At 47.1% G+C, this 1153433-nt stretch overlaps 5 protein-coding genes, 6 long non-coding RNA genes and 4 pseudogenes across 34 annotated transcripts; 8 read left to right on the forward strand and 7 right to left on the reverse strand.

The window, feature by feature from the left end:
- Positions 1-44297: 44297 nt before the first annotated feature.
- Positions 44298-51531, reverse strand: LOC139055881 (uncharacterized). The gene is made up of 2 exons (XR_011511964.1): positions 49246-51531; positions 44298-44731 (listed from the first exon to the last, which is right to left on the reverse strand). It is a non-coding gene; the product is annotated as an uncharacterized lncRNA (long non-coding RNA).
- A 44291-nt stretch (positions 51532-95822) lies between these two features.
- Positions 95823-118265, reverse strand: LOC135910911 (uncharacterized). Of its 2 annotated transcripts, XM_065442989.2 has the most exons (3): positions 117811-118265; positions 102315-102393; positions 95823-101174 (listed from the first exon to the last, which is right to left on the reverse strand). In XM_065442989.2, exon 3 carries the CDS (start codon positions 101078-101080, stop codon positions 99629-99631), a length of 1452 nt encoding a protein of 483 aa, XP_065299061.2. In that variant the 5' UTR covers positions 101081-101174; positions 102315-102393; positions 117811-118265; the 3' UTR covers positions 95823-99628. The 2 variants fall into 2 exon arrangements, with proteins under 2 accessions (XP_065299061.2, XP_070389574.1); XM_070533473.1 differs by lacking the exons at positions 95823-101174; positions 102315-102393 and adding an exon at positions 115211-115361.
- On the forward strand, positions 108693-113600 carry LOC135910914 (uncharacterized; annotated as a pseudogene).
- A 30192-nt stretch (positions 118266-148457) lies between the features above and the next one.
- Positions 148458-834986, forward strand: LOC135910907 (inversin-like). 22 transcript variants are annotated; one of them, XM_065442975.2, is made up of 17 exons: positions 164866-164969; positions 181521-181760; positions 187503-187697; positions 233894-233959; positions 373761-373862; positions 409000-409098; positions 445621-445696; positions 458623-458874; positions 498143-498338; positions 505537-505617; positions 545541-545637; positions 623839-623945; positions 649282-649396; positions 699065-699146; positions 763602-763671; positions 804730-804989; positions 834719-834881. In XM_065442975.2, exons 1-17 carry the CDS (start codon positions 164961-164963, stop codon positions 834739-834741), a joined length of 2070 nt encoding a protein of 689 aa, XP_065299047.1. In that variant the 5' UTR covers positions 164866-164960; the 3' UTR covers positions 834742-834881. The 22 variants fall into 22 exon arrangements, with proteins under 22 accessions (XP_070389577.1, XP_065299047.1, XP_065299051.1 ...); XM_070533476.1 differs by lacking the exons at positions 164866-164969; positions 623839-623945 and adding an exon at positions 148458-148738 and having other exon boundaries at positions 834719-834986; XM_065442979.2 differs by lacking the exon at positions 804730-804989 and having other exon boundaries at positions 834719-834986.
- LOC135910913 (uncharacterized) lies at positions 272968-310789 on the forward strand (annotated as a pseudogene).
- Positions 602725-610463, reverse strand: LOC139055882 (uncharacterized). The gene is made up of 4 exons (XR_011511965.1): positions 610237-610463; positions 608973-609026; positions 607719-607909; positions 602725-606379 (listed from the first exon to the last, which is right to left on the reverse strand). It is a non-coding gene; the product is annotated as an uncharacterized lncRNA (long non-coding RNA).
- LOC135910882 (uncharacterized) lies at positions 662374-666674 on the reverse strand. The gene is made up of 4 exons (XR_011511678.1): positions 666481-666674; positions 665228-665284; positions 663978-664174; positions 662374-662680 (listed from the first exon to the last, which is right to left on the reverse strand). It is a non-coding gene; the product is annotated as an uncharacterized lncRNA (long non-coding RNA).
- Positions 812058-815914, reverse strand: LOC139055335 (uncharacterized). Its single transcript, XR_011511679.1, has 4 exons — positions 815413-815914; positions 813628-813793; positions 812385-812501; positions 812058-812207 (listed from the first exon to the last, which is right to left on the reverse strand). It is a non-coding gene; the product is annotated as an uncharacterized lncRNA (long non-coding RNA).
- A 3468-nt stretch (positions 834987-838454) lies between the features above and the next one.
- Positions 838455-838633, reverse strand: LOC135910921 (U2 spliceosomal RNA; annotated as a pseudogene).
- A 59430-nt stretch (positions 838634-898063) lies between these two features.
- On the forward strand, positions 898064-944517 carry LOC135910881 (uncharacterized). The gene is made up of 3 exons (XR_010567148.1): positions 898064-898248; positions 939762-939897; positions 944266-944517. It is a non-coding gene; the product is annotated as an uncharacterized lncRNA (long non-coding RNA).
- Positions 919743-921292, forward strand: LOC135910880 (uncharacterized). Its single transcript, XR_010567147.2, has 2 exons — positions 919743-919914; positions 919979-921292. It is a non-coding gene; the product is annotated as an uncharacterized lncRNA (long non-coding RNA).
- A 28909-nt stretch (positions 944518-973426) lies between the features above and the next one.
- LOC135910919 (uncharacterized) lies at positions 973427-974657 on the forward strand. The gene is made up of 2 exons (XM_065442997.1): positions 973427-973724; positions 974162-974657. The coding sequence occupies exons 1-2, from the start codon at positions 973516-973518 to the stop codon at positions 974655-974657; spliced, it is 705 nt and encodes a 234-aa protein (XP_065299069.1). The 5' UTR covers positions 973427-973515.
- Positions 974658-974753: 96 nt separating this feature from the next.
- On the reverse strand, positions 974754-976711 carry LOC139055664 (uncharacterized). The gene is made up of 2 exons (XM_070533192.1): positions 976646-976711; positions 974754-975470 (listed from the first exon to the last, which is right to left on the reverse strand). The coding sequence occupies exons 1-2, from the start codon at positions 976709-976711 to the stop codon at positions 974871-974873; spliced, it is 666 nt and encodes a 221-aa protein (XP_070389293.1). The 3' UTR covers positions 974754-974870.
- A 12994-nt stretch (positions 976712-989705) lies between these two features.
- LOC135910904 (F-box/LRR-repeat protein 12-like) lies at positions 989706-1080019 on the forward strand. 2 transcript variants are annotated; one of them, XM_065442971.2, is made up of 4 exons: positions 989706-990088; positions 1026307-1026510; positions 1028522-1028762; positions 1079106-1080019. In XM_065442971.2, the coding sequence occupies exons 3-4, from the start codon at positions 1028571-1028573 to the stop codon at positions 1079865-1079867; spliced, it is 954 nt and encodes a 317-aa protein (XP_065299043.2). In that variant the 5' UTR covers positions 989706-990088; positions 1026307-1026510; positions 1028522-1028570; the 3' UTR covers positions 1079868-1080019. The 2 variants fall into 2 exon arrangements, with proteins under 2 accessions (XP_065299043.2, XP_065299042.2); XM_065442970.2 differs by lacking the exon at positions 1026307-1026510 and having other exon boundaries at positions 989711-990088.
- On the forward strand, positions 1040845-1043377 carry LOC139056437 (uncharacterized; annotated as a pseudogene).
- Positions 1080020-1153433: the final 73414 nt, after the last annotated feature.

The following is a 1153433-nucleotide window of genomic DNA, read 5'->3' on the forward strand; positions in this document are numbered from 1 at the left end:
AGTTCACGGTTTAACGCGATTTTGCACGCTTGTTCGAATGTCAGCTCTTCAGCTGTAAACAGCTCACGTTGTGTATCGGTGCATCGTAGTCCGGCAACTAGGCGGTCTCTAAGTGCTTCGTCTAGAAATTTCCCAAACTCGCAACTTCTGGCCAGGTGCTTCAGCTGAACCACAAATTCGGCTACAGTCTCTTGCTCAAGTTGCATCCTTCGGTTAAATCGGCACCTTTCTGCTATCACGGCCTTTCTGGGGCTGTAGTGACTTTTTAGCAGAGCTGTTACCTCGTTATACGTTTTGCTTGATGGGGAATGTGGAATCAACAGGTTCTTCAATACCTCATACACTCGAGGACCCACTACCGTCAAGAATACAGCCAGTTTCCTGCCTTGAGCTATGTCATTTGCCGAGACGTAAAGCTCAGATCTTTCCAAGTAGGACTCGAAGCTATCGCTTCCTTCGTCAAAGTTATCAATTTTTCCCACCTTCGCCATTGCAGCGCCGGCCCCGCGGTAGTCGTCTTCAGCAGCAATCGAAGAAGCAAGTGACAAGCCGTCCTGATCCCATCCTCGTCGCCAGTGTAGTAGCGTGCGGCAACCGAGAAGCCGTACTCCAGAAAACGACAGTGGCCGGTGCAGAACAAGGAATCAGCGTTTATTCTTTAGCACACGCTTTTTACAGGCAGCGGTTACTTATCCGCTGCTGATATCAGTGCCCGTGATGACGAAGTGGCACGGCATGCGCTTGGCGTTACGTCATCACAAGGTGGAATTGGTGCGTGCGAAATGTCGCACGTGTGGCTGCTAAACATTAAGACAGATGAGATAAGCAGACGCTGCTAGACGTCGGACCGCTACTGGTGAAGGACCGGCCATGCCTCATCATTTATCCAGTGCGGCAAGAGCTCAGGATTGAGCTACACTAGGTCGCGTTCGGCGTCACCTCTAAGACCATTCGAAGAGCCTTCCGAAAGTATGGCGAGATAAAGGAAGTCATCAGTGATCGGTGGAAGGCCGAGGACTTTGAGGGCGCCGAGTCAACAACTCTTCTAGTGTGTCTTTTCCTGCGCGAGGGTGTCAGACCAGACCGCATTCTACACCAGATGCATCTTGGTAGCGGCACTGCGTTAGTGGTTGTGCCTGGACGTGCCCCGTTATGCCTTCGTTGCCACAATATTTATTTATTTATTTATTTATTTATTTATTTGTTTATTTATTTTCAGGGCCCGGAGGCACTACAGTAAGGAGTGGGGTAAACATTACAAACAATTTGTGCAAATAACATTGGATTTAAGCAAAGGCATGTAGAATGGCGTTCTTGAATTTGGTATTGCCTGTTATGGCGGCGATGACAGTGGGAAGATAGTTCCATTACGTGCTTGTTCGACTTATGGAAGAATCACTGTAAAGATTAATCTTACATGACGGCACACCTACTTTGAAGCAATGATCTGATCGAGATGAAACATAAAACGGCTGTGTGAGAAGCTGCTCTTTTAATACAGGGTTCAAGTGGAAAGTTTTATGAAATAGCGAAAGGCGAGCGCTCTTTCTACAGGATGAAAGATAGGGTAAGTTTAGGGTATTTTTCATTGCTCGAACGCTGGAATGACGCTAGTAATTGGATGATGATGATGAGAAAATGCAGTTATTAAGAGATGGCTCGAAGACCTATAATGGGGAATAGGAAGAGGAAGGGGGCGGCGGACTCAGAGCCGTCCTAGAAGCTGCGCGTCCTTGGCGAAAGCCAAGAGCGAGTCCAGAATGACCCTGTCGGAATCCATCGAGCCAGTTGCCGGTCTAATGCACTCCTCGTAGGACGACACTCGCACCGCCCTCAGGTGGTGACCTCGCTGCTGAGCGTGTCGCTGGCACTCCCAAATGAGATGGGCTGCGGAAGGCCGCGTGGCCATGTCGCAGTCAGGCCACCTGTGTGGAGCCTGGTGTGCTTCTTGGTCCGTGGAGGCTGTGGCAGGGCCGGGTTCCTGCGATGGAAGGGTGGAAGGGAGTTGGGGCAGGAAGATGAAGGGCGTCTTTCCCGGCGTGGCCGGTACTGCCGCCACCGCTCCAGCATATCCGGTGTGAGGACGATGCCGGAACGGAGCCTATGCAGCAGCACCTGCCCCGACCTGGGAAGACCCGCGGGAAGTGGGTCTGTGCCTGAGGGCACACTCGCACGGAGTTCCATCTTGCGTCGGTTGGCTGCTGCTCTCAGAGCTCTGTCAGGGTCATACGGGGCTCCATTTGTTGTGCTGCTTGTGCTGGTTGTGAGGATTTCTGAAGGATCCCGGGAGACAACGTGGTTGGAAAGAAGGGCGCGCGCCGCCTCGTGGGCTCTCTCATTTCCCTCGATGCCCTGGTGACCAGGGATGCAATGAAATGGGGCAACACAAGGACGAGCGCTTTATCCGAGCGCTTTATCCGAGCGCTTTATCTTTGTCCCGGTCTGTTTGCGTACAAAATACAATGAAGTGTTGCAGTGACCCCGTGGGCCTCCGCACGCCTGAAGGCCTGCTTGACTAGGAGTACTTCCGATGATGCTATGTGGCGCGACTTGCAGGCATGCAGCGCATACTAAGAGTCGGTGTATATATCGATGTGTTTTGCTTGCGCGGTACTTGAAACTCTATCTAATGCCCAGACTATTGCGCGGAGTTCAAGTTCCGTCAGGTCATCGGCATCAGCAGTTGTAAAGGTAGAATGTGCCTCACAAGAACCCACCACGTGGTATGAATCTAGCTGCACGGTTTTGAATTGATTCGAGAGCAAGAGTTAGAGTGGTTTGAGCGGAATCCCATATTGCACATGCGTATTCGGGCTTTGATCGTACCACTGCTCGATGAAGAATTATTTAAGGGATGAAGACGCACATGAAAAATTACGACGAAGGTATCCAAGCATGCGGTTAGCATTATTACAGACGCACTCAGTGTGGGTGTTCTATGCGAGGTTATTTGTGATATGAAGACCGAGATACTTGTATGAGCCAACAGGCGTTAGCTGATTACTATTAAGAAAGTATAGACACGTGTCACAGCATCTTGAACGGCGGGAAATTTGCATAGCTTTACATTTGGTTACGCTAAGTTGCATTAGCCATCTACTGAACAAGAGTGACACGTGATTCAGGTCGCTTTGCAGTTTGCTTGCATCAGCTGGATTAGTAAATTTATGGTAAAGTACACAGTCGTCAGCGAAGAGATTAATAGAAGAAGATGTAATGCAGTCAGGGAGGTCGTAAGTATAAACGAGGAAAGGCAATGGACCCAGCACCGATCCTTGCGGCACTCCCGATGTTACAGCAGATGAAGGAGAGGTGTAATCATTTGCTGTTACATACTGTGTTCTGTTAGTCCGGAAGTCTCTAATCCAAGATAAGACGTTAGGATCAATAATAATTTTGCCGAGCTTGAGGATTAGTTAATTATGTGGGACCATATCAAATACTTGGGCGAAATCCACGAAAATGCAGTCAGTATCAAAACCTAGGTCAGCATTAAAGAATAGGTCATTGGTAAATGATAATAGCTGAGTTTCACATGAAAAGTGCTTCCTAAAGCCGTGCTGACAAGAGTGAAAAAATGAATTGGTTTCTAGAAAATCAACTAGGTGTGAATATATGATATGTTCTAGAATTTTGCAAGGAATAATGAGATAGGGCGATAGTTCCTGGGTGAATGCGTAGTACCTGACTTGTGAACAGGAAACACCTTCCCATCTTTCCAATCGTCGGGTAGAATTGAGCACTGTAAGGACTGTTCAAAAAGTTTAGAGAGAATAATAGATGAATACACGGCAGTACATTTTAGAATTTCCGACGTGATTTCATCGGGTCCTGCAGATGAAGATATTTTTAAGCCGTTAATTAGATTGGTTACACCGTCTGTATCTATTACAATGGAATCCATTGGTGGAAAGTTCCGAACCGCAGTCAAAGGGTTACAAACAGGCGACACATTATGAAAAACGGATGTGAAAGCATTATTCAGCACAATGCAGCATTCATCGGCAAAAACAGCGATGTCGGAATGTTGTAAATGTACTTGCCTGTTAGTTTTGCCGCCAACTATGCTCCAAAAGTTACGAGGTTTAGTGTGCAAGTACGAAGGAAGCGTAACAGTAAAGAAAACGTGTTTTGCTTCAGCAACCCCCCGAACATAAGAAGCGTTATTGGCTTGATAATCTGACCAACGTATAACGAGGTTCGAACGCTTCGCGCATTGAAACAAGCGCTTCTTTTTGTTGCGTAGGTGGCGTAATGTTGTATTGAACCACGGGGAACGTTGGTCAGATTTAAGCATTCTTTTGGGTACATAACTATCGATAAGGTACAGTAATTTGCTTTTATACATCAACCTGTTTTCCTTGGCCGAGCGCTGATCAAACTCAGCAATAAATTCATCAACAAAGCGTTCCATTTTACCGTCATAGCCTGAACATCGGCTCTAGAAAAATCACGGATATGCTTTACACTTCTTTTTATACAAACACGAGCTTGGATATCAAAATGCAACACTAAGTGATCACTTATTCCTGGCTGATAACTTATTGCAGGAACAAGGTCAAGTGAGGCACTGGGGATCAAATCTAGGGTGTTAAAGCAATTAGGAGTAATGCGTGTCGGTTGGTGGATGAGCGGAGTGAGGTTTATTAGAACATAGGTTTATGAATTGAGTACACTCAAACGAATTGTGCTCTAAATGAATAAGTTGTGATTACCATTTTATGTTCTGGAAGTTAAAATCACCCAGAAGGAAAAAAGAGTACATTTGGATATCTTACAAATAATATGTTAAGGATACCGTGAAGATCGGAACAAAAAGAGGGTGAGGCAGTAGGCGACCTATAGCACGCGCAAAAAATTAAGACACGAGAGGAAAAATTTACGCGTACACAAATCAGTTCCAAAGACGAGGCAACACTAATAACTGAATAGTTGAGCGTTTTGGCGATGCCAATTAAAACGCCTCCGCCCGAGCGAAGGTCGCGATCGTACCGATAATTGTTGTATGCTTTTTCACAATCGAATATTTCATTTTTTTTCTGATAACCACGTTTCAGTTCGAATGATAATATCTGCCCCGCAAGAACCAATGGTAGAAGAAAGCTGAGCACGCTTGTTGAGGATACTAGGTGTGTTTGTAAAAAGTACTGACAGGTTGCTGTAAGGGGGTCGAGCCGAAGATAGCTGCAGAGGCGGTGTTGGGACCACAGTTCCTTGGGGCGCACGCGGCTCTCGAACTGTCTCAAGCTCGCACACCGTATCAGTGGCTGCACAATAGATGTACGTCTTTTCATTCATTAAAAGCTTATTCAAGCGCAATGAAAAAGATTGGTCTGCAGCTTTGCCAAACTCAATTAACTGTTTCCGCGATTACCGTGTCTCTCGGAAAAAGTCTTCACTTATAGAAACACCTTCATTTTTTAGTTTTTTTCTCTGTAACAAAATGCTTTCCCGTGTTTTATATGAGGCGAACTTGACAATTAGAGGACGAGGCTTGGAAGCCACAAACTGTCCCAGTCGGTGTGCTGTAGAAATATTGTGTGCGCGGCTCTTCGTCAGTGGGAATACGACCCCGTAGCAATATTATGGCCAGAAATGTTTAATTGAAGATGGCGTGAAACAAGGCCCCAAATGTGAGCTGACTCCTCCCAAGTCTCGGACGGCTTCTCGGGGATTCCATAAATGATCAGGTTGCCTCTCCGTGACTGATCTTCAAGATTATCCAACTTTGATTTGAGCTCGGCATTCTCACTTTTAACAGCCGCAGAAACCATGCTACTAATATCTCCCGAGGGCTGTGCACCCTCAAGAGATTCAACAATTGTCTCAAGAGTTTGTAGTCTAGTTGATAGATCGGAAACCTTTTGAGCAAGTGTGTCTTGACTTCATTTAAGGTCACCGAATACCTGCATTACCTCAGCATGGCGGGATACAAATTTTGATGAAAGCGCGGTTATGGCAGCAAGCACTTTTTCATCAGGTCCAGGGTTTAACTCAACGTCACCAAACATCAGTAACTGTTTAAACACAAGAACGCATTGTTTTAACGTGGCATAAAGAACACTTGGGCACGGGAGGAGCAGCAAGCATGCATTACTAGAACGCTTAGCACAAAGGGATGGTACTTGACCAACATGCACAAGGAAATTAAACGGAGGGATTACCGTCCAGCGCATGCCTGCCGCTCTTTTGTGCCCACTGAAGGTAGCGTGGCGATGCCAGTCGCTTAAGTAGGCCGGTAATGGTGCTGTTGTTGTCGATGCCGTTGGCTCATCCGAAGAAACACTGTAGATGGTGCCCGGGTTCCGTCGATAGCAAGGCACCACTCATCCACCATCGGCGCCGAGAACTTCAGGTCCAGTGGCGACTGCGCATTCGTGAAAGCGCCAGGTGTCGAAGGAAGCCATGTGCCGAACGGAAGTGCACACGGAAATTGAACGGAGGGATTAGTGGCCAGCGCATGTCTGTAACACATCCGGCGTAAATGCGCAGGTGCGCAGCTTGCCGAGCGTTCGCGCACGAGCAGGCCAATTGTATTCGCTCGTACGCCACAATTGCGAGCGTAGGCGGTGAAGTGGACCGGAGCGAGATGCTCATGGGCGAAGGGGAAGCGGAGAGCGTGGCTGGCATGGTGGCGTCTAGCAGCGACGCGGCCGCAGTGGCGGCGTCCACCAGCTATGCAGGTTCGCAAAGGGCTGCAGACGCTCGGGCAGGAGACGCCACTGTAGAAGACACTTCGACAGGAAAGTACGAAGTAGGTTCAGCGGAACGCCCTTTTGAAACCCACTTTTTAGGGAAGCAGTTGCCAGTAAGTGTGTCTGCGACTGGTGACAAAACAGCTGAACTCAAAACCGCAGAAAGTGAGGCCGTTGCGACGCTCGAAGACAGTGATTCGACGGACGAGGCTGCAATGGACGCCGAGGCAACACCTGCGAAGCGCCGACTCAACAAAGCAAGCACGGCGGCTCAAGACACGCGGCTACGAGCAACGGAGAGGACTGGGAACGAGCCTGGAACCAAAAAGCATCGTGTTGCCACCAGCCATCAGCGGTCGGCAACGCTTACAGTCGACGCCGTCGACTGGACTGTGCGTTGCCACAAGGCAAGGTCTGTGAGGGGAGCGCCGTAGGCTCGGTCTGGTGTCACTCGCTAATATGGAGTCCTTATAGAAGTCGATAAATATTGCAATACTTAACGTCCGAGGGCTTAGTGCCAAGAGGCGGCAAAACCAAGTTTACCACCTCGCAACGGAGCACGATTTTAATACTGTGGCCATTCAGGAGACCAAAGTGGAGAGAGAGAGAGAGAGGATCAGACAGAGCGTATGGTGCGTCCTTTCGCAAGACGCTATAACGTGTGTGTTGCTTATGCGTTGGGAGGGTCTTCGGGGTGCATTTTGTTAATTCGACAGAGCCTTGGTGATGTAGTGCAGTCGGTGACTACCTGTGAGTCAGGCTGTTTCATTGTATCTGACTTTTCCTTGTTAAAAGAAAATTGGCGACTAATTTGTCTTTATGCACCAACTAAGGCTCAAGAGCGGAAGCTTTTTTTTTTTTTGAAGAAATTGATACGTACTTGAAATGCGAGCGTAGACTAATCCTGGCGGCAGATTTCAATAGTGTCTGTGCGGAACGTGACAAAACCAGTGGGAAATACAATGGTGCGAGTACTGCTGTTTTGAAATATATGATTGAAGAATTTCATCTAGAAGACGCGGGTGAATGTCTTTGCGGCGAAAGAGCGGTCATCTTTGCCCACTTTAGGGTGCGAGCCATGCTAGACTTGACAGAGTGTACGTGTCGACTGAACTAATTCATTCGTGTCGAGATTATCGAGTCACACCCTCTGCGTTTAGTGATCATTGTTCGGTTTCTTTCCGTGTTGGAAAGGAAAAAACAAATAACAAAGAATTTTCCTGGGATCTCTGGAAACATAATGCAAACTTGCTGAAAGACGACGAGTTTTGTAAGCATTTTCTCAAGGCTATAGATAGAACAACAAAGCTTAGATTAAATTGAAAGCACTTGAAAGGACCAGTGTTTTAAGTCACGCGAAAAAAAGAACTCAAGTCCCGTCTTAGATCGAATCTGAAGCAATTATTGTAAGCGGAAAGTACACAACCCGGTTACTTGTTAGGAGACATAAAAATCACGAAGCAAGAACTTGAGCTGATAGACCAAGAGCGATACAAGGGAGCATTGATTACAGCCAGAGATGAAAAATGGTGCACAGGAGAAATGCCAACAAAACGTGCCTTGGATTTGAAAAGAAATATGCTTCCCAAAATTAAATAACAGAAATAGAACATAATGGGTCACTGTCTACCAACAAAGAAACAATAGCAATTCTTTTTTGGAATATTACAAAGTATTGTTTTCTCGTAGCCAAGTTGACACTGATAGATTTAAAAAAGACTTCATGCCATTGATACCAACATTAGATGATAAAACTAAAGAAATATTAGAAGTGCCCATAACAGCGGAGGAAGTTAAGAATGCGATTGATCATATAAATAATGGCAAATCACCGGGACCGGATGGCTTAGGCGCTACATTGTACAAGGCGTTTAAGGGTGTTATCACGCCTGTTTTGACTGAAGTATACAACGAGCCTTACGCGAACAAACATCTACCACCGTCCTTTTTGTCAGCACACACGGTCCTAATGCCAAAAACAGAAGACCCAAGCAAATTACGTAATGTCACATCGTATAGGACCGATTATACTGACAAACATAGACTACAAAATGTTAATGAAAGTATTGGCAAACAGGTTGCAGACAGTAACGAAAGATTTAGTCGGTCCACATCAAACCTGTGGAATAAAAGGAAGGACAATTATGACAAATATACACATAGCACGATCAATCCTTGAATGCTATGACGCAATGCAACTCAGGGTCGCCGTGCTGCAAGTTGACCTTGAGAAGGCACTCGACCGGGTGCCGCACGATCTCCTTCTATCTGTACTTGAATATGTGAATGTAGGCAATGTGATGAGCGAAGGTGTGCGGATGGCTTAAGCCGGATGTACGACGAGGTTCATAATAAACAAATCAGTAGGTGAGTGTATACCAGTACAGCGCTCAGTCAAAGAAGGGTGCCCGTTATCACCGCTTCAATTTTGCATATATATTGAACCGTTTTGTCTAAGCGTAATTAGGGACAGCGCGATACGAGGATTTAAATTACATCAAGCTGAGGTAAGCCTTCTTGCTTACGCTGATGACATTGTAGTTTTTTGTGTTGATCATGAAAGTATAATGCATACTGTCAATGCTCTAAAAAGTTTTTGTCAAGCAAGTGGTAGTGCAGTAAACTGGGAAAGTGCCGTGGGTTTTAGCATGGGGAATGGGACGTCGCACCAAGGATGTTTTTGAACATTAAATGGCACCCGCCGTGGTTGCTTAGTGGGTATGGTGTTGCGCTGCTGAGCACGACGTCGCGGGATCGAATCCCGGTAACGGCGGCCGCATCCTATGGGGACGAAAGGCGAAAACACCGGTGTTCTTAGATTTAGGTGCACGTTAAAGAACCCCAGGTGGTCTAAATTTTCTGAGTCCTCCACTACGGCGTGCCTCATAATCAGAAAGGGATTTTGGCACGTCAAACCGCATAAGTTTTTAACATGGCAACAAACACCGACAAAATACTTAGGAGTGCCCCTGCAGTACTACTCTGAAAACGAGCCTTATTGGAAACAACAGAGGTGTTACGTGAAAATGCACAAAGATGAAAAGGCTGGGATAAGTCGATTATCGCACGGGCCACGACGTGCAGCTTATTTCTTGTAAGCAAGCTGTGGTATATAATGCAAGTTTTGCATTGCAGCAGGTTAAATGTAGAAAAAATGCACAGAGTGTTCGGGGTCTTTATTTGGAGCACTCTGTGAGAAAAAACGAGCAGAACAAATCTGTTTTAAAGAGGGAGTGATGGTGGCCTTGTTTTAGTGCATCTGTATGTGAGACAACTCGCCAATCAATTTGTTTCTCTGAGAGATGTAGATTATACCTTTCTCAGAACTGTGATTCGACTGAGGCTGGGTAAAGTGCTACCGGAGTTTGTTGTGTCTTCGGTGTGTCAGCAAGGAACAGTACGGGGATATCTAGAAGAGGTGGTGTCATTTTTCCGCTTCTTATCAGTGCGTTTTTATTTGCAATATTTGACTGATGTGTCACGTAAAGAACTGTGCAAAGATCTTGTGGATGTGTTATTTCCTGTGCCATTGTACCGTGAATAATACTGTGCAGGCAAAGAAAAAGATGCTTTCCAATGCATTAAAAAATGCTAGTTGCGCCAGGGGTTAAAACCTTTCTTTTAAGCTGCGCACAGGAACCTTACCCGTTAAAACATGTGAAGAAAAGGGTTTATTTGTTGCGTGGTGTACTCATTGTTTGGTGTGCAAAAAACCAGAGATAATTGGGCATGTGTTTTTAGATTGCTGGGGTGGAGTATTTTTCTGGGACATAAGGAGAACCTTGAAAAAGAGTTGCCATTAAGTCAGCATGGAATCCGTTATCTCACGGTCGAAAACGACGATGGCATGCCTTTCGATCTGGTTATGCTCCCGGGCCTGCACAGTATATGGCGCACTCGGACTTCTGTACACAATGCGGATATCGACGCTAGACCAATTCGCGAATATTTTTGCGAATCTGTGTCCCATTTTGTCGAAGTGTGTGTGTGTGTGTAGTGACTTTTGAAGGAGAGGAAGAGAGAAGTGCAGTGCCGTAACTGTCTCTCAGAGGAGGACACCTCAACAGCACTGCACAGGGAAAGGGGAGTGGGGAGAAAAAGATCAGGGAGAGAAGGAAAAGAAGGCGAAAAAAATAAGAAGGTTGAAGAAGCAATGCGAGGCTTAGAGCCGCGCTCTCAGCTGCGTGTCACAGCAAAAGTCAAGTAGGGCAGAAAGGACTTTCTTGACAATGGAAGGGTGGGCTGCCGAAAGAGAAGTGCTCCCTCCGAGTCACAGGGCAGTCCCACACGACGGTATGATGCAAAGAGCGCAGCTCAACATCGAAGGCCGGGAAGCGGAGCAGAAGGTGCTCAAGCGTCTCCTCCTCGCCGCAATCCAAGCACGCGGGGCTGCCTCTTCCGTGCCGTCTGTGCATTCTGGCGGCCGTGTTGTAGCAGCCGACGCGCAGCCGAAGGAGAAACGAGTGGTCCCAGCGGGAGAGACAGGCGCGGGGGAGGAGGCGAGGGGGCGTACCTGCAGCAACGCCCGGATCCGGAGGCTGCGCGCGGAAGATGCGCAGTATCGCCGTCTTGGCCCTGTCGAAGCTAAAGGACCTTAGTCGACGCGAGTGACGGAGCTGGCGAGGGGGAAGCGAGTCGAGAGAGTTTGCTTCGCGAGGGCGCCGGCCGCTTCGTTCACGGGCAGGTTGATGTGCGCGGGGACCCACTGCAATGCCAAATCCCAGCCCTGATTTACGAGATGGCGCAGTTTGGATCCCACGCGCTGCACAAGCGGAAGACCGACATTGTCCTTCCTCAGCATGCACAGAGCCGCACCCGAGTCCGACAGTATCGCGGGAGACGAGACACCGCACTGCTGAAGAAGTAGGCCAGCCGCGAGTTCGGCGACTGCCGACGAGGCAGGAAAACGAAGGCGGCACTGTCGAGACGCAGAAATGTCCAGTGCCGTGCACGCGGCAGCGGCGGAACCGTCACTGGACACGGATCCGTCAGTGTACACTAGGAGTCGGGCGCGTAGATGTTCGAAAATCAATGCAGCCGTCTCCTGCTGCATGGCACACAGTGCTGTTTGTCGCTTGCTCTTGACGCCCGGGACGGTGATGTTTACGTAGAGGAGCGCGGAGGCGTGCGGCGAAGGCGGCAGGGGGAGGAGTTGAGACAAAGAGGCGATGCGAGTGCTCGTTGGGACTCACGCTGACCCATGCCCGAGCCCTCTAGGTTGTGGAGGCGGCACACGAGACGCTGACCCTGTGGCGACCGTTGCAGACGCTCGATGTGGTGAAGCGCTTGTTTCCGCGCGCGAAGTGAGGTCGGCCAGTTTCCCGCTTCGGCGAGAGTAGCCCCCACTTGCGAGAAGCGGTGAAGCGCGTACATTTAGCGAACTGCGGTGCGGTGCTCGAAGTCGACGGCCTTCCAGTTGGCTGCACTGGCGTTGGTGAGTGGGAGCGCGTAGAGCGCTCGCGACGTTGCGATCGAGTTGTAAACTTGGAGCGCAAGATGCGGTGGGCAGCCGCGGCCTCGGGCGAGCAGAGAGCGTGCGGCGCCTGCGACTTTCCTGGAGTCCCTGCAGAGTTGTGTGGTGGCCGCGTTAAAGTTGAAGCGGCAGTCGATGTAAAGGCCCAGGTATCGGACTTTTCTCTGCCACGGGAGCGGGCTTCCGCGTAGCGAGAGAGTTGGCACTTCGAAGCGTGCACGGCTCGCACGGGGGTGCATTAGTAGCGCCTCGGTTTTTGACGCCGAGAGCTGAAGCCCTATGCTGCCGAGATATTCGTCCACGGCGTTGATCTCCGACTGAAGTGATTGACGTACTTGATAGCCATGGTCCGTGGACCCGCAAGCAAAAAGAGCGATGTCATTAGCGTAAATCGCCACACGAACTTCGAAGGCTGTCAGCTTCGGGATGAAATCAGGGAGCCTTGCCAGCGCCAAGTTGAAGAGGAAAGGGCTGAGGACACTACCCTGAGGAACACCAGAGGTCACGCTACGGGGGGTGCTGAGCGCGTCCCCCACGCGCACTCTGAGCGTTCGGTCGCTAAGAAAGGCCGAGACATAGTCCAGTAGGCGGCCGGCGATACGCAGCTCACGAAGCGCTTGAATGATGGTGCCGTGCGGGAAGCCGTCGAACGCGCGTTCCACATCGAGCAGCACCAGGTATCCGGCTTCGTGGCGGCTTGCCGCGTCCTCGAGCGTAGCGACAACGTCCGCGATGGAATCAGCTGTCGAGCGCTGTCGGCGGAAGCCGCTTTGTTCAGGGGCAAAGGCGTCTAGGGCGGAGGCAATCCATTCAAGGTTGTGCAAAGCCATGGACTCCATTGTTTTGCCGGGTACCGAGGTTAGCGATACTGGGCGATAGGAGTTGATGTTCGAGGCCGGTTTGTCGCGCTTGAGAATGGGAACGACGATCGCCTCTTTCCAGTCGGCGGGAATGATGCCGCTGCGCCAGACCGAGTTGAAGACCTCGAGAAGTGACGGAAGCTGAGCTGCGTCAATATTCCTCAGGACTTCATGAGTAACGCCGTCGGAACCGGGAGCGGAGCGACGTTTGCGTCTGTTCAAGACGATGCGCAACTCGCTGAGCGTGAACTAAGGAGAACACAGCACTTCTACATGCTCCAGAATCACGCTCGTTGGGAAATAGCGCATAGGAGCGAGGCGTTCAACCACGTTGTGTGCCGCAAGTTCGACGGCGGCTGTGACAGGGCACACAGATGGCGGAGCGAACGTATCCAAGAAGAGTTCGGCTAATTACTCGGCACTCAAGCCCCGGGCCACTGCGATGGAGAGTGCAGGGTGGCGGGGGATCTTGGGACTAAGTAGGGCGGCGAGAATGCGCCAGGAGCGTGCTTTATCGCGAGTGTCCTCCAAGGAGAGGCAGAGACTCTGCCAGCTCTGGTTGCGACGCTGCCTGGCATGATGACGTCACGCGGCATCAAGGCGGTTGTAAAGTGTCCAGTGGTCCACCTTGTCGCTTTTGATGGCACGGCTTTCAGCGCGTCGGCGTGCCGCGTGTAAGTTCAGAAGTTTGGTGTCGGGCGCCGGCGTTCCAGCGGGCACCGTACACGACTTGGTCGCGGCGACAACGCACCTCGAAATGTGCGTGAGGAAGTCGGTGTTCGCCGGAAGGGGCGCGGCAGAGAGCGTCCTGAACAGAGACCAGGCGGTGATGCGATAGGTACAGGTCCAGTCGCGGCTCAGACCGAGCGAGTCAAGCGAGATCGGATAATGCTCCGACCCCTGAGTGTCAGGGCTGCGTACCCACTCATAGTGGCACCGTTCGCTAACAGCGATAAGTCTATCACACTCTCGCACACCTTCCGACGCACGAAAGTGGGACTGCCGGTGTTGATGATCAGCAGGCCAGAGGAGTGGATGGATTTCAGCAGGTTCCTGCCATTAGGCTCACAGCGGCTGCTGCCCCATGCCGTGTGGTGAGAGTTAAAGTCGCCGCACACAACACAGTCACCGTTGATGCGCGCGGTAAGGCTCTGCACGAAAGACGTATCCCATCGCTGCACGGGTTGCACGTACACGCTGGCGACGTAAGTGTCGGCCCCCCCCCAACGCGCACAGTCACAGTCACACACTCTACGGAGGTGGGGACGATGTCGGCCACACGAACGACGGCTGGGGCAAGGCACGTGCGGACGTAAATAGACGCGCGGGAGCGACCGGGTGGATGGAGCGGATCACAGCACTGCACATTGGCGCAAGTCCGTAACTCGCAGGTGGTCGCACTGTGGTATCCCATGAATCCAGGAAGGTTGCACTCCCCGTCGCGCGTGTATGTCTCTTGCAACGCGAGCACGTCGTACTCGTGGAGAAGTAGGTGTTCGGACAGTTCGGCATGTCGTCGGCGCAGCGAGCGCACGTTCCATTGCAGGATGCGCGGCCGACGTTTGGCTGGGCGACTGGCCATGCTGATTGTGTCGCTGTTGACATGCCACTGCCTGCAGGCAGATGGCCCAGAGCGGATGGTCAGCTGGCAGCATGGTGCTGACTGCTTGCATGGTGAGCAGCAGGTTTTCTACCAGCTGATCCATAGTAGTTTGGGCGGGTGGAGCCGCAGTATCGTGCGTCTGCTGGCATTGAGAGGCACGAGGGGCTGGTACCGGATGCCTGGGTGCAGGGCTGGGGCCCTTCAGCACGCTCGCATAGGACCGCGCCAGAGATGAGGACTGCTGCGGCTGCTTCTCCTCCCGGACTGCTGCCCTGACAGCACGCCTCGACAATGCCGAGGTGCAGGAAGCCTTGATGGTGGCCACCTCCCATTCTTCCTGCCATTTGGGGCAGGCGGGAGTGTCGGCCCTATGAGGGCCCCCGCAGTTCCTGCAGCGGACTTTCTGGCAGGAGGCGCCCTCCGCGTGGCTCTTGCCGCATGAGATGCAGTCGGTCGGCCATCTGCAGTACTACAGCACGTGCACGAAGCGGCCGTACTGCCGACATTGCACCGGACGGGGCCTGGCAGACCTGAGCTTGAAAACCCGAGCTTGAAAAGGCGCACGTGTTCAGAGGGGACCGGTTCCGCGAATTGGATGGTGATGGTGCTCTCCTCCCTTGTTGCCGACAGCACGGGAACGCTCGACTCGATGGCTCCCAGCAGGTGTGTCCGCGGGTAACCCGACTAACCCGTGCAGGAAGCCGGTGCTCTTGCCGCGCTCGGCTGGCAGTCGGGCAGTCACCGGGATTCCGTGCAGTTCAGTGACTGCCAGCAGCTCCTCCAGGCACTCCCGGGTGGTAGTATCGGCTGCCACGATGTTGCGTTTATGGTTAACGCGAACCACTACAACACCGGGCCGCGAAGAGAGAGTTGCAGTGAGTGAGAGGCGCGTTTCTCCTCGGAAGGTTCCACCGGGCGCCGAGGGTTGGCAGAGCACCGTACCGACGACCGCAGGGTCATCCGGGAGGGCAGCAGTCTCCAGGGCTCATGCACGCCTCCGGTCCCTCTTTGACTGCACCAGCGTGAAGTCGTACGTGGTGGACTCGCGGGCGGATGGTGTCGCTCTCTGTACTGCGGCTGTAGGCACTCTGGGCGTGACCAGGGTAGCGGGTGGGTGCCGCGAGTCGTCCGTTGCCCCGGGAGACGAACGGGAAACATGGGCAGGCTCCTTCTTCTTCTTCTGCTTCTTCTTCTTCCCCTTTGTCGAAGTGCAGATGGTGCAGACGTATGTACCAGAGTGGGTCTAAGATGAGGAATTTTGTACATGCCGAAATAGAGATGATTTGTAGTCAGCAAACAGCTGATGGTTCTCGGTCCTATGATCTTGTTATTCTGTTCTTCTGAGCTCCTAAACTCTGTGTCAAGCGAGGCAATAAAGAAACAAAAAAGAAAAGTGGTGTAGTGGTAATTTTGTTTTCTTTATTGCCGACATGGCAACATACAAAACAAGACATTTTAATAATACACAACAGTCACGAAAAAATCTCTGCCGTTGGTTGGCGGTCACAGGACTAAAAACGCTTGAAATTCGCTAGCTCAGTCATCACACTGAGCCATGTTGGTTTTTCTTTTTGCAAATTATACATTTCCTTAATATGACAAATGCTTTCAATAAAATATTCTCTATCTGGCCGGGCGTTTATTTCAGCATGTCTCACGGCCATTCTAGTTTTCCATAAACTATGCAAGGACACCAGCATGAACATGTCTTAGGGTACTTTGTCTACATTTAGAGTAGCCAGGAAACGAATCCCGTATGGTGTAATCGGCAAGTCCTTCTTTAGCGTTCTCTGTAAGATGTCCCAATGGAACACAGCATCCCAGCAGTCAAGAAAAATGTGTTCTACTGTTTCGGGTTTCCGGCATAGTAAACAGTTGACGCTCCAAGGCACGGAAAGTCCTTTTTCATCTAGCCACGGTTTCTCAGGTAAAGTATTGGTGTGGAGCTGGAAAAAGAAGGACTTTACCGACGGGCGTACTGGCATTCGTTTTACTCTTTTTAGTACGTCCTTTTCAGGTCCAATGCAGAACATCGAGCGATACAATGGCACCGGTAACATTGTGTTTACCAGGTCCTTATATAAGCGCTTTCATGGTACCCTACTTAAGTATTCCATGAAAAACCGAACCTTTAACATCTGAAAAGCCAAGACTACCTCTTTTAAGAAACCACGCGTTCTGCCTTGACTGCACCGATGTGACGATACAATAAACTCAGGCATAGCTTCGCTCAGCCTTGTTTGAAACATAGTTAATAAAAATGGGTCATTTTGGTCCCGTAAGTAAACAAACCTCGACACAATCTGCCTAATGAACAAATGTGCCAGACCTAATCCTCCATTTTTAACCGAACGAAAGAGATTAGTGTGACTGGTGCGCTCCCAGCTTGAACCCCATACACACACCGCGAGTACTCTGTGTAAACGTTGTTTGTTAGCCCTTGACATGCACAACGCTTGGAGCACGTAAAAAAGTTTGGCATACGGCAAACAGGCTGCACACTGTCGCACGAGCAAACATAGAGAAATTGCGGCCTCCCCATTTAAGTGTTCACGAACCCTTTCAATTTCGGCATTCCAGCACCCGGCTCGGGATATGTAGGTCAAAAGATCGAATCCTGGGCGAGATATTTTTACTTGATATTTTTTATTGCACTAAAACGCTCTCTATTGTTTTCTGTATTCAACAGATATATACGGGGGCCAGGGAAGGCGTATTTTACGCGCTAGAGCTGCTTTTCGCACAAGTGCCTCCCAGTATGCCGCGCCTTCCCAGCGCCCCAGCATCCACCGCGCGGCACTGGGCCCTTAATCCGGCATTGCAGTGGACACTGGGTTTTTAAATAAGGAAGCGTAAGGGGGGGGGGTGCCAGAAGACTCGTATAAATTCAGTAATTAATGACTTCTCTCCGCCTTGCTGGTTTCCGCAAGGTGGAGACTCTTGCTTTTGTCTAGAGTTGTTGAAAAATTCGACTTCTCCCTGCCACGTGCTAGCCGCCTGGTTTGCTCAGATGGTAGAGTGGCAGCACTGGAAAGGCGGTCGTCCCGGGTTCGAGTCCTGTACCAAGAGAGATTTTTTTTCAACGACAAGGCTATTCTTTCGAGGAACTTGTGTGGGTTTCCTTTGTAGCACTTAGCTGCGTTTGAGTGGACGCCTCATTTCTCCTTATTAATAAATTCACTCTATAATATAACATTCCTATTCACGTTCGCCCAAAGCACCTTCCATGTTCTTTTGTTGCTTGGAAGTTAACAGTTATCATAGCTTTCTTTTAAATTGCATGTTGTTGGCAAGCGGCCCTGAACACCCATTACAACTGCAATAGCTGCATGTGTTGTGAGCTCGGTTTAGCGGAAGCAAGTAACCCACGTTTTGACAGGTTGAGAACGGAGAGTCGACTGGCTTTATTCCACAGTAAAAGCAGGTGTGCCGTGTGGCTGTGATGGCACCCCTGTCAGGCAGCCAAGAAAGAGCAAGGGGAGGGGGGCAGTGAGCCCCCCGTGGAGCCCAGGCGAAGTACCTGAATTCCCCAGAGGTGGGCGACAAAGACTAGCTCTGATCGGTCGCTACAAGGGCTCCCCCCCTAGAATACCTTAGGTGCGAATGGCAGAAGGAGTGAAGTGGGTAATGTTCAAGATAGGCTGGTTTCACGCGGTCGCACGACACTGTCTGTTCTCTGTCACGTACGTCAATCTTGGAGGTTTTCTCTGAACGCAAAACCACACGAAAGGGGTATTCATAGGAAGGAGTCAATCGCGGCTTGATGGAGTCGCACCGCAGAAAGACGTGCATTGCTGTGTCCATTGTCGGGAAACTAAAGACAGACTGCTCGCCGTTGATACGTGGATGTGCAGGTCGAGGCTGGTCGAGCCAGGAATGTAGCCTAAGTGCTTCACGGCCACTGGCGGAATGCCTTGATGGGTGCTGAAAAACTGGTCTGGAACGCGGATTGCTGATCCATAGAGTAGCTCGGCTACGCTGACTCCGAGGTTCTCCTTAAAGGTTGTCCGCAGTCCAAGTCGTACTAAGCTTTTGCACCCAGTGCTGTCTGTCGAGCGTGGCAGTCCATGACGCCTTTAGTTGTCGGTAGAGACGTTTTTCCATGCCGTTGCTGTGTGGGTGATGTGCCGTGGCATTAGGAAGGCACGTGCCGAGCAGTCATGTCAGGGCAGAAAAAAGTGAGCTTTGAAATTGTTGTCCTCGGTCAGTAGTTATTCGCTAAGGACAACCATATCGCGGCACCCATGTAGCAACCAGTGCTTCCGCCACTGTCCCGGCCGTGATGTCTTGTAAAGGCGTCGCCTCAGACCGCCTTGAGTACCGGTCGACACATATGAGGAGGTACTTGATATCTTTGCACGGTGGCACAGGCCCCACCACGTCTAAATGCACGTGATGGAAATGGCTCTGCTGGTAGAAACAGCTACACCTCTGAAAGCGTGTGTCGAGTCACTTTCATGGCTTGACAGGCTTGGGAGCTTCTTCTCCAGCTTGGAACATTTTTGCTTATCCTTGGCCAAACGAAGTGGCCTGTGATAAGCCTCTGTGTCGCTTTGATGCCGGGATGGCATAGCCCGTGCAGTGAATCGAACACTGGCTGCCGGAACTGATGGGGCAGGAACGGGCGAAGAGCTGCTTGCAGTGTGTAGCACATGACCACTGCTGTTGTGTAGGGAAGTGGCACGTCCGCAAACTCGAGCGATGAGCCTTTTTTCCACAATTGGCGCAGGTTGGGGTCGTTTTGCTGGGTGGAGGGTAGAGCTTGGAAATTCAAAGAGCCAGCAGGCACAGCATGGCTCCATGATAGGGCGCCAGCTGCCGTGTTTTGGGGTCCCAGAGATATGGCAGATGTCTCTAGAAAATTTAGAGATAAAGGAAAGTTTCTGAAGCTCGTGTTCTGATTACGAGGAACTGTTGTTCTTGAAAACGAAGGTTAACGGTTTGTGGTCAGTAAGAAAGTAAAATCTACAGCCTTCACGAAATAAACGGAAATGATTGACAGCGCAGTAGATGGCCAACATCTCCCTCCCGAAGGTGCTGCAGCGAGCTTCTGTAGGTTTCATGCGCTTTAAGAAGCCCAGCAGCCTCCAGTCTGTGCCATTGTGCTGCTGCAGTACTGCATCCACTGTCGTGGTCAACGCGTCTACCATAGGGCAAGTTGGCGCGTTGGGCAACGGATGAATTAGCAACACTGCCATCGCCAACCACGTTTTGGCTTCCGGAAGGAAGGAGTGTTTGAGCTGTGAAGACCAGTTGAAGGTAAGTGTTCTTTTTTTTTGGAGTCGTGACGCAGCAAGTCGGTAAGTTGCTCAAGAACTTGCGCACAGGATCGTATGATGTTCCTGTGCAAGTTTATGAACCCCAGAAACTCGCGAAACTTTCAGAAGTAGGTTGGAGATGGGAAGTCCTCGATTGCCCGCACCCGTGATTCCAGTGGGTTAATGCCTCGGGGTGAAATGCGACCGCCGAGAAACGCCAGGGCTTCAACTCCAAATACATTTCTGGGGCTTTCATCCAGTCGCTCAAATAGAAGTTTACGGGGCTATTTGTGATCTTCGTGCGTGCAACTGTCTACGAGAATGTCATCAAGGTAGACGAAAATAAACGGTAGTCTGCGTGTAACTACGTCCATGAACCTTTGAAAAGTTTGCGTCACATTCTTCAAAACGAAGACATATGACCAAATTCAAATAAGCCAAATGGTTCGTTCACCTTTACCTCCAGACTCGGTGCGCGGAACAACTTCCGCACACTCCGTGTCATCTCTCGACATGAACTCCTTTGGCACTTCCCAATATCGTTACACGTGGATTGCTTTTTTTTTTCGTCTATCTATCTGGATCATAGACCATCCCTGTACTAGCTCAGAACCCTCCGACGGCAAGCCGTTCATTTCGCCATTCTTGACAAGCTGCTCCACCAACGCAATTACGCTCCTGAAGGCTGTAGGTTGCGTCTGCTGATTCCCAGCAGCTTAAGATCACAAATATGTGCCTCTTTCCACAATGATCCGCAGTGTGGCTACGCCGAAGTTTGCAAGACGTACGAACGAATTCACCACCGCTACTACTGGCGCAGCATGTTCAATTTTGTACAAAAGTTTGTTCGTTGCTGTCTTGACTGTCTACCCCACAAATCACAGCCTTTACGCCCGTATGGTGCCTTGCAGCCGCTCCCATGCCCTGACCCTTCGATTGCGTCGGCATCGACTTCTACGGCCCGCTTCCTATGACACCAGAAGGCAATCGGTGGATTGTAGTTGCAGTTGATCATATTGTCACGTAGTAGTGACAGTGAAGAAAGTAGCAAAACTGAGAATGACGAAACTAGCCTTTTATTGGGTGAACTTGAGCCCTAAAATATAGGCTTCACTCAAAGAACGGCGACAGCGGTGAACACGGTGATCGTCGGCGATCGTCGAAAATCTGATCTGCCGGTAAAGCGCGTCGGCTTTTATACAAGAACCATCCAACGTTACAGAGAAATCGCTTGTGCCTGCGTGTCGTCCAGAAAGGTCTACACCATTCGCGTTGCGCATACGTGCCATCAGAATATACAAGGTTCGGTGACAACCGACAGCTAATAGAATCATTGGTAACATTCCAGAAACTTCCGATACATGCAGGCGCATACCACGCTGAGCGATAACATTTGTTAGACGGTGAAAAGCGATCACCCTAAAAAGATAGATAAGTCCACATGTCAATGCCCCCCTCTCAAAAAAAAAGCTGATGCTACAAACATAACAGGAGAGCGAGAAAAAAAAGAACGCTTATCACAGAAACTAAGTCCAAAGTAACACAGCCCCAAAAAAGAAAGTCCGAAGGTTCGCTCCCCAAAGTTCATGAGCGCTGATAGAACGGCTTGAGTTGCATAACGTGGACTTTTTCAGGTCGTGAGCGTCACCGCTGTGATAGCGAGATGCCGTCTGGCACGACCTCATAGTCGAGTGCGCCGATGCGTCGGATGATCTTGTAGGGTCCGAAATAGCGACGTAAAAGCTTCTCGCTGCCTTCCTCGTCAGCGTATTGGGGTCCCAACCCAAACACTGTCACCGGGCTGGTACCGGACAGGTGAGGTAGTCGGCGATGTCACGTGCGTGCTCCTCAAGCTGTGGACGCGGTGCGTTTTCCGTGAACGCTCTCAGTCCCAAGTCGCGGTATGGGCATCGGCGGTACACATGGCCGGCTTCTCCGCAGTGATGGCGAGGACGGTGGTGGGGAGGTCGCCATATGTCCGTGTTCCTCGCGTAGCTGCGCTGGGCTACGGGTGTGCGCGCTGGCGGCAGTGGCGGTGGACGACGAAATTGCGGTATTACAGGGTTCTGGCGCGGGCGCAGAGAGGAACCTTGACGGTGGGCTACGGCGGCGTAGGTCGTCGCTTCCGGCACGGGAGGCGGCGATTGGGGCTGCAATTTGGGAACGCCCAGTGACCGTCAAAGTTCGTCCATGACCATGTGGGTGACCTAGAACACCTGAGGTAGTGACGAAGGTAACATTTTGCGCAGCTTTTCGCACACAATGACCTTGATGGTCTCTTGGAGGTTACCGGAGCCCAGTGTGTGAATCCGCCTCTTTCATTTACCTGTGCTGCGCTGTGCCGCACGCCACTGAAAACGTTTTGGAAGGGTCCCGGGGCTTTCGCAGGTTGATTTGTGTGCCTGTGCCCACGTTGAGTGCACGTCGGTTGTGCGTTTCGTGGATGGGGAATCATTATTGCCTTCTTCGGGACAGCATGTCGTTCCTGAAGCCATGTCGCACTCAATGACTACTGGTTGAGCGGGCCTGAGTGCGCTGTTCTGCAAAGAGTGCTGCCGATAAAGGCACACTGAGTTCCGTTTGGCGGCTCGGCTGCCTTGGAATTTGTCACTGATTTCTACACTTGGCCATCACTTTTTGTACTTTTTACACATTATTTAGGCATTTCGCATATTCAAAAAGTCCTCTAGCGCAGCCTTCTACGTCGGATTTATTAAAGCGGTGCACTTGTTTACATCGACATCTACAGCCGAAGGTCGTTGTTATCGTCAAATATTGTAGAAATTGTCAAATATTGTATTGTCCATCGCTGATATGAAATAGTGTCGAAATGTAGCAAAACATGCACATCTGCGCATATGTGCCATGTTGTTACACCCCGATACGAGTCAATATGAGCGGCCGAACCACTTAAACAACGGCAAATGTGATCCAGATACATATATTACGGGCTGTTAACTCATTGTCGCTTTTCTAAACTCCATCATACTTACACTTTTAGCGTGACATAGAGCATTATTAGAAAAACTGTGCTCGCATAAGGGGTCATTTGTAGGCTATGTTGTTCTCCCACGAAAACGCGCGGATGCCATCGCTCACACGGTGTTGGTATGAATGAGCGAGGCGGTTGTTTATGCTGCTGTTTACCGAATACACCTTCTCTTGCTTGCCGCTTGACGCAGAGGCAAACAGTGCATCTCCGAAATTGAGAAATGTGTCGACAAAGCAACACGTACAGGCCCACCCATATACGTAGCGAATGCGGCCGACAGCCTACAGGTACGCTGATTGACGTACAGACGTTGGCACAGCGCTGTGTCACCGCTTATTGTGTACGGGCCGTGCGAAGTGAAGTGGTAGCTGATTTCAAATCGGTAAGGCCAGAATTGAACTATAAAAGCAGGGCCGCTATCTTGTACACGTTCGAAAAGCCGACGTTCGATTTCGCCTCGCGCGATTGTGCAGGCTGCGCCGATATCGCGGCCTGGGCCGATCTAGTCCGATCGCGTGACGCGAAATCGAACGTCAGCTTTGCGAACATGTACAAGATAGCGGCCCAGTTTCGTTCGACATTTCACTTCAGGTCCGCTGGTAGCGAGTGCACAAACTCGACGGCGCCAGGTTAATCTTCCCTGAATAGGATCGACATTGGCTCAAACTTCGTGGGCACGGCTTGAAAGGGTTAAAACTTGTGCATTTCAACTTGGTAGGCGTGCTTGACTCATTTTGAGCACAACTAATTATATATACAAGCGAAGACGTTGTCGCTATTGTGTTGTCGGTTCGATGGTCGATCGCGCGGGGTTCAGTCAAACGATGATTTTACCGGTGCCTTCCACAAGAAAGACGGTCGCAGTACAGCTCGCGCTCGTAGGTTGCGTTGTTGTTGACCTGGTATGATAAAGAGGTTTCAGTGACGCACAAAAGTCGGTCAATCATTGGAGTGAGCGTCTTCTCAGTCTCGTATCGACCCAGTGTTGCCGCGCCTTACGAGTACGTGAAGTCAGGCACGCGCTGCCACCACCAGCAAGTGGGGACTGACGCTGCAAAAATATTTCGTCAGCAACGTGATGTACTTAAGTGTCACCCAAGTGTAACGCAGGGGTGTTTCCTTAAATTAGCGAGCCATTCATGAAAGGCGGCAACTACCTGACTCACGGTGCAGTCCAGACAACTCGGACGATGCCCTGGCCGCTTTCTCTTTTAAAGTGGAGTTGTGGTCTTATACGCTACGCACGTTTTCGGCACCGCACCGACGTCGAGCTACCAATAGAGTTTCAACGCGGTACATGGCACGAGTGCTCGCAGCAGCTCGCGTCCGAGCGCTTTTTTATTTTCGGGGGACTTGCCGGCGCGTGGTCACACGCGCGACCCTTCCAAAACGTTTCGTGACTAATCCGCTAGGGCAGGGCGCATGCCCCAAAATAATGAATAAATAAATAAATAAATTACGTGGTCCGATGCCGAACTTAGTGCAATGCCGGACCGACCCGCGGCGGAAGTGAAGACGACGTTAAGCGCTCCCCATACGTAGGCGCATGCCGAAGGTATATGCCGGGCCGACCCGCGGCGGAGGTGAAGCAGACGTTAAGAACTCCGCATACGTGGGCCGATACCGAAGATAGTGCAAGCCGGGCCAATGCGCAGTGGAGGCGAAGCAGGCGTTAAGCGCTCCCCATACGTGGGTCCATCCGGAACATGACCGGATGGGCCGGCCCGCAGCGGAGGTGAAGAAGACGTAAAGAACTTCCTATGCGCTGACCGATCCCGCAGTGCAATGCCGGGCCCACCTGTGGCGGAGGTGAAGTAGACGTCAAGCACGTCTACTTCATATGTGGGCCGATACCGAAGGTAGTGCAATGCCGGGCCGACCCGCGGTGGAGGTGAAGCAGACGTTAAGAAATCCTCATACGTGGACCGATCCCGAATTTAGTGCAACACAGGGCCAAACCGCGGTGGAGGTGAAGCAGACGTTAAGAATTTCCTATACGTGGACCAAACCCGAAGTTAGTGCAATGCCGGGCCTACCCGCGGCGGAGGTGAAGCAGACGTGAAGCACTCCCCATACGTGGGTCGATCCTAAAGATAGTGCAATGCCGGGCGGACACGCGGCGGAGGCTCTTCGCGGCTGTTCAACGTGGCGATGGCAAAGCTACCACCGCTCCTCAACAAACCGTTTCTTGATCTGACTGCATTTCTGCGAGAATCCAATCAGATCAAGGATCCGTAACACGGCGCCCGGAGCAGACGGCATTCACTATGCACTGCTACGCAACCTCGACGATCACGCCATACGGCTACTCACTGCATACTACAAGGACGATTCGAAAAACAGAACGCTTCCACAGAAATGGTGACACGCCGATATTACCTTAATTCCGAAACCTGGGAAACCACTGTCGCTCCAGAATCTCAGACCCATTTCCCTGACTTTGTGTATTGGCAAACTCTTCAAGCACGTACTTCTGATACGCCTCCAGCCTAACCTCGAAGCAAACCAATTCTTCCCAAACACCCTTATCGCCTGTCGAACAGGTGTGTCTGCGCAAGACTTACTCCTTCAACTTAAGGAGGATATTGTGGATAGTCCAAATATCGCTCAAACAAGAGCCATTCTGGCGCTGGAACTCAAGGGGGCCTTCAATAACGCCTCACACGACCTTATTCTAAACATTCTGGCATTCTCTCGATGCGGAAAACGCATCTATGATTATTTCCGAGCCTTTTTTATCTGACTTCACAGCCACCACCGGCCTATATATATATATGTGATATTCGGTCGGATATCGTAGACCTTTCCGGCTGAGGGCATCCCCCGGGGTTCGGTTCTCTCACCCACACTGTTCAACGCGGAGATGGCAAAGCTGCCACCGCTCCTCGACAAGCTTCCGAACGTGCAGAACGCCCTGTACGCCGATAATGTTGCGATATGTGTGACCACACGGTCAGACGGCACCATTCAAGACGCACTACAGGAAGCAGTAAATATAGTGCAAGAGTATGCCACAGCCGGAGTACTCACCTGCGCAGCTGAGAAGTCGGAGCTCCTGCTTGTATTCAAAAAAACGCAATAAGGCCGATGTTCCACCGACCATCACATTGTATCTCAATGGCAACGTTATTCCAAGGGTAGACAGACTACGTGTACTAGGGCTTCACATACAACACAACGGGAAGGACACACATACCCTACGCGTGCTCCGTATACAACTTACCCAAGTAACGCACATGCTAAAGTGCATTACAAACCGTCGACAAGGACTCCAAGAAAAAGACATACTCCGAATTTCGCAAGCCCTCATCATCAGCCGATTAACCTACCACCTCCCCTATCATAGCCTGACTCACACTGAGATGCACCAGGTGAACAGCTTCCCCCGTAGGGCACTAAAGGCTGCTCTGGAACTACCTCAACATGCGTCTATGCAGCTCCTACTACGACTCGGGGTGCACAACACCATCCGCAAACTAGTTGAAGGTCATCTTAAGAGCCAATTGCAACGTCTACAACGAACCATGAAAGGGTGCCACATTCTATTTCGGCTAGGATACCAAACACCAAGAAAACCACAACAGGAAAACCGCACACTTCTTCCACTTAGCATTCGCAACAATGTTAACGTTGCCCCAATTCCCAGGAATATGCACCCAGACCTTCACAAAGGCGAAGACACATCTAACGCGCCGGTCCTATACACCGACGTGGCCCGCTACCCACAGAAACATGCCCTATGTCTGGTCGTACTAGATAGTACAGACATTCTGAGGGCATCGGCCACACTCAACACTGTAGACAGTGGCACGGCGGAAGAGGCTGCAATCGCCATAGCCATCGTACGTGCTTCAACCATGCCGGCACCGGATGGACCCATCACAGTGGTCACTGATTCACAGACCGCCTGCCGGACTTTGGCACAAGGGAGGGTGACACGCTGCACACACCACATCCTTACATAATTACATCCCACAGCGTTACAAAGGGTGCGTATCGTCTGGACACCTGGACACGCCTCTCTCCATGGTAATGAACGCGCTAATGCGGTAGCCCGAGAGCTCACTAACCGGGCGCCATTGGAAGAGCTGTCCAACACAGACGACGCACCGAGAGAACCACTGAACTACACTGAAACTCTACAATATTACAGAGATACCAGGAGACACTTTCCTCCACCACATAATTCCCTTAATTGAGAAGATGCCGGCGCGTTGCAACAGCTTCAAACTACTTCATTTCCCTTCCTCTTCGTCTTCACCTCTTCCACCCCACACAATATCCCTCATACTGTCCCTATTGTGGAGCAAAGCCCACCCTATATCATTGCATCTGGGAGTGCCCACACCATCCGGGTTAGTCCCCTATTCCTTCACCTTGACCTTCCTCCTGGGAGACTGCGCTGACCACCATAGAGCCGCAAGAGCAGCGACGGCTGATCTGGCAGGCACGCGGAGTGGTGCGAGCAAATGGGGCCCTGAACTAAGTGCTCCACCCAGCGAGGAAGTCATCCAATCTCATGACAAATAAATATTTTCTCTCTCTCTCTCTCTTCCTCATGCGTTAAGCACTCCGCATGCGTGGCATGCTCACTGACCCGGACAGGCAAAGTAGAGGGGTGGGTCTAAAAATTTATCTGCAGAGTACTAAAGTGATGACTATATGAACAACACAATCAAACCCCGGCCCTCAGTCCCCAGCAGCTGCGAAGCAACTGACCACGGCGGCGGTCAGACCTGCGACGCTGCAGAGGGTGCTAAGAATCACTGGCTCCGGACAGGCTGCCATTGGAATATGAACCTGGCAACGTTTAACGCTAGAACGTTATCTAGTGAGGCGAGTCTAGCAGTGCTATTGGAGGAATTAGAGGGCAGTAAATGGGATATAATAGGGCTCAGTGAAGTTAGGAGGCCAAAAGAAGCCTATACAGTGCTAAAAAGTGGGCACGTCTTGTGCTACCGGGGCTTAGCAGAGAGGAGGGAACTAGGCGTCGGATTCCTGATTAATAAGAATATAGCTGGTAACATACAGGAATTCTATAGCATTAACGAGAGGGTGGCAGGTCTTGTTGGGAAACTTAATAAGAGGTACAAAATGAAGATTGTACAGGTCTACGCCCCTACATCCAGTCTTGATGACCAGGAAGTCGAAAGCTTCTATGAAGACGTGGAATCGGCCATGGGTAGAGTGAAAACTAAATACACTATACTAATGGGTGACTTTAATGCCAAGGTAGGCAAAAAGCAGGCTGGAGACAAGGCAGTGGGGGAATATGGCATAGGCACCAGGAATATCAGGGGGGAGTTATTAGTAGAGTTTGCGGAACAGAATAATATGAGGATAATGAATACCTTCTTCCGCAAGCGGGATAGCCGAAAGTGGACGTGGAAGGGCCCGAACGGCGAGACTAGAAATGAAATAGACTTCATACTCTGCGCTAACCCTGGCATCATACAAGATGTGGACGTGCTCGGCAAGGTGCGCTGCAGTGACCACAGGATGGTAAGAACTCGAATTAGCCTAGACCTGAGAAGGGAACGGAAGAAACTGGCACATAAGAAGCCGATCAATGAGTTAGCGGTAAGAGGGAAAATAGAGGAATTCCAGATCAAGCTTCAGAACAGGTATTCGGCTTTAACTCAGAAAGTGGACCTTAGTGTTGAAGCAATGAACGACAATCTTGTGGATATCATTAAGGAGTGTGCAATGGAAGTGGGCGGTAACTCCGTTAGGCAGGATACAAGTAAACTATCGCAGGAGACGAAAGATCTCATCAAGGAACGCCAATGTATGAAAGCCCCTAACCCTACAGCTAGAATAGAACTGGCAGAACTTTCGAAGTTAATCAACAAGCGTAAGACAGCTGACATAAGGAAGTATAATATGGATAGAATTGAACATGCTCTCAGGAACGGAGGAAGCCTAAAAACAGTGAAGAAGAAACTAGGAATTGGCAAGAATCAGATGTATGCGCTAAGAGACAAAGCCGGCAATATCATTACTAATATGGATGAGATAGTACAAGTGGCTGAGGAGTTCTATAGAGATTTATACAGTGCCAGTGCCACCCATGACGATAATGAAAGAGAAAATAGTCTAGAGGAATTCGAAATCCCACAGGTAACGCCGGAAGAAGTAAAGAAAGCCTTGGGAGATATGCAAAGGGGGAAGGCAGCTGGGGAGGATCAGGTAACAGCAGACTTACTGAAGGATAGTGGGCAGATTGTTCTAGAGAAACTGGTCACCCTGTATACGCAATGCCTCATAACGTCGAGCGTACCGGAATCTTGGAAAAACGCTAACATAATCCTAATCCATAAGAAAGGGGACGCCAAAGACTTGAAAAATTATAGACCGATCAGCTTACTGTCCGTTGCCTACAAAATATTTACTAAGGTAATCGCAAATAGAGTCAGGAACACGTTAGACTTCTGTCAAGCAAAGGACCAGGCAGGATTCCGTAAAGGCTACTCAACAATAGATCATATTCACACTATCAATCAGGTGATAGAGAAATGTGCGGAATATAACCAACCCTTATATATAGCTTTCATTGATTACGAGAAAGCATTTGATTCTGTCGAAACCTCAGCAGTCATGGAGGCATTACGGAAGCAGGGTGTAGACGAGCCATATGTAAAAATACTGAAAAATATCTATAGCGGCTCCACAGCCACCGTAGTCCTCCATAAAGAAAGCAACAAAATCCCAATAAAGAAAGGCGTCAGGCAGGGAGATACGATCTCTCCAATACTATTCACAGCGTGTTTACAGGAGGTATTCAGAGACCTGGATTGGGAAGAAATGGGGATAAAACTTAATGGAGAATACCTTAGTAACTTGCGATTCGCTGATGATATTGCCTTGCTTAGTAACTCAGGGGACCAACTGCAATGCATGCTCACTGACCTGGAGAGGCAAAGCAGAAGAGTGGGTCTAAAAATTAATCTGCAGAAAACTAAAGTAATGTTTAACAGTCTCGGAAGAGAACAGCAGTTTACAATAGGCAGCGAGGCACTGGAAGTCGTCAGGGAATACATCTACTTAGGGCAGGTAGTGACTGCGGATCCGGATCATGAGACCGAAATAATCAGAAGAATAAGAATTGGCTGGGGTGCGTTTGGCAGGCATTCTCAGATCATGAACAGCAGGTTGACATTATCCCTCAAGAGAAAAGTGTATAATAGCTGTGTCTTACCAGTACTCACCTACGGGGCAGAAACCTGGAGGCTTACGAAAAGGGTTCTACACAAATTGAGGACGACGCAACGAGCTATGGAAAGAAGAATGATAGGTGTAACGTTAAGGGATAAGAAAAGAGCAGATTGGGTGAGGGAACAAACGCGAGTTAATGACATCTTAGTTGAAATCAAGAAAAAGAAATGGGCATGGGCAGGACATGTAATGAGGAGTGAAGATAACCGATGGTCATTAAGGGTTACGGACTGGATTCCAAGGGAAGGGAAGCGTAGCAGGGGACGGCAGAAAGTTAGGTGGGCGGATGAGATTAAGAAATTTGCAGGGACGGCATGGCCACAATTAGTACATGACCGGGGTTGTTGGAGAAATATGGGAGAGGCCTTTGCCCTGCAGTGGGCGTAACCAGGCTGATGATGATGATGATGATGATGATGATGATGATGATGATGATGATGAAGAAAGTGATGTTTAACAGTCTTGAAAGAGAACAGCAGTTTTGGATAGCTATAGCGAGGCACTAGAAGTGGTAAGGCAATACATCTACTTAGGGCAGGTAGTGACCGCGGATCCAGATCATGAGACTGAAATAATCCGAAGAATAAGAATGGGCTGGGGTGCGTTTGGCAGGCATTCTCAGATCAAGAATAGCAGGTTGTCATTATCCCTCAAGAGACAAGTGTATAACAGCTGTGTCTTACCAGTCCTCACGTACGGGGCAGAAACCTGGAGGCTTACGAAAAGGGTTCTACTTAAATTGAGGACGGCGCAACGAGCTATGGAAAGAAGAATGTTGGGTGTAACGTTAAGGGATAAGAAAAGAGCAGATTGGGTGAGGGAACAAACGCGAGTTACTGACATCTTAGTTGAAATCATGAAAAATAAATGCGAATGGACGGGGCATGTAATGAGGAGGGAAGATAATCAATGGTCATTAAGGGTTACGGACTGGATTCGAAGAGAAGGGAAGCGTAGCAGGGGGCGGCAGAAAGTTAGGTGGGCAGATGAGATAAAGAAGTTTGCATAGGCAACATGGCCGCAATTAGCACATAATCGGGGTAGTTGGAGAAGTATGGGAGAGATCTTTGCCATGTAGTGGGCGTATCGCTACTGCTGCTGCTGCTGCTGCTGCCGCCGCCGCCGCCGCCGCTGCTATACTGGTGCTGCTGCTGCTTTTAAGTGGCGATAATCCACGCAATAACGCCAGGTACCATCTTTATTTTTCATAAGGACGACAGGCGAATTCCAAAAACTGGCTGATGAGTCGATGACCCCTTTGCGGAGCCTTTTGTCCACTTCTGATTAGATGACTCGACGTTGAGCATCCGATACACGATAGGGACGCCGACGAATAGGATTAGTGTCTCCATTGTTGATACGGTGGTGAACAACAGATGCTTGTCCTAAAGGCTTGTCGCCGAAATCAAAGATGTCAAGGTACGATTCAAGGAGGAGACGTATGTCCGCCACCTGTGCAGAGGTGAGGTCAGGTGCAATCATATTCAAGTCATCCATCCGTTAGGAAAGCAGAGCTGCGAGCTGCAATTGGTGCTGAGAAACCGCTCTCGGCATTTAGACTTTCAATGTCTTGTTTGTTTGTTCCGTCATAGAAAAGTCTCTTGATTGATGATTGTTAGTATTAGTTATATGTAATGTTCTTTGCGTACGGTTGATTGCGCTACTCACTGCCACCATGTAACACGGGGGCTAAGGGCACCTCAAGCTGCCTCATTGCAGCTTTTTTCTTAGCCCTCGTCATTGTATTTTACCAATGGAAACAAATAAAGAAAAGAAAGAAAGAAAGAAATTCACAAGTATTAAAAACACTGACCAAGATCATGCCGGCTGGAAGTACTTGAGGGCGCAGGCTGAAATTCAGAAGTGGAGGAACCACGTTGTTATTAGTAATCATCACCAGCGTATGCGGAAGAGCAGCGTTCCGGTTCAAAAGCGCCTCGATGCTGGGGCGAAGGACATATTCACCGTCGAGAATCTGTGGCTGTGCTGTCAAAGCGACGTAAGTGACTGCCTCAGGTGACAGACGCACATCTTGAAGCGAACACACGTACGGTGGAGCGGTGCTCGGAGCATGGACAACTTGATTGAGTTCCAACTGAAGAACGCCGGTTGCGCAGTCGACGAGAGCTGAATGGTTGGATAAAAAGTCCAATCCACGGATAATGTCGTGAGGGCAGTTGTCGATCACGGCAAAGAGAACAGAAGTAGGGCGGCCGGCTATACTTTAACGCGCAGTACACATTTCATATACAACCAGTACGCCACCGTCGGCCACCCGAACTACTCGGGCAGCTGCTGGGGTGAGGACCTTCTTGAAACGTCTACGTAGGCTTGCACTCATCACAGATACGTGGGCTCCAGTGTCGACGAGTGCTTGGACAGGTAAGCCGTCTATTTTAACGTCAATTACTCTTCTCTTTGGGGGCACAGACAGAGGATCTGCTGCAGTAGTGGGAAATGCAGCAGCACCTCCGAGGGCTGCATTACTTAGTTTTCCGAAAGGGTTTGGCCAAAAGCCACAGGGTATGAAAAGCGACGTGGCTGCGGCGAACGAGACGGTGTGCGCGCGGTGATGGTCAGGGACTGTACCACGTGTTCCTAGCAGAGTTGTCGGCGCTGTTAGACTCGGTGGTGGGCGAAACATTGGGGGCATTTCCATTAAAACGGCTCAGGTTGGTCGGCGTGCGAGGTGTTGAGGGCCATGAGTTGCGGCAGTATCTGGCGACATCACCAATGCGGCGACAGGTGAAACATGTCGTCTGGTCGTCCGCGGTTCTCCACTCAGTCGGGTTGCGATAACACGGAGAGAAGCGTCGGGGTGAAGCGAAAAATAGCAGAATGGCGTTCGTTGGCTCTGGGGTTCGTGACAGCACATACAGAATGTAGGCCAAATTTTTCAAGTTCCTGTCGAACGATGGCTTGCACAAGGGGAACTGAAAAATGGCCAGGCTTAGCCTGGTTAAGCCAAGAATGCGTTGCACATTGCGCGAGTTGGGGCCCAGCTTTTCTTCCGGCTGTCGTGACGTCACGTCACGTGGTTGCGCTAAAGGTCAATGGTGGCTGCCCGGCCGCTCCCAAGGGCTGAACTGAGTGATTGCAATATGCAACGCATAAAAATAGAAGCAACTTCATAACAAACATAGCCAACTTAAAAGAGAATAGACCCACATATGAGACGCGCAGCAATGAACAATGGCTCATACCCTCAATGGTGGCTGCCCGGCCGCGCCCAAGGGCTGAACTGAGTGATTGTAATATGCAACGCATAAAAGGGGTAGCATCAGGGCTACGCGAGCAGAAAGCTGCGGGCGCCATTGAGTCCAGTTCACGCCGAACGATTCGCACCTCGTCCTCTGATGGCAACGCATGCTGCTGTGCGGGCTGATCTTCACACGTCGACGTTGCGGCAGTATAGGGATTGTGAATGGGTGCCGGACGCGTCGGCTTTTGGCCTGCTCGAATAGTCTGAACTCTTTGATGATAGCATCAACTGTAGATCAGCTTTTGCACATGAACAGATTAAAGGCGTAGTCAGCAATTTCCTGGAGCACATGCCCTACCTTCTCAGCTTCTGTCATGTCGTTATCGGCTTTACGACAAAACGCCACCACGTCCTGGGTATACGAATCATAGGACTCTGTGGGGGATTTGACATGAGAGGCCAGTTCCTGCATTGCGGCAATTTTACGGCAGGCAGGTTTGCCAAACATCTCTGTTAACTTCTCTTTGCATTGGTCCCAGCTGGTCAGCTCCTCTTCGTGGTTTTCGGATACCACACCTTTGCCGTGCCTCTTAAGTAGAACAAAAAGTTAGCTAGCATAAGCGTAGGGACCCATCTGTTGATTCCACTCAAACATTCGTACATAGCCACCCACTCTTCAACGCACGCACACACACCAGTCCAGATCGTTTGAGGCGGTAACGGGTAGGTACTTATAATTGTTTACACAGTGAATTTGTTCGTTAGCGATTTAGTATTGGAATACCAAGGGGTTAGAACGGCGAGAGAACGACATTGCTTTACATTTAGTTGGGTTTAGGACCTTTAACCAACGTTTACCCCAATTTTCAATGTTGCTTGAATATTCCTGAAGGGCGATTTGATCATTATCGTTAGTAACTGAGCGGTAAATGACTCAATCATCTGAGTATATGCAGATTTTGCACGACACATGTAATAGTAGATCATTAATGTATATTAAAAATAGGAGGGGGCCTAGTACAGAACCCTGAGGGACGTCTGATGTTACGGGTAGGGGTTCAGAAGTATTGTTATTGATGTACACCGACTGCATGCGATTAGTGAGAAATTGTTTTATCCCTAATAAAACTGCAGGATGTAGGTTTAACCGTGAAAGTTTTAGGAGCAGTCGTTGGTGAGCTACTTTGTCGAATGCTTTTGGGAAGTCAAGGAAAATTGCGTCAGTCAGTAGGCAGAAGGCAACCTGCTCATGCTTACCGAAATGTGGCTCTGACATGACGTTCCTGATACGGAAATATTAGAAGACCTGCCTAACTTTGAACTAATCCGCAAAGATCGGCAAGGACGCATAGGAGGAGGCGTCGTTATAGACATTAATAAAGAACTATCGTTTTCCACTGTTCACATGAACTGAACTACTACATGAACCTGAACTACTACTTGTGGGTGTATGGTACCGCCCTCCCCTGCAGTTCTGCAGATTTTCACAGAAAACTGAATAACATCCTAAGCCAACTAGCTAAAAAATACCCTAACGCGCACATTCTGCTATTCGGGGACTTCAACTATGCCAACATTGATTGGTCTAACCCTCAAATAACTACAGGTAGCACTGAATCCAATGAGCTCGTTAATGTCTGTCTGAATGATAACCTTTCACAATTGGTAACTGAACTAACGCGTGTTACACATGATAATGCCAACATTCTAGACCTAGTGATGTCTTCAAATCCTGAAACGCTATCGTCTCTTACTTACTGTAACGAAATAAGTGACCACAAAGTAATTCATGCTACATTCACCTTATTCCAAACCCCGTGCCATACTCATAAAGAAACAATCCGCCTTTAGGATAAAGGCAATTACCCGGCAATAAATGATGAATTAGAAGAATTCTATGAGGAAATCAAAACGGCCTTTCAACACCAATCTGTTCACGAAAATTTGTCTATTTTTCAGGAAAAAGTGTCACTCTTCACTGAAAAATACATACCAACATTATCGATTCAAGCTAACTGCCATAAACTATGGTTCACAAAAAATGTGAAAACACTCGATAATAAGAAAAAGCGCCTTTTTCGACAAGGTAAGCAAAACCCGAACGATAATGACAATGATGTTTATTTGCCTCAGTACATGACGCGAGGGGCATGCAGAAAATGCTGCCACATGGACAGCTTGCAGAAAGTCCCGCAGAAAGTTCCGGGATCCTTGGGTTGCACAACCACAACCTAAGGGGACAGCGACGTAGCGTTCGATGGTGACGTTGGCGGTGGCTACGACGTCGATCCCGAGTGCTCACCGTCATTCATGGAGAGGACGGTGATGCGACGTCCACTGCGGAGCTCTGTTTCCAGCCGTGGTACCCCGCACCTCCCGCCAATATGTTACGGGTATGTTGGGAGTATAAGACTGCATTTGCAGTATATATACAAGGAGAGTCAACTGGGTTAAAATGGCTGACTAATAACAAAACGCAGCAGCCAGCGTCTCGCGATCTTCTACTTCCTCTCTCTCTTCTTTCACCCTTCCGTAACAATATATTCTCGCTGCGATTTTCCGGTCCGTGCTGAAAACTGGTTATCATTCCAGGGGAGTGGCATGTCGCCCGAGTAGTGGTAGTTCACAAAAAGGAGACCGCTTACAAAAGGAAAACTTACGCCCGATATCCCTAACTTTATCCTGCTGCAGAATACTTGAGCCCACCTCGTACATTTCATAACCGAATTCTTTGAACGCAATGAACTGCTATCTAATCACCAGCATGGCTTTCACAAAAAGCTTTGAATAACCTCAAAGCTTACTACTACTACTATTCATGAGATCGCTTCAACCCTCGATTCGGTGATCTAGTATTTTTGGATTTCAGCAAAGCTTTTGATCGTGTATCCCACTTCTAAGCAAACTTCACAGATTTGGCCTACCCGCTTTTATTATAGATTGGATGAAACAGTACTCGTCCAACTGAACTCAGTTTGTGGATGTCGATGGGTACTCGTCCAAGCGTTTGCCTATTAAGTCTGGCGTGCCTCAAAGAAGCGTTTGGAACCCATTCTTTTTCTCATGTATGTGAATGATATTACCACTGCTTGTGTCCTGATGTTCAAATTAGGTTCTTTCCTGATGATTGTTTGATTTTTCAAGAGCGTGACGAGCCAGAACGACCAAACTTCTTTAAACTGTAGTATAGCGAAATTTCACGAATGGTGCACAACATGGTCAGTGTCCTTGAACTCGCCGAAAACTGTGCTGCTACGCGTAACCAATAAAAGACAAGCATTTTTATTCACGTATAACATTAATAACAGTACCATAACACAAACCACACATTACAAATATTTGGGATTGACAATCACGAATAACCTTAAGTGGTCCTCCTGCATTGAAAACATTTGTACAGCGGCTACTCGGAAACTCAGTTTACTTAGACACAAACTAAAAAACGCGCCATCCGGTGCAAAGCTTCTCGTCTACAACACTTTTGTTTTGTCTAAAGTTGAATACACGAACGTAGTATGGGATCCCTTTTATCAAAAAGATAAGCCTAGGCTCGAGGTGGTCCGGAGGCGGGCAGTACGCTTCATATTTAACAAATATAAGAGAACAGATTCACCGTCGTCCATAATGCTGGTAAACAAGATCCCAACCTTAGAGCGGTGCAGGAAAATAGGGAGACTTAATTTTTTATTCTCTCTTTATCACAACAAAATGAATGTGAATGCGCGCGCATACATTTAGCCATTCTTGTCACGCACGTCGAGACATCGGCATGCTCACAAGCTTCCGTATCAAACGCGCAGAAACGTTTTCACGTACTGATTTCTCCCGCAAACTGTTGCTGATTGGAATTAGTGTCTTACAAATTGTTTTTCATCAAATCTGCAAGTGCTTTTGATCGTGCGCTACTTGATCTATTGGTAGCATAATATTTTGTCATTTCTTTAGAATCTAAATGTTTTATTGATGCAGTGTTATCTCATAATTTGCAGAACATTGAATTTGTACCCCTGACGTATTTCGGGGAGAGTTCTTTTTTTTTCATCTTCCTGTTGTTATTTGTGTTGCACTCTATTGTTAGCTGTATTATTTTGCGCCCTCCTATGAGCTGTAATATTTTATCTGGGCAGGTTCAACCAGTTTCTTTTAATGATTCTGGTTACACTAATACGTTTGATTTGTATTATCCACTTTTTGTGCTTGTGTGCGGCTTCTTTCCTGTCACAAAATTTTGCAATTGTATAAACGATCTCCTACCTGCATGGTCCTTCGTGACCGCAGTATATTCTAAATGAATAAAATAAATAAATACATTAGCAAGGTGTGTCAAGCCAGAAGTTTGGCTCACATTAAATCAATTAAATCCTTTATATTAAATAATGGTGCTCTTAAGGCACGTATGTGATGATGTTTAAAATTACAAGTATATTTCTTGGCATATAGTTATTAAAATGCAAAGCAGAGCCAGACAGAGTCAGCCTTCAAATAATTATGTAGTGTTTCGCAGCAAAAAAGGCACTTATCAACTTGTTCTGAGAACCTTGCTGCAAAATACAATCAGTTTAAAACAATTATCTATTATGCAGGTAAATGATGTACTATCTTGATTAAAATTGGCTGCGGCTTATCTCAGCTAACGCTGGATATGCAAAGCGGAAGCTTGGTTTAGCCTGGTTGAGTCTTGCTTTCAGTTGGTTAACCTTTCATTTAGCTGTAATTATTATACTTAGGTATACAATCATCGTTAAGCCAGGTATGACCGCTGTGCCTAGGTCGGTGGCTACACATGACTACACATGACATTAGGCTTGGGTAGACACGCATCTATCGACGGCGCGACGCCTGTTGTGCCACAGGGAAAGCGCAAGTCCTAGACATGCAAAGAGACGCCGCGAACTTGCTCAGCGCCAAAAAGCAAACGGACAGGGCGTGAACGCGGTCGCTACAGTGATCTCGACGGTGCGACGCCTGCTGCATTCCAGACCCTCCCCAGTGAAGCAGTCAGCCGGGCGATATCCGCGGCGTGGTCAGACGCCTCTTGGCAACGACGGCCCGGCCTCACTAGGGAGTTTGTGTTGGGGACGCAAGCGGCTTGCGTACGCAAGAACTAGGGGCGACGTTACTGCGCATGCGCAGACCGCTACGTCTACTTGCGTCCTTGGGTTGTTGGAGCGGCCGAAAACATCGCTGCCCCTAAGAGGTCACGTTACCCACGTGACTCTTGCGGTCTAGGAGAACTTACGAGTAGCTAGCGGGTGGATTATCTAATAAATCTTTCGCCAAGTGTCGACAGACGTCGTTCTTATGTGTATTAGAGAGGTTTAGCGTGACTGGTATTCGGATAAACGCAGTTGGGGTGTTGGGGCGGAGCCATAAACGGGAGCGTCCTGCTTGGTGCATCCACCTGGCGGCGCAAAGCTCAAATCGACAAAAGCAGCTAATATTGCTGTAACCAAGTGTATTCTACTTCGCTGCTGGTGTAAATTATCGGCACTGGCTTAATTGTGTTGCTGCCAAAAATTTATACCCCCAGCAAAGTAAAATACACTTGGTTACTGCAATATCAGCTGTTTTTGTCTGTTTGAGCTTTGCGCCACCAGGTGGCAGCACCATGCAGGCCGCTCTAGTTCATGGCTCCGCCCCAACGCCCCAGCCTGCGTTTACCCGATTCCCGGACGCTGTAAACCTCTCTATTAACTGCTTCTAATAAAAAGAGTTTAATGTACTTTACCTTACATGCTTCATTTCATATTTTATAACATGATAACGCAGCAACGATCAGACGTTGGTGGTGCTGCGAGCGCATGCGACCTCATTGCGGTTTGCGTTTGGGGCCGCTAACCTATAACACGTTTCTGCTTGCGTACGCAAACGCAAACGCACCCAAGCGCTTGGGGCCCCAACGCCTTGCGTCCCCAATACTAAAGCTCTCTACTGTCGTCCATGGCCAAGCTCGCATTGACTAGGCGAGCACGGCGCTCCTCTTAGTCACGTGGTCAGGTGGCGACCGAGCTGCAGAGTGCATGCGCCAAGCCTCGGTGCGGCGAGTCACGTGATGCGTTGGCAAGGCTACGATGCAGCCGTGGGGAAATGAAGGTCAAATTTTTGGCGACGGCGAAACTCTGCTCGACGCGGTTAGTAAAGCTTTTCCTTTAAAAAGGTAAAGAGCGTTTTATATTGTTAAAGCAAACGAAAATTTGGCATTTCGCATTGTCTAGCTCCTGCCTTTCTTTCATACTTAAACATGACATAGCACAGGGTTAGCAGGTAACAGGCAGAGGATTGGTAATAAAGTAGTATCCCAAAGCAACGCTTCTGGGGCTGAGTCAATCAATTTTGTTATATTTTCATGTCGCCCCAATTGGTTCTGGGCAATACTTCACACCAATAACGCATCACCTTGGATGATACGTCTTGGACACACCGCATTGGTTGCCGAACAAGTCTCGGAGCTTTTACTTAGGCGAATCCCAACTGGTTTGCTCATCTTCGTGCGTCCGAAACCAAACTCGAGATTTGCCACCGAGCTAAAAGACTACGTTGGCAAGCGTGATAGTAGGGTCTCACCGGTTATTGCGGCGGACGTGTTCGTACAAGCTGATCCAGTCATCGACGTCTTCCCCATCTTTGCCCGAGAATACATTAGGATCACGGGGAGTGGGGTGAGCGATGCAGGTAGTCGAAGTGGCAGCAGGTGTCGGAGGCGGCTGAGTCGAGTTATCGTCGCCAGGAGAAATGATGGAAGGCTCGACGTACCATCCACTGCGAAGCTCCGCGACAAGGTACAGGTAACGTCCACCTTCACCAGATATGTTACGTAGGAAGACGCAGGCGAAAAGCTATATACAAGTATATTTACAAGGGAATACACCGCACTTGGCCAAGAGGCAACAGCCTCCGATAGCCTCCAATCGTCGTCGTCTTCTGACTGCTCGCCTCTTCGTTATTGCAAATACTGTTCCGTAGCAATACTATTAATGATAACACAAAGTTCATCAGAAATAAGCGATGCAACAAGTTTTAGATGAAATACAGAAATATTATCAAAGCCAGGGCTAGAATTCTTTAGAGCTAATACCATGGAACATAGCTCATCCGCAGTTACGGGAAAGAAAAAAAAGAATAATTGCAACGATAAATGCGATAAGCATCAATCATAGGACGACTGCTGTGTATATTCTAGAAGTAGAAGTCGGGTCGGCATTGCACTATCTTTGCGATCAGCCCACGTATGGGGAGTGCTTAACGCCATCTTCACCGACGCCGCCGCGGGTCGCGTCGGCGTTGCACTATCTTCGGGATCGGCCCACGTTTGGGGACCGCTTTACACCGGGTTCACTTCCGCAGTGGGTCGGGTCGGCGTTGCAGTATTTTCGGGATCGGCCCACTTATGAGGAGTGCTTAACACCGGCTTCACCTCTGCCGTGGGTAGGCACTCGCACGCACTCGAGACACGTACAACACATCGACCCATTTCCGATCCATTCGGAGTTTATGCGCACAAACACATTCTCGCTTGAGGAATCGTCGTGCTTTATTGAACAAAGTTCGGGTGGCCGCGCATCACCACGACAGCGCGCTGGCGAGGAGGCAAAATGTCATTTCTGACTTCGCGTTTAAGTTGATATACTGCGGCCTGAGGTGCCTTCTTACCCCTGTAAGTGAAGCATCACGTAATCAAAGTTTTGCGATAGCCGGCGCAGGCTGCAGAACAGTACGCGCGTAGAGCCGGCCGACGTGCGACCATGGAAGAGCCGTTTTGATGTGACTCTTGCAGCGCATCCGCTAACCTTCACTTCTCGCGCGCACAGATAAGATACGCCCGCGGTAGGAAGGATTCCTTCCTTAAAGGGACACTAAAGGGAAACAATAAATCAGTTTAGACTAATAAAGCATTGTTTGAGAACCCTGCAGGCAGTCATTTCAAGAAAATAGTTTGAATATTAGATGAGAAAATGAAGGTCCAAGTATTAGTATTTGAATTTCGCGCCGAAACGCCAGCGCCTGTACGTCAGCGTGACGTCAGGGATTCTAAAGTTTGTTTTCGCATTTGGGCCGCGTTGGCTGAATAAAGGTTCCCGAAACTTGGCATGTTTACTATTTGGTTCTATTAGAACATAATATAGTCAATCTGTACCGCTATATATAATTAGTAGGCCCTAGAGGATGCCATCAAAATCCATGACGTCACAGCCCCCAGGTGCGGGAACATAAGTAGGCGTCGCCACCCGTATTTCGTTCTTGCGCTTTTTCTGGCTTACCAAACGTCTTATCGTTGTAAGAGTGGTGTTTTTGGTGTTGTAGAACGGTGACTTACTGGTGCAGAAGAAATCACTTTTCGCTTTAGTGTCCCTTTAAGTCAAAGCAGCCGATTCTTTCCCATCTTCCACGATGACTCGCCGGCTAGCAGCTGCACGGTGCCGTGGGCAGCAAAACGCACATATTCGGCGTAACGCCCTATCAGCACGTGTTTTGAGGTACACCTGTGCCGGTGTGCATAAACCTCGAACGCGCTCAGCTTAAAAGACTTCGTGCGGTCGCGAGTACAGCGAGGAACAAGCAACAGTTCAGCAAGATGTGTTTTAATATGCACAAAAGCAAGTTGCTACTGAACACGAACTATGTATTCATAACGTACGTCTACGTGCCGCCAATGCACCATATGCGCTGTCAAAAGCAGGAATCACTGACCTGCAAGGCCTTCATTGTACAGATTCTGAAACGCATCTGTTTCGGCGTGCGATGACACGTTAGCATGATTCCTCCAAAAGAGCAATATTTCCCGCGGATATTCCTTCATCCGTTGCCATTGTCGTCGCACGGTACATTGCGTACAGCGTTGCGTGCGAGTTCATTTCGCAAACTTTAGTTCCTCCTGTCCCACCTGGCCACAGCAACATCCGGGAGAGCACGGTGCAGATAACGCAGTGCAACAAAAGACGGAGACCAACGCAAACCTGCCCGCACGGCGCCTTTGCCACGGTACGAAACCTACGGGGCAACACGTGTGAGCGCACAGAACCAAAACAAAGCCGTCATTGTGGCCCGAAAGGCGTGGCCGCTACGGCAAAGAAATAAAAATTGAGCAAAGAAGAGGAGAACCTACTACGTCATTTCCTCCACCCTTTTCTCCTAGCGCGCGGAGGGGGTAGGGCCTCTCCTCAGTTTTCTTCCTCCATGCCGGTTGCGTACGCTGGGTACGCGCCGTGCTCGCCACGTTGGCTTTGCGGCATGCCTCAGCTGCCGCGTTTTAATCGCCAGGAAACTAAACAGTCTCTACTGACGCCCATACAATCAAGCCACAAGTGAGTGAACAGGACGTGCGACTTTATAGGCAGAAGAAAAGCAGTGCACCTTCTCGTACAAGAGCAGAAATAAAATTAGCATGTCGAGATACGCTGAAGCCGTTAACGCGACCTCGTAGACTGCTCCCTTTCGTCATCGCACATGGCGATCTGGTAACGAGCGACAATCAGTAGCGCAAGCAAATTGGGCAGTGCACCACCTGTTTGCATCGACAGTCGCCGTAACTTGCATTGCGAAGCAACCGGGTGACGCAAGGCATCCGCTGCCGCAACCAACACAGCGACATAGGTCGGCATTTTAGCGTTACCTCCTTTACAACCTGCCCATTTCTTTTTTTTATCTTTCGGGGGCCGCTAATGTGTAACTCATACTTGGTGCCCCACATTCTCAATATGGGCCATATCACGGCCTATGAAGGTCCACAAGCATAATTTGCCCGCAGCTGCAGCAGGAAAGGTCGAATGGGGAGAGCACCAATTACGGTGCATGTAAATTGGGAGTCGCTGTGTGGACTGCAGGAGCAGACGGTTACCTCGGGAGACTTGCCCATGCAGCTGACCAGGTCGCCACATCGAAGAAACATAACACGGCGACCATTACCAAATTAGACACTGCATTCAATAACCGCATAAGGTTCTGACGATACTCTGTACATTGGCTAAGATCCACATGACAACAGTGGGCATTCACGCAATACAGGTCGTTACAGCACATTCAGCTATCCGACTTCAGGCACAGTGCTTGCCTACGTCGCACATGGCGGTCTAGTAACAAGTGACAAGCAGCAGCGCAAGCAGATTGGACAGTGCCCCACCTGTTTACATTGACAGTCGGCGTAACTTGCACTGCGAATGTGACGCAAGCATCTGCTGCTGCAGCCAACACAGCGGCATGGAGTGCCCGGCACTTCAGCGTTACCGCCTTCTCCAACCTGCATGTTTTCTTTTTTTGTTCTTTCGCATGCCAATAATGTGTAACTCGCACTTGGTACCCCACATTCTCTAAATATGGGCATGGTCGGTTTTGTGGACATCACCATTTTGCAGCCACTTTTGCAGGCCTTTCCACACATGTGGATATCAACTTCATACACTTCAGACCATGTAATCACGTATGATAGTCTCTGTTGACTCCAAATCATGGCCGAGGAAGGCCACAAGCAAAATTTCCATACGGCAGCAGCAGGAAAGGACGGAATGGGGTGCACCAATCACGGTGCGTGTAAATTCGGAGTCTATGTCGCTGTGCGGACTGCAGGAGCAGGTGCTTGCCTTGAGAGACTGTTTCCCAATTCAAGTGACCAGGCTTCCACATATAAGAAACGTAACAGGGTGACAAGTACCAAGTCGGACAGCAGCGAAACCAGATTCTGCAATCAATCATTTCAATGTAGCTTGTACAAAAACACAGGCTATCGAGCAAAATAGCAATCCTGAATGAGACTAGGAATTCAATATGGGAATGAGAAAGCTTGCATTCAAGAAAGAAGCCACTCTACCTTGCAAGCACTGAAAGCCAAAAATATTAGGAAAGTTAAATGCTACATAGCAAACAGTGTAAAGGTTAATGCAAGAGACACGCCAATGCCGCATCAGTTATTTCAGGAGAGGAATTGCACATGGCAACATACACTAGGAAATACTGCTACAGATATGTTTGCTTCTAGACAGTGACTGGTATTAAATATGAGCAAAGAATCGGTTGAACTTTTAATGTTTCGATGAGGAAGAGGAATGATATCTAACAAAAATGTGGAATGAAAAAGCTTGCATTCATTGAAACAAAATTATACTTGGCATGAATTGGCAAGGCCAGGAAGCTCACTAAGGAAGGGCAAGCTGACGGAACACTCTTGGCCAGCGTCATCTGTGCTTGTTCTGAGGTTGCAGGTACATCTGAAGACGCAGAATTTTTGTTGAGGTACCTGGATGACTCGGCCAATATCCGTGCTGGTGGAATGATGGCGGAGGCTCTTTTCACTCTTGAAACAGTCGTCTGTAGACTGGATATCTCATCCAAATAATTCTAGAATGGTTTTTTTGTCCGTGGTCTTCCGAATTCGGCCCCACTCCCTTCCTGTTGCTGTAGATGGGGGCTCCCTTGATGACCAGGATGTACTGGGCACAGACTCTGTTGGGGCAGAACAGTGGCACATGAGATACAGCAGAGATTATCCAAACTTATGTAGTGTTTTCTTCTATGTTTGAGCCGATTATGCTGAACTGTAAACATGAACAAACGTTCATATCATCTGCTACAAATAAATGGCATCAACGAGAAGAAAGAGGGTTAACCGAGGGGCCCGATCCGAAGGTTGTGGGCTCGGTTCCCACCTGCGGCAAGTTGTTTTTTCATCCACTTTAATTTCCATTAATTTATCGTTTCTTTATTTCATTTTTAAGCACAAGTAATTTCCCCTATGTTGTCCTTGGTGTCGGTGTTTGTTGGCTTCTTATAAACAAATGACTGTATCTCAAGACTAGCAAGCCAACACAGCATATATCAAGCATACTTATTTCTGGACCAAGTGTTGTTTGCCTTGTAATAGCAGCCAAAGTCCACACAATGACCTTGTTTTAGCAAGCAGCAGCAGCTTCTGTTTAGTGCATGGAGTGTGTCGCTTTATACTGGTGCCGTCCTCATTACTGAATGTCGAACAGAAATTTTGACTGCATCAGAAATTGAATAAGCACAGTATTGCAATATAAAATGCGAAAAGGTGCGACATATACATTGTAATGGTTTGTGACTACAGAACATATGCAAATGTACACTGTTTGTTCTGGGGTGCTTAAGCAGCATGGTAAATAAATATTGTTACTCTCCGTAAAATTGATGTCTGCATAACTACAATGCATGTCAACAGCTTAAGTATTATTAAGATCACAAATGAGAACATTTGTGCGCTCGTTTATACTCTACAAGAGATCACACTGCTGGTTTCACAAGCAAATAGATGAAAGACATGAAGCTATTAGAAATGATGCATTCTTTTTGTGCATGAACGTGATGCACCGCTTCACTACTGCAAAAATGTCCTGAGGTAACCCAAACTGAACAGCAAGAATATTTGGAACTAACAGGTACGAAATATGGATGAATTATCATGCGCGTAACTGTTTAATACATTAAATTCAGTACATTAGATTCCGTTTATCAAAGGGTTATTCGGTCCTGTGAACGAAAGAAGCTGCCGGCGGACTCAAATACATTATGTATATATATATATATATATATATATATATATATATATATATATATAGTGACACGTGCACTTATGTTTATCGGTCGACCACGTTTCGCCGCCTAACAAATGTTATCGCACAGCGCGGGACGCGCCTGTATGTATCCGAAATTTCCGGAAAGTTATCGATGCTTCTATCCGCTGTCTGTAATCGCCGAACCTTATGTTATCTGATTTCATCACCTGACGCGAATGGTCTAGAACTTTGTGGAAGGCACGCGGATCTCAACGATTAGTCTGGAAGATTCCACGATTGATGTATAAAAGCCGACGCGCTTGACCCGTTGATCAGATTTTCGACGATCGCCGACCGTGTTCGCCGCTATCGTTGTGCTATAAGTGTAGCCTGTTTTTGTGAGCACAGGTTCACCCAATAAAAGTTAGTTTTGTTTTTCACAGTATTGCTACTGCGTTCTTAACTTCACCACCACGGGACCACTATGTTATCTGGAACCAACAGGTACGAAATATGGATGAATTATCATGCGCGTAACTGTTTAATACATTAAATTCAGTACATTAGATTCCGTTTACCACAGGGTTATTCGGTCCTGTATATATATATAATATATATATTCGGTCCTGTAATATATATATATATATATATATATATATATATATATATATATATATATATATATATATATATATATATATATATTGTTGCGATAGTTCACGGGTGGAGGCAACGCCCCTCCCGTAGTGAACGAGACAGCCGTTCCAGCCGAAGAACGCAGGGTTTATTCACGCTCGGAAATATAAAGAAAAGATAAGGGGAGGGGGAAGGTATGACAGAAAGAGTGCGCACATGCGCACTGAAGGAAATAGCCTGCTTGTCATGTTCATGGGTTACCGCATTTCTTCACCCTTAGTAACCAAAACGCACGATAGGTTTCTTTGATCGTGTGGAGCGACGTAGCTCCTGAGGTTGCGCTTCTGGTATTCTCTCAGGTGTTTCAGAGGTCCTTGGTTCCTTTAATACCGGGGAACCCGTTGTAGGAAGCCTGGACAGGTCGATGGCTGCTGGGGTCTCATCTGTGATCCGCTTACGAACTTGATCCAAGTGGCGGCGGACAAACCCGTCCGCAGTCTTAACATCCAGGAGGCGTGCGCCAGAAGGAGCTTCCACAGTGCCTGGGGCCCACTTATCGCCGACGCCGTAATATCGCACGTACACATAGCCTCCCGGTGCAAAGTTCCAGCTTGAGTCATTCACAGCTTTAGCAGGGCAGGCTCTGGGAGGAAAAGACATGTCCAGTCTTGTGCGCAACCGGTAACCTAATAGCATCTCTGAAGGAGAAGGGCCTCCTCGGTGTGATGCGTTTCGATAATTGCACAACAGCCGGGCCAACGACGTTATGATGCAACTGCCTTCTTGACGGTGCGCACGGCTCGCTCGGCTAGGCCATTACTCTGGAGGTGATAGGGGGGGAGCCCGAATATGCACTATTCCATTTCGCTTCATAAACTGCTCGAACTCCCATGCTCTGAATGGCGTCCCGTTGTCTGACACGACCGTTCGCGGTATACCGAAACGGCTAAATATTGTCCTGAGGGCATTAATGGTGCTGTGAGCGTTAGCCTGCGACATGGGAACCGCCTCAATCCACTTTGTGTGTGAATCGACGACTACCAGAATCATTTTCCCTTTGATTGGTCCCGCATAGTCGATATGCAAGCGCGACCACCTTTCGTGCGTATCGGGCCAACTTACTAGTTCTTTCGCCTGAGGCATCGGTAACGCTTGCACGCAGTTGTGGCAGGTCGCTGCAATGCGCTCGATGTCGTTGTCTAAGCCGGCCACCAAAATAAGGACCTGGCTTTTGCCTTCATAGCGGACAAGCCTTGGTGGGCTGCATGTAGTAGCTTTAGTAGCTTCCCTCGCGCATTTGTCGGCACTACAAGGCGATGACCCCAGTAGAGCACTTCTTCAGTAACAGACAGCTCATGCCGCTTTTTGTAGAACTCTGCCATCTCTTTCGTTTCCATGTCAAAACTGCGCGGCCAACCTTCCCGTGTGTACTTGCGTACCTGTGAGAGTACCTCATCAGCGACGGCGAGTGCTTTGAGTTCCTTTAACGGCATAGCAGGCTGATCCCACTGGTCCAGGGTCAGTACAATTTGGGCCTCATCCTCCTGGTCCGCTTCGTCCTGTGATGGTTGAGGCAGGCGGCTCAGAGCATCGGCATTGCACATGAATTTTCCAGGCTTATGTTGCAATCGATATCGGTAGGCCCCGAGTATGATTGGCCATCGCTGAATGCGGACAGCGGCCATAACCGGCGTTTGCCTGTCCGCTCTTAGGAGACCCAACAATGGCTGGTGGTCAGTTATTAGTGTGAATTGCCTGCCCAGCAGATAATCTCGGAACCTCGTGACACCGTAGACGAGAGCTAATGCCTCACGCTCGATCTGCGAGTAATGCTTTTCTGCGGCAGTGAGTGTCCGAGATCGGAATCCTAGGGGCTTATACTGTCCTGCAATGCGATGGAATAAAGCCACTCCCACGCCGTAGCGTGACGCATCAGCATCCAAAAATAGCTCTTTTGCGGAGTCGAAGTGAGTCAGCACCGGAGCGGAACACAAAACGGCTTTAGCCTTCCGGAATGCCTCATCCGCAGGCCCTTCCCAAGACCATTTCAATTTCTTTTCTAGAAGTCGGTATAAGGGGCTGAGAAGCGTGGACAGATTAGGCAAGAATTTGTTATAAAAAGTGAGCATGCCCAAAAATGACCGAAGCTCCGTAACGTTTCGAGGAGTCGGAGCCAGATTAATTGCCTCGATGTTCTTCTCTGACGGGTGCAGCCCTGCGGCATCAATTCTATGTCCTAGATACGTAACGGACGATTCACCTAGACGGCACTTGTCCGCCCGGAGCTTGATGCCGTATTCCCTGAAACTCTGCAGAACTGCTTGCAGATTTGTATTTGGCTGATCCTTCGCATCTGCTATTAAGACATCATCTAAGTACGCTTGAACTCTGGAAGACCTTGCAGAACGTACGCAATCGTTCTTTGAAAAATCGCAGGTGCAGACGCGTTTCCAAATGGCAGTCGATTATAGCAGAAGAGGCTCTTGTATGTATTTATAACAGCTGATTTACGCGAATCTTCATCTAGAAGAATTTGTTTGTAGGCATCGCGTAAATCCAAGGTGCTGAACTGCTGTCCCCCGCGAAGCGTAGCGAAAAGGTCGTCTACTACGGGTAGAGGATACCTTTCCATTTCACAAACTGCGTTCAGTGTTACTTTAAAATCTCCACAGATGCGAACTGTCCCATCGCTTTTCAATACGGGAACCACCGGGGTGGCCCATTCTGCATAGGAAACAGGCGAGATAATGCCGGCGGCCACGAGTCGGCGGAGACCTTGCCTAACAGAGCGAACGGAACATTTCTTGCCTTGCAGAACCTTGGTGTTGCTCCGTCCTTTATATGCAGCCGTGCGGGTGGCCCCTTGACGAGTCCCAAGCCCTCCATGAAGAGGTCAGCGTACTGCTCCATCACGGGTGCTGCTGCTTGGCTCTCCAGCTTCACTTCGGTTGAGTGCGACGTGATCTGAAGAAGCGGCGCCCCTTTTATTTCGAGTTTCTGCAGTAAGTCACGGCCACAAAGGCTAGGGCCTTCGCAGTTCAACACTACGAGATTGCAGTCAACTGTCGCAGACTGATAGGAAGCTTGCATTTGCAGAACGCCCAGCTCTGGTAGCTTTCCAAGGTAACATGAAAGGGTTAGTGCAGCCTCACAAAACGGTGGCCAGTTATGACGATGAGCTTCGTATATTGCTTTACGGTACGCCCACACTAGCGACAAAAACGCGCGCGACACGCCGCACGCGGCAAGCGCCCGCGCGGCAGACGCGTGCGGGCAAGTCCACAGTCGCGTTTTGCGGCACGCGGCAACGGCCCGTGGAGTCCCGCGTTGTCTCGTTCCATTCGATACTTCTCGCGACAACGCGCTCTCCGTTCTGCCCATTTCGTCTTCCATCGGAAGTGTCTGTGTTTTTTTGCGCCACTGCCGGCCACGCTCAGGCATGTCGGATACGGACGAGGAGCTACTGGTGACTGTTTTGTTCTTTACTTGTGCGACGCCGACGTGCCAGACAGCGGACGAGAAAGTTTTGAGTGCGGTACAGGGACACTGAGGGCCAGGCGCACACTCTGCTTCCCCACCTTCACCAATTACTCACCTGTCATGCCAAACTGCTGTCCATAATGTGCCAGCGGTTGGCGCGCAGCTCCTTGTCCGACGCTCGATTTATCATAGAGGTACGCATATCCGCGAACGGTTTCCAAAAACGCCTCCATTGCGAGGCGAATTCTTCGTCGACGCCTCAGTGGCGGTGTGGTAAGGCTTAACAAAAACAGCCCCCTTGACTGGAAATGGCCTCTGAGATTTTACGGCGCGCGTGTCACTGTTCAGTCTCAGAGCCCATAGATTATGATTCTTTGCTTATGCGACAGGTGGCGCCACAACAGCGCGGCTCGTAAAGCGGCTCGCTTCTGATTGGTGGACGTTTCGCGTCTGCCGCGAAAAATGGGTCTCGCACCCATTCGCGCGTTTGCCGCGCGTTGCTGCCGCTTTTCGCGAATCTTGCCGCGCGCGTTGTGTCGCGCGCGTTTTTGTCGCTAGTGTGGACGTACCATTAGGCACCACGCAGACAGGCGAACCAATGTCGATTATCATTTTCAGCGGAATTCCATTCCACGTGACAAGTTTCTGTATGGGTGGAACCAAACATTCATTACTTTTTACTGGCCATATTTGCAATGCATTGCTGCCGCTGTCTTCAATTTCAGCTGAACATTCGGTTATCGCCAAGGTTCGATGGGCGGGAACTGTTCGCGAGCATACTCGCGCCAAGTGACCTTGTCGCCCGCATTTGTAACGCCGGCGCCTTCGCAGCGAGCACGCAATGGCTTGATGCCCTTGTCTGCCACAGCAGCTACATTGTTGCACTCACATACTCGGTTCATTCCTTGACATTGCGGGTTCCCCTTTCCGCTGAAAGTTGAGCCCATCGATGGCGTCACCTTGACTGTTTATCTGTTGCGAACCTAGCTCTTCGCTTTCTGCTGCTAGAGCAAGTGCTTCGGCTTCCGCAAGAGTCAAATCCTTCTTGGCTAGTAGCTGTTTCTGCAAGTTTTTCGACCGCACTCCGCAAACGATGCGATCCCTCAGCATTCGCTGCAACATCGAAGAGAAATTGCAGTTATGGGCTATTCTCCGAATCTCTACGATAAACGCCTGCATAGACTCTCCTTCTTGTTGGCTTCGATGAAAGAACTTGAAACTTTCCGATATCTCGTTAGGACATGGATCATAGTGCTCATTCAAGGTTAAAACGACTTCTTCATAGCTTAGCGAGCTCGGTTTTCTGGGTGCTACTCTACCGCAAAGAATCTGCACGGTCCGAGATCCTAACGCCGCAACCAACAAAGCTCTCTTGGCGTCGTCTGTAACTTCGTTTGCTTCAAAGTAAGCGTCGACTTTTACGAGATATGCGTTCCACTTATCTGTGTCCTCTATGAAATCCGGAAGCTTGAGGGCCATGGTAGCGGCTGGGCTGATGGGCGTCTTCGTGTCGTGGCTGGTGCCCGGTCGCTGTTGCGGATCCGTGGGGCTTCTCGTCGCCACTGTTGCGATGGTTGACGGGTGGAGGCAACGCCCCTCCCATAGTGAACGAGACAGTCGTTCCAGCCGAAGAACGCAGGGTTTATTCACGCTCGGAAATATAAAGAAAAGATAAGGGGAGAGGGAAGGTATGACAGAAAGAGTGCGCACATGCGCACTGAAGGAAATAGCTTGCATGTCATGTTCATGGGTTACTGCATATATATGTATATATATATATATATATATATATATATATATATATATATATATATATATATATATATATATATATATATATATATATATATATATATATCGATAAGGCTACTCCGTCACCCATGGCTACGGCTACAACTAGATGAAACATGTGACGCGCGTTCCGATATCGCTTTCTCTTTCGTGAATGTGTGTACAATGATGGCCTCGCAACTGAAAGTTTATTTCGGAAACAGCAACAGAGGGTCCTGGCTGTCCATATGTAATGCAGCATCTAGTTCGTTAACTTGCCTCCGCCTGTAAGTTAATGAGACGAATAAATTACATAGCGATTGAAACAGCGATGTTAAACGACTCACTGGTATTGATGTCCCCAGTCGCAGCAGGACCCGGCTCCCATTTCGATGCAGACGTGTTCCACGAGGCTGACGACTGAAACCTAGCTTTCGGGCTTACACCGTAAGTTAAATGACGGCAGATATCGAAGCGCAATAAACTGGTTTTAGCACAAAATAACCAGCCGATGCACTAACCAAAGAATCCGTACCTGCCATGAACGCGAACATACTGGTAAAAATTTTAAATCCAGGCCAGAGGTCACGTGGGAGGTCGATGATGCTGAGCGCTATATTGCGTTTAAAATGGCAAAAAGCAATAAAGTTGGTAATAAAAAGTACAATACAAGTTAGGAATGATAATTTTGTACTCTTTGTCATGTAATAGAAACGCTTCGGTTATTGTTAAAGAATGTTTGTAGGTTAAAATTTCACTTACTGTGGCGCCTCTAGCGGGAGATAATGCGTTCAATGGGGAACCTTTTTAATTGTTATACTATGCCTGTTTCTTTAGCAGCGCCGCGCGGTCCATTTTTTCGCCCTCTGTGGCCATTTGTTGAACTTGAGAGTGTTCGGGGCACGGCCGCCATGATCACGCGCGCACGGCGGGGCTTGCTCCGGCCGTCCCATTCAACGCGCACCCCATTGAGGTGGATGCACACGCGAGGGCAAAATCCCGCCTGGTCCGCGGACAAGATAGTGACGTCATCACTTGAATCCGGCGCAGCCGAGTTAGGTCGCATTCCCACAGCCGGAGCGCCGTTTGCGGAATCCGCGTGCTTACTCTCGACGCCAACGCCACTCACGTTGCCAAATTGCTGGGTACGAGTGCGCATTCCAAGATAGACAGCTATCGGAGGCGGCGTTTGTCCGCGTTGGCTGTTCTACTCGAAGTGAGTGAAGACGACTAGGTGTAGGGTGTAAAAAGAAAACGATTATGCTGGAAGAAACCACGGATGTCGAAGAATACGCTTGGTGTTCAGAGCTTGCTTTGTGAAGATCTACTCAAGTGTGATCCGGACGAATACAAGCGCCTACTGCGCGTCAGCAGCACGCAGTTTTTCGAACTTCTGGCCCGCGTTCAACATACAATCGAGCGGCAAGAAACCATCGTGAGATCATCTGTGCCAGCGAAGACACGGCTTAAAATCACTCTTCGCTTTCTCGCCGCAGGTAAGCACTAGCGTTTGCTTCAGTTTGAAATATCAAGTGTCACTTTTCATGAGGCGCACTGACTTTTAAAGCAAAGGCATCCCCCAGCTTTCTCGACTGTGACTGCTGCCGCTCTCTTGGGAAGTGCGCGCTTCACGTCGCGTGTAATGTGCGCGTGCACTTATTTCCGTTAGCCCCTGGACGCAGGAATAAAACGAAAAAAAAAGAACCAAACCACTCTTTAGCGTCCTAGATCTCTGTGTAGTGTGTACAATGACAAACACATCTTCGTTGTGACGTGAATGCCCTTACCTCTCGCAATTAACAGTTCGTGTATTGCGGCGTAGATATAGCTAATGCTACGGCGCATCAACAGCACTAAATTGTTTTGACCGGCACGGCGCATGAACATCGTATAAACATGTTGCATAAGAATGTTGGAAATATGGTGAAATAAAGACAACTGTGTGCATGGAATTTAGTTTCATAGCATAAAAATAGCAGCTTTATAAGAGATCCGCTTTACACAGATTCCAGTGTGAATATCAGATGTGCATATTTTATTCGAATGCGGAGTTCTGTCTTTCTTTGTTAATTTTTAGCGTAACCAACAATTTCTTATTTTTCTTTTTTTAATAGGAGAAACGCACTACTCCTTAAGCTGACAGTTCAGGGAGGACACTCAACTGTCAAACAGCTCATAAAGAGAGATGTGTGGCAATCTACCTGGAGCTGAAAGACGAATTCTTGAAGACCCCCAAGACTGACGGAGAGTGGTCTAGAGCCATGCAAGACATCAAAGAAAAGTGGAAGTTCCCCAATTGTATTGGTGCGATAGATGGAAAGCATGTGTGCATCATCAAGCCAAATATTCAGGCTCTTTGTATTTCTACTACAATAAAACCTTCAGCATAGTGCTATTTGCGCTTGTTGATGCGAACTATATTTTTCGCTATTTGGACATTGGCGCCCCTGGTTCACAAGGCGATGGCGGAATTTGGCAGTCAACACCTCTGCGAAAAGCAATTGATGAAATAAAATGCGGGACTGCCCAAAACCGTAAAAGTGGCAAGTTCGCCGGATCTTCAAATGCCCCCGGTTATTGTAGGAGATGATGCTTTTCCTCTGGGTGAAAATTTCTGAAGGTGCGGCGTTTGTTCGCGAAAACCGTTTTTAGAAACTCTGCAGAGGTTCAATCAGATGAAGAAAACGAAATGGTTCAAATCTAGAAGAGCATTCCCAAAAATGAAGTAAATGTTTCGGCTACATGGTTCATATTGAACTGGTAACGTGCTGCTGACCACAAAAGAAGAAAAAAGAGAGACAGGGCTGAGCGCCGAAATGACAGAGCACCCTGCCCTCTCTCTTTCTTTATTTTTTGGCTACGCAGCACGTCATTATCCCAAAAATGAAGTTATAGCTAATAATACACACCGACAGAGTAGGGCGCTGATTCTGCATGCCTCTGAGCCATTTCGAGAGCGATCTCTTGCCATAGCCTGTTACGCAGCTGCGCGCTTGCATAATCGGCGAGCTCTATATTCAATAGCGCTGCGAATCCATCAACAAGAGCAATAAAAGTACGGGTTGCTTCGTCACTTAGCATTTTCTTGTCCACCTCACTCATGTTGAGGCCACGCAGGCTGCGCGGTCTAAATAGAAATGCGCGCGCAACCACGACTCGCCATTCCCGCTGCACCACAACAAAAGCACATGCGGTCACTCCTGCACAACAAAAACACACGCGGCATCAAGCCACGGATGCATCAAGCCGACAACACGCCATCGTAGCCACGCCAACCCGTCCAATAGAGACGTTTAGCTTGTACGCTAATCCGGTAAACGGGAGCGGTTTGGGCGGGTTACCGGATGGTCGGGGCGTAAACGTGAGCGGTGAAGCCGCCTGGTGTTGTAGAGCTCAACTAGACAAACGCATAGCTAAAACTGCAGTAACTCACCATATCCTGCTTCGCCACTCGTGCAAATTTTTGCCAGCGGCGTAATTGTGAACACGATTACGTCACTGTCGAATATTTACCCCAGCAGCTAAGCAGAATACAGTAATTAGCTCTGTGGTTGTGTGGTTGAGCTTTGCGCCACCAGCTGGCTCCACCGATCGGGCCGCTCACCTTTACGCCCCCGCTAAACATGAAAACCGCCCGCGCTTTCCCGGATACCGGACACGATAAAAGTCCCTAATGTTGGCAGATTTGACGCTGACTACGTTAAATTGAGGCCAGACGACCACCAAACGGATGGATGGAAATAGAGACGTTTAGCGTGTCCGGCATCCGGGCAAGCGCGGGCGGTGTTCCGGTTTAGCGGGGGCGTCAAGGTGAGCGGCCCGATCGGTGGCGCCAGCTGGTGGCGCAAAGCTCAACCACACAAACACAGAGCTAATTACTGTATTCTGCTTAGCTGCTGGCGTAAATTTTCGACAGTGGCGTAATCGTGTTCACAATTACGCCGCTGCCAAAAATTTGCATGAGTGGCGAAGCAGGATATGGTGAGTTACTGCAGTTTTAGCTATGCGTTTGTCTGGTTGGGCTCTACAACACCAGGCGGCTACACCGCTCACGTTTACGCCCCGACCATCCGGTAATCCGCCCAAACCGCTCCCGTTTACCGGAATAGCGTACAAGCTAAACGTCTCTAATACCGGCGAGCATTTTCAATCCGGACCGCGAGCGGAGGAGGCCGGACAAGGCGAGGGCGGCAAGTTTTGATGACGCGCGCGTCACGTGATGCGCCATCCGTTGCGAAAATTCCTTCTCCATCCTGTCGTGTGAATGCACCTTTGGAGAGGTGTAATCGGAGAAGATTCCTCTCGCGCCGCGGAGCGGCGCTGTTCTCCCCACTCCTGGAACACCTCACTCCTGAACACCCCACTCCTGTTCTCCCCCTCCTGGAACATGGAACACCTCATACTAAAATGTGATGGTATCAATCCCGATGTCGATGCGGCCACAGTCACCCTTCCTGAGGCCCTAGGGTTCAGAGATAATGATAGTCATGTAAATAAATGTGTGGTGGAAATTAGCAAAATGCGATTGGAGGATTGGTGGCTCAAAAGCAGAGAGGTGACATAAGGTTAAAAGGGTAGGAAGACGTATTTAAAGAAAATCGAGAAATTCAATAACACACAACACAGATAAAAATAAAAGGCGAAATAAAAATCTGAGCATGGTAGCAACTGCCATTGCCCCGTTTCAAAGGGGACGCTCCTACCTTCCATCCATCCATCCTGACTACCGGGTTTAATGTATGCGGACGATATTGTACTGTTAGCAGATAGCCAGGAAGATTTGCAAACTCTGATTAATTACTGTGGGGACGAAGGAGACAGTTTAGGTTTAAGTTTTAGTGCAGCTAAGTCCGGTGGGTTGTTTTTAACGATACAACTGATCAGGAGCTTACAATACAAGGCCACGAAATACCCCGAGTGGCCAAATACAAGTATCTCGGGGCATGGATAAACAAAGGGCAGATGTACACGGAAAAGCACGAACAGTCCCTAATAGCAAAAGGGCGAAGAGATCCCGGGATAATGAAACATAAGGCATTGTGGGGTTACAACAGGTATGAGGTACTGAGAGGCATTTGGAAGGGAGTAATGGTGCCGGGGCTTACTTTCGGGAATGCGGTCCTGTGTTTAAGGGCAGAGGTTCAGTCGAGACTAGAAGTAAATCAGAGAGCTGTGGGAAGGTTAGCACTAGGTGCCCACGGGAAAACCACAAACGAAGCAGTACAGGGAGATATGGGCTGGGCATCATTCGAAGCAAGGGAAGCTCAGAGTAAAATCCTATACGAAATACGTCTGAGGAAATTGGATGATAACAGGTGGGCCGCTAAGGTGTTTAAATACCTATACAGAAAGTGCGTTGACTCACAATGGCGGAAAAGAACTAGGAAGCTAACTAGTAAGTATGCCAGACACGAGGACGAAAAAGGACAGAGCATTAAACGACAGGTTCAAAATGCGGAAGGTAAAAATTGGATAAATTCAATGGAAAAGAAGCATAGCGTAGAACTATATGGATACTGGAAACAGCAGATCAGGAAGGAAGCGTTTTATGATAACTCAAGAGGCAGTGCCCTACTCTTTGAAGCTTGATCAGGATGTCTTAGAACACGGAGCTATAAAAAGAAATTTAACGAAGAAGAAGACACATATACTGTGTGTGGTAAATATGTAGAAACAATGGAACACCTCATACTAAAATATGATGGTATCAATCCCGATGTCGATGCGGCCACAGTCACCCTTCCTGAGGCCCTAGGGTTCAGAGATAATGATAGTCATGTAAATAAATGTGCGGTGGAAATTAGCAAAAGGCGATTGGAGGATTGGTGGCTCAAAAGCAGAGAGGTGACATAAGGTTAAAAGGGTAGGAAGACGTATTTAAAGAAAATCGAGAAATTCAATAACACACAACACCGATAAAAATAAAAGGCGAAATAAAAATCTGAGCATGGTGGCAACTGCCATCGCCCCGTTTCAAAGGGGACGCTCCTACCATCCATCCATCCATCCTGCCGATGGCGCGGCGGCATAGCACATGCTTGGAGAAGCCAATACATAGGAGAGTGCTCGTGTACAATCTGGCGTCAGCGTCGCTCTAAACTGTGTTGACAGCCAGAGGAAACCGCAAGGAAATCAAGATGCGTCTCTGTGTATCCTCAAATCAGGTTTGGACAGTGCATGTTGTTTCTTGTAGCATAATACGATCGAGACGCAGCTAAGGCTGCGTTGATGCATGACTTTATGTGCCGCATTGCACGTGTCTTGAAATATCTATTCTGGCGAGTGAGCTGCCGCTGTGTCTAAGTGCCGCTGTGCCCCTGCAACGCTCGTCTTCCTTTCTTTTGTTTACGGGCTTTACTTTCAGCGTGGCCCCTGACTGTCTTCTCGATCTGTCTTTTGAGGTCCATTTTCTTTAGCCTCGTGCTGGACAAATTGTATACTCGGGGCCCTTCCACGCAGGTCTTTTATTTCTTTACACTGTGCAGCTTCAAGGGAACTTGAGTGGTATTGGGAGTAGGCTTCCCAGTCCTCAAATGTTGCTGCTGAAGGGGCTCTGCTGCTATCAGCCATGTGTTACGTATTATCGCGTTGTTCGAGTCACTTCGATTCAGACAAAACATTATTTTGATAATAAGGGACCTTTACCTCATAGATTATTTCCTGTATTTTCAAGAACATGCCAAATTGCTGTGTGCCATGCTGCAAATCCAGCACAAAAAGAAAGCTTGGCTTATGCTTCCATGAATTCCCAGCTGATGAAACTCTCCGGCACGCATGGCTGACAGCTATATCGAGGAAAGATTTCACTCAGAATGATAAGTCCGCCAGCAGTGTCGTCTGCTCTTTGCACTTCTTGGGCAATGACTACCGTTCTGAATCCGCAAAGATCCGGCCTCTGAAGCGGACTGCTGTACCCAGTAGTTTTCCTGGATACCCGAGCTATATGCAGCCGCAGATAGCAAAAGAACGGCGAAAGTTGGAGCGGGAGCAACCACCTTGCGCAGTTCCTAAAACAAATGGTGCTCTCAGTCCAATGAACTGCATTAGTGAGAAAAATAGGAAAACAACCGAGGGCCATGAAGAAAGCAGCCATCTGCTCTTACTTGCTGTAAACAGCCAAACACTGAATTTCGTTCTTCAGCCTAATCCTCAAGACCTTGAAAATCATCTTCCAGCTACTTCAATAGTTGATTGTGCTACTCAAACAAGTGATAATATTGTCCCCCATAAACATACAGATGTAACAGAAATAAACCAGTTGAGGGTGCAGCTTTTCAGGAAAAATAAAGTAATTCGAAAACTTCGCACAAGAAATGAGGGGTTGAAGAAAAACCTCAATGATTTTAAGTCCAGTACAGTGCAATCTACACTGAGGAAGCGCTTGCAAAAAGTGGGCACAGCAAAGTTTTTTCTGGAAGACTGTATAGTTGAGCAGCTAGCAAACGCCTCAAGGCAGCGCCCTTCTTGGTCACCGGATTTTGTGAAGGAAAAAAAATTATGGGGTTTTACGTGCCAAACCCACTTTCTGATTATGAGGCACGCCGTAGTGGAGGACTCCGGAAATGTGGACCACGTGGGGTTCTTTAACGTGCACCTAAATCTAAGTACACGGGTGTTTTCGCATTTCGCCGCCATCGAAATGCGGCCGCCCAGGCTAGGATTCGATCGCGCGACCTCGTGCTCAGCAGCCTAACACCATAGCGATATTGTGAAGGAGTGTGTAGTCCTATACTACCTATCGCCAAAGACCTACCGTTACATACGTAACCGAGGCCTTCTGAAGCTACCCTCAAAAAATACTTTGCTCCGGTATGTTAGGAAGTCTAACAATAAAAGTGGAGTCACACCGCTGATGAAAGAGCGTCTCATGCAAGAAGTCAAGCAGCTAAAAGAGCAAGCAAAGATGTGTTCAGTAATTATTGACGAAATGGCCATAAGCTCAAAATACATATATGACCGCAAAATGGATTGTTTCTTTGGTCATGAAACAACAAAGCCTGACACCATCGGCCAAGAAAATGTAAGCAATGTTGTACTTGCTAATAAGGTGTTGTGCTTTGTGGCTGCAGGGCTGTCAACGTCTTCAAAATTCCATGCGGCTTCTTCTTCACCAGCCGGCTAAGTGATAAAATGCTGCACAAACTGACAAAGCATGTGATCGAAGAAGTCGAAAAGTGTGGTCTTCATGTGGTACGAATCGTTACAGACAACCGCAAAATTAATGTGACTATGATGCGCCATTTTGGAAATGGATCGCTGAAGCCAGCTGTCAGTCACCCATATGACCCAAGCAGGCCACTATTTTTGTCCTTCGACCAATGTCACATCATAAAAAATGTGCGAAATATCTTTCTTGAAGGCAAAATGACTGATGGAAGCCTTCCAATAACGGGATTATTCATAAAGAAGCACTATGAATTCCAGAAGAATGAGATTGTGAAGCCTGTTCGTTTTCTCACTCAAAAGCACGTGGAGCCGAGCAAGAAAATGAATGTTGGGAGGGCAGTGCAGCTTTTCTCGGATGAGGTGATTGCTGCGGTTTCCTTTCTTATGGAGTTCCCTACTTATCACCCAAGAGCTGAGCTCTTCAGAAATGCAGGCGCAACTGTGCAGTTCATGAAGGCAATCCAAAAGTGGTTTGATATCCATAATGTGGCCAACAAAAGAGTCCACGGGCACTTAAACAAGCCCTACCAGATGCATTTCTTCTGTGCGACAGATGGACGCTTGAACTGGCTTGAGGGCGAAATCCCGCAGTACCTTGAGAGTCCCCACAGTGCCTGCAAATCAAGTGGAAAAAAATTCCTAAGCCCAGAAACTTACGAGGCACTGCTGTTCACAAACAAGTCGTCTGTTCTTTGTATTAAGCACTTGCTTGAGAGTTGGTTCTTTTATGTCCTCAAGAAAAATCTATCAAGTGATCCGGTTGAGGTCCTCTTCAGTGCTTTGCGTCAAATGGCGGGTTGCAATGACTGTCTAGACGCTAGAGCTGTCACCTTCGGCCTTGAAAAGTTACTGCAGACTGGCATTCTGTGTGCATCGCAGGCATCAAATGTGGGAAATGGTGAGAGTGTTATGAGGTAAGCACACAAGTTTTGCTGCAAAATTAAATGTATTTCGCCGTATATCAAGTTCTTGTGGTTTAATTTCACTCTGTTCACTAAAGCTAGTCTGTGCTGAGCATGCAAAAAATTTTCTTGGCATTTTTTTCCTTCTGATGTCATTTCTGTCGTATTAAGTTTTTTTCTCCAGCATGTACAGTGCTTCTACATCAACCCAATCGAGCAGAGTTGATCCAGCTGTGCCGATCGGGACATCTTCAGGACTGGACACATCGAGCATTCCTCAGAACACCTCGGCTAAAACCAGTAGTGCACTACTCAGGTATGCACATCCGCTGCAGCACCATTTATTTGATGTCAGTTTTTCAAAAAGGACGCGCGCTTCCTTTGGTTCTTTTACCTCTGTGCACCACATATAGTGGTAGCCAACTTCTTGTTCTTGCACTGTTTTGTTTTTCAGCTTGTCTGAACCACCCGATATTGCGGATGATCAAAGCAGTGTGTCAGCAGCAACCAGCGATTTCCTACCTAGGTATTCATAAGCCCCAGCTCCATTAAAAAAATTGTTTTTCAAGCTAGTGCTGTTTCCCCATGCTTTTGCACCTTTTTCATGCAGGTCACTAATATATAGTTTCTGTACCGTTTTGTTTTCTAGCATTTGTGAACCACCGAGTTTCGTGGATGATGTCAACAGTTTGCTGGCGCCCTTGAAAGTGATGCCCTGTAAGTAGGCAGACTTAATGTATTGCGCATGCAGTTATAATAGCCGTTTGAGCTTATTGCTTTTTCAAGCCAGGTTTGGAGCTCCATACTCCTTAATTAGTCCTGATATGAGGACTTTGTTCTTACCTTTTCTTTTTCAGTGCAGCGGCCACCTTCAACAGTGGAAACCGCTGCAGTAGCATACGTCGCCGGTTTTGTCGTGAAAGCGATAGAAGAAAAAAAGGGTGTGCAGCGCCTGCCCAAGACTGAATGATTCGGGACCACAATATCACCAGTGACGGGACTTATTAACCACCGAACTAGAGGGGGTTTGGTGTTCCCAAAGCTCGAGTTTGTAGCTGCTCTTGTAAAAGTAAAGAAGGCCATCGACATCGCAGTGCCACGTATTGGCACAAACGATGTGTGCAAGAAGATCACGGCAATGATTTTGTCGCATCTGGAGAGCTGCCCTCTATTTTTATGCGAGGCAAGAGAAGACCATGCCTCGGTCACATCCTCAATAGTGGCAAAGAAATTCATAAAGCCCCTCCTATCAAACATTGCTGCTCATGTTACGGACAGAGTGGCCTATCGCAAAAAAATTAATCACTAAGCCACTCAGCCGAAAAGTGTTGCGCGTTTAAACAACTCGAGCGTGCGCGAGCTGACAACTTTTTATTGTAAATAAATTCCCGCGTACACTGACTTTGTTATGCTGCTAATTTTTACCACGAATATAGCCATGATATTCAAGTATGCAGAATAATCGGAGCCACAGGACGTTGCTCTCCGCGGCTGTCGACTCGGGTGAGCAGATTCTCTCGTACAGAAGGAACAGTGATGAGCTCGCCTAAGGAATATACAATTGACAGCTCAGCGTGCAACATCGCCTGCCCATTTTCTTCATAGTACAATTGCCATTTTCCTTCCAGGCTGATTTTTGACCGGCAAAGACGTTCTGACCGAGCTAGCACGTCATGCACAAATGTTCATGAATTTACAGGGGAAAAAAATTACTATTGCGTTGCCTCGTGAGACATGGCACTTCTTTTGTAAAGAAGTAATCCCTTTCCATACTTCCATGCTTTCATTGGCCTGCTGCGCCCAAACCCGCAGATATGATTGTTTTCCGGGGAGCACTCGTTTCGCATGGCATCATGACTGCCCGCTTCAGGCAAAATGCGGCCGCAGTGTCTGGAGCTTAGTAAGAAAATAAATACCTAGCCGCAGGAGGTATTGGTGTTCTTGTGTAAATTTGCATTCATCGCGGTTTTCCGCCACTCTTCATCACGGAATACGTCCAAGGCGCCGCAAATCTCCTCGTGCGATCGGGCACGCGCGCCGCGGTGCAGTGAAAGGAGCGGCCACGCCACCCTCCGCAGTTGCGCCCTCTCCGTCCGTATGCAACGGCCGGAGCAAGCCCCGCCGTGCGCGCGTGATCGAGGCGGCCGTGGTTCGGGGCCTGGCGCAAACCTCTAGGACTCACCGAGCCGGGACGACAGCAACACTTTACCAACACCTAGAGTTACTGTATATGCTACCGCGGTAGCAAATACAGTAACTCTAGCAACACCGAGAAGACGGCGCCACCTACCGGAGGAGCCGGCAAGCGACCGCCGACGCAGCCGCCACCACATGGCGGCACTGGAAAGCTGTCGACGTCGCCACCACAAGGCGAGGCCAGGGCCTGGGCCAACGCCGTGAAACACGGAAAGCAGGTGAGCGGTACGGGCAGGGCTGCCTCTCTTCCCCTACCTCCCCCCCCCTCCCTCTGCGGCACGCAGTGCCGAGCAAACAAGATAGCAGCTCTCGAGGGCCAAATTAAGATGCTGCTCAAGAAAATTACGCTCCTGGAATCGCAGTCAAAACAGCCTACCAATGCCCCCGCAACTGAGGCTATGGAGAGTGAGCCCGCGGCACCGAATGCAGCACTGAGCGTGGAAGCTGCACTTGAGGCCCGTCTAGAGGCCCGCATAGACGCCCGTTTCAACACCCCAGAAAGTCAAATTTCCGTGGCAGTCACTTCCGCCATCGCCAAAATAACTGAAACCATACCGACAATCGTCCCACAGCACATCGCCCAGTCTTCGCGTGGCGTCCGAAGAACCGGCGGTGTTATCAAAGACGTGTCTGGCCGCTGCCCGAAAACGTCGCGCCGCACCATTGAAACTGAAGCAGAAGACAATGACAGCTGCTCGCTCTCCGGAATGGAGGATGCTCCCCGCCCCGCGACTGCTGGCTCCGGAGCAGCGTCCCTGCAATCGGTCTTTCCTTTCAATGACCATGGCGGACAGCTTTCAAATTAGGTGCTCTCCCCGTAACGATTCGGCCACCCCCATCCAAATTACGCAATGGAGCTGCCGGGGATTTCGCTCCCGCGCCAAGCGGGCAGGCCTCCGGCTTTTCTTGTCAACATTCGCTTCACTCCCCGTGGTGGTTGCCCTCCAGGAGCCAGGGAGCAGCGCCGCCCTTACAAATTATACCACGCTCCAGCAGGACCCCTCTTCGTGTATCTGAGTGCACAAAAATTATACAGCCAACCAGATTGATTTGGAAGTACTGATTATTTCTATGTGATGGTCACCCTTCTTCCGCTTAAGAAACAAAACGCACCATTATATATACTCAACATCTATTGTTCTCCCAAACTCAAAAATGTAACTTTCGCAGCCCTCTTCAGTCGTGCCCTGAAGGTTGCGGGCAGGGCTACCTGGTGATCGTGGGCGATTTAAACGCTCACAGCACACTCTCGGGGTACGTTCGTGAAGAAAAGTGTGGGCGCAAGCTAGCGGAACTTGCGTCCACGCTGGGGCTGACTCTTCACACCGACCCTGCACATCCAACGCGGGTGGGCAACTCCGTCACTCGGGACACGTGTCCGGACCTTACCTTCACCAAAAGCATTAGACACGCCGAATGGGCCAACACCGAGGAAACCCTCGGCAGTGACCACTGCATACTCAACACAACCGTAAAAAGCAAACCATCGGCAAGATCCCACGCCCAAGCCTGCCTACCCGACTGGACCAAGTTCCAGCATAACTACACTAATTCGGCCCCTATCCACGAACAAGGTTACCATGCGTAATCACAAGAATTGGTTGCACACCTTCGTTCAACGGAAACTCAAGTTCAACTATCGCAAGCCACGCCAGAGGTGGACAACCACCTACTGCACCTATGGGAGGCGCGGCACAGCCTCGTCCGTAGGTGGCGCCGCCAAAAACACAATCCGAGGCTAAAAATTCGCATCGCCGAGCTCACCCAACGAGCGGCAGGGTACGTGGCCTGGCTCGCCGACTCGAATTGGGTGGACCGATGCAACACAGCCGCTAGAGAAATGTCTAGCTGGAGCACCTGGCGTCTCTTTCGCGCCTTGATCGATGCGACTCAAATCAGAGCCGAGACACAAAAACATCTCGAATGGGCTATCCATAGCTTCGGCGGAGATATTTGTATACAACAAAACCCCCGAGGGCCAGCGTACTCGTATGCAGGTTCCGAGAACGCGGAGCTAAACGAACCGTTCCGGCTTTACGACCTGAAGGCCGCCCTCACTAAAATAAAGCGAGGAACGGCGCCAGGAAGAGACAAAATAACAGCGAAATTACTTGCCAACCTTCCCGACCCGGCCTTCGAGGCGCTCCTCGCATACATAAACTCAATCGGGCTCGGTGAGGCACCCCTCCCAATCGAATGGAAGCCCGCCCTGGTAACTTTCATTCCGAAGGCTGGCAAAGCCATAACCACGGACAACCTCCGCCCCATCTCCCTCACGTCTTGTGCGGGAAAGCTGATGGAGACTATGGTGCGAGAAAGGCTGTCCGAGTTTCTGGAAAATCAAAACGTTTTCGCAGACACCATGTTCGGGTTCCGCCCGCACCGCTCAGCGCAAGATGTTCTGCTTCAACTACACCGCGAAATTCTAAATCCCGTCAAATAACCCCTCAATGACAAGGCAGTACTCGCCCTCGATTTGAAGGGGGCTTTCGACAATGTCACACACGACATAATTCTGACGCACCTCTCCCAAACCAACTGCGGGCACAACACATTTCAATACGTTAAGCAATTTCTTTCCGACCGGCAATCGTACATTGGGATACAAGATGAAGAACACGGCCCCTACCAATTAGGCACGAGAGGTACCCCGCAGGGCGTGGTCCTCTCACCCCTACTATTCAATTTCGCAATGCTGAAACTCCCGGCTCAGCTGGAGAATGTAGAAGGCATACAGCACGCGCTGTATGCTGTTAAGAATGGCGAGCCGCTAAGCAAGATTGCCACCTTGCCACCCGATTACGACAAGGGGTGCAAGACGCGCACCTCTCCCTCTCCGTCGCTGCAGCTGGGAGGCGTTCAAAGAAGCGGCCTTTGTGCTGAAAACCCGCTTCCTTCCTCCAGCCCCATCGACATTGTGACGGGACGAGTTCGGTGTGTGGACAATGATTCCAGAGTTCCCCAACGCGGAGCTGATTTGACACGCCTGGACAAGCTGCCGCGGGAACGACGTATTTTTGCGCGTCTCACGTTTCGGCAGACGCAAAACAACGAGCGACCCTCGATCGGCGTCGATACTTTCCGGAACGGCACTCCCTTCGACGCCGTCGCTTGGGCTTCGGAATGTGTGTGCCTTTGTGTCTGTAAACTGATCAGCAGAGCAGCGGCGAGGTGGTGATGAGTAAACGAACAGTCGCCGCGTCGTAGGACCGGCGGATCGAGTGTATAAAAACTGTGGTTGTGCGAATGCTGAGGACACTTCTCTTGAGCAGTCATGTTAGACGGAGTCACTTCTCTCATGCAGTCCTGTTGGACTAATACTCTTTTTCTCAAGCAGTCATGTTAGACTGATTTAATTTCTGTAAATAAACCCTTTTCCTCGTTCTCGATGAGAAGCAGTTCTTCACTTCATCAACGATCTCAGCGTAAATAAGTTGGACGACGGCATGGGCCAGCTACCTCCGAATTCATGCCGTACTCCAATCTTGGCAAAGGACCACGGACGATGGGATTGAGCCCCCAATCCTGACAACTGGCTGACAGCGGTGAGATGGACTTTGCGACATGGTGCTGTATCTGCGGTGAGTGCTTGGTTTTTGCTTTGACTCTCTAGGCTTCATTTTGTGGTTGTTCTGTTTAGAACAGTAGGGAAGCTAGATTGTTGTGTGTTAGCTAGGTTGTGTTTTCCTAGCTAGATTTAGAGAGCAGAATCAAGGCAGTAAAGCAGCAGTCATGGAGTTAAGAACACTGCTGAGAGACGAGTTGTTGATTGTTGGTGAGGAACTGGGCCTAGATGTACGCAAGGAAATGCTCAAATCGTAATTATTGGAGCTAATTTCCGAAAAGGCCAGTGAGGAAGAAATTGAAATGGGGTTTGAACTTCTGAAAAAGAGAGAAGAACGAGAGAGAAAAGAACAAGAGAGAGAGGAACGCGATAAAGATCGCGAGTTAAGAAAAATGCAACTGGAACTTGAAAGCAAACGTTTGAAGTGAAGGCGCTCTGGGACGATCAAGTGAGGCAGAATCGTACCGCATGGACAGGCTATTAAAGCCATTTGAGGTCGGGACCGACATAGGCTTGTTCCTAAGCAATTTTGAAAGGACTTGCGAAAAGATGAACTTCGGCCCGAGTACATGGCCACAGCGGTTGCTGTCTATGTTGCCGTGTGAGGCGGCGGAAGTAATCGCCAGACTAAGTGTGCAGGATGCATATGATTATGCAAAAGTTAAGGCTAATCTCCTGAAGAAATACCGCCTTTCAGCCGAAGCTTTTCGGCAAAGGTTTAGGAGCACAGGCAAGAAAGATAGCGAGGGCTATCCGGAGTTTGCATATAGCTTAAAGGCCAACCTAGTCGAGTGGCTTAAAAGCGCGGAAGCGTACGACAGCAGAGACATGATCATTGAATGCATGTGTCTAGAGCAGTTTTACAAAACCATCCCCCAAGCTGTGAAACTGTGGGTGCAAGACAGAGGTAATGTAAACACTGTGGAAAGGGCGGCTGAATTAGCCGAAGAGTACGCAACCCGTAGAAAATTGAACGCCGAGGAGGGAAACTGGGACGGTCGAAATGGACCGCGGAAACCATTTCCGTTCAAAAAGGGTGCGCAAACTAGACGATCCGAGCCTGTAGACATGGCGGAAAAGCCCGCAGAAAAGAGCGAGGAGAAACTTAACGGAGAAACCGCACAAAAAGAACAGAAAAGAAAATTCGAATCTGTTAGACCAATTCGCTGTTACAAATGCCACAAACTGGGACATATAGCTGTAAACTGCGAGAAGTCTAGCGTAGTTTTTTCCTACGTGGAGGAAAAAGATGAGAATATGGAACTTTTAAGTCCATATCTCCACGACCTGCAAGTTAATGGAAAACCATGCCGAGTGCTAAGAGACAGTGCCGCCACGCTGGACATTGTCCATCCGTCTTACGTGATGGTAGATGACTTCACCGGAGAAGTAGCATGGATAAAACAGGTTGTAGAAGAACACAGCGTGTGTCTGCCCATGGCCAAAGTCAAAATTAGTGGACCATTCGGGGAGCTAGAGACTGAGGCTGCAGTTTCCAAATTTTTGTCACTGCAGTATCCCTACATCTTTTCGAATCGTTCGAATCAGTTACTGCGTGACAGAGGGCTCAAACTGGGAGAGGGCATAGTACAGGCATTGACCCGAGGCCAAGCTCGTAAGATCGCGGCGCTTTCGGCTGAAAATGCTCAAGCTCCTCCAGCTGAAGCAGAAAAGGGGATAGCTTCAATACCCGAATCCGAGCTAGGCCCGAGGGACAAAAGAACAGTTGAGGAGAGCCTGCCAGTTGACCAGCTCAATGAGAGCGTAGCACTAGAGTGTCAGAGTTCTAGCCTGCAGGAAGAGCAAGCAGACGCGCTCACAAGCGAGACAGGGTCGTTATTATCACCGGCCTCAAAGAACTTTGATCAACTCTTACGCGTGGATAGAGAGTCACTGGCAGCTGAGCAAAAGAATGATGAGAGCTTAGCTAAATTACGTGACACAGCTAAAGAAGGCATTGCTAGGCGCAACGTAACGATACATGAGAGAGGAGGATTGTTGTATCGGCATTACAGAGATCGAAAGGGTAAGATTTTAGATCAGTTAGTCATACCTACTAAGTATAGGGAGGACCTTTTGAGTCTTTGTCATGGAAATGGGTGGTCCGGCCACCTAGGCATAAACAAATCAAAGGAAAGATTGCTTATGGAATACTACTGGCCTGGCTGTTTCAAAGATGTCGAAAACTTTGTAAGATCATGCGACGCCTGCCAGCGTTCTGGTAAACCAGGAGAGACTTGGAAAGCTCCACTGAAGGTAGTGCCCTTAATAACAGAGCCTTTCAGACGGCTTGTAATAGACACGGTAGGGCCTCTTCCAAAAACAAAATCAGGCTACAGGTACTTGTTTACCATGCTGTGTCCGGCTACCAAGTTTCCAGAAGCAATCCCTTTGAAAGAGCTCAGCTCCACTGAAGTAGTAGACGCGCTTTTGACAGTGTTTGCACGAGTTGGGTTTCCAGCCGAAATTCAGGCAGATCAAGGGTCAGTATTCACGAGCGCACTGACTTCCACATTCTTGCAAAAGTGCGAGGTAAAGTTAATACACAGTTCTGTCTATCACCTTCAGTCAAACAGTGTAGAGAGGTGGCATTCGGTGCTTAAGCGAGTTTTGCGTGCGCTCTGTTACGAGCACAAGGAGGACTGGGAGAACTGTCTGCCGGCAACTTTGTTTGCTTTGCGAACGGTTCCACATGAGGCGACAGGGTTCTCACCAGCAGAACTAGTGTATGGGAGGACACTCCGGTCTCCACTGAGAATGTTAAGAGAGATGTGGGAGGAAAGATGGGAGAGTCCAACCATGGTTGAATACGTGCTAAATTTACTGGAACGGCCAAGCGCAACCCGAGAACTAGTCGGAAAGAACATGGAAATAGCTCAAAGGAACGCCACATTCTATTACGACAAGAATGCGAGGCTTCGTACGTTTAAAGTCGACTTAACGATGAAAGCGGAAAAGTGTAGGTTTGGTTGTTCGCAGGTTACTTATCTGGGCCATGTTGTCGGTCAGGACATGAGACGGCCGGCTGAGCTGAACATAGCTACGATTGGAGAATTTTCTCAGCCGCGCACGAAAACGGACCTTCGTTCATTTTTGGGACTTGTGGGGTACTATCAACGGTACATTCCGAATTACTCGCAATTGGCAAGTCCATTAACAGACGCCCTCCGAAAGGGAGCACCGAGTAACGTACACTGGGATAAGGACAAAGGGAACGCTTTCCGAAGTTTGAAAACGCTATTGGTTTCACGCCCTGTGCTTCGCGCGCCAGACTACACAAAGGAATTCATAGTTCAGTGCGACGCAAGCGACAGAGGTATGGGCGTGGTACTTAGTCAGGTCGGCGACGATAACGAGGAGCATCCTATCCTCTACGCCAGCCGTAAACTAAATGTAAGAGAGGAAGCCTACAGCGCTTCAGAGAAGGAATGCGCTTGTTTGGTTTGGGCCGCCCAGAAGTTGTCGTGTTACTTGTACGGAGCGAAGTTCATCTTCGAGACCGACCACTGTCCTCTGACGTGGCTCAATCAAATGTCACACAAAAACGGCCGCTTGCTCCGATGGAGCCTCACTCTCCAAGAGTACAACTTCTCCGTTAGATATAAGAAGGGAAAGTTGCATAGCAATGCGGATGGTTTGAGCAGGCTAATTTGAATTCTGCGTTTGAGGGTCCCGCCTAAATTTTAAGGTTACTAGTGTTAGCTTTTCTTTAGGCGAAGAAAATCCCCTCTCATTTGGCAGAATTCCCTCCAATAATTGCTGAATTTGTCAGCAGGAATTTGCTTCAGAAATTGGCATAGTGAAATGTAGCATTTTTTTTTGTTTCTGCACTTATGTTGTTGTTGTTTTTTTGAAGCCTAGCGAGTCTAAAGTGAGAGCCAATGCACGTCATCTCGGCGCAGAGCCGTGTTGTGGGGTTCATTTTGCAGTTGCCTGTCCTTGTTGGATGTTTTGGGGCGGTGACATCAATGCACAAGTGGTCGCTGCGAGCCAAGACATCAATCCCCCCCTGACCAGCAGCCGTTCTCTTCCTGCCTAGCGGTTGTCAGCGCTAGACAGTCGAGATTTTTCGGGCCATGGAGGCGCTGTTAAGAATGGCGAGCCGCTAAGCAAGATTGCCACCTTGCCACCCGATTACGACAAGGGGTGCAAGACGCGCACCTCTCCCTCTCCGTCGCTGCAGCTGGGAGGCGTTCAAAGAAGCGGCCTTTGTGCTGAAAACCCGCTTCCTTCCTCCAGCCCCATCGACATTGTGACGGGACGAGTTCGGTGTGTGGACAATGATTCCAGAGTTCCCCAACGCGGAGCTGATTTGACACGCCTGGACAAGCTGCCGCGGGAACGACGTATTTTTGCGCGTCTCACGTTTCGGCAGACGCAAAACAACGAGCGACCCTCGATCGGCGTCGATACTTTCCGGAACGGCACTCCCTTCGACGCCGTCGCTTGGGCTTCGGAATGTGTGTGCCTTTGTGTCTGTAAACTGATCAGCAGAGCAGCGGCGAGGTGGTGATGAGTAAACGAACAGTCGCCGCGTCGTAGGACCGGCGGATCGAGTGTATAAAAACTGTGGTTGTGCGAATGCTGAGGACACTTCTCTTGAGCAGTCATGTTAGACGGAGTCACTTCTCTCATGCAGTCCTGTTGGACTAATACTCTTTTTCTCAAGCAGTCATGTTAGACTGATTTAATTTCTGTAAATAAACCCTTTTCCTCGTTCTCGATGAGAAGCAGTTCTTCACTTCATCAACGATCTCAGCGTAAATAAGTTGGACGACGGCATGGGCCAGCTACCTCCTAATTCATGCCGTACTCCAATCTTGGCAAAGGACCACGGACGATGGGATTGAGCCCCCAATCCTGACAATGCCGACGACATCACCATCTGGGCTAAACACGGATCGGTAGGATACATTGAAGCCAACCAGTAGCAAGCGGCGGAGATGGTGGATGCCCACGCCCGCCGCTGCGGCCTTCAATGCTCCCCGGCCAAATTGCAATTTGTGCACATGCGCCCATCACCGAAGTGCACTACCAAAATCGAACTGCCCTATACCGAATGGATCCATCACAGAACACGATGAGATCAGAGTTCTGGGTCTCTTTATTCATAAACACCACTGAGTCGACACAACAGTGGCCCAACTGCGCAAGGTGGGGGACCAGGTGGGCCGCATGGTTCGCCGGGTTTCCAATAAACGCGGCGGGTTATGGTGCAAAGACGCTTTGCGGCTGGCGCACGCATTCGTAACCAGTCGAGTGTTGTACTCGACTCCTTAACTCCACCTTCGCAGGTGTGACGAGAACGCCCTCGAGGTGATTCTACGTAAAACTTACAAGCGTGCTCTCGACCTCCCGATCAACACATCCAACCAGCGCCTCCTTGGCCTGGGAATGGTCAACACCTTCGCGGAACTCCGAGAAGCACACTTGACGAACCACTTCACAAGACTATCAAAGACGCCGTCGGGTCGCCGCCTTCTTGCCCGACTAAACATCCACCATCCAATACTGACGGAAGAGCGCGTGCGCATCCCGGAAATCTGGAGATACGCCCTGCTCGTGCGACCTCTTCCGGCCAACATGACACGAGATGACCATAATGGCCGGCGCCTCGCGCGGGCGGAAGCATTGGCACGCCACTATGGGAATAAGCACGGAGTATTTATTCTGCGTGGACGCCTCCGGCGCACTCCATGGGGGTTTGTATACAGCCGCAGTCGTCCACCAAAACACCGCGGGGAACGGCCTTGCGTTCAAAGCACAAGACATAACACATGCGGAAGAGGTGGGCATCGCGCTCGCCACCGCAGATCAGGACTCGCGGGTCATTATTAGCGACTCGCGAGGGGCCTGCAGAAACATCGAAAGGGGATTTATTGCCTATTTGGCGTACCGCCTAATTCAAGGCAACAATTATCTCGGGGTCCCCGCGCCCCGCACGATAGTATGGACTCCCGCGCACGAGGGTCTCGAGGGCAACGAAGTGACCGACGCCGCTGCCCGCGCGCTCACTCTCCGGGCATCGCCTTCGCCTCCCACCGCTGCGGACTCCGACCCCAATCCGGCATTTACCTTCAAGGAAATCACCCAACACTACCAATACGGCCATGCAATCTTTCCTAAGCCCTGTAAGGGCATCACGAAGGCGGATGAGCGTTTACTCCTTGGCCTCTATACTAAAACACTGTTGTGCCCGGCAGACCAAAAACATTTCGACCCTGCGTGCGCAGGGAAGTGCCCGCAGTGTGAGGAAAAATCTTCGGACATTTTCACATGGTGTGGGCACGCCAATCAACCCCTCACCTTCCCCCTATACCCAACCCTACCCGGGAGGACTGGGAGGCGGCCTTGCTCGGCTGCTCCGACCTGGCGGCTGTAGCCGCCAGGTCGGAGCAGCCGCGGTTACAGCCAATGGGCTCCTTTAACAGCCGCGGCTACAGCCAATGGGCTCCTGTAAGGAGGTGCCCACCTAGTCTTTATAAGGAACCACCCCTTAAGGACTGCTCCGCACGCTCCCTGTAAATACTTCGAACAATAAAGTTTTTCAGTCAGTCAGCCCAGGTATGGGGAGTGCTCAGCGCCGGCTTCACCTCCGCCGCGGGTCGGGTTGCGTTGCACTAACTTCGGGTTCGGCCTACGTATGGGGAGTGCTTAACGCCTGAAAGGATAGCTTGATTTATTAATGTAGCTGAATTTACGGACTAAAACACCATTGTGTTCTTCCGAAGTACATTTTGCTGTGCAACATCAATAGCAGTCTTCTGCAAGGACAGCTTTACATTTCAAACAATCAATTCGGCAAAGGCTTGCCTCCAAACCAAGTCCACCCTAAAGAAGGCGTCTCATTCGAATCGAAACGCCAGTTACCTAATAAATATTTGGGTGATGTCAGTATTTTTGAGAGCCGGTATTTCAAGAGCCACATGACGCTGGATGCCAAGAGCAGCTTCTTAGTTCCTAAAGGCCGTGTTCATTCTAAAGCTGCAAGTGCCAGCGATAGCCATGTTGTTAGCTTTACGAAAGCATATTTAGCGCCAGCAAACAAGGACGTAAGGGAGACGACAACACAATGCGCTAACTTCAACAACTTGATTTTCAGGAAGTACACCTATATAAACCATGCACAGTGGCGCCACCTTATCCAAATCTTATCCATCCAAAAAAGCCGTCTCCTTATCTAACAGGTCGATTGAAGGGGCACTGTCACACGTGTCTCTATTCCGCCAGATAGCCTGTGCTTGAATGATCTCTCGCACGTTTTTATCTTTGTCCTTTGCAAGAACCCGACAGGATTCATAGACCGGCGCACAGCCGCATTCCTGACAGTGGGTTGACAGATGACCGTTTTGCTTATTTTTCACAGTTTGGCAATGTTCCCGTAATCGGTCATTAAGACATCTCCCTGTCTGCCCGATGTATTTCTTCCCACAGGACAGCGGAAGCTCATATACAACACTTTCTGCGCATCCCACTGGCGCTTTCCGATGATTCGTAGAGCACCCGGCAGCTGGCTTACGGTACGGGTCTGTCAATCGACATATTATCACGACTTATCACAGCTTATCACATATAAGAATGTATACATGACAGTCTCGATTGACACAAGCTGGACAAAGCTATGTGCGCTGCTCCTACAAAGCGGAAAACCAGTGGCGCACGCCTCAGAAGCACTGACTGCAGCGCAACAAAACTATCCGCTAATAGAAAAAGCGGCATTAGCCATTAGTTATGGCTGTAAAAAGTTTCATCATTACATATATGGAACACCTCTGATAGTACAAACTGACCACAAACTACTAGGAACAACTAGCCAAAAGCCGATGGGAAAAGCCCAACTATGCCTCCAAAGGCTGCTGCTTGATGTGCAGAGCTGCGCACCAAAGGTTGCCAACAAAAAAGCAAGAAGTTGGTGATTTCATAACTCATGAGGAGAGACTGCAAACCCGTGCAGCAGAGATAGCAACACAAGACATGGAAGTGTTGGCCATCATCCCTATGGCCCCAACAACCCTCGAGGAGTTAAATGGTGACTTACAACAAGATCCACAACTTCAAGGAGTCATCGAATCAACACTGAACGGCTGGTTCAAAAACACAAGTGTACTGTCAGAAGCAAAGAAACTTTTTTGGCCATTCCGGGACGAACGTGCCCTCTACGGAGACATCCTCTTCAAGGGCGACTACATGATCACCATCAAAACCAGGAGCGACTTCTTCCGCAACTACATCCAAACCACTTCTTCCGCAAATAAATTAGGGACATCTTGAAATTGGAAGTGGCATCAAGAGAGTCGAAGAAACAGTCTACTGGCGTGGAATGTCACAGTAGATCAAGGAGCTTGTTGAATGCTGCACAATATGCCAAGCAAGCCAGAAGAAGCTACACAAGCAGATAATGCTGCAAAAGGAAGTACCAAGTTTTCCGGGAGAAAGAGTCGCAGTGGATTTTTTTGATCATGCGGGAAATTCAATCTCATTATAGCAGATTGCTACTCGGGCTACATAGACTTTAAAACCCTAACAAGTGGAACATCAGCAGACGTCCTCAAAAAACTGAAGTGTTGGTTTGAAAGACATGTTGTAGCAAGGCTGCTTGAGCCAGACAATGGACCGTGCTTTTCAGCAAAGGAATTCAACGAGTTCAAAACGGAATGGGGATTTGAACACCAAACATCGAGTTCCAAGTACCTCAATCGAATGGATTAGCTGACAGCGCAGTACAAGTTGCAAAAAGCATCATAAAGAAAAGTGAGAGAGATGGAAGATAAATAAATAAGGCATTACCAAATATGCGCAGCGTTCAAAGAAACGATGAGCTCGGGTCACCAGCAGAAAGACCCAAAGTCTTTCATTGTAAACACAGCAAGGGGAAATCTCAGAAGAAATACGTATTTCATCAGACCTACCAAAGCAGACTTGAAAGGCACAAAGACTGCAGTACCCACTGTCGATCGGCCACATCCTGCAAGCCAGAGAGAAATGGACTCCCCACCAGCCATCGACACTCTATCAGCCATTGGGACAGGCAATAGTCAAACAGTCACTCAGTCAACAACTAGTCACAGCACAACAACCGTAACAAGAGTTGCAATGCCAGCGATGGCGCCAGAAGACTGCATCTCTGAAACAAACAATACAAAGGGGATGTAACGATAACCGCATCGCCTGCGATATCACTTACCTCAAGCCTCCTAGGCCCAAGCATGGGCCGTTCCTCGTTGCTTCGCTTATATGGTGTATATATATATATATATATATATATATATATATATATATATATATATATATATATATATATATATATATATATATATATATATATATATATATGGTGTATATATATATATACACCCACAGCCTTCGCGAAATGCGAAGGCTGTGGGTTCGGTTCCCACCTGCGGCAAGTTGTTTTTTCATCCACTTTAATTTCCATAAATTTATCGTTTCTTCATTCCATTTATTAAGCACAAGTATTTTCCGCTATGTTGTCCTTGGTGTCAGTGTTTGCTGGCTTCTCATAATATGACTAATAAATATCGGGCCCCTCGGTTAACCCCCTTTCTTCTCGTTTATATATATATATATATATATATATATGGTTATATATTCGCCATCACGAACACGCCTTTCCGTTTTTGGACCAAGAGGCCAGGTGCGTCGACCTCAGACATAGTGTAGTCTATTTTGCATTTTTTATAATGTTTGGCTATATTTACACTAATTTCTTAGATAACCTTAATTTTATCTGCTGTGCGATTAATTATCGGTTCTTGACTCGTGGAGACCTACATTTTGAGAACCTTTTGCAACTCGCAACAACGTTCTGGAGGCACGAAAGAGTCCGTTTTTGACTTAGAGGCCACATACATATCCAGGTCTCACATACACCTAACCCGTGTTATGTCGTGAACGAATACCTTGTTCTCAAAAGTTCACCAATCAATTTGCACAATACCATTCACAAGGAAGGTGATCACGAGCCTGATCCACAAAGCTTTCCTTTTGTAATTGTTTTTGCCATTAACCGGTACCTGTGCTCGTATCCACAAGAAAACTCATTGGGTGGAATTGTTCGTAAGAGCAAATTCCGACCAATCCCAATGCCGGACAAAATATTAGCGAGGATGACTTGCCAATGGCATAAAGAACTTACGAGAGAAACCCTTGGTCTATTCAGCACCAGGTTATTGTACAAAAGAAAATCGCGCAAAGCTCACAGCTTTTCGTTTGCGGAGTAAAATAAGGCTAGAAGACCATTCTATACCGACAACAGACGCCGATGTAACACGTACCCGCAGACGGCCATGAAATGTCTCTCACTGCGGATGAGCTGTGGACAATCGATGAAGATGTGCTCTACGGACGCGTCCGAGTACGACAGTTAGTGAAGTGCATGTAGTTACATATGTTTAGTGAATGTCGAAGGCAAGGCATGAAGGCTCCCGTTATACGCAAACAGTTAAAAATTTGTTGTCGCTAGGTTCTGTTTCGTACCAAAGCAGAAGATTAGGAAACTACAGCGCATTGTTGAATAGCTGAGATAAACAGGAAACTTACACGAATGCCGTTCACTTCGGCGACTTCTACGATGCATGCAAGAAACTTATTGCGAACGTCTTCAGCCATGTACTTTTTCTGCTGTGATTTCGCTGAAGTTCTGAAGTCATCGTGAACGATAAAAAATACGCCCAGAATCTCAGGTGGGAGTTATCTAAATGATGAGTAAGCATTTACTACTAATGAACTGCTATTTCGTTGTCGTGTGCTGCGGTGTGTGGTATAATTGCGAGAAATACCGCGAAATAATTGTGAAACCGAGAAGCCCTGTTGCAACACCGCAATGTTAATCGAGACAAGCATGAGATGACGAAAAAGATTCGAGTAGTAACAATCTACCCCCATGTTATAGATAACTCCTGGGAGACTGCGCTGACCACCTTAGAGCGGCAAGAGCAGCGGCGGCTCATCCGGCGGGCACGCGCAGTGGCGCGAGCCAATGAAGCCCTGAACTAAGAGCCCCACCCTACAAGAAAGTCACCCCCCTCATTAAAAATAAATGTTTTCTCCCTCTCTCTCTCTCCCAGAAGGTGTGGACGTGGGTTGAAATGACGAGATAGATTTTGTAAAAGAAGCAAATACATAGAACATTTATTTCCTACAGTCGGCGTCACCCTTCTATAGAGCGAAACGGCGGCCTCCGGGGCACTGTGGAGGCAGCCAGCGACGTCTAACAGGGCCTGCTCGGACCGACGTCTAAAGGTAACGTGCTGGACACGGTTGGGCCCAGCACCTAGCGTTAGACGGCGCTAACGATGGCTAGGCGGATCCTGAGCGCCCCGGAAGCCGCCGTTCCCGTCCTGTACTCAAGTGTGACGCCGACGGTACACTGTCCCTTGTTTGGTTCTCTTTGTTGCGTTTCTTCTTTATCTTTAAATTTTATGGTGCTTTTGGATGACGCGGCTGCTTCGTAAAAGCTGAGCAGTAGTCAATGCGTGCTGTTGCACGTGGTATAATTGAACAGTGTCATGTTTGGTAGACCTTGTGCATAGAGTTGTTCGATGATGCTGGCTCCTCCCGATGCGAACAACTATAGACTAGTATGTGAGAGAGCACTCAGACTAACTGAAAGGTGAATATTAAAATAGCTTACAATCAATGAGAAAATTGATATTGACAAAGAATTTAGAGAAACTAATTTAAGTGAAATGAATGCTAATCGTTTTGTTACAGTTAAATAATCAAATACTGCGGAGCTAACGTCTCTGCGACGCTAGTCGAGGCCCAAGTGATAATAATATGGCACACTTAACCCTAATCCAATTTTGGAGAGTGCAGCTACGAGCAACATCTTTCTCTGGTGTGAATTTTTTCTGCAAGTTATATAGATTCAATTTTCTTACAAGTGTGGCATAGAGGGGACACCGTCAGTCCAGCTCTAGGTAAATAAAGATTCAATTATGGAATGCGACAGCGCAATCTGGTGTATGCAACTCCCGCTTGCCAAGAAGGACACCACTGTTCATTACAGCAAAAACCGGGATGCTGAAAGCCTCGAGATTGCATCAGCGATAATTTATTGAAACCATTCGGAAACTAAACTTTCTGTATCTCGATGCAGTGACGTAAGCTGTTTCCGGCAAAATAGGGATAAAGGTCCGCTTAAAGACGTTATGGCTAATAAATCTGCCATTTCGTTTAAATATAAACCGCCGTTTCCAGGAACCCACAGCAAGTTATTATTATTTTTTTAAAGTTGTAGGGACTAAATTTTGGGACGTACTGAACATAGCTGTATTCGTTGCCGTGAAAAGCGACACACATACCGATAGAGAACCTGTAACTACGACAGCTGACGAATGATTAGGGGGAAGTTTGCTCAGCGCTAGAACAATAGCCAATAATTCTGCTATAAAAATAGACATTTAATCTGGAAGGCGAATAGAGAAGGACCAACAAAGTGAAGGAGAGAAAATGCCTACACCAACCTTCTCTTCAGACAGTGAAGCATCAGCGGTTATTGGTTGTTTCAAATCGAGAAAGATAATCTTGTAATTGGTCATTTAAATATTCGTATGGCATTAATTCAGGGGAAAATATCGTCAAATTCTATCTGGAGGCTTATCTTTGACTGACCTGTTGGTTGAATACTTTGAATTCACACATTGGGTGGTTTTAGCTGTGCCTGTGCGAATACAATCTGAGGTGTGCGTAGTCACGACTAATGAGAGAGATGTATATTTCTTATGAGAGAAGAGCTGAGAGCTCGGCTTGAATCAACGTTCTCACCTGCTATTTGGCGTTAGGTGAAGGGGAACGGGTGTAGAAGGAAAGAATATAGAAGACGTTGATTATGAAGATGAAGATGGTGGGGAAAACCTTGCACACTCCAAGGCTCTTCAAAGTCTTTTGTCCAGTCCACTCTCACGCAAATTTTTGTTGAGAGCCTTCAGACTATCCGGCTCATGACGAGGATCAGGCAAAGGTCCCAATGGAACATTTTCAGTCAACGGGGCCGCAAAAAATTTCGACAAGATATCGGTCAACGATTTTCTTTGTAAATCAAAACGCGGGCAGGTGCACAAGAGGTGTTCTGCGTCTCAGGAATACTGCATTCCTCACAGTTCGGACTGTCCGCCTGGCCGATGGGATGCAGGTAGCGCCGGGTGAAGGCCGCAACTAATCGTCATATGTGCAGCAAGCTTGCATTGCGCCTTTTCATGGTGGGTTCATTGACGAAAACATACATTGATTTTTTTTAGGAGAACCATAAATTTTTAGGTACGTTTTGTGTGCAAAGATCCCGCACCTACTTTTAAACATGGTATTCGTGGTTCCATATAGAGAACGGTGTTTACAACAAACTTAGGGAGATCAAGGCCCATTCGCAGAGTTCCCTTTTTAATAAAACCAGAGGCTGCATTTTCTAAGCTGAGCTGCCGGAAAACAAGACACACTAAAATTCCATGACAGGTCGAACATACATTTTATGTGTCATAGTTAATGTATGTCTTCGCAACCCATATCTTCGGTTGCTGATCTTACGCAACCATCCCATGGCACGAGTTGCCTTAGACGCAACTTTTTCAATGTGGCTTTTCCACTTTAGTGTCACAGCATACGTGATTTTCAAATATTTTAGAGAATCCACCGGAGGAATGAGCTCTTCAGGATAGATTAGTGAAATGTTAACGCGAAAATCTAAAGGATAGAGAAGTGCACCTATAGTGACATTCAAAGAAATATGTATGTTCTCAATCTAAGTTTCAAGAGTACATACGTAATTTTATAACGATTGATAAAGTGAATGTAGATCATCATTCGATGCGAAAAAAGCGATTTCATCGGCATAGAGGATGTCTTGGAGCCCAGAGATGGAGCTTAAAAACATATTAAAGAAAACAGGAGATAACACTGACCCTAGTGCTACTCCGTATTTCTGCTTATACCTAGACGAGGAACATCCCCTTTGTAAACAGTAGAATTATTTTCCCTTAAAAATTCTGGTACCCATGCTGTGATGTATTTCGGGAATCTGTAATTCTCTAGTTGGTTTATCAGTTTACTATATGGTTTATCAGTTATTTGTTTTTTAAGTATCAGTATTTCCAGAGCAAATTTTCTATTTCGAAGGTACCCATACACTTTATAAAGAGTAAATTACCATATTCGAAATTTCCTGCGGAGACAGTTTATACAGAATCTTTATCCTCGTTATGGTAACTACATCTGAACCTGGCGCTGATTGAAGGAAACCTGTTTTCTAGTCTCTTTCCAATATTTTGTAATAATTTGGACAGTTCACTCGGCGAAGGGGCAAAAAAGTCAATATTTGCTTGAACAGAAATCACATTTCGAGAGTGTAACAATTTAAACGCTGCTATATTGTGTTTTTTAGACAGATAAGTGAATCTACGCATGTTATACTCATCATTGGCTTTAGCTATCATGTGCTTGTAAGATGCAGCAACGAATTCGTAGTCACTTCAATGGTTCGGACATTAATTGCAAAGAAGTTTCTTCCAGGCACCTTTTTGTTTTCGGTGAGCCCGTGTGCATTCTGAATTCTACTACGGACTGAAACATTTACCTGTGTAGGAGGTTAAATTAAAAGCTGCATTCTTCAAGAAACGTTTTAAAGCTGTAGAGAGGCTCGCAGCCCTATATCCTCTTTTATCCGTACGGGAAAGCATCGTAGACGTCAAGTCGTTTTGAAATTTGTCATGGTTTACAAATGTGATACTTAATTTTCTTAAAGAAAACAAAGTGAAGGCAATCTCAAAGAAGAGGGAAGTGATCGCTATTCCACGAGGATACAGTTAGAGACTAGCTGCAGAAAGTGGCCCATTGAGACTGGCCGCGAACAAACGTAGTAATCTTTCTCTCGTTTGTAACATCGCAAAGGACGAGGACGAGACAAGTGCACATGCAGAAAGAAAGACAAGAAAATACTGCCAAACTAACTTGCCCAAGCTTCAGCAACGTAGCAACTTTTGAATTTAGGCTAAAAGGGTGCAGTGGTGGCGTAAAGGTAGAACACCCGCCTCGCGAGCAAGAGGTCCGTGGTTCCAATCCCGGTGCCGCGCAATTTTCCACGGGATTAAAAAAAATAACTGTTGACAAAATTGCATAAGCAGGCCTGGAGTGTGGCCTGATCCCGGTGACCAGAACCGGTCACGCACTCCCTCCCCAGAGCAGGATTGGCCACCCTGGTGCAGTACCTGGTCACAACCTCCAATATGAACACAACAATCAAACCCCGGCCGTCAGTCCCCAGCACCTGCGAAGCTACTGACCACGGCGGCGGTCAGACCTGCGACGCAGCAGAGGGTGCTAAGAATCGCTGGCTCCGGACAGGCCGTCATTGGAATATGAACCTGGCAAAGTTTAACGCTAGAACGTTATCTAGTGAGGCGAGTCTAGGAGTGCTATTGGAGGAATGAGATGGAAGTAAATGGGATATGATGGGGCTCAGTGAGGTTAGGAGGCCGAAAGACGCATATACAGTGCTAAAAAGCGGGCACGTCCTGTGCTACCGGGGCTTAGCGGAGAGACGAGAACTAGGAGTCGGATTCCTGATTAACATACAGCAATTCTATAGCATTAATGAGAGGGTGGCAGGCCTTGTGAAAGTTAATAAGAGGTAAATATGAAGGTTGTACAGGTCTACGCCCATACATCATGACTGATGACCAGAAAGTCGAAAGCTTCTATGAAGACGAGGAATCGGCGATAAGGTATAGAGTGAAAGCAAAACACTCTATACTGATGGGCGACTTCAATGCCAAGGTAGGCAAGAAGCAGGCTGGAGACAAGGCAGTGGGGGAATGTGGCATAGGCACTAGGAATAGCAGGGGAGAGTTATTAGTAGTTTGCGGAACACAATAATATGCGGATAATGAATACCTTCTTTCGCAAGCGGGATAGCTGAAAGTGGGCGTTGAGGAGTCCGAACGGAGAGACTAGAAATGAAATACACCTCATACTGTGCGCTAACCCTGGCATCATACAAGATGTGGACGTGCTCGGCAAGGTGCGCTGCAGTGACCATAGGATGGTAAGAACTCGAATTAGCCTAGACTTGAGGAGGGAACGGAAGAAACTGGTACATAAGAAGCCGATCAATGAGTTAGTGGTAAGAAGGAAAATAGAGGAATTCCAGATCAAGCTACAGAACAGGTATTCGGCTTTAACTCAAGAAGAGGACCTTAAGGTTGAAGCAATGAACCACAATCTTGTGGGCATCATTAGGGAGTGTGCAATAGAAGTCGGTAATAACTCCGTTAGACAGGATACCAGTAAGCTATCGCAGCAGACGAAAGATCTGATCAAGAAACGCCAATGGATGGATGGAAAACTTTATTAAGCAAGTGAGTTTGGACCGTACAAGGTCTCAGGGCCACCGCACAGCCCTCACATTACGCGCATGTGTCCAGGCCACGTAGGGCCATGGCACTGGCACCCCGGTTCACACAGCGAAGTTGCGCGTCCGGGTCCTGCGACGCAAGGAGGGCCTCCCATTCCTCCCATGTACCGATGGCGGGCTGTCCCTGCGGGGGAGGATCGGCAGGGCAGCCGAAGAGGATGTGGTCAAGGGTGGCGTGCGATTCTCCGCAGAGAGTGCACTCTGGGGAAACATGGCGGAAGTGGGATAGAAGCTGAGGGGTAGGAAGAGTTCGCGTCTGGAGTCGCCTCCAGAGGATTTGTTGGGAGTGGGATAGGCGGGGGTGGGGAGGGGGATAGAGTCGACGGGCAAGGCGTGCTTGTTGAGTTAGTTCTGAGAACGTGTGTGCCCGCTCCCTCGAGAAATCCCGGCTGGGGTCGCCATTTGCCCGGCAAATAAGTCCTCGGGCTATGTTATCGGCGGCCTCATTTCCGGGATTGCCAGAGTGAGCCGGAACCCACACGAGCTCAATACACCTATCGGGATTTAGGGTGCACATTCTCAATATCTGCCACGCGGGGGGATGGACGCGTCCGCGGGCGAAGTTAAGAATGGCTGTTTTGGAATCGCTTAGTATATAAGCCGCATTGGTTTGGGCAATGGCTATTGCTATAGCTGCTTCTTCTGCTTCTTCCGGGGTACAAGGTGGGTCTATGTATGAAAGCCTCTAACCCTACAGCTAGAATAGATCTGGCAGAAATTTCGAAGTTAATCAACAAGCGTAAGACAGCTGACATAAGGAAGTATAATATGGATAGAATTCAACTTGCTCTCAGGCACGGAGGAAGCCTAAAAGCAATGAAGAAACTAGGAATTGGCAAGAATCAGATGTATGCGTTAAACGACAAAGCCGGCAATATCATTACTAATATGGCTGAGATAGTTCAAGTGGCTGAGGAGTTCTATAGAGATTTATACAGTACCAGTGGCACCCACGACGATAATGGAAGAGACAGTAGTCCGGAAGAATTTGAAATCCCACAGAGAACGCCGGAAGAAGAAAGCCTTGGGAGCTATGCAAAGGGAGAAGGCAGCTGGGGAGGATTAGGCAACAGCCGATTTGTTGAAGGATGGTGGGCAGATTGTTCTAGAGAAACTGGCCACCCTGTATACGCAATGCCTCATGACATCGAGCGTACCGGAATCTTGGAAGAAAGCTAAAATAATCCTAGTCCATAAGAAAGGGGCCCAGGCAGCACACCAGCATTGGTCCAACCATGGCCCAATGCTGGCAAAAATTGGTACCAATGTTGGACCAATGTTGGCATATTGGCAAAGTGCAACCCAATCCAATGTTGGCCCAGCGTTAAAGCCAAGATTGGACCAATGTTATGCCAATGCAGCAGCCATTGTGCTGCCAGCGTACGACCAGCGTTAAAGCCAAGATTGGACCAATGTTATGCCAATGCAGCAGCCATCGTAGGACCAGCGTTAAAGCCAAGATTGGGCCAATGTTATGCCAATGCAGCAGCCATCGTGCTGCCAGCGTAGGACCAGCGTTGAAGCCAAGATTGGACCAATGTTATGCCAATGCAGCAGCCATCGTAGGACCAGCGTTAAAGCCAAGATTGGGCCAATGTTATGCCAATGCAGCAGCCATCGTGCTGCCAGCGTAGAACCAGTGTTGAGCCATATCGTTGCCATTATTATTGCCAGCTTTGAGCCAATGCCCTTTGCATGACGAATATTCTAGATATGCTGGCTTTAGAGCACGCACATATTCTTACCGCAAACATTTTGCTAGCGGCATTTTTTGTAGCAATTGTTCCCTTACCGTCTTCCTCAATAGTAGCTAGGAAAGCTCGACAAAAAGATGTCAAGAAGCAGAAGTCATATATGATTGCAAATATAATAAATGAATACTGAAATTGACATTTATGACAGTTTGTTTGCGAATACATTTTCACAAACAGGCGTTTTCCGTGGACCTAGATGGGTGACGCTCGGTTATCTTCAAACAGTTTATTTACAGGCACTGCCCTCAGGATAGGAATTGGGCAAGGTGCCGAGGACGCTGGGCTGGCCAGAGGTTTCAGGGCAGGGAGCTGACGTCGGTAGGCAGGTTTGTCAGTGCTTGGATGACAGCGGGCTTATCAGGCCCCCGAGGACCATGATAACGCGGTGGTTTCGTTGATATTGCCACCATATCCCATAGCGACTTCACCATTACTTGGAGGAAATGTTTGCACTGTAAAATGAAAAGAAACATTGTCAGAGATGTTGGTATGACAAATGTATGTGGGAGAGTTTTCATTTGAAAAATCGCCATACTGCAACAATATTATAAGTCTGAGCAGAGAGTTCGAAGGGGTGAATCAAGAAACTTTCTTGCAAGAGATTTGTCAAGTAACACTTCTTAATATTTCGACATATATGGCATACCTTGTACAAGGTGTAACGTAATATTTAGAACAGACATAAAATGCGCAGGACCCGTCCGCTTTGTTTACAGCTCACACCTAGTCAGCGTAGTACTTTAAAATTAAAAATTGCAGCAAAACATGCTGCAGCACAAAAAGCCTAGTTTCAGACTGTGTAGACACAATGCGGCCTTCGTGCGAAATTTTTAATGTGGAAACCGAGAAGTTCCGTCAAGAAACACTAGTAAAAGAAGCATTTATTATACGAAAAGAAATACTGTCAGCTGGAAATGATGCTTGACCTATACCAGTGGGAAGAAGCGTGGTTCCTCGGTATCACTAGCAGGATCAGGCCGCACGCGTGGCTCGATAAAATCATAGTCCTGGAATTTGGGTGAAATTCACAGAGATTTACACGTGGTTCTACTGCAGGCACTATTCAAAGGCTGCAAATAAAAAGAGCTATTTAATTACAGGCATTCTACATTAGCCAGGCCTGTTTCAGTAATATATATACCGCGTGATATTGCTTGGGTGATATAGCTTGGGTGATATTGCTTCTGATAAAACTTATAACATGCGCAAAACAAATGCACTCACCATTGTATGATCCATGCTTGTTTGTATCCGAGTTCATCCCACATCGAAGACGGTGCCCACGAGCGCCGACTTTTTTTCTAATTGTTGTTTCGCCTATATTAATTCTAACACTCACGAAAATTCGTGGCCACATTGCTGCGTATTTCAAGATGTATGCTTCTCAGTAGGAATGACGACAGCAAGCGAGCATTTTTCACGAGAGGAGTGCGCTGGCAAGAACGGACGGCAAGCACTCAGGTGGTGTTGCACCCAGTCGGCGTGCTAGCGACGCATAGAAGGAAAGAGTGAAAGGAAAGGGTGAACGAAGAATACGGCGTAAACGCCACTTTCCCCCGCTGGACCTAGCCCGAACGGGTTTTGGGGTGGCAGCGATGGAGGGCGACAAGGAGGACAACAGTGACCCCGCCGCTTTCCCCCATGCTTCCGAGAGCACCCAATTCGACACAGCTGCTTATGGCTGTCTGAACGCTTGACTGACAGCATTGACCAGGCTCACCTGGGTGCGTGAAGGAGAGGCAAGGGGTGGCTGAAGGACGGAAAGCTAGGCCGAAAAAAAAAATCCGGAATGCGCCGTGCCTTGTAAAGGCAAAGACAAGAGGTTGTTGACACGCAAATGCCAAAACGTGCAATTAATTTTTTTTCTGTCAGGGGCATTCATACAAGGAACTTACTACACATGCACGGACAAACAAATATATTAGAATAGGAGCATGATGTCGCCGCAACATGCCATGCATGCTAAACAAACAAACAATAGTTTCACTAATACATAGGCGCTCCATCTCGATGCAATATAAAACGGTTCCATCAGCTCTGAGGCACTGTAATTCTCGATTCGCCTCAGAATCCTGACCCACTAAAGCCGCGGAGCGTACATGCAAAAAATACAATGCGCAGGCAAATTCGCAATACCGTTGCTTCTTATGGAAAGCTCAAGTTCTTATTCACGATCAATAAAGCAGCGGCTAAATTTATGCGACTTCCCCTGCTTGCTACGTGGTACACTGGCTTTTCTCTTTAGGGGACACATTTCGGTAAAGGAGAAGTGCAATAATGGCGGTGTACCATTCATGGAGTTGACATGGGAGAACATATTTTTGGTTCCTGCGCAGTGTGCCTGTGATCAGTGCGTTAGTTTTCAAAACACGTTGTTCAATCTCAGCAAGTCGTAGAGCACTAAAAGCCGACAAGGCGAAAATTAGCTTATTACGGGCCAATGTCCTCCAAAGAAAGCCAACTAGTAACCCATATTGGCAAATCCATACGAAAGTCGGTCCAATAATTCCCGCCTTGTTGAATGGCAGTGCCAATATTGTTTACTGACTGTGTAAAGTGGACCAATATTGGATCTCTATCAGAATGGCACAGCCAATATTGTTTACTTACTGTGTAAAGTGGGCCAACATTGGATCTCTATCAGAATGGCACAGCCAATATTGTTTACTGACTGTGTAAAGTGGGCCAACATTGGATCTCTATCAGAATGGCACAGCCAATATTGTTTGCTGACTGTGTAATGTGGGCCAACGTTGGATCTCTATCAGAATGGCACAGCCAATATTGGCGCCACGCTGTTAACCTTAGGCCAACATTGGGCCAGGAACCAGAATGGCACTGCCAATATTGGAACCACGCTGTTAATCTTAGGCCGTCATTGGGCCAAGAAGTGCCAATATGTTTCCAACGTTGGCCCAACCTGACGTGCCGCCTGGGGGACGCCAAAGACTTGAAAAATAATAGACAGATCAGCTTACTGTCAGTTGCCTACAAACTATTTACTAAGGTAATCGCAAATAGAATCAGGAACACCTTAGACTTCTGTCAAGCAAGGGACCAGGCAGGATTCCGTAAAGGGTACTCAACAATAGACCATATTCACACTATCAATCAGGTGATAAAGAAATGTGCGGAATATAAACAACCCTTATATATAACTTTCATTGATTACGAGAAAGCGTTTGATTCTGTCGAAACCTCAGCAGTCATGGAGGCATTGCGGAATCAAGGTGTAGACGAGGCGTACGTAACATTACTGAAATATATCTATAGCGGCTCCACAGCCAACATAGTCCTCCATAAGGAAACCAACAAAATCACAATAAAGAAAGGCGTCAGGCAGGGAGATACGATCTCTCCAATGCTATTCACAGCGTGTTTACAGGAGGTATTCCAAGACCTGGATTGGGAACATTTGGGAATAAAAGTTAATGGAGAATAATTTAGTAACTTGCGATTTGCTGAAGATATTGCCTTGCTTAATAACTCACGGGACCAATTGCAATGCATGCTCACTGACCTGGAGAGGCAAAGCAGAAGAGTAGATCTAAAGATTAATTTGCAGAGAGCTAAAGTAATGTTTAACAGTCTCGGAAGAGAACAGCAGTTTACAATAGGTAGCGAGGCACTGGTAATGGTAAGGGAATACATCTACTTAGGGCAGGTAGTGACGGCGGATCCGGATCATGAGACGGAAATAATCAGAAGAATAAGAATGGGCCGGGGTGCGTTTCGCAGGCATTCTTATATCATGAACAGCAGGTTGCCATTATTCCTCAAGAGAAAAGTGTATAATAGCTGTGTCTTACCAGTACTCACCTACGGGGCAGACACCGGGAGGCTTATGAAAAGGGTTCTACTTAAATTGAGGGCGACGCAACGAGCTATGGAAAGAATAATGATGGGTGTAACGTTGAGAGATAAGAAAAGAGCTGATTGGGTGAGGAAACAAACGCGAGTGAATGACAACTTAGTTGAAATCAAGAAAAAGAAACGGGCATGGGCAGGACATGTAATGAAGAGGGAAGATAACCGATGGTCGTTAAGGGTTACGGACTGGATTCCAAGGGAAGGGAAGCGTAGCAGGGAGCGGCAGAAAGTTAGGTGTGCGGATGAGATTAAGAAGTTTGCAGGGACGACATGCCACAATTAGTACATGACCGGGATTGTTGGAGAAGTATGGGAGAGTCCTTTGCCCTGTAGTGGGCGTAACCAGGCTGATGATGATGAAAATAGGTGATTATCAAGTCTATTCCCACATGCGTTTCCTGCCTAAATCAGTTTTAAAGCGCCAAGACACATGGTGAAAATTAAGGTCACCAGCGAGTACTATGGCTTTTCTGCAGAAAGCTAATGCACTGCCTAGAGATCGCGTATGCTGGGAAATATAAATTAAGGTAAAAGGGGAGCAGTCTGGAAGTTTTATTTCTAATGCTAAAATTTCGCATTCAGTACACATACATTGATACTATATCGTGGCCTTGTAAATAAATTTAGATGAAATCAAGGAAGCAACGCCACCATCTCTGGTAGGTGCATACAAACGAAATATTTGGTAATCCTTTAGAAAAAAAATTTTTGGCCGTTAGAAAGCCAGGTTTCTCATAAGACATATATGCCTGGGGAAATTTTAAACTAATTGTATGATAAATCTGCAGTAGCAAAAGCAATCGAACGGCAATTCCACTGTAATGTCTTTAGATAGCCTGTATTGAAGATGGAACGGCAGCAGTAACTGCCTGATCTAAAATACCTTTTTTAAAAAAGGCCTTCTTGAAGAGGTTTTGCTTTTTAAATATTTCTTTAGCTTGAGCCTAATGAAAATGTTGGTGGACATCTAGTGCGTTTCAGGCTCTGAAGTTCCTTGTCAACACCCTGGCAGTCTTCATAATCTTCCGTTAGTGGTTCTGGTTCCGTCTGCATTACAATGAGTAGAAGGTCCTGCGCAAGGAGAGTCAGCTAACGGATTGGGTGACGATGGTAGCTTCTGAGCAAGATTTAGAACATGAGAAATTTGGGACGAGTGAAAATAGGTAGAAGCTGCACTAGTGAGCTGTGCCAGCAGACTAGACACTGCATTTGTGGCAATGACTCAAACATAGGTGTCGCAAGACGTTCCATGGCGTTTTCCGTAGCTTTCTCTACTGCCTCTGCTATGGTCTTGGATGCAAAAACACCTACGGCAATGGTGTGACGAGCTTTCACGCCTGCATAGCTCTGGGCACTTCTCTGTACCTCCGCTACTGCTTCCCTACGTGAGCATCACCTGCGTTCCACTATTTAAAGCATTGCTAATTCTCCTTCTTTCGCAGAACAGTTTGAATAGTCTGCAGCGTGAGCTTCATTACACAGACGTTTGTCTTCCTGAGATTAGCAGCCTGTGCTGCCGTGATTTTCTCCGCAAATTCGGCATCAAGCAACTGAACTGCAGCCTTTGATGCTGTGCCCGTCAGGCCAACGTGTAAAGCAGTCTAGTGGTCGTGGAAGAAGTGGCTTTACTTTATATATCAGAAGCCATGCCTTGATTTCATATGGGCGGACTGTTTCGCGAATGTAACTCTCACTGATTCGCTTGGTGACTTATTGTTCTCAATAACCCGGCTACATCACTGTACAGAAACAGCACCAGCGACTTAAAACAAGTCTAATACTTCTGAGAGGTCTAGGGTCAAGTCTACCCTGTGAACTAAGCCTTTCGAGAAAGCAAGTTGTGATCGAATAAACAGGCTCACCGGATTCGATGCCAACTCGGAACAGTTAAGGAGGTCTCGAACACACTCCTGGTCTGATGAATCGCAAAGAACACCACCGCGACCAAACTGATGCACCTCGGTGATCTTCTAGCATTGGGGAAGGTCCTTTTGAAGCTCCACCTGAATGGCTTTCGTGCTCTTCATCTATATCGATATAAGCTAACCAACGGGAATGCACATAACCAGGAGAAGAAAGATAAAGAAGGAGAATTCCTTCCATGGGCCTGACTTCCGTAGGCCATTAGCTTCTTCACGTATAGGTTCTGTGACGAGCGAGGTGAAGGTGCAGACTGTTGTGGTGAATACAGACAGCAAGCAGCCGCAGTTTAGTAAACAAGCCGTCACGCTTAGTGACAGCCAGGGCTGGGCAAAGATACTTCGCAAGTGTATCATAATACTCCGGCAACAAGTATTTGAGATACAGATACAAGATAGTACCGCAATTATTGTATACGGTACATTCAAGTTTTGTCTCAAGATAGTTCGATACATACGCAAATGTGGATGTTTGATTTTCCCTTTATTAATGAAAGCTCTTTATATGCTGCGCTGTCAGCGGTTTTTGCTTGCCGCTTTTGTAACTGATGTGAGTCGCTTCTCTGCTGGCCAAAAAGCTACCAGGTCGCCATCTAATTGCAATTACATCAATAAGAAGCATCTGAACGATGGCGCAAATACTTCTGTGGTATTTTACCTTATCCGCAAACGTATTAGCAGTTACGCATTACCGAATTACCGGTGTACAGCAGCAACAACGCTGGTAGCGCCATTTTTTGTGACGCATACTGTATGCAGAGAGCACATGAAGCTACAATGACTTTTCAAATTCTGCTTATCTGCTGGCGTAAGCTGTTCGTTAGCGAAATATTCATTTATTCTGGTAGCTTAGTGGCAGCCCTATTAGCTTGAGCAGCAGAGTTCAGCCAACGTTTATAGTTTCGCACGGTGATGTTGCGATAGCCGTATCTTGTGCCTTAAGATACACGATAGATACTTTGATGTATCGGAATTACAGACACTGGTATACGTTTTGCCAGACGTATCGTGATAGAAATACAAGATACCCTTTCTGAAATGGGCCTCAGAGGCCTAATTCATAAGTCTTTTTGTTCGTAAGGGCTGTTTTTCATTGGCTGATTGCCTTCGCTAATAATATGTCCTGCATCACTATTGGTTGGCACGAACGCTTTTAACGTAAGAAAGCGTTGTGAATACGGGCCCAGATTCCCTAGTCTGGTCTTCTGTGGAAGACTACTGTTTTAAAAGCGGGTACCTTTGGTGCAGAGAGAGTGGTGCTGACGTGCCCTGATGTGAACTCAGACGTTTGATATGCTCCTACATGGAGTGGGATTCCCTATATGGAATCAGTGTGAATAATGTAAAATAAACCCCTTTTTTTCGTTCCTACTATCGGACGTACTTATGCCGGTGCCGGGTATATTCCTGACCTAAAGGCTGCCTCGAGCCGCAGCCGGCTCTTTAGAAAATGCACGGAGAAGCCTTTTATACTAGGGACGGGCGACCTGAAATTTTGGGATTGGTCAACTCCCTATTTGAGGTTGGGTCAACATGAAATTTCGAGGTGGGCCAACTAGAAATTTGGAGGGTGGACCGACTTAAATTTGGGGGTGGGCTAACTTGAAAGGTGCGGGTAGGCCAACTTGAAATGCGGGGTGGACCAATTGATATTTGGGGGTGGGCAAACTGGACTTTGGGGGCATGATTGCGCATACTGAGACAACTGCAGTGGAGTTTCTGCATTCTTTTTTTATTGAAGCAAGTAATGGCTGCTGCCTTCCGTCAAGCTAACCCGCGCAGGGGCGTCTGCGTCAGCAGGCGTTTGGTGTGTTGCGACACCACGTACCCGAGCACTTGGGGGTTGGACCCTCCCGCGTGTAGCCGTGCGCGGCTTAGCCGTGTCCTGGGAAAAGGGGATCCTGGAGGTTGAGCCGATGCTGGGTGTTAGGACCTTTATGGCCCCTCGGCGGAGGCAACACCAAGGATGCAAAAAAATTTCAACTTCAACTTCAACACACCTCTTTGGCCTCGGCTTCACGTAGACGGCACCCCCGCACTGACCCACCCGGGGGAAATCGGCATGTCGCCTTTTCCAGTCTCTCTCTTCGCACACCTTCATCTTTCCCTCTCACTTTTAGTCTTTCTTGTCTTCTTTTTTCTTATGATACCTTCCAACATTCCTGGCGGCGAGGGTTAACCTGGTGTGCTAGGACCTACCTTGGTTATAACATATGTTGTCATAGCGACGATGTACAGTTGGCATAGTAGGGCTTGCTTCACCGCATACCCTGCCGTGTCCTCTTGTTGTGCTCGGTGGTGGGTGACTGTCATCGCCGCTGAATACTCCGCACATTTCATGGGAACTTCCAACCCCTTCTGTACAGATCGTCCCTCTAAAAGGGGGCGCACCGATGCTACGTTTCAGATTTTTCTAAAAGGCACTCAGACTTTCCCGAAATTTCACGTTGTCCACAGTGATAAATCTGACAATAAAGCAAGCACAATTTCACCATTCGTTGTGGCGAATAATCTCGCAGAGACCATTGGAGGCGGCTATAATATCACCAAGCTGGCCAGTGGGGACCTATCACTAGAACTAAAAGACAAAGCACAACACGACAAGCTAACAAACCTTGTACAACTTGGAGACATCCCTGTCAGTGTGACAGCACACCGAACAATGAATACGGCCAAAGGCGTAATCTCTGACATTGACTTGATGGATTTGACCGAAGAAGAACTCCTGGAAGGATGGAAGGATGAAAACGTAATAAGTGTACAAAGAATAAAGATCAGACGTGACAACAAGGAACTGCCAACTAAGTACCTGATTATTACCTTTGGCTCTAGCACGTTACCAGAGACATTAGAAACTGGATATACTAAAATCAGAGTACGACCGTATATCCCAAACCCTAGACGTTGTTTTAAATGCAAGAGGTTTGGTCATGCTTCCCAGAGCTGCCCAGGGCGGCAAATATGTGCCAAATGTGGCATAAATGATCACTCTGCAGATGACTGTAAGGCTGAGCCCCGTCGTAGCAATTGTAATGGCGGTCACCCAGCATATTCTCGATCATGCACAGTCTGGAAAAAAGAAAAAGAAATAATTGCAATAAAGGTAAAAGAAAACATAACTTTCAGAGAAGCAAGACAACGCATCTCTCCAACATTTGCACGGAGCGCATCTTTCGCCGAAGTGGTACGTCGGGGGGCAGTACCACAACGGCACTTGGCGGACGCCAGCACCACGCGTAGCGAGCGTGTGGCAACGCCACCCGCCCCCATGGTGGGAGCAGCGAAGGCTGCCCTACCTCTCCCGAATTTGTCCACAGTGGAGGCCTCTGCTAGTGTTGGCACCAGTCAGCCCAGCTCCGAGGTCAAGACAAGCCCACCAACCACCAGGACGGTGGGCTCCAACTGAAGACAAGGCCTTGGCGGTATATATATATTTATTTATTTATTTATATATGTATATATATATATATATATATATATATATATATATATATATATATATATATATATATATATATATATCATAAGTAGCCAACAAAGACACCAAGGACAACACAGAGGTAATTACTTGTACTGCCTCATTGAAATAAATAAATTATTAATTAATAGAATTTAAAGTGGATGACGAAACAATGTACCACAAGTGGGGAACAGTCCCCTGTCTTCGCAGTGAGTGCAAGTAATTTCCCCTGTGTTATCCTTGGTGTTTTTATTTGTTGGCTCCTTATGATCTGATTAATAAAAATCGGGCCCTTCGGTTAAACCGCTTCCTTTTCATTCATAACATAACGAGGATTTTTAATTCGGCACCATTGATGCCTTCAGGCAGCATGGGAGGGTTTATTGACCACTTGCATTGACCACTTGCATTGACCACCCAAAAAAATCACGTACTCGTGACACCTGCGACGAAAAAGGATGTTTCACACCCGCTGCTCCAAGGCCTTGTCTTCAGAGACAAGGCCTTGGCGGAAAACACACCGCTCGCAAGAGCGCGTGTCCAGTGCCTTTCAAGACGCCATGGACACAACACCCAGTCAGAAGACGCAGTTGACGCCTAAGGAGCGGCGCGATTTTGTCGACCGCTCCAGAAAAGACAAAACTCCAATTACAGGGCCCCAAAAGGGCACTGTAAGCTAAACAAAGTTCATCTCTTTGGCACAGCACATTTATTTTAACATGGATACACTGATTATTCAGTGGAATATCAGAGGCCTGCTTTGCAACCTCGATGATGTCCAAGAAATCCTTAATGAACTAACTCCGAAAGTGCTGTGTGTCCAAGAGACAGTTGAAATCTAAACATAATCACTTCCTTCGTCACTATGTTAGTTATCGGAAGGATCGCGATGATGCCCTTGCATCATCAGGCGGTGTAGCCATCATAGCTGACAAATCTATAGCCTGTCAACACTTACAGCTACAACCACCCCTTGGGGCAGTGGCCATTCGAGCTGTACCTTTAAATAAAGTGATATCTGCTCCCTATATATACCGCCACATTTTCAGCTTCACAAACAAGAATTCCAAACATTAATAGATCAGTTACCTAAACCATATCTTGTGCTTGGAGATTTAAATGCGCACAGCAACCTATGGGGCAACTCGCGCTGCAACGCGAGAGGTCGCTTGATTGAACAGTTCCTTTTTTCTTCAGGTGCATGCCTTTTGAATGAGAATGAGCCCACGTATTATAACATAGCAAACAAAACATACTCCTCAGTAGATCTTAGCATTGCATCTCCGACTCTTCTACCTTACTTTAAATGGAAAGTTATTAAAACCCTTACGGGAGTGACCATTTCCCTGTAGTTCTAAGCAGACCAATGGCTACGCGTCAACGCAGACAATGGCAACGCCGTCTTCCGTGGTGGAACGATGGCTGTCGAATAGCGTGTAAGAAGCAGAACAAGGCATGGGGTTTACTTCGGGATTCTCCAACGGGAGAAAATCTACTCAATTTCAAACAGGTCAAATCCAAGGGTCGCAGAACGCGGCGACAAGCTAGAAGAGAGAGTTGGAGAAAGTATATATCGGGCATTAACTCTTACACCGATGAAACAAAGGTTTGGAATAGAGTGAAGAGAATAAATGGTCGACAGCCTTACTCGCTGCCTCTGGTAAATACTCAAGGCGACAGCATGGCAGATCAGGTGAACTTTCTTGGCGCACATTTCCAACAAATATCCAGCTCGTCGCACTACTCTGAAACATTCCAAAGGTACAAAAGGCAAGTAGAAAGACAACCGTTAGAACCAAAAAGCACAAAATGTGAAGCAAACAATAGACCTTTTTCCACGGCGAAGCTTCAGGCAGCACTAAATAGCTGCAGATAGATAGATAGAATAAACTTTAATGTCCAACGGAGAAGGTGATCTACCCACCCCCCGACACGCAGGTCAGGGGGCGAGTGCCGCCGCCTCAGATGCAGGCTGGGAGGTCTTGGGTCCCAGCAGCCTCTTCAGCCAGTTGGACGAGCCGGAGCTGGAGCTCAGAGTACGAGCTGCGCAGCCGGGTCTCCCAGGTGTCTCTGCTACCTATTTTGTGCGTTCCCCCGGGAGAGTACGGACATTCCCATATTATGTGGTCGAGGGTCCCTCTCGCCCCACAAAGATTACACTTATCGCTCCTGGCCTCGGGGAACATGTGGTTCGCCATAACCGGGTGCGGATATGTATAAGTTTGTAGTCGTCTCCATGCGACTGCTTGTCTGTTGTTTAATTTTGGGTCTTGCGGGGATACCAGTCTACGAGCCAATCTATAATGCTGCGTGATCTCCCCATATTTTAGCATGCGCTCTCCGCTCCCTCGGTCATCGAGGGGCCCCGTAGCGGCTCGGCGATAGAGATCTCGAGCTAGCTCGTGGGCCGCCTCGTTGCCGGGGACGGCTTCGTGCGCCGGAGTCCAAATTATGTGAATTTTTCTGTCTAGCTTTCTCTGGCCTAGGATTCTGGCCGCTAAGGGCGAGATCCTTCACTTGCTAAAATTTTGTATGGCAGTTTTGCTGTCACTGATCACAAATTTCGCGTCCGTTCCAGCGCAAGCTAATGCGATCGCAATTTCCTCGGCAACTTCTATGTTGCGCCCGCGCAGAGTGACAGCGGTCACGGGAATACTCCGGCCGCTGACGGCCGTTGCCACCGTAAAACTGCCGCTACCTCCCGCCGCGTCTACATAGGCCACCTCATGCTCCGAGATATTACCGAATCTAATTTTTAATGCTTCGGCTCGTTTATGCCTCCTGTCTTTGTTATGTTCCGGGTGCATGTTTTTGGGCAGAGGGGGGATAATCAGACTTTTTCTAACTTCCCTATCTACTTCCACCTTTTGGGTGGGGCCTCTGTCCGGATTTATTCCAACTTTGGCCAATATGGCTCTTCCTGTCTTCGTGGTGCTAAGTCTCTCAATTTGAGAGGTTCGCACCGCTTCCGCCAGTTCTGCCCATGTGTTGTGCACTCCTAGAGCCATCAGTCTCTCTGTTGATGTACACATGGGCAGTCCCAGCGCTCGTTTTACGCATTTTCTCATTAGAGAATCAATCTTTTCTCTTTCCACCACTTTCAAATCGAGATATGGCGTTGCATAGCTCACCCGGCTGAATATGTACGCCTGTATTAGCTTAATTAATTTTTTTCCTTTAGCCCTCGGCCTTTGCTGGCCACCCGCCTAATTAGGCTCAGGGTCTGTAATGCGTGATTCTGCAGCCTCTTGACGGTCTCGCCGTTGTGGCCGTGTGACTGGAGAATCAGGCCCAAGATTCTAATTTGCTCGACTTTTGGTACCTCTTTACCCGCCACCTTAATTTTGATCTCCGACGGTGCCTTGCACCTTAAGTGTTTCGGATTGTATATAAACAATTCTGATTTCTGCGGTGAGCATGCTAGGCCTCTCTCGGCCGCGTAATCAACTATGATGTCGGTGGCGGCCTGCAGCAGGCTTTCGACGGCTGAATCACTTCCCCGGTTGACCCAGAGGGTGATATCATCCGCATATATACTAAATTTTAATCCCTCGAGCTTTGCCAATTGCTCGGGGAGTTCTCTCATAGCCACGTTGAAGAGTAGGGGAGACAGCACTGATCCTTGGGGCGTACCCTTACTCCCTAGCTCAATTGTGGGGGATGCCAGCGTTTGGAAACTCATACAAGCAGTTCTTCCCGTCAGGAAGTCCCTGATGTATCGATATGTCCTGGTACCAACATTAATCTTGTTCAGCCCTTCCAGGACCGCCTCATGCTTTACGTTGTCAAAAGCCTTCGTGAGGTCCAGTCCCAGAATTGCTTTTGCATCTTTAGACCTTGAGTCTATTATATCATGTTTGATTTGGAGCATGACGTCCTGCGTACACAATTGAGGTCGGAACCCGACCATCTCATGTGGGCACAGATCGCCCTGCTCCATGAAGCCCATCAGTCTGGTCTGGACGACGTGCTTCATCAATTTCCCCACGCATGAAGTTAAGGAAATTGGCCGTAAGTTTTCTAATTGCGGAGGCTTCCCGGGTTTTGGTATTAAAATAATGCTTGCCGTCTTCCACTGTTGTGGGAGCTCGCCTTTTTCCCAACATTCCTGCATGTACTTCGTCAGATAACTAATGGAATCATCGTCTAAGTTTCTGAGCATTTTGTTCGTTACCCCGTCAGGGCCTGGAGCCGACTTCGTTCTGAGTCTTACAATCTCTGCTCGCACTTCCGCTTCTGTGATGGGGGCGTCCAACGCCTCGTTAGGCGCTCCACCATAGTCGGGTAGTGGAGTTCGCGATGTTTCCCCCACGAACGTCTCAGTTAATTTCTTCATAAAATAATCATCGTTCCCTACGAACGCGTGCCTAGCTTTTGCCAATCTTACACCGGATTGAGTTTTCGAGCTTGCGGGGTCCAACAAGTGCCGGAGGATGTTCCACGTCTTGGAGAGGTGCATGCTCCCCTCCATTTCGTCACACTTGTTGGCCCAATTTTGTTCGCATAATGTAAAAGTATAATCTTCGATTTCCTTATTATGCCTAGCAATCCTTCTTCTGAGGTTGTGGTTCCATTTCTGATTTTTGAGACGACGTTCCAGGCTTTGCTTAGCTTCCCACATATGCAGAAGACGGCTGTCCGCTATCTCCGGGGCGTTATCCCCTTCGAGCGTTTTTGTCGTCCCTCTAACGTCCGATTTGAGCGCCGTCGTCCATTCCTCGATGTTTCTGATGGGCCCCAGTTCCTGCGCTCTCCTGATATCTCTAAACTTATCCCATTCAACGACGGCCGGCGCGCGGGCCCTGCGCGTTTGAAGGCCCACTTTCAATATGGAAACAATTATGTAGTGGTCGCTGCCAAAATTTTGATCCGAATTATGCCATTCTAGATCTTTAATGTTTTTCGAGAATGTTAGATCTGCAGATGTATCCTTACTAACGCTATTGCCCACCCTCGTTGGACTCTCAGGGTACGTGTGCAGAGTGAGCCCTATGTCATGCGTATCTTCCCACAGCTGTATGCCTTTCGGGCTTTGGTGCGGGTACCCCCATTCCTGGTGATGTGCATTAAAGTCCCCCACTATCAACAGTGGCTGGTTGCTTGAAATTTTGAGGGCCTTGTGAAGTAGAGCCCTGAACCTCACCTTCCTTTGCCTGGGTGAGCTGTATAAATTTAGAAGGAATAAACTAGGGTCCTTCTGTTTTCCGGTTAGAATTTCGACAAACACGTTCTAGATCTCTCTCGACTCTAAATCGTGTTGAATGGCCGCGATATTTCTTTTCACGAGTGTTGTGACGGAGGATTTCTCCCCCCTGCCACTATGAAATGCCTGAAAACCTGCCAGTTTTGCGGGTCCTCCAGTTTCCTGGAGGGCAATCGCCAAAGGAGTCTCATCTAATAGCGGAAGGTACTGTTGCAGAATCGACCGCTTGCGCCGGAAGCCGCGACAGTTCCACTGCCAGATTTGATTTTCATTTTCGCGCCTGGCCATTTTGCAGTTGCGTGACGATCTGCTCCATATTCTGTTGCCACCCGTTCATGGCGACCATCTCATTCCTTAGCCTTTGGCATTCCTCGGCCTGTTTCTGAACTGCCCCGAGGACAGCTTGAATTTGGATGTTGATATGGTTCATAAATTCATTCATCTTGGCCTCTAACCTTTCCAAATTTTCGACCCTTTTCTCTATAGCCTGAATAGGGTCGGCGTCTTGAATTTTGCGTTTCGTTGGTGGCGGGAGGGACGCCTCTGTGACCATTTTATCCTCTCCTTGCGGCTGTTGACGTGCCGCTGGGGGGGGGGGGGGGTCATCTGTCTAATGGGTTGTTGTTGAGGAGGGGTTGCCTGCCTCTGTGATTTCTTTAAGTTTTGGATTTCGGACCGTTGCGAATCGACTATCCCCGTTAATTTTTCGACCATTTTCTTTATTTTCTCAATTTCCTCGTCCCGTTTATCCCTCTGATTACTTTCCTGGGAGACCTTGCCTGCGAAATTCACACCCTTACGCTCCTTGCTCCTACCTCGTCTCCATGGGTTGGCAGGGTCCCTTGAGCTCGAGCGTCCCCTGGACTGGCTCCTGGCACGGGAACGGGAGCGTCCTTTGGGCGGCGGCGATGGTCTGCTCTGATTTGCTTCCAGTTTTTGGAAAGAGTCCTCGCGGAACTTGAAATCTTTTCCCCCTTTGGGTTCGCGTTGTCGACTCTGATGTCCCCCACCAGTCGTCGTTGCTTGTTTCATCTTCTCCCACTGTCGCTTTTTAACTTCGTAGGGAGTGCGGAAGAGTTCTCGGCACTTGGGATCTCCTAGGGCGTGGCCTCTGCCGCACAGCTGGCATTTCAGCTCACACCTGTGGTCACTTGACGGGTTCTCGAGGCCGCAGCCGCGGCACTTGACGTTCGTCGGGTCCGGGCACACGTCAGCGCGATGCCCGAGTCGGCCACAAGCGACACACACTTCGTATTTTTTGCGGTACAGCTGGCATCTGTGCGGTGCCCCGTTGAGGTAAATCCACCTTGGCACTTCTTTCTCCTTGAAGAGAATAAAGATCGACTGTGAATCTTTGCCCAGCCTGCGGACGCCTCGAATCTCGGGGTTATCCTTGCGGTCTAGGCGGTACAGAATTTCTTCGATGGAGTATCCGACTGGAACCCCGTGGATGACTCCCTTTCTGCAGTGCTCGGGGGTGGCCACGTAGGCGAACGTCTCCACTTGTTCACCGTCGAACATGAGGTGTTTCACGCTCGCGTACTTCAGCTTCCTCTCCGCACTCGTAGTGATGACGAGAACGGAGTGCTGCTTCATATTTGGAGTTATTTTACCCTCCTTCCCTTCGCGTGAGTTAATCCCCGCCGACATTTTGATGACGTCAGTCAGATATGCTGTTCCATATTTGGTAAGCTTAACTAAGCCGCCACGTGGTCGGAGAACAATTTTCTCGGCGCCGTCTGGAATGCGCGTATGCTGACGCTCGATCGACTTGGCCGCCATTTTCCTGCCTGCTTGCCTCTGCCGGGCTCGCTGTTTCGCAGTTTTCTGTCCGCTCTTCTCTAGCGGCACGTACCTTCCTCCTTCGCTAGCGTACCATTGTCCTGGAACCGAAGATTCCTCGGGTGTAGTCGCTCCTTCCATAGTAGCCATGATTCACAACTTGCACCACGAGCGGCAGACGATCCTCCGGTGGGGACGCCGCGTGCCCGGTCGGCCGCGGGAGCCTCAGCGCCTCAGCTACGTGCTGCGTTGAACACACAAAGTCCAAAAATGGAGGAAATAAGGTCCCACTTGCGGGGAAAACGGCATCCTCGTGGTACTCTCGAGTTCCGTCGTCGATTGAGCACAAAGCCTAGGAAAACAAGATCGAAAGACTGCCGAAAAAGGCCAAAATTCGCGCAGCCCATCGGATGCGCGTTCTACCAAGAAGGCACTTCGTCATCTTCCTCCTAAATAGCTGCAACAAAATTTGCCCCAGGTTCTGACCACATCCTATATGAAATGCTAAAACACCTGCCGTCTGAACCACAAAAGAAACCTTCTTTGTCTCTACAATTCTATATGGTCTTCCGGCCACATTCCCTCTGCTTGGATAGAGGCCATCATAATTCCTATTTTGAAACAGGGTAAGGACCCTTCTTTGGCAAATAGTTATAGGCCTATAGCATTGACGAGCTGCTTATGCAAAGTTTTTGAAAAGAGGGTAAACAGTCGCCTGGTTCACTATCTAGAAATAAACAACAAATTAGACCCATATCAATGTGGTATCGGAGCGACGTACTGCTGTGCCGAGTTTAATACAGATGCTTCCAAATCATCTGCTTGTGTTGCGCATGCAGCAATAGCACCACATTTTTCCACCTCCGGTACTCTAAATCGTAACACAAGTATTTTCATGGCTGAAGCGTACGCGATACTCTCAACTGTAAAACACATCAGACAAAGAAATCTCAATAAGACCATCTTCACAGATTCATTAAGCGTAATAAGGGCCCTAATGAGTTTTCGGAAGCATACGAACCCTCTTTTTAATGAACTATACACACAACTATGCTTAGCCTTAATATACAACCAAAATATCGTCCTATGTTGGGTACTTCGCCATAGGGGCATAAAAGGTAATGTAGCTGCTGACGAAAGTGCAACGTCAGTCGCCTTTAATGAAACGGATGTGAATAAACCCCTACCAGCAACAGAACTTGTGCCCTTCTTACGCCATAGACTGAGGAAGTACCGGCAGGATCAATGGGATAAAGCAGTAGGGAAAAAGCTACACGTTATCAAACCCAAATTAGGCAACTGGATATCTGAAAGAATAGCAAGGCATAAGGAAGTGCTTCTTTGTAGATTACGAATAGGACATACTTACGGCACTCACTCCTACCTTTTGACGAGAAGCGAACCTCCGACATGTACCAAATGTGGCAACAGGCTGACAGTTATTCATGTCCTTATCCAGTGCGCTGAAATAGAGGCAGAAAGAAAAAAGTACTTTCCCTCCGCTTATCTCCAACATATACCGTTACATCCAGTATTCTTTCTCAGTAATGATCCCCTTTTTACTTTTCAATCAGTACTAAACTTTTTATTTGAAACTGACACCCTAAATGTCATTTGATCAGGCTACTTGTAGCACGGCCTCCACATGGAGGTCGTAGCTGCAATGAAAACACTTTATACAGCACGTGCCTCCCAGCCCTTGCCTTCAAGGCTTTGCTGAGGCACTATTGCTGCAGATACTACATATTTTACTGATCATCCCTCATCATGAGAAACATCTATTGCCATCGCAGAAACGATTAATCACTGTCATTTTTCATATTTGTATTTTACGCACTTCAGAGCGAATAAATTTTAGGCCCTTTTACAGCCACATTGCACCATATGTATATTTTGCACTTTTCAGCGAATATTTTTAGGCCACTATGCAGCCGTGTGTCATATATTCCTTACAAATAACACTCACATATCATTGAGAAGCATGGATCATCGCCTTGGCGCTCTTTGGCCATATCTGCCCCTTGCGCCAATAAACCCTACAAATAAATCAAATCAGTCAAGCTAACATTGTCCGGCGTCTGGCAAGTGCCATGTCACACACGATCATTATGTACTACTTTATTTGCGCTCAGAAGTGCGTCGACGAGAGCTTGTTGGTATGACATAAAAAATGGCGTGTTGTGCTGCAAAGGAGACACGTTGTACGCGAAAACGAAAGCGAAAAATTAACACGCAAGATCCGCGTTTCGCTTTCCATTTCTGACAGATAACCGACTTGCACAAGTGACAGAATTCACTTGCGAGACAAAATTAATTTTTCGTAGTGGGCACAGAACCACATAACGAGAGGACACCTAAGGGATGGTCATGTAACCACTAAATTATGACCATGCAATTATATACCTAAGACCACGATTGTAGCCAGGCCAGCAGTTGGGCGCACAACGAGTTTATTGTTGCTGCGCAAGTAACATATATACAGAAGTGAACGTGACGTAACAGATCACGGGATTACTGGTGCGCCTTGACGACTGCAGATTCAGCCGTGCTACATCGTCCCTTTACTGGGAGTCAAATTAATTATCCCTTTCAGGTTGCGGGTATCGACAGGGCGAGTCCTCGTGCTTCTGCGTAGCTCTTGGGACGAATGGTCTTCTTTGGAACCTTCTCCGGGAGCCTTTGCTGGACTATCTTCGCGATGGATCGGAAAGTCCCGCAGGTGTTCTCATGTGCGTCTGATTTCTCGACCATCTTCCGTTCTCAGGATCGCTGAACGGGGCGTGTTGGCTGGCCTCAAAAGAATAGCAGGCGACCCGGTTCGCTGGAGGGTGTCGTATGTAGTGACTGGCTGACCTGGAGAGAGGGGTGGTAGGTGCCCCGTTCCGCGGTCATAATAGACCTTCTGGCGTTCACGGCTATCCTGGAGCCGGCTGTGAACGGCTTTGCTTGATACTGCCTCTGGTACTAGGTGGCTGGTGGACACAGGCAGCAAGGTCCTGGTTTGCCATCCCACGAGTCTCTGCACAGGTGACTTTAGAATATCATCTCTGGGGGTGTTCTGCCATTCGAGCAACGCCATATGAAAGTCAACTCGGTTATGTGAACATTTCTTTAGAAGCTTCTTGGCCTCGGGTACTGCTCTTTCCTTCATACCATTAGGTCCGGGATGATACCGACTTGACGTAACATGGGCAACGCCTAGCTTCTGCAGGAAATCTTTGAAAAGCCAGCTGGTGAATGGTGGTCCGTTATCACTGCAGAGCTTAAGCCATCTGTGGAGAACAGCTCTGCGCACCAAGACGTCAGAGCGCTAGCAGTGCTCTGACGGAGTTCACGGATCTCAAAAACGAATAAAAGTACACAATTACTGCAAATTCACGGCCGTCATGGAAGAACAGGTCCATGCCAACGAATTCCCAGGGCAGATTTGGGACGTCGTGGCAGTAAAGAGGCATTTTCGCGTTTCGCGGCTGGTATTTCTGGCAGACAGCGCAATTTTTGCAAAACTGCTCTATCTCATGCGACATATTTGGCCAGGACATGACGTCTCTTGCCCGTGCCTTCATCTTTTCCGCTCCCGGATGCGCAGCGTGAAGCAGCAGCATAGTTTCTCGCTTTTTTGAAGATGGTATGACTACCTTGTTGCTGCGAAAAACAAGGCCGTCTTGCGCGTGCAGCTCTTCTTTGTAGGACCAGTACGGACGCACATTTTCGAGTACCTCGCTTCTTTCTGGCCAGCTTGTTTCGGCGTAACCTCGAAGCTTGACGAGAGCAGGATCTTCATTGGTGGCCGCAAGAAGATCCCTCAGGCGCTATTGCGAAGTTGAAATGTAATCAAGCACATTTACTTGAAATTGCTCAGTTTCTTCTTGCAAGGGTTGCTTGCTAGGGAATCTAGCTAAGGCGTCAGCCAAAAAACGCTCTTTCCATGTCTTGTAGGTCAGCTTAATAGGATATTGCTGCAAAGTCAACCGCATGCGCTGCAGGCGAGATGGACACTGATATAGTGGTGTGCTAAATATTGGCACCAAGGGGTGGTGAGTGATCAGTTTCAACAGTTACGCTTTCCTGGCCGAAGATGTAATCATGAAACTTGATGCCGCCATGCACAATTGCCAATGCTTCTTTCTCAATTTGTGCGTAGCGTTGCTGCGTCTCTGTTAGTGAACGTGACGAGAAAGCGACGGGGCGGCCGTCTTGAATAAGCATTGCCCCAACTCCCATTTGGCTCGCGTCGACCGAAAGGGTGACCGGCTTAGTTGCATCGAAAAAGGAAAGGATTGGTGCGTTAACTAAGATCTTACGCAACATTTCATAACTTCGTTGCTGAGCCTCGGTCCAAACCCAGGTAATGTCCTTGCGCAGCAATGTTCACAGTGGTGCAGTCACGACGGACATGTTGGGAATGAAACGTTGCACATAATTCATCATGCCTAGAAAGACTTGGAGTTCCTTACTGTTTTTGGCTCTTTCATTTCCAGTATGTCGTTCACTCGACCAGGGTCCAGGCGGAGGCCTTCTGTACTAAGGATGTGCCCTAGGTAGCGGACTTCGGGCTGCAAAAAGGTGCATTTCTTGAGGTTTAGCTTGAGGTTCTCTTCGAGACAGCGTGCCAACAAAAGCGACAGGTAGTGGTCAGTGGACAGGTGCGGCCCCAAAGTAGTATGTCATCCATTACCACGGCTACGCACGGTAAGCCTTCTAGCAAGCGATGCATAGCTGCTTGGAAGATTTCTAGAGCTGACGCAATGCCGAAGGGCATTCGAAGAAACCGATATCACCCATTCGGTGTGCTCATCGTACATAGTTTAGAGCTTGATTCAGAGAGTTTAATTTGCCAAAATCCTGATGCTGCGTCAAGTGTTGAGAAATACTTAGCACCGGACAGTTGCGATGCTGCGTCTTCTAGGGTTGGCATTGGGTAATTTGCCGTAGGGTCCAGGCAAATTCTAACCTTGTCCTTCTTAACAACTGTTACCATATGGCTAGACTACTCCGTAGGCTCGGTTAATTTTGTTATGACGCCTTCGGCTTCCATACGCTGTAGCTCAGCCGTGACTTTGTCCTGAAGAGCAACAAGAACTCTTCTTGCTGGAACGACGACGCCCAACGAATCTGGCTTGAGCTTCATGTCGTACTCGATATCTTTTAGCTGCCCGAGTCCCTCGACGACGGCTGCAAAAGGCTGCGCTGGCGGGTACAGTTCATGCTGTATGTTTTGCATACGGTATATGAAGCCGAGACTCTCAGCTGCTGCGCCACTCAAAGTGGCAGGGACGTCTTGTTCGACAATAAAAAAACGTTTGTTCCTTGCTTCTGTCATTTGCTGAATGTATCAATTGGAGTTTCGCATGCGCAGCTGTTGTGTGGCCAAAAATGCTGCGAGCTTGACATTGCAGGCTTGTTGAGGCTTTTTTTGGCAGCTTTGCAACGTCGCTTCTTGAAATGACACAACAATTGGCGCCTGTGTCTAGCTTGCACATGATGGGATGGCCCTCAATGTAGACCGTTGCGCTCCAGTGATCGGTGGTTATCGCACCGATAGTCAACGTTTGCAAAAAAAATTCGTCGTCTTCGGTTCGTAACCCTCGCATTTGTTAGTTGGTATTGCGCGGAAAGTTGGACGACTTGCATGCTCGAGCGAAATGGTTCAGCCTTCCGCACTTCCGGCATGTTTTTCCTTTTCCAGGGCACGTGTCATTGCGGTGCATTTGACCCCCACATTTGTAGCAAACGTTTTTTTCTTGTTGCTACCGCGTTTACCATGGTGCCTTCTCTGGCGCCCGTAGCTTCACTTATCTCACGAAAGTGCTCTTTGCCTTGTTCTTGCGCGCGGCAAATGTCGACTGTCTTTTGGTACGTCGGGTTTTCCGCAATCAGTCTTTGCTGTAGGCTCTTATCCTGAGTGCCCAAAATGATTCTGCTACGCAACATGCGGTCTTCAAGGTCCCCAAACTCACAGTTCTTCGCTAACACATGCAGTTCTGTTAGCCACTCGTTAAACGTCTCGCCTTCTTTTTGGTTCCTTGAACCAAAACGGAATTCCTGGAATGATAAGTTCGTTGCAGGCTTGTAATGCTCCTCAAGTTTCTTAATCAGAATTTCAACGTCATTCCTGTCTTCCGCTTCCTCGAACTTGAAGGTACTGTACGACTTCCTAGCCTCTTCGCCAATGGTAACTAGCAACGTGGCTGCTTGTTCAATTGCGTAGCAGTGGAAAACAGCAGAAACTCAGTTTTCCAAGTTTTCCAGGCAATCCAAGGGTCGTGCGATGCATCCATAGGCTTCGGGGGCGGTAGTAGCGCGGATGCCACTGACATATCGGCTGGGTTCCGCTGCCACCATGTAGCCAGGCCAGCAGTTGGGCGAACAACGAGTTTATTGTTGCTGCGCAATAACATATATACAGATGTGAACGTGACGTAACAGATCACGGGATTACTGGTGCGCCATGACGACTTCAGATTCAGCCGTGCTACACCGATCAGGGAGTGTGTGACACTTTTTTTGTCCTGTTTTCTTTCTTTTTTGGTATCACAAAGATTGCAGAATGACCGACACATTCAAAATTAGATCGCTAAAGCACTGCACTCACGTCTTACGGCGACCGCTTCATTTGGTTTGAACGACGCACATTTTTCTGATGTGCTTCAAACTCAGTAAGCACTAATCTTTAATGATTATTACTACCGCAAAGTGCAACGATCCCATATCGCGCTGTTAGAAATGATTTTAGGCTCAAGAAATAAGTCACGGACAGCAGGATAACAGAAAGACAGGTGCACACTCGCAACTGATTTTTATTTTTCCCGGTGCTTCACTTACCCTATACCATGCGAACGGTAACATATAACAGGCATGCGAATCGGAACATACGCAGCTGAGTTCACATGAGATAAAAACAAACCTGATAATATCCTATCAGCCAGGAAACTAAAGTCACTCTCCTGAAGAGACAATGACACGCTGATACACTGGTCACCAAACTTTATGATATACATCGCCTGTGCTAGTTCCCCTGCCACTATGGCCTTACTTTTCCATAGTATGCATGTGTTTTCCAGCAAAGGTTCCGGTATAAAGTTTTTTAGCTCTTTTGGAGTTTTATCTTGGGGCAGTGGTAATTTCTTTTGAAGATGAGCTGTTTGTGCAGAGGAATGGTATATGTATAGGGTCATGTAGGGCACCTGTGTTATGGAACATTTTTCTTGCGAACATTGACCACCACTTGGAAACCGGTTTGTTAAAGGACAAGATTTTGCAGGTCATTAGATATGTAGATGACTTCTTAATTGTTTTGAACAAACAACAGGATTGCGCCTACACAGAGTGGGTTAAGGACATATTAGACACTCTTATTAAAGTGCTTGGACAAGGGCTCAAGTTTACCCACGAGCTACCTACTTTGGACACGCTGCAATTTTTAGACCGTATATCACCCTTTATGAAAACCATGTTTGTTGAATGTACAACCACCATGTACAGGAAGAGTTCTTGCCGTTTCATTCAGCCCATTTAAAAACAATCAAACGATCTATTGTCATAACTAGCTTACAGTTGGCTCTAACTAGGTCATGCTCCCCCCCCCCCGCCCCCCCCCTCCCCGATATTCGGGAAAGCTTTAGTTTGCAAGTGTCTAGGCTTGGCCCGGCGAGCTTCCCTGCTTCTTTGTTACTTTCGGTGAGCGAAGCTTTTTGAAGACATTTCATCATCATCGTCATCGGGGCACGACGCTCTTTTCGGCACAGACTCACGCTTCTTCATGTACCAGGTGCTGCTCGGATTCTTCGCTGTCGTGGCGAACGCCTACTTCGCGGTGGAACATGGCTTCACCGAAGCTTGGCCAGATGCTGCTACAACGGATCTGCAATCATCTGCTCATGTCTTACACGGTCCGCAAGATTATTTGCTGGAAATCGTGAACGGTCTCCGACGCACCGAAGTGGAATCTGCGCATCGGGGAACCTTTCCGGTTCCGCTGCGCACTGGCCATATAAAGGACCAGCCAAGCCTAGAGCGACTGGGGCACGACGCTCTTTTCGGCACAAACTCACGCTTCTTCATGTACCAGGTCAGTTACCTAAATGGAACTAAGTGTTATCGCTCTAGCAATGTTATGCTTTTAAGAGTGTCGTGCCCCATAGCAAGCGACAAATGATTGAGTGTCTTAACATGCCAGACTGTGCGTCGTTGATGCTCTACTATTCTCTCCCTACGACGGCTGCCTGACGCTTTCCCAAACCTTACTGCTCCTATCGGGGGATGTAGAACTAAATCCAGGGCCCATGAATGCAGTTGAACGTGACCAAAAGACAAACATTGAAAGGATTCTCTTAGAAATGAAAAGAGGCCAGGAAACTGTGCTTGCGAAGTCAACGGAAATTACAACAAGACGATGTGAATTAGAATCCAAAATTACGGGCTTAATAGAGAAGACAAACAATGTAGAAAGTCGTATTGCTCGGGTGGAAAAAATAGAAGATAAATTTATGGCTAAACTAGACGACTTGTAAAATAGAAGCCGCAGACAGAATCTGGTATTTTTCGGGTTGCCTGACAGGGAGCATAACGAGACGTGGGAGGCGTCTGAAAAACTAATTAGTTGGAATATGCAAAGATGTGATGAAATTTGACGATATTTCGGTTGAACGGGCTCATCGCGTAGGCGTTTTCAGAGAAGGCAAAAACCGGCCCATAGTAGCATGCTTTTCAAGGTGGAAGGCTAGAGAAAAAGTCTTTAAAAACGCTTACAGACTAAAAGGCACTTCGTACAGCATCTCTGAAGATTTCAGCCGAGCCGTACAAGAAAAAAGACGTCAGCTTTGGAATTATGCGAAAGAAAAAAGAGAGAACAAAGAAAATCGTGTTCGCTTGAGTTATGATAAATTGATCATCAATGGGCAAACGTTTGCCTGGGATAGCGATATGCGGATGCCAGTTCCACTTCAGGCGCATGCGCGACTGGACAGAGGCCAATTACGCATTCCGTTCCTCCGAAAGATAACTCAACACGTTGCTCGCAGCCTGAACGGCTCTCTGTCCTGCTTGTAAATTGTCGCAGCATAAAGAACAAAGTCGATAACTTCATGTCTTTAGTAGCCACTGTTAAACCTCAGATTGTGATGGGCACCGAATCATGGTTAGACAAGGATATACCTGATGTAGAAATCTTTCCGCCTGGTTTTACTGTCTATCGGACAGATAGACATGGACATGGCGGGGGAGTATTCCTTTTGATATCAAATGGATTGTCAAGTACACAAATTTTATTTGAAAACGATTGTGAGTCTGTCTGGTGCCTTGTGAAATTGCCTAACGAAAACAATGTAGTGTACGGGACATTCTACCGCCCACCCGGCAGCAGCGACTCATTCGGATTGCTGTCTGAGATGCTATCTCTCCTGCCTAATAGCGTACTTCTAGGGGGGGATTTCAATTTGCCTGACTTCAACTGGAATGCCGGATGTGTGGCTGGTAATAGGTCCCGTATTTACAGAGTTCGAAGAACTGCTCGGATTAAATGGATTGCAGCAGTACGTACTGGAACCTACGCGAGAAAATGCAATTCTAGACTAAGTACTTTGCAATGAGCCGAACATAATATCAAAAGTTACTGTTTGCCCAGGTATTAGTGACCACAGGGCAGTTGTGATAGAACTTAACATACAGCGAGTACGGATGGCGCAAATTCCGCAAAGAAAAGTGTACAGCTACGACAGAGGAGACTATGCTGCTATCAGGACCGAACTTGAAAATTTCTTTCCTACTTTCCAATATATGTCAAATGCACGCTGTCCGTTAGCTTTGTGGTCAGCATTTCGGGACAAAATACTTGAACTAGTCGAAAGTCATGTTCCATGCAGGTACCTGCGGCAACGAAAAAAACAAAAACCTTGGTTTAACGTAGAAATACGTAAACTTATAAGGAAAGCAAGACAAACGTATAAAACATTTTCTGCTGACACCAGTCTGGCAAATCAGAAATGCTTGCAAGAGATAAATAAGCTATTGAAAGCAACAATTAAAGCTGCCGAAGATACCTTCTTTGTTAAATTAAACAAGGACTTGAGAGAAAACCCAAAATCTTTTTGGAAATATGTAAAACAAAATCTAAAAGAAGACATATCGATACCATCTTCAACTGTTGACGGCAAAACCGTGACGTCGGACTATCAGAGGGCGGAATGCTTCAACCAGTACTTCCCATCTGTGTTTTCGCTATTACCTGCTGGGGAGACTTCGCTTTTGAACAACGCCAATCAAGGCGATATGATGCCAGATATTGAATTTGATGTTAGTGGCGTCGACTCTTTATTACGGCATTTAGAAGACACAAAAGCAGTTGGACTTGATGGAATATCGCCAGTAGTCCTCAAAGAGTGTCATGGTATCATTTCTCCGTATTTAACGATCATTTATAAGCTTTCCCTTGAAACAGGTCTCATTCCCCAAGAGTAGAAAACGGCAAGCGTGACACCTGTTTTTAAATCGGGCGACAGAAAACTCACAGAAAACTATAGGCCTGTTTCACTAACGTCAATAAGCTGCAAAATATTCGAACACATTTTGTATAGTAACATATCTGCATTCCTTGACTCAAACGCTTTTTTTACACCTTCCCAGCACGGATTCCGAAAAGGTTATTCCTGCAACACACAACTAATAGAATTCCAGCACTTCTTATCTAAAACCATTGATAACAATAGTCAGGTAGACGCCGTTTTTATTGATTTTCAAAAAGCTTTTGATATTGTGTCCCATAAGCTCCTAGATGTAAAGCTCGTTGCATTAAATATAAACGAAAACGTTCAAAATTGGATACGCAACTACCTAAACGGAAGAACCCAGTCTGTTGTCTTAAACAACGTTGCATCTTCACCAATAACTGTTTCTTCGGGCGTTCCTCGGGGAAGCGTACTGGGGCCCTTGCTATTTTTAATCTACATAAATGACATTGTCGAACTAATTACATCACTCATAAAACTATTTGCTGATGACTGGGTGATTTACAGAGAAATTACCACTGAAGCTGATATACATACATTGCAAACAGATTTAGATAAGGTAGCGATCTGGTGCAAAAATGGAACATGAACTTAAATATAAAAAAGTGCAGTAGCGTAAGTTTTTCCAGAAAATTATCCAAATTTCAGCACCGATATAACGTCAATGGCACGCTTATCGACATACAGTCGGAATAAAAGTATTTAGGAGTCTATTTTACCGAATCACTCACTTGGCATAAACAGATTGACACTGTCATAGCAAAAGCTAGCAGGATGTTACATTTTATTCGCAGAAATTTTAAACAGGCAACACGCGAAATTAAAGAAACTTTATACTTCTTACATGTTATAACAATACTTGATTATGCTTGTGTAATATGGGATCCCTATCAAGATTACCTCATCAATAGACTGGAAAAACTACAGAACCAAGCAGCAAGGTTTGTTTGCAATAATTACAGCCCGTACTCTAGCATTTCCGAAATGAAGGCCACTTTAGGAAGGGATCTACTACATATGCGTAGGCAGAAGTTAAGGCTTAAACTATTGCAGCGAATATATAATAATCAGACAGGTATTAATCGCTATCCCTATCTCCTGGAACCAGATTATATATCGACTCGCTGTGATAACAACAAAAAGATATCAGCCTATAACTGAAGAACAAACACTTTTTACTACTCTTTTTTCCCCAAAACAATTAGACAATGGCACAGTTTATCGAATGATATAGTAAATGTGTCAAATAACGAACTATTCTATTCAATGCTGCGACGGCGCTCTTGTAAAACAAATGTATGTGTTATATATCTTGGAACCTGCTCGTTTCACGTTACTTGTACGCCTTTCTCTAACAGTTATTGTAGTGATTCTGTTTGTCAGTATATCTGTCCGAAAGCTTCTCTGTATTACTGGTTGTATTTTGTTCCCCCCTACGTAATGCCTTTGTGGCGATGTAGGTACTTTGTAAATAAATAAATAAGTAAATTAACCAATGTTATGTGCACTGCCGGGCGAAGGCCTCTCGCTAGGATCTCCAAGTACTCCTCTCCTGCGCCAACCGATTCCAGTTTCCAACCGCTTTCAATTTCTTAATTTCATCCCCCCCCCCCTAGTCTTCTGCCATCCTTGACTGCGCTTTCCTTCTCTCGGCACCCATTCTGTAACCCTAATGGTCCACCGGTTATCTAACCTACGCATTACATGACCTGCCCAGCTCCATTTCTTTCGCTTAAAGTCAATTAGAATGTCGGCTACCCCTGTTTGCTTTCTGATCTACACCACTCTCTTCCACTCTCTTAACGTTATGCCTAGCAATCTTCGTTCTATTGCTCTTTGCGCAGTCCTTGTTTTCGAGCTTCTTTGTCAGTCTCCACGTTTCTTACCCATATGTCAGCACCGACAGAATGCATTGATTGTACAGCGTTCTTTTCATTGATAACGGTAAGTTTTCAGTCAAGATCTCACAATGTCTGCCGATCGCGCTACAACCCATTTTTATTCTTCTGTAAATTTCGTTCTCATGATCAGGGTCCCCTGTGAGTAATTGACCTAGGTAAACATACTCCTTCACACGCTCTAGAGGCTGACTGACGACCCTGAACTCTTGTTTCGTTGCCCGGCTTTTGATTCATTTTGATTCATCTTTGTCTTCTGCAGATTAATCTTCAACCGCACTCTTATACTCTATCTGTTAAGGTCCTCAAGCATTTATTGTAACTCGTTCCTAGTTTTGCTGAACATGTGCTCATGTGCAAATCGAAGGTGGCTGCGATATTCGCCGTTGATTTCGGCGTGAGCCTCTCAAGGCTTCGGAAACAACCGAAAAGAAACGGAAAACGAGTCCTGTTGTTATTCCGTATATACACAGAGTAACTCATCCGTTAAAGAATGTTGCTTCTAGGTACGATGTACCGGTAGTGTTTTCGGCTCCTCGGAAACATTCTTGCACTTGTGCGCGCCTGCTTTTCAAAAAGAAAAAGACCAAGTGTATAAAGAACCGCGTAAGCTGTTTTTTGAAGAAACGTTCCGCTGGCGTCGTGTATAAGGCTTATTTAGACTGCAGCTCAGATCATGAACAGCAGGTTGCCATTATCCCTCCAGAGAAAAGTGTATAACAGCTGTACCTTACCAGTACTCACCTACGGGGCAGAAACCTGGAGGCTTACGAAGAGGGTTCTACTTAAATTGAAGACGACGCAAAGCGTTATGGAAAGAAGAATGGTGGGTCTAACGTTAAGGGATAAGAAGAGAGCAGATTGGGTGAGGGAACAAATGCGAGTTAATCACATCTTAGTAGAAATCAAGAAAAAGAAATGGGCATGGGCAGGGCATGTAATGAGAAGGGAAGATAATCGATGGACATTAAGAGTTACGGACTGGATTCCAAGAGAAGGGAAGCGTAGCAGGGAGCGGCAGAAAGTTAGGTGGGCGGATGAGATTAAGAAGTTCGCACGGACAAAATGGCCGCAATCAGCACATGGCCGGTGTAGTTGGAGAAGTATGAGAGAGGCCTTTGCCCTGCAGTGAGCGTAGCCAGGCTGATGATGATGATGACGAGACTGCAGCACGGTATACATCAGCCAAACTGGGCGTTGTAGAAATTATCGCCTGCGAGAGCACGCTCTCCCAATCCAGAATGGGACAGGCTCGCCTTTGGCGAATCACTGCAAAGTGTACACGTGTGAACCTTTGCTGAAAAACATACATACTACGGAAAAGTAAGGATATAGTGATACGGGAACTAGCAGATACGATTTATATAAGAAAGTTTCGTGACTAGTGTATCAGCGTTCCATGGTTGTCTCTTCACGGGAATGAGTTTAGTTTCCTGGCGGATAGGATACGATTAGGTTTGATTTTTGTCTCATGTGAATTCACCTGTGTATATGTTCCTGTTCTGATGCCTGAGGATATATAAGTGAAGCACACAGAAAAATAAAAATCATTTGCTAGTGTGCACCTGTCCGTGTTTGTTATTGTGTTGTCCGTCTCTAATTTTTCTGTGCCTAAAACGATTTCTAAAAGGCATGTACCAACTAGCCCGACAGCAGACATTACTAAACCCATATCGCACTCTCTACAAATCAGTCACCCATCTTATGACTGCGCAAAGACTACAATGAAAGGCCAGATACCTCTGTACATGGTCAAAAATTGACTGCGCTACAACCAACGAAATTTACTGTCTTTAGAGATGTGCACACGGCACCAGACGACGCGATGCGCTATCCACAGTGCGTACTTTGTATATTTCAAGGGCCCATACGCGCAAGAGGTTCGCATCTACAGCCTCCGAGATTGCGCATCCCGCGGTGGCCGCGTCACTCAATCTCAGAGGCCTTGCCACACACTGCACGGTTTTGCCAAGCGGCGACTCTGCTCGATGCTGCGACGGGCTTTCGTGCCACTGCGTTGCTGCGCCCCTGTGTAAAGAAAATCATGGTTGCAACGGTAATGCAAGCCGAGTAAGTAGAGGCTAGTAACACCTTGATACGTTGGGAATGGGTATACCTTCTGTTACGAAAAAAAAAAACTCAGATCTTATTTTCTTAATCAATTTTCAACAATGCGTTTCGATTTGTGTTATTGCGCGCTATGGTGATCATCATGTTCTGTGAAACTTATGAACAATAATTACAACATGGCCATCATTTTATTTAATCACGCCCATTTTGCTTTGCAATTTTTGTATCAATGCGAACTTCGTTATACACTCCTAATATCTGCCGCGTCACGTCAAACTCTACATAACTAAAGAGCGCACAACAGTAGACACGGCACGAAAGAAAAGGGCAGACACTGGACAAGCTCTGCTGTCATTTGTTTATTCCACAGCGTCATCATGAAATTCCACAACGTCGTCACAGCAAGAACGGTGACGAGTCCACTGGAAAGAAGGGTCGGATGGATGTTATGGATTATATGCACAACATCTCGCCCAAATTCAAGTTGGCACAACGTTGCCGTGGTACGTGTTTTTTTGCTCCCAATAAGCTCACCCGTGTTTGCCCTCGTGTAACCGCAGCCGGTAATAAAAACCCAAGTTACCATAATAAAGAAAAAAGAAGGCATTTCGACCTCTGTGAAACTCTCGCGGAGCGGTAGGCGACATATCATTCTCCCGTGGGTATTCGTGAAACCGGAAGGTGCGCACATGACCGATTCCGAGTGCACGCCTGGAACACAAGGCTGAACGCACGCGTTTGGCGGAGCACGTGAGCCTTTGTGAGGCTCACGTGTTCCGTGTTTTGCGAAGCAAATATTCTTCACAAAAGCCGCAAAAAGCAAGCCTGCTAGTACTGGAAGGATTTCACATAAGAAGAGGGGAGAGGTCAGTGAGCCTTCAGTTTCTTTGCGCACAAAATAAATCAGATTCCTTCAGGCGTATATCAAACAGGGAAATCATTATAATGACGGCACTGTGAATAAATAGTACAATAGCGCTTAATCCATGTGTACTCTTTCTTTCGTGTGAAACTACCCTATAGAAGCGTTTTCTCTATGTTTGCTGATTTATTTTTCGTATGGAAAGCCAAAGCAAAATGAATCAAATAAGTGAACTAAAGGAAAGCGCACTTGGATGAAGGCGAACATCACGCATTCTGCTGATTGGCGAGGCGTGCTGCCCTCGTCGACTGATAATAACTGCCCTCATGTGTACCCTCCGTTTTATTGATTTTTTTTTGTGTGTGTGAAGAACAAACCATAAATGCTAGGCACAGCCGAAATTAAATTCGCCAGGCTGCACACAGGTACTGGTGCTTTGTAAAACGCATCTCTGTTTCGCAGCCATTACTTGCATCTGTAAAGCTAGGAAGCAATCTAAAGATGACAAGGAAGCCGACAGGAAGAAAGAGCGCGAACGACTACATGCAAGTTTGCTATACTGCAATAAAGGATAAAGCGCATAAAGGGGTGTGCGCAAATTCAAACCTTTCGAATAGCGAATGAAATATCGTTCGATGTGGTTATATCGAATAGCACTATTCACAGACCCGAGTATATTTCGAAAATTTTTCGGATGCTTCAAACATTCAACTGTTCACAATTGAAATTGAACATAAAGCAAAAAGGCCATACTTTTCATCACCGCTATATAATATACCGCTACATCATTCAGAACTCCAATAGCCCCTTGGCTGGGTCTATCTTTCAATTTTAGTGCCACATAAATGTGTCGTGGCGCTTTGTTGCCGAGCTCACGCTACAAAAATATTTGAGTTGAATTCTGTGGTTTTACGTGTCAGAACCACGGTTTGATTATGTGACACGCCGTAGTGGGGGACTCCTGGTTAATTTTGACCCCCAGGGAATATTTAACGTGCCTCCAATGCACGGGACACGGGCGTCTACGCATTTAAGCCCCATCGAAATGTGGTCGCTGGGGCCGGGATTTGATCCGGCGATCTCGTGCTTAGCAGCGCAACACCATCGCCGCTGAGCCACCGCGGAGGGGCCGAAAGCTTTTGCATTAAGGGCCGTCAGAGATGCGCGGTTTTCGAGAAGTGAAAAGAAAGGCTTCCACCTAAACATTCCGGAATTACACGATGTTAATCGCCTTTCGGTGGAAGCTGCACTTTTCTGTGGAAAGTACTATTAGTTAGTAAGCTAGCATTGCTCAAAGAAGCGTTTAGACTCGTACATAGAACCCGGGTAACTGTGCCTTTCTCCTCCGAGTAGGCGGCTAGGCGCATAAAGAGATTTCCCGCACGCATTCGTGGTCTTCCGTGATAATTGTGAAAGAACGTTCGTTCAATCTCGCACATTGAGCACGGCTGCGCAACTGCTGGCCAATGAATCACTGACACACGTTGTCCAATTACAACGAGAAACAGGACATCTGTCAACGATGCAAGGAATGTCTACACCAACCTCGGGATCGCTGGATCGATTATCGTCCCAGTTTTTCACACACACGCAGAAACAGCGCGCGCACGGCGGCGTTCTCGGTGTCCTCGGGGCGTGGATGCTCAGGCGTCGCAGTAGCGCGGCGGCGACGGCGGCGCGCCGGGCATGGCGCCCGACAGCACGGGGTCCGAGTCGCACAGTCGGGGAGGCTGGGGCCGCAGCAGGGCGACGGGCGGGGCGGCGGCGCGCAGGAAGGCGCTCTCGCGCCGCCTCATCCACAGCCGGATGGCCAGGTGGCAGAAGCCCAGCGACAGGGCGCACCCCAGCAGCAGCCCGATGATGGGCAGCGCCACGCTGACCTCCTCGTCGTGGCACTCGGCGGCCGGGCAGTCGGCCCGCGCCAGCCGCCACGGCCAGGCGGCGGCTAGCGCGGCGGCGGCGGCCGCCATTGCGGCCCATCGATTGCTGCGCCGCCGCCCGGTGGCGTTCTTCTCCTGCCGAGCTCCGCTGGTCACGCAGGTGTGGGAAGCGTATTCGGTTATGTGTAGCAGCTCGGCCTCCTCCTTGAGGGGAAGCTTTAGCTCGGGTGCTCCTATCTAAAACATGTAGAAGGAGAATTCGTTTTTCTCGGCAACCACAGCACCAAATTTACCAAGTTTGTTGCATTTATAAGAAAAACTTAAATTCTAGTTACTGTTTGTATTGAATTTTTCATTTAGGTTGTCAATTCTTGAATAAAATATGGTAAAAATCGCCAATTTTCAGTAAACGAAACTATCAAGTTTAAAACTCTGTAACTCAACAATGAAAACTGATATCACAATTATGTGAATTGCATATAGTAGTGCATCTACAGCGGAAAAAATTCATGTGTTACACACAAATGATAAGAAATTTACTGTCATGGAAATATGGCTCTTGCAGAACCCTTGCGCACAACGTAACCAATTCACGTTGTCAGGATTGGGGGCTCAATCCCATCGCTCGTGATCCGTTGTCAAGATTGGAGTCGGGCATGAATTAGAAGGTAGCTGGCCCATGCCGTCGTCCAACTTATCCACGCTGTGGACGTTGATGAAGGGAAGGACTGCTTCTCATCGAGAACGAGGAACATTGGTTTATTTACAATATTTATATCAGTCTAACATGACTGTTTGAGAAAGTACATCAGTCTAACATGACTGCTTGAGAGAAGTGTGTCAGTCCAACATGACTGCTCAAGAGAAGTGTGTCTAGCATCCGCACAACAGCAGTTTTTAAACACTCGATCCGCCGGCGATACAAGGCGGCGAACGTTCGTTTCGTCATCGCAAAACTAGCCGCCTCCCGCTGGACGGCCTACGCACACAAAGGCACACACGTTCGTATGTCCGCAGCTGACGTCAGAGGGGCCCCGTAGAACTCGGAGCCGTTCCGGGTAGCACGTTGGGGAGTTTGGGAACAATAGTTGGCCCGCCAAACTCATTCCGTCACAAAGTCGATTTAGTCACGCCGTGGCTAGAAGTTGCCGGCGAAGCTCCCGGTATGTTGGCCGTCATAGTCGTAAGCGGGTGGCAATCTTGCACTGCAGCTGGCCATTCTTAACAGCGCCGGGAGGTTGCCGTCATTGTCGTAAGTGGCTGGCAATCCTGCACGGCAGCTGGCCATTCTTAACAACGTAAGATACAAATTGACGCAGCAAATTTGTCCGCATTGACTGTTATAGTAGATGGTGTTTACAGAAGCGCGATATATGTTCTTGATGCAGAGCTACTAGTTTGTAAACGTCGTGTTTCCATTATTTTCGAACTTTCGAATTTTTCAAAATATTTTAAACAAAACTCAGGCCCTGAATTTAAATTCCGCTTTCAACAGACAATAGAATTAAATTTTTTTTCCCGAATGCAACAAATTTTATTAAATGCGATCCAGAGGTTATCTCAGAAAAGCGTTTCTGCGTTTTAAATGTATTTAATAGGCCGCGTCGGAGTTGGGCCCGAGCTAAAGCTTCCTCTTAAACAATTTGTCGATGGATCAAATACGTAGATAACTGCATTGCCATTGCCAAAGATGCTGCAAACTAATTGTTGAACTCTGCGCACTGTCAAAACAAGTAAAATGTATTTTTTTTTCATAAAGGAATATACCCGTATGTGACAAAAATTGTGCCCAACATAACTGATATCAATGCTTCCATGTTTTCGTCTATTTAATAAGTAAAGAAAATATCACACGAACATTAGAACTATAGCAGTTCGAAACCATCTAAGCAGTGCCTGCCGCGGATGCGAAAAATGTAAAGGCCATGAAATGAACAAGTTGAGGACAAATACGTTAATGAAACTTTGTCATTGAAGAACCTTGTTTACATTCTTGTACATTTGAAACGGCCAGTGCAATGTATTACGCAGAAGCAGCTGTCACCAGTCGTGTATCGTGAGTACTTGCACCGAAATTATAGTCGCAACAGAGAGCACGTACAGAAAGCAGAAGTTCTGCATAATATACGAGGGTGAGTCAAATGAAAGTGAACCAATGCGAATATATGACAAACGGGGTACTTTCTTTAAAAGTAGTCTCCATGAGCATTTGGATATTTGTCCCATTGACTAACGAGTCACGCGAATCTGGTCTCATAAATCTTCTTGGGTTGCTGCTTCAGAAAGTCTGCAACCGACTCTTCCACGTCATCGTCCGACACAAATCTGGTTCTCTTGAGCTGTTTCTTCAGGTACCCCAAAGTCGCAAGGCGACATGTCTGAGGTGTATGGCGGATGTTGCAGCGCTTCCCACCTAAACTTTGCCAGTTTTGTAATAACCACATCAGCGGCATGGGGATGGGCATTATCGTGGAACAAGATGACGCCGTTCAACAATTTTCCACGTCGTTTATTCTTGACTGCGACACGCAGCCGATCCGACGTTTCACAATATCGAAAACAATTGATAGTCTGTCAAGATTTAGCAAATTATTTCAGTAATGGCCCTTGACGATCGAAAAAGAGAATGTCAACAACACATTTCCGGCGGAAATGACGGCCTTTGCTTTATTGGGGGGGGGGGGGGTGAAATCGAATGTTTCCACTGTAAGCTTTGCCGTCGTGTTTCAGGCTCGCAGAAGTGGCACCATATTTCGTCTCCGATCACAATTGCAGACAAGAAATCGTCGCCCTCATTCTCATACCGGATCAGATGAGTCAAGGCCGCGCCGAGCTTCTCCGTCTTCTGGCGGTGGTTCAAAATATTGGGCATCCATTGCGCACACGAGAGACGATAACCGAGATGTTCATAAATTATGGCGTGAACCCAAAAATTACGGGGTTTTACGTGCCAAAACCACTTTCTGATTATGAGGCACGCCGTAGTGGAGGACTCCGGTAATTTTGACCACCTGGGGCTCTTTAACGTGCACCTAAATCAAAGTACACGGGTGCTTTCGCATTTCGCCCCCATCGAAATGCGGCCGCCATGGCCAGGATTCGATCCCGCGACCTCGGGCTCAGCAACCTAACACCATAGCCACTGAGCAACCACGGCGGGTCCGCGTGAACCCAACCGTGACTGATGTTAGCACGCTCTGCCAGTTCATCGATGCTTATCCTGCGTTCTTGTCTCATCAGCTCATCAACCTTTGCAATATTGCTGGGGCTGATTGCATGGTGGCTTTGGACCGGTCTTGGATCGTCTTTGCAACTTTCACGTCCTGCTTTGAGCCGCTTGCTCCGACGCTTCACAGTGGCCAATGAAATCCAATGTTCAGCATACACGGCAGCCATACGGCGACTAATTTCTTTTTACGAAACACCTTCAGCTGTGAACGTCACCGCACCACGCTGCTCAACTTCTGGAGCGCGCATTACATCACGCAGTCATGTTCAATCCACAGTATGATAGCATTAAAGAACGCCTATTCTCACACCTGCGTGTCACTTTTGTAAATGAGACGTGCATGCGTGCTACACGCATGCCTCGCAGATAATGAACCGAACCATTATGGCGCGGGGTAGGTAGGCTCACTTTCATTTGACTCGCCCTCGTACATTAGATATGCGAAGATACCATGGAATATACAAATACGAAGATACAGTTTGATAAAGGGCAAAAATGTGTCCCTGGAAACAAGGTTCACTGCACGTATACACAAAACCTCGCAACAAGTTATTTAAATATACGTATAAGTCTCCAATAAATCAATGTATCTAAGAAAAAGGCACTGTATATAATGCGTTAAACAAGGCAAATAAACATGTTGCGCAATCAAAGATTCACATAATCCTAGATCCCACCCCCATTCTATTTACTCCCCCCGATGTATCGCGTGCGACGGAAGGCGGCGCGCTTCCTCCCCGCTTTTCTCCTTAGCGCTCACAAGACTGAGCAACCATCGCCGACTCAAGCACGCCTGCCCCCCCCCCCCCTTACGCTTGCACTCGCACATACAGCATGCGGCGTGCGGTCACGATGTTATCGCCCTTGGACTTTATACAGAACATGAGGGCGACGACAGGAACGTACCTGGAATGTCCATATAATTGCTATCGCAGTAATATAATAGGTGTGTCCGGCAACTGAAGTGTCCCGTGGCCCATTACTCACCGCAAAAGAAGTAACACAATTGAACTTTCACCATGCGACAATTCGCTGCGGCGCAACAATGTCTTCTTTTTTTCCTTTTGTGGGGCGGGGACACCGAAATAAAAAAACGCAAAGAAAAGTATCTTGGCCACAATTGAATGCCTACTTTGGGCACATAATGTGGCTACCGAATTTAGGAAGAAGGAGGAATGAACGTTTATTGTGAGAAACCACAAGAAAGTGTTCTTTCTTGACCCTAGGTGGGCGGCTTTCTTAGTCCAGAAAGCCGTTGGCGAATGCCGCAGCCCCGGGCCCGGTCCACCAGACTTAGCATATATTCCAGGCTCTGTGCCTTTAACATTGCCTCCCACGTTCCTTCGATGGCTTGTAGCGGTTCCGAGGCGTCATCTTGACTGTTTTTCTCGCGGTGTGGGCACATCAACACCATGTGTTGGAGGATGTCTGGTACATCACAATATCGGCATAGGTATGAAAATTTGGTGGGGTGCATCCGGTGCATGATAATTCCATGGACATATCGAAGAAAACGTTAGACGCTTGGTCCACTGAAAACTTTACGCATACTGCTCGGTATCCTGCACCGGCGATACAAGACTTTCCGGAGAGAGATAGAGATAATTTAACTGAAAGAAGGCAGAGAGGTCGGCCTGAGCTAAGGCGCTCTAGCCTGCTACTCTGCACAGGGGGAGGGGAAACGGGGAGGTTACGCTCAAGCGAACGCGGTGCAAACCGTTGAGTCCCCACAGTGATGGCGGCGAGTGACCATTGTTTCTTTTTCTTGTCTGCTAGCCAGAAAGCGTCCGCGAAAATCCACTCGGCCAGAGAAAACCGAAGGCGCACCAAAGTGCGCCGCGCGATGGTCGGGGCAACACGAGAAAAACGCATGCGCTCTGGTTGGCTCTGGCAGCCCACGGGTAGGGTAGCGAGAACAAGAAAATTGAAGAGGCTCAATATGCCCTCGCGAATAAAAGTCAAAGTAGAAAAAATAAATAAGAACATAGTTACCTTTGCTGGTTTTAGTGTCTTGACATGGATTCTTTGGCGTAGGTAAAAAGAAATGCTGATATTTTTTTGTGTGGCATGATGGCACAAATGAAGCGTCACAACACTTCGTCTCGTTGGACCTCACTGCGTGCTTTGGCAACTAGTCTGATAGTGTGTTGATTTGGCTTGTCTCGTTGTATGTTCCTATGTACAACTTTAGAAAATTCAATGTGCCTTTAGCGTCAAATGTTTATAACAACATTAAATTCCCAAGTTCCGCAAATGAAAATCAAAAGCACAACTTTGGAAATGACAATGCACCTTTCACATCAAAAGTTTATAACTTTATACCCATAAAGCTTCGGAATTGACATCCATGCGCTCCGTAGGTACCGCGGAATCCGCGAGATGCCGCGGCGACGCCGTTCGTCATCAAAACGCCCTTGAAACTTTGTGCTCGAATGGGGCTGCTTGCGTTATGTAACTCCCGATGCACGGGCGTTGCCGCGAAATCCAGCCCGAGTTGGCAATGCTCGCGGTGAAATGTTTTTTCTAGCGTAAAAAAGACATATTCACAAAATCCAGAATGATTTTCGGCGCCGGGGGTTGCTTGGGTCGGCGATTCATGGGCAACACGAAAAAAATTTGGGGGGGGGGGGGCTGAAGCCCCATAAGCCCCCCCCCCCCCCGGCTACGCCCCTGAGAGGCATGGTTTGCACGACCACACACCGTGAAGCACAGGAAAATTGTGACGAAAATTAAGCGCATTCTAGAGATTCTCAAAACCGCGCAGATGGAATCTTGAAATACCCTCTAATAACGCTCTCCTTGCAGGCAATTCATAAGTTGTTAAACTTTGTAGAAAGTGAACATGAAATATCGTTATTGACACACTTAGCAACAGCCAAGGAAGTGAGCTTTTTCGTACGGCTATGGAGGGCCAGGTTCGATCGGCGCTTTTAGCAATAAAATACTAACGAAAAATATAACCATCGCGTAAAAATAAAACCAATAAAATTACTATGAAAGGCATTCTGCTTGATCTCGCCCATATATGTATTAGTCAATGGTTGCAGGAATATTTACTGATGGCTGAAAGGGCGCTTAATTACGAGTTGTCTATAAATCACGATTAAAAAATTATTCTCGAATTATATACACAATTGGTGCTTCTATATTTCCAAAAGGATACGAAACACTATTTTTTGAACAATTTTTTAGAAGCATTTTATTTTATTACCCTTTCAGCATGGTTTTCAGGATTATAAACCGAAATTGTAATGTTGCGGGGAAAAACTATAAAATGCATTAAGAGAAAAAATATTGATTTTCTGTATTTTGATAAGCTCTTTGAAAGCGTTTTACTCTCTAAACCACGAAACACTTTTTAGAAAAACTAGAACAACGTAGTATGCGTAGCGTAGCGCTAAAGATAATTTATTTGAAAGAAGGCAGAGAGGTAGGCCTGAGCTATTGCGCTCTAGCCTGCTACTCTGCACAGGGGAGGGGGAACGGTGACATAAAGGTGTGGTGAGGGATAATGATGACAAAGAAAGAGGGGTGCACAACGGTGAACGCAAATTCAACATTCTGATGATAAACATTGAGAAATATCATCCGTGAAGCCACTATCAGGTTCCGCATCAAATCTGTAGTCACCAATTCCAGTGAACTTAAAGACGAAGCTGGCGTGAGCGCCAAACAAATGCTTTATAGCATGCAAAAAGCTGCGATAAGCGGCCCCAGCACAGCGAGCACCTGCAGGGCTACTATGATTACAAAAACGGCGCCGAATAAAACAACACACGAAGAAGGGAAACACGAGACAGCACGTAGGCGCTGCTGTCTCGTGTGTTTCCCTTCTTCGTGTGTTGTTTTATTCGGCGCCGTTTTTGTAATCATGCTTAACCAACTAGCCCACCAACACATGCTCAGTTACCTGCAGGGCACATTTAGCGGCCGGATTCTCGAGACCACCGAGAATCCCGCGCATTGACTCTACCAGGTGCTTCAGCATTTTCTGTATACTCTCCTTCTCATTGTGTTCATCTCTTTGCTTGCCCGTAGTGTCACCGGTTTCATTGACCCTATAATTCTGGGCTTCATGGCTCAGAGGACCAATAGGGCCCGCTGGCATGGGACTAGAGGGAAGCAAAGACCATTCCGTGCCTGTATCAGCCGGTGGAGCTGAATGTTTGCCGCGTGCTGTCATCGACCTCAGTAGGCGCCGTTACCGTCCTCAAGGCGCGCACAGGCAGAGGTGGTCGTGGCGCCTGTGCCCCGCTATGTACTTCTTCTGAAATGGCTTTGTGACACTTCTTTCGCGAACAGATTGCGCAGCCTCTTTACGTGAAGATTGGTTTCTTGACATTTTTCGAAGAATACGGGGGGAGAGAGATGCAAATGAGAGAAAGGCAGGGAGGTGAACCAGACTTAAGGCGTCCGGTTTGCTACCCTGCACTAGGGGAAGGGAAAAGGGGAAGTAAAGACGGAAAGAAGAGCGTGACAAAATTAAAAGCGTGAGAAAAAATATGAATAGGGACGAAGTGGGGTCATTATAGTCTTTCTAATAGGCCACTCTCACGTAAAAAAGTCGCAAAGCCTTGACTGACTTTTGCTGCGACGACAGTTCACGTCGGCATTCCAAAACTGACTGTTCTGAAGGTGGTCTGTCATCAACGTGTGCCAACGCAGTCGCTAGTGACAGCCGGTGTGCGCTGTATCTAGGACAGTGGCAAAGCACGTGTTCGATAGTGTGCTCGCCGCCGCAGTGTCTGCAAGCCGCGCTGTCGTCCATACCGACTCGGAAGGCGTAGGATCTTGTGTAGGCGACACCAAGCCACAGCCGGCAAAGTACTGCTGTTTCGAGTCGAGAGAGTCCAGATGGGGGTCGAAGTCGAAGGATGGGTCCAGTCGGTGTAGACGTGTATGCTTTAAGCTTGTTGTGTTCCATAAAGTTTTGATGGCTTCATTTGCAAGCACACGAATTTTCGTTGCAGCGTCTCTTCTTGAGAATGGAATGGAGTCTTGCACGCCCTCCTCGTGTGCAGATCGTGCTGCTGCGTTGGCATGTTCATTGCCCATTAGGCCACAGTGGCTTGGAATCCATTGCAACGTGATGTCGTGTCCTTGCTCGACGAGGTGGTGAAGCAGCAGTCTGATTTCTAGAACTAGTTGTTCGTGGGGTCCTCGGCGTAAAGCAGAAACCAAACAATGAAGAGCAGCCTTGGAGTCAGTGAACACGCTCCATTTCTTGGGTAGTTCTTCAGAAATTACACGAAGTGCACAACGAATAGCAGCAAGCTCCGCGGCAGTCGATGTAGTCGGGTGAGATAGGTGAATCTTTATGGTGGAAGGTTTTGCAAGAAAGATCAGTGATCCTGCAGACCCATTCACCGTGGTTGAAGCGTCAGTATAGAGATGATGATGCTCGTTGTACGTCTCGTACAGCAAGAGCAGTGAAAGCTGCTTGAAGGCTGGAGACGAGAGTTGGGCTTTTGTTCGTATTCCTGGTATCATTAGTCGAACCTTTGCTTGAGCCAAGCACCATGGTGGAAACGGAACTTTCGCTGGAGCTGTATAACCTGATGGAAGGTATACACGATAAGGCAGGACGAAGAATACGAATTTCTTCTTTCATCTGAGGGCATTCCTTCGAAGTCGCTTCGTGAGAGCCAGTACAGTTGGGACATTTAAACGAAGACGCATCACAGTCGGTAGTATTATGCTCTCCACCGCAACACAAGCAGGTGGCTTTACTTCTACAAACAGCGCTCACGTGTCCTATCTTGAGATATTTTCGGCACTGAACAGGCCTCGGAACGAATGGTCGTACACGGTGTATAACGTAGCCCACTTTGACAGACACTGGTGATGTCGAAGAAGCAAATATTAACATGACACATCGGGAGTATCCCAAGCGGTGAATCTCAAGAAAGCGCACCGGTGACCTCAAAAGACTCCTGAGATCCGCATGCTTGATTTCCAGCTCTACGTCGGAAATCACTCCAGTGATTGTCTCCTTTCCGTAAGTAATAAAGGAGCGGACGGGGATTGCGCTTAAGTGTGGAATGGTCTTTAACTTGTCCAGTATTGCGGAATTTTTCACATCGATTGTCAGGATGTTCTTGCGAGCGTTGATCCTGATATCGTTGATTTGCCCAGGGGCCACACTTTCAAAATATTCGGTTAGAAACTGTCTACTGAGAGAGTTCATTCTGTGTGACGGCGAGAGCGGCACGTAAGAAACCATGAAGGGTTCTTTCGATGAAGTCGTTTCAGTTGACATACGGTGCATCTTCTTCATATGGCGGCCCATAGCTACGGTGTACTCGCTGTCAGAGTCCATCGCTTCTGGCGTTGAGCTCTCTCAAGAATCGAGCTGGTCCGAACTTCCACAGGCACGTCGTCCAAAAATGAGCCATGAAGTAGAAGACTGACCTTGTTCAGGTGGTCGTGGGAACATCTTCTTGCTTATCCTTGATGAAATGAGTCTCAGGAATACGTAAACAATTGCATAACAGCAAGAGGCCCAGAGCACCAGTGAGCTCTGGGCCCTTCTTTCTCTTCCTCTCCAGCATAGCACTAAACTTCATAAGGTAATATTTGACAGACAGAGAGCTCTCATTCTCAATAAATGGAAGCTTATCAAATTAAAAAAACGTATATTGAAAGCAGAGCACCTCAATGTGTGTTTTGGAGCCCTTGCTGTTTAACGCATCATCATCATCATCAGCCTGGTTACGCCCACCGCAGGGCAAAGGCCCCTCCCATACTTCTCCAACTACCCCGGTCATGTACTAATTGTGGCCATGTGGTCCCTACAAACTTCTTAATCTCATCCACCCACCTAACTTTCTGCCGCCCCCTGGCACACTTCCCTTCCCTTGGAATCCAGTCCGTAACCCTTAATGACCATCGGTTATCTTCCCTCCTCATTACATGTCCTGCCCATGCCCATTTTTTTTTCTTGATTTCAACTAAGATGTCATTAACTCGCGTTTGTTCCCTCACCCTATCATCTCTTTTCTTATCCCTTAACGTTATACCCATCATTCTTGTTCCCATAGCTCGTTGCGTCGTCCTCAATTTGAGTAGAACCCTTTTCGTAAGCTTCTGAGTTTTTGCCCCGTACGTGAGTACCGGTAAGACACAGCTTTTATACACTTTTCTCTTGAGGGATAAAGGCAACCTGCTGTTCATGATCTCAGAATGCCTGCCAAACGCACCCCAGCCCGTTCTTATTCTTCTGATTATTTCAGTCTCATGATCCGGATCCGCGGTCACCACCTGTCCTAAGTAGATTTATTCCCTTACCACTTCCAGTGCCTCGCTACCTATCGTAAACTGCTGAGACTGTTAAACAATACTTTAGTTTTCTGCAGATTAATTTTTAGACCCACCCTTGTGCTTTGCCTCTCCAGGTCAGTGAGCATGCACTGCAATTGGTCCCCTGAGTTACTAAGCAAGGCAATATCATCAGCGAATCGCAAGTTACTAAGGTATTCTCCATTAATTCTTAACCCCAATTCTCCCCAATCCAGGTCTCTGAATACCTCCTGTAAACACGCTGTGAATAGCATTGTAGAGATCGTATCTCCCTGCCTGACGCCTTTCTTTATTGGGATTTTGTTGCTTTCTTTATGTAGGACTATGGTGGCTGTGGAGCCGCTATAGATATCTTTCAGTATTTCCCAGATATCTTCCAGTTTAACGTATACATGTACGACAATGTTTCTGCACCCAGTACGTGCCACGAAGAGGCAGACGAAGATCTCGCCTATTGTGGAAGAGAAGAAGAGGTCCCTGCGCGATTGTTTTTCAGTTGGCCTGCAATTAAAGTGTCCTGCCCCTTTTTTATCAGTTCCTGCTGCTTGTGAATCATGACACTGGTGGAGGCGCTGGGTAAATGTCTGGTACGCCTGTCAACATCCCTACATCAAGCGCAGGACGTTTTCCGTTTGTCGAAACACCCGTTCACCGCGCCTGCCGTCGCCTACTATAGGCCTAAGCCCAGAATTCGGTCCCCTAACAGGAAGTCCGCCTGTTACCACGAGTGCCCAAGCCATGGCAGACCCAGGCCCTGCACAGGTGACTCTTTTGACTTCTCGATCTCCCGTGAGCTTCCACAGCAATGCCTACGAGGATTCAGAAGACTGGCTCGAGGAATACGAGTGCGTAGCCAAGTATAACGAGTGGCATGCTGGGAAGAAGCTATCCCATGTGTATTTCTCTCTTGAAGACGAAGCCCGCACGTGGTTCGTAAATCGCGAGGGAATCTGGCCAAGCTGGGATGAGTTCCGCCGCCAGTTCCTCCATTCGTTTGGGAGAACCGAAAGGTGAGACCACGCGCAGCGTCTTCTAGAATCACGGATTCAAAAGCCGAATGAAACTGTTTCTATGATCGCTGAAGACATGGCTCGTCTTAGTCGTCATGCAGACCCCGATATGCCCTCAGCCACCGCATGCGCTGCGTAAAGAAGCAGCTGTTTGCCGGTCTTGTGCAGAACCCGCCAACGAGCGTCGACGAACTTATTAAAGAATCGACGGCCACAAGAGCGCGCGTTACACCTACACACGGCTGATACGCGAAATTGTTCAGGAAGAAATTAAGACGCTCACTGCCACGCCAAATGAATGCACAGCTGCGTCAGTGGCTGAACTTGTGCGCCAAGAAATAAATGAAGCGTTTGCGGCTCCGGAGCCAAATTCCCAGACGTTGCAGCCCAGCTACCCAGGTGTTGTCCATCGACCACCACCTCCGATGCCGACGCCACAGTATCACCAGCAGTCAGCACCGGCATCACCTCGGTACCATAGGGAAAAACCGACGTGACCACCGCTTCGCAGAACCGACATTTGGCGCACAGCTCACTACAGGCCCTTGTGCTTCCACTGTGGGGAAGCGGGCCCGTTTCCATACATGGCTTGTCGTCGTGCTTTTAACAGCAGCTGAGCGAACATCGACGCGAATTTGACGAGCTGGCAAGCCGATTCTCCCGTTTACCGGTCGCGCTCCCCATCTCCGGGACGTCGTTTTCCAGCTGCAAGACGAAGTTCCACCGACGTGGCCCGAGGGCGATCTCCCAGCCCACGCCGGGGAAACTGAAGGCCGCGACCTCAGGGGGGAAAGTTGCCACACGTCGAAGGGCCGAAAATCCCCCATTGCCGTCCAACGAGAAGCCGATACAGTCGGATGATTTGACGACATACGAGATTGTTAGCGCCGATGTTACCGTATCAATTGACGGCCACGACGTGACAGGGCTAGCAGACACTGGCGCGGACTTTTCGATCGTAAGTGAAAAACTGGCGGACAGATTTCGCAAAATGAAAATGGAATGGTCAGGGCGGCACATTAGAGGTGCTGGAGGCCAGTTACTGACACCGACTGGCAAGTGTACTGCACGGGTCAACATAGGGGAATCGTCATTCGTCATAAATTTTTTTTTAATCTCCCCGACTGCTGCAAGGATGTAATCTTAGGTGTGGACTTCTTACGCGAGTACGGTGCGGTCATCAACATACCAGAAGGTATACTAACTTTTTCTGGAGACGAAAGTGCAAAACTAAACGCAAGTCTTAGCGCATCATAGACGACGTCACCATACCACCCTTATCTTGCTGTCTTGTTTCCGTCAGGTGCGACACAGAGTACGATGGGGAAGGTATTGCCGAGGAGATAATTACGCTGTTGCTCACTCAAGGTATTGCCACACCCAGAAGTCTCGTCAATGTAATGCATGGGCAGACAGAACTACTGCTGACAAACTTCAGCAAGCAACGACGACACATTGCAAAAGGCGCAGCAGTTGCTTACCTCGACGAGATTGCGGAATTCGGCGAATGCTTTGCATTACAACAAGGAGAGCAAGACGCTTCGGCACCGTTAGCTGTTCTTGACGGGAGCACGAGCTTATCACCAGCGGAAAGGCAATGCCTTGTGGACATGCTTCACCAGTTTCGCGATTGCTTCTCGTCGACATCCAGAGTTGGTCAGCCGCCACTGACAAAGCACCGGATTATTACGAAGGAGACAGCTAGACCAATCGGACAAAGCCCGTACAGTCTAGCTCCAATAGAATGCGAAGCAATCCGAGAGCAAGTGAAGAAAATGCTCGAAGACGACGTTATCCAACCATCAAAAAGCCCGTGGGCATCGTCGGTAGTGACGGTAAAAAAAAAAGACGGCAATCTACGTTGTTGTGTCGACTACCGTAAGCTGAACCGGGTGGCAAAAAAAGACGTATGCCCATTACCGCGTATCGACGATTCACTCGACAGGCTGACGCATGCCCACTACTTCTCGTCGATGGACCTCCAAAGTGGCTATTGGCAAATCGAGGTTGAAGAGAGAGACAGTGAAAAGACTGCTTTCGTAACACCTGATGAGCTTTACGAATTAGAGGTCCTGTGTTTCGGTTTATGCTCAGCTCCAGCAACTTTTCAGCGACTCATGGATATGGTTCTGTCAGGCCTCAAGTGGCAGGCATGCCTAGTATACCTCGAAGACGACATAGTTTTTTTTTTCGGAAACGTTCGAAGAACACTTCAGACGGCTGCTGGTGGTTCTACAAACAATCCGGTCGTCCTGCTTAACACTGAAAGCAGAAAAGTGTCACTTTGGTTTCGAGGAACTCCAGTTCTTAGGTCATGTTGTGAGTCATCAAGGCGTCCGCTCTGACCCCGACAAGATCACGGCCATCGCAAAGTTTCCAACGCCAACGGATAAGAAGGCAGTGAGGCGTTTCCTAGGTCTCTGAACGTACTACAGAAGATTTATAGGCAATTTTTCACATATAGCTTCACCCTTAACGCGCCTTACAAGAGAAGACGTTGCCTTCGTATGGGGCGAAGAACAACAAGCAGCGTTTAATGATCTCCGACAGCGCCTGCAAACACCTCCTGTACTGGCTCACTTTGACAAGAACGCTCCCACCATGATTCATACGGACGCTTGCAACGTAAGTCTAGGCGCAGTTCTCATGCACTGGCAAGACTCTGCCGAGAGAGGCATTGCGTACGCAAGCAGGACGCTCTCAAGTGCTGAGTCTAATTACTCAACCACAAAAAAAGAATGCCTTGCGGTGGTATGGGCAGTTATGAAGTGTCGCCCGTATCTCTATGGCCGTTCCTTCAGTGTTGTCAGTCATTCATCACTCACTTTGCTGGCTGAGAACTTCAAGGATCCGTCCGGTCGTCTAGCGCGTTGGAGCCTAAGGCTTCAAAAATTCGATATGATAGTGGTGTATAAGTCCGGAAGAAAGCACTCCGACGCCGGCTGCCTTTCAAGGTCACCGATTGAGCAGGAAGTCACAGATGACGAACACATGGGTTCTTTAGGTGTTCTAGACACGGCCACGATTGCTCGTCAGCAGCGGGAAGACAGAGAACTGATTCCGCTTATTGAATTTTTAGAAGGCCAGATTGCAAGCACCCCCAAAACATTTGCAACGATCTTGCCATCATTCTGCTTCCGTAATGATGTTCTTTACAAGAACTTCTCTGCAAGCGGAAGCAGCCGCCTACTTCCCGACGTGCCTCCGTCATCTGGTCACCTCGGCTACACGAGAACACTGGCCCGACTCAAAGGGAAATAATGCTGGCCAAGGATTGCCACCTTTGTGAAACATTACGCGTGCACGTGCCTCGATTGTCAGCGACGCAAACCACCCTATATGAAACCAGCTGGGCTACTACAACCAGCCCATGTCCCCACATCCCCATTTGCCCAAATCGGTATGGACCTTTTCGGACCATTCCCGACTTCCAATGCTGGCAATAAGTGGGTAATAGTTGCCACCGATTACCTGACGCGCTGTGCAGAAACCAAGGCTCTTCCAAGTGGCGCCGCTGTCGAAGCAGCGCGATTCCTTATTGAAAACGTGGTTCTGAGGCACTGTGCACCAGCGGTGATAATTACGGACAGGGGGTCTGCCTTTACGGCTACACTTTTGAAGACAGTGCTTAGCCGCAGCGGCGGGCCCACACAAAGACCATATCATATCACCCCCGAATGAACGGCCTATCAGAACGCTTGAGCAAGTCTATCGCCGACATTCTGAGTATGTACGTAGACATGGAGCACAAAAATTGGGATGACATTCTGCCATATATACATCACATTCTCTTACAACACTGCTCAACGGGAAACAACTCGAAAGACACCATTTAGCCTTCTTCATGGCCGCGAAGTGACGACGATGCTAGATGCGATGTTGCCACATGACTGCGGTGATACTGGCATGGACGGTGAGGCTTTCGCTCAACGTGCTGAAGAAGCGAGACAACTCGCCCGCGTCAGAATCGCCCGATAACCGGACCACGACGCTCGACGCTACAACCTACGGCGTCGCTACATCACATATAAGCCAGGCGACAAAGGGTGGGTTTGGTCCCATCCGTCGGCAAGGGCTTTCAGAAAAGCTACTCAGGCGGTACTTTGGTCCGTATAAGGTTTTACGGCGCCTCAGCGACCGGAACTATGAGGTTGACCCTGACACTCCTGCTTCCTCCAGGGTGAGGCAGCGTCCACCAGAAGTTGCGCACATTGTGCGCATGAAGCCCCATTGTTCGGAATGAAGTGCCCACACCTTGTCTGACACATCTTCCTGCCACTAGGTGAGCATCGGGAGGATGCTTTCTCTGGAGGGAGGCAAATGCCACATCCAATGCGCGGTACGTAGAGGCAAACGAAGATCTCGCGCATTGCGGAAGAGGTCCCTGCACGATCGTTTTTCAGTTGGCCTGCAATTAAAGTATCCTGTCCCTTTTTTTATCAATTCCTACTGCTTGTGAATCGTGACAATATGAACTTCACTGTGGAGGCTCTTTTATTATGTATGCGGATGACGCAAACATATTCATGCAGTCTGTAAATCCTAATAGACTGAGTGCTGATGCAAATTCTACACTTGGAAAGCTTAACTACTGAAGCATAGTGAATTCGTGCAAGTGAAAGCTGAAAAAAAGAAACGAAAACAATTGTCTTTAAGCCATTTGTACCAAAGACTAATCACCAGGTGTGGTATTCAATCAATATACAACTTGAAATTCCTTAGTAAAAGGTCTTCTCATTTGGCAGAAATTGTTTATGTGTTATAGGGTTGGTTATATCGATGAACCATTACTCGAATAACCGATTAAGAGTATCCCGCAGAACAATTCATCTTTATCAATGGCCACCTTTCATTTAATAAACTTAGTCGATTAGGCATGTTTGATTCATTGTTTTCTTGAGTTTGATTCAAGTGGCACGAAAACGTTGAAATCGTACTAGAATGGCGAAGCACGAGCAGAGACTGTGCGGCTGTGGTACCACGAATGTCGACTCCTTTTGCGAGTCCCGAGTGATGACTGGCTGAGTGCTTCACCTCTCTTCCCCCCAGGGTGCTGCGGGTATGAGTCATGGTGTGAGCTGACGTGCTCACATTGGCACGGGATTTTATGGCCAATTTTGCAGCGCTAATTATTTTTTACCGCGGTATAACTATTACCACTGTGTCCGTGAGAGTGCGGGTCATCAACCGGAACCGCTGGCTACCAAAAAGTACGCTTTTTCGCCAATTTCCCGGGACTTTGCGTGGAGTCCGCTGCCGTTCCACTAAGCCTATTCGAACAGCTTGGAACTGCCCATAGCCAGACCTAACCTCTGCGAGGGAAGGTCGTCGTCTTCGGGCGGCGGCTGTACAAACATGTCGAACGAGATGGAGACGTCCATAGTTCGGGACCAGGGGAATTCTGGCGTTAGCCAGATGTGTGTTGAAGTTCAAGGAGAAGAAAGTTCTTCCGAGGAATTCAATAACGATGCAGACTGGTCGCACGTAGGCCGCCGTATAAAGACCTTGGCCAGCGAGGGGACTGCCGCTCGCCAGTCAAGACCTACGACGAAGAACTTTGCCAGGAACGTGAAAGCTTCGGCGACGAGGGCAGCAAGGATGCCGGGCGCTCTACCGAGGGAGGAGACCAAGGTGATAGTGCGGCCTCAGGGAGGCCTTAACATCGCGAGGACTCAGACCGCCACCATGGCATCGGCCATCATGACGGCGGCGAACGTATTAAGGGAGGACGGAGCAGCGGACACCTTCTGCCCCAACTTGCAACAAAACATCCTGGTGGTAGTACCCCCGACGATATACGTGCTTCACGTTACGTCGAGATAAAATCGATTTGCATTGGTGGCAAGGAAGACGTGGTTGGCGCATATCAAACCGCGCCTTATGGCACCGTTAAAGGCGTTAATAGAGGCATCCCAATAGAGGACTCTACGGCGCAATCGACCGAAACATTGTTAACTCGAGAAATATCCCTTGGCACTTGACGCGAAGAGGATTGGTAGCTCGACCACAGTCATCGTGGCTTTCAAGGGCCTGAAGGTTCCGAATTACGTGTGCTATGGTCCCGTTCTCACCAAGTGCAGCCTATATCGAAAACAATTCGATGTATGTAAGCAGTGCGGAAAGGTGGGTCACCGCCGCGACGTTTGTCCAAACCCTCACGTGAGGGCTTGCTTTGCTTGCGGGGCCGTTGACCCCAAGGAAGACCATAGATGTACCCCCACATGCAGATTGTGCGGAGGGCCACATCTGACCGGTGACAAGGTTTGCAAGAATAGGTACAAGGTCCCATACGTAGTTACAAAGAGGCAATGGGAGCGCAAGATGACCGAACAACAAGCGCAGCAGCAACAACGAGCATCTCTAAGAGCTGAGGAATTTCCATCGCTGATGTCAGCCACCGCAACATCTGCCGGCCCAGCTGGTCGCCGCGCATCACGTTCCGTCTCGAAGCGCAGGGCCAGCGAGAGTAGACAGCGTAGGCTTAGCCGTAAGCGATCACAGTCACGTGACCGCGTGAGTTGGGCAGATGCAGCAAGGCACGGTGCCAAGAAAGCACAGGGGGGGTACCACCACCACCACCTCCAATACCACCGCAACGACCAAGACCTTTAGCACCAGCAAGACTGTCAATGTCAACAACAACAGCAAGACGAGGGAAGACGAGGCGATGAGGACGTTGAAGGAAGCCAACCAGGCACTTAGGCGCAAAAACAACGAGCTCGAGACGAAAGGCAGTAGGCAAGAGGCCACTATTAGCAAGATGGCAAACAAGATCGCGGAAATCAAGAAGCTTCTGACGACCCGTTCCACCAATAACGAAACGCCCCAAGCGGTATCATGTGAACCCACACCCAGCATCAGCAGCGCTGTACCAACATCCGCTGAGAAGGAACCGGCACCCAAGCGACGGGCGATCGACAACCTGAAGGAGCGCAAGCTCAACGACCGGGTGGACAACCTGAAAGACAAGGTCGACCAAATTGAGGAACACCTAGACGGGCTCTAAGATTATATTAAGATAGCCTGCACCAAGATGATTAACGACAGGTTCGCTGCGATCGAGCGGACGTGTCAGCAGTCAACGACGTAATACAGCAAATAACACAGCAGTACAATCAGCAAAAATCATGGCCGCTCCAGTAACAGCAACAACTGCAGCAGAGAAGGGACGCGTGACCTGGCACTGGAACTGTAACGGTTTGTCTAGCAAGAGGGCAGTCTTGCAGCAACACATAACACAAGTAGCACGCAAGCCTGATATAATTATGATACAAGAGACTCGCACTGATGCAGTGTCGCTACCCGGTTATCGGGTATACGCCAAGTCCCCGGAGGTCAGCGGCGGTAGAGGGATATCCACATTGGTTCGCAAGGGACTCACCTTCATTGAGCACGAGTTGCACAACAGTAAAATTGAATACACTCTCATCGAGGTCGTTACGGGCAAGAAACAAAAGAATAGCACCTTTCTGCTTAACGTCTATAGTAGCCCTTCACACTGGAAGCAAAAATTCAAGACGCTCCTTCACAGAGCCAGCACCGTGGCTGTGACTCACAGGCTCGTCGCCTGCGGGGACTTCAACGTGGCGCACCCGGCATGGGGATATAAAAAGCAATTGGCCAAGGGGCGAGACCTGTTCCAAGACACATTAGACCTGGACTTCACCCTCATCACAGACCCGACTGATCCTACAAGGATTGGGAACTCTGTGTCCAGGGATACGACGCCTGACCTCACGTTCGTGAAGAACGACGAGAAGGGAATATCTCCTGGCGCAACATGGGGTCAGAGCTCGGCAGCGACCACTACATCCTAGAGGTCATCATACCGGAGGAGGTCAAGGCCTCGGAGGATACCAGAAAGCATAATTTTACGGATTGGGATGCCTTCCGTAGCCTGTTACCAACGGAGATGGAGGAAATCGAGAATATAGGAAAATGGTCAGCCCACATCGCGGCGAAGGTCAAGGAGGCGACCAAAATCATAGAAACGGATGAGCAGGTCGACAAGGTTGACAGCCGTCTCGCGCACTTATTCGAAGCAATCTATCCTAAACAGGTGGAAGAAGCAACGACTAAATCGGCGCCTAAGTCGAAATCGGCGCCATCGAAGTCCATTGTCGGCTGCTCTGCACGCAACAGTGGAACAAAATCTGTGACGCTGCGGACGGACAGGTGCATTGCGGCAAAACCTGGAACTTGATGCGGCATCTGCTCGACGAGACTAAAACAAAATCCCACCAACGCGACCGCCTCACAAAGATCATTCACAGAGCATGCAGTCAAGGAAAACGGGAAAACCGAAGTAATCAGATGCATAGACAGCAAGTACCTTCCGGTTACACCCACGGAAAGGCATCCCAAGTACGGCGGTCAGGCCAACGAGAAGCTTGACCGCGACATCAGCGTCGAGGAGGTGCGAGCGGCCCTGCACGAACTAAACAGCAAGTCGGCGGCCGGCACGGATCACATCTCGAACAGAGCGCTCAAGAACCTCAGCGATGTGGCCATCGAAAACCTCACCGGTTATTACAAGTGCTGGAGAGCGGGGTCACTGCCCCAGCAGTGGAAGGCTGCCAAGACCATCCTCATCCCCAAACCAGGCAAGCCGCAGAACACGGGCAACCTCCGGCCCATCTCGCTCACGTCCTGCGTGGGCAAGGTGTTGGAGCACGTCCTCATGTGTAGGTGGCAGCATTACCTGGAGGAGTCGGGACTATACGCCACCACGATCATCGGGTTTCGGCGTTCCCTCGGCACCCAAGACGCCATGATTCTGTTGAAGAAAGATATCATCGACAATGACACCCTAACGAAAGACAACAAGGCCATTCTGGGGCTGGACCTGCAGAGCGCCTTCGACAAGGTGAAGCACTCTGCGATCCTGGCCCAGGTGTCCAGACTCAACATGGGCGCAAGAACGTACAATTAAATCAAGGACTTTCTGACGGGGTGGGCTACCGAGCTCTGTGCCGGCGATCTACGGCTCCAAGAGAAGAAGCTCGGCAGTGTCGGGACCCCCCAGGGCTCGGTCATCTCGCCGTTGTTATTCAACCTCGCTATGATCGGGGTGGCCAAGCGACTCTCACGCGTCGAGGGCGTCCGGCACATCATCTACGCCGATGACATCACGCTGTGGGTTCCGGAAGGCAGCGATGGTCACATTGAGAGCTCGCTGCAAGAAGCCGTCGACGCGATCGAAGACCAGCTGAACGGTTCCGGTTTGAGCTGCTCACCGAGCAAGTCAGAACCGCTGGTGTTACCACCGAAGTACGTCAGACGTAACAAGAGCGAAGCGAGGGATTACGAGGCCATCAAGATCCTGACGAGGAACGGCCAAGTGATCCCGGAGGTCGACAAAATCCGGGTGCTCGGCATGATTATAGACAAGCGACGGGGCAACGGCGAGACCATTTTCCGCCTTACAGCCAAGATTACCAATGCAATACGGCTCATCAGACGGGTCGCCAAACGCGAGGCCGGTATGAAGGAGGAAAGCTTGATTCGGCTTGTGCACTCCTTCGTAATCAGCCACGACACCTACGTTACAGCCTTCCACAACTGGATGCAGTGTGAAAAGAATAAAATCAACGCCCTGATACGCCGAGCTTACAAGGCGGAGCTCGGACTATTCAAGTGTACGAACACCGACAAGCTCCTGAGCCTGGGGGTACACAATACCCTCGAGGAAATTGCGGAACCGCAACGGACCACGCAGCTGGAGCGGCTGACCGAAGCCGGCAGGCGCATACTGCAATACTTGGGCTTCACGCCCGGGGCGAAAAAGTCGAGTAGCGACGTTTCTGTCCCGGACGGGACCCGGCACCGGATTCGGGCAGACCTCATCCCGACAAACATGAACCCGGAGTTTAACAAGGAGAGAAGAACGGCGAGGGCCAAGGCCCTTATCGACTTTCACGCCAAGGACGAGCTCGCAAGGTTCGTGGGTGCGGCAGAATACCAGTGAGTCGGCGCGGCGTTCGTAGCTACCGTCATCGAGGCATCGTCCGGCGCGACGAGGGCAGCGGCGAGCTTACGGGTCCGCGAGGCGTGTCAGGCGGAGGAGGTGGCCATTGCCCTGGCCATTGCCAACCCCGGGTGCCAGACGGTGTTGTGCGATTCGCGAAGTGCAGAGCGGAATTATGCAAAGTACAAAGTGTGTGGTGAGGCTGTACGCGTTCTGTGTTCGTCTGACCTGCAACGAGAGAATCGATATATTATAATCAAATGGTTCCCCGCGCACGCGGGCAACGATGCGTCGGAGAAGCGCCATAACCACAACGAGACGGCACACGCAGTGGCGCGAGCGCTAACCAACCGCGCCGCTGCAACCGACCGTCCAACGTGGTGTAGTGCCAAGGGCCGCATGACGACGTTCAACGAGCTCACACAGTTCCACCGCCTGGCTCGAAGGACTTTCCCACCCCCGCACCCGAGACGGAGCTGAGCGGAGGCGGTGCTGTTCAGACAATTGCAAACTGGTTCCTTACCAACCCCAGTGCTAATGACTCATCTATACCCGAAATTATATGTGAGTGATGTGTGCCGCGTGTGCCAGTGCGAGAGGGCCACCCTGACGCACATCCTATGGTATTACACCAAGTTCCCCGACGAAGCTTCGACATGTACAACGATTCCGCCGCGACTCGTGGCTGCGGCGGAATGCTACGACCACGAAAGCCAAACCTGGGCCGTCCAGCAGGTCTCGGCGGCTCTTGAAAGACAAAGGCTGGGCGAAACCGACGGAACGTTGCCCCTCAGGGCGACCGACCGCGGGAGTAACACGCGCTGGAGTCGAGTAGAGACCACCCGCTGAGAAGACGTCAGGGCCCGCGTCACGGCGCCATTTAGTCATGGTGTCGTTCTGCAGGCGACTACATGAAGTTGTTTCTCTTCCCCCCACCGCGCCGCCCGAAGCAGGAGGCTTGAAATGTCCTCGCAATTCATAGAAACCGAGTCGTTGATCGTCGTTTCACTCCCAGCGCTCTAAAGACGTGACACAGCTTTTGCGCCGGTTTGGAGCACGTATTTGACATATCGATGAAGTTCGTGTCGATTCCAGTAAATCAGGAACTTCCCATCGTCTCTGATGCTGCGTGTGTGGTCATTCAAAAAAGACATCGCATTCACCCAAACATCCCAGCCAATGGACGCTCCTTCGCTCTCTGTGGGAAAGTGGCTTACAATCCTAAACCGGTAATTTTCTTTTGCCTGGCATTCTTCAGACCAATGCCTCCTTTACTAGATGCCAGCCGCGTTGCTCGCTTTCCCATTGCGGCGGCGGTTCCCTCAGCATAAATTCCGTGAGGAGGCGCTCGTTGCCTTTTCAACTTCCGGCGGATGTGGCAGCGACGGCTGAATGCTCCGCCGGCGTCTGTTAGCGAGCGTTATCGCGGGCCCCCGAGATGGCAACAGACGCCATGGTAATCTCAGTGGCCGCAGCACGTGATCTAGGTTGCAGACGTCCGCCACAAGCGGCGCTCCCTGCCTTTTCGCGGAGGACAGAAAAGGGAGAGGGCCAGGAACCGAGTTTACGGACAACGCGGCTGGCAACTAGAAAAGGAGGCATTGTTCAGGCGGACTTCAGCTTGCACTTTTGCAATTTTCTTCTTATTTCTTGTTTAACTGTACTGTACAGGGATTCGCTAATGCCATGTATCTTGTTTTATTCTGCTCTAAGCGCGATATTATAATATATATTGTTTACCTTCTTAAAATGTACAAGTGCCAACTCTATTTAGCCTTTAACAAGTTGAACATTACTGTTTATCAAACTTTACACACTTCTATTTCGAACTTCGTTCCACCTCTCAAGCATTAAAACAGGATCCTACAAAAATAGATAACTGTGTAAACCCTTTTAAAGCACCTGACAAAAATTTCGATTTATAATGTAATCAATGAGAAACCCTGCATCGAAAGCGAATTATCATTTAAGGGCTAAAATGATGAATGATTATTCATTAATGCAATAAAAATTATTCGACCATCAGTAGCGTGTTACCTAGCTGCAGACAGTTACTGGCTACAAAGTGTAGGCTTGTAATATATTATACCGTCTTTTCATTTCTTGTTAACTACTGCTCTTCAGTTTGGAGCGCGACCTCGCAGCAAAGTATCAATTTCATTTGTTTCTTACAAAATTCTTCGCCAGATTGCGAGTGTTCCCAGGATACAATATCACGGAATCACTTGCACACATACCAAATTTTACAGTTTGCTACGCCAAATAACAATAGATTCTAGTTCAAACAAAATTAGCCCATATTTCAATACCAAATTTTAGTCGCTTTACAACTCAAGGAATTCCTTCGAAAGATATACAGTTCACGCCAGAGAAGCAAAGGCAAGAGTTTGACGTAAAACTCTTGCCTTTGACGTCAAACTCTGGCTTTTGCTTCGAGTTGTTGACAAATTCGACTTCTCCCTACCATCTGCTAGCCGCCAGGTTAGCTCAGGATGGTAGAGCGGCTGCCCCGGAAAGGCGGTGGTCCCGGGTTCGAGTCCCGGACAAGGACGAATTTTTCTTCAACTGCGAGGCTTTTCTTTCGAGGTACCCGTATGGGTTTCCTTTGTAGCAATTGCTATGAATGGGTGGATGTCTGATTTTACCTTTATTAACTACCCGACATTGTCACATAGTAGTGACGGTGAATAATACAGCGGCAAATCTGTGAATGAAGAAACTAGCGTTTTATAGGGCGCATTTGTGCCCAGAAAACCAACTTACACTCGGGGCACAGCGATAGCGGCGAACACGGTTGGCGATCGTCGAAATCTCATCTGCCGGTCAAGTGCATCGGCATTTATGCACGAGCCATCGAACGTTCCAGAGAAATCGCTGGTGCCCGCGTGTCTTTTAGAAAGCTCTGCACCATTCGCGTCATGCACACATGCAAACAAGTTACACAAGGTTCGGTGACAACAGACAGCGTATAAAACCATCGATAACATTGCAGAAACATCCGATACATGCAGGCGCATCCCACGCTGAGCGCTAACATTTGTTAGACGGTGAAAAGCGCTCATCCGAAAAAGATAAGCTAGTCCACGTGTAAATGCTCCTTCTCAAAAAGCATCATCCCGATGCTACAAACATAACGGAGAGCAAAACACAAAAGGACGCTTATCAAAGAAACAAAGTTCAAAGTAACACAGTCTCAAAAAAGAAAGTCCGATGGTCAGCTACTTAAAGTCACAAAGTTCGTTAGCGCTGATAGCACGGCTCTAGTCGCACAACGTAGAACATTTCAGGTTGTGAGCGGCGGCGCCGCTGTGATAATGAGACGCTGTCTGGCACGACCTCACCGTCGAGTGTGCCAATGCGTAGGATGATCTTGTAGGGCCCGAAATTGCAGCGTAAAAGATTCTCGCTAAGTCCTCGTCTGCGTACTGGGGTGTAAACCGAAACACGGCCGCCGGGCTGGTACTCGACGTAGCGTCATCGAATGTTGTAGTGTCGACTGTCTGTCCTCTGCTGCTTCTTGATTCGCAGGCGGGCGAGCTGTCGGGTTCCTTCGGCGTGCTGGAGATAGGTCGCGACGTCGGTGACGTCGAAGCTTCTCTTCGTCGGTGACGTGCGGCGACGGCATCGAGAATCGTCGTAGGGTCCCTGCCGTAAACCAGCGTGAACGGCGGGATCTGTGTTGTTTCTTGTACCGCCGTCTTGTAAGCGAAGGTTATGTATACAGCAGGACGGCATCCGAGGTCTTGCGTGTCGAAAACTCGAGTGGCAAACGCACTAGTCAGCGGGAAGAGTAACAGAAAGTAGGAGGACGCTTAAACTTCGCCTTTAAGAGTGGAAGGCGATAGATTTCAAATATCCCAGACTGCTTGTCACACTTCCCGGTAACGGCAAACTGCAGTTGCGCGGAGGCGAGCGCGATGGTGTTGCAACTAACTGAGCGAGCCGCGCCACTCTTAAAAGTGGTGTGGGTTTGAGTTTCTGCGTAACAGAATTATTTTTTTCTGGTATATTCAAATTAAACTCCGATGATATCATGCCTGTCCGTTGTGTTTAGGTCGTACTTTACGATTTTTCTGACGTATTTTACTTCCAGGAGTTCAGTCACGCGTATGCACCACGCGGAGTGCCTGCGTGGTTGTGGGTCGGAATAATTTTTCGCCAAGCGACATTCGACGCCGACATCGGATTTATTGTGACACGGGGCCCTTAACGTTATCGCGTTAAAGCGGACTGTTGAATACCGCGCGCTAGTCACTTCTTTGTGTTCTTCTTATTCGCTACGTTTCCTTTAAATGCCAATATACATTCTTATCGTCATGGTTCTTGCTACCCTACAGGGGCGGCATCTGCCTGCCTTCGGAGGGAAGCATCGTTCCGATGCGCAACTTAAGCCTGTGCATACGCGAAACATTAAAATACGGGCCATTTATATATATATACTATGGGGTTTTACGTGCCAAAACCACTTTCTGATTATGAGGCACGCCGTAGTGGGGGACTCCGGAAATTTCGACCACCTGGGGTTCTTTAACGTGCACCTAAATCTAAGTACACGGGTGTTTTCGCATTTCGCCCCCATGGAAATGCGGCCGCCGTGGCCGGGATTCGATCCCGCGACCTCGTGCTCAGCAGCCTAACACCATAGCCACTGAGCAACCACGGCGGGTAAGGGCCATTTGGATAAGTGCGGCTTCATGTGCACCACATGCACGACTTCTGGTAGGTACTTGCGGCGCCGCGAACAAGTTTTACCGTCTGGCACGACCATGTCGTTCAAGTCATTCAGGCGTCGGATCACTACGTATGGCCAAAACATCGCCTTTGTAGTTTTTCAGAAAGTCCTCGACGCCTTATGGGTATACAAACCCACACGGGGTTTGAACAAACTGCCGAATTCCTAGAAGGGTTGCCACAGGTGTCGCCGGTTGTCAGCATCCAACCTTGACATTTCTGCGCCCTCAAATGGACCTCGAATTTTGAGAGGCGAAATGGTACCCTCTCAGTGCAAGTGCGTGTTCGTGAATTATAAAGACCTTACCAAGGTTCCCGGATTGGTGCGATCCTGGCCACCACTCGGAGAAAGGGAAAAAGCGGATGGACCAACCGGGCAAGTTAGGCCGGCGCCCAGAGCAGCGCCGCAGTCTGTTAAGTGAGTTTCTCCAAAAATGTAAATACGTGTATAAGGTTTTCCTTCCGTCCATGAACTTGTCCTGATGACTGCCTCGGCAGGACACCAACTCGACATCACAGCGGCCCTGAAACCCCAGTCCCAACAGTGTATGGCAGCTCGGTGCGATCAGCCAACGTCAGTTACCCGAGTGTGGTTAGTGCCTCAATTTCACCTCTCGTATTGGCAGACATAACTAGTGCACTTTGTTGTTAGTAGGTTTTGACGTTTGGCCGTATGCTTGTAACTTGGTTCGGTCTGCGCAGAATCGGATGGTTTTGCTACTTAGTTATTAGCAGAGGTTAAACGACGCCGCAGTGTAAGTATACGCACAAGTTCAAAGTGCAGGACGGCTTTGAAATTTGCAAAGATATGGCCATTGTGGTTGGTCCCACAAAGCGGAAACAACGTATCCTGGCGCTCATCGGTGCAGAGGAAGTGACAGTCGAGGATGCCCAGAGAGAGCGATAGAGAAATAGAAGAGAAGAAAGGCAGGGAGGTCTATTTTTTCAGCGCCTGCTGGGCGAACGCTCTCCCCAGGCCGTCGGGCGCCCGCGTCGCCGCCGCCGCATGGCGGCGCTGTGTGAGTAGGATGGTTAGAGTTACCGTATATGCTACCAAAGGTAGCAGAGTTGCGCGTAGGTCTGCCATCTTGCTCTAATGACAGTAACTCGAAGGACAGTAAGCTGGCGCTGACGGGCCGCGCAGTACGAAGCTGACGAATTCGCGTTTGCATCCGCGTTTGATTGCATTCCGATTTTTCCCAGGCTTCTGCAGGTACGTACTCCGCATGCAGTCTGTCCGGCCGCGCTGACAGTGCGAAACTTACTTTCGTATTTCATAGTATTCGTTTTTGTTTTCTCAGGCTTTTGCACGCAGGTGTTGCACATGCAGCTTGTCCGGCCGCGCTAACATTGCGAAACTTTGAATTCGTATTGTTCTTCTTTCAGGATTTTGCAAGCACGTGGTCCGGATGCCTCAGTATGTCTTACTGTTGCGTACCATTGTACAAATCGAACGGAAAGAAAAAGACTGTCGGGCTGTCGTTCCACGAAATACCAGCTGCCGCTGGTATACGAGAGAGGTGGCTTGCAGTAATTAGGCGGGGTAATTGGTCGCCTAATACAGCTTCAAACTACACTAGAGTATGCAGCCGTCATTTCAGAACAGAAGACTTCGTAGAAGGAAAAAAACGGCGGCTCAAGAAGGATGCAGTTCCGTCCGTCTTTGCAGACTACCCTTCACGTTTACAGCCGAAGGCAACAATTAAACGAAGCATGGCAAGTATCACTAAACGTGACCGTGCTGCGAACGAACAGTCAACGAATGATTGCGCCAGTAGCCATGCCTCGCGACCGCTGTCATGTGCAACGCTGGCAACATCAGGTCCCGAAGAATCGGAGCCGATGGACACTACAAGCGCTACCTGCGAAACAAGAGACCATCATGGTGTACAGTGCCAGAATGAATGCGTGCACAGGGCTGACCAGGCTGCCTCACGCGACAAAAGTGTCCAGGTCGACAGCAATTCGGCCTCTGTTTTGCTCACTACCGAAAAGGCCAAATTGAAGAGAAAAGAAAGAGATCTGAGGGGCCAGATACTGAGACTACATCAGACCATTGACAAGTACAAAGAGGAGCTCAAGAAAGTGCAGGAGAATTCTTTGACTGCAGACGTTTCCTACATTGGAGAAAGAGCAGCAGAGAAAGAGGCTTCAGCATTGTTTCTCGTGGACCTTATTACCAATTACAAAAAAGGCTTACCTGGTCTAAAGAAACTACTCGACATTGTGTGGTACTGAGGCATTTATCAACGAAAGCCTACGAACGTATTAGAGGGGAGATGCTTTTGAAGCTTCCAGACCGAAAGACCCTAACCAACTATATTGGAACTACAAGTGGTGAGATCGGCTTCAGCAAACTAATGGAAGCTCGGCTGATATGTGAAGCCGAAAACTTTGACAAACCGCAATCTAAGGTCTGCTCGCTCATCGTTGACGAAATTAGGGTAAAGCAGAAGTTGCAATACAACAAGCAACGTGACCGCTTTGTTGGGCAAGTAGACTTTGGGGTGGAAAAGCAAAACGGTGACCTTGTCTTAGACAATTCGCTCCTGTACTTTGTCATCAGTGGACTGACAACAAAGTTTCGAATTCCAGTTGCCTACTATTTTAGAAAAGGGCTAACGGGCCCCCAACTCCACAAGTTGCTTATTTTCGTCATGCAAAAAGTGGAAGCTTGTGGGTTTAGGATTGTTCGCCTTGTCACGGACAATCATGAAGTGAACGTGAATTGCATGAAACTGCTCGGAAATGGCCTGCTTACGTACTGGATTGAACACCCCTGTGACCGCAGCAGGATTCTTTTCATTAGCTTTGATCCGTACCACGTGCTGAAGAACGTGGGGTCACAGTTTCTATCGCGTGACTTTGGCCCGAAAGGTGAGATTTCTGCTTCACTCATAAAAGACCTCTACGAAGTGCAGAAAGGCTTGTCTGTAAAGCCTGTTCGGTTTTTAAGCAGGAAGCATGTTTATCCAAGTAACATAGAATAAATGAACGTGGCAAGAGCCGTCCAGCTCATGTCTCCAAGTGTAACCGCTGCCTTGGAGCATCTCAAGGATCAGGCTGGACACACTTGTGCGCTGTCATTTTCAGCCGCCGGCCCAACAATTACATTCATGAAGAATGCTTATCGGTGGTTCATGCTTCACGATGTCAGCAACACGACGCAGCACATACGCCACAATTTTCCGGATGGTCGTCAATTTCACGACAGTGCTGATCCGCGGCTTGAATGGCTTGAGGTCACTTTTCCTATGTACTTGGAGACATTAAAGAAAAGATATGGACATGCCTGTGAATTCCTCACAGTCGAAACATATGAAGCAATTCTGTTAACCACCTATTCGACAGTGGCGTGCGTCAGATATCTGTTGACAGAAGAGAAGTTTTCTTTTGTGCTCACTCGAAAATTCAACAGCGATCCAATTGAATCGCTCTTTGGAAGTTTGCGAATGTAATCCGGGTGCAACATGTTGGACGTTCGGGCTGCAGTGTCAGATCTCGAAAAGCTACTGAAGACCGGGATTGCTGTGTCCAATGCAGCCTCCAATATTGCCCACAAGGAATGCGGTGCAATGTCGGGACACATACTGTATGATGCACTTTCCTCTGCACAACCAACTCCTGCTTCAGCTTCAATGCCTCCCCTGACGTCGACTGTGCAAGCAGTGCGCCACCTCTCAAGAGCAAGATTGGCGTTGGAGAGACTTAATACCAGAATTTTGCCACAGCAGCTGTCATCCCAAGCAACCCTAGCCGACTGCCAATGATTGGCCGATTGTTGGGAAATAGTCGGCAGCCGGCTTCACTGGCCACCCGACTTCCGAAAACAGTCGGCCCGACGCCTCCTTCCAGCTACCTCGGCACGCGGCCGGCCGCACGGGCTGGGCCTCCGTCAGAGTACGACTGAACGCCGAGCGCGCCAAACGCTCGGCGGTGCGACAAGCCGGCAATGCATGGGGCCGGCTTTAGTTGCCGACTGAACTTTGGCTCCACGTATTCTTTTTTTGTTGAGACAGCATAAAATGTATTGCACTAAGTAGACAACTACAATAATTCGGCAGCGGCAACAGTTCGGCAGCGGTGCACGCACAGCACGGACCTGATCATCATTTATTCTTTGCCCTCGCAGTGCTACAGATCGCACCAGGTTATCAAGGCCCATCTTCGCCGAAGACTGCCACGCGTTCATCGGACGGTGCGCCTGCGCTAAAACCTTGGTCCCGTGACTACCTCAACAGCAACGCCCCGAAGACAACGCACGCTATAAAAGAGGCCACACAGACTGCATTGCACAGTTCGGCAGCGGTGCACGCACAGCACGGACCTGATCATCATTTATTCTTTGCCCTCGCAGGTGAGGAATTTTGTGCCACAGATTTTGTAAATACTTGTAGTGCACTGCTGCCGAACAATCTACTGTTGTTGCCTGTGCTATATTGTGCATGTGCTTTTATGTCTAATGGCGGGAAAAGATGCTGGAAAGAACACTGTAAAAGGGAGCGGCGTGCCTTCGGAACAGGACACGACAAAAGATATGCGTGAGATGACAAGGGCTCTCGAGAATTTGAGGCGTGATTTCCGGGAAGAAATGCGGGAGCTAAAGAAAAGTGTGTCTTACTGCACTGATATTTGCAATGATGTCAAAGATACCACTAATGAAATCAAAAACTTGAGGCTTGAAATGCAGGAATTGCTTAAACAGAACACTGAACTGAAAGGCGAAAACGCCCGATTATCACGAAGATGTGAAGAGCTTGAGCAATACCAGCGCCTCAATAACCTCGAGATTAAGGGCGTCCCGGATGGAAAGGACCCACTTGCAGTAATAAGCAAAATAGGCGAAAGTGTAGGGGTAACCATTGACACCATGGTTGACATTGACACGTGTCACTATGTGCGTACATTCAATGCTGATGTCAAGAACATAGTTGTTCGCTTTGTCAGACGAAATCAGCGAAATGAGTTGTTATCAAAGTGCAGAAAAAAGAAGATAGACAGCTCTATGCTTGGTCTTGAAGGAACAACCCCGGTTTTTGTGAACGAACACTTGACTCCAAAAAACAAGGCACTGCTTTCAGATGCGATTAAAAGGAAAAAGGCTGCCAAATGGAAATTTGCCTGGACGACTGGAGGCAAGGTGCTTGTACGTAAAGATGAAGACTCCGACATAATTCACATTGCTCATGAAGGAGACTTAGATAAAATCAATTGTTGAAGACTAAATTGAATGTGATTTAATTGCCTTTCCTGTTCATGATGATGAACCCAGAGGAGAACAGCAGATACTACACAGTTGACGCTTTTAATCGTGAATTTTCTTGTGGAAAGTTTTTTTCTGCATTACATGCAAACTGTAGAAGCATTCGACCAAAGGCAGATGACATTTCTGTTTTTTTGCATTCGTTATCAGTTGACTTCGATATTCTAATCTTTACTGAAACATGGCTTTCAGATAACGACAAAAACCAAACTTTCCAGGCTATCGGTCTGAATATCTTTGTCGTAGGCAAAAAAAGGGTGGAGGGCTGGCTGTCTACTTTAAGAATACCTTTACTCATGAAGTGTTTAGTGATTTCTCGGTAATGAATGCCGATTGTGAATGTTTGTGCTTGCGTATCGACAAAATAGTGGTGGTCGCTCTTTACCGCCCTCCGCTAGGGCACAAAGGTCGTTTCGTAGAGTTTGTGGACTTACTCTTGGCTTCCCCTGTCTTTTCAAACGCATCTTGCATTATTATGGGGGACATCAATATCGACTTAAGTTCCAATGATGCTTACGTTGAAAATTTTGAGACACTGTTATCTACGTATGGCTTCGCAAACCATATAAATAAACCTACAAGACTTACAAAACAAACTGCCACTGTTTTGTATGTTTGCATAACAAACTTCAGTCCACGAGACATCTCGAGCGGAATATTTTCTTATGCTCTTAGTGATCATCTGCCAGTCTTTTTGCTTTTTTCAACCGCTAAGCACTATGACAAGCCCTATATTAACAGAGAAGGTAGACGAGCCATAAACCTTCCAAGACAAAAAGAATTTTTCCACTTGGTCAGTCTGATTGACTGGAGTGACGTTTACAATGACGAAAATGCAGACAGCGCTTACGAGAAATTCTTTTCTTTACTACACGCTTCATACAATGCCGCATTTCCTGTATTACAGCCGACCGGTCGTAATAGAAGAAAACACAAGAAACCTTGGATTAATTCAGAGCTTTATCGCCGTATCAAAATAAAAAATAAGTTATTCCATGATTTTATCCGTTCACGGGATCCAAATACATTCACAGAGTTTAAGAAGTATCGGAATGCTTTAACGACGGAGTTAAGAAAAGCAAAACAGTACTACTATCAGAATCTTTTTGAGAGCATATATAATAATCGGCGACGAATATGGGAGGTTGTAAACTCGCTCACTTCAAGAACAAAAACTAGGGATAGGATTACGCAGCTCGTACTTGATGGTAAAACACTCATCGGTGAACAACTAGCTAATACAATGAACACACATTTTGTGGATGCTGGCTCCTACAATACCATGAGCGAAACTGTCAGCGACGACAGTATGCCACTAGACACCATATTGAATCACTCTCTTTTCCTGAAACCTACTGATCCTAGTGAAATTTCAAGTATAATTGGCAAGCTAAAGAATAATACATCTCCAGGCGTGGATGAACTTCGTTCAAATGAAATAAAATTAATATCGCCTTTAATATGTGAAGTTCTTAGCTACATAATTAACCTCACTCTAACAACAGGCGTATTTCCTAAGCTATTAAAAATCGCCAAAGTCACCGCAATTTTCAAAGGAGGTGATACAAACAATTTATCTAACTACCGACCTATTTCAGTACTTCCTACAATATCTAAAATATTTGAATGCGTCATTCATGAGAGGCTAGTTTCATTTCTAGAAAAGCATCAGGTCATAACCCAATGTCAATATGGCTTTCGCAAGCATCGATCGACAGAACACGCTCTCGTACACATCAAAGACAGTATAATTGAAAACATGGAATGTAGAAAATATACACTAGGTTTGTTTTTAGACATTCAGAAAGCTTTTGATTCCATACAGTTTGATTTATTACTTAACAAATTATCAAGATACGGTGTCCGAGGTATTGTACTAGATCTTCTAGATGGCTATCTGAATGATCGTTATCAGTTGGTGAAAATTAATGATGCGCTATCAACACTCGCGAAGCTAAAACAAGGAGTACCACAAGGATCCATATTGGGCCCATTACTATTTCTTGTCTATATCAATGACATTGTCAAAATTGATAGTTCCGCTGAAACCATAATGTATGCTGATGATACCAATGTCTTTTTCTCTTCGCATAACTTACTGACCCTTGAATCCTCTGTAAATGACTACCTTGTGCATCTTTCGAACTGGTTAAGCAGAAACAAGTTAAGATTAAATGCCTCTAAAACAACATATGTCATATTTCGTCCTCCCAACAAACCTCTACACCACAAACTTAACGTGAAATTTGAAAACACCCTTATAAAACAAGTTCAGACACAAAAATTTCTCGGGGTTTGGTTTCAGGAAGACTTGAGCTGGTCAGTGCACGTTAGAAACCTAAGTGTAGATCTTGCCCGCACAGTTGGATGTCTATATAGGATATCTGCGCTCATACCGCTCTGGCTAAAAAAGAACATTTATTATTCACTTTTTTATTCCAAATTAACCTATGGCTTAATGGTTTGGGGCACTACTACGCAATACAATTATACTAAACTAATTACTTTGCAGAAGAAAATTCTGCGCTGTTTTGAATCTTATTGTGGTAATCCACAAGACTTAAGAACCGCTCCACTGTTTAAGAAACACGGTATCCTAAAGGCAGACCAGTTATATTATTTAAAAGCGCTGCAACTAATGCATCAGAAGAAACTATACGGAATTATGGACTCTGCAAATGCTGAATACCTTTTGAGGCACCGAAAACACCGAACACCAAAAATCCGAACAAATTATGGAAGGCAAACAATGGCGTATCAAATACCTGCGATCTTAAACAAATTTGAAGGCAAGCTAAACTTTGAATGCAAATTAAAAGCATTTAAAAGCCAACTTAGGGAGCTATTGTTATCCTGCCAATTTAACTATAGCCAAAATTGAAGTGTTTTTTCATATTTTACTGTCTTCTCGTAAAGGATACTTAAACTCTATATAACACAAAATGACTAGTAATTGCTCCTATCTTACTTTTGTGTCGTTTCAAGCAACATTATTCAGTTTCACTGACAGTTATATTTTATTTGTATGCTTTTGTACAACAGCTGTTTGTGCTGATTCATTCAAGTAATTTGCTTAGCGTCCTATTATGTATCATTGTATTGTTTCATTGTATCATTATGTATCATTGTATTATCCTATTATGTATCATTGTATGATTTGTTATGTGTCATTTGTGTGCAACAGTATATGCACTACATTTGTGTATAGGTGTCAAATACTGCGTCTCTTTTACTTTATTTCCTTTGTTTCTAAGATTTGTGTTGTATCTGTAACCGCTGTAGACTGTTTGGGGTCAGAGGCCTCGTCAGGCTCCATCAGCCTTTAGCTTCTGTCCCTACATCAGGCTCTGCTTTCGTCTGATGTTGAAATAAAATAAATAAAAAATAAATAAATAAATAATAACGAGCATTTTGCATGCCGCCACAAATGATGCACACTGCCGAAGCACGAGACTGCACATCTGGACCTTTCTTTTAAATTATTTTTTTATGAGTTTGCTCGTTTTGCTGCTTGGTTTCAACTCATGTTTCGCTAAAAAGCGGCATTTTTTGTTTCTCCGCATTGGTGAAACGCTTTGCATTGCTTTTAAACTGGTTCGTTCGCAGTGGGTTTGGTTCGACTGGGTAGGAGGTGTCTTTTTCGCATGAACCGTGGCAAGCAGAGATTAATTAAACACTCTGTGAAAAATGCAAGAAGAAAGAATGCGACCTCATTGCGAAATTTGAGCGCTAACGAACAAGCAATGTAAACGCGCATGCCTACTTCCAACGACAAGCTGATATAGCCTCTGGCGACTCGGACTAAGGGAATAAAAAAAGTAAATGAAAATAGTACAGAGACGGGGAAGAATGCGGGCAAGAAGGGAGGACCGAGCCCGAGGCAGAGTAGCGTGGCCGGGTAACTGCAGTATGGAGCTAGGAGGGGTAAGAAAAAAAAGAGAGAGAGAAAAAAAACGTGCGCAACCAGGGAAGGCAGGCGGCGAAGCGCGGGAAACCTTTATTTTCGGTCGCTGTAGGCTGCGCTTGCGGCCGAGACGCCAGCGGTGTCTGTTGTCAGTAAATTTTGAATAAACGGTGCGATCTATATCTGAGCCCAAGATGACAAATTCAGAAACACACCCAAGGCAGCACCACAAAAGCACTTGCATGCGGAAGAATTAACATGGATGCATACGCTATAGTGCGTCGCAACAAATGTACAGTTTAAAAGTATTTTTTTTAATAAGTATAATTTTACCTATACAGCTTTGCTTAATATAGTTATAAGTTTCTGGCTGAAAACATGTAACGGCTTACATTATGCAATATTATATAGGTTTCTTTTTTCTTGTCCATCAATTGCTGCTGTCAACTTAATACGTTTTCAGGTATAGCGTTTTCATATATCGCTCTTGCGCAAGAGGAAGGGCCTTCTCGACAATGGCACCACTCCCCAAATGGCAGACTGCGCGCTACATGCAGGCGGCCACGTAACCTATAGCTCTCATCTAAAATAAAGCTTCGTCATTACAATATATGACTCATGCCTGTACTGCCTCAGTATACGAAATCACATCCGTCGGAAGTCTCATTGTGGATATTTTACATATGAATGTCCGGTAGATATCCCGCACTTCCAGCTGGCACATATATATAAAAAAGAAACAGTCGTTTGACGTGATCGAACTTCCGGTTTCCGCGTTCGAATATACATGTTTTCTGGTTTTTATATGGGGCTATGATGCACTTAGATGACAAATCGAGACCACCGAACATCCGAAATGACGTCTAATTGATAAAGACACCATAATGCATAAACGAGGTTTACGCCTAAATGAGTATTTGTAATTAATGACATAATGTAGCGAATGGGTACAACCACACACAGAGACACACGTAGCTGTAGCGCCTGAATGCTGGTGTATGTTGACCATTGAAGTAATGAAATAACATTACTATAAAGGAGGTGTTCCTTACTTGCTGCTACCAGCGTGAGCCAGAGAAGAGGCGACACACGAGAGATGCGCACTTAATATTTGCACGAATATAGCGCAAGTTTTTTCCCCGAAATTTCGAGTCTTGGAACGCGCCTCGCATTATATTCGGGTTCGTGACATGAACATAACGTGTGCTATTTTTCTTTTACTTTATCTAACGCTGACATTTCACCGTGCGCAAGAGCGCGCGAGCTGGGAGTTCTCACTGTTCATTTCGCGCCGCCTTTATCCTCCCGGTTTTAAACACTCTTAGCGCCGCATCAATATGGTTACGGCGTATTAATCGAAACCTTGTGCAAGACGATCGGCGGTGATGTGCAGGCGCGCCAAGTGAGCGGCCTTCGAAGTCGCCCGGAGAATCGTCGCACAGTGCCTTCGCCGTATTCGATTCTATTACGGGTATGTCTGAAGTGCTGCCTGCCGAATAACTTTGGTCGCATGGGGGGCCGAAACCGTCATCGCCGACGGTGACAAAGAAGTCAGCAGTAACAATGAGTGATTGTGCAGGCACTTGTCCTTTCACGGCATTTTGCGACGGCAGTTCGCAGTAACGAGTAATAAATTGCGCTTTGCGAGCGCTCGCTTTTCTACGTCGTTTCATGTTTCCTTGCGACATCACTTCGTGTAATATATATATATATATATATATATATCGTTTTTTCTTTGTGAGACCGAAAGTCCCCTCTCACGTTATATTAGTGATCGCGTTATTTTGTGCATATACGCTAAGCGTTTAATTGGTTTTTTAGTGACGTGCCACAAGGGACCATGCACACTGTCCGACAGCCGCTGAGCCAATTCGTATATTTAAGAAGCTGTGTTGATGCAGCTTAGTCTTGCAGAGGCCGCCAAATTTAATGTCTTGTCATCGGTCACAAGAAAAGCTAGCATAATAAAGTAACGGGGCACGAAAGGTCTTCACGAGTGGTTCAGGCAGCAATTGAACAACACTTTGAAAATGAGCCTTCAGGCCATGCGTTCACACGTTCCAGTGCGTTCCGACAGGCTGCGCAGTGCTTTGAAGAAGTGAGAGGTAGCAATTTTTTGTTGTTGTTGCTTTTGCGTAACAAATGTTGACGGACGAATATATATAATTACGGAATATATACCAGCTATACAAAAGTGATGACGGCGGTTCATCACACGGGGAAAAACAGCAACCATCACATACAGACGTTAGTGACAGTTCATCTGGCAGTTAGATCACCTTCCGGCTAAAGGATGGTTCTGTGTTTTGTTCTGGACTGATAGAACTCTAGTAATTAGAGTGAATAATGAAATCAGAATCAAATTTATTTTCGCCATATATGCGGGTGCGCATGCAACGACCACTATTATGAGAGCAAGAGTACGTGGAGACCAGTGTGCAAGTCGCAAGAAGACATATCGCGTAAGTATTACATTTGCTTTACCAAAAAGCACAAGATTTCAATACTTAAAAAACGGATATGTTTGCAACACTATTGTGTCGTTCATTATTGCTTTCTTTTTTTGTAGTTAAACTATCGAGAAAATAACTATTTAACGGGGAACAAAATTTAATCAAGTGGATATTGCATTAGACAATTCTCGTAATAGTCATCTGAACTGCAGAAAGAGTCAAGCAAAATTGTTCGCGAACGGTGCGGTAATTGTAAACGGCCGTGTCGCAGCACAGAAAAAATCGTCAAACGAACGAAGCGCAGGCGACTCTTGGACTGTGCAGTTCTAGGAAACATTTCAGTTAGATGTTTTCTCTGGGAAGGGTGAAAGAAGCGATTATACGAAGGCGAATTGTGAAGAGATGTCAAAATCTGCAATTTTTCTAGCTATTGTCCATTCGTCTAAGAATAATTAAGGCTGCATGCCAATCAATGTAAATCATAAAATAGAGCATTACTGCTGTCGACACGGATTTGATTGGGAAGAACTAGAGTTAGATCAAATTCTTCCAATTTTCGCTCAATTAACTAATGACGTTCAACAATCAAGCAGTTAAGAATTAATAAATTCATAGTATATCATGAGTGTTTTTTCAAGCGCCGTCTCCTGTGAAGCATATCTACCATTTTCGTGCAAAGCTCTCTGGAAAGCGTATTTACTGTGTATGCATGATAGATAGATAAACTTTATTAAAATAATAATAAAAAAAACAGCTAATGGTCGGGGCCCTTAGTCCAGGGCTCCGCTGGCTTTTGCCATCTTCTTAGCTCTCTTTATCAGCTTGAGCTGGTCGTCGAGGGCCGAGCTGGACAGCAGTGCCTCCCATTGCTCCCTCGTGGTGTTCGTGTCTGGGTGTTCTATGTTGTGTAGTGCGCACTCCCACGTAATGTGGTATAGGGTTGGTGTGGCCCCACACCATGGGCATTCGTCCCTGTAGGATGTGGGGTGTATCCTATGTAATATGTGTAAGTTCGTGTAAGTGCCCGTCTGGAGCCTACGCCAGGCAGCGGCATCCTCTGTGTTTAGATTTCGATGGGGTGGTGGATATAGCAGACGACGCCATCTGTGGTAGTTGACGATTGCTGAATACTCGAGGTCGACAGGGTCCAGGTCTTCTGCAGCCGGCGTGTTGAGTGCTCGGTTATGTACAAATCCTCGAGCTGCTCTGTCGGCCTGCAGGTTGCCCGTGATGCCTGTGTGGCCCGGTATCCAGATGATGGTTTGGATGGTGAAGTCCTCAGGGTCCTCCTTGAGTATTCCGGCTAGGACTTGTGCAGCAGGTCTTCCAATTCTTCCCTGTAGGAAGTTGCGGCAGGCCTGCTGGGAATCCGTGAGGATCGTCAGTGGTTGGTTTGCGTGTAGGCCCTCGCGGATGGCTAACGCGATGGCCAGCTCCTCGGCTTCCGTAATCGTGCAGGGTCGGGTCGATGCAGCGGAGGTAACGTGGCCTCGGTAGTCGCATGCCACCGCAACTGCGCCCTTGTTGTTCGTGCCATACATGGCAGCGTCCGTAAAACGGGCCGTGGTATTGAATCTGAACACTTTCTCCATGTACTGGGCCCTTGCTCTCCTCCTGCCGGAGTGTAGGTTAGCGTCCATGTTGCGCGGTATCGGGGCAACGTGAAACCTGTCCTGAACGTGACGAGGTATATGTAACAGGTTTCTTGGGTTCGTGTTGTTATTTCTGGGAACCCCAAGGTTTGTAGGACCTGCCGGCCCGTGCGAGTCCGCGCAAGTCTCTGTTGTTGCGAGACGTAATGGGCTTCTGCTAGTTCGCTGAGGGTGTTGTGCAACCCTAGCGCCAATAATTTTTCAGTCGATGTACTCATCGGCAGGCGGAGAGCGGTCTTCAAAGCCATCCTTAAAAGTGTGTCGGCCTGCTTCGTCTCGGACTGTGTGAGGTGATAGTAAGGCAGGCTGTATGTGATTCTGCTCACCACCAGGCTACTGACCAGTCGCAGGGTGTCGCTTTCCTTCATGCCTCTGTTCTTGGATGTTACGCGGGAGATCATGCGTGATATCGCCTTGACACTGGTTTTGAGGAGTGTAAGGGTGTGTGTGGCCCGCTGGTTAGATTGCAGCCACATGCCCAGCACCCTCAGCAATGGCTTCTCTGGTATGAGGCCCCCGTTGAGGCGTACCTCGAGTCTTCTTGTTGGGTCTGTGGGGACTGTGTGGTTACCCCGGCCTCGCCAGACTCGTAGGAGCTCAGATTTCTCGGGGGAGCATTGTAGTCCCCGTTGGCTGACGTATTCCTGGATGATATTTGCTGCAGTTTGCAGCCGTTCTTCTTTTTCAGCGAGGGACCCTGTTCTGGTCCAGAGTGTTATATCATCTGCGTAGATTGCGTGCCGAAGACCTGCTACGTCCTGCAGTTTGTTTGCGAGACCGATCATGGCGACGTTGAACAGCGTGGGAGAGATGACAGCACCTTGTGGTGTGCCCTTGTTGGGAGGGTGTACACTGGAGTCTGGATCTCTCCCATCTTCAGCTCCGCCGTGCGGTGGCTCAGGAAGCTCTGAACATACTTGTACGTTCGCTCGCCGCAGTTGGTGTTGGCCAGCCCTTCTAGGATTCCTTGGTGGCTGACGTTGTCGAAAGCCCCTTTGATGTCGATTGCTAGGAGGACGTGTTCGCCGCTGCGGGAAACGTTACTGAGGACTTCTTCCTTGATTTGGAGTAGCACATCTTGTGTGGACAGGCCTGCGCGGAAACCGAACATGGTGTCCGGCAGGTGTTTGTTATCTTCCAAGTGTTTCTGTAGTCTTGCGTTTATAACTTTTTCGTACACCTTGCCGAGGCAGGACGTGAGCGATATGGGCCTAAGGTTTTCAATTGCCAATTTCTTGCCCGGTTTGGGGATCATGATTATTCGTGCGTGTTTCCACATCGCCGGCACCGTACCTTGTTCCCAGTGTTGGTTGACAAAGGCCGTGAGCGCGGAGATAGACTTGTCGCTCAGGTTTCTGATCATCGAATTCGTGATCTGGTCCGTGCCCGCCGCTGTGTTACGGGTGGTGGCTGCGATGACCGCTCTCATTTCGTTTTCGGTAATAGGTTCGTCCATTAGCGGGTTGGGTTGTCCGGTGTAGGGTGTTCTACATGCTTGTGTGGGAGTGGGATCTCCATAGCACTTGGTCTTGATGGCATCGATGAGGTCTTGTTGGCTACCTGGGTAGGTGTGTAGTAATCGTTCCAGAGCCCTGTGTCCTTCTCCTTTGGTTTTGGTGGGGTCCAGGATGGCTTTGAGGATGTGCCACGTCTTGGCCGTGTCCAGCGTGCATGCATGCATGCACCTATCGAACTTCGTGCACATATAGACGTGATGCTTTGACGATAAATACTTATTAAAATTCAAATTATTTATTTCTGCCTTGTAAAGGTACAGACAGCAGACAGCCGCCTGCTCACAGGGGCGCAGGCGAGTTCCCGCCAAATGGCGCGGGGGCGCAAGCAGTTGCGTGAGTTGCCGCCAAATAGCTCTGGATGCCAGCTCGTTCCGCGTCTCTTGGCAGACTAGTTGGTGCATTTCTGTTATCATGGACTGCGCATATAAACGCAAACTACACAAAAGTGACATGGACAAGAACAGCGCAAGCCCTTCACATGCAGTGGAGCCGCCGTATCTCGCCGTTCAAGATATGCGTACTCGTAAGTGGCATTTTAATTTCACGTTGTGTAATGCGTGACTGTCTTTTTCAAGTGAACAAAGGTCGCTTTGTATTGTGTAAATGGTTTTGCAACGTATGATAAACTCCTTGTTTTTCGGGCGTATTTTTTCTGACAGGAAGAAAAAAAAAGAGGCTTTACATGAGAACGGATCAAGCGTTCGAGAGTTGGGACAGGGAAATGTGAGACGTACTTTCATGTATATATTTCTAATATTATTTTTTCGTCTTGTATTTTCGTTAATTTTTCTCTAGGAAACACTGGAACGACACTGCTTAAATGGAAGCACAGTGTGCGAATGACCTGCTACCCTCGGAACTAGTTATCACCATTCGGGAAGAAATCGGGTAAGACGCTTGTCTGATTGTTATTGCGGAAAAGTCTTCGTTCCTTCCCACAGATGAAAAAACATAACTGTAAATACCTGTATGATATACGTCTGGTGCATTGCAGGTAAGAATGGATTGTGTGTGGCGCGCTTCGCCGCATGTGGACTAGAGTATCTAGGAACATCAGACAAGAAGACACGTATGTGAAACCCTGCGGATAGCCCATTTGTAAGTTCTTCCTCAATTTTTCTTTTGTTGCATTTTCGTAGTTTACGTGTAATACTTTGTCACCGCGGTCTCGACGTTATGTATACCTATACATTCGTCTCGTGGCAGTCTGCGCACTGCTATTTTGTTTGTGCAACTATGTGTTGTATTCATTTATCGTGCTGCCTGGATGTTTTTTTTTTTTTTTCACTGATATTCCGACCAAAGTCAGTAAACCTATCCTTCCTGTCCTCATGTTTCCTTGGGCGGCTCTAAAGCGTATCTTAGAGGAATACTTAGCTTCAGATTCCCGCATGGAACAGATGGTGAGTGACATGCTGTGTTTTCTTTTTAGAGAAACTATGTATTCATGTTTAAGCTACTGTTCCCTTGTATGGTTAACGACGACACAAACAAATCGAGATTCCCTCTTTGCAATTCAAAAGCGGGCGTTACGAGCTATTGGGAAAATACAGTTATTGCGCAGCTGCTGGCCCTTGTTTAGGTCTTATGGAATACTAGAAATAAGTAAACTGCACACATACAAATTATGTCTGGAAATATTACGCCAGTACAAACTAGACAAAATAACCTTCGAAACCACCTATCACACTAAACTTAGCACATACGAACTTAGGAAACAATGTATGGAAACACCTCGTGTACGCACTAATTACGGTTTTCAGAGGTTAGGATGGCAAATTCCTGACTTAATTAATCAATACCCTATTATTCTGGATACTGTACGCAGCACTCCCTCTATACGTAAATACAAAATGTTAATTAAAGCAATGCTCATAAATGAACCTTAAAGGTGAAAACTGAACGTATACCTATCACTAGTGTGTTTTGTAAATACTGCTATGGTCGAATTGTGCATTGAAGTATGCTGTTTTGTTTTTCCGCCGAAAGCCTGTGTTTTTGTAAGGATGTCTTATGCATTGTGTAAAAAATATTGAATGTGTGTTCTATTATGTAATGCTCTTTCTTGATTTTTGTAGCCTGTGGTGCCGCCTGTCATCCGGGTGGCGTGGCCTCGTCAGGCAAAGTATGCCTTTTGCCACGTCACCCTGGACAACCTTTTCGTTGTCTTAAATAAATTCTGAATGAATGAATGAATGAATGTTTAATATTTGGTTGATTTTCATTTTGTCATTCATACAATTCCGCAGCCATATGCCATTCTGTCATAGAACGTTGTTTCTAGATATATTTGTTTTATGTGGTTAAAACATTTAAAACGAGAGCGATCACATTTCTTATCCTGACCATTATTTTTTACAGACCACGATAACCACGTATTTGGATGTCTGGTTTAACTCTACGTGCGCTGGTTCTTGCAGGTGGACTTTTTTTCCAGATACGGAGGAACGGACACCGCTCATGCCGTGCGCACTCTTCTGCAGGGCATAATGAAGCTGCACTGCAGTTCAGCTGGAAAGGGTCGCAGGGGAGGAAGCACGCCTTCGTGAAGCTCATGGCCATCACGAATTAAGTAAGAAATATGGCATAACAATCAGCTTTCTAGTGCACGTTGCGAGCATCGGTACCAACTGCATGCTTAGTTTTTTTTTCCTTCATTCAAACAAGCTGCTGCTTATTGCATCTTGCTGCGTCCAGTATTAGCATTCTCTTTAATAAAATAATGCCGTAATAAGTGAGTTCTACTTGCGGCGTCCATATTTTGCCACTGCTTTTGAGGAGTTTGTTTTCCTTCAACATATAATATATGCTGTATATACTGTTTCTGCTTTTACTTATGTATGCTAACTGTTTTCTGCAAAACATAGACCTATCAACGTTGCCATCATGTCAGCAAGTATATGTATCATGCCATAAGCTTCCCCTCTTGCCTCTCCAGACCTATTCCCCTCCTTGTGCCGCTTGGCGCTCCGGGCTCCGGCGCGTTCTTTGTCTCCGCGTTTCAACTTGGCTGTTCCATACAGTGCTCACGGAAAGCAACAAGATATATCGTGGTGTAAATAGCCGCGCTACCTATAGATACAGTAGCCACTGTGTACGCGTGTTTTGTTATGGTTCCGTGTTCAGTTCCCCCTATTGCTAACGACATATAAATTACCAACTATCCGCTACTTACACGATTTGTGTCGTCCAGCCACTCTTCCTGACAGCTTCGATACTGATTCGCACGTCCCTAATATTGCTTTGTTATCGTTTCTTTAATGTTTCGTGAATATCTGGCTTATGATCTTTTTGATTGTTTCGCTGCTTCAAATGGAATGCGACTCACCAACTGAACTATAAAGCGGGGGCGCAGCTTTCTTATATGTGCCGCTTTATTGCAGCATCTGTGAGGAGCACCTTCCCTGACGCTTCACTATCAGTGGCTGGAGTCGCAAAACGCTGGTTAGTTGGAGCAGCTGACAGGGATGGAGGCCGGAACGAAAGAAGGCGCCGTGACCCCGCTTCAAGCCCACCATGAACTAGTGTTTGAAACTTGTGAACGTGTGGGTGTAAGAAATAAAGACCTGTATAAGAATCTTTTGCCTGGCATTTATGTGGCATGAGAAGTACAAAAAAGCGTTCGCTTTCGTAAGGTACTTCTATGCCGGCCACCACACAAGCATGATGCATGATGCGCATGCATGATGCAAAAGCTACGATTATTCGGGGCGTCAAAAGCAACGTCGGCTTTCAGCACCGGGCTGGTGCAATGCCGACCATTATTGTCGTCAGGGCCATGGCTGGCCCGCGTGTGGCATGCGCTCGGCTGCGTTGGCCAAATAGAATGGCCTTACGGCTGGCCGACTGACTACGTACCTAAAACCTTGGTAGGCCCTCGTATGGGACGCCGTCGGCCAAGTCGGCCACAGTGGTCGGACCTAGATCGATTGCCGACGATTGGCCGACGTTAGGCCAATGTCAATCCCCAAAGCTGGGCCGCCCTTGGTTGCCGAAGTCGGGACAACCGTTTTGCAGTCGGCCGGAGACGTCGGGCCGACTTTTTGCCACGGACTTTTTGTTGCTTGGGATCGCTATGGATTTCGGCTACCGCCTATGTGGGGGGCTACATTGAAAGGGTTTTAGGAGAGCATATTGAGTGCGAGAACTGTGTTACTTTGTGTACGAAGCCTGTGAGCAACCAGCCGCTCTTTCAGCTCTCTCGGAGCCAAGATCGAGGTGGGCTGCTCTACTCGTCGGACCAACTTCTCTTTGTACTGGACTGTTTAAGAGATTTTGCTGACCGTGCCCTGCAGGAGCACCAGACCTTGCAGAAGCCGCTGAATACCTTAGTGGAGTACGCTCTACCAGCTCTTTGTTCTTCAATGTTACTAAAGTGCAAGAGCAATGACAGCAACGAGCAAAGGCTTAAGCTCATGAACCTCATATCGGTTCGTTTCCTGAGGCCGCTCCTCTGCAACTACGCCTTCAATGTTACTGATAGGCACGACGCAGTTAAACATTTTGTAAGAAAGCCCCTTTCGCGAAAGCACGCGAAACTGTGAGTGGCATACGCTTCAATGACATGTGGTAGTTTCCTTCCGCAATAAATGCTTTTATTTCCACCATTGAAATGGTAAAATCAACGTGAGCCATGACTCGCAACTCATAATATTGAAAACATGAACATCTTTATTTGCGGAGTAATGTCTGCATGCAGGTTCTGCAGAGCTTCATGTGTTGCAGAAGCGCGCGGCAGAACGCGCTGTTTTTGTTTGTTTTTGCACCGTCACGATTCAACTGCTTCGAGTTCCTAAATGACATGGCACAGCTCCTCATTTTCTGACGCCAGCTGTGGCTTCCTTGCGGTGGCAACAAATGTCATTATCAAAAACTTTAAGAAGGGAACGCGGCATCACGTTTTGCTGTAGAGCAGTCTCACGACATTACGTGCCATTTAGCGCGTGAACTCCCGGCTTGCGTGCAGTCTGCTACACGAGTAGACGTTAGGGGCTCTTTCAGCGCCCAAGCGTTCCCATTATATGGTGGCAAGCACTGCTTTCAAATATCGACTTTCATATAAGCGAACATAACGGCGACAGAACATTTTTTCCACGCATTGGATTTCAACTGGCGGGGCTCTCGTATTGGCACAGCAGACGACGCGCAAGCGCATCGAATAGCAATAGCCGCGAACAACACATGCCTCTAAAACAGGCTGGTTGCTCAGAGCGACAAGTGCTTCAGGGTTCGTGTTTACAAAAGTGCTGCTTGTACTTGAAACAATGCGAATACAGTCGAAAGCTCAACCATTTAACAGCTGCGAATACAGTCCCGCCCTGCGTTTCCATGAGTGACGATGATTCTACTCCAGCGGCGGCGCGTGGCGGCGAAAAGCCGTACTAGAGTCGACGGCCGGTTCCCTTGGTTCTCCGCTCCATTTCCCAGGCACAGAACTTGAAAACCTATTTTCTGTTAGTAGTGAGAGCTGGGCGAGCAGATTGTGCGCCCAGGCGTAACTACAGAGTTTCCTACAAAAATGTTGTAGGAAACTCTATGGGCGTAACATCTCCCTAGTCCCACCAAGTACCTACAAGAATCTAGGAGTTGTTCTACTAACTCCATGGATCTAGGGCGCTCGCCGTGGCGCTTCGGGGAAAAAGTACCTAGAAACGTGGTGCACGCGAGCGACGCATGGTGGCGCAGCGGCCGAGCTCTGGGCTTTGGCGTAAATAGAAACACGCTGCCGCGGCACGTGCAAAGACCGGCAGAGTGGGAATTGGAAGTGCACTTTCTGGAAGTCCCTGCCGTATGGGAACGGTAAGCTTTCTGTACTCTAATGAGGGGATAATGGCCGTCGCGTACTGTAGAGGTGAAGAAGCCCGCCTATGGGAATAAATGTTGGCCTTATTTGTTTCGCGCTAGGTGCAATGTGATCGCAGCCGGGCACCCTACGATGGTGTTTACAAGGCTTAAAGTTGATTCACCTTCCTAGTGAAAAGCAGCGAAATTTAAACAGGAACAGACAGAAGAAACAAACAGTGAATGTTTACTGCTTTTCAGTAGGATGATGTTAGCTTTTCGGAAAACGAGCGCAGTTGGCATCTGCAATGAGATTTTTATTTCCATTTGTGCTTTCTCCAGTAATTCAAAGTGAATGTATGCCGGGGCGTTTCTTTTGGCGTTGCCCTGCATGCCCTAGCTCCGCAAACCAAAGTGAAGTACATTTAGTTGCCGCAAACTGCGTAAATCAATCGGGACAATCGAAACACCGCGCGGGTGCCTTTTCTCTCAAGCACGTGCTGCGTAATGCCGGTGAACAGTGGCGTAGCTAGGTCGTCTGGCACCCGGGGCCCATAGGTCTTCTGTCACCTCCCCCCCCCCCCCCCCCCCCCGGGTGTAACCGGTGGAAAGAGGGGTGTCTTCAGACGTATATGACACCCCCTCCCCCCTCCACAGGCCCCTTGCACCCGGGGCCCACGGCCCCCCGGCCCCCCCTATTGCTACGCCACTGCCGGTGAATGCATGGTTAACAGCATGACTGAAGTTGCGAACTTCATGGGGTGTTTGTCGAAGTCATAGCTTTACTTTTTATCGGTGCAATGAGTAGTAGTTTACGAAATCAAAGAAAGTGAATGTAAGTAATTGTTGAGCACAATTTCTATATATAGCAACTACACTAGGTAATTACGGCCATTCTTTCAATGTTAGCCAGTATTGAGAAGAGAGTTGCAGTATATATTGCAGCAATGATCTGAGAAAAAAAATTATGTTTTGAGTCATTTCAAGTAGAATAGCTCAATTTCACTCCAGGTATTTCATCATCATCATCAGCCTAGCTACGCTCACTGTAGAGCAAAGGCCTCTCCCATACTTCTCCAACTACCCTGGTCATGTGCTAATTGTGGCCATGTTGTCGCTGCAAACTTCTTACTCTCATCCGCCCACCTAACTTTCGGTCGCCCCCTGCTACGCTTCCCTTCTCTTGGAATCCAGTCCCTAACCCATAATGACCATCGGTTATCTTCCCTCCTCATTACATGTCCCGTCCATCCCTTTTATTTTTCTTGATTTCAACTAAGATGTCAGTAACTCGCATTTGTTCCCTCACCCAATCTGCTCTTTTCTTATGCCTTAATGTTACATCCGTCATTCTTCTTTCCATAGCTCGTTGCGCCGTCCTCAATTTAAGTAGAACCCCTTTTCGTAAGCCTCCAGGTTTCTGCCCCGTACGTGAGTACTGGTAAGACACAGCTGTTATACACTTTTCTCTTGAGGGATAATGGCAACCTGCTGTTCATGATCTGAGAATGCCTGCCAAACACACCCTGGCCCATTCTTATTCTTCCTGGTTATTTGAGTCTCATGATCCGGATCCGCGGTAACTACCAGCCTTAAGTAGATGTATTCCCTTACCACTTCCAGTGCCTTGCTACCTATCGTAACCTGCTGTTCTCTTCCGAGACTGCTAAACATTACTTTAGGTTTCTGCAGATTAATTTTTAGGCCCACCCTCCTGCTTTACCTCTCCAGGTCAGTGAGCATACATTGTATTTGGTCCCCTCAGTTACTAAGCAAGGCAATATCATCAGCGAATCGCAAGTTAGTAAGGTATTCTCCGTTACCTCTTATCCCCAATTCTTGCCAATCCAGGTCTCTGAATACCTCCTGTAAACACGCTGTGAATAGCATCTGAGAGATCGTATCTCCCTGCCTGACACCTTTCTTTGTTGGGATTTTGTTGCTTTCCTTATGGAGGACTACGGTGGCTGTGGAGCCGCGATAGATATCCTTCAGTATTTTTACATACGGCTAGTCTACACCCCGATTCTGTAATGCCTGCTTGACTGCTGAGGTTCTGAATGAATCAAACGCTTTCTCGTAATCAATGAAAGCTATATATAAGGATTGGCTATATTCCGCACATTTCTCTATCACCTGATTGATAGTATGAATATGGTCTATTGTTGAGTAGCCTTTATGAAATCCTGCCTGGTCCTTTGGTTGACAGAAGTCTAAGGTGTTCCTGATTCTATTTGCGATTACGATTACCTTAGTAGATACTTTGTAGGCAAACGGATAATAAGCTGATCGATCTATAATTTTTCAAGTCTTTGGCGTCCCCTTTCTTATGGATTTACTGTGTGGTTAAGTAAGAAGTTCGGTTTAGGAACTCTGAGTATTGCCAATGTAGGAGTAGTGGGCAGTGTGATGAATACCTCTTCGTACCTCTTTCTCCCAATTGTATCGTCCCCTGGGAGCTGCAAATAGTGATATTGATAGCATAGAATTCAATTTTTTGCCGTTATATGTTATTGCACTCTGCCTGAACTATGCATCTACCAACAAAAGTCCTTGTAGAGGCTTTGGCAGAGTATCTATCGACCCTATGCATCTTGTTTTAACCGTTTAGCTTAATTCATGCACTTTCCTCATTCCAATGTTTGTGCCCTTCTAGTTGAATGCTTTGTATTTTGCCTTTTGTTCATTGTTCTTCATAACAATTCTGTGTGCCAATAAGCTCACTCTTTCACAACCAGCTGCTATTTCATCAAACTACAGAAAGGTTCAAGCAGATGTCAACACTGACCTGAGGTCTAAATCTTGCAAGTGCCATGGACTGCTTGTGTCAAATCTCACACATTTCTCTAACATGCCAGTCTTTAGCCATTCAAGGTTCGGATATACACAGAAGCATCCAGATTTGCCTTTTTGGCACTACCATTGGCCACCATCTGGATTTCTGAAAATGGGTCTGAAAAATGGGCCTTCGTTATTAGGGCTTCAAGAGGAGCTGGCGCCGACATTGTCAAGTTACTCAGCATCAGTCCTGCTGGTCCTCCATCTGAATGCTGCACAACCTGCCTGATAAATTGTCCAGCTCATATGCAACCCAATTATTGTGCACCGTTGCTCTTCAACCTGGTCCTGTGTATGGCCAGGGTAGCAACATTCCCATGGCCTCCATCTCTTCACCTTGCACCAACACTCCGGTGAATCTGCCCCTGCTTTCTCAAACACAATCGCACTCCTTTAAACCTTGTGCTGGAAAAATCTTCCCCTTACTACTACATCATCATCACCACCTGATGCAACCTCTTTGTGTGCATTTTATCATGACGTCACTGCACATATCCGAAGCCACATGCCACAGCAACTGCTGCCCAGTCTCAATACTTTCCATTTTCCCCATTGCACCCTTTCCGTTTTGCGGGTCCCCTCATCATGGGCATAACATGTCTCCATAGCTGCTGCTTAAGTTTCCTGAGCTGAATACTACTATAGATAGTCAAGAGGCAAAGAAAACGAAAAGTTGTCACAATGTAAGCAATCTCTCAGATGTTCGAGTGTCTGCTAAACCACATGAGGATCTCGGTTTTCATTTACATTAGAGCCAAGAATAGAAGCACTACAGGGGCGTAGCCAGAGGGGGGGGGGGAGTGCTTATGGGGCTTCAGCCCCCTCCCCCCCCCCCCCAAAGTTTTTTCGTGCTGTCCATGCACCACCTACCCAAGCAATCCCCAGTGCTGGAAATCATTCTGAATTTTCTCTAGAGTGTCTTTTCCACGCTCGAAAAGACATTTCAGCGCGAACCTTGCGAACTCGAGCTGGATTTTGGGGGCAGCGCCCATGCACCAGGGGTCCCATAACGCAAGCAGCCCCATCCAAGCACAAAGTTTCAAGGGCGTTCTGATGGTGAACGAGCTTGCCACGGCATCTTGCGGAGGCCGCGGAATCTACGCAGCGCATGGACGTCAATTCCTAAATTTATGGTTATAAAGTTCTCCTAAACTTTCGATGTGAAAGGTGCATTGACATTTCCAAAATTGTGCTTTAAATTTTCAATTGCGAAACTTTGTGGGTTTGATGTTACTATAAATATTGGACGCCAAAGGTGCATTCACTTTTCGAAAGTCTTACATCGGACCATACAACGAGACAAGCCGAATCAACGCACTATCAGACAAGTTGACAAAGCCAGCAGCGAGGTCCGATCAGATGAAGCTTTCTGGTGGTTCATTTGTGCAATCATGACACATAAAAAATTATAAGATTTTTTTTTCACCTATGCCAAAGCATCCATGTCAAGACACTAAAGTCGGCCAAGGTAACTATGTTCTTATTTATTTTTTCTACTTCGACTTTTATTCGCGAGGACACATTGAGCCTCTTCAATTTTTTTGTCCTCGCTGCCCTACCCGCGGGCTGCCAGAGGCAGCCAGAGTGCATGCGTTTTTCTCGTGTTGCTCCGACCACCGCATGGTGCACTTCGGTGCGGGTTTGCTTTTCTCTGGCCGAGTGGATTTTCGCCTGGCAGAGTTTTGGGCACTTTCTGGCTAGCAGACAAGTAAAAGAAACTGTCGTCGCTCGCCACCATCACTGTGGGGACTCTACAAATTGCCCCGCGTTCGCTTGAGTGCAACCTCTCCGGAAAGTCTTGTCTCGCCAGTGTAAGATACTGACCAGTATGCATATGGTTCTCGGACCAGGCGTCTCACATTTTCTTCGATATTCTTTCGGTAGCTACATTAGGTGCCCAAAGTAGGCATTCGATTGTGGCCAACATACTTTGTGCTTTTTCATTTCGGTGCCCCGGCCCCACAAAGGAAAAAAAACAAAAATACAATGCTGTGGCGCAGCGAATTGTCCTATGGTGAAAGTTCAATTTTGTTTCTTCTTTTGCGGAGAGTAATGGGCCACGGGATGCTTCACTTGTCGGGTAGTCTTATTATGTAGTATTGCGATAGCAATTATATGGACACTCCAGGTGCATTCCTGCCGTCACCGTCGCCTTCATGTTTCGTATAAAGTCCAAGGGCGATAACGTCATGACCGCGTGCCGCATGCTGTATGTGCGAGTGAAGGCGTAGGGAGGGGGATGGGGGGTTGGAATGGGTGAGACGACGATGGTGGCTCAGTCTTGTGTGTACAAAAGAGAAAAGCAGGGAGCAAGCACGCCGCCTTCCATCGCGCGCGATACATCAGGGGGAGTGGGTGGAATGGGGTCGGCATCTAGGATTCTGTCAATCTCTAATTGCACAACATGTTTATTTGCCTTGTTTGATGTATTGTATACAGTGACTTTAGCTATGTACATTTATTGGAGACTTATACGTATATTTAAATATCTTGTTGCGGGGTTTTGTGTACGTGTGCAGTGAACTTTGTTTCCAGTGACACTTTTTTGCCTTTTATCAAGCTGTATCTTTGCATTGGTATATTCAATTGTATCTTCGCATTTCTAATGTACGGAGGCGAATACATGAAAGTGTGCCAACCTACCCCGCACAATAATTGTTCGGTCCATTATCTGCGAGGCATGCACGTGACACAGAGGCATCTCTCTATTGTAACAGTGACACGCAGGTGTGCCTGTCAAGGTTGCTTAATGTTCTCATACACTGGGTTGAACATGGTTGCTCTAGAAGTTGAGCAGCGTGGTGCCCTGAGGTTTTTGACAGCCGAAGGTATTTCCCAAAAAGAAATTAGTCGCCGTATGGCTGCCATGTACGTTGAACATTGCATTTCATTGGCCACTGGGAAGCGTTCGAGCAAACGGTTCAAAGAATGACGTGAAAGTTGCAAAGACGATCCAAGACCAGGCCAAAGCCATCGTGCAATCACCCCTAACAAAATTGCCAAAGTTGATGAGCTGATTTGACAAGAACGGAGGATAAGCATCGATGAACTGGCAGAGTGTGTGAACATCAGTCACGGTTCGGTTCATGCCGTAATTCATGAACATCTCGGTTATCCGCTCTTGTGTGCTCAACGGTTGCCCAAGATTTTGAACTACCGCCAGAAGATGGTGAAGTTCAGCGCTGCCTTGACTCATCTGATCCGGTATAACAATAAGGGTGACGACTTATTGTCTCCTATTGTTATCTGGGACGAACCATGGTGCCACTTCTACAAGCCTGAAACACCATAGCAAAGCTTACAGTGGAAACATTCGAATTCACCACCCCCAAGAAACTAAAGGTGGTCATTTCCGCCGGAAAGATGTTGCTGACTTTTTTTTTTAGATCATCAGGGGCCATTACTGATAGAATTTGCTAAATCTTGAGAGACTATCAATTTGTTTCGTTATTGTAAAACGCCAGATCGGCTGCTTGTCACAATCAAGAACAAACTACGCAGAAAATTGATGATTGGGGTCATCTGACAATGAGTGCATGTTGGTGAGCCCTGTATTGAGGTGTATCTCTTGTTTACCACCTTAGAAGGCTGCTTACTCTGTAACCCCCCTTACACAATGCCCCCATGGGGCCTGTAAGGTATTTTAAATAAATCTATCCCACAATGCCGTCCCCACGTCGCTGATGTGGTTAATACAAAACTGGCAATGTTCAAGTGGGAAACGCTGCAACATGCGTCATACAGCCCAGACGTGTCGCCTTGCAACTTCCACTTTTTGGAGCATTTGAAAAAACAGCTTAAGCAAACCAGATTCGTGTCGGACGATGACGTGAAAGATTCAGTTGCAGACTTTTTGAAGCAGCAACCCAAGGAATTTAATGAGACAGGAATCACACAACTCGTTAGACAACGGGACAAATGTCTAAATGATCATGGAGGCTACTTTAAAATAAGGTACCCAGTTTGTCATATATTCGTATTGGCAGACTTTTATTTGACTTGCCCTCGTTTATATTGCAAAACATCTGCTCTTTATACGTGCTCTCTGTTGCGGCTATAATTTCAGTGCAATTACTCACGATACACGACCGGTGACAGCTGCTTCTGCGTAATACATTGGAACAAATGACAGCGTCATTGAGATTTTTCACTGGCCATTGCATATGTGCAAGAATCTAAGCAAGGTTCTTGAATGACAAAGTTTCATTACAATATTTGTCCTCAGCTTGTTAATTTCATGGCCTTTACATTTTTCATATCAGTGGCATGCACTGCCTTGCTGGTTTCGAACTGATATAGTTCTAAAGTTCGTGTGATATTTTATTTACTTATTAAATAGAGAAACAAACATGGAAGCATTGATATCGATTATTTTGGGCACAGTTTTTGGCACATACAAGTATATCCTTTTATGAAAAAATACATATTTTACTGGTTTTGACAGTACGTAGCGTTCAAAAAGTCGTTTGCAGCATCTTTAGCAATGACAATGCAGTTATTATTCATGTATAGGATCCCCAGACAAATTTTTTGAGAGGACGCTTTAGCTCGCGCCCAACTTCGACGCGGCCTATTCAAATACATGTAAAACACAGAAACGCTTTTCTGTGATAACCCCCGTATTGCTTTTAATGAAGTTTGTTGCATTTGAGAGAGAAAGTTAAATTCTAGTGTCTGTTGGAAGCTGAATTTTGATTTAGGGGCTGAGCAATGTTTAACCGTCTCAAAAAACTCGAAAGTTGAAAAACAAGAACAATATAGAAGCACGACGTTTACAAACTAATAGCTCTGCATCAAGCACATGTGTCGCTGTTCAGTAAACGGCATCTATTATAACAGTCAAAGCGGACAAATTTGGTTTGTCAATTCGTATCTTACGTGAATTGTTACGTTGTGTACAACGGTCCTGCGAAAGCCATATTTCCACAATGCTAAATTTCTTGAGATTCATGTGTAACATAGAAATTTTGTCCGCTGTAGATGTACTATAAGGTGCAATTCACAGAATTGTGATATCATTTTTCATTGCTGAGTTACATAGCTTTAAGCTTGATAGTATAGATTTCTGAAAATTTGCGATGTTGGTTAATTTTTAATAAAGAATTGACAACCTAAATGAAAAATTCGAAACCAACAGTCACTAGAATTTAAGTTTTTCTTTTAAATGCAACAAACCTCGTCAAATTTGTTGCATTGGTTGCCGAGAAAAACGAATTCTCCTTCTACGTGTATTTAGATACGAGCACCCGAGCAAAAGCTTCCTCATAAGGAGAAGACCGAGCTGCAATGTGAGTCCCCCCCGAACGAAATTTTAACTACGCCACTGAAGCACTAGTAAGATGTTAATGAGGCTCAGTTGGTTCATATTTAGAACTGAGGTTCAACAGCATGCGTAAAATAAGGACACGACGAAACTATTGTCTGTGGTATTTGTTTCTTCATGTCCTTGTTTTATTCTCACTGTTCAACCTCGTTCCTAAATAGAAACACCTTTCATTTAGCCCACATGCTCTCGTCCTGGACATAGTCTTTAATCTGTTATATAAGAATTTCAATTTTTTTTCTCATGTATGTACCTGTAAATCCTATTGCAAAGAAGCAAAAGCCACTCTTGGTCCTGCGCTATGTAGGGCACACACTAACAGGGACACTGACTTGGAAAGAAGAGCGACATGAACTGCAAACTGGTCGGATCAAATCGCATATTTCATCGACACAATGATGTATTGTGACTGCATTGCATCGCATGTACAGTGCTCACGGAATGAAACGCAACGGGGAGCATTTAGCATAACCCTGCATATGTGCGAAGTCCTCAAGAGTACCATGTCATGTCACTAGGAATCTGGTCATCACGGGTGACCTGCACTCCGATATAAGTGTACGCACCAAAAGTATGTTGATGTGAAACAAACTGCAGCTCGTGGAAACGAAAGTATGTGCAATAGTTATCCCTAAATTGACTTGTTTCATTCCGTGAACGCTGCACACACAGAAAATTCTGACAGTCACGTAGGGTGCAAGAAATATGAGGATGTGATCTGAGAGTATTTGTTGATTTCATTCCCCACTTGTATGCCGCAGCAATGCATCCTTGTGTCCATTCAAACATGCTATTTGATTGAGCACACATGAAGGAAATGACAGTAGCTGTTTAGTTCTTTTGCTTCTCTGTTGCCATCCCGGCCTGCTTTGAAGGTACTATTATTCTTGGCGGAAATGTGTGAAATTTAATTATGGAAGCTCAGCGGATTGCCATGATCGGTGATGTGAGTGTTAGTACACCTTTCATTGCCTTGTTGAATAAAGAACTGCAATTTCTGTGATATGAATTGAAAATAAGATACAAATGTCAGCATATTCATTTGTTTTTGTTGATTTACAAATGTTTACGCTTTTACGCCTGTTGTATGATGCGTGAGGCAGTAGGTATAAGCACGACATGCTTCCTGGAAACAAAGATTGTTGTTGGAAGTTTGTGCCATATCTGTGTGTCCATGTTGGGTGTCCTCGCCTTGCTTGCTCTACACCAGTATTCCTAAAGGGTACACTGCTGCACCAAAAGTTTAGAATGTGTGCAGTATTGCCTTGCAGCCTTTTCAAGTTCTCAACCATTAAGTATCAGGGCAGCAGTATGGACTTTGACTTCAGTTATCAGAAATGTACAATTCGCAATGATAGGTAAAAGCTGCAGATTAAGCAGCTTGACTTGGCCTACTTCTCTTGTGACTTGCCAGCAATAAAAAAAGAACAGCCTATTCAATAATGTATGCACAAACACACACAACTTTCTTTTCTCTTCCCTCCACATATACATAGGGTAGCCAACTGGGCAAGACCTTGGTAGGCCTCCCAGCCTCTATATAAACTTTCTTTAAATTTTAGGATTTACTGCAGTCTGTAGACAAAGTAGGTGGCAATACAAAATAAAAAAGAACCTAGTGCGAAATGAAATTCAAAGACCTTATTTGCCTTCTCTATGTGACAATATAGCTTGAAAGTTCTTTTGCATTTGGCATGGCACATACAGCAGTACGTCTGAACAAGCGGCTTCTTTTGTTGCTGTTGTGTTCACAGAGGAGGGCATTTAAACATGTGCATTTGTAACATTGAAATCTTGTATAAAACCTTGGGCTAGCAGGGCAAAATTGTTTCTTTGATCTCACAACCTCAATGTGCATCCATCTGTTTAGATGACCTGGCAGTGTTAAGAGGAAGCTTTAGCTCAGGTGCTCCTATCTAAGTACATGTAAAAGGACCAAATTGACACCAAATTTGACAAGGTTTGTTGCATTCAAAAGAAAAGCTTAAAATCTAGTGACTGTTAGTTTTAAATTTTTAATTTAGGTGATGAATTTTTTATTTAAAATTGGCATAAATAGAAAATTTTCAGAAAACAGAACTATCAAGTTTACAACTCTGTAACACAGCAATGCTAAATGAGGTCACCATTCTGTGAATTGAATCTAATAGTACATCTAAAGCGGACAAAATTGGTATGGTACACATTCATTTCAAAAGATGTAGTAATACGGAAATACAGCTTTTGCAGAACCCTTAATTGTACAAAACGTAACAAATTCACACAACATATAAATTGGCATATCAAATTTGTCCACTTTGAATGGTCTAATGGATGCCATTTACAGAGCCGCGGTATCTGTTTTTGATGCAGAGCTATTAATTTGTAAACTTCGTGCGTCTATTTTTTTCAAACTTGCGAATTCTTTAAAATTCTTTTAACAAAATTCAGGTCCTAAATCAAAATTCTGCTTCTAACAGTCACTAGAATTTAAACTTTTCTCTCATCATCATCATCATCAGCCTGGTTACGCCCACTGCAGGGCAAAGGCCTCTCCCATATTTCTACAACAACCCCGGTCATGTACTAATTGTGGCCATGCCACTTTTCTCTAAAATGCAACAAACTTCATTAAAATTGGTCCAGGGGTTATCTCAGAAAAGCGTTTTTGCATTTTACATGTGTTTGAATAGGCCGTGTCAGAGTTGGGCACGAGCTTCCTCTTCCATGCCGTGTGCTCGTCAAGGCTGCCCAGCGAGGAGAGCTGGCCGTCATGCAGTTTCACACAGGCGAACACAAGTCGCTGGTGCCTGTTTTAGATGAAAGTGAAGAAGATTTCTGCCGATTCCTTGTACTGTGGGAATGAATGTAAGAGAAGCTATCAGTGCTGCTTGCTTTGATTGATGATAATTATCAGTGATGTTGACAGCAATTGCTTAATTTTATTAAACCAAGGTTCGTGTAGTGCAATACGAGGGTGAGCTGACATTAAGCTTGACCTGCCATGCACCATTGCTGTTTGTCTGTGTAGTACACAGAACACGCAATGAGACCTGCTTGCTCGGGGAGTTGTGTGCCATTGTTCATAACGTCCAGGAAGGTTAGCATTGTCATTGGCTCACATGGCACATCACACCGTGGCAGAAGTGTTAAACTTCAATTGAATTATGGGGCTGCACATGCCAAAACCACAGTCAGAATATGAGGCATGCCATAGAGGCAGACTTGGGTGTCTGGATTAATTTTGACTCCCTGGAGTTTTTTAACGTGTACCTAAATCTTAGTAAACAAGTGTTTTTGTATTGTGCCCCCGTCGAAATGTGGCTGCTGCAGTCAGGAATAAACCAGTGACCTCAAGCAATTTGATCGCCACAAAGCCACTGGATTGGGCACTGGAGTGTTGATTTGACATGCAACACATCCACAGTGTTGCCTAGATGCTTTGGTGGCTTAATGCAGCTTTGTGCCTGCACACCATACGTCAGTTGTCCGCTTCACAAATGTGTATGGTGCTTACTTTTCACGAATCGTAGAATCGTACCATACCTTGAATTTATCCAGTTTGTCTGCAACTGCTGCCATGTTTAGAAGTAGCGTTTCCTTGCCTTCCTATGTCTCCTTTTCCCTCACATGCCTTCCGCCCATGTATCGGAGCTGTGAGTGAAGGGTAACAAGGCTGTTATTCATTCCTGTTGTGACTGGATCGGTTCTACCCATTCTCGGCCTCCTCTCCCTACTTCATCTCTACCGTTCTATCTACCTACTCTCTGGAGATGGCACTAGCATAATCATATTGTGTTACTTGATGGCTCTGCTGTACTTCAGCGTGCATATAGCTGCAACAGTATGCTATTGCAGTGCATTGCGACTTCACTGTGTGCCTGCTCTGGTCTTTTTTGTGGGGGTGTGTCCATGTGCATGCATGGTTTACCGATAATTTTCATGGGCACTTATCTTGAACCTAGATATAATCAGTGCCTAGCGCATCTCTGCTATATCATCTTCTGCATAACACATTTGCTACTATGACAGTGGTTCCAATTATTAAACTGATGTTGCCTGTCTTTGTTAATGCTTGTTCCCAATTGTGTTCTTTAAATAAAAGGACGGAATCCTGTTGGAATGCTGTCTGGTCATAGAGCATCATGGTAAGAGTCGGAGCTGACTTGGGCAAAGTACGTAAAAAAAAAAAAAGAACGGATCCAATGCACGTGTTGAAATTTATGTGAAGGGAACCTTTAGTGCAGCAGTTATATCCTATAGACCGTTTCATAGGGCGAGGAGGATAGGGCGCACGGAGAGCCTTTCCTCCTCTCTGGCTTGGGCGATCCGGGGCGGCGCTGCTTGAAAGTATTGCTGTTGCGTGCTGCGGAACGATTTCTAGATGTTTTAGATCTTATTTTGTGAAATTTACGCCATGTTCGTTCATTAAGGTCGTCAGGGAAGCCTTTCGGTGCATCATTAACTACTGTAGGCAGAAATATGTCTTAGGGGCGCAAAAATGTGACGCGCATAATCAGTTGCGGTGTACGCGCATTATCAGTTGTGGTGCGTGTATGTGTTGTTTACTATATTGCTTTTGTCGATTTTAATTCAACAAAGAAAATCGGTGTCTCTGTATTACGAGCATTAAATTAAATTAAATGGTAAATCAGCTCACTGTCTGATCAATTGGCGTAGGGAGTAAAACGTAAGAGCGCATGCTCGTGCACGGCCAAACTAAGACAACCACGAAACATGTGAGCGGCAGGCGCTATCAAAATATTTGTGATACACTGGCATCGTTCTCGCGCATTTCAAGTCTAGTATGCTTGAAATTACCATATGTCTACGCTAGCCTTGCTGCACGAGGCCCATGGCGCTGCTTAACACAGCGATCACTGCGGTTGGTGAGCCAGCACGATACATATATAAGCTGTGTGCTTCGGCCTTGCCTTTTTGGCCTGTATACAGCCATAATACATGAGAGGGTTCGCATAAAAAGCATTCGATTGCTATTTTTAAGCGCAAAATTTCCTAATACGTGTGAGTACGTCGTAGAGAACTGAACGAACACAACCGAAAAAAAAAAATATTCGGTTATCATCCTCTTTCTCTAAAAAGCACGAGAAAACGGGCTAATGCCGCACAACGTTTATAAATATATAAGCGCTGATGCCGTATGCTTGGACCATGCGCTATATAGAAGAAAGATATCTAATCCAGCACCTACTACTGCTTAGGACGCTCGTGCAGTTCGTAACGGTCGCTTTAGTGGACAAGGTTAATTCAGACTGTAAGGTATGCTGCTATTACTAGCCAAAACTATTTTATTCATGGATGGAAACCTCATCCATCCAACCAAGTAGTCACGCAATGTAACCTGCCGCGAACAGTTTGAACGCTTGTCAAAGTATAACAACACAGCTCCTATCGTAGCATAATGGCACCCACGCTGTTACGACCGTCTCGTGGGTTTCGATCGTCGATCGTCGGCTCCTAAACCACAGTTTAGAAATAGAGGATAATACTGCAATAAGGTCACATTAGTAATTGGAACATTCAGAAATACACAAGTGATATCCGAGGCTGATTGTAGGCTCAAATATGCGCACACACATCGCGCTGCGTGTTCCGTTCACCTCAACGCCAGCAGAAATTCCGGCCATGGCGCCTTAAACCACTTCAGCACGTCTCACAGAACCATTTACCACGTAGAACACGGACGTCATACTAAACAGACTGCACGACCGCAAAAACAAACGCCAGAACCTACCGCCGAGCATATGCCTGCCATGCAAAAGACCGCTTTCACCCAAGCCAGTATGGCACTGCTCATAGGCGGCGCCACTGCGTTCACAATATGGCGGCGCCTATGAAAAAGCGGTCTATAACACTAAATGCCATACACACAATTGTGTTTATTTTTATCCTATGTGATGTGTAACCTCATGTAATGTTAATCCATTGCACAGGTCATGCACTAGGCCCATGTGTTCATGCACTAGGCCCATTGCATGCCAGATGATAGTGCTTTTTCGTTTGCCTCAGTTCTCATTGTAAAATTTCTCGCATCTTTATTGCAGTGTGAAAGCATATAGTAGCTCAGTTCTGTAAAAAAAAATAAAATCTTTCAGTGAAGTTCTTATGATATATCATTCGTGTTGGTGAAAAACAATTTTTTTTTACCGAAATAAATAATATAATCGTAGTGTTGTATAAGTGGTCAATCTAACCATCAAAGTAAATTGTGTTTCAAATGATTAGGTATTTTAGCATAATTGAAAAAGCAAGTGTAAAAACTATGTAAATCAAGAGCTATTGTGGCACTGTCCTAAACCTTGAAAAACTTCACAATATTCACAGTACAGTAGCATCACTTCCGTAAAGCAAACAATCTGTCTACCAACACTGAAGTCGTTCCATGCCATACCACGCTTTTGTTTCATTCATTCCTTGTTCAACAACCCATGTTCAAGGCACCACCTGCTTGAACTAGCATTGTGATCCTCCTCTTGTATCAGGCGCAGTTCTGCTATGGCATGTTTCCCTGGCCACACAACCTGACCATGTCTTTCCTGATGTATTTGTTTTTCCGGAGTGACCACTTCGTTACTGGTACTGGCTGCAGAAAATTTTGTGGATACCTAGCAAATTACTTTGAATTGCCTTTGTTCCCTGTTTTCATCGTTTCATATCAAAGCAATCTCAAACGTCTACCTATGTCAACCCTTCCACCTAGTACATTTTTTCACTTATGTATATCACTTTGCTGATTTACTTTATAATTTTATGTTTGCCTGTTCAAGTTGTGCCAAATCAGCATTGTGTTTTTTGTGGTTCACTTTATTTCTATGTTCTTTTCCTTCTTTTTCACAACCACCTTTATGTGAGACCTTTGTTTAGGCTAGCTGGTATACTCGTTAGGCATAAGCAGGAACCAAGAAGGGGCACACATACAGGGTGGGTGCACACTTTTAAATGGGAAAATGTGAGTTCTTTGTGCTGCCCTGCGCATTCCATTACATGTGTTTTTATTGCTGCTCTTGTGTTACGCCTTCGGACCTACAAGGTGATAGCTAATAAAATAATAAAAAGAACTGTGGTATGTTCCTTTTTTGCAAGTTAGCATTAACATTAATGAAAAAATCATCAAATGCACCAGAAACCCTCTAAACAAGGTGCACTTCAAAAAAAATTTTGGCGTAGCTTTATCGCTGCTGCTTCCAGAAACAAGCTCGAGATATCAAATTTTGGGCCAGATGCCTTCTTTTTTTTCATTCTAAAAAAATATCACTATAGCCAACAACCTAAAAATCGGAAAATAAAATGCTGGTGCATGGGTTTGTATTCTTTTCTATAACCGGTGAAACTACAAAAAAAAAGAAGCTATTTTTCAAATTCAAGAAATATTTTCTGAACCTTCCTTTAGACAATTTATCACCGCACGTGACTTAGTTAGTTATCACTTTGCATGGAGGATCGGTTGAACTTTCTTTTCAGCTGTATGGCATGACAACCTGCATTGTTTGAATGACAGCAAAGTATGACGTTCACGTTTCTTCACTGCCTCGATAGCAATGTGCTCAAACAGTAATTTTGTATAAAGAAGACTGCGATGATGAAATCTATTGATAGAAGTACTAGCTATATTAATTTGCTCAGCTTGTTTCTGCTCACATTTTGCAGTGAGTGTAGATATAACCACACCTGCAGGCATTGCTTACCAGTTTTGTCTACAGTGAACCTAAAGTGGCTGTTGTCTGCTACACTGCAATGGTTGTTCTCAACACGGTGTTCTCTACAGAGGGTGCCACAGTTTCACTGTAGTGGAATGAGCGCGTTTTGAATGGTACTGCTGCAGACAATGCCCATATTGTATTTACTAGCTCGTAGAAAATGTCTTGCGATAGATTTTACTGTGGTCACTGTTGTATCTTTTAGCTACTTGTGGTTATTCCTGCAATGCTTCTATTGTTTAATGTTCTGCATAGCCACTCTTCCTTTTAGTGGGCTGCATATATATATAGTTCAAATAGAAGATTGTGAAGTGTGGACCTTAAAAGTAAAGCATACAATTTCTGCATTCTACCAATCTCTAAAGTCGAGATTGGAGGATAAAAGAAACTTGACAAGTGAGCATTGTTAGAGTGACGACACGGAAATTGATTGGCACAACACTAAAAGACAGAAAGATGACAGTATGATTCAGAGAGCAAATGTTAGGAATTGATATTCTAGCTGAAATCAAAATAAATAAGTTGTGTTGGACATGTAATGTGCAGAGCGGATAATCAGTGGTCTGTTGCAGAACGGGTGTGAAGGGAACGAAAAGGCAGTTAAGGATTGCAAAGCAACGAGATTTGCGTGCATGGTATGTAGTATGGCTGATCTGAGCTTGGAGGGATTGGATCTCTGGAAGTAGGCTGAGCATGCCACCTTGGGTGCAGCGTGGGAATGACCAGTCCGTGCTGCACCTGTGCGCGCTCCGAGGCGACTGGTCTGATATCCAGCCTGGGTTGCTGGAGTCAGGGGCACTGGAGGTGCAGGATAGGCTGGGGCGGACTCCGCTCTTCCTCTGTGTCATGCTGGGTGACAGCCAGGGGGCGCAGCTGCTGCTTCGTGCTGGTGCCAGGTCTGACCACGGCGACCATGCGGGCCAGACGCCTCTGCACTTGGCCGCACGCAAGGCAAGTGGCAGCTTGCTTATGACAAATTTGTCGTTACTATTTGCGTACGGCCTTCCCTCGTTTAATGCCTGCACGCGCCCTTTCTGTAGGTTTCAAGGTTTGAAGGTTTTATTGAAAAATATGTGGATACAGGAAAGTATATGGTAAACATTAGTGCAGAAGGAGGTCCCAGAGTTTAAACTGCCGAAGGGACCTACTGTGCCAAGTACAAAAAATAATCACATACAGACAGGCAGTGGTGTTGCAGATCAATGAAACAGCATTAGCAAAGATATATTAAACAACGAGAATACATTACTTCATTAGAACATCATTATACAGAGAAATATACATAAAACGAATTAAGTACTAGACGGTGATAGATAATGTAAAGGGTAAAAGGCAAAACACTGTTCGTTGTCAATAAAGGTCATTTATTACTAACAGGCTGTTGACCACAAGGGAATTTTCAGTGCTTTATGAAATGAATGTTCTGAATTGATGCACTTGATGTTCATGGGCAATGAATTCCAATACATTATTTCCGAAAAGAGTGCTGTCTGCTTGCCATAATTTGTTCACACTTTAGGTAATAACATATTATTTTGTTCCGAGAATCTTGCATCATTACGGTTGAGTAGTTGGGGGAAGAAATATTAATGACAGTACCCTGATTTCGGATGAGGTAAATTAAAAGACCAAGCTTTAGCTGTAACGAGTAAGTGAGCGGAAGGATTTTTAGATTCTAGTAAAGTGGGAGGGCAGATGCTAGCTAGGTGAGGACTAAATGTAATCGGGCATACTGCTTGGTTTTGTATGATGAAGGCATGACATGTGTGTTTCATACCTGTTTCCCCTTGAAGTGAGGCAATATATCAGGTGACTATGCATGAATGCATAATACAGTGACCGTAAGATGTGCTGCTGAAAGTAATGTCGAGATTTGAAGTCATTAATATACAGAAGAAAAACAGGGCCCGAAGTGGATCCTTGCGGAACACCTTGATTAGAAGTTATTGGCTGCGTTATGGCATCAGTGAATTAGACAACCTGGGTACGGTCAAGTTAGATAACTCTGTAAAAGGGTTAGAGCAGGTTAGAGCGCAAACATATTGAAAAAAAAAAAAAAAATCCCGCAGAAGCTTCTCTGGGAGTTATCTAAAACATGCGCAAGCATTTGCTACTAATCACCTGCTTTTCGTTGTCGTATGCTGCTGTGTTTGGTATAATGGTGAGAAACACTGCGAAAGTTTTATAGAGAAATGGAGAATCACGGTTGCAGTGCTTTGATGTTAATCAAACCAGCATAGATGACAGGGTCGTGCAGCCTGCAGTGTTATTGTCTGGCAGCTTCTGTTGTTGCTGTAGCTCTTAGTCGCCATCATCATCCATTAACTCTTGTTGCTGTTCCCTGCTCGTCCCAGGTGCCTCCTTGTGTTTTCTGTCATGTCTGAACTGAACAGTGCATCCTGTGATGTTAATGACATTCAAGTACATCCTGTCAAATATGTAATTGATCTCATACCTGATCAACTAGCATATTTATATAATTATGTTTACAATCTGTGCAATTTCCTTCAGGCATGCAAATTGCCAGTGTAACCGTTCTGCACAATAAAGGAAATATAAGTGACTTCTTAAATTATTGGCAAATTATTGACATTTGACAATGAATGTCAGACTGTGTATACATGGCTTAGCAAGCACTGGTTGGGCTGCAGGCACTGATCATTTCCTGTGAGCCCACAAGCAACTGAATAAGTTAACACTAATGTTAGAGTTCTATTCACTGACTCACATAAATGCTAGTTGCAAACATCCAATCAACCCTCGAATGTAGTTAAGCTACAGTGCACACTACTCGTCTGTGTAGTTGTCCATTTCTACACTCACCATTTTGTTAGTGTGGAAATTACTGGCTAGGCTGACACGGCAAATGTGTCAGGAGCTTTTAATAGTTGCAATAAATTTTTGGGTTGGGCTAGTTGGTTCAGACAGGACAGCGGAAAGAAACATGGACAAACAAGGGACAGATATACAGGGCGGAGGCAGACTTCAGTCTATGTTTCAGAAATCGAAAGGAAGCGCAATATGAACAAACATCTGTCTGACATGTGCAACCAGAATGTTGATAAAGGCAGAGGGAGAACATAATTGTAGCTTTGGATTCACACCAAATCTTGAACACTGCCACCAGTACTTATTGTGATGCCAAGTACAAAGGCCGAACACGCAACTCATGCAAATGTCCATGCACAACAGCTACAATGCACACTGGGGCACCATGTGAAGGACTGAATTGACTGAAACCTGAGGTAGGTGTCAAAAAGTCATCTACCTACCTGTAGAGGATCGTTAGCTCGAAGTAACAGTCGTATAGGGTTGTTAGTTGCACCAGTGCTCAGTGATATTTTTCTCTCGTCTATTGATCATTGCTTTAATTTTTCTGGGGCAAATTGCCCAAGCATATTGCTTTCTGAATGTTTGCTTGTGCTCTCGTGATTGGCTGGCATCGTGCTTTCATCAGCAGTCATCAGTGTTGCAAGGTGGTAGCGCAACTGTAACACCTCCTACTCAGTGATGTAGTAGACAAATTGTACGCTCGGAAAGTGAGATGTTTGACCGATCTCGCCCCTGGTGTTGGGGTTCTGCATATACATGTACTTGGTGTTTCTGCATGTCTCTAGTGGTGTCACTTTTAAAAAGACCTGGTTTCAAGTATAATTGACCAGTTTTCCTTTGTTTCAAGTGGCCCCAGGTCCACTCACAAGATTCCCAACGGAAACTGCCTACAGTTCCTCAATTTACACTCTTAGGCAAAGTTACACCCTTTTGGGTGTATCTCTGTCACACAACAATAATCGTCATCTGCCTTGCTTGCATTTCCTTTCTTGAAAACGCTGCGCCTGCTACTTTCCATTCGGAAGTGCTATGTCATACTGATAACGTGCATGCCCTTCGTTACTGGAAAGTACCGGACTCGCCGCGTTAAAGAAAGGAAATGTGGACAAGACAGATGATGATTATTGTTGTGTGGTAAAAGGGTGTAATTTTGCCTGAGAGTGTACAGCTCTTCTTTAGGTGTGATCGTTTCTGCTGAAACAAAAAGAACCAAAGCTTTGGTACTGCACAACTAGTGCTCTTTCTAGGATAACAAAAAGTGCAGTTATGACTATGTTGTGGCTCAGCTCGCCAAAATATGTTTTCCAAGAATTGAAGGTAGTTTTAGGTGTCAAGCCGAGCGCTTGAGCAAAGCTGCCTACTTGACTATTAATTCTGATTGCTTGTGAACACGTTCTACAGCATTTGAGGGCATTTGGGCAACACAAGCCATCAATTGCTGTAAAAGGGCCACATCATTTATGATGCCTTACTCCCAGCGGAATGTGAAGCCAACTGCCAACTGGCACGAGATAAAAAGTCTTTTTCATGTAAATTGGCAAAACTGCAATGATACACAAATAGAGTGAGAAAGATGCTTCACAGATCCCTACTGTCCCCTCGTCCACCCATGTCTTGTGGCCTTGTGGCAAAATGCAGGCAGGCCATTGTTTTAATGAAGGAGCACGGGAGCACAGTTTAGCACTTAAATAAGGAAAAATCAGAGATCCACCCATTCGTAGCAATTGCTACAAAAGAAACCCATACGGGTTCCTTGAAAGAAAAGCCTCGTAGTTGAAGAAAAATTCATCCTGGTCCGGGACTCGAACCCGGGACCGCCGCCTTTCCTGGGCCGCCACTCTACCATCTGAGCTGACCAGGCGGCTAGCAGATGGCATGGCGAAGTCGAATTTGTCAACAACTCGAAGCAAAAGCAAGAATGGTACGAATGGATGGATGTCTGATATTTACTTAGTTAACCTTAGTTAATTACTTCTCTCCACCTTGCGGGTTTCCGCAGAACTATTACGTCAAACTCTTGCCTTTTGCCACCTTCTTGCCTTCTTTCCACCTTCTTGCCTCTTGCCACCTTCATGAATGCATGGCTTACCGAAGTTTTGCAAGAGCAGCTTTGCCATCTGGTTTCTTCAGCCCGAGAATCACTTCTATGTCAACAACATAGGTGATGGACATTTGCATTACTTCCACATAATTCCCGAGCTGCCAGATGGTCTCCTTTTGGAGCTCTGGCTTCGACAGGCCCAAGTATCTGTATAAGAACCTTCGGCAGGTCGTGATTTTGCGCTGCGGTGTCATTGTGGCTGCGCCTCGCTCACAACCTACGCTGCCGGTGCTGCCTGGTACATCTCTTTGGGATCGCATGAACCTGACACTACCAACGACAACACCATCTGCAGAATTTACATGGACTTTACCATTGGACTTATTTCAATTGTGCTTCACTCTAGGAAAGGGGCTGTGTAGCTGCACAACTGTTGCCTCCAAAGAAGGCGAAGATGGCTGCAGGTAGCGGGAAAGTAGAACACACTAGCCCGCTTGACCTGAGCAGTGGGGTGTTGGCCGCTTCCACTGCACCATGGCTAGACGGCCTACACAAGCTGTTGCTATGGCGGCTACCTCTTCACACTCCCTTGCAGTCTCATTGTTATTAGTTTTGGATGGTTGTGTTCCCCACCTTTAACGGTTTTGTTTTTGACCTTTATGTGGGTTATCTTGGTACAATTAATTTGCTTTGAAAATTGATATGCATAGGTTTGATGAAAATTAGTTTAGGACCACCTGGTTCATCATTCAGCTGTTCTTCTTTTTTCTGCAGAAGGTGCTTATTCACTGGCCTTTATTGCTGTGTTTTGTGGTTGTTGTTTGTAAGCTTGACATGTTCACTCACATGCACAGGGCACTTTGTGTGGCATGTTCTTGGAGCTGTTATGCACTATTTTCTTTTATCTACCTGTGGTTTCAGTCATATCGATTCTTTACATGCTGCCCCAGTGTGTGTTGTAGCTGTTGCACTTGGCCATTTGCATGAGTTGTGTGTTGAGCCTTTGTACTTGGCATGACCATAAGTAGTACTGGTGGCAGGGTTTAAGATTTGGTGTATATCCAAAGCTGTGATGACATTCTCCGTCTGCCTTTATTGACATTCTGTTGGCACATGTCAGGTGGACATATTTTTATACATCACCTGCTTTGGATTTTTGAAATATAATTTGAAGTCTGCAATTGCGCTGTTTATGAGTCCCTTCTTTTGCGCTACCCTACTTACAATAGTGACTACAGCTATAACTTCAGGTGACTGATGTGTGTAGGCACACCCACCAAAAAATGTCCAAGTATGAGCATGTAGCCACACTTCCCTGATGGCAGGAGAATTTTAAGCTTTTCCACCTAATTCATTAATGTGACCGAGTCCATGATGTGCCAGTACCCTATTGTAAGAATAAACTTTGTACTAGTGATAGTCTAGCTGCCTCTGGCAATGACAAGCTTAGCCAACATGTTCATTATTGTGGCATAATGAGCTTCCAGGCGCTCTGTTCAAGGAAGCCAGACACGTCTCATAATTGAACATGTAGGCCATGTCATTGTCCACCTCCATCATCGTGGAGTCCCTCCCATGCCCAATATGTTCAGTTCTGAAGATCGCCAACCAGACCAACATGACTTTGTTTTGAACTTCCTTCTCTGACAGTGTGTGGATCATTCAGTGAATTCTGTAGGCCTGTACTGCATGCCACTTGCTATGTTAACCTCGTTTCGTGTTCTGTGTGCTCTAGACTAAGCAAGCTACCTTGGAGCTAGGGACATTGCACTCTGATTATGCCGTGCTGTCTGTACCTGCTGACCTAACAACGTGTGCAGGGCCACCGGAGCCTGGTGCGCCTGCTGCTGGCTGCAGGTGCACCTTGGGCGAGGGGGGATGTGCATGGATGCACTCCTCTGCACTGTGTGGCAGCAGCGGCAGCCAGCTGGCCTGCACAGTTGGCACGAAGCATCCTAGGCATGGTGCTCGACTGCATGGATGTCAGCCAAGTGGACCTGCAGGACAAGCTGAAGGTGAGGCTGGGCAACTCATTCTCATTGGTTCATTGTAGGAAAGGAAGCAGATAAAAAGGGACCATTTGAATTGAGCTCCAATGGCAAGTCTTGCCTTTTATGTGTGAAGTGTACCTCGGCGCTGCAGTAACTCAAGTTTAATTAGTGTAACCTTGACTAGGTGGGTGTTCACTGAGGCCTATCGTGTCCATCTAGCAGGTTGCATGTTTGTCATAGCCATGCTCCACGGACACAGAAATTGAAAAAGGAATAGTGAACTTGGCGAGCTGGTATGGATTAATTGTTAGGAAGAGCCGAAAGGGGAAAATGATGGCATATATGGGAGAAGAGTGCTTACTATCAACTGAAAAAGTTGTATCATTTAAAGTTTACAAGTTCTTTGTAGTACCTTAAAGTTCAAAGCCATTTGCACAGTGCCACACAAACGTATTTAATGAAATTAAAATGTAACGGCACTTGCGGTGTTGTGCATTTTCGCAATTCATTCAGTTCAAAGCATATTCTTGCTCTGAATATTAACTGCGGCTACACACGAAAAACACATTTTTGAAGTACTCAACTGAAAGAATTCAAGCCTCCATAAAAGGTGCCCATTGCGTTGTTGTTCTCTTGAACACTTGCCTGCTGAATAAATTTGCTGATAGTATTATGATTGGCAAGCAAAATTACTGCAGTAACATTGCTATGTAAGTGCTACATCATTATCAGTAGTGGATCCATGCGTGTTGTTTTCTCGTCTAGTCTCAGTTCATGCTGCAAGACCATGAGCTACAGTGCGAAATTTAATACTAAAAGCCCACAAGGGTGACACTCTCAGAATAATATTCAAATTGCTTAGAAATAAATGAATTGCTCAGAAATTGCTGGCCCATTATCAGTAGCAATCGACTCGGGAAAGCTCTGTCTGCTAAAAATGGAAAACAGGTAGTCATTGACATCCTGTGAAGTAGCAGAAGACATGGAACAGATCTCTGGGCATTTCGAATGATTAGCTATCAGTGTCATGGCATAGGCTGGCCTTGGTAAGAACCTACTATATGTCCATTCCAAATTTTTGCCACAGGCACTGTGCCCATGATACAGGTTGGAAGTGGAGTGAAAAATAGCTTAGCCAATTAATCAGCTAATTGACAAACACTACAGTGCTATATGCATTTTTCAATGTGTTTGTCAATTTGAGGCCACTGATACCGTGGCAACTATGGAGAAGCTGCTTCTTTGTGAAAAGAGTACAAGAAGGTGCAAAAAGTTTTGAACACCGAGAAATAAATAAATAAAAAGCTTGATTTTACCTTGGAAGTTATTAAAAATTCTCTCTAGTCACAATTAAAATTCACACATTTCCTACAGATATTTATAATTCTCCATAGGCCTTCATTGTAGAAGCTTTCAAGCTTCATGAAAAAGCAGTGCTCAACCTATATTGAATGACTTCTCACATCTGTGGATCATCAAGTCGCCGACCTCTCAGTGGAGTCTCGATTTCTTGAAGCAACCTTGTTTGAGATTGAGAGAATAAATTGGATAGTTTTGCAGTATTTAATATAGCCATGTTGTATCGCTTCCAACGCGGTACGTTGAGATGAGTGATCAGGTCCATTGCTAGCGAGAAGGCGGATGCCTTTGAAGTGCATACCATGACATTTTTGCTTCAAAGCATGCCGTAATTTGTTGAATAGTGAGCAGTAATGTGTGCTGTTGATAGCCAGACCTTTGTTAATGTAATCTGTCAGGATGACTCCATTACAATCCCAGAATACCGACAAAATGAGCTTCCACGCAGGCCTTGGCCTTTTTGGGCGGAGGGTAATCAGAGTGCTGTTACTCTTTGCTCATCTCTGTGGTCTCTAAAGCACCATTGAGTTAGATCAAACATTTGCCCATGGATATATGTACAGTGAAACCTCATTAAACCGTAGGTGGCCAGAGCTCAGAAAAAGTATGTACTAAATGGTAGTACTGCTTAAAAGAAATAGCATGAGATCGCCCACTTACCTGTCAAAAACGGAACTCGGAGAGAGTGCGATGAAAGGGTAAAAACATGCAGTATTGATTCACTTCGTGCGACAAAAGTCTGTTATTTTCGTTTGATGCCGCGGCGGCCTAGTAGCGACGACAGCGGCCTCGAACTTACTGAAGCTCAGAGCCTGCTTTTCAGCCAGCCCCCTCTTCTCAGCAAACGCTCGCATGGCAGATTCCTCATTGGCATTGCGGCGCCTTTTTCACTGTGGGGAGCTGTTCTCGTCGCGACGACTGCATACATGAGACTGACATAACTCGCAGCTTCTGCCACTGTCAGGCCTGAATTGCCCTTGCTGTCGCTTTCTGTGTTATTGGCAACACTTCGGCAACAACAGAGGCAGCGATGGTGAAATGTCAAACCTCCTAGCCGACATCGTTTTGTGGTCGCTGCAGGGAAGTAACTTCTTCGCATTCGAAATACCACACACCGTAGACAACGGTAGATTCCTATCACGTGCCAGTGCCGACTTCTTCATGCCACATTCGGTTGCACAAAAGATGTCCAATTATTTTTCTAAGCTGAGCACCCGGTGTTTTTTATCCGAGCGTCGGCATGATGCAAGTCCTAGCTTGCATGACTCCACAGCACTCTGGCACGGCGCCGAAATGATGTTGATGTGGCTTCACGTGCAAACGCACAGTGTGCTTGGAGGCCGTTATTCTGATCTCTAAAGCTTGTTGTTCTGCCGGACCACCCAATGGGGACGATGTACCACCGTGAATGCATGACGAAAAGTGGAAACACTACGCGTTAACCGATACGCAATAAGCTGGTACGGATTATGCGGACATAAAACACACTATGTTCAATGGCTGCTGAGTAGGGGATTTGACTTTACTACTGTTCAAACGAAACTACTCCTTAAACGGGTTAACGAGGTTTTTAACAGTTTAAAAGTCTTTAAACAGTTTAACGAGGTTCTACTGTAAAACAATTTAAAAAGTCCACTTCGTCATGCTCTGAAAGTGCCTTGGCATCGTGTTTGCCTCTGGAGAGTAGCTAGCAGCCGACGTGCTCAATGTGCAGACACGTTAGACCTATGCAGTTTGTCGGGAAGTATGTTTCACACGTTGCCATTGCCTCTTTCATCATGCATGATCATTTGAATGGTAACTCATTGCTTTTGCAGGTTAAAATGTTCCACACTATGTTGGGTGAGTTGGTGCATAGCTAATTAAGGCAACATGGCACACTGTAAAATAACATACCAAAGAAAAAAGGAGACAACAGAAAGAGTGTCTGGCATTCTTTCTGCCATCTCCCTTTTCTTCCATATGCTATTTTACATTGTGCCACATTCCCTTTATTAGAAATATAGTCGAACCTCGATATATTACAGAGCATGGTGATCGTGAAATAGTTCGATATAACTGGATGCGTCATATAAAATCACATAGAAAATGCATAAAGAACTTGTACAAATCAATCAATGAACCAATCGTGGTGCAGTAAATACTCTCTTGAAGCTTCATACTTCATACTTTATACTCTATGCGCCGCAGTAGCAGTGCAGAAGGGTCAAAGCAGCTACAGCCTCAGTTGAAGTCGGGAGCGAGGCAACAAAGCACTTGTGGGATCAACCTCGGCAGTGTCTTCGTTTGGCCACTACTTCTGCTGCGATCTCCACGTCCATCAATCGAAGCATCTTGAAACACTCTCAATAACAAAGTATGAAGTGGCGTCTACTAAGACATCTATGAGTAAGCCCAGTGAGCGCGCACTGTTGCGCGTCTTTGTGGATGCAATCCGCCAGTCCTTGCGAGGCGCGGGAGGTGCAGAGTATGGCACCGAGGAGGAGTCAGTGCTGCAAATGCAATGCGTTGTTGACGTTGTGGAACTAGCCAAGCCGCTACGTGCGTACACTGCTGCGTTCAAATGGCATTTTCGGCGCGATTGATGTGTGCAGCTATAGTGCGCAGCAGTTGGGAACACCCATCACGACTCCGCAGTCTCTGGGGATTGTGAGAAAGCTCTCACCGCCTGTCAATAGAGCACACGTGGTCTAGGGTGGTGGAGTTGGATATATCCATTTTACCTCTGACCTCGTTCGAAATAAAAAATTAAGAATGCATCAGATTTTTCAGGTGATATAGAAAGTGTTCGACATATGCAATAGTTCGATATATCCGTGTTCCATATATTGAGGTTGGACTGTATTCCACTTTCTTCATTGTGGCCACATCATCAGTGAAAGAGGTTTGGCCAACCCTAGGCTTGTCAGTCTGAGACATGTGACTGCAGTTTGGGAGTTTCTTTTCCACAACAGTGGCATATGATGGGCAGCCACAGACAATTTCATAATGAAGTTGCTGTGCGCCATCACCCTTGAGGTGAAGAAACTTTATAACTCTGCGAGCCGAAATCTTTCCCTTCTTCCTGGACACTAGCTTGTACCACAACGTGCAACAAAAGCAAAAACATATTAGCATGGCAATTGCACCAATATGCTCTGCAACCCACTTATATCAAACGCAGGAAAAAACACCTACCAGTTTGATATAGGGCATAACATAATATAAACATTCTAAACATTTGGACAACATGAAACACATACCATTTGTAACAGCACATTATTGATGAAATTGGCTTACTTTTGGTTTACTTACCGTATAATGCGGAATATAGGTCGAGGCGGAATATAGGTCGATCCCCTTGCATTGAAGCAAAGAAGTCAACATAAAAATTATAAGGCACAAAACTTCGTTTTATTTAGTGGTGCCGCCAGACTCATCACCTGCTCATTCGTTTGAGCTGTCTGAACTCTCGTCCGAAGACGACTGCTTTTCACTGGCTGCGTCCCACAACATGTCATCCTCGGTGCCGTCCAAGGAGTTGCTAATGCAACACTTCTTGAATGCCCGCACTACCATATCGTCGGGCAGCGAGTGCCAAGCCTGCGACACCCATGTGGCCACAGTGGCGAGAGGCGGCCTGCGCAGCCAGCCGGTTGGGGTCGTCGGGTTTTCGCCGGCCATCCACTGATTATATTGTTCACGGGCACGGTCTTTAAAGGGCTTATTGAGCACGACGTCCAGTGGCTGAAGTGTTGACGTCTTGCCTCCCGGAATGATGGCGAGTTCCGTCCTCCCGTCGCGGAGTGCCTGCTTCACACGTGCTCGTCTTGGATGCCCGCGAAAGGCATCCAAGACGAGCACGCTCGGACACCGCAGAGTGTGCTGGGTCGCCGATTCCAGACGGTCTTAATCCAATTGAGCATGAGGGCCTCGTACATATAGCCCTTTTCATTCACGCGAACGACATCCCGCGGGAAAGCCTCTTTCGGCAGTGTCTTCCTCTTGAATATTATGTATGGAGGCAGCTTTGTGCCGTCTGCAGTACACGCGAGCATCACCATGAAGCGCGAATGCTCGTTCCCCGTAGAAAGAAGCTTGACTTCTTTTGCGCCGCGTTCGCACTCTGTGGTGGGCGACGGCATGTCGAACCACACCGGCGTTTCATCAGCGTTGCTGATCTCTCCCAATATGTGGCCATGCTGCTGTTGGAGCCGGTTAACATAGCACTGGAATTCGACCAGCTTGCCCTCGTATGCCTCTGGCAGCTTCTGGCAGATTGATGTGCGCCGTCGAAGTGCGAATCCCTTGCATTGCATGAAGCGACGAACCCAATAAATGGAGCCGTTGAATTGTTCCTTGGGCAGTCCGGATGGGTGATCTCAATAGCTTTGATGCGGATGAGTTCTGCTGTCACTGGCAAAGATCTGGCACGATGCTCGCTGACGAAATCCGGCACCGTCTTCGAGCTCTGGGTGCACCACGCAGCGCCCGTGAGTTGGGCCGCGTCGGTCACCAAGGAGGCGATAACAATGCGGATTCCGAAAGGCCTGCGCTCCTACATGTTGCCAGACGACTAGTCATGTTGTGCCAAGGGCCGGTATATAGGTCGAGGGGTGAACTTTTAGTAATATTTTTTGGAAAAAACCTCGACCTATATTCCGCACTATATGGTACTTTTGGTGACACGAAGTAGTCCCAAATCTTCTGCTTAAATATTGACACGTTTACTTGTTTATCTTTATCAGGCGTGCACGTTTCACCGCCTAACAAATCTTATCGCACAGCGCAGGATGCGCCTGCATGTATTGGAAGTTTCTGGAATGTTATTGATTGTTCCATCTGCTGTCTGTGGCTGAACCTTGTGTAATCTGATTGCATGTGTGCGCGAGGCGAATAACGTAGAACTTTGTAGAAGGCAAACGGGTCCCAGCGATTACTCTGGAACATTCGACGACTGATGTATAAAAGTCAACGCCCTTGACCCGCGGACGAGATTTTGAGGATCGCCGACTGTGTTCGCCGCTGTCGCCGTTTTTTAAGCGTAGCCTGTTTTTGTGGGCACAGATTCACACAATAAAAGTTCATTTTGTCTTTCACGGTATTGCTACGGTGTTCTTTATATGTCACACAGTAGTGACGATAAAGAACAAAGTGGTAAAACCGTGAATGATGAAACTAAGCTTTTATTAGGTGAACTCGCACCCACAAGAACAGGCCACGCTCAAAGCGCCATAACTGCGACGAACTCAGTCAGTGATCATGAAAGTCTAATCTGCAGGTCAAGCATGCGGGCTTTTATACATGGGTCATCAAAGGTTCCAGAGTAATCGTAAGCGTCTTCCAGAAATTACTGCACAATTTGTGCCGAACCTACAATCATATTACGCAAGGTGCGGTGAAAGCAGACAACGGATAGAACCATTGATAACGTTCGAGGAACTGGCAATACATGAAGGCATTTCTCACGCTGAGTGATAACGTTTACCATCAGTTAGCAGGTGAAAAGCGGTCTCCCGAGAAAGATAAACAAGTACTCGAGAAAAACGAAAGCACACTTATAAAGAAAAAGCAACAAAAAGCAAAGTTCCAAAGTCCGTTAGCGTAGGTTGAACGTCTTAAGGTGCATGATGTGGACTATTTCAGGTTGTAAGCAGCATCGCCGTGATTGCAAAATACCATCTGCCATGACCTTATAATCCACTGTGCCAGTGCGTCAGATAATCTTGTAGGGTCTGAAATAGTGGCGTAAAAGCTTCTCACTAAGTTGGCGGCGGTGTATCGAGGTCCAAACCCAAACACGGTCGCCACGCTTGTATTCCACGTATCGTTGTCGAAGATTGTAGTGCCGGCGGTCGGTCCTCTGCTGGTTCTTGATGCGCAGGTTGGCGGGCTGTCGGGCTTTTTTGGTGTTCTGGAGCTATGCTGCATTATCGAGGTTCTCTTCCTCGGTGACTTGCATGGCGTCCAGAGTCATTGTTGGATTCTTTTTGTAAACCAGCTTAAACGGTGTGATCTGTGTTATTTCTTGTACTGCTGTATTATAAGCGAAGGTTACGTATGGAAGCACAGCATCCCACATCTTGTGTTCGATGTTGTTGACGTACATCGCTATCGTGCCACCGTGCATCTCATTCAGACATTCCATTAGGCCAATCGTCTATAGGTGGTCGGCAGTGGTCCTCCTGTGATTTGTCTGGCTGTACTGCAGGATGGCTTGGGTAAGCTCAGCTGAAAAAGCCGTTCCTCTGTCAATAATGAGGACTTCTGGTGCACCATGTCATAGCATGATGTTCTCGACATATAATTTCGCCACTTAGGCTGTAGTACTATCTTTGGGTAGGGCTCTTGTTTTGGTGTAGGTGTAGCGGGTAAGGCAGTTGATGGCCACGGTAATCCACTTGTTTCCAGATGTTGACACTGAAAAGGGTCCCATCTAATGCATTCCGATCTGCTGAAATGGTCGGCAAGGAGGCAAATGTCAGACAAGGAGTACAAATGTCAGATACGGTTGCACACAATTCATGTAAAGTAAAGCACAGACCTAAATTCGTGGAGTACCACAACCATGTTGTGGAAGAGATTCCCTGTCCTGTGGGTCTTGTGACATTGGCCAAACAGGCCGGTGTATGAACAAAAGGTTACAAAAACATTCCTCCAAGTTAAAGAACCCTGGTCTATCACATTTGGCAACCCATTGCACAGTCTGTAGTTGCAAGCCCATTTTTGATCACACATGCGTAATGTGGACAAAAAAAAATGAAAAGGCCCGCCTCATTTCAGAGGCCTACCTGATCAATAAATGTGGTGACAGGTGCGTAAGCCACGCATCACTCGCACTACACAACAAGGAAAAATGTTTTTTAGAAGCATCTACTCATTAAAATTATTTGACTTCTTGCTTCAGCACTTGCCTTGCTTGTTTCGCTTTTGGTTGAGGGAATAGTATGGTGCGTGGGTGCACGCATGCTCGAGTTTTCCTATCTATGTGGCTGTTTAAATGTAATAAACGTTTAGTCGTGAGTCAGTGCTCGTGTTTCGTCTCTTTTCTTCGTCCTTGTTATTTGTGCATGCTGTAAGTATTATTAATGCTGAAAATATCACTGTGAGTGACCACGCATAATTTTCAACTTCACAGGGAACAGCAGATTCTGCCACTTTGTGCTAGCAATCTCGCAATAACACAGGCAACACAGAAGCCTTAAACTTGCAGGAAAGGAAGCTACAACAACAAGAAACTGGACCTGTGAATGAATGTTGCAGAGCAGGCCAGGATAACTTTTCGTGGGGAGGTGCTCGCCTGTGGCGCACTTGCATGGTAGAGCCACGAAGATGCAGCCAGGCTGAGCCACATTTAATGCGATTAGTGTTCTTTACCTACTTCAGGTGTTTTGAGCCTGTTTGTTTGTCGTCCATCCATCCATCCATGTGATAACTTAGCCGTCACACCATGATCGTCATACATTCGTCGTCATGCAATTGTCCTAGTACCGTTGTCATGCTGTTGTGGTCGTTCTGTCGTCCAGTTTTTATCGAAGTGGAGAAATGCATTTCAAATTAAAACAGGCTATTTCTGAAATACTTTGCCACAAAATGTACTTCAATGTATTCAGCAGAAGCTCCACCTCCTGAGTTTCACTGTGGTGCGCAGTTCAAATTTGATTTTTGATATTAACGTAGACGTCACTACTTCTGATTTTAGTGCCCACGACGTGCCAAACTCAAGCCAAATGCGGTTGTGCTCAGCGAGCTGTAGTGCGCTTAGCCAGCGGACTTGTTGGGGCACTCTGCGGTGGCCACGGTATCTACGCTACATTGCAGACTACACCTACATGCAGCTGTGGCGACTATGCGTAGCATTTACTATGTGCACAACAGGGCTTGAGTGCATGCTCGTGCCCATAAGCTCCAATCAGACCGTGCTACATGGTACGGGCTGACTTTGTCCATCACCAACTTTACCGGTGGATAGTGGCCACATCCAACTTGCACATCTTGAACCACTATCAATAAGTCTGCCAAGGCATCTAACCAGAGGCGGCTAGGAGTTGCCACACGCTGGCAAGCCTGCGTGCCATCCGACCTTAAGGTCCACGTAGTTCGAGGCTAGTTGAGCATTCAAAACTACTCGAAATCAACGAGACCCAACGGCTACCACACCGGTAAGCATAGTTGCCAAAGTTTAATTGCTACACGGGCCGCCGCAGCTGAGCGGGAGCAGGCAATAGTCGTCTTCTTCCGGAAGTATGTAATTATCGAAATTCGAAAGTAGATTTTCGCTTACTTCAGCCTGTTTAATAAACTTCACCAATAATTATAGACAGTGACGGTAGAAAGAAGCTCACTGATCCAAATGCCCATCTTGATTGATGTCAGCTATCGGGCACTAGCAGCCATGTATGGGAACCAGCTATATTACGAAATCAAGCGTCCAGAAAAGAGTGAGGAGCTGGTTTCTGTTGAAAAAAGAGTGTCTGAAAGAAAGGTGACTTTGCGCTTTGCTTGCTAGCTCTACACGCCATGCACGAATGCGAAACTTGGCCGAGATGTTCACAGCAGTGTATGCTATGCACGGACTATGTCATTTCACCAAGCCAGAGGGGTGGTTCAGGACCCTTTTCATAATTCTTGTGAACAAGGACTTGTAGAAATGAGTGTCACATGATTTGCGAGCAGCTGCCAATGCTATTACGTGATCCTGCAAGTGCTTTCACTTTTCAGCAAGGTTCAGCAAGGTTTGAAGTTTATTGAATACTTGGTGTAGATACAAGAATATTGACATTTAGTACAGAAAAAGGTCCCATAGTGTAAACACTGTAGGGGGACCTTTTATAATGTTAAAAGAACTAATACTACTTGACAGCAAAAAGGCAGCGAGGAAAAAAAAAATACGAAAATGCAAATACAAATGCAAATACACAATGATGCAAAATATAAAACAGTAGGGATAAGGCTTAAGCAGAAGTAAGAAACGAGGCAAACAGTATTAGAAACGACAGAACTGAAGTTGTGTTGTAAAAGACGTATTCAATAAACGGAGCTACAGGTTAAACATGAGATCGCAAAGCTGATGTTTGAATGATGATATAGAAAAGGCACATTTAACCCTTTCGCTGTCACCGACGTACGGGTACGTCATCGCGCTTCCCCCCCTACATGTCACTGACGTACCGGTACGTTCTCTATCGCGCGTTCAAAATTTCGCGCCTGAGCGCAAAGCTGGCGCTCCTGGATTGGCCACGCTATCTGTTGACTCCTTCTACAAGTTCGTATATTCGCCCCGACCTGTCCAAATCCATGTATTGAAGAGTACGGTGCGACTGCCACTCCCCACTTTCTCTTTGCTGAGTGGCGCGGTGGCTCCGCGTTCGCTGGATCACGCGTCGCGCGCGTGTGGTTATGGGTTCAAGGGTTGTTCTGCCTTCTCCGCTGGTTTGAAGGTTTTTATTTTTCTTCTGTTGGTGTGTCTGCTACGGCGCGTGTCAAGTTCAGGCGCACGTGCCTTTGCCTCTCCGAAAAGAGTGACTCGATTGCTGCTTTCGCTCTCTTGCGGCACCCTCGCTTCCGACTTGCAGCAGTAAACATAAAGCCCTTCGAACTTTGTTTAGCCTTTTTCCATCTCCCTCTGTCTTGTTCACGCAACGTCCCATTTCTCTTGTGCGGGCGACTGAAAGCGCATCCTCCTCCCTGCGCGCGGTTTCTTTCGGATGGCTGAGCGCGCAGGACCTTCCTCTGCTCATTGGAGGGGTGGCTCAATTCCGATTCAGAATATGAGCCGAGCTCGGATTCGAACTCGGACAGAGTCGCATGCGAGGAAGAGGGTTCTGCATTGTCAGATTCGGATGTTGAACGGATTTTATAGTCAGGCTGATGATGATGATGATGTTTACTAACAACAGCTGCAGAACACTGAAATGTGCATATTGCATTGACTATGTTATTTGTATACCAATTATAATCAAAAATAAATTGCTATGTTCATTCCCTGTTATGCTCGTTCCCTAAAACCAACCCGACACTGGGGGTGCGTCACGGCCAGAAAGGTCCGACAGCGAAAGGGTTAATGTTAAAAGGCAATGAATTCCAAAGTTTAATTAAAAAAAATGCTACTCTTTGTGAACCATAGTTAGTTCGTACCTTAGGGAGTATAAAATTGTTATTGGAGGAAAAGCGCGTAATATTTGAGTTAGTAAGGTGTCGGATAAGAACAAATTTGAGAAGGTTATGGTCTTTAACTGCTTGGTAAGCAAATGTGCAGACATTAAATTTGGTTAGATTGTCAATATTGAGTATGTGCAGTTCCCGGTACAGATCAGTGACATGTGAACGTCGGTTGCTCCAGGTGAGAATGCGAATAGCTTGATTCTGTACATGTTGGAGGGATGAAAGGTGGCAATGATATGTTTGACCCCAGGAAGCAATACAATAATTTAGATGACTGTGAATGAATGCATAGTATAAGGTGACCAAAGTAGTGAAGTCAAAGTAACATCTAGCTTTTAGTAATACCCTAATACCATAGGAATTTTTCCGCTGTAGCTCATTAGTATGCAAATTAAATTTTAAGCGGGAATCAAGTTTGATACCAAGGAAGGAACATGGAAGCCACTTGTTTAAATATAACATTTTTGTCCAAAAGGAGACCGTTGCTTGTGTTAATTGTTTGTGAATGTTACCGTAACTTCGGGCTGCCAGACAACGCAGCCACTGGTTTCTCAGCGATTTTCTTGCTAGAAAACAAAACTTGCAATTTCTCCTCATTTTCCATTTGTAACAATAACACCCAATTCTTGCCCCTCGAATTTCAAAAAATGTAAAGACCGAAAATGAAGGACCCTACTTATATGTGAGGCTGATAGATTCAGATACTGTTTTAATATTATGGCAGTGGCGCCACACTTCCAGAAATGCAGATTAATACAATGATGGAATTTATACCAATTAATTTGGCAGGTGAAGCAGTATTGTATTTTTGTGCTCGTAACCTGCTTCAAAAATTACAAAATTTTAACAGTAGTGGTGAAGTGCGGATATAAAAACCAGAACCTGCCATTACAGTGGAATCTCGATGATACGAATCTCACGGGGTCACGAAAAATATTCGTATTAGCCGAAATTCGTATCATCGGAACAATTAAAACTAGCCAAATTTAAGAGTCAGAGGTGAATTCACTCAGGCACACGTACGTAAAAAACATTTATTTCTTGAAGAAAAAGTCGCTAATGTCCGTCTGCTTCTTTTTCTTTGTCAGGTCACTTAGCAGACTTTGTTCAAATCCATAAGAACGCGTGCACGTGTCATCGCTGATTTCATCCGTGGCCATAGCACGCCTCAAAACTTCGAGCGAGTGCAGCGTTTCAGCCGCCGGTGGTGGTCCTTCACCGTCGCGGCCAAAGCACAGCAGCTACTCCGTCGATAGCGTGCGGAAAAGGAGGAAAAGCACAAAAGCAACAAAAATGCCACCGCTTCAAACTCTTCGCACCCAGTCGCAGCCTCTGCGCTGTACGGAGCCGTGTCCGCGCCTCCGCACCAAAAGAGAAAGGGAGAAATCGCGTGACGGCGCGCTGTTCTCTTTTGCGGCCGTCATGAGCGAGCATGAGCCGACCGCGGCTCATGCTCGCGGTCGCGTCCGTCCGTGCACTGGAATCGTGCCAACTGTGGTCATAGAATAAAGATGCTGTGACCTCTCCTCCACGCAGCGGCGCAACCTCCTCCCTTCCTTAGCAACTGGCGCGCCGGTGGAGGGCGCAGCTGCGCATAGCAACCGTGAAGTCACACAGTAGCGGTAGAACGAGCGCGCGCATCGGCGGTGGCAGCTGCACAATTTCTTTCTCTATGGCTGCACTGCCACTCCTTCGCCAGACGTCTTGTTACAGTCGAGTGGCTGTGACGCATGGCTCCGGAGCGGCCCAGTGATTGCGCGCCAAGCGGTTCGGGTAAGCGGCAGTGGATGCCGGATTCCCCCCAACACCAAACGCCAGAAGAACAAGGAGCGAATGCGCATGCGACTACTGAACATGTCACCAGATGCGAAAGCAAGGGAGGCAGAACGGAAACGCCAACAGCGACTGATTAGATCGCCGGGTATCAAAGGCAGAGAAGCAAAACGAAAGTGGCAGCAGCGACAGGCGATATCGCCGAACACCAAAGCGAGTGAATTGGAGCGCAGACGGCAGCAGCGACTGGCCATTTAACCGAACAGCAAAGCTAAAAAAGCGGAGCGCAGACGGCAGCAGCGTCTGGCTGTCGCCAAGCACACTTTAGAATTTCCAAAGTGTCTTCGGTAATTTTCGTATCAACCGACGCGGATCGAAAATTGATTCGTAACAACCGTTCTTTAGCACGTTGCAAAGTAATGGGGCTCGGCTGGGACCAAAGAAAAATTCGTATCATCCAGAAATTCGTATTAGCCGTGATTGTATCATCGAGATTCCGCTGTACTGTTAAAATGTGGCGCCGCTGTGGCCACGAATATTGCGGCACCGCTGCACATGCTGCCACAAAGCCGCATCTTGAGGGAAAGTTCTTACGAATGCAGTTTCGTTATCTCCTATAGGGAATGCCATGCTCTGCCTGCCTCCACGTGTTGAAATGTTTCCACCTATTTCCTGGTCGTAATTTTGTGTTTTGGCTGTGCAGCATAGACTACTTATAACGTAAGTCGCCGGAGTTTATAATTTCTGCACTGTAAGCAGTACCGCTTTATAGCCAACACAACATTCTTCAAAAGCTGTGCACCTGCAAAGCATGTAGACCAAGCAGCCGCATGTGTCCGCCAGTCAACGCATACGAATGGGATGTGCCCTTACTTTCGTTGTCGAGGTGGTTCCTCTACTTTCCAAGTGCCATGCAGCCGCTGCGAAGCATTTCATGGACTCTTGACCAAAGCACAACTTTGGCCACCCACTCCTGACGACTGTGCTGGTTAGGCCTAGCTGGTGGTTTTGTCGGGCGGCATGCTGTTGTGGGAAGCTCACCCTTGATATATGTTCGTACTTGTAGACGAATACACATTCATGTGATTTGAGGTCACATGCACAGGCTGCACAGATGGCAGCGTGCATGAAGCAGGGTTCGCAGGCTCTCAACGAGCACTTGCCAAGAACGCATTTCACAAAGTTTGTGTACATGCACGTGTATTGGTAGGAACAGCGGACGCTTGCGTGTGGACAATGTTCTGAACTTGTGAATTTGCGGAACACTGTTTAAACTGACGGTGTCGGAGAGTCAAGGTTGTATGTGCGATATGTTATATGCACTAAGCAACGAGCGAACATGAAGGGCCCTCACGGCCTCGACCTAATCTTTTGCGGTGCTGGAGTTGCAAAAAACAACAAATTGATTGTACCATCATAATTCGTTTTTTCTGCCTGCCCGATAATTCACGCTTTTGTGACGCCATTTGTGTCCAAAACAATGAGTCCGTGACTGTTTTTACTTTCCGCACATTAACTGAAGAGTCAAAGAGCGACAGTGAGCATGCATTGGGTGCGAACTGTGTGCCGCTAAGCAAAAAGCACCTTTGTCGCCTAGGGCAACCTGCGCGTGCCCGTTGTGCCAACTTGCTGCTATTGCATTTTGTTTTGCTTTTTTCCACCTCTCTTGTTTGTTCGCCCACTCCGCATCTCCTTCTCCTCCACATCGCCATTTTCGCTATTTCCTATGCTGGCGCACCTCATTGAGCAGCATGCTCTCTGCCTCGTTTGTCTGCAGGGTTTTCTAGTAACTACAATATGACAGATATTTCAACTCGTGCGGTAGCACTTTAAGTGGTATGCGGGAAGTTAAATGGGAGTCAAAAAAGACCGCTATATATATCTGGTTCTGCGCTATAAGCTGCCATGTTATATAAGTGGTCTGAGCTGTATTAGTAACTCGGTATTTCGGGCAACTACCTGCCAAACCTATAATCCTCTATATTACTTTATATTAGTGTGCACACTTGAGTCATTTTCCCTACGTCCCCCAACTGCACCCTTGCCCTATAATCGTAACTGCCTTATAATCGAATACATACGGTAATAAACTAAAACATACACTCACCAAATAATATGTAATATCAATTCAGGGTTTCAGAGTCTGTATGGGTCCCTTGTTCACAATGAAAGGGCCTTTTTGCACCACAAAATGGTGAATTGATAACGTATAATAGTGCAGTTGAAAACAGGTTGGCATGCACCTCCTTTTGTAGCTTGGTGGTGGCTGTGCATGGCTGTCAGTGTGTCGAGTATATACGTAGCCTGTGCACCCTGTTTTTTTAAATAATCTACTGTGTGTGTGCAAAGATTGGGCAAACTGAGATGGCTTGGCATCATGTGTCGTCTTGCTGCTTGCTTAGTGCTGGAGGTTGCATAATCTGTAGTTGTGGAGACGCAGCGAGAGGTAGTCAGAGAATTTGTTACCCACTGCCGGTGCTTTTCATTTGAGCATCATTTCACTGTGGGTGACACTATCAGCCTCTGAGGTGGACTGGACGTGAAAGCACGACTGGCTTCACTTCGTCCCGTCGATGTGAAGATATAGTCGACAGAGCACAAAATGTTTTGTCACCAACTCTCAGATTCAACAAAATTAGCTTTGTCTCATTTAAATTTAGTTTTTCTGATTCGTGATAATTTGGAAAATTTTGTTGACCTTTCCATGTAAGAAAAGTCCATCAGCAATCATAGTTATTTGCATAAAAGATCTAATTTTAATTTAATGAATTTGATATAACGAAGCAAATTGCCGATTTTTCTGATTTTCTTATATTGAGGTTCAATTGTATCTGGTTATGCCCATACTGTAACAGTGCCTTGAAGAAAGCATACCTCTTTATATATTTCCTGCATATTGACACAAGACAGAAACCATCTTTAAACAAAGCATGCGAGTTCGTACATCCTCCAAGAGGACAACGTATTGGTAAAGAAAAAAACGAAGAAGAAGACATTATGGCATGTGCATTTGCTGCACGCACCCGCATCGTATGCGACCATTGTGGGGGAATACTAGAAGAAGTGTTGCTCGAGAGAAAGAGAGAAGGCATTTGTCGTGTCGCTGACCCAGCGATACGGAGGCTACATCACTGCCGGTTCCATGCCAATAACAACCTTTATTCTGGCGAACGTAACTTATACACAACAGCACTGTGGCGCCATCTGTCGCATATGACCTGCATCACGTCAGCAGTGCCATCTGTTGCGAAGGCACGACACATCTAGCCCTCCCTAACAAGAGAATGCAGGTTATATGCATACAACCAAAAAACTGTCGCTGCTTGTGGCGGCCAACTAAATAATTGCACTAATAAATTGATAGTAAAGTCACTGGTGGTGATTGCCTAATAAAGTCACTGCAATCAGTAAGTTCATTGCACAAATACCCAGGTATTCCATAACGGTGGCCTTGATGGGTTGCTGCTCCAGCAGAGAGAGTTGTATATAAGATTTAAGGGTGCTGTTGAACCTTTCCACCTCACCATTGACTTCAGGGTGGTAAACTGCAGAGAAGAAATGTTTAGTACCCCTGTCCTCTAGGAAACATTCGAATTCAGTTGACGTAAACTGTCGGCCTAGATCCGAGACTAGTTCTATAGGGTAACCCTCTCGTGCAAAGACACCAAGGAGGAAGTTGATCACCATGCGGGAAGTGGTGTCACTGCAGAATGCAATCTCTGGCCATCTGGAGAAGTAGTCCACCACCACAATGACAAACCGACAGTCAGTTGGTGCACATTCAAAGGGCCCCATGATGTCTATTGACACTTTGTCCCAGGGCCTGTCAGGCAGTGGGATAGGCTGGAGTGGTGCCTGCAAGTTCATTGCGCACTTGTCCGAGGCTTGGCAAACAGTGCAACTTCGGATGGTGGTCTCCACTTGCTTGTCAAGACACGGCCACCAGTACTTTTCCCTGATGCGTTGCTTGGTCTTGACTATTCCTGGGTGGGACTCGTGGGCTAAATGGATGAAGGTACCAGTCAGCTTGGCAGGTACCACAACATGTTCTGTGCTCAAAAGAAGCCCATCCACTACAGAAAGCTCCTCCTGTACATCATGGTAGGGTGTCAGTTCTGTCGGAAGTGTTTTCCGGGTTGGCCATGGTGATTGGATGTATTGCGTGACCTACTGTAGTATGCCATCCTCAGCAGTAGCAAACCGAAGATCCTCTAGATGTACAGGCAATGTAACTAAAGACACAACCTCTTCATCGACTTGGAAGCCACCCTCTGTTTCTGGAACAGGCATTTGGGACAAGCATCTGCTACTTGGTTGTGGGCTCCACTGCAGTACTGGACTTTGAAGTTGCAGCGCAGGAGTAGTGCGGTCCACCTTGCGATACGAAGGGGCCGCTGTCCTGTACTCCGGGACGAGAGCAAGGCGACAAGAGCCTGGTGATCTATCGGTAGGGTGAACAGCCGACCCCAGCGATAAACGTGCCATTTCTCACAGGCCCATAGACAGGCCAAGGCTTCACGCTCTCCAGCTGAGTATTTTAATTCTGTGTCTGTTAATGTTTGCAATGCAAATGCCACAGTTCGCATGTGGGACCCCTCCACTTGTTGCCATACGGCACCCAGACAGTATGCAGATGCATCCGTTGAGACAATGACGGGCAAAGTCTGGTCAAACATTCATAGGACCTTGTGGGGATGCTAGGAGTTTCCTTGTCCTCGTGAAACTTTCTTTAGCGGCGTGGTCCTAGTCGAAGGTTACGTCTTTGCGTAGCAGACAGCGCATTGGCTCTACTTCATCTGCCAGTCATGGGACAAACTTGGCATAGTATTGAACTAGCCCTAAAAATGAGCAAATTGATAGTAAAGTCACTGGTGGTGATTGCCTAATAAAGTCACTGCCAGTGAGCATGGCTGTAGCTGTAGGCGCAGGAGCCTTAATGATCGCATCAACCTTGGTCTAGAGCCATGCTATACTCTCTGCGCTGACCTGATGTCCTAAGAAAGACAGCTCTGTTGTTTTAAATACGCATTTCTCGTTGAGCTTGAAGCCAGCTTCCGCTATTCGTTCAAGGACTTGCTTCAGGTTCTGTGTGTGTTTGCTTTCAGTCTTCCCAAAAATGATTCTGTCGTTCAAGTAGCAGAAGACCCCTTTGCAGCCTTCAAGAATCTTCGTCGTGGTCTGCTGGAATGCAGCCGGTGCTGACGCCAACCCGGAGCAGACCCTCTTGAACCTGAAAAGGCCCTCATGCAAATGAATGCAGTTAGGTCTCTGCTTTCTGGGTGGAGCACAACTTGATAGTAGGCCGATGCCAGGTCCAGCTTGGAGAAGCAGCATGCTCCGTTGAGGGCATGGAGCAGTTCCGCCGTCTGAGGCAAGGAAAGCTGTCTGCTACTACAGCTCTGTTAGGCTCTCGTAGGTCGACGCACAGTCAAATGCTGCCGTCTGCCTTGCGAGCTCCTACGACTGGAGAGACCCACTCGGAGGCTATAACATCAGCTGCAAGCAGCTTCTTGATCTCGTCGGAGACTGACTGGTGCAGAGAGAATGGTAGGGGCCTTAGCTTCTGCGAGGCCGGTGTGAGCGAGTTTTTCATCGTGACCTTTTGTTGCATGCCTTTGACAAGTCTCAAGCGAGGCAAAAACAAACGTCCAAACATGATCCATAGTATTGGTGGCATACCAAATTTGGGAAGGTCTAGCGCTGCTTTTGGTGCAGCGTTTCGAGGTTGCAAACTGGGGCTCATGGTGGGAACTTCTGCATGTCCCTCCTGGGACAGGTGCAGGCAGGGCAATTCTTCTCCCATAATGCGAAGGTTGAGGTCTTGAACTGCATTCAGGCCGAGGAGAGATGTCCCACATGGTGTAACATGGAATGTTATTATAAATATTATCATAGCTGCTTTCCCTTTGTACCAGACTCGAGCGCGAAATACCCAGAGAAGGGGAATTTTCCTGCGTGAGAAGTCCAGCAGCGTGAGGTGGGAACTTGGCAGCTGTGCTTTGTAGCTAAACAGGCTTTGGAATAGATGCTCCCCCATAATGGACACGGCCGAGCTTGTGTCAACCAGGAATGTGACATGCGCGTGTGTCGTGGCGGTAATCGGCACAACCTTGGTCGATGTACACGCCGGTGTTCTTTTCCGCAGGGACCGCCAAAATGCTAATGACACTTGAAGCATCTTCTTCCGGTGCGATTTCGTGGACCTTGGCAGAGTGCCATTCTCATGTGCGGCGGGAGCTTCGACAAGCTCTTCGAAAGTGACTGCGGCGTGCGCAGGCAAAGCATGCGCTACCGCGAGTAGGACATGCTGATGGCAAGCAACTTGCAGCGCCGCAGTTTCCGCAGACAGTTGCAGTTCTGGTCCCTGGGGGAATGGCGGCGGCATCCAAATCAGGCACGGATGAGTGTGTGAGCTGAACCGGCGATGACTCGGGGGGTATGTGCTGTTATCAGGGTTATCCTCTTGTTGGCCCTGTCCGGTTAGATAGTTGTAGTAGCTTCGACGGGGCGGCTGGACGTGGGACCTACGGTATGAGGCCTCATCGGCCGGGCCTGGGCTGCCGCAAACAAGAGCTGGACTGCTCAAGTCAGGGACCAGACAAAGAATGACTTTATTCCAGCGAGAGGAAATGTAGCAGGTGTACGTACAGCATTTGGTGCTGAGTGGCGCCCTGACGTAACCGATTCGAAACCGAAACTGGAAGCCAACACAGGATATTACATCACCTCTCCCTTGAGAGAAAAAATTCGCCACTCGTTCTCCTCACAACAAAGCTAGTGATGAGTTAAAGAACACATGTTAGCACTGTAATATGCATGTTTGGTGATGACATCCTTATACAATAGAAAATTCGGGTACATGTACCTATCACAGACTTTTTTTTTTCTATGCAGACATCTTTGTCTGCCCCATTTTAAGAGAAACACACAGCACGAAGACTGAAAATAAACATGATTGCACTACATTTCTGAAGTGTTTCAGTACCCGTCTTGGGAAGACAACAAGATGCACACTTGCACACACAGATCAGACATGATAAAGAGTTCACAGAGTACAAGAGTGCGAACATCTGTGTGGCCCTCTGGGACAGCACGGATGGGTGGCTCTTTTGCCCTGAGCCTGACTCGAGACACTTCTGTGGCTGTCGTGGATTGAAGATTGTGCGTATAAAGCACTTTACACTCCAAGAAATTAGTATAGTCCCCCCTAAGGATGCTAAAGATATAAATGAAGTTTAATACTTTTTGGCATGAAAGACAAATTTGTATGGCGGCTATTACCCTAGTGAAGATGTGCATACTACATGCTTATGCTGCAAGAAATGCAAGGTACAAGAAATATATGGTATCCCTTCTATGGGGATGCTAAGAACTGGGCGAAACTGTTCCCTACAACTAGGACCCACTGTGAAATCTTCAGTATAGCAGTAAGTACAGGGTAACTTGGGGATGTGAGCATTGCACCCTTCATGCTGCCAGAAATCCCCCCATTTGAAGGAAACTACGTATGTGCTTTTTACCTAACAGACAGTAAGGAAAAACTTTTGTCGTTAAGAGCCGGAATGGGAGAGTTGAAACCTCTGTAGACAATGAACCAAGGCCGAGAGCTACTTGGAAACGTAATCCTTAAACCGTACCAGAGGTTGTCTATGACGTGCAGACCTATGAAGGACTGGTTCAGGTTGTAGAGTAGGAACAGTGGAAGTGTTACTCGTACAGGGAACGGAAGGTTTGTCGGTGTCCCGAGTGCCTTTAGGAGCAGTGTTTTGGGGAGAGGTGTCGTACGGACATTCAGGGGACTTTTCTGCATGGGGTAAACCTGGCGGCGGTGGTGAGACAGGCGGTTGCAAAGAAGTGGCTGCCACCAAAAAATGGGTACCGGTAGGAACTGAAAAAAAAGGTGGAAAACTATCATCAAAGGATGTGTCGTCATTGATATGACTGCTTTCATTTGTTTTTTCACCCTGACGTACCGAGTACTTCACCTTCCCGGGTGAGGAAGGTGATGGCTGTTGACGCCATCTTGGCGTTGCGTTGAGACGCGCTGAACAGACGAGCTGTTGAAGACTTGAAGTTCTTTGTCAACTTGCTGTATGCTTTGTGTGATTTCCTGGGCTTTCTTGAGCGTCAGGGACGATCCTTCATAAAGTAACCTTTCTCTTGTTCTTGCTGATGCGACGCCTTGCAGGATTTGGTCGCGAAGGGACTCGTCGTCCTTTGTAACGTGGTGACGAAGTCCTGAAAGGTTTCCCCGGGTAGTTGCTTTTTGTCCCTGAAGATAATGCGGTGAACCTCCGCAAGTCCCCATAAAGATGGTGCCAAGCGCTCATTGCTCCTTTTTGTCCTCTGCTAGCCAGAGAGCTAGCGGGGGGCGGAGCAACCCAAGAAAAAGGAAAGCGCTGGCAGGCTCTGGCAGCCCTGAGGTTGCCAGAACTGGAAAATTGAAGAGACCCGCTGTGAACACGCTGAGAAAGAACACTTATGCAGGGGTGAACATTTGTGCCAAATTGCGCCAAAATGGCATTTTAGTAGAAAATTGTGAAAAAGAAAGCATAAGACCGAAGCCCTCGTTTCGTTGATGCTGTCTTGTTAGTAAAGTCGAAACTTAAACCGTGCTATCATCATCATCCTGCACGTCAATAGAGTAGCCATAGCTGATGGATATAGCCAATAACGTTCCTTCATTTGCTCTGTTCGCCAGTTCTTGCTTTCTTGTAGAATTTTGTTTCACCGTAGGTTACATTGTGTTGCCATTGGGCAGTTGCTATTTGTGCCGCAGTTGGGTACACTTCGTACTAGCATGGCACAGAGTGGTCAAGGAGGATGCCAGATCAAAAGGAAGCCTTAGATAATAACTGGATGCACATTGTTTAGCATAGTTGTTAATACAAGGCCACTTTATAAGTACCTCCTAATACATGTATTCAACCGCTCACACGTAATCTGCATACTAGGGGAAATTTTCTTGCAACTCTGCACGGTCGTAAGAGCAGGCCCCATGGTTGTAACTTAAACAGCTTTCATGTAATCCAAGGCACAGTTGTACAGGAGACATTTCGCATGTTAGCTCTAAAGAAAACCATCTGTATCGTATCGGCACGTGTGCACTTCTGTATGCACGCTAGCTATCAATAGTAGCAGCCAAAACCATGCTGCTGTGTTTATAAAATTCTCTCTCCCTTTTCCTGCTTACGACAGTATATTAACCTCTGAGGGTACCAAGCCGATGCCAGGTGGCGTAGAGTCGCAGGCACAAGACTACGCCACTTGAGGCACACCACGGCCTCAACCGGACGACATTTTGTTGCTAGCTAACAAGTGAAGTGATTTGCAACGTCTAGCTAATATCTGTGGAAACAAAGGCGGGAATTTAGGCTTGAAATTTAGCGTTAGAAAATGAGGTGTTATGGTATTCAATGAAAACAGTGAACAGACAGTGGCAATAAGGGCCAGGAAATACTAGGGTAAAAGAATATAAATACCTTGGTGTAAGGATAAACGAAGGCAATAGATATATGGAAACACAGCAAAAACAATAACAGTAAAGGGGAAGAGAAATGCAGCCATAATGAATCGCATAGTGCTATGGGGATACAATAGGTGCGAGGTGCTCCGGGGTATGTGGAAAGGTGTAATGGTTCCAGGACTTACTTTTGGAAATGCGATTGTTTGCTTAAAATACAAGCAGGACTCGATGGGAGCCAAAGGTCAGTGGGTCGCCTCGCATCGGGCGCTCACGGGAAGACTACGAATGAAACTGTGCAGGATGATATGGGCTGTACTAGTTATGAAGTGAGGGATGCTTGCAGTAAAATATATTCTGAAGAACGACTAAGGAATATGGAAGAAAGTAAATGGGCTGGGAGCTAGAGTGTTGAGGTATCTGTACAGGAAAAATATTGATTCACAGTGGAGGAAAATAACTAGGAAACTTACCAACAAGTATGCGGCCTGTAGGGTGGGCAAGATCGCAACAAAGAAGGTCAAGCGGAAAGTCAGCGAGGCTGAAATAATCTCATGGGTGGAAAAGAAATGGAAAAGAAACCTGCCATGAGTAACTACTTAAGAGGAAAAAACGAAATCAGGAACGAAACAATTTACGATAACTCAAAGGGAAGCTCATTACTTTTCGAAGGGAGATCTGGATGCCTTAAGACACGCACCAATAAAACAAGATATAAGAAGGAAGAAGAAGCATGTGCTTGCTGCGGTAAAGCTAGGGAAACTATGGAGCATGTTTTATTAGAACGTGAAGAAGTCTGCAAGCGGTCCATTTAGGCACCACTGGCCTCCTTGAAGCCCTTGGGTTCAGCGAGAGCAGGGGAAAAGTAAATATGTCTGCAGTAGAGATTAGTAAGGGGTGATTGGAAGATTGGCGGAAGAAAAGTAGGGAAACGACAAAAAACAGAGACATACAAAAGTAAAGTTCACGATAGGTGGTCAGGAAATTTGGTTGTGGGAGTTCATCATGTTTTTCTTTTTTTTTTCTTTAACCTAGATAGGACATCAAGCAGTATAATAGCAAGAGCTTGGTGGCGCAACCCACCGCCCCGTCCCAAAGGGGACGCTGATAACATCCATCCATCAATCTGAGACAGTAGGCCACTGTGTAGAATAGCAGCAACGTTTTTAGATTAGTTTAGCTTCAGTTGGCAAAGAGCGGGACCTCTCAGTGGTGCGGAGCGGGTCGGTGCGATCGCCGACCAGGAGGCGGTGCTGCAGTAGCGCTAAGATCGGTCTTGTCTGCTACTTCCTGATAGGCGCCCACAAGCGACTGCCTCATTCCGTTAACACTCTAATTCGAGAAGCAGAGATGCAAATTCACTCTTATATTACTTGGCTTCAGTGAAGAGCGCTTTTTAATTGTATCTAAATATTATAACAAAAAACAAACAGCACGTAAGACAGGACAAAAAAAAAGCATGGCAAACACTGCACAGTGCGCATGTCTTCATTCCGCTTCCTGTTGTAAGCAACGATTATTTTTCGCCTGTACACTGCACAAATCAACCGAGGACCCCGTAATGCGCAATCGTATTCCAACCTTACATGAGCACATCTTGTCTGGGTAAAAACTGCGGGAAAGCCTATAAAATCAACAACCAGCGGGGAAGCAAAAAAGTATGCCTTGTCATTTTTATTTGCTGTTGTGAAAGCTAATGTAGCAGGCAAATTAATTATCTGCGGAGACACATTTACAATCAGAAAGCTACTTACAGTGACAGAGCTGTACAGGAAGCCTTCACTTTCGTGTTGCTTTCTTTCTGGTAGAAGCGACCTTTTTTTGAAGAGCTGAGGCCCTTGCAAGTATCTTTCGTGGCAAATTGCATTCGTAGCACTATGTATGAATAGAAGCTCTACATTAGTGCTGCCCTTGTGAACAGGACAACCGACACTTGTCACATAACAGTCCCCAAGCGCAACAAGAAGGGTCCGAAAAAGCGGCAGTTTCAATGTGTACAGTGCCCCCGGACTTCTTGAGCTTGCAGATAATAACCTGGATGGCAGAAGCCTTGACATGCCATGACTCAATGGTTTACCATCCTGCATAACAGCAAGCCAGGCCGCAGTTTAATGAGCTGACTTCGGTGCCTTCACCACCATCCATGCCTGCCGTCACTTGCTTCAATTTCGTCGCACAAATCTCCATCACTTTGGCAGGGAGCAACTTGGGCGGGAACCACCGTCCTTACTTTGGGTGGTTTTCTTGCTGCCCAAGATGCCCAGGTATGTTTGGAAAAATTCGGGCCACCGTGCGCTCTCTAAGTGTCCACCTGGCTCGCGGTATCGATACGGTTTGATCGTTCACGACGTGCTCATAGCAGCTTATGACCTCTGCACGCTCGAAATTAATATCACAAACGTATGTTTTTTGTGTAAAAGCCTTAAAGGGACACTAAAGGTTACTATTAAGTCAACGTGGACTGTTGAAATACCATCCCAGAAACCTCGAAACGCTTGTTTCTTGCCAACGAGAAACTTATTTTAAGAGAAAATGCATTCTGAAGCGTCCGCGTACCTCTAGCGCAGTTCAAATCGCCCACCCTCCGATCGAGGAGTACTGACGTCATGGTCTCATAGTGACGTTGCGCCATCGGTGAGTAGAACGGCATCCGCAGACGGCGCTATGGCTTTTCTGTGCAAAACGCAAACGCGCAGCCAGAAACAGAGCCAAGACAGAGCCGACAGCAGAGCGAAAGCGGGAGTGTGGTGGCTAGCGGAAGGAGAAACGCGCGACCATGGGGCTCTTGCATCGCCCAGGGGGTGCTGCAAGAAAGGTGCTAAAAAGCGCCCTGTGTCCTAAAATGTGTCGTACCAAGCTCGGTCGTCTGCTTTGGATAGCACGTTTACAATATGGACCCGCCACTTTCGGTTGTGTTGTAGCACGGCCTGCTGCGTATATCGGGCACCGAAGATTTTTTCAGGGGTGGCACGCTGCGTGAGGGCAAGAAATTATGCAGTGCCGAATACGTGCACACGGTTCAAGAATTATGCGGCGAAGTTATAGCACGGTGTCCATCGCAAGTGAAGCGAGTCGCGTACGAAGTGGAACCACAGGTAAGGTTTGCGCGCTAGCTGCTAGATTCAGGCGCACAAACGCGAGGAAATGTGTGCTATAAATGAATCCACAGCAGTGATAAGCAGACGTCATGTGTACGAACTGCTCGAGCGCACGATCGTATGCGCCGCGACGGCAGTGGTCTTTCGACATGCCGCCAAACGGCGGGCCTCCTGCAATCTTTGTTGACTGCATGCCGCTAAACTGATGCAATGCATATGAGCTCGCACGTACGTGTGAATCGCGCTGCAGTGCGAGCTCGTGCGCTGCTCGCTTGATGTAGCTTTTAATGAAAGCGCTCGAACATCGATGTGCTGCAATAAGTACTACCTTGCTGCGCTGCCTCAACGTGCTGGCTTGAGATCAAGGATGAGTGCATTTAACTCTCTTAACCTGTGCTGCTCGTAGTGGAGTAGTGAATTGTCATTGAATGAGCCCGACCATTTGTGCTCATTTGCACACACTGCACCACTTCTCATCGGTCGAATTGTTAATTGTCACTGTGGCCGGGTCTCGAATCGTGAATTACCAGCCATCCCTGCTGCTATGTCGGTCAGCTGTCGGGACTGTAGGTGCAAAAGACCGAAATTTAGAACGTAGATAATCAAGCAAGCTTAAGACAGGCGAAGCAGTCAGCATGGCATGAAGTTTCGCTTACTCAGCGCGACGAACTGCAGCTATGCAGCGCGCCCGACGCTCTACTTTGTGAAGCCTTGAAGGAAAACTGTAGAATCTGATGTTGGGGATTCAGGCCTTCTTGTTCATGGCAGCCCATGACGCAGAAGTAATGACGGTGACGCCTTTTCGAGGCTGGGCTAGGTCTCTCCGGATCGGCATCACCTATTCCTTTTGCTCCCAGCATTACTTCCCACGGCACACGGAGAGTCCGTTTTCGTTAAACTATAGGCTGCGGTGAGCTCACAGCGTGGTCGGCGTGGTCTGTGAGAAGTGACGAGCCTTTTTGCACTCAGGCCTCAGACGAGCCTTTTCGCACTTTTCGCGCGCAGAGTCGAGCGAAAACGAAACCTTTCGAACACCCATATTACTGAAGGGTAACGTCAAAATGTTATTTTTTCTTAGAATCGAATAGACGTAGACAAGTAGCATTTTTTCCCCTCTTATAATCGAATCAAATTATATCTTTAATATGAGTAGTTGAGTACTAGTAACACAAATTATGAGGAGTGCTTTCGTCATCGGGCTAGTACCGGAATGTCGCTGGGGGGTCTCAAATCGTGTCATGCATTTACTTCAATTTCTCGGTTACTAAAGCTCTGTTCGTGATTATATCGGCGCCTAGAACATTGCTCTACCACTTTAACTTGAGTTTCTGGTAACCTTTAGTGTCCCTTTAAAGTGCTTTTGCGGAATCTCGTTTTCCCATGCCTTCAATATGTCAGGTTCCTTTGGGGGCTTGACAAAATTAGTCACTTTAACGTACACAAGAGGGTGAAGGCAAAAGCCTGCGAGGTCAAGATCTCAATTAAGGCATTCATTAAATTACTTGTCATTCTCATTCGAATGCATTGTTACTTCTTATGAAGCAATGCATTGTTACTTCTTATATGTAATGTAATTATGAAGTAATGTTCTCGCGCATAAAGTCAGATCCTGCAAAAGTATGGAAGCAAGTTAATTCTTTAACTGCAAGAACAATGTCATGCAATACACCCAAAGAAATAAAAGTTAATGATATTATTTTAGAAGGCAGGGAGCTTGTGAATGCAATTAATCATTACTTCGTGAATGTGGCTGTTAGCGAAAAGGATACAATGCAATATGAAATTGAACTAGGGAACCAGCTGAATTCTCTTGTGTTGAACGAGGTTTCACCAGAAGAAGTCCGCAGATAAATAACAGAACTAAGGACCAACATTTCAAGTGGTTACGATGACGTAAGAGTGGCTCCAGTTAAGGCTGTTGCATCTATACTTAGCCCGGTATTAGCATATCTTATAAATTTTTCGTTTCTGGAGGGAACTTTCCCAACAAAACTTAAAGTGGCGAAAGTTACTCCTATCCATAAAGGCGGCATTACTTCTGAATGAACAAATTATCGACCGATATCCATGCTACCAGTCTTCTCGAAAATATATGAAAAATGCGTAAAGAACCGTCTTACGAAATATCTCGACAAACACAGCTAATTATCGCCATATCAACATGGTTTTCGAAAAAACAAAACGACGGAAGAGGCTCTAATAAGTGTAAAAAAACACATAATAGAAAATATTGAAAATAAGATGTTCACTTTGGGTGTCTTCCTTGATCTGCATAAAGCTTTCGATTCAGTTGACTATCATATCCTATTGCTGAAATTAAGCCGCTATGGAATTCGTGGTGTTGTCCTAGACTTATTTAAAAGCTATTTATCATCAAGATATCAATTTGTTGGCATAGTCAATGTAGAGTCCCAGTACTTAAGCGTAATAAAAGGAGTTCCACAGGGATCTATATTAGGTCCCGTGCTTTTCCTTGTATATATCAGTGATATTATGGATGTTCAATATACACCGTAAATTACAATGTTTGCTGACAACACTAGCCTGTTCTTCACAGGATCTACTATTCATGAAGTAGAAGCTTCAGCAAATCTATACCTCACTAAACTTTCAGGTTGGCTAACAAAAAATAAACTAAAACTGAACACACAAAAAACTAAATTTATGTTCAGGCCTATTAAGCACATCCGCGGTAATGTAATAATTTATTATAATGACCAACGCATCAAACAAGTAAACACACAGAAATTCCTGGGAGTCTGGTTCCATGAACACCTGTCATGGACACCACACGTGCAACATCTCTTAACTGATCTGGCTCGCTCTGTAGGATGTCTCAGTAAAATCGCTTCCCTTCTCCCTTCGTGGTTAACTAAATCACTCTACTATACGTTATTGTACTCGAAACTACTATACAGAATGCTGGTGTGGGTTACAACAACTAAAACAAATTATGATAGGTTAATAATCCTGCAAAAGAGCGTGCTTCGTATTCTGGAAAAATGTAAAGGTCATGCCAAGGACCTAGTTACTGAACCACTTTTTCTCAAACATGAAATCCTATCCGCAAAAAAGTATATGATCTAAAGTTGAAGCAACACATACATAAACACAAATTACAGGATGCCTTCCCAAGAACTGTATCCACGCAATATGGGTTCAGAAGCTCTAGCCGAAAAACTAAAAAAATACGCACAAACTATGGCAAACAGACCATTGAATATAAAGCAGTGCAATTATTAAACCTCCATGAATCGAATATTGACCTTACATTACAAGCCAAGAAGCTCGAGCGCAATTATAGATCATTCCTTCTGACTACTAACCTCATAGTCGATCCATAAATGTTGTCAGCATATGTTTTGTATATATTGATAAGAATTTATTTATTTATTTTTTCTTTTGCTGGAAATTGCGAAAATTTAAACAAAATAGTTAGATTCCATTTCAATGTACCTTTTTAAATGTACAATGTATTGTAGAGCGTGTTGCATATACATGTATAAACAAATACATATGTGATTTGATGTAGAGAAGCAGATGCATTGTACTTAAAGGGAAGCTGAAACACTTTTAGAAAAAAATAGTTCTCTGCAGCATTCTGCAGTTTTGAGTCCCCTGAACACGAATATCTGGTTCAAAAAGAGCGGAAACAAATGCAAGTGGCTGTTTTTCCATGAAAACGCGCACCAGCGCCTCGGGGTATCGCGCGAACGCCGCTGTTGCCCATGATTGGTCGGGGCCGCTGTGACGTGTTCGCGGCAGTCGCTGGTTGGCGCCGCCGTTTCAGAGCGTAGCACGCTGTTCTGTCCTGGCTTCATAGCTGAGTTGTAAGCATTACAGAACGTTCTCGCTGTCTCGGACAGCTTGTGTTTTCGCCGTACATGTTCGAACCGACAGCCGATATGGAAAACGATGGCGGCAACGGCGGCACTGACAATGTTGAATATGCTAAAAGCGAGAGCGATGTGTGCACCTTCTCGCGCGTTGGAAATCTTAGCTGGTACGTATGTTCTTTTTTTTTGTTTTCATGTAGCTGCACGCTCCAGTGACGGGAGAAAAAATGCGCTAAAGTGTCACTTGGAACTTGCTGCTGGAAGAATGCCGAAGCATTAACTTCTCATTAGATTGTAAACACGGGTGCAATTCCGCGATGTCAAGCACCTTGCCGCTGCTTGTCTAAAGTCCCGTGGTTTTTCGAGTGTTGATACACGATCGCGATCATAAGTGCCGCGTTTAAAAGCGCGCACATGCAGTGCTGCGAGGTACAGTCATGGAAGTTGCTTATCATCACATCCAGAGATGGCCAGAGGTATTATATGTGCAATATTCATACTATGGTTCGACGACTTTATGATTGAGGCTCGATCAAGAATCGGTATGCGTGCTCCATGCTAGTGTTGACATAAAGATATTAGGCAGTTTTAGCACCGCCGTGTGGTAAACACGGTAACTGCAACCGTACGTCGAATGTCAGTAAGCAAGCCTATACTCCATTTCACACCTCAGGTGCAACGCTGTGGAAGCTACGCACGAAGTCTGGTCACCAAAATTTTTTACTGCGCGCGTTTCTGTCTATGCTTCGCAGCGTGCCAGCGGTGTTTGCTCGTGCGAGCATGCATGTGAACCTGCCGCGACGGGCTGCAATTAAAAAATGCCGAAAAGAAAATTGATTTAAAAGAACGTGTTAGCAGCCATATAAGTACACGGATTGTTTCTATGGGTAAATTCTCTTTTTTTTAATTCAGAACTGAGCTTATATATGGAAAATTTTCTAAAAAATCGGGTCAAGAAACACCGAGCTTTTTCTAAGTGCGAACGCAGCCACTGCAAGAAGTATCTCAAGCCTCCACAGCGTTGCACCTGATGTATGAAACGGAGTATAGCAACGCTAGCAACAACGCCTTTCCGCATTTGTCGTAAGGCTATCTGGCTATCGCGGAAATGGTCCGAGCACAGCACAGTTGATTTTGTCGGCCCGAACTTATCTCTCCTCACCCCACGGACCCACTGTGCTGCAAGCTTCTTGTCCTTCGGGAACCTGTGAAACAGCACATCGTCTCGTCCGCCTGTGTTCGCGCAGCCGAATGCTGCACAGAACGAGGGCACGTTGGGCGCCCTTGTCTGTAGGCACTCGCGCAGCACAGAAGGAAAGAACAGTTTACGAAAATCGCAAAAGAAAACAAACGTGAGCGAGAGCGGCGGCGGCAGATCTCTCGTAGCGTCGTTCAGTAAAGTGCAGGACGGAAAGAGGCATGCCAGCGCATGCCAGCATGCCGGTCCGGCAGCTCGGTCCCCGCGAACGATGCCACTCTCGCCGGTTCTCTCCTCTGGGAACCACCTCACCCTGCGCTCCGGGAAGCGATGGGAGCGTGTCCACGGGGGTGATTTAGAAAGCGATTTCCGCCTCTTATATTAACAAAACGAAGAAAAAAAATTCCGGAACCGTAAATTATTAGGTCTCTTCTTCCCAATCCTAACAATTCATGGAAATTGAAAACTGTTTCAGCTTCCCTTTAATGAATCGTATATTGAGTCGTGTCAACTGCTGTAGACTGTCTTGTTCATCAGGGGGCCAAGACCTCGTCGGGCTTTCTCGCCTTTAGTCTTTGCCTCCCGCAGGGAAATTTTGTATTCTTCCTGCAAAATAAACGTGTTTGTTTGTTTGTTATTACTTGTTTTCTTCCACCAAAGGTCGTGGGTTCGATCGATGTGCTGCAGTTCACGCTACCTTAATTGCGGCTTAATTAATGGTGCCATAGTGCAGCGGTGGTGTAGAGGTAGAACACCCGCCTCGCATGCAAGAGGTCCGTGGTTTTAATCCTGGTGCTGCACAATTTTCCACCAGATTAACAACAACAACAACAACAACAAAAAAGAAATCCGCGTGTTGATAAAATTGCATAAACAGGCCTGGAGTGTGGCCTGATCCCGGTGACCAGAACCGGTAACGCACTCACTCATCAGAGCAGGAATGGCCACCCTGGTGCAGTACATGGCCGCAACCTCCTATATGAACACAACAATGCCGGGGCTGTTGGAGAAGTATGGGAGAGGCCTTTGCCCTGCAGTGGGCGCAACCAGGCTGATGATGATGATAATGGTGCCATAATTAATACCGAGGGTCATGGGTTTGATTCCCACCAAAGGTTGTAGGTTCTAGTGACCTAATGAACTCTATATCAGTTAACTGTGCCTTAACTTCGCCTTAACACCAAAGGTCAGGGGTTCTTCCACACAGGCTCGAGGGTTTGACTCCCACTGAAGGTCGCGAGTTCGAAATACAGGCATGGTTAACGCACAAGCACCACCAACATAGCAAAAACGCATGCCCGAGGCAAGCCCCGTCCTTCGAACTATGTTAAATCTTTCTTATATTTCGAACAATTAAATCTCAACACAACACCAGCGCCACCCCTTCGCAACAGCGACAAAATAAGGCCTTCTCTTGAAGCCAGTTTACCAACTGTAAAAGATCAAAAAAGTTGTGTAGCAGGCACAGGACGGTAGGCAACGGCGTGTGGCGGGGAGGGAGAACATGGAAGGCGTGTGTGTGCGATCGGCATGCGGGGAGCGCCCAACAACAAACTGAGTAAGTGAAGTAATCGGGGGAGGAAGCCATGTGCGGTGCAGCGGGATGAAACGCAGACTGTGTGTGCACCGCAGATTTCCCGAAATAAAGAACGCACTTGACAAGTGGGGGCTCGTCCGACCGGACCTAACATGGAAGACCAAGAATCGTCTAGTGCCACCCAGCCAGTTGCGCAGCCTCTCCTGCCTTCTTCGATCATCCAAGGACTGTTGGCTTCGACCTCTGGGGCCACAATGAAAAGGGAGAGACTCGCAACTGACATAGCTCATTGTGCGCACCACGCTGCTCAATGACATGGTTAGGCCTGAGGAGACAACCTGCAGGGGTAGGACCGATGAGACAACCGGCGTGGGGCCAGCGCTCAACATCAAACATGTGCCCGCCCCACTGCCGACATTCAGTGGCTACCAGGACCGACACTTGCTGCAAGACTTTCTGAAAAAGCACTCTGAATACAGTGAAATCTCGTTGATACGATTCGGCTAAATACGTTTTTCGTCATAATACGTTTTTTTTTTCGTTCCCGGCCGATGCCCTATAGAGGTAAATGCATTTTTGTACGGCTAATACGATCGTATTTCCACGTCGGTTTGGATAATACGATCCCGGAAACGTCTTCTGTATGATGATAACATCGGAGCCAATCCTTTGAAGCGGGTGGGCAGAGCTACTGAAATTTGCGGACTAAAGACGCGGCGACGCGCGCTTTGTATGCTCGAGGCTTGGCCTGGCTCGGCTCGGCTAGAGTCCGGCCGTGCTTCTGCACAGCGCCTGCAGCAGTGTGGCGGCCTCTGGGAGCAATTTTCGCAAGCTCGCACACCAAACGCACCGCATCGTCGGCGCGGTTGAGGCGCTATTGGCGTTTTTCCGCGATGTGATGCGGAGCGCTGATTGGCCGGAGCAGCGCGTTCAAATCCCGCGGGGTAAAGCGCGCCTACCATTGGCTGCTGCGCCGGCGGCGGCGGCTGCTCAAATCCCGCGGGCTAAAGCGCGCCTGCCATTGGCTGCTGCGCGGGCGGCGGCGGCTCCTCCCTGTGATGGCGCGCTCGCGTCCCTTGCTCGCCTGCTTTCGAGCTGTTCATCGCCTAGCGCTATCTTTTAGATTATTTGCTCAGCTTTCTTTTTTTTTCGCTAGTTCTTCGCTGCACGCGATGCTGGCAAAGCCCAAGACAGTGCAGATGTTCGGTGCACGGGAGCGCGATATGCGTCTTGTACGAGCATCGAACTTCCTATCTTCCGCAGCGAGTGCCGACTGCGTAGACGCTTTTCAGCGGCGAAACTGTGCTTTCGGCTGTCGCCAGTCGAAAATCCGACACACTGAGTGTGCCTGGAGCCGCAAGAGCTGAGCTTTCTAATAAAAAAAAAACACGTGTTCAACTTTAAGGCCTGTTTTCTCGGAATGTATTTTTTCGCTAGTAGTGGTGCTAGGGAAGGCGATATCTCAAGAACCGCTTTTCAGATTTGTATGCCGTTTTTTTTATTCTGTTCCTGAGTGACTTTGCCAGGGGGTAACAGGCTTCTTTTTTTGAAAGTTGGTGCAGTTAATTTATAATAAGCAATTAATTTTTGATGAATGTGGTCATTACTGGCTACATCAAATTCAAAGTTGTCTTAAAATTTTTTGGAGGGGAAATTAAAGAAAAGGGCTCTTTAGCCCCCTGGGATATCTATCAAGGAATCATCACAGTGAATTTCAGCTTCCTACGATGTCCTGGCATTTCTCCAGGCTTTTCCTCAGGCATATACATGAATCACCTAGTTAAACCTCAATAACTCTGGAACTAATAAACATATCTTCATGAAACTTTGCAGTTCCTCATAGTTCGGTGGTGTGAACATATCCTGAAAGTTTCATCTGGATATCTTAAAAAATAAGAAAGTTCGGTCTCCAGGGTAGCCTCCCCCCTTAATAAAAGCAAGTTCTGTGCCAAGTATGTATTATTCGCGATCTTTTGGAGTCCGTTTTGGATAATACGATTTTTGGATAATACGTTTTTATTTTCGGTGCCCGTGAGAATCGTATCAACGAGATTCCACTGTACTGCGATATTGCGGGGATCCCCCCTGATGGCTGTTTGCAGTTGCTTCCAGTAGCGTTGGAGGAGTCAGCCAAAGAATGGTTGTGCTTTTCAGGTGCGCACCCTTACTGGCAGTCCTTTGCGTCCGAATTTATGGCAGAGTTTACCACCGTTGACTGCAAGCTTAAACTAAATGCAGAGCTAGATTAGCGCATTCGGTATTCGGCAGAAAACCTCAAGCAGTTCATTCACGTCACTGCCGAATACTATGACCATATAGCGGAGCCTGTTTCAGATGCCGAAAAGACGTACCGAACACAGCATTCTTGTGCCATAGCGAAGTGTTTCAATTTGAGTGAATGCCGTTTGGAGTAGCAGGTGGCCCGGCAACATTTCAGTCTCTCATAGACAAAGTGTTAGAAGGCATAAAACACAACTACTGCATGGCATTTCTTGACTATGTGCTCATTTATTCAGAAACTTTTGAGGACCACCTACAACATATCAATGAGCTACGGCAAAAAATTGGCTCTGCAGGTCTGACAGTCAATCTCATCAAAGTTACATGCTATGAACAGGCATTAAAGTTTCTTGTACTTGTACTCTCTCCAGGCAAATGTCAAACTGACCTGGACAAGGTGCGAGCGGTTGCATAATTCCCATGCCCTAAAACAGTCAAGGAGCTCCAAATGCTTTTTGGACCTTGTGGGATACTACAGAAATTCCATCCCCTGGTTTTCTGACAAAGCCAGGCCCCTGACGGCTCTCCTCAAAAAAGGAGCCCATTGGGTTTTGGGTGCCGAGCAACAGACAGCATTTGAGACTCTGAGGCTAATGCTGGCAGGAGAGGTGGCTGTGGTATTGCCTGACCTGAACAGACCCTTTGTGATTAAAACAGATGCCAGTGGCACTGGCATATCGGCAGTGTTGTTGCAGGAAGTCGAAGGTGAACTCAGGCCTGTGTCATTTCTAACAGGATACCACAAAGTATTACAACAAAAAGCGCACTCCAGCTACCTTCCAGGTTGGAGACTTGGTTCTCCGGGACATGCATCCGCTAAGTAAGGCAGCCATTAGACTCGCAGCCCAGTGATGGTGCTCACGCACCTTGTTCAAACAAACATGTACTACACGCATGTAGCAACATATATATATATTTATATACTATCATAAGAAGCCAACAAAGACACCAAGGACAAAACAGAGGTAATTACTTGTGCTGCATAATTGAAATAAATAAATTACAAATTAATGGAATTAAAAGTGGGTGACGAAACAATGTACTACAAGTGGGGAACGGTCCCATGTCTTCGCAGTGAGTGCAAGTAATTTCCCCTGTGTTATCCTTGGTGTTTTTGTTTGTTGGTTCCTTATGATATGATTAATAAAAATCGGGCCCTTCGGTTAACCCCCTTCCTTTTCGTTTATTACATAACGAGGATTTTGAATTCGGCACCATTGATGCCTTCAGGTAGCACGGGGGGGGGGTGTTATTGACCACTTGCATTGACCACCCAAAAAGATCACGTACTCGGGACACCTGCGACAAAAAGGATGTTTCACACCCGCTGCTCCAAGGCCTTGTCTTCAGAGACAAGGCCTTTGCGGAAAACGCACCACCCGCAAGAGCGCGTGTCCAGTGCCTTTCAAGACGTCATGGACACAACACCCAGTCAGAAGGCACAGTTGACGCCTAAGGAGCGGCGCGATTTTGTTGACCGCTCCAGGAAAGACAAAACTCCAATTACAGGGCCCCAAAAGGGCACTGTAAGCTAAACCAAGTTCATTCTCTTTGACACACAGCACAAAATTTATTTTAATATGGATACACTGATTATTCGGTGGAATATCAGAGGCCTGCTTTGCAACCTCGATGATGTCCAAGAAATCCTTAATGAACTAATTCCAAAAGTTCTGTGTGTCCAAGAGACTCATTTGAAATCTAAACATAATCACTTCCTTCGTCACTATGTTATTTTTCGGAAGGATCGCGATGATGCCCTTGCATCATCAGGCGGTGTAGCCATCATAGCTGACAAATCTATAGACTGTCAACACTTACAGCTACAAACACCCCTTGGGGCAGCGGCCATTCAAGCTGTACCTTTAAATAAAGTGATAACTATCTGCTCCCTATATATACCGCCGCATATTCAGCTTCACAAACAAGAATTCCAAACAATAATAGATCAGTTATCTGAACCATATCTTGTGCTTGGTGATATAAATGCGCTAGCAACCTATGGGTCGACTCGCGCTGCGACGCGAGAGGTCGCTTGATTGAACGGTTCCTTTTTTCTTCAGGTGCATGCCTTTTGAATGAGAAGGAGCCTACATATTATAACATAGCAAACAAAACATACTCCTCAATAGATTTTAGCATTGCATCTCCTACTCTTCTACCTTACTTCAAATGGAAAATTATTAAAAACTGTTACGGGAGACCATTTCCCTGTAGTTCTGAGCAGACCAATGGCTAATGAATGCCTTCCACAATTACCTCGCTGGAGAACTGACTCAGCTGACTGGGAAAAGTTCAAAAATCTTGCTTCTTTATCCTGGGACGACATGTGTGCTTTAAGCATAGACACTGCGGTTAAATATTTTATGGTTTTTCTCCTTGACACCTCTCCAAATGTATCCCTGTAACAAGTGGATTGTTCACAAAACGCCGTCTTCCGTGGTTTATCGATGGCTGTCGAATAGTGCGTAAGAAGCAGAACAAGGCATGGGGTTTACTTCGGAATTCTCCGACGGCAGAAAATCTAGTCAACTTCAAACAGGTCAAATCCCAGGGTCGGAGAACGCGGCTACAAGCTAGAAGAGAGAGTTGGAGAAAGTATATATCGGGCATTAACTCTTACACTGATGAAACAAAGGTTTGGAATAGAGTGAATAGAATAAAGGGTCGACAGCCTTACTCGCTGCCTTTGGTGAATACTCAAGGTGACAGCATGGAAGATCAGGCGAACTTTGGCACACATTTCAAACAGATATCCAGCTCGTCGCACTACTCTGAAACATTCCAAAGGTACAAAAGGCAAATAGAAGGAAAACCACTAGACCGGAAAAGCACAAAATGTGAGGCATACAATAGACCATTTTGCATGGCGGAGCTTCAGGCAGCCCTAAACATCTGCAACAAATCTGCCCCCGGTTCGGACCGCATCCTATATGAAATGCTGAAACAGCTGCCGTCTCAAACACAAAAAGCCCTTCTTTGTCTTTACAATTCTATATGGTCGTCCGGCCACATTCCCTCTGCTTGGAAAGAGACCATTATAATTCCTATTTTGAAACCGCGTAAGGACCCTTCTTCGGCAAATAATTGTAGACCTATAGCATTGACAAGCTGCTTATGCAAAGTTTTTGCAAAGAGGGCAAACAGTCGCCTGGTTCACTATCTAGAAATAAACAAGAAATTAGACCCATATTAATGTGGTTTCAGAGAAGGCAGATCGACGACAGATCAGCTTGTGTGCATCGAAATGTACATCAGGGATGCCTTTGTTCACAAACAGCTTGTATTAACAGTATTTCTTGACATGGGGAAGGCGTATGATACTACGTGGCGCTTCGGGATCCTTCGGGATCTTTCTGCAATGGGCATTCGCGGCAACTTGCTGAGAACAAGTGAAAGCTATCTCTCTGGCAGGTCATTTCGTGTTAGAGTTGGCAATGTACAATCTCGACCATTCGTACAGGAAGCAGGTGTGCCGCAGGGTGGAGTACTGTGCTGTACACTATTTATTGTTAAAATGAACTCCCTACACACCCTATTTCCTCGCACACTCTTCTATCCGTCTATGTCGACGATGTACAGATAGGGTTCAGGTCATGCAATGTTAGCATTTGTGAGAGGCAGCTACAGCTTGGCTTGAATAGATTCTGAAGGTGGGCAGATGAGAATGGTTTCACGTTGAACCCCCCAAAAAAGCACATGTGTCCTATTTTCAAACACGAGAGGTGTACTACCACAACCAGACATTAACCTTAATGGAGAAAAACTAGTCAGCCCTGAACACAAATTCTTAGGTGTTATCCTGGACACAAAGCTTAACTTCATTCCCCACTTAAAATATCTTAAAGAAAAATGCCTGAAGACCATGAACCTCCTCAAGCTGCTCTCTCGAACAACTTGGGGCAGTGACAGGAAGTGTCTGCTTGGCCTGTATAAGAGTCTCGTACAATCGCGCCTTGACTACGGAGCCGTGGTGTACCACTCCGCAACAGAGACTGCAATAAAGATTCTCGACCCAATCCACAACCTCGGCATACGACTGGCAACAGGCGCCTTTAGAACAAGCCCTGTTGAAAGTCTCTATGTTGAGTCCAACGAATGGTCCTTACATCTACGCAGAACATTCCTAAGTTTATCATACTACACTAAGGTAAAATCAGACACCGAACATCCATGCCATTCCATCGTTAGCGACCTCTCCGCTGTGAGACTTTACCGTAACCGCCCACTTATTAGAACTTTTTTGAGCCTGCGCTTGGAAGCAATGGCAGAAGAAATGGACATCCACTTCCCAGAAAATATTCTAATGCCTCCCACTCGCCTTCCACCACCTTGGGAATGGCAGACCATGGAGTGCGATCTCTCTTTTGTTGCAATAACGAAACATGCACCTGAGGCACACATACTATCGCACTTCTTCGAACTCCAAGCGAACTACTGGTGTGCCGAGTTTTGCACAGATGCTTCCAGATCATCTGCTGGTGTTGCGTATGCAGCTCTTGAGCCATTCTTTTGCACCTCCGGTGCTCTAAATCCCAACACAAGTATTTTCACAGCTGAAGCGTACGCGATACTCTCAGCTTTAAAACATATCAGACAAAGAAATCTCAATAACGCCATCATTTTCACAGATTCATTAAGCGTAATAAGGGCTCTAATGAGTTTTTGGAAACATATGAACCCTGTTTTTAATAAACTATACACACAACTATGCTTAGCCTTAATGTACAACCAAAATATTGTCCTATGTTGGGTACCTGGCCATAGGGGCATAAAAGGTAATGTAGCTGCTGATGGAAGTGCAACGTCAGTCACCTTTAATGAAACGGATGTGAATAAACCCATAGCAGCAACAGAACTTACGCCCTTACGCCATAAACTGAGGAAGTACTGGCAGGAACAATGGGATTATGCAGTAGTGAATAAGCTACACGTTATCAAACCCAAATTAGGAAACTGGATATCTGAAAGAACATCAAGGCATAAGGAAGTGCTTCTTTGTAGATTAAGAATAGGACATACGGCACTCACTCCTACCTATTGACGGGAAGCGAACCTCCGATATGTACCAAATGTGGTAACAGGCTTACAGTTATTCATGTTCTTATCCATTGCACTGAAATAGAGGCAGAAAGAAATAAGTACTTTCCCTCTGCTTATCTCCAACACATGCCGTTACATCCAGCATTCTTTCTGAGCAATGAACTCCTTTTTACTTTTCAATCCGTATCAAAATTTTTATTTGAAACTGACACCCTAAATGTGATTTGGCCAGGCTACCTGTAGCACGGCCTCCACCTGGAGGTTGTAGCTGCAATAAAATATTTTCCAGAGCACCTGCCTCCCAACCCTTGCTTTCAAGGCCTTGCTGAGGCACTAGTGCTACAGCCATTACATATTTTACTGATCATCCATATCTCGTGAAACATCTGTTGTCATCGCAGACATGATCAATCACTGTCATTTTTTTATACTTGAATTGTACGCACTTCAGAACGAATAAATTTTAGGCCCTTTTACAGCCACATTGCACCATATGTATATTTGCACTTTTTAGCAAATATTTTTAGGCCACTATGCAGCCGTGTATCATATACTCCCCACAATTAACACTCGCATATCATTGAGAAGCACGGATCATCGACTTGGCGCTCTTTGGCCGCATCTGACCCTTGCGCCAGTAAACTCTACAAATCAATCAATATATATATTGTTACGTGAAGGACGAAGACGAGCAACTATTTACAGGTTATATTCACAACAACGGTTGCAGCGCTGACCGGTTAGATTCACAGTGCGAGCCCAGTTCGTTCTTCTTCCTCTTTTCTGGAGTGATGGTGCTCGCGCGCCTCGTTCAAACAAACATATATTACACATGTGTAACAATATATATATATCATAAGAAGCCAGCAAACACACCAAGGACATCACAGAGGTAATCACTTGTACTGCGTAATTGAAATAAATTATAAATTAATGGAATTGAAAGTGGATGACGAAACAATGTACCACAAGTGGGGAACGGTCTCATGTCTTTGCAGTGAGTGCAAGTAATTTCCCCTGGGTTATCCTTGGTGTTTTTGTTTGTTGGCTCCTTATGATATGATTAATAAAAATCGGGCCCTTCGGTTAACCCCCTTCGTTTTCGTTTATTACATAACGAGGATGTTGAATTCGGCACCATTGATGCCTTCAGGTAGCATGTGGGGGTTTATTGACCACTTGCATTGACCACTTGCATTGACCACTTGCATTGACCACCCAAAAAGATCACGTACTCGTGACACCTGCGACAAAAAGGATGTTTTACACCCGCTGCCAAGGATTGTGAGTGGTGGCTCTCACTAACACTCCCAGGGTTAGTTCTAGTAGTAACACACAGATACCCCAGAAAGTGTATGGGAAAGTAGCACTCTAAGAGCATCGCGCACATAATGCGAAGATGTGGCATCGTTCCCCACCTGCGGCATGTTGTTTTTTCATCCAATTTCATTTCTGTTAATTTACCATTTCTTTAATTCAATTAGGAAGTACGAGTAATTTCCCCTGTGTTATCATTGGTGTCCTTGTTTGTTGGCTTCTTATGATATGATTAATAAAATCAAGCCCCTAGATTAACCCCTTTTTTCTCGTTCATTATATATTTAGCTAGCTATTTCTTTCTCTCTACGTCATTCTTAATATCCATCTCTCAAGGCCGACAGATCACATTGATAACAAAAGACCCTTGATAACACAGTGAAAGTGCCACTCTGACCACGCACGAAATGCGAAAAGCAATGGAATAAGCATGGATTGTTTCAATATCCCGGCTTTGCTCGCACCGTATTGACAGAGTGTGCATGCAGCTATATTTTGCGCCATAAATTTGCTTCGGACCAAAGCCAAATTAAAGTGACGGTTTTAGTTTGCCTCGGAGTGTATACATGCTGCAAAAACAGGTTCATGGCATAAAGTGAAAAGGAAATAAACAGACCGGGAAGTGACCCACGCGTTGCGAATAGGCAAAGTGATGCGTTCAAGGAAGTAACCACTTCTAAATGAGCCAAATTGGCAATTGGGATGCCTGCACAAAAAACAAACAGCAAATGCATCAAATTTCAGTGTGCTCTTATTATCTATGAATTCGTAAGCGCCGTTGAACACCAGCTGTTGCCTGGAGGACGTGTTCAAATAGGTCTCCATCTGCAGCTATGCAGTTCTGTGTCCGCTTTATCACATCTTCTGTGGCTTTCTTGATGACCAACGCTCGAATTGTACGGTAGACATCCTTTATCCTCATCTTGAGCTAATCTGACGTTCGTCTCGATCATGTAAGCACGATCTTTCACATAACCATAAAGAAAGAAATCGAGTGGAGAGAGGTCAGGTGGCCTAGCCAGCCAATTTACAGGCCTGTGCCTTCCAATGTATAGCGCATCAAAAGTTGCATTCAGCCAATTTTGTCCTCGGCTGCTGTTGTGTGCTGGTGCTCCATCTTGCTGATACTACAGAAGTGGAAGGCATGACAGCAGGAATTTGCTGAGAAACTCATCTACCACTCCTTCAAGGATTTCATACACGTAACCCCATCCAGTCAGTATATGATCGAAGAAGATGGGACTAATTTTTGCACCGGCGTGAATTCAGCACCCCATATTGAACGACCACTGGTACTGGTGCCGATTGCGCTTTACCCAGTGTGCATTATATGCACTCCAATAGTGTGCAATATGCAAACTTACCTGGGCATTTCTATGAAAATTGGCTTCACCTGTGCACATGACGTTCTCAAAAAGTCCTGTGACTTGTTGGCTTTTGCGAGGACTTAATTCGAGAAATCTCGATGATCGTACAGTTCCCTCCCTATCTTCCAAGCACTGGTGCTGGTTAAGGTAATACGGATGATTGTTTAGAATGCTCCAAACTGACGACTTGGAAATCTGTACCTGGGCGGCCATGTACTGCACGCTAGTATGAGGGTTTGAGGCCATAAGTGCTAGAATATTCGTGTGTAGGCTAGGACTCAAAAGATGCACCGCTCTTGAAGCTGCTGGTTTGTCTCAGGTTTTCATCATTTCTGATGATAGTCTAAGCGTTTGGTTTACTGCCACAATCCCATGACTGATATATATTTGCGGCCTTCCTCTTGTCATTTGCAGCTCCCAAGGCAAGGATCATTTTTACCTTCTGCTCATTACAGAAAGACATGGCGACTGGGGCGAAACAAAACACACGTTTAAACATTTGCACTGGCATTGTCAATTTGCGTTTGTAGTAATAGGTGCTGTGGCAAAAAAAAATAAATAATAACCATCCATGCACTTTAGCTACGTTAAGACAACAGCTATCACAGCTTGTTTCCAACTAACACTAGCTGAGACGTGTTACTTCGGCTGATGCACGGCAGATAAGGCACTAGGCCAATCATGTTTTACAGTGAAGCTGCGTATGGCTAGCCGATTCGTCTGTCCGTCTGTCGCCTGTACACCGAAAACTCCTCTGGCCCAACCCCTTGCTTATGCTTGAGAAAAAAAAGCGAAAGAGAGGCGCGTGATTCGCTGTGTCTGTAGGGACATTGTTGCTCTGTGTCGCAGCCAAGCAGGCATGCAGCAGTTTCTCTCCGGCTCCGAAACGGGTGAGCCACAGTTCATACATACTCCTGAGGAGCAGGCAGCTTTCGATCAGCAATACCACGGAACAAGCTCGTCTACATTGTTCCAATGCTGCAGTCCGGGCACAAGAACAGGCTCATGCAGCCAAGTGCAAGCAGCAACTTGTACTGAGGATCCGGGAGCCTACCAAGCCATCTTTTACTGAACTGTCAGGATTAACCCCCTGATAACCAGCGAGGCCCACGTTTCAGCTTCGCTGGTCAACCATCTGCACAGAGTGCTTGGGCAGTGAATTTTTTCTTTATTACCTTCATTTCATTCTGGCTAACTGAGAAGGAGCCCGTTCAAGGGCACTGCTTTATGACACGGGTGGCCATAGCCCCCCCCCCCCCCTCCATCCCCCTGTAGCTGGTGCCTATGATCACAGGCATGTCAGAAATAGCCCTGAAGGCCTGCCAGTACACTTATCAGGTGTCTCAGTGCTGTTACTGTGACAGGAGATGGCGGGTGCACGTGTGTATAATTAAGGAATACATACTTTGTCCCGTGGCAGTTGACCCTTCTCACTATTGGTATGTTTCACCGCAATGATTTGCATATTTTTTTTTTTCCTCTTCGTGTTATCCTTTCTCCCGCCCAATCTTGTATTTGCCAACATACCACATTATGATAGATTCCTCTACTTTGTGTTAAATTGCAAATTTGAGCCGTATGTTGTACACTGACATGTTACTTTGTACTTTTTATTACCCCCCTTACTCAATGCCCTGTCAAGGGGCCTGTAAGGTATGTTCAATAAATAAAGAAATAAATAAAAAATAAATATGCTTCACCTCGTAACACTACTGTATGGAGGCGAAGCTGACGCGTCGTGCCTTCTGAGCTTCGAAGTCATTGGCGAGCATTACAAAGGTGAAGTCAGCGGCGTAGTGTTTTAATGAAAAACATGGCACCAAACAGCAAGAAGCTTAGTGGCGAATGTCGAAGTAGCTAGGCCTAGCGTTGCCGTGGTGGCGGCTACAGCTGCCAGCAGATTTGCGTGCGAGCGCTCGTTTGAATCAATAGCATGGTGGTGGCTTCGATCAATGCCGTTTCGGACCTGTGGTCATTGCAAAAGTAAAAAAAATCGGACGGCGAAGGATTTGACCGTCAGAAATTTCATGCGTTTTTACACATTAGAGAGTTTTAGAATAGGAGCCCCAAACATTTGCGGCTTGCAAAAAAATGTACAGTGTTGAAAGGTACATGTACAGTGTTGAAGCCACTGTACATGTGTGAGACGCAAACTGCGTTTAGGTTTTGCACTGGGCATGCCATTTCACTGATTTATCGGCAGCCCTGAAAGCTGCACCGAAAGATTTGCGTAAACAAACATGGCAGCACTCATCAAAGTGAAGACTCTAACCTAGCACCAAACTGGGCTCGATTTGTGGTAACGCGCGAAGTTCGCAAGCTAGGAGAAGTGAGTGCGTTCATCGCTTTCTCTCGGCTAGCATGTGTTAAGAAGATTTATTCATTAGACACCATTGATTCCAAATTGGATTGTGGATTTTATGGCTCGTAGGCCTAACACAGCTTAGCTTGGCTGGTGAAGGCACGTAAAGTTTGTTACTCAAAACTAAGTGCAACTAGTTGTTTACTGCTAATAGAATAACCTCTAAAAAGTAATTAAATGCTGAAACACAAAAGTAAACATTACTATTCTTATCATAAAATGGTATATTTAGTTAATTATTTCTAGTAGCTTTTTTTTTGGTGCCGTAGTGGCACTGTCAGCGCAAGACGCTATCTGCAAATGCGAAGCCCTATTCTAAAACTCTTCACTCCTGTATGCCCCAACACTAACACCTGCAAAGCTCTTTGGCACCCCAAACTATGGGGCCTCTATTCTAAAACTCTCTGTTGACTCTATGGCATGGCGGTGCCGCGAAGGCGTCCGAATTATCAGGAATGTCTGAAAAATTGGGCATCCAGAAAGTTGGTCGTTGACTGTATTGCAGTTAATATTGAGAGCATCTGGTGTAAGACGCACGTTTGTCACAGCACGAAAAATACTTTTTGCTGCGCCAACTCAGTTCTGTTTGCACTAGGAGGTGCAAGCATACTTAACCCTTTAATTACGACACTTATAAATCCCAAGAAAAAGTTTTTATTTTCTACCTAAATATGTGAAACAAATCAAGAATAAGCATAATCAACAAAAGATATCTTGCAAAAATTTTTTTCAGCAATAGGGGGGAAAACCTAGGCAGAAAACTGGAAGTGAGCTTCACCTCAAGCTACCCAAGGCTTCGTTTTCAATTTGTATAGACAGCTCTCATCATATATGACCGGTAGGAGTACATGTCATTTGCTTTACATCATCTGTGTGACACCACTGGAGCTGGATATGTAGGATTGGCCCATCTTCTGTGATGTTGGTTTCACAAGAGAGTGAGTCGCATGCCAAACTTCTTCCTCGTCCATTGTTCCTGCTCTAAACCAACGATTGAGGCTTGTTGCCTGTCATTCAGTGTTGGCTGAAGACATTTAACCAGAAACATTGTACTCAGTACTGAAACTCTGCAAGAAAAAAATTCTTTTGGTATGTTGCCTGTTGGCAATATTTGTCAATAAAGGGTTAAGTCTTCTGCAATTTTGATCACGACCATATAAAGCGAGCAGACAATGAAGGCAAGGAAAGCATGGGGGCAACTATACGGGTAAGTATTAGATATCTTGTCACTGGTGGGGACTGGACCAACAAACTTTGTATTACACGGTTCAGTCCTTATTGGCAACAAGTTATTTTTTCGTTATTTCATCATTTTCTACACTTCAATTTCAATCGCTGCTAATTATGCCTATGCTTTTTTTTTGCCTGCTGGCTTTATAAGATCATGATTTAAAAATGCCGAGCTCATCTGTTTCCCTTCTCCAATGTTGCAATTTCATTGCAGCAAACAGCACTACACAAGAGCGCCCTTGCCTGTCACTTGGAGAACATGTTGGCGCTGCTCAAGAAGGTGAGGCTCAATTGGTGTATTACTGAGCAGGCACGATAAGATTGACAATCATTGTAGAAATAGCATGCCTTGTACAGTGAAACCTTGTTAAACCATAGCTGGCTGGAGCTCGGAAAAAGTACATACTAAACGGTTGTACTGTTTAACCGAATTAGCATGAGATCGCTTACTTACCTGTCAAAAACAGAATTCGGAGAGAGTACAATGAAACGGGAAAAAACATGCAGTATTTATTGACTTCGCGCAACAAATGTATTATTTTTGTTCGATGCCGCGGCGGCCTCGCAGTGACGACAGCAGCCTCAAACTTACTGAAGCTGTGAGCCAGCTTTTCAGCCAGCCCCCTCTTTCCAGCAAACACTCGCATGGCAGATTCCTTGTTGGTGTTGCATATTCTCCGTGTACAGGCGCGGTAGCTTTGCGGAAGTCGCGGGGCCCCTTTTGATTGCAGGGTGCTGTTCTCGTCGTGATGATTGCATTCATGAGGCTGACGTAACATACAGCTTCTGCCACTGTTGGGCCTGAATTACCTGTGCTATCACTTTCCGTGTCGTCCTCATCACTGTCGCTAGGTGACACCTCAGCAACAACAGAGGCAGTGATGGCGAAAAGTCGAACCACGTAGCCAACATCTCTTCGCAGTCACAGCAGTGCTGCCGAGCAACTTCTTCGCATTTGAAATGCCACACACCGTTGTCAACAGTAGACCCATGTCGCGTGCCAGCGCTGACTTTTCGTGTCACTTTCGATAGCACAAACGATGTCTAATTTTTCTTCTATGCTGAGCACCCGGCATCTTTTTATCCAAGTTTTAGCATGACGTGAGTTCTCACTTGCACGACGCCGCAACGCTCTCTGGCACGGCGTCAAAATGATATTGATGTTGATGTGGCTTCACGCGCTAACAGGACGCTCTGAGGCCGTTGTGCCTATCTCTGAGGCTTATTGTTCTGCCGGGCTGCCCGATGGAGAAGACGCACCGCCGTGTTTGCACGACGAAAAGTGGAAACACTACGTGTTAACCGATACGTAGGCAATAAGCTGGTACGGTTTATGTGGATACAAAACGCATTACGTTCAATGGCCGCTGAGTTGGGGACTTGACTTAACTAGTTTTAAAACGAAACTACTGTTTAAGCAGGTACAGTTTAATGAGGTTTTGCTCTGTTCCTGCTCACAAGGGCCTTTGTCCACTGCAGAAGAAAGACTTCTGCTTTCATCGATCTCCAACCAGATCTGTGATTTGTGCACTAATTCTCTTGTCTCATCACAACATCTAAATCTTTGTACAAAGCAGTGTCAACTTGCTCGAAAGAAGGCTTAATGCAGTAAACGTCTATACACTACCAGAGCTTTGTTTTGTTGTTCTATTAAAGTTTAGGGAATACGGTATGTTGTGAGAGAATTCCTGAAACAAAGTGAATTCTGAGATGTTTGTGCATGTGCATAAGGGAGGGATCACATTTCAAGAACTGTGCTCATTACGTGTTTCTGTTTGTGTCGGTGTTAGTTTTGGGCTGCTTGCATTTTGTATCTTGCCAAAGCAATTGACTTGAGAAATATTTTACAGCTGATTCTGTAGAGGGTGCAAAAGGCACGCCTCAAATCACATGATGATGGCACCCTCCAAATGTATATTGCCCAGCAAAATAAAGACTGGGTTCTTCGAGTCACAGCAACAATGAGATGCAGTCGCTCCTTGCCGGCGAGCTCAGAGTACCTCACCCATGCTCCAAACAACACACCTTCATGGTGTCAGAATGTCGTAAACACGAGCTGCGCACAACTCCATTGGTTATCGGCGGTATCGCTCTCCGCTCACTGCTGCCCATTGTAGGAGTTGGCAGTCGTAGCTGTAGGAAGGAGCTTGACTCTTCGTCGGGACTTAGAAGAGCAGGATTTATTTTCAGGATTTACATTTAAAACAAGACATACATCGACAGTCCAGCGTGACTCCCATGTGGAGCCCGCAAGACTAACATACAGTGAACAGCTTACGAGCACACAGCTCACTAGTACATTTCTAGCATGACAATGAGCACTCAGCTCCCGACGACGAGCACTCCCTAGCAGCCGGCTACCGCTGCTTATAAGCACTTGGTCCCCCCTTGATTCCAAGCGAATGGAAACGTTCGTCCAGTCATTGTTCGACGTCACCGAAGATGACCCGCCCTTTTGGAGGAGGCGGGCTCACATACTCGTGTTGCACACACACACAGGTGTAAAGGTCCGGAGCCGACGTCAGAGGGCTTCGTAGAACTCTGCTTTTGTCCCAGGTGGCGCCCCGGGTAGCACATTCCTGAGTTGACCCTGCGCCACGTGGCTGCTGGTTATCTGCAGTTCTCTGAAGTGCGCCCCGTCTGGTTGGATTGGAACACGTGCAGCGGGCTGAAATAGCTGGCATGTTGCCACCCCGTCCGGCCATTCTTAACACCATCATGTTCGATGACCCAGGTTAGCATGGCTATTTCAATTTGAGAGCTATGCGTTCATGTCGGATGTGACTACTGCTTCCAAAGGGACTAATGTTGAATTCCAATGGTAGATCTAAATTGTTTTTCTGCTCTGTATGAAGAAATTTTTTTCCAATGTCAGAATGGGAGCACAAATTGTGTGTTCCAATGGCAGATTGGGACCAGCTGCTGATTCCAAATTGCTCTGTGGAGCAATAATTGCTCCGTGGAAATCAGCAGATTTGACCAGAAGTCCACTTGACATATTTCTTTCACCCACCTCTGCTTCCTGTAAAGGTCGCCTCTTTCCCGTCAAGGGCTGCTATGGACAACATGGAAAACATTGACACTGCTTTGCGCCGTGCGCTTTTTTTACTGGTCCTATATTGTGACATCTATCCATGGAGGAAGGAAAAAGTTAGGAGAGAGCATTACGCCATGCAGCCAGCCTTGGCAAACGAATACTCCGTGAAGCGCATACATTTGCTCAGTGGTGGCCCAACACTTGACCTCCTACGTCGATATCACAAAGCAGGAATCACGATTTGCCGAGATGTTTGGTTCCCAGCATCTAGGCCAGAAGTTTTTATTCGGTGCGTGCTTGTTCAGCTGCCCTGCCGTGGCTCGGCCTGCAGAGCAGGAGCACTAAAACCAACCGTGCACTTTGATGTGTGTTCACATGTTGGGCTGACAGGTTCGGCTTCGATCGTGTTGTGCAGTGCTCCCTCCTAACATTTTCTTTTCTCCATGCATCCATCTGATATTTGTTCCTGCTTCTAGTGACGCATTGAATGCTGGGATGACCCGGATGTATGGATGAATGCTTTAAGCATCTCCTTTGAAGCGGGGTGTTGGCTTGCACCACCAAGCTTTTCTTCTCCTCTACTCCATCTCTAGCCTAATGCCCTCTCACTTCATTCCCCTGTACTAAGTGCCCCCGCGGGAGCGCGCACATTCTGTTCACAGATTTGGTGAGAGTGATCTCAGTCGGAATGACATGCTCCATTCGTGATCTGGCCGAGCGCTCGCAATCTGCCATTGGAATTGAATATAAGGTCCACATGCGTCTGTACTGCATGGGTACACAAGCACGGGTCATTCTGACTATGCTCATGACAGATGCTGAGGTGTACCACCCCATCGAAGCCGTCAAAGAGACACTCACAGGCCACTTCGCTCATCTGGCCACTGACATATGCAGATGCCCAGCAAAACATTGGACAACTTCTATGCGACGCTCAGTTACCACGCTCAGTCTAACACATCGTACACAACCGGTTACTATGGCCTGCTCAATACTCGCTTGTCGGACTAGCTTTGTCAAAACCCAAAAGTGATGCTCCAGGATGCGCTCACTCAAGCTAGACAGCCCGAAGACGCCAAAAACAAGAAAAAACTGTGGAGCAGTAACTCGCAGCTGGGCTACAGCAATGTCGATGCTGTGCCGTGAAAGCAAACCAGGATGAACCCACCATAGTGGCTTAGCGGCTATGCCATGAATTCACGCAAACTGCCCTGATACGTGTGAGCCTTGTGTCGCGGTGTCGTCCCTTGTGATGGGATGCGACGGTGCGTAACAAATTGTACAAATATTGGTGGGTGGCATGTGAATGAACAGTTGCTAGTGGCACCTTTCCTAAGCCACTTTGTTCTTCTGTGTCTGTGCATTAATTTGCGTTGAACTACCATAACTATTTTTTCAAGTTAATAATTTTTGTCATGTAACAATTCACAAGCATCGGGAACTGATAAAACAGGGCAGGACACTATAAGTATAGGCAAACTGAAAATGATTAGGCAGGGAGCTCGTCTTCTCTTATCCAATGCCCGAGATCTTCGTCTTCCTCTATGTGCCACATATTGGATGTGGCATTTCCTTCCCTCTAGAGAGAGCATCGTCCCGATGCCCACCTAGCAGCAGGAAGATGTGTCAGACGAGGTGTGGGCACTTCACTTCATTCCAAACAAAAGGGCTTCATGCGCACAGTGTGCATGACTTCTGGTGGTTGCTGCATTGCCCTGAAGGATGCAGGACTGTCAGGGATAACCTCATAGTTCAGGTCACTGAGGTGCCGTACAACGTTGTACGGACCAAAGTACCTCCTGGGTAGCTTTTCTGAAAGCCCTCGCCGATGGATGGAATTCGAAACCCACACTCGGTTGCCTAGCCGATATGTGATGTAGTGGCGCCGTAGATTGTAGCGTCGAACGTCGCAGCCCTGTTGTCGGGCGATTCTGACGCGGGCGAGTTGTCTCGCTTCTTCAGCCCATTGAGCGAAAGCTTCAGCATCCATGCGTGTATCACCACAGTCATGTGGCAACATTGCATCGAGCATCGTCGTCACTTTATGGACACGAAGAAGGCTAGATGGTGTCTTTCGCATTGTTTCCTGTTGCGCAGTATTATAAGCAAATGTGATGTTATGTAGAATGTCATCCCAATTTTTGTGTTCCACGTCTGCGTACATACTCAGCATGTCTGCGATGGTCTCGTTCAAGCATTCTGGTAGACCGTTTATTTGCGGGTGATAGGCTGTGGTCTTTCGGTGAGCCGTGCCACTGGGGCTAAGCACTATCTTTAGGAGTGTAGCCATAAAGGCAGTCCTTCTGTCTGTTATCACCATTTGTGCATCGTGCCTCAGAACCATGTTTTCAATAAAGAATTGCACTGCTTCAACTGCGATGCCACTTGGAAGGGCCTTGGTTTCAGCACAGCGTGTCAGGTAATCGGTGGCAACTATTACCCACTTATTGCCAGTATGGGAAGTTGGGAAAGGTTCGAGAAGGTCCTTCCCGATTTGGGCAAATAGAGTCGTGGGCACTTGGACTGGTTGTAGTAACCCAGCCGGTTGCATATGTGGTGGTTTGCGTCATTGACAATCGAGGCACGTGTGCACCTAATGTTTCACAATGGTGGCAATCCTTGGCCAGTAATATTTCCCTGTGACTCGGGCCAGTGCTCGTGTGTAGCCGAGGTGGCCAGATGTCGGTTCATCATGGCAGGCTTGGAAAACCTCATGACAGATAGATGCTGGGACGACAATAGGCCGCTACTTCTGCTTGCAGAGAAGTTCTTGTAGAGAATGTCATTACAGAAGCAGAATGATGGCAAGCTTCTTGCAAATGTTTTGGGCCTGCTTGTAATCCGGCCTTCTAAAAAATGAATTAGTGGAATCAGTTCGCTGTCTTCCCGCTGCTGACGAGCAGTGGTGGCCGTATGATAACTCCTATAAAAGCCATGTCTTCGTCATCTTCTGTGACTTCCTGTTCAATCGGCGACCTTGAAAGGCAGTCGGCATGAGAGTACTATTGTCTGGCCTTGTACACCACTGTCGTCGAAATCTTGAAGCCTTAGGCTCCAATGCGCTAGTTGACCGGACGGATCCTTCAACTTCGTCAGCCAGCAGCATGAGTGATGCTGGCTGACAAAAACACTGAGTGATGCTCTGAAAACACCGAAGGCACGGCCATAGAGATATTGGTGAAACTTCATAACTGCCCATACCACCACAAGGCATTTCTTTTCTGTGGTTGAGTAATTGGACTCAACTCGTGAGAGGGTCCTGCTTGCATATGCAATGTCTCTCTCGGCAGAGTCTTGCCAGTGCATGAGCACAGCGCCTAGGCTTACGTTGCTAGCATCCGTATTAATCATGGTGGGAGCATCCTCATCAAAGTGAGCCAGCACAGGAGGTGTTTGCACACGCTGTCGAAGATCGTTAAGCGCTGCTTGTTCTTCTTCGTCCCATATGAAGGCAACGTCTTCTCTTGTAAGGTGGAGAAGCTATATGCGAAAAATTGGCAGCAAATCTTCGGTAATACGGGCTGAGACCTACAAAACGCCTCACTGCCTTCCTGTCTGTTGGCACTGGTAACCTTGTAATGGTTGTGATTATGTCGGGGTCAGGGCGGACGCCTTGATGACTCGCAACATGACCTAAGAACTGGAGTTCCTCGAAACAAAAGTGACACTTTTCTGCTTTCAATGTTAGGCTGGCAGACCATATCATTTTCAGAATGACTAGCAGGCATCTCAGGTGTTCCTCGAACGTTTCCGAAAAAACTATGACTTTGTTGAGGTATACAAGGCACGTCTGGCAATTCAGGCCTGACAGAACCGTATCCATGAGTTTCTGAAAAGCTGCTGGAGCTCAGCATAAACCGAAAGGCAAGACCTTGAATTTGTAAAGCCTGTCAGGTATTATGAAAGCAGTCCTTTCTCTGTCTCTCTCATAAACCTCGATTTGCCAATAGTTACTTTTTAGGTCTATCGACAAGAAGTAGCGGGCGTGCCTCAGCTTGTCGAGAGAATCATCAATATGTGGTAGTGGGTAGACGTCTTTCTTTGTCACCCAGTTCATCTTATTGTAGTCGACACAAAAACATAGACTGCAGTCTTTCTTTTTGACCATCACTACTGGCGATGCTCATAGGCTTTTTGATGGTTAGACAACATCGTCGTCAAGCATTTTCTTCACGTGCTCCTGGATCGCTTTGCATTCTTTGGTGCTACACGGTACAGGTTTTGTCAGATTGGTCTCGCGGTCTCCTCCGTGATATTCTGGTGCTTCGTGAGTGGCGTCTGACCGACTCTGGACGTCGACAAGAAGCAATCACGAAACTGATGCTGCAGGTCCACAAGGCATTGCCTTTCCGCTGGTGATAAGCTTGCACTCACGTTAAGAACAGGTAACGGTGGCAAAGCATCTTGCTGTCCCAGTTGTAATGCACAGCATTCGCTGAATTCCGCCATCTCGTCGAGGTAAGCAACTGCTGTGCCTTTTGCAATGTATCGTCGTTCCTTGTTGAAGTTTGTCAGAAGTACTTTTTGCCCATGCATTACTTTGACGAGACTTCTCAATATGGCAACACCTTGGGTGAGCAAAAGTGTAATTATCTGTTCGGCAAGACCTTCCCTATTGCACTCTGTATTGCACCTGATGGAAACAAGATATCAAGATAATAGTGATACAGTCACGTCATCTATGATGCGCAAGGACTTGTGTTGTAGTTCTGCACTTTCAGCCCCAGAAAAGGTTAGTATACCTTCTGGTTTGTTCATAACGGTGCTGTATTCGCATAAGAAGGCAATACCTAAGATTACATCTTTGCAGCAGCCGGGAAGAATAACAAAATGTGTGACAAATGACGAATCCCCTATTATACTTGCCAGTCGTGTACACTTGCCAATCGGTGTCAGTAGCTGGCCTCCAGCACCTTTAATGTCTGGCCCTGGCTGCTTCATATTCACTTTGCGAAGTCAGTCCGCCAATTCACTTATGATCGAAAAGTCTGCACCAGTGTGTACCAGTGCCGTCACGTCGTGGCCGTCAACTGAGACAGTAATATCGGCATTAACAATTTCGGCTGTTGTCAAATCATCTGGCTGTACTGGCTCCTCCTTCGACGGCAGTAGGGCATTTTTGGCACTTCCGACGTGTGGCATTCTTCCCCCCCGAGGTCGCGGCCTTCAGTTTCCCCAACGTGGGCTGGGAGATCGCCCTTGGGCTAGTCAGTGGAACTGCATCTTGCAGGTGGAAAAAGATGTCCCGGAGAAGGGGAGCACGACCGATAAGGATCGGCTTGCCAGTTTATCGAATTTGCGTCTATGTTTGCTCGTCTGCATGACGAGTTCCAATGGGTGGATATGCTTGGTATCCTGCAACGTGATAAGGGCAATGACAGCAGATGTTGCTTCCCCGCAGTGGAAGCACATGGGCCTATAGTCAGCTGTGTGCCAATAGTCAGTTCTGCGAAGCAGTGGTCGTGTCGGTTGTTGGCTATGGTACCAAGGTGATGCCGGTGCTGACTGGTGGTGGTACTGCGGCATCGGCATCGGAGGTGGTGGTCGATGGACAACATCTGAGTAGCTGGGCTGCCACGTCTGGCGATGTGGCTTGCGAACTGAAAACGCTTGCCTTATTTCTTGGCGCACAACTTCAGCCACTGACGCAGCTGTGGCAGTGAGCTTCTTAATCTCTTCCTGATCAATTTCGTGTATCAGCCGGCGCAAGAAACCCTCGCCTGTGACCGTCACTGCTGCGGCGCTTGCCGGTCTAGTGCTGGTCAGGTAATCATACTGGCAGCTGCATAGGTGTAGCGTGCACTCTATGGCTGTCGATTCTTTAATAAATTCGACACTTGTCGGCGGGTTTCGCACAAAACAGCTGCTCCTTTACACCACGCATGAGGTGGCCGATTTCTTTTGCTTTGGACATATCAGAGTCTGCACGACGACAAAGATGAGCGATGTCCTCAGCGAACATGGCAACAGTTTCATTCGGCTTTTGAATCCGTGATTCGAGAAGATGCTGTGCGTGGTCTCACCTTTTGGTACTCCCGAACGTATGAAGGAACAGGCGGTGGAACTCATCCCAGCTTGGCCAGATTCCCTCGCCGTTTACGAACCACGTGAGGGCTCCGTCTTCAAGAGAGAAATACACATGGGATAGCTTCTGTCCAGCATGCCACTCACTATAGTTGGCTACGCGCTTTTACTCCTCAAGCCAGTCTTCTGCTTCCTCGTAGGCGTTGCCATGGAAGCTTACGGGAGATCGAGGAGTCACAAAGTCACCTGTGCATGGGCGTGGGTCTGCCATGTCTTGGGTACTTGTGGTAACAGGCAGACTTCCTGGTAGGGGACCAATTCTGGACTTAGGCCTAGTAGGTGATGGCTGGCGCAGTGAATCAGTGTTTCGACATGCAGAAAAAGAACTGGGCTTTATGTACGGCTGTTGACAGGCATCCCAAATGTTTGTCCAGCACCTCCACCAGTGTCACTATACACAAGCAGCAGAAACTGATAAAACAGGACAGGACACTTTAATTATAAGCAAGCTGAAAACGATTAGGCCGGGACCTCGTTTTCTCTTCTCCAATGCCCAAGATCTTTGTGTTTCTCTAGTGCTGCATATTGGACGTGGCAAAATTTGTAAAAAGACTCGGATAATAAGAAATAAAACTCTAATAAATATAAATGGAATTCTGGGGTTTTAAAGGCCCAAATAATGAACTGATTATGGGGCACACCATAGTGGGGGACGCCGAGGTAATTTTGACCATGACAGACATTTTTGCATTTTGGCTTCATCAAAGTTGAATCCGTGACTTCGTGGTTAGCAGCACGATGCTATAGCCGCTAAGCCACCGTCGGGGGTGCAAAATTCTTTTGTTTCAGTGGCTATACTCGTAGATAATATTCTGTGGCAATGAAAGACTGCTGCACACGTGTTACGGTGCTAAGCAGTCAGCCAGCGTTTGACGGTGCTTTGGTTGCCGGGAACAGACGCTGAATCGACACAGCTTCCACATGCGAAGGTTTCGCATTTGCCCAAACGCAGAAGGGAAACGCCGCAAAATTAGTAAACATTTACATTAAGTGGTACGCTTCATCTTATTTAACTGTTCCTATTAAGGTGTTTGTGTTTTCTCCACCCCAGCTTAAGCTAACGTGGATGAAAACATGGGACTCTTTTCAGAAGTGCTCTGACTTGTGTGCGCTTTGCCTCCATAGCTTTTCCTTCATTGCCACAGAAAGTTGTTCGCGAGCATAAAACATAACGGAGTATATTTAGAACGTATAGAACGGAATATGTTTACCTACGACAAATAATTGCAGGGAACCCTGATCATGAGAAGGAAATCCATAGAAGAATAAAAATGAGTTGGATTGCACACGGCTGGATCGATCATATTTTTGAGCAAAACGAGAAGAAGGTAAAAGCGGGAGCCAGCGTTTTGACAAGTGGACTTGTCTTCTTCAAAAACGTATTTTTGTGTTTCACGCATATTAAAATTGCAAAATTGGTGTTTGCCAAAGGTAGTTTCTGTTGTCGACTCTGGAACGCTACGGATGTTGTCACAGAAGCAGACAACGCACAACGCAAGAACCAAGTGTGACCGCTGGGCTGCTGCTTCACGCGATCACCACTTGTGCCGTCCGGCTATGCAAGGGGTCATAGGGAGCTGTGAAACTGAGTTCAGTTCTAGTAATGCTGGTGATGACTAGCAACCAATATTTGTTGTCTGTGGACAATAATGTCCAGTGTGTTCTTTTTTTATTGTTAACAGAATTTTAATATCACCCATGGCATGCAGCACACTTGTGCTTCCTGACCTAGATTATTCTCGGAGCCAGACATCGTTCGCGTGAAAAGTGAAAATGACTATTTGAGTAACTGTTAAACTAATTACCTTATGGCACAGAATGGAATTTATGAATTTTAGCCAGTGAGTTTGAAAGTCATATCCACTTGGAAGTCATATCCACTTGGAACATACTCTGAGGAGAACACCGATGTCAAGATCTATGGAGTAATGTTTGTGCTCCAATACATTATAAAGGCGTTTTGTTAAAAAATGTGATTGGAACGTCAGTGCATTCTTACTGCAAGTTTGACTGTGCTTATGTCAAAACTGGTGCTAGTTTCAAAATTACATCCTTGTGTATGTGTGTTGTGAAATCACTGGCTTCAATTTGTGTATTGCAATATGTGCACTGAAGTAAGTAATGGAAAAGTTGACTAGTGAATGTCTATTAATTATTCAAGTATGCATGATGATTTTCAGTGCAAGTAATGTCCACTTCTTGGGGTAATCCAGCTTAATAAGTAGGTGTGTGCTATATGCCACAGGTGATTGTTTAAATTCCGTTAACATTGAAATAAAATGCCTGGTACTATACTGGATGTACAATCAGTTCAAGGGAACAAACAAACAGGGCATCACTGTGTTGGTTAGCGTGCACCAAGTTGGGTAAAGTACCAACCAGCCCAATTTGATTGCCAGATATGGCTGTGCGCGATGCTGTTGGCAGCCAATAAAGAAGGAGGTCGACAATGTTTGAGGGCAGCATGATGGGACCTGTGTATGGTGCTCAAGAATGGTATGCGGTGGTGGTTCTTTTCTATAGCATGGGGATGCCTCTTGAGTTGAGCATGCAATTGAGCCTGGCATCAGTCATTGATGGTGTGCATGGGGTGATGCGTGCACAAGTGACATTCGGAGATGCCAGTGGGCATTGGTGGCACCAGACCAAGTGCTAGCACTGATGACGTAGAAGATGGTTTGGCACGTGCTTGGCAACGAAAGGGTGTGAGCTGTTGCTGCACACATGAGTTGGCATGTGTTGTACTTCCATAAGTTGTAGTTGCCTCGGCGGGGTGGCTGGAAAGCAGGGCCTATGCAGTAGGCCAACGGCTGAGGGCTCGTAGCGCCGCAGAAAAGAGAACCTCCCTGTACGCGGACCAAGCGTAGACTGACGTTTACTTCAAAAGATGGAAAATGGAACACGGCACAGTGCACTTTCGAGGTTGAGCGCAGTGTAAGAGTTGGAGTCGGGCATGTAAAAAGTGGGTAGCTGGCCCATGCCGTCATCTGACTCATCTGGGCTAAGGACTTGGTTGAAGGAACTGGCTCTTATCGAGAACTAGACTATGGGATTCATTTCCAATATTTACATGACAGGAGAACGCTAAATTTTATCAGTCTAGCATGAGTGAAATGAAGCACACTGAGCAGCCGAAAACGGCTGCTTATGGGGAGACGCTCCTCGACGAAGCATTTCTTTGATATTTCTACTAGAGATATGACAATCCACCAACTTATAGAGCATTTCAAGCACATTTCATATATGTCATTTGTGTCTATGTAGCTGCTATAGTTATTGAGTTAAGTCCTACTCAGTGGCAAAATAGAATGGTTTTGCAGGCGCTTTGTTGTGTAATAAATTTTTGCAAAAAGCTTTGTGCTGTAGCTTATTTAGCTCTTTGTAGACTGTAAAGTGCCGATATCTATTCAAACAGCGTGATTGTACTGGACCTTAAGCAAAAGAATTAGGACACTTCAACTAATCTTTTTCGCAATCACATACAAATAACCTTGTATACTTACAATTGTCTTATACTAATGAAATTTGGAATACATACTCTTGAAGATATGTACAGTGCTAATATCTACTTGAAATTACAATAGCTACAAGCAGTAAGTTGAGAAAGTACGTAGTTATATTTCAGAGAATCGAGAAAACAAATGAGTTGAAATGTTCTAATTCTTTTGCGTAGTTTCAGTAATTGTACACACTGTTTGGCTAGATATCGGCACTTTGTGATCTACAAAAAGCTAAACAAGCTACAGCACGATGCTTTTTGTGAAAATTGGCAACTAATAAAGTGCCCATAAGATGACTATATTTTGCCATTGTGCATCACATAGCTCAAGCTATAACAGCTACACAAAAAGTAGTGCTATATTTGGGATCTGCATAGAAAACTTTATACTTGACTGAATTTTGAAACCTCTAATACAAGTAATAAGAAAAGTTTTTGCGAGGAATGTCTCCCCTTAAACACCCTCTGTCCTCCCTAGATCCCTAGGCAAGGGAAAACTGCCGTCCAACCTCAGTTGGACTGACAAAATCGTTGCTGACTTTTGCTTAACTGAGTCAGCAAAATTTGCTGACTCAGTTGCCAACAAAATCGCTCAATCGCTCGTGTTGTGGGAATACTAACGAAACTTCGATTTTTTTCTTCACTTGAGCATAAAAAAACTGCTTTATAACGTCGTTGTAGAGTGTTCACTCACTCACTTCTGCACTTTTGTTTCACTGAACATACTGAGCGGAGAAGGTCCTTGTAGATGGGTTGTCACGCTTGACTCAGGCTGGCACCTCTTGATTCCAGAGCTGACTCTGCAGCTGGCCGCTGCATATGTCAAATGACCGTGACGGTTACCTGAGGTCGTGAGAAAGTGCCGCAAAACACCAGGAGTTTTCCAGGAGTTCTCTTGCTCCAATTAGATCATGAAGGTGACAGCCAACTAAATAACAATACTCGGTCCGCCAAACATGGCTAGCTTTGTTGGCGCTGTGGAGCTGACCGAAGGAGTTGCATTGTTGACGTCATCAAACGATTAATTGCAGTGGGCTGGGAGAGGTTCTAAAGTCACTTTGGCTGATCATAACAGCTCCTCCATGGCCCGGAAAATCTCGACTGGCCAGCACTGATAACCGCCGGGCAGGATGAGGATGGTTTGCAACCAAAAATATGGCTTGGCTCGCTGCAACAACTACAAGCTTGGAATGCCGTAAACCATCTCACAACTACCACCACAGTAGAGTCGATCCCGGCAACACAATACCACCCAGTATGCAAACGCCCGGAATCAGCTGTTAACCACCAGGCTTCCTATCAAAATTTCAGTGTAAGCTGCTCAACTGGAAACCACAAATTTTGACTTCAAAAGTTTGTTCCTCCAAGGTGAGCACTCGCATTCCCCTCGAGTCTAACCAAACCCAACTGGCATGCTGCACGAGAGCAAAGGAATACGCAGAACTAAGCTGAAGGCTCTAAACCACCAATACCCCAACATAATTACATAATCTCACGTAATTATAGCCACCAAGGGTAATGCAAATAAAACTCGATCATTCCCACCAGCCTATGTGTATACAGTAAAACCTCGTTAAACTGTACCCGCTTAAACAGTAGTTTCGTTTTAAAAGTAGTAAAGTGAAATTCCCCACTCAGCGGCCATCGAACATAATATGTTTTGTATCCGCATAACTGTACCTGCTTATTGCGTATGCATAGGTTAAAACGTTGCATTTCCACTTTTCGTCGCGCAAACACGGTGGTGTGTCATCTCTATCGGGGGACCCGGCAGAACAACAAGCCTCAGAGATCGGAACAACGGCTTCCAAGCACCCTGTGCGTTAGTGCGTGAAGCCACATCAGCATCAACATCATTTCGACACCATGCCAGAGCAACGTTACTAGATTACTTTCAGTTGTCAAACTCCGCCGTGGCACCTGGCCCCTTTCTGTCGCGCCCGACGGGTGGCGCGCGCGACACTGTCGGCCCGAAGGCGTGTGGTGCGAACAACGTTTGTGCGGGCGGACAGACACGCCGATGCGTGCAGAAGCGTGCCACGTTTTGCTCGTGTTTCTTATTTGTGTGCCAGGAAAATGCTACTCGCCTTGTGAGCAAATATACCTGCAATGGAACAATGAAACGGCAATGAAACAAGAAAAAACACGAGAAAGACACAAAGTGATAGCTAGGGTGGGTGCCGCGCTCTTCCTATCACTTTGTCTGTCCTCACTCCTGTTTTTTTGTGTTATTAAATATTTGCGAGCATTCTACGTCAAAATAGTGTACCAGACCACCGCCTTTGAACTTCGTGCGCATTTCCTAAGGGATATAAAATTGTTACACTAATTATGTCAGGTCATCAAAGATTTTTTGGAACTGCTGAACTTGACAGAACAGAATGCAATTCAAAAGAACCTGAAGCTTTTTGCATCACAACAAACGACAAAGTCGCTGCGAGTAACTCTGATGTCGACTTTAGACATTGTCGATGATCGGCCGCGTCCAGGTGCGCTCTATGTTTCGACAGTTAAGTTACATCAAGATCCACTGGAGGTAAGGCACACTGTTCATATTTGTTGTGACTACATTCACATTGCACTGTTTGCTAGGAAATTCCCTCTCATGTTTTTTTTTTTTTCAGCAATACATTAGACTAGTGCGTTCCTTCGGTTGAGATGAGTCCCATCCTACTATAACCAACTTCACGCAGATATTCCGCCTTCTATGCCTGTATACACCTGTTAAAACAGCGCTACGTGGTAGTGTGGACGGTGTGCCAGGACCTGTGCTCATCGGCATCAACGACACATTCAAGCAGATGAGAGAAGCCTGCAAGTAAAAAAAGTAGTCTTCACAATGCCATTGAGGCGACGTTGATAAGTTGTCTGGAGCGAAGCAGCTCACCAGAATGTGCTTGCAATGAGCATAGCAATGAGCAATGAACATAGGGGACAATGTTGTTTATTATCTGTATGGATGTGTTATTCGTAAAGTCACAAAGGGCGCCCCATGTGGTCTATGCATAACGGACATAAGCTTTGAAACCCCAGCAGTTGGCTGCGACAGTTACTTGAGTGCAGAAGTCTCAAGTAAGGTTCCTTAAGGCACCCGACGCCAAAGATGCTGGGCTCTATGAAGGCTGCTAACAAAAGTGCGTCGGCTTCCCTGGATGAGGCAGGCCTTTGCGGAGAGATATTTTGGAAGGTTTTAGATTATCTAGAGGGGTGCTGCCTCCCTCTTCTTGGTTGTGCAGCGCATATGTTCGCGTTCACAGGCGAAGTACTGAATTTCTTCATTGTTATGCGGATTCAGTTTTACTCCAGGGATACAAACTGTCAACTAGAAAGCAGTCACAAGGTAGCTGTAGCAACCAAGAAAGCGTGTCTTTTGTGAATATCGATGCATAATGCTTAGATTCATCAATCCGGCGTTGTACTGGTCCTATTCTTTTTTTCATGTATACATAAAACATGCCATTAACGAAAAGCCTCACTGTCCTCTTCATTCGCCTATTAGCTGCTTCTTACAAAGTGCACAATGTAAAAAGGCTATTCTTTGAATATTTAGCGCCACGAAGTGCAGCATACAAAAAAAAATTGTGGCATTGAGTCGGCGGCGCGCTGCTGCTTGGGGAAGCTTCCGCAGCCAACCGGGCCAACCATGGCGGCAGCGCCACCTCGCGAGAGGAGACGGCAGAGGGTCACTTTCTCGCGCCGCTCCCAGGCGGAGTTTTACAACTGAAAAGTATCTAGTAGCGATGCTGCCAGAGAGCGTTGTGGCATCGTGCAAGCGAGGACTCTTGTCATGCCGCAGCTCGGATAAAAAAAAAGGTGGGTGCTCAGCATAGAAGAAAAACTAGACATTGTCTGTGCCATGGCCTACTGTATAAAGAGCGACCTGCGCATCCCGTGGTCGCCTACGGCAGCGCGCGGCTGAAGAAATACCACGTGATCATTGAGTAGGTACCAAGCATGCCGGTAGAGGCCGCCAGTGATCACCCTCACAGCAACGCCCGAAATTCTCCAGCCCTGCCTTCAGGAGTACGGCGATGATGGTAAAAATTCGCAGAGGAGCTGCAGTAAACTCTGCATTTCACATTATTGACAGGGTGCGGCTAGAAAAATGCGTGTCGATACATGCGATACATGCCCCAGACATTTGGTATCTTCGCTGTGCAGTGCAATGAAATTTTAAACTACTTTGAAGGCGCGGCCACGCTGCTGCTAGGATTGAAATAGTGTAACCCCATTAGAGCTTTTTTTTTCCCTCGTTGTCTGCTAAAATGTTGGTTAGTGCTGTGGTGCCAATTGGTCTGGTGTGCACTTTCCGCGCTTGCCGAGGCCTGAGCGCGCCGGTACTTCATTCTCCCGTAGGTTTCGCTAGTCCCGAGCCGGACGCAATGAACGCACTAAGTACCGCTTTACAGGGCCCATGCGTTCCTTTGCTGCATTCGGCACGTTCAATGCAGTGACATGCCGTTGAGAGCGCGGCAGAACGTGAGTAGTTTTAATTGCAGTGCATGCCACAATCGTAAAAATGTGCTGTTATTGACGTATTTATTTACGCCTCTCTACCAAATGATAACGAAAGTCTAGCTTGAAAAATTCCAAGGGCGCTTTATTGTGCCATCACACAGATAGTCACTACACTTTAAGCACTTTTCTGGAGTTGGGCTTTTGAAACGAAAAGCTTCACTACGCTAGCCAACACCGCGTTTCGCGCGAGCCGGGGTATGTCGGAATCGGCTCCGTAAGCGTGTTCGGAGGCGGCGCAGGTGGCCACTGCCGCGCGTTTATTGCGGAGGCCGACTATATGACCGCTTGCCAGAGAACAGGCGTGCGCATTCAACATGGAAAAAGAAGAGAGTGATACTACCCATACAGAGAGCTGTGTTTATGGCTGTACAGAAATCGCAAGAGAATGTGCCCAACAACAATGAATAAAGAAGATATCCTGCATAACTTATGGTATATATCATTGATAAGCAATTTGTATAACTACACAAGGCACACGTATAGCATAACCATAAGCTTACCAAAGCATATCCATAAGTTAAACCGTAAGCATATCCATAGGCTAAATCATGACGCATAACTAAGCTAAACCATAAGCATCACCGAACCTTTTCGTTTCGAGATATCCAGGCTTAACCTTAGCTAAGCCCCCGCCAATTTTTTTTTTTGTTCAGGTTTCAACCATTGGTTTCTAATATCGGTCACGGGGAACTCATGAAATGAAATCCCTCTTGATGCTCGGCCGCTTGACTTTCACAACGGTATGCAGAAGTAAACCATCGTGCATGAAGAAGCCGCAAACGCGAAAGCCAGTGCTCACGGGGCTGAGAATCACAGCGTCACTCAAATAGAATCTGGTAATCAAGATCTAGCGACACCAACAGATCACCAAGCAGTCAGCTAATCAATTTCTCGCGCACGTGCGTTTGCGTCCTTCCGTGCTCTCGCTGAAAATGCTTGCTGCCCGTGCGTGCGGCCGGCCACGGGGTTGGGGTAGGTGGGGGTGAGCACTAGCGCCTTTGTTTGCGGTGGCGGTTTAGAAAACTACAAGAAACCACACAAGCGAAAGCAAATCAGCGGCGCTGGTGCAGCGCCGCATGCACAGGTGGCGCCGTATGCAGTAGTTCATGGTCTGTGCTATCGAACGTGACACTAAGAAGTCGGCGCTGGCACGCGACAGAGATCTGCCGTTGACTACAGTGTGTGGCATTTGGAATGCGAAGGAGTTGCTCGGCAGCACTGCTGCGACTGCGAAGAGATGTCGTCTACGAGGTTCGACTTTTTGCCATCATTGCCTCTGTTGTTGCCAAAGTGTCGACTAGCGACAGTGAGGAGGATGACACGGAAAGCGACAGCACAGGCGATTCAGTCCCGACAGTGGCAGAAGCTGCTTGTTACGTCAGCCTCATGAATGCAATCATTGTGACGAGAACAGGGGTGCAATAACGTCACTCTATTCCAAACGAAAAGTATTCCAAACTCCGGCCCCCGGCAATGAAAAAGGTGCCCCGGGACTTCTGCAGCACTACTGCACAAGTGCACGGAGACTACATAACGCCAACGAGGAATCTGCCATGCGAGTGTTTGCTGAGAAGAGGGGGCTAGCTGAAAAGCTGGCACGCAGCTTCAGTAAGTTTGTGGCCGCTGTCATCGTGCTAGGCCGCCGCGGCATCAAATGAAAATAACACTTTTGTCGCGCAAAGTGTATAAATACTGCATGTATTTCATCGCACTCCCCCTTTCATCGCACTCTCTCTGAGTTTCATTTTCGACAGGTAACTGGGCGATCTCATGCTAATTTGGTTAAACAGTACGGCCATTTATTACGTACCGTTTCTGAGCTCTGGCCAAGTACGGTTTAAAGAGATTTCACTGTAATGCCACACAATCCACTCTGCATATCCGGATCGTTTCGAACACGTCTCGCCGATTAAATAACCACCCAAGTTTAGTGCACATGTACAGTACGACACATGCTTTTAACTTTTCTGCACTCCCTATGGCTATTCGCTTGTGGAACAATCTGCCTAATAACATTGCTTCTGAGTGAGATCAAGAAAAATTTCGTCATCTCCTACATAAGCATTTCTCATAATAGCACTTACAAACCACTTTATCTTGTTTCTTGCATTTGGCAATGTGTTTTGAACTTCGTGCAATGTTTTTATTTCTATTGATGCATTGCTGTCTCGCTCTTATGAATTGGTACTTTATTCTGCGTAATGTGTTCACTTGTATGCCTTGTATATATTATTGCTTTCCTGCGTCTTTTTCCCGAAATATCCCTTGAAGCATTGTACTCCTTGATGTGTTCATTTTTCCTGTATTGTACCTTCTAGTATTAGTGCCTTGCGTTAAATTTTACTCGTGTTTCTTCCTTGAAGTGTACTTTTGTGGCATTTTATTACTTCAGTTTTTCCTTTTTTATGTTTTGATCTTTGTAGTAATGCTGAAGAGCCCTGCATTGGGGTGTATCTTTTGTACTAGACTTCAGAAGGCTGCTTACTCTTTATTTTTATGCCTTGATTTTGTAACCCCCCTCACACAAATTCACATTTTAAATAAATAACTAAATAACATATGCAGCATAGCTTCATGAACAGCGTGTTCTTACCTTATCGCACTTACTGGTGCCACTGAAGAGTCCCGTCAACTCCGGAGGTACGTAATCAAGATCGCCCTAGCTTCGTGGTCCCTATTCGCAATGCATATTTGCGTCGTACACAAATGTTTCATAAGGCTTACTCACGCTTCTTTCTTTAGTCCATACAGGACACGTACCTTAAAAGAACAACTTGACTTGCGTCGTATGCACTCAAAAGCATTTTTAAGAAAATGCATCTTTTAGTAACTAGTTCCGCACATGCTTACCAGAAAGGACAGAACGCTGCCGCCCTCAACACACACGAGAGACCCAGTCACAAACATTCTGTTTACTTCTGTCTGCACAGGACATGTGTTTGTGGAACAAACAACGCTTCTCAGTGCAAATTATGTACTTACTGAAAACCTACACCCTTACCTTTAGAAACTTTGAAAGCACTTCTAAAAAAAAGAAGGTTAGCTAATACACATGCGTGTTACTATAGGCCTCTAACCGACAAACTTGACGCTTCAGGTTACTCACAAAAAAAGAAAGCCTGTCTATTCATTAAGTAACACCATTCGAATTTAAAGGTTTACATAAAACACATCTTTCATACCTCAGAGCTTCTCAAACGAAAACGTAAACAGAGCTCATACCTTACATACTGAAAGAAACTCTAGTCTGAAATTGTGAAAATTTTCAAATGCTCAGAGATAAAACAAAACAACGTTTCATTTCTACGGAAGCTGTCTTAGTCTCCCATTCGAATGAATTACGACGGACTCATACTTTTGAGCCGTACTCGAGGTGGTCACAATTCGAAAGTTATTCTGGGTATCCAGGAACAACAAAAGGCCCGATACTCTATCAGCTTCGTCAAGATGCTACAGTCTCTGGCCAATTTGCGTCCTGGCACCAGGCTTTCATCATGACCTCGCTTGATGGCATCACGTTTCCCTACCACCTCGTCTCATACTCCCACCTTGCGCGCTTTCACGCTGCATGCTGCACCCCAAAAAGAATGATGGAAAGGCGAGGAGCATCAGTGCCCCGTGCCCTTTGTCTGCGTTCGTGCAGAATATGCTTCTCGGTCTCTTTTTGACTGGTGGCTCGAACGTGCTTGATACGCAAACGTTGTCAACGACGACCGCTCTTTTCCTTTCTTCACACCCTGCCATTTTGCGCCTGTTGCCATCTTTGGCTGCGCTACATTATTCACTGCATTCAAATCTTTACGCTTCTTTCTCCGGTGTTTTTCTCTAGTGCTTGCTTTTGAGCTAAGTGCTCATGCCTTGTGCTGACCGTCACGTATCTCGTTGGTGCGGATCGCTCTCTTACCCGCACAGTCTGAATGATTTTCATTTAAGTCAACTCTCTCTTTGCCTCGACTGGCGGACAGCTCAACCGATTCTAGAACAATGCAGCAGTCTTTACTCGAGCTACGCAGCTAACACTCCTGCGAACTGCCCTCTACTGCATTGCCCAGCTTGCACTGTGCATCGGCACACAGGTCGTCGGTCTCGATCGTTTTCTCACCTGCACAGTCTGAATGATTCATGACTAAATCATCCATCTCTTGGCTACCCAGACTGGTGGACAGCTGCACCGATCCCTGAACAATGCAGTTGTTTTCCTTTGAGCTATGCAGCTCGCAATCCTGCGAACTGCCCTCAACAGCATCGTCCATCTGGCACTGCTCTCCAGCACATGGCCCTTACTCGACATGGTTGCTCGTTTCTGTCGGGACAGCAGTACTCTGAACTTCCTTAACGACTTTGTTAACATTATCTGCCACACACACACCCGGTGACTGTGCCAATTCAGTCACAGCTCGCCTAACTGTCTCTACTGTGCTTGGTTGGAACGGCACCTTGTCGCTCTCACAATGGCCTTCAACGGCCTTTGTTGCAACTAAGGCATCGTTAGCTGCTAGCACTTTGAGTTCACCTATGAATGTGCAGCTAATCTCACAGGTACTACTCTTTCTTTCAGCTTTCGACCAAAATCTGCTATCGACTTCCTCCCACTTTCGCCATGTCCAGCCTACAGATTTCTCGAACTGCTGTTTTTGTTCGATTGCCTGCTCCAAAAATTCAATGTATTTGCCCAGTGCTGCTGCAAACTACCTTGTTGCTTCCCTTTCTTCCAGCCTGCATTTCTCCTGTAATATTCTTTCCCCGACCTGCCTACTTTTTCGTGTTTCAAACTTTGCTTAATTCCTCCCTAGTCTTGCCCAATTGCTTCCTCTTCCTGTTTTTTCCTTAGAATTTGGTTACCTGGATGTTTGATGAGTTCCAAATGATTGCCACTTTGAAGAATGGTCTTAGAATTACTGCTTCCGTTAAGTCCTCCTCTACGTCCACCTCAAGCTTTTCACGCACCCAGAACAGGTTAGCCCTCATCAAACACAATAGGACCATGGTCGCTACTTTAAGCTTTGGCTCTGCTGTCACGCAATACTTGCTGTGATACCCACGCGAATCAGTATACAAGTAAAAGATCCCTAGTGATTCAGATCTACAAACCCAGAGAAACTGAAGCATGGTAAATTTTACAGCCAAAACCTAATGCTTACCCACGGAAGCAGCACCATGTCACCAGTCTTTCTCCACTGTATCCAGTCCGTTGTAACAGGTGGTCAGTCCCAAGTTGTCTCCAACTTGATCGTGTTACCGGTCGATCACCACGTCCCAATGTCAGTAAGGTTTCATTGCTGTCTACGAGTTGCAGGACAATTCCACCGCTGCCGCCGGTTGTAGGTGTTGGAGTCAGGCATGTAAAAAGTGGTAGCTGGCCAATGCCGTCGTCCAACTCATCCGGGTTGAAAGGAGGAACTTGCTCTTATCGAGAACTAGGAGTATGGGATTTATTTACAATATTTACATGAAGACAGGAGAATGTTGCATTTCATCGGTCTAGCACGAATGAAACGAAGCACAGCGAGCAGCCGAAGACAGTTGCTTGAACACCCTCTGTCCTCCCTAGATCCCTAGGCGAGGGAAAACTGCTGTCCAACCTACGTCTAATCGAAGTGTCAAAAGTCGTAGTGACCCGCCTTTGAGAGCGAGGGTTCACACACTCACTTCCACACTTTTATTTCACAGAATACACCGAGCAGAGAGTCCTTGTAGACAGGGGTTGTCATGCTTGACTCAAGCTGGCACCTCTTGATTCCAGAGTAGTCTGCGCAGCTAGCCACCGCATATGTCAAATGACCAAAACGATTACTGGAGGCCGTGAGAAATTGCCGTAAAACACCCTTTTCCAGGAGTTCATTTGCTCCAATTAGACTATGAAGGCGACAGCGAACCAACTAACCATACTTGGCCCACCAAATGTGGCTAGCCTTGCAGGCATCGTACAGTTGACCGAAGGAGTTGCATTGACTTCACAAAGAGATTCATCGCAGCGGGATGGGAGAAGTTCAAAAGTCACTATCCCCGCAGGTCGATCATAACAGCAGCGTGGCACTAGCGGTCAGAACAATTCAAAACAGAAACCGAGGATATAACAAAGAAATAACAGCATGGACTTGGAGTCCAAGCCAAGGAAGATGGCCATAGACAGGGTAGCCTGTGTTGGGACTAGATATCAAAGATGAGAAAAGCTGAGCTCTCAACCTCATGCTTCTGTCATAGGCAGAGAAAGGGAGTTGCCATCCTTGTCTGGAAGGCTGGAAAGCAGCAAGTGACAAACCTCCACAGGTCAGACTGACTGTACATGTGCATTGGTGTCTTGGCAAGTTTATTAAGAGTGGCACATTTTGTGCAGCCGTGTATTGGGTAGCAAGCTGCGGACACTGTATGTGCTAACAGTGTCGGCAGCTTGCTACCCAATACATACTTCTTTTTAGACTGTTATTCACAGTTTAACAAATCAACAGGTCTGTCGAAATTGTTCATCGTACCTCAGCCAGAAATATAGTCATCTTTCCCTTATCGATTTGTGCACCGTTTGGCTAATTTTACTGACCCTACTTCATTTTGGTTTGATGTCACAGTCTTAAAACAACTTGATTTTGTTTTGGTTTCCTGTCACTGTCTTAAAACAATACATAATAGGAAAATGGCAATGCACTTCTCTGGCCGCAACAATTCATGCCAAGTGAGCACATCACAACTTCCTGCCAAAATGTGTCACTCAAGGACTGCTGACCGGGCAAAATTCGAGGAGGGCGTCTAGGCCCCAATTACATTGCACGTATTGGGCCCCACCACTTCGGCAGTTGTTGGTATCTGTGCTGCAACGATTCAAGCAACATTTCACATTTGGTCAACGTCAACTACAGTTGAGTCTGGCAATTTTTTAGGCAATTCGGATCATACGTTAACCTGGTTAGCATGTTTTCTCTTGTGTTTTGTTTTCGAGAATGTATGAATGAGGTGATACGAACCACTGCAGTTTGTTACCTGTGTGATAAGTGCTGTGCCAAGTTACATCAGCAGAGGCTCTACAAAAAGCGAACACCTGCATGAGCACAGCCAGACAGCATTCTAGCTGCCACCTAATAAATTAGTACACAGCCTTCTTATCACTCTTTGCTTTCTGCAACCCGCGAACGCCACAATTGGCATGGCTGAAGCAAGGCAAGACGCAGGAAAGAAGCGCTGAGGCTGGGTAACCAAGATTCTGAGGAGCAAGGCTGGACGCGACCACACGTACGACAAAAGGCGACAAGAAGACTTCCGGGATGGAAGCCTTGTTTACGCAGCAACAGCAGGAGCACCAGTGGTCTTGCAGTAGACTTGCAGAGAAGTGTGCAAGGCTAAGTGTGCAAAAGCCTTGCACACTTAGCCTTGCACACTTGCAGGTTGACCGATACGGCCATTTTTTGTGTCAGTTTTTTGACTGATACTGGGTACGCAACTGTGGACAAGATACGCAAGTTGGCCGGCAGAGAGCAACAACGGCTGCATCTTCCAGTGACAAGAATATCAGAAGACAAACGGGAATCAGGCTGCACTAATTCCATGCAGAAACAGCTGCAGCCTTGCAATAGACTGACATTTCACCTTGCACATTTCCAGGTTCACCAATATGGCCATTTCTCGCGTCAGCTTTTTGAGCGATACTGGCATATGCAAGTGTGGGCAAGATAGGCAAGTTGGCCGGCACAATGGCTGCATCTTCCAGTGACAAGAATATAAGACGACGACCAGAAAGCAGGCTGCGCTAATACCATGCAACAGCAGCAGCAGCAGCCTTGCAATAGACCAACATTTCACCTTGCACATTTGCAGCTTCACCGATATGGCTATTTCTCGCATCAGCTTTTTGCCTGATACTGGCATATGCAAGTGTAGGCAAGATAGGCAAGTTGGCCGGCACAATGGCTGCATCTTCCAGTGACAAGAATATAAGACAACGACCAGGAAGCAGGCTGCACTAATCCCATGCAACAACAGAGGCAGCAGCAGCATAGCAATAGATCAACATTTCGCCTTGCACATTTGCAGGTTCACCAATATGGCCATTACTCGCGTCAGCTAAATGACTGATACTGGCATATGCAAGTGTGGGCAAGATAGGCAAGTTGGCCGGCACAATGGCTGCATCTTCCAGTGACAAGAATATAAGACGACGACTAGGAAGCAGGCTGCACTAACCCCATGGAACAACAGCAGCGGCAGCAGCCTTGCAATAGATCGACGTTTCGCCTTGCACATTAGCAGGTTCACCGATATGGCCATTTCTCGCATCAGCTTTTTGACTGATACTGGCATATGCAAGTCTGGGCAAGATAGGCAAGTTGGCCGGCACAATGGCTGCATCTTCCAGTGACACGAATATAAGACGACGACCAGGAAGCAGGCTGCGCTAATCCCATGCAACAACAGCAGCAACAGCAGCCTTGCAATGAACCGATATTTCGCCTTGCACACTTGCAGATTCGTGGCCTAATTTGTTACTTTCATTAGTCATAATAATAATTTAAAAGACTGTTATTCTGCTGCTACTGCTGCTGCTGATGCTACTGGTTGTGTTGGGCATACTGTCGATCTTGTTTCAAACTGTTCAATGTCAAGCGTCCCTGAAATCTGTTGGTCTTGCCGCAATGAAATCACGGGAGCTTCAGTTGTTATTACTTGTTCTTAATGCTGGAAACTACTCTGGAGTGACAATTGCAGCTGTTAAATCAAAACCAGAAGTTGGACATACATGGCTATGCCCGACATACAAAGCTTTTAAGCTTAGAGGCAGCCAAAATAGCAGTAAAGGAAAGTCTAAACCCGATATCGAGATTTCGGCAAAGGTGACTGTTATGAATCAAAGAATAACAGCACTGCTCCCACTTTTAGGCAAAGTTCAAGACCTGATAACTATCAAAGACATGGTAGAACATATCGAAAAATCTGTGCAGTTTCTTTCTTCACAGTATGAGGCACTGACGACACTTGTAGATTTGCTTGTTCAGAAGATTGCTGATCTTAAAACTAAAGTTGAAATTGCCAAATCTGGGACTTCGCTCAAACAAATAAAGCAGCTAAGACAAGAGCGTAATGATCTCAACCAATACAGTTGCCGCCAGAATCTAGGAATATACAGGATTCAGCAGCATGAGGGTGAAAATGTTTTAGACGATGTTAACATTATTGCTTGGAAACTGAACCTGAGTGAATTGACGAAATGTAACAGTGATGAAATGCACCAGCTGCAATCAAAGCCCGAGGAGATGGCTCCTGTACTCTTGAGGTTCACTTCGTTTTCTGTGAAGGAATAGTGGATTGGTGCAAAAAGCTCTTCTCAGAAGTTGGCTTCCTGACATTGGGTTCTTTGACAACTTGGCTGCGCAAAACAAGCAAATGTTATGGCTTACTGAATCTCGGGCTGCTGACAAGTGCTATGAGCTTGTTTGGCATAAGAATGACAATATTATGGTAAGAAATAAGTCTGGTCAAGCCGCCATTCACATAAAGACGGAAGATGACATATCTAAGATTGTCTAAATACATGTGTGTATGACATGGTGATGGCATTTGATTTCTAGCTGTCACAGAAATGCCACTATTATAATTCTGATTCTTTTCAGAATCCTGCACAGGATGTACAAGCCAGACATAAGATCCTGTCTTTTTTCCATCTCGATGCTTGTATTTTTTGTAGCAAAGACAGTGAGTTGTGCTCTTACATAGAAGTGCTAGGGCATCAATTCGATATGATCGCCTTTACTGAAACCTGCTACTCAGATACGTCAGATATAATCCAATTTGAAAACTATAGTTTTGAAGTGTTATTCTGACAGAACCGAAGGGAGGTAGTGTAGCAGTGTACGTAAACAAACAATACGTTTATCAGCTTATTTCTGAATTTTCAGCAATTACTGATGACATCGAGTGCTTAGCTTTAAGTTATCACTCATTTGTAGTCGCTGTGATATACCATCCCCCATCAGGTTCACTTCAAAGATTTTTGCATTGCTTTGAAAAGTTAAGTGAATAGCTTGTTTCCTTGTAGTACAAGCGGTTATTGCAGGTGATCTTGTGTGTCATAATGTGGATATAATGTGTCACATTGTGCCTACCATTAACCTTCTTGAATGAGCCGACTTAGCTGGCTTAACTAATGTAATTAACCTACCTACTTGTGTAACAAGTAGAAGCAAAATGCTGAATGATGTCTGTTTTACGGACTGTCCTAATGACAACCTATATTCAGGAGTCTTGGCCACAGGAATAAGCAATGATATGCCTTTGTTTTGTTTTTTTTGCCTACTAATCAGACAAGAAAACAACCAAACATTTGTATGGTGCAGACCAATCAGTAGTGATAGGATTTCAGTATTCTGCAGCATACTAAGTAACTTGACTTGGAATGATGTACTAAGCATAGAGAACGCAAATATTGCATATGATGCTTTCCTAAACAAAGTATGCGACGCTTATAATAAAGCATTTACTTTGCAACGCGTAAATGTATACAAGAAAGCTAGGAAGCCTTGGCTCACTAAGAACATTGTAGAAAGAATAAAGAAGATAAATTACCTCATGCATTCACGGTTATGAAAGACCTTAGAATACTAAGAGTATAAGAAAACAAGAAATAAGCTAAATGCTGATGTACAAGGAGCTTGTACTGAATACTATACACGGAAATTTACAGTGAGCGATAGCTCACCACAAAAAACATGGGCGCCTTTTAAGTCACTTAGTGTGCGCAGTCATGATGTTGCCCCGAAAGAAATATAGTTATTAATAGCGTTTCTTACAGTGGAGCAGCCCTAGCACATTAATTTAACTGCCACTTCCTGTCATCCTGATTATCACAGGGCGGACAAAACAACCATTCGCAAAGTAGACTAAGTGGGTGGGAAACCAGCACAATCTTTCTGTCAGCCACTGCAGCAGATGAAATCGAGATGAAATCGAGATAATTGTCAAAGGTCTTAAAGACGCATGCGCATGCTGATACGATGATATTGCAGTTCGCACCTGTGAAAGCATGCTCAAATATTTTGTGCATTCTTCGTACGTATATCTGCAACAACATGATAGAAATTGGCTGTTTCTTAGAAAAAATGAAGATGGCGCATGTCTGCACAGTATATAAAGGAGGGGACCAAAATGCTTTACGTAACTATTGGCCCATATCTGTAAGCAACGAACACTGCGCCTTCACTACAAGACCCTGTTTTTCTAAGAAATCGAGGTGCCTAGAAGACATTGAGGAGGCAGTCCCGCAAGCGGCGGGCTGCATGCCTGCAGCCTCGCCGCCACCCCTGGTTCGACCCCCCTTCGCTGACCGCAGGCATCTCTCCCTACACCTCGAGCCCCGCGTCTTACGACCCTGGCGGTGTACAGTAGCCTGCGTCGGAGAGAGTACAGTTGCATTTCAAAGAGAAAGGTTGTGTGTCTGCTTGCTCCCCCAAGTTCGCAAGGCGCCCTTGTTGCGTGGGAGCCGCTTGGGGCGAGTGTGCGCGTGAGCCTTACTTTGCGTCGCGTTTTCTGGCCCACATGTAGTAGGCACATTCGCGGGCCGCTCTCGGCCACAGCTAGTTTTGTAACCAAGAGCGCGGTTAGCTAGCCGAGTCCGCGGTAGAGAACCCCTTTTTGTTTACATATCTATTCTTTCAGTTTTTTTCAAAAATTTCGGAACATTTTATTCACATCAAGCTCACTGACTTCTTTCAGAAAAGAGGCCTTATTACAAAACATCCGTGTGGCTTTCAAAAAGGCAAATCGGCTGCAGACGCTCTTGAAAGCATCACAAATAAAATTATTAGCAACATCGAAAATAAAAAGTACACTTTTCGCCTATTTCTTGAATTGCGCAAGGTATTGGATTCAATAAAGTATGATATTCTACCACTGAACTTACAGGCATACGGAATTGGTGGCATTCCGCTCGACCTAGTTAAAAGCTACTTACAAAGCCATAGGCAGTTTGTTAGCTTGGGAAATACAGCATCAAAAATGGATCTCTTAAAATATTGAGTGCCACAGGGATCAATACTAGGCCCTCTTCTCTTTCTGATCTATGTCAATGATCTCGTTCTAATACTCAACACACCTGATATTGTACTCTTTGCAGATGACACTAATCTGTTCTTTAATGATGCTTATCTCACAGGTGTAATAGACATGGAAAATATGTGGCACACTAAACTATCCATGTGGCTTTCTGAGGACTTGTCTAATCTTAATGTTGATATGACGAAATATATTTAGGGCTAAGGATAAAGTAATTGACACTAACACAAGGCTGGTGTCTCGAGGTGACACAGTTGATCGAGTTAGTTCATACAGGTTCTTAGGGGTGTACTTTGATTAGCACCTGAATTGGACTTTGCATATAACTCATCTAAGAGATAACTTGTCAAGAACAATAAGCCTTTTGAAGAAAGTAAGAACCTTGCTTCCAAAATGATGTAAGTGTCAATTGTACTATGCCATGATTTTTTCTAGGTTTAGCTACTGCATCTTAGTTTGGGGTACCACTGGCAAAGGTAACCTTCAACAGCTTCTTCTCCAGAAGAAGGCCATCAGGTTTAGAGAAAATTTAGGTTACTATGATCACATGCAGTCTTATTTTATAAGCAACAGAATTCTGACAGTATATCAGGCATTCCATGAAGATCTTTCAACATGCATATTTCAAAACATAAAAGGCACATTTCTGGAAACCTGCAGACATGCAGTTATGCAGACATGCAGTGGACGGTTTTCATTTTTCCGGAGGTGTGGAGGGGGCTGGGGCCCGACCAGCTTTCCGACCCCCCCCCTCATATATATATATATATATATATATATATATATATATATATATATATATATATATATATATATATGAGGGGGGGGTTGTATATAATATATATATATATATATAATATTATATATATATATATATGAGGGGGGGGTTGTATATATATTATATATATATATATATATATATGAGGGGGGGTTATATATATATTATATATATATATATATATATATATAATATTACACATACAGGGTATTTCAACTAAGTTTAGCCAGAGTTAAAAAATATGCCAATGCAGTCTAAGACGACGTGACTATGTGCATGTTGTTCACTTTTGTATGTAGTGTGTCAGCCTACATTTTGTGTTTTTCTTAATTAGATAATTAGTCAAGATTAATTAACCAGATTCTGAAGCAATGAAGTGAGGCAAAAAATTCCGATTACAAAATTGTAGAGTGCTTTGCAACACGTCCGATTAGACATTTTCTAATTTCTGTCTATTAAGTATTAGTGTTCTTCAGCTTCCTGCGGATGCCAGCAAAATACAGAAAAATATCATGTGACATACTCGCTTGCGCTGTGATTGCAGCGCTCCCACACTGTTCGCATACAAATGACCATAGCATCTAGCAGGGCGTACTGCCGCTTGAAAAACAACAGAGCCATGACGAAGGCGTTGGCTGTGCGATTCACGCCAGCAATGTGCTTCCTTCAGTGGTTCATGATAACGATATATGCAGACGCAGCGGCAGCACACTCGGCTAAATGCTATATGCGGAACGCTTGGGAGCAGTGCGATAACAATGCGCAAGCTGGCATGTCACTAGGTGTTTTTTTGTATTCGGCGGGCATCCACAGTAAGCTGAAAAACACTAATACCTTATAGAGAGAAATTCATTCTGCCTTTATGCAAACCGCTCTGCAACTTCCTAATTGAATTTTTTTCCTAGCTTCGTTGCTTCACAAAGTGGTTAATCAATCTGGACTAATTATCTAATTAAACAAAATACAAAAATAGCGTGACACACTACATACAAAGTAACATGCATTTGATTGCATCATCTTAACGTGCATCAGCATATTTTTAAACTGGCTAAAATTAGCTGAAACACCCTGTGTATATATATAGATATATATATTACCGCTTGTGCTGGAAGAAACTTATGTGACCTCGAAGAATTGTTCACTGATGTGATGTCCTTATATGAGTATTTACAAGACGTCATAGTAAGAGACAGTTCAGTTTCACAGCCTGAGTCTTCGCACAGCGCCAAGCATCCGACGCCTCTCGGTGGTATACTCTTCCTTCGTGAAATTGTTTTATAGTTCGCTGTCACTAATACTGCTTTGCTTTTTCGGAGAAACTACAGCCTCTCTCTCTTTTCTTTTATAGTTACTGAGTGTAGGCGCTGCTGCGCATGACTGCTATTGATTCTGATTTCGAGTGAATCCGACTTGGCCTCATTTTGGTTGAGTGAATTGTACAGGGTGTCCCAACTATCATGCACCATGTCTTTAAAAAGAGCAACAGTGTTACTCGAAGAAAACCTAGTGCATATGGTTTCCGCTACAGTGGAGTAGCCGCCAGTATTTTTTTTTCGTTAATGAGATTTAATTAGGTGATTTAAGTAATTTTTTTACTCGAGAAGTATTGTCCTAATTATGAAAGTGTCAATGAGGCATTTGCAGGCACAGCCAAGGGACATCTAGCTGTGGTATTCTCAGCGACAAACTAATTGCGTACTAATTTTTCCGACGGGTAAAAAACGCCACAAAATATTAAAGATACCATGTGACTGCGCTCCCACCCGCATCATAAAGCAGCGCCCTCAATTAAGCTGATTGAAAGCAACTGCACTGCCTGTCTGGAACCCAAAGAAAGAGACAGCGCAATACGTTGATAATGATATGGAAGGAGCACCAATAGCAGGTTTCGCGGCTTCCCAGTTATTCCGTCCTCTCATTTCTACATCACCCTTATTGTCCATCTCTCAAGGATGACTGATCACACTGATAACAGAGGGCCCTTGATAATGCAATCGAATCGCCACTCTGAGCATGCACAAAACGCGAAAAGCAATGGAATAAGCACGATATGTTTCAAAATCCTGGTTCTGCTTCCACCGCATCGAAAGAGTACATGCGCAATTATATTTCGCACCAGAAACTTGCTTCGGACCAAAGCCAAATTAAATTGACGGTTTTATTTTTCATGAGAATGTATAGCTGTTGCAAAATAAGCTCGTGGCAAAAAATAAAAGCGAAACAAAGAGACAGGGAAGTGACCCATGTGTAGAGAAAATGCAAAATCCGTGCGTTCAAGTACACCGTATTTACTCGCATAATAGGCGCACCCCCAGTTTTGTCGCGGAAAATCTGATTTTTTAAATTTCCACACATTTTAAATTTCCACACACAATAGTGGCACTGATATCAGTACCGTATTTACACGATTGCGAGGCGACGTCCACCTCCCCCTCCATCTCAGGTGAAAAAAACAACAAATGCACGCACATTTCACAACCCAAGCTTATTAACGTATTTGCTGAACTGACTACTAGACCACATTAGTGTTGCTGCTATTATTACATATCATTACATATTACGGTAACGTAAAACAATTTCCACGCTGACTTAGCAGCCGCGCTGTGCGCTAAAGCCACAGTTCTCGTTTGCCGCTCTAAAATCACACCGTGATGACGGGCACTGCATCTTTCACATGATATATTGCACGCTTTGCTCCGGAGCTCAATAGGAGGGCGAAACGCATTTGCACGTACCTGAAATCCGTATGTAAAAATACTGAAAGATATCTATAGCGGCTCCACAGCCACCGTAGTCCTCCATAAAGCAAGCAACAAAATCCCAATAATGAAAGGCGTCAGGCAGGAAGATACAATCTCTCCAATGCTATTCGCAGCGTGTTTACAAGAGGTATTCAGGGACCTAGATTGGGAAGAATTGGGGATAAGAGTTAATGGAGAATACCTACGTAACTTGCGATTCGCTGATGATAATGCTTTGCTTAGTAATTCAGGGGACTAACTGCAATGCATGCTCACTTACCTGGAGAGGTAAAGTAGAAGGGTGGGTCTAAAAATTTGTCTGCCGAAAGCTAGTGTAATGTTTAACAGTCTCGGAACAGAGCAGCAGTTTGCGATAGGTAGCGAGGCACTGGGAGTGGTAAGGGAATACATCTACTTAGGGCAGGTAGTGACTGCGGATCCGGATCATGAGACGGAAATAATCAGAAGAATAAGAATGGGCTGTGGTGCATTTGGCAGGCATTCTCAGATAATGAACAGCAGGTTTTTATTATCCCTCAAGAGAAAAGTGTAGAACAGCTGTGTCTTACCAGTGCTCACGTACGGGGCATAAACCTGGAGGCTTACGAAAAGGGTTCTACTGAAATTGAGAACGACGCAACGAGCTATGGAAAGAAGAATGATGGGTGTAACGTTAAGGGATAAGAAAAGAGCAGATCGGGTGAGGGAACAAACGCTAGTTAATGACATCTTAGTTGAAATCAAGAAAAAGAAATGGGCGTGGGCAGGGCATGTAATGAGGAGGGAAGATAACCGATGCTTAAGGGTTACGAACTAGGTTCCAAGGAACGGGAAGCGCAGCAGGCGGCGGCAGAAGGTTGGGTGGGCGGATGAGATTAAGAAGTTTCCAGGGTCGACATGGCCACAATTAGTACATGACCGGGGTAGTTGGAGAAGTGTGGGAGAGGCCTTTGCCCTGCAGTGGGCGTAACCAGGCTGATGATGATGATGATGATGACTGTTCCCTCACATGGCTGCAGTCCACGTCTACGAAAAACGGTCGTCTTTTTGCGCTGAAGCTTGGCTCTTCAACTGTACAGCTTCGATATTCGCTACAAGAAGGGTAAGCTTAACGGCAATGCCGACGGATTGAGTCGTTGCCCCTAGAGTAACGAAATCCTCACGCTCACCCGGGTTCCCGTGGCATTCGTTCGTTCATACGTTTTTTTTTAAGTGTAGCCGATTGTTAGCTGATTTTAATAAGGATGTCTTAACGCTTTCAAGAAAAGGCTGTTTTAGTGTTCAGGGGGGAGAGACGCGCGTTAGTAATGGGGAAAGTGTAGCGTGTTTTCTTTTTCTTTTTTTTTAAAGCCTGGTGTGCCTTGGAGGAGGGTGGCCTTGTGCTCGCTGCTTTGTGGTTGTGGGTCCGGCACTGTTCTGGGGTGATTGCTTGCCCACGCAGGTGACGAAAAGTTGCGAGACCTGCTTGCAGGACGAATTTCACCGGACCGGACCAGGGAGAAAAGTCACAAGAGCGCCAGGAGGACTGATGACCGCTCCCAGGAATATACCAGCTATGAACTAAGGGTTCGTCACCTCTAAGGGGAATTCTGCTGTTGAAATGCCGATCCCTCGCACTGCGGCTGCTGGGCCCTACGTGTTGGGATCTTCCTCCCCCGCCAGAGATGCTGTTAGGGTTGGCGTCTTGCACCACGTGCAGAAAGGAACTTCAACCGACCATCTCTCGCCCTGCCTCGTCGAAATGAGGCGTGACTTCGCCTGCTATGGTTGGCGTACCGCACCTCGTGCAGAAAGAACTCTCTCACCCGACCTTCTTCCACCAGGCCTCGCCGAAATGAAGCGTGACTTCCTAATTCGCCATGACCCTTTCGAGTGTGCCGGTCTGGCGGAAGCCCCGCAGTGTACAGGCCTCTTTTGTGTGTGTGTGTGCGACTTAAGAGGGACTCGTTCCTCGAACGGCCAAAAGGAGAACTTCCACGAACCAGCAACGCGCCAGAGAGACAGACAAGCTTCTACAATTCCAGGAGGTGGGACGGCCTCCTCCTTTCAGCAGGCTTTCAGTGCCGGTCATGTGACGTCGACGGAAGCAAGAGCCCTCCCACGATTGTAGAGAGCCTATTTAAGGGGCTCCAAAATGTACTTTTGATCACTTCATGCTCTTCTCATTTTCTTTCACCATCTTTTGAATAAACGGTGCAAGTTTCGCACTAGAAATCGTCTCACCCTTGCTTGGTCGCCATGGTCTACCGGATACCTGCAGCCCGCAGACAACGCCACGCTACCCAATAAGTAACGTCGGTCGAGCTTCGATAGGCAGGCGCCGCTACAACTCGGCAGCAGTACGATACGCTACCCTGGAGTACGCAACAGCTGCTCTTCCGGGAGAGTGGCCAGGTTGGGAAAAATAAATGCCGTTGATGGCGGCCAGAAATTCATCGAAATTGTGGGTGTCACATGCACTTGTTAGTAGAAGGAGCCTCGAAAGGCAGTTGGCGTCCACATGATGGCCACTCTTGTAAAGGACTGTAAAGTCAAATTCCTGCAAACGTAGGGCCCATCCCATCGAGCAAGGCGGCCAGACGGGCCCTGGAGACCAACCAACCAACATATATATAGTGAATAGTGATCAGTAACGATCGTAAAGCGGCGCCTGTAGTGATATGGGGCGGAAGTTCTGGACTGCAAAGAAGGCAGCAAGATACTCTTGCTCAGTGGCGGTGTATGTAATTCTGTTCTGCCTTGCTGAACGAACAACTGGCATGCTCGGCGTCGCCAAAACGCTGCGCGAGGACGGTGCCAAGGCTGATTCCACTCGCGTCGGTGGGCAATTCTGTTGTGGCAGAGGGGCCGAAATGGCGAAGTATGGGTCCAGAAGAGAGCAGGAACTTCAGTAGATGAAATGATGATTTGGAACCTGCTGTCCAGGTGAAAGGGTTATCCTTGCGCAGCAATGAATTCAGCAAGTAGGCAGTATCGGCAAAGTTGGGCACTAAACATTAGAAGTACGAGCAAAGACCCAAGAAGCTCCTCAGCTTGTGTTGTGACTACGGTTGTGTAAAGCCGCTAACTGCAGTGACCTTGTATGGGTCTTGTTGCACCCCCTGCTTGTCCACTAGATGTCCAAGTACCAGCGCCTCTCATTGGCCAAAGTGACATTTCTTGGAGTTGAGGATAAGGGCAGCTCGTTCAAGGCAAGTCAGAACAACATCTGGTCGATGGTTGTCCTCTGCAAAAGTGTGGCCAAAAATGACGACGTCGTCTAGATAACACAAACTTCCCACTTAAGGCCGACCAGTACTGTGTCCATAAACCTTTCAAATGTTGCAGGTGCGATTCATAAACCAAGCAGCACGACGTTGAATTCAAACAAGCCATCTGGGGTCACAAAAGTGGTTTTCTCTTTGTCAGCTGAATGCATGGGTATCTGCCAGTAGCCCGATCGGAGGTCTACAGATGAAAAGTAGGGTGCGGAATGAAGGCAGTCAATAAGGTCATCGGTCCGGGGAAGTGGATACACATCGTTTTTCGTCACAGAATTGAGACGCTGGTTGTCGACACAACCTCCAGGACCCGTCTTTCTTGTTCGCTGGGATGACCGGCGTAGTCCAAGGGCTAGAGGAATCTTGTATGACGCTCTTGGCTAGCATGTCATTGACATGTTGAGAGATAATCTTGCGCTCTGATGCGGACACGCGGTAAGGCTTCTGCCTGATGGGATGCGTGGACCCCATGTCGACCCTGTGGCAAGCCCGCATAGTTGGAATGTGAATTGTGTTAGCATTCAGCATGAAATCAAAGAATGATGCATGCTTGCTAAGGACGCTGACCAGGGAATGACTGGTACCTTTTTATAAATTTTAAAAGAAGCAACGTGTCTTCAGGGACGCCGGGGCCAGCCCCGTGCTCTCTGGATTCGTGTGATGTGTTGTCAGTTGAAGCACTTATGCTGAGACTGGTATTCTCTTCAAAAGAGGCAAGTCGCATACTGCTTGGTAGCAGTATGCGACTCACAGCACGAAATGCATTATTATTATCCCGGCAAAACGTCACTTTATGGCCTGGTCGGGTTTGAGAATCCAGGCTGATAACGGAAACCGTTGCTCCTGTGGCCACTAAGGCCAACGTAGCTACATTGTCCACTAAAACACCAATCTTTATGACACATGGTGACTGGCGGAGGCATAGGGGCGTGTAGCTGATGACTGGAGACCTCACCTCCATTGGTCGCACCGCCTAGTTTCCCGGCGGCGGTGACGTGAGATGTCGTGGAGATGGAGACCTGCGCTGGCATGAAGGCGGCGGCGTCAAGCTCCGCACAGAAGCTGGCGAGTCGTTACGGTAATTCGCCTGGTGGTTAGTCCTGCTATCGGAGTCAAAAGGCCGGTGTGTCCCGTCGCCGTGCTGATTGCTACGCCGATAAAAAGTGCGCGGTCGCTCATAGGGCGGTGGTGACGTGCGACGGCGATGGGGACAAAATCTGGCGACATGACCGCGAATACCGCATTGGAAGTAGATGGGGCGCTCACTGGACGCGCCGAAATTGTCAGTAGCAGGATAACTGGCACGGTCGTCCCAGTCTTGAGAAACTGCAGGTGGTCTTGGTGAGTAATCATCGTGGAACTGGTAACTGGGATGCGCGTTCATAGTAGGGTTTGGTGCTCTTGAACGAGAAGCGAAGTTGTAGGCATCTACAGAGGCGGCGTTGATGGACGTCCCATGCAAGTTGTGGTGAGGAAAGGGCTCTTAAGCCCGCGGAGCCGAGAGAGAAGCCGCCTCACGTCGGTCAAGCTCTTCATGCAACACTTGCCGAATAAGTGACGCTAGGTCGGATGGAGCTGGGGCTACATCGGCACTGGCGACACTAGTTGCGTTGGCGAGGCAGCCGAACTTCGATGTGATACGCTGAGCTTTCAAGGCTTTAAATATACGGCAGAGTCGAATGACGTCACTTTCGGAGTCCAGACTGTCTTCCTGATGAAGAACTGGTACACGTTCTCGGCGATCCCTTTTAAAAGATAATCAACTTTGTCCTCTTCTGTCATCTGAGGGTCCAGGGCCTTGCACAACTTCAGCACTTCCTCGATGTACGTCGTGCAGGTTTCGCCGGGAACTTGGGCTCGCTGCATTAGGGTTTGCTTTGCACGCTTCTTTTTAGCTGCCGGATCTCCGAAGTCTTCCTGATTTCGTCTACGAACTTTTTCCACGTTGTCATACTTTCTTCGTGGTTTTCAAGCCACACAGACGTGGTTCCCTTGAGGAAGAAGGCAACGTTGTTAAGCTGGGCGGTGGCATTCCCGCCATTGAACCGACTTGCGCGTTGGTAAAAGCTGGGCCATCCGTCATCGTCTTCCCCGGCTTTTCCGGCGAAGGCTTGTGGTTCGATGTAGGACTGCCATGGGCAGCTGGAAGAAGGTGGCGCGTTGTCGCCATCGGAAGCCATCTCGCAGCAGACCGGCAATTAGGCGACTTCACCGAAGCTCTAAGATTGCGCTTCTGCGGGTGGTTCGTCATCGTTCTTCGGGGGCGCCGTTGTTTTATTCCACACCTCCACCAAAACTTATGATGCGTTTATTTAAAGATGAATTGATGAAATGGGGCTTAGCCGCTGCAAAGACAAGCGCGCATCGTTTTCTTCTTTCGTACTTGCTGTAGCTTTAGCGTAACAATATGATTATTGCTATATTGATTGAATTAAGACAGATACAAGTAACTTCGTGGTTTGACAATCGATCACACTGCACACGTGGCACTAGACGTGTTTGCCACAAACTCCCGCTCCAACCCTGCCGTCGCCCTGGGGAAACGTTCCGGCGGATCGTAGCCACGTCGTTGCCTTGCGTTTTCCAACTCGTGGTATTGGGGTCCTGACAGGCGCATGACATACGCTTGGCATTGTGACATGTATGTATGTATGTATGTATGTATGTATGTATGTATGTATGTATGTATGTATGTATGTATGTATGTATGTATGTATGTATGTATGTATGTATGTATGTATGTATGTATGTATGTATGTATGTATGTATGTATGTATGTATGTATGTATGTATGTATGTATGTATGTACGCACGTACGCACGCACGCACATATGTATGTATGTATGTATGTATGTATGTATGTATGTATGTATGTATGTATGTATGTATGTATGTATGTATGTATGTATGTATGTATGTATAAGTTGGCGGTAGGCTTAAAGCCTGCTTCACCTCCGCTGCTGGTTGGCACGGCATTGCACTATCTTCGTGATCGGCCCATGTATGGACAAAAATTCTTGATCTACACGCCTAATAGACGCACATATTTTTTTCCCCAGAACCTAGCCATATACAGCTTTGCTGTAAAACACTACGCAAGTTTCGCTAATCTGTGCTGTATCTCATGTGTTGATGTTCTGCTCCAACAGAGTCTGTACCAAGCACATGTTGGTCCTCATGACAAGAACTCATATTTACACTAACAGGAAGGAGCTGGAGCTGAATTCGCAAGGTTCGATAGACGCGCACAATTTTTTTTCTAACCCTGGCCATATACACTTTCACTATAACATTTTGAGGAAGCACGCGTAAAGGAAGCTGCTGATGAATTTCAAAAAATGAGCACCGAAGACAAAACGAAAAGGAAGCAGTCTTTCGAGTGTTATCGCTGCGGCTCTGACTAGCATTTTCCCCTCACTTGCCCGCATATCGCTGATAAGTGCACGAACTGCGACAAAAGGGCCACATATTCAGCGTGGCTGTCGTGGCCCCAAGCAGAAACCGCTGAGTTCCCGAAAGTGGATACGCACTCTTCAAAGCGATGATATGCAACGTACAGATACTGTGTTGAAAAACCCGGCGTCCCATCACCGTCCAAGTTGAAATTCGTGATGTGCGATTGCGTATGTAGCTAGACACAGGTGCTACAGCGTCTGTGATATGACTGCAACAGTTCAATAAGTTTATCCCACATTTGAAACGAACCTACAGAACTGCGACGGAAAATATACACAGTTGTCCCGCCCTGCGGCGCCTTCAAAGCCGCCGTACGGTACAAGGTCTAAGTCGGTGACCTTCCGTTGTACGTTGTAGACTACGGCGGACCAGATATACTAGGACTAAAGTGGCTTGAGTCGGTGACCTTCCGTTGTACGTGTAGACTATGACAGACCAGCTATACTAGGACTAGAGTGGCTTGGAACTTTTCGTTTGGACTAGGACAGAATCTGCGGTTTACTCAAGCTGTGCAACTATTCGCACCCTGATGCAAACCAAGAGGACCATATGCACGCAACTGAAAGAACTCGTCGACAAATACAGCACCATTTTATTGCGATAGCAACTATATGGGCACTCCATGCGTATTTCGGCCGTTGCCGACGCCGTGAGGTTCCGTGCCAGGCAAAGGGCGATAAAATCGTCGCCGCGCGCCGTATGCTGTAGTGCGAGTGAAAGCATGCGAGGGTGAGCTGGTGAATGCCGCTCCATTTCGCGTGTGCCAGCGAAGAAGGCTGAAACCCCTTGATAATTTGAAAATAGCGACACTCTCCTCGCGACGCTTTCCTCGATTCTCGCCCGCCGGCTGCGCACGGCATACTTTTTCTCCTGGGCTCCCGCGGACGCGCCGCAGCATTCTATGGAGGCGGGTTATTTTGGGCCAGTTGCGCTCCCGAGTGGTGTTGAAAATTTTGAGCAATGCTCATAACAGCATCGATAATGCTGAAGGAAACATTTATGAAGAGGTTGGTTTTTCTTAAAGCCGTATGAACGGGGCATACTGATGTAAAAAGAGCTTTGAGGAGAGTTTTATGGGGAACTAGCGCTGGTTAGGCGCCGCGTCGAAAAGAGTGCGTTGCACTCCGCCCTGGCGACGAAACGCGGCATATTCCAGCTGCTGGACCAGACGACACATCCGCGGCCGTTTCATGGTTCGCATCTTTCCGTTTTCGCGCCGCTTCAAGTGGACAGTTTTCGTAAAGAAGCTAGCGCCATCAAGTGAAGAAATGACAAAAGGAGCTTTTTAAGCTTTATGTATTTTTCACAGTGTGTCGTATCGAGCACGTGCGTTTATTTAATGGCTGCGCCGTGTGCCGTTCCCATGCTAGTGTTGCAGCATGCCTCGCAAATCTAGCAGCTACGGGGCCGGTCTTGCTGCACTATGGTTTCGGAAGTATTAGTTTGCCTGAAGACATTCCATACCTCTCTGACTAAGCATAAGAGATTCTGATGTTATTTCGCCACAGCAGTCAATGGAGAAGAAAGCTTTATCGCGTCAACTGGCTCGGGCAAGCCAAGGTTTGAGTGCTCCGCTGCTTGAACCGTAACAACCGTGGCTACATTTAGCACCAATTACAAAATTTTACCGGATGCATCTCAGCGCCGAGTACTCATCCGCATGCGCATTTTTTAAAAACACATAGGCGGCTTAGTCGCGCGTGCGCCGGCAGTATGCGCACACAACTCGTATTACAAGGCAGCTTCCCTGCCACGCAATTCTTGGCAATGAATGGAAACTATTTACTTTTCATATCGTTCGCTTGGTGTGGTGGCATTGGAAGGAGCTTAGCGGTGGTATTGCGAAGGAAAAATGGTTGGTACATATGCCGGATCGTGCATGCTATTGCTAATTTTGTTTCCGACGAAATGCCGACTGCATATTCTGCTGTTTGGTACTGGCTGCCACGGCTGACCGTCTTCACTATCGAATAAACCAAGCACACACGCGAAATTCGGTTTAGAAACCAGCCCGACACCGCTTGACAGGGCGACAAGACGGAAACTTACTCCGCTCGCCTGACTGCTTAGATCCAACGCCGCCTCCGTTCTTGTTCGTATACAGGTTTAGATGGAAAGACGCAGAAGGATACATCCTCCCTCATTCCGACGTAGTTGTGACGCTTGTATATGCAACAGTACCATGGGCGTCCTTTTGTGTTCTCTCGAATTTCAGTAGCAATTTTGGTCCGCGGGAGCAGCTGCATTGTGCACGTTCTGACCGCCAGGGTGGCGCTGCAGGCGTCGTGAAAACTAGCGCTGGTTCCCCATACTCCAGATATTTCTGCCACATGATGAGATGCTTCACTGTGTGCGTCAGATCAAGTATTGCTTGTGGCATATCCCTTTGTGTGGGGCTTATTAAGCGCGAGATCTGTTTCAAAGTCGCGTTATGAGCTACAGAAAATATCACGTGACCGAAGGAAGGCCGGAAGCAAAGCAAAGCATGCGCAGCCGTGTGAAAGAGATGATTACTGATTGGCAAAGGTAACTAATAATTGATTATGATTGGAATAAGATGTAGTTAGGAGGATTAAGGTTATTAAGGATAATTAAGGCGGAAAAAAGTCGATGAAAGTGTATTAGAGTGAATGAAGGTGGATTAAGGTGCATTAGGAAGGAATATAGTGGATAAAAGTTGACAAAGGCGCATTAAGGAGGATTGTGGTGGTCTAGGGTGTGTCAAAGAGAATGAAGGAGGATTATGGTGGATTAAGGTTGATGAAGGTGCATTACGATGTATTAGGGTACATTAAGGGGGATTAAGGCCGATTAATGTGCACGATGGATAAGCATAGATTAAGGTTTATTACAGTAGTCTTTACAGCCTTAATCCTCTTTAATGTACCCCAATCCTCCATAATCCTTGTTCATGCACCTTAATCCTTAATACACGCTAATCTACCTTAATTCACCCTAATTGTTCTTAATACTCCATCAACCCTAATTCGCTTTAATCCACCCTGATACAGCTTAATGCTCCTTCATCCACCTTAATCGTCTTTTATACACCTTAATCGTTCGCGCTCATCAATCCACTTTAATCCTGCTTAATAGACACTAATACACTCTAATCCACTTCAATCAACCCTAATCTGTCTTAATACTCCTCTTTCTACCCTAATTCTCCTTAATCTATCCTAATCGACCTTACTCTCCCTTCGTGCGCCTTAATCCTCCTTCATGCACCTTAATCCTACCTAATCCTTGTTCATGAACCCTAATCCATCATAATCTATCTTAATACCCTTTCATAACCCTAATCCGTCCTAATACACTCTAATCCTCCCTAATCCACCTTAATTCAATCACTAATGAGTCAGTAATTAACTTGACATATCATTCTCATATACACGTGGACATGGTTTGGGTCGGCTCTGGCCTTCTTTCGGTCACGTGATGTTTTCTGTTCACAATGCGACCTTGAAACATAGAGATATAAAGGCTTTCGCCTTAAAACTAAAGAAAAGAACGCAATGTGGGCTAGCTAGCGCTCATCACCTGCAATACCACAGGTACACTTGCCACTAATTTTTCAGGGCTTGCACTCATTGTATGTGACTAACACAGATTGAAGTAAGCAAGAAATGATAGCTCCTCTACAGGCCGCTATTTCAATTTTCAGTAAAACAGGCAAGGGATCCTAACAATCGCGAAAAGTGCAATCGAAAATATGTATCTTCGCACATAATTGTTCCCAGCGGAAAGCAGAATGTGTAGTGCTGCGTTTCTGACTGAATAACAACAGTTGGCGACGTGCGAGGTGATGGAGCCGCCGCAGAATGTTAAGCATACCGAGAACTGCATTTATATGCAACGTGCAAATTGCCGCAACAAAAATGGTGGTGAGCAGGCCGGAAGAATGAAAAAAAAAATGCAGCATTACAGAATGCTTTGCTACGAGGAATAAGAAAGACGCCTCACCTCGCAAAAAGCGCTGTTCTTTGTCGGAACTAAGTTCTTTCGGCCAGTGTTATGCAGCCACTGCTTCCTGCGCAAGCCGTCAGGCTTTCCTTGTGGTATCATAAAAACGGCATAACCATCTTCAGGATTATTGCTGCAGTTATATGCGCAACAACACGGCGGAGCGCTAGCTCATAGAGCAGGAAGCACAGAGTACAACGCTCGCTACGCCGAGCTCAGGGGAAAAATGGCGCGAATGACAAATAAAAATTACCGACGATTACGTTACTTCCTAATGCGAAATTTGAGCGCAGCAAATAAGCTGTTTCACCTTTTCGATAGATTGAGGCAAAGAAATCGAGCAACACATGTATGCGCTATCACAGAATTTTTTTTTTTATTTTTCACACGTATTCCTTTAACAAAGACTCCACTAACAGTTCTTGACAGTCATGAAGGAAGCTTTGTGGTCGGAGAAATAGACTGATATATGTTCGACTTGGTACACCAATGCTTGATTCTCAAAGACGAGATCTATACAAGTGCCTCGCGAGGTTGTCACAGCCGTGGGACGCGTTACGAGCGAGAGGAACGGGATGTTCTCCCGCATAAGTGTTAGGAAATTGCTGTTTGTCTTTATGTCAACATTAAAGTCCCCCACTACTAACATCGGTGTGGATCGATGGACGAGTCAACCCCAGCTGCGGAGTTGGTTTCAGGGACAACGCCGCCGATGCCGACACAAACAATATGATACCCTCGCTTCCGCAGCGCTAAGAACCAGGTCTAGCCGTGGGAAGGTGGTCACGTATTCGTCGACGTGCCGGGGCCTACGTGAAATAACCGGCGCGTCGGCAACTGAAGAGCACCCTATCCGCCACACAAAAACAGGGGGGGGGGGACCCTTTCCTCCTCTTTCTGCATGGCGGCGACGGTGTTCTATGCAGTCACGTTATCTTGATTCTCTAGCGGCGTCAGCGGCATCCAGCGGTATTAGTCGGTCGCTGCTAGCGCTGGGGGGATGAAAGGGGGGCGGAGCTGGTTACGAAGCCGACGACAACGCCGACGACGACGCGAAACCCAGGAACGGACGCCAAAGAGCTGCGCTCTAAAACAAGCCAAACGCAAGATCCGCGCGTTTCCAAGGGAGACCAATCGTCATGCAGAAATATGGGTGCCGCGGGGGGACGCGCAAGGGGCGTGGAGGTGGCGGCGAGGTCGCGCGGCAGAGTTCAAGGAGTGGCGGTACTTTCAAATTATCAAGGGACTTTGAAGAAGGCGGGCCTTCCTAGCTGTTGCGCAGGGGTCACGGGAGTGAGGCGAGGCGTCCTTCTCCGGCTGCTATGGCGCGGCCGTCCGGGCGCCGTATCTTGAAAGCGATCTGCGTTGTTTGCAGAGTGGGCGTAGTGTCGGTAGATTTGTATGCGCTGTGCTTTCGACCTTTTGTTCGCGCTGAAGTGAGAGATACACGAAGCTCTATTCGATCGCTGCTGCTGTCGCAATTCCTCACTCCAACGTTTTGACAAGCAGTTTTAGCGGTCATCGGGCAAGATGTGTTCATGTTTGCTTGTGCGCGCGTGACGTCGTGCTTGTTAATTTACTTAAAACACATTGGCCGGCCAGTTGGTTTGGGTACGTGGTCGAATGTGTAAGCGCGACTGAACGAGGACACATTGACGGCGCCGTCTCTGTGTGTATGTTTCTACGTCCTCGTTCAGTCGTGCTTGCCATTACATCATGCGCTGTCTCTTTCTGTTTCTTTCTACGTCCTCAATCATTGTTAATTTAGTTGGTAAACGAATGTTCACCAGCTTATACGACCGATAAAACTAATATCCTTACTTCGTATAGCTATCTACAAATTTGATATCGCAATCGGTGCTTCGCCTTTCGGGCGAAACTGTCTGTCTCACGCCTTGTGTATGTTTGAGCTGAATAAAGAGTTCCGTTCGAGAACTCGACTCGAGTGCACCTCTGGAAGTTTGCCGGTAATTCCTTTCGCCAGGAACAAAAGTGCGACACGTGTGAATTCGCACTTTAAAGCTACTCATAGTTTTTTTCTGTCAATTTGTTGTTTCTAGACCACAGCAAAACACATTTACGGCCTAAAAATAATGACCCTGGCAGCTATAGCTACATGCTCGCTCATTTCCATGGTTAGGTCGTTAATGTCAATTTGGCCACCTTTCGGGCTTCATAACTGTGATCTCACAAAAATATTGCAACGTTTTTTTACAGATATAGTTGGATCACACGCTTGGCTTTTTTTCTGGAAAGCTTAAAGAAATCAAAGATGGCCTTCTTTATTTTAACTATGGTTCCAGCTCGGGCCCAACTCCGGCGCGGCCTATTCAGATACATGTAAAATGCAGAAACGCCTTTCTGAAGTAGCCCTTTGACCGATTTTGATGAAAGTTGTTGCGTTTGAGAAATAAAGGTCAATTCTAGTGACAGTTGGAAGCGGGATTTCCATTTAGCGCCTGTATTTTGTAAAAATAATTTTCAAGAATTCGAAAGTTCGAAAAGAAATAGAAGCACAAAGTTTACAAATTAATAGCTCTGCATCAACAACAGCTATTGCGGTTCTGTAAACGGTATCTTTTAGATCATTCAAAGCGGACTAACTGGATATGTAAGCTTATGTTTCAGGTGAATTCGTTACGTTGTGCACAAGGGTTCTGCAAAAGCTGTATTTCCATAATACTAAATTTTGTTAGATTCATGTGCGACATACAAATTTTGCCCTCTTTAGGTGTATTATTCGATGCAATTAATATAGTTGTGATATCATTTCTCATTTATCAGTTAGAAAGTTGTAAACTTGATAGCTTCGTTTTCTGAAAATTTATGATTTTTGCCAATATCGAATAAAAATTTACCACATGAATCGAAAATTTGAAACTAACACTCGCTAGATTTTAAGTTCTTTTAAATACGACAAACTTCGTGAAATTTGGTGCAGTGGTTGCTGAGAAAAACGAATTCCCCTTTTACATGTATTTAGATAGGGGCACCCGAGCTAAAACTTCCTTTAAGCATTTTTGGTTGGTGTTTAACATCACTCTAAGCAATTATGGTTAGCACACTTGTTAACCTGTTATGTGGCAACGTCCTCAGAATTTCTTTAAATTCTGGCTTATACACCCGCAGCACACACACACATATATATATATTGAAGTGGGGTTTATGTAGCTCGTTCGAGGGATCGCAGGTAGCTCTAGATACGAGTCCTAGCGCTTCGCACCAACAACCCGCGCTCGTGTCTCGCGCCGCAGCGGTGGCAGTCCGCACAGTGCCACATGCATATTACCCACTACAACTACAGTGCCACATGCATATTACCCGCTACAACTTCCCCCGGGGCGAAGAGGAGCCATCCTGGCGACCTAAGGCGATGATACGATAAGGGGGTCGTGGTACGGCTTCAGGCGGCTGACGTGAACAGTCTCGCGGCCACGGCGGCGTTTGTCCGAAGATGGCGTCACCGGTTCGACCACATAATTCACAGGCGAAGTACACGCGACGATCCGGTACGGACCTTGATATTTCGGGGCAAGCTTTGGGCTAAGGCCTGGAGCTTGGAAGGGCAGCCGAAGCCAGACGTGAGAGTCCACGGCGAAGGACTGTGTGGGCTGATCGTTGTCGTGGCGATCTTTGCGGATTCCTTGGGTATCCGACGTGAACGAGCGAGCCAGTTGGCGGCACTCTTCAGCATGGCGAGCAACTTCGGAAAGAGGGGTGAATTCAGAGGCATCCGGGTGATATGGTAGTACGGTGTCGAGGGTAGTGGATGGTTCACGCCCATAAAGAAGGAAAAATGGTGAGAAGCCTGTGGTAGCCTGAACGGCGGTATTGTATGCGTACGTCACAAAAGGGAGGACATCGTCCCAATTGGAATGATCCGACGCAACATACATGGTGAGCATGTCCCCAAGGGTGCGGTTGAATCGTTCCGTTAGACCGTTAGTTTGTGGGTGATACGCCGTAGTGGTGCGGTGAATAGTGCGGCACGCGGCGAGTAGCTCATTAATAACTTCGGACAAGAAGACACGGCCTCGGTCACTGAGCAGTTCTCGCGGTGCGCCGTGCCGTAAGACGAAATGCCGTAAGATGAATGCGGCGACGTCGCGAGCAGCAGCCGAAGCAAGTGCAGCAGTCTCAGCATATCTTGTCAGGTGGTCTACTGCGACAATTATCCAACGATTTCCGGTAGCGCTGCATGGAAGAGGCCCATAAAGGTCGATGCCAACCCGATCAAAAGGACGTGCAGGACACGGTAAAGGTTGCAGAGGGCCTGTCGTATGAGAAGATGTCTTGCGTCGCTGACAGGCTGCACATGACCGAATGTATTTGCGGACATAAGAATACATGCCGCGCCAGTAGTACCGCTGGCGGAGCCGCTCGTAGGTTTTCAGGACGCCAGCATGAGCTTGTTGTGGGTCTGCATGGAAATACGTGCATACGTCGGAACGCAAATGGCGAGGGATGACTAGTAGCCATTTGCGACCGTCGGGCTGATAGTTTCGGCGGTACAAGATGGCGTCCCGTAGCACGAAGTGGGTGGCTTGGCGACGAATGGCTCGAGGGCATGTAGACGTTGAAGAACTGCTAAGAATGTCAATAAGAGAAACAATCCACGGATCTTTTCTCTGTTCAGACGGCATGTCAGTAACAGCAAGCGTAGCAACCGGGCACTCTGTGGATGAAGGTGGCCTTTCGTCGGATCGCATGGGCGCACGGGAGAGCGCATCTGCATCAGAATGTTGGCGCCCGGATCGATAAATGACGCGAATGTCAAATTCTTGGATCCGAAGAGCCCAACGTCCAAGACGCCCCGACGGGTCTTTCAGTGACGCAAGCCAGCAGAGCGCGTGGTGGTCTGTCACAACGTCGAACGGACGGCCATACAAGTAAGGGCGAAATTTGTTTAAGGCCCAAACAATAGCTAAACATTCTTTTTCCGTGACAGAATAATTGGATTCTGCCTTCGTGAGAGCACGACTCGCATATGCAACCACATATTCTGCAAAGCCAGGCTTCCGTTGTGCAAGGACGGCCCCAAGACCAACGCCGCTGGCGTCGGTATGAACTTCAGTCGGTGCACCCGGGTCGTAGTGGCGTAGAACAGGCGGTGAGGTAAGCCGACGACGCAAAGTGGTGAAGGCTTGGTCACACGCCGGAGTCCAGTCGCGAAGGTCACCAGAGCCAGCCAGGAGCTTCGTCAGGGGAGCGATGATGCAGGCAAAATTGCGCACAAAGCGGCGAAAATAAGAGCAAAGACCGACGAAACTGCGGAGCTCTTTCACTGTATGCGGCCGCGGAAATTCCGCGACAGCACGAAGTTTGTCAGGGTCGGGAAGGACGCCGTCTTTGGACACGACATGGCCAAGTATGGTCAGCTGGCGGGCTCCGAAGCGGCACTTTTTCAAGTTAAGTTGAAGGCCGGCGGTGGTAAGGCAAGTAAGGACTTCGCGTAGACGAGAGAGGTGAGTGGTGAAATCAGGGGAGAAAACTACCACGTCGTCTAAATAACATAAGCATGTCTTCCATTTGAGGCCTCGTAGAAGATTGTCCATCATCCTTTCGAATGTCGCGTGTGCATTGCAGAGGCCGAATGGCATTACGGTAAACTCATACAGGCCATCAGGCGTAATAAAAGCTGTCTTGGAGCGGTCGGATTCATCCACTGGCACTTGCCAATAGCCCGATCGCAAGTCCAAAGAAGAAAAGAATTCGGCACCATGAAGACAATCTAAGGCGTCATCTATGCGCGGTAGAGGATAGACATCTTTTCGTGTAATCTTGTTGAGGCGACGATAGTCCACACAGAAACGAATCGAGCCATCTTTTTTCTTAATGAGTACTACAGGAGATGACCAAGGGCTGCAGGATGGCTTGATAACACCACGTTCAAGCATGTCTTCAACTTGCTCGGCGATGACACGACGCTCGGTGGATGACACGCGGTACGGACGCTGGCGTAATGGTGCGTGATGTCCCGTATCAATGTGGTGAGAGACGGTACTTGTGCGGCCTAATGATGCTTGGTTGCAGTCAAAAGAGGCGTGAAAATCATTTAAAAGAGTAATAAGCCGCTCACGTTGTGTCGGCTCGAGGTCAGCGGCAATAGAGCGACAAAAAACATCCGGTGGTACTCGGTTAGATGGCACATGGGGTGCCAGTGCTGTTACGGTGGCAGTATCCACGTCGTCGGGAACAGGGAAATGCACAATAACGTCAGCGTCCACTGTCTGGATGGTACCAATAGTCTCGCCACAGTGCAAAGCCAAAGTGTACGAATTTGGGTTAGAAATCAGTATTTCTGCAGCCCCATGGTGCACCGTGAGGAGAGCGAAAGGCAACAATATAGGCTGGCGGCGAATGAAGACGGCAGCGGGGGAAAACATGACCGTCGCTTCGGCAAGCGATGCGCATGAAAGAGGGACAAATACCGCGCTGTGAGGGGGAAGGTCAGTATCGGAAGCTACACAGATCCTGGTAACATCATGAACTTTAACGTCGTGAGATGGCAAACCGCACAGAACGGAGAACTGAACCTCAGCACGTGCACAGTCAATGACGGCGTGATGGCGCGACAGAAAATCCCAACCGAGAATCACATCGTGGGAGCAACAAGTTAGCACAAAGAAATCAATCGGATACAAAATGTCTCGAATCAACACCCTGGCAGTGCACATAGCGACTGGCTGAACTTGCTGTGCACTGGCTGTTCTAAGCAATAATACCGAAGGCATCATGGTCACTTTCCGTAATTTACGGCAAAGTTTCTCACTAATCACAGATACAGCAGCACCTGTATCGACGAGGGCAAGACATTTGATGCTATCAACAGACACTTCAATAACGTTAGCGGGGGAAAAACGAGGACTTTGATGTTCCGACGATGACGCAGTTCGTGCCTCAGGAACTGCGGACATCAGTTTTCCGCCTCAGTAGTACTGGCACTGGGCCTACGACGCATGGGTGAGAGTGAGCGCCGACGAGGGGAAGGCGAGCGACGAGTATTGTAGAGCTGTGACTGCGGTGCTGGTATGTCATCAGCAGCGTAGACTTCCGATGGTGGTCGCTGAGGCATACGGTATGGTCGGAATCCGGAGCTGGGTGGTCGCGCGGTGCCCACGAAGGCCGGCAAGCGCCGGCGGCAGAAGCGCGCTACATGCCCCGGTGTACCGCAGGCATAGCATATTGGGCGGTTGTCAGGAGTACGCCAAGGATTTGTGCCTTGCTGCTGTGCGCTGAAAAAGGGAGCGACCTGCTGGCGAGGCGAGGGCGGATGAGAGAACACCGGCTGGAGAGGCGCTGAAGGCGGAGGAGAGAATCCCGGCAGACGAGGCGCCCGTGCAGCGGCTTCAGCATACGTCAGAGGCGCGGCCACGGGAGCCGGCTGACACGGAGGTGGAAGAGCTTCGGTCACTTGCTCTTGAATTACCTGTCGGATCGCTGGAGCCAAATATTGAGAAGGCTTCTCCGTGGTCGGCAAAATCGAGAGCTGTCGCGCGACCTCCTCGCGCACAAATTCTTTTATTTGCGTCAGCAAAGTTGCGTGGTTGTCGCCAATAACCAATGCTGCTAACGAATCTTCCGTAGGCGGTGGGCGCCGAGCTAAGATGCGTTGTTTCCGTAGCTCGTCAAAACTTTGGCACAAGTTGATAACTTCGGCCACCGTACGCGGATCCTTCGCTAGCAACATTTGAAATGCGTCCTCATCAATGCCTTTCATAATGTGTTTTATCTTGTCCTGTTCCGCCATTGACGGATTCACGCGCTTACACAGGTCAATGACATCTTCGATGTAACTTGTGAACGTTTCACCGTGGTGTTGCGCGCGCCCCCGTAAGCGTTGTTCTGCGCGAAGCTTGCGCACAGCGGGGCGCCCGAACACTTCTGTGAAACTTGTCTTGAATCTGCTCCACGTTGTGAAATCGTGTTCGTGGTTTCGGAACCAGAGGTTCGCGACGCCGGTTAAGTAAAACAGCACATTGTGCAACTTTGTGACGTCGTCCCACTTGTTATGCTGGCTCACCCTTTCGTAAGATGACAACCAATCCTCCACGTCATGATCATCGGTGCCGCTAAAGATGGCAGGATCACGCTGGCGCAATGCACCGGAAACGATGACCGTCGGAGGCTGGGGTGCATCTTCCTGGGTGGTTTCGTCAGGCATGGTCGCAGCAGTCGGTAGCGTCCTGCTTCGGAGTTCCAGTTTTTGAGGTTACCCCGCAGCTCCACCAAATGAAGTGGGGTTTATGTAGCTCGTTCGAGGGATCGCAGGTAGCTCTAGATACGAGTCCTAGCGCTTCGCACCAACAACCCGCGCTCGTGTCTCGCGCCGCAGCGGTGGCAGTCCGCACAGTGCCACATGCATATTACCCACTACAACTACAGTGCCACATGCATATTACCCGCTACAATATATATATATATATATATATATATATATATATATATATATATATATATATATATATATATATATATATATATATATATATAAGCGTTATTAAACAACATGGCCTTCTGGCCATTTTTTCTTAGGGTAACAATCACATCAGGGTAACAACATTTTGTCAATGCACGCTGTTCATAAAATGCCAACAAAATTTTTCATACCCACAGTCCAATAGTTTATTTAGTTTATTTCTCGGATCTCATCGGGATCTCGTCTTCGTGCAGTTCGCAAAGAAGAACAAAGAACAGGCTCAGGCGATCAGTGGAAACTTCTGAATTTTTTTGGCGAAGGCGAACTTTTTGTTCTCTGAACTAAGATTGGTTTCGGGGTCCTGGGTTTTGTGTCGTGAAACAGAAGGATTGCATGAGAATCAATACCGTCGACTTCCATTAATTCGACGCTGACGTTTCCAACAAAATTGATCATGCGACGGCTCGAATTAAACAACGCGCAGAAATTCATTTGGCTGTATGTCTCGATTCTTTCATCCCCCGAATCACAGGCTGGCCCAATTTGTACGGGTTCCGAAGCAGAAAATTAACGTAGAAATGGCATTAAAGCTCCTAAACTAAATCGAAATCTAACGCGCACTCGATTTTTTAGCTAGTAAAATGGGCAAGGGTGTTGCACAACTGCATCCGGCTCCCTAAACTGAGGTTTGCCGCAATACGCCTTAGCCACAAACTAAAGCATACAACGCTGCGAAGGCGGTTTTGATGCGCACGATTGCGCTACGTAGGCAATTATCGGCCCAATTTTCTCGAAAAAGACAAGCATGCATTAGCATTGGTTGATTAATAAAATTGCCAGCTATGGTTATTGCTAGACAACCTTCCTAGAGCAGGCAGAAAATAGGCGTTTTCGACGGGAGATCACGTGTGTCCAAAGCATTCACTGTTCCCTAAGATATGCCGACACACACTGTGCCACTTAGAGGTTCGCTATATTGGAGTCACCATAGGGATGAGGTGCGTGCGTTCTGACTGGCCTAGTTCGAATTATCCGGCGAAGGCCGATTTTCGAATAGAAATGGAAGCTTGTGCCCATAGAAATTCATAGGTGCCATCCAGGTCTCTCGGCCAAGAATAAAGTACCCGAAAATCTAATGCACTGGAGTCAAGTTAACGGAATTAAGTCTACTGTATAGGGACATTCTGGTGCTCACGCTGTCAGCTGAAAGGCTCGTTGCCTATACATGTAAGGGTTCGCAGTCATTTAACAAGATTAATTAAGAAATGGAAGTTCACATACCAAAAAGTAAACACAGTGTAGAAGTTGGTTTCATGGCTTTTTCGCCACATTAAGCCGGCAGGCTCAACCTAAAGACTATCATGGCACACCCAAAAAGGTAATCGATGTACTCAAGTACATAGGGGCAGAAGACGTGGTTTGCTTGTAAAAACTGACATCCGCTGCCGCTCTGCTGTAAATGGTTCCAACTTGTTCATTGTCATAAATGATGCCTTGGACTGTTTAGGATACTTGTGAACAAAACACACATTAATCGCACAGAAATCGCCCAGTAATGCACCCCTTATGTAACTCTCCTAACCTAGGAATCTTTAAGCAAGTAAACTGAAATATATTGTACAACGTGCACTGACTTAAATTTTAGAGCGTAACTGTTATGCCCCAACCATTGGCCCGCGTCGGAAAGCTTCGGCACGCGCCGAAGCGTCAGAAGCGTCAAAAGCGTCGGTCGGGAACACGGCGAAGCATGACGATGCGCAGCGATTATGTCTACTGCCGATGCTAGAAGTTTACCGACGCGAGGCGAAGCTGCGCCGGCGTGCACCAATGAGAGGCTGCGACGCATCGCAAGCGTCAACCAATCGGAGGCTGCGTATCCTCCGGCTGATGTGCCTATGATGGCCGCCCATGCAAAGGCGCCGTCACCAACGATCGTTAGAATTCTTTGGACGCACAACGCGCGCGACAGGGTTCCTGAAAGACAGTGTTGTCATAGTAGGCCGACAACAACACGACCGACTGACCGACGACCGTGGGTTGTAGCAGTGCGACGAGGATCTGAAGCGACTTCGAACGACGCCGACTAATCCAACCTGCCCACTGGGTTCCGCCGGGGCTCGGTACGATCGTCTGCTAAAGCAGCCAACCGAATCACGATTGCCGCAACGTCTGTGCTTGTTGTGTGTATTTTATTGTGCTCAAAACAAATGGAAACGTGTTTACGAGCTTCGAAGTCTGGATAATCAGCACTCATCTATCGCCGATGTTGTTTACGTTACGCATAGGCCTAGCGCGTCCATCGAGTTTGTAACTGGGGAGTGAACGAACTCACCTGAGAAACTCTGTCGAAGGAAATGAATTTTCAGGTCCGTTTGGTGCTGCAGTGATTTAAATATGGCACTCTTGATTTCGTGTGACCTGTGATGTGGTGAATGAACCGTGTGGAAGTTGGGTTGGTTAACCGCGGCGTGTTTCGTGTGGTGTCGGTTGACTCAAGTTTAACGGGCAAGCTCTGCGCTGTTTCCAGTGGTAAAGATAACTTCCGAAAGCGAAATACACTAGTAGCCGAACTATGGGAAGTACTTACATAATTAGCCGTGCCGCCCGTTTCAGCTGACACTGCGCTCTTCTATTCGGCATGTGAATTCAGTTCAGTACAAGTTCACTGTGCTCCTTCACTCACTTCTTTCTAGTGTATCCGTCTTTTGGGCTAGTTGGAGATAAATAGCTCGTGTAGCAATCAAGAACACTGACGCACTGAAGAATACGTGACAACACAGTCATGTTTGATCAGTGTGTCCTTATACTTGAGCACTGCAAAAAGAAATCTGTAACGTGTGCCCCATGTGCAGTGCATAGCAGGACCTGCATCATGCAAGACCTATACATGTAGCAGCCTATACCATGATTGCTTCGATGCCTGCTTCAGAAGCAGCAAGTACTGAGTCAATGAAACTGTAATTGATTATTTTATGTCACTTTTTGTTTATGAAAAGTGCAGATAGTGTGAGTGCATTGTGTGAGTGCAGTCGGTATGCTTAAACTGCTGGAATCCCTTCAGCTTCTACTTAAATGTTTCTTACTGCGATACTATAAATTGTAGTCAGGACAAAGATCTACTCAAAACCAAGTTATTAATGCATCTGCGTAGAATGTGTTTGATTAACAAGTTAACACTTCCACAACAATATGCCGATGCACAGCATATACATTCCGTAAAGGCGAACGACTGGACCTACAATAACAAACTTTGTAGTAGCACTGCAAAAAGTGCTGTCATGCGTATAAGCCACAACAAAGCTGCTGCACGTCCAACCTACTTCCTTGGAGGCACCTCTATAAAGACGGTTCGGGCCGTGCCCATTCTGGGTGTAACATTTAGCTCTTCTCTCAACTTTTCCGCATGTCACAGCACTGTATTTAAGCATCGGCCCATTCCTGGGTTTGTGTCCCGTGTCTCCCTTCCCTGATGACGTAAACTCTCCCGAGCACTCTACGCTTCTATCATTCTGTCACTACTTGAGTACTGCTCATCAGTATAATTCCCATACGAAACTTGCGATGCTAACAAACTTAAGCTTGTTCAGCGCCGGACAACACGCACCCTCTACTCCCGTCTTTTCGGTTGTCGCAAGCTCATGCCAGCCTACGAGGATAGCCTCAAACCCTTCAAGTAGCACACCCTGCAATACCAGTGCAACATTGCTCTAGTCCATACTGCAGGGTGCTTGACGGCTCTCTGGACATCACTAATCTTTCTCCAGCTCGTTTGAACAAGTGGTCAGCACAGCCTGAGCCCTCATCGCACATCTATGGCCCGACACCACAACTCCATGATTATATCTGGCATACAGAGCTTTCTCTTCACCTCCCTTGGCCATTTGGATTCTCCTTCCTTGCAATGTGTGCAGTCGTTTCTCCAACATGGAACTCACGATCAGCTCACGTGCGAAATCGCGGAACTTCATCATCATCATCAGCGTGGTTACGCCCACTGCAGGGCAAAGGCCTCTCCCATACTTCAACTACCCCGGTCGTGTACTAATTGTGGCCATGTTGTCCCTGCAAACTTCTTAATCTCATCCGCCCACCTCACATTCTGCCGTTCCCTGCTACGCTTCCCTTCCCTTGGAATCGAGTTCGTAACCCTTAATGACCATCGGTTATCTTCCCTCCTCAATACATGTCCTGCCCATGCCCATTTCTTTGTCTTGATTTCAACTAGGATGTCATTAACTCGCGTTTGTTCCCTCACCCAATCTGCTCTTTTCTTATCCCTTAACCTTACACCGATGATTATTCTTTCCATAGCTCGTTGCGTCATCCTCAATTTAAGTAGAACCCTCTTAGTAAGCCGCCAGGTTTCTGCTTCATGCGTGAGTATTGGTAAGATGCAGCTGTTTTACACTTTTCTCTTGAAGGATAGTGGCAACTTGCTGTTCATGACCTGAGAATGCCTGCCAAACGCACCCCTGCCCATTCTTATTCTGATAATTTCAGTCTCATGATCCGGATCCGCGGTCACTACCTGTCCTAAGTAGATGTATTCCTTTACCACTTCCAGTGCATCGCTACCTATCGTAAACTGCTGTTTTCTTCCGAGACTGTTAAACATTACTTTAGTTTTCTGCTCCTAAATTTTTAGACCCACCTTTCTGCTTTGCCTCTCCAGGTCAGTGAGCATGCATTGCAATTGGTCCCCTGAGTTACTAAGCAAGGAAATATCATCAGTGAATCGCAAGCTACTAAGGTATCCTCCCATTAGCTCTTATCCTCAATTCTTCCCAATCCAGGTCTTTGAATACGTCCTGTAAACACGCTGCGAATAGCATTGGAGAGATAGTATCTCCCTGCCTGACGCCTTTCTTTATTGGGATTTTGTTGCTTTCTTTATGGAGGACTACGGTGGCTGTGGAGCCGCTATAGATATTACGTTATCATCGAGCGATGCTCAAGAGAAGAGCCGCCGCGAGAACGACGGAGAAGATGGTCGGTGCCCTTGGCACGAGCGAGTGTCAGCCTGGCTGCCTGGCTCCAGTGTCTTTTCGCACGTAACATTCTGGTGGAGGTCAGCGATCCCCGTCCTCGCCACGTAACTCCGAAGTGGTCGGCACACCGAGCTTGTCACCATGCCTCCCGGTGACGAGACCGCCTCTGCAACGGCTTCGGCTTGTCCGACTGCTCCAATCGTCACGGTTGCCCCACATCGTGACCCAGGTGTGTTCTCTGGCCTGGAGGGACAGGATGTCGACGACTGGATCAAGCTCTATGAGCATGCCAGTGCTAATAACAGGTGGGACCCAACGATTGCGCTCGCCAGTCTTTTATCTCAGCGGCACCCCACGTGTGTGGCACCAAACCCATGATGACGGAATAACCAGTTGGGACGGTTTCAAAGAAAAGCTACGGGAACTATTCGGCGACCCCATTGGGCGCAAGGCTGCCGCGAGAAAGGCTCTTGCGTCTCGTTTTCAGTCAGCTACAGAGGCATACGTTTCCTACATACTCGACCTCTTGGCTCTCTGCCGTGAAGCTGACGATAAAATGGCCGAAGCAGATAAAGTGGCACATGTGCTAAAAGGCATCGCCGACGACGCTTTCAATTTGCTTGTTTTCGGGAACGTCTCGACTATCGACGCCATTATAAAAGAATGCCGTCACCTTGAACAGGCTAAGAGCCGCCGTATCTCACACCACATTGCGCGGCTACCCAACACTGCTGCTACGTCGACATGTGAGGGTCGACCGCGTCAGACCACCACCTGTGACGATGTCACCCGTATTGTTCGCCGTGAACTCGAGGCCGCCTGTTCGCCAGCCTTCTCCGCGATGCCTCCCGATCCGTCCGCAACCACCATTGCGATGATTCAGGCCGTCGTCAGACAGGAATTTGAAAACATGGGTCTGAACACCGTGTGTTCCACGTCTCCACCCAACGTTCCCCAGTTATTTAGCGGCTCTCCTCGTCCCCGGCAGTCCTTTTCTGCCACATCTCACCGCAGCCCGTCCGAATGGCGTACCCCTTATGACAGGCCGATCTGCTTCCACTGCTGTCGCGTCGGCCACGTCGCCCGTCTCTGCCGCAACCGATGGCCACCACCTCCTCGGCCATACGCCGCCATTTATTCCCGCACTTTTGGGCCTTCTGTTCCCTATGCCACCTGCCATGAACCCACTGTTGCTTATGCCCCTGCTCCGAACATTCGCTACAGCCGCTCGCCCTCACCTCGACGCCATCAGTCTCGTTCGCGCCAACCCCGCCGCTTCTCTTCGCCGCCTATCGCCTCCCGGACTCAGCCGGAAAACTAGGCACCGCAGCTTCTGGAGGTGCAGCTGCGTTGTCGACCATGCCCTCAAATCCTCTGCTCACGTTACCAACGAACCAAAACCTTCTTGACGTTGACGGCTATCCTGTCACTGCACTCATCGATACATGCGCACACCTTTCTATTATGACTGCTGCCTTCCGACGACGACTCAAAAAGCTCCTCACCCCAGCGTCGGCACGCGTCGTCCGCGTTGCGAATGGCGGTACTGTACCTATCATCGGCATGTGTACGGCACATGTCAGCATTGCCGGCCGCCACATCCCTGTCCTCTTCACCGTAATTGCTCATTGCCCCCACGACCTCATTCTCGGCCTCCATTTTCTCTCCGCCAATTCTGCTTTTATTGACTGCTCTTCCAGTACCCTTCGCCTTGAGTTGCCGATGCTCGCAGAACCTTCTGACGGACCCCACTGCCGCTTATGCCCCACCGCCTTCCTTCGCCTGCCGCCAAAGTCCATAGCCTGCATTGAACTGTTGTCTTTCCCACCAGTTCCTGATGGCGACTACCTCGTCACTCCTCAGCCCGACATCCCTATACAGTATGACGTCACCGTGCCTCACAGTATGCTTACTATTATTGAGAACCACACTCGCATGCCTGTCTGTAACTTTGGATTGGCAAAGCAAATTCTACCGCAAGGTATTTGCCTTGCCACCATTGATTGTCTCAGCGACCAATACGTGGCAGCGTTATCGACCGATGGTTCTCGCGAGCTTAGCATGCCCCTCGCGCCAGCCTCGGGCGTCGATCCCAACATAAATAAATGGTTTCGACGGACCTCTCCTCTACGCAGGCTGAACACCTTTACGAAGTATTATCGTCCTACTGCGATATTTTCGACTTCGACGATCGCCCTTTAGGCCAGACGCTCGCGGTCAAGCATCGGATTCTTACTGGCGAAGCTGCACCTATTCACCGACGACCGTTTCGAGTTTCTGCGTCGGAACGCCGCGTAATTCAAGATGAAGTGAACAAAATGCTCGATAAAAACATCATTGAGCCTTCGTCGAGTCCTTGTGCGTCACCTGTGGTGTTGGTTAAGAAGAAGGACGGCACGTGGTGCTTCTGTGTAGACTATCGTTATATGAACAGCATTACTAAGAAGGATGTCTACCCGCTCCCACATATCGACGACGCCCTTGACTGCCTGCATGGTTCCAGCTAGTTCTCGTCTATTGATCTTCGTTCGGGATATTGGCAGATTGCTGTTGACGATATGGACAGAGAAAAAACCGCGTTCAGCACACCTGATGGCCTATACCAATTTAAAGTTATGCCGTTTGGATTATGCAACGCCCCTCCCACCTTTGAGCGTGTGATGGACTCCTTGCTTCAAGGTTTCAAATGGTCCACATGCCTCAGCTACCTCGACGATATCATCGTCTTCTCGCCAACGTTCGACACTCACCCTGAGCGTCTCACAACTATACTTGATGTATTTCGAAAGGCGAAGCTGCAACTTAACTCGTCCAAATGTCGTTTTGGCCACCGACAAATTACTCTTCTGGGCCATCTTGTTGACGCTTCCGGAGTACAGCTTGATCCCGACAAAACTCGCGCTGTCCGAGAGTTTCCGGTTCCGAAGGCAGCCACAGACGTTCGAAGATTTGTAGGGTTGTGCTTGTACTTTCGTCGTTTTGTTCCAGATTTTGCGACAATTGCTAGGCCCCTAACTAATCTTTTGAAGAAAGACGTGCAATTCTCGTGGGGTACTCCAGAAGCCGCCGCCTTCTCCCGTCTCGTCACTCTTCTAACCTCACCACCTATTCTCGTCCACTTTGACCCTGATGCCCCTGTAGAATTACGTACAGATGCCAGCGATCATGGCGTAGGTTCCGTCTTAGCCCAGTGTCAGCGTGGCCAGGATCGCGTTATTGCTTATGCGAGCCGCCTCCTCACACCATCGGAGCGCAACTATTCCATTACGGAACGCGAATGCCTTGCTGTTGTCTGGGTGGTTGTGAAGTTCCGTCCTTACCTTTGCGGTCGCCCCTTTTTTTGTCGTCACTGACCATCATGCTCTCTGCTGGCTCTCATCGCTAAAAGATCCTACAGGCCGGCTTGGTCGATGGGCTTTGAGGCTACAGGAATTTTGATATTCCGTGTTGCACAAGTCTGGCCGCCTGCACCAAGACGGTGAGTTTGTCGCGTTACCCTGTTGACGACTCTGACTCCTCCAATATTGCCAGTGCTTCTTGCGTATTCTTTGTATCCCAGCTGCTTCATTTCGCCGATGAGCAACGCCGTGACGCCTACATCAGAGTACTCATCGACCGTTTTGAACACTCTCCGACCGATGCTGCTCTACGCCTCTTTGTCCTCCGCGACGGTACTTTGTACCGTCGTAACCTTCATCCGGATGGCTCTGAGTTCCTAGTATTACCTAATCACCTCCACTTCACTCTTGTAGAAGAGCTTCACGACGCACTAACCTCAGGACCTCGGCGTATCTCGAACCTATGACAGTGCACGTCACCGTTTTTTATGGCCGGGCCTTGCCCGTTCCGTACGACGTTACGGCGCCGCTTGTGAACTTTGCCAACGACGCAAGAAGCCGTCCCAGCTCCCCACTGGTTACCTGCAGCCGCTCGGCATCCCTGCCGAGCCCTTCCATCGTGTCGGCTTAGACCTTCTCGGCCCATTTCCGGAATCTACATCAGGGAACAAGTCGGTTGCAGTCGCGGCGGATTACGCGACCTGCTACGCCGTAACCCGTGCTCTTCCGACCAGTTGCGCAACTGATGTTGCGGACTTCCTCCTACATGATATCATTTTGATGCATCGTGCTCCGCGTCAACTGCTTACAGACCACAGCCGCACCTTTTTGGCCAAAGTCATTGACGACATCATGCGTGCCTGCTGAATACAGCATAAGTTTACCACCTCCTACCACCTCCAAACAAACGGCCTCACTGAGCGTTTGAACCGTACCCTTACAGACATGCTATCCAAATAATTTTCAGACGACCACCGTGACTGGGACCTGGCTCTACCCTACATTACCTTTGCATACAACTCTTCCCGTCTCGAAACTGCCGGCTTTTCCCCGTTTTACCTCTTGTATGGCCGCGAACCGACGCTACTACTAGACACCGTGCTTCCGTCCACTACAGCTTCAACTAGCGCTTATGCCCGGGATGCAATCGCTCGTGCTGACCATGTTCGTCAACTTGCGCGCGTTCGTCTAAAGTCTCTCAAGACAAACAGAAGCGACGCTACGACCTCTGTACCCGTGATGTCCATTTTGTGCCCGGCGCCCTCGTGTTGCTTTGGTCACCATCGCGTAAAGTTGGCCTTTGTCAGAAACTGCTTTCGTGTTATACACCGGCCCATATCGCGTGCTCCAAAGTGACCGATGTCACCTTTGAAATTGTTCTAGCCACGCTCACTGCATCCTCCGCTGTGACAACCACTGACGTTGTCCACGTTGCCCGACTCAGGCCCTACAGTTCTCCGTGCACCTTGGATATTTAACACCACCGTGACGATACTTTTGCCGCCGGGGGGTAATATTACGATATCATCGAGCGATGCTCAAGAGACGAGCTGCCGCGAGAACGACGAAGAAGTTGGTTGGTGCCGTTGGCACGAGCGAGTGTCAGCCTGGCTGCCTGGCTCCAGTGTAAATAGCGTGTAAATAGCATCTTTCGCCTGTGTCTTTCCACAGGTAACAATATCTTTCAGTATTTTTACATACGGCTCGTCTAAACCCTGATTCCTAATGCCTCCACGACTGCTGAGGTTTCGACTGAATCAAACGCTTTCTCGTGATCAATGAAAGCTATATATAAGGGTTGGTTATATTCTGCACATTTCTCTATCACCTGATAGTGTGAATATGGTCTATTGTTGAGCAGCCTTTACGAAATGCTGCCTGTTCCTTTGTTTAACAGAAGTGTAAGGTGTTCCCGATTTTATTTGTGATTACCTTATTAAATACTTTGTAGGCAAAGGATAGTAAGCTGATCGGTCTATAATTTTTCAAGTCTTTGGCGTTCCCTTTCTCATGGATTAGGATTATGTTAGTGATCTTCCAAGATTCCGGTACGCTCCAGGTCATGAGACATTTCGTATACAGGGTGGCGAGTTTTTTATAACAATCTGCCCAGCACCCTTCAACAAATCTGCTGTTACCTGATCCTCCCCACCTGCCTTCCCCCTTTGCATAGGTCCCAAGGCTTTCTTTACTTCTTCCGGCGTTATTTGTGGGATTTCAGATTCCTCCGGGCTATTGTCTCTTCCATTATCGTCGTGGGTGCCACTGGTACTGTACAATTCTTTATACAACTCCTCAGCTACTCGAACTATCTCATCCATATTAGTAATGATATTACCGGCGTTATCTCTTAACGCATACATCTGATTGTTGCCTATTCCTAGTTTCTTCTTCACTGCTTTTAGGCTTCCTCCGTTCCTGAGAGCATGTTCAATTCTATCCATATTATACTTCCTTATGTCAGCTGTCTTACGCTTGTTGATTAACTTGGAAAGTTCTGCCAGTTCTATTCCAGCTGTAGGGTTAGAGGCTTTCATACATTGGCGCTTCTTGATCAGATCTTTCCTCTCCTGCGATAGCTTACTGGCATCCTGTCTAATGGTGTTACCACCGACTTCTCTTGCACACTCCTTAATGAGGCCCATAAGATTCTCGTTCATATCTTCAACACTAAGATCCTCTGTCTGAGTTAAAACCGAATACTTGTTCTGTAGCTTGATCCGGAATTCCTCTATTTTTCCTCTTATCGCTAACTCATTGATCGGCTTCTTATGTACCAGTTTGTTCCGTTCCCTCCTCATGTCTAGGCTAATTCGAGTTCTTGCCACCCTATGGTCACTGCAGCGCACTTTTCCGAGCACGTCCACTTCTTCTATGGTGCCAGGGTTAGCGCAGAGTAAAAAGTCTATTTCATTTCTCGTCTCGCCATCCGGGATCCTCCACGTCCACTTTCGGCTATCCCGCTTGCGGAAGAAGGTAGTAATTATGCGCATATTATTCTGTTCTGCAAGCTCTACTAATAACTCTCATCTGCTATTCCTAGACCCTATGCCATATTCCCCCACTGACTTGTCTCCAGCCTGCTTCTTGCCTACCCTGGCATTGAAGTCGCCCATCAGTATAGTGTATTTTGTTTTGACTTTACCCATCACCGATTCCACGTCTTCGTAGAAGATTTTGACTTCCTGGTCATCATGACTGGATGTAGGGGCGTAGGCTTGTACGACCATCAATTTGTACCTCTTATTAAGTTTCACAACAAGACCTGGCACTCTCTCGTTAATGCTATGGAATTCCTGTATGTTAGCAGCTATATGCTTATTAACGTGGAATCGTTAAGCCCCGGTAGCATAGAATGTGCCCGCTTTTTAGCACTGTATATGCTTCATTTGTCCTCCTAAGTTCACTGAGCCGCATTATATCCCATTTACTGTCGTCTAATTCCTCCAATAGCACTGTTAGACTCGCCTCACTAGATAACGTTCTAGCGTTAAGCGTTGCTAGGTTCAGATTCCAATGGCGGCCGGTCCGGAACTTGACCATCACTTAAGAGATAAAGGCCATGATATCTCTTTTCAGTGCATACCAGGTCATTGCGGTATCATTGGAAATGATGACGCCGATAAGGCAGCTCGGACGTCAAACCAAGAAGACTGTTGTGTCCGCATTCCTCTCTCTAGGACCGGCGCCGCGAGACAACTTGGCATTCTAGCACGCACGATCTCCTTAGCAGAGTGGAGTACCGTACATACAAGGCGCACAAGACTGCACAGACTAAAGCCGTCACTTCAACTCAGACGTCCAGCCGGTCTGCACCGACGTGAAGCGTCTCTTCTGTCTCGGTTATGGCTTGGAGTTGCCTTCACGAATGCCTACTCAGCACTAAATTGAATGGCTGATAGTCCTGCATAATGATGTTTGTGGATGCGAGGAGAACATTGACCACTTATTGTGCCATTGTCCCCAGTTTCAAGCACAAAGAGAATCTTTGCCCAACGCCTTGAGGAAATTAGATGATCGTCTTCTGAGTGAACAGACAATACTAGAGCACAGTCCCGACCGATCATCGGCTCAGAAGGCAGTGAAGGCACTTTTGTATTTTCTCAGAACTTCTGGTTTGCACGAGCGGCTTTAACTCAAGTGCTGTCCGTACATGTATCAACACCTTCTCTCACCCTTCTTTCTTCCCCTTCTCTCTCTTCCCCTTCTCCCATCCCCCAGCGTAGGGTAGCCAACCTGACTATTGACTGCTTACCATCCCTGCCTTCCTGTATTCATCTCTCTCTCTTTCTCTCTCTCCCTTCCTTGGAACCAGAGTGAATTGGCGCTCCTGTGTGTTGTGCACCCGTCGAATGTGTGCTTGTGTGCTGTGCGGTGTTATTGAGCAAGTGTGTGTGCATTTGTGTGTGTGCACGTGGAAGGGAAGGAGGTGTCTTCCGCATCCTGCTCCTGCTCTAGATCCCTGGTTATCAGAAGCTCTTAACATACAGGCATCAGCCTTTTTGTAAAATCTAGAGTGGCAAGTTGCCACTATTATTATTATTATTATTATTATTATTATTATTATTATTATTATTATTATTATTATTATTATTTTTTTAATATTATTATTAGAATCATCACTATGGCCACATTGATTGTATTGAAACCAGCGTGACACATAATTCAAAATATTTCTGCAGCTTTGTGCGCTCTCACTCGTCCAAAGAGAGCGCCAAAGATGTACGTGTTCTTCATGAAAATAGTGGTGTTGTCTCGAACACTGCTGGTGACTTTGCAGAACATTTCTGTTTGCAATATGGTGTGAAATATGCTTCAAGTAACCTTTCTTCTCACTCTAGTACAGTGTGTGTGCTATCAGTCAATGAAAACCTTGTTTTCAAGTGTATGAAGTGCCTTAAACCTTCCCTTTCTTGTGGTGTTGATGGTATTTCTTCCGCAGAGCTTAAGACGTATGGAAGCATACTTGTTCCCTGTCCTTACAAGCATCTTCAATAGTTCCATAAAGTCTAGTACCAGAGTCCTTCCATGTTTTTCTGGTCACGAAACTCCGCCCTCACGCTATGGGAGAGGTTCATATGCTGCCCAAACGTGCCGCGACGCGGCGCCACTGTGCCACAGAGGGCATCGTTCGCGTGCTGAAATGCGTGCGCAGTGCGAGGCGAGCTGACTGACAGGGTGCGTTCTGTGCATGTGCTGTGCTATTTTTCGAGTGTTGGGCTGTTTGGTTGAAGTGGTGGGGTGGGACAACGATGCCGAACACGTGTTGCGTGCCTGGGTGCCGTTCCGGCTACAAGGGCACGACCGAAAAGGTGTCGTTGTTCTGTTTACCTAATAACAAGGAGCAGCGCGAGAAATGGAAGCGGGCCATACCGCGGCAGGAAAGTGGCGGTTTTAATTTCAAATCGAAGTATACACGTGTGTGCGCGAAACACGTTGACGCCTCGGACATCGTCACAGCAAAGGGGCGAGCTTCATGTCCAGCAGGGAGTGGTAGGAAACCAACCAGTTGAAGCGGTACCAGTTAAAGGGACGCAGTAGGTATCACGATTATCGTGTAAAGGTGACCACTTACAAAAAATTGCAATGCTGATGATGAAGGAGAATAAGAGTGTTGTGAGATCTGATCAGGGCATTGATGACAAAACACATTTGCTTTATGCTTTGTTGCTACCTCAATTTGTGTTATACCAGGATAGAGTAGTTCACAACAATGGCGCCCTAACCCCGACCATCTATGAAAGGTATAGCATTAGAATTCCTTTAAATGCAAGTGTTGAAACAGAATAATATGCATTGTTTTATTTTCCATTGTCCTTTAGTCTTGGCTATTGATGGGCTACAATTCTTCAATTGCCGTACTTTTAAGTCTATAAGCTGCTATGAGTAAGAAGGTTATTAGCACACTGTTAGCTACATTTGTATTGTGATTTGCTGAGCAAGTTTTGTGTGCATGTTTAAGTAACAGCTGAAGAAGTAGAAAGTTGGTATCTCTAACAAGCCATTTAAAATAAAATTGCTGTATTTGTGATGTGGCTACTTGTGTTCGTTTGAGAGTTCTTTAGCCGTGTGTTATGAAATGCTTATGCTTTACACTTTCTTGTTTATAGAAACAATCGACTATGCATTCTGTACTTATTGCCATTCGTTTGCTGGTGTTTGTTTCCTGCCTCCCAATGCATACCTCTCACGTTTGATCTTATTTCTTTATGCGTATTATGTCATGCTTTTAACAAACTTCTTGCATTGTGAATGGTGGACCATTTATGACCGGAAGCCTCTGTGCTATCTGTATTTCGCTCCACTTATTTTACATGATAAATAAATGATCGTGCTTGTATTTTGTTCTTGCACCAACACGTTTTATTTCGTTTCTTAATCGAATTATAATTTTTTTTTCATTTTTCGACCATGATAAGAATATCAGAACCGGTGATTGCAACATTTTAACATATTGTAAATAATGCGAATTAAGAACCAAAATACCTAGTCTCGTCGTTTCTGCGTCGAAAACACGAGCAGCGTGAATAAGTGCTGGGCTTACTGACGCTTCTTAACGACTGCTTGCTAAGGCAATTGCCTAATTACAGCTAGTTACAACTGTGCAAGTCCTAACACTTCAGGTTCGCCTTAATCCGTTGTTAAAAGCCGCACCGAAGACATTTAGTAGCGAAGTTCGTCTTGCATTAATTCTACCTAAATCTTATTCAGAAATGGCATCGCTTCGCAAGAAATCTTAAGCGCATGGAGCATCTCAGTTCCCTTTTCTTTGTCATTGAGTATTCTACGGTAGCAGCCTTTTGCAATAGCAATTTCATTCTTTTGATCTCGTTATAAGATACTGCCCACAGAGTCCTTCTCTGCCACAGTTAAACAGAAACTGAACAGCTGTGCTCGGCGAACAATCTGGCGCTATGCGCAACGGAGAATTGGCGCTTACACATCTGGTGATAAGTGGGACCACTGGCGTTTTGTTGCGAATGCGCGGTGTTTAATTTAAGGCAAATATTAAAAAGTGGAGCCCACCGAAGCGTTGAGGCGAACGGTGATGACGAAGAAATCAGGACCGAGACCGCCCGGCCGTGTACAGCGCACGCAATTCGACGGGGGCGAAATGCAAAACACCCGTTTATTTAAATTTAGGTGAATTTTAAAGGATCCCAGGTGGTCAAAACTAATCTCGAGTCTCCCACTACGGCGTGCCTCATAATCGTATCGCGGTTGTGGCTCTTAAAATTCCAGATCTTTCTTTTTTTTTCGGTCCGAGACCGCCGCAAGCTCCATGTTATGAGCGGCTTTTTTTTCGTCCCGTGCGCTCATATCATCGCAGAAGACACGCTCAGGCAGTAATTTAATTATATTCAATGTTAAAAATAGTTACGTGAGAGTAAAGCGATCGTTGAGGAAGTTGAGAAAGCTAGAATACCGAGGCTGCCCCACACACAACCACAGCGGTAGCGGCGTTCGCATGCCCTCTCATGCACGGTTGCGCCTCTAGCGGCGGGCGCTGGCGCTATATGAAACTGAGGCGGCAGTTTCGTGACCAGAAAAAAACATGGAAGGACTCTGCTAGTACCTTTCCTAGCACTCGGAAGGTAGCATAGACATTGCCCATGCACAAATTATGTGCTTGATGTGCAGTTACTACCTGCCGACCTATATATATCCTCTGCAGTCTCTCAAAAGTGTTTGAATCGATATTGGATTCCTTGCTTTCTGTTAGTGCTAAGAGCATTTTAATAAATGAACAGCATGACTTTGTGTGCCGACAACTTAAAACTATTTGAGACTGTCAACGGTGTCCGCCACTGCATCCACTTCCAAAAGGACATTTTTTCACTCAAACTGGTGCAGAAACAATAAGTACTCTTAAATGCTTCCAATACTATGGCGTTAAGGTATATGCAGAAAACGCACCATGTGAAATTTTGATACACTCAAGGTGATGGTCCACTCCTTATTGTCGATGAAATGAAAAATCTTGGTGTGTACTTCGACAAAATGCTTAGCTTCTCTTCACATAAATAATTACACAACATGCCCTTCACGCTCTTGGAATTGCATGCCATATATATTTCATGATTTTCACTCACCTATTGTGTTTCTGAAATTCTGCTGTGTGCCGCCAACAACTAGAGTATGCCTCTGTAGGAGGGAGTGCAACGAGCAAATCTAATTCTGACCTCATTGAACGCATCCAGAATAGATTGATATCTATCTGAAAGCACCACTTTTGCCATTCTGGCGACCACAGTTTAGCCTTCTGAAATATACTTCAACTCGCACCTCTAGATTCAAGACTTAATTAATCCCACCTTTTGTTCCTGTATAAGGTGGGCCATGACATTCTACATTCCCTAAAGCTACTTCATCATATGCATTTGTTCGTGCCGCAACAGTATACCAGGTAGCATTCCACATTCGTTGCCTGGCCTTGTTGCAAAATTGTACTGTATAAGACTCGACTCCAAAACATACTTTAGAGTTCATTTCCTGTGTTTTGTGTGTCTGTAGATAATCGCGTAGGATTAACTCCCTTTTGCTTTTCCTCGTTTCCTTTTTTTCCTTATTTGTTTCTCTACCTTGTATTTTTTTGTCTACCACATTCATGTTTTCTGTACATTTTGTCTTGCATAGTGCTCGTTAACTGCGCCAGTACAAAGGCTCTCTAGCTGTTCCTGGGCACTACAATAAACATTTGAATGATTAATTATTATCGTAGTATAAAATCGTGCTTTGTATGTACTAGTATGCTATTTCAGTGCAGTAGCTTTTGTGCAATTAAAGAAAGTGCATGAATTAAGGAAGTGCAATAATAATATGCTATGTGCCTGATCATATGGATTATGTTATTAATTTCTTCTTAGTTTTAATAATGGCTGGCTAGTGTATCCAGTGTTCTGCAATAAAATAATATGCCACAGCAATTATTGCGTCCCTGGCAGAGCAATTTGAATAAATCTTTCTCAGTCAAAACATCATAGCAGGCTGAAAACAGTAAGCTGCAATTTTTTTTTGTGTTGACGAAGAGTATAAATTGTGAAAATAACCTGTTCATACATGTCTTATACTATGCAAATGAGCTGCTCCCATACATTCTAATAAGCACTTCAATAGTACGACTTGGCAAAGGCAACGAAAGACCCCTATTAAAACCCTCCAGTTCTCAAGCTTGTATTATCTGACGGTATGTCATTTCATTAATGTAAAGAAAGACAAACTTGACATGTGGAAACCAGTTACAACAGAACATGGCCCTTACACTGTGAAAATGTTTTGGTAGCAATACACTCAATGTGAAGGCCTCCGGATGCGGTGTTGACGCTTCAAAACAACCTAGAATAATAGAGGTGCTCCATGGGCTAGATTTGACTGAGTCAAGAATCGGGAGGAGACAAGCTACGAATCACATAAATTTTAGCTATTCTAGATTTTTTTTGTGAGTGCTACAGGTGTTTCAATTCGTTTTTGATGGTTTTCTCAGAAGCCACTTTTTTACGTTTCTTTCATGCACTAACAAGCATAATTATATTGACGCGGATGTTTTATCTGTATCTGGTTACCGTATTTCACCGGCTAAAAAATTTTATACGTTATCGCTCGGTGCGGGATGCGCCTGAACGCATCGGAAGTTTCGCGAATGTTGTCGATGGTTCTGTCTGTTGTCGACGGACCTTGTTAATCTGATTACATATGCGACACGAATTGTGTAGTAGTTTCTGGAAGGCGCGCGGGCACCAGCGAATAGGCTGTAACTTTCGACGACTGACGTATGCAAACCGACGCGCTTGACCCCCAGATGAGATTTTCTACGATTGCCGACCTTGCTCGCCGCTATCGTTGCGATTGAGTCTGCATTATTTATTTACCGTCACTACTACGTGACAATATTTCCAACACAGATTTTTTCAGTGATACTTTGCACGCCTAATTCTTACATAGTTGGCGGTGCAATGAGCTACCGAAAAATGGAATGGTACAACAGTTTTTGATATATGGCATCGTCGTGCAGGTGTTTGCAAAGCGATCTTGCAGTCACACGACGCGCGAGCGCTGATGTCGATATTTTGTGCACTATTGTTACTTCAAAAATAAAAACAAACTGTTACGGCAGGCGTTTATTCATTATTCAAACGTGTTTTTTATATCTAAAAGCGCATACAGATCACTAACTTATTATTTCGAGCTTAGTTTACAGCAGGCTGTTTTAGGCCGGGCTTTGACGGATGAAGACAAAATAGTCCAGCAACAGTGCACCGCAGCTGAGAAGCGAGCTTCGGCGCGCGTCAGAGCGTCTGTCCAGTGGTCGCGTGCCCTCTTCCTCCGACCAACGCGAAGCGAAGCGTTCGCTTGTCGGCGAGCGCCGAAGCTCTCCGACGCGTGCCAGTGGTTGGGGCATTAGGCGCCCGTCCCTGCTGCGAGCGTCGGTGTCCTTCGTAACCGAGCGAAGGAGCACAACGAAGGATGAAAGAGCGAACGCGGAGCGCAGCGGGGGATGAAAGACGGCGATAGCAAGGAGAGCGCGAGGAGGGTATGGCGAAAGCGTGAGAAGAAAAGCGTAGTGTCGGGCAAAACGGGCTCTCCAGCGGCCATGGCTACGAGATGGCGCCAGAGTAGCGCGCGTCGTCTATTCACCGATGACCCCAGCCATACCAACGTTACTAGACTAGCTTCAGTTTTCAAACTTGGCGCCGTTGCGCGAACCGCCACTCGCCCGCGCCTTCGTGGCGCTGCAGTCGCGCCGAACTTCACTTTCTCACTAGCCGGCTACGCGGGCGGGCCTGTGGGTGGGTCGGACTAAGCATGCGGTGCAGCGTTGGTGTATTCTGTGGTTCGTTGTTGACGGCAAATTTCAGCAAGCATGTCATCTGCGAGACTGTAGCCTTCGCCAAATTTGTTAAGAATATCAGCAGACGATGGCGACGTGCTGCGTACGTGGCTGCATAAGCGGCTATCGGTACGACGTCGACAGTTCGGTGCGCCACTTTTATGTTCCCAGCAATGCGACGCTTCGCTCGGCGTGGAAGAGAGCGATTCCTCGTGCCGACCGGGAACTCTCTGCAAAATCCAGGGCACGCGTTCGTGCCATTGCTCCCGCGTTCGTAGTCGTGTTCCGCAGCTGGCTGCGTTGCCGTTCATCATTCCAGCGTATAATTTCACTTCTGTTCTGTCGTCGTAATGGGCAGGCCGCATTTACGGGGGCATGAGCAATTGCTGAAGGGAGTATGAGCCACTCATTGTCGTACGTAACGGACAGATTTAGTCTTGGAGAAATTTAATTTCGAAGGATCACGAGCGGCAAAGGCTGGCGAAGGCTGCTATACCACGCCGCCGAGCAAACTCGAGACATCGAACGCAAGCGACAACGGCGGACTGCGGGCATACCGTCAGTGACGTCGTTCTCTCGCAGCCGATTGTGTGTGTAACCTCATAATTGAGAAATACTTTAATGAACCCTCGGGATTAACCCAGTCTTAAACACGGGCCGTACGTTGCAGCTTCGGTGGTTAACCATCTTCACGGAATGGAAGAGCCGACAATTTCTGTTTCTTCTTTTGTGGCTTGTGTGTTCAAAGACTGACCTCATCTTTTTTTTTTTTGTAGCGTTTCTTTGGTGTGGTGAGACGCTTCGGTGGGGATGAACATGATCCTACAATCATGCACTTTGGCCAGATCTTTAGGCTTCTGACCCTAAACTACGTGTAACGTTCAGAAGCTCCGCGAAACGTTAAGACGACAGGAAGAAACACACGACATTTAGAAATGCAGCTTCTGCGCTTTGCTGTATGCGTTTCTTCATTTCGTGCAGTTTACTTTTCTTTCAGTGTGAACCAACTGGCCCGATAAATCTCATTGCTGCAGGTGGATACCGCTTTCTCATGGTATCACTAATTCGGACAAGGGAGCACGCCAGCGAGCGTAAAACGCGCAAACTGCCCGTCCGCACGAGCTCGAGGCTGCGGCGAGGCGTCTGCAGTGGAGCCCGATGGAACGGCGCTGCCATCTGGCGGCTGTCACAGAAGTGGTGACAGCGGCTGTAAGCGCGCGGGCAGAGAGTTTTACAACTGAATCTAGTCTAGTAACGTTGAAAGCGCTGTATGAGCGGATGTCTGTCTGCGGCGGCTGCGGTGAATCACACCCACGCGCCGCCTCTCGCGATCTCCCAATTAGCGAGACAGTCGCGCCACTCAGCGAGACAGATTTTTCCGCGCAGCCAGTATAACGCGCAATGAAAACGCGATAGAGCTGCACCCAAATTTCGCGTTAGGGAGTATCGTGATCGTCGAATATTTTGAGAAAAACAATTTACAAGTTATAGACACTACTTTAATTAAAGAGAATGAAGTGTTTGGGAAGACACAATTTAGTAATTAGTATGCTCTTGCCGCAAAGACGTGACAAATGCAGGAGCGCAGACTTTTGGGCTAGTCGGTTCGTTGCATCAATTGAAGTCATATATCGCTGGATCTTGACACGGACCTGAAAGACGAAAGGACGTGCGTTAACTATCAACTGAGTTTTATTTCAGAAAAGCATGGTATTTATACCGGCTCACACGAGTGAAAATAATCGCACGCGCAAGCCAGCATTTTCCAGATAGGTCATTTCCTTTCTGCTCGGAGAGATCGACGGGGCGCGGACGCAGTTCGCGCCTTCTTTTTCAATCAAGCTTGCTTCTATGGAAGCAAGCTTGATCTCCCTTGCATCTTTATCTGCATTTCTAAACGCAACTATACAATCGTTAAACAGTGGTTTACAGCCGCATGCAATCATCACAATGCACGGAGACATGTCCATCTCGATAACAATTCAATTTTTGTTTGTGTTTTCCTATCCTGTCATGGAGGCCTGTCTGCCCACCTTGCCGCACGTGGAAGGGAAGCGATACACGACACCGCGCGCGCAGTGCACAAACGGCGCCCGGGGGTTGCTTGCGCGGCCTCGGCGCGTCTTTCTCAGCGGATCGGTGGCTGCTTGATAGCTCGTGTGGAGCTCAAAATACGACGTCGACTTCCACTTTTCGGGCCACTCTCTTTAAACCGTGCGATGTCCCATGCATGTACGGTACAACCACCTTCTTTCTCTTTTCATGGCTGCGCTCTCCCTTCCCACCCGGTTCCGCTAGTTTTTTTTTTTTTCAGCGCATTTTCCGCCACTGATAAAAGTGCGCGGATAGGTAGCCTGCTTCCAGTAGCCGCTCTTTCCGCCTAAAAAGCTTTCTAAAAAAGACTGTCTAAAAAAAACGTTTGTGATTGCTCGATTCACCAACTTTGAATGTGACGAGGTACACGAAAGCAGCATTTTTGTTTCCCTAAGTTGATATTCCCAACAGCGATGATTGGCGGTCAAATTTAGTTTCATATTTAAAACCTGGGTACCATTATTGTTAGGTAGCTCATGTGTAATAACCAGATTGTCAAGACATTCATTGAACACGGCAACCACGGAGGCGAAATGCGAAAACACCCGTGTACTTAGATTTAGGTGCACGTTAAAGAACCCCAGGTGGTCAAAATTTCCGGAGTCCTTCATTACGGCGTGCCTTATAGTCAGAAAGCGGTTTTGGCACGTAAAACCCCATAATTGAATTTCTTTAACATGGCAACCACGTCATTCAGTGTTTCAGTGTTATTCGAATTGATCATACCTTACGATGTAGTCGTCCACGTATCTAAAGGTTTTTAAAATATTTACCGTCGCGAGTATTTCTTGTAGACGTCTGTCGTGATGGGCGAGAAACAAGTCGCTGAGGACAGGGGCCCGGCATGACCCGATATACACTCCTTCCTTCTGAAGATAGATGAACGCGTCACATTTAACATAGGTAGACCTTAAATAAGAAGCTAGAAGCTCTGGGAACCCGCTTGATGAAGTGCCTGTCTCAGTTTGCAATGAAATTACGCCATAGTTATCTAGGCAGTATTCAATACATCTCATATTACGGCAGCTTGAGGCATGGTGTAGCACAAATCCTTAATATCGATGGAGCAGGCTGATATGCCTTTTTCTTGATATTTCCTAAGGCAGTCTACTACCTCATTTGAGCGCACCATGAATGGGTCGTCAATACAAAACAAGCTAAGTTTATCTTGCAGAAAACTAGCCAGCGCATTCTGCCATGTACCTCTTTTGGAAACAAGAACTCGAAATGGCCGATATAATTTTTCAGTCTTTACAGAAAACATGACCTACCTTTAAATGAAGGTCCTCACTTAAAAAAAAAGAAAAAAACATTTCGCCAGGCGGGGAAGATGAATTCGGAAAGAGAGCCTTTTTCCATCTGCTTTAAATTTCTGCAGTGAGACAGCATAATTTCTGTTGGGAATATCACCTTCGGGAAACAAAAATGCTGCTTCACCATGCCTCGTCACATTCAAAGTTGGTGAAACGAGCAATTGCAAACCTTTGGTTTTTAAACAAGAAGAGCGGCTACTGGAAGCAGGCTACCTATCCGCGCACTTTTATCAGTGGCGGAAAATGCGCTGAAAAAAAAAAAAAACTAGCGGAACCGGGTGGGAAGGGAGAGCGCAGCCATGAAAAGAGAAAGAAGGTGGTTGTACCGTACATGCATGGGACATCGCACGGTTTAAAGAGAGTGGCCCGAAAAGTGGAAGTCGACGTCGTATTTTGAGCTCCACACGAGCTATCAAGCAGCCACCGATCCGCTGAGAAAGACGCGCCGAGGCCGCGCAAGCAACCCCCGGGCGCCGTTTGTGCACTGCGCGCGCGGTGTCGTGTATCGCTTCCCTTCCACGTGCGGCAAGGTGGGCAGACAGGCCTCCATGACAGGATAGGAAAACACAAACAAAAATTGAATTGTTATCGAGATGGACATGTCTCCGTGCATTGTGATGATTGCATGCGGCTGTAAACCACTGTTTAACGATTGTATAGTTGCGTTTAGAAATGCAGATAAAGATGCAAGGGAGATCAAGCTTGCTTCCATAGAAGCAAGCTTGATTGAAAAAGAAGGCGCGAACTGCGTCCGCGCCCCGTCGATCTCTCCGAGCAGAAAGGAAATGACCTATCTGGAAAATGCTGGCTTGCGCGTACGATTATTTTCACTCGTGTGAGCCGGTATAAATACCATGCTTTTCTGAAATAAAACTCAGTTTGGTTATCTGCGCTATAGAAGAGAAGAGAATGAGCTTTCTTACGCGACAGGTGCACATGTTTTGGCATGTTTTAGCATTTTTTGAGCGCCGCTCTTAGGCGGCCGTTCCTGCGTTGAGCGTCGGCGTGCCTCGGCGGTGTCGAGCCAACGAACACAGCGATAAATGAGAGAGCGAGCGCAGTGGGGCATGACATACGGCGAGAGCGAAGAGCAAGAAAGCTGAGGAGGACGGTGCAGCGGAAGCATGAGGAGGGAAGCAAAGGAGGCCACCTTGAAGCACCACCAGATGGCGCTCGCATCCGCGCCTTGCGGGAGAAGCGTAATTCCGTGAGCCGTTCCACTCTGAAGGTGGATGACCAGCGAAGCTGTTTAGCGCACGACAGAGGCGACACAAAATTTTAAACATTGTTATTGTCCTGATCTTTGGTCATCGTGATGATATGGACACGCACACACATTCGCGTGTAACCTCTGTTACTAAATGTGTGCCTCGCGTAAGACAATGAATTGCTGTTACCGCCTCAGGCAATGGCCCATACGTGTGTCACGGTCACTGGATAAAATAAGAGGCCTGTCGCGTGCATGGAAAACGCTGTCCTCCGCCGCGGCACCCACCAGCCGGGTCTGTTTGTGGGGAATCGGCAGTGAAAATGCGTCAGAAACGCGCTTGGCATGCCGTCGCCCGACGCGTCCTGTCCCCCACACCTATGTAGCTCCGTTCGGCCCAGCCAAGCGGCCGAGAATGCAACTACTGCGGGCGCGCTCGCTCCCATTGCAGCCAGCCCGACGCGGCAGACCGCACCTTTTATATATAACATATTTGTATCCAGCGGCCGTGTCCCTCTAAATGCGGCCTCCCCATCACCACAAGGGAAGGTAAATTATGTGCTGGAATGATGAGCGGCAACGAAGTCAGCTGTGGAAGACAACGCGCGAGCAGTGGCACGAGCGCGGTTGCTCCGAGGGACGCCAGCTGTGGAAAACAACCATGCTCATTGCTGACGATGGTAGTTTTTTTGCACAACGAAGCCAGCTGTGGAAGAAGGCGATGACGAAAGTTCGCGCAGTCCTTCTTTTTAACGGTCCTTTTGAAAGTTGTACAAAACAATTTTTTTTTTGAAAGACATCTGTTCTTACCCTTGTGCATGGGACCTCTTTGGGTCCCAGGTGTGTCAAAGTGCTCAATGGCGCGTTACAGGTTCCCGAGCCGACAGGGGTATCTACCATTGAGCTTGTAGCTTTCCTGTACTATCACCAGGATCGGCCCACATGATGATAGTTTTTGCCCACAGACGCCACGAAACTCTGGGTCTTAGACACATACAGCTATACACAGCTTCGCTTTAATAACAACCAGAATGCTCGCCGTCGCGCATGGCGTTCTCCTTAAACCACCTTAAATGACCTCAATTTACCTTAATCCACTCTAATCCACTTTAATCCTTATTCGACCTTAGTTCATCCTGCTCCTCCTTAATGCTCCTTAATCGACCTTTACATTAATCCACTCTTGGTAAATTAATCCACAATCCACCTTAATCCCTTCTTGGTGGAGCGCTTCCGATGGGTTGCGCGAATTTGGCCTTTTTCGGCAGTCTTTCGATCTTGTTTTCCTAGGTTTTGTGCTCAATCGACGACGGAACTCGAGAGGACCACGAGGATGCCGTTTTCCCCGCAAGTGGGACCTTATTTCCTCCATTTTTGGACTTTGTGTGTTCAACGCAGCACGTAGCTGAGGCTACCGCGGCCGACCGGGCCCGCGGCGTCCCCACCGGAGGATCGTTTGCCGCTCGTGGTCACGCGGAAGTTGTGAATCATGTCTACTATGGAAGGAGCGACTACACCCGAGGAATCTTCGGTTCCAGGACAATGGTACGCTAGCGAAGGAGGAAGGTACGTGCCGCTAGAGAAGAGCGGACAGAAAACTGCGAAATAACGAGCCCGGCAGAGGCAAGCAGGCAGGAAAATGGCGGCCAAGTCGATCGAGCGTCAGCATACACGGATTCCAGACGGCGCCGAGAAAATTGCTCTCCGACCACGTGGCGGCCTAGTTAAGCTTACCAAATATGGAACAGCATATCTGACTGACGTCATCAAAATGTCGGCGGGGATTAACTCACGCGAAGGGAAGGAGGGTAAAATAACTCCAAATATGAAGCAGCACTCCGTTCTCGTCATCACTACGAGTGCGGAGAGGAAGCTGAAGTACGCGAGCGTGAAACACCTCATGTTCGACGGTGAACAAGTGGAGACGTTCGCCTACGTGGCCACCCCCGAGCACTGCGGAAAGGGAGTCATCCACGGGGTTCCACTCGGATACCCCATCGAAGAAATTCTGTACCGCCTAGACCGCAAGGATAACCCCGAGATTCGAGGCGTCCGCAGGCTGGACAAAGAATCACAGTCGATCTTTATTCTCTTCAAGGAGAAAGAAATGCCAAGATGGATTTACCTCAACGGGGCACCGCACAGGTGCCAGCTGCACCGTAAAAAAATTGGCTGGAGCTTAGCTTGGTTAAGCCTAGTCAGATGCGAAGCATATTGGTGGCTAAACTTGGTAAGTAACTTGTCGCCGAGCCGCATACTGAGCACGTTGCTTGGCCAGGCGGCCTTCCCGCTCTTCATCAGTCTCTGTAGCACGCCGCAACCTTCGCTTCTCATTCCAACGAGCAGCTCTGTCTCCAGGAGGTATCTCACCTCGTGAGTGTCTAGCAAAGGCAAGCGCAGCTGCTTATATTGGCGGCGAGGAGTTACGGAGTCGCCATCTATCGGAAGCGCCTCGCTGGCGTAGTATGAGGGATCACGTGGCGCGCTCCTCATAGCTTTTGCTGTCAGCGCTCACTGAAAACACCACGCGCGAGCTCTCCCGGACATTTCTGTAAGTACTTTCGAAAGGAGAGAAGTTTCTTACTGTCTAAATAATAATCTTGGGCAAACTGAAAGCACAGAATCGTTTACAGACGCTACCTCTTCACCGAATACGTAGTACATTGAACGCCACTGCGCGTGGTCGCAGCGATGGAGTCTCCCGAATCGGCTTCTTGCGTGAAAGGTAGATAAACGCTGAGAGTAAACTATGTGAAATATGTTCTTATAGCGTTTGTAAAACTAAATGGAGCGTAATAGAACGAAGACTCAATGCAGCGATCGCGCAGATTCGCAGCGACCGACTGCGCGTCTGCATACTTGTCCGCGCACTGTTTCGCGTTCTCCGCGCGCGCGTTTTCGCACCGTGCCATGAGCTTTAGGTCGCAGAATATGAGCATTTGACAATATACAAGCAACCATTGTTGCGTGGGCGCTATCAGAGCTGTTCAAAAATAATTTCATTGTAGAGACTTCGACGCCTGTGATGTACCGTCGCGACGATTCAATCTTTCCTTTTTTCTAAATTCTTTGACCTTTCAGTACTATTTCTCGAGTTGCGTCGCACTGTATGTTTATCGGTGTCCTCAGCGTGCAATTTGCCGCTGCTCCTTTTTTTGTAATCCAGTGCATTAATTCATAACACAAACATGACCATATGCCATGCTTTTTTTAAATGTGCTTCCTACCGCTGCCTTTCCATTCCACTGAACTTGCCAGTATCTACAGCATCGACAAGTTCATAGACCAAACCGTCATGACATTAGTCGGGCAGCGGACTCGGGCGAGCGTCTCAGTGCGCGTTTTCAGAACATCGCAGACCGGGCGCCGTAGCAGAAATCTTCCTCGCGTCTGTGCTTGCTGCATACCCGAGTTGTAGCCGATGACTGTTTGCCGGTTTTACGTTTCGCGAGCCAAGCTTCACGCAGCTTCTTGTCCTGCGGCTACGTGTGAATAAGGCTGACACCGGCCTCCGTTATGTGCGTCCGGCCCTGCAGCACCGAGCAGTAGCCTACCATGTTGCGCGCCTTCAAAGGCCGCCACTACCTATTGTAGTGCTTTCAAGCGTTGTAAAGGAGACATTCGAAGCGGGAAAATTTCGCCACTAAATGAGGACCGCAGCGTACGAGGCAATTTAAACTCGTTTTCAGCTCGCTTTGGCGCGCTCGAAGCAGCCGACGCGGCCGCTATGTCCACGTGATCCCTCCTAGCACGTCACGCCGACGGTGGCGCCAGCTTTTCCAGTGGTGGAGCTCGAGGCCAATACCGCCGCAACGCCGCGAGCGACGGCGCGAGCGACGGCGCGAGCTGGAGCCCCGTTTCTCCTATGTCGTGACGTCACGTGTCACGTGGTCAGCCTTGAAGGCGACGGCGCGAGTTGGAGCCCCGTTTCTCCTCTGTCGTGACGTCATGGTGTCACGTGGTATTGAAGGTGACACCGCCGCGCCTGGGGAGCTGGGTTGAGCTCTAGTAATATGCTTCGCATAAAAATACGAAGTGTGTGCCGCCTGTGGCCGACTCGGGCATCGCGCTGACGTGTGCCCAGACCCGACGAACGTCAAGTGCCGTGGCTGCGGCCTCGAGAACCCGTCAAGTGACCACAGGTGTGAGCTGAAATGCCAGCTGTGCGGCAAAGGCCACGCCCTAGGAGACCTCAAGTGTCGAGAACTCTTCCGCACTCCCTACGAAGTTAAAAAGCGACAGTGGGAGAAGATGGAACAAGCAACGATGACTGGTGGGGGACATCAGAGTCGACAACGCGAACCCAAAGGGGGAAAAGACTTAAGTTCCGCGAGGACTCCACCAAAACTGGAAGCCAATCAGAGCAGACCATCGCCGCCACCCAGAGGACGCTCCGGTTCCCGTGCCAGGAGCCAGTCCAGGGAGCGCTCGAGCTCAAGGGACCCTGCCAGCCCATGGAGACGAGGTAGGAGCAAGGAGCGTAAGGGTGTGAATTTCGCAGGCAAGGTCTCCCAGGAAAATAATCAGAGGGATAAACGGGACGAGGAAATTGAGAAATTAAAGAAAATGCTCGGAAAATTAACGGGGATAGTCGATTCGCAACGGTCCGAAATCCAAAACTTAAAGAAATCACAGAGGCAGGCAACCCCTCCTCTGCAACAACCCATTAGGCAGATGCCCCCCACGGCACAACAGCCGCAAGGAGGTGATAAGATGGTCACGAGGCGTCCCTCCTGCCACCAACGAAACGCAAAATGCAAGACGCTGGTCCTATTCAGGCTATATAGAAAAGGGTCGAAAATTTGGAAAGGTTAGAGGCCAAGATGAATGAATTTATGAACCATATCAACATCCAAATTCAAGCTGTCCTCGGGGCGGTTCAGAAACAGGCCGAGGAATGCCAAAGGGTAACGAATCAGATGGTCGCCATGAACGTGTGGCAACAGAATATGGAGCAGATCGTCACGCAACTGCAAAATGGTCAGACGCGCAAATGAAAATCAAATCTGGCAGTGGAACTGTCGCGGCTTCCGGCGCAAGCGGTCGATTCTGCAACAGTACCTTCCTCCATTAGATGAGTCTCCTTTGGCGATTGCCCTCCAGGAAACTGGAGGACCCGCAAAACTGTCAGGCTATCAGGCCTTTCATAGTGGCAGGGGTGAGAAATCCTCGGTCACAACGCTCGTGAAAAGAAATATCGCGGCCATTGAACATGATCTAGAGTCGAGAGATCGAGAACGTGTTTGTCAAAATTCTAACCGAAAAACAGAAGGACCCTAGTTTATTCGTTCTAAATTTATACAGGTCACCCAGGCAAAGGAAGGTGAGGTTCAAGGCTCTGCTTCGCAAGGGCCTCAAAATTTCAAGCAACCAGCCACTGTTGATAGTGGGGGACTTCAATGCACATCACCAGGAATGGGGGTACCCGCACCAAATCCCGAAAGGCAGACAGCTGTGGGAAAATACGCATGACATAGGGCTCACTCTGTACACGGGCTCTGAGAGTCCGACGAGGGTGGGCAATGGCGTTAGTAAGAATACATCTGCAGATCTGACATTCTCGAAAAACATTAAAGATCTAGAATGGCATAATTCGGATCAAAATTTTGGCAGTGGCCACTACATAATTGTTTCCATACTGAAAGAGGGCCTTCAAACGCGCAGGGCCCGCGCGCCGGCCGTCGTTGAAAGGGATAAGTTTAGAGATATCAGAAGAGCGCAGGAACTGGGGCCCATCGGAAACATCGAGGAATGGGCGACGGCGCTCAAATCGGACGTTAGAGAGACGACAAAAACGCTCGAAGGGGATAACGCCCCGGAGATAGCGGACAGCCGTCTTCTGCATATGTGGGAAGCTAAGCAAAGCATGGAACGTCGTCTCAAAAATCAGAAATGGAACCGCAACCTCAGAAGAAGGATTGCTAGGCATAATAAGGAAATCGAAGATTATACTTTTACATTATGCGAACAAAATTGGGCCAACAAGTGGGACGAAATGGAGGGGAGCATGCACCTCTCCAAGACGTGGAACATCCTCCGGCACTTGTTGGACCCCGCAAGCTAGAAGACTGAATCCGGTATAAAATTGGCAAAAGCTAGGCACGCGTTCGTAGGGAACGATGATTAGACTCGAGGTCTAAAGATGCAAAAGCAATTCTGGGACTGGACCTCACGAAGGCTTTTGACAACCTAAACCATGAGGCGGTCCTGGAAGGGCTGAACAAGAATAATGTAGGTACCAGGACATATCGATACATCAGGGACTTTCTGACGGGAAGAACTGCCTGCAGAGGTTCCAAACGCTGGAATCCCCCACAATTGAGCTAGGGAGTAAGGGTACGCCCCAGGGATCAGTGCTGTCTCCCCTACTCTTCAGCGTGGCTATGAGAGAACTCCCCGAGCAATTGGCAAAGCTCGAGGGATTAAAATTTAGTATATATGCGGATGATATCACCCTCTGGGTCAACCGGGGAAGTGATTCAGCCGTCGAAAGCCTGCTCCAGGCCGCCACCGAGATCATAGTTGATTACGCGGCCGAGAGAGGCCTAGCACGCTCACCGCAGAAATCAGAATTGTTTATATACAATCCGAAACACTTAAGGTGCAAGGCACCGTCGGAGATCAAAACTAAGGTGGCGGGTAAAGAGGTACCAAAAGTCGAGCAAATTAGAATCTTGGGCCTGATTCTCCAGTCACACGGCCACAATGGCGAGACCGTCAAGAGGCTGCAGAATCACGCATTACAGACCCTGAGCCTAATTAGGCGGGTGGCCAGCAAAGGCCGAGGGCTAAAGGAAAAAAAATTAATTAAGCTAATACAGGCGTACATATTCAGCCGGGTGAGCTATGCAACGCCATATCTCGATTTGAAAGTGGTGGAAAGAGAAAAGATTGATTCTCTAATGAGAAAATGCGTAAAACGAGCGCTGGGACTGCCCATGTGTACATCAACAGAGAGACTGATGGCTCTAGGAGTGCACAACACTTGGGCAGAACTGGCGGAAGCGGTGCGAACCTCTCAAATTGAGAGACTTAGCACCACGAAGACAGGAAGAGCCATATTGGCCAAAGTTGGAATAAATCCGGACAGAGGCCCCACCCAAAAGGTGGAAGTAGATAGGGAAGTTAGAAAAAATTTGATTATCCCCCCTCTGCCAAAAAACATGCACCCGGAACATAACAAAGACAGGAGGCATAAACGAGCCGAAGCATTAAAAATTAGATTCGGTAATATCTCGGAGCATGAGGTGGCCTATGTAGACGCGGCGGGAGGTAGCGGCAGTTTTACGGTGGCAACGGCCGTCAGCGGCCGGGGTATTCCCGTGACCGCTGTCACTCTGCGCGGGCGCAACATAGAAGTTGCCGAGGAAATTGCGATCGCATTAGCTTGCGCTGGAACGGACGCGAAATTTGTGATCAGTGACAGCAAAACTGCCATACAAAATTTTAGCAAGGGAAGGATCTCGCCCTTAGCGGCCAGAATCCTAGGCCAGAGAAAGCTAGACAGAAAAATTCACATAATTTGGACTCCGGCGCACGAAGCCGTCCCCGGCAACGAGGCGGCCCACGAGCTAGCTCGAGATCTCTACCGCCGAGCCGCTACGGGGCCCCTCGATGACCGAGGGAGCGGAGAGCGCATGCTAAAATATGGGGAGATCACGCAGCATTATAGATTGGCTCGTAGACTGGTATGCCCGCCAGACCCAAAATTAAACAACAGACAAGCAGTCGCATGGAGACGACTACAAACCTATACATATCCGCACCCGGTTATGGCGAACCACATGTTCCCCGAGGCCAGGAGCGATAAGTGTAATCTTTGCGGGGCGAGAGGGACCCTCAACCACATAATATAGGAATATCCGTACTCTCCCGGGGGAACGCACAAAATAGGTAGTAGAGACCTGGGAGACCCTGCTGCGCAGCTCGGACTCTGCGCTCCAGCTCCGGCTCGTCCAACTGGCTGAAGTGGCTGCTGGGACCCAAGACCTCCCAGCCTGCATCTGAGGCGGCGGCACTCGCCCCCTGACCTGCGTGTCGGGGGGTAGGTAGATCACCTTACCCGTTGGACAATAAAGTTTATTCTATCTATCTAATCCACCTTCATTCACATTAATCCAATCAGTAATCATTAACCGCGCTCGTCATCAATCATCTCCCATACACGTGTGGACTTGTTTTGGTTCGTTTCTAACCTTCCTTGGGTCACGTGATATTTTCTGTACCACACAATGTGACCTTCAAGCAGATTTCACTTTCGCCTTCAAAAGTATACATTTCTGGATCACAGTAGCAACAACAAATACCTGGTTTTCAAGTGGTGGGAATTCTGCAGAAGAAGGCACAAAATTGCCAACATCTGCCCCTATCCTGTGATATAGGGTGTTCAGAAGATATTACCACGCAGCAGTAACGGTGAAGAAAGCAAGCAAAACTGGGAACGTGGAAATCAGCGTTTTATTGGGCGAACTTGCGCCCTCTAAAACAGGCTACACTCTAAGAACGGCGACAGCGGCGAACACAGTCGGCGATCGTCGGAAATCTGCCAAGCGGGTCAAGCGCGTCGGAATTTATACATCAGTCGTCGAATGTTCGGGAGTAATCGGTAGGGCCCGCGTGTCTTCCACAAAATGCTACACTATTCGCGTCGCGCACACAAGCAATCAGATTACGCAAGGTTTGTTGACAGACATCGGATGGAACCATCGATAACACTCCAGAAACATCCGATACATGTAGGCGCGTCTTGCGCTGGGCGATAACATTTGTTAGGCGGTGAAACGGGTCGCCCGTTAAAGATAAATAAGTACACGTGTGAATACCCCCACTTAGAAAGCATCGACCTGATGTTCCAAACAAACCAAAGTAATAAGTGAAGACAGCCGTAGCAAAAAAAAAATCACAAAATAAGGAAGTTCGTCTGCGTGAGGATGAACGCCAGGTGGCACCGAGGAGTGCAGACGTGTTCGCATCGGCTCTGTCAATAATCTTGCCTAGTAGCGGTCAAAATCATGTGACCACCACGGAATTCGCAGGATTTGTGTAGGAAGACACCAGGAACGCGCTGATACCCCCTTTTTTGACAAGTGGACCCGGTTTCTTCCAAGAAGATAAGGCTACCGCCCGAGCATGCCGGCCCGCCACGCTAAGCCTAACGGCGTAGCGGAGCGCGGACCCCCGGCAGTCAGCTCCCGGCCCAAGCGTAGCGTCGCCACGGCCCAACTTCCAACGGACAACGACCCGGAAATAGCCCAGGACACCATGGACACGGATGACCAAGCCATCGAAACCCAAGCGGGATCTGCGGCCGACGCTGAAGAGGACTTCCTCTCGCCTGACGAGGTGACACAGGAGGAATCAACCAGCGACGCCGACGAAAACGAGGTGAAAGACACAGCACGGGAAGACGACGAAGCCAAGAACGGTCAGTGGCAACTTGCATTGTCTTTGCGAGAACGAAAAGGTTTAAGAAAACAATTGCGAGCAGCCACTGATGACAGCGGAGCTCGAGGCGACGGTGAGGGCACCAGCAGCTGCATTGCCAGGGCGCCTGCAGGAGAGCGAGCTAAACGCGGCGTAGCGTCTATAAGAGCCCGACGGTGAACGCGCGCGTCGCCGCTGCCCAGAAATGACATGAAAATTATGCGTCCCAAGCCAGGGCTAGTTGTGAAAGAACTTAAAATCTACGAAGTTGCGCGAGCGATCGAGCGTGCAAGCGGCGACCCGGAGACCTGCAGGAGCGATAAATTTCTGCTTCGCCTCCGCAACGGGTGAAACATAATCATTGTAAGTACCCCATACGAACAAGTGGCGGAGAAGATCGTGAAGATCAAAACGCTGGAGCTCAATGGCACTAAACATCCGATGAACACCTACATAACCAGCCCTGAAGGGTACCTTAAAGGAGTGGTACACGGACTGGAACGCGAAACCCCAGAAGAGGAACTTTTAAGTCATCTCCGAGTGCGCACTCAAGGTGACAATCGTCCAAGCCTGGATGCTCGGCAAGTCTGAAACCGCAGTGATAACGTTCGATGGACCGATAGTGCCACGCTTCGTCTACTATTACGGTGGCGAAATGCCATGTGTGCCTTATCAGCCCACAAGACAATACTGCAAACTGTAAAAGCAAGGGACATAGAACGGACGTTTGTCCAACGCCCACGACAAAGGCGTGCAGCAATTGTTGGCTAATTACGGACCCTCCTGAGGACCACACCTGTGATCCAGAGTGCCCTGTGCGGGGGGGCTCATCCCATCCTGTGCGGGCGGCATCGGAGTGCACCAAGAAACTCAAACGGGTCCCCAAAAGGGGCAGGCCACCACTGTCGCAACGTCTACGCCGACCACAAGCCAACGGAATCCTCAAGAGACGCTGGTTCAGCACGGACCGTGAGGACTCTGCATCACCAGATGGGGCCCGTTCCAGGTCCCGATCCAGGTCCAGCTCCCGAGACCGCTCCAACTCCAGGGACAGTGGCCAAGAGAGGGGCCAAACAACGAAACAACAGCCGAAGAGCAAGAAGACTGTGAACAAGGAAGGCAAAAACAAGGTGAGCTGGGCAGCAATCGCCTCGCAACCCCCACACCAAACAACACAACTCACACGCCTAGAACGCGAACTAGAGCTAATGCGAGTGCGAATAGGAGACCTAGAAAGAGAAAATAGGCAATTGAAAAAGCAACAAATGCAGTAACCACAACGAGAGCCTAAACCAGTCCAGACAGGACAGAAAGGACAAAAACTACCGAATTTAGAAGGCGACACCGTAATTACCTTGTCGATATTGAAAGAAACCATAAAAGAAGTTATACCCACAATCATAGAGCAGGTGATGATTCAGGTAGATCGAAAACTAGAAGCTCTGGACAAGAAAATCCAGGCACAACAAATAGAATTTACGAAAGCACTGAGAAAACATGCCACAGGCAGCAGCATAAGAGAAAAGGCAGAGAAAGTATACAACAGGCCAGGCTTGTCGGCCATGACCCAGGCGACACACAATGCCTAAACATCAAAAGCACGCTTCCGAAGAGTGCGAAATATGGCAGTGGAACTGCCGCGGGTTCCGGCGTAAATTGGGACAACTGTCGCAGCTGGTGATGACACAAAACAGATCACCAGCTATCATTGCATTGCAAGAAGCCGGAACAAACCCAAAATTACAGGGATACGAAACCTTCAATACAGAAGGTGAAAACTGGAAGGTCGCAACATTGGTGGACAAGAAAGTAACGGCAATATGTCACAAATATATAGAAGGAACGGACATTCCGCATATAATAACAGAAATCACATATAAAGGCACCAGAGGAAAGAGTGCCTTCATAATTAATGTCTACAGCCCGCCGAGTCAGAAAAGAGCATCGTTCGACAAACTTTTTCAAGAGGCAGCAAAAATGGCGAAGGGGAGACCTCAAATGATAGTTGGGGATTTTAATGCCAGGCACTCAAGCTGGGGGTATCCAACCCAGAACAATAAAGGCAAGAATATCATGGGCCAAATAGAAGCGCTCGGCATGACACTTCTAACAGACCGTGCAATGCCGACAAGAACGGGGAATAGTATCTCCGCAGACAAGTCCGGACTTAACAATAACCAAAAATTGTCCAAATGCGGAGTGGTGCAACACCCTCGAAAATCTAGGCAGTGACCATTGCATTATAAGTACCACAATCCGAACAGCTCAAATCCGCAAAAAGGTACAGCTAAAATAACAGACTGGCGGGTGTACAGATAATCGCTTAAAGAACATACCACGGACAGAAATGATTTAGATAATTGGTGCGAATGCATACGAAATAGAAAGCAGAAACATACCGAAACCATCACCAGGACAGACAGAACACCTGAAGTGGACGCTCACCTATTGCATCTGTGGGATGCAAGACGAAGCCTGACCAAAAGATAAAAGCGACAGAAATGCAACCGCAAACTCAAAATGAAAATCAAAGAAATAACCCAGAAGGCCGAGGAATATGCTAATCAACTTACAACAGCCAACTGGGAACGCTTCTGCGGATCACTTAATGGAACCCTAGGGACGGCAAAAACGTGGAACATCCTCAGAGGAATGATTGACCCGCTCAAAACCAGACGCGAAGGACAAAAGAACTTGGTGAGATTGCTACACTCGTACCCAGGCACAAAAGAAGAACTCCTACAGGCAGTCCATAGAAAATGCTTCGGTAACAAAGCCCCGATACCCCCGTACCAAGCTGATTACATCGGACACTCAAACCCAGAAATGGATGAACTCTTCACGGTAGCAGAAGTTAAAGCAGCAATCGCTAGTACAAAACGGGACACAGCGGCAGGGGCGGACCAAATATCAAATGCCATGATTAGAAACATGAATGATGAAGCCATAACAGCCCTTACGAACTTTATAAATGATAATTGGGTCAAAGGAACGATACCACAGCAATGGAAACACGCTGTGATAATGATGATTCCAAAACCAGGGAAGAAATTTACTTTAGACAACCTTAGGCCCATCTCTCTTACATCATGTCTAGGAAAGGTGTTCGAAAGGCTAGTAAACACTAGACTCCAACGTCATCTTGAAGAAAACAACTTAAGGCCTGATACCATGTTTGGCTTCAGACCACATCTGTCAACACAGGACATACTCCTGCTTTTAAAGGAGGAAGTCTTAACGAACGTCCCCAAGGCCAGAGAACACATTGTCATGGCTGTCGACATAAAAGGGGCCTTCGACAACGTAAGTCACAAAGGGATACTGGATGGACTTGCAGAGACCAGCTGCGGTCAAAGGATGTACCAGTACATCCGAAGCTTCCTCAACCAGAGAACAGCAGTTATAAAAGTAGGAAACGATGAATCTGAAGTCATCCATCCTTCCAACAAAGGAACGCCACAGGGTGCGGTGATTTCGCCTACACTCTTCAACATAGCCATGATTGGACTAGCTAAAAAACTCCAAGAAATCCCCGACGTCCACCATTCCCTATACGCGGATGATATAACGATATGGATAACCAAGGGAAACTTGGGAGAGAAGGAAAAAAAGCTCCAACAGGCAGCCAATATAATAGAAAACTATACGCAACAAAGAGGACTCCAGTGCTCTGCGGAGAAGTCAGAACTCATTCGCCTCACAAAAAAAAAAAAAGAACTGACCCGAGACTCAAACTCGAGATCAGGCTGGACGGCAAAATTATTCCTGAGAGGTCAATAGTAAGAGTGTTGGGGATGTGGCTGCAATCTAATGCCAGATGTTTACACACTTTAAACACGATCAGAAAAACAACGCAACAAATTAACCGGATGATAGCCCGTGTGGCTCATAATCGGACAGGAATGGGGGAACAAGACACCCTCATACTGGTGAAAAGCCTGGTCACCAGCAGACTAATGTACTCCCTTCCTTACCATACCATGAACAGGGAGGAAGAAGAAAAGGCTGATACAATAATAAGGATGGCATATAAGACAGCCCTGCGGTTGCCACGCAACACTTCAAATGAGAAGCTTCTAGCCCTCGGCCTGCACAATACATTTCATGAGCTGGCTGAGGCCCAACTCATAGCGCAGAGGAGTCGATTGGCGCAAACGACAGTCGGCAGAGCTCTTCTTCTAAGAGTCGGCCTTGGAGAATGCATACAAATACACCAAAACGCCAAAGGTCTACCCTGCCAGATTAGAGCTTCGTATGGGGTATCACCAATACCACAAAACATGGATCCGACATTACACGAAGGAAGGAGAAAAGCTCGAGCAGAATACATTGACAAAACAACAAAATACTTGGACACTGCACGATTCACGGATGCTTCACCATATCGCGCCAACGCAAAGAACATGGTGGCAGTTGTCGTAAACCGTAAAGGGAAAATCACGGCCTGTGCTTCGGTTTCCCGAGCAACCATTTTAGAAGCCGAAGAGATAGCCATCGCCTTAGCTATAAGAGAAGGCATAGAGCGCAATGCTCCACTAACAATAGTCACAGATTCTCAGGCCGCATGTATAAACTATCAGAGGGGACAGATCAGTGCGAGGGCACGCCGGATACTTACCGAAATCAACAGAGACCTTGACGTCAGGTATACCCAAACGATAACATGGGCCCCGGGACACGAGGGTGTTACTGGGAACCTCCATGCAGATGAGGTGGCTCGAGGTTTTACTAATTGCCGAGCTGCCCAAGGCACCATGGTGGAGGACCCGACACCCATCGATCCAAGTTATAAAGCGATCTTGCAACACTACAGGGAAATCAGAAGGCTCTACCCAGCCCCGCATAGGAACCTTTCAGCCATGGACTCAGCGACGTTACGCAGGCTCCACACAGACACATACATAAACCTACATAAATTGCACATATACTACCCAACAGCATACAAGGACATATGCCCGTGGTGTGGGAGCACACCAACGCTCTACCACATCACATGGGAGTGCACAGCTCACACAGAAGAAGAAGATAACACGAGAGCGAGGTGGGAGGCATTGCTATCCAGCTCCGCCCTTGGGGATCAGCTCAGGCTCGTCCGCAGGGCAGAAAGGATGGCGAGGGCCAGCGGTGCCTTGGAATAGGGGCCCGACCACACGGCGTTACCCCGTTTTAGGGGCAACGAAGTTCTTTCTACGAATAAAGTTTTGTTCTTCTTCTTCGTCAGCGTGCGTAAACGGGCTTAAGACGCACCACGTGGACCACGTCAGACTGTACGCGGCGCCGCTGTGACTGCGAAATGGCGTCTGGCACGACCTGATAGTCCAGTTCGACAATACGATCGATTCTTGTAGGGTCGGAAATAGCGTCGTAGTAGTTTCTCACTGAGTCCTCGACGGCGTATCAGGGTCCATACCCAGACACGGTCGCGGGGCTGGGACTCGACGTAGCGTCGTCGGAGGTTGTAGTGTCGGCTGTCGGTACGCTGCTGGTTCTTGATCCGTAGGCGGACGACGGCCTTCAGTGCGCTGGAGATAAGTGGCGACGTCAAGATTCTCTTCGTCGGCGCCATGTCGCAGCAGGATGTTGTCGGCGAAGAATTTCGCCATTGCGGCTGCCCTACCTTTCGGCAGAGCTTTCGTTTCAGCGAAGCGGGTGAGGTGCTCCGTCGCCACGACGACCCGGTTATTTCAGGTTGTTGACGTCGGAAAGGGTCCCAGCAAGTACATTCCGATCTGCTGAAAAGGTCAGCAAGGAGGCTTGATCGACTAGTAATCCCGCTGGTCTTGTCGGTGGTGTCTTGCGTCGCTGACGGGCTGGGCATGTCGATGTAATGGGCGACGTCGGCGGTCAGACGCGGCCAGTAATACCTTTCCTGTATCCTCGATAGCGTCCGAGAGAATCCGAGGTGCGCAGCCGTCGGATCGTCATGCAAGGCGTGCAGTACCTCTGGACGCAGCCCTGGGGGAACAACAACAAGGTAGTTGTTGGTGGCGGTAAACATTTTATTACTTCAGCCTTTTTACAACATTACTTGTGAGGGGGCTCAGGAGTGCGTAGGGTGTCCGGTAGTTTGTCGCCCTCGGAGCCCAGTCCACCAGCCGTATTTCGTCGGCTTGGGTGGAGCTAGACACCGCGGTCTCCCATCCCTCGACGTCGGTGAGTTGCCACTCGGAGGGTGGCTGGAGCTCAGGGCATAAGAACATCATGCGATGGAAGTTGGCTCTAGGCGCGCCGCCGAGTGTACATTCCTGTAGATATAGGCCTGGATGAACCAGGGCAAGAAAAGCTGGAGAAAGAAAAGTTTGTGCCTGAAGCTGGCGCCAGGTAATTTGTTGGAATTTTGTTAAGAATTTATCTGGGGGAGGATATCTCAACCGCATTTCGCGGTAGTGGAGGGTGATATCGTGATATTCGACCAATCGGTCTCTGGCGTTATCCAGATCATCGGACGGCGTGGCTCTATTGATGGCTACTCGAGCGATAGAATGGGCCATCTCATTGCCTGGGTGGCCTGCGTGCGCGGGCACCCAGATGAGCTTAATTGGTCTAAAGAGGGTGTGATGATTGAGAATTTTCAGTGCCGGTTCATGAACTCGGCCTTTTGAGTAGTTGCGGATTGCAGTTTTGGAGGCGCTAAGGATAACATCGGCAGCGGTTGTTGAGAGGGCCAGCGCTATGGCAGCCTCCTCGGCCTCTATGGACGTGCGCGCCTGTATTGTGGCAGCTGTGATGTAACCAAGTTTATGTGACAGTGCACTTACGGCATAGGCTGGTTTCTGTGGAAACATCTTGAAGGGGCAGCACAATAAGACGATGACAAAAGGCAGGAACACACAGGACAGCCTTCTGTCATCGCCTTATTGCGCTGCCCCTTCAAGATGTTCAACCAGTACCAACTCGCCCAAATGTCGATCCTTCTATGGTTTCTCTGGGTAGCTAGCGGCGTCGATACACACAGTGAGGTGGTCGTGTTGCTGTTGTTTCTAGAGGGCTTTTGCCCTGGTCATCCTGCGTGCCTCGTGATGCACGGGGTGCATGTTTTTAGGCAGGGGCGAATAGTGATGCAGTTTTGTATATCCGATGGTAAAGGACATGTCTGATGGGCCTTGGAAGTCGGGCTTAGCCCTAGTTTGTCCAGGATGTGCCGACCTGTGGTGGTGGACGACAGCCTCTCACTTTGGGCTGTGCGATCAGCTTCCGTGAGCTCATCAAATGTGTTATGTACCTCCATGCGAAGGAGGCGCTCGTTTGGCGTGTGCCTGTGGAGGTTAAGTGCTGTCTTATACGCTTGGCGTATAAGGGCATTCACTTTTTCCGTTTCCGTCCGGTTCAAATGGAGGTTTGGAAGCGAGTATACTACTCTGCTTATGACAGACGCCTGCACTAACTTTCTCAAGTCATGCTCTCTCATCCTAGTATGTCTGTTGGCTATCCGCTTAATGAGGCGCATAGTGTGATGTACTGTGGTGGTGAGTTTGTTCAAGGCCGCCGTATGTCTGCCGTTGTTCTGCATGACCATGCCAAGCACTCGTAGCTGTGCGACCTTTGGAATGGAGTACGTCCTCATGTGGATACGGATGCTGGGGGTTGGAGTTGAGTCTGTGCGACTCTTCGGGGGGTGAAGAACAAGAAGTTCCGACTTGGTGGGGGAGCACGCGAGGCGCTGACTGGTGAGATCTTTACTAGTAGGTTGCTTTGAAGCGAGAACGAAGACAATCCTCGCTTAAATGCCCTAGGGACGATTTCGGTGTACCCTTCCAAATACTCGACGAGGTTTTTTAGCTCCGGGTCTGCTCGTTGCTCTTCAACGAAATCGCCTACGCTTATTATTCGAAGGAAGGCGTCGTCATCATCGTCGTCTCGCGGCGGCGGGTCAAGGGGGACGCGTGATAGGCAATCGGCATTAGAGTGATTTCGTCCGGACTTGTAGGTTACAGTGATGTCATCATATTCTTGCAGTCTGAGGCTCCACCGTGCATGCCGTCCTGATGGGTCCTTTAATTTAGCTAGCCGACACAACGTGTGATGGTACCTGACGACTTTGAATGGCCTGCCGTATAGGTAATGGCGGAATTTCGCTGTAGCCCAAATGATGGCGAGGAATTCCTTTTCAGTCGTGGAATAATTGCATTCCGCTTTTGAAAGCGACCGGGTAGCGTAAGCAATCACCTGTTCAAGTCCGTCTTTCCTCTGGAGTAGTAAGGCACCGAAGCCTAGGCTACTGGCGTCAGTGTGGATTTCGGCATCGGTGTCCTCGTCCAAGTGCGCAAGTACCGGCGGCAACAGCATGCGTCTTTTGAATTTTTCAAATGCTTCGGCCTTCGGCGTTTTGCACTTGAACTCGACATCACATTTGGTTAGATGTGTCAGTGGCTCAGCGATGTGTGAGAAGTCATTGACAAAGCGCCTGTAGTAGGCACACATGCCAAGGAATCTAGGCACTGCTTTCTTCTGGATGGGCTGCGGAAACTTTGCGATTGCAGCTGTTTTGAGTGGGTCAGGGTGGACTCCAGATTTGCGGATGATGTGGCCTAGGAACAGAAGCTCATCATAAGCGAAGCGGCACTTTTCCGGCTTTAGAGTGAGCCCTGATGACTTGATGGCCTCTAGTACTGTCACAAGCCGCCTAAGGTGGTCGTCGAAATTTCCCACGAAGACGACGACGTCGTGCAAGTAAGCAAGACATGTTTGCCACTTCAATCCTAAAACCGTGTCCATGACGCGCTGGAACGTTGCAGGCGCCGAGCACAGCCCGAACGGCATGACCTAGAAATCGTAGAAGCCGTCTGGCGTGATGAAGGCGGTCTTTTCGCGACCTATTTCGTCGAGTTCTATTTGCCAGTAGCCAGATATGAGGTCCATCGACGAGAAATACTTAGCATTGCAGAGCCGATCCAATGCATCGTCTATCCCTGGGAGAGGGTATACGTCTTCGTGATCTCAGTCGACGATAACCGACGCAGAAACGTAGGGTTCCGTTCTTTTTCTTCACCAAGACTACAGATGCCCACGGGCTTTTCGCCGGCTGGATGATGTCGCACAGCATTTCGTCGACTTTTTGCCTAATAGCTTCACGTTCTCGCGTTGAAACTCGGTAAAGTCTCTGGCTAAGTGGTCGACCGCACTCTTCGGTTATTATGCGATGCTTTGCGACTGGTGTTTGTCGAATCCTCGATAACGTCGAAAAGCACTTTTATCCTGGAAGAAGATTTCTGAGCTGTTGCCGGTTACTCATGGGGAGACTTGGATCTACGTCGAAGTCTGGTTCGCGAACTATCTTCGCCAAGTTAGATGCGGCAGAATCCGAGAGGACAAACGCGTTGCTGGTTACCGTATGCTATTGTCGTGCCCTTGTTGAGGTGCTTCATCTCCTGGCTGAGGTTGGTTAGCATCACTTCCGCTTTCCCTCCATGGAGTCGTGCGATCGCACTTGCGACGGAAATTTCACGGTCGAGCAGTAGGTGTTGGTCGCCCTTGAGGACGCCTGCGTCAGCGGTTGTTTCGGTGCCGATGGAAATAACAATGCTGGAGCGCGGTGGGATGCCCACTTGATCTTCGAGCACACTCAAGGCGTGGTGACTACGAGAGCTCTCCTGGGGTATCGCTTGATCTTACGGCAGCGTTATCGACTTCGACATTAGGTCGATGGTTGCGCCGTGCTGGTTCGGGAAGTCCATGCCGAGAATGACGTCTCGTGAACACATTAGGAGGATAACAACGGTGGCAAGGTAAGTCCGATCATGAACCGTAGTTCTTGCCGTGCGCATTCCCGTTGGTGAATTAGGTGACCTCCAGGTGTCCGGATTTGAGGGCCTTCCCTTGCAGTCTTAACTTTCTTCAAATTGGTGGCAAGGGGTTCAATCTTCATGGAGTAGTCGGCTCTTGTGTGCACGAAGGCGGTGACTGCGTGTCCGTCGAGAAGCACATCGAAGTCGGTGGTTCTTTGTCTTGGGTTACAGTTAGGTCTTGACGTCGGGTCACGGCTTCGTTTTGCTGACGTGTGGCTGGTACGTCGCGTCTTCAGGTCTTTCTTCGGCGTATTCTTTGCTTCCAGACTTCGTCGGGAAGGCGGCGTGTCGTTATGTCGTCGAGATAGTCTCATCGGCGTCTTCGTCGGCGGCAGAGGATCTTCGTCAGTTCGACGAACAGCAACCGCACCTCCATCGGTTGCGGCTTTTAGTTTTCCGGATATGGGTTCGCAGAGCGGCCCCAGGCTGGGCCAGTGTATGGACGGCGCTGCGGCGACAGGTAGCGGCCTGGTGATGGCGAACGGGACGGTCGTGGAGAAGTCCACTGAGTAGTGACGAGGTAGTCTGCGATATCGCGAGGTCGTTCGCCAAGGTATGGTCGCGGCACAATAATGGCGAACCCTCGCAGTCCCATCTCCCGGTATGGGCATCGTCGGTAGACGTGACCCACTTCTCCGCAGTAGTAGCAGAGTGGGCGGTAATCAGGAGCGCGCCAGACGTCTGTCTTCCTCAAGTAGCTGCGCTGGGCGACGGGTGGGCGTGCTGGCGGTGGCGGCGGTGGACGACGGAATTGCCGCGTTACTGGACTCTGGCGCGGTCGTGGAGGGGGACCTTGACGGCGGGCGACGGTGGTGTAGGTCATCGCTTCCGGCTGGGGCTGCGGCGATTGTCGTTGCACCTCGGGAACTCCACGCGATTGCTTGACCTCTTGGACGATTTCGGCGGTTGAGGCCACTTGAGGCTGCGATGAAGGGAAGAGCTTCAGAAGCTCCTCTCGTATGACTGCCCTGATAGTCTTGCGTAGGTCGTCGGTGGCCAGTGACTGAACTCTGGCGTAGTTTGTTGAGTTCATGCGGCGGTTGAATTGCCGTTTCCGCATTTTCAATGTCATCGTGATGCTGGTGGCCTTGCGAAGAAACTCGTCGGCAGTCTTCAGAGGGCTTCGTACCATTCCGGCGAAAAGTTCCCCCTTCACACCGCACATGAGTAGGTGGACTTTCTTTTCCTCAGACATTTCCGGGTCAGCGTGGCGGAATAGGCGGCACATTTCTTCTGTAAAAATGGCAACATTCTCCTTTGATAGCTGGACTAGGGCTTCCAGTAGAACTTCGGCCATTTCTTTCCGGACGACGCTTGTGAAGGTCCTCAGGAAAGTATTGCGGAACAAGTCCCACGTGGTAAAGGTGGACTCCCGATTCTCGAACCATCTGCTCGCGTCAGCTTCCAAGGAGAAATACACATGGCGCAGCTTAACCTCAGCGGTCCAGTTGTTGCAGGCTGAAATCCTTTTAAAAGTCTCGAGCCAGGTTTCTGGATCGTCCGCCGAAGCTCTACGGAAGGTGGGTGGCTCTCTGGGTGGCTGAACCACGATGGGGGACGCTGAAGCTGCCATTGTTGTTGACTTGGATAGGTTTTTCTGGTCGGCTCGGGTAGAAGACCGTGCTCTGGAGACAAGTTCTGTAAACTGCGGCATGCTCGATAGCCCGAGGCGAAGCTGGTGCTCTCTTCGGGCTTCAGGCTTGGATCGCTTCTTTGCGGGGGCGTTCGGTACATGAACACACTAGCACCTCCACCAGATGTCACGTAGTAGTGACGGTGAAGACAGCAGCCAAAACTGGGAATGTGGAAACTAGTGTTTTATTGGGCGAACTTGTGGCCTTAAAAACAGGCTACATTCAAGGAACGGCGGCAGTGGCGAACGCAGACGGCGTTCGTCGGAAATCTGCCCAGCGGGTCAAGAGCGTCGGCTTTCGTATATGATTCGTCGTAGGTTAAAAAAAAATTATGGGGTTTTACGTGCCAAAACCACTTTCTGATTATGAGGCACGCCGTAGTGGAGGACTCCGGAAATTTCGACCTTCTGGGGTTCTTTAACGTGCACCTAAATCTAAGCACACGGGTGTTTTCGCATTTCGCCCCCATCGAAATGCGGCCGCCGTGGCCGGGATTCAATCCCGCGACCTCGTGCTCAGCAGCCCAACACCATAGCCACTGAGCAACCACGGTGGGTGTCGAAGGTTCCAGAGTAATCACTGAGACCTGCGTGTCTGCCACAAAGTTCTACACCATTCGCGTCACGCGATGAAACCAGATTACACAAAATTCGGCGACAACAGAGAGCAGGTAGAACCATCGATAACTTTCGAGAAACTTCCTATACATGCAGGCGCATCCTGCGCTGTGCGATAACATTTGTTAGGTGGTGAAACGTGGTCACCTGATAAAGACAAACAGGTACACTTGTTAATATATTAATTCAGAAAAAAATATCCAAATTTATAGTTTTTAAAATGATAGTTGTTTTAAGGTGACACACTCATTTGCTTAATGGGACAACTTTAAATGCGTATGCACTTCTATGTCTACTCAACGAGGAAACCCGTCGGTGCGTCACGCATGAGGAGGCTGCTTTCAAGACAGAGCCCGTGCGTCGCGCTTCAATGCGAAATAAATTGTGAGAACACAGCCCACACGAAGCTATCAGCAGTCGGCGCATCCTGGCCCTATCATAGATCGGTTTCATGATGGGACGCACGCCATACACAGCCGCTGCCGGACAATGGTTGCCCGGTTCATAGTAGAGATGTTTTAAACGGGGTGTCTTCCAACCGGAAAACCCGGAAATTCTCAAGGATTTTAAGCAGTCTTGAAAAAGTCAAGGAAAGCACGGGGAATTTGTACTTCTAACAAGGAAAATTAGCTGTAATCTTATTGAACGTGAACGAAAGTCGCGATAATGCTGGCTCGAGTAACAGACAAGAATCGTAATGTATCGTATTTCACGCCTTGTCGTCGGCTGGAGGAGTTGCCAGTGTTACAGTCAACGACCGAATTTCCGGATGACCGATAATTCGGACGGCTTCGCGGCACCATCACGTACCCCATGGGAACCCTGCAATGGAGTTTGCCTGCACATGTCGCGCCACCTAGCAGCGGCGGTGAGCACCCGCGGGTAGGCCCTCACCGTCATTTCACCATTGTCCGTGGTGCGCTCAGGCCCGCCTGAAAGCCTGCTTTTCCAATTTTCCAATGTATTCATCGCAGCCTCTTGGCAGCTCCTTTGTGAGAAGTATGAACAAAAAGAACAAGCGCAGATACTTCGGCATTAAGGATTGTAACAACCGCAAAGTAAATGTCGGTATCAAATTGTACCGGTTCCCTTCAAAACCGAGGCAAGCAAACCGACGACTGAAGCGGATCGTCGCGGTTCGTGTCGGTCTTGCGAATTTCTGTTAAACGAACTAAGACGTAAGTGCAAAAACAAGAAAAAATAAACGACCAGCAGCGGCATCCGTAAAAACACAATAAAGCGTCAACTGCATAAAAACGCGTGAACTGATTCCCGCTGCTGTAAATTAGTTTAGGTAGTTGTTTAGCTCGTCTTCCATCAAAACAAACGCGCAGTGGTTGTTAAGTGTCAAATCTAACTTCGTAAGCGCTCCGTGCTGGACCTGAGTACGCGCTGTGTTTCTTCCTGCGCCAAGATCCAGACGCGAATTCTGGAACCGAGCTCATTCGCGTCGATATTGACACGTGTATTTATATTTATCGGGCGACCAGGTTTCACCGCCTAACAAATCTTATCGCACAGCGCGGGACGCGCTCATGTATCCGAAGTTTCTGGAAAGTTATCGATGCTTCTATCCGCTGTTTGTTGTCGCCAAACGTTGTGTTATCTGATTTCATCGCTTGACACGAATGGTGTAGAACATTTTAGAAGGCATGCCGGTCCCAACGTTTAATCTGGAACATTCGATGATAGCTGTATAAAAGCCGACGCGCTTGACCCGCTGATCAGATTTTCGACGATCGCCGACCGTGTTCGCCGCTATCGTTGTGCTATAAGCGTAGCCTGTTTTGTGGGCACAGGTTCGCCCAATAAAAGTTAGTTTTGTCTATCACAGTATTGCTACTGTGTTCTTAACGTCACCACCACGTGACAATATTTTCTCGCGCTTAGAACAAAACTAAGGTTGGAGTATACTGCAGCACGCGTCGAGTATTCGAAAATTAGTATTTCTCTCTCGCGCACGCTAGCGCATATTTGTTCAGTCTTCGCGTTGTGTAGTGTCAGTTGATTCCTCTCTATGATGCTTCAGCGGTAATGCCCTCTCGCATTCGAGCCCGAACGACAATACCAGAATATGCTCGAAGCACTTTGTCAACGGACAAAAAAAAATGGCTGTGGCTTAGGTAAGGTTAAGCCCAGGATGCGAAGCATACTAGCCTTTATTTTAGTTGTTGAACCACTGTTTAGCTTGGTGAACTGCTGTTGCTTGGCTATATTTGGTTCGGCTAGACGAAGAAACAACTCATGCGTTACTCTGCTTAGCCTTGGACGCCCCGCATTGGACGCGGTGAGCGTCGAGCAACGCAGCGTTCGGCGCGGCAACGAAATGTGCGCCTGAGCAAGCGACGCACGCCTGAGCCTTAGAAACAGCTCGTTTCTAAGGCAACACCGCATTCACTAGAGGCGCTTTTGTACCGCTTTGAAGCATCGTACTCGTGGCTCAGTGGTAGCGTCTCCGTCTCACACTCCGGAGACCCTGGTTCGATTCCCACCCAGCCCATCTTGCAAGAGTTGAGCCAAAGCCACTTCTCCTCTGTCGTGACGTCACGGTGTCACGTGGTTTCAAGGCGACACCGCCGCGCCTGAGGAGCTGGGTTGAGCCCTCGTAATATGCTTCGCATAAAAAGCACTTGCGCGCCAATTCGCCAACGCCTCTACAATTGTGAGGTGTAAGGTGCACGCTCCAAGTAATGAAGCGACAATTGACAGTTCAGAGACGCCCACGGCCGTATTTGCTCACTTAAACGGCATAAAATAAGTGTTTGTTAACTTTGATTTCGACGTCGTAAGCATGCTTGCTGTGTTGTGACAAATACTTCGCGACCTGCGGTGGTTGCTTAGTGTCTATGGTGTTGGGCTGCTAAGCACGAGGTCGCGGGATTAAATCCCGGCCACGGTGGCCGAATTTCCATGTAGTCGAAGTACCAAAACATATGTGTAATCAGATTTAGGTCCACGTTAAAGAACCCCAGCTGGTCCAAATTATTCCGGAATCCCCCGCCACGGCGTGCGTCCTAATCACACCGTGGTTTTGGCACCTAAAATACTATAATTTAAGCACCTCGCTGCGATGTCCGTGATGTTTACTTCTTTGACACGATATACATGGTTGTAGTCGTAAATCTGCCGTCCTTTCTCAAGCGTCGGTGGTCCAAAATGGGCCTCGATATTTTCGATTGCCTTAAAACCGCAATTTAGAACGTCCGACAGGTTTCAAACGAGCGCCGCAAAAGCATGCCTCCGTAGCAGTGGCCGCCTCGGTGTTTCGCGCAACTGACCCGATGGCGCTGACGGCTGAGCCGATCGCTGCGCCGCCTGACCATTGCAGGGAGCCCATAGAGTCAATCTATCAGACCGTCTGAAATTCCGGGCGCAAGAACCCTTCGCCGTCCGATTTTCCGTATTTTTGCCGTGACATCTGGTCTGAAGCTGCATTATTCAAAGCCACCACCGCTGTCGTTCTGATTACCTCGCCGCCTTGAACCGACGGTTTCGCACTCAACTCCGCTGGCAGCCGTGGCCACCACTGCAGCAGCGCTAGGCCTAACTGCTTCGACGTTCGCTATTAAACTTCTTGCCGTTTGGCGCCGTGTTTTCACTGAAAGAATTCGCCGCTGTCAGCAATCGCACCGACTCCATCTTTGTGGTCCTCGCGATTAGCTTCGAAGCTCGGAAAGCACTGTGTGTTGCATAATGACGGTTCCCGAAAGTCAGCTTCGCCTTCGTACAGAAATGTTACTTGGTGAAGCATACGAACATGTATTGTAGTGAAGCATAACACCCGTGGGAGGGGCTATCGCCACGGGACAGAGTATGTATTCCTTAATTATACACACGTGCACCTGCTATTTCCTGTCGCAGTACGAGCACCGATATGCCTAATACGTGTACCGACAGGCCTTCAGAGCGTTTTCGAATGTGCCTGTGGCGGTTTACTTGGTGAACGTTACTTGGTGAAGCATGCGCGAAAGTATTGCGGTGAAGCATAAGGGTGAGAAGATGCACCGCATCTCCTGTCACAGCACGAGCACTGATATGTGCCTAATAGTAATACGTGTACCGACAGGCTTTCAGAGCTTTTTCGAGGGTGCCTCTGGCGGTTTGAGCCCATGGACTGACAACTAATGTTCCTGGTACCCACTTTCTTTAGTCCAATGGAAAGCTGACCGGCCAGAGCGTCTAATCATGAAGTACAAAATCAAGAAAGGGGCTCACAGATGGAATAGCACACTGTGGTATAAACGTTATAAATAGAGATAAAGTGCCTCAGAAGCGCTGGCCAACGTTTCGATAGGAGGACCTGTCTTCGTCAAAGGCGGCCTCGTCATCCTCGGCATGTTCGTTTTAAAGGGTTAGTACAGTGACGTCACGTACGGTTGTCGGTGGCGGCTGGTGGTAAAGGGAAAGACTTCAAAGATAATGAGCGCTGTCGCCTGACATCTGTCAGCGGGTACCCAAGACGGGGGGACAACAGCGGGAGAGTGGGAAGATGGGGAGAAAATAAAACAACGCAAAGGAATAGGAAAAAGAGGTAGGCACCAAGTAGGGGGAAAACAAAAAAAGAAACATGGTCATGGGAGGGTGTTGGGGAAGCTAGAGGCTAGGGAGCATTCTGGGGTGTCGTTGGCGGCATGTTTTTGTGGGTTGAGAAGAGGCGGTCAGTGCGCGAGTAACAAGAAAGTCTCAAAATGACAGTTGAAAAAGTGACTTTAGTAGCTCAGCAGCAAATACGTCGAGTAATTTTGAAGGAGTTAGGATAGCGATAAGGAGTCTGGGGAGCAATGCGTGGGGTAGCTGGAAGGAAGCGGCATGGTCTTTCAAGGGACGTTAGCCCCATTAACTCAACGTAGGTATCGTTACGGCGGTATGCAGAAATGGCGATATCCTATGTGACTGAGGCGCCTGAAAAGGTATGCTGGCGTCTGGCTCTTTGGAATGTGTGGGTGAGGGCGTTTCAAAATGTATATGTATGGTTAAAACAGAACAAAAAGAAGGGGGGGGGTGTGTGGACCAAAACCGGAATAACAAACAGGAGGGTGACGTGCGCAGAAGCAGTCGGGGGCAGATGTACATGGGGAAAGGGGGTCGTATAGTTGATATAAAAAACGTAAAAACATGAGAGTGTATGAAAATCAGTACTAGGCAGGAAATAAGTTTTCGGAACGCAGTAATAGGTGAGGTTAAGGAATTAAGGTTTGCTGGTGGCTTAACGTGTTTTGTGCCTTGTTTGATGGTGAGAATTTCAGGTTTAAGTTACCGCTTTTAAAGATTCTAAGTTGCCACGTGCCAAATTAATTCCCGTCGGGTGTAGGCAATTAAACTTGTGTATGAGGTATGATTCCGTATGTTTACTTTTGCGAGGTCAACGGAAATGTGTAGTATTGGGGGCGAGGACTTACCGAGTCGCCATCTGTCGGAAGCGCCTCCCTTGAGTATAGTATGAGGGATCAAGCGGCGCGCTCGTCATAGGTTTCGCTTACGGCGCTCAATAAAAACGGCACGCGGCAGACCTCCTGGACAACCGAAAGCACAGAATCGTTTAGAGACGCTATCTCTTTACCGAATACGTACAGTGAACGCCACTGCTCGCGGTCGCCGCGATGGCGTTTCTTGCCTGAAAGGTAGGCAAACGCTTAGAGTAAGCTATGTGAAATATGTTCTCATGGTGGGCTGTCTGTGTAATCACATGGAGCATAGTAGAATGAAGCCTCAATGCAGCGATCCTACGGGTTCTCATCGACCGACTGCGCGTCTGCATGCATGTCCGCACACGATGCTTTGCTTTCTCTGCGAGCGCGTTTTCGCACCGTGCCGTGAGTTTTAGGCCGCGGCGTATGGGCATTTGACAGTACACTAGCAACTGTGACGAAGAAGATCGGCGGGCTGAAAAGCCCCGTTGCCATCGCGTGGCTCGTACCCAGTTCGTTCGCTGGCTGCGCTCTACCTGCTTGTGCTGAGTTTGCCGCTGCTGCTCTACGAGCCCAATAAACCCTCCTTACAATTGGTGGAGGTGCGGGGTACAACCGGAATTCTGGAACTTCGTAATCGGTCACTGCAGCCTCTCTTTATAATGCCGGACGAAGGACCACCACAGCCAGAACCCGCTGCCCCGGTGACTGCAGTGGTCTGCCCCGGCCCATTGCGTCAACGCGGCCCACCAATCTTCAGTGGTACCGAAGACCATGACGTAGAAGACTGGCTCGTGGCTCGCTGACTACGACCGGGTGAGCATTCACAACCACTGGGACAACACCAAAAAACTGAATTACGTGTCGTTTACTTGAGCGGTGTCGCCAGCGTGTGGCACCGCAACCACGAACGTGATCTGACGACGTGGACGGGCTTCAAGGCTAACGTGACAGAGGTATTTGGGCGCCCCGCGGTTCGCAAGCTTCGCGCCGAGCAACGTTTGCGTGGCCGTGCGCAACAGTGCGGGGAAACATTTACCAGCTATATAAAAGATGTTGTCGACCTCTGCAACCGCGTTGACGTCACAATGGCTGATGCCGAGAAGATCCGCCATATCTTAAAAGGCATTGAAGACGACGCCTTCCAGATGCTGTTTGCGAAAAATCCGTCGACAGTCTCTGAACTCGTCAGTCTCTGTCAAAGCGTCGACGAACTGCGCAAACAACGCGTAGCCACCTGCCAATCTACACCTCAGGCCACTTCAATGTCGAGCTTGGCTGCTGCCCCGGATAACACTTCGCTGTTCCTACAGATCAAGGAGTTCGTCCGTGCAGAGGTGGCTCGTCAGCTTTCCTTGATTCCACATACACACGGCCAGCCGAGTACTCCGTTGGCGCCCGCTCTTCAATCTGTCATCAAGGAGCAGGTAGCCGACCACATTTCGCCTTCTTTCCTGCAGGCTCCGACGGCCGCTCCCCTGACGTACGCCGAAGTCGTGGTGAGGCCTGCACCACAGACCTACGGCCCCCTTCGCCCAGCTTTGCGCCCACCCGTATCCCCTCCAGTCCGTCCACTGGTGCACTATGCATGACCTCAAGACCATTGGCGCACGGAAGACAACTGTCCGATTTGTTTTTATTGTGGCCGTGCTGGAGACGTGGCACGCCACTGTCGCCTTCTTACACCGAACGTGCCCAACAATGTGCGTGTGACCAACAATGTGTGCAACAACGCCGCAACTATTCGGACACCTTTGAATCTCCTCCTGCCGTCGACACCGCATTCTCCGCCGCTCGCCGTTCACCTTCTCGCCGCCGCTCGCTTTCCCCCATGCACCGGCGGCGGATCCCTTTGCGCCAGGAAAACTAAAAATCGCAGTTCAGGAGGCGACAACTGCGGTGTCAGCGAAATGTTTAAGGCCTCATACTTCCCCGAAAAACGTTATTGAAGTCGAAATAGAAGGAACATTGGCGCTAGCACTTTTCGACACCGGCGCTGCACTTTCAGCGATAGATGCCCGTATTTTCCGCAAGATAGGAAAAGTGACGACGCCGCTTTCTGGACTGTCTCTTCGAACTGCCAACGCGCAGCATGTCGAGCCATCCGCCGCCTGCACTGCTCGTGTCGTAATTCAGGAAGTCCTCTATATCATAGAATTCATCGTGTTGCCATCATGTTCACACGACGTCATATTAGGTTGGGACTTTCTGTCCACACATCAAGCGATCATTGACTGCGCCCGCGCCGAAATCGAGCTCTTCCAGTTTTCGACCGATATTATCACGGACCATAAGGACCATTTTCGCAAAATCGCTGTTTCAGAAGACACCGTTATACGTGCCTGGTCTTCCACTCTTGTCAGTATCTCTTCTGACTGTAGATGACGGCACAGTACTCTTCGCTCCGTCTGAACTCTTAGTTCGCCGCCGTTCACTACCACTGCCGTTCGCTGTCCTCCAGTTCAAAGCTGGCGCCTCTCTCATGTGCGCCTCAAACCCATTGGCTGAACCAATTACTATACGCCGCCGTGAGAGCCTTGGAAGAGCAGAGCCACTGACCTCATCTTCAATATTTGACACGGTGGACGACTGCACTTACCTTGCTGCTCTCGAGGCATCGCCTCCTCAGTCACTGCCACATTCTTTTGCGCCAGCTCTCTCACGACGTCGCAGCGCGACGAGTTTCTTCGCTTGCTCCAAGGCTTCTCTTCCTCTTTTTACTGCCAAGCAAAATCACTCGGCCGCACAACGACTGTTTCGCACACTATCGACACTGAGAGCCATGCACCAATTCGGCAGCGTCCCTACCGAGTATAGGCGACTGAAAGACGCGTTATCAATGACCAGGTGAACGATATGCTCAATCGCGGTGTCATCGAGCCTTCTAGTAGTCCCTGGGCGTCACCAGTCGTCCTAGTTAAAAAAAAAAAAAGATACGGCACCATACGATATTGCGTCGATTATCGAAGGCTTAACAAGATTACCCGAAAGGATGTATACCCGTTGCCACGTATTGACGACGCACTTGACTGTTTGCAAGGAGCGGAGTTTTTTTCCTCAGATCTCCGCTCTGGCTACTAGCAGGTGCCCATGGCTGACGCAGTATGGTCACGGCAGAGTGTCAAAAACTTACACATGGCGTCGCCTACGGTATTATTGGCGAGGGATGTACACCTTCGTCCACAAATACGTGCGTTCCTGCATTGCCTGCCAGCGGCGCAAATGTGTCCCGCATTTCAGCACCGCACCTCTCCAACCACTTCCCTGCCCAGCTCAGCCATTTGACCGTGTCGGCATTGATATATACGGGCCTCTTCCATCTACTGGCGCTGGCAACCGATGGATTCTTGTCGCCGTAGATCATTTGACACGGTATGCTGAAACCACCGCCTTTCCTGCCGCATCAGCAAAAGACATCGCCTCGTTCATTCTAAACAACTTCGTTCTCCGCCATGGCGCCCCTCGTGAACTGTTGAGCGATCGGGGCCGCGTATTCCTCTAGGATGTCCTGCAGTCACTCCTATCTGAATGCCAAATTATTCACCGCACTACTACTGCTTATCATCCACAGACCAATGGCTCAACAGAACGATTCAACAGAACTCTTGGTGACATGCTATCAATGTATGTGGCATCTGACCACTCCAACTGGGATCTTGTACTTCCGTTCGTCACATACGCATATAACACTGCCTCTCAAGCCACTACCGGATTCTCGCCATTCTTTCTGCTTTACGGCCGCCATCCCTCCAGCACCATTGATACTGTTCTCCCGTACCGGCCGGACCCTGCTGAATGCTCACCTGTTTCTACGATTGCTCAGCACGTCGAGAGATGCCGACAACTGGCCCGTTCTTTGACGTCTGCTCAACAGTGCCGCCAAAAAGAGCGTCATGACCTCAATCCTCCCCCCCCCCCCCACCTCTTCCCCGTCGACTCACTCGTGTGGCTTTGGGTCCCGCCTGTTGCTGCTCCTGGCCTTTCGTCCATGCTCCTCCCGAAGTACCACGGGCCCTACCGCGTGGTTGCACAAACATCACCAGTGAACTACGTGGTCGAACCCGTGTCGCCATCTCCCGATCTGCGTCATCGGGTGCGAGAGACTGTGCACATTGACCGGCTGAAGCAGTATTACGATCCGCCCACCTCTTCCTAGGTCGCCAGGATGGCTACCTTTCAATTCCGGGGGTGAATGTGACGAAGAAGATCGGCGGGCTGAAAAGCCCCGTTGCCATCGCGTGGCTCGTACCCAGTTCGTTCGCTGGCTGCGCCCTACCTGCTGGTGCTGAGTTTGTCGCTGCTGCTCTACGAGCCGAATAAACCCTCCTTACACAACTAGCAACCATCGTTGCGTGGACGCTATCAGAACTGCTCAAAACTAATTTCGTCATAGAGACTTCGACGCCTACGGCGACTGATGTTCCGTCGTGACGATTCAGCCTTTTTTTTTTGCCTTCTCAATTCTTGCACATTTCACTATTGTTTCTCAAGTTGTGTCGCACTTTGTGTTTATGGGTCTTCTCAGCGTGCTATTTCCCTCTGCTTCTTTTTCGTATTCCAGTGTATTAATTCCTAACACAAACATGACCATATGCCACGCCTTTTTTTAATGTGCCTCTTGCCGCTCCCTTTCCGTTCCAATGAATGTGCCAGTATCTAGCATCAACAAGTTCATAGACCAAACCGTCATGACATTAGCCGGGCAGCGGGCGAGGGCGAGCGTCTCACTGCGGTTTTCTGCTACTCACCGAACATCGCAGTCCCGGCGCCGTAGCAGAAATTTTCCTCGCGTCTGTGCTTGCTGCATACCAGAGTTGTAGCCCATGGCTGTCTGTCGGTTGTAAGTTTCGCGAGCCAAGCTTCACCCATCTCCTTGTCCTACGGCCACGTGTGAATAAGGCTGACACTGGGCTCCGTTGCCTATGTCCGGCACTGTGGCACCGAGCAGTACCCTACCATGCTGCACGCTTCCAAAGGCAGCCACTACCTATTATAGTACTTTTCAAATGTTGTCAAGCAGACACACAAGGCGATGAAGCCTCACCACTTAATATGAACCGCAGAGCGGCTGGCACTAAACTTTCGTTTTTAGTTCGCTTCAGCGCTTCCGCAGTAGCTGACGCGGCCGCTGTGTCCACGTGATCCCTCATGCCACGACACGCCGACGGTGGCGCCAGCTTTTCCAGTGGTGGAGCTCGCCCCCAATGTAGAGCCTTGCTTTGTCGAATATATGACCATGTTCACTGAAATGGCTGGCTACTGTTTTAGGTAAGTTGTGCTTAGTATCTGCGCAGTGACCGTTGAGTCTTGTATGAATTTATTGTCCAGTCTCACCTATGTATTGTTTGCTACAAGCGGCACATTCTAGACTGTATACTACGTTGCTTGATGTGCAGGTGAAATCCTAAATTACCTTGTGTGAGGTTTGCAAGATTCCAGGCAAACAGCCACCTCACGCCAACAAGAGAGACCTCGAGTCTAGAATACCACACGTGACGGAAACTTCCACAAAATTAAACCAGTCCAATGTTGTGGACATTTCAAAAACATTAAGTAAAAAAGAAATAGGCTTGCTCAGCAAGGGCCTAATCTTCTGTCCCACGAACCACACAATAAAAGAATTTGAACTTCACAGGCACCTCTCAGAATTTTCACGACGAATGCATATCAGACACTTTTTCGCAGACAGTAACACACCAAACACCGAGAAGATGCCACTTAGAGCCGAGTCCACTTGGACTCGCGAACCAGAACATGCCATAGAACTTGACATATACCTTAAAACTGTCAGTAAAGAAATTATAAGCCAATCCAAGACATCTAAGCGACCTAAAAACGTAACTGCGTCGGAGAGTCGTATCGTCTCAAATCTTACTTGACGGAATGACATTGTGATTAAGGAAGCAGATCAGGGTGAAAGTATAGTTATTTGACCAGTAGAAAAATTCAAGCACGAGGCTTACAGACAACAACCCAGAACACTACCGTAAGCTAGATAACGATCCGATATTATCCTACACAGTGACAATTATCAACAGGCTGAAATCACTATTGGCTGATGAATTGATAACACCGTAAGAATACAAATTTCTTAAATCAAGCAACAAAACTGCCGGGCGCTTTTACCTACTTCCAAAAATTCACAAAATTCCATCCACTGAACTATACACCGCTATTATCCCAGGTCACCGGATAGTATCACACAACAACTCCCCGACAGAGAGCATATTCACATTGCTTAACCACTTCCTTGTTGACTTGCCAAAAGGACTTCCGCCATTTGTACAAAATACGCCCCACCTGCTCAGAATTATAGAGGACATTAATACTAAAGGCACACTAGCCCACAACACAATTCTCGCAACACTAGTCGTCACGGCGCTGTACACCAACATTCCAATCCCTGATGGTGTATCTTCGATAAAACAAACGCTGTCTAAACACAATGCACAACACTCTACTGAAGTCTACTTGTCTCTCCTTGAATTAGTTCTAACACATAACTACTTCAAATTTGAAGAGAGTTACTACCTACAGATACATGGTACAAGCAAGGGTACGCCTTTTGCACCAACCTACGCGAACATATTTATGGGGATTCTAGAAACAGATTTCCTATCGCGCTCCACTACCAAGCCCCACACATACCTACGATACATAGACGACATACTCATAATCTGGGGACATGGTCAAGACAGTCTAGATAAATATGTAGCCTTTCTAAATTCTGTTCACCCAACAATAAAATTCACATCAGAATCCTCAACTGAACGCATAAACTTTCTGGACACAACAATATACATTGACAATGGTGAGCTAAAGACAACGCTGTATAGGAAACCTTTCGACAAACAACAGTACCTAGGATATACCAGCCACCATCCCAGACATTGCAAACAAGGCATCTTTAAAGGCCAAGCCTACACGACTACGTCGCATTTGCGTTGAAAACCAAGACTACACAGATAGACTCGATCACCTTAAAGAAACGCTATCAAGCAGGAACCACCCAAACAGTGACCTTCAAACAGCCTACATCGCTGCAACCAAACTTGATCGAGCCGAGGTCCTCAAGCCCCGCTCGAGAATCACAAGAACAACGCCTCTTCTTACTACTAAATTTTCAAACGCACTCGTAAACGTGAACAACATCCTCAGTGAATACTATCCAATCCTTACCAGCAACCAGAAACTTTAAAAAAGATTTCCCGACCCGCCGAGAGTAGCTTACAGACGCAACACTAATTTTAAAGATATTCCATGCATGCCAAACTGAGGACAAATACGAAGTTGGGAACCGGTCCCTGTGGCCGCCCCAGGTGCTCTCTATGCAAACGTATTCAATCTACTACTACAGTAAAAAGTACAGCGTCGAATTACTCACAAAGTAATTTAGGGTTTCACCTGCACGTCAAGGAACGCAGTATACTGTCTAGAATATGCTGCTTGTAGCAAAGACTACACAGGTGAGACTGGACAACAAATTCATACAAGACTCAACGGTCACCGTGCGGATACAGAACACAAGTTACTTAAAGCAGTAGCCAGCCACTTCAATGAACATAGTCATATATTGGACAAAGCAAGGCTCTATATATTACCAATTTCCGTTGACCTCGCGAAAGGAAATATACGGAATCATACCTCATACACAAGTTTAATTGCCTACACCCGACGGGAATTAATTTGACACGGGCAACTTAGAATCTTTAAAAGCGGTAACTTAAATCTGAAATTCTCATGTCATCAACCAATGCACAAAACACGTTATGCCACCAGCTAACCTTAATTCCTTAACCTCACCTATTCGTCCATTCCGAAATTTTTTTCCTTCCTAGTACTCAATTTAATACACTCTTTCATGTTTTTTTTTTACGTCTATATCAACTGTACGACCACCTTTTCCCATGTATGCCTGCCAACGCCCGCTTCTGCGCACGTCACCCTCCTATTTGTTATTCCGGTTTCGGTCACCCCCCCCCCCCCCCCTTTTTTTGTCTGTTTTAATTACATATATTTTTTGAAATGCCCTCACCAACACATTTCAATGTCCCAGACACCAGCATACCTTTTCCGGCGCCTGAGTCACACAGGGTATCGCCATTTCTGTATACTGCCGTAACGATACCTACGTTTAATGGGGCTAACGTCCCTTGAAAGACGATGCCGCTGCCTTCCAGTTACCCCATGTATTGCACCCCAGACTTCTTGTCGCCATCCTAGCTCCTTCAAAATTACTCGACGCATTTGATGCTAAGCTACTAAAGTCACTCTTTCAACTGATGTCTTTATGGGTCTTTTTTGTTACTCGCGCACTGACCGCCTGACTCGCTCTTCTAAACCTACAAAAGCATGCCGCCAACGACACCCCTGAATTCTCCCTAGCCTTTCGCTTCCCCAGCACCCTCCCATGCCCCTCTTTTTCTTTCTTGTTTTTCCCCCTCTTGGTGTCCCGCTTCTTTTTTTTTTCCTTTCTCCTCTCCTTTGCTTTGTTTTCTTTTCTCCCCATCTTTCCACTCTGCCGCTGTTGTCCACCCGTCTTGCGAAACACGCTTACAGACGTCAGGCGACAGCGCTCATTCTCTTTGAAGTCTCTCCCTCTACAACCAGCCGCCACCGACAACTGCACGTGACGTTACTGTACTAAGCCTTTAAAACTAACATGCCAAGCGTGACGAGGCCGCCTTTGACGAATATAGGTTCTCCTATCGAAGCGTTGGCCAGCCTTTGTGAAGCACTTTATCCCTGTTTATAACCTTTATACCATAATCATAAAGTAGTAACGCGGAAAACGTTGTGGAACATTTTTTATCAGAATTTTTCGATCTGCGGTGAGGATGAAGTCCTTCACTGGGAGCATGCTGAAAATTGTGATAAGTGAGCGCGATAGCGATTATAGGCCGGCACTAGTACTAGTGGGAGGCAGACGACAAGTGCGGCCGTAGGTATGAGAAAGTATTATTTTATTTATCAAGTCGATGTTCCTGCGATTCATGATTTCCATAGTGTTAAAGTGTTTCTGCGATCGTTTTCCTGTCCAGCTGCTCTGGGATTTGGCTAGCCAAAACAAAACCAAGCACGTCGAAAACAAAACGACGCTTTTACACGTGATACGCAGTTGGTGTTGCTGTAGCCAAGCGTGCGCTTCTGATTTCTGATGTCGTCTCACGAGGACTTGAGCGAGCTGGAACAAAGGCTTTTAACTCGCATGCGTGCTCAGACCGTCATGCTTCGGTGGACGAAAGCAACAGCGGAAGCGACGAATCCGACTTGCACGATAGGATCCCCGCCACAAGCAGCGCGCGGCTCACTCGCACTACTGAACTAAACGTAACAGCGCAAACATTTAAGACGAGCCACACAAAGAGAAAGACACGACACACACTGGCGCTGACTAACAACTTCTTTTTTCCTTCCATCGTCGATGCATTTATATACGTAGGCCACATAATCGCGCAGGCGCACAGAATGCATTACTGACGTCAGCCATCTTATCATATACGCAAACGTATGAAATCAAATTCTGATTGGTGCAGGGACAACGATGTGTCACTCCTGCTAGTAACAGCGCAAAATATAGACAAGGGACGAGACAAGAAGACACCACAAGCGCTGACTTTCAACAACGTTTATTCCGAAAGAAACACGGCTTTTTATAAACATAACATAACACAAACATAACATAACATAACATAAACACTGATGATATAAACATAAACATAACACTATGATAAAAAAACAAAAATAAACATAAACATAAACATGATATAATGATAAATGATATGATGATGATATGATATGATATATATGATATGATATATATGATATGATATGATGATAATGATATGATGATATATTTATGATAAACATAAACACTATGATAAACATAACATAACATAAACACTGATGCAATTATTTCCTTGTCTTTTTATGTGATAGGCCTCTAAGGCAAGCCGCGCATGTTCATTCTTGCTTTTTCCAAGGATAATTGTCCGATCAAGTCGCGCCTCACAATTGTTGCAAGAGTTTATATGCGCAACCAGGTGCGCTCCTTTTACATTTTTGTTTACTTTTTGCGCATGTTCCCTGAGTCGCTCATTTACGCAACGCCCTGTCTGGCCAACGTATGTCTTACCACAAGAGAGTGGGGGAATGCCATAAACCACGCCGACAGCGCACGACACGTATGAGACATCATGCCGGATTTGGCATCCTCCTCTGTTCTCTCCGCAGGTGCGGGAACATAGCTTTGAAAGCTTGTTTGGCGCCGAAATTGCCAAAGGTACGCCATGCCTGCAAGCAACTTTCTTGAGTTGATGGGTCACCTTATGTATATGAGGGACCACCGCAGGCCTACGCGTTTCACGTTCGGCGGCCGGCCTTCTTGTGGTTTTATTTCTCTGGATCAGAGCTTCAACCACCGCAGTCAAGAGCGACATAGGGAACCCAGCTGCCAAAAGTCGGCTGATCTGATTGTCAAAACTTTCTTGCATCTTGTGTACACACGACCTCTTAAGTGCCTATTCTATACAAGACGACACAATATCTCTTTTCACAATCTTCGAGTGCGCAGACCTGAAGGACAACAGTTCCTTTTTCGCACGGGGTTGATAGGCCCAACACACATGGCGTTCACAGAATTCAAGCTTCAGTTCCAAGAACTGCAATACACTGTTTTGTGGACTCTCGTGGGTAAACGTAAGACCTTGTCCATGTATCTTAAAATCTTCTAAAACATTATTGATCGTATCCTGGTAGGACGAGTCAAGCGATAAAAATACCAAAAAATCATCGACATATCTAAAAACTTTTAAAACTTTCCGCTCAATAAAAGCATGGTCTAAAGAATGGTCCACACTAGACAAAAAATATCCACAAGGACGGGAGCAACACATGATCCAATACAAATACCATTCTGTTGTAAATACGGTTGGTCATTAAAAACAATAAAAGTAGCTCTAAGGTAATATTCTAAAAGACTTAAAAAATTTCCCACTGAAAGTCCGACATGATTCTGGAACGAGATCGTACCACTATACTGAATACATTCATGTACCGAAGACAGGAGTTGACGCTGTGGAACTGAATAAAATAAATCTTCAACATCAACAGAAAAACCATACCCTACATCCTTATTCCCAAGCAAGAACTGCACCACATCATTCGAATTCTTTGTTCGGAAAGGGTCTTTCACTGTTAGAAACTTTAAGTTCTTTTGCAGGAATTGGCTCACATTCTTCTGCCAACAACCAGATTCACTAATAATGGTCCTAAATGGTGAATCTGCCTTGTGGGTCTTAGCCTTAAAAAATACCGAAAGGCACCTGCCTCTACTTTTCTCTATGCTTTTTGCAAGCGGCATCAATTCCAGTTTTTTACAAAAGTAAACAAACTTTGTTTTTATCCTAACTGCACTTTTCTTAATAGGAGCAAAGTTTTTTAGCACAGCCTGCAACGCTTTCTCGTTAAAGATGCCCTTCTCAACAACAACAAACCCACCTTCTTTGTCTGCTTCCAAAAGGCTCAGTTCGTTATCTTTTAAGAAAGATAACGTTCGTCGAACGCAGACATCGGAACAGCGCGAAGGTCCTTTAGGTACTACCTTTTCCAAACGCTCGACACCTTCAAGAAGGCAGCGATCGCGGTCGTCTTGATTCACCTTGGAAGCAACATTTCTATTAATAGCTATGAGTTCATGAGCATGGACACTAGAAGGAACACAGAAGTTAGGGCCTTTCACTAGCAAACGGTTAACGTCATCAGGTAGAACAGCGTTACCAAGCACCTTAACACTTTTTGTTTCATCTAGGGTAATTTTTGCACCAGATCTACACAAGCTCTTTACCATGCAACTCCAACTTGCTTCCGTGAGCTGAGCCGCAAGGCGAATATAAGAACGGTAATTCCTAAGAGCTATCCACTCGGGGTCATTAGCATGGCAAAGAGACCAAAGCCAGTCCTTGAAAAGTCGGATTTGCCGCCACAGTTCCGAGCGTAGAAGTTTACACTGTCTCTTGACATGGCTCCATGATGGAGACACAGGACTGAACAAAGCACTCACATCTGTCGGCACAAGTCCTTTGCGTAGGGAGAACCCGTAAAGTCTTGCACGGCAAGTCGCAGTGATGATGTGGCTGATCAATGCATTGACGACATTAGAAGTTGAAGAACATGAAGACACACAAAAAGAGGGACTCACTGCACTAGAAAGGAATTTCAGCAACACTTCATTTGGGCCTAGTTGGTACATACTTCTGAACTAAACGTAACAGCGCAAACATTTAAGACGAGCCACACAAAGAGAAAGACACGACACACACTGGCGCTGACTAACAACTTCTTTTTTCCTTCCATCGTCGATGCATTTATATACCTAAGCCACATAATCGCGCAGGCGCACAGAATGCATTACTGACGTCAGCCATCTTATCATATACGCAAACGTATGAAATCAAATTCTGATTGGTGCAGGGACAACGATGTGTCACTGATGCAATTATTTCCTTGTCTTTTTATGTGATAGGCCTCTAAGGCAAGCCGCGCATGTTCATTCTTGCTTTTTCCAAGGATAATTGTCCGATCAAGTCGCGCCTCACAATTGTTGCAAGAGTTTATATGCGCAACCAGGTGCGCTCCTTTATCTACATTTTTGTTTACTTTTTGCGCATGTTCCCTGAGTCGCTCATTGACGCAACGCCCTGTCTGGCCAACGTATGTCTTACCACAAGAGAGTGGAATGCCATAAACCACGCCGACAGCGCACGACACGTATGAGGCATCATGCCGGATTTGGCATCCTCCTCTGTTCTCTCCGCAGGTGCGGGAACATAGCTTTGAAAGCTTGTTTGGCGCCGAAACATAGCTTTCAAAGCTATGTTCCCGCACCTACGGAGAGAACAGAGGAGGATGCCAAATCCGGCATGATGCCTCATACGTGTCGTGCGCTGTCGGCGTGGTTTATGGCATTCCACTCTCTTGTGGTAAGACATACGTTGGCCAGACAGGGCGTTGCGTAAATGAGCGACTCAGGGAACATGCGCAAAAAGTAAACAAAAATGTAGATAAAGGAGCGCACCTGGTTGCGCATATAAACTCTTGCAACAATTGTGAGGCGCGACTTGATCGGACAATTATCCTTGGAAAAAGCAAGAATGAACATGCGCGGCTTGCCTTAGAGGCCTATCACATAAACAGACAAGGAAATAATTGCATCAGTGACACATCGTTGTCCCTGCACCAATCAGAATTTGATTTCATACGTTTGCGTATATGATAAGATGGCTGACGTCAGTAATGCATTCTGTGCGCCTGCGCGATTATGTGGCTTAGGTATATAAATGCATCGACGATGGAAGGAAAAAAGAAGTTGTTAGTCAGCGCCAGTGTGTGTCGTGTCTTTCTCTTTGTGTAGCTCGTCTTAAATGTTTGCGCTGTTACGTTTAGTTCAGAAGTATGTACCAACTAGGCCCAAATGAAGTGTTGCTGAAATTCACTCGCACTAGGCCAACCCGACACCGATTTCCGTCTGGCGACTGCCGGCGACAGTGTTTTTTCCTTCATGTCGTCGCTTCTGTCACCCTGTACCGACGCCGACAATCCGCCGACGGTTGGCGGAGAGCACAGCGTCTGTATAGTGTGACAGAGGCACCGACACGAAAGTAAAGAAGGTACCGATTTACCGTACGCTCGTTAGCTTCCACGCTCGTTAGCGTGGACTTCCTTTACTTTGTAATACGCGTAGAATAAAGCGAAGGTACCTAATAGTATATCAGGGTGTCTACCAACCGGGAAAACCGGGAAAACCGGGAATTCTCAGGGATATTGAGTAGTCTGGAAAAAGTCAGGGAAAACTCAGAGAATTTGGGCCTCTACCAGGGAAAATTAGCGGCAATTTTATTGAAAGGGTCGAAAGTCGCGGTAATGCTGGCTCGAGTAGCAGACAGGAATCGTAATGAATAGTCTTTGACGCCCTGTCGTTGGCAGGAGGAGTTGCCAGTGTACAGTCAACGAGCGAGTTTCCGGATTCCCGATAATTTGGACGGCTTCGCGGCGCCACCTCGTACCCCATAGTGTCAACGTATGAACGTGTGAAATTTCCGACGCAAGAACTCTTTGCCGTCCGATTTTCCGGGCGTTTTGCCGCGACCGTAGGTCCGAAACGGCATTAATCAAAGGCACCACCGCTGCCGTTTTGATTACTTCGCCGCCTCGAACCGGCACTCTCGCACGCAGATCCGCTGGCACCCGTTACCGCCACTGCGGCAACGCTAGGCCTAGCTGCTTCGACGTTCGCTATGAACCTTCTTGCCATTGGGTGCCGAACTTTTTATTGAAAGAATTCGCTGCTGTCAGCAATGGCACGGACTCCACATTTGTGGTCCTCGCGATTGGCTTAGAAACTTCGAAAACACGGTGCGTTGCATAATGCCGGTTCGTGAAAGTCAGATTCGCCTCTGTAAAGAATGGTACTCGGTAAAGCTTACGGGAAAGTATTGCAGTAAAGCATAACAAGCGTGGGAAGGGGCTATTGCCATGGAATACAGTATGTATGTCTTAATTATACACGCGGGCACCCGGCATTTCCTGTCACAGTACGAGCACAGGTATGCCTAATGTGTGTACCGACAGGCCTTCAGAGCGTTTCCGAACGTGCCTGTGGCGGTTTGAGCCCCTAAGGGCAGTAAATGACACGCATTTATTTTTTTCCAACTGGCCGATTTTTCGGACGTTCTCGCGGCCCCTAGGGAGCTCGAAAAATTGGTCGTGGACTGTGCAACTGATCAAAATGCTTCAAATGGTCCTTGGGGCGAACGAGTGGCGGAAGGCGGACAAGAACAGAAGTGACCTACGCATTGAGGAATAAACGAGAAAGGAAGCTTGTTGCCGCCGTTTTGAAGGAGCTGCTCAAAAAGTAAAGTTTTGGCTGATGCCGAGATGCAGGTGTCCCTCATCCAAACCAAAATACACCCTTTGAAGCAGTGCAACACAACACTCAGGCGTTGTGCGCGGGCTGAGAGTATGTCAGGGCTGTTGAGGTTGACTTACGAGCTGTTGAGAGAGAATCTCAATTGTGACAGAGTTCAGGCCTCATCCCTCTGAGGTTGTTATCAGTTGATAGAAATAGCTCATATTAGAAAATATTTGCCTTTGTATGCATCTCCCTTTTATTCGTATTTGATAATGTCCGACCCTATTTGCAATTGTTTTCGAATACACTATTTGTTGTGCATTTTACTAACGCCTGCCTTCTATTCTTTTTTTGAATAACATAAACACTGCTCCTTAGTATTAAAATTGGATTAAGTTGCTTTTTTTCATGTGCTTTATAGAGAGTGACAGCATCAGGCGATATGGTTTCAGCCCGTCTTGATATAAAACATAGTTCTGCATCACTCAGGGAAATTTGCAGTGGCACTCGGGGAAAACCTGGAGAACTCAGGGAATTTGGAAATGCCAACTTGGTAGACACCCTGATAATAGTATAATAGTATATGATAGCATATAATATAATTGTACTGCACCTAATGACACTCGGCTTACGTACGTAATCTCTTGACCGCATTTCGACGTATCAAGATTTCACTGCCAGGCCTCACCATTTACTGGTTTTTCTGACTTTCCTTGCCAATTTAAAATTATATTTTCTACTTAAATCTCAAACAGCGTGCTGGATTCTATCATGTTACATCATGGTCATTCAATTTCCATCAACGTCTCACAACACATTCTGCTCAGTTCTCAGTCCCTTTAAGGTAGTAAAAGACGCGCATTCATTTACTGACCGATTTTTCGGACGTTTCCGCGGCCCCTAGGGAGTTCGAAGAATCGGAAGTTGACTTATAACTCACCAAGAAGATGCTTCAAATGGTCCGTGGGGCGAATGCATGGCGGAACGAGAACGAGAATAGAGAGGACCTACGCATTGAGGAATGAACGGGAAAAGAAGCGTGCTGCCGCCGCTTTGAAGGAGCTTGAGCTCAAAAAACGAAGTGTTGGCTGACGCCGAGATGCAGGTGTCCCTCATCCAAACCAAAATAAACTCTTTAAAGCAATCAAACACAACACGAGGCGTCGTGCATAGGCTGAGAGTATTTAAGGACACTTAAAAGTTGACTCACGAGCTGTTGAGAGAAAATCTCAATTGTGACATAGTTCGGGCCTCATATCACTTACCTTGCTATCAGTTGATTGAAATACCTTATATTCGAAAATATTTGCTTTCTATCCATCTTCTTTCTATTCGTATTTGAATATGCCCCACTCGATATGCAATTTTTTAAGACATTATATTTGCTGTGCCTTTTACTAACCCCTCCCTTCTATTCTCTCTTTAAATAAAATAAACACTACTCTTTAGTATTCAAACTAGTTTGTCTTCATTTTTTCATTTTTTCACATGCTAACTAGAGAGTGACAGTATCGGGCTACATGGTTTCATCCCGTCTTGACATAAAATATAGTTCTGTGTCCCCTCAGGGAAAACCTGGAAAACTCAGGGAATTCGGAAATGTCAAATGGTAGACTCACTGGGCTCAGCTTGTCTGGTATTCGGGTAAGCGCAGATGGGTGGAGGTGTAAACGGGAGCGGCCTGCATAATGCAGCCACCTGGTGGCGCAGAGCTCAGACAAAAACAGCTAATATTGCCGTAACCAAGTATATTTTACTTTGCTGCCGGTGTAAGTTTTTGGCAGCAACAGGATTACGCCAGTGGCAAAAATTTACGTCCGCCTGCGTTTACCCGAATACCGGACAACAAAACTTCTCTAATGGTTTGACGTGGTTGGATAGCGCGCGAGCGAGTAATACCAGCTTATAATGATCGGAATGGCATCAGCGCTTTGCTTCCGTTATCGATTCACCATGTGGCTGTCCGCAGCAATACGTGTCTCCGCAGCGCTGTCGCTTATACTGGTCGGATCAAGTTTCATAACATTGATAATGACACCGGGTTGCGTGGAGATGAGCAAGTGGCACAATGCTTACGCATACTTAGACAAATCTCAGAGGAGTTTCTGCGTGATTGTTAATGCGACAGCGTTAAGCAGCTCGTGTCGCAGAAAAGCCGGTGTCGTCGTCGGCGTTGGCCGTGAGCGAAAAATGTGGGAAAAGCAATCCATAAATAAAAACAACTTGCAACTTGGGCTAGGTGGGAATAGAACCAGGGTTTCCGGAGTGTGAGACGGAGACACTCCCACTCAGCCATGAGTTCGATGCTTCAAAGCGGGACACCAGCGCCTCTAGTGAATGCGGTGTTGCCTCAGAAATGTGCCGTAGAAAGTTATACTGCGGTGTATATCGGTAATTATGAGCGTTTAAATTACAGAAGTCGCAGTGAAACGCCTAGCGAAGTACGTTTCCGCTACATTTCTTCTGCGCTTGGCGCACACGCAGAACCATCTTGCGGCAAACACAGAAGACCCCTTCCTCGCAATGTACGGCGCTGCCCCGACAGGTGGCGCGCCACTCGCCCGCTTCTCCCCTTCGTCTCGTTTGAGCGCATTGGGGCCGTGCGGCGACCAGTGCGAGGGTGGCCCAATACTCTTGCGTTTAATAAGTTTTCTCGCTCTCTCCCCTTCCAACTTCCAGCGTGCGTCACTCGAACCCTCGTGTTTAGGCGACGCGGCTCCTCATTCCGCTCACAGCGGAATCCCTAGGTGCAGCGTCCGCGGGATGCCTCTGACGTGATCGCTGCGCCGTAGCGCCTCTGGTGGGAAAGCGTTCCCTGCGATGTCTGCCGCGCTGCTGCCGAGTAGTCATGCGTCTTCGTGGTGCTCCCAAGCGATATAAGAGGACGATCTCATCGAGGCGTCAGCCGCATGATTGTGTACGCCTTCATGGCGCGTTGCGGCTCGGCTGTCCGTGACGATCACAGCGTTTGGCTCGCGTAGATCGTTTCTCCCTCCGAGACACTGAAATCTGGTTCGTTTCGCCTTGGCGCACGTCGTCTTTGTGTGACTCAAGAGCATGCCGAGCTAATGAGTGGGCGGCGCGAACGGGGTGCGATAACGCTATCGCGTTCCACTCTTCAAGGCGAAGCTTAAGCGTCCTCCAAGTTTTTTTTACAGCGAAGCTGTCTATGGTTAGGATGCGGAATTTTACAGCGTCCGCGTGGAGAAACTTTCCCCTAAAAAGTGAGAGTGAAAGAGCCAACAACAATAGCAAACGCATATCGCGGCTCGCGTCGGAGCTCCGTTTAACGGCCACCTGGGTCTAAAAGGGCGCTCCGTTGCAGCTGTGTCTCTGTGACTGTATGACGTAGTGCGTGACGTAGTGTGCATCTGATAAGGAGACGAAGGGGAATTTTTGGTAGCATTTCGCTCCACCTTTGCTATAGGAAGGCCACGCGTGATCCATACACCTGAAGAATGGCGCATCTGCGAGGAGTGACAGTGAGAGCAGCGGCGGGAGAGAAACCGTCGACGTCGCGCCAACCCGCGGAGCCCCGAGAAGTGTACCCGCGATGTAGTACGTAAGCGGCGAGCAAGAGCCGACGACGCATATAGCGACGCCGACAATGCGCGAAGAGACGTCCACGCCACGAGGGCATGGTGCCGGGATTCGATGACGCCTACCAAAGGTTCCAAAGAGACTTTCTCGATGGTAACTTAGGATTAAGCTGCCAAATATGTGATCGCCTGTAATTCGATGACGACCCCTCGGAAATTAGCCGCATACGGTCGGAACAGCGACGGCAAAAGGCGGTGGATGGGCTGCCGCGGTGCTTTCCCGCTGAGAGCGTTCGGAAGTTTCGAGTATGTGGCACGTGTAAGTAGGCGCTGATAGAATACAACGTAACTACATCGGTTCAGTACAACGCGTGCACGGAGAGGCCCTGCTAAAGGTTGTGGTTCCACGTTTCTCGACAACGAACGGGTAATGCCCCAACCACTGGCACGCGCCGAAAGCTTCGGCGCGCGCTGGCAAGCGAATGCGTCGCTTCGCTTCGGCTGGAGGGAAAGGGCGCGCAACCACTGGAGACAAGCTCCGACGTGGCGTGCGTCTATTTGTCGTACAAAAATCCCTCACGTGACCTTATCATAGGTGCCTGCCTAGGGACAGCATCGTTTAGGGATTTTTGAGAAGGCGCGATGTTGGCGCCGTGAAACGCCGTGGCGTGTTCGTCCTCGGCGTGATCATTCTCTGGACCGCGCGTTGTTCAACATTGCTCATGTGATTGTGCGTGCGTTGCTTGTGTGTTGGTTGTAGGTTCTGTGTTACTTGGTGGAAAGCCGTGAGTAGTGGCGGTGCGGTAGTGCGGCTTTGGCCTCGGTGAGCTCTGCCAGTACAAAATCTGCGTTGTGTGACCCGTGCTTTCTTGAGAACCCGGCGGTGGTGACAATTGAAATATCGAAGTGGCCTAGCGCCTCGGCAGCGAAGTTCTGCGAACCGCGATGTGGCGTCGCCGTGTCCGACTTTGCTTAACAGACATCGACGGATGTGCTGCTCGCTGCAAGTAATGTAAATGCAACTGCGTCGACCGCCCACTGTTCAGCGCTGAATGTGTTTGGTGTGCTGTGCTTGAAACGAGTGGTGCAGCCGTGCAGCGGGGGTGGCGGAGGAGCAGAGTGGCTTAGGGGCTCCGTTTGCGCGTTAACAGACATCTGCTGCCGTTTTGGTCTCATTAGCGGCTGTCGCGGGATTGTGGTGTGCTAGCTTCTTGCCTAGTATGAAGTTTACGACGCTAACACAGCATGTTCACGTATTTCCGCGCTATATGTCATTTGCATGACGGCCGAGTTGAAAACGAGACATATCTCTGTGTTCTTTGCGTTTGTGTGTTGTAAATTACTTTCTATTGTGGAAGTTCTGGGAGTCTTATTACGCAAGGAGTGCGAACGTAAACATGAACACATATGTGTGCCCGAAATTTTGAATTACCCATAATACCCTTTACGACTGGTAAGTGGGCTACACGGCCTGTGTGAATCAGCTACCGTATGTTGCGACGCTCTTTCCTGTGGTAGAATGATGCATGGTGCGCGTTTATTTCTGCACTGTTGTAAAAACCATTAGTTTATTCACTCAATACAAATGTACGGCTTCTTCGCCGCAGTACATTTTAGTTACGCGGTGAAGCGTACTAAAAGTGTGAGGGGACCGCTATCAGCCAGCATAGTTTGTCCACCTAGGCGACATGAAAGGCGGCGAGTGCGCGAGTGTATAATTAAAGAATTCTTATTATGTCCAGTGACAGTAGAGATCATTAACTGTAGCACCAATGTAGTGGACCACTACCAGAACAAAGGCATGTAGTATGCCCATCTCAATTGTTGTGCTTATGCCAGTCTTTTTTTTTACAGCAATAGCTGCTATGGGCTAACTGCCCTGGTTGTTCTGATGTCTACTGGTGTTGTCACTGAATTCCCAAATTCCTTGCTAGAATATTGCAAATAAAGTTCTCATTGTGCTACAATGATTCAAACATACGATCAAAAGAGTGGCAGTCCACAATTCTACATTTCAGCCACTCTGCTGAAGGCACAGTCGTAGTGAATACTGATCCCGGAGAGCGTGATCTTGCCAACAGGTGCCATGATTTGCTAACACCTGCTTAATGTCTGCGTACTGTATATAGAGCTGGCATCCACACCTTCAAGTTCTTACACATCACCTTCCCATTGTGAAGGCAGTGCTATGGTAACCTTTCTTCTTACATGTGATGACAATGATTGGCTGCATCTGCTTCATTTATCTTCTTCTAGTGCTTGGCTTCTCAGGTTTACTGGATGGAGCTGTTGGTGTCTTGTTTTCCTCAAGCAAAGCGCGAGACCTAGCAATGGGTAGCCCAAATACAGATTTGAGAAACCCAAAACGAATTCAGCAGTAAGAAGCTAAAGGGTTGTTTTGGTGTAGATCAGTGGCCATGTCCGGATATGAAAGATGAGGAAGAAAAGCTGAGTCTTTCCACTTCAACACTGGGAGGCACAACTCCCACAAATAAATATGACTGTTACTTATTTTACGTTTTAAGGAGATTACTGACTTGCATTGGCAAGTATTCACTTCAACAAACACTGCATGAAGTAATCTTCCTGCGCATATTTCACCAGCTACTGCATAATTGTTTCACATTATGAGTGAAACTGCAATTTTCTTCATGCCACAACTTGCCCAATTTTGTGTTTTGCAGTAGGATGTTAGCAGTACTATTAAGGCACTTAAATAAGCATTAATAGTAGTAGAGAAAAAAAAAAGTAAGAAAGCAGTGGCTTTTTGTGCGTAGACTGCATACACCTGGCGCTCTTATGGTCATTTTTTCCCTATCCGCTAAACCATTCTAAACAAGCAAAGTTTATACACCGACCTCAACTAAACCACGGGTATCGTTGGTAAGCAATGTATATTTATTCTGTGACATTTTCTGCAGCCCTGCTATTGGGCTTTCCTTCCTTTTCAGCTGTGCAGGCTCATTAAGAAGTGATGAGACAGGTTGACAATTTTAATAGTTGAAAAACAGCGAAACCTTTTTCGGGTTTTTTCTTGGTTTCAGACTTTGCACATTGCATTTTAAGGCGTGTTTTATGTGTTTGTTGCTTTTTCTTTTGGGTAGGACATGTCAACATTTTTTACACCATTTCAAGTATGTGGTGCCATAGAATGTTCTTAGATGGAGTCTTGCCCTTTCATTCCGTACAATATTATGTCGTTTTTTTGTGTCCAAGGCCGTTTTACAGCGTGATTGTATCATTTTGCTAAGTATTGCCTCTGGCACCCAAGCTTGAAAGATTGAAGCTTGAAAGACCCATTGCTGGTGGCATGACAGATGTCACATTTCTTTTTCAATAACAGAAAGTCTGTCACTTATCCTGTGCACTGGTTGTCTTTTGTCTCCTTGAATTGCAATTTGTTGCCTATATTTGCTCTTTTGTTGCGTTCCAGATTAGGAATGGCCATCATAATTCACATTTAACCATATTGCACACAATGTGGATGATATGTAATTACAATATATGGCCACCATAAATATAATAGAAGTTAATAATTCAAGAATAGTGCCTTTGCATGGTGTTGCAGCCATGAATTGTGGCTATAAGGTACCAGTGCTGCAGGTAGCACTGCTTGTGCAGAATATAGTTCAACTCTACTACTTTCAAACATCATTGTCTTTATCTGCATTTGTATAGCTCCAGCTTCTGTGAACACACATCTGGTGGAAGAGTGGCTTGCACCTGCAGTTGAGTCCAATGAATAGCCAAATTTCTGCCCATTTTCATGGTATTAGCATATTAGTAAAGGCAGTTGTTTTTATAGTAGCCTGTTTGCCCAATGTAGAAGCCACTGCAGGGTGTCAGGATCTCGTTCACAACTTCAGCTTTGCAGGGGACACAGCATGTGGCACATAGTTTGTAAGGGACACAGCATCTGGCACATAGTTTGTCACAGGCCATGTATTCGGGGCAAGTTGAGTTCACTCACTAGCAGAGGGAGAACCAAGCTTGTTGGATATGAAGTAAAACGCCTGTATACTCAATGGCCTTCTTCATTTCGTGTGACATATGTGGTTATAGCGACCCTTGTTTTAAGCACTTCTTGTCCAGCAGCGGTTGTTTGCTTTTGAAACACTCAAAATAGCTTTCAGCAAGCTTGACAGGAATAACACTGAAAAACCAGCAGATGTTAATTCTCACACTTATCATGCGAAGCTTCATACAGTATGATGAGGGTGTAAATAAATGAGGGTGTTCCTCAAGGCCTTGTAGCACATGTCACGAGTTTGGAGCAACATTATGTATAGTACTTTTTTGATCCCGTGCTATAGGTTTAGCAGATGTGGCCATGGTTGAAGTGCAGTGGAAGGTCAAGAAAACATATCTATGAGCAGCACCCTCGTAAAGGAGACTGGGAAAACTAGTGGGAAGCCTGTTGAACATCTGGTTGACCCACTTGCTGGCTCCATCAGGCAAAGTATGATAAAGAGAAGGAAGTCATCAACACATCAGAAGGTTTTTACATATAAACAATGTGCTAAGGTCATAACATGCCAACAAGTCTTGGTGCGCAGGCTATGCACGACCAACTAGATATGCCTTCTGTTCGGACATTGCTCATTGTAACTAACAAGGTTGGAGTGGGCAAAAAAAGAACAGCAGCTCCATTAATTTGGTTTCACTGGTATCAACACTGTTTTGTAAGTGTACATTGCCATACTCCCCAATGCCTTCTTGGGTGGCATCAGCAAGGACCAGCTTGAGGCAAGGGGTAATAGACGTCTTTGCAAGCTAAAAATGCATGCATGCATGGAGAGCATATTGTGTCCAAAAAGTAGGCACTTCACAAGGGCACTGGAGAAGGAACAGGTTATTAACAGTGGGCAAAGACAACCTACTAAACACCCAACACTGTTGCCATGTAACGACCTCTGAAACAATCCCTCCTTAAGAGGAAATCATCTTTGTGTATCCATAAAGAGGGCAGATGGGCAAAGCCCCTTCAGTAATGCTGCCAGCTTCAAAATCCCAATTTGCACCCCATCCTGAATGCTTCCTTCTTAAGACTTTGCTGGGTGCAAGCATTCTACTGTCCAAAAGCTGTCATTGAGAGCACTGTTGGTTTGGTGGCAATAAAGTTCAGAAGCAATTGCAACAAACCTCTCTTCCTAGTTGGCCTGGATGCTCACGGTGCTTATGAAGCAGCACCATGGGGCAAGCAAGGTGAACGGATGTCTCCAAGCCCTTGTTCGTTTATCACACTGTTCTGTTAGTAACAACCATGAGACTTGAGACCAACAAGCTCAAGTTCGGCACTCGCATGGTTACTGCGGAGGATTCATAAAAAGCACAAAAACAGAAAACTCAGGGGAAATGATAAAGCACCATTTAACACTTAGTATTGCTACAGCCCACCCCCTTCATACATTTTGTCTGGTCGTGCTACATCTTTTTATTATAAATAGGCATGAACTTAGGTGATGTTCCCAATCAGTGTCCAATATTTATATACACTATGTGCTGGTTCAAAGAGGCTCGAAACACTGCAATGGAAGATTCAAGTAGAAAAGGTGGCTGGAAAAAAAAAGGTGTGCTGCAACCATCTCTGCAACATCTTGTCCCCTTAATAAAAATTGTGCTTCCATATTAACTTGAGCCCCCAAGTTTAGAGTAAAATATAGACCGATCAGCTTACTGTCCGTTGCCTACAAACTATTTACTAAGGTAATCGCAAATAGAATCAGGAACACCTTAGACTTCTGTCAAGCAAAGGACCAGGCAGGATTCCGCAAAGGCTACTCAACAATAGATCATATTCACACTATCAATCAGGTGATAGAGAAATGTGCGGAATATAACCAACCCTTATACATAGCCTTCATTGATTACGAGAAAGCGTTTGATTCTGTCGAAACCTCAGCAGTCATGGAGGCATTACGGAATCAGGGTGTAGACGAGCCGTATGTAAAAATACTGAAAGATATCTATAGCGGCTCCACAGCCACCATAGTCCTCCATAAAGCAAGCAACAAAATCCCAATAAAGAAAGGCGTCAGGCAGGGAGATACGATCTCTCCAATGCTATTCACAGCATGTTTACAGGAGGTATTCAGAGACCTGGATTGGGAAGAATTGGGGATAAAAGTTAATGGAGAGTACCTTAGTAACTTGCGATTCGCTGATATTGCCTTGCTTAGTAACTCAGGGGACCAATTGCAATGCATGCTCACTGACCTGGAGAGGCAAAGCAGAAGAGTGGGTCTAAAAATTAATCTGCAGAAAACTAAAGTAATGTTTAACAGTCTCGGAAGACAACAGCAATTTATAATAGGCAGCGAGGCACTGGAAGTCGTAAGGGAATACACCTACTTGGGGCAGGTAGTTACGGCGGATCCGGATCATGAGACGGAAATTATTAGGAGAATAAGAATGGGCTGGGGTGCGTTGGCAGGCATTCTCAGATCATGAACAGCAGGTTGTCATTATCCCTCAAGAGAAAAGTATATAACAGCTGTGTCTTACCAGTACTCACCTACGGGGCAGAAACCTGGAGGCTTACGAAAAGAGTTCTACTCAAATTGAGGACGACGCAACGAGCTATGGAAAGAAGAATGATAGGTGTAACGTTAAGCGATAAGAAAAGAGCAGATTGGGTCAGGGAACAAACGCGAGTTAATGACATCTTAGTTGAAATCAAGAAAAAGAAATGGGCATGGGCAGGACATGTAATGAGGAGGGAAGATAACCGATGGTCATTAAGGGTTACGGACTGGATTCCAAGGGAAGGGAAGCGTAGCAGGTGGCGGCAGAAACTTAGGTCGGCGGATGAGATTAAGAAGTTTGCAGGGACGGCGTGGCCACAATTAGTACATGATCGGGGTTGTTGGAGAAATATGGGAGAGGCCTTTGCCCTGCAGTGGGCGTAACCAGGCTGATGATGATGATGATGATGACCAGTGCACTTATGGACAATAAATCAATTCTCAAAGAGTATGTGCAGTCCAGCCAAAAGCAGGGGCATGAATCCGCATTGTGCTCCTGCATTGAAAGTGAATAACACGTACCATAATGGCGAATGTGCTTTAGTAAGCTTCCTTGCAATATCAATTTGTAATGTACAAAGAATTGTCAATGAAGCATACCATGAGCATAGATGCACTTGCAAATTATGTCACAATTGAAAACAATCAGCACAGTGTAAACTTATGTGCCCTTTCCACTCTTAGTATTCTTTACCGCACGATGCTCATTTACACCCCTGTATTGCGGTGTAGCAAGCTACAAAATAATCTTTGCATAATTAGGCTTTTTATGATTATCTTTCTCGCAATACACAAATATTTCGCGGTGAAGCCTAAGCAATGTACTGCGGTGAAGCATACTAAAAGTGAAAAGGGGCCACTGTCACTGGACATAATTAGAGTTCTTTAATCATACGCTCGCGCACCCAGCGCCTCTCAGGTCGCCTAAGTGGACATACTATGCTGGCTGATAGCGGCCTCCTCCCACTTTTAGTATGCTTCACCGCGTAACTAAAATGTACTGCGGCGAAGAAGCCGCATACATTTTAGTTGAAAACGAGACATCTCTCTGAGAGATATGTCTCGTTTTTAACTCGGCCGTCATGCAAATGACATATAGCGCGGAAAAACGCGAACATGCTGTGTTAGCGTCGTAAACTTCATACTAGGCAAGGAGCTAGCACACCACAATCCCGCGACAGCCGCTAATGAGACCAAGACGGAGCACATGTCTGTGAACGCGCTAATGGAGCCCCTAAGCCACTCTGCTCCTCCGCCACCCCCGCTGCACGGCTCCACCACTCGTTTCAAGCACAGCACACCAAACACACATTCAGCGCTGAACAGTGGGCGGTCGACGCAGTTGCATTTACATTACTTGCAGCGAGCAGCACATCCGTCGATGTCCGTTAAGCAAAGTCGGACACGGCGACGCCACATCGCGGTTCGCAGGACTTCGCTGCCGAGGCGCTAGGCCACTTCGATATTTCAATTGTCACCACCGCCGGGTTCTCAAGAAAGCACGGGTCACACAACGCAGATTTTGTACTGGCAGAGCTCACCGAGGCCAAAGCCGCACTGCCGCACCGCCACTACTCACGGCTTTCCACCAAGTAACACAGAACCTACAACCAACACACAAGCAACGCACGCACAATCACATGAGCATGCAATGTTGAACAACGCGCGGTCCAGAGAACGACCACGCCGAGCACGAACACGCCACGGCGTTGACGGCGTTGCTCGGCGTCAGCATCGCGCCTTCTCAAAGATCCCTAAACGATGCTGTCCCTAGGCACCTAGGATTAGGTCACGTGAGGGATTGTTGTAGGACAAATAGACGCTCCGACGCGCGCCGAAGCTCGCTCCTCGACTGCGGCGCACTGTTGCTGGACTATTCCGTCTTCATCCGTCAAAGTCCGGCCTAAAACAGCCTGCTGTAAACTAAGCTTGAAACAATAAGTTAGTGATCTGTATGTGCTTTTAGATATAAAAAACACGTTTGAATAATGGATATACACCTGCCGCAACAGTTTGTTTTTATTTTTGAAGTAAAAACAGTGCACAAAATATCGACATCAGCGCTCGCGCGTCGTCTGTCTGCAAGATCGCTTTGCAAACACCTGCACGGCGATGCCATATATCAAAAACTGTTGTACCGTTTCATTTTGTGGTAGCTTATTGCACAGCCAACTATGTAAGAATTAGGCGTGCAATGTATAACTGAAAAAATCTGTGTTGGAAATATTGCCACGTAGTAGTGACGGTAAATAAATAGTGCCGGCTCAATCGCAACGATAGCGGCGAGGAATGTCGGCAATCGTAGAAAATCTCATCTGGGGGTCAAGCGCGTCGGTTTGCATATGTCAGTCGTCGAAATTTACAGCCTATTCGCTGGTGCCCGTGCGCCTTCCAGAAACTACAACACAATTCGTGTCGCGTATGCAATCAGATTAGCAAGGTTCGTTGACAACAGACAGAACCATCGATAACATTCGCGAAACATCCGATACGTTCAGGCGCATCCTGCACCGAGTGATAACGTTTAACATTTTTTAGCCGGTGAAATACGGTAACCGGATACAGATAAAGCATCCGTGTCAATATAATTATGCTTGTTGGTGCATGAGAGAAACGTGAAAAAGTGGGTTCTGAGAAAATCAGCACAACAGAATTGAGACACCTGTAGCACTCACAAAAAAAATAACTAGAATAGCCAAAATGTATGTAATTCGTATCTTGTCTCCCCCCAATTCTTGATTCTGCCAAATCTAGCCCATGGAGCACCTCTATTGTTCTAAGTTGTTTTGATGCATCAACACCACATCCGGAGGCCTTCACATAGAGTGTATTACTACAAAACATTTTCACAGTGTAAGGGCCATGTTCTACTGTAACTGGTTTCCACATATCATGTTTGCCTTTCTTTACATTAATGAAATGACATACCGTCAGATAATACAAGCTTGAGAATTAGAGGGTTTTAATAGGAGCCTTTCGTTGCCCTTTGCCAAGTCGTACTACTGGAGCACTTATTCGAATGAATGGGAGCAGCTCATTTGCATAGTATAAGAAATATATAAACAAGTTATTTTCACAATTTATACACTTCGTCACCACAAAAAGAAAAATTGCAGTTTATTGTTTTCAGCCTGCGATGATGTTTTGACTGAGAAAGATATATTCAATTTGTTCTGCGAGGCACGCAATAATTGCTGTGCCATATTTTATTGCACAACACTGCATACAGTAGCCAGCCATTATTAAAACTCAGAAGAAATTAATAGCACAATGAATATGATCGGGCACAAAGCATATTATTGCACTTTCTTGATTCATGCCAGAACGACGACCACAGTCGTCCTTCTCCATTAAGGTCAGCATCCATCGTGCCTCCTTACCATCGGCCTTCACACCCTCAGCACGTTCAACCTCAGCTTTGTGGTGTTTAAAACAACCTCAAGTGTGTCTTACGGTTCCAGAGATGAGAAAGAAGACCGTCCTGCCTACCTTGGCCTTGAAGCAAGCAGCTCTGGATTGTTTGCACATTTTCTACTTTGATCACGTCCACATATATACGGATGGTTCTTCCACTCAGACCAGCTCCACCAGCGCAGTGGTTATACCATCACGATCACTAAGCATCCAATACAAAATTTCTCACTTGACAACATCGACCGGTTCGGAGCTTGCTGCCCTCCGAGGTGCCGTTGATTATATTAATAACCAACCTGCTAATCGGTGGGCAATATCCTGCGATTCAAAGGCGGCCTTACAATGTCTTCTGTCATCTCTTCGTCGCAGGTCATGTGAACAATTCGTGTCGGAGATACGAGAAATGCACCATCACATGATCATGAAAGGACACGACGTCGTGTTTCAGTGGCTGCCTGGTCATTGCGGTATCTCCGGCAACGACCTCGATGACGAAGCTGATAGGAAAGTCCACGAAGGAGCAACCCTTGTTTCTATAAATTTATCGCGGACTGACGCAGCCTAACACTTAGGCGAGCTAGCGCACTCTTTTGACATTGGAAAAGTGGCACACACCTGAATTCACTCAACATCGATTGCATTCCCTCGGTCCCTCTATGCAACTGCGGCTGCTACCAGGTCTTCCGCGAAATGAGGAAACAGTGCTGTGCCGCTTACGTTTGTGCGTCGCATTCACCAGTGCATATGCATTTTTGATTGGAATGGCTGATAGCGCCGAGTGTAATGCCTGCGGTGTCCAGGAAAGGCAAGACCTGTGCAGAGCCCTCAATCAGCTAGATGGAAAGCCGTTCACCTTGAACAAGATCTTGGGACCAAGGTCTCGCATATCGCAGCTACAAAAGGCCACAAAAGCGCTGCTGCGATATTTGAAAGATACCGGATTGAGTCAGCGTCTGTGATCCGGACTGAGTGACCAACTGATATCCCCAGTGGACTTTCGCTTCTTTTAATCTTTCCGTCCCCCTTTCCCTTTCCCCAGTGTAGGGTAGCCAACCGGGTTCAGTCCTGGTTAACCTCCCTGCGTTGCAGCGGTGGCGTAGAGGCAGAACACCCGCCTCGCGTGCAAGAGGTCCGTGGTTCGAATCCCGGTGCCGGCAATTTTCCACCGGATTAAAAAAAAAATCCGCGTGTTGATAAAATTGCATAAACAGGCCTGAAGTGTGGCCTGATCCCGGTGACCAGAACCGGTAACGCACTCCCTCACCAGAGCAGGATTGGCCACCCTGGTGCAGTACTTGGCCACAACCTCCTATATGAACAACACAATCAAACCCCGGCCCCTCAGTCCCCAGCAGCTGCGAAGCAACTGACCACGGCGGCGGTCAGACCTGCGACGCTGCAGAGGGTGCTAAGAATCACTGGCTCCGGACAGGCCGCCATTGGAATATGAACCTGGCAACGTTTAACGCTAGAACGTTATCTAGTGAGGCGAGTCTAGCAGTGCTATTGGAGGAATTAGAGGGCAGTAAATGGGATATAATAGGCTCAGCGAAGTTAGGAGGCCAAAAGAAGCATATACAGTGCTAAAAAGCGGGCACGTCCTGTGCTACCGGGCCTTAGCAGAGAGAAGGGAACTAGGCGTCGGATTCCTGATTAATAAGAATATAGCTGGTAACATAGAGGAATTCTGTAGCATTAACGAGAGGGTGGCAGGTCTTGTTGTGAAACTTAATAAGAGGTACAAAATGAAGATTGTACAGGTCTACGCCCCTACATCCAGTCATGATGACCAGGAAGTCGAAAGCTTCTATGAAGACGTGGAATCGGCGATGGGTAGAGTGAAAACTAAATACACTATACTAATGGGTGACTTTAATGCCAAGGTAGGCAAAAAGCAGGCTGGAGACAAGGCAGTGGGGGAATATGGCATAGGCACTAGGAATATCAGGGGGGAGTTATTGGTAGAGTTTGCGGAACAGAATAATATGAGGATAATGAATACCTTCTTCCGCAAACGGGATAGCCGAAAGTGGACGTGGAGGGGCCCGAACGGTGAGACTAGAAATGAAATAGACTTCATACTCTGCGCTAACCCTGGCATCATAAAAGATGTGGACGTGCTCGGCAAGGTGCGCTGCAGTGACCACAGGATGGTAAGAACTCGAATTAGCCTAGACCTGAGAAGGGAACGGAAGAAACTGGTACATAAGAAGCCTATCAATGAGTTAGCGGTAAGGGGGAAAATAGAGGAATTCCAGATCAAGCTACTGAACAGGTATTCGGCTTTAACTCAAGAAGAGGACCTTGGTGTTGAAACAATGAACGACAATCTTGTAGGCATCATTTAGGAGTGTGCAATGCAAGTCGTTGGTAACTCATTAGGCAGGATACCAGCAAACTATCGCAGGAGACGAAAGATCTGATCAAGAAACGCCAATGTATGAAAGCCTCTAACCCTACAGCTAGAATAGAACTAGCAGAACTTTCGAAGTTAATCAACAGGCGTAAGACAGCTGACATAAGGAAGTATAATATGGATAGAATTGAACAGGCTCTCAGGAACGGAGGAAGCCTAAAAACAGTGAAGAAGAAACTAGGAATTGGCAAGAATCAGATGTATGCGTTAAGAGACAAGGCCGGCAATATCATTACTAATATGGATGAGATAGTACAAGTGGCTGAGGAGTTCTATAGAGATTTGTACAGTACCAGTGCCACCCACGTCGATAATGGAAGAGAAAGTAGTCTAGAGGAATTTGAAATCCCACAGGTAACACCGGAAGAAGTAAAGAAAGCCTTGGGAGATATGCAAAGGGGGAAGGCAGCTGGGGAGGATCAGGTAACAGCAGATTTGTTGAAGGATGGTGGGCAGATTGTTCTAGAGAAACTGGCCACCCTGTATACGCAATGCCTCATAACGTCGAGCGTACCGGAATCTTGGAAAAACGCTAACATAATCCTAATCCATAAGAAAGGGGACGCCAAAGACTTGAAAAATTATAGACCAATCAGCTTACTGTCCGTTGCCTACAAACTATTTACTAAGGTAATCGCAAATAGAATCAGGAACACCTTAGACTTCTGTCAAGCAAAGGACCAGGCAGGATTCCGTAAAGGCTACTGAACAATAGATCATATTCACACTATCAATCAGGTGACAGAGAAATGTGCGGAATATAACCAACCCTTATATATAGCTTTCATTGATTACGAGAAAGCATTTGATTCTGTCGAAACCTCAGCAGTCATGGAGACATTACGGAATCGGGGTGTAGACGAGCCATATGTAAAAATACTGAAAAATATCTATAGCGGCTCCACAGCCACCATAGTCCTCCATAAAGAAAGCAACAAAATCCCACTAAAGAAAGGGGTCAGGCAGGGAGATACGATCTCTCCAATGCTATTCACAGCATGTTTACAGGAGGTATTCAGAGACCTGGATTGGGAAGAAATGGGGATAAAAGTTAATGGAGAATACCTTAGTAACTTGCGATTCGCTGATGATATTGCCTTGCTTAGTAACTCAGGGGACCAACTGCAATGCATGCTCACTGACCTGGAGAGGCAAAGTAGAAGAGTGGGTCTAAAATTAATCTGCAGAAAACTAAAGTAATGTTTAACAGTCTCGGAAGAGAACAGCAGTTTACAATAGGCAGCGAGGCAGTGGAAGTCGTAAGGGAATACATCTACTTAGGGCATGTAGTGACTGCGGATCCGGATCATGAGACAGAAATAATCAGAAGAATACGAATGGGCTGGGGTGCGTTTGGCAGGCATTCTCAGATCATGAACAGCAGGTTGCCATTATCCCTCAAGAGAAAAGTGTATAATAGCTGTGTCTTACCAGTAATCACCTACGGGGCAGAAACCTGGAGGCTTACGAAAAGGGTTCTACTCAAATTGAGGACGACGCAACGAGCTATGGAAAGAAGAATGATAGGTGTAACGTTAAGGGATAAGAGCAGAGCAGATTGGGTGAGGGAACAAACGCGAGTTAATGACATCTGAGTTGAAATCAAGAAAAAGAAATGGCCATGGGCAGGACATGTAATGAGGAGGGAAGATAACCGATGGTCATTAAGGGTTACGGACTGGATTCCAAGGGAAGGGAAGCGTAGCAGGAGACGGCAGAAAGTTAGGTGGGCGGATGAGATTAAGAAGTTTGCAGGGACGGCATGGCCACAATTAGTACATGACCGGGGTTGTTGGAGAAATATGGGAGAGGCCTTTGCCCTGCAGTGGGCGTAACCAGGCTGATAATGATGATGATGATGATGAACCTCCCCACCTTTAATTTATCATTTTCACTCTCTCTTCTTAATTCATGCCATTTTTTAATTGCACAAAAGCTACTGCACTGAAATAGTATACTGGTACATAGTTAAAAAGCACAACTTTATACTACGATAATAATTAATCATTCAAATTTTTATTGTAGTGCCCAGGAACAACTAGAGAGCCTTTGTACAGGTGCACTTAATGAGCACTATGTGAGACAAAATGTACAGAAAACATGAATGTAGTAGACAAAAAATGGAAGACAGAGAAACAAATAGGAAAAAAAAAGAAACGCGGAAAAGTAAAAGGGATTTAATCCTACATGATTATCTACAGATACAGAAAACACAGGAAATGAACTCTGAAGTATGTTTTGGAGTCGAGTCTTATTAGCACAATCTTGTAACAAGCCCAGGCAACGAATGTGGAATGCTACCTGGTATGCTATTGCGGCACAAACAAATGCATATGATCAAGAAGCTTTAAGGAATGTATAATGTCATGGACCACCTTATACAGGAACAAAAGGTGTGATTAATTAAGACTTGAATCTAGAGGTGCGAGTTGAAGTATATTTGAAAAGGCTCAACTGTGGTCGCCAGAATGGCAAAAGTGGTGCTTCAAGATAGATGTGAATTTATTCTGGACGCGTTCAATAAGGTCAGAATTAGATTTGCTCATTGCACCCCCCTCCTACAGAAGCATACTCTAGTAGTTGGAGGCACACAGCAGAATTTCAGAAACACAACAGGTGAGTGGAAATCATGCAATTCTAAGAGCGTGAATGGCATCTTGTATAATTATCTATGTGAAGAAAAGCTTAGCATTTTGTCGAAGTACACACCAAGATCTTTCATTTCATCGACCCTAAGGAGTGGAGCATCACGTAGGGTTTATCAAAATGTCACATGGTGCGTTTTGTGCATATAACTGAATGCCATAGTGTTGGAAGCATTAAGAGTATTTATTGTTTCTGCACCAGTTTGAGAGTGAAAAAATGTTTTTTTGGAAGTGGATGCAGTGGTGAACACTGTTGACAGTCGGACATAGTTTTAAGTTGTTGGCACACAAAGTCATGCTGTTCATTTATTAAAATGCTCTTAGCACTAACAGAAAGCGAGGAATCCCATAGCGATTCGAACACCTGACGCACTGAAGAGGATAGATATAGGTCGGCAGTTAGTAACTGCACACCTAGCACCTGATATGTGCATGGACAATGTTCATGCTACCATCGGAATGCTAGAAAAGGTACTAGACTTTAGGGAACTATTGTAGATGCTTGTGAGAACGAAGAACAAGTATGCTTCCATACTTCTTAACCCTTTCAGAGACCACTTTATCCCGTTGATTGAAAAGTTGCTTTCACCACATCTCTTGCATCCTCAGAATCGTAGAAAGTGTACAGCTGCAGCAAATATTAAGAATTTTCAATTGTTTAGCGAGTTTTGTCAAGTTTACAAAATTTCAACTCCATGCGAAAACTCACTACAGGAAGACAAAATATGAGAACATGTACTTTTTCGTGTTTTGAAAAGCACTTATCCAGCCACTTGACAATTATGCCTGGTGCACGACATTGTAAAAAACAATGAAAGAAGTGAACCCGCTACATACAACGTTCTAACACAGAGTAACAACACCCAGCCGTCTACCTTCCCACTCATTTTGTTAAAACATTCTGCACGTTATTCAAAATTGCAGCACAGTTCCAATAATAAGTGTTTCAAGATGTATAAAACACATTTTAAATACCATTGCTTTCATCAGTTTTTTTGCTATTGATGCATGCTCCTGCTGTGCCCAATTGTGTAGACAGCGTCTCAAAGGGTTAACCTCTGTGGAGGAAATACCATCAACACCACAAAAAAGGGAAAGTTTAAGGCAAAGTTTAAGGCACTTCATCACTTCATATATAGTCATTGAAAACGAGGTTTTCATTGACTGTTAGCATACACTGTGCTAGACAGAGAAGGAAGGTTACTTGAAGCATATTCCACACCACGTAGCAAACAGAAATGTTCTGCAAAGGCATCAGCAGTCTTCGAGACAACACCACTATTTTCGTGACGAAGAGGTACATCTTTGTCACTCTTTTTAGAAGGGAGAGCCCACAAAGCTCCAGAAATATTTTGAATTATGTGTCACGCTGGCTTCAACACAATCAACGTGGTCAAAGTGATGATTCTTATAATAATAATAATAGTAATAATAATAATAACAATAACAATAATAATAATAATCTTAGTGGTAACTTGGCACACTAGACTAAAAAGAAGGCTGATGCCTGTATGTTAGAGCATCTGATAACCAGCCATCTAGAGCAGGAATTTGCAGGATGCAGAAGACACTTCCTTCCCCTCCACGTGCACACACACTTGCTCAATAACACAGCACGGCACACACGCACACATTCGACAGGTGCATAACACACAGGAGTGCTAATTCAGTCTGGTTCCAAGGAAGGAGAATCCAAATCGCCAGGGGGGTGGAGAGAAAGCTTTGCATGCGAGATATAATCATGGAGTTGTGGTGTCGGGCCATAGAGGCGTGATGAGGGCTCAGGCTGTGCTGACCACTTGTTCAGACGAACTGAAGAACGATCAGTGCTGTCCAGAGAGTCGTCAAACACCCTGCAGTATAGACTAGTACAATGTTGCGTTGGTATTGCAGGGTGTGCTACTTGAGGGGTTTGAGGCAATCCTCGAAGGCTGGCATGAGCTTGTGACAACCGAAAAGACGGGAGTAAAGGGTGCGTATTGTCCGGCGCTGAACAAGCTTAAGTTTGTTAGCGTCGCGAGTTTGGCACGGGAACTATACTGATGAGCAGTGCTCAAGTCGTGACAGAATGATAGAAGTGTAGAGTGCTCGGAAAACCTTAGGTCATCAGGGAAGGGAGACACGGGACACAAACCCAAGAAAGGGCCGGTGCTTACATACAGTGCTGGTGACATATGCGGAAAAGTTCACAGAACAGCTAAATGCTACACCCAGAATGGGAAGGGCCCGAGCAGTCTCTATAGAAGTGCCTCCAAGGAAGAAGGTTGGTCGTGAAGCTGTTTCGTTGTGGCTGATACGCATGGCAGCACTTTTTACGGTGCTACTACAAAGTTTGATCCCAGCCGTTCACCTTTACGGAATGTATTTATTGTAAGCACATATGCTGTGCATCGGCATATTGTTGTTGTGGAAGCGTTAACTTGTTAATCAAACACATCCTGCTTAGATGCATTAGTAACTTGGTTTTGAGTAGATCTTTGTCCTGACTACAATTTATAGTATCGCAGCAAGAAACATTTTAGTAGAAGCTGAAGGGATTCCAGCAGTTTAAGCATACTGACTGCACAAAACACTGATGACACCTTTTCACTTTCCCCACAATGCACTCACACCTTCTACACTTTCCATAACCAAAAGTGAGATGATAAATCAATTACAGTTTCATTGACTCAGTACTTGCTGCTTCTGAAGCGGGCATCGAAGCAATCGTGGTATACGCTGCTACATGCATAGGCCTTGCACGATGCAGGTCCTGCTATGCACTGCACACAGGGCACACGTTTCAAACAGATAATTTCTTTTTGCAATGCTCAACTGTAACGACACACGGACTCAAACATGACTGCGTTGTCACGTATGCTTCAGTGCGTCAGTGTTCTTGATTGCTACACAAGCGATTTATGCCCAACTAGCCCAAAAGACGGACGCATTAGAAAGAAGTGAGCGAATGAGTACGGTGAACTTGTACTGAACTGGATTCACATGCCGAATAGAAGAACGCAGTGTCAGCTTAAATAGGCGGCACGGTTGATTATGTAAGTACTTCTAATAGTACGCCTACTAGTGTATTTCGCTTTCGGAAGTTATCTTTACCACTGGAAACAGCGCAGAGCTTGCCCGTTAAACTTGAGTCAACCGACACCACACGAAACACGCCGCGGTTGACCAACCCAACATCCACATGGTTCATTCACCACATCACAGGTCACACGAAGTCAAGAGTGCCATATTTTAGATCACTGCAGCACCAAACGGACCTGAAAAGTCATTTCCTTCGACAGAGTTTCTCAGGTGAGTTCGTTCACTCGCCAGTTACGAACTCGATGGACGCGCTAGGCCTACGCGTAACGTAAACAACATCGGCGATAGGCGAGTGTTGATTATCCAGACTTCGGAGCTCGTAAACGTGTTTCCATTCGTTTTGAGCACAACAAAATGCACATAGAACAAGCACAAACGTTGCTGCAATCGTGATTCGGTTGGCTGTTTTAGCAGACGATCGTACCGAGCCCGGCGAAACCCAGTGGGCAGGTTGGATTAGTCGGCGTCGTTCGAAGTCGCTTCGGATTCACGTCGCACTGCCACAACCCACGGTCGTCGGTCGGTGGTGTCGTTGTCGGCCTACTATTACAACACTGTCTTTCAGGAACACTGTCGTGCGCGTTGTGCGTCCAAAAAACTCGGACGATCGTTGGTGCCGGCGCACTTCGCATCGTCGGCCATTGCAGGCCTACCAGCCGGAGGCTACGCAGCCTCCGATTGGTTCACGCCTGCGACTCGTCGCAGCCTCTCATTGGTGCACGCCGGCGCAGCTTCGCCGCGCGTCGGCAAACTTCTAGCATTAGTAGACATAATCGCTGCGCGACGTTCCGCTTCGCCTAGTTCCCCACCGACGCTTTGACGCATTTGGCTCTTTGGCGCGCGCCGAAGCTTTCCGGCGCGTGCCGGTGGTTGGGGCATAAGTGTACCCGCATGCGCCGGCGCATCTTCCGAAGTTCAACGTCGATCGGATCAGCTTCGCTGGTCATCCGCCTTCACAGAGTTGAGTGGCTGGCATTTTTTTTTATTTTTCGCTAAGGCAGTCAAATTTGTAACATGCTTTAGTAACAAGAAGATAAAGCCTGCTGCCGAATTTTGTTGAAATTCGCCTGTTAGTTGAAGAGTTGACCTTCCAAGCCTGTATACCCCCCCTTAAGTGTAGTTTCCTTGCAGGGGGCGAATGCGTTGATGCAAGACGTGGATGGTCGCACTGCCCTTCACCTGTGCGCGGCCTCTTCTCAGCTGGCTGCATTGGGATGTACCTCTCTGCTCCTGGTCAGTGCTAGCCAGGCATGTTGCTGCAGAAGACTTGTCTCTGGTCATTCTTGCTGGGCTGTTCATTTCCTCCACTGCACTTACTATATGCAGTCTTTCCAGAACAAGAGATGGTGTGTCCGATTCTGTTCTCTCAGTTGATTCCCAATGATGTGGTTGCGTGTGAGGTTAAATGCAACATTTGAGTGTTTGGCCCATGCGGCGAATAGTGCATATGAGAGCTGAAATGCAGTGGGAATGCATGCGAATGGTGCTGCCCTGTGTGCACATTATCTGCAAAAGTCACAATTCCTGCATCAGTATACCTCTGTGCAATTCCATCAGCCATTGTGTCATCTCAGTTGCAGTGTGTCGGTCACATATGGTGTGGTACGCTATGGTAAAGTGAAATGTTCTAATAATGTGTCCACTAGTAGGCCAAGCTTTTTCGCAAGGAACCCAGACTAGCAACAAAGGGTCGGTATCAAGAGCCATAAAATAAAAAAAAAACTGAAATTGTGAAGTAAATTAGTTAACATGAGTCAAGGTACTGTGCATAGAGTAGATGAATTTTATTCGAATTAATCGGCATGCTTTAAGTCTCATAATAAATTGCATTGTCCTTCTGTCATATAGTCTAAAATATTAGCGAAATAACTTTCTTAGTTAAATAATATTGCGTGACAAAAAAAAACGACACAAACGTGTGAGAAGACGACGCACCAAGCGCAATATTGCGCTTGATGTGTCGTCTTCTCTCACATCCGTGTCGTTTTTTTTGTCATTTAGGTAATGGATTGCCAACTTACCCGTAATGCTGCTCTCATTAACTTTCTTAGGATTAGAATCTTGCTTTTACCGCCAAGTTTCCCTGGTTATAATGATTGGAAATAATAAGCATTGGTGGTGCAGCGAATGCAGTACCCGAATTTAAAAGGGTGCAGTCGATTTCCATTACTTTGACCCTGACAGGAGCGACGAAATAGATCGAACTAACCGGTGGGTCGAATTAAACGATGTCAAAAAGTGCGCCAGCACGCACCGCTCATACTCTTGGCAGTATTTTCCCGATTGTTACACACCCCCGAATCAAACGCATGCCCATTTTCTACGTGTCCAAAGTAGGAAAAAAACGTAGATGTAGGATTACAGCTCCTAAACAAAGCGGAAATCTAACGGGCGCCCGCTTGTTTAGCACGAAAAGTGGGCAAAGGTATACAGTGAAACTTCAATCGTTGATACGTTTTGGGGAAAAACGCGATGAATAATGTACTAAGCAAAAAACTTACGATTCGAAGTCACAAACAAATTCCCAGGTTTCGTTAGCGATCACCTAAAAGACACGAAGACGAAAGCCTTGGAAAGCCTACTGTAATTCACCTTACTCCATCTTAATTTTCCTTTAAAAATTCAATTACGAGGTTTTACGTGCCAAAACCACTTTCTGATTAGGAGGCACGCCGTCGTGGAGGACTCCGGAAATTTAGACCACCTGAGGTCCTTTAACGTGCACCTAAATCTAAGTACACGGGTGTTTTCGCATTTCGCCTCCATCGAAATGCGGCCGCCGGGGCCGGGATTCGATCCCGCGTCCTCAGCCCAACACCAGAGCCACTGAGGAACCGTGAGTCTTAATCTTCCTTTATCCACTCTAATGCACCTTAATCCACCTTAATCGACCTTAAGGCTCCTTACTCCATCTGAATCCTCCTTTATCCACCCTAATCCACGTGAATCATCCTTAATACACGTTTATCCACTTTACTCCACTTTCATCCAATCGCTAATCAATCAATAACTTTGCTAATCAATAATAGTCTGTTATGCACGGGTGGAAATTCTTTAGTTCGCGTCTGGCGTTTCTTGGGTCACGTGATATTATCTATACCTCACAGTGTGACCTTGAAGCGTAATCTTAAGGGTTTGGCCTTAAAGAAGAAGCTTTAGCTCGTGTGCTCCTAACTAAATACATCTAAAAGGAGAATTGGTTTTTCTCGGCAACCACTGCACAAAATTTGACGAGGTCTGTTGCATTTAAAAGAAAAGCTTAAATTCTAGTGACTGTTGGTTTGGAATTTTTCATTTAGGTCAATTTTTTTAATATAAAGTGGCAAAAAGATCAGAATGCGAAACTTTCAAGTTTGCAACTTTGTATCTCAGCAATGAAAAGCGATATCACGATTATGTGAATTGCATCTAATACATTTAAACCGGACAAAATCGATGTGTTACACATGAATGTCAAGAAATTTAGTAATGTGTAAATAAGCTTTTGCAGAACCCTTGTACACAATGCAAGAAATTCAAGTAAGTTATAGAATGACACATCAAATTTGTCCGCTCTCAGTGGTTTAGATGATGCCCTTTGCAGAACCGCAATACCTTCTTGATTCATTGCTAATAATTTGTAAACTTCGTGCTTATATTTTTTTCGAACTTCCGAATTTTAAAGATGTTAACAAAATTCAGGCCCCGTTAAGATTGGGGGCTCAATCCCGTCGCTCGTAATCAGTTGTCAAGATTGGAGTCGGGCATGAATTAGAAGGTAGCTGGCTCATGCCGTCGTCCAACTTATCTACGCTGAGGTCGTTGTTGAAGGGAAGGACTGCTACTCATGGAGAACGAGGAATATGGGTTATTTTACAGTATCTACATCAGGATGTTGCAGTTTGTCAGTCTAGCATGACTCCGAGAGAAAAGTACATCAGTCTAACATGACTGCTTAAGAAAGTGCACTGAGCAGCCGCACAACAGCGGTTTATGAACACTCGGTCCTCCCTGAGATCCCAAGGTGAAGGAAACGGCCGTACAGTCATCGTAAACAAGTCGCTTCTCTGCGCGACGGCTTACGCACACACACTCACACTTCTTTGCGCGTGGATCACGGTCCGGAGCCGACGTCAGACGGACTTCGTAGAACTCGGGGCTTACGTCAGGAAAGGCGCCTTTTATTCCCCGAGCTGACCCCCGCAGTGCGCCGCCAGGTGCCCATTGTCTTGCCTCTTGAATGGCGCGTGGGAAGGAGCCTCGAACTACGTTCCCTCTGGGACTCCCTCGTTCACAACAGACTAGGTTGGTTGTGGCGGGTTCAGGCACAAAGCCTGCTTCGTCACACTAATCTTGGCTCCAGCGATGGAGAGTCGAGGACGCGTATATTGTTCTCCACGCACAGTCGACTTAGTGACGCCGTGGCTAGAGGTTTGCGGTGGCGTTGCGGGAAAGTTGACGCCGCTGTCGCAACTGGATGGCAAAAAATGGCTGTGGCTTAGGTAAGGTTAAGCCCAGGATGCGAAGCATACTAGCCTTTATTTTAGTTGTTGAACCACTGTTTAGCCTGGTGAACTGCTGTTGCTTGGCTATATTTGGTTCGGCTAGACGAAGAAACAACTCATGCATTACTGCTTCGCCTTCAAGAGTGGAACGTGACAGCGTTCCCGTCGACCCGCCAAGGGGTGTAAGACAATGGGCTACAGGGCAGCGACTACGCGCCCCGCATTGGACGCGGTGAGCGTCGAGCAAAGCAGCGTTCGGCGCGGCAACGAAATGTGCGCCTGAGCAAGAGACGCACGCCTTAGAAACAGCTCGTTTCTAAGGCAACACCGCATTCACTAGAGGCGCTTTTGTACCGCTTTGAAGCATCGTACTCGTGGCTCAGTGGTAGCGTCTCCGTCCCACACTCCGGAGACCCTGGTTCGATTCCCACCCAGCCCGTCTTGCAAGAGTTGAGCCAAAGCCACTTCTCCTCTGTCATGACGTCACGGTGTCACGTGGTTTCAAGGCGACACCGCCGCGCCTGAGGAGCTGGGTTGAACTCTCGTAATATGCTTCGCATAAAAAACTTGCACCTCACTGGGCCGTTCTTAACAGCGCCTCTCGACTGTCCAGCGCTGACAACCGCTGGGCAGGAAAAGAACGGCTGGTGGCCAGGGGGTGATGCCTTGCCTCGCAGCAACCACTTGTGTAATGATGTCACCGCCTCAACATACCCAACAAGGACAGGCAACTGCAAAACGAACCCCACAACACGGCTCTGCGCTCAGATGACGTACCTTGGCTCTCACTTTAGACCTGCTAGGCTTCAAAGAAAACATAAGTGCAGAAACAAAAAATGCTGCATTTCGTTATGCCAATTTTTGAAGCAATTTCGTGCTGACAAATTCAGCAATCATGAAGGTAATCCTGCTAAATGAGAGGGGATCTTCTTGGCTTAACAACATTAACACTAGTAGCTCTAAAATTTAGGCGGCGCCGTCAAACGCAGAATTCAAATTATCCTACTGAAACCATCCGCATTGGTATGCAACTTTCCCTTCTTATATCTAACGGAGAAGTTGTACTTTTGGAGAGTGAGACTCGATCGGAGCAAGCGGCCATTTTTGTGTGACATTTGATTGAGCCACGTCATAGGGCAGTGGTTGGTCTCGAAGATGAACTTCGCTCCGTACAAGCAACACGACAACTTCTGGGCGGCCCAAACTAAACAAGCGCATTCCTTCTCTGAAGCGCTGTAGGCTTCCTCTCTTACGGTTAGTTTACGGCTGGCATAGAGGATAGGATGCTCCTCGTTATCGTCGCCGACCTGACTAAGTACCACGCCCGTACCTCAGTCGCTTGCGTCGCATTGAACTATGAATTCCTTTGTGTAGTCTGGCGCACGAAGCAGAGGACGAGAAACCAATAGTGTTTTCAAACTTTGGAAAGCATTCTCTTTGTTCTTATCCCAGTGTACGTTACTCGGTGCTCCCTTTCGGAGGGCGTCCGTTAATGGATTTGCCATTTGCGAGTAATTCGGAATGTATCGTTGATTGTACTCCACAAGTCCGAAAAATGAACGAAGGTCTGTTTTCGTGCGCGGCTGAGGAAATTCTCCAGTCGCAGCTATTTTCAGCTCGGCCGGCCGTCTCGTGCCCTGGCCGACAACGTGGCCCAGATAAGTAACCTGTGAGCAACCAAATCTACACTTTTCCGCTTTCATCGTTAAGCCGGCTTCCCTCAACCGTGAGAACACCTGTTTGAGGTGCGATACGTGTTGTTCCCAGCTATCCGAAAAAATTGCTACATCATCCAGATATGGCTAGGAGAAATCCTGCAAGTCTTTTACGACAATATTCATTAACTTAGAGAAGCTAAATGGCGCGTTCTGCAGCCCGAAGCTGAGTGCGAAAAGGCGAAAAGTGCCTACTGGTGGGATGAATGCGGCATAGCGGCTGGCACTTTCTTAAAGGGGAACTTGCCAGTACCCCCGCACGAGATCTATAGTTGAAATGTATTTAGCTGCGCTAACTCTTTCAATTCGTTCCTCAGCATGGGTATCGGGTACAGCTGATCCATAGTGATGGCATTTAACTTCCTGTAGTCAACACACAGACGAGGGTCCTTTTTCGGTGTTTCTACGAGTATTAGCGGGGACGCGTACACTCTAAAACTTTTAACGCCCTTAAGGGTGTAAATGGCTTGTCCCATGGGTGACACCCTTTTGGGTGTATTGCTACAGCCCAAGCAAATGAGTGTAAATTAACACCCCACAAAGGGAAGGCTGTTAATATGACGTCACCTTGCCTATGCGTGTAAAACAAACAACTCCCTTTCTATATGGGCGTAACACAGACACCACCCTTTCAATATGGGTGTAGCATGGACAACACCCTTCCAAAAGGGTGTTATCCCTGCAAGTATTTTAGCGTTCACTACAGCCATGTGGTTAATGGACAGACTAGCTGCTGTGAATGCTGCCTAGTCTTAGCTATGGTACTACCTTGTTCAGTATGAGCCAGAATCTGTGACACGTCGTCATATTGCGCTTCTGGTCCGTCATGTGGTAGCATATATAACGTGCGACCCTTTCAGACAAAAAAATTTAAGTTTCACGATCGCAGCAATGCACACACCCTATGCTTTTCGTAATCTTCCTCTGCAGTGATAGTGCACTGCCGGCAGGATGCAGAACGCAATAACAACGTGAGCTGCACTAAGGACACAGGATATCCCGCACCTTGGTGCACCAGTGCTTATCATTCCATGGAAACAGCACACAGCCAAATGCATGATGTTACATGCATTTCAGAAATAATTAGAAACCTCCACTTTTCTTGGTCAAGAATTTTCGCAGCAACACCAGCTCGACGAGGAGGGAAAGACACCACAGCTCGTTGTTGTAGCTCACATTGAATGCAATGGAGCGCAAGCAATGCATGGATTGACGACGGTAACACGTGCAGTGTTACAGAGGCATACGTTTGCATATCAATCAGTTTTTTGCCGTTTTAAGCACACATTTTATACCTCTATTCATCAAAGTTGTCATTTATCTCCACGGGATGCTTCTACTAGTACCTTCACTTATATGACTTAAAGGTAGCACTGAAAGCCAAACAAAGTACAACAAAGCGCTTCCACTTAAAATAATGTTTCAGCATTTACAAACAAAACTGCATGTGTAGTTGTGCATACTGTTTAATATATAAGCATGCACTATTTCCTGAAATGTATGCATGCTTCATTTACTGCCAGTGACCTGCTTATACCCAATAATTTAGTTTATTGTTCACTATGTGCTTGCACTGAATATCCCACAGGCATTGTAAGTTAAGCTACCAGAACAACAATCAGCTAGTCTAAGGTTACCTAATTGAACAAAATCATTGTAAAAATTGTGACGAAATGTCAGAAGAAAAGTATTTATTATTTCATTAAGGAGAAATGGTTACATAATGATGTTTGCATATTTTAAAGGTAAAAAGGAAGATAAGGAGTAAAACGATACCAATACACAGACATAAGCAACGAATAATGGCACAGGCTTGTTCAAATAAATTTTAAGCAGAAAAGTTTTTTTAAACAACCTCGCTACGAACTACCACATTTTCATTCGAAAAGCACTGCATCTTATTACAAAGTACAAAAATAACCAGCCACATAAGAAAGAACAAGTCTGAGTGTCTATGTGAACAGAAGGATAGGAAGTTGGGCGAGTTGGTACGGTGACATCATCTTGAATTGTAGCGCGAAGTGACACTGACACAGACTAGAAGCAGACAGCATGAGCGCTAACTCTCAACTAAATTTTTATTGAAACGAAGAACACATAAATATGGGTGATTGCAAAAGAACCGCAGCATAAGAACATGACAAGGTATGAAGACATCAGTAAAACATATCAGGAAGTAGGGAAGTCAAAAAAGGAAACAAATGACACTACTTTAGATTACCACACGTGTTGTGAAGATACTGAAATTTGCATTCTAACAGAGACGAAGATACCTGGCTAACGCGTCTCTCCTAATCATTTAATGTGGAATGCTTCGATATTTTCTTGTGTGGTTTGGCATTTGTGTCTTGAAATAATTTTTGTGTCTTCAAAAAAAGGTTTACAACCGCAATTGAAACGATGTGACGCTAGATGTGAAGCATTAGCATTGCTAAGTAAATGTTTGTGTTCTTCTGGTCGAATATTAATGCACCTGCCGCCCCGTCCAATGTAAGTCTTCCCGTACTTGAGAGGAATCTGATAAATTATACCAGTGTTACAAGGCACAAAAAAAAGGACGCATGTTTAATGCCGCAATCATCTTTTCTTTTTTGCCACCCTGTTCAAGTTTCGTATTTATCATAGGGCACATGATAGACAACTTGCGGGGCCGAGAAAACTTTATCCACGTCATATCTATTGGCCACGTTCCCTAAACCATGGGATAATCTATGTACATAGGGCACCACAGCAAACATTTTTTCTTTTTTTCTTGTTTCTTAGCGGGGCTTTTTATGTCATTTTAAAAGCTATTCGCAGGTTAGTGATAATAAATGCACAGGATAACTAGCCTTCTCGAGCCTATTTGTTGTGAAAAACGTTGTTTCATATTGTGTGGACATGAATAGCTTACTCAGCTCTTAAGTTTGCCATTACTAAGTCATGTCCACACAATACGAAACAAAGGTTTTCACAACAGATAGATAGGTTCGAGAAGGCTGGTTATCCTGTGCATTTATGATCACTAACCTGCGAAAAGCTTTTAAAATGGGTAAAAGGCCCCGCTAAGAAAAAAGAAAAAAACAGAAAAATAAGGTTTGCTGTGGCGGCCTATGTACATAGATTATCCCATGATTAAGGGAATGTGGCCAATATATATGACGTGGAAAAAGTTTTCTCGGCCCCGCAAGTTGTCTATCATGTGCCCTATGATAAATAGGAAACGAACAGGGTGGCAAAAAAAGGAAAGATGATCGCAGTGTTATGACATATGTGTCCCTTTTTGTGCCTTGTAACACTGGTATAGTTTATCAGATTCCTCTCAAATGCGGGAAGACTTACATTGGACAGAGTGGCAGGTGCATTAATATTAGACTAAAAGAACACAAACATCCACTTCACAACCCTAATGCTTCACATATAGCGTCACATTGTTTCAATTGCGGTTGTAAACCTTTGGTTGAAGACGCGAAATTCTTTCGAGACAAATGCCAAACCACACGGGAAATAATCGAAGCATTCCACATTAAAAGATTAGGAGAGATTTGCTTTAGCCAGGCATCTTTGTCTCTGTTAGAATGCGAATTTCAGCATCTTCACTACACGTGTCTTAATCTGAAGTAGTGTCTTTTTGTTGTGTCCTTTTTTGACTTCCCTACTTCCTGACATGTTTAACTGATGTCTTCATACCTTGTCATCTTCTTATGCTGCGGTTTTTTGCAATCACCCAAATATATATGTTCTTCGTTTCAATAAAAATTTTGTTGAGAGTTAGCGCTCATCCTGTCTGCTTGTAGTCTGTGTCACTTCGCGCAATCCAAGAGCATATGTTAGCAAAACATGGCTAGTAATAATTAGTGAACACTACAAAAGTTGAACATGAAAACTAGTAAAAGTAAAGATATATACTTCGCTCAGCTGAACTGCAAAATATTGCAAATATCACAAAGACAGCATAAAAACTGAGCAGGACAGAGCACTGACTGTTATAGTTGCAATATGCACACCAAATCTAGACGTAAAAAGTCAAAACTATACTGCCGGAAATGGTGATCTCTCCAAAAAACCATAAAAGGTATACTTTTCATAATTCCATCTCATAGATTACTAATCTAATTAAATTTGGCACATGACCCCTTGTGTGTCACAAATGCCCTGTTCTCATTACCTATGCATGATTACCAGCCTTGGTGAAAGAATTAGTTGCACTAATGTTTTGTATACCGGTAAAAATGCTGCTTGTTCTCAACTTTCTGTTGTGACAGCACACTTGTGGGCAGTTGTGAACGCAGTTGCCTATAGGGCTCAAACACCATGTTTTGGCTGCACAGGTACTGTCTACCGAACACCTGGTTCAAGATAGCTTGCATCTCAGTGTGCAGCCGCACTGGTGACACAGCATTCTTTTTTTCTCCTTGCCAGTTGATAAAGCCTCAGCAGCTGCAATCACTTGCGACTGCTCCTAAAGGTGCCATAAGGTCAGGCAGCAAACACAGATACCACGTAGCAAAACTTTCAGAGTGCATTGTGTGAGTCGAGGTGTGTAATTTGTACTTTAGTTGGGCAGCACTGCCACCATTCAGAATTATTCATTGCAGCTCCTAAAATTCAACCACATCAACAAAATAAATTAGGACAGTTCCTTCAGTACGGTGGCAGATGCTCAGATGCAGGCTTTCTAGAACCATGCATTATCTTCAGACAGTGCCAGTACAGCCCGTAGCACACCTTTCAAGCACTCCAGACAAGTACCTCGATTGCACTGCACACAGAGCATCTGGTGTCCATTTACCTATAGAGGCAAGGTAGCCCCTAGAACACATTTTGTGGCAGGCATGCTGTGCACTTTGTCCCCTGAAATGCAAGTGCCATTTGATACTTCAGTGCCTGTAGTGTCATTTACATCTGAATGAATAATGAATACATAGTAGTAATATAAAGACGACAAAAAAAGCCATCAGCCATCAACTGTGTGGCAAATCTGGCTCCAAGGTATTCTCTTATCAAGTATACCTGTAGGCATTGCGACCAATGTGCTCCCAAGATGTATGAGGCATTAGAAATTGCAGAGCTGTAAGGACATGGCAATCCTAGGATGATTATGATCTTGAGGCTTTCTTCACCACTTTCCTTCTTTTGAAACGTGTATATTGTCATGAAAACAAAAATGTTACTACTGGCGTGTGATAAGTTTTGCGTCTTATTTCCTAGCAGCTCATTGAAATGAGCCACGATGACAAATTCAAATGCTGTTACCTCATCAGACATTCAAATTTCTTAAACACCAACAAAACCAGATAGGCATTGGAGTGAGCATCACCTAAATACATTACACTGATTTAAAGTTATTGCACCACGTTGTGCCAGGTAAAAAATGTTAGAAAAATAAAAAATGGTAAGATTCTACGGCCAACCGTGAAAACGAAATAAAAAAATCACTAAGCTTTCTTAAACGGGTTCAGAAGCTTTACAACTGGCAGTCTTGGTGATGGACACGCTGATAGATGAGCAGCCATTCCACTGAGACGAGAATGTTGAGGGCTTCGCATGGAGGTCTGCGAGACACTGAAGAGTAGTTCTTGGTCAACATGAAGGAGGTTGCTTGCATACACGTCTGGGCCACCATACCGAATGCATGGTGTTACCGGAACTTTTTCTCCCTGCATGGTGGTAAAGAAAGCATGGTTAAGTTTAGCCGGTAATTAATATGTAAAAAAAAAGAGGTGAGGCGCGCAGACAGGACACAAGAGCAGAGAAGTGAACACGAACGCAAAAAACAGGAAACATTTCATGAAATTGTTTTAACACATAAAATTTTGTACTATGTGTCATTAATTATGAGGGTTCATAACCGCAACATACCGTATTTTCACGATTCTAAGCACTCCCCGATTCTAAGCACCCCCCTCGATTCCCGCGAAAAAATTGGGGAAAAAGTTTGCATGCGAATCTAAGCACCCCCCTATTTGTTAGGAAGAGCGCGTAGCCAAGGCCGCCAAGCGCGCTTGCTCACTCTGTCATCGAGCCGGAGCCGTCGGAGTCCCGAGGTTTCCCGGCGTCCGCGATCTCACCGCACAGCTGGACTGTACGGCTGTACGGCGAAAGCTGCAAAAAGCGTACCCATCAACCATCGCAAGTGGGTTCGGACGCTTGGAAGCGGGTCCAAGTGGACGTTGTGGTCAAATCATTTAAGAAGTGCTCAGTCACAAACCACTTCGACGAAACGGAAGACGACCTGCTGTGGGATACCGAGAGCGGCGGTTCAAGCGGTGCGACGAACTCGAGTGGCAGTGATAGTGACTGAGCATCCGACACAAGCGGTGGGTTCCCTGTCTGCACCGATTTTCTTTTGAATGTTTACAAAATAAAATGTTATTTCTCGCACTCATCTCGTCACTATGTCGCAGCGAATAGAGGGAGGGGGGGGTCATTCTAGATTTTTTCGAATCTAAGCACCCCCCCTCACTTTGGGCATTGCGATCGTGAAAAAAGGGGGGTGCTTAGAATCGAGTAAACACAGTATTTCATATATAAGCAGGGAGAATTATCAGCTTGGTCAGTTTGTACAAGCTCGTTTGAGGCAAGAAATCGAGTTTCACAAAGACAAACTCAACATTCTTGATTGAAAAAGGAACACCTCAGGTGACGTGCCGTCCTGTGAACGGGAATTGGACAGTTCAAGAAAAACGATTTAAAACTGGCACACCGATCCTGAAAAAAAAGAATAGGCACCTGCTACTGCAAGAAGCTAATTAATTGATAGGTTTTAGTAGCACAAGGGCATCTTTGGCCAAAGAGCGTTAAGTCTTTACTGCAAAAAATAAACTTAGCACATCTTAACAAAGCAAATATATAAAGATGACTGATGCCTCTCTGTACTAGTTGCTTTGCTCTAGCATGAAGTCATTTTGATGCATGCACACGTACATACACACGCTACACCCAAGTGTAACAGCTGCAGAATTAATATTTGGCAGCAACGAAGCCGCAAATTTTAATCCTTGATCCCGAGCTGTACTAGTGGCTGGAGGTAGTACCAATATCGCCAATGACGAGCCGCATTTTCTCTCCCCAATGTTATGCAGCTCTGACTGTCAAAGATGAGTTACAGTCGGCATTTACAGAAAGCTGCCCTAAAGAGCAGCTTTTATTTTTGTGTTATTTCTAACCAAAGACCAATGAAGTAATATATTTTAGAATGAGAATGACGCCGAAAAAATGAGTACATAAAAAATTCGGTACATTTTTCCGGAATTAACTTAGGGGTTTACGGGTAAAGCGGCAATCCAGAAACTAAAACAAGTTTTGACGTGTTTGCTACCAATGAATGCTAGAAAATATGTTGGCATTCTGTAGTTTTGTCCAACAATGCAAAAGCGATTCTTAATAACTGAAGAAATAAATGGAAAGGTATCATGAAATATATTTCGTGAATGTAATGCAGAATCACTGAACTTCGGTTACTATATAATCTCCACTCGATTAACCTGCACATTCTCAACTAGTTCAGGAGTTGTTAGAAGTGCTTCTTAAAATCCTCCTATTTATTAGACTAATCATATCTCTGTACACAAAGGCTGCTAATTAGGTCCCATGCTATATCATCATCTTCACAAAAACTTCATTTAGTAATACACATGCTGTGATAAGATTTGAGACCACATTGAGATGCTGTACAAGGTGAATTCATTACTTTTAAAATGAAGCTCCTGTTCTTGCAAAAGGGAAGAAAGGATACTGAGGGTCAATATTTTTCTTAATCACAGCTGGAAGATGGCAGGGAAAGCCCGTGGAAAATTATTTGTAATTATATATTTGAATGTAGAAATGATAAAGGGAAATTAAAATTGTCAAAAAAAAACAACTAGCCATGGGAGAACGAACCTACAGCCTTTGCATTAGGCATGCGATGTACTAACCACTGTGCTATCAAGGCAGCATTCAACCATCCACAATGGCCCCTCAGATTGTCGACGCTCGAACGCGGCCGTAGTACCACAGTGGTTAGTATATCACATGCGTAATGTGAACGTTATGGGTCCGTTCCCCACCCACAGGTGGACGTCTTTTTATCCACTTTCATTTCCCTTGAATTTATCATTTCTATACTTCATTTAAAAAACTTAAAACTTGTTCCTGTATGCTTTCCTTGGCCTCGTTATCTGCTGGCTTCTTCCAGTTGTTACTTCCAACACTTATACATATTCTCATCTGGTAAGTAAACAGCTTTTGCATGATACTGGAATGCAATATAAAACATTATTGCAGGGCCGTGTTATGTAGAATGCCTTACATTGCCCAGGCAATGTGTATTAATGTCAATCTGAAAAAAAAATCCCACATTAGACAGAAATGCTGTGTACTGCTGTGTGCAACAGGGTTTAAAGAAAGCAACTTGTTCAGAAATAAAGCCATCAAACAACGAGGAAATATGAAAACTATATGAAAATTTGTGCAGTTGCATGTTAAAAATTTAGCACAGCAACAGATGAAGACATAATGAAGGAAGTGCGAGGATGGTTTATTTTGGACACACTAGGCAATATACTTGAAAGATGCATATGAGCTTACACGTGGAGAAATATTGTTTATGTAGCAGCTAAACTACGAACAGGCCTAGAACACACTGATACAAGGTGTCTAGCATCTAAATCTTAACAAGCCCTTAAGTCAAAGAAACATGGCTCTTTCTCATGATTCGCTACACATGGCTGGCTCACACAACTTAGCCGCTTCTATATATGCCTTGTAAGTATCAGGTGGTCTGTGTGACTTGTGCAAGCTTTGAATATGTACAAGTGCCACGTAGCTGGACAGGACCAAGGTAATGTCGTTTGCCATCGTTTTGAGCAAGTGAAACCAATTTTCGCGTTTTTCCTAATTAGGTAGTTAGTTATTGACGATTATTTAACTGCTCAAATGTTATATTCAAAGCAAAAGTGTCAGTGCGAAAATTGTAGAGCATCCTGAAAATTCCCAGTCCAGCTTTCTACTGCTCAATAGGTGCAATACAAATTTTTTTTCAACCTTGAAAAAAGCATGTGAATGCATGCAAGAAGTGCCGTGCAACTAACCGCTCGTGCACCTGAACATCATTTGGCTCCTCCTTTCATGCTTGAAAAAAAAACTTTTTGAAAAGAATATTTTAGAAATTAATTAATTATTATTGACTATGTTTTAGGCAAAATGCATGAAATGGTGTGACTGCTACCTCCATTTTTGGCAACAAGAATCGACTCCATTTTCATGTCCAAATGCAGCTATACATGATGTGTGTTTTGAGCTGGTTATATAATTTAGGCTGGTTTTGACTACTTGAAGCTTCGCACTCTAATAATGGAGTCTACAGTCTAAAAAGAAATTGGTACATAAGCTGTCGCTGTCAGTACTCCATACTCCTTTAACTTAGTGCGAAGTGCTTGTGAGCCAAGACGTTGGTAGTTCTAAGTAGTATTTTCCATCCTGACCTGGTGTTATAGTCCAGGTACTATGATGCCATGCTGCTCAGTCATGCTGGTCACAGCTTCAATCTAGGCCATGGCAGCTACCCTCCATCGGGGAGAAATTGCAATAACGCTCATGAGCACTTAGATTCAGAGGTACATTAAAGAAGGCCAGCTTTCCAACACTTGAGGTTGTGACTTTGGAATGTAAAAGCCCTTAATTTAACTTTAAAATCTAAAGGTGCTTTATTAGGAGCAGGACATCATCTTGAGCTTTTAGTGCACTGCCACGACACCAAGAAACTCCGAGTAAATAAAAACAATTTCTTAGACAATGTCTATATCTTGCAAACAATTACAAACACTTCTCTGCATGCACCTCTGTTGTTATATTTAGTTCCGCAAGCCAAGGTGGGTTAGGATGTTGGAACATTTTTCAAACCTTTTTTTTTACCGCTTTAAAGTTGTTGGTTATTTTGCATCTCTGTGTGTGTCGAACGCACATTTAAGTGCATCAATTTCTTCAGAAAGTGCACTCCTCTTTATTTATTTGTGCATGCAAAAAGGTTTCAGAAGAACTGCTGTCTGAAGATCTGTATAACAAGCAAAAAACAATTCTGTGTAGGCTGCACGAAGAGAAAGGATCGGTTTGTAAATACTATTACGATATTATCGGTAGATACCCGAGAGACGAGCCGCCGTGAGAACGACGACGAAGTGGGTTTGTGCCCTTGGCGCGAGTGAATGTCGGCCTGGTGCTCTGGCTCCAGTCTAGTGTAAATAGTCGCTAAATAGCCTCTTTTGTCTGTGTCTTTCTACACGTAACATTCTGGTGGAGGTGTGGGGTAGACATCCTTCTTAGTAATGTTGTTCAGATGACGGTAGGCTACACAGAAGCGCCACGTGCCATCCTTCTTCTTAACCAACACTACAGGTGACGCCCAGGGACTCGAAGAAGGTTCAATGATGTTTTTGTCTAGCATTTTGTTCACTTCGCTTTGAATAACTTGGCGTTCCGACGCAGAAACTCGGTATGGTCGTCGGTGAATAGGAGTAGCATCGCCAGTAAGAATCCGATGCCTGACCGTGAGCGTCTGGCCTAAAGGGCGATCGTCGAAGTCGAAAATATCTCTGTAGGCCGATTATACTCGATAAAGGTCTTCAGCCTGCGCAGAAGATAGGTCCGTCGCAACCATTTTCTGTATCTTGGGATCGGCGGCCGAAGCTGGCACGAGAGGCCTGCTAAGCTCGCAAGAAGGATCGGTTGATAAATTTGCCACGTGATGGTTGCCGAGACAATCAACGTTGGCAAGGCAAATTACCTTGTGGTAGAATTTGCTTCGCCAATCCAAAGTTAAAGATAGGCATGAAAGTGCGGTTCGCAGTAATAGTAAGTATACTGTGAGGCACGGTAATGTCATACTGTAGTGGAATGTCTCGCAGAGGAGTGATGAGGTACTCGCCATCAGGGACTGGTGGGGAAGACAAGAGTTCAATATAGGCTATTGATTATGGTGGCAGGCAAATAAAGCCAGTGGGGCGTAGGCGGCACTGGGGTGCGTCAGAAGGTTCTGCGAGAATCGGTAACTCAAGGCGAAAAGTACTGGCAGAGCAGTCAATAAGAGCAGAATGCGCGGAGACACAATCGAGGCCGAGAATGAGGTCGTGGGGGAATGAGCAATCACGGTGAAGAGGACAGGAATGTGGCGGCCGGCGATGCTAACACGTGCCGTACACGTACCGATGACAGACACATGCAGTACCGCCATCCGCAACGCGGACGACGCGTGCCGACGCTGGGGTGAGGAGCTTGTTCAGTCGTCGTCGGAAGGCAGCACTCATAATAGAAAGATGTGCCCCTGTGTTGATGAGTGCCGTGACAGGATATCCATCAACGCCAACGTCAAGAAGGTTTTGGTTTGTGTTTAACGTGAGCAGAGGATTTGAGGGCAGTGTCGACAACGCAGCTTCACCTCCAGAAGCTGCAGTGCCCAGTTTTCCGGCTGGGCCCGGGAGGTGATAGGCGGCGAAAAGAAGCGGCGGGGTTGGGGCGAACGGGACTGACGGCGTAGAGGTGAGGGCGAGCGGCTGTAGCGAAGGTTCTGAGCAGGAGCAGCAGCGGCAGTGGGTTCACGGCGGGTGGCATAGGGTACAGAAGATCCAAAGGTGCGGGAGTAAGTGGCGGCGTATGTCCGAGGAGGCGGAGGCCATCAGTTGCGGCAGTGACGAGCGACGTGGCCGATGCGACAGCAGTGAAAGCAGATTGGTCTGTCATCAGGGGTACGCCAATCGGATGGGTTGCGGCGAGATGTGGCGGAGAAGGACTGTCGGGGACGAGGAGGGCCGGTGGAGAACTGGGGAACGCTGGGTTGAGATGGTGAACACACGGAGTTCAGACTCATGTTCTCAAATTCTTGTCGGACTACGGCCTGAATCATGGCAATCGTGGTTGCTGGCGGATCGGGAGGCGTCGTGGAGAAAGCTGGCGAACAGGCGGCCTCAAGCTCGCGGCGAACAATACGGGTGACGTCGTCACAGGTGGTGGCCTGACGCGATCGACCCACACATGTCGACGTAGCAGCGGTGTTGGGTAGCCGCGTGATGTGGTGTGTGATACGACGGCTCTTGGCTTGTTCAAGGCGATGGCATTCTTTAATGATGGCGTCGATTGTCGAGACACTGCCGAAAACAAGCAGATTGAAAGCGTCGTCGGCGATGCCTTTTAGGACATATGTGACACTTTATCTGATTCAGACATAGTATCGTCAGCTTTGCGGCATAGAGCCAAGACGTCCAAGATGTAGGAAACGTACGGCTCTGTAGATGTCTCAACGCGAGACGCAAGAGCATTTCTCGCGGCAACCTTGCAGCCAATGGGGTCGCCAAACAGTTCCCGTAGCTTTTCTTTGAAAGAATCCCAGCTGCTGATCTCTTCGTCATGCGTCTGGTACAATTCTCGTGGGGTACTGCAGAAGCCGCCGCCTTCTCTCGTCTCGTTACTCTTCTCTCTTCACCACCCATTTTCGCCCACTTCGACCCTGATGCCCCTAGAGAATTGTGTACAGATGCCAGAGGTCATGGCGTAGGTGCCGTCTTAGCCCAGCGTCAGCGTGGCCAGGATGGCGTTATTGCTTATGCGAGCCGCCTCCTCACACCACCGGAGCGCAACTATGCCATTACGGAACGAGAATGCCTTGCTGTAGTCTGGGCAGTAGCGAAGTTCCGTCCTTACCTTTACGGTCGCCCTTTTTCCGTAGTCGCTGACCATCATGCTCTCTGCTGGCTCTCATCGCTAAGAGATCCTACAGGCCGGCTTGGTCGATGGGCTTTGAGGCCACAAGAATTTTCATATTCCGTGGTGTACAAGTCTGGCAGCCTGCACCAAGACAGCTTGTCGCGTTACCCTGTTGACGACCCTGACTCCTCCAATATTACCAGAGCTGCTTGTGTATTCTCTGTGTCGCAGCTGCTTAATTTCGCCGACGAGCAACGTCGTGGCGCCTACATCAGAGCACTCGTCGACCGTTTTGAACACTCTCCGGCCGACGCCACACTACGCCTCTTCGTCCTCCGTGACGGTACTCTGTACCGCTGTAACCTTCATCCGGACGGCTCTGAGTCCCTACTTGTCATACCTAAACACCTCCGCTCAACCGTTTTAGAAGAGCTTCACGACGCACCAACGGCAGGACCCCTCGGCGTATCTCGAACCTATGACCGTGTACGTCGCCGTTTTTTCTGGCCGGGCCTTGCCCGTTCCGTACGACGTTATGTCGCCGCCTGTGAACTTTGCCGACGACGCAAGAAGCCTTCCCAGCTTCCGGCTGGTTACCTGCAGCCGCTCGACATCCCTGCCGAGCTTTTCCATCGTGTCGGCTTAGACCTTCTCGGCCCATTTCCGGAATCTACATCAGGAAACAAGTGGGTTGCAGTCGCGGCGGACTACGCGACCCGCTATGCCGTAACCCGCGCTCTTCCGACCAGTTGCGCAACTGATGTTGCGGACTTCCTCCTGCATGATATCATTTTGATTCATGGTGCTCCGCGTCAATTGCTAACAGACCGTGGCCGTACGTTCTTAGCCAAAGCCATTGACGACATCATGCGCGCCTGCTCAATACAGCATAAGTTTACCACCTCCTACCACCCTCAAACGAACGGCCTCACTGAGCGTTTGAACCGCACCCTTACAGACATGCTATCCAAATACGTTTCAGACGACCACCGTGACTGGTACCAGGCTCTACCTTACATCACCTTTGCGTATAACTCATCCCGTCTCGACACTGCTGGCTTTTCTCCTTTTTACCTTTTGTATGGCCGTGAACCGACGCTACCACTGGACACTGTGCTTCCGTCCACCACAGCATCAACTAGCGCTTATGCCCGTGATGCTATCGCCCATGCTGACCATGCTCGACAACTTGCGCGCGCTCGTCTACAAGTCTCTCAAGACAAACAAAAGCAGGGCTACGACCTCCGTCACCGTGATGTCAATTTTGTCCCCGGCACCCTCGTGTTGCTTTGGTCACCATCGCGTAAAGTTGGCCTTTGTGAAAAACTGCTTTCCTGCTACACGGGCCCATATCGCGTGCTTCGGCAAGTGACAGATGTCACCTACGAAATCGTTCTCGCCACGCCCACTACGTCCTCTGCTGTGACAACCAGTGACATTGTCCACGTCGCCCGACTCAAGCCCTACAACTCTCCACGTGTCTTGGATATTTAACAGCACCGTGATGGCGCTTTTGCCGCGTGGGGGTAGTATTACGATATTATCGGTAGATACCCGAGAGACGAGCCGCCGTGAGAACGACGACGAAGTGGGTCTGTGCCCTTGGCGCGAGTGAATGTCGGCCTGGCGCTCTGGCTCCAGTCTAGTGTAAATAGTCTCTAAATAGCCTCTTTCGTCTGTGTCTTTCTACACGTAACAATACGTTACTTAGTTCTTAAATAAAAAGGCAGCTGTCAGTATTCTGTTCCTAAGTAAAAAATTGCCCCTACCTGGCTCTGCTTCATTTTCCGATGTTGTTGGTCCATTCGGGGGCACTCAACTGATAGGCTGCACTTTGGCCATGTCGGGTGTGCTGTCACCAGGCCGAAGGTCGGTCGACATCCTCACCAAAAGTCGAGTCCAAACTCTATAAAAGAAACATCTCATCATTTTGCTATCAGTTTTGTCATCTTGCGTGTTTCACACATGGCCGTCAGTGAAATATTTCGTCACTTGGATACTGAAAAAAATTCAAGCATTTTCTGGCAGTAAATGGAGAACATTAAAGAGCAAATACAGCTGTCAGATTGGATTGATCAAGTACAGCATAAATGGAAATAAATCAGTGATACTGCGTCTGTTTGCTTTGAATGCAAGAAACCTAAAAACAGGAACTTGCAGCGATGCCACATTGAATTTCCCACGTTTGCTATACCTCACAACATGTTTGGCATCGTCCGGTACTCGGGATAGTAATCGCTTAAACTTAAGATGAACGAGCGTCGGCATAAATTAACAGTTTACTTAACCGGGAAATATTTGCGCATAAAACAACTCACGTAGCGAAGCTACTGTCAAATACCCGATGACGCATCTGCGGGCAGTGCGGTTTGGGCGAAAAATTCAAAAAGGAATGCAAGTTTCACTTGTTTCACGCCTACTAAGCTAAGATAGAATTTGAGTTTCCTACTAAACTATACTGGATATTTAAGCTCCGAATAAAACGCATGGAAATTTTGTTACGTCACATTGCATGCGTATGAAAGTGAGGAAGTTGCTTTTATTGTATTCTGCCCAGGCGGCATGTAGCAGCTACCACTCTGATGCAACAAAAGCATGAAAGTGGTACTCACGGCACGGAAAAGAAACACATACAGCGCCAACGTTACGCCTCTTAGAGTTAGAACTAGGCACGATCAAGCCAGTTTTCCAGCCTTCATAACGCCATGAACACGACCAAACATCGAGCCAAACAACTGTCTGCTCTCGGAAATTATTACCGCTTCCATTTACATACCTATCGCAGCCTCAAGCAAAAGTCAATGGGCTAGCTGTTCACAAGCCGCAGATTAGACTGACAGCAACATATTACGGTAACGTAAAACAATTTCCACGCTGACTTAGCAGCCGCGGTGTGCGCTAAAGCCACAGTTCTCGTTTGCCGCTCTAAATTCACACCGTGATGACGGGCACTGCATCTTCCACATGAAATATTGCACGCTTTGCTCCGGAGCTCAATAGGAGGGCGAAACGCATTTGAACGTACCTGAAATCCGTATGTAAAAATACTGAAAGATATCCATAGCGGCTCCACAGCCACCGTAGTCCTCCATAAAGCAAGCAACAAAATCCCAATAATGAAAGGCGTCAGGCAGGGAGATACAATCTCTCCAATGCTATTCGCAGCGTGTTTACAGGAGGTATTCAGATGCCTGGATTGGGAAGAATTGGGGATAAAAGTTAATGGAGAATACCTTAGTAACTTGCGATTCGCTGATGATATTGCCTTGCTTAGCAACTCAGGGGACCAATTGCAATGCATGCTCACTGACCTGGAGAGGAAAAGCAGAAGAGTGGGTCTAAAAATTATTCTGCAGAAAACTAAAGTAATGTTTAACAGTCTCGGAAGAGAACAGCAATCTATAATAGGCAGCGAGTCACTGGAAGTCGTAAGGGAATACATCTACTTAGGGCAGGTAGTGACGGTGGATCCGGATCATGAGACGGAAATAATCAGAAGAATAAGAATGGGCTGGGGTGCGTTTGGCAGGCATTCTCAGGTCATGAACAGCAGGTTGCCATTATCCCTCAAGAGAAAAGTATATAATAGCTGTGTCTTACCAGTACTCACCTACGGGGCAGAAGCGTGGAGGCTTACGAAAAGGGTTCTACTCAAATTGAAGACGACGCAACGAGCTATGGAAAGAAGAATGATAGGTGTAACGTTAAGGGATAAGAAAAGAGCAGATTGAGTGAGGGAACAAACGCGTGTTAATGACATCTTAGTTGAAATCAAGAAAAAGAAATGGGCATGGGCAGGGCATGTAATGAGGAGGGAAGATAACCGATGGGCATTAAGGGTTACGGACTGGATCCCAAGGGAAGGGAAGCGTAGCAGGGGGCGGCAGAAAGTTAGGTGGGCGGATGAGATTAAGAAGTTTGCAGGGACGGCATGGCCACAATTAGTACATGACCGGGGTTGTTGGAGAAGTATGGGAGAGGCCTTTGCCCTGCAGTGGGCGTAACCAGGCTGATGATGATGATGTTGAAGATGCTGAAATCCGCATGCCGGAAGCCCGTCGACGCTTCCGAGAACGGGGCACACATCCATACACCCGTACGGCGGCTTGACTTGGACGTGAGGCACTTCTATCAAATATTTCACATGCGACATGTCGCACACCGATTGCGCGAACACGAGAAAATGTCGCAGGTCGCAATGTGACGCCGTGCACGCGTGCATCTGCCGATGAGCTGCGTGCACGGACTTGCAGAAAACAAAACTATGACAAAACGGCAGGCGCGAAGGGATGGCGGCTCTTGTTGCGGAGGCGAAGCGAACGAAGCACGAAGCGAATGAATGTTGCCAACTGTTGGTTCCGCGTTATGCCGGCGGTGGCGGCTTTAGTGGCGTGTGTTGCGGCTGTCTAATTTTTTATTTCTTTTCCCCAAACAGTATAGCTAAGGTGAGTTCTTTGTTTGCATATTTTACTGTGTCGTTTGGTATTATCTTTTTGTCTTTTTATGCTATTAGGCGGCCAATTATGGCCTCCCAGGTTCGCGCACGCCAGCTGCGCGCGCAAATCTCGGAGGCCATAAGACAACGAGTTAGAAAATGCCGTTCTTGTCGTTGTTAACGTTGCATCATCGTTTCTTCAACTGAGATAGAGGCGTAGTGTCCCTTTTCCCGGGGTGGGGAGGGGGCGATCAAGACGGAGTTGGTGGTTATCGCGACATCCGTGAACCCTGCGATATTTTTTTTATAACGTAAGCATTTCTATACTTCCCCAAAATAGAAACCATCCGTCCGTCAGTCCGTACCACACGATATCTTTCAAAATAGAACCCGCAGCAGCGAGTGAATTCACCTTCGTGCTAGCTCTCGCTTCAACGCGACCGAAGCGGCGAGAACACGAAGCTCTCAGCTCATGCCGCACTATGCGCTTTTCGCAGATCACTTTCAAGATAGGTTGCGTGCGCCTGCTTTCAAAGCGAAGTAAACGGTGTGAACACATCGCGTCAAGTTTTCAGCAGTGGGCACACTCTGTCCGCATTGCAGATCGCTTTCAAGATAGGTGTACGCGCGTCTGTTTTCAAAGCGAAGTAAACGGTGAGAACACAGCGCGTGAAGTTTTCAGCAGTGGGCATACTCTGTCCACATTGCAGTTCGCTTTCAAGATACGATTCGCGCGGCCGTGCCACAAGCAGCCGCCGCCGGAGTACTGTTGGTAATGGTTCGACGCGGATGAGAAGTGCTAAAGAGGGATAACGGCTCAAAAGGAAGGAAACGTCACCAGCGCACCTGGCCCCGCCACCTGCAGTACTTTGCTTGCGCCATTCACTTGGCGCCGCCGAGCACAGCAGTTCGTGTCGCCGCAGCGCTGTCGCTTATACTCGTCGGATCAAGTCTGATAACATCGATAACGACATGGACTGCGTGTAGATGAGGAAGACTCACAATGCTTACGCAAACTCAGACAAATCCCAGAGGAGTTCCTGTGTGATTTCTTTTATCGGAAATGTGCAGTCAGTGGTGATCCAGAGTTTAAAATGCATGTAAGACGAGTGCCAAGCTTTTCTTTTTATGAGAGTCTTGCCCAGCTCCCAAAGATCTGCTCAAACTAATGGCGTTTTTCACTGGTCGATTCGGAGCAGGATTTTTTGCTCCGCGGCAACGAATCCGAATTTCACTGGTCGATCTGGAGCGGGTTCGCGCGTTCCACTGGTCGTTTCGGATCAACTCGCTCCGCGCCGGATCGCTCTCACTTGCTCCGCCGCCGAGACGCGGATTCGGGCGGAAATAGAACGCGTCACATGGCGTCACTTCCGTCTTCAAGCGAAATCGGTACCCGGTCGGTACGCACAACATTGTGTTGGGCATAGTTTGCGGAACCGGTTTGTGTCACGTGCACGCAGACTTCCTGTGTGATCTCCCGCGGAGCGTTCGTGCGCTCCACTGGCAGACTCGGATTGGTGAAAGCCGAGCGCTCGCTCGAGGATTCAGGCGGCTGCTCCAGATCGACCAGTGAAAAACGCCATAAGACTTGCTGATGGCTGTATGTGGTTTCTTTTATTGTCGCATGGCCTCGAACCGACATGAATCCTACTGTGTAATGACATTAGAGCGGCATTCACGTCCAAAAGGAAATGCAGCCGGTATATAGCTGCCTGAGGTTTGCGGCCTGGCGGCAGCTGCCCTCCCCTCCCCCGTTTCCGTTGACAAGATAGGGGGAGGGGTGTAGAGCAATCTTACACCCCCCTTTCCCTACAGTGGCGTACCCAGAAAATTTTTCGTGTGATGGGGGGGAGGTGCCAATTGACCGTGGAGGGGGAAGAAGCGGGGCCATTGCCATTGCAGCAAAAAATTTACTGTTAGTGAGCGTGACAAGTGCCAGGCGTGCCCCACTTGGCTACGCCGCTGGGGAGTTGGTGAGCTATTTACCGTTACCCTCACTCCTAACCATTCCCAGTCTAACTAGTTGCACACCTTTAAGTATTCAGTGATATCATTGTAAATATTTTGCCATTGATCATATGAAGCCTTTTGCAGAAATCTGGCTATGCAAAGTCTGCGCGTTAGTGTCATCCATTCGGTATCAACATTCGTGGGAAACTTCATTTTTGACCGCTGTTCGGAGTCTGTACGCTGCTGCCTAGATGCCCCGATGTAATCATTCCAGCTACCTGATTCAAGCGCAGGTAGCGCGCGTTTCATGTATAGCCAATATCAACGCGTTAACTGGCAATGTTAATTTATCATATACTGTAAGTTTGTTCCCTTATTCCCTTATAATTAGGGTGTAAATTAGAAAGACTGGGGTGTTTCAAGGGTGTTTTCTCGTTGAACACCCTTTTCCGTTAAAAAAGGGTGTTTCTAGGGTGCTTACAAGGGCGAAAAGATATACACCCGCATTACACACATAAGGGTGTGAAAATTTTAAGAGTGTAGTCACTGTCGGCGGGCTCAATAACTCCCGACTCTAGCATGCCCTGTATCTCTGCCTCCATAATTTCTCTCTGTCTTGGAGACACCCTGTAAGGCTTTGATCTTACGGGTTCGGTCGATGTCAGCTCTATTTCATGCGTTATTGGTTCGTTTCTACCCGGCCGATCGCTGAATCTGTCGAGATATTCCCCTAACACCCCTTTTAGGTCATTTAGCTGCTCGGGTCTAAGAGCGTGTAGCTTACCGAATGTTTTACTACTTGTTCTAGGCCGATTTCTGAGTTGGAGGTCGCCCTATACTCCTTAAACTTGGTACTAGTGCCATCCTGCTCTTTGATGGTATTGTTAATGACTCCGCTCCGTTCTACATGCGGGTTCATCAAATTGCAGTGATATATCCTCACTTCCTTCCTGCGACCGGGCATTTTCAGAGCATAGTTAGTATCTGAAAGTTTGTGGAACACTTTAATGGGCCCGTCCCAGTGAACTTCAAGCTTGTTCTTTCTTGAAGGTTTGGGGATCATTACCCGGTCTCCGGCGTTAAACGTACGAAGCCTTGCATTCTTGCCGTAATACAATTTGGTGTTCATTTGAGCTACTCTCATGTTCTTTTCGACAAGTTCTTGGGTTGCACTTAGCCTTTCTTGGGTTTCACTATGTTCCCTCGGGGACTCCCTCGATCACAGCAGACCAGGTTGGTGGTGGCGGGTTCAGCACAAAGCCTGCTTCGTCGCAATAATCTTGGCTCCAGCGACGGAGAGTCGAGGACGCGCATTGTTCTCCACACACAGTCGACTTAGTGACGCCGTGGCTAGAGGTTTGCGGTGGCGTTCCGGGAAAGTTGACGCCGCTGTCGCAACCTGCTGGCAAAACTTGCACCTCAGCTGGGCCGTTGTTAACAGCCCCAAATCGGAATTCCGCTTCCAACAGTCACTATAATTTAACTCGATCTCTCAAAGGCAATACATTTCATTAAATTTGGTCCAGGGGTTGTAAAGAAACGTTTTTGCGCTTTACATGTATTTGAATAGGCCGCGTCGGAGTTGGGCCCGAGCTTAACCTTCCTTATAAGTGAAGGGACGCAAGCCACACCGAAGCGTTGGGGGACTCAAACTCCATTGTGGCCCCTTCGCGTTGCATTTGGCGCGCTTTAAGTTTTTAAACTGCGGAGCTGTTTAAGCTTTAGCTCCGCCGTGGAGCGTTACTAGAAAACTCAGCCAAGCTGTGGGCCGCCTGCGTTGCCTAGCAACCACCTACGAGAGCACGAAGGCACGCAACCTCCTGTGACCCTACGCGCGTGGGGCGGAGTTGTGACATAACAGGCGAGTAAAATCTCGGAACAGCCGTCGTGGCGACGCACATCTGGCCTCCTCGACTCCGTGCGTATGTGCTGCTGCCATGGGAAGACGGACGAAAGTCTGGACGCTCGAAGAAGTGGCTTACCAGGGCGAGCTCTGTACCGCCAAGCGAGAAGCGATGCGTCGCCACTGAGCTGATCAGGAACACCGCGCCGAAACTGCGGCTGAGAAGAGGCGACGCCGAGTCGAGGATCCCGAGTTTCAGTCCGGGGGGACGCAAGAGTCGACGCCTGAACGCTCGCCGTCGCCGAGAAAGCGATCCGGCCCTGCGACTGCTCGAACAGTTCCAGGGTCAAGCCCGCGGAGACCACTTAGCAAAACCTAGCGTAACCTCGCAAAACCTAGAAGCAACTTAGCCAAGCCTACCGTAACCTCGCAAAACATATAAACAACTTAGGCAAGGCACGTAACTGCTAGGTGATCACAAGCTCCGCTGTTGACTCCAGCTTTGCACCACTAGTGCAAGCTGCGCACGTTTTTTCATACCGCCGGTGGTTAGCCTCCCCCAACGCTTGGGTGCTGTTGCGTGAAGTTGCAGCGGTGGCGTAGAGGTAGAACACCCGCCTCGCGTGCAAGAGGTCCGTGGTTCGAATCCCGGTGCCGGCAATTTTCCACCGGTTTAAAGAAAATTCGCGTGTTGATGAAATTGCACAAACAGGCTTGGAGTGTGGCCTGATCCTGGTGACCTGAACCAGTAACGCACTCCCTCACCAGAGCAGGATTGGCCACCCTGGTGCAGTACTTGGCCACAACCTCCTATATGAACACGACAATCAAACCCCGGCCCTCAGTCCCCAGCAGCTGCAAAGCAACTGACCATGGCGGCGGTCAGAACTGCGACGCAGCAGAGGGTGCTAAGAATCACTGGCTCCGGACAGGCCGCGATTGGAATATGAACCTGGCAACGTTTAACGCTAGAAGGTTTTCTAGTGAGGCGAGTCGAGCAGTGCTATTGGAGGAATTAGATGGCAGTAAATGAGATATAATAGGGATCAGTGAAGTTATGAGGCCAAAAGAAGCATATACAGTGTTAAAAAGCGGGCACGTCGTGTGCTACCGGGGCTTAGCGGAGAGAAGAGAACTAGGAGTCGGATTCCTGATTAATTAGAATATAGCTGGTAACATACAGGAATTCTATAGCATTAACGAGAGGGTGGCAGGTCTTGTTGTGAAACTTAATAAGAGTTACAAAATTAAGATTTTACAGGTCTACGCCCCTATATCCAGTCATGATGACCAGGAAGTCGAAAGCTTCTATGAAGACGTGGAATCGGCGATGGGTAGAGTGAAAACTAAATACACTATACTAATGCGCGACTTTAATGGCAAGGTAGGCAAGAAGCACGCTGGAGACAAGGCAGTGGGGGAATATGGCAGAGGCACTAGGAATAGCAGGGGAGGGTTATTAGTAGAGTTTGCGGAACAGAATAGTATGAGGATAATGAATACCTTCTTCCGCAAGCGGGATAGCTGAAAGTGGACATGGAGGAGCCCGAACGGCGAGACTAGAAATTTCATACTCTGCGCTAACCCTGGCATCATACAAGATGTGGACGTGCTCGGCGAGGTGCGCTGCAGTGACCACAGGATGGTAAGAACTCGAATTAGCCTAGACCTGAGGAGGGAACAGACGAAATCGATACATAAGAAGCCGAATAATGAGTTAGCGGTAAAAGTGAAAAATAGAGCAATTCCAGATCAAGCTACAGAACAGGTAGTCGGCTTTAACTCAGGAAGAGGACCTTAGTGTTGAAGCAATGAACGACAATCTTGTGGGCATCATTAAGGAGTGTGCAATGGAAGTCGGTTGTAACTCCGTTAGGTAGGATACCATCAAACTATCGCAGGAGACGAAAGATCTGATCAAGAAACGCCAACGTATGAAAGCTTCTAACCCTACAGCTAGAATAGAACTGGCAGAACTTTCGAAGTTAATCAACAAGCGTAAGACAGCTGACATAAGGAAGTATAATGTGGATGAACAGCACGCACAGCTAGCCATCATAGCACAGCAAAACACCGGCTGCACATGGTTGCTGGACCAAGTTAAATGGCTGCTAACAACGCAAAAAACGCGATTTTTTTTTAAATAAACGACTATGAGCATTAGCAGCCATCAACTATGAAAAAAATATATTTTTAGGTTCTACAGTAGCTAAGTGTAATTAAATACGCAGCTAATTTTTTATGTTTTCTGTCTTGTGGCTTTAACAGCCAGCGCTATTTTTCTTGCAGCGTTCATCTGAGGAACTACCTAAAGAAGTTCAGTGCGGTGCCGTGTGTCATCGGCGCAACTCCTTTCTGCAAAGGGTCCTTTAGAGTAGCAAAAGGGGTTTACTGGAAAGGACTTTAGTTTTGCTCGTGTGTCAGGGGTATAATACGTGTACCTACAGGCATTCAGAGCGTTTTCGAATGTGCCCGTGGCGGTTTGAGTCTTTTAAGTGCAGTAAAAAACATGAATTTTTCTCCAACTTGCCGATTTTCGGACGTTTTCTCGGCCCCCAGGGAGTTCGAAAAATCGGACGTTAATTGTACAACTTACCAAAAAGATGCTTCACTATGGTTCGTGGGGCAAACGAGCGGCAAAAGGAGGACGAGAACAGAAGCGACCTGCGCATTGAGGAATAAACGAGAAAGGAAGCGTGCTGCCACCGTTTTGAAGGAGCTTGAGCTCAAAAAATAAAATGTTGGCTGATGCTGACATGCAATTGTCCCTCATCCAAACAAAAATGAACTCTTTAAAGCAGTGAAACACAACACTGAAACATCGTGCGCGGACTGAGAGTATTTCAGAACAGTTGAGGTTCACATACAAGCGGTTCAGAGAGAATCTCGATTGTGACAAAGTTCGAGCCTCATACCAATAAGCTTGCTGTCAGTTGATAGAAATAGCTCATATTCGAAAATATTTCCTTCTTTATGCATCTCCTTTTTAGTCGTATTTGAGAATGTCCGACTCAATCTGCAACTTTTTTCGAAAACATATTATTTTCTGTCCATTTTACAACCGCTCCCTTCTATTCTCTTTTTGAATAAAATAAACACTACTCCTTAGTATTAAATTTGATCAAGTCGGTTTTTTTAGTTTTTTCACATGATTACTAGAGAGTGACAGCATCGGGCGACATGGTTTCAGCCCGTCTCAACATAAAACATAGTTCTGCGTCACTCAGGGAATTTTGCAAAGGCACTCAGGGAAAACCTGCAAAACTCAGGGAATTCGGAAATGTCCACATGGTAGACACCCTGGATGCTGTCTCAAAGTTGGCAAATGCAAAATATCAGTCTGCATTCGACAGATGCAACAATTCTTTGCTTGCGGGGTTATGTTTGCCACTCGCGTATTTCCAAGTATCATCGTACCTGACATCGACCAGCATTCGTAAGTGGAAGGGTAAGAAATTTTCTCCGTAGGAATAGCGCAGAGCAACTACTGACACTCTCGTACCGTTTAGCATCACATGGAGCTGCAGGTCATGCCAGTCTCAAGGTAAGAGGTTTTGAAAAAATTCTTTTTCGTCAAGCGGATGACAATAAACGTTTAGTATACATCACAGTTATCAGACCGCTTCTAGAATATGCTAATATAATCTGATTCCCATTCACAAGTAGTGCTATCAACTCGTTTGAAAACGTGTAGCGGAAAACGGTTAGATTTATTGTTAATGTTATCGACGCCTGGATTTCCCGACAGAAGTGGTACGTCGTGCAGGATTACCTACACTCCAAAGTCGACCTAAACTTCATCGCCTAAAGTTTTTACATATGTCAACAGGCACGTAGCCAAGCCTTCCCCCCCCCCCCCCCGAAGTTATGACGCATACCACTCCCCGCCTACGCCACCATTTCTCACACACATTCCTAAAGCGCCACCAAATCAATGTTGAGATTTTTCAGCTATTCGGCGGTCAACATTTTTCTGCCTTTTTCACTCCTTTTGGATGGCGGTAGTTATCGGCATCTCCTGGGATGTGATGGCCAGTTTCCTCATCAATTCGGTGCCCACGCGATGAACTCGAGGTGCATTCAGTTGTTACCGTCAATTCAACGGTCACGTCCATCGTTGCTTCATAAGTTCAACCTTCTTCGTTTAGACTGATCCAGGGACCAGGAAAGAGAGTCAGTTCGTGGTCAGCTGGTCTGTATGCACGTGGAACGAGTTGCGGCCTGAAAAAATGACAGTTGCGTTAAATTTTTCTTTTTGTTTCATTATTTTCTCGAGCAACACCTCGCCGCGACGCTGACAGATCCTCGGAACCATATACCCTTGATATGGGTTAGCTAAGGTGGATAATAAAATAATGCGAGATAGCACCCATCATCAATCCCTGCAATAACCTTGAAACTCACAGGCAATATGACTGTCACCTGTTAACTCGTCTGGTTTTTCCCTAATTGTACAGCTCTTTTCCTGCAACATTGCCAACAGGAAGCAAGAGTCGCAGGGATTTGAGAAATTAAGCGATCTACCAAGGAAGAGAGCCAAGGCAACAGGCAAACTGGAAGGAGAAGCGAAAATTAACAAATTTAACCGTTGTTTATTAAAATATTCATGGATCAACATCTTTTTGTTTGAAAAGGAAGTAGAGAAAATGCCGCCGGAAGTGGAGGACAATTCCGTGTGTTCTGAATGACGCTTCTGCAGTTATCATTCGAGCCTCTTAACGTTGCCACTTCTCTGCTGTGCTTATGTAGATGTTTTTCTTACCTTCCGCGGTGGGCGCAGTACGTGTAGAGTCGCAGCTTCCTGCGCCATACGCGGTTGTACGCGACTGGCGGCCGCGCATCGTTACGTAACTTCCCAAATAACGATAAAATTCGGTTGTGGCACTTGTTAGAGCAGTAAACAAGGGATCCAAAAGAACTGTGATTGCTCTGCAAATATATATTTCTGTATATTTCATCCAGATATAATTGAAAACACGCTACTACAGTCGGATACAATTTAAGAGGAACCTTTAGCTCGGGCCCAACTCCGAGGCGGCCTATTCATATACACGTAAAACGCAAAAACATTTTTCTGAGATAACCCCTGGACCGATTGTAATGAAATTTGTTGCATTTGAGAGAGACAGTTAAATTCTAGTGACTGTAAAGCGGAATTTCGATTTAGTGCCTGAATTTTGTTAAAAAGATTTTCAAATATTCGAGAGTTTCAAAAAAAAAATAGAAGCACGAAGTTTACAAATCCATAGCTCTGCACGAAAAACAGGTGTCGCGGTTCTGAAAACGGCATTCATTAGACCATTCAAAGCGGACAAATTTATTATATCGTTTTGCATCTTATGTGATTTTGTTACGTTGTTTACTAGGGTTCTGCAAAAGGTGTATTTCCATATTACTAGATTGTCTGAGATTCAGATGTAACATATCACTTTTGTCCGCTATAAATGTTCTATTAGATGCAATTCACAGAATTGTGATACCATTTTTGTTGCCGAAAGACAAAGTTGTAACCATGATAGTCTAGTTTTCTGAAAATTTTCAGTTTTGATAATTTTTCACCAAGAATTGACGAGATAAAGCAAACATTCGAAAGCAACAGTCACTACAGTTCTTTTAAATGCAAGAAAACTCGTGAAATTTGGTGCAGTTGCTGAGAAAGAGGAGTTCTCCTTTTACATGTATTTCAATAGCAGCACCCGAGCTAAAGCTTCATAACCGCCAGCCACTGTTCTTTTGCGACGCTGCAAATAATTCGTACTTCAAACCTCTTCTGTTAGCCAAATAAGGCAGTAACTACAAAAATAACATTAGCGCGTACTTTTATACCTTTTCTCTCGCCTATTATAGTGGAAAGGCGAATGCCTAATTCATTATTAAACTGAAATAACATGCTTGCTTCGCTACAAGTATTTCTTGTGAAGTTTCGCTTCAGTTGGCAGTGAAGTTTCATGAGTAAAACGAGTTCAGCAGTGAAATGAACTGCACAGCAGACTTTTGAAGAGTGAAATGCTTACTCGATACATTTTGTGCCTGTCTGTTGCACGCCTCACTGTTTCCGCCGATGAAAATACTTTTGAAGAACAGCAGACGTTCCGGAGGTATCAAGTACGACGCCATTTTGAAAAGGCAGCAGGACGACGATTTTGTTTTCTTCTGTCATTGGCTGGCGGAGTAATACAACTCCGCGCGGTCAGTGTGCATTTGTCGCCAACTACTGTTTTTAAAGTTCTATTCTACTAAAGTAATCTTTATTTTACACTTTCGCTTCATTACTTGTACTTGGCAGTGCTCTTCCTGCGCTTCTTTCCTGCGCGAGTCCATTTGGCGTGGTTCTTTGTTTGCCAAGTAAAGGAGTGGTGTATCGCACAGGCGTACCTGTAAAATACACCCTATTTCATTTCTCTTTTGTGGGTTTACCCGCTTTTATGGCGAATGGTGGGCGTTATTCACATTTGTACTAGAAAAGGTACCCCCCCCCCCCTCGAAAAAAAATCCTGGGTACGTGCCTGGTCACCGCACAGCTGCGTTAAGATATACCGCACAGGGTTCATTCAAACTACAAAAAAATGATAAAAACGTCACATACTTGAGCTTACATTTGAGGAATATTTGTGCATCACAACACATTTTACTATTGTTTTTCTCCTAGAAGCATACGAGAATGAGATGGTTTCGACCGTCTCATAGTAGAACAGAATAAAATAGGTGACAATCTTGAAATAGCACAAAGAAACGAGTTTCTGCGCGCTGATGACTTTGTTAGCATATCGTATTTATGTTTTTCCTGTATTTGATATTTCTCCCCTAATGACGCGGTTCACACTTTTGTATTTATGCTTTGTGCTGTATTTATTCTTTAACTTTGTTGTTTATTTTCATATTATGCGAACTACTACGCTTACACTAGTACTATGTGTAGTGCACGCCTCTTCTTCCTTCTTTTTGTTTGCATTTTAGCCAACTGTTCTCTTGCCCCTGCCTATTAGTGTTGTTTTCAAAACACCGTGCGCTACTTTCAAAACGCCACTCCTTTAATAACCCTGCAAATCGTTGACAGTATGAAGAAAACAAATTAATGCTACTCAAGACAGCTTCACGTGTCAGCTAACTTGCAATCTCTTGAACGCACCTAGTTGCCACGAGTAGAGCTAATATACCATCCGTAAAAAGTTCACAGTGCTACATCCTGAGACGAGGTGACGATGGAGCAACCTAAGCAGAAGATTGATGTAGATTCCTTGCATAACCCGAGGCTACACACGATACTTCTGAACCGGGCAACCCTGGAGCTAGCAAGTGACTCATTTTCAGCGTCTTGTTGGCTGTTAGCAGCGCCATCAAAAACATGTGTTACTGCGCCTAACTACAGCTCCGGGATCACCGCCTGTCGTCACTGCCTTCTGTCCTTACTGCCACGATGTTCTGCTGACGGCTAAGCCAGCGCGAAAAAATGAAAAAAAAAGCAGCAACACCAATGCACGAAATTGCCCCTTGTTATCGACGAGTGAAGAAACGATCTTTGTGGAATATTTTATTTGAATCGACGTTCCACAACGTCGTGTCACACTGAGGCTGTCCTTTAGTTGTGAAAAGAGGTGGCTGATCTTGGTTCATCGCGAATACTGTCCCAGTTTCGCAAAAGTGCCCAAGGAAGAAGCACATATACTAGGCTTCCTGGTGTTGCCAGCGCTAAACGTAGAAGGAACACGAGACGAGAAGACACCACAAGCGCTGACTTTCAACAACGTTTGTATGAGAGAATCACTGCTTCTGATACCTTTGGCCACACGTGTCACAGGCACGTCATTGCACATCATGCCCTTTTTCGTACTCAAGATAATAATTGTACGTGCAGAAGCTCAAGTTCTCTTTTTGTTAGCAACAAGGACGGCGTGCTATCACATTGGTTACGAAGTCTGGCAATCTCAAAAGGACTTCTTCTTGGGCAAGTTGGCGTTAGTGCCCAAGAAGTCCTTTTAGAACATCTTTCTAGTACAGGCTGTCATTAAACAGTTGGTAGTTTGGCGCTTTTCTGTCCCTTTTCAATAAATGTATTTTGCGCCACAAAGTATACCTAGGAAGTCTAGAAGCGTACGGTGAGGGGCTAGTTGGTATGACATTATGAGAACAAAGAAAAACTGCGCAAAAAAAGGACAAGACAGAGAAAGAACCACACGACACTGGCGCAGACTAACAACTGGTTTAATGCTCCAACGCCTCTTTCCTACCAACAACAGAACGCATGCGCACCAACCACAAAGACCAATGCCGCTATCATGTAGTCGAGCCTAGAAACGCCAACTCCTTGCGGTACAAATGTATGGAAGCCTCACTAACACATTTATCTGGCCCTAATCTCGCGATTTCTAAAGCTTCGATTACTCCACGCTCTTTCTTATCCCTTGCGCGTCCGACAATCTTAGTCCCGCCGAAAAGTGGGGTACAAACTTCATTGCATTGCAAGACCTGCAGGCATGACGGCGAAGTTTGTACCCCACTTTTCGGCGGGACTAAGATTGTCGGACGCGCAAGGCATAAGAAAGAGCGTGAAGTAATCGAAGCTTTAGAAATCGCGAGATTAGGGCCAGATAAATGTGTTAGCGAGGCTTCCATACATTTGTACCGCAAGGAGTTGGCGTTTCTAGGCTCGACTACATGATAGCGGCATTGGTCTTTGTGGTTGGTGCGCATGCGTTCTGTTGTTGGTAGGAAAGAGGCGTTGGAGCATTAAACCAGTTGTTAGTCTGCGCCTGTGTCGTGTGGTTCTTTCTCTGTCTTGTCCTTTTTTTTTGCGCAGTTTTTCTTTGTTCTCATAATACCTAGGAAATCTGGCAATTTTGGCTGCCTCAATGATCTCCCGAACCAGCGGGTCACTGTGTTTTTTCAGCACTTCACAGCGTCTGAATTCTGCGGCACAAGCTTTGGAGTAATTTCGCGCCGCAGACTTTAAAGTCTGCTGCACAAGCTTTAGACACGTGTGGGCAAAGGTATAAGAAGCCGTGTTGCTTTCAAATAAACGTTGTGGAAAGTCAGCGCTTGTGGTGCCGTCTTCCCGTGTCGTGTCCCTTCTACGTTTTGGGCTGTTAACACCAGGATGGAAAACCAACAAGCCCAAGCTTCTATTCTAGCGATATACTAGGCGTTGTGTGTGTTACGGGATCTGTACGTTTGCTGCATTTCTTAGTCGAAGAATTCGCTCGCGTGCAGGTGTTAGCAGCTGTGTTTGATGTTTTAAGTGCTAAAATGAAACCATGCCCTCAAAGACAACTGGTTAAATTTCTCGCAGGATGCTGAGCCGCCCTTAATAAGCTGGCAAGATTACCAAGGTTGCACTCCTCTTCACCTTGCTGTGGCATCAGGTACCCTGGCTGTTATAGATTTGCTGGTTAGTGTGACCAACTCTTGTAGCCTGCATGCGAAAAATTTCATTGCCTGCATGGTGTGAAGCAGCTCCTTCTTGCTGCCAAAAACAACAGGACAAGCTGGTTGTATTTTGAGATTGACAATGGAGGAAAGGCAACTGCAAGTAGTGTTTCCTCCCAGAATTTCAGTTGCTAACCTTCTTTTTTTAAAAACCGGAGCTTTCTTTGCCGCCTACTTTTCGGCGTGTCGTTTCCTGTCTTGCCTGAGAAGCACAGCGGTGGTCCTGCCTTCTGCTTGCTTTTCCCTGCTCCGCTTTCCTGGGGCTCTCAGGCGCGAGCTAGGCGTCTGGCGAAAAAAGAACGTACGCATTCTCACTGCACTGCAAGGATGCACTGGAGACACGTACGGCACACCGACCCATTTGCGATACATCTGGATATTATGAGCACGAGCACATATTCTCCCTGTGGCTTGAGGAATTGTCGTGCTCGTTTACAGTACTCGTTTTATTTAGTTTCTCAAAAAAAAAATTATTTGAGCCGTGTGATTCCCTGTATGGTGCGCCGTTGCATGAATGCAACGCCTTCAGCACTACTGTACACATCGACGTGCCAATCTAGGTCGTGAAACACTACACGCGGGTAAGCAGACGTACACGTGGGTAAGCAGCTTCTGAAAATGTCAATGTCGAGGGCAGCAAAATGCTTTTGCGTAAAGCTCTATCAACGTGTGATGTACGCTTGTCCAGGTGTGTGTGACCCTCGAACACGCTGTCATTAAAAGACTTGGAAAGCATATTTAGCGCCAGCTGACAAGGACAGAAGGGAGAGGACACCACAAGGCGATATTGTGGTGTAGGGCGTTTTGGTGTCGTCTGCCTTTTGTCCTTGTCAGCTGGCGCTAAATACGCTTTCGAAGTCAGTTTACCAACACGCCCAACTAATGCCATTGCTGGTTAAAAAAGTTGGTCTTCTCACGAGTACTGCAAAAAACAAGCAACAGTTGAGCAACGTGTATTTTAATGCGCACAAAAACAATTTCTTACTGAACACAAAGTTCTAAAACCAGGTGTATGCATTCTTGAATAATGTACGTTCTACGTGCCGCAAATGCACCATGCATTGTCAAAAGCAGTAATCACTGAAACGCATCGGCCTACGACGGCACGTTAGCGTGATTCCGCCGAAGAGGGCGAAATGTCCCGCGGATATTCCTTCGTCCGTCGCCATTGGCGTCCTGCGGTACACCGGGCGCAGCGTTGCATGCGCGCTAATGTCGCGAGCTTCCTCCTGTCCCTCCAGGCCGCAGCAACGGCTGGAACAACACGGTCCAGGTAACGTAGCGCAACGAAACACGGAGACTAACCCCAAACCTGCCCACACGACGCCTTTGCCATGGTACGAAACCTATGGAGCTACACATGTGAGCACACACAGCCATAACAAGGCCGCCATTGTGGCCCGAGAACATGGCCGCTAAAGCAAAAGAAAGAAAAGAAGCAGAAAATTGACAACTAAAGCCTCTTTCACATGATGCGATTTTCGTCGCACCGGAAGTGCGATTTCCGTCGTTTGCGATGAAAACCGCAGTCGCAGTGCCGACCCCCCGATTTTCGGCTGCGACCAACCGGTTGGTCGCACAGTCGCACCGTCGCACCGATCGCTGCGATTTTCCGTCGAAATTGCGCGAAGAGCTGTCAACGGAGCTATTTCGCCGGTTTGTATGGGTTTGTTTTGGAAAATGGCGCTCACATGACAAGTGCAATGCGCGGAAACGTGGATCGTCGAATTCGGTACGTACGCGACGGGAGAATAAAAAACTTGTACTGCAGATTGCATTCTCCGATTGCTATGCGTTTGTTGACACGCTACACAGCAAATTAAGTGCATTTTCACGTTTGCTTCGTACGCCTTTGCGAGTTGTGAGTGCTAGGATGTGTTCGATCCCCAGCAGACGACGAGAGGTCGTCACAACTTTCTTTGGTTGAGTAGCATGCAAAAATCGCGCTTACGGAGCAGCTTGAATTATCTCAACCTCGGCAAGGGCAAATGACAAGACAGCAAAGTGCCCGAAGTTTCAACGTTGCGCTGAACGCGGTACCGTTCAGTTGCATTTTCTTGTCGGTTTTCAAGCATGAATTTCCTGATGCATCTTGAAAGCTTATCTTTCCTCTTATTAAATTTGACACAGCAAAAGTGTAGGCTATCGTAATGAATTTGCTGCGATAGCATTAAATCCGTGGCTTGAATAAAATATTACATGCACGTTAAGTTGCACCTCTTCTCTGGAGATTTTTTTTTTTCTTGCACAGAAACCAATAAACATTGACTATGTTGCGGACTTTGTATCCTTACTGCATCTGTATGAACACTTGCTCTGCAAGGTAATTAACTGTACAGCTAGTAGATTAAATAAATTGCTTGCTATAGTGGCACAGTGACAACGTACCCTCCTGCACAATTATGTAGAACTCGTGCAACAATGCGAAAAGCAGGCAAACGGCCTGTTCTTGTGGGGATAAAACACTGTAAAAGGACACGCTGAAGAAAATTAAATCAAAACTGTGCAGTGAAGTCAGCCAGTACAAGCAGTTCTTGCACGTTCACAGCTGATCAAGTGTGCAGAAACATTCATGCCTTACATGTTTCTAGCAAGTTTCTAATAAGCTTGCGATCACATATATTAGTGTGTAGACCCATATAACGATATCCGCTGCGATTACTATCCTTATAAGTAATGAATTACCATGCTACTTGCAAGAACATATCACCCGAGGATTTTAGAACAAATTTCTGCATTTCAACTATACACAATATGTGGTTTATTCAATAAAAAACCACAAACAGGGCTTTTTTGCAATCACGAACTTATTCCAAACTTTACTTACATACAGGCAAGAAAAAAAAATTATAGACAGAAATATTGTTCTTCAATTTGTTCACCTGCCACTGTGGCTATAGCATTCTGCTGCTAACACAAGGCGAGGGGTTGATTTGCCAGCCATGGAAGTCGCATTTCGATGGGAGTCATAGGTGAGAAAAAAGCTCTTGCACTTAGATTTAGTTCATCACCTTTTATTGAACCCTTACACTTCAAAATACTATTGCATAGGGGGGCATGCCTATGCAAAATCTAATGCCAATAGAAAGCAAAGGGCAGAATTGTAAAACAACCATCTTTCATGATAATTTGAGTGTGTAAATATTCATTGCATCAATATGTATTGTTCAACAGCACTGCACAAATAAGCATGATCAGGTATAGCAAGTACTCTGTCAGGAAGCTGGTTCTACAGATGTATAAATGTCAAGGCATGAATGCTCATACTACGTCGCACACATAGCACAAACAAAACCTTTTTCAAGAGTTGTCCCTTCTGGCAGATATGAGTGGGCCATAAGCAGCAGAAACTTTATTGCAGGACATTATGTAATACTGCTTATGAAAAAATGAAGAGAGTGAAGAGGCTTTTAACAGCAGTACTGCCTCATGCTGCGCTAATAGGAGGAACGGTGAGCAAAAACATTTCTGGTAGAGCACTTAAACAGTAACTTTCTGAAAGACTGAAAATTCCAGGTGAGAGTTGGAGGTACATTTGGCCCACACACACCAACAACACGGGCATACTACATGAAACACTACAGCCTATGGTGTATTAAAGTCTATGGGAAAGCTATCTTATACAGAAATCAAGAATGATGCAACAAGCCCTCGACAACACTGCAGACTTTCTTGGCCAGTCTGGCCTCTCGCTTTCTGATAAGTCAGCTCATATTAACGTCGGGAAAAAAAGAAAGACTAGAATCAAGAACTACCCCAGATTGCACATTGTGATCCACATAGCTGGACAAATATGCCCGCAAGTCAACATCCACAAATCCTCAGCTAGTGTAAGCCCATGACGGCAGAGCCAGCACGTGGGTGAAACAATTATGCAGTGCCTGGACGCAACTTCCACATCTGGTGAAAAGAATAATCTCGAAATTATGGGGGTGGACGAGTGGATACTATAGCAAATCGCAGATGCTGTGCTTGTGTCCAAGGTATCGTACGGTATGAATTACCAGCAGCACACAAAAAGACAACTCATCGAATACAGGCATCGGGTAGTAATAACAGGTCTTTCCAGCTGTACCATGCTTGAAGACCTCTATGAGAAAGTAACGAACAAGCACCTAGACGGAGTAGAGTTGCAGCCTGCAGCACAAATTCTTTGTCTCAAGAGCTCAGAACCTTGTCCCAAGATACTATGCCAGCTAGCATATGAGATGCAAAGACGACTACCTCTCCCTTCAGAAAGACAATGTCGGGAGTACCTGAACTTAAAACACAACAGGCCCATACCGTGGAATATAGGGGCAAACAATTAGGCCAGAAGACTATATGCAACTGCAAAACACACAGAGGAGGTTGTCAATCATGAAGATGCAAGCAAACATAAGGCACATATAGTACACTGATCTGGCAATAGCAGTGTAACAGAAGTACGACACTACATAAACTAAACCCCATATAAGTGAGTACCATTCCAGGTCATCCTATACCTAGAAAAGCTGAACTGAAAGCAATCAAAGCAGCACTTGTAGTGCAGATTACACCCTGCACAACACCCTGCATGGATTCACCAGAAACTGTCTGTGCCTGCACATCACACAAGATTGTCAGGAAAATCAGGTGATTGACACGCGACTTGCAAGCACATGGCCAGAAATTAAATTACAGGATACGTAGCCTTGCAGACATTCCAGGACACAAGCAGGCCTATAAGCCCGACATAATAACTGAAAACTAGATGAGTTTGTGTGTATTCATTATTAACTAAAGTGCAACAGATAGACAACAGACAAGAACGAAGCGCTCTGTGTGTTCATTTCGTTCCTGTCCATCACATTTCTGTTGCAATATAGTTAATGAATTCACGAGGCTAGTCTTTATCAGGTTTTATTGCATTACTACTTCATGGTAACCTTTATAGATCACTGCATTTTCACAATAAACCTCTTAATCAGAAGTTAGCATACCCTGTTCTTACTGCTTCACACTGTACATTCTTGCTACATTGGCCAAATTAAAAATTTTGTAAGGTATCATGAGGGCCATTAAAGTGACTTGTTGCAGTCTAAAAAAAAACGAATAGCCTGGCTGCAAATGGCAGCAGAGAACACATAGGACAAACAAGAAAACCGATATGATTTAACAACCAAAAGTTTAATGTACACACCGAGTAAATGCTCGCTGACAAGCAATAGACTGAACATACACAAAAAGGAGAAGCAAAAATTCAGGTGCGTTTCCTGACAGGAAATGCATCCATTTCTAACAGAGGCTGTGCTGACAAGATTAACCCAGCATTTTTAGATCTACAGCTTCCGTAACTTCTCTAGGCAGCCGATCTGCACAGAATGCTAGCTTCTTCCTCTACAATGCACGCTCAGATGTGGAGAGTGCATTGTAGAGGAAGAAGCTAGCATTCTGTGGAGCTCGGCTGCCTAGAGAAATTATGGATGCTGTAGATGCAAATACACTGGAAGAATCTTGTGTCAGCATGGCCGCTGTTACACTTTCAGAGATGGATGCGTTTCCTGTTGGGATCTGTATTGACACACATCAGATCTTGCTTCTGCTTTTTGTGTAAATTCGATTTATTGCTTGTCAAACAGCATTTACTCGGCATGTTCAATAAAGTTTCATTTGTTAATACACCTCATGATTGTCTCGGTCTCTAGCAGAAAGGTGTTCATTCTTTTTACAGTGAAGCTGTATATGCCTATGTGAAACACTCATGGTCCGATCCCAAAAACCCTAGTGTAGGGGTATGAGCCATTGCATTCGTCTTGCATGATGGACGGAGACATTTCTTGTTGGGTAGACATAGAAATGCTTATGCATTTCAAACATACATTTATCTGCGTATTATTGCAGGGAAGGGACACAGAGGGGGATGGGGTTAAGACAAGATCATGATGTCATTATTATCTCACAGCAAAGGTGTGGTGGGCCATTGGCTAGACCTATAGTGATGTCGTTTCTCTCTACCAGCAGAGCACTCTCAGACTTCCCAATAGGTTCGAAAATGTGTCCCTGTATTTAATTAAATGAAATGTGCAGCCCCGGTGTGTCACTTCGTAACTACAGTGCATAACTAAGTCATAAACATTATGATTAACGCATTACAAAACACAAGTGCATAACAGCATTCAGAAAGACTTCGATGGACCCGCTGGATTAACACAATGAACCACTCATTGCACTTTCCATGATGGTGATCTTGCAAAGTGCAATGTGTGGCATTCCAAATAAACAATGTGATAAACCCAAGCCAAACATGTGCATAACCTCATTAAGAAACACAGACATAACCAATAATATAGAAAGACTTGAATAAACCATTGGAATTAACCCAGTGATAAACACTGGGGCTGCACATTTCAGCTTCGCAGGTTTACCGTCTGTACAGGGTGCATGGGCAGCAACGTTTTCTGTTATTGTTTGTTAAGCATTGTATAATGTTGTGCCAGTAAAATACGTTGGGCTAGTTGGTGTAATGTATTGGTACTGCTTTTTTTGCTGGTTTTTTTCCTAATGTTGTGCCCTTCTTCCTTATGTAACAACTTTTTTATTCCCCCTTGCATAATACTCCAACCTTGCAGCCTGCAAGGTATATAAGTACATAAGCACGTCATTCATTCATCTGCATACACCTCGCGCCATTCCTTGCTCAACAAACGTCACTGCATTGATGTCTCGCAGCGTGCATCTACATTAACTGCCATTTGAGTTTCGGTATGGTTTGTGAACAGTGTAATGCATAAAGATTACATGACATTAAGGTTGTGACCTATGCGGTGCATAAGCAAACCTTGCAAAAGATGACATGTTGGATTGTTGAAAATAAGACAAATTGTATATACTGCAGTTACTTTAACAGCATTTAATTTACCACTTGACAGAAACTTCACTTCGCATAGATTCCAACACGTACACTGAATCTGCAGTTTTCTTTTTTGCTTAATAATGCAGTCGTTACTGCATGGCCACATGGTAGATTTGAAAACAAAGTGAATAAATTAGTTTGTTGCAATATAACAATATGTGGAGATCACTGCGATTGTAACACGAGAACTTAATACAAACATGCACACTATAGGATGCAGACAAATGCTCAGGACCATCTCCAGAATGTTTGCATCCTGATACTTATGAAAGTGAACGGTGTCATTCCATGGCTGTCAATGAGAGGGAGAGAGAAAACTTTATTGTGTTCGTGGAACAAAAACGCATTGATAAGCTTAGACATATAGTCATTGCTTAACACTTTCGAAATGAATAATTATAGCTTGCTATCGACATTGGAGCAGCCTTTCGACAGGAAGAAAAAGAATAAGTTTTTCCAGCTCTGAACATTGAATTGCAGGAAATGCAAGCAGGCATAAAATTCTGCCAATATAATCTGTTTAGGAATAAGAAATTGGAATAAATATTGAAGCTTGCATTTGTACTTTCTCTGGCTGAGCAATCTAGTTTGAAATGACTCCCATAAGCATGTCATAACAATGTTGACCTAATACAGGTTAAATGCATGACTAGCTTAAGAAATCTGGATGATTGCTCTAAATTACAGTGAAGAAACTATAATATCTAATAACATTAATAATATAATAATAATATTTATTTCCACAACACAGGCTAACCGTGAGAGGCGTGCGAGGCTGAGCAGAAAGCTGAAAAATTATACGGCAAGTGCGAATGCCGCAGGCCTACGATCCTGCTTTATGAATAGCGCGTATTGATATGGCCTTCTTGTTAGAAGTTCCGAGTATACTGCCAGCGCGAGACACAGAACAAAAAAGTGGACGAGAAGCGTGTCCTTTAGAATGATATGTTGCAACGTACAGGTTTCTACAAAAGTGACGGTAACTGCTCGAAACATTTGATGCGTCGGCTTTTGCGCCTTTAGAAATATTTAGAGAAGGCTCCCATATATACATTCGCAGCGCAAGCACGGCGATGGACGAACCAGGCTAGCGCTAAGGTTAAATTTCACAACACAGTTTTCATCCCACGTCGTAATCACACTGATCGTTTGAGGCTTCCTTCAGGGGCACACGCGGGCGTTCGGGTTGGTGCTTCTTGTTGCGTTTGGCGTAAGAATATGGCTAGGAGCAGGCACCACATATGCGCAATGACCGGCAATATACACGCATCGTTTCTCCAGAAGCTGACGCCAAGCACGGGTAGCGCGAGGATCTTGCTGGGCTGACACAACTTCGTGGCAGCCGAATTCCGAATACTGCATATACGATGAGGGTAGCTATATGAACTTGTCGATAGGTCATATTGTAGATAGTTGTAGTGCAGGCAGAACGAAACGGTCATAGAATGTAGATAAGACAACACACAACGCTGAACCATAGAATAAAGAATCGCTGGCTGAACCACCTGCGAACAGCTGTTTACGTGCGCGATGTCGCACTGAACTAACAAAACCGCCTTCGCGCACCCCAAGACAAATCTTAGCTAACGTTCTTAATTTAGTAAACGTACATATTATTTGCTTCTAATCAAGAGAAGTCAATAATATTATAGTGTAAACGTTTTATTCACTAAAATAAAAGAATTATGCACCGTGTGTCACGAAACCTGGCAGTAAGCAACCCTGGGCGTCACACCAGTCGCATTGTTGAAATCGCAATCATGTGAAATGAGCCCTCTAAAAATCGCATTGCGACGCGTGCGACAGCACCGATTTTCGTCGTTGCAGTCGCAGGATGTGAAACAGGCATAACACGTCACTTCCTCCACACTTTTCGCCTAGCATGCGGAGGGGGTGTGGCCTCTCCTCAGTTTTTCCTTGCTCCATGCTTGATAATTTGAAAGTACCGCCACTCTTCGAACTCGGCCGCCGCCGCGCGACCTCCTCGCTTCCTCCTCGCACCTCCTCCGCGTGGGAAGCGGTCTTGCACCCGTTTTTCTGCATAACGATTGGCCTCCCTTTCACTGCCCTTGGAAATGCGCGGCGTTTTGGCTGTGTTTTTCGTTCTTTTATTTCTCAGGTCGGCGTAGCGAACGTTGTACGCTGTTTTCCCTGCTCTCTGTGCTAGCGCAATGCCGTGGTGTTGCTACTATAACTGCAGCAAAACGAGTGAAGATGGTTATGCAATATTTCTGATACCACAAGGAAAGCGTGACGCCTTGCGCACGCAGCAGCGGCTACATAACATTGGCCGAAAGAATTTTGTTTCAACAAAGAACGGTGTTGTTTGCGAGGTGAGGCGTCTTTTTTATTGCTCGTATCAAATCATCCCCAATGCTGCGTATTTTTTCATTCTCCCAGCCTGCTCACCAGCGTTTTTGCTGTGGTAATTTGTCGTTGCATAAAAATGGGGTTGTCCCTAGTATGCGTAATATTCTGCTTGGACTCCATCACCTCGCATGTCGCCAGCTGTTGTTATTCAGTCGGAAATGCAGCACTATAGGTTCTGCTTACCGCTGTGAACACTTATGTGCGAAGATACAACATCTCGATCGCACTTTTCGCGATCTTTAAGGCCCGTTGCCCTTTCTGCTGAAAATTCAACTAGCGGCTTGTGGAGGAGCGCTTATTTTCAGCTTACGGCGATGTGTGCGTCAGTCATATGCAATGAATGCAGGCCCTGAAAATATTAGTGGCGAGTGCACCCGTGGTATTGCGGGAATCTTCGCTCTAGTGGCGACTGTTCCACTTTTCTACGGCTTCGTTTCGTGGGGAAACTTTTTTAATTGATTTACCACGAGCCGAAATCATTCCATCAATGCGCTTTGATTACGAAGGTTCAGCAATCAATCATAATTGTGGTGTAGTAATGCAGAGAATATTCTGCAGGCAAGTAGCACTGCAATGTATTTCACCCTAATCCACCTTCATCCTCCTTCAACCACCTTAATTCTAAATCTACCATAATCCCCTTCATTCACACTATTTCACCCTTATCCACCATAATCCTCCTTAATACACCATAATACAGCTTCATCCAGCCTAGTCCGCCTTCATCGATCTTAATCCTCCTTAATACACCTTAAGCTTTTTTTCATACAATCACTAATCAATCCTTAATTACCTTTTCTAATCAGTAACCATCTCTTATACAACGCTGGACATGCTTTGGTTCGCCTCCCGCCTTCCTTGGGTCAAGTGATATTTTCTATACCTCAACACGACTTTGAAACATATCTAAGACTACGCGCCGTAGCTTTCAAAAGATGAAGCGCCAACAGAAACAGCACACTAAGACAAAACAAAGGCAAAACAAGCGCCTTGTTCTGTCTTTGTTCTTTCTTAGTGTGCTGTTTCTGTTGGCGCTTCACCTTTTGAAAGCTATGAACCAACTAGCCCCACAACGTGTTCCACGCGCCATAGCCGAGCGTGAACTGAGCTTCGGTGTCATAGTGAACTATGCTGTATTTGGCTGCAGCAATCATACACGAAAGAAGCACGGCGATGTGATTGCTGCCCAAGTTGAGTTCTTCTCGATAACTGGTTGTCTCTCTCCTTCGTTGCAGCCTCAATGCAAAGGGGCACAGCAACTACTATGCGCCACAATGCCTTTGCAGGCTTGCCTTGCAGGTGCAATGTGCAACCAGCACCTCGCCGTCTCCTTTTATGAGAAGCCATGGTGTGAGTGGCTTTTCATTGAATAAGTGTGAATGACGAACCTGGGAGGGCAAAAAATTGTTTTGGCGAGACCAGCAGAATTCACGCGGCCCCAAAATTACGAAGGCTGTGGAATGACTGTGTTTAGTTCTCAGGTTTTTCATTTCAGTGAAGGAACGTTCACGCTACTTTTAACGACGCAAGTGTACAACACGCAGTAAATTCAGTAATGAAGGCGGTCAGGTTATGCGAGCACTTTGACCCACGGCTGCACACCTAGCCCCCGTCAGGTAATTGTGGCCTTCCATCGACGTGTAAGCGTTCAGTTGTTCGTGCGTCACGAAGCTTCTTGCACTCGCAAGGTGATACTCGATGTGCGCGAGATCCGCGCAAGAGACGTCGCACCGATGCTCATTAACTTTCGAGTTAGAGGGGGTCGACACAGTCGCACGAGCGCGCTTTGTTTTCATAGCATGATGGTTCACTCTATCGACGCAAGTACGCGCTTAAGCGCATCGTTGACATACGACGCACCACTCGATAGCCAAGTCAGAAACACTGAATAGGACCTTGGACGGTTTGTTCCTATTCGCAACTGCTTGGCGATGCAGGCTGTGCGCATAGGCTCATAGGCTGTGCGCGGCATAGGCTGTGTGCAGGCTGTGCGCGAGCTCGCGACATAAGTTATGCATGGATGGATGGAAGGTAGGAGCGTCCCCTTTGAAACGGGGTGATGGCAGTTGCCACCATGCTCAGCTTTTCATTTTTGTTTAACCGTGTTGTAAGTTATTAAAATTCGCCATTTTCTTTAAATGCGTCTTCCTACTCTTTTAACCTTATGTCACGTATCTGCTTTTGAGCCACCAATCCTCCAATCGCTTTTTGCTAATCTCTACCGCACATTTATTTACATGACTATTGTTATCTCTGAACCCTAGGGCCTCAGGAAGCGTGACTGTGCCCGCATCGACATCGGGATGGATACCGTCGCATTGTAATATGAGGTGTTCGATTCTTCCTACAGATTTACCACACACAGTAAATTTGTCGTCTTCGTTAAATTTCTTTTTATAGCTCCGCGTTCTAAGACATCGTGACCTAGCTTCAAAGAGTAGGGCACTGCCTCTTGAATTATCATAAAACGCTTCCATCCAGATCTGCTGTTTCCGGTACCGATATAGTTCAACACTATGCTTCTTTTCCATTGAATTTATCAAATTTTTACCTTCCTCGTTTTTAACCTGTCGTTTAATGATCTGTCTTTCTGCGTCCTCGTGTCTGGCATACTTACTGGTTAGCTTCGCAGTTCTTTTCCGCCATGGTGAGTCAACGCTCTTTCTGTGTATGTATTTTAATACCTTAGCTGACCACCTGTTATCGTCAAATTTCCTCAGGCGTTTTTCATATAAGATTTTACTCCTGAGCTTCACGTGCTTCGAACGATGCCGAGCCCATACCCCCCTATACTGCTTCCTTTGTGGTTTTCCCGTGGGCACCTAGTGCTAATCTTCCCACAGCTCTCTGATTTACTTTAGTCTCGACTGAACTTCTGCCCTTAAGCACAGGACTACATTCCCGAAAGTAAGCCCCGACACTATTATTACTCCCGCCCAAATACCTCTCATTGTACCTCCACAATGCCCTATGTTTCATTATCCCGGTATTTCTTCGCCTTTTTGCTATGATAGACTGTTCGTGCTTTTCTGTGTACATGTGCCCTTTGTTTATCCATACCCCGAGATATTTGTATTAGGCCATTCGGGTTATTTCATGGCCTTGTACACTTCTGATCAGTTGTATCGTTGAAAAACATCCCACCGGACTTAGCTGCACTAAAACTGAAACCTAGACTGTCTCTTTTGTCTCCACAGTAATTAACCAGAGTTTACAAATCTTCCTGGCTATCTGCTAACAGTACAATGTCGTCCGCATACATTAAACCCGTTAGTCGTTGCTCAACAGCCTTTCCGCCTAATCTGTACGACAGATTATATCCTAGATTGCTTCCTTGTAGCCTTCTTTCCATACTTACTATATAAAGCATGCCTCTCCAGGTGCTTAGTAACTTGCGATATCGCAAGTTACTAAGCAATAGCATCAGCGAATATTCGCTGATGCTATTGCCTTGCTTAGTAACTCAGGGGACGAACTGCAATGCATGCTCACTGACCTGGAGAGGCAAAGCCGAAGGGTGGGTCTAAAGATTAATCTGCAGAAAACTAAAATAATGTTTAACAGTCTCGGAAGAGAACAGCAGTTTACGATAGGTAGTGAGGCAGTGGAAATGGTGAGGGAATACATCTACTTAGGACAGGTAGCGACTGCGGATCCGGATCAAAAGACTGAAATAATCAGAAGTATAAGAATGGGCTGGGGTGCGTTTGGCAGGCATTCTCAGATTATGAACAGCAGGTTGCCATTATCTCTCAAGAGAAAAGTCTATAATAGCTGGGTCCTACCAGTACTCACGTACGGGGCAGAAACCCGGAGGCTTACGAAAATGGTCCTATTTAACTTGAGGGCGACACAACGAGCTATGGAAAGAAGAATGATAGGTGTAACGTTAAGGGATAAGAAAACAGCAGATTGGGGGAGAGAACAAACGCGAGCTAATGACATCTTAGTTGAAATCAAGAAAAAGAAATGGGCATGGGCAGGACGCGTAATGAGGAGGGAAGATAACCGATGGTCATTAAGAGTTACGGAATGGATTCCAAGGGAAGCGAAATGTAGCAGAGGGCGGCAGAAAGTTAGGTGGGCGGATGAGAATAAGAAGTTAGCAGGGACAACGTGGCCACAATTAGTACATGACCGGGGTAGTTGGAGAAGTATGGGAGAGGCCTTTGTCCTGCAGTGGGCGTAACCAGGCTGATGATGATGATGATGATGATTGCTCAGAAAACGCAACAGCTACGCGCGAAACAGTGCACAGACAGGCTTTCCGAACGCAAGCAGGTCGTATCCTGCCGCGTGTGCGCTCGCCGCCGCGAGGGGCGCGCTAGTAGGCGCGGGAACTACGTTCGCAACCTGCCTATAGCGCCCCTTGTGCGTCGTGCTGCGGAGGAGCATCGCGTCCTTTCCTACCGCGCTTGCAGGGTAAGCCTCGCGTATATCGACCACATCAGTTGAAATTTGCTTGGTAAATGGTAACCACACGTCCGTTGGAACTTGCGCCAAAAGTGCTTGCTGCTGCGCTAAGTCGGCTTTTTGCGTGCGCCAAAAGATTAAATCTGTTCCACCTCTGGAAGTATTCTCAATTATTGTTACGCGAGCTGGAAATGTTCTCGAGTATTATCATGCGCCCGGTGTGGTGGTGTCGGCGCTGGAGATTCACGAGTGGTGTTGATGGGAGGTCGTGGTTTGACGGTAAGTCTACCAAGAGACAGGACCTAGGACAGAGCGAGAAGTGGTTTTTGAGGGGAAGGAGAAAGGCTAGCGCTATTTTCTGCAACCCATGCGGGAGCACGGCTCAGCGCCAGCAGGTTGCAGGGGGTGGGGTTAAAAGAGAGAGAGGGTAGGAGAGAGAAAGGTAGAGGGTCGTAGAGATGGAAGCGAAGTAGTGGCCGACCAGGAAGCCCGAGGTGGTGGGATGGCCGTTAGGCCATCCGTCTTTGCAGAAATGTCCTATAGTCTCCCCGAGAGCCCTGACGAGTCGAGATACTCGACGACACTTAGGAAGGCTGGTAGCTGATTACGACAGGGGAAGAGGATATCTTCCTGTCGTGAACATGGGAGCCCTAGGCGGTGGAACTCTTGCAGAAGTCGACCGCCTTGCTGCAGGTGAGCAGGGCAGGCCAGCAGGAGGTGTTCCAGAGTTTCTGGTTCACCACAGGAGGCACAGGCTGGCGAGGTGGCTTTCCCAAGGCGGTGCCGGCGGGCTGCCGTCCAGTAGCAGCCAACTCGCAGTCGGAGCAGCAACGAGGCATCCCTTCGTAGGAGGCCGTGCTGTGGAAGAGGCCGTGGAGGCCGGCCCACGGATACCCGTTTGTTCAGGTGGCAGGCGATGATGTGCCGGCGCAGCCTGTGCCTCGAGAAGTCTGCGGCCGTTACAGCAGGGCTGAGGGGGTCGCTTGAGTGGTGGGCACTTTTTGCCAGAGTGTCCGCCTCTTCATTGCCCGGGATCCCCACGTGTGCCCGTAGCCAATGCAGAGATACTGAGCATCCTGCGTGCTGAGAGTAGCGCTACCCCAAGGCTAGCCCTGTCAGGGTTCTGCAGGCAGAACATCGCCGCCTTGGAGTCGCAGAAGATGGCTGCCGGGGTCGCTGGTAGCTCCTGTGCAACTAGGTCCAAAGCAAGGTGGAGTCCAGCTAACTCTGCTGCGGTAGAACGTGCGTGCCCCGGGAGACGGCACGGCTAGCTCTTTCCTAGGGCCGGTGCAACGCAGGCTGCTGTGGATGAGCCAGGCTCCGGTATCACGACGAAGATGTGAAGGTGGTCCGCAAGTCTCTCTTGAAGGAGAGAGGCTGCCGTCTGCTGTAGGGCACATGTTGGGGAACGGTTCTTCGAGACACCTGGCAGCTCCGTCGAGATAGGGCAGAGTGAGTCGCGAGCGGCCACTACTGCCGTACCGCGAACGCCAGTGTACAGCGAGTGAGTCTCAGGAGCGCTGAAATCACTTTGTGGTAGGGCTCGAACTTTGAAAGGGCTTAGGTTTCGGTGACCCAAATTCTAGGCGCTGAAGCGGAAAACCTTGAAAAGTTGGGCGTATTGGTGATGGGCTGAGTGTGAGGCGTGTAAGCCTGGTGAAACGTGGTCGACTGAGATAGCTCAGGAGACTCGGTAGGTGCGGGGTGAGTAAAGACCTACCAGGGCCTAGGCGCAGTCTTGGCTGACTTGCGTTTTAGGACGGTGGTGTTGGGGAGAAACTGGGAGGCTGTACCAAAATCAGGTAGAGGATCACGTGGTTGTGCCAAAGGCGTTAGAGGGGACGGACCGCGAGGAGTAGCTGTAGGGACGTGCCTGGATGGCGACCTGCTTGAACGGCAGCAAGAGTGTGAAGTGGCGCTAACGGTGTTAGGGGACCTAATACGAACGCCTGAAGTGCGTCATATGCTTGTGCTCCAGGAGGCAGGACATCACAGAACAGAAGGCAGCATGGTTGCCGTGACGCAGTACTTGTCCTGTTTCGAAGTGATGCTATAGAGGTGGAAACACGCCTCGAGTTTCCAGAGCCAAATGGTAGGGCTTCCAGACCAGAACTCTGGGAACTGCGGTATTTCCAGAATGCTGTCCAAGGTGGTTTCTTCTGGTCGGAATGTAATAATGGCAGATGGGGCCAGAGTTTCGGCTGACTTGTTGCCTGCTGGGTGCCCGGTGGTATCTTTCGAAACACGTTGTTGGATGGTGCGGTATCACCACTCTGGTGGTGCAGGAAAAGGATGTTGCCACGCTCAAATGCAAGGATCAACTACTTTATTTTCTCTCCTCGTCGTTGATCCCCTTCCCCTAACGCCGAGTAGCAGGTCGGAACATAGGTTCAAGCCGACCTCTCAGCTTTTATCTCGTAATAAATCTCTCTCTCTCTGTCTATCTTCGCGTGTTCGCTCCGCTCGTACTGTCTTGGACTTCGTCGTCGTCGGTGCTTCTGCACATCGGCGCTGTGACAATGTCATACAGTTGGCCATACAAAATACAGGTATACAAAGGTAGCAGGCCACTATAGTTGCCACAACAAATAACTGTCATACAGCTAGTGTTGGAAGGCCTGCACAGTTGTCGCAACATGTGAATAATTAAGCCAAATTTCGATGGATTATCATTGAGGCTAATTAGGAATAATCAATGGTGATTAAGATGACTTAAAGAATATTAAGAATAATTACCCCAATTAATTTGTTAACAATAACTCTCACACGAAAGGTAACCGAGTAAACGTCGCCGTCACACGACCAGGCGCGCTCGGACACGTCAGAGAGTGCAAGTTGAGCAAGTGTGTGAAGAATGCTTACGCACTGTCTGACATGACCTTCTAGGAGTTTCTGTCGCATTTCTTTCGAGAGCATTAGAATAGGCCAGTAGTATTGCAATCTGTAGGAATACTTATCTAAGTTGTTTTTCTCTCATTTTTTAAAAATGACAGTTACCTTCGCAGTTTGCATAAAGACTAGAAAAACTCTGGTGGGAAAGCATCTACTGAACATACATAGCAAATTGGCGATATAACATGCGCCACAAAATTAACAGCTTTTCCTTCAATGTCATTAGCGTTATAACTATTCGTGTTCTTCAGGTGCAGGATGGTATACATCACTTTGCACTCAGGAACACGAGTAAAGAACATGTACATTTTCGGGGCCTGTCACCGTTGCGCAAGCTCATGTCGGGATTCATTGGGGGCATTGATAAGCTTAAAAAGTTTTGAATATACACGTCACCTATGTTTATTTTCCAAAATGGGTTTATTCGGGTCGTAGTGCAACAGCGACAAACGCAGAACCAGCAGGTAGGGCGCAGCCAGAGTGCGATTAGTGAAGTCGTTGAGATGTTATTTTGTAACCGCTTAAATATTTACTTTAAATAATTTAATTTGTTGCAGTCTTTTCACTTTGGTTTTCGCACTGGCAGTTCGACTAACTTAGCTTTAATATCCCTAACCGACTACATTCGTCACTCGATTGGTACGGGTGACTTCGGTAGTTCGGTATTCTTGGAGTTCACGAAAGCGTTTGTTACGATTAATAATAACATAATTTTACTAAGCTAGAAGCCCTGGGAATTACCGGTTCAGTACTAAACCTCCTAAAAAGTTACCTGCATGATAGAGAAAAAACAGTTTTTTTGGAGGTGCTGCTTCTGATACTAAAGTTATTAACCAAGATGTACCACAATGCTCCATACTAGGTCCCTTACTATTTTCTATTTATATTAATGATTTACCCACGTGTCTTAATTCGGCACATTGTGTATTATACGCAGACGATACTACTATCTCGATGCGTGACAATTCTTTAACAACCTTAATCCTTAAACTAAACAATGAGCTTAACCAGATTGTTGCATGGTGTTCTTCCAATGATTTAATTATCAATCCTTCAAAAACTCAATTTGTGATTTTCCGTTCTAGCCCAAGAATACTACCTGGCTTGCCTGACATAACTCTAGATGGTCATCACATTCCCGTCTCTGACTGTGTATCATTCTTGGACATCAAATTAGATTATAACCTTAAGTTTTCTCAACACATTGCCTTCATTAAGCAAAAGTGTACCTTCGGTATTAGAGCATTATTCAAGTCAAGAACATATTTCTCTAAAGACGCTATATTAGCATTATACTTTGCCTTCATTCACAGTCACATTAATTATAGCATTGTTTCCTGGGGAAACACATATAACTGCCATATCTTGTCTGTTCAGCACTTACAAAACCAAGCAATCCGCATTATCACTAACAGTGGGTTTTTCACGAGTGCTACTCTACTACTTCGTGAAAATAACGTCCTTGTTGTAACGAGCTTGTTCAACTATCATATAATAATTGTTTTATGAATTATTCACTAAACAGTTTTCATACCAATTAATTGATTCCAGGTAACTCATCAATAATAATAATAACAGGTTTGCACGTAGCTCCAGTTTTCTGCTGCCTATGGTTCTTTCTAACTATGGAAAAATTACATCATCATTCGCTGCTCTAAAACTGCGAAATGGTTTACCCAGCACCAATAAATCGTCGTTTCATGTGTTTAGTCATGCCGTTAAGGTTTTTGAGATGTACAACTAATTTTACGTCATTCATTACGCTACATTTGTGATATGTATGTAGCTTTTTTATGCAATATAGGCTTGTATACACACAATATGTTTTTCTTAATTAAAATTTTCTGTGTTGTATCCTCGCGACTGTGTTTGTTTCTTTTAGTTAGTTTGATCATCTTTAATACATCTATCCATTGTTATCATTAACTGAAGGTCCAGTTGCAGTCTTTGACTTTGGGACCCTCGTCGGTATATTGTCTTTTACACATTCATTGCATTTAAAGCATAATAAACTGAACCATAAACTGTACTGGGTACGAGCCACGCGATGGCAACGGGGCTTTTCCAGCGTACCGATCTTCCTCACAATCACCCCCAGCATTGAGTAGCCATCCTGGCGACCTAGGGAGAGGTGAGTGGCTTGAGCCGGTCAATGTGCACTGTTTCTCGCCCGCGCGACGGAGATCGGAAGATGGCGATGCGGGTTCGACCATGTAATTAACTTGTGATGGTTGCGCAACCACGAGGTAGGGCCCGTGGTACTTCGGGAGGAGCTTGGACGAAAGGCCAGAAGCAGCAACAGGTGGGACTCAAAGCCACACTGAGTCGATGTGGAAGGGTTGAGGGGGTGGGTTGGGGTCACGACACTCTTTTAGCCGACACTGTTGAGCAGGCGTGAAACAAAGGGCCAGTTATCGGCATTTCTCGGCGTGCTTTGAGGGACCGTAGAAAGAGGTGAGCATTCAGCAGGTCCGGCCGGTACGGGAGAACCGTATCAAGGTGCTGGAGGGATGGCGGCCGTAAAACCAAAAGAATTAAGTTAGTGCCAAAAGAAGTTCGGTAGTGGGGGGCTGGAGAGGCAGTGTTGTATGCTTAGGTGACGAATGGAAGTACGAGATCCCAATTGGAGCGGTCAGACGCAACATACATGATAGCATATCACCAGGAGTTCTGTTGAATCTTCTGTTAAGCCATTGGTCTATGGATGATAACAGGGTGTCTACCGACCGGGAAAACCGGCAAAACCGGGAATTCTCAGGGAATTTGAATAGTCTGGAAATACTTAGGGAAAACTCGGGGAATTTGTGCTTCTATCAGGGAAAATTACCTGTAACTTTACTGAAAGGGAACGAAAGTCGTGTTAATGCTGGCTCCGCTAAAAGAGGAATCGCAAAGAATAGTCATTGACGCAGTGTCATCGGCACGATGTATTGCCAGAGTAGTTAACGACCGATTTTCCAGATGCCAGATTTTTCGAACGTGCCCGATAATTCGCACGACTTTGCGGCACCATCACGTATTCCATATAGTCAATGTATATTGCCCTGACTGCAGGTCTGAAATGGCATTAATCGAAGCCACCACCGCCGCCATTTTTATCATCTCGCCGCCTCGAACTGGCACTCTCGCACGCAGATCCGCTGGCAGCCGTAGCCACTACCGCGGTAACGTGAAGCCTAGCTGCTTCTACGTTCGCTATTAAGCTTCTTGCCCTGCGGTGCCGTGTTTTTCATTGAAAGAATTCGCCGCTGTCTGCAATGGCACCGACTCCGCCTTTGTAATCCTGGCGATTGGCTTCGAAGCTCGCGGAGCACAGCGCGTTGCGTAATGCCAGTCACCGAAAGTTAGTTTCGCCTCAGTGCAGTAGTGCTAGGCAGTGAAGCATAACGAGGGTGGGAAGGAGCAATTGTCACGGGACACAGTAAGCATTCCTTAATTATACACGCGTGCACCCCCGTCTCATGTCAAAGTGCGAGCACCGATATGCATAATAAGTGTGCTGACAGGCTTTAAGAGTTTTTTCGGACGTGCTTGTGGCAATTTTAGCCCTTAAGGGTAGTTAAAGACATGCATTAATTTTTTTTTCCGGATAGCCATATTTTTCGGATGTTTTTGCGGCCCCTAGCGAGTCCGAAAATGGGACGTTGACTGTACAACTGACCAAGAGGATGCTTCAAATGATCCATGGGGTGAAAGGGTGGTGGCAGAAGGAGGATGAGAACCGAAAGGACCGACGAACTAAGGCAGGAAGCGTGCCGCCGCATCTTTGAAGGAGCTTGAGCTCAAAAAACAGTGTTAGCTGATGCCGAGATGCAGGTGTCCCTCATCCAAACCAGAATAAACTCTTTAAAGCAGTGAAACCCAACACTGAAATGTTGTGTATGGGCTGAGAGTATGTCAAGACTGTTGAGGTTGACTTCCCAGCTGCAGAGAGAGAATCTTGATTGTGACAAAGCTCAGGCCTCATACCGATGAGCTTGCTATCAGTTGATAGAAATATCTCATATTCAAAAATATTTGCTCATGTATGCATCTCCTTTTCATTCGTATTTGAAAATGTTCGTCTCAATTTGGAATAGGTTTTACCACTTCTTTCGCTGTGCATTTTACTAACACCGTCCTTCTGTTTTGTTTTTAAATAAAATAGATATTACTTCTTACTATTCAAATTGGATTGTTATTTTTTTGTTTCAGCATGCTTACTAGAGAGTGACAGCATTCGTGCAACATGGTGTCAGCCTGTCTTGACCTATTAAAACATAGTTCTGGCTCATTCAGGGAATTTTGCAAAGGTACTCAGGGAAAACCTGGAAAAATCAGGAAATTTGGAAATGTCAACTTGGTAGACACCCTGGATAAGCAGTAGTGGTGCGGTGAATAATAAGACGTTCAGATAGGAGTGACTGCAGGACGTCGGAGCGGAATACGCGACCTCGATCGCTCAGCAGTTCACGAGGTGTGCCATGGCGGAGAACATAGTTTTTTAAATTGAGCGAGGTGACCTCTCTTGCGGATGTGGCAGGCAACGCGGTGGTTTAAGCACATCGCGCCAGATGATCTATGGCGATAATAATCCATTGGTTGCCAGCGCCACTAGATGGAAGGGGCCCGTATAAATCAATGCTGACACCGTCCAATGAGTGAGCTGGGCAGGGAAGCGGCTGGAGAGGTGAGGTAGAGAGATGCGGGACACATTTGCGTCGTTGGCGGCCAACGCAGGAGCACACGTATTTGTGGACGAAGTTCGACATCCCACACCAGTAATATTGTAGGCGAAGACGTGTGTTGGTCTTTGACACCCCGCCGTCATGACCACTTTGCGGGTCGGATTGAAAAGCGAAGCATAAATCTTTTAGATGGTGCGGTACTACTTAGAGCCGTCTGCGGCCGTCATTGTGGTAGTTGGGGTGGTATAAAAATTTCTCGCGGATGGTGAAATGCTGCGCCTGTCGGCGTAACACTCGAGGGGCCGAAGCTGCCGGAGGATTTGAGAAAATACTGAATATCGCTAGGGAACAATATGTGCGATCACGAAAAGGCGAGCAGTGTGAAGACGACGACGATGATTAGAAGTTCGCGCGGGCTGTTGCCTCTTGACCAAGTGCAGCGTATTTTCTTGTAAATATACTTGTACACAGCTTTTCGTCTGCGTCTTCCTACGTAACATATTTGGTGGAGGTGGACGTTCCCTGTACCTCGTCACGAAGATTCGCAGTGGACGGCACGTCGAGCCTTCCTTCATGGCTCCCTGCGACGACAACCCGACTCCGCCGGCTCCGACACCTGCTGCCACTTCGACGACCTACATCACTCTCCCCGCTCCCCGTGATCCTGGCGTATTCTCGGGCAAAGATGGGGAAGACGTCGATGACTGGATCAGCCTGTATGAACACGTCAGCCGCAATAACCGGTGGGACCCTACTATTATGCTCGCCAATGTAGTCTTTTACCTCGGTGGCACACCTAGAGTTTGTTATCGCACGCACGAAGGTGAGCTCACCAGTTGGGATTCACTTAAGGCACAGCTTCCAGACTTGTTCGGCAACCCCTACGGTCACCAACTTGCCGCACAGAAGGCGCTTTCCGCCCGTGTGCAGAAGTCAACAGAGCCCTATGTCACGTACATTCAGGACGTATTGGCTCTGTGCCGCAAAGTTGAGACCCACATGACTGAGTGAGACAAGGTTGCCCACATCTTCAAAGGCATTGCCGATGACGCCTTCAACTTGCTTGTGTGCAACAACGTAGCGACGGTGGATGCTGTTATAAAAGAGTGCCGCCGCCTGGAACTCGCTAAAAGCCGACGTACTGACCAGCAGTTTGCCCGTCTGCCCAACACCCCAGCGACATCTCCCTGTGCCGACACTCCTCGTCCCAACAACACTGTTGATGTTACCAGTATCGTCCGGCGTGAGATCGAGGCCGCCTATCCGTTTGCCTTCGACTCCAGTCCCACCAACACATCTGCAGTCACGGTCTCACTGATCCAGGCATTTGTCCGCCAAGAGTGCGAAGACATGGGTCTTCACACCATCTGCTCGGCCCATCGTCCTGATACCCGCCCGGCTTCTTCGATTCCGCCCCGTCCCGCATCTTCTTACCCACCACGTTTCCGCAACCCATCTGAATGGCCCACTGCTGACGACAAGCCCATTTGTTTCCACTGCCATCGAATCGGGCACATTTCTCGGTACTGTTGCAGTCGCTGGAGTTCCCCGACCCGGTCTGTACTGCCTACTCTCGTCCCCAAGGTGGCCCTTCTCGTCCCTATGCCGCACGCTCCGATAACGCCGTCGCTGATTCTCCTGCACCGAACCGCTCCCATTCTCGGTCGCCTTCGCCCCAACGACGACAATCTCGCTCTCCCCAGCCCCGTCGCTCCTATTCGCCGACTCCCTTCGGACACCGCTCCCAGCCGGAAAACTAGACGATGCAGCGCCTCGAGGTGACGCTGCATTGCTCCCTACGCCGCCAAATCCTCTGCTGACGTTGCCCACTCATCTGAACTTCCTTGACGTGCAAGTCGACGGTGTTTCTGTGTCTGCACTCATAGACACTGTGGCGCATTTGTGCGTAATGAGCGCTGACCTTCTTAACCGGCTCAAGAAAATTATCACGCCTGCCACAACGCCTGTTGTCCGTGTCGCCGATGGCGGGACAGCGCCCGTAATTGGTATGTGTACCGCCCGCGTCTCCGTCGCCGATGGCTCAACAATCGTGCAATCCACAGTCATCGCCACTGTCCCCACGACATCATCCTCGGCTTAGACTTCTTCTCCGCCCATTCTGCTCTCATCGATTGTTCCGCCAGTACTCTCCGCCTTGACCTGCCTGTTCTGGATCCTGCTGAACCACACCCCAGTCGCCTCAGTTCCGTCGACTTCGTTCGCTTCCCACCTTCGGCACTGACCTACGTTGACCTAGTGTCTTCCCCACCAGTCCCCGACGGTCACTACATCGCGGCTCCTGTGCAAGAAGTCCTCCTTACACACGAGATTACAGTACCTCATACAGTTTTATCTATTACGGCGAATTGCGTCTGCCTGCCAGTGGTCAACTTTTGCTTGATGACACAAGTGCTGCCACGCGGAATGTCTCTGGCCTAGCTTTGCTCATTCGAGGATCAGTCAGTAGCATCCATTGCAGTAGACGACACTTCATCCGATACTCCTCTACCATCGCAGTCGGCTAATTTTGCCATCGCTGACTTAAAGAAAATGATTGCGCCCGACTTGCCGTCCGAGCACGCTCGTGAACTCTACCGCGTTCTGTTTTCCTACCACGATATTTTTGACATTAACGATCGTCCTTTGGCCCAAACTACAGCTGTCAAACATCGCTATAATACCGGCGATGACTCCGCCTTGACCTGCTGCCCCTCCTATTATGCCCCTCCTATTCATCGCCGCCCGTATCGAGTGTCACCAGCTGAGCGTCAAGTTATTCACGCAGAAGTTCGCAAAATGCTTGCCAAGAATATTATTTAACCATCATATAGTACATGGGCGTCACCTGTTGTACTGGTCAAAAAGAAGGATGGCTCATGGCGCTTTTGCGTGGACTATCGGCACCTTAACAGGGTTACCAAAAAGGACATGTATCCCCTACCTCGGATTGATGACGCCCTTGACTGCCTCCACGGTGCTCGCTATTTCTCCTCTATTGACCTTCGCTCCGGCTACTGGCAGATTGCCGTGGACGATCTCGACCGCGAGAAGACTGCTTTTGTAACACCCGACGGTCTTTATCAATTCAAAGTGATGCCGTTCGGTCTATGTAACGCCCCTGCCACTTTTGAACGCATGATGGACTCCCTTCTTCACGGTTTCAAATGGTCCACGTGCCTGTGCTACTTGGATGACGTTATCATATTCTCCCCAACGTTCGCTACGCACCTCGAGCGCCTCTCAGCAGTCCTGGACGTTTTTCGTCGAGCCGGTCTGCAATTCAACGCATCGAAGTGTCAATTCGGCCGTCGCCAGATTACCGTCCTTGGACATCTCGTTGATGCGAACGGACTGCAATCAGACCCAGGCAAGATCCATGCTGTTGAGCACTTCGCTGTTCCGAAGTGTGTCAAGGATGTGCGTACCTTCATCGGCCTTTGTTCGTACTTCCGCCGTTTAGTGAGAAATTTCGCCGCCATAGCACGACCAAGGTAAATGTACCTGGTAGCGAAGCTTCCATAGGAGACCATACGTTCAAAACATGGCGGTCCATCGCCGGTTCATGGGGCTTAGCGCCATCTGTATGTGGTGGGAACACTTCCGGCGGAGGAAAAAATAACGTGACGCCATGTCCGTTAAAAGCAGAAGTGAGGTCATTTTGTTTTCGAGGGCGCGAAATTTGTTTTGTTGTTCTTCCTTTGGAGCTATATATTCAAATGCCCCGCCATCCGACTTGATGGGCATTTCGAGCTTTCAGCGTGGAAAGCGATGTAGGAAAAGGCCAGCCGTACGGTTGTCGAAATCGCATCCCTGCACAGAACATATGGAACATACTTTCTTTGGAGGCCGACGAAAGCTTTAGGTGTAGAGTGCTGATCCTATTGTCGGATGCCAAGCCCGTCGGCCAGCGCAGTCGCACGAAAACAACTACACAATTATCTGGCGGTCGTAACTCACTACTTTTGACTGAACAGATTAAGAAGCAGTGAAGCTACCCGCGTCACCAAATTCAGACAAACTTCGACAAGCAAGAAAGCACAAATTGTGAGGGGGGCGTATTTCAGCAGGTGATACGAGTGCGCCTTTCTGTCCATTTCAAGACGTGCATTGCACTGCGAGCGATAGTGGCGTCAACGCCCCCTGTAGCGATGGGCGCTGAAAAGAAATGCATTTATTAATAATAATAAAGTTAAACGTATTTTCTTAACTCATCACGAATATATAAAATTGACTAGGAATTTTATTTTCGTAGAATGAATCTAACTGTGTCTCGTTTGAATTAAAAAACGCGTTTTTCTTTCCCAATGTTTGTTCCCTCCAAACATAGTCGCGCTTCAATCGCTGCTCCCATAACCCCCCATGCTGATGTCGGTGACAATCTGTACTGAACCCCTTTTCGCCCGAAGCTTCGCGACCTATTTGGATCGACCTTGGCACGACCACTAACCGATCTTTTGAAAAAAGACGCCCCTTTCCAGTGGGGCGATAACGAGGCCTCTGCATTCTCACATCTAATCGACATTCTCACAACGCCTCCTGTTCTGGCCCATTTCGATTCTTCTGCGCCTACCAAGGTCCGTACTGATGCCAGCGGTCATGGAATGGGCGCAGTACTGGCACAGCGCCAGCGTGGCCACGACCGTGTTATCGCCTACGCCAGCAGGCTCCTCTCACCTGCGGAGCGCAACTATTTCATCACTGAACGTGAGTTTCTGGCCCTAGTTTGGGTTGTTGCGAAGTTCCGCGCATACTTATATGGCGGACCTTTTTCCGTCGTCACAGACCATCACCCGCTTTGCTGGTTATGCTCACTGAAATATCCTACAGGAAGACTTGGTCGCTGCGCCTTACGCCTCCAAGAATATTCGTATACTGTCACCTATAAATCTGGCCGACTACACAAGGACGCTGACTGCCTGTCTCGCTACCCGGTAGACGAGCCTGACGACGCCGACAGTAGTAGCGCCAACGGTATTTTCTCTGTGCCTGCCTGCGCTAACGTCGCCGATGGGCTGTACCGAGACCTATCGCTGCGAGCACTTATCGAGCGTCTGCGCTCTACACCTACCGACGCATTCGTTCGCCGATATGTCCTCCAGGGCGGCATTCTGTATCGAAGGAACTTCCTCCCTGACGGCTCTGATCTTCTTCTTGTCGTACCAAAACAGCTACGACAGACTGTGCTCTTTGAGATGCATGACGCACCCACTGCAGGACATCTTGCGGTAACCCGCACGTACGGTCGCGTCTGCCGCCGCTTCTATTGGCCTGGTCTCGCTCGCTCCGTTCGACGCTATGTTGCTGTCTGTGATCCATGCCAGCGTCGGAAAACACCTGAGGTGCTACCTGCCGGTCATCTCCAGCCGATCGCTGTCCCTGTGGAACCGTTCCTTCGTATTGGATTAGACCAGCTCGGTCCCTTTCCCACGTCATCCTCTGGGAACAAATGGGTAGCCGTCGCGACTGATTACGCCATCCTTTACGCTATCACTCGGGCTCTCCCTACCAGTTGCGCCACTGACGTCGCGGACTTTCTCTTGCGTGACATTATCTTGAGGGTGTCTACCAACCGGGAAAACCGTGAATTCTCATGGATTTTGAGTAGTCTGGAAAAACTCAGGGAAAACTCAGGGAATTTGTGCTTCTATCAGGGAAAATTAGCTGTAATTTTTTAGAGGGTCAAAAGTCGCGGTAATGCTGGCTCTAGAAACAGACAGCACTCGTAACGAATCGTCGTCGGCTGGAGGAGTTGCCAGAGTACAGTCAACGACCGACTTTCCGGATTCCCGACAACTCGGACGGCTTCGCGGCACCACCGCGTACCCCAAGGAGGATACATAAAAATTTTTATATATCCTCCTTGGCGTACCCCAAAGAGTCAATGTATCATAACGTCTGAAATTTCAGACGCAAGAACTCTTCGTCGTCCGATTTTCTAAACGTTTTGCGTGATCGCAGGTCCGACATCGCATTAATGAAAACCACCACCGCTGCTATTTTGATTACCTCGCCGCCTTGAACCGGTGCTCTCGCACGCAGATCCGCTGGCAGCCGTAGCCACCCCTGCGGCAACGCTAGGCCTAGCTGCTTCGACGTTCGCTGTTCAGCTTCTTGTCGTTCAGTGCCGTGTTTCTTCATTTCTACGCTGACAGCAATAATTTTGTCTTCGAAGCTCGGAAAGCACGGCGCATTGCATAATGGTTTTTCCCGAAAGTCTGCTTCCCCTCATTACAGTAGTGTAAGGCGGTGAAGCGTAACAAGCGTAGGAAGGGTCAATTGTCGCGGGACACTGTATGTATTCCTTAATTTTACACGTGTGCACCCGCCCTCACCTGTCACAGTAGGAGCACCGATATGCCTAATAATTGCACTGACAGGCATTCACAGCTTTTTCAGACGTACGTGTGTCGATTTTAGCCCTTAAGGGCAGTAAAAGACATGAATTTATTTTTTCGGACTGCCTGATTTTTCGGAACTTTTCGCGGCCCCTAGGGGGTCCGAAAAATTGGACGTTGACTGTAAACTGACCAAGACTATTCTTCAAATGGTCCGTGGGGCGAACGCGCGGCGAAAGGAGGACGAGAACAGAAAGGATCGATGCACTGAGGAATGAACGGGGAATTATCTATGCGACCGCTTCTTTAAAGGAGCCTGCGCCAAAAAACAAATTGTTGGTGGATACTGAGATGCAGGTGTCCCTCATCCAAACCAAAATAAACTCTTTAAAGCAGTGAAACACAAATCTGAGGCGTCTTGCGCGAGCTGAGAGTATGTCAGGACAGTTGCATGACACTGAGCATGCTATCGGTTGATAGAAATAGCTCATATTCGAAAATATTTGCTTCTGTATGCATCTCCTTTTTATTTGTACTAGAGAATGTCCAACTCGATTTGAAAGTTTTTTCGAAGACATTTTATTTACTGTGCATTTTAATAACCCCTCCCTTATATTCTTTTTTTGAATAACATAAACACTACTCCTTAGTGTTCAAATTGGATTAAGTCGGTTTTCTTTAAAAATTTTTTCATATGCTTACTAGAGAGTGACAGGACAGGGCGATATGGTTTCAGCGCGACTTGACATAAAACATAGTTCTGCATCACTCAGGGAATTTCGCAAAAGCAGTCAGGGAAAACCTGGAAAACTCGGGGAATTTGGAAATGTCAACTTGGTAGACACCCTGATCTTGTTTCATGGCGTCCCGCGACACCTGCTTACTGACCGTGGTCGAAACTTCCTCTCGAATGTTATCGCTGACATTGTGCGTTCCTACTCCATTCAACACAAACTGACTACCTCATACCATCCTCAAACCAATGGCCTGACAGAGCGGTTAAACCGTACTCTTACCGATATGCTGTCCAAGTACATTTCCAAAGACCACCGCGACTGGGACATCGCCCTTCCTTACGTAACATTTGCGTACAATTCTTCCCGGCACGACACCGCCGGATTGTCTCCATTTTATCTACTGTACGGTCGCGAACCTGCCTTGCCCCTAGACACGCCACTTCCTCCTGCTGCGATCTCAACAAGGGAGTATGTGCGCGACGCCATCGCCATCGCCGACGATGCACGCCAGCTTGCCCGTGCTCGACTGACGGCCTCACAAACCACTCAGCAGTGTCAGTACAACGCCCGCCATCGTGACGTACAGTTTTCGCCTGGTGCGCTCGTGCTCCTGTGGTCGCCCTCTCGTCACGTCGAACTTTCAGAGAAGCTCCTTTCGCGATGCACAGGGCCCTACCGCGTGCTGCGCCAGGTGGCGCCTGTGACTTACGAAATTGCTCCTGTGGGTTCAACCTCGTCCTCTCCTCTGGCATCTAGTGATGTCGTGCATGTCAGTAGGCTCAAGGCCTACTACACTGCTTGCGAGTCCGGCCTTTAGTCGCTCCGGGACGGCGTTTTTGCCGCGGGGGGTAGTGCTACGGAACAATATGTGCGATCACGAAAAGGCGAGCGATGTGAAGACGACGACGACGATTAGGAGCTAGCGCGGGCTGTAGCCTCTTGGCCAAGCGCTGCGTATTTGCTTATAAATATACTTGTACATAGCTTTTCGTCTACGTCTTCCTACATAACAATATCATGACGATTCATGGGCTTTTTCGCCACTCCGAGGCCATGTCCAGGATGTCAAGTGGTGAGATATGACTGTAAGTAGAAGTGCTGGCGTTCGTAGTAACTGGGAAGCGTGAGAGAGCATCGGCGTCAGAGTGTCTGCGTCCCGAGGAATAGACGACACGGATATCATATTCCTGGATTCGAAGGGCCCACGGAGCGAGGCAGCCCGACGGTTCTTTGAGGTTTATCATCATCATCATCATCATCAGCCTGGTTACGCCCACTGCAGGGCAAAGGCCTCCCCCATACTTCTCCAACAACCGCGGTCAAGTACTAATTGTGGCAATGTCGTCCCTGCAAACTTCTTAATCTCATCCGCCCACCTAACTTTCTGCCGCCCCCTGCTACGCCTCCCTTCCCTTGGAATCCAGTCCGTAACCTTTAATGACCATCAGTTATCTTCCCTCCTTATTACATGTCCTGCCCATGCCCATTTCTTGATTTCAACTGAGATGTTATTAACTGGCATTTGTTGCCTCACCCAATCTGCTCTTTTCTTATTCCTTAACGTCGCACCCATCATTATTCTTTCCATATCTCGTTGCGTCGTCCTCAATTTAAGTAGAACCCTTTTTGTAAGCCTGCAGTTTTCTGCCCCGTAGGTGAGTGCTGGTAAGACACAGCTGTGATACACTTTTCTCTTGAGGGATAACGGCTACCTGCTGTTCATCGTCTGAGGATGCCTGCCAAACGCACCCAAGCCCATTCTTATTCTTCTGATTTTTTCTGTCTCATGATCCGGATCCGCCGTCACTACCTTTCCTATGTAGATGTATTCCCTTACCATTTCCAGTGCCTCGCTACCTATCGTAAACTGCTGTTCTCTTCCGAGACTGCTAACCATTACTTTAGTTTTCTTCAGATTAATTTTTAGACCCACTCTTCTGCTCTGCCTCTCCAGGTCAGTGAGCATGCATTGCAGTTGGTCCCCTGAGTTACTAAGCAAGGCAATATCATCAGCGAATTGCAAGTTACTAAGGTATTCTCCATTAACTCTTATCCCCAATTCTTCCCAATCCAGGTCTCTGAATACTTCCTGTAAACATGCTGTGAATAGCATGGGAGAGATTTATCTCCCTGCGTGACGCCTTTTTTTTATTGGGATTTTGTTTCTTCCTTTATGGAGGACTACGGTGGCTGTGGAGCCGCTATAGATATCTTTCAGTATTTTTACATACGACTCGCCTACACCCTGATTCCGTAATGCCTCCATGAATGCTGAGGTTTCGACTAAATCAAACGCTTTCTCGTAATCAATGAAAGCTATATATAAGGGTTGGTTATATTCCGCACATTTCTCTATCAGTTGATTGATATTGTGAATATGGTCTATCGTTGAGTAGCCTTTACGGAATCCTGCATGGTCCTTTGCTTGACAGAAGTCTAAAGTGTTCCTGATGCTATTTGCGATTGCCTTATTAGAGAGTTTTAGCTTGATCGTTTTTACGGCCAGCGGGGCGGAGCGGGCGAGCGGATACACCAGCGGAGAGGCGCGCGAGAAAATAGTTTTAGCCGGGCGGATCGCCCGTCTTCTCGAGCGGAGTAGAGTCACTTGCTCTGCTGCTCCACCTATTGGTCACAATTCGAGTTAGAGTGAAAAGAATATCAATTAAACCTGCTAATAATGCGCTGAAACTGTTTAATAAAGGTAGGTTATGTGTTTTTAGTTAGTTATTTGGTTAAACTTCTAAACGGGCCTGAGCAGCGGTCGCCGTCGACAACGCAGCAGCGCCGGCGCTTGTGTTGACGGCTGCCATCTTGAATACCCATACACGCCCGCGCGCTTTTACGCACGCTCGCGCGCTGCCTATCGCTCCGCTGGAGAGGGCTTCCCAGCGGGCGTAAGCTGCGCTCCGTAAAAACGCTGGCCGGCCCAGCGACGTGCGCATGCGCAGTGGCGTCTGCGCTCGTCCGCTCCGCTCCGCTGGCCGTAAAAACGCTCAAGCTAAAACTCTCTATTAAATACATTGTAGGCAACGGACAGTAAGCTGATCGGTATATAATTTTTCAACTCTTTGTTGTCCCCTTTCTTCTGGATTTAGATTATGTTGGCGTTTTACCAAGATCCCGGTGCGCTCGAGGTCATGAGGCATTGCGTGTACAGGGTGGCCTGTTTTTCTACGACAATCTGCCCACCATCGTTCAGCAAACCTGCTGTTTCCTGATCCTCCCCAGCTGCCTTCCGTCTTTGCATAGCTCCCAAGGTTTTCTTTACTTCTTCCGGCGTTACCTGTGCGATTTCGAATTCCTCTAGACTATTCGCTCTTCTATTATCGTCGAGGGTGCCACTGGTACTGTATAAATCTCTATAGAACTCCTCAGTCACTTTGAGGTTAGACAACCCTTAAAGAGCGCGGTGATCCTTCACCACGTCAAATGGTCGACCGTTGAGATATGGGTGACATTTCTGAAGAGCCCATATGACGGCCAGGCAGTCTTTCTAATATTAGTTGGCCTCAGGTTCTGTGAGCGCACGACTGGCATTAGCGACCACATATTCGGCATTAGTGTTCCGACGTTGTTCAAGCACGGCACCTAGGCCGACATCACTGGCGTCAATATGCAGTTCTGTATTTGCGCTTGGAATAAAATGGTGCAAGATTGGCAGTGACGTGAGTAGGCAGCGAAAAGTCGTAAATGCATAATAAGAGGCCTCCGACAAAGTAGAAAGTTCGTTGTCGCCTTGGAGAAGTTTGTTTAGGCATGCGATCACAGTAGCGAAATTGCGAACGAATCGTCGAAAATAGGAGCATAGGCCAATGAAGCTGCGTAGTGCTTTCAGGTTAGGGGGCTTCGTGAATCCGGTGACGGCGCGTAGTTTTGCAGGATCAGGAAGAGTGCCTTCTTTGGGGGAAATGCGGCATAATATAGTGAGTTTTCGAGCTGCAAATAGACACTATTTCAACTTAAGCTTGAGGCCAGCATTCTAGAAACAGGTCAAAACTTGATGTAAACAGCGATGATGGGTCGGAAAATCTGGCGAAAAGACGACGATGCCATCGAAGTAGCAGAGACAAGTATGCCACTTCGCGCCGCGCAGGATGCCGTCCACCATGCGTTCAAAGGTGCCGAGCGCGTTATGCAGACCGAACGGCATTACAGTGAATTCATACAAGCCGTCTGGTGTTACAGACGCGGTTTCAGAACAGTTAGCGTCAGCCATGGGCACCTGCCAGTAGCCATAGCGGAGATCTACAAAGAAAAAAGACTGCGCTCTTTGCAAACAGCCAAGTGCGTCGTCGATACGTGGCAACCGGTATACATCCTTTCGGGTAATCTTGTTAAGCCTTCGATAGTCAACGCAGAATTGTATGGCGCCGTCTTTTTTTGACTAGGACAACTAGTGATGCACAGGGACTGCTACACTCTAAGAACAGTTTACACTCTTTGGCTTGCCCCTTCTGCCACAAAACAATAATCGTCATCTGTCTTGATGCGTTTCCTTTCTTTAACGCTGCGAGCCCGGAACTTTCCAGTAACGAACGGCACGCGCGTTATCAGAAGGGGCACTCCAAATGGTGTAAATTGTTCTGTGCTGATCGCACGCGTGCCATTCGTTATTGGAAAGTTCCGGGCTCGCAGCGTTAAAGAATGGAAACGCATCAAGGCAGCTGACGATTATCGTTGTGTGGCAGAAGGGGCACGCCAAAGGGTGTAAACTGTTCTTAGAGTGTAGAAGGCTGGATGACACCGTTTTAGCGTATCGTTCATGTGGTCATCGATAATGCGTCTTTCGGATCGCCGATACTCAGTAGGGACGCTGTCGAATAGGTCCGTGGCTGCCAGTGTCGATAGTGTGAGAAACAGTCGTTGTGCGGCCGAGTAATGTTGCTTGGCAGTCAAAAGAGGAAGAGAAGCCTTGGAGCAAGTGAAGAAGTTCGTCGCGCTGCGTCGTCGTAAGGTCTGGCAATAGCTAGCGTTAAAGAACGCGGCAGTGGCAGAGGAGGCGATGCCTCGAGAGCGGCAAGATCAGTAAAGTCGCCGGTCGTGTCAAATATTGTCGAGAAATTCGGTGGCTCTGCTCTGCCAACACTCTCACGGCGGCGTAAAGCAACTTAGAACGACACAAAGCTGTGCTAGTTGCTAAGGATTCATTATGCAAAAAAGAGGTGAGGCGTGCAGACAGGATACAAGAGTAGAGAAGTGGAGAACACGAACGCCGGAACATTAGGGGAGCGGCAATTGGAGCCTGCTGGAGAGAAGGCGGAACGTGGCTTCTTGCCTGCTCCTTGATGACATAATGGAGAGCCTGCGCCAATGGAGAGCTTGACTGGCCATGTGTAGGCGGTATGAGAGAAAGCTGACGAGCAACCTCTTCACGGACGAACTGCTTGATCTGTTGCGGCGGCGAAGTGTTATCCGGGGCAACATTTGTTGCCGGATTTTTCGTCATCGTCTGGAAGGCGTCATCTTCAGTGCCTTGTAAGATATGCCTGACCTCTGCCTCAGCCATTGTGACATCAACTTGGTTACAGAGGTCGACAACATCTTCTATATAACTGGTAAATGTCTGGCTGCTCTGTTGCGTACGAGTGCAAACGTTGCTTGGCGCGAAGCTTGTGAACGGCGGGGTGCCCGAACACCTTCGTCACATTAGTTTTGAAGGCCGCCCACGTCGTGAGATCACGTTCTTGGTTGCGGTGCCACACACTGGCGGCAGCGTTCAAACAAAACCACACGTAACTCAGTCTTTTGGTACCGTCCCTGTAGTTGTGGATGCTCACCCGGTCGTACTCAGCGAGCCAGTCTTCTACGTCATGGTCTTCTATACCGCTGAAGATGGGCGGGTCACGTCGGCGCGACGGGGTAGGGCAGACCACGGTAGTCACCGGGGCAGCGGGTTGTAGTTGCGGTGGTCCTTCTTTCGGCATAATGAAGACGGGCTGCAGTGTCCGATTGCGAAGTTCCAGATTTCCTGTTGTACGCAGCACTTCCACCAATTGTAAAGGGGGTTCAATCAGGTCGTGGAGCAGCAGCGACAAACGCAGCACCAGCTGGTAGGGTGCAGCCAGAGACCGAACTGGGTACAAGCCACGCGATGCCAATGGGGCTTTTGAACATGCCGATCTTCTTCCTAACAATGTTAGCGGTTTTAGCCGTAAGCCAAAATTGTCCCCCAGTGATACTCTTCATGCGTATCCAAGTGACTTTTATTTGATAACTGATGTGTTACAGGGTGTGATATGCCTTGTAGGGATGCATACCTCGGTTCAGGAGGAGCCCGAGTCTGTGCTTTCTTTTTTTTCATGTCGCGGATTGGCTTGCTTAGAAGTTGTGTTGAAAGCAGGAGGAGGAGGAGTACATTTTAGTGAAGAGAAAGGAGGAGAGGTCGGCCTGGAGAGCGTGTCTCTAGCCTGCTACTCCTCACTGGGGAATGGGGAAGTGGGAAATACAGGGAAAGGCAGGTGGCGGATGATTATGATATGGTACAATGAGACACTATATACACGTTGTCCAATATGCGGATGCGCACTGGAGACGCAATACACTAAGAGTAATCTTGCCCATACAAAAAGTAATCTTGCCACAAAACGTTTTTGCGCAAACACATTTCGCACTGACTACACGTCTCACAGCTTCTAGAGGCGATCGTCTAAACCAGTCTCACTTAAAAAGCTCAAAAGTGCTCTTATGGCACGTTGGGCACAGTCAACACTCCTCCACGCGCCCAAAAGCTTTTCTTCTGAAAAGGGGCGGGAGTCCAAGCGGTCAACAGTAGATTTGAGTTTTCTTCGTTCGGCCGCATATTGAGGGCACACGCAAAGTACGTGAGCTATTGTCTCGAGAGTGTGACAGACGCTACATTCAGGGTCCCGTGCTTGTCCAATCTTGTGAAGGTATCGGTGGGTGTATGCCACACCCAGCCGTAATCGATGAATGAGTGTTTCCTGGCTTCTCCGCAACCAAAGTGGAAGGCGGAATTGTAATCCAGCGTCAAGTCTATATAGGCGCTCTTGTCGATGTTCGGGGTTGTCCCAATGTCGCGCCGTAGAAGTTTTAATGGTGGTATGGAGCAAGGTGTTAATATCATACCGGGAAAAAATGAATTTTTATAATGGTTCCGTCAGTGTGCGCCTTTTTTGCTTCCGCGTCAGCCTGTTCGTTTCCAGCTATTCCACAATGGCCAGAAATCCACTGCAGCACGATGGTGTGCCCGGAATGAGACGCCTCAGCATGCAGAGGCCGTTAGATGGTAGATGATGTCATAAACCAGAGGAGTATGTGCGGTTCTGTCATTCATATAATTGCTGATGAGTTGCAGTGCGCCTGTACACTGGTAATATCCACGAGCTATTGGTGTCTTGCGATTCCATGGCGCTTTTGGGAACGTATCTTTAGTGTGAAAGCTAAGCTCGCATGAGCTTCCATTTTTGTCGTGAACAGCGCTAATCGACGACGTGTGAGAGGAGTGAAGAATGTAAAGACATCTGCCCAGTGGTAGATTTAGGCACCACTGGGCTTCTTGAAACCTTTGGGTTCAGTGAGGGCAGGGGAAAAGTAAACATATCCGCAGTAGAGATTAGTAAGAGGCGATTGGAATATTGGTGGAAGTAGGGAAACAACAAAAAACGGAGACGTACAAAAACAAAGTTCACAATTGGGGGCCAGAAAATGTATTTGTGGAAGTTTATAATAGTTTTTTTTTCTTTCCTTCTTTTATTTCTGTTTTTTAACTTTGGTAGGACATTAGGCAGTATAATAGCAAGAGCTTGGTGGCGCAACCCACCGCCCCATTCGAAAGGGGACGCTCATAACATCCATCCATCCACGAGAGATAGTGCGCGAGCGCTGAATTGAACCTGGGGACGCGAAATGTCCGCACAGCAAACTGACGAAAACGTAGTGATCTTGTCAAGCAAGTTGTAATACTCCCATCACAAGCACAACCACCCTTAGAGATCTAGCATGCTTCCATTCCTTGGAGCTATTGCGTGGTATTTTTAAATAACCAACTGCTGTGACAGGACTGGCAAAATGACGGCGCTGCTCTTGTGTACTGCTATTATTCTCACCGGAATGATCGCTTGTGGAGCTTGCTCGAAGTGCACGATTGTGTGACGTCCTTGTGCGTAGCGCCTAAATGAAGCCGTTGCTTATTGGGAAACATGAATTGTTTTTGCGCCCGTGGGCAACTTTCTGCAGACTCAACGAAGCAGTGGTGAGGTGAATGCACTTGATGACCTCTTCCGGACACCACTGCATTGGGCGGCGATTTTAGGTGAGCACGTGACATTTCGCCGGCTACTAGCTCCTGCGCATGCGCACTTCTTCCTAGTGGTGACCTTCTCGCTGTAAATTTTCGAATACTTGTAAAGTGCCAAGCCGTAGTCACAAGTTGAATTTATTACGAAACTATAATTCAGAGTGTGATGGTTTCGATGGATATATTTGATGGAATTTGGACTGCCCCTCTTGCACCGAGTGTAGAGTGATTGGGCGAATATTGGTAACCTTGACGAAGAGCGCGTTTCTTGTGTACTTCGTTTAACGGGTCCTGAATCACCCTTCGAGCTTGGCGAAAGCACACATTCTTCCGATAGCCTACGCTGCTGTGAACAACTCAACCAAACAGAAGCGTACCACTAGGGGGGGGGGGGGCTGAAATTTGTAACCCCTACCCTCCTCTGCTCTGCTTCACCACAATTTAGAACCGAGGTTAACCCAGCCGAATGTAGCCTCAGAAGCTTCCTTGACGTTTTCACGTCACCTTAAAAAACCGGGCATATTGAAACATTACTTAAACGACTATGGCAGCATGATGTAAATTTGGTGGGGAGTTTGCCTCAAAATATGACACGAGAAAAGGAAAATATATTTGCTGTTCCGCATTGGGGTTCAGGCTTAATATGGCAAATCAGTTCTGCGGGAAACTGCGAAGTGGAGGAAGTTTCAAAATAGTGAAGAACGTTATCAACCTGACTGCTGCAGGAAACGGACTTTCTATCTAGACACATGCGCAGCCTTGAACGCACTGATGCGGCCCGTGGGTCGGGTTTGGCCAGGTAATATTTTCGCCCAAGTAGCATTATTTGGAAGCATCTTATGAGTTAAGCTTATATATCATCTATGGAAGCTGAACCTGGCAACGTTTAACACACGAGCGCTCTCGAGTGAGGCTAGCTGAGCAGAGCCCTATGACGATTATCAGGCATTACCATGGATATTATTATGATAATCACCATAATTTATTTTCCCTTAAGGACCCCTGTCGGGGTATTACATAAGGGGGGAGTTATAGAAGGTAAGAATAGAAACAAAGATATGGTTGCAGTTTCCTACGAAACTCAGCCTGTGGATTCGCTTGAGAAGAGAAAAGAAAAAGGTCAAGACCAAATGCAACACAAGAGCAAATCAGTGGAACAGTCAAAATGTGAAACAGCAATCGCAAAAAAGAGCGAAATTATACTACAGTCATTATAAAATTGGGCTTTGAGGTCATAAGTAAGCAGCTGTTTGAAGATAATGGGGTTACGTTCGTTGACATGCTAAATTGTCCCACTCTATGACGGCGCTGGGCAAAAACTATTTATTAAAGGAAAGTGTTGAACCATGGAAACGCTGGATGCTGCAAGAGTTAAAAAGGTGGCGACATGTACGGTTTCGTGGGAATAGAAGCTTTCCATGTGTAGTTGAGGGAAGTAATGATATAGTCGGTGGAAAAGGCACAGCTTTGCAATTTTCCGACGGAACACCAATGGTTCGAGTGCGGCTAGAAGGCCTTAGTGAGGTTAGAAGAACAGGTGAGGCTTATACTATGCGGAATAACGGCCACCTCCTTAACTACAGAGGTCTTTTAGATACGAGAGAATACGGGTAGGATTTCTAATTCATAAGGACATGGGGAGTAACATTGATGAACTTCACAGCATTAATGAGAGGATAGCATTCATCGTAATAAAGCAGAATAAATAAACGTATCACAAGATTACCTCCATCCTCCTGTCATGAAGAAGAAAAAGAACAGTTTTATTACGATGTTGAATTAGCAATGAGAATGGTGCAAAGTCTTTATACTGTAGTCATGGGCGACTTCAATGCAAAAGTGGGGGAAAAGCAGGCTGGAGAACAAACAATTGACAACTACGACATTGATTCTAGGAACCTTAAAGGAAAGATGGCGGTAGAATTGGCGGAAAGAAATATACTCCCAATAACAAATACCTTTTCAGGAAGCGCAGTAAGAGGAAGTGGACCTGGAAAAGGCCTGAGGAAGAAACAAGAAAGGAAATATGCTTCACCCTCTCTGTCGATCCCAGCATGGTGCAGGATGTAGAAGTGTTAGGTAAAGTGAAGTGACCATAGGTTCGTGAGGTGTATGATTTCTCTCAATTTGGAGGCAGAAAGATTAAAATTAGTGAAGAAAAGAAAACAGGCCAACCTATATGGAGTAAACGTAAAAGCAGACCAATTCAGGTGGGCGTTCGCGAATAAATATGCAGCTTTAGAGCAGGAAGATCAAGATAACATAGAGGCAATGAATGAAACTACAACTAGGCTGATTTCAGAAGCAGCGATTGAAGTGGTAGGTAAGGCGCCAAGGCAACCAGTAGGTAACCTCACCCAAATAACGAAGGACCTCATAACGAAATGACAAAGCATGAAAGTGAAGAAATTAAGAGATCAGATAGAATTCCCTGAAGTGTCAAAACTAATCAACAAGAAGAAAGTAAATGATATTTGAAATTATAACGTGGGAAAGATTGAGGAAGCAGGCAAAAATTAGCTCAGCATGAATTAAGTTATAAAAAACTTCTTATAGGACAAAGGAAGATGTACAAGGAAGGCGCACAATAATAGAATGGAATAACCTACCATCACGCATAGCTGCTAAGTTAACTTACCATCTTTCCAAACTTTGTTGCAAGAAAACGGTTAGTGGTAGCAGATTAGTTATTTCTTATTGTTATATGCACATATTAACATATTATGTAAAATGTTCTTGTTTTTTCGTGACTAAGTGCATATACCCCTCGTTCATATCTATTTATTTTATGGTCCTTGTGTGTATGTTTATTTGATGTAGTTTTATTTCTTGTGTATATTTCATGTTTGTGCCCCCCCCCCCCCTATATAATATCCTCGCGTGAGAGCCCTTAGGGGTAATGTAAATAAATAAATAAAATAAGTATGCACTGAAAGATAAGCAGGGTGATGTCATAAGCAATTTTCATTGTATAGTAAAAGGCAGCAGAAGAATTCTATACTGACCTGTAACCTTCATTCGAAGTAGTGATGAACGGCATAAAGGCTCCTTCTGTAACTAGTGATGAAGTTAGAAGGGGCTTGCAAGACACGACTCGGGAAAAAGCGGCAGGGGAAAATGGAATATTAGACAGTTTATTCAAAGATGAAGAAGATATGACGCCAGAAAAGCTTCCGGCCTTTATGCGGCATGCCTCACGATTTCAAGTGTATTAGAGAGATGGAAGAATGCCAACATTTCACTGATCCATAAGAAGGGCGACGTTAAGGCATTGAAGAACTATGGGCCCGTTAGCTTGCTTTCAGTATTGTATAAGATATTTACCAAGATAATTCCAATAGAATCAGGCCAACACTTCTATTAACCAAGACAACAGGCGGATTTAAGCAAGGGATATTCTACAATGGATCACATAGAAGCCATCAATCAGTTAATTGAGATATGAGCGGACAAAAATTCTTGTGAAGATGAAGTGCGCACTGGGCCTAGGGCGCTCGCACAAACAATGGAAGAAGAAATAAACCAGGCGTTCTGGCGGACGGCCGATTCTCTGTTTCTCTCTTTACAATGGCGCAGTCGAAGGAAGCCCATTCTTAATGCTGTAATACATTCATTTGGGCTTGTTGGCAAAACATCGTGAGGCTTATAGCGCGTGAAAAGACAAGGACAAAAGGAAGACGTGACACACACAGGCGCTAACTTGCAGAGTGAGTGAGTGAAGACTTTATTCGAAAACAAGGTATTGACGGATGACCTTGTTTTTAGGCAGCCATGAGCCCCTGGGTCCGGGCGGCTTCTTCAGCTCTCTCTATGGCCTTGGCCTGCAGGTCAGGGTCGGAGCTGAGCAACACGGCCTCCCACTGCTCAGTACTACTTATTTCGTGATTTGTGTCATTTTCGGCTGGGCATGACCACATAATATGGAATAGATCCGCTTTTTCCTTACATTGCTTACATGTATTAGGGTATTGGTCCGGGTAGTAGTAGTGATAGGCTAGGGGGTTGGGGTAGGTGTTCGTCTGAAGTCGTCTCCAAGCTACTTCTTGTCGCTTGTTAAGCGATTTGTGTGCTGCCGGATACACTGCCCTGGCTAACCTGTAGTGCTGAGTTATTTCCTGGTAACTGACCATCCGATCCCTCCCTGATCCTAGCGTGAGCCGTCCGGGTGCTAGGTTGGCGAGTCCTCGAGCGGTGGCGTGGGCGGCATCGTTGCCGGGTAGGGAGGAGTGTGCTGGTGCCCAAATGATCTGGATTGGTCGTGGGTGTTGGTTGGTGTCTATTATGTGTTTTACGGGAGCCCAGACCTGACCTTTCGCAAAATTGCGTACTGCTGCTCTGGAATCGCTAATAATGTAATGACAATGTGTGGAGGCTCAATTGCCCTTTACCGCAAAGAGTTTTCAAACAGCGCATGTATGATTATGTACGCGAAAATGCTGTATATATGTATGGGTCCCTAGCTCGAACCAAAGAGTGCTGCCAGTTAGTGCCTGTGTGTGTCACGTCTTCCTTTCGTGCTTGTCTTTTCACGCGCTATAAGCCTCATGCAGTCTTAAGGCGCTCGAGCTTTAAGGACCGTACTGCTCCGTGATAGCCTGCGGATGCAAGCCGCTTTTTGCACCGCAGGTCTTGGACTCTGCGTCGGCTTCCGACGCCGAGACCACTTCTGGTCCACAACAGTCCGTGAAACGGCTCCCAAACATATCGACGCCGGGGAGCCTGGAGGCGCCGATGTTACAACTTAAGGAAGCCCATCTGTTCTCGGATCGTAGCAGGAACATGGTTCCTGACTCGTCGGAGCCACATCGTTGGATGACCACGCAGTCGTTGGCTGAATTCGCGGCCGTTCACACCGCGCTGTGGAAGGATTCGCTGAAGGTCATCTTCATCAAAGGACTGCCCGCACGCGAAAGACATCACTCTCGCAAGGCAGGCGGTTTTTCGTCAAGCTCGGAGGATTCGAGCGCAGCGAAGAGCCTCGTTCACTCAGCGTCACCACTGCGAAGAAGCTAGCGACGGCTGAGCAGAGCGGCTATTCGCTGTACAGGATCTTCGGCCATACGTGCCTAGTTGCGACGGCGTAACCATCACCGAGACCTGCGCGCAGCAGCCAATGTCGCCCGCCAGCGAAACTGGTTGCCCGCTGGACGACGCACCATTGACGACTTCAGTCCCTGGACAAGTTGCGTGCCTGCTAAGTTGCGTAGCTGCAAACCGCGCCAAATACTTGCAGCGTGGCCGAGTGTGAAGACTAAGTGCGCACTTGGCCTAGGGCGCTCGCGCAGCGAGTGCGCGAACGAAAGAGGCAGAAGTAAAGCAGGCGTTCTGGCGGACGGCCGATTGTCTGCGTCTCTCTTTACTCTCTATATGGCTTTCATAAATTACTCAAATACATTTGATCCAGTACAGGTACCAGCAGTCCTGCACGCATTGCGCAATCAAGGAGTACAGGAGCCATTCGTGAATATATATATCTTGGAAAATATCTACGATGATTCCGCAGCTACCTTCATTCTCCGCAAGAAAAGTAAAACGTTACGTATCAAGAGAGGGGACAGGCAAGGGGACAAAATCTTTACAATGGTATTCACTCCATGCTTGGAAGCACTGTTCAAGCTATCATAGACTGCGAATGCTTAGGAGTGAGGATCAACGGTGAGTATCACAGTCCCCTTTGGTTTGCAGATGACATTGCCCAGTTCACCAACAATGGGGACGAATTACAAAAAATGATTGAGGACCTTACCTAGAAAGTGCAAGATTGCAAGATTAAAATCCAGAAGAAAAAGATAATGTTCAATAGCCTGGCAAGGGAGCAAGATTTAATGATCGCCAGTCACCCGCCAGGGTCTTATAGGAGTATGTTTATCTAGATCAATTACTATCATGGGACCCTGATCATGAGAAGAATATTTACAGAAGCATAAAAATGGGTTGGAGTGCATACGGCAGGCATTACCAAATCCTGCTGGGAGCTTACTAGTTATTTAAAATAAAAGTACACAATCATTGCATTCCACCCAAGGCTAACATATGGGGCAGAAACATGGAGCTTAGCAAGTAAACTCGAGAACAATGGAAGGACCGTGCAAAGAGCGATCGTACAAAAAAATTTAGATGTAACGTTAAGACATAGGAAGAGAGCGGTGTCGATCTGACAGCAAAGGGGATAGACGATATGCTAGTAAGTATTGTTAGGATTGGGGGCGTTGTTGTAAGATTGGAGTCCGGCATGAATTAGAAGGTAGCTGGCCCATGCCGTCGTCCGACTTATCCACGCTGAGGACGTTGATGAAGGGAAGCACTGCTTCTCATCGAGAGCGAGGAATATGGGTTTATTTACAGTATCTACATCAGTCTAGCATGACTGCGAGAGAAAGTACATCAGTCTAGCATGATTGCTTGAGAAAGTACATCAGTCTAACATGACTGCTTGAGAGAGTGTACTGAGCAGCCGCACAACCGCGGTTTATAAAAACTCGGACCTCAATCGATCCCAATGTGACGGAAACGTTCGACCAGGCACCGTAGGCGAGACGACCAAGCATCGTAGGCGGGACGACCAGGCACCGTAGGCGAGATGACCTGGCACCGTAGGGGCATTTTATTCTCCGAGCTGACCCCCGCAGCGTGCCCGCCGGCTGGCCATTGTCTTGCGTCTTGGTCGGCGTGTGGGAAAGGGTCTCCGTAGACGTTCCCGCGGCAACTCCCCCGCTCATAGAAGATCAGGTCCGCGGTGGCGGGTTCAGGCACAACGCCTGCTTCGTCAAACTCGGCTCCAGTGACGGAGAGTCGAGGACGATGACTTAGTGACGCCGTGGCTAGAGGTTTGCGGCGGCGCTCCAGGAAAAGTTGACGCCCGCTGTCGCAACTGGCATGCAAAACATGCACGTGATCGGGCCGTTTTTAACAGTATTAAGAGTAAACAACGGAGCTCGGCAAGCCATGTAATGCGTAGGGTACATAATTGGTAGACCATTAGAGTTACAGAATGGGTGCCAAGGGAAGGCAAGCGCAGTCGACAATGGCAGATAGTGACAAAATTAGAAAATTTGCAGATGGAAGTGGGAAATTATAACTATCTGGATATCGTGGGGCCTTTGTCGCGCAGTGGAAGTAACAGTCTGATGATGACCATCGTCATATTGTATAAACATAATTAGTCCATCAATCAGCGCACCCTTTACTCAGAACCATGCGAGCCCGCCTATCGGAGTCACTAGGTAGTCCGTAGTTTAATGGTTAGCGCATCGGGCTGCTGTGCTGAGAGAACGGGATTCGAAACTGACCATCGGAGCAACTATGAGCACTGAGTATGTGGCAAGGTGTACGTACGTAGCGTTCTTCAGCGAACTTTCGCGCCGACATGGATCGCTGTAGATTCGGGACTGAGTATCTGCCGCTCTTCAATGAAGCCCTTTGACTCCGATTCCTAGCACTGAGTAGCGGCCACTCGGTCGGTGTTGTCTTGAATGAACCTCTCCGGGGCCAACTTGCGTCACTGCGCATGCGCCGGCAGGCGTGTGCCGCTCTTGAATCAACGCCTTTGACGCCAGCTTGGGTAACTAGGTATGTGCCGCTGGGAACGTGCCTGCCTTGAATGACGAAAAAGATCCTCTAAATATCTGCGATGCTGAGCGGAATTGAGCCCACGTCACAAGGGTTCCCGAAGGACAGCAACCCGATGCATTAGGAAGCTGAGCCACAAATGCACCGGGCATGTGCCGCTCTCAGTGAACGCCTTTCACATCAACGCTCCAGCGTGTTGCGCCATTCGGTATGTGCTGCTCTTCTACTTCGGGCGCAACTTGGCTCACTGAGTATGTGTCAGCGAGCGTGCGGCAGAGCCCATTATCAGTGGTCGCGGGCACCGGCGCGCCGCGCTTCTTGTCTAGGAGGCGACTCGCGGACTTCCGTCTGTGCCACTTTATGGCGCAGCGTGTGTGGAAAGAAGTAAATGGGGACGTTCCTACCTTCCATCCATCCGTCCGATTCATCTCCAACAGGAAATATATCGCGAAAATAATGTTGAAATAACATGGGAAGGAAATAAGATTACAACTGTCGAAGTACACAAAGGATTTAGGCAAGGTTGTCCTCTATCACCGCTGCTGTTCATGCTTTATATGATAAGTATGGAAAGAAGGCTACAAGGAAGCAATCTAGGGTATAATCTGTCGTACAGATTAGGCGGAAAGGTTGTTGAGCAACGACTACGGGGTTTAATGTATGCGGACGATATTGTACTGTTAGCAGATAGACAGGAAGATTTGGAAATTTTGGTAAATTACTGTAAAGACGAAGGAGACAGTCTAGGTTTCAGTTTGAGTGCAGCTAAGTCCGGTAGGATGTTTTTCAACGATACAACTGATCAGGAGTTTACAATACAAGGCCATGAAATACCCCGAGTGGCCGAATACAAATGTCTCGGGGTATGGATAAACAAAAGTCAGATGTACACAGAAAAGCACGAACAGTCTCATAGCAAAAGGGTGAAGAGATGCCGGGAGAATGAAACATAGGGCATTGTGGGGGTACAATAGGTATGAAGAACTGAGAGGTATTTGGAAAGGAATAATGGTGCCGGGGCTTACTTTCGGGAATGCGGTCCTGTCCTTAAGGGCGAAAGTTCAGTCGAGATTGAAGTAAATCAGAGAGCTGTTGGAAGATTAGTACTAGGTGTCCACGGGAAAACCACAAACGAGGCAGTAAACCACAGGGGGATATGGGCTGGGCAACGTTCGAAGCACGGGAAGCTCAGAGTAAAATCCTATACACAAAACGCCTGAGTAAATTGGACGATAACAGGTGGGCAGCTGAGATATTTATATACCTATACAAAAAGAGCATTGACTCACAATGGCGGAAAAGAACTAGGAAGCTAACCTGTAATTACGCCAGATACGAGGACGGAGAAAGAAAGAGCATTAAACCACAGGTTAAAAACGCGAAAGGTAAAAATTACATGAATTCAATGGAAAACAAGCATAGTGTTGAACTATATCGATACTGGAAACAGCAGATCAGGCAGGAAACGTTTTATGGTAACTCAAGAGGCAGTGCCCTACTCTTTGAAGCTAGGTCAGGATATTGTCACGTGGTAGTGACGGTGAAGAAAGAAGCAGTACGGCGGAATACAAAACTAGGTTTTATTGGGCGAACCTGTGCCCACAAAACACGCTACACTTATAGCACAACGATAGCGGCGAACACGCTCGGCGATCGTCGAAAATCTGATCAGCGGGTCAAGCGCGTCGGCTTTTATACAGCAATAATCGAATGTTCTAGATTAAACGTTGGGACCCGCATGCCTTCTAAAATGTTCTACACCATTCGTGTCAAGCGATGAAATCAGATAACACAACGTTCGGCGACAACAGACAGCGGATAGAAGCATCGATAACTTTCCAGAAACATCAGATACATGCAGGCGCGTCCCGCGCTGTGTGATAACATTTGTTCGGCGGCAAAACTTGTCGCCCGATAAAGACAAGTACACGTGTCAATACCTTAGAATGGGCAGCTATAAAAAGAAATTAAACGAAGAAGAAGAAGACACATGTACTGTGCGTGGTAAATCTGTACAAAAATTAGAACACCTCATACTAAAATGTTATGGTATCCATCCCGATGATGATGCGGGCACAGTCACGCTTCCTGAAGCCCTAGGGTTTAGAGATAAGAATAGTAATGTGAATAAATATGCGGTGGAAATTAGCAAAAAGTGATTGGATGATTGGTGGCTCAAAAACAGGTGAAATAACGTTAGAAGTCTCGGAAGAAGTATTTAAAAAAAATGGCGTATTTTAATGACTTACAACAGTTAAACAAAAAGAAACAGCTGAGCACGGTGGCAACTGCCATCACCCCGTTTCAAAGGGGACGCTCCTACCTTCATCCGTTTATTCATCCTCATCACTTCAGTAACGTCATCCCCATGTCGTGACGTAGTCGTCATAGCGCCTACTTCAATCCACCGACTTCCCTCCTTCGTCATTCTATCGTAATCAAGCATTCGTCAATCACTCATGATTATGCCACCATAGTGAGGCCATCATTGTCATTGCGTCGCCATTATGCAGTCGCAATCATGCAGCCCTTGCCGTATCGTCACACACATGACGTCGTGCTTGTGCCATCGTCATCATCCCAGATTCTCCATCTGATTGTTTTCATACTGTCGTCGTCAACCCATTACCCTTATGTTGTCCTCATCAATCGTCAGTGTTTAGGAATCGTCATCTGGTTGTCATCCCATTGCCCTCTTGTAGTCGTCTTCAATCGTCGTCGCTTAGAAATCGCCATCTCATTGTCATCCTGCAGTCATCACACGACATTTTTAGTTCCACAAACGCCATTCCTTTTTCGCCATTTCATCGACGAGTTGCGCCCTCACGACGAGTTGTTCAGCGTTCGTACGCACCGGCGCGCTATGCATTTCTGAGGTCACGCGCAGGCTTGACGGCGGCGGCGCTAGAGGGCACCGAGCGGTCTTAGGGAAGCGCGAAGGAGAAGTCCCTCTGCAGTACACGCGTCATACATAACTCGCAACGACGGTGGCAGTACGTTTTGTCGCTATATTTATTCAATGCTAACGCATTACCGTCGGCAATCATCGTGAGATGGGTTGTGCCGCAGTTCCTAACACCTGTAGTATTCATTCCGTCAGTTCCGTTGCTTCAGCAATATGTAACATACTCCAGTATCGTCGCGCTTTGCTATGGCACTTGCTTGTTGAGGCCGCCCATGAGCTTGGCGGATTCACGATTATTGGATTACTGTGATGCAGGAAGTACGATGAAATGGCGAAAAAGGAATTGCGTTCGTGGATCTCAAAATGTCGTGTGATGACTGTAGGATGACAATGAGATGACGATTCCTAAACGACGGCGATTGAAGACGACTACAAGAGGGCAGTGGGATGACAACGAGATGACGATTCCTAAACAGTGACGATTGATGAGGGCAACATGAGGGTAATGGGTTGACGATGACAGTATGCCGACAATCAGATGGAGAAGCTGGGATGATGACGATGGCACAAGCACGATGTCGTGTGGGTGACGATATGGCAAGGCCTGCATGATTGCGACTGCATGAAGGCGACGCAATGACAACGATGGCATCACTATGGTGGCATAATCATGAGTGATTGACGAATGCTTGATTACTATAGAATGACGAAGGAGAGAATTTGGTGGATTGAAGTCGGCGATATGACGACTGCGTCACGACATGGGGATGACGTTACTGAAGTGATGAGGATGGTAAATCGACAGCGTGACGACGATGACATGACAAGAGCCAGATGTCAAAGTTAGCGTGACGATAATGGAATGACACTACACCATGGGGACAACGGTACGACAACGAATCCATGATGCCGATTGTATGGCGAAGACACACTGATGACGATGGTATGACAACGGCATGAGAAGAATGAGATGAACGCGAGTGTATGATGAGAATGACGTGAAGATGAATGTATCACGAAGCCTGTATGAAGGCAATTGCTTGATTACGGTGGCGTGACGACGGCGTAACGAGTGTTGGGTGACCCAGCTGGTGTTACGAAGACAGAATGACGACAAACGCGTGATAGACTGACGATGACGCAATGACGACTATGGCATGGCAGTGGCAGCGTAATCGCGATTGAATGATGTCATCATAATTACATTAAAGTGATGAAGGAGGGACGTCGAAGGAACGGCGAATGCACTGTGACGGTACTAAAGTTGGGAGTACTAAAGTGGCTGGCGGTACTAAAGTTATGACGATCGTAGAACGACAGGGTGACGACGGCCGTGGTAGGACTATGACGGACTTGCGAGAGTCTGATGACGAAGTTCCACTGACGACGACAGCACGATGATGGTTTGACAATGAATGCATGACGGCGACTGTATGACAACGGCGTAATCACCACGATGGAATGACAGCGTTATGAGAACTATCGGATGACAAGTGCACGAAGGTAATGGCCTGACGACTGTATCATGAAGCCTCAATGACTATGATGGCGTGGCGACGATGGTATGACGAGAGTCGCATGAAGAATATCGAGTGACGATAGTGGAGCCATCATTACGGCCTTACGACGCTAGTATGGGAACTAATGCGTGAGGAATGTATAACGACGATGACGTGACGACTACGGCATGACGAGAATAGAATGGAAAATCTGGAATGTCAACGATACAGCGACAGCATCAGGACCACGAGGACATATCTAGTGGCTCAAGTTATTAGACAATTGGGCCGCTGGCTCGGCATGGATAGTATGACGATGACGGCATGATGATTGTCACATCGGCAATGGCAACGATAGAACGACCATGACGTCATCACAACCACGAGTTATCTACTAACTTGGGCCACCAGGTATGGCCGCACAAGTTGATAGATAATTTGGGCCTCTGGGTCGGCGTAAAAGCCTAGATAGATAGATGCACCCAATAAAGCTGAACTGGGCAAATGTAGCTAATTGCATTAAAAGAGTGTGAAAAACAAGCCCATGAGCTTGCATGAAAACTCATTAGTGGTTCAAAATACAAAAACGAATCTAAGCCTATCTGAAAAATTTGAATAGCTCCAACAGATCTTTATCCAGAATGTGTTGGACCTTTTCAGATGAACAAGACCTTAACACGAGGGAATTCGATTTCTGGTAAAAGCATTCGGATTCACTGAGCAACTTTTTCTTCTGTTTACAGTGCTCAAAGGCATCATATTGACCTTGGAATGTTGCCGTTAGGAAGACATATCACCTCTTGGTAGCCTGTCATGTGTATAGCACGCCTGCTTAATGCAGGACACAGCTGTTATCGGAAGTGCATGACACACAGACAAGTTGATAACCTTGACCGATTATGTGCGGTATTGGGCTTTAAAATATACCTGTCCACCAGCTAGGCTGATTGCAATGTTTCCTTGTGCAGGGCGTCTAGAAGTGTGCGAGCTGCTCCTTGAGAGGTCTGCAGACGGGTCCCTGACCGACCGGGCAGGGGCAACACCCTTGCACTACGCCTGCTCCTCCTCCTCTGAGCGCGCGGGCTTGCTGGTTGCACTGCTGTTGTCACATAACCACGGGGCCGAGAATATGGACGTGGCCTTGCAGAGCGCTGGCCTTTCTGGCAACATGGCAGCGCTGCGTGCCCTAAGTTGCTATGAAATGCACCCAGAAGCTGTAGGTAAGTGGATTTGAGCAACTTTGCAAAGGCCCTCTGACATGCGAAGCACTGCTTGAAGAAGCGAGCTGACAAAGGGTGCGGCGCACAAGAGGACATGGCTAGCCTAACGACAGGCCATGCGATAAAAAGGAATGGCAGCTTTGCCAGAAGGCACTCTACTGAAAGCAAGGTTTGGCATTGCGCTCGCGATCCTGATGCGCTTTTCTAATAACGTGCGGAGGCGACATTTTAAATCACTTCTGCTGCTACGCTGCCGGAACAGCGCCCTGGCAGACGTGTCACAAATATCGCGTCACCGGCGTCGCACATCGTTGGCGTTGTTTGTCAGCGCGCAGTGGAATGATTAGATGGCTTTAACGTGACGCTTACTGCACGTTTCGCTCGGACCTTTTGTGGTAAACGCATCGCTGTTCAAGAACAGCTCCAGTGTGTGCGCGCGCGGCGCTTGTGCCAGCAGTGGAGGCCACAACTTGAGAACAGTAATAAATCAGTGAGTGACGAAGAAGTAAAACATTGCACCAGTGGCAATGGTAAAAAGCATTAGGGTGGCCCTAACAAAAGGTTCGCACAAGCTAAGGTCACTGCAGCTGCCGAACAGTTAAACGCTGTTAAGAGGCACACATATTGCAAAATGTTGGGTTTAAATATAGGACGGGTTAGCTTTATTGTGCGTAAAATTTCAAGGCGTATGCTCAGTTTTCTCATTTTCATCAAAGATTTTGCTTACGGTTTGAATACCGTCCTTGTTACTAGCATAACTGAGCGTCGAATTATTTATTTATTTATTTATTTATTTATTTATTTATTTATAATTTATTTATTTATTTATACCCTCGAGGTACAGTTGTACATTGCAGTGGAGGGAGCGAACGTAGGTATGATGATTATGGACGTCCGTCAGTAGTTTGTGTGTCTTAGGACGAAAAAGAATGCAAGAAACGCTAGTAGGCAAAAAGAAATTTTAATCGTTCACACAAACGATGGTCAAAGAAAAAGAGAACAAAACAGCATCACAGATCAAGCTTCACGCCCAGATAGATGTACGCAACGCTCAGTCCAGAGAAGGACAGTGAGTTAAGACAACCGGTCCTGCACCAACGTTCGGCGCTTCAAGAGTTCAAAAGACCATCTCACAGTTTGGGTCGTGACAGCTCGCATGTAGTTGCGCGGTACGGTCGCCGATGCACAGGTGGCATGCTTGCTGCGGTTGGAACCGGCACACGGCTGTGCTGCCGTATGCGGCGCTTGCCTACGTTGAGGACACCGCTGCAATGTAACTTGCGAGGAGCGCGACCGAAGGTCGACCCACGCGGGCAGCACATCGGTCGGCCTCGACCAGGAACGGCTCTCAGCAACTGCGCCCTGGCAGGGGCTGTTAGGCAGGCGTCGTCCTTGGTCCCGCAACAGGCCTCCGCATGTGGCCCCTGGTCTCTCGGCCGCAGCAGGAACAGCGGCAGGAACTCTTCCCGAGCGTCGCACTCGATCTGCTGTTGTTGCAGCCTGTCACATGTGCGGTTCCTATCCACGATGGGGGATCGCCAAGAAATGGGTGGATTATACCAAATTAATACGGAGCATAAATTTCCTAATACCTGTGGAATTAGCATTGAATAGCGTAGAATTACGTGTTCAAATAAAGTCAGGAAGGTCATATGGAATGACTAATAAATAATTAAAGTAAAAAGAAGATGGATTGAGCAGGACATTCGTTTAAATTCTGAGTAGAGAGCGGCGTTCGATCTAACTCTGCGCTTAGGAATTGCGTTCCGCGGTTCTGGCTTCTCCTTCTTTGGGGGCTTAGGTCAAGTATCGGATGGTATTTTCATTGCTCAGCTTGTAATTTCACATTACCTTTTTATTTTTATTTTTTTTTCGGATGTGTTTTTGTGTTAGCCATGCTTGATGTCTGTAGCATCCCCTGGTTACGGAGCTTCCCCGTGGTCAGTCTCGGTAGCTCCTCAGGAGCTGCCGCTTGAGTTTTTTCTTCGCAGTGGAGCTGGCACTCTTCCTGTGGCCATGGTGCCGACCGGCGGCGGTACGATCAACATGAACACCCCCCCCCCCCCCCCCAAAAAAAAAACGATTCAGGACGAATTGCAGAAGGCCTCACCCAACTTCCGACAGATCACAGAGGTCCGTCAGTTTAGCAGAGGTGGTATACTATGCTGCTCACCAGACATGACCTGTGTCAAAGAACTGCTGAATTGTTCCACATTCGCTTTCCATACGGTGAGCTGTTTCGTACCGCCACATCTCGCATGCTCTAGAGGCATTGTACGAAGGGTGGACGTCACTTCAACCCCTGAAGAGATTTTAGGAATGTTCTCGGTAGCTGGAGTCATCTCCGTTTACCGGTGCAGTCGAGTGATTGACAATAAGAAGATACCAACAGAGTCAGTCATAGTTGCATGTGCTGGGACGATGCGGCCAACAGAAATTAAGCTCTGGTCCCTAATTTACAAGGTAGAAGCTCTAGCTCCACGCATTCTACAATTTAACAAATGGTGGCGATTCAGTCACAGTGTCAGGAGCTGCCGATCTGCACCCCGCTGCCGTGCTCTTGGAGCCAGCCACAATTGTAGTGATTGTTCCTCCAAAGAAGAAAAATATCTCTGCGGTAGTGGTCATCTCGCCAACTACTCGAATTGTCCTGCAAGATCACAGGAAATGCAAATTATAGATGTAATTGAAAGGAGACGTTGCTCACGCCATGATGCTATTGTTGAGGTCCAGGGGAGGTCTTAAGCCTGTTTCACATGATGCGATTTTCGTCGCACCGGAAGTGCGATTTCCGTCGTTTGCGATGAAAATCGCAGTCGCAGTGCCGACCCCCCGATTTTCGGCTGCGACCAACCGGTTGGTCGCACAGTCGCACCGTCGCACCGATCGCTGCGATTTTCCGTCGAAATTGCGCGGAGAGCTGTCAACGGAGCTATTTCGCCGGTTTGTTTTGATGGCGTCTCGCACGAGCAGTGCAATCGCGGAGACGTGGTTCGTCGAATTAGGTACGTGCGCGAATTAAGGGAGAATAAAAAACTTGTACAGATTGCATTCTCCTATTGCTATGCGTTTGTTGACACGCTACACAGCAAATGAAGTGCATTTTCACCTTTGCTTCGTGCGCCTTTGCGAGTTGTCAGTCCTAGGAGGTGTTCGATCCCCAGCAGACGACGAGGTCGTCACAATTTTCTTTTGTTGAGTAGCATGCAAAAATCGCGCTTACGGAGCAGCTTGAATTATTTCAACCTCGGCAAGGGCAAATGACAAGACAGCAAAGTACCCGAAGTTTCTACGTTGCGCTGAACGCGGTACCGTTCAGTTGCATTTTCTTGTCGGTTTTCAAGCATGAATTTCCCGATTCATCTTGAAAGCTTATCTTACCTCTTATTAAATTTGACAGAGCAAAAGTGTAGGCTATCGTAATGAATTTGCTACGGTAGTATTAAATCCGTGGCTTGAATAAAATATTACATGCACGCTAAGTTGCACCTCTTCTCTGGAGATTTTTTTTTTTCTTGCACAGAAACCAATAAACATAGGCTATGTTGCGGACTTTGTATCCTTACTGCATCTGTATGAACACTTGCTCTGCAAGGTAATCAACTGTACAGCTAGCAGATTAATTAAATTTCTTGCTATAGAGGCAAAGTGACAACGTACCCTCCAGAACAATTATGTAGAACTCGTGCAACAATGCGAAAAGCAGGCAAACGGCCTGTTCTTGTGGGGATAAAACAGTATAAAACGACACGCTGAAGAAAAGTAAATCAAAACTGTGCAGTGAAGTCAGCCAGTACAAGCAGTTCTTGCACATTCACAGCGGATCAAGTGTGCAGAAACATGCCTTCCATGTTTCTAGTAAGTTTCTAATAAGTTTGTGATCACATATATTAGTGTGTAAATCCATATAACGATATCCGCTGCGATTATTATTTTTATAAGTAATGAAATACCATGCTACTTGCAAGAACATATATCACCCAAGGATTTCAGAACAAATTTCTGCATTTCAACTATACACAATATGTGGCTTATTCAATAAAAGACCATAAACTGGGCTTTTTTGCCATGACAAATGTATTCCAAACTTTACTTACATACAGGCAAGAAAAAAAAATTATAGACAGAAATATTGTTCTTCAATTTGTTCACCTGCCACTGTGGCTATAGCATTCTCCTGCCAACACAAGGCGAGGGGTTGATTTGCCAGCCATGGAAGTCGCATTTCGATGGGAGTTGTAGGTGAGAAAAAAAGCTCTTGCACTTAGATTTAGTTCATCACCTTTTATTGAACCCTTACACTTCAAAATACTATTGCATAGGGGGGCATGCTTATGCAAAATCTAACACCAATAGAAAGCAAAGGGCAGAATTGTAAACCAACCATCTTTCGTGATAATTCGAGTGTGTAAATATTCATTGCATCGATATGTATTGTTCAACAGCACTGCACAAATAAGCATGAGCAGGTGTAGCAAGTACTCTGTCAGGAAGCTGGTTCTACAGATGTATAAAAGGCATGAATGCTCATACTACGTCGCACACATAGCACAAAGAAAACCTTTTTCGAGAGTTGTCCCTTCTGGCAGATATGAGTGGGACATAAGCAGCAGAAACTTTATTGCAGGACATTGTGTAATACTGCTTATGAAAGAGTGAAGAGAGTGAAAAGGCTTTTAACAGCAGTACCTCATGCTGCTCTAATAAGAGGAACGATAAGCAAAAACATTTCTGGTAGAGCACTTAAACAGCAACTTTCTGAAAGACAGAAAATTTCAGGTGAGAGTTGGAGGTACATTTGGCGCACACACACCAACAACACGGGCATACTACAAGAAACACTACAGCCTATGGTGTATTACAGTCCATGGGAAAGCTATCTTATACAGAAATCAAGAATGATGCAACAAGCCCTCGACAACACTGCAGACTTTCTTGGCCAGTCTGGCCTCTCGCTTTCTGATAAGTCAGCTCATATGGACGTCGGAAAAAAAAAGAAAGACTAGAATCAAGAACTACCCAAGATTGCACATTGTGATCCACATAGCTGGACAAATATGCCCGCAAGTCAACATCCACAAATCCTCAGCTAGTGTAAGCCCGTGACGGCAGAGCCAGCACGTGGGTGAAACAATTATGCAATGCCTGGACGCAACTTCCACACCTGGTGAACAGAATAATCTCGAAATAATGGGGGTGGACTAGTGCATACTATAGAAAATCGCAGATGCTGTGCTTGTGTCCAAGGTATGGCACGGTATGAATTACCAGCAGCACACAAAAAAGACAACTCATCGAATACAGGCATCGGGTAGTAATAACAGGTCTTTCCAACTGTACCATGCTTGATGACCTCTATGAAAAACAGCTGACGAACAAGCTCCTAGACGGAGTAGAGTTGCAGCCTGCAGCACAAATTCTTTGTCTCAAGAGCTCAGAACCTCGTCCCAAGATACTATGCCAGCTAGCATACGAGATGCAAAGATGACTACCCCTCCCTTCAGAAACACAACCTCGGGAGTACCTGAACTTGAAACACAACAGGCCCATACCGTGGAATATGGGGGCAAACAATTAGGGCAGGAGGCTATATGCAACTGCCAAACACACAGAGGAGGTTGCTAATCATGAAAATGCAAGCAAACATAAGGCACATATAGTACACTCATCTGGCAATACCAGTGTAACAGTAGTATGACACTACATAAAACTAAACGCCATATAAGTGAGTACCATTCCAGGTCATCCTACACCTAGAAAAGCTGAACTGAAGGCAATCAAAGCAGCACTTGTAGTGCAGATTACACCCTGCATGGATTCACCAGAAACTGTCTGGGCCTGCACATCACACAAGATTGTCGGGAAAATCAGGAGATTGACACGCGACTTGCAAGCACATAGCCAGAAATTAAATTACAGAATACATAGCCATGCAGATATTTCAGGAAACAAGCGGGCTTATAAGCCTGACATAATAACTGAGAACTAGATGAGTTTGTGTATATTCATTATTAACTAAAGTGCTACAGATAGACAACAGACAAGAAAGAAGTACTCGGTGTGTTCACTTCGTTCCTGTCCATCGAATTTCTGTTGCAGTATAGTTAATGAATTCATAAGGCTGCACAGGAGAAGAATGATACCTCTGCCCAAGGGCCCGATCTCACATCCAAATCCACGCGTGTGCACACACACACACAAATGTTGCAAGAGTGGATAGCATGAAGCAGTATCAACAGGATGACACTAGATATGGATGAGGACGAACTTTCAACTGAGGTTCATTTGTAAAAATGTGGCGAGTTATATAAATTAGCACAAAAAAAAAGGACGATGAGCAAAACGAGAACAAGGTGAAAGCAGGAGCCAACGTTTCGACAAGTGGACTTGTCTTCTTCAAGGTCCACGTGTGAAAACGTTGGCTCCTACTTTCACCTTGTTCTCATGTTGCTCATCGTCTTGAGTTTCCATCTCCTGCCTTCCCCGAGTTTTCCCCAGAAAAAGAAAGACATCTTTGAAGGATAGATAAAAATTGGTGCTTGATACAGGCAAACATAAATAAAGATGCTACAGAAAGAAAATATAGAAAAATTCCAAGTGCAAGAAGAAAAAAATCATTACAATTGCCAATCCTGCATGCCAGCACCTTTCAAGAAACTTTGTTGTTATTCCAATAGACGGACTGACAGCTTGTTTATGCAAGCACATACTTCCAGTTCCATGCCACTGGGAAAAAAATGAGTTTCCTGGAAGGTAGCCACATGCACACTTGATGATCACAATGTTTTTTTTTCCCTGGACTTGTATATCTATGTGTATTTTCTCCCTTTCCTGCTTTTATGTTTGGTTTCATCAAGCACTAGTCTTTATCAGGTTTTATTGCTGTACTACTTTGTGGTAACCTTTATAGATCACTGCATTTTCACAATAAACCTTTTAATCAGAAGTTAGCATACCCTGTTCTTACTGCTTCACACTGTACATTCTTGCTACATTGGCCAAATAAAAGATTTTATAAGGTATCATGAGGGCCATTAAAGTGACTTGTTGCAGTCTAAAAAAAAAAAACGAATAGCCTGGCTGCAGATGGCACCAGAGAACACATAGGACAAACAAGAAAACCGAGATGATCTAACAACCAAAAGTTTAATGTACACACCGAGTAAATGCTCGCTGACAAGCAATAGACTGAACATGCACAAAAAGGAGAATCAAAAATTCATGTGTGTTTCCCGAGAGGAAATGCATCCATTTCTAACGGAGGCCGTGCTGACAGGATTAACCCAGCATTTTTAGATCTACAGCTTGCGTAATCTCTCTAGGCAGCTGATCTGCACAGAATGCTAGCTTCTTCCTCTACAATGCACGCTCAGATGTGGAGAGTGCATTGTAGAGGAAGAAGCTAGCATTCTGTGGAGATCGGCTGCCTAGAGAAATTATGGATGTTGTAGATGCAAACACACTGGGAGAATCTTGTGTCAGCATGGCCACTGTTACACTTTCAGAGATGGATGCGTTTCCTGTTGGAATCTGTATGGACACACATCAGATCTTGCTTCTGCTTTTTGTGTAAATTCGGTTTATTGCTTGTCGAACAGCATTTACTCGGCATGTTCAATAAACTTTCATATATTAATACACCTCATGATTGCCTTGGTTTCTAGCAGAAAGGTGTTCATTCTTTTTACAGTGAAGCTGTATATGCCTAGGCGAAACACTCATGGTCCGATCCCAAAAACCCTAGTGTAGGGGTATGAGCCATTGTTTAAGGGGGTGTGAGCCATTGCATTCGTCTTGCATGATGGACGGCGACATTTCTTTTTGGGTAGACAGAAATGCTTATGCATTTCAAACATACATTTATCTGCGTATTATTGCAGGGAAGGGACAAAGAGGGGGACGGGGTTAAGACAAGATCATGATGTCATTATTATCTCACAGCAAAGGTGTGGTGGGCCATTGGCTAGACCGATAGTGACGTCGTTTCTCTCTAGCAGCAGAGCACGCGTGCAGCAGTCTCTCTCCGACTTCCCAATAGGTTCGAAAATGTGTCCCTGTATTTAATTAAATGAAATGTGCAGCCCCGGTGTGTCACTTCGTAACTGCAGTGCATAACTGAGTCATAAACATTATGATTAATGCATTAAAAAACACAAGTGTGTAACATAATTCAGAAAGACTTTGATGGACCCGCTGGAATACCACAATGAACCACTCATTGCACTTTCCATGATAGTGATCTTGCAAAGTGCAATGTGTGGCATTCCAAATAAACAATGTGATAAACCCAAGCCAAACATGTGCGTAACCTCATTAAGAAACACAGACATAACCAATAATATAGAAAGACTTGAATAAACCATTGAAATTAACCCAGTGATAAACACCGGGGCTGCACATTTCAGCTTTGCTGGTTTACTGTCTGTACAGGGTGCACGGGCAGTAACTTTTTCTGTTATTGTTTGTTAAGTATTGTATAATGTTGTGCCAGTAAAACACGGACTAGTTGGTGCAATGTATTGGCACTGCTTTTTTTGATGTTTTTTTTTATGTTGTGCCCTTCTTCCTTCTGTAGCTACTTTTCTATTCCCCCTCGCATAATACTCCAACCTTGCAGCCTGCGAGGTATATAAATAAATATGTATATAAGCACATGTCATTCATTTATCTGCATATACCTCGCATCATTTCTTGCTCAACAAACGTCACTGCATTGATGTCTCGCAGCGTGCATCTACATTAACTGCCATTTGCGTTTCGGTATGGTTTGTGAACAGTGTAATGCATAAAAATTACATTACATTAAGGTTGTGACCTATGCGGTGCATAAGCAAACCTTGCAAAAGATGACATGTTGGATTGTTGAAAATAAGACAAATTGTATATATCGCAGTTACTTTAACAGTATTTAATTGACCACTTGACAAAAACTTCACTTCGCATAGATTCCAACACGTACACTGAATCTGCAGTTTTCTTCTTTGCTTATTAATGCAGTCGTTACTGCATGGCCACATTGTAGATTTGAAAACAAAGTGAAATAAATTTGTTTGTTGCAATATAACAATATGTGTAGATCACTGCGATTGTAACACAAAAACTTGATACATACATGCACACTATAGGATGCAGATAAATGCTCAGGACAAACTCCAGAATGTTTGCATCCGGATACTTATGAAAGTGAACAGTTTCACTCCATGGCTGTCAATGAGAGGGAGAGAGAAAACTTAATTGTGTTCGTAGAACAAAAATGCATTGATAAGCTTAGACATATAGTCATTGCTTAACACTTTCGAAATGAATAATTATAGCTTGCTATCGACATTGAAGCAGCCTTTCGACAGCAAGAAAAGGAATAAGTTTCTCCAGCTCTGAACATTGAATTGCAGGAAATGCAAGCAGGCATAAAATTCTGCCAATACAATCTGTTTAGGAATACCAAATTGGAATAAACACTGAGGCTTGCATTTGTTCTTTCTCTGGCTGAGCAATCTAGTTTTAAATGACTCCCGTAAACACGTCGTAACAATGTTGATCTAATACAGGTTAAATGCATGACTAGCTTAAGAAATCCGGATGATTGCTATAAATTACAGTGAAGAAGCTATAATATCTAATAACATTAATAATATAATAATAATATTTATTTCCACAAAACAGGCTAACCTTGAGAGGCGTGCGAGGCTGAGCAGAAAGCTGAAAAATTCTACGGCAAGTCCGCCTGCCGTGGGCCTACGATCCTGCGTTATGAATAGCGCGTATTGATATGGTCTTCTTGTTAGAAGTTCCTAGTATACTACCAGCGCGAGACACGGGACAACAAAGTGGACGAGAAGCGTGTCTTTTAGAATGCTATGTTACAACGTACAGGTTTTTACAAAAGTGACGGTAACTGCTCGAAACATTTGATGCGTCGGCTTTTGCGCCTTTAGAAATATTTAGAGAAGGCTCCCATATATACATTCGCAGCGCGAGCGCGGCGATGGACGAACCAGGCTAGCGCTAAGGTTGAATTTCACAACACAATTTTCATTCCACGTCGTAATCACACAGATCGTTTGAGGCTTCGTTCAGGGGCACACGCGGGCGTTCGGGTTGGTGCTTCTTGTTGCGTTTGGCGTAAGAATATGGCTAGGAGCAGGCACCACATATGCGCAATGACGGGCAATATACACGCATCATTTCTCCAGAAGCTGACGCCGAGCACGGGTAGCGCGAGGATCTTGTTGGGCTGACACGACAACTTCGTGGCAGCCGAATTCCGAATACTGCATATACGGTGAGGGTAGCTATATGAACTTGTCGATAGGTCATCTTGTATATTGTTGTAGCGCAGGCAGAACGAAACGGTCATAGAAGGTAGATAAAATAACACACAGCGCTGAACCATAGAATAAAGAATCGCTGAACCACCTGCGAACAGCTGTTTACCATTGTTTACGTGCGCGATGTCGCACTGAACTACAGAAACCGCCGTCGCGCACTCCGAAACAAATGTTAACGTCAACACGTTTTTAAATTACAAAACAAGCATATTATTTGCTCCTAATAAAGAAAAGTCAACAATATTATAAGTTAAACGTTTTATTCATTACAATAAAATAATTGTGCAACGTGTGCCATGAAACCTGGCAGTAAGCAACCCTGGGAATCGCACCAGTCGCATTGTTAAAATCGCAATCATGTGAAATGGGCCCTCTAAAAATCGCTCTGCGACGCGTGCGACAGCACCGATTTTCGTCGTTCCAGTCGCAGCATGTGAAACAGGCATAAGGGATATGCAGGAGCCCGTCAGCAAATGGTTGCAGACTCAGCCATTTCCGATTCTTTTGCGACAGCGGTCGAAAAGGCGTTGTCAAAAGCTACGGAACGATTAACGTCAAACCTGTCGGAGACTCTCTCTAGCTCAAGTGTTGACATCACAAATGATTCAGATTTTCAGTCCTTTAGCGAGTTCTAATGCTAGCTCGCAGATTATTACACAGACCCTAACATCAAGTGCTGAACAACTAATGGATCCTTTATCAGTTATTGTACAAGACGCAGAAAATGCGAGGCCATCAACTTCAACTCAGCAGACCAAAAACAAATGCTTCTCTAGATCAGTGTCGGAAGACAACCGGGATATAGAAAAGGACCTCCGGACGCTTAAACGCACAAAATCATAATCATCACCTGGTTATGCCGACTGCAAAGCAAAGCCTCTCCCATATTTCTACAACTACCCCGGTCATGTACTAATTGTGGCCATGTCGTCCCTGCAAACTTCTTAATCTCATCCACCCACCGTAACTTTCTGCCGCCCCCTGCTACGCCTCCCGTCCCTTGGAATATAGTCCATAACCCTTAATGACCATCAGTTATCTTCCCTCCTTATTACATGTCCTGCCCATGCCCATTTCTTTTTCTTGATTTCAACTAAGATGTTATGAACTCGCATTTGTTGCCTCACCCAACATGCTCTTTTCTTATTCTTTAACGTTGCACCCATCATTATTCTTTCCATAGCTCGTTGCGTCGTCCTCAATTTAAGTAGAACCCTTTTCGTAAGCCTCCAGGTTTCTGCCCCGTAGGTGAGTACTGATAAGAGACAGCTGTTATACACTTTTCTCTTGAGGGATAACGGCAACCTGCTGTTCATGGTCTGAGAATGCCTGCCAAACGCACCCTAGCCTGTTCTTATTCTTCTGATTATTTCAGTCTCATGATCCGGATCCGCGGTCACTACCTGCCCTAATTAGATGTATTCCCTTGCCACTTCCAGTGCCTCGCTACCTATCGTAAACTGCTGTTCTCTTCCAAGACTGTTAAACATTACTTCAGTTTTCTGCAGATTATTTGTAGACCCACTATTCTGCTTTGCCGCTCCAAGTCAGTGGGCATGCATTGCAATTGGTCCCCTGAGTTACTAAGCAAGGCAATATCATCAGCGAGTCGCAAGTTACTAAGGAATTCTCCATTAACTTTTATCCCCAATTCTTCCCAATCCAGGTATCTGAATACCTCTTGTAAACACGCTGTGAATAGCATTGGAGAGATCGTATCTCCCTGCCTGACACCTTTGTTTATTGGGATTTTGTTGCTTTCTTTATGGAGGACTACGGTAGCTGTGGAGCCGCTATAGATATCTTTCAGTATTTTTACATACGGCTCGTCTACACCCCGATTCCGCAATGCCTCCATGACTGATGAGGTTTTGACTGAATCAAATGGTTTCTCGTAATCAATGAAAGCTATATATAAAGGTTGGTTATATTCCGCACATTTCTCTATCACCTGATTGATAGTGTGAATATGGTCTATTGTTGAGTAGCCATTACGGAATCCTGCCTGGTCCTTTGTTTGACAGAAGTGTAAGGTGTTCCGGATTCTATTTGCGATTACCTTAGTAAATACTTTGTAGGCAACGGACAGTAAGCTGATCGGTCTATAATTTTTCAAGTCTTTGGCGTCCCCTTTTTATAGATTAGGATTATGTTAGCGTTCTTGCAAGATACCGGTACGCTCGAGGTCATGAGGCATTGCGTATACAGGGTGGCCAGTTTTTCTAGAACAATCTGACCACCATCCTTCAACAAATCATTGTTACCGGATCCTCCCCAGCTGCCTTCTTTAATTGCCTTCTTTAAAGAAAGCTCCCAATTCTTCCGGCGTTACTTATGGGATGTCAAATTCCTCTAGACTTTTCTGTTTTCCATTATCGTCGTGGGTGCCACTGGTACTGTATAAATCTCTATAGAACTCCTCAGCCACTTGAACTATCTCATCCATATTAGTAATGATATTGCCGGCTTTGTCTGTTAACGCATACATCTTATTCGTGCCAACTCCTAGTTTTTTCTTCACTGCTTTTAGACTTCCTCCGTTTCTGAGAGCATGTTCAATTCTATCCATAATATAAGCTGTCTTACGCTTGTTGATTAACTTCGAAAGTTCTGCCAGTTCTGTTCTAGCTGTAGTGTTAGAGGCTTTCATACATTGGCGTTTCTTGATCAGATCTTTCATCTCCTGCGATAGCTTACTGGTGTCCTGTCTAACGAAGTTACCCCCGACTTCTATCCTACACTCCTTAATGAAGCCCATAAGATTCTCGTTCATTGTTACAACACGAAGGTCCTCTTCCTGAGTTATCCCGAATACCTGTCCTGTAGCTTGATCTGAAATTCGTCTATTTTCCGTCTCACTGCTAACTCATTGATCTGCTTCTTATGTACCAGTTTATTCCGTTCCCTCCTCAAGTCTAGGCTAATTCGAGTTCTTACTATCCAATGGTCACGGCAGCGCACCTTGCCGAGATACCCGCCGCGGTTGCTCAGTGGCTATGGTGTTAGGCTGCTGAGCACGAGGTCGCGGGATCGAATCCCGGCCACGGCGGCCGCATTTCGATGGGGGCGAAATGCGAAAACACCCGTGTACTTAGATTTAGGTGCACGTTATTAAAGAACCCCGGTGATCGAAATTTCCGGAGTCCCCTACTACGGCGTGCCTCATAATCAGAAAGTGGTTTTGGCACGTAAAACCCCATATATTATTATTATTACCTTGCCGAGGACGTCCACATCTTGTATTATGCCAGGGTTAGCGCATAGTATAAGGTCTATTTCATTTCTAGTCTCATCGTTCGGGCTCCTTCACGTCCACTTTTGGCTATCCTTCTTGCTGAAGAAGGTACTCATTATCCTCATATTATTCTGTTCTGCAAAGTCTACTAACAACTCTCCTCTGCTATTCCGAGTGTCTATGCCATATTCTCCCACTGACTTGTCTCCCGCCTGCTTCTTGCCTGCCTTGGCATTGAGGTCGCCCATCAGTATAGTGTATATTGTTTTGACTTTACCCATCGCCGATTCCACGTCTTCATAGAAGCTTTCGACTTCCAGGTCATCATGACTGGATTGGATGACTGGATGACTGGACGACCTTCAATTTATACCTGTTATTAAGCATCACAATAAGACCTGCCACCCTCTCGTTAATGCTATAGAGTTCCTGTATGTTACCAGCTATATTCTTATGAATCAGAAATCCGACTCCTAGTTCTCGTCTCTCCGCTAAGCCCCGGTAGCACAGGACGTGCCCGCTTTTTAGCACTGTATATGTTTCATCTGTCCTCGTAACTTCACTTCATATCCCATTCACTGCCCTCTAATTCCTCCAGTAGCACTGCTAGACTCGCCTCACTAGATAGCGTTCTAGCGTTTAACGTTGCCAGGTTCAGATTCCAATGGCGGCCTGTCCGGATCCAGGGATTCTTAGCACCCTCTGCTGCATCACAGGTCTGACCGCCGGCGTGGTCAGTTGCTTCGCAGCTGCTGGGGACTGAGGGCCGGGCTTTGATTGTTGTATTCATATAGGAGGTTGTGGCCAAGTATTGCGCCAGGGTGGCCAACCCTGCTCTTGTGAGGGAGTGCGTTATTGGTTCTGGTCACCGGGATCAGGCCGTATATGCAATTTTATCAACACGCGGATTTCTTTTTTTTTAATCCGGCGGAAAATTGCGCGGCATCGGGATTCAAACCACGGTCCTCTTGCACGCGAGACGGATGTTCTACCTCTACGCCACCGCTGCGACCTGCAACGCACAAGATCACCTAACGATAATTCATCGATTTCTGTCCCGCACTCAAAAGCCAAAGTTTGTGAAAGACAGTCTGTCCAAATCAGATTCTAATCCTAACTCTTCGAGCTCTGACCCTCAGTCAGAACCCAGAAGGGGGGCTACGACAGTTTGGCGGAGAAAGATTTTTGAAAGACAGTATCTTAGAGCAAGTGGTTCCTAAAGTACGCATTAATACATCATCGGTTATTTAAAGGTATTGCACTGAAACTGCCGTTCCATTATTTCTGCAGCTACCGATTTAATATATGTTCGTTCATAACTTTCTCCCGACATTATTCTTTTGCAGGAAACTTGGCTCTCCCATGGCTAAGGTTCTCATATAAAAAAATTATCGTTTATTACGATTGGGCTGTCCATCGAGAGGCGGAGGACTTGTTTTCTTGATAACAACTAAAATATGCCACAAAGTAAAGCTTGCCTACCATTATTTGTCCATGGAATGTGAGATACTAGCAATATATGTAACTATTTCTGGTTGTTCCCCATTTTCCTTAGTTAATACATATTTTCGCACAGGCGTGCATGACACTCGTTTCCTCGATACCGTTGTCAAATCTTGTAGCAAAGAAATTTGGATAGCCGGAGATTTTAATTCGCATCATGTGTCTTGGGGTTTCAAAACGTCATGTGCAAAGCGATTGTCGGACTGGACAATTAGTCAAAATGTTTGTTCATTAAACACGAAGTCAGCTACCTTTATTCAGGGTCGTTCTAAATCGACATTGGGTCTAACATTTGCCACTTCAGGAATTTCCCTAACTTCCTTGTCTGCTGTCGACTCAGCCTCAAATAGTGACCATCTACCTATCAGGTTTGATATTGTCTGCCCTGTTATTCCCCTGGAGTCTCCGGTGCGTACTTTTGTCAATTACCAGAAATTTCAGAGTATTTTGAAAACGTTCCTCAATTCACAGAAAACTGTGTCCAATGACAACAAAGCCATCAGGCTTCGTGCTGTAGTAAAACGTTTCTTTAAAGAGTCCCAATTTAATGTTAACATAAGCAAAAGTACTACCTCTCCTTGGTGGAATTCGGATTGCACGCGGGATTACAGAAGACGAAAAGCCGCGTTAAAGAAATTTCCTTACAATCAGTGTCCGGGTAATTGGAGTGCTAAATTCAGAGCTGCTGCGCTCAAGAGAACAGTATCGAATGCCAAACACGAGTATGACGAAAAGCATTATAAATTCCTCTCTGAGCCCAGCAAGAAAAAAAAGCTCTGTTCAGATTCCTTCGATATAGAAAATGCATACCGACACCAGCGAAGACTGAATCGATAATTATTTTACCACGCGAGTTATCTGCTTCTTTAGAATTCATAGGAAAGGGCTTAACGCAACGCCTAACATCACGTTTGCCGAATGAGTCACTAAGGCCTCCTATTGCCGATGACTTCGTGGAAGTCACAGTGTCAGACCTCTCTAATGTCCTTAGATCTCTGCCGGCCTCAGTTCCAGGTCCTGACGGCATTTCCAATGCCATGCTAAAATTGTTGTTTGAAATGTCTTCTGATGACATTCTGAACACAGTGAATTCTCTAAAAAAATGCTTGGATTCCGCCAGAATGGAAAACAGCCAAAATTTTTCTGCTGCTGAAAAAACAAGGAGCTGGCTACAACCTTGACAACATTAGGCCTATCTCTCTTACGTCAAATATGGTAAAAATAATTGAAAGAGTTTTATATGATCGTATGATGGATCATATATCTCAAAATTCCAGACTGAGCCCAAGTCAAATAGGTTTCCGGCCCGGTCTCTTTATTTGGTGTGCACATGCAGATTGGGAAATCCGCATCGAACTTGCTCAGCATAGGAAAGAAGTTAGTGCTTTAGTGACTCTTGACGTAGCAAAAGTTGTGACAGCGTTAAATACTCTCTACTGCTGGACAGATTGCAGTCCTACAATTTTGCGGGATATATAACGGCATGGATTTTTGAATTTCGAAGAAACAGAAAATTTCATTGTTTTCAAAACGGCTTTTCTTCAAGAAAGTTCGATCATGAGCTGCTCTGTCTCATATACTATTTAACCTATTGATGAGTTCAGCACCACTGCATCAGGATGTGAATCTGTATTTCTATGCAGATGACATTGCATTTTTCGCGACAGCTAGAGACATGCATTCCCTTCACCTGTCTGCAAATGTACCTCTGTACTCTACAGACGTGGCTTCACAATCTGCACCTGTCACTAAACGTAAACAAAAGTGCAGTCCTTGTTCGGGCCGTTACACTTATCATTAGTATATGAACAGTGAACCATTCTTCAGATAGAGTCGCTTAAATGCTTGGGTATCATATACGACGGTCACAACGTGCGCGATATCCTGTGTTGTTTACCGGATGTTTTTCCGAAATAAACGATACTCGTGAGTGAGCGTTCCTCTTGTCTTAAATTGTCTCTTGTGGTTCGTGCTGTTCACTTTCATGTATGGACATATCAGCTTGCCCACATTGCTGCTGTACAACAGAAGAGATGGGCAAAATGCGAGAATGCGATAGGTGTAGTAAAACCTGGTTAGCTAGCAGACTAGGTGACTATTTGAAGCCACCCCGTTTGGATGGTGATGTGTATAATAATAATAGCTAATATATGTGTGCGACGTTCGAGAATTACAGCCCTATTTCGAGCGAAGCTGTTTCTTTCGAATAGCTGTAGTAAAAGTTTCACTTTCTTGTAATTATATCGCATAGCTTAAACAGCTGCCCATATATGTATGACTGTTCCGTTTGAAAACTTGCCCACATGTAATGCTTCGGAGGAATTGTTGGGAATTTATAGAAATGCTAGTAATTCATCAACAGACACGTTACTTTGCCATAACATATACTGTGGTGTCCTCCTTCCCTGCCCCCCATCACTTCCGTTGTATTTTATATCGGTTGTGTTCGCAGTTCTCCCAGGGCAAGGGGATGAATTCTTTGTTCGCAAAACACATTCATAAAGTTCCAGTTCGCTCGCATCTGTAATTTACAGCAAATATCATAATTAGTCCCCTATCTTTGAAGTTTACCTACATATTGCCCATAACGCGCCCTTTATATTCGTCACATTTAAACAATAAACAAAATTCCTGGTATAGTTCAACGAGGGAATCGCTGAGAACAAGTCGGGACGTGTTATGGCGCCTGAAGATAAGCAAAGACATAGGACGCCTTAGTGATTATTCGCAACGGTACCAACCGGACCAGGAACGTAAAAAGTTTGTCGCACATTGCAGTTACTTTGTCCCCGCTGCCCTTTCCACAAAATATCAACCTCTTGTCACCTACAATTGTGACGGCATATTGGAAAGCATAACTGATAGCGGCCGTATCACGCGGTATAGCACTTGAATACGAATTTTTCTACAAAGGCTGTGTTTGATACAACTGCATTTGACTTCGCGGTTTCCATAGTATGCCACCAATTTTCGCTATATTTACTCTTGGTGGTTCTTAAAGGGCTGCCAGGCTGCGGGCTCAATTCTTCCCAGGTCGTTAGACACGTTCATAAAACTTTAGTTTGCTTGCATACGTAATATGTTGCGAAAGTCCCAATTACCGATTTATTTTTAACTTCACCTACATATTACCCATTACCTTGTCCTTACAGTCGCCAAACATAACGAGGCTGCCTCCTTTTGTTCGGTGAGAACACCAGACGATACTAATGTACTACGCATGAAAAATGTAAAAAGAAATGTTCCACTCAGTGAATGTAGATGACCAGCGAAGCTGTTGAAAACCACCACTACGACTGCTGAGGGCAGTATGCAATGCCTTATGGCTTTAGAGTAGTGGTAGTAGTGCTATGTTAGAGAAACGGTAGGAATGGGAGTAATCGTAATTTTGTCAGCACACTGCGGCCCATAGGCAGGTTGCGAACGTAGTTCCCGCGCCTACTAGGGCGCCCCTCGCGGCGGCGAGCGCAGAACCGGCAGGATACGACCGGCCCGCTTGCGTTCGGAAAGCCTGTATGTGCACTGTTTCGCGCGTAGCGGTTGCCTTTTCTGAGCAATGCCGAAGTGCAACCCGAGCTGTTGAGTAGTGGGCTGCAACAGCACGTACACCAGCTCACGAGGAGCAAAGTTTTACAGGTTTCCAAGCCGACCGTATGAAGCAGAACGGCGTCAACACTGGATAGCGCTCGTCCGACGGCATAAGCTGTTTTAAGTTCCGGCGTTATGCCAAGTGCGTTATAACGCTGAATTCTTTGCTTTTACAGCAATGATGGCAGCAACGGGACACCTACAGTAAGTGGCGTAGCTAGGTCGGCTGGCACCCGGGGCCCATAGGTCTTGTGCCCCCCCCCCCTCCCCCGGGTTTATTGGAGGAAGGCGAGGATATCAACAATTTCTGTGTGTCTCCAGACGTATATGACACCCCCCCCCCCCACTGGCCCCTTGCACCCGGAGCCCACGCCCCCCCCCCCCCCCCCCCTTGCTACGCCACTGCCTGCAGTACGTACCAGGATATGCATCAAACAAAGTAGTTTGTTCCTACACTGTACCGCAGTAAAGCCGTGGAGCTCTTTCCCAATCCTCTCCCATTCAAACAGCGCTAGGGCTTGCTGAGAGATTTGAGGAGGGGTTGCAGCCGGCTGAGCTGGCATACACTCTTCTGCGCCCACGGCAGCATATCAACGAAGGTGCAGATGAGATCACCAAAATTTTTGACAACGTGGTTTATTGGAACCTCCTTTGCACGCACTGAAAAATCGCAACATAAAAGTATCGCACTTCCAGTAACTTGGGCGAAAATATTTTCTCAGCGTAGTCTTACACAACTGATAAGTTCATCTCCTTTTTTGTGTTTGGGGAGAGCAACGTTAGAATACCTCTGGTAGGTCTTACGAGTCGTTCATACGCCCCACGTTCTTGGATGAGATGTTTTGGATTCGTATTTGCCGTCATGTATGTACAGGGAAACTACCGCGGCGTCCTTGCACTTCCCTGCGATGCCAGCACGGCAATCGCAGCTCCCCGCTAGGATTTGTTTGCTGTCGCCGATCTTCAAGAATCAATTTCGCCTGCAATTTTATGCGTCCACACCGTAGATAACGAAGTAAATTACGCTGAGCTTCACGCATCTCGCTGGTGCATTATTTTTCGTTTGTGGAATAAACCTAGCAGTCGCTTCCGATCAGTGCGAGTTCAACACTTCCCTCACGTCGTAGACGTGCCCCACTTCAAATAGACGACTTCCTTTCCCTAAATTCCTTTCACGAAAAAAGCTATGAAGATCTTGTAATTCCCCGAAACCCGGCTAAAATTAATATCGGCACGCTGTTTCGCGCCATCGCTATCGTTTGACAGCACGCCAAACACGCAGTGCGGGCTGCTGACGCCGTGAGTAATCCTACCACATTCGCGCAACTATTCGTCAGATGGCGCTAGGGGTCGGAAAGACGGGGCGCCGCCTAGCACTTGCAACCTGCCCATAGCGGTGCTGCAACGACACGGAAATCAGTTGTGAGGCTGGTTATCTTATATATGAAAGGCTAGGGACGTCACACGCCACGTCGCAAGCTGTCGTCACCGCGGCAGGTTGCGCAGCAGTAGTAGCTACCGGGACACGTTTGCGGGGAGCGCTGCGTGCTTCGCATTGCTATCACGAGCGCCTTGTCATCGATTGTGTGGTTCGGACGCTTGTATTTTTTGAGCTTGTTCTTTATTGAGACGTATGCTTTTCTGTATGTTGCGTGCGTGATGTTATATGTTTCTGTCCCTTCCTTTCTGAAGAGTAGGCAGGCGCTTCCGGTGGCATTTGCCAGCCTGCTCCTTGCTTCCCCTTTCCTGCCAAGTGTTTGTGTTTTGAAATAAAAACAAAGAATGTATACACTGTTCGCTGCAATTTTCTGAGTGCTTGTAGCCAGTGCCTCACGGGTATATGCGCCATTGCATTTTCTGTTTGCTTACGGGTCTAGGATGCCATTGATAATGACAGTTTTTGGCATGCTGTTCTGTATGTTGTATGCGTGATTCCAAAGAATGTAACCACTGTTTACTTCCTATTTCTGAGTGCTGGTAGGCTCTGCCTTACGGGGTTATAAGCCATTGATGATGAAAGTTTTTGTTCAGGAGAACAAAAATACACGGAATCCTTAGCATATACAGCTTCGCTGTAATAATAATAATAATAATAATTATAATAATAATAATAATAATAATAATAATTATTGCCATTTTACCATAATCGTACATCAGAAGGCAGGCCCGTCAAGGCCAAGGAAGTGGCTTGCGTGACTTGGCCTGGCATGTCGGCAAGCGCAGACAAAATGGCAACATGTACAGAAATGGAAAGCTGGTCAAGTTTATCACAACAAAATGAAACACAAAGTCAGCTGAAATCAGTGACAAAAGAAATACAAGAAGCAAGAAAAGAGAACATGTAGTATTATACATGTCTTACAGTGCCTTCAACGATTTTTTCATGTTTCGTTTCGTTGCTGCAGTAAATATAGGATCCGGTAGCTCATTGAATATTCTTGGGACATAAGCCTACCGACTAGCTTTACCAAATCTTGTGTTGCAGTGCGGTACTATGAAACGCAATGTTTTCCGCAGAGCACGGGGAGAAATATATACCTGTTTGAAATCAGGGTTGCAAAAATGTCTTACCACAACCGTTTGAGTGAACATAGTTTTAAATGACGGAAGACTCAGATGTATCAATAAGTTTACATTGCCGGCCGAGGAAGAGTTATACGCAATCGACTTCAACATATTTTTTAGAATTCTGTCATTGAGCAAAACCCGAGCAATCCAATGCCATAACGTAACAGACTGTCTGCTACGGCGTGAATGATAGTGATTTTTACAAGCATCGGAACAATGGCTTTAATGTTAAAAAGGTGCGATGAAACACTTCTGAGCCAGCAACGCTAAGTCATGTCATCATTCCATGAGAGGTCACTGTCAAAGAAAACACCAAGGTATTTAATGGAGTTTACATACTGTCACGTGGTCGTGACGTCAAGGAACACAGTAGCAATACTGTGAAAGGCAAAACTAGCTTTTATTGGGCTAACCTGTGCCCACAAAACAGGCTACACTTAAAGCACAACGAGAGCGGCGAACACAGTCGGCGATCGTCGAAAATCTGATCAACGGGTCAAGCGTGTCGGCTTTTATACATCAATCGTCGAATGTTCCAGACTAATCGTTCGGACCCGCGTGCCTTCCACAATGTTCTACACCATTCGCGTCACGCGATGAAATCAGATAACACAAGGTTCGGCGACAACAGACAGCCGGGTAGAAGCATCGATAACTTTCCAGAAACTTCGGATACATGCAGGCGCGTCCCGCGCTGTGCGATTACCTTTGTTAGGTGGCGAAACGTGGTCGCCCGATAAAGTACATGTGTCAATACCCCCCCTCCCCCTTAAAAAGCATCGGCACAATGCTGCATACAAATGAAACTAATGAAGAAAAACTCCCGTAGCAGAGAAAACAAAAATAAGGAAGTTCGTCAGCGTCCGTAAAAGGGTTTCAGACGCACCACGTGGACCACTTCAGATCGTGTGCGGCGCCGCTGGGAATGCGAAATTCCATCTGGCACGACCTCATAGTCCAGTGCGCCATTACGTCGAATGACCTTGTAGGGTCCGCGATAGCGTCGCATTGGTTTCTCACTGAGTCCTCATCGGCGTATCGCAGTCCAATCCCAAACAAGGTCGCTGGGATGGTACTTGACGAAGCGTCGTCGGCGTTTGTAGTGTCGGCTGTTGGTACGCTGCTGGCTCTTGATCCGTAGGCGGGCGAGCTGTCGCGCTTCTTCGGCGCGCTGGAGATAGGTGGCGACGTCAAGGTTCTCTTCGTCCGTGACATGCGGCAGCATGGCGTGGAAAGTAGTCGTCGGGTTCCTGCCGTAAACCAACTTCAACGGCGTGATCTGTGTTGTTTCTTGTACCGGCGCGTTGTAAGCGAAGGTTCGGTGCGGCAGGACGGCATCACAGGTCTTCTGTTCGACGTCGATGTACAGGCTCGTCCACTCTTAGGGTGAACACGGCTCACCGTGGCCGCGCTCTGCGGGGCGCCAGTGCGTCCGGCGCGGCGGCGCATCGAAGCGAAGCGGCGCAGGCGCACACGGACCCAGGGGAGGTACTTCGCGTCGTCTGCTACAGCGCTGGAGCACGCCGCATCTTGCTTTGCTGTACACTTCGCTAGACCCAGCTGACTGAGTGCCCGAGGTGGCATTGCAGGAAGGCGCACTTCACTAACTTTAGCATTTTCCAGCTGGTTCCGTCTACAGCTTGTGAACAGCCTGCTTAATCAATATACATAAACAGAAGCAAGCTTCTCATCACATATGTCACTTAGCATGTTTTTCATATGTGATGAGGGTAAAAATTAATAATCATTTTTTCGCGCTCTTTATTAGGCTGGGGCCCTCTTATTTCACTCTCACAGCACTTGGTGTAGTGCATACCGAGAAACCTATTAGGCGCGCTCTTGGTTGGAGTCATCATGGGATGAGCCTAGCGCGCCGTTTCGCGCATGTCTTGATGCTAGAACGAATGTGCTTAATTGACTTAAGAAAACGACCGAAACCCGCTATAAATTTCGCAGAAAGTTAGAGAACGATTGTTCAATCACGCATCATCATGTTTGCCATGGATTTTACCATTAAAGAGGGCAATACTATTACTTCGACAACAACTAAGAAGTGATATCCGCTGCTTCGCACTCTCTTATTGACGCGTTAATGTCGCTGGTAGGAGCGCATGGAGCGCTTTACGCGATGTAGGAAAGTGCTCTCCCCGGCATATACAACTGATTTGGCGGCGATTTTACTCCCCCTTTCATCTTTCTGTATTCTATTAAAAAAAAACTAAATTAATTTTTGCTGTCACAGCTTGTGTAAAATCACCGAAGCGGTGCCGGTCCTTTCACGGCTACCTGATGCGAGATGTCGCATTCTCATTTTGAGGAATCGTCGGTCAATTATTTGATTACATTGATTAGGTGAACTAAAACATATGGCGCCGACGTTTCTTTTTTTGTTTTTTTTTCTCCTTGGAATCAATGCACGCCGCATGCGAATGCTGTTTACGTCCGTTTCGAATAGGTAATTAAAGTGGAAAATCCATAATCTACATGTCTGTTTTCTAGTTTAAATTACGTCTTGCCGGGTAATTAAGTCGTTATTTGCTTCTATTTCATTTCAGTACTTCCTCAGAATGGGCCATATGCATATTCTCACTAGCATATATTAATTTGCGAATTGTGCGGTATACGTCCCGAAGCGACACATGGAGTTACGCCATAGAGGTGGGCATCGGATAAATTTGGAGATTAGGAGGAATTTATTTCTTTTTCTTTGGGGGGGGGGGGGGGAGGGGGGGGGCTGGGCTGAGTGGGTAAAACCCAATTATGAATACAGCACAGGAACGCTTGCCGCGGACAAGCGATGCTGTTGCCGTTGTGGGGAAGTGGCCGGTCCGTGTGTTGGACGAAGGCGGCCACGACATTTAAGAGGAAGCTGTAGCTCGGGCCCAACTCCAACGCGGCCTATTCAAATACATGTAAAACGCAAAAACGCTTTTATGAGATAACCCATGGACTGATTTTAATGAAATTGGTTGCATTTGAAAGAAAAAGTTGAATCCTAGTGACTGTTGGAAGCGGAATTTTTATTTAGGGCTTGAATTTTCTTAAAACGATCTTCAAATATTTGACCGTTTAAAAAAAATAGAAGCACAATTTTAAAAAAATGATAGCTCTGTATCAAAAACCAATATCGCAGTTCTGTGAACGGCATCCATTAGATCATTGAAAGCGGACAAATTTGATATGTCATTTTACATCTTACGTGAATTTGTTACGTTGTTTAGAGGGTTCTGCAAAAGCTGTATTTCCATGTTACGTAATTTTTTTAGATTCATGTGTAACATATCAATTTTGTCCGCTTTGGATGCACTATTAGATGCATTTCACAGAATTGTATTATCGTTTTTCCTTCAGGAGTTACGCAGTTGTAAACTTGACAGTTTTGTTTTTTGAAAATTTTGAATTTTTCCCAGTTTTTAATAAAAGATTGACACCCTAACTCAAAAATTCGAAACCAACAGTCACTAGACTTTAAGTTTTCTTTTAAATGCAACAAACTTTGTCAAAATTGGTGCAGTGGTTGCCGAGAAAAACGAATTCTCTTTTTACGTGTATTTAGATAGGAGCACCCGAGCTAAAGCTTCCTCTTAAACCGACGGTCATGAGACCGGCATGGTGTCGTCTGCCCACAGCATGCCGGTGGTCGGCAAACGGACTCGCCGTTTGTAAACGCTAAGCCCGGACCAAGCCAGATTGCTGTGTTAAGGCCAGTCTACTTTTTAACTGACCATGGGCGTCAGCCCGATCAACCGCTGAGCCCCCCCCCCCCTTTTTTTTTTGCGTAGGTCATGCTACCCCATCCTAGCTTAATATGATGATGCGGTGCAGCGAACGACTACTCAACTGGGTGACTGGCCACTCAGGAGTTACAGATTCTGGGATGACTCGCCAAATCAAAAGATACCAGAGGTGTTTCCATTAAACGCATTTCCGTCGACTTGCATGATGAATTGCATTTTGTTCCGTTGCTGGTTGCCATGGCACTTCGGCGATAAAAACGCCGTAAACGTGCAGGATAATTTCATTTCCCCGGTGCGCTTTGGAAACTAGCCATGTCGCGGGTACTGGAAAAAGAACGACGACGCATTGTAGATGTGTGCCTACAAAACTATTCTCAACGCGTTATATCGGAGATGACAAAAAGGCCACTGAAAACTGTAAATAGAATCGTCCAAGCTATTACAAGAAGGATGGAAGAATTGCGGATGCTCCCCGTAAAGCTCGGCAAAGAGTGACCATTGTTGACGCGGCTTCAGCAAACCCGACATCCACCATTCGAGAAATTAAGAACAGCCTCAGGCTGGGTGACGTCCGTGACATGACTATCAAGCGTCGCCTCTAGGCCCCAGCCTAATTAGGAACGCGAGAAAAAAAGACCGTATTTTTACCCTCATCACATATGAAAAACATGCTAAGTGACATATGTGATGAGAAGCTTGCTTCTGTTTATGTATATTGATTAAGCAGGCTGTTGACAAGCTGTAGACGGAACCAGCTGGAAAATGCTAAAGTTAGTGAAGTGCGCCTTCCTGCAATGCCGCCTCGGGCACTCAGTCACCTGGGTCTAGCGAAGTGTACAGCAAAGGAAGCGGCGGTGCGCTCCAGCGCTGTAGCAGACGACGCGAGGCACCTCCCCTGAGGTTCGTGTGCGCCTGCGCCGCTTCGCTTCGATGCGCCGCCGCGCCGGATGCACTGGCGCCCCGCGGAGCGCGGCCACGGTGAGCCGTGTTCACCCTAAGAGTGGACGAGCCTGTACATTGCTAGCACATCGGCGAGGGTCTTGTTCAGGCGCTCCGTGAGGCCATTCGTCTGCGGGTGGTAGGCAGTTGTTCTCCTGTGACTTGTCTGGCTGTACTGCAGAACGGCTTGGGTGAGCTCTGCTGTAAAAGCCGTACCTCTGTCGGTGATGAGGACTTCTGGGGCACCATGTCGCAGCAGTATGTTCTCGACGAAAAATTTCGCCACTTCGGCTGCGCTGCCTTTTGGTAGAGCTTTAGTTTCAGCAAAGCGGGTGAGCTGGTCCGTCGCCACGACGATCCACTTTTTCCCGGATGTTGACATCGGAAACGGCTCCAACAAATTCATCCCAATCTGCTGGAATGGTCGGCGAGGAGGTTCGATCGGCTGTAGTAATCCTGCTGTCCTTGTCGGTGGTGTCTTGCGTCGTTGACAGTCTCGGCATGTCTTGACGTAACGGGCGACGTCAGCGGTCAGACGCGGCCAGTAATACCTTTCCTGTATTCTCGACAGCGTCCGGGAGAATCCGAGGTGCCCAGCGGTTGGATCGTTTTGTAGGGCGTGCAGTATTTCTGGACGTAGCGCTGACGGTACAACAAGAAGGTAGCTGGCGCGGACTGGTGAGAAGTTCTTCACGAGCAGGTTGTTTTGTAGCGTGAACGAAGACAACCCGCGCTTAAATGCCCATAGGGACAACGTCGGTGTTCCCTTCCAAATACTCGACGAGGCCTTTTAGCTCCGGGTCTGCTCGTTGCTGTTTAGTGAAGTCTTCAGCGCTTATTATATCAAGGAAGGCGTCGTCATCCTCGTCGTCTTGCGGCGGGGGATCGATGGGGGCGCGCGATAAGCAGTCGGCGTCGGAGTGTTTTTTTCCGGACTTGTATATTACCGTGACGCCATATTCTTGCAGTCTGAGGCTCCACCGCGCCAGCCGTCCTGAAGGGTCCTTTAAGTTAGCTAGCCAGCACAACGCGTGATGGTCACTGACGGCTTTGCATGGCCTCCCATAGAGGTAAGGGCGGAATTCAGCTGTAGCCCAAATAATGGCGAGGCATTCCTTTTCAGTTGTAGAATAATTGCTTTCCGCTTTTGACAGCGACCGGCTAGCATACGATATCACCCGTTCAAGTCCTTCTTTCCTCTGGACTAGGACGGCACCGAGGCCTAGGCTACTGGCGTCAGTATGGATTTCGGCATCGGCGTCCTCTTCGAAGTGTGCAACTACCAGCGGCGACTGCATGCGTCGTATGAGTTCTTGAACTGCCTTGGCCTGCGGCGTTTCCCACTTGAACTCGACATCACATTTGGTTTGATGTGTTCGCAGCTCCGCGATGCGTGAAAAGTCCTTGACCAAGCGCCTATAGTAGGCACACATGCCAAGGAATCTGCATACTGCCTTCTTGTCGGTTGGCTGTGGGAATTCAGCGATGGCAGCTGTCTTCTGTGGGTCGGGGCGTACTCCTGATTTGCTGATGACGTGGCCCAGGAACAAAAGCTCATCGTAAGCGAAGCGGCACTTTTCTGTCTTCAGAGTGAGCCCTGATGACTTGATGGCTTCTAACACTGTCGCAATCCGCCTAAGGTGATCGTCGAAATTTCCGGCGAAGACAACGACGTCATCCAAGTAAACAAGGCACGCCTGCCACTTTAGTCCGGCTAACACCGTGTCCATGACGCGCTGAAACGTTGCTGGTGCCAAGCACAGTCCGAATGCCATGACCTTGAACTCGTAGAGGCCATCTGGCGTGATGAAGGCAGTCTTTTCGCGATCTCTCTCGTTGACTACTATTTGCCAGTTGCCAGACTTAAGGTCCATCGACGAGAAGTATTTAGCGTTGCAGAGCCGATCCAATGCGCCGTCTATCCGTGGTAGGGGGTACACATCCTTCTACGTGATCTTAAGTCGACGATACTCGACGCAGAAGCGTAGGGTTCCGTCCTTTTTCTTCACCAGGACTACAGGAGAGGCCCACGGGCTTTTCGATGGCTGGATGATGTCGTCGCGCAGCATTTCTTCAACTTGTTGCCTAATAGCTTCACGTTCTCGCGTCGAAACTCGGTAAGGGCTCTGGCGGAGTGGTCGAGCGCACTCTTCGGTTATTGTGCGATGCTTTGCAACTGGTGTTTGTCGAATCCTCGATGACGTCGAAAAGCTGTCTTCGTGTCGTCGGAGAAGACTTCTGATCTGTTGCTGCTTACTCACAGGAAGACTTGGATTCATGTCGAAGTCTGGTTCGGCGACTATGCTCATCGGGGTAGATGCGGCTGAATCCGAGAGGACTAAGGCATAGCTGGTTTCCACAATTTCCTCGATATTAGCGATTGTCGTGCCCTCGTTGATGTGCTTGAACACTTGGCTGAAGTTGGTTACCATAACTTCCACTTGCCCTCTGTGGACTCGAGCGATCCCTCTTGCGACGCAAATTTCACGGTCGAGCTGTAGATGTTGGTCACCCTCGATGACGCCTTCTACGTCAGCGGGTGTTTCGGGGCCGACGGAAATTGATCTTCGAGCACACTCAAGGCGTGGTGAATACGACAGCTCTCCGGCGGTATCGCTTGATCTTGCGACAGCATTATCGATTTCGACTTCAGGTCGATGACTGTGCCACGTTGATTCAGGAAGTCCATGCCGAGAATGACGTCTCGTGAACACTGTTGGAGGCTAACGAAGGTGGCAGGGTAAGTCCGGTCATGAACGGTAATTCTTGCCGTGCAGATCCTTGTCGGCGTAATCAGGTGTCCTCCAGCGGTTCGAATTTGAGGGCCTTCCCATGCAGTCCTAACTTTCTTCAACTGGGCGGGGATGGGTCCACTCATGACGGAGTAATCGGCTCCTGTGTCTACTAAGGCGGGGACTGCGTGGCCGTCGAGAAGCACGTCGAGGTCCGTGGCTCTTTGTCTTGCGTTACAGTTAGGTCTTGGCGTCGGATCACGTCTGCGTCGTGTTGAACTGAAGTTGGAACGTCGCGTCGTCAAGTCGTCTTTCACCGGTGTAGTCTTGGCTTCCGGACTTCGTGGGACGGCGGCGTGTCGTTATGTCGTCGAGGTAGTTTCTTCGGTGTCTTCGTCGGCGGCGGAGGATCTTCGTCAGTGCGACGAACAGCAACCGCACCTCCATCGGTTGCTGCTTTTAGCTTTCTGGATATGGGCTCGCTGACCGGCCCCGGGCTGGGCCAGTGTATGGTCGGCCCTGCAGTGACAGGTAGCGGCCCGGTGATGGCGAACGCGACGGTCGTCGAGAGCTCCACTGGGTAGCGGCGAGGTAGCAGGCGATATCGCGGAGGCGTTCACCCTTCTGCGGGCGCGGAGCGTTGACGGCGAAAACTCGCAGTCCCATCTCCCGGTATGGACATCGTCGGTAGACGCGACCTGCTTCTCCGCAGTGGTAGCAGAGCAGGCTGTCGTCAGGAGCGCGCCAAATGTCCGTCTTCCTCGCGTAGGTGCGCTGGGCGACGGGTGGTCGTGCTGGCGGCGGCGGCGGCGGACGACGGAACTGCGGCGTGACAGGGCCTTGGCGCGGTCGTGGAGGGGGGCCTTGACGGCGTGCGACGGCGGCGTAGGTCATCGCTTGCGGCTCACGCTGCGGCGATTCAGGGGCTACTCCAAGTTGTTGTTGGAGTTCCTCTCGCACGGCGTCGGCAATCGAAGCCACTTGAGGCTGTGATGATGGGAACAGCTTTTGTAGCTCCTCCCGCACGACAGCTCGGATAGTCTCGCGTAGGTCGTCGGTGGCCAGTGACTGAGCTCCGGCGTAGTTTGTCGAGTTCGTGCGGCGGTCGAATTGCCGGTTTCGCATCTCGAGTGTCTTCTCGATGCTGGTGGCTTCACGAAGAAACTCGTCCACGGTCTTCGGTGGGCTTCGTACCATTCCGGCAAAAAGTTCCTCCTTCACACCACGCATCAGCAGGCGGACTTTCTTCTCCTCGGGCATTTCTTGGTCGGCGTGGCGGAACAAACGGCTCATTTCCTCAGTGAAGATCGCCATCGTCTCATTCGGCAGCTGCGCTCTGGTCTCCAGTAGAGCTTGGGCTCGCTCTTTTCGCACGACGCTTGTAAATGTTTGCAGGAAGCCGCTACGGAAAACTTCCCAGGTCGTTAAGGTGGCTTCTCGGTTCTTGAACCACGTCTTGGCCGCGTCTTCCAATGTGAAGAAGACATATCGCAGTTTGTCGTCGCTGTTCCAGTTAAACGTATACCTCTCGTACGTCTCAAGCCAGCTTTCCGGGCTCTCGAAAGTTGAACCGCGGAATGTCGGAGGCTCCCTGGGCTGCTGCAGCACGACGGGGGACGCTGGTGCTGCCATTGGGGTGGACTTGGTGGCCATCTTCCTAGTCGCCTCAGGCAAAAGTCCGTGCTCCGGGGGCAGTGCTCCGGGCAGTCGCTCGTTCTTGGCGACGTTGGTGTCTTCCGCTAGAGGGCTTGGGTCACGGCTTTGTGGGGCCGTCCGGTACATGAACGCAAAGCACCTCCACCAGATGTCACATGGTCATAACGTCAAGGAACACAGTAGCAATACTGTGAAAGGCAAAACTAGCTTTTATTGGGCGAACCTGTGCCCACTAAACAGGCTACACTTAAAGCTCAACGAGAGCGGCGAACACAGTCGGCGATCGTCGAAAATCTCATCAACGGGTCTAGCGCGTCGACTTTCATACATCATTCGTCGAATGTTCCAGACTAATCGTTCGGACCCGCGTGCCTTCCACAAAGTTCTACACCATTCGCGTCACGCGATGAAATCAGATAACACAAGGTTCGGCGACAACAGACAGCCGGGTAGAAGCATCGATAGCTTTCCAGAAACTTCGGATATATGCAGGTGCGTCCCGCGTTGTGCGATTACATTTGTTAGGCGGCGAAACGTGGTCGCCCGATAAAGTACACGTGTCAATATTCTACGGGGGCACACTGACACGATTGGCAAGTACGACAGTGCAGAAACAAGGGTAAATATGTAACAGTTGTAACCCTTTTCAAGTGGATTTGTAAAACATAACATTTTTTTTCTTGTTTATTGACAAACGGTGTTTAGCAAACCAGGTCACTGCATCGTACACTCTTTAGTAACGCAACTGCTTTTGAGTAAGAGATATGTTTAGTTAAAAGGACAGTATCTGCATACTGAAATATCGTACACTTGGATACAGCTGAAGAAAAATCATTTTTAAATATGTTGAAAAGAAGAGGAGACAAAATAGAGCCCTGAGGCACTCCAGCTTTCAAAGGTAGTTTGTTATTGAAGAATAACTGGTTGTATAGACGTATCACCTGCGAGCGGCCGGACAAATAGTTTTTTAGGAATTTGTAGAATGGCCCCTGAAACCGAGCAGGTACAGTTTTTCAAGCAGGAGTTCGTGGTTCACAGTATCGAATGATTTAGAAGTATCGAGAAACCATGCAGATGCAAACATGTTTTGTTCTAAAGCTGTGTTTAATTCGTCTGAAAATTCCTCGAGCAGAGCAATAGTGCCCCGTCCCGCGACAAAACCAATCTGACGGCTCGACATAACTGAAAACTGGCCCTTGTGCCAATAAAAATCAAGTAACTGAAAATTTGTCCAGAAATGACGTCATGGTGTCTAAGAGAAATTTTTGTATTATTTTTGACGTGATAGGCAAGATCGAAATAGGTCGGTACCTGTGCACAATACCTTTATTTCCTCCTTTAAATAATGGAGATACAATGGCCGTTTTTAATTCCGTTGGCATTGTAGCTGTCCCGAGGAATCCATTAAGTATGACAAGAATACCCGATAGTGCGTTGAAGTTTCGTTGGAGCAAAGATACCGATATACTCTCTGTACCAGCTGGCTTATGTCGCCTAACCCAGCAACTACTCTTGCGAGTGCTTCGAATGTTATCATCGATAAGAACGCAGAAGCCGATATGATTTTTTCTTATCCAGAGCGGCCAGCTGGCACCGGTGAGGTTGCTCCCGATACGTGTGCGAAATGTTGATTGAAGTTTGTGGCTGTCTCTGCAAGATCACATTGGAAAGCGTCCGCGAGCTTTTAATTGGTAGTGTCTTTACCGCGTAGGTGGTTCATCAGTGACCGCATCTTCGCCGGGTTTGGAATAGATAATTGAAACTGACGTTAACAGTAGCATCGTTTAGCGCATCGTATAAGAGCGACGACTTTATTCCTTGCGATTCTATCCCCCGTATTCAAAAAACGCACCTCGACTTGACCCTCCACTCGAAATGCTCCTTGAGGGCGGTTTTTCATTTCACAAATCGCCCTCCACTTGAAACGCGCCTTGAGTGAAGGAAAGCTCGAGCGCTTTACTCCAGAATCTCAAGGTAGCTTAGCAGCTACCTTGAATCGCTCCTCGAGTGAAGTTAGTGCGTAAGCATGGCTGCCTTGTCGATCTGTCGCTCGCCTCGTCAGCATTTTCCGATGGATGCCAGTTGCCTCCGTAGCTTTTCTTGGGTTAACCGTGCTGCGTATTTTCGAGGGCTTCGTTTTAGGGACCGTTGAAATCCTCTGGAGCGCTTCGGCACCGGAATTATTCCACTGCAGCGCCGAGACAGATCGGCCGTCCTGTCAAGAAGACTGCGAGCGAGTGCAGTGATTGTCGTCTTACTCCGTGCATGAGCCAGTTGATGACCTGCACACTGGTATTCTTCGTGCCAGTTCTCCGAACCTACTATCGGCGTCACTGCATTCACGTGTTTCTTGCGGCTCATCGTAGAAAGCCGCATCAGTTCAAGCATGGCGCAATACATAACTGCGGTAGACTTCGAACATGCAAAAAGAAAACAGCTACGAAGATTCCTGTCACCAGTGCGTGTGTCGCTTGCGCGAGCGCCGGCCATCGCCCCGTCGGCGCTGTTTGTACTCGGGCAGATCGTCACTGCCCCCGCTAATCCAAGGACGGCGAAGCACACCGCAGCAAAGCGAGCATCTTTGTAAACGAGCAGGTGCGTTCACTTTAATTTTTGCAATTTTCTTTAATTTGATGCGGCTAGTTGCGCTAAGGAAAATAAGAAATGGACTGTAATTTCGCGCGGACCGTATGCAGTTGGTGCAATTTATAGTCATAAGCAATAATTACGTAATCCTTGTTTCAAACCATTCAGTTTAAATAGCTTGTCATCCCTGTGAAGATCCAAGCTCAACGAGGAAGTCACCAACCATGAAATGGCACTCAGAATTATACCTGCACGTATACACAGGTTAATGTAATGTTTTGTTCGAATAAAAGAGACAGAATAACAATACAACAGAGCAGAGTTTTGTGCATCACTTAATTTTTATTCCAATAAATGAAGGTGTAGCAATGCAGTGACAGCACCTAATACAGACAGTGCTAGCAAGTGGTAGCAGATATATCTCGCACACCTTTACTGCGAACATCCCAGCTCTCTATAGGGTTCATTATGTAAGTGCTAGATCGCTGTTGTCGGTCTTGCTGAGCAAGCGGTAGACCAGCTGAAAAATGTTTCCTTGCAAATAAAAATAAATAAGAACAGTATGAGCTAATTCATTGAAAAAAAAATCGCGCTCTGGAGCACAAATTTCTTAAACTAATGTATTATTACGAAATGTAAACTAAAGAAAACGAATACAGTACCTAAGCTAGTTTCATGGACCTTCGTTAACATCGTTGTGTGTTTGCTACCAACCCCTTCTCTTTGCAGGAACCAGGTTGCCAACACACGTACGAAGAGCAACTGCCTTTCCAACTGTGCTGTGTGTGCTGCGCTTGCATTGGTGTGCAAGTGGAGGAGAGGTCCAGTTAATGTCCTGCTGCACTATAATAGCCGTCGAAATATTCTGCTTAAGACATCTCTCATTTTTCTGATATCCTACCAGCTCAAACGTCACCACTAAAAGCAGTTTGACTGCATGTATTTGCCTTCATAGACACGTTGTAGCTGAAGTCATTGTATTTTGCATCCAGATGGCCTTTCTTCAGTCATACTTATTAAGTCAGTATGTACCTCTTAATAATTTCTGGTCAATTCAAGTTCCAATTTTTTTCTAAAACAATAAATTAACATTATTCTCGCCTTTTTGTATTTTGATAGTATGCAATACAGCGTGAACTCTGACCCTACAAACAGAAGCAGTAATGAAGGAGAAGAAAGGGGGTTGACCGAGGGGTGCGATTTTTAATAATCATATCATGAGAAGCCAACAAGCAAAGTCACCAAAGACAACATACGGAAAATTACTTGTACTTACTAATTGAATTAAAGAAATGATAAATAATGGCAATGAAAGTGGATGAAAAAACAACTTGCCGCAGGTGGGAAATGATGTACTAGTTCTAGTAGCAGTAGTAGTAGTACTTAGTTCTAGTAGTAAAATATAAATACACAAGAAAGTGGATGAGAAAACGGTGCCGCGGTAGCTCTATTGGTTAGAGCATCGCACGCCTATGGCACGTTTTCTCAACCACTTTCATTGCCATTAATTTGTCATTTCTTTAATTCAATTAGTAAGTAGAAGTAATTTCTCCTCTGTTGTCTTTGGTGTCTTCGCTTGTTTGTTTCCAAGGATATAAACAGAAGGAGTAGTACTGCTGACAAATACATTCTAGAATAAAACACCATCTCTCTTCAAGACAGGCTGCATGCCGTCGGGTGTAGCCACCCGACGGCATGCAGTGGTAAATTCTTGTAGAATATATGCTGTTTCTACGCTGCGTGCGGCCCGAACAATCAGTTTCTTCCATTGGATGCGGATGACAGTTGGCTTCAATGGGGCTTGCAGAACTTCAGCAATTGACCGAGGTACAACACCCAGGGTAGCAGCGTGTCTTGTGGGATACCAAAATAGGCCATATGGTGATGCAGACTGTCACAATGACAATGCGGAAAAATACAGTATAGAGCGCATTACTACCGTTATTTCAGAAAAGCTGAGATCAACCATCAAAACTATGGCATATTTTTAAACTACACTTGCTCATGCTAAAGTAGCTTCAGCATGCCACAAAATACTGAAGTGCTGGCTACAAATACTACTAAAGTGCTGCTTCACAAATTGTGCGCAGCAAAAAGATCCTGTCGCAGCTGCAAAGCACCACGGGCCACTGATGACTTCACTTATCATATTCATGCGATTTAAAACAAAAATTATATGACAGCTGAAGGGGAATAAAAAATTAATTTGATTTCATTGACATGGCTGTTTCATGTTTGTGGTTCTAAATAACAGGGTGTTCATTTCGCCATTTTGTGAATGTGGGGACACGTAACATGAATATTTTTACAAAGTTTATGAAAATAAGCACAGAATAATTACCGGGTAGGCTAGTCAAGTACTTCTTCAGAACCTAGCTTCTTTCAGGGAAGCGAGCTGGTGCAATTCCAACAGGCAGTCACCATATCTATCGATGCTTTCAGGTCTGCCAGAAGCCTTACTGTGCAGCACAGGCGTTGATTTTTTCATCAGCTGGTCCTTCTAAGGCCCGCATCCTGCACCAGAATGCCAAAACTTTTATGTAGGCAGGGCGCTCGCGCGCTAAGTAAATTCAGTATACCTAAGCAACGGAAATGAAAAAAACGGTGCACAACTAAAAATATGTCGGCATTCCGTGAACTTGAAAGCCCAGCTTATGGAACGTGCATCAGCTGCTACCACATAGCACACTGAAAGAGTTAGGACGAAAAAACAAATGGCGGTGGTGAAGTATTGACAAGTGAATTTTCGGAAGATTAAAACATTGCGTAGCGTATATGTGAAGTGAGGAAGCACAGGAAATGCAGGCACCAGTGCTGGTTCGTTGACCATATGTGCTACAAGTTGAGCAAGCCGACTGACCACCACGGCTTCTAAAACAAAGTACAGGACTCAAAAGACGCTTTTTTTTCTAGCTGCCGGAGCGACGAACTCAACCATAAACGCATTCTGCCACATGTATGCTATAACTGGTCCTCCTCTACCGAAAGATTTTATACGCGATACTGGTATGATCGTTGGATGCAGGAGCCGATCCGTACCTTCTACATTATCGTTTAAAAAAGCGAAACCAACAACAGATTGTCGTGCCGAATGTTCCACAAGTTCCCATTAGCAAAAAAAATAAAAAGAAATAATATATGTTTTGGAAAAACTTATGCTGCCTCAAATATGTTTCAGGTACTAATTAATGCCCGCAGCATGCTTGTGTACATCGGAAACGGCTTATCGACTACGCAGCGGCAACCTGAAGGAAACCGCACTGACATACTGTGCTTCCATGAAAGAATGGCTCACTCACCCATATTTTCTGTCTTGTTGTTGCTTTCAGCAAACTCACAGTACCACTCGGTCTTGAAGGTAAACAAATCTGCCCATCGGCCGTTCCGTCTGTGGCCTCAGAAGTCATTCAGGCTCGGTCACCATACGCACAAGGACAAAATCACCCATCATAACCGCGATTATCAACCGCAACGTCAGTCACCAATGAAACACTAGGAAAAAAACAGCAGCGGACCAATGCCGGCGCAAATTATCTTGGTTCTCAGCCATGCGCCATGCTCTCAGCTGTTGGGATGCGATTGTTGCCAGACCTCAAACACAGCTCCCGCTTGATCTATCAGTCGAACGCTCACAGTGGCAGCGTTGCCGAGCTAAAGTTGTACATTGCACCGTGTAGTTGTTTGATCAGGAAGACGAATGAACTGAAACACATATTTGTCCTAAATAACGGGACTTTTAATAAACACATTGAAGAACAGTCTCGATATCAGACGCTTTTCTCGGTCGATACACTTCACTTGAGTCGAGGGTGCATTTTCAAGGCGTTCCTTCGCGGAGGAAAGGTGAAGTAGTGTTCATGAAACGCAACGGAGCCTTGAGTGAAGGAAGCCCCGTCGCCTCGACTTGGCTGAGTCGAGGAGGAGCTTCAAGTGAAGGCGTGTTTAAGAATACGGGGGTATAGCTAGCACTAAGCTGAGCATTGCTTGGAGTTCGCTTAAGCCGTTTGTACTGCAAATATCGGTAGGCGATTGCATTCATGATATCCACGGTAAGCCAGTTATGATTTCTTCACTGTTTTGTTACAATTCGAGTGCAGGCTTCTTGAAAGCTGCGTATTTGCGAAGAAAGTTGTTCATAAATCGACACTGACGCCACGGAAACAATCAGTGAAGACCAGTCGAACCTGCCAATCATCTCATCTAATTTCCGTTGATCAACAAAGGCAAAACGCGTTCGCCTATCTGAGCTATTTACTTTCCAACCGTGAGATGTGTTAAAAAGGTGCCTCAAGGTAAAACGACAGACTGTTGTAGGATTCGTCGGATGATCTCGCCGCTGCCACCATTTGTTAGAGTTGTCGGACGATCTACGAGCTGTAGGCCGATCTCACGCTGCCATTCAGATGTAAAATTTGGCAGTCGTAGCTGTAGGATGGAGCTTGACTCTTCATCGGGACTTAGGAGAGCAGGATTTATTTACTATATTTACATTTGAACATGAAGATACATTTACACAGTCTATGCGTGACGCCCAAATGGAGTCCGCAAGACGAACATACAGCAAACAGCTTACGAGCACAGAGCTCACGAGTACATTTTGAGCATGACAACGAGCACACTATAGCAGCCGACAATCGCTGCTTATAAGCACTCTACTCGACGTCATAGTTCGACGTCATTGAAGATGACCCGCCCTTTTGGAAGAGGAGGAGGGCTCACTCACACGCACGCACACACACACACACACATAGGTGCAATGATCCGGAGCCGACGTCAGAGGGGCTTCGTAGAACTCTGTGCCGACCCGGAGTAGCACGCCCTGGTACCACATTGTCTTGCGTCTTGGTCGGCGCGTGGGAAGGAGCCCCTGTCGGCGTTCCCGCGGCAACTCCCCTACTCATAGCAGAACAGGGCGGCGTTTTCGTGTTGCGCACAAAGCCTGCTTCGTCGAACACGGAGCCGTCCCGGGTGGCGCGCCCGGGTAGCACATTGTCTGGTGTCTCGAAAAGCGCATGGGGAGGTTTTCGCCAATTACCTCCCCTCGAGAACTCCCCTGAGCTGACCCCTCGCCACGTGGCTGCCGGTTATCCGCAGTTCTCTGAAGTGCGCCACCGTCCCGGTTGGCTCGTAACACGTGCAGCGTGCTGAAATAGCTGCAGGCCGATCCTAACACTGTGAAGTAATGGTCTGATGATGCGAAGTAATGGTCTGGTGAAGTAATGATTTTGATCATGCTGCAATCGTTGCAAAATCTCAGCCTGAACACGGACAATCTCATTTAGCTTCTGAATTTCTTTGTCTCTGGTCTTTGCGGCATCTTCAGACAACTTGAGCTGTTCGCGTCTAGTCTCGTACTGCTTTGACAAGAAAGTGACGGTGTCTTCAAGGTCAGAGACGGTCTTCGTCAGCTTTAAGAATTCCGCTTTCAGAAGCAACAGCGAGTCAACTTTAGCATGCAGTGCCGGTAGTACTTCTAAGCTTTTTTTACGTCCTTGATTTCAGCAACAAGAGCTAAAATAGCGTCATTATTGCCTGCCGCCTGCGCTGCATTTGAGTGGGATGAAGAAGGTTGCTTTTTGTTCGCTCTGCAGGTCTTGCATATCCAACCCTCACATTTCGCCTGTCCCATCGTGTTAAAGGTATTAGGGGCAATACCCGAGCAAGTCTGTCCGAGATTATATGAATATTTGCATTCACAACGCGCCATAATCCGTCCATCAGTAGGCAGACTTTTCTGACAGGCAGTACAAAGCCTGTCTTGAGACATCGCGACAGGTTATGAAAGCAACGCTTGGCAGTCGGCAGCACTTCACATACAATGAGAAGCAAAAGATTACAAAGGAAAATATACCATTGGAAGTACAGGCGATCAGTTTAACAGACCAATGTAGCAATGCCGACTGCGAAGCGGACTGGGTTGAGTGGGCGTTTTATGTTGAAACGCCGTGCCAGTGTTCCCAGAAGAGCAGGATCCAGGCGACGAAATCAGTCGAGCAGTGTCGGTAGGCGTCGATGAGCGCACCTCTGCCAATCCAGCGGGAAAAACCTTCAGCAGGCCAGGGGATCTGTGGAAGTACAGGCGATCAGTTTAACGGGCCAATGTATCGCTTCCGCTAATAATAATAATAATAATAATAATAATAATAAAGTTTTCTTGCTGCGTCGCGCAAACATGTTGCACCCGCATATTGTTGGAGCACCGTCCGACCAGTTCACACGCAACGCTAAGTTCTGGTATCTCTGTCAATGCCTTCAGGCGATACTGGGAACTTTTTTCTTAGTCGCGCAAAATAGGAGACAGACGTGGGTCTGCGGCAGTTTGGATGCGGTTGTGAATTTTTTTTTTTTGGAGGGGGGGTGGGGGCGGAAGCAGTCTGAGTGTGTGTACGTGTGCAGCGGCAGCGCTGCAAGCGGCGGCTGGCAGAGGCAACCTCGAGGTGCTCCAGTGGCTGCTGGATCACGGCGGCGCCCCCGAGTCGTCGCCGAGCCCCTTGATGGCGGCCGCTCGCGGTGGGCACATTAGCTGCGTGATCGCCCTGCTGGATTTCGGCGCTCACGGCGTCGACGCGGGTGGCCGGAATGCCTTGCACTGGTGAGCACTGAACCCATCCAGACAGGCGTTTTCGTTGAAAAGGTTTCTCACGTAGGAACACTTTTAAGTTATCGTGGTTAACCTCTAGACATCCGTGGCCATAAGACATGCTGATGTCTAATTTGTCACATGTGCATAGGCGTTCGCACCGGGGAGGGGGAATAAGGGGGCACTTGAGCCTACCCCACCCACAAAAATGAGGGAAAGGCGAATTGTGCATTTACCCCTTCCCTTTTTTTTAACGGCTACTCTGGGTTGCACACTGGCCGATCCCACAACAGCTGAGAGCAAGTTTTCTTTTTTGGAGGGGGGATACCGGCCGTGCAAGTCGCTCTTTTTTGCGTTTATTTAGCCCCATGAGAGCGAGGACATTTCTTTTCGCCGTAGCAGACGACGATGCGGGGGAGGGGGGGGGCGGGCACTGACGCCGTCATGTGCGCAGAAGGCCTGCCCAGACCCGCCAGAACAACTTTGCGATGCTTACACCAGCTCGAGTTCCTTGGCGCCGTCTAAGTTACACGTATTCTGGATGCTTGTTTTCTCCAGAAAACAGTAGAATTGCAGACTTCCAAAACGAACATGCACTGTTTATCATCCGACATTTTAAGTATGCATTAAAAATAAAGACGTGATCAACAGGCGATTTTTGTTGGCACATCATTTTCATACTTAAGTATCATATATTGTTGTAATCAATTTTCAATCGTTACCCTCCTCTTTAACTAAATTTCGCTATATAAATTTTAGGTAATGACTTGAGAAAACATCACTTGATAGTGCAATTTAATCCAGCCATTGTTCAAGACATGCTTTACATATAAATGCCTTACAGGCCGCGGTGGCTTAGCGGCTACGGTGTTGAGCTGCTAAGCACGATTGTGATGGCATGAAATCCCGGCGGTGACCGCCGCATTTTGATGGGGGCAAAGTGAAAAAGGTCCGTTTCCCGGGCATTTAGAGAGCACCTTATAGATCCCCCGATGATTAAAATTAGTCGGGAGTCCCTGCTCATAATCATATTCAAATCATCATCAAATATCGTTGTTTTGGCTCATGACAATCCAGAATTCAATTCGATTGTATTATTGCGGTGCATTTATACGACCGTGCGCCCAAGAGGGAGACGAAGAGAAAGTAGCAGACTACCTCCTGGAGCTGGGACCTTTGTACCAGCCTGCGCGATTACCACTAACTTTTCCCCGTGTAAATAGTTGTACATACATTTGTGAATCGGGCTTTCTCTTCGTAATATTTGGTGGAGGCGTGGGGTAATGACTCAGAACGGATCTTCGCAGTTGCCGCCGCTTTGGTTCTTCACTGATGTCGGGGCAGACGGTGCCTACTTCGGCAACGCCTGCGTCGACGACTCGCCGGAAATGCATGAACGTGTGAGCAACCACAGCAAATGGGATCCCACAGTGATGCTGACAAACATAATTATTTACTGGGCGGGAACGGCGAGAGTATGGTTTCAAAAACACGAACTCTGTGATTGAAATACCGGCAAGCAGAAGCTGCGAGATCGCAGGGTATGAAGGTCGTCTCAGAGAGAGAGTTGGCATCACGAGGTCAAACGTCCACCGAGGGTTACGTCGCCTTACGGGTTACTCTGCTGCAAGGGCGACGCTGAAATACCAGAGTATGAAAAAGTTGGGCATGTCGTAAGAGGTATCGCCGATGACCACCTTCAATTTACTCATTTATAAAACTGTATTTCGGTTATGGACATTGTCACGGTGCAAGCGTTTCGGGCAGGTGAAACGCCGTCGTGTCAGTCATTTGCGCGGCCTCCCAATGCGGCTGCAACATCACCTTGTGAAGACCGACAGCACTCTCCTACGCGGCGGCAGCAACCTTCAGAGCAGCTGACGAAGATCGTGCGCTGGAAGCCATGTGTCCCGTGGCGCTCTACCCACCTATCAAGTATAGATAAAATATCGGGACGGCCATTTATCAGTGCTCTGTGATGATTGTGGTTAGGAAACATTGTTTCAGGAATGTTGTGGAGTGTACAGGAATGCAGATTAATTGAGGAAGTGAGCCCATGTTTGAGTCCTGCCTGGACTGCACGTGCGGCGACTTACATTGTCTTTTCTTATTCGGTGCTATTTCAGATACGAATATGTCACTTCTGGAAATTCGAAGTTAACGCACTGTTCTTGTGTTCTCTTGCGCGTCGCTTGTGGCCTATGGGCTGTTGCGACTTCAAGTCCGAAGAAGTGGAGTGTAGTTTGCTCGCGGGGGAGTAAGGGAACGTGGGGCTGCGCCTGATATCCAGGACTTCTCACAAACAAGTTTGCATTTATATATTTACAAGGAAATTCAAAGTAGTACAGAAAAAGTTCAGGAAGAAGTTGTGGCAGCCGATCACTCCCGCCGAGCGTTGCTCTTTTTATGCCCTGCGTGGTCATTGTTCAGTCACCTCCGCCAATCTTGCGTCAGGAGACCGATGACATCAGGTCTCACCAATCCGGAGCTCTGTTGCCCTTTCCTTCCGAGGGCAGCTTTGTCGGGAACACTGGGCACAAACAGGGGAAGGGGGATAGTACGCTGACTTCGATCGTACACCTTCGTCCCAGGCCTGGACGTGCCAGTTTGTGCGGCTGACAGGTGACGGACCGTATCCTTGCACTAATTTGCCCAAACCTCTCCTGACCGAGGTACTCCCGTGCTCGCCATAAATTATCCGTTTTGAGAATCATTTTGACGCGGCCACCGGCCGCGTCAAAATACCCATTGCCCATAATCGCGCTAGCGGCCGATCACAACAAGGCCCAATAGCAATATCAAACTAACTAGCTCAAGCCTGTACTCCTTACCGCACCAAACCCATAATGATGCTACACTTGTAGTGTCTGTCCTCTTAGATTTTAGAGCAATAGATCTACTACTCGAGGTGCGGACCCAGAAAACGCCTGGTTCCGTAAATAAACCCTTGAAGCTCAGCCAAGGTCGAACTGGGGCTTAGCATGCCACTTCCGGCGTTTGCTTCGTACGCCGCGTGGGCGCCCATATTGTTGCGGAAGGATGAAAGCAGAGAGAGCAAGAAGATCGCAAGACGCTGGCTGCTGCGTGTTGTTGGAGGTCAGCCATCTTAACTACTGACTCATCTTGTATATATATTGTAAATAGTCTTTCTATACTCCCAACATCCCCGTGACATATTGGTGGGAAGTGCCGGGTTACCACGGCTGGACGTCGCATCACCGCCCGCACCATGAATGCCGGTCAGCACGCGGCATCAACGTAGTTGCCGCCTCCAACGCCACCGTCGGCAGCTACGTTGCTGTCACCTTCGGTAGTGGTTGTGCAACCCAAGGATCATTGAACTTTTCGCGGGACCGATGGCGCCGACGTTGAAGAGCGGGTGTCTATGTACGAACGCGTAAGTGGAATCAGCAGATGGGACCCTACGCTTATGCTCTACCTAAGAGGCACGGCGAAGGTGTGGTACGAAAACCGCGAAAGAGAAGCTGCAAAGAGAAGTTGACGGAGTTGTTTGGCAAACCAGCCGGCCGTAAGATTGCCGCAAAGCAGGAACTGACATCCCGTGCCCAATCCCCCATGGAGTCCTATGTCTCGTACATTCAGGACGTGCTGCCACTTTGTCGTAACATGACGTAACATGACAGAACTTTGTCGTAACATGACCGAAGCGGAGAAGGTCGGGCACGTGCTCAAGGGCATTGCTGATGACGCCTTTAATCTGCTCCTGCAAAAGCTATTCTCCAGTTGATGCTATCATCGAGTGCCGACAATTCGAGCAGGCCAAAAGCCGACACATCTTGCAACCATTCGCCAGATTTCCCAGTGCTGCCGCAACGTCGACGTGTGAAGATAAACCTGCACAGCAGTGTGCGTCGCCATCAGAGGACATCGTGCGAATCGTTCCACATGAACTGGATGCGATGGCGCCCGCAGCTTTCTGTTTGCGTAGCCATGATGCCACCACTTTTCAGTTCCCTTCGTGCAAGCCACCGTTCGCCATAAACTTGAAAACAGCCCATCATCGCCAGCCCTTACAGCCCATCATCGCCGGAGTGCAATCTGGCAGCACTGATGGCCGGTGCTGCAGGTTCGTGCTGCACGACGGCATCCTCTACCGCCGCAATATCAACCCTGACGGCCCTGAATTGCTTCGTCGTCTGCGGTGCGTCGCTCTCGAACAACTTCACAATGCACCGACGGCGGGACACCTTGGAGTTTTGTGTACATACGACCGCGTACGACGCCGTTTGTTCTGGCCAGGTCTCTAACGCTCTGTGCGTCGTTATGTCTCAAATTACGAATTGTGTGAGCGCCGGAAGAAACACCCCCTGCCACCTGTCGGACAACTCCATCCAATTGAAGTTCCCTCGGAACCGTTGTTTTGCGTAGGCCTTGACCTGCTTAGCCCTTTTCGGACGAGGATTAGATGGATTAAGTGGCTCGCCGTCACTACTAATTACGCGACACGCTACGCGATAACAAAGGCGTTGCCGACTAGTTGCGCAACAGGCGTCGCCAATTTGCTCCACGACGTCATTCTCTATAACGGTGCACCTCGACAGTTACTTACGGGCCATGGCTGCTCGTTCTTGTCTAGAGCCGCCCGACCTACGGTAAGCAAATATTAAAGTACACATTACCGACTTTATTAAATGGGTTGGCTAAAATTGGCACGGATATAGAACTGATCTCTTTGAATCAGCTGCGCAACATATATGTATAACTCTCCATTGTTCTATTTTTTTTATGAAACGTTACTTGTATTTTCTGTACCTTTTCTTCTCGTTTCTGATCCATTGAATTTCCCTTGGTGTTTTTGTATATTCGGGGATTTTCTTTACGCAGATATTTGCGTGCTGTTTGCATTGATTTTGTATTTTCTATGGTTCTTGCATTTCCTGCAAATTATTTTTCTCCTCTACATGTACGGAATGGATGCCACTGTATGCAATGCTATGGTGCACGGACCCAGTCAAGCCTTTTCAGGCTTTTTGTCCGTGCTCCAAACATCTGGCAGATGTTGAATAAAGCTGAATTGAATTGAGTTGACGACCTTCTCCGCTCTTGTGCCACTGAGCACAAGATGTCCACCGCCTACTACCGACAAATAATGCTCTTACGGAACGTCTCAATCGAACAATCACAGAGAATCACGTCCAGAACGATCACCGTGAATGGGACGCCACGCTGGCCTACGTGACGTTCGCGTATAACTCGTCGCGACATGACACCGCAGGATATTCACCTTTTTATCTTTTGTATGGTCGTGACCCCACATTGCCGTTTCACACCATCCTCCCTTTTGTGCCACGTTTTGCAACTCAGTACGCTCGTCAAGTCATCGATCGCGCGCACATGGCACGTCAAGTCGCCCGATCTCGTTTATTAGCCTCGAAGCATATACAAAAAGAGCGTCATGACCGTTGCCATCGTGAAGTACCAGGTGCTTGATTGCTCCTGTAGTCACCATGTCGTCGGGTTGGCCTCTCCCAGAAGCTTCTCTCTCGCTACGCAGGGCCTTATGAAGTCCTACGTCACGTTAACGACGTAGATTGCGGGATTTCGCCGCTACAGTTTGATGCATCCTCAAGTTCAATGACTGTTGACGTTGTGCACGTTTCGCGGCTGAAGCCATACTTCGCTTCCAATTCTTCGCCATACCATGCGCCGAGACAGCACTTCACCTCCCAGGGGTCCTGTTAGGGAAGGATAAAAGAAGAGAGTGGAAGAAGATCGCGAGACTCTGGGCTGCGGCGTGTTGTTGTTGCTCAGCCATCTTAACTATTCTGACTCATCTTGTATATATATTGTAAATAAGTCTTTCTATACTCTCTGGGGATCTCGCACCCATTCTCTTGGGACAAAGGAACGACAACACAGCAGTGCAAACAATCACAAGGCCATTTATTGCACCTTTCATAGATCAATGTCTGCTAGCCGAGTTGCTATCCACAAAACATGCCGGTGGGTGCGCGACAAATCTAGAAGTCCGACTCACCGCGACCGGATAACGAGCGAATATGTATGCCCCATGCTGGATCCCAACGCCTGCTCATTCGCGCGTACGGTCACGCGAACGGTGGCGCGTTCGAAGGCCGGCCACGCGAGGCGGTCTCGCAGAAGCATGGGTCGGCGCGCGCGCGGGACGTACGCGCTGTGCGCCGATCTGCCGGGAAAGAGGAAGTGCCTTGTCTTTCGGCGCCCAAGTAACCCCGCCTGTCGGCGGCGTTAGCAGCTCAACACTCGCGCCATCTCTCGTACTGCGCCTCAACCATTCCGACCGCTGCGAGCGCCAGGCCACGCGGCGAAGCCGGAGAACAGGAGACGCGAGCCGTGTGGGAAAACAACATATCAGGGGACGCGTGAGAGTCACGCATCCCCACAACTCGCAACATCCCCGTAACAATATGTTAAAGCTGCAGTATCCGCAGCTTTTTCACCGTCTCCCCTTTTTCACAGATGTTTTTGTTTGGTGAAAATAAAACACTGACTGAATGACTGACATCTGCGATGTGTGCAAAGGGCGCCAAGGGCTGGTAGCTTCGTATGCGCTGTGCTTTCGACGCTTAGTTCGCGTTGAAGCGAGACGCATCATCGAGGTCGTCAATTCGCTCGCTGCTGCTACCGCTCCGAGCAGCGTCTTTATCCGCTCCCCGAGCAAGCAAAACCGTGCTATCGCTCGACTGACTTGGTATAACCGTGTTCAACCACAGCATATTTTCCCTGTCTTCTCGGGTAACCCCAAGAAGGGCATGGCAGCCAGAAGCTCGTTCGCTTCAGATTAATGTAGTCGCTGCTTCCGTAGTAGCCGACAAATTGTTGCTGTGCACATACCTGAGGGATTTACCAAAACTTGGGCGGGTTAAACTAATTTAGAAAAAGGAACTTTTCAAAGTAAATACTGTTTTATTGGGGAAAGACGTGTTATTGAACGGTGTTAACAGTGTTCAGTCCATAAAAGCATGCTGAATTCGAAAGGGAGCGATTAGCCAACAAATAAATAGTAATTACGAGTACGAAGTAACGGGAAATCATGCAAAAATCTTCAAACGTAACATGTATTTATATGTGAAAATGCGTACTTCTATTATGAGTTACCGTGGTTAGAGTGCAAAGCCGCAACTATTAATTAGGCGCTTCTGTATAGATTCTTCTCATGAACACTGAATTGTAATTGGTGCTGGGCGCTCGTTCATTCGTTTCGTTACAGGGCTGTCGTCGGTGAACAGGCATCGATTTGCGAGCTGCTGATACAGCGTGGATGCCGTGTTGATGCAGCTGACATCCAGGAGTAAGATGGAACGACATACATATTGCAACGTATCCTCTTGAAGGTGGCGTAAGGAGAACACATCACACGGTTCAATATCTCGGGCATTTATCTAACAATGTAAGCAAATGTAACAAGAGAGCGTAACAGTGTCACAAAATCATAAAAAGTAATGTATTTTTCAGCACCTTGCGCGCGTGTATAGAATACACCTAGTTTAGAGATGAACTTCCACCGGTTTTCTGTGGACATATGCAACACTTGCCTGGATGCAGTGAACGAGAAAGGCATACGGCTGCAGTCCATCTGACAGAATGTGTTAAGAAATGAGCCGAACATATTGTAGACTCCTGGTGCCACTATTAAAACTTACGCGCGCAAGAATGCACACCTTTTCTTTCGGAGCTTGCTTAACTTGCTTGAAAGTTGTAATGCATTGCCAAACGAACGCAGAAACAACCTGCCAATGTGCTATATTACATGAAGGCCGTTTTAGCTCCCCCAGTAATTATGACAAGAAATTCACTTAAAAAGAATGGAGGGTCATGAAAACGCGCGCTCACAGCAGAAGCAACGAAAAAAAATTGTATAGATCAAACGTACTGTCGAAACCGGCGTACGCGAGACTGTCATGAGCCAGCAAGGTAAAATGGCGCATTACAAGAGTTGCGCTGCAGATTTCAGTGACGAAGGCGCCCCTCAGCCATCACACTGGACCTTGCAGAGAAAGCTCTTGTTCGGCGTACTTCTCTTAAACTCCGCCGCGCAGAGCTTGTGCAGTTGTTAAGATTATGTTCGAATCCTAAAAGTAGCGACATGCTTTGAAGAATGCCCCCTGGCCGAGGCCGCGTCGCTATTGGCCTAATGGCATCACGTGGGCCTTCGCGCCGGCTGTGTTTGAGACTCGCGTTCCACCGCCATTTTCGATTGAGGAGCGTGTACCGAGTGGCGCCTGTTGTCGCCGTTTCTCTGTTTGCTTGTTGTGTTGTTTTGGTTTGCGAACGTCTTGGTTTGTGCAAGTGCGACGTCGCTTTGCTGCATTTTCTCTGACCATGATGTGCTGCGCTTTCGAATGCCAAAATAGTTTCAGCGAAGGCAAGAAGCTCTTCGCCGTAGCGGCGAGACAGGTTAAGAATAAAGACAGGGATTCATTTACTTGGGAGGGAGCGCTTCAACTTAACATATGCCACACGACTACGCGAGGCAAGTTGCGGGTCTCTCATTGGAAGTGTGTGCCAGGCTTGCGTAATTTGTTGCAGGCTAAAACGTAGCAGATATTGCACAATTCACTAAGAATGTTGCCATTTTTCTGAACGCATTAATATGATTCCTACGTGACGTGTACTTTGTTTATATTGGCGCTTAATCGCTTTGTACGCCAACAGCCCTACAAAACGGGCACGCGAGGCTGTGCGCGAAAACGTGATTATGATACCTTTAAGATTCAGCACAGTCCTTTTAACATAATTTGAGGCCCGATCGTGAAAACTCATCTTAGGAAAGCAGTTCTCTGACTTGTGTAGCTACCGACTAGCCTTGTTAAAAGCAAATACATTTGTTTGCCTCTTTTGTTCGTGTTCGTCGTTGGCGGTCGCCCCGTGGATTTGCGATACGAAGGAAAAGTGTACGTGCTCCCCCGAAATCGAGTTATGGGGTGCGTTCGTCGCCGAACGACAGCATCATGAGGTCTTTGAGACGAACGTGATAATTGGCGTCACCTTTAAAGTGTGTGAAGGTTAAGATGCGGTGGCGGTCCACTCAAAATGTGCCGTGGTCTGCGCGTTCACTGGCCGGTTTAGTTGTCGTCGCTTTAGTCGTTTGACCATTCGTTTAGTCGTTCGGTCGCACGAACTATTAGTACGTACGGCCACTAGGTCTCTCAGACGCACTTGCAGTAGGACACTTAGGTTGGTGCGTTCGTGCCCTCTGCCACCTATGTGCTTCATAGCTGATGCGCGCCGCCAATTAGCATGGTAAGGACGGCGCGGAATTTTAGCTTCTACTGAGGGCTTGCTGGAGCCCATGATGTTGGCGTTCGATCGTAAACGTGTGATTACAACTACTCGCAGCCAGATCTTGCGACACGCGCTTGACAAATATTACGTGCCTAATTGTAGCACACACGAGGTGTTAGTGATCGTTTAGGTACATTAAAAGATAGTTATCAAAAGAGAAAAAAATGCTTCCGTCACTGAATGGGTATAACCTTCCTTACAGATATTATTTGCTGTACATGACGTTATTCGGAGCTACAAAGCCAACGCGAACGCTTAAAGTGCACCGCCTTCCTATGCATGCATTCACTCTGGAAAATGTCCTCTCCTACGCTCAAGCCTTGTAGGCGGTCCCATGGTTAGAGTGTACTAGATTAGATGTACCTAATCTAGTACACAACAGCCATGGTCTAGGAGGGAGCGCCAAAGAGAGGAGAAACGAAGACGAACGAAGGCGGAGAGTGTCGCTAATTTGTCAAGTTTGAGGAGTCTTATGTTGAGGAGCGCCACTATTAGCCCCGAGAACGAAGTACAGGGGCGCTGCGAGCGCCGCTCGCGTGACGTCAGGGTACGGACTCGCGCCTGTCGTCTGCTACAGTTCGGGCGCTTTCTGCGGTGTTTTCGTCTGTTCGCCCTCGTTTTCTCTGCTTGTATACTTATGGCGGTAATATCAAATATATTTTTACGACGTCTTCATTCGCGAAAATTCATTCAGAGCTTATTTCTTAGACGACAATGTTGCTCTCATAGGCAATGCTACAGTGCCAGCCGAAGGAGCGCAGACCAGCCCATTGCGGGTTTTTCATGAGCGGATCGAAAACCGCAAACACATAGCATTTAATAATAATCCAGTTATGATACCATGCATGCCACGATGCAACAAGTATGTCACAAACGCTGGTTATATGTGACCTTTACAACAGTTACCTTGATTTTAATCTGCTAAAACAGGTTTGGTCATGACGAGTGGTTCGCGGTATAGTATCGAATTTGTGCATTTCTTCACAGAAACGCTCGGCAGTAACACGAGGACTTCCTTAACGTTGCAGTTTAAAAATTCTACAGACACCACTTGCTTCATTACCTGCTTCTCAAAATTAGGTGGTTCTTCATGTTAAGTGGCGGTAATTTGAAGTAAAGCTAATGAAGGCTGACGGCTATTTCCAGAATACGAAAAGGAATGCTTCAATATATATTCCCTTTTCCGTGCTACGCGTTCAACTCACTTGAGAAATTTACTGGTGCTTGTTGCTTGAGATATATACATGACGGCAAATATACATGTTTGGCGAACAGACACAGGATGCTCGGCCCAAATTTTTTTGTGAAATATGCCTTTTCGACCTATGCTTCGACTTCTTTCTGCCTACAGCCCGAAAGAAGTCGAAGCGTCAATCATTAGTAGTAAGGGACATATTGAAAATATCATAATTCCCCGGTGGAGGGTAAAAATCAAGTGAAATATGTAAGGCTTGTGGTGTTTTCTTTATGATGGTTTGCGAGGTTCTCTTTTATGTATGACGAAGCAAATAGTTCACCGTTTGTATAACTAAACAGCGCTGCATCGAGACATGGTGAGGCAGTAGGTGCTTGAATTTTTCTTTTCTATGCACCCTAAGCTACGCTGTAGTATCTCGACAATACTTTAGGCATTCCATTTGGCGCTGTAAAAGATGCTTTATGGTTTCAATTCGATGTTATAATGAACTGATGGGTTTCGCGAAAAACGCGCGCCTCGCCATACCGACAGTCGTTTCCTACCGTTGCGTGAGGGGTGTGTCATATTGTCGATGAAGGCTACTGAGGGCCACCATGAAACATTTCATCCCTTGCAATTGGTTGGCTCTCGATCTTAACCACGAAACTTTTCTCTCAGGTAATTGCTACTATGGTATTTGTGAATCAACTATGTAAATACTATACATGAAACGCCATAGTGTTCCCAGTAGCAGCCATCAACAATTCTTTATTTGGAGGCCTGTTTCAGAGAGGGGTGAAAATAGCAGCAAACTTTTTCATAAGAAATGCGCGCCTTACTCTTTCTTTTACGCATTACTAAATGGCCATATTTGACTATAGAACTCACCAGAGTAATAAGCATCATGATGACAGTTTCGCTGGGCAGTGTCTTTCTAACACGGATAACATGCTCACGCCAATTACCAAGATTTTTCTTCCATGTAAAATGCAATGTTTCTCATAGCTAAATACTTACGGAATGTTAAGTGTTTGGCGAAGCATCATACACAACTTCGCGTGTTGAATTAGCAGAAATTCTTTGTACGCAAAATCTATGGACAGACATGGCGCACATATGCATTGTAAAACTTGTAGACCCCTTTACCGCTACATAGCTTGTGATGTCCAAGCCGCAAGTTTTATTGTCTCTCGCGCTTTAGGAGAAGGAACTGTGGGCCAGGCATGGCAGCAGAAAGAAGTCGACGTACCCTTTAATAAGCACGGCTCGAGTCACCCGTACCTCAGGCAACACGAAGGGAACGAGCGCGCGCGGCAGCCGAGCGAGCCGCAGCGAGCGGCGTCCTGGCCGTGACGTCAATCGCGAGAGGGCGCCACTCCAAATTCTCGCCGCTAATAGTGTCTAGAAGGAGGTAGTGTAACGGGCGGGAGTCGGCGAAGCGCACAAAGGAGCGATGAAACTCGTAGATGGCGCTACTTCCAGCTGGTGTGCAGATTTGGCGGCTTTTGAAGGCGGCAGCGCATGGCAGCTAGCTCATGCTTCGCGTTCACATTGCGTCGCGTTTGAATTTCCAATGTAATGCGTTTTGCAAACATCACGAAGTGTTTGCAGCTCAGAGATGCATTATTATAAAGGGCGACACTGCTTCCGAGAGCAGACAATGGAAAGATGCGTTATTTGCAACACCGGAACGCGCAGCAAATGTTTAGCCATGCGATTAAAAATTGGAGCCAGATCACATTTTTAGGCCACCATGGACAAGTTTGTTTTTGCTAAAAGGCTTGGTGTTAGCACAAGCGAACATAAACCAGGAACACTACAAACGGCGCGTTTTATCTGTTTTTTTTCATTCGCTCATCTACCGCAAATACAGTCATTGGTCGCAGAGAAATTGGTACACGCACACAGACAAAAACAACGCTGGGGCTGCCCGCAATGAACATGAGAATGACATCACCACATCGTTCATATCAATCTCCGTGACCCCATGCGTCAGCAACATGCCCATTAAACATCTTTAGCTTCGTAAAAAAAAAATAGGTACACATGTGGGTGTTCTGGCGAACCTCAACATGCACTAAATAGTTTCTATCACTGCTTTTGTTGTACAGGTCTACAAGACGAGAGGAAGCACTTTATTACATAGTACAGTAATCCACATGCACACATCAGACCGAGCTTAGCAGTAGGCTCTACTTCACTCTCCTTAACGTCAAATGTTTCTGACGCTTCCTTTGAAGAGCCTTGTCCTTGTTCAAAGATTTTGTGCCGCCTAGTTAACGCCACAAACGAGATAGTTTTTGCGGTGAGCGCCTTGCGGGGGAGCTCGCATCCCACTTGGGGAAGTGTTAAACTCCCCAAGAATTGCAGAAAATTATGTACGCTGAAAGCATAAAGCTTCTCTGTTGAAAGAAAAAAAAATCTGGGGCAGCTTCGCACTGGTGGCGCGAAGACTGGGCAAAGAGCGAAGCTCGCGACCCCAACTAGGTTATTCTTGGTTCGGTTAAATTTATGCTTGGTTATGCTTGGAGACTCGGCCAAGCGTGGTGTCGTCGTTAGCCTCCGAAAGAGCCATGAACACTCGGTCATTAAAGTACGTACAATGTGTTGTGCCGCTCTTCTGCAAGTCGCTGACGTTTCGCCGCCGCTTCACCGGCGGCGCGATATTCGGGAAGGGACCGACGCATCCGTTCTCGAGGAGGGGCGGCTTTCGCGCCGCGCTTCTTCGTCTCCCTTCGTTGAAGACCCGGCTGTTCTTTCGGCATGGCGGTGGCAAGATACCTGGTAGTGAAGCTTCCATAGGAGCCCATACGTTCAAAACATGGCGGTTCATGGGGCTTAGCGCCATCTGCACGAGGAGTGAACACTTCCGGCGGAAGAAAAAAGCAATGTGACGCCATATCCGTTAAAAACACAAGTGACGTCATTTTGTTCTCAAAGGCGCGAAATTTGTTTTGGTGGTCTGCCATTAGAGCTGTATATTTAAATGACCCACCATTCGACTTGATCGGGGTTTCGATCGTTCATCAACGCGGAAACCGATGCAAGAAAGGGTGAGCCGTACGGGTGTTGAAATCGCACCCCTGAGCAGAACGTACTTTCTTTTGAGGCCGTTGAAAGCTGTAGGTGTAGAGTGGTGGTTCTATTGTCGCACGCCAAGCCCGTTGGCCGGCGCAGTCGCACGAAAACAACTAAAGTAAACAATTATCTGGCAGTCGTAACTTACTATTTCTGACTGAACAGGTTGAGAATCGACGAAGCTACCCACGTCACCAAATTCAGACAAACGTCGACAAGCAAAAGACCTTAAGGGGCGCGTATTGTAACAGCTGAACTTTACGAGCGCGCCTTTTTTAAAACTTCAAGAGCTACATTGACTGGCCAGTGATACCGGCGTCAACGCTCCCTCTTATGATGGGCGTTGAAAAAAGTTATTTATTGATAATGATGAAATAAAATAGAGTTTTCTTTTCTTTATTTGTCACGCAGATACAAAATTGATAAGGAATTTTATTTTCGTTGAATGAATCTAACTGCGTCTCGCTTTATTTGCAAAACGCTTTTTTTTTCTTTCCCATTCTTTGCTCCCTCCAAATACAGTAAAAGCTCGTTAATTCGAACCGCAAGGGGAAGCCGCTTCAGTTCGAATTAACGAAAGTTCGAACTAACGAAAGTGAACGAGGGCAACAGTACACTGCGATTTGGAAGCAGTAGGGCATGTCAGAAATTTGGCGTGTCAGAAAATGATGGCGTGTGCCCGCGGCACACGCCATCTTCAAGTCGAAGCTCTGGGTCCGACTGTGCCACACCACCGATGTCCACCGAAACGAACGTTAGCCGAGGCTTAACACCATCGCAATTAATCGCGACGGCCGATACCTCCTACGCTGAAAACAGAGGTGCACAACCGATGAAGACTGCGGAGACAAAGACGCTGAACATGTGAAGGTGGCGAAAGCCCTGATTCGTTGGTTCTTGATTGCAAGCGCAGCTGCGACGTACTTGATTCGCTTTGTTTTGGAGCTTGCAGTGCCATCTCCGCACAACATTAGCAGGTGTACAAGATTTGCAAAGCCTCCGAGATTCGCAACGGCCAAGAAATCTCGGAGGTTACTGGCTGACCCCGCGTCGGTTAGATTTTTTTCCGGTTTTGCCTTCTCTCGCCGTTCTCTCCGTCTACAGCCTTGTGTGTAGGCAGTAGGCGCGTTTCTCTGGCCATGTGCGAGGCGAGTGTAGTTCGAATTATCCGTGAGGGAACCTTCTGGCGTTCGAATTAACGGACTTTTTTATACATAGACTTCTGTGGAGCTTGGCCGGACCAAATCGTACAGTTCGAATTATCCATAAATTCGAATTATTGAAGTTCGAATTAACGAGCTTTCACTGTATAGTCGCGCTTCAATCGCTGCTCCCATAACCACCTCTGCTGGTGTCAGTGACAATTTGTTCTGAACCGCTTTTCGCCCTAAGCTTCGCGACCTATTTAGATCGACCTTGGCGGTGGTGCGGAGCGGCTGTTATACCGCCATGGTGACCTCACGGCTTAGTTATTTATTTATTTCAACATACTGTCTGCCCTTTGACGGGGTTGATACAGGGTTAGATCCGCAACTGCGCATGCGCGACCTCCGTACGGCGCGGCGAGGCAAAGCTGCGGTGAAGCTGTGCCGGCGCGCGCAATGGCGTCATCGCTCAGCGAGGTTTTGCGGCGCACGTTCACTGGCCTAACACCAGCTTAAATAGCATCGCTGTTAAAAATGTGAATGCCTCCTCTAGCCCATTAATGAATTGCAGGGTACAATACGCATCTCCTGTCAACTTTTTGTGTGAACACGCTGTCTGCATTGCATTCAGCTGCTTCTCTGGTGAGTGCTAAGCCGCAAGCACAACATCTGCAACAAATTTTGCCACCAAACTAAACTACGCAAAACATGTCCCCGCTTTCGACGCAATGAGTGCACGCCGCCTTATCTGTAACATAACACAAGAACAGCACAATATCACGCACTACGCACCTCAACATAATCACAGTGGCACATGTGCACCGCTTCCCGGCTTCCAAGTGATCACGATCGACGTGCAATGAAGCGCAATCAGGGGGCGGACACTCCGTATACATCCCATTGGCCGTTTTCGAGCAGACGCTCTTTCGACGCTAGCGCCAAGGTCCCCTTCAGTTACGGCCCTAACCAATGGGCGACGCATTAAGCAAAATGGCGGCGCACATGATTTTTTACGTTGCCATGGCAACAGCAGCAGCAGCCGCGCGGCGCCTCCTCTCCCAAACGTTTTTCTTTCCTTTTTGTTTTTATTATGCCGACCTGCTCCACTCCCTTTCTCTCTTTCCCCCATGCCGCGCGCGCCGCTCACTTTTTTTTGTTTTTACCCGTAAGCGGCGCGTTTTTTCTTTTTTATAGCGCGCTTGTTACCGCGCGCCACGCGCCAGCTCGCAAGCAATGCGCGCGCTACGCGGCGCATTGGCATTGCTTGCGAGCTGGCGCGTGGTGCGCCGTGGGCTATGCATTGGCACGCACGCAGTCTTGCCCATACTTATATTATACCAGCATGTGCCGGGACATAAAAAAATTCTACTTCCAACACAACAGATGTTTAGTCTCGCTTTATTGACTTCGTTTCCGAAAAGAGATTTTTCTTACAACGTGGTGTGATACACGCTAAAAAATTCGCAAAAGTGAGAGGTGCATGACATATACAAGAGTACTAAAGACAAAAGTTCACAGATGGTGAAATAACAAAAGAAAGCGTGCAGTGAAAGCGCTAGAAAACGCGAAGGCCATTTCATGTACACGCATATAAAAACAAGACTTTTATATAACGTCCTCAAGACCTAAATGTAGACGAGCTCCTGATATGTGCACTAAGATATTGCACAACATTGGACGACGTGTATGACATAGTCATGACAACTATAAAAAGGGAAAACTCACTAGTAATGGCAAAAACAATGACACGCAAAACACCTGAAAGATAGAATAAAATGCTAACATTGTTTGATTGAGAGTCATACCAAAAGAAAGCTTACTTATAGATCTGCACGAAAGTATATGAAATGCTTGACATGTTCATTACTACTGAACAAATTGAAAAAAACATGGCAGAAAAAAAATAACATCGTACTAAAAACTGAAACACACATTATCACATTATTTCGCACTTGGCCACAACTTGAGTAACGGTGGCAAAGGGAACAGAAGATAGTCGGCTTTTGCAGCAGCACATAGAAAACATTCGCAGAAAGGCTTATTCCTCAATCAAAGACCAGGTAAAACAAGCCAACACGACCCTTCTTTCTAGCCGAATGCAATGCTTAGCAGTAAAATTACGTCACTTAAGGCACTAAGTCGTACCTACTGGGCTGTCCCTTGTATAATAAACATGAACTGCAAAAATCTGCATGTAGGACACTTGCAATACTCATGCTTTCCAGAGGAAAAAAAAGCGTATCATGCCTACACATGAAGGTTGTTCGCGCGGTTTTCCCATCGGGGGTTACTGAAATAGTACACAAACACTAACAGTAATTTTTCAGCTGTTAGTTCGTTTGTAGAACGTGATACACAGAAAAAGCACTGAGGGCGGTATGGAAAGCTGAGCAAGTTACTGAAGTTGCAGAATGAGACTTGGCACAGAAAAACACAAGTCACAGACCAGGTGACAATGAGGAGGAACATCTATTTGTCAGCTTTCTCTACCGGGAAGAGACAAGTGTAGCACAATCAAGGCGCAACGACGTCCGGAGCATCATGGAGTACACAAATGGACAGGGCTGTGTTCGTGTACATGCGCCTTCTGATGTCCTTGGGTCTGAGCGCTCACCTGTTGTCTTTGGGCACCCGGAACAACCTTGCAGGGCTTGTTTTTGAGGCATTTGTGCACCATTACACGATGCACGAGCGGTACGAGTCGTGAAGCGGGTGAAACATCGCGGAGCACAAGCACACAGCTACGGAGGAACACAGAACTGACGAAACTAGCCACGTCGGTCAACGCACAGCAGCGCACGCATCTCGATGACAGTAGATAACAAAAATAAAGCGTTACGTAGCGGACTAAGCAGCAGCCGGGCCGGCGGCGATGGCACGGCGGCGCGGCGCGTACAGTCGAAGGTGAGGGAGTTGAGAGTGTATTACGAGAGAGGGCGTAGGGAGAGGAGTCGAGCGGGGGGACGGGCTTGGCCACCTGGATCGGCGCGCGTGCGCGCGATGATCTACGAGGCCATGCAAGGGAAACGGATTTTTGCGTCGCCCATTACAGAGATGGCGCCAATTTCCTGTGCCACCGGAACCGAGGAGTGTCCCCCCCTGGCGCAATGTTCAAGCCATCGTTCTAAAAACGTTGACGCCAACCACTACCCTCCTCCTCCGCTCCGCTACCGCGCTCGGCGCGGACTCGACTATGGCGCCGCCTATGTTTTCCTTGCGGTATATAGCAGACGAGGGCTAACGCACTACTGGAAGAAATCCGCGGAAAAGTTTGTTCGAAGCCTGCGGAGTAGTATTTAAGGGAGATTTAGCTTCGTCAGTCGGTAACTGGCCTTAATAATGTCGTGATGGAATTGCGCAAAAAAAAACGACAAAGGTCCATTTTCTCAGGCGTTAAGCGCCCGCACGTTGAGAGCTCGCGTTGTTGAAACACAACGCACGCATACGGTGTGCGCAAACAAGCGCGTAATTACCTCAGTTTCAGGTTTTGACTGCGTAAAAAGTATGTGTACGTGGTTTCCTAGGTTCATTTACGTACGAGCAGGGTACTTTTTTTTCTGCTGGCGCCTGGGAGGTTCCAATTATCTGCGGGCGTCAATGTCTAGCAACAGGGCCGCTTCTCATCCGCGCCTTTTACAGATGGGTGTAGCTCATGCATGGGTTGTGGCGGCCATGGGCAACGTTTTCACAAGTAGACAGTAATGATAAGTTGAATGACGTACGAGCACATGAAATCGTTTTTTTAAATTGAATTATTGTGGTGCAAGTTGTTGGAATTTGATAGCAAGAACTAACTTGATTGGACAAGTGGACAGAGGTTCCGAAAATAATTATCTCCCCCTCTCCTTTGTTGAAGTGCTTATTTTATATCTGTATACTACGTGCGCTTGTATTCTTTGGCGTTGTAAGTTCTCACAGGGAAGCTGTGTTGCTTTAACTGCAGCCCTCAAGGCACACAAGACGGAGAAAAGGCAGAAAGGCTTTTTCTCAACGCCTCAAGCAAACACCTTTGTGTTTGCTTGAGGCGTTTTTGTGTGCCATATTTCGTAACCTCTGAGAGCGTTGAACATTGTCATTGCCTCACATGGAACATCGCATCGTGACACAATATTAAACTTAAATTGGATTATGGGGCTGTACGTGCCAAAACCACAACCGGATTATGAGGCAGGCCATAGTGACGGACTCCGACTTGTGGCACAGTGGGGTTCTTTAACATGTCTCTAAATGAAAGTGCGCGAGTGTTTTTATTTCGCCCCGTCGAAATGCTCCTGCCTCGGTCAAATCCGCGACCTCGAGCAATGCCATAGCCGCAAAGCTATCGCGGCTAGCAAAGAAGTGTTGAATTAACGAGTGACGGCTTCCGTTGTGTCGCCTAGACCGCGCAGTGCGCTTTAATTAATGGGGCTCGATCTGCTTCAGCCCGCCCTGCGTAAGTTTTCTGCTACACATATTTGCATGGTTTTATTTTTCAGAGACAGCAGAAACCGCACCTTGAACTTAAATTTATCTAGTGCTTCCTTGCCTTCTTACGTCACCCTTTCCCTGTCGCCCACTCCCCCCATCTTGTATTTGTATGAGAAGTGGGAGCGAAGAGTGGCAAGGCTGTTCGTCACTCGTTTCGTGACTGCGTTGGTTCTACCAACACCTCCTAAAAACTTCAGGCCTGCGCGCTATGCGAGTGACGTCACATCCGGTAGGCGGATGGCCACGTCACCCGCTTCCACCGCCGCGCTTGGTATCGCTTCTTCAGGATGGTTTAGTCGCTCTCTATTGACCGCTGTATTCGAAGCGAGTGTGACCGCTATACAAGCGTGAAAAAAAGATAGGCATGCGCTCTTTTATAAAGAAAGGCAGAACCTGCTGTGAAAGAGCTAGGGGCCTGGTCAGCTGCAGTGCACTTTTTGAAGATTTAAGGTCGATGAAGTACTCTAGGTGAGTGAATAACTGCGATACAAAACGCGGGGCGACTTGTGCAATGCAGTTATTTAGCCGACTTCTGCTTCATCGGCGCGCGACACGTGAATTTGCGATGATGGAGGCAACACCAACAGCTCATCACCTTCATGCAAAATGTATAATAGCACCCACTGCAGCTTTCTAAGGTTGTTGCTCCCACGGGGCTGTTTATTAGGTGCTAAAAATTCCAGAATGAACCAGAATTTGAAGTCGTCAACCAAAAGACAAATTTCTGTTTATTGGTCAAGGGCATTCAAAGGCTCCATAAATAAATAAAAACAATAATAAAATACAAACAGTGAGAAAGCTAATAATGCATCAAGGTAACAAAACTGAGCTGCCAGGTAGCAACCACAGACTTGTAGAAGAAACATACCCTTTAAATATCAAGACATAAAAAACTCTACTCATGAACACACATAAGGTTTGAAGCATGTCACATGTAAGGGAAGAACAGGTCACCGCAACAAACATCTTCAAGCAACGCACAGCATCCTCCGTGTGTACGTGATTCGTCAAGTAGTAAAGCACTCATGGTTCACAGTAAAAAATACACAAAACTTGGAGCAATATACAGATTAAGCACAAAGCATACTTGTTAAAAATAATTGCAGGTAACTAGAATTACGAACTTGGTTCATAATTAAGGGTTCCACGAAAGTTCGTCTGGTTAGGCATGGAACAGAAGGGAATTACGGTCACTGACCAAGTCTGATGAATAATCTGACGTTTCGGAACCGCGTACGGGTTCCTTGTTCACTGTGTTGGACAGGAAATCGTCGTCACTTATATAGCCAGCAGGTGACGTAATGAACGTGCGTAAACGGCCAGGCATAGTCCCTAGTGTCTGGTTCATCGTAGCTGGCGTCGATTGAGTGATTAGAGATTCTAGCAGCCGTCGGGATGACACGTTCTTTTCTTTGGCAACAACAGTGGCATTTTGGAGATTCTAGCAGCCGTCGGGATGACACGTTCTTTTCTTTGGCAACAACAGTGGTATTGACTTGGTTCCTTTCGAAAATATGGGACTGCGAAAGCAAATCAAACCAATAAACACTCTACACAAACGTGCACATACACAGTGAAATACAAGCGACGCACTGACTGGCGATGTATTAAACTGCAATCATAAAATTATTAAGAAAACACAAGAACCACAGCAAATAACCCATGCAAAAATTCAGAAAAGAGCATAAAACCATGAATGTAACCTAACTATTGGACAGGACAGTTAGCTTCCTTTTTTTTTTATTCCGCATTATGAGATAACGCTGACAGAAGGTCATTCTTCCTTTTGCACATGTTTTTTAGAAGAATGTTTGCTGCTGAATGTAGCTATAGACCCTTGAATTATTCAGGACTATGGTCATTGAAGCACCTGCCAAAGTCTTCAAATTCTGGTAATATGTCTGTTGTTAAGGATATCAGAGCAGACAACTGGTCTTTAACTTCAAGAACTTAAGGCAGTGTTCCTTAGAAGTTGTTCTATTACTGCATGCACATACATCACATCATTTACAACTCGTGCTGGAAACCAAGGACCACCCCTTTAAGGGCATCCACGAGGCTATTTTCTTCACGGGATTCCTCCACTTTCCTAGCCACTGCAAGGTTTCTTTTACATTCATCACATTTCAGTGCGTTACAAGTAGCACGAGCACAATACCCAGCTACATATGCGATCACTGGGATTTACGAAGACAGAACATCCAGGTCAGAATTTGTGACTTCAATGCTGCAACCTTTATCAAAGTTTGGCTTTCGTCGCGTGCTCGGTTGAGGAAGCCTGAGTTCTTCAGTTGGTAGAACTGGCAGCGAATTTCGCAAACGAATTTCCGCTTCACACTCATACACTTGTCGAATATTGTAATGCTTGATTGATATTTTGTATCGTAAGCACCCAACCTGATGCTATGAAATGTCAAATTTGCTTGTGTTGTACTACTTTCCCTCCCTGTAACAGCCCTCAAGTGAGGGTTATCAGTATTAATAAAGAAGAATATAAGCATGGTACTGGCCACCCGCAAGTTGCCTGTATTGACCGAACTTCGCCTCGAGTGGATCGGTCTGAACTTTTCACAGGCGCACGTAGCACATCTTAAGTTCCTCAAGGCAGTAGCGGGAGAATTCCATAAGGCCACAGGACGTAAGGCGCAAGACACTAACCATTTTACGAGTGGAAACGCCATTCTCAAAGCGTAGTGCAATCCATATGCCTAGCCAGTCCGCAAACTTCTCAAGAAAGATTATTTCGTCATTTTTCATTGCTTTCACTCGCTCTTGAATAAGGTCACGTTTTTGGAAGCCCTTTGAAGGTGTTTTGACATTTACCACTGACCACGAGCGAACGATTATATTGGTGAAGATCGCAGTTTCTGCTGCTCTGTCAATGTCACTGGCAGGTGCCAGAAGCCCTTCTGCAATAAATTGATTGAATACTTGTAGTGCAACCTTCACATTTTGCCGCTCTAACTTTGACGGATTGAAAGCTTTGGAGGTTATCTGGTGGCCATACTTTAGCAAACACCCTTCTTCCAGTTTGTGTAGTCTGCGCAATGCTTCAAACGAAGCCGACATGATATGACCACTGTCAATTGTATATCTAGCCTTCTCAAACTTCGGGTAATAGAAATTGGTGCCATGATTTTTTTTTGTTTATCCAATTATTCCACACACATTTCAAGAAGTGGACTGTGTCGACAATGTAAAACAGGGGTCTCGTCGTGTCGCAGGGATGTGAATACACAAACTGCAGCTTTGGAGGACTGCAAAAGCTTGACATTGACTTTCTATTAATAGCATTGTTGTCAGTAACAATACATACTACTTTGTACCCGTGCGACTCCAAAACAGTCACGACTTTTAGGATGACGTTATGCTACACAGCAGCGTCAATGCTTTTAACAGGAAGGATGTGAGCGACCTCTTTAAAAGATGAAACCAAACTTTGTACCATATGAACATGGGCAGTGGTGGCAGCGTCATACGAGTCAAAGGCAGCTCCAGAAACCTCGCGGCTCTTGTAATCGAAGAATGGTTTCAAGTGAATTTCATCAAGCATAAAAGTCAGTATGCATTTGCGAGGCTGGAGACACTTCACATGCTTCTTCATGTAAGATAAAAAAATTTCATCCGTCTCTCCTTGCGGCGACAGCTGACATGGTGCACAAAGCTTGCTGATGGTTGCAGGATGAGGAACTGTAATAACATATGCGTGTCGCAGGAATTCGTAAGCGTGGGGCGATATTGTACAGAGAAAACTAGCAATAACCATCAAATGTGGTGAATATCTGGGCATTTTCATTGTGACTATTTCCAGCAGTTCTTTCAGCGCTTTAAGGACACTTCGAGTTTCCACTGGTAGCTGCTGTTTCAAAACAGGGTGTCGACAGCTTTTGCTCAGGAATAATAAATAGATTGTGTTTCAAAATTGGACAAATTCTCTAGAATTTCTACGATGCATCGGCTATCCTGAACTTCGCTGGGGACAGGATAGTCATTTACTTCGGTAAGCTTGAGGTTTTGATGGCGTGCGGTTATGTCCATACTGTCACTGATCACAACAAAATCTTTTTTTGCTTGGCATGGTGCTTCCGGTTAGCAACAGGAACATTACACTCGACGAAGTATGCAGTACTGACCACTTCTCTGGTAACGAAGATCCCTGCAGACATGCATTCAGCTATGTTAATGTCTGAAACTGATACCTGCCAACTTCCGTCTTACATGACGAAAATGAATCCGCCAATGCCTTTCCAAGGTGGGAGGACTCCAGTCGCTGCAGTCGATCTTGTGGCTCTCTTGTTTTGGAACACTGTGGTGTGGACAAGTGTGATGGGCAGTCCTTGACTATTGAAGGCACAGCAGGGTCCAGTCGTTGTACCGGCAAAGTGATCTCGATAGCATTTCCAGTCCTTTGGTCATGATAGACAGACTTCTTTATAATAAAGCTCTCATGGAAGTGCAGCGCACAGACCTGCAAAAAGAAAAACAGGGGACTGTATCACAAAACGATGTCATAGTGTCTCCGAACTGATAGTACTCATTTCATGTATATGTGCTCAAGGTAGTTTTTTTTTACTACTGGCAGATTATATTATTTCGAGATGCAAGCACAGGCTGAACGAACACTTTGCACAGAAAACACATGTGCTCCTGAGGGTGTGCTAGAAGATCGAAAAAGCATGCTTCTATTTCACAGTTATTCTTGTCGTTAAGCTCGGCAAGCTCATTCCGCTAAAGCTATAGCGGCTGAAGAACATGGAAGAACGTACAACAGGCACATTAAGCAAATGAACTATGAGAGCAAATCTAAATGTTGCGACTGCTCAACTTAGCACCGAATTGATGAAATGACGAGTGCCGAAAGCATCGCCAACGAAGCTTAGCTTCAGCAACTGCGTAAGTCAATGGTCATGTGTCTGGTTTCAAGAAATAAAGCTTTGAATCCGTGACCAATTTACTTTTTCTGCCGATAGCAGAAACAGGCGGGCCGCGAAAACCGCTGTTATCACTAGTTTGTTCATGCTCGCGCGGATCATCGCACAGAACGTAGTATTTAGTGGTCAGACTTTTTATTACTTCAAATTGACAGCGTACTTGCATGACAAAACAGGTCGGGGATGGCACCGTCTACGGCGATGTTCGACTGAAGAATAACTTCCCTACAGCTTGAGCCGCAGTGCTATTTCTACCCAACTGCAGAAGAACGAGAGCAGAGTAAGCGAAACATTGAGAGCTCTTGACTGCACTCAATAGCGAGAGCTGGCGTTACTTATAGAACTTTTCAAGACATCCTTCACATTTTATTATTGATCTCAAACAATTTGGCAAATATACGACATAAAACAAGCAAAACCTTTTCTGCCGGCTTTATGCCACCTGTGTGCGAAATATGAATGCGACAATTTTCGTCCGTCAGCCATAGGAAGCAGTCTAAGGGCCCGTACATGGTCAGTCCGCTCGTCCGTTCCGCCCTAGCCCGCCCGCGTGCGGAAGCCCAAAAGGCGGAAGGTGTCGCAAAATTCGATGCACGCTCAATCCGCACGAGCGGATCACACGCGCACTCCTATTGGGCGACGCGGCCTGTTGACAGCTGGCAACCGTTCGGCGGAGCAAAGGTGTTCAAGGTTGGCAACGACCTTTGACAGCAGACGACACTGGCATATTTTTGCAGATGTGATTTCAAGTTTCCGCGTTCTGGTGAAAATGCGACTCTAGGCTGCCACATTCTGTTCTGCAGCCGTATGTGTTGCCTTGGCACCGTCATCCTCCTTCGAAACATTGCGCAGTCGTCTTATCTGCGCCAGCTTTTACAGATGTATTGCAATCGCATCACGTCGCAGCACGCGACGTATTCCCGGATGATTACTTTCAGTGCGCGCTGCCTTGGCTGGTTGAACAAAACCTCTCTAATTATCCAACGTGATGCGTTCTGCGTCACGCGAAACTGATAGTGTCGCCGGAAGCGGGGTGGCGCTGTTTCTGTAGTGCTAGTGACAGCTTGCAAGAATACGGAACACACGCACATCTGTCGCGGAACGCATTTGCGTAGGTCGCCAAGACGCACCTTTTTAGCACTGAGCACGCGTCTGAGGCCCCGAGTACAGTTTGCTGATACGCTTGCTCGTGCTTCTTTTTTTTTTCACTCTGCCAATTTTAAGAGTGCTTAAAGCAGTTGGATGCATGGAATTCCTTTTCCTTAAATGCTTAAAAGCGATGACTGAAGTTCTCACCGTGTGCAAAAAAAAGTTGTGCATAAGTGGTTAACTTCATGCAGCAAGGAATTGAAGGTGTAAGCAGTGAGTGTACAATTCATTATGACTGGCTTAAAGCAATATGTATGTATTGCGGTGACCTTATGCAGATATATGCATACTCATGAGATATGTTTCCAAGGTGACTATTTATTTGAACGCATATAATTAACATTGCGGATAAGAAAACTTATTTTGAGTGAAATCAAACAATTGCATTCTTTCTTGACAGCCTGGGTGGCTAATATGTTGCCACCTTACTACTTAACATACCTAATTTAACATTTCAACAATGTACAAACATTACCAAAGAGCACAAAATGAAGCAGTACCTTGACAGGCATGCTACCTCTCTCACCCATGGCACCAAACGAGGATCGCCTTGAGACTGTTTGATACTGGCGGCATCATACATGCGTGTTCTATTTTGATTGCTCTACATATAAAAAATAAGCTCTACTCAGGTTATATGAGTTAGTTGGGCATGGGCTGCATGTTGTTTGTGTATTTATGTAGTAACAACCTTGCTAGCTCATGCAGCGCCATACCTTAGGAAAATGAAAAATGCATAGCATAACATAAACAGCTGGCCAGTGCCTGTATTTATTTGAAAGCAAACCGATATTATCAAGTGTAGCTTAGCAGTGAGTTCAGTGACCTCTTGTGGTGTGAAAAGGTTGATGTAGTTAGTAGTTTTGTGTTTGTCTTTCTTAGTTGCTGCTTTAACATGCACATGACAATGAAATGAAGGTGCGTAGGGCAGAAGACAGGGCCACACAAAAAGCGAGGAAACATTCATTGCCATTTTTTTTTAAATTTCCATAACAAACCAGCGAATAGTTCCTTAGGTTCAGTTTTGTGAATAATGCACAAGGTGTTCTGCGTAAAACTCAGATTGTAGTGCTCTATTACCTATTCACTATTCGGGTAGCCAAATGAACGATACTTCCATTAGCACTGTGAGAGCACAGAAATTTGCAGTCAAGAGGCCGTAGTGGCTCAGCCTCTGTGGCAATTATCAAATATCATTAGCTTAGTTAAGCCCAAAATACTCAGTCGGGCAACTATTAATAGCAGTAGTCGAGGGCACGCTTGAAAGGCACCATTACCAGTCTGCACGTCAAAGTGCAGTCAAGTCGTCGCCACTGTTGGTGAAACGGCAGCAGTCAACGCGAAAATGACAGCCACTGTTGGCAGCTTGCATGCGAACACACATTCATGTGGTGGCATTGTTTATTTTTGTTACCTGGCCCAGGCAAGTAATGCGAATAGGAGAACAATTATCAAACATCATTAGCTTAGTTTGGCCCAAAATACTCAGTCGGGTAACTATTAATAGCAGTAGTCGAGGGCACGTTTGAAATGCACCATTAGCAGTCTGCACGTCAAAGCGCAGTGAAGTCGTCGCCACTGTTGGTGAAACGGCAGCAGTCAACGCGAAAATGACAGCCACTGTTGGCAGCTTGCATGCAAACACACATTCATGTGGTGGCATTGCTTATTTTGGTTACCTGGCCGAGGCAGGTAATGTGAATAAGGGAACAATTATCAAACATCATTAGCTTAGTGAGGCCCAAAATACTCAGTCAGGTAACTATTAATAGCAGTAGTCGAGGGCACGCTTGAAAGGCACCATTAGCAGTCTGCACGTCAAATCACTGTCATGTCGCAGCCATTGTTGTATTTGTTTATCTGACGGCAAGTAACACCAATGTAGGCACAATTATTCACCCTGAATAGCTTTGCTAGCACTGTTTGTACTAAAAATGCTGAGTGAAGTTGAATGTGTTTTATTCAGGCAATTATTTAATTCACAAGCCATCGGCATAGCGATCGACGGCCAGGTTCAGACAATGACATTTGTGAAGTAATAAATGGTGAAAGTTGCAAAAGCTATCAGTGCACTGCTTTGCTGGGCTCCATTTACTGAAGAATGTCTTTGCAACGACGAAAGCATCAGACAGGAAATGACACCCCACTGCACAATGTTATTCGTGTTCAAATTTTTTGTCATCATATGTGATGGGCAGCGAAACCATCCGTTTACTAAGACTGATTGCATGAAAAATGCAACAGCATAGCAAGGTGTAGTTTCACAATATGGCACCCTTTCATGTGCACTTCTGGTGAGCTGCCACATGCACTGATGCATAAACATGATCAGAGGTAAGAGGCAAAGTTGCTGTGCAACTACCACGACGCTTTTAAGAAAATCTATCTCTAAACCTTTCTGCTTTCATAGGCGATCAAAATCTGTTTTGAGCAAGTTGGTTAATCACATTGCAGCAACAACACAAGAAGCAAGGACAGAAAACACAGCGAATAGGCAGATTGAGAAGACGAGGTAGACCAGTGAGAAAGGTTTTAATGAGATGGCCCTGCCGTACATGAGTTAGTGCTTTGAATGAGATTTATTATTGAAAATGTGTAATCACTTTGCTGAAAGAAAACTAGCAAAAGCAAATGCTAATATAATATAAAAGGACAGAAATAAGAGTAAGCGCAAATACGCATGGAAGCAGGCACGTATTCACACAGAAACGCGAGAACTAAGAAAAACTCCAATATAACGAAAGGGGGAAATAGAAAAAAAAATGACAAACGCAAGAAAACATACATTTACAAACAGACGCGGGTAGAGGTATTATAGGAGTGGGTTCACAAGCTGCTGTGCCTACCTTCTCATACGTTTTCTTTTTTAACCGTTCTCTTAACACTGTCTTGGGAATTTTTAATTGCATTCATGACATTAGTGCTCTCAGGCGCGTCCACATTTCACGACAGCGCTGAACGCCTTGACGTTATGCAATTATTATGATGTTCCCTAATTTCCCCCCACCGATAGAAGCAGCTTCAACCACGCAGTAACAACTTTTGAAAGAAACGATAGATGTACGAAGCAGAAAAGGCCGGTGTGATAAGGCTCATCTGTAAGGGTACTAAATATGAAAACGCGATCGGCAACACTTATGCTCAGTTCACTTCTGAGCGCATGAACATCGCGCAGTACGACCACTTCTACACCCAGTAACTCTGAACACATCGCACATACACATCACGATTTGTAGCTTGCAAACGCACTTCATAACAGCAAGAGCACAGCTCGAACGTCGCGGTCACCATGGCGCATCGCAGCCGGCAAAACGGCTCACACGCAGTATAGCACACGCAGAATGGCAGCGATAACGAGGCGATAAAAACTTATCGCCACTGATCGTATCATTACTTCTGAATGTTGCGATGGGCTGGCGTTCACCACTTCGCGGCAACGATCCGCATACACAGAGCCGAAACCAAGGGCCCTATAACGTAAAACTATTCCAATATGTTTCTATTCCAATCTCCTGACGTCAAATTTGCGTAACTACCAACGCAAGCACCGGGCGGTCAGCCCCAGGGTTGTCTGAACAGACCAATCAAACGCTCTCCTCGTTCATAGGAGGTCACCTTTGTTTGCTTGAAAAACGAATAACATTCCCTACACTGAGTGGTTTGTCGTATCTAATTGGCTGACAAGAGGCGAGGAGAACGCTCAAGTGGAGAGGGATTCGATGGGGCCGAGCCACTGCAAGGAAAGTCGATAACCGGATGAAGAGGGTGGTGCTGGCGTCTACGATTGGTCGGCTTTCCCTTACTTAGCTTGCGGTAGCTGGTCGAAAATCGCGGCGGCATGCAACGGAAGCTCAAGAATGACGCTAAAACTGACCCTCAGCAAAGAAGAGTTGGCAGAATGAGGGGGTAAACGTGCCGAAAGTGCTCGAAAACCTTACACGGCAACGCAAGAAGTTTTATTATACGCAAATACCCCTATGCTCTCCGGCAGGTGCGAGTAGCCAGCGTCTGAGCGATCGGCGGCAGCCATCTTTTATTCCTTTCGGAACGGGGCAGCGTGCGGCTATTCCGAAGAAAATTCAGTTTTGTTCGGCATAATAATGCATCTTTATCGCGTACACGTCACTTTGACGCGATGAGTTCTTGCGGTTTTGTGACGTCGCGTGACAGGCAGGTGAAGTGGCTGCAGCCCGAAAACATTTTACCAATAGCCGAGGGCTAATGGCGAAAAGGGGTCGAATCAGAAATAACTGTTTTTCTTTTTTCTGTCAAATCATGGATAATCAGTGTGTACACATCATATCAGATGGGGAGGTATCGCGGTTTTCGTGACGTCGCGTGACAGACAGGTGAAAGGGGGGTGGTCGAAAAAAGTTTTCGACCAATCGTGGAGGGCTGATAGCAGAATTGGAATAGAAAAGTTTGGAATAGCTTTACGTTATAGCGCCCCAAGCGTGTACGCCGGGTTCGCCAATCGGACGCTACTTATTTTGCCACGCCTTGAACGTGTGGGCTGCTCAGAATGCATGTGTATGTGATGGAGTTCTCGTCTGCGACGCACACGCGAAGCATGGTACAAGAAATCACGAAGTTGACGGCTTCAAATGTTTCTTCCTACGCTCTCGTAAACACAACACACACTTCCTGCGCTCCGTCTGTTTCTGTTGGCGATCGCACGCACTGATGAGGTCTGGAAGGGTACACCGGCTTGCTGCTTTCGATGACTATCTCCGTGGGTGCCAAGTAACTCTAGTAAAAATCACAAAAAGGAGAAAAAATAGACTGTTTCTGACGCGGCTGTAGCTTAGGCCTTACGTCCCCGCTTCGCTTCACTTCGAGCACGCGCCATGCTTGCTGTGACGACAGCCGAACCATCCGCCTCAGACCAGCCAATGAGAGACGAGCAGGCGTGCGGACGGGAAAGTTGCGACCGCTCCTCGCTCACCAGTAGAGAGCCATCAGCACGCGGGCGGACGTGGGCGGAACGGATGGGCGGACTGACCATGTAGTCCCTCCAACGCCTCGTCCCTCTCAGCAATCGAACGGATTGTAGGCCTAACGCTCAATGTGTTCGCACTGTCAATGAACTTTGCGCACCGTAAAAGCGCGCATGAAGGTACACAACAAGCTAATTAAAGCAATCCTTACCCTTGAAGAAGTTGTAACTGGGTAATATTTGCGTGGTATGGCACGCCGCCACTTGTTTCGGTGGGTGGGCGTCGTCCTTCGGAAATGAGAAGACTTGAATTTTTGAGTCTTCGTCATTTTGGCCCCGGCATTTCGGCACGCAGCACTTGTATGGCACGCTGATAACCGCAACTCCCGGCTTAAGCACCACCACGCGCGTTGATCGCGCGCAGGAACGCACACCCAGTACAGACACACAATACCACGCCAGAACGATACATGCAACGTCGGGCTGGTTGCTGCTGGTCCAGCGCGGGCGCTAATGCGCCTACTACGGGGTTCGCTCTCTCACGCGCGCCTACCGGATGTGAGGTTGCTCACGTGACATCTGGCAGCGCGCAGGCCTGAAGTTTTTAGGAGGTGTTGACTCTACCCCATTCTCTGCCTCATCTTCTCCCTCCTCTCTTCCATTATATCTACCTGCCCTGTGGACTTGCACGTTGGCAGAAAGGTAAGCGCTTGCGGGGGGTCACGAATAATTACAGCTGTCAAGACGCTAATGTGGCGACGTCCCCGGAGCTTCAGAGGGCCAGAGGGCATTGTGCGCATTCGACGCGGGGCGGTCCAAACGAACTCCTCGCATCTCTTTTTGCTCATCTACGCTCCTTCCATGTATATGCACGCTCTGAACCACCCTCCGATGCGGTGTGCCGGACAGCAGCAGCAGCAGCAGTGTGAAATCCGAAGGAAAAGGCAAAGAGAGCTTCGCTTTAAAAAAATTGATTCTTGCGTTTTACATACCAAAACAAGGATCTGATTATAGACCGGTTTTTCATGGGCGCCACCATATTGCTACGCAGTGGCGCCATCTATTGTCAGTCGGCGTGCTGGCTTGGGCGATCGCTCCGTCTTTCATGGCAGGTATACGCTCGGCGTTAGTTTCTGGTGTTTGTTTTCGCGCTCGTGCGGTCTGTTTAGTATGATGTGGCGTCTTCTACGTGGTAAATGGTTCTGTGAGCCGTACTGAAGTGGTTTAAGTCGGCATGGCCGGACTTTCTGCTGGCGTTAAGGCAGAGGCAGCACGCAGCGCCATGTATACGCGCATGTTTGAGCATACAATGAGCCTCGAATTGTGCACTTCTGGATGTTCCATTCACTTTTGTGACCTTATTTCAGTATTATCCCCTAGTTCTAATCTGCGGTTCAGGAGCAATGAAGCATACGCGATGATCGTAACAGCGTGGGTACCGTTCTGCTACGATAGGAGCTGTGCTGTTATACCTTGACAACAAGCATTCAAACTGTTTGCTGCAGGTTACATTGCGTCATACTTCGTTCGGTGGATGACGTTTCCACCCATAAATAAAATAGTGTGGGTTAGTACTAACAGCATACCTTACAGTGTGAAGTATACTTGTCCAGCAAAGCGACCGTTTACGAACTGAGTGCGCGTTGTAAATTGTGTTAGGTGCTGGATTACAGATATGTTTGTTCCATATAGCGCATGATTCAAGCGCACGGCATCAACGTTTACAGATCTATAAATGTTGTGCGCGTGACTATGCGAGGTCTTACTGCGGCGTTAGCCCGTTTTCGCTTTATTTTTCTAGAAATATGATAACAAATTTTTTTTTCGGTTGTGTTCATTCCATTCTCTACAACGCACTCACACGTATTACGGAATTTTTTTTCCTCAGAAGTAGCCATCGCATTTTTTTATGCGATTCCTCTCATATGTTATGGCTTCGCAGGGCAAAAAGGCGATGGCGAACACACAGCTTATATATTGCTACAGGCGTGTGGTATTTGATTGTTTGAACGAGGCGCGTGGACGCCATCACTCGACAAAAGAGGAGGAAGAACGAACTGGGCTCGCGCTGAGAATCTAACCGGTCAGTGCTGCAACCGCTGTTGTAAATATAACCTGTATATAGTTGCTCGTCTTACTGACTCATCCTTCGCGTGACATTGTGGGGCAGGTGGAAGGTTCCCCGTCCTCGCCACGGAGCTCCGAAGCGGCCGCACCGTCGTATTCTCAGCCATGGCTTCCAATGAAACCACACGTCGCCACCTACACATGCGGCTAGGAACCGTAACCACAACCTAGGTTACGGTTCCTAGTCTCCGTGATTCTGGGACATTGTCCTCGCAAAATGGCTTTGACGTCGACGATTGGCTCAGCGTGTATGAGCGTGTTAGCCAAAGCCACCACAGGGACTCTACCATCATGCTTGCTAATGGGATCTTTTATCCGGACGAGACACCGCGTGTCTGGTTTCACACCCATGAGGTCGAGCCCTCCAGCTGGGGCACCTTCAAAGAAAGGCTTCGCGACCTATTTGGCAACCCGTCAGATCGCCAACAGGCTGCGTGAGAACAGCTTGCCACCCGTGTCCAGTCGTCGAACGAATCGTATGTCTCCTACATACAGGAAGTGCTCGCGCTTTGCCGGAAAGTCGACGAGCACATGACCAAGGTTGGCTAGGTGAGCCATATCCTAAAAGGCATCGCTGACGACGCCTTCAAGTTACTCGTCTATAACGACGTTTCTACAGTCGACGCCATCGTCAAAGAATGCTGCCGCTTCGAGGTAGGCAAAAGCCGCCGCCTCGTCCCATAGTTTTCCCAGCTCCCAAACAGCCCTGCCACGTCCTCGTGCTCCGCTCTTACCGCCACACGACCATCGTTCGCCGTGAGATTGAAGCGGCGAGTCCGGCACCCCTTTATCCAAGACCCCTTGACGGTACCTTTGACCAAGCGGCCCCCACTATTTCCGTTGTTCAAGCAGTTATGCGCAAGAAATTGCAAACCTTCGCATCCCTGCCGCCTGCTCTGTCTCCCGACTGATTCGGCACCCATTCCCATGTCCACGACCTGTAATGACCAGTATTTCGCTCCCAGACCACGCGATGCTGCGAATTGGCGAACCGCATACGACAAACTGCTGGCACCGCGTTGGTCATGTATCCCGCCACTGCCGCACCACCTGGATAACGCCGTACTGGAGCTCATTCTCTGCCCCTCGCCCATACGCTGACGCTCGCCGTTATTCGTCCCGCCGTCTGTACCCTACTTCTGGTGCCCCTGACAGCCGCTTCTCCGTGCCATCCCCGTCGCCTCAACGACGTCGCTCCCCGTCACCCCAACCTCGCCGCTTTTCCTCGCCGAACCGACGGACGGAAAACTAGGCCATGCAGCTCTTGGAGGTAGTGCTGCATCACGTTCGTCCTGTCCAAATCCTCCGTTGGCGCTCTTTTTTTTTTTATTGCGATAAAGACTTGCCCTTAAGGCATAATTCTTGGAGCGTATATGTGTATTATATGTGTGCTGTGAGACATGTGTTGTGTATGAATTGAAGCAGTGTTTTGCGGAATCTGTTGTCATGTATCCAGCGGTCATAGCTGGATGTCACACTGTAGCGGAGGCCGGCTCGCAGTAGGAGACGCGAGCGTTCCGATTGTAAACCCGTACATGTCCTTATTAGGTGGTATGCATCTGCTTCCACCGCAGGAACGGAGCAGTATGGACACGTAGCACCCAGTGGTAAATTCGACCAGTTCCACCTTGAGACAACAGCCGGTGTCAGGGCCACCCCGGCCCGAAGCCTCCTAAGCACAACTTCCTCCGCCCTAGTAAGGTGAAGGGGGAGGGAGCAGACACACGGTGGGATAAGAGCGCGTGTGCCTTGCCGGAGAACATTTTTACGGGCTCGGAGCGAGTTACGCGGTTGGGGTGGTAGGGGAATAGGTGGAGGATCAGGATTAGGAGGGCAGTGTGCCTGCTGGTCAGCAACAATGTTGTGAGGGTTCGCTGAATGGCCTTGAATCCACTGCACCTTGACGCAAGTAGCTGTTTTACTATTCATATTGTGTATTGTCTCGCAGATTTCCGTCGCCTTATCAATCTTCTTGAGTTTCTGAATAGCCGCTAAATAATCAGTGAGATATCTAGTTGCTTGACGGCAGGCAGCTTAGATGTCGCATCTTGCACAGCGTCGTGGATGGCTTGAAGTTCCATTACTAGAGCGCTGGCTTCCGTAGATAAATAGCGCTGGTCCGCCGTCTGGGAGAATGGCAGCATCCGTATAGACTTTGGAGATGTTAGCGCATGATGCATCGACGATATTGTGTTCGTCAATAATACCTGTTGTATCGCTGCGTCGTAACTTCGTTGGCTTATTAGTTGTGATGCTGGTGAATTCCCAGAGAGGCATTGGATAGGGCTGATTGTCAATCCGAGAGCCGCGTTGAAAATGAGCATGCAACGCAGCAACAGCCGGAACAAGTTGCTTTGTTATTTCACGTGCTTTTTCACGTTGCAAAATTAGCTCTGCAATTGTGTTGAGCTGGGCATGTTCCTGTAAGGTTGGCATCGGAGTGATGCGGGGCAGTGCTGTGATTGTGAGCATAGCATCGCGATTAATCGTCTCCAACTGTGCCAGCTGTGCCAAAGTCAGCCGTTGAAATTGTGCCTGATATAAAATTCGTGGCTGCAAGACTGCACGCACCTAAAGCCCCTCAATCTCCCAAAGTAGCGCCATTCACTTCCCTCCTCCTCCGCTCGGCGCGGCCTCGATGGTGGCGCCGCCGGTGGTGGGCCTGCCGTAGCAGACGACGGCTAACACGCTACGGGAGGAAATCCGCGGAAAAGTACGTTCGAGTCCTGCGGAGCAGTTTTTTCAATCTAGATCTTGCTTTCTCAGTCGATAACTGACCTTAAGAATGTCGTGTCGGATTTGTGGAAGAAATAGAGAAAAGCACCATTATTCAAGGCGCATTTAAGGCGTGAAGCGCGCGCACGTTGAAAGTTCGTGTTGCTGAAACACGACACAAGCACGCGGTGTGCTCAGACACGCGAGTAATTACCAGAGTTTCAGGTTTTGACAGCGTGAAAGTATGTGCACGTGGTTTCGTAGGTTAATTTACGTACCTGCAGGATGCTTTTGCTCGGCCGGCGCGTGAGAGATTCCGACTGTCTGCGGTCAGCAATGCCTGGCAGCAGGGCCGTTTCTGTTCCGCGCCTTTTACAGATGTACGTAGCTCATGCACAGGTTGTGGTGGCCATGAGCAACGTTTTCACACATAGGCGGTATAGATAATTTGAACAACGTACCAGCATATGAAATCTTTATTTATTTATTACAGTGCAAATCGTTAGAATTTGATTGAAAAAAAAGAAGGAACTTGATGGGACAACTGGAAAGAGGTTCAGAAAATAATTATCCCCCTCCCCTCATTGGCACCAGCAACACTCTTGTTGAAGTGCTAATTTTATCTCTGTATACTACGTGCGTCTGTATTCTTTTGCGTTGTAAGTTTTCACAAGGAAGCAGTGTTGCGTTAACTGGGACAGTCAAGGCACACAAGACAGAAAAAAAGTTGACTCTTGGGTTTTACATCCCAACACCACGATCTCATAAGGCATGCCATAATGGGGGCTCCGGATAAATTTTTTTCCAGCCGGGGTTCTTTAACGCGCCCCCAATGCACTGGACACGGGCCCGTTTTGACACGGGCGTCAAAAGAAAAGGTTGGAGGAGCCGTGTCACTTCACAAAGCCGCGCGTTCTTTGCCACTTGCTCGAAGTCAGCCCGCCCGATCTTGTGAATACACACTTTTCTTCGTTTTGCGTTGTGCCCGGCGGATGGTAAAGCAAAAAGCTTTTTGCCGTCACTAGGTCTGTTGTGGCAACCGTAGGCGCAGCAGCACGGCATCGCAATTAAGCACTCGGCCCTAACACATTGTATAAAACTACCGCGCTCCTTCAAACCGCCTGCCGTACTTTCGTCGCGTAGGCCCAAGAATGGGGGTCGCAGCGCGCTGGAAAGAAAAAATATACAAAAGCGCGGCGCCTGCTCTGCGCCGGAAAGAAAAAATATACAAAAGCGCGGGGCATGCTTTCACGTGACACAGATTGGCCAATGGGGGAGCGGAGGAGGCTGGGGCGACAGGAGGGGTGGAGGAGGAAGCGCCTGGGTGAGCGGGGTGGCGGAAAGATCTAAGAATGGCGCTACTTTTGGAAAATTGAGGGGCTTTACACGCTCCAACCGTCGAGCTACGTCAGTACGAGCTCCAGCTGCTTTTGCTGCAATGCGACGAATAAGGTGACGGGTTTTTGTCGAACTCTGTCTGGTTTTACTGAGAAAGTGTGCACCACTGCCGGAGTGGAGAATATCGAGACCCAGTATGCGGACCTCAGAAGCTTCAGGGATTGTCACTGCGCCGAGTCTTAATATAAAGAGGTGCTGCGTGATTCGCGCTCCTCACCAACACGAACCTAATTGAAGTAGACGTAGATGGTGTTCCGTCGACGGCAATAATTGATACTGCAGCCGCAGTGTCCATAATGAGCGCTAACCTATGTTGTCGCCCCAAGAAAGTTCTTACGCCTGCCATCACTCGAGCCGTACGCCTCGCCATTGGCGCCACTGTTGCCGTCGGGGGTATGTGCGCTGCTCGCATAGGAATTTCTGGCCGCCAAGTTCCAATCCTGTTCACCATGCTGACCAGTTGCCCTCATGACCTAGTCTTGGGGCTCTACTTTCTGACGACGCATTCCGCCCTCATCGACTGTTCCGCTGGTACGCTGTGCCTCGGGCTTTCTTGTTTTCTAGACTTTGTTTTCTAGACTTTAGAAAGGCATTCGACTCCATTAAGCACCCTATTTTACTGTACAAGTTTGTAAATATGACATTAGAGGAACGGCTCTCCCATTAATAAAGAATTACCTCTTAAACCGGCAGTACACGAATATTAAGAATGGAAAGTCCAGCTTAGGTCAGATGCATTATGAAGTTCCACAAGGATCAATCCTTGGGCTGCTGTTATTTCTGCTTTATATAAATGACATAATTAACGTGCCCTCTACACCAGAAATAATACTGTACGCTGATGATGCCAATGTATTCATCTGCGGAGAAGACCTGGAAGTCCTCCAAGTAGAAACCGGTGTATGGCTGGAAAATTTGTCCACGTGGCTCCACGGTAATGAACTAGAGTTGAACACTAAAAAAACTAAGTACATTATATTCCGCGCTCGTAACAAGTGTATAAAACAAGAAATACTTATCCAATTTCGCGATGAATCTATCGAACGTGTAGGAACACATAAATTTCTTGGTGTAATATTTCACGAGCATCATGACTGGTCATCTCACATTGAAAAGTTCGCACTGGTATATATAGGTCCATTGGTATCATGTATAAGATAAAGAACCTTTTGCCTATCTGGCTAAAGAAACAACTGTACTGCACACTAGTACATTCGCGTTTCCACTATTGTCTTCTTGTCTGGGGCACAGTACCTAAAACAAGCATAAAAAACATATAAAGCTGCTAAACGAACTTCATCAATACGGAATAAAATTAGAAACAACTGGGAACCGTGCAATCAAGGCATTTTTTGTTGCGAAAGATTGATCCATTTCTTTTGTATGAAAGCTACATATGTACAATTTTGTTCCAGATTTCCGAATTGTTATTTTTTTGCAGTGTTATAATTGTATAAAGCATCGTTGAATTTATTGTCATGAATGCCTGAAGGAATTATCATTGTTCAACGTGTACACACATTTTTGTATTTCCATTCTCTCACTGTATGCCATGTAAACGGGGGCTCGAAGCTTCTCAAGTGGATAAATCCACTTTTTTTCGAGCCCTCGTCTTCCACAAAAGAGATTTGTGGATGGAATAAAATTTTTTGATTGATTGATATTTATTGCAAAACAAATTTTTGCGCCTAATAGATAATGCACCATACCTTAGGCACACTGCCCCATTGTTTAGAAAACATCAACTGCGCACACTGTGGAATGTCATAAACAAAAAGATAGCGGTAGCTAATTAGCTACAAATGCATTCCGATCGTACGGCTTTTTTTCATCAGTATCTAACGAAAACACGCACCTACAATACCCGGCACATATGTTACAATAAGGAAAAAATACGTACGAACTACGGCACCCACAAACTTAGCGACAAAGTTTCCAGTTTTTTAAACGATCACCATCCTGCTGTAAAGATTATCCAGGAAAGTAAATAATTCAAAGCTTTCAAAAATAACATCACTATGTATCTATTATCTCTGCAGGCATGCCCGCTGCTTTTGTTTTTCTTCTGTTGTTTCTTATAGCATTTTTCCAATTGTACATAAATGTTCAATATGAAATAACTCCCGTTTCAATGTTAACCAACCACTCTGTATTTCCATCTCGTTTAGTGTTTATTTTATGCGCTGAATGTCTTGTGCTCTCGAATGGGAGCAAGAAGGCGCAGACTCCTTGTCAGGCATCCACTTGCCTTTTAGTCGGCGCCCTAGGCAACTGTACCATACGTTGTCTGAATAAACTCTTTGACTCTCTTTTTTCAGACGTTCGCCCCGAACAACCGAACACCCTCTGCGCTACAGCGCCTGTTCGCTTGCCTCCAAAAGCCCTAACCTTCGTCGAATTGAACCGAACAACCGAACACCCTCTGCGCTACAGCGCTTGCTCGCTTACCTCCAAAAGCCCTAACCTTCGTCGAATTAGCCTCAACGGCAACCGTGCCTGATGGCGACTATGTCATCGCACCTTTTCGTGATGTCCTCTTGGCGCGCGACATCTCTGTGCCACACTCCGTCGTAACCCTTGCCGCTAATCGGATGTGTCTTCCCGTTATCATTCTTGGCTTGACGAAGCAAGTGTTACCTGAAGGCATAACGGTGGCCACGCTCCGGTCAGTGACAGACGACCACGTCACTGCTTTTGCAGCCGATGCGCCTCCACGTCCTCCAGGATGCCTTGAACCTCGACGGCCCATTACGTACCATGGTCGCTCCGGACCTCGCACCCGACCAAGCAGCCACCTTCCATCGCCTTTTGATTTGCTACCACGACATATTTGACACTGACAATCGACCACTTGATCAGACGTCCCTTGTTAAGCATCGGATCAACACTGGTGATGCTGTTCCCATTCACCGCCGACCGTATCGCGTGTCCACGTCAGAGCGGCAAGTTATTCAGCGGGAAGTAAACAAGATGCTCGCCAAAGGCATTCTTGAGCCCTCGTCGAGCCCTTGGGCGTCGACGGTCGTGCTCGTCAAAAAGAAAGATGGCACGTGGCGTGTCTGCGTTGATTACCGCCACCTAAACCGAATCGCTAAAAAGGGCGTTTATCCTTTACCACGAATCGATGACGTTCTTGATTGTCTTCACGGTGCCAAATACTTTTCGTTCATCGACCTTCGATTTGGTATTGGCAGATTTCCGTCGATGAGCAAGAGCAAGAAAAGACCGTTTTCGTCAGTCCAGATGGCCTCTACCAATTCAAGGTTATGCCGTTCGGTTTATGCAATGCCCGCGCCACATTCGAACGGATGGTGGACTCTCTGCTTCAAGGTTTCAAATGGTCAACTTGCCTTTGTTACCTCGGCGACGTCCTTGTGTTTTTTCCTACATTTGAGACGCACCCTGAGCGCGTCAGAGCTATCCTTGACGTCTTCCGCATAGCTGGGCTCCAATTAAACTGATCGAAGTGAAACTTCAGGCGCCGACCGATTACAGTTTGTTGCTAGGCCATCTCGTCGATGCTTCCGGAGTACAACCCGGCGCGAAGAAGGTTCTAGCAGTAACGGATTTTCTTGTGCGAACAGTTTCTTTCATTTTCTTTCTGCTTCTCGGGTAGCTTTTTTTTTTTCTTGTATGGGTGTACGTCCTACACCGCTGTTTTGCCGCTGTTACCGCTACCTGTAGGACCCCAGACTTCGCCAAGCTGCTCAGTGAGCAGCTTTTTGTCTGTGGTCCATTTTTCCTTGAGTAAAATAAAAGCTCATTCTGATTCTGATTCTCAGTCTGTCAAATACGTCCGCAGTTTTGTGGGGCTCTGTTCTTATTCTAAACGGTTCGTGAGAGATTTCGCAGCCATCGCTCGACCACTCACTGAACTTCTGAAGAAAGACGAGTCTTTTACGTGGGGTTCCCCTCAGGCTGCCGCGTTTTCACGCCTTATCACGATTCTCACCGATCCTCACCGATGCACCGGTCTTGGCCCACTTTGACCCGTTCGCACCTACAGTGGTCCGAACCGATGCCAGTGGTTATGGGATCGGCGCCGTCTTATTGCAACGCCAACACGGACACGACCGCGTTATAGCCTACGCTAGCTATCTCCTGACAACTGCAGAGCGCAACTATTCGATTGCCGAGCGCGAATGTCTTGCTCTAGTCTGGGCTGTTTCAAGGTTCCGTCCACATTTATGGCAAGCCCTTCTCAGTAATCGCAGACTATCATGCACCCTATCATGCACCTGCTATCATGTTGGCTTTCGTCGCTCAAGGATCCTACTGGCCGGATCGGTCGTTGGGCCCTCCGAGTTCAAGAATACCCTACACAGTTACTTACTAGTCGAGACTTGAACACCAGGACGCAGATTGCCTCCCTGCCTACCCATTCGAAGACGTGACCTCTACGCCTGATACTGACACTGACGCCTGTGTCCTCTTTGTTTTTTCTCTGCTCCATGTCGCCGATGAGCAGCGCCGTGACCCGTCCTTGCGTATCATCATTGACCGCCTGGAATCCTCACTTGCCGACAGTTCCCTTCTCTTATTCAGACTTCAAGATGGCGTACTCTACCGCCACAGCTTTCACCCCGACGGCCCTGCTTTACTCCTTGTGATCCCTAAACACCTTCGCTCGGCTGTTCTCTACGAACTTCACGACCTCCCCACTGCAAGTCACCTGAGTGTGGCACGTACCTACGACCGGATCCGCCGACGCTCCTTTTGGCCAGAGCTTGCTCGCTCCGTTCGAAGATACGTAGCTGCGTGTGAGAAATGCCAGCGACGCAAGACACCATCGACGCACCCTGCTGGGTACCTTCAACCACTCGACATTCCCGCGGAACCATTCTTTCGGGTTGGTTTGGACGTACTTGGCCCTTTTCCGCTTTGTACCCCTGGGAACAGATGGATCGCTGTGGCCACGGATTACGCCACGCGCTACGCCATCACCCGAGCGTTTCCTATAAGCTGCGCCACAGATGTCGCCGATTTTCTTCTACGCGACTTGATTTTATCACATGAAGCTCCGCGACAACTTCTCACAGATCGTGGCCGGACATTCCTATCGAAAGTTATCGCGGACATCCTGCAGTCCTGTGCCACGAGGCGAAAGCTATCCACGTCGTACCATCCGCAAAGAAATGTCCTCGCGGAGCGCTCTCACAGACATGCTCGCGAAATATGCCTCTTCGGACCACACTGACTGGGACCTCGCTCTGCCATTTGTCACATTTGCTTATCATTCCTCGCGCCACGACACATCCGGTTATTCCCCATTTTTCCTTCTGTTCGGCCCAGAACCAGTACTGCCCCTCGACACAGCCCTCCCTGTTCACGTAGCACCGACCAGTGAATATGCACTTGACGCCATCGCCCGCTAAGCCGACGCAAGCGAAATCGCTCGTGAACACCTACTGAAATCCCAAGAAAGTGAAAGGCGTTTGTACGGCAGGCGACACCGAGACGTGCACTTGCCGCCTGGTTCTTTGGTGCTTATATATGGCCTCCGTCACGTCAGATCGGCCTGTCAGAGAAGGCTGTCTCGTTACACAAGCCCATACCGAGTACTTCGTTTCATGACTCCCGTCACCTACGAGATCGCCCCTGACGCCCCATCTGCTTCCCAGTCTAGTAATATCACCCTCCCGGTGATAACATTTAGACTCCCCGAGACGTCGCTTCTGCCGCCGGGGGATTATGCTACACGCGTGTAGTATTCGATTGTTTGAGCGAGACGCGTGGGCACCATCACTCGAGAAAGAGGAGGAAGAATGAACTGGGCTCGCGCTGTGAATCTAACCGGTCAGCGCTGCAACCGCTGTTGTAGATATAACCTGTAAATAGTTGCTCGTCTTACTGACTCCTTCGCGTAACAATATGTATCATGCTGGTTCACAAACCGCAGTGATCGCTGTGTTGAGCAGCGCCATCGGCCTCATGCAGGAGGCTAGCGTAGACATATAGTAATTTCAAGCCTACTTTACTTGAAATGCGGGAGAACGATGCCGGTGTACCACACATATTTGATAGCGCCTGCCGCTTAGATGCCTCGTGGTGTCCTTAGGTTGGCCGTACACGAGCATGCGCTCTTATGTCTAGTCCCTTAGCCAAGCAACCAGATAGTGAGCAGATTTACCATTTCACGCTGGTAATAGAGAGACACTGATTCTCTTCGTTGAATTAAAACCGATATACGCAAAATAGTTCACAACACATATACACAAAGCGGCTGATAATGGGCGTCATATGTTTGCGCCCCCAAGAGATATATCCGCGTATTGTAGTTACCGATGCACCGAAAAGTTTCCCCGACGACCTTATATGAACGGGCATTGCGTAAATTTCACGAAGTACGAACTAAAGCATCTCGAAATCGTTCCGCAGCATGTGGTAGCAATACTTTCAAGCAGCGCTGCGCCGGATCGCCCAAGCCAGAGTAGGAAAGGCTCGCCGCGCGCCCTTTCCGCCTCGCCCAATGAAAAGGTGTGTAGACACGTCGTAAGGGGCGAATGCGAATTAGTTTTGACCAGCTGGGTTTCCTTAACGGGCCTCCAACGGACGGGACACGAGCGTCTTTGCATGTCACCCCGATCGAAGTGCGGCCGCCGCGGCCACGATTTGGTCCCGCGACCTCCCGCGCATAGAAAAAGGAACCAACTTTAGAGAATTGAAACTGTACCTTCCACAGTGCTACGAAAGTAAGCAGTGGCAGTTCATGGAACTTACGCAGGTGGACGCCAGATGGCTCTGCTCAACCAGGAAGTGGACTGGACTAGTTTTGAAGTGAGGGAAGCTCGCAGTAAAATTGAGTAAGAACGGCTGAGCAATATGGAAGAAAGTAAATGGGCTAGAATGCACGCCGCCTGTGACCAGCGAAACGTTTCACACGAAAAACAACATCAGTCGCGATCATGAGAGCAATAAGTCAATCAACGCGTCGAATTTACGTGAGTGTTCAGGTATCTGTACAAGAAAAACGTTGATTCACAGTGGAGGAAAAGAACTAGGAAGCTTACCAGCAAGTATGCGGCCTGTAGGGTGGGCAACACAGCAACAAAGAACGTCAAGCGGAAAATCAGAGATGCTGAAATAATATAATGGGTTGCGGCAATGCGAAAGAAACCTGCCATGAGTAACTACATAAGAAGAAAAAAAGAAATCAGGAAAGAAGCCATTTACGATAGCTCAAAGGGAAGCTCATGCTCGGGAAGCTCATGCGCAGCAAGATCGGGACGCCTCAGAACAGGCACCTATAAAGCGAGATATAAGACGGAAGGAGAAGCATGTGCTTGCTGCGGTAAAGCTAGGGAGACTATGGAGCATGTTTTATTAGAATGTGAAGACGTCTACCCAGCGGTGGATTTAGGCACCACTTGCCTCCTTGAAGCCTAACTAATTTTAACTCCTTGAAGCCTAACTAACTTTTATTGGGCGAACCTGTGCCCACAAAAATGAGGCTACACTTATAGAACAAATATAGCGGCCAACACGGTCGGCGATCGTCGAAAATCTGATCAGTCGGTCAAAAACCTCGGATATTATACAGCAGTCGTCGAATGTTCCAGACTAATCGTTGCGACCCGCGTGCTTTCCACAATGTTCTACACCATTCGCGTCACGTGATGAAATCAGATAACACAAGGTTCGGCGACAACAGACAGTGGATAGAAGCATCGATAATTTTCCAGAAACTTCGGATACATGCAGGCGCGTCCCGCGCTGTGCGATAACATTTGTTAGGTGGCGAAACATGGTCGCCCGATAGAGATAAGTACACGTGCCTATAGCAAGAACTTGGTGGCGCCAACCACCGTCCCGTTCCAAAGGGGACGCTCATACCATCCATCCATCCATCCGGAAGTGCAGCTTTTTGGAGAGAAATCTAACATGACCGCTTTTCACCGGTAGCGTACGCTGGTACGCGCCGTACTCGGTCTGCCGGCAATGCGGCATGCGTCGGTGTCTTTCCTACCGCGTAGTTGGTGCATTCTAATTGCCAGGAGACCAAAGAGCCTTTACTGACGCCCATACAAACAAGCCACAGGTGAGGTAACAGAAAGTGCCACTTATTGGGAGAATACAAGCAGTGTATATACTCGTGCAAGAGTAAAATAATGTGTTCATGTCCAGATACGCTGGAGTCATTGACGCGGGCTCGTTAACGGCTCACCGTCGTCGCACATGGCGGTCTGGTAACGAGCGACAATCTGCAGCGCAAGCAGATTGCACAGAGTGTCCCACCTGTTTGCAGCGACAGTCGCCGTTAAAGTTGAGGAACGTGCATTGCAAAGCAATGATGTGGCGCAGGAATCTGCTGCCGCAGCCAACACAGCGACATGGACTACCCGGCATTTAGCTTTAGCTCCTTTCCAAGCTGCACGTTTCTTTACGTTCGGGGGGCCGCTAATGTGTGGCTCACACTTGGTGCCCCACTTGGTCTCAATATGGAAAAATCGGTTTTGTGGGCATCACCTTCGGCAGCCACTTTTGCGGGCCTTTTCATGCATGCGGCTATCAACTTAATACACTTCGAACCATGCAGGCACGTATGCTGGTGTCCGTTCTCAGCAAATCCTGGTCGAGGAAGGCCACAAGCACAATTTTCCTGTGGCTGTAGTAGGAAAGAACGAACGGGCAGCACCATCTACAGTGTGTTTATGCTGGGACAACCGCAGTAATACTAACAGACTCTTCATCGCCGTGCACCTCACTGCTGCCGGCGAGCCGCATATATCAAAAAGCTTTCTACTCACTGGCTCCAAGTCATTTGCGCAGTTTATGATTAATATGGGTACCTGGCACAATGGCATATTTATGAATGAACTGCCGACAGCTTGGCCAGAGGTTCTATTACAGGCCCTGTGTTTACCCTTCTTCGAGCCACAGGTTTCATCACGTCTGTCAGGTTTAGAAGATACATCCTCTTAACACCAATATCAAAACTAACATCATCCTCAGAACTACACCACTTACAATTCCCTTGGAGCAGGAAATTTCGCAATACGAGACAGACGGAAGGGACATTAACGAGGCTGCGTTGTCGAGTCCCAACCTTAAAATTTATACATGCACTGATCTGGTCTGGCAATCTCCCCTTTGTGCCATTTCTGCAAATCATTAGAAAAGGTTGAACACTATTTAATACAATGCCGGCCTTTCTCCTCCCTGAGAAAAAGGACATTAGAAATTACAGTGCGACAGCTCGGCCCGCCATTGAACACTCCTGCACTGCTTTCTGTTGGAGCGTCTGTGCTTGGGCGCTCACACAGGAATGTATTTATCGCTATAGAAAAATTCATTATTGCATGAAACCGAGTTCATTGTCGACCGCTTTATTTATTTTATTCTTTCCTTGTTGCCTCACTTATAATATATGTGCCTTTTTTTTATTTAATGACTGTCCACTGAATCCTTTTGAGCTTCCCACGCGTTAATTTATTCATGCAAATTAAAGATTTTAACTTTATTACCTAAACACGCATGCCCGACTATTGGCCAATCTGAGCTTGATGTGCCAAAGGCATCAAGGTCATCATCAGTAAAGGCGCCGTCGGTTGCCGGTGGACTTCTCTCGCCTTTGTGCATGTTCCCAAGGAAGCCCAGATGCAAACTCTGCCTTAGGCTGGTGACAGCCTTTGTAAGGGCACTTGTGGCCACGAGCTAAATTAGCGGGTTAAACTTTCTGACAAAATTAGAGGATGTGGAAATCAAAATAGCGAAAGACCAGCCGACAGACCAGGTTTCCCGCAACTTCTGGTGACGTGAAATTAATTAACTTTCCTCATAAAATTTGGCCTCGGCAGCCAGAGACATATAGCCTGTCTGAGAGCAGTACACGGTACGTCTACGTTTTAGTTAGACAGGATAGTAACCGCAATCTTTATTACAACACACTTGGAAAAACACCTCTTATATGTTACGTACAACTGGAAGGCAACGGCAATGCTAATTAATGCAGTTGACATTCTTGGTGCGAGATAATGCGAGCGCAGCACAATGCCGTGTAACTTGTTGCTTTATTCGTGTATCACGACATGCAATAGTAAGTAACATTGATGTGCTGAAATAAATGGAAAAGGCAACTGGTATATCAAAGATGTATAGAGGTTTCGGGTGCGCATTGGTATAAAACTAAAGAAAAGAACTTTAATAGATCGCGTGCCAACATGTGTACATCAGAGCGTGACAAAAAATGTAGGAGTGCGCCACGACTTCTACTCATGTTTGGAATCGAAATGGCTGCTCAACAATATTGTCCGTATCAATAGCGGTCAAAGATTATGTGGTCACCACCCTAAAATAGCGCTTGCATGTAGGCTCCCTAATGCTCCCTTTGAGGGACAGTTTGGCTGTGTTCTTGATCTAATAATAATAATATTTGGGGTTTTACGTGCCAAAACCACTTTCTGATTATGAGGCACGCCGTAGTGGAGGACTCCGGAAATTTTGACCACCTGTGGTTCTTTAACGTGCACCTAAATCTAAGCACACGGGTGTTTTCGCATTTCGCCCCCATCGAAATGCGGCCGCCGTGGCCGGGATTCGATCCCGCGACCTCGTGCTCAGCAGCCCAACACCATAGCCACTGAGCAACCACGGCGGGTTGTTCTTGATCTGTCCGTAAATATATACTACACTGGAAGCTCTTAATTCGTAGTGCTAATATTTGTTTGAATGCTAATTTATTACTTAATGTGGGGTATTGTTGTTAGTAGCCACTTTGGCACATCTTGATGAAATGCTAGCAGCTCGCGGTAAATTTATCAGCCGTCGTAGGATACGCTTTTCATGATCCTCTCATGCTTGGCGCAGACGTACAGCACTGCACTATGCCGCTAGCCGGGGCTCGACCGATTGCACGAGGGTCTTGCTTCAATCGCACGCCGACCCAAACCTCACTGATGCACAGGTAAGCGTTTCGTACGTGTGCAACTCCCAAAGCATTTCGCCTGGCTTGGCAGCACGTCGTCATCGCCACTGCATGGCCCACCGTAGATGCTTTGTGGCTAAGCACGAGGTCGCGAGATCAAATCCCGGCGGCCGCATCTCGATGGCGACGAAATGCAAAAACGTCCGTGCATCGGGTGCACGTTAAAAAAACTCCAGGTGTTCAAAAGTAATCCGGAGCTGCCCGCTAGGCCGCGTCTCATAATCAGATCTAGAAAACCTAGAGACCTAGAAAATACCGTTTGCGTTGAATGGGAAGGGATGATGAGCGAGGAGAAAGTTCATATCAACAAGGGACTGAGGCAGGGGTGCCCTTTATCCCCACTGTTGTTTATAATGTACGTGGTGAGGATGGAGAGGGCGCCAGAAGGAAGTAATATTGGGTTTAATCTTCATACAAACAGGCGGGTACAATAATAGAGCTGCAGCTCCCAGGTTTATTTTATGCGGACGACATTGTGTTGCTAGCTAACAAGCAAAGTGACTTGCAACGTCTGCCTAATATCTGTGGGCAGGAAGGCAACAATTTTGGTTTGAAATTTAGTGTTAGAAAATAAGGTGTTATGGTATTCAATGAAAACAATGAACAGACAGTGGTGATACAGGGCCAGGAAATACCTCGGGTAACAGGCAGAAGATATATGGAAACACAGGAAAAAACAATAACGGCCAACGGAAAGAGAAATGCAGACAGAATAAAGCACATAGCGCTTTGGGGATACAATAGGTACGAAGTGCTTCGAGGTATGTGGAAAGGTGTAATGGTTCCAGGACTTACTTTTGGAAATGCGGTTGCTTGCTATAAATCAGGGGTACAATCAGAACTCCATGGGAACCAAAGGTCAGTGGGTCGCCTCGCATTGGGTGCTCGCGGGAAGACTACAAAAGAAGCTGTGCAGGGTGACATGGGCTGGACTAGTTTTGAAGTGAGGGAAGCTCGCAGTAAAATTGAGCAGGAAGAACGGCTGAGGAATATGGAAGAAAGTAAATGGGTTGGGAGAGTGTTCATGTATTTGTACAGGAAACACATTGATTCACAGCGGAGGAAAAGAACTAGGAAGCTTACCAGCAAGTAGGCAGCCTGTAGGGTGGGCAACACAGCAACAAAGAAGGTCAAGCAGAAAGTCACAGAAGCTGAAATAATCTCATGGGTGGTGGCAATGGAAAAAAAAAAAACCTGTCATGAGTAACTACTTAGGAGGAAAAAATGAAATCAGGAAAGAAACAATTTATGATAACTCAAAGGGAAGCTCATTACTTTTTGAAGCGAAATCGGGATGCCTTAGAACACGTACCTATAAAGCGAGATATAAGAAGGAAGAAACATGTGCTTCTGCGGTTAAGCTAGCCAGACTATGGAGCATGTTTTATTAGAAAGTGAAGACGTCTACCCAGCGGTCGATTTAGGCACCACTGGCCTCCTTGAAGCCCTGGGGTTCAGCGAGAGCAGTGGGAAAGTAAACATGTCTGCAACAGGCATTAGTAAGAGGTGATTGGAGGATTGGTGGAAGAAAAGTAGGGAAATTACAGACGACGGACTCGTACAAAAGCACAGTTCGAAATAGGGGATCAGAAAATTTGGGTGTGGTAATTCATAGTTTTTTTTCGTTTTTTTTATTGTTTAACCTAGGTAGGACATTAGGCAGTATATAGTAGCAAAAGCTTGGTGGCGCAACCTTCCGCCCCGTTCCAAACAGGACGCTCATAACATCCATCCATCCATCCATCCATCCTTAGTTCTTGCACGCGACACCGCAACAATTATTTTTTAATAACGATTGAATACCGCAGAAGTACATTGCACTGGTGATTACTTAATGCCATTATTGACGTCTGGTGTATTTCTTGAAATTGATTCCAAGTGGATGCGCCTTGCGAAACCACCGGCGACCATTCGTAAATTAAAATATCTAGCGTAAAGTAATCACTTACCAAGTTATTAGCAAACATTTGTTAAGAATTTAGATATGTGTTTTGTTTTTTCGTGCACCTAATGTCCGCCTCTCATTTAATCCAGCTCAATGACTAGAATCAGGTTGTCGGCAACAGGGGAGTTTTAAAAATTCCGTACAACCTTAATATTATCCCCCAATATACTCTTTCCAATGCGCACACGCTTAAGCACAACCCAAATCTACAGAGAGCGTTTATCAAAGCCGGCAAAATTATTTACAACAATAAGAAGATCTGCCGATCTCATGCACCGTGGAAATCGACGGGAGCGAACCTTTCTGCGAGCCTTGCGTTGATTGACGATAATTGGCGGGGATGTTTACGGGGGCGGCGTAAGCATTCAGTGCACTTCGAGAGCGGCCATACATTTCTTGCGTGCGTGCGTCACTCGTGTTTTCCTGCGTAGTCACAGAACACACAGCGATACGTTGTTCTGCACCACTGTTCATAGCCTGCGAGAAGGCTGCCAATGTCCATGCCTCGCACTGCGCAAGGCACTGTTAAACTTAAATTATTGGCCAAGCCTTAATCTGATCACGAGGCTTGGTTATAGTTTTGACCACTTCTTTAACGTAACTGAAGTGCCAGCAGTTTTGCATTTCGTCCCCGTCGAGATGAGGCTGCCCCGTCCGGGACTTCGGGGCACGCAAAAGCCACAACGCTGCTACCGCGTTACGGAAGTGCAGATTTGACGAGCGGCCGCTTCTGTCGCGTCGTCTTGACGCTGCGCTGCTTTATGTTGGCTTTCCACCTGCAGGCCCTACGTCACTGGTCCGCTTGGCAAATTTGCATGGCATTTTTTTTTCAGAAATAGAAGAAACATACCATACATTGAAGTGAACTTATTTTGTCAGAGACTGCTGTCTTCTATATGTCGTAGTGTTTTGTTGCCTTCTTACGTTGTCTTCTCCTTTCTTACGCACTCCGCCAATGTATGCGAGTGAAGAGCGGTCAGGATTTTATTCACTCATTTCGTGACTGCGCTAGTTCTACCCGTTCCATGCCTCCTCGCCCTGCCTCTTCTGTACCATGCTGTCCACTTCCCATCCTGAGTGTTACGCGTTAGTATAAAGGTAAGCGATGCAGTTTCTGCATTGACTTTGGGTGAGTCACGGATATCACAGCAACCGCGAAGGTATTGTGGCCCCGCCCAGGGAGCTCCAGAGGGTGCTTTGACGACGTGGTGTAGTAATGAAGAAGTAGGTCCCCTTGGGGAACCTCGGAGTAGCATTACCTTGAATAAGAGAAAAAGTAGGAAAACAAGAAAGAGAGCTGACCATGCACTGGGCTTCATAAACATACTGGGCAGCAAAAGGAAACGTGTGTAGAGATTGAGAAGCAGTCAAATAGAGAACAAATAGGGGTGTATGCGGCTACAGAAACGCACCTTAGGGACTCGGAAGAGCCGCCAGTGATGGAGAACTATGTTTGGGAAGGGTGCAGCAGAATTAAATCGGAAAGAAAGTGAGGGTGAGTCGTAATGCTCATCCATCAGGGAGCCAAATGAAAAAGAGTAAATTCATGATGTCAAGAGCCTCTTTGGTCATCAGGTACAATGAGTGGGAAAAAAACTTGGCTGGGCGTAATGTATTTGTGGGCCGGAAATAATTGCAGAGAGAAGAATCGAGAGGTAGTGAAATGCCCAAGTGAAATGCTTACTAAGCGTTTCAGGAATCATGCCTAAATTATCCTATTAGGTGGCATGAATGCCCACATACAGAATCTAGGTGGCTACACCGACATCAACAGAAAGTCAATGCTAGATCTTTTTGTGCAACATAACCTCGTTATCGTGAATACAGGGCCTAAGTGTGAAGGGTACATCACGTGGGAAGTGGGAAACCGGCAATCGACCATTCATTGCTGTCTGATGACAGAAGGAACTCATGATAAGTTGAGAGAAATGGTCATTGATGAGGAAGGGTACAGCAGCATAGGGAGTGACCATAAATGCATCATTTTAAAAATGGGATATGTAGTTGGGAAAGAGAGCAAGGAGTGCGAAATGGCCACTCCAAAGTTGAAGGATAAATAAACAACAAATATAGTCACTAGAGTTGAGGAAGAACTTGGCAAATGGCCAAGCAATGAGTTGGAATATAGGGAGCTGCTAAGTTTAATAACGCCAGAAATACGGGAAGAGAAGGAACATGCTCAGCAGATCACGGTCAAGCGCGCAACAACAAGTCAAAGTGAGGAGCAGACAAAACAAGCGCTTACTTCCAACTGACCGTGTATTTACGAAATTGCATTACAAGAACACTTTTCATCATGAGGTCACAAGGCCGAATGCCGACATCAGGTGGCCATGCTCAGAAACTTAGTTTCTTTCGACGACAGAAAACAGAAGGTACGCTGACACGCCCTGAAGATAACCGCCCTGAATAAATATTGTTTTCATTGAATGGCAAGAAGTTTCGAAAGGCAAGTGACACGACTTCTCTCAGCAGGGTATCTTGACAGTGTTCTAGTATTTGTAGCTGAGGGGACGCAGAAAAAATAAACAAAAAAGCTGCTCTCAGGAATGAAGTAGATTCCCCACTGTAGTGCTTCCGTACATGTACAATACCTCGCACCTCCTAAAAAGGATAGGAAATAGCAGCAAAATCAGAGTAGTGCTTTCCGTCCCTGAGAAGCTAGGCAAACCTTGCCAAATAACTAATCCTTTGCAGAAAAAGAAAGAGCCATGCGCTGTCACCCATCCTGATCATTTTGTAATGTGTGTGTCTGGCGCTGTATATGTCGTTCCCACTATATCGGTCAGACTGGAAAGTGCCTGAATGAAAGACTTCTAGAACGCAGGAGGAACGCGGGGAATTGCCGCGATGGGATCTTTCTGTGCATTGTCATGACTGTTGAATAAAGAACAAGAAGCCGTATAAATCCTTGTTCAACATGTGTAAGATAGTAGCCAAAATTAAGAACCAGGATGTTAGAAAGATAATTAAAACAGGTTGCGTTAGAAAAGTGGGTGTGTCGTGTGTCAGCGCACCTTCTGTTTTTCTTTCGTCCAAAGAAGCTAGGTGCCTGAGCATGGCCAAGTAGTGTCGGCATTTGGTCTTGTGGCGTCATGAAGGAAAGCGTTCATATGATGCAATTTTATAAATACACGATAATTTGGACGTAAGCGCTTGTGTTGCCTACTCCTTGCTTTGTCGTTGTTTGTGCGCGCTTGACCGTGATCTGCTATGCGCAACCAACTAGCCCAAAAGACGGTGCTGTTAGCAACATGCTCGTTGGAAAGGAAAAAAGAAACCGAAAGGCTGGTAGAACATGAACATAGGAGAAGCGATCGCTGAACGACAGAAAGCACCCCGAGAGCACAAGCAGGCAAAAAAAAAAAGAAGCGCAGTTGCCGCAGGATGAAGTACCCAAAAAACAAGGAAAATATACCCGCACAAAAAATATATGGCTGAAGTACTCGTTGAAATGGGAAAATGTGAAAGTGAACGTTGTTGTCAGAAATAGGTGAGAAAGAAAAAAACCGCACCTAAACTATTTTTCAACCACATAAACTTATTAGGCAAGAAGGGTGGAGCAATACAACGTATCCTAGACGAAGATGGAAACAAACCGAAATGGGACGCGGCATTAAATTACGTTCGAAAAATAACAGCCAAATATTTCCAAGGCAATGATGAGGTTGTATTTGGGGGAAAAAAAGCCTGAAAGAGAACCACATGGTAAAAGACCTTGTGCTGACAAATTTCAACTAGAAGAATGCCGAAGAGAAATTCCTAAGCGCACAGCTACAGGGCTAGACGAGGTTCCTGTTAGCTGATTAAAATATGATCAAAAAGTAAGGAAGCTCTGTTAAAAGCCGTAGAAAAACATTAACTGATAGACAAATGTCTGACTGTTGGCGACAAATTAGAATGAATTTAATTTATAAAGGTATGCGAGAAAAGCGGAAATTCACTCACATAGACCATTGCATCGCTAATATACAGCTTAGCAACGCAGGCGATGAAATTAAAGCTGAAAGGATGGCCAGAGAATAACGGAATTTAGGGAGAACTTCAGTGTGGCTTCAGAATAAGTGGGTGTCTAGATGATAACTTATTTGTCCTTACTCAGTCTATTGAAATATCCATATTACATTGGAGGCCGTTATATGTGGCTTTATTAGACATTACACGAGCCTATGACAACGTAGACCGCAAAATTTTGTGGGATATTATAGGCTTAGGCGAAGATTTTATATCGCTTTTGAGAGAGATTTACTTAGAAAATACCGTTTGTGTTGAATGGGAAGGGATGATGAGCGAGGAGAAAGTTTTTATCAATAAGGGACTGGGGCGGGGGTGCGTTTTATCCCCACTGCTATTTATGATGTACATGGTGGGGATGGAGAAGGCGCTAGAAGAAAGTAATATCGGGTTTAAGCTCTAATACAAACTGTGTCACATATAAGAGGCATGCGGCGACAGAAGGAAGGAAGAGGACGATGTGCGCGGATTGGTCCGAACGGCACGAGCCCTCGAGACTCGTGAGCCGAGCTGTAATCGGGAGGGAAGCTACGCTGAGCTGGCGTTATCGACGTGGCTCTGGGGCCGACAAGGTTGGAGCGTCAGCAGTGTCACATATAAGAGGCATGCGGCGAAAGAAGGAAGGAAGAGAGAGAGAGATTCTCTTGTTGAGAGGAAAAAATTGGGGTAAAGTGCAGCGCAGTAACTGTCTCTCAAATGAGGACACCTCAACCGCACTGAACAAGGGGGGGAGGGAATTGAAAGACGTAGGGTGAAAGAGATGCGGCGGCGGCCTCCCGAAAAGCGCGTGGGCAAGTTGGCGGCCTTCGCCTATGTGGCGCGCTGACGCGCCTAGTCGTGGCAAAGCATCGCACATCTGTCGCACGTTGCCGTCGATGGATGGGCACTGGACGAGCAGGGCACGGAGTGCAGCCGCGAGAGCGGCTATGAGCGCGTCCCTGGGGTCGCTACCCGGAGCGGCTTGTGGACCGCGTAACGGCTGAGGAGCGGCCGTCTGCGTGTTGCGGCCTCGCAGGGCGTCACTGTAGGATCGGCCCTGCGGGGTGCGAGATGCGGACGGAGTGGCCGTAAGCGCGGCCGATGTGGCGCCGGCCAGCTCTAACGCTTTCTTGCGCGAAAGGGGCCGCTCGGAAGATGATAGCAACACGGCCGCCTTTCTCTCGCGCTGCCACTCAGGGCAGCTCGGCTCAGTTGTCGAGTGACGGCCGCCGCAATTAATGCACCGTGGCTTTTCAGCGGGGTAGTCTCCAGTGGTATGCGTGTCACCGCAGCGGAGGCAGCGGGCGTCGCGGAAACAGGTGGCGCCGGCATGGCCGAAAACGCCGCAGCGGTCGCATTGGAGTGGTCGGGGCAGTCGAGCACGAACGGCACGCAGCTGCTTGAACAGCCGCACGTTAGATGGCACAACGTTCCTGGCGAAGGTTACGGTGACGCTTGTGCCACTCCGTGTGCAATAAAGCACCGCGACGGGCGCCTCAAGGTTGTCTCGGACTGTGCGGGCGTCGAAACAAGGGTCGACCCAATGGATGACACCCACACAGGAGTTGTTGTGTAGTGCCTTGGGGCGCACCGCGATGACACCGATGTCGCACACCTCGAGGAGGGGCGCCAAGTCGGCACCGCGCGTCACGTCAGCAGCCACCACATTTCGGCGGAAATTGACGCGGACGCGTCTTACGCTGGGCACGCCGGACAGCTGGGCGGCGATACGGTCCCACGAGAGGGCCAGAAAAGTGGCCCTGCGCTCGATGGGTCGGTACGGAACCGTCACGTTCGTATCCGGAATGACACGGCTGTCGACGGGTGGGGTGTGCGGCTCAAAGTCGGCGAGCCGTCGGTAACGGCGTCTCCTTCGTGCGGCTTGTTTTTGCTGTGCTGCTACCGGCTGGCAGGCTTGGGCATCCTCGGCGGCTGCGAGCAGCAGCGGAGGATTTTCCTCGTTGAGCTCCCTTGATCCCCCAGCAGCTGGGGCAGGGGTGGGCGCTCTCGGCCGGCTCTCGTTGTACGTGGGGCCGTCAGCTTGGTCGTCGTCCTCGACGGTGGCAGGCAGCGCCGCCGAGCGCGAGCCCACCCTCGCCGCAGGAGCGGTGGGCTCGATGTTGGTGAGTGGCGGCGACGCGCAGGCCGCCGGCGACGACAGTGATGGGGAATCGAGCCGGACAGGACTAGCCTCGGGCGAGGTCGTCGCGTCCGTACGGGAGGACGAAGTGTCGGCACCAATCCTGCTTGCGGTTGGCAAGAAGAAGCTGCCGGCACTGTCGTCGGTGTCGCCGATCGACGGGCAGCTGGCACCGTTGTCGGTGGAGGCAGCCGAAGTGGGGGCCTCTGCGGTGGTGTCCGTTGAAGCGGACGGTATGGCGTCGTGGCCGCTGGAAGTCGTCTTCGGCACATCAAAAGGAAATGCGCGGAAGGCAGTGTCCAAGGATGATGGGGCGCGCGCGGTCGGCGTCGCATTCTCTTGCGAAGGCGGGCATGACGGCGTGGAGTCCGTCGAATCAGCCGACAGCGTACACAGCGTACGTGCCTTCAGCCCGCGCTTCCATCGTAGCTCAGGAGGCGATCTGCCTGTGCGTAGTTGCTGTCCACGCGGCTGGCGCTGCCGGGCCCGTCGGTGCCAGGCCCGTGGCTCTGGGCCAACAAGGTTGGAGCGTCAGCAGTGTCATATATAAGAGGCATGCGGCGAAAGAAGGACGGAAGAGGACGATGTGCGCGGATTGGTCCGAATGGTACGAGCCCTCGAGCCTCGTGAACCGAGCTGTAATCGGGAGGGAAGCGGCGCTGAGCAGGCGTTATCGACGTGGCTCTGGGCCAACAAGGTTGGAGCGTCAGCAGTGTCACATATAAGAGGCATGCGGCGAAAGAAGGACGGAAGAGGACGATGTGCGCGGATTGGTCCGAATGGTACGAGCCCTCGAGCCTCGTGAGCCGAGCTGTAATCGGGAGGGAAGTGGCGCTGAGCTGGCGTTATCGACGTGGCTGTGGGCCAACAAGGTTGGAGCGTCAGCAGTGTCACATATAAGAGGCATGCGGCGAAAGAAGGACGGAAGAGGACGATGTGCGCGGATTGGTCCGAATGGCACGAGCCCTCGAGCCTCGTGAGCCGAGCTGTAATCGGGAGGGAAGTGGCGCTGAGCTGGCGTTATCGACGTGGCTCTGGGCCAACAAGGTTGGAGCGTCAGCAGTGTCACATATAAGAGGCATGCGGCGAAAGAAGGACGGAAGAGGACGATGTGCGCGGATTGGTCCGAATGGTACGAGCCCTCGAGCCTCGTGAACCGAGCTGTAATCGGGAGGGAAGCGGCGCTGAGCTGGCGTTATCGACGTGGCTCTGGGCCAACAAGGTTGGAGCGTCAGCAGTGTCACATATAAGAGGCATGCGGCGAAAGAAGGACGGAAGAAGACGATGTGCGCGGATTGGTCCGAATGGCACGAGCCCTCGAGCCTCGTGAACCGAGCTGTAAACGGGAGGGAAGTGGCGCTGAGCTGGCGTTATCGACGTGGCTCTGGGCCAACAAGGTTGGAGCGTCAGCAGTGTCACATATAAGAGGCATGCGGCGAAAGAAGGACGGAAGAGGACGATGTGCGCGGATTGGTCCGAATGGTACGAGCCCTCGAGCCTCGTGAGCCGAGCTGTAATCGGGAGGGAAGTGGCGCTGAGCTGGCGTTATCGACGTGGCTCTGGGCCAACAAGGTTGGAGCGTCAGCAGTGTCACATATAAGAGGCATGCGGCGAAAGAAGGACGGAAGAGGACGATGTGCGCGGATTGGTCCGAATGGTACGAGCCCTCGAGCCTCGTGAGCCGAGCTGTAATCGGGAGGGAAGTGGCGCTGAGCTGGCGTTATCGACGTGGCTCTGGGCCAACAAGGTTGGAGCGTCAGCAGTGTCACATATAAGAGGCATGCGGCGAAAGAAGGACGGAAGAGGACGATGTGCGCGGATTGGTCCGAATGGTACGAGCCCTCGAGCCTCGTGAACCGAGCTGTAATCGGGAGGGAAGCGGCGCTGAGCTGGCGTTATCGACGTGGCTCTGGGCCAACAAGGTTGGAGCGTCAGCAGTGTCACATATAAGAGGCATGCGGCGAAAGAAGGACGGAAGAAGACGATGTGCGCGGATTGGTCCGAATGGTACGAGCCCTCGAGCCTCGTGAGCCGAGCTGTAATCGGGAGGGAAGTGGCGCTGAGCTGGCGTTATCGACGTGGCTCTGGGCCAACAAGGTTGGAGCGTCAGCAGTGTCACATATAAGAGGCATGCGGCGAAAGAAGGACGGAAGAGGACGATGTGCGCGGATTGGTCCGAATGGCACGAGCCCTCGAGCTTCGTGAGCCGAGCTGTAATCGGGAGGGAAGCGGCGCTGAGCTGGCGTTATCGCCGTGGCTCTGGGCCAACAAGGTTGGAGCGTCAGCTTCGCAGTGGCGACGGGAGCCATGGAGGTTCGGTCAAGATCGTGACGCTGGCGACCCAGGGTGTGGCTGTCGACCTCGGCGACGTTCGAGCGAGACTCCTTGGACCTGCTCTCACGGCGATGCTGTGAGAGCAGGTCCTCTCACGGTAATGCCGGTCGCTCCAGGAAGGATCCCCGTTCAGAGGTGGACCAGCACGTGCGATAGTCCCCGGGGCGTCTCGTGGGCACTCGACGAAGTAGCGGAAGAAGCCGGCGTTAGGCCTAGCCAGTGAGGCGGGGGTGCCTCGTCGCTGACCGCGTTCGGGACACCGGAATCAAAAGACGGACAGGTGGACTGGCCGACATCAAGGCAGCGACATCTACGGCGTCGGCAATGAGAAAGATCCGACAGGCATCGGACTTGGAGGATACAGGCGACGACAAAAGGCTGTAAGGGCGCTCCTTTCTGTTAGAGCGCAGCCAGATGCTAGGGTTGCCGGACTTTCGCGTAGAATGCGCTAAGGACTGACGTGGCCGGCAATAAGGACATGCCTAGTTATTGTTACGTAGGTGGCTTAGGTGCTGGCGTCTCTTCATTGTGTTTTAGTTACATGAGTTTTGTTTTGAGTTTTTCTGTTTGGGTAAGTTAAAATCTGCTTGCTTTGCTGCTCCGCGTCTCCCGACTCCATCTCCCCGAACCATCGCTACTAGATACTTTTCAGTTGTAAAACTCCGCCTGAGAGCGGTGCGAGAACGTAACCCTTTGCCCTCTCCTCTCGCGAGGGGGCGCTGCCGCCGTGCTTGGCCCGGTTGACTACGGAAGCTTCCGAAGGCAGCAGCGCGCCGCCTACTGAATGCCAGTTTATTTATTATAATTTTTTTCCTGCTCTCCGTGGCGCTAACTATTCAAAGGATAGCCTTTTTACATTGTGCACTCTGTAAAAAGCAGCTAATAGGTGAATGAAGTGGACAGTGAGGCTTTTCGTTTGTGGCTGTTGTTTTATGTACACATGAAGAAAAGAATAGGACTGGTACAACGCCGGATTGATTAATCTAAGCATGGTGCATCGATATTCACAAAAGACGCGCTTTCTTGGTTGCTACAGCTACCTTGTGACTGCTTTCTAGTTGACAGTTTGTATCCTTGGAATAAAAATTGCATCCGTATATAACAATGAAGAAATTTAGTACTTCGCACGTGAACGCGAACGTATGCTCTGTACAGCCAAGAAGAGTGAGGCAGCACCCCTCTAGATAATCTAAAACCTTCCAAAATATCTCTCCGCAAAGGCCTGCCTCATGCAGGGGAGCTGACAAACTTTTGTTAGCAGTCTTCATAAAGCCCAGCATCTTTGGCGTCGGGTGCTTTAAGGAACCTTGCTTGAGACTTCTGCACTCAATTAAGTAACTGTCGCAGCCAACTACTAGAATTTCAAAGCTTATGTCCGCTACGCATAGATCACATGGTGCGCCCTTTCTGACTCTATGAATGATATATCCACACAGGTAATTAACAACAATGTCCCCTATGTTTCCTCGAGCAAAAGTGTGCTCATTGCTAGCACATTCTGGTCAGCTGCTTGGCTCCAGGCAACTTATCAACGTCGCCTGAATGGCATTGCGAAGGCTACTTTTTTTTTTTACTTGCAGGCTTCTCCCGTATTGCTTGAATGTGTCGTTGACGCCGACGAGCACACGACCTGGCACACCTTCCACACTAGCACGTAGCGCTGTTTTAACAGGTGTATACAGGCTTAGAAGGCGGAATATCTGCGTGAAGTTGATTATTGTAGGATGGGACTCATCTCAACCGAAGGAACGCACTATAGCCCAATGTATTGCTGAAAAAACATGAGTGAAGGAATTTCCTAGCAAACAGTGTAATGTGAATGAAGTCACAACAAATGTGAACAGTGTGCCTTACCTCCAGTGTATCTTGATTTAACTTGGCTGTCGAAACATAGAGCGCACATGGACGCGGCAGATCAGCGACAATGTCTAAAGTCGACATCAGAGTTACTCGCAGCGACTTTGTCGTTTGTTGTGATGCAAAAAGCTTCAGGTTCTTTTGGATTGCATTGTGTTCTCTCAAGTTTAGCAGTTCCAAAAAATTTTTCATGACCTAAAATCACTCACGCGACATGGGCGGTCGAGTACTGTGCTGCGGGGAAGATGCCGTGGCGGGTGCCTACTGCGCAGGATCGTGTGTGCCTCGTACCTTTCCTTGTTTGCATGGGATCTAACTGTAACAAGTTTATAGCCCTTAGGAAATGCGCACGAAGTTCGAAGGCGGTGGTCTGGTACACTATTTCGTGGTAGAATGCTGGAAAGTTTTTATTAGCACACACAAAGAAAAACAGGGGTGAAAACAGACAAAGCGATAGTTAGGAAGGGCGCTGCACCCTCCCTAGCTATCACTTTGTCTCTTTCTCGTGGTTTTTCTTGTTTCATTGCCGTTTCAGTGTTCAATTGCAGGCATGTTTGCTCACAAGGCACGCAGCATTTTTCTGGCACAGAAATAAGAAACACGAGCAAAACGTGGCACGCTGCTGCACGCATCGGCGTCTCTGTTCGCCCGCACAAACGTTGCTCGCACCGCCCGCCTTCGGGCCGACATAAAACCCCTCAATCTCCCAAAGTAGCGCCATTCACTTCCCTCCTCCTCCGCTCGGCGCGGCCTCGATGGTGGCGCCGCCGGTGGTGGGCCTCCCGTAGCAGACGACGGCTAACACGCTACGGGAGGAAATCCGCGGAAAAGTTCGTTCCAGTCCTGCGGAGCAGTTTTTTCAATCTAGATCTTGCTTTGTCAGTCGGTAACTGGCCTTAAGAACGTCGTGTCGGATTTGCGGAAGAAATAGAGAAAAGCACCATTATTCAAGGCGCATTTAAGGCGTAAAGCGCGCGCACGTTGAAAGTTCGTCTTGCTGAAACACGACACAAGCACGCGGTGTGCTCAGACACGCGAGTAAGTACCAGGGTTTCAGGTTTTGACAGCGTGAAAGTATGTGCACGTGGTTTCGTAGGTTAATTTACGTACCTGCAGGATGCTTTTGTTCGGCCGGCCCGTGAGAGATTCCGACTGTCTGCGGTCAGCAATGCCTGGCAGCAGGGCCGTTTCTGTTCCGCGCCTTTTACAGATGTACGTAGCTCATGCACAGGTTGTGGTGGCCATGTGCAACGTTTTCACACATAGGCGGTATAGATAATTTGAACAACGTACCAGCATATGAAATCGTTATTTATTTATTACAGTGCAAATGGTTAGAATTTGATAGAAAAAAAAAGAAGGAACTTGATGGGACAACTGGAAAGAGGTTCAGAAAATAATTATCCCCCTCCACTCATTGGCACCAGCAACACTCTTGTTGAAGTGCTAATTTTATCTCTGTATACTACGTGCGTCTGTATTCTTTTGCGTTGTAAGTTTTCACAAGGAAGCAGTGTTCCGTTAACTGGGACAGTCAAGGCACACAAGACAGAAAAAAAGTTGATTCTTGGGTTTTACATCCCAACACCACGATCTCATAAGGCACGACATAATGAGGGCTCCGGATTAATTTTTTTCCAGCTGGGGTTCTTTAACGCGCCGCCCAATGCACTGGACACGGGCCCGTTTTGACACGGGCGTCAAAAGAAGAGGTTGGAGGAGCCGTGGCACTTCTTCACAAAGCCGCGCGTTCTTTGCCACTTGCTCGAAGTCAGCCCGCCCGATCTTGTGAATCCACACTTTTCTTCGTTTTGCGTTGCGCCCGGCGGATGGTAAAGCAAAAAGCTTTTTGCCGTCACTAGGTCTGTTGTGGCAACCGTAGGCGCAGCAGCACGCATCGCAATTAAGCACTCGGCCCTAACACATTGTATAAAACTACCGCGCTCCTTCAAACCGCCTGCCGTACTTTCGTCGCGTAGGCCCAAGAATGGGGGTCGCAGCGCGCTGGAAAGAAAAGATATACAAAAGCGCGGCGCCTGCTCTGCGCCGGAAAGAAAAAAATATACAAAAGCGCGGGGCATGCTTTCACGTGACACAGATTGGCCAATGGGGGAGCGGAGGAGGCTGGGGCGACAGGAGGGGTGGAGGAGGAAGCGCCTGGGTGAGCGGGGTGGCGGAAAGATCTAAGAATGGCGCTACTTTTGGAAAATTGAGGGGCTTTAGGCCGACAGTGTCGCGCGCGCCACCCCGCGGGCGCGACAGAAAGGGGCCAGGTGCCGCGGCAAAGTTTGACAACTGAAAATAATCTAGTAACGTTGCCCACGACATCCGCACGCCCCCGAGATCAGTGACACGCGACGAAGGTTCTCGCCAAACAGGCGGCTGCATTTGTTGAGCAGCATCTCCCAGGTTTGCTTTATGCGGATGACATTGTGTTGTTAGCTAACAAGCAAATTGATATGCAACGTATGGCTAATATCTGCAGACAGGGAGTCGAGAATTCAGGACTGAAACTTAGCGTTCAAAAATCAGCTGTTCTGGCATTCAGTGAAAACTGTTGACAGTATCAATGCTGGGCCAGGAAATATCTCGCGTAAAAGAATATAAGTGCATTGTCATATGGATAAACGAAGGCAAGAGATATATGGAAGCACAGAAAAAAACAGTAACAGTAAATGGGAAGACAAATGCAGCCATAATGAAGCACAGAGCGCTATGGGGATACAAAGGGTACGATGTGCTCAGGGGTATGTGGAAAGGCGTAATGATTCCAGGACTTAAATTTGGAAATGCGGCTGTTTGCTTAAAATCAGGGATAAAATCAGGACTCAATGGCAACCAAAGGTCAGTGGGACGCCTCGCATTGGGCGCTCACAGGATGACTACAACTGAAGCTGCGCAAGGTGATATGGGTTCGACTAGTTTTGAAGTGAGGAAAGGTCACCGTAAAATTGATTATTAAGAACGACTGAGGAATATAGAAGACAGTAAATGGACTGTGAGAGCGTTGAGGTATCTGCACAGGAAGAAGATTGGTTCACAGTGGAGAAAAAGAACTAGGAAGATTACCAGCGAGTATGCGACCTGTACAGTGAATAATATGGCAACAAAGAACATCAAGCAGAAAGTTCGAGAATCTGAGATAATCTCATAGGTGGATACAATGGAAAATAAACCTGCTCTAAGCAACCACGTAAGAGGAAAAAGCTAAATAAGGAAAGAAACAATTTATACTCAAAGGAAAGCTGATTACTTTTCGAAGCGAGATCAGGATGCCTTAGAATACGTACTTCTAAAGCGAGATATAAGAAAGAAGCAGCATGTGCTTGCTACGGTAAAGCTAGGAAAACGATGAAGCACGTTTTGTAATGTGAAGATATCTGCCTAGCAGTCTATTTAGCCACCTCTGGCCTCCTTGAAGCCCTTGGGTTCAGCGAGAGCAGAGGGAAGTAAACGTTAGTAAGGGGCAATTGGAAGATTGGTGGAGGCAAAGTGGGGAACCGACAAACAACGAAGGTGTACAAAAACAAAATTCCCAGGAGAAGTTCAGAAGGTTTGGTAATGGGAATTCATCGTGCTTTTTTTCTTTTTTTTAATGTGCGTCAAACGTTAGGCAATACAATAACAACAGCTTGGTGGCGCAATCCACCACGTTGTTACAAAGGGGACGCTCATAACATCCATCCATTCTCTGTGGCGATCGTTGAAACCTGTGGCTGTGACCGACTTCGGTTACGGTTCCAATTTGGGCTAGTGTCACTCCAACCTATGGGGAGTCTATTCACACATGTACTTGTTTATCTTTATTGGGGGACCGCGTTTCATCGTCTAAGAAATGTATTGCTCAGCGTAGGACACGCCTGCATGTGTCAGAAGTTTCTCGAATGTTATCGAGGGTGCTATCCGCTCTATGTTTTCACTGAACCTTGCGTAATCTGATTGCCTGTTTGCGCGATGTGAATTGTGTAGAACTCTTTCTGGTAGGCACGTGGGCATCAGTGATTATTCTGGAACCTTCGATGACTAATGTGTAAAAGCCGACGGGACACGCTTGACCGGCAGATGAGATTTCTGCAATCGCCGACCGTGTTCTTTGCTCTCGCTGTGCTTTGAGTGTAACTTGTTTTTGTGGGCACAGGTACGCCCAATAAAAGTTAGGTTTGTCATCCTCAGATTTTCTACTGTATTTTTCACCGTCACTGCTACATGACATCTGGTGGAGGTGCTAGTGCGTTCATGTACCGAACGCGCCCCTGCAAATCCGTGAGCCAAGCCCGAGCCACTAAGACAACACCAATGTCGCCAAGGACCAGCGAGCTAGCCGCGGGCTGCAAGGCCTGCCCCGGGTGCACGAACTTTTGCCTGAGAAGTCTAGGAAGTGCAGGAACACGACATCAGCTACAATGACAACCCCAGTATCGTAACACCGATCGTGCTGCAGCAGCCCAGGGAGCCACTGACGTTCCGAGGTTCATCATTCGAGGACCCGGAAAGCTAGCTAGAGACGTATGAAAAGGTCGCGACATTTAAGAACTGGAACAGCGACGACAAGTTGCACCATGTCTTTTTCGCATTCGCACACGCCGGAAGCATGTGGTTCGAGAATCGCGAAACCTCATTATTAACGTACGACCTGTTCCGCAGTGGCTTAATTCCAACAGACATTCACAAGTGTCATGCGCAAAGAATGAGCTCAAGCTCTACTAGAAGCCCTAGTACAGCTGCCCAATGAAACTATCGCGATCTACACTTAAGAGATGACCCGTCTTTTCCCGCACGCTGACACGGAAATGTCGGACGAGAAGAAGTCCCCTTCCAGATGCGGGGCACCAAGCTAGAACTTTTCGCCGGACTTATCCGCAATCAACGGAACATCATAGCTTAGTCTTTGGCAGAAGCAACAACCATCAAGAAAACTACAGAAATGCGCACTAGGCAGTAAAATCGACAGGTGCTCACGCCGCAGCGACAAATCCAAGGAATGGTCTCCGAGGACCTCCGAGAAATCATCAGGGCCATTGTGAGAGAAGAACTGCGTAAGATCGTGTCTTCGTCTAAACCTCACGTGGCCTCAGTCACTCACATGGTGATTGACTGAGACCATGGTCAGTTACATGATCAAGGAAAAACTACAGCGACCACTTGGGTGTTCCTCAGGTCCAAGATGCCCGTGTATACAGTTTCGGTGTTTTCGATGGTTTGGTGGACACAGGTGCGACAATTTCCGTTATCCTTGCTGATTTATTTTCCCGCCTAGGGAAAGTCAAAACGCCTTGCGTGGGCCGACGCTAATTGCAGTCCAAGAAGACATTGTTCGCCCTTCCGCTTTTTGTGGTGCCCGTGCTCTATTCAGTGATATCCTGCACCATATGCAGTTAGCTGTGTTGTCCGCCTGCGCTCATCAACTTGTTAGAGGGTGGGACTTTCCCTCTTATGCTTCCGCGGTCATTTGTTCTGGGCAACACGTCGTGCATCTTTCTGACACCGACTACTTGCCTGGGGAAGAAACACATGCCGTTGGGCTTGATCGCTGCGGAAGATACCAAACAACCTCTTGCCAACAGCGATTTGTTACTATTCTGTCCAACGATATTGACCATGGTGATGTCTTGGTCTCACCCTCTTCCCGTCGGCTTCATGAAGGCATCGGTTTTGCACCAGGTGTGGCTCGCTTTCACAATGGATCTGCGCTCGTCAACGTTACGGACGCTACATCGGAGAAAATTCTGCTTCCGGAACGCACTACAGTGGCTTGCGCTGCCGACCCAGGGCCTGTATGCGTCGTGCCCCTTAAACATATGTACTTGTGCTAGAGCCTCTTCCTCCGCCCTGACTGCAGCCATCAGCAGAGACTTGCCACCTTCATACAAGCATCAGCTGCTTGCTTTGTTGAACAAACGCGCAAATTCTTTTGATCTCCATTCGTCGACTCTGGGCCAAACTACACTTTCAGCGCATCGCATTCACACACACGAAGCGTCTATAGTGCGCCGACGTCCGCACCGCGTCTCTAGCCGAGCGGAAAGTCATAAAAAAAAATTTCGCGGACATGAACGTCATCCGAATTTCAGCGAGCCTTTGGTCATCTCCTGTTGTTTTGGTCCGGAAAACGAACGGTTTTGTGCGCTTTTGCGTCGATTACTGGCCCCTCAATAATATCACTCGAAAGGACGTATATCCTATGCCACGCATTGACAACGCCCTTCATTCGCTACAAGGAGCGCAGAATACTTTTCAAACCTCGATCTGCGTTATGGTGATTGACAAATTTCCTTACACGAAGGCGGTAAAAAAAAAAATACAGCGTTTGCCACCCCAGATGGAGTTTAGGAAGTGTACGTCATGCCTTTCGGACTATGCCATCTGCGACTTTTGAGCACATGGTTGACACTGCGCTGCGTGGCCTTAAATGGAGAACCTGCTTATGCGACCTGGACGGCAGTGTCCTATATTCAAGAACATTTCCTCATCACTTGCAAGGCTTGAATGACGCTTTAATGTGCCTCGGCTACGCTGGTCTTCAGCTCAACACGAAGAAATTCCGTTTCGCCAGCAGATCTATTAAGGTGCTGAGGCATGTCGTGAGCAAGGACGGCATACTTCCTGACCCTGACAAGATTGCTGCGATCCTTCGCTTCCCTCGTCCGCAAAGGCCCACAGACTTGCGAAGCTTCCTTAGCCTCACTTCTTATCTGTCGCTTTATACGGAACGTTGACTCCATGGCTGCGCCACTAAGCAAGCTATACTTGCTTCCGGTGTACCGTTCCTCTGGTCTCAAGGATGTGAAGCAGCCTTTAACAGGTTGACGGGCGCCCACATGTCTGAACGTGTGCTTTGCCATTTTGATGAGACAGCACCGACTCTCTTGCACACAGACGCGAGCGGCCGTGGTATCGGTCTTATTCTTCTACAGCGCGACAACTCTTCGCGAGAGTCGTTGCATACGCCAAGAGCGTACTCACCGATGCCGAGAACTATACGATCACTGAGCAGCATTGCCTGGCTGTTCTTCGGCCCATACAGAAGTTTTGACCCTATCTGCACGGGCGTCATTTTACAATGTTACGAACGACCACGCCTTATGCTGGCTCTCCACACTCATAAACTTGACCGGACGCCCGAGTCGCTGGATTCTCCGCCTGCAAGAATATGACTTTGAAATTATTCATAAGTCTAGCACAACACACCAAGTCGCTGACGCTCTTTCTCGTTGTCGGCTTCCTGCGCACCCGCTCTACATCTCGGCAACTCCGTCGCAAAAGCAGCTGTTCGGATGTGACTTTTACGCCGCTTTTCTCCCTAGCCTCGATAGACCACCTTTCTCCGGACGACGATCTCACATTCACATCTCGCCGACGGGCTTACCCATATTGTCAGCGTATGATAAACCACCTCTCTGACGTTTCTCGCCCAGCTAACGCGCGGCGTCGATGCCAACTCGCACAATTCAAGCTGCACAATCGCATGCTTTATCTGAACATTTACCACACTGACGCTAAACGCTGGGTGCCCGTTCTAGCGCGCTCTCTTCGACACCATGTCCTCGAAGCATTCCACAATGGCTGGCCATCTCAGTTTCACAAAACGTGTGGTCGCATTCCAAGCTGTTACTATTGGCCTGGGCTTTCTACTAGTGTAGCGAGGTACGTCGGTTCCTGTTTCCCGTGTCAGCGTCGCAAGCTCACAATTTCCGCTCCTGCCGACGAATTCCTGCCTATTCCGTGTCTCACCGCACCATTTGAAGTTGTTGGTATCAATCTTTACGGGCCCCTCCCTGGTACGTACTCCCTCTGTCTGGATTGTTACCATCATCGACCACCTGATGTGGTGGGCTGAGACAACATCAGTCGTCACTGGCTCAGCTTCGGAAGTTGCCGACTTCGCCCTTCAAGCTATCATTCTCCGCCATGGTGCTCCTCGGGTACTGCCGAGCGACCGTGGAAAGGCTTTTCTCTTGGAGCTTTAAGTCCTGCGCGCCTCTGGTCATCATCATCATCATCATCATCATCATCATCAGCCTGGTTACGCCCACTGCAGGGCAAAGGCCTCTCCCATATTTCTCCAACAACCTCGGTCATGTACTAATTGTGGCCATGCAGTCCCTGCAAACTTCTTCATCTCATCCGCCCACCTAACTTTCTGCCGCCCCCTGCTACGCTTCCCTTCCCTTGGAATCCAGTCCGTAACCCTTAATGACCATCGGTTATCTTCCCTCCTCATTACATGTCCTGCTCATGCCCATTTCTTTTTCTTGATTTCAACTAAGATGTCATTAACTCGCGTTTGTTCCCTCACCCAATCTGCTCTTTTCTTATCCTTTAACGTTACACCTATCATTCTTCTTTCCATAGCTCGTTGCGTCTTCCTCAATTTGAGTAGAACCCTTTTCGTAAGCCTCCAGGTTTCTGCCCTGTAGGTGAGTACTGATAAGACACAGCTATTATAGACTTTTCTCTTGAGGGATAATGGGAATCTGCTGTTCATGATCTGAAAGTGCCAGCCAAACGCACCCCAGCCCATTCTTATTCTTTTGATTATTTTCGTCTCATGATCCGGATCCGCCGTCACTACCTGCCCTAAGTAGATGTATTCCTTTACCAGTTCCAGTGCCTCGCTACCTATTGTAAATTGCTGTTCTCTGCCGAAACTGTTAAACATTACTTTAGTTTTCTACAGATTAATTTTTAGACCCACTCTTCTGCTTTGCCTCTCCAGGTCATTGACCATGCATTGCAATTGGTCCCCTGAGTTACTAAGCAAGGCAATATCATCAGCGAATCGCAAGTTACTAAGGTATTCTCCATTAACTTTTATCCCCAATTCTTCCCAATCCAGGTCTCTGAATACCTCCTGTAAACATGCTGTGAATAGCATTGGAGAGATCGTATCTCCCTGTCTGACGCCTTTCTTTATTGGGATTTTGTTGCTTTCTTTGTGGAGGACTACGGTGGCTGTGGAGCCTCTATAGATATCTTCCAGTATTTTTACATATGGCTCATCTACACCCTGGTTCCGTAATGCCTCAATGACTGCTGAGGTTTCGACAGAATCAAACGCTTTCTCGTAATCAATGAAAGCTATATATAAGGGTTAGTTGTATTCCGCACATTTCTCTATCACCTGATTGATAGTGTGAATATGATCTATTGTTGAGTAGCCTTTACGGAATCCTGCCTGGTCCTTTGCTTCACAGAAGTCTAAGGTGTTCCTGATTCTATTTGCGATTACTTTAGTAAATAGTTTGTAGGCAACGGACAGTAAGCTGATCGGTCTACAATTTTTCAAGTCTTTGGCGTCCCCTTTCTTATGGATTAGGATTATGTTAGCGTTTTTCCAAGATTCCGGTACGCTCGACGTCATGAGGCATTGCGTATACAGGGTGGCCAGTTTCTCTAGAACAATCTGCCCACCATTCTTCAACAAATCTACTGTTACCTGATCCTCCCCAGCTGTCTTCCCCCTTTGCATATCTCCCAAGGCTTTCTTTACTTCTTCCGGCGTTACCTGTGGGATTTCGAATTCCTCTAGACTATTTTCTCTTCCATTATCGTCGTGGGTGCCACTGGTACTGTATAAATCTCTATAGAACTCCTCAGCCACTTCAACTATCTCATCCATGTTAGTAATGATATTGGCGGCTTTGTCTCTTAACGCATACGTCTGATTCTTGCCAATGCCTAGTTTCTTCTTCACTGTTTTTAGGCTTCCTCCATTCCTAAGAGCATGTTCAATTCTATCCATATTATACTTCCTTATGCGCGCCTCTGGTACCACCAGCAAAACAACTTCGAGCTGCCTTTCGCAAGCTAACGGCTTGACAGAGCGATTTCATCGCAGGCTTGACGACGTGATCGCCGTATATATTCAACCTGACAACAAAAATTTGGACAAGCTTCTACCATTCGTCACTTTTGCGTACATATATGGCCCTTCAGCCATGTTGTTCAGCCATGTCATTCAGCCAGATTCCCCTGTCAACCCATCTACGTCGTCTAGTGAAGAATTCATTTCATGGCTAGCTCAATGTGGCCAGCGTGCTTGCGTTAACACAGCGGCGAGACACAGAGACCGGAAGATCAATTACGACACATTCCATCGCGTTGTGTCCTTCCGACCTGGTGACGAGGTACTCCTATTGACGTCCCCTCGAACTCTTGGCTTGTGTGACAACTTCCAACTGCGATTCATCGGGCCATATATAGTCATGGAGCAGACATCGCCCGTCAATTATGGCGTGACTCCTGGGATCGCTGCAACAGACTGCCGTTGCCGCAGCACCGATATCGTTCACGTTTCCCGCATGAAACCTTTCACGCGCCGTTCTCCGTCGCCTCGTCTGCGGACAGGATAGCCGCTTCCACATGGGCGGGGAGGGAGGGAGTGAGTGTAAGTGTGGGCCTTTATTACGCACGCCTCATTCATCTGTACATCATCATCGTCATCGTACGTTGATCAATATTAATCTTCAGTGCCGAGGAATCATCATCATTGGGTGTGTGCCTCTATTGATTAGAAGCCAAGTACTCGGGCCAAATGAACGTCGTTCCAACAGAGATGTCATAATATTGTTACGATGGAAAAAGAGGACAAGGTTGTCGATGGCGAAGACGACGAAGTGGCAACAGCCTTTCGGAATTCTGTGCTGCTGTTCATATACGCATCGTGTAAGTACATGGTGTAAATAGTTTTATACCCGTGACATTTTAGTGGAGACGCGGTGTACGCGTCTTCGCCACGGAGCTCCGCAGCGGACGTCTCACCCAGCCTGGGACCATGCTTCCAGTAAAAAGTACCGCGTCTGCAGCTGCAATGCCGAGTACGCATACCGAATACGTTGCTCTACCACAGCCACAAGACCCCGGCAAGTTCACAGGCCTCGAAGATGTTGACGTAGAAGAATGGTTGAAGATGTATGAGCGCGTCGGCATGGTGAGCAGGTGGGATCTGACCACAATGCTTGCCAATGTCGTGTTCTACCTCGACGAAACACCGCGAACGTGGTTTTACACACACGAAGAAGAGCCAACCAGCTGGGTCTTGCTCGAAGAAAAGCTGTCTGACCTTCTGGCAATGCGACTGGTCGACAACTAGCCGCCAAGCAACAACTCGCCACGCGTGCCCAAACCGCTACCGAGTCGTATGTCTCCTACTTTCAGGATGTTTTAGCCCTCTGTCATAAAATATACACGCCCATGCCAGAGGCGCATAAGGTTGGGCACATTATCAAAGGCATTGCGGACGACGCATTCAACCATTTGGTCTTTAGAAACTTATCGACTGTCGACGCTATCGTGAAGGAATGCCGCCGTTTCGAGCAGGCGAAGAGTCGCCTTGACATGAAAATTGTAACAACGCAAACACATGCAACCACAAAGTACCAAGGACGAGACACGAGCGCTTGTGTCTCGTCCTTGGTACTTTGTGGTTGCATGCGTTTGCGCTGTTACAATGTCTATGTAAAGTATGCACCAACTCGCCCAGAAAAAAGTTTTAATGAAGAGTCGCCGTATGTACAATCAGTTTACACGGCTTCCAAATACTGCAGCGACCTCTTCCTGTACCAACCCACCTATCGATCTAGCTCGCCACCACGAAGCGTAAACGTGACCCGAATTGTACGCCGCGAACTCGAAGCAGCGTTTCCTGCCTCGCCTGAACAGACGTCTTGGAACGACACTGCTGAGACGATATCGATGACACAGTCCGTGGTTCGCCAGGAAATTGCTAATATGGGTCATCCCAGCGCCTGCTCCTTGAGTCGCCCTGACACCCGCCCTCCCGCTAGGCCTCGGTCCTATTGCAGTTCACGTCACAGTTTCCGTTATCCCTACACTACCAGGAATCCATCGGACTGGCGTACACCTCACGACTGGCCTATCTGTTTCTGCTGCGGCCAAATTGGTCACGTTTCCCATCACTGCCGGAGCCGTTGGCTGTCCCCTCCTCAAAACACCTCCCGGAGTTCAAGTTCGCCCCTAAGTTCCTCACCCCGTCGCTTCTACGACGCTTCCGACGCCACTACCTCGACTCGCCTCTATGCTCGCTCACCTTCGACTCAACGTCGCCAGCCACGTCCGCCCCAGCGTCACCGCTCGCGGACGCCGACCTACCCAGGACCATCCCAGCAGGCAAACTAGGCAATGCGGCTCCTCGAGGTAGTGCTGCAATGTCGGATTCGCCGCAAAATCCTCCTTTGACGCTGTTTATGAGACAAAACCTTCTTGACGTCCAAGTTGACGGCACAGCCGTCACAACACTCAGATACCGGAGCACACATTTCGATTATGACCAGCCGCCTACGCCGCCATTTCATGTTCTACCAAGCACAAACTGGCTACTATTAGAGTTGACGGACGATCTCGCCGCTGCCACCAGTTGCAAGGGTTGTAGGTCGTAGGGAGGAACTTGGGAAGAATTAGGCGTACAGGATTTATTTACAGTATTTGCATTTTAAACAAGAGATACATTCGACAGTCTAGCGTGACTCCCAAATGGAGCACGCGAGACGAAGCATACAGCATGCGAGCACGAAGCTCCAAACACACAGCACAGAGCAGGATGACGAGCACGCTGACGAGCACGAGCACACTGACGAGCACACTCTAGCAGCCGACAAACAGCCGCTTATAAACACTTCGTGTTCCCTAGATCCCTAGGTGAGGCAAAAACGTTCGAGGTCATCGCAGCTGAGCCACCTATGAGTGGGAGGGCACGCACACACACACGTACGCACAGCTTTCACTGCCCCCACCGACGCCAGACGGGCTCTGCAGAACTCGGGGCTTACTTCTTGACCAAAAGAGGTGCCTCTTATTCCCCAAGCTGACCCTCGCAGCGTCGCCGCCGATTGTTCATTGTCTTGCGTCCTGTAGTCGCCACGAGTGTCAGCAGACTGTGACGAATCCTGGGGCCCACATACCGCAAAGCACCCTTTTGTTAGGCAACCTCTTCTTGCTGCAGAGAGACCATATCGGCGGTGGCAGGTTCAGTAACAATAGTTGGTCCTCCGATCGAGTTTAGTCACAACGGCGCCTAGGGGGTGTTGAAGCGGCACCCCGAGGTCCCTACGAAATGAGCCACCGCAACAATTGATAGGCTTCGATGGTTCTCTTCGGGGAAGCTCGCAACGCTCGCAGCTGCAGCTGGCTGAGAAAACTTCCATGTTGCCACCTCGACAGGCCATTCCTAACACAACGTCCTGTCATCCCCAGACCAACGGCCTTACTGAGCGACTTGGGCCATTACTGACATGCTATCGGAATATTGTCACGTGGTGGTGACGTTGAATAACACAGTAGCAATACTGTGAACGACAAAACTAACTTTTATTGGGCGAACCTGTGCCCACAAAACAGGCTACACTTATAGCACAACGATAGCGGCGAACACGCTCGGCGATCGTCGAAAATCTGATCGGCGGGTTAAGCGCGTCGGCTTTTATAGATCAGTCGTGGAATGTTCCAGATTAACCGATGGGACCGGCGTGCCTTCCACAAAGTTCTGCACTATTCGCGTCGCGCATACATGCAATCAGATTACACAAGTTGCGGTGAAAGACAGTGGAGGGAACCATCGATAACATTCCAGAAACTTGTTTTACATGCAGGCGCATCCTGCGCTGCGCGATAACATTTGTTAGGCGGCCAAACGTGGTCGCCCGATAAAAATAAGTACACGTGTCAATATGTTTCACCCGACCACAAGGACTGGGATGTGGCCCTCCTTTATGTCGCGTTTGCCTATAATTCATCACGCCACGATAATAATAATAATAATAATAATAATAATAATAATAAGCTTTATTTCCATCACAACGATGGAGGGGCCGTGGGTAAAAGCTGCTGAACAGCTTGACTAGAGCCCACGGTCCCCTCTACAAGGCAGTACAGGGGCATACATGAAACATACAGGAATCTAATAAAAGACAAACGCAAAATTGACTCGGTTTAATATATCACAAGGAAATCAAATATTACATTTGTTCAAAAACATGAGATATCACGTGGCGCAGTTCGCGAACTGTAGTGCGACCTAAATCAATTCCACATTTATTCAGATCATTAAGAAGTTTAGGCAAAATATACGATAGTGTACCCATAGAATAGTTAACACGGGGAGTGACCACCTTCCAGTATTGAGACTGACGTATATTATAGGATGTAGGCTTTATTTCTAGCTTGGCTAGGTTCTGAAAAAAATTTCGATTTTCTTTTAATTCGCACTTAAAGGCAACAATTAGTCTATAGCTAAACAATTTCCAGACGGGCATTATATCTGCTTTAATGAACAGAGCTTGTGTATGAGAATTGTAGGGGACATCAAAAAGAAGCCTAATTATCTTTTTTTGTAGGACGTACACCTTTGTTAAGTTAGTTACTGTGGTAGATCCCCATACTAAGAAGCAGTAATACAGGTGTGAGTAAAAAAGAGAATTATATATCAGCTTTTTTACGCTGAAAGGTAATATCGACCTACATCTGGATAAAATGCCAACGACACTTGACAGTTTAGTGCAAACAGAATCTACATGAATATCCCATAGCATATTTTGCGAAAACGTTACCCCGAGAATTTTAATACTGCTTACTATTTCTATTTTTCTGGTGCCATAGATAAGATCTATGTTCATATTTACCTGCTTTGATTTCGGTCTAAATAGCACAGCCTTAGTTTTGTTGGTGTTAACCTCTAACTGATTTGCTACAGACCAGTCCAGAAGTTTTACGAGGGCGGAGTTAGCTATATAGCTGATTTGCTCACAGTCTGTAGCGGAAAAAAATATGCTGGCATCGTCGGCGTACAATATATATTTGGCTTCAGCGCATGTATTTACCAGATCATTTAAATAGATATTAAAAAGAAAAGGTCCAAGAATGCTGCCTTGAGGCACTCCTCTAGCAATCGGTTTTTGGTCGGAGCAGTGCTCACCTATTTGAACATACTGCCGCCGATAGCCAAGGTAAGATTTTATAAGATTCCAGCAATGGCCACGTACTCCATACAATTCAAGTTTTTTGAGTAAAATGGAATGAACAATGCAGTCAAATGCTTTCGTGAAGTCAATGTACAGGCCCAGTACAACCATCTTACTTGAAAACTATGATAAAATAAACTCTTTTTGTTCTATCAAGGCTAGTTCCGTAGACCTATGCTTTCTAAATCCAAATTGAGCTGGGGTTAAAAGGTCATATTTTTGAAAAAAAATTGAAAGGCGCACATGAATAATCTTTTCTAAACCCTTTGAAAATATGGGCAACACTGAGATAGGGCGATAATTCTTGATCTCATTTCGATCACCTTTCTTGAACAATACCGTAACCTTAGCCACCTGCATTCTTTGTGGGAAAACGGCACTTGAAAAACAAAGGTTAAATATATGGGTAAGACTCGGTGCGATAAGATCCATGATATGTTTAATAGGTCGAATTTGCATACCTTCAACGTCACAACTAGAGCTGTTTTGAAGAGACATAAAAACAGACCGAACTTGTTCTTCGCTAATGGCCTCAAGAAAGAAAGTAGATTGGTTACTAGGGGGCATGAATCTTGAAAATTCAGACACTGGAAAATAATCACCACACTGCACAAAATAGTTATTAAATAAATTTGCCAGGGCGCGACCGGATAACTCGACTTCACCGATTTTAAGGTTATCTGTTTTGGGGGAAGAGTTACTGCGATTTAAAACAGTGTTCAACTTTTTCCACAAAAGATCAGGCTTACGAGAGCAGGCGTCAAGTTCCGCATGAAAATAGTTTTGTCTGCTTCGCTTTATTTCTTTATTTAGCTGATTTCGGTACATCTTGAACTCCTTGAGTTTTTGGGGATTTTTAGTTTTTATAAACTGATGGTACATAGTATTCTTCTCATTGATTTTTTTAATGAGCTCTGGCGTGATCCAAGGCTTGCGTATTTTCCTCCCAAGTTTCAGTTGCTTAAGCGGAAAATGCCGTTTATATATTTCAGCGATGTGATCAACGAACATGTTATACGCCTTGTCAGCGCAATCAATCGCAAGAAGATATTCGAAATCAGAATTTAACACGTCATTCCTGAAGGCATCTAGGCAAGTAGGATTTATTATTTGAACATTTATAAATTGTTTTTTACTATGATGATTGTGTCTATCTAATATTATGAAGGTAGGAAGGTGGTCACTCAAGTCGCAGGTCATTACACCCGCAATGTTATTTTCACTGAACGAGTTAGTAATAATGAGGTCTAACAAAGTTTCGCTATGTTCTGTGATCCTAGTAGGCAAACTGATTTGGTTTGAGCACCCGTTTGAAGTAATGAGCGTATTCATAGTGGTTTTGGCTGCTGAATCTCCTAACAAATCAATATTAAAGTCACCAGCAGATAGAACAAAGTAACCAGCCTCAGAAATAAACGATAAGAACTCTTCGTAGAACGCAAAAAAGTTTTCAACATTTCCATCGGGCGGGCGATAACATACAGAGAAAACAGAATTGTTCACTTTTGCAGTCAAAACCTCGTAATCACAGCAAGAAACACAGAAACGAGAAAGCAGTTCACACTGTATCCCGTCCTTTAGTAGCATCATTACGCCGCCGCCACGACGATTTGGGCGATTTAAGGAGAATGACTGATAAGGTATAAACCCGAAGTGACAGTGATCATTTTTACACCATGTTTCAGTGAGCATTATCACATCAAACTGAAATGAAAAACTCGAAATAAAATGCTCGATAGAATCTTCTTTGTTACAAAGGGAACGAACATTTATGTGAAGGCATTTCAAAGCGCTTATTTGATAGCCCGAGACAACAGCATTCACTTCATGCGGCAAGAGAAAGTTGTGACGTGTTGATTCACACATAAAATATTAAAACAAGCAATATGATCAAGATTGACTGTTCAGATAGATCACGTCGGAAGGTCACGTTCACTGCGCACAATGACAGAAGAATCACCGTCTGCCTTACGCAGATAAATCTTGCCATTTCTGAACCAGACATATTTGTAGCCCTTTTTCTTTGCCAATTCTTTTGCTGTTAGAAACAGTTGCCGACATCGGGTGGTCATATTCTCTAGTATAAAAGTACTGCTCTCATTGTCTCTAAGTTTCCGCCTATTTTCCAACCATTTATCCCTGGTGGCTTGTCGGGCATATCGAACGATTATTCCTGGGACCTTGCCTGCTTTCGCCGGAAGGCGATGAATAGCATCAAAATCCCGTTCGCTCAGTTCTGGAACTTCTAACAAACCTGCCACGCTGTTCACCTTCATCAACAAGTCCTCTTTTGGAGTAACCTGAATTCCATGAAATTCCAAGTTTAACCGACGGCTTCTCCATTCAAGTTCATTGATTTCAGTGACCAGCTTTTCAATCTCTGTCTCGCTACATCGGGCCTTTTGCTCAAGCTTCTCTACCCTTGCTTTCACATTTTTTGTGTCGCTTTCTTGTACAGCAAGACGTTTCAGCAGTTCATCATACTTGTCAGACATTACTTCAATACTTTTTTTGATGTTAGAAACCGTGTCCTTTAGAGGCACCAGCCCATCGAGCTTTTCATTCATACTTATCAATAGGGACCGCAATACAGCAAACTCTTCCCGAGTTACTCTATCACTCTGATTTTCTTCCTTCTGCTTAGCTGCTTTACAACTGGGACATGTCCATTTTTGCTTTGATGACGCGCTTCGGTTTTTAAATTGCTTTTCTGTTAGACCAGCACAGTTTCCAATATGGTAAGATTGGGTACATTCCACACAAGACATAAACGCCTCTTTGGGGTCAACAGCCTCATTACAGGAAAGGCAAGTATTGTTTCCCGACATTGGGACTTCAAGAAGCAGCAACAACCAATTCAAGAAGCAAGCAACAACCAAAATACACAGGTTTTGCCCTATACAGCTGGTTATTCCCCATTTTACATACTCTTCGGTTGTGGCCCTGTATTACCAATGGACACTTCATTCCCCTTGATAGAGGATTCGAGGAACGAGTATGCCCGCGACGCCGTAGCCCATGCTGACCATGCGTGCCAGCTTGCCCGTACTCGTCCGTTGGGATCGCAGGAATCTCAATGGCACGCTTACAATCGCCGCCATCGTGAGATATATTTTTCACCTGGCTCTGTCGTGCTAGTTTGGTCTCGTTGCCGCGGGATGGGGCTCTCCGAGAAACTCCTTGCGTGCTCCAAAGGCCCTTACCGTGTTCTACGTCTAGTGACCAGTATCACGAAATAATCCCCGTGACCCCCGTCGAGCCACCCAGTTTCACATCACCTGACGTCGTACACGTCTCTCGGCTTAAGCTTTACAATGCCCTTACCGACGGCCCCGTCTGAAGCACCGAGACCGTGGTTTTTCTGCCAGGGGTCGTCTTACGGTGGAAAACGAGGACAAGGTTGTCCACGGTGAAGATGACGAAGTGGCAACAGCCTCTCGGTATTCTCGGCTGCTGTTTGTGTACGCATCGTGTAAATAGTTCTATACCCGTGACAACATATATATATATATATATATATATATATATATATATATATATATATATATATATATATATATATATATGTATATATATAACCTTGAACAACAGTTGCACTTCAATAACCTTCGTTTGACCTCGAAGAATCGTTCACTGAAGTGACGGCCCTATAACAGTATTTACAAGACCTCATGGTAGGAGGCAGTTAAATTTCACCGCCTGAGTGTCCTCGCACCACCAAGAGCCTAGCGTCTCTCGGACGGTCCATACGACATGCGGATTCAGTTAGACACGTTAGGGATACATACATGTTTTGTTCGTTTCAAGTCGTGCAAATAATATAAATACAAAGAATGTCACTCCTTGTGAAAGCTTTAATACACAAAGATACAAACAAGAACAATTTTCCTGAGGATAGGTCACTTGATAAGATTAGACATAACAGATGTAGAAATTACGCCATATATAACAGTTTCTGAACACAGCTTGTGACTTTAATTATTAGCGCAAAGCAATGTGACTCCATAACGCCATAGTTTCCTTACTTCTCAAAAAAGGGTATTTGTCATTGGGTCCTTTTATTTCCCAACGCCGGGACAAATGTCTATAGAGTAAAAAAAATTATCAGGCGAGCAAATAAATAATCGTATTAACAAATAATCAATAAATAAGTGAAACGCAGCGATATCTGAAAGGAGCGACAGGACACGAGAGCAAGTGGGAACAGCGTGGATTGCGTTCGCTGTCTCCCCGAGCGCCTACTCTTATGCAGCTGTTGGTGAGGGAGAAAATACGCTTCTTTTTCAACGTCAAACGGGTTCTGGCGAACCAGCGATAAGCGATTTGCCCAATGTTGCCTTTCTCGTTGCTGCATCATCATCAGCCTGGTTATGCCCACAGCAGAGCAAAGGCCTCTCCCATACTTCTCCAACAACCCCGGTCATGCACTTATTCTGGCCATGTCGTCCCTGCAAACGTCTTAATCTCATCCGCCCACCTAACTTTCTGCCGCCCCCTGCTACGCTTCCCTTCCCTTGGAATCCAGTCCGTTACCCTTAATGACCATCGGTTATTTTCCCTCCTCAATACATGTCCTGCCCATGCCCATTTCTTTTTCTTGATTTCAACTAAGATGTCATTACCTCGCGTTTGTTCCCTCACCCAATCTGCTCTTTTCTTATCCCTTAACGTTACACCCATCATTCTTCTTTCCATAGCTCGTTGCGTCGTCCTCAATTTAAATAGAACCCTTTTCGTAAGCCTCCAGGTTTCTGCCCCGTAGGTGAGTACTGGTAAGACACAGCTATTATACACTTTTCTCTTGAGGGATAGTGGCAACCTGCTGTTCACGATCTGAGAATGCCTGCCAAACGCACCCCAGCCCATTCTTATTCTTCTGATTATTTCTGTCTCATGATCCGGATCCGCCGTCACTACCTGCCCTGAGTATACGTATTCCCTTACCACTTCCAGTGTCTCGCTACCTATTGTAAATTTTTGTTCTCTTCGAGACTGTTAAACATTACTGTAGTTTTCTGCAGATAAATTTTTAGACCCACTCTTCTGCTTTGCCTCTCCAGGTCAGTGAGCATGCATTGCAATTGGTCGCCTGAGTAACTAAGCAAGGCAATAGCATCAGCTAATGGCAAGTTACTAAGGTATTCTCCATTAACTTTTATCCCCAATTCTTCCCAGTCCATATCTCTGAATACCTCCTGTAAACACGCTGTGAATAGCATTGGAGAGATCGTATCTCCCTGCCTGACGCCTTTCTTTATTGGGATCTTGTTGCTTTCTTTATGGAGTACTACGGTGGCTGTGGAGCCGCTATAGATATCTTTCAGTATTTTTACATACGGCTCATCTGCATGTATACGGATCGTTGCTGCATATATTGCACATTCCGACGTCCGCAGCCGTGATGGTAGTGAGCTCTATGCATGTTTTCTATTTTTTTGTTATATTGCTCTAGCAATATATCGTCAAACCAGGCAAATTTTCGCAGTCGTCATGCCCGTGATGTTCCGCATGAGTTGAAAAGCCACACGAACGAGCGACCCGTAAACTGTGGAGGCGAGACAAAGCGTGTAACACTGAGTCGAAAAGGGTGAAGGCTTGATGGGAATTATCTTCCCAGGCGCTCAATATTCGGGTTAGTTCGAGGTCACGTAATGAAACGCGCGTTTGCGAGCGATAATGGGCGTCTCCTTCTCGGAATGACGGTGTGGCGGCTGGCGCTTTCGCGGCCCGCGTGCTGTATCTAATTGTTAGTAATCATTATTGAGTGTTACGATAAAGAGTGAACAGAGATGGCTATTACTTTCTTGCGCGCTGTCTTATTTCCCGGGCTGTCATTTCCCGCCCCTAGTGTTGCAATTATTAAGCGAATCTGCACTACAATTTATATACAATAATACAATACAATACAACCTTTATTATGCGTAAGGAAAAAAAAAGTACATATAGCAGGCCTACCAAAGCCTCAGAGGGCTTGACTGGCAGTGCCTGACAGTCAGGTCACAGAAAATTGCACAGGGTTAATAGCGGAGTTAGCTGTTAACGGGTCGGAACAAAATGTTGAACAGTTATACAGAATGGTACATCAAACATCGACAATTCTAAGTTGTTTCTTAATCTCACGTCTTGTGTTTGCTTCTAAGACAGGCGCTGGCAATTTAATAAATATGGCTGGAACATAGTATTGCCGTGTTCTCCTTCCGTACTTTGTCGCAATCTTGGGGATGACGTAGGGTTCCTTCGGTCTTAAAGAGCGGACAGGCGTATATCGTGTTTTAAAATCGTTATTCTAGAAGTGTTTAATTACAACACTTTCGATAATAAGAGAAGTGAAGTTTGGCAAATTCTACAACCTAAAGACGTCTGTATCTTGCTTTGGACACAAATCGTAAGCCACTGTTGACAGCAGCGAACGTAAAATGGAATTAATTCTTGAGCTCCACCTAAGAGTACAATGGCCATACACAGTCAAGCCATAACGTAGCACACTGTAGACTAAAGCATGCACAATAATTTTTCGAACGGAGATTGGCATAAGACATCGCATATTGTATAATACACAGGAGATTGCGCGCAGCCTTTTACAGATGTGTGATAATTGCGAGTTCCATAAAAGATCACAGTCAAAAAGCAGCGCAAGATACTTAACAGAAGATGCATTTTTAACAGGTTGACATATACATCCAAAACAGTCTGATGTGTGCAAGAATAATGGTGTCGTAGGCAGGATTTTTTTTATGGGGTTATGGAAACAGACAAGTCGCGTTTTAGAAGGGTTGATGCGTATTAAATTAGCCGCAAACCAGTCCATAGCTTTAGTTGCCTCATTCTGTAAGGAGCTGATTGCATCAGAGTAATTAGTTGCACAAGATACAAGAACAGTATCATCGGCATATTGATATATATAATTACCTACTACATTGGACAAATAATTCACATAAATGTTAAAAAGCAGGGGGCTTAATATTGAGCCCTGAGGGACTCCAGAATGAATACTGGTAAAAACACTTAAACTATCTCCCACCTTTACACACTGTCGTCTATCCTGCAGAAAGTTAGTTAGTAAATTCAAGAATGTCCCACGAAAGCCTAGGAGAGACAGTTTCTGCAACAAAATCTCATGACAAACACTGTCAAATGCCTTAGAGGCATCCATAAAGAGGGCACATGCTACCCGGTTACGGTCTAGTGTTAAGTTTAAAAGATCAGAGAAAGCTTCTAACAGCGTTTGTGTACCTTTCCCCTGTACAAATCCAAACTGATGTGATGACAATACATTATGTTTATCTAGAAACTGTGTTACCGTAAGAGCCACATGTTTTTCTAAAATTTGAGCTATACAGGGAATTATCGAAATAGGTCTGTAATTTTCAATACTATTGCGTGCACCTTGCTTGTGAAGCGGAATTACAATTGCGGTTTTCATATCAACTGGAATCACACCACCATCCAAAACAAAGTTTAAAAGGGATAGCAATACATGTTTAATTGCGTCAAAATTTCTCTGAAGTTCACTGACAGAAATATTGTCGAAGCCAGGTGATTAGTTCGTCTTAAGACTGAAGAAAATGGACCTTAATTCTTCAAGCGATAGTAAAGGAAGATATGCGGAATCTAGCAAGCTATCTGTTAAAGTACACACCGATAGTTGCCGTGTCCTCGATCCCGAGACACTTGAAAAGAACTGATTAAATAAGTTTGCCACAGTTTCCTCGTCTGCAGAAAAATAAGATGCAAGACGCTGTTTAGGCGTTGAAATGTTGCCGCCTCTAAGGTTATTGATTAGGGACCATGTCTTCTTTATGTCAGATCGAGCTTCTTGAAATTTCTTTCTAAAACAAACGCGCTTCGCAAGTATGATCATTGCATTCACTTTGTTTCTCGCACATTTATATCTTAAGCGCGTCTCGTTGCAGTTTGACGACCGCTTGGCCTTGGTCCACAACAAATCTTTTTCCTTTATAGCAGCTAGGATTTCGCTGGTCATCCATTTCTGGCTCAGGTTACGTTGCCTGACTTTGACAATGCGTGTTGCCACCTGCTTAAAAGCATCAAACACAGCTACAAATTCGCGGTACATATTTTCCGGTGACACAGTGCATAAAACATTATCCCATTCATTTTTCAGGACTAGTTTATCAAAAAGCCTTGGGTCAATTATACAAATTTGTTTGTCAGAGTTAATAGCCTCCGATAACAAAGGATTCACAGTCTGTTTCAGTGAACAGCAGACGAAGTAGTGGTCAGAAAGCTTAACCTGTGCAATGGTAGATTTTACTTCCAGATTATGGGCTCTAACATTTACGTGATCAATGCAGGATGAAACAAGACGTTCAGATAGGAATTCTTCTCGAGTTGCTGCATGGATTGTCATTTCAATTCCCCATTTAGATAGTGTATCTAAATAATCAGCAACTATTCCTACTGTTGGACGTAACGTATCTATATTAATGTCACCTGTGAGGCAAATACATTCATCGGTTCCTAAACGTGATAACGCGGAGTCGAGCTCATCCGAAAAAAGACGCCTGTTACCACATGGGGGACGATATACAGAAAGCAAGGCCAATGAAAATCGAGGATCAGATAAGCGGAGAGCAACAGTTTCGGCATGGTCGAAAGGCAAGTGTAGTTAGGAGACTGACCAAGTGTTTTTTACGAAGACAGCCACGCCTCCACCCTTCCCGACCGGACGAAAAAAGGAGAATGACTGATAGTCCGGTAGCGCGAAACTAGAAAATAGACCTGGCGAGATATATATCTCGGTGAGTACGATGACATCAAAAAGCAGTGGAACAGAAGATAGAATGGCTACTAAATGGTCCCAGTGCCTACGAATGCTTCTGATGTTTACGTGAGTAACGTGGAAAGCGTCGTTACCCGGATAACAAAAAACCGCGAAACTTCTAAAAGGTCATTGCAAACCTTGAAAGTAGTAGCCATGACTAGGTAAGCCTCTCAATGTCCAATTTTCTATTAATTCGAACGAGTGGAGCGCCGTCTGCTTTCCTTGCAAACACCTTGCCATTTCTTGTCCAGACGTATTTGAAGGACATTTCCTTTGCTTTAGTGCGAGCTAGCCAGAACAGCTCACGATTAACCCGTGTGAGGTTGTCATTGAAATACAACCGTGGAAAATCATTCTGAACCAATCTTGGCAAGTTTTTACGTGATTGAAGCCATTGTTCCTTCGCTTCAACGGAACACATCTGGACAGCTGGATAGCTGGTGCAGTATTGTCCCTCCTGGGTAGACGGTGGATAGCAGGGACTTGAGTTGCCGCAAAGTTAGGTACCTCAAGTTGTTGCGCAAGATCACTGAGGAAGGATTGCAAGTTCTCCTTTGGCTTGCTGGGAAACCCGTGGATCTCGAAATTCTTTCTCCTACTATACTGCTCCATTTCATTCATTTGCTCACTTATTTTGTCGATCAGGTCTGACTGGAACTCGACTGTAGAAGACAGTGAGTCAACCTTGGAACGTAATTCCGCCACCTCCGTCTGATTTTTGTTGACTGCCTCCAATACCGAGTCATATTTTGTGGAAACAAATTCTATTGAAGTCTGCATTACCTGTATCGAGTTCTCGATCTTTCCAACCGAGTCCTTAAATGTAAGAAGTTCCTGTACTTTCGTGGCGAGTATTTCTACGCTAGATGCAAGTCGGTCTAGTTTTTCATTTACAGCAGTAAATTGCTGTGCAAACGATTCTGCTTTTGCTGTCTGTGTGAAGTCTCATTGTGTGCTTTTTTCCGGTCGACATGTTTGGCACAGCCAGGTTTCACGTTTAACTGGACTCATTTTTGCGTCATCATCATCATCATCAGCCTGGTTGCACCCACTGCAGGCCAAAGGCCTCTCCCATGCTTCTCCAACAACCCCGGTCATGTACTAATTGTGGCCATGCCGTGCCTGCAAACTTCTTAATCTCATCCGCCCACCTAACTTTCTGCCGCCCCCTGCTACGCTTCCCTTCCCTTGGGATCCAGTCCGTAACCCTTAATGACCATCGATTATCTTCCCTCCTCATTACATGTCCTGCCCATGCCCATTTCTTTTTCTTGATTTCAACTAAGATGTCATTAACTCGCGTTTGTTCCCTCACCCATTCTGCTCTTTTCTTATCCCTTAACGTTACACCTATCATTCTTCTTTCCATAGCTCGTTGTGTCGTCCTCAATTTGAGTAGAACCCTTTCCCTAAGCCTCCAGGTTTCTGCCCCGTAGGTGAGTACTGGTAAGACACAGCTATTATATACTTTTCTCTTGAGGGATAATGGCAACCTGCTGTTCATGATTTGGGAATGCCTGCCAAACGCACCCCAGCCCATTCTTATTCTTCTGATTATTTCCGTCTCATGATCTGGATCCGCCGTCACTACCTGCCCTAAGTAGATGTATTCCCTTACGACTTCCAGTGGCTCGCTGCCTATTGTAAATTGCTTTTCTCTCCCGAGACTGTTAAGCATTACTTTAGTTTTCTGCAGATTAATTTTTAGACCCACTCTTCTGCTTTGCCTCTCCAGGTCAGTGAGCATGCATTGCAATTGTTCCCCTGAGTTACTAAGCAAGGCAATATCATCAGCGAATCGCAAGTTACTAAGTAATTCTCCATTAACTTTTATCCCCAATTCTTCCCAATCCAGGTCTCTGAATACCTCCTGTAAACACGCTGTGAATAGCATTGGAGATATCGTATCTCCCTGCCTGACGCCTTTCTTTATTGGGATTTTGTTGCTTGCTTTATAGAGGACTACGGTGGCTGTGGAGCCGCTATAGATATCTTCCAGTATTTTTACATTTTTGCGTAGCTGTTTTCAACTACTGTAGAGCATCGTTTTCCAAGGTGGAAACCTTCTTGGCAAGCCGAACATGTTAAAAATTTCGCATCCAAAGGTAATGGCTTAGAGCAAGCAGCACAATCAGAAGGCATTTCTGTGCAGTCAGCGGCAAAAAATTACAATAATAAAATAAGTAAGAGCAAAAGGCTCACCTGCCGAAAGGCATGAAATGATTAGCTCCGGGAACGTATTTGCCGCTGACTGCAAAGAAGCCGAGCGGCCGAGCGATGCTGTTCCTTAAGTAGGCATTCCCAAGCGTCTGGGTTGCAGGCTAGGTGATGTGCTGATGAGAAGGTGACAGCTTGCGAACGAAAACTGCAGACGGAAGCACGCTGTCTGCGCAGACCCTGCGCAGATCCAGGTTCACCGATGCCAGCGACTGCACTGCCCGTGTCTCAGTGAAGCGTCCGATGACCGCATGCAGTACCTGCCGAAAGGCATGAAATGATTAGCTCCGGGAACGTATTTGCCGCTGACTGCCAAGACTGATATAACTAACGTTGTATTCGTCTAATGGCCTCACTTTCTTTTCGTCATTTTGACGAGCCTTACATGGGACCTTTCACCTAATTTATTCAGCTACGTGTATGAAATCCTCCGTAAACCTCTGGATGGATGGATTTTATGAGCGTCCCCTTTGGAACGGGGTGGTGGGTTGCGCCACCAAGCTCTTGCTACTATACTGCCTAATATTCTACCTAGGTTAAACAATTGAAAAAGACACAGAAAAACACTATGAACTACCACGCCCAAATTTTCTGATCCCCTATTGCGAACTGTGCTTTTGTATGTCTCCGTCTTTGGTCGTTTCCCTAGTTTTCTTCCACCAATCCTCCAGTCGCCTCTTACTAATGTCTACTGCGGACATGTTTGCTTTACCACTGCTCCCTCTGAACCCAAGGGCTTCAAGGAGGCCAGTGGTGCCTAAATCGACCGCTGGGTAGACGTCTTCACATTCTAATAAAACATGCTCCGTAGTTTCCCTAGCTTTACCACAGCAAGCACATGCTTCTTCTTCCTTCTTATATCTCGCTTTATAGGTGCCTGTTCTAAGGCATCCTGATCTCGCTTCGAAAAGTAATGAGCCTCCCTTTGAGTTATCATAAATGGTTTCTTTCCTGATTTCGTTTTTTCCTCTTAAGTAGTTACTCATGGCAGGTTACTTTTCCATTGCTGCCACCCATGAGATTAATTCAGCTTCTCTAACCTTTGTTGTTGTGTTGTCCACCCTACATGCCGCATACTTGCTGGTAAGCTTCATAGTTCTTTTCCTCCACTGTGAGTCAATTTTTTTCCTGTACAGATACCTGAACACTCTCCCAGCCCATTTACTTTCTTCCATATTCCTCAGCCGTTCTTCATACTCAATTTTACTCCGAGCTTCCCTTACTGGAAAACTAGTCCAGCCCATGTCACCCTGCACAGCTTCATTTGTAGTCTTCCCGTGAGCGCCCAACGCGATGCGACCCACTGACCTTTGGTTCCCGTGGAGTCCTGATTGTACCCCTGATTTAAAGCAAACAACCGCATTTGCAAAAGTAAGTCCTGGAATCATTACCCCTTTCCACATACCTCGGAGGACCTCGTACCTATTGTATCCCCATAAGGCTCTGTGCTTCATTATGGCTGCATTGCTCTTCCCCTTTACTGTTATGGTTTTTTCCTGTGTTTCCATATATACATTGCCTTCATTTATCCATATACCAAGGTATTTATATTGTGTTACCGGAGGTATTTCTTGGCCCTGTATCTCCACTTTCTGTTCACTGTTTTCATTGAATACCATAACACCTGATTTTCTAACACTAAACTTCAAACCTAAATCGTTGCCTTCCTGTCCACAGATATTAGCCAGACGTTGCAAATCACTTTGCTTGTTAGCTACCTATTCTGAAGCCATTCTGAAGCTCTCCCAAAATGCCATTATTCTCTGTCCATGCTTGAAGCTTTAATTTGATTGCCTGCATTGCTAGCCTGTATATTACCGATGTAATGGTCAACGGTCTATACGAGTGAATTCTGTCTTTCTCCCATTTCCTTTATAAATCAAATTCATTTTACTTTGTCGCCAACTGTCTGGTATTCGTCTATCTTTTAAAGTTATTTCCACTGCTTTCACCAGAGCTTCCTTACTTTTTGGTCCTTGTTCATTTATCAGCCTTCCTCGGTGGGCTTCTTACCGTGCCTCACGCTCGGTGCCTCACGCTCGGTGGGCTTCTTACCACTCCAGCGAAAAGTTCTTCCTTTACAGCACACATCAGTAGGCGGACTTTTTTCTCCTCCGACATCCCCGGGTCGGCGTGGCGGAACAGACGGGCCATCTCCTCAGTGAAGATCGCGATCGTCTCATTTGGGAGCGGCGCTCTGGTCTCCTGTAGAGGTTGGGCTCGCTCTTTTCGCGCGACGCTTGTAAATCTTTGCAGAAAGCCGCTTCGGAACAGGTCCCACGTCGTCAAGGTGGCTTCTCGATTCTCGAACCACGTCCTGGCGGCGTCCTCCAATGCGAAATAGTCATGTCGCAGCTTGTCGTCTCTCTCCCAGCTGTTAAACGTAGCGATCCTCTCATACGTCTCCATCCAGCTTTCCGGGTCCTCAAATGTGGAACCGTGGAACGTCGGTGGTTCCCTGGGCTGCGGAAGAATTATTGGGGCCGCTGTGGCTGCCATTGGTAATGTCTTCTTGGTCGTTTCTGGACGATCTTCTTGGTCTCTCTTCTCTGTCGTATCTGGTAGAAGACCGTGTTCCTGGGCAGCTGCTGTAGTTAGCGGCTTGCTCGATGTTCCGGGACAATGTTGGTGTTGTATTTTCGGTCCGGGCTTGGATTACGGCTTGGCGGGGGCGTCCGGTACATGAACGTAAAGCAACTCCACCAGATTTCACGTGGTGGTGACGTTGAAAAACACAGTAGCAATACTGTGAACGACAAAACTAACGTTTATTGGGCGAACCTGTGCACACAAAATAGGCTACAATTAAAGCACAACTGTAGCGGCGAACATGGTCGGCGATCGTCGAAAATCTGATCAGCGGGTCAAGCGCGTCGGCTTTTACACATCAATCGTCGAATGTTCCAGGCTAATCGCTGGGACCCGCGGGTCTTCCACAAAGTTCTGCATTATTCGCGTCACGCACACATGCAATCAGTTTTCACAAGGTTCGGTCTCAGACAGCTGATGGAACCATCGATAACATTCCAGAAACTTGCGATACATGCAGGCGCGTCCTGCACTGTGCGATAACATTTGTTAGGCGGTGAAACGTGTCGCCCGATAACGACAAGTACACGTGTCAATATTACACACTGGCGATACTAGCCTATCTTTCAACGGCTCTCTTTTCGCGCAGACACTTCATCGCATTCAGTTGTGGGCTGCAAATATTGAAATAAAGGTAAACATCAGTAAAACCAACGCAGTTTTGTTTCACCCACGAACTAAATTCTGCCAAATCCCCCGTCTATTGCTAAACGATTTCGAAATAGAAGTTGTAGAAAGTTTGAAACGCTTGGCGTGATTTTCTCCAATAATGTGCCCTTCGATACTGACATCAATTACCTGACGAAAAAACTGTACAAAGTAATTGGTTTCATGCGTCCACATTGATCTACGTTCCCTCCTACTGATAACAATATATTGTGCAATGCTCTATTTCCTTCTACGCTAGGTATGGTACACTAGTTTGGGGAACAACAACTAAAGAAAATATGAAGAAACTTCTTTCACTTCAGAAGCGTGCAATACGCCTTGTTTTCAAAGCTCGTTACCTAAGTCAGACAGAGGACGTGTTCAACCAGCTTAAGCTTGTTAACGTACAATGTATGTACAATTTCAGACTGCTTCGACAACATAAGCTGGAAACAGACAAGAAAAATTACCTTCTGAAATCACTGGCCTACATACAACACACGCTGTCCCGAAACATGGAAAGTTGATAGATGCCGCACAATCTACGGTAAACAAATGTTGAGGTACACATTGCCAACCTTGTAAAATGAATTGGGCATAAATGGCACGGATATAGAATTGATATCTCTGAATCAGCTACGGAATAGCTATGTATAACTTCCCATTGTTTTACTTTTTCTTGGAACACTACTTTTATTCTCTGTGTTTTATTTCTGGCTGCTGATCCACTGAATTCCCCACAACGTTTTTGTATATTTATGGAGTTTCCTTATGCACATATTTGCCTGTTCTTGGCATTGTTTTGTATTTTCTGAAGTTTTCGCGTTTCCTGCAAATTGATTTTCTCCTCTACATTTTGTATGGAATTGATGCCACTATATGGCATGCTATGGTGCACGGGCCCGGTCAAGCCTTTTCTGGCTTTCTCTCGGTGGTCCAAACATCTGGCAGATGTTGAATAAAGCTGAATTGAATTGAAAAACAAGTGCATGCGAAGCAATGTGAAGCGACGCGAAAATACAGCAACATACTCATTCTCTACACACAGGCTATCCACACCGTTAAAAGAAATTTTAGTTTGCTATCTCCTTCTCTTTAAAAAAATATAATAAGCTTTGTGCTCAGAGAGAGAGAGAAAGAGAAGTTTATTTACACAAAGTCAGAGAGGTCGGCCTGAGCTAGAACTCGCTCTGGATCACGGTGAAAATTTTTTAAAAAGACACGGTGAAGCGGAAGAATGCGGATGAGGTGGCCGGTGCTTGTAATGCGCTCGTCCTGCTCTTGTCAGGATTTGAGGAAATAAAGCAGAAGTATAAATTACACGGCGTGCACGTCCGCACCAAGAATGATACAGTAAGCCTTAAGCCACAATATTATTTTAAGTGAAAAGGTCAGAAACTCAGAACTCAACAAACTCAAATGAAACCTCCAATGATGTGGGTAACAGAACTCTAGTAATGACATTAGGCAGCGGAGACGTGTAGGCTTTGGCTTGATGCAGCTTCCCTCCCCCACCCCCCCCCCTCCCCACCCCGCAGTCGGAGTCCATGGCGTCCTCTAACTCGCAGCTGCAGTAAGATGCACGCAGTAGAGCTGACACTGGCGCTGGGCAATGCTTTTAACCTACTCCCTTAAAGGGGTCCCGAACGACCTTTTATCGAAGTCGAGAAATTCATTTGACGCTAAAGCAGGCGATTTCACAAGTACCTTACCACAAACGGTGCTTCAATGCGTTCAACAGAAACGGAGTTCTTGGCAAAGAAGGATCGCCTGTGATCGCCTTCGCGGTGATCGCGGTCCTTCTTCGGTGCCTTCTACTGAGAAGGCTACGGTGGAGCGGTCTGGAGCGTACAACGCTCCATGTACCAAGCATCACCGTGGCGCGCATTCAAACTTGATTTTGTACGTACACTTGGTTATGCGCGACTACTTTCGATTGTGACGCCTGCGACGAGCCAGACTGGCAGGCTATGCCCCAGCTCACGGTGTTTCATCCCTTTCTTCTCTCACAATATATCGGAAAGCGACGCGCGGCTGTTTCCTTGCGCCTAGTGGCAAGTACATTTTCTTTCGCCCTCACCTCTACGACTATGACACAAATTCTGAACGTAGAACAAGCTTAATTTTTATGTTCGCTTAAGCGAATGAATCACCAGTGCACACGTCGGCTCAGCGATGTATGCGGCAATCCGCACTCGGCGCTGAAAAAGAAATGATGGCTCTCCCGTATTCGAGAGTCGATGTAAGCATCAAATCATCATCATCAGCCTGACAACGCCCACTGCAGAACAAAAGCCTCTCCCGTACTTTTCCAACTACCATGGTCCTGTGCTAATTGTGGCCATGCCTTCCCTGCAAACTTCTTAATCTCATCCGCCCACCTAACTTTCTGCCGCCCTCTGCTACGCTTACCTTTCCTTGGAATCCATTCCGTAATTCTTAATGACCATCGGTTATCTTCCCTCCTCATCACATGTCCTGCCCATGCCCATTTCTTTTTCTTGATTTTAACTAAGATATCATTAACTCGCGTTAGTTGCCGCACCCAATCTGCTCTTTTCTTATCCGTTAACGTTACAACAACCATTCTTCTTTCCATAGCTCTTTGCGTCGTCCTCAATTTGAGTAGAACTCTTTTCGTAAGCCTCCAGGTTTCTGCCCCGTACGTGAGTACTGGTAAGACACAGCTGTTATAAACTTTTCTCTTGGGGGATAACGGCAACCTGCTGTTGATGATCTGAAAATGCCTGCCAAACGCACTCCAGCCCATTCTTGTGATTATTTCAGTCTCATGATCAGGATCCGCAGTCACTACCTGTCCTAAGTAGATGTATTCCCTTACCACTTCCAGTGCCTCACTACCTATCGTAAACTGCTGTTGTCTTCCGAGGCTGTTAAACATTACTTTAGTTTTGTGCAGATTAATTTTTAGACCCACCCTTCAGCTTTGCCTCTCCAGGTCAGTGAGCATGCATTGCAATTGGTCGCCTGAGTAACTAAGCAAGGCAATATCATCAGCTAATGGCAAGTTACTGAGGTATTCTCCATTAACTTTTATCCGCAATTCTTCCCAGTCCATATCTCTGAATACCTCCTGTAAACACGCTGTGAATAGCATTGGAGAGATCGGATCTCCCTGCCTGACGCCTTTCTTTATTGGGATTCTGTTGCTTTCTTTATGGAGGACTACTGTGGCTGTGGAGCCGATATATATATATATATATATATATATATATATATATATATATATATATATATACATACATATAGATATATATATATATATATATATATAGATATATATATATATATATATATATATATATATATATATATATATATATATATATATATATATATATATATATATATACATATATATATATATACATCTTTCAGTATTTTTACATATGGCTCGTCAACACCCTGATTCCATAATGCCTCTATGACTGCTGAGGTTTCGTCTGAATCAAACGCTTTCTCCTAATAAATGAAAGCTATATATAAGAATTGGTTATATTGCGCACATTTATCAAATATCACCTCATTGATAGTGTGAATATGGTCTATTGTGGAGCAGCCTTTACGAAATGCTGCCTGTTCCTTTGGTTGACAGAAGTGTAACGTGTTCTTTATTCTATTTGCAATTACCTTATTAAATACTTTGTAGGCAACGGACAGTAAGCTGATCGGTATATAATTTTTCAGCTCTTTGTCGTCTCCTTTCTTATGGATTAAGATTATGTTGGCGTTTTACCAAGATTCCTGCACGCTCGGGTTCATGAGGCATTGCGTGTACAGGGTGGCCAGTTTTTCTGGAACAATCTGCCAACCATCCTTCAACAAATCTGCTGTTACCTGATCCTCCCCGGCTGCCTTCCCCCTTTGCATAGCTCCCAAGGCTTTCTTTACTCCTTCCGGCGTTATTTGTAGGATGTCAAGTTCCTCTAGAGTATTCCCGCTTAGGTTATCGTCGTGGGTGCCACTGGTACTGTATAAACATTTATAGCACTCCTGAGCCACTTGTATTATCTTATCCATATTAGTAATGACATTGCTCGCTTTGTCTCTTAACGCATACATCTGACTCTTGCCTATTCCCAGTTCCTTCTTCACTGCTTTTAGACTTCCTCCGTTCCTGAGAGCATGCTGAATTCTATCTATGATACTTCCTTATGTCAGCGAGAAGAAAGGGGGTTAACCGAGAGGCCCGATTTTTTATTAGTCATATCATAAGAAGCCAACAAACAGTGACACCAATGACAGTGAATTCCGCTATGCTGTCTTTGGTGTCACTGTTTGTTGGCTTCTTATGATATTCCTCATGTCAGCTATCTTAAGCTTGTTGATTAGCTTGGAAGGTTCTGCCAGTTCTATGTTAGCGTTAGGGTTAGAGGCTTTCATACATGGGGGTTTCTTAATCAGATCTTTTGTCGTCTGCGATAGCTTTGCCGGTATCATGTCTAAAGAAGTTACCACTAACTTCCATTGCACACTCCTTAACGATGCCCATAAGATTGTCGTTCATTGTTTCAACACTAAGGTCCTCTCCGTGAGTTAAAGCCGAATGCCGGTTCTGTAGCTTGATCCGGAATTCCTCTATTTTCCTTCTTACCGCTAACTCATTGATCGGCTTCGTATGTACCAGTTTCTTCCGTTCTTTCCTCAAGTCTAGGCTAACTCGAGTTCTTACCATCCTATGGTCACTGCAGCGCACCTTGCCGAGCACGTCTGCATCTTGTATAATGCCAAGCTTAGTGCAGAATATGAAGTCTATTTCTAGTCTCGCCATTCGGGCTCCTCCACGTCCACTTTCGATTATACCGCTTGCGGAAGAAGGTATTCATTATCCACTAATTATTCCGTTCTGCAAACTCTACTAATAACTCACCCTTGCTATTCCTATAACCTACGCCATATTCCCCCACTGACTTGTCTCCCGCCTGCTTCTTGCCTACCTTGGCTTTGAGGTCGCCCATCCTAATTCTGTGGCATCAGTACAGTGTATTTTGTTTTCACTCAACCGATCGCTGCTTCCACGTCTTCGTAAAAGCTTTCGACTTTCTGGTCATCATGACAAGATGTAGGAGCGTAGACCTACCTGTACGACCTTCAATTTGTACCTGTTATTAAGTTTCACAACAAGATATGCCACGCTGTCGTTAATGGTATAGAATTCCTGTATGTTACCAGCTATATCCTTATTAATCAGGAATCCGACTTCTAGTTTTTGTCTATCCGCTGAGACCCGATAGCACAGGACGTGCCCGCTTTTTAGCGCTGTGTATGCTTCTTTTGTTCTCCTAACTTCACTGAGCTCTATTATATCCCATTTAATGCCCTCTAATTCCGCAAATAGCACTGCTAGACTCACTTCACTGTATAACATTCTAACCTGAAACCTTGCCAGGTTCAGATTGCAGTGGCGGCCTGTCCGGATGCAGAGATTCTTAGCACCCTCTGGTGCGTCATAGGTCGGACCGCCGCCGTGGTCAGTTGCTTCGCCGCCGCTGGAGACTGAGGGCCGGGGTTTGATTGTCGTATTCATATAGGAGGTTGCGGCCAGTTACTGCACCAGGGTGGCCAATCCTGCTCTGGTGAGGGAGTGGGTTACCGGTTCTGGTCAGCGGGATTAGGCCGCTCTCCAGGCCTGTTTATGTCATTTTATCAACACGCGGATTTTTCTTTTCTTTTTGTTCATCTGTTAATCTAGTGGAAAAGTGCGCTGCAGCGGAATCCGAACCACGATCCTCTTGTTCGCGAGGCGGATGCTCTACCTCTACGCCTGAAATGATGCCTGAAAGCATGAAATGGCTCCTGGCAAAGCAGATTGGTTGCGCTAAAATACAACGATTACTCGCAACCATCATCGGCCTGCTGGACACTGGCGGCCTGGTCATGCAGCGTGGCGCGATCTCGAAAGAGGCGACGCAATGCCCGTGCCGTGAGCTCGCGGACCGCTGGCGTTGAAAAAAGCATAGGCGACTCTGTCTCAGCGCTAGGAAGAAATCGGAAGCAATATTTTTTTTGTAATTTGTTTGGGCAGCAACTAGCGCATGTAATGCGGTCCTGTTGAAGGCGTTGGGCGCCGGAGTTGGCATTTTCCGATGTTTTGACTGGTGGGCCAGATGATCTCGTTTTGCTCACGCAACCGCAGCTTCCTAATTCTGTGGTTTGCCGATTCTAACATAATATCGCAAAGGAAGAGACCGTGGCGCCTAAATCCACGTCTCCTAAAATACAGGCAGGCTACCGCAGATGTATCATCCATTCTCTTTCGATCGCTGCACAACAAAGAGGATCTAGGTGGCACAGAATGGGATGACGTGAAGGGCATAGTGGGTGAGTGCTTCAGGTCTTATGGAAACCGTCGAACGCGCGAGGACTGGGGGGAGATTAAAATTGTCTCCGGCGCGATCCTCCTGCTCTCGAGGCCACTGTCCGGCGGGCCTGGTGTTGCTCCGGCGCTGGCCTCACTCCGAAATGAACTTCGGATTCTCCTGCAGCGACGCTGGGATGGCTTGAGGACCGCAATCCGAGCAGAGCAGTGGGAAATGGAAAGCGTGGAAATGTAAATGGAAACATCCTACGTAGGCGTCTTTCAAGGAGGAGCACGACTCTCTCTTGCCTAGTAGATCCAAGTGATTGCAGCATCGTCGATTCACCAGATGGAGTTCTTGCACTGGCGAGACAGTTTTACATGATCTTGTATGCCGATGCTTCTCCAGCTGTCTTTCCAATGCTTCACCAGCTGAGCCGCCACAAATATGTGACTCAGCCATAGGTGAGAACGAGCTATTTTCGGCTTTAAAGTCTATGAAGCATAATCGCAGTCCAGGATCCGATGGTCGGATAGTCGAATGTTATGTTAAGTTTTGGACACTGTTAGGGAAGCCGTTCACATCACTGGTGAACAGACTACTCAGTGAAGGGACCCTTTCAACGTCTCAAAGAGAGGGTCTAATCACTTTCCTTTGTAAGGACGAGTCAAGAAGCTCCGATCTGAGAGCATAATACTCAATCACACTTCTGAACTGCGATTATAAGCTCATAGCAATGTGCCTGTGTATGCGACTCATGCCAGTACAAAGCACTGTTTTGGGTCCATACCTGGCATGTTGTGTCCAGGGGCGCTCCACTCAGCTTCACGGTTTAGCAGTGAGGGACCTTCTCCAGTGGGCAAATACCAGGAAACTTCCAGGTATTCTTTGCTTCTTCGATCAGAGAAGGCTTTCGACATTATTAGCCATAGGTAGCTTTTCCGTGTTCTCGAAGAGGCTGGTTTTAGTGCGGGTTTTCGGCAGATGGTTCAAGCTTTGTATTCTCGACCGACTTCTGCTGTTCTTATAAGGGACCGCGTCTGGCAGGCGTTCATTGTGGGACATGGTGTATGGCAGGGGGATCCCTCTCTCACCTGCCCTCTACGTACTCGCCTTTGAACCGCTTCTGCAGAGGTTGTCCTCTGACAGTAGAATTGGCACGTTCCTGCTCCCACCAGGTTCCCCTCCGGTTGCACCCTATGCCTGTGCGGATGGCTTGTCCATTGTCGTCCCGGACGAGGCATGAGCTTGCAGCGTCTTCGAGGTCATGGACAGTGTGCGGATTGGGAGGTCAATCCCACCGTTCGTAACCAGTTGTCAAGATTGCAGTCGGGCATGAATTAGATGGTAGCTGGCCCATGCCGTCGTGCAACTTATCCACGATGAGGACGTTGTTGAAGGGGAGAACTGCTTCCCATCTAGAACGAGGATTATGGGTTTATTTACAGTATGTACATACGGACGTTGCAGTTCATCAGTCTAGCATGACTGCGAGAGAAAGCACACTGAGCAGCCGCACAACAGCGTTTTATAAGCACTCAGTCCTCCCTCGATCCCTAGGTGAGGGAAACGTTCGATCAGTAGACGAGCCACCTTTGAGCGGGAGGGCTTCCGCACCAGTTTCACGGTCCGGAACACGCTTCCGCTCGGGTTTCACGGACCCCACCGAGGGCAAACGGACTTTGCAGAACTCGGGGCTTACTTCAGGAACGGTACGTGGGAAGGGGCCTCGAAAGACGTTCCCTCGGGAACTCCCTTGCTCACGGCAGACCGGGTTGGCGGTGGCGTGTTCAGTCACAAAGCCTGGTTCGTCGAACTCATCTCGGCAATCCCGCGACAAAGGGTTGATGACGCGGCGTATTGTTCTCCGCACACAGTAGACTTAGTGATGCCGTGTGGCTTGAGGGTGGCGGTGTCTTTCCAGGAAAAGTCGACGCCGCTCTCGCTCCTGGCTGCAAAACTTGCACCGTAGCAGGCCGTTCTTAACAACAGTTACTTCGGGGCGAGCGATGCAAGGTCGAATATGTCGAAAAGTGTAGTCATGTACTTGAACTCCACTCCGTCCAGTCGGCGGCCCGTTCAGGGTCTTCCCGTGAAAACGCGGCTGCGCATTCTAGGTTTTCAATTCGAACCAGATGGTCTCTCTCCTGAACACTGGCAACAGGCTAAGGAGAAGCTTGAAACCCGGATTCAGGAATTCAGCGCATTGTCATGCCCATAGACTGGTCTTACGAAAATTCTTCGCTCACTTCTGTTTTTCTTCCTGACGTATGTGGCGTGTGTGTCTCCTGTTCCAACCCGAACCAAGCTTATTTTGGAGAGGGTCCTCTGTCGCTTCCCCTGGAAGGGGACAACTGGCTGTGTAGCTAGGCAGGTGCTCAAGTTGCCCAGGGATAATGGAGGACTCGGAATGCCCGACTTGGGCATCGTGGCTACTGCACTACACGTCAGGTGGACCCAGGTCGCTTTTAACTCGGATATGCTCCCAACTCGAAGTATAACCTCCTTTTTTCTTAGCACCCGACTCCGCTTGTTTTCGCAGAGCACATTTCCCCACGGTGTGCCTCGCTCAGATTCCCCGTCCGCCATTTATGCTGCGGCTGGCAATTCTCTGGTAAGCCTCCGCAAAGTTCAGCCCGGCATCGACGTAGTTTCAACTGCAATCCAAGAACTAGTCGATATCCTCAATACTGGTCTCCCCCGCATTGCCAAAGGTTCGATCTGTCCATCCGCAGGCCAAACTGGAAGCTCATTACGGCCAGTTTCCTCGACGCTAGCTGAGCTACGTTCATGTAGCGCCTGCCGCGAGGGTGCCTGCCCTTGAGTTACAGGCCCTTCATAGCCGTCCCGGCTCGTGGAGTGTGCGCCTTTTGTGGCGGTGGTGTGAGGACTCGGTTCATATCTTCACGCAGTGTTTGCTTTCTGCAGTTCTTCTCCAAACGATTGCTAGACTCTTTAAGCTCCCAGGTGTTCCATATCAGGCGGTTCGATTTTTGCACCCTTTCCCTAATCAGGCAATGAACCAGTTCGTGCTTCTTCTCGCCGAGTGCTCATACCAAGTTTCGTTGGCACGCTGTGATGAAATTTTCGGGGGACGGGCGCCAGGCCTTCACGAAGTGCTTGCGAAAGCACGGATGGAGGTCTGGTTCCATCTCACCTGGGAGCGGCATCGCTTAGGCGACAAGAAATTTCTCGAAGTGCGCGCTCGTCCGGCCGTGATTTTTGACGAGTAAGGTGGAAAGTTCTCTATTAAGTTATGATGCATGCTCCTAAGTTCGCTCGACTCGGCCGTGTGCACCTGTCGATCTACGGGGTTTTGTTTGGGCCAGTGCGACCTACAGCCAGAACCGCTCGTGGCGCACCCTCGTGTGGTCGCGCTGCTCCGCGGATGGCTTTGGTGTCCTCCATGGCTGTATGTCTTGACCTCTTTTGCGTCAAGCCAGTCTGAAGGTCACTCAGGCTTGTGTCCTGTAAGAGCGACATGGATGTTTGTGTGTTGAGTGCAGTAACTCAGTTGTGCAGCACCACAACAGCCCCTTGTCTGGGAAGGACCGTTGGCCCGAACCAAAACTCCCTGCCCAGCCAGCCCTGGTAGAGGGGGAGTGCCCGAGTCAATGTATCGGATGATGTTGGGTTGATGAGTACATGTAAGCTCTGGGACGCGGCATCTCCGGGTGCCAAGTGCTCTTCCCATCTGACAACGGCACGACGCCCGGATGTTCCCGTCTTCGCCCCATTCTCGTCCCATTCTCATCTTGAGTACCCGAATAACGGCTGTGTATTTTGGCTCAAGGTCTCTTGAAGCTCGCCCACAACGGGAGCTAAAACCATTTCATGCTTAAAATTCCTAACGTAACGAGCTTCGACCATAATGGCGAGACACCTCGAGGGGCTGCAACTAGGGAAGCCGGTGACCTGTTCGTCAGATGTTGGCGCTCGCATCTGGAGTCATGGCACCTACCGATAACAATCGGAGCACGTTCTCCTCTGCAAGCCGCACCGAGCTCAGCAACAATGCTCGTCGTGGTACCCCACGGCGACCGCGGTATGTCTACGCTACGCTGCAGCCACGGCTACGTGCCGCAGCAGCGGCTTACTATGTGCACTAGAGCGCGCATAGTACTCATGCACTCCAGCACAGCAGCGCAGCACCGTGATCGGATAGTAGCCACATCTAACTTGCTCTCTTGATGCGCTATCTGTAGGTCATTACGAAGCGAAATCAGAGCAGGCATCTAACCAGAAGTGGTCAGAAGTTAGCGTGCGCCGGAAAGCGTACGTCTGGCCTGCCTTTGTGTTTCGAGACGAGTCTTCAAGACTAATGAAAATAGCGGGACCCGGCGACACTGATAAGCAGTGTTTCATTCCCACGCGAGCGGGCGCGTCCGAGCAGGCGATAGTCTTGCTTCCGCAACTACGCAATTCCTATCAAAATTAGAAACTTAGCCTTTTGCTTATTTCTGGCTGTTTAATAAACTGCGTCATAAAGTATACGCACTAGGAAGAAGCACACTGATCCAAGCACCCTTATTGATTAATGTCATCTATTGGCCAATACCAGCCATGTATGCGAATCTGGGAACCGAGAAAGTGTAAGAGCAGGATTGAAGATTAATATGTAGGAGACAAACACAATACTCTATACCCTGGATAGGAAACAAGTAAGCCATTAAGAAAAATTACATTATGGGGTTTTACATGCCATAATCACGATTTGATTATAAGGCACGTCGTAGTGAGGGACTTCAGAAATTCCGTCCATCTGGTGTTGCTTAACGTGGACGTAAATCTAAGCACACGGGTGTTTTCGAATTTTGCCCCCATCGAAATGCGGCCGCCGTGGCCCGGATTCGATCTCGCGACCTTGTGCTCAGCAGCCCAACACCGTAGCCACTAGGCAACCACGGCGGGTAAGTCAGCCTATGCACGAGAAATCCATGGCCAGGCGGCGCTACTGCGCCTCCTGACAGCGCCCCAAATGTGGAAACGTCAAGCTGCACGGTCGCGTCGTGGCGCAGTCTCCGCTTTGTTTACATTGTTTCGTCCGCGCTTTTCATCGTTGCTCATGCTCACAGCGCTCCGTTTTCGACGGCGGCAGATCGCCTGCTTGCGCAACAGCGATACAAAGATTGCAGTGCGGTTTCAGAAGGTTGCCGACGCCGACAGCTTTTTTCGTGGCGGCGACATCACGAATGCGGAGCGTCTGCTTCCGAACATGTATGGCGTTGAACAAATTGTGGACGATGATGTGACAGTGAAAGCCAAGTGCGTGTCACAGATGTCCGACAAGATCGTATACGTTGTCGAGTTAGAGGTAAGCACCAAGTTTGGAAATTTAGGCACTTTTATTTGAATTACAACATAAGTCACTCTGGCCGCAAGAACTTTTGTTGTCATACTACTCGATGACTGCAGATCTATTGGGCTGCTTGTTTATGGTTCCGTCACTTCAGAAAGGCATGTTCTGTAGCTTGTTTCACATGTGTGTAGCTGCAGTAGGAAAGCACATGTCCACCCGGTTGTGCTGACTGCTAAGACTGCTGTGATTGCCATTGGTCTGTTAGGCGCCGCTCCCATCTGCATCGCATAGAAATGAGACATTATGTGTGCCTATTTGTTGCGGAAATTACTCCCAATAATACGTTGGCAAAGATGACGTTCCTTTGATTTTGTGCATATATTATTCTACAAGAGTGCTACTACACACTAAGAAAAAAAAGAGTATCCCTTACTCTTTTCGAAGAGTCTGGACTCGTCACGTATACGACTCACTTTGTGGGAGACACCCGAACTCTCTTTTGGCAGAGAGTCCCGAGACTATCTGTGCTCAATCAAGGTGTTCGCGTGACTCTGCACACAATAGTCATGCATACTCTGTTGTAATAGTCGCCTATACCCTCTCAAAAGGGTTACAAGACTAGTGCTGAGGGAGTCCGTTAACAATTCTAAATGAGTCGAACGACTCAAGATAAAGTGTCTCGTGAACACTGCAAGAATGATTCAGGTAACTATTCTAGACGAGCTCGATGACTCCACCATGTGTGTCAAGTTACCCTTAGTGCGTAGTGCCGGCCTCTTGCAAATGCTAGCGGCAAATGCGGCCTCTTGCAAGTCGTTTCACTCTTGGATGGCAGTGTCGAGCCGCTTTTTAAAATGTGTCAACAACTCTTGCTGTAAGTACACACGACTACGGCTAGTTCTCAAGAAGACTACTATGAAAAGACAACATAGGATAACAAAGAATCCACAGTAAACTTGACAAAAAGCACATGGCAGGTTAGCAAGAAAAAGTTAATATTTCATCAATCTTTGTTACTGTCTTCTGGAAAATTCAAATGTATAAGTCAGCACAGAATCACTATGAAAGCAAGACAGTTCTCTTTACCATTAAACTGGATTCAATAGCCAACTAAGCAAAACAGTCTTAAATAAATATCCAATATGTAGCCTGCAGCTGCATATGCATGACACTGCAATGCCACTCAGAACCATAATGAGACCCCAAAATATTATGTAACTCATGTAGAAGGTTAATTCACCACCGCACAAGTCTCTTATAATATGTCAAAATATTCATAAGTTCAACCTATTTCCCTGTTCTAAAAGACTTAACTTACGACTTAACATTATAAGCAAGTAAGCTACACATAACAAATAAGAGAGGCTGCACTTATGTACAAAGGAGACCCATATAATGAAGTGCAATAAAAACAATATTCCAACTTAGATTACATTATCTATGCATTATGCTATGCTTGCTGAAAACAAGTGGTTGGCAATTGATAATCCAGTCTAATAGTAAAAACAGCTGTCTTACCTTATGGTACTCTTGTTGGCACTTTTTCCCACACAATTTGTGCATGTTAGCGTGATGAAAATTGATCTGAAAAACACCACATTAAAAAGTTGTGCATCAATTTTATTCTGTCATACAACATGCAACAGTGTATAAAAACCTCATAACTGACAAAATTACAAAAATAAATACAGCAACACTTACACTGATCATTTATGTTGAGAAGCATACTTTTGCAAGACTAAGTAAAATAGCTGACACAGACAATTTCACAGGTAGAAATAACCGCTAATACAAAACTTTCCATAATCCAAACACGTTGACAAAATAAGTAGCACAGGCAGCTGTATTTTGTTACGGCAAAGATAGCGCATGAATGACGAGTACAAGAGGGGAAGCAGAACACATAAACAAACTATACCCAGCCGCATGCACGCAGCTGTAACAATACACATAGTGCACAAAGATTCAAAAGAAACAAAGAGGAAGATGTGAGGAAGGCTTCTTTTACTCATCACAAGTCATCCTGTAAGAGCACATTATGCACTGGCTGTAATCTATCCTCAGGACATACATGAATAAGTTACTTTAGGTGCCACATTTATAAATCACTCATACAATGTTCTTGTGATTTTCCTTATTCCAATCTTTAGCTTAGCAAGCATGACTGAGTTACGTAAAGCCTCCCTACGGCTTGGCACATATACACAAAGAAGTGTTTCTATAAACACTGGAGGTCACGGACGGATGACAGACACATACCTCTTTTAATTCTTTTGTCTTTGTCATTATGATTACCTACCACAGTAGTCTTTTGTAGAGTGAAACACATCCAAATAACACACTGTGGGCAACCAAGTGTGAATACCTGTTCTCGATTTCTACCTTTCTCTGGTGTCCCGCTAAGGTAACAATGGCGCAAAGGATTGTCTTCCCAATGTATGCATTCCCATACAACAGGAGCAGATGATAAACCACATTAATGGTGCGTGAAATAAAGCATCTGTGCTTGACTTCCCACTGCCACTCCCATCTGGAGTGATCTTTTTTTTTGCTTTGTATACACTAGTACAGGTGCTACGTAGTCCCCTTGGAACCCAAAGCAATTCTCACACCACAGCAGGATGTCAATTTTTTTTAATTCTAAGCAGAACTCTCGTTATGGGGGACAATTGCGAACTTATATTTTTGCTTTGTATCTTAAATATGTTGTTGACCTTTAAATTTAGCCACTTTACTACTTTTCTGCAGACAGGCCATTGCACCAATGCTAGGTTTTGAAAACACCAGAGCAGGGTAGAAAGCAAGAAGAGATATTTATAATTTGGGTGCCCTCTCTGCATTACATGGATATGTTTCAATGAACGATAAGACTACTTGGTAGATAAACATATAAAAGATAAGAGAATTAAGCTCAAAGCCTACCAAATTAGTAACTGGGAATTTCATATGCAAATTAAATTTCCTGATTCCCAGTGATGAAACAGTTTTGAGAATATGTGCGAAGGCAACCAAGTGACTCATTCTCACAAAGAAAACAAAATAAAAACAAGCAAGATTACAAGAACTTCGAACTTGCAACCTAAAGTAAGACACCTGACATGACTGATTTATGTATTTACTGAGCATAAATTACAGCTAGCGCATAATCTGCTTGAACAAGATGACAAACAATGAGTTACTGTTGCTTTCTCTCTGGGGCATTTGGCTCTTCTGAACACATGCACATTGTATGGCACAGCTGCGTGGATGTAGCTGGGCATAGTTATGAGTCAGCATCACTCTGTTATTATGGTCCTTCACTATTATCGTTATAATTTATATTTGGCAAGCAGCCTATCGGGTTGATCAGCTGTATTTTAAACAAAACATACTGACAGATTTCCGTTTCTAGCTAACATAAGGAGGCGGGTACATCCTTTCAGATTTCAAGAAACAGCTGTGCAACAGAAAGTCTACGATGACCAGTACCTTTATTATTAAGTGCCATGTACTAGATCTTTCTGCTATGAATACCTCTATTACCAAAAATTGTAGTCTGAAAAACTAATTGGAAAATATTTACAAAAGTGACAGATACTAGAACTGAATTACAATTGCAAATGTTTTCGTAAACAAGATCACAATAATTGAAGTTTTATTAATTTCAGCAAAATGGCTGACCTCCTATTATTGAGGCTAGTCAGTGCTGAAGGTATTGTTAGTTTGTAGGAGTCCTCAGACTGACAACTCTGAAATATTTATCGTCATACTTGGTGGAACATGCTTTGCTGTTGCAGATATTACTTAGCCACAAAACATTTTGTAAGCTTTATGGGACAATTCTGTGTGGAAGATAAACCTTTCTGATCATGTCTTTTTGGGTTGTGTATCTCGGAACTGGTGCTAGTCTGAGTTCTTACAAACTAGACGTTATTGAGTACGGTAATTATAATGCCTGCCAGTACTACAAATTTCTGTTAGCGAAAATTGTCGCATTATCATGAAGCAGTTATGTTCAATTTTTAGCGGCAGTCACTGCTGAAACACTCAGTACAAAGCACAAAACAAAGATATGGAGTCAAAATGTAAATGTCGAACAAAGTTATAGTCAATTCTTCATTTCACAGAACTGTCTTTTTTTCTGTTAGTTTGCCAATACCAATTGCACATACACAAACATTTGAGTATTGCACTTCTGGTAAATGCAGGAAATTTCAGTGTTTAACAGAAGCCCTTGGGAAGACAGCCCAGAGTCGCTTCAACAAAAAGACTTGCGTTCAATTTGCGTTTCTAGGTTGTAGGTCACTATAGCAAGGGGCATGTTTTGCTGATTGAATATTACTCGAAACAGTCTTATTATTCGTGCTAGAGGCTTGAAAAGAGAGCAAATTGTAGAGTTCTTCATGCAGATGTCATATATGTCAGTATTTCTTTAGCTGCTTCTGGAGTTATGTCCTACACAATGGGAAAATACACTGATCTTTGCGGGCACTTTATTGTGTAAATTTTCACAAAAAGCAGTGTGCTGTAGCTACCTCAGCTCTTTGTAGACTGCAAAGTGCCGATATCTATTCAAAGAGCATGTAAAGTTACTAGAAGTATGCAAAATTAGTAGGCAGGCAGAGAAGCCTGCCTACTAATCTTGCATACTTCTCATGCTATTGTGAAAAAAAAAAACTATTGAATATACTTCAAAAACATTTTCTCACAATAGCATGAGAATAACCTTATGCACTTATAGTTGTCCTATACTTCGAAATTTGGCATACGTACTCTTCAAGATATGCAGAATGCTGATATCTAATTGAAATTGCAATCTGTAAAATTATTTAATGTGGCCTAATATATTTTTGCATAGTTCCAGTAATTGTACAAGCCATTTGGATAGGTACCACAACTTTGCAGTATACGAGTAGCTAAATAAGATACAGCATGAAGCTATTACTGAAAATTTTATACACAGGAAAGTGCCCACAAAAATATTTTGCCACTGTGTAGGACATAACTGAAAAACAGCAGCTACACAAAAATAAATGACAATTCAAATCTAATAAAACACTTTATGAATGACAGTATATTCAAATCTCTAGTACAAATATATAAAAGAGTTGTTTCGAAGAGTTAATAAGGGGGTGTCAGTGTATTCTACCAAAGTGTTAGAAAATGCCTTCAGGCATACCATGGGGAGCTTTATAAATAGCACACGCACGCATCTGCCTAAAAAGCCCCATGCCCTGCTTGAATTCATTAGTCATTTTTGCATTCTGTTGTATGTCACCATTTGCATCCCTTAACATAGAGTGCACGAAACCAAAAACAGCCTATTACCGTATTTACTCGCATAATGATTGCACTCGCGTAATGATCGCACTCCTAAATTTTGTCGTCAAAATTCGATTTTTAAAATTTCCCATGTATCGATTTCACCCCGAACTTGCCGCAGCGATGTGTCATGTGCCAAATCTAGCTAATAATGATCACGCTTACCATCTGTTGACTGCTATGCGAACGACTCTTCAAGACAAACCAAGCAGACTGCATGCAAAAAACTTTCTTAAGCAGATGCCCCATTTCATTCTTTTCATCACTTTCTGCACTTCTACGACAAAAAAAAGCTACAACCAAACTTTCCTTTATTATGTGTAGGCTTTATAATGGTTGTGGTCAACAAAAACAACAAAAAAGGCGTCTTTCGATTCTTCTCATCTGCACTTGTGGGCACGCAACAAATCGCGAGCGGCAATGATAGCAGCCACGTTTACACTGATACGTTAGAAGTGTACCCTATTCATTCGCCGACGTTTGTAACGCAGCTAAGATATTCGCCCACCCTTAGCGGAAACGTGCCGCATTAGGATAGTGGTGAAGACAAATGCCGCAGTTTCCGCAGCATGCCCACCATGTGTTCCTATGTCACTGGCAGAGCTAAGCGCGCCCATCTCTGTCCCCTCAAAGTGGGCATGGCTATGCTATTGCCGCAAACTCGCCGATGTTATTCATTACTAATATGGAAGAAACTGTTTGAATGCACTGTAATGTACTCACGAGAAGAAAAACGCAATCAGCGCGTTCGGCTTGCTCTGCCGGCCACCATTTTTTTTCGTGTCCTGCACTACATACAGCAGCAGCCGCCTATTTGTTGACCTGTTGTCATCCCGTAGTAAATGCCAGATAATATATTTTTTTCTTTTTGCGGGAAATTTAACCAGCGTAATGATCGCACCCCTGAATTTGAGTCAATTTTTTTTACAAAAAAGTGCGATCATTATGCGAGTAAATAGGGTAACACACTGAATTTTTAGCCTGTAAAGGGGTTGTATACAAATGGGGGCAGCCAACTCTAGTGTGACAATAAACAAATATTTGTTTTCACAATATTGAAACCAGTCATAAAATATATCCTCACAAATTTGGTAATGAATAACCAAAGAACCTTGCTGATTGTCTTATTGGTGTCCTAAACAAGATCTTTTCATGTTTATAATTCCTAGTTTAATTCAATTTCTCTAGTAAATGGGCTCTGACCTAGACTACTCAGTGTAGGAGACTAACCCAGACCTGGAAGCCAATATTTAAATCTGAAATAAAGACATTCATCCCACGAACACGTCACTGCTATGTCATCAGAAGCGTGCATCCATGGACATATAGTCTGTAAAATAATTTTTACATGATCTGTACTGTTACTCTTGTACTAATAAATTAGGAAATGCACTTGCTATTTAAAGCACTGCTGTAAACCTTTGTGTTTGAGAAATGCAATACTCAAAAGTGTAGCACAACCAATGTGTGCATGAAACCTACGATGCCTTTGACATTCGTCAGTGTGGCAAATAGGCACTGAGAAATGCCAAGGGCATCATAGCTTTCTTGTTTGAAACCTTGTATGCGAGTACATTACTGGTATCTTTGCAGTGAAAGGAAGTCGCATTATTATCAGACTTATGAGGGGAACTCATGTTTCTCTAGTTTAATATTTTCTCTTTTGTGCTCCTATATTCTTGACTTTTCCAAGAATAATGGGTGTTTGAAATAAGTACTCTATATTGCTCTTAAATTTTTCCTGCACAAGAGCCCACGTTAGGTTACATTTCTTGAACCCTTTGCAGTGCTGTAGATTATCAAAAGAAAGAAAAAAAATGCTGTAAGTTTGCATTTTAGCCTTCTGTATAACAAGTATGAACCTATCAATTACATACACAAGTACGAAACAACTACGAAAAACTGGGCATAAAGACATACATTATAATACCAGGAATCGATGGTAAGAATTCTAATAGAAAGGAACCATTAAAAACTCGGCACTAAAGACACATATTAACTATAATAACACAAGTATTTGCTAAGAATTTGAAGAGACAAATAGAATGTCTCTTCAAATCACTCCACCCCAACATTCATCCATGGTTCGATGAGTGACCACAGTTGGTGATGCTGTTTGGATAAGTTGCGGCGGAGGTGCAGCTGTGAAATAGGTGGAACATGTAGAGGGGCCACCAAAGGTTGCATGCTGGTTGCACAGCAGGTTGCCTTGATCTCCAGACTCACTCGACACTCATGCGTTGAGCCTGGTTATACGCCATTTGCAAAAAGGCCTTGCCCGAGTGTGTGGTACGGCTTTGGTAAAATTTCGAGGCAACCTGAAAAACATAGATCGATATCTATAAGCACCACAATATTCTTCACCATAGGGCAAACCTGAAGTTTACCATCTGCACATAGCAGATAATGAAAACAGACACAAGCCACCAGACTTCAGGTATAAAAATGTGCAAAAGTGTAAATGAGTGTGAAGAGCTGCTTATAGGATGGAATGTTTCATTTTGTCTTTTGTAGATCAATAATAGTATCTTAACATAAAGTCAAGTTTACTTTGCCCTCCCTAAAAAAACTTAAAATTATGGGGTTTTACTTGCTAAAACCACTTTCTGATCATGAGGCACGCCGTAGTGGAGGACTCCGGAAAGTTCGACCGCCTGGGGTTCTTTAATGTGCACCTAAATCTAAGTACACGGGTGTTTTCGCATTTCAACCCTATCGAAATGCGGCCGCCGTGGCCGGGGTTCGATCACACGACCTCGTGCTCAGCAGCCCAACACAGCCACTGAGCAACCACGGAGGGCATGGCCCTCCCTATTTGTGTAAGTAGGCTATTCCATGCGAGCTGTACCAACCTGGCACACGACCACTTGAAATTTTTTTTTGAAAAACTGGAGGCCCTTCAATATAGCGCAAATGTTAATTTCAAGAAATACTTAACTTAAAAAGTTTTTTTACTGGCGCAAGCACTAAGTGAGATTTTGTGTAATGCACCAATCTATGCATCATAAAAGGCATTGCAGAAAAATTGGTTCCTTCATTAAGGGGGCCAAATTTTTCAGGACAATAAAGAGAGGCCTTACACCAAAAATTGAACTGCTTATTAGCCACTGCTCAGTTTATTATGGGTCATTAAAAATAGACAAAATGGCCTATTAACTTTATTTTCATTAATCTGGCTTACAGCAAAAGCTGCAAATTTATGTAATCCACATATTTAGGAGTTGTGCTGCATGCAAAAGTTGGTTTCAGGAACATAAATTATGCAGCAGTGCACAGAGATGAGGATGAACTAGCAAAAACAGTCAGTTTTGGTGTGTTTATCGGCATACTTACTATTGAGGCAGTCCTAGTAAATTTATGCCCACTACCATGTATGAGTGTACACTGTATTGTTTTTAGATTGCTAAAGCTTTATCAGAGCAGTTTTTTGTTAAGCAAGAAAAAAAATTGTACAAGTGGTCTCCTACTGGTTTCAAAATTTGCAGCGCATTTCGTGTAATCCACATAGCCTTTTGGCGGCTAAGGCAAACTGCGTGGACTTGAGCATCCCTGCACAGATAGCAGGGAGTCTAAACTGCTTTGAAGTTAACTCTTTCATTGCTGAGTGGCTACAAGCCACTTCACTCAAAAAGTTGCCACTTAATCACATGTATTTACCTTAATCTTTCTGTCGGCTTCCAGCCTGCTTGGCATCATCACGAAGGCTGCCAACTCCCTAGTGGACGTAGTCAGGACACGGTGGTGGCAGGACGCAGTGGCAGGAGCCGCCAAAGGCTTCGAACTCTCTAGCGGACGTAGTCAGGACACAGTGGTGGTAGGATGCAAGGGCGGGAGCCACCAGAGTGTACCTGCAGCAAATTTGCACAAATGCTCTTAGTCCTAACATGTCACAATTTACAAGAAAAATTCAGCTGTCTGTGTAACATGGATACCAATACAAATAAATGTAAGCAGTTAGGTCCTACAACACAACTAGAACATCGACAAAGAAGAAATGGTACTTATGCTTATGAAAATCCAAGCAATGAAAAAAAAAAGAATGTGCATCCGATTTGTGCATGGAAGCTCAGTGGAAACCCGAGATCATACCATCAAATGATCTGCTAGTCAACTGCAAGCCTCTTAAAATGTCATTGTATATTTTTTACACGCACTATGTTAAGCTGCATTAAAACAAGTTCAGCATCTCTAAATATAAGTAATAACGAAGCAATTCAATTAATGAATTCCAGTGGTCGATAATGCAACAAAGTGCATGCTCTGATGAAGCTGGCCAAACTGGGTAGTGACAAATAACAATGTGGTTCTCTACATCTTGTTTTTCTGGCTTTCGCTGTAGCATTAAAATACACAAGAAATTTCACATTCCTGACATTTAACCCTGCTAATTTTTATTCCATAATGCATAATACTTCAGCAAGAGCAATAATGCTATCTTTTAATCATAAATAGTGATAGAACAAGAAATTTTACTGGAGCTAATGTTTTGACAAGAAAACTTATCTCCTTCTCTTTGTCGAAACATTGGCTCCAGCGATGCTCCTTGTTCTACGCCTCTTCATCATTTCAAGTCTCTGTCTTCCTGTGCACCTCTGTACTTTCAATGTTGTATCAATGAAATTGTAATAACGGAGAATTAGTAAATGTAGCTGATGAAGAACTTGGGCTTGTTGGTAGACAATGACAGAGTAACTGCGCAACATAGAGATACGAACAAAGGAGGCTTATGTGTGCCGTCACCTCCAGCCATGTTTCTCCTTTGGACGATTACTCTATCTCGATGTAAAAGTATTACCCTTTGCACAATAATGCTGAAATGAATAAAGGCCAGGAAAGTGGACACAAAAATTACAACAAATAGCATCTTATGCTAATGAGATATGCGAAAGTGCCTGCTACGATCTGCCTCACCCATAACGTGCTGGATAAGATGGCGTCTTCTGGATGTTGGCATTTCTTGAATACCTAAAATAAAGTACATTTCAAAATTACAAAAATACACAGAACAGCAGTAGCAGAGGAGATAACGCATTGTTTAGTAAAAGAAAGTAAACTAATCTCTGATGCAGTGCAGACGAAATTTCCTTTATTAAATTAGTAGAATAATACACCACACTTCATTTCATTCAATGCTGTGAGCGTTTCTTGGTACAAGAAAGAAAGGTATTTCTGCATGAAAACAGTAAAATAATCATAGCCTTCTACTTTTACAAAATACGTGACAGTGACTAAGCCAACTACAGCAGTATATACTTAAAATTGTTATATGCACATTACAATAGCCAAGACAGGATAAACTTGGGTTTATATGCAGATCACCAGGAGGTACCACTTTGCAATCAATTCATTTCTGCTTGCCAAATATCTGCACTAACATAAGACTACAAATAAAAAGACCCTCTTTTTCATAAAACACCGGACTCAAAATAAAAAATCCAGTAGGAATACCACAACTTCTGCGCATAATACAGCCAGGTTTTGTACGCCTTGTAGGATTTACTATATAAAGGTTGCAGCAAATTCATGCTTTTAAATATTTACCACCATGAAAATAAAGATTACATAAAAAATAATAACATTATACATCGGCTTAGATTGTCAGCTAACGTGTTTTGTGTTTTCTACTTACAGCCAAATGCACATAAATTTTTTTTCTGTTTCAGCGCTTTTAAAGCGCTGTGTCTGTTCGCTTGTGCATACAGCCGCTTTACCGCTCTTAAGATATCTGTGCTGCCACATCGCCTGACACTGCCATACAGCGTTGTAGCGCTTTTATTATTCGCGGTAATATACCTAAAGCGCTAGTAAATCTTCAGAATACACAAGCTGTCTTTTCGACTACCTGTCTTCGCCAGCGAAAGTCACACTGGTGCTAGTATTGTATCTACACTTCAAGTTACGCAGTACTTGATATTATACGGATTTTTCGATGCGACAGGCCACTCGTCACCGGAGTCGTTAAGAACGGTGTTTCTCCTGGCAGTACAGCTTTGCAATAATTTAAGATGCTCTCCTGAGGCTTCCGTCTGCCAGTAGTATTTTCGCATACATACGCGCACGCATGCCCAAGAAACGTCTGTGAACTGCCAAGAGAAACGTGGCGCAAAATGTAGCCATACCGGAAGGGCCGAGTCCGCGCCGTTTGTAAACTCGGAACAAAAGCTGATATGCTTACCTGAGACGTTAAGAGAAATATGGCACAGGTCACAGGTCCCCGCTGGTAGTGGTTCGTATGCATCTGGTCGTCTCTGTCCGTTGCGATCTCCCATATCACAATGAAAGATGCAGTGCAAACCGAAAGACGAAATCGGCGATACGCTGCTGCTGGCGGCGGTCCCCTCGTCGCAATCACACAGCACGGACAGAAGCTCCCACCGTAACTTGCCGCAACGCTTGGTTGCAGTCGCCCCTAAGCAGCATCCTCCTTGTCAGAACCACGCAACGACAACGCACTCCCGCGTGATACAGCTATCAGCGCAACTTTAAAATGGCGTCATGCTATTGACGGCTTCGGCTTTGGATCATTTTGTATCTGCACAACTGAGCAAAACAGTTGCACTAGTTTCGGTTTTGTTTCCTCGCGTTGAAATAAAAACTGTTTTGCTCACTGATAATTTTACGTCACTTAAGTAATGTTCACGAATGAAACAGCCATGAATTTAACACGCGTGTTGAAATGCCCGCTACGTTCACTTGGCAGAAGCAAAATTTGCCCGTCCGAGCGTGGTTACGTTTGAAATATCTATCGGGGGGCTGTCGGAGCAAGCTCGAAGTGTGAAGACGCGGCGTAATTGTCCTTAATTTGCTTAGCTATAACGGTGCGGCTGCCCTTTATTTCTGTCGAGTGCAGTTTGCTCTGATGTGAGGTAGAACTACAAAGCCGCCCATGTTACTGAATGATCTAGTGCACCTGAAGCTGCCGGAACTCCGGTATTTCCTCCACAAGTTCTTGCGACTGTGTGCCGTTGTCACCAAATGCGAGCGTAGTCATTTGGCGGAGATTTAGCAACACATTTTCTAGAACTATCGTTCACCGCTCTCTCACGGCATGGAGAAGCAGCGTGGTTGGTCCTTAGTGAAAATTTCTATTTATTGCGAATTTTGCGATAGCAATTATATGGACACAACCGTCGAAATATATCTGTCGGTGTTACCGTGAGCTTTCGTATAAAGTCAAGTGCGATAAGATCCTATCCCGCGCCGTTGGCTGTGCGCGTTAAAGGAAGTTTTTGAGGCTGAGCCGGGCTCGATGGGCGCCCCAAGTATCAATAGGAGGTCACGTGATAAAACGCGCGCAAGCCGGGAGAGGGATGCGGGATGCGCTAGTTTAGCGCGCTTCTCCTCCTCTAGCCGTTGCTCTAGCCCGGTCTTGCGCCACCCTCGCTCTGTTTTGGTGATAATTTCCGATGGACGCAAAGCTGGGGGGAGGGGGGGGGGGCGCTCAGATAACGCAATTTTGCGGAGACGCTTTGACGGAAGAGGCAGCAGAAGCGTTCGGTCCGCTCTGTTCGCGCCCTTCGTCACGCCAACGCTGTGACAGCGAGTGTTCGCCGTCATTGAGTGAGATCTGTTGTTTGCACGTACGCGCGTGAGCCAGTGCTTCCTAATTTAAGGAGTAAGCGAATGTTTACTGCAGTTTATTCAGCCGATGAAACAACGAACCTTGGTTCGAGCAATAGTTCGTGCAGTGGTTCATGCAGCATTGGGGCGAAACTGCTGTATTTTTGTTTTTATATTTCTAGGGGGTTCCAAAGCAGTGTTGCGTACGCTAATATTTGTTTGTGGCCGCGGAACGCAACGCACTGCGGTAGCCCAGTGGCTTTGGTGTTGCGCTGCTGAGCTCGACGCGACGGGTCCAACCACAACCGCGGCAGTTACATTCCAACGGGGGCAGAATGCGAAAACGCGCGTAACCGTGCATTCCGTACACGTTAAATAACCCGAGCTGCTAAAAATAAATCTGCAGCTTTCCATTACCGTGCGCCTCATAACAAGATATTGATTTTGGAACTTAAATCTTCAAAATTTAGTTTAAGTCGCGGAATTACATTTACAATCGACACTGTTGACTGCACCTACTGAACTTATCTCTTTGCTGTGCTCTCTTTAGTAGCCAATACTTTTTTTTAGATTTACTTATGGTCAGAATCCAGTGTGACAAATCCAAGTTTTCCTTATCATGGGAATCCAGCTATCGCTTAAGCGTGTGAGGTATCAACAAACATGGTCAAGGAAAATCAATATATAGAGTTCGAAGTAATTGCAGAACATGACAAGGATGAAAGAATGATACACGGCATTACAACCAGGACAGGAACCCGAGGGCCTGCCTAAAACAGAAGAGTTTATCTGGTATTTCTTCTCCTGCATTAAAATCTTTCTCTCGCCAGACTCATCTCGAATATCAGAGGAATGGCGATCTTCCATGACTCTTAGCGTGCTATTGAGAGTCAAACGACCCATGCGGGAATGTTGACTCTTCTTTCTGACTCTACTCGCGCAAAAGTGGGTCTTCGGAAGAAAAAAGAGAGTCAAGTTGCCGTGACTCACTTTTTACTCTCTTTTTTCTTAGAGTGTACTACAAGTTATGATACTTGCACACTGCCAGTCATAGCTTTTTGCACTCTCTCGATCTAGTGCTTTCTTTCTGTATACAGGTGGAATATGGTGGAGATGTATGATGGATGCTGACTTAGGTCACCCTTGCAGTTGCCAACGAAATGGGGGCTGCAATTCGCATGCTTTTTGATGGCTCTCAGGAAGTGTCATCAGCACTCCGAGTACAGAAAGAACACATGCATTAGGCACCAATAAGCATGGCACTATACTAACAAGAAAGACCCTCTTCCCATCTTCAGCAACGGGGCGTAGCTTATAACTCCTTATACTCTCTCAGCCTTAGGTTCAGGCAAATCACAAATTAAGATGTTTTTGGCAAACTGTACACGCCTTTAATATATGGCGATTCGGAGATGCCTGTAATTTGTACTGCCCATTTCTTGTCACATAACGTCACTGAATTCCACGAAGAGAACTGCATTATAATAAAGCTAACGCAGCACTGTGGAAAGTTGGGCGAATTGGTGATTAATAATCATACCGTGTTGGTGAAGCGGAGCACTGATCACTACGAAGCGAGTGTTGCAAGCACAGCGAGTGTTATGTCTTCTTGTGTGTGTCCGCCTTGTCCTGGTCAGTGCGCTGCTTCACCAGAACTCTAAGGCAGTTTTCTTCCCAGAGTACACAAAATCCTAGAGCACAACAGACAAAGCTCATCTGCTCAGAATTAACAATTTAAGTACTACACAGGCGCATATTGCCTTATATCATGCTGCAATAAATATTTAATGTATATCACGCCTTATTCAATGCAGATGTTGGAGTCTTAGCAACTAATTGCATTAGTCAGCAAGGTATCTTTTCACTGCTCATGAGAAATGGCTCGTACAGACTGCTCCGCGAAATGATCCGAGACCACGTTAACCAGGGATTAACTTGGGACCAGCAGCACAAGCGCAAGCATTAGCGACACATGCCTCGCCAAAGCAAATCAAGTTCCCCGTCGGGCGAGCAGCTAATGTAAGCTCGCGCCGATGGCTGGCTACTACAGGAAACGAAGATTTTTGGCAGGAAGAGTGAATGAGGAAAAATGTGCAAGGTGGTAATTACCATAAAGCATGCTTAGATATTGTGAACTTAGAAAGCATGGCCCAACAACACGCATAACGCGCACGTCTCGAGCGGCTGCTTTCCGATCTGCTGCTTACCGACGCATGCGACGACCGCGGATTGCATTAAATACAGTCTGCTACCACAAAAAATTAGCGAGCGGCCCCTTTCTTTACCTGCACAACTAGTAATTTAAGTTGCAGCGTTTGGAAAACAGAAATAATTTTCTTGAGCTCGTCCATGCCAATCGCAAGGGAAGGCACGGTGCAATCAAATAAATTCGGGGGTTCTAAGTGCCAAAACCATGCCAAAACTACGACATCATTATGAGGCACGCTGTAATGGGGAGTCTCAGGAATAATTTTACCCTCCGGGGGCTCTTTACGTGCACAAAAATCAAAGCACACGGTAACAAGGGTGTTCTTGCATTTCGCCCCTATCGAAATGCGGTCGCCGTGACCAGGAATCAAGCTCGCGTCGTCGAGCTTAGCGGCGCCACACGCATGCATTTACCGCTAGCAAACGGCGGATGTCACCACAATTCGACGCGACTAAACAAACGGCCGTGTGCTAAAAACAGGCATATCAGTAATCCGCTTCTATCGAGCGGCAGGGATATTGCACGCGAATGCGTATGAGACTTGCTTGGCTCGGCACTCTGCAGTTATCCATGCTTGTCGTCTGTCCGTCTCGTACCACTTCCACGGAAATCTGTAGAACTTCACCGGTGGCGTACGAACTTTCGTGTTTTCGAGGCTGCTGTGGCAATCAACAACACAGCAGTATTGCGTGCCAGATTTCCTGGCTGATGAGGTCGCACTCGCCATCGCAAAAACAACGTGCACGAGCGCTTCCGCCGTACAAAACACGGGCGCGCGCTAGCGCAACGACGACCTTCGAAACTTCCATCGGTCCGCTAGGGGAGCATTCGGCGCTGGTGCCGCGCGGGCAAACATTAAGTTGCCATGTCTATAGAGTGTGGCACAGTTCGTTTTCTAGGACAGTTGCTCGCATGGGGCGCTTATCATGAGAAGGAAATTTACAAAAGATTAAAGAACGGTTGAAGTGCATACAGCAGGCATTACCTAATCATTACTGGGAGCTTACCACTATCGTTGAAAAAAAAAAGTGTCTACAATACTGCGATCTGCCGATGCTAACATATGAGGCAGAAACTTCCTAGTTAACAAAGAAGCTTAAGAACCGTTTCAGGACCGCGCAAAAGGCGATGGAATGAAAAATGCTAGACATAACGGTAAAAGACAGGAAGCGAGCGGTGTGGATCAGAGAGCACGCAGAGATAGCCGATATTCCAGTTGTCAGGCAGAGAGAGAGAGAGAAAAAACTTTATTTGGTCCATTCAGTGTTTAGCGTTCGGTCTTCGTCTTCATCGCTGCAGGCGCTTGACCTTCTTAGAAGGGTTGGGCCCCTAGTCCAGGGCTGCACTGAGCCGCGCTGCTTCGCTTGCGTGCTGCACCATTACCCTTTGGGCGGCGAGCTCGCAGCTGGTGAGCCGACTCTCCCACTGCTCCGCACTCGGGGTTTTGTGTTGGTGGAATGTGTAGTTACGTTTACACTCCCAGGTTATATGGTAAAGTGTGGGGGTTGCCCCGCCCCGCGGGCATGTGTTCCTAAATTGTGTAGGATACATCTTGCTTAGTATATGTAAGTTAGAGAAGGTTCCCGTTTGCAGCCTCCACCAACTAGCTGCTTCTTGCTGTGTTAAGGCTTTGTGAGGCGGGCAGCATCTAATTCTCTTGCCTCTGTGGTAGTTCAGTAACTCTGAATAGCCGACCTCCACGGTGAAGTGCTGTCCCAGGGCGTGTGGGCGCTCGACTTGGTACGTGATCTCGCGAGCCAAGCTGTCTGCCCTTTCATTTCCTTCTATCCGCGTGTGTGCCGGAATCCAGATTAGTTTGTGGGTTGCGGTTTGTCTGAGGTGTTCTACCTGGCGGAGGATAGCTAAGGCAGCCCTGCAGATTTTACTTTTTGTGTAGTTCCTGCATGTCTTTCTTGAATCTGTTAAAATGACCATTGATTTGTCTTTTAGATAACCCTCAGCCGCCGCCAGCGCAACAGCGACCTCCTCCGCTTCCACTATCCTGGCGCTACGTGTAGTTGCGCAGGTGATTAGCTTGCCTACGTAGTAAACCACTACCGAAGCTCCCTTTATGTAATTTGTATGTCTATTCCATGGATACAGTGTTGCATCCGTGAAAACCGTGTTTTCTAGTTTGGCTAAATGACTTTTCACATAATCTGCCCGCGCCTGCGTGTAGATTTGGATCCATGTTTTTCGGATTGGGATTGACCTGCAGGGTCTTGTGCATCTCGTCGGGTATATCGGCGGATCGCTCGAGATGCCTCCTTGGGTCGCGACCTAACCTTGTCAGGAGCGCTGTTCCCGTAGCCGTGCCTCTGAGTCGGTGAAGCTGTGCTCCAAGCTGTGCTTGTGCCAGTTCGGCGAAGGTGTTGCTAATCCCTAGCTGTAGCAGCTGGTCGTTCGGTGTGTTTCTTGGCAGGTGGAGTGCCGTCTTGTAGGCCTTCCGCAGAATTGTTTCTGCTTGTTCCGTTTCGCTCTTGATCATGGGGTGGTATGGCAGCGAGTAGATTACCCTGCTGATAATGAGGCTTCTGACGAGTTTTAGCGTGTCGTCTTCTTTCATCCCATGCCTTCGGTGGGAGACTCTGGTTATCATTCTGCCTACCTGTTCAGCCGACTTGCTGAGCAGGCTGAGTGTGTGGCTGCATTTCCTGCTTGCTTGTAGCCACATTCCCAGGACTCTTATCATGTTCCTCTCCGGGATGTTTTGCCCCTCCAGTTTCACCTCCAGTGGTGCATCAGTGGGGTGCCTTCCTACCCTCAGTAGCTCAGACTTATCTGTAGAGCAGGCTAGTCCTCTTTCCTTCACGTATCTTTCTATGCAGCTTGCTACATGTTGTAGCTTCTCCTGTTTCTCTCCCAGGGATCCATGGTTTACACAGACCGTGATGTCGTCTGCGTACATCGCATGCTGGATGCCCTGGGTTCTGCTGAGTCTGTTTGCTAGGCCGATCATCGCCACATTAAAGAGTATGGGCGAGATGACCGAGCCTTGGGGTGTGCCTTTGCTTGCGGTGGTGAACACATCACTCCTCAACTCCCCTAGTCCCACTGTGGCCGTTCTGTTGGTCAGGAAGTCTTTGACATAGTCATGGATTCTTCTCCCGCAGTTGGTGTTATTTAGCCCCTCCATTATAGCGGCGTGGCTGACGTTGTCAAAAGCACATTTTATATCAAGTGCCATGACTACGATTTCCCCATTCTTGGGCATTGTCTTCAGGACCTCTTCTTTAAGTTGCAGAAGCACGTCCAGCGTCAGGGAGAAAAAAAATCACCGACGATTGCTATACTCCCTGATACAAAATTTTAGCGCAGGTCTATACGTGATAAAAGTATGCGTGTCAGTATTTTGTATTATGATTCTGTAGGTATAAGGAGAGTGGTGTGAGTAGCGTAGCTAGCGTGGAAAACCTGTCTCTTACGGCGCATTTCAAACGGACCGAGGTATAGCGCGACAGCCTGGCTAATCGGCCGTTGCGAAAGGCGGTGCGTGTGGGACGCTTGGGTGCGTTTCACAGCAATCCGCCACAGACAGACCTTCGCTCATGCAGTGCTTTCTTTTATATATGACATCGGTGGACGCGCTCGGCGCATGCCTTATCGATGGCGTCATCGATGAACACACGACGGCGCGCTACTCTGGCGCCCTCTCGTAGGGGTGGGTCGTCACAGCAGAGCCCGTCCTGCGCGGCACTATGCTTTTCTTCTCACGCTTTCGCCACACCCTCCGCTTTCCTTCTCACACTATCTTCGCTGTCGCCGCCTTTCATCCCTTGCTGAGCTGCGCTTTCGCTCTTTCATCCTTCACTGTGCTCGTTCGCTCGATCACGCCACAGGAGGCAGACGCTCAACGCAGGAACGGGCGCTGCGCTCTACAATTGCAGCTGCGCTGGCCATGCAACGCGTAGCGCAGATAACCAGTCCACCACAGAAGGAAAGCGCAGTCGAAGTCGGCAGAAATTAGATCAGGTGACTAAATTAGGTCATTTGCCGGCGCAAGTTGCAATCAGCTAGCGCAAGGCAGGGGGTAATTGCAGATCGCTGGGAGAGGCCTTCGTCTTGGGGCTGTGTACATAAAGATAGGATAGTGACGACGATGATGAAGCCTAGTAACGGTGTAATTTCGCAACACATCGCTCTTATGATGTTCTAATTAATGTTAAGTGTAAAATTATGTATTGCGGAATTCTTTCCGTGCATTGTGAAACGTAGCAAATAACGTCAGTTGATGCTTGCAAATACTTGCTTAACAAGTTTTTTTCGAAAGCTTTATTTGATGCACTCGCATTTAACTTCGCACAAGAATTTGCCGCAGAGAGTCCGCGCAATTATTTTCTAAGTTTCATTTTGGATGCATAAGTAGTTATGCCAAACCTGCGTGTAACTCTTGTGCCGCTCGTTAAGCAAACCATGTATGTTCCGAAGCGCTTGATTACGCAATTTATTGCAATGGACGTGAGTAACCAAAACCCTTTCAATTTTACTTTGACAAGACCCATTACACGTCCTTTATATTCGCCAAATGTAAACTTTGTGTAACGCAGAGTTTCTTCGGGACACTGTGAAACAACACAAACTGTTCACATAACGTTTTCGAGCACATGTAAAGGAAATCTTTTACAAAACTGTTATTTTGTCCACAGGATGAAATCGACTGCGCACGCTATATTGCTGTAGCTTTACCCGCATTTTTGCTAGGTTTGATCTTAGTGACGCTTTTAGTTATGTCGAGCTTTCAGGCTAAATTTAGCGCCGATGGTAAAAAGCAAGAGTAGTGCTCGAGAGCACTTGCATATTTAACTTATTGCAAAAGTCACATTTATCTCGCGCACTTTACACTTTGACTACACTCATTACCTGGCCCTTACTTGCACCAAACATTCCATGTTTAGTTCACCGAGGACACCGGGCAAAAGTTTTATGACGCCTGCAAATTGCAAAAGAAAGAAAGAAGATGGGGGATTCAATAATTATTTCCGAAGCTCCTAATAAATCGAGAAATTTTAAAGTTTTACTGCAGGTCGCATTTAATTGTTCCTTTGTAATTAGTTACTTTTTATCTGTACTGTGTGCATGTCTGCTGCCGTCTGGCCTAGTAGGTTACCGGGTATTTGCCACTGGGTATGTGCGTGAACTGGAACCTCGGAAACACTGCATACGTAATATGTGCCCATTTTTATGAGCAGTGCACACCTGAAGGGTTGGCGCACACGTGAGTGACGTGGCGCACTAAAGGAGTGCGCGCACCGACTGCAAGCAAGCCACCCACAACCGACACAACACCTTCAATTTGAGAGCGGCCGTTGGATGGACAGTCGTGTAATAAACTTCTACAGCTGCCTCTTGTTTTCATGAAATGCATCATCAAGATGTCTTGTACAGGTCGCCAGAGAAACGAACTACAAACCCGGTGTGGCATGAAAATTAAAAGAAAGATACGAGGGCTCAGCAATTATTTGCAACCCGTATACTTAAACCATGACCACGAAAGTCTCCCACACATTAAAGTTAAGATTCCCTCTATTTCCGGAGAATTTGAAGCGGGTGTCTTGTGCGGTTCTTTTAGGTCTTCGGGAAATACATAGCAAATAACGGCACTATGGCAAAGTGGAACGCTTGAATAAGTAACTTTATACAAAAGCTGTAATTCAAATACACAGGTAAAACATTTATCTTTCGTCACGGACAACGTGTTGGTTACTGCAATGAAATATAAATACCGTGGCTCGCATCGCTCGCGAAAGAGATCGGGGAGCAGCAACTGCTTGCAGTGTTAAATTGTACAAATCGGGAGAAGACGAGTACTCAGTAATACTCTTCAAATCACTTATTTATTCTAGAGACTTCAAACATACAGTACGGCCTACGCATAGAGTGGTCCTCATTTCGGTAAATTTGGAAATTTCTGCCCTTTATGGTTCTCTCGCGGAGTAGGAAAGGCTTTTTAAGCGTTTCATGTAACCCTTAAAACGTGCTGAAAACAAGGGTTTAGAATTTTTCTTTTACCTCCTTATTGGCATAGCCATTTCAAAACTTGGCAGCCTATAGCCCCCCTCCCATCCACCCACTTACCACATTTCTTCAAAGTATATATTTCGTGAGTGATTTAGTTTATCGTTTTTAAGTTGCGTTTAGTCGCATTAACACCTTCGTTGTAAAACTTTCTCAAAGCTTCTGGGTGAGGCTCCGAGTGTCTTTGGGCGTATGCCAGCACAGGAGTCATTAGACTGTGACAAGGTGAAGAAAACTTTATTGCAAAGATTCAGGTTGACCGCGGAAGGGTTCCGAGAGAAGTTTAGGTCATGTAAGCCGGAACACTCAGAAACAGGCGAGCAGTTCGCGTGTCGACTAACAAATTATTTTGAGAGGTGGATAGAGCGGTCCGAGTGGCACAAAACTTATGAAGGGGTTCGCGACAAAGTCGTGGGTGAACAATTTCTTGCCAGGTGTAGCAGCAGTTTGACGATATTCCTTAAAGAAAGAAAACTACAAACTGTGGAGCAGATGGCAGAGCAAACAGACCAGTTCGTAGATGCACAAGGATTGAAAAATTTGAAAAGGGCAACAAAGATGCGCACATGACAGCAGTAGGAGAGACGAAGAACCAGGAGCAATGTAGTAGAAAAGGGGACCCTAGAGATGTTTTCTATTTAACCGGTCAGGTCATGTAGCAGTGAACTGTCGAGTGAGACATAATCGTCACGAAACACTGGTGGTTTGCCAGTTGTGCCAAGTCAAAGCTCACAAGGTCGACGAATGCAGGACTAGGCCCATGGATAAGACGGCATGTATCATGAGTTCAAGAGAGGATGTACAGATAGAGCAGGACATGCCTGTAGTGACAGGCGAGGTACAAGGACGCAAAGCTACAGTCCTAAGAGACACGGGAGCCAATACCATTTTAGTAAGGAGGAGTCTAGTGCCACCAGAAATAGAGGCCGGGTACTTTAAACCAGCAATCTTGGTAGATAAGTACGTTAAATATCTGTCAGAGGCACGGATTCAAATATCGACACCATTTTTATAGGACTAGTCAAAGGCAGATGTCTGGAGGACCCCCTTTATGATTTGATTGTGCGAAATGTACCTGAGGTGAGGAAAACAGACGACCCAGACCCAAGTTGGAGGAGGAAAAAGAAGGACGTGGAAGAGAAAGAACGCTCAGAAGCGAAAAAAGAGTGGATGGAAGAGACAAATGTAGCGGCTGCAGTACAAACACGAGCAAGCAGTAGTAGTGCCATACCTGACAGCACGGCAGGTTACGGCCATTAAGGGATTAAGTATAACGGCTGCAGAATTTAAAGAATTACAGAACAAGGATGAGTCAATACGAAAGTGTGAAATAAAGATATGGGAACTTGTGCGAAGGAAAAGGAATAGGACAGTGGTGGAGTTTATGAAGAAGAATAACTTATTGTACCGGAAGTGCATGTTTAGTTCAGCTAGGGAGGTGCACAGTTGATGATCCCGAAGGACCTCAGGGAAATAGTACTGAAGATAGGGCACGATAGTGGAATAGCCGGTTACGAAGGAGTAAAGAACACTTTAGAAAGGATCACAGAAGAGTCCTATTGAATCGGGGTGCAGAGCGATGTGAAACGGTATGTGCAATCGTTCGATGTATGGCCAAAAGACAGCTGCCAAGGGACGTTTAAGAAAGTGTATAACGAAGGCGAAGAACGAGGAGAGGAGTAGAGTTTGCATGGTGATTGCCGAAGAGAAAGAACACGGGGAAGTGCACACTTATATCGAAGAGAAGACCATGGGGTTAGAGAGGGCTAGGTTGAACCAAGCCCTACCGGCGATACAAGTAGAGAAGAGAGTTAATTCACAAGTTCGAGGAAGTGTTTTAGATCTCCCCAGGCGGACAGAACTAGTACAGTGCAAGCTACAGTAGTAGTAGGGCGGATTTCATGAGTAGGGCGCTGCAGTGATGAAATAATAAGAGTGTAACGTGGACGAATAAGTGTACACTTGTAAAGTGGTGGGAACAATGAACTCGCGAACGTTGTGCACTCTGTATGTGTGGCATGTGCATAACAGTGTGGTGATGTGTTGTGAGCCACGACGACGCAAGGAAAAGCACCCAAGTCACAGCGGGAGAGTCAAATTCGCCACCAAGAAAACCGACAGCAGGCAGTTTTTTCCAAAAAAAGAACTCCTTAAAAGGGCACCCATGTCATATGTAAGAGGCGTGCGGCGCAAGAGGAAATGAACAGGACGATGTGCTCGGATCGGTCCGAATGGCACGAAGCTTCGAGGTGCGTGACCCGAGCAGTGATCGGGAGAGAAGCGGCGCTGAGCTGGCATTATCGACGTGGCTCTGGGCCAAGAAAGTTGGAGCGTCAGCATCGCACTGGCGACGGCAGCCATGAAGGTTCGGTCAAGACCGTGACGCTGGCGATTCAGGGTGTCGCCGTCGACCTCGGCGCCGTTCGAGCGAGGCTCCTTGGACCTGCTGGAGCCTCTCACGGCGATGCCGGTCGCTCCAGGAAGGATCCTCCTTCAGAGGCAGATCAGCACGTACGATAGTCCCCGGGGCGTCTCGTCGGCACTCGAAGAAGTAGCGGCAGAAGCCGGCGTTCGGCCTAGCCAGTGAGGCGGGGGTGCCACGTCGCCGACGGCGTTCGGGACACCGGCATCAAAAGATGGACAGCTGGACTGGCCGACATCAAGACAGCGATGTCTGCGGCGTCGGCGATGAGGAAGATCTGACGGGCATTGGACTCGGAGGATACACGCGACGACAAAAGGCTGTAAGGACGCTCCCTTCTGTTGTGCGCAGCTATAGGCTGTGGTTGCCGGACTTTCGCGTAGAACGCGCTAAGGACTGACGTGGCCGGCAGTAAGCACATGTTTAGTGCCTGTTAAGTAGGTGGCTTAGGTGCTGGCGTCTCTTCATGGTGTTTTAGTTACATGAGTTCTGCTTTGAGTTTTTCAGTTTAGGTAAGTTAAAATCTGTTTGCTGTGCGGCTCCGCGTCTGCCGACTCCATTTCTTTCAACATCCGCAAGCCCCCGAGACCAGTGACACGCGACCAAAGTTTCGCGACAGTATGTTGAGTGAGCTCCTGTACTATACCTTGCTGTGTGGTCTATATAGTTTAAGCAATGGATCTGGGACTGAAAGAAGTGCGACGGGATGCTAACAAATTTCTCTCATTTACCGTTATATCACCCTGACTTTTTGTTTGCGCCTGAAGCCTACCTATTTTACGGTCACTCTGAAAACCCTCAACAACTTTCGTGGTGGTTCTTGTTTGCAGACGACAGAAAAAACCTTGAAGTTGGAGAACTGGTGCGCGCGAAGCAGACAGTGTTTTGTGCAATAATGATGCTGATGATTTATTAGATTTCCTTTTATCGCGGGACGGTGATAAATAGTCATTTAGGCTCCCTGAGGTATTCAGGTGTGTTACACATACCTTTAATTCCAGCATTTCGTATACATCGCCTTACCCTTTTCCTGAGAGCTTTTCCTTAAAGCTATTCCCTCATCTTTTTCTATTCCTTGGGCCGCTACTTACGCCTGTAATGAATCCGGTTCTATCCCCAGCTTGTTTTGCACCAACGCTCCGAACGCCTCTTTCTTATCTCGACTGCTGGCTGAGCCGCCATGCAGCCCCAAGGGGCCAGAGCAGGCACGGCGCCTGCCGCGGCGCTCACGGGGCAGGCACAAAAAAATAGAGGTGGTGCCGTAACATAACTGTCATGTAGTTTTTCATTGCCGAGTGAGAAGTGTAAATATAAACTTCCTATAGTTTCGTTTTCCGAAATACTGAATTTTTAAACAACTTTTGTAAAATAGTCAATGACCCAAATAAAAGGTCCGATTCCTATATTTATTAGATTTTAACTTTTTCTTTCAAATTCAACAAAGGTAACGAAAATAAGTGCGGTGGTTCCCGACAAAACCGCTTTCTCCGTTCCCACGTAGCTAAAGCTTCCTCCTAAAGAATGGGGCATAATGCCAAATACAACGCAACGGATGCCTTGTTTCTTTCCAGGGTCGGACGGCGTTGCATTGGGCAGCGCGTTGCGGCAGTTTGGCCGTGGCCGAGCTGCTGTGTGCCAGTGGAGCCCTGCTGTCTGTGCCAGACCTTACTCATCACAGGTGCGCTCTGCTTCGAACCTGATATTGTTAACAGAGGATTCAGCAATTGTACGCAGATTGTGCCATACAACAGCGCCTGCAGCTCATTTTCATTCATTCTGAGAGGAGTAGTGTGTAGGTAGGTCCCCCTGTCGACGTCAGCCTGCCGTGAACTTGAGGCGCGAGTTGGCGCGCGATATACTACTTTCGGTCTCTTAAGTAGGAAGGTGTGGCATGTCGTGTCTGCCGAAGGACGAATCCCAACATAAAAACGTAACGACTCTTTCATCGACTAAAGATGGCAGCGGACGGGCATGCCAACGCTGCGTACGTCCCAGTAGCGGAAGGTAGAAAGCGGCCCTTCTCAGCCAGGCAGCCTCTTTGTATAGCCACCGGCGCTGATGTATACCTCGGGTGACGCGGCGGTGGCGCTATGCTTTATCGGCCACGCACTCCAGCGTGCACCTGTGTTATGCTGGGCTGGATGATAGGAAGACGAAGGGTGCGCAGAAATATGCACGGAGTGTGTCGCCACATCATCTCCCCCCCCCCCCCACACGCGGAGTGGAGAGCCCTCAGGGCTTCTAAAATCTGGGCAGCGTACCCGACGTCCGCTGCGTGACAGAAGCAGGCTGCGATGTCGGTGGTCGTGGATGGACGTCTGTGGGTGCACTGGTATTCGCTGGTTCGGCGGAATTGGTGTAGGCCGGCTTCAGCCAGTCGATAGAGACGCGGATGGCGTTCCCTTTATTGCGCAGGGTGAATGTTTTGTCGTCGCGACGGAGGACTGGGTAAGGTCCGCCGTAAGGTGGCTATGAAGGCCGGCGGATGGTGTCGTCGCGGAGAAAACTGTGCGAGCACGTTGCCAGATCGTTGAAGACGAAGGGGGCGGTCTTACAGTAGTGAGCTACAGGTGACGGGCGGAGGGCAGCGATGGTGCGTCGGAGCCGAGCGATGAAATCGGTGGGATCTGACGTCGCGGTGGTGGATGGCGGTGCAGCGAGAAATTCGCCTGGGAGACGCAGGGGTTCCCCGTAGACGAGCTCTGCGGGTGTACCTGAATGTTGGGCTTGAAAGTGGCGCGAAGACCTAGGGTGACGGCTGGGATGGCTTCAGGCCAGGTTGAGTCCGGGTGGCACTTGATGGCTACTTTGAACTGTCCGTGGAAACGCTCGATCATCCCGTTGGCGCATGGGTGGTAGCTGGTGGTCCGCGAGCGTTCGAACCCGATGGTCAGCCCGAGCAGCCGGAAAAGGTGCGATTCGAACTGTCATCATTGGTCGGTGGTGACGCGGTGAGGGGGCCCGAAGCGGGCAATCCAGCCGGCGAAGAAGGCCGAGGCGACGTCTTCCGCAGTGATTCCCTCGAGGGGCCATGCCTCAGGCCATCGAGTGTACCGATCGATGGCGGTGAGGGAGTAGCGACAGCGTCCAGCTGGAGGCAAGGGTCCAATGATATTCCTACGGAATAGTATTACCAATGACGAAGAGGCGAGCAGTAAGAAGAGAGACGACGACGATTGGAGGTTAGCGCGGGCTGTTGCCTCTTGGCCAAGTGCGGCGTAATACGTTGTAAAGATGCTTGTATATAGCTTTTCATCTGCGTCTTCTTACGTAACATATCTGGTGGAGGTGGACGTTCCCTGTACCTCGTCACGGAGCTTCGCAGTGGACGGTACGTCCAGCCCAGCTTCAAGGCTCCCGGCGATGACAGCTCGACTCAGCCGCCTCCGACACCTGCTGCCACTTCGACGACCTACATCACTCTCCCTGCTTCTCGTGATCCTGGCGTATTCTCGGGCAAAGATGGGGAAAACGTCGAGGACTGGATCAGCCTGTACGAACGCGCATGCCGCAATAACCGGTGGGACCCTACTATCATGCTCGCCAACATAGTCTTTTACCTCGGTCGCACACCTCGAGTTTGGTTTCGGACGCACGAAGATGAGCTCATCAGTTGGGATTCGCTCAAGTAAAAGCTACGAAACCTGTTCGGCAACCCCTACGGTCACAAACTTGCCGCGCAGAAGGCGCTTTCCGGCCGTCTGCAGACGTCAACAGAGCCCTATGTCACGTACATTCAGGACGTCTTGGCTCTGTGCCGCAAAGTTGATGCACACATGACTGAGTCAGACGAGGTATCCCACATCGTCAAAGGCATTGCCGATGACGCCTTCAACTTGCCCGTATTCAACGACGTCGCGACGGTGGATGCTGTTATAGAAGAGTGCCGCCGCCTGGAACTCGCTAAAAGCCGACGTATCGACCAGCAGTTTGCCCGTTTGCCCAACACCCCAGCGACGTCTTCCTGCGCCGACGCTCCTCGTCCCAACAACACTGGCGATATTACCAAGATCGTCCGGCGTGAGATTGAGGCCGCCTATCCGGCTGCCTTCGACTCCAGCCCCACCAACGCACGTGCAGTCACGGTTTCCCGGATCCAGGCAGTTGTCCGCCAGGAGTTCGAAAATATGGGCCTTCACACCATCTGCTCGGCCCATCGCTCTGATACCCGTCCGGCTTCTTCCATTCCGCCCCGTCCCGCATCTTCTTACCCACCACGCTTCCGCAACCCATCTGAATGGCGCACTGCTGACGAAAAGCCCATTTTTTTTCACGGCCGTCGCACCGGGCACATTTCTCGGCACTGTCGAAGTCGCTGGACTTCCCCGACCCGGTCTACTTATACCGCCTACTCTCGCCCCTCAGGTGGCTCTTCTCGTCCCTATGCCGCACGCTCTGATAATGCCGCCACTGAGTCTCCTGCGCCGAACCGCCCCTATTCTCGTTCACCTTCGCCCTAACGACGGCAATCTCGCTCTCCCAAGCCCCGTCGCTCCTTTTCGCCGACTCCCTTCGGACGCCGCTCCCAGCCGGAAAACTAGATGATGCAGCGCCTCGAGGTGACGCTGCATTGCCCCCTACGCCGCCAAATCCTCTACTGACGTTGGCCACTCATCTGAACCTTCTTGACGTGCAAACGACGGTGTTCCTGTATCTGCTCTTATAGACACTGGGGCGCATTTGTCGGTAATGAGCGCGGACTTTCGTACTCGCCTGAAAAAAATAATCACGCCCGCCACGAGGCTTGTTGTCCGTGTCGCCGATGGCGGAACAGCCCCCGTAATTGGTATGTGTGCCGCCCGCGTCTCCTTCGCCGATCGCTCAACAGTCGTGCTATTCACAGTCATCGCCCACTGTCCCCACGACATCATCCTCGGCTTAGACTTCCTCTCCGCACATTCTGCTCTCATTGATTGTTCCGCCAGTACTCTCCGCCTTGACCTGCCTGTTCTGGATCGCGCTGAACCACGCCCCAGTCGCCTCAGTTCCGTCGACTTCGTTCGCTTGCCACCTTCAGCACTGACTTACGTTGACCTAGTGTCATCCCCACCAGTGCCCGACGGTCACTACATTGTGGCTCGTATGCAAGACGTCCTCCTTACACACGGGATCGCGGTACCTCATACCGTTTTATCTATTACGGTGTATTGCGTCTGCCTGCCAGTGGTCAATTTTATCTTGACGACACAAGTACTGCCACGCGGGGTGTCTCTGGCCCAGCTTTGCTCATTCGAGGATCACTTAATAGCATCTATTGAGGTAGACGACAATTCAGCCGATCCTCCTCTACCATCGCAGTCGGCAACTTGTACCATCTCCGACTTACAGAAAATGATTGCGCCCGAAATGCCGTCCGAGCACGCTCGTGAGCTCTACCGCGTTCTCTTTTCCTACAACGATATTTTTTACTTTAACGATCGTCCTTTGGCCCAAACCACAGCTGTTAAACATCGCATTAATACCGGCGATGCCCCTCCTATTCATCGCCGCCCTTATCGAGTGTCACCGGCTGAGCGTCAAGTTATTCACGCAGAAGTTCGCAAAATGCTTGCCAAGAACACCATAGAACCGTCATGTAGTCCATGAGCGTCACCTGTTGTACTGGTAAAAAAGAAGGATGGGTCAGGGCGCTTTTGCGTGGATTATCGGCACCCTAATAGGGTTACGAAAAAGGACGTGTATCCCCTACCTCGGATCGATAACGCCCTTGACTGCCTCCATGGTGCTCGCTACTTCTCTATTGACCTCCGCTCCGGCTACTGGCAAATTGCCGTGGATGATCTCGACCGCGAGAAGACTGCTTTTGTAACTCCGGATGGTCTTTGTCAATTCAAAGTGATGCCGTTCAGTCTATGTAACGCTCCTGCCACTTTTGAACGCATGATGGACTCCCTTCTTCACGGTTTCAAATGGTTCACATGCCTGTGCTACTTCGACGACGTTATAGTATTCTTCCCAACGTTCGCTACGCACCTCGAGCGCCTCTCGGCAGTGCTGGACGTTTTTCGTCGCGCCGGTCTGCAACTGAACGCATCGAAGTGCCAATTCGGTCGTCGCCAGATTACCTTCCTTGGGCATCTCGTTGACTTGAACGGAGTGCAACCGGACTCAGGCAAGATGCATGCTGTTACGCACTTCCCCGTTCCGAAGTGTATCAAGGATGTGCGCAGCTTCATCGGCCTTTGTTCCTACTTTCGCCGTTTCGTGAAAAATTTCGCGGCCATAGCACGACCACTAACATAGCTTTTGAAAAAAGACGCCCCTTCCCAGTGGGGCGATAACGAGGCCTCTACATTCTCGCATGTAATTGACGTTCTCACAACGCCTCCCGTTCTGGCCCATTTCGATCCTTCTGCGCCTACCGAAGTCCGTACTGGTGCCAGCGGTCACGGAATTGGCGTAGTACTGGCACAACGCCAACGCAGCAACGACCGTGTTATCGCTTACGCCAGCAGGCTCCTCTCACCCTCTGAGCGCAACTATTCTATCACTGAGCGTGAGTGTCTGGCCCTAGTTTAGGCGGTTGCGAAGTTCCGCCCATACTTATGTGGCCGACCCTTTTCCGTTGTCACAGACCATCACGCGCTTTGCTGGTTATGCTCACTGAAAGGTCCTACAGGAAGACTTGGTCGCTGGGCCTTACGTCTCCAAGAATATTCGTATACTGTCACCTACAAATCTGGCCGACTACACAAGGACGCTGACTGCCTGTCTCGTTACCCGGTCGGCGAGCCTGACGACGCCGGCAGTAGTAGCGCCAACGGCAGTTTCTCTGTGTCTACCTTCGCCAACATCGCCGATGAGCAGTACCGAGACCTATCGCTGCGAGCACTTATCGAGCGTCTGCGCTCTACACCTACCGACGCATCCGTTCGCCGATATGTCCTCCAGGGCGGCATTCTGTACCGAAGGAACTTCCTCCCTGACGGCTCTGATCTTTTTCTTGTCCTGCCAAAACATCTACGACAGTCTGTGCTCTTTGAGATGCATGACGCACCCTACTGCAGGACATCTTGGGGTAACCCGCACGTACGACCGCGTCCGCCGCCGCTTCTAATGGCCTGGTCTCGCTCGCTTCGTCCGACGCTATGTTGTTGCCTGTCATACCTGCCAGCGTCGGAAAACACCTCGGATGCTACCTGCCGGTCATCTCCAGCCGGTCACCGTCCTTGTGGAACCGTTCTTTCGTGTTGGATTAGACCTCCTCGGTCCCTTTCCCACGTCATCCTCTGGGAACAAATGGGTAGCCGTCGCAACTGATTACGCCACCCGATACGCTATCACGCGGGCTTTCCCTACTAGTTGCGCCACTGACGTCGCGGACTTTCTCTTGCGTGACATTATCTTACTTCATGGCGCCCCGCGACAGCTGCTCACTGACCGTGGTCGTAACTTCCTCTCGAAAGTTATCGCCGACATTGTACGCTCCTGCTCCACTCAACACAAGCTGACTACCTCATACCATCCTCAAACCAATGGCCTGACAGAGTGGTTAAACCGTACTCTTACCAATATGCTGTCCAAGTACGTTTCCAAGGACCACCACGACTGGGACATTGCCCTTCCTTACGTCACATTTGCTTATAGTTCTTCCCGGCACGACACCGCCGGATTTTCTCCCATTTATCTACTCTACGGTCGCGAACCGACCTTGCCCCTTGACACGACGCTTCCTCCTGCTGCAATCTCAACAAGCGAGTATGCGCGCGACGCCATCGCCCTCGCCGACTATGCACGCCAGCTTGCCCGTGCTCGACTGACGGACTCGCAAACCACTCAGCAGCGTCAGTACAACGCCCGCAGCCGTGACGTACAGTTTTCGCCTGGTGCGCTCGTGCTCCTGTAGTCGCCCTCTCCTCCTGTCGGACTTTCAGAGAAGCTCCTTTCGCGATACACAGGGCCCTACCGCGTGCTGCGCCAGGTGACGCCTGTGACTTACGAAATTGCTCCTGTGGGTTCAACCTCGTCCTCTCCTCTGGCATCTAGTGATGTCGTGCATGTCAGTAGGCTCAAGGCGTACTACACTGCTTCCGAGTCCGATCGTTAAGGCCAAGATATAGTCCGGCGTTCTCGGCGCGCCAGGCCGCGGCAGGTGAAGTCGGATACGCTGCGCTAGCGACGCCAGGGGTGCAAGAAATTTGCTTCCTCTAGAGTTCGGCGTGCGCGCGCAGCTCGAGGCTGGCGCCATCTGTGCATCCGGGAGCGCAACTTCACCGCCGCGGCGAACAGCTGTTTACATGGCGCATGCGCGTCTTGCATATACCCTCGCCGTTCGGGTAGCGCGCGCGCTTCTCGTTCCGCGCGCTGTTTGTGCGCTAAAATGAAAACTTTTGCGCGATAGCGTTAACTTGTCCTGACAGCCTGAAAAAAACAACAAAAGGTTTTACGTGCGAAAACCACTTTCTTTCTCACCAGGGGTTCTTTAACGTGTACCTAAATCTAAGCACACAGGTGTTTTTCGCATTTCGCCCCCATCGAAATGCGGCCGCCGTGCCTGACAGCCAGAACATCGCACTCATATTGCTAGTATTTCGGCTACGTCAAAAACGGAAGCGGGCCATGCATGTACATGCGAAAGCTATTCGACAAGCGCCCTCAACTCGGCGACTACCACCAGCTAGTACAGGAGCTGCGAAATGCAGCTTATGCTATGTTCAGACTACGTTCGTAAGGCGCCGATTTTTCGTAACATACGTAAGCGGAAGCGCAACAAGCGTATGCGTCTAGTTCAGACTGCGAACGTAAAGGTACCAACGTGCGCAATTCTCGCAAAAATCGTGGGTGAGAGTGTTAAAGGGTCGGCAACATTTACGACTGTTATGTTACGACCGTTGCGACACAGCCAATGACCGATAAGCTTTCGGCTTTCAACAACCGGTGACGACACTTCCGTCCTCCCGTCTGCAGACAGCTCCGGGCGCGGGAAGTGCCATTCCGCCATTCCGTGCGCACGATTGGCTGTGTTCGTGAAAATTTTTGCAGTACGCCTTGCGAGACTGTTTTCAGTTCATCTGGTTTATCCGCCGAGGAAATCGATGGCCGCAGACGAGTGCTCCGAACTTCGATGAGTTGTCTCATTAGGTTTTCAAGGAAGCGGAACTGCTGGGGCGACATGCGCATGATGTTATGAAACATCGCAGCGTCACCAACTTGGAGCTTGGCGAAAAAGTTGTGAAAATCGCCGTCCACGGCCCTGTCGAGAAATACTTGCCGCACCCAAACCCTTCTGCGTCGCCTTCGTCGTCTTTGGGCGATTGAATACATGACTATAAGTTTGTTTAGAGCGTGAATTTCTTCGATCTCGGCCAGCGCTCGCATGTTGGCAGGAGCCATATTGGACCACTGGTGACGTCGATTCTGCAGCTCCAAATTTGATTGGCGTGTTGCAAAAGCCGTAATTTAAGCAGCAGTAAATGTGAACAAAGGTGCCGGCTTAACTGCCGTAACGTTTTTGACAGCCGTTACGTTCGATACGCCAAAAGAGCTGTTACGCGCGTTACGACCGTAGTGTGAACATAGCATTACCTGTGGCGAGACCACACTGCTTTCGTATAGCTTCCCACGCGTTGTTCTTGCGCTCTGTGTCGCGGTAGTCCATGCGTTTCACATCGTATACACATGGAAGGTTGCAAATCGCTTCAAGCAGGCGTCCTCACTCGCGCTGTCATCCCGCACGGATGTTGAAAAAACCACAGCCGCACTGTCAGTACGCGCACCGCAGGCCGCCATTCTGCCTTCTGCTCGCTGCCGCTGCAGCGCGCAGTGCATTCTGGTCTAGCGGCAGCCGCGTGAAATAGAACACGCTCTATGTCCGCGCCGGCGGCGTTGTGCTCGCCAAGCGCGCCTGGGCACGCCGGCTACGCCGTGACGCCGGACTGTAGAGTGCGCGCTTTTCACCGACGTCGCTTAACCGCGACGCGCGTGGCCGCGCGCGCGCGTTACGCCGGACTATATCTTGCCCTTTAGTCGCTCCGGGACGGCGCTTTTGCCCCCGGGGGTAGTTCTATGGAATAGTATTACCAATGACGAAGAGGCGAGCAGTAAAAAGACGACCACGACGATTGGAGGCTAGCGCGGGCTGTTGCCTCTTGGCCAAGTGCGGCGTAATACGTTGTAAATATACTTGTATATAGCTTTTCATCTGCGTCTTCTTACGTAACAATATCAAGGTGGACGTGTTGAAACCGACCAGAGGTCTGGGGAAATGTGCCGAGTGGTGAAGTGACATGCCTGGTGACTTTAGCGTGCTGGCATTGAATGCAGGAGTGCGCCCAGGTGCGGCAATCCCGCAGCATGCAGTGCCAGACATAGCGGTCGGCCACGAGGCGTGTACAGGCGCGTATGCCGGGATGGCTGAGATTATGTAGCTGGTTGAAGAGGCCACGGCGATGCGAAAGGGGCACGTAAGGCCTGCTTCGTGCTGTTGATATGTCGCAGTAGATAGTCGTAGTCGATTCTGGTATGGGGACTTGCTGCAGCTGTAGTGAGGACCGCCCTTAAGAAGCTCCTGCAGTTCGGCGTCTGTGGTTTGAGTCTCGGCGACTACATTTGCTGTTATCTGCGAAGGGCTAATAGCTGCCACATGTGAAAGCGTGTCGGCGACCAGGTTGTCCTTCCCGCTGAAATGTTGGATGTCGGTGGTAAACTGGGCAGTGAACTAGAGCTGGTTCTGCTGGACCGGCAAGCGTTTGTCGCGACGTTGAGAGAAGGCGTAGGTCAGAGGCTTATGGTCGGTTTATATAGTGCAGTGCTGTGCTTCGAGAATGTTGCGGAAGTGTTGAACTGCTTCGTATATTGCCAGAACTTCTCTGTAGAAAGCTGGTGAACTCAACGGGGCGGGGGTCGTGGTTTCGTCGGTGGGACTGGCTGCAGAAGGGATCGTTTTGCGAGCTCAGACTTTCTTGGAGAAGAACGGCAAGAGATGCCAGGTGTTGTCTACGCGCTGCATAAGGGCGGCGCCTGCGGCGATGCTGGAGGCGTCCGTGAAAAGCCCCAAGGAAGCGTCTGGCACAGGATGGGAGAGAAATGTGGCGGTGAAGAGAGCAGCTTTGCATTTTTCGAAAAGTTCCGTTAAAGCCGGTGTCCACGTGACCGGTTGGTTTCCTCGTAGACCAGCCAAGGCATCATGGAGGGGAGCCTGGTGGACGGCTGCGTGTGGCAAGAAACGCCTGTAAAAGTTCAGCATGCCGAGGAAACGGCTAAGGTCTTTAGCGGTGGTTGGTTGAGTGTAATTTTGCATGTCTGAGATGCGTTGAGGTAAGGGTCGAGTTCCCTCTGATGAAACTTCATGGCCGAGGAACTTGACGACTGAAGTGCCGAGCGTGCTTTTTGGGACATTGACGAGTTGGCCGTGGTCATCTAGGCGTTGGTAAAGCAGACGAAAGTGCCCGTGGTGTTCGTCGGTGTTGCGGGAAAAGACCAATATGTATCAAGATAGACGAAGCAGTAGTCGAGGCCGCGGACGACTTCGTCGATGAAGCGTTGAAAGGTTCGTCCAGCGTTGCTCAGGCCAAAGCTCATGAAGGGAAACTTGAACAAGCCAAAAGGAGTAATAATGGCAGTTTTCGGGACGTCGTCCGGATTGACGGGTGTCTGCGTGTAGGCCTTGACCAAGTCTAGCAAGGAAAAAACGTGGCAGCCGGAAATGCAATGGGCGAAGTCCTGTATGTGGTGAACGCGGTACATGTCCAGAATTGTGCGGGCGGTAAGGGCATGGTAGTCCCCACAGGGCCGCCAGCCTTCGGTCTTCCTAGGGACGAGGTGAAGTGGCGAGGCCCATGGGCCGGCGGAGGGGCGGGCGTTTCCCTCCCGGAGCACAGCTTCGAACTCTGCTTTGGCTATGCGCATGCGGTCCGCGGCAAGGCGACGGGCGCGACAGAAAACCGGGGCTCCTGGGGTGGTCCGAATATAGTGCACAGTGGTGTGGTGCACGTCACGTGGCAAACCGCTGGGGCGCGTCAAACAGGGAAACTCGGCGAGGATGGCGTGGTACGGTGAATTATGTTCGACGCTGAGTACTCTGATGCTTGGCTGGTGGGTAGTCGTTCGCTGTCCTGGCGCAAAATGTCCCGTTGTCGCGTCGTTGAGATGGTCGTGGCGGCAGCCCGGAAGGAAGTTGTAGTGCGCCAAGAAATGTGAGCCGGTGATTAGCTCTGTGACGTCGGCGATGACAAAATTCCAATGAAGGTCACGGCATAGGTTTTTAAGCTGAACGTGCAGGCGGAGCGAGCCGTAAGTTTTGTAGTGGACCGGTTTGCCGCGCTGAGCTCGAAAGACGTAGAAGGACGGGGACCTTGAAGGTGGGCTCGCGGGTAGCAGCAAATGACGGAACCGCTGTCGACAAAGAACCGCTGCTATGTAATTTGGTCGGTGACGAAGATGCGATTGCCTCCAGGTTAGCAGCTCGCAGCCGTGGCTACGAGCTGCGGTTTCCCCGATTTCTAGCGGAGCAGGGTGGTCGACATTGCCGTGCTCTGTCCCCGAAGCGTCGATGGTAGTAGCACCGGTCGCCGTCACCAGGCTGCTGCGACGGGTAGTGCTCTGGCCACGACTTTGTGAGTAGCCCGTCGGCAAGTGTTGATCCAGGCGTCGTTGAATGAAGCTGAGCTGTCGGTTGATATCGTCGATACGGCGCGCAAGCTCTATGGTGTTCAGCGGTGCGGCGACAGCCTGGACGGTGGGCGACAACGGCGGCAAAGAGACCTCGATGACGCGATCAGCGATCCCGGAGAGTTGGTCGAGAGGTAGCGTAAGCTGAGCCTGCAGAATTGCCTGGACGTGCGGAGGTAGTCGTTGAAGCCAAAGTGCTCGCAGTTAGGAATCCTGGACATCCATGTTGCTCGCGAGAGCACGCATGTGGCGGAGGAGCTGCGAAGGCTTGCGCTCGGCAAGTTCTGCGGACTGAAGTTGTCGCACCTTCTGGTCTTCCGAGAGTGACAGGCGGCGAATGAGTTCCGTCTTGAGGTGTTCGTAAAGGTTGGCCATTGGTGGATTGGCAAGGATAACCCGGACCTCGTCGGCGTAGCGGGCATCTAGGTGGGCGGCGACATAATCGTAGCGGGTCCGGACTTGCGTGATGTGCGCGAGGGAGAACTGGGCCTCGACTTGGGCGAACCATACCTCGGGCGAATCGGCCCAAAATGGCGGAAGCTTGACAGCGACACGTCAGACGCCGTGCGGGGCAGCGTGCGGGATGCCATCTGCCGGGGTTCTGACGTCCTCGGCGGAGCAGGCAGGATGCTGCTGCACGGAACCATTGGGTTGGTCGCGACGTTCCTGAAGCTGTTGCTCTTGCTTCTGGATCTCCTCTTGCTGCGCGTGAAGCTGCCTGTTGAGAAGTTCTAGCTGTCGTTGAAGGGCGTCTTGTTCGTCCATGGCGATGCGTTGTTGTTCGTTGTCCGGGTCACCAGATGTGGGATGTCGTGCCGGCCGAAGGACGAATCCCAACATAAAAACGTAACGACTTTTAGAGCGCACCTCTTTGGCGTCCGTTCCTGGGTTTCGCGTCGTCGTCGGCGTTGTCGTCGGCTTCGTAACCAGCTCCGCCCCCCTTTCATCCCCCCAGCGCTAGCAGCGACCGACTGATACCGCTGGATGCCGCTGACGCCGCTAGAGAATCAAGATAACGTGACTGCATAGAACACCGTCGCCGCCATGCAGAAAGAGGAGGAAAGGGTCCCCCCCCCCTGTTCTTGTGTGGCGGATAGGGTGCTCTTCAGTTGCCGACGCGCCGGTTATTTCACGTAGGCCCCGGCACGTCGACGAATACGTGACCACCTTCCCACGGCTAGACCTGGTTCTTAGCGCTGCGGAAGCGAGGGTATCATATTGTTTGTGTCGGCATCGGCGGCGTTGTCCCTGAAACCAACTCCGCAGCTGGGGTTGACTCACTATCGGCGTCAGCGGCATCAGTCAGTCGCTGCTATCTCTTCCCTCCTCCCTTTATCGTGTTGTCCGCTTGCTGCGCGCGCTTCTGCCCCCATCGTTTGCCGCTGGGTGTACACGCCGCCCCCCTCCCCCCTCTTCCTGCGAAGCCAGAAAGACGTCGTGCACTTCCTGCAACTGGCATTAACCGTCCATCGATCCACACCGATGTTAGTAGTGGGGGACTTTAATGTTGACATAAAGACAAACAGCAATTTCCTAACACTTATGCGGGAGAACATCCCGTTCCTCTCGCTCGTAACGCGTCCGACGGCTGTGACAACCTCGCGAGGCACTTGTATAGATCTCGTCTTTGAGAATCAAGCATTGGTGTACCAAGTCGAACATATATCAGTCTATTTCTCCGACCACAAAGCTTCCTTCATGACTGTCAAGAACTGTTAGTGGAGTCTTTGTTAAAGGAATACGTGTGAAACATAAAAAAATTCTGTGATAGCGCATACATGTGTTGCTCGATTTCTTTGCCTCAGTCTATCGAAAAGGTGAAACAGCTTATTTGCTGCGCTCAAATTTCGCATTAGGAAGTAACGTAATCGTCGGTAATTTTTTAATCGACTAACGATGGCAGCGGACGGGCATACCAACGCTATGTTCGTGTCAGTAGCGGAAGGTAGAAAGCGGTCCTTCTGAGCCAGGCAGCCTGTTTTTGTAGCCGCCGTCGGTGACGTATACCTCGGGTGACGCGGCGGTGGCGCTATGCTTTATCGGCCACGCACTCCAGCGTGCAGCTGTGTTATGCTGGGCCGGATGATAGGAAGAAGGAGGGTGCGCAGAAATATGCGCGGAGTCGGTCGCCACAAAGGATTAAAAAATGCGAGGATCCTACGCGCAGTGGGAATCCGCTTAAGTGAAGCTGGCGTATGTGTTTGCGAAAAACGCTGTTCTTCCTTGGCGACCATTTCAATAATTAGAGCCTATGGACTCTATAAATATACCCATGTTGGCATATTTTTTCCGGGATGCGGGTCGCTCGACATCAATTAAAAGCGCTCGAAGATGCGGTTCTCACACGCTACGATGGTCGGAGAAGGAACAACCACGAGGGCATGACGAGCGCGGCTTTACGAAAATGAGATGATGAGCACTTTGTAATGACGACGGCTTTGTGACGACGACGCAATGATTATACGGCGGCGTTATTCGACTGCGTGACGACGACGGTCTGATGATGGGATGGCAACGATGCAGTGAGGTCGCCTTGACGACGTGTTGACATTGACAGAACGATGACGCCGCAACCATGATGACCATATGACAAGGCTGAGACAACGACAGTGGAATTAAAACAAGGAAATGGCGACGACGGCCTGCTTATATTGCCGTTCTCCGCACCTACGCAGTTCATCAACTTCCGGCCGAAGAGGCCTCGGTTTGAACCGTGCTGGGTTGCACTGTATTTGGTACTGGCCAGTCGTGCACGACAGCAGCTAGAGCCCGCTCAACCATGCGTAACAGTAGCCAGAAGAAACCACTTGCCTCGCTCTTTAAAAAAATGGGGCAGAACTCATCTCACAATTACTGTCGATGGTAATGCGATTAGCATTCGGGAAATGTAGCGACAGACCATATATTTCTGAAGTCAAGCTCGTTTTCCCGTCGTGGTTGCTTAGTGGCTGTGGTGTACGGTTGCTATAGGTACGAGGTGGCGGGATCCAATCCCGACCACAGAGGCCGAATTTCGATGGGGGCGAAACGCGAAAATACCTGTGTACTTTCATTAAGCTGCACGCCTGGTAAAGATCCCCGCGGGTCCAAATTATTACGGAGTCCCTCACTACGGCGTGCCTCATATTCAGATCGTGGTTTTCGCACGTCCCCCACCCCCCCTCACCTTAATTTTTATGGTTTATTTAACATCACTAGTTGTTATTCTGGGATTTCCGTTGCATTGGCTTTATGTTACATAATCCTGTATCGTTCTATGTTGCTATGGCACTCGCTTCGCAAGGTTGCCCATGATCATGGGGACATGACGACGACTGTATGGTGCTACCGCTGAATAATATGGGATAACGAAGAAGGAATAACGTCGATGAACGACAAAGGTGGTATGACGTTAATGAGGTGGCCGTTTGTAACTAATGACGATGACATAAGGAGCACACCATGACAACGCCCACATGAGGACAATTCAATGACAACGAGTGTATAATGACGATGGAATGACGGCAACCGGAGCTGGAACGAGACGGCGTCACGGTGGCGACTGTATGACAACGGATGAATGATTACGTCTGTGGCAACGACGGCGATGGCATAAAAACGGTGCGTTAATCATGATTGAATGACGATCGCAGGGGCGCTATGAAGTATGTAAAGTTATTGCAAACTTTTCCAATTCTGCAATCAGCCCTCCACAATTGGTCAGAAAGCTTTCCGGTCACCCTCACTTTGGCCGTCTGTCACGCGACGTCACGAAAACCGCAGTAGCTGCCTATCTGATATGACGTGTACACGCTGATTATGCATGAATAGACCAAACAAAAGAAAAATAATTATTTCTGGTTCGGCGCCATTTTGCCATTACCCGTCAGCTAATGGCCAAATGTTTCCGCGCTGCGCTCGCTTCGCCTGTGTGTCACGCGACCTCACGATACCGCGAATACTCACCGCGTCAAAGTGACGTGTACATGATAAAGATGGATTAACATGCCGAAGGAACCCGAATTTTTCGCTGATTAGTCGGAGGCTGCACCGTTCCGAAAGCGATAGAACATGGCCGCCCGCCGATCGCTCAGGCACTGGCTATTCGCACCTGCCGGAGAGCATGGATTAATCTGGGTATAATGAAGCTTTTTGCGTGGTACCATAGCGTTATCGAGCGGCCTCGCTCTGCTTACTCTTCTTTGCTGAGGATCCGTTTTATCGGCATTCCTAAGGTACGTCCTCACTTGTGGCACGCTTCTTTCAGCAGCGCTTGTGTAGTCGTCTCGAGTCCCGTCTACGTATTGCGCTGTGAACACCACGATAAAAGGAGTGATAGGCTCGCTTCCGAACGCCCGTCTGTAATTTTAAGTCTTTTTTAGCCAGTGTAGAGCTCATTTTTACTCTTTGTGCCTCTCTGTCACCGAACGCCGGTCTGGGGGTCACCGTCCTGCGAGAGAAGCACAGCAAGCGGCTCCCGAAGCGCCCCGGACCGAAGCAGCGAGGCGAGCCTCCGCCGTCGGCCGCCCTTCGTGATGCTCTGGTGGCATCCGTCGCAAGCAATCAGCAATCAGGTCAGCACGTTGCTTCTGTAGACCATGGAGAAGAAGAGCAAGCAAGGAAAAGGCTACGTGAAGATGACATCGACACAAGAGAATCTGCAGGAGACAACGAAGAGATGGATCAGACAGCCTCCACTGTTGTCTCTTACAAAAAGAAAAGAGCCGCAGGTGTTCCTGTTATATTCAAGCCAACTCAGCCTGACAACAGCTTATGGAGAGTAAACCCAAATCTTCTGGCTTCAGCGGTCATGACAACAGCCCAAGAAAAGATACTCAGCCATCGTCTCAACAAGGATGGAAGCCTCTTGGTGACAGTGTCTACACTTCCCGCAGCCAATCGTCTCCTCACAGTGACAGATCTATCGGGTATTCCTGTAGAAGCTCGAGTTCCGTACTCCTACTCTGCCACGTACGGGAGGATACAGGACGTTCCTGTCGAACACTCAGATGACGACCTCAAGGAGTATTTGAGCGAACAAGGAGTCATATCTGCTAAAAGGCAAGTTTTCTACGTCCCTAACGAAGATGGCGTAGTAACGGAAATCCGAAGACGCTCGGTCATCCTGGAATTCTCTAAGGACGCCCCTTTACCAAACCAAGTGTCGCTTGGATTCTGCAGTTATCCCGTGACGGAATACATGGGGTCTGCTACTCAATGTTTCAGATGTCAAAGACACGGACATATAGCGAAATATTGTAAAGGCCCCATCTGCTGCAAGATATGCGCTGGTCCACATACGCATAAGGAGTGTACGTCACGTTCCCAGCCTCGGTGTGCCAACTGTGGAGCTCAGCATGCTGCGTCATACGGAGGGTGTCCTAAAAAGAAATCAGCCACTCTTGCACGGACGATGGAGCAAATCCAAGGAAAAGTACGGAAACGACGAGAACCACCACCGAATCCGGATGTGATGTATACATCTACAAACCAAAATCAACACGGCACGGTGCAGCGCAGCGACACGGCTTTGAAAAAATCCTACGCCTCAGTCGTGACAGAAAACCAGCAAAGGCCTTCAACTGCAACGAATCCATCAAAGCCCTCAGGTGATATAACCTCAACCCTACGACAGCAACAAGTGTCCTCAAGGTCGCAGCAGAAGAACAGGAAGAACCAAGAAAGGTTGTTAGATGGTAGCACTGCAAATGAGATATCAAGTATGCTGATTCCCATGATGTTCGCCGCAATCAAGGCTATTCTCCGTGCCAGCCCATCGTTTAAGAGCATCCCTGAAGTAGAGGCCGTCCTGGCTTTGGAACCGCTAGTGTCGTCTTCTTTCACGGCGCAAAGCCGTGATTCTTCGCAGTAGCAACGATGGCTTCGCCAACAATCGTCTCACAAGCGGTGTCCACCAACAAACACTTCCGCACATGTACTATATTCCAGTGGAACGCTCGCGGATTGCGCTCGAAGTTAGCAGACTTTAAGCATCTTACGCGAGTGTACCGATTCCCTTTTTTAGTCATTTCTGAGTCTCGCGTCGACGAGCACTTTAGGATAAAGGGGTATTATTTTCATCTTTCAAGGCGACAAAATGGAATTAGCCGACTGCTCGTTGGATTTAGCAACGACATACCTGCCTCTGCGATTGACGTAACTCCACATGACAAGAACGAATATATTTGCGCAACCACAGTGATTGCATCCAAAGTGTTTACCCTCATCGGCGTCTACTTGGAACCAGGATCACCTTTCGACGTGACCAGATTGGAAAACTTGTTGACAAACACTCAGTCTCCACATATTATTTGTGGCGATTTCAACGCACATAACGATATCTGGGGCAGTTCACATACACGTGCTCGGGGTGCCAAGCTGGCGAAGCTTTTTGCAAAATACAATATAGAGCCCTTGAACGATGGCAGCATAACATACCTGAAAAATCCGACGACTGTTAGCTGCATTGACGTCACATTCGTATCAAGTCAAGTGGCCCCTATGTTCGGATGGTGTACAGATTTCGAGACTCGAGGTAGTGATCACTACCCGATCCTAATCTCTGCCCTTCATTTTCGCACGTCGCCCAGAAAAGTGAAACTGAAGTCGGTAGACTGGGAAGCTTACACAGCAGCCGTAGACAAAGGTATCACAGCCTCGACTACGAATACAGAAATAATACCGACAATAGCTCATTGCCTCAAACAAAGTACCCGCTCTGCCACTAAGCATTGTAACGTACCAACAAACGACGAGGAATTTGAAAGGTTATGTGCAATTCGAAGGCGTGCCGAAAAGAAGGCTCTACGTACTAAGAATATCGAAGACCTCAGAACTTGTCGACGGGCACAAAGACATATACGACGGTACCTCACCAAACTGGATCGAAAAAGGTGGAGGGACTTTTGTGGGACACTGGACATACGACAACCGCTGAGCAAAATCTGGAGAGTCGTCAGAGGCATTCGCAAAGAGCCGCAACAGCTTTATCCTTTTATCGCCCTCTCATTACATGAGCGCGCATCCCTGAAAGAGGTGGCAGAGCAGTACTGCAGGCTCCTTTCCAACGGGGCACAACCTTTGCGGCAAATTGCAAGTCGTCAGCCTAGTCCACCTCGAGCTACCCTTCCTGACTTAGAATTACCATTCACCATCGAAGAGCTCACGGCAGCAATCAGCGACGTAAACAAGCGATCATCACCTGGCCATGACGGCGAGAGTTATGAAGCACTCGCAAATCTATGTCACACATCTCGCCTACGCCTTCTGGAGTACTACAACGCCTCATGGATAACTGGGGAGGTTCCTACGGAATGGAAGCTTGCGAAAGTCATTCCTATATTGAAACCATCGAAGCAGCCAACAAATTACGCCTCCTTCAGTCCCATATCTCTGCTTAGCTGCGTTGGGAAGCTATTCGAAAAAATGATCTACAAACGACTAAATTGTTTCCTGGAAACTGCAAAAGTTTACCCGGAGGAAATGAATGGCTTCCGGCAAAATAGATCCGCAATTGATAATGTCATTCCCTTGGTCTCATCAATTGAAGAGGAATTGGTCTCTGGCAACATACCTACTGCATTATTTTTAGACATTAAGGCAGCATATGATTCGGTCTATCATACAGCAATACTTGACGCTTTGGAAACCCTTGGTCTTGGAGGACGGCTCTACGCATGGATTGCAGACTATCTTCAAGGACGCCAACTTTTCATGTGTACCCCGGATGGCCCCACGGCGCTTTATGCCATCGAGAAGGGAGTGCCACAAGGAGCTGTGTTAAGCCCGGTATTATTTAATTTAGTCCTCATCCATCTGAAAAGAAACCTGCCCCCTGGCGTCAAAATCACACTGTATGCGGACGACATCTGCATTTGGAGTGCGGCGCGTTCCCGCAGTACCACCCAACAACGCCTCCAGAGAGCGCTAGCAAATATATCGGCGTACCTAAATCCAAGGGGTCTGAAATTGTCCCCCGACAAAAGCGTTGCCATGGCTTTCACGCGGAGGTGTATGGAAAATTACCCACTAGTGTTGGGTGGTCGCGCCCTTCCATACGTCAAGACGCAAAGGTTTCTTGGAGCGACGATCGACAGGAACCTCGCATGGTCGCCCCAAGTGAAAAAACTGAGTGAGAAGATTTCCTCGGCGTCGCACGTATTCCGATTTCTAGCCGGATCACAGTGGGGCAGCACCTGTCGATCAATGGTGCCCCTCCATAAGGCCTACGTCGATGGAACACTCCGATATTACCTCCCGATCCTGCACAAAATATCTCCCACAAGCAAGAGAAAACTCGAGGCAGCACGAAACAACTGCCTTCGCGTATGTCTTGGCCTTCCGAAGGGGTCGTCCCGCTCAGGGACTGTAGCAGAAGCTGGATGCCTGCCTCTGGAAGTGCTATGTTCGCAGGAGACACTTCGGATACACCTCCGCCACGTCATTCATACGAAGACTCACTTTTTAAAGGATATTTCCAGAACCCGTGCTACATCTAGCTTTGGGCAGGCCGTCGGAAGCACATCTATTTCGATTCCTGCTCAGGCGTCACAAATTATGCCGCGAAACATTTCACCATGGACACTGTCCCCACTGGAAATCGTGCCATACTTACCTGGAATCAGTGCGAAAAAGAAAATGCCTCAAGCAGCGACTTATCAGATAGCTTTAGAATATATGCACAAAGAATACGCAGCCGCAGCGCACATTTTCACAGATGGCTCTACAACTCCACATCGCTCATCATGCGGACTTTTTGTTCCCTCTACAGGACAACGATTCTCGTTTCGTCTTGAGCGAGCGACATCATCTACCTCAGCGGAGCTATATGGCATTAAGGAGGCCCTTGTGTATATACTTCGACAGCAGCCCTACAAGGTATATGGAACAGGCACAAGCGTTGCAATAATCAACCAGCAGCATTTGACATTGCTTATCTTCACCACAGGGCTAAGATTGCTGGGCATTGCATAAAGTTCCAGTGGATACCTGGCCATGCCGGCATTTCGGGAAATGAAAGAGCGGACGAAGCTGCCAGAAATGGACTCCAATACCGCAAGTTCAGAAGAACATATTTTTCAAAAGCCGACGCTTCAACCATGGCAAAAAATATGCCTATCAAAAAAAAAAACCGCATCTTGAATCTGCCGCTTCACCAAGATAACTTCCTACGTTACATTGACCCAGAAATGAGAGCGAAAATTCCACGACCACTTCCTCGACACTTAGAGACATTGTACCATCGTCTTCGACTGAACGTGGCATATACGAACACTTATCTGTACCGCATAGGACTTACCACTAACCCATACTGTGATAACTGTCGCAACTTAGAGACAATTGAGCACATATTACTAGAATGCCCCGCGTACCGCGACGAGAGACAATTTTTTGAGCACCAAATGGACATGATTCGCCACGAACCGTTAACATTACCGAGCATCTTAGGTCCAATGCCCGGCCCTTCAAAACAGCGACGGGTTTTGGATGTATTGTTCAAATACCTGGCAGAAATTGGTGAAATAGGAAAACTTTAAAAATTGCATCCTTCCTATACAAAAGCCTAAATTAACCCGCCATGTCAGGTGTAAAAATTAGTATCAGGTCCACTCGGACATTTCATATTTATTTTTATCCTTTTTTTTTTCTCCCACTCTCCTCTGGAATCTTTTAATCCCATTCCCCATCCCTATACAGAGTAGCATGCCAGCGGTTATATACGCGCCGGCCAAATTCTCTGTTCTTCTAATAAAGAGCCCTCTCTCTCTCTCTCACCACGATAAAAAACCAACAAGCCCAAGAAGCTGCTATTCTAGAGAATTCTGGCCGCGAAAGCGCCTTTCGCGGCGCGCGTTTTCAAGCGCGCCGGCTTGCAAGCGCTTATGTCCGCAAGCAAGGACCTACCTTTACCCTCCCGTTGAACGCCGCTGCGATGTTCGACCAGCCACCGAAAGCTAAGTAAGGGAAGGCGGGCCAATCGCTGACGCGGGCGCCGCTTTCCTCTTCCGGTTATCTATTTTCGCTGCGCTGGCTCGGCCCCGTCGAAAACCCCTCCACTTGAACGTGCCCCTCCCCCTCTTCAGCCATATAGATAAGGAAACCCGCTTATTAGGCAATTTTATTCGTTTTCAAAGCAAACAAAAGTGGCCTCGTGTGAAGGAGGGGCGCGTTTGATTGTGCTGGGGTGCGATCGCGCAAACAGCTCGCTTTTCTGTTCTCTCGATTGCCCTCTCGTGATTCGCTGGCGCGCGCGCGTTTCGTCACGGCCGCCATTGTGCCGGGGCGGAACCACAACATGCGTTTACGTCACACTCCTGTCAATCATTCCAAAACCGAGTGGAATCGGCCGCTAGCGTGGAACGGTCGACAAGGGCATTCGTTTCGAAGAATGAATGGCCGTTGCCATAGCAGCGCTAGTAGCAGACGATGCTCCTGTCGTCTGCTCGTAATGTCGTCGCTCGCCGAACATGGCTGGCCCTGGCGGGGGTCCAGTTTTTCGATATTAAAGCGCGATCCGCCATCGCAGAACGTTAGCGATGTTAATTATTGAAACAACTGTGATCACAGTGAAATTAAATGTTATGCCTGCACTGTGATAAATATAACTAGTGTTCTTTTTAATGTTGTTTGATCTGAGCTCATTTGTCCAGAATGCTCGCCGTTTCGCGTTGTGCTCAGAGAATCGCGTTCATTGTTCGCCGGTTTGGCGCTCACGAGTCACGATGGCCGCTCCTATTAGCGCGCTTTTGAAGTCTCTCGGGCAGCCTCGGCGACGCATCTTTCGGGACGCATTTGACGAGCTTACCAAGGAATAGTTCCGCGAGCACTTCAGGCTCTCGAAGAGCACTGTGCGGTGGCTCTGCGTGCAATTGGAAGACGCCATCAGTGGCCTTCGGACCGGTGGCATCACGACGCAAGACAAGGTGCTTTCTGCTCTCCGTTTCTTCGCGACGGGGAGCTTCCAAAGATCTATCGGCCGCGAAGAATTTGTATCCATAGGGCAGGCTTCCGTGAGCGAGACCATTCACGCAGTTGCGGAAACAATAACCGGGATGGGCCGGCAACAGGGTTGGGTGAGCTTCCCGTTGACAACGGCCGGCAAGGCTAGTGCAAAAGCGGCCTTTGCGGATCGCGGCCACATTCCCGGTGTAGTGGCCTGGGCCGCTATTTTGTAGCGATGCCTTATGCCTTATTCTATGCTATTCTTATCATGCACCACACACGACCGCCTGATCCCGTTGATAATGTGGGCAGACCGTCGCTCTGACCACTGGCTTAGCGAAAAAAGCCTGAAAAAGCATAGAATCGGAAAAGGCATCGCTACAAAATACCGGCCCTGTGTCGACGGGACGCTCTTGGGCCAACGCGCGCGATGTCCGCACAAGGTACGGGTGGCCCTCCATGAACGCGACCAACAATTCGCGTTGGTGCGGCGACACGTGCGGGTCAAGTCTTACATTTTTGTGCGACAACATAACGATTCGCAGTCGATGAACAATGATCACCAATTGAACTGCGCGCTCCCGCCAATTTGTTTTGGCATGTGCGATACCACCTAGCGGACTAAACCAAAATATATGCCACTTAAGTTAGTTCTCTTTTCTCGCATGACATTTCCGACGCAGGTTATATGTTGCAACAGTAAGAGTTTTTTTTCTTATATTACGTGTGTAATTATTAAAGCATCGCAAACATTCTGCACTTACTAAATCGTCCCCGATCGAAGCCCAAATTGGTGACGCAAACTTCCAGGGCTGGGCTTGCTCGCTTATTGGCTGTGCTCTCCCTCCCGTTCTCACAAATCTTGCGGACGGCCCACCGAACGAACGGTAAAGCGAGCTGTTTGCGCGATCGCACCTCTGTTCAGACAACGCTGCGGATCACCGCACCATGCTTGTATCTACAGTTACGTAAATTTGACGTCAGGAGATTGTAATAAAAAGAGAATGGAATTAAATAATAATAATATTTGGGGTTTTACGTGCCAAAACCACTTTCTGATTATGAGGCACGCCGTAGTGGAGGACTCCGGAAATTTTGACCACCTGGGGTTCTTTAACGTGCACCTAAATCTAAGCACACGGGTGTTTTCGCATTTCGCCCCCATCGAAATGCGGCCGCCGTGGCCGGGATTCGATCCCGCGACCTCGTGCTCAGCAGCCCAACACCATAGCCACTGAGCAACCACGGCGGGTAGAGAATGGAATTGTTTTACGTTATAGCCCCACAGAATTACAGCAGAGTGGCGAAAAAGAAATGACGTTGATGGATCGGAGAATGTGCTGTGACAACGACGACTTAATAACGACAATGGGGCGGTGTTATTAAAGGGAGCGCTACAGTAAAACGACCGGTCGATGAAAATTCAAGATGCGTTACCAACAAGCCCACATTGAAACCATCCTGACAGTGACGACATGACAATGGTATGATGACGATGGTGTGACGACGACTACATGAGAGTCCGATCTCGAAGTTACAATAGCGACGATGCAAAAACCACGGTGGCATCACGACTATGGCATGGCAACGAATGCATGGCAACGGGTGCGTGATGGCGGCGAAGGTATGACCACAATGGCGTGATGATGATCGGGTGTCGATGACGGCAGGCGATTAACGAAGCTGTAGCGACGACGATTGCATGACGGCATGATGACGATGGTATGATAAAGCATGCATGATGGCGACTGTTTGACGATGTAGTTACAATGATGGCACAACTATGGAAGCGTAATTACAAGTCAGTGACGGTAGGGTAAGTTGCCTGAGACTATAGATGGAACGGATGCCTTTGGTGATTCGGAATCTGTAGAGTAAACAAAAGATCTGGGCACGACCTACGCAGGTGTTGCAGTCGGGAATGCAGCCGTGCGAGAATCTTGGTTGTAGAACAGACTGATCGTGCGATATAGTCATTGAAAAGCAGCGACACTGGTGGGTGCCAGGGAGTGATGAGAAAGGATGGTGCCTGTGTCGGGTAAGCGCGCAACGGTACTCTCGAAGACACTCGCAGAATAGGTATGCACCGCCAGGACAAGCACGAGCTTCCGCTGTTGTTGCATTGCTTACGTGCATCGTGGTAGGCCCAAACATGCGCACAGTGCTTCAGCTCGAACATTCTCCAGTGTGCGCAGCCAGCTAAGTCCCACACTTAGAGCACCGGCATGTTTTACCGTAAATAAAGAATATATCATTTCGGGGATTTCCGGCCTAAACCACGTTCTGATTATGGGGCACGCCGTAGTAGGGGACTCCAGATTCATTTCGGCCACCAGGGGTTCTTTAAGGTGCGCCCAATGTACGGTACACACCCATCGAGATGCGGCCGCGGCGGTCGGGGATTTGATCCCGCGACCTCGTGCTTAGCAGCGCAACGCCAAAGCCACTAAGTAACCGCGGCAGGTGGTACCGTATGTACCAAAGGTGTTTGGTACAACTGGAACAATTATGACTCCGAGGCGTTGTTCCTGTAACGACGCGAAAGACGTGACCGAAACTGCGCAGCTTTGACTGTTATGTTAACCTGTTATGAATAACTGTATATTTGAGAGTAAAAAAACGAAATAAGGAAATAAAGATTTTATGATAACGCGAAGGGAAACTCTTTACGTTTTGAAGCGAGATGGGATGCTTTAGAACGCTTACTTATAAAGCGAGGCACAGTCAAGAAGAAGCTTGCGCGTGCTGTGGCAACGCTAGGGAAACGATCGGACATTTTTATTAGAATGTGAACGTATCAACCCAGCGGTCGTTTTGGACTCCTCTGGACTCCTTGAAGCCTTTGGGTTCAGCCATAGGAGGGGGGAAGTAAATATGTCCGCAATAGAAATTAGTAAGCGGCGATTGGAAATTTGGTGGCAGAAAAGTAGGGAGATCGCAAACGGAGGCGTATAAAAGGGCGCCCGTGTTACGACTTTCTACCTGAGCCGTAGTGTTTCGTTCGCGCTGTAAGTAATAGTGCAGCTGTACGAACTCGCCCAGGTAACTACCGTACTTTAATACGAAGTCCCCAATAGTAGTACAGAGAATTCGATGCTGGGAATGGTGTGGTTCTTTTTTTTTCTTTTAAACACAGGTGCGACATTAGGCAAAATAAGAGCTTGGTAGAGCAACCCACCGCCCCGTCTCAATGGCGGCGCTTATAGCATCCGTCCATCATCACACCGTAGGGCCTATGACCCCGCACAAAGAGCATCAGAGAGAAAGCTGACCTGGTGAAAACTTGACTCTTGTACATTCGTGGAAGGTCCGCCTGGCTGTCTCGCGGACGAAGGCTTGTACGGCGAGGTGGCACAGCGCTCGCTCTCTTGAACTCGGGACCGATGATAGCAACGGCGACAGGCCCGTGAACTAGTTATTTTGGAAATAGCCCGTTTTGTTGCATCGTGAAATTATCAGCTGGAACTCGTGCTATGTGGACGCAGGAGGACAGCCCTGGACGAAGCTTCGATCAGGCACGAGGAGCTCTGCCGGTGGCTGCGCGCACGAGGCGCCGTGGGGGCACACGAGGTGCGCCGAGCTGCGGCCGTCGCCATTCAGGTAACGCGTCACCAGAGTAGCCGGGTTTGCGTTCCGTATGGACACAATGCGCCCACTCGTTTTGAATGACTGGAACGCCAAAAAATAGATCCTATAGTAAATGAGGAATGGTCGTTCAAGTAATGTTGCCGCAGCCGGAATGACTTATTTCCTTAGCAGCAGCTTCTTTGTAATCCTTGGGGAATGGGCAATCTTCGCAAGAAAAAGAGATAATGACGTGTTTGCACTCATACACACGCACACACAAATGCGTTGCAAATGGAAAGAAATGCATACCCGTGAATAACAATGAATTAGAAACGCAAACTGAAAAAGCAGTGAATGAAAATAGTGCAAAAACAATTATCCATTTAGTTTCTGTCGTGAAGAAAGTTCAATCCAGAAAATAATTACGGAGCGCTTAATCTGCTTGGTGCTGTAAAACAAGTCTCTTCTCCCTAAGGTTATTGAACATTCTAGGCAGCGTATTATTTGACGTTTGGTTTTCTTACAAGGTGCGAAATGTTCTTATTTTCCATTCGTATGCATTTCTCGTGTGGTAAATGATACCCCTCGCTTCTCAGTCTTCGATGTCTTGAAGGACGCTAAAACGTTTCCATTTCCTCTTTTAATTGCAACATAAGCGATAATTGCGTAATTGAGTCACTCGAAGTATTGTGTGTTAAAAAGGAACTCTTGCTTGGTGGTGCGACCCTTGAACTTTTGCAATGATACGATATATATATATATATAATTATATATATATAGCACCTGTAATTTTTCTATCTGTGTACCCCATATCAGATCGCAATAACTTAAGAGGAAGCTTTAGCTCGGGCCCAACTCCGACGCGGCCTATTCAAATACATGTAAACACGCAAAAACGTTTTTCTGAGATAACCCCTGGACTGATTTTAATGAAATTTGTTGCATTTGAGAGAAAAAGTTAAATTCTAGCGACTGTTGGCAGTGCAATTTTGATTTAGGGCTTGAATTTTGTAAAAAGGATTTTCAAAAATTCAGACGTTTGAAAAAAATAGAAGCACGAAGTTTACAAACTAATAGCTCTGCATCAAAAACAGATATCGCGATTCTGTAAACGGCATCCATTAGACCGTTCGAAGCGGACAAATTTGTTATGTCAGTTTACATCTTACGTGAATTTGTTACGTTGTTTACACAGTCTTAATTATTATTTTTAATTAAGTCTTAATTAAAAGTCCTAATTACACATTTCCCCATTTTTTGAGGTTCATGTGTAACATATCAATTTTGTCCGCTTTAGATGTGCTATCAGGTACAATTCACAGAATTGCGATATCATTTTTTTCTTGCTGAGTTACGGAGTTGTAAACTTTATAGTTTCGTTTTCTGAAAATTTGCGATTTTTGCCAAATTTTTATAAAAAATTTACGACCTAAATCGACAATTCGAAACCAACAGTCACTAGATTTTGAGTTTTTCTTTTAAATGCAGCAAACCTCGTAAAATTTGGTGCAGTGGTTGCCTAGAAAAACGAATTCTCCTTTTACATGTATTTAGATAGGAGCACCCGAGCTAAAGCTTCCTCTTAAGATGGCGAGGGGGGCTATTTGGTGTCGATTCATTTTAACGTCTGAAACAACGCAAGAAAAAACAGGGATTTTCGCATATGGTAAAGCCTGCTTGTGCTGCACAGGTGAATCGTGTAGTGAACGTTTGGATTTCCGGGCACAGTCTGCTCTCGTGAAGGTTTGCCTTCTAGCATTAAGGTGACGGTATCACGGCCGCTATATTGCGCGTAGTTCAGATTCTCCCACTAGGCGACACCACCCAGTCATCTTGGAAAAAAAAAAGAGGCGTATCTGCTCTTCACCATCGCACCATGATCTGGTCTTTCCCTGCTGCAACAGGTGATCTGCTGTAGTTGAGAAAAATGCCCCCCCTCCCTCTTTCCCGGATTAGACCCAAATGCGTGCCTCAGGCACTATTGTCGTTTTGCTGCTGCGCATGGTGGCCTTGGCGCTGCTGATACTTTCATCAATGGCTTCGCGGAACCGTTCTCTCTGTAAAATGTTCAGTGGCGCTGGTTCGTCACTGCCGCTTATGAAGCGGCTGTTATCTGACTGCGGGGTTCTTCAAAAACCGTTTCGGCAGATGATGGCTTGCAGGCCCCGGCGGAACACTACACCTGGAAGAATCATCATCATCATCATCAGCCTAGTTACGCCCACTGCAGGGCAAAGGCCTCTCCCATACTTCTCCAACTACCCCGGTCATGTACTAATTGTGGCCATGTCGACCCTGGAAACTTCTTAATCTCATCCGCCCACCCAACCTTCTGCCGCCGCCTGCTACGCTTCCCGTTCCTTGGAACCTAGTTCGTAACCCTTAAGCATCGGTTATCTTCCCTCCTCATTACATGCCCTGCCCACGCCCATTTCTTTTTCTTGATTTCAACTAAGATGTCATTAACTAGCGTTTGTTCCCTCACCCGATCTGCTCTTTTCTTATCCCTTAACGTTACACCCATCATTCTTCTTTCCATAGCTCGTTGCGTCGTTCTCAATTTCAGTAGAACCCTTTTCGTAAGCCTCCAGGTTTATGCCCCGTACGTGAGCACTGGTAAGACACAGCTGTTCTACACTTTTCTCTTGAGGGATAATAAAAACCTGCTGTTCATTATCTGAGAATGCCTGCCAAATGCACCCCAGCCCATTCTTATTCTTCTGATTATTTCCGTCTCATGATCCGGATCCGCCGTCACTACCGCCGATTCTTCAATTGTCTCTAAAATATACCTACCCGCTGGTGCACCCAGCAACCGCTCCGTCTGTGCAGTATGCTGAGCCTCGGCAATTTCATCCAAAGTATTATGCAAACCCATTCGTAACAACATATCGTTTGAAGTAGTCATAGGGAGACCAAGCGCAGCCTTGACGGCTTTTCTCATTAATGCTTCCAATTTATTTTTCTCCCCCCTATTCCAATTTAGCATAGCTGCCACATACGAGAAATGACACGTAATAAATGCGTGAACTAAGCGCATCGCACCTTCTTCTCCTAAACCCCTATGCCTATTAGAGATCCTTCTTATAAGTCTTCTGACCTCCTCCGTCTTCTGGATAACACGTTGAATGGTTCTAATGTTCGATCCGTTCGCTTCAAGTACAAAACCCAGGAGCCCGATTCCTTCAACTTTGTGTATCACCGACCCTTCCCTAGTATGAATTCTAATGCAAGGTTCAACTTCCGGTACCCAACCCTTCGGCCTACGACCTAGCTTCTTAGATTTGAAGATGAACAACTCCGACTTTTTAGTGGAAGACTTGAGCCCCCATGAGACCCAGATACTCCTCCGTAAGCGTTACCACCTTCTGCAGCCTAGCCTCAAGCTCTCCATCACTGCCGCCGACACTCCATATAGTAATGTCATCCGCCTAGATAGAATAGCCAATATCCTGGACAGTGTCCAGTGTATTAGCCAACTTCGACATCGCCAGATTGAATAACATAGGTGAGAGTTCGGATCCCTGAGGAGTACCACAGCAACCCAATTTAAAGATTTCCGAGTTTGTATGACCTATCCATAACGAAAGCCTTGACAAAATGGAAAAGCCGATGCCCCATATTCAAGTCCGATAGCACCCGTAGAATGAAAGAATGTCGGATTTTATCGAAAGCTTTTTCCACATCAAGCCCAATTAGTGCGTTAGTATCCCTTGTCTGCCGGTCAAGGAGCTGATGCTTAATCCTGATCATAGCATCCCGAGTCGAGAGGCCGGGCCGAAATCCTATCATCGAGTGCGGAAAGACCCCATTGCCCTCAACAGAATGCGTTAGCCTATTTAAAATGATATGCTCAGCGACTTTCCCCAAACACGATGTCAGGGAAATGGGTCTGAGATTATCAAGCCCTATGGCCTTCCCCGGTTTGGGTATCAGAACAGTAGTTGCAAGTTTCCACTCTTCCGGGAAAGAGCCTTCCTTCCATCGGCAACTGATCTCCCCCGTGAGGAACTCAATTGGCCCGTCGTCTAAATTCCGTAACATTTTATTCGTAATGCCATCCGGCCCTAATGCCGATCGACCATTAAGATTCTGCTGCGCCATCCTTATATAACTTTCAGCAAATTCCTCGTCCATAGCTGCATTTTCGTCCCCTCTATATTCCAATATCACGTCAGATATATCGTGCCAGGTTTCCAACGGAAGGTATCTCTCAGCCAAATCCTTCAGCAACTCCTGCTCCGTGGAGTCCCGACACGCCTGATGGACCAGCTTTTATCTATCACAGTCCTCTGATTAGATTTAGTATTTGTCTCATCTTGTAAATGTCTGAGCAAACTCCAGGCGCCTCCCCTCTTAATGCGACCATCAATTGAATTTCATACTTCATCCCATTGCTGCTTGCACAGTACCCGACAATGGGCTTCCATTTCCTGATTAACCACTGCAATATGCTTTATAAGCTTTCTATTGAATCTCTGACCCTCCCATCTCGCTAACATCGACTGCTTCGCTTCCAAAAAATGTGGCAGGCGGGTATCCATGTGCTCCGTGTCAATATCGATTTGAACCTCTTTAGTGGACGCCTCAAAGTCACTTTTAAGCTGACTAGCCCACTGTTCCAAGGTCAACTCATTTCCCTCATCTTCGATTCTCTGCGCTCTTCGTTTCCTAAATGCATCCCAGTGAACCATCCTGAATGTGCGCGCCTTTTTATTAGCCACTACCAAAGTAATCATCTATATTCTATATTCGAATTAGAATTCTATATTCGAATATAATCTATATTAGAATTGGACCAGGACGAATCCACCAACCCCCGAACAAAAGTGAGATCAGGTGTCGAATCTCTACATGTCGACGTGCCACATCTGCTGGGATACGAAGGGTCTGTAATCAGAGCTAAATTCAAGTCTAGTGCCTGCTGCCATAGTCTCTCCCCCTTAATAGTGCTATAATCATATTTCCACACATGATATGGTGCATTGAAGTCCCCTCCAATAAGCAACAGTGCATCCTTAGCCAGATTGGTTGCCTTGGTCAAGAGAGATTTGAAACTCTGCTTCGTGCCCCGGGGGCTACTGTACAGGTTTAGCAGGTAAACGCTCCTCTGACATGACCTTTGCCGACCTAAAATTACCTCCACCATAATATATTCAATCTTGCAATCCGCCATGTGAAGATCGTGTATAATATACGCCAACCTCCTATTGATGAGAGTAGCGAGTCGTCTGCCCTGTTCATTATCCTTAACTTCCGCTTTGAAATCCGTTAAGGTCACGTTAGACGTCATTGTTTCCTGTAACATGATAACTTGAGGTTTCATACCATGCGTTCTACCAAACTGCTGCAGAGACGCCTTTTTATGATTGAACACCCTACACTTCCGCTGCCAAATACTAAATGGACTATTTAATAGAGCCATCTTGACCACGGAAATAGGGTGAACTAGTTTTGAGCTCAAGTCCACTGGGCGACTTACCCTGCTGGTCTAGCGGCCATGTGCACTCCCGCTCCATAACAGGGACCACCGTCTAGTTTAGATATATTTCAATTTTGCCTAATCTCTGGTCCGTGATATTTTTCGATTCTTCTATCCGCTCCAGTCTACTAGTGATCTGATTTACATTTTCTTGCAATGTCGCCATCATTGCTTTAAGCTTGAAACCGACTTTGCCCTGAATCCGCACGGTCGAGGATAGGGCCCTCTTTTTCGGAGCAGGCGTCTCCTCGTCCGCCATGTTCTCTTCTGCGACCTCCGCAAACCTTGGCACCTCAACCGAGTCATCACGTTTCCTAGCCTGTTCTAAGCTATCGCTGTTAGCGGAAGGTAAGCCGTTCCTAAGTTCAGCTATCTCTTTAATAAGCCTGTCAATGGCTGCTTTTAGGCTATGATTCTCTCTCTCCAATTGCGCAATCCTATCCCTATCCCTATTACCATCCACATGCTCTTGGCGCTGCTCGCGCGCTAGGCCGGCGCCTATGCCGCCCTTGACCTTGTATCCCAGTTGGTCTGGCTTCCAGCTGCGCCGCCGCCTCCACCAGCTGCAGAATAGCGCACGCATACCTCCCTAGAACCGGATCGGCTCCTGGTCGTTGGAGTCCTAGACGATGGCCGCTGCCTCGACCTGGAGTGGCTCCTAGAGCGCGAGCGTCCCTTAGAGCATTGGCGGGCGCTCACCAGCTGCACCATCTCGGCTGCCTCCTGTTCCACCGTTAGCTCTGCCCTGGCTCTCCTGTCGTCGAACACGCACCACGTTAGGGAAGCTGGTATCGTTGTCTGCATTGTTTATCCGCGGTCAGGTGTCGCCCGCCACAAAGCTTGCAACAAAGCACACAGTTGTGATCCTCTTCAAGGTTCCGAGCCCCGCATCCTCGGCATTCAAAACAATCGGGCGCCAGACAGACATCCGCCCGATGTCCAAGCTTGCCACACACATAACATACATCCAACTGCTTTCGATACAGGAAGCACCGGACCACAGTTGGCCCATATCTGACGAAATTGGGCACTTTTAACCCGTCGAAAACAATGACAACTGATCCTGTGTTTTTTATTCGTTTGACCGCCATAGCCACACACTAAGAAAAAAAAAGAGTATCCCTTACTCTTTGCGAAGAGTCTGGACTCGTCACGTATATGACACACTTTGTGGGAGACACCCGAACTCTCTTTTGGCAGAGAGTCCCGAGACTATCTGTGCTCCATAGAAGGTGTTTGCGTGACTCCGCACACAATAGTCATGCATACTCTGTTGTAGTAGTCGCCTATACTCTCTCAAAAGGGTTACAAGACTAGTGCTAAGGGAGTCGGTTAACAATTCTAGATGAGTCAGACGACTCAAGATAAAGTGTCACATGAACACTGCAAGAATGATTCCGGTAACTATTCTAGATGAGTCTGATGACTCCAGCAGTGTGTGTCAAGTTACCCTTAGTGCGTGGTGCCGGTCTCTTGCAAATAAAGTAAAGCAACTGATCCATGTAAGGCATTTCACTCTTGGATGGCAGTGTCGAGCCGCTTTTCAAGATGTGTCAACAACTCTTGCTGTAAGTACACACGACTACGGCTAGTTGTCAAGAAGTCTACTGTGAAAAGACAACATAGGATAACAAAGAATCCACAGTAAACGTGCCAAAAAGCACATGGCAGGCTAGCAAGAAAAAGTTAATATTTCATCAATCTTTGTTATTGTCTTCTGGAAAATTCAAATGTATCAGTCAGCACAGAATCACTATGAAAGCAAGACAGTTCTCATTACTATTAAACTGGAATCAATAGCCAACCAAGCAAAATGTAGCAAAAGCAAAATCCAATATGTAGCCTGCAGCTGCATATGCATGACACTGCAATGCCACTCAGAACCTTGATGAGACCCCAAAATATTATGTAACTCATGTAGAAGTTTAATTCACCACCGCACAAGTCTCTTACAATATGTCAAAAGATTTATAAGTTCAACCTATTTCCCTGTTCTAAACTTACGACTTAACATTCTAAGCAAGTAAGCTACACATAACAAATAAGAAAGGCTGCACTTATGTGCAAATGAGACCCATATAATGAAGTGCAATAAAAACAACATTCCAACTTAGATTACATTATCTATGCATTATACTATGCTTGTTAAAAACAACTGATTGGCAATTGATAATCCAATCTAACAGTAAAAACAGCTGTCTTACCTTATGGTACTCTTGTTGGCACTTTTTCCCACACAATTTGTGCATGTTAGCGTGAGATGAAAATTGATCTGAAAAACACCACATTAAAAAGTTGTGCATCAATTTTATTCTGTCATACAACATGCAACAGTGTATAAAAACTTCATAACTGACAAAATTACAAAAATAAATACAGCAACACTTATACTGATCATTTATTTATGTTGAGAAACATACTTTTGCAAGACTAAGTATAATAGCTGACACAGGCAATTTCACAGGTAGAAATAACCGCTAATACAAAACTTTCCATAATGCAAACACATTGACAAAATAAGTAGCACAGGTAGCTGTATTTTGTTACGGCAAAGATGGCGCATGAATTATGAGGACAAGTAAGGAAGCAGAACACATAAACTATGCCCAGCTACATGCACGCAGCTGTAACAATACACATAGTGCACAAAGATTCAGAAGAAACAAAGAGGAAGATGTGAGGAAGGCTTCTTTTACTCATCACACGTCATCCTGTAAGAGCACATTATGCACTGGCTGTAATCTATCCTCAGCCCATACATGAATAAGTTACATTAGGTGCCACATTTACAAATCACTCATACAATGTTCTTGTGATTTCCCTTATTCCAATCTTTACCTAAGCAAGCATGACTGAGTTACATAAAGCTTCCCTACGGCTTGGCACATATACAGAAAGAAGTGTTTCTATAAACACTGGAGGTCACGGACGGATGACTGACACATACCTCTTTTAATTCTTTTGTCTTTGTCATTATGATTATCTATCACAGTAGTCTTTTGTAGAGTGAAACACTTCCAGATAATACACTGTGTGCAACCAAGTGTGAATACCTGTTCTCGATTTTATTTACTTCTACCTTTCTCTGGTGTCCCGCTAAGGTAACAATGGCGCAAAGGATTGTCTTCCCAATGTATGCGTTCCCATACAACAGGAGCAGATGAAAAGCCGCATTAATGGTGCGTGAAATAAAATATCTGTGCTGAACTTTCCGCTGCCGCTCCAATCTGGAGTGATTTTTTTTTTGCCTTCTGTACACTAGCACAGGTGCTACGTAGTCCCCTTGGTGCCCAAAGCAACTCTCACACCCGAGCTGGATGTCCATTTTTTTTTAAATTCTAAGCAAAACTCTGGTTATGGGGGACAATTGCGAACTTATATTTTTGCTTTGTATCTTAATTATGTTGTTGACCTTTAACTTTAGCCACTTCACTACTTTTCTGCAGGTGCAGACAGGCCATTGCACCAATGCTAGGTTTTGAAAACACCAGAGCACGGTAGAAAGCAAGAACAGATATTTATAATTTGGGTGCCCACTCTGCATTGCATGGATATGTTTCAATGAACGATAAAACTACTTGGTAGATAAATATATGAAAGATAAGGGAATTAAGCTCGAAGCCTACCATATCAGTAACTGGGAATTTCATGTGTAAATGAAATTTTGCGATTCCCAGTGGTGAAGAAACAGTTTTGACAATATGTGCCAAGGTCACCAACTCACTCATGCTCACAAAGGAAACAAAATAAAAACAAGCAAGATTAAAAGAAGTTCGAACTTGCAGCCTAAAGTGAGACACCTCGCATGACTGATTTATGTATTTACTGAGCATAAATTACATCTGGCACATAATCTGCTTGTACATGACAAACAATGAGTTCTTTAAGCCTTGTGGGACAATTCTGTGTGAAAGAGAAATCTATTTGATCGTTACCTTTGGGTATGTGTATCTCAGAACTGGTGCTAGTCTGAGTTCTTACAAAGTAGATGTCATTGAGTACTGTAATTCTAATGCCTGCCACTGCTATAAATTTCTGTTAGTCGCACTTTCATGAAACAGTTATGTTCAATAATTAGCGGCAGTCACCGCTGAAACACTCAGTACAAAACACGAAATACATATATGCAGTCAGAATGTAAATGTCGAACAAAGTTATAATCAAGTCTACATTTCACAGAACTGTCTTTTTTTCTGTTAGTGTGCCAATACCATTTTCACATTCACAAACATTTTTGTATTGCTCTCCTGACAAATTCAGGAAAATGCAGTCTTTAACAGAAGCCCTTGGGAAGACAGCCCAGTGTCGCTTTGACAAGAGGACTTCCCTTAAACTTTTGTCGCTATGTTGTAGGTCACTGTAGCAAGGGGAACATTTTGCTGATTGAATATTACTCGAAATATTTTTATTTTTTGTACTGGAGGTTTGAAAAGAGAGCCAATTGTAGAGTTCTTCATGCAGATTTTAAATATTCCATTAGTTTTTGTTTAGCTGCTTCTCGAGTTATGTCCTACACAACAGCAAAATACAGTCATATTTGCAGGCACTTTCTTGTGTATTAAATTTTCACAAAAAGCAGTGTGCTGCAGCTAACTCAGCTCTTTGTAGACTGCAAAGTGCCAATATCTATTCAAACAGCATGTAAAGTTACTAGAAGTATGCAAGATTAGTAGGCAGGCAGACAGGCCTGCCTACTAATCTTGCACACTTCTCATGCTATTGTGAAAAAAAATTAGAATATACTTCAAAACCTTTTTCTCACAATGGCATGACGATAACCTTATACCCTTATAATTGTCCTATACTAACGAAATTTGGCATACATACTATTCAAGATATGCAGAATGCTGATATCTCATTGAAAGTGCAATCTGTAAAATTATTTATTGTGGCCTAATATTTTTTTGCATAGTTCCAGTAATTGTACAAGCCGTTTCGATAGGTGTCATCACTTGGCAGTATATAACTAGCTAAATAAGATACAGCATGAAGCTATTTCTGAAAATTTTATACACAGGAAAGTGCCCACAAGAATATTTTGCCACTGTGTAGGACCATAACTAAAGAACAGCAGCTACACAAAAATCAATGACAATTAAAATCTAATAAAACACTTTATGAATGACAGTATATTCAAATCTCTAGTACAAATATATAAAAAAGTTGTTTTGAGGAGTATTTCCCCTTAATAAGTGGGTGTCAGTGTTTTCTACCAAAGCGTTAGAAAATGCCTTCAGGCATACCATGGGGAGCTTTATAAATAGCACACGCATGCATCTGCCTAAAAAGCCCCACGCCCTGCTTGCATTCATTAGTCATTTTTGCATTCTGTTGTATGTCACCATTTGCATCCCTTAACATTGAGTGCGTAAAACCAAAAACAACCTAATACCGTATTTACTCGCATAATGATCGCACCCCTAAATTCTGATGTCAAAATTCGATTTTTTTATTTCTCGTGTAAGATTGCACCCCAAACTTGCCGGAGCGATATGTCATGTGTCAAGTCTAGCTAATAATGATCGCGCTTACCATCTGTCAACTGCTATGAGAACAACTCTTCAAGACAAACCAAGCAGTCTGCACGCACCAAACATTCTTAAGCAGATGCCCCATTTCATTCCTTCCACCACTTTCCGCACTTATATGACAAAAAAAAGCTACAACCAAACTTGCTTTTATTATGTGTAGGCTTTGTAATGGTTGTGGTCAACAAAAACAACAAAAAAGGCGTCTTTCGTTTCTCCTCGTCTGCACTTGTGGGCACGCAACAAATCGCGAGTGACAATGATAGCAGCCACGTTTACAGTGATACGTTAGAAGTGTACCCTATTCATTCGCCAACGTTTGTAACGCAGCTAAGATATTCGCCCACCTTTAGCGGAAACGTGCCATATTAGGATAGTGGTGAAGACAAATGTCGCAGTTTCCGCAGCATGCCCGCCATGTGTTCCTATGTCACAGGCAGCTAAGCGCGCCCATCTGTTTCTGTCCCCTCAAAGTGGACATGGCTATGTTATTGCCGCAAACTTGCCGATATTATTCATTACTGATACGGAAGAAACTGTTGGAATGCACGTAATGTACTCACGAAAAGAAAAAAAAATCGTTTTCGGCGCGTTCGGCTTGCTCTGCCGGCCACCATGTTTTTTTTTGTGTGTGTGTGTGTGCCGCAGTACATACAGAGGCAGCCACCTCTCTGTTGACCTGTTGTCATCCCGCAGCAAATGCCAGAGGATATATTTTTTTCTTTTTGTGGGAAATTTACCCGGCGTAGTGATCGCACCTCTGAATTTGAGTCAATTTTTTTTACGATAAAGTGCGATCATTATGCGAGTAAATAGGGTAACACACTGAATTTTAGCCTGTAAAGGGGTTGTATACAAATGGGGGCAGCCAACTCTAGTGTGACAATAAACAAATATTTGTTCTCACAATAATGAAACCAATGATAATAATGTGACTTCCCTTCACTGCAAAGACACCAGTAATATACTCGCATACAAGGTTTGAAACAAGAAAGCTATGGTGCCCTTGGCATTTCTCAGTGCCTATTTGTCACACTGACGAATATCAAAGGCATCGTAGGTTTCATGTACACATTGGTTGTGTTACACTTTTGAGTATTGCATTTCTCAAACACAAAGGTTTACAGCAGTGCTTTAAATAGCAAATGCATTTCCTAATTTATTAGTGCAAGAGGAACAGTACAGATCATGTAACAATTTTTTTACAGACTATATGTCCATGGATGCACGCTTCTGATGACATAGCAGTGACGTGGTCGTGGGATGAATGACTTTATTTCAGATTTAAATATTGGCTTCCAGGTCCGAGTTAGTCTCCTACACTGAATACTCTAGGTCAGAGCCAATTTACTAGAGAAAGTGAATTAAACTAGGAATTATAAACATCAAAAGATCTTGTTTAGGAAATTAATGTGACAATCAGCTAGGTTCTTTGGGTATTCATTTCGAAATTTGTAGGATATATTTTAAGACTGGTTTCATTATTGTGAGAACAAATATTTGTTTATTGTCACACTAGAGTTGGCTGCCCCCATTTGTATACGACCCCTTTACAGGCTAAAAATTCAGTGTGTTACCCTATTTACTCGCCTATTTACTCATCAGACTTATGAGGGGAACTCATGTTTCTCTAGTTTAATATTTTCTTTTTTGTGCTCCTATATTCTTTACTTTTCCAAAAACAATGGGTGTTTGAAATAAGTACTCTATATTGCTCTTAAATTTTTCCTGCACCAGAGCCCACGTTGGGTTACATTTCTTGAACACTTTGCAGTGCTGTAGATTATCAAAAGGAAGAAAAAAATGCCGTAAGTTTGCATTTTAGCCTTCTGTATAACAAGAAGTATGAACCTATCAATTACATAGACAAGTACAAAAGAACTATGAAAAACTGTGCATGAAGACAGACATACATTATAATAGCAGGAATCGATGGCGAGAATTCTAATAGAAAGGAACCATTGAAAACTAGGCACTAAAGACACATATTCATTATAATAACACAAGTATTTGCTAAGGATTTGAAGAGACAAAAAAAATGTCTCTTCAAATCACTCCACCCCAACATTCATCCATGGTTCGATGAGTGACCACAGCTGGTGATGCGGTTTGGATAGGTGGAAGCTGAGTGCAGCTGTGAAATAGGTGGAACATGTTGAGGGTCACCAAAGTTTGCACGCTGGTTGCACAGCAGGTTGCCTCGATCTCCGGACTCACTCGACATCCTGCGTTGAGCCTGGTTATACGTCGCTTGCAAGAGGCCTGGCCCAAGTGTGTGGCACGGCTTGGGTAAAATTTCGAGGCAACCTGAAAAACACAGATCCATATCTATAAGCAACAAAATATCCTCCATCATAGGGCAAACCTGAAGTTTACCATCGGCACATAGCAGATAATGAAAACAGACACAAGTCACCAGACTTGAGGTCTACAGATGTGCGAAAGTATAAATGAATGTGAAGAGCTGCTTATAGGACAGAATGTTTCATTCTGTCTTTTGTAGATCAATAATAGTATCTTAACATAAAGTCAAGTGTACTGGGCCCTCCCTCAAAAAAATTCAAATAATGGGGTTTTACGTGCCAAAACCACTTTCTGATTATGAGGCACGCCGTAGTGGAGGACACCGGAAAGTTCGACCGCCTGAGTTTCTTTAATGTGCACCTTAATCTAAGTACACGGGTGTTCTCGCATTTCGCCCCCCTCGAAATGCGGCCGCCGTGGCAGGGGTTCAATCCTGCGACCTCGTGCTCAGCAGCCCAACATCATAGCCACTGAGCAACCACGGCGGGTATGGCCCTCCCTATTTCTGTAAGTAGGCTATTTCATGCGAGCTGTCCCGACCTGGCACACGACCACTTGAAATTTCTTTTCGAAAAAACTGGAGGCCCTTCAATATAGGACAAATGTTAATTTCAAGGAATACTTGTGTAACGCACCAAACTATGCATCATAAAAGGCATAGCCAAAAAATTGGTTCCTTCATTAAGGGGGCCAAATTTTTCAGGACAATAAAGAGAGGCCTTACACCAAAAATTGAACTGCTTATTAGCCACTGCTCAGTTTATTATGTGTCATTAAAAATGGACAAAATGGCCTAACTTTATTTTCATAGAACTCGCTTACAGCAAAAGCTGCAAATTTATGTAATCCACATATTTAGGACTTGTGCTGCACGCAAAAACTGGTTTCAGGAAGATAAATTATGCAGCAGTGCACAGAGATGAGGATGAACTAGCAAAAAAAGTCAGTTTTGGTGTAAGTTTATCGGCTTACTTACTATTGAGGCAGTCCTAGTAAATTTATGCCCAATAACATGTATGAAAGTACACTGTATTGTTTTTAAATTGCTAAAGCTTTATCAAAGCAGTTTTGTCTCAAGCAAGAAAAAAAATTGTACAAGTGGTCTCCTACTAGTTTCAAAATTTGCATCGCATTTCGTCTAATCCACATAGCCTCTTGGCGGCTAAGGCAAAATGGATGGACTTGAGCATTCCTGCACCGATAGCAGGGAGTCTAAACTGCTTCGAAGTTAATTCTTTCATTGCTGAGTGGCTACAAGCCACTTTACTCAAAAATTTGCCACTTAATTACATGTATTTACCTCGATCGTTCCGTCAGCTTCCAGCCTACTTGACATCATCACGAAGGCTGCCAACTCCCTAGTGGACGTAGTCAGGACACGGTGGTGGCAGGACGCAGTGGCAGGAGCCGCCAAAGGCTTCGAACTCCCTAGTGAACATAGTGAGGACACGGTGGTCCTAGGATGCAGGGGCGGGAGCCACCAGAGTGTACATGCAGCTAATTTGCACAAACGCTCTTAGTCCTACCATGTCACAGTTTACAAGAAAAATTCAGCTGTCTGTGTAACATGGATACCAATACAAATAAATGTAAACAGTCAGGTCCTACAACACAACTAGAACATCGACAAAGAAGAAATGGTACTTATGTTTATGAAAATCCAAGCAATGAAAAAAAATGTGCATCCGATTTGTGCGTGGAAGCTCAATGGTAACCTGAGCACATACCATCAAGTGATTTGCTAGTCAACTGCAAGCCTCTTAAAATGTCATTGTATATTTTTTACATGCACTATGTTAAGCTGCATTAAAACAAGTTCAATATCTCTGAATATAAGTAAATCACGAAGCAATTCAATTAATGAATTCCAGTGGTCATTAATGCAACAAAGTGCAAGCTCTGAATGAAGCTGGCCAAACTGGGTAGTGACAAATAACAATGTGGTTCTCTACATCTTGTTTTTCTGGCTTTCGCTGTAGCATTAAAATACACAAGAAATTTCACATTCCTGACATTTAACCCTGCAAATTTTTATTCCATAATGCATAATACTTCAGCAAGAGCACTAATGCTGTATTTTAATCGTAAATAGTGATAGAACAAGAAATTTTACTGGAGCCAATGTTTGGCAAGAAAACTTATCTCCTTTTCTTTGTCGAAACATTGGCTCCAGCGATGCTCCTTGTTCTACGGCTCTTATCATTTCAAGTCTCTGTCTTCCTGTGAACCTCTGTACTTTCAATGTTGTATCAATTAAATTGTAATAACGGAGAATTAGTAAATGTAGCTGATGAAGAATTTGTGCTTGTTGGTAGATAATGACAGAGTAACTGCGCAACATAGAGATACGGAGAAAGGAGGCTTATGTGTGTCGTCTCCTACAGCCATGTTTCTCTCTTTTGGACGATTACTCTATCTAGATGTAAAAGTATTACCCTTTGCACAATAATGCTGAAATGAAAAAGGCCAGGAAAGTGGACACAAAAATTAAAACAAATAGCATCATATGTTAATGAGATATGCAAAAGTGCCTGCTACGATCTGTCTCACCCATAACGTGCTGGATAAGATGGCGTCTTCTTCTGGATGTTGCCATTTCTTGAATACCTAAAATAAAGTACATTTCAAAATTACAAAGATACACAGAACAACAGCAGTAGCAGAGGAGATAATGCATTGTTTAGTAAAAGAAAGTAAACTAATCTCTGATACACCGCAGACGAAATTTCCTTTATTAAATTAGTAGAAAAATACACCACACCTCATTTCATTCAATGATGTGAGCGTTTCTTGGTACAAGAAAAAGAGGTTTTTCTGCATGAAAACAGTAATATAATCATAGCATTCTACTTTTACAAAATACGCTACAGTGACAAAGGTAACTACGGCTGTATATACTTAAAATTGTTATATGCACCTTACAATAGCCAAGACAGGATAAACTTGGGTTCATGTGCAGCTCACCGGGAGATACAACTTTGCAATCAACTCATTTCTGCTTGCCGAATATCTGCACTAACATAAGACTACAAATAAAAAGACCCTCTTTTTCATAAAACACCGGACTCAAAATAGAAAATCCAGTAGGAATAGCACAAATTCTCTACACAACACAGCCAGGTTTTGTGCGCCTAGTAGGATTTACTATATAAAGGTTGCAGCAAATTCATGCTTTTAAATATTTACAACCGTGAAAATAAAGGTGACATAAAAAATAATAGCATTATACATCGGCTTATACTGTAAGCCAATGTGTTTCCGACTTGACGCCAAATGCACATTTAATTTGTTCTGTTTCGGCGCTTTTAAAGGGTTGTGTCTGTTCGCTCGTGCATGCAGCCGCCTTACTGCTACGAAAATATCTGTGCTGCCACATCGCCTGACACTGCCAAACAGCGTGGTAGCGTTTTTATTATTCGCGGTAATATACCTAAAGCGCTAGTAAATCTTCAAAATAGACTACTGTTTTTTCGACAACCTCCCTTCGCCAGCGAAAGTCACACTGGTCACACTACACTTCAAGTTACGCAGTACTTGGTATTCTACGGATTTTTTGATGTGATAGGCCACTCGTCATTGGAGTCGTTACGAACGGTGTTTATCTATGGCAGTACAGCTTTGCTATAATTTCAGATGCTCTCCTGAGGCTTCCGTCTGCCAGTAGTATTTTCGCATACATACGCCCACGCATGCCTAAGAAACGTGTGTGAACTGCCAAGAGAAACTTGGCGCAAAATGTAGCCGTGCCGGAAGGGCCGATTACGCGCCGTTTGTAAACTCGGAACAAAAGCTGATATGCTTACCTGAGAGGTTAAGAGAAATATGGCACAGGTCACTCTCCGCTGGTAGTCTTTCGTGTGTATCTGGTCGTCTCTGCGTTGCGATCTCCCATATCACAAGGAAAATGCAGTGCAAAACGCAACACTTCCGGCGCTGCACTTGCTCGATGTCGGCAAAGATGAAATCGGCGACACGCCGCTGCTGGCGGCAGTCGTCCTCGTCGCAGTCACACAGCACGGACAGAAGTTCCCACCGTAACTTGCCGCAACGCCTGGTTGCACTCGCCCCTAATGCAGCGCTTTCAGAACCACTCCATAGAATAAAGAACCACCACTCGACGACAACGTACTCGCGCGAGATGCAACACAACTGAAAAATGGCGTCATACTATTGACAGCTTCGGCTTTGGATCATTTGAATCCGCACAACTAGTTTCGGTTTTCTTTCCTTGCGTTGAAACAAAAACTGTTTTGCTCACTGATAATTTTACGTCACCTAAGTAATGCTCACGAATGAAACAGCCGTGAATTTCACACGCGTCTTGAAATACCCGCTACGTTCACTTCGCAGAAGCAAAATTTGCTCGTCCGAGTGCGGTTACTTTTGAAATATCTATCGTTGGGCTGTCGGAGCGTGCTCGAAGTGGGAAAACGCGGCGTAATTGTTCTTAATTTGCTTAGCTATAACGGTGCGGCTGCCCTTGATCTCTGTCGAGTGCAGTTTGCTCTGATGTAAGGTGTAACTACAAAGCCGCCGACGTTACTGAATAATCTAGTGCACCTGAAGCTGCCAGAACTCCGGTATTTTCTCCACAATTTCTTGCGACTACGTTCCGCTGTCACCAAATGCGAGCGTAGTGTTTGACGAAGATTTAGCAACACATTTTCCCGAAATATCGTCCACCGCTGTATCACGACGTGGAGAAGCAGCGTTGTTGGTCCTCAGTAAAATTTTCTGTTTATTGCGAATTTTGCGATAGCAGTTATATGGGCACAACCGTCGAAATATATCTGTTGGTTTTACAGCGAGCTTACGTATAAAGTCAAGTGCGATAAGATCCCATCCCGCGCCGTTGACTGTGCGCGTTAAAGGAAGTGTACGAGGCTGAGCCGTGCTGGATGGGCGCCCCAAGTCAAGTATCTAAGGAGGTCACGTGATAAAACGCGCGCAAGCCGGGAGAGGGAGGCGCTAGTTTAGCGCGCTGCTCCTCCTCTAGCCATTGCTCCAGCCCGGTCTTGCGCCACCCTCGCTCTGTTTTGGAGATAATTTCCGATGGATGCAAAGCTGGGAATGGGGGGGGGGGGGGGGGAGGTAAGGGTGTGCTCAGATAGCGCAAATTTTCGGAGACGCTTTGAAGGAAGAGGCAGCAGAAGCGTTCGGTCCGCTCTGCTCGCGCCCTTCATCACGCCAACGCTGTGACAGCGAGTGTTCGCCGTCATTGAGTGAGATCTGTTGATGTTTGCACGTGCGCGCGTGACCCAGTGCTTGCTAATTTCAGGAGTAAGCGAATGTTTACTGCAGTTTATTCAGCCGATGAAATTACGAACCTTGGTTCGTGCAATAGTTCGTGCAGTGGTTCATGCAGCATTGGGGTGAAACTGTTGTGTTATTGTTTGTAGATTTCTAGGGGGTTCCAAAGCAGTGTTGCGTAAACTAATATTTCTTTCTGATCGCGGAGCGCAACGCACTGCGATAGCCCAGTGGCTTTGGTGTTGCGCTGCTGAGCTCGAGGTGACGGGTCCAACCACAACCGCGGCAGTCATATTCCAACGGGGTCAGAATGCGAAACTGCGCGTATACCGTGGATTCCGTACACGTTAAATAACCCGAGCTGCTGAAAATAAATATGCAGCTTTCCATTACCGTGCGCCTCATAACAAGATCTTGATTTTTGAACTTAAATCTTCAAAATTTAATTTTAAGTCGCGGAATTACACTTACAATCGACACTGTTGAGGGCGCCTACTGAACTTATCTCGTTGCTGTGCTCTCTTTAGTAGCCAATACTTTTTTTTTTTAGATTTACTTATGGTCAGAATCCAGTGTGGCAAATCCAGGTCTTCCTTAGCATAGGAAACCAGCTATCGCTTAAGCGTGCGAGGTATCAACAAACATGGTCAAGGAAAATCAATATATAGAGTTCGAAGTAATTTCAGAACATGACAAGGATGAAAGAATGATACACTGCATTACAAACAGGACAGGAACCCGAGGGCCTGCCTAAAACAGAAGAGTTTATCTGGTATTTCTTCTCCTGCATTAAAATCTTTCTCTCGCCAGACTCATCTCAAATATCAGAGGAATGGCGATTTTCCACGACGACTCTTCGCGTGCTATTGAGAGTCAAACGACCCATGCGCAAATGTTGACTCTTGTTTTCTGACTCTACTCGCGTAAAAGTGGGTCTTCGGAAGAAAAAAGAGAGTCAAGTTGCCGTGACTCACTTTTTACTCTCTTTTTTCTTATATAGAGTGCAGCAGATGGCAATCGTTACCAATGTTCCGCTCAAGTGTCGCGGGGCCATCCATAACGTCTACATTGCGAATGACACCCTTACACGTACTGTGTGGGGCCGTCTCGTACGCACTGACTTTAAAATCCTTGTCTGCCGCTCTGATTGACCGGAGTCTCACATACCGTTCAGCCTTGGTCCTTTCTGGCGTACTAGCCACCAAGATATTTTGCATAATGTTATGGCAAATAGCATCTTCCCTAATCTGCTCAATACTGAGGCCTGCCGCCCCTTCGATTGCTCTGCCCACCGCTGTAGAGCTTTCTCCAAATTCAGTCCACCCCGTGGGCGAATGACTACTTTGATGTGTTCTTGTGGCATCGGTGGCATGCGCGACGCCTTCACTGTGCGTTTCTTGATTGCTGAGCCTCCGTGCCATTCACCTGCGCCCCATCGTTCAGGCATCTGGCTTGGCGAACCGCCATCACCCAATCCAGGCCTCGTCGTAGCTCTAGATGTTCAGACGCTCCCGGACACTCGAAGCGAGCGGTCGCATCGCCCCTCGCTCCGACGACTACGGCTCGGCCGCCACTTCTCGCGCGCGTGCGTCTCCGCTTTCGACCGCGCTTACGAGCGCAGCCTTTTTCAGGGCTCGCACGACAGACGGAGGCCCCATCTAATGGGTGACCCTCCGAAGAAACAGCAGAGGAAGAAGAAGAAGAAGAAGAAGAAGAAGAAGAAGAAGAAGAAGAAGAAGAAGTTTATTTTTACCACATAAGTACACTGATATATACAACGTGGTAGGGATGGCAGGATAAAAGCTGCATAACGGCAGCTTGACTAGTCCTACGTCCCCATGAACAACAGGCAGCAACATGGCAAGATATTCATAGTACATTCTTGTGGCAAGGTCAATATATAGATATTCACAGACGCATATATATACACACATTTATACATATATATATACATACACACATGCATATACGCATACATGTATGCATGAAAAACAGAAATGACAACTTCGAAATAGCAAGGAAATACTTTTCAACCGACAAACCAAAAAGTTAATTATTCACAGAAATTTTAGCAGTAATGTGCTCTTGGATGTATGGTGTATGTTTACATCATTTAGACTATATTTGTTAAGTGTAGAGGGAAGACAGTAGGAGAGTGCTTGAAGGCCATAGTTAGTCCGAGGGCGCGGGACTTCCCAGTGTTCCGTATATCGATTTAGGCGAAAAGAAGGATTACGCTGCAAGTTCGCGATGTTTATGATATGATTAGTACCCTTAATTATGTCACGTTTAAAAGAACACATAAGTTGATACTCATAAAGGCGGTCTACACGTAAAATCTTGAACTTCCGGAATATGTCACGCGTATGTCCATTGTAAGGTAAGTCTGAAATAGCACGTAAGGCATTCTTTTGAACTGAAACTAAATATCCTAATGATTTCTTAGTACTATTTGACCAGACCAGGTTACAATAGCGCAGGTGAGAAGCAAATAGTGCATTATAAACCATAAGTTTCTGTGGTATTGGTAGTAGCCTCTGACATCTGCGCAACATACCTAACGCCTTACTAAGTTTATTTCGTAAGTAATCGGTGTGGTGGTCCCATAGCATCAATTCATGGAAGATAACACCCAATGTTTTTGCTGTAGCGGAAAGTTCTATTTTTGTGTCATTGAGTGTGAGGCATTGGGTGAGATCACAAGGCGTAGACTTCGCTCTAAAGAGGACCGCTTTTGTCTTGGAGCAGTTTAACTGGAGAGAATTTTTTACAGACCAGTTATATATCTTGTCAAGTATTTCATTAGCAAAATTGATGAGTTGATCCTCCTTAGTTCCTGAGAAGAATAAACTAGTATCATCTGCGTAAATAATATAGGTAATCGAAACATCAATATTAACAATGTCATTTATGTAAATGATAAATAAAAGTGGTCCCAATATGCTACCTTGGGGCACGCCTTGCTTAATAAGTTTAAACGAAGATAATTTTCTATTTATTGATACGCATTGCTTTCTATTGGTTATGTAACTTCTAATTAAATCTAAAACTATTCCGCGTGTACCATAACAATTCAATTTTTGTAATAGTGTTCCATGGTTAATTCTGTCAAAAGCTTTTGAGAAATCTAAAAATACTCCCAATGTTAGTTTCCTCGCCTCTATATTTTTCAAAATTAGTTCCTTTTGTTTAAGAAGAGCAGTTTCAGTCGAGCAGCCTGACCTGAAGCCATATTGACATGGTGTTAAAACAGAATACTTGTTAAAAAAGGCAGTCATCCTAAGGAGAATAATTTTTTCTAAACCTTTTGAAAACAGTGGAAGAATTGAGATTGGTCTATAGTTACTTAAGTTTCCCTTTCTCCGCCTTTGTAAACCACAGCTACCCTTGCGATTTTCATCTGTTGAGGAAAAATGCCAGAGGTTAGGGAGATGTTGTAAATGTGAGTGAGGCAAGGGGTGAGCAGGTCAATAACGAAAAGAATTGGTTGTATTTTTAATCCATGCACATCCTCACTCTTAGATCGCCTAAAATTTTTGAACACATTTAAAACCTCAGTGTCATGAGTCTCATCAATATACAAAGAATGTGTAAGGGGACTGGGCAAATACATCATGGCATCTTGATCATAAGTGCTTTCAACTAGAGAGGCAAAGTAGTCATTAAATTTATTGGCGAGTGCTTCATCTTTAAGAACCTCATTACCAACCTTGAGCTCTTTAATAGTGCTGGCGGGTCGCCTTGATGATATAACAGAATTCAGCTTATTCCAAGTCTGTTTTGAGGCCGACGAAGCAACCTCCTGACTGCACCGATGGCCCGGCGTCCAGACGAGCCCTGCAGCTCCCCCCACGTGGCCAGCAGTCACGCTCCGGCAGATCGCTTCCTGCCTTACGTTGGAAGCGCGGGCTGAAAGCTCGTACGCTACGCGCACTCTCGGCGGACTCGACAAGCTCCGCGCCGTCATGCACGCCTCCTCAAGTGAGCGCGACACCATCCACGCGCGCCCCATCTGCGCTGGATACTCCCTTCCGCGCATTTCCATTTGATGGGCCGAAAACTACCGCCAGCGACCGCCACGCCGCGCCGTCCGCTTCGACGGACACCACCGCGGAGGCCCCCACTTCGGCTGCCTCCACCGACGACAGTGCCAGCTGCCCGTCGACCGGCGACACCGACGACAGTACCGGCACCTTCTTCTTGCCAACCGCAAGCATGATTGACTCCGGCACAGCGTCCTCCCGCACGGACGCGACCACCTCGCCCGAGGCAAGTCCTGTCCGGCCGGTCTCCCCATCACTGTCGTCGCCGGCGGCCTGCTCGTCGCCCCCGCTCACCAACACCGAGACCACTCCCCCTGCGGCAGAGAAGGGCTCACGCTCGGCGGCGGTGGCTGCTCCCGTCGACGACGACAAACCAGCTGACGGCCCCACGTACAACGAGAGCCGGCCGAGAGCGCCCACCCCTGCCCCAGCTGCTGAGGGAACAGGGGAGCTCATACAGCGAAACTCTCCGCTGCTGCTCGCGGCCGCCGAGGATGCCCAAGCCTGCCAGCCGGCAGCGGTGCAGCCAAAACAAGCCGCAAGAAGGAGACGCCGTCACCGACGGCTCGTCGACTTCGAGCCGCACACCCCACCCGTTGACGACGGCGTCGCCCGCGATACCGACGTCACGGTCCTCTACCGTCCCATCGGGCGCAAAGCGACTTTCCTCGCACTCTCACGGGACGGTATCGCTGCCCAGCTCTCCTCTGTGCCAGGCGTGAGACGCGTTCGCGTGAACTTCCGCCGGAATTTGGTGGCTGCCGACGTGATGCGCGGTGCCGACTTGGCGCCCCTCCTCGAAGTGTGCGACCTCGGCGGCGTGGCGGTGCGCCCCAAGGCACTACACAACAACTCCTGTGTGGGTGTCATCCATGGGGTCGACCCTTCTTTCGACGCCCGCACAGTGCGCGAAAACCTGGAAGCGCCCGTCGCGGTGCTGTCATGCTCGAGGAGTGGCGCCAGCGTCACCGTCACTTTCGTCGGGAGTGTCGTGCCTCCAAGCGTGCGGCTATTCAAGCAGCTGCCCGCCGTTCGTGCCCGTCTTCCTCGACCACTACAGTGCGACCGCTGCAGTGTTTTCGGCCACGCCGGCGCCACCTGTTTCCGCGACGCCCGCTGCCTCCGCTGCGGTGAGTCGCATTCTACAGGAGACTGCCCCGCGGAGAAGGCACGCTGCGTCAATTGCGGTGGCCAACACCCTTCGAAAGAGCCGAGCTGTCCAGAGTGGGAGCGCGAGAGGAAGGCGGCCGCGTTGTTGTCTTCGTCAGAGCGGCCCCTTTCGAGGAAAAAAGCGCTTGAGCTGGCCGGCGCCACATCGCACGAGTCACATTTAGCCACGCTTTCGACGCCTGCTCGCACCCCGCAGGGCCGGTCTTGCAGTGACGCCCTGCGTGGCCGCAACACCCAGGCGGCCGCTCCTGAGCCGTCACGCGGCCCACAAACCGCACCAAGCAGCGACCCCAGGGACGCACTCATAGCCGCTCTCGCGGCTGCACTCCGTGCCGTGCTGGTCCAGTACCCAGCCATCGACAGCAACGTCCGACAGATGTGCGACGCGGCTCTCGCCGCGCAGGGAGCTCTGCTTCACCACGACTAGGCGCGTCACCGCGCCACATAAGCGAATGTAAACTTGCCCACGCGCGCTGTCTGGGCAGCCGCCGCCGCGTCTATTTCACCCTTCTTTCAATTCCCTCTCCCCCTTGTGCAGTGCGGTTGAGGTGTCCTCATCTGAGAGACAGTTACTGCGCTGCGCTTTACCCCAATTTTTCCTTCCACCAACAAGAACCTCTCTCTCTCTCTAGATGTTCGGCTGGACACTGTCCGCCATCCCAGGGCTTCAGTGAAGTCCTCCGCCGAGAGCACTTCCCCTTCAACGTGCTTAGCTACCATGCCGGGCTAGGTCTACCAGACGATGTCTCTCGGCCAGCGTGGCGTGAGCACAAAAGTTCCAATAAAGTCCGAAAAAAGGGTGGCCCACCTCAAAATCAGGTATCCGTTGAATCTTCTCGTCTTCACGGACCCGATGATAACAAGTTTGCACCACTAGATGACCAAAAAAGGCTAGGAAGCTTCGAAAAAGACGGACCCATAAAAGCCCACAAGCCGCCTTCGAACTTCGCCGTCGTATTGGTGCTCGTACTTTGATAAGAGAGGGCGGGTGCACGCGTTTATAATTAAAGACTACATACCGTTTCCCGTCACAATTGCCCCTTCCCATTGTTAGTGTGCTTCACTACACTACTATACGTATGCTTCACTGCGTACCACTTCTGTATTGAGGTGAAGCTTGCTTTCGGAAACTTGCATGAGGCTTCCCGAGATTCCAAGATATGGACACGTGCACTTGTCTTTATCGGGCGACACGTTTGACCCCCTAAGAAATGTATGTATTTATTTATTTATTTATTTGGTACCCACAGCGCCCATTCAGGCATTACAGTGGGGGGGTACAGATGACAAACAAGCATCAAAATTGCAGGTTTGCATAAATTTGTGTAAGTCAACAACACATTATTATAGGCCGACAAAAAAAGAAAAAAAAGAAAAGCACACAGCTAAGTTGCACACAGCCATATCGGAAACAGGCACGTTGCAGATGTCACATGTCACATTTGAATGTTATCGCACAGCGCAGGACGCGCCTGCATGTTTCGGAAGTTTCTGGAATGTTATCGATAGTTCTACCCACTATCTGTTGTCGCAGAACCTTGCGTAATCTGATTGCATGTATGCGCGACGCGAATAGTGTAGAACTCTGTGTAAGGCACGCGAGTCCCAGCGCTTAACTCTGCAACATTCGACGACGGATGTATAAAAGCCGACTCGCTTGACCCGCTGATATGATTTTCGACGATCGCTGACTGTGTTCGCCGCTGCCGCTGTTCTTTGAGTGTAGCCTGTTTTGAGGGCACAAGTTCGCCCAACAAAACGGCACTTTCGTCTTCCTCTATTTGGCTGCTTTATTCACCATCACTACCACATGACAGCTTGTGTGGGTGCGTGTGCGTTCATGTACCGAACGCCCCTGCAAGGTCGCGCTCCAAGCCCGAAGCCCGAGGACAATACCAACATCGCCTGAGACCAGCGTGCTAGCCGCAGACTGCAAGGACTGCCCCCAGACCACGGTCTTCTACCTGAGACGACAAAGAAGATCGTGGCCAAGACAACCCCAATGGCTGCCCCAGCGTCCCTCGTGATCTTGCAACATTCTTGCGACCCACCGACCTTCCATGGAGCAGCCACTGAAGACCCGGAATCCTGGCTGGAGACCTACGAATGAATCGCGACTTTCAACGACTGGGACTCCGACGACAAGCTGCGGCATGTATACTTCGCCTTACAAGACGCCGCCAGAACGTGGTTTGAGAACCGGGAGTCGACCATGACAGCATGGGACCTGTTCCGTAGCGGCTTCCTGCGCACCTTTAAGAGCGTCGTGCGCAAACAAAGGGCCGAAGCTATGCTGGACGCCCGAGTGCATCTACCAAACGAGAACGTTGCCATCTTTACGGAAGAAATGAGCCGTCTGTTCCGCCACGCCGACCCGGATATGCCCGCGGAGAAGAAAGTCCGCCTACTCATGCGTGGTGTGAAGGAAGAACTTTGCGGCGCAATGATACGAAGCCGACCGAAGACCGTGGAAGAGTTCTCTCGTGAGGCCACCAGCATCGAGAAGACACTCGAAATGCGGCACCTGCAATTCAACCGCCGTACGAACTCGACCAACTACGCAGGGGTTCTATCACTAGCCACGAACGATCTGCGCGATACCATCAGAGCCATTGTGCGCGAAGAACTGCGCAAGGTCTTGCCTTCGTCACAGCCTCAAGTGGCTTCGATCGCCGACATCGTGAAAGAAGAGGTGCAGCGATCGCTTGGAAGAGGATATATATCCTTTTTAGTGATCGTGTTGAGAAGGCGGTAGTAAACACAAAATCGCCATGTACCATCCTTCTTTTCAACCAGAATCACTGGCGCTGCCCACGGACTACAGGATTCTTGGATTACATTTTTATTTAGCATTTGTCGTGGACTTAATCGTTGATCACCTTGCGTTCCGATGGTGAGACTCTATTGTTTCTGTCGCAAAGGTGTGGCAGATCCCCTATCTATGCAATGCTGTATACGAGAAGGAGGAAACAATGGTGGCCGCTCTTTCTGCAAAAATTCAAACAGTCGGGCATGTTTCAGCAGAATATTGGCCACTTCGTGACGCTACTTAGTGGTGAGTGACTTGTTTGCCATAGTTAGAATTGAGGAGTGCGCAGCAGGGCAGGCATTAACGAAATGGCGCTCATCCGCAGAATCAAGGGCCTCTGTAAGAATGGCGAGCGATAGCACTTGATCTTCATGGTAGGCGGCAAGTTTCAGACCCTGTGGCAGTATTGCACTCGAACAGTTTGCGGCCCATAAGTTAGTGCGTCCCTGAACAACTGACAGTGTGCAATACGGTATCAGTACATTCTTCTTGATGCAACTCAGATGAACGGGCTCCGGGGCAGCGTCAAACGTTCCGTCGGTGGTAGAGAAACAGGCAACTGAAACACACGTTGCGGATAACGGAGGCACATCTGTATCCCGGGATACACAAAGCACACTTTCACGATACGGTGGGCCTTCCATAAACGCAGCAGAAAAACTCGTACCTACACTGATTTCATCCGTTTCGCAGTCGACAGTGGCAGCACGCTTTCAAAAATGGCTGTGGCTTAGCTAAGGTTAAGCTCAGGATGCGAAGCATACTAGCCTTTATTTTAGTTGTTGAACCACTGTTTAGCCTGGTGAACTGCTGTTGCTTGGCTATATTTGGTTCGGCTATACGAAGAAACAACTCATGCGTTACTCTGCTTCGCTTTCAAGAGTGGAACGGGACAGCGTTCCCGTCGACCCGCCAAGGGGTGTAAGACAATGGGCTACGGCGCAGCGACTACGCGCCCCGCATTGGACGCGGTGAGCGTCGAGCAACGCAGCGTTCGGCGCGGCAACGAAATGTGCGCCTGAGCAAGCGACGCACGCCTGAGCCTTAAAAACAGCTCGTTTCTAAGGCAACACCGCATTCACTAGAGGCGCTTTTGTACCGCTTTGAAGCATCGTACTCGTGGCTCAGTGTTAGCGTCTCCATCTCACACTAGACCCTGGTTCGATTCCGACCCAGCCCATCTTGCAAGAGTTCAGCTAAAGCCACCTAGAAAATCAGTCTCTGTAGCACGCCGCAACCTTCGCTTCTCATTCCAACGAGCAGCTCTGTCTCCAGGAGGCATCTCACCTCGTGAGTGTCTAGCATGAGGCAAGCGCAGCTGCTTATATACCGCCGCGACGCCGCGAGCGACGGCGCGAGTTGGAGCCCCGTTTCTCCTCTGTCGTGACGTCACGGTGTCACGTGGTATTGAAGGCGACACCGCCGCGCCTGAGGAGCTGGGTTGAGCTCTCGTAATATGCTTCGCTAAAAATCTACGCCCAGGATAACGTCATGCGTAGAATGAGGTAGAACAGCGAACTCTGCGTTAAATATTTGACCACTCAAGCTAATGTCCACATTGCATACGCCCACAGGATACAACTCCCCACTCACTCCGCGAAACCTATCGGCACGGTCCCAGCGAAACATCACCTTTAATTCTAGGAGGCTTTTAAACGCAAGACTTATCACTGAAACGGTTGCTTCCGTGTCGACTAAGGCCATTGATGAAACTCTGTCAATTACTGTAGACAAATTATTCTTAAACAAGCGAATGGTTGGAGGTATCTCTGTCGACATTGAAGATTGTCCAGCGACCTCACCTCCAACGGCCACGCTGACTAGTTTTCCGGAGGCGGCGACGGGTAGCGACGCCGCGGAGAGGGCGACGGGCTTACGCGAGGAGCGGCCGTCAAGCTGCGATCGGATGCTGGTGAGGTAGGCCTCCGGGATATGACGTAGTAGTTCTGCGGAAACCCGGAGGGGAAGTAATGAATAAAGGGAAAATCAGACATCCACCCGTTCGTAGCAGTTGCTGCAAAGGAAACCCATACGGGTTCCTCGAAAGAAAAGTCCCAGACCAGGACGAATTTTTCTTCAACTCTAAGGCTTTTCTTTCAAGGAACCCGTATGGGTTTCCTTTGTAGCAATTGCTACGAACGGCTGAATGTTTGATTTTCCTTTCCTGGATATGTGCGTGAGGGCGAATACGTTTCGCCCAGGGGAGCGCGGTGCCCGCTAGACATCGTCGATCAGTCGAACCTTGGTGGTTGGCGGCGATTGTAGTACCCGGTAATTTGACCCAAGTCGCCGCATCTATAGCACACAGGCCAACGACGATCTATGAACCGCTCCTCGGAGCGCTCAGCCGTGGGGGGTCGTGTAGAACAGTGAAGCGGCTGCGCAGGAGGAGCGGTCGGTCTGCGTGCAAACCTCCTGGGGTGAGGGTGCTCTGCGAATCGGTGTACGGGCGTAAATGTGCCTCACGTGGCCATTGAGCTCCTCTGTGGTTGACGTCTGAGACCCGCCGGTTGCCACGAAACGCCGGGTGCGGCAGGCGCCATGGGTTGCGGGTACTGCAACACATGGCGCCGGCTTTTCTTTGTCCAGGTGCTCGTGGATGTACGCTGGCCAAGCAATGGCACCTTGCCGTTGCTCTTGGATTACCACAGTTCGACAAGCAGCTATGAACCGCTCAGGCACATACCCAGGGGGGGGGGGCCGGGGGGGCCCGCCCCCCCCCCCGAAATCAAGTGGCATACCTCCCCCCTCCCCACCCACGCCACCACTCCTTACACATTCCTAAAGCGCCGCCAGATTAATGTTGAGACTTGGCAGCTGTTCATCGGTCAGCCTTATGCTGCCTTTTTCATTCCTTTTAGATGGCGGTAGTTATCGGCATCTCTTCTAATGTAAAGGACAGTTTTCTCATAGATTCTGCACCCGCGCGATTAACTCTAGATGCGCTCAGTTGTCAAAATCTATTCAACCGTCACGCGCATAGCTGTTGCATTTGTTAGTTCAACCTTCTTTGTTTAGGCTGATCCTGGAACCAGGAGAGGGATGCGGCTGTTACTCAGCTGGTCTGTACTCTCATGGAACGAGTTGCGGCTGGAGAAAACACCAATTGCGTTTAACTTTTCCCTTTGCTTCATTATTTCCTTGAGTTACGGCTCGCCGCGACGCTGGCAGATGCCCGGAACCGTATATACGCGATATGGGTTAGATAAGGTGGGAAATAAAATGATGTGAAAGAGCGTCCATCATGAAACCCTGCAATAACCCTTAAACCCATAAGCAACATGACTGTCGCCAGTTACCTCGTCTGTTTTCCTTAATTGTATAGCACTTTTCGTGCAAAATTGGAAACCGGAAACAAAAATCGCAAGGAGTTGAGAAAGCGATCAACTAAGGGAGAGAGCCAACGCAACAACCAAACTGCAAGCAAAAGTGAATAATAAAAATGTTAACCGTTGTTTATGAGAATATTTATGGATCAACATCTTTTTATTTAAAAAGGAAGTAGAGAAAACGCCGCCGGAAGTGGGGAATAATTACTTGCTTTAAATGACGCTTCTACACTTACCGATCGAACCGCCTCACGTAGCCACTTCTCTGCTGTGCTTATCTGGGTGTTTTTCTAACCTTTCTCGGTGAGCGCAGTACGTCTAGAATCGCAGAGTCCTGCGCTCTACGCGGTTGTGTGGGACTGCCGGCCGCATAGCGTTACGCAATTCGCGGAACTGTTAAACCTGATCCAAAGGGAAACATAACTGATATTCGAAACTATAACATGAGAAAAAAGACTGAAGAAGCCGTAAAAAAAAATGAACGCAGCCTGAAATCAGTAAAAAAGAAACCTGGCATAGGACAAACCATGATGTATGCTCTAAAAGATAAGAGGGATAATATCATAAGCAATCTCGAAGATACAGTAAAAGCAGCAGAAAAATTCTAAGCTGGCGTGTATACAGTACCCAGAGGAGTCACGATACCTCACTTACAAACAGTAATGAACAGGATACAGAAACTCCTATAACTAGCGATGAAGTCAGAAGGGCGCTGCAAGACATGAAACGATGAAGAGCGGGAGGAGAAGGTGGAATAACAGTCCATTTCACCAAAGATGGAGGAGACATAATGCTTGGAAAACTGCCGGTTCTTTATACGAAGTGTATATTGACTGCAAGGGTCCCAGAAAACTGGAAGAATGCAGACATTATACTAATCCACAAAAAAGGAGACGTTAAGGAATTGAAACATTATAGGACCATTAGCTTGCTCCCAGTATTATATAAGATATTTACCAAAATAATCTCCAATAGATTAAGGGCAACACTGGACTTTGTCAACCAAGGGAACAGGCTGGCTTCAGGAAGAGATACCTTACAATGGATCTCATCCATGTCATCAATCAGGTTGTCGCAAGATCTGCAGAGTACAATAAGCCTCTCTATGTGGCTTATATAGATTACGAAAATGCATTTCATTCAGTAGAGATACCAGCAGTCTAGAGGCACTACGTAATCAAGGACTACAGAACGCTTACGTAAAAAGCTTGAAAAATACTGCTACATGCGTGTGGTATTTGTTTGTTTGAACGAAGTGCGTGGGCGCCATCACTCCAGAAAAGAGGAGGAAGAACGAACTGGGCTCGCGCTGTGAATCTGACCGGTCAGCGCTGCAGCCGTTGTTGTAAATATAATCTGTAAATAGTTTCTCGCCTTACTGGCTCGTCCTTGGCGTAAGAATATATACAGAGGTTCTACTGCTACCTTAATTCTACACAAGAAAAGCAGGGAGATACCTATAGGGAAATGGGTCAGACAGGGAGACACAATTTCTCCAAAGCTATTCTGTGCGTGCTTAGAAGAATTCAAGCCATTAAATTGGGAAGGCTTAGGAGTAAAGATCGACGGCAAATATCTCAGCAACCTTCGGTTTGCCGATGACATTGTTCTATTCAACAACAATGCAGACTGACACGACACCATTGCCATCCATTGACGTCGGTTCTACGTCAGCGACCGGACAGCAGTTTCACAAGTGCACTCCGCTGCCATCTACCCCACATATCACCCCGTCAAACCACCATGGGTGATGGTTCAACCTTCCGTATGCGTACATGTCCCCGGCATACTAAACAAATCATTGGTTCCCGTCAGTGGACTACAACAACTTGCTCTCGCGTACACCTGGTCAGAATACCAGACATATGTTCATGTTTACACAGACGGCTCCGCGTCACCTAAGGCATCGACAGCAGCTGTAGTGATACCAGCCCAACAGATGACTCGAAGTTTCATACTAGACCATAATTCAACATCAACCGCTGCAGAGTTTGTGGCTATTCGGGAAGCGATTCGCCACATCTGCGGGGAAAGACCTCAAGAGTGGTGCATTTTCACGGACTCAAAACCCGCGCTGCAAAATTTTGGAATGCTTCCTGCGCCACACCGCATATCAGGTTCTGGCCCTGCAGATCACCGAGCTACTTTCATACACTCAAGAAAAGCACCACCGCATAGTGTTATAATGGATCCCGGGACACTGTGGGCTCAACGGTAATGAGATGGCCGATGCTGCAGCAAGGCGCGCCCTCAGCAATGGCCTGCGAACTGTAGTGTCATTCTCCATACCGGACATCACATGCCTCCTGTTGGAATTAATGAGGAGTGCGACGAGAAGATACTGGGCCCAGCCAGACGCTCGTCACGTCCGCCTTAAAAGCCTGGATCCCGATATGAAATTTCCTAATCTGCGTGGAATTCCACGCCCTCATACATGCCTGATACACAAACTGCGATGAGGCGTCGCCTTCACGCGCAAATATTTGCACATTATTGCACGTACAGACTCCCCGGACTGTTCAGTGTGTGGCGCTGTAGAGACTATAGAACATGTGCTCGTGGTGTGCCCTGAGTATGCGCGAGAAAGACTGACATTGGCAGATACAGTGAGACATTTGCACAATGGACCACTGTCGGAGGACCTCTTGTTAGGCGCGTGGCCACAGAGTTGGCAGACGACAGAGACAATGCGTGCACTTTCACGTTTCCTAGGTGACACGGGCCTGGACTCACGCCTGTGATACCAGTTGTGTAATGTGTCATTCACTTCGTTCCTCCCATTATCATCCTCCATTCTGACCCTTTTTCTTCCCCTCTTCCCCTTCCCTTACGTAGAGTAGCAGGCCAGATGCTCCATTATCCGGCCGACCTCTCTACATTTTACAATCATTAAAATACTTCTTCTTCGAGTTACAACAAATGATTGGAGACCTTAACAGAGAGAGTGTAAGAGTGGGGTTGAATATTAATATGCAGAAGATGACGATAATGATACATAGCCGGGCAAAGGAACAAGAGATCAGAATCGCCAGTCGGCCACAAGAGACTGTGAAGGAGTACGTTTACCTAGGTCAATTTATCACAGGGAACCCTGATGATGAGAAGGAAATTCACAGAAGAATAAAAATAGCTTGGATCGCATACGGCAGACATTGCGAGCTCCTGACTGGAAGCTTACCATTGTTATTGAAAAGTAAGGTGTGCAATCAGTGCATTTTTCCAGTGCTGACATATGGGGCAGAGACTTGAGAATGAGTTCAGGACCGCGCAAGGAGCGATCGAACGAAGATTGCTAGGCATAACGTTAAGAGAGAGAAAGAGAGTGGTTTGGATCAGAGAGCGAACGGGTATAGACGATATTGTAATTGACATCAAGAGGACAAAACGTAGCTGGGCAGGTCATGTAGTGCGCCGGTTAGATAACCGTTGGACCATTAGGGTTACAGAATGGGTACCAAGAGAAGGAAAACGCAATCGAGGACGACAAAACAGTAAGTGGAGCGATAAAATTAGGAAATTTTCGGGCGCTAGTTGGAATCGGTTGGCGCAGGACAGGGGTAAATGGAAATCGCAGGGAGAGGCCTTCGTCCTGCAGTGGACATAAAACAAGATGATGCTGCTGCTGCTGCTGCTGCTGCTGCTGATGATGATGATGATGATGGTGGTGGTGGTGGTGGTGGTGGAGGTGGTGGCCCCCCCCCCCCCCCGAAAAAAAATCCTGGGTACGTGCCTGGAACCGCTGATGCCTCGCTCGATAGTCAACCTGATGCCTCTGCGGACACCATCGCATCACGAAGAAGCGCAGCAGATAACTTCCCGACTGTACCAGCCCTTTGGATTACCAGCGGCATCGATAACATCGTGGGAAACGCTTAAAAACCTAGAACAGTGGCACGGACAGGCCAGTGGGCTTGGCGGCACCGTTCGGCGCACAATGTTAAACTTCGTGCTCTTCTTTGTCCAGGTTAGTGACAAATGGTCTTTCTCCTATTGCATAAAAAGCAACTGCGTAGGCCTTATTGTGCTGCCGAGCCCACAGTGTCTGCTATCTTATTGCTACGAGTCGTTCTGTGTTGTCCTATTGCTTTTACAACTTAGTGCTGATGTCGAGAAGAATCCCGGTCCACATAAGCTGGACCAAATTCTTGCCATGCTCACTTCAATTAAGACTTCACAGGCTACCCTGGAAAGTGGACTCGAGAGTGTACATCAAAGGTTAACGCAAGTAGAAACTGCATTGTCTACATTAAGACAATACTCCGAAAAAGTCGACGAGTGCGTAGCAACAGTCAAAGCGATGCGCGCAGATGTGAACCAAATTAACAACAAAATCTGTGATTTAGAAAACCGCAGTCGAAGAAATAACATCGTGCTATACGGCTTGAAAGAAACCGTACGGGAAGATTACGCAACACTTGAACAAAAAGTTGTGAAGGGCGTTATCAGGGATATATTGGGCGTTGAGGTACGTTCGCTGGAGCGTATTCACAGAGTTCGCTCTAATAAAGACAATCGAGAGCGTCCTGTGATCTTGCGCTTTTATGACTTCACAGAAAAACTCAATCTTGCGCAATGCTTTCAAGCTGAAGAGCAGTTCGCTATGCATATCGGAAGATTACTCTGCCGATGTTCGCGAGAGGCGTAGAAAGCTATGGCAGTCAGCCAAAGATAATCGTGAAAATGGTGATAAAGTTACGCTTGCGTTTGACAAACTTAAGGTAACCGACGAGCTATACGTGTGGAATGATCGCGAAAGTAAGCGAGTCCAAGACATTGACACGGGGCGTAGTGGTACGACCGCCTGGCGGGATGAAAATCATGTCTCGCTTTCGTTGCTTTGTTTCAATGCCCGTAGTATTGTTAATAAAGTTGATAAATTTGAAGAATTAATACTACAGGACTCTCCGGACGTTATCATCATTACAGAAACCTGGCTCCATCTTGAAATCCATGATTCAGAAGTAGTCCCCTCCTCGTACACATTGTTACGCATAGATGGTGACGGGCGTGGTGGTGGAGTGGCTATTGCGATAAAGAATTACGTACCCTTCCAAAGAGAAATAGGCATAGCAAATCACGAGAGTACATGGTGTAGGGTTAAGCTTAATGAGAACTCGCTCCTATAATAGGCGCTATTCATAGATGTCCAGGAGCGCCAGATGAATATCTACCACAAGTGCATGACTATATACAAAGCGTGAGAAACCCACGCACTAAGATAATGCTAATAGGGGATTTCAACTTACCGGACATAAATTGGGAAGACCTAACGGTGGGCACCAAAGGAAAGCAGAGTTCTGAGCAACTTTTCGGTATAATGTTCAGTTTTTCTTTATCTCAAATTCTCAAAGAACCCACACGTGTGCAGGGAGACACGTTGCCGCTACTACACCTGGCTCTCATGTCAGGATCATTATCAACAAGTATTAGCGTAGCTGATGATATCTCGGATCATAAGATTTTAGTGTTGACAGTACGCAACACAAATATGGGCCCAAACGGTTATACTCGCTTATTGAAAATAAAGACTACAACCGGGCTGCCGACGAAAGCGTAATAGATTACTTAGAGCAGGCACTAGATAATTTTTCAATTGAGACTTTTCACTGTGCACGATAGCTTCATTAAATGAAGCTATCGTGCACTGTGAAAAAACCTTCATACCTACAAAACTAAAGAGAATTGGGAATATGTCTCCTTGCATAACACGCCACATAATCCTCCTTTAACGGAAATTGAAAAGAATGAGGAATAATTTGAATACCTGCAAAGACATACGCGAACTTCCCAGACGTTAAAATCGGAGATCAGAACTGCGATAAATAACTCCTTTTCAGATACCCTAGTGAATTTCCTGCAGAAACAACCACAAAAGTTCTGGATGTATCTATCGAAACCAGAGGATCGAGCTAGTAACATAGAAATTAATGGCTCTGTTGTAACAAATGAAGGCGCTATAGCAAATACATTTCATAATTATTTTCAGTCGGTATTCACTCGTTCACCTGTAATAATCACATCCTTGGCAGAACCTGCCGTCGTTATGCCAGAGCTTCTGACAACAGTCAGGCGTGTTTAACCTGCTTTTGCAAATTGATACCAAGAAAGTGCCCGGTCCTGATGACATATCTAACACGTTTCTGAGACGATATGCACAACAGTTAACACCCTTCTTACTCACCATATTCACCGAGTCGATTAGTACAGCCACGTTCCCTGCGGACTGGTTATGCGCAAAGGTTGCTCCTATTCACAAAGGAGGAAAAAAGACACTGGTAGACAAATATCGGCCGATGTCACTTACATGTTACTTTTGCAAATTACTCGAGCATATAATTAACAAAGCAATCATGACACACTTAGAACAAAATAACTTATTGTGCCCAATGCAACTTGGTTTTAGAAAAGGGTTATCTACAGTAACACAACGTTTAGAGATTACAAAAGACTTCGCTTCAGCAATCAATTATCATCATCATCAGCCTTGTTACGCCCACTGCAGGGCAAAGGCCCGTCCCATACTTCAACAACCCCGGTCATGTACTAATTGTGGCCATGTCGTCCCAGCAAACTTGTTAATCTCAGCCGCCCACCTAACTTTCTGCTGCCCCCTGCTACGCTTCCCTTCCCTTGGAATCCAGTCCGTAACCCTTAATGACCATCGGTTATCTTCCCTCCTCATTACATGTCCTGCCCATGCCCATTTCTTTTTCTTGAATTCAACTAAGATATCATTAACTCGCGTTTGTTCCCTCGCCCAATCTGTTCTTTTCTTATCCCTTAACGTTACACCCATCATTCTTCTTTCCATAGCTCGTTGCGTCGTCCTCAATTTAAGCAAAACCCTTTTCGTAAGCCTCCAGGTTTCTGCCCCGTAGGTGAGTACTGGTAAAACGCAGCTATTATACACTTTTCCCTTGAGGGATAATGGCAACCTGCTGTTCATGATCTGAGAATGCCTGCCAAACGCACCCCAGCCCATTCTTATTCTCCTGATTATTTCCGTCTCGTGATCCGGGTCAGCAGTCACTACCTGTCCTGAATAGATGTATTCCCTTACGACTTCCAGTGCCTCACTGCCTAATGTAAATTGCTGTTCTCTTCCGAGACTGTTAAACATTACTTTAGTTTTCTGCAGATTAATTTTTAGACCCACTCTTCTGCTTTGCCTCTCCAGGTCAGTGAGCATGCATTGCAATTGGTCCCCCGAGTTACTAAGCAAGGCAATATCATCAGCGAATCGCAAGTTACTAAGGTATTCTCCATTAACTCTTATCCCCAATTCTTCCCAATCCAGCTCTCTGAATACCTCCTGTAATCACGCTGTGAATAGCATTGGAGAGATCGTATCTCCCTGCCTGACGCCTTTCTTTATTGGGATTTTGTTGCCTTCTTTATGGAGGACTACGGTGGCTGTGGAGCCGCTATAGATATCTTTCAGTATTTTTACATATGGCTCGTCTACGCCCTGATTCCGCAATGCCTCCACGACTGCTGAGGTTTCGACAGAATCAAACGCTTTCTCGTAATCAATGAAAGCTGTATATAAGGGTTGGTTATATTCCGTACATTTCTCTATCACCTGATTGATAGTGTGAATATGGTCTACTGTTGAGTAGCTTTTACGTAATCCTGCCTGGTCTATTGCTTGACAGAAGTCTAAGGTGTTCCTGATTATATTTGCGATTACCTTAGTAAATAGTTTGTAGGCAACTGACAGTAAGCTGATCGGTCTATAATTTTTCAAGTTTTTGGCGTCCCCTTTCTTATGGATTAGGATTATGTTAGCGTTCTTCCAAGATTCCGGTACGCTCGAGGTCATGAGGCATTGCGTATACAGTAGACGAAGGATCGGCAGATGGGCCCTCACCCACCCTGGCAACGGTTGTCACATTCGCCAGGCGTCCAAATTTGGGCATAGTGCGACGTGTTTTCAACGTATCAAACGTACGGCAATAACGTACGACATCTGAGACGGAATCAACTTATTCTTTGCTTATAAGGGAATTGCTGACATCTTCTGTAATTCCTTTGAGGAGATGTCCGACTCGGTCTTCCTCATACATCTGTGGATTGAAGATTTTGCAGAGCTTGAGGATTTCTTTTATGTAGTGCATGTTTCTCCTGTAGTTTGAGCTAATGTCCTCTCGGCGCGTTCCTGTGTGGAGTCGCCAAAACGCTTCTTAATTTCCTCAACGAAAGTGCTCCCACGTTGTTATGGCGTCTTCGTGGTTTTCATACCACATCAGCGCTGTCTCACTCGGAAAGAGTACGACATATTCGATCTGAGTGACAGAATCCCAACGGTTGTAGCAGATCACCCTCGCGTAGTGCGTCAGCCACGCGTCAACGTCTTCGCCCGCTTTTCATGCGAACGAGCGTGGTTCCATGTAGTGCTGCAAAGGTCCAACTGGCGCTGACCATTGAGAAGGTGAAACTAGAGCTGGCGTCTGTCCGCCTCCGTCCTGAGCCATGGGGAAGCTCGTTGGCGAGAGAGCGACAAGACGACGGCGAAGTTCTAGCTGTTGCGACTCCGTGGTGCGTTGCGTCGTACCCCGCACCTCCACCACTCTATTACGCCCACAAAAGGCGTTACTTTGAAGCCGGGTAGAGTTAGAAGCGATGGCCTTGATCAGCTGAGCCCCTTTCGAGATTCAGCCAGCCAGCCGCAAGTCGTGTTCCTCGTTCACCTCTCTTGGATGCCCCCCATACTGTTTCTTGAGGCGTAAACCCACTACGTACGTAAGATTGGGTTGGATTGGAAAAACTTTAATAAAAGTCCTGCAGGACGCACGTCAGCGCGCAGTGAGCGTCTCCCGCGCAACAGTGTCACAATATCTTGTCTTCCGTATAACTTTAGACACCTGCGCCCGTTTTCTGTCCAGAATGTCATTGTTCACGCACTTGTGTATAGTTATCTTAGATACTGAATTACCATATTTTATCACTGTTCATTTACATGGCGCGCAAAATTGAATTCTATCCTCAAATCTTCTTCGAAATTTTGCGTACAGTGAGACGATTTCCTCTAATCAAATATTTTTCTTATTTCAGTTGCTCTCATATGACGCATGATTTTTTTTTTCAAACTGTGGTGAGAAAACAGTTTTGGAACAGTGATTTTTTTTTACCATAATACGTTCACTACCCCGAGGTGTTATACCCGTTTTGGTCACTATACCAGGAAATATTATGTTCCTAACGTTTTTAATTCTTTACCCACTGAACTCCACTCGATCTTATCAAAACGGGCACTCAAACTGTGCATCAAATCCAATTATTCTTCTGTTTAGGGGTCATTATAGCCGTGCCATAGCTTGGAGTAGCTTTCTTTGGTCTAGATCGGTGCGTATTCTTGTTTGTTTCACTTTATATCTTTTGTAGCCTGCTTTTTCTCGCAGCTCGCTTTTGTTTTTGGTACTTTGCTTTGGTAGCCTCTTTTTGTGTTGTGGTTTGGTTTTGTTTTGTAACTTGCTAACCATGCTTTTTTTTTAGTACTTGTCGCTGACTGTCGGGTATAGCCCGATAAGCCTTCATGGCTTGAGCTGACCGATTTTTTGAATTTGTACTATTTTCATGAAATAAAAAATATTAATATTATTGGTATTAATACTGCGATAACTTCAGAGAGATCGATCCATTGCAGGCAGCAGACCTCTTCTCAGCTCCAGCAGGACAACAGCAACTAGTCTTTCAGTAAATGAAAATGATTAATTAGCATAGGGGTCATTCCACGCCAACTATCCCAACCTTGGCGCTCGACCATGAGCGATTTCTGTGAAAAAAATTGAGGACTATCTATTTAAAGCAAGAAGTCTTTGTGTAAAAGATTTTTTCGAAACAAAAAATGTCAGCACCGCTAGGAACATGTGAAGTTTTTTAGAAAACTCGAAAGTATGAGTCGTAAAACGTATTGTCAAAATTTTTTTTCTTCTTAAATTAGGTGAGCGCACTATTTTTAATTGAGAATGAAGAAAGGCTTTTCGCTTAAAAAAGGTGTTATCAATCTTTACGTCTCCGTGAGTTTTTAAACGGCACTAAATAGACAAAATTTGGTGCATATCGGGAATTTTTTCGCAGAAAGATAACTTTTACCGAAAGGTTATATTTCACAGTAACTAATTGCCAGCAAGTTTTACTGTAAGTGGAAAATAGTTTGGGACGAATATAACTTGAAATGGTCTGTACAGCTGGCGACAAAGTTGCAAAAAAGTTAGTTTTAGCCTATGTTCAGTCGTAAATTTAAAATTGAGGTGATCGGGGTAAAAATACGCTAAATAGTGTATTTATTAGAAACGTCCATTGTCTACAAACTGAGAAACTTTTATCAAATTACTTTTTGTCTTAAGCAAGAAAAATTTTTGAATTTGTGTTATGCTGGTCTATGTACTCGCACGTGTTTCCCCTTCGTAGGAAAGCGTCCTAGCTGCAAGTAGAACTTGCGCGGACACAAAATTTTCTGAGTCGATGGAGGAACATCTAGACAAAATAATCAGCTCCTGAAGTTTTTATTTGAGTGCTTCATTAGATATTACTAACCTAGCCAATAAAAAACGCGAGCCCCAATAGAGCGCATTTAACCAGACGTCGCCGTAAACCGACGGCCTGCATAGCGTCGTCACGCGGCATCGGAAAGTTACGCCGAGGGTACAGAGTGCAGTTAGGTACACTAAGATTTAGAAATGGACGAAAACGTTGTGAATAAGAAAAGAATCTGTTGCGTTATTACAGCAAATATGTAGCAAATATCAGCCAACACAATCGTGTTTTAGCGACCACTCGTCGTCCGCGTGAGATGTAATACTAGCCGCTCATCGTTGACATCAAATAATGTCAGAACGTATCAAAACAGGCAGAATATGTGCATGTAAGCACCGTTGCATCAGTCGGAATCGCGCTGATATGAGCGGCCACGCACCTTCGAAAACAGCGAGGGGGGCACTGTAGTACGGGAGCGTTATGCTGCCTACTTATGATTCTCTGTAACTCTTCATGCACACCATTATGTTCCGTAAAGTGGACAGAGATGAGTACTTGCGCGTTTGACAGTGGATTTAGAGAACGCGTAGTTTTCTCGAGGAAACGCCGATGCCAGTATAGACACCTTTGGCAGCAGAACGAGGCGGTTGTTTATGTGGTGGGGGCCTGCTGCCCATTTGGGCACGCAGTGCACCTCGGAGGCTAGATAACAGGAGGGGGGGGGGGGGGGAGAGGGTCCGCGTGACGATGAGTACAAATACACCCGTCTTCGCAGTCGCGCTTAATTTAGGGAAGTGCCGGTGAGTGCGGCGGGCAGCTTGCCGTCGTAAACGGCAACGCACCGATGTCGATACTGCTCCGTGTCGTCGCTTCTTGCTTTTTGTGCGTGCACTGTACGCACATGGGGAATGGTTTATTTCAAATCCGTATAGTAAAAACTGAGCTACAGAAGGAGTTTGTTTCATCCTGATGGCGTAATTAGCTTCTGGTGAGTCGCTCAGGTCCACCAACAGCAGACCCATGAACTACGCGACAGTGACATATAGGTTTAACCTCCGCTGAACCTGATCGGCTCAAACTGTATGTGCGGATGGCGATGGCTGAGTGCTTTTAGCCAACAACGCTACACCACTTGCCTCCCATCTCTTGCACATCTACAGGGAACGCAACGTCTGGCGACAGGAACTTCTCACGCCATGCACTAGCTCACGATCGTCGACAACCTCGACGCTCTCATTGCTTTCGTCAGCATGATCCCGGCATGCTCTGCATGGAACATTCCTGACGTCACGCAAATGTGGCCTGAGGTGGAGGCAAGGTAGTGGTGAGGTGGTGGCACTGAGGTGGTGGCAAGGTAGGGTGTTCGAGGCAATTAATTAAATTCACTCGTAAAAAATGTGCGCAACTCTCATACCTGCTTTTTTACGACATGATGGAAGTGTTCAGAGGAACGTACCCAGCGAATTTCATCGAACTCCGTTGGCATCGACAAGTGGCCGGGGTTGCCCTCTAAGGGGCCCGCCCCCATGCGGAGCAACAATTCGCAGCAAGCGCAACCGGTGCGCTCTGGGATGCGGCGAGCGCAGCGCGCCGCCTGCTCGAAGACGCTATTTTGACAGTAGGTGGCAGGAAACCTTAGGCGTCTAAATAGTGGAAAATGGCATATATTTCGGTAGGGGTGCTTAAGAGCTCGTAAATTATCCATGCTTGTGCCGCTGCTCCATAGTATTGGGATTCGTCGGACGATCTCGCCGCTGCCACCATTTGAAGGAGTTGAAGGTCGTAGAGATAAACTCGGCGAACAGGATTTATTTACAAATTAACATTTTGGACAAGACATATATCGCCAGTCTAGCGTTACTCCCATATGGAGCACGCAAGACGACGCATACAGCAAACAGCTTACGAGCACACAGCCACGAGTACATTTCTAGCATGACAACGAGCACTCAGCTCCCGACGACGAGCATCCTCTAGCAGCCGGCAAACGCTGCTTATAAGCCCTTGGTCCCCCCTTGAGTCCCAGTGGACGGAAACGTTCGTCCAGTCATCGTTCGACGTCACCGTTCAACGTGACCGTAGATGACCCGGCCTTTTGGAGGAGCGCGAGGGCTGTTGGAGGAGGATGATGACTCACATACACGTGCCGCACATACACACAGGTGTAAAGGTCCAAAGCCGACGTCAGAGGGCTTCGTAGAACTCTGCTTTGTCCCAGGTGGCGCGGCCGAGTACCACATTCCTGAGCTGACCCCGCGTCACGTGGCTGCCGGTCATCCGCAGTTGTCTGAAGTGCACCCCGTCTGGTTGGATTGGAACACGTGCAGTGGACTGAAAGCTGGTACGTTGCCACCCCGTCCGGCCATTCCTAACAGCTCCTCCATGGCCCGGAAAATCTCGCCTGGCCAGTGCTGGCAACCGCTGGGCAGTAAGAGAATGGCTGGCGAGCAAGACGATGGCATTGCTCTCTGCAACCCCTGCGCAATTGGAATGCCTTCAACCATCTCACAACAACTGGCACAGAAGAGTCGATCCCGGCAACACAATACCGCTCAACGTTCAAACGCCCGGAATTAGCTGTTAACCCGCCAGGCCTCCTATCAAAATTTCAATGCAAGTCACTCAACTGGGAAACCCCAAATTTTGCCACAAACTTTTGTGCCGCCAAAGCGAGCGTTCACGTTCCTCTTGAGTTCGACCAAACCCGACCGTCGCGCTGGACAAGAGTAAAGGTTTACGCAGAAGTAAAGTGAAGGCTCTCAAACACCAATACCCAAACATAACTTAAGCAGCCTACGTTCACGAACAGCCTGTGCTTATCCTATCACAGTGGCGTACTTATCTCATGTACTGCTGCCACTGAACCGTCTGGCCAACTCCACAGGTACGTAAATACAATCGCGCTAGCTTTGTGGTCTCTATTCAGAACGCGTACTTGCGTCGCTTACTGACATTTGTTCCTTTTATCCACACAGGACACGTTCCTTAAACAAACAACCAAACTTGCGTAACCTACGCAACATAGAGGAACCTTTAAACAAATGTGTCTTCTACTAACTAGCTCTACGCACGCGTACTAGAGAAGTCAGAATACGGCTGCCCTCGAGACACACGAGCAACCCAGTCATAAACATTCTGCTTCCTTCCGTCCGCACAGGACACGCGCTAATGGACCTAAGAGCTCTTCTCAGTGCAAATCACGCACTTACTGAATACCTACGCGCTCAACCTTAGAAAATAAAAAACACATAAAAAAGAAGGTTAAATAACACACACGCGCGTTACGATAGGCCTCTCAACGATAACCTTGACACTCAGGTTACTCACACACACAAAAAGAAAGCCTATCTACTTATTAATGAACACCTCGCGATACTACATGTTTACGAAAAAACGCGTCTTTCAAATCTCCGAGCTTCTCAAACAAAACATAAACAAAGCTCATGCTTTTACATATTGAAAGAAACTTAAATCGCGAAAATTATCCGATGCTCAAAAAATAAAACAAAACAAAACGTTTTACTTCTACGGAAGCTCTCTTGGCCTCCCGTGCCAAACGTTTACGTCTCACTCATACTTTGAGCCGTACTCGTGGTGGTCTCGGTTCGAAAGCTACTCTGGCTGCCGAGAGAACAAAAGGGCGGACTCACTATCAGCTACCCCAAGACGTTACGGTCTCCTGCCAATTTGCGTCCCCGCGCCCCGCTTTCAACATGACCTCGACTGACCGCGTCGCTACTCCTGTCCTCGATTCGTCTTGCCACCTTGCGCTCCCTCGCACTACACGCTGAGCTTCGAAAAGAACTACGGAACGACGAGGAATTGAACTCCCCCGTGCCCTTTGTCCGCGTCCGTGGAGAACATGCTTCTGGGTCCCCCTTTGACCGGTGGCTCGAACGTGTTTGATGCGTCAACATCTTCCGTGACGACCGCACCTTTCTTTTCCTCGCGCCCTGCCCTTTTGGGTCTCTCGCCGCCTTTGGCGGCGCTACATTAGTCACCGCATTCCTATCTTCTCGGCGCTTTCTCTTTGCATTTCCTTTCATGCCGTCTTCTCGCGCCTCGTGCTAGCCGTTACACATTTCGTCGGCCCGGATCGGTCTCTTACCCGCACATTCTTAGTGATTAATAACTAAATCACCCCTCTCTTGGCTAACTAGACTGGCGGAGAGCCGCACCGATCCGTGAACAATGCAGTTGTCTTCACTTGAGCTACGGAGCTCGCCATCCTGAGAACTACTCTCAACTGCATCGTCCAGCTCGCACATCACTTTGGCACACAGATCTGACTCGACATGGGTGCTCGCGTCTCTCAAGTCCGCAGTATTCTCTACTTCGCTAGCAACCTCGTCAACTTTACATGCAACGCACACACGCGGTGACTGTGCCAATTTGTTCGCAGCTGGCCTAGCTGTCTCTACAGTCCTCTGTTGGCACAGCACCTCGTCGCTTTCACTATGGCCTTCAACAGCCTCTGCTGCCACTAAGGCATCGTTAACTGCTAGCACTTCGAGTTCACTTATGAACGTGCTGCTAATCTCGCAGGTGCTACTTTCCTCGGCTTTCGACTGAAATCTGCTGTCTACTTCCTCCCACTTTCACTGCGTCCAGCCTACAGATTCCTCAAGCCGCTGTTGACCTCGTGCGTTTACCTGCTGCAAATTTTGTATGTGTTCCTTCACTTCTGCAATTTCCTTTTCAACCTGCTGCCGTTTTTGGTCACGCTCTTGGCGTTTCGCTCGCGCTCTTGGCATTCTTGCTTAATTGATTCCTGTTCCTGTCTTTTTCTTCGAATTCGGTTACCTAGGTTTTCGATTAGTTTCAAATCATTGCTACTTGCGAGAATGGTTTTCCGAATTTCTGCTTCCGTCAAGTACTTCTCTACGTCTACCTCGAGCTCTTCACACAACCACAAGAGGTCAGCTCCTGTCAAACACATCAGTACCTTAGTCGCTACTTTAAGCTTTGGCTCTGCTGTCACACAATACTTGCTGCGATACCCACGCAAATCAAAATACAAGTAAAAGATCCCCAATGAATTAAATCCAAAAACACAGTTAAATTGAAGCCTCCTCAATCTTACAGCCAAACCCAAACGCTTACCCACTGAAGCAGCACCGTATCACCAGTCCTTCTCCGCCGTACCCAGTCAGTTGCAAGAGGTGATCAATCCCAAGTCGCCTCCAACTTGATCAGGATACCGGTCGGTCACCATGTGCCAACGTCCGTCAGCTGCCGTTGCTGTCTCCGAGTCGTAGACCGATTTACGAGCCGTAGGCCAATCCCACCGCTGCCACCAGTTATTTGGATTCATCGGACGATCTCGCCGCTGCCGCCATTTGAAGGCGTTGAAGGTCGTAGAGATGAACTCGGTGAACAGGATTTATTTACATATTAACATTTTGGACAAGACATATATCCCCAGTCTAGCGTGACTCCCATAAGGAGCACGCAAGACGACGCATACAGCAAACAGCTTACGAGCACACAGCTCACGAGTACAATTCTAGCATGACAACGAGCACTCAGCTCCCGACGACGAGCATCCTCTAGCAGCCGGCAAACGCTGCTTATAAGCCCTTGGTCCCCCCTTGAGTCCCAGTGGACGGAAACGTTCGTCCAGTCATCGTTCGACGTCACCGTTCGACGTCACCGTAGATGACCCGCCCTTTTGGAGGAGGGCGAGGGCTGTTGGAGATTATGGAGCACTTATCTATTACTTCACGGTCACCTAATATTTGCCTTTAGTGTCCCTTTAAGCCTTGCGCCGTCAAGTTCGTGAGCGCCCTATAAGTATACCGGTGGACCTGAGCTCAAATGTAAGCAGTTACGAAGATGGGAACTGCTTTTATAGTTCAATTATGACCTTATCCATTTGAAATCAACTACACTGCATGGCGCGTACACAATAAGCAGCAAGCAGCGACACAGCGCTGTGCCAACATCTGTACGCCACCGTACCCGTAGGCTGCTGCTCGCATTCGCTACGGAGATGGGCGGGTCTGTACGTGTCGGTATGCTGACACGTTTCTCAATTTCAGAGATGCACTGTTTACCTCTGCATCGAACGGAAAACAGCAGCATAAAGAACCACCTAGCTCAGTTACCAACGGTGTTAGCTATGGCATCCGCGTTTTCGCGAGGGAACAACATGACCTATAAATGAGCACTTATGCGAGCACAGCTTTCTCTAATAATACTTTATAGCACGCGTAAATTGCGAGTATGAAGGGCTTAAAGGAAAGCGAGAATCAGTAATAAACTAAGAGCCCGTAATATCTCTATCTGGATCACAGTTGTCGTTCTTTAAGTGGTTTGGCCGCTCATATTGAGTCCTCTAAGGGTGGAACAACACGGTGCATATGCGCAGATATGTGTGTGTTACTACGTTTTGATATTTCATATCAGCGATGCAGTTTTTCTCCAATATTTCACAATAACAACGATCTGTGGCTGTAGATGTCAGTGCAATAAAACGCACGCTTCGAAGACTTGAATATGTCAACTGTGTAAATAACGTGTAAAAAGAATGCAAAGAGCAAGCTCCAAGCGCAGAAATCAGCGACAGCAAACTCCAAAGCATCCGTATCGGACAACGCGACTCAGCATGCCTTTATCGACCGCACTGTTTTCACAACAGCGCACTCAGGCCTGCTCATCCAGTAGACGGGTGAGTGCTACATGGCCTCCAGGAACGACATGCTGCGCCAAAAAATCCATTAATAATGATTCGCAATCCAGGGAACACACAGCCAACGCGCACAGGCGCAGGTGCAGAAGTCGGCGCGAGAAACCCCCGGTGCCCTTCCGAAATGTTTTCAGTGGCGTGCGGCAGAAGGAAAAGGCGGATTGGCGGAGAACAGTGCCTCCTGAACACGTGCTGCCCCTAGCGGCCGCTCGCTCGCCCCAGCGCGCCGTCGGAGCTCCTGGACGCCCTGGTGCCGAACTCTTGGAGCACGGAGAAGGAAACAGAATCAGTTTCGTTTTTGCATTTCTGCTCTAGCTGCTGAAACAGTAAAATAATTGCTTGACAAATAATTGAATTCTGAAAGAGGAGAACGCTTTCTCTCCCACAAGATATTGCATTTTATACGAAGAGATAGAGAATGCAAGAAGAAAGGCACGGGAGGTCAACCAGATGGTTTGCAACTGGGGATAGCAAACGCCAGTGTTGCAGTGCAGTGCATTGCGATGCGTCAATAACCTCTAGAGTAGAGCTATAATTTGGGGTGGTTGGTGCATGTAATGAACGGGTAAATAATGATTTGTGTCATGACATTTACCCATGGATAAAGCACATGGAACAAATGGTGTTGTGTGCTGGGTCAAAAAAAAAAAATAAAGCTCGAATTGTTACGTCTCTAAGAGGCTGAATTGAACTTGACACTGGGCGTTCTTTGTTCCCTTTTTCTTTTCGACGGTACACATAGTACTAGCATAGCACCAGGTCCTTTGTCTTCAGTCACCATCCCTCAGTTTGCACACATGCCGGTGCATGTTCGCGATCTTTATTCTGCCGTACAAGCATGTGCGCGCTCACCGGTCTTGTTTTGAGATGAAGCGCCACCTGTTTGCGATTACATCTTACCGCAGGAATTGACAACACATGAGCAGTGAAAATTATGCGTAATCGTTGTATGTCAACGAATGGACAGTTATTGACAGAGACGAGCTATTTTGTAAATATTTTGGGAATGAGTTAAACGAACTACATTACAGTTCAGCAAATCCCGTTCCCTCTTGGGTTAATTGATTCCCGCATTCGAAAATTTCATCCGCCCGTTGTACTTGGATCTATACTCCATCAGTTCCCTTCGATACCATTTGTTGCTAAATGTAAACGCAGTTACGGTCATTATTTCACTCCCTGCGTTTCGGTACCGATTTATAGTGTGCATAATTTTTGGCGCAGAGCACCACTGTCATTCCCAGTGCAGTGCACCAGCACCTGAGCACCGCAAGTTTGTTCACAAGGGCACGTATGCCCATGGCTGTTCGTTCAGTTAAACATAAGCTGTATTATTACCTACAAAGCGCTTAATTTAAGAACATTGCAAACACACGCGTACATTTGCGCATATTATCACCGTTCCAAAGCCCGTATGCGCGGCAAACTGCGAACGGAATAGAGGATGCGTATGTATATTTATGTGATCTGTTATTGCACCTTTTGGTAGAAGGCCAGCTCTCATATTTTGTACGTATCTTCATAATGCGTACAGCTTGCGTGTTGAATAAAATATTGCTAGATGAAACTTTGTGAGTACAAGTGCTCATTCTGACAGCGTGTATAGTTTTCCTCGCATAAATATCGATGTTCGTATAACACAAATACGGGATTCTGTCTGTTTCGTGCAAGACAGTGTAGCTATTGTATTGTAACAGTGATATGTCCGTGAAACTTAAAACGGGGAGCACCTACCGTGTATTAACGGAAGCTTTTGTCGTATTTCTGAAATACGACATACTTTCCGTATTTTTACCTGCAATTCCTCGTATATTGACGGAAATTTTTTACAGTGTAATGTGATAGTGCTATCAGGATTGCACTGCCTGTAGGATCGGATGCCTTACAAACGAACCATTGCGAAGGCACATATTGTGCACTGGCGGTTGTCTCCACCGTGTAGTCGCCATATATATTTACATCATCTTCGGTATTGGCCCAGTGTTGTGTTGCACTGGAGTCTGCCCACTTTACTCGCCATGAAACCGATCGATGGGATGAGAGAAAACTGCATACCGGAAAAATTGTTTATACTGTTCATGCAATCACGCATGCTAGTTGTTACTTACCGAGTATCACTTAGATCTAGCGACACGCAGCATCGAAAGTGTAATTGATACTTCCGCGATGTACTAATTTTGAACAGAACAACCGCAAATGCTCGTTGTGCGACTGATAGAGAGCGCGGCTGAAATTTGCCGTTGTATATTAGGGTCCACCCCTTGATTAGCTCAGCTGGCGGAGCGGCCACCCCGGGAAGCCGTTGGGCCTCGACTCCATCCCCGGACCATCACCAGCAACGTTTCGTCAATTGCGAAGCTTTCTTTCTGAGAAGCACTTATGGGTTTCCTTTGTAGCTGCGTGCTACAGTGAGGCGGATGGCAATTTTTTCGTTGAATCATGTCCATCAGCTCATACAAAGACGTGCAAGTATGTGAAAGTCGCGGCGTGGTTATATTTTATCATTTGCATGTTTTTTGACCAGGGTGAAAATAAAAATTTTAGACATCCTTTCAGAAACAGCAACATTTCCACATGTAGCATGTTTAATGCAATTATTGTCTTCCTCGTCTTTGGCAGAAATGGTTCCGCAAGTGGAGAAAGCAGAGAAGTCTGGCAGTTACGGCACCGGACAGCCCCACCCCGCAGCGCAATGGCCAAGGTTTGCTTCTTTAATGCAGAAAGCGTTGCTCATCATTTTCTTTGGAAATGCCGTGGTTGTTCGCTTAGTTGAACTACGGAATAGGTGGGCCAGGTATATAAAGGAAGCTCGAGCGCTATTATATATCATCAATGTAGTAAATTCAGTCTTAAAGGGATCTGGTGGGGTGATGCGGACATCCATGCACAAAAATAACACAGCGCGAAAAACATAACCAATGCAAGTACTCAAAAACATTCGATATATATATATATATATATATATATATATATATATATATATATATATATATATATATATATATATATATGTTGTTTCAAACGTAGAATCGATTTACTTACAGTGAAAAGGGTAGAGCAGACATGGGATGGTCCGAAACAGCCGATCAACTAAAACCGTCATGCCGCTTCTCTCTCTTCTACGCTCCTCCGATGCGGCGTTACATTTTCCACCAGGGTGTGCGAATCGCTGCCGCCCTCGTTCAGCGCTCTAAGATCAACGAACATGTGGTAGCGTACGCAAGCCGTTCTGTAAGCAAGCCTGAATGGAACTACTCTGTGACGGAAGAAGAATGTCTAACAGTAGTATTTCCCGTACAGCGGTTTCGCTCGTTCGTCTATGGTCGCTCGTTCACCATCATCATAGACCACCATTCTCTGCGCTGGCTGGTCAGTCTTCGTGACCCGTCCTGTCGCCTCGCGCGATGGGCCCTTCGTCTACACGAATATGCGTACACCATTTCGTACAAGAGTGGCCGTCGACACGCGGACGCGGACTGCCTTTCTAGGGTGCCGCTACGTACGACGGATTGCGAAGCCGACAACTTCAATCACCTTATCGCTTCCCTTTCGCCTGACTTTCCCGATGCCTTGACATTCACTGCAGATCAGCGCAGGGACCCAAGCTTGAACGCTCTTTTCTCTGTCACACAAAGGCCTAAAACCTCAGGTCGATTTTGCGTCCTAGATGGTCTTCATTACAAGAGGAACTTCTCAACGACGGGCGCCTGCTTCCTACTAGTGGATCCGGAATCTCTGTACACATCTGTTCGGCGGATTACGCACGATTACCCGACCTCAGGTCACTTAGGGACCGCGCGAACACTTAGTCGTACCAAACATTCTACTTGCCTCAACTGCGCAAAACACTTGACACCTATGTGGCCAGTTGTTGTACGCAGTGCCAGAGCTACAAGCGACCTACCTCAGCTCCAGTCGGTCACCGGCAGCCAGTAAAGCCCCCCAGTTCCCCTTTTCAAAAAGTCGGCATAGACCTGATCGGACTGTTTCGCGTTCTTCAAGAGGTGGATCATTGTGTGTGCTGACTACGCGGCATTGTGAGACGGCCGCTGTATCCTCCGCCACTGCAGCCCAGGTTTTCCAGTTTTTGGTGCATTCAATCACACTTGGACACAGGCTGCCTCTCGTAATAATAAATGACCGTGATCGCCTATTTATTGCCGATATTGTGCAAGAATTACTGCGTTCGTGCGCCTGCACGTTCCGACACTCAACAGCTTATCATCCATAAACTAATGGGCTCACCGAGTGCACAAACCGAACATTGATGAACATGCTATGAATATACGTCGCTTCGGACCGCAAGAACTTGGATGAAGTATTACCGTTCGTGACGTACGCTTTCAACTCTGCGAAACACGAAACGACCGGTTTCAGCCCTTTCTGCCTTCTTTATGCGCGCCCACCTCGTCATACGCCCGACACGATTACTTCTTTTGTTATCCGTGACGATTTGTCTATGGCGCAGACTGTTTTGTGTCGTCGTCGACTTGCTCGCTTACGTACATTGGCCGCGCAAGGCCACTCTAAAACACGCTACGACAGTCACCACCAGCGTGTGCGTATGTTCCTGGCGACCTCGTGTCGCTGTGGAGTCCAATACCCAGATGTGGCTTGAGCCAAAAGCTGCTCGCCCATTATGCGGGGCCGTTCGTTATCCTCGATCGTCTAAGGGAGGTGAACTACACGTTTACACGTCTCACTTCCAATGGCAGCTGTACACGCAAGATGGAGGTGACGCATGTTGTCCTCCTGAAGCCGTTCGCACGCCGGAAGCAAGAGTGACTCGCCCGGAGGGCTTCGTCTGGGACAGGAGGAATGTCACAAAGGGTGACTGCAAGGAAAATACGCGCCGAACGGGAGTGTAGAAAGAGGAGGACGACGTTGCTCCTACGATTTGGACGGTTATTGTGCCTCGGTGGATTAAGGATATCATGAGAAGCCAACACTGCGAAGGTCGTGGGTTCGCTTCCCACCTGCGGCAAGTTGTTTTTTCATCCACTTTCATTTCCATTAATTTATCGTTTCTTTCTTTAATTTATTGAGCACAAGTAATTTCCCCTATGATATGACTGTATATATATATATATATATATATATATATATATATATATATATATATATTCTTCACAAATTCTCCAGTTTGCTTACAGAAAACCAGAAACCAGAAAACCAGCATGCGCCTGACTGAGCCCATGACTCCTGTACAATATGCGCTCCAGCCAAGCAATCAACATCGTAAGAATAAGGAGAAAAGAGAAAAAGAAGGGGGGCGGAGTTGAACAAGAAATTCATGAGGCAAGTTCGAGAAAAACGATTTGCACTGCAAGCTAAGAAAAGGAAGCTCACCATGTGCAACTATGAAAACAGCATGAGCAACACAGTTTGGGTGAATAAAAAAAAACGTAATTAATCATATTTGTAGTACTGCTATTTCAGTTCTTAACGTCACGATTCGCAACTCAGCTGACTTGTGTGCGGAGACATTCGGGAGCAAACACAGGAATCAGGAAACAAAAAGAGACATAGTTCTTTACTGTGTGTCACGTATAAAAACGCTACACTATTTATTGGGCTCAAAATGGCATGAATAAGCATTTAGAACGCAATTAGTATCAGCACACAGAATTCGCAAGAAAACCGCACATCGCACCAACGAGCTATGTTTGGTTACATATAATTCTTTTATGCAATTTTATTGAGGGCGATGGTTTTATTATGTCTAACGTTTCCTTTTTTTCATTTAGGAGCTTTGGAATTTTATACCTCAAGCTTTGCATCCCATAATTAGTTCTAATCTGTGGTAGCTTATAGTTAACCACACGAAAGTTGCGGTCTGTGGTTGTTTGAAGATAGATAGACTAAAAAGTTTCTCAGTTTGCTTTAATTTGCGCCCATTATAGTGCACCCATTGCAGCGTGAACATATGAAGTGAGAGTTTTTCTGCATAAAGAAGATCTGGTGGAACTAATTTATACCTCATTTTATATGGAAGTATGGTATCATTGAAGCCGATGCATTCTAGAGCCCGAACAGCGCTCTTTTGTAAAACATCTAGTTTATTTCACTTTGTCGTCGTTGTAGAGCCCGATATCACTAAATAGTATTGTAGCTGGGACTGCTAATATATATATATATATATATATATATATATATATATATATATATTGTGCGACAAGGTTTAGGGGCAGTCAGACTCTGCATCATTCTGCCGAGTGAGCGCCCCACCACCAGGCCCCAAAATGGTGCTGATGAGTCTGTACAGATGAGAATACGAAGCGTATGAATAATGGTCACACTACCTTCCCCGCGCGCGCAAGCGGCCAGCCTGGCCGTGACTTAGGCAGGAGGGAAACGCCGAACGAATCGTCTGAGACGCGTAACGTGAACGACATTGGAACCACGATCACGATGGTCCGAAGAAATGTCTACGTGAGTAACGCGATAGTTCACGGGGGATGTTTGTTCATTAATAATGTAAGGTTCAAGGAAGCGGGATTTAAACTTGTCACAGAAACCGGGTGGCTGAATGGGCGTCCAAAGGAGCACTTCCTCTCCAGGACGAAAGGAGACGTCGCGACGAGAGATGTAACGTTGCTTGCGATCTTGCTGACTGACTTCTGTGTTGAATCGAGCACGTTGAACGCATTCCTCAAGTCTCGAGACGCACTGTTCGGGTGTACTGGCCAAAGTGTTAGTTGGGGCGTTGAAGAAAGCGGCGTCTATGTTGAATGTCGCTGAACGGACGTATACTAGGTAGAAAGGTGAGTATTGTGTAGTTCATTGTTGTTCGTAGCGGTGTGGTAAGCAAACATCACAAAAGGTAAACGCTTGTCGCAGTTGTCGTGGTTTGGCCCGATATACATTGATATCATATCTGTTAGTGCGCGATGAAATCGCTCTTTTAAGCCATTTGTTTGAGGGTGATATGCGGATGTCGTCTTTTGAATTGGGCCACAAGCTTCGAGCACTTATTCGATCATTGTTGACATGAAAGTTTTGCCGCGGTCACTTAACAGTACAAGAGGTGCACCATGACGCTGCACAATAGCATCCAGAAAGAAGTCGGCAACGTCTGAGGCCGAACTAGAGCGTAGAGGAGCGGTCTCTGCGTAACGTGTGAGATGGTCAACAGCTGTAACGAGCCATGGATGATCAGTCGGCGTTATGGGCAGAGGGCCGACTAGGTTTATCCCAACGATGGCATAGGGTCTCTCGGGTCATGGGATGGGCTGTAAAAGGCCAGCAGGAGGCGACGTTGGTCGTTTCCGCCGTTGACATTCGACGCAAGAAGTGACGTACTTGGCCACAAAGGTAGACACGCCTGGGTAAAAGAAATGGCTCCTAACGTGGTGGTATGTTTTCTGGAAACCAAATGGGCATCACATGGGTCGTCCTGAAAGGCTTCAAGGACTTGTGTGCGAAGCGAAAGTGGAAGAACAGCTACCCAGCGGTGTCCGTCGGAGTTGTAAGTGTAGTGGTGCAGCACATCGTTGTCGAGCTTAAATAGTCGCAGTTGTCTACATAATCTGACATTTGGTGCAGCAGTAGTTCCGCACAGGCGTTGGATAATGCTGTTGCAGTAGGAATCAGAACGTTGACGCGAGGCGAGCTGAGGGACGCGATTGGAAGATAACGTGCCAGTTACCGCTAGGGGTAATAAAGGAAGTGGAGACTTAGTCTCATCATCAAGTGGCGAGCGATGGAGAGATGTGCTCGAAGATTATAGTAACAGGGGGCAGCGAGAGAGAGCGTCGGCATCTTGATGCTTTTTCCCAGACTTGCAACAATGTCAAAATCGTACTCGTAATCGGGACACCAAGCGACCAAGGCGTCCAGTCAAATTTTTCATTGATGACAACCAGCATAAGGCGTGGTGGTCGGTTATGACCGTGAAGTGGCGTCCATAAAGATTTTGTCGAAACTTTTTCATGGCCCAAACTACTGCGAGGCATTCCTGCTCTGTGATCGAGTAGTACTTTGCGGCAGCCGTTGTTGTGCGACTGGCATAGGTAACAACTCTCTCTCGTGTGCTGGTATCACGCTGTAGAAGGACAGCACCGATCCCATGGCCACTAGCGTCGGTGTTCAAACAGGCTGGCGCGTTCTCATCGAAGTCACAGAAGACGAGGCTGATTAATGGTTCCTTGAGGGCTTGGAAAGAAAGTTCGCAGTCGTCTGTCAAACGGAAAGCAGTAGCCGACGTCAGCAACTTGTGCAGTGGCGACGCCATGGTTGCAAAATGACTGATGAAGTGGCGGAAGAAGGATGCCAGGCTCAAGAAACTTCTTAATTGTTTTTGAGTTTCAGGGCAAGGGAGGCGAAACATGGCAGCAACCTTGGGATTTGGTCGAACGCCATCTTTACTAATCAGGTGGCCCAATAATGTGATGTTCTTCCTGGCAAAATGGCATTTCTTTGGGTTGAGTTGGAGTAGAGCGTTGTAAATGCATGTGAAAACTGCGTCCAAACGCTCAAGGTGCTGACAAAAATTTGTATAAAAATGACCATGTCACCTAAATAACACAGACAGGTCTTCCATTTATGGCCGTATAAAACTGTGTCGATCATGCGTTCGAATGTTGCAGGAGAATTACATAAACCGAAGGGCATGACGTTGAACTCGTAAAGTCCGTCTGGTGTAGGGAAGGCTGTCTTGCCCTTGTCCGCTTCGTGCATGGGTATTTGCCAGTACGCGGATTGGAAGTCTGGACTTGAGAAATAGTCTGCACCTTGGAGGGAGTCAATGGCATTGTCTCTTCTTGGCATCGGATATACGTCCTTGCGCGTGATCTTATTAAGTGTTCGGTGATCGACGCAAAATCGTACAGAGCTTTCTTTCTTGCGGACCAACACAACAGGAGATGAGCAAGAACTGGAAGATGGCCGAATGATGTCTCTTTTGAGCATGTCATCAACGTTATCCGCAATGATTTTCCGTTCTGCGGAAAACACGTGATCAGGGCGGTGGCGTACTGTCGAGGAGGAGGAGGAGGAAGTAAACTTTATTGCCCTAGAAAGAGTAATTTAGCGGTCTGGCCGGATGTCTACATCTTCTAATGGTTGATGCCCATCTCCGGCCTGCATGGTTGGCGCCCCTATTCCTGGGCACCACTGAGCGTGGCTGCTCGTCGGGCATGATCCACCAGCCTCCGTTGGAGGCTAGGGTCGCCGCTGGAGAGCACGCTCTCTCACGGCTCCGCACTCGGATTTTCTATTTTGTGGAATGCCTTATTCGTATTACACTCCCATGTGATGTGATAAATTGTGGGTATTGCGCCACACCACGGGCATGTGTCCCTGTATTGACCTGGGAACTTTTTGTGTAGTTTATGTAAATTTGGGAAAGTTCCTGTCTGCAGCTTTCGCCAGTAAACTGCCTGTTCTTGAGTGAGTGTATTGTGAGGTGGGGGATATCTGATCCTCGTCCCTCTATGTTAATTTAGTATGTCAGAGTACGTTGGGATCACTGTCATGATGTCCTCAGGATCTCTGTTTAGGCCCGCTCGGTTTGTATGCTCGCGAGCGATCCTATCGACCATTTGGTTGCCCTCAATCTCAGTGTGCCCCGGTACCCAAAAGATGGTGTGTCTAATGTGTTTATTCTGTTGGCCAGCGCGGAGGAAGATTTGGAGCGCTTTTAGACCAATTCTGCCGTTAATGTAGTTTCGACATGCTTCCTTGGAGTCTGTTAGAATTATAAGGGATCTATTTGTGCGGTAGCCCTCCACAGCTGCTAGAGCAACAGACATTTCCTCTCCCTCGGTTACCGTACTATCCCGTGCCGACGCGCAAGCGATTTCCCTATAGTCCGAGCCTATTACTGCCGCGACGACTCTTTGTTCTTTTTCCCTTCGTTCTCGAGGATATACCGCGGCGTCCGTGTATACCGTGTTCGCCTTGGTTCCTAGGTATTTTTCTACATACTTTGCCCTAGCGTTCCGCCTGGCTGTGTGTAAATTCGGGTCCATGTTTCTTGGCAGGGACCCTACTTTGATGGTACTGCGATACTCATCGGGTAGGTTTGCCGTTCTTTGTTCTTCCCTCTCAATTTCTTTATGCCCCAGTTTTTTTAGGAGCTCTCTGCCCGTGGTAGTCTGCTGGAGTCTGAGTAGCTGCGACCCTAATTGTGCTTCTTTGAGCTCCTCGAACGTGTTGTGGAGTCCGAGGGCCAGCAGCTTCTCTGTCGAGGTGTTGGCCAGCAGGTGAAGCGCTGTTTTAAACGCTTTCCTTATGATGGCGTCGGCCTGGTCCCGTTCGCCTTTGTTTGTGTAGTAATATGGGAGGGCGTACGTAATCCGGCTGATTATGAGGCTCTTAAGCAACGTGACCGTATCTTCCTCCTTCATGCCACTTCTTTTTTTGCGAGACGCGGCTGATCATACGTGCCACCTGTGCCGTCGCTTGCTTGAGTATGTTTATGGTGTGTGTGCAGTGTTGATTGCTCTGCACCCACATTCCCAGAATCCTGACGGCTTCTTTTTCTGGTATTTTTTGTCCTTCTAGGGTGACGCTGATTTGTTCTTCCGAGCGTTTTCCTCTTCTGACTCGCAGGAGCTCTGACTTCTCCGTCGAGCAGGCGAGGCCTCTTTCCCTAACACATTCCTCCACGCATGTTGCTGCGGCTTGTAGTCGTTCTTCTTTTTGGCTGAGCGAGCCTTGGTTAGTCCAGATGGTGATATCGTCGGCATAAATGGCGTGATGTATGCCGTCGATCCCTTCCAGCTTACGGGCTATCCCAATCATTGGAATGTTGAAAAGGATCGGTGAGATCACGGATCCCTGCGGGGTTCCTTTGTTAGGCGTGTAGAACTTGTCTGTCCGCAGGTCTCCTAACCCCACCGTGGCTGTTCTGTTTGATAGGAACGCTGTCACGTAGCCGTGGATTCTTCGTCCGCTATTGAGATCGTCCAGTCCCTTGAGGATGGCCGCGTGGCTGACGTTGTCGAATGCTCCTTTGACATCGAGTGCCATTATTATGTTTTCTCCGTTGTAGGGGATGTTGCTTAGAACCCCCTCTTTAATTTGTAGTAGGACGTCTTGGGTGGATAATTTGGTGCGAAAGCCGAACATACTGTGGGGATACAGATCTTCATCTTCCATGTATTGTTGTAGCCTCCTTGTCACGATTCGCTCGTACAACTTGCCAAGGCACGAAGTGAGTGATATCGGCCGTAGGTTTTCTACTAGTAGCTTTTTCCCTGGCTTGGGGATCATAACTACTTCCGCATGTTTCCATTCCTCTGGCAGTGTCCCCGCTTCCCAATGTGCGTTGAGGAAGTTCGTCAGCTGTGTGACCGCTGTGTGACTGATGTGACTTAGGTTGCGGATTAATGCGTTCCTAATCTTGTCCGCACCTGCTGCTGTGTTCCGGGTCGATGCCTTAACTGCTGCGAAAACTTCCTCCCTGGTGATGGGTCTGTCTAGGTCGGGGTTTTCTTCGCCTCGGTATCTCTCCGTGTACGCTTCGGGTTTATCTTGCCCGTAGCACTTTACACGGACTTTTTTCCAGTAGATCTTCTTCAGTCCCTTCAAATTGGTGTACTAGTCTTTGGATGGCCTTGTTACTTTCTGACTTGGTCTTGGTTGGGTCCATTAGAGCCTTGAGGATACGCCAGGTCTTTGCGGTGCTGAGGGTTCTATTCAGCGAGTCGCTAAACTTTTGCCAACTTTGTCGTGTGAGTTGGGCTGCGTATTCCTCTGCCTCCTTGGTAACCTTTGCTATCTTCTTCTTTAGCTTCTTATTTAGTCGTTGTTTCTTCCACCTTTTTGTTAGTCCACGCCTTGCCTCCCATAGCCTGAGGAGTCGCGAGTCCACGTCCGGTGTTTGCTCTGACCTTTCGACCTCCTGGGTGTATTGTTGCTGTATTTCCTTAAGTTGTTTGCACCATTCCTTTATGGAGGTTATCGCCCCCTCCATGTGCTTGCATTCTTTGCGAAAAGCATTCCAGTCCGTTATTTTGGCTGTTCCTATCTTGCGCTCGATGTTCTCTGCTGACGCTTGCGTTCTTATAATGAAATGGTCGCTACCCAGGTTCTCCAGCACGTTCTCCCACGTGGCTTGCCTAGCTCCCTTGACGTATGTCAGGTCTGGGCATGTGTCGGGACTAACGCTGTTGCCTAGGCGCATTGGATGGTTTGCATCCGTTAAAAGGGTGCAGCTTGTGATTTCTGCTGCGTCGCTAACTTGCGTTCCCTTCTTAGTGTCTTTTTGATATCCCCAGCTCTGCCCCCTGGCAATAAAGTCACCCATTATAAGCAGGGTGTTGGATTTCGCTAGTTTGCTGGCTCCTATGAAAAGTTTCTGAAAATCCCCGTCATTTTGTCGCGGTGGACTGTATAAGTTTATGATAAAAGTGCTTTTTTGTTTTCCCTTTTTCTTTGGAATTATCTCTGTCACGATGTGTTCTATCCGCGTGTCCGGAATTTCATCGTGTGCTATGGCGACTAGTTGTTTACTAATTAAGGTGGCCGTGCGATCTTTTTCTTGGCACGTGTATCCCTTGAGTGTCGGCACGGTGTTTGTCTCCTGCAGCATAAGGCGTGGTGGTCGGTTATGACCGTGAAGTGGCGTCCATAAAGATTTTGTCGAAACTTTTGCATGGCCCAAACTACTGCGAGGCATTCCTGCTCTGTGATCGAGTAGTACTTTGCGGCAGCCGTTGATGTGCGACTGGCATAGGTAACAACTCTCTCTCGTGTGCTGGTATCACGCTGTAGAAGGACAGCACCGATCCCATGGCCACTAGCGTCGGTGTTCAAACAGGCTGGCGCGTTCTCATCGAAGTCACAGAAGACGGGGTTGATTAATGCTTCCTTGAGGGCTTGGAAAGAAAGTTCGCAGTCGTCTGTTAACGGAAAGCAGTACCCGACGTCAGCAACTTGTGCAGTGGCGACGCCATGGTTGCAAAATGACTGATGAAGCGGCGGAAGAAGGATGCCAGGCTCAAGAAACTTCTTGATTGTTTTTGAGTTTCAGGGCAAGGGAGGCGAAACACGGCAGCAACCTTGGGATTTGGTCGAACGCCATCTTTACTAATCAGGTGGCCCAATAATGTGATGTTCTTCCTGGCAAAATGGCATTTCTTTGTGTTGAGTTGGAGTAGAGCGTTGTAAATGCATGTGAAAACTGCGTCCAAACGCTCAAGGTGCTGACAAAAATTTGTATAAAAATGACCATGTCACCTAAATAACACAGACAGGTCTTCCATTTAAGGCCGTATAAAACTGTGTCGATCATGCGTTCGAATTTTGCTGGAGAATTACATAAACCGAAGGGCATGACGTTGAACTCGTAAAGTCCGTCTGGTGTAGGGAAGGCTGTCTTGCCCTTGTCCGCTTCGTGCATGGCTATTTGCCAGTACGTGGATTGGAAGTCTAGACTTGAGAAATATTCTACACCTTCGAGGGAGTCAATGGCATTGTCTCTTCTTGGCATCGGATACACGTCCTTGCGCGTGATCTTATTAAGTGTTCGGTGATCGACGCAAAATCGTACAGAGCTTTCTTTCTTGCGGACCAACACAACAGGAGATGAGCAAGAACTGGAAGATGGCCGAATGATGTCTCTTTTGAGCATGTCATCAACGTTATCCGCAATGATTTTCCGTTCTGCGGAAAACACGCGATCAGGGCGGTGGCGTACAATCGAACTGTCTTCGGTTTCTATGCCATGCACAGCGACGGAAGTGCGCCCCAGAAGCTTGGAGTCAACGTCAAATAAAACGCTGTGCTTTTGCAGTAGTGCCAAAAGGTCTCCTTTCTGCACCGCAATCAGATCGAGATTCGTCATGTCCGTTCAAGCAGCGGCAGCACCATGATCATCAGTTGTGGTAGGCAAAGCATAGTCTTTTCCTAAGACAGAGCAAAGTCTTTTCCAAATTCGGTGTGAAGTGGTACCAGCGAAAGAGGTTCAGCGTCGGTGAACCAAGTAACAGTGGTACCCTGAAAGAGCACCGCTGGCGAAGAAGTAGGGTTACGAGCAGCGCCGAACGCTCTACCGTCCTGAAACCGCAACAGACAAGGAGTAATGCTAAGCCCACCAAAATGCAGTGACCACTCGGCGATCACCCACCACCCCAACCAGTGGCGTAGCCAGAAATTTCGTTCGGGGAGGCTCACTTTGGAGCTCGACCTCCTCCTTATAGAAATTGTCGAGGGATCAAATACATTAAACATTATTAATAACAGCGTTGCCATTTCCAAAGATGCTGCAAACGTATTCTTGAACGCTACGCACTGTCAAGACAAGTAAAATGTGTACTTTTTCATAAAAGAATGTACTCGTATGTCTCAAACATTGTGCCCGAAATAATTAATATCAATACTTCTATGTTTTCTGTATATTTAGCAAGTAACGCAAATACCACATGAACTTCAGAAATGTATCAATTTCAAACCAGCAAAGCAATGCATTTCGCTGCAATAAAAAATGTGAAGGCCATGAAATGAACAAGTTGAGGACAAATATGTTTATAAAACTTTCTTAGCCTCCCTGCCTCTCTCTCTCTCTGTGTGTGTGTGTTTGTGTGTGTGAGTGTGTGTGTGTGTGTGTGTGTGTGTGTGTGTGTGTGTGTGTGTGTGTGTGTGTGTGTGTGTGTGTGTGTGTGTGTGTGTGTGTGTGTGTGTGTCATTCAAGAACTTCGTTTGCATTTTTGTACATATGGAACGACCAGGGGAAAATCTCAGTGACGCTCTCCTTCGTTAGAATGTATTGCGCAGGAGCAGCTGTCACCGGTCGTGTCCTGTTATTATAACAGGACACTGTTATAATTATAGTCGCAACAGAGAGCACATATAAAAAGCAGAGAGACAGAGGAAAGGAGAAAGGCAGGTAGGGTAACCAGAGGGGAAGATCTGGTTTGCTATCCTAAGCTGGGGAAAGAGGGGAAGGGCAAGTAAAGTGATAACGAAGCAGAGAAGAAGAACGAAAGGAGCATAGACGTACAATCACAGTCGGTCACTGTCGACGCATTCTATCACCGCACAGGACAGTCGCACTTTCAGCACTGTGAACATCTTTTCATGCTACAGCTGCTTGTCCAATTCTGTTACCCTTAAAAACTACAAAAGTGCCCCCGTCGCCCTCTGCTGCGATGGCCTTGTGATGGCGGCATTTCAAAATAAGTTCCTCTGTTAGAGGTCTTCGGTCAAAGCGTGCTATCGCGTTTGCGAGCAATCGTCTCTGTAAATTATAGCGAGGACGGTCACAGAGGTGTTGAAGAGTCTCCTCGTTACCAGAGTCACCACATGAGGTGTCGTCGCCCCATCCGATTCGGAAAGCAAAAGACTTAGTGAACGCCACCCCTAGCCCTATTCGACAAAGCAGAGTAGCTTCGCGGCGGCAGAGTCTAGCTGGTATGCAAAGGCGTAGAGAAGAGTCTAGGTTGTGGAGCCGGTTGTTTTGAAAACTTCCTGCATTCCACAAGGAGAACGTCATATCACGGCTGAGCATTCGAAGTTTCCTAGCGGCATCTGTCCTTGATAATGGTATCGGCTCCTCTTCGTCGCCTTGAAGAGCCTACCGAGCAGCGCTATCGGCGTGTTCGTTCCCTATGACGCCGCAGTGACTTGGAAGCCACTGAATAGTCACGTGGTGTCCTTTCTCAGTCAAGGTATAGATTAGTTCTCTAATCTCGAATAGCAGTTGTTCGTATGGTCCACGCCGCAGGGCTCATAGGAAAGACGGCAGTGCTGCCTTCGGGTCACTGAACATTGACAATCTTTGAGGTAATTCTTGGCTGACGAGACGAAGCGCAGCGCGAAGAATTGCAAGTTCCGCAGCTACCGGTGTCGTTGGGTGACATGTCTTGAAACTGATGGTGGTGGCTTTCGCTGGGGAAACCACAGCTCCAGAGGAAGACTAGAGAGTTGCCGATCGATCAGTATAAATATGCTCAAGTAAAACTCTTGCTTGGGCTAGTTGGTTCGTGCTTGAATTAGTGAAGGCAAGGCGCAGGAGGACAGGACTCAAGAACACACGACAGGACCGGCGACACTCACAACTATTTTATTTCCGCAACAAGACTACCTTATGTAGGTTAATCAAGCCGAGCCACACACGAAACTTTAGAAGTAAAATACAGCAATCTATCGAACACTCAGGAATCATATCTGGCACAAAATATCAGATGAGCAAACAAGAACCACACGTGAAGCAGCACCAGAAGCAATTCATCGAGCAAAGTCTTTTCCAAGCCAACGGGGAGAAAAAACGAGACATAAAAAGTACCGTCTACGCTTCACTATCAAACTATCCACAACGTAACACACACTTCAAACGCCTAAGGCCCACTCAGTGATAGAACCCGCAAAACTATGGTAATAATGACCAACGAATAACACGGAAAAAAACATTAATAAAGGCGTCTAAGTACAGCGTCTGCGTCAAAACTGAAATCTCTAATAGTCACTCACCTAAATAATTGATAAAACATGTGACCGCGCGGAAAATGAACCATGTCAGAAACAATGAAATGGACAGAACATTTGAACGATAAAGGGTCTAAAGAACGGTGCCTGCGTGAAAAAAGAACGCAACAAAAACTTAAGAGCCATTAGAAAATCGTCAACAAAATAAAAACTAGTTAAATAAAAGGAAGATAGCCGGTCGATAGATTGCTGTATTTTACTTCTAAAGTTTCATGTGTGACTCGGCTTGAGGAACCTACATAAGGCAGGCTTGTTGGGGAAATAAACTTAGTTGTGGGTCGCGCCGGTCCTGTCGTGTGTGTTCTTCTTGAGTCCTGTTCTTCTGCGCCTTGCCTTTACTAATTCCAGTATGAATATGTACGTGGTCGGCGTACCTCTCGTGCAAACGGAGCAGAGTTAGTTGTTTAAGAGCAGGTGATGACAGCTCAGATTGTTTTCCTTATTCTTGGTATGGTGAGGTGCACTGCAGGTCGAGCCAAACACCATGGAGGAATCGATTGCTTAGTTGCGGGGGTAAAGCCTGATGGGAGTTCTGCAAAATATAATAGGGCGATCAAATGAAACTGAGCCAATGCGAATATATGACAAACGGGACACTTTATTTAAATGTAGTCTCCATGAGCATTTAGACATTTGTCCCACTGACTAACGAGTCGCGTGATTCCCGTCTCATAGAACTCCTTGAGTTGCTACTTCAAAAAGTCTGTAGCTCACTCTTTATGTCATCGTCCGACACTAATCTGGTTTCCTTGAGCTGTTTTTTCAAATGCTTCAAAATCGGGAAGTCGCAAGACGACAGGTCTGGGCTATATAGCGGATGTTGCAGCGTTTCCCACTTGAACTTTGCCAGTTTTGTATTAGCCTCATCAGCGACGCAGGGACGGGCATTGTCGTGGAGCAAGATGACCCCATTCCTCAATTTTCCACGTCGTTTCTACTTGATTGCGACACGCAGTATCGGCATTTTACAATGTCGGAAACAATTTATTGTCTTTCCAGGCTTAGCGAATTCGATTAATAATGTCTCTTGACGACCGAAAAAAAAATAAACACCTTTCCAGCAGAAATGACGGCCTTTGCTTTTCTTGAGGCTGGTGAATTCAAATGTTTCCACTGTAAGCTTCGCCGTCGTGTTTCAGACTCATAGTAGTGGCACCATGATTCGTCCCCAGTCACAAGTGCAGTAAAAAATTCCTCACCCTCATCGTGATACCGGATTAGATGAATCAAGGCAGCACCGAACTTCTTCGTCTTCTGGTGGCGGTTCAAAATCTTGAGCATCCATTTCGCACACAAGAGCTGAAAACCGAGATGTTCATGAATTGTGGTGTTACCTTAACCGTGATTGATATTCACACGCCCTGCCAATTCATCGATGCTTATCCTCTGTTCTTGTCTAATGAACCTTTGCAATTTTTTGGGGGGTACTTGCTCGGTGGCATCGGCCCGGTCTTGGATCGTCTTTGCAACTTTAACGTCCTTTTTTGACCAGTTTGCTCCAACGCTTCACAGTGGCCAATGAAATGCAATGTTCAACGTACACGGCAGCCATACGGCGACTAATTTGATTTTGGGAAACATCTTCATCTGTCAAAAACCTCACGAGACCACGCTGTTCAACTTTTGCAGTTTCCATTATGTCGCACAACCATGTTCAACCCAGTGTATGCGAGCATTAAAGAACCTTGATCCTCACACCTGCGTGTCCCTTTTGTAAATAAGAGGTGTCTCTGTGCCACGTGCATGCCTCGCAGATAATGAACCGAACCATTACTGCGCGGGGTAGGTGGACTCACTTTCATTTGACTCGCCCTCGTTCATTAGCAATGCGAAGATACAATGAAATACACAAATGGGAAGATACAGCTTGATAAAGGGCAAAAACGTGTCACTGGAAACAAAGTTCACTGCACATGTACACAAAACGTCACAACAAGATAATGAAATATACGTATAAGCAATATATCTACGTATATAAGAAAAAGTCACTATATGTGATGCGTCAAACAAGGCAAATAAACATGTTGAGCAACCACAGACTGCTGGCCCAGCAAACTCCCCCGATGTATGGCGCGCGACGGAAGGCGGCGCGCTTCCTACCCGCTTTTCTCCCTTGAGCACACAAGACTGAGCAACCATCTTCGGCTCACCCATGCCTCCCCCCCCTTACGCTTTCACTCACACTTACAGCATGCGGCGCGCGGTAACGATGTTATCGCCCTTGGACTTTATACGGAACATGAGGGCGACGGCAGGAATGCGCCTGGAGTGTCCATATAACTGCTTTCGCAATAATATAATAAGAGTATCCGGCAACTAAAGCGTCCCGTGGCCCATTACTTTCCGCAAAAGAAGTAATAAAATCGAACTTTCACCATGCGGCAATTCGCTGCGCCGCGAGAGTCTTTTTTTTTTCTTTTGTGGCACGGGGGGCGCCGAAATGAAATAACGCAAAGGAAAACGTGTTGGCTGAAGTCGAATGCCTACTTTGGGCACCTAGTGTGGCTACCGAAGGAATATCGAAGAAAACGTGAGATGCATGGCCCATACGCATACAGCTCTGTATCCTACACCGGCGACACAAACTTTTCCGGAGAGGCTGTGCTCAAGTGAACACGTTGCAATCCGTCGAGTCCGCGTAATGATGGCGGCGAGCGACCATGCATTGTTTATTTTTCTCGTCTGCTAGCGAGAAAGCGTCCAAAACTCTGCCAGGCGAAAATCCACTCGGCCAGAGAAAAACAAACGCGCATCGAAGTACGCCGCGCGGTGGTCGATGCAGCCCGAGAAAAACACATGTGCTCTGGCTGGTTCGGCAGCCCGCAAGTAGCGAAAACAAAAAAAAGGAGGCTCAATGTGTCCTCGCGAATAGAAGTCCAAGTAGAAAAATAAATAAGAACATAGTTACCTTTGCTGGCTTTAGTGTCTTGACATGGATGCTTTGGTGCAAGATAAAAGAGGTGGATATTCTTTTCTGTGATATTACGGCACAAATAAACCACCACAACGCTTCGTCTCATCGGACCTCGCTGCGTGCTTTGTCAACTTGTCTGATAGTGTGTTGATTGGGCTTCTCTCGTAGTATGGTGCGATGTATGTCTTTAGAAAAGTCAATGCACCTTTGGCGTCACATGTTTTTAACAACATTAAAACCACGTGGTTTCTGCATTAAAAATCTGAAGCACGACTTTGGAAATGTCAATGCACCTTTCGCATCAAAAGTTTATGAGAACTTTATACCCACAAACTTCCAGAATTGAAATCCAAGCGTTCCCTAGATTTCGCGGCCTCCGCAAGATGCTGCGACGAGCCCACTCGCCATCCAACAGCCTTTGAAGCTTCGTGCTCGGATGAAGCTCCTTGCGTTACGATATGTGGCCCCCGGTGCATAGGCGTTAGCGCAAAATACAGCCTCATTTCGCAAGCTCCTTGCGTTACGATATGTGGCCCCCGGTGCTTGGGCGTTGCCGCAAAATACAGCCTGATTTCGCAATGTTCGCTTTAAAATGTCTTTCCGAGCATGAAAAGGCCGTTCTAGACAAAAGCGAGCATGATTTCCGGCGCCGGGGGTTCTTTTGGTCAGCGGCACGTGACAGCACGAAAACATTTCAGGGGGAGAGAGGGCTGAAGCCCCATGAGCCCCCCCCCCCTCCCGTCTACGCTCCTGACCCCAACTGCCGCTTATCTCCATAAGAGATGCACGCCAGCCTCGCGCGCATCTCTGCCGTCGCCCTGCCACATTAACAATAGTGTCGGAAGTCAGTGCTAGAATATGCTCATTGCCCATGGGAATGAAACAGTCGGTAGACGTGACCAAACTTAGACTGTGAGCATCGACAGCGGACGAAGATTCAGTGCCCGTAATATGAATAGTTATCTGATGGCAAGAAATGAAAGCCGAGGCGGAGGACAGGAAGTCCCATCCCAATATCATCGCGTAGGTACACGAAGACAGCACGACAAACTGAATGTGTGGAAGGATGCAACCAATGAAAACACGCGCATTGCAGACACCCGAAGGCCGAAGAAGAACTACATTAGCACAACGAAGCGGAGGGCCATTATACGTTGTCTTCGTTTCGCGATCGAGAACACAGGTCAGTACTAATAAGGGAAGGCGATTCACCTGCGTCAACCAAGGCTTCGGTTTGGATACCTTCAATGCACACCAAAAGTACATTTCATGGGCGCTCCGGAGGAGTTTCACGTTGTCCAGAGGATGCAGCTTTCCCTCCTGATGCTGCACCATTTAGTTTTCTGGGCGGTGATCGGAGGACGAAGTAGCCGGTCGAAGAGGGGAAGTGGAGCGCCGCATCGCTGATGAAGAGTGACGACGCGGGAAAGGCAATGAACTGGCAGCGTTGAACTCCTGCGGAGATAGGGAACGTCGTGGATAATAATCGCAGTAAGAACACTGACGTTGTGGTACAAGTCCAGAAAACTAATTCCTTTCAAATACGTCATAGCCACGTCTTTCATCTTGCTGACGGCGTCGGCAAAACCTTGAAATGTGGCCACGAATGCCGCAATGGTAGCAAACGGGTGGAGGTTGGCTCCATGCGTTGTAAGACGGAAGAGGTGGTGGTATTGTAGATGTAGGATTCAGGGACCCGTGCTGTGCAGGTGCCTGTTGTATTGGCTGCTGGGAGAGTGGAACTGTAGAGGGAACCCGAGCGTAAGTTGGCGTGGGGATAGGGTGCGGGCTCGGGACTTGCGGGCAGGTGACGGCAGCCATCTCTTCTCTCACGATATGGCGTAGGCCGCCACCAGGAGGCTCCATATGGACCTCAGGAGGGGTTGACGAAGCTTGGGCGTGCAGTTCCTCACGGATTATGAAGCGAATCAAGGCACGTAGGTCGCTGTCGCTGGACACCTTTAAATCAGACGTGTCAGGGTGTAAGCGGATCATATAAAGCTCATCGAGGCGCTGACACGTACTGATGATGTCTGCGACGGTAGTGGTGTTCAGCATTACAAGAGCATTGGGTGCTACATTCCGAATACCCTTGAGCAGGTGGCGTCCGCGGTCACGCTCTGCCATCGAGGTGTTCACGCGGCGGCACAAGGCATGGACGTCCTCTATATACGAAGTGTACGACTCGCCCGAATGCGGAACACACTCAGCAAGCTTCTTCTTGGCGATATCGGAGCGGACAGACGAGTTCGCGAAAATCTGCCGTGGGTAGTGTTTAAAGGTGCTCCAGTTGCCAAAATTGAGCTCATAATTGTTAAAGCGAGATTTTACGACGCCGGTTAGGCAGAAGGCGACGTGAGAAAGTTTAGCAGATTCGTTCCAGTGGTTAAAGTCAGTCACGCGCTCGTATAGCTCCAATCAGTCTTCAATGTCCTCACCTGGAAGTCCAGCAAACATCGGTGGATCCTACTGAGGGGTGGTGACCTTCCAAGAAGGGGTTCCCGCTGGAGCAGGCAAGGTGGATATCGCGGTATTGGCCTGCTGGTCTTGGGACATGGTCGGGTGCAGTTCGTAGAGGTGGTGATTCGAGCGGAGTTCCAGGGGTGTAGCGTAGGTGAAGCTGGACAGAGAGCGGGAGCGATAGGACGAGTGAACCGGACAGCACATTCCAGCACTTGTGAGACAAGGTTTAGGCAGTCAGACTTCTTTATTCTCCCGAGTGAGAGCCTCCTCACCAGGCCCCAAAACGGTAATGATGAGTATTGACAGATAAGAATATGAAGCATAATAATAATACATTATATGTAATAGAACACACTTCTAAGGATACCGGCTATAACAATATATCGGTTATAAAAATTAAAAGCTGTTGCACTGTCAACTTTTGTGTGTGTTTTCTATGTAGAAATCACCCGCTTACTACAATGCCCCCATGCCGCATTATCGGTTATAACGAGGAAGTCTGGCTGGTGGGTGTCCATGCCGAAAGGTAATGGAATGCGAAATCCCTAGAAAGAAACGAAGAAAAAATGAAATGCCAGCCGCTGCACGATCAACCGTCACCGCAACTGCGCCGCGCACTTATCTCCATGAGATATGCACGCCAGCCTCGCGCGCATCTCTGCAGTCGCCCTTCCACCCCTCCGAACACGAATGACTGCCCCTGTAGCTCTGCGCTGTGCCACCCTCCGAAACACGAATGGACGGCCCCAACTGCTCTGACAACGCTGTCGGTGCTGTTCGCAGGTCGCACGCTGGGCGGGGCTCGACCCTTATTCTGCGCGATTATACTAACTGATTAAGTCGCTCGTGCTTGTCTTTGTTCGTTGCGTCGAAGTCGTTCCTGGCCACGTAGTTTCTCAGCCTCGTTTGAGAGAACAAGGCCGATCCGCCTGCTGATCATCGCCCGTGCACGACGTTGCCGGTGAAAAGAAAGTGCACTGCTAGGGATTTGGAAAGTGCTTCTAACCGATGAAGTGGTCGTCTCGAACGTGCTTGCATCGGATAGCGACAGTGACGGCCGCGACGCCATCGCTGACGCAGCAGGACAGGCTGCCTCAACATTGTCCCCGTGGGAGGTCCTGTAGATGAGTCAGTCCCTCATGGGCTTGTTTGCACGAGGGACCATCCACTTCACTACGTGGAGCACCTGTATGCCTTGGAGAAGGATGTCGGAAGCTTCGCGTAAAGCAAGCTAGGCTGACGGACATGCGGTTTTCTCATGTAAGCTAGTGGGATGTGCCTGGCGAGACGCTTGTGGCAATCTCGCTCCGGCGTTTCTTCTGGATATCTCAAGCTGAGGTGCTGGCGTGGCAACCTTCCCGCATTTTTTTAAAAGGCACCTTTTGGGGCCACCAAAGCGATGCCTCGGCGGTGCTCGCATGTCACTTGCCGCCCGTAGCCCTTGTTTGCAGTTGTTATTCTTGAACGCCGACAGCCACAGCTTGCTAGCAACACGCGATCGCAGCGCGCAGGGAGCCGAGGTAAACAGTTAAAACGAGTCAACACAGTCAGAAGCCAGGTGGAGGAAGGTGGTGTGAAGAACTGGCTTCCCGCCATTATAGTTTTCGCGGTACGGCTATGCCATCCCCCATTTCGTTTTCGTTCTTTCTTCTTGTGACCCGTTGATAACAATAGTTTGTCGTGGCGCTTGAATATTGTTACAAGTGCGTTAGTCTGGCGCATCACCAGCGCTTTAAGCTCGGGGCCGCTTCTGACTGCCCGCAGGGTTTTGCCTACCGCACCGAGTTCCACCTTTCCCTCCTTACTTATCCTGTCAATAAACACCTTGACATTTTATTTGGTCGAGAGTGCGGGGTACGACTCCGCCAACGCTGGAACTTCGAAGCCGAACCCTTCAACCATCTCGGCCCATGCCGGACGATCCTGCCCAGCCTTCTCCAACCATGCCTGATGATCCAACTCAACAAGCTGCAGTCACGGTACCAACTGTCATCTGTCCTGGCGTGCAGCGTCAGTGGGATCCTGCTATTTTTGCGGGTACCGGTGATCAGGACGTCGAGAACTGGCTCGCCTCGTGCGACAGAGTCAGCTCGCACAACCACTGGGACGATACGGCAAAGCTCAACAGTGTAATTTTCTACTTGAGCAACATTGCACATTTGTGGTATCGTAACCACGAATCCGACATACCGACGGAACTCCAGGCCGAACAACGCCTGTGTGGACGCGCCCAGCAACCAGGTGCAAATTTCACAACCTACATCGATTGACGCAACGATGCCAGAAGCCGACAAGATCAGGCATATCCTCAAGGGAATTGAGGACAACGCCTTTCAAATGTTGGTCGCCCGAAACCCGACCACAGTGTCTGTCGTCATTGCACTGTGTCAGAGTTACGACGAACTTCGAAGGCAGCGAGTAGCCACACGACATCCGTCCTCAAACCCGCCGTGGTTGCTCAGTGGCTATGCTGTTAGGCTGCTGATCACGAGGTCGCGGGATCGAATCCCGGCCATGGCGGCCGCGTTTCGGTGGGGGCGAAATGCGAAAACACCCGTGTAGTTAGATTTAGGTGCACGTTAAAGAACCCCAGGTGGTCGAAATTTCCGGAGTCCCCCGCTACGGCGTGCCTCATAATCAGAATCAGGGCACAACACCGCCAGGGGGCACAACACCGCCAGAACAACGATGTTCACAACGCTCCTAACCTTCCAGGTACTGACGTACCTGATACCTGGACCCGTATGCCCTTCCCTGACCACCGAAAGCCCGCCTGGAACCGCCTACCTGCACGAAACAAGTTCTCCGCCAACCCCACTGCCTCCTATCAAGCCTAATGGCATCAGCCGCCTGTTTCCAGCACGAGCCCGGCACACCACCTGGCAACCTTGGAACTCTCCGACGTCAGCAACCACGGGACCACATCGCGCTCAATATAAACAGCAAGGAATCGCCGACTACACGGGGCACAATACCGCCAGAACAACGGTGTTCACAACGCTCCTAACCTTCCAGGTACTGACGTACCTGATACCTGGACCCGTATGCCCTTCCCTGACCACCGAAAGCCCGCCTGGAACCGCCTACCTGCACGAAACAAGTTCTCCGCCAACCCCACTGCCTCCTATCAAGCCTAATGGCATCAGCCGCCTGTTTCCAGCACGAGCCCGGCACACCACCTGGCAACCTTGGAACTCTCCGACGTCAGCAACCACGGGACCACATCGCGCTCAATATAAACAGCAAGGAATCGCCGACTACACGGGGCACAACACCGCCAGAACAACGGTGTTCACAACGCTCCTAACCTTCCAGGTACTGACGTACCTGATACCTGGACCCGTATGCCCTTCCCTGACCACCGAAAGCCCGCCTGGAACCGCCTACCTGCACGAAACAAGTTCTCCGCCAACCCCACTGCCTCCTATCAAGCCTAATGGCATCAGCCGCCTGTTTCCAGCACGAGCCCGGCACACCACCTGGCAACCTTGGAACTCTCCGACGTCAGCAACCACGGGACCACATCGCGCTCAATATAAACAGCAAGGAATCGCCGACTACACGGGGCACAACACCGCCAGAACAACGGTGTTCACAACGCTCCTAACCTTCCAGGTTTGTTATCGAACCCATTCTAAGGAATTCAGAAGTGATGATAGATGTATAGTGGCGGTGTCGTTCCCCTACGACTTGAAGTGTCGCAGTGTGGTGTTGTTTTGTCGCGATGCGTTTGCCTTCGATTTTCTGTGTGATATTATGTTGTTATTATCCGGTGACGTTGAGGTTAACCCCGGTCCATCCCGTACTGCTGAACTCCTGCCTATCCTCGACGCTATCAAACGATTAGAAAGTGTTCAAGCCGCAATTCGTGTAGAGCTTGAGCAAATCAAAACAACCCAAACTACCCAAGACAAACTTATAGCTGAAATTATGAGCCGCTCAAACCTCTCAGATTCAGACCAACAAGGTCCAACCACCTCAACCACTGTTAACATTATCGGCCGACTACAGCACGACATCACTACCCTGAAAGCCGCGAACATTGACGCCAACAACCGTATGCGGCGAGCCAACCTGCTCTTCTTTGGCATTGAGGATTCCGATAAAGAACCTTGGAGTGATTCAGAGAACAAAATTCTAGACCTATGCAAAAATAATCTTGGTTTAACATTGAACGCCAGCGATATTGAGCGTGCACACCGACTTGGAAGATTCTCTGAAACAAAAAAACGCCCTATAGTAGTAAAACTGGCCCACTTCAAGACGAAAGAAAACATAATGGCATGTGGGCGTAAGCTAAAAGGTACATGTTTTGCCGTCAGAGAAGATTTTGCCCCAAGTACGTGCCTTGCACGCTCAAAATTGTTAAAATTTATCAAGCCCCAAAAATGCGCGTTTAAGCTCAGCCTGGACAAGCTGCATGTAGGCAGCAGATGCTATTTTTATGATACTACATCCGATACAGTCATGGAACATACCACAACACCTAACAGCAATCAAATGCCAGCTCCGACTGATACCTTATGTGACCAGCCGCAGTGACAAACAACAAATTCCGTGCCTGCTTCATTCAAAAACCGCCCTGATTCATTTCTTAACATAAGCGTAGTTTTCACTAACATCCGCAGTATAATTCCAACACGTGACAAACTCGAAAGCTTCATAGACGACACCACAGCCGATATGATTTTACTAACGGAAACGTGGTTAAATAAGGACGTCGGCGACCACGAAGTTTTTCCATCCTACCCTAACTTAACAGTTTACCGACGCGATCGGCATGATAGGCGAGGGGGAGGTGTACTAATCGCCGTTAAAAACAGCTTACCGTCATCCCTGATAAATCACGACGACAACATCGAACTAACATGGGTAAGCCTGCACAGTACAATTGGCAAAATAGTGTTTGGAATCTGTTACCGTCCACCAGATAGTAACCCCTCATTTTGCAATTTCTTACGCCTCTCTTTAGAACAAATAAAAAAAGATATGCCCGCTACACCTATCTTCCTTTTTGGAGACTTTAATCATCCCAGCATCAATTGGCCACTACTTTCAGTACCCAACAGAACACCCTGTAGTGAGCCCAAACAGTTTCTTGAATTAACACTAGACTTTAACCTCCACCAAGCAATAACATGCCCAACTAGGGGCGACAACACCCTGGATCTCTTATTAACATCTAGCCCGGAAAACATAAAAAATTTTACTTCGCTCCCTGGCATTAGCGACCACAACGTACTTCATATCGGCATTTCATTGCCATTAAAAAAGAAAGCCCCAACGCAAAAATTAATCACTGATTACAAGAAAGCTAACTTCGACGCATTTAACCGCGAACTTGCACTCTTCTACGAAGATTTTCGACAGTCATACTCTGCTCGCTCGGTCAACGCCAATTGGGAATTATATAAAAACACTATGCTAAACTTAAAAAACATATATATCCCTACTATCCTTATAAACACCGACAAAAATAACCAGTGGTTTACGCAGCACCTAAAACGTCTACATAATAAGAAAAAACGCCATTATCGGAAAGCAAAGTTAACTAATAACCACAGAGCTTGGGAAAGGTACGAACTAAGCGTCAAAAAATACATCAAGGAATTGAAAGCCTCCAAAAACAAATTTTTTTCAACTGACCTCTTATCAATCCTTCAGTCCAACCCTCGTAAATTCTTCCAGATTATCTCCCCGCCTAAGCGCCAAACTCAGTTACAACTATCAGACGACGACAATGTACTAATTGACACTGAAAATGTGCTACAGCTCTTAACAATCTCTTCACATCAGTATTTTCTCCTGCTATAAACTTCAGTTCTGACGAATTACCATGCCACTCGCTGTCCACAATGCCCGATATCCAGATCAACGCTGATGGAATAGCTGGGCTAATACAGGATCTAAAATTATCCTCCTCGGCTGGTTGCGATCAAATCAGCAGCAAATTACTTAAGAACACCAGTTCCCTGTCAAGCGCAATACTTAGCTTACTTTTCCAACAATCAATCAGTACTGGTGAAGTTCCCCACGATTGGAAAAAGGCTCAAATCATTCCCGTCCATAAATCTGGTGATCAAACAAAAGCATGTAACTATCGTCCAATTTCTCTAACCAGTATCCCCTCTAAACTGCTGGAACATATCATAGCAACCAATCTAATGCACTACCTTGAATCAATTAACTTCTTCTATTCATATCAGCATGGTTTTAGAAAACTATTATCCTGCGAAACTCAGCTCTCTGAATTCACCGATGAAATCTTACAACACATGGACAATCACCTACAAATTGACGCCATCTTCTTAGACTTTTCGAAGGCCTTCGACCGCGTCCCTCACAATCACCTACTTGCCAAATTATCTACTCTTGGAATCCCCCCATCACTGATTCCTTGGATCGCACATTTCTTAAAAGGACGCGTACAATACACATCCGCTAACTCTCATGACTCACACATTTCTGATGTTACATCCGGTGTCCCCCAGGGAGCAGGCTTATCCCCGCTGTTATTTTTAATCTATGTCAATGACCTGCCATGTAACACAAAAACTAGACTGCGTCTTTTTGCTGATGACTGCGTCATCTACAACGCCATCCATAACCCTGGTGATTCCATTGACTTACAAGAAGACATAGACACTATCGTTTCATGGTGTGAAAAAGGGTTCATGCCTCTTAACCTTAATAAGTGCCAATGTATGTCCTTTTCACGTAAGCGCAGCGCCACAAACTACGCGTACCACATAAGCTCAACTACAATACCACGAACAGACTGCTATAAGTATCTAGGTGTTCACTTGACATCATCATTATCATGGGTTACTCACATTGAAACAATATGCGCAAACGCCTCGCGCACACTTGGTTTCTTGCGTCGCAATCTGAAATCTGCATCGCCCGCTATAAAAAAACTTGCATATCAGACATACGTTCGGCCGAAACTGGAGTACGCATCATCTATCTGGCACCCCTCGCAAGCATATCTCACCTACGAATTAGAAGCCATTCAGAATCGTGCTGCACGCTTTATCATGTCAAACTACTCAAGTAAAACCAGCATAACTGAACTAAACCGCACACTCGATCTTCCCAGTCTCCAATCACGTCGTATCATCTCGCGTCTCTGCATGCTTCACTCTTACTACTATCACCCAATAGCCAGACACCCTCGACTACAACCCTCGCCTAGAATCTCTCCCCGCCTCAACCACAGCTGTCCAATCGCGCACATTCAATGCCGTACGTCTTCGATGAGGGATTCTTTTTTTCCAAATGCAATAGCGCTGTGGAACACTCTGCCCGACAGTATTGTTTCTTCCGCCGACCACACGACTTTCCGTGAGGAACTAACAATCTACTACACCTAGAATGGTTTGTCTCAAATGCATTTGCTTATTGACCCCTTTTATGTAATTAATTGATAATAATTCGTTCTCACGCATAATATGTTTTTAATAGTATTTATGTACGATATATTGTTGCGGGAAGAAAGCAGGCCCACGAGTGTAAAATAACTTATATTTACAAATGATGGATATGGCGTTCAGGCAACCGCCAGACTTCGTCTTTCTCTAGTCCAATTCAACGTCTTCCTTCACTTCACCGTAACATCACCCTCCCGGTGGGGGAGCTCCGTCCCGGTGCAAGTTAAACAGCCTCACTTATTGGGGGGACATAGGGCTTGAGCCTGGTGACGTGAACAACATCACTGGTTAAGTTGGGAGGCACGGAAGGCTGACCGAGTGGGGCGATCTCGTAGGTCACGTCGGACAGTTGGCGTAAGATCTGGTACGGACCAGAAAAACGGGACAGTAATTTTTCCGACAAGCCGACACGACGTGAAGGCGTCCAGAGAAGGACAAGGGAACCAGGTGAAAAATGGTGGTCTCGGTGCCGAAGGTCGTAGCGTCGCTTTTGAGAAGCTTGCGAGACTGTGAGGCGATGACGGGCGACATCTCGGGCCTGGGCGGCTAAGTCAATAGCATCGCGAGCGTAAGCAGTGCTGGGTGACTGTACTGCGGAAGGTAGCAACGTGTCAAAAGGCAAGGTGGGGTCGCGGCCGTACAAAAGGAAAAATGGTGAAAATCCGGCAGTGTCGTGACGGGACGAGTTGTATGCGAAAGTGACGTATGGTAAAGCGACGTCCCAGTCGCGGTGATCGTTGGAAACGTACATGGCGAGCATTTCAGTGAGTGTGCGGTTGAGTCGCTCGGTGAGGCCGTTCGTTTGAGGGTGGTACGCGGTAGCAATCCGATGTTCTGTAGAACAGGAGCGGAGCAGATCATCAACGACCTTCGATAGAAAGTAGCGGCCGCGATCCGTCAGCAACTGGCGAGGGGCGCCGTGGTGCAGGATGACGTCTTTTAGTAAGAAGTCGGCGACATCTGTAGCGCAGCTGGTTGGCAGGGCTCGTGCGATGGCATATCTAGTGGCATAATCGGTTGCTACAGCAATCCATTTGTTTCCTTTGATGGAAATTGGAAACGGACCAAGGAGGTCGAGGCCCACACGGAAGAAGGGCTCTGTAGGTATATCAATGGGTTGAAGCAAACCAGCGGGAGGCATAGCAGGCGTCTTCCGGCGCTGACACAGGTCGCAAGAAGCGACATAACGGCGCACAGAGCGATAAATGCCAGGCCAGAAGAAGCGGCGCCGCAGGTGGTCGTAAGTACGAGTGACGCCCAGATGTCCAGCAGTAGGAGCGTCATGAAGTTGCTGGAGCACGGTGAGTCGAAGGTGCTTGGGGACGACTAGGAGGAGTTCCGGGCCGTCAGGACGAACGCTACGACGGTATAAAGTTCCATCGCGCAAGGTGAACATCCGAAGGGACGGGTCATTGGGCGAGGAGCTTAGGCGTTCCATAAGTGTTCGAAGAACAGGATCCTTGCGCTGCTCGTCGCCAATGTGGAGGAAGCCGGAGAGGGACAGAATACTGATGTCCGAGTCTGCATCGGTATCGTCCGGTTGATCCACGGGATTGCGGGACAGGCAGTCAGCGTCTTTATGCAGGCGTCCTGACTTATATATAATAGAAAATGTATATTCTTGTAGGCGCAATGCCCAACGTGCAAGTCGTCCAGTTGGGTCCTTCAAAGAGGAGAGCCAGCAGAGGGCGTGATGGTCGGTGACAACGCAGAAGCTCCGACCGAAAAGGTACGGGCGAAATTTCGCGACCGCCCATACGAGCGCGAGACATTCTCTCTCAGTAATGGAGTAATTTCGCTCGGGCGTGGAAAGGCGGCGGCTAGCGTAAGCGATGACACGGTCTTGGCCCTGTTGACGCTGAGCGAGGACAGCGCCGATGCCATGACCACTCGCGTCAGTTCGTACTTCAGTGGGCGCAGAAGGGTCAAAGTGGGAGAGAATCGGGGAAGTGGTAAGCCGCTCAATCAGGGTAGAGAAGGCTTTCTCCTGTAGCGGGCCCCAAGAGAAAGAGGCGTCTTTCGTAAGAAGGTCAGTGAGAGGGTGAGCGATGTCCGCAAAATTTTTCACAAATCGCCGAAAATAAGAGCATAAGCCCAGAAAACTACGGACATCGTTCGTTGAACAAGGTACAGGAAAATTTCGCACGGCGTGAACTTTCTGTGGATCAGGTTGGATTCCGGCGGCGTTGACGAGATGACCAAGCATGTTAATTTCACGGCGACCGAAATGGCACTTGGAGGAGTTTAGCTGAAGGCCAGCCCTGCGAAACACGGAGAGTATGGTTGTGAGGCGCCGCAGGTGGCTCTCAAAGTTCGGCGAAAACACAATCACATCGTCGAGGTAACACAGGCATGTAGACCACTTCAAGCCGCGCAAGAGAGAGTCCATCATGCGCTCGAATGTAGCTGGCGCATTGCATAATCCAAAGGGCATGACTTTAAATTGGTACAGACCGTCCGGTGTGACAAAGGCGGTTTTCTCGCGGTCCATCTCATCGACGCTAATCTGCCAATAGCCGGAGCGGAGGTCAATTGATGAAAAGTATTGGGATCCGTGAAGGCAGTCAAGAGCGTCATCAATGCGAGGCAAGGGATAAACATCCTTCTTTGTTATCCGGTTGAGGTGACGGTAGTCAACGCAGAAGCGCCACGAGTTATCTTTTTTCTTTACTAAGACAACCGGTGATGCCCACGGGCTACTGGAGGGTTCAATGATGTCCTTGTCCATCATCCTGTCTACTTCTTTCTGTATGATGGCCCTTTCTGTTGCCGAGACACGATATGGCCGCCTATGAATGGGGCTGGCGTCACCGGTGTTGATGCGATGCGTGACAACAGATGTCTGGCCAAGTGGACGGTCGTCCAAATCAAAGATGTCCCGATAAGATGACAGGAGATGACGAAGAGCTGTTGTTTGCTCGGAAGGAAGGTCGGGGGCGATCATCTTAGAAACATCGTCCGCAGGCGTCGAGTACGAAGGAGTGGATGACAAAGGTCCGTTCGTACTGAGGAAGGATTCAGAGGTCAAAAAAGAAATCTGAAATTCTTCCAAAGGAGTGATATGCGCTATGGCGATACCGTGTGGCAAAACATGTGACGAGAACCCAAAATTGAGGATGGGCACGCGAGCGCAGTTTTCGCGGATCCGAATTAAGGTGCTCGGTAGGGCAATATTACGCGACAAAACCACGTCAGTAAGCGGCGACAGGACGTACTCGCCATCAGGTACGGGAGGACAGGGCGTCAGCAGGACATTTGTAGCAGCCTGTGGAGACAGCCTTGCAAATTCAGCAGCACATAAGCGGTGTGGAGCACAAGTGGTTGCGTCGGCAGGAAGCGGCAGGTCCAACTGTACAACACCTGCGGAGCAGTCAATTTGGGCAGAGTGTTTCGAAAGGAAGTCGAGGCCGAGAATTAGGTCGTGTGGGCAGTGTTCAAGGACGATAAATAGAACAACGGTATAATGGCCCCCAATGGTCACACGTGCTGTGCACATTCCAAGGACAGGTGACGTACTCCCATCGGCGACTCGCACGGTGCACGGTACGGCGGGGGTCAGAACCTTTTTGAGCCGGCGGCGGAGAGCAGCGCTCATAACTGAAAGCTGCGCTCCTGTATCAACGAGAGATCTAACAGGAACGCCATCGACTTCAATGTCCAGCAGGTTTCCACATGTAGGCAGGGTCAATAGAGGATTTGTGGGCCGGGTCGGAGTTGCAGCTTCACCTCCGGGAGCTGCACCGCCTAGTTTCCCGAAGCGAAGCGACCGGTTGCAGAAGGGGACGAAGAGCGGTGAACGAGAGGCGAACGGGACCTACGACCTTGCGGAGACGGGGATCGGCTGGATCTTGGTGGAGCACTGTCGGCGTTGATGTTCCTAGTCGGCGTATAGGGCGAGAAAGTGCGATTGTCGGGTACTTGGCTGTAGTGACTCGGAGACGACCACCGAGGAGGCGACGACCAGTGGTTGCGGCAATGACGGGCGATGTGTCCAATACCGGAACAATTAAAACAGATGGGTTTATCATCCGCTGTGCGCCATTCAGCTGGGTTGCGACGGGGTGGTGGAAAGCTTTGCGTCCGGGAGCGAGCGGTCGGAGAAATTTGGTAGGTGTTGGTATGGCGGACTGAGCAGAGAGATGGAATGCCCAAACTTGCTATTTCCTCCCGAACGACCGCTTGTATAAGGGAGATAGCGGGTACGCTTTCCCGACAGTCTGAACGAACGGGAGCCGGGGCCATGGCCTCAAGCTCACGGCGAACGATGCGCGTTATTTCTTCCGGTCCTGCGGGCTGAACGAACCGCGGCGGGTCTTCGCAAGAAGATGTCGCGGCGGTATTGGGCAACCGGTCGAAAGTTTGAGTGACGCGGCGGCCCTTCGCTTGTTCGAAGCGCCGGCACTCCTTAATAATTGCATCCACAGTGGCACAATCCTTACACATCAAGAGATTGAAGGCATCGTCTGCAATACCTTTCAATATATGGCCAATCTTGTCTGCCTCGGTCATGTTGTCATCAGCCTTGCGACAGAGGGCCAGCACATCCTGTATGTACACGACATAGGATTCTGTGGACGTCTGAGCGCGGCACGCAAGTTCTTTTTTTGCTGCCAGCTGACGACCGACAGGTCTGCCGAACAGGTCTCGCATTTTTTCTTTGCAAACATCCCAGCTCGTTAGGTCAGCTTCATGTGTGTCATACCATTGCTTCGCAGTTCCCTTCAGATAAAATATTACGTTTGCAAGCATCATTGTAGGATCCCACCTGTTGTTGTCGCACACTCGCTCGTACATCGTAAGCCAGTCCTCGACGTCGACGTTGTCCGTGCCACAAAATGTTCCCGGGTCCCGTGGGTGAGTGAGGATGACCGTGGGCACGGGCTGCCGAGGCGTTGTCGCTTGTGTCGGTTGATTTGCCATTGTGGCAGCAGGTAGATGACGTCCGCTGCGAAGTTCCGTGGTGGTACCCCGCACCTTCCACCAAAATGTTGCGGGAAGAAAGCAGGCCCACGAGTGTAAAATAACTTATATTTACAAATGATGGATATGGCGTTCAGGCAACCGCCAGACTTCGTCTTTCTCTAGTCCAATTCAACGTCTTCCTTCACTTCACCGTAACAATATTTTGCTCTATATTATGGTTTCTTTACAGTGATTTTGATGATACTACTGCTTGCTCGGTTCCCTCCTGAGCGTTGTTTCCGTTTCTATTCTTCGTCTATCTTTCCTTCCTCTTTTCCCTCTTTAGCGTGATGAGTTCCTCATACTTTGTTTGCCCCCGCCTTATGTAATGCCTCCGGGCCTTTAAGGCTTCAATAAATGAAATGAAATGAAAAGTGGTTTTGGCACGTAAAACCGCATAATTTAATTTTAGCATCCGCCCTCAGAATTTGCCGCTGCCTCAGGTATGACGCTAGATGTTGACGAGTCGCTTTTAATGCACCAGATAAAGGAATTCGTGCAAGAAGAAGTTTCTCGGCAGCTTTCCCTGGTGCCCTTTACGAACGCGCCATTACACTCTCCATTGACACCGGGATTACAGAGCGCCATCAAGGAGCAAGTCGCCGAGTGCCTGCCAGCTGTTATTCGACCACCTACCGTCGCGGCGCCCCTGACGTACGCTGCCGTCGCTGCAAGACCGCCCTTCGCTTCACGTCCACCTCTCCAAGCTGTTGCGCGACCGCCCCCAAGTCCCTTCTCATCGCCTCCACCACAGCTACCACGTCAGCCAAATCCTTGGCGCACCGCGGAGAACCGCACAATTTGTTACCATTGTGGTATTCCGGGACACGTTTCTCGCTTTTGTCGACGCCGTATGCTGCACATTTATGATAACCGCCCACCCATGAGCACTTACGCCCCTCGACAGCTACAATCTCCTGTGTCGCCGGATGAAACCCCTGTTTCAACCACGCTCGTCGTTCCCCATCCCCACGCCGCCGCTCCATCTCACCGATGAGACGCCGGCCAAGCCCTCTACCTCGGGGAAACGAAGTGTCGCAGTTCCCGAGGCGAGAACTGCGTCCCCTTCGATTTGCCAAAGGCCTCGAAATAACCCCTGAAATATGAGTGAGGCATACGTCGAAGGGATTCGAACAGTCAAACTGGTCGATACGGGCGCAGCAATTTCGCTGTTACGCGCAGGACTTTGCCGACGAATAGGAAAAGTAACAACGAAACTTTCCGGTGTCTATGTGAGTACTGCGAGCGCACAGCTTGTCGAACCATTGGTAGCCCGCACTGCACGTGTTGTCATCGCGGAGTCGCTCCATGTAATTGAATTCGTTGTGCTGCCGACCTGCTCCCACGATGTTATCCTAGGCTGCGATTTTCTTTCGTAAAATAATGCCATCATTGACTGTACCCGCGCCGAAGTGGAGTTGTCTTTTCTTGCCGATGCAGCCATGGACCAAGATCCTGTGACGTCTACAAAAATGATTGTGGCCGGAGGGACTGATATTCCTCCTCAGTCAGCCGCCGTCATCTCCGTAGCTCGCGCTTCAGCACGTGACGCAACCATGCCATTCACGCCACGCGACTTCTTCGTCCGTCGCCGTTCCCTTCCGCCGCCCTTTGGCGTGGTGTCATGTCTGTGTGCAATGTGTCTTTTCCGCCGATTTCGTTGCATCGCGGGGAGTGCCTCGCTCACGTGCAAAGTGTGGATTCTTCAATGCTCTTCGATGCACCCGACGTCGCACATTCGACGTCCCTCGACAGTGCCAATCGACCGCCGTTGGAGTGTCTCTATCCGTCCATCTCCGGTGATCTGACAGTCACACAACGCGCTCAACTTATCAGCTTGTTACGCGAATTTACCGCCTCCTTCGGCTGCCATCAATGTTATCTCGGCCGTACCGCCACAGTATCGCACTGCATCGACACCGGTTCGCACATCCCACTCCGGCAGCGTACTTACCGTGTCTCAGCTTCCGAATGTCGTTTCATCGACGAACAAGTGAGCGATATGCTTCGGCGTGGCGTGATTCAGCCATCCTATAGCCCGTGGGCGTCGCCAATCGTCCTCGTAAAAAAGAAAGATGGTTCTGTTCGCTTCTGCGTAGATTACAGACGCCTTAACAAAATTACGCGCAATAACGTAAATCCCCTACCGCGCATGGACGATGCTCTTGACTGTTTGCAAAGTGCCGAGTTCTTTTCCTGTTAGATTTGCGGTCTGAATATTGGCAAGTCCCCGTGGCAGAGGCTGACCGCGCGACAACCGCCTTCGTCACACCGTACGGATTATACGAATTTAATGGCATGCCATTTGGCCTATGTAATGCGCCCGCTACTTTCGAGCGTATGATGACAGCATCTTGCGCGGTCTCAAGTGGCACACGTGTTTGTGCTACTTGGATGATGTCGTTGTCTTCTCACTTGATTTCCCCACTCACCTCTAACGACTCGGAAAGGTAATAATAATAATAATTTTATTTCTGCCTGAAGAAATACAGACGGGGGGAGCTGCAGAACAAGCTGTCATAAACAGCTTTACTCGGCCGCAGCGCCGAAATACAGCAGCAGCGACAGGCAATCTCATCGCAGACATGATGGCTTCATGTTAAAGAAAAATAAATAAGAACCTAACTATATAGCAAGAACATTAGATTAAACAAAATCTTATCTGCCCTTACATGTGCAGAAACCAAGTTACTTCGTCACAAGCGTGATTACACTTAATATAATCGTCAAGTAACATTAACCAAATAACAGCACGAATGACAAAGAATAATGACACAATAAATATTGAACAAATAAAACATCCTATATTAAGCATTACATATACCTAAAGATTACTCAGTGGTACATTCTTTTGCATATGAAATGCATATGGCCCGTATGTCTCGTTGGGTATAGGTAAACAAGTTGACGTTAGTAGATTCGTACGCGTTGAGTAGGGAAGGAAGTGTGTGTTGAAGGCGCTCTTTCCCGGTATTGATGCGTGCTGTTAGCACCAACCAGTTTTCGGGATGTCTGACAGGGTAACTCTTTTTATCTTCTTGTAAGTTTGCTAGATTCCGAATGTTACTTATATTATTTCTTGTTCCTATTTTAAAACGAACGCTGAGCTGATACTCATACAAATTAAAGATTTTAATTATACCAGTTTCAAGAAAAAAGCATTTGGTGGTTGTTCCGTAATTTGCATTAAAGACATTGCGAAAAAACTTTTTTTTTGCAAAATATAAAGTTTCTGTAGACAGGACGTTGTTGCAGAGCCCCATACCAGCTCGCAATAGTTAATGTGAGAATAAAATAATGAGTTGTAAAGAAGCAGTTTAATTGCCTTAGGAATAATGTATCTAATGCAGCCAATTGCGCCAGTTATTCTAGCTCATTGCTCGACAACTTGATCCACACGTGCTGTCCATGACATAATTGTAGAAAATACTACACCAAGACATTTAAAGCGGTCAACTATTTCTATTTGTTTTGAGTTAAATTGGATACTTTTGTGAGGAAAAATCGGTTTATTTTTCGGCCTGAAGGTTACCGCTTTTGTCTTGCTCTCATTGACAGGCATATGATTAGATTGAGACCATTTTTTCCAGTGAGATCATCGTCGCGTTGCACGATTGTATCAGTTCGTGAATGTCATTTCTGGAGAAAGAAATGCTTGTATCATCTGCATATATTATGAATCTGGCATTTGGGTTAACGTTTACAATGTCATTAAGGTAAATGTTGAAAAGTAGTGGTCCTAAAATACTGCCTTGTGGAACACCAGAATAGACTAGCTTTACCTTTGAGTATGCATTATGTATGTTAACCGTTTGTTGCCTTTTAGACAAGTAAGATTTTATTAGTTTTGCAGCCTGTCCTCGGATTCCGTAGTACCATAGTTTCTCTAGCAGTAATTCATCGTTTACAAGATCAAACGCTTTTGAGAAGTCGACGAACATTCCGATCACAAAAGGTCTGTTTTCAAATTGTGACAGAAAATACTCTTTTTGTTTAAAAGAGCCATTTCAGTAGATTTGTTTTTTCGGAATTCGAGCTGACATGGTGTTAGCAAATTGTATTTATCTCTAAATTTAGTAAATCTAGAGTGCAAAATTTTGTCTAGTGCTTTGGAGAAGACAGGTAGTACGGACACAAGTCTTTAATTGCCGAAATCATTTCTATCTCCCTTTTTAAATAAAACAGTTACTTTGGCAATCTGTATTTGTTCTAGAGATATCTATGTAGCTAAACAAAGGTTAAAAATCTATGTGATGGTTGGCGCTATGATATCTGCAACATATTTTACAGGCTTTATCTGAATGTCGTCAATATCTCGGCATCTGCTATTTTTAGGCTGATTATAACAGTTGGTATTTCGTCCGTTGTCACAGGATATAAAAATATTGTATTATCATTATGAAAGTTTATGTACTCGTACATTTCCGACAATAACCCATTAGTTTTTCTTCTTGTAAAAAAAAATCATTGAATGTTTAAAGGAAAGAATATTTGATATGAATATAATATTTGAATACGAAAAGAATATTTAAATTGTTCACGTGGTTTTGTGACTAATTACGATGTAGCAGTGAGTTTAGACGGGTCCAAATCACATCATGGCGGCCCTTCTTCACGTCTAGATATGTGGAGTAATATTCCGTTCGAGCTGATCGCAGCTTCTTTGTTAACCTATTTCGAAACTGTTTAAATAAATGCAGATTTTCTGCCCCACGTGTCGTTATAAACCTTCTGTATAGCCTATTTTTATACTTAATTTCATTCCGCAACTCAGGGGTGATCCACGGTTTGCGAGTTTTTCGAGATTGTTTACATAATTTAGAGGGCACGTAGGAGTGGTATAGCTGTTTAAAGTGATCAATAAACTTATTATAGGCTTCATTAAGCCGGCCTCACTAAGGGTGGCCTGCAGCTTAAGATAAAAAAAATGCTTCTTTGCGGCCCGTAAGCTTACCATCTTAGTCCACGTCGTATCCAAAGAAGCCGTGCTTCCGGATCCTGCAAAACTGCGTGCAGTTGCGGAGTTCCCCGCACCCACCAACATGAAGACACTACGCAGTTTCGTCGGCCTCTGCTCGTATTTTCGCCGCTTTGTGAAGAACTTCGCTATGATCATCGCCCCTTTGAATCAACTGCTGGCTGGAGACAGCGCCCTATCCTCCTGGTCGAAAGCATGCGATGACGCATTCACGACCCTTCGCCATCTGGACAGTTTGACCCCGCTGCCCCAACTGAGGTCCATACAGATGCTAGTGGAGTCGTCCTTGGGGCGGTTCTTGCCCAACGCAAACGTGGTCTTGAGGAATACGTCGTTGCTTATGCTAGCCGCACGCTGACAAAGTCGGAGCTAAACTACTCTGTTACAGAAAAGGAGTGTTTAGCCATACCCTGGTCCCTTGCAAAATCTCGACCTTACTTGTACGGCCGCCAATTTGATGCAGTAACGGACCACCATGCGCTGTGCTGGCTCTCCTCATTGAGCTCCTCATCGCTGGGCGCTCCGTTTGCAAGAGTACGACATCCGGGTCGTGTACCGCTCTGGACGCAAGCATGCCGATGCCGACGCTCTCTCCCGCTCGCCCATTTCACCTGTAGCGCACAGTCTTTGCCCACTCAACTTCGTCCTGTCAGCACTTGCCATCGATAACATGCGCTCTGAGCAAAGACCCGTGCATTTCTTCGCTTTTGGAGTTTCTCGCTGCTCCTGCCACTGTTACAGCATCTAGGACACTACGGCGGCAGGCGCGTCACTTTGTTGTTCGCGACCAACTCCTCTACCGTCGCAACTATGTCCCCGAGGGTCGGCAATCGCTCCTCGTAATATCGCGTCATCTTCGGGCTCATTTATGCGCTTCGTTTCACACTGATCCCCAATGTGCACACGATGGCGTGCTAAAGACCTACACCCGCCTTATGCTCCAGTATTACTGGCCTGGCATGTACAAGTTCGTACGCAAGTACGTCCGCTGCTGCCTCGACTGCCAGTGCCGAAAGTCGGTCCCTACTTCCATTGCCGCACCTTTGCAGCCGCTTCCTTGTCCGTCCCGTCATTTTGATAGCGTCGGAATCGACCTTTACGGTCCACTTCCTTGTGCGGGTCTGGCAACCGCTGGATTATCGTTGCAGTGGATCATCTCACACGCTACAGAGAAAGTGCTACACTTCCATCTGCCGCGCTGCCCAAGACGTTGGACCATTCTTACTGCGGCATTTTGTTCTTCGTCACGGAGCCCCTCGGGAACTTATTAGTGATCGAGGCCGCGCTTTTCTATATGAAGTCGTGACGTTGCTTCTGAAGGAGTGTCACATCATCCACAGGAGCACTAGCGCATACCATCCGCAGACGAACGGGTTGACAGAGCGTTTCAACCGTGCTCTTGGCGACATGCTCGCCATGTACGTCGCGTGCGACCATTCCAACTGGGACACTGTTCTTCCGTTCGTCACATTCGCCTACAATACTCCCAATCAAGCCACCACTGGTTTTTCTCCGTTTTTTCTTTTTTTTTGCTGTACGGCCGCGGACCTTCCTTCACTATCGATACCATTCTACCCTACCAGCCCGATTAATCAGAATGTGTTCCTGTCTCTCAAGCTGCGCTGCATTCTCAAAAATGCAGACAACTCGCCCGATGTCTTACCACCGCAATTACACCAGAAGCTTCGTCGTGGTGGCTGTGACCCCCGAAGCTTCCCTTCCGATACATTCCACCTTTAGCTCCCGGCCTTTCTTCTAAGCTGCTCCCACGATATCATGGACCTTACCGTGTTATTGCAAAACCTTCCCCCGTGAACTATGTCGTCGAGTCTGTGTCGCCGTCTTCTGATCAGCGCCGTCGCGGTCGCAAAACTGTTCATGTAGATCGGCTTAAGCCCTTCTGCGATCCCTCTATGCTAACTTATGCTTAGATGTAATGCTGATGTTATGCTTAAATGTAAAAATGTCATTCAAGCGCGTTACGTGGGAAAGGGGCGCTCTTGCATCGTCACCTTGCAGGGCCCGCCAACTCCCCCAGCCCGCCTGTACTACTACGGCTGCATTCTACGACCTCGACCATATAAACCCAGTGTCGTCTGTTACAACTGTTTCCGACCGGGCCACATGCGCCGATCCTGTCCGTTTACATCGCCAGATGAAGCTGTATTAGCTGGTGAAGTGTCTTATCGATGTGGACTCTGCAAGACCGACGACCACGAGATCACTTCTCCAACTTGTCCCGCAAAACAAAAGGCCACTGAGAAGGTTCGTCGCGGGATTCCTAAGCAATGGCCTCAGCATGCTGCAACACAACCAGTGCCGACATCTAACAGGTTTGCGGCGCTCCAGTCGGATGACGACGACTGGCCAGAGCTTTCCGAGCCCGACCCGCCTGCACCCCATTCCCAACAGAGTTACAGTAACAAAGTTCGCAAAGACCGCCGTCGCCCGCTGGTTATACAGAAGGAGAGCGGGCCGGAACATCCGCGTGATGATATGGCAGCAGTTGACAATCAAATTGCCCGCCTTTTAGCGGAGGTATCCAAGCTCCTACAGCACCGTGAACTACTTGCGCGTCGGCGACGTGCAGTGGAATCTCACACCACTACAAGTATCGATTGCGCTGCATCGTCGTCTCTATCACACCCTGCTGTATCGGTCGCAGAGTCTACCAGATCTTCAGCTCCATCCATCCATCATCCATCATCAGCCTGGTTACGCCCACTGCAGGGCAAAGGCCTCTCCCACACTTCTCCAACAACCCCGGTCATGTACTAATTGTGGCCATGCTGTGCCTGCAAACTTCTTAATCTCATCCGCCCACCTCACTTTCTGCCGCCCCCTGCTACGCTTCCCTTCCCTTGGGATCCAGTCCGTAACCCTTAATGACCATCGGTTATCTTCCCTCCTCATTACATGTCCTGCACATGCCCATTTCTTTTTCTTGATTTCAACTAAGATGTCATTAACTCGCGTTTGTTCCCTCACCCAATCTGCTCTTTTCTTATCCCTTATCGTTACACCTATCATTCTTCTTTCCATAGCTCGTTGCGTCGTCCTCAATTTGAGTAGAACCCTTTTCGTAAGCCTCCAGGTTTCTGCCCTGTAGATGAGCACTGGTAAGACACAGCTATTATATACTTTTCTCTTGAGGGATAATGGCAACCTGCTGTTCATGATCTGAGAATGCCTGCCAAACGCACCCCAGCCCATTCGTATTCTTGTGATTATTTCCGCCTCATGATCCGGATTCGCCGTCACTACCTGCCCTAAGTTGATGTATTCCCTTACGACTTCCAGTGCCTCGCTACCTATGGTAAATTGCTGTTCTCTTCCAAGACTGTTAAGCATTACTTTATTTTTTTGCAGATTAATTCGCAATTAATTTGATTTTCTGCAGACCTCCTATATGAAACTCTCCAGCTCCGTTGCCGGATAACTCTACAACATCCCTCTTGCGGTTCATGGTCAGCCAGTTATCCAACCTGACATCTGTGATTTTGCAACGCCTGGACTCGTAATCAAAATGGCATGCACAGGTGTTTGTGGCGTGCTTCAGTGGAACTGTAGAGGGCTCTCCACGAAAGTGGGGGAGCTTAAATCCCGTCTACGTATGAACAAGCTGCAGGTGTGGGCCCTGTTACTACAGGAGACCAACGCCTTGCCTGCCATTCCGGGCTTCAGTGGATACGTGTCTCCTTCGATGAGTGACCGTCGCGTGCACACAGCTGCCCCTCCAGGAAAGGCGGCAGTGTATGTTGATACGCGCTATCCTCAGGTCTGCCTATCTCTTGAAAACTGGTCTAACTCATATCAGGAGGTAGTGGCAGTAGCTGTGAAGTTACCCAAGGCAACTGTTGTGGTAGTGTCATACTACATAAGACCAGCCGGTGGCTCTTCTTCAAGAATTAATCAGGGCTGGTTAGTGAATGTGCGTCGCCAATACCCAGCGTGTCCTATTTTAGTTGGTGGTAATTTCAATGCCCCTCACCCAGATTGGGGGTACCCTACTTCTAGCCCTCGAGGTAGGCGTGTGCGGGACGTCTTCGCGGATGCGTTGTTTGTACTACTGAACCATCCCGATTCAGCAACGCGAGCTGTGCCTCAAGCTCGACGTACAACATACGCACCGGATCTTACGTGGTGGTCGGGTCCCGGCACTCCTACTTGGCACCTGGAGCCCGACTGCTGGGGTAGTGACCACCACCCTATCATCATCGGCCTTCATCCGTCGCAGGCCCGCCGATTGCGCCGCAAGTGTTCTGTGGTCAACTGGGACAAATTTCGCGCCGTTTTCCAAGATACATCTGTGGACTCGTCACCACTACTTGTTGACCGCATACAAAGCGCGCTCAATGAAGCTACAACCATCAGCTGGGTAGACGTCGATCGACCGGCACCGAATATCGGCCTGCTCAACTTGTGGGCTGCTCGCAGACAAGCTGAACTGGCAGCATCCCGAGACCCCACTTCTGCACAAGCACGTACACGACTGAATTTCCTTACTGCTAAGGCCCGCAGATATGAACGCGACCTCTCGCGGAGGCACTGGCATACGTGGTGTGAGCGGTTTTCATCCAAGATATCGAATATTGCTTCTCTCTGGCGAACCTTCCGTGCCATGGAACACGGTGGCCGCCGTCCAGACGCGGCAGCCACAGCCTGCTTCGCTGCTGGCTTGTCGCCGGGTGATTTCGCCAGGGAAGCAGCCGGGAAGTTTTTCCCGCAGTACGTCGTGTTGCCTCAAACAGCCAATGGTGCTTCCTCGGCAGGCATTCCGACACACATCGACAGGTTACCATCTACAGCAGACTCCGAGAGCAAGCTCTTTCACCATGCCTGAGTTGCTTGCAGCGATAGATGGTACCAGTCGCAAGACAGCACCAGGTCCAGACTCTATTACTTATGAGGCCTACAAGAACCTGAGTTCCGCTGTGCTGCATGAACTCCTCGACACCATTAACAAGGTATGGCTAGCTGGCGTTGTCCCTCCAGGCTGGAAGTCAGCTATTGTGATCCTGATTCCGAAACTAAGCAAGCCGCCGACTGACCTTGGCAACTTCCGACCCATTTCCCTAACGTCAAGGTTTGCAAGCTTGCTGAGAAAATGCTCGCCACACGAATGTCGTGGTGGCTAGAGCACCACGGTTTCTACCGCCCTGCTCAAATTGGCTTCCGTCCATCCATAGGTACTGAAGATGGGCTGACTGTCTTGGCATCCACGGTTTTATCGTCAACTCGTAGCCACAGAGTCCGTACTGTCCTCGCTATGGACGTCGAAAAGGCGTATGATAACATCAGTCATGCTGCCATCTTAGCTTCAATTGACATGCTGCATTTTCTCCCTAGAGTACGGAATTTTGTCAAATCTTTCCTTGAAGACCGACATTTTGCTATTCGCCTCAGTGATGACGCCGTCGGCTCATTTGTCCGTTTTCGTGCGGTACCCCAGGGATCTGTATTATCACCCACATTATTCAATATTGCTTTCATCCCGCTTGTATGGCGCTTACACGATGTACCTGACATGAAGTTCTTGTTGTACGCTGATGACATCATGGTATGGAGCACTCATCACGACCTGCAGACTCAAGCCGCTGCTCTTCAATCAGCTTTAGATATCACGGCGACTTACGCTTCTTCGGTCAGCCTTAGGCTTTCCGTCAGCAAATCCGCTTACATGTCTGTCGCCAATCGCTTGGGCCGGCGTAAACTCTCTGCAACACCCATTCGTCTTCATCTATCCGGAACCCCACTTCAACAATGTTCAACTATAAACATTCTGGGTCTGATGGTACACGAGTCGGGAACCGGAACTGCTTGGCTCTCCAGCGCTAAAAAGCAGGCAATTCAAACGTTGGGTATGATTAGGCGCATTGCTCCTAAAATGGGCGGCGCCAGCTCATATGTTGCGCGACATTTGGTGAAGGCGGTAGTGCAACCACGCCTTATTTATCAAGCCCAATTCCCGCATTTGACGAGGGCACAAAGGGATCGCCTTGAGGCTATTAATCGCGAGGCAATGAGGGTCATCACTTGCCTTCCCCGCATCACCCCGATCGTGGCTCTCCAAGAAAATGCACAGCCCAACACACTAGATGAGCTGGTGCAGCAGCGACGTGATGCTCGCAGGCTTAAGGCGAGCCTTTCACACGCAACATGTGCTCTCAGGGCTTACGCTTTCTCGAACTCGCTTCTAGCACCGCCATCGCCAGTTCTTCCTCCCTGGAGTTTTGTACAGCTGAGTGACAACAAGCCAACTGATATACATCGCCCAACATCAACTCATGCGGCAGCGTCGCTTCGTGACCGAATTGTAGCTCAGGATGCCCACCTGCCGCTTGGCTCCATCGTCCTTTACGTTGATGCAATCATTAAGGGCTGTGAAACAACCACTGCAATTTATTTCCCATGCGCACCTGCCCTTAATAAGACGACGCGGTTTCAAGTCCAAGAACCTCCTTCCTCCTTTTGTGCTGAGCTCCTTACTGTCCGAGAAGCGTTGTGCTCTGTGGCCGCCTTTCCCATGGTCCCTACGGCCCGCATCGTCATCCGCACTGATGCTCTCCAGGCGACGCGGCTTCTGCGACGCGTCAGTCGCAGCCCTGAAATATACCAACAGATCCATCTTCTGGCGGCACGCATCCCGCAGTCGATATCTGTCGAGTGGATCCCACGTGACCTAAGCTTCCAAAGCCGTGCGGATTCTGCGACCCGTCTAGCGACCTCTCCATCGTCACTGCCTCAACTCTTTCACCTAGATGATGCCACCCTCCTTTTAACAAGAAAGGAGCACCTCCGGCGCCGCACACGTGCTCTCATACCTCCGTGTGCGGTAAACCTCCCCCGCGGTCTTAACCGTGCAGAGGAGGCTGCGCTTCGGAGGATCCGGGTCGGGGTAGCGCTCATACCTGCCGTGACTAGGAAGTGACCGCACTTTCGCCCGCTATATCCTCGTCCTGAGTGCAAGTCCTCAGTGCAAGTCGCGAAATGTTGAAGCCGACATCCACCACCTGCTGTGGGTTTGCCCTGCACTGAAACCGACGAGGCTCCGGCCCCTCGCAGCAGCGGGACTCTCGCCGCATAATCAGAGCCATTACACTGCTTGGACGCAGGGACCGCATTATCGATCCCTCTTGGACTTCATTAGGTCAGCAAATCTATTTTCAGTCATTTAATCATCCTTATTCAACCCCATCCCATACCCTTGTATGCCCTGAGGCATTTATCCTCGCATAAAAAAATGTAAAAAAGTACAGGTCAGTCAGGCACATCACCAGCGCTTTGCGCTCGGGGCCGCTTCGGACTGCTCGTAGGGTTTTGCCTACCGCACCGAGTTCGACCTCTCCTTCCTTACGTACCCTGTCAATAAACACCTTGACATTATATATATATATATATATATATATATATATATATATATATATATATATATATATATATATATATATATATATATATATATACGCGCGTAATGGCCGTACCCGCAACCTTGTAAAAAAAAAGATCCCCCAGAAATATATTTCGCATTTACTTTTGTATAAGCTGCATTGTTGATTTTTGCTGGGAAGGTTGGCAGTGTTATTGGTTGTGTGGTGCGACAATTCCCAAGCTTTCTTTTTGCTACCGGTGGTAAAGCAAGGCGGCCGTGCCGAGTTTTTGGCGCATCCAGGTGGCAAAAGCACAGCCGCTGAGATTTAGCGGCTGCCGTCGCTTTTGATAAGAAGTGATAAGAGGACACGAGGGGCGGAGGTTAAAATAGTGGACGACACCCGTCTGTTTACATATGTCTCCCAGTGAATCGCTTTAGGAGCACTATGTTTAGGCGCAGCCGTCGAAGCAAACATGTGGGTGACCTTCGTTGACCCAACGTCACGACCGAACGTGCCCTTTAGCCGTTACCAAGTGCAAGGTGAGCCAGCGAAATACCTTGCCCGTGACGTTACAACGTCCAACCTCGTCGAACTGGTGCTGGAAGGAGCTTCTATGAGTCGCGATGAACTTTTCCAGACGGGATTCGTTAAAGTGGACCTGCGGCTGCAGGAGCTTGGCCCCGGAGCATTCGCACCGACGTAGAAAACATCGGCAGAGGTGACCCTTATTTCCAATGTCGGCGAGCAACAGCAACGACAGATGACGCATCAGAGTGAACTTATGTCAACTCCACTCCGCTTGCATAACCTCGAAGGGATCATTGTGGAACCGGATATATTCGTTGGAAGCTCCGCGTCTCCTCTGGTTTTACGAATGTGCATGAGATGAATCGGTGGCTGGCTATCTGACGATGAGAAGATTCAGAACATGCGTTGCTACCTCGGTGCCACCGCAAGAAAGTGACATGATATAAGTTCCCAGCTTGCTGAAAGAATTGGAGAATAAATTTTTGGTGGCTTTCCATAAACACCCTGCTGAAACTGGGGATTGGATTGGATTGGAGCCAACTTTATTTATGCCTGCAGTTGGGCGCTCGCGCGCCCGACGAGGTCCTACGTCATCTACGAAGTCGCCGTTACTCGGCGCGGGTCTCCGCTCGCCGTTGCCGGCTCGCTGGGTCCGTGCCTTTCGAGCACCTCGAGGACCTACTGTACGGCCGAAAGTTGATCGTCTCGGTCGTAGCTCATCGCGGCTGCCTCAAGCCGCGGTGGGAGCGTTCTTGATTTTGCTTGTTCTGGATATTTAACGCAGTCCCACAAAATGTACGTGTAGTCTGCGGTCTCCCTCCGGCAGACTCTGCACTTATCATCATCATCACCACCATTTATTATTCCCTTAAGGGTCCCTTCGGGGACATTACATAAGGGGGATACAGCGATGTGAAAGTGCCATACATCATCTCAAAAGAAAAAAAATGCAAACAAAGACAACAGAAAAATAAATAATAAACTGTAGCAAACATCAGGTATAAACAGAACAATGAAAATATCTCATACTGAGTAGCAATAAATTAAAAGAAAAGTGTACACGTAAATGTGAAACATGCTAAACATAAGTGGCAAAAAAGAAGAAAAGGAAAAATAGGCGATGACACAAGCAAGTCGGATTGCTGGGACAGGAAACGTGAGGAAAAGTGGCTATTTTGGGTTGAAATGGTCTGATAATAACTGTCTAAATTTGGAGGGATTTGACTTTAAAACCACGGCTTCGGGAAGATTGTTCTATTCTTTAATGGTGATGGGGAGGAAGGATTTGTTGAAGGCGTTGGAAGAACGATGCAAACGCTGTATGCTAAGGGAGTTAAACAAACGGGGAGATGAGCTTATCGGGGCATGTAATAAGTTCTCGCGCAGTGCAGGAAAGTTAAAGTATAATTTATAAAAAAGACAGACCATTGCCAGTTTCCGGCGGAGTGCTAGGGGTTCGAGTCTGAGAGTCAATTTCATGTCAGTAACGCTGTGCCAAGGAGAGTACTGGGAAGTTATGAAGCGGGCTGCCGGGTTCTGAATGGCTTCGAGCGACTGAATCAAGTAAACCTGGTGAGGGTTCCATATGGCTGAGGCATACTCCATTTTAGAGCGTACCTATGTTTCATATGCTAGTTGCCTGATGGATGAAGGGGACATAGCCAGAGATCTTCAGATGAAACCAAGTGTTCTGGAAGTGTTAGCACATATCGGTCGGATATGTCTCGGGGTACATGCGATTCATCAGTCTCGGAATCGGTAGCGATCCGGTTTGGAGCTGTCTCAGTACTACCGCCTCCGCTCGACTCAGCCTCGGGTGCGGGGGTGGGAGAGTCCTGCGAGCCAGGCGGTAGGCCTTCGTGATTTCATTGTAATCCGTCATGCGTTTCTTGGTTCCGAACCACGTCGGACGGTCTTTCGCCGGGGCGCGGTTGGTTAGCGCTCGCGCCGCTGCATGTGCCGTCTCATTGTGGTTCGCATTGCGTTCCGACACGTCGCCCGCGTGCGCCGGGAACCACTTGAGTCGTACTTTTCGTTCTTGTAGTTTGACCGCTCGCAGTACGCGCTCAGCCTCCCTGCAGATTTGGCCTTTGGCGAAGTTTCGCACCGCCTATCTTGAGTCGCTCAGCGCCGTGTGGCAGTCTGCGTCGGCGATGGCCAGGGCGATGGCCACCTCCTCCGCTTTTTCCGCTCCGGCACTTTTCACGCTCGCTGCCGTCCTCGTGGCGCCAGTTGACGCCTCTATAACGACCGCTGCGAAGGCGTTCCGTTGGTATTCGGCCGCGTCCAAGTACCGCGCGTGTTCGTCGTTGGCATGCTGGTGGATGAGAGCCTTGGCCCTCGCCGCTCTTCTTCCCTTGTTGAACTCGGGATTCATGTTCTTCGGTATGGGGTCGATTCTGGTCTGGCGTCGGACCTCTTCGGGGTAGAGGAGCTTCATCTCAACCTCGTTCGAGCGTCCAATTCCCAGATCGTCCAGTATCTTCCTCCCGGCTTTGTTCATGGACAGCCGCTCCAGTTGAGAGGTCCGTTGCGCTTCGGCTATTTCTTCGAGCGTATTGTGTATCCCGAGTTGTAACAAGCGGGTCGTGCTCGTGGGCTCGAACAGGCCAAGCGCCGTCTGGTACGCTCTTCTGATGAGCACGTTGATTTTGTTACGTTCGTGTTGCAGCCATCTGGGGTAGGCTGCAACGTACGCGACATGGCTGATGACGAAGGATTGGACGAGCCTAATTAGGCTCTCCTCTCTCATGCCAGCCTTCCGGGAAATGACTCGTTTGAGGAGTCGAATCGCGTTGGCTGCTTTTGCCTTGAGAAGGGTCATGGTTTCGCCGTTTCTTCCGTGCTTTTCGATGAGCATGCCTAGGATCCTACTTTTGCCGACCTCGGGGATCAAGTTGCCGGATTTGGTTACGATTCTGATTTTTTTTTCGTTTTCGCGTTGTCTGGTCTTGCCTCTGCCGTTTTTGGTAGGTGGGAGTATGAGAAGCTCCGATTTGCTCGGCGAACATCTCAGTCCGGTGCCTTTCAGCTGGTCTTCTATTGCGTCAATGGCGGCTTGCAGCGCGCCCTCCATGTGGGCGTCGCTGTCACCGGTCACCCACAGCGTGATATCGTACGCGTAGATGGTGTGCCTGACGTCTTCGATGTCCCCGAGCTTTCCGGCCACTCCGATAATTACCAGGTTGAACAGCATTGTCGAAATGACCGATCCCTGTGTATGCCGGTGCTCCCGAGCTTCTTCTCTTGCGTCTGTAGGTCGCCTGCTCGTAGCTCGACGGTCCTGACCGTGAGAAAGTCCTTGATGTAGTTGTAGGATCTTTCGCCCGTGTTGAGCTTGGAGACTTGGGACAGAATCGCCGAGTGTTTCACCTTATCGAAGGCGCTCTGCAGGTAGGTCGCGGATTTCTTTGTTGTCGCAGGAGCTGCCGCCATCATCGATGATTAGGTATTTGAGCTGCAGCATCGCGTCCTGCGTGCTGAGGTACTGTCTGAAGCTGATAAAAGTGGCCGGGTACAGCCCTTCTCGTTCCAGGCAGCTTTGCCACCTGTTGAGCAGGACGTACTCCAGCACCTTGCCCACGCAAGACGTGAACGAGATGGGCCGGAGGTTATCCGTGTCCGGCGGCTTCCCCGACTTGGGGATCAGGATGGTCTTCGCTGTCTTCCACAGCTTTGCCAGCGTGCCGGCTGTCCAGCGCTTGTTGAAGTATTTTGCGAGGTTTTCAATCGAGCCGTCGTCGAGGTTCTTGAGCGCCTTGTTCGTGATGAGGTCGGGGCCGGCTGCCGACCGGCTGTTGAGGTCGTGCAGGGCAGCGCGTACCTCCTCGTCGTCGATGTCATGATCGAGCTTCACGTTAGGCAGACCGCTGTACGTCGCGTCTTGTTCGGTGGGTGTAGTCCGCATGTATTTGTCGTTAATGCACCTGGTGACTTCGTCGACGCTGTGTGCTGAGACCGCACGATGTATGAGCCTGGCGAGTCTGTCCCTTTGGTGCGACTTGGTCTTGGTTTCGTCGAGCTGGTGCCGCAGCAGGTTCCACGTCTTCCCGCTGTGCATCTGCACGTCTACCGCGTTGCAGATCTCGTTCCACTGTTGCGTGCAGTGAGCGCGGCAGTGATCCTCGATCGCTCGGTTCAGCTCCGCCACCTTCTTTCTCAGTCTGCGGTTAAGCCGCTGTTTCTTCCAGCGATTGAGGATCGACTGTTTGGCTTCGATGAGATGCGCAAGCTGGCTGCCTACTTTGTCGATCTCCGCGCCCGTTTCAATTTCATTGGTCGCGTCGCCTACGCTCTTGGTGATTTCGGCCGTCCACGAGTCGATGTCTTCGATCTCGTCGTCACCGTCGCTCTTCTGGCTTCTGGCGTCTCGAAAGGCGTCCCAGTCTATCCATCTGTGTGTTTTGATGCTGGTGTCGTTGCGTTCCGGTATGCCGATTTCCACGATGGTGTGGTCGCTGCCTAGGTTGGTCCCCGTGTTTCTCCAGGTGATCGCGCCCCGGATGTCGTTCTTGACGAACGAGAGGTCCGGAGTGGTGTCCCGGGACACGGAGCTACCCATTCTCGTCGGATGTGTCGGGTACGTGATGAGGGTGAAGTCGAGTTCCGTGGCGTCTTGGTACAGGTCGCGGCCCTTTGCTGTGTACTTGTTGTAGCCCCAGGCAGGGTTCCTCGCGTTGAAGTCTCCGCATGCGATCAGCGTGTTGCGGCCCGCTGCGGGGCTGGCTCTGTGCAGTAATGTCTTAAATATCTGTTTTCGCTGCGATGGGTCGCTGTAGACGTTGAGCAGAAATATGCTTCCTTTCCTCTTGCCCGGGATGATTTCCGTGAGTGTGTGCTCGATCTTGATATTGCTTTGCAGCTCGTGTTCGACGAACGTGAGTCCCTTCCTGACCAGGGTGCACAGGCTTCTGCCGTCGGGCGGTCCCTTGTGCCCTCTGTGGCCGGGGAGGGACGGTGCGTCGGTTAGTGTTTCTTGTAGCAGCATAACGTCCGACTTGCGCGCGGCATGTACGATGTGCTGTTGGATGACTACCTTCTTCCTTCCGTAGCCGTGACAGTTCCACTGCCACGCGGTTAAAGCTGCTGCTGCTGGTGTTGCGTTGGCGGCCATGATTGCGCTGGCGTGTACGAGGCTCCGTGGTTGAGTGGATGTTGCGCGAAGGGCGCAAATGTCGGGTGGCTTACCATCGGCTGTAGGGTCCTTTCGATGTAGGCGAATCTGTTCGTGTTCTCGGTTTGGTAGGTCTCCATTGTTTGTTTCAATGCTGTCACTGCTGCGATGTTCGCCGTGATTAGCTGTTCGAGTTTGGTGAATGTCACTTCGAATTTCGCTTAGAGGCTGTCGATGCGATCGTTTTCTGTTTGCGTCCACGTGGCCTCGATGGCTCGCTTCTTCGGTGCCGGTTCCTCTATGGCCTTCTCCTGGATGTTCGTTCTCGTTTCCTCGGTCTTGCTTGTGCTTGGCGTGGGTCTCTGTAGAGGCTCGTTGTTGCATAGCAGCAACTGACCGATCTCGGTGATCTCTCTCGTGAGGTTGTTGATGGTCGCTCGCAACGCCGCGTTTTCTTGTCTTAGGAAGTCATTTGCCTCCCGCACTCTGTTCATATCTTCTTTCTTCGTGGCTTCGGTGATTTTCTGCGCGTTCATTATATTGTTCTCTTTCGCTGCGTCGACCCAGCTCACACGCTCATGTGATGGTGACGTTTTCCTGCTGAGGCTTCACTTGCAGCAGCTGCTGTCTCTGGATTTAGGCGCCTGGTTTTCCGATGGGGTCCTTGACTTTAGCGCATCTGGCAGCTTGTCGAGTGGGGGGAAATCGCTTTCCGTTAGCAGCTGGCGTTCGGCCTGTCGGCGCTACCATTCTCGCTTGCGCACTACGTAGGGGATCTTGTATTTCGCCTTGCACGTTCGGTCTCCGGTCAGGTATTCGTCCCCGCACAACTTACATTTTGGGGTACAGCGATAGCCTGCTGTAGGGCTCGCGTGTCCGCAGGCCAGGCACGTCTTGATTGTGGGGGTCGAGCACACGTCCTTGCGGTGTCCCACTCGGCCGCACTGCTGGCAAACGTCGATCTGTTTCTCGTAGAGGCGGTACGGTATCAGGGTGACCCTATATCGGACGAAGTTCTGTACCTCGGCTCCCTGGAACACCACGATGCGGCTCTACGCTTTACATACCAAGGTGGTTATTTATTAGAGTACTTACTCGAGCAACGCTGTTTGTTGTATGACGCGGAACCTAATATCACATCGCCTGCCGTTGGAGCATTAATTATACAAGGACTATCTGTAGATGTAGGAAACCAAGTGCAGATAAACGCACCAGCCACATTTGAAGGCCTTCTGCAGTGCATACAATTCTTGTTACAAACAACGGAATCCATGCAAGAGCTATAGTCTTGCAGAACAAGATATATTCCTACTACAAGTGAGCGGAACGCGAAAGATGAGTTCACCGCCTATCAGCGAAGGGTTCCTCCAGCCAGAGCAACACATAACCTAAAAGAAAGTTCTTATCCCCCTACCGATTGTGTCGAGGGGAGTAAATGAGCCACACTGAAGGATCTGACTGTACCTCAATTGTTGCCACAGAAACGAGTCAGTGTCAATGACAAGCCCCAAATTTATAGTACCCTTGCTTGCTTCACATACCTGTCAAGGTCGATGGTATTGCAATGGAAGCACTCCTGGACAGTGGATCATCTGTGTCCATAATAAATCAGTCTAGTGCACGTCAGCAGCCTTTATAGTGGCAAGGCCCTGCGCGTCCAGGGATACAATGAGACTGAGCTACCGTTATGAGTGGACGTGTGTAGTTCTTGTTCTTGAATATCAAGGTCACAGCATTCAGACAGAATGCAATGCATGCTCACTGACCTGGAGAGGCAAAGCCGAAGGGTGGGCCTAAAAATTAATCTGCAGAAAACTAAAGTAATGTTTAACAGTCTCGGAAGAGATAAGCAATTTATAATAGGTAGCGAGGCACTGGAAGTGGTAAGGGAATACATCTACTTAGGGCAGGTAGTGACGGCGGATCCGGATCATGAGGCGGAAATAATCAGAAGAATAAGAATGGGCTGGGGTGCGTTTGGCAGGCATTCTCAGATCATGAACAGCAGGTTGCCATTATCCCTCAAGAGAGAAGTGTATAATAGCTGTGCCTTACCAGTACTCACCTACGGGGCAGAAACCTGGAGGCTTACGGAAAGGGTTCTGCTTAAATTGAGGACGACGCAACGAGCTATGGAAAGATGAATGATGGGTGTAACGTTAAGGGATAAGAGAAGAGCAGATTGGGTGAGGGAACAAACGCGAGTTAATGACATCTTAGTTGAAATCAAGAAAACGAAATGGGCATGGGCAGGACATGTAATGAGGAGGAAAGATAACCGATGGTCATTAAGGGTTACGGACTGGATTCCAAGGGAAGGAAGCGTAGTTGGGGGCGGCAGAAAGTTAGGTGAGCGGATGAGATTAAGAAGTTTGCAGGGACGACATGGTCACAATTAGTACTTGACCGGGGTGGTTAGAGAAGTATAGGAGAGGCCTTTGCCCTGCAGTGGGCGTAACCAGGCTGATGATGATGATGATGACGATTAGTACAGCCTGCTGTAAGTTATGAATGCCTGCTAGGAAAATGGTTAAAGATGAACATCTACTGGGACGACAAGGTCTTGATTGAAGACAACTTAAGAACTCCGTATAATACGTCACGAGAAAAGATATGGTAGAAAGCAGAGCTACAAGCGATAGTGGACGTTGGCATCATTCGACCACTGGTGTCACAATTCGCATCGCCTATAACTATTGCTCTGAAAGAAGACGGAACTTTCCGTCTTTGCACAAATTACCGAGCTCTTAATCAATGAACTGAGGTCATACCTTACCCAATCCTAAGAATCGATGATATCATTGACCAGACTGGGGGTTGTCGGGTTTCAAGATTAGTGAGGCTTATAGCGCGTCAAAAAGACAAGGACAAAAGTGAGACATGACGCACACTCACTTCCTTACTCCTTGGTCCCTTGCTCGAAATAAAGATTGTTGCAAGTTAGCGCCTGTGTGTATCACGTCTCACTTTCGTCCTTGTCTTTTTCACGCTCTATAAGCCTCACGATGTCTTACCAACAAGCCCAAATCACTGCTTTACAGCATTTCAAGATTTATTTATTTATTTCACGTACTTTCAAGGCCCGAAGGCGTTACAGAAAGGAGTGGAGTCAAAACAAGAAGTAATGCAGTAAAAAATACAAACAAAAAAGTGTTAACAAAAAATAATAACAAAAGGCATTCTGAACGGCGGTCTTGAAGTTAGTAGGGTCGGTGATGAATGCGATTGAGGCGGGAAGGCGATTCCAGTCCGTGCTTGTCCTGGGGATGAATAAGTCACTGTACTGGTTAGTACGGCACAATGGCACCCCGATTTTAAGGCTGTGGTCAGTGCGGGCAGAAATATGAGACGGAGAGGCAAGAAGGGTCTCTTTTAAAAGGGGGTTCAAGTGAAAAACTGTGAAAAAGGGAGAGACGGGAAGATTTGCGGCGTGACGAAAGATCAGGTAAGTTAAGAGTTCGTTTCATAGAAGAAATACTTGCATAGCGAGAATAATTAGATAATATAAAGCGTGCACTGTGGTTTTGAATACTTTCAAGAGTAGAAACTAATGAAGACTGAGTCGGACCCCAAAAGGCTGAAGCATACTCCAATTTGGAGCGAACTAAAGTTTTATAAAGAGTTAGCTTCAGGGAAGAAGGTGCAGAGCTAAAATTACGGCGTAAGTAACCAAGCATGCTATTAGCGTTTTTAGTAACATAGTCAATATGCGAGTGCCGAGAAAGGTTATTGGATATGTGAAAGCCGAGATACTTGTAAGAGCTAACTGACGTCGCAGGTGCACCATTAATAAAGTAGGAGTGCGTGGGCGTGTTACGAGATATACGCATGGCCTTGCATTTATTTGAATTCAGTTGCATGCACCAATTAGAACACCACTCAATTACGCGGTTAAGGTCGTCCTGCAGCTCTTGGGAATCTGAAAGATTAGTAATTTTACGGTAAAGAACACAGTCATCCGCGAAAAGCTTTATGGAAGAGGAAAGAACGCAGTTCGGAAGATCGTTAATATAGATTAGAAAGAGAAGTGGACCCAGGACTGACCCTTGAGGAACACCTGCTGGTACGTTAGAAAACCGAGAATTACAGTTATTAGTGTTTACAAACTGCGTCCTGTTAGAAAGAAAGTTTTTTATCCACTCGAGTACATTTGCGTCCAAGTTAAGTTGAGACAGCTTAAGCAGAAGTAAATCATGGGTCACAGAGTCAAAGGCCTTGGCAAAATCAAGAAATACGCAGTCAATGTCGGTACCTAGATCAGAAATTGCAAAGAGATCGTTAGTAAATGTTAAGAGCTGTATTTCACAGGAAAAGAACTTACGGAAACCATGTTGACAGGGGTTGAAAAAGGAGTTTGATTCTAAAAACTCAGCCAAATGTGAATATATTTTATGCTCAAGAATTTTACATGAAATGCTTGTAAGTGAGATAGGCCTGTAATTGCTGGGTAAGTGTGTGTTACCTGATTTATGAACTGGAATCACCTTTCCCACTCACCAGTCATGTGGAAGAACAGACTGCTGTAATGACTGAGTTAAAATGTGCGACAAAATAACAGCAGAAAATACATTAGTACACTTCAAAATGTTTGAGTTCAGCCAGTCTGGGTCGGCAGAGGAGGACGTTTTTTCATTGTTTATTAGGCAGCAAACACCAACCCAGTCAATAGAGATTGGATCCATGGGCGAAAAACCAGAATTGGATACAAGCGGTAATCCACGTGGCATTGTGGTAACATGTGAAGAGAACACATCATTAAATACATTACAGCATTCTTCAGGAGCAACAGGCTGATCATTTGGGTATGTTAATTGGATTAGTTTGCTTGGAGTACCGTTAACTATGTTCCAGAATTGACGAGGATTAGTTTGCAAAATGGACGGAAGGGTAACAGAATAAAAATGCTGTTTCGCACTAGCGGCGGCTGTGTTATAGTCACTTTCAGTGAGGTAGTGAGCGGACCAAGCAACGTCACTGCATGAAGCTTTTGCGCGACGAAACAACCGCTTTTTTTTTGTTACGTAGTCGCTTCAAAAAGGGGTTGAACCAAGGGGACCGTGGCTTGCAAGCGACTGTTCTTTGCAGTACGAAACGTTCGATTAATGACAACAATTTATTTTTGAAAATGCACCAGTTTTCTTCAACACAGCGCTGATCGTAATTAGCGATGTAAGAAGCTGCGAAATTTTCCATTTCAGCGGTAATGGAAGCCAAGTTGGCTTTGCTGTAATCGCGGATCACCTTCGTAGTTTTCTTAACAGGAGCCCGTGTGTTGATATGAAAAGTGAGTGCAAGGTGATCACTTATGCCTTTTATGTAAAGAATTGGGGAAACTGTGTCAGGGTTCGTAGTGAGAATCAGATCTAGTATGTTAGATGAAGAGGGAGACGCGCGTTGGTTTCAGTACAAGCGGGGTGAAGTGGAAATCCAAACAAGTGTTTATAAACTGGGTACTCTGAGACGACTGGGACGTTGCCGTGTCGTTACGCCAAATGATATCGGGAAAGTTGAAGTCACCAAGAAGAAAAAGGGGAGCGTTAGGGTATCTGACAACTAATTTGTTCAATGCGTCGTGAAGGCCATCGCAAAATGATGTCGAAGCAGTAGGAGGGCGATAGCATGTGCAAAAAATAACATCTCTGTTCTCGAGTACAACGCGCACGCAAACAAGTTGAAGTGGTGTTTCTATGGAAACTGAGCTCGAAGTGAGCGTTTCAGTAACTGCAATGAAGACACGTCCACCTGATCGTACACCACGATCGCAGCGATAACATGAATACAGTTTTTCACAATCAAAAATTTCGCTATTTTTTATCCGAGCAGAGAGCCATGTTTCAGTGAGACATACTATGTCAGCAGCGCATGAATCAATCAGCGAGGACACTGCAGCACGTTTATTTAGTAGACTTCGCACGTTAGTGAAAAAAACAGATATAGTGTTATTAGATTGCGCATGTGCTAGCTATGTCGAACCATTTCCTTCGACAGCTTGACGCGACTGAACAGAAGAGAGTGCTGCACGTGGCATGCTGACTTCGCATACATTGTCAGTGGTAGAACAGTAAACGTAGCACTTGTTCAAAAATAACTTATTTAGCTGTATTGAGTATGTCTGTCTTGATGCCTTAGCACAATCAAGCAGCTTTTTTCTAGACTGGCGCGTTGCTCGGCAGAAATCTTCGCCCACAGATACCCCGGTGGATTTCAGATTAGATTTTAGTGCCAGAAGTTTATCCTTTAGTTTCGAGCAAGAAAATTTTATTATAATCGGGCGAGTCCTATTAGCAGTATACGAGCCAAGTCGGTGGGCTCTACATACCATATTCTCGGGGACCTCAAACTTAAGATGATGAGATAAAAATTCACGCACCAATTTTTCGGACTGTGCCCATGTTTCTGACGGAGTGTCAGAAATACCGTAAAATATTAAGTTATCCCGGCGGGAGCGATCTTCTAGATCATCGAGACGTGTCAGGAGGGAGGCATTTTCAGTTTTAACGGCGTGAGCTACAACTGCAGGTATGTCAGCTGACGACGGGTTAAGCTCAAGTGATTCAACAAGTGATTCCACTGTCGTTAATCTAGTGGTTAAATCGGACACTTGATTAGTTAATTGAGCTTGCTTTTCCTTTAATTCGACGAGACCACTCATTACCTCTGTGTGTCGTGAATCTATTTTTGCTGAAAGGGCAGAAATGGCTGCAAGAAGTTCTTTGTACTGCGCGTCAGTTGCAGGTCCCGGATAAAGTTCAACGTCACCAGATAGGATGAGTAGCCTTGCAACAAACGCACATTCACACAGTGAGGCAAAAAATACACTTGGGCACGGGAAAAGCAGCGGACAGGCGTTACTCCTACGTTTAGAGTAAAGAGACGGAGCTTCACAGACCTGCATGAAGAAGCAAAAATGGTTTAGCGGCGACTGCATGGTTGCCGCTATCCCGTGCCCACTGAAAGTGGCCGGACGAAGGCAGCTGCTTAAGTAGAGCCAGAAGGGAGATGTCGCTCCTGGCGGCTGTGAATCCGTGTGCAAAGGTATGAAGATGGCGCCCTGGATTACTTGCTGGCACCAAAGATCTTGACTTGCGTCAGATAGCAGGACTGGCAACGGTGTCGGTGAGTCATTATAGATGAGCACTGGTGAAACCGCACATGCGCAGGTCGAGGGATACAGCCATACTCCAAGGAGCACGATGAACTGCATGAAGAAGCAGAAAGGGTTTAGCGGTGACTGCATGGTTGCCGCTATCCCGTGCCCACTCAGATTAGACCTTTGCAAGGGCTTCTGGCTACTTCGTTGACAGAGGACCGTTCATTACACCATTCGACTTATATGAATATAATCGACTAACTTTCGGCTGGAAGAACTCCCCAGCGTGTTTTCAGAAAAGCATGAATGGAACCCTGAAGCTATACCTTGGCACCTTCTGCGACGTTTTCATTGATGATATCATTGTTTATTCAAAAACATAGGAAGAATATCAGAAACACCTTTCACAAGTTTAGCATGCTCTCAGTCATGCACATCTCAAATTGAATTTCGAAAAAAAGTGCGTTCTTCCAAGAAAAGATGGTGCACCTTGGAAGAGTTTTTGACGGGTCCACGAAAAGTACAAAGCAGGAATCGGTTGAAACAATTTCAAAATTGGTGAAGCCCTCTGATATACACTCACTGCGTCTTTTTCTAGGTCTAGCCGGCCATTTCAAGTCCTTCACCAAAGACTGTGCCATTAATACGAGATGTCTCACACATTTGTCGCCGAAAGGCAAACCTTACCAGTGAGATGACGAGTGTGAGATTGCGTACGATGAACTTGTTAAAATGATATCGTCGGCCCCTATCCTACGGATACCAGACTTCTCCTTGCCGTTTGTGTTGAATAAAGATGACTCCTATTGCGCGACCTGTGCCATTCTCTACCAGAAATCATCGGAGTAGAACCACCAAAAGCATATGTAGCCAGCTACTACAGCTGAAGCCAGCTGAAATCAATTACTCTACAACAGAAAAAGAAGCGCTGGCTGTCTCAAAAGCTGTGCAGTATTTTCTAACTTACCTACAAGGCGCAAAATTCACCCTTTTAACGGATCACCAGGCACTGACTCACCTTCTTGCATGACAAGAGGACGCAACGCTAGATGGGTAAGTTATCTCCAACAGTTTGATTTCGTCATTTCTCATGGCCCCGGTCTTCTACTCACCGACGCCGACGCACTGTCCAGGTTGCTGATATCGAACACGTTAGTCTACCCTCAAGAAATTAATCACATGAAGCTTTGGGAGGGCACCGAAGAAATGAACTTTATCGATGGCAAATACCATGTTCCAGCCACAATGGTTCCCAAAATACTGCATCTCTACAATGACAACCCAGGATCCGGCGATGATGATGACGATGATGGCTTCTCGCGTACGTACATTAAACTTCACACGAGATTTACGTGGCCAGGTATGAAGGATGATACCAGAACCTACATCGGAACGTGCGATCTGCGCCAGACAAATAAAGTTAAGTTCAGGGAGCCCACACATATCTTCCAAAGGCCTCTCTGTAGCGCTATTTTTACATGTTAAGGGCGCTTATCGCAGTGCTTCTCACGAAGCCATTCTTGACGCGCCCGTGGCTGCTGCAATCGGAGGCCGCACTTTTCGTTGGATTGGGAGCTACCTGACCCAAAGGAGCTTCTTTGTATTCACCGAGGATGGTCGAACTACCGACCACTACACCATCCGTGGAGTTTCACAAAGTTCCGTTTTGAGCCCGGTCTTGTTCAACCTAGCTCTAATTGGGCTGGCGGAATGCCTGTCACAGTCGGTCCGTCTGCCAATTTACGCAGATGACAACTGCATCTGGGCTTCAGGAGTAACTCGCCCGCAGGTTCGCCCAAGGTTACAGAAGACTGCAACAATGCTGTCTACTTATCTTCAGAGTCAAGGCCTCGGAGCTTGACCAGAAAATTACGCATTAGTCGCCTTCACGGGAAAATCGGTGACCGGATGCCCGATGTTTTTAATGGCCGGCCTATCTTGTACAAAAGAAATCATCGACCTTTGGAATTATTGTTCACGGTGACCTCTCCTGGAGCCCCCATGTATCCTAGATAAGGAAGAAGTTCCTCTCGATCAGTCACCTTTTCAAAGCCATCACTGGAAAAGCACGGGGACCGTCAGTGTATGTGTGCTATGCTTCAACTGTGCAAAGCTCTCTTCATGATTTCATTGCGTTACAACGCTCCGCTACTGCCAAGCACCTGCAGTGCTCAAGCACTAATCTCAGAGTGTCTCAGAGCATGACAGCCAACTTTACGGGCATTGTGGCCACCTACCGATTCTCTCTTCCATCCGATTTGACGGCTGTAGCAAGGTCACCTTGTTCCTTGTGGTGTCTCCGGCAGCCACAAGTGAGGCTTTCCATTCCATGAATTGGGAACAAGTACGACTTGCAAACTTGTGCCCTAAATCAAGCCGCATACTCCAATCAAGTTCACATTAATACAGGTGGCTCTTCGACTGCAACCAGTTCTATTGGTGCGGCAGTCATTCCGTCGATGCCAACCTGCATGTTCGAGATCAGCCACGCCACAACGTCGACAGGGTCCCAACTTTCCGCTCTCCGTAGCGCAGTGCTTTATGTGCAGCCACAGTCTCAAAATCGATGGGCTAATTCTTTGACTTCAAGCCAGCCCTGCAATCGCCCCTATCAGCGCTGCGCCAAGCAGTAGACAGAAACCACGACATTGCATTTCAGTGGCTACCTGGGCACTCCAACATTGCTGGCAATGAAATTGCCCACAAAGCTGCCCGTTAGGCACATGGTGAATGTGAAAGCACCTCGATACCATTGTCGAGAACGGATGCAGCGCGGCACCTCAGCGCTCTTGCCCACATTATTATACTAAGGAAATGGAACACACCGCTGTTCACCAACCGGCACCTATACGGCCCGGACCGGCATATGACATTACAGCGCTTACTTTGTTATAACCGACGGGAGAAAACGCTACTGTTAACGCCTACTCATACCTAATTGGAGTCGCGGGCAGTCCCAATTGCAGGACATGTGGTGTCGAAGAAACAAACATCTCTTGTGTGACTGCCCCACATACGAAGATGAGAGGAGTGCCCTTCGGACAGCTTTGGGGCACATAGACGACCGCCCTCTTACAGAGTAGATCTTGGGCCCGTCGCCTCAGGCATCTGCTATGTTCAAAGCCACAAAGGTGCCGGTGCGTTTCTTGAGGTGCGCCAGCCTGTATGGCCGCCTGTGACTGACTCAGCGATGAAAGCCTTTGTGTATAACAGTGCAAACTGTAAAGTTCTTTCTTCCTTCTCTTGTTTCAATTCTCTTTCCTCCGTCCCCAGTGCAGGGTAGCCTACCGGGCTCGGCTTGGTTAACCTCCCTGCCTTTCCTCTATGACTTCTCTCTTTCGCTGCGCGCAATCGAGCAGTACCACTTGAATCGCGCATTTCACGGTCGCGCAGCAGATTTTGGTCCCTCTTGGGGATGGCTTTCATATCTGCAGCGGCCTCTGCGCCGGCGGAAGTTATGCTGCTGGCTCGAGGCGGGGATGCTGACTTGACGTTCACTTACATTCAAGGCACAGTGACTGAAAGTGCTATTGACTGATATCGCTTGGTTCGTAGACAGTGTTATTTACTTGCACCTTAAGTCGGTGGCTGTGCGTGTTATTTGTGGAAGTTTATGCCGGGAGTAACGTCCTGCGAGAAGTGGGGCAGGGTAATGAAGGTTACAGGGTAAGTCTTGTTATGAACTGTAACTCTTGCTGTGCAGATCCTGGCGGGCATTCTTAAGTGACCTCCAGCTGTTGGGAATTTAAGGCCGTCCCTAGCAATCCGTAGTGGCGAATGATCCGCTGATTACGGAGTAGTAGGCTCTTGTGTCCAGTAAAGCGGTGACGTTGTGGCCGTCGAGAAGCACATCGAGGTCGGCAGTTCGTGGTCTTGCATAGCAGTAATGTCGCGGCGTCGGATCATTGTTGCGTCCCATTGCTCCTCTGCTGTTACGTCGCGTTGTTAGGTATTGTGGGGGTGGTATATTCTTGGCTTACACGCTTTGTCAGCGTGGCTGCGTGTCGTCGCCACGTCGTCGGCTTGCTTCTGGCATCCCTTCTGTCGGCGGCGGAGGACCTTTGATATTTCGATGAACAGCAGCCGCGCGTACGTCGGTTTCTGGTTTTAGTTTTTTAGACAAGGGCTAACGCAAACATTGCGAATTAGTGCAAGTATAACGGGTTCCGTCTGTGATTGCTGCGATGTCACATGACTCAAGGTCAACGGGCTACCACTTTTTCTATCTGGCTGCAAAAATAACTTTTGCAAGCGAATGTGAAGTGCATCTTTAGCCGCGGCGACTCCGTGGACTCCGCCGCTGCGGCTGGAGACGAGCTTCCGCTTTGCTGCACCACTACTGTTCCTGCAGATACTTGCTCACATTTTTCACAGAGGTGTGGATGAAGTTCAGTGTACGTCTGCGGTCGTTGCTCACCAGTTCTTCCACAACACATTCGACGTGCGTTGCCAAGCCGTTGTCACGCTATCGTTATGCGGTCTTGATCGTGCTGCCGTCGTCGTTGTTGCTAGGCTGTCATGTCATCTTCCAAATTCTGTCGAGGATAATTTGTGCCGCCATCATTTTCCGCGTAACCAGTATACTTCGGAGATATTCCTGTAAAGTGTCCTATACGCCTCGTGCACTGCCTATAGAGGCGCCACAGATGACCACCTAGCGGGCGCTTCCAACAAGACGCGCGGGAGCAGTAGCAGAAGACAACCCTTCGCAGCAAGGATGGCTGAAGTTCGCGGCTGCGATTTCTCCTTTGTTCGGGCGCCAGACTGCTTCTTCTGCGGTGACAGCTGTAGGGAAGACGCTGACCTCTGTGGGAGCGGGTATGAACACGATGTTACCGGTGTTTGGGGCAACATGGTCCACATACGTGCCAGGTACGTCACGCAGACAAACGCCATGAACCCCATTTACATGAAATAGAGCTCATGTCAACTAGCCGATAAATTTCGTTGAGTAATACGATGTCTCGATCGTATTTTTTTTCTTTTTATTCTACCCTTGCTGTAATGCTGCTTCTGTACCTCAATAATAAGCACCTGTCATTAGTGGAGACTTTTATCAAACAAATCCACATGGTGCGATGTCTGCATATGCCGTTGTGATTTTTCTGCCGATGAATACTTGTGACATGGCCGAATAAGTGCAGGGAAAGTCGGCCCGCCCAAGAAGAGTAATTGCGAGTTTATTGATGGAAACGCGTACACTAGTCGATGAAGTCACCAACCGCACGGGTTATTAAAAGCGCGTGTTAACGATGTACCGCTGACGCAATTCTTCATAAGCCGGTGAACTGCCGTTCCCGCTGCAGTTCTTGCAATTTTAAATTCCCCAAGGGAACTGCTTGGAAACGTACAAAGCTAAAGTCTAATTTTTCAGCACTTCTTTTTAAATGTTACTAGAGAGAGATGCCACATGATATATATTGACACGTGTACTTATCGTTATCGGGCGACCACGTTTCGCCGCTTAACAAATGTTATCGCACAGCGCGGGACGCGCCTGCATGTATCCGAAGTTTCTGGAAAGTTATCGATGCTTCTATCTGCTGCCTGTTGTCGCCGAACCTTGTATTATCTGATTTCATCGCCTGACGCGAATGGTGTAGAACTTTGTGGAAGGCACGCGGGTGCCAACGATTAGTCTGGAACATTCGACGACTGCTGTATAAAAGCCGACGCGCTTGACCCGCTGATCAGATTTTTCGACGATCGCCGTCTGTGTTCGCCGCTCTCGTTGTGCTATAAGTGTAGCCTGTTTTGTGGGCACAGGTTCGCCCAATAAAATGTAGTTTTGCCTGTCACAGTATTGCTACTGTGTTCTTGACGTCACGACCGCGTGACAATATAAAGGCAGAGCAGCGCCAGTCAAACTACAGTGCTGGTGGCAAGGCCGTGTTTAGTCCTCTGCGGCGTGAGCATAGTGAGAAAAAGTTCAGTTGAGTACAAAATTCACATGCAAGAAGGGACTACGTTGTGAAACAAATTACTCGGCGTGTTAAGTCTGCTCGGCCAGCATCGAGGTGTGACGACTTCCCAAACGTGACGCAAACTTTTCAGCAAAAAATTGAACAAGAATACCACATGCAGCAACTATATTAGCAATTCTCGCCCGGAATTACCTATTTTCTAAGCACATTTCCCCAAGAACCACAATAACTAAGATGCCCTCGGGCGAAAAGAATAAAGCACTTGCTTGGTATCATTCCGATAAATCACAGCGGGATTTATACCCTTTACAAACGAGGCAGGGTGAAAGCCTCGCAGCTCGAAAGAATCAACAAGAGTTATGCATGAAGGAACTAGCAACAGTTAAGCATGTGCGAAGCCACGCATAACATAGATGTAAAAACGTGAATTGCGTGACAGCTGGTGCGAGGATTTACCGAGCCACATTAAACCAACAATTTCAGTTCTTGCAAATTTCGGTAGCTTTAACAAACAACACAATGCGCTCGTGCAGTCGTGCTGCCTAGCTAGCGCAACGCGGTAAAGAAGCGGAAAACAATATAAGCGGCAAACGGCATTCCAAACGTTAGCCAAATGCCTTTAAGCCGCATGCTGCACTGCGGATGAACTTCGTCGTTTAAGCGTCAAACTATGATCGAGTAGAAAAAACACCGACGCGAAAAAGTCAATGATGAGAACAAGAAATTTCCCACCGAATCGGCGATCCATTGCTACCGTTGCTCCCGCGGATGAGGCTTTGCGGGGAATGATTAGAACCGTGTCGCCGGCACATTTTCGCCGGTATTTGAGCCCCCCACCCTGCAACAATTCTCAGACATTTGCATCAAGCTTTGGCCACCCCACACGTGCGAAGGGCGTTGACTATTTTGCTCTGAAAACGTGAATAAGACAGAGAAGCGCTATCAACGACACAACAAACTAGGGTGCGCGGCTGGCTCCTCTCCCGTGTGTTTTGCGCAAGGCCGCCAGTCTATAGGAATACCTCCGAAGTATACTATACTTCGAAATCGCTTACTTTGAGCTTCGTGGTTCCTGCAACAAGCATTCCTGAGTCTTCTGTTTTTATTGCGATAGCAATTGTGTGGGCACTCCATGCGCATTCCGGCCGTCGGTGTCGCCGTGAGGTTCCGCATAAAGTCCCAGGGCGATAAAATCATCGCCGCGCGCCGTATGCTGTATGCGCGAGTGAAAGCGTGCGAGGTGAGCCGGCGACGCGGCTCCATCGCGCACGCCAGAGAGGAAAGCGGGGAGGCAGCGCGCCGTCCTCCTCCGCGCGCGAGGCTTCGGTGGTAGGGCAGGGGGGAGAGGGCGCGCTCTGTTCTTGCGGCTTAGTTCGCGTTGATGCGAGAGGCTCCACGAAAATGAATTCGCTCGTTGCTGCCGCCGCGCTTCTTCACTCCAATGTTTCGTCAGCGAGTTTACGCGGTCATCGAGTGAGGTATGTTCACGTTCGCTTGTGCGCGCGTCACACCATGCTCGTTAATTTACTTAGTATGCCTATGTCTGCAAGTTTATGCGGCCGATTAAACTACCATGCTTACTTCGTATAGCTGTCCAGCAATTTGCTATCGCAATCGTTCCTTCGCCTCTCGAGCAAAACTGCGACTCTTTCTGTAATAGCGCGATCTTCAAGAGCGATTCTAAAACTTTTTGACGTAAGTGAAAAAATTCACTTCTTACAGTTGATAGATATTAATGTTTTTAATACAACAAGCCGAATCAAAATCGGTCTAGTGGTTGCTGAGAAAACCGATTTATACCTTTCTATCTATCTATAAAGGAGCTCGTGAAGTAGTTCCTCTTAAACTGGACCATCTAATCCTTAACAAAGTAATGCTTATTTCCTGCATAAGAGAGCGACTCACTCTATGCTCCGCTCAACAAACATTGAATGATAACCCTCTTCGCAGGATCTGCTCGTGTGGACATCGGACCAAACAAAGGAACCGCGGCATTCATCATTCAGTCAGCATGGCGAAGGTAAGCTGCCGTGTAGTACACTTCTTTCTTAGCAGATTGGCTATCAGTTCAAATGGTGGAATATACGGGGCAATAATGCAATGCAGCCCAGCAAGGCTGAAGTTACCGAGTGAAGGAAGGAAAAAAAAACTTAAATGCCAGCGCTGAGACCCAGTAAAGAAGAGCGCTTGCTCCGCTAAGGCCCGTTGCTGATCCGCCGTGCCCGAGTAAAGCCAAGCCCTCCATAGGAAGGAGCGGGAGGTTAAGCAAAATAAGGAGAGGTAATGGAAATGTTACATGAGTACAGAATCTGTTCTGTATCTGCCCTTTGAACAGTTGGGGCAGTAAGCTGTGCTGCGCCATCTGAAGTGGTAGAGCATTAGTGGAGTGAGGAGAGTGTTAACTTGAACTTTGCGAACGACATGAGCTTGTTCCGTGTTGGGGAAGGGTGAACTTGGGGTAAAATAGTGCGTTTTCCCTGACGTTCTTGTAGTGTTCAGCTATTCGCTGTTTGTACGCGTGGCGGCGTCATCCACAGTCGTTAGATTTGGCCAGACAATTGAGGGCGCCCGGAGGTGAATTTCGGGGCCACGTTGACGAAACATGTCATTTCCCTCGATGCCAGCATGACCAGGTACCCAACACGCAGGACGATTGCAATGTTCGAGTGGTAGTTGCAGGATTTTATTAGAATGGCATGTAGGTTTGTTTCAAGTAGTCGGCGTTGTATGTTGCGAATGTCTTTGCTGGAGTCGATATAAATGTGAATCCATTCTGCCGCAGGCGTCACGCGAACGTGACGTTGGCGTGACGCCTGCGGCAGAAAGGATTATCCACATGCGCCGCCAAGGTTTGTGAAGGGTGGCGCTGGCTAGCATTCCCGGGGTTCTACTAGGAAACATAAATACCAAAGAAACTGGATGGGGAAAAGGCGTCGCGGTAGCTGAATTGATAGACCATCGCACGCTAACTGCGAAGGATGTGGGATCGTTCCCCACCTGCGGCAAGTAGTTTTTTCATCCACTTTCATTTCCATCAATTTATCGTTTCCTTATTTCATTTATTAAGCACAATTTCCCCTATTTTTCTTTGGTGTCGGTGTTTGTTGCCTTCTTATGATGTGATTACGGGAAGTTAAGGAGCTTAGAGAGGAGGTCATCATCATCATCATCAGCCTGGTTACGCCCACTGCAGGACTATGGCCTCTCCCATACTTCTCCAACTACCCCGGTCATGTACTAATTGTGGCCATGCTGTTCCTGCAAACTTCTTAATCTCATCCGCCCACCTAAATTTCTGCCGCCCCCTGCAACGCTTCCCTTCCCTTGGATTCCAGTCCGTAACCCTTAATGACCATCGGTTATCGTCCCTTCTCATTACATCTCCTGCCCATGCCCATTTCTTTTGTTTGATTTCAACTAAGATATCATTAACTCGCGTTTGTTCCCTCACCCAATCTGCTCTTTTCTTATCCCTTAACGTTACACCTATCATTCCATAGCTCATTGCGTCGTCCTCAATTTACGTAAAACCCTTTTCGTAAGCCTCCAGGTTTATGCCCCGTACGTGAGTACTGGTAAGACACAGCTGTTATACACTTTTCTATTGAGGGATAATGGCAACCTGCTGTTCATGATCTGAGAATGCCTGCCAAACGCACCCCAACCCATTCTTATTCTTCTGATTATTTCGGTCTCATGGTGTGGATCCGCAGTCACTACCTGTCCTAAGTAGATGTATTCCTTTACCACTTCCAGTGCCTCGCTACCTATCATAAACTGCTGTTCTCTTCCGAGACTGTTAAACACTATTTTAGTTTTCTGCAGATTAATTTTTAAACCCATTCTTCGGCTTTGCCTCTACAGGTCAGTGAGCATGCATTGCAGTTGGTCCCCTGAGTTACTAAGCAAGGCAATATCATCAGCGAATCTCAAGTTACTGAGGTATTCTCCATTAACTCTTATCCCCAATTCTTCCCAATCCTGGTCTCTGAATACCTCCTGTAAACACGCTGTGAATAGCATTGGAGAGATCGCATCTCCCTGCCTGACGCCTTTCTTTAGTGTGATTTTGTTGCTTTCTTTATGGAGGACTACGGTGGCTGTGGAGCCGCTATAGATATCTTTCAGTATTTTTACATATGGCTCGTCTACACCCTGATTCCGTAATGCCTCCATGACTGCTGAGGTTTCGACAGAATCAAACGCTTTCTCGTAATCAATGAAAGCTATATATAAGGGTTGGTTATATTCGGCACGTTTCTCAATCACCTGATTGATAATGTGAATATGGTCTATTGTTGAGTAGCCTTTACGGAATTCGGCCTGGTCCTTTGGTTGACAGAACTCTAAGGTGTTCTTTATTCTATGTGCAATTACCTTAGTAAATACTTCGTAGGCAACGGACAGTAAGCTGAACCGTCTATAATTTTTCAAGTCTTTGGCGTCCCCTTTCTTATGGATTAGGATTATGTTAGCGTTCTTCCAATATTCCGGTACGCTTGAGGTCATGAGGCATTGCGTATACAGGGTGGCCAGTTTTTCTAGAAGAATCTGCCTACCATCCTTCAACAACTCTGCTGTTACCTGATCCTCCCCAGCTGCCTTCCACCGTTGCATATCCCCCAAGGCTTTGTTTACTTCTTCCGGCGTTACCTGGGGGATTTCAAATTCCTCGGGTCTGTTCTCTCTTCCATTATCGTCGCGCGTGCCACTGGTACTGTATAAATCGCTATAGAGCTCCTCAGCCACTTGAACGATCTGATGCATATTAGTAGTGATATTGGCGGCTTTGTCTCTTAACGTATACATGTGATTCTTGCCTATTCCTAGTTTCTTCTTCACTGCTTTTAGGCTTCCTCCGTTCCTGCGATCATGTTCAATTCTATCCATATTATACTTCCTTGTGTCAGCTGTCTTACGCTTGTTGAATAACTTGGAAAGTTCTGACAGTTCTATTCTAGCTGTAAGGTTAGAGGCTTTGATACATTGGCGTTTCTTGATCAGATCTTTCGTCTCCTGCGATAGCTTACTGGTATCCTGTCTAATGGAGTTGCCACCGACTTCTATTGCAGACTCCTTAATGATGCCCATGAGATTGTCGTTCATTGCTTCAACACCAAGGTCCTCTTCATGTGGTAAAGCCGAGTACCTGTTCTGTAGCTTGATCCCGAATTCCTCTATTTTCCTTCTTACCGCTAACTCATTGATTGGCTTCTTATGTACCAGTTTCTTCCGCTCCCTCCTCAAGTCTAGGCTAAATCGAGTTCTTACAATCCTATGGTCACTGCATCGCACCTTGCCGAGCACGTCCACATCTTGTATGATGCCAGGGTTAGCGCAGAGTATAAAGTCTATTTCATTTCTAGTCTCGTCATTCCCGCTCCTCCACGTCCACTTTCGGCTATCCCGCTTGCGGAAGAAGGTATTCATTATCCGCATCTTATTCCGTTCTGCAATGTCTACTAATAACTCTCCCCTGCTATTCCTAGTGCCTATGCCATATTCCCCCACTGCCTTGTCTCCAGCCTGCTTCTTGCCTGCTCTGGCATTGAAGTCGCCCATCAGTACAGTGTATTTTATTTATTTATTTATGATACCTTACAGGCCCATTTAAGGGCATTGGGTAAGGGGGGACACAAAGTAAGTGTTTCAACAGGAGTAAATAATATAAACATCAATACAGGCCTTTTGACCTTACCCATTGCCGATTGCACGTCTTCATAGGAGCTTTCGATTTCCTCGTCATCATGACTGAATGTAGGGGCGTAGACCTGTACGACCTTCAATTTGTACTTCTCATTAAGGTTCACAACAAGACCTGCCACCCTCTCGTTAATGCTACAGAATTCCTGTACGTTACCAGCTATATTCTCATTAATCAGGAATCCGACTCCTAGTTCTCGCCTTTCCGCTAAGCCCTGGTAGCACAGGACGTGCCCACTTTTTAGCACTGTATATGCTTCATTTGTCCTCCTAACTTCACTTAGCCCTATTATATCCCATTTTCTGCCCTCTAATTCCTCCAATAGCACTGCTAGACTCGCCTCACTAGATAACGTTTTAGCGTTAAACGTTGCCAGGTTCATATTCCAATGGCGGCCTTCCCGGAGAGGAGGTACGCCCACTCAATCCGCCAAGGCAAACCCCAAGCCCGGTGAAGTAGAGGCGAGCGACCAGACGCCAGAGGTAGTCCAACATATACCCCGCGTAGGACTCACTAAAGCAAAGCGTAAAGCCCCCCTTCCTAAGGACGAGAGCGACTCAGAAACGTCTGAGGGAGACGCTCAGCAAAGATGTTGGAGGAACTACTCGGGATAAGTAGAGAAAATCAGGAAAGAGTAAAGCTTTTGGTGCAAGGAGTAACGGTACTAGAGAAAAAGGCGGTGATTAGTACCAAAAATGAGGTGCGAGCGCAGAGCAAGGCAGCGAATCACTCCGAGGATGCTCCGGGCGCGGAGCAAGGCGTAGTAATGCAGCATCATTGCGAGCGGTCACAAAGAGCTACTAATCTGGCAGTAGAACTACGCTAGTTTTCAAAGGCGCAAGGCTCCGCTACGGCAGTTTTTGGCGAAACAGCTGGAAAAGTCGCAGATTTTGTTATTACAGGAGACACTATTTGACGTCCCTGCCCTATCTGGCTTCAGAACTGTGTCGGTGAAGAACGAGGGAGGCGTAGTGCTAGCCATGATGATCAGAAAAGTTAGCCTTTATCGAGCATACAATACAATCTCGAAGGGGTAAGATGGAGGCCTTTTTCGTGGAGGTTATACCGCACGGGGGGCTTACGCAGAGCGTCTTTGTGCTTAATGTCTATAGCCCGCCGTCGGACCACTGACAGGCGTTTAACTGTCTGCTTAGGGAGGTGACGTTGATAGCCAAGCATTCTCCTCTGTTTGTTGCCGGGGACTTTAACGCACCTCATAGTGCATGACGCTACATAAGACAGATGGTAAAAGGAGAAAACCTGGCAAGGATCTTGGATTATCTCGTGTTTACGGTAATCACGAAACCAGGGTTCTCCACTAGGCTGGGCACGTCGGTAAGAAAGCAGGTAACGTCACGTGGGTCAATAAGCTGAAGAACCTGGTTAGTGAGCACTTCATTGCGACGGTAACATTAAGGGTGGACGCCCGACCGGCCAGGGTATTTCGAGTCACGGACTGGGAGGAGTTCAGGAAACTTAAGAAGGAGCGAACGAGCACATTTTCTTCGTTTGGCGAGGCTATCAACTCGCTTACGGAGGACGTACAGAAAGCTACTAAGGTAGTACAAACGAAAGCGGAGGTCCCAAGAATTGACCCGCACCTAGCGCACCTGTTGGAGGCCAAATCCTTGATTCTGGTGAAGTGGAAAACACGACGGCTAAACCGCAGGCTGAGGAAGAAGGTTGCGGAGCTTAATAGAGGGATCGAGAGATATTGCGCACAGCTCAATAGGCTACAATGGGACGAGGTCTGCGCAGCAGTAGACAGGTCCATGCGCTCGCTCGTGGGGGAAGTAGAACCAAGCATCTCCTGGGTAACCCGCAGACTAAGGGGAACCAAAGGCAAGCACTTGGTAAAGTCATACACAGGCGCAAACAGGAGGGAGGTACTCAACAGTCGGTTTTGATGTCGCGAATAGATACCTCTCCGTTGGGTTGGCGCAGCAAGAATATTATCCGTAGATCGAGTGCGCGACGCTGGAGGAGCTGGACGCGACCTTCACAGAAACGGCGATCTGGGCGGCGCTCTACAATTTAAACAGCAGATCGTCTTCTCCGGGTCCGGATAACGTTTCTGACAGGCTATTACGAAACCTAGATGATAAGGCGGTGGAGCTGCTAAGGAGGCCAACAGGGTATGGAAGGCAGGACAGATGCCCGATGGATGGAGGGCGGCTACGGTGATACTCGGCGCTAAACCTGGAAAACCCCTTGATTTGGACAACATGAAACCGATATCGCTAACCTCGTGCATAGGCAATGTAGCGGAGCTCTCGATTTTGAACATGGTTTCGGGGTACCTAAAGCGCAGGAACCCCTTCCGTCATATGTTTCGTTTCCACATAATATGTTGGACGCTGGAGGTTATGCTAATGCTGAAGAAGCAAATCTCTGATAGCAGCACTCGGGACGTGAGAGTGTTTATAGCCCTGGATCTCTATAAAGCATTCGACACAGTGTTACATGGATACATAGCGCAAGCCACGGCCGGGATACGCCTGGAAGTTAAATTCCAGGCCCTTGTCAGGTCCTTTTTCATGAATAGAACCGCTTCTATTAGCCCCGGTAACGAACTACACTGTAAAATAATTTACACCCCTAAGGGTTTTTTTCGGTGTCTATAACTAACCCCCTAGCACCCTTGAAAAAGCTGGGTTTTATAGGGAATTACACCCTTATGATGGTTATTCTATATTCCAATAACACCCTATCCCTTGAGGGTGTTTTGAACAACATATTAGAGAGTTTTAGTATTGGGGACGCAAGGCGTTGGGGCCCCAAGCGCCTGGGTGCGTTTGCGTTTGCGTACGCAAGCAGAAACGTGTTATAGGTTAGCGGCCCCAAACGCAAACCGCAATGAGGTCGCATGCGCTCGAAGCACCACCAACGTCTGGTCGTTGCTGCGTTATCATGTTATAAAATATGATATGAAGCATATGAAGTAAAGTACATTAAACTCTTTTTATTAGAAGCAGTTAATAGAGAGGTTTACAGCGTCCGGGAATCGGGTAAACGTAGGCTGGGGCGTTGGGGCGGAGCCATGAACTAGAGCGGCCTGCATAGTGCTGCCACCTGGTGGCGCAAAGCTCAAACAGACAAAAAGAGCTCATATTGCAGTAACCAAGTGTATTTTACTTTGCTGCGGGTATAAATTTTTGGCAGCAACACAGTTAAGCCAGTGCCGATAACTTACACCAGCAGCGAAGTAGAATAGACTTGGTTACAGCAATATTAGCTGATTTTGTCAGTTTTAGCTCTACGCCGCCAGGTGGATGCACCCTGCAAGACGCTCCCTTTTATAGCTCCGCCCTAACGCCCCAACTGCGTTTATCCGCATACCGGACATGCTAAACCTCTCCAATGTATATAAAAACGACGTCTGTCGACACTTGGCGAAAGATTTATTACATTATCTACCCGCTAGCTGCTCGCAAGTTCTCCTACACCGCAAGAGTCACGTGGGTAACGTGACCTCTTAGGGGCAGCGATGTTTTCGGCCGCTCCAACAACCCAAGGACGCAAGTAGACGTAGCGGTCTGCGCATGCGCAGTAACGTCGCCCCTAGTTCTTGCGTACGCAAGCCGCTTGCGTCCCCAACACTAAAACTGCCTATTACCCTTCGACCCATGGGGTGTAAGGGTGTGATCAGGAATATATTACCCCTTCACCTATCGGGTGTAATGAGCAATATAATAGCCCTTGAAGTACGGCATGTGGAAGCGGGTACATATGCACTTCATTGTTTGTTTCTAAGTCTACAGTTAGGCTAGCACACAGAAATGTTATGTATGGTGTGCATACAATAGGTAATGTGTTTACAAACGCACTGCATAGCAACTTTGACAGAAAACACATTATCACTTGTGAGTGTTCTGCATGAAATGGTCCCATTTATCACAGATACAGAGTGACTGCATGGAGGGTCATTTATTCTAGCCTCCTGTACAATATTTTGAGCTTGCACTATGCCTTCTGGTGACAAGTCTTGCGGCCGTTCTATATTGAAGAACAGTCTCATTCAAACCAAAGTTCCAGGGCACAGGCGAGGATGATGATGCCTTTTTGTAGCTCCATTCCAATGTCCTAAGGCGAGCCATCATAGATGAAGCCATTTCTTCATTGATCACTGTAGCCATCTGCTTCTTTTCTACCTGCAAAATGATTTGTTGCAATTTAATGTCAGGAAAAGTACACGAAACATGACTAGCAGCGCTTCCCTGCATCATTCACTTTAATATTTCAAGATCACATGAAGAGCAGGTTAAAGATCACAAGCACAGATAGTGCTCACTTCCAGGAAATCGTTATTTTGAAAGAATAAGGCATTTAATCTGCCACATCATGAATGTAGGAGAGACAGGCTACACAGCTATACGAGCGCAATTCAGAAATTATTGCCTCCAAGCCCACTACTTTGCCAATATTACAGCAAACATTTTGAACTTTTTATCATTGATGCACTTCTGCTTAAGCTATCGAATGTCACTTGCCTCGCCTTCCTATCTCTTCTCGTTCCAGGGTAATCGAGCAATTCATGGCATCCAGTGGTGACGTCCAGTTGAAACAACAGGCTGTAATTGAATTTCTGACTGTGGAAGGTTGTGCGCATATCAACATTCATGGCCATTTGACTGCAGTTTACAGGAATGCCTGTGTTGACGTCAGCACTGTGCAGAGGTGGGCAAGGACTGTGAAAGACCAAAATCCTACCACATCAAATCTCCCGGATCAGCACCGAAATGGATGGCCCACAATGGCTTCTGATGAGGGTCATGAACATCAGCAGATGAGTTGACTCGGTGCAATCGCAGGATCAAGCAACACCAGATTGCAACACTCGCCATTTCCATTGCCTCAGTGAACCACATCATTAAAGACCTGCGTTACAAGAAGACTTGCGCTTGTTGGGTGTCACGGTAACTGACGACTGACATGAAAAAGTCGAAGCATAGCCAACAAATTCAATTCTTGTAACCCAGGAGGTTTTTAATTATGTGGTTCACTGAACCAATGGAAATAGCGAGTGTTGCTGCAATCTGGTGTTGCTTGATCCTACGATTGACCCGATTCAACTCGTCTGCCTGATGTTGATGATCCTCATAAGAAGCCATTGTGGGCTGTCCAGTTCGGTGCTGATCCTGGACATTTGATGCGGCTGGATTTTGATGTTTCTCAGTACTTGCCCACCTACGCACAGTGCTGATTTCAACACAGGCATCCCCGTAAACTGCTTTCAGATGGCAATGAATGTTGAAGGGCGCAGAACCATCCGCAGTTAGAAATTCAATTACAGCCCACTGTTTCAACAGGACATCACCACTGGATGCCATGCATTGCTCGATTAATTTGGAACGTGAAGAGATAGGAAGATGGGGCAAGTGACATTCTATAGCTTAAACATCAGTGCATTAATGATAAAGAGCCAAAATGTTTTCAGTACTACTGGTAAAGTAGTGGGTTGTGCATGAGTGCACAACCCACTTTTGTGCCTCAGTGCATAAAAGTACATTTTGTTAAAAAAGTAAGTGGAACAACAGTGCATTTTTCCGGCAAGTTTGATGGTGCATATCTCCAAACTGACGCCATTCTGGAAATTAATTCCAAGTAGATACACCTTGTAATCTCACTGGCTATGATTCGTAAATTACAATATGTGCCCCAGATATGTGGTGGCGCTGGCAAATACTCCCAGCGTTCTACTAGGAAGCATAAATACCCAAGAAAGTGATGGGGAAACGGCGCCCGCAGTAGCTCAATTGGTAAAGCATCTAACGCGTAATGCAAAGACGTGGGTTCGTTCCCCACCTGCAGCAAGCTGTTTTTTCATCCACTTTCATTTCCATTAATTTATCATTTCTTTATTTCATTTGTTAATCACAAGTAATTTACCCTAACTTGTCCTTGGTGTCAGTGTTTGCTGGCTTCTTAGGATATGATTAATAAACATCGGTTTTCTTGGTTCAGCCCCTTTCTTTTCGGTTATATTAGCTATAATGTAATTCATTCGAAAGATAATAATTTTTTTTAATTAGTTTAATATGTTTCGATTTCTTGTGCTAGATATATCTGCGTGTTTGAATATTCCTGCTCAAGGACTAGAATTATGCTATATGCAACAGGACTATATTTAAAAATTCCACAAGACTGAAATTCATCACCCTGCATAAAAACAGTGTTAATTTAAAAACAAGCTTCAGTGAACCTTATTGAATCAGCAAATGGCCAGTGTAACTAGTCTGATCATCCTGGAAATCTTTTGTAGCTTATAAGCATAGTGAATTTCAATTCCACATTTAGGAGTGCAAATTTTTCTAGAAGTCAGCTTTTTCTTTTTAACAGCTAGCATCCCTGCCAGTTTGCTTAAACATAATGTTGCATGACTTCAACAGTACTGCACAATCACTTTTTTCTGCTCACAGTGTCTAGTGATGTGTCTTTAGCAGCTGAGATAATTAATGTTCATGCAGGTAAACATCAGAAAACATTGCAATAACTGCCAAGAAAATGCAATCATGCGTTTTGTTTACAAAAGAGCATGTGCTCTACCTTCTGCCAGGTTTGTTTTCCGTGTCAGGCTAGAACGGAACTTGCACAAGAGGCACCTTTTGCATCCATGAAGATATTTTATGAGGTTATGGTGGTGTCGAAACATGACATCAACCATAACACTTTAAACTATTTTATGAAACAGGTATTTGTACAAAGACAGAAAACGCACCAATTTTGAATTTATCACATTTGGTTTAGAGTACCATAGTATAAATGGCTCAACTAGTACAGGTACGCAAACGTGCTAGTTCGTATTGGTCGATGACATTAGACAATGTGAACTCGACAAAGGATGGAGAAAGAGGCGATAGCATTTGTTCCATTTCTCGCCACTTTTGACGTCCCTTGTACAAGTCTGCGCTGTCTGTCGAAAATCATGCATCAACTAGTACAGCCTGAAAAAAAATATGTCATGAAAGAAAACTTGACTTTCAAACTCGACAATTCTGCCTGTTAGGTATTATGGTTTCTTTAGAACTTATTTCTTTATACAAAGTCAGACCCATCAAGTAAAGCTTACTGAGAAAGAAATGAAGAACAACGTCAACACCTCTCAAGGCACATGCATCAAAGGAGTCAGAGCATCATACACATTACCTTTAGGTGCAAGAGTTTTCTCTTTCTTAGGCAAACTGCATTTCTAGTTTCTTAAAGCCTATATATTTATTTGCCACAGCTATGGGAAAATCACAAGGTGGAAAAGATGTGTTGGCGCAATTTCAACTATTATGTACAACAGCAAAAGGTAAAGCACAGGAAGCCTCACTGCTCCTCTGTCTAAATGACATTCAGTTTCATTTGTCATGTCCACTCCTATCCTGATGGCAGCAGAAACAGGAAGACAGCAGCGTGGTTCAGAAAGTAGATGAAGGAGCTCTGATATCCTAGCTGACATAAAGAGTAAAAAAAGGGAGCTGGTCAGGCCATGTAGTGCAGACGTGAGACATCATTAACTAGCGCGAAAAAGACAACGGACGACAGCTAGAAGCACACAGGACAGAACTCTAGGCTTCAACTGAAATTTTGGCTACACAGAAACATAGGATTCAGGGGATGCGACCTCAACGCGTGGAAGCAACATTTATCTTTCCTTTTCCCTGCCTTCCTTTCCTTTTCCCAGCCAATCGATGGGCAGGTTCATTTCGAGATACGAACACTCTTTTTTGGCGAGAGCAAGGGAAGGGGTGCTTACACACTTATCACCCGCTTTTCGATGCAAAGTGCTTCGAATATTTTCATGTCGACCTGCCTCTAGAGCCGCGTGGGCAGATGAGTGCTTTGAAACTGCTCAGTGCATGAGCACTTACAGCAATGATTGGCCAGATGGCCACCAGCCATGACAGCTGCCCTATCTTTGTTCCCCCAAGCGGTCATTTAAACACCGACCTGTTTGGCTTGAGGAAACATAGGGCAGCTTTGAGTGCCTTGGTGGCTGGTGGCCACATGGCCAATCGTCGCCATACGTGCTCATGCACCGAGCAGTTTCAAAGCAATCGTGTGCTCAGGCAGCTCCAGAAGCAGGTACATAGGGAAATATACGAACCACTTTGCATCAAAAAAGTGGGGAATAGGTGTGTAAGCACCCGTCTCTGGCTCTTACCAAGAATGTTCGTAAGTGAAATTAACCTGTTCATAAATTTGTTCCGATAGCTCCTGTGTTGTTTCTGTCCGTCGACATTCTGTGCATTCCATGTTTCTGTGTATCAAAAATTTCAGTTGAAGTCTAGACTTCTTTCTTATGTGCTTCTTGATGTTGTCTTTTTCACGCTAGGTATTGATGTCTCAAGTCTGCAATGAGCACCAACTAGCCCAAGTGCCTTCTTCAACCATGTAATGCATAGGGCAGATAACCGGTGGCACATTCGAGTTACAGAATGCATGCCAAGAGAAGTGAGGGGTAGTCAAGGACGGTAGAGAAGTAGACTACGATGAAGTCAAAAAATTTTGCAGGCTTCACTTCGAATCAGCTAGCGCAAGACAGGGGTAATTGGAGCTCACTGGGGGAGGTCTTCATCCTCCCGTGAAAAAAATATGTAGGCCAATTGTGATGAAAAAAGTATACCTGTCGGGTCAGACGTCTTCACTGTCTTTTCAGCAACGTCTAGGCCCAAGACAGCCAGTCGGTTCCCATGCAATTGCTTCATGCTGGCTGCAATTGCTTCATGCTGACTGCAACTGCATGGGCACAAGAAAACAACCCACCAATAATACCATTCGAGATTGACGACTCAATAAAAGAACCTCTCAAAACTGCAAATACAATTAAGCATTTACCAGCTTAATAAATACATATATAAAGGCCAAGAATAGTTACAATAACCATACACTTTATAACTAGACATTAAAATAAGGTAGTGAAGCGTACAATAACCATAGGACGCTAAGTGAAATTCATTTCAGAAATACTGTTGACAACTGACAGGACGCCTTAGGCAGGGTTCAGTCACACAACAAGAAAACAAATAGTAGTAATAATAAGCACGCCTGCGTGAAACCAAGAAACGGGTACAAGGACGAGAAAAAAATTGATTAGGCTCGGTGTGCTTATTTATACAAAAAGATAAATTTATAAACAAATAGCGCAACCACGCATTCATCCGCAACAGCACGACAGCTTCTATAACAAACGAGCACAACTTAAAGCGATTGATAAGTACATAGCCGGGACGGTCGTGGTTCTTTTGTTTTGCATTAGTTCTAGTCATGAAACCACAAGCATTGCAAGCTGCCTGCGCCATTACCTACCACGGGACCTCCGACAAAAAAAAATAATAACAATTGAGTGAAAGTACACAAGCGACATTTAATACGGTTGTCACAGTGCACACTTTTGGCCGCGATCGATCCTGACTGGAATCGAATTTCTGGACGCGTTTGGCCTCGTTGCACAATCGGTGGACGGGAGCCAATCGCGGTCGAAAATTTCGATCCAGAACGCGCTCAATCGCGCTCGAAAGCGGCCGTGTGACACCGGCATAAGTCTGCGCCCATCTTTGGTAACAGAAAGAACCAATTAGTCAAACCAAAGTATTATTTCCCTGCCTGCGCCGAATACTGACGTGTAGCAGTACTTAATTCTCTACAACTCTAGTTGAGGACACGTGAACAATGAAACATTCTTTTTTTTTTCTTTTTCACATTCGGCGCCCATAGGCTACGCCTGGAGTACATATACTACACTCGCATCTAGCACACCTTGTTCTGTCCTTTAAATAAATTACGCGAAGATTACTACCACAATGACGCACCATAAAAACGCGACGCTGAACGTGGCTACGTACGTACCTTTTATATGAGCAGTTCATGCGCCTTGCAAAAGGTCCTCGGTTTGAAGGCGGAGCGCTGTCACGATCTGTACTCTGGGCACGCCGTTTCGTTTACGTAGTGGATGGACCATGTTGACAATGCATTCCGCCGAAAAACAAAACGTCCACTTCATCACTGTTCAGGCCGAATGGAAGATGTTTTCTCCTTCGCCACGATTGACGGCCGTCGTAGGCGTAGTAAACACACTGTCACAAAGAAACACCGATGTCGTAGGCCGCTGGTGCCCTTCTTTCTCACGCATAATCGCGTCGCCTTGACTCCGGACGCTCACTTCGCGTCGATGAGCACAAAAGTACACGAAAACAATGAGGTGGTACAACCTAAACGCAGCAAAAGCAATCTAATTACTCACAACTTCAAGAATGTCACGGAGAACACACACATGTGCTCCCGGCAGCCCGCCGCGAGACGCAGGAAATGACGTAGCGGCAATAGCGGCGACACCCATCGGGGAAAGTTATTTCAATTTCGGTTTCGTTTTCAAGGCATAAAAACAAATATTCTTTTAAACTATGTTTGTGTATTACTTTCAAAGCTATTTATTTTACGCTACCTCTAAGCCATTTTCTGTGTTTACGGGTAGTTTCACTGGAAATTTATTTCCAGAAACATGGGCTGATATCAAATCAAATGGGGCAAAGGTGGGCTGGTAGTGAATTTATTTGTCGATGCTTTCTTTTTTGTTTGTTTGCTTGGACGTTCATTTGTAAAGAGACGTGGCCCTTCCTGATTGTATAAGATACAGAGGTGCTTGCGAGTCTGTCTTTTCTTTTATGCACAGAGAAACAGAGAGAGAAAAAAAGCTTTAATTGGCATTTTCAAGAAGTTCACAATGCTCATATTTCTGAACTGGAGTGCTCACTCAAATTTTAAATAGCTTGGATTAACGGCAGATATAAAAGTACTTGCATGATAGCTTTGTAAACGTATAGGCGACACCACGAAATTTCACATGTGCAGAATTACACGAAAACCGTAAGTTTCCAAGTACGAAAAGTCTTTCTTTGCCTGCTGTCGTGAAAGTGCAACCGAAGCGAATCCAGATCTCGGGGTTTTTTTTTTCTTTGTTTTTATGAGCGGGTGAGCGAGTGGGGCCTATGACCGCTCAAAAGAAAGAACAAATATAACAACGATTCCCCTCTGGTGGACAGCACCGTGAGTTGTCGTTGTCATAATCTGATGTCGGTCTTTGTCTTACTGCAGTTGCTTATAATAGCAGTTTGACGGGTAATGAGGAAGATATATTCAAAATCGAGGTATTTTGTGCATGCGGTAGACAAGTCATTTTCGACCCAACTACGCTCGCCCTCAAACTACCACGAGCAGAGCAATTTAGTATTGTTCCCATTCAATAGCTGTGCCTATACCATCGCCGAACCCCTTTGCTCGGCGAGGGTGCAGCTGTGGTAAAGGCTATTGAATGACAACAACAATTTCCTGGCAAAGTGTGGGAACTGTGATGACATTTCGTCTGGGTGTTGGCTTTAAGTATTCTCTTGTCTCCCCTTAGTACCATACTGTCTCTCCTCTGCGCTGTTGCATGTGAGTACAAAAAAGTTAGTGCTGCACCTTCTGCACTACTTTTGCGGTGGGTGGGGGTGGGCAGAAGGGGGCTAACGCATAATTAGTCTTCCAGAGGGCATTGTGTCGATGGCCAGGGTGTTTCAGTGGGCATTGTGACGGCCAAAGAGATCCAAAGAGTATTGTAGCGATGCCCACGAAGTTCTCGCTAAAAGGACTCGCATACGCCTTCCCCGCGTCCCACTCATGTTCATTATGCACGCTCTCAAACCACCCACCGACGCGGCTAGCAAGCCAGTGACAGCAGCAGTAGCAGAATTGGAAAAAGTGAGGGAGGAGGCATAGAAAGCTTCGCTTTAAAATCTGGCAGAGCGCCCCTGTGCACGCTGTAACCTGCAATCCAGAGCTCTGGTGTTTTGATAAAATTCAATTTCATTCTGCAAAGTATTTCTTTCCCGTATTCAGCATGTGCACCTGTCCTGCCCGTCTCGCGAGGGGAGACGGGCGAGTCTCGCGCAGGTCTACATATGCCAAGACATCGCGAACGTACTTGGCAGGTGGGCAGTAGCGCGCACATTTGAAAAATGCCTCACCACTGTTCCGTGAACAAAGATGGGTCTGCAAATGCCCCGCCAATTTCTGGAATCTCGTTATATCTGCAATGATTGGCTTGTTATCCTATTCATGCATGCAATAATACTGTCTCCAATTTGGGAGGGGAAATATTTCAGTAAATACCGTTGTTAGTCGGTGTTGTAAATACTTTATGCATCGCAAGTTGTACGTTGGTTCTCTGTACTTTCTTAGATTATTCTCCCTTTCTTTTTGAGCACACCGTTCAGGCAGCTGTTTGTAAGCCAGTAGAACGTTCCTTTACTATACAACTACAAACTTAATAGTTTCTTTTTGTACAGCCAGCTTCGTAAATTGACGCGGACGCGAAGCCATGAGCGTTTTGCGCGGCTCTTTCTGCAGATGCTGCTTGAGCAAAGCATTGTGGTGGGTGAGAAGGCTCAAGTTTGCCAACGAACCTACCTTGTTTATAAACTTGAGAGAAGCAGAACGAATTGGGGTTATTGATTCGGCGAAAGAAGGTCAGGTGGGGTCAAAGCTTCTCGAATCGGCCTATCTGCCTGTTTTGTCATGCTTGAAAGAAACCTAGACGACCGCACTGCTTTAGAGCAATTGTGGCGCGTCCAGCTGCATGCTGTCACGTGGCCTATTCATTTTGCTAGATTCCTGGCGTCCCAAAAGCAAGAGCTGCACTAGTTCTGCCTTGCTGAAAACATTTTGAACATTTTTCTTTTGGTTAAGTATTCAATACTAGAAAAATTAGGTGCGCGTTTTTGGATTCCGCGGAATTTGTGCGTGACGACATTTAGAAACTGTGTGCCACCTAGAACACTGTGACATAATAGATAGTAGTGCTTCAGCAACAGGTTTTTCCCAGGACATATGTAAAATGGCTTATCAAAACAGACAGTGAAACGGAGGGGGACTCTCTTCAGGAGTTTTGTCGGCTTTGACAGCCCGACATGTCTCGGGGGGAAGGGCTTGGGGTAAGGCAGGGCCCATTTCTGGATCCGCCACTGGTTTTTAGTGCCGTGGGACACGCCGTTTCTTCTTGCAGTTGTATGTTTGTGAATGTGATAAAAACAAACAAAAACACCCTTGCACCCACCCCCGATATTCTTAGTCAGTGCACCCTTTCGGTGGGTAAAAGGGTGTTATGGCATCTAGAACTGCCCTATGCTTCGCAAAAAGTCATGATGATGGGATGTTTCTTGAATAAAAACACCCTTCAAGGGTGTTATGATTCGCAATTCTCACCATCAAGGGTGTAAATTATTTTACTGTGTACAGGGGTGCTGCGAGCGTTGCGAGCGTGACGTTAAGGCACGGACGCCTGCCTGTCTTCTGCTGCAGTTCGGGCGGTGTCCGGGCGCCTTCTGACGTGTTTTCCTTTGTTCTTTCTCGTTCCCTCAGCTCATATACTTATGGCGGTCGTCAAATATATTTTTGCAATGTCTTCATTCGCGAAAATTTATTCAGAGACCTTATTTCTTAGACCACAATACAGTTCTCAAAGGCGACGCTACAGTGCCAGCCGAAGGAGCACGGACCAGCCCATGGCGGGTTTTTCATGTGCGGATGGACAATCGCAAAAGCATTGCATATAAGTATCCAGTTACGATACCATACCTGCCGCGGTGCAACAAGTACGTAACAAGCGCTGGCTCTATATATATATATATATATATATATATATATATATATATATATATATATATATATATATATATATACGACGTCTTCCCCATCTGTTGCCGAGAATACGCCAGGATCACGGGGAGCGGAGAGGGTGATGTAGGTCGTCGAAGTGGCAGCAGGTGTCGGAGCCGGTGGAGTCGGGTTGGCGTCGCCGGGAGCCATGAAGGTAGGCTCGACGTACCGTCCACTGCGAAGCTCCGTGACGAGGTACAGGGAACGTCCACCTCCACCAAATATGTTACGTAGAAAGACGCAGACGACAAGCTATGTACAAATATATTTACAAGGAAAATACGCTGCGCTTGGCCAAGAGGCAACAGCCCGCGCTAGCTTCTAAATCGTCGTCGTCGTCTTTACAATGCTGGCCTTTCGTGATCGCACATATTGTGCCGTAGCAATATATATATATATATATATATATATATATATATATATATATATATATATATATATAACTTCTACAACTGTTACCTTCATTGTAATCCCCTAAAACAGGTTTGCTCACGACGAGTAGTTTCATGGTATAATATCGAATCTTTGCATTTCTTCACACAAACGCACGGCAGTAGCATGAGGACTTAACACTGCACTTTAGATTCTACCAGCACCACTTCTTTAACTACCGTCTCAATATTAGGCGGTTCTTGACGTGCTTACGTTAGGTGGCGGTAATTTAAAGCAAAGCTACTTGAGACTTACAGCTGCTTGCAGAATATGAATAAGGCCGTATTTACCACTATATATATATATATATATATATATATATATATATATATATATATATATATATATATATATATATATATATATATATATATAGGCACAGGAGGACAACTGCCTGCCACCCAAAGACGAATGGTCTTACGGAGCGGTTGAATGAGACCCTCGCCGACATGCTAGCAATGTACGTCGACGTCGAGCACAAGACGTGGGATGCCGTCCTGCCGTACGTAACATTCGCTTACAACACGGCGGTGCAAGAAACAACACAGATCACGCCGTTTAAGCTGGTGTACGGCAGGAACCCGACGACGACGCTCGACGCCATGCTGCCGCACGTCACTGAGGAGGAGAATCTTGACGTCGCTAGCTATCTCCAGCGCGCCGAAGAAGCCCGACAGCTCGCCCGCCTACGGATCAAGACCCAGCAGCGTACGGACAGCCGACACTACAACCTCCGAAGACGCTTCGTCGAGTACCAGCCCGGCGACCGTGTTTGGGTATGGACCCCGATACGCCGACGAGGACTGACTGAGAAACTATTGCGACGCTATTTCGGACCCTACAAGGTCATCCGACGTATTGGCGCACTGGACTATGGGGTCGTGCCAGACGGCATTTCGCATTCACAGCGGCGCCGCGCACGACCTGAAGTGGTCCACGTGGTGCGTCTTAAACCGTTTTACGGACGCTAACGAACTTTCCTTATTTTGTTGTTTTCTTTAATACGAATGCTTATTTATTACTTTCGTTTGTTTCCAGCATCGGGTCGATGCTTTCTTAAGGGGGGTGTATTGGCACGTGTCATCAGCATCATCATCATCATCAGCCTGGTTACGCCCACTGCAAAGCAAAGGCCTCTCCCATACTTCTCCAACTACCCCAGTCATGTAATAATTGTGGTCATGGTGTCCCTGCAAAATTCTTAATCTCATCCGCCCACCTAACTTTCTGCCGCCCTCTGCTACGCTTCCCTTCCCTTGGATTCCAGTCCGTAACCCTTAATGACCATCGGTTATCGTCCCTTCTCATTACATGTCCTGCCCATGCCCATTTCTTTTTCTTGATTTCAACTAAGATTTCATTAAATCGCGTTTGTTCCCTCACCCAATCTGCTCTTTTCTTATCCCTTAACGTTACACCCATCATTCTTCTTTCCATAGGTCGTTGCGTCGTCTTCAATTTAAGTAGAACCCTTTTCGTAAGCGTCCAGGTTTCTGCCCCGTACGTGAGTACTGGTAAGACACAGCTGTTATACACTTTTCTATTGAGGGATAATGGCAACCTGCTGTTCATGATCTGAGAATGCCTGCCAAACGCACACCAGCCCATTCTTATTCTTTTCATTATTTCAGTCTCATGATCCGGATCCGCAGTCACTACCTGTCCTAAGTAGATGTATTCCCTTACAACTTCCAGTGCCTCACTACCTATCGTAAACTGATGTTCTCTTCTGAGACTGTTAAACATTACTTTAGTTTTCTGCAGAATAATTTTTAGACCCAACCTTCGGCTTTGCTTTCCAGGTCAGTGAGCATGCATTACAGTAGGTCCCCGGAGTTACTAAGCAAGGCAATATCATCAGCGAATCGCAAGTTACTAAGGTATTCTCCATTAACTCTTATCCCCAATTCTTCCCAATCCAGGTCTCTGAATACCTCCTTTAAACACGCTGTGAATAGCATTGGAGAGATCGTATCTCCCTACCTGACGCCTTTCTTTATTGGGATTCTGTTGCTTTCTTTATGGAGGACTACGGTGGCTGTGGAGCCGCTATAGATGTGCTTCAGTATTTTTACATACGGCTCGTCTACACCCTGATTCCGCAGTGCCTCCATGACTGCTGAGGTTTCGACTGAATCAAACGGTTTCTCGTAATCAATGAAAGCTATATATAAAGGTTGGTTATATTCCGCACATTTTTCTATCACCTGATTGATAGTGTGAATATTGTCTATTGTTGAGTAGCCTTTACGGAATTCGGCCTGGTCCTTTGGTTGACAGAACTCTAAGGTGTTCTTTATTCTATGTGCAATTACCTTAGTAAATACTTCGTAGGCAACGGACAGTAAGCTGATCGGTCTATAATTTTTGAAGTCTTTGGCGTCCCCTTTCTTATGGATTAGGATTATGTTAGCGTTTTTCCAAGATTCCGGCACGCTCGAAGTCATGAGGCATTGCGTATACAGGGTGGCCAGTTTCTCTAGAACAATCTGCCCACATTCCTTCAACAAATCTGCTGTTACCTGATCCTCCCCGGCTGCCTTCCCCCTTTGTATTGCTCCCAAGGCTTTCTTTACCTCTTCCGGCGTTACCTATGGGATTTCGAATTCCTCCAGACTATTCTCTCGTCCATTATCGTCGTGGGTGCCGCTGGTACTGTATAAATCTCTATAGAACTCCTCAGCCACTTCAACTATCTCATCCATATTAGGAATGATATTGCCGGCTTTGTCTCTTAATGCATACATCTGATTCTTGCCAATTCCTAGTTTCTTCTTCACTGCTTTTAGGCTTCCTCCGTTCCTGAGAGCATGTTCAATTTTATCCATATTATACTTCCTTGTGTCTGCTGTCTTACGCTTGTTGATTAACTTCGAAAGTTCTGCCAGTTCTATTCCAGCTGTGGGGTTATATGTAGGGTCTAGCTGTATTGGGCGACACGTTTTGCCGCCTAACAAATGTTATCGCACAGCGCAGGACCCGCCTGCATGTATCCGAAGTTTCTGGAAAGTTATCGATGCTTCTATCCGCTGTCTCTTGTCGCCGAACCTTGTGTTATCTGATTTCATCGCTTGACGCGAATGGTGTCGAACTTTGTAGAAGGCATGCGAGTCCCAACGTTAGTCTGGAACATTCGATGACTGCTGTACAAAAGCCGACGCGCTTGACCCGTTGATCAGACTTTCGACGATCGCCGACCGTGTTCGCCGCTATCGTTGTGCTATAAGTGTAGCCTGTTTTGTGGGCACAGTGTCGGCCACTAAAAGTTAGTTGGGTCAGTCACAGTATTGCTACTGTGTTATTCAACGTCACCACCACGTGACAATATATATATATTTCTTTTTCAGTGCTACACGTTCAACTCACTTGAGCAATCTACAGGTGTTTGCTTTAGCAATATACATGACAAATCGCGTTGGCGAACTGGCACAGGCTGCTCGACCCAAATGTTTTTGTGAAATATGCCTTTGCACCGTATGGCTGCAGCCCGAAAGAAGCAGAAGCGTCATTTATGAGTAGTGTGGGATATATTGAAGATATGATAATTCCCCGGTGAAGAGTAAAAAATAAAGTGAAATATGTGAGGTTTGCTGTGTCTTCCTTATGAAGGTTTCCGAGCATGGGTTGGTGCACTCACTCATACTCACTCGGACTGATTTCAAAGGCGTGAGTGGGAGTGCAAGTGATGTTAGGATCGGCCTGCAGTGGTACTGCTCTGCAAAGCTATTTCAGCCCGCTGCACCTGCTTCGATTGATCCGCGGTGGTGGAGCCCTTCAGAGAACCAGCGAGAACGGCAGCGCTAACCAACCATGAACGTCCTATGGAGAACTTGACTAGGGCGGCATTAATCCAGCATGCGCTCCCTTCGGAGAACTGGAGACTACGGCAGCAGGGCTGGCCACGTTTGGTGCCCCGTGTATTGTTGATTGGTTTGCTGGGTCTTCATGGTTTCTCTCTGCAGCAAGAAGAGCTTCCCTGACAAAATGGTGCTTTGCGGTGCGTTTTCCGTGGGCCCCAGGATTTGTCACAGTCTGCTGACAGTCGTGGCGATTACAGGAGAAAGGCAGCTCTGGAATTCGGAGGCGCCGGACAAGGGACAACCGGCGACCATGCTGCGGGGGTCAGCTCGGGGAACCAACGCGCCTTTCAAGACTCAAGATAATGGGCAAGCGGCGGGTCGACTGCGTTGACGTTTGACGCTGCGAATCGGCAGTGAAAGCTGTGCGTACGTGTGTGTGTAAACCCCCTCCCCCTTCCTTCAAAAGGGGGCCGGCTGCGATGACGTCGAACGGTTTTGCCTCACCTTGGGATCTAGGAAACACGAAGTGGTTATAAGCGGCTGTTGTCGGCTGCTAGTGTGTGCTCGTCAATGTACTCCTGAGCTGTGTGCTCGTAAGCTGTGTGCTGTATGTTCGTCTTGCGTGCTCCATTTGGGAGCCACGCTTAGACTGTTGAACGTATCCTCTTGTTTAAAATGTAAATACTGCAAATAAACCCTGTACGCCTAGTTCCTCCCAAGTTGCTCTCTACGACCTTCAACCCCTCACAAATTGTGGCAGCGGCGAAATCGTCCGACAACTCCTACAACTCTATGCCAGCGGTGGGATCGTCCTCGAAGTCTAATAACTGGTAACAGTGGTGGGATCGTCCGACAACTCTTACAGTGACTGCCAGTGAATGTGAGCAGGGCATCGTGCGAGTGTGAGTGAGTGCCAGTGAGTGTGAGCGGAGGTGAATGCGAGTGCGAGTGAGTGCCAGTGAGCTTGAATGGAGGTGAGTGCGAGTGTGACTGAGTGCCAGTGAGTGTGAGTGGAGGTGAGTGCGAGTATGAGTTAGTACCAGTGAGTGTGAGCGGAGGTGAATTCGAGTGCGAGTGAGTGCCAGTGAGCTTGAGTGGAGGGGAGTGCGAGTGTGACTGAGTGCCAGTGAGTTTGAGTGGAGGTGAGTGCGAGTGCGACAGAGTGCCAGTGAGTGCGGGTGGAGTTGAGTGCTAGTGTGAGTTATTGCCAGTGAGTGTGAGTGGAGGTGAGTGCGAGTATGAGTTAGTGCCAGTGAGTCTGAGTGGAGGTGAGTGCGAGTGCGACTGAGTACCAGTGAGTCTGAGTGGAGGTGACTACGAGTGTGAGTGAGTGCCAGTGAGTGTGAGCGGAAGTGAGGGCGAGTGCGAGTGAGTGTCAGTGAGTGTGAGCGTAGGCGAGTGTGAGTGCCAGCAATGCCAGTGAGTCGGAGGGCGAGCGAGTGCCAGTGAGTGTGAGTGTGGTGATTGTGAATGTGACTGTGTACTGTGAGGGGGAGTGTGAACGTGAGTGAGGGCCTGTTAGTGCGAGTGCAGGTGAGTGTGAACGTGCGTGTGTGCGAGTGCAGCTGAATGTGAACGTGAGTGAGTGCCTGTGAGTGTGAGTGGAGATGAGTGTGAACGTGGTGTTTGTGAGTGAGTTGAGGTGAGTGTAAACGTGAGTATGAGCGCAGGTAAGCGCGAACCTCAGTTATTGAGGGCGGGTGAGTGTGAATGTGAGTGCTTTGAGTTCAGGTGGCTCTGAATATTAGTGTGATTGATGGTATGAGTGTAAGTGCTCGTGAGTGTTAGTAGACGTCAGTACGAAGGTGAGTGAGTGAGCGTGAGTAGACGCGAGTATTAACGTGGGTGACTATATCACAGCTGGCACAACAATTCTGGACGTTTAAAGTTCCCTTTAGGAGTGGAACGCGATGGCGTAAAGGGGCTGATTTTGCATCGCAAATCATGGGAGGGTGTTGTTGGCGGGACCCTACCGAAGAGGTAGTGGACGCAGCGTCGGAGTCACGTACATGTGCCATGTGCCAAATTTTGAAATTTTGCCTTTATGGTGTATTCGTTACGCATGATTGAGCGAACTTCTAAGATAATAATTTCGGGGATTTACTTTCCAAAACTACGATATGATTAAGAGGCACGCCGCGCTTGAACACCCGTGTTTCTGGCATTCCGCCCAATCGAAATGTGGCCCCCGCGGCCTGGAATCGAACCCGTGTCCTCGAGCTTAGCAGTGCTACATTTCAAATATAATGACGCTTGGCAGAACCGCAAGAATAGTCTCGAACGATAGCACAAACACAAAAGCCAACGGATTCTGTTATGCTCAGTTCAACGGCCCTACTGGTGTAAATTCTAGGATTACAGGTATTTCGGGCTGTTCGCCATGTTTGTGGTATTTCCACCCAAAGCTGCTTTGGTAGCAAATTGAAATAATGTCTGCAAAATGATCCGATTAAATAGTTTCTTCAGGACTGAAAAAACTAAACGTAGAGACATATCTCCTCATCCCAAACGCCTTGCGGACTTCCTCTCGTCACTTGGCACTCGACCTCCCAGTTACGGCGCTCGGGAGGCGTAGAGCAGCTTCCATAGCGTTACGCGAGTTTAGGCATTCAGTTATAGGTTCTGCTGTTTGCGCGTATGCTTTTATCGTATATTATATTGTGTAATACTTGAAAACCAATGAGCGATCGCTGTTAACCTCCCCAAAACAAGTGAGCTTAGTGCAGTTCGGCAAGATATGTTTTTCTTCGTTTTTTTTTTCGTTTGTCGCGTTGTGTTCGCTGTCTGCTGCTAGTCGGAAGTGATTTAAAGCCAGGTCACTTTCTCCAGCCCTGGTAAACTTGCACGTACCACAATGCAGTAGTTTATACAGTTGTTTTTTGTGTGTGTGTTCTCGGCATTTATTGTGCGAATGGCTTTTCCGCTTAATCCTCGTTCTGAGGCGGGTCAAGGATGAAAAAGTATTTCCTTTCCTGCAGCGAAAAGAGCGTGGATTGAATGCGCTTAAGCAGGCGAACGGAAGTCGCGTAGCGTTTATTTATTCATTTAGGAATACTGCCGATCTCACAAGAGATCGTTGCAGGGAGGGCACACATATAAATACAAAAGAAGCACTATCAAGTAATTGATACAATGGAAAACACTAGCAGAATTAATACATGAAATTATTAAGAGCAGTACGCTTGCTGCGAGTAAAAAATAGAAATCACGAAAAATACAATGACAGGATGCGCGATGATGGGATCAGATTATTCAACCAAAATCCCGATACAGGTTTTTAATAAGAATTGTTCGCAGACACACTTTAGCATAGCCATTAATTTCCACCATAGCTAATATGACGCTTCGCTTGTGTGGCAGCAGTTGGCGCTGAGACATTCAAAACCAGGCGTGGTAAGACCTTTGCAGACGGCGCCAATGAGCCGGGAGCGTGAGGCTGCTCGGCTTTCGGGAGGCGCCGCCGACGACGAGACACGCCCGCTGGAAGTCGTGCGAGCCGTGTGTGCAGCGCCTGCTCTTCCTTCGGACGCTCGACCGTCCGCTGCCGACGCGACAAGTTGGCGCCGGGTGCTTGCAGGTGCGCGCACGAGACGGTTATGGCCATTTAAGGTCCGATCTTGCGCATGCGCTCCTGATTGGACCAAACCGTGCTGGCCTAGAATACTGGAAGGGTGAAGCTTTTCCGGAGAACTGCCACACCGGCGCGCTGCTTTGCCGAACCCGCGCGCTTTCTCCCCTGTGGAAGCGGAAGCTGCGCCAAAGCGGCGGGCCTCTGCTATGCGCTTGATATTGGGTCGCTATTAGCCAACATTGCGATAATTAGGCCCATATTGACACGTGTACTTGCCTATCCTTATCGGGCGACCACGTTTCGCCGCCTAACAAATGTTATCGCACAGCGCGGGACGCGATTGCATGTCTCGGAAGTTTCGGTAATGTTATCGATGCTTCTATCCGCGTCTGTTGTCGCCGAACCTTGTGTAATCTGATTGGTTGTATGCGCGACGCGAGTGGTGTAGAACTTTGTGGAAGGCACGCAGGTTCCAGCGATTACTCTGGAACATTCGACGACTGATGTATAAAAGCCAACGCGCTTGACCCGCTGACCAGATTCCCGACGATCGCCGAGTGTGTTCGCCGCTATCGTTGGTCTTTGAGTGTAGCCTGCTTTTGCTTTTGAGGGAACAAGTTCGCCCAATAAACGCTAGTTTCTATAGTCACAGTTTTGCTGCCTTCTTCGCCGTCACTACTACGTGACATCTGGTGGAGGTGCTTTACGTTCATGTACCAGACGTCCCCCGACAAGCCCTAATCCAAGCCCGCATCGCAAAGACAACACCAATGTCATCCCGGAACATCAAGCAAGCCGCCGGCTACAGCAGCTACCCCCGGAACACGGAATTCTACCAGAGACGACCAAGAAGATCGTCCGAGAAGATCGTCCAGAGACGACCAAGAAGACAGCCCCAATGGCAGCCGCAGTCGCCCCAATAGTTCTGCAGCAGCGCAGGCAGCCACCGACGTTCCGCGGTTCCATATTTGAGGACCCGGAAAGCTGGCTGGAGACGTATGAGAAGGTCGCTACGTTTAACAGTTGGGACAGCGACGATAATCTGCGACATGTCTATCTCTTATTGGAAGACGCCGCCAGGACCTGGTTCGATAATCGAGAAGCCACCTTAGCGATGTGGGACCTGTTCTGAAGCGGCTTCTTGCAAACATTTACAAGCATCTTGCGAAAAGAGCGAGCCCAAGCTCTACTAGAAACCAGAGCGCAGCTGGCAAATGAGACGATCGCGATCTTCACGGAGGAGATGGCCCGTCTTTTCCGGCACGCCGACCCGGGGATGTCGGAGGAGAAAAAAGTCTGCCTGCTGATGCGTGGTGTAAAGGAGGACCTTTTCGCCGGAATGGTAAGAAGCCCACCGAAAACAGTCAACGAGTTTCTTCGCGAGGCGACGAGCATCGAGAAGGCACTGGAAATGTGGAACCGGCAATTCGACCGCCTCACCAAGTCAACAAACTACGCCGGAGTTCAATCACTGGCCACCGACGACCTGCGCGAGACTATCAGGGCAGTCGTACGAGAGGAGCTTCGGAAGATCTTCCCTTCATCACAACCTCAAGTGGCCTAAATAGCCGAAATCGTCAAAGACGTCCAGCGATCTCTTGGAGTTCCTGAGGCGCCACCACAATCACCGCAGCCCCAGCTGCAAGCGATAACCTACGCCACCGTCGCGCGCCATCAAGATCCGGCTCCGCGACCGCGCCAGGGCCCTGTAACGCCGCAATTCCGTCGTCCGCCGCCGCCGCCGCCCGCACGCCCACCCGTCGCCCAGCGCAGCTACGCGGGGAAGACGGACATTGGACGCGCCCCCGACTACCGCCCGCTGTGCTACCACTGCGGCGAAGCCGGCAATGTGTACCGCCGATGCCCATACTGCGACTTGGTACTGAGAGGGTTCGCTGTCAACGCACCGCGTCCGCAGCTTGGAGAGCGCCCACGTGACATCGCCGATTACCTAGCCGCCACTCAGTGAAACTCTTGACGACCGTCCCGTTCGCCGTCACCAGGCCGCTACCTGTCGCCGCAACGACGACCATACGCTGGCCCAGCCCGGAGCCGGTCCGTCAGCCCATATCCGGAAAACTAAAAGCAGCAACCATTGCAGGTGCGGTTGCTGTTCGTCGAACTGACGAAGATCCTCCGCCGCCGACGAAGACGCCGAAAAGACTATCTCTACGAAATAACAACGAGGAAACACCGTAGTCCCAACGAAGTCTGGCAGCGAAAAACACGGTGATGAAAGACGACCTGACAACGCGACGCTCCAGCCACAGGTCACACGCGACGCAGCCGGGATCCGATGCCAAGAGCTAACTGTAACGCAAGAAAAAGAACCACCGAGCTCGAGGTGCTTCTCGACGGCCGCGCAGTCACCGCCTTAGTCGGCACAGGGGCCGATTACTCCATCATGAGTGGACACATCGCCGCGCAGTTGAAGTAGATCAAGACTGCATGGGAGGCTCCTCAAATTCGAATCGCTGGAAGACACCTCATTACGCCAACCGGAATCTGCAGGGCAAGAATTACCGTTCATGACCGGACTTACCCTGCCACCTTCGTTGTCCTCCAACAGTGTTCACGAGACGTCATTCTCGGTATGGACTTCCTGAACCAACACGGCGCAGTCACGGACCTGAAGTCAAAATCGATAATGCTGTCGCAAGATCAAGCGATACCACCGGAGAGCTGTAGTGGTCACCACATCTTGAGTGTGCTGGAAGATCAAGTGAGCATCCCGGCGCGCTCCAGCATTGTTATTTCCGTCGGCGCCGAAACACCTGCTGACGTAGAGGGCGTCATCGAGGGCGACCAACATCTACTGCTCGACCGTGAAATTTGCGTCGTGTCACTCGACTCCACGGAGAGAAAACGGAAGTGATGCTAACCAACTTTAGCCAATAGTTCAAGCACAGCAAGGGCACGACGATCGCGTACATCGAGGAAATTGTGGAAACGAGCAATTCCTTTGTCCTCTGCGATTCTGCCGCATCTACCCCGAGACCATAGTTCCCGAACCAGACTTCGACGTAAATCCAAGTCTCCCCATGAGCAAGCAGCTACAACTCGAAAGTCTTCTCCGACGATACAAAGACTGCTTTTCCACGTCATCGAAGATTCGACAAACAGCAGTTGCAAAGCATCGCATAATAACCGAAGAGTGCGCTCAACCACTCGGCTAGAGCCCTTACCTATTTTCGACGCGGGAACGTGAAGCTATTAGGCAACAGGTTGACGAAATGCTGCGTGACGACATCATCCAGCCGTCGAAAAGCCCGTTGGCATCTCCTGTTGTCCTGGTGAAGGAAATGGACGGAACCCTACGTTTATACGTCGATTATCGTCGACTGAACAAGATCACCAAGAAGGACGTATACCCCCTTCCACAGATAGACGACGCATCGGATCGGCTCTGCAACGCTAAATACTTCTCGTCGATGAACCTAATTTCTGGCTACTGGCAAATAGAAGTCGACAAGAGAGATTGCGAAAAGACCGCCTTCATCACGCCAGACGGCCTCTACCAGTTCAAGGTCATGCCATTCGGACTGTGCTCGGCGGCGCCTGCAAGGTTTCAGCGTGTCTTGGACACGGTGTTAGCAATAATTAAGTGGCAGACGTGTCTTGTTTACTTGGATGACGTCGTTGTCTTCGCCAGAAATTTCGACGATCAACTTAGGCGGCTTTCGACAGTATTAGAGGCCATCAAATCATCAGGGCTCACTTTGAAGCCGGATAAATGCCGCTTTGTTTACGATGAGCTTCTATTCCTAGGCCACGTCATCAGCAAATCCGGAGTACGCCCCGACCGGCAGAAAACAGGTGCCATCGCAAAGTTTCCGCAGCCCATCGACAATAAGGCGCCGCGTAGATTCCTTGGCATGTGTGCCTACTATAGGCGCTTTGTGAAGGACTTTTCGCGTGTCGCGGAGCCGCTAACACATCTAACCAAATGTGATGTCGAGTTCAAGTGGCAAACGCCGCAGGCCGACGCATTTGAAGAACTAAAACGAAGCATGCAGTCGCTGCCGGTACTTGCACATTTCGACGAAGACGCCGATACCGAAATCCACACTGACGCCTGTAGCCTATGCCTCGGTGCCGTCCTAGTCCAGAAGAAAGACGGACACGAAGGGGCGATATCTTATGCTAGCCGGTCGTTGTCAAAAGCCGAAGGCAATTATTCTACAACCGAAAAGGAATGCCTCGCCATCGTTTGGGCTACGGCGAAATTTCGCCCTTACCTAAATGGCAGGCCAATCAAAGTTGTCAGTGACCATCACGCCCTGTTTTGGCCAGCGAATTGAAGGAACCCTTCAGGACGGCTGGCGCGGTGGAGCCTAAGACTGCAAGAATATGATATCACTGTAACCTACAAGTCCGGACGAAAACACTCTGATGCCGATTGCCTAACACGCGCCCCCATTGACTCCCCGCCTCAAGATGACGAGGATGGCAACGCCTTCCTTGGCATATTAAGTGCGCAAGGCTTCGCTAAAAAGCAACGAGCAGACCCGGAGCTAAAAGGCCTCCTCGAGTATTTTGAACAGAACACCGACGTAGTCCCTTGGACATTTACGCGCGGATTGTCTTCGTTCACGCAACAAAATAACCTGCTCGTGAAGAAGTTCTCACCAGTCCACGCCAGCTACCTTCTTGTTGTTCCGTCAGCGCTGCGTCCAGAAGTACTGCACGCCCTACATGACGATCCAACCGCTGGGCACCTCGGATGCTCCCGGACGCTGTCGAGGATACAAGAAAGGTATTACTGGCCGCGTCTGACCGCCAACGTCGCCCGTTACGTCAAAACATGCCGACACTGTCAGCGACGCAAGACACCACCAACAAGGCCAGCAGGATTACTACAGCTGATCAAACCTCCTTGCAGACCATTTCAGCAGATCGGGATGGATTAGTTGGGACCGTTTCCGGCGTCAACATCCGGGAATAAGTGGATCGTCGTGACGACGGACTATCTCACCCGCTTCGCTAAAACTAAAGCTCTACCGAAAGGCAGCGCAGCCGAAGTGGCGAAATTTTTCGTCTCCTGCGACATGGTGCTCCAGAAGTCTTCATCACCGACAGAGGAACGGCTTTTGAAGCAGAGCTCACCCAAGCCATTCTGCACTACAGCCAGACAAGCCACAGGAGGACAACTGCCTACCACCCGCAGACGAATGGCCTCACGGAGCGCCTGAACAAGACCCTCGCCGACGTGCTAGCAATGTACGTCGACGTCGAACAGAAGAGCTGGGATGCCGTCCTGCCGCACCTAACCTTCGCTTACAACACGCCGGTACAAGAAACAACACAGATCACGCCGTTGAAGTTGGTTTACGGCAGGAACCCAACGACGACGCTTGACGCCATGCTGCCGCACGTAACTGACGAAGAGAATGTTGACGTCGCTAGCTATCTCCAGCGCGCCGAAGAAGCGCGACAGCTCGCCCGCCCACGGATCAAGAACCAGCAGCGTACCGACAGCCGACACTACAGCCTCCGACAACGCTTCATCGAGTACCAGCCCGGCGACCGTGTTTGGGATTGGACTGCGATACGCCGATGAGGACTCAGTGAGAAACCAATGCGACGCTATTGCGGACCCTACGAGGTCATTCGACGTATTGGCGCACTGGACTATGAGGTCGTGCCAGAAGGCATTTCGCATTCACAGCGGCGCCGCGCATGACCTGAAGTTGTCCACGTGGTGCGTCTTAAACCATTTTAAGCACGCTGATGAACTTCCTTGTTTTGTTGTTTCTTTGCTACGGGTGTTTTTCTTTATTACTTTCGTTTGTTTGCAGCATCGGGTCAATGCTTTTTTAAGAGAGGGGACACGCGTACTTGCTTACCTTTATCGTGTGACCACGTTTCGCCGCCTAACAAATGTTATCGCACAGCGCGGGACGCGCCTGCATGTGTCTGAAGTTTCTGCAATGTTATCGATGCTTCTATCCGCTGTCTGTTGTCGCCGGATCTTGCGTAATCTGATTGGTTGTATGCGCGACGCGAATGGTGTAGAACTTTGTGGAAGGCACGCGGGTTCCAGCGATTGCTCTGTAACATTCGACGACTGATGTATAGAAGCCGACGCGCTTGACCCGCTGATCAGATTTTCGACGATCGCCGAGCGTGTTCGCCGCTATCGTTGTTCTTTGAGTGTAGCCTGTTTTTGAGGGCACAAGTTCGCCCAATAAACGCTAGTTTCTATAATCACAGTTTTGCTGCCTTCTTCGCTGTCAGTACTACCTGACATCATGTTACCTAACTGCAAAATAATACTGCAGCGACTCGCCACACAGAGAACGCGTTTGTGTGCTGTAAATACGGGGATTTTCTGTTTCCTTCTTTGCTTGCAGGTTTGCCACCGCAATGGTCCGCACTTACGGGACTGTTTCTGGCACGTATTCAGCGTGCACTTCATTGTGAGCGGAAGTATTTAGCTGCGTGTGGCATGACGAACGTTAACGTGCTGCAAAATAGAATAAGTAATGACGCGCATTACCTTTAGAACGAAGCAGATATAGACGGCTCGCTGATGCTAGCGCTTTGCACCTTTCATTTGCTTTCTTTTATTTCATGCATTAGATTTGCTTTACAAGACCGCCTCCCGTGCTCTGCTGTTTCCTTCTTAACGTGAAAGTAAATTTAGCAATCTATATTGTATGATTGCCAGTTCGTGCATATCAATGATACTTGCTGATCAATTAATACGTAGTTGTAATTACATAACGAAAATTCAAAACCTGTAAGGACGTAAACTTTACACGTTTTGCTGGCATTGAAGGCAATAGCAATACTGATATTTAAAGTTAATATAAGTATTTGCAGTGCATCAAGGGTGGTAATTTAATGCAAACACACATAACATCGTCATTCACAATGAATGTTTGCTAGTTTACGTAACAATGTTGCGTTAGGCAATAAATTACGCTTGTCCCACTGGCGTGCCATTTGCATATGATAGCATGAGACAAGTTACATGTTGATGATTTATGAGAGGACTCACGGATTATATAACAAGGCTATTGTACCAGTTAAACTTTCACATAATAAATGCGTAAATGGCTCGGCCAGTAATGGTTACATATTCATTTCAATCTAGAAAAAAATTAATTTGTGTATAAATGGAAAGCTTCCTAAAAAGAGGAGGGGCCGGACAAATGCAGATGACGCAGATGTAAGATTCAATGCTTCTGACGGGTTGACCGGATGTCACCACGTCATATCACCTCCAAACCTCTCTCCACTTCTTACTTCTCATTGACCTATCATACCTAAACCCCTTCACATTTTTAGTCAAACGGCGTAATCTTAGTGATGTCGTCTGCGCATCGCCACTTCCAGTCTCCTAACCTTTCTCGCTTTTCGTGTTGAGCTATCACACGGCGCAACGTCGTCCCAACGTGCACCTAAATCTAAGTACACGGGTGTTTTCGATGGGGGCGAAATGCGAAAACACCCATGTACTTAGATTTAGGTGCACGTTAAAGAACCCCAGGTGGTCTAAATTTCCGGAGTCCCCCACTACGGCGTGCCTCATGATCAGAAATGGTTTTGTCACGTAAAGCCTCATAATTTAATTTATTTTAACATTGCATCAGCGCACCTGATGTTTCTTTACTTTTTCTCTTCGCCTATTCCGTAGTTACACGCGACCGCCGCATTGCTAGGCATTACGTCATTGCATCGTATCAGAGCCAATGATGATTTCAAAGTGTAGGAGTTGAGGAGGACGTCGGGATGAAACACTTGGGAGGTTTATTTACATTATGTACAGTGGGAGTCAATTAACAGTAGTAAAGTCATTACGGGCCGGCAGCAACTCGGACGCTGCGGCCCGTCGCAAGAAGCTCGAAAGAGATGAATCACGGAATGCTCTAGGAATGCTCTTCTGCTGCTCCCGGTCTGCGTCTTATAAGCCCTTCGGTGTGGATAAGAGACGTCATGTTCGGCCAATGGGAGAGCCCGCTCAGGTGACGCCATTTTCGGCCAATGGTAGGCGCCCGTGCGATGGAGTCACACCTGGCGAAGAGAGTCGCTGCTCGTGTGTTTGTCCGAGGGCTTTCTTCTCCGTGCGGTCTTGCCTTGCTGACTTGCAATGCGCCGTCACCATAGAGGGAATGGGGGCGACGCCGCTAGGTTGTCACGGCGCATTACAGCCGTCTTTCTTCGGGACCAATTTCACCCGCAACAGTGCCAGGACGGAGGAATCCCTTCCCTTCACATTCGGGAAGAGCCAAGCAGTGAATAGCTCCACCGGCTGCACACGAAGTGGGGTCCGCCAACTTGTTTGCACGTGCCGTGCCTCAGGAATGTGGTATCCGTGTTTCTGCGCTCCCTAATTAGCTGTGGTGCGATTCGATGTGGTCTGGGGAATTCGAAGTAGGCTCAGGAAGCGGCCCCGTATCTAACAGCTCGTCCTCGCCCCGGAAGTTCGGAATGGCTGGTGAACTCAATTCGCTGGGCATGAGGAACGCTGAAAGAACCTGCAGGGTACTGGTGTCGAGCCTTGTTTGACGACCTTCGGGATCCTGGGCCCTGGAGAACATACGTTAAACAAAACAACACAGCGCTGCACCACGTGCAAGCGCAGGCTCTTCACCCCCGACTCACCAGGCTATTACTGAGTTTATTTATTTATTTATTTATTTATTTATTTATTTATTTATTTATTTAGTACATACTGCAGACCACATTGTGGTCCTTGCAGGACGGGCAGACATTGAGTACAAGACATATAGAAGATACGTTCGTATACATCCATAAAATATATAGACTTTGCAATGATATATCGCTCACAGAAACATTTAGCAAAAAGATTAAAACGCAATACCTAAATCAAATAATGGTGCAAACAGAACGATGTAAAATAAGGCAAGGGAATCGCACATCAAAGGCAAGGGAGTTTGAGAGCCGAGGACTTGCCCCGCTCATTCAACAGGAAAAACACATTCTATACAGAAAAAACAAGACAATAAAAACTTACATAAAACACAGTCACATGTTGTAAGAGGCGGGCAGCGAATTCCATTCAGAAATAGTTCGGGGAAAGAAGGAGAACTTATAGCTGTCTGTCCTAGCACAGATAGGTGTCAGTGCATCCGAACGATGGTGTCGTGTGTACCTAGTGGAGAGATGACTTAGATATAGTGAAGGGCCGAGAGCCAATTTGTGATTAATTAGATTATGTAAAATGTCTAGCCTGTGTTTCTTTCTTCTTTGTTCAAGCGAAGGAATATCGTTAGTCAACTTTAACTCTGACGGGGAATCCGAACTTTTGAACTTAGAATAAATAAAACGAACAGATTTTCTCTGTATTCTCTCAAGTTTGTTAACACTGACTTTAGTATAGGGATCCCATGCAACGCAAGCATATTCAAGTTTTGGCCGGATATAGGTTAGGTAAGTGAGTAGCTTAACGTTTGAAGGGGCATTTCTAGTTTGTGTCGCAGATAGGTTAGCTTCCGAAAGGCGGAAGAACATGTGTTGTCAATGTGAAGGTTCCAAGAAAATTTATTACTGAACGTTACACCAAGGTACTTGTAACTCTCAACTTGCTTTAATGAAACAGATCCCATTTGATACGTGTATTCCAGGGGATTCCTTTTATGCGTTATGCGAAGAGAGACAGTTTTATCTATGTTTGCAGCCATGCCCCATTCTTCGAGCCACAAAAATATATTATTCAAGCTAGAGTTAAGTTCCTTCTGATCATCCACGGACTCAATAGTACGGAATACAACGCAGTCATCTGCAAACAGCCTTATTTGTGTTCCTGGTTTGATGACGGTAACAATGTCATTAATATATAAAAGAAAGAGCAATGGACCCAGGACACTGCCCTGGAGAACACCTGAAGTGACTGGTAGATATCCCGAGTTGTGATCATCAACTGAAACATACTGTTGGCGATTATCCAGATAGTCTGTAATCCAGGTAATTATGATATCCGGAAGACTAATGTTCCCTAATTTTAAAGTTAGCTTTCTGTGAATTACCCTATCGAATGCTAAAAATGCTAGTTAAAATGAACCCTGATCTTTTATTTCCCCAATTTTGACAAAGCAGTTCCAACCACCCTTCCAAACCGCTATCCATATCTCCCCGAATGCCGACAAGACCAGAGTGTCATTGTTGTAGCAAAACAATGGGTCGTTGCCATTGCAAACAAACAATGAAAGCAGCTGAACATAACTTAAGTGGCCTAACTACACGAACAGCATGTTTCCAACCTATCGCAGTGGCGTACTTATCGCACGTATTGGTGCCACTGAACAGTCTGGTCAACTTCACAAGCACGTAATCACAAGCGCGCTAGCCTTGTGGTCACTATTCAGAACGCGTACTTGCGTCGTAGGTAAACGTTTCATAATGCTTACTTACGTTTCTTCCTTTAGTCCCTACAGCACACGTAACCTAAACGAACAATTAAACTAGCGGTACTTACGCACTCCGCAGAACCCTTAAAATAATGCGCCTTCTAATAACTCGTCCCACGCACGCTCACTAGAGAAGTCAGAATACGGCTGCCCTCAACACACACGAGCAACCCAGTCATAAATCTGCTTCCTTCCGTCCACACAGGACACGCGCTAATGGAACTAAGAACGCTTCTCAGTGCAAATGATGCACTTCCTGAAAACCTACGCGATGAACCTTAGAAAATAAAAAACGCATAAAAAAGGGAAGGTTAACTAATACGCATGCGCGTTACCGTAGGCCTCTCAGCGATAACCTTGACACTCAGGTTACTCACACACAAAAAAAAGAAAGCCTATCTACTTATTAATGAACACCTCGCGATACTACATGTTTACAAACAAAAAACGCCTCTTTCAAATCTTGAGCTTCTCATACAAAACATAAACAGAGCTCATACCTTACATATTGAAAGGAACTTACATCGCGAAACTTACCAAGTGCTCAAAAATAAAATAAAACAAAACAGAACGTTTTACTTCTACGAAAGCTCTGTTTGCCTCCCGTTCCAAACGTTTACGTCTGACTCATGCTTTGAGCCGTATCCGAGGTGGTCGCGGTTTGAAAGCTACTCTGGCTGCCGAGGAACAAAAGGGCTGACTCACTATCAGCTCCCCCAAGACGTTACAGTCTCCTACTAATTTGTGTCCGGGCGCCATGCTTTCTTCACTAACTCGATTGACCGCGTCGCGACTCCTTATCACTTCGTATCGCGCTGCCAGCTTGCGCTTCTTCGTACTACACGCGGAACTTCGACAAGAACGACGGACTGACAAGGAACATAACTGCCCCGTGTCCTTTGTCCGCGTCCGTGTAGAACCTGCTTCCCGGTCTCTCTTTGACCGGTGGCTCGAACGTGTTGGATGCGTCAACATCGTCAACCACGACCGCACCTTTCTTTTCGTCGCGCCCGTCGCCGTTTTTGGCTTCGCTACATTAGCCACCGCATTCCGATCTTTGGGGCGCTTTTTTCTGCGGCGCTTTCCCTTGGAATTCCCTTTTATGCCGTCCTCTGGCACCTCGTGCTGGCCGGTACACATCTTGTCGGCCCGGATCGGTCTCTTACCCGCACAGCCTCAGGGATTTTCATTTAAATCTACTCTCTCTTGGCTACTTAGACTGGCGGAGAGCTGCACCGATCCCTGAACAATGCAGTTGTCTCCTCTTGAGCTACGTAGCTCGCATTCCTGAGAGCTGCCCTCAACTGCATCGTCCAGCTGGCACTACACTTCGGCACGCAGATCCGACTCGGCAGTTGTCTCGACATGGGTGCTCGCGTCTGTCGGGTCAGCGGTACTCTGTACTTCGTTAACTAACTCGTTAACATTACCTACGACGTACACGCGCGGTGACTGTGCCAATTCATTCAAAGCTGGCCTAGCTGTCTCTACAGAGCTCTGTTGGCACAACACCTCGTCGCTTTCACTACGGCCTTTAACGGCCTCTGTTGCCACTAAGGCATCGTTAGCAGCTAGCCTTTTCCCTTCACCTATGAAGGTGCCGCTAATCTCACAGGCAATACCTCTTTCGTCGGCTTTTGGCGAAAATCCGCTAGATACTTCCTCATTCTTGTTCTCTGTACTGCCTACAGAATTTTCAGACAGGCGTTGTCTTTGTTCCTTTAACTGCTGAAAATATTGTATCTGTTTTTCCAATGCTGCTATCTCTTTCTCGTGCTTTTGCTTACGTTCGTGACTCTCACGCTTCCGTTCACGACGTTCACGCTCCCGTGGCTCCTGTATCACCTCCCAAGCAAACTCAATGCTTTTATTTATTTATTTCAGATACTGTCAATCCCAGCGGGATTTTTCAGGTTGGGCATATATTATACACTCACAAATAGCGATAAAAACAGGTTTACATGATTTCAACAATATTTGAAATCGACACGAAGCAGATATACACATATGGTAGGAAATAAAACAAGGGTACATTTCATTTGGCAAAAGGGGGTGACAATACATAGGCAAATACAATGCTCATACAGATTTCATTTTATACAATGACTTGAGTGGTGTTATTTCCAGCTAACATAATCTAATTATTGCACAACAGCTCTTCTACAAGGGTTATAAATTTCGGCAACGATGTGTTAGTCGTTATGAAGGGGTCCAGGCTATTCCATTCTCTTATTGCAAGAGGAAAGAACCAATATCTAAAACAGTCAGTGCGAAATGCATATTGTTTAAGTGTTCATGAATGCTTATGGCGGGAAGGTCTGGTGTCAGCTAGGGATATATACAACGAACTATTTATTCGTAATGCGTTGTGTATCAATTGGAACAATAATTTTAGTCTTGCTAGCTTGGCGCGGTTTCGCAGAGTAGGAATACCGGCTTGTTTTAGCAGTTGAGTAGGTGAGTCGCTATTCTTGTATTTGTTAAAGATGAATCTAATTGCCTTTCGCTGCACTCCTTCTAGCTGGTTAATAAGCTGTTGTGTATAAGGAAACCAAATTGTGTTACCATATTCGAGAACTGGGCGAATAAATGCGTTGTATGATAGCAGTTTAATTTCCGGTGGCGCAGCTCGAAGTCTTCTTCTGAGGAAGAATAGCCGTTTTAAAGCAGATGGTATGATACTGTTAATATGAGATTCCCATCTTAGGTCATGTGAAATGATCAAGCCAAGATATTTAAGCTCATAAACTCGGGTGAGTGGTATATTATTGATAGCGTATTCGAAGTCCGACCTATGTTTTTTGCGGGTTATAGATAAAAAGGCAGTTTTTTTAATGTTCAGCTCCATCTGCCACTTTTTACACCACTTCACTACATCGTGAAGGGCGCTGTTTAAATCAACATGGTCATTCATAGAGTTAAGTTCATTATAAAGAATGCAGTCGTCGGCAAAAAGCTTCATTTTAACGCGGATGTTAGAGGGCAAATCATTAATAAAAATAAGGAATAAAGTGGGAGCAAGGACGCACCCTTGAGGCACCCCCGATGTAACTGGTACAATGGAAGAAATTTCATTGTTAGCAACAACATACTGAAAGCGGTTGGTTAGGTAATCTTCAATCCAATTGACAATAGAACCATCGCCAAAAGTTGTTTTCAGTTTGCTGATTAGTTTTCGATGGGTTACTCTATCGAACGCCTTCGAAAAATCTAATGCTATTAAGTCAACTTGTTTTTGATTATCAATGCTTTGGGATAAGTCATGTGTTACTTGAAGTAATTGGGTTATTGTTGAAAGTCCCCGCCGGAAGCCATGCTGGATAGGCGATAATATTTCTGCTTGCTCTAGATAGCTCGTGATATGTTTTAATATGATGTGCTCTAATAATTTCCCTACAGTGGACGTTAGCGATATTGGTCTGTAATTACCAACATCACTTTTGCTTCCTGCTTTATGAACGGGGATTACTTTTGCTATTTTCCATTCCTTTGCAAGGCTACATGTTGATAAGGATTTGCTAAATGTTAGGTGTAGATATTTCGCGTTGACTTCGGCATATCTTTGAAGAAAAGTGTTTGGAATATTGTCCGGGCCGTTTCCTTTTTTTGTGTCTATTGATAGTAATAAGTTCAGGACTCCTGACTCAGTTATTGTTGGCATGCCTAGCGGTGTCTGGTTGTAGTGATTCACCTCCGGAATGCGACCATCGTCAGCAGTGAACACAGACTGGAAGTATGTGTTTAATGAATTTGCAAAACTCAAATTTTGTTCCTGAGAATTGATAGTGTTGCTTTGTTTTTGGGGGCTAAGATACTTCCAAAACTCTCCAGGGGAATGTTTTAAAACGTTAGGAAGCGTAACTGAAAAGAAATGTGCTTTCGCTGTACTAATCTTTGCTTTCATTTCATTAACAGCACACGTGAGTTTACGTTTATGTTGAGGGCCTTTTTTTGTTTTGAGCAATTGTCTTAGTCGCTTCACTTTGCTCTTCGCATGAAGGACATCACGTGTTATCCATGGGTTATTTCTATTAATTCGTTTGGTTCTTATTGGAATATAGTTATTGATGCAGTGGGATACAATGGCTTTAAATCTTTCCCATATTGTGTCTATATCAGTGTCTGAAGAATTAGCGAGTTCTTCAAATGACTGATACTCCAAAATTAAGTAATTAACTATGCTTGAGTCGTCAGCTTTTACGAAGTCTGGATAACTAGTTTGGGAAATAGAATGATTTGTTGCGGCCCGAATGGAAGTAGTGCATAATGTTAATTTGTGATCTGATATTCCATCTAGCACTGCTAAGTTAGTTTTATTGATCGAAAAGTGGTTGCTCAGAAAGATGACGTCAAGAATGTTGGATGCATTGCCTTGAACACGTGTGGGCTCGTTGACAACTTGTGACAAGTCAAAACTAAGCATAATATCAAAAACAATTTCTGAACAAGGAGAGCGATAACTCATGGTTGGCCAGTCGATATCAGGAAGGTTGAAATCCCCGAGAAGGATCAGCCGGGATTTTGGTACATGAAGTTCCATATACTGATATAATGCTGTCACTGCGCGTTCATCAGTCGAAGGGCTACGGTATATACAACCAACATTGATAGTCGCTGCACCAAAACTAAGTTTGCAAAAAAGTGCTTCAGCATTTTCGACTTCTGGTAAGATAGTGAAAGGAATTTTTTTATTTATTAGTAAAGCAACTCCTCCCCCTCGCGTTAATCTGTCTTTGCGCACAATCACATGGTCGGGTGGGGCTATTTCTTTGTCCTGTATGTCATCTGTAAGCTACGTTTCTGTAATCGCCATAAAGTCGGGCTCTAGGCTGATAAGAAGAGACTCTAGTGCGTCAAGCTTATTCAAGATACTACGCGCATTTACGTTTGCAAAGGTTATTTGTTCCGTTTTTGGGGCGGTCGGGGGCGTAGGTGTGGTCCAATTCCTTCCTGGTTTTATTGGCCTTTACTCGCATTTGTCTGTGCCATTACAGGTACCCGGCAGTTCTTTTCTTCATCCCACTGGAACAATTCTCCGTTGATTCGGACTTTATCGTAAACGAGCGCCACCTTTGCACCGGAATCTTTCATTAATTTTACACTAACCCACAGTTCTTTCCTTATGTCGCGTACTCGGACAGAGAAATCTTCACTGATCGCGTATTCAGTATTTTTAAGTTTGCGACCGTTTTTTAGCACAAGAGTCTTGTCACGGAAGTCAAGAAGTTTATCATCATTGCCACAATCTTGAATCGCCTTTATGATAGCTGGCTCTTTCATCTGTTCGTCCGCCTCAACTCCCAAATTGTCGCACACCAAGAAGTATAACCTCGTCAACCTTCTAAGATCTATGGCAGCTGCCTCGACTGGTGGTTAGAACTGTTTTTCTTAATTTGTGCAAACAGACAATATGCAACAAATTCCCGATTCCTAGAACTATCAAAATGAACAAACAACATTTTAAGTCTGGCGAATCAAAAAGAAAAAAAAACAACGCGCTCACTTACGGTTGCAGCACCCTGCCATCTGGTTCATTGGTCCGCTGTTCCCGGTTCCTCAGGACTCCCTGGGTCGAAGGCTCGCTCTTCTTCGCTACTCCCAGTTCCTCAAGACTACTTTGGACGAAGGCTCTTTCGTCTTCGCTGTTCCAAGGTCCTTGGACGAAGGCTCTTTTTCGCTGTTCCGGGTTCCTCAGTATTTCTCTCGACGAAGGTTCATCCGTATCGCTGCCACCAGTTGTTGCTTTTGGAGGCGATCCTACCGCTGCCACCAGTTGTAAGTGCTTAGGAGGACGTCGGGATGAAAAACTGGAGGTTTATTTACATTATTTACAGTGAGACGACCAAGAAATTAACACTCATAGAGTAATTACGGGCCGGCAGCAACTCGGACGCTGCGGCCCGAGGTAAGAAGCTCGAAAGAGATGAATCAAGGAATGCTCTCTTGCTGCTCCCGGTCTGTGTCTTTTAAGCCCTTCGGTGTCTCGAAGTCACGTCACGTTCGGCCAATCGGCGGGCCCGCTCAGGTGACGCCATTTTCGGCCAATGGTAGGCGCCCGTGCGATTGTGTCACACCCGGCGGAGAGGGTCGCTCCTTGGTCCCCAATTGTCCGAGTGCTTACTTCTCTCTGCGGTCTTGCCTTCCCGGTCTGCAACTACCGTGACAAAGGCGGACGGGGGGGGGGGGGGGGGTTGCTGCCAGGGCTTCACGGTGCATTACACCCGTCTTGCCTCTTGGACCCACATTACCCTGGAACATTGCCAGGCTCTCGCTTCACTTTCGGGAAGTCAAGTCTCCAGATGCGGTGTACGAGATGGGGGCCGCCAACTTGCTTGCACGTGCGGCGCCTCGGGAATGTGGTATACGTGCTTCTGCGCTCCTTAATTAGCTGTGGCGCGATTCGATGTGGTCTGGTGAGCTCGAAGGAGGCTCATGAAAAGGTCCCGTATCTAGCACTAGGCACTACGGAGGAGGTTTCTTGGCGCGTGTTGTAGGCGTTTGTCCCTAGGCATGCCTGCCTTGCGTAGTGCTGTCGAGTTTGTTTACGCTCAGACGTTGGTTACTTGCGCAGTAAAATAGATGATGCAGCATGCACTAACGCCCGATTTGTCGACCGCTGTGTCAGCAGACGGTCTCGCACCTGCGGTGGTCGTGCTAAGTCAGTAGTGGCGGATTAGCGCGTGTAGTAGGCGTTTGTCCCCAGGCATGCCGGCATTGCGGAGTGGAGTCGAGATTATTTACGCTCAGGCGCTGGCTGCTGGCGCGGTAAAATAGGTGAACCAGCGGGCATTGACGCCTGATTTGGCGACCGCTGTGTCGGACAAACTGTCTCGCACCTGCGGCGCTCGTGCTAAGTCACTCGTGGCGGATCATAGCTTTCTCGCGGCTTACAGTGGTGTACCCTGTAAATAGCATCACAGATGTTTGTGTGAGAGCAGTACGTACCGTAGTTGAGCCCGGGCCGCATATATTGAAAATCTAGAAGTCAGATCTCCTTAGCAACCGTGGTTGAACGCAAGTGGCTGAAAGGCCGCCGGTGACTATGACTGACTCAGCGCCGCAGGCCTGAGAAAGTCTGTCCGACGTACCTTCAGAGGCAATGTTTTGACTGCTCTTGCAGAAGACGCTGGGCGCGGTAGTGCTGCCGTCCAAGTTGGTGGCTGGACCTAATTATATTTATTCAATCGTGTAATCGTCTAATTGTAACAACGTGTCATTCTTTCGCATTATTGGCGGCGCCTCCAGGACACCAAAGCGGCAACGGGGACACCAAAGCTACAACGCGGACTGGCCTGTGGGTGTTGGCTCGCCGATACCTACGCCTGCCAGGAGTATAAGATCGGCTGTCCGCGAGGGCGGACAGCCGATTTGTTATGCAAACACCCCCGCCACGCTTCGGCCTCCGCGGCCCCAACCCACGGGCCGCCCTGCTTCCAGTATTGATACCCCGCTACCCCTTGGGTGGACTGGAGATCCTGCGCTGCTTGCTTTATTAAGCCCGGGATACATGGAGCGGGAAACCAACGTCCAGGCGATGAAATACGCCCGGCGGCGAACGCTCGCCGTGCGTCCAAAAATTTGACTCCCACCGCCTACCCGATCCGATCGGGAAAACGCCGCTGGGCGAAAATCGCCCTCGTAAGTGGCGGGAGTGCCTCGCTAGCTCACCAGGCGTCGCGACGATTGATCTCCCTCCGACTTCCGGCAGCTGGTTGTTTTTAGCGTACTTTCAGTTTTCCATTGGAGCTTCCGTCGCGCGGCTATTTTTACGCGCGGCCGCGCTCAAGCGACGTAATGGGGGCGTTTGGGCTACTTTGACCGCGCATTTTCGGGTTCTCTGCGCGTGAAAGGGACGCCGTTGATCAGCCGGATATTGAATGTTTAAGAGTACAAATTTGTGTAAACTTATTTTTCGCCTACAAACTAAAGTGAGGTGCTCTCGAAACAGATAATAATTGTAAGTGCGGTTCAGATTTCTTACCAACCTAATCGAAGGTTCCATGGCGCAAAATAATGTGTGCATTATACTGCTTTTCTTCTTATTGTCTTTTTGTGTGTGTGTGTGGTGCTGCCCACATGGCTGCTTGTTCGCGGCGCCCGAAGCAGTTTTTTTTCTTTTTTTTCGCTTTTCAAAATGGAAATTACACAGGAAATGTTGTACAGGACATCTGGATCCCTAGCTCAAGGCTAGTTGGGATCCATGCCAGTTAATAATTCACAATCTTAACATCAATACGAAGAAGTATAATTAAGTCATATATACATAAACATTCAATTAGAACACAAGGCAGGGTACGTGTATTAGCTGCGAGAAACCGACAGAAAGGAATTTGTATTTAGTAAATTATACACTGCAAGTGAAAAGGGTAAACATGTGTACACAATCCAGATTAAAACTATGCAGATAATAGTAATGAGTGATAATGGGTTTTCACTGATAGTGAAAAACTTTTTGCTTGTTTTACTTCTGTTGGCAAGCTGTTCCATAGGAGTGCTCCAGTGTTGCTTAACCTTCGCCTTCCATATACATTATGCATTTTTGGCAAGAGAAAATTTCCCTTAAGTGCGCTGCGTGTATTGCTTCTGGAATGTAAAAAATGTGATACGCTCAAAGGACAGTTAGTGGTTATGCTGTTATGAGTATGCAATATAGTTTTATGATTCAGTAATAAATGAAAAGTCAGTATATTTAAACTTTGAAACAGCGGCATTGATTTAGCATTGTAGTCCGAAAAAGTTATAAATCGCAAGGCCCTTTTTTGAAGAAGTATGATAGGTTCAACGTATGAAACGTACGTATTACCCCAAGATGCAATACAGTAGGATAGATGGCTATGGAATATGCTAAAGTAAATTGTTCTCAGAGTGGCAGTGTCGAAGTAATAACGGCATTTATACAGCATAAAACAAGCCTTGCTCAACTTTTTACACAGCAATGCAATGTGAGGCTTCCAATGAAGATGCTCGTCTAGTGTGACACCCAAGTATAGAATTGAACTCACCCGCTCAAGGATATTATGGTTTAGAGAAAGCGAATGACAGTCTTTTAGTGGTGCTTTCCACGAAGAAGTAAAGAGAATATATTTAGTTTTCTTGATATTCAGAGTTAGCTTATTTGACGCGAACCACTGGTTAACACTCCGAAGTTCATTATTAGCCACTTGAAATGTTTTGTCCAAGGAGTCTAGCGCACAAAGTAGAACAGTGTCGTCTGCATACATCACAGCAGAGAAGTTTTCTAAGGTATCAGGAAGATCGTTTACAAATAAAGAAAAAAATATTGGCCCTAGTACTGACCCTTGTGGGACCCCTGTAACAATGTCAGAAACGTCGGATTTGGTATCTGCAATGGAAACTAGTTGTTTTCTGTTATTGAGATAGCTGCGGAAAAATTGAAGAGTTAGACCTCGGAAACCATAGCATTCTAACTTATTTAGCAGTATGTCATGATCCACAGTGTCAAACGCTTTCCTCACATCTAGAAATATGCCTAGGACACTTTTGTTGTTGTTCAAGTTAGAATTTATGTAGTCAGACAGAGCTAATACCGCTGTGCTTGTCGATCTTTTAGCTCGAAAACCGTGCTGGCAATATTTTTTTGTAAACTGGAATAACTTTAGCGATCTTTAGTAAATCTGGATATGTAGCAGTATAGAAAGAGAGATTGAATATTTTTTCTAATGGCATGCACAGTATATCAATACAATGCTTTAAGGCCACTGTGGATATTCCATCGTGACCAGTAGAGTGTTTGAATGGCATGCCGTTAACTACAGACACTATCTCCTCCGCTGTAATGTCCACAAAACCAAATGAGTTTGTCGACCTTTCTGGGTAAGTAATGGCTGAAACAAGAGGTACGTTATTAGATATTGCTTGGCCAATCGTACAGAAGTATGAGTTAAACGACGAGACTAAGGACTCCATAGATATTCCTAAGATTTTCAAGTCTGGCATTGTATATTCTGTAACCGATGGCTTAATTACCGAGTTGATAATGCGCCGTGCTCGCGTGCTCGCAAAGCTTGGTTTTGTGTTTCTTCATTGTCCCGACTCCGACGGAAGTATTACTGGCCGAAGCTACCCGCTACTGTAAAGCATCACGTTCAAACTTTTGCGGACTGCCAAAGACACAAAGCGCCTCCCGGCAAGCCTGCAGGTCTCTTACATCCTGTCGAGGTATACGAGGCCAGCCCTTTGCCCACGTTGGAATGGATTTCCTGGGCCCATTTCCAGCTTCTACAGTTGGCAACAGATGTATCATTGTTGTCACCTATTACCTGACGCGCTTCGCGGAGACAATCGCTACACAGCGGGGTGCAGCAGCTGAAGCAGCTCATTTTTTCATTGAAAACATGGCCCTTACGCACGGCGCCCCAAAGGTAGTCATCACAGACAGGGGAGGGGAACTTCACGGGTTCACTGCAAAGGTAGTCATCACAGACAGGGAAACAGGGGTTCACTGCCGAACTCCTTCACTCGGTTCTAAGAATCAGTGGTACAAGCTACCAGGAAACAACCGCATATCATCCCCGGACGAACTGAATAACCGAAGGGTTGAAATCTGGGCCAGTTGGTAGCCGAGCGTCTTAATAAGACCCTCGCAGACATGCTTTGCATCTATGTCAACGTAGAGCATTAGAACTGGGATCAGATTTTGGGTTACGTTACCTCCGCCTACAATACCGCTCGACAGGAAACTACTGGAATGACACCGTTCAGCTTGGTCCATGGTCGCAAAACTACGACAACGCTGGAAGCCATGCTGCCGCACGACTTTGACGACATACTTACCGACGTTGACGTATTCACCCAGCGCGCCGAAGAAGCCAAGACAGCTTGCCCGCGTACGTACCGGCACTCAGCAAGACCAAGATGCGAAACAGTACGACCTTCGACATAGGTCCGTTTTTTTCTACACTCCCGGCGACAAAGTATGGTCTTCGAAAAGCTCCTAAGACGGTACTTTGCGCCGTACAGAGTAATCCGCCGCCTGAGCGACGTGAATTACGAGGTCGTTCCCGACAGTGACAATAGCTCCAGTCGCTGCAAGTACTTACCCGAAGTGGTGCATGTGGTACGGACGAAGCCGTATCTGTCGACGTAACTCCTGCTTTTTTTTGTTGTTGTTCTCGTTGTTGTTTTTTGTGTGTGTGACTGTGCTGTTCTACTCTGTCCCATTGTCCCGCTTGCACTGCGCATCGGGAGGATGCTTGCTTCTGAGGGATACAAATGCCGCGCCAGTACTCCGATGAAGAAGAGGTCAACGAGTGTAGGCATGAGCGTTTTTGTCAAGGCGCAGTGAATAAGAAGTCGTAGCGGCGCTAGGTATGAAAAAGGCGACCCGCCGCTGAGCTTCCTGAATAGCGCTCTACGACCCCTGTATTTGAGGTTGCGACAATATAAGTACCATCATCATCATCAGTGGCAGCAGCCTGGTTACGCCCACTGCAAAGCAAAGGCCTCTCCCATACTTCTTCAACTACCCCGGTCATGTACTAATTGTGGCCTTGTTGGCCCTGCAAACTTCTTAGTCTCATCCGCCCACCTAACTTTCTGCCGCCCCCTGCTACGCTTCCCTTCCCTTGGAATCCAGTCCGTAACCCTTAATGACCATCCGTTATCTTCCCTCCTGATTACATGTCCTGCCCATGCCCATTTCTTTTTCTTGATTTCAACTAAGATGTCATTCCCTCGCGTTTGTTCTCTCTCCCAAACTGCTCTTATCCCTTAACGTTACAGCTATCATTCTTCTTTCCATAGCTCGTTGCGTCGTCCTCAATTTAAGTAGAACCCTTTTCCTAAGCCTCCAGGTTTCTGCCCCGTACGGGAGTACTGGTAATACCTTAGTATAGATACCTTAGTATATGGATAAACGATGGCAATAGATATATGGAAACACAGGAAAAAACAGTAACAGTAAAGGGGAAAAGAAATGCACACTGTAAAAAATTGTCCGTTGTTTTTACGGGAATTCGACCGTCAGTTTTGGCTGCCAACTTGTTCCCGTAAAAATTACGGATCTCAGTTATTCTTAGTCACGGGCCTTGCCCGTGAAATTCACACCTTTCCAGTAAAAATAACGCAGACCCGTAATTTTTTTTTACGGGTACCGCCAGTAAATTTTACAGTTCCTGCTGAAAATCACTCGTCAGTTGTTTTACTTTGCTATTAAATACCACCGTTACGGCATCAATTCCGCCGGCGAAAATGAAGCTAGACGCTGCACAACTGCATCTTTAATTTCAATATTGAACATAGTGTCGCTTAAAAACAATATATTCGCATGCTTTACTTTTAATCGCTTGTTTCACGCGGTCTGACTGTTCCAAATCTGAATGTTCTAGTCAGGGTAGTCGGGATGCGGAACTCTCCCCTTCCTGCAACAAGATATATCGCACTTACTGACTGAAGCTGAAATAGGGTGCAACACAACTAAGCACCAATGCAGTGCAAATACCGCATCAGAGAAAATATGCAATATACTGAGACAGCTGCCAGTAATTTGCAGGTAATTAGGGGCACCATACTCCTGGCCACTATTTTGTAGCGATGCCTTATTCTTTGCTATTCTTATAATCCACCACAAATGGCTGTCTGATCCTATTGATAATGAGGGCACACCGTCGCTCTGACCAATGGCCAAGCACGAAAAAGTACAGAATCAGAAAAGGCATCGCTACAAAATATCAGCCCTGTCAACGGATCAAATACAAATAAAGTAAGCGAGGAGCTTAACTTATTGTAATGGCCAGCTCACGTTTTGAAGCACCACTGATACAGAATGAAAACTTTACACTGGGAAACATCCAGTGATGTTTTATAATGAACAACAAATATTTCAAAACACTTTATTGCACTTCACGTAGCTTTAAAATTATTTCTTGTGTAGATGACTTGGTGAAAGGGAACCATTTCTGTAGTTCGCATTGTAAGGTTCTGGGCTGCTTGGCAGACGAAAAAGTATCCCTGCGTGTGGTCAACTAGTCCATGCTGTGGGGCAAAGTAAAAAAAAATGACTCAGTGGGCTTCCAAATGCTATAAAGAGGTGCTTACACAGAATGTGAGTGCTCTTGAAAAGAGTGGTTTGCATTTTATGAAAGGTAGAATGACTTATAACATATTTTCAAAGCACAAAACAGAGAAGGCAGGTATATGGGGCAGACTTACCTGGACATTCCATTCACACTCAGTAATGCGCTGCACCAAGGCAAGAACTTTCTTGCTGACCGCCACATTTCCTTTTTTGCCCTTCCGTCCACGGTCTGGGTTTATGCCGAAAATGCCCTAAATGCCACCCCCCCCCCCCATTAAAGAGAAGGCAGGCAAAATTGCAATAAAGCCTATATATAACGGCAATAAAGAAATGATTCGGATAATCTGGAATATTTTTAATGCCACAGCTCGCGCTGATTTCAAGCATGACATACAAATAATACATTTTTTTTTGTTTTAAAGAACACCAGCCTACGAAAGGATTCAAAGTTGGACAAGTTGTTTTATGAGAAAGTTGAATAGGAAACTGTGCAAAAAAAATCTAGTAACCGACAACGCCTGCTGTGTACTTCTCGTCTTGTCCCCGATTTTCGTGCACCGTTTCTCCACCTAACACCCAGGAGATGTGACTTTTGACTTTATCATACAGGTGCATCTGGTGTAAGGTGCACGTGGGAGGTCTGACTGACTTTCATCATAGAAAAAAGCCACAGATGGGTTTTGCTTTTAGATGCAACAAATCTCTAAAGTGCTTTTATTCTTTAATGTGAACACATTTTACCTATGGATATTTTAGACCTGCTTATTACCTTGGGGGCTTGAAAACTGAATATAAATCTCGCTGCTATAAATATGGGAACAGCTTGACCTTCCAAATAACTCCAATAATTGATGGTAGCTCGCAGCAGGAACCGGAACGCATTACTTTTGTGTAATTTGAAACTTAGGCCTCAACATTTTTCAGCTTTACAGACGTGTACTATGAAGCTGAAAAAAGTGGACTAAGCTTCATATCGTCCAGTGTTATTTTTGATTACACAGAAGCAATGTCTGCTGGTTCCTGCTGCCAACTACCGTCAATTTCTTTTATCAAGCTAGGACACTGAATTTACAATATCCACAGCACTGTTAAAGGTGCTTGTATACAGTTTCGTTTTTTTAAGGCCAGTATAATATATGCTATTAATGCGCATGATGTAAAACAAATACAAGCATAAACAGAAAATCAAATATAATAATATTTGGGGTTTTACGTGCCAAAACCACTTTCTGATTATGAGGCACGCCGTAGTGGAGGTCTCCGGAAATTTTGACCACCTGGGGTTCTTTAACGTGCACCTAAATCTAAGCACACGGGTGTTTTCGCATTTCACCCCCATCGAAATACGGCCGCCGTGGCCGAGAAAATCAAATGTACCTTTGTATGAATTCAAGTGTGCATGACGCCTTCTCTGCATAACAAATGTGGAAGCAGCAGTAAGCTGCAAACAGCATGCGGAATGCTTGCTTGAACATCTTTGCTGCTGCCACAACATGGCCATCAACAAGCAATAGGTACTCTTCAGGCATCCAGATGTCATCACCTAAACAAAATGAAAAGAGTACTTGTCACTTTTACATGATAGGGCTGACTGCTGCATCAACTGTTCTTTACCAGTCGTATGCAAAGTATATGCATTCCAAAAGTTACGTTCTAGGGCACTTTCTAATTTTCACTGAGTGTTGTGTGCCACTTGTTCCTAAACCACCAGGTCTTTAGTTTTCTTTAAACCACAAAATAGTCTTGCAGGAAAGAAACTATAAATGGCTTTTGAAAACTATTTTGGGCAAAGTTATCAAGAGTATTTAAATAAAGAGAAGTGAAACTATAGGCATCCTCGAACAAAAAGAGCGTCTACCATATGCATACCCATTCAAAGACATAAATTTGCGACAAATTTGACCCAATTTTTTTTAATACTTGACTATGACTCATTTGCATACAGTTAGCGGTTTACAAGCCATTGCTATACAGTTACTTGTGAAGACTGCTGGCACATTAAAAATGCAGATACTGGCTCTCTGGCAGCATACCGAATAACAGAAAGCAACCCGAAAATGAACTGAATATTAAGGATATGTCCATGTAGTTGGCAGACTGCGTAACCCATGGAACTGCTATATGAAATATGTGGAAGAACATTAAAACTGCAATTCAGCGACAAAAATTTTGCATAGAGCCAAAAAAAAAAACAGGCTCAGTGATCAAATGTATGCTCTTTCACTTGTTTTCAGTCAAATTAACTATATAGCATGCTCATACTTCCCTACATGGTACACACGAAGATCACTGTTTAAAGGGAATAATAACACATATTGGCAGCATTTTGTTGCTGAACTGTCCTGAGAAAACCGAGTACTAAATATTAATTTTGGCTGTTGTGTAGTAAGCTCTGTCGTTAACATAATGAGACCCTAACATACTGTCAGCATAGGATATTCACAGGAAGTCATTAGTTATATTTTTCATCACAGGTTTCACGGCTTATGTGGAAATTATAGAAATGGTCCCAGTGAATATTTATTGTAAGTCAATATTTGTAAAATTCAAGAGAGAGAGCATGCGGTTTAAAACACTTGCCTTGAAATATCGGCTTCAAGTATACCAACATTCCATATTGGTTTGTAAACCCTTGTATATGGAGGTCTCAGTTGTAGAACCATATGCAGTGCTGATGTACTTGGCACCAACATTTCCAGCCTAATATTTCGAACTAGGTGCTTGCGTTAGATATTTCCAAAAATGCCCCAGTCTAAAACAATAACTAGCCCTAATTTTCCGATCACTATACTTGGTATAAAACAGAGAACAAAAGTTACATACTTTAGTTTATTACACCGTCTTAACGTTCATTTCGCATTATATTGACTTCTTTTCTCAATAACTAGACTGTGAACACCAAATTTTATTGGTCTGCCGTTCCGTAAATAAAAGAGGCCTGTACAACAGTGAAATCATCACTACGGCCTGCTTTCTGTAGCATGGCAGTGTAATAGGTCAGCCCATAACTGCAAGTGCCTCATGTAATTCGTTAAGGTAAATCATCAAAACACTCGGGGCTATACGGCTGCTACATTATAACTTCTTTATCCAATAAAAATTGAAGCTTTTTGGCACCATTTATAGCCAACGAAATGCCAAATATACGTTGAATGCACGTACCTGCTGCGATTATGCAGGGAGAAAGCGGTGTGTCCTCAAATCAAATCAACCTGTCTTACAATAGACATGGCTGCAAATGGGTCGCACACAGTCCGTGGCATGCGAGCACACCAAAGAGAGAACGTCCAGAGTTCTTGCGGTGACGGGCGGAGAAGAGAAACATAGTTGAGGAAGCCGCAACGTGAACCACCTCGACTTCCCCAATGGCGCTGCAACGCCCGCTTCCGCCGCCGCGCCGCGATCTGCGAACAAGGCCACAACGCTCACAACAAAGGCGGCAGCGGGCTCACGAAAGCATGCAAAAGTGACGAAGAGCACTGCATCACGTGTAGTGCTCAGACTGGATAGCGAACAATTTGCAACAGCACTACCACGTGCGCAAGTCAATGAATGTGCCAAACCCGTTTAAATCAAAAGCGGGAGAAAGCAAACATGGCGAAGCCGAAGAGTGGTGCGGAAGCGTTCCGCAGGCGACACCGCAGACTTGGCAAGCTCAACCGCTAGCTCAACACTCAAACAAGATCGCATACGCTTCGCAGAACACCACTGACCCGTGCATAATGGCTCGACCTACCTGCACTTACAAGGCGCCCAACCGTTCTTCTTTGTGTGCACTTGTTACGATTTCCACTTGGCTCCAAAGCCGTCGGGACGGCCGAAGTTGCTGTAGCGTGCGTCTTGCCTTCTACAGAGCGCGCTAATGCCTTTGCGCATGCGCGTTTCGCGCGCTGCGAACGGCCGGCGCGCCAATGAGCATCCGCGCAGCTCGTCCTTCTTCTCTCTAAACTCCTCTCTCTTCGTCCCTCTCCAGGCTCTCGAAGCTTTTTAACAGTGGTGGCACTGCTTTCTAATTTACGGTATAGATTTGGCATATTTTACGGCATATCTGCCGTAAAAAAAACGCAATTTTTTACAGTGCAGCCATAATGAAGCACAGAGCGCTCTGGGGATACAATAGGTACGAGGTGCTCCGGGGTATGTGGAAAGGTGTAATGGTTCCAGGACTTACTTTTGGAAATGCGGTTGTTTGATTTAAATCAAGAATACAATCAAGACTCGATGGGAACCAAAGGTCAGCGGGACGCCTTGCATTGGGCGCTCACGGGAAGGCTACAAATGAAGCTGTGCAGGTTTGTATGGGCTGGACAAGTTTTGAAGTGAGAGAAGCTCACAGTAAAATCGATTATGAAGAACGACTGAGGAACCTGGAACAAAGTAAATGGGCTAGGAGAGTGTTGAGTCATATGTACAGGAAAACATTGGCTCACAGTGGAGGAAAAGAACTAGGAAGCTTACCAGCAAGTATACGGCCTGTAGGTTGGGCAACACGGCAACAAAGAAGGTCAAGCGGAAAGTCAAAGAGGCTGAAATAATCTCATGGGTGGCGGCAATGGAAAAAAACCTGCCATGAGTAACTACTTAAGAGGAAAAACGAAATCATGGTAGGAACAATTTACGACAACTGAAAGGGAAGCTCATTACTTTTCTAAGCGAGATCGGGATGCCTTAGAACGCGCACCTATAAAGCGATATATAAGAAGGAAGAAGCACGTGCTTGCTGCAGTAAAGATAGGGAAACGATGGAGCATGTTTTACTGGAATGGGCAGACGTCTACCCTGCGGTCGATTTTAGTGCCACTGGTCTCCTTGAAGCCCTTGGATTGAGCGAGAGCAGTGGAAAAGTGAACATGTCCGCAATAGGGATTAGTAAGGGACGATTGGAAGATTGGGGGAAGAAAAGTAGGGAAACAAAAAACGGAGACGTACAAAACCAATGTTCGCAATAGGGGGTCAGAAAATTTGGTTGTGGGAGTTCATGGTGTTTCTTTTTCTCTTTTTTAACCTAGGTCGGACCAACGTTACTAGACTAGCTTCAGTTGTAAAACTCTCCGCCCGCGCGCTTACAGCCGGTGTCGCCACTTCTGTGACAGCCGCCAGATGGCAGCGCCGTTCCATCGGGCTCCACTGCAGACGCCTCGCCGCAGCCTTCAGCCCGTGCGGACGGGCAGTTGGCGCGTGTTTCACGCTCGCTAGCGTTCTCCCTTGTCCGAATTAGTGATACCATGAGAAAGCGGTATCCACCTACAGCAATAAGATTTATCGGGCAAGTTGGTTCATACTGTAATAAGGGTAAACTGCACGAAAGAAAGAAACGCATAGAGCGAAGCGCGGAAGCTGTGTTTTTTCCTGCCGTCTTAACGTTTCGCGCAGTTTAGGCTCAGAAGCCTGAACATTTGGCCAAAGGGTGTGATTAGGATGATCTTCATCCCCACCGAGGCTTCTCGCCACGCCAAAGAAGCGCAACAAAAAGAAAGATGAGGTCAGTCTTTGAACACACAAGCCACACACACACACACAAAAATATCATCTGCTCTTCCACTCCGTGAAGATGGTTAACCAGCGAAGCTGAAACGTGCGGCCCGTGTTTATCACTGGGTTAATCTAGAGGATTCATTAAAGTATTTCTTAATTATGCGGTAACACACACAATCGGCTGCGACAGAGAGAACGACGTCACTGACGATATGCCCGTAGTCCGCCGTTGTCGCTTGCGTTCGACGTCTCGAGTTTGCTCGGAGGCGTGATTAGCTGCTTTCGCCCGATTTGCGATTATTCAAAATTAAGTTTCTTCAGAAATTAAATCTATCCGTTACGTAAGACAATGAGTGGCTCATACTGCCTTAAGCAATGGCCCCTCCCACCGTAAACGCGGCCTCCCCATTAGATGACAGAAGTGAAATTCTACGCTGGAATGATGAACGGCAACGCAGCCAGCTGTGGAAGACGACGATGAACGTAGGAGCAGTGGCACGAGCGCGTGTGCCGGTCGGCACAAGGAATAGCCGAATTCATGGCCGTGGTGCTAGCATTACGCAAATTAGGACCATCAATTACGTCAGCCGTGATAGTTACTGATTCTTTAGCATTGTGCTCATCCCTTACTGCTTCTAGTGATTCTCGCGTGATGAGGACATTTCAATCATTGGTACCTGGTTACTTGAGAAGCGTGCGTTTGATTTGGGTGCCCGGCCATAAAGGACTAATCATTAATGAAATTGCAGACTCTCTAGCCAAGGCATCGATAAGTGGCCCGATTCTTCCTTGCTGCCCTTTGACTGCTTATGTAACTGCAGCTAGATTTCGCAGGAGTATCATTATACAGTCAGTATCAGGCTCCGAAATTACTAACTCTGTGGAGTACGGACATCTCCTGCACCCTTGGAACAGAGATTTTTGCCGAACACGGAAAATTAAAGTGTCCATCACGAAGCTGCGCTGCCGTATACCTGCATTGAACTTCTACCTCCACTGGTCTGGTCTGGTCCCCTCACCACTGTGCTCATTCTGTGGCGAAGCGATCGACCATTTCTTGTTGTCTTGCAGACGTTTTTCTATTATAAGAAAACGACTACTCGAAATCCCGCTTCGCTCTATTGGTCTGAGTTTATCAGTGCCTGTGATCCTATCTTTTGGAGCCTCCATTGTTGGGTTCAGCAACAGAAATGTTTGCTTGGCGATCCAAAATTACCTCATTGAAACTAATCGATTTCCATGTTAGATTGATCGTTCTCCCTCCCAACCATAGCTTTCTTTTATTTCTTATCTTTTATTAATTATTATTATTATTATTGTTATCTTATACCCGGTTTTCATCTGATTATTTCTTTTTTTCTCCAAACACAAAACGTTTACTTTTAAACTCACACGCCCAAATTGTTAACTCCCTTGTTATCATTATTATTTTAGGCGCCTAATTAAACCGCCCGATTCTTGGCCAATCCCCCACTGTGGGTATGTGCCACGGCCACTCAGGACAACAACAACAACAACAACAGAATCGCTCTGTTCCACGCCGAGCGAAGCGTCGCATTGCTGGCGGCACAGAAAAAGCAGCGCGCCGAACTGTCGACATCGTTCCGATAGCCGCCTATGCAGCCAGGTGCGCAGCACGTCGGCATCGTCTGCTTATATTCTCAACAAACTCGGCGAAAGCTACAGTTTCGCGGATTACATGCTTGCTGAAATTCGCCTTCAACAACGAACCACACAATACGCTGCACCGCGCGCTTCGTCCGGCCCGCCCGCGTAGCCGGCTAGTGAGGAAGTGAAGCCGGGCGCGACTGCAGCGCCACGAAGGCGCGGGCGGGTGGCGGTTCCGCGCAACGGCGCCGAGTTTTAAAACTGAAGCTAGTCTAGTAACGTTGGGTCGGACATTAGGTAGTATAATAGCAAGAGCTTGGTGGCGCAACCCACCGCCCCGTTCCAAAGGGGACACACATAATATCCATCCATCCATCCATCCATCCATCCATCCATCCATCGATTGTCTTACTCACTTTAGCACTTCTTCGTTTTCTTCTCGTGATGCATTTTCATGCCTGTTACTTGCCATTTGTACTGATTACGTACGTTAACTATGGTGAGGTTTGCCCCGTACCAAGTGGTCATAACAAATCTATGATTCAACCTTACATCATAGTTTTATCTTGAATTATTATTTTATTTTCACCATCATTTCCCTTTACTGTGCATTTTAATTTCGTGTTGTCAGCGCTTCAAATTATTTCTTTAACTTTAGCGGCCTGATAAGATAGGTCTCCCAGCCACGGCTGCTGGAGTCCGAACAGCACATGACAAGCCGTATTCGAGCACGAGCAGAAATGCTGCGTCAAGCCGCACCTATGTTCATCATCGGCGTCAACAGCACAGCCTATACATATAGGAAATAAACTTGCAGAATCGAGACAGCGGATCACTGCCGAGCATCACAGAAATTAGGAAGACAACGCCTGTTATCATCGAAAACGCATACCATTCGGCCTTTTATACAAAACCTACGGCTGAAAACCTCAGTCTCTTCGCCGATTTAGCCTCCGAAACCTTTTTTTTTAATTTCTAATTGTATTTCAATGTAAACTTATGGGGGGTTCCAATAGAACCTCCTTTTTATTTACTTTAAAATTGGCGTTATTTCGTGGCATAGAGCGGATGGTGGTACGGGCGCATCCTCGCTTTTGTGTTGCTCTTTTTTTAGCATTTTAGGGAAAAAATTTGCTTCGGACGGCGTCATCGCTGAAACATCGACGCACGCAGCGATGCACGCACAAACGTCACGTGCCGTCCTTATTGGCGCTCGGACAGTTGGGGAGGCGCAGTGTACCTGAGACGGTCCCAGTACACTGGTGTCCATCATTTACTGGAGAGCCACGTCCAGTGCCCACTGGCGCACGCCCATTGACCTTGGGTTGCAGCTGCGAGGTCTTTTATCGCGCGTGTCAACGAGCAGGAGTGCAGCCTGGTTTCTCCGCGAATAAGGCTGCAAATGGCTCCGACGTGTGCGCCAGCTGTCGTCCTTGCACATCCGCGATGGTAAATTTCTGTACAGTGACGAGTACTTTGAACGGCAGCGTAGTCCTTAGTGCTTTGCACAGGGTAGATGGCCACGGCAGACGGAAATAAATCACCCACCTATGTAATTCGTAAGCCACAACTTTCGAAATGGAGTACCAGGCTATCGCGCACTATAAAACCACCACCAAAAAGCGTGGGCACTCTCAACCCAGGGCAATAAGTAGACAGTTTTTATCGCGAATATATTCAGGCGCACGGCAGTATGCGCTCTGTAACGCAAGCACGGTTGTATGTCGATAGCGAGGATGGCAGCGCCGCATAACCTCTGCGCCCTCGATGGCGTTCGCATCAGCGCGTCGGAAGAGCTCCTGGGTGACCCGAACATATTCGAGCAGACTTTGGTCCCTGTGCTGTGTTCGGGTGTCCAGCTCGCAGCGGATGTATAATCGGCCGGCAGGAACAGTGACCGGAAGAACAAAGGCAAAGTGTTCCTGGGGCTGGAATGGGCTCTACAGACGCATCCAACGTGCTGGGGCATCGCGCAGAGTAACGGACAGTATGCGTGAGAGCAAGTCCTGCTCTGAGACAGTGGAAACGGTCCGGTAAACAAAAAGTTCGCCGAGGAAGTCCGTGACAGACTTCTGGGAATCGTTTCCGGTTAACGTTGCAACCCCCTATGTCAATTTCATTATGTACGGTTGCCTACATTCGTGAGCCGTGCGCATGGCGCTCTCGAGCTGGGCCGTCTCTCCACAGAACTCAGCAATATGATTTGACGTGGCAGTCTGGTCGTGTCGCAGCTCACCGCAGTCCGAAGCAGCCTTGCCTGCCGAAGAACGGGTCACCAAGAGAAACGAGCAAATAAGGCAGGAAAGTAAAACCGCCGTAAAGCGCTGCACTGGAGCAAAGCGGTAACCCTTTGCAGCAAGAAACTACTAAGCGATCAAATGCTGAACAAATCGCGACAGCAAAATAAGAACGACAAACGGAATGAAAACCCTCGGTGCCTATCTCCAAGAACCACCAGCTGGCTTCACGTTGAGCTCCAACACTCAGGGCCGTGGCTTCTGACGCCCCGACGGCCACCTGAGTCTCTCGGAGAGTAAGTCAGGCAGACGACCACTTTTACTGTAGGTCGCATTCGAACTCTGAATGCCACACGGCTGCCAGCGCAGCTCCACTCCGGGCAGGTCCAATTGCGCGCCACGGACGTATGCCCCGGAACAACATTATGATCGCCGCGCACAGCACACACACGCACGCACACACACGTATACATACATACATACATACATACATACATACATACATACATACATACATACATACATACATAGTTTTTGTCAACACTATGTATTAGAACATATTGTTACGGTGCATTTGGATAGGACCGTGCGCGCAAGTGGGAGACGAAGAGAAAGTTATAGACTGTCTCCTGGAGCTGTGACCTTTGTTTTAGCCGGCGTGATTACCACTAACTTTTCCCCCATGTAAATAGTTGTACATACATTTGTGCATCGGATTTCCTCTTCCTAACATTTGGTGAAAAACATATAATTTTATTTTGTTTGTGGCGCGATGCTTATTACGTGACTTAATTTTCTCCCCGTTTGATGAAAGCCCGCTACATATCACAAAGCCGACCGCGTGTCTCGCTTGTGCGCCGCCGCAGCAGTTCCGCTGTCACGCATGATGCGAAAGAACTGAACGCCTTCTTCGTGCAGGGCTCAGTGGTTTGCAGATGCGCAGTGAAAAGGAGCGGGGGTAAATGCTAAAGAAGTTAAACTATGGGGTTTTTACGAACCAAAACCGCGGTCTCATTATGAGGCACGCCGTAGTGGGGAACTCCGGAATAATTCGGACCACCTGAAGCTCCTTAACGTGACCTAAATCTTAGTACACGGGTGTTTTCGCATTTCGGCGCCATCGAAATGCAGACACCGTCGCAGGGATTCGATCCCGCGAACGCATACTTAGCAGCCTAACACCGTAGGCACTAAGCAACCACGGCGGGTAAATAGTAAAGAAATCAAAGGAGCCAAAGCCAAGCCTCGCGATGCCAAACTTATTTGGAAATAGAAAGAAACGTCTTAAAACCTTGTCAAAATATTGCTCCGAGATTTTTCACATGCCGTTGGCGCAGCTACAGGAAGTCTTCAAGAAGTGCACATCCAAATGACGTTTAAACTGAGACTTCCTTTAGATGTTTCGCTTATCCTGAAAGATGTATTTAGACGTTCTTTGGCTCTTTCTTTGTTTCATATGTATGTGCTAAGTACACGAAACCAAAAAATGGCTACCTGTAAGTGGGTGCCCTTAACTAAGCTTAATGGCTTAGGGTGCTTTAGAATGTGGAGTTCAAATGAAACACACGTTAGAGACGTCACCTTTGAGAGATACGTAAAATGTTTCGCAGATACACCTGCGTAGCGTTAGTTGTAACTGCTGCAGAAATACTTCCCCACCGGGAAATAGCTGATAGTGCGAGATCAGCAAAAGTTCGGGCGTTATTTTGCTTACAAAAGTTGCTTTAGAATACCACGTGTTCTACTGAGCCTTTTCTCCTCGCTTATAGTGGCCTAATATTTCTGGCTCGTATTCATTGTCCTCTCCTTACAAGTTTCCTCATTCCGAGGTGCGTGTTTCAACTTCATTTATAAAATAATTTCCGAGAAAGAAATTATGGGAAAGTAGTGCACCGGACCGAGCTAAGGGGGCACGCGTATCACTGGTGTATCATAAACTAAAGATAAATGGACGCATGTTTGTTTGGGATCAAGAGCAAAATGAACGGCGTCTTTATAAAAGCCGGAGTGACAAGATCGATAAATACGAAACGACTCCAACAGCAAGTGCGCATAACCGGCATGAATCCTTTCACTCGGATAGTTCTGCCAGCAGTTCAAGAAAACCGCCCCACTCATAGCTACGAATTCTTGTGCAAAATGCCCGTAGCATTGTTAATAAAGTCACAGAACTAGAATATATTCTACTGGCGCATAGTCCCCATGTAATATCACTTACAGAAACATGGCTACGTGAGGGAATACGCAGTGATTTCTTTGTTCCTTCCGGGTACAAATTCTTTAGGTGGGACAGAGATTCACGAGGTGGTGGGGCTGCCATCATAGTTGAAAATTCCGTCCAAGCTTCTACGATTGACTGCAATGTTCCCGAAAGTGTATGGTGTAAGCTTACATTCGAAAACAATTTACTTCATTGGCGTAGCATACAGACCACTTGCGTCTTCACCAGCGTTTCTGGATCTGCTAAGCGAATTCTTGGTTGACCACGTTAACAGGAACACGAGGCTGATAATGGCTGGAGACTTTAATTTGCCTCACAATAACTGGCAAAGTTTATTGCCCGTCGAGACAGAAACAATTAACTCAGAAAAGCTCATGGAAATAAAATTTTTGCCATTGCTCAGTAGAAATTTTTCACGAACCAACTAGGGTTACAGAAAAGTCAAAGCCATTATTGGATCTTGTTTCCCTATCGCACAACATAATAGATTATGCATTATATATGTTTAAGCGCGTATCAGACCATAAAATGTTGTCTTTAAATTTACAGACCAGTGTGTGCAATGTAGGGAGACCGTTTCTTCCGGTAAAAGTAAAAGACTTTAAAAATGCAGATTACACCGCCATCATCTATTTTTTAGAATTACAGTTTAGTTATTTCGAGCAGGCATCAAAGTGCGAGTCTATGGAGCAATTGAGGCAAAGATTTAAAAGTAGCATCATAGCTTGCGTCGAGCGCTTTGTTCCCACTCGTATTAAAAAAATGCGCAAACGCAACCTCTGGATAACACGCAGCATTATCCATATGAAACGGAAAAATTCAGAAATTTGAAACGGAAGTGGAAATCGCTTCTTTCAGTCTGTTTATACAACAGAAAAAGGTGATAATATACGCGAATACATCAACGGCGACATGAGGACCGCAGTGGAACCAGTTATTATCAGCCGTTAAGGCGAAGAAAGGAAGTGAACCCGATGGTCTACCAACTGAATTCTTGAAACGATATGCCGAATGGGTTTCCCTTTACTTAGAGATAATATTTGCGAAGTCATTTCAAACTCATTCACTTCCACAAGACTGGCGCAATGCAATAGTAATCCCTGTTTTTAAAAATGGGAACCGTACGCAAGTGAACAATTACCGACCCATATCCTTGACGTCAGTTTGCTGCAAGGCCCTAGAACACATTATTGCAAAAAATATTATTAGTTTTCTCGACACTAACGAGTTACTTTCCGCAATGCAGCATTCCAAAGCAATCAATCACGTCAATCCGATCACGTCGGCTCCCTTTCCCAAGAAGAATTTCGCTGTGATTATCGGTCATTCACCACATGCATGTAACACCAGCGTATGCAGCAAGTCACCAAGATTCCACTGGCACCATATTCAAGGTGGGAAACGACTTCCTTCCCAATTACAGAAGCTTTTGACCGGCTCTACGCTAACCCTCACCGGAGTAGTCCGCACGCTGGTGCTCACCAGCCAACCGAGGGGACGCGCCGAGCTCCTTCGCTCACGCGGGCGCTTGCTTCGCCCAAGCAATGATGCAGGTTCAAGTGAACGGCAAGGACATCTCACTTGAAAAGTTTCTCGAAGGCAACGGTTGGTGCACCATTAGGTACAAGACCGAATTCAACCGCGAGGCCGCGCAAAGCAACACCCAGAACGGAGCCCACTCCCGCACCGGCGAGGGAGCGAACGGCGACCGACAGCGTTCGCGTCAAAGACAGCGTAACGTCAAGCAGCAAGTGATCAGGAATAGTAAAATGCCACTACTCCCAAGAAGTGATTTCAAGGTCGTGATAAGACCAAGAGGAGGCCTCGACGTTGCCGCCACCGGAACCGGGCGGCCGACGTACCGGCGCAAGAAGCAGGGGAGGACACGGTGTGCACCAACAACCGCCAAAACATCATAGTCGTGAGTGCACCCCACGCTACTCGCGCCGCTAAGTACAGATAATTAGAAGCCATCACCATCGGTGATCGCCGCCACGAGGTCAGTGCCTATGAGATGGCCTCCGACTACACGGTGAAGGGAATCATCAGGGGAATCCCGTTGGAGGAGGGCGCCAAGTCCATTCACACAAACATCGTTCACGCACACAACCCCCACCCCCTGGCAGACAAACGGCTGAGTAATACCAAGACGGTCATAGTGGCCTTTCAATGACCGCGAGTGCCCTCCTACGTCAGGTACGGCGGCGCCCTCCTTCGCTGCGCCTTGTATCGCAAGCAAATCGACATGTGTCACGGCTGCGGGAGACTCGGTCACCGCGTGGACGTGTGCCCCAATCCTCAGGACAAATGTGCCGTGGTTGTGACGCCCTTAACCCAGGCCCCGACCACCAGTGCTCCCCACGTTGAAAGCTGTGCAGGGGAAAACACATGACGGCGGATCGCAACTGCCGCGCAAGGTACAAACCCCCTACGTCGTGACAAAGAGGCAATGGGAACGACACAGAGCCGCCGAGGAAGCGGAGGCGGCCGCGAAAGCCACCAGCCCCGCTGGCAAGCCCCGCTCGAGATCCAGGACCCGCAGCCGAGGCCGCTCCTGTTCCCGGAGCCGCACCCAAACCCCCGGCAGCAGCAGCAACGCCTGTCTCGCAGCCGCACCCTCAGAAGGACCTCAACGAGAGACACCGAAACCACCGAGAAGGTGAGCTGGGCAGATGCGGTCACGGGAAAACGAGCACCAACCGCGAAGGCTGGCGACAAAACACCCGCTAAGACAGAGACGGAGGTAACTAAATTACCACAGGTGATACAAGCGCTGAAAGAGAGAGAGAGAGAGACAAAGAGGAGGAAAGACAGGGAGGTTAGCCAGTGTAAGTACTGGCTGGCTACCCTGTGCTGGGGAAAGGGGTAAAGGGAATAAAAGGAGAAAGAAGAAGAAGAGGAGAAAAAAAATCAAGGAAATTCACGCAGTACCGCGATACTACGCGATACAACACTCAAAGGCGATCGCACAATTCGCATACAAGCGCTGAAGAAGCAAATAGAACACATGCAGGTACAGATTCGCGCGAAAGAAGACCTCATACAACTCCAGCATGCCGTGAAAAGCGGTACCCATACAGAGGCCATGCATGAGGCTCGACAAGAACCCATAGATGACGACGAAGTCGTATGCCCCGACACTAAACGCAGACCCACTCCCTCACAGGCCACTCAGGCCACGCAGGGAACAGAAGAGGAACCCATAGAGCACGACGAGGTCGAATTATCCGATACCAAACGGAGACCCACTCCCACCCTTACAGAGGCAACACGACCCAAGCGCACGCGCGCAGTGATACGCGACGCGCCAATAGATGCACTCGAGGCTCGCTTCTAAGCAATCTCGAGAAAACTATCATCGCGTCCATCACGCGTACCATCCAGCGGAGCCTGGAGAGCGTTCACCTCAGACTGTCGAGACTAGAAACCGCGAACAGCATTATCGTACCGTCGCATAGGGAAGCGGCGCAACACATGTAACAACACATAAACATGGCCCTACTCCCATCGAAACAAATACACACGATATGGCAGTGGAACTGCAGAAGTTACCAAAACAAACGAGTGAACTTACAACAATACCTGAAAACGATCCCCGAACGCCCAGACGTCATCATACTGCAGGAAACGAATGGTCCCGCCAAACTCGCGAGGTACCAGTCTATAACAGGCAAGGCGGAGAAACCAAACGTCACCACGCTGGTCAAGCGAGCGCACACAGCTATCGAACACGATACCAAAATCGGAGACATCGAAAACGTTCTTGTAGAATTAATTCCACCACGCAAGACGCGCAACAGCATCTTCGTACTCAACGTCTACATCAGTTCCAGATGCTGCCAGCACCGCTTCCATGTCCTCTTCAAACGGGCAATCGACATCGCCCAGGGGCAACAACTGTTCATTGGGGGAGACTTGAACGCGGTGCACACGGCGTGGGGCTACAAGCACGATCACCCCAAAGGCACGCATCTATGGGCAACGGCGCAATACGCCGGACTGGAGCTAGTCCCCGACCCCGCGGCACCAACAAGGCAGGGCAACAGCGTCAGCACTCACACGACGCCGGACCTTACTTTCACGTGCAACACACGCAAAGTCACTTGGACAAACACCATGCAAGACTTGGCAAGCGATCACTACATTATTTCCATGGAAGCAGAAGACGGCACGCAGGAACACAATGCCGGTCGACAAATGAAGATCACCAACTGGAATCGGCTACGCAAACATCGTGATGAGCAACAGATGGAAGACATCACAGATATAGAACAGTGGACCGACCAACTGCGGTGGGATATCGAGCGCATGACGCAAACGATCTCGTCGACAGCTGGGCTCGAGACAATAGACTCCCGGTTGCTGCACATGTGGGAAGCCAAAACTAACCTGCAGCACCGATGGAAACAACAGAGACACAATAGGAGACTGCGTAAACGGATAGCACAGCTCAACAAAGAAATAGAAAAGCACGCGCTTAACCTGCAACATCAACAATGGGAAGAGAAATGCGCGGAGATGGATGGTCAACTCACCACGCGTTGCACGTGGCAGATACTGCGGTACCTGATCGATCCCGCCAACACCAAGACCACACACATGCAAGGCATATACACAATCATACACGCTTACGGGGGAACGGAAGAACAATTCCTACTGGATGCGGAACGTCTTTACATATCCCAAACGCCACAGCAAATATATCCGGACTACTCAGGAGAAAGCAACGCCACCCTAGAGGCGGAATTCTCCGTTGCCGAAATCCAGGCGGCCCTCGTAAAACTGAACACCAAGTCGGCCCCTGGCCCCGATCGAATACCCAGTAGGGCGCTACGCAATCTCGATTACGAGTAGATCGAGAAACTCACGAAATACATTAATGAGTGTTGGACGCACGGCAAGCTACCCCAGGAATGGAAAGAAGCAAATATCATATTCATACCGAAACTCGGCAAGAAATTACAACTGGAGAACCTGCGCCCCATCTCCCTCACATCCTGCGTGGGCAAGTTGATGGAGCACTCGTTTCTCAATAGACTCACGGATTACCTCGAGTACAACGACTTATTTCCACACACTATGATTGGGTTCAGAAGGCATCTCTCTACGCAAGACGCCCTTCTGCAACTAAAACACCAAATCATAGACAATCCGGGGCGCTCGACGAGACCCATCCTCGGGCTGGACCTGAAGAGGGCCTTCGATAACGTTCGCCACGATGCCATATTTCGACAAATAGACAGGCTAAATCCCGGACTGCGAAGGTACAGCTACGTCCGAGATTTCCTCACGGGAGGAACCGCTCACATGCGAGTGGGACAACTAGAGTCACAACAAATCAACATCGGGAGCTCGGGCACCCCGCAGGGCTCGGTGATTTCGCCGATGCTCTTCAACCTCGTCCTGCTGGGGTTGTCCGACCGATTGCTTCAACTCGAAGGACTGCATCACACGCTATACGCAGATGATATTACGATCGAGAACGGATAACGACAACGGGCATGCGACGGAGCGACCGAGCAACGTTTACAACAGGCCATCCAATGCGTGGAAACACCGTGAACACGGCACTTGCAGGAGTAGCAGAGGAAGCGGCCATAGCCCTGGCCCTCACACAAACCAAAGCTACATACGTGATCTGCGACTCGCAAACGGCAATTCACAATTTTTCAAATGGGCGCATCTCGCAAGAGGCGTCTCACATCCTCCAGCGACATCCCATACATATTTATAAGGGATAGGCGGGCTAGTTGGTGCGATATTGGAATGCATCATGTAACCGCGCAAACAACAAATGACAAAGAAGGAAACACACAGGACAGGCGCGGAACCTCAACTTCACCTTCCCATACACCAGGGAGAGGCCGACGTCGATAACCGAAGGCATTTGCTATGGGTCCCGGCACACACTGGATTGAGCACCCCCAACGAAGCGGCTCACCGCGCTGCTCGAGGCCTGACTGACCGAGCAGCATCGGAGGAAGAGCACCCGCGGGGTACTGCAAACGTCTGGGCATGGGAGGATCGTATGACCAGGTTTCACGACATCACGACACAGTACCAATTGCAAAGTCGCATATACCCATTCCCTCACAATAGGTTAGACAGGACGCAAGCAGTACACTTCATACAATTACAAACGGACTGTTACAGAAACTCCAGACTCGTGCGCGCCATCTATCCGGACATGTACACTACAAACAGATACACATAGTGTGCCGAGATTGCCACACTAGAGCACATGTTCTGGGAGTGTAGGGACTTAACGAACAAGTCGGGCAGTGCCGACCCCTCCGTCTTTTCCACCGCCAGCCTCCGGTCACGCTGGAAGACCGCACTGCTCAGCTCGAACCTGACAGCACCACTCTGGGCCGTCCAGTGAGCCAAGGAAGCCGCTTCGAGACAAGGTCTCGGAACCGCGTCCACGGCGGGTGCCCAGACCCACTAAAAAGACGCCGAACTCAAATCTTGTTTATTTGAAAATAAACGTTTACGCTCGCTCCATGATTTCTACTTGAACATGGATGCACACCTACAAACAGACGTAATAAGGGTTGATTTTAGGAAAGCTTTCGATAAGGTTTCTCACCGGAAATTGCTTTTTAAGCTTGATAGAATAGGAATAGGTAAAGACGTAATAAAATGGATAGAGGCCTATTTATCTATGCGTCAACAGTCTGTGAGGATCAAGGGTTGCATTTGAAATCCATTGCGTGTGTACTTTGGGGTTCCCCAAAGTTCCGTTTTATGACCAATACTCTTTTTGTTCTTTGTTAATGATGTCGGTGCACTAGTTGAACCGCTTGTTAAAATGAAACTTTTTGCCTTTGATTCTTTGATTTATTCCCCAATAGGTTCCGAAGGTGACGAAATTGATCTGAATAGACGCTTAGGCATTAGATGAGTGGTGTTTAAAATGGGACATAGAAATCAACTATAGCAAAACAACATTTACGTATATTCGCTCAAGTAGGAGCGAACTTTCCTGCATTATTCATCGGAAACCATCCTCTGAATAATGCAGCTTCTTTCAGATACTTAGGAGTCAGTATTATGCACACATTGCAATGGCACTCACACATTGATAATGTATGTTCCAAGGCAAACCAAAAACTATACTTTAGAGAAAAAGCCGGAATACGCTACACGGGGCGTGAAATGAACAGCCTGCAAAACTTTTGTACGACCAGTCTTGGAGTACGCTTGTGTTGTGTGGTCCCCTCATCAGACAGTCCTGAAGGCAAAAATAAAAAGAATACAAAGATTGGCAGTCCGTTTCACATGCGCTGAATACCAACGCACTGAGTCTGTTACAGCCTTGTCAAAATCTTGTGAACTGGAACCTCTGGAGGAGCGCAGGTGTATGCATAGGCTTCTTTTTAAGATCATGAGTGGATGAACAAAAATAAACAAGGATCTATATCTACAACCTCCAAGAAGGAGATGCGATCGTCTAAACAATAGCAGAGCTATTCAACCTTATTTAACACGTACTGATGCTTTTCGTTTCTCGTTTTTACCTGACATGATTGAAATGTGAAACAGATTTCATAATGCAGTTGTGAGCAGCGAGGGCTCTGCCGATTGTGAAAATACGTTAGATACTTTCTTGCGGGATGTTGTGTACTAAAATTTTGCTACGAGCATTTTTGTTGAGTTTTCTTTGTATAACTACTGTTCATTGCTCCTTTTTTTCTCGTTGTTGCTGTTGTTAAAGGAACCCTGAAACGCTTTTGACGATTTTCTACAAACGTACTGAGTCGTTAGAGTAGGTCCTTCTGATCATTAATTGACACATCTAAGTGCTCTGCGTAAAGCGTGTAATTTATTATAAGGTTTTAAAAATGTACATCGCTGCCGATCGCAGCGCCCTGCTCGGCGGAATTTTAAGCCGCCCCTACCCATATGACCGAAATCACCCATATGACGTCAGTGGGGCGAGCTGTCCAATTGGCTGACCAGGGCGCGTGATCGATAATTTTTCCAACTTTATGGTAAACAAACGATCTTCGTAATAGTTGGAACGTTAGTTAATTTGTTTTTATAAAGAGAAAGTAGCAGAAAGAGAATGCACAAGAACAATTTTTCAGTACACTTAAGCACTTCCGGCACACAGCAAGTGTCGTCTGCTTGTGTTACTACGTACTCCATTTTGACGGGAGCTCCGCGGTCAGAGTTGGTCTCAGTCTTTTCGCCAGCACTATGATTCGACTTTGTTGCCTTGTGGACTGCAAACGTAGCGACTTGCAATATGTCAAGCTGCGACATCGTGTCCCTCTGCAGGGCAGCGTACGAGCGAACTGGCTGCTGCGCATCGGACTGCCGCTATCCGATCGGCGCCAGGATTTGCACGTTTGTGGCCGTCACTTTACACCGGAAGATTACTAACGCACTAGCGTTTCGCGAGTCCCGTATTAGGGCAAACGTAAGCGCAAGGGGACAGGGTCTGGCCGCTTGACTGTGCCGTAACGTGATGAGCCGAGATGAGCAGAAGGGCAAAGGTGAATGGTCTGCACGGTGCAGTCACCTGGTGGCATAGAGCTCAACCATACACAGCAACGAAGCGTATTCTTTTTGCTGCTGGTGTGTATTTTTCGCAGGAGTGTAATCATCAACACGGTGTTTTTATAAATGTTTAAAATGTTTTACACTTGGTTAGAACAATATTAGCACTTTGTTTGGCTGGTTAAGCGCTGCGCCAACAAGTGTCTGGACCGTGCAGACCGATCAGGCCGCTCACGTACGTCTGCGCCAAAGTTCCATCATCAGCTTGAGTTTATGCCTCCGGTCATTTGCCGATATGACCAGCTTGCCTGTAGCTAACGGAATACCAGACACGTTCGGCGCTACGACAGAATGCTCGCAACGCACGCTGCTTCGATAGCTCTCGCTTGGGGTCGACAGCCAAGCGGCTAGCGGAGAGGTTTCGCGCGGGCGGGGGCGGGCTTCAAAACAACCGGAAGTGGACAATGTGACGTCGCATCGTGACGCAGGACCAGTGAAGGCGGAGCTTAGCCCCGCTCGCTCAGCGAACGAGTTGAGGAAAAGCATGGCTGGGGAGGAGGGTAACTTCTAATCGCTTGTAGCTCCATTAATACGTAACGCTTCACTTAAATTATAGTGCGAATGTTCTACTTAAGCTGTACCCTACGCGTCTACAAAATTTGTCCGAACCGTTTCAGGGGCCCTTTAACTACCAACAGCGTCAGTGAATTTGTATGTTACATAGAATGAAAATGATGTATCATGTATTCTTGACACATCACCCTCCCTGTAATGACCCCAAGAACGGGGTTGACAGTATCAAATAATTAAATAAAATGCGGATAATCTGTTTTTGTTATATACACTTACGCGGCTACGTATGCATCGTGCTCCGCACGTGGCTATGCATACACTGGCCGTACAGTGTGCCTGCACTTATCGTTTCCCGCAGGTCTTTCTACGGGCTCAATGTTCGTATTTGTTTTGTTTTATGTGCATGTTTATTTTTTATAATGTTAATCTGAACATTCATCTGGCGAGAACTGTTTGCTCTGTTTTTTTTTCGGGAAGTGTTTCTTTTTCAACAAGAAATTGCGCATTCTGTGAACCAGTCATAACTACGTAAACTTGCGGTTTCGGTGTTATGTCGGGCTGAATTGGGAGCTGTGTGGGGCACTCGTTACTTTGCACATTAAAAATATAATGAGTTGTTAAAACCGAACAAACACCATGCTGAAGTAGGCCATGAGGACAAAATTGTTGTTCGTTGCCTAAAACGGGAGCACGAAGCACGGGGGGGGGGGGGGGGGGGACCGCCGAGGGCTACCGCCCCTGGTGCCGCTGACCTTAGTGACGTCACTCAAAGAAAGCTATCATTTACTCTGGCCGTGCTCGCAAGCTCACATAAACTGCGAACAGAACAAGCCCAAGTTTGAGGAAGCAATCCGGAGCGAAGAACTAGCTCCCCAACTCTGCGCCGTCCAGCAGGTCCACGACGCCGCCAGGAAACTCAACTCCCGGTTCCGTCGTGGCAGACGCCCACTTCATGAGAGCCCAAAGCTCTCGTGGCCTGCAGGACCTCGAATAAAGTTGATTTCCTTCCTTCCGTGCTTTTTTTTTACTTGAGTAACCGAGAGAAAAAACACCCAGCAACTCCATTTGTTCAGTCACAACGATGTCAAGCGAACGAGCAATGAAAAGGGAAAATTGGCAGAACAAACGTGGGACCCCTTTTAACCGCAGGTGTCACGTGAGCATAGGCAGCGCAACTGGTCCACGTACACTTGGCGGTCAGTGTTCAGATGCATACTATACCTTCATTCGCTTCTTTCCCTCTATTGTCGTCGCTCCTATGATTCTCACAAGGTCCACACTATGACTACTGCTTGTAAATCACCTTCTTTTAGTTGTCTCATTGTACGAAATTGTTAATTATGACGTAGTAGTTCTGCGGAAACCCGCAAGGTGGAGAGAAGTAATTGATGAAGGGAAAATCAGACATGCACCCGTTCGTAGCAATTGCTACAAAGGAATGGATGAGCAGGTGCCCCGGAAAGGCGGTGGTCCCGGGTTCGAGTCCCGGACCAGGACGAATTTTCCTTCAACTCTGAGGCTTTTCTTTCGAGGAACCCGTGTGGGTTTTCTTTGTAGCAATTGCTACGAACGGGTGGATGTCTGATTTTCCCTTCATCAAATTGTTAATTACTTCAATCTGGCGTACTGTTCCGTGGTCCTTGTTTCAAGTTATTTTGCAACACCTGCAGACACTGTATCAGATTCAAAGCGTCACTTTGTAACAAAATAAGAGTATATACGCCGTTCCAGCGGTGGCGATATTAATTTTCTGTTTTGCGAATCACGTTTCCGTCCGGACACAGAAACGTCAATTCTGTCGTTGCACTGGTCGGTGCGCCAATGATGATTTTGCTTCTCTCCGCCTTAGGTCGGCTATGCGGTGGCGGGTGACCGGAGCGATGGCGGGCACAGACGAACAAGCCTGGGGCCGGGCTCTCTCCCACTTGCAGCTGCTGCTCACCGACATGTCGCCAATTCCCCGATGGTCTCCTAAAGAGGGAAACACTCCAACGTTTCGTTAATTACTTTTGTTTCATCGTAGAAAGACTATGAAGCCCTGTTGCATGTCCACAGTGCAAGGGTAACTGCGCTTGGGATGTTTATAACATGTACCACTTCATGTGTATAGAATAAAAAAGCAGCAGTTGCAGTAACATCGTTATTTGGTGTGAACACATAGAAAGACAGCGTAGAGGGGGCAAAAGGGAGCGGGCTGGCAACAGCCACCACACGGGGCAGAACGCCTGTCTACGAAAAAGGAGTGGGCAGAAATGGAAGGGAAGACAGAACAAATCTCACAAATACAGTGACAAAATAAGAGTATAGCCAGACACTGCACGTAGGGCTGATAAAGCAGAATAAAACAAAATGGATTCCTGGAGTCGGATTCCTGATTAATAAGAGTATAGCTGGTAACATACAGGAATTCTATAGCATTAACGAGAGGGTGGCAGGTCTTATTGTGAAACTTAATAAGAGGTACAACATGAAGATTGTACAGGTCTACGCCCCTACATCCACTCATGAAGACCAGGAAGTCGAAAGCTTCTATGAAGACGTAGAAACGGCGATGGGTAGAGTGAAAACTAAATACACCATACTAATGGGCGACTTTAATGCCAAGGTAGGCAAGAAGCAGGCTGGAGACAAGGCAGTGGGGGAATATGGCATAGGCACTAGGAATGGCAGGGGAGAGTTATTAGTAGAGTTTGCGGAACAGAATAATATGAGAATAATGAATACCTTCTTCCGCAAGCGGGATAGCCGAAAGTGGATGTAGAGGAGCCCGATCGGCGAGACTAGAAATGAAATAGACTTCATACTCTGCGCTAACCCTGGCATCATACAAGATGTGGACGTGCTCGGCAAGGTGCGCTGCAGTGACCACAGGATGGTAAGAACTCGAATTAGCCTAGACCTGAGAAGGGAACGGAAGAAACTGGTACATAAGAAGCTGATCAATGAGTTAGCGGTAAGAGGGAAAATAGAGGAATTCCAGATCAAGCTACAAAACAGGTACTCGGCTTCAACTCAGGAAGAGGACCTTAGTGTTGAAGCAACGAACGACATTCTTGTGGGCATCATTAAGGACTGTGCAATGGAAGTCGGTGGTAACTCCGTTGGGCAGGATATCAGTAAACTATCGCAGGAGACGAAAGATCTGATCAAGAAACGCCAATGTATGAAAGCGTCTAACCCTACAGCTAGAATAGAACTGGCAGAACTTTTGAAGTTAATCAACAAGCGTAACACAGCAGACATAAGGAAGTATATTATGGATAGGATTGAACATGCTCTCAGGAACGGAGGAAGCCTAAAAACAGTGAAGAAGAAACTAGGAATGGGCAAGAATCAGATGTATGCGCTAAGAGACAAAGCCGGCAATATCATTACGATATGGATGAGATAGTTCAAGTGGCTGAGGAGTTCTATAGAGATTTATACAGTACCAGTGGCACCCACGATGATAATGGAAGAGAAAATAGTCTAGAGGATTTCGAAATCCCAAAGGTAACGCCAGAAGAAGTAAAGAAAGCCTTAGGATATATGCAAAGGGGGAAGGCAGCTGGGGAGGATCATGTAACAGCAGATTTGTTGAAGGATGCTGGGCAGATTGTTCTAGAGAAACTGGCCACCCTGTATACGCAATGCCTCATGACCTCGAGCGTACCGGAATCTTGGAAGAACGCTAACGTAATCCTAATCCATAAGAAAGGGGATGCCAAAGACTTGAAAAATTATAGACCGATCAGCTTACTGTCCGTTGCCTACAAACTATTTACTAAGGTATTCGCAAATGGAATCAGGAACACCTTAGACTTCTGTCAAGCAAAGGACCAGGCAGGATTCCGTAAAGGCTACTCAACAATACATCATATTCACACTATCAATCAGGTGATAGAGAAATGTGCGGAATATAACCAACCCTTTTACATAGTTTTCATTGATTACGAGAAAGCGTTTGATTCTGTCGAAACCTCAGCAGTCCTGGAGGCATTACGGAATCAGGGTGTAGACGAGCCGTATGTAAAAATACTGCAAGATATCTATAGCGGCTCCACAGCCACCGTAGTCCTCCATAAAGAAAGCAACAAAATCCCAATAAAAAAAGGCGTCAGACAGGGAGATACGATCTCTCCAATGCTATTCACAGCGTGTTTACAGGAGGTATTCAGAGACCTGGATTGGGAAGAATTGGGGATAAAAGTTGCAGAATACCTTAGTAACTTGCGATTCGCTGATGATATTGCCTTGCTTAGTAACTCAGGGGACCAACTGCAATGCATGCTCACTGACCTGGAGAGGCAAAGCAGAAGAGTGGGTCTAAAAATTAATCTGCAGAAAACTAAAGTAATGTTTAACAGTCTCGGAAGAGAACAGCAATTTACAATAGGCAGCGAGGCACTGGAAGTAGTAAGGGAATACATCTACTTAGGGCAGGTATTGACGGCAGATCCGGATCATGAGACGGAAATAATCAAAAGAATAAGAATGGGCTGGGGTGCATTTGGCAGGCATTCTCAGATCATGAACAGCAGGTTGCCATTATCCCTCAAGAGGAAAGTGTATAATAGCTGTGTCTTACCAGTACTCACCTACAGGGCAGAAAGCTGGAGGCTTACGAAAAGGGTTCTACTCAAATTGAGGACGACGCAACGAGCCATGGAAAGAAGAATGATAGGTGTAACATTAAGGGATAAGAAAAGAGCAGATTGGGTGAAGGAACAAACGCCAATCAATGACATCTTAGTCGAAATCAAGAAAAAGAAATGGGTATGGGCAGGACATGTAATGAGGAGGGAGGATAACCGATGGTCATTAAGGGTTACGGACTGGATCCCAAGGGAAGGGAAGCGTAGCAGGGGGCGGCAGAAAGTTAGGTGGGCGGATGAGATTAAGAAGTTTGCAGGGACGGCATGGCCACAATTAGTACATGACCGGGGTTTTGGAGAAGTATGGGAGAGGCCTTTGCCCTGCAGTGGGCGTAACCAGGCTGATGATGACAGTGTTCGCCGTTGTTTCCGTTCTTTAAGCGTAGCCTGCCTTTGTGGGCACAGGTTCGCCCAATAAAAGGTAGTTTCGTCTTTCACAGTATTGCTACTGTGTTCTTCATACGTCACTCCACGTGAGTATATATATATATATATATATATATATATATATATACATGCACTGCGAAGTAGACTCGCGTATGAAGCGATTCATTAAAAAAAGTTATGGGGTTTTAGCTGCCAAAACCACTTTCTGATTATGAGCACACGGTAGCGGAGGACTTCGCAAATTTCGACCAGCTGTGGTTTCTAAACGTGAACCTAAATCTAAGTACACGGGTGTTTTCGCCCCCATCGAAATTTGGCCGTCCTGGTCGGGATTCGATCCCGCGACCTTGTGCTCAGCAGACTAACACCAGAGCCACTGAGCAACCGCGGCGGGTAAGCGATTTATTGACGTTTCGGCCGGAGTCCGGTCTTCATCAGAAATGTCATCGTAAATCGCTTCATACGCGCGTGTATTCACTTCGCATATTTGCCCGGACCCAGAAACGCTTTTTACAGAGAAGCTGTATTTGGCTAGTTTCCAGCAGATCGATGACTTTAGACCAAAATTCGTGGCCCGATACCGAAGATAGTGAAATACCAGGCCAACCCGCGGTGGAGGTGAAGCAGGCTTCAATCACTCCGCCAGTTTCCAAAATAAGCCTAATATCTTGGGTCCAGATACAACCCGCATCAGATATCGAGGTGATAAGAACAGATAATACATTTGGACCCGCGTCCGCCATGTCTACGTTCGCACCGCCCCTCTTTGTCGGCGTTCCAATCTCTTGCGTATCTCCTTTCCGCTCTGCCGGGGTGGCGGTCCCGTCGTCCACACGAATGCATATAAAAATAACGGTAAATGAGTTCTTACCTATGCTCAACATTATGTGTCACCTCTGTGTCGTATGCTAAGGTGGATGACCAGCTTCGCTGGTCATTCACCTTCACAGAGTGGTATGACTCTTGCTTTCTTATGGTGTGTGTATATATATATATATATATTGACACGTGTACTTATCTTTATCGCGCAACCACGTTTCGCCGCTTAACAACTGTAATCGCAGAGCGAGGGACGCGCCTGCATGTATCCGACGTTTCTGGAAAGTTATCGACGCTTCTATCCGCGTGTCTGTTGTCGCCGAACCTTGTGTTATCAGATTTCATCGCGTGACACGAATGGTGTAGAACTTTGTGGAAGACACGCGGGTCCCATCAGTTAATCTGGAACATTCGACGACTGATCTATAAAAGCCGACGCGCTTGACCCGCTGATCAGATTTTCGACGATCGCCGAGCGTGTTCGCCGCTTTCGTTGTGCTATAAGTGTAGCCTGTTTTGTGGGCACAGGTTCGCCCAATAAAAGCTAGTTTTGTATTCCACCGTACTGCTTCTTTCGTCACCGTCACTACCACGTGACATCTGGTGGAGGTGCACACCGACGTTGTCCCCAGGGCATTTAAGCGCGGATTATCTTCCTTCACGCTTCAAGACAGTCTACTCGTGAAGAAGAACTTCTCACCAGTCCGCGCCATTTACCTTCTTGTTGTCCCGTCAGGACTTCGTCCAGAAGTATTGCACGCCCTACATGACGATCCGACCGCTGGACACCTCGGTTTTTCCCGGACACTATCGAGGATTCAGGAAAAGTATTATTGGCCGCGCCTGACTGCCGACGTCGCCCGTTATGTCAGAACATGCCGAGACTGTCAGCGACGCAAGACACCGCCGACAAGGCCAGCCGGATTACTACAGCCAATCGAGCCTCCTTGCCGACCATTCCAGCAGATCGGGATGGACTTGCTGGGACCCTTTCCGACGTCAACAACCGGAAATAAGTGGATCGTCGTGGCGACAGACTACCTCACCCGCTTCGCTGAAACTAAAGCACTGCCGAAAGGTAGCGCAGCCGAAGTGGCGAAATTCTTTGTCGAAAACATCCTGCTTCGACATGGCGCCCCAGAAGTCCTCATCACCGACAGAGGAACGGCCTTTACAGCGGAGCTTACCCAAGCCATTCTGAAATACAGTCATACAAGGCACAGGAGGACCACGGCCTACCACCCGCAGACGAATGGCCTTACGGAGCGGCTGAATAAGACCCTCGCCGACATGCTAGCGATGTACGTCGACGTCGAACACAAGACCTGGGATGCCGTCCTGCCGTACGTAACATTCGCTTACAACACGGCGGTGCAAGAAACAACACAGATCACGCCGTTTAAGCTGGTTTACGGCAGGAACCCGACGACGACGCTCGACGCCATGCTGCCCCACATCACTGACGAAGAGAATGTTGACGTCGCTAGATATCTCCAGCGCGCCGAAGAAGCCCGACAGCTCGCCCGCCTACGGATCAAGACCCAGCAGCGTACCGACAGCCGACACTACAACCTCCGAAGATGCTTCGTCGAGTACCAGCCCGGCGACCGTGTTTGGGTATGGACTCCGATACGCCGGCGAGGACTCAGTGAAAAGCTGCTGCGACGCTATTTCGGACCCTACAAGGTCATCCGACGTATTGGCGCACTAGACTATGAGGTCGTGCCAGACGGCATTTCGCACTCACAGCGGCGCCGCGCACGATCTGAAGTGGTCCACATGGTGCGCCTTAAACCATTTTACGGACGCTGATGAACTTCCTTAGTTTGTTGTTTTCTTTGCTACGAGTGCTTTTCTTTGTTACTTTCGTTTGTTTGCAGCATCGGGTCGATGCTTTTTAAGAGGGGGGTAATGACACGTGTACTTATCTTTATCGTGCAACCACGTTTCGCCGCTGAACAACTGTAATCGCAGAGCGAGGGACGCGCCTGCATGTATCCGACGTTTCTGGAAAGTTATCGACGCTTCTATCCGCGTGTCTGTTGTCGCCGAACCTTGTGTTATCAGATTTCATCGCGTGACACGAATGGTGTAGAACTTTGTGGAAGACACGCGGGTCCCATACCCGCCGTGGTTGCTCAGTGGCTATGGTGTTGGGCTGCTGAGCACGAGGTCGCGGGATCGAATCCCGGCCACGGCGGCCGCATTTCGATGGGGGCGAAATGCGAAAACACCCGTGTGCTTAGATTTAGGTGCACGTTAAAGAACCCCAGGTGGTCAAAATTTCCGGAGTCCTCCACTACGGCGTGCCTCATAATCAGAAAGTGGTTTTGGCACGTAAAACCCCAAATATTATTACGCGGGTCCCATCAGTTAATCTGGAACATTCGACGACTGATCTATAAAAGCCGACGCGCTTGACCCGCTGATCAGATTTTCGACGATCGCCGAGCGTGTTCGCCGCTTTCGTTGTGCTATAAGTGTAGCCTGTTTTGTGGGCACAGGTTCGCCCAATAAAAGCTAGTTTTGTATTCCACCGTACTGCTTCTTTCGTCACCGTCACTACCACGTGACAATATGCATTTCTTCTAATTGCATTAGTTTTAATTATTTACTCAACTTATCAAATATTATATTTAGGCGAAAAGTGTGAATGCGACAATTCGTCAGAATGCCTTATTCTTGTTGGAGAATAAACGAAAGTTATTGTCGAAATCTTCTTTTCAATACTCATTTGAACGGCTCTGAGATGCCCTTGTTCTTGTGGCTTAACCAGGGATACCGAGTTGGTCAGCACACTTGGTCGTGCAATGGCCTGGCCAACTAAGGTATTTCCACTTGGCCAGAAATTAACTGTGGTTTTACGTTACACCTTATTGTACAAGATTTTATGTAGAGCAAGTTATTCGAAACATAGAAAGGCTTCTAAATGCATCCTTTTAACAATTGTCTAAATAGATCTTTAAATCAGTGCATACTGTATTGAAATAGAGCACCACACAATTAAGTGACCGGCAGTGAGTGAACAAAAAAATGCTCTGCCTTGAGTCAACGTTTGGACAGAGGGACTTGCCTTCATTATGGGCAAGAACTGATTTCCACATAGCTCATCACTCGCACGGGTCGAGGAGGATAAGCACGTGCGTCAGAGTAAAATGAAGGAGATGGAAAGGGGAAGTGGAAATGTTTGGAGGCAAGGATTAGTTTCCCATAGTAAAAGGGGTGTGCTAAGGGTTCTTCCAAGTGGGGTGACAAAAAACCTACAGAACTTCAAATGAAGTACATATTCTTTACTCGTTGCGCAGTGAATAACAAATTAGCAGGTACAATTAGAACACATAAGAAGGCGTCAATCTGCTGTGTCAGCCCTTTAGGAAAACCTTCTCATTGACGTAAGGCGTCGCGGCCGCATTCGATGGGTGTGAGAAAGAGAGAGAGAGAGGGTTCGTAAGAACAAACACTAAAATTAGATAGTAATAGACGCTATTGAGTGCTTGCACTGTCAACTCTGTGGACAGCTGAAAGTATCTCATAATCATTTCAGGTAATGTCCTCGTCATGACGAAATATAATCTGGAGCTCCCATTGTTCCACTTGCCATTTGTATTTAATACGATATAATGTTACCTGAAAACACATCTGTCTTGATGGACAGCTTTTAAACAAGCAAAGCCTTTGCTCACTTTAACATACTCAGGCTTTTTAAGCACTATGTCAATTTCATGAGCTCTTTGTCAATGGGTAACTGTTCTAAGATCTGTGTTGTACAAAACTCATTTATTTTCTGATGGTGTTTAATTGTGAAGCATCTCCTAATATTACACATGGTTTAATATTTAGGACAACAGCAGATATAGTGGACTAAAAATGACTGTATTGGCTGATGAAACTAGCCACACGACAATATTTCCCTTTTAGTATTCTTAAGAGTTCATAAAGTTGACATAGTGCTTAAAAATCTGACTATGTTGAAGTGAGTTGATATGTGTTTCATCGATTCATGGCAACTCCATATTTAATAATCAGTATGCTGCGGAAAAATAAATGTACCAACAACCATCATCATGCACTCATTTCTGTCCTTCCAAGTTGAAGAAGAAACGAAAAATCAGAAACGATGCTCAGTAATGAAAATGTTTTGCCTTTACTGTGCATTTATGACTAAACCTATCCTCCATACAGGCTAATACAACTAGGAAGACATTACAGTATAGAGCCCCTCTGGTTGCTTGGTACTTCTGGGAACCGTGCAGCTGTAATTGATGTCGATATAAGTGACCTTCTTTCAGTATGTGCTTTAAGTAGTACTTAATGAGCACAATTGTGAAAATAGGCCCAATGCCGATGCTATTAAGCTATTAAATTTGTCAAAATACATTGGTACCTGATTTGTGTGAAGCCAGTGTGCAGCTCCTTTTTATAAATTTAGATGTATAAAAAGGGTAACATTATAAACCTTATGATAAAGGAGTCATTGTAAAGAGAATCTGGTTCATATTTGTTTAATGTTAGGAACAGAAGCCAGAAATATCACCGATGGCTCTTGTCATTCTTAGTGATACGTGGATATGCCCTACATATGTTATTTCTAGCCTGCTACTGAGCCCCCCCCCCCCGCCTCAATAAATAATTGTCCAAACAATCAAGATAAAACGTGGAGGTGGCTGTGTTAAGACTTGTTCTCCATTATTGCCTTTCATTGAAAGCTACGGCCCAAGGTCTTAACACTACTCCTTTGTGTAAGCAATGCAACTTTGTATCATCGAGCTTAGATATTAAAATGAATGGGTCTGCCAAAGGCTTATTCATAGTAGCCTAATAATCTATCCACTGTTTCATCCCGAAAGCTTCTCAAAATTTTTCATCGTGTGCCTTGCATTTTCAGGATTTCGCCCTTGCTGTCTAGTTTTGGAATTGCTGACATGCATTATTTCAGGGGTGCTTTTTAGCGCAATTCATAGACTCAGCTTTCCTTCAATTGTACAAGCAATACTTACCAAGTGTGCAGCTTGTGTTCACCTACTTGATTCTGAAAAGAAATAGCTGTACACTTTGTGTGGGGTGTTTAAGACTTTCCGTGCCTTCGACGAGCTAGGTTCGTCCGTGCTTTTTGGTAAAAACGGCCAAAGAGAAGCTCAGCTCATAAGCAGAACTTTGCATTCTCTAGCAATACCACAGACAAGTCAAGACTAGTCTCAGTGCTTAGTCGGGCTTTTGATCAATGGCAACACATAATCCATGGAACAGCGCAAGCAGAAGCAAATTTATTCTTTCTAAGAAGGTAAAATATGTTGCCAACTGGGGTTTTAAAAATACTTTGGCCACTCTTGATCAGAAGGGAAAAAATTCTGGAGTTTTACGTGCCAACACCACAGTATGATCACGAGGCACGCCGTAGTGGGGGACTCCACATTAATTATGACCAGTTGTGTTTCTTTAGTGTGCACCAAATGCACATTACATGGGTGTTTTTGCATTTCGCCCCCAATCGGGGTAACAGTGCGGCATGGAAGGGGTTAAAAGGCGCTTGGTAGCACACACTGCACGAGTGTGCTTTACTGAGCTGGTTAGTGCACGTTTACAAGTGAATCAAACTGCGCTGAAGATGGCTTGAGAGAAGAGGATAGACAGCGTTTTGGCCCCTGTTTTGACTTTGCCCCGTCTTTAGAGGGGTGAAGACTCGAGATGCCGTAAATAATTTAATATAGTAGCTTTTTCACAGCCAGATTCGTTTTCCATGAGGATACCATGGATGTCACGACACAGTATGTTGTCATGTGAGAGCAGGACATTGCGATGTTACGACACTCGCTCAGGCTCATTCAGTCGTCCGCTATACTGCTACATTGGCCTTCACGAGTAGCAGCATACGAGTCGACCGAGCTAGCCGGAGGCCCCGAGTGCCCGTGAAAACGTCGCAATGTCCTTATCCAACGTGACCACATACTCTGTGATGATGTCATGACACAGTATCCTCCTAGAAAACAAAACCTAAACCGGTGCTAGGGAAGCTATTATACTAAATCACACCGATCCAAGGCTTGTTATTATTTTTCTGAAGCTCTAGAGCCTTGATTTACCGAGGAAGAAAAGAATGAATAATTGGATATATCGTGTCATTGTTTCAATTGAAACTTCGCAGAAGATGTCCGGCCAAAAGTGTGTTGGGTGATTTGAATAAGAATTTATGGTCCGAGGTAGTGTTGTAAATGCCAAAGAAAAGTGGAAGGGGGATAGCCTCCGGGCATAGTTTTGTTGGTAAAGTACTTTATTTGAATATCTGAACGAGCTTAGTAACATTTTCTTGGTGCAAATATTGGCTTGCGTAGCTGTAACTGGCACACGAATTGTTGAATCTTGAAGCAGCATTGACTCTGTCATGGGCACTCAAGCAGTAAGCATTCCTTCTCTGGACAAAGACCTAGATGGGGAGACGAGGTAGAACTGAAAAGTACTGGTACCGTCCAGCATGAACCCAAGGACATACTTTACGTTATGCACAACATACGGTATCTTTCAACAATAAACTTGCGCACAGTCATAAAATACAGATATGCCTGCTGGTGGATAGACATAAATGGCCGCCTTATATACGTGACATTTCTCACATGCAGCGTTTCTTTATCCACCTCGTGAAATCACACTGTGCAGCCATCTGGCTTTGCAGAGGTATGCGATAGTGTGACAGTCATGCAAGTGTTGGCAAACTGTATGGCAAAATGAATGCAAAGAAAAGGACAGGCTATTGCTTCCTGTCAAGATAGCCTAACTCAGTGCAATACCAGAGCAATTTGTATCTCAGTATTACCGCCCTGTTTACACATTGCATTTCTCCCCACATTAACTCTCACAATACTGCACACAAATGTCCTTTTCTTTCCCATTGCCGAACCCCTAGTTTGCTCACCACTATAGATTCAGCTTATCCAAGCCACACATCCTGGTTTGCTCACAAGGAACAAGTTTTATTCCTTCTACTTCAGGTTTTAAGGTCGAGTTTGCACAGGTATGCAATTTTGGAGCTGTTTATAATGTTTTCTGTCTTTGCGGTTGGGCAGTGTTATTTTAACCATGTGTTTGAAAGGAAATCCTTTTCTTACATTCGGGGGTTTCAGTTGTTTACCGCAATCTTTGCTCATTCAAGTGCATGATTCTGTCTGTACAAGCTGCCAAGTGCCTTCGCGTCGTCCTTGTGCTCTTCATGCCTTCAGTTTGATGCCTGTCCGTTTGACCGGACACGAAAGTGCAAACTCTCCTTTGACTTATCGGTATGGTTCTGGTGGTTGATCCCGACTGCCGCACCCTATCTCAAACAATCCTTGTCTCGGATTTCCGCAAGCGTAATCCCCCCCCACCCACCTCGTTTCGTGTTTTTGTCTTTGTTACACATCTTTAACATTTCTTTAGCAATGGTGTTAGGTAGATTATCAGTCCCAGTTTAAAGGAAAGCTGTGACCGTTTTCAGAAGAGAGACAGCACCCTTTGACAGACTCAGCGCAACAGACCATCTAACAGAGAACAATGGCTTTTGGGTCACAATTGTTCAGATTCGCTTCTGTGGACTTCTGTGCTTTTGGAACTATGACTGTCGCCTCTGCAATGCACCTATTTGCTGTGAGAATATTGCTACACAAGTAATGCTAATTTCTTCCAGCATTCTTTAGACTGACTTACTTAGCTTCATCATTATCAATGGGCAGGCATACACTGGTCATGTGAATAAACCCAGCTCTATGGCCTACTTAATAAAAGCCCTGCTCACATAGCGGTTGTGTACAATGGTGTCATGTCTAATTTGGCCAATCAGACCTCAAGCTTCGCTTTGCGGCAGCAGATATGCAATTCAAAGTTTTCACAAGCTTCTACGTCGCTCTTGTTGATCCAGATTAATGGTCTTATGAATCTGGTGGTCTAGTTTCTTCAACTCCTGTCTCATCAATTTCAGATGCGAGCAAACTACGTCGAACTTCACAACTATTTCTGACAGAGATGAAGCTATTCTATCACTTTTCTTCGTGACTTCTTTGATGTCACTGTGCAAGAACATTCCCGTAACTCTCAGCTGCTCAATGTCCCGTATTTCAGCCTTTTCTGTCCCTAGGGCACTTGTGAGACCACAGCCAAGGATGCAACATAATTTGTTTGTAAACATCAAAGATCCTCGCGGTTCCTCCTATCTTTAATACTGCTGTGACAGTGCTGGCTGCTTGAAGGGCAAAGTTTCCGAATTTCAGGTGGGAAGACCTCAGCTTTCTAGCCTCGCAAACCTTGGAGTACTCATAATGATGAAGGCGCAGAATATTGGCAGGTACACAGCTGGCGCTTTCAAGGGCTAGGCCTGCACGATCAGCCTCCAGACGAGACTAGCTATCCCAGCCTTGAGAGCTATGGAACAGTCATTGTTGTAGTGGCGAGGTAAGTCTGCATTCTATGTGCTGTTCAGTTCGAGGGCTAGGCGTACAGAATAGATGTCACTGAAGAAACTTATCGTCCCAGCCTTGCAAGCTTCGCAGTTGTCATTGCAGTTATCCTTCGGATCGATAAGCAAGATATCGGGTGCTCTGAGGGCTCCGTCGACAGGTCGTGTCGTTTACCTCCGGGTACATCACGGCATTGTGAACTTTAGGCCATCGTGCTGAAGGGTGAGGTCAGACAGGAGCTGAAGCAAGTGGAAGGTTCTCCTGCCTCATGAACCTGCAGTCGCAGTCCGAGTCCTGGTTATTACGGCAGAAAACTTGTTTAAACGTCACAATCGCGTGGTCACAACTGTGACGTCACTTCCGTGCGCGGCAGCAGTGTTTTCGCATGGCATTTCACTTCTGCCACGCGCGTGTCACCAGTTACCGCCTTAGTTTTATTCAGGGACCTTATCGGATAGCGCAACGCTAGCGATGCCAGCCGCTGCAAAAAATTTGCTTCCTCTATATACCGTTAGGCGCGCGCGCCGCGTGAATTCGCGCCATCTCTGCGTCCGGGAGCGCAACTTCACGGCCGCTACCAAAAGCTGTTTCCATTCGGGTTCCTGTTTAAAGCTGGAACCGCATGGCGCGATTTCAGGCGCGATTGACGCGCGGATGGTGGGACGCGCGCGTCATTTTGACGCGTGCCCAGCATGGTCCGTCACGAAATCGCGCCTTGTTTTGTCACGGAAACTTGTGCAGGAAACTGGAGTGCCGCAGGGTGGGGTGCTTAGCTGCACGCTCTTTATTGTAAAAATGAATTCTCTTCGTCTACACGTACCACATGACATCTTCTATTCAACATACGTTGACGACGTGCAGATAGGATTTCAATCACGTTCTCTTGCAATCTGTGAGCGACAGGTCCAGCTAGGTCTTAACAAGGTCTCCAAATGGGCTAATAAGAACGGGTTCAGACTGAACCCACAAAAAAGCACTTGTGTGATTTTCTCTAGAAAAAGAGGCCTGCACCCTGATCCTGAAATTGTGTTGCATGGTGAGCGTCTGCCTGTAAACAGGGAACATAAATTTTTAGGCATGATTTTAGACGCGGAATTAACCTTTGTACAGCACATAAAGTACCTTAAAAACAAATGTATGAAAACAATGAATATCCTAAAAGTGCTTTCACGCGCAACCTGGGGCAGTGATAGAAAATGTCTCACGAACTTGTATAAAAGCCTAATACGCACACGACTAGACTATGGAGCCAGTGGCGTAGCCAGAAATTTTGTTCGGGGGGGGGGGGGGGGGGCTACGCCACTGGCCCCATATATATATATATATATATATATATATATGGGGCCAGTGGCGTAGCCAGAAATTGTGTTCGAGGAAGCTTTAGCTCGGGTGCTCCTATTTAACTACATGTAGAAGGGGAATTCGTTTTTCCCTGCAACCACTTCACCAAATTTGAGGAGGTTTGTTGCATTTAAAAGAAAAAGTTTAATTCTAGTGGCTACTGGTTTCGAATTTTTCATTTAGGTGGTCAATTATTTATTAAAAATTGGCCAAATCGAAAATTTTCAGAAAACGAAACTATCAAGCTTAGAACTCCGTGACTCAACAATGAAAAATGATATCACAATTCTGTGAATTGCATCTAATAGTAGATCTACAGCGGACAAAATGGATATGTCACACATGAATCTCAAAAAAATGTAGTACTGTGGAAATACGGCTTGTGCAGAACCCTTGTACACAACGTAACCAATTCACGTAAGATACAAATTGACACAGCAAACTTGTCCGCTTTGACTGTTATAATAGATGCCATTTACAGAACCACAATGTCTGTTCTTCATGCATAGCTATTAGTTTGTAAACGTCGTGCTTCTATTTTTTCAAACTTTGGAATTTTTCAAAATATTTTAAACAAAATGCAGGCCCTAAATCGAAGTTGTGTTTCCAACAGAGCTAGGATTTAACTTTCTCTCTCAAATGCAACGAATTTCAACAAAAGCGATTAGCAGGATTATCTAAGAAAAGCGTTTCTGCGTTTTACAAGTATTTGAATAGGCCGCATCGGTTCGGGCCCGAGCTAAAGCTTCCTCTTAAACAATTTGTCCAGGGGTCAAATCCATGAATAATAACTGCATTGTCATTGCCAAAGATGCTGCAAACGAATTCTTGAACGCTACGCACAGTCAAAACAATAAAATATGTATTTTTTCACAAAAGAATATACTCGTATGTGCCACAAATTTTGCCCAAAATAACTGATATCAATGCTTCCATATTTTTGTCTATTTAAGTAAAGAAAATATCACACGAACTTTAGAACTATATCAGTTCAAAACCAGGAAAGCAGTGCATGCCACTGATATGAAAAATTAAAAGGCAATGAACTGAACAAGTTGAGGACAAATATGTCAACGAAACTTTGTCATTTAAGAACCGTGCTTACATTCTTGTATATATGCAATGGCCAGTGAAAAATCTCAATGACGCTGTAATTTGTATTAATGTATTACGCAGGACCACCTGTCACCGGTCGTGTATCGTCAGTAATTGCACCGAAATCATAGTCGCAACAGAGGGCACGTATAAAAAGCAGGAATTCTGCAAGATATACGAGGGCAAGTCAAATGAATGTGAGCCAACAACGGGGTACTTTATTTAAAAGTAGTCTTCATGAGAATTTAGACATTTGTCCCATTGACTAACGAGTCGGGTGATTCCCGTCTTATAAAACTCCTTGGGTTGCTGCTTCAAAAAGTCTGTATCTGGTTCCCTTGAGCTCTTTTTTCGGTTGCCCCAAAATGTAGAAGTCGCAAGGTGACAGGTCGGAGCTGTATGGCGGATGCTGCAGCGTTTCCCACTTGAACTTTGCCAGTTTTGTATTAACCACATAAGTGACGTGGGGACAGGCATTGTCGTGGAACAAGATGACCCCATTCGTCAATTTTCCACGTTGTTCGTCCTTGATTGCGACACACTGCCGTTCTGGCATTTCACAATATCGGAAACAATTGATAGCCTCTCAAGATTTAGCAAATTCTATCAGTAATGGACCCTGACGACCGAAAAAAAAGTCAACAACACCTTTCCAGCGGAAATGATGGCCTTTGCGTTCTTTGGGCGTGGTAAATACGAATGTTTCCACTGTAAGCTTTGCTGCCGTGTTTCAGGCTCGTAGTAGTGGCACCAAGGTTCGTCCCCGATCACAAATGCAAACAAGAAGTCGTCATCCTCATTGTGATACCCGATCAGATCAGTCAAGGCAGCGCGAAACTTCTCCGTCTTCTCGCGATGGATCAAAATCATAGGGATCCATTGCGCACCAAAGAGCCGATAACCGAGAAGCTCATGAATTATGGCGTGAACCGAACCGTGACTGATGTTCAGACGGTCTGCCAGTTCATCGATACTTATCCCCCGTTCTTGTTTCATCAGCTCATGAACCTTTAAAGTTGTGTGGGGGGTGATTGCACAATGGTTTTGGCCCGGTCTTAAAATGTCTTTACAACGTCCTTTAAACCGTTTGCTCCAACGCTTCACAGTGGTCAATGAAATGCCGTGTTCAACGTAAACGGCAGCCATACGGCAATTAATTTCTGTTTTGGAAACACCTTTAGCTGTCAAAAACTTCGCGACACCGAGCTGTTCAACTTTTGAAGTGTCCATTATGTGACCCAACCATATTCAACCCAGTGTATGAGAGCATTAAAGAACAGTTATCTTCACACCTGCGTGTCACTTTTGTAAATGAGACATGCCGTTCTCCTACGCGCATGCCTCGCAGATAATCAACCGAACCATTATTGCGTGGTTAGGGTAGGCGCACTTTCATTTGACTCACCCTCGTACATTAGAAATACAGATACAATGGGATATACAAATGCGAAAATACGGCTTGATAAAGGACAAAAAAGTGTCACTTGAAACAAAGTTCACTGCCTGTATACACAAAACCTCGCAACAAGATATATAAGTATACGTATAAGTATCCAATGAGTCTATGTATGTAAGAAAAAGTAACTGTATGTAATGCGTCAAACAAGGCAAATAAACATGTTGCACAATCACGGAAGGTGGCGCGCTTGCTCCCCGCTTTTGTCCTTTGCGCACACAAGACTGAGCCACCATCGTCGGCTCACCCATTCCACCTCTCCTCCTACGCTTTCACTCGCACATACTGCATGCAGCGCGTTGTCACGATTTTATCACCCTTGGACTTTATACGAAACATGAGGGCGATGGCGACGGCAGGAATGCGCCTGGAGTGTCCATATAATTGCTTTCGAAATAATATAATAAACGTATCCGGAAACTGAAGCGTCCCGTCGCCCATTACTTTCCGTAAAAGAAGTATCAAACTCGAACTTTCACCATGCGACAATTCGCTGCGCCGCAACGATGTATTTTTTTTTTCTGTGGGGTGGAGGCACCGAAATGAAAAAAAGAACGCATAGGAAACTATGTTGGCCAGAATCGAATGCCTACATCGGGCACCTAGTGGGGCTACGCAATTAATACCGAAGTAAACATGAGACGATTGGCCCACTGAGAACCATACGCATACTGCTCAGTATCCTACACCGGCGAAACAAGACTTTCCGGAAAGGTTCCGCTCAAGGAACGCGGTGCAATCCTTCGAGTCCCCGCAGTGATGGCGGCGAGCGACCATTGTTTTTTTTTTTTCTCGTCTGCTAGCCAGAAAGCTTCCAAAACTCTGTCAGGTGAAAATCCACTCGGCCAGAGCAAACCGAACGCCCACCGAAGTGCACCGCGCGGTGGTCGGGGCCATACGAGAAAAACATATGCGCTCTGGCTCGCTCTGGCTCGCTCTGGCAGCCCGCGGGTAGGGTAGCGAGAACAAAACAAAAAATTGAAGGGGCTCAATGTGTCCTCGGCGAATATAAGTGAAAGTAGAAAAAATAAGTAAGAACGTAGTTACTTTGGCTGGCTTTAGTGTCTTCACATGGATGTTCTGGCGTAGGTTAAAAAAAAATGTTGATATTTCTTTATGTGACATGACGGCACAAATGAACCACCCCAACGCATCGTCTCATTGGACCTCGCTGCGTGCTTTGTCGACTCGTCTGCTAGTGCGTTGATTTGGCTTGTCTCGTTGTATGTTCCGATGTAAGACTTTAGAAAAGTCAGTGGACCTTTGGCGTCAAATGTTTAAGACAACATTAAAGCCACAAAGTTCCGCAATTGAAAATTTAAAGCACAACTTTGGAAATGTCAATGCACGTTTCACATCAAGAGCTTATTATATTTATACCCATAAAGTTTCGCAATTGATATCCATGCGCTCCATAGATTCCGTGGCCTCAGTGAGATGCCGCGGCGAGCCCGCTCACAATCAAAGCGCCCTTGAAACTTTGTGCTCGGATGGGACTGCTTGGCGTTATGTGACTGCCGGTGTATGGGCGTTGCCACGAAATCCAGCCCGAGTTCGCAATCTTTATGGTTAAATGTCTTTTCGAGCGTCAAAAAGACATTCTAGACAAAATCCAGAGTGATTTCCGGCGCCGGGGGTCGCTTTGGTTGGCGGTGCGTGGACAGCACGAAAAAATTTCGGGGGGGGGGGGGCTGAAGCCCCATAAGCCCTCCCCCCCCCCTGGCTACGCCCCTGTATGGAGCCATAGTCTACCAGTCGGCTACTCCAACTGCTCTAAAGATGCTAGACCCTGTCCACCACTTAGGAATTCGCCTGTCCACAGGTGCCTTTAGAACAAGCCCAGTGGAAATTTGGTACGCTGAGTCGGATGAATGGTCACTTCAGCTGCAGAGAACATATTCGTCTTTCATCAATTTTCTTAGAGTGAACGGAAACAGCACCCCGCGTATTACACCATAAACGATTTGTCCAGTTGTCAACTTTTTCGCAACCGGCCCACAGTGGCAAAGCCTTTCTCACTGCGTGTTAGAGGCATAGCTGAATAAACAAGGGCTCCCCTGCTTGAATACCACCTTATGTCCCCTGCTATACGGCCCCCACCGTGGCAGTGGCAACCAATAGAGTGTGATACATCCTTCGTAGCTGTTACAAAGCGCGCGCCTCTCACGCATATACGAATGTACTTCCTCGAATTACAGCACAAATATTCCTCTCCTGAATTTTTTACAGACGCATCAAAATGTAATTCTGGCGTATCTTACGCAGCAGTCGATCCATCCTTTTCGGATACCGGTGTTCTACACACGAGCACAAGTATCTTCACAGCAGAGGCCTACGCGATCTTGGCTGCCGTTAAACACATTAAAGAATTGAATATCCCAAAGGCAGTTATATATACAGACTCTTTGAGCGTCGCAAACGCATTTAAAATTGTCAATAAATATAAAAATCCTATAGTTGTATCTCTCTATTCAGCATTATGCATCACCTATGCGTCCAAGCAGCATATCGTAGTATGCTGGGTGCCGGGGCACCGCGAGATTGAAGAAAACGTGTTGGCTGACCAGCTAGCCGCATCCGTCCACGCGAACGCTGCAGACACTTCCACGACTGTCCCTGTAATGGACCTTAAGCCCCCCCCCTAAGGAAAACGCTCAGGGCTTGCTGGCAGCGGTTGTGGGATAAGGAAACAGAAAATAAACTGAATGTTATCAAGCAATATCTTGGCAACTGGCCGCCGGTATCAAAGAACCGCTGCACGGAAGTAACACTTTGCAGGCTTAGAATAGGACACACATAAAGTACACACGCATACCTCTTGTCAGGTGGTGATCCACCCACGTGTGATAAATGTGGTGAGCCACTTACCGTGCTTCACATCCTGATGCAATGCAGGGAATTAGACGCAAATAGGAAAAAGCAATTTCCATTACCACACCGGCAACAAATTCTATTTCATCCTCAAATGATTATAGATATGGGACCTCTCTTTAAACATCAATCACTGTTGCAATTTTTAAAAGCTGTATGTAGTTTTTATGTTAAATCCCCAGGAAATCCGTAGCACAGCCTCTTAACAAAGGTTTCTGCTGCGGTAGCTGCATTAAAAAAAAGCACCTGCCTCCCAGCCTTTGGGCTCAAAGGCCTTAAGGAGGCATGTGTGCTATTTCGATATTCATGCATTTTAGCCCCATGATTACTTGTCATTCATTCAGAGACCACTCCACGTATCACTGTCATAATTTTATGCCTATATATCGTTTTATGCTTCTACGATAGCGATTAATTTTAGGCCACTTTACAGCCATGTTACACCCCATCATCGTAACTCACCAATCAGCGCTTAACACATCATTATCAGTCATGGCGCTCTTTGGCCTCACCTGGACCTTGCGCCACTAAACAACACACATCCAAATCGCGCCGCCGCGTGCTGCTGCTCGGAGTAGAAAAAAACGCGTCGCGCGGTGCGTCCGCCAATCAGAGTTCAGGTAAGTCACGTGGCATTTTCGTTTTTTTTTTTGCCACCAGATGGCCCTGCTCTCTGCGCATCTCGACGGAACCTCCTTGGAGCAATTTTTTTTCTCGGCAGAACTAGCGCGCGCGTCGAAGAAAGCGGGTGCCACCGTGATTTCGTTCGCGAATCGTTTTCACCTAAAATGGACAAAGCAACCTTCAACGAGGCCCTAATAAATGAAGTGAAGAATCGTCGCGCCTCATCGCTAATGCTCGCTAGACAATTTGGTAATAATGTTGCCAGTGTATGGTACTCGCTCTCTTCTCAACCATGCAGGCCGCACCCACATATACCTCCTGACCCGCATTTTTTCTTGCTTCAGTATCAGCATCCCCCTTAATAGCAGCAATCGCCCCTTCTGCTCGGTAGTAGGCGGCCGACACTCCTTTGTATATGTGAAGTTGTAAACAAGCAGCGGCCTCTCAGCATGCGGAAGGTACATAGTCGCAGTTTCACACACCATATTGCTGCTTGAAATTAAGCTCGATAAATACACTTCGGAAAAAAATGTCGCTGTGTAATTACACTAAGATTATTTTTATTGTGTCCTGTAAGTTTAAGGGCATAATATATATGCGGGAACAGAGAAAATGCATGTCGTTGGGAGTTATGTTGTCTGGCAACCCGCAAAACGCGGCGCGAAAGCGCCGCTCTTTTTTTTCCAGCGTTATGCGCAACTTCCAGCGTTCCAGCGTTATGCGCAACTCTGCTCCCTGCGGGAGCATTAAAGCTGGAACCGCATGGCACGTTTTTCGCGAGCGAAAAACGCGACGCGCGAGCACCCGTACGAAAAAAAGAAGCCGCGCATTCGCGCCGCGTTTTCCGGGTTCCCAGACAACATAACTCTCAACGACAAGTATTGGCTCTGTTACCGCATATATAACATGCCCTTAAACTTACAGAACACTACAATAAAAATAATCTGAGTGTAATTACACAGCGACTTTTTTTTCCGAAGTGTATTTATCGAGCTTAATTTCAAGAAGCAATATGGTGTGTGAAACTGCGACTATGTACCTTCCGCATGCTGAGAGGCCGCTGCTTGTTTACAACTTCACATATACAAAGGCGATGCAGGCGATGGTGACGCTGTGCGTGGCGGGGCAATACAGGATGGGCATCGGAGGTATGCAAACACACCGGTTGGAGCAATTGCACTGTCTAACAGTAATCGATCTGCTCCTGCAGCCATAGTACTCAGAGACGAAATTTCCAATTACTTGTCTGCAGCAGGCTCTGTGCCATGGCAGGTTAAGATAATTGGGCGAAGCTGAGTAACCTTGTGAGATTTGAAGATGTTGTACAGCGTTTTATATGTTAAGTGCGCCTAATTGATTTTAATTATTTCCGTGAAATTGATTTCTGCACCTGTACTGACTTTCTTGCCTCTTTTTGGTACAAATCTAGCACTGGCCAGTCAGCAGGTACATAATAGTGACACATGTTACATATGTGACAGTGTTAATTTTTACCTGTATTGTGTGCTTTAGTCATTTTTACCAATTCTCTTTTAGTGCTGCTAAATCACTGTAATAGTTTTGGCTGACCTTGTGTTCCTTTGTTTTAGTGCACACGGCTGGTGTAAAAGGTATGTATGATGTAACCCGGTATTCTTGTGTAACACCGGCTGCTTGGTTTACTTGCTGAAATACATTAAGTATCTTCACAATAAATAAACTTTGAAGTCTCTAAGCATCACCTTTATTAATTTTTAAATGTTACAACGGTGGAATAAAAAAACTGATGGCGTGCACAGCACATGACAATGTTTAGTTGCCACATGTAGCGCTAGCGCACGGCTAGCAGATAGTTTTCAAATAGGTAGGTAATCCTAGAGCAATGAGTAATAAGATAGAAACTGCGAGCGTAAACGTTATCTAAATTGGGCTCACGCTGCAGAACACCTTTAACACAAATGAACAAGATAACCTGTCTAGGATGGCCTCCTCACTTCAGGGCCAAAAAAGCGACACACTGCCCTCGTTAAACAAAAGGGTTAGGTGTGCACACGCAGACACAAGAGAAAACGACAGGTTAAACGCCGTCTCAGGGCACGTACGGCGTTCTGTCGCTTTCTCTTCTGTCTGTGTCTGCACACGGTGCATCTCTACGAACTAGCTCAACATTCTGTCATTCTAAGCATATGGCCGTCTTTCAAATCTAACGTGACACTGCACTCTTATATATAAAGAAATATAAAAAATACTAACACGATACACAAGAGTATGTAAAAATATTCTCAATCGTGTTCCTTCCGTAGAACAGCGTTAAAATGAAAGCTAATAAAACTATCACAAGGATAGCTTTGCCACTTAAAAACACCCACTGCACTCGTTGGCGCACAACACGCATGCAGCCTTGTAGAGAAACATTCAAGGAAAGTGCACTTGCGAATATGTAAAAGGAATCTGAATCGCATTAGTTGAGTTGAAAACATGTGTCAATAAAGTATATGAAAAGATCTTACTAGAATGCTTGTCGCTTCAAGTCACAATGAGAAATGTACTGTATTGCACTCATTCAAATACAGCATCAGGTTGCAGCCAAATGCAACGAAAGTAGGAACTACACCTGCACATACGATTGTGCAAATGTAATGTGAATTATCTTAGCAGGTACACATCAGTGCAAATGTATACAAAATTTGCTATCACAGATATGGCAGCTGAAAACACATAATGTACTTTTTTTTAAATCCAACATCATGATGCAGCCTTTCGTATAATGAAAATACAGGCTCCCGGCACTCACCAATAAGTAGTGTAATCTCACCCACGTTAGTTCAGAGCACAAACAAAGGAAATGTATAAAAAGACCTGGCCACGATGGCTGTTATACTTCCAGGTCAGATAAATGTATTCCTTTGAAATGCAACACAATGTTTCAACCAAATGTAAGGAAAGTATGCATTATACTAGGCTATTCACACATATGAGTATACAAAGGTACTCTCCCTAACTCTAGCTGCACAGTACATTCACAGAGACTGCAATTGCATTTTTATTTAGGTATCAAAGAACAAGAAAGAAGCAAATGAAATCTTATTCAGGCTGCCATCAAAGAAAACACATACAATATATAGATAGATGGAATGAAAGGACCATGGTCATGCTTCTTTAAAAAAATGTGAAAATTATCAATCATGCAACTCTAAGAAGTTGATATGTTGGAATGAAATGCCAAGGTAAATGAAAATACACTTGCTAAATTTCAGGTACAACTGCAAACGTCAAAGCAGCTGCAACTACGCTCTTGTTAAATAAAATCACTCTTGCGCTTAATATGAACAATGGGGTAAGAATTCAGTTACAGTGCTTCTGCAGACTCATTGTATAACAAAAAGAAACAGCATACTGCTATCCCCTTCTCTAACAAGAGTGAACAGGATAAGTGAAGGTGGCTGCTGCATATTTTTGTCAAGTGCTTAAATTTCAAACCCGGCCATTACCTTCACTAACCGTGAAACTTGGCTGCCACTTGTCTGGCGAGCAGGTCCAATGTCACACCAATATATGAAAAGGCCACATCCCTCATTTTCAGTCTTTCCTTTTTCATGGGGTGGCTCAGAAGCTCTTCATAAAAATCATCATTTCTTTCCGTTTTTTTTTTTTCTGAGCATTCGAAGGCACCGTCCCAACAGAAGTGCATCTGTCAACCTGCAGGGCACTGCACCGCTCGGCCTTCCTGGGCGTCCTCGGAGGGAGACACACTGGCAGTGCCGCACATGGTGCGCAACAGCTCCTCCGCCGCGCTGTCCTGGCTGGTCGCTGCTTGTGAACCGTGCACGTTCGATACGGTTCTACATAAAGACAATTCGGGCCAGAAAGCACGTATTGTGAACAGAAAACACTTGCGAACGCTCTTCCCAATAGTGCTCACACAAAAGCAGAAAACTGCTAATCACCGAGGTTATCGGCGCAGCATAAAAAGCAGCCCAATGTCTAAAAGTGACTCGGCCACTTTGACATGTCCGCCCCGAAGGTCGTTCGCACCGACTCCAGTGGCCACAATATCAGCGCTGTTTTAGCACAATGACAACACGATTGCCAACGTGTCATTGCGTTCGCTAGCCGTCTTCTGTCACCAGCCGAACGCAATTACTCGATCACCGAACGTGAATGCCCCGCCCTCATTTGGGCAGTAGGAAGTCAATTTCGCCCTATACCTCTATGGACGGCCCTTCACGGTTATCACCGACCACCACGCACTATGCTGGCTTTCATGTTTAAAAGGTCCAGCTGGATGACTCGGTCGGTGGGCTCTTCGGCTTCACGAGTACTCTTACATAGCGGTGTATAAGACAGGCCGACTCCAGGAGGACGCAGATTGCTTGTCACATCATCCAGTAGGCCCACCAGACCAGCCTGAGACCAGCGAGTCAACTTGCGTCCTCGCGCTTAACGCGTTTGGTGACATCGGCGATGAGCAACGACGCGACCCTTCCCTGAGAGGCATCATTCTCAGCCTGACGGACCTGACAAGTTCCCCCTCTTCGCGTATGTTTGTGCTGCAAGATGGCATATTGTACCGTTATAACATGCACCCTGATGGCCCTGAACCGCTACTGGTCGTTCTCAAGCATATGCGTGGGACTGTGCTCGCACAGTTGCATGATGTTTTAACCACTGTTCATCTGGGAGTCTCAAAGACATGACCGTGTTCGACGTCGTTTCTTTTGGCCCGGTACTTACCGTTCCGCTTGCTGTAACGTCGCCTCGTGTAAATCTTGTCAGCACCCACACGGGGGCATTATATAAGGGGTGGGATTACAACAATAGTTAAAACAACATTAGTTCAGGTGAGCGAACCGCTGACACTTCTTCCGTGAATGTAGATGAACTGGTGATGGCAGCGATGCCGTAAGGAAGGCCTTTCCAGCCTACAACTACACGAGGAAAAAAAGAAGACGAAAAAGTGAGTGCGTGCTTTGGGGCGAGCGACACTTAATGAATGACCAGTGCGACGTGCTGTTCGTGCCGGTGGTGAAATGTATTGTGTAATGGCGACCGGACTGTAAAAGAAATTGTGAAGTAATGATAAGCGGGCGATGCGACGGGGATACGAATGAGTTGGTAAACTGGAGTCTGCCTTTAAAGGGCCTCTCAACAGGTCTGGCCATTTTGAGCTGACAAGCACACAGTATACATTGCGCAATAACAATCGTGTCTGCAAAGTATTACATCGCTACGCGCTGCGGAAACGTCCTAAATTTCCATCCGAACGCCGTTTTACTTTCTCGCAGCCGCCGCGCTTCAAGCCGGAGGATGACGTACTCGTGTACCTGCGCCTACGTGCTGGTGTCCGCAGTGGGACGTCGCTGTTGGTGACACGTGACTTTGAGAATTATTCAAGACAACATCCGTTATCTGTATGATCTGTTGTTTGAATTGACGAATTGAAGTTTAGAGAAATAATAAACCATACAAATCGAATGTCTGCATGTTTTTCTTACTTCGCATCGAAGCAAAAGAGATATATGCTTCGGCTTCGTCAGCCTGTTCGTCACTTCAAAACTTGTCCAGCCCATATCACCCTGCACAGTTTCATTTGTAGTCTTCGCGTGAGCGCCCGATGCGAGGCATCCCACTGATCTTTGGTTGCCATCTAATCCTGATTGTACCCCTTATTTCAAGCAAACAATGGCATTTCCAAAAGTAACACCTGGGACCATTACACGTTTCCACATACCCTGGAGCACCTCGTACCTATTGTATCCCCATTAGCCCCGAGAAAGAGGAATGGCGCCCTCTCGCGAGTGACGTCACGGCCAGGACGCCGCTCGCTCCGGCTCGCTCGGCTGCCGCGCACGCTCGTTCCCTTCGTGTATGCTTGGGGTATAGGCGGCTCGAGCCGTACGTATTGAAGAATAAGTGGGCTTCTTTCAGCTGCCATACCTTAACCACAGTTTCTTCTTCAAAAGCGTGTGAGTCGAGAAACTTTGCGGCTTGGATATCGCAAGCTAAGTAGCGTTAAAGGGGTCTACTAGTTTTTGCAATGCATATATGCGCCGTGTCTATCGGTAAATTTTGACTAAAAAAAGAATATCTGCAAATTCAACGCGCGAAATTGTGTATGATGCTTCGCTAAACATTTAACATTCCTTTAGTATTTAGCTATGAGAGGTATTGCATTTTACGTGGAAGAAAAATTTGGTAATTGGCGTCAACATGTTATCCGATGTTAGAAAGACACTGCCCAGCGAAGCTGTCATCATGATTCCTATTACTCTGGTGTGTTGTTCTATTCAAATATGGTCATTCATGAATGCGTAAAAAAATAGTTAGGCGCGCATTTCTTATGAAAATGTTTGCTGCTACTTTCATCCCCCTCTGAAACAGGCCTCCAAAAAACGAATTGCTCATGGCTGCTAACACGACGGCGCGTCATGTAGAGTATTTACATAGTTAATTCACAAACACCATAGTAGCAATCACCTGAGAGAGAAGTTTCGTTGTTTAGATCGAGAGTCACTCAATTGAAAGTGATGAAATGTATCATAGTGGCCCTCAGTAGCGTTTATCGACAATATGGCACACCCCTAATCACGTAACGGTAGCAATCGACTGTCCGTATGGCGAGGCACGCTATGTTCGCGAAACCCATCAGTTCACTTCAACTTCGAATTAAAACCATAAAGCATTCTTTTACAGCGCCAACTGGAATAGCTAAAGTATTCTCGAGCTACTACTACGCAGCTTAGATTGCCTACAAAAGGAAAATTCAAGCACCTTTTGTCTCACCATGTCTCGACCCAGCGTTATTTAATTATACAAACGGATAACTATTCGCTTCGTCGGTACATAAAAGAGAACCTTGCAGGCTAATTTAAGTTTGCTCCAATCCAATCGTAAACATTCATAAAGAAAGCACCACAAGCCTTGCATATACTTTCACTTGATTTCTGACCCTCCACAGGGGGAATTTCGATATCTTCAATATGTCCCATACTACTAGTCATTGACGCTTCGACTGCTTTCTGGCTGCAGCTATGCGGTCCAGCAGGCATACTTAACTAAAAAAATTGGGCCGAGCAGCCTGTGTCAGTTTGCCAAACAGATTCGTCATGTATATTCCTCAAGCAACAAGCACCAGTAAAGTTCTCAAGTGAGTTTGATTTGATTTGATTTTTTAATTTCCATTTACACACACACATGTACAGAGGAGTGGTAAATGGAGGTGGATGAGGGAAAAAAGCCGCACAGACGCGGCTTGAGGTAACCTCACCCTCTTCGGTACAATATGGCTGCATGGGGTAACACATCAAGCGCCATATAAATTACATTTATATAGTGGCCATAAAACCATGCAGTTATACAATATATGAAAGCACAGTGAAATACTTCCACGATAACAATGCAAAACACACTGCGGCATTGAAATAAATAAATGATATACACTTGGTAACATAGACAAGAAAAAGAGGAACATAACATGCATTATTCATCATTAACAAACGCGCTCTAAAGAGGTGAGTTGAACGTGTAGCACGGAAAAGGGAATATATATTGGTACATTCCTATTTGTACTCTGTAAATAGGTGTAAGCCTTCATTAACATTACTTCAAATTTCCGCCGCTTAAAAAAAATAAACACGTGAAGAACCGCCTAATGTTGACAAGCAGTTAAAGAAGCAAGTGAGGCGCGTAGAATCTAAGCTCCAGTATTAGTTAAGTCACCGTGCTACTGCCGAGCGTTTCTGTGAGGAAATGCAAATATTCGATATTATACCATGAACTATACACGTCGTGAGCAAACCTGTTTTAGCGAAATAAAATCAACGTAACTGCTGTAGAAGTCATATATAGCCAGCTTTGTGACATACTTGTTGCACCGCGGCAGGTATGGTATCATAACTGGATTCCTATAGGCTATGCTTTTGCGATTGTCGATCCGCGTATGAAAAACCCGCATCGGGCTGGTCTGCGTCGCTTCGGCCTTCGAGAGCTGCATTGTTGTCTAAGAAATTAGCTCTTTGAATAAATGTTCGCAAAGGAAGACGTCGTCAAAATATATTTGAGACGACCACCATAAGTATACAAGCAGAGAGAACGAGGGCGAACAAACGAAAACATCGCAGAAAGCGCCCGGACAACGCCCGAACTGTAGCAGACGACAGGCGCGAGTCCGTGCCCTGACGTCACGCGAGCGGCGCTCGCAGCGCCGCCCGTGTTCGTTCTCGGGGCTAATAGCGTTCTCTGCTTCAATATTTCTGCATTTCGCTTCCTCATTACTGTGTTTCTCATGTTTATCTCTCCTGTGTTTTCATATATCTATTGCCTTCGTTTATTCATATACCAAGGTATTTATATTCTTTTACTCGAGGTATTTCCTGGCCCTGTATTGCCACTGTCTGTTCACTGTTTTCATTGAACACCATAACACGTGCTTTTCTAACACTAAATTTCAAAGCTAAATTCTGGCCTTCCTGTCCACGCCCTTTCCATTCTCACCATCTACATCATAAACAGCAGTGGGGTTAAAACGCACCCCTGCCTCAGTCCCTTGCTGAAATGAACTTTCTCCTCGCTCCTCATCCCTTCCCATTCAACGCAAACGGTATTTTCTAGGTATATCTCTCTGAAAGCTGTAGGCAATCGTGACCTAAGCCTTCCCCTTCCAGAATTTCCCACGAAATGTTGCGGTCTACGTTGTCATACGGTCCTGTAATGTCTAAAAAGGCAACATATAGCGGTCTGATTTCTGCTCTTGATATTTCACTACCCTGAGTAAGAACAAATAAGTTATCTTCCAAACGCCTACCTATTCTGAAGTCATTCTGAAGTTCTCCCAAAATGCCATTATTCTCTGTCCATGCTTGCAGCTTTAACTCGATTGCCTGCATTGCCAGCCTGTATATTACCGATGGAACTGTCAACGGTCTATACGAGTGAATTCTTCCTCCCTCTTGCCTTTATAAATTAAATTCATTTTACGTTGTCGCCATCTGTCTCGTATTCGTCTCTTTTAAGGTCTTATCCACTGCTTTCGCCAGAGCTTCCTTACGTTTTGGCCCTAATTCATTAATCAGCCTAATGGGAACCACGTGTAGCCCTGTAGCTATGCGCTTAGGGATTTTCTCTTCGGCTTTCTTCCAGTTGAAATTTGTCAGCACCAGCTCCTTTTTTATCTGGTTCTCTGCCATGCTCTTTTTTCTTCAAATACAACCTCGTGATTGCCTTGGAAATATTGGGCTGTTATATTTCGGATGTAATTCATTGCCGCTTCCCCTTCGACTTTGTTTCCATATTGGTCTAGGATATGTTGTATTGGTGTTGGCTTCCTGCCTAATAATTTTGTGTGGTTCCAAAATATTCTAGGTGCGGCCTTCTTTTTCTCACGTATTTCTGACAACCAACGTTCACCTTTAACTTTTATCTTTGCCTGCACCAGTACTTGAACCATAGACTTTTTCTCCCGGTATATTTCCAATTTACTAGCTACTTCATCCTGCGGTAACTGCGCCTTGTTTTCCTGCCTGTGCTCTCGGGATGCTTTCTGTCGTTCGGCGATCGCTTCTCGTATCTCCTTGTTCCACCAGCTTTTCGGTTTCTTTTTTCCTTTCAAACGGACATGTTGTTTCTCTTTCTGTATTTCTGTCGTTATTACACTTAGAAGCTCACTGTATTCCCACTCTTGGCCATGCTCCAAGTTCTTCCTCGACTCTAGCGACTATATTATTTGTTCAGCTTTCATATTTGGACTGGCCATTTTGCACTCCTTGCTCTCTTTCCCAACTACGTATCCCATTTTCAAAATGATGTGTTTATGGTCATACCCTATGCTGCTATACCCCAGCTCGTCAATGACCATTTCTCTTTACGTATCATGAATTCCTTCTGTCATCAGACAGTAATCAATGGTCAATTGCCGGTTACCCTCTTCCCGCGTGTTCTGCCCTTCACACTTAGGCCTTGCATTCACGATAACGAGGTTATGTTGCTCACTAAGGCCTAGCATTGACTTTCCGTTGTTGTCGGTATAGCCATCTAAATCCGGTATATGGTCATTCATGTCACCTAATAGCATAATTTCCGCGTCATTTCCGAAACCCTTAATATCAGCACTTATGCATTCCACTAACTCTTTATTCTTCTCTGTGCAATTATTTCCGGTCCAAAGATACGTAACGCCCAGCCAAGTTTTTTTCCACTCATTCTACCGGATGGATGGATGGATGGATGGATGGATGGATGGATGGATGGATGGATGGATGGATGGATGGATGGATGGATGGATGGATGGATGGATGGATGGATGGATGGATGGATGGATGGATGGATGGATGGATGGATGGATGGATGGATGGATGGATGGATGGATGGATGGATGGATGGATGGATGGATGGATGGATGGATGGATGGATGGATGGATGGATGGATGGATGGATGGATGGATGGATGGATGGATGGATGGATGGATGGATGGATGGATGGATGGATGGATGGATGGATGGATGGATGGATGGATGGATGGATGGATGGATGGATGGATGGATGGATGGATGGATGGATGGATGGATGGATGGATGGATGGATGGATGGATGGATGGATGGATGGATGGATGGATGGATGGATGGATGGATGGATGGATGGATGGATGGATGGATGGATGGATGGATGGATGGATGGATGGATGGATGGATGGATGGATGGATGGATGGATGGATGGATGGATGGATGGATGGATGGATGGATGGATGGATGGATGGATGGATGGATGGATGGATGGATGGATGGATGGATGGATGGATGGATGGATGGATGGATGGATGGATGGATGGATGGATGGATGGATGGATGGATGGATGGATGGATGGATGGATGGATGGATGGATGGATGGATGGATGGATGGATGGATGGATGGATGGATGGATGGATGGATGGATGGATGGATGGATGGATGGATGGATGGATGGATGGATGGATGGATGGATGGATGGATGGATGGATGGATGGATGGATGGATGGATGGATGGATGGATGGATGGATGGATGGATGGATGGATGGATGGATGGATGGATGGATGGATGGATGGATGGATGGATGGATGGATGGATGGATGGATGGATGGATGGATGGATGGATGGATGGATGGATGGATGGATGGATGGATGGATGTATGTATGTATGTATGTATGTATGTATGTATGTATGTATGTATGTATGTATGTATGTATGTATGTATGTATGTATGTATGTATGTATGTATGTATGTATGTATGTATGTATGTATGTATGTATGTATGTATGTATGTATGTATGTATGTATGTATGTATGTATGTATGTATGTATGTATGTATGTATGTATGTATGTATGTATGTATGTATGTATGTATGTATGTATGTATGTATGTATGTATGTATGATAAGAGCGTCCCCCATAACCAAATTTTCTGACCCTGTATTGCGAACATTACTATTGTACGTCTCCGTTTTTGTTGTTTCCCCAATTTTCTTCCACCAATCTTTCAATCACCTCTTATCACTATTGCGGAGGCATTTACTTTTCCCCTGCTCTCGCTAAACCCAAGCGCTTTAAAGAGGCCAGTAGTGCCTGAATCGACCGTGGGGCAGACGTCTTCCCATTCTAACAAAACATGCTACATCGTTTCCCTAGCTTTACCGCAGCAAGCACATGCTGCTTCTTCCTTCTTATATCTCACTTTATAGGTGCGTGTTCTAAGGCATCCTGATCTCGCTTCGAAAAGTAATGAGCTTCCTTTTGAGTTATCATAAATTGTTTCTTTCCTGATTTCGTTTTTTTTCCGTTTACTTCTTGGCCCTAGTTCATTAATAAGCTCTTCTCGCGTAGCGCCATCTGCCGAGGCGTGTGGTAATATTTCAACAGTTTGAGTTCTTTATTCTGCGAGTTTGCTTCCATGCGTTCCGGAGGTTGGAGGCTGCGCGCGTAGACCGCGTCGTTTGTGAGAATCTCGGGAGCTCGGCCGTCTGGGTTCAACACCAATCAAATGGGGAAAAAAACATATGGGCACAAATATAAAAAAGTGTAAATATGCACATATCAGTTTTGTTGCGCGTATGCAAAGCATTTGTACAGCCCTTTATGAAAGAAGACGAAAAATAATGTACGAAGGGGCGCTACAGAAGTACTCGATGGTCTTTCATGTCCGAACGTCTGCGTGGAAGTGACGCTGTTCCCCAAGCTGTGAGTCACGTGCTACATGCTTTTCGTGCTGGGCGATTTGTTTCCTATGTCCGAAGTATATTTAATCATGCACGACGATACGATATGTGTTGCTAATGCTCGAGTTTGAAGACGTGGCACTGAAGAACAGCAAACGATGTTTTGAGCCCGACCCTAAATGTACGCCTGCCAAAGGACGGGGGAATTTTCCTCTTCGCAGCACCACCTGATCAGCAGCTTGGTTCTGGAGCAGCGAGAAAAAAAGGCAGCAAAATATCTACCTACACGAATGACTCTCGGCTAAAAACAGTTTTATAAGGCACCCTTGCAATAAAACATCGTTTTCACTACATTCGGACATCGCTCAAAAGCCTTTCTTACTTCATTTGGTCGTGCGTAATTTCTGTTACCAGTTTCCTGCTTTCCTAATTTTTGTATTTAGTTCAATTTCGTTTTGTTCTGTGCTGTTTAACTGTACAAAACAATGTATCACCCATTTACAAAATTCCCTGCATTAAATCGTAAGGTTGAATGAGTAAAACGAAATATTTAAACTGCTAAAGTCTTTCTGCGAACCAAAGGGAGCAGACGATAAATGGTATGTGCAAGCGGGCAGGGGTCGGAGGGGGGAGGGGGCTTCCACGTGCCGTTGCTACAGCAACGGCAGTGGTGGTTCAGCCAATTTAGGATTAGGGGCAATATTTGGAGCAGGAAAGATGTTCTGGAGCAGTTTAGGAGCAGCCACACCAGGATTTGGGAGCAGTTTCGGAGCAGAAAGATAAGATTGTCTTTTTGGAACACATGGTGTAGTACAGCACTATCTGTAGCCATGGTGCCAAGCTAGTTATTACTGCGCAATCAGTAAGTGCCGCTCAACAGTGAAGCAAGACACAAAGCCAACAGCGACCAATTAAGCTTGCCTTCCCACGAACGGTATACCATGCACCATATGCTGCAAACATTTTTGCTTGGGTAGGCAAGGAACTTAATTTTACGAAGAATTAAATAAAATTTTGTAGGTGCGATAGGGGTTTGGATTATTTTAATTGCGTGGCCGAATGCGCGTGACTGTTGGGGTGCGACGATGGACGGAAAAGGGGCCGGTGCCTGGCACTGAAGGCGGGGCAGCCATGCCACCATGGTTTGAGCTGCCTGGTCTGGCCTTTCATACGGAACGAGGCGAGCATCTATCTACCCAAGGCCGGTGTCCCTGGGTGAGTTGGTAGAACCGGCCGGGCTGTCTGAACCCCTTGATAACTTGAAAGTAGTGGCGCTCTGCTCCTCGATTCTCCTCGCGCGCCGTCTGCGCACGTTGCGCACGGCACAATTTCTCTCTTTGGCTCCCGCGGACGGGCCGCAGTATGCGATGGAGGCACATGATTTTGGGTCATTTGCGCGCCCCAGTAGCGCAGAAAATTTTGAAAAATGGTGAGGAAGACGACTAAGTGTGTGTTGTGTGGAACGCTGCTTTTTTCCCTCGGCGAATTTCAAGCTACTTTGTGGAAGACGCCGCCTCTTAACTAGGGCGACGAACATGCAGTCACCTGGAGGGGCGCTGGGTTCTTACCACGTCAACAGCGGCCGCTCAGAAAAAGCGGTCTTGTCGCCCGAGTGACACCGACAGCGAGGACACTGATATACTCAGGAACCACTGATGAAACATCGGATGACAGTGTCTTCCTGCCTGTAGCAAAGCACAAAGCAAAGAAACGACTCGTCAGGACATCTCCTTCCACAAGACAATTGTGATCCCGACACGAAAGTCAACGGACCACAATTTTATTTATGCTTGTGGCTGCTAGCGACAATCTAGACCGCCTCAACCGCCAAGCTACATCTGTGTCGCTCCAGGCCCTTGTTCAGGGTCAGATCAAAGATGTAAGAATCAACGCCCGTAAGAACATTCTCGAAATAGACGTCACAAAGCGCAGCGCGCTAGACATTTTGAGCAACGTTAAGGTGCTGGATAGCATCAGCGTACGCTGCTATAAACAAGACGATCCTGACTCTACGGCCGGTGTTGTATATGACGTAGACAATTCCAGAGACAGCTGGAAGTGGTGCAAAAGCAGCTTGAGTCCGGTCAAAAGCCGCTCGAAGAAACGGTGTCAGACGCCCTAGATCGAGGGCAGCACTCGAAGCAAAGGCGAGTGTTTCTACAGCGTTCCCGGGTAGGACTGTCCTGCAAAACCTTGTAACCAAGGTTGTTCTTGATGAAACTTGCCTTCTTCCGACACGCCTTGACGAATATGAATATGAGTCTCGAAGAGATGATCCTATATTTTACGGTGTTGATGATGCAGCAAATGAAACTTGGGCGCAGTCTGAGCGGAAGACATGTGCACACCTTCCGAACTCCTTTTCTCTGCCCGATGAAGGCATTGCGGGCGCCTTGTCGCTTCAAACAAACGCCGACCTATTGTTGTAAAGTTCGCGTCATTCAAAGTTAAAGGTAACATTTGCAGTCGGAGATCAAAACTAAAAAACACTGGCGTGTCTATACAGGAGGACTTTTGCAGAAGAACTAGACACTCGTGAAGAAAGCTCATGGACTATGGAAAAGCAAGTGGCAACAAATATAACTTGTGGCACATCAGGCTGTACGTCAGCAATAAATGTTACGTATATCCTGCCGACATTCACGCCGTATGCGAAGTACAGGCTCAAAATGCGCGTGCCTCTGAAAATGACGCTGCAACTTCGACTATATCAACTTCATTTTTCGGTTTGGCATAGCAAAATGTGGCCGCTCAGGTCTTATCTAGTCTAGATTACTCGATTATTTTTTACTAATATCAGGAGCATTCTGAGTAAACGGGATTCATTGTCATCTTTAGCCGACACGTGCCTTGCCGATGTGATTATCCTGACCAATACATGGTTGTCCGGACAAGTTGATTTTCGGGAACTGTTCACTTGTCAAGTTTCCGCCGCGACTCGCGGCTGCGGCGGAATGCCACCTCCACGGAAGCCAAACCTGGGCCGTCCAGCAGGTCTCGGCGGCTCTTAAAAGACAAAGGCCGAGCGAAACCGACGGAACGTTGCCCCTCAGGGCGACCGACCGCGGGAGTTACACGCGCTGGAGGTGAATAGAGACCACCCGCTGAGAAGACGTCAGGGCCCGCGACGCGGCGTCATTTAGTCATGGTGTCGTTCTGCAGGCGACTAAATAATGTTGTCTCTCTCTCACACACACACACTTGTGAGAAAAATTCTAACATTTACAGATGTGGTCGGTTCGAGCGTGTAGGTGGCGGTGTTCTGATTGCCGTATCAGATGCAATGTTTCCTATAACGTGCCTGTGAATGCTTCACTGAAATTTGTTAGCACTAGTATTCGTTTTAATCAAATGGACGTTGTATTTTGCGCATGTTACCGAACACCTAGCTCGCCGGCTTCCTCCTGCGATGACCGTGACCTCGTAAATATGGCCCTTTCTAAGTTTCCGAGGGCTCCTCTTTACCTCTTTGGTCATTTGAACCTTCCCGCAATTCCATAGAACAGACCCTCCTTTAGTGTCTTGCCTGCTGCATCCTGAATGTTCTACATTCATTGGCTTGTGTTTTACATTCAACCTTGTACAAGTTATATAACAACCAACCCGTGTTACCCGGACACCTGCCAATATACTCGATCTTGTGCTAACCACCTCACCCGAAAATATATATTCAATTAGCTCTCTTCCGGGCGTGACGACAACGTAGTTTATCTAACTATGCCGTTGCGCTCCCCTCGCTCTTCAATGCGATATAAGTTACTAAGGAACTACAACAAGGCGGATTTTCAAGCCGTTAATTAAGAGCTAGAGCGCTTCACTGGCACCTTCTTCCCGCAGTTCTGGACGCGTTCTGTCGATGAAAACTGGCGCGTATTTAAAGCGAAAGTGAACGAACTTACAATTTCATTCCCCTTCGTCTCGTGAATTGTTTTAAACAAGCCCCTGGTTTAGCGTATCGCTAAACCGCCTGCTAAACAAGAAAAAACGCATGCATCGGCAGCTAAAGCACGCACGAATTGCTGATAAATGGCACCGTTATCTAACTGTTGCGTCTAACTGCGCGCTAAGCATATTCTTTATCATGACACTTTGCCTCATTTGCTTGCTTCCAGCCCACAAAAAATTTGGAACGTCATCAATACGCAAAACAAAAGATATTCGACTTCATCCCGGAAATTGCGTCTCAGTTCCAGCTCACAGGTGTTGCATTGTTTTCAATAATACATTTTTCTCATCGGTTACCTATGCTGTGCTGCCTACTCTACCAGATATTGTAGTTTCAAAATCGGAACAGATGGAACCAACTACTATTAGTGATGAAAAGGTTGCAAAGCTTATTCAGAAAAGAAAGCTTGCATCAGCAGTAGATATCGATGGCATCAACTATAAGTTTCTGAAGAGTATGTGTCTATGTTCATCCCTGATGTGCGAACTTTTCACACAGTCCCACCTACGCGTATCGCTACCTGACGATAGGAGGATTGCCAAGGTGTCTCCTGTCGGCAGGTCTGGTGACGTTTATAATCTAAATAACTGTAGACCTATCTCTTTGACATAATAAATTATGGGATTTTACGTGCCTTGACATCGTAAATTATGGGGTTTTACGTGCGGCAACCACTTTCTGATTATGAGGCACGCCGTTGTGGAGGACTCCGGAAATTTCGACCACCTGGGGTTCTTTAACGTGCACCTAAATCTAAGTACACTGGGGTTTTCGCATTTCGCCCCCATCGAAATGCGGCCGCCGTGGCCGGGATTCGATCCCGCGAACTCGTGCTCAGCAGCCTAACACCATAGCCACTGAGCAACCGCGGTGGGTTCTCCTTGACATCAGTTCCGTGCAAGCTTCTTGAACATATTATTTATTCGCACCTTGTTCATAATTTGGAATATAATTCGTTCTTTACAGATTCACAGCATGGTTTTTGTAAGCACCATTCTTGCGAAACTCAGTTAATTGCATTCACTAATGACTTAATTTCCCTTTTGGACCGATATTCTCTTTTGATTGTATATTTATCGATTTCGCAAAGGCTTCTGACACCGTGTCACATCAACTGTTACTTTATAAGCTATGTAAATTAAATATTGATAATGCTGTGCTGAAGTGGATAGAGTGTTTCTTAGGTAATCGGCACCAATATGTAAATGCTAATGATCATGACTCCTATTTCCCCCGTAACATCTGGCGTTCCGCAAGGATCAGTACTAGTACCCCTTCTTTTTCTTATCTATATTAATGACCTTCCCTCTTCAATTGCTTCCAAAATAAGATTTTTCGCTGATTATTGTGTTTTATACAGTGAAGTTACTAACTGAAGTGATGCGTGTGCTTTTAAAAGTGATATGAACAATATTTCAACTTGGTGTAATACTTGGCTTATGAAACTATACATTAAAATGCAAATAAATGTAAAATACATGCATGACGAAACGAATCACTCCGTTCACATACTTCCTTAATGACTCCCCACTGACCAGCGTTAGTAAGTATAAGTACTTCGGTGTTCAAATAAAAGATGATCTGTCCTGGAAGGCGCACATTGAGTATATTACTAACGATGCCAACCGCATGCTTGGTTTCATTCGTCGCAACTTTTCTCTTGCCCTTATCCCCTTAAAACTGCTGCTGTACAAAACACTAGTGCGTTCGAAGATTGAATACGCTGCATCAGTGTAGGATCCATACACTAACTTTCACATTGCAATGCTCGAATCAGTTCAGAATCGTTGTGCTAGATGTATAATGTCTAATTACTCCCGCCATGCTCCAGGTCAAGAACATCTGGCAGGAAACAAAGCAGCACATACTGTCTCCCAAGAGCATACCATCGGGATTTCCTACCGCACGATCTCCGGAAAGCGACGAGGGTGGAGGACATTCCCATCAACTACGCCGTAATATTGCAACATTCCTGACTGGAAAGAAGACAATACCCTCTACCACATCCAAAATTAAGCAAGGAAGAAGCCACCACCCTCCGCAGACTACAAACGAATACGAATGCCCATGGAATTATCACACACCGGATGCACCCCACCAAATTCTCATACCGATGCCGATATTGCGATATACCAGACACCCTCCAACACATGGTGTTGGTATGCCCACACCTCGAGAAAAACAGCCAAGATGATGCCTCAGAACCGCTACAAGCCATCAAAGAAACGTGGGAGGCAATGTTAAAGGCACAGAACTTGGAAGATCAGCGAAGTCTGGTGGACCGGGCCCGGGCTTTCTTATTCCAGAAAACCAACGACTTTCTGGACTAAGAGAGCCGCCCACCTAGGGCGAAGAAAGAACACTTTCTCGCTGTTTCTCACAGTAAACATTCATTCCTCCTCCTCCTCCTCCCGTCTTGCTAGTGTTTTAGGAATAAAAAAAGCACTTAATCTTCCAGATCTTTCCATACGACATTGCATACAACGCCTGTGCACATCTCCTAAAATATATTACGCTAACAGCAACCTAAAGCAATCCCTCATTACTCCTCCGGTGTACATATCGTCTCGCAGAGATCGCCACCTAAAGGTCTGTGTTCCACTGTGGCGGACGCACCAGTACTTGAATTCCTTCGTCCTAAAAATTCCTTCGGACTGGAATCACCTGCCCTCTTCTGTCGTCACCATCAACGATCCTGCGAAATGTAAAGATGCTGCTCATGATTATCTGCTGTAACCTTTCCATTTCTTGTTTCTTATTGTATTTTTTCACTCATCTCTGTAACACCTGACCGGCCCTGAGAGTAATAAAATGAAAACGAAATGAAAGTGATACGGACCGGCACCTACTCATCAAGCCGGCGACAGAGGGAACTGCGATATTGCAAGCCCGTCACCTAGGGAATTCGCACTGTGTGAAGCTAACTTCTAAACGAGGCAGCCTACCGTCGCACATCAAGGTCGATCATATCCGACACGTAGTACGGCCTTTTGTGCCAAAGCCGCTTCATTGCCGCACGTCTGAAAGGACGTTATTGCGGTTTGCAGAAATGCTGCCGTGGGCTCACGATGCTCTGGGTCGCACAGCTCCGACGCCTGTCGTGCAGAAAACGAAAAGTGCGCCAATTGTCAAGGCTCTCACGATGCATTTTCAAAGAATTGCCCACATGTGAAAAACGAGATCGAAGTCTTGACGCAAATGGCCAGGGAAACTTTCTGGACCCCTATTGAGAACTTTGTTTTGTACGCCTCCGTTGTTTGTTGTTTCCCTACTTTTCTTCCACCAATCTTCCAATCGCCTCTTACTAATCACTATTGCGGACGATGGGGGCGAAATGCGAAAACACCCGTGTACTTAGATTTAGGTGCACGTTAAAGAACCCCAGGTGGTCAAAATTTCCGGAGTCCTCCATTACGGCGTGCCTCATAATCAGAAAGTGGTTTTGGCACGTAAAACCCGAGAATTGTTTAATTGCGGAGATGTTCACTTTCCCCCTACTCTCGCTGAACCCAAGGGCTTCAAGGAGGCCAGAGGTGCCTAAATCGACCGCTGGTCAGATATCTTCACATTCTAAAAAACGTGCTCCGTCGTTTCCCTAGCTTTACCACAGCAAGCACATGCTTCTTCTTATATTTCACTTCGAAATAAAGTTGCCGCTTCGAGACCACAGCATAAAAACACCCACAGGTGGTAACAGTGTGCATAGGACGTAGCTAGGTGGCGATTAAACCGAGCCTCGACGCGAGCGACGCCGACCGGGGCGCAGTGCAAAGGGGTGCAGCAAGCAAAACACGTTTGTTTCTGATTTGGAACTGAACATACTTCCCAGTTGATTAGGTGAATGTAACTTGGAAACACTACAGTTTTATTCTGGCAGACAAACATGAGAATGTCCGTTTCCCTCCGGTAGAAGCCTCTGTATTGACAGCAGACGAGAATTCCACAATATTCGCAACTTCACTGTTAACTACGTAATTGAAAAAGTCGATGAAACTCGGCGTAATGTTAGACCTGTTTTAGCGGCAAATTGTTATGTAATTTGTTATGGAATAATTCTGATAAAACAAGAGTTAGAGCCGTTTTCTGTAACCATACTCTATCCATAGACGGCCATGTATTGACAGCAGACAGGAATTCTGTAACGTTTACAACTTCACTGTGAACTATGACAAGGAAATGAGACTAGGCGTAATGATAGAGCCGTGGCCAATTTCAGTATGATTTTTTTGCAAGGTGCCTGCATGAGACCGAGAGCTATGCAGCTTCAGCGTGAAACTGGAGACGAAAATTTTTGAGTGTCGACGCGACACATAGACGGAGGGACATCGACGACCGCCTGATGGTAGCTGCATACAGCTTCTCTGTAAAAGGAAATCTTAAGAAAGCATTCGCAAGCTGCCGTTATCAGCTGCTTCTCCCAAGAGAACTCTGTATTTCCCAAACGTTATACTTGCTAGAAATGGGCGCAGCTTAGGTACAATGTATCGCGAAGTTTTAACGTTTCTAGCTTATTCAGGAGCGTTAAGAATTACTATCGAGTCCTCGCTTTCATTTTAAAGGGGGGGGGGGGGGAGGTTATGAGTAGAACGTGTAGTGGTTTTGCCTGGTGTCCTCAGCTAACAAGGCAGCTTCTCTGTGTAGTCATGGTGACAGTGACGTCGAGGTAATGGGTGATGTCTAGGTAAAGCTTAAAGTGAATGGCTAATTTGCGCTGTGGTAATAAAATTACGTATGCAAGCGCTAGAGTGTTACGAGTGTCTAACGAACCTAGCTCGTTGCCCTGGATGCACACAAATGCTAACAAGATGAAGTTTAGCTAAAATTGATGGAACGCTATAAAAATCTCTGTGCAAAGCTAATTGAGTTGGATCAAACACAGATTTTGAAATGTCTTGATCAAGTTTCAGAAACTGATACAGCCGCTCTCAGCTTCGCTTCTCATTCTTCTGACATAGCTCCAGGTTAAAAAAAAATTGTACTTCGTGGAAATTGGAGGGGTGGTCATCGTAAGTGCCGTGTCAGACAAAATTATTATATTCCTGATCCATCTAGAAGTACTGAAAATAGTTACTGAACCCTCACTTTTTGTTTCTTTTTTTCCATTTTCGTGCGTGAAAAGATGTTCGTAATTGGTTTTCTCTGAGGTTCTCTGTGAACTAAGCGAGGTGCCTTAGTTGTATATTTGCGGAAATAAGGGGCGCGATATGGGCAATGTGTAGACTAAGTTGAAAGTAAGGGGACAAATTGCAACATTTGCAGTAAATTGCTCATACAAACCATCCGGAGCATTATCAATATGTTTTGAAAACAAAGTAGAATTTGCTGCTTTGTGAGAACTGCGAATGAAACCGAGATGAAAACTAGAAAAAACGGAAGTGGGAGGGGGGACATCTTTTGCTGATGTTCTGAAGTATAATGTGTGTTGATGAATTACTGGCTTTTGAAACTTCCTAATATGTGCCTGATAGCGCCATCAGTGGTGGAACAGCTCTTTACCTTTCGGCGCAGGTCCTGGCGCAGGCAAAAACCTGATTTGGTGCAGGGTTCAACCCACGTGCGCTTACCATCTGCCATGCCGAAATTTCAACTGATGTAGTCGATATGTTCTGGCGATGGGTTTGGGCGAGTCTTACCCTGCAAGTGCGGTAGGAAAAGACGCGATGCTCCTCCGCAGCACGACGCACAAAGGGCGCTACGGCCGGGTTCGTGGATACGGCCGTGAGAAGGCACCACAGACAGGTCGTCAACAAATCCGTGTATATTAGCAACAAAGCGCCGCAGTCACGGCTTGTGGGCAAAGGCTCACCGCAAGACCTATCGGGTAAGCGCGCCTGCACTGAACATGATATCGCGCAATGTACTCATGTCATGCCGTGCCAATTAGGCGGTTTTCGAATAGGGGCCGCAACAAAAGAAGTGTCAGCGCCGCTGCGCATGCGCGTGACACAAATAGGGTTTCGCGTTTGCCTCAGCGACGCTGCTTCGCTGAAATAACGCAGTGATACAAGTGCGACGCAGTTTTGCGTCAACGAACATGAAGGCACCCACCGAAGTACGGGCTCTCGCGGTGTGCCATGTTCGGCCTCAATCACTAATACCATCCTTAACTCCGCACAAGAGCATGGTTGGCAACATTTGTTGCAGACTCTGGTAATGTAGTGCTCCCAAAAAAGCAATCAAGGCAGCGATCGTGGTCAAACCCTGGGGAGATTTCCATCTCATCCATATAGAGCACACAGTCTTTTTCAACGTCTCGCATCATGGTTACCTTACATTCCAGGATATCAAACACTTCATGAAGAGTTCCAGGCAAAAATTTAATATTTTGAAGCCTTCGGATTAGTGTCCTATTGCATGTGTTGGAATCTCAGCGCTGACGCCCGTTGTTGCAAATGGGTCGCAAGCCCCAAGGGTAGCGTTGGCCTGGCGGTCTGGGGCACAACTGGAAGCATCCGAAGGTCCGAGCAAAGCATGAGTCGACTGCTAACAGAACAACTTGTTTATTCTAGCATCGCAAAACAGCGGCCGGTCAGGTCGACCGAAGTTAGGAAACGGGAGAGCACGTTACTCAACAGAAGAAATCGGAGCCTCTCTCCTGGCGTCCGGGGGCAGCTGCTTTTATACTTTCGGAGTTGAGGGCAAGAAGGAAGGTCACGGGACGAGGCCACGTGACGGCGGGGCACGGACAAGCTGAGAGACATGTTGAGACGAGTGTAGTGACGCATCCGCCGAGCCGGCGCCGGTCAGACCTCCTCGCGTCACACTTGGGGAGCTCCTCTCCCCGGCTGCCGCGCTTTGACAAGCGTGGGCACACACGCACACACGAAGACACGTGGCACTGAAACATGCCTGGACGCGCTTGGCGGGGCGGCGTTGCGGCAGCTCCGAACGGGCCAAAATGTCCGCCGCTTTGAACGAAGCCCCGGCGTCCGTTGCATCCGCGCCGGCTATACCGCGCGTCGTAGGCGAAACGTAACAGGCCACCCCGCCGGGGGAAGGAGATCCCGATGGTCAGGGGACTGCATCCGCTGTCCGGAGGGATGTCGCTCGATGATGCTCATAACCGAAGTCGGTCGTCCCTCGGCGTTTCTTGAGCGCAGCGCACAGAGAAGGCCTCGTTCTCACGTTCAGGTTCACACAGGACACTGCAAAGTGACTTCGGGAGAGTTGCCATTTTTCTCTCGTTCCCAGCAAGCGTTAGAACTACGCCGAAACTCGGCCGCTGTGTCAGCAAGCACGGCACAACCCTCACTAAGCCATGCCAGGCTCTTTCCCCTTTTTTTTTTCTACTGCCTAGTTCCTTACAGTAGTCTAGCAGCACTCAGAACGCGTCCACAAATTGGAAAATTGCACTAGAAAGCACATCATGACATTGAAACACTAAACAAAAGCAATGTGTTAAAAATCCTGCCTCAGGAAGAAAACATCAATAACAAACAATTTTGAGGCTGATTCCCACGTTAGGGGCTTCGACTTAAGCCATCGGCGTTACCGTTGAGACTCCCCTTCTTGTAACGCACCTCAAAGGAATATTGTTGCAAAGCGAGGCTCCAGCGCAGGAGGCGGCCATTTGTGAAAGAGATGGTCTGCAGCCATTGGAGAGGGCAGTGATCCGTTTCGAAGCATGCGAAGCGGAGATCGCAGCGAGCGACCGTACACTAGCTCAGCTGGCGAAAACCCCGTAGCCGCATGCGGCGCGGTCCTCAATGCAAACATCACCCCAGGCAGACACAGCTCCCAGTCAGTTTGTTGTTCAAACCGCAATGCTCTCAACACGCGCTTCATGACGGAGTGGAGCTTCTCAACAGAATTCGACTGTGGGTGGTACACTGAGCTGTGTAACAGCTTTACCCCACACCTTTCGAGAAAAGTTGTCGTCAAAGCGCTAGTAAACACTGTGCCCTAATCTGATTGGATTTCCGCAGGAAAACCAACTCGCGCAAATATGGGCAGTAGTGCATTGACTATCTCAACTGAGCTGAGTTCTTTAAGCGGCACTGCTTCAGGGAACTTTGTCGCTGGGCAGATCACAGTCAAAATGTGTCTGTACCCCGTGGTTGTTACCGGCAGAGGTCCCACTGTATCAATAACGAGCCCTCTAAAAGGCTCCGTAATGATAGGTACCAACTTCAACGGCGCCCTCGATTTGTCCCCTGGTTTGCCCACCCGCTGACAGGTGTCACATGCCCTCACAAAGTGGTCTGCGTCCCGAAAACACCCTGGCCAATAGTACTCTTGCAAGAGACGGTCCTTAGTTTTCTTAACACCTCGGTGTCCGGACCACGAACCCCCATGCGACAAGCGCAACAGATCCTGACGGTAGCACTGAGGCATGATCAGCTGATCGAACTCCACTCCCCTGCGGTCTAGATACTTCCGGTACAGGACCCCACCTCTTTCCACAAAGCGAGCATTTTTCTTGGCGATACCTTCCTTGACAATGCAGCGTATGTTTTCTAGGCTGCCATCCTTCTTTTGCTCGGCTATCAAAGCCGTCCGGCTGACTTTTAGCAACCTATTAAGTCCGTCTGACGTAGGCGCGATGAGCAAATCTGCAGATAGCTCTTCTAACTTTCCCTTGTCGGGCATTTCCTCTCCAGTATCTGGTGCCTTCAATGCTACAGGCTCAATTTTATTCAGTTTGGACGTGCTCTGAATATCAGCTTGCTGCGCCTCTGACCCTTTCTCATTGGTCGACAACGTCGGCCCCGCAACTACCGCCTTTGCAGCGAGCTCCCGAACCTTCGATCTGGTTAAGGCCTGAACGCTAGCCTCACCAAACAAAAGCCCCTTCTCGCGCAGGAGGTGATCGGACCTGTTCGAAAATAGGTACGGGTATTGGGGGGGGGGGGGCAGCATAGATGACACTGCCGCCTCCCTCTCAAGTGCTCCGAAAGGTCCTTCAATAAGCACTTTTGCTACGGGCAGACACACGCTATGAGCTTCCACGGCTTGCTTGATCCATGCGCACTCGCCCGTGAACATATCGGGTTCTACGTAAGAGGGGTGAGCTACATCCATTGTAGCTGCGGAATCGCGAAGCACTCGGCACTCCTTCCCGTTCACGAGGAGGTCTCGCATGTAAGGCTCGAGAAGCTTCACGTTCTCGTCAGTGCTGCATAATGACAGAAACACGACTTTTGTTTTTGTTTCCGGACACTGCGCCGAAAAGTGACCCGGCTTCTGGCACGTATAGCACACGCGCGCTTGCCTCGTCTCGAACCGCTTTCTGCGTTCGGCTTCGGCTGCCGCCGTCTCCTTACGTTCGGTCGTACTGCTTTCACTTGCATCCGCACTACGTGTGTCCGCCTTTGCTCTCATGGGCGTGAACTTCGGCCTCTCAAACTTGGAGCCAAATTCACCCTTTTGACCGGCCTTAGCTCCGCGAGCCCGACGCGTCACAAACTCCTCGGCTAGCTCAGCGGCTCTAGCCACCGTACTAACGTCTGGCCTATCCAAGACCCAGTACCGCACGTTCTCAGGTAACCGACTATAAAACTGTTCCAGCACGAAACACTGCAGAACTTTCTCGTGGTCACCAAACGCTTTCTCTTCTTTGAGCCACTCCTGCATGTTTGATATAAGCCTGTAGGCAAACTCTGTATATGACTCACTTCTGCCTTTCTCATTTTCCCGAAACTTCCGACGGAACGCCTCCGCTGATAGCCTGTACTTTTTTAGCAGACTCGATTTCACTTTGTCGAAATCCTCTGCCTCCTCTCTCTTCAAGCAAGCGATTACGTCGGCCGCCTCGCCGGGTAACAAAGTGAGCAAGCGCTGTGGCCACGTTTCCCGAGAGAACCCCTGCTTCTCGCACGTTCGCTCAAAGTTAACCAGGAACAAACCAATGTCCTCTCCAAGCTTAAACGGCCGCATTAGGTCAGTCATTTTGAACAATACTCGTTCTCCTGCACCGTGTGCCTGACTTCCATTGCGAGCGCGTTCCATCTTTACCTCGAGACGCTTCATTTCCAAAGCGTGTTGACGGTCGCGCTCTTCTTTTTCTTTCTCTTTTTTTTCTTTTCGTTCGCGCTCATCTTTCTCTTTCTGTTCTTTAAGTTCGCGCTCCTGTTTCTCTTTTTGCTCTTTAAGTTCGCGCTCCTGTCTTTTTGCCGTCTCCCTCTCCTCAATGGTCTCAAGGCATTCCGACAGCTCGTCATCCTCAGCTTCTAACTCAAGAATAGCCCTTAGCAGTTCTGGTTTTCTGAGTTTGTCTGAGACATCCAGACCCAACTCTCTTGCGAGCTCCAGCAATTTCGGTTTGCGCAACGACTTCAAATCCATGGCTGCTCTGAATGCTGCTTTCTCTACTGCCTACTATTGTCTTGCCGCAAACTAACCCGGCAGCAACGACAACCACAATTACTAGCTCTGTTTCTGACACTAACAAAAGCCTGGCAAAACTCAGAAGAAGAAAGTTCCGCACTCACCAAACCTCGCAGCCAAGAATTCAGCGCAGTCGTTCCGCTGAAGGCAACCAATCATCACACAGGGCTCGTTGCACTGCTCCCGGATGGTCGTTGTGCTGCTCAGCATACAGTCAACCGCATATCTTCGCTGCTGGCCTCCGTTGTCGCGATCTCACCGCTGACAACCAGTTGTTGGAATCTCAGCGCTGACGCCCGTTGTTGCAAATGGGTCGCAAGCACCAAGGGTAGCGTTGGCCTGGCGGCCTGGGGCACAACTGGAAGCATCCGAACGTCCGAGCAAAGCATGAGTCGACTGCTAACAGAACAACTTGTTTATTCTAGCATCGCAAAACAGCGGCCGGTCAGGTCGACCGAAGTGGGGAGACGGGAGAGCACGTTACTCAACAGAAGAAATCGGAGCCTCTCTCCTGGCGTCCGGGGGCAGCTGCTTTTATACTCTCGGAGTTGAGGGCAAGAAGGAAGGTCACGGGACGAGGCCACGTGACGGCGGGGCACGTACAAGCTGAGAGACATGTTGAGACGAGTGTAGTTACGCATCCGCCGAGCCGGCGCCGGTCAGACCTTCTCACGTCACACTTGGGGAGCTCCTCTCCCCGGCTGCCCCGCTTTGACAAGCGTGGGCACACACACACACACACACGAAGACACGTGGCACTGAAACATGCCTGGACGCGCTTGGCGGGGAGGCGTTGCGGCAGCTCCGAACGGGCCAAAATGTCCGCCGCTTTGAACGAAGCCCCGGCGTCCGTTGCATCCGCGCTGGCTATACCGCGCGTCGTAGGCGAAACGTAACACATGGCAGTGCATATGACAATGATCTCAGTAGTTCATGGCCCGTTGTGCCACATGCGCGCTTGATTTGAAGTGCTTCTCGAGTAGTCTTCTCGGACCACTTAAGGCCCTTCATGGTTTTCACGGTTAAAGCCCTTCTCTGGTCATCTTTGAGGAATGGTAATTTTTTCAAAGCTATTATTTTTTGTTGTGCTGTGATTTCTTCACAAGACTGGAGTTAGCTTTGTTTGTTCATGAAGCCTCTGTAGGTTTCTGTACTTTTCAACCAAGTCCTTGTTCCTCTTTCGCAGCTCAGCATTCTCTGTGTGAATAAACAAAGCTGAAGCCGTATTTGTTCCAAATGTTAACGCAGCTTGAAAGATTTTACTTGATGGCTCAGTATCATGCTGTGGCCTTTCAGCATTTGAGGATTTTGCCTCCATAGGTGAAGCTGTACTCAAAGGAAGGCTACCTGTATCAATGAACTCTTTCCCGCTGGCTTTATCTGTTCTCAAAAGAGAAGACTGGGCAACACTGTCTGTATGGCCAACAGTGTCTACAGCTATGTGCGGTAGCGAGGTTGGCTGCCAAAGGTAGAGCATTCCCTGGTGGAGTGGTGGAGTCTTGGTCAACTACAGCATTTAAAACAAATACATGTCTCTGGAGCTTCTGCCAATGCATCAGCACATTTAGACGCATCCACGCTACCTTGGGCTACTGTCATACCCTCCCAAGCTGCATGTAGCACTGGAGAAACTACCAGTACCTGAGAATATAGGAGTGGAGTGGCAGTGTGCTGGGCACTCATGTCACCCACAGCTAAGTCTTGAGCTTCATCGGCTGTTGGTCTAGAGACATTGTCAAGTACAGCACAACCATTTGGTTCACTTCCAATGGGTTCAAGAACTGGGTTTTGCATTGGCATGGCTGTAGGTAAGCAGGAACGTTTCTTTGGAGACTTCCGGTGTTTAGGGATGACTTCAATAAAAAATTCAGTTAATAGGTTAGCACTACATTCAAGAACTGCAGAAATTCTGCTTTTACAAAAGAGAAACTTACTTTCTGTACAAAACATCTGCAAAGCAACTCCATGAATAGTAATATCACTTGGGTTCTAAGACTACAAGGTGCACTGGAGGGCTTTGTATTTCTCGCCGCCTCTGTATAATTAATGGCATCGGAAAGCATGCAACTACTGGCGATGACTCAGTCGTACGAAATTGTGCTCAGCAGCAGGTCGCTTTTGCCGCTCAGGTACCACAGATGCAACTAGAATTACACATCTTCCTGAATTTTGGCATTTGAACTTATTTGCGTGCCCGATGACACAGAACAAATGAGACAGCACAAAATGCAGTCCCCTACAGGATATTTGTTTACTTCAATGTGCTGCATTTCACATCGTCATCAGCTGAATTAGAAAGGAAAAACTACCGGGAGCACTTAAGTCTCCTTACGTGTTGTAAATGCATATTAAATGCTACTGTTTCGCTTCTGTTGCATGTTTTCGTGATACTCGCATTAACCACGGTGGTGGTTAGAAGAAGACGAAGAGGCTTGTTCGAACGGCCACGTTTGCGATGAGCTCCGCTGGAAACAGCGCATCGGCCCTCGAACGAGGATCACACCCTCCGTCAACTACTGATTCCGGTAATTATAAAGTCGTTCTTCCTCATCTACCGACTGGCAACACCGTTCTCAATTCAGTTTTCCTGCATGCTGACCTGGCAGGGCGGCCGTATTGGACCCCGGATTTTCGCGATGCTCTCGTTTCAGTGCTAAATGCAGCTGATATCCTCGGCGCTGGACAATACCAAATGAGCCATTTGTGGTTGGTGACGTGTGTTAACAGCATCGCGAAACAGAAACTTGTCGACAAAGGCGAGTTGTTGGTGAAGGGCCTGAAGTGTCTTGTCATAGACCCGGAATGCAAAAATGTCAAGCTGAAGCTTCTTTGGCTTCCCCCATACCTCGAACAGAGACGGATCGTTGAAGCGTTAGAGCCATATGGTACAGTGCAGTCCATCACGAGAGAAATGTGGCGGTGTGGCGGCATGGAGGGCTGGCAAATGACTAATCGAGACGTAGCGTTCACATTGAACGATAGAGTTTCTGCCAGTAATCTGCCACATCTGTTGAGCATATACGGCCACTGCCTTATCTTGGTACCTGGCCGACCACCACTTTGCCTCCGGTGCAACAGAGTTGGGCATATCCGACGACATTGTAGAACACCACGCTGCAGTAACTGCCACTGCTATGGTCACCCTGCTGATGCATGCGTCGGAACTTACGCTGACAAGCTTCGTGGAAATAGACCAGCTGAGGATGATACCATCACTGATCATCTAATGGACGTGAGCGAAGTTGTGGATGCAACTGGAGAAACACTCCCTGAGACTCATCGACAAGAACAGATAAAGCCGTCATCGGCTGACGTTAGCCTCAGCCAGAAGCCTGCGAGCGAGGATGAAACTAAGGCGCCTGACGACGAACCAACTGTCATGGGCAGAATCGCCACCAGTTCAAGATCGCCCACCGTCAGTGGAATCTGGATCGATGTATGAGGCCGCTAAGAAGCGTCCAGCGCCATCTGACAATCCATCGCCCTCGGGAAAGGAGGCTCGAGCTCCCAACGTGTCAATGTTGACAAAACCGCTCCGGGGAACACTTACTCCTGCAGATTTCCCTTGTGTTAACGTGCACCAAAAGGTCCATAGTGCATCATCTCATCAAGAAGCGAGTGGTGCGCCTCTGTAGCAGCGTTTAGACGCTGCACCTACATAAGTAAGCATGGCGGGCGCTCTTCCCTTTCATTTTGGTACTTTAAATGTCCGTGGCTTACGAAGTAAGCGACGGCAATACAGCTTCTTCATTTGTTACGCAATAGAAAATTCGATATTGCTGCTATCCAAGAAACAAAGATTGAATCCGACGAAAACACATAAGTAGCTCTATCTCCATTCCTATCTGACTAAAATGTTTGTGTCAGCCATGCAGTAGGCGTTTCCGCAGGTTTTATGTTATTTGTTAGAAAACATTTACCATGTGATTTGCTACATTTGTTTACAGATAGGAAAGGGCGCCTAATCTGGTGCAATATTAATATCAGTGGTATGAGCTTAAGATTTGCGTGTGTTTATGCTCCGAACAAGCTACGTGAACGCGAGTGTTTCTTCTTGTCTCTGGAACATAATTTCTTTACTGATCGTGCATTGGTCCTCTTTGGAGACTTTAATTGTGTATGTAACACGCAAGATCGTACGTCACTGAAGCTGAGGCATGATCCAAGTAGTGATGCGATGCAACGCCTGATATTTGATTATCAGCTAGTGGACAATGGAGAAAATGAAAAGGCGGGATGTCGATATACGCACTTCCAGGGTACCTCGCATGCAAGGCTTGATCTAATTTACGTTTCACTTAGCACGCAACCTCTTATTTGTGGTTACACTGTGCACCCTATATTCTTTAGTGACCATTTCCTAGTTTCAGCATCGTTTGGCAGCCGTCGGTATCAAAGACGGCGTATGTGCTGGGAGCTGTGGAAGTTTAATAACCAATTCCTTTCGCGTGAGTGTTTCTCAAATCGTGTGACTGAGCTTATAGCTCATGTGTCATGCCGCAAGGACTTGCCACTCTTTGCTATGTGGGAATTATTCAAACAGGAAGCTATCGGATAGCTATCGAAGAATCATCAATATTGGCCTTTGAAAAAAAGAATAGTTACCACGCACTGTATGGACTTCTGAGTGAATTGCATGAGCTTGAATGCCTACACCGGGTCAATATATTGATGATATTCATAAGGTCAAGGCACAGTTACAAACTTTGAACCCAGAAAAATACAGAGGTGCACTAATGCGTGCGCGAGAGCAGCGTTTCCTGGAAGAACAGCCTTGCAGTAGGGCCCTTGGTGATGAGCGCTGACACGCGCTGTCGAAAGAAATACAAGATATAGAGTATGGCGGAATCATTGTTAATGAGTCTACTCTAGTAACTAAAGCATTTTTCGAGCATTATCAAAAACTATTTCGAGACCATAATCCATTGGATACAGATGCTGCCAAAAAAATTGTATCGTTGCTGCCCCAGCTAAATCAAGATGATTACGATTATACAAATGAAAACATTGATATTAATGAGGTAACTGCAGGCATCGATTCCTTAGCGAAGGGCAAGACGCCCGGCCCGGATGGCCTTACTGCCGAATTTTTGCAGTGTTTTCCTTCCCTCTTATCGCCATCATTACTTCAGGTGTACCATGAGGCCTTGGAAGTAGGGTACCCAACCGCCACAATGTACGAAGGACACACCGACCTTATAGCCAAAAGCGATGATGAGACTAAATTGCAAAAAGTTGGCGGACATCGGCCTATCTCCTTATGCAATGTGAATTATAAAATTTTTGCTAAGATATTAGCTAACCGCTTGCAAGTTGTAATAAGATGTGTGGTCTGTGATCATCAAATATGTGGCATCAGGGGCCGGTCCATTCAGACGAACATTCATGTTGCGAGATCGGTGCTGGAGTGTGTAGCTGAGGGGATTGCACAGGTGTCAATTGTACAGCTAGATCTGGCTAAGGCGTTCGACAGGGTGAATCCCTCATTCCTGTTTACTGTACTAGACCATATAAATATCGGATCCCTGCTCCTTAGAGGTGTCAGGATATGGTATGCTAATGGCTCAACGAGGCTGATAGTGAATGGCTCTCTCTCCGATCCGATTAGGCTTGTCACATCAGTACGACGAGGATGCCCTTTGTCACCGCTTCTGTTCTGTTTGTATTTAGAGCCACTTTGTAGGAGCATTCTTACAGAACAAAATTTCTAAGGGTTTAAATTACCGAATACTGAGATTCGGGTTCTGGCGTATGCAGACGACGTGGCCTTTTTTTGTACCGATAAAAAGAGTGCAAACACTGCTCTTGCAATTACAGAATAATTTTGTGCGTCTTCTGGGGCAAGCGTTAACTTTGAAAAAAGTTCAGGTTTTTGGTTTGGATTATGGGCCACAATTCCATCACATTACGCAGGCATTCAATGGAAAGAAGATCTGCGTTGTTTAGGTGTACCTCTCTCACAGTATAGAAATGGCAACTCTCATTGGTCGGGAGAAGTTGAAAAAAATTCAACGTAAAGTGAATTCATGGCGAGGGCGGAATTTGTCAATGTTCATTCGTGCTGAAGTGTGCAGCGTGTTCTTAGCTTCCCGTCTGATGTATGTGCTGCAAGTACTGTACTGCTCACGACTTCGCCTTCAGGCGCCTTCATCGCGTGTTTGCAACATTTATTGGGAGTTCGAGTTGTGAATTGATGCGGCGCGACAATCTGTTCCTCCCCCTTGAACGTGGTGGTCTAGGATTAGTCCACCTCTTCGTCAGGCAAATTGTTTCTTGCCTGTTTTTCTTTCGCGACAGTGACCATCCATTTTTGCGTGAAATGTTGCAACTCCGTTTAATTCGTTATGTTCCTAATATAGTAGGGTCATCAAATGCCAAAGATGTCCCACAGGCTCCTTGAGGCTTTTTCAAGGAGGTTGTTGACACATTTCTTTTCTTGAAAGTTAGATTCAGCCTGGAGTACGTGTTCACTGCGAGTCGAAAAGTAATTTCTGCGGCACTGGTGGACTCTATTTTCCCAGATCTTTTGTAACGTGCACCTTATTTAAACCGACCTTATAAGGAGGTACTTAAGCGCGTCCGAAAATGGTGTGTACCTCCTGGAGTAAAAACATTTTCTTTAAATTACATTCGGAAGCACTCCCTGTTAAATCTTGGTTGAATTCGAGGGGTTGCTTTGTGCCGTGGTCAACAAACTGTCGACTCAGTCCACGTGCCGAAACTATAGATCACTGTTTCATAGACTGTAGGGACGCTGTGGTTTTTGGGACATCCTCCAACGGACACTGAAAAAGGATATTGACATGACTCCATATTCAATTAGGTTTCTACCGTTTAAGGTCACGGGTGGTCCTCCCTATGTCATGTTCATAGTACTTGGTTTATATAGCCTATGGAGCTTCATAGTACTTGGTTTATATAGCCTATATAGCCTATGGACTGTGTGATCGCCATGCCGAAAGCACACGATCTATAAAATCCTTTCGCGAAAGTGCTGCTTATGTAAGAAGTGTGTACGCTGCGCAGGAACCTCCACCAGACTAGATGCACTTGTTGGATGCATGTGTGTGTTTGCCTGAGTTTTAAGTGTATAGTTGTGTCCACTTTGTAATGCACCTTCAGTTTTGTTTTTCATGTAATAAAGAAAAAAAACACGGTTGTTCTCTAGTGGTTTGGACGTCCGCTTCGTCTGCGGGAGGTGGATGGTGCAAAAACCACTGCTGGACACGTCTTTTTCTTGTATTTTTTATTCAATTTCTGGTTCTGCGGACACTTTCAGCTCATGCCAAGCATGAGTCAAGTAATGCTTAAGCATTAAGAGATCGCTATACTAAGTACATATAACCATACCGTAGATGACTCTTTGAATACAAGGCTATATCTGTGTTTTACTTTTTGGATCTGGGCATCATACATACGAGGGCACGTAACCTGAAGCGAAGAAAAGCTACGGCCCCTTAGAGTAGCAGGGGGGGTTCCAAGAAAAGCAAATATAGTAGGGGCAGGCAGAGAGTTAGGTTGGCAGTGTAGATTAGGAAGTTTGTCTGGATAATGTGGCCACAAATGGCACAGGAACCGGTTAAACGGCAAACAGTAGGCGAGGCTTTGTCCTGCTATGAACCTTGCTGTACTGATGTCGATGAACCTTTCTTTGCGGTCTTCTAAAAGCAGCGGAGCACACATTTTTAAACTTGCACAAAGCGACCAAAGCACTACTGTATATGTGTACATGGCAAACCTCTTTGCAGATGTTTCATATAAAAGAGGCAGTGTTGTACTCAAGAGATGGATCACAATTTCAAGCTTGCCTCGATAAGGGAAAAGTGTGGAAACCGCATCTGGCCTTAACTTCTTGAAGCCATCCTGTCTGTTTTGCTGGAAACTTGTTTCTTCAAAATGTGCCTGAAATGAATTACAAGCACTTCATAAGCATCAAGACGCATATTCATACATGCACATATTTGTGACAAAAGCTGCAAACAGAAACATGACAAGAATTGAACTATGGATCCTCTTCTACCTGCTATAAAGTTCTCACGCGCGGTCTGCTTTCACCAGGCTATTGCGTCAAGCTAAGTTTTTAAAAATCTGCGTCATCGCTTCTTAAACGCTTCATATTGCTACGGGGTATGTTCCCACTGACGAAGAGCTGAGCAGGAAGAAGACGACGACAACGATTGGAGGCTAGCGCGGGCTGTTGCCTCTTGGCCAAGTGCGGCGTATTACGTTGTAAATATACTTGTATATAGCTTTTCATTTGCGTCTTCTTACGTAACATATCTGGTGGAGGTGGACGTTCCCTGTACCTCGTCACGGAGCTTCGCAGTGGACGGTACGTCGAGCCTAGCTTCATGGCTCCCGGCGATGACAATTCGACTCAGCCGCCTCCGACCCCTCCTGCCACTTCGACGACCTACATCTCTCTCCCTGCTCCTCGTGATCCTGGCGTATTCTCGGGCAAAGATGGGGACGACGTCGACGACTGGATCAGCCTGTACGAACACGTCAGCCGAAATAACCGGTGGGACCCTACTATCATGCTCGCCAACGTAGTCTTTTACCTCGGTGGCACACCTCGAGTTTGGTTTCGGACGCACGAAGAGGAGCTCACCAGTTGGGATTCGTTCAAGCAAAAGCTCCGAGACTTGTTCGGCAACCCCTACGGTCACAAACTTGCCGCGCAGAAGGCGCTTTCCGGCCGTGTGCAGACGTCAACAGAGCCCTATGTCACGTACATTCAGGACGTCCTGGCTCTGTGCCGCAAAGTTGATGCACACATGCCTGAGTCAGACAAGGTATCCCACATCCTCAAAGGCATTGCCGATGACGCCTTCAACTTGCTCGTATTCAACAGCGTCGCGACGGTGGATGCTGTTATCAAAGAGTGCCGCCGCCTGGAACTCGCTAAAAGCAGACGTATCGATCAGCAGTTTGCCCGTCTGCCCAACACCCCAGCGACTTCTTCCTGTGCCGACGCTCCTCGTCCCACCAACACCGGCGATATTACCAAGATCGTTCGGCGTGAGCTTGAGGCCGCCTATCCGGCTGCCTTCGACTCCAGCCCCACCAACGCACCGGCAGTCACGGTTTCCCTGATCCAGGCAGTTGTCCGCCAGGAGTTCGAAAACATGGGCCTTCACACCATCTGCTCGGCCCATCACCCTGATACCCATCCGGCTTCTTCGATTCCGCCCCGTCCCGCATCGTCTTACCCACCACGTTTCCGCAACCCAGCTGAATGGCGCACTGCTGACGACAAGCCCATTTGTTTTCACTGCCGTCGCATCGGGCACATTTCTCGGCACTGTCGAAGTCGCTGGACTTCCCCGACCCGGTCTGCTTATACTGCCTATTCTCGCCCCTCGGGTGGCCCTTCTCGTCCTTATGCCGCACGCTCCGATAATGCCGCCACTGACTCTCCTGCGCCGAACCGCCCCTATTTTCGTTCACCTTCGCCCCAAGGACGACAATCTCGCTCTCCCCGGCCCCGTCGCACCTTTTCGCCGACTCCCTTCGGACGCCGCTCCCAGCCGGAAAACTGAATGATGCAGCGCCTCGAGGTGACGCTGCATTGCTCCCTACGCCGCCAAATCCTCCACTGACGTTGCCCACTCATCTGAACCTTCTTGACGTGCAAGTCGACGGTGTTCCTGTATCTGCTCTTATAGACACTGGGGCGCATTTGTCGGTAATGAGCGCGGACTTTCGTACCCGCCTGAAAAAAATAATCACGCCCGCCACGACGCTTGTTGTCCGTGTCGCCGATGGCGGAACAGCCCCCGTAATTGGTATGTGTGCCGCCCGCGTCTCCTTCGCCGATCACTCAACAGTCGTGCTATTCACAGTCATCGCCCACTGTCCCCACGACATCATCCTCGGCTTAGACTTCCTCTCCGCACATTCTGCTCTCATTGATTGTTCCGCCAGTACTCTCCGCCTTGACCTGCCTGTTCTGGATCACGCTGAACCACACCCCAGTCGCCTCAGTTCCGTCGACTTTGTTCGCTTGCCACCTACGGCACTGACTTACGTTGAACTAGTGTCATCCCCACCAGTGCCCGACGGTCACTATATCGCGGCTCCTATACAAGACGTCCTCCTTACACACGGGATCACGGTACCTCATACCGTTTTATCTATTACGGCTAATTGCGTCTGCCTGCCAGTGGTCAATTTTGGCTTGACGACACAAGTGCTGCCACGCGGGATGTCTCTGGCCCAGTTTTGCTCATTCGAAGATCACTCAATAGCATCTATTGAGGTAGACAGCAATTCAGCCGATCCTCCTCTACCATCTCAGTCGACAACTTGCACCATCGCCGACTTACAGAAAATGATTGCGCCCGACATGCCGTCCGAGCACGCTCGTAAGCTCTACCGCGTTCTGCTTTCCTACAACGATATTTTTGACTTTAACGATCGTCCTTTGGCCCAAACTACAACTGTTAAACATCGCATTAATACCGGCGATGCCCCTCCTATTCATCGCCGCCCGTATCGAGTGTCACCGGTTGAGCGTCAAGTTATTCACGCTGAAGTTCGCAAAATGCTTGCCAATAACATCATAGAACCTTCATGTAGTCCATGGGCGTCACCGGTTGTACTGGTAAAAAAGAAGGATGGTTCATGGCGCTTTTGCGTGGATTATCGGCACCTTAACAGGGTTACCAAAAAGGACGTGTATCCCCTACCTCGGATCGATGACGCCCTTGACTGCCTCCATGGTGCTCGCTACTTCTCTTCTATTGACCTCCGCTCCGGCTACTGGCAGATTGCTGTGGACGATCTCGACCGCGAGAAGACTGCTTTTGTAACTCCGGACGGTCTTTATCAATTCAAAGTAATGCCGTTTGGTCTATGTAACGCTCCTGCCACTTTTGAACGCATGATGGACTCCCTTCTTCACGGTTTCAAATGGTCCACATGCCTGTGCTACTTGGACGACGTCATAGTATTCTCCCCAACGTTCGCTACGCACCTCGAGCGCCTCTCGGCAGTCCTGGACGTTTTTCGTCGCGCCGGTCTGCAACTGAACGCATCGAAGTGCCAATTCGGCCGTCGCCAGATTACCGTCCTTGGGCATTTCGTTGACGCGAACGGAGTGCAACCGGACCCAGGCAAGATCCATGCTCTTACGCACTTTCCTGTTCCGAAGTGTGTCAAGGATGTGCGCAGCTTCATCGGCCTTTGTTCCTACTTCCGCCGTTTCGTGAAAAATTTCGCGGCCATAGCACGACCACTAACCGAGCTTTTGAAAAAAAGACGCCCCTTTCCAGTGGGGCGTTAACGAGGCCTCTGCATTCTCGCATCTAATCGACGTTCTCACAACGCCTCCCGTTCTGGCCCATTTCGATCCGTCTGCGCCTACCGAAGTTCGTACTGATGCCAGCGGTCACGGAATTGGCGCAGTACTGGCACAACGCCAGTGCGGCAACGACCGTGTTATCGCTTACGCCAGCAGGCTCCTCTCACCCGCGGAGCGCAACTATTCCATCACTGAGCGTGAGTGTCTGGCCCTAGTTTGGGCGGTTGCGAAGTTCCGCCCATACTTATATGGCCGACCCTTTTCAGTTATCACAGACCATCACGCGCTTTGTTGGTTATGCTCATTGAAAGACCCTTCAGGAAGACTTGGTCGCTGGGCCCTACGCCTCCAAGAATATTCGTTCTCTGTCACCTACAAATCTGGCCGACTACACAAGGACGCTGACTGCCTGTCTCGCTACCCGGTAGACGAGCCTGACGACGCCGACAGTAGGACTGCCGACGGCATTTTCTCTGTGTCTGCCTTCGTTAACATCGCCGATGAGCAGTACCGAGACCTATCGCTGCGAGTACTCATCGAGCGTCTGCGCTCTACACCTACCGACGCATCCGTTCGCCGATATGTCCTCCAGGGCGGCATTCTGTACCGAAGGAACTTCCTCCCTGACGGATCTGATCTTCTTCTTGCCGTGCCAAAGCATCTACGACAGACTGTGCTCTTTGAGATGCATGACGCACCTACTGCAGGACATCTTGGCGTAACCCGCACGTACGACCGCGTCCGCCGCCGCTTCTATTGGCCTGGTCTCGCTCGCTCTGTCCGACACTATGTTGCTGCCTGTGATACCTGCCAGCGTCGGAAAACACCTCAGGTGCTACCTGCCGGTCATCTCCAGCCGATCACTGTCCCTGTGGAACCGTTCTTTTGTGTTGGATTAGACCTCCTCGGTCCCTTTCCCACGTCATCCTCTGGGAACAAATTGGTAGCCGTCGCAACTGACTACGCCACCCGATACGCGATCACGTGGGCTCTCCCTACCAGTTGCGCCACTGACGTCGCGGACTTTCTCTTGCGGGACATTATCTTACTTCATGGCGCCCCGCGACAGCTGCTCACTGACCGTGGTCGTAACTTCCTCTCGAAAGTTATCGCCGACATTGTACGTTCCTGCTCCACTCAACACAAGCTGACTACCTCATACCATCCTCAAACCAATGGCCTGACAGAGCGGTTAAACCGTACTCTTACCGATATGCTGTCAAAGTACGTTTCCAAGGACCACCGCGACTGGGACATTGCCCTTCCTTACGTCACATTCGCTTATAATTCTTCCCGGCACGACACCGCCGGATTTTCTCCCTTTTATCTGCTCTACGGTCGCGAACCGACCTTGCCCCTTGACACGGCACTTCCTCCTACTTCGATCTCAACAAGCGAGTATGCGCGCGACGCCATCGCTCTCGCCGACCATGCACGCCAGCTTGCCCGTGCTCGACTGACGGACTCGCAAACCACTCAGCAGCGTCAGTACAACGCCCGCCACCGTGACGTACAGTTTTCGCCTGGTGCGCTCGTGCTCTTGTGGTCGCCCTCTCGTCACGTCGGACTTTCACAAAAGCTCCTTTCGCGATACACAGGACCCTACCGCGTGCTGCGCCAGGTGACGCCTGTGACTTATGAAATTGCTCCTGTGAGCTCAACCTCGTCATCTACTCTGGCGTCTAGTGATGTCGTGCACGTCAGTAGGCTCAAGAGCTACTACACTGCTTCAGAGTCCAGCCTTTAGTCGCTCCGGGACGGCGCTTTTGCCGCCGGGGGTAGTGCTACGGGGTATGTTCCCACTGACGAAGAGCTGAGCAGGAAGAAGACGACGACAACGATTGGAGGCTAGCGCGGGCTGTTGCCTCTTGGCCAAGTGCGGCGTATTACGTTGTAAATATACTTGTACATAGCTTTTCATTTGCGTCTTCTTACGTAACAATATGCATGCTAATTGCCGGGCATATACAAAATGTGTCCTTACAGTTTGACCTTAGGTCTCAAATGTCTCTCTGCCAAATCGTGTGGTACAGCAGAACGGTGCCCAAATAGCCAGATCTGAAAATAAGTTCCTGCGGCCGCAGCGCTCACGAAGCTCACGCTGTCAGAGGGATGTATAACATTATTTTTACCATCTCTGTCACGGACGTTGCGAATGTATTACAACGCAAACAAGGCAGCCGGCACCGATGTTCTGTGAGGGCACTCGCGTGAGAACTACAGTCAGCAAGCGCAAATGCACACTGTGATGCCCCTTGGCAGCACGCCACCAGCACGTCTAAAAACTAATGAGAAAGTCGCGCCCACGAGCTCTATAGTCACGTCCACATCCCTTAAGCTGTCGAGCTAATAAATGCCCTATTGCAGAACCAGCAGTACAGCCACGAAATTCTTGCTTGAACTGGAGTACTCGTTCCCAATCCACCTACTCGACTGAGCCCGTCTACAATATACATGCTTGCATCCTACCATGGCCTTGACGCTGAGTTGGTTTGGACCCGCAATGCGTCGCCTATTACAGCGGAACGTCACGGGCAGCACGAAGGTAGTGTTTAATTATAACGTGAAGCAGTGTACATCAATCATGGCAAGCGTGCAGGTAACAAACGAGTATAAGGTACGGTACTCACAGAACATACGCGAGAAGCAGCAGTGGGTTCCCAGCAGTGTCGCCTTACCTGTGCTAGCCAAACCTTTCGTCGGTTGTGATCAGCCGGGAAACGAAACATCCGTGTGCCCTTCCTGCAGCGGTTCGAGCATTGTGGAACGCAGCACCCGGGCATAGCTGCTGCATAAGCTCCCTGGCGCACACTCGTGCCCTAACCGACACTTTAGAACCGTCCCACTCAATGATGAACGGTGATGAAGACGCGACTGCAACAGCACCACGGACGCCAAATGCACAGCGGAGAACAAGATGGCGTGGCGTCTCCTAGTAACCATGACAACGGGCGTGCTGGCAACAACCGTCTTGGCGGGAGGTGGCATGTGGTATGTCAAAGGCTGACACCACCATATGAAACTCTATGGACACTACCCTAAGCCAGGAGGAGGCGCGACATGTAGGCTGTGTAGGCCCACTGAACACGTGCTGCCCCTAGGGGTAGTGCGCCGTCGGAGCACCTCTCTTCCACTGTGGTCACGGTAGTCACGAGTATACGATTTTTTTTTGGTGAAGTTACAGTGTAATAGAATAGGGGCAGTGTGTTCAGACAGCGGAACGCGCCACGCACTGCTTTGAAGCCGGGAGCGTAGACAGGTCACGGATGTATGCGGTGGCGCTGCAGTCGCACGGGCTGTACGGACGCGTTCTCCGTGTAATGCGGCCGGTTGCAGCGTGCTTGCTCTGAAGGACTCTGAAGAAACTCCTCGAGTTTCTGTCTCATTGGGAGTCACACGCAAAAGGACTTTGTGGCTTCTTGAGCCAGAGGATGGCAGGTGGGCTCCGTGTGACATTGTGCAGCACTTTGGATCTGACAGAATACTTGAAGGAGAGGGTTTTAAATACCTACTGACATCTAGACTAAGCCAATATATGTTGGAGAACTTCTTGTGAGGTACTCGTGCGGATCCAACGATCATCCAACGCCGTCACAATTTTTTATTGTTGTGAATTGCCTGTCTTTCTATAACTTGGCGAATGCAATGCAAACAAGGAACACAAAGGTCAATAAAGATTTGGTATCGCATACTTCACTCACCTGATAATTCTGACAAGGAAGGGGGCGTTGCGTCAATTTGATGAAGCTGGAAATGTGACGCTGGTAGAGCAAAGGCTAAACAGTACACCGGTAGAGCGCCGGGCTTATGGGGAGGAAAGGAGCGATGACCGCCTCATCCATTTATATGGCAGGATATGTCACGCAGAAATTTTCTACTCGCAACAAATGTGAGGACTGCCGCTCTCTTCTTTTGCAGAACTCTAGCGTCAGTAGCAGAGACTCAAAATTCACGAAATTTGTGACAGGGGAGGATTGCTGTATCCCTCCAAATTGCATTTCGATGCAATAAAGAAACTTCAGGGAATATATTTACAACCTTCTTCAACAAATAGGAGCTTTGCAGCGATAGCATAGTTGATGTCATGATTCTAGTGAAAGTTTTAAATTTGGCTATGCCATAGGCTGCAAATTACATGCTGATGATTTCACATCAGCAGTTGTGCGTTATTATGTCTTAACAAGGCTGCACTTTTACGTTGAAGGTCTTTATCAGTGAAGAGAAGCACGACGCTAAAATAAATTGCACATTAAAGTTAGCTATACTGTTTTTAGCAGGTTGTTGCAACATATGTATGCTGACCCTTCTTTGTGTTTTTTACCTGAATGCACAACTTTTCTAGAGCATTCAAAAAGCTAGGTTTGTGAATATAATTAAGAAATAAATTAAGGAATTCATTAGCGCATATTAGTTCCGCTGTAGATCTCTATTGCTTGCTATGGAATGTACTCGGACTGTTTTTCTATCGTCAGAAGCCGAGTAGGACAGTCTTGCGAACATCGGCTCCCGCTTTCTAAAATGTTTTCGGCCAGATGTTTGAGGTTTTCCGAGTGGATTTTGTTACCAACGGAAGCCTAAAGACGAGAGGACAACGCTGATATCAAGTTTCGGTCGGTGGGTGGACATTTCGCTTTATTACCAGTGTTTTTCGCCCGAATGGGCGTTCCCTTCTTGCTCTCCTCATCGAGAAAGTCTATCGGGACTCCACGCCGGCACGGTTGCATTACCCTAGTGATCCGAAAATTCTGCAGCAAGTAAATCGTCGTGGATGGGGAAACCATCACCGACGAAGAATTGAACGACGGCAGTTGAACCGATCTCGACACGCAGTGGCGATATGCCCAACGAAAGAGAAGCCGCCGAAGGGCACAAGGGGACGCGAAGTGAAATGCCAAGCAGCGCACCGAGATATCGCGCTCGCCCGCCGTCGTTACCGAAGAGAAAACCCCTGCCGAAGCTCCCGGCCGAAGATTACAAGATCATCATTCGCCCACATCCCGCGATCGACCTGCTATCTTACGGCCCAGCCAAGATTCTGCGTACAGTGTGTGCACAAGCTAACCTGAATGAAGCGCTGCAAGAAGATCAAGTCAGAGTACACCCTACTAGCAACACTGCGCTGATCAGCAGCCCATCCAGGGCAAGAGCTGAAGCTTATTATAACATCAAATGCCTTAAAATTGAGCAACAAGAATGTGCCGTCTTTACATACGCACCGGCCCCAGGAAATCCAGTGAAAGGCGTTATCTACTACGCTTACTCGGACGAGACTGACGCGGACATATTCAAGGAAATACGCATGAGAAATCCAGGATTGGAAATCGCTGGAGCAAGAAGGATAGGATCTTTTCGCCATAATGTGGTGACCTTTGCCAGACAAACATTACCCAAGCACGTCCGTTTTGGGCCTCAAACTTTAATGTGCATCCATTCCGCGAACGGATTGAATCCTACTTTAACTGTCGCCGGATTGGACATCGCTCCGATGTCTGTCCGGAACCAAGACGACAACGATTCCGCCATTGCGGCGACGAAGAACATGAAACGCCGCCACGGGGAACTATGGCAGCGTGCAAAGCGCGATGCATCATCTGTCGCGGTGGTCACCCTACCGGCGCTTCCAGCTGCCGCTATCGCTTCTGTGCACCTGCGCAGCGCAGAGCCGGGGAGGGAAACAAAGGAAGCGCGACCACGTCGGCGACAGCAGGGCCACCGGCGAGTAGCGCACAAACCGCATCTGGCGCAGGCACAGAGAGCGGAACGAGCTACCGAGACGCCCTGCGGTACGGCCGCCCTTCCGTGCGCTCCGATCAGCGCGAAGTTTCAAATAGCAGGAGTGGCAGCAGGCAGCGCAGCCGGAGCAACAGCCAGCCTCGCAATCACTCCAACTTCAAACGACGCAGTGACCAGGCGGTATCGCGGAAGGTCGCCTGGTCAGCCAATCCCGAGCCCAAGCCCACACGACCTTAACAGGACGCAAACCAGGTGAGGGAGCTTGCTGAAGAGATTAGAGCACTGATGCAACAGCTAGGGCAGCCAATGCCAAAATCAGGGCCCTAGAAAGTAGGCAGCCAATTGGAGGCTCCTCTATGACGCCGGCTGCACGCGAAATAATGGCCTGTGTTCGGAACGATGAGCTTGAATCGATGGAGGCAGAGCCGACAAACACAAGGCGTCAGTGCGGGTCACATCCAAGGAGTCCGAAGCCTAAAACCCTACGGACAGAGTAGATAAGTTAGAAGGAGCAATTGCTCAGCTAGTTGAGACAGTCTCCAGCCACATAAAGTCCACCGCAGAATTTTAGCAGATGGTAGCCCACGAGCTTACCAGGCTAGGCGCTGTGTTTAGAGCCGAATGTACCCAGGGCCTTTACCAAACCCCGGAACACGAACAATTTGCCATGACAGCCACCAAAGTGCTGAACACTAAGGGCTTCAACATGAAATCTGTATTGTCGTTAAGGGCAGAACCGTACACCAAAAAAGATGGTTGAAACTATTAACATTATACAATGGAATTGCAGATCCTTTAAGCAAAAGCGTGCAGCACTGCAGTTCCAACTCGCTAGCTTTGATCCCAAGGTAGATGTTGTAGCCTTACAGGAAATAGGCGCGCAAGTCAAAATTACTGGGTATACCAGGTCCAATGAATTAACTGAAGCCGACAACAGACCTTCTACGGCAGTTGCGATACAACGCAACCTCACGGCAAAGCAAATTGATCTGGAGGAAGACAAAATTCCTTACACGTTTGTACAGCTACTGCCTCGAAAAAAGGGACACAGATGTGTGTGTATTCATCCTTAACTTGTACAGCTCCCCGAAAGATAAAAGCAACAGAGTTATTGCCCTCCTGGAAGAAGCATGTAAAGCCGCAGAGAAGGAACAATTAACTCGTTGTTCTAGGAGATTTTAACGCTCCGCACACAGTCTGGGGATACCAAAACTGCACTAGGAAAGGCAATGCGCTATATTCAGTGACAAGTGACTTAGAACTTACACTCATCACTGACCTAGATAGGCCCACGCGTATCGGCAACAGTTTAAGCAGCAATACCATACCCGACTTATGCTTCGTCAAAAATGCCAATGAGGCTCTTTGGAATAACACCGACACTAGTGTTGGGAGCAATCACTATCTCGTTGTTATCACTATTCCTTCCAAAAGGCATAAAAGGTAAATGAAGCTGACTCCACATACCAAATGGGATGCATTCCGATACGTAAGAAACCGCAAACCGATATAGCAGACCTCACTGCGTGAACGAATGAGCTTATCCAGGGTGGGGACAATGCCACAACCATGGCACCGATAGAAGAGGAAGACCCCGTGCCGGACTCAAAACTCCTAGGTCTATGGGAAAAGCATCAAGACCTTCAGCAGAGATGGCTAAAGAATAAGATGAACCGCACGCTGCGCCACGAATAGAGAAAGAGATTCAGGGCTACTCTAGCGAGCTCAGCAATATGCAATGGAACCAATTATGTGACATCATGAATGGCCAGTTGAGCAAAAAGAACCCCTGGACCCTGCTTAAACACATGCTAGCTCCACAACACTCTAAAAGTGCTACTCATAAAAGGATTCATAAAATCGTACGCAGTTTCCCGGGAACAGACTCTGATCTCGTAAGCCTATTGATCGGGGAATATCTTAATACAGAACGGGATCCGGGTGCATATATAGAGTACAGAGGAGACGAAAACACATTAGACGAAGACATCACCGAGATCGAAGTCCGCGCCGCTCTCAGCTGCCTAGGCACGACATCATCAGCCCGTAAAGATAAGATCACCAGCAAAATGCTCAGATGACCCTACCATAACAAGGATAACCAAGCTTTTTTAATCAGCACTGGCAAAACGGTACACTCTCGCAAGAGTGGAAGCACGCTAGCGTGGTCTTCATTCCTAAACCGGGCAAGTCACTCAGTCTAGAGAACCTCAGGCCCGTATCCTTTACCTCTTGTCTTGGTAAGGCTATGAAGCATGTGGCTCTCAATAGGCTGGTTGACTATGCCGAAACCAACCATCTCTTCCCAGAGACAATGATCGGCTTTCGACCCAAACTGTGTACCCAAGACATACTGTGGCAAGTACAAAATGATATCTTTAACCCATCATCTATACGCGCAACTCGAACAGTGTTAGCATGAAAGAATGTCTCACATCGAGCCATTCTAGAAAAGGTATCCAACATGAACGTAGGTAAGAGAACACATACCTATATTACCACAATCCTCAAGGGGCGTACTGCCACCGTAAACATAGGCGATATTGAAATCAAAACGATAGAGCTCGGCACTAGAGGTACACCACAGGGAGCAGTACTTTCTCCGTTCCTCTTTAATACCACCATGAGCGGCTTATCCCGACAGCTCATTCCTCATATCAGGCACGCTATCTACGCTGATGACGTAACGATCTGGACGTGCATTGGGTCGGATGGAAAAATTTCAGAATCACTGCAGGCAGCGGCTGACGCAGTGCAGAAACGCGCTCGCAACAATGGTCTCAGCTGCTCGCCGAAAAAATCAGAACTGCTTACAGTCCGGAACGAAAATCCCACAAATCCGGCTGCCAATATGCCCGCACACATTCAGGTAGCTGGACAAGCGGTCACACCCGTTCCTAAAATCAGCGTGTTAGGATTGTAGATCCAGCAAGACATGCACAACCAAGAAGCTGTAGCATGACTCAAAACTACAGCTGGACAATTACAGAACCTTCGCAGGAGTGTCTCCAACCGACGGCACGGAGTTAAGGAGAAGGATACCTGCAGACTAATCCAGGCTTTTTTTCTGCCCGAGTGTTGTATGTCTGTCCTTACTTGCATCTCAGGAAGAGGGACTTGGAACGGATTAACGGTCTAATCCGAACGTTATTCAAACAGGCTCTTGGGCTACCAAAATGGACTAATACGAAGGCACTCTTCAATCTAGGGTTACATAACTATGTTGAGGAAATTATAGAAGCCCACAAATGGGCTCAAACATTTCGATTATCCGGCACACACGCGGGACAGTGGATACTGGACACCTTAGGGTATCGCCCAGCCTTAGACATCCCGCAACGACAGCGGATACCTAACCCTATCCGGACCAAAATCATTATCCCCCCGCTTCCCAAAAACATGAGCACTGAAAACAGCGGTAGACGCAAAGCTAGGGCGGCGGCACTCTGGCAATGCTACAAAAACCAACCCGCCATATACGTAGATGCTGCTCGCACCAGTGATGGTCGACACACCATAGCCGTCACTACTGGCGACGGACACACCATCAGCTGTGCGACGGTAACACATATTCCATTGTGGAGGCGGAAGAGGCCGCCATCGCCATAGGTACCTCCATCCCGGGCACCAAGATTATTACATCCGACTCGAAAACAGCGATTCGTAACTACACCTCTGGTTTCATTTCCCCTCGAGCATTCAGAATCATCAACAAAGAACTCAGTCATTTGAAGTTGGTGTGGGTAACCGCTCATGCGGGCAACCCTGGCGATGAGGCCGCCCACCTAGCCGCCCGAGGAGATAGTAAACGGGTGGTGAGCTTGCCGGACGGGGTTGACCGACATGAAGGTATGCACACCTTTAACGAAATGACCGTTTATTACTGCGAATCGAGGCTAATATATCCATGCCCGTACGAGACGACAAGAATACAGGCCACTAACTTCAGCAGAGTACAGACTAGGTCTGTGCTTAGTCCAAGAAGACTAGCTGCAATCATAGAGTTTCCTACAAATTTTTGTAGGAAACTATGGCTGCAATGACCGGCGGTGAATATCCACCAAACTGCGAAAATTCTAACTGCCCCCTTGCGGACCAAGGTCACATCTTGTGGGGATGCCAAAAGAACCCTCCCCCTAGAGAACTCTTTAGGCGAGCTCTTTCACACGAAGACAGGGAGACGAAAACTTCCAACCCGCAAGACCAGATACGGTTGGCGGAATGGGCTGATACCGTCGCGGCGAAGCAGACGCCACGCTAGCCCACACCGCTGGGAAAGAAAACTCCCCTAAACCTTGACGATAAAAGTTCTCTCTCTCTGTGTGTGTGTGTTTTGGCATACTCTGTGTGGTGTTGCAGAGATCCCTTTTACTTGGCGTCTGTCCTACCTGTTTTATTCCTTTCATAGAAATGCAGGATGTCGGTGGTTCCCATACTCGCTCATGAGCCTGGCGTTCGGGAGCACTTCATGATGTAAATAAAAAAATTCACGAACAAACTGTGCAAATGTAGCTGCGGGGGGTTGGCGAAACAGAATGACAGAACGAGGGACAAATGTTTATCGCGAAAGAAGGTAAATGAAATGCACGGAAGCTCTTTGGTTTTGGGCTATGTACGTGCATATTGTTTTGCCTTCTCTTCTACAACAGCAGCTGATGAACTAAGCGCTTGACGTTGGGTAGCGGATGCCGCGGCCGCTTTTTTATGAAGGCGAACCGCAAAAGAAAATGTGTGCACCTGGAATCCGGGTTGGTTCAAATCAATTTGATGTCCTTTACAACGGCGTTATTTCCAGCCGAGCTTTCCGTCCGAATAATATCTGGTTACGTGGCAGCGTGGCTCAAAACAAATTTGACTGCTTTACGCCACTACCTCGGTGTCTGCAAAACCTTTGCTGTCAGGTTAATAAATCCGTCTAATGGGCGTTGAGATGCGCTAGCACTGCACATATAATTCATCTCTTATATGAAGTGAGTTTCTGGGATGCATCTTAACATCTGCCGAGCATTTGCACGTCTTATTTAACTGCGACAGAAAATGATTATCAAACTATCAACATGCAGCGCTGGCGCTCGGACGGACGGACGGACGGACGGACGGACGGACGGACGGACGGACGGACGGACGGATGGATGGATGGATGGATGGATGGATGGATGGATGGATGGATGGATGGATGGATGGATGGATGGATGGATGGATGGATGGATGTTCAGAGCTTCCCCTTTGGAATGGGGCGGTATGTTGCGCCACCAAGCCCTTGCTATTATACTGCCTAATGTCCTACCTAGGGTAAACAATAAAAAAAGAAAAAAGAAACACGATGAGCTCCCACAACCAAATTTCCGATCCCCTATAGCGAACTGTGCTTTTGTACGTCACCGTTTTCTGTCGTTTCCCTACTTTTCTTCCACCACTCCTCCAATCGCCTCTTACTAAAGCCTATTGAGGACATGTTTACTTTTCCACTGCTCTCGCTGAACCCAAGGGCTCCAAGGAGGCCAGTAGGGCCTAAATCGGCCGCTGTGTAGACGTCTTCACATTCTAATAAAACATGCTCCATAGTTTCCCTAGCGTTACCTCAGCAAGCACATACTTCTTCTTCCTTCTTATATGTCGCTTTATAGGTCCGTTTTCTAAGGCATCCCGATCTCGTTTCGAAAATTAATGAGCTTCCCTTTGAGTTATCATAAATTGTTTCTTTCCTGATTTCGTTTTTTTTTCCTTTTAAGTAGTTACTCATGGCAGGTTTCTTTTCCATTGCCGCCACCCATGTGATTATTTCAGCCTCTCTGACTTTCCGCTTGACGTTCTTTGTTGCTGTGTTGCCCACCCTACATGCCGCATACTTGCTGGTAAGCTTCCTAGTTCTCTTCCTCCACTGTGAACCAATGTTTTTCCTGTACAGATACCTCAACACTCTCCCAGCCCATTCACTTTCTTCAATGTTCCTCAGTCGTACCTCATACTCAATTTTACTGCGAGCTTCCCTCACTTCAAAGCTAGTCCAGCCCATATCACCCTGCACAGCTTCATTTGTAGTCTTCCCGCGAGCGCCCAATGCGAGGCGACCCACTGACCTTTGGTTCCCATCGAGTTCTGATTGTACAGGTGCCCAAATCTTTAACTGGCGTGCGCGAGCGGCGACTTTTCGGTGTGTCAGCGCCGTGTGACGGGGCGAGGCTGGAAACAGTCTGAAGCTAAGCGCATGCGGACAAAGCCCGCTCAGCTGGGCCAATCGTCTGCTAGGCTGTTTCCAGCCTCGCCCCGTCATACGGCGCTGACGCCCGGAAAAGTCCCCACTCGCGCACGCCAGTTAACGATTTGGGCGCCTGTACCTCTGATCTAAAGCAAACCGCATTTCCAAAAGTAAGTCCTGGAATCATTACACCTTTCCACATACCTCGAAGCACCTCGTACCTATTGTATCCCCATAGCGATATGTGCTCCATTCTGTCTTCATTCCTCTTCCCCTTCACTGTTATAGTTTTTTCCTGTGTTTCCATATATCTATTGCCTTCCCCCGCAGGGGCGTCTGCGTCAGCAGGCGTTTGGTGTGTTGCGACACCACGTACCCGAGCACACGAGGGTTGGCCACTCCCGCGTGTAGCCGTGCGCGGCTTAGCCGTGTCCGGGGAAAAGCGGATCCTGGGGGTTGAGCTGATGCCGGGTGTTCGGACCTTTAAGACCTTCCAGCGGAGGCAACACACCTCTTTGGCCTCTGCTTCACGTAAACGGCACCCCCGGACTGACCCACCCGGGGCAAATCGGCAGTTGCCTCTTCCTTTCCCCCTCTCCACTCTTCGTCTTTCTCTCTCACTTTGAATCTTTCCTGTCTTCTACTAAATTCAGTTTACTTCTAATTTTCCAGGCAGCAAGGGTTAACCGTGTGTATCTACCCAACCTTGGGCACATATATTAGGTTATAGCGGCGTTGTATAGCTGACGTATACAGGTATGTTCCTAACCTCCTAGCGTCCCCTTGTTGGACTCGGTGGTGGGTGGCTACCATCGCTGCTGAATATTCTAAGAATACATGGCAAATGCATTTCCGCCCCCCCCCCCTTGCATATCGTCCTCACAAAAGAGGGCGCACCGAAGTAATTTTCGATTTCACTTTGAAAACCAATGCAGAAACGTTCCAACGCTATCATGTGGTCCACAGTGAAGGATCTCTGCAATGAGAAAACTATCGCCATTCCTAATAGCAAAATGCCTAGTAGAAAAAATCGGAAAGCAATACAAAGCTTCAAAGATGTCAAGTGGGGACCTCCTCCTTGGACTCAAAACCAAAGACCAAGTCGAAAAGCTCGCTGATCTCGCCAGTGTCGGTAACATCAAAGTCACAATCTCAGCACACCGTTCTCTCAACACAAGCAGGGGTGTAATATGAGAAGAAGATTCCTTAAACCTAAGCGATGAAGAACTCCTGGAAGGTTTCCAAGAACAAAATGTAATCAAAGTTCAAAGAATAGCTCTCCAAAGAAATGATGAACAAATCCCGACCAAACATGTTATACTTACCTTTGGTACCAGTATTGTACCTACTACACTTGATGCATATCAACGTAAGAAAGTATATCCCTAACCCGAGGCGGTGTTTCAAGTGCCAGAGGTTCGTACATGCATCGCAATCATGCAGAGGTAAATCGACATGTGCAAACTGTAGCGCCATTGACCATCAGTCGGAGAACCGCAATGCTGCTCCACACTGTACAAACCGCAAAGGAGATCATCCAGCATATTCACGATCTTGCCCCTGCTGGAAGAAAGAGAAAGAGATTATTGCACTTACAGTGAAAGAGAAGATTTCTTTTTATGAAGCTAGAAAGAAACTAGCACACTTACCTCAAACAACCTACGCCAGTGCGGTGCGGCAGGGGACAGCACCGCAGTGATCTCAGGAGTCTACAGGGACCGCAGTCAGTGGCCCAGTAGTAACTCCATCCGTCCCCTTGGTGGCAGCAGCCAGTGCTGCTCCATCATCATCATTACAGACGGGCCTGCAGACCCCGGTTCCACAGCGCCCCAGGCTAAATCGAACTCCCAGGCCTGAGACGCGCGTCTCAGCGCCTGGTTCTCGATCATGCAGCGCCTCGGAGAGGGTTATAGATGTCGACACCAAAACTCCGGCATCATCGACGCCAAAACATCAGCGCTCTCTGGAGCGCACTAAGAAAGACAAGCTCACAATAACTACGCGAACAAAGGGACCGGTAACCTGAACGGTTAGTGTTCTTCCAATAGTACATTCCTACTAACAAATTTCACCTACAGTTACTTAGTACATATATGTAAATTACCATTCTCAATTCTGCCACTATGGGTTTTATCGTGCATTGGAATTGGAGAGGAGTGATTCGCAATTTAGGTGACATCAAAGACATAACAAATAACTTTTCACCAATCGCATTTTGCCTACAGGAATCTAACTTAGGCCCTAAACACACTCAATTCCTTAGAGGCTTCGCCGTTGTCCGAAAGGACCGCGAATGTTCCAACCGGTTGTCAGGTGTAGTGGCGATAGTCGTGCAGGGTGGCACTCCTACCCGAAATGTCCAATTAAATACATCTTTAGAGGCCGTACCTGTCACCATTCTATCCTACAAAAACATCACCATTTGCTCACTATATATTCCACCCCACACACATTTTACCATTAAAGACTTACAAAATCTAACAGATCAGTTACCGGAGCCATTTGTCTTGGCAGGAGATATTAACGCTTATTGTACTCTTTGGGGCAGTGTCAAAACGGACCAACGAGGGCAACTCGTTGAAGATTTTATGCGAAGCATATTACGAGAGCTCAACCCAGCTCCTCAGGCGCGGAAGTGTCGCCTTCAATGACCTTTGACCCTATGCCATACCACGTGACACCGTGACGTCACGACAGAGGAGAAACGGGGCTCCAACTCGCGCCGTCGCTCGCGGCGTCGCTACACTCTCGCAAGATGGGCTGGGTGGGAATCGAACCAGGGTCTCCGGAGTGTGAGACGCAGACGCTACCACTGAGCCACGAGTACGATGCTTCAAAGCGGTACAAAAGCGCCTCTAGTGAATGCGGTGTTGCCTTAGAAACGAGCTGTTTCTAAGGCTCAGGCGTGCGTCGCTTGCTCAGGCGGCCATTTCGTTGCCGCGCCGAACGCTGCGTTGCTCGACGCTCACCGCGTCCAATGCGGGGCGCGTAGTCGCTGGCGGGTCGACGGGAACGCTGTCTCGTTCCACTCTTGAAGGCGAAGCAGAGTAACGCCTGAGTTGTTTCTTCGTCTAGCAGAACCAAATATAGCCAAGCAACAGCAGTTCACCATGCTAAACAGGGGTTCAACATAAAATAAACGCTAGTATGCTTCGCATCCTGGGCTTAACCTTAGCTAAGCCACAGCCATTTTTATTCTGTCAAACGATATCTGTCTTTTAAACTCAGGTGCGCCAACTTATTTCTCACCGACTTCCCTCACATTTAGTTGTTTAAATTTAGCTTTTTGTTCGCCCACTCTTTTTACTGATTTTAAATGGGAAGCTCTCGATACGTCATATGGCAGCGACCACTTACCTGCACCAAAGTCCTTGGAAGGACTTTGGTGCAGGTACAAACATGGTGCAAACATGGAAGGACTCTGTCCGCACTCATCAAACTCCTACCATCACCACATACTTTAGTAACAAGACCACGCCGATGGAAATTACAGCTCGCTGACTGGCAGGTTTTTATGGATAACGCGAAACTGGAAAATGTCTTTTCACCAGAGCTTAGTGTTGATCAACTTAATGAAAAAATCACTGAAGTTATGATATCAGCGGCAAAAAGGACAATACCCCAGTCATCCGGTATTGTGCGCAAAAAGTTAAATCCTTGGTGGACAAACGATTGTATTGAAGCCAAAAAACAACAAAAAAAGGCCTGGGGAATCCTACGGAGGTACCCCACTTATAACAATCTTCTAAATTTCAAACAGGCCAAGGCCAAAGCACGATTTATTCGAAGAAATGTGGACAAATTATCATGGCAAAAATACGTAACTTCAATCAGTAGTACAGTCACATCAAAACGAATGTGGGACCAGGTGAGGAAATTTAGAGGAGAGTACTCATCATACACGATACCACTACTTACTTATCCAGGCACACAAACAACACTACAGGATCAGGCCAACTTATTAGGTGAACACCTTTATAACATATCCAGCTCAGCAAACTATTCAAATTCATTTTTAAAATATAAAGAATCGGCTGAGAAAGAGAGACTGCCTACCACTGGGGCTTCAGCTGAAATCTACAATAACCCCCTCACAATACATGAATTGAACAGAGTTCTCTCTGCCGGTAAAAAAACGGCAACAGGTCTCTACCGTGTGCACTACACAAAGCTGGCACACCTATCCCAAGCATCGGTAGGGGCACTTCTTAAATTTTTCAATAAGATATGGGAGTCTGGGGTAATGCCCACAGATTGGAAAAAAGCGGTAGTAGTGCCTTTTCTAAAACCTGGTAAACCGGCAACATCCCCTAGCACCTATAGGCCCATTGCTCTAACAAGTTGTCTAACCAAATCCTATGAGAGCATTATAAACATAAGACTCACATTCATCCTTGAAACAAGAAACCTAATAGACAAACACCAGTGTGGATACAAAAAGGGCTGCTTCACCACTGACCATCTCGTGCGACTAGAGCATGAAATACGTGACGCGTTTCTTCACGAGCAATACTGCCTTGCGGTTTTCTTTGATTTTGAAAAGGCGTATGATACCACATGGCGATACGGAATTTTGAGAGACCTGGCTGACATGGGAATTCGCGGAAGAATGCTAAATTGTCTATGCGATTTCATGTCAAACCGAACATTTCAAGTACGTCTCGGCACAATACTCTCGCGCACATTCCCACAAGAAAATGGCATTCCACAAGGTTGCATTCTGAGCATGACGCTCTTCATAGTCAAAATGAACTCTGTAAATAAGATCATCCCACCATCTGTTATGCATTCAATATATGTCGATGATTTGCGAATAGCTTGCCGCGCCTCAAACTTACCCACCTGCGAACGACAATTACAAATAACGATAAATAATCTTAAACAATGGGCTGACGAAAATGGTTTCCGGTTCTCAACACACAAAACTGTTACAGTTCTCTTTTCGCAGAAGCGAGGGTTACACTGCACTCCAGGTCTCACATTGCATGGTACAACGCTGCCGGTCAAAGAACACTATAAATTTCTAGGCATAACGTTTGACACTAAACTGAACTTCCTGTCCCACAATAACGCAACTAAAATTAAAGGAAATAAAGCGCTAAATATCCTCAAGGTGTTATCGTATAAGCACTGGGAATCTGACCGAACATGTCTACTACGTATATACCGGTCCCTTGTACGTAGCATCCTCGACTACGGCGGTGTAGTTTATGGTGCAGCTAGGCCGTCCTACATTACGCGACTTGATCCAGTTCATAATCTCGGCCTACGACTGGCAAGTGGTGCCTACAGGTCATCGCCTGTACAAAGTTTATACGTTGACTCTAATGAGCCTTCATTAGAGCATCGCAGAGCACAACTTACACTTTCCTATGTATTAAGAACTCGGTCATCACCACAACATATATGCTACAACACCGTAACACAGTGCAAATCACGAGCACACTACACAAATAAACCAAACATGATTCGGCCACTCATCTTACGACACGAACAATATTGTCAGGCTTATGATGTTCCTCCTAGAGCCCAGCAGGTTGCCGAAAGGCCACCAAGATTGCCCCCGTGGTGCAATTTTACACAACTATGTTACTTGACGTTAACAGATGTAAAGAAAAAAGACATTCCACAAGAACACATAATAGAAGAGTTCCGAGCTATTCAAGAAAAATACAAAAATTACACTGAATTTTACACTGACGGCTCTAAAACACAAGAACACGTAGGCGTTGGGATCGTGACGAAAAATTGGGAAAATAGCATTCGGATAAATAATTTTTCTTCAGTATTTACCGCCGAAGTTTATGCGATATGGATGGCAGTTAAGAAAATTACTACCGACAAGCAGAAAAATGCTATTATTTATACCGACTTGGTAAGTGCTCTAATAGCCCTTAACTTAAACTCCGCGTCTGAACCCCAGCTTGGCGATATCTTAAACATAGCATTTAACAAGAAATACGACGGAACCATACGATTCTGCTGGGTTCCAAGCCATGTTGGTATACCAGGGAATGAAGCAGCAGACAGAGGCGCGTCCACGGCAGCGCAAAAAAGCATAACACACATAACACCTCCATACAAAGACAGTATCAGAACGGTTCGTAGGGCCCTAGCATCAAAATGGCAACAAGAATGGAACTCGTGCGTAAATAACAAGTTACATATGACTAAACCCCTGCTTCGCGAGTGGAAACCATGCATTCACCAAGAACGGTTCTATGAAGTAATGCTATGTCGACTTCGAATTGGATACACGAATCTAACACACATTTTTTTTACTTCGAAACGAAAACCCACCAACATGCGAGAAATGTCTTGAACGGCTTACAGTAACCCACATCATCATATCATGTCCACACACTTAAACACAGAGGCGGAAACATTTAAAAAATTTATATCACTTACATATACATTTGCACCCTGCATTAATATTGGGCGACAATCCACAAGGGCCATTCACTAACTTGTTCGAGTTTTTAGATGATACCGGTTATCTACATCTACTTTAAGATACCACAGCTAATGCTACAGTAACAATAGATCTTATACTGTCCTGTGGCTGGCGCAGCATGGCCTTAGTCGCTTTTGCGCCATTAAGCCCGAACTAACTATTGCCTTCGTTTATCCATGCATATACCAAGGTATTTATATTCTGTTACCCGAGGTATTTCCTGGCCCTGTATCCCCACTGTTTGTTCACTGTTTTCATTGAATACAATAAAACCAGATTTTCTAACACTAAATTTCGAACCTAAATTGTAGCCTTCTTGTCCACAGATATCAGCCAGACGTTGCAAATCACTGTGCTGGTTAACTAGCAACACAATGTTGTCCGCGTAAAATAAACCTGAAACCTGCTGCTCTACTACTGTACCCGCCTGTTTGTATGAGAGATTAAAGCTGATATTACTTCTAGCGCCCTCTCCATCCTCACCATGTATATCATAAAAAGCAGTGGAGATTAATATCAACAAAGGACTGAGGCACCCGTGCCTCAGTCCCTTGTTGATATGAACTTTCTCCTCGCTCCTCATCCCTTCCCATTCAAAGCAAACGGTATTTTCTAGGTAAATCTCTCTCAAAAGCTGTAGACAATCGCCACCTAAGCCTTCCCCTTCCAGAATATCCTACAATATGTTTCGGTCTACGTTGTCATAGGCTCCTTTAATGTCTAAAAAGGCCGCATATAACGGTCTGCTTTCTACTTTTGAACAGCTCATGTTCCTACAGCACCATCTCGTGCTATCTACATAGAGTGCCTCAGCGGCGTGCGCTTCCTGAACACACTGCCCCTAACGTAGCACACTGTAGTGAATCCAACTGGTCAATAAACCCACAATAAACCCACACGTGCTACCTCAAGGCATCAATGTTGCGAGAATCGAAAACCTTATTATGTAATAAGCAAGAAGAAAGGGGGTTATTCGAGGGTCCCGATATTTATTAATCATATCATAAGAAGCCAACAAATATTCACACCAACGACAACATAGGGGAAATTATTTGTACCTAATAAGTGAAATAAACAAATGATAAATTATTCGAAATGAAAGTGGATGAAAAAAACTGGCCGCCGGTGGTGAACAATCTCATGTTTTTTGCATTTCGCACGCGACGCGCTACCAATTTAGTTATTGCAGCGCCGTTTCCCCATCCACTTTTTGGGTATTTATGTTCCCTACCCGAACCCTGGGAGTGTTAGCCAGCACCCCCAATCACAAACCTTAGTGGCGAATGTGGAACATCTTTTCTGCCACAGGCGTCACGAGTACGTGATTTTTTGGGGGTAAAGGCAACTGGTCAATAAACCCATACGTGCTACCTGAAGGCATCAGTGTTGCTGGATTTCTTCTCGTCTATTACATGACGAGGGTCCCGTCTCGAATCCGGCATCATTGACGCCTTCAGGTAGCATGTGTGGGTTTATTGACCAGTTGCCTTCAATCACGTACTCGTGACGCCTGCGGCAGAAATGACGTTCCACATCCGCCGTCAAGGTTAGTGAGTGCTGGCGCTGGCTAACACTTCCAGACTCCGAGTAGGGAACACAAATACCCAAAATGTGCATGGGGAAACTTCACCGCGGTAGCTCAATTAATAGAGCATCGCAAGCCTAATGCGAAGACGTCGGATCGTTCCCACCTGCGGCAAGTTGTTTTTTCATCCACTTTCATTTCCAATAATTTATCTTTTCTTCATTTCATTTATTATGTACGAGTAATTTCCACTATGTTGTCCTTGGTGTCGTGGTTTTTTGGCTTTTTATGAAATTATTAATAAATATCGGGGCCCTGAGTTAACGCCCTTTCTTCTTGTTTATTACATAACGAGGGTCTCGAATCTGGCAACATCAATGCCTTAAGGTAGCTAGTGTGAGTTTATTGACCAGTTGACAGGTCAATAAGCAAGAAGTCAACTTATACGTAGAAAACTGGGCACGCATGCGCCCGGTCATACATCTACGATCAGATACAAACTCCGGACAGCCAACATACGCATGCGATGTACTACCTGCCTTGCAATCTACCCTTTATGCAGCAATGCCATTTCTTTCGCTGACAAGATTAAAGGTGTTTTGCTAACGCAACCATTAGATTTTCTCATGATATGGAATCCTTCAGTGACTTCTCTGGTAGTCTTGTCATTGTGAAAAAATAACAATTGTGTATCGTCAAAAAAGGGTACGCATTTACAGATACTGCAGATACTTGCTGAGATTGTCAGTGATAGCACTGTTTTACTGTATGATTGGGAAAGATCGCTGATGTAACGTTAAAGCGCTTGTTCTTGCGCCTATGTTTTTTGCGCCTGTTCCTTGCGCCTGTTTTTTGCGCTTCTGTGAAGCGCTTGTTTGAAGAATTTTTGAGTGCAATTCCCCATTTTTGTATTTATATTGTTTCGTCAACTTACTCGTGTACCGCGCTTCTAAGATCTTGTTTAAGATTGCAGTATTTATAAATAAATAAAATAAAATAATAGGCCAGACAGGCCGTTGCATCAATATTAGACTAATCATCATCAGCAGCAGCAGTAGCAGCCTGGTTACGCCCACTGCAGGGCAAAGGCCTCTCCCATACTTCTTGAACGATCCCGGTCAGGTACTAATTGTGTCCATGTCGTCCCTGCAAACTTCTTAATCTCATCCGCCCACCTAACTTTCTGCCGCCTTCTGCTACGCTTCCCTTCCCTTGGAATCCATTCCGTAATTCTTAATGACCATCGGTTATCTTCCCTCCTCATTACGTGTCCTGCCCATGTCCATTTCTTTTCCTTGATTTCAACTAAGATGTCATTAACTCGCGTTTGTTCCCTCACCCAATCTGCTCTTTTCTTATCCCTTAACGTTACACCCATCATTCTTCTTTCCATAGCTCGTTGCGTCGTCCTCAATTTGAGTAGAACCCTTTTCGTAAGCCTCCAGGTTTCTGCCCCGTAGGTGAATACTGGTAAGACACAGCTATTATGCACTTTTCTCTTGAGGGATAATGGCAACCTGCTCTGCATGATCTGAGAATGCCTGCCAAACGCACCCTAGCCCATTCTTATTCTTCTGATTATTTCCGTCTCATGATCCGGATCGCCGTCACTACCTGCCCTAAGTAGATGTATTCCCTTACCACTTCCAGTGCCTCGCTACCTATTGTAAATTGATGTTCTCTTCCGAGATTGTTAAACATTACTTTAGTTTTCTGCAGATTAATTTTTAGACCCACCCTCCTGCTTTGCCTCTCCAGATCAGTGAGCATACATTGCATTTGGTCTCCTGAGTTACTAAGCAAGGCAATGTCATCAGCGAATCGCAAGTTACTAAGGTATTCTCCATTACCTTTTATCCCCAATTCTTCCCAATCCAGGTCTCGGAATACCTCCTGTAAACACGCTGTGAACAGCATTGGAGAGATCGTATCTCCATGCCTGACGCCTTTCTTTATTGGGATTTTGTTGCTTTCTTTATGGAGGCCGGACTACGGTGGCTGTGGAGCCGCTATATATATCTTTCAGTATTTTTACATACGGCTCGTCTACACCCTGATTCCGTAATGCCTCCATGACTACTGAGGTTTCGACAGAATCAAACGCTTTCTCGTAATCAATGAAAGCTATATATAAGGGTTGGTTATATTCCGCACATTTCTCTATCATCTGATTGATAGTGTGAATATGGTCTATTGTTGAGTAAGTAGCCTTTACGGAATTACCTTAGTAAATAGTTTGTAGGCAAATGACGGTAAGCTGATCGGTCTATAATTTTTCAAGTCTTTGGCGTCCCCTTTCTTATAGATTAGGATTAGGTTAACGTTCTTCCAAGATTCCGGTACGCTCGAGGTCAAGAGGCATTGCGTATACAGGGTGGCCAGTTTCTCTAGAACAATCTGCCCACCATCCTTCAACAAATCTGCTGTTACCTGATCCTCCCCAGCTGCCTTCCCCCTTTGCATATCTCCCAAGGCTTTCTTTACTTCTTCCGGCGTTACCTGGGGGATTTCGAATCCCTCTAGACTATTTTCTCTTGCATTGTCGTCGTGGGTGCCACTGGTGCTGTATAAATCTCTATAGAACTCCTCAGCCACTTGAACTATCTCATCCATATAAGTAATGATATTGCCGGCTTTGTCTCTTAACGCATACATCTGATTCTTGCCAATTTCGTTTCTTCTTCACTGCTTTTAAGCTTCCTCCGTTCCTGAGAGCATGTTGTTGTGGCCAAGTACTGCACCAGGATGGCCAATCCTGCTCAGGTGAAGGAGTGCGTTACCGGTTCTGGTCACCGGGATCAGGCCACACTCCAGGCCTGTTTGTGCAATTTTATCAACACGCTGATTTTTTTTAATCCGGTGGAAAATTGCCGGCACCGGGATTCGAACCACGGACCTCTTGCACGCGAGGCGGGTGTTCTACCTCTACGCCACCGCTGCACCGCTAATGGAGCATGCCAATTCATTGGCCAAAAACACACCAACCTGGCAAAGCATTGCAGTATCTGTAAATGCGTACCCTTCTTTGACGATACACAATTGTTATTTTTTCATAGTGACAAGACTACCAGGGAAGTCGCTGAAGCATTCCATATCATCAGAAAATGTAATGGTTGTGTTAGCAAAACATCTTTAATCTTGTCAGTGAAAGAAATGGCATTGCTGCATAAAGGGTAGATTGCAAGGGAGGTACATCGCGTGCGTATGTTGGCTGTCCGGAGTTTGTTGCTCATCATCGATTTATGACCGGGCGCATGCGTGCCCAGTTTTGTACTTATAAGTTGACTTCTTGCTTTAAATAAATCAGTTGTAAGTTCAGCGCCGTGTTTGTCTCCTCCACTTTCTGGTCCTGTCGTCGAGCGCTGTTTGAATTTTATTGTTACCATGGAACACCAACTCGCCCAATCCGCTGCTCTTATGTATAATACATATCGGGGCCCTCAGTTAACGCCTTTCCTTCTCGTTTGTTACATAACGATGGTCTCTACTCTGGCAACCTTGATGCCGTGAGGTAGCACGTGTGTGTTTATTGACCAGGGGCCGAATCTTATAACGGTTCGGAAGGGAACCGGTTCACTTGGCTTCATCTGATTGGTCAAAATTGTGGCTGCGTCAGAGGCCGTCAGAGGCAGTGGGGAGGCACCGCAAATAATTATCACGTCACGGATATGTCAATCATTTCCAAAGCGAACCCGTCTTTGGCTAAGAGCGGAACCAGCGAAGTGGTAGTCCGCTTCGGGTTCCGTTGCTGTGGCTTAGCTGTTGGCTCGCGACCCTGGCCGCGCGCGGCGATCGCGCGACCTCGGAGACATGGGAGCGTCGCGCGCGCGTGCGTTGGCTGCCTCGGAGGCTATTTCTTACCTTTGTCGTCTGCTTGGCGTTGCTCTTTCGGTGTCGACCACGGCTGGAAGTGCGATACGCGTTCGAAGAAATGACTAATAATGAGTTGCACCGCCCTTGCCGGCTTTCTAAGTAGACATTTTGCAAGCTACGCTATCAAATGGAAGAAACACGGGTGCAAGCGTACCAGTGGTCATCCCACGCAGAGGAAGGAATATTGCGCTGCGGTTCATTGCCACCGACCTGCAGCTCCCAACTACAACTACAAAAGCGCTACGACAAAGCCGCTGACGTAGCCTACGTGGACAGAGCGCAATACCCCAACCAAAACGACAGGGTGGTTGTCGCAGTGGCGGGCTCGCAGTACCGCCTCGCCGCGGCCACATCAATACTGACCACGCAACCCGAAGAAGGAGAAGAAACGGCCATCGCTTTGGCCTGCGTGGCTACCAATGCACACTGCATCATCAGCGATTCAAAAACGACCATTCGCAATTACACAAGAGGACTGATAGCGCCCTAAGCGCAGAAGATACTCTCTGGCACTCCTCCCTCAAGGTAACGCTGCGTGCAGATCATCTGGGCCCCTGGTCACTCGGGTCTGGCTGGAAACGAAGGCGCCCACGTTGCCGCCCGAGCTCTCGCACACTGGGCGCATCTTCTGCAGCAAGCATGTGACGCCCCCTCAGGCATAATGTTCGTTCGCCGCCAGGCTCGGTGGCCTGCCAAGCTCGGCAGGCAGCATTGGTCACCACACCGCAATAAACACCGACGAGCACGGCTGCTCGGCGGTCAGTCATCATTCAGCACCACCACGCTGCGGAGCGTCCGTCTAACGGAGGGTGCCTCGAGCCCTCCCTTGTTCACGAACCCGGGGTGGATCGCGACACTGGCGACGAGGATGGGATCCTCGTGACATTGGCGACGAGTACCCACGGATCGTCCCACGCCGCCGCTAGCGGCGAAACACCGCCCCCCGTTGCTGTCGTCATGGCGCTGTACGGAAGGCTCGAGCCGTTCGAAGGAGATGGGTCCGCCTGGCAAATTTACGAGGAGCAAGTCCACGTGTTCTTCCGGGGAAACGACACACCCGAGGCCCAACAGCGGGACATTTTCCTGGCCAGCTGCGGGACCCGCGTCTTCAGCCTCCTGCTCGACCTTCTCAAGCCAGCCACGCCGCACGTTAAGACGCTGGGTGAGCTGCTCGCCATACTGTGCTTGCATTTCAACCCAGCACCGTCTACACTAGTGGAGCGTTTCCGCTTCAACAACCGGAGCTGCCGGGAAGGAGAGACCCTCGGGCAATTTGTTGCTGCGCTACGAGGGTTAGCGAGTGCCTGCGCTTTCGGGGACCAACTGGACTCGCTGCTCCGGGACCGTTTCGTCTGCGGAATCAACAACCCCGCCATGCATACGCGACTCCTGGAGCTTGCCGACCCTTCGCTGGACGACGCCGTGAATGCAGCGCTGCCAATGGAAGCTGCCGCCAAGGAAGCTGGCGAGATTGCTTGTGCGACTGGCTCGCCGTCGGCAGAAGCGCCGGTCAACAAGTTGGCGACAAAGGGCAGTACCTGTGGTGGTGCCCACTCCCCCTCATTGTACCAGTTCTCTCGAGCACAATGCTTTACGTGCGGGAAAATTGGGCACCTGGCACGTGTATGCCGAAGGGGGAGGACGAACAGCAAACAGCAGCAGCAGCCTCATTCAAGCCCAGGTACCACACAAGCCCGCGGCCAGGGTAGCCGTCGCAAGGGTATGCGGCGTGGGCGTGCGGCAGCAGGCTCAAGTTCTTCCGTGGCCAGGTTCCACGTCGTGGCCGAGAACCCGCCGATTTTCGACATGTGGCACACAGGCTTTATACCGTCGTCTGTGCCGCCGTACATGCTGACCGTCGAAATCTGCGGGCACCCCATTTCCATGGAGCTGCACACAGGGGCCAGCATGTCTGTGATGGCCGGAAAACTTTTCAAGCGTACTTTCCCCGGCGCGTCCGTCGAGGCTTCGGGCGTGATGCGGCGCAGCTACTCCGGGCAACTCCCCCAGGTCTAGGGTCAGGCACAGGTCAGCGTTCGCTTTGGCGACAGGGAGGCAACCCTTCCCCTTTACTTAACGAAGGTGTCGTTGCCGATGCTGCTGGGCCGAAACTGCATTCATGCACTGGGCATTCGTCTGCCAGAGTACCCGCAAGCCAGCCTGCATGTGGTGCAAAGCCGCCAAATCTGCCAGGAGCATCAGCGAGCCTCGCGTCATGTGGAAAGCACCCCCTGGCCGTTCCCACAGAGACCCTGGTCCCGACTACATGGGGATTTTGGGGGCCCTTCAAGGGCCATTACTTCCTGGTGGTGGTGGACGCCTCCTCGAAATGGGTGGAGGTTCTACCTATCACCACTCCATCAGCTAGCGCGACCATTGCAGCGCTACGACAGATCTTCGCCGCCCAGGGGTTGCCGGATGTCCTCGTGTCCGAGAATGGTCCTGCTTTCGCCAGTGCACAGTACCTGGCTTGGCTGACGAAGAACGGAATCCACCGGATGATGGTTCCGCCATACCACCCTGCTTCAAATGGTACAGCCGAGCGGGTGGTGCAAACCATCAAAGACAAGCTCAAGAAGAGCCAGACTGGGGATTTCCGGACGCATATTGCCCGGATACTGTTTCAGTACCGCCCAAGTAACCACGGATATCCGTGGGACGTCCACCATAAGTCCCAACGTCCATCCATCCGGATATCCAACACGGACGTCCGTGGGACGTACAGGAAAAGTCCATATCCTGTTTGGATGTCCGAAGGACATCCCACCGGGATGTCCATGGGACATCCCATTTTGAACGTCCGCTGGCTGTCCATAAATAGGCATGCCCAGGATATACACTAGTGAGTTAAATATAAACTAGCATAAATATATTGCCGGAAATTTTAGTTTGTTCATATTATATTTGTTTATTTTTGTTCTCTATCGGACACAGTTCATTCTTTTTTCAAAGCAAAATAAATATATTTCCAACTTGATATAAATTCTGCCCACTTTAACATCGCAGTATTAAAATACGATTTTTTTTCTATCGGTGGGTCATACAAACAATTTGTAGTTTGCTTTAAAAAAATGCTTGTGGATGACTAGCAGAATATATAAGCGCCCATTTGAAGCCACTTATTCGACCTAGAGCCAAGCACTCAAGTTACCCCTCATTATGAAAAGTTCCTGATCATAGAGTTTTGGTCCCGACCTCCTAACATGTAGGTTCAGGTTTATCATTGGAACAGGAAGTAAAACACGTTGTTGGGCTAGTTGGTGCATTGTATTAAGAAAAAAACCAGCAAAAAAAAAGACGGACACAGGAAACATACACAAGACAGGCCTCTTCCAGCCTCTTTCCTGTCTTCTCGTATGTTTCCTGTGTGCGCCTGTTTTTGGCTGGTTTCTTAAAACAGGAAGTTGTCTGCAGTGTTCAATTGTGCATACAATAATATCATTATAGGTAACAAAAACAAATCTCAAAGGCTACGCTTTTGGTGGCTGCATGCGTTGAAAGCGATTACGAAAGCTATAATGCGTCAGAGCCGCCATGCATTGACAGTAATCTCAAAGGCTATGTTATTCTGGCGCCGACAGCTTTAGCAGAAACTAAAAAAACTCGAAAATCAGTTACCGAATATTCCCAGAATAAGTAAATATTTAACTGTGTAATAATAGAATATTTAAAAAACCTATTTATGTTTGCGTAGATGCACGTGGAAGTGTTAGAACCTTGGCAAAGCAGAACGCTGCAGTCATCCAATCCAATCCAAGCTCTAGCCATCGTCGCCACGCCATTTTTTCATTCTGCGATCGTTTTAGGGCAGCGGAGCAGCGTTTGTCACCTTCCGTGCCTGCCGAAGTCTCCTACTCAGCTACCAAGGTATGACAGCTACATCGATTTCTTTTTTAATTCGTTTGGGTATTGAAATGTGTTTTCTTCACAGGTGCCAGGATGCCTAGACTGCGGGAGAAGCCGCACGCGCGAAAAAAGAGCGTCGCTGGAAACAAAGACGATATTCGAGGACTTCGGATCTCGCACCGGCAGCCAGCAGTCAACAGCTCGAGAATTCGCAAGTCTAGAACTGTGCAGTGGCGCGTATACCCCGCACGCATGCATTAACATGTGCGGTCGGGCTGTCCCTGCAAACATTTGTACGCCTTGTGATGTTGGTCGCTGCACCGAGGCGACATCGGAAGTTCAGGACGGTGGTTGTGACACTACGCTCACTAAGGACAATGTGCCTTGTTTCCCTGATGGATATACTCTACGTGACGCTTCGGATGGTTCACTTCGCTGTGAGAACGGAACAGGATCCCTTAGGAGAGGTGTACGCACAAGTCAATGCGGGTTTTCTGGTAAGCAGGACCCCGGAGTCTACATTTTTCTTTAGCTACCGCGGACTCTTCATTGGCGCCCTTTTGACTCTCCTGGCAAAGAGCTTCTCCTGGCTAATGCGCTCATGATCAGAGCTGTAGCCGTCAGTAGCAGCAAGATCGCCTGCTGATCTCTACGAAAAATAAAAAGCTCCTTTTAAAAAAGTGAAGAATATATTAGTTGTTTTTATCTACAAGTTTGTTTAATATCGTGAGAATATGGTCACTACGGCCACGGCGGGGACATTGTAAACGAGAGTACGCATTCGATGGCCAAGTGAGTTTTAATAATTGTAAGAACGCACTACGCCACGAGAAAGAGCTATTGTTTAAAGAAAGTGAATAATATATTGATTGTTCTTCACTAATAGTTCGTTTAGCCACGTCAGAATGTGGAGACATTGGGAACGAGAGTACGCATTTGACGGCAAGTTGACTTACGAGAACGCACTACGTCGCGAATAACATTTAAGCTGCAATACCATTAAGCATGTCCGTGTGGCACCCCGCGAATGACATTAAAGTTTAAGGCATTAGCCAGTTAATGTCATTTTTTGTGCCCGTGTCGCAGAGTGCTAGTGAAGTGATGTAGTCAAGATTAATTCCTTCATGTCATTTCTGTTGCTTTCGCTGCTTAATAATGCTAATTGATGTATTTTTGCTCTTTCTTTTTATTCCATGCTGCAAACACAAATGTCAAAGCAGGGTGGGCAATAAGTATTTTTTGTTCTGCTGTTCTCTACCTTGTGTTGTGCTATTGAAATTGCAAGTTTTCTTCTTTATCCGTGTATTTATTTGTTCTTTGAACAGTACGCATATATCTGCTTATTGGTCTTTTTATGTATATGTATAAGGTGACAATAAACGTTTAATTGTATTTGGAAGTTGGTGTAAGTTCATTTCTCGTTTATTTAAAACAAGAATGCATTCAAGCATTAGACCAATGTAATATATGTATATATAATGGTCCGGTGCTTGAATGTGTCCCGGCCACTACTGTCGCTTCAAGGCATGTGTATATCTGGAATATCCCCGGGAAGACACACACACACACACACACACACACACACACACACACACACACACACACACACACACACACATATATATATATATATATATATATATATATCCTGAACGTCCCCTGAATGTCCATGCTGGATGTCCGCGTCGGACGTACTACGGATGCCAAAGCGATTACCTTTGGATTCCCCAGGGACGTCCCTCGGACGTACGTCGGACATTCATGGATATCCCACGGACATCCCGAATATCCAGAAAGGACGTCCGTCGGACGTCGCCCGGATATCCGTGGTTACTTGGGCGGACCACGCCTCACGATGTCACTGGCCGTGCCCCCTGTGAGCTCCTGCTGGGTCGGATGGTCAAGACACCCTTGGACGTCTTGCATCCGGACCTCCGATCCACAGTGCTCTTGAAGCAGCTGAAGCAGAAGCTGGCTGCGGACCGAGGGTGCCGTACCAGGCCTTTGCTAGAGTCGGGAGCGCCAGTTTTCGCCAGGAACTTCCGTCCTGGCTCACCCTGCTCTGCTGGACAGGTGGTGCCTCCTACTAGCGCCTAATCGCTGCTCGTCCCCATGCCAGACGGGGCCATGTGGCACAGACACGCTGACCATGTCAGGACTCGCCTCGGGAGCTGGCCAGCACCCTCGACTGCCACTTCTGAGTTCCAGCCCGCAGGACCAGCGGCAGCACCAGTCGCTTCCAGCGGAGCACCACCCACCTCGGATGCGGCAACAGTAGCCAGTGGTGCGGCACCCGTTGGACCGGTGTCGAGCCCGGCACCACTCGCAAGGCCGACTACTACGAACCCTCCGGATGGAAAAAGGCTGGCTGAAGCAGCACCCGGCGTTGCCACACCCGACCCATTAACACCAGTGCTCAGGCGGAGTACACGACGGCGGAGGCCACCGGACCGTTACTCGCCTGGATAGCAGGCACCGTCGACCCAGCTAGGGTGGAGGCAGACCCTCATAGTTTGAACATGGACCTTTGTTTTTATTTAACAAACAAACTGAGGGTAAGGGGGTGTAGCAAGCATGTGATGCCCCCTCAGGCATAATGTTCGTTCGCCGCCAGGCTCGGTGGCCTGCCAAGTTCGGCAGGCAACAATGGTCACCGCACCGCAATAAACACCGACGAGCACGGCTGCTCGGCGGTCAGTCATCGTTCAGCACCACCACGCTGCGAAGCGTCCGTCTAACGGAGGGTGCCTCGAGCCCTCCCTTGTTCACGAACCGGGGTGGATCGTGACATCTTCCTTCTCTCGAGTCTTCCGATCCTGACCAGCCCTATGTTGCACATCGCAATCACGCGCGGTACCGAATGGTCACGTTCAGAATAATTCTCCTCCATTATCGCAGAGAGCAGTTACGCTACCCCCAGCACACAAAACACTGAATAGAGAGTTTTAGTTTAGGAGACGCAAGGCGTTGGGGCCCCTAGCACTTGGGTTCGTTTGCGTACGCAAGCAGAAACACGTTATAGGTTAGCGGCCCCCAAACGCAAGCCGCAGTGAGGTCGCATGCGCTCGCAGAGCCATCAATGTCTGATCTTTGCTGCGTTATCATTCTTTAAAACATGAAATCAAGCATATGAAGTAAAGCACATAAAACTATTCTTATTAAAAGCAGTTAATATAGAGGTTTAGAGTGTCCAGCACTCGGGTAAACACAGGCTGGGGCGTTGGGGCGGAGCCATGAACGAGAGCGTCCTGCATGGTGCTGCCACCTGGTGGCGCAAAGCTCAAACAGACAAAAACAGCTAATACTGCAGTAACCAAGTGTATTTTACTTTGCTGCGGGTATAAATTTTGGCAGCACCACAATTACGCCAGTGCCGAAAATATGCACCGGCAGCGAAGTAGAATAGACTTGGTTACAGCAATATTAGCTGCTTTTGTCCGTTTGAGCTTTGCGCCGCCAGGTGGATGTACCATGCAGACCGCTCCCTTTTATGGCTCCACCCCAACGCCCCAACTGCGTTTATCCGAATGCCGGACACGCTAAACCTCTCTAATATATATAAAAACGACGTCTGTCGACACTTGGCGAAAGATTTATTAGATTATCTACCCGCTAGCTACTCGTCAGTTCTCCTACACTGCGAGAGTGACGTGGGTAACGTGACCATTTAGGGGCAGCGATGTTTTCGGCCGGCCAAACAACCCAAGGACGCAAATAGACGTGGGGGTCTGCGCATGCGCAGTGCTGTCGCCTGTAGTTCTTGCGTACACAAGCCACTTGCGTCCCCTAAACTAAAACTCTGTAATAAATCTCAACCATTTCCTGACTACTTCAGACGCGAACTTTCCCGAACCCCGTGCTATGCAACCGCATTTAGCCCGATGCATAGTCCCCACTCTGCAAAGCGGTGCGAGGCCCGCGCTGACCTCGATCACATTATCTGGCAATGCTCCAAGGGATCACCCACCAACACCTACTGCACTAACACTACATGCATCATAACTACGGTCGAGCAGTCGGAGACTTTATTGCTCAGCTTGGACCCAGAGGAGCAGCTCGGGCCGTCCGGATGGCCCAAGACGCCGCCAGAAAGCAAGGACTGGCCACCGTCTGAGGAAGGGAGGGGGGGGGGGAGGGGACTGGGGGTTAGTCTCCCGACTCCCGCCACCCCTGGGCCACATCAAAGACATAATAAAGTTTGATCTGTCTCTCTCTCCCAGAGGTCGGCCGGTGTCGCGGTAGCTCAATAAATTGAGCGTTGCAAGCGTAATGCGAAGCCGTGGCCTCATTCCCCACCAGCAGCAACTTTTTTCATTCACTTACACTTCCGTTAATTGATCATTTCTTTATTTCATTTATTAAGTACAAGTTTTTCCCCTATGCTGTCCTAAGTTTCAACGTTTGTTGGCTTCTTAAAGGGGTTGGGACACCAAATTTCGAGGCTATAAAAAGCATGTTGTAGGCTGCTTCCGTATGCAAGGACACCCAGAACGAGGTATCGGACGCTGCAAACATTTCAAAATAATTTTAATTCAGCTCCAAAAAGTCATTAAAAACTCCTTCTCGTAGACGAGACCCATCGCTAGCGCGGCAGCTACTACGTCACAGAGGAGGAACGAAAATATTGACGTCATAGCACACCAGCACAAAAACGTGACGTATGATGAGTAGCGATGAAATGCCGATTATGGAGCCTGCTGAGCCGAGCGACCGAGCATAGCCTTCACTACGACCGAGCTACAGGCATATAGAAATCCTTTTTTAAAGCAAAGAAGGGGTAAGGCGTGCAGACACGGACACAGGGGGAGAGAAGTGGACAACACGAACGCCGCACGGCGGCCCGCGAATGGCAAACTGCGTGTGGCGAGTTGCCGTGCCTACGGGCTTTTGCACGTTTGAGTGTAAAACAGTAGCCGGCGGACTCCGAAAGGTAGCAGGAAATGCGGCGTTCGTGTTGAACGCTTCTCTCCTCGCATAGTCGCATAGTTCGGCAGCTCGGAGCGGTCTCTCCTTCGCTTGGCCTTTCTCAATGTGGAGGCCCGTCCACGTTACCGGCCCGTAAACTCGCCGCACGCTGTTTGCCGTTCGCGGGCCCCCGTGCGACGGCGGTTTTGCTCGCGAAGGGCGAGATTTCCTAGCTGTAGAGAGCACGGGCCCGGGACCTATTTGTGCGGCAGCCGTACGGCGAAGCGGCCAATCAGCGTCCGAGGAGTGGTCACTCTGTGCACCGACGGCAGCTTCACCGCCTCTGATCGTTCGGCGCCGCCGATATCGTGGTTAGGCCTTTTCCGGTACACTTCGAAGCTAAAGCTTACGGCGCTTCGGAATGAATCACCGACTCTCACAAGCCGCAATATTTTCTTACCGTTGTTGTCGCTCTTTGCAATAATTATAATAATCGCGACATGCTCTTCGAATCGCCAGTTGACCTCTGCTGGCAGAGCACGCGTATGAGTGAGCAGACGACGCAGCATAGTTTTACGTCACTATTTTTTGTGGCCCACGTGACCAAGCCATGTTGCGGTTCCTCCTCTGTGACGTCATAGCATCCCCCGGAGCCCAGAAACCGAAACCGAAATCGCTCGGTATAATAATGCTATTATTAAATTATTTATCGGATATATATGAATCCCGCTGTGTGTATCGTGCTCCCTGAAGCATGACGCAACGTTTGAATCAACAAACGCATGAACGAAAATTTTGATGTCTCCACCCCTTTAAGATGATTAATAAATGTCGGGCCCCTTGGTTAAGCCTGTTTCTTCTCGTTTAGTACATAACGAGGGTCTCGAATCTGGCAACATTGATGCCTTGAGGTAGCGCGTGTGACTTTATTGACGAGTTGACTTCACCCAAGAAATTCACATACTCGTGACGCCTGCGGAGGAAATGAATTTCCCCATCAGCCGCCAAGGTTTGTGAGTGGTGGCGCTAGCTAACACTTCTAGGGTTCGAGTAGGGAACATAAATACCCAATAAGTGTATGGGGTGACGGCGCCGTAGTAGATTAAGTAATTGAGCATCGCTCGCGTAATGCCAAGACGTGACAACATTCCCCACCTGCGGCACGTTTTTTTCATCAACTTACACTTACGGTAATTTTTCATTTCTTTTCATTTATTAAGTAGAAGTAATTTCTTCTATGCTGTCCTTGGTTTCATTGTTGGTTGGCTTCTTAAGATATGATTAATAAATATCAGGCCCCTTGGTTAACCCCGTTTCTTCTCGTTTAGTACATAACGAGTGTCTTGAATGTGACGACATTGATGCCTTGAGGTAGCACGCATAGGTTTATTGACCAGTTCACTTCACCCAAAAGATCACGTCCTCGTGACGCTTTCAGCAGAAAGGATGTTCCACATCCGCCGCCATGGTTTGAGTGGTGGCGCTGCCTAACACTTCCAGGGTTGGAGTAGGATATATAAATATCCAAAATGTGGATGGGGAAACGGCGCCGGGGTGGCTCAATTAATAGAGCATCGCACGCGTAATGCGAAGACGTGGTATCATTTCCCACCTGCAGCAAGTTGTTAATTCATCCACTTGCACTTCTGTTAATTTATCATTTTTTAAATTAATTTATTATGTACAAGTCATTTCCCCTATGCTGTCGTTGGTTTCAATCTTTGTTGGCTTCTTATATGTATAATAAATATCGGACCCTTGAGTTAACGCCCTCCTAATTTATTACATAACTAGGGTCTCGAATCTGGCAACATTGTTGCCTTGAGGTAGCACGTGAGTTTATTGACCAGTTGCCTTCACCCAAAAAGATCACATACTCGGGACGCCTTCGATAGAAATGATGATCCACATCCACCACCAAGGTCAGTGAGTGGTGGCGCTGGCTAACACTTCCAGGGTTCGAGTAGGGAGCATAAATACCCAATAAGTGGATGGGGAAAGGGCGCCACGGTAGCTCAATTATTAAATCGCACGCGTTATGCGAAGATGTGGCATCATTCCCACCTGCAGCAAGTTGTTTTTTCATCCACTTACACTTCCATTAATTTATAATTTCTCTATTTCATTTATTAAGTGTAAGTAAATTCCCCTATGGTGTCCTTTGTTTCAATGTTTGTTGGCTTCTTAAGATATGATTATTAAATATCGGGCCCCTGAGTTAATGCCCTTCTCATTTATTACATAACGAGGGTCTCGAATCTGGCAACATTGATGCCTTGAGGATAGCACGCGTGATGGCGTTTTTCACTGGTCGTTCTGGAGCGTCCGCCGAAATCCTCGAGGGAGCGCTCGGGTTTCACAAATCCGAATCGGCCAGTGGAGCGCAAAAACGCTCCGCGGGATCTCAGATATGAAGTCTGCGTACACGTCGCACAAACCGGTTCCAGAAACTATGTCCCACTTCCGCTCTGTACGTTTCCACAATAGAGTTGGTAGAACAACTTAGAGGAAAAGCCAACGTTACTAGACTACTACTGCTACTACTACTAGTCAAGGTGGACCAATCTGAGCTCGGTTATACCGCACGGATGGCACTCGGCTAGAGAACCTGGTATTTATGGTCTGCACATGTGTGGCCATACATAATTGAGGATACATATATATATATATATATATATATATATATATATATATATATATATTTTCTTTTAGGAGGGTTCCCGTACAATAATAAAATTAAAGAAAAGACATTAAAAAAAGAAAGAAAGGAAGAGAACAGGTGATTTGAACTCGTGACCCTTGGATGTCGCCCGGAAAGATAGCTCAGTCGGTTGGTTCGTCAGACCCCAGGTTACTTTGAAGCGCCATAGCTCCTGCTCCGAGCATCATACTTACTTGGAAAGGGACTGATGTTGTCCGCGATTGTTGTTTTGAAAAAATGGCCGCCCGTGGGGAAGAGCGAACTCGAGCGGCTTTAGAGACTAGCAAAAGCTTGATCACGTGCTCGGCGAGCGCGTGATCGAATGCGCGTGCTATTTCACTTCATTTATTGTACCCTCAGGGCCGAAGCATTACAGAGGGGAGTGGCAAAAAAAAACATTTCTGTGAAAAGAGACACTTATACATGGAGTTATATAATGTACCAATACAAATACTCTATTAACAAGCAAATCAATACAAATCACCAAGCTACAAAACAAAGTAAAATGAGTAGATGATACAGGTAAGCACAAGCAATCAAGAGGAAAAAACGAGAAATAACATGAGGTAAAAAACTAACTAGTTACTGTTAAAGCATTTTTGAAATGTTGATGGTCGGTAATTTCTGCAGTAGTGGTAGGAAGATGGTTCCACTCTTCACAAGTCCAGGGAAAAAATAAATACTGAAAAGTAGAAGTCCTGCAAAAAGGAATCACCGCACCGACTGGCAGTGGGTCAGTGCCGTCAGCGCCTTCGCAGAGGGAAGGTCAGTATGGGTACACTCTACTAGAATATAAGGGTAGTGGCATAAGTTTCTCACTATATTACCTAGAGGGAAATCTGGCGCTTCTGCGCTGTGGTATGCATGAGAATGCCGGTATATTGTGACTACGGAATGGCATCGTTCTTGGAGAGCCAGGCAAGCACCGTTCCGTCGGTCACGACGATTTATTTTCTATTAAAACTGCACTTAAAAAGCTGTTTTAGCTTTATTATTAAACAAAAGCATGTTTTGTTTAACTATGAGAACTTGTTATTGCATGTAAAAATATATGATACGTAAAAAGTATCAGCGGGCCGCTAAAGTTGGAGGACAGATGACAGGATTCGCGCTCGCTTTGACACAGTTTGTCGTCTGTGCTTGTTTTTCTTCCCTTCATCATGCATTGTAGGTTAGTTCAGATGCAATTTGCGCGAATGGAAACATTCTATGAAGATTTTACTTTAAAACGCGTTATTTGTGTAGCCATATCCACGTTTTAGACGAAGCCTCTTACAACACCAGCCAGCACAAGCCTCGCATTCCCATGACGGCACAACACCCCTTAAGCAACTCCCATAGACAGTGGCGCCAGATTTCCCTCTAGGTGTTATGGTGAGAAACTCTATGGGTAGTGGGCTCAGCCATAGAGTTTGGACTCAGCGGCGCCCGTTGCCTGGAGCCATAGAGCCTGGAGCCGGCGATGACAACTGCGAAACGCCGATATACGTGTAAATTCTACGATGCGACGCCTGGTGTGCCACAGGGAAAGCTCATATTGCTAAAAATGCAAAAAATAGCGGTGTCGTGCCGTCTAAATTAGTGTGGAGTCCGCGACCGCGTTCGCGTCCTTTCCGTTTGTGCTTCGACGCCGCTGTGCTCACTCCGCGTGTTCGCGGCGTCTCTTTTTTGCATGCGTAGCGATATGCGCTTTCCCTGTGCGCACATGAAAGTATCAGCCCTAGGACACCTAGGCTGTGCACTCATCGCAGATCGCTTTCAAGACAGGGCCCACGCGGCCGCGTGAGCTAGCTCCGTTGGCAATAATCATGCCAGTGTTCGCGTGCTGCCCCTCGCGCTCGTGCCACTGCTCGCGCTTTCGCCGTCATTTTTTTTTTCCGCAGCTGGCTCCGATGGCACTCATTTTGCGAGCGTTCCCATATACAGCGTACTAGAATATAAGGGGAGTATGCTCACTGCGCACGCGCGGCAGCGGGGAGAGATGAAGCTACCACTGTCAACATTGAAACGCAGCTATACATTGAAATGATGATGATGGTGATCTAAAGAAAGGAAACACGCTTGATTGAAATCTACGGTGGGACGCCTGATAGCCGAGTTCTCGCGGCATTGTTGGCGTTGAAGCAACACGAAGGTGGTTTTCTTGCTGGCTGCTGCTGCCGCTCTTCCTCACGCTAGCGTTTTGATAGCGAGTGTCTGCGCTCGCCGAGTGAGATGTTTTCATGTATGCATGTTCAAGCGTAACATCATGCTTGTTAATTTAGTTAGCAAGCGAATGTTTACGAGCTTATGAAGCCGGTAAAACTACTATCCTTACTTTGTATAGCTGTCTACCAATTTTCTATCGCAATCGATGCTTCTGTAATTTTTTCTATTTGATTGTCGTTCGTCTAAGCAAGTTACCCTTTAATAATGCAAAATAGAAGTGAGGCGTGCAGACAGGACACAAGAGTAGAGAAGTGGACAACACGAACGCCGACTATCAACTGAAGGGAGCGCAGAGGCGAAAAATGAAAGAAGACACAAAACTCATCTGCGCATGCTCAGGAATGGTAACACCACGTGTCAATCGGGTACACGTGCTGGTCTACGTGAGAGATAACTGTTAAGGCACTTAATCTCTTCCTTATGTAATGTAATCGAAGGCTGACTCACGCACGCACTTCCACCATTATAGATATGCCATGCCTCTACCATAAGACGCGTATCTTCATTCTTATGCCTGTACAGTATCGCGCATTCATCTAACTCTGGCTTGCAGTTACAATCTCGGCAATGTAGCGAAAGATTAGAAGGCGATCCACCGGTTAACGACCTTTTATGCTCCATTAGCCTCTGATTGATACACCGTCCCGTTTGCCCTACGTAGAACTGGCCACTGCTAAGGGGAATTTGATAAACCACACCCACACGACATTCAGTAAAACTGTTGTTCTTATTGTGCTTCACTGGACAAATATCAGTTCGTTTTTTGCCTTTAACCCGCTCCTTTTTATTCTGTACGGCAGCGCATATCTTACCTAGCTTATTGGGAGCAGTGAAAGCAACATTAACATCATATCTACTAGCAACTTTTTTAAGCCTGTGCAACACTGAATGAATATACGGAATAGCCACTACTCTTTTTTTGCGATTACTGCTCTCTGTAATTACGTCCGTCCCTCTCGAAACCGACTTCTTTAGGCGCTCGGCTACAGTGGCCACCGCTACACTAGGATAACCTGCTTCTAATAAGCGCCGGACCTGCGCATTAAAACTGGCGCTCATTTTGTGCAAGCAAGATCTTGTGAGGGAAGACTTAAGGCACGACATGGCGATCCCGTTTTTTACTAATTTAGAATGCTTGGATTGAAAGTTTAGCAACGGCTTCGAAGATCTTGGGGAGTACTGCCAACAAACATGCTTTTGTTCGAAGATCAAGGAAACGTCAAGAAACTGAATTACGCGTCGCTGAGGTAATTCCTTGGTAAACTTTAATCCTCCCCCATAAAGTTTAAATTGCTCACTTACCGAGGTAGCAGCAGAGTCTAATTCTTCCCTATTGCAGAAAATCAGGTAATCATCAACGTAACGAAATATCTTGATAACGCTATCACCTAAGGCTTTCTCTAAGCAGTTGTCAACCTTACTCAGGTAAATGTTGCTAAGAATAGGGGCAACCTTTGAGCCAATGCAAATGCCTGATTTCTGCAGAAAAACGCCATCTCTCCACCCAATCAGCGTCGACTTCAAGTACATTGAAAGAATTTCTAGAAAAGCTCCCGTGGAAACACCGCATCTGTCAATAAAAGCCGACTCTTGCACTTGTTCTTTAATGCACTCATTTACGGAATTTAGCAACCCGTCATGCGGCAAGGAATAATACAGGTCTTCGATATCCATACTAAAAGCTGTACAATCACCCGGATTCTCCTCTCTTAAATAGTGAACTAGCGCCTGAGAATTACGTAGGCAAAAGGGATCTGAAAAAATTAGTGAAGCTAGGCAGTTCTGTAGGTAACTAGCGACACAGACCTGCCACGTCCCTTTCTCTGACACTATAGCACGAAAAGGAATTTCTTGTTTATGGGTATTGGCCGAGAAAAACAGTTCTAAGGTGAGGGATTTAGCTTTCTTGACATTACAAACAAGCCTATCAAGATTATGTCTTGACAAGAGGTCAACCGCACGTTGCTTAACTACCGAAGGCTTGAGTTTGACTGGTTGCAAATTCTTTTCTATGGCTGAAATAGCTTTTTCTGAAAACACGTCATCTGGCATAATTACGAAATAACCTTCCTTGTCAGACATTACAGGTCTAAGTTTATGCTGCACAAGGTAATCAACTAACGGTCGGACAGGGTCAGGCGTCTTAAAATGGGAATTAGATTGTTTAAGGCTAGCAATGCAATCCGAAATACAGCGTGAGCGTTCTTCTTCCGGAGCTTCAACTTCCGGAGCTTCAACAAAGTAAGAGGAAACACCTTTCTAATAATTCACCGTCAAATAATGTACTGGTTCTTGGAGACGCCGTGATAACCATAGAAGAACCCTTGCTTTAGGTCCTAAGCACTGTCTTAAGCCTAACATAAAACCCGTTGAAGTTTTAAGCTTACCGCGCTGCATAACCAGGTTCGTTCCGGAAGAAGAATATATAGGATATATATATATATATATAATGCGATGAGGTTTATTCACGTTCCCGACGTTGTGGAACGCTAGGTAAAACAAGGCACTGCAAGGGCTGTCCGAAGCACGGGGTCGCTCGAGATCACGGCACGGCCCTTCGTCTTCCTCTTCAGACGGCACATACACAGGGGCGCGTCTGCTTCATTACAATGCCCCGGGAGCGAAGCGTAGCCATCCTGGCGAATCAGGGCGCGGAGAGGATGAGCGGGTCGTAGTACGGTTTCTGGCGGTTGACATGTACTGTCTCTCGCCCACGACGACGCAGGTCTGGTGACACTGTGAGTGGCTCGACGATGTAGTTGACCGGTGAAGTGGCCTCGATTATACGGTATGGACCGTGATAACGCTCCAGGAGTTTGGAAGAAAGGCCAGGAACGTTGGCTGGTATCCAAAGCCACACAAGCGAACCAGGAACAAAGTTGTGCGGTGGTTGATGAGCACGGTCATGTCTTGTCTTTTGACGCTCTTGAGTCTCACTAGTCAGGGCACGTGCCAGCTGACGGCAATCTTCAGCATATTTGGCGACTTCGGAAAGCGGAGTATACTCGGTAGCGTCAGGTTGGTACGGCAGTATGGTGTCCAAAGGGCATGAAGGCTCACGGCCATACACAAGGAAAAAGGGGGAAAAGCCGGTGGTCGCATGCGTCCGGTGTTGTACGCGAACGTAACAAAGGGGAGTACGGTGTCCCAGTTGGAGTGGTCGGATGAAATATACATCCGCAACATGTCGCCCAGTGTGCGATTGAAGCGCTCCGTCAGACCGTTGGTTTGGGGAGGGTACGCGGTCGATTTGCGATGAATTATCCTGCACTCAGCGAGGAGGGCTTGGATGCCCTCCGACAGGAATACACGGCCCCTATCACTCAGTAATTCTCGGGAAGCACCGTGGCGAAGAACAAAATTGTGAAGGATGAAAAAACCAACGTCACGGGCGGTCGCTGCTGGCAGAGCTGCAGTCTCAGCGTAGCGAGTAAGGTGATCTACGCCGACAATAATCCACCGATTTCCACGCCCGCTGCATGGAAACGTGCCGTAGAAGTCGATGCCAACGCGGTCGAACGGACGAGACGCGCATGGTAGCGGCTGCAACGGTCCTGTGAAACGCTGGGTAGGTGTCTTGCTTTGTTGGCATGTAGAGCAAGACTCAATGTACTTTTGCACAAAGTTGTACATGCCTCTCCAATAATAGCGCTGACGCAACCTTGTGTAAGTTTTGAGGACGCCGGCATGAGCGCTTAGGGGGTCAGCGTGAAAAGACGCGCAGACGTCAGTGCGCATATGACGAGGTATAGCGAGGAGCCATTTGCGTCCGTCGGGCATGTAGTTTCGGCGATATAGAATGTTGTCCCGCACTGAAAAGTGGGTTGCTTGGCGACGAAGTGCTCGTGTCGAAGGGACATCAGACGGAGCAGCAAGGTAGTCGAGCAACATTGCAAGGGATGGGTCCTTGCGCTGCTCCGTGAGCATGTCAGTGATGGTGAACGGTGACAGGGTGGACGAGGAAGCTGACAACGACGCCAAATCAGGCGTCAGTGGGGAGCGAGAGAGCGCATCAGCGTCGGAGTGCTTGCGACCGGAGCGGTACATGACGCGGATGTCGTACTCTTGCAAGCGAAGCGCCCAACGTCCTAAGCATCCAGACGGGTCTTGGGCATGGTGGTCAGTAAAAACGGCGAAAGAACGGCCGTAAAGGTATGGGCGAAACTTGCTTAATGCCCAGATGATCGCTAGACACTCCTTTTCTGTGAACGGAGTAATTTAATTCCGCTTTCTTTAGAGTACGGCTCGCATAAGCGACGTCGTATTCATCATAGCCAGCTTTCCGTTGCGCTAGGACCGCGCCAAGGCCAACTCCGCTGACGTCAGTATGGGCTTCCGTGGGAGCATCAGGGTCGTAGTGGCGAAGAATCGGTGGCGAGGTCAACAAGTGGCGCAATTGCTGAAATGCTGCATCACATTCAGGCGACCATGCTGCTATGCCGTTACTGGCGGAAAGTAAACTTGTCAAAGGCGCCATGATGGATGCGAAATTGCGTATGAAGCGACGAAAATAAGAACATAAGCCAATAAAACTTCTGAGGGTTTTGATAGACGTGGGCCTTGGGAACTCTGCAACAGCGCGGAGCTTGTCTAGATCCGGGAGGACGCCATCTTTTGAGATAACGTGACCCAATATGGCTAGTAATGTAAAGTAATGTTGGTGTTCAGATTGTTTTTCTTATGGGACATATTGCTGTTTTGGGCCTTCAGCTGTTGCTCTCCTTTATGTTTCTCTACGTTGTTTCTATTTCTTTTTTCTGTTGCTGAATACAAGGCTAGTCAAATAGTGATTTGATGTTTCCATATGTTAATCCTTCTTTTGTTTTCGTTCATGAGAATTAAGTCTCATAATGTGCCCTCTGTGTTTTATTTTACTGGAAGGAATGTAGCTAACACTGCGCTGTTGCTCACCTAAGAAATCATTTCTCTTATGAGAGAAGTGTTCCTGTTCAAGCATTGCTTTTACTGTCTTATTTTATTTATCCTTTAGTATGTTTATGCTTAGCTGTTATGCAAAAGTGATATTTTTGTATTGGTTCGTGTGTTAAGTGCTCATTGTGACTTTCAGAAACCAAGAGATGGCATTATGTTGTATTTTTAGTGTTCACTTTATTTTCATGAGACAGCTGCAGTCTGCCATTGTATTTCACTGCAAATATTGTGTACATCATTACATACTTGTCAAAAGGTTGATACAAATAAGAGGTTTCACAATAAAAAGGCTAGTGGTGACAACTTGAGTTTGTCTTCGCTTAGTAATAGTGGCACTTTGATTTGTTGTCCCAAAAGTCCAGGACTGTCTGAGAAGCTGCGTGCGCCAATAATCACTGGCTGTTATAGCATATCAAGCAGCCTGGGGCAGTCTATACGACAACAAATCGAAGAGACCCAGTGCATCCATGCATGGCGAATATAGGAAACAGCCAAAAATAGTACAGTGGATGTCCTATGGACGTAAGTGTGGTCAATTGGATATCGATCACAAGTAGTAAATGTATATTGGATATTGTGGACATCTATTAGATGTAATAAATACATCTACAGGATGTTGTGGACGTTTATTCGATGTTACATATATCCAGAGCGGAGTCACATTCGCACAACACACTACTTACATGTTCCGGATGCACTTGCGAGGATCCATAGTACATCCATGCAACGTTCGTTTTCTGGATAAATCTAGATGTCTAATGGACGTGCTGAATCTCCAAGGTGTACCATATTGGGCACATCTAATGGATGTATCTGGATATGTGGGTGGCTGCTAGAAAGGAGCTTGCTACCCGAGTTCGGTCTTCTACTTAATCGTATGTCTCGTACATACAATACACACGTGCTCGCTCTTTGCCAGAAAGTTGACGAGAAAATGGTCGAAGTTGACAAAGTCGGCCACGCACTAAAAGGGATCGCGGAGGACGCGTTCAACATGTTGGTCTTCAACACTGTGTCCACCATCGACGTAATTCTCAAGGAATGCCGCCGCTTTGAGTTCGCCAAAAGCCGCCGCATCATTGCACAGTTCTCCCCGCCCCCTAACACGGCTTCCACGTCGCCTTGCGTCGATCATACCGCTTCACCGCGCTTAGATGAGCACGTCACACGTACTGCTCGCCGCGAGCTCGAGGCTACAAGTCCTGCGCCATTCCATCTATGCTAACTTGACCCCACCATTGACCAACCAGCCGCAGCGATCTCTCTCATCCGCCGCAGCAGAGACCAGCGAGTACGCGCTTGACGCCATCACCAGGGCAGCCAAAGCACGCGAAATTGCCCGTGCTCGCCTCCTGACCTCGCAAGAGAAGCAACGGCGTTTGTACAATCGCTAACACAGAGACGTCCACTTCTTGCCTGGATCTCTGGTACTCCAGCGGCCCCCGACTCGTCACGTTGGCCTGTCAGGAAAACTCCGGTCTCGGTACACAGGCCCTCATCGAGTGCGCGTGCCGTGACTCCAGTTACGTGCGAAATTGCACCAGTCAGTACCAGTGCCTCATCTGCCCCGAATTCCACTGACGTTGTGCATGTGGCACGCCCCAAACCATTCTACTCTCCTATTCTCACCGATATTTAGACGCACCGGGATGGTGCTTCTGCCGCCGCGGATAATGATACACGCATACTGCGTGTTTCTTGTGGACGATTCACGCGGTTGCCCCGACGAAGACGACGAACGCTCTCTGGCTCTCAAGCTGTCGGCTGAAATGGCCAGTGCTGCAGTTATACTTTGTAAATAGTCTCCAGTTCTTAATACTTCGTTCGCGTAACAATGTTATAAAAAAGTAAAAAGAAGCGATTATGTACTTTAAATACTAATAATAAAGCTTTTAGTTTAAAGAATTAGTTACGTAAGAAAAGAAACATTCAAAGAGTTGAAAACGAAACTGCTCGCCGCTTCTCCGAGAACTTGGCAAGTTTAAAGCATGCAAGCAGGTCTGTCACACGGACGGCTTCCATCCCCAATAACGTTTATCTGCACTGAACTTTTTCATGCGCCATCGGAGCGTTTAAGTACGTTGAACCAGTTTAGCGCGCAAGATTGAGGTATAAATAAATGTGGCAATAAACGACCAACGTAGCCTATCGCGCGGTATTGTGGAACGTATTGCACTTGCTAATTAATTAACGCCCGAGCGGCAGGAAAATTCATGTGCAAAATTACAGCAAATAAGTGACATTTTTTGTTGTAGTCTCGGTATGTAATTTGTGCAGAGTTACGGAAGTTTAATTTCAGTGTGAATGAGGGCGCGTACGTTCGCTGGGATGACACACTAATTGTTCCTTTTAATTAATGATCGCTCGAAATGAGCGTCATTTCACAAAAACAACTTAAATAAGCATATTTATTGATGTGCCTATATATATTGCACACAAGTGCCCATCCATATACTATTCTAGGACGTTCATTGGACATCCGTTCGCTGAAGTCCATGGGACATCCATATGAGTTTCTTTTTTGGACTTGGGACTTTAGTGCTTGTTTGGGATGTTCTCAGGACATTTGGTGTTGTCTGGGGTTTGTATGAGCGTGGTGTTTACAATGGAAATATAAAACAATGTTGAAGTGAGAGAAAACGAATGCGGCAGCCCCACTACTGCTTTTAATGCCCTCTTGTGAGGATTTGAGTAAATAAAGGGAAAGTACGACTTGAAAGCCATGCACGTCCGCGCCAACAATGATGCAGTAAGCTATTAGCCACGATAAAATTTTAAGTGAGAAGGTCGGGGCAAGTCAAAAGAGACCTCAAAAGAAGTAGGTGACAAAACTCTTGTTAGGTGTGTGTGTGGGGTGGGGTTAAGCTTCGGGCTCGGGCTCTGGAGCCCCCCTCCCCTCTGTAGTCGGTGCCTATGGTCTCGGAAGGTTTCAGTCCAAGACAGCAGACAGCAGTCCAACAGTGGTTCCGAAATCAGCTGAGGAATTTGAATACAAGGGCATATCAAAGTTAGTGCTGCGATGGGAAAAATTTCTGAAGCGGTGTGGGGACTATGTGGAAAAATAGTGTGAGGTACGTAGAATAGTACCTATACTTGTAATTACCTGTATGCATGCCTTACTTTGGCTAATAAAAAATAGGGGCAAAGACTTTCTGATTCGCCCTCGTAAATTGGCTGTTGAAGGAGTTCAAGTGAAACCCGATGGCGCAAAATAAGACTGGAATGTGGGAAAGTGTTGAAGAGAGGTCCAGCTGGTCCTGTGCTCGCCGCATTTTCCTACCAAAGCAATATGCGTGCAGTCACCCGACACATGGGCGACTGCACGTATAAGCGAGATGCTTGGTCGTCAGTTGTTACAGGGTGAGTCCTTATAGGTTGAGGCAAGGGTCTGAAATTTGGGACGCGGACTCCATCACATTAAATACAATGCACTCTATGACGTCTTCTTCGATGGGTCGTACTGGTTCTCGCGCAATGAGGATGCGAACAAATTGTCTCATCCGACTGTCACCTTCCTCGAACTACCAACCTTTTTAATGGTGTGCTTAACAGTCGCCCAACTCTTGAATACAATTAAGTGTTAGGAGTTGTGCGCGAAGGCTTTGAATAAGGGGGCAGCCTTTTTGGTGCTCGATAATTGCTAGTCTGCATTTGGTTACATTACAAAGGCGAAACGGCAACAAGGTAAACAATATGGAGAACAGACCAATCGGCATGTTACTGCACTCGACATACAGTCGTCGTCAGTATTTACTGCCGTTGTTCGCTCCATCATCGTCATTCCCCCATCCAATTGTCGTCTTGCCGTCGTCATATGGTCGTCATCATACAGTTGTCGTCACGTTCGACGTTACTAGAACGTTGGCACGCCTTCATGGTCGTACTATCGTAGATCTTCTAGTGTCGTCATTCGTGTTGGCCTCTTTCATAAATATTGTTACGGAAGGATGAAAGAACGTCTCAACTGAACAATCACGGAGATGCTGTCTATGTACGTCTCCAACGATCACTGCGACTGAGACGCGGCGCGGGCCTACGTGACGTTCGCGCATAACTCGTCCCAACATGACACCGCAGGATATTCACCCTTTTATCTTTTGTATAGTCGCGACCCCACATTGCTGGTTGACACCATCCTCCCTTCTGTGCCACGTCTTGCAACTGAGTACGCTCGTGAAGTCATCGATCGCGCTCACATGGCACGTCAAGTCGCCCGATCTCGTTTATTAGCAGCGCAGCATATACAAAAAGAGCGTTGTGACCGGTGCCATCGCGATGTTAAGTTCGCGCCAGGTGCTTGGGGGCTCCTTTGATCACCATTTCGTCGGGTTGACCACTCCCAGAAGCTTCTCTCTCACTAGACAGGGCCTTATGAAGTCCTACGTCAAGTTACCGGCGTAAATTACGAAATTTCACCGCCACAGTTTAATGCATCCTCAAGTCGAACGCCTATTGACATCGTGCACGTTTCGCGGCTGAAGCCATACATCGCTCGCAATTCTTTGCCTACCACGCGGCGAAACGGCGCTTCGCCACCCGAGGTCCTGTTACGGAAGTATAAAAGAGAGAGAGGAAGAAGAAGATCGTGAGACGCTGGCTGATGCGTGTTTTTGGTGGTCAGCCATCTTAACTAGTCTGACTGATCTTGTACATATATTGTAAATAGTCTTTCTATGCTCCCAACATCCCCATAAGAATATTTCTAGTACACTCACCCTATTGCAAAGAGGAATTTTCTCAACATCGTCACCAATCGCTGTTATATAACACTACTTACTGGAACCGAGGAGGATACCTAAAGCTTGTTTGAATCAAGAGAAGCCGGCCGCCGCCATCTTGCCAGTGCCAGAAAACACGCTCAACGCCGTTTCGCGCTGCTGCTTTCGTGCGTTGTTTTGGAGGGCCAGGTGACGATACATGAGTGCGTAAATACGAGAAGGTTGATAATGGTTGCCTCTTGTGTTGCCTACGGATGTTCGAACAGGCTGAAGAAGGGCTGTGGCCTCACTTTCCACCTGCAAATTAAGTGCACGAAAATGTCTTCGATTGAGCCAATACTCGCGCGTTACTGAGGTTCGCTATAACGGATGTGATTTGAGTGTGGAACTGCAATTTTTTGCAGGTTTCGAAAAAATCCCGATCTGCGGAGTCTGTGGGAGCGAGCCATTCGCTTCGATCGATCAAGGCAAACAACCAGACGGCGGGCGTGAAGTGTGCCTTCCGTGATTCGCTCGTTTCCTGAACATCTACAGAAGCCTGTGAGTATTACTGTAGGTTGTCAAACCATGACACTCTAGGCAAAATGATTCACCTTTCTCATGTGAGATGTGTTCATTGTATCAACATGGCTGCCGAATTGGAGAGTCGATGAAGATTTTTGTTCGATATATGTGCTGAAATAGAGGAAGGATCTGTCTCAACTTTTCTGTTGCCGTCAGTGTACACTTTCACTTTTCTCCCTGTATGATGCTGCATTGTGCTCTTGTAAAAATATTTCTTTTTATTTACAGCACCCTCAGAGTAAATATACATTGTAGAGGGGAGAGGCTACATCAAGGAGGTAAAAAATGATGTACAGGAAAGGCACAGTATATAGAAAATTATACTAGCTCACTAATTTACATTACAAATAGTAGCCGTAGTTCACCATAAAAATCTCATCATACACTTCAATATACAAGTTGGGAATACTAGGTAAATACATACATAGGTAATTTGCAAAAATAGTACTTATACAATGACTATAGGCACATGATATATTGAACGCAAGTTTTATGATGTACGTGTAGGTAATTAAAGCATTTTTAAATTGAACAGGATTGCCTATACTAACAATAGATGCTGGCAGATCGTTCCATTCGATGCATGTTTTAGTTAAAAATGATTGCGAATGTGTTAGTGTGTCAGGGCGAGTAACATGTACCTTATGCGTATGATCTCTACAAGAGGAGATGAATGGTGCTGGATTAATCCATGCCTACCGAAGCGCAGCGTTCTGGTAGTAAATCTTATGAGATAAGCATAGGCGTGATTGTTTCCTGCGGGTTAATAGCGAAGGTAGGTTCAGAGTAGTCTTCATTTGTGTTACGATGTGTCATGTGCGCTGTTGTTCTGCTTCGTTTCGTTGAAAAGAAGTAATAGTGATCACGTGGTGAGCGTCAAGTGACATATAAAGATGCAGTTAATGCCCTGTCTGCCTGCAAGAAAAAAATTTTAAATCTGTGCCATGTCCCTTCTCCTCGCTTGAGACAGATCTTTCACAACGTAAGTTGTTTCGTCAGGCGGAATCTTTGAGCGCTTACATGTCCCGGGATTAAATTTGTGGTAGCAAATAAAGTACTATGGCGATGGAAGGGAACGCGAACAGCGGAGCGCGTGGCCGAAGCATAACTGAAGGTATAGTGCGCGCCGTCCAGTCATCACCATTGACAGGCGGGCACATCCGGTTTGATCGCGCTGTGCGATGGTGCACCCCCTGTCCTGCGATATTTTTGCTTGTTCTGCTTCGATTTTATTTGAAAACGAGGAAAGGTGACGGTACAGTAATGATGACAGCGCAAACAGTACTATGGGGCTCTTGCATTGCCCAGGGGGCGCTGCGAAAATGTGGCTAAAAAGCGCCCTCTGTCCTGAACTGGGTAGTACCAAGCTCGGTCGTCTGCTTCGGAAAGCACGTTTACAATATGGACCCGCCACTTTCGGTTGCGTTGTACCACGGCTTGCAGCGAATATCGGGTGCCGAAGATTTTTTCAGGGGTGGCACGCTGCGTAAAGGCAATAAATTATGCAACGCCGAATACGTGTACGCCGTTCAAGAAAGAAGCGGCGAAGTTTTAGCGCGGTGTCAATTGCAAGTGAAGCGAGTCGCTTACGAAGTTGAACTTCAGGTAAGGTTTGCACGCAGCTAGATTCAGGTGCACAAACGCGAGCGAATGCTTGCTATAAATGAATTCACAGCAGCGATAAGCAGACATCATGTGTACGGAACTGCTCGAGCGCATGACGGTACGCGCCGCGATGGCAGCGGTCTTTCGACATGCCGCGAAACGGCGGGCCTCCTGCAATCTTTCTCGACTGCATGCCGCTAGACAAGTAGTTACGCCTGCACTGTAGTAGCGGCCATCTGTCCCTTTAGCAAGTGATAAATAACTGATGCCGGCATATGAGCTCGCAGTAACGCACGTGCGTATCGCGCTGCAGCACGAGCTCGTGCGCTGCTCGCTTGATGTAGCTTTTAATGATAGCGCTCGAACATCGATGTGCTGCAATCAATACTACCTTGCTGCGCGGCCTCAACGTGCTTGCTTGAGGTCAAGGATGAACACATTTAGCTCTCTAACCTGTGCTGCTCGTAGTGGGGTAGTGAACTGTCACCGAATCAGCCCGACTATTTGTGGTCATTTGCACACACCTGATCACTTCACCACTTCGCACCGATCGAATTGTTAATTGTCGCTGTGGCCGGGTCTGGAATCGTGAATCACCAGCTATGCCTAGCTGCTATGTTGGTCTTTCATCGGGACTGTAGGTGCAAAAGACCGAATTTCAGGACGCAGATAATCAGGCAAGCTTCAAGACGGGCGGAGCAGTCAGCATGGCGCGACTTTTCTCTTGCGATGGACTGCAGCTATCCAGCGCGCCCGACGCTTCGCTTCGTGAGGCTTTGAAGGAAAACGGTAGAATCTGATGTTTGGATTCAAGCCTTCTTGTTCATGGCAGCCCGCGATGCAGAAGTAGCAACGGTGACGCTTTTTCGAGGCTGGTCTAGGTCTCTCCGGAATGGCGTCGCCGATTCTTTCTGCTTTCAGCATTACGTCTCACGGAGAGTCCGTTTTCGTTAAACTATAGTCTGCGGCGAGCTCGCAGCGTGGTCGGCGTGGTCTGCGAGAAGTGACGAGCTTTTTCGCACTCGCAACAGGGCAGAAAAAAGCGCGAATTGAAGCAAAACTCGGGCTATAAACGTGCTGCGCCACAGCCAGGGCTCAATACTACCCAAGCCGGTACTACCCAGATAACAGTTCGCGCGCTGCCGCCAGGCGCCGCTACTATACCTCAAACTTCAGCGCAAGACGCCCATCGCTATGAAAAGAAACGAGAACGGCGGAAAGCAGGGCTTTTGGCTCAGTCAGCGCTAGTTCGAGGATACGTGTCCAACTCTCATATGCTTTGGCTGTCGCTAGGCGAATCTCTGCTTTCAGTCAGCGCCACCGTAGCGCTAGAATCTTGTTCCGCTGGCGCTATCGCACCACATGTGCGTTCCGAGTGCCAGAAATGACTGGCAGATGGTAAGCTTTCCGTGCCAATATGCCCGGCAAGTTAAATGCGGCACGCTTTCATGTTATCGCGATGCGTGTGTGCTTAACAGAACTGAAGCGTGAATTCCAGACCATAGCAAATGTATTGGTGTAAGCAAGATATAAGGAACAACTGAAACAAAAGCTCAAGCTGGCACAAAGTCTGAGGAAATCACGATGCAGATTTGCTCGACAAAAACATACTTTGCAATAATTAACACTTGAAATCTCCTTCGGCCAGGATGACGGATTCCATGCGCCTTGGCATGGAGGCAAACAGGTCTGTGGCTAGCTTAGCGCGGCGAAGCCTGTCCCACTCGACGTGAACAGCAGCTGCAGACGTGACAAGCGTGATATCATAATTCCCCAGACATTCTCAATTGGATTTATGTCCGCTCCTTTTGCTGGCCACGAAAGTTTACGGTTTGCAAGGTTCTCTAGGAAAGCCTCCACGGAACGTGAAGTATGGATTGCCGAAAGGTCATGCTGATGATAAAACAGCCCATCCTTGAATGGTCCATCCAAAGCAAAGGGCAGGACAATCTGCTCGATTACATTACAATATTCTGGTGCAGTGAAGCGTTCATCTAGCCGTATAAGGGGACCCAAGCGTTCGGCTTTGATGGCACCCCAAACATTAGCGGAGCAGCGCCTGCTGAGGCTTGTTCCCTTGCAGCAGGTGGGATCAACAAAGCTACATAAAGCAAAAAAAAACGAAAGCTTGTGTTTCCGCGCGTCAAATTGGTATAATGCGTTTAGCCCAATCGCTGCTGTATCCAAACAATTTCCTTGTTTATTCCCTTGTTCAAGCATCGCGACAGCATGAAAGCGGGTCGAATTTTACTTGCCAGGCATATTGGCAAGGAAAGCTTATCATCTGCCAGTCACAGCTGGCGCTACGGTGGCGCTGACTGAAAGCAGAGATTCGCCTAGCGTCAGCCAAAGCATATGAGAGTTGGACACGTATCCTCGAACTAGCGCTGACTGAGCCAAAAGCCCCGCTTTCCGCGGTACGCGTTTCTTTTCATATGGGATAGTACAGTTTGCGCTGTCATCATTACTGTACTGTCTCCTTTCCTCGGTTTCAAATAAAACAGAAGCAGAACAAGCAGAAATATCACAGGACAGGGGACGCACCATCGCACAGAGCTATCAAACGGGATGTGCCCGCCTGTCAATGGTGATGGCTGGACGGCGTGCACTATACCTTCAGTTATGCTTCGGCCACGCGCTCCGCTGTTCGCGTTTCTTTTCATTGCCATAGTACATTTGGTTCGTTAGCTACTGCTTTCTCTAACTTCATACTTTAAAAATATATGGTGTTCCTTTCAGGTAAAAAGGAAGCGTCCAGACAAAAAGCGTCAAACCCGCCCAAACAGTGATTGTGCCCGGCTCTGCGAAGTGACTGAAATCGAAGAACCATCTGCGTCTTCGCCAACCAAACAAAGATACAAACACAAAATCAGTGCCTCTGAAGAAGAGGTAACGCAGTTGAAGAAGAAAATTAAGACTTTGCAGCAAACGAAGCGAAGGCTTCAGAAGAGAAATGAGACAGCACACAAAGCCGTCAATGAAATCAGAGAATGAAAACTCCTCTCAGAAGAAGGCTTGCATGTGTCTACATCTGCCTTTTCAAGCGACATGACGCAGCTTCTCTGCAGGGCTTATAACGAACTGAAGGGCAAGTACCCACCTGAGCTGCGTGCATTCACGCTGACATTACCATTTTTATTTACCAACCACGTATGAGTACGTCCGATGCAAATTCAACTGGGCCCTCCCGTCAGAGCGCACTCTTCTGGATTGGTATCGATCAGCCGGCGGAGCTCCTGGCTTCGCGGCTGAAGCATTGTCGTTCCTCGAAAGTTTGCACAAGCACGAAGTGAACCGTTCTACTGCGCTCTGGTCGTGGATGACATGGCCATCAGAAAATAAGTAGAACTTGTTGGGACAAAATTGTCGGGTATGTAGACTTTGTAACAGGGCTAGATGATGGTGGTCTCCCCAAATCCAGAAACGCATGCGTCTTCATGATCGTTAGTATAAATATCAGACTCAAGATGCCAGTCACATGCATTTTAATTGACACACTCACTGGCGCCCAGACGGCAGAGCCGACCAAACAATATATTGTCACGTGGTAGTGACGGTGAAGAAAGAAGCAGTACGGTGGAATACAAAACTAGCTTTTATTGGGCGAACCTGTGCCCACAAACAGGCTACACTTATAGCACAACGAAAGCGGCGAACACGCTCGGCGATCGTCGAAAATCTGCTCAGCGGGTCAAGCGCGTCGGCTTTTATAGATCAGTCGTCGAATGTTCCAGATTAACTGATGGGACCCGCGTGTCTTCCACAAAGTTCTACACCATTCGTGTCACGCGATGAAATCTGATAACACAAGGTTCGGCGACAACAGACACGCGGATAGAAGCGTCGATAACTTTCCAGAAACGTCGGATACATGCAGGCGCGTCCCTCGCTCTGCGATTACAGTTGTTAAGCGGCGAAACGTGGTTGCGCGATAAAAATAAGTACACGTGTCATTACCCCCCTCTTAAAAAGCATCGACCCGATGCTGCAAACAAACGAAAGTAACAAAGAAAAGCACTCGTAGCAAAGAAAACAACTAAGGAAATTCATCAGCGTCCGTAAAATGGTTTAAGGCGCACCACGTGGACCACTTCAGATCGTGCGCGGCGCCGCTGTGAGTGCGAAATGCCGTCTGGCACGACCTCATAGTCTAGTGCGCCAATACGTCGGATGACCTTGTAGGGTCCGAAATAGCGTCGCAGCAGCTTCTCACTGAGTCCTCGCCGGCGTATCGGGGTCCATACCCAAACACGGTCGCCGGGCTGGTACTCGACGAAGCGTCTTCGGAGGTTGTAGTGTCGACTGTCGGTACGCTGCTGGGTCTTGATCCGTAGGCGGGCGAGCTGTCGGGCTTCTTCGGCGCGCTGGAGATAGCTAGCCACGTCAACATTCTCTTCGTCAGTGATGTGGGGCAGCATGGCGTCGAGCGTCGTCGTCGGGTTCCTGCCGTAAACCAGCTTAAACGGCGTGATCTGTGTTGTTTCTTGCACCGCCGTGTTGTAAGCGAATGTTACGTACTGCAGGACGGCATCCCAGGTCTTGTGTTCGACGTCGACGTACATCGCTAGCATGTCGGCGAGGGCCTTATTCAGCCGTTCCGTAAGGCCATTCGTCTGCGGGTGGTAGGCCGTGGTCCTCCTGTGCCTTGTATGACTGTATTTCAGAATGGCTTGGGTAAGCTCTGCTGTAAAGGCCGTTCCTCTGTCGGTGATGAGGACTTCTGGGGCGCCATGTCGAAGCAGGATGTTTTCGACAAAGAATTTCGCCACTTCGGCTGCGCTACCTTTCGGCAGTGCTTTAGTTTCAGCGAAGCGGGTGAGGTAGTCTGTCGCCACGACGATCCACTTATTTCCGGTTGTTGACGTCGGAAAGGGTCCGAGCAAGTCCATCCCGATCTGCTGGAATGGTCGGCAAGGAGGCTCGATTGGCTGTAGTAATCCGGCTGGCCTTGTCGGCGGTGTCTTGCGTCGCTGACAGTCTCGGCATGTTTTTATTTATTTATTTAGAAATACTGTCAACCCTCAGTTGAGGGTCATAACAGGGAGGGATGTTACATATACGTTCATACAAAACAGCCAGATACAAAAGAAATATGCACATACACTACAGTGTCCTACGGATACAATACAAGATACTATATACAGACTGTAAGGCATGTATTCAAATGTTCAACCAGCTGCCGCACGCACACAAACAGAAAAAGAGAAAAAAAGAAAAGAAAAACACTTTACAATATCCACATGGTACAGTTTTAGTAAAGAACATTGATTGCATTTGTAAACAATGCAGTATCAGAACTGCGAACAATTTCTGCAGGCAGCTTGTTCCAACTCTCTATTGAATCTGGGAAGAACTTAAACGAAACACGAAAGGCATTGGTTCGGGACAAGTACGGTTTAATAGCTTCACTATGACTTAAGCGGGAGCTCAGTCTGCCTGGAGGTTTTAAATACAACTCTTTATTAATTTTTAGTTCACCATTAATTATTTGAAATAACGTTTTTATTCTCTGCTTCTTGCACCGATCTTCCAACAGTTCAAGATGTTCTGACATAACGGGCGACGTCGGCGGTCAGGCGCGGCCAATAATACTTTTCTTGAATCCTCGATAGTGTCCGGGAAAAACCGAGGTGTCCAGCGGTCGGATCGTCATGTAGGGCGTGCAATACTTCTGGACGAAGTCCTGACGGGACAACAAGAAGGTAATTGGCGCGGACTGGTGAGAAGTTCTTCTTCACGAGTAGACTGTCTTGAAGCGTGAAGGAAGATAATCCGCGCTTAAATGCCCTGGGGACAACGTCGGTGTGCCCTTCCAAATAATCGACGAGGCCTTTAAGTTCCGGGTCCGCTCGTTGTTGTTCGGCGAAGTCTTCCGCGCTTATTATACCAAGGAAGGCGTCGTCATCCTCGTCATCTTGCGGCGGCGGGTCAATGGGGGCGCGTGATAGGCAATCGGCATCTGAGTGTTTTCGTCCGGACTTCTATGTTACAGTGATGTCGTATTCTTGTAGTCTGAGGCTCCACCGTGCTAGCCGTCCTGAGGGATCCTTTAAATTCGCTAGCCAGCACAAGGCGTGATGGTCACTGAGGACTTTGAATGGCCTGCCATATAGGTAAGGGCGAAATTTCGCTGTAGCCCAAACGATGGCGAGGCATTCCTTTTCGGTTGTAGAATAATTGCCTTCCGCTTTTGACAACGACCGGCTAGCGTAAGCTATCACGTGTTCATGTCCATCTTTTCTCTGGACCAGGACGGCGCCGAGGCCTAGGCTACTGGCGTCAGTGTGGATTTCGGTATCGGCGTTCTCGTCGAAGTGCGCAAGTACGGGCGGCGACTGCATGCGTCGTTTGAGTTCTTGAAATGCCTCGGCCTGCGGCGTTTCCCACTTGAACTCGACGTCACATTTAGTTAGCTGCGTCAGCGGCTCAGCGATGCGTGAAAAGTTCTTGACAAATCGCCTGTAGTAGGCGCACATGCCAAGAAATCTACGCACTGCCTTCTTGTCGATGGGCTGTGGGAACTTTGCTATGGCAGCTGTCTTCTGCGGGTCGGGGCGGACTCCAGATTTGCTGATGACGTGGCCTAAAAATAGAAGCTCCTCGTAAGCGAAGCGGCACTTTTCCGGCTTCAGAGTAAGTCCTGATGTCCTGATGGCCTCTAGTACTGTTGCCAGCCGCCTAAGGTGAACGTCGAAATTTTCGGCGAAGACGACGACGTCATCCAAGTATACGAGACAGGTCTGCCACTTCAATCCTGCTAAAACCGTGTCCATCACGCGCTGGAACGTTGCAGGCGCCGAGCACAGTCCGAATGGCATAACCTTGAACTCGTAGAGGCCGTCTGGGGTGATGAAGGCGGTCTTTTCGCGATCTCTTTCGTCGACTTCTATTTGCCAATAGCCAGACTTGAGATCCATGGACGAGAAGTATTTAGCGTTGCAGAGCCGATCCAATGCGTCGTCTATCCGTGGGAGGGGGTATACGTCCTTCTTCGTGATCTTGTTCAGACGCCGATAATCGACGCAGAAACGTAGGGTTCCGTCCTTTTTCTTTACCAGAACAACAGGGGATGCCCACGGGCTTTTCGATGGCTGGATGATGTCGTCGCGCAGCATTTCGTCGACTTGTTCTCTTATAGCTTCACGTTCTCGCGTCGAAACTCGGTAAGGGCTCTGACGGAGTGGTCGAGCGCATTCCTCGGTGATTATGCGATGCTTGGCGACTGGTGTTTGTCGAATCCTCGATGACGTCGAAAAGCAGCCTTTGTATCGTCGGAGCAGACTTCTCAGCTGCTGTTGCTTAATCATAGGGAGATTTGGATTAATGTCGTAGTCTGGTTCGGGAACCATGGTCGTCGGGGCAGATGCGGCGGAATCCGATAGGACAAACGCACTACTTGTTTCTAGAATTTCCTCGATGTACGTGATCGTCGTGCCCTTGTTGATGTGCTTGAACTCCTGGCTGAAGTTTGTCAGCAACACTTCAGTTTTCCCTCCATGCAGTCGAGCGATCCCTCTTGCGACGCAAATTTCACGGTCTAGCAGTAGACGTTGGTCGCCTTCGATGACGCCTTCTACGTCAGCGGGTGTTTCGGTGCTGACCGAAATAACAACGCTACAGCGAAGGGATGCTCACTTGATCTTCAAGCACACTCAAGGCGTGGTGACTACGAGGGCTCTCCGGCGGCATTGCTTTATCTTCCGACAGCGTTACTGACTTCGACTTGAGGTTGATGATTGCGCCGTGTTGGTCCAGGAAGTCCATACCGAGAATGACGTCTCGTGAACACTGTTGGAGGATAACGAAGGTGACAGGGTAAGTCCAGTCATGAATGGTTATTCTTGCCGTGCAGAATCCAGACGGCGTGATGAGGTGTCCTCCAGCGGTTCGAATTTGAGGGCCTTCCCATGCGGTCTTCACTTTCTTCAACTGGGCGGCGATGTGTCCACTCATTACGGAGTAATCGGCCCCTGTGTCGACTAAGGCAGTGACTGCGTGGCCGTCGAGAAGCACGTCGAGGTCGGTTGTTCTTTGTCTGGCATTGCAGTTAGGTCTTGGCGTTGGATCACGGCTGCGTCGTGTTGAAATGAAGTTGGAACGTCGCGTCGTCAAGTTGTCTTTCGTTGGTGTAGTTTTGGCTTCCAGACTTCGTCGGGACGGCGGCGTGTCGTCATTAGGTCGTCGAGATGGTTTCTTCGTCGTCTTCGTCGGCGGCGGAGGATCTTCGTCAGTTCGACGAACAGCAACCGCACCTCCATCGGTTGCTGCTTTTAGTTTTCCGGGTATGGGCTCGCTGACCGGCCCCGGGCTGGGCCAGTGTATGGTCGGCGCTGCGGCGACAGGTAGCGGCCTGGTGATGGCGAACGGGACGGCCGTCGAGGGCTCCACTGAGTAGCGGCGAGGTAATCGGCGATGTCACGTGGGCGCTCGCCAAGCTGTGGACGCGGCGCGTTGACGGCGAAACCTCGCAGTCCCATCTCCCGGTACGGACATCGTCGGTAGACGTGACCCGCTTCTCCGCAGTGGTAGCAGAGCGGGCGGTGGTCAGGAGCACGCCAGATGTCCGTCTTCCTCGCGTAGGTGCACTGGGCGGCGGGTGGTCGTGCTGGCGGCGGCGGCGGCGGACGACGAAACTGTGGCGTGACAGGGCCCTGGCGCGGTCGCGGAGGGGGTCCTTGACGGCGTGCGACGGCGGCGTAGGTCATCGCTTGCGGCTCACGCTGCGGCGATTCAGGGGCTACTCCAAGTTGTTGTTGGAGCTCCTCACGCACGGCGTCGGCAATCGAAGCCACTTGAGGCTGTGATGATGGGAACAGCTTTTGTAGCTCCTCCCGCACGACAGCTCGGATAGTCTCGCGTAGGTCGTCGGCGGCGAGTGACTGAACTCCGGCGTAGTGGGTAGAGCTTGTACGGCGGTTGAATTGCCGGTTCCGCATTTCGAGTGTCTTCTCGATGCTGGTGGCCTCGCGAAGGAACTCTTCTACGGTCTTCGGTGGGCTTCGTATCATTGCGCCGAAAAGTTCTTCCTTCACACCACGCATGAGAAGGCGGACTTTCTTCTCCTCAGGCATATCCGGGTCGGCATGGCGGAACAGACGTTTCATTTCTTCCGTGAAGATGGCGACGTTCTCGTTAGGTAGCTGCACTCGGGCGTCCAGCATGGCTTCGGCCCTTTCCTTGCGCACGACGCTCGTAAAGGTGCGCAGGAAGCCGGTACGGAAGAGGTCCCATGTCGTCAAGGTCGACTCCCGGTTCTCAAACCACGTTCTGGCGGCATCTTCTAAGGCAAAGTATACATGCCGCAGCTTGTCGTCGGAGTCCCAGTTGTTAAAAGTCGCGATTCGTTCGTAGGTCTCCAACCAGGATTCTGGGTCTTCAGTCGCTGCTCCATGGAAGGTCGGTGGGTCCCGAGGTTGTTGTAGGATAACGGGGGACGCTGGGGCAGCCATTGGGGTTGTTTCGACCACGATCTTTGTCGACTCAGGTAGAAGTCCGTGCTCTGGGGGCAGTCCTTGCAGTCTGCGGCTAGCACGCTGGTCTTCGGCGATGTTAGTTTTGTCCTCGGGCTTTGGGCTTGGATCGCGGCTTTGCGGGGGCGTTCGGTACATGAACGCACAAGCACCTCCACCACATGTCACGTGGTAGTGACGGTGAAGAAAGAAGCAGTACGGTGGAATACAAAACTAGCTTTTATTGGGCGAACCTGTGCCCACAAACAGGCTACACTTATAGCACAACGAAAGCGGCGAACACGCTCGGCGATCGTCGAAAATCTGCTCAGCGGGTCAAGCGCGTCGGCTTTTATAGATCAGTCGTCGAATGTTCCAGATTAACTGATGGGACCCGCGTGTCTTCCACAAAGTTCTACACCATTCGTGTCACGCGATGAAATCTGATAACACAAGGTTCGGCGACAACAGACACGCGGATAGAAGCGTCGATAACTTTCCAGAAACGTCGGATACATGCAGGCGCGTCCCTCGCTCTGCGATTACAGTTGTTAAGCGGCGAAACGTGGTTGCGCGATAAAGATAAGTACACGTGTCATTATTGAGAAACTTGCGTCAGTGCAGGCCGAAGTTGTCTCTGTTACGTTTGGTGGTGTTTCTTTGAACTTGACAATGGCGCAGTGTTTAGGTGCTCAGCCACGACCGGAAAGAGATCAGTTTATTACAATCCTTGTCGACCCAGCTGATAGCACTAAAAATGTTTACATTATCTTAGATGCCTGGCATACGATTAAGCTTGTTCGCAACTCGTTGGTAACTGTAAGCCACGTCGTTGACGATGAAGGAAACCATGTGAAGTGGGCCTATTTAGTGGCATCGGAGGCATTCCAACATGGAGAGGGGTTGCGGCTCGGCAACAAGCTTACGAAGGTCCACGTCCAGTGGGAAAAGCAAAAAATGAAGGTGCGTTATGCCGTACAAGCATTGAGTGCCTCAGTTGCCGATGCTTTGGACTTCTGCGAACAAGCGCTCAAGCTGCCGTAATTCAAAGGTGCCAGCGCAACATCAAAGTTCATTGGAATTTTCGATCTCTTGTTTCACATCCTAAGCTCCAGCAACACACTAGCAAGGTCGCACAAAGCACCCCTTCGGAAGGAGAACGAAGCCTGCTGGAAGCCCTTTTTTTCTGAGAGCATACATAAATGGGCTGAGAGACCCAGCAGGACGTGCTATTACAGGTGAATTTTAAAAAACTGGGCTTGTTGAAGTTTTGATATGCATGACAAGCACTGCAAGGATGCTCGCCGAACATGTCGGCCAGAATCAGATGAAGTACTTGTTGAAACACCAACTCAGTAAAGATCATGCAGATAACTTCTTCGGGTGGATACGTGGACGAGGCGGACATAACAACAATCCAACAGCTGTTCAGTTTATGGCTGCATACAAGCGTCTGTTGGTTCAGACGGAAGTGACGTCCTCCAGGTTTGGAAACTGCTCCCAAGACATGGTCTCTATCTTGAATGCAACCACTACTGCAACCATGGTAGATGCAAAAAGCACGGACATGCACAGGTCATCAATTCTGCAGCCCGACGACCACGACTATACTCATCGCATTGACTGGCTCCAAAGCCTTTCTGCTTTTGTCGGTGCCGTGGTGCCATACATAGCAGGCTTCATTGCTCGGAAAGTTCGTACGACATCTGAGGAGAGCATCGCAGCCAGTGGCGTAGCAGCAGGGGGAGGGGGGGGGGGGTCATATACGTCTGACGACACCCGAAAATTGTCGATATCCTCGCCTTCCTCTAATACAACTGGGGGGGGGGGGGGTGACAAAAGAGCTAAGGGCCCCGGGTGCCAGACGACCTAGCTAAGCCACTTATCGCAGCCCTGCACTCAGATAATCTGGGACCTTCAATTAAACAGAAGAGCAAAGCGGGACTTATTTCACCGTCGGAAGGCGTCATTAGCCTGTGTGAAAAGTTGAGAAGGTGCTGCGACGGCTGCAGGCTGAATGTGATTCCATTAAAACGGTTAACTCAAGGGCAAACACATCATCTTGGATGTCCTGGCCCAGGTAGCACAAAAGAGACACGTAACGTTTTCGTAGCGTTTATCCAAGACGATAAAAAATGGTTAAAGAAGACACGAATGAGAGAACTTCGGCGGGAAAACGTCGCATATCTCTGCTAATTTCCGGCTTTATTACTTTCTTGAGACGATTTAGAACAGGTCTGCAAGACGTATTCGAAAAGCTGGTCTAGAAATAGGATTGGGAAAGACACAAGTAATCCCTTTGCCAAAACTATTCGTAACCAATTTCTAAACGTTTTTAGGACGTTATCAAAAAAGCTGGTCTAGAAGCGGTCTTGAAAGGTTTACGATCATCTGAAGCTAATTTTCGCGGGTGACGGGCGCGATCGGACATCGTTGTTCAAAACACGCGTTTAGTTTCGCCTCACGCGACTGGCCTATGCCGCGCAGACGTCGTCAGCCGCACCCGTTGGCACGGCCTAGGCCAATCGCGTGAGGTGAAACTGATCGGGCGTTTCGAACAATGATCTCCAATCGCGCCCCAGATGAGTAGAAGCGTCGGTGTTGACTGTAAGAGCCATGGCGCAGTGCCAAGCACTGTTCCCCGCATGGCCGTCGCATCCTCTACCAAGTCGCACGAAAATGAGCCTGTTAGGAATAATAAATCCTTAATACCGCCTTTAGTAAGCTACGATGCTTACAACCACAATGGGAATGACATCCTGCAAAGAACAATTGGCCACGTCTTGGCAGATGGCCAGAGCAAGCCCTTCATGCCAAGAGTGCATGAAATGAGAACATTGTGACAAAGCAAAAACACTTTATTAAAATGTAATGCTTATGCAAGGTTCGAACAAACTGTGAGAAATGCAAATAGAAGTAAAAGTACATCAACAATGACAAAAGTAGCAGAAAGGATTCGTAATGAACTAGAAAGTGAACATTCACTAGCACATAAACAAAATTCCAAGTACACATACAAAAATGAACAGAAAAACCTGGAGTGTACTAAAGTGTCTAATTTATCATAGTAAAGTGCATGTGCTATTAGATGGACTAGAGTTATGCAGAAGTGACATCGGAGCGAATGGAAGAAGTAGACTGAAAAATGCAAGAGTATGAATCGGATGGTAACTGCCTCCAAGCAATGTTACCAATCAGCTAGAAGCTTGAAAAGAGCACAAAAAGAAATGCCACCGCATACCATCATAAAACAATCCTGTGACAGAAATACAAAAAATGGGAACAATTCAAAATTGGAAATATTGCCTTTAGGATATATCAAAGAAGGTAATGGCGAGAAAAAATAACCATACAACAAAAAAGCAGCAAGGTGAAATTAGTACAGAATACTTAAACGGGGGATTCAGTGTAACAAGTGAACACTACTGTAGTACAGCGAACGATAAGACAGTAATGCTGCATCTTGCCACCCGAGAACTTGAGAAATGAATATGCAAGCCTCATATTAGAAACTTACATAAACATGGAAATAAACTGGAATGCACTGGAAGCTGCATTTGTGTAACAAAGGAAGCAATGGTCATAATAGTAAGTGTTTTATCTAAAAAGCCCTCTACAAGAGGCAAAGTTGTACCTCTCTGGCAAAAACAAAGTTGCAACGAATAATTTGCAAACCAGCAAATACGTTAATTAGCACACTGACATGTCACACTTTGCGCACATCTCCAGTCTCCTAAAGTAAAAAAAAGCACTTTGAATGAGAAAAACGTTTAACACATGTAGCCCAGAGCAAATTCTTTGCCAGTTCACTCACACTTTCACATCCAAAAACATTTGCCACAAAGTCCAGGCACAGTTCCACTGATGTTTACCGATTCACCCCCACTTTCACGTCCAAAAATATTTGGCACACAGTCCAGGCAGAGCTTCACAGATAAACAGCTTGAGAGTACCCTACTGATTATTGTGCAGTCCCGCTGCTGGAAATAGAACTGCCGCACATGCTGCTAGTGGTTTCAATGTAGACACACTTGCTGCCCTGGACAGGTATGCTCAGATATCTGCACTGGTGCTCCATTTTGTCGAAGTAGACACATCGATGCAGCACGCTGGTAATTGAAACGTTTTGAATGCACAAGTATTGGCTTCACCAGAAAGACTTGCCCACATACCACCACTGGCGTATATATGCACTTGCTTTTCACTTAGTGGCATTGAACTTAAAGTGTTCCCTATGTGAGAGCCATGTGTAAAACCGGTGTCACACGACCACTCTCGATCGCGATCAAGCCCGATCCGGATCGAAATTATCGATGCGACTGGCTCACTCTCGTAGCTTGCGCAAAGGAGCCAATCACGACCAAGGAATTCGATTTGTAACGGACTGGATAGCGGCTAAAAGAGTCCCGTGTGAAACCGGTATCAAATAATGCACAGACGTGTGCTAGGAAAATGTGTTGCACAAGGACAAAGAACTGCGACATGCCCTGTTGTGCGAAGCGCGCGAACAGAACACATGTATATATATAAAAAAAAACTGCGAGAGCGCTTCGCGAACTCCATGCGCACACATGGCACCCGCACGAACTCGGCAGGCCGTCGTAAAGCGCGAAGGGCGCACAGCGTACATTCCGACACATGTCCCGAACTACAAACAATCGTACTACCTAAAGCGTACAAGTTATTTTATACCAAAGGCTTACTCGACTCACGTATGCAGTATCCACAAGCCAGTTATGCAGCGTACATGCTGTATCCATAACAAGCACAAAGCTACAAGGGACTCAATGCATTACTACCATTTGAGGCGTCAAATAAAATCGAATTTGGCCGTTTCATAAATTGGACACAATATATGGACACATGTGGTACCCGGTAATACCATTAAATACCCATCACGTGGGTAAACGGGGCGAAAACACAATCGAGAACCTGAAGCGCAAACGATAAAAGCACGGTATGATGCACTCAAGCGCGAGGGAAGAAAATAGGGCGAGCACTTGACCTCACCTTTTGGGATATCGCACTAGTACTGAATCATTAAAAAAAGCCTGTTTGAACCATTTCCCATGTCTGCATCGCTCTTGCTAAACGGGAGACTAAAGTACCACGATGACGGCTCTATTGCGTAGGTGCGCCCAGACAGAAATTTTGCCGCCTTTCTTCGCATTCTGCAAAATGCTTTCTTGTGAGGATCACGCATAACGGCCGATCCCGACGCTAGGGACACACGGGCACGATTTCGTCCCTCTAACTTTCGTCCTTATACTGCCCTTAACGCCTTAATAACAGCGTCAGTGAAAAGGCGCCTCACATAACATGAGAATGAACTTGAAGAGCTGATCAGTGCCCTCCACTCCGCGCCCTCCAATTGAAAACACTACTGATTTCCAAATTAAACTACACAAACAGATCGCACAACCCTAACTATCACAGAATGTCGTTTTCTTGACGGCAAAACCCTGCAACACTTACATGACAATGGGCAGCGGCAGCACATTCAGAACAGCCGCTATCGTACCACAGCGCAATGCAAGTGCGATAACGCTATTATGCCCGGCTCAAACAGATCGCACAACCCAAACTAATCACAGAATGTCGTTTCCTTGACAGCAAAGCACTGCAACACTTACATGACAAAGGGCAGCGGCAGCACATTCAGAACTGTCGCAAACAGACCATAGTGCCATGCGAGTGCGATAACGCAACTATGCCCGGCTTCACGAATAACGTCGCCGCCTTGGTCACATAACAATTGAAAACACTACTGATTTCCAAATCAAAACCACACAAACATATCGCACAACCCAAACTGATCACAGAATATCGTTTTCTTGACAGCAAAACACTGCAACACTTACATAGCAAAGGGCAGCGGCAGCACATTCAGAACAGCCGCAAACACACCACAGCGCAATGCGAGTGCGGTGACGCGACGACGCCATGACGACGCGATTATGCCCGGCTAGCCCGGCATCACGAATCACGTGGCCACCTTGGTCACATGATTTGACGACGGTATCGCCACCTTGCGCAAGGTTGGATAGCGTTGATGGGTTGTTGGATAAGCCGCTAAAGAGGCTGACGCGCCGTGGCGTGGCGGTGGCGCCTTGAGTCGTTTTCAAAACGTATTCACCCCTCGTTTTTAAGCTGCCTGGCTTCCAACGTTATCAAAACGTATTCACCCCTCGTTTTTAAGCTATCTTGTTTGGAACGTGTTTGATGCGTCGATTTTGGTCAAAAATCCGTTTCAGACGTTGAATCCCTTAATACGACGTTTTCAAGACTTTGTGTGCTACCTGGGGGGTGCCTCCTCAGAGAAAAAAAATGGCTTAGAAACTGGAGCTGCACATCTGACTTCGATTCGCTAGATAATCACATTTATAAATTATGCAAAAAGATAGCTGAATAATACATAAAAGTGAGGGTACACTACATGACGAAGGAACGAAACCGATAACTGATCAAAAATAAAGGGAGACCATTTCTGTCAAGGGCGATTATCTTCAATCACCAGTAAAGTAACTGTCACCATGTTTTTGATTCTGCGTCAGAGTTCAGCTTCTGTCCCTAATGCTCATGCAGATGAGTTGCCCTCTACGAGCTAGGTGGCCGCTGACAGACGAAAATAAACGTTTCCGAACACACCTGCTTGTTTTCATTGCTTTGCAAACGCGAGCGCCTTCAGCGGCAGCGCGAAGAAGCATGAGTGCTGCCTCGCTCGCCTCCTTTTTTGCCACTGGCAAGATCGCCGCCGCGTTTCCACTCTCCCCAATGGACACGCATAGTTGAGTTGAGTTGAGTTGAGTGGTTGTAGGCTATTGGTGGTATTAGCCTGACAGTTGCTGCCGGCAATTGCTCCACCGTAGCGACACTTAAATAAATCACATAAATCAGACACACCTCACAATTACAAAAGTCACTCCTAAGGTCACCATGTGGAGGCCAAATCCGTGTCCTGCAGGTAACTTAAAAGTAGGCGAGAAACCTCCTTCCTACACAACTGGTTCCCGCGCGGGAAATGTCCTGAACAGAACTGTGAGGAACTCCTGTCTTTTGAGGGACCCAAATAACACACTCCTTTCCGCGTTTTACAGAGTACAGCACATAATGTAATGCTCTAGGTCACCGCACACACCACACGTTGAACATAAAGGAGACAACGCCAGGCCAGTTTTATACATCCACGCAGGGGTACGAGCAGAGCCCGGGCGAATGCGGAGCAGTAAAGTGGCTTGGTTTCTTTCGAGACCTATGGTCACACGTGGCTTGTGAGGTGAGCTCCACAAAGAACTGAAGTGGCACAACACCGCTTCTCTGAAGAGTATCTTGTCCTCTTGAGGCAGTTTTCTAAATGGATTCCCAGGCAGCGCTCAATGGGCGAGGCTGTTCGCCATTTCGTTGCCTATGATATCTATGTGCGAGGGTACCCATTGGAAACGCATGGAGAAGCCTTTAATATGGAGATTGTGCACCGAGCGAAGGGAGCATGCGGCATCAGTAGCGGCGTTCATATGTTCAAGCGATGCAGACTGGTACAGGCACGCATGGGCGGCTTCCACTCCAGCAAGGTTTATATATCCTCCTTGACTGGAACTCCAAGGAAACTCCAGACCTACACAGATATCCGGCTTCTATGGGAGCCACTCATTGAGTTTCATACAATTATTGTAAGAAACTCTATGGAGCCGCTTGCGCCTCCTCTCGTTCAATCGTTGGTTGTTGGTGTCGCTCGATAACCTGTGGGACATGTCCTCTTGGACAAGAAGTGGGCTGGCGACTTGCTGGTCCCGCTGCTGCTTTATTAAGGAGCCCGAGGGCGCTCATGAGGCGAGAGTAGGTAGTAAGCGAAGAAGGACACCTAGGGTAACCTCAGAATGGCGAAAACAAGAGAGCTCGCCATGCAATACGCTACATCAATAGGGAGTTTTAGAATAAGGGCCCCAATATTTTGGGGCCCCAAAGAGCTTTGCGGGTGTTAGCGTTGGGGCACGCAGGAGTGAAGAGTTTTAGAATAGGGCTTTGCGTTTGCGGATAGCGTCTTGCGCTGACAGCGCCACTACGGCGTCTAAGAAAAGCGATTAAAAATAATAAAATAAAATATTCCATTTTATGATATGAACAGTAATTTTGACTTGCGTGTATTCGCGTTTAATTACAATTTAGAGGTTATTCTTCAAGCAGCAAACAATTAGTTGTGCTTAGTTTTGAGCAACAAAACCAACGTTACGTGCCTTCACCAGCCAAGCTTAGCCGTGTTAGGCCTACGAGCCATAAAATCCACACTCTAATTCGGAATCAGCGGCGTCTAATGAATCAATCCTCATAACATACGCTAGTTGAGAGAAAGCGATAACTGCAGTCACTTCTCCTAACTTGCGAACTTCACGCGTTACCGCGAATCGAACCCAGTTTGGTGCTAGGTTAGAGCCGTCGCTTCGATGGGTGCTGCCATGTTTGTTGACGCAAAGCTTTTGGGAACGCTATTTGAGCGCCCGCTAAATCGGTGAAATAGCGTTCCCAACGCAAAACCCAAACGCAGTTTGCGTCTCGCGCATGCGCAGTGGCTTCGACGCTATTTCTTTGGGGCCACAAAACGTTTGGGGCCCCTATTCTAAAACTCTCTAATATGCAGGGCGGCAGAAGAAAGGAAAAGTGGTCATAGATTGAGGAGCAGTTAAACAGAGAACGAAAAGGGGTGTATGCGGTTACAGAAACGCACCTTAGAGACTCAGAAGAGCCGCCAGTGATTGAGAATTATGTTTGGGAAGGGTGCAACAGAACTAAGTCGGAAAGAAAGACACGGGGAGTCGGAATGCTCATCCATTTTCCGCCACTGTAGAAATGGAAAAAAGCAAATTCAATATGTCAAGAGCTTCTTTGGTTATCAGGTACAATGAGAGAGAAAAAACTTGGCTGGGCGTAACGTATTTGTAAACCGAAAATAATTGCACAGAGAAGAATCAAGAGTTAGTGCAATACGTAAGTCATGACATTGATACGTGCAACTGTTTACCTCTGTCGGGTGGTCATGTTTCACAAATTCTATCGCACAGCGCAAACGCGCCAGCATGTATCGGGAGTTTCTCGAACGTTATCGATGGTTCTATCCGCTGTCTGTTGTCACCGCACCTTGTGTAATCTGATTTCATCGCGCAACGCGAATGTTGTAGAACTTTGTGGAAGACACGTGGGTCCCAGCGATAACTCTAGAACACCTCCCCCAGCACCTTCACCAGATGTCACGCAGTAGTGACTATGAAGAAGGCAGCTAAAATGTGATTAACGAAACTAACTTTATTGGGCGAACCTGTGCCCAGAAAAAACAGGCTGCACTCAATGCTCAACGAAAGCGGCGAACACAGTCGGCGATCGCCGAAAATCTGACCAGCGGGTCAAGCGCGTCGGCTTTCATACATCAGTCGCCGAATGTTCTAGAGTAATCGCTGGGACCTGTGTGCGGGACCCGCGTGGGCCCGCGTGATTTGCCGAATCGCCAACCAGGCAAGCAGTTCGTCGCAACACAACAGCCGCCGGACTAAGAACAACGCCGCACCAGTCAACCGTAGAGAAGCAGACGGACAGATGAATGTATGCAATTTGTGAGCGTCCCCTTTGGAATGGGGCGGTGCGTTGCGCCACCAAGCATTTGCTATTATACTGCTTATAGTCCTACCTATATAGGTAAAAAAAGAAAAATAGAAAGAAAAAGAAAAATGCACGATGAATTCACATCACTAAATTTTCTAACCCCCTATTGTGAACTTTGTTTTTGTACGTCCCAGTTTTTTGTCATTTCCCTACTTTTCCACCAATCTTCCAATCGCCTCTTACTAATTTCCATTGGGGACATGTTTACTTTTCCACTGCTCTCGCTGAACCCAAGGGCTTCAAGGAGGCAAGGGGAGCCTAAATCGACTGCTGGGCAGACGTCTTCACATTCTAATAAAACGCACTCCATCGTTTCCCTAGCTTTACCGCAACAAGCACATACTTCTCCTTCCTTCTTATATCTCGCTTTATGGGGTGTGTGTTCTAAAGCATCCCGATCTCGCTTCGAAAAGTAATGAGCTTCCCTTTGAGATCACCAATTGTTTCTTTCCTGATTTCGTTTTTCCCTCTTAAATAGTTACTCATGGCAGGTTTCTTTTCAATTGCCGCCACTCATGAGATTATTTCAGCCTCCCTAACTTTCCGCTTGATGTTCTTTAATTGTTGCTATCTTGCCCACCCTGCAGGCCGCATACTTGTTAGTAAGTTTCCTAGTTATTTTCCGCCACTGTGAATCAATATTTTTCCTGTGCAGATACCTGAACACTCTAGCTCCCAGCCCATTTACTTTCTTCCATATTCCTCAGTCGTTCTTAATAATCTATTTTACTGCGAGCATCCCTCACTTCAAAACTAGTCCAGCCCATATCACCCTGCACAGTTTCATTTGTAGTCTTCCCGTGAGCGCCCAATGCGAGGCGTCCCACTGACGTTTGGTTCCCATCGAGTGCTGATTGTACCTCTGATTTAAAACAAACAACCGCATTTCCAAAAGTAAGTCTAGAACCATTACACCTTTCCACATACCCCGAAGCACCTTGTACATATATTGTATCCCCATACCACTGTGTGCTTCATTATGGCTGCATTTCTCTTCCCCTTCACTGTTATTGTTTTTTCCTGTGTTTCCATATATCTATTGCCTTTATTGTTTATCCATATACCAACGTATGTATATTCTTTTACCTGAGGTAGTATTTCCTGGCTCTATATAGCCAATGTCTGTCCACTGTTTTCATTGGATGCCATAACACCTAATGTTCTAACACTAAATTCCAAAGCTAAATTGTTGCCTTGCTGTCCCCAGATATTAGCCAGACGTTGCAAATCACTTTGCTTGTTAGCTAGCAACACAAGATCGTCCGCATAAAATAAACCTGGAAGTTGCTGCTCTACTACCGTACCCGCTTGTTTGTATGAGAGATTAAACCCAATATTACTTCCTTCTAGCACCCTCTCCATCCTCGCCATGTACATCATAAACAGCAATGGGAATAACGGGCACCCCTGCCTAGTCCCTTGGTGATATCAACTTTCTCCTCGCTCCTCATCCCTTCCCATTCAACGCAAACGGTATTGTCTAGGCAAATCTCTCTCAAAAACTGCCCAGGAAACACGCAAGCAGCTATTTGATGTCTAAAAGATGTCTTGAACGGCTAATTCAAAAGCCTAGTAGCTGTCTTGATCAAGACATTTTGTAGCCATGGACGTCTAGAAGTACTTCAGTAAGCCCTGCTAACGTTACGCTAAAGGTTGGCTAATGGACAGCTTTACAAGAACAACTGAATACTTTTATTAGACATTCCCTCACATTTTTGCGGCAGCTGTTACAGAAACACGACGTTTGCCCACAGTTACAATTTATTTTAAATGAGGCATGGACATCAGAAAAAAAAGTTTATATTGTCGGATAGAGTGATGCAGAGGTAGTTTTTCCAGATGTGAACCATGGGAATAGTGTAGTACAGCCTCATTGGTCAATTTGTGCTTTTTAATTAGACCAATCAATTGAATGCCACCTGTCAGAATTATTTTGCAAATAAAACAAGATCTGTACTGTCTGCTGATATAATTCCAATGTTCACTCATTGACCTAAACAAGAACATCTCTGCGCGAAACACGTCATTATTGACAAAACTTCGCCCTGCTGGGTCTCCACCAAATAGAAATCGTTTCTATCAAAGAAAAATTTTGTCAGTGATGCTGCAGTTCAGGCAAAAATTACATCCTGGTTTCAGCTACAGGGGGCACAATAGCCACTGTGCTGCAATGAGTTAAGAAATAAAGGATAGTACACATCTGGAAAAACACTCCGCGAACCACTCTAACTAGCAATATAAATATTTTTTTTTCTGATGTCCATGCTTCAGTTAGAAGTAAATTGTAACTTACTTTGTGGGTGCCTCTTGTAAGGTAACGCCACATGCTTGCACAGCATCACGCAGAAATAATGGTGAGTTCTTCGGCATACCATCCATTAGTGAATTCCTTGTACGTTGCATGTTACAAGAACTGAAAGATAAATCATAATATGTTGTTATTTTTTTCATAAGCTGTATGATGAGCTTTTCATGCATAAAAGGTGATTGCAAGCGAAAATGCAGCAAGGCATCAACTTCACACCATCTCACATACTCATACTTTTTTACCTAATATATTAGAAAAGATGCAGAAAGTGTAATTAACAAGAGTGACAAATAGCAGCAAGGGTGATCATGGATAAATCTTGAAGATGATTGCCGCCGCTGCCAGAGTAGGCCAGCCTTCGTAGGAGAGCGCTGGCTGCCCACAAAAGCTTGCTGTCACAGGCCACGCATGATGGTTCCTGTAGACATAGGAAAGCAATACCTGCACAGAACAGGAAAAAAAGGGCAAGGGAAGAAATGGGAATGTTGAAATTGGAACTTCAATCAGCAATATGTGCTAAGAAGTTTGGCTCACACTGAAAATAAATTTAAGCACTCCTTTCCCTTAAACTACGGGTATCTTAAGGTATGTATGCGATGATGTTTAAAATGACTAGTATATTTCCTATCATAAGAAGCCAACAAAGACCGACACCAAGGACAACATAGGGGAAATTACTTGTGCTTAATAAATTAAATAAAGAAACAATAAATTAATGGAAATTAAAGTGGATGAAAAAACACCTTGCTGCAGGTGGGAACTGAACCCGCAACCTTCGCATTTCGCGTGCTATGCTCTACCAATTGAGCTACAGCAGCGTCGTTTTCCCATTCACTTTCTTGGGTATTTGTGTGTCCTAGTAGAACGCTGGGAGTGTTAGCCAGCGCCACAACCCAGAGTCCTTGTTCCTGGCATATAGTCATTAAGTTGCATAGCAGAGTCAAAGTCAGCCTTTAATTTATTGTATGGTGTTTTGTGGCTAAAAAGCCACTTATCAACCTGTCAAACAAGTCTGAGAAGCTTCCTGCAAAATATAATCAGTTTGATACAGTAATTCACTCTGCAGGTAAATGATGTACTAACTTAATTAAAAAGTTAAATAGCGTTTTATATTGTTGAACTAAAAGCAAGTTTGGCATTTTGCGCTGCCTAGCTGTTGCCTTTCTTTCAAACTTAAACATGACACAGTACAGAGTAAGCAGGTAGCATGCAAAGGAGGACTGGTGATAAAGTAGTGTTCGAAAGCAACACTCCTAGCTGGATCAATCACTTTTGTTGATATATTTTCATGTGACCCTAATTGGCTTCGGGCAATACCACACAAATGACGCAACACCTTGGATGATGCGTCATACAAAGTTGAAAGTATCTCATGATGTGACCAAACGATAACATTGCCCACTGACTTGGAAGTGTTAACATGCTGTTTGCGTGATAAAGTGCAAAGTGATTCGTATAGGTGGCAAATTCATCAGTGTATCTATAGCCTCAGGTAATTCTGAGCATCTATGCTGACTTGCAACTGAGAAGCCACTGCACACAAAAAGGTGTATTCAAGTAATGGTCCATGCAGAATAATTGCCCACCTAGTGAAAAGGCAAATGTGGCAGGCTAATGGGCCAGAGCAAAGAGATTGATAAATTCTGTTAACACCTCCAATGATATTGTTGAAATAGGTGATAAAAAACAGCACAGGTAAAATTGCAGTCATGACAAAATTTTAAAAGCACCTCTGCAAACTGCTGGAACCCTCAGCATCATGCCTGTTCTACACGCCCATATGTTGCAGCGCAATCTATATCTCAGACGCAGGAGCCTCCACAGATCTCTTTGTGATCTTCTCACAATAAGGTTAGAAAACAGTCTGGCACAAGCTACTTGATGTGATTCATTTTGCAAGCGCCAGCCAAGTGCTGATGGTGGTAGAGCGAAATTGAAGTTTGTCCTTGTATGGAAGCCTTGGCCCATGTTTTATCAATTCTAGCGGCAAAGAACACCTTTTACAGCACACATAAATCTTAAATTAGACTGCTTGCTGATGCTGTACAGTAAGTTACCGTAAAGAAACTAAATCACACAGAAAACATTTAGAATACCAAACTAATCAAATGCTGGCTTGAATACATTTGTGCATTAGGGAAGCAAGGTGTAATGTACACTGTTGTAGAAAATTTTTACTCATGTATGGAATACTTCTATGACACAGCAGAGTTAATTTGTGAGTTCTTACATGGCAATGACTACCTACACGTGAATTTTGTGAGGCTTAGGGAAACTAATTATTAGTAGAACTGTGTATGTACACTGGCACTGAGAAATTGGTTATAATAGTGGCAGCTTATAATGGACCAGTGCAAAAAAATGGCCGTTTTTGAGACACCAACTATTTTACCACGAAGCGCTCCCTGGCCTTAAGCCATATAAAAAGCACTGGGAGGACCAGAGAGGGTACAGTACATTGGCTTACACTGATCATGATGAGGTGCCGTCATCCAGCTAGCGCCAAGGTACAAGAAGGATGTCCAGCCGTCTATAGAGTGAAAGGCACGACATAAGATAGCATCAAGTCAGTTGAAAGGCAGATTTGCAATTACAAATAAGGTGACCCAGTGACAGTCACTCATTAATAAATGGCAAGCTGTCGTGATTTCACTCCCAGATGAAGCACCTACTAGGTTAAAGGTTTTGCTGCTTATTTAGAACAAAACACAAGTGAAATTTGTACATCAGCAGACGATTTAATTTGGAATTGTATAGATGAACTAAACACTGCAGTTATATTTTTGTTTTGCTATAAAGTGGGAACGCTACAAACTGCATAGTCACTGACGCACGCGCGCACACGTAAGAACAAAAGGACACAAAATAGGGCGAGTTCAGTCTGGTTCAGCATTACAGCCAGCGCGTCGTCTTCGAATGGACTCCTTTCGGTTGGTTCGTGCTACGTTAACCACAAAGACCAACAAGCAGGGCAAAGTTCTTACTGTTGTTGGGGAAGTCGTGGAGCGCGGTAGTGCTGAACGGCTGAACACAAGCAGAGCCCTATAAAAGAAAACGAAAACTCGCAGGGCAGAAGAGCCCATATATCAAGAATTGTCGCGGGTAACACCTCAATATGTTCACATTGTTGACGAAAAACGAAGCGCAATGCATTTCACTTACCGGAAAAAAGTGTTATCCGAACGTGCGACGTACGTACAAAGACGCACCGAGACACGAAGGCGGCGAACGCAGATCCCGCCATTGTGGTAGTAAGCCGTCGGCGAAAACACGCAATACAGCCGATGTCACGAAGCACTGATGCAAAACACACGGCACACAGCATCAGCACACCTAAATGACTCCAGTTAATATCCAGTATAAACGTACAGAACGGCTTAGAATGACGCACAACAGGATGACGAACCCACGACCGAGACATAGCGGGTGGCAGTGGCCGTTTTTTCATGGATGGATGGATGGATGGCGGCTATACCCTTTGTAACGGGCGGCGGCTGGCGCCACCTAGCCTTTTGCTCCCCCTCCTGTTTTATTATTATTCTTTTTTTTCCTTTCTTTATATCTTCTTTTTCTTAACCTAGTTTTTACTCCCCTTTTTCCCCCAATATAACTATCTAAAACAGTACAGGAAGCATTATCTCCCCGATTTATGGTTTTATCTATCCCTTGACTTCCTCCACCAAGCCTCTAGCCTCCTCTTCGTTACTGCCACTCTTTTCTCGTCTATTTGCCCTCGTTCCCCGGGAAAACCTAATGCCCCTTCCATATCTGCCACTGTTCCCTCTGCCAGGGTCGGGTGAAGGTCAGAGCATCGCAGCACTATATGCTCAGTGGTCTCCATTTCGGCTCCGCAAGCTGTGCACCGAACGTCCACGTCTTCGAATTTAGCCCTGTATGTTTTCGTTCTCAAAACCCCCGTCCTAGCCTCGAATAATAGTGAGCTGCCCCGCGAGTTATCAAATAAGAGCTCTCTCTTAATCTCCTGTTTTTGTGACCTATACATTGATAGCGCTGGCTTTCCGAGCATTCTTTCTTCCCACATTTTTCTTTCCATCTCCTTCACCTCCTTTCCCACACTAGAACCACGTTGGACCCCCTCCCTCGGCTGTAGGTATCTATTCCTCAGTTTCCTCGTTCTAAGTTTCCACTTTGTGTTCAAACTTTTCATGTACAGATATTTGTACACTTTTCCTGCCCACCTTTTTTCCTCCAGTGTTGAGAGTCTCTGTTCAAATTTTAGTTTACTTATTGCTTCTCTACCTTCAAATGACGTCCATCCCATGTCCCCCTGCACTCCCTCAATTGGGGTGTTCCCGTGTGCTCCTAAGGCCAACCTGCCTACACTTCTCTGTCTCGTTTCCATGCATGCCTGAACTTCCGATTTCATGCACAGTACTGAATTTCCGAATGTGAAGCCTGGTACCATAACCCCTTTCCATACGCCCCTAACCACCTCGTACCTATTATAGTTCCAAAGTGCCTTGTGTTTCATTACAGCTGAATTCCTTTTCACTTTTTCAATCATAGTTTTTTCCTGTTCTTCCAAGTACTTTTTGCCCTCGTTTAGCCATATGCCCAAATACTTGTATTTTTCAACATGATCTATCTTAGTGCTTTGTATTTCCAATGGTTCCCCCCTTTCTTCATTGTATACTATTATCCCAGACTTCTCTCTACTGAATTGCAGTCCCAATTTTTCTCCCTACTCTCCACATATGCTCATTAGTTCCTGTAGCCCTACTCGGGTGTCCGCAAGCAGTACAATATCATCTGCATACATCAGTCCGGCTAGTACTTGAGCTACCTTCTGCCCTTCCAGCATATAGCTTATGTCAGTGCCTATTGTGCTCTGTTCTAGTCTCTTTTCCATTTGGCTCATGTAGATCATAAAAAGCAGGGGTGACAATGGACAGCCCTGTCTGAGACCTCTTCTTATTTTAGCTGGCTTTGTAGTTTCCCCCTCCCATGTTATCTCTACATCATTATCTGTATAAACTTGTTGTAGGAACTCAATCATCTTTCTATCCAGACCATATTCCCTCAACTGGCTCCATAACTTTTCTCGGTTTACATTATCATAAGCTCCTCTAATGTCTAAAAAAGCTATCCATAGCGGTTTCTGCCTGGCTATCGCTATCTCTATGCACTGTGTTATAACAAATAAATTATCATCTAGCCTTCTGTTCCTTCTAAATCCATTCTGCAGTTCTCCCAAGATCTCTTCACATTCTGCCCATTCCTCCATTCTCTCCTTCACCATCTGCATTGCTACTCTGTATATGACTGATGTGATAGTTATTGGCCTGTAGGATTTAATGTTATCTTTGCTTCCCTTACCTTTGTAGACTAATATCATTCTGCTTGATTTCCAGTCCTGTGGAACATCTCCCCCTACTACTATTTGTTCAATAAGTTGTCGTAACTTTAATTTACTTTTCTGGCCTAATATGCTTATCAATTTCATAGGTATGCCATCAGGTCCTGTCGCTGTTCCCACCGGGACCTTGTGTTCAATTCTGTCCCATTCCTTACTTGTCATCCTTCTGTACTCCTCCTCTAATTCTGTCCTGCTGTTGTCATTGTTCTCCATTTCGCTACCTACTGGCTCTGCAAATGCTGCCTCTATTGTTAACCTAATATATTCCTGCGCTTCCTCTCCCTCTACCTTTGTTCCTTCTGGTGTGGTCAGTGAGTGTTGAACCACCTCTGTCTTCTTACTCTGTTGCCTAATGTGTTCCCAAAATTTCTTAGAGGCATTTCTGTCTTTTTTTCGTATCTCTAACATCCACTGTACCCCAACTTCTGCTATCTTGGCTTGAATTAATGCCAATGCTTCTCTTTTCATTGCTAAATAATCCTCCCATTTTGTCTCCACCTCTTCTGGTGTGGCTCCCCTTTTCTTCGCTGCTCTGTAATTTCTGCATGCATCTTTGCGTTGCTCTATGGCCTCCTTAACTTCTCGGTCCCACCATCTTTTCGGTTTATATTTTCCCTGCTTACTTCCTAGTTGCCTAATCTGTCCCCTCTCTAGCTCTCGTTTAAAAATATCTATTAACTCGTCGTATGTCCATGCCCTTTGTGGTTGCTTGGATACCATGCTTTCAATGTTTTTCGCCACTTCTTGTAGCTGCCTGTCATTCAATTTCCTCATACCTTTCCTTTCTTTAGTTTCTACCAGTGGTACTGTCCTTCCGAAACTGATTTTGATTCGTTTGTGATCACTCCCCAGGCTTTTTGTACCTTCCTCAACAATTTCCATACCTCCCAACCGTTCATACAGCTTGTGGGACATTAGGCAGTAGTCGATTGTCGAGTGGGTGTTATTTCTTTCCCATGTTATTTTCCCATCGCATTTAATTTCAGTATTAACTATCACAAGATCATGAGCCTCACAAAAATCTACTAACATCTGCCCTGTTGCATCTGTCGCCCCGTCAAAGTATTCCAAATGTGCATTCATGTCCCCTAGGATGATTATCTCCCGTTTCATAGCTAACTCCCTGATGTCCTTGGCCATACATTTGAAATGTTTTGCATTTTCCTCTTTCGACTCATTCCCCGTTTTCAGATACACAACTCCCAGGATTGTCTCAACATTCCTGACGGTGCCCTTGAGCCACATGTGCTCACTGCAGCTCTCCCATACCCTTTCCCAGTCCTGTCCCTTCACTAGCGCCCCAAGGCCTCCTCCTCTGCGTTCTTTCCTTTTTCTGTTGCACCCAACCCAGGTGTATCCCGCAATGAATGGTGGCTCTTCCTCATCTCTTAAATGGGTTTCGGCAACTCCATATACCTGAAAATTTTCCGTTTGTAACTGTTCTTCTATTTCATCCCACTTAATGCGATTTCTTCCCCCTTGCATGTTCGAACCCCACATTTACTCCCTTCTTCCTCTTCCTCCTGCTCCTCCGTGCTCCTGTCCTGCCCCCCCTCCCCTGTCCTTCATCTTTTACGTTTTGGCTTGCAGGGTCGCCCTGCGCACCTGCAAAAAAGCCTGAGCCCTACGACCCACCCTCGTTCCTACCTGCCATCCTTCTGGTGTAGTGTAGTGGATGCCATCCAGGCCGAAAGGGGGAAAGTTTTTCCCCCCAATCATTCTGTTCACCTCCACCACATCACACTTGAGGGCTCGCCCCAACTCCCTAATCACTACATTTGCCGCCACTACCTGCTCTTCAATGAAAGGGCCCTGTCCCCTGACCTCTGGGACAGTACACAGGGCAATGTGCACCGCCTCAGAGGTCGACCTTAATTCGCCACTCCCTCTTGAATGTGCCTGCCCAGCATTCGCCCCCTATTCTGCAGGACATCATTCACCCCAGCGTGCAAAATTACCAGGTTTCTTCCCTCTCTGTTTTCTTTCAGTTTGCTTTTGGCTCTCTCCGCCACTGCTTCGAATCGAGCCCCCGGCATGCTTTCAACCTTCACTCGTCTGTCATAATGCACTGTTCTGAGGAGTGCTGTTTGTATTCGCGATACGTTGGAGCTTCCAACGACCCAGACCTTTCTGTCTTCCAGCAAATCTTGCCTCCCTCCTGTCTCTGTCGGCTGGGTCTTCCCTGCCTCCTCGCCTTCTCTGCCTCCTGTCGTCTCATCCCTCTGTACCTGTGTCTCCCGCGGTCCCCACGTTAATGTGTCCGCCCCCAATTCTGCTCCACTGGGTGATCCTCCTGCTTCCTTTTCCTTCAGTTCCTGCTGTGCCTCCCTCTCAGCTTCTCTCGCTCTCATCTCTTTCAGTTGTTTTTCCAATTGCTGCCCTTTCTCTCGCTCCTCACTCCATTTCCGTTCTACAGCCTCAATTCTTGAGGCCCACTCCCTCTCGACCCTCTCCTCAAACTCTGCGCGTTTCGTTTTTTCTTTCTCGAGTTCCTCCTTTGTCCTCGCCATTTCACTCTTCAGCTGCTTCTCCAAATTCTGAATCACCTTACACAGCCTGCACACGAAGCCGTTCCCCTCCGCCTCCGCCACGGTTTTGAATGTCGTTTCATCCAAATAACACCATCGTTCACACCTCTCACACTGGACGAGGTCCCCACCTTCCTCCTTCGCTTTTCTAGCCGGCCGTCCCATGAATTCTCTTGTCCTACTGTTATTTACCAGTGTAAAAGCGAGGAAAAAATTAACTATAATAATAAAGACCACTGGGAATCTCTAGAAGAATAAAGCGAGCTAGTAAAAATAACCAAACCAATAACAAAAAAAGAAAAGAAAAGACAAAAAAAAACAAAAACAAAAAAAAACGCACACACTTTTAGCCCTAACTAGTAAACCTTTAGTCCTAACTGCTATGTGTTGGCCACGATCTACTTTATCGCCCTACTTTGGCTAAGTGTTCTCCTGGCTTCGCAGTGCTCCAATTCTCTGCAGCCTACGTTACTATGCTCTCCCTATTTCCATTCAGATTTGCCGCCGCTGCAATTAGAAATAAAAATAGAAATAGAACTTAGCTGTCGGCATCCGTCCGTCTCCGGCTCCGGCTCGTGCTACGCTTCCTGCCTCTTCCTACCTCCCAGTGTTTCCAGCACAGAATGAGATGTCTGACAAATTTGGATTACACCGCCGAAGTGGTCGCAGCGCGGTGGCTCTGTGACACCGCTATGCAACACCGGCGTTTCGCTCCTGCAGCTGTAAATACCTGCTGCACGAGCATAGAATGGTTTACAGGCGTCGTGTGTGCGCCCCGTATGGAAAACAATAACACGCCTTTGATTGTTGAAGTTCTGGTGTGAAATTATTTTATGTTAAAGCCAATAGACCCTTTTCCTAATTCAGTCTGGCAACATTGACACAGGAGGCTCCACGTGCTGTTACTCTATTACTGTATGAGTTGTCCGCCATTAGTTGGTCAGTGCGAGTGGTGCGGTGTGTTCGCTGGTCGCTAGGTTGACGCACAGCAGCAGCATGTCGTGGTCCAAGAGCCTCGCTGTCATACCGAAAAGCCTTGATATAAGCAAAATAGAGGCGTATCGCACGTCGAGAAGCGTCGGGAACCGCAATGCACTACGCAGCCACAAGTTCGTCGCAGAAAGCTACGTCCAATGCTCGACGATTGAAACACGTTCATTCACAACGCAGTAAGTATCCTCGCTATAATTTTCTTTTCGCTTGCTTGCTAGCGTTTTTGTTGTTAAACGATACAACGACCGTTCATAAGGCACACAGGCTGATTCACATGCGTTTGCGAAGTGATATGTTGCCGTGCAGAAGGATAACGTGTCGCCCGATATGACAGCTTTAATGAATGCGTTTATGCTGGCGCCAGCAGAAGTTAACTTGTCCTTCTTACTTCGATGCAGTGATTCCACGCTCGTGCGCGTACGTGCTAAGTGCTTCAGGAGCCAAAAGAAGACAGCAACACCATATGCTGTGACCGCCCTGCTGACGCACGATGGTTTTGTGAAAGAGTGTACATGCGAGTGCGCTGCTAGAGAAAACGGCACATGTCACCATGTCATGGGACTGTTGAAAGTCCTTGTGCAATTCTTGATAACGGGTATGCAGAGGCTCTGCCGCAAATGTCATGTACGGAACTGCCACAAATCTGGAGGAGGCCCCGGGGGCACAAAATACAGGCTTCTAGCGTCGACGAAATTGACTGGAGAGCCGCACGGCCAGACGATCTTTCTTACCCGCTCCAATCGCGTCTTTATGAAGCCAGGAAAAGACCGAAGAGTGTAGATGATGTTCAGAAAGCTGCGAGGCAGTTCGCAAGAGAGATGGCTGCACATACTGCGAGTCCACTTCTGGAGCACTGGCAGTCTGCAACGCTAAAGAAAGCAGACAGTTTGTTTGGCGAGACGTGTGAAGGCAGCCTCTTGTGGAGTCAGAAACCACTTGTACCACATGACTTCACCACCTATTTATGCCCAGAAATTCAGGTTGGGGTGACTACAGAGTTGACACCCATGCAGCCAGCATTTTTTCCAGAACCCTTAAACACTGTTGTGTCGTGCGTGGGCCTGCCACCAATGCAGCAGGCTGTAATCGAGGCAAGCACATACATGCATGTAGCATGCCGGCATTTAGCATGGAATAAAGCACAGGAAACATGAGAACCTTGTGCACACCTTTCGCTTCTTTGTCTTCGACCTATGTAGCATACTCTTGCTACGTGCTGCATAACTTGTGTTAACTAACCCACTTCGTCACGTTTATAACGCTTTTGCTTATTAGCAACCAAACATAATATTTACAAAGTTATGTTGACTGTGGTTATGTCTTTCTGTGCGTTAACTCTAACATGTGCTGCACCCTTACACGCAGGCTTTCGTGTGCCATCTGTTGATGTAGCTCACCAGGTTGAACAGACCTCTTGCGAGCAGAGCCTATGCCATACATGTAGCATGGAATGAAGCCAGAAAATGCAATAACATTGTGCACGACTTCCAAGTAATGCCCGTGTGTTTTTCAACGTGTGCTCTTGCTACTCACTATATACCTTACGTATGCTAACTAACCTACATTTTCATAACACTATTTCTTCTGCTTAGCAACCAAACAGTTTTATTAGTTTACAAAACTATGCTGACTCTGTTATGTCCGCTTTCTGGGTGTTAACTCTAACATGTGCTGCACCCTTATATGCAGGCTCTCATGCTATCTGTTGATGAAGCTCGCCAGCTTGAGCAGACCTCTCGCCAGCAGAGCCAAAGTGCGACATGGAAAGCTGCTCGCAAAAACCGCTTGACTGCTTCCAATTTTGGTGTTGCTGTTACACGTGAGAATTGGACAGAGAAAGGCCTGCAGAACCTCACCGCAGACCGAGATATGTCTACAGTCAGGGCCATCCAGTAAGTACGGGTCCAAAAACATTTTCTTGGCCAAGTTAGTTCACAACAAAGTGAAAACTATAGCACAAGAAGACAAAGTGTACAGGCGAGGCACTTCCTTGTTTACATCTGCTATGGATAATCTTGCTTCCAGTGAATCACGGTGGCTACAAGTGATTGGCACTAATGAATGTTATTAGCAGATTACACATGTGCACCTGTTGTCACACATTGATCAAAAACCTTGGAAATGGGAGTAGCTTTGCACACTATTGTCAATCAAGCTTTTAGTCGTGGGTACAGGTTGGTCTTTAATAAATATCATTTTATTAACCTGTGCTCCTCAACATCGTTACAATATTAGCATGTGTATACACACCGTATGTACTGCCTAACGTGGATTGTATCACAGAATGCAAGTAAAAGACAGAACTTGCATCATGGTATTTCTTTTTCAGGTACGGAGTTTCAAGCGAAGCCATGGCTGTTCAAAAATATGAAACAACCCTCCGAACCTTCCGGCACAATATTCAGACCTTCCACTGCGGCCTTATTGTGGATCCCACGTGCCCATGGCTCGGTGCATCGCCTGATCGTGTGGTGTGGGACCCAGAGGAACCGAATCCTCATGGTATGGTCGAAGTTAAGTGCCCATATTCAATGAAAGACTTGAAAATACCAAGCACTCATTGCTCGTGCCTTGTGAAAGATAGCCATGGCACGTACAGGCTAAACCGCACCCACCATTACTATTACCAGGTGCTTGGACAGATGGCCCTTGCAGGGCTTACTTGGGCTGACTTTGTCATGTATGCTCCACAGTTTCTAGTTGTCGAAAGAATTCGATTCATTGAAAGTGAATGGCAGAAATGCAAAAATAGGTTGGACAGCTTTTATTTTTCCACACTTCTGCCGTACTTGGCAAAAACATGCAGTACGAAAAGTGGATGTTGAATTCAAGAGATTACGAAATGAGTGAGCATTTATGTATTTATTAACAAAGTTGTGATACTATTGACAGTGCCTTGTATTCTTTTCTTGTAACGAGTATTGAAGCCATGTGCTCATTGCTTTGGCCATGCTAGCTTGGCAGTCACTGCGAAGGTTATGTAGTACTGAACTGACACCTTGCACATCACTGCAGCAAGATTGTTGCTGCTGCAGATCCTAGGTTGCTATTAAAGGACTTTGAAGATTGCTTAAGAATGCACACAATGCCCAAATTTCATTAATGATCGGTGCAACTGACAGTGGGATGGGCCTGTCGAAAATATGAAATGCCTTAATACGTTGAATGCGCCGCTCGACATGTATTCTGAGACTTGCAATGTCCTCTGTTTGTCTAACTTCTTCTTCAGTAAAGTGCTGTCTCCGAAGGAAAGGGGGAATGTTCAACGCAACTCCTTTTGCACTGAGCAGGTCCTGTATCTTAAAGTCCTTGTCGGCCATTACCGAGTCGCCGGGCTCAAACTCGAGTTTTAAAAACCCGCTTTTTTCTACGAGCTCTTTGTCTGACACAGACCCTGTAAATAATTTTGACAGAAACGTGATCGTTCCATCAGGTGAAATGACAACCAAACCCTTCATTGTATTAGTTGACTTGTAGGTTGAGTAGGTCGCCGACTGAAGGACCAGAGAGCTTGGAACTTCGCATCTCACTTCTGTCGCGTCGATAATGGCTCTTGTTGATGGGTATCGCTCTTTAAAAATGGCTGGCATAGCCTTGTCAACCTTGTCTCTGCTTAGCCAAAGGTCCATCTGGCCAACCTGCAAATCAATAAAGCTGATCCATGTGGTACATATTCTGGATACTGTAGCAATGGATACCCTGAACCTGTAGGCAAGGTCCCTTTCGAAAAGCCCAAGGCGCAACCTGACGAGAACAAGAAAAAGCTCGTCCTTAGCCGTCAGCATGTGCGGCCTCCCTGCATTACTTGATGAACTTGAATAGCTCCTAGACCATACTTTTATATTTTCCCCACACTCACCAGGGTTTATCAAACGGAAGAAGCACATGAATGATTCAAAGTTTGAAAGCCCAGTATAGAAACTAATGTCCTCAGGGCTGTCCTTAAAGCATTCGACAGAAAATTGCCTGCTTTTATGCCGATCAAGCTTTTTGTTTTCCATATTAAGTATTTCATACTCTCTTTGAGCTTTATAAAGCACATCTTTTGCTGACTTCACCTCTTTCGTTCTAATTTCCAAGTCGGTCTCCAGTTGTTGTGTACGCACTTGAAGTAGAGAGAGCTGCGTCTCGAGCTCAGGCACTCGCTCTGCATTTGCTTTCGCAGACTTCACCTCTTCGATCCTACCTTCTAAGTCGCTTTCCAGTTGGTGTATGCGCATTTGGAGCACAGAAAGCTGCTTCTCGAGCTCCAACACTCTAACTGCACATGCACAATCACACACTTCGTGGTCTCGGACGTGGGTCGCACTGGCCGGCTTTGAAACACTTGCACACTCTGTGGCGTCCATAGTTTCAACAGCTGTTGAAGAATCCCGCGACGCGGCGACATCACTACTAGGAGAAAGCGGTGGTTGTGACGCAAACCCGGAGCTGCTAGCCTGGCCGACGGCGGAAAGCAGTTTTACTTTCGCGACACACTGTTGTCGTTCTTTCGGTTTTTTTTCTTGCTGGTGGCTTGGGTTTTTCAAAGGCAAACACGCTCGGCACGGCGTCAACCCGGAGGTAACGCCGATCGCCGACTACATTCGGCAAGTAGCTGTCGGTGGTGAAGTGATTCGAGCACACCTTTGTGTGCTTCGTCACGACAAAAAGCTTTCCTTCATCGCGCTTAATAGCTACAATCCATTTCTTCTTCAGATGCGGATCCTTCGGAAAGCAGAAGAACGACACCTGTAAGACGATAAAAGCGACGTAAGGCGCGCGCATGAGACGCAACAAACAGTAAACGAAATGTATACACACGCATACTTGCCTTCGAGCCATTGTCGTCCAGAACTCCTCGCTGGTTGCAAAGCGGCACGCAGCAATGCACAGGCATGTTACCGAATGCCGAGGAGAACCGGATTCAACGGAAATTCGTCGGGCAGGCAGATGAAAACTTAGGCGCTCAGTATAGTTTTGCTTGCCCGTCCGCTTCGTCAGTGCGCGGAGACGCCGACTTCGCCCAGCTAATGGCGCCGATCTCATACTCGCTGTCGTCCTCAATATGTGGCGCTGAATTCCGAAACCGCCCTATTAACTTATGTTGCTTCCAACGAGTTCGATTTGCCTGTGGCGTCTTTTATTCGCTAACGCCGACGGCTGACGGTAACCGCACATTTAACACGTCGTTTAGCATTTTATGCACTTTTAGACAAAAAGATCTAGAAAAGTTCTTGAGTTAGACATTCTGAATGCGTTTACCAAAACAGACTCTAGTGACACCCGTAGTTGGTTTTGCCGCAGATAGAATATATACTAGCATATTGCAAGTGCTGAGGTTATGTTTAGAAGAAATTCTATTTTCAGTCTTATCATAGACCAAGACGTCTATAGCTGTTTGTAGCCGTTTCAAGAAGTTTTTAAGAGGTTCTGTGTTTCGTGGGTGTAGACAATCGTTGCCTAAGCCGTCCCTTTCCAGAATATCCCACAAGATGTTGCGGTCTACGATTGTCATACGCACCTGTAATATCTAAAAAGGCGACATAACGGTCTGCTTTTTACTCTTGATATTTCAATACACTGAGTAAGAAAAAATAAGTTATCATCCAAGCAAACGTCTACCTATGCTGAAGCCATACTGAAGTTCTCCCAAAATGCTATTATTCTCTGCTTATATGCTTCTTTAGCTCGGGCCAAACTCCGACGCGGCCTATTCAAATACATGTAAAAACGCAAAAACGTTTTTCTGAGATAACCCCTGGACCGATTTTAATGAAATTTGTTGCATTTGAGAGAAAACGTTAAATTCTAGTGACTGTTGGAAGTGGAATTTTGATTTAGGGCTTGAATTTTGTTAAAAGGATTTTCAAAAATTCAGACGTTTGAAAAAAATAGAAGCACGAAGTTTACAAACTAATAGCTCTGCATCAAAAACAGATATCGCGATTCTGTAAACGGCATCCATTAGACCATTCAAAGCGGACAAATTTGTTATGTCAGTTTACATCTTACGTGAATTTGTTACGTTGTTTACGAGGGTTCTGCAAAAGCTTTATTTACACATTTCCCCATTTTTTGAGGTTCATGTGTAACATACCAATTTTGTCCGCTTTAGATGTGCTATCAGGTACAATTCACAGAATTGCGATATCATTTTTTCTTGCTGAATTACGGAGTTGTAAACTTGATAGTTTTGCTTTCTGAAAATTTGCGATATTTCCCAAATTTTTATAAAAATTGATGACCTAAATCGAAAATTCGAAACCAACAGTCACTAGATTTTAAATTTTTCTTTTAAATGCAGCAAGCCTCGTCAAATTTGGTGCAGTGGTTGCCTAGAAAAACGAATTCTCCTTTTACATGTATTTAGATAGGAGCACCCGAGCTAAAGCTTCCTCTTAATTTGATTGCCTGCATTGCCAGCCTGCATACCGATGTAATGGTCAACGTTCGCTATAGGTGTGAATTCTATCTTTCCCCCCCTTACCTTTATAAATTCATACTTTGTCGCTGCGGTATTCTTGTAACTGTCTGGTATGCTTCTACCTTTTAAAGTTTTTTCCACTGCTTTTACCAGCTGGACCTTCCTTATTTAATTTTTGGTCCTAGTCCATTAATCAGCATAACGGGAATGTCGCCTAGCCCTGTGGCTGTGCGTTTAGGAATTTTCTCTTCGGCTTTCTTCCAGTTGAAATTTGTCAGCACCAGCTCCTTTTCCACCTGAGTGTCTTTCATGCTCTTTTTTTTCTTCAATTACAACCTCGTCATTGCCTTGGAAAGATTCGGCTGTTATTTTTCGGATGTAATTTATTATTGCCGATTCCCTTTCCAGTTTGTTTCCATCTTCGTCTAGCTTATGTTGTATTGTTTTCGGCTTCCTGCTTAATAATTTTATGTGGTTCCAAAATATTCTAGGTGCGTGGCCTTCTTTTTCTCATGTATTTCTGACAACCAACGTTCACTTACCTTTTATCTTTGCTTGCACCAGCTGTATTTGAACCATATAGACTTTTTCTCCCGGTATAATTCCCATTTACTAGCTGGCTACTTCATTCTGCGGCAACTGCGCCTTCTTCAATTGCCTGCCTGTGCTCTCGGAATGCGTTCTGTCGTTCGACGATCGCTTAATTCTCATATCTACCTGTTCCACAAGGTTTCCGGTTTCTATTCTCCTTTTCAACTAGCATGTTATTTCTGGCGTTATTACACTTGGAAGCTCACTATATTCCCACTGTTTACTTGGCCATTTGGCAAGTTCTTCCTCGACTCTAGCAACTATATTTGTTATTTGTTCAGCGTTCAAATTTGGACTGGCCATTTTGCACGCCTTGCTCTCTTTCCCTATCCCATTTTCAAAATTATACGTTTACGGCAACTCCCTATGTTGTTATACCCTTCCTCCCATCAATGACTATTTCTCTCAACTTATCATGAATTCCTTCTTTTATCAGACACTATAATCAATGGTTAATTGCCAGTTTCCCACTTCCCACGTGATTTGCCCTTCACACTTAGGCCCTGTATTAACGATAACGAGGTTATGTTGCCCACAAATGACTTCCCATTGTTGTGGGTATAGCCATCTAAATCCTGTATGTAGGCATTCATGTCAGGATAATTTCAGCGTCATTCCTGAAATCCTTAATATCGCCACTTATGCATTCCACTAACTCTTCATTCGTCTCTGTGCAATTATTTCCGGTCACGGAGGAAGTTTCCTTCCTCCATGTTTCCGGTCCACAAATACTGCACGCCCAGCCAGGCCCCGTACACTCTCAAGTTCAACAAATGGCCACAGAGGGCGAAAAATCAATCGAGGCGCGTTTCAGCGTAAGCGCGCAAGTGGAGCTACTGTAATTTGGTCGAATACTTTAATTTGTGCTTTCTCTGCTAGGGGCGCTGAACATGCTGAATTTTTTACTTTACACAAACCATTGACATAAACAATCGAGGCGTCTAAGGACATTTTGTTACCTCAGGCAAATAGGCAGTTGATTTTTTTTTTAATTTGATTGTTGAAGCTGCTGTTTAGTCATAGCGTCAAGGTTTTTGTACTTGATTAACCACCGACAGCCGACAGCCTATTGGTATCGATGTGTTTCCTGGCCGTTGGCGTTCGAATACTGCGGCGGTAAAACCGGTAAAACATTTTCGAAAGCATGCTGGTTTCGTAGACTTCCTGTAAAGAGGTCTACTCTTGGCACAAAATAGTGCCTCATTTTGTTTAGGCATTGATTACTATAATGAATGCGGCGGAGGATGAGGGAGTACGCTTGAAGGTACGTTTTTATGCCGTTGATCTCCATAACACCGTAAGTACGCAAACCGATGTCGCAGAACACCCGATGCATCATTATTGCGTGTTCTCCGTCATCGCTTGTTTGCTCTACGCCTACTAATTCTTCATTTCTTCAAGTTTTGTACCCTCCTTTTGTTCTTGTTCTCTTGTGCTTCACTTACAGTATGTCGTTCCGTCAGCTGTAATGCGCATTTGCAAAACCAATACGTTTGATAAGACGCAGTGGTTATTAGCGTGTGCAAATCCCCGTTTCCGGATGGATGGGTGGATGGATGTTATGAGCGTCCCCTTTGGAACGGGGCGGTGGCTTGCGCCACCAAGCTCTTGCTACTATGCTGCCTAATATCCTACCTAGGTTAACCAATGAAAAAAAAACACTATGAACTACCACGTCCAAATTTTCTGATACCCTATTGCGAACTGTGCTTTTGTACGTCTCTGTCCTTTGTCGTTTCCCTACTTTTCTTCCACCAATCCTCCAATCGCCTCTTACTGATGTCTATTGCGGACCTGTTTGCTTTACCACTGCTCCCGCTGAACCCAAGGGCTTCAAGGAGGCCAGTGGTGCCTAAATCGACCGCTGGATAGACGTCTTCACATTCTAATAAAATATGCTCCGTCGTTTCCCTAGCTTTACCGCAGCAAGCACATGCTTCTTCTTCCTTCTTATATCTCGCTTTATATGTGCGTGTTCTAAGGCATCCCGATCTCGCTTCGAAAAGTAATGAGCTACCCTTTGAGTTATCATAAATGGTTTCTTTCCTAATTTCGTTTTTTCCCCTTAAGTAGTTACTCATGGCAGGTTTCTTTTCCATTGCCGCCACCCATGAGATTAATTCAGCCTCTCTGACTTTCCGCTTGACCTTCTTTGTTGCTGTGTTGCCCACCCCACAGGCCGCATACTTGCTGGTAAGCTTCCTAGTTCTTTTCCTCCACTTTGAATCAATGTTTTGCCTTTACAGATACCTGAACACTCTCCCAGCCCATTTACTTTCCTCCATATTCCTCAGCCGTTCTTCATACTCAATTTTACTGCGAGCTTCCCTCACTTCAAAACTAGTCCAGCCCATATCCCCTTGCACAGCTTCATTTGTAGTCTTCCCGTGAGCGCCCAATGTGAGGCGACCCACTGACCTTTGGTTCCCGTCGAGTCCTGATTGTACCCCTGATTTAAAGCAAACAACCGCATTTCCAAAAGTAAGTCCTGGAACCATTACCCCTTTCCACATACCTCGGAGGACCTCGTACCTATTGTATCCCCATAGCGCTCTGTGCTTCATTATGACTGCATTTCTCTTCCCCTTGACTGTTATGGTTTATTCCTGTGTTTCCATATATCCGTTACCTTCGTTTATCCATATACCAAGGTATTTATACCAAGGTATTTATATTCTGTTACCCGAGGTATTTCTTGGCGCTGTATCTCCACTGTCTGTTCACTGTTTTCATATTGAATACAATAACACCTGATTTTCTAACACTAAATTTCAAACCTAAATTGTTGCCTTCCTGTGCACAGATATTAGCCAGACGTTGCAAATCACTTTGCTTGTTTGCAAGCAACACAATGTCGTCCGCATAAAATAAACCTGGGAGTTGCTGCTCTATTACTGTACCTGCCTGTTTGTATGAGAGATTAAACCCGATATTACTTCCTTCTAGCGCCCTCTCCATCCTCACCATGTACATCATAAACAGCAGCGGGGATAAAGGGCACCCCTGCCTCAGTCCCTTGTTGATATGAACTTTCTCCGCGCTCCTCATCCCTTCCCATTCAACGCAAACAGTATTTTCTAGGTAAATCTCTCTCAAAAGCTGTATACAATCGTTACCTAAGCCTTCCCCTTCCAGAATATCCCACAAAATGCTGCGGTCTACGTTGTCGTATGCTCCTGTAATATCTAAAAAGGCCACATACAACGGTCTGCTTTTGATATTTCAATACACTGAGTAAGAACAAACAAGTTATCATCCAAACGCCTACCTATTCTAAAGCCATTCTGAAGCTCTCCCAAGATGCCATTATTTTCTGCCCATGCTTTCGGATGGATGGATGGATGTTATGAGCGTCCCCTTTGGAACGGGGCGGTACTTGCGCCACCAAGCTCTTGCTACTATGCTGTCTAATATCCTACCTAGGTTAACCAATGAAAAAAAAAACACTATGAACTACCACGTCCAAATTTTCTGATACCCTATTGCGAACTGTGCTTTTGTACGTCTCCGTCCTTTGTCGTTTCCCTTCTTTTCTTCCACCAATCCTCCAATCGCCTCTTGCTGATGTCTATTGCGGACCTGTTTGCTTTACCACTGCTCTCGCTGAACCCAAGGGCTTCAAGGAGGCCAGTGGTGCCTAAATCGACCACTGGATAGACGTCTTCACATTCTAATAAGATATGCTCCGTCGTTTCCCTAGCTTTACCGCAGCAAGCACATGCTTCTTCTTCCTTCTTATATCTCGCTTTATAGGTGCGTGTTCTAAGGCATCCCGATCTCGCTTCGAAAAGTAATGAGCTTCCCTTTGAGTTATCATAAATGGTTTCTTTCCTAATTTCGTTTTTCCCCTTAAGTAGTTACTCATGGCAGGTTTCTTTTCCATTGCCGCCACCCATGAGATTAATTCAGCCTCTCTGACTTTCCGCTTGACCTTCTTTGTTGCTGTGTTGCCCACCCCACAGGCCGCATACTTGCTGGTAAGCTTCCTAGTTCCTTTCCTCCACTGTGAATCAATGTTTTGCCTGTACAGATACCTGAACACTCTCCCAGCCCATTTACTTTCCTCCATATTCCTCAGCCGTTCTTCATACTCAATTTCACTGCGAGCTTCCCTCACTTCAAAACTAGTCCAGCCCATATCCCCTTGCACAGCTTCATTTGTAGTCTTCCCGTGAGCGCCCAATGCGAGGCGACCCACTGACCTTTGGTTCCCGTCGAGTCCTGATTGTACCCCTGATTTCCTGTTTCCGGATGGATGGATGGATGGATGATTGTGGCTCAACCCTTTGAATCGGGCGGCGGCGACGCGCGCCACCTAGCCTTTAATCGTTCTATATGCATGCATACCTATGTATTTACTCCTTTACTTCTGCGTTGATATTGTCCACCAATCAGATAGCCTCCGTTTAGTTATTTCTACCTGTTCAAAGTCTATTCTACTTTCACTGTCTTTAAAACCCAAGGCTTTGAATAGTTCCCCGTTAGATTCAACTGCAGGGTGAAGTTGTTTACAAGCAAGTATCAGGTCTTCCGCCGTTTCCTCCTCCTCTCTACACGCCTCGCATACCAAATCTATCTCCTGATATCTGGCTCGGTACGTTTTAGTCCTCAGTACACCTGTCCTGGCTTCGAACAACAATGAGCTTCCCTTAGAGTTATCGTAAATATTTTCTTTGGCTATTTCTTGCTTAAACGTCCTGTATGTCTCCAATGCCGATTTGGATTGCATCTCTGTACTCCACATACCCCTCTCTGCCTCCTTAACCTTTTTCTTGACAGATGATTCCTTACTTGTTCCCCCGCTACTGCCCAAGTATTTGCTTGTCAATTTTCTAGTTCGCTTCCTCCACCTCGTGTCAACATTCCTCGTGTATAAGTAACTGAAAACCTTCCTAGCCCACCGAATTTCCCCCATTTTTCTCAATCGCTCCTCAAAGGCTATCTTGCTACTAGCCTCTCTGCCCTCGAAAGAAGACCATCCCAGATCCCCCTGCACTCCAAGATTTGGTGTCTTGCCATGTGCTCCCAGAGCGAGCCTACCCACCCCACGTTGCCTAATTTCCAACTGTTGCCGGGTCTCTGTTCTAATACATAGAACCGCATTGGCAAAAGTCAGGCCTGGTACCATTACCCCGTTCCATATCCCTCGTACTACCTCGTACCTATTGTAGTTCCACAGTGCCCTACTCTTCATAATCGCTGCACTTCTGTTACCTTTAGTCGTTAGATATTTTTCGTACTCTGTCAGATACTCAATGTCATTATTTATCCACACCCCAAGGTACTTGTATTTATCGACTATCTCCAGCGTGGCCTCCTGTATCTTATGCTCGCCGCAACTGTTATCATTAAAAATCATGACTGCTGATTTTTCTTTGCTAAACTTCAAGCCTAATCTGTCTCCTTCTGTACCACATATGTCCATTAATTCCTGCAGATCTTCTGCATTGTCAGCCATTAATACAATATCATCCGCGTACATCAGTCCTGGTAATGACTGTTCAATCAATTTTCCTTGCTTGAGAAATGATAGGTTGAAGCCGAGTCCGCTTTGCTGTATTTTGGCCTCTAGACCTTGTAGGTACAGCATAAACATCAGAGGCGACAATGGGCACCCCTGCCTAAGCCCCCGGCGAATCATTACAGGCTCCGAAACCTGCTTTTCCCATTGTATAATCACCCGGTTACCTTTATAGATATCTTTTAAGAAATTGGTTACTCCATCTTGCACTCCTAAAGTTTCCAGAATGCCCCACAAGCCCTCTTGAAGTACACTGTCATAGGCTCCCTTGATGTCCAAAAAAGCCAGCCATAGGGGTCTGTGTTCCTTTTCAGCTATTTCAATGCACTGTGTTAGCGAGAACAGATTGTCTTCTAGCCTCCTATGCTTCCGGAACCCATTTTGTAGCTCTCCAAGTACCCCCTCGTTCTCTACCCATGCCTGCAGTCTGTCCTTTATAATCTGCATAACCACCCTGTAAACCACTGACGTCACTGTTATAGGCCGGTAGTTATTTATGTCAGCTTTGTCCCCCTTTCCCTTATATATCATTCTCATCCTACTTAGCCTCCATTCGTCAGGTACTTTACCATCCACTAGCATTTTGCTCACCACCTCCCTCAATGCTTTCTTAGATTTCGGGCCCAATTTCTTTATTAACATAATTGGAATACCATCGGGGCCTGCCGATGTGCTACTTGGTACCCTCTTCTCCGCCCTTTCCCACTCTTTTTGTCCAAGCGAAAGCAGTGGGTTGACCGGGCTATCCCTCTCCGACGTACTGCATGTACCATTTGTCTGTTTTGTAAATTTTTCCCTCATCATGGTTCCTATATGCTCCATTGCCCCCTCTCCTTCTAACCGAGTACCTTGAGCTGTTACTATATACCTCTGCTCTAGGCTTGTCCTATTACCCAAGGAGTTCAGATGTTGCCAGAATTTCCTAGCTGCCTGTTTATCTTTTTATCGCTTATTTTTGACAGCCATTGGGACCCTTTTGTCTTGATTTTCTCGTTGATCAAATAAGATGCTTCCCTTTTACATTTTATGTAGTTTACCCATTTCCTCTCTACTTCTGCTTCAGGTTCTCCCTTACTTTTGGAATACCTGTGTTCCCTGGAGGCTTCCTGACGTTTTTTTATGGCCTTCTTAACCTCTTCATCCCACCAGCTCTTGAGTTTTCGTATCCCTTGCCTTGTTTTCCTGACTCGCGCCTTACCTAGCTCACGCTCAAATAGTCTCATTAACTTTGGGTAAGTCCAATCAGTTTCAGTACCCTCTGATATTTCCTCTTCAATTTGTTTGGCCGCTATTTCCACTTCGTCTTCTGAGTAAAAAATCACATCTGGCGTTTCCTCGCGCGTCGTTCGTGTTTTAGTTTCCCTCTTAAAACTCAACTTCGTTTCCTGTTGTACAGCGCCACCGGTGGTCGCATACTTTAGTTCACGACGCCACCGCTACGCTTATTTCCGTAGCACTGTGGAAGGTACAGTTTCCCTTCTCTAAGTTTGTATAGGTGTTCTGTGGCCCAGCCAAGTGTTTTGCCACTCATTGCACTGATAATTACTAGAGAAGGTCAACAGTGAGAGGATTGAAATCCGCTGGTTTCCTGCACATCTGGGTGTAGTGGACGGAGCTCGGAGAAACCTCAATGAGGTGGCAAATGAAGCAGCACGAGGACTTTCTAGCCGTGCTCTTCAAGACCGAGCAACTTACACTTCTTATTTGAAGTAGTAGCTTAGCGCAAATAAAACCACGAACACAAGGAAGACAGACAAGGACAAGCGCTTGTCCTTGTCTGCCTTCCTTGTGTCTGTAGCAAACGTAATGTGACCGCTTGGGCTCTGCAAAGCTTACCGTGTGGCAATGGGTATTCCCTTCTGCTTAAATAATAATGCTTCGTGATTTCGTTATATGTTAATAATCGATCCCTGTGTTCCCCGGGTGAAGCGTAAGTTAGTAGAGTTGACTGTTGGGCTAGTTGGTCGTCCATATTTGAAGTAGTAGCTTAGCGCAAATAAAACCACGAACACAAGGAAGACAGACAAGGCCTTGTCTGTCTTCCTTGTGTTCGTGGTTTTATTTGCGCTAAGCTACTACTTCAAATATGGACGACCAACTAGCCCAACAGTCAACTCTACTAACTTACGCTTCACCCGGGGAACACAGGGATCGATTATTAACATATAACGAAATCACGAAGCATTATTATTTAAGCAGAAGGGAATACCCATTGCCACACGGTAAGCTTTGCAGAGCCCAATCGGTCACATTACGTTTGCTACAGACTAGAACATACCCAAATCCATATTTTATTAAAGGGCCCCTGAAACGGTTCGGACAAATTTTGTAGGCGCGTAGGGTACAGCTTAAGTAGAACATTCGCACCACAATTTAAGTGAAGCGTTACGTATTAATGGAGCCGCAAGCGATTAGAAGTTACCTTCCTCCCTAGCTATGCTTTTCCTCCTCAACTCGCTCGCCGAGCGAGCGGCGCTAAGCTCCGCCTTCACTGATTCAGCGTCACGATGCGACGTCACATCATTCACTTCCGGTTGTTTAGGAGCACGCCCCCTCCCACGCGAGACCTCTCCGCTAGCCGCTTGGCCGTCGACCGAGAGCTATCGAAGCAGCGTGCGTTGCGAGCATTCTGTCGTAGCGCCGAACGTGTCCGGTACTCCGCTAAAAACAGGCAAGCTGGTCATTTCGGCAAATGACTGGAGGCATAAACTCAAGCTGATGAAGGAACTTTAGCGTAGACGTACGTGAGCAGCCTGATCGGTCTGCACGGTCCAGACACTTGCTGGCGCAGCGCTTAACCAGTCCAACAAAGCGCTAATATTGCTCTAACCAAGTGTAAAGCATTTTAAACATTTATAAATCAACGTGTTGATGATTACACTCCTGCGAAAAATACACACCAGCAGCAAAGAATACACTTCGTTGCTGCTACTGTGTATGGTTGAGCTCTGTGCCACCAGATGGCTGCACCGTGCAGACCGTTCACATTTGCCCTTCTGCTCATCTCGTGGCTCATCCCGGCACAGTCAAGCGGCTAGACCCTGTCCCCTTGCGCTTGCGTTTACCCTAATACTGGACTCGCGGTTTGCAGGTCGCTAGGTTTGCAGTCCACAAGGCAACAAAGTCGAATCATAGCGCTCGCGAAAACAGAAACCGACACTGACGGCGGAGCTCTCGTCAAATACAGAGCACGTTGTAACACAAGCAGACGACACTTGCTGTGTGCCGGAAGTGCTTAAGTGTACTGAAAAACTGTTCTTGTGCATTCTCTTTGTTATTTTCTTGTTATAAAAACAAATTAACTAACATTCAAACTATTACGAACGTCATTTGTTTACCATAAAGTTGGAAAAATTATCGACCACGTGCCCTGGTCAGCCAATCAGATAGCTCGCCCATGTGACGTAATATTGGGTTATTTGCATCATATGGGTAGGGGCGGCTTAAAATTCCGCCGCGCAGTGCGCTGCGATCGGCAGCGATGTGTATTTTTAAAACCTTATAATAAATTACACGCTTTACGCAGAGCACTTAGATGCATCAATTAATGATCAGAAGAACCTACTCTAACGACTCAGTACGTTTGTAGAAAATCGCCAAAATCGTTTCAGGGTCCCTTTCTACAAACGTACTGAGTCGTTAGAGTAGGTTCTTCTGATCATTAATTGATGCATCTAAGTGCTCTGCGTAAAGCGTGTAATTTATTATAAGGTTTTAAAAATACACATCGCTGCCGATCGCAGCGCACTGCGCGGCGGAATTTTAAGCCGCCCCTACCCATATGATGCAAATAACCCATATTACGTCACATGGGCGAGCTATCTGATTGGCTGACCAGGGCGCGTGGTCGATAATTTTTCCAACTTTATGGTAAACAAATGACGTTCGTAATAGTTCGAATGTTAGTTAATTTGTTTTTGTAAAAAGAAAATAACCCGAAGAGAATACACAAGAATAGTTTTTTAGTACACTTCAGCACTTCCGGCATACAGCAAGTGTCGTCTGCTTGTGTTACAACGTACTCCATTTTGACGAGAGCTCCGCGGTCAGAGTCGGTCTCAGTCTTTTCGCGAGCACTATGATTCGACTTTGTTGCTTTGTGGACTGCAAACCTAGCGACCTGCAAATCGCGAGTCCAGTATTAGGGCAAACGAAAGCGCAAGGGGACAGGGTCTGGCCGCTTGACTGTGCCGGGATGAGCCACGAGATGAGCAGAAGGGCAAATGTGAATGGTCTGCACGGTGCAGCCACCTGGTGGCACAGAGCTCAACCATACACAGTAGCAGCAACGAAGTGTATTCTTTGCTGCTGGTGTGTATTTTTCGCAGGAGTGTAATCATCAACACGTTGATTTATAAATGTTTAAAATGCTTTACACTTGGTTAGAGCAATATTAGCGCTTTGTTTGACTGGTTAAGCGCTGCGCCAGCAAGTGTCTGGACCGTGCAGACCGATCAGGCTGCTCACGTACGTCTACGCTAAAGTTCCTTCATCAGCTTGAGTTTATGCCTCCAGTCATTTGCCGAAATGACCAGCTTGCCTGTTTTTAGCGGAGTACCGGACACGTTCGGCGCTACGACAGAATGCTCGCAACGCACGCTGCTTCGATAGCTCTCGGTCGACGGCCAAGCGGCTAGCGGAGAGGTCTCGCGCGGGAGGGGGCGTGCTCCTAAACAACCGGAAGTGAGCGATGTGACGTCGCATCGTGACGCTGAACCAGTGAAGGCGGAGCTTAGCGCCGCTCGCTCGGCGAGCGAGTTGAGGAGGAAAAGCATAGCTAGGGAGGAGGGTAACTTCTAATCGCTTGCAGCTCCATTAATACGTAACGCTTCACTTAAATTGTAGTGCGAATGTTCTACTTAAGCTGTACCCTACGCGCCTACAAAATTTGTCCGAACCGTTTCAGGGGCCCTTTAACAGGATCTATCCTGAGAGGGAAACTCAAATCAACTGTAATAAGTGCAATGGCATCATTACTCTTGACCACATGCTTTGGCAGTGCCCCGCGGTCTTCACAGACTGTGACAAGGAAGAAGAATGGTGGCGGCAAATGCTACACAGCGAATCACTCTCTGACCAATTACGGGCAGTCCAGAAGGCCCGCGATGTGGCTGAAGGGCTCGGCCTCACAGTCCCAACGTGGGAGCGGCCCGCGTCAACCTATGGTTGACCTTCAGGACCAAATAAAGTTCTTCATACCATACCATACCTGATAACCAAAGGTGCTCTAGACATACACTCCTATTTGCTTTCTATTGAAATGCTCCTCAATCTCTGCCTACTTTTCCTTTCTTCTGCCGCCCTGCATGTTTATGTATCCTTTTGTTTGGCGAGCCTCTAGAGTCGGCAGCAAGCGCCATGTCTCCGCAACTACCCTGAACCAACGATACTAGAATAATGTTCTTATTCTCGTACACTATAAACGTTGCCCTGAACTACAGGAACCTCCGGTCCAATGGGAAAACTAGCTACGCGACAGGCATCTATAATTAAAGCAGGCATTGGAATGGAGGTTGCCATCATCTATCCACGTTAAGCTTCTCCTTGCGTCGTAAAGATGGCTGCGGCCAGTATTGTTGGGACGTGAAGGGGCTGGCTACACTTGCTCAGTGCAAAATTGAATTCTTGTTTCTTTCCAATATTTCTTCTTAGACAATGGAAATAGAACAGCTGCCGGAAAGCCTACTGCTAGAGGTATTTCTTCACCTGAAGTTCAAGGACCTGTGTTTCTGCGCAAGGTAATTTATCACCACCTCGATAACTCGCGTTTCCATACTGTTTGTCAGATCGAGTTATAACATCGAATACTGTACACTCGATTGGACATGGCACCTCATCGGTTAATTAGGTACATGTCGAACATGGGACAACTTTCGATCTACTTCACAACTTTGTAGACAATCTTTAGGCGATTCGCATCAACTCTGCGCTTACTTTGCTCTCATGTCGAGCGCTCACGCGCTATGTATGCACTCTGTTTTCCGTTAATTGTTGTCATGCTATGGCGCGACTAGCCTATTTATAGAGCTGCGCCCGTGTATGCAGGACGTTGCCTGCGTATGAGTATTTTTCCGTTGTTTGGGCGCCCGCCACTCGCATTAGCGACAGAGGTGATAACGGGACGATGGCGTCTTCGATAAGAATCGTGAACGGCACGTTTCCTAAATACGAGCCCTGGTGCGCTGTACTCGCGTGGTTGCCAACGTAGTACAGTCGCGTTCAATATGAGCTGCAGCACGGTGCCCGCAGTCAGACCTCAAGACTGCGCGGTTCCATAGACAACGAAAAAATTTGCATTGCGTTCTTCCTTTCGAGATGATTGGCCACGTTAATGTGATTCCCATTCTTTGTGACGATGGATGTGTGCTTAGTGATGATAAGTAATGAGGATTCTTATGATGGTGGTACAAGACAGTGATGTAACTGTGTTATATATTCAAGTGCGTAGTACTTATTATGTGATCTGGTTGCTTTCCTGGTAATGTCATGTTTTATACACTTTAAGACATTTTATACATTTTTATACATTTTAAGTGTCGACTGGTGCGACAGCGCTGGTAGGTGACACTGCAACGTCTTTTCGTTTGTCGGTGATGGGGGAAACCAGAGGGAGATGGATAGAGAGTATGACGCAAACTTGAGGAGATTAAAGTCTCTGAATCCACGGACGAAGATCTCCTGGCCGTGAGCACCATGTACAGGGAAGCCTGCTCGACACCAAATGCCTCCCTCAGGAAACCGCACGTTTTGGGGCTTGCCACAGTGTTGCAGTCCCTGCAAATGGCCAGTGGCCTGCCTTGTTCCCAAGAGCAGATGAATGTGATTGTGTGCAATGCTAATCGCATTAGGTCAACAATCATCTTCTTTGATCTCTCTTGAAAAGGGGCACATGCCCAGTGATCGATGGTTCTTTCTAAACTCAGTTCCCCCAGCACACGGCAGCTCAGTGCTCTACCATGGACTACTCAGTGACCCAGGTTGGGGAGAAAATGGTTAGAAACAGACGCCAGAAAGTGTGTGAAGTATCCTAAGAATGCCAATTGCATTAAAACTGGTTTAATAAATACCACTAATCAGAATGGTTAAGTATGGACAGCTGGGCTAGTTGGTTATGATTAGCATTGTGAAACATAGTTCCAGCGCACAATTGAACAAGGACGAGGAGTTGTGAGGAATTGTGCGCTGGAACTGTGTTTCACAATGCTAATCATAACCAACTAGCCCAGCTGTCCATACTTAGTGATATACTTTCTAGTACATTGGGCCCTTTCCCCCCTCCCCGGCGTTCGTGTTGTCTTTCTCTCCTCGTCCTTGTTCAATTGTGCGCTGGAACTATGTTTCACAATCAGAATGGTGTTTAGTTTTCCTATTTTTCTTATGTTGGCACTGCCATGCAGTCTTGGGGCCTCTTTCGGCACGGGCATTGTGTTGCAGCTCATACTGAACATGACTTTACACCTGAATTCAATGGTTGACAAATCGCTGTGGAGAACCATTTGCTGGTGAATACTTGCAGGAGTTTTCTGGATAGGCAGTCCACCGGAAAATTGAATTTCCTTACTTTCAATGTATGCCGTTGAAAATCAAGATGCGCACTACGCAGCTGTCAGTGTGGCGAAGCAGTGCAGGAAGTGATGGGCACTGCACTTCATAAAGGTGTACAATGCTGTCGTGTCACTTTGCTTAGCCCTTTCACAGTAAAGATTGAGGCTGTCTAGTCTAGTGAACTAAGCAAGCTACAAACCATCATGAACCAGATTTAACACTGAGAAAAACTGATAAGTATGTGTTACACAATGCCTTCTATATGAAGATGCCCGTGAAAACTTGCTGCATCTGTGCTGCCTTTCCATCTCTTGGCACTATCTTACATGCAGCTGAAATAGCAATGAAGGGTGCTGATGTCTGACACTTGAGGCTATCGTCTGCACGATTACCATGTTACATGGTGCAGTAGTAGCGGCACATGTGCTACGTCTGTCTCCACTTTTCTCTGTTGTAACATTTAGTTGTAATCGTGTTACTGCTGCGTGCAGCTGGGCAACCAAAATCAAGGCAGAAAGGAGCCATGTGTCTTATATAGTGAGGTACCATTGTGTTACCACACATGAACTATGACTCAAAGCCATTACTAAGGAGGATTAGGTCCTGCACGGTACTTGCCATTGCTCTATAGTATGGAGCCTACATTTTCATCTTGAGCTTACGGAGGACTGCAAGATGCTCGAGCTAAACAGCACGAAATCAATTGTTGAACACCATAAATTATTGTAAGCAAGATAACGAGCAGAGTCAGCAGCATGAAGTGCAAAGCCGAGACTCGAGCTAGGGGAGTGTGCTCTGTGCATCCTAGAACCGGCTGTCGCTACGAATCTCAATAAATCTTCTTTATAAGTGGTGGAGGTGCTGGGTAACGTTCCACTCTACCATCCTAGAACTCCTTTCTCAGACACTACCCTCTGCCATGCTGGACGCCGACCAGCAGACCCTTCCATCGCCACCCGTCCCTTGCGCTGGCACCGTTCGCCAGCGGGAGCCTCCCATCTTCATTGGAACCAACAACGACGATGTTGAAGAGTGACTGTCATCCTAGGAACGGGTGAGCGTTCACAACAAATGGAATGACTCGGACAAGCTGGCTTATGTATCATTCTACCTCACGAGCGTGGTCAGTCTCTGGTTCAGAAGTTATGAGAGGGATATCTGAATGTGGTCGGCGTTCAAGATGTCGATTACAGAAGTATTTGACCGACCGGCCGTCAGGAAACTCCAAGCCGAGCAGCGTTTGCGTACATGCGCACAGGACATGGGTGAGACATTCACCAGGTATACATAAGACATTCTCAATTTGCGCAGGCGCGTGAAGACTGCCATGACGAAAGTGGAAAAGATCAAGCAGGTCATGAAGGGAATTGATGATGACTCATTCCAGATGCTTCTCGCCAAGGACCCGTGCACTGTTGGCGACGTTATCAGCTTGTGCCAGAGCTATGACAAGGTGACATCCCACACCAAACACGGCGTCACTCTGCAGCCTGACCACCGTTCCCGAACAAGCCTCCCTGATAACCCAAATGAAGGATTTCGTCCGCAAAGAAGTTGCATGACAGCTATCTCTGATGTCCGTCACTCAGGGGTCTGCCAGCACTTTGCCGTCTCATCTCTCTAACATAATCCATGAAGAGCTCGCAGAAGCGCTGCCGACTGTTCAGCAGCAGGATGCCGTGGCTATGCCGGTCACTTAGGCTACGGTTGCTGCCATGGCCACTCACAGTGTGTCCATACGTCGCTTCCAGCAGCCTGTGCACCGCCCTCCCCCTCCTGTCCCCTGCCGTCCTAACCACTGCCGTCACTGCCGTAACCACTGCTGTCACTAACCCGTGGCATACGCCGCACAATCGCCCTACATGCTTTGCATGTAGGTATCCCGGTCATGTTGCAAGGTTCTGCCGCGGCCGATCGCAGGTGTTCGATGTTGATAGAAGAGTGCCCTATGTGCCGCCTGATCCAAATGCACCTTACGGACCCTTCGACCCATCACCAGCTCGCTCCCAGACTGATTGACGTCCTCGCTTCAAACGCCTCGGGTCACCCTCCCCACGTCACCGATCGCTTTCCTCTATGCGTTGACGACCCATCTTTAACGAAGAGGGAAACTAGACGACGCAGTTCCCGAGGCAAGAACTGCAGAAGTGTCAACATGCCGAAGTCCTCCTCCTTTCCCTGCCTGATTTCTTTGATGTCTTTATCCAAAATGTCGCTACAGTTGCCCTCGTGGATACCAGTGCTGTGATTTCAGTTATGGATGCAGGTTTTGCCACTCGCTTCGTAAAGTGATGACGTCTCTGTCTGGACTGTTGCTTTAAATGGTGAGGGCTCAACCACTTCACCCTAACGCTGCTTGTACAGCCTGTGTCACCATACAGGACGTTTTATACATGATTGAGTTCCTAGTTCTTTCATCGTGCTCCCACGCCGTTATTCTGGGATAGGGTTTTCCCTCATGTCACAATGCCATCATTAATTGAACTCCGGCTGAGATTGTACTATCCCAACTCGGTGACCTCACCTCGGTCGATGCTCATCCTGCCGCTAAAATTGTCGTGAAAGAAGACACATTCCCCCATGCTCTTCAGCATTCGTACCAGTCTTGTGTAGTACTATATCCAACGGGACGGTTTTCGTCATGCCCTCTCATCACTTTGTTACCCGAAAAGTGATTCCTTTGCCCTTTGCATCTTTTGACCTTACTTCTGGCATCAGCATGATGCCCATTTACAATCATCTTTCATCGCCGCTATCACTGCTCCGCCGCAAATGCCTTGGTTACGTCGAGACGGTCGATTCAACACGAATTGTCTCCGTCCTCGACGAAGTGTCTTCTACTGCCGTCCATGAACTGAGTGCTCTCTCCATACCCAACTCAACATGGACTAGTATGTTCAGCCCATTCATCGCTGAAGACCTGACACATTAGCAGCGATCTCAACTTCTCGAAATCTTCCAGCACTTCCGCTGTTCTTTCGACATTGCGCAAACATCTCTTGGCCGTGCATCGACAGTCGAGCCGACAGTCGAGCATCACATTTTACACTGGCTCTCACTCACCGCTGCGACAAGGACCATATCGCGTGTCCGCTACGGAATGTCGCATCATTGCAAACCAGGTCGATGACCTGCTCTGTCGAGGCGTCATTCAACCTGCACATAGCCCATGGGCCTCTCTCGTGGTACTCGTCACAAAGAAAGATGGTTCCATCCGCTTCTGTGTTGATTTTCGATGGTTGAACAAGATCATGCTGAAGGACGTCTACCTATTACCACGCATCGATGATGCTCTGGACTGTTTGCAGGGAGCCGAGTTCTTTTGTTCGCTGGATTTGCGGTCAGGCTACTGGCAGGTTCCGATGGCGGAGGCCGATCCCCCGAAAACTGCCTTTGTTACACCAGACGGCTTGTATGCATTCACTGTCATGCCTTTCGGACTTTGCAACGCACCTGCTATGTTCAAAAGAATGATGGATACTGTTCTGTGTGGCCTCAAATGGAAAATCTGTCTTTGCTATCTTGACAACATTGTGGTGTTCGCCCCAGATTTCGCAACGCACCTGCTTCGCTTCCAGCACATACTCATTTGCTTGACCAATGTCGTGTTGCAACTTAACCTGAAGAAGTGTCAATTTGCTGTTCGTCAGCTCACAATTTTAGGCCATGTCGTGTCAAAATAGGGCATTCGCCGGGATCCCGAGAAGCTCCGTGATGTTACTGCGTGAAGCTCCGTGATGTTACTGCGTGCACACAACCTACCACTAAGAAAGAGCTACGCAGTTTCCTAGGCCTCTGCTCTTACTTCCGGCGATTCGTTTGAAACTCGGCGACAATTATATCACCTCTCACGCAGCTGCTTGGTGGCGCTAGAGATGTCTCATCATGGTCTCCAGCTTGTGACGACGCCTTCACAACTTTGCGCCGTCTTCTCACGACGCCACCCATTCTTCGCCATTTTGATCCTCAAGCACCAACCAAAATCCATACAGATACAGGCCTTGGCGTTGTGTTGGCACAGCATCAACCTGGCCACACAGAATATGTCATCACATACACGAGTTGCACATTAACCAAGGCGGAGACCAATTACAGCGTAACAGAAAAGGATTGTTTGGCCATTGTGTAGGCTCTTGGCAAGTTTCGCCCCTATTTATACGGCTGATCTTTTGACATAGTGACGGATCACCACACACTATGTTGGCTGTCGATGCTAAAAGACCCATCGGCCGCCTTGCCCTCTGGGCATTGCGAATTCAGTAGTATGACATTGACGTGGTTTATTGTTCCGGGCAAAAGCACTCTGACGCTGACGCGCTATCCCGATCACCGCTTCCCCCGAAGGCCAGTCATGACTCCTGCGAGTGCACGTTGTCCTCTCTGGACTTTGACACTATCGCTACTGCACAGTGTAGTGATCCCTGAACCGCATCTCTGTTTGACCTTCTCTTGCATACGTCAAAAGTTCCAGCATCACAAACACTTCGGCGCCAAGTTCCTCATTTTGCAATTCGATGCCAGCTACTTTATAGACGCAACTATGCCCCAGAGGGATGCCACCTGGTTACTTGTAATTCTGAGAATCTTGCCATCAGAGCTCTGCTCCTCATTCCACATTGTCCCTCAGTGTGGCCACGCGGGAGTCTTCAAGACATGCGAAAGACTTCGACTCCGCTATTACTGGCGAGGAATGTACAATTTCATTCAAAACTTCATCCGCTCTTATCATGAGTGCCAATGCTGCAAAGCGCCACCACACAACTCCGTCGGTGGACTCCCACCTTTACAATGCCCATCCCGACCCTTTGATCGCATGGGCATAGGTCTCTATGGGCCACTTCCGTTGACTCCTACCGGCAACAGGAGGATAGTCATTGCGGTAGACCACTTAACACGTTGTGCGGAGACTGTTGCTCTACCAAATGCTACAGTGCAGGAGGTCGCCAATTTCATACTACGCCGTTTTCTCCTTCGTCATGGAGGTCCACGAGAACTTTTAAGCCACAGAGGCCGCACCTTCTTATCTGATGTCATCGAAGAACTGCTTGCTGAATGCTCTATTGCTCATCGTAAATGCACTGCTTATCACCCACAGACTAACAGTACCACGGAACGCTTTAATCGAACTCTTGGTGACATGCTCGCCATGTATATCTCACCTGATCACTCTAATTGGGACCTAGTTCTTCCGTTTCACTTCGAAACTCCTTCCGAAGTACGATGGGCCATACCACATTCTTGACAGAACATCACCCGTTAATTACCTGGTTGAGCCGCTAACGCCGTCGTCCGACATGGGACGTCGTAACTGCGAAGTCGTTCACGTTCAGCTTCTCATGCCATATCACCATTCTACTGTCCTTCCAGAAAACGAAGTCGCCAGGATGGCTCCTTTATTTCCGCGGGGCCATTGTAAGGAAAATAACGAACGTGAGCGCAGAGTCAGCAGCATCGGCAGTATCAAGCGCGCAGCAGAGGCCTGAACTAGGGGACTGTGCTTGGTGCATCCTAGAACTGGCTACCACTACAAACCTCAATAAATCTCCTTCATAGTATATTTGTTCTTACATGCAAATTGTCTAGTGACCTAATTGCATCACTGGACTAATTTTTGTGCTACAGTGCATGCTGTGTTAATGCGTGGGATGTTAAGTCTGTCGTACTTAGCCTGGAAAAAATGCTGACGAGGTGGGTTGGTTGTTCCTTTGGTGACACTCGGCACAGCAAAGCTAACATCTGGACACCGGTGTGGCAGGAGAGATTACAGAAGAAAGGCTGCCTGGGCAGTCAACAAACCCTAATGTGGGGCTCATCTTTCTTCAAATTAGTGTGTTTTATTTTTCAAAAACTGCATGGCAATTCTTAAGGCATCGTGTCTGCGATGTCTCAGTGTCCTCTAAGGCAAGAGTACGCAGTCCAACCCAGCTAAGAAATCAAGATCCTGCTAGGGTTGGAAAAGTTTGTGGACACTGCACCACTTCAAGCAGTTGATTTCGAAGTTTTTTTTATTTCATCGCTCATCATCAGTACAGGAGGAGGTCCCGGAGTTACAAACACTGTCAAGGGGACCTGCTATTAGGAATTCAACAATATAGTAATTAATACATTATGGCAACACAGCAGTGATACACACCAGATTACATGAAGTTAGTGAAGTAGATAATGAAATACAAGAAAGGCACTTACAATAATTAAAGTTAAACTCAAAGAAGCAAATGAAATAGATGCTGCGTATCAGTAAATAAAAATGTAGTAATTGACACATTAAGGAAACATAGGAATGACATATATCAAAGAACACAAGGTTAATCTAGCTGATAATTAGAAATAGAAATATGCTTACAATATGCGAAGTACAAGTCAAATATATGCTATGCAGCGAAAACTTAAAATCTCTAAGAAAAAAATAAGGAACGCAATGTGAGATAGAGAATAAAAGCAATACATTGGGCAAATACAAAAGCAATGAAAACTGTAAAATAAATTTGTGTACAATGTATGCTCATAGCAATGAGTCCGTAGCCAGTAGTGTTGCTAGTAAATATTTTTCGTATCTCTCTTGAATGTTAATGTTGTGCGGCAGGCTTTATGTGGGGTGGTAGTTTATACCACTATTTAATGGCCAGAAAAGGCCAGTAAACATACCGTAATTAGTGTTTATTCTATGGAGTAAAAAGTTGTTTGAAGAAAATCTCATATAGTTAGTGTTGGTAAAAGCAGATATGTTGAATATATCTTAAATGATTCCATGCTTTACTGTGCAGTATATTAGTAAAACCAGTTTGAGCTGGAGCATGTAGCATAATGGTAGTATTTTTAAGGAAGTGAAAATTAGAACTGCGTGTGACGTGTAACTAGAGAAATTCATGATCCTCAAGGCTTGATTTTGTAAATGTTGCAGATGTGTGATGTGCGTGGAATATGTGTTTTCTCAAACTGGGTGCAGTATTCTAAGTGGTAGTGTATAAATTCATAATAAAGTGAAGTTCTTATGTTTTGTGAAAAATGCGGGTGCATTAAAATTAGTACTTTTATTCCAACGGCAATTTTTTTTTAGATCATGTCAGCATGCAAGTTAAACTTAAGGCACGGATCAATTTTGACACCAAGCAACACAACTTCATGTATAGGTGGAAGAATATGAGTTTGTAAGATGAGTGGTGGTGCGGGTGCGATGACATGTTTATGTGTATGAAAAAGCATAAACTGTGTTTTTGAAGGGTTGATGTGAAGTTTATTATTTGTGCACCATGCAGATAAAGTGTCTAGGTTGGTATTTAGTCGATTTATTACAGTATTTATACATTTGCTATTAGTAAGTATAGTGGTATCATCAGCATATGGTATAGATGAAGCACTGGTTAAACAGTGAGGTAGATCATTAATGTACACAAGGAAAAGTAAAGGGCCTAAGAGCGAGCCTTGTGGGACACCCCTAGTGACTGATTTAGTATATGAGAGTTAACCACTGAAGTCTACAACTTGCGTTCTGTTAGATAACTGCGAATGAACAAAAGAGCTGGGCCACCAGTATCCAGAGCTTCTAATTTGTAGGAAAGAATATTATGACAGATGGTGCCAAATGCTTGACTGAAGTCAAGGAAAACTGAGCCAACAATATGGCTGTTGTCAAGGGGGTGTTTTATTTTGTCAGTGAATGATGCTATAGCTAGTTGAATAACCTTTATGAAACCCATGTTGCTCAGGCGAAGAAAGAGTAAATTTGTGAAAGTAGTTTCTTAAGCAGTTTACAAGTAGTTCCTCAATAACTTCACTGAAGAAGGATAGCATGCGAATTGGGCGGTAGTTTGAAATAGTTCTTTGTCACCTTTTTTTGAATATTTGAGTTATTTCATTGTGTTTCAATTTGTTGGGGAAACCTGTTTTAAACATGCTGCACTTGTACGTCAACAATATGAGATGATATTAATTTGATTTTTGACGGTTGTAAATTGTCAAGATTGGGAGCTGCGGTTTGTAGACTAGCATCTGAATCGGAACCTTCTTTGGCTGACATAGGGTACAAGTAAAATGGATTAGGGGTTTTCCTGAGTACTGGCTGTTGTATACTGTCTGGTGAATGATCGTCTGTAGAACAGGCAAAGGCATTGAATTCATTTGCGATATCAATTATTTCCGTTACTACCCTTTTTCCTGTATTAAGTTTGTTCAGTGTGCGGTTTGATGAAGACAGATGAAGAAAGGACGTAATGGTATCCCTTGTTTAGCGGGTATTATTTTTGTGTTCAACAATAGCTTTCTCAAAGTAGGAGCGCTTTGTTTCTTTCAGGAGTCTGGTAAGTGTATTAGAATAAGTTATGTACCGCGACTTTAAAGTTACGTTAAAAGGTTGGCATTTTAATTTTTTATGAAGGTTATCACATTTACTAATACTTCATACGAGGGGTCCTGTTATCCAGGGGTTTCTAGCGGCTGAGAACCAGCGAGTGTCCTGTGTTAGGTTTGTGCACTCTCAGCACACGCTTCTAACTTTGTTGTTAAATTGTTGGAAAGCCAGGGTTGGGGGGGTCTGTCATAAAAAGAATCAGGTTCCAGTTGTTTTCTGCAGTTTGATTAATGAACTTAGTGGTGTAAAACTTAGCTCTTCTTATGTTTCTTTGGTACAGTGGGTTGATGGATTTTAATAGAACGAACACAGAGTAGTGGTCTGTTATAGGAAAGGTGACTACGCCAGCACATTGCTCTAGGTGTAAGTTTGATAATACGTGGTCTATTAGAGTGAGATCAGGACGGAGGACATCTTGTGGGTACGGTTATTAATGAATCTAGGCCATATCCTGCATAACAGTTGGTGTCAGAGGGGCTAGTAATATTTATGTTTATGTCACCAAGGATAACAGCATTTTTGTTTCCATTTGCAATGATGTTCAAGAAGAAAAACAAAAAGTAACGGAACAAGATGATGGGGAGTGATATAGTGATCCAATTATTCTGTTTCTACTGTTAGCTGAAAGAAAGAATTTATGGAATTGGAGAAATACAGATTTAACGTTAGGGCAAGACAAAGAAAGACCATGGCGACGGCGATATGGCTGGCTATCTTGGACGAGAATTACTGAACCACCATACCGAACATGCTTACGGACTCATACTTCCATTGTGTATCCAGGAATACCAAACAGCTCACTATCAGCATTTGTCATCCATATTTCTGAGAGGCAGATGATAGTGAAAGGGTTATTTAGATTAGAAAAGAAATCTATCATGTTATCATAGTTCATTGAGAGGCTACATATGTTAAAGTGTATCAGGGATTTATGAGTGAGCCTGGTGTTATTTAATGAACGTTTTAGTTCTTCTGAAGAATAATACATTGTCTGCAATATTTATTTGATTAGATATGAAAATAGGTTTGCACAGCTACGAGGCGATTAGTGAAAGGTCGCGTGTGCTAGAAATGACGTACAGATGGCTCCCTTCTGTCTTTCATGCTTTGATGCGGCAGCTGTCGGTTCATAGGAATTTCAAGTTGTGCTGTCTGTTTAGTTCGAGGGCTTGAGAGCAAACAGACGTTTGTTGTCTTGTGTTAAGTGGTCGTTAATAAAGACCTTGGTCCCTGCAGACGAGGGGAAGCCGAGAGTGGTAGTGTTTAGTCATGGTTTCTGGGATTTACTTACAAATTCAGCCTTTTTAGTGCGGGAACAGAGGCATGCAATTATGTGCTTATCCTTCTTCATAGGGAGGCGGTGAACAATGTTTATGTCAGATGGTGCCACAGGACAGCCGATCTTGTCACCGATTTTTTGCAGAACAGCGACAGTTCTCGCTCTGTGTGCACGGCACACCTTTGATCTTGACATTGTTTGTACGAGAATACTGCTTCATGTACACGACCCTTTTAGCCAGCATTTCGTTTTCTTTTGTGAGCGTCTTGTTCTCGGCGCTCACAGCATCACATTTTCCCCTAGATTCTTCACACAAGTTTACCACGCGCAAACATTCCCGCATTTCTGCGATTTCTTTCCGAAGGGTGTCAACATCACAAGCAAGTTCTGCATTACTAGGCATTGCTAAAAAGCTGCAGGGGTAACCTTGGCAGCAGCAGGCGTGACAAAACAGAAGCGGCAATGCCGTATAAAAGCAAAGACTAACTTGCCCAATCAAAAAGTACAGCTTAGCGGCGTTTCCTTGTGCCACAACTGCTGCTGCCAAGTGAAGCGCGGGGCCAGGCAGATCCTCTTTTATAGCGCTGGTAGCGTGACGGAGCGATCCAGTTCAGTGGTAGCGCTGTCAGATGTCACCAGGTGTCGTCGGTGATGTTGATTGGTGGTGCTGGTAGGCGTGAAGTCCACGTGCCAAGGTACTTGAATGCTTGTCACCACAGCAGTGGTGAAAATCAATGCTTGCCGATGACCATGCTCCAATCTGCGCAACCAAAAAGTATGGCTTAGCAGCGTTTTTTTTTTTTTTTGTGCCACGGTTGCTGCTGCCAAGTGGCCATGTGTGTTGAAAATAGCGTCCGTTGTGCTGTTATAGATTTTATTGTGGGAATGAAGGTAGCACCGAGACAAGCTTGTACAACTGATATCTGTATTATTGCATCCATTAAGCCTCTCCTCACCAACTATGCTGTGGGTGTGACAGACGGCTTTTAACACAAACCACTGGCCTAAAAGATGTTGAAGCATTAGGTGGTTGGGCAGCACAGAGACAATTTTTGTATCAAAATAAGCTTATTCACCTAGCACATTTATGAAGTCTGTGGTATTGTTCAAGTAACCAACAACCAAAATTTCTAAGGTAGATTAGTAGGTCATTGCACTACAGTTAGCTTGCAGAAAGTACTGTATCTAAATCAGTCTTAACAGTGTTCATTAGGTCTTTGATTATAGCACAGCTCAACTAGACCGTTAAAACAGGTGACACAAAGAGTGCACCTGGACAGTGCAAAAGAAGGAGAGCTGCAAATACAAGTGTTAAAAACGAGTGATAAGAAAAATTTGTGCGAGGAAATGGTTATACTTATTAAGCAATTCATTACTAAAAGAACATATGTACCATGAACAGCTTTTGGAAGAGAAGCTGTTCCGCCAGGAAGTGCATGTGTACATGCATTCATAGGAAGCCCATGCATTGTGCAGTGAGCAACACTGGCAAGAATGGGCGAGGCGACGACCTGTCTGGTGTCTTCCTAGAGGAGGAATGTGGCTCCATGCCACATTCAGGATCTTGCAACAGAAATGATATACAGTGAACCCTCGTCATAACAGAATCATCAGGACAGGAAATGTACTTTATTATATGCAGTATCTCATTAAAAGATGACAGGCACTCAGAGCCATAGTAGGGCCGTACATGCCCTGCAGCAGTTGCATAAAACATTTACTGAAACACGTCTGTGCTTTATAGTGGGGTCATGGCAACGGAAATATTCTTCTGACACATGTGAGCAACTGCTTTCTTCACTGGTCATAGTCACATGATGCGGATCGGAAAAAGGAGCTGCCATCTTTGGCTTTAGTGACAATGACAGCATTTCTTGCCTCTCCAGATTAATATGAAGAAATGCAAAGGATCAATGCATTGGCTGCACTGTAGAATTTTGTGTCGATTTCCTGCTTCATACTAACCGGAATCCTGGGCCACTGCACTTGTGCATGCGCTGCAGTTGATACCTGAAAATTTTTAAATAAAGGGATATACCAGTAGAGTGGCTTTGTTAATAATGTTGGTTTACTGTGTGTGGATACTTGGCAACTCCACAGGATGAATATTTCCATGTTTGATCACACGAGCATGCACACATAAGTAGCCTTCAGCTGTACAGCAGCAGAAAGAGAAGTTTCCTGAAGCTCTCGTAAATGGGTGCCCATTTGGTCAGTGCTGTCCGATCCGTTTCAGTGACTTACACAACACGCACTAGTGTGTTTGTAATCTAAACGCTGACTACTTGGCCTGGTGTGCCTTGCTCTATGCTCTAATGTGTTTGCAAGTAGGCTTCGGAACTTTCTGCCTATTGGTACGAGTTGCAGCATGTGTGCTTCGCACACTGTGGTTTAGTTTGGAAGGCACAATAACATAAAACTCAGTGCTATTTAACCCATGTTCACCTTATGATGAAATTAATTTCACTACATAGGTATTATCGGTCTCAGTAGCATTTTTTGAGCTTTTTTTGGTGCAAAATTCATCCCGACTGGCTTGCCAAAGAGCACTTGCCTGTCTAATCCTCTTGGCAGCTCTGGCTGATTATGCAAGAAGCTGTAGACTTCATATCAGAATATGCAGAATATGCTGTACTACGAATATAAAGCTTTGGACCAAGTCTGCATGGAAATACCGTCAGACGCTACTAAAGACTCTACAGACATCAGCATTGATGGCTTGTTAGACAAGGATCAAGCAAGGATAATAATACTAATAATAATAATAAGCTTTATTTCCATCAAAACGATGGAGGGGTCGTGGGTAAAAGCTGCTGAACAGCTTGACTAGAGCCCACGGTCCCCTCTACAAGGCAGTACAGGAGCATACATGAGACATACAGGAACCTAACAAAAGACAAACGCAAAATTGATTCGATTTAATGCATTACAATTAAATCAATATTAAAATTGTTCAAAGACATAACATATCACGTGGCACAGTTCACGAACTGTAGTACTACTTAAATCAATTCCACATCTATTCGGATTATTAAGAAGTTTAGGCAAAGTATACGATAGTGTACCCACAGTATAGTTAGCACGGGGAGTGACCACCTTCCAGTATTCAGAGTGACATATTTTTTCGTGCTTAAAGTCAACAATTAGTCTGTAGCTGTATAATTTCCAGACAGGCATTATATCTGCTTTAATGAACAGAGTATGTGTATGAACATTGTAGGGGACATCAAAAAGAACCTGGATGGCAGTTGCACGCTCCGGAATACTCTAGCATGAGCCTCATGGGTATTTTTCCATGATAATCTGTAAAGTACCATATTTACTTGTATAATGAATGCACTCAAAAAGTGTTCTTTTTTGTTTTCCTCGTATAATGACCACACCCCGAACTTGCTGCCATGAAGTAGAAGACAAATGGTACAATTCGGTGTCCAACGCAACGGAACAACAGCCGGATCGAAAGTGTTGTGCCAGTTCATAGCACCAGACCGAATGCCTGGCGTGCAACAAAAGTAGGAGACACACTGTACGATTCAGTGTTGAATATGACGTCTGATGCACTGTATTGACAGCCAGATCAGCCATGCCACAGCGCTGGATCGGATGCATGGATTCATGTTTAGCTGCCATTTTGGTGCATTGGATGCCATATCCGGCATCGAATTGTATTATGCCTCTAACTTCTGTTGCACGTCGGGCGTCGGATTCGGCACTATGGCACAGCAAAATGGCTCGGATCCAGCTGCCATTCCGGTGCATTGAACGTCGTATCGGACGCTGAATCATACCGTGTGTCTTCTGCTTCTGAGTATATGCAGTACATTCGATCCTCAATGACTATTTGGAGGCAGTCGTACTCAAACTTGCACAACTCCTGTAAGGCTAGGAGCATTCACAGTCACTACATGAAGGCGAGCTGGAACTGGCGAGTTATGTCTACGCACAAGCATCTTTTATGTTTCTGCAGCCATAACATATCTCTGAAGTGAGCCGAGTTTTCTTTGTTTTTCCTAAATATAAATATAATGCAGACATGTTATGTGCATAATTATATAGAAGTGCATGCACATGTCACGAAAAGTGATGTGAGGGTAGTGCTCAGTTAGACTTCTTGCTCCTACTACACGCAGCGGTAAAATTAAGCCCTTGCGGCATGATCTTTTGTTTCCTTGTGAAAACTTCGCAGGAAGCCTTGTTCATGCCAGAAATGCCCAAACGAATTTCAGCTTTTTGAAGAAATGCATGTGTAGGATTTTTATGAGCAGAAATTGTTGCATATCGTATGTGATGCACCATGCTGCTATGGGTACATTCTTACAGAAATGCTTTGGAATAGGAGTGTTAAAACTTGCAAGAACCTGCAAAAAATGTTGCAACCAATGAAAAACTTAGAAACGTTGGTGTTATAAATTTAAAATTGAGTGAAATTTCTTGCAACTCTATTTATTTCAAGTTTCTTAAAACTTCGATGGCATCCTTGATTCACTAAACTATATCATCGATATTTAAGCTGTACCGTGCAGTGCAGTTCTCATTTATTTATGTTTGTTTTTATTTTTTTTATACAGGTATTAAGAGTGACATAAGCAGAAAGAACACCTTTTTGTTATTCTGAGAGTTTGTGGTTCACTTCTCTTTAGCTCTTGGAACACTGCTGGCCTACACCATAGTTCCATTCAATTTGCCTGCACCACTCTAAACTAGTTCATGGGGGTGGATGAGAAGTTAGGAAATTGTACAGCTCGATTTCTGCAGTGCAGGCACGAAGTGGCACTCTAAACATTTGCGGAGGTGCAAATGCGGTGCAGGTGTTATGTTTTGTCCGTGTAATATGGCATCAAGCGCATAAGTTTGAGTGTCTTGATCTGCTGGTATGATTGGCTTCTGGGGCATAAATTCACTCCAAAATTGCACAGGCACAGCAAACGCGCATGAGCAGGGTTTAACGACAGTCGCGCTTCTGTGCTGCATTGTCTGCTGCGCTGCTGCTTTGCACCTGCACGTCTGTGCTAGTCGGCACTGACAACAGAGGGGTAGCAGCAAAAGTGTGAACTAGCCCTGCACCTTTGCTGCACCTTTTGAAATGAGTGGCACGAACCAGACGGTGCCATTAATGCACCACTGAAGCGGAGGGTAGGGTCCAGCACCTCGTGAACTAGTTCAAGTGGCGTAGGCGAATTGAACAGATCTTATGTCTATCTTAAAAGCAGCTGGGATTTTTATTTTCTTATATATTCACCATAATTACGGTGCTAATCAACAGTATAACCAGTGAAAACATGTTTCGCCAACAAATTTCTTTATTGCAACAAAACAAACATCTGCTCTCTTCCACAAAACGATGTATAACTATATGTTGTACATCATACAGCAATTATTGGTTCCCTCACAGGAACACCTGATTGTCTGTCTTACATCACAGTCAACTGGTAAAGAGCAAACGACACCTGCTAATTTTTGTGCACCACATTCGAGTGCAATATGTAGGATAGTGACATGTTTGCTTGAAAACATTTTGCACATTGTGTGTTGAGCTGCTGGCTTACATATTTCAAGAGAAAAATATCACATTATTTCGGGTGTTATAGGTGCCATAAGTTTGACTGCTAGAAATGCCATAGATTCAGGTAAATATGTGTTGATTTGCTTTGAGTTGGGTTGTACAAGTTAGGAACAGTCTATTTTATTTTATACATTTTCCCATACTGCAGCCCTGTTATAGGGCTATAGCAGGAGTGGGAAGTAAATAAACATTAACAAGGCAAACGTAAGTGAATGATTTAAAAGCACTTAACATGGGCAAGTGAACACAAGCAAAATAAAGCAAGAAATTATATTTAAAAATGCAGGCAGAGCAATCTAGATATTCGAAAAATACTCTCCTATGGCAACTAACGACTCATTTGATGGCAAGGAACAATTATTACTGAAAAAATTTCGGCGTTACATTGCAAGTGGAAAAAACTGTTTGAATTTGTTAGTATGAGCAAAAAAGTTATTCAAAGCACGGAAACTACACATAGAGTTTTCTTAAGCTAATAATTGCTGCCAGAAAAGCCAGAGGCACCGCTAATGATGACATGCAGAAACTTAATAGGTCCAGTGTGATAATGTTAGTTAGCGATTGGTTGGAGGTTTCAGAGAATGCAGTGCCTGTGTCAAAAAACTGACTGCAATGGCAGATGAAGGCAATAGGCTTTCTTTGCACAAATCAGGAGTGAATCCTGTGCCAATAATCCCATTTTGGTACTCATGCAAATTGCTGCTCCAAACTGCAGTGAAAGCAGAAAAATGACGAAAATTGTGCCATGCTGTGCCCAAACAGCTGTCACGGGTGCAGCACAGGAAGTTCTGTGGTTGGTCTTTGAGGTCTTTTAAATGTTGCTTTTTTATTGCCGCCACCAGGGGGCGCCAGCAGCCGCACCCAATTCGGCCTCCGAATGAAAGCACAGGTAGCGGCATTCTCTTAGTTTGCCTCCCGAGCCAGCGTGGAAGGGTAGATGAGAAGATGGGTAGTTTAATAAGGGTACTTTATTGTGTATGGTAATAAGGTTACTACTGGGGAATATACTTACAAAGGGAGGTCCTATAGTCGACAGAGTGTACAGGGGACCTCCCACTAGAAATGAGTAGGGTATGTAAATACAAAACAACTATATGCAAACACACAAGGTGCCGTAATAAATGAGTCACTAGCTAACACTGTAAAATAATTTAATAATACAAAAGAATTATTAATATAATGGTAATGATAAAATGGTTATATTGACTGCAAATATTTTGGAGGTTTAATTTGAATGTGCAAAAATGAGAGAGTATCCTAATATGACGCGGTAATGAGTTCCAAAGTATTGTGGCTGAAAAATTTGTAGTAAATATACCGTAATGAGTTCTAGGTTTTGGTAGTAAATAGCTGTTCATAGAAGCGAATCGGGTAGACATGGAGTGCAGATACTGACAGTTATTATTATAGGGAATAGCAGCTTTCTGTTAACAGATTTATGAACAAGTATTCCAAGTGAGTATCTATGTAGTTTCTGTAATGGTAAAATACCATTAGAGCTGATCAATGGAGATGCTTCTCATCTGTGGCTGCTACGTGTGATGATGCAAATTGCTTGGTTGTTGGTATGCTGCACTGTAGATAAATGTGTGGGATATGGCTCCCTCATGGTGATATGCAATAAATAATATGTGTATGAATAAAAGCATAGTAAATGGAGATGACTGTCTTCACATTAAAAGAATTGCAAACTTTAATATTCTAATCCCATAACCTGCCTTCTTTGCTGAGGATAAAACATGCTCATCAAATTTTAGGTGTTTGTCTATATGATGCCAAGAAACACTGCACTATCAGTAAGATAAAGTGTGCTGGAAGCAAAGGCTAGTGATGGAGGCCCTGATAAGCTTTTGTGTAGCTGAGAAAATGATGAAGTTAGATTTTGTAGTATTAATGGGTAATCTGTCTGGCTGGCACCAGGTCAAAGTGTTTGTGGTTTCGTGGTTGAGCTTGCACATTAATAAATCAAGACCTTTTTTCTGAGGCGAAAATAGTAGTGCCAGCAGTGTAAAGGATGCCGTAAGATGACTTTAGGCACTGTGAGAGGTCATTACTGTATAATAAAAACAAGAGAGGTCCTAATATGGATCCTTGCGATACGCCAGTGTTGTTTTAGGGTGTAAGTGCTAGATATTGATACAGTATATTCTCTATCTCTCAAATAGTTACATAATAATTGCAGTGCTGGGCTAGTTATACCAGTAGAGTCCAATTTAGCAAAAAGTATGTTATTAACAAGTGAAATTAATGCTTTAGAAAGGTCAATAAATGATGCACCATCAAGATTTCCAGTGTCCATTGCCTGCCGTATCTCTGTTAGAAATATTAATGCTAAATGCCAAGGTCCAGGGCTTATCCGCACCTCGGTGTTAGTGCAGTGGCGTCAGTTACGTGATTGTGTTGGTGCCGTTTCAGCATAGACAAGCCCATTATCAGCTGCACCTTTTCTGCTCACATTGTTGTTTTTGTACACGCGCCAGTGCCATAGCAGTAGCTGTTGATCATAGTGAGCAGCCCTACTATTGCCGTGATCGCGAATCCTGATGTTGCAGCGATCATTAGTGCTACGAAGTAAGACCACCATGATCAAAAAGTGCAAACTGAGAGTGTGAATGGCAAGGGGGCTTGCAGAAGGAGAGGAGGAGAAATCTTGCTACTTCTAGTTTATTCAGGGTCAGGGGGCACACACACCCGATCACTCAATGTGAACTTCCGATGTTGCACGGCTTGTAGTGAGTGGCAAAGTGAACTCAGTCACATGTACAGTCTGTTTCACACTTAGGGGAAAACTCGGAGCGCGTTGCATCGGCGATGCGGCGAGCGCTGGAGTCGCGCGTCAGAAGCAGCCCACGCAGGCGCAGACGCTCTAGGGGCGGAGTCGTAATCTGCGTCGTCTGCTACGGCGGCGCGCGCTGGCCGCATTGTCGGAAAAAGTGCTACGGTCAGAGGCAGTGTGCGTATTTCATTGCTACTGCGGGAACTGAGCCAATATTCCTTATTAAGTGTTGTGCGACGCCAAACTCTGAGCTTTCATTGGGCACATTCGAGTTCTACGAACTTCTTTTGACGGCATGCTTCTTTGGTTCTTTCGGAAGGCCGGGGTACTTAGTGCGTGCACGTATATTTCTTCACTGTGTGTGTTACCATAACACGCAGCGATAAGAAAGGGACACCGAAGAAAGGGACACCGAGCACGCGGAGGGCCCTGTGTATCGCGAAATGAGTTTTTCTGAAAGTCTGACGTGACGAGAGGGCGACCACACGAGCACGAGTGCACCAGGCGAAAACTTTACGTCACAGTGACAGGCGTTGTGCTGACACTGCTGAGTGGTTTGTGAGGCTGTCAGTCGAGCAAGGGCAAGCTGGCGTGCATGGTCGGCGAGGGCGATGGCATCACGCGCATACTCACTTGTTGAGATCGCAGCAGGAGGAAGTGCCGTGTCAAGGGGCAAGGTCGGTTCGCGACCGTAGAGTAGATAAAATGGAGAAAATCCGGTGGTGTCGTGCCGGGAAGAATTGTACGCAAATGTACCATAAGGAAGGGCAATGTCCCAGTCATGGTGGTCCTTGGAAACGTACTTGGACAGCATATCGGTAAGAGTACAGTTTAACCGCTCTGTCAGGCCATTGGTTTGAGGATGGTATGAGGTAGTCAGCTTGTGTTGAGTGGAGCAGGAATGCACAATGTTGGCGATAACTTTCAAGAGGAAGTTACGACCATAGTCAGTAAGCAGCTGTTGTGGAGCGCCATGAAGTAAGATAATGTCACGCAAGAGAAAGTCCGTGACGTCAATGGCGCAACTGGTAGGGAGAGCCCGCGTGATAGCATATCGGGTGGCGTAATCAGTGGCGACAGCTACCCATTTGTTCCCAAAGCATGACGTGGGAAAGGGACCGAGGACGTCTAATCCAACACGAAAGGACGGTTCCACAGGGAGAGTGATCGGCTGGAAATGACCGGCAAGTAGCACCTGAGGTGTTTGTCGACGCTGGCAGGGATCACAGGCTGCAACATAGCGTCGGACGGAGCAAGCGAGACTAGGCCAATAGAAGTGGCGCGGACGCGGTCGTACGTGCGGGTTGCCCCAAGATGTCCTGCAGTGGGTGCGTCATGCATCTCAAAGAGCACAGTCTGTCGTAGATGTTTTGGCACGACAAAAAGAAGATCAGACCCGTCAGGGAGGAAGTTCCTTCGTTACAGATTGCCGCCCTGAAGGACATCGGCAAACGGATGTGTCGGTAGGTGTAGAGCGCAGACGCTCTATGAGTGCGCGCAGCGATAGATCTCAGTACTGCTCATCGGCGATGTTAGTGAAGTCAGACACAGAGAAAATGCCTTTGGCGGTACTACTATCGACGTCGTCAGGCTCGTCTACTAGGTAGACGAGCCCCACGACACGGGTAGCAAGACAGGCAGTCAGCGTCCTTGTGTAGTCGGTCAGATTTGTAGGTGACAGTATACGAATATTCTTGGAGGCGTAAGGCCCAACAACCAAGTCTTCCTGCAGGATCTTTCAGTGAGCATAACTAGCAAAGCGCGTGATGGTTTGTGACAACGGAAAAGGGTCGGCCGTATAAGTATGGGCGGAACTTCGCAACCGCCCAAACTAGGGCCAGACACTCACGCTCAGTGATGGAATAGTTGAGCTCCGAGGGTGAGAGGAGCCTGCTGGCGTAAGCGATAACACGGTCGTTGCCACGCTGGCATTCGGCCAGTACTGCGCCAATTCCGTGACCGCTGGCATCAGTACGGACTTCGGTAGGTGCAGAAGGATCGAAATGGGCCAGAACAGGAGGCGTTGCGAGAAGGTTGATTAGATGCCTGAATGCAGAGGCCTCGTTATCGCCCCACTGGAAAGGGGCGTCTTTTTTCAAAAGCTCGGTTAGTGGTCGTGCTATGGCCACGAAATTTTTCACGAAACGGCGGAAGTACGAACAAAGGTTGATGAAGCGGCGCACATCCTTGACACACTTCGTAACAGGGTAGTGCATAACGGTATGGATCTTGCCTGGGTCCGGTTGCACTCTGTTCGCATCAACGAGATGCCCAAGAACGGTAATCTGGCGACGGTCGAATTGGCACTTCGATGCGTTGAGTTGCAGACCGGCTCGACGAAAAACATCCAGGACTGCTGAGAGGTGCTCGAAGTGCATAGCGAACGTTGGGGAGAATACTATAACGTCGTCCAAGTAGCACAGGCATGTGGGCCATTTGAAACTGTGAAGAAGGGAGTCCATCATGCATTCAAAAGTGGCAGGAGCGTTACAAAGACCGAACACCATCACTTTGAATTGATAAAGACCATCTGGTGTTACAAAAGCTGTCTCCTCGCAGTTGAAATTGTCCACAGCAATCTGCCAGTAGCCGAAGCGAAGGTCGGTAGAGGAGAAGTAGCGAGCACCGTGGAGGCAGTCAAGGGCATCATCAATCCGAGGTAGGGGATACACATCCTTTTTAGTAACCCCGTTAAGGTGCCGAGAATCCACGCAAAGCACCATGAGCCATCCTTCTTTTTTACCAGTACAACAGGTGATGCCCATGACGGTTCAATAATGTTCTTGGCAAGCATTTTCCGAACTTCTGCGTGAATAACTTGACGCTCAGCCGGTGACACTCGATACGGGTGGCGATGTATAGGAGGGGTATCACTGGTATTCATGCAATGTTTAACAGTTGTAGTTTGGGCCAAAGGACGATCGTCGAAGTAAAAAATATCATGGTAGGAAAACAGAACATGGTAGAGCTCATGAGCGTGCTCGGACGGCATGTTGGGCACAATCATTTTCTGTAAGTCGGCAATGGTACAAGTTGCCGACTGCGATTGTAAAGGAGGATCAGCTGAATTGTCGTCTACTCCAATAGATGCTACTGATTGATTCTCGGATGAGCCAAGCTGGGCCAGAGACATCCCGCGTGGCCGCACTTGTGTCGTCAAGCCAATATTGACCACTGGCAGGCAGACACAATTTGCCGTAATAGATAAAACTGCATGAGGTACTGTGATCCCGTGTGTAACTAGGACGTCTTGCATAGGAGCCGCTATGTAGTTACCGTCGGGGACTGGTGGGGATGACACTAAGTCAACGTAAGTCAGTGCCGAAGGTGGCAAGCAAACGAAGTCGATGGAACTGAGGCTACTGGGGTGTGGTTCTGGATCCAGAACGGGCAGGTCAAGGTGGAGAGTACTGGCGGAACAATCGATGAGAGCAGAATGTGCGGAGAGGAAGTGTCGTGTCTGACGGAAGGACAGCGCAACGGTTGAGTGAAACAATACGGCTTTATTTAGCCATGAACTTAACAACGGCCGGCAAACTGCCTGGTTCTATATCACAGGAATGAAAGGCACGCGCCAGCTTGAATGCCGGCGCTTTTAAGCGCAACCACAAAGTGATAACGTTGACGCCACTGCCACGGCACATGCATAGCTGTGATGCCTTGTCGCTTAGGCGTGCGACATATCATCTCCCCCACACTTATTTACTCTCCCGAAGTAGGATTAGGTGCCGTAATAGTTGGGAGGTCCACTCTGACGTAGTGGGTAGCGGCGACCCTGTTCGGCAGTTGCTCTGGGTGTCAACTGTTCCACAGGCTCAGTGGGGCTGCTAGCGCTAGTGCCAGCTGTGACGTCGTCTTCATCGTGGAAGTCGGTGGCTGTGATCACCGTGTCGTCAGTCCGGAGCACGTACGATGTGATTATGGCGACGCACCCACTCACACACACCCCGGGGGGTCACAATGCTAACACAACACTGGACCGGTGCGGGCGAGAACGGTAGCATTGAACCATCTTGGTCCTTGGCGAAAATTGCGGACACGCTCGAAGTCTCCTTCGCTGAACATATTTGCACGATGCCTGCGGCGACTGGTGTCCTGAAACTGTTTGTGAGCGACCCGCTCCTCCACAGAGGGCCTGACGATGTCTAGCCTAGCCCTGAGGCACCTCCCCAACAGCAAAAGAGAGGGTGCCTCTGCAGTAGTCGCTTGCGGGGTGTTGCGGTATGACAGGAGGAAGTCTGCAAGCTCCGACGGTGATGTGGGTCGGCTGGACTTCCGAATTGCACCCTTCAGCATCTGGACGAAACATTCTGCGAGACCGTTGCTGCTGGGATGATATGGGGCTGTTCTCACGTGTCTGGTTCCTACCCGCTGCAGGTACTCCTGGAAATCTGCAGAAGTGAACTGAGTGCCATTGTCGGACACTAAAGTCTCAGAAAATCCGAATCTGCAAAACAGTTCATGTAGGCATGAAATGGTTGCTTCAGTGGTGGTTGTCTGCATTGGAAACACTTCTGGCCATTTTGAATGTGCATCAACCACCACGAGGTACGCCACTCCGTTTATCGGGCCAGCAAAATCGACATGCAACCGTTGCCAAGGGCGCGTAGGCCATGCCCAAGGATGTAAGGGCGCAAGGATGCATGTGCTGAAAGGCGCGGTCGCAAGCCGTGTTCCGATTGCAGGCAGCGTCTTTCTGCAAGAGCCTGTTTAAGGGGAAAGAACAGTAGATAAGTTTGGAACGGACTTTCCATAGTAGTTGATGAGGCCCAGCAGCGATTGAAGTTGGTGCTTATCAGTTGGCGCCGGTGCCTTGGTTATCGCGGCCAGTTTTTCGTCCATTGGGTGGATGCCGTGTTTGTTGATTACATGGCCCAGATAAGTCAGCTCGTCGCGAAATAATTCGCACTTCAATGGCTTGATGCGAATTCCACGTTCTGACAGCCTTTTGAGAACTGTGTCGAGGTTCTGCAAGTGTTCTTCCTTTGAGTGACCCGTAATTAGGATATCGTCCGAGATGCGTTGAGGTAAGGGGCGAGTTCCCTCTGATGAGACTTCATGGCCGAGGAACTTGACGACTGAAGTGCCGAGCGTGCTCTTCGGGTCTGATCTTCTTCTTGTCGTGCCAAAACATCTACGACAGACTGTGCTCTTTGAGATGCATGACGCACCCACTGCAGGACATCTTGGGGCAACCCGCACGTACGACCGCGTCTGCGCCGCTTTTATTGGCCTAGTCTCAACGAGTAGGCCGTGGTCATCGAGGCGTTGGAAAAGCAGACGAAGGTGCCTGTGGTGTTCATCGGTGTTGCGGGAAAAGACCAATATGTCATCAAGATAGACGAAGCAGAAGTCGAGGCCACGGACGACTTCGTCGATAAAGCGTTGAAAGGTTTGTCCGGCGTTCCTCAGGCCAAAGCTCATGAAGGGAAACTCGAACAAGCCAAAAGGAGTAATGATTGCAGTTTTCGGGACGTCGTCCGCATTAACGGGTATCTGTGTGTAGGCCTTGACCAAGTCTAGCACGGAGAAAAGTGGCAGCCGGAAATGCAATGGGCGAAGTCCTGTATATGGTGAACGGGGTACCTGTCTGGAATGGTGCGGGCATTGAGGGCACAGTAGTCCCCACAGGGCCGCCAGCCTTCGGTCTTCGGGACGCGGTGAAGTGGCGAGGCCCATGGGCCGTCGGAGGGGCGGGCGATTCCCTCCCGGAGCATGGCTTCGAACTCTGCTTTGGCTATGCGCATGCGGTCCAGGGCAAGGCGACGGGCGCGACAGAAAACCGGGGGGCCTGGGGTGGTCCGGATGTAGTGCACAGTGGTGTGTTGCACATCACGTGGCAACCTGCTGGGGCGCGTCAAACCGGGAAATTTGGCAAGGATGGCATGGTATGGTGAACTATGTTCAACACTGAGTACCTTGATGCTTGGCTGGTGGGTAGTCGTTCGCTGTCCTGGCGCGGAATGTCCCATTTGTTGGTCGATGAGACGGTCGTGGCGGCAGTCCGGAAGGAGGTTGTAATGCGCCAAAATGTCGGAGCCGATGATTGGCTCGGTGACGTTGGCGATGACAAACTTCCAATGAAGGTCACGGCGTAGGTTCTTAAGCTGGACGTGCAGGCGGAGCGAGCCGTAAGTTTTAATTGTGGACCAGTTTGCCGTGCTTAGCTCGAAAGACGTAGAAGGACGGGGACCTTGCAGATGGGCTCGCGGGTAGCAGCAAATGTCGGAACCGCTGTTGACAAGGAACCGCTGCTTCTTAATTTGGTCGGTGACAAAGATGCGACGGCCTGCAGGTTGGCAGCTCGCAGCTGTGGCTACAAGCTGCCGTTTCTCTGATTTCTAGCAGAGCAGGGTGGTCGACATTGTCGTGCTCTGTCCCAGAAGCGTCGATGGTAGTAGCATCGGTCGTCGTTACCAGGCTGCTGTGACAGGGTAGTGTTCTGGCCACGGCTTTGCGAGGGGCGCGTCAGCAAGTGTTGATCCAGTCGTCGTTGAATGGAGCTGAGCTGTCGGTTGATATCGTCTATACGGAGCGCAGGCTCCATGGTGTTCAGCGGTGCAGCGACAGCCTGAACGGTGGGTGACAACGACGGCACAAAGACCTCGATGATACGATCAGCGATCCCGGCAAGTTGGTCGAGAGGTAGCGTAAGATGAGCCTGCAGAATTCCCTGGACGTGCGGTGGAAGTCGTTGAAGCCAAAGAGTTCGCAGTAATGAATCCTGGACTTCCATGTTGCCCGCGAGAGCATGCATGTGGCGGAGGAGCTGTGAAGGCTTGCGCTCAGCAAGTTCTGCAAACTGAAGTTGTCGCACCTTCTGGTTTTCCGAGAGTGACAGGCAGCAAATGAGTTCAGTCTTGAGGTGTTCATAAAGGTTGGCCGTTGGTGGGTTGGCAAGGACATCCTGGACCTCGTTGGTGTAGCGGGCATCGAGGTGGGCAACGACATAGTCATAGCGGGTCCGGTCTTGCGTGATGTGCGCGAGGGAGAACTGGGCCTCAACTTAGGCGAACCATACCTCGGGTGAGTCGGCCCAAAACGGCAGAAGCTTTAAAGCGACACGCCAGACGCCATGCAGGGCAGCATGCGGGATGCCATCTGCCGGGGTTGTGGCGTCCTCGGCGGAGCCGGCAGGATGCTGCTGCACGGAATCATTGAGCTGGTCGTGCCGTTCCTGAAGCTGTTGCTCTTGCTTCTGGATCACCTCTTGCTGCGTGTGAAGCTGTCTGTTGAGAAGTTCCAGCTGTCATTGAAGGGCGACTTGTTCGTCCATAGCGATGCGTTGTTGTTCGTTGTCCGGGTCACCAGATGTGAGATGTCATGTCTGCCGAAGAACGAATCCCAACATAAAAACGTAATGATTCTTTATTCGACTAACGATGGCAGCGGACAGGCATACCAACGCTACGTTCGTCCCAGTAGATTCCCAGTAGCGGAAGGTAGAAAGTGGTCTTTCTCAGCCAGGCAGCCTGTTTTTATAGCCACCGTCGGTGACGCATACCTCGGGTGACGTGGCGGTGGCGCTATGTTTTATCGACCATGCAGTCCAGCGTGCAGCTGTGTTATGCTAGGCCAGATGAGAAGAAGACGAAGGGTGCGCAGAAATATGCGCGGAGTTTGTCACCACAAACATAAGTAAAAATTAAAACTAAGAAAGGGGAACAAAACTGCTGCGTGCTTTAGATAGCAAAATTCAAGAAGTCCAGTTCAGTGCTGTGCAAAAGCAAAGCTGCTTCGCCACAGATAGGTGAATTTTTGTGGATATGGAATGCTTCTAAAGCCACTCGAGTCGTGTGGTTTGCAGACTTGCCTAAGATAGTGGTCTCAGAAAAAAGTGCCTCGCAACCACATGCGATGATATGGGCAACCAAATGTGCATATTTGACCTCTTTCTTCTTAACATTTAGCGCATGCTCCCTGTGGCAGTCGTTGATGCACCATTCAATTTGGCCGATGTACACAATTCTACACTTCAAGGAAACTGAATATACGACTCCTGTTGCACACCTTACGTAGGAGTGTTCATGTCTGGTTTTGCAACCTCGCTTGCTGTCAAGGCAAATCCGAGGGCAGGGCCTGGAAAGCTTATTAGGAGCTGTAAAAACCACAGGAGTACAATTGCCTGTTCGCGAACTTCTTCAGGTTGTGTGAGACCTTTTGCATATAAGGCATTACAGTATTCAACAGTGTTTTTCAAGAATTTCGTACTGCTTTTCAACGCCACATGACGATGAATATTTATGTGTCTTAATGATGGCGCGAATACTCTCAGAAGTAATAAAATGGCTTCCATGGCTAATGAGGTAATGGGTAATGGCTTCCATGAGTAATGAGGTAATGTCAAGGTATGTTGTTCATTGGTACCTACTGGGTGAGAAAAAGCTTTTATAAATGTGTCATTTAGGACAGACCCACGTACATTCTATGTCAGGTACGGGATGTCCTTCCATCATTTGCAAGTTATTAGGCTGCGTTTCTTGCCTTGCATGACAATCCAAAATTGTCTAGAATTGTATTTTAGCATAGCTGGAAGGCTGCGATAAAAGAAGAAAAATTTAGCTCGTTTCATGTCAGATAAGTAAGTTGTGGTTGCAGATTTATAGGCTGACCAATGTTTATCAGACCAAGATTTGAGAGGAGCGTAATAGACCCTTATGGTTTGAAAGACGATTTATGTATCTGTTGTAGCACGGGAGCTCGTATTTTTAAAAAACTTTCTTGATAGGAATGTATTTAAAGGTTAGTTCTGAAATTTTCACTTTGAATAAGTCCCAGTTGCTTTGCACAGATCGTTCAAGGTAATCGAATGAGAACACATCTAATAAGGAGCCCAATTCATTGGTAAAGGAACACTAAAGGCAAATACTAAGTCAAGCTAAAGTGATAGATTAGTGCTCGAGAATCACTAAGGCATCAATATTATCGCGAACAGAGCCTTAATAATTGAGAAATTGAGAGACTCCCCCAGGTCATTGAAGCACTTGCCCCATGACGGAAGCACTCCTCAGTTAAATTCTGTCACTAGTAGTCAACCACTCATTGCACAAAACATCCTCCTAATGTATTATGAGATGAAATAAAATGCTACTTGTCGTGTTCTATTTCATGTTTAGGCAAAAGAACTCATTGAAATCACCCTTGACAACAACGCGGGCGGTCAAATGGTTTCGTTTTCTCTCGGCTGTGCACCGCCCATGCTTTCGTGTTTCAGGAGTTATCGCGTAGTGCTGCCCTGGTTTTGCTGGCTTGCAAAACTCACACAAACTGCAAGTTGCAGAGAATTCGCCTTCCATGTGATGTCACGAGATGCCCGAATGGTCTACACAACGTGGCCAAAAAGCAGCTGCGGCGGAGAATCCGCCGCTCTAACTTTACCTTTCTTGGCTCGGTACCGCTGTCTGTCGGATGCCGTTTCACTCACCGATGGCAGCAAAGGGCGTACGCAACGTGACCACTCCTGCGGTTGGGTGGCAGGAGATTTGAATTTTGAGAAAGGTATTCGTACCGTTCAGACGCAATTTTCTCGTAAGCAAAGTCTTTTCTTGGCACAGGATGAGTGTTGCAAGGTTTCTGGAACGGTATTTAAACAGTCCATGTCGACTTAGTATTAGCCTTTAGTGTCCCTTCAATTACGTCGAAATCTGCTTTTTTATAATCGCATATTGTTTTAAGGTGTTTACGCATGCGTGAGAATGGCAGTGAAATCTTTGCTTGAATAATTTCATGATCACTGATACTGGGCGTATTAGACACACAAGATACAATTTCTGGCAGTGATGTCAAAACAAGGTCAAGAATTGAAGACATATTGTTTGTAATAGGTGTAGGAAACTGGACCAGCTGTGTCAAACTGAAATCAGAACAAATGTGAAGGAAATGGTCCACTTCAGCCGAGTTAGGTGACGAATATAAGTTGATCATACAATGTTAGGAAAGTTGTAATTGCCTAACAGAATGGCCAGCACTCCGGGAAACATGATATTCACGTGATTAAGGCAATCAGGAAGGTCCTCACAAAAATTGAGAACACCCAGAAGGTAGGCGATAGCATACACCAATGACGTTTTTAAAAGCCAGGCTGAGGCAACACCATGTTGCCTCCTAACTAGACTTTGTAACAACAGTGAAGCGTTCAATTTCCATGTTTATTGCAAGAACACCACCGCCACATCGTTTAAGCCTATCACAGCAAAAGATATATATATATATATATTTCACAGTAGGACAGCTCTTAGTTTAGTATTTTATCAGAAAGCTAAGTTTCGGTTAACACGACAATATCAATGTTAGAATCGTTAATCACTGTGCACACTTCATCTTTCTTAGACAAAAGGCTGTGAACATTACTAGAGAGCATGATCAGGTTACCGTTGTTAGCAGAAATGCCACCACCCCTGGCTTTCTCCTAGCTTCTCGAGGAAGCTAATGCACAACCAGAATAAAGGTGCCGCAAGGAGGAGTTAGCAGCATTATTTGCACGCCTGGATGGTCCTATTTCATATACTGTGTCAGCACTGTAGTCATAGCCGTACCTTTGCTCATTAACAATTCGCTATACCGCAGTTTGAAAGGGCAGTAAAGTGCTTTGGCATAATTGGTTAGTTTGCTGATAACTGCTTCATTGTTCACGAAATAGCTAGCATAATTTATTGTACTGTTCTTCAATCTGATCTTTATAACCTATCTGGTCAATGCATCTTCAGTTGTTTCATTCTCGTCAGGTTATAGCAAGACAATGACATGATCAAACATTTACACTGTACCAAATATGTAATAATTGTTTTAAATATTTTTTCCCCAAGTGATTGTGATTTGTGTCTGTGATTAACAAATGAACAAGTGTTTCATCCCTCTGTGGCAACACTTCTCTCAAGTTTGTGCCCCATAAACCCATTATTTATATATATTTTATTGTGGTACTTTAACAAACCTACTCTGTATGTATATTGCTTTCTGCTTTAATGAAAGTAAGGTGTATATATCATATGTGTGTGTGTGCTTATGTGTTTATGGATGTGTATATTTATGTATATATACATGTGTATCTGTATATATCTAGGTATGTGACATGTGTGCAAGTATATCTATGGCAGTGTATACATCTTTCTTATATTTTTGTCTGCCAATTTGTTTTACCAAATCATGTATCGCCTACTTTCCCACCCTACCAAAATCCCTACCAGGAATTGCAGTATTTATAAATAAATGACTAAAGTAAATAAATCTGGCTCGTGTAACAAATGGCTAATGAAATTTAATGAAGCCAAATGTAAAAGGTTGACTATTTCTCCCCTCTCCACCCCTTCCAGTTCTTTCGACTACTTCATCAACGGAGCTAAATTAGAGCCTATCTCAACAGACTCAATATGTCAGACTTCGAATAACTAGTAACCTGTCATGGCATCAACACATAACCTACATATTCAATATTGCTAATCGGGCACTGGGATACCTTTGTAGAAACCTTAACCAAATCTTTAACGTCTTAAACTATTGTTATAGTACCAAGCAATAATTTGCCCGCAGCTTAAATATGCTACAGTAATATGGGATCCTTCCCAGAACTAGGTAATGGATGTTTTATAACCTGTTCAAAACTGATCGGATCGATTTATTGACTTGGGTAAACTTTGAGTAGGACTTTATGAAATCTTCCCTTGGCCTTCCAGACCTGGTAACACGAGGAAAAATTTCTCGCGTTTCTATTTTTCAATTTTACAACTAATCCATTCAGGTTAATTCATTTCAGAATCACCTTATTTGTCATAACTTATGAACCATTCCATCAAAGTGGTCCTTATTTTTTGTTGCAGTAATCTTGTATACATTCTTGCCAAAGACTATGAAAGATTGGAATCACCTTCCCCTCTCCATTGCTGCCACAACAGATATCAAGTCATTCAAGATTGCCATCACGAACCTCTGTTCTAATTTAGATGCACTTTAGTTTTTTTGTTTTGTACCAGTACAATGATTATGTAACCCACACCCTCTTAACCCTTAAGGTATTCTAATAAATAAATAAATAGATTAATTAATAACAGTTAGAGTTAACAGGGTATCTACCAACTGGGAAAACCAGGAATTCTCAGGGATTTTTAATAGTATGGAAAAACTCAGGGAAAACTCGGGGAATTTCTGCTATCAGGAAAAATTAGCTGTAATTTTATTGAAAGAGAGTGAAAGTCGTGGTAATGCTGGCTCGAGTAACAAAGAGGAATCGTAACGAATCCACTTTGACGCCGTGTGGTCGACTGGAGGAGGTGCCAGTGTACAGTCTACGACTGACTTGCACCACCACGTACCCCATAGAGTCAACGCCTGAAATTTTGGACGCAAGAACCCTTCGCCGTCCGAGTTTCCGGACTTCTTGTTGTGACCGCAGGTCCGAAATGGCATTAATCAGATCCACCACCGCTGCCATTTCAGATCCCCTCGCCGCCTCGAACGGCATTCTCGCACGCAGATCCGCTTGCAGCCATAGCCACCACCGCGGCAGCGCTAGGGCCAGCTGCTTCGACGTTCGCTGTTAAGCTTCGGGGCCGTGTTTTTCATTGAAAAAATTCGCCACTGTCAGCAATGTGACTCCGCCTCTGTGGTCCTCGCTATTAGCTTCGAAAGCTCGGAAAGCACGACGCGTTGCTCAAGGCAGGTTCCTGAAAGTTATCTTCGCCTTAGTACAGTAGTGTTACGCAGTGAAGCATAACAACTGTCGAAAGGGGCAATTGTCCCAATTATACACGCGTACACTCGCCATCTTCTGTCACAGTACGAGCACCGATATGCCTAATAAGTGTACTGGCATGCATTCAGAGCTTTTTCGCATGTGCTTGCGGCGATTTGAGCCGAAAAGGGGCACACTTAGCACACCAGGTCTGGCCATATTGAGCTGACATGCATTTATTTCGCCGAACTTCCCGATTTTACTGATATTTTCGTGGCCCATAAGGAATACTAAAAATTGTGCGTTCACTGTACAACTGACCAAGAGGATGGTTCAAATGGTTCGTGAAGCGAACGTGCGTCGGAAGGAGGACGAGAACAGAAAGGACTGACGCATTGAGGAATGAACGGGAAAGGAAGCGTCGTGCCGCCGCTTCTTTGAAGAAGCTTGAGATTTTTAAAAAATGTATCGGCTACGCCGAGGTGCAGGTATCCCTCATTCAAACCAAAATAAACTTTCAAGTAACGAACCGCAACACTGAGGCGTTGTGCATAGGCTGAGAGTATGTCTGGACAGCTGAAGGTACCTAACAGCTGTTGAGAGAGAATATCACTTCGAACAAAGTTTGGACATCATACCAATGAGCTTGTAATCAATTTATAGAAATAGCTCATATTCGAAAATATTTGCTTCTGTACGCATCTCTTTTTTATTCATATTTGACAATGGTCGACTCGAATCACAATCGGTTTTGCCATTTTTTTCAAAGGTACTTTTTTGCTGAGCATTTCACTAGCCACTAGCCCTTTCTGTTTTCTTATTTAATAATATAAATGCTACTCCTTATTATAAAAACTTGATTAAGTCGCTTTCTTATTTTTTAACATGCTTGCTAGAGAGTGACAGTGTCGGGCGACATGGTGTCAGCCCACCTTGATGTAAAACAAAGTTCTGTGTCACTCAGGGAATATGGCGAAGTCAGTCGGGGAAAACCTGGAAAACTCAGGGAATTTAGAAATGCCAACTTGGTAGACACCCTGAGTGAAGTATCACAGCTGAGTAAAATATGAATGAAGCTTCTGCCTATTTAAGCCATATATGTTCGTATATATTGATTTACAGGAAGTGCAAGCTCATCCATGTGTCCTAATTTTGTGTGTTTACAAGAATTTGATGTTAATCCAAAGATGCCTGATTTCTCGTAATTTCTTGTAAGTTCTCGTAATTGACATCGTTAATTTCACATAGGGCTTCATAAGGCCCTGTGTAGCAAGAGAGAAGCTTCTGGGAGAGGCCGACCCAATGACATAGTGACAAAAGGAGCACACCAGCACCTGGGGCGAGCTTAACATTGCAATGGCACCAGTCGTAACGCTGCTTTTGTATATGCTGTGAGGCTAATAAATGAGATCGGATGACTTGATGCACCATGTGAGCACGATCAATGACTTCACGAGTGTACTCAGTTGCAACAAGGGGCACAGGGAAACTGCAAACGACGCGAACATTTTCCGGATCTGGTTGTACACCAGATGCATCAACGTGGTTTCCCATCATGGTAATCTGACAGCACCAGAATTGACATTTCGTAGAGTTTATTTGAAGGCCGGCTTTTCGGAAGACTGCAAGTATGGCAGCGAGTCGGGTAAGGTGGCTGCCGAATGTGAGAGAAAAAACAATAATGTTGTTAAGATAACAAAGACAGGTGGTCCATTTGTAGCCTCACAGAAGAGCGTCCATCATACGTTCAAATGTCGCAGGAGCATTGCATAGGCCAAAGGGCATGGCTTTTAACTGATATAAACCATCAGGTGTGATAAAAGCCGTCTTTTCACAGTCCATTTCATCAACGGAAATCTGCCATAACCGGATCGAAGATCAATGGATGAGAAGCATTTAGCTCCGTACAAGCAATCCAAGGTGTCATCGATGCATGGTAGTGTGTAGACGTCTTTTCACATAATCACGTTTAAGTGGCGAAAATTGACACAACGCCTGGTACCATTTTTTTTTTTTTTCAATAGGACGACAGACGAAGCCCAAGGGCTGGCTAATGGTTTGATGACCCCCTTTGCAGAGCATTTTGTCCATTTCTGATTGGATGACTCTATATTCAGCATGCAATACACGATAGGGACGCCAACGAATAGGATTCGTGTCTCCAGTGTTTATACAGTGGTGAACAACAGATGTTTGGCCTAAAGGCCTGTCTCTGAAATCAAAGATGTCACTGTATAGTTCAAGCAGGAGACGTATGTTTGAGGCCTGTGCAGAGGTGAGGCCAGGTGTAATCATTTTCGTGAAGTCATCCATTAAGGAACCAGAGCTGTGAGCTGCAATTGGCACTAATAAACCACTCTCGGCATTCAGACTCTCAATGTCAAATTCAGAAGTACTAAAAATGCTGGCCAAGAACATGCCGGCTGGAAGCACTTGAGGGCACAGGCTGAAATTCAGGAGCGGTAGAATGACATCATTGTTAGTAACTTTGATTAGCGTATGCGGAACAGCAACATTCCACTTCAAAAGCACTTCGATGATGGGGCGAAGCACATATTCACTGTCGGGAACCTGTGGCTGCGCAGTCAAAGTGACGTCAGTGAGTGCCTTGGGTGACAGACGCACATCGTGAAGCCGAGTACAAGTGCAGTGGGGCGATGCTTGGCACATCGTTAAGTTGAGGCAGTTACAACTGAAGAACGCCGGTTGCGCAGTCGATGAGACCAAAATGATTTGACAAAAAGTCCAACTATAACGTTGTGAGAGCGGTTGTCGACCACAGCAAAGGGAACAGAAGTAGGGTGGCAAGCTATACCTAAATACGCAGTACACATTCAAGAAATGCTGCAGTAGTAGGCAATGCAGCACCACCTCTAAGGGCTGCATTTCTTATTTCTCCAAAAGGGTGCGGCCAGAAGCCACAGGGGACAAAAGGCAATGTGGCTGCAGCTAATGGGAAGATGGGCAATGTGTTTACGGTGAAAAAGACTGGCGACCGCACGGTAATAGTGAGCAACTGTACCACATGTTCCTGCAGAGTTGTCGGTGCTGTTAGACTTGGCGGTGGCCGAAACATTGCGGGTGTTTCCATCAAAACTGCTCAGGTTGTTTGGCGTGCGAGGTGTTGAGGGCCACGAGTTGTGAAAGTATCGAGCGACATGACCAATGCGGCGACAGGTGAAACATATCAGCTGGTCGTCCGCAGTTCTCCACTCAATCTGGTTGCGATTACGTGGAGAGAAGCATCAAGGTGGAGCGAAAATAGTAGAAGGGCATTCATTGGCTCTGGGGTTGACGACAGCACAGACAGAATGTAGACCAATGTTTTCAAGTTCCGGGCGAATGGTTGCAGGATGCGTTGGCTTTTGGCCTGCTCAAATTGTCGGCACTCTTTGATGATAGCATCAACTGTAGAACAGCTTTTGCACATGAGCAGGTTAAAGATGTCATCAGCAATTCCCTTCAGCAGATGACCGACCTTCTCAGCTTCTGTCATGTCGTGATCGGCTTTACTACAAAATGCCAGCACGTCCTGGATGTACAAGACATAGGATTCCTGGGGGGATGGGGAATGGGAGGCCAGTTCCTGCATTGCAGCAATTTACGGCTGGCTGGTTTGCCAAACAACTCTGTCAACTTCTCTTTGCATTGGTCCCAGCTGGTTAGCTCTTCGTGGTTTTCATGCCACACCTTTGCCGTGCTTCTTAGATAGAACAACAGGTTAGCTAGCATAAACATAGGGTCCCATCTGTTGATTCCACTCACGCATTTGTACATAGCCACCCACTCTTCAATGTCGGCGCCATCAGTCCCGCGGAAAGTTCCAGGATCCTTGGGTTTCACTACCACAACCGAAGGGGACAGCGACGTAGCTGCCCACGGTGACATTGGAGGCAGCAACGACGTTGATCCTGTGTGCTCACCGTCATTCATGGTGGGGACGGTGATGCGACGTCCATTGCGGAGCTCCATTTTCAGCCGTGGTACGCAGCACCTCCCACCAATATGTTACGGGGATGTTGGGAGTATAGACAGACTGTATTTGCAATATGTATACAAGCACAGCCAAAGATGCCCGACCAGCAACAACATGCAGCAGCCAACATCCTGCTATCTTTTTCCTTTCTCTTCTTTTATCCTTCTGTAACAATATTCTAGCTGTTTTTTTTTTTAAGAGTCACTAAACAATTGCAATGTGCCATTTTCGCAGCAACCAATGACAGGTTTGTTCAAGTCAGCGTTGCCATTGTGGATTAGACAATACCAGATCAAGCAATTGAGCTGTACCATTTCTTTTATATTGCTAGTTGGTTCAAACCACAGCCATCATGGCTCCGTTTTCAAACCCTGGGCTTTTGAAATACCTGGCAGAAAGTAAGCTTGAGCGATGGGCCTTTAACAAAATGAGTAGTTTTGGCTGAAATCGGACACTACTAACCATCACTCCAGAAGGTGACTGACATCATTATAGTGGTGAAATCAACTTTGAAAAGTGACCCTTATGAGCTTGGAGCATGTGTCCAACTCAGCGGCTTCTTAGCGGCAAGAAATTGGAGCTGAGAAGGAGATTTCACAATTTTTCAATGGATGTGTACAAATAAGGCTTGTTTCCGCCTCCTTGAATTTTTACCTTTGGCATCCTTAAAATCCTTGAATTGTCCTTGAATTTTGAGTTACAAATTTCCTGTATAAACCCAGCCTGTAATAAATAGAAGATGTAAGTATGTTCAACTCTATTAATATTGAACTCTGGTAAAGCATACCTTGTTGTGGAAAGTGAATCCATATTTCCAATGAGCAAATGATTCTTCTACAAAACAAAAAGCCTGCTTTTTTTACCTTTAGTTGTATGCCATACAAAAGTGCAATAAAATAAATGTGAATTAAATGAAGCACAATAGATTTTAAGCATAGTTGCAACTAGGAGCACAGCACAGCAACGGATACAATCCCGATTATTAAGGAAAGCTTTTACTAAAATAATTAATATATGAGCTTAATGTCGATAAAAAATGAACCCCAAAAATTTTGTGGCCATCAACTATATCAATTTTGTGACTCCTATGAAATAAGGTACGTGTTAATGTTAGCATTTTATTCCTGGCATGAAAAATTATCACCTTTGTCTTTATTCGGGTAATTTTGAACTAATTTATCTTAGATTGCACTGATAATTTAGCAAGAGTTTTGTTACCTTCTGACACTAAGCTAATATAACCAGACAGTGCTGTCATGAGCATGTATTATAAGTTCACATCATATTGTCATATCAGTATATTCAGATACTGCAGCCCACATTGGGGCTATTGCAGAAGTGGGAAACTAAGAATACACATAAAAATTTGAATCACAAAAACCAGTAGAAAACATTAATGTATGACACATACATTAAAGCAAGCTAGAGGAGCATTCAGTGGTGTTCAAGAATTCCTTTATGTAGAGGCAAACATTGGGTAGTGCCAGGAATTTTGCAGCAATGTTCAGTACTCCTAAGGAAAAATTGTATTTCGATCATCATACCTTGCTGGTGAAGCAGCACACTGACAAGGACAGTGAAGACACACAAGAAAAGACGACACTCGCAGCGAGTGTCGTCTCTTCTTGTGTGTCTTCACTGTGTCCGTGTCAGTGCGCTGCTTCACCAGTAAGGTATGATGAATAATCACCAACTAGCCCAACTTTCCAAATTACTGTATTTAGATGTATTAGTGTGAGCATAGAAGACAGCTGAAAGTGCAGGTGTTACAAAAGCTATCTCTTTGTTCACTTTCATTTCCCTTTGCCTTTTATGCCAACACTTCAGTTAAGCAAGGCTTTACTTTCTCTGGCTTCATTGTTTGTTAATGTTTGATGGTTGTGACTTACAAAAGACCAGGCCTCTTGGATCCCCTCCTCTTTCTCGCTAGTGATCGCTGCATACTTTATAGTTGTGCTGTCACAAGCGTGAAATGTGCATCTGTTGAGTTTTTTGTTGTTTTTTTGCTGCATTTCCAGTGTTTGTCGACGATGGCGACGGGTTGCACGTGACAGAGTGCTTCGAAGAATGATTGACGTGTCAGCCCATCCACTGTCGGCACTACAGGCATGGCACCTTATTCGAGCTCATGCAGATGCAAGCCTTGTGGAGCTACGAATATCAGGCAGCGCTCACATGTTCTTCTCCAACCGTAGAGCACAGCACACATTCACACCAAAGTTCTTCAAGCACCTGGCACAGCGTTGCCCATCACTGAAGGCAAGTGGTTAATGCTTCTGACATTTCTCAGCTTTTGCTGTAAACATTTTTAGTGTAAAAGCGTTTTTCAGCATGTAAAGCCGAAATGCAGGGCTTCAGCTATCTTTGTTAATTTGGAATGTAAGCGTGAGTGCTTGTTGTTTTATGTTACATTGTAATTTTGTTTAATACTTCTGCCACATAACTATCGCAATCATACACCATTGAAATCCTTGTGGAAACTTGCAGTAAGGAGTTACTGTGGCTAGCAGAGCTCTGTAGTGAGTGCAAGGGGTCATATCGCAGAAGTATGGGCAGTCTATTGAAGTGTACAGTGCTCACGGAATGAAAAGCGGCAGGGAGCATTTAGTAGAACGCTGCATATCGACAAAATACATGAGAGTACCATGTCATGTCACTAGGAATCTGGTCACCAAATGAAATGCAGACTCCAATCTAAGTGTACATGCCAAAATTACGTCAATGTGACACAAACTGCAGCCAGTGGGAACGAAAATATGTATGCACATTAGTTAGCCATAAATTGATGCGTTTCATTCCGTGAACACCGTACATCTTTACACTTAAGAAGGGAGGACAAAAGGCAGTAACATCTTCCCACCTGGGATGACAGTTACACACAAGCTGTGGCAGCAAAACTGAAATTATAATTTAGTAGATTTGAGCGAAACATATAGAAATACACAAGTAATCAGAGGTAAAACTGCAAGCATGCATACAAATGTGAAAATGTTTACACAACATGAACAGAAAAAAGAAACAACCACTACAGATCCTTTTCATGGTGATTCTATAGGCGTTGCCATGTTTGATCACATGGTGATACGTTCATTCCTTGCCTCAGCTGCCTCCATGTTTGCAATGAATGTGAATGACACCAGTGCAGCACAGAAAAGCTCTGTTTTGGCAGATGTCATAGACGGTGACTGGGTGGATGGCACGAAGCTTTGGCCACTGCTTCAGAGGACGTATAAGCACTTGCGGAGCTCATTACACCTCGTCCGAACAAGCGCAAGCAGCATATACAGATGCTTGCAATAAAAGTGGGGCTAAACATTTCTCCAAGCTTTCCAAAGTTTACACTTATGAAGTAAATAAGTATCAGTGTGTTTTGCTATTCGTTCTTTATTTGCCAAATCTTTGAACCAGCTACTTGTCATGATTCTGATGAGATCAATTCGTGCTTAAGGAAAGCCTACACGATCGCCCTACAAATTCCGCAATGCGCCCCAACCGAAAAACTCATGTCTCTAGGGATTCATAATACATTCGAGGAACTGGCAGAAGCTTAACTGATAACTCAAAGAAACAGACTAGCACAAATGACCACGGGTAGGAAACTCCTTGGCAGACTCGGGTATCACAAGCTTCTAGAAAAACACAACCAAACTAAACCCACCCCCACAATAATCAGAAACTGCATCAAAGTGGTGCCAATACCCAAAAATATGGATTCAACTCTACATGCAGGCAGAAGAGAAGCCAGAGCTGCATGCATTGAAAAAACGCATGGCGACAAACCAAACTCCCACTTCGTGGACGCGGCAAGATACCCAGGCAGGCAGAAAAGAACGGTAGCTGCTGTCACTGACTACATCGGCAGAGAAATCATTAGCGCCTCCACTCACAACACCGCTATCGTAGAAGCAGAAGAAATCGCAATAGTCCTTGCTATCAAAGCGATGGAACCAAACCAACAACAAATAACCATCCTATCAGACTCTCAAGTGGCATGCAGAAGCTACTGTATAATGTGGAATATAGGTCGAGGTGGAATATAGGTTGACCCCCTTTCATTGAAGCAAAGAAGTCAACATAAAAATTATAAGGCACAAAACTTTGTTTTATTTAGTGGTGACGTCAGACTCGTCACCTGCTCATTTGTTTGAGCTGTCTGAACTCTCGTCTGAAGATGATTGCTTTTCTCTGGCTGCATCCCACAAATGTCATCCTCGGTGCCATCCAAGGAGTTGCTAATGCAACACTTCTTGAATGCCCGCACGATTATATCGTTGGGCCGCGAGCGCCAAGCCTGTGACACCCATGTGGCCACAGTGGCGAGAGGCGGCGTGCGCAGCCAGCTGGTTGGGGTCGTTGGGATTACGCCGGCCATCCACTGATTATACTGTTCACGGACACGGTCTTTAAAGGGCTTGTTGAGCACGACGTCCAGTTGCGGAAGTGTTGACGTCATGCCTCCCGGAATGACGGTGAGCTCCGTCCTCCCGTCGCAGAGTGCTTGCTTCACAACTGCGGTCAAGTGCCCGCGAAGGGCATCCAAGACAAGCATGCTCGGACACCATAGGAGTGCACCGGTTCGCCGATTCCAGACGGTCTTGATCCAATTGAGCATCAGGGCCTCGTCCATATAGCCCTTTTCATTCACGCGAACGACAACATACCGCGGGAAAGCCTCTTTCGGCAGCGTCTTCCTCTTGAAGATTATGTATGGGGTCAGCTTTCTGCCGTCTGCAGTGCACACGAGCATCACCGTGAAGCACTAATGCTTGTTTCCCGTGGAAAGAAGCTTGACTTCTTTTGCGCCGCGTTCGCACACCGTGGTGGGCGACGGCATGTCGAACCACACCGGCGTTTCATCAGTGTTGCCGATCTGTCCCAAGATGTAGCCATGCTACTGCCGGAGACGGGATAGCATAGTGCTGGAATTTCGACCAGCTTGTCCTCGTATGCCTCTGACAGCTTCTGACAGACTGATGTGCGCCATCGAAGTGCGAATCTCTTGCGTCGCATGAAGTGACGAACCCAGTAAATGGAGCCCTTGAATTGTTCCTTGGGTAGTCCAGATTCTCTGGCGACCTCGATAGCTTTGATGCGGATGAGTTTCGCTGTCACTGGAAAAAATCTGGCATGATGCTCGCAGACGAAATTTGCCACCTTGTCTTCGAGCTCCGGGTGCACCACGCGGCGCGCGCGAAAGGACGTTTTCTGCGCATTGCAGGCAGACAGCTTGACTTTCTGCGTTCGCCAGCACCCGACGCTTTTTTTCCGAGACGCCAAATTGCCGCTGGGCAGACATGTTCCCATCCATTTCGGCTTATTCGATGACTCTTTTTAAACGCCCTGGTGAACTGACGTCGAGTACTCGTACTCATTTTGCGGGTTGTCGGTAAATTAGCAACGCCAGGAACGATTGCTGCACAAAAAGGGAAGATGGCATTGGTCCAACTGTGTAGGCCGTGTTAACGTTGGGCCGCGTCGGTCGCCAAGGAGGCGATAACGATGGGGATGCCGAAAGGTATGCGCTCCTCCGTGTTGACAGACGACTATTCAGGTTGTGCCAAAGGCCGGTATAGACGAGAAAAGCATGGCCAGGCGGCGCAGTAGCGCCGCCTCCTGACAGCGCCCCAATGTGGAAACGCCAAGCAGCGCGGTCGCGTCGTGGCGTAGTCTCCGCTTCGTTTACATTGTGCCGTCCGCGCTTTTCTTCGCTGCTCGTTCTCACGGCGCTCCGTTTTCGACGGTGGCAGATCGCCTGCTTGCTCAGCAGCGATGCAATGATTGCCGTGCGGTTTCAAGAAGGTTGCCGACGCCGACAGCTTTTTTTCGTGGCGGCAACCTCACAATAGGGGAGCGTCTGCTTCCGAACGTGTACAGCGTTGAACAAATTGTGAACGGTGATGCAAGAGTGAAAGCCAAGTACGTGTCACAGGTGTCCGACAAGATCGTAGACGATGTTGAGTTAGAGGTACGCACCATGTTCAGAAATTTAGCCACTTTTATTTTAATTACAACATAAGTCACACTGGCAGCAGGAACTTCTGTTGTCATACTACTCGATGACTGCAGATCCATTGGGCTGCTTCTTGACGGTTCTGTCACTTCACAAAGGCATGTTCTGGAGTCTGTTTCACACGTGTCTTGCTGCTGCTCAAGAGCTGTGTTGCTGCAGTACGAAAGCACATGTCCCAGTGGTGCTAACTGCTGAGAAGACTGTTGTGATCGCCATTGGTCTGTTTGGCGCCGCTTCCATCTGCATCGCATATAAACGAAACAGTATGTGTGCCTATTTGTTGTGGGGGTTAAATTACTCCCAATAATATGTTTGCAAAGGTTAACGTTCCTGTGATTGTGTGCATATATTATTCTACAAGAGTAGTACCACTACAAGTTATGATACTTGCACACTTAGATACTTAGAAAGCATGGGCAAACAACAAACATAACGCGCACGTTTCGAGCGACTGATTTCCGATCTGCCGCTTCCCGACGCACGCGACGACCGCGGCTTGCATTAAATACGGTCTGCTACCACACAAAAGTAGCGCGCGGCCCCTTTCGTTACCTGCACAACTAGTAATTTAAGTTGCAGCGTTTGGAAAAGGGAAATAATTCTCTTGAGCTCGTCCATGCCGATCGCGAGGGAAGCCACAGTGCAATCAAATAAGTTCGGGGATTCTAAGTGCCAAAACCATGCCAAAACCACGAAATCATTATGAGGCCGACTGTAATGGGGAGTCTCAGGAATAATTTTAACCTCTGAGGGTTCTTTAACGTGCACAAAAAATCAAAGCACGCAGTAACAAGGGTGCTCTTGCATTTTGCCCCTTTCGAAATGTGGCCGCCGTGGCTGGGAATCGAGCACGCGTAGTAGAGCTTAGCAGCGCAGCACGCATGCATTTACCGCTACAAACGGCAGATGCCACCACAATTCAACAACGCGACATGACTAAACAAACGGCCGCGCACTAAAAAGAGGCATATGACTATTCCGCTTTCAAGATATTACACGTGAATGCGAAAGTATGAGACTTACTTGACTCGGCGCACTGCAGTTATCCATGCTTGTCGTCTGTCCTTCTCGTACCACTTCCCAGGAAATCTGTAGAACTTCACGGGCTGCGTAGGACCTTTCGTGTTTTTGAGGCTGTTGTGGCAATCGACAACACATCTGTATTGCGTGCCACCTTTCCTGGCTGATGAGGTCGCACTCGGCATCGCAAAAACCACGCGCACGAGCGCTCCCGCCGTACAGAACACGGGCGTGCGCCAGCGCAGCGACGACCCTCGAAACTTCCATCGGTCCGCTAGGGGAGCATTCGGCGCTGGTGCCGCGCGGGCGAACTTTAGGTTGCCACGTCTATAGAAGTCGAGGAGTGACCTTTTAGTAATATTTTTTAGAAAATACCTCGACCTATATTCTGCACTATACGGTACCTCAGGGGACGAGTATGCACCGCAGCCTATAGGATTATACAAGATATAAAACGCCGAGCCACATTTCACCTTTTATGGGTACCCAGTCATGAGGGAATCAAAGGAAACAAAGAGGCTGACAGAGTAGCTTGTGCGCACGCTGCACACCACGGGTGCTCACAAGACGCCTCTGATGACCTGCTCCTGGTTGACCAGAACTACTCTGCAATTTTAAACTATCACAGTGGAAATAGAATCAAGCTACCACCCCCAGATAAGAATCTTAGTAAGGAAGAACAGGTTATATGGAGAAAGCGGCAAACCTATACATATAACAACCGGCACATTCTCCATAAAATTCATCCCGAAAGATATACGGACACATGCCAACCTTAGACCACATCTCATGGGCATGCACGGCATATCCACAAAAGACAAACACAGAAATTACGGAGCATACACAATGGGAGGCGGCACTGTCCAGTCACAGGAAGAGGTCCAAAGGGCCATCATCCAACAAGCAAGACGGTACGTGGAAGCCAGTGGTGCCCTTGTCGAGGGGCTCCACCCATTGACCGTTTTACTCTTCAATAAAGTTGTTGTTATTCTTCTTCTTCCTCGGCACGGTCACTATCAGATCGTTTATTTTCTGCCTAATCACTCGCGGATGTGCTCAGCTGCAATTGATTTGTTCTTGCAAGGTTTCGAACATTGATGTTCTGTACTTTATAATAGCTAGTGGCAAAGCCTCATTATTGCATATCACACTCGCTTACTCAGTGGATTGTCACAATAATGTTCAGCTTTGAACGTTCATGTATTGTCACTGTAGCTACCATCACCCATGCTTCCCCACATTGATTCAAGTGTGTGCTGATTTACTTATTCCTGATACATTGTCGATCGAATAAGCGTATGTTTGCGTATGAGTTGGCGTAGATGTGTGTAGATAAGGTGCGAGACATTCACTTTGCCAGGAAGCAGCGCTACTCCTTTTGTCACTGTGTAACGACTGGTATTCACTCTGGTCGACATTCTAGGGTTGAAGTCCTTTCTCTGGAGGTTAGCGATACAGTTATGGCAAAAGAGCAAAGTTTTTTTATCCTCGAGGAAAGCTGTGCATTGCGAAGGGCCAGCCACGCAGGCAGTCCTTATGTAGCAGAGGTACGTGGACCTGGTCACATAGATCCATTCTATTCCTTAATGTGCCAGTCGCTATTTTTGCAGCCAACTATTGCACGTGTCTCCCCTCTACCGGTCCACATTTTGCAGCATGAAGGGAACACAGTCTGTTAACGAACACCCAGGTGCATTTCCGACAGTTCATCGCACAATATTAGAACAGACAGGGTAATAGTTTCGTATTCATATGCTTTCACTGAGGCAATGTGCGGCGCACTGCTGAAAGCACTGTCTCATTACTATACAGCGAACTGCAGTGGGAAAAAGGTCAACACATAGTATGCACCGTTGTATAGAAAAAAGACCACACTACACATGAGAGTGTACTCAATAATGATGGTTTTCCAGGTAATTTGAGAGAAATTACACGAGAAGTAGTGGACCTACTTCCGACGTTATTATTTTTTCATATTTATGGTTTCCAATTCTCTCTTTCGTAGCCTTATTGTTGTTTAAGAATGTTGTGATCTGGTAATCCTGTGTTTGTGAGCCTTAATTTGTCCTAGCCTTACTACTCCTGTAAATAAAATGTTGAAATAAGTGCAGTGGTAATTGCTGGAGGTTTTGTAACATGAGTAGAAAGGCAAGAGAGAGAGCAAGGACAGGAAAGGCAGGGAGGTCAACCAGACGAGCACCCGGTTTGCTACCCTACACTGGTGGTGGGGGAAAGGGGAATAAATAGAGGAGTGAAGGGAGAGAGTAAGCACCGAGTGTGGGAGGATGCACCAGGACACTATAAATGGTCTCTTAAGCCAGTGCACTTCAAGTATTGTACTAGTGCGTGAATCGCTTCTCATGCCAGTGACAGGTGTGGCCACGGTCCAAGTATCTCCATGGCCACGATCTGAGGCAAAGTCATTAAGTAACTGATATGCCTCAGCAGCTAACCTTAGGATATTAGGAACAACAAAAAATACAAGTTTAACAAAGAAAACATTGTGAATGGCAGTTCTGAAGTTGAAGTTGGTAATGGCAATATCAGAGGTGGGGAAGTGGTTCATTCAATCTTGGTTTTGGGGATAGAACAGTCATTACATGGGTTCTTTCCTGTCATATGTAAGAGGCATGGGGCACAAAAGGAAAAGAACGATGTGCACCGATAGGTCCGAATGGCATGAGCCCTCGAGGCGCGTGACCTGAGCCGTGATTGGGAGAGCAGCAGCGCTGAGCTAGCATTATCGACGTGGCTCTGGGCCAAGAAGGTTGGAGCGTCAGCATCATACTGGCGACGGGAGCCATGGAGGTTCGGCCAAGTCCGTGACGCTGGCAATCCACGGTGTGGCTGTCGACTTCAGTGACGTTCGAGCGAGGCTCTTTGGACCTGCTGCAGCCTCTCACGGCAGTGCTGGGCACTTCAGGAATTGGATTCCCCTTCAGAGGCAGACCAGCATGGGCGATAGTCCCCAGGGCGTCTCGTCGGCACGCGAAGTAGCGGTGGAAAACAGCGTTAGGCCTAGCCAGGGAGGCCGGAGTGCCACGTCAGTGACAGAGCTTGGGACACCGACATCCAAGACAACGGACGAGATGGCTGGCCGAACGATACCAAGGCAGCAAAGCTTGTGGAGTCAGCAGAAGCACCGACTGTGACCAAGTGCTGATATGCATCAGACTTGTAGAAACGTGTGACGACAGAACTTTGTAAGAGCGTTCCTTTTTGTTAGCGCACAGCCATAGGCCAGGGTTGCTGGTCTTTCGCGCGGAACGCGCTAAGGACTGATGTGGTCGGCAATTAGGACTAGTCACCATTAACCCTATGAGGGTCGAATTATTTTGAAAAAAACTTTCCCAGGTGGTCAAATTACGTTACTTCAGATCTTGAATGTACAAAATGTATAAAGTCGGGAATAAATAGTAAAAAAAAAAAATTAGGAACAGTATTTTGGTGTTGGCACCACTCAGAACTGCAAATGTTCAATAGTATTTCAGAGTGTGGTACTCCTTGAAACACGGGTCTACGCACAGCACCTTATCGCAGTCTGCACACCTAAAACGCGTGTCTGTCCTCCTCTTGGAGTGACGAGTTGTGTTGGCACACACATGACCTCTTCTCTGCATGCCTTGGGCATGCTCTTTTCTGCATCGCCTTGGGCAAATGTCTGAGGCACCCTCTCGTGTAACTGCGTTGCCGCAGAGAGCGAGAATACCTCATGAACGGCGGTGATAAACAAGCTAAGAGCACCGCCAATCAAGATAAAAATGAAACTCCGCCGCCCCTGCAAGAGAGGGCCGACAAAGAGAAAAATCACGTTTCGCACGCCTCTATTGCGATCACGCGGCAGAACCGAAACCGCGAAAGGGGTGTTGCCGCATTCTGCGCGATGCACTGAAACTAGAAATCCATTCTTTTTATCTCCGCAAGAAGGTAGCACAAATTTCAAACTCTTCTTATAAGTCCTGAGAGGTGGCAGCACCTACCAATGAGCATGCATCGTCATTGTGGCGCAAAATTTCATACGGAGGGTCCAAACCGTGCCCTTATGGCAAAGACCTTGCAGGACAGAAAATTGCCACCGTACATATACGGCAAAAACCTTCAAAGGGTTAAGTAGGCGACAAAGGTGCCAATTGCTCTTTATGGCGTTGCATTTCTTTGGAGTGTTGCATAGAGTTAACTGAGTTTGGAGTGTGTTTTATTTTGAGTTTGTCCCGAATAAAATCTGTTTGCTGTGCTCACCTGCGTCTCCTGACTCCATCTCTCGCAATATCCTCATGGCCGCGAGATCAGTGACATTTCCACAAGATAGAACACCAAGCCTAAATCTGTGATTGTCTACATGATGGAATGTACATGGGTAAAAAGAAAATAGCTTTTTAATGCATCATTTTGATGGTACATTTACTGAAAAAGGCAGAGGCAAAAATATTTACGACATAAAGATAGATCGAGTAAGTTTAGCATGTTTTTTTATCGAGGAGTAAAAGCTGTGACAGGAATAATTTTATAGTATAATACCCCCAGTCACACAAGCACTTTCAAAGTCTTTTGAACCAAAGATCCTTTACTTCAAGGGAGAATGCACACTGTCACACAGGCACAGCAAAGGAGCCCTACTGGAAGGGAGCTTTGAGTCATAGGAGTGCGCATTTGTCCTTTGAAATCTCAAGGGAATACTCTCGAGCCTAGAGGGTGTCTGACAGCAGAAAAAATAACCTCTAAGAATATGGAAGTTCAATTGTTACCTCTTCAGAACAAGCTTATAAGTACTGAATACTGTTACTAAAGTACTAAACACTTTAGGGACACCCGCAGTCTCCATCATGAAAGTGCCAGTGCAGCAACGCCGGCACGGCCTGTCGTCAGCAGCAACATCAACACCACACGGGTGCCATGTGCGATTTGGTTCTTTGGTTAGCGGCTGCTAGGCATCCCAGTCTCCTCGGCTTTTTTCTGCGCGTCTTCTTCCCTTGTCACTTTTGTTTTGTAGTTTTTTACCGAATTTACGCGTACCTACTGCTGCCTAGCCACAACGAATGAAACAAAGCAGCCGAAGCAAAGGCAACAACGAATAACTCCAGCGTGCGGTGTACAAAGCGGTACACATGGTGGCCATCATTACAATAAATACATCTGTTTGTGGTAAAGTGATGCCTTTACTACGTGGGCATTTTGTTTTGATCTTTCTGTGTATTAGGAAAAATAAATGTTGCTGAAAAAATTTTGACAAATTTATTATAAGAGGCATTCGGGCCATATTTTTTTATTACTTTCGAGGTGATGGCAGTGCTATGGATACGTTGCGGTTTCTGTTAAAAGCTTCAACGGAGACTACCTGGAGACCGTGTAGCACCGACATATATGCCTTGAGCTAATGTGCCTTTGAAAGCTCAGTGCTCCTTAACTTCAAAGGACCTTTGGCATGCCCGTGTGATGGGTATAAACTAGGTAGTGTAATACTGAACAGATGTGAGAGCGAGGATGACAATTGATTAACTACGGTCCCAGATGGTGGATGCATATTTCAATTTAGGACGGGCTAGAGTTTTGAACAAAGTTAATTTTAACCCCTGAAATGTTTTGGATGAGTGCAGCTCATCGACCTTGCTTTAGGTGAGTTCAGCTCGTCAATGGCAATAATCGTGTTTTCAAAGCGATTTGGACGAAGTCAGCATGTCCACTTGGTTTTTCTTCCACTACATAAATGGCTCCAGTGCCAGCGTTTGAAATCCACAATTATTTCTCTCTTTTTTGTTTTACTACATAGATGTCAACACTTTTCCAGCACCTCGAATGCCGCATTGATTCATTCTTCGTGTTCTGCAACACAGATAGCAGTCATTTTGTCAGTGCTGGAGGGGTGTGTTTATTGTGGTCCATGTTTCCTTACATAGGTGGCAGCACTTTGTCAGTGCTCAAAGACCGCATTTTTGGAATCGCGCACTTTTTGCGCCTTGTGGCAGATTAGGAACAATCTGGTACATGCCCTGTGGCAAGGCTCTCTGTGCTGTTACGTGCCTCATGAAGTTGCACACAATTCGTGACCTGCCTTAAAAGCACAAGAATGCATGAAAAACTTGCTTTGGTGAAGAACTTTGCTTCTCAGAATAGCTATTTTAGAAATAGCATAGAAGAAAGCATTTTTCCTTGTTTCTAAATTTACCATTTGTGGTAATGACAAGTACATATATGTTGCATAGTGAAGAGGTAAAATAAGGTTTTCAACTTAGAACATGAAGGAAGGTAGTTGAAAAAACTTTGGAAGGGATTTCAATGGAGTGAAGTTTGAAAATAAGCCATATAAAGAATAAGCAAAATAAGGTCACTTTTGGTCAAAATATAAACACTCAAGTGGTCAAAGACAAAGGTACTTTGGAAAAGTGATGGCATGGGTAGCCAGGAGTGCAGTTAGCGTTGCGAGCAACATAGTCCATGTGCATGCTCCATGACAGGTCATTAGTGATATTAATGCCAAGATATTTGTAAGAGTCAACACAGTTTACGGGATATCCATTTTAAGTAATATGTATGCATTGTTTGTGGGGTGAAGGCACCGAGTTATTCTCATGGTTGTACATTTGCTAAAGTTAAATTGCACAAGCCATTTGTCACACCATAAGGATAAGTGGTCAAGATGGCTTTAAATATTCACTGAAGCTGCAGGGTTTGTTATATTATGGTAAATGATTTAATCATTGCCAAAATGTTTAACAGATGAAAGTGCAGAACTGTAATATAAACAAGTAACAGCGAAGGCCCAGTACGGACCCTTTTTGTATCAGGGTTCGCACAGCCCCTTGAAACCCTTGAATATCCTTGATATTGACAGTATAAGTTCAAGGGCCCTTGAAACTACTTGAATACCCGTAAGCTCCTTGTAATCCTTGAAAATCCCGAGGGATTTGTTCCGATAGAAAAAATTAACGACGTACCTCTGCAAGTCACGCTGAATTAAAAGGCCCTTTCGCTTACGAATGCCGATGAAAACAAGCTGTGTTGACTAAAGGGCAACAGCAAGAAGTTTCGGTTTTAAATCCCGCAGCCCCTACATCGTCTAGCAACTAATATGCATCGGAAATCGAATCCAATCCAATGCGAGGCATATCGGTCGGTCGGTTACAGTGCCTAAAATATACTCTAGTGCACCGTCCACCGAGCGTCTGCAACGCGCGACGTTGGCACGGGCAGCGATGCCTGCCGCCGCGGGCCACCAGACGGCGATGCCTGTCGGCACCATACTAAACCGTGGGGAGTTCGAATGGCGTTCGTTTGCGATGCGTTGATTGCAATGCGTAGTTCAGATGCCTCAGCATGGTCCGGCACAGTCTCGTAGTACAGCGCACCAAGCGGCCGGCGGCGGCAGGCATCACTCTCGGTGCTACCGCGACACCCGCGCTCGGCGCACTAGTGAGTGCTCTTTTAGGCACTATAGTTGGACCGTCTGTCGGCCTCGTGCGCGCCATTTCAGCAAAGTTCGCGTTTGCGTTGTGTGTTTGCTTTGACAAGATGCCGGGCGGGAAGTGCAAGTTTCAGTCTGCGTGGCTGCAACATACGGACTATCGTCACTGGGTGAGACCGGAACCAAGCGATCCTTATCGAGCAAAGTGCGCAATATGTCAGAAGACGGTCGACATTGCAACGATGGGGGAATCTGCCTTGAAGAGCCACCAGAAAGGCGCGAAGCACCGATCCAAAACTGCAGCAGGTGAGGGCTGCTCATCCGTCGCAAGTTTGGTGCAAGCGAGAAATCTGACGTCCGCGGCTCCTCTCGGCACCGCGACCACGGCAACTTCCTCTCGGGCTACGACACTTGAGGAAGACTGCAGAAAGCATGATTCCGTGATCGAAGCCGAGATTTTGTGGACGATGAAAGTTGTGTCGTCACACTACTCATACAGCTCCAGTGGATCCATTTCCCAGCTATTCCAAAAGATGTTTCCGGATAGCGAGGTCGCGAGAAGCTTCACTTGCTCTGAGAAAAAATGCGCGTATGTCGCGTGCCATGGTCTACGCCCATTTTTCACTTCGCAGGTACAGCAAATGATGGAGAAGTCTGACAATCTTGTTGTGCTTTTTGACGAAACCTTGAATGAATACCTGCAAAGAAAACAACTTGATGTTCACGTCAGATTGTGGAACAACTGTGAGGTGGCAACCAGATACCCGACTTCGACATTCATGGGTCACAGCACAGCGGACGACCTTATGCAGAAGTTGACGGAAACACTCGCGTCTTTTCCCCTGAGCAAGATTGTGCAGCTCTCGATGGACGGCCCGAATGTCAACTGGAGTCTTTTCAACAAGTTGCAGCAGCACATGAAGAATGACTTTCAAGTTCAGTGCTTGGATATTGGTTCATGTGGCTTGCACACAGTGCATAATGCTTACAAAGCAGGAATGCATGCGACGAGCTGGCCAGTTGACACCTTTCTTTCGAGCTTATTCTCACTCTTCCATGATGCACCGGCCCGCCGTGAAGATTTTGTTGAAGAAACAAGGAGCAAGCTGTTTCCACTTCCTTTCGTACCCCACCGTTGGGTCGAGAACGTGCCAGTACTGGAGAGAGCCCTGGCCATGTGGGAGCATTTGAGGCACTACACCGAAGCAGTGAGCGAGCATAGGCTACCCTTGCCGAAATGTAGAGCGTATGAGAACGTCAGTGATTTCCTAAAGGACCAGCTTGCACTTGCGAAACTGAACTTTTCCCTAAACATTGCAATGGTTGTGCAGCCTTTCTTGACTGTTTTTCAGAGTGATTCTCCAAAGACATTTTTTTTAGCGAAAGAGCTCGAAACTGTCTTGAGGAGCCTCCTTGCAAAGTTATGAAGCGCTCGGTGTTGACAGAAGCCACGAGCATCACGAAACTGCTGCGAATTGATGTTCATGACACTGCCAATTACACGTCACTTGAGAAGGTGGACGTTGGACGAGTGGCTGAGAAGATCTTAAAGAGCGGAAAAGCGAGTACCAAGTGTGTTTTTGAATTTAGGGGTGAGTGTCGAAAGTTCATTGTGAACATGATCCTGAAAATCATGGAGAGAAGTCCTATTAGGTACCCTCTGGTTCGAGGGTTGTTATGTTTCAACCCCAGGGAGATGTCAAAGACAGAAATGTGCCTTGGGAAGCTGAAAGTTGTTCTTTACTGTTTAATTGACAGCAAGCTTCTTTCTGAGCACAAGAGCGATATTGTGTGTGCACAGTACATTCAGTTCTGCCAAGAAAAACGGCATGAACTGCAAAACTATGAAAGAGACCAGGAACGCCTTGACGTTCTCTTCGTGCGCCTTTTGAAGCATGACCCGGCGTTCTCGATGTTGTGGGAAGTACTGAAGGTCCTTCTCTTGCTTAGCCATGGGCAGGCGTCAGTAGAAAGAGGTTTCAGTGTAAACAAGCAGATCGCGGTCGAAAATATGGCAGAGCTCTCGTATATCTCACAACGAGTCATCTGCGAGGCCGTGAAAACCCACGGTGGGCTGCTTAACGTTCCGCTGTCGAAAGAACTGAAGTCATCAGTGCGCCAAGCCAGGCATAGGTATGCGTTATACATGGACGAACAGAAGAAGCAAGCTGTAGCACAGCAGGTAACCTTGAAGAGAAAAGAACTCGAGCTAGAGCTACAGAGCATGCAAGAGAAGAAGACAAAGCTCCAAAAAACTCTTAAGTGCTTGCAGGAGTCAGCGGATCGCTTTTCAGAAGACGCCGAAGCAAAAAATGACCTCACTTGTCTTGTCAAGGCCAACAGTTTCCGTCGAACAGCCAAAAAAAAAAAAGAAGCGGAGATAACAGCTCTTGAAAAAGAAATTAATGCGAAAATAGGGCTCCTTTCCTAAGTCATGTGAGGAAATAAAATGCTAACACTCCTTGAATTCTGCCTTTTTGCATCCTTGAAATCCTTGAAATGTCCTTGAATTTTCAGTCAAATATTGTGTACGAACCCTGTGTATGTTGGATGGAATGATATAGGAAGCAGAAGAATAAGGGTTAGCTGCTACATACAGTCCACTCCCGATAATTCGAAGCCGCTTAATTGGAATTTTCGGTTAATTAGAAGTGAAGTGCTGGTCCCGTCAGTTTTGCATGTAATCCTATAGAAGAAATCGCTCGATAATTTGAAGTCCTCATCCAGCAATATTGTTTAATTGGAAGTTAATTTTCAGCCGGGATCCCCGAGGTGACCGTCATTCTTTGGTAGAATGTGCAATTTTTCAAGTGTTGCAACAGTTCCGTGCTCCGCGTTGGTGTCACCGCCACCGCAGCCACCCGCAACGCCATCCTTCTTGGAGTGGCGCGATTATTCATTGCTACGGCTGCCGTGGCCTCCGCGATCAACTCCGGCGGGAGGCGAAGCGGCTCCCGTCGGAGGCCATGCGCGGCTCCCGCGCGTGGCCGGAGCTGATCGCGGAGGCCACGCGGGTGCCATAGGTGGACGCAGCGCTGCACACTGGCAGTGGCGAGATTGTGCGAGATTAGTCTTGCAGCGTGCGCAGCGTATGTCGAGGCGTGTGTTGGTCGAGCGCCTTTGTGCGGGTAGCTCATAGGCTAGGTTGTTCCACGGGTGATTCGGAATTGACTGTACCTAGACGCGCAGTTTATAGTATAGCCATGGCAAACCGTGGCTCTTATCGCGCGCTCGACCTGGCGACGAAAGTCAAGGTTTTGAAGGAAGTTGAAAAGGGAGGTGCCGCCAAACAAGACATAGCGCGGAAGTACGGGATCAAGCCGAACACGCTCTCAAACTACACAAGAACAAGCGCACAATAATGGATGCATTTGAGAACGACAAGTTCAAGACTTCTCTAAAGTGAATGCGCACCGGCGCTTACCCAGAGTTGGAGAAGGCTCTGCTGGTTTGGATTAGGGAGGCCAGGAGCAACAAACTTCCTCTCAGCGGAGACATCGTTGCGATGAAAGCCCGAACGCTTGCAGCAATGTTGGGGATCGATGACTTCGTTTCGTCAGATGGATGGCTGACGCGCTTTAAAGATCGCCATGACCTGGTTTTCAAGAGCGTCTGTGGTGATAAGGCGTCCGTTAACCAGGAAACATGCGCCACGTTGAAGGACGGAAAGCTGCGTGAATATCTCGCCGAATACAGACCGGAAGACATCTTCAATGCAGATGAAACTGCACTCTTGTATCGGCTTCTACCAGAGAAGACCCTGACATTCAAGGACGACGACTGTGCTGGGGCCAAACGCAGCAAGGAGAGAGTGTCGGTGCTAATCGCGGCAAACATGACTGGCACGGAACGATGTCGGTTACTTGTGATCGGGAAAGTCGTGAAGCCGAGATGTTTTAAAGGCGTGAAGACACTGCCTGTGGACTATGAGGCGAACAAAAAAAGCGTGGATAACGGCCGAAATCTTCAAGAGCTGGATAAGCAAATTGGACCGCAAGTTTGCTGCTTCAAACCGCAAGGTGTTGTTCCTTGTCGATCACTACAGTGCTCACGTGAATGTGCCAGCCTTGAGTGCAATACGCCTCGCATTTTTGCCTACAAACACAACGGCTGTTTTGCAGCCAATGGACCAAGGCATCATCAAGAATGTTAAAGTCCTGTACAGGCGGCACCTCCTCGAGCGCATGATTTTTTGTATGGATAGCTCCACAAAGTACCAGGCGAGCCTGCTTAGTGCCATCCACATGTTGGCGCGAGCATGGGATCGTGTGAAGCAAGAAACAATCGCAAACTGCTTCAGGGTTTGCGGTTTTGTGGCAGCTTCTTCGAAGGATGCCTCTGACATTTCAGCGGAGGAAGCGTCAACAAGCGAGCTTGACGGCACTGATTTTGGTGATGCTCTCGGGGACGTCAATTTTGAAGATTACGTCGCCGTAGACAAGGCGGTCAAAATGTGCGGTGCGCTGACGGATAGCGAAATTGTCGAGATTATTCGGCCCCAGGAAGCGACCCAGGAAAGCGACGATGACGTTGAAGGCGTGCCTTAGCGGCTCGCCTTCAACTGGCTGCCGATGTAGCTGCCGATGTAGCTGCGGGCCTTGCTCTCGCGGAGCGCTTCTTTGCCACTGAAGGTAACCTGGAAGAAGCGTTCCGCCACATCTACAGCCTGCAGAACTTGCTTTCAGCAGCGCGATTCGGCAAGAAGAAGCAAAGCAAAATGACCGACTATTTTTCTCAGAAAAAATACTCGATTTCGCCACAAATAGAGTGCTGTTTTTTGTGTTTTGTGCTTAATTGGAAGTTCGTTTAATTCGAAGTTTTTTGCGGCCCCCGTGAACTTCGTATTAACTGGAGTCGACTGTATTGAGTTCAGTTAGACAGAAAGTCTTCAACCCGGCCAGATATGTTAGCATCAATACTAAGTTGACTAAGCTTGAAAAAAAGTAATTCGTGCAATACATAGTCCAATGCCTTTGCAAAAAAAAAATGAATTTGATATTGAAACCGAGGTCTGTGGCCGTAAATAGGTCATTAGTAAATGTGAATTGTTGGGTCTCACATGAAAACGTTTTCCTAAATCCATGCTGGCAATTATTTAAGAATGAATTGTTCATCAAAACATTGATTAAGTACGAATATATGATATGTTCTAAGATTTTGCAAGGAATATTTGTTAATGATATAGGATGACAGTTATCAGGCAAATGCGCATTACCTGATTTGTCGACAAGGACTGCCATCCCCACATTCCAATCACTGGGTAGTGTAGAACACTGGAAAGGTTGCTCAATATATTTTGAAAGAATTATAGACGAACACACTTCAGTTATTTTTAATATAGTTGAGTTGAGTGACTCAGAACCGGTGGACAAGGAGATCTTTAGATTCTCAATGAGCTTGGCAACACCAACCAAATCTGTAATAATGGGATCTAAAGGGTTTCAGTCAAGTAGCCAGGGGCGCAATGCAGGAGCAGATGTACTGAAAAAAGAAACAAATGCGTTACTCAAAACTATGCATTATTGGCTAGGCAGAAACATAGTGTTATTACTATAGGCCAGTTGACTAAGTCGTGTCGCATAACTGCGGATTATGCTTCAAAATTTATGAGAGCTAGCTTGAAATATAGATGGTAATGTGTATTTAAGAAACCAAACCTTTGCACACTGAATGACAAAGGTATCTTCGCTGTCAGTTTGATGATATGCTTCCCAATGATCTTAGTTTGCATGTATTCTTAGTTTGCATTGCACGACGAAAAACCCTTTTTGTTTTATTGGATTGGCATTTTTAAAGAATTGAACCATGGTAACAGGGGGATAAAGATGATTTTCTTTTGTGATACGCATCATTCAGCCAGAGATAGTATTCTTTCCTTACAGCAACAGTTTATGTCTATGAAGTGTTTGGCAAAGCTGTTCTATGACAACCTATAAATAGTTTTTACTCAGTGATTATTGATCCTTTATCAACTTTGTCGTAGTCATGTATTACTTTGAATTCTGGTAGAGGTGAGCCACGTTGTTAAGTAAAGTGAACCAATGAATGATCTCTTAACCCTGGTAGGTAAGTTAAGGGAGGGACTAGCTCCAGAATAGTGGTAAATATTAAGTCAAAAATACTGGAAGATGTTGCGGTTGTCGAGTTGAGTAATGTTAAAGTCAGCACAAAGGTTAAAGAACTTTGCACACTTGGAGGAAAAATTTTTGGCAGTAACAGAGTCATTGCTCTCCGGTATATGTAGTAGGATAGTTGAATTTGTGTAGAATAAACATAGGCAAGTGGGGAACCAAACCTAATGACGATACTGTTATGGACATCATAAAGCAAGTTGCAAAAAGAAGTTGAGGTAGCTGTGGGTCCATGATACAGTGCACAAAAAATAATTTTACAATTGGCAAAAGGTTCGCTTATAGTACAAACAAGTTCTGAAGACAATGCAATCAGAAAGAGCCCGACTAAATAAATAAATGATAATGTAGGTATGATTTTACAAGAGGATAATAAGTTTGATTCTTTAACCATAATAGCAACAAATTTCTCATTTTGTAGATCATATAAATTTGACCATAGGCTTTCAGTCATACATGATTAGTATGATCATCCATGTTAACTTCTTAGAAAAAGCTCCTGAAAATCACATGGAATCCACCTATGTGAGAGCACTGTTGCAAAAAGTCATAATGGATCCACTTTCTACGATTTTGTTCTTGATATGAGTAGAAAATTTGTCTTATCTACAATAATTTCTATTTTATTTGCTGTCGGCCATTTTGACACTTCAGTCAGCCATGCATTAGCCTATCTCGCTACAGAGTGTAAATTTGACCCAGAAATGGAAAAATATTAATGTTGTCTGCATACATCACCATTGAGAGAGTGTATGGATGGTTGACTTTGTCGTTGATGTGCAGGAAAAATAATAGTGGTCCCAAAATTGAACCCTGCATAACGCCAGTGCACATATCCACATAGCCAGATGAAAGGCCATTAACCCTAGCAGTACATTGTGTTCTCAATGTTAAGTAGCTCTTGATCAGGTCTAGTGGAGTACCTCTTATTTCATGGGATGGTAATTTAACTGAATAATTATACGATTGACAGAATCAACAGCCTTTTTGAGATCAAAGAACAATCCTAGGGCCAGAAGTTTTTCTATGACAACTAGTATATCTCACATGAATTTATGTCGTTTCAGTTGATTTTTACTTTTGAAAACCATATTGTTGAGTTGATCATGGGATCAACTAACGACCAACGTTTAAAACTGTACGACCAACGTTTACCAACGACCAACGAGTACGACCAACGTTTAAAACTGTCCTGAATTTTGAGCGTGCTGACGACACTTCTATTATTGCTAAACTTGCATCATGTTTTGATGATTTTGTGTCTTGTAGTGAACACTACAGTGTTGATATGTTGACTAACCAATTTTATGGTATAGCTAGTGAGTGTATAGCGCAATTTGTTCCTCAAAAGAGTATAAAACGGCATGCTACACACCCGTGGTATACCAGACCAATTATACAACTCAAACGTCGCATTAAGCGACTGCGAAAACGACGTAATGCACAAAATAATGACGGGGAGTCCCTAAATAAATGTGTATTTTTAAAACCTTATAATAAATTACACGCTTTACGCAGAGCACTTAGATGCATCAATTAATGATCAGAAGAACCTACTCTAACGACTCAGTACGTTTGTAGAAAATCGCCAAAATCGTTTCAGGGTCCCTTTAAGATCTCAGTATGTTACTTTTAATCACGCGCAGTCATCGTCGGCCACAGTCACTTCCGGGGTACCACAGGGCTCAGTCCTTGGGCCCCTGCTGTTTATTATTTATATTAACGATGTCACACAGGTCATTAGGGACACACCAGTGAAACTGCAATTGTACGCCGACGACTGCGTGCTCTATACCACAGTAACTAACAGACGAGATCAAGAGGTTCTCAACAATGTATTTTTGTCCTTTTGTGGTTGGAGCAATGCGTGGCAAATGAGTATCAATTACCAAAAAACTGTACAAATGACTTTCACTAATAAAAAGCAGCCGTTCAATTTCAGTTATAGCTGTAATGGGCACTACCTAAATTCTGTGAATACCTTCAAATATCTTGGAGTTACCTTCACTCAAAACTTAAAATGGCATCTTCATATTGAAACAATTTGCACTAGGGCACTTAGGAAACTGGGATATTTAAAGCGAACCCTCAAATTCTCAACTAAGGACTGCAAATTAACAGCTTATAAATGCCTCGTCAGACCATTACTAGAGTACGCCTCAGTGGTTTGGGCACCATACACTGCACTTGACATTAGTAAGCTTGAAGCTATACAAAAGAAAGCAATACAGTTCATTTTTAGCCGATATGACCGCAACTTTTCTCCCTCATCTCATGCATGCGCATTATCAATAGAACCCTTGGCTCATCGACGCACACTTGAACGTATCACTTTGCTACACAAGATTGTACACGGCCAAAGTTGCATTGATGCCCCGATTTCCTTCAGTCATCCCACTGGGCGTGCCACGCGCCGTTCACACCCACTTAATATTGTTCCTTTCCAGTCTTTTGTAAATTGTTTTAAGTATTCGTTTTTTCCAAGCACTGTTGAAATTTGGAACAACCTAGCTGGTTCCTTGCGGGAAAAACCTAATGAAGAGTTTGTGAAGAGTTTATGAGTTTGTGAAGAATTGTCTAACCATATTTTGTAATTACGTTTCAAGTTCATTGTATGTTGTGTTGATCGAATCTCTGATGTATCCACTCCTGCTATGTCTCATGTATTGAGACAGCAGTATCTGTAAATAAATAAATAAATAAATAAATAAATAAATACTGTGTTAGGAGCTTCTCAAGTAAAGCACCTAAATGCATTTTTATAACATTTGTAGCAACCTTGGAGAAAGCAGTCAAAACAAAAATGGGACCATAATCTTTGAAAACATTGTCATCATTTCCTTTGTGCACAACAGATAGTGGTGCTATCTTCAGCTTGTCAGGAAAAATTCCTATTTTTAGCATTTGGTTCCACATGTGGGAAGCACCGGCACCACAATGTCGCAAGCATATTGACACGTGTACATGTTTGTCTTTGTCGTGTGACAGCTTTTCACTGTCTAACAAATGTTATCGCTCAGCGTGAGATGCGTCCGCACATATTGGAAGTTCTAATGTTATCGGTGGTTCTTTTTGTTGTCTGTTGTCAATGAACCTTGTGTAATCTGGTTTCATGTATGTGCTACGCAAATGGTGTAGAACTTTCTGGAAGACATGCGGGCACCAGCAATTACGCTGAAACCTTCCATGACTGATGTATAAAAGCTGGTGCACTTGACCCGCAGGTCAGATTTTCGCCGATCGCCAACTGTGTTCGCCGCTGTCACCATTCTTTGAGTCTAGCCTGCTTTTGAGGGCACAAGTTCACCCAATAAAATGCTAGTTTCTTCATTCCCAGTTTTGCTGCTTTCTTCACCATCACTACTACATGACATCTGGTGGAGGTGCCAGTGCGTTCATGTACCGAACACCCTTCTCCTTGGAAGATTCCGCAAGGATTTGGTTCGAGAACCGGGAGTCCATCTTACAACATGGGACTTGTTCCGCAGTAACTTCCTGAGGACCTTCACAAGCGTTGTCCGAAAAGAAAGCGCCAAAGTTCTGCTGCAAACCCGAGGGCAACTACCCTATGAGACCATCGCCATCTCCACGGATGGGATGACCCACCTTTTCCGGCACGCCAACCCAGAAATGTCCGAAAAGAAAAAAGTCTGCTTCCTGATGCGAGGCATAAAGCAAGAACTTTTCACCAGACTGATCTGCAGCCCACTGAAGAGCATAGATGACTTGACAAAGGCAACGACAATTGAGAAAATTCTGGAAATGCGCACTAGGCAATATAACCGCTAAGGGCTCACGCTGCAGTGCGCCATCCAAAGACTAGGCTCCAGTGACCTCCAACAGACCATCAGGGCCATTGCGCGTGAAGAGCTGTGCAAAATCTTACTTTCGTCACAACCTCAGGTGTCCTCGGTCACTGACATGGTCAAGGGCAAACGTCAGTGGTCATGGGCGTTTCTGAAGTGCAGCCCGAATCGCCACCTGCCATGCCTGAAGCGATGACCTACACCGCCGTCGCCCACTGTCAAAGCCCCTTCTTCGCTCACGCCAGAGCCCTGTAACACCGCCATTCTGTCGCCCACCGCCGCCGCCGCCGCCATCATGCCCACCCTTCGGCCAGCATAGCTATGCAATGAAGACGGACATTTGGCAAGCCCCCGATCACTGCCCGCTCTGCTATCATTGCGGAGAAGCCGGCCTTGTGTAGTGCCAATGCCAGTACCGCAACTTGGGACTGAGAGGGTTCCTCGTCAACACACTGCGTCCGCAGCTTGGAGAGCGCTCTGTTGACATCACCAACTACCACGCCGCCACTCAGTGGGGTTCTCGACGACCGTCCCGTTCGTTCTCACCAGGCTGCTACCTTTCACCACAACGCCAACCATACACAGGCCCAGCCCAGGGCCGGTCTGCGAGCCCATATCTGAAAAACTAAAGCAGCAACTGATAGAGGTGCGGTTGCTGTTGCGGTTGCTGAAAATCTTGTCTCGACGACATGTCTATGAGACGCCGCCATCCCGACGAAGTCTGGAAGCAACGCTAATGAAAGACGACCTGACGATGCCCCGTACCAGCCACAAGTCAATGCTACGCAGTCATGATCCAACACCAAGGACTAACTGCAACGCAAGGCTAAGAACCACCAACCTCCACGCGCTTCTCGACAGCCACGCAGTTGAGAAGCCACCTTTATTGTGCTCCAACAGTGTTCATGAGACGTAATTCTCAGCATGGACTGCCTGAACCAACACAGCGCAGTCATCAACCTGAAGTTGAAGTTGATAACGCAGTTGGAAGATTAAGTGATACCACCAAAGTGCTATTGTCGTCACCATGCCTTGAGTGTGCTCGCAGATCAAGTGAGCATCCCGCCTCGCTCCAGCATTGTTATTTCTGTCGGCACCGAAACACCTGCAGACATAGAAAGCATCATCGAGAAACACCGTAGAAGCAACATCTATTGCTCAACCATGAAATTTGTGTCACGAGAGGGATTGCTTGACTGCACGGAGGGAAAGCGAAAGTGATGCTGACAAACTTCAGCCAGGAGTTCAAGCACATTAACAAGGGCACGACGATCACGTTCATTGAGTAAATTGTGGAAACCATCAGTGCGTTTGTCCTCTCGGATTCTGCCGCATCAACCCCTACGACCACAGTTCCCAAACCTGACTTCGACATCAATCCAAGTCTCCCCATGATTAAGCAGCAACAGCTCAGAAGTCTTTTCCGATGATACAAAGACTGCTTTTCGATGTCAACGAGGATTGGACAAACACCAGTCTCAAAGTATCGCATAATAACCAAAGAGTGTGCTCGACCACTCCGCCAGAGCCCTCATCGAATTTCAACACGAGAACATGAAGCTATTAGGCGACAAGTTGATGAAGTGCTGCACGACAACATCATCCAGCCTTCGAAAAACCCGCGGACATCCCCTGTAGTCTCAGTGGAAAAAATAAAGATGGAACCCTACGTTTCTGCGTCGATTATCGTCGACTGAACAAGATCACAAAGAAGGGTATATACCCCTTCCCATAAATAGATGACGCATTGGATCGACTCTGCAATGCTAAATACTTCTCAGCAGTGGACCTAAAGTCTGGTTACTGGCAAATAGCAGTTGACGAGAGAAATCGCGAAAGGACCACCTTCATCATGCCAGACGGCCTCTACGAGTTCAAGGTCAGGCCATTTGGCGCATTGTCCTCGGCGCATGCAACATTGCAGCGCGTCGTGGACACGGTGTTAGTGGGATTGAAGTGGCATACCTGTCTTGTTTACTTGGATGATGTCGTCGTCTTCGCCGGAAATTTCAATGATCACCTTAGGCGGCTTGTGACAGTACTACAGGCTGTCAAGTCACCGGGGCTCACTCTGAAGCTGGAAAAGTGCTGCTTCGTTTACGACAAGTTTTCGTTTCTAGGCCACGTCATCAGCAGATCTGGAGTCCGCCCCGACCTGCAGAAGACAACTGCCATCGCAAAGAGATGACAGCTGTCTTCTGTATAAGACAGAAGGCTTATAACTGGAATAGATTATGAGAAGTTCAGAGATGAAATCATGGAGGCCGACTTTGAGCAAATGTACAGTGATAATGTCCAGATAGAGCTTTTCAACTTATTAAACTTAATTAGCAATTTGATAACTGAATGTAGCACTACGTATATTCGAAGTTCTTGCAATCAGCCTTTCTGTCCATGGATGATGACACAGATTTTAAAAATTCTTAAAATGAAAGAATTCTGGTATAACAAATGGAGGCATAATAGGAGTAACGCTTACTGCATAGGTCAGTACAGGACATTTCGCAACAAAGCGGTGTCCACGATAAGGGTCCGAAAGAGATATTTTAATACCCGCCGTGGTTGCTCAGTGGCTATGGTGTTAGGCTGCTGAGCACGAGGTCGCGGGATCGAATCCCGGCCACGGTGGCCGCATTTTGATGGGGGTGAAATGCGAAAACACCTGTGTACTTAGATTTAGTGCACGTTAAAGAACCCCAGGGGGTCGAAATTTCCGGAGGCCTCCACTATGGCGTGCCTCATAATCAAAAAGTGGTTTTGGCATGTAAAACCCCATAATTAAAAAAAAAGATATTTTAATTCACAACGTATCAGTCAAGCTGCTGATGACTTGAAACAGCTGTGGCCAATAGTAAATGAGGTTACGGGTAAAAACACTAAAAAGTGTGTACATCCTCCCTCTGTCGATGCAGACACTGTTGAAGACTTTAACATGTATTTTACTACTGTAGGTCCAGCACTAGCCGCTCAGCTACCACAACTACATAGTGAAGCTCTTTCCGCTCCAAATCCAGTGGTAAATTCATTTATACTAGGTGAAATAAAACTTAATGGCATCATTTCAGACATATTAAATACACCCAACAACAAAGCGTCGGGGCCCAACGGCAGTTCTGTAAGGTTGCTTAAGGAAAATATTGATATCCTACACCCAGTTCTATGTCGCATGTGCAATCATTCTATTAAACAGGCAAAGTATCCTAATTCCCTCAACACTGCCAAAGTCATTGAAATTCATAAAGAAAGTGGTTCATCTTACCCTTCAAATTATAGGCCAATCTCTGTTTTAAGCATAATCAATATGGTTTTTGAAAAAATTACGTCAAATCAGATGAAAAAATTTCTTGGTAAGTAAAATGAGCTCTGCCATCAGCAACATGGCTTTAGGCCTCATTTCTCAACAGCTACTGCAGTGATGACATTATCACAAAAGATAAATATGCCTTTACAATTCAATAAAGTAGTAGCTGTTGTCTTTTTAGATTTAAAGAAAGCATTTGGTACAGTGTATCATTGCATGTTATTGGACAGACTAAAGCATTGCGAGTTTCGAGGCAAGGCTTTCGACTGCCTATCAAGTTATATGAAAGGTCGATCTCAAGTCATGAAAATCAATAACATGATGTCTTCAAAACAATATATCATTACTGGAGGCCCGCAGGGCTCCGTTTAGGTCCCCCTCTTTTTGCCTTGTATATAAATGAGCTGCAACAAATAATTGACTCTGTAGAAATATTGATGTATGCAGACGATACATGCATTATAGTAACTGTGAATAATATTGTAGAACTTAGTGATACTTAGTAAACTTAGTAAATCGAGAGTTAAAGATAATGTCAGACTGGTTTTTAGGTAACAAATTAACAATTAACACAAATAAAACAAAATATATCGTTTTTCAGTCACCACTTCAAAATAGTAGATACTACATCTTCGAACATACTATAAATAACATTTTATTGGAACACAAATACCTTGGCTTTGTGTTCACAAAGCCTTCACGTTCACACAATACCTTCACACAATACCTAACGTTCACACACGTTGTGTGTGTGTGTTCACACACACACAATAACGTTCACACAATACCTAAGTTTTGACAAACCCCTGCAATGGGAAGATCATATAAACAATGTCTGCTCTAGATTAGCATCTGGTTGCTACGGCCTAACTCTAGCCCACGAGTACTCTGACACCTCAATTTTACGACTAATGTATTTTAGCTTTCCTTGAAAGTCACATAAGGTATTGCATCGACTTGTGGGGATTGGTGTATAAAACCACATTAAATCCAATTATCAAGCTCTAAAAACGCGCAATTGGAATTATGCCTCATTCTAAGTATTACGATCACATGGCCCCATTATTCCACCAATATCAAATATTACCATATCATTACTTACGTCGGCAGAGTGTATAATTATTTGTTTATAGGGTTGTTATATTCAACCACCCATTCAATTCATCCATATTTTACTCGTCATCACGTTGTACAAAAAATATAATTGCAGGTCATTTAAATCTCGCACCATGTAGCAATGTATACAGAGCGCGTATGCTACAGTGCACAGGCATTAGCTCCTGGCACAAAATTCCAGCGGGAATCAATAATTCTTCTAGCTTTCCTAACGCCCTGAAACAATACTTTCTTTCTTTCTTAAAGACACAGTAACCATGAATTCCATCATATATCTGTACAAGGGAAAAACAATTGTATCTTATAAACTATTTGCTTCTTATTTTATATAATTAGTGGGACGCGATTGCGTTGCTTTTAAAATGTCATATTACTCTGGTTTTTCTCATTATGTACGTATTGTAATTCAAGAACTGTTTCATCAATCTGTTCATTACTAATTGATAATTGCTTTGCATTGTTTGTGGGCTCTACTGACTTACCTTTTGTTGACTCGTGAGTTTACACTCACCAACCTAGTATATACAATGATTATTGCTCTTTCTTTATTTCTTGCAGTGCTAGGATTCTCTTTATATTTATTTGTCGGACTTTCAACTAGCCTTCGGCTACAGGTCCGACAAGTGTTTTTTACTTGTGTACAATAACATGGAAATAAACATTTCATTCATTCATTCAAAAGTTCTCGCAGCCCATCGACAAGAAGGCAGTGCATAGAATCCTTGGCATCAGTGCCTACTACAGGCACATTGTCAAAGACTTCACACGCGTCGCTGAGCCGCTGATACATCTAACTAAATGGGATGTTGAGTTCAAGTAGGAAATACCACAAGCCGGCACATTTGAAGAACTCAAACGACGCATGAAGTTGCCTCTCGTACTTGTGCACTTTGACAAGGGCGCCAATACTGAAATCCACTCTGAAACCAGTAGCCTAGGCCTCGATGCCGTCCTAGTCCAGAGGAAAGAAGGACTTGAACAGGTGATAGCCTACACTAGCCGGTCACTGTCAAAAGTGGAAGGCAATTATTCTATGACCAAAGAGGAATGCCCCACCATCATTTGGGCTACAGCGAATTCCACCCTTACCTATATGACAGGCCAGTCAAAGTCATCAGCGACCATCACGCGTTGTGTTGGCTAGCGAACTTAAAGGACCTTTCAGGATGCCTGACGTGGTGGACCGTCAGATTGCAAGAATATGATATCACTAATCTATAAGTTCGGACAGAAACACTCTGATGCCGACTACCCCTCTTGCGCCCCCATTGACCTGCCACTGCAAGACGACGAGGGTGACGACCGCTTCCTTGTAATAATAAGCGCGGAAGACGTCACTGAACAGCAATGAGCAGACCCAGAACTGAAAAGCCTCATCGAGTATTTGGAAGGGCACACCGACGTTGTCCCTAGGGCATTTAAGTGAGGATTGTCTTTGTTCTCACTACAAAACAACCTGCTCGTAAAGAACTTCTCACCAGTCCTCGCCAATTACCTTCTTGTTGTTTTGTCAGCGCTGCGTCCAGAAGTACTGCACACCCTACATGACGATCCGACCACTGGACACCTCGGATTCTCCCGGACACTATCGAGGATACAGGAAAAGTATTACTGGCCGCGTCTGACCACCGATGTTGCCCGTTACATCAAGACATGCTGAATCTGTCAGCGATGCAAAACACCACCGACGAGGCCAGCAGGATTACTACAATCGATCGAGCCTCCTTGCCGACCATTTCAGCAGATCGAGATGGACTTGTTGGGACCCTTTCCGACGTCAACATCCGGAAATAAGCAGATCATCGTGGCAACGAATTACCTCACCCGCTTGTCTGAAACAAAAGCTGTGCCGATAGGTAGCGCAACCGAAGTGGCAAAGTTTTTTTCGAGAACATCCTGCTGCGACATGGTGCTCCAGAAGTCCTCATCACCGACAGAGGAATGGCTTTTACAGCAGAGCTGACGCAAGCCATTCTGCAATACAGCCAGACAAGTCAGAGGAGGACAACTGCCTACCATCCGCAGACGAATGGTCTCACGCAGCGCCTGAACAAGACCCTCGCCGAAATGTTAGCAATGTACGTCGACGTCGAACATAAGACTTGGGATGCTGTCCTGTCGTACGATACATTCGCTTACAACACAGCGATGCAAGAAACAACACAGATCATACCGTTCAAGTTTTGGTTTTTGGCAGGAACCCAATGACGACTCTCGATGCCACGCTGCCGCACGTCACCGACCAAGAAAATCTTGACCTCGCCACCTATCTCCAGCGCGCTGAGGAAGCCCGACAGCTCACCCAAGAACCAGCAGAGGAATCAAGAACCAGCAGAGGACCGACAGCCGACACTACAACTTTCGATGCCGCTATGTCAAGTACCTTGCCCAGCGACCGTATTTGGGTTTGGACCTCGATACGCTGACGAGGACTCAGTGAGAAACTATTACACCACTATTTCGGGCTCTACAAGGTCATTTGGCGCATTGGTGCACTCGACTATGAGGTCAAACGGCATTTCGCTGTCACAGCAGCCCTGCTCACAACCTGAAATAGTCCCTGTTGTGCAGCTTAAGCCGTTCCACCAGCGCTAATAAACTTAGGGACTTCACATAGCTGAACATTGGACTTTTCTTGGACTGTGTTACTCTGTACTTTGCTTCTTTGTTGGTTTGTTGGTTTTGTTTAATAAGTGTCCTTTATGTTTTTAGCTCTCCATTTTGGTTTGCATCATCGGGACGATGCTTGTTGAGAGGGGGGCATTGACACGGGTACTTTTTTTTTTTTTTGTCGTGTGACCGCTTTTCACCACCTAGCAAATGTTATCGATCAGTGCGGGCCGCATCTGCATTATCGGAAGTTTCTCAAACGTTATCGATGGTTCTTTTTGCTGTCTATTGTCACCGAACCTTGTGTAATCTGATTTCATGTATGCGTGACGCGAATGATATAGAACTTCCTGGAAGACGCGCAGGCACCAGCAATTACTCTGGCACCTTCGATGACTGATGTATAAAATTTTTGATGATTTTTGATGATCGCCGACTGTGTTCGCCGCTGTTGCTGTTCTTTGAGTGTAGCCTGTTTTTGAGGGCACAAGTTCACCCAATAAAATGCTAGTTTCTTCATTGCCATTGCTTCCATTCCTGCTTTCTTCACTATCACTACTACGTGACATCTGGTGGAGTGCTAGTGCGTTGATTTACTGAACACCCCCGCGAAGCCGCGATCCAAGTTCGAAGCCCGAGGACAGCACCAGCATCGCCGAAGACCAGCGAGTGTTCTTTGAATGTAGCTTCTTTTTGAGGGCACGAGTTCGCCCAATAAAACGCTAGTTTCTTCATTCCCAGTTCTGCTGCTTTCTTCGCCATCACTACTACATGGCAATATTTTATTGTCTATGATTTAGTATCTTCAACTCCTGCTGAACAGTTATTACATTAGTTCATTGTACAGTTGAACCCATTTATGACAATATCAAGTGCCATAGAAATTCTATTATAAGCGATATTTGTTATAACCGGATTGCATGGAAAAAATCAAAATAGGGGGATAGCGGAGTTGTTGTGAGAAAACTATAATGGTGGGGAGGACAGTGCCCCTCCCCAACACCTTCCTCCATATGGCTGGTGATGGTACTCGCTCGTTTAACTGCTTTCTGGATGCCCCGATTGCATGTAACAAGCCACGGCTGTCGGCGATAAAGAATGGCATTGCTATAACAACTGGAAAGAGGGGTCACGGGTCGCAAGCGATGTGCAAGCTCTGTTGAGGCATTGCTTTGGTGGTCCTGAAAGGGGCCTTTTAAACAATGCAAGAAGGCTTCCACAGCAGCCTATCAGCTTGAAAAATCCAGAAGAAATGCTGGGGAGAGATAGCCACAAGCATCTCGCCACGTACTTCTCAATGGCTTGCACGAAAAATCCGCCAGCCTTGTGTGCGTTACGCGAAGCTTGCCGACATCCTTCTCCAAGGCATGCAAGTGCTCCACGTAGTGCACCGGAAGGTTCCTCGTGAAAACGAAGCACTGGAGGGACTGAACCATCTGCTGGGCCTTCTGTGAGGACAATGTTCAGGCAGCCTGCCCTACTACGCCATCGCTGCCGTCATCATCATCGCTATCTGATGCAAGCACGTTCGTGATGATCTCCTCATCGGTTAGAAACACTTAGTTTCCAAATATGTAGCTGTGCGCTTCCATTTCACCGGCAACGTCATGCATTGCCGATGATCGGAGGGCGGATCAGCCATCTTTCGTTTTGGCAGCGAGTCAAACGAGTGAGAACTACAGAACTGCACTGAATGAGGAGCCAGTGAGCAATCTGGGAGCAGCATAGTTGGGTGTGGTCCATTTGTATTTAAGAGGGTGGTGCAGCATAGAGCTATGGACACAGCCCATTCATGTTCAGAGGGATGGAAGGGCGACAGCAGAGAGGTGTGCGGAGAAGATTGGAAAATGAGCGCGCAGCAGTTGCTGGGGCGGGCCATAGTTCAGCGACTCTACTTTCTCATTTTGCTATCTGTCGGCATGGACACCCAGCAGCCAGACTTCATCGTTCTAACTTATAATGCGGCATCGGGGCATTGTATTAAGTTGATTATTTCACCATGGACAACATACAGAAGCTCATAAGGCAGCAGCTTGTCATTGTTATAACCAATATATTGTTAAAACCAGTATCGTTGTAGGTGGATTTAACTGTATACTGTGCGATTTCAGTGGGTGATGTAGGTAAAAAAAATTGTTCTTACTGATTTTTCTTCGAGGCACATTGTTGGACCTTCCTCATCAAAGCCTTTGTCACAGTCATTGCTAGATAGAAAGTGTTCATTAAGTTAATATTCTAGGGAAACTGCCGAGTACATCATACCACAGGCTGGTATTTGGTGCAATGCTTTTTTGTTTTAGACATACGGCTATTGAACGCTTTCACTATTTTGTCTAGGGTCAATTTGTTGGAAAATATCTTGGCATAGTAATCCTCTTTTGCTTTATTTAGATCAGATAACAGCTTATTACGAACTTGTTTAAAAAGCATGAGAACCTTTTATATCCTTAAACTTTACGAAGTCAGCAAAAGTTTATTTTTATTAACAATTTGTTTGTACAACACCTTGTATATCCAAGGTTTCTTAGACTTCTTATATTTATCACAGCACACTAATGGGAATGGAGTATCATATATACTTGGAAAGTTTTGTATGAAAATGATGTAACTTAATTTTGTGTTACTTTCATTGTATACATCGGGTCAGTCTTTTAATAACAAATGACGAAAACTTTACAGTGTTTTATCATTGAATTTTCTATACATAATTGGCAGTGTTTAAGGCAATGCTGTTTTACTAGAACAACTGAAATGACAAATGATGGCTTACGTAGACGGAGAGTTTTCATTTATCTGGGGGGGGGGGGTCCGATCAGCTTTCCGAACTCCATACTTTATTTATCTCTCTCTCTCTCTCTCTCTCTATATATATATATATATAGGGTTGTGCGAACATTCGAAATTTCGAATACGAATCGAATATTTTCCTTATTCGAAGCATATTCGATTCGAGAAATGCATATTCAGAAATTCCCGAATATTCGAAGATGGCCCAATAACGGTAGAAACGGCGAATATTCTGACAGGCGGAATAATTGAAGAAGTAACGAATTATATGGTTGCTCCGCGTTCTCCTCAGAACATGTTTATTCACTGAGAACTTCGCATGACCGGCTCATTATTTGTATGCTCTGATTCAGTCTATCTGCATGACGCCCGTGAGACACGATCAGTTTCAGTTTATTTTTACCAACCTTTATTCTATGGCTCTTTCATAACCATATATGATGTCCTTTAAAGCTCTGTAACTATATGCGATGAAATATGTACCCCCAAAGCGTTACCAGGACAATCTTTAGATGTTTGGAAATTAAAAAGAAATAAATATGTCCGAGGAGAACGTTGCATCGCCATCGGCAACTCCCGCCTTGTGTTCCCGCCTTTCTTATGTAATCGCGGCTCTCTGCTACCTGCTGCGCTGCTTCTTGAGACAAACGCAAAACACGCTAACTTCGCCACTGCGCTATTTGCAACTATCTCAGTGCTGATACAGCCCTCGATCAGGTGTGTTCTCTAAGAATGGCATCAACTGCAGGTGACGAGCCACCGAGCAAGCAAGAAAAGAAAGCCGGAAGAAGTCTCCTTTGGTGGCACTACACAAAGCTCTCGCCGTCAACAGCGCGGTGCAAGTCGTGCGAACATACTCTTGAAATACCAGCAGGAATGACCACTACTATTCAAAATCAGATGAAGCAGCACCCTCTGGTGATGGAAGAGTACCAAAAAGAGGCCACTGCAAGTCCTCCATTGAAAAATCAACCGACACTGGATGACATACTTCAGCAGAGACAGCAGTCATTGTTTCCAAAGAAAGAAAACGCACTTCACCAGAATGTGGCAGCCATTCATTTCTTCACCATTTCTGCCACATCAGTTCAAAGCACTGGTCGAAGCAGCTGTAGAGTCGTGCTACAGTCAGCCACCTCGAATAAAATTGTCGCGTGTGCTCGTCCCGCGCATGTACAACGACACAACAGCAAAGGTACGACACGAGCTGCTAAAAGTACTTGAACATGGAACAAGCACTCTCGCTATTACGAGCGATATCTGGACGTCGCATGCCAACGAGGGGTTTGTAAGCCTCACGTGTCATTTTCCTGCGGTGAAGTTCGACATGAAAAAGTTGACTTTGAACACGCGAAACATGCCGGAGAGTCACACGGCTGTGAACATAGCTGCGTCATTGGAGCAGCTATGCACCGACTGGGAGATACCAATCGACTGCGTGAAGTACATCGTGACGAACAGCGGCCACAATATCCAAGCGGCCGCAATATCCGAGCGGCTGCAATATCCGAGCGGCTGCCAGGAGACTGCTTTAGCTCCAGCGAGCCTGCTTTGCGCACACTCTGCACCTAGTGATCAGCAATGAAATGTCGTGTACTCGGACAATCAACACACTCTGCAAGTAGGCTAAAGCGATTGTAGGGAACTGCAAGCATAGCCCTAGTGCACACAAAAGACTGATCGATCTGCAGACGTAGCTGAACAAAGACGTGCTCTATGTTGTGTAGGATGTTGACACAAGATGGAACAGTCAGTACCTCATCCTCTCAGGGCTCCTTGAAATCTAAGAGTCTATCAGACTTGAGCTCACCTTTTCGGACACGAGCTTAGATACCTTTAACTCTGCAAAGTGAAGAGATGCAGTGGAGTTTTTGGAGGCATCGAAGACCTTATTTGACGCAACTGTGATCTTAAGTGCTGGAAAGTACCCCTCATTGTCCTGTCAAATTCCAATTATTTTTGGAATGCTGCATTGCCTCGAAGATTGCAAAGGCAACTCAGCGTTTGCTGACAATCTCGCAAAATCTGTCAAGACTTGTTTCGCTGAGTGAAAATTTGACGAAGTGGTCAACCTGTTTCTTGATCCAAGCTTTAAGTTCATCAGGCGTCTGGTTAGATTATCTGGCATTGCAACAAGGGAGCTCCGCGCAGCTCGCGTAGAACCCAGTGCATGCCAGCGTCGTGTCCTGGTGTCCACTGTATGGAAAGCTTTTGACGGTCTAGTGATGAACAAGGAGAACGCACATTTGGTATCTGCCTCTCAGAGGGAAGTTACACACTATACGGAAAAGCATCTTCTCGAAAGGGGCAAGGATCCTTGTGAGTGGTAGCAGTCCATTGGCCGCTTCACGTACTCGCCCACAAGTTCTTCGCCATCGCTGCCACCTCAGTTCCAAGTGAAAGTCTTTTCTACCGTTTGAATTGTTGTCACAGTGCATACAGCGCGTTTACTTTCTGAACATGTTGAGCAGTTAGTTTTCCTTCATGATAATCACTAAAAAGTGCATTACTTGACTGAGAGCATTACCTGTCATTACCTGTGTGCATTATCTGTAATGAGTGTCTTTTTAACCTGCAGCAGCGTTGTAAAATGCTATATTTTTAACAAGCTTTATAAAGCTATTGTTACCACATTTTGCAACTTTTTAATACTACGTACGTACATATTCGATATTCGAAGACAGTTTTTTGCCTTATTCATATTCGATTCGTATTCGAAAATTTCAATATTTGCACACCCCTTATATATATATATATATATATATATTTGTTGCACTTGAAGAAACTTCGTGTGACCTCGAAGAATTGAGTGCTGAAGTGACAGCGCTGTGTCAGTATTATATACAAGACCTCATAGTAGGGGACAGTTCAATTTCACAGCCCAAGTCCTCTCGGTGGTGTAATCTTCCTTCATGTAATTGTCGCCTACTTGGCTATCACAAATACCGCTTCGCCTTTCTGGCAAAACTACGGCGTCTCTGTCTTTTTTTTTTCTGTGAGTCCAAGTGTAAGCGCTCCTGCTCATGACTGCTATTGAGTCTGATTTCGAGTGAATCCGGCTTGGCCTCATTTCGGTTACTGAGTCAATTGTACAGTGTTCCCCTACTATCATGTGCCAAGACTTAAAAAAAGAGCAGTTGTGTCACTCGAAGAAAACTTAGTTTCCAGTACAGTGGAGTAGCCGCCAGTAATTTTCATTATTCAGATTTAATTCGGTAATTGGAATTAATGATCTAACTCAAGAAGTACTGTCCTAATTTTGAAAGTGTCAATGAGGCATTTGTAGGCACCCCAAATCAACATCTAACTGTAGTGTTTTAAACAACATACTAATTGCGCACAATATTTTCCCGACTGGCCAAAAAAAGGCCGCATGAAGTATGAAAAATACCATGTGAGTGCGCTCCCACCCGCATCATAAAGCAGCACCCTCAAATAAGCTGGTTGAAAGCAACTGCATTGCCTGTCGCAGTTGCTTCCTCTAATTTTACGTCACACTTATCATCCGTCTCTCAAGGCCGACTGATCACATTGATAAGAAAAGCGCCTTGATAACGCGGCCGAAGCGCCGCTCTAATCACTCACGAAATGCGAAAAGCAATGTAATAGGCATGTACAGAATAGTCCAAATCCCGGATTCGCTCACACTGCATCGTAAGAGTGTGTGCAGATCTACCATATACACTCGATTAAGGGCCGCGCTCGTGTAAGGGCTGCTCCCCCCAACTTGGCAGTCCAAATTTTGAAAAAAAAATTTAAAATACCGCTAGCAAACGGCAGCATCGTCGCGTCTTGCCTATGGCGCATTTCGTGGGAGCCACCAGATGGCAATAGCTGTCCTGCGGCTTTCTCACGTGACGCTGTCTGTGAGCTTCGGGTGCGGCACTATCTGGGAGATCTTGTCGCTTTTCTCACCGGCGCCTGTGATGCTTTGTGCTGTTGTTCATTTTGATAACTGCCTGTAGCACAACCGCTTGCGATGGAAAAGAAAAAACGCTTAGCACGTACGATGCTGCGTTCAAACTTTTTTGTTGCATACGCCGAACAGAATGGAAAACATGCAGCTAGCTGGAATTTCCACGTCGACGATAAGTGTCTGCATTGCTGGCGCGACCAAAAGGAAGATGGCCGCAACAAACAAGACTAGGAAAGCATTCCGCACCAAGCCTTGCAAATTTCCAACACTCGAGAGGGAGCTCATGAAATATGTCACGGACATCAGGAAAGACGGCTACGCATTGTCAACGGAGATGCTCCGTGTCAAGGCCCTTGCAATCACATGCCACATGAACATTTCGCCTACGGATTTCAAGGAAAGTGAGGGATGGCGTCTGAGATTTATGAAACGACAACACAGCATCCGCTGCTGGACAACACTCTGCCAAAGACTTCCACGCAAGTACAATCACAAAGTGATCAAGTTTCGCCGCTATGTTAACGTGCTGCGAGCGGAGCACAAGTACCACCTACACCAGATAGGAACCGCGGACCAAACGCCTGTTTGGTTCAATGCTTCTGAGAACATGACGGTCAACCAAACCAGCGCGAAGAGCATCCTTGTGCGCACGACCGGTGCCGAGCGTCAGCATTGCGCTGTAATGCTATCTGTCACAGTGGACGGAAGGAAGCTTCACCCCTGTACGTAGTGTTTAAGTGAAAGACGCTACCCAAGGAGAGCTTGCCGAATGGCATCGTCAGATTCCAAGAAAAGGGCTGGATGTCCAATGAACTAGTGGTGGACTGGGTGAAAATGGTGTGGGATATCCGGCCGGGAGGCCTGCTGCGACGGAAGGCCGGGCTCTTATTGGACAGCTTTCATGGCCACCTCTCAGAACGTGTGAAGGCTCGTCTTACAGAAGCTTGTACGCATCTGGCGGTCATACCCGGTGGATTAACAAGCATGCTGCAACCACTGGATGTCTCTATTGAGAGGCCGTTTAAGGCAGAATTCAGACGTCAGTACTCTGAATGGATGGCAGCAGGCCACCACAAGAAAACGCCAACCGGACGACTAAGGAGGGCGTCACTTCAGCTGGTCTGCTCTTGAATTTTAAACGTGTGGCGTAAGGGCCCCATGGACATTATTGTAAAGAGTTTTAAGGTCACCGGGATTTCCAATGCCATGGATGGCACTGAGGACGATTGGATACATGAACATGCGGATGGCCCGAGCAGCGGCGACGAGCTGAGCCCGAGCAGTGATACTGATGAAGACATTTAGCAAGTATGTCCGCAGCTAGATGCCAGATATCGCATTGTCAGGTATATATGGCACGATTAAACAGGTTTTCCCATACGTGAATCGAAAATTGAACAAAAATTCCACACTTCCATAGAAGGGCCGCGCCCCATCAAAATCGCGGAAAAAAAGTGCGGCTCTTACACGAGTGTATACGGTATATTTCGCACCAGAAACTTGCTTCGGACCAAAGCCAAATGAAAGTGAGTGTTTTATTTTTCATTAAAGTGTATACGTGCTGCAAAAACAGGTTCGTGTCAAAACATAAAAGCAAAGTAAACAAACCAAGAAGCAACCAACGTGTAGAGAAAAGGTAAAGCCGATATTTTCAAGAAAGTAAATATACCACTTCTAAATGAGCCAAATTGGCATTTACGGTGTCTGCACAAAAAGAAAAATACAGAAAAAAATGAACAAAAGAAAACCATCAGATTACGGCATGCCCTTCTTATCTATGAACCAGCCTAGAGGACGTATTCGAATACGTCTCCTTTTGTAGCTGCGCAGTACTGTGTCCGTTTTATCACATCTGCAGTGGCTTTCTTGATGACCGACGCCGGAATTCTATGGTACACATCCATTATCCTTGCCCTGAGCTCGTCTGACATTGTCTAAATCATGTAAACACGATCTTTCACATAACCAGAAAAAAAAAGAAATCGACTGGGGAGAGGTCAGGTGACCTAGTCGCCCAATTTACCGGCCTGTGCCTTCCAATCTATTGCGCGTGAAAAGTCATATTCAGCTAGTTTCATGCTCAACTGCTGCTGTGTGCAGGTACCATATCTTGCTGATACCACAGAAGTGGAAGACGTGACAGTGGGACTTCAATGAGAAACTCATCCACCACTCCTTCTAGGATTTCGTTCATGTAACGCTGTCCAGTTTTCAGTGTGTGATCGAAGATGGGACTGATGATAGCACCGGCGTAAATTCCAAACCACACCTTGAGCAACCACTGGTACTGGTGCCGACTGCGCTTTACTCAGTTAGATTGGAGTCCCTCCAATAGTGTGCATTGTGCAAATTTATGTAGGCGTTCTTGTGAAAATTGGCTTCATCTGTGCACATGATGTTGCTCAAGAAGTTCAGTGACCCATCGCCCTTTGTGATTACCTAATTCGAGAAATTAGACAATTCTACAGGTTCCTATCTTCTAAGCATTAATGTTGGTTAAGGTAGTACGGGTGAAAGGCTGTCATTTAGAATCCTCCAAACTGATGACTTGGGAATTGGTGTCTGGGTGGCCACGTCCCGCATGCTAGCATGAGGGTTTGAAGCCATGCATGCTAGAACATCCATGCATAGGCTAGGACTCAAAGATGGAGTCCTCGGCCGTTGTTTCTTGAAGCTGCCGGTTTGTTCCAGGTTTTCATAATTTCTGATAGTCGATGTGTTTGGTCTACAGCCACACTTCCATTACTGATATATATATTTGCAGCCTTCCTCTTGTTGCCATTTGCAGATCCCAAGGCAAGGATCATGTTTACCTTCTGCTCATTATAGAAAGACATGGCAACTGGGACGAAACAAAACACACCTTTAAACCTTTGCACTGACGTTGTCAATTCACTTTTACACTAAGACAACAGCTATCGCAGCTTGTTTCCAACTAACACCAAACACGACATGTTACTTCGGCTGGGATGTGACAGCATCGGGCGACATGCTGTCAGCCTGTCTCGACATATAACAAAATTCTGTGTAACTCAGGGAATTTTGCAAAGGCATTCAGGGAAAACCTGGAAAATTTGGGGAACTTAGAAATGCCAGCTTGGCCAGGCTCATTTTCTAGGTGCCCACTATAAGTATGTTTCCAGTTCGGCTGATTACACATACATTTCTATGATACCAGCGGCAAGCACAGCAGTTGCCACTAAATCAGAAAATAACAAAGAATGAATCATACAAACGTCCATTTACCATGGCGAAATTTCAGGCTTCACTGAGTTGTTGTAACAAGTTGACGCCAGGAAGAAACAATAGCTTACAACATGATCAAATACACCCTGAAACCCACAAAATACTGCTGTCAGTTTTTAACTCCATATTCAATGGTGGCTACATCCCAACTGCCTGGAAAGAGGCAATAATAATTCCTATTCTCAAAGAGGGCAAGGACCCGGCTTTTGCCTGCAGTTATAGGCCTATAGCTCTAACAAGGAAGTTCCACGTGCAAACTCCTTCAGAAAATGACTAACCAGCGCCTGACCCATTTTTTTTGAAACCAACAAAACACTAGATCCCTTGCAGGGCAGTTTCAGTAAAGGTAGATCCGCTACAGATCCCCTTGTCTGCATTGAGACAAATATCTGTGATGCCTTTGTGCTTGAACAGTTTTTCTTATCGGTATTTTTAGATATGCAGAAAGCATGTTTGATTCAGTTATCTCTCGATCCACACATTCCATGTTCGAGTTGGTAACTACCTGTCTCATCCATTTACACAGGAGACTTTTGTGCCACAAGGTAGTGTGCTGAGCTGTGCTCTATTTGTTGTCAAAATGAACTTGCTCGATACTGTGTTACCATGTACAATGCTTTATTCTCTATATATGGATGACATCCAAAAGGTTACAAATCATGTAGTCTTAGTATCTGTGAGCAACAAGTACAGGTTGGCTTAAATAAATTGTCTAACTGGGCAGTGTAGGATTCAAGTGTCATGGCGTTGGAGTTTGGCCTACACTGCCGGTGCATCTTGTAACGGGCAGCTGGCCTACGCTACCGGGGCATCACACAGAGGCTAAGGGGGCGACGCCATCGTCCGAGCTTGATGAGGGTTGCTTTTTTTGTGAAGAGTATGAGAGGATGAGGAATGGAACGGGGTTTATTTACATTGTAAACGCAAACTTATTTGCATGGAACAAGGGGTACTCGTACCAGCCGGAGCACACTAGCACACTTTAGCTACATTAAAAGTGTCCACTTCTAACCCCTCTTTTCAGCCTGGATCCCTAGGCTGAAAAGAGTGAACAAGGCTCCCGTGAACAGTGAACAAGGCTCCCGTGTGGGAGCCGAAACGTCTTTTTTTCTTTGTGAACAAGGCTCCCGTGTGGGAGCCGAAACGTCTTCTTTTCTCATCCCGACCAGACGGGCTTCCGTCAAACACTGAACTTCATTAACCTTCGTCAGGCGTATGGCCAACCGATCGTTCACAACCTGCTTCTCACAAAAGGGCAGTGGTTTCGACGCTTCTACGACGCGCGGAGAAAATATGCACGAGACAAGAAGACTACGCATCCGACGTAAGCGTGGTACGGCGGGAACTATCAGCCTGTGGTTACCCGTGCTCTTTCTTGAATGCTGTCAAACGACAAATGGCACGTCCGCAGTACCCCTGCAAGATAATATAAGACTGCATTTCTTGCGATAGGCCAATTGTAGTTGTGCTGGAATTCATCATCGGGCTCATGTTCCCGCAGTTGAATGTTATGAGGAATACCAGCCAGCCTTTCTTGCCGAGCCTGCTTCTGGGCAAGAGCTGCCAACTTGACTGCATTGAGGCTCTCCTCAGTAGGAATGAGTACAAGGTCTGCATCACCGGAACAATTCCCTTTTGTTGCTGTCTTTGGCGGTGTGAAGAAGCGAAGGAGCCTGAAGATGTGACTAAAACATGCAATTGTGGGGTGATCTTCATCGCCGCCAAAGCTTCTCACGACTACGAAGAAACACTGTAAATAAGAGTACAGAGTTTTAAGATTTGTTGCAAAGAGTCTGAGATACATGAAAAAAAATTGCTGCTTTCACTCACCTCCAGAGGGTCTCGATTCAGCTTTGCTGGGAGCACATGCGCAACTTCCTTATGGTACAGCAGAGTGATGTCCAAATAGGCATAAGGGTCACACGAAGTGACTCAGTTGTTTGCTGTAATGTGAACATCTTTGTATTTTCTCGAATACTGTTTCTCTCTGTTGGGTCAAGGAAGTCTCTAATGACCTACAAAGAGAGTAAAGCATTGTGTGGCACTTATTTGCAGTAATGGCAATGTATTCAAATGAAATGCCTTTTTGTGTCTATTGCACATAAGAAATGTAGGGAAAAGGGATAGAAAAAAGTGCCACAAGATAGCTTAATGACCTTCCAGTACTGTTTAAATATTTCAGCTACAATAACCATAAAAAGAACTTACTTTTATCTTTGGAGAGTTTCTGTGAATGCCTTCAATGGGACACTTAGCATTCAGAGCACTGAACAACTAGATCATCAGTAGCGTAAACTTCTCTGTGCCCTCGGTCCCTTCAAACCCTCGTTCACGTTGATCTCTGTAGGACTTCAGTCCAATGGCAATACTCCTACTGAATAGCTGAAATAAAATTCAAGACAAGAAATTGTCTTAAGGCATATGATGAACAAATATCAAGGAATATTCTCCCATCATCATCATCAACCTGATTACGCCCACGGCAGGGCAAAGGCCTCTCCCATACTTCTCCAACTGCCTCGGCCATGTACTAATTGTGGCCATGTTGTCCCTGTAAACTTCTTAATCTCATTTGCCCACCTAACTTTCTGCCGCCCTCTGCTACGCTTCCCTTCTCTTGGAATCCAGTCTGTAACCCTTAATGACCATCGGTTACCTTCCCGCCTCATTACATGTCCTGCCCATGCCCATTTCTTTTTCTTTATTTCAACTAAGATATCAACTCGCATTTGTTCCCTCACCTAATCTGCTCTTTTCTTATCCCTTAACGTTACGCCTATCATTCTTCTTTCCATAGCTCGTTGCGTCATTCTCAATTTCAGCAGAACCCTTTTCTTAAGCCTCCGGGTTTCTGCCCCGTACGTGAGTACTGGTAAGACACAGCTGTTATATACTTATCTCTTGAAGGATAATGGAAACCTGTTGTTCACGATCTGAGAATGCCTGCCAAACGCACCCCAGCCCATTCTTATTCTTCTGATTATTTCCGTCTCATGATCCGGATCCGCAGTCACTACCTGTCCTAAGTAGATGTATTCCCTTACCACTTCCAGTGCCTCGCTACCTATCGTAAACTGCCATTCTCTTCCGAGGCTGTTAAACATTACTTTAGTTTTCTGCAGATTAATTTTTAGACCCACCCTTCGGCTTTGCCTCTCCAGGTCAGTGAGCATGCATTGCAGTTGGTCCCCCGAGTTACTAGGCAAGGCAATATCATCAGCGAATCGCAAGTTACTAAGCTATTCTCCATTAACTCTCATCCCCAATTCTTCCCAATCCAGGTCTCTGAATACCTCCTGTAAACACGCTGTGAATAGCATTGGAGAGATCGTATCTCCCTGCCTTCTTTATTGGGATTTTGTTGCTTTCATTATGGAGGACTATGGTGGCTGTGGAGCCGCTATAGATATCTTTCAATATATTTACATACAGCTCGTCTACACCCTGATTCTGCATTGCCTCCATGACTGCTGAGGTTTCGACTGAATCAAACGCTTTCTCATAATCAATGAAAGCTATATATAAGGGTTGGTTATATTCCACACATTTCTCTATCACCTGATTGATAGTGTGAATATGGTCTATTGTTGAGTAGCCTTTACGGAATCCTGCCTGGTCCTTTGGTTGACGGAAGTCTAAGGTGTTCCTGATTCTATTTGCAATTACCTTAGTGAATACTTTGTAGGCAACAGACAGTAAGCTGATCGGTCTATAATTTTTCAAGCCTTTGGCATCCCCTTTCTTGTGGATTTGGATTATGTTAGCGTTTTTCCAAGATTCCGGTACGCTCGAAGTCATGAGGCATTGCGTATACAGGGGGGCCAGTTTTTCTAGAGCAATCTGCCCACTATCCTTCGACAAATCTGCTGTTACCTGATCCTCCCCAGCTGCCTTCCCCCTTTGCATAGCTCCCAAGGCTTTCTTTACTTCTTCTGGCGTTACTTGTGGAATTTCAAATTCCTCTAGATTATTCACTCTTCCATTATCGTCATGGGTGCCACTGGTGCTGTATAGATCTCTATAGAACTCCTCAGCCACTTGAACGATCTCATCCATATTAGTAATGATATTGCCGGCTTTGTCTCTTAACGCATACATCTGATTCTTGCCTATTCCTAGTTTCTTCTTCACTGCTTTTATGCTTCCTCCGTTCCTGAGAGCCTGTTCAATTCTATCCGTATTATACTTCCTTATGTCAGCTGTCTTACCCTTGTTGATTAACTTCGAAAGTTCTGCCAGTTCTATTCTAGCTGTAGGGTAATTGGTTTTCATACATTGGCGTTTCTTGATTATATCTTTCGTCTCCTGCGATAGCTTACTGGTATCCTGCCTAACGGAGTTGCCACCGACTTCTATTGCACACTCCTTATTGATGCTCACAAGATTGTCGTTCATTGCTTCAACACTAAGGTCCTCTTCCTGAGTTAAAGCCGAGTACCTGTTCTGTAGCTTCTTCTGGAATTCCTCTATTTTCCCTCTTACCGCTAACTCATTGGTCGGCTTCTTATGTACCAGTTTCTTCCGTTCCCTTCTCAGGTCTAGGCTAATTCGAATTCTTACCGTCCTGTGGTCACTGCAGCGCACCTTGCCGAGCATGTCCACATCTTGTATGATGCCAGAGTTAGCACAGAGTATGAAGTCTATTTCATTTCTAGTCTGGTCATTCGAGCTCCTCCATGTCCACTTTCGGCTATCCCGCTTGCGGAACAAGGTATTCATTATTCACGTATTATTCTGTTCTGCAAAGTCTGCTAATAACTCTCCCCTGCTATTCGTAGTGCCTATGCCATATTCCCCCACTGCCTTGTCTCCAGCCTGCTTCTTACCTAATTGGCATTGAAGTTGCCCATCAGTACAATGTATATTGTTTTGACCTTACCCATCGCCGATTCTACATCTTCATAGAAGCTTTTGACTTCGTGGACTGGATGTAGGGGCATACACCTGTATGACCTTCAATTTGTACCTCTTATTAAGGTTCACAACAAGACCTGCCACCCTCTCGTTAGTGCTATAGAATTCCTGTACGTTACCAGCTATATTCTTATTAATCAGGAATCCGACTCCAAGTTCTCGCCTCTCGGCTAAACCCCGGTAGCACAGGACGTGCTCGCTTTTTAGCACTGTATATGCTTCTTTTGTCTTTCTAACTTCACTGAGCCCTATTATATCCCATTTACTGCCCTCTCATTCTGCCAATAGCAGTGCTAGACTCGCTTCACTATGTAACGTTCTAGCGTCAAACATTGCCAGGTTCAGATTCTAATGGCCGCTTGTCCAGAACCAGGGATTCTTGGCACCCTCTGCTGCGTCGCAGGTCTGACCACCGCCGTGGTCAGTTGGTTCGCAGCTGCTGGGGACTGAGGGCCGGGGTTTGATTGTTGTGTTCATATGAGAGGTTGTGGCCAAGTACTGCACCAGGGTGGCCAATCCTGCTCTGGTGAGGGAGTGCGTTACCGGTTCTCATCACCGGGATCAGGCCGCACTCCGGGCCTGTTTGTGCAATTTAATCAACACGTTGATTTTTTTTTTAATTCGGTGGAAAATTGCGCGGCACCGGTATTCGAACCATGGTCCTCATGCACGCGAGGCGGATGCTCTACCTCTATGCAATACGCCATCTACGCCATCTTCTTGCCATACTATGGGATTAAGGCGTGTGAAAAAATGCTGAGAGGCAAAAGCAGCATACTTGTGTTGCAAGTCGCACGTTCATTTTCTCCAATTTTCCTGGGTTGACATGGGAGGCCGTGAGCTTATCGGCTGCACCTGTTTCTCATTTTCATAAAGTTGCTGATAATGCTTGTAATTGATGCAGTCAGGGCCTGCCTGAAAACGGATTAAACAAAATGTGAAGAATGCACAGTATATTTATGCCATTTGAAATGTTCAAAAATTTTGTTACTATTACCTTCGCATATGTATGTGACAGAAGATGATTGCTCACATACTTGTTGATATGCAGTACATCACAGAGGATATGAAGAAAATGTCCATATTTAATGGTAGGGTGTGGAGTTTTGTTAACTGGACTGGTCAGCTTCCCTGAAACTGCAACATGTGTCCACACCGACCTATATTCCCTGCACCATCACTGACCACACCAACAATCGATGCGCTATGACATTCAAGCTGCAAAACACATTCTAGAAACAGCTTAGCAAGCACAAAACCAGGAGCCGCACCTATTGTGGCAAGCCACTGGCTGCATGAATTTGTGGAACAGAGGAATGAACATAATAACTAATGCATGGTCCGCAGATATGACTCTGCTTTGTGCTTCTGGAGTCGAAAAGTCAACAAATCCATCAAACTTATAAGCTGAGCTGTTAAAGTGGACTGACTCTTTTAGTTTAATTTCATCTGCATGAGTGTTCCACAACTCTGCACAGCAGGCTTGTCCTTAGAGAAGGTGCGAATTGTTTTGTGGGCAACTGAATTATAGCCATATTCGCGAGGTATGCCTGAAACTATCTGATTGAGCCAGCTGCTCATGGGAAGTAGGAGAAGTTTCATGCTGCGAAGTAAACCATGTGCTTTCGGGCTCGCAATATGAAGTAGCTGGCAGTCCATCACCCACATTCCTGTATATCGCATCCCTTGAGGGTCTTTGGCTTGCACTTGCCTCATAGATGTCTCGAAAGCCAGCTGCTGTATTGGTGGCAGCGATTCAAGTACTTTTTTTCAACTGCACTGAATCGTTAGCTGACAGCTGCTCATTCAACTTCTTGATATTGTCCAAAAACGCAATTCTTGCTGCTGCTGCTCTCATTGCCTTCCTCTTCAGATTTTTCAAGTTTATTTTGTCTCCGCACTTGCCATTCCTTTTTCCTAGATGCGTCTCCTTGTATGCGCTTTTTCTGAGCGCGGCAGAGTGCGCAGGTTGCCTGCAACGAAAGGACTTTGCACTTACGAGATGTGTAGCAGTTGCTTCCATGTGTACCTTGTCCTTGATAAACATGTAATCTGTGGATGGGGGTTAATATTTTTTTCAGGTCGTCAATAGTGGTGGTGCTGACATGCAAGAACGCTTTTGCTATGCGCCCATCATGTGCGCTTGCTGTAGCCAGCTTTTCATCTCCTATGCAAACACATTTTTCTATTTGCAGAACCCTGCTCGCCGAGCTGACTGAAAAATGCAGTAAAGACACCACTGCCGTCTCCAAGCATAATCTTTCGCCATGAAGGTGGCAGCTCAACACGCTCTACGTCATGAATGTGAGCTCTTGAACAGCTGCGGAGCCAATGTCCGGATCGAGCTCAATGTCTTCCCTGTTTAAGTCAGTGTGCTCTTCGATACCATGCACAGCACTTGGAGAAGTCTTCCCAGTGCTCCCTTTTTCTTTCGACTTATTCTGGGGTAGCTTGGAGAGGTAGGAATGTAGGTTTGGAAAAACCTTTAGGGTGACACCTTCAGCGAGAGTCCATTTTCCACACGGCATTTCAAGAAAATTTCCATTGATGACATGCATGTAGCTTTTGAGGATAACTTGGTCGTGAAAATGGATGTCACAAACCTTAGACTTGGATGAGAGCACTCTGTCGGTGCGCGGAATGGCCCCATTCCACGTGGAACGAAGCGTCTCATCACTGGGAGCAGAGAAAAAATGCCGGGCTGATTTGTACGCATCAGTCACATAGCCGCTCGTACAGCCAGGAACGCAGCACTTCGGCATGGTCCACTTGCTCACCACAGTCAGCACAACGCGTTTAAGCTATGACGATCTCAGAAAACACACACACTGCATCAAAACACGCATAGATAGATAGATAGATAGATAGGTGAACTTTATTAAAAGAATAATCAGAAAAACCGCTAATGCTTGGGGCCCCTAGTCCAGGGCTCCACTGGCTCTTGCCATCTCAGCTTTCTGTATCAGCTTGAGCTGGTCGTCGAGGGCCAAGCTGGACAGCACTGCCTCCCATTGCTCTCTCGGGGTGTTCTATATTGTGTAGTGTGCACTCCCATGTAATGTGGTATAGGGTTGGTGTGGCGCCACACCACGGGCATTCGTCCCTGTAGGCTGTGGGGTGTATGCGATGTAATATGTATAGGTTCATGTAAGTGCCTCTCTGGAGCCTACGCCAGGCAGCGGCATCCTCTGTGTTTAGATTGCGATGGCGTGGTGAATATCGCAAGCGACATCTTCTGTGATAGTTCACGATGGCTGAATACTCGAGGTCAATAGGGTCTTCTGCAGCCAGCGTGATGAGTGCTCGGTTATGTACGAATCCTCAAGCTGCTCTGTCGGCCTGCATGTTGCCCATAATTCCAGTGTGGCCCGGTATCCAGATGATGGTTTGGGTGGTGAAGTCCTCAGGCTCCTCCTTGAGTATGTGGGCTAGGACTTGTACAGCAGGTCTTCCAATTCTTCCCTGTAGGAAGTTGCGCCAGGCCTGCTGGGAATCCGTGAGGGTCATCAGTGGTTGGCTTGCGTGTAGGCCTTCGAGGATGGCTAACGCGTTGGCCAGCTCTTCGGCTTCCGTAATCGTGCAGGGGCAGGTCGATGCAGCGGAGGTAACGTGGCCTCGGTGGTCGCATACCACTCCCACCGCGCCCTTGTTGTTATCCCATACATGGCGGTGTCCGTAAAACGGGCCGTGGTTATAAACCTGAACGCTTTCTCCATGTACTGGGCCCTTGCTATGTACACACACCGCCAAACTACGGGAACAACAGCTGCTCCCACGCCTGGTCCGTGCCGTGCTGATTGAGCAAAGTGTGACAGCAGCGCCACGAGATGCGAGAATCGGTGGTGGGTCCATGCAGTCACAGGAGTTTGAAAACTGAGCATAGTAGTCTAGTAACGTTGCTTCACCCAGCTTTTCTTTTCTCAGTAGTGAACCGCTTTTTAACTTAAAAACAGTTTTTAGTTTTTAGAATAATTTAACATTTTAGGAATAACTTGGCTGGGTCACGGCCTCGTCTTTGGAGCTGTAGCCACAGTGACACAAGTTTTTGCAGTATGTGCCTCTCAGCCCTTTAATTCAAGAGCTTTGTCGGGGTGGTAGTCCTTATATGAACCTTGTTATGTCACTCCTTCGTAGCAAAACTTTTGGCTCAGCAAAAGGATAGACAGTTGGGCGACTTCCGGCTTATGTGTCTTAGCACTAAAAAATATTTCGAGGTGCAGACCCTTGGAATGTTTAACTCCCGACGTGAGGCACTCCAGTCCAAATTTCTCAAGCAAATCAATTGCAGTTTTTTTCACTTTCTTTAAATTGGCAATTTTTGGAACAAAATTTTTGTCAATAGCGGTTTTAGCTATAGCAGTTTTAGCCAGAAGTTCCATTTCGAGCCATTATTTCTGAAAAAGGAACTTGGCAGTACGCTGTCTCAACCTTTTTGCATAATGTATTGTCTTCAGTTCGTCTTAACGACCCCTTCCTGATGAGACATTCGAAAGAAATTGTGGCCTTTCTAACAGAAAATAATCCAGGTAAATGCTCAGCGATCAGTGTTGATGTTAAAGACCTTTTTTACTCGCTTCCGCAATCGGAACTACTGTGTAGTGTTAAAGAAGCACTGACGCTCAACAATGATGAGTTCCGGTTTACTCAGGACTGTGGGATGCCTGTGGAATCTTTTTTAGAACTGTTGTTGTTTTACATAGGGAATACTGTTGTAAAATGGGGTAGTTCTATATATGTACAAAAATCAGGAGTTTGTATTGGTTCTAAAGTTGCGCCTGTTTTGAGTGACATTTACCTAAGTCGCGTTAATAGAAAACTACAAAACAATCTTAAGGAATTGGCCGTGCATGCGTTTAGATACGTAGACGACTATCTGGTGTTTTGTTCTCGCGATAACTATACCAAGAAAGCAACGGATATTTTAAAGGTTTTTAGGGAATGTGGTGGGGGCCTAGGTTTCACGCTAGAAATTATCCAGGGCAACAAATTACAATTTCTAGATCTGTGCTTAATGTTCCAGGATGAGCATGTCTGTTGGCATTATTCGCCTAGGGCCAAGAAGCCACTGCTAGCATTTTCTTCTTGCCATTCTAAACTTGTTAAACAGGGGATAGCTTATTCAACTCTTAGGTCTGCCATTACTAAATCGTGTCCGCACAATATGCAACAAAGTTTTTCACAACAGATAGAAAGGCTTGGAAAGGCTAGCTATCCCGTGCATCTATTATCACTAACCTGCGAAAAACTTGTAAAATGGGTTAAAAGCCCTGGTAAGAAACAAGAAAAACAGAAAAAAGAAACAAAGTTTGCTGTAGTACCCTACGTACATAGATTATCCCATGCTTTAAGGAATGTGGCCAATAGGTATGACGTCAGTACCGTTTTCTCGGCCCCACGAAAGTTGGCTAACATGTGCCCTTTGATAAATAGGAGACTTGAACAGGAAGGCAAAAAAAGAAAAGATGATTGCAGAGTTAAACATGTGTCCCCTTTAGTGCCTTGCAACACGGGCATAGTTTATCAGATTCCACTCGAATGTGGGAAAGCTTACATTGGACAGAGTGGTAGATGCATTAACATTAGACTAAAAGAACACAAACATTCACTAAACAACCCTAACGCATCACATTTAGCGGCACATTGTTTCGATTGTGGATGCAAACCTTTCTTTCAAGACACAAAAATTCTTTGTAGACACAGATGCCAAACCACGAGGGAAATTATCGAGGCTTTCCACATAAAAAGATTAGGAGACACTTGCGTCAGTCATGCTTCGTTGTCTCTGTTAGATTGCGAATTCCAGTACCTTCGCAATACGTGTACTAACCTAAAATAATTTTTGTTCTTTGACTTCCATACCCACTGACATGTTTAACTGATGCTTTTACATTGTCATGTTCTGATGCTGCGGTTTTTGCAATCACCTATATATGTTCTTCGTTTCAATAAAAATTTAGTTGAGAGTTTGCGCTCCTCCTGTCTGCTCCTTTCTGTGTCCGTGTTTCACTTCGCGCTAGAAGCTTTTGGCTCAGGTCAGATTATGAGTCATTGTCATTATTTTGATCTTGTATATGTTAGCAGTGTAACAGCGACGCAATTTTAGACCTCTTTACAGCCACATTGCATCTACCATTTGCAACACAAAGATTATTTTATACAATAAACACAGACAGTTCGTTCCCACATGTCATGGCGTTCTTTGGCCATAGCCCTTGTGCCACCAAACACCACACATCATCACTGCGGAGTGTCTCTACCTGCCATAATTCTTCTGTCCTGAATGTGTAGATAAAGATGGTACCGCTAATTAGCTTGCTCATATACTGTTGTGTGTTGTTTTTGGCAGGTACTCCATCTCACAGATGCCTTCCTCGCACGCAACATGACAACAACCAAGATGTCAGTGTCGGACCTTCCACCATTGCTGACACACTTGTCACTGCGCAGTTGCTTCTTCCATCCGGCCGAGTTCTTTCGTGCTGAATTTGGCCGGCCTGCCCTGCACTCTCTGCAGCTGCTTGACCTAGCTGACTGCAACCTTGTGTCAAGCGTTGAGCTGGGCCGGCTCGAACAGTGGCCTTCGCTTCGTGCACTGAGCCTGGAAGGCTGCCACCGGGTCAACGACGGAGGCCTGAGCAACATTTTGCCACTTATCAGCAATCTGGTTGCCCTGGACATTGAGGGAACTGACATCAGCGATCGAGGTGTCGAAATGATCCTGCTCCATGGCCTGAACCTCAGGTTTCTGTTTCTTGGCCATACGTCTTGCACCGGGGAAGTGTTTATGTCTGTCTCGAGACAACTGAAGGGTCGTCGCAAGCTGGGGCTGTCCCATATATGCCTCAGGAGGACGCTTGTCAAGGACGAGCCTTTGTATTGGCTTCTGGAAATGGTTCCTCATTTGATGTGGCTGGCCGTGACGAGCCGTCACATGTCGGCGGACGTGAGGGCCAGAGTGAAGGAGGCCGTGCCAACTTCATGCCAGTTTGTGCAGTTTTTGCCTTTCTATGTCAATGCAAGTACATTCTGCAGACATTTTGTGTCCGACAGCATCCAAAATCTGAAGCTGGAAACGATTCCATGTGGTGAAAGAACAGCACCTGGTTAACAGAATCGGTTTAAGAGTAGCTGGTAAATGACAAAGGACTTTCAGTTGCTGGAGGGTTGTGCTTTCATGAGGTGTGTTTGCAGTGCACTAGTTTGTTGATTGCCTGCTTAAACTGTAACTTGAAAAATAAATGTATTTGTTTGAAGGATCGACATTTGGGCAAGACCTTGAATGAACGCTTAAAAACTGGTGGAACCCTATATTGTGTTGAAACATTGGAAATATAACAAGCATTTTACTTGTGATTGGCCTGTTATATGCATGTGGTTATTGCTGTGCAATGTACACTTAAATGCAGCATCTGTATACATATATTTTGCCTTATGGCATGTGTGCTTCATCAAGCCATTCATGCAGTAGAGTAGAAATCTGAAAGAGCCATTTCATTGAACTTGTTATAAAATTGCGAAAAATAAAAAGATAAAATATTGATTAATAATCAATATAAATAAATAAATAATACTAAATATAAGTAAATAATAATAATAAACATAAATGAAAATAAAATAATAAATAAAAATATTGATGTAATAAAATACAATAGTAGCAGTCTGGATTAGTCCCAGGGTGTCTACCAACCGGGAATTCTCAGGGTTTTTGAGTAGTCTGGAAAAATTCAGGGAAAACTCATGGAATTTGGGCCTCTTATCAGGGAAAATTAGCTGTGATTTTATTGAAAGGGTCGCAAGTCGTGGTAATGCTAGCTCGTGTAACATACAGGAATCGTAATGAATCGTCTTTAACCGCCTGTCGTCTTCTGGAGGAGTTGCCAGTGTCGATGACCGACTTTCCGGTTTCCCGATAATTTGGACGGCTTCGCGGCACCGCCACGTACCCCATAGAGTCAATGTATCAGAACGTCTGAAATTCGGACGCAAGAACTCTTCACCGTCCCATTTTCCGGACGTTTTGCCATGACCGCAGGTCCGAAACGGCATTAATCAAAGCCACCACCGCTGCCATATTGATTACCTCGCTGCCTCGGACCGGCGCTCTCGCACGCAGATCCGCTGGCAGCCGTAGCCACCACTGCGGCAACGCTAGGCCTTGCTGCTTTGACGTTCGCTATGAAGCTTCTTGTTGTTGGGTGCCATGTTTTTTATTGAAAGAATTCGTTGCTGTCAGCAATGGCCCGGACTCCACCTTTTTGGTCCTCGCAATTGGCTTAGAAGCTTGGAAAGCACAGTGTGTTGCATAATGCCTTCACCCAGCATCAAAGTCAGCTTCGCCTTCGTACAGAAATGTTACTTGGTGAAGCATACGCACGTGTATTGCAGTGAAGCATAACAAGCGTGGGGAGGGGCTATTGCCACGGGACACAGTATGTATTCCTTAATTATACCCGCGTGCACCCGCTATTTCCTGTCACAGTAGAATCACCGATATGCCTAATACGTGTACCGACAGGCCTTCAGAGCGTTTTCGAATGTGCCTGTGGTGGTTTAAGTTCTTAAGGGCAGTAAATCACATGCATTTCTTTTTTCAAGCTGGCCGATTTTTCTGACGTTATCGCGGCCCCTAGGGAGTTTGAAAAATCGGATGTAGACTGTGCAACTGACCAAGAAGATGCTTCAAATGGTCCTTGAGGCGAACGAGTGGCGGAAGGAGGACAAGAACAGAAAGGACCTATGCATTGATGAATGAACGGGAAAGGGAGTGTGTCGTCGCTTCTTTCAAGGAGCTTGAGCCCAAAAAACAGAATGTTGTCTGACGCCGAGATGCAGGTGTTCCTGATCCAGACCAAGATAAACTCTTTAAAGCAATGAAACGCAACACTGAGGTGTTGCGCGCAGGCTGAGAGTGTCAGGAGAGTTGAGGTCGACACACCAGCGATTGAGAGAGGATCTCACTTCTGACAAAGTTCGGACCTCATACCATCGAGCTTGCTATCATTTGATAGAAATAGTTCATATTCGAAAATATTTGCTTCTGTATGCATCTCCTTTTTATTCGTTTTTGAGAATGTCCGACTCAATTTGCAATTTTTTTTAGTGTATTTTATTGGCTGTGCATTTTACTAACCCCTCCCTTTATTCTCTTTTTGATTAACATGAACACTCCTCTTTAGTATTCAAATTGGATTAAGTCGTTTTTTTTAATTTTTTTTATATGCTTATTAGAGAGTGACAGCATCGGGCAATATCGTTTCAGTGTGTCTTTACATAACACATAGTTCTGCATAACTAAGGGAATTTCGCAAAGGCACTCAGGGAAAACCTGGAAAACTCGGGGAATTTGGAAATGTCAACTTGGTAGACACCCTGAGTCCAAGATTAAAACTTTTGCATGCATTTCTAATGCATTTGTGATGTTAAGGATTCAGCATTTTTGGTTCTCAGGCACCAAAAATTTTCTGAAATTTTTCAGTCTTTTCTTTCTACACAAAGGTGTTTTTTTTTGTCAATATATTCTTCCAGGTGAACTTTCACTGGGGCTTTTTGGTATAATTTTTTATGTTGAGTTAACGGGATAGCCAGTGATTATCTGGATCATTAATTTTGCTGAAGTTGAAATCTACACTGTGCGGGCTCCAAGATTGTCTTCGCTTCCCGTGCACAGAATAATGAAGTTCTTGACAAGCAGCCTTGCTAGGGCATAGCGCCTGCAGGAGTGTAGAGTTAGCGCATTTGATACTCAAACATAAATAGGATAATTTATTTGTAATATTCACATGCAAATCTCCAACAAATAATATTAGAGCAATAATTGCTCGGTAGACGTGACTTCTTCAAAAACCATCGGTGTGACCATCATTATGCTCAGTTCATCCAGCACTACAGCGGGAAGGCTGCAAGGACCCGGGCCAAGGCCTCCAGGTCGACGCTTCTCGTTTTTGTTGGTGGGGTAGGCAAAAAAGATGAAATAAGGAAGAAAAAAGTCAATATTGCTTGGGCAGACATGGCCAATTCTTGTGTCAGAGCACACTATCGCTCTGCCCGAATGGCAGTCTTAGCTCCATGTAAACCAGTTTTCACTGACGCTTTTCTGTCAGAAGCGATTACTGGGAAAAAGATGGTTAAGCACTTGTTTCTTCTCCTTTTTTCTGTTTGCTGTAATAATAGTACCCATAAAAACAAAATTATGCTGAACCCTAGTTATGTTTTGCTAGTGCTAGTGATATCCTAATGTGTTCATACACATTTCATACAAACTTCATACACAGAACAACTTTGCTACCTTTGTATCATGTAGGATGGTGGAGTTGTGGCGGCCTTCATAGAATGGCGGCATGCTGTGGGGGGTGGGGATCCTGTGTTAATTTCGCCATTTTGATAGGCAAATTGCTGCTCCAAATTGCACCGAAAGTGGAAAAATGGCCGAAATTGTGCCACGCTGTGTAGAAGCAGCGTTTACTCCGGAAGGCGCAAACGAAAAATCGCCGATGCATTGCAGGCCATCATGCTGTAGGTCTCGGAGGTCTTGTATAAGTAGCTTTTGTATTCTGGTCACTAATGGGCACCAACAGCCTTATTAAGTTGGGCTCCCTGAGTAAAAGTAATGGTAGCGACATTCTTTTATCTTGCCGCTTGAGTCGGCGAGTGAGGGCAGGTGAGGAGGTTCGGGGCTTATCTGTGCCTCCTTCCCGGTGGAGCGGAGTGGGTCATGCTAGCATAGTTCCTGCGGAAACAAGCGCATACTGCCTGCCGCCCCCCCCCCCCTTTTTTTTACTGTGAAGCTGTATATATCAAGCACGTCGGGATTTCTTCGTCTGCGTAGCCAAAAACTCAACCACGTGGACCACTTCAGATCGTGCGCACTGTGAATGCGAAACGCTGTCTGGCACGATCTCGTAGTCCAGTGCACCAATACGTTGAATAAAACCTTGTAGGGTCCGAAATAGCATTGCAATAGTTTCTCACTCAGTCTTCGTCAGCGTATCGGGGTCGAAACCCAAACACGGTCGCTGGGCTGGTACTCGACAAAGCGTCGTCAGGTTCTGTCGGCTGTCGATACGCTGCTGGTTCTTCATCCATAGGCGGGCGAGCTGTCGGGCTTCTTCAGCGCTCTGGAGATAGGTAGCGACGTCAAGATTCTCTTCGTCAGTGACATGCGGCAGCATGGCGTCAAGCGTCGTCGTCGGGTTCCTGCCGTAAACATCCTTAAACAGCGTGACCTGTGTTGTTTCTTGCACCGCCGTGTTGTAAGCGAATGTTACGTATGTCAGGACAGCATCCCAAGTCTTATGTTCGACGTCGACGTACATTGCTAACATGTCGGCGAGGGTCTTGTTCAGGCGCTGCGTGAGACCATTCGTCTGCGGATGGTAGGCAGTTGTCCTCCTCTGACTTGTCTGGCTGTATTGCAGAATGGCTTGCGTCAGCTCTGCTGTAAAAGTCATTCCTCTGTCGGTGATGAGGACTTCTGGAGCACCATGTCGCAGCAGGATGTTCTCGACAAAGAATTTCGCCAGTTCGACTGCGCTACGTTTTGGCAGTGTTTTCGTTTCAGTGAAGCGAGTGAGGTAGTCCGTCGCCACGACGATCCACTTATTTCCGATTGTTGATGTCAGAAAGGGTCCCAACAAGTCCATCTGCTGAAATGGTCGGCAAGGAGGCTCGATTTACTATAGTAATCCTGCTGGCCTTGTCGGTGGTGTCTTGCATCGCTGACAGTCTCGGCATATTCTTACATAACAGGAGACATCGGCGGTCAGGCGCGGCCAATAATACCTTTCCTGTATCCTCGATAGTGTCCGGGAGAATCCGAGGCGTCCAGCAGTCGGATCGTCATGTAGGGCATGCAATACTACTGGACGCAGCTCTGAGGGAGCAACAAGAAGGTAGTTGGCATGGACTGGTGAGAAGTTCTTTACGAGTAGGTTGTTTTTAAGTGAGAAAGAAGACAATCGTCGCCTAAATGCCCTAGGGACAACGTCAGTGTGCCTTTCCATATACTCAACAAGGTTTTTCAGCTCCGGGTCTGCTCGTTGCTGTTCAGTGAAGTCTTCCGCGCTTATTATTCCAAGGAAGGCGTCATCGTCCTCGTCATGTTGCGGCGGCGAGTCAATGGGGGCACGTGATAGGCAGTTGGCATCAGAGTGTTTTCGTCTGGATTTGTAGGTTGCAGAGATATCATATTCTTGCAGTCTTAGGCTCCACCGCGCCAGCCATCCTGAAGGGTCCTTTAAATTCACCAGCCAACACAACGCGTAATGGTCACTGATGACTTTGAATGGCCTGCCATATTGGTAAGGGAGAAATTTCGCTGTAGCTCAAACAATGGCGAGGCGTTCCTTTTCGGTGGTAGAATAATTGCCTTCGGCATTTGACAACGACTGGCTAGCGCAAGTTATCACGCGTTCAAGTCCGTCTTTTCTCTGGACTAGGGTGGCACCGAGGCCTAGGCTACTGGCATCAGGGTGGATTTCGGTATCGGCGTCCTCATCGAAGTGCGCAAGTACTGGGGGTGACTGCACGCGTCGTTTGAGTTCTTCAAATGCATCGGCCTGCGGCGTTTCCCACTTGAACTCGACATCACATTTTGTTAGATGTGTCAGCGGCTCAGCAATGCGTGAAAAGTCCTTGACAAAGTGCCTGTAGTAGTCACACATGCCAAGGAATCAACGCACTGCCTTCTTGTTGATGAGCTGTGGGAACTTTACGATAACAGCAGTCTTCTGCGGGTCGGGGCAAGCTCCAGACTTGCTGATGACGTGGCCTAGGAAGAGAAGCTCATCGTAACCAAAGTGGCACTTCTTTGGCTTCAGAGTCAGCCCTGATGACTTGATGGCCGCTAGTACTGTCGGAAGCCGCCTAAGGTAATGGTCGAAATTTCTGGCGAAGACGACGACGTCCTCCAAGTAAACAAGGCAGGTCTGCTACTTCAATCAGGGTGTCTACCAACCGGGAAAACCGGGAATTCTCAGGGATTTTTAGTAGTCTGGAAAAACTCAGGGAAAACTCAGGGAATTTGTGCCTCCATCAGGGAAAATTAGCTGTAATTTTATTGAAAGGGTCGAAAGTCGCGGTAATGCTGGCTCGAGTAACAGACAGGAATTATAACGAATCGTCATTGACGCCCTGTCGTCGGCTGGAGGAGTTGCCAGTGTAGAATCAACGACCGACTTTCCGGATTCGCGATAATTTGGACGCCTTCGCGGCACCGCCACGTACCCCATAGAGTCAATGTATCAGAACGTCTGAAATTTCGGACGCAAGAACTCTTTGGCGTCCGATTTTCCGGGCGTTCTGCATGACCGCAGGTCCGAAACGGCATTAATCAAAGTCACCGCTGCCATTTTGATTACCTCGCCGCCTCGAACCGGCGCTATCGCTCGCAGACCCGCTGGCAGCCAAAGCCACCACTGCGGGAACGCTTCGCCTAGCTGCTCCGACGTTCGTTATTAAGCTGCTTGCCGTTCGGTGCCGTGTATCTTCATTTCTCCGCTGTCAACAATAATTTTGGCTTCGGAGCTCGGAAAGCACGACGCATTCCATATGCTGGTTCCTGAAAGTTTCGTCTCAGTAGAGTTGTGTGACGCGGTGAAGCATTAGCAAAAGTATTGCGGTGAAGCCTAACAAGCGTAGGGAGGGGCAATTGTCACGGGACACAATATGTATTCCTTAATTTTACACGCATGCACCCGCCCTCTCCTGTCACAGTATGAGCCCCGCTATGCCTAATACGTGTACTGACAGGCATTCAGAGCTTTTCCAGACGTGCCTGTGTCGATTTGAGCCCTTAAGAGCAGTAAAATACATGCATTTATTTTTTTGGACTGCCAGACTTTTCGGAAGTTTTCGCGGCCCCTAGGGGGTCCGAAAAATTGGACGTTGACTGTAAACTGACCAAGAGTATGCTTCGAATGGTCCGTAGTGTCAACGCGTGACAGAAGGAACATGAGAACAGAAAGGACCAACGCATTGAGGAATGAACGGGGAACGAAGTATGCGAGTGCTTCTTTGAAGGAGCCTGAGCTCAAAAAACACTCTTGGCTGACGCCTAGATGCAGGGGTCCCTCATACAAACCAAAATAAACTTTTTAAAGCAGTGAAACACAACACTGAGGCGTCGTGCGCGGGCTGTATGTCAGGACAGTTGAGGTCGACTTACGAGCTGTTGAGAGAAACTCAATTGTGACAAAATTCGGGCTTCATACCACTGAGCTTGCTATCAGTTGGTATAAGCAGCTCATATTTGAAAATATTTGCTTCTGTATGCATCTCCTTTTTATTTGTATTTGAGAATGTCAGACTCGATTTGCAATTTCTTTCGAAGACATTTTATTTGCTGTGCATTTTCATAACCCCTCCCTTCTATTCTTTTTTTTTTTGAATAACATAAACACTACTCCTTAGTATTCAAATTGGATTAAGTCGGTTCTTTTTTAAAAAAAATTCTTATGCTTACGAAAGAGTCAGAGCATCGGGCGATATGGTTCCAGCCCGTCTTGACATAAAACATAGTTCTGCATCACTCAGGGAATTTCGCAAAGGCATTCAGGGAAAACCTGGAAAACTCAGGGAATTTGGTAATGTCAGCTTGGTAGACACCCTGTTCAATCCTGCTAACACCGTGTTGATGATGCGCTGGAACGTTGCAGGCGCTGAGCCATGCAGTCCGAAAGCATCACCTTTAACTTGTAGAGGCCGTCTGGCGTGATGAAGCCGGTTTTTTCGCGATCTCTCTCATCGACTTCTATTTGCCAGTAGCCCGACTTGAGATCCATCGTCGAGAAGTATTTTGCGTTGCAGAGCCGATCTAATGCGTCGTCTATCCACGGAAGGGGTATACGTCCTTCTTCATGATCTTGTTAAGTCGACGCAGAAACGTAGGGTTCCATCCTTTTATGCGAAGCGTATTACTAGAGCTCAACCCAGCTCCTCAGGCGCGGCGGTGTCGCCTTCAATACCATGTGACACCGTGACGTCACGACAGAGGAGAAATGGGGCTCCAATTCGCGGCGTCGCCTTCAAGGCTGACCACGTGACACCGTGACGTCACGACAGAGGAGAAACGGGGCTCCAACTCGCGCCGTTGCTCGCGGCGTCGCGGCGGTATATAAGCAGCTGCGCTTGCCTCTGCTAGACACTCACGAGGTGAGATGCCTCCTGGAGACAGAGCTGCTCGTTGGAATGAGAAGCGAAGGTTGCGGCGTGCTACAGAGACTGTTTCTAGGTGGCTTTGCTGCGGTGCAGCGACTACGCGCCCCGCATCGGACGCAGTGAGTGTCAAGCAACGCAGCGTTCGGCGCGACAACAAAATGTGCGCCTGTGCAAGCGCCGCACGCCTGAGCCGATGCCGACGACACCGGCTTTTCTGCGACACGAGCTCCTTAACGCTGTCGCGTTAAAATAAAGGCTAGTATGCTTCGCATCCTGGGCTTAACCTTAGCTAAGCCACAGCCAGTTTTTCTTCATTAAGACAACAGGAGATGCCCACGGGCTTTTCAACAGCTGGATGATGTCATCGTGCAGCATTTCGTCGACTTGTTGTCTTATAGCTTCGCATTCTCGCGTCGAAACGCGGTAAGGGCTCTGGCAAAGTAGTCGAGCGCACTCTTCGGTTATTATGCGGTGCTTTGCGACTGGTGTTTGTCGAATTTTTGATGACATCGAAAAGCAGATTTGTATGGTGTAACTAACTTCTATTGGGCGAACCTGTGCCCACAAAGACAGGCTACACTTAAAGAATGGTGACAACGGCGAACACAGTCGGCGATCATAAAAATTTGATCAGCCGGTCAAGCGTGTCGGCTTTTATACATCATTCGTCGACTTTTCCAGAGTAATCGCTGGGACCCGCGTGCCTTCCACAAAGTTCTACATTATTCGTATCGTTTACACATGCAATCAGATTACACAAGGTTCAGTCACAGACAGCGGATGGAAGCATCAATAACATTCCAGAAACTTCCGATATATGCAGGCGCGTCCTGCGCTGTGTGATAACATTTGTTAGGCGGTGAAACGTGTCGCCCGATAAAGAAAAACAAGTACATGTGTCAATATGAAGCAGGGAGTGACGTTACTACACCTTCTTATGTAAAGAACTCTCCCAGCAGCTGATTTCATTTATGTTGTGATAGCGCTATGTAACGGCTACACATACTTAGGACTCCCAAAAAGCTGCATGAACACAATGAGCGGCGACGGCAGCAACGTCAATGTGCACAGCCACGTTGTGCTCGGGCAAGGTGGTCAAGGAAAAACTGCTGGAGTGGATGTCGCCTATAACGGCCTATGGGCTCGAGTGAAGCCGGCGACAGCCATGTTGCGTGGTGCAAGAAGGGGCCTGCTAAGAGCATCGCAACACTGTTTGCCAACTTTTCCAGTGGTTTTTAATTGCTTAACCAATTTTCAAGTTCTAATGCAACACTTTGGGCTATGAAGCGAGCCATATCTCGATCTCTGGATCGGCCATATTCGAGTACTGGGGCATTTCTTCATTTTATCGGCATCATATATGCAGCTGCGGCAAAGTAGAAAAAAAATTTTGCATTAATTAGCATTTGGTCACCTTTTTAATGTAATGTAGAAATTGATCATTCACGAAAGCTACCAGATCGAAAAGCAATTAAAAACTGAAAATGTAGCATGAGAAATAGCAGAACTTGCAACAAAGAAGTATTCATCATTATCTTGATTATCACCTTTAGTAGCCGGTGCTTTATCATCCTCATTGCATGGAGCATCTCGGAACTTCTGTGGGGGCCATTTCGCCTTAGCCTGAAATATAACATTTTACTTTATTCTAGAGCGAGACAATGCTAACCTGCAACCTTATTAAAATGGGAAGGATAACGCAAACATGCCAACTGTGTGTACGTCACGTTTCTTAAAAGAGTCGCAGCTTTGCCCGATAGGCGAAGCACCGATTGCGATAGCAAATTAGATAGCTGTACGAAAGAAGGATAGCTTTATCGGCCATATAAACTTGCAAGCATTCGCTTACAAACTAAATTAACCATGATGGAATGTGTAAGTGCGACTTAACGAGGATGTAGACAGAAACAGACACACAGATAGCGCTGTCTCCGTCTGTCCATGTCTTTCTACATCCTCGTTCAGTTTCACTTTTACATTCCATCATAGATTCAAACAAGATAGCCCGCCAACGTGTTTTAATTAAATTAACAAGCGCGGTGTCACACTCACACAGGTAAACATGAACACATCTTGCGCCGTCAAAATGCTGGAGTGCAAAATCGTGGCAGCAGCAGCGATCGGATTGACTTTCATGCTACCCGCTTCAACACGAATGAAACGTCAAAAGCACAGTGCATACCATGCTACTGACACTACGTGCACACTGCAAACATGGCAGATCGCTTTCAAGATGAGGTCCGTGCAGGCACGCACTTTGGCCATTTTGCAGATCGCTTTCAATATATGATGCCAGATAGCAGCACTGCCGTGCTGTAAGCCACTAGAAAATTTACCAGAGAACCCCCTCCCTGGCCTCGCCCCCTTGCCTCGCGCGTGACATGAGAGGGCACGCTTCCGGCCCGCCTTCCTCACTCGTACATGTCAGAGTGAGCCACATTGGCCGGCTCACCCTTGCACGCTTTCACTCGCACATGCAGCATATGACACGCGACAACAATTTTATTGCCCTCAAACTTTATAAGGAACCCCACAGCAATGGAAACACACTGGTGGTCCACTAAGTTTAGGATTTGGAGCAATTTCTGGAGCAGGAAAAATGCCCTTCTGGACCAGTGCAGGAGTAGCCACACCAGCATTTTGTAGCAGAAAAATTTGTCTTTTTGAAATATTTGGTGTAGTACAGCACTAATCTATAGCCAGTTGGCAAAGCCCGTGCAATCAGTAGGTGCAGCTGAAAGCGTGAAGCAAGACACAAAGCCAACAGCGACCAATTAAGCTTGCCTTCCCACAGACGGTAAACCATGCACGGTAAGTTGCAAACATTCTTATTTGGATAGGCGAGGAACTTAATTATATAAACATTTAAATAAAATGTTATAGGCTAACGAGAACGAGGGCATGCACCTTAGTGCAAGACAAAATTTTAAATGAGCTAGAGCAATTTGCACCGTAATGTGCAAGACAAAAAGTGATGGCAAATGTCTTATGTGCATTCGAAGTGGCAGATGTGCTTTGTTATGCTTTACTGCACTACACAAAATGTTTATTACTTCCAATAACAGTGCTAGAAGCGTGACAAGAAACTATGTGTCTATACAGCGCCAAGATGAGATGCCTCCATACGGTGTGCCGCAAATATGGTAATGGGGAACAACGTTCGCACCATTCCGTACATGATTACACTGTGAGGCAGTTTGTTGGCTTCCCGTGTGTCGTGCGGTCTCTGTGAATAGGTACGAGGCGATTTGGCGTAAAGCCATAACTTTTGTTTCTGATACCTGACTGACCTTTCGAAGCACTACCTTTTGGTGCAGCAACATCAAGCCGGTTTTGTAGAATGGTTATCCAGTTATTTGATTGGCCGGTTATTCGAATTCGAAAACCAGGTAACTGGAGTGATTGGTTTTTCAGTTAGTTATTCCATTAATAGGAGCAGGATTTTCAGATATTTGGATATCCTGATATTTGTTCTGTACTTGTGCCCAAATTACCTGTCTTTCTCTCTTGTATTCTTAGATTTGTAGTTATTTTTGCAACCAGTCGTGCAAACCCAATATTCTGTCTGGTTAAACTTACTTACCTTTACCTTAACTTACCTTTAGTCTTTTACGTTTATTTTTCGTTCGTAATTGCCCTGCTCTCTAAAATTGTACTACAAGTGTTCCTGCTCAATTTAATCCAGGTACCACACATTTAATTCCAATGCCAAATAACCTGATCAACGCGTCACATATCTTAATCCTCACGCCACTGAATTTAATCCTATGTAGAGATGAATTTGCAGAGGTGTTCTAGGAAGTTTGAAATAACGATAATATGTTTTAATTTTGCGCCGACCAAACATAACTGAAAAGACTATTGAAGAGTGTTCTCAGGTGACAAAAAAATGCCTTTTTCAAGCATTAGATCATCAAAATATTGCACTGTTGTGGACCTTATATTATTGCCATGAATATGTCAAGGAAAACGCAGCATGACATGGATATTAAATGAACAACTTCGAACAATCTCTGCTATTATAACCACGTAGCATATCTCAGGTCACGTGATCTCGCGTAACATTCGCTGGCCTATTCCCAATTCCAACCCATGTTGACATGGATGTCAAACGATCAGGCTTTGAAGGACCTCTGTGACAGAACTGATGCAGGGCATGTCGGATCACGTGGTAAAGGATGTCACATGACCTGCCGTAACTTTCGGAAGCACACATGTAATTCACAAACACACTGACGTGTGTCAAAGGAACAGGAATCGCAAAAGCTATGCGATAGTACCCACATAGCGAGCGTCAAAGCACGTGGTAAGGGCTGTCACGTGACCTCTCATTTTTAGATGGCGATAACTGGTGACGCACGTGGTAGAAGCGAAATGCAATGCAGCAATGCTGAAACACTGCTGCCACACACGGAAGTGACGTCACAGTTGGGACCACGTGATTGTGACATTTAAACAAGTATGGCGTGTTCCAATTTATAGTTCTGCTTGCGCTGCTGGAGCTGCTTCAGCTTTTCAGCTTAGCTAAAGCGCAATTTTATGCTTTCTTACTCTATTGTATGCTAGAATGTCGTTCTAGTTAGTTGCGCTGGAAGAACCAAATGGTGTTCGAGCTTGGGATCACAAGCGACACTTGGGCACAATGCTGGAGTAGCTCTTTTCCTTATCCCTTGCAGCACGTTTATGGTTGGTAGTGTGGTCTTGTGCAACTCCTGTTACGTTTTTCAGTGCTGTTGCTCTTGTTTGTTGAATTTGCTGTTGTGAATGGGGCACATGTGTACTCTCAGCTTTCCAGCACTTCCTTCTCTTGTGACAAAAAGGTTTAAACTCATTCTAAATGTTTGTTGCTGCACTTTTCACTTCGTGCTGTGTGTCGATCACAAAAAAAATTTGTTTCATCCTTCGTGGGACTTGCTGCTGCAGATAATGCCCATAAGTTAGCTATTGCAAATTTTTTGTGGCACTCGATGTAGCATTTATCTCTACTGTTTTTTGTCTTGCATGGTCATACTGTTTCCCTGTTTCTCTTGGATTTAGGCAGCTAGCAAATCACGACTTCCTTGAGCACCTGCTTGCCACAGTTGGAAAGGCACATGTTGAGTAACTCGAATGTAAACTATGAAGACAAATATTGAGGAACATGGCCCAGCTGCTCATAGTTCTACTCTGGCTCAATTTTGTTGTGAAGTTTGGCTGTCTTGAAGACCAAGAAATTTTATTAAATTTCTTGCAGCTAGTTTGCTAAGCTGTTATTTAGAATTGTTTCTTTTGATGGCGCTATGCAAAGTACCATGTTTGCACAAATGTTCCTCACAAGTTTTTTGCAAACACAATGTAGATTCATTGCAGGAACCTGTATTATGATATAGATGTAAGATGCATGCGACTATGACCAGTGTAGGTTTGCAGGTCCGTGCATGCCACTCTCAAGCAAATGCCAAGTTTCCGTTATATGAGTCTTCCTTCACCTTGCTGCACTTCACAGGGCATGTTTGGTTAATGCCTTGGTCTGTACAATACAATGCTGATAATAAGTCTTGAGCCTTACCCTGATACTCTTGTCCAACAAAACTTTTTAGGCATTGCATTAGGGCATATATGATGGGACAATTTTCGCCTCTATAACCTTTTTCTCCCATCTTTATCAGTGAACTTTTCAACCACTTGTGACTTTATTCAAATAGAGCGCTGTGCAGTGACAGAATTTCTCCTCGCAATAAGAAAATCTGTGAAGGAGATTTTTGAGACACACTAGGATATCCTCTTGGGTGAGTTGATGAAAGCTGCTAAACATTGTTTTTGTGCACAGAAAATATCTACTGAGGGAGGACACATAAAAGTGCGAAGTACCAACTGATTTAATGATTCAAAAGATGGAACATAGGGTGCAAGTTTTGTGCACACGCGAGATGTAGATGTCGTGGCAGTGCTAGTTTGTCGAGTAATGCTACAAATCAGCCTTAAACAAGTGCATCTCTGGGGAATTAAGGTAATTGAAGTGTTACTAACATGTGCATGATCTTTCTGATAAAATATGCCTTTATGAGCTCACGTGCTGTTTTGTTGCTACTCCTGCCCAGGATCGTAATGTGCGAAAGCACGACTCCCGTGAGCAGGCCTTGCAATGTGCGCTGCACCATCCGGTTTATTTAAATTGTTTGAAAGCTCCTTCAAATACTCATGTAAGCATTGGGCCGTTTGGCCCACACCGAACCTGCCACAGCTGAGAAGGTATCTCGTAAACCACCCCACAGCACAATCGTGTCGATGCACAAAATGATTGGCAAATGATTGGCATCACCGTCCGTCCAAGCCGGACGGTGATGTGGTCGCGTCCCTACGCCTAGTACTCGAGTCCGCAGTGTGACGTCGCTCGTGGTGACACGTGACTTCGAGAATTATTCAAGGCAACAACTGTTATTTGTATGACCTGTTGCTTGAGTTGACGGATTGAAGTTTATAATAAAACACACAAATGGAATGTCTGCCTGTGTTTTACTTTACGCCGAAGCAAGAGAGACTGTTAGATTCGTCGGACGACCCTACCGCTGTCAAGCAGATGTAGGACTCGTCGGACTACCTCGCCGCTGCCACCATTTGAAGGAGTCGAAGGTCGTAGAGATGAATTCGATGAACAGGATTTATTTACATATTAACCTATTGAAGACAAGACATACATCGGCAGTCTAGCACGACTCCCATATGGAGCCCGCAAGGTTAACATTCAGCAAACAGCATTCGAGCACACAGCTCACTACTACATTTGAGCATAACAACGAGCACGACACGAGCACACTCTAGCAGCCGGCAAACGCTGCTTATAAGCCTCCGCTTGACGTCATCGTTCGGCGTGGACGGAGCACGAGTGGTCGGGAATGTTCGTCCAATCATTGTAAACTTGCCAGCGCCCCGCCGTTTGGCCCACACACACTAATGCACACACAAGATCGAGCCCACACACAAAGGCTCCGGAGTCGACGTCAGGGGGCTTTGTAGAACTCTCGGTACAGCATAGCTCGCGGTGTCGTCGACCGAGGGCCTCGTAGAACTGTGCGCCGTCCCGGGTGGCGCGGCGGCGCACCACGTTCCAGAGCAGACCGCGCGCCACGTGGCCGCCTGTCATCCGTAGTTCTCAGAAGGCGCCTCGTCTGGGGGGCTTGGAACACGCGCAGCGGGCTGAAAGCTGGCACGTTGCCACCCCGTACGGCCATTCCTAACAAGACGTACTTCTGCTTCATCGGCTTTTCCCATGGTTATTGTGCAGTCACGTGCACAGGTACCGAAACTGTGCTGTTTTCTAGAGTGTTCTAGCGCGTGATCATGCTGTGCGATCCGCTTGTTCTGCATCAGTATTCGTGTAGCACTGAATTATACCGCTAGTCACGTGTCCTTGTGCACAGCGTGCAAAACCATGCGCTGCGCGAAATGAGACGTCACAACAGCAACGTTGTCAGTAAACATGCTCAGCGCCACAAAAAAAAAAGAAGGTGAGGGGGGGGGGGGGGTCTGTGACGTATGTGTCACGCAATCCTCGAGGTCCGATTGGGAGAACGCAGAGAATGAATTTCGCTTGCGGAAGCTAAACGGGGCGAGTGGAGAGAGTGTCTCGCTATGCAGTAGAGCTCTCCTCCTGGACTCATTGGTTCGCAGCACTGAAATATTTCTATCTCTGCTAATAACGAGCCGATATGAAACATTTTTGTGGCAGAACGCTCCCTAGAGGAACAACTTTCAGCGTATAACCAAAATTTGCTATGGGGTTTGGTGAGGGGTCCTTTAAGTCCGGATTTTTTAATAGGGCCGCCTCATGGTGAACTTCTGCCGCATTGTTAGTATGCATTGCAGTGCTAATGCTTGTCGGTAACAAGCCTCACGCTATCCAAAAGTGAAAATCTCGGTGCCCTTCCACTCTGTGAAGAAGGATGACCAGCGAAGCTGTGTTCGCACTTAATGGCGAACTACGAGAACGGAAAGCTCGGTTGCCGGTGATGTGAGGGCTGATGACTTAACGAGAACCATGACACAGAATGGAAAGCGTATGCGCTGGCTCCTGTCTTATGAAAAGATTCATTCTTTTATTGAACACAGCAATACCATGCTGTGCCCCGACTAGCTTCAAAGCCACAAACTGCACTGTCTTCATCATCATCATCATCATCAGCCTGGTTACGCCCACTGCAGGGTAAAGGCCTCTCCCATATTTCTCCAACAACCCCGGTCATGTACTAACTGTGGCCATGCCGTCCCTGCAAACTTCTTAATCTCATCCGCCCACCTAACTTTCTGCCGCCCCCTGCTACGCTTCCCCTCCCTTGGAATCCTGTCCGTAACCCTTAATGACCATCGGTTATCTTCCCTCCTCATTACATGTCCTGCCCATGCTCATTTCTTTTTCTTGATTTCAACTAAGACGTCATTAACTCGCGTTTGTTCCCTCACCCAATCTGCTCTTTTCTTATCCCTTAACGTTACACCTATCATTCTTCTTTCCATAGCTCGTTGCGTCGTCCTAAATTTGAGTAGAACCCTTTTCGTAAGCCTCCGGGTTTCTGCCCCGTAGGTGAGTACTGGTAAGACACAGCTATTATACACTTTTCTCTTGAGGGATAATGGCAACCTGCTGTTCATGATCTGAGAATGCCGGCCAAACGCACCCCAGCCCATCTTTATTCTTCCGATTATTTCCGTCTCATGATCCGGATCCGCAGTGACTACCTGCCCTAAGTAGATGTATTCCCTTACGACTTCCAGTGCCGCGCTGCCTATTGTAAATTGCTCTTCTCTTCCGAGACTGTTAAACATTACTTTAGTTTTCTGTAGATTAACTTTTAGACCCACTCTTCTGCTTTGCCTCTCCAGGTCAGTGAGCATGCATTGCAGTTGGTCCCCTGAGTTACTAAGCAAGGCAATATCATCAGCGAATCGCAAGTTACTAAGGTATTCTCCGTTAAATTTTATCCTCGTTTCTTCCCAATCCAGGTCTCTGAATACCTCCTGTAAACATGCGGTGAATAGCATTGGAGAGATCGTATCTCCCTGCCTGACGCCTTTCTTTATTGGGATTTTGTTGCTTTCATTATGGAGGACTATGGTGGCTGTGGAGCCGCTATAGATATCGTTCAGTATTTTTACATACGGCTCGTCTACACCCTGATTCCGTAATGCCTCCATGACTGCTGAGGTTTCGACAGAATCAAATGCTTTCTCGTAATCAATGAAAGCTATATATAAGGGTTGGTTATATTCCGCACATTTCTCTATCACCTGATTGATAGTGTGAATATGATCTATTGTTGAGTAGCCTTTACGGAATCCTGCCTGGTCCTTTGCTTGACAGAAGTCTAAGGTGTTCCTGATTTTATTTGCGATTACCTTAGTAAATAGTTTTTAGGTAACGGACAGTAAGCTGATCGGTCTATAATTTTTCAAGTCTTTGGCGTCCCCTTTCTTATGAATTAGGATTATGTTAGCGTTTTTCCAAGATGACGTTAGACGTTATGAGGCATTGCGTATACAGGGTGGCCAGTTTCTCTAGAACGATTTGCCCACCATCCTTCAACAAATCTGCTGTTACCTGATCCTCCCCAGCTGCCTTCCCCCTTTGCATATCTCCCTATGCTTTCTTTACTTCTTCCGGCGTTACTGGTGGGATTTCTAATTCTCTAGACTATTTTCTCTTCCATTGTCGTCGTGGGTGCCACTGGTACTCTATAAATCTCTATAGAACTTCTCAGCCACTCGAAGTATCTCATTCATATTAGTAATGATATTGCCGGCTTTGTCTCTTAACGCATACATCTGATTCTTGCCAATTCCTAGTTTCTTCTTCACTGTTTTTAGGCTTCCTCCGTTCCTGAAAGCATGTTCAATTCTATCCATATTATACTTCCTTATTTATTTTATTTATTTTATTTTATTTATTTAGTACATACTGCAGACCCTTTTCAGGGTCCAAGCAGGACAGGCATATATTCTTAAAACTCAAAAGATACAGAACACAATGAAAAGAAATATACATAAAAATAAGGAGACAAATATTGCAAACAATTAAGATGTCATAACATGGTTCCAATCGGATATTGTCCGCGGAAAAAAGGAATATTTAAAACAGTCAGTTTTCGCAAAATACGGTGTCAATGAGTGAATGTGATGATGTCGGGTATAACGTGTGGTTAGAGGGGATATGTACTGTGAAGGATCCAAAGCAAACTTATGGTTAAGTAAAGAATAAAGAAATTCAAGGCGATATTTTCCTCTTCGCGTTTCAAGTGTTTCAATATTGTTAGCCGCCATGAGGTCAGTGGGGGAGTCGGTGATTTTAAATTTGGAATAGATAAACCTAACAGCTTTTCTTTGAACCCTTTCTAATTTATCTATGTTAAGTTTAGTGAATGGGTCCCAAACAACCGAAGCATACTCGAGCTTTGGCCTGATGTAAGTGTTATACGTTAGAAGTTTTATGTGAGAAGGTGAATTTCTTAGTTTATGCCTCAGAAAACACAGCTTTTTAAATGCAGAGGAGCATATGTTATCTATATGTGAGTTCCAGGAAAGACGGCTTGTGATTGTTACACCTAGATATTTGTAGCTATTAACCTGCTTTAGTGTTGATGATCCGAGTGTATACACGTGGTTAATTGGGTTCTTTTTATGTGTTATTTGCATCGAAACTGTTTTTTCAGTGTTAAGAACCATGGAAAACTCGCTGCACCAATCAAGAACATTTCGAAGACACTGGTCAAGTTCGTTTTGATCGTTAGTACACGTAATTTGACGGAAAACGACACAATCATCAGCAAACAAGCGAATATGAGTTCCTGGAGTAACCACATTAACAATATCATTTATGTAAATCTGAAAAAGCAAAGGCCCCAAGACACTTCCTTGGGGCACCCCAGAGGTGACTGGGAGACAACTGGAGCCGCACCCATCGACTGAAACAAATTGCACTCTATTCGTGAGGTAATCTTGAATCCACGATATTAAAATGTCTGGAAGATTAATGTTTTTTAGTTTTTGAATCAGTTTTTCGTGGTGAACTTTATCAAATGCTTTGCTGAAATCCATAAATATGGTGTCTATTTGACCATTCATATCCAGTGTTTTAGCAAAGGTGTGTACTATTGTAACTAATTGTGTTATTGTAGAATAGCCCTTTCTAAACCCATGCTGAAAGTCGCTTAATATGGAGTGTTCTTCAAGAAATTTGTTAATATGTTTAGCAATAATATGTTCGAGCATTTTACAGCATGCGGAAGTTAAAGAAATAGGACGGTAATTTTGTAGTAATGTGCAGTCACCTTTTTTAAAGATGGGAACAACTCGAGCAGTCTTCCATTCAACCGGAAGTTTTGATGACAGCAGAGATTTTTTAAACAACACAAAAAGAAACTTCGCAATTATTTCGGCATAGCGTCGCAAAAATACATTGGGTAAATTATCAGGACCAGAAGAAGTTTTAGGTTTCAGTTCTAAAAGCAAAGCAAATACACCAGGGAGGCTAACAAAGTCAACCTCCGATACAGGAAAATTTGATGCGCTTTGTACAGTTTGTACACCTTCTTCAGAGAATACGCTGTGAAAAAAATAATTAAAATGGCGTGCAATGTCAATCGGATCAGTCAAAGTATCTCCCTCCGCTGTTATTTTTGAGATATGTTTCTTGCTGTCACTCAGGAAGTTCCAAAATTTACTTGGGTCATTTTTAACAAAACTGGGTAATGTTGTGTTAAAGTAGAAGTCTTTTGACTCACGAACCGCACGTTCAAGATTATTTTTAAGCGTTTCAATCTGACTTAACTGGTGGTTTTTTTTCTTAGATCTTTTTAGTTTTCGCTTCAGTTGAATAATCTTTCGCGTCATCCAAGGTGTGCGTTTGTGAACTTTTTTGCGTTTATTCGGAACAAAGGCATTTAGACAATATTGACACATTTCGACGAATCGCTCCCACAGCTTGCAGACATCGTCATTATCATCGAAGCTCGATAAACAAGTTTCCATATGATCAATCACTGCGGCATCATCAGCCCTAGAATAATCCTTGAAACAACGTACGTGACTGGCTTTTTTGTTGTGGTAAGGGGACTTAACTAAATCTATCGATACGCTTACGAGGTGATGGTCTGAAATGCCTGTTTCGACCGATACAGTATGCATAGAATATTGACGGCTAGCAAAAACTAAGTCTAGTATAGAGGAAGATGAACCTTGTACACGAGTAGGTTGATTTACAATTTGAGCTAAATCATGAGTAAGCATGACATCAAACAGAACGTCTGCATTGCTCCCAGACTTAGCACCGCCTTGTAAGCGGTACCAGCACACATCTGGCAGATTGAAGTCACCTATTAACAGTATTTTCTTATTTTGGAAATGAGACAGGTGATGTTGTAGCTTAATAAGATAGTCGGGTGCGGCATCTGGTGGCCTGTAGCAACCATACAGGATGAAAGAATGACCCCAGCAAGAAATTTTTATGCAAAGGCATTCAAGGTCAGGAACATCATATACAAGGTCGCATTCTACAGAGTCTTTTAAGAGAATGGCTACGCCACCACCCCTTGAGGTCCTGTCCTTGCGAAAAACTTTATAATGAGGAGGAAATACCAGGTCATCTGCTAAGTCCTCATGTAACCAAGTTTCCGTCAGGACTGATATGTGTGGGTCGAACTCCAGCAGTTTAAGTTCAAGCGAGTCTTTCTTGTTTGCAACGCTGCGTGCGTTAATGTTAACTATTCTCAAGCTTTTTATACTAGATTGGCCCGTGTTACTATGGCAAGACAAGCTATCTGTCTTAGTGAAGAAAGAAGCTGAGGTAAATGAACCACTCACTTTATCGGTGAGCGGTTTCGCAACTGTGTACAACTTCGCGTCACGGGCCGACTTGCGCCGATCCCGTCGTTTTTTTGAACCCTCACTTTATCATTTTTTTCGCAGTCCCAAACGTAAGGAATATTATTGATATATAACTTATCAAACACCAAGGAAACCCTTTCTTTTTTATCTCGGTTCGGCTTCGCGCTATCCCATAGTTTCTTTCTTAGTTCACGAACGTTCTTTGAAAAGTCTTCGCCAATTGAATAATCTTTTCCCTTTAGTTTCTTTCCGTTCTTGAGTATCACAGTTTTATGCCTACTGTCTAAAAGCTTTAGGATTACAGGACGTGTTTTGTCAATTGCCGGTTTACCTAACCTATGTATCCGCTCAATAGGGATAGGGTCGAGTCCTAAAATATCATGAAAAATATCTTTGTTTACGGTTTCTTCAAGCGATTCATTTGTTTCCTCTTCAGTTTCTGGGATGCCATATATGATCAGATTTGACCTCCTACTATAATTTTCAAGATGCTCAAGCCTTGCTTCAAGCCTTTCAATCGTTGTACTCATACAACTAACCTGTTCTTGGCAGGACGTTACTCGGCTCTCAAGCCTGGACAGGGCATCTAATTTGTTCTCTATGTTCAGTAATCTGTTCTCTTTCATATCTTTTATGTCGACTGCAATATCATTAAGTTGTTGTAAAATTCGGGTCATGTCAGGGCCTGGGTTCGATTCAATGTCTCCGGCTAACAATAATAATTTCCTCAGACACAATGTGAAAACCTGTAGCAAGCAACAAAGCCGAGGGCACGGCAGCACCAACAGGAATAGGTCATTAGAACGAAAACATTTTCCATACTTTTTGCTCACCTGCACAAGGAAGACAAACGGATTAGTGCTCCGCATTCTGTCGATGCTGCCATGCCCAGTGGTTGCAAAACGAGCATGAATCCCATTTATAGCTTGAGTGCACTGTGATGCCCCCTGCAGTCCAGGTTCCTGGCAATCAGAACGTGTTGCCGAAGAATGATGATACGGATGCCAAGATTCCAATGCTGGTGGGCGTATTTCTTGATCGATGTCTTGATGCGTTGAAAGATAGACATGCGCAGAGAGGTTCAGCACGCTGATGTCCGGACAGCCAACGTTGAAACACCCAAGAAGGCCACACAGCTGCACAAGGAAGACAAACGGATTAGTGCTCCGCATTCTGTCGATGCTGCCATGCCCAGTGGTTGCAAAACGAGCATGAATCCCATTTATAGCTTGAGTGCACTGTGATGCCCCCTGCAGTCCAGGTTCCTGGCAATCAGAACGTGTTGCCGAAGAATGATGATACGGATGCCAAGATTCCAATGCTGGTGGGCGTATTTCTTGATCGATGTCTTGATGCGTTGAAAGATAGACATGCGCAGAGAGGTTCAGCACGCTGATGTCCGGACAGCCAACGTTGAAACACCCAAGAAGGCCACACAGCTGCACAAGGAAGACAAACGGATTAGTGCTCCGCATTCTGTCGATGCTGCCATGCCCAGTGGTTGCAAAACGAGCATGAATCCCATTTATAGCTTGAGTGCACTGTGATGCCCCCTGCAGTCCAGGTTCCTGGCAATCAGAACGTGTTGCCGAAGAATGATGATACGGATGCCAAGATTCCAATGCTGGTGGGCGTATTTCTTGATCGATGTCTTGATGCGTTGAAAGATAGACATGCGCAGAGAGGTTCAGCACGCTGATGTCCGGACAGCCAACGTTGAAACACCCAAGAAGGCCACACAGCTGCACAAGGAAGACAAACGGATTAGTGCTCCGCATTCTGTCGATGCTGCCATGCCCAGTGTCAGCTGTCTTACGCTTGTTGATTAACTTCGAAAGTTCTGCCAGTTCTATTCTAGCTGTAGGGTTAGAGGCTTTCATACATTGGCGTTTCTTGATCAGATCTTTCGTTTCCTGCGATAGTTTACTAGTATCCTGCCTAATGGAGTTACCACCGACTTCCATTGCACACTCCTTAATGATGCCCACAAGATTGCCGTTCATTGCTTCAACACTAAGGTCCTCTTCCTGTGTTAAAGCCGAATACCTGTTCTGTAGCTTGATCTGGAATTCTTCTATTTTCCCTCTTACCGCTAACTCATTGATCGGCTTCTTATGTACCAGTTTATTCCGTTCCCTTCTGAGGTCTAGGCTAATTCGAGTTCTTACCATCCTGTGGTCACTGCAGCGCACCTTGCCGAGCACGTCCCCATCTTGTATGATGCCAGGGTTGGCGCAGAGTATGACGTCTATTTCATTTCTAGTCTCGCCGTTCGGGCTCCTCCACGTCCACTTTCGGCTCTTTCGGCACTGTCTTACAGGGTGCCTATTCCCCATCTGTCCCCTAGTCGTGCTTCTGCTGTGACAGGTGTTGCGGCTCTCGCCGGCAAGCTGCACCGTCATGACCATATACTATATTGAGAAGTCACCCTATTTTTGCATTTCTTGTAAGCAATTGGCGCACACTTAGCTAAAGCTTTCATGTTTAGTGCACTAATGAATATTTACTCTAAGCACCTTTATGACAAATCGAGTGTCTTTGTTATGCATTTATCTGAAAACCGTCTGTTTTTTTCTTTTTAACTGATGCTGAACAGTATGCTAGAATGTTGTTCTAGTTGTGCTGGAAGAACCAAACGGTGTTCGAGCTTGCGATCACGAGCAACACTTGGGCACAACGCTGGAGCCAACCCAACCTGCCCTAACCTAACCCAACCTGCATTTGTTTGGCGCATGTTCTAAGTTTTATAAGTAGCCAGACGAAGTGATTTAGGAAACGACGCATTAAGTTGTGTGTCTTACTAGTAAGGTCGTTTCAAAGGACTAAATTTCAGGATACTCTTGCCTTTTAAATTATGTCCAGCTGCTCAACGCTTTTTCTTTTCGCTTTAATTCCACGGTTTGTGTGTATATTACTTTTGAAGTTTTAACATTTCTCATGGTTTCGCTGCGTCCTTAATTTTGATTTTTTTTTGTCATTCATGCTCAGCACTGCATCGATTTTGGACGGTCTAAAGGGCAATGTGTGGTGGCGATTGCAACATTATATTGCGCTTGCCTGCTATAATCTTGGGGTACTGATGTGCAGATTATATATTCAGGTTGACTAGAAATTTAAAAGTTTTTTATGTGTAGTGATTACATTTCAAATGTGATAATACATATTATTCAATACCCTTTAAATGAATACATTTTCATGTAACCGCTAGGTCGTTGTCGAGTTCCCTGTAGTGGCGGAACGCAATTATTTCGAATAAGCAGGCAATCTCAAATGAAATGGTTGTCTTCACAGCTGGAAGATGCTGCTATCGCAGTAAGTGAGCGCACAGCCAAATAATCACTGAAATATGCTGTCTTATTTTATTTATTTTTTGCCCGCGAAAATTTAGCGGCTGATAAATTTCTCCTGTAGACCTATCAACTTTTACTGAGCAGAAACGCTGCGAGCAGAATTAACAATTCTTTTGTGATGTTTTAGGATCAATGTTATAAACTGCTGCCAACCAAAGCAATATCACGCGGTTTATATATTACTGAAACAGCTCTGGCTAATGTAGAGTGTCTGTAATTACCTGGCTCCTTTTATTCGTAGCCTTTGAATAGGGCCCGGAGTGGAAACCCGTGTAAATCTCTGTGACTTTTACCCCAATTCCAGGGCTTTGATTTTATCATGCCATGTGCGCTGCCTGATCCTCCTAGTCATACCGAAGAATCGCGCTTCTTCTCACTGTTATAGGTCAAGCATCATTTCCAGCAAACACACACAGCAATGTTTCTTTGCGTATAATAAATGCATATTTTTGCTAGCGCTTCCTGACGCAACTGCTCGGATTTCACATGAAAACTTTGCACGTAGGCCGCATTGCGTCTACACTGTCTGAAACTAGGCTTTTGTGCTGTAGTAGGTTCTGCTGCAATGTTTTCATTAGAAAGTGCTATGTTGACTAGGTGTGGGGTTTAAACAAGGCGGACGGATCCTGCGCATTTTATGTTTGTGTTCTAAATATTGTCCGTTGCACCTTCTACAATATATACCATATATGTTGAAATATTAAAGAGTGTTATCTGACGAATCTCTTGCAATTAATTTTTTTTATTCACGCCTTCGAACTCTCTTCTCAAACTTCTATTCTTGCACTATGGCGATTTTTCAACATGAAAACATTGCCACGTACATTTGTCATACCAATATATCTCATAATATTTCTTTTCATTTTACAGAGCAAGCATCTCTTCCACGTAAGCATGAAGTCGCTGTGGGAAGTGGTAGCAAATTCAACGAAACCACCGCGTTATCGTGGTCCTTGGGGGCCTGACCAGCCCGCCGTCATCCAAGCACTAAAAAACCTGCCTACCGACGTCAGCTCCCTGCCCTGAAAGCCCTGGCCAGCCTACATTCCTCGGCACCTTGCCCAATTCCTATCCCGAGGGCCCTGCCTAATCCACCTCCATCCACCTAGCTTCACGAAAACTGGCTCTTTTGGTGCCTGCCTGTAAATAAATGGTTTGAACGCAACCGAGCGTCGCCCATTTAGGTTCACAGAAAATGCTTGTTTGTACAGATTTATTCGTAAATAAACAGTCATAAAAGTTAATTTCAGTATTATTTTATTATTACTTGCATATATAGGGCACTTCTGCTTCTCGATATAATATCTTTCCGTCGAGCTTTCCTAGCTACTATTGGGGCAGACAGTATGGGGAAAATTGATATCAAAAATGCCGCTAGCAAAGGTTCGCGGTAAAAATGGCTGCGTACTCTAGAGCCAGCGTATTTACAATATTCGTCATGTAAACGGCATTGGCTCAAAACTGGCATTAATATTGGCAACGATATGGCTCAACACTGGTACTACGCTGGCAGCACAATGGCTGCCACATTGGCACAATATTCGTCCAATCTTGGCTTTAACCCTGAGCCAGCATTGATTGGGTTGCACTTTGTCAATATGCCAACATTGGTTGAAGAGTAGTACCAATTTCTGCCAGAATTGGGCCATGCTAGGACCATTGCTGGTGAGCTGCCTGGGTCCGCTTCGAGTCCCTTGTGCCGAAGGCCACGGGGCTGGCGGTGGGCTCCCCGCCGGTGGTTGCGGGCGGCTTCAACACCCCGCCCCGCGAGTGGGGCTACCCATCGTTGACCGCGAAGGGGAGCGACCGATGGCAAACAGCCGCCGATCACGCGCTCGTACTCTTGACAGACCCGTCCTTCCCCACCAGAACGAGCACTTCAATCACCAGGGACTCCACGCCGGATCTCACCTTTGTCATGGGGGTGGGGCCGACCTCGTGGATAGTAACCTGCACGATAACTCGGGTAACGATCACTTCCTTTTGACCACTTCCTTCGAGGTGTCGAACAGCCCCCCCCCCCCCCTCACATGAATTTAGGGTCACGAATTACCTCTTTCGCAAAATCAGGAAGGGAAAGACGGTGGCTCACACAGGCTTTAACGAATGGTTGTAGCAACTGAAAAGCACGTGGGCAGGCCCTCAAGGCACAGACCTCAATGTGGACAGAATGGACAGTCGTTTCGCCCACCTCCTCGAACTCAAGGCTGCCCTCCTGGGCAGGTGGAAGGGGCAATGGCCCAATCGTAGACTCCGTAAGAGATAGCTGAACTGAATCGCACCATTGAGGAACACTGCCGCGCGCTCACAAAGCAACAGTGGGACGAGATTTGTCATTCGGTCGACGGGCAGATGCGCACTGGAGGCAAGTGGAACCTCCTGAAGCAGCTCCTAGACAAATAGGCCTCCAAGTCCAAGCAGAGACTAGCTATGGATAGGGCTTTGCACGAAGCCAAACAGGAGGGCTCCACGGTGGGAAGCATTATCCCGTTCCACGGCCCCTCGCGCGACGCGGATTAGCTTCGTTACCGGGTCCTCCAGAGGGAGAGCCTGGACGCTCCTTTCTCTGAAAACGAGGTCAGTGAAGCCCTTTTTGACCTTAACTGCCGATCGGCCCCAGGGCTGCATGGCATTTCGAACAGGCTACTTCACATTCTGGACGAAGAGGCCATCGCCACATTAACGGACGAGATCAATCGTGTGTGGGACTGGGGTGACGTCCTGGACGATTGGAAGTTCGCGTCGGTAGTTCTCATTCAAAAGCCAGGTCGGAACCCCAGCCTAAACAACCTCCGAGCAATCTCGCTCACTTCGCGCGGGGAAAGGTCGCGGAGAATGTCATTCACAACCGGATATCTAGGTACATCGAGGAACGCGAACTCTTCTACAACATGGTGGGCTTTCGTCCGTCCTAGTCAACTCGGGACGTCGCGAAACTCATTAAGCACCACATCATCAATAGGGACACCAGAGACGTCAGGGGTATCCTTGCGCTGGATCTTGAAAAGGCCTTCGATAACATTTCGCATAGAGACGTCCTCAGTTCCGTTTTGGACATGAGCCTTGGGTCCAAGTTGCACGGGTTTGTCAGTTCGTTCCTTTGGAGCAAGCGCGCCATTCTCAAGATGGGCGTGGCCAAGTCTGATCCATTCGAGCTGGGGCTGAGGGGAACTCATCAGGGGTCGGTCATCGCGCCCTTTCTCTTCAACGTCGTCATGCGCGGCCTTTCCGTGCGTCTCTCCGATGTTTACCGTGTTAATCACGCTCTTTATGCCGATGACGTCACTGTGTGGTGCGATGGCGGCAGTGAAGGCAGAGTCGAGGAATCGCTACAGGCGGCCCTCAGGTGCACGGAGAACTTCTTGGCGGGCACGGGGCTCCGGCTTTCCCCGTCCAAGTCCGAACTCTTTGTGCATCGACCGACAAGGAGGGGGCGCATCCCCAAATGGCAGGTCGACATCTCCATTCGTACAGCCATCGGGTAGGTCATTCCCAGGGTGAAGGTCATCCGCGTACTCGGTATGTTAATCGAGGCAAAGGGTAGTAACGGACAGACAATCGCTCGTATCGCCACCAAGACGGGCTACATGGTCAGGCTCATCATTAAGGTCTCCAACAGTCGCGGAGGGCCGGGAGAAGACAACCTTCTTAGCTTGTACCACGCCTTCCTAATGAGTCCATCACGTACGCGGCCGCCGCGCATCGCTGGCATGGACACGAGGGCAAAGCTCGAAGCGATTATGCGCAAGAGCATCAAAATGGTGCTTGGCATTCCCATGGGCGCCAGCACGGAGAAGCTCATGCAGCTGGGAGTCCACAACACCCTCGACGAGGTTGTCGAGGCACAGCAAACGTCCCAGGTTGTCAGGCTCTCTTCCTGGCCTGCGGGGAGGCGGATCCCGAAGGCTGCACCCACTGCCGCCAGGGAAAGGCGGTGCGCGCTCGACGTGGGGACGCGGGAGGCCGTCGTGGTCTCGATGTTTCCGCGCAACGTCCACCCGTCACACAGTGTAGGCGCATGCCAGGCCAGAGCGGCTGCACTTCTCGGATTCGTCGCCGGCGACCCGCGATCGGTCACATTCATCAACTCCGCCCAATACAGTTCGTCCGACCGCTTCGTGGCGTCCGTGGTAGACCAGAGGGGCAACCCCGTCGGTGCGCGGCTCTTCCCTGCACTGGCGGAACAGGTCGCGGTGGCCCTTGCCCTCCGGGACGGGAGCAGGTCGGAGGTCTACACGGATTCCCCGGCGGCGGCCAGAGCCTCCGCCACAGGTTCGATCTCGAGGGAGGCTGCCGCCTTGCTTCGCGGCAGGCGCGTTTCCGGCCCACATGGGGCCTCGGGTCTCCCCCGTCGTTCCCAAGGCCAACGAGCTGGCCCACGCCCGCGTGCACGAGCTCACTCACCTACCACGCCGGGGAAACGCCGCTCGCGGGCGCGGATGCGGGGCTCCACACGTTCAACGAGATTACAAAGCACTGTCAGCTCGGCAGGAGGGTCTATCCCCACGCCAAGCTCTCCAGGCCTTCCACCCTTCGCATGCTGCAGACCGGGTCCTATGCCAGCCTAGCCAGGGTTAGCAGGTACGCGGACTCGTTCGAGCCCGATTGTCCGGATTGTGGAGATCTCTTCTGCAGTTTAGAACTACGCTCGAAATTTTGCACTTACAGCTAAAAAATTCTTTCAGCGCGTGCATTAAACGTGTTAAAAAACATCTATCTGCTGTTTACATCTCGTCCATTATAATAATATAATATGCACGATGTCTTTGAATTGAATCAACTGTTTCTTGTCATGCTTTCTTTTTGTCATATGTATTATGTATATATTCCCCTCTCTACTTCTCCAAGTTTTTATTGTTTGTGACGAAGTGTCTGCATAATATAATTTCATTTCTTGGACCCAGGAAGAAGAAGAAGACCACGGAGTGCAGGCGTGCTTCGTGTCGGCTCCTCTATTTTCCTATGTTTTTGGCGGATTATCGAGCTTCTCGTGGTAATTCTTCTTACCAGCGATCGGCGGACTCTTCAGGACTCCCCCGACACCAAGTTTCGCCAGGTGGGCCCATCTTCTGGCCGATAAGCAGCGCCTTTTGTCCCGCCACGCAGGCGGGGCGAGCTAAGCCTATCTCCACGTATACGCTACTATTGCCCGGCCGCCGCGGCGGCGGGGCGTGCCAAGCCTACCGTGCCGCCGGACCTCATTGGAGCTCCCAGACTCCGACGGCAAGGTGCCAGGCCTTTCCTGACGTTCAATGGAAGTTGTACAGGTAGAAGGAACAGATATTAGGCCGGAAGATTTCGGCAAGGGAGCGGGGTGGTGCGATGTCAAGAGGAAGAAACAGGCCGACGGTGCGACCGAGTCGGCGCATAACCAGCATGTGCACATGCAGCCACGGACGGTAGCCACATCGACTACGGGAGTCACCACAGCGCAGTACAAAAAGAAGTACGCCCGTCAAGTACAGCAGGTTGCCATGGCAAGCCGAATGCCAGAGTTACCGCCGGACGATTACAAAATCGTCGTACGCCCTCGAGGCGGCTTCAACGTGCGCGATTACGGCACGGATCGCATTTACTGCTGCCTACGTAACGCGGCGGGTGTAGGCAGAGAAGCGGCCGGCGAAGATAGCATCTGCGTCAACGTTAAACAGAACGTGGTGGTGCTCAGCACGCCGTCTGAAGACAGAGCCAAACGCTACGGAGCCATTAGCAAGCTGTGCATCGGAGACCGAGAGTTCGAGGCGAATAGCTATCAAGCCGCCCCGGAGAACACTTCCAAGGGCCTGATTAGGAACATTTCCAAGAGCGAGAGCCCGGCAGACATCATCGTTAATCTAGTGACGCAGCGCAACCCCGGAGTGCTGCACGCGAAACGCATGAGCAACACCGTCAACATAATCGTTTTGTTCGACGGATTCCACGTACCGAGATACGTATATTACGGACCTATGCTCGTCAGATGCTCCCTCTACAGGAAGCAGATTGACGTGTGCTATAGAGGAGAATATCAAATTGAAAGGCGAGGCTCCACAACCGCAGCAACCATCGCAACGTCAAACGACGATGCCGCCGACCTCAGCGCCGCGATCACCGACTCCATCACGGCCTGAGCCGGCCGGGATGGACACGGACAACGAGGGCAGCTCGAGGGAGACGGCGGATGAACGCGATGATCGTCCAGTTACCGCGAAAAGGCTCGCACTAGATCCCGCAAGACCCGACAGCAAACAGGGATACGGCCGTTATGAGAAACTACAGAAACGTGTGGACAATATTGAGAAGAGCCTCGAGGAACGTTTTACAACACAGACGGCTCTTATGAACGAAATGTTCAATACCGCGCTAGCTAAGCTCTCTGACTAAATAACACAAATGTTCGCCGCGCACTTGGTGCGCATAGACGACATAGAAACGAGGCTGTCGCCAGCTGCAGGCAGACCAATCAGAACAATGAGCAAGCCATACGCTAGACAGCAACAACACAATCAGCAGCAGAAAAAACACGCTCGCAGACGTAGAGACGCAACCGCAGCTGCAACCGCAGCAGCAACCAAGTCGCCTCGATAGTGACGGGTTAAATTGAATACAGGCATCACCATGGCTACACACGCAACGAAGCACACTAACACTGGGAAACAACAATACACAATCTGGCAGTGGAACTGCCGGGGCTACAGGAGGAAGCGGGGGAATCTCCAGCAATTCATACGCAGCCGCGAGACGAAACCAGACGTGATCCTTTTACAGGAGACAAACCATCCGGTTAAACTAGCTGGCTACAAAGCCATAGACGCGACCGCGACGGAGAACAGGCAAAGAAGGAAACGGGCTACACCCCGCGTGGTGGGCGGCGCTGGGCCGGGGGCGATGGTGCCGCGCCGGCCGTCTCCCCCGCCACGCCCGTTGCCGGTCGCCGCCGTGCTCGTTCGGCGTAATGTCACTGTGGCGCAGCGAGAACTTGCCTGCGTAAATATCCCTCACGTGTTCGTAGAATTAATCCCTAAGAGCGGCCGAGGACTCTTCGTCCTTAACGTGTATAGTAAACCCACGCTGCAGCACAGATTCGGGGACCTACTGCGGGCCGCGCGCGCGGCTTCCGGCGGCGAGCCTCTACTTGTTGCGGGCGACTTTAACGCGCCCCACGGAGCCTGGGGCTACACCCGAGAAACACCCAAGGGCAAACACCTTTGGGAAGACTCGCAAGACCAAAGGCTTGCACTGATCGCGAATCCCGCCGATCCTACACGCAGAGGGAACAGCGTGAGTGCCGATACGTTACCAGACCTTGCGTTTGTTTCAAATGTAACAACAGCGCACTGGAAAAACACGCAGGAAGATTTGGGGAGCGACCATGCGCTGATCGAGATAACGATAGGCACGGGCCCGAGCGGTCGTGGTACTTACCCTGAGGGCAAAGGTCGTAAGCTCAAGCTCGTGAAGTGGGACACGTTCCGCAAGAAACGAAAAGAAGCGGGGCGAGGCGATAAGCCGATTACGGACATAGACGAGTGGACCGAGACGCTCAGAAGGGACGTAGGTGCAGCAACGAGCGACGTTCCGCCCGAGGCGAACCTGACAGCAGGCTCCTACACATGTGGGAAGCAAAGCGAGCCCTCCTAAAGAGATGGAAATGCCAAAGACATAATAAGGCGTTGCGCAAACGCATAGCGCAGTTAGACAGAGGCATCGAAGAACACGCACTTCAGGTATGCACGGCACAATGGGAAGACACGTGCAACGGCCTCGAGAGGCAGATGACCGGGGCGAGCGCTTGGCGCCTTTTTAGACACCTATTAGATCCGGAGGAGACTCGGGCCGCTCAAGGCCACAAGACTCGTAGACTCTTAAGAGATTATAAAGGCGATAACTTCCTTGACGCCATACGTGACCGTTACTTTAAGAAAGCCGAAAGCATCCAGTACGCTGAGTACGACGGCGTCACAAACAAGAAACTGGACGCGGAATTTAGCGAATCGGAAATTCGGTTAGTCCTGGTCGAACTCAACACTCGATCGGCGCCCGGCCCGGACCGGGTCTCCGAAACCTAGACGACGAGTCCATCTCCCGACTCGCGGCCTACGTCAATGAGTGCTGGCGAGAGGGTTCCCTTCCCGAAGCGTGGAAACGGGCCCGCGTTATCATGATTCCTAAACCTGGCAAGCAAGTTACGCTCGATAATCTAAGACCGATTTCGCTTACGTCTTGCGTCGGCAAAGTCATGGAACACGCAGTTCTCACCCGCGTGACCGACTTTCTCGAAGATCATGACGCGTTCCCGCACACCATGCTAGGATTCCGCCGCAACCTCTCCGCACAGGACGCATTGCTTCAACTTAAACACCAGATCGTCGACGACACTACCAGCTCTACTAAGGCAATTCTAGGCTTAGATATTATGCGAAGCATATTACGAGGGCTCAACCCAGCTCCTCAGGCGCGGCGGTGACCATGAAATCACGTGACACCGTGACGTCACGACAGAGGAGAAGTGGCTTTGGCTCAACTCTTGCAAGACGGGCTGGGTGGGAATCGAACCAGGGTCTCCGGAGTGTGGGACGGAGACGCTACCACTGAGCCACGAGTACAACGCTTCAAAGCGGTACAAAAGCGCCTCTAGTGAATGCGGTGTTGCCTTAGAAACGCGCTGTTTCTAAGGCGTGCGTCTCTTGCTCAGGCGCACATTTCGTTGCCGCGCCGAACGCTGCTTTGCTCGACGCTCACCGCGTCCAATGCGGGACGCGTAGTCGCTGCCCTGTAGCCCATTGTCTTACACCCCTTGGCGGGTCGACGGGAACGCTGTCGCGTTCCACTCTTGAAGGCGAAGAAGTAATGCATGAGTTGTTTCTTCGTCTAGCCGAACCAAATATAGCCAAGCAACAGCAGTTCACCAGGCTAAACAGTGGTTCAACAACTAAAATAAAGGCTAGTATGCTTCGCATCCTGGGCTTAACCTTACCTAAGCCACAGCCATTTTTTAAAAAGGCCTTTGACAGTGTTAAGCACGAAGCGATCTTAAAAACAATTAGAACATTAGGACTAGGCCAAAGAATGTATAATTACGTTAGAGATTTCCTCACGGGCAGGCGCGCATGCGTCGTCGTCGGTGACGAGGAATCACCGGAATTTCAGACGGGTCCGTGCGGCACGCCGCAAGGATCCGTCATATCACCATTACTCTTTAATTTAGTTCTACTTGGTCTACCCGAGAAATTAACAGAAATAGAAGGGTTACATCACAGTCTCTACGCGGATGACATCACCCTCTGGGTTCCCGGAGGGGGATGTGACGGTCACGTCGAGCGAACGCTACAGGCAGGAGTAGATGCGGTTCAGAATTACTTGCGTGGAACGGGCCTCGAGTGCTCCGCTACCAAGTCCGAACTCTTACTCTACAAACCCACAAGGAGAGGTCGTAAAACCCTGCGCGAACAGGAACGGGAATATTCCAAAATACGCATTACATTGGCAGATGGTACTCCCGTACCGCACGTAGAGAAAATTAGAATCCTAGGGTTACACCTGCAGGCAAACGGCCATAACGGAGAGACGGTGCGAATACTTCGTCGTTCGGTAGATGACACCATCCGACTCTTGCGTCGCATCACGAATAGACGCAATGGTATGCGTGAAGAGTGCGCGATCCGTCTCGTGCAGGCGTACGCGATAAGCCGCATAACGTATGTTGCCCCCTACCTGAGGTGGATCGGGTCCGAAAAAAACAAAGTCGAATGCATGATCCGAAAGGCTTTCAAGAGGGCGATCGGCGTTCCACTCAACGCGAGCACCGACAAGTTTCTAGAGCTCGGAGTTCACAACTCTCTCAACGAGTTAATCGAGGCGCACGACATTGCGCAATACGAACGATTATCCAGGTCAAAGGCAGGTCGATGCATCCTCGAGTCGCTCAGCATCGCGTACCACACTCAGCATGGAGAAAAGATGGCGGTTCCCGCTTCTGTTCGCGACCGCCTGATCATCCCGCCGCTTCCCAAGAACATGCACCCGACGCACCACGCCGGGAGACGCAACAAACGAGCAAGCGACCTTGAGAAGAAGTTTGGTAACAGCAACGAGGCGGTGTACGTAGACGCGGCGCGATATGGAGGAGGGAGAAGCGCGCACGTGATAGCGGTTGTAGACCGCTCGGGTAGGTGCCTCGCGAGCGCCACGGTGACCACGGGACACACGGAAGCGGCCGAAGAAGCCGCGATAGCCCTAGCGCTCGTCGCGGTGCCGAACGCTGCGATCGTGATCAGCGACTCGCAGGCGGCAATCCGCGGCTTCGCGCGCGGTCGTGTCTCGCGGGAAGCGGCCCGCATACTCCAAATTTCTGACGACGGTGACTCGTCATCGCCCTCGCAACCCCAAAATTCTACGGTCTTCCTCCTCTGGACCCTGGCACACACCGATGTTCCGCTAGCGGGAAACGAGGCGGCCCACGCCACGGCTCGAGGTCTCACACGCCGAGCCGCCGCTGATTATGTGGCCGCCTCCGCCCCCGAGAGCGGGGCATCGGATCTGCCGGATCGGGACACTACAACAGAAACACAGCAACAAGAAACACACTGGGCGTGGGGCGATCGCCTAACCACGTTCAGAGACCTCACCCAACACTACAGACTCGAAAGACGCAGATTCCCGCCACCGCACGATAAACTGAACAGGAACGAGGCCGTGACGTTACGCTTGCTCCAAACACACACCTACCCTAGCCCCGCTATCTTACACCACTGCTATCCGCGTTTGTACCCAACAGACGCGTGTAAAACATGCGGACGCAGAGCAACGCTGCGACACATGCTCTGGGAGTGTACCGGCAACAACGATAATCAAAGCAGCTCCGTTGGCGACGCGTCCATAATCGCGGCTGTTGCCAGAGTAGAAGGCTCGAGCTCCGTTCTTCCCGACGCCGCCCCGGATGCGGGAGCCGCCGGGGACCTTCTCCGTAGGCGTCGCCGCCGCTGGGAGGCGGCTATCAGAAGTTCAGAGCTGGCAGACCAGCTCTGGGCCGTCCGGCAAGCCGAAGATGCCGCTCGAGTCCAAGAACTTCGAGCCATCACCTGAGGCCACCACATCAAGAACTGCCGGACTATTCTTTACTAAAGTTTCTTCTTCTTCTTCTTGGACCCATAACTAGCCTACGGCTACTAGTCCAAACAGTACTGGACACACTTTTATTGTATTTTCATGGAAAAAATAAAGAATTTGAATTTGAATTTGAATTTGAACACATGCTCTGGCGGTGTCCCTCGTTAATGGACCACGGTCATCTCAGCACGAAAGAACAGTGAGAGGAGGCGCTCAAGAGCTCCAACCTCGCCACTCAGCTATGCGCCGTCCAGAGGGCCCGCGGCGCGGCGGTCAGGCACGGCCTGCCCGTCCCGACGTAGGAGTGGCCCGCGATCAGGACCTGAATAAAGTTCACTGCCTGCTTGCCAGTTTCTGTGGCGGTGTGCGATGACAAATTGCTCCACTGAACGATCGTGCGAGGAATTAATGAACCAGTATGAGAGGATGAATGACACTTTACGTGTTCAACTTTGAAAGAATCATCACGTCGTTAAAATATGGCATGAGGAAATCGTTGTGAAATTGTTGTGAAGGGGTGGATGGTGATAGAGCTTATGGAAAAGTGTTAAACGAGCAAGTTTATGGCGATACGATAGGTCTTCCAGTTCAGCACGGTTTTTTAGTTCTGAGACGCTTGTATAGGATGAGCATAGTCCGAAAAAATAAAACGAACAGCATGGCTCTGCAAGGATTCGATGTTAGTGATAACGTAGGCCTGATCGAGGTCCCAAACCTACACAGAATATTCAATTTTATGGCGTATTAGAGTAGCACAAGCAAGTTTTTTATGTGGATAGGAGCATGTTTGAGGTTACGTTTAAGAAGACCAAGTGAGTGGTTAGCAGACACAAGGGTGAGGTCAATATGGTGATGCCATGTTAAGTCACACTTAATGTGCACCCAGGCACGTAACAAGGATATTATTTCAAGAAGGGGGGGGGGGGGGCTAGTCACGGTACCTTTTCTGTGTAAATGAGGGGGGGGGGGGGGCTACCTTTACTAGGGTATATGTGAATAATGCCCACCATTCGCCATAAAAACGCGTAAACCCGCAAAAGAGAAATGAAATAAGGTGTATTTCACAGGTATACGCCTGTGAGATAGACCTCTCCTTTGTTTGACAAATAAGGAACCACATCAAATGAACTCGCGCAGGAAGGAAGGGCAGGAAGAACACTGCCAAGAACAAGTAAACAAGCGAAAGTGTAAAATAAATATTTCTAGTAGCGTTACTTTTAATTAGCTCTGGAGAAATACAGAGAAATATATATTTGCGGAACAATCACAGTTCTTTTGGATCCCTCGTTTATTGCTCTACCAAATTAAGTGCCAAAACCGACTCGTATCCTTATTTGCGAAGTTGCGTGACGATGCGTGGCTGCCAGTCCCGTACAACCGCGTAGAGTGCCGGACGCCGCGATTCTAGACGTACTGCGCCCAGCTCGGAAGGTTGGAAAAACACCCACATAAGCATAGCAGAGAAGTGGCTACGTCAGGTGGTTAGACTGATAACGGTGGAAGCGTCATTCAAAACACCTAGAACCCCTCCACTTCTGGCGGTGTTTTCTCCACTCCTTTTTTAAATAATAAGATGCTCATTCATAAATAGTTTCACAAGCAAAGGTTAAAGTTGTTAATTTTCGTTTTTAGTTCCTGTTTGGCTATTGCTTCGGCTCCCTCCCTTAGTATATCGCCTAATTTCTCAACTCCTTGCTACTCTTTCTTCCAGTTGCCAACTTTGCATGAAAAGTGCTGTACAATTATGCAAAAACCAGACGAGGTAACGGGTAACACTCATACTCCTTATGGGTTTAACGCAGGGTTTAATCATCGACGCTGTTTCGCGTGGTCTTATTTTCCTCTTTGTCTAACCTATGTCGCGGGTATATGGTTCCGAGGATATGCCAGCGTCGCGGCGAGCCGTCACTCGAGGAAATAATGAAGCAAAATGAAAAAGTTTTTCTTATTTATGTATTTATTTATTTAAATAGCTTCAGGGCCCGTGGGTATTACAGAAGGGAGTAGAATGCATGAAAAACAAATGTATTACCACAGAAATACGGCATACAGAAAACAGAAACAACAGTTAACTATGTTGCAGCAAAATGCATATTACTCAAAATAAACGATAAGTTCATTAGGAAATTTAAACATGTCACTGTCGGTAATTGCGGCAATTCAGGTGGGCAGGCGGTTCCAATCGTTACTTGTCTGAGGAATGAATTAGTAAAAATATGAGTTAGTTCGAGAAAATGGGACGCCTACTTTATTAAGGTGATCTCTACGGGATGAAATTAACTCTGGCTCTGATAGAAGGACTTATTTAAGATGGAGATGATTATAAACATTGTGACAGAATGAAAACCGAGGCACTTTTCTCCGTAAGGAAAGAGAAAGGTTCAAAGTAGCTTTCACGGTGGACACACTAGACAGACTAGAGTAATTGTGAAGTATTAATCTTGCGCTGCGATTTTGCACCGATTCCAAAGTTTGAATGATACACTCAAGACCGGGATCCCACACCGATCATGCATATTCCAGTTTTGGGTGTACGAGCGGTTTACAGAGTAAAAGGTTTAATGAGGATGGTGCCATAGAGAAAATACGCCTTAAACAACCAAGCATGCGATTGGCATTGTTGGCAACGCAACTGACGTTTTGTCCGGCCGCAACTCGTTCCACGAGCATACAGACCAGCCGACTAAGAATTGAATCCAGTTTCTGGTTCCTGGATCAGTCTAAAAAAAGAAGGTTGAACTAACAAAGCAACAGTGATGCGCGTGCCCGTTGCAATAGATGGTGACAACTGAACGCATCTCGAGGTGATCACGGGGGGACCGAATCAATGAGAAAACAGGCCTTCACACCCCAGGAGATGCCGATATTACTGCCATCCAAAAGGAGTGAAAGAGGCAGCAAAATGTTGACTGCCGATTAGCCATCAAGTTTCAAGTTTGATTTGGCGGCGCTTTAGGAATGTGTGTGAGGAGTGGTGGCGCGGGCCGGGGGGGGGGGGGGGGGGGAGTGAGTATGCCGCTTATGTATAGCTTCGGGGGGGGGGGGACCGGGCGCCCCCTTGGGTACGTGCCTGTGTGCACCCCAAGGTGCTTATAAGTTGTTAGTTCTACAATGTTTCTATTAAGAATGTAAGTGGTTGGAATACGAGATTTACGACGAGTGAAATACATTTTTTATATTAGAAACGTTAAGGGTCATTAACCAGCATAAGCACCATGTGCTTATTGCATTGAGGTCAGTTTGCAGGGATTGGCGGTCAGTGTCATTGGTAATGTTACGGCAAATTACGCAATCATCAGCAAAGAGTCGAACTCTACCCCGCACAGGCAGGCAAATCATTAATATAGATTAGAAACAGCAGAGGACCAAGCACGCTTCCTTGGAATACACCAGATGTCACATGAGCAGAAGATGTGTTCGAATTTTTAACATATGTGAACTCAGTTGTTGACGATAGAAAGTCTTTAGTCCAGGCGAGCACATAGGGTGGATATAAGCTGTGCTAATTTCAGTAGAGGTCTGTGATGAGGAACCCGATCAAAAGCCTTTCAAAAATCCAGAAGCACTGTGTCGATCTGAAAGACTTCGTCATGTGATTAAGTCGTTAACAAAGCCAGTGAGTTGAGTGCCACATGAAAAACTCCTACGGAGGCCGTGCTGATATTTGAAAATAACATTATGGTCTTCGAGGTAGCTAATTACTTGGCTATGAATGACATGCTAAAGAAGTTCGCAAATGGTGCTGGTTAGTGAAATGGGTCGATAGTTAAGCGGGGAAGAATGCTCACCTGACTTGAATATGAGTATTACCTTGGCTACCTGCCAGTCACTGGGAATTAGCCCGTTTGATAATGATTGTGAAAACAGACAGGACAAGAAAAAATAAATACTTCGTGATGTACTCTTAAGCATCTTATTGTTAAAGCCAAGGTGCTCCGAACAACTACTAATTTTAAGGTTCTTATTTTTAATTTTATTTTAATTTATTTTTAATTTTTATTTTTATTTTAATTTAAAGTTTTATTTTTAATTTCCTTTTAATTTTAAGGAATCTTATTACAAGCGTACTGGAATCGTCTAAGTACACATTTACATCCGCTAAAAAACGTACGGATTTTGACATGGAGCTTGAGCGACTTCGAACCATTCGCAGAAGAGCCGAGAGGCGATACAGGCGCACGAAGTCAATTCATGACCTTAGAGTCGCTCGACGTATACAGAAGAAAATCCAACGTCGTATGGACAGGCTGGAGGAACAACGGTGGAAGACGTTCTGCGAATCACTTGACCCCCGCAAGCCACTGTCTATCATATGGAGGACGGTGCGCGGCCTTGGCTCGTCTCCACAGCAACGACACCCATTCTCATCCCTAGCCCTCTATCAAGGCCGCTCACAGGTCGACATAGCCGAAGACTTCTGTGTGAAGACTACGGGCAGTGTGGTCACCATCAGTGGCGAAATTCTGGGTGAGGTTCCTGCGACACGCTTCCCGGAATTGAATGTGTCCTTCTCACTTGAGGAATTGGACGCTGCTCTGGCCTCATGCAGGCGCTCATCGTCGCCAGGACCAGACGGCATCACCTACGCTGCTTTATGCCACCTAGGTGAAGATGGCCGAAGCAGACTTCTGGAATGTTATAACCAGTCATGGACTGATGGCGTCGTTCCTGAGCGGTGGAAGTCCAGCCGCTTGATACCACTCCTGAAGCCTGGAAAGTCGCCACTTGACCTAGCGTCCTACCGACCCATTGCGCTGTCCAGCTGTGTTGGGAAGGTCATGGAAAGAATGATTCTCACCCGCCTAGAATGGTATCTTGAGCGCCACAACGTATACCCCGATGCCATGGCTGGTTTTAGAAGAGGCCGTTCCTCTATTGACAACGTCATCGATCTAGTCACCTCTGTACAACAAGAAAAACACCACAAGCGTATACCGGTTGCACTATTCCTCGACGTGAAAAGCGCCTACGACAATGTAACGCATGAAGCCATCCTTGATGCCCTGGAAAATAATGGAATTGGTGGACGCATGTTTCGGTGGATTCGGAGTTATCTATTCAAAAGATCCTTCTTTGTGCACTGTGCAGATAGCCGAACTACTGACCATTACACTTATCGTGGCGTCCCTCAGGGTGGGGTTCTTAGCCCCACTTTGTTCAACCTTGCAATCCTTGGCCTTGCCGACGTTCTACCGCATACAGTAAACCTCTCAATATATGCTGACGACGTATGCATATGGGCCTCGGCAGTTACACGTCTCCAGGTGCGTGCACGGCTCCAAAAAGCAGTGACTCTAACATCATCGTACCTGCGTGCGCAAGGCCTAAGCATTTCGACCGAGAAGTGCGCCTTAGTCGCCTTTACCCACAAGCCCATGACCTGGTACCCCATTTCTATTGACCACCAACCAATTTCGTACGCAAAAACTCACCGATTCCTAGGCGTTATTATAGACAGAGACCTTTCATGGAGCCCCCACATCTCATACTTGAAGAAGAGGCTTACTTATATCTCCCATATACTAAGGTTTCTTGCCGGTAAAACGTGGGGCACATCCGTGGCATCTATGCTTCAACTATACAGGACGCTCTTCCTAGGATACTTGCGATACAGCACACCAGTGCTGTCCAATGCTAACGAAACTAGCATCCATGTCCTACAGAGCATTCAAGGCCAAGCCCTTCGAACATGTCTGGGGCTACCTCGAAATGCTTCAACCGTGGCAACAATTGCCCTCGCGAGAGACAACCTAATAAGGACCTATATAGATATCGACACACTACGGGCGCATGTTCGCCATATATCCAGAGTCCCTGACCACCATCTCGCTCACTTGCCTGAGATAAGACCCAAGGCAGCGTTCTCCAGATCGATTGCGGCTAACCGGCACTCTTTGTCTTTGAGGCACTCACCCGCAACAAGAACGCCATCCCCTATGTGGTGCTTGAAGAAGCCTCCTGTGTACCTTGCTGTTCCAGGAATAGTGAAGAAAGCTAGCCTGACCACCGCGGCTCTCAAGCACACCACATTGGAACTTCTACATTTTTCATATGCTAACCGAATTCATGTTTACACGGATGGTTCCGTGTCCGAAAATTCTACGGGCGCCGTTGTTCTACCATCTCAATCGGTCGTCATCAAGTTCAAAACTTCTCACGTAACGACATCTAGAGGTTCTGAACTGGCCGCTCTTCGCGCTGCTGTCGAATACATTGAAAAAGAACCGCCCAACAAATGGGCAATATTTTGTGACTCGAAAGCAGCCCTCCAGAGCTTGCGAAGCTTACGACGTGGTAATTATGAACAGCTGGTGTCACAAATCAACGAAACTTGCCATTGTGCATCTGAACGAGGACATGACATCATATTTCAGTGGCTGCCGGGACACTGTGGCATCGTTGGTAATCACCTCGCCGATGACGCTGCCCGACGTGCCCAGGCTGGCTCACCGACAGTCCTTATTCCTTTATCCAGAGTCGACGCTGCAAGAGAGCTTCGCAGTCTTGCTCGTGCAATCACGTTAGGTTGCTGGCATACACCACAGAACTCTAAGTGTCGTTTACACAGTCTCGACCCATCACTAAAACTTACATTACCAGCGAACCTTCCACGACGTGACGCAACACTGCTGTGTCGGCTGTGGGTAGGAGTAGCTTTCACCAACTCCTACAGCTACCGCATTGGAATGGCGGATTCACCAATGTGCGCTAAGTGCAAGTGTGAAGAGACCATCAGTCACCTTCTGTGCCACTGTTCTCGCTTCGATAATCAACGTGAGACTCTCCAGTGTGCATTAAATAGACTGGATGACAGGCCATTCACGGAAGCGAAGATCTTGGGAGCCTGGCCTCACAGCTCATTGGCCCAAAAAGCAGTTAGAGCGCTTTTTCGCTACCTGAAGGCAACGGACTTGAGTGCCCGACTATAGACAACCGACTATAGACAACCTACACTTAAGTTCTCTCTCTTTCTCTTTCACTCCCCATTCCCCTCCCCACGCGTAGGGTAGCAAACTGGACTCAGTCTAGTTAACCTCCCTGCCTTTCCGTCTTCCCTTCTCTCTCTCTCTCTCTCTCTTTAAGGTTGTTTAACAAAGCTTAAGTACCAGCTTCATTAATAACTACTTCAGGCATGCGAATAACATAAAAAAATATTTGATTCGGTAGATGAACTAATATCTTCGTTGGAAAAACTAATGAGAAAGTTTCATTAGGAATCTCAACACATTCAGATTCATCAGTTACGACGCCGTTACTGTCGGTAAGCAAAATGTCGGGATGAAAACGGGTTTATGATGCGCCAGAATTTATTAGCGTTGTTGGTTAACAGAGCTACCAAGTTAATAAAGGGAAAATGACACATCCATCCAAACGTAGTTAAGTGCTACAAAGGAAACCCATACGGGTTCTTCGAAAGAAAAGCTTCGCAGTTTAAGAAAAATTCGTCCTGGTCCGGGACTCCAACCTGGGACCACCGCCTTTCCGAGGCACCCACTCTACCACCTGAGCTAACCAGGCGGCTGCCTGATGGCAGGCGAAGTCGGATTTATACTCAGAAAAAAAAGCAAGAAGTTGACATAATAGTTCTACGGAAACCCGCAAAGTGGAGAGAAGTAACTAATAAAGGGAAAATTTTCCCCTCTGGATCCCCAGTGGAGGGATCAAAGCTCGAAGCAGAACGGTACGTAGGTTGGGGCCGCCGAGACCGGTGCGTGCCAGGCAGTGTTTGCACGGACCCCTGGCACGCGCAGCGGTCTCTCGCAAGGTCGAGGTACTTTAAAGGCACCTGCGCCCATGATCTTTCTTTTGCCTCGGTGCAGTGAGCACAATTAACCAGAAGAAAATGGAGGACATTCGTTGCAGTCGCGAATGCGAGTGATGGCATATGTAGTCCGCGTCGCCGGGCGTATGTAGTAATACCAGAGTTAGTTGTATGAACTGTATGAATAATACGCTTTGTTACGGTACCTTAAAGCAATGGGTCTAGAGGACGTTGTAGGTACGTTTGTTCGTACCGCGTCTAATCCTATCCCCCCACACCTATTTTTTTCTATATGTATACACGTCTTCCCTTGACCGAATGATCAGTTCAAGTTGTTAATAAAAAATAACTGTCATAGACATTACCGTGATAAACATAATTCCACGATGAGATCGTTTACTTTTTTATTGTAACATTGAGAACTCCACGTAAAACCTTTTTGTATTTGTCAGAGAAGCATAGGAATTTTGCACATGTGGGTGTCACAAGCTTAATCCAGTGTGGAATACACAAAGCAGCTGCTACACACACACGACACATTCATAACTACAGGTAAAAAACATAGAGGGAAGCTTCAAAATATGATCTGTAGTGCTGCAAAGTATAACATGTACGTGAACACTAAATGTTCAAAAAAGCAATTCATCAATGTCCCATTTGTCTTCAAGTTTATTATCAAGTTCATTTTTATTATAAGCTTATGTACAGGCTCGTCCACTCTTAGGGTGAACACGGCTCACCGTGGCCGCGTAGAGTTACTGTATATGCTACCACAGGTAGCAGAGTTGCGCGTCTGTTTTATCACGCCGCTAGCGCCTCTATTGGCAGAGCGTCATCACGTGGTACTCAAGCAACCGTGCATTGCGGAGAAGCAGATGCCCGGGCCAATTTTTGTATTTCCCGACGCCGCCGCTGCAGCGAACTGGATTGACACAAGTTATCGCCAGTCAAATTCAAAGCGAATCCGGCCGATCTTGGCGTTCGCTGTTCGCGTGCGCGCTAGCTGCGGAGCAACAACACAACGTGCGCAGCGCATCTCACAGTTGGTTCATCGCAGTGTCCGCGCAGTGCCATCGGAATGATATAATGACCGGGTGCTCTGCTCCCATCTGCACGAATCGCTCTGAAAGCGGAAAAGCTTTTTATTCGATCCCATTCAAACCCATGCACCACACTGCTTTCACAGAACTGTCATAAAAAACCAGCTCACATTTTCAGGATAATGCACTGCTTTGGTTGCTGTTTCTGAACATGAAAGAGGTTACACAACTAAGTAAAGATATTTCATCTACTACTGCTTATGTGAAGCAGGATGCAATAGGAATTAATGTCGTTATTTACCATACGGTAAGGGCCTTTACTGTGTTTTGCATTATAACCCATATTGTAGCTATGTCAATCCTGTGAGAGAAAAACTTTCACTACACTCCCACAGAAGGTTACTTTTCGAATCCCTGCAGTGAAAAGGCACATAATGAAGTGGCACTTGAAGGTGTGGCTGATATCCAGTGCCTGCTAGTAGGTGGGTACGTTTCTACAGCAAATTTAATGGGGTACCAAAGTCGAAATACTAATGGTTGGTCATTTATTCACCAGTAATATTTAAGACTGCCTACACGTTGAGAGCTTTGGCACATAAGCAAGTATGCCTATTGCAAAACCCAATGTCCAGTGCAGCGCCGGATTATGGGCCCAGTGCCGCGCGCTGGATGCTGGGGTGCTGGGCAGGCGCGGCGTACTGGGAGGCACTGGGTACTGGTGCGAAAAACAGCTCTAGCGCGTTAAATACGTGGTGCCTGGACACCGTATATATATATTTTTTGAGAACAGAAAGAAACAGAGAGCATTTTGGCGCAATAAAAAAAACAAAAAAAAAGCTCCGACCAGGATTCGAACGTCGGACCTGCAAATCCTAAGCCCGGTACTTTACCACTACGCCACGCCAGAAGCCGGACATCGGCACATAATTTTCTACGCCAAGGACCAAGAAGCAGTTTTAGTTTCACAGAGAGAAGCCTCGCTCAGTCATAGTAGATGCGCTATCGCCCAGCAACTAAAGCTCACGCCTGTACCACAAAGAAAATTTTGCTGTCCATATTCAGTAGCTTGCTCGGAAGTGCCACAACACCGATTTTCACTTGCGATTTGCATTTTAACTTCGAAAAAAGTCCTAAATGAACCACCGACCCGGGACGCTGTATGGGCTGTTACTACCGATTTGGATAGCCGTTTGTTGTTCTTCATGCGAAGGATATGCAACGTTTTCTTAGTTCAGTGATGCCTTTCAGTCGACACGTCTGTCTATTCATACATCTTCGTCAGAGAAGCGCAGGCTAGGACTGTGATCCTTCGGCGACAGCACATATATACCTGTGTTCATGACGCGTCACATCGGCGCTCATCGCTACTTGTGCTGTTTGTGCGCTCATGCTACTTGTGTTTATTTAAGGACACTGATGCGAAAGCTGAATTATGGTGATTTATCCTTGTTAGACTTCTTGATTCCTGAGCCTAAACGCGCCGAGAGCGTGCAGATGGACTCGGCGGATACGCTTGGCATAAGCTTCGGTGGGAACCGATCTCGGCGCCTTTTCTTGACGATCTTATTCAGTCAGCTGTTTCGATGCACTTTGTTTGCGATTAGGCGGAAAAGCAGTCCACAAGCGATGCAAAAGCGCCCATGGTCGATCGACAATATGGTAGGCAAGTCGCCTGCAAAAACAGAGTGCGGCTTCGCCGCATAGATTTGGTTGCTTGCCAGGCAAGATGGCGGACCTACGCGCAACTCTGCTACCTGTGGTAGCATATACAGTAACTCTATGGCCGCGCTCCGCGGGGCGCCAGCGCGTCCGGTGCGGCCGCGCATCGAAGCGAAGCGGCGCAGGCGCACACGGACCTGGGGGAGGTGCTTCGCGTCGTCTGCTACAGCGCTGAAGCGCGCCCCTCTTATTTTGCAGGGAAGCAAGAGCGGCGCACCAGCGACGGACGGCCCGAGACGCGTCGCGGGAAAGCGAATTTCACTCACTGTAGCCTATTGCGGTTGCCTTTGCCTGCAGCCGAGCGAACAGCGTGTTTATTCACCGTCACTACCTGAATGAAACTCACAATCTGAAACGAGGTTCTCAGCATATAAACGACTTAGCCTTTACTCGGGAAAACATGAGGGTAAAAGAATAAAACGTTATTTTTTGCGCTGTATGTATTAGGCTGGTACAATCTTCTTTTTTCCTGCCGCAGCTGTTGGTACCGTATCGAGAGATCCCATCAGGCGCGCTTTTCTTGATTGAGGTGATAACGTGATGAGCGTAGAGCTCAGTTTCGTGAATCGCTTGATGTCGTATCAAATTTTATTAAAGGACTTCTGAAAATGGCCAGTACCCCTCATACATTTCACAGGAAATTAGGGAGCGATGGTTCAATCGCACATATATTTTCTTAATTTGTTTGTAATTGATTTCCCCATTAAGCAGGGCAAAAAAAAAAAAAGACAGTACTTCACCAGAAGTGATCTCAGCTTCTCCGCGGCGCTCTGTTAATGCCATGTTATAGTCGCTCGCAAATTTTCGTGGATCACCTTACGCGATGTAGGACACTGCTCTCTCCAGCATAGGAACTTATTTCTGTGATTAGAGGGCAGTAATATTACTCCCCATGTTCATCTTTATAGATGCGACAAGAGCAATACATCTCATTTTTGTTATCATCACTCGATATCAGTCTCTCGCGGAAGCAGTGCAAGTCTGTTGTCGCACGGCTGATGCGGAAAGTCGCATTCTCAGTTAGCGGAATCGCCAATCAATTATGTGAATATTTATTTATTTAATTTCGATATTCTCAAGGCACCCAGGCAGTACAGAAAGGAGGCGCATACAAAATCAGCGATAACTTTCTTGAACTTGCCGACGTCGGTGATGGTAGAGATGGAGGCAGGGAGGTTGTTGCAGTCGTTTGTAGTAAGAGGAGTACATGAATTAAAACAAAGGCTGGTTTGACAGTGCGGAATGGCTGCTTTGAAGCTTTTCTCAGTGTGCGAAGATATATAAGATGGAGTAAAAAGCGGGTGTAAAATAGGTGGCGCTGCCATTTGTTTTACACTACTTGGGTCATTCCACGCAGCATGAAAATGCGGTTTCTGTCCGTTTTGAATAGGTGGTTGGAGTTTGGCAGGATAATACAGTTGTTATTCGGTTGCAGTTCATATGGCATCACCGTCGGAAAATGTCATATAATTATTCTCATAAAATAGAATAGTTTGTAAATGTTAGGGATTACGCGCCGAATCGACACATGGGCTCTGCGTTACGCCGTAATGGACAACTGCGGTTTAATTAGGTATTATGAGGAATTTTTTGTTTGGAGGCGCGCGGCGGGAGGGGTGCGAGGCAAGCCTGCGCAGCCAAGGCGCGCCATAGCACATGATGGTTTTATTTTGCACAATGTGCAGTCGAAGACTCATTCATTGTCCAAGCATTCCACCCTATAGGGAAGCCAAACAGTAGGTGAGCGGAGCGTCTGTACCTATTGGAGCTCGGTCGCTGCCGGATAGAGTCCCGCACCTTCGGCATAGACGGAGAATGGTCATATTTGGCTACCGCTGAATTGCCGGGTTAATGTAAACCTTCCGGGGGCTTCTTAACGTGCAATTCTATCGCAGAGCACACATGCGCTATTGCATTTTATCAATAATAGTAAAATGTTAGAGTACAAAATAAGCACGAACTCACAGATAGACTATGGACAGGACTACCACTGTCATGTGGCCCGTCAGCGCCTTTTAGGAGCGCATGTCAGTACAGCGCCCTTCCTGCTTATTATCTATGTGTTTGTTCGTGCTTATTTTGCGCTGTAACCCTTTACCTTTAACAATGAATCATGTAGCCCAGCAACAGGTTTTATTGAATATTGGCTCTACCAAAAAACTGTCTCCGCTGCTGTAATCTGCTGGCGGTCCGTGATAGCAGAGTTTTGCTACCCTCTCTTATCAGCTTACGATGCCAGTTCGCTGCTGCCAATGACTGGTCGAATAGGCGCTTAGTCCCTCACAAGTGAAAGATTCTCGGATGGTTCGTCAAAGCGCAAAACAGATGACGCGTTTCCACTGAGCGAATTTCTGTCGGCTTGCATGACCATCAGGCTATCAGCTCGAGAAAACGGCTTGCTTTTTATTCCGTTGCTGATTCCCGCGCCCCCTCGGCGATAAAGACGCTTTACCAGTGCAGGACCATTTCATTTCCCGATGCACTATCGGAAAACTAGCAATGTCGCGGGTGCCAGAAAATGAAAGACGGCGCATTGTAGATCTATTCCTCTAGAACTATTCACAAAGAGTTATATCGGAGATGACCAATCGACCACTTAAAACTGTGAACCGCATTGTACAAGCGTACAAAAAGGAAGGAAGGATTGCGGACGCACCCCGTAAAGCCCGACCCAATGTTACCACGGAAGACGAAGACATGGCCATTGTAGCGGCGGCGGCTGACGACCCCACCTCAACTGTTCGAGAAATTAAGAACAACCTCAGGCTGGGGGGCGTCTCCGACACGACCATTAAGCGTCGCCTCCACGCGGCTGGTCTCAAGAGTAGGACGGCGGCGCAAAGGCAATTGTCAGTGCGGCAAACAAAGAAAAGCGCATGCAGCTCGCCCTGCAGCATCAACAGTGGTCTGAGGACGAGTGGAGAAAAGTCGTCTTTGCAGACGAGTCTACATTTACGACAAGATGGGACCAGAGGCAGCGAGTTTGGCGCCCTGACAACTGTCGGTAAGCATATTTAGCATGAACTCTAAAGTACGCACGAACTTAGATTCGGTAAGGATATGGAAAGAAATATATCGATATCCTCTTACAATATTTGTAAAGTTTGGGTAATAGTGAGGATTTTAATCAGAATTGATGTTGCGCTTTTGTGGCCGTGTTTTAAAGGAAGTATTGGGCGGATAAATGGGATCTGGTGACACATGCTGTCAGAAAAAAAAAATTTGGCGTTTCGTCCTGTATCAGATACGTTCTTTTAACCCGTATTTAGTTCATTTCAAATAATTTTATAATTTTTTAAAAACAAACACAGTTTGCTATGTATTGGCGTTATGCCGGGTATAAGAACGAACGTATTTTTTGCCTCGAGCTGCATATGCATACATCATGATCTGTGTTGGTACTGGTATTTTGTAGTTGACGTCTTGATGCGACATAGGCCATGAGGGACGCCGTAGTACAGGCCTCTGGAAAAGCATAGACCATCTCCGCGTCTTTAACGTGTTATGGCATCGCGCAGCTGAAGGGCGTCTTTACATTTCATCTCTATTTTAACGCGACCGCCGCGGCAATGATTCGATCCCGCAAGCTTCGGATCAGTAGTCGAGTGCCATATTGTAATTTGTGATCAAAAATGAAATAAGATGTGATGCCACGGGGGTCTTATTTTATTGCTTTCATATATATTTCGTAATAACAAACGGGATGACAAAGGAAAGGCACCGGTGGCATCACATTTGATGAAGAGCTCAGAAGCGTTTGAGCCCGTTAGTGCCCTCAGGAAAAAAAAAAACCCTAGGATGTAAAATATTTTTTGCGCCTGTTCCTCATAGACTAGACTTGGCATCTGTATGGTCAAAAAAGACAATAAAAAATTTTATTTTTTGTAGGTATACGCCGGAGTTCATCCAGCGGGTCGCAGCCAGCGGCCGCTCTGCTGTGAGTTGCTGGGGCATTGTGACAGCCGAAGGCCTCGGACCTCTTGTACGAATCCGGGGCCGCTTCAATGTAGACTCATACTGCTCCATCCTGGACGATGTGCTGCTGCCATTCCTAGTCGGTGGACCATTCCCGGACAATAATTTTTTCCTCCAGCCCGACAACTCACCAATTCATAAAGCGAGAAAGGTCAGTGCCTACTTGGACGACCGTGAGGTGGCAGTTCTCGACTGGCCACCACAATCGCCCGACACCAACATTATAGAGAATGTTTGGGGCAGAATAAAGCTTGCCATGGCACGCCGACAGCTCCGCGCCATATCAGCGGACGCGCTTTGGACAGCTGTGGAAGAGGAATGGGAGCGGCTCAGGTCGCACGCTTCCTTTTGTCGTAGCTTATACAGCTCGCTGCCAAACCGAATGCGAGCTATCATCGCCGCGCGTTGTGAAGCTACCCGCTACTGAAAGCACTACGGTTTGAAGGAAAGCTGCTCCGCAAAGACGCCACATAGTCTGGAACAAAGATCTGGGCGCAGGAATCATACCAACGACGCGCAAGAACCCCATCGCTTTTCTCCTTATTTCAACTTCGGTTTGTACATTTTTGCCCACCCCAGCACTTTTTTACGCGGTGAAAGACACCCTCACAAGCATCCTCTTCAATAGAGATGGAGACTTACATACGTTCCTTTTCAGGCCGAAAATATTTCTCCCCTCTACATGCAACTACTCCACGTCTTTTCGTCAACGTATTCTTCCGTGTGTGACTTCGCAGAAATGTTTGTGTAAATATATGTCACTCGTTTCTTCCCTCCTTCACTTGAATTCTCTTTGTTGCTTCTTCCGCAGAGAACACAACTTAATATACGCTAGAAAGGAAACACTTCGGGACTCAGAAAAGAAAGCGTAGTGTCACCTGTTTTACACCGGCTTATTTATGTAATCAAAGAAATCATCATAGATTCCGCTAACTAAGAATGCGACTTTCCGCATCAGCCGTGCGACAACAGACTTGCACTGCTTCCGCGAGAGACTGATATCAAGTGATTATAACGAAAATGAGATGTATTGCTCTTGTCGCATCTAGAAAGATGAACATGGGGAGTAATATTACTGCCCTCTAATCACAGAAATCAGTTCCTATGCTGGAGAGAGCAGTGTCCTACATCGCGTAAGGTGATCCACGAAAATTTGCGAGCGACTATAACATGGAATTAACAGAGCGCCGCGGAGAAGCTGAGATCACTTCTGGCGAAGTACTGTCTTTTTTTTCCTGCTTAATGGGGAAATCAATTACAAACAAATGAGGAAAATATATGCGCGATTGAACTATCGCTCCCTAATTCCCTGTGAAATGTGTGAGGGGTACTGGTCATTTTCTGAAGTCCTTTCATAAAATTTGATATGACATCAAGCGATTCACGAAACTGAGCTCTACGCTCATCACGTTATCACCTCAATCAAGAAAAGCGCGCCTGATGGGATCTCTCGATACGGTACCAACAGCTGCGGCAGGAAAAAAGAAGATTGTACCAGCCTAATACATACAGCGCAAAAAATAACGTTTTATTCTTTTACCCTCATGTTTTCCCGAGTAAAGGCTAAGTCGTTTATATGCTGAGAACCTTGTTTCAGATTGTGAGTTTCATTCAGGTAGTGACGGTGAATAAAGACGCTGTTCGCTCGGCTTCAGGCAAAGGCAACCGCAATAGGCTACAGTGAGTGAAATTCGCTTTCCCGCGGCGCGTCTCCGGCCGTCGGTCGCTGGCGCGCCGCTCTTGCTTCTCTGCAAAATAAGAGGGGCACGCTTCAGCGCTGTAGCAGACGACGCGAAGCACCTCCCCCAGGTCCGTGTGCGCCTGCGCCGCTTCGCTTCGATGCGCGGCCGCACCGGACGCGCTGGCGCCCCGCGGAGCGCGGCCACGGTGAGCCGTGTTCACCCTAAGAGTGGACGAGCCTGTACAACAGGAATCTGCTGACACACCTGCAGTCAAGTTGGCTGTTTGAGGTGTGCTGGCTGCCTCAGCGTAAGAAAAAGAAAGAAATTGGGTGAACGTCAACACCAGTGCCATTGCTTCTTGCCTCTGACCGGCACATGCCTCCGCGGCATCATTGTCGGTGGATTCTGTACATGCCTGGCGACGTCTATAGGTCACGTCGTGTAGGTCTACCAATGTGGTATACTCTCTCCGGCTCAAATGTGCTCGAGTGTACATCGGGCAAACCGGCCGGTGCATAAATGTAAGACTTAGAGAGCATGAATTGTCCTTGTACAAGAATGATTATGCGCATGTCTCCGCCAATTGCCGGCAATTTAGGCGTAAGCCTCTGCTCAAAGAGGCAACAATTTTGTTTAAGCATACTGATGCATCCACCATATTAGTCGTGGAGGCAGCCCACATTGAGCGAAAGGGCACGTGGTGCATTAGCCAGCCTTCGATCGCGCTTTCTCAGCAAGAATTAACGCACCTAGATAGCTCGATACGGTAACAGATGCCCTGTATACACGTGGCCCGGTTGTGCGTTCCTCGATTGACCATGTGATCGCTTGCGTCGCTTGTATACCTGATGTGTGTTTCAGTAAGCGTAGTTGTGAGTCAACGCTCGTCCTGTGTCCTTTCACTCCGTCGTCGTCTTGTTCACGCTGTTCCCATTATGAATGTATACCAACTCGTCCAACTTTGGAGTCATCTGAGAGAAAGAGCATGGTTTACATGGATAAGTGGCCGTTTTCATTGCCTGTCGCTTTCCCTGCAATGCTTCCTTGGCGACTTGGGTGACACACCCACAGTCAAGGTGGCTGTTCGGGGTGTGCTGGCTGCCTAAATGTAAGAAAAAGAAAGAAATTGGATGAATGTCAATACCAGTGCCATTTCTTCTTGCCTCTTGCTTGCATGTGCCTCCACGGCGTCTTGGCTTGCAGAGTCTGCATAAGGGAGCTGCCGTGGCTAGGCGTAGGCACTGTCTAAGCGAGAAGAAAAGGCCATTCAAATGTATATTGCGGAAATAAATGCAGTTCTTATGTCTGCTTCTTGCATTGTTCTTGCCTAAATATTTTCCAAGATAGTGTCCAAAATGCACTAGCACTTTACTGATTTCTCTTTTTACCTGTAGGTGTTGCTGCGAGATCCTTGCTATGGCTGCGTGCAGCATTGTTAACACCTGGTGGAGGCATTTGAAGTCGTAGCAAAAAATATTAAGAATAATCCTTGTCTGCATGGATGCTTCCAATTTGTAAATGTAGTGGTAACTGTCCCTATTGGTGCAACGCCCCCCACATTTATGCGGGGAGTACCATAGCTCTAAATTGAATTTTTCCTTCATTGTTTCACAAGGCGTCTGACATGTACACAATAGATGCGATCAATTTTCTTTTATTGATCCCAGTGTGGAGAGAGCATAATTAAATTGCTTTTTCTCATGGCTTGTTTTTTGGTTTGTTTCTGAATTTATCAAACAGCAGTCTCATGATGCTAAGGTGACTCGTGTAATGACAATCATGAGCTTTTGTTTTGCATAAAAACAACGCATTTCCTAGCAGCAAACATATAGCTAGCAAACAGCTAGCTAGCAAACATATAATGGTATATGTTTGCTATACCATTACTGGCATAATTTTGCAGAGTATTCTACCTATATTGACTTGCTTGACCTCATCTAAGAGCCTTGCATCTTGAAATACCATTCTTTCCTTAAAATCATTCGACACTTCTCATAATTTCTGTACCTTGGGCTTCTGATACTCTGCATTCAGCATTTTTGCTTGTTGTTTCTGACTGAAAATAGTTTCTTTAATTTAGAGCTTAAATTTTACCTTTGGAACACACAGAAGGGCTTTCCATCGTATATCTTCATAGCAGGGAAACATATTTCATTGCAAATTTGCAAAATCCAACAGTATATTTATAGATGCAGCTTGTAGTGTGTGATTTGACTGATTGAGCCACAAAAATTACTCATCTCACTTGGTAAATTAAAGCACACATTAGTATAAGGTACAACATAAGTCACGCTAATGTGGTGGGTTCTCTTGCTTATACAGCAAAATAATCGGTGCGCGGGAAAAATATTGTTTTTGCATACCCCTTGTACACACTGATTTAACGAAAAGGAGCTGCAGCTGTCCACATTATCTACTTATTTTACCTGCGCGTATACTCAACAAAAATGCGTCCCAGCTGCTTAGAGGTATTTGAGATTATGTCAGTATTGCATATGTGTGTGTTGTCTAAAATAATTGAATTTTCAAAATGCTCGTAGGGATTTAATGTGCATATCTGCAGTTTATGTATACATGTAAAATGCTCAGCATCAAGTACAAGGGAACGGGCCGGTAGTCGATCATGCAAATAGATTTGCTGAACAGATTTGTGGCTAGAAAATATGTGCCACATGAAATGGGATGCGAGATAGTGTTGAAAATATTGCACAATTAATAAAACGTCGTTCGTATTAGGCACTCGCCTCTTGATTGCTTCCTGGCACAGAAATACCCGGCATCAGGCTGTTTCTCGGCTGTGGCCTTTGTAGAAGCATGATGGTTCAAAGTACAACAATTCTATGACAGATTCAACAACAGATTCTATGACTTGTTTGTAGATTCGCCAGTGTCAACTCCGGTGCGATAGTCCACTTGTCCAGCAGTTCCCTACTGAAGGGAAATCTGCAAATAAAAACATCGATCCGCATGTAAAAAAAATGCTCTACTGTGACGCTTCTCAAACGATTGTGATGCATCACAAGAGCTTTCTACTCGCGTGATGTCCTGAACAAGAAGATCCATTCGTTTACTTACATGTGAAGGTATATGCCGGAGAACTTCCGAACTTGTGTGGCACAAAAGGCACAAATCTGCCATAGCGACCGATGTCGTCGCGCGATCACATGTCAAACCGAAACTTTACGAAAACTACTACACATCCAAAAACACGGATATCCAAAACCGAAATTCACGCCATGCTCTATTGAATGAATGCGTCCATGTTATTTATATAAATTACGCACTTAGCAAGCGCTTTCTGTGAACTTAATATTCTCACATCACCTTCATAAAGTGATCAGGTATGCGTTTTTTAATGATAAAGCATAAGCCGACCTGTACATGTCAGCTCTTTCAATAGTAATTGCGCTGGCCACATTGACAAGTAGCAGCAGGGAGGCGCCCTAGCAGTTCCCCCTTTTTTCGGCCCACCTTTTCCTCTAGAGTTGAGTGCATTAACTCTATGGTCTTCTTCATCGTCTGCTCCAGGCATAATGTCTCTCTCGAATTGTGTTGGCTGCATTACCACCGGCGGCAGGAGCGCCGTCTCGGTGCACTTTAAACATTGATGTTAGGAGGAAGACGGTATGGCTTCAATCTGCTGACGTGAACTATGTCACTGGGAGCGATCGTAGGTGGCACAGTCGGTGAGACGGGAACAATCCCTTAGGTAACTTCAGTGACCCGGCGGACGATCCGGCAAGGGCTCTGGTACCAACACAACTTCTCTGACAAGCCAATACGACAGAATGGACACGACAGCAGAACTAAGGCACCGGGTGAGAATCGAACGTCGTGATGCTGTCTGTCATAAAGGCGCTTCTGGGTCGCTCGCGAGGCCGACAGCCTAGAGCGGGCGATGTGGCGCGCGTAATCGGCACGAGCGACGCTATCACGTGCATATTCGCTAGGCGGCGCTGTAGCAGCCGGAAGAACGGCTGCTACGGCCTAGTAATGCAGGCAGTCAGATATACAGGCTAGCAATGCAAGCAATCAAATTAAAGCTGCAAGCATGGGCAGACAATAATGGCATTTTCGAAGAACTTCAGAATGGCTTCAGAATAGGTAGGCGTTTGGATGACAACCTATTTCTTACTCGGTGTATTGAAATATCATGAGCAGAAAGCAGATCATTATTCTGGCCTTAGACGTTACAGGATCTTATGACAAGGTAGACCGCAACATTTTGTGGGGTATTCTGGAAGCGAAAGGCTTAGGTGACAATTTTCTACAGCTTTTGAGAGATATTTACCTAGAAAATACCGTTTGCGTTGAATGGGAAGGGATGAGAATCGAGGAAAAAGTTGATATTGTTACGCGAACGAACGATTAAGAACTGGAGACTATTTAGAAAGGCTATTTACAAAAGGATAATGCAGCGCTGACCAGTTAAGCCGACAGCTCGAGAGCCAGAGAGCTTTCGTCGTCTTCCTCGGGCCGCCCGCGTGCATCGTCCAGGAGAAACACGCAATATGCATGTATCATTATCCCCGGCGGCAGAAGCACCGTCCCGGTGCGTCTAATTATCGGCGATAACAGGAGAGTAATATGGTTTGACGCGTGTGACATGCACAACGTCAGTGAAATTCGGGGCAGATGAGGCACTGGTACTGACGGGCGATTTCGTACGTATATAACTGGAGCCACGGCACGCAACACTTGATATCGGCCTGTGTACCGAGACAGGAGTTTTTCTAACAGGCCAATGTGACGATTCAGGAACCACAGGAGTACTAGAGATCCAGGCGAAAAGTGGACGTCTCTGTGGTGGCGATTGTGTACAAACGCCGTTGCCTCTCTTGCGAGGTCAAGAGCCGAGCGCGGGCAATTTCGCGTGCTTGGGCTGCCCTGGTGATGGCGTCAAGTGCATACTCGCTGGTCCCTGCTGCAGCGGATGGAAGGGATGCGTCCAGTGGCAATGTGGCTTCCCGGCCGAACAACAGAAAAAGCGGGGAATAACCGGCTGTGTCGTGACGCGAAGAATTATATGCAAAAGTGACATAGGGCACGTAGGGCAAGGTCCCAATCAGTATGGTCGGACGAGGCATACTTTGCAAGCATGTATGTTAGGGTACGATTCAGACACTCCGTGAGACCATTAGTCTGTGGAGGGTAAGACGCAGTCAGCTTGTCCTTGGTTGAGCAGGACTGCAGGATGTCAGCGATGACTTTAGAAAGAAATGTCCGACCACAGTCAGTGAGCAGTTGGTGTTGAGCGCCATGCTGCGTCGCGTAAAAGAGAATTGGCCACATCTGTGGCAGAGCTAGTTGGAAGAGCTCTGGTGATAGCGTAGCGCGTGGCGTCATCTGTCGCCACAGCGACCCACTTGCTATCAGACGGGAATAGAGGGAAAGGGTCAAGTAAGCCGAAGCCAACGCGAAATAACGTATCTTATTTTGTTATAGCGCAAGCTTCACTATTTAGGACAACAGAAGGCACATCTGACACACACAGCGCTGTGTGTGTCAGATGTGCCTTCTTGTGTCCTTGTCAAGCTTGCGCTATACGAAAATAAGATATGCCGTACCAACAAGCCCCTATTGCTATCCTCAGCGAAATAACGGCTTCGAAGGAATGTCGAGCGGTTGAAGGCACCCGGCGGGGATGGTGTTTTTCGGCGCTGGCATTTCTCACACGCCGCAACGTATTTCCGGACGGAGCGGGGCAAGGCCTGGCCAAAAGAAGCGTCGGCGAATACGGTCGTAGGTGCGGGAGACGCGAAGGTGACCTGCCGTTGGTAAATCATGAAATTCTTGGAGAACAGCTGACCGGAGGCGCTTAGGAATGACGAGGAGTAGGGAAGGACTGTCGGGGCGTACATTGCGGCGGTATAATACACCATCCCGGAGAACAAACAGGTGAAGAGACGAATCAGAAGACGAAGATTCCAAGCCATCAATGATGACGTACAAGGTGGCATCACGGCATTGCTGGTCGGTAACGTGTAGCAGCTTAGAGACAGAAAACGCAAGCGTCGGCATCGGGGTCAGGATCGGCGGGTGGTTCGTCCACTGCATGGCGTGATAAACAGTCTGCGCCTTAATGTAATCGACCCGACTTGTACACTACTGCATAGGAATATTCTTGCAGCCGCAGAGCCCCGCGACCAAGCCGGCTGGTAGGATCTTTGATTGAGGAAAGCCAGCAGAGTGCATGGTGATCCGTGATTACAGAGAAGTGCGTGCCATACAAGTACGGGCGGAATTAGAAAACCGCCCAGGCGAGAACCAGGCATTCACGATCTGTAATCGAATAGTTGCGCTCCACTGCTGTGAGGAGGCGGCTAGCGTATGCGATAACACGATCTTGACCCTGTTGGCGCTGGGCTATATAAAACGGCTCCGATGCCGTGATCACTGGCATCAATACGCACCTCTACAGGAGAGCACGGGTCAAAGCGGGCCAGTATAGGTGGCGTGTTGAAAATGTTGGTGAGCTGGGGCCCCACGTAAATGGCGCGTCCTTCTTCAGAACATCAGTAAGCGGTCGGGCAATCGCTCCGAAGTCTTTAACGAAGCGTCGGAAGTAGGAGCAGAGTCCTACAAAGCTTCGAACGTCTTTGACAGACTGAGGTACCGGAAAAGACGTGACAGCACGAATTTTCTCCGGGTCTGGTTGAATACCGGAAGCGTCGACGAGGTGGCTCAGCACTGTAATATGCCGACGACCGAGGTGACACTTCGATGAATTTAGTTGCAGCCAGGCCTCGCGGAAGTCTTGAAGAACAGCTGATAAGTGCTCAAGGTGTGTCTCAAATGTAGGTGAAAGTACGAGAACATCGTCTAGGTAGCAGAGACATGTTGACCATTTGAACCCTTTAGGCAAATAGTCCATTATACGTTCGAACGTTGATGGGGCGTTCCATAGACCGAATGGCATAACTTTGAATTGATATAGACCATCAGGGGTGACGAACGCGGTCTTCTCCGGGTCTTTTTCATCCACAGAAATTTGCCAACTAGCAGACCGAAGGTCTATTTATGAAAAGTATTTGGCACTGTGGAGACAATCGAGGGTGTCGTCACGTCAAAGCGAGGCAAGGGGTTCACGTCTTTCTTGGTAATGCGGTTTAGATGACGATAATCTACGCAGAAACGCCATATGCCACCTTTCTTTTTAACAAGTACCATGGGCGACGCGCAAGAGCTCCACGAAGGTTCAACAATACCTTCGGCAAGCATATTGTTCACTTCATCTTGAATAACCTTACGCTATGAAGCAGAAACTCAATATGAACGGTGATTAATAGGACTGGCATCACCAGAATTTATGTGATGCTTAACAATTGAAGTCAGGTCCAATTGGCGATTGTTGAGGTTGAACCTATCGTGGTAGGAAACCAAAAGGCGACACAGAGCTGCTGCTTGTTCAGGCATTAGGTCCGCAGCAATCATGGCACGAAATGTGGCGTCAGGACAAATAGCATCCTGTGGACATGGTGAAGAATCTGAGCAGGCGTCTGCGGAAAACGTCGTGACGGTGCCATCTGCGATAGCACAGAGCGTTTCAACTGATATGGCCGCCTATTGCTGACGTTGAAATTTCTGAACAAGGTGTGCTCAACCTTTTGCTTCGTTTGAACATAAAGAAAAACCCTGGACCCGATGGCATCCCTAACGAGTTTCTTTATCGCTATGCCGAATGGAATTCTAAATATCTTGCATTAATTTTTCGGTCTTCACTTCATAGTGGTTTTTTACCAAAGGTATGGAAGCAAGCTAAAGTGATTCCTGTCCTCAAAAGCGCCAGTGCTGATAATTTAGCAAATTATCGCCCTATATCAATCACTAGTACCTGTTCAAAGATGCTTGAACATATCGTCTCAAAACATCTGTTAACTTATATTAATGAACATAATTTGTTATCTATCCACCAACATGGCTTTCGTCAAGGCCTATCCACAACATCTCAGCTCATCGAATTAGCCCATGATCTTTCAGAAAATATTAACTCTCGGGGACAGACGGATCTGATCTTCATGGACTTTGCTAAGGCATTTGATAAAGTGTCTCACCATAAACTACTAAGAAAAATTGATGTTATGTTCAAAAATGCTGCTATTACTCAATGGTTTTCATCCTATTTTCTTTCTCGAGAGCAATATGTTGAAATTAATGGTACAAGGTCTCAGATTTCATGTGTTAAGTCTGGAGTTCCCCAAGGCAGTGTTTTGGGCCCCCTTTTATTCCTCCTATTTATAAATGACCTCCCAAATGAAATAGATGTTTCCATCAGGCTCTTTGCAGACGACTGCATTATATACAATAAAATAGATGCGGTAGGAGACCAGGCCAAATTACAAGCAAACTTACAGAAAATAATGAAATGGTGTGATGAATGGCAAATGGTGCTAAATCCGTTAAAAACTGTAGTTATGACAGTCTCTAGAAAGCTAAATTTCTTAAACTACTCTTACTTCATTAATAATCATGAACTGATTAGAGTTGATCAGCATAAGTACCTTGGCATGATTTTCACTAGTGATCTTCGCTGGAACCACCATATAGATTATGTGTGTGCCAAGGCCAACAAGTCACTCTGGTGTCTGAGGCGCAATTTGCCATTCGCAAATCTAGAAACAAAACTTCTAGCCTATAAAACATTAATTAGACCTATAATTGAATATGCTAAGGTAGTCTGGGACCCTTACACTGCTATAAATATATCAAAAATTGAACGAATACAGCGTCTGGCAGTCAGATTTATATTCAATAAATATCGGCGGACGGACTCCCCTTCTCAACTTTGTGTACAGGCAAACCTACCGACTTTACAGGCTAGATCTAAATATGAAAGACTTAAATATATTTACCTAATCATTCATCATCATGTTCATATAAGGCATACAGACTTTTTTGAAATTCTTTCTGGTGAAACCTCTAGAAATCGTCATTCAATGTTTATTCGTCCCCCTGTTATACATACCGATTGTTTCAAATACAGTTTTTTCCCAAGAGCTATCAAAGAATGGAACTCCCTCTCGGAAGAAGCCGTTTCATCCTCATCCATTAATTTCTTCACAAAACACATTGGAAATATCCTAGTTTGTAAATAATATACTTAACTTGTTATCTTAAGCGGCTTACGCTGTTACCTCTTGGTGTTATTATTTTTAATTTATTGTCCCTTTTTTGTGTTTCAATGTACGATTTTCCATGTGCAAAATATGTGATTTATAATTGTTCATATTCCTCTCCTGCTATAGCCCTGTGTAAGGGCTGGCAGTATCTGTAAATAAATAAATAAATATGCCTTGGTCTAGAACTTCCTATATCAGGCCAAAGTAGACGACGGGGAGGCGTGTCCGGTTATCGGCGACGGTGACGACGGAGTGGGACACATTGATATTGCGCATCAAAAGGACATTAGGAACAGGTGTGGCGACGTAATCATCATCGGGCACAGGAAAAGATGATAGCAAATCTACGAAAGTCAAGGCTTTAGGCGACAGGTGGACGAAGGCGGTCGTACTAAAGTTGTTCGGAGTTCGGCACGAATTTGCGCGAGTAGAGGAAATTCGAGGCAAAGGGGGTTACCGGCAGAACAGTCGATGAAAGCTGAATGCGCCGTAAGGTAGTCCGAGAATTAGGTCATGGGGACGATTGGTCAGCACTGTAAAAAGAACAGGAACGTGGCGGTCGGCGATACTGATACGGGAAGTACACATTCTAGTGACGCCAACAGTGCTACCATCGGCCACGCGTACGGCTCGAGTAGTAGGAGACGTGAGAACCTTCCTCAGTCGACAATGGAGGCTAAACCTCACTATGGACACCTGGGCTCCAGTATCTATTCACGCCGTCAAAGGGACACCGTTGACATGGACATCAAGTAAATCCTGGTTCGTTGGGAGCGTCAATAGAGGATTTTGACTCGACGAAGATAATGCAGCACTACCCCTAGGAGCTGCATCGTCTAGTTTTCCGTACAGGAGGGTCCATAATTGGTCGGCGACGAATAGCAGCGCGGCTGGGGCGACTGGCTGAGGTGACGGCTAGCGAGCAGGACGACTGTCATCGACGGATACGCCTGAGGTAGGAGGTATACGTCGAGGCGAGTAACGGCGGGGGTCGGCATGTGAGCGAGGAAACGGGGGGAAGGGGCTCGAATACGGCGACGCCAAGGAGGTGCGGCAGTGGCGAGCTACGCGGCCAATGCGGAAGCAGCAGAAGCAAATAAGCTTGTCCGCCGGAGTTCTCCACTCGGAAGGGCTGTGTATCTAGGAGGGGAATACAGATCGCTGTGAGCCGTAGCTGTAGGCACCGGTCGGGCGTCAGACCGGGAGACGGAGCAGGCAGCAGGAAAACCGAGTTTGGCAAATTCTTGCCGCACAACTGCCTGAATGAGAGAGATCGCTGGGGCTGGTCGGTCAATGGTGGGGTCAAGTGGGCGTGGATGGAGCGGCGCAGGACTTGTATCCTCCAGCTTGCGGTGAACAATACGTGTGAAGTGCTCATTTAAGAGTGGTGAAGCGGTAAGGTCAACAAAGGACGACGTCGCAGCCGTGTTAGGGAGCCGGGGGAACTGTGGAATGACGCGGTGGCTTTTGGCGAGCTCAAAGCGGCGGCATTCCTTGATAATGACGTCGGTGGTGGACACATTGTCGAAGACCAACAAGTTGAACGCGTCGTTAGCTATCCCTTTAAACGGACCCTGAAACGATTTTGGCGATTTTCTACAAGCGTACTGAGTCGTTAGAGTAGGTTCTTCCGATCATTAATTGATGCATCTAAGTGCTCTGCGTAAAGCGTGTAATTTATTATAAGGTTTTAAAAATACACATCGCTGCCGATCGCAGCGCATTGCTCGGCGGAATTTTAAGCCGCCCCTACCCATATGATGCAAATAACCCATATAACGTCACATGGGCGAGCTATCTGATTGGCTGACCAGGGCGCGTGGTCGATAATTTTTCCAAATTTATGGTGAACAAATAATGCTCGTAATAGTTGGAATATTAGTTACTTTGTTTTTGTAAAAAGAAAATAACTTAAAGAGAATACACAAGAATAGTTTTTTTTTAGTACACTTCAGCACTTCCGGCACACAGCAAGTGTCGTCTGCTTGTGTTACAACGTACTCCATTTTGACGAGAGCTCCGCGGTCAGAGTCGGTCTCAGTCTTTTCGCGAACACTATGATTCGACTTTGTTGCCTTGTGGACTGCAAACCTAGCGACCTGCAAACCGCGAGTCCAGTATTAGGGCAAACGCAAGCGCAAGGGGACAGGGTCTGGCCGCTTGACTGTGCCGGGATGAGCCACGAGATGAGCAGAAGGGCAAATGTGAACGGTCTGCACGGTGCAGCCACCTGGTGGCACAGAGCTCAACCATACACAGTAGCAGCAACGAAGTGTATTCTTTGCTGCTGGTGTGTATTTTTCGCAGGAGTGTAATCATCAACACGTTGATTTATAAATGTTTAAAATGCTTTACACAATATTAGCGCTTTGTTTGACTGGTTAAGCGCTGCGCCAGCAAGTGTCTGGACCGTGCAGACCGATCAGGCTGCTCACGTACGTCTACGCTAAAGTTCCTTCATCAGCTTGAGTTTATGCCTCCAGTCATTTGCCGAAATGACCAGCTTGCCTGTTTTTAGCGGAGTACCGGACACGTTCGGCGCTACGACAGAATGCTCGCAACGCACGCTGCTTCGATAGCTCTCGGTCGACGGCCAAGCGGCTAGCGGAGAGGTCTCGCGCGGGAGGGGGCGTGCTCCTAAACAACCGGAAGTGAGCGATGTGACGTCGCATCGTGACGCTAAACCAGTGAAGGCGGAGCTTAGCGCCGCTCGCTCGGCGAGCGAGTTGAGGAGGAAAAGCATAGCTAGGGAGGAGGGTAACTTCTAATCGCTTGCAGCTCCATTAATACGTAACGCTTCACTTAAATTGTGGTGCGAATGTTCTACTTAAGGTGTACCCTACGCGCCTACAAAATTTGTCCGAACCGTTTCAGGGGCCCTTTAAGTACGTGGCCGACTTTGTCAACCTCGGTCATTTTGTCGTCGACTTTCCGGCAAAGAGCGAGCAGGCCTTGTATGTACGAGACATATATACGATTCAGGAGAAGACTGAACTCGGGTATAAAGCTCTTTTCTAGCAGCCACCTGCCGACCGGTGGGACTTCCAAAGAGGTCGACGAGCTTCTCCTTGAAAGCATTCCAGCTAGAGATCTCGTCCTCGTGAGTCCGGAACCAGACACGAGGAGTTCCTCCCAAGAAGAATGGGACATTCGCTGGCATAATGGTAGGGTCCCAGCGGTTGTTTTGGCTAACATGCTCATGCAGGTTGGGCCAGTCCTCAACGTCGACATTATCTTGGCCGGAGAATATGCCAGGATCGCGGGGTTGATAACCGTAACGTACGTTGTTGGCGGTGTTGCAGGAGTAGAAGGAGACGAGGTGTTGTCACTAGAAAACATGGCGGAAAGCAGGACGGTGTGGCCGCTGCGGAGCTCTGTGCTGAGGACGGGGAACGGTACCCTTCACCAAAATGCTACGCGAATGAACGATTAAGAACTGGAGACTATTTACAAAGCATATTTACAAAGGATAATGCAGCGCTACCAGTTCAGCCGACAGCTCGAGAGCCAGAGAGCGTTCGTCGTTTTAGTCGGGGCACCCGCGTACATCTTCCAAAAGAAACGCGCAATATGCATGTATCAGTATCAACAAGGGACTGAGGCAGAGGTCACCTTTATCCCCACTGCTGTTTATGATGTACATGGTGAGGGTGGAGAGGGCGCTGAAAGGAAGTAATATCGGGTTTAATCTCTCGTACAAATAGGCGGGTACAGTAGTAGAGCAGCAGCTTCCAGGTTTATTTTATGCGGACGACATTGTGTTGCTAGCTAACAAGCAAAGTGATTTGCAACGTCTGGATAACATCTGTGGACAGGAAGGCGAGAATTTAGTTTTGAAATTTAGTGTTAGAAAATCAGGTGTTATGGTATTCAATGAAAACCGTGAGCAGACAGTGGAAATACAGGGCCAGGAAATACCTTGGGTAAAAGAATATAAATACCTTGGTATATGGATAAACGAAGTCAATAGATATATGGAAACAGATAAAAAACAATAACAGTAAAGGGGATGAGAAATGCAACCATAATGAAGCACAGAGCGCTATGGGGATACAATAGATACGAGATGCCCCGGAGTAAGTGGAAAGGTGTAATGGTTCCAGGACTTACTTTTGGAAATGCGGTTGTTTGTTTTAAATCAGAGGTACAATCAGGACTCGATGGGAACCAAAGGTCAGTTGGACGCCTAGCACTGGGCGCATACTAGAAGACTACAAATGAAGCTGTTCAGGGTGATATGGGCTGGACTAGTTTTGAAGCGAAGGGAGCTCACAGTAAAATTGATTATGAAGAACGACTGCGGAATATGGAAGAAAGTAAATGGGCTGGGAGAGTGTTGAGGGGCAGGAAAAACATTCATTCATAGTGGAGGAAAAGAACTAAGAAGCTTACCAGCAAGTATGCCACCTGTAGGGTGAGCAACACAGCAACAAATAACGTCAAGCGGAAAGTCAGAGAAGCTGAAATAATCTCATGGGTGGCGGCAATGCAAAAGAAACCTGCCATGAGTAACTGTTTAAGAGGAAAAAACGAAATCAGAAAAGAAACAATTTATGATAACTCAAAGGGAAACTCATTACATTTCGAAGCGAGATCAAGGGCCTTATAACGTAAAACTATTCCAATGTTTTTATTCCAATTTCCTGACGTCACATTTGCGTAACCGTCGACGCAAGCATCGGGCGGCCACCCACAGGGTTGTCTGAACAGACCAATCAAACGCTCTCCTCGTTCATAGGCGATCACTTTTCTTTGCTTGAAAAACGAATAATATTGTCTACACTCAGCGGCTTGTCTTATCTAACCCATTAGGGAGCGGTTTCTTTTTTTGTCTTGCTATCTTGAAATAAATCTAATATATTAACTTACCTTTATACTAATAATTCACATGCAAAAAACTATTACTCTTGCCTAATTAGTTTTTGAAATATAGCCCGTGACCATATGGTCACACTGGGCCCTTACGCTACAGCAAAATACGCGAATTGAAAAACATTTATTTCAAGCCATAAAACGTCACAAGAAACATACATAGCGAATAGTCGAGCACTTATTTAGTGTGATATGGTTTAAATCATGGAATACAAATGCCGACGTCATAATTTGTGCGTTTTGTGTGCACCGCATTGTTGCAATTATCTCGTGCACACCTCCACCTCCTGCCATTAGACTTGGTCATACCGTGTACCAGTCAGCACATCACCAGTTTTGGAATTCTGCATTGACCAGGTCCTCTAGGCTTATTGTCCCATCCCATCAGGTAGCTTTGTGCAATTTGCCTGCGGAATTCCACCTGCGTGACGTTGAACCCTGTGCTACGAGTGAGCGTCCAAGTGGTGCTGATAGATACATCACAAAGTGAAAATCTGCCACCACCACTTTTTGCCACGGATTGAAATAATCCTGTAGGCGCCTACATTTGCATCCACCTGGTCCCTATCTTCCCATAAATCTTGTACTGAGCAACAGTGTTTGGACGGGCCACCTTGATTCGCTTCTCCTGAACACGAGAGTACCTGTCCGCAGATGACATTGGCTCAACGCCGTGAATGGTGCTTACGATTGTTACTACAGAATTGTCCATCCAGCGGACAACGATTATCCCATTGTCGCTTAGCACGGGCTCTTCGTGCCCGCGAGGTTGGCGCTTGACGAATTCTGTTCGAGCGATAGGGCATTCTTTGGGAACATGGTTCTACTTCACTGTGCCCGTGCCTTCGTAGCCCTGTGCCTTGAGATGCCTGAGTGGCTGCATGCTTGTGCATAAATTATCAAAATAGAAAAAGAAAGGGAGGTCGTGCGTCTCAACTGCGAGTTCATCCACCATTCGGAGAAGTGGCGCCGCTGCTTTTCCGAAGTCCTTTTCATATTTTTCAGATGTTCCGGGATCCCCTGCTTGCGTTGATACACGTTGAAGATTACAAGGTATCCGTTCTTGGCATTTAGGCACCATACTTTATGCCCGAAGCGGATAAGCTTTCCGCTTATGAAATGTTTACAGCCATGACGACCATAATGCTCAATCATACTTTCGTCATAGCTCAGGTGACGCACAGGTCGAAAGTGTTCCAGAAACCGTGCTTTCAATAGTGCCATCAATGGACGCAACTTTGTCAACTTGTCACTAAGTGTTAGGCTTGCATTTCGCTCAGTGCAGGAATCTCATTATCTGTACGAAGAGATTTGTTCGCATAGCATTGTAGGCCATCGTGTTGCGCATATCTGTGCCGCTGTCCCAATAGCACTTTTTATCTGGCAAGCAGTTATATCCGGACAAAACAAGTACTCCAAGAAAACTTATCTTAATTCTTCTTTGGTAACCTCCGGATCAGGCATATTCAATATAACGCATACTTTCTTGTTTTTTCGCCTAGCAGCTCCACGACGGCTTCGTCAAAAAAGAGTTCGAACAACTCAACAGGTGAAAAGTCCATGTAAGCAACAAAGTTTGGGGCGGGAAATATACCAAGGCTCTTCTGGAGATCACCCTTCGTCCACTTGGAAGCAGTGGATAATTTCGCAGGAATGGCTGCATCAACTACAGCAGAAGAAACGTCTGATATTCCGTCACTTTGCCCGTCGGGGTCGTTGGGGTCCGACTCGCATCCACCAATGCGGCGTCCGTCAGAGAAAACAGTTTCAGCGCCGGCTCATAGCTGCCGCCCGCTTAGATTGTCAGTGAGCCCGTCTGAGTCTTCATCGGCCGAGTCATCATCCAAATAGGTGCTAGCCTCTGGCGGCTCGATATATATCACTGACACGTCGTCCTCTTCCTCTTCGAGTATCTTCGCTGTTTCTTCCAAAATCTACCTATTCAGACAATAAAATAACAAATAACCACTGCGGGAACGCGCCAGCAGCCGTGCAAGGGATGAGAATGCAGTTTAAAAAAAAAAAGTTAGGTATCCTAAAGGCCCAGCGTGACCATATGGCAACGCACAAGATAACGTACTCGTTCATGGATAAATCAAACGTAATTCTTTCACAAATGCTCGTCGAAGGTCACATATTCAAAGAGCAATATGGAGGTAACGATATCCGACCATTGCTTAAACGAGTAGTGAAAAAAAAAACACTTAACCCTTGGAGCGAGGCACCGCGACGCTACTCGCAGAGCAACACTTATTCCCGCCTTTGCGAGGGGCTCCCACAAAACAACTGACAGCTGCTGACACTTGGTATCCATAAAGGGAACTCTAATCTGTCAATCAGCATGTCAATGGCGATTTTGGTGCCGTTTTGTTATTCTTAATTAATTGAAATCCACTGCGCATACTAACGTGACCATATGGTCACGCTGGTGTTTAATGGGCTAATGTGTTCACAAGAGGCGAGGAGCACGCTCAAGTGGAGAGGGATTCGATGGGGCCCAGCCACTGCACTGAAAATTTATAACGAGATAAAGAGGGTTGTGCCGGCGTATGCGATTGGTCTGCTCTCCATTACTTAGCTCGCGGTGGCTCGTCGACAATAGCGGCGGCATGCAACGGAAGCTTAAGAATGAAGCTAAAACGGATCCTCCACAAAAAAATTGTTGGCAGAACGGCGTTGTAAACGTGCGGAAAGTGCTTGAAAACGTTACACGGATAGGCAAAAACTTTTATTACACGCAAATAAACCCGTGCTCTCCGGCAGGTGCGAGTAGGCAGTGCCTGAGCGATCGGCGGCAGCCATCTTTCTTTCCTTTCTGAACGGGCAACCTGAGGCTATTCAGAAAAAAATCCAGTTTTGTTCGGCATATTAATGCATCTTTAACGCGTACACGTCACTTTGACGTGGTGAGTTTTTGCAGTTTTGCCACGTCGCGTGAGAGGCAGGTGAAGTGGGTGCAACGTTTGGGTACGGGCTATAGTTGGTATTCCATGGTATCAATCGTCACTTACAGCGCATACATAGACGAGGGACAAAAAGGACGACGAAGACAAGCGCTGACTTCCAACTGATTTCTATTTTCAGAAACAAACGTATGTATCCTGAGACACCAAGACAAAAGCGCCACCTACAAAGCGTCAACCCGACATGAGTATCCATTCAAAATTCATGACCTAAGATGAACGAGAGCGCATGTGCGACCTCAGCAAAACCAGTTCTTTGTCTGCTAATGCAATTGATGGCTTACTAACTGAGTCACCATCGGCAATCGCTGCTGATTCAATGATAAGTCTGGTACGTTCATCAGAATGGCTAGCTAAGATAGTGGCTTCTTCGAAACTCGGGACGCAGCCGCACTGTGCGCAATGGACACCAAGAAACCCTTCCCGCACTTTATTGCTGTGTTCTTGTAACCTAACGTTGAGACATCTACCTGTCTGTCCTATAAAGACCTACCGCATTTCAGAGGTATCTTATACACAACCCCTTTCGAACAAACTATATTTTTTCTATGATTAATACTGCATATACTACGTTTCTTAGCAGCAGGATTGGTTCTGACACAAAGCTGGGCAAGTTTTTTTGGAGCAGAGAAAACAACGTCAATACCTGCTCTTTGACCTATTTTTTAAGTTTGTGGGATATTCCATGAATGTACGGTATAACAGCTGTTCTTTTTCTTAAGTTTTACATTCTTAATGTTTCTTTCGAATTTTGAATGCATACTCATGTCGGGTTGGCGCTTTGTAGGTGGCGCTTTTGTCTTGGTGTCTCAGGAAATATACGTTTGTTTCTGAAAATAAAAATCAGTTGGAAGCCAGCGCTTGTCTTCGTCGTCCTTTTTGTCCCTCGTCTATGTATGCGCTGTAAGTGACGATTGAAGTGGGTGCAGCCCGAAAACTTTTGACCAGTAGCCAAGGGGTAATGGCGAAGAGGCGTCGAATCAGAAATAACTATTTTTCTTTTGTTCAGTCAAATCATGCATAAATATTGTGTACACGTCATATCACATGGAGAGCTATCGCGGTTTTCGTGACGTCGCATGACAGACAGATGAAGTAGGGGTGGTCCAAAAAACTATTTTACCAATCGCAGAGGGCTGATTGCTGAATTGAAATAAAAAAAGTTTGGAATATTTTTATGTTATAGCGCCCCAAGATGCCTTAGAACACCTACACACCAGAACAGAGAAAAAAATTGAGTAGCGCTATGTTAAAAGCGCGGTGGAGCCACCTGCTGCTCCAACGGCTCCGAGCTGCCAACGAGGCGACCGCAGGTAGACGCAGTTCTTGCGCTTTCACATTTCTTCGAAGTTCTCACGAAGGACGGGATGGTGAATTTTAGCTAGCGAATTTAGTTGGTGAACTTCAGCTTCTCGGCGAGATCGTGCTGCAAATCGGAATGACAATCGCAACGCGCAGACGGAGCGGATCGTTCGGCTAAGTCCGTGTTACCTTTGGATGCGGAAACATTGGTTCTGCGACTATTCCACTTCGATTTGCACATCTGACAATATGTCATGAACTAGTAAAAGCCTTGCAGTACGCGATGTACTTGACCTCCGCGTTGTAGTGCCTGGAAAAATCTCGCGGCCCGCACCTTGAAAACAGGCGGCATGCCGTAGGTTCGAGTAAGCGTAGCGCACGTGCGCGGTTGCCCAGATGTTTCCGTTTTTTGTCTCGGGACGGCGGAAGAATGAATTAGCATTAGTTCAACCGTGTCGTATCTACTGTGCAATGAATGCATACTTTTTTAACAAACATCGCCGCTCTTGCTCTCTGGCCAGTAACGATAAGCAACACAAACCAGCTTTTGGACGTAAAGATTTCGAATAGTTGCTGGAAGGTATTGCGAAATTTCGTGGCCACTACCGCCATCGCACGGAATTCAATCTAGTACACATGAGTTCGATTGTCGTGAGCGTCATAACTTTGTAGCGGTGCGAACACTTTCGCGGCATTTTTTTGTGAATCAGGCGCGGAGTTCTATGGCGAGCCGTAGACAGACACATACACATAGACACGCATAGATACACACATACAGAGACAAAAGGACATGCACGGCTGAATATGCCACAGCGGCACAGCTCTCTACGTACATCATGTTCGTCGCAAACGGTGCTCTGCAATCTGCTTGGTTTTCGCTGGTTATTTGCACATCCATATATATGACGCAGCGACGCCCCGATGATGTTCTGTACTTGGATGTTGCGGGCACAGACATATTTACACATTGAACACCCCGTAACACACACACGCTATATGCACGCGAACGCGTCTTGGCAGCTCGGGAAAGATGGCGGCCGGTCGCTGGGTTCCGGAGTATGCGCTCAGCCCATCCGGTTTGATACTATCGTGTTCTGGTCTATAAAGGGAGGTATAAGAAAGAAGAAGAAGCATGCGCTTGCTGCGGTAAACCTAGGGAAACGATGGAGCATGTTTTATTAGAATGTGAACACATCTGCCCAGCGGTCGATTTAGGCACCACTGGCCTTCATGAAGCCCTTGGGTTCAGCGAGAGCAGGGGAAGAGTAAACATGTCCTCAGTAGAGATAAGTAAGAGGTGATTGGAAGATTGGTGGAGGAAAAGTAGTGAAACCCCCAAAAAACGGCGACGTACAAAAGCAAAGTTCGCAATAAAAAGAATTAAAATTAAATATGGGATTTTACGTGCCAAAACCACTTTCTGATTATGAGGCACGCCGTATATATTGGAGGACCCTGGAAATTTCGACCACCTGGGGTTCTTTAACGTGCACCAAAATTTAAGTACACGCGCGTTTTCGCATTTCGCCCCCATGGAAATGCGGTCGCCGTGGCCGGGATTCGATCCCGCGGCCTCGTGCTCAGCAGCCATAGCCACTGAGCAACCACGGCGGGTAAAGTTTGCAATAGGGGATCAGCAAATTTGGTTGAGGGAGTTTGTGTGTTTTTTTTTACCTAGGTAGGACATTAAGCAGTATAATAGCAAGAGCTTGCGCAACCCATCGTCCCGTTCCAAAGGCGACGCTCATAACATCCATCCATCCATCCGAACGGTGTCCAATGGTAACGCTGGTTCACGACCAAAAAGCGTATAAAATGGGGGATAACCGGCGGTGTCGTGACGCGACGAATTGTAGGCGAAGGTCACGTAAGGTAGCGCCACGTCCCAGTCATGGTGGTGAGATGAAACATGTACATACATTAAGAGCATGTCCTTGAGGGTGCGATTTAGGCGCTTGGTGAGGCCATTGGTTCGGGGATGGGACGAAGTTGTCAGCTTGTGCTGGGTTGAGGAGGAGCGCAAAAGATTGTCGATTATGGGGGACAAAAATGCGCGGTATCGATCTGTGAGCAAGTGGTGAGAGCGCCATGGTGTAGAATAACATTGTGGAGCAAAACATCGGCCACGTCAGTAGCAGTGCCTGTGGAGAGCGCTCGAGTGATTGCATACCTAGTCGCATAATCAATAGCAACGGCGACCCACTTGTTGCCGGATTGTGACTTAGGAAAAGGACAGAGAAATTCTAAACAAACACGAAATTATGGTTCGGTCGGGCTGGAGAGTGGTTAAAGCAGTGCAGTAGGCAGTGCGGCAGGTCGTTTCCGACGCTGGCATTTATCGCAGGAGGCCACGTAAAGTCGGACAGAGACCGGGCGAGACAACGCGAAAAGAAGCGGCACCGGTCGTGCGTGCGAGATAAGCTTGGTTCGTCATGAAGCTTATACAGGACCGTTGAACGCAGATGTTTAGGTACAACGAGAAGCAGCTCAGTGCCATCTGGCTTGATGGGCAAAGTGTGCTATTCAAGAGGATGAACATGCGCAGTTACGCGTCGTTAGGTGTAAATTCGAGATGGTCAATGAGCGATTATAAGGAAGCATCATGACCTTGTTTGTCACCAATCTGGAGAAACTTAGACATGATGCAGGGCTAGGCTTGACGTGTGATACGTCTGGTTGGTTAACAAGGGTAGCGGGACAAGCACTCCGCGTCCATATGGAGGCGACCAGACTTGTAGGCAACTGAATAAGGGTACTCCTCAAGGCGCAGCGCCCAACGACCAAGTCGTCCAGTTGCGTCCGTCAGTGAATTAAGTCAACGGTGAGCGTGGTAGTCAGTGACAACGCGGAAGGGTCGGCCATTCAAGTAGAGACGGAATTTCTAAACAGCCCAGATAAGGGCAATGCATTCCCGCCCTGTAATATATTAGTGGCGTTCAGATTTCGAAAGGAGACGACTGGCGTATGCAATAACACGATCAATGCCTCGTTGGTTTTCGGCCAAAACTGCACCTATGCCGTGACCACTAGCGCCCGTGCGCACTTCAGTGGGAGCAGCTAGGTCAAATAGTGCAAGAATAGGTGGAGTACTTAGAGTGGCGATGAGGTGAGAGAAGGCGTCGGCTTGTCGAGGGCCGCAAGAAAACGGGGCGTCTTGTTTGAGGTCAGTGAGTGGACTTGCGAGTGACGCGAAGTATTTCACTAAACGGCGAAAGTAGGAGCTCAGCCCCACGGAACTACAAACATGATGAACAGAGCGTGGAGCGGGGAAGTTCGTGACAGCGCGTACTTTTTCTGGGTCTGGTTGGACACCGGAAGCGTCAACAAGGTGGCCAAGCACAATAATTTGACGAAGAGCGAAGCGGTACTTCAAGGAATTGAATTGGAGGCCAGCTCGTCGGAATATTGACAGAATTGCCGAAAGCAGCTCAAGGTGTGTTGTGAAAGTGGGTGAGACGATTACCACGTCGTCTAGGTGATAAACACATCGACTACTTAAATTTATGAGGCAGTGTGTCCCTTTTCTCAAGGGTAGCTGGCGCGTTGCAGAGACCGAAAGGCATGACCTTGAATTAGTAAAGGCCATGAGGGGTCACGAAGATGGTCTTTTCAAGATCCATGTCGTTTACAGTAATTTGCCAGTAGCCTGAGTGAAGGTCCAGAGATGAAAAGATGGTAACATGGAGGCAGTCGAGGGCGTTGTCAATACGGGGAAGAAGGTACACGTCCCTCTTGGTGATTTTGTTGAAGTGCTGTTAATCAATGCAGAAACGCCAGCAGTCGTCTTTCTTCTT

The sequence above is a fragment of the Dermacentor albipictus genome, chromosome 2, assembly GCF_038994185.2.
Source record: "Dermacentor albipictus isolate Rhodes 1998 colony chromosome 2, USDA_Dalb.pri_finalv2, whole genome shotgun sequence".
NCBI classification, from domain to species: domain Eukaryota; kingdom Metazoa; phylum Arthropoda; class Arachnida; order Ixodida; family Ixodidae; genus Dermacentor; species Dermacentor albipictus.

What these genes read in the sequence shown, in the direction of transcription:
- LOC135910907 (XM_065442973.2), top strand. An exon ending in TGTTGGCGCTGCTCAAGAAG is followed by an intron (nt 233,960 to 373,760) that starts GTGAGGCTCAAT and finishes GTTTCCTTGCAG; the next exon opens with GGGGCGAATGCGTTGATGCA. An exon ending in CCCGCAGCGCAATGGCCAAG is followed by an intron (nt 699,147 to 763,601) that starts GTTTGCTTCTTT and finishes CCCTCTTCGCAG; the next exon opens with GATCTGCTCGTGTGGACATC.
- LOC139055664 (XM_070533192.1), bottom strand. Translation starts at nt 976,711, where the DNA reads ATGCCTGTGCATTGCTGCGTGCCGCTTTGCAACCAGCGAGGAGTTCTG. An exon ending in TGGACGACAATGGCTCGAAG is followed by an intron (nt 975,471 to 976,645) that starts GCAAGTATGCGT and finishes ATTGATTTGCAG; the next exon opens with GTTGGCCAGATGGACCTTTG.
- LOC135910904 (XM_065442970.2), top strand. Translation starts at nt 990,006, where the DNA reads ATGGAAATAGAACAGCTGCCGGAAAGCCTACTGCTAGAGGTATTTCTT. An exon ending in GACCTGTGTTTCTGCGCAAG is followed by an intron (nt 990,089 to 1,028,521) that starts GTAATTTATCAC and finishes CTGCATTTCCAG; the next exon opens with TGTTTGTCGACGATGGCGAC. An exon ending in AGCGTTGCCCATCACTGAAG is followed by an intron (nt 1,028,763 to 1,079,105) that starts GCAAGTGGTTAA and finishes TGTTTTTGGCAG; the next exon opens with GTACTCCATCTCACAGATGC.
- LOC135910919 (XM_065442997.1), top strand. Translation starts at nt 973,516, where the DNA reads ATGCAGGCTCTCATGCTATCTGTTGATGAAGCTCGCCAGCTTGAGCAG. An exon ending in TCTACAGTCAGGGCCATCCA is followed by an intron (nt 973,725 to 974,161) that starts GTAAGTACGGGT and finishes TTTCTTTTTCAG; the next exon opens with GTACGGAGTTTCAAGCGAAG.
- LOC135910911 (XM_065442989.2), bottom strand. Translation starts at nt 101,080, where the DNA reads ATGGCTACTATGGAAGGAGCGACTACACCCGAGGAATCTTCGGTTCCA.